Raw genomic sequence first — 1,153,433 nt, 5'->3', positions numbered from 1 at the left:
TAGTTAGCAGATATCAAGGGAGTCCTGGCAGAGCCCATTGGATTGCGGTGAAGAATATCCTTAAGTACCTTCGAAGGACGAAGGAATGATTCTTAGTCCTCGGAGGGAGTGATGACTTGAAGGTGCGAAGGTATAGTGACGCCAGTTTTCAGACCGACAGGGACAACTACCGTTCGCAGTCGGGCTGGGTCTTTACCATGAATGGAGGAGCAGTGACTTGGAAAAGTTCCAAGCAAGAAACCGTAGCTAATTCAACGTGCCAATCAGAGTACATTGCAGCGAGCGAAGCGTCGAAGGAGGCAATATGGCTGAAGAACTTCATCGGTGATCTTGGAGTTGTACCTGCCATAAAGGAACCCATGGAGATTTTATGTGATAACGAAGGAGCGGTTTCCTTGACCAAGGAACCGAGGGATCATGGTAGATCTAGACATATCGAAAGAAAATATCACTTTATTAGACATCGTGTAGAAGAAGGACAACTCGTAGTGAAGAGGATATCATCAGAAGATAACCCAACAGATCCGCTTACGAAGGGACTGAGTAGGCTTAAGCACTTGCAGCATGCTAGGAGTATTGGGCTGAAGGATGATATTAGCATAGATTAGATAGTATTAGAAACGTGTAATAGATAAATGTAATTAACATTTGATGATTAAATAAAGGAGTTTTATTTATGAGTAATGTTACTATCTTATGTAATTGTTTAACTATTGTTTCAGTTTGCATGTTTTGACTTCCAGAATAATTGAGTTTATTAGGAATAATCGAATTATTCAAATTGTCCACAATCGTTCATATATTGGAAGTAGATATGAATGAAGATTGTCATGAATTGGTGTGTATATTGTCTAAATGGTATTAGAGATAGCAAAGGGTTGCTGCAACGTTCATGAGTGCTTATGAACTAGTTTTGAGCATTGGAACAAACCCGCGCTTGCTGGAATCACCTTATGAAATATGGTATAAAAGGGGTGATCGCAAGACGATAATATCATATAGTTTTAAAACCAAGATATATATATGGTTTGTTATTTGTTAATTGATTGTACATTGATAATGCGAAAACGCATCAGTAACTCGGTGTCATAAAACGCTTTGTTGTGTATAGTTGATTAATGAATAAGTAAATGCATATAAGTCGAAGTTTATCTGTAACTTTTATCCCAAGAGGGTAAAAGCGATATCTCGGCCGCTCGATGATTTGATTTGACTTACGTGTCGGGCCCGGTCAGAACTGAATTGATGTGTTCGATTAAGTTCTATGTCAAATAAATCAGAGATCGAGAAACCTAAATGCTTGACTAATCATTCCATAGAATTGTCAGCATGATATCTAACAGAGGACTGTACGATCCCTTATCTAAAGGACAAGATTGATTAGATCAGAGTTTGACAGCGCCTTTGAGAGCTACGATTGCAAGTCGAATTGTACTTGTGCATATAGTTACTAGACTTATCCAAGTAGGTGATTGTTGGAATAGTGTCTAAGGCTGCAACTATATTAGGCAAGTATTTGACCCGGTTGTGCATAGTCCTTTTGGGTTGCCTTCACCATTGCAACTTGATAGGATGATTTATTAAGAGAGAATAAATATTATTAATATATTATGGGAATAATATAAAGAATAATAATATTGTTATTTGATTAATATAAGTCATAAATTAATTAGTATTAATTTGGTGACTTAAAGAGATTAATTAAATAAGAGGGTATAAACTGTCAAATATTTGATAGTTAAACTTTAGACTGTAAATCCATATTGGATAGGGGTTGGACGAATTCTAGAAGCTAAGGATAGCTTAAAATCGTCCAAGGCTATCTAAGGAATGGATTTGGATTGCTTTAAGAGAAGATTATCCAATTAGGGTTTAAGCTGTAACCCTTAAGGAGTCTACAAGTATAAATAGACCCTATGGCATAGGGAAATCGGAACTTGATCTAAAGTAGAGAACCCCGGCCGAATTCCTCCCCTCTCCTCTCTCCCAAATCATCCTCCTTGCTATTTGGTGTTTGTAAGCCATTAGAAGAGTGACAATTGTGACTCTAGAGCTCCAAGACAACAAGATCAAGCAAGAGATTCAAAGGTATGATTCTAGATCTGTTATAACATTGTTCTTATACCTAAATAGTCATTAGAAGTCTTGGATTCAAAGCATGTTTAATTAGAAAGCCTAGATCCGAGCATTAGGGTTTTGCATGCGCACATAGGAAAGTTCTTATGGCTAAAACCCATCAGTTTATGGTGTATGGAGACAAACGTAGACTAAATTCTGGAATCATTTCCCTAATGAAAGCCAGAAAGTGTTTGGCCAAGGGATGTACATCATATCTAGCGTTCGTGATCATTGCCAAGATGGAAAAGAAGGAGGTGCAGAATATTCCGGTGGTGTGTGATTATCCGGAAGTCTTTCCCGAAGATCTTCCCGGATTGCCCCCTGATCGACAAGTAGAATTTCATATCGACTTGTTACCAGGAACGACGCCGATAGCAAAATCACCTTATTGATTAGCGCTAACCGAAATGAAAGAACTTATGACACAACTTCAGGAGTTAATGGACAAATGTTTCATTTCGACCTAGTTCATCACCCTGGGGAGCCCCTGTGTTATTTGTAAAGAAGAAAGACGGAAGCATGAGAATGTGCAGCGATTACAGAGAGCTGAACAAAGTGACGATGAAGAACAAGTACCCGTTCCCAAGGATCGATGACTTGTTCGACCAGTTGCAGGGTTCGAGCTATTTCTCGAAGATCGATCTTAGGTCGAGATACCATCAACTAAAGGTGAAAGAGCAGGATATCGAAAAGACTGCTTTTAGAACGAGATATGGACACTATGAATTTTTGGTTATGTCGTTCGGACTAACCAATGCCCCAGAAGCTTTCATGGATTTGATGAATAGGGTTTGTAAACCATTCTTAGATAAATCCGTGATAGTATTCATAGACGATATCTTGATTTATTCGAAAAGCAAGCAGGAACATGAAAAGCATCTACGTGAAGTGCTAGAAGTCCTGAAAAAGGAGAAGCTGTATGCAAAGTTCTCCAAATGTGAATTTTGGATTCAAGAAGTCCAATTTTTAGGTCATGTGGTTAACCAAGAAGGAATAATGGTTAACCCAGCAAAGATTGAAGCTGTGATGAAGTGGGAACAACTAAAAAGTGCTACGGAGATTCGAAGCTTTTTAGGATTAGCTGGATATTACCGAAGGTTTATCTAACGCTTTTCTTCGATTCTACTCCATTAACATCTTTGAACCACAAGGGAGCCACTTATGCTTGGATGAGAAGCATAAGGAAGCCTTTGAGAAGTTGAAGAAGAGATTGTGTGAAGCACCGATTCTTTCATTGCCTGAAGGAGTTGATGACTTCGCAGTTTATAGCGACGCATCTGGAGTTGGGTTAGGTCGTGTTCCTGACCCAAAGGGATAAAATGATCGCGTATGCATCGAGGCAATTGAAGGAACATGAAAAGAACTACCCCACTCATGATCTGGAGTTGGCAGCGGTAGTATTTGCCTTAAAGATATGGAGGCATTATCTTTATGGCACAAAGTGTAAACTTTTCACTGATCATAAGAGTCTCCAATATCTCTTTAATCAGAAGGAATTGAACATGAGGCAACGATGCTGACTAGAGTTACTCAAGGACTACGACTGTGAGATACTTTACCACCCTGGTAAAGCAAATGTTGTTGCTGATGCTCTCAGTCGGAAGGTAAACCTTGAAAAGAAAAGGCCAAGAGCGTTGAGAATTAAAGTTGTCTCGAAAATTGTGGAAAGTATCAAGAAAGCCCAAGAGGAAGCTTTAGAGAAAAAATGGCCGAAAGGAAGAACGTTTGGGCGAAACGTTAGTGTTCGGTACAAACAACCAAGGGTTGAAGGTATTCCAATATGGAATTTGGGTACCTAAGACGGGCAGAGTAAGAGATCTTCTGGTGGAAGAAGCTCACAAGACCATGTACTCGATTCATCCCGGTAGTATAAAAATGTATAGGGATTTAAAACCCTATTATTGGTAGCCGACGATGAAGCTCGATGTTGCTAAGTATGTGGCCGAGTGTGTTACTTGTGCTAGGGTTAAGGCACAACATCAGAAACCATATTGGAGTTTAGAACCTTTACCCGTACCCATGGGTAAATGGAAAGACATCACCATGGATTTTGTGACTAAACTGCCCAGAACAAGGAACGGTCACGACATGATTTGGGTGGTCGTTGATTGCTTCACTAAGAGTGCGCATTTCATAGCAGCCAAAGAGAAATGGTCTATGGATAAACTTGTGAATTCTTACGTGAAGGAAATTGTGAGGCTTCACGGTGTTCCGTTAACGATTGTGTCCGATCATGATAGTCGTTTTACCTCAAGGTTTTGGAGGAGTCTACAAGAGGAATTGGGTACCAAGTTGTGTTTGAGTACAGCATACCATCCGCAAACCGATGGTCAGAGCGAGCGAACGATTCAAACATTGGAGGATATGCTGAGAGCATGTACCCTAGAATTTCAAGGTAACTGGGATGAACACTTACCTTTAGTAGAATTCTCCTTTAATAATAGTTTCCACTCAAGCATCAAGATGGCACCTTATCACGCCTTGTATGGGGAAAAGTGTCGAACGCCATCATGCTGGCTGGAAGCTGGGGAAAAGTAGTTTATGGGACATGAAATAGTCCATGAGACCGCTGAAAAGTTGAAAGTGATAAGGGAAAGGATGTTAGCTGCTCAAGATCAACAAACAAGTTATGCTGACAAGAAAAGACAACCAATATCCTTCGATGTTGGAGATTCGGTTTTACTTAAAGTGTCGTCGTGGAAGGGACTTATAAGATTTGGTAAGAGAGGGAAGTTAAGTCCAAGGTTTATTGGACCATTTAAAGTTCTTCAGAGGATCGGGAATCAAGCTTACAAGATAGAGTTACCGGAAGAACTAGAGGGTATTCATAACACCTTTCATGTGTGTTATTTGAGAAAGTTCACAGGAGATGTGCCCGACATAATTCCGATTTCTGAGTTAAAGTTGGATGAAAACAAGAGGTTGATCGAGGAACCTGAGGCAATTGTCGACCGTAAGGCTATGAAGTTACGACACAAGATGGTCGATTTAGTGCTTGTGCGCTGGAAACATACGAATGGACCAAATCTCACTTTGGAAACGGAGAGTGACATGATGAGTCGCTACCCGCAGTTGTTTGGTGATCTGTGATTCTGGGGACGGAATCATCCTAAGGGGGAGAGAATTGTAACACTCGTGTTTCTAGCCTAGACATTTATATTGAGTTGATAGTCTAGGTTAACCTTTGTAACTCATTTTGAAGAAATGAAAAGGAATTATGTGAATATTATGTGAATTATGTGTTTTATGCTTAAATTGTAGGGCTTAATAAATTAAGAATAAAAATAAGCGTCAAAATTAAAATGTGAGATAAGCCCGATATCTTTACATAAAGTTGTAGTGGTCGAAACAAGGATTTCGGGGATATAAAGAATAACAAAATCCGAGTTATAACGAAGAAGTTATGACCTGTCGAAGTTTCGTGACAAAACCGACACGGTGCTGAATGTCGTAAAAAGTGAGTTTTCGATAAACTACTTTTTAGCCTTAGTAATCTAAACGAAAGTCATAGTATTCGTTAAACCGAGAAGTTCGATAAAAAGAACGCCCAAATCTGACTTCGTGTGAGGAAGTTATGATTTTTCGAAGTTTCAGCTTAGCAGTAGACACCTAAAAACTCGAATTTTAGATCGAGCGATTTTTAGCCGACACAACCTAGACGAGAATTCAAGGTCTCGTCATTAGGAGCATAACGGTAAAAATTCTGACGAAAACGGACGTCGGATGAAGAAGTTATGAATTTTTAACGGATTTCCTATCCCGGTCTGTTAAAAATAATAATATAAAATTTAAAGTCAAAATTAGCTGACGAAGTCTAAACGAAAGTTGTAGAGAGTAATTTTAGCTACGCGTGCATATAAAGAACATAAAAAAACAGAGCTCGTATGCGAAAGTTATGGATTTTAGAAGTTTTGGCGTGAAAATCGAGAAAATTCGCATAGTCACGAGTTGCCATGTCACCCTCGCTGAAAAGGTGCCACAAGTCCTGCTGAGTCACCAGGCTGCGGAGTCACCAACCTGCTGAGTCACCGAAGCTGCTGAGTCATGCGAAGCCACGTGTCGGATCCTGATTCGACCGAGGAGGAGGCCCAATCCGAAGCAGCCAGCTCTCCGTCCGAGCCTCGCAATGCCTGCCGCGTGTTCTGAGCCTCGCATAGCCTAGCTTCGAACCTCGCAGGTGCACCAGTAGACTCCGGTCCACTTAGAAGCTGCCAGCGAGCCCTCGCAGGTGCGACCCATGTGCGAGCCATGCGCAGCCTCGTGCGAGCCACCCCCCTGCGAACCCTCTCAGCCGTCGGATCAGAAGTTTCTCAGCCCTTGGATCAGAAGCTTCACCCTATAAATAGAAGGCTGCGAGCCTTCTCAGATATTTTTAAGAAATTGCCATATTTAGCCCCTTTCTTCATATTTTCTTCATCTTAATACACCGCAAAGCCCTAGTATCGATTGTAAAGCCCGGAATACTCCACGAAGTGCCCGAGAAGCCCGAAAAATTTATCTTTTTGGTTTCGAAGCCCGACTTTTGCAGAGCCCGGTTTCTCAATAAAACTCCCGGTTTTATTAGAAACGATCGTTTTAGGAAACAAATTGCTACCCGATTTTCATCAAAATAAGTGAGTGTGTAGTTACTTTCAATTTACACATAGATATGAAGTATTTACCTTGAAATACGTGTTATGTGTAAATATGTTAATTGTTTATTCGAGGTGATTGTTGAATTGATGTTTTATACAAGTTTTAAACTATATATGCTTTTTATCTACAAAATATGTTGGGTAGAACATGGATAGATGAAATAGTTGATGTGTGTTAAAATGGTGAGAGGCCTCGATGATGTTGTCGTTGTTGATGTTGTTGTTGTAGTCATCTAGCGGAGTATAGATGACGACCACAGACTTTCTAGACAGTCCAGTGGAACACTAGCAGGTTTGCAACTTGTAGGTGTTGATGAATTAAATGTTCATTGTCGTACTCCATCCCCCTCATGGTTGCCTTAAAGACATGTATGGCTGAGGAAACCCCTTAGCAGTAGTTTCCATCCCGATGATAATCCTTAGGCTAGGTCGCTTGTGATAGGTGTTTAGGGACGTAAAGTAAGGACAACGGGAATGGGTAATCAGGGTTATTGTTGATTGGTGAACTTAATAAGTATATTATTATTGTGGGTTGAAAACCCTATATGCTCACCAGGCTCCCAAGCCTGACCCACTCAGTTTTATGATTACAGGTAGTGGACCCCGAGCATAGTCGGAGGACGACGAGAGATTTTTGGATTATAGGTCAGTAGTTGTAAATAACTATTGAAAGGCTTATAATGTCTTGTTTATGCTTTTCATCTGTATCAGAACATGACATCCCGAGGTTTTGATATATATGAAAAATATATACCTTTTTAATAAAGGATTTTGATAAACTTTTATCATATGTTGTTTAGGGACCAATTCCGCAACATCTTTTAAAAAGATTTCTCTGATTTTATTTCAAAAAGCATAAATTAAATCGGTCTTTTCTAGCCGAGAAATTAGGGGATGTCATAGGATTGTACTTGACCCGATTTGGAATGGTCTATTTGGGTTGCATGGCATCAGAACAATTTGCATAGACTTTTGTGAGAAGAGGATATTTATGGTTTATTAATATATTATAAGTTCTAATATATTAATATGAATTATTTAATTAGTATTGATGAAAATTTAGTTTGGAATTAGTTTTATGAACAAAAGAGACTAATTAAATAAATGAGGATTGATTTGGTAAATCATTCATTCTTATATAATGGGCTTATGATCCATAGTTCTTCATGATGGGCTAAACCCATGTGGTTACCCATGGATACTCCATGGAGGTTAAAACCCATGGATCATGAGTGTAGCAAAAGGTTATTTCAAACCTATGTAATAGTGTTGGCCAATTTGTACTTCTTTTTAAATTAATAAATAGAAATTTTAGCATACTATGTATATTTACATAATTGACCATCAAAAACAAATTATTAAATAATCTCAATTGGGATGAACCAAGTGATAGAGATTGTAACAAAGTTTCCAAAAATATAAAGAACACTAAAATCTGAGTTATAACGAAGAAGTTATGACCAATCGAAAATCCGCGACTAAACCGGCAAAACACTGTTCAGTGTAAAAACTGAATTTTTAATAAAAGGCTTTTTTAACCTTAACAGTCTAAATGAAATTTGTAGCTTATGTTAAACCAAGAACTTTCATAAAAAGAACGCCAACATCTGACTTCGTATGAGGAAGTTATGATTTTTTATGTTTGAGTATAGTAGTGGACAGCTAAAAGCTCGAAATAAAGATTGAGTGGTTTTTATCCGACACAACCTAAACGAGAATTTATTGTCTCGTTATTAGTAGTACAACGGTAAAAGGACAGACAAAAACGGACGTTGGATGAAGAAGTTATGAATTGTTAATGGATTTTCCTGTCCCGGTTTGTTAAAAATAATAATATTAAAAATAAATTTAAAAGTAGCCGACGAAGTCCAAATGAAAGTTGTGGAGTATAATTTTACCTACGCGTGCATATAGAGAACGTCAAAAATGGAGTTCGTATGCAAATGTTATAAATTTTAGATGTTTTTGGCACAAAAATAAAGAAAAATAGGAAAAACCGGGAAATTTCGCATGAACAGTACTCGCCACGTCACCCTCACGTGCGAGCCTCCATGTGGCGTCTTTTGATTGGACCGCAGCCTCACGTGTCACCTTCTGATTCGACCAAGTCCGAGGTCCAGTAAGAACCGAACAGCCTCGCATGAGACACACCGGACATCACCCTCGCACGCCCCTCAGACATCCCCTTCGCACGTGCCCTCTTCTCATTGGATCGAGGTCTGGTCCAATCCAAGCCTACCACCTCCGAACCAAAGCTGCTTCCCTTCGCAATCTGTCAGGCTTGCATAGCCTCGCATAAGCCTCGGATCCGAGGCTTCGGCCTATATAAGGCATGCGAGGGTCCAACTATTTTTACACTTTTTCACCCCGAATTTCATTCTCTTTCACATTTTCCACTTCCATAAACTCATATACAACCCCTAAAGCCCCGATATCAAGACTTGATCCCAAAGCAAGCCTCAAAGCCCCGAGATTCCCGAGAAGTAACATCTCTAATGTCGAAACTCTGCCCGATTTGAGCCGGTTTCTCGACAAATAAACTTCTTTTTGTGAAACGAAACTCTGTTCGATTCACCATCTATCAAGTGAGTTCATACCCTCGTTTTTTTTCATAATTTCTACTGTTTTAAGGGGGGGGGGGGAGGGAATCAAAGTATAACACAAGAACTTTGTGTTACAAATAAATGATTTCAAATCACAACAAAATGATTTTAAAGCATCAAAAATACTCCAAATATTGAACTCTTTTATAAACTTATATTTTTCCCAAAAATTCATATATATATATATATATATATATATATATATATATATATATATATATATATATATATATATATATTAATATAAATAAGGTTTAAAAGGCTTAGGACTAATAACTCATTCTAGGTCCTTTTCCTTGTTTGGATGTGGACTTATAGTACCAGTTATTTGTCCGACGGTCGTTTAAATTTTACTTATATATAAAATTGTATATGTATATAAGTATAAAAGTTATTTCATCACTATAATTACCCTCTGTAACATGTTGAGCAAAGGATTACATGCAAAAATAGTTAATTACCAATTCATAAAGTACACATAAATTATAATAGGTATAATTTATGATACATAGAACAATAATTCATTTTTCAAGTATACTAGAATACACTGTTTTACAAGAAACAAGGGTATTGATTCAGAACAAATGAAGGGTTTACACTTGTCAAATACATGTTCGGAATACTAATTCAAGAACATAATGTCAATCATTTATTTCAGAATGATTGGGTTTTCATAATTACTATACATGTAACGTTTATATGCTTTTTATGAGACAATCAATTCAGATTGTTTAATTCATTTTCGACAACCAAAGTAAAGTCTTGACATTATAACCAAAATCTCCAGCCTGGGGATCGAAACAAGTTGTGTGTAGATCTCTATCGGGATTGACAACGCCGCACTCAGGCTGCTAGCTACAGTTAAGCATACACGCCAATGAGTGGCAATTGTTATCAATTGTTTAAACGCCACAAGGCGTTTGTTTTAGGCGTTCATGTCTTAGTATGGTTATAATAACTCATTAACAGTATATTAACAACACGTTAGTGTATAAACAACTAAACGTAAGTACATCTTCAAAGTACCAGTTTACAAAATACAAAGTACAATGGTATACTACAGTTTTCAATAACAGCCGGTGAAGCCAGGCACGCTCTCAGTTACAAGTTTTACAAATACAGAACATTGGTTTACAAAATAGAACGATTTTACGGGAATAAAACTACTTTTCATATAGAATAGAAAGTATGGGATTTTCTAGAACAGTTTTCATAATCAAGATACAAAGACACCCTTTCAAACATAAAGACTGATGTACTCTCTCAACTTATTGTTGATACTCTCTTTTCAAATTCCTTGTATTCTCAGGGAAGAAATAACAGGTACTCCCCGAGCTTTTTGAGAAGATGGATCCATTATGAGTCATATCTTCTTCTTTTGTATAACTATTTTGGTTTCAATATACAATGATTGAACACATGTAAATACCTATACTTTTAAATTCAATGGCTGTTTGTAATTTGATTACTATGATGCATGTGTTGTGATACTACAAATGAAGTCCTCCACCCCCGGATGTTTCTTCCGTTTGGTTTGGGGGTTTGATAGATTGGTACCAGAGCATTGTTTATAGTGAACTATGTATATCAATCCATAAAAGATATACAAACTATAAATACATTGGGGCTAAGAGCTCTTACTACAAGTATACTTCTTAAGAATTATATATATTTTTACAAGAAGTATACTTACCCTCATACCTATAAGTACATAGTCATAAGAAGTTAAAAGTATTTGGATGTTAAACATTACAGTCAAACCGGGGAAGTTATGTAATCATATCTAGAATTAATATAGCCTGATCAACTATATTGATTTCAGATATGACCAACATGTGTTTAGGAGTGATAGTAGTGTTGTGACATGTCTAAAACTTACCAACTATAGAAGAAACTCTAGAACAGAAGATAAAATACTATAAGAATATTTTAAACATCGATATGCTTTAGTTTTTCAGGCATTTCTCATAACCTTATTCTCGTACAGACACAATGGTAGGACATCATCTACCAGGGGACCCTTATTTTCCAAATCATGGTAATGAAGGATGGGTAGTGGAGGATCCGGAGGAGGATCTAGAAGAAGACTCAGATGAAGAACCACTTGAGGACAACGAATCAAGTGGTATGGATACAGAGCCACAAGTTTGCGACCCGGGTGTAACATCCGTATTTTCAGGTACATTATTTATTTATTCATTTTTTGAAATTTTGGGAGGGACTCAGATAGTTGATGCTTAGACTTGCTGAGTAGTGTCGCGATTTTCCATCCGGGTTAATGACCGGACTCGGCGAGTCGACTAGTAGACTCGACAAGTCCACGTTGTTTAATAAAACCCTAATTTCCGGGGTTTGAGACCTATTTAAAGGCCCTTATGGCCTTCATTTGCGGCTACCAGTTGATAGAGAGAAACCCCAGAGTGTGTGAACGTTTTGAGAGAGAGAGGAAGCCATTTTTGATCCTTGTGTGGGTGATTTTGCAAGAAGGAGTCTGAGGCAAGAGGAAATTGAAGAGGGTGCTAATCTGTGGACTCCAGAGCTTAGGTACTTCATCTTGAGGTATATATTCGATTCCCTTTCAATTTTGATGTAAGTTTTGAGAGTTAGGGTTTCTAGCCCCTTTTTGAGTGAGATTTGTGAAGCAGTTGGTCCCTTCTTATGCTGAGGCTTCGAATCTGGATCCAAAGAGGTCCAGAGACCTTAACTTATTGATCTTTATGGGTGTCATGGAGAGTTATGAGTTTAGGGTGGCATATTGAGGCCATTTCTTCAAATAGAGCCATTGGGTTGTTGCATGGGCATCAAGATCCAAACTTTACGTGTTTATATTGCTTAAGGAGGCCAAATCTATGAGTTAGAGGAACATATCTGACCTCAGGAGCACATTTGAGCTCGAGCATGGCATGAACTCGCCGAGTACCAAGAGTAGACTCGGCGAGTAGGGTTAGGGTTTCCCCATAGTTCACTTAGTGAGTGCTTGCCGAGTTGGGAGAATGACTTAGTGGGTCAGAAGGAATTAGAGGACTAGACTTCAAGGCGGAACTTGCCGAGTTCATTATGGGACTCGACGAGTTGAGTCGGGGTGGTCCCGTGACTCATGCCAGGTGGGACCCATCGAGCAGGGGAAAGACTCGACGTCTCATGCGGGACTAGAGGGATAATGGACACTTGTAGACTCGCTGAGTCACCTAAGTGCACTCGGCGAGTCGGGTCAAAGTCTGACCGTTGACTTTGTTGACTTTGAGGGTTGGTCAACTATGGAGTCTTTGTGTCAAGAGAGGGTTAAGTCTAGTCTCGAGATTTATATTTATGAGAGTATTTTACTTTATGTGATTAGGCAGAGACTAGACCGTATTACTATCGATTCAGAGATTTACCGAGACATCCGAGGTGAGTCTTCTCACTATACTTACTTAGAGTGGTAACAGAGTTATGTGCTAGTATATTGCTAAGTTATGTGCCAGTGTATTTGTATGCTATTTATGAGTGTTATTGTGATATGTGATATGCATGATTAAGAGTTTCCAGAGATAGGAGAAGTGGGTCCACAAACTTAGGGCTAGAGAGCCCACAAAGAGTTGGGACTGGAGGGTCCCACTGAGACACACTGACCATAGGGTCAGCAGAGCTATAGCCTTGAATGGCTAATATATGTGTTAGTGTGGTATTTTGGGGAACTCACTAAACTTTATGCTTACGGTGTTGTGTGTTATGTGTTTCAGATACCATTGATGATCACGGGAAGGCGCCAACATGATTCATACACACACATGGGATTTTATGTATTTTGATCTTGGGAAATGTTTTGTGGAACAAAGATATGATACAATGAGATTTTATTAATAAATGTTTTTTGCAAATGTGAAAAACTGTTTTAAAATTTTACGGTGTTACAAGTTGGTATCAGAGCCTTGGTTTGAGGGATTCAGATGAATCTTCAGGCGTGTCTGAACTCAAACCGAGGATTTGAGAAAAGTTTTATTAACAAAAAAAATTTTAAATAGTAAAAAGGAGTTTTGAAACAAACAGAGCGCAGCCGTGTGTACGATCAGCCAATGCCCGAACGATGATTTCCCAAAATACCTTTGTAGTAAGTGTTACGAGATATATTATGTTATGTTATATGATGAGCTATATTATACATGCTAGAGTAGACTAGGTATCCTTATAAGGACTAGAGTGGCTTGATATACGATGCCTTAGTCTAGGAGTTTTGCTGCTAGGAATGTCTGAGAGTGTTTAGATAGCAACGAGGAGCTTATGTGAGATCAGCTAGTGAGTAGCATGTGATTTAAGTGAGTAGAGTGCTTGGAATTTGGGACACTGGGAGGAGAACTGGGGATGAATGCTGAGGCGGTGTGGTCGGTAGTACTGGGCCCGTACTACCGAAGGCACCGGGTCAGTGCGCAACCCAAGTAAGAATCCTTAGGGTACCAGAGACCAGGTAGGATTGGGGTATCCATTGTATGTACACCCGAGCGAGTCTCTGATATCTTGTGTTGTATTTTAGAGAGGCATCATGGTGGGGATGCGCCACAGACCAGGGACTAGTGGAGGGGGTGTGAGCAACGAGGAGCTCTGCCAGATGATTCATGATGAGGTGGCTGTTGCCATCTGCGCTGAGATTCCAGAGATGTTCGGGTCTATCAAGACCACCCTGATAGAGACATTTGATGGCAAATACGCTGCTCTTTCTGATGTTGTTGTTGCTGCGGCCACTGCAGCTGTAGCTGCGGCAAGACCACAGGGTGGTGATGCGTTGCTGTTCTGGGAGTTCAGCAACACAAAACCACCGGAGTTTGATGGGGCCCAGAGTAGCAGGCCTCCTTTGAGGCACTTCGCCAGAGACTATGTGAAGCCCCAGTGTTAGCCCTTCTAGAGGGGATGGAGGACTTCGTAGTGTATTGTGACGCGTCGATAACGGGGTTGGGAGCGGTGCTTATGCAGAGGGTTCATGTGATAGCATACGCATCGAGGCAGCTGAAGCCTCATGAGATGAGGTATCCCACCCACGATCTGGAGTTGGGGGCAGTGGTGTTCACCCTCAAGATCTGGCGTCACTATCTGTTTGGGGTTCGGTGTACCATATACACGGACCAGAAGAGCCTGAAGTATTTGATGGACCAACCCAACCTGAATATACACCAGAGGAGATGGTTGGATGTGGTGAAGAATTACGATTGTAAGATCCTATACCACACGGGCAAGGCTAACGTTGTAGCCGATGCCCTGAGTCGTAGGGAGGAGGGTGTCCCGATGCGGGATGTTTGTATGAGGCTGACAGTGATGACCCCAGTATTTAATGCCATCCGAAGGGCCCAGGATGAGGCTGTGAGACTATAGTACCGTAAGAGGGAGCGGGTTATCGGGTAGGTATCAGAGTTCTTCACTGATAACCAAGGGCTTGTGACCTTTCAGGGACGGATTTTGGTGCCGTTTGTAGGCGGAACGCGCACCATCTTGATGGAGGAGGCGCATAGATCGAAGTTTTTGATCCATCCCGGGGCCACTAAGATGTATTTGGACCTGAAGAAAGAGTATTGGTGGCCCTTTATGAATACGGATGTTGCATGGTTCGTTGAGAGGTGTTTGACCTGTCGCAGGGTTAAGGCCGAGCACCAGAGACCACATGGTACGTTGCAGCCGTTTGAGGTTCCTGAGTGGAAGTGGGGACAAATTACCATGCATTTTATCACCAAATTGCCGAGGACTGCTAGGGGCGTCGATGCAATTTGGGTGATTGTGGACAGGTTGACGAAGAGCGCTCATTTCCTTGCTATCAGTGAGAGCTCTTCCACTGAGAGGTTGGCAGAGTTGTACGTGAAGGAGGTGGTATCACGACACGGGGTGCCGATCTCGATTGTCCCAGATTGAGATGTGTGTTTCACTTCCAGGTTCTGGAAGAAGTTTCATGAGGAGTTGGGTACGAGGCTGCATTTTAGCACCGCATACCACCCACAGACCAACGAGCAGAGCGAGTGGACGATTCAGACGCTCGAGGACATGCTTCAGGCATGTGTATTGGACTTCGGAGGGAGCTGGGACACATTTTTTCCATTGCCCGAGTTTTCCTATAACAACAACCATCATTCAAGCATTGGTATGCCACCCTTTGAGCTGTTGTGTGGGAGGAGGTGTCGGACTCCCATTTGCTAGGGTGAGGTCGGTCAGCATGTGATGGGTAGTACATAGATAGTACTTCAGATGGCTGAGCAGATTCAGCAGGTCCGATAGAGGTTACTGACGGCTCAGAGTCGTCAGAAGAGCTACGCAGACCGGCGTTGCTCGGAGCTCGAGTTCCAGGTTGGTGACTTCGTACTCTTGAAGGTATCTCCATGGAAAGGAGTGATCCGATTCAGGAAGAGAGGCAAGTTGGGGCCTCAGTACATTGTCCCTTTCAGGGTGAACGCTAGGGTGGGCAGGGTAGCATACCGCTTGGTGCTACCTGCGTAGTTGAGTTAGATTCACGATACCTTCCACGTGTCTCAGTTGAGAAAGTGCATCGCTGATGAGTCGGCAGTGGTTCCATTAGAGGACATTCATGTGGATACAAGCTTAAACTATGTTAAGAGGCCGATCGTGATTTGGGATAGAAGGATCAAGACTTTGAGAAACAAGGTGGTGCCATTGGTTCAGGTCCAGTGGCAACATCGGAAGTGTTCCGAGATGACCTGGGAGCCGGAGTTGGAGATACGCGAGCAACATCTAGAGTTATTTGTGGAAAGAGACTTTGAGGGCGAAGTTTGATTCTAGTGGGAGAGAATTGTAACATCTGGAGTTTCAGGTACATTATTTATTCATTCATATTTGGAAATTTTGGGAGGGACTCGGCGAGTTGATGCTTAGACTCGCCGAGTAGTGTCGCGATTTTCCATCCGGGTTAATGACCGGACTCGGCGAGTCCACGTTGTTTAATGAAACCCTAATTTTCGGGGTTTGAGACCTATTTAAAGGCCCTTATGGCCTTCATTTGTAGCTACCAGTTGATAGAGAGAAACTCTAGAGTGTGTGAACGTTTTGAGAGAGAGAGAGATAGAGAGAGAGAGAGAGAGGAAGCCATTTTTGATCCTTGTGTGGATGATTTTGCAAGAAAAAGGTGACCAAGGAAAGAGGAAACTAAAGAGGGTGCTAATTTGTGGATTCTAGAGCTTAGGGACTTCATCTTGAGGTATATATTCGATTCCCTTTCAGTTTTCATGTAAGTTTTGAGAGTTAGGGTTTCTAGCCCCTTTTTGTGTGAGATTTTTGAAGCAATTGGTCCCTTCTTGTGTTGAGGCTTCGAATCTGGATCCAAAGAGGTCTAGAGACCTTAACTTATTGATCTTTATGGGTGTCATGGAGAGTTATGAGTTTAGGGTCGCATATTAAGGCCATTTCTTCAAATAGAGCCATTGGGTCGTTGCATGGGCATCAAGATCCAAACTTTACGTGTTTATGTTGCTAAAGGAGGCTAGATCTATGAGTTAGAGGAACGGATCTGACCTCTAGAGCTTATTTGAGCTCGAGCATGGCATGAACTCACCATGTACCAAGAGCAGACTCGGCGAGTAGCGTTAGCGTTTCCCCATAGTTCATTCAGTGAGTGCTTGCCGAGTTGGGAGAATGACCTAGTGAGTCAGAAGGAATTAGAGGACTGGAGATCAAGGCAGAACTCGCCGAGTTTATTATGGGACTCGACGAGCTGAGTCGGGGTGGCCCCGTGACTCATGCCAGGTGGTACCCGTCGAGCAGGGGAAAGACTTGACGTGTCATGCGGGACTAGAGGGATAGTGGACTCGCGTAGACTCACCGAGTCACCTAAGTGCACTCGGTGAGTTGGATCAAAGTCTGACCGTTGACTTTGTTGACTTTGAGGGTTGGTCAAAAATGGAGTCTTTGTGTCAAGAGAGGGTTGAGTCTAGTCTTGAGAGTTATATTTATGAGAGTATTTTAATTTATGTGATTAGGCGGAGGCTAGACTGTATTACTACCGATTCAGAGATTTACCGAGACATTCGAGGTGAGTCTTCTCACTATACTTACTTATAGTGGTAACAAAGTTATGTGCTAGTATACTGTTGATTTATGTGCTAGTGTATTTGTATGCTGTTGATGTGTGTTATTGTGATATGTGATATGCATGATTCAGAGTTTCCAGAGATAGGACCAGTGGGTCCACAGAGTTTGGGCTAGAGAGCCCACAGAGAGTTGGGACTGGAGGGTCCCCCTGAGACACACTGACCATAGGGTCAGTAGAGTTATAGCCTTGAATGGCTAATATATATGTTAGTGTGGTATTTTGGGGAACTAACTAAGCTTTATGCTTACGGTGTTATGTGTTATGTGTTTCAGGTACCAGTGATGATCGTAGGAAGGCGTCGACATCATTCGTAGACACATGGGATTTTATGTATTTTGATCTTGGGAAATGTTTTGTGGAACAAAGATATGATACAATGAGATTTTATTAATAAATGTGTTTGGAAAATGTGAAATTTTTTTTTTGAAATTTTTACGGTATTACACCGGGGTTACGTCCCCTGAGGCAAGAGGAAGCAGAACCCATACCCGAGTGGGGCCAATACATAACCTATTAGTGTCGACAAGATGGCCAATGTCCTCCATACGGAATGGCACGGGGTTTCTATAACGTCGCAAAAGGAGGAACAGCCGACAGAGCTCTTCCAGTTATAGTGAACCGAATAGCCCGACAATTCGATCAATCAAGGATGTCAATCAATCGAATCCTAGAAGTGAATGCGGCTACGCAGGCTAACACTGCAGATATCCTTCATCTTGAAGAGATGCAAGATGATACCTGGCACCATACTGAAGCCCTTCAAAGGCAACTTAATGCTGCCCAATCCGAGATAAGGGAGTTGAGAGAGCATCAGGATGCACAAGAAAGGCACTGGAAGACGCAGGATGAGGCAGAACCCAGCAACCATCATAGCAACCGCCACAAGTAGTGTTTACAGTACTTCTACTTTCTAGTTTAAGATACTAAATGTATAGACTACCTTCATGATATGTACAAAACTAAGTATCAATAAAATAATAAGAACTTTACTTCAACAAGAGTTATTACAATTTTCATAAACATTCCATTCCAAACTTTTGGATTACGGATATGTTCCGGTGATATTTTTCCTACTATTCGATACGACCGTGAAAATTTTTATTTTTGGTAGGTCGGTTTGATGTCGATGCTTTCACAATATTCTGGTATATTAAAGACCTGCTTTAGTATCAAGTATCCAGATTACATATACTTAATATACAAATACAATCGACATGTATTTTCATACTCTTTGAAAAATAACCATTCCAATTTATACTATCCTGTTGCAAGTTGTACTTGCAGTGGACATCTATTTCCAATTCTTTACAAGATTCTTGTTGAATTAAGTGTTTAAGTTCAGAGATATCAAATTCATATTCATTCTTGATATGTCACTATCTTTTTATCTATTGACTTTTATAGAAAAAGATGCCTCCTCTTAGAAATCCAAGACGTTACAATGAAAATGAAGCACCGACGCCACCTCCACCACCACCTCCTCAATTCGATGTTGCTATGTTCCAAGCATCAGTCACAACAATTATAGCAGCTGCCTTGTCTCATATCAATACTCCTGGTGCTAGTGGGTCGGGAGCTGGTGCACATCCATCTAACCATGTCGAGGGTCATGAGCACTCGCGAGAGTGCACTTATAAAGACTTCTCGAATGCCAAACCCAGGACCTTTAATGGAACTGGAGGAGTGATGGTTTTAAGGCAATGGATAGAGAAGACAGAAGCAATCTTTGAAATTTGCTTCTGTCCAGAGGGTAGCAAAGTTAAATTTGCTGCCTGTACTTTCTCTGATAGGGCCCTAACATGGTGGAATGGCCATGTTAAGTCATTGACTTTGATAGTGGCTAATACTATAAGCTAGGAGAACCTAAAAACCATGTTGATGCGGGAATACTGTCCGCGAGGGGAAATTCAGAAACTGGAGCAAGAATTGTGGGGTCTTACCATGGCCGGTGCAGACATAACAACTTACACAAATCGGTTCCGTGACTTGGCGATTCTGTGTCCGAAAATGGTTGCTCTAGAGAGCAAAAAGATTGAAAGGTATATTTGGGGATTGTCGCCCCAGATACAGGCAAGTGTCATTACATTTAGGCCTATTACCTTTGACAGTGCCAAGGAACTAGCACAGTCACTTATTGACCACGAAAATCATCAAAACTCTGTGGTTACTGCCCCAGAACAACCTAGGGAGAACAAGAACAACAGGAAGAAGAAGGGTTGGAACAAAAGGAAGGGAAAATCTCCTCTGGAACCTTCAAAGAAGAAACAAATAGTGGCAGTCCATGCTACTACTGTACCTGCTACCATACCTACTACTGTGCCTGTTGTTGCCCCTAACAATCCAGCACCAACTAAACCCTATGCTGGTAGCCTCCCTAAATGCAACAAGTGCAATTTTACCACACCCAAAATTGCCCAGAAATGCAATACCGTAACTGCAACAGGAAAGGGCATACTGCCCGATTCTGTAGAACACGACCTCAACCCCTTAACCAAGTACCTGTCGCTGGAGTAGGTCGAGCATGCTACCAATGCGGTGATGTGGAGCATTTCAAGAGAGATTGTCCAAAAGCTGGAAATGTCGGTGGGGTTGGGAGAATTCTAGCACTGGATCACGAAGAAGCGGTGGCAGACCCTGCAGTGGTCACGAGTACGTTCCTTCTCAATAATACTTATGCATGCATTCTTTTTGATTGTGGTGCTGAGAGGAGCTTCGTGAGCCATAACGTTAAACATCTACTGAATCAAAACTCCCAACCACTAAATGAAACCTTCACAGTAGAAATGGATAACGGGAAATCCGAATCCACCAATGATATATACATAGGATGTATGTACCCTTACCTTAAATGACTTGTCTTTCCCAATAGACCTTATGTCGGTCTCTATCAAAAGTTTTGACGTCATAATAGGCATGGATTGGTTGTGCCCCAACCATGTCGACATCCTATGCTATGAAAGAGCTATTCTCTTGAACTTACCAACTAAAGAAACTCTTGTTATTTACGGCGACAAACCCGGAATGAACCTTCAGATCATTTCTTGCAAGGAGGATTGTGCATTCTTAGCTCACATGGTAGACAAAAAGCAAGAAGTGAAAGACATAGCGAGCATTCCCGAGGTCTGCAAGTTTCCCGATGTATTTCCCGATGATCTTCCAGGGGTACCTCCCGAACAACAAGTCGAATTCCAAATCGACTTAATCCGTGGAGCTACCCCTGTAGCCAAATCCCCCTATCGTCTTGCACCTTCTGAAATGCAGGAATTATCCAGTCAGCTTAACGAACTCCTAAGCAAAGGTTTCATAAGAGCAAGCTTCTCACCTTGGGGAGCACCGATTTTGTTCGTAAAGAAGAAGGATGGATCATTCCGCATGTGTATAGACTACTGCGAGCCGAATAAACTTACCATCAAGAATCGATACCCTCTGCCTCGCATTGACGATCTGTTCAACCAAATTTGAGGTGCGAACTACTTCTCGAGGATAGACTTAAGATTCAAGTATCACCGGTTACGAATTTTGGAGGAAGACGTTCCCAAATCCGCGTTCAGAGCTCGTTATGGTCATTATGAGTTTATAGTGATTCCATTCTGATTGATGAATGCACCCGCAGTGTTCATGGACCTAATGAACAAAGTGTGTCATCCATTCTTGGACAAATTCGTTATAGTATTCATTGACGACATTCTTATCTACTCAAAAAGCAAAGAGGAGCATGGCCAACATCTTCGTCAAATATTACAAACTGTTAGATCAGAGAAGCTCTATGCGATGTTTTCAAAGTGTGAATTTTGGATCACAAAGGTAGATTTCCTCGGTCACGTGGTTAGTTCAGAAGGAATACACGTCGACCCTTACAAAATAAAGGCAATTGAAAATTGGTCAGCACCCTAAACACCTACAAAATTCCGTCAATTGTTAGGTCTTGTTGGCTATTATCGCAGATTCATTCAAAATTTCTCTCGAATAGCTAAGCCTCTTACTACCCTGACCCAAAAGGGTGTAACCTTTTGCTGGGGAGAAAAGCAAGAAACAGCGTTCCAAACGCTGAAGCGAGCTTTGTGTAGTGCACCAATCCTGTCTCTCCCTGAAGGGACAGAGGATTTCGTAGTGTACTGTGATGCTTCTAATCAAGGGCTCGGATGTGTTCTTATGCAAAGAGGAAAGGTTATATCCTATGCCACAAGACAGTTAAAGACACATGAAGTCGACTATACAACACATGACCTTGAACTAGGAGCAGTGGTGTTTGATCTGAAGATCTGGAGACATTCCTTATATGGCACAAAATGCACAATATTCACAGACCATAAAATTCTCCAACACATCTTCGATCAGAAAGAGCTGAACATGAGACAACGACAATGGGTGGAGCTACTTAATGACTACGAATGTGAAATTGTTTATCACCCTAGTAAAGCAAACGTAGTAGCTGACGCCCTTAGTAGAAAAGAATACTCGGGACGCCGGGTAAAGTCGTTGACCATCACAATCCATTCGCATCTGTCCACGCAGACCAAGGAAGCTCAACTTGAAGCCTTGAAAACCGAAAACATGGTAGGTGAAACCCTGAGAGGAACGGATAAGAACTTCAAAGTCAGGGATGATGGAGTCTATTATTTCATGAACCGGATCTGGACACCAAAGTTCGGTGGTTACAGAGATGTGGTTATGAATGAAGCACACAAAATCCGATACTCCATTCAGCCAGGTTTAGAGAAGATGTATATGGACCTTAAGAAACTATACTGGTGGCCTAACATGAAGGCCGAAATTGCTACCTTAGTGGGAAAGTGCCTTACATGCGCCAAAGTTAAGGTAGAGTACCAGAAACCTTCAGGTTTATTACAACAACCTGAAATCCCTGAATGGAAGTGGGAGACGATTACAATGGATTTCAATACCAAGTTACCCAAGACATCGAGTGGTTGTGAAACTATTTGGGTAATCGTCGATAGATTAACCAAATCCGCACACTTCTTACCAATCAAGGAGACCGACAAGATGGAGAAGCTAACAAGAACATACCTCAAGGAGATTGTTAGACTGCATGGTGTGCCAATATCTATTATTTTGGACCGAGATAGTAGATTGACCTCTCGTTTTTGGCAGTCTTTACAAAACTCTCTGGGAACTAGGATAGACATGAGTATAGCCTACCATTGGCAACCGATGGACAAAGTGAGAGGACGATTCAAACGTTAGAAGATATGTTACGAGCTTGCTTGATAGACTTTGGAAAGGCATGGGATATTCATTGACCCCTTGTTGAGTTCTCTTATAACAACAGTTATTACACTAGCATAAAAGGTTCTCCATTTGAAGCCCTCTATGGCCGCAAGTGCAGATCCCCTTTGTGCTGGGCTGAAGTGGGTGACACGCAGCTAGCTAGAGGTCAAACTCCTGATAGTGCTCTCACTGGTCCAAAAATTATTCCAGAAACTACCGAGAAGATCGTACAAATTCGGGAGCAACATAAAGGATCCAGAGATAGACAGAAAAGCTACGCTGACAAAAGGAGAAAACCCTTGGAATTCCAAGTTTGTGACCGTGTTTTGTTAAAGGTCTCACCCTAAAAGGGCATGATACGCTTTGGAAAGCGTGACAAACTGAATCCAAGGTACATAGGACCATTCGAGATTCTTTCCCGAATCGGCCCTGTAGCTTACAAACTTCGATTACCCCAAGAACTAAGTAACATTCATCCTACCTATGACGTTTCGAACTTGAAAAAGTGTCTATCCGACGAGATTCTTGTGATACCACTCGAGGAAATCAAGTTAAACGAAAGCCTCAATTTTGTGGAAGAACCCGTAGATATATTGTTAGGTCCAGCTTAGTGTTTTTTCTATTGGGCTCACTAGCTGGTCCAAGTTTTGTCTCCGGTATGGGCCTGTCCATCCGTGAGTTTTATGTAGGGTTTATTATAAATAGATGCTTGCATGCATCCTAGAACGAGAGGATTAGATAAGTATTTTCATGCGTATTCATCGTTCTTGGTTTTGTAACCCAAGAATCCTCTACAGTGGAAGTTCTTAATCGAGCTCTGCTGAGGATTGAGTTAATCTAATCATTCGACTCATTCAGATCCATACTTGTGTTTTATTTCACTGTTTTTACGTTCTTTATTTACCTGTTACAAAGATCTAATCGATCAAAGAGTTTTTATAACTTATCAATTGGTATCAGAGCAGGAGGCTGTGTAATTCATACACATCTTTTTTGTGAAAGAAGCGATTAGCGTTATTCCGCATTAACTGTATTTATTGAGCCGTCATTCCATAATTGACGTAACTCAGCATTTATTTGTTTTGCCCTAATATTTCATATTACAAGTCTGATCTTTCAAACAGGTTAAACGATCAAGAATGGACGAGTCTCAATCTAATCCTATCAACATCTCAAACAACATTGGATCAACAACAAAGATTCCTATTCTCTACACCCAGGATTACGAAGTACGGGCACATAATTTTGAAGACTATGTCATCGGATCTGAAGATAATGGGTATCTTATTTGGGAAGCAATTGTGTCTGGACCATTCGCTCACTCAGGAACATCAAAGATCATCAAAACTCAGAAAGAATACAATGATCTGTTAAAAGATGTAAAAGACGTTGCTCAAGACGAAAAGGAAAAGTTTCAGTGCAATATCAAAGCATTGAGACTGATCCGATTCGGTCTTCAATCTGATACATTCAGGTTGGTGAGTTCCTGCAGTACCGCTAAAGAAATCTGGGATAGATTGCGAGAGCTTTATTCCACAGATGAAGATTTGGAGCATTCCATTCATACGTTGTTGTTGTCTGAGTTTGGTGAATTTAAGCAGAATTCTGATGAAATTGTCACTCAGACATTCGATCGCTTCAATCATCTTCTTAGCAAGATGATCAAACATGATATAGAAAGGAAGCTGATTGAACAAAAAGTCACCTTTTTGAATGGCCTAAGACCCGAATGGAGAGCTGTTGTGTCTACAGTTAAAGCTCATGAGCAGTTCAAGTCTTATTCGCTGGCAAAGCTGGTGGGAATTTTGAAATCCCAAGAAAAGATTGTCATGCAAGAGAAGAATGTGGTCTCAAGTTTGGGATCCTTGGCCCTCCTATCTAAAAGCAATAATATGGTAGAAGATGACGATCTGAACCTAGAAGACTTGATCTTACCTCTGAAGATTATGCAATGATGGCGTCGAATCCAAAAGGGTTTATCAAGAAAAGGTTCCCTACCAATAAGAACCGAAATTGGCAGGGAAGCTATAGTTCTGAAAAGGTTAGGGAGGAGCCGAAGACTGAGGAACCAAAGAAAGAGGCAAAGGTTGATGGAGATTTTGGTGTGAACTGCTACTACTGTGGAGGGAAGAACCATTATGCCAAAGACTGTGTTCTGAAGAAAAAGGCAGAGAAGGATGAGGAGAAAGACGAAGAGGCTGTCTTGATGAAAAAGCTAGAAGAGATTAAGAGAAAGAAAGCTGCTACTAACCCTTCTATGAATGTTGTTATTGTACAGGGTTCGGCAGAGGATGACGAGTTCGGTGGCGTGCAGGTATGGTCGACCGACTCAGAGGATGATGAAGTGAGAAAGCCTTCACGTGGAAAGGCATATGTTGCAAGAGGTCACGAAAGCAGCGGGAAGTGTTTGATGGTGACTGATGTATCTCACATGAGGGGATACAATACTGATGGTGGAAAAGAGGACACCAAGGAGCGAGACGACCTATGCTTCACAGCAAAACCTCTCAGTGTGCAAATCAATGAGCTTGATGAATTGATCAAGAAGGTAAAATCTCTTTTTGTTTCATTCAAAGTCCCACAGAAATCTTATGAAAAAGAATTAAATAGCTTAAATTCAAGAATCTCAAATCTGGATAGTTGTTTAACTCAAACAAGGGTCACCAATTCTAACCTAACTGATCAAATAAGCAGGGTGTCATCCAAGAGTGAGGAGCGGAGGATGTGGATAGAGTAGAAGGAGTCAGAGCTGATTAATTCTAAGGACAAAAACATTTATTTACAAAGAGACAATTTAAAACTTTTAAAACAAAGAAATGTTTTTTGTTTGATTGCTAAACGTCTTTATGCTAACATCACTCAACTGCATCTTAATTGTGAAATAGGACAGAAAATTCATCGCATGATTTTGCCCTTCCTTGAGTTTAAGGAGGATGAAATCGATGCTGAAGCATATTACTGCGAAAGTGTTGTTTCGTCTGCTGATGTGAATCCCACTTACATGTATGGTCTGGAAAAAATAGAATCTTTCATAAAATCCAAAGACCATAAGGACATGCTGAAAAACCTTTTGGATGAAAACGATAAGCTAAAACTAAGGACCGAAACCATACAAAAATTTGACTCATTGAATGCAAATTTAAGTTCAGAAAATAAAATTGATGTTGAAAATGCGTCTGAACTAAATGAGGACGATGATATGAGTGTAATTTCTGTAGAGGATGAAGTCGACTGTTCCGAGTTTGTCAAGAGCGAACCCGAAAACCACAAAAATCTTATTCCTGAAAATTCTGTGGAGTTTGCTCGATTGTCCCAAAATAAGTCCCCGATTCTAGAAGAAAAGTTTGTGGTGTACCAAAAGGTGAGAACAACACCAAATCAAGTGTATAAGGTCACAGGAGTAACTGAACATCAAACAGCCGAACTCACTACCATAGTAAGTGAAGATAATGCAGATGGATGTGATGAGTTTTTCTGGTCTGCTCCTATAGATAATGCTGACAAAACTGTTGGTCTGCCAGAGCGGACGTCCTGGAAAACCAAAGGTAAATATGTACCAGAGCCACTGAACAAGCCTGACAACTTCGACGCCCCAAGCACTAGTGGTACAAAAGAAGTCCCTGTAGAAGAAGTCACTTCCACAAGCAAAACTTTATCTGTGAAAAGTGAACCGGCTGATAAGAAGCAGAAGCAAAAGGCTAACATCCACAAACAGCCAAAACAAGTGAAAGATGAAAAGCAACAGAGGAATCTGAGATACAAAAAGAACCTCTCAGAGCGAAAGTAGTTTTGGCAATCTCAAAATGCTCATTTCTCATATCACAATAAGAATTTAACGCAAGAGAAAAAGGATTTCAAACCATATGAGGAACATAACCGAAAGGAAACGTTCGGTTCAGAGAGCAACAACAACCGAAAAGACAAGTTCGGTTCAAGCAGCAACCGAAAGGATAGGTTCGGTCCCGAAAGCAAAAGCTACCGAACGTCCAAGTTCGCTCCTCCCAATGACCAAAAACAAAAGGGTCATATCGAACCGCAAGACAGAAGAAATTCCCATTCTAAATCTTCTAGTTCTCAATTCTCTTCTAAACCTAATTCTGTTCCTGCTCAACATTCTAAATCATCAACAAAACTGAAAGGAAAATCGAAGATTTCCTCTGTCCAGGAAGACCGAATGCAGTCAAAAGCCCAAACATCAAAACCTGAAACCAAACCCACTGTTGCTAATCCTAACAAAATCAAACTATTCACCATTAAAAGAAAAGATGAAACAACATTAATAAAAAGAACATATCTTGTTGATGTTTCTCTTACTATTCCTGTTCCTGTGAAAGGCTCACGTGGACCCAAGAAACTTTGGGTTCTTAAATCTGCTTAATTTTTGCAGGTTATTAGTGATGAGCAGTTCGACGAAGAATGGTACATTAACAGTGGCTGCTCACATCACATGACAGGGAGGAAGGAGGAGCTAAGGGAGTTTCGATCTCTTCAGAATGGTGGGAATGTCAAATTCGGCAACAACTCATATGGAACGATAAAGGGTTATGGGATGATAACCAATGGAGACTTCACAATAAGAAAGGTGGCATACGTTGAAGGGCTACAGCATAATCTCATCAGTGTATCTCAATTGGTAGGAGGTACCGGTCTCAAAGTTTCATTTGACGATGAGGGTTCAGAAATCATAGAAAAGCGAACATAAAGAGTGATTCTCAAATCAGAACGCAAAGGCGAAATGTTTCCTTTGAATCTCAAACCTATCAAAGGAAACCCATCTATATGTCTTTTATCCAAAGCACATTCTGACGAAAGCTGGTTGTGGCACCGAAGGCTCTCACACCTTAACTTCAAAGACATCAACAAGCTTGTCGGAGGTCATGTTAGGGGTCTCCCATTGCTCAAGTTTGATCGAGAATATTTGTGTGCTGCGTGTGAAATGGGGAAGCAGAGTCGTCAAAGTCACCCATCCATTATAAACACCAAAGTTGTTGAACCACTTGAGTTACTTCACATTGACTTATGTGGTCCATCATCTGTCGAAAGCATTAGTGGTAGCAAGTATATTCTTGTTATTGTTGATGAATTTTCACGTTTTACATGGGTGTTCTTTCTGAAGCACAAATCTGAGGCCACTCTCAAGCTAAAGATGTTTATTAAGCAGGTTGAAGAGCAACTGAGAAAAGTCGTTCGTAACATCAGGAGCGACAATGGACTGGAGTTCAAAAACAAAGAATTTGAAGACTTTTTGGCAGAAAAAGGATCCAGTCACAACTTCTCAGCCCCCTACACCCCTCAACAGAACAGTATTGTCAAAAGAAAAAACCGTTCCTTGTGTGAGGCAGCCCGAACAATGCTAAGTTTCGCTTCTCTACCTTTATATTTCTGGGCTGATGCTATTGCTGCAACATGTTTTACACATAACAGGTCCTATCTCAACAAGTGTTTTTCTCTTACCCCTTATGAGATCATCAACAACAGGAAACCGAACGTAAATCTTCCATGTATTCGGCTCACGATGCTTCATTTTCAACTCCAAAGAACATCGTAACAAGTTTGACGTTAAAGCTGATGAAGGAATTTTTTTGGGATACTCACTCAGTTCAAAAGTGTACCGGGTCTTAAATAAGCGTTCGAGCAGGATTGAAGAAACGTATTATGTGACTTTCGATGACAGCTACGTCAAGAAGCTAAAGGCCACTAAAGAAGCAATTGGAGAGATTTTCACTCAAACAGGTCAAGTCACGGCCTCGATTGCTAATTTGTTTGAACAGTTTGTAGAACTATTCGATGAACTAGAGCAAGCTGTTCTCTCGGAAGCCAAGGCAGCAGCCAACAAAGTCGACCGTCTGAAGCAAATCGTCGAAGATGCCGCCAAACGAATGGGTGAAGGCGAACATGTTCCAAACGAACCTCCAAAGCATGGTGCTTCATTTGAGGGGGAGAATCCACCTTCTTTAAAACAAACGAGCTCACAAATTGAGGGGGAGAATTCCATTCCAGTTCCAACCGAAAGCTCAGTTCCACCTGAAAGCTCAACTGCACCTGAAAGCTCAACACCACCCGAAAGTCCTATAGCACCAAAAAGTCTTGCTACACTGGAAAGCTCATCAGTCGAGGGGGAGAATGCTGACATATTCTATGACGATGATAGTCAATCCGAATTAGAAGAAATGGTGAATGTTGAATTGGATCCATTCTGAAAAGCTTCTGACCCGATCTCAACTGAAGGCAAAGCAAACTTCTCTATACTCCAAAGTAAAGTTCTGTACGTACAATTCTTTCGTCTCAAAAGTTGAACCAAAGACAGTTAATACTGCTCTTGATCACTCTGACTGGGTTTAAGCTATGCTAGACGAACTCAACGAGTTTGAAAGAAATAAGGTTTGGTGCCTCATTCCAACTCCTAAAGACGCCTCAGTTGTTGGTCTCAAATGGGTATTCAAAAATAAAATGGACAAGGAAGGCAATGTGATTCGCAACAAAGCTCGTCTCGTGGTGAAAGGATATTGCCAGGAGGAAGGAATTGACTATGAGGAAACTTTTGCTACGGTAGCGAGGCTAGAATCTGTTCGAATATTTCTGGCCTATGTTGCACACAAGAACTTCGAGGTCTACCAAATGGACGTGAAATGCGCCTTTCTTAATGGAGAACTTGAAGAAACAGTTAACGTGGAGCAACCTCCTGGATTTGTTAATGAAAAGTACCCCAATCACTGTTATATTCTAGACAAGGCGGTTTACGGTCTGAAACAAGCACCTAGGGTATGGTATGAAACGCTAACTAAGTTTTTAAAGATGTCAAAATGCAAACAAGGTTCGGTTGACCCAACCTTCTTTCGTAAGAAGGAAGGTAACCACCTTATGATTGTTCAAATCTATGTCGATGATATCATCTTTAGCTCAACGAATCCTAGCTTAACAGCTGAATTCAGAAAGCTGATGGAGACTAAATTTGAAATGAACTCAATGTGTCCGATTAACTTTTTCCTTGGTTTAAATATTAGAGAGGGACCCGAAGGTATCTTTATCAACCAGGAAGCTTACACCAAGACTCTTCTTGCTAAATTTGGCATGATGGGAGACTCAAAGGTCAAAGTTCCAATGGCATTCGACACCAAGCTCACACCATCGTTGGAAAAACCGGCAGTCGATATTACGTTATATCGCGAGATGATTGGTTCTTTAATGTACCTTACTGCTAGCAGGCCTGATATTTTTTTTTATTATTTTTTTATTTTAATTTACTTATTTGTTTTTTTTTATATCAAAAATTCCAAAAATATTTTTTATTATTTTTTTATATTTTTTATGTCTTATCTTTTTGTGTGTCTTTTTGTGGGGAAATCATTTCACTAGTTAAGTGTCCCTAGAAGCATGCTGTTGTATGTGTCCAAAGCCTCACCTGATTCTAAATAATAGCCTTATTGACTTGGTACAAACAAACCTTGTCTTCCCAATTAGGCTTTCATATTTATTCTAATCATGAGCTACCTAACTCTCTTCTCACATGAGATAAGAGTTTTCTGCTTAGTCCCTATTTTTACAGCAGAGGTACTTTGGTTTCTTTACACCATCTAAACTACTTCTCCATCTCATTCGCTTCATAAACGTAACCCTTGAGACTCTCAGAAATTACCACTGAGGTTTTTGGTTACCCAATTTCTGTGTTTATGATCTTAGCTTCGTGCCACTATGTGCTAAGTGAAACCCATAATTCCATGCCTACTATGCATTGACGGTGAAGAATAAATTTGCTCTAGCTTTAACTAATGAATTGACGGACTTATCCATAGGGATACAAAGTAAAATCTCTAATTTCCTTTTGAGTGATTTCTATGAAATTGTTAAAACCAATAACATTTCTTCCCTTGGAATCCAGTTTTTTTTTATGAGATTTTACATAAACTACTTTATCTAGCCACTTAAATTGTTTCAAACCTACTTGTTCAATAGACTACATTGGCCTCACAAGTACTTCGTTCGTTTTCTGTCTTATATCAAGATCAGGAATTCTGAATTGACGCTAAAGCCACCCAAATTAGCCTAATTAAAAGAAGCCTTTCAACACTTCTCAATAAGTGTCTGATCATTATTCAACGGGAAACCACACAAACACTTTAAGGTCTCTCTTGACTTTGAAGGAAGAGATCCGTGCCCGGGATCCATTCTTTCGTGTCTTTATTGACATCACAAAATCCCTCATATGTGTTGCTTTATTTCCTTTTCTTTTACACACTCAGCACGAAAATCATTTTGATTTTCCAAAATTCTGGTTTCATCAGTTACAAGGTTTTTTTTTTGAAATGTGAAATTATAAAAAAGGGTTGTGGTTAATATTGATCCACGTGGGCATCTTTGCTTTACGATGACGTTAACAGGATAAGATGATTATTTGCTGACTCAGGCGGGAGTCCAATCGATTTGATTTTCAAACGGCGCTTGACAGTCAGGCGTGTGAAGAGGAACCGTTTCATTTCTAAATGGCGCCTAATGGGAAGGCGTGCTAATCAGGACTGACACTCTCTCTCGTGCGTGATCATCGGTGCTCATAACTGTCACGCATCAATCACTTCTGAAAAAACCTTCGCATGTCCCTCGAAGATTTGGGACAGATTCTTCTCTCTCTTCTACTTACTGTATAAAAGGTAATGTAAACCATTGTTTACCTCTTTACTGCCCCCATATTTCAGAGAGCAAGAAAACCTCAAGCATTCTACTGTTCATCATCTCTCCCATCTTCTTCTCAACAATGGCGGATTCTTCATCAGTTCATGCTACTTCTCACATCTTGTCGATTCGTTCCCAACAGAGTTTGATCATCGATCTTACTCCTCAGATGTACGACGCTTTCATGTTCCCGATAATCGAGTGTCTCAAGTACTCGCCGATTGCTCCTGCTCTTACCAAGGTTGAAGCAGTTCCTATGGAATTCTTATCTCAGATCTTCGCCACTGCTCATTACGACAAGGCAGTCGATAGGATTTTCTTCGACGTGCTCGATCACAAGGCGTCGATCTCCAAGCAACGTTTTTGCTCGATTTTGGGGTTTGAACCTAATTCAACTAGGGTTAACCCTGAATCGATTCCGGTGGGTCACCTGTTTTCAATGTTCTACAACATGGGGTACACTGAGGTGCTGACTACGGTCACGAAATTCAAGAAATCGTGCCTGCCTCCTCAGTGGAATGCGTTGTTCACAGTACTCTTCAAGGGTCTGTCTGAACGAAGTGCTGGATCAGACGGAGCAAGCCGTCTGTTCATCTCGATACTCTACGGGATCTACAATGGTATCAACTTGGAGTACGGGTCGGTCCTTTGGCAACAGTTGATTCAGAGTCTCTCTTCTACTTCTCGGCATTCTGAGATTTCCTATGCTCGATTTTGGACTCTCATTAAAAAATGGGTGATGGACAAGTATCAAGTCCCCATTGTTGCTGGTTCTCCAATGTCTTCGATTGGTACTTTCCATACCACGAAGATCATTGTCTCTGATGCCTCAAAATTTCAATTTATTGGCTCAATCCCAGAGACGATGTATGGAGATGTTCCTGCCGACAGCAGGATTATTCGCACTTACAAGGAGTTTCGATGCTCTGGTCCGAGAGAGCTTACTCCTGAGATGCTCAAGTCTATTCATGAGGCTGTCAAGCCTGCTGCAAGAGGAAAGAAGACTGACAAGGGCAAAGACAAGCAGATTGCAAAGGGAGGGAAATGCCCTTCTCCCAAGAAAAGAAAAACCACCAAGGCTGCCCAATCCCCTCCAATGAAGAAGAGAAAAACCCAACCAAGGCGAAAGCTGGTTATCGCTTCTTCCTCAAGCGAATCTGAGGGAGAGAGTTCGGATCTTGATGGATCTCCTCGTGGTTAGACTCCACCACGATCGCCTACTCCTAAAGTTCACTTTTCTACTTCTCCAATCTCTTCTCCACCAGTTACCATTCCCATTTCCATCCTCCCATAAAATCCACCACTCAAATACCATCCACCTCCATCCCAGTACCACCACCCATCTTTACCAAAGCAACCACCACCACTGCAGACGTAAGAACCAACGTATCTAATACGGGGGCTCATACTGACGCACCCAAAGCCACTTCAGCCCCTAAACCCTCACCGACTACGAAACATACCACCCAACCCGAACCTACTACAAATATTGAGCCTCCACCCTCACCATCACCATCATCTCCTGGTCAGGCAGCAGAGGACGAAGAACCATTCCTCGGCGGGGAGGATATGACTTTTGATTCGGTCTATTACAGTCCGTTTCAAGTACAAAGTGACGACGATGATGATGCTCCTGTTACCAAGAGGCATCTCAAGGAGCTTCACGACAAGATTGATTCGTTCATCGCCTCCTCTTCTTCATCCCAGTGTACCATCTCTGAAGCTGCCATTCAGAAGATTGTTGATGCTTTTTCCAAAGCTCATCAAGTCTCTCTAGATTCCATTACTGCAGCCATTGATGCCTCAACCAAAGCCTGTGAGGCAGCAAACAAAAAAGTCGATAAACTATTCACTGATGCATCTTTTTTATTACAATCATTACAAGAAAATGTTGAAGCCAACAAAACAAAGCTGGAACCCATTGTCAACCAGCTGGCTACATCAGTTGCATCAGAGCTGAAGTCGTTTGCTTCTCTTCATCAAACTCTCTCAGATAACAACTCAGCTTTCAAGACAACCATTGTGGAGCGCCTCGCCAAGCTTGAAGACGATCTAGCTGCTGAGAACTCCCTCATGGATGCTCTTGCTCGGAAGACCACCGCTCTTAAGGTCAAGAGTATTCACCTCTCCAACTCACAAAAGGAGATTGAGTCTCTTCGATCTGAAAGAGAGATAATATCTTCGTGTGTTTCGGATGTCCACTCAGCCATATCCAACATCCTAGAAGCACATGACCCGATACTAAACTATTCTGTCAGGCGAACTCTTGCAAAAAAGCTTGCTCCTGCCCTCTCTCTACTGAGCAACATTGAAGGGCTCCTTGATTTCGTGTCCATTCCGAAACAAGGGGGAGAAAAAGAGAATGTATCTCAACCGCCTCCTTCTTCAACAGCAACACAAACAACCGAACCTCCTCCTACAGGCCAAGCCTCAGGTTCCGGTGTTAAAGACAAAGGCAAGAAAATTACTGAGGAGAGCGATGATGAAGATAAGGAGACCATTGTCGACCTTCTAAAGAAGCATGGTCGAGATAAAGATGCTGATCTCAGTGCTCGTGTAGCTAGAGAGGCTGAAGAAGCCGGAAGAAGAGAGAAAGAAGCTCACGACCTTCTCGAGAGCAGGAAAACTCTTTTTCCTCCTTGGACTCTTGAGACGCTGCTGAAAGAAGCCATCGAAACACCCAACATCTTGTGGCTAGAACTGGTGATCTCTTTAGATCGTTCTAATATTATCGATTCTCAGTTCGATATGCTACTGACCCGAAAGGCGTTCGTATTTCATGCATTTGACAACGTTGTTGAGTTCCCTCATCCTCATCCAAAGGTTGACAGGGACTTAATCGATTTCTATCTGAGGGCTGCTCAACCACAGTACCAAACATGGAGCGCTCAGAAGATTATCAATGTTCGGGTTCTAAATCCGTACAAGGAAGGAAAATTCACTAACGTTCGGTTTAAGGTGCTGAGAGGATTTTCCAAGACCGAACATGCCATCTCGCTTGCTGATCTTCCCAACTTGAATCCACACGACTGGATCATCTTGCACAACATCCTTCTTACTAATGAAGCAGAATATGGTCCGATCATAGACCACATCAAGAGGATGCTTGTTTGTTACATTATGGATGTCGCCAAAATGGATTAGGAGATAGCGACTTTATTCAAGAAAAAGCCTACCATATCTCCTGTTGGCTCAGCAAGTGACCTAAACATGATGCAGATGGGGAAGATAGATCCAAAGAGAAACTCCGTTATGTTTACCAAAAACGAAGGCCATAAATGTCTTTTCGCTTTGGCAGACAAACATCTCTATACCACTGCATGTCTGGAACATGTCTTAGGGATCATCCATCGGTGCAAGCAAAATTCAGCAGATGACAAGAAGTACTTTGATGATAGATTCAATGGTACATTCGCTTCACACATACTATTCTCGCCCTGATGTCGCGTCTGTTTGATGCAACCAAGAAAGTTCCAGCAGCTGGTCCAAGCAAGAAGAAATGATAGTCTCGATCCAAATTGACGCAAAGGGGGAGATTGTTACGTCCAGCTTAGTGTTGCGTCTATTGGGCTCGTTAGCTAGTCCAAGTTTTGTCTCCGGTATAGGCCTGTCCATCTGCGAGTTTTTTGTAGGGTTTATTATAAATAGATGCTTACACGTATCCTAGAACGAGAGGATGAGATAAGTATTTTCAAGCGTATTCATCGTTCTTGTTTTTGTAACCCTAGAATCCTATACAATGGAAGTTCTTAATCGAGCTCTGCTGAGGATTGAGTTAATCTAATCATTCGACTCATTCAGATCCATACTTGTGTTTTATTTCACTGTTTTTACGTTCTTTATTTACCTGTTACAAAGATCTAATCGATCAAAGATTTTTTTATAACTTATTAGATACTAGATGGGGAAGTTAAGTAAACCAAACAAAGCCGCATCCCGATAGTGAAGGTTCGCTGGAATGCAAAGCGGGGAGCTGAATTCACTTGGGAGCGGGAGGATCAAATGCAAAAGAAATATCCACACCTTTTTCTCTAGTCTATCTGTAATGTAAATTTCGTGACAAAATTCTATCTAATGGGGGGATAATGTAACAAACCATTATTTCAAACCTATGTAATAGTGTACGTCAATTTGTACTTTTTTTTAAATTAATAAAGACAAATTTTAGCATACTATGTATATTTACAAAATTGACACTCAAAAACAAATTATTAAATAATCTCAATTAGGATGAACCAAGTGATAGAGATTCTAACAAGCTTTCCAAAAATATAAAGAACACTAAATTCCGAGTTATAACGAAGAAGTTATGACCAATCGAAAATCCGCGACAAAACCGGCAAAACACTGTTCAGTGTAAAAACTGAATTTTTAATAAAAGGATTTTTTAGCCTTAACAATATAAATGAAATTTATAGCTTATGTTAAAACAAGAACTTTCAAAAAAAGAACGCCAAAATCCGACTTCGTATGTGGAAGTTATGATTTTTCTATGTTTGAGTATAACAGTGTACAGCTAAAAACTCGAAATAAAGATTGAGTGGTTTTTAGCCGACACAACCTAAACGAGAATTGAAGGTCTCGTTATTAGTAGTACAACGGTAAAAAGACAGACAAAAACAGACGTCGGATGAAGAAGTTATGAATTTTTAATGAGTTTTCCTGTCCCGGTTTGTTAAAAATAATAATATTAAAAATAAATTCAAAATTAGCCGACGAAGTCTAAGCGAAAGTCGTAGAGTATAATTTTACCTACCCGTGCATTTAAAGAACGTCAAAAATGGAGTTCGTATGCAAAAGTTATGAATTTTACAAGTTTTTGGCACAAAAATAAAGAAAAATAGGAAAAACCGGGAAATTTCACATGAACAGTACTCACCACGTCACCCTCGCATGTGAGCCTCCACGTGGTGTCTTCTGATTGGACCGCAGCCTCGCGTGTCGCCTTCTGATTAGACCAAGTCCGAGGTCCAGTAAGAACCGAACAGCCTCGCATGAGACACACCGGACATCACCCTCGCACGCCCCTCGGACACCCCCTTCGCATGTGCCCTCTTCCCATTGGACCGAGGTTTGGTCCAATCCCAGCCTACCACCTCCGAACCGAAGCTACTTCCCTTCACAAATCTGTCAGCCTCACATAGCCTCGCATAAGCCTCGGATCCGAGGCTTCAGCCTATATAAGGCATGCGATGGTCCGGCTATTTTTACACTTTTCACCCCAAATTTCATCTTCTTTTACATTTTCTACTTCCATAAGCTCATATACAACCCCTGAAGCCCCGGTATCAAGACTCGAGCCCGAAGCAAGCCTCGAAGCTCCGAGATTCCCGAGAAGTAACCTCTCTCCTGTCGAAACTCTGCCCGATTTGAGCTGGTTTCTCGACAAATAAACTCCTTTTCGTGAAACGAAACTCTGTCCGATTCACCATCTATCAAGTGAGTTCATACCCCCGTTTTCTTCATAATTTATACTGTTTTAAGGGGTGAAGTACAAGTATAACACAAGAACTTTGTGTTACAAATAAATGATTTCAAATCACGATAAAATGATTTTAAAGCATCAAAAATACTCCAAATATTGAACTCTTTTATAAACTTATATTTTCCCAAATATTCATATTTGTATATATATATATATATATATATATATATATATATATATATATATATATATATATATATATATATATATTAATATAAATAAGGTTTAAAAGGCTTAGGACTAATAACTCATTGTAGGTCCTTTTCCTTGTTTGGATGTGGATTTATAGTACCGGTTATTTGTCCAAAGGTCGTTTAAATTTTATTTATATATAAAATTTTATATGTATATAAATATAAAAGTTATTTCATCAGTATAATTACCCTTTGTAACATGTTGAGCAAAGGATTACATGCAAAAATAGTTAATTACCAATTCATAAAGTACACATAAATTATAATACGTATAATTTATGATACATAGAACAATAATTAATTTTTCAAGTATACTAGAATACACTGTTTTACAAGAAACAAGGGTATTGATTCAGAACAAATCAAGGGTTTACACTTGTCAAATACATGTTCAGAATACTAATTCAAGAACATACTGTCAATCATTTACTTCAGAATGATTGGGTTTTCATAATTAGTATACATGTAACGTTTATATGCTTTTCATGAGACAATCAATTCAGGTTTTTTTAATTCATTTTAGACAACCAAGGTAGAGTCCTGACATTATAACTAGAATCTCCAGCCCAACGATCGAAACAAGTTGTGTGTAGATCTCTATCGCGATTGAGAACCCCGCACTCAGGCTGCTAGCTACAGTCAAGCATACACGCCAATGAGTGGCAATTGTTATCAATTGTTTAAACGCCACAAGGCGTTTGTTTTAGGCGTTCATGTCTTAGTATGGTTATAATAACTCATTAAAAATATATTCACAACACGTTAGTGTATAAACAACTAAACGTAAGTATGTCTTCAAAGTACCAGTTTACAAAATACAAAGTACAATGGTATACTACATTTTCAATAACAGCCGGTGAATCCAGGCACGCTCTCAATTACAAGTTTTACAAATACATAACATTGGTTTACAAAATAGAACGATTTTATGGGAATAAAACTACTTTTCATATAGAACATAAAATATGGGATTTTCTGGAATAGTTTTCATAATCAAGATACAAAGACACCCTTTCAAACATAAAGACTTATGTACTCTCTCAACTTATTGTTGATACTCTCTTTTCAAATTCCTTGTATTCTCAGGGAAATAATAACAAGTACTCCCCGAGCTTTTTGAGAAGATCGAGCCATTATAAGTCATATCTTCTTCTTTTGTATAACTAATTTGGTTTCAATATACAATGATTGAACACATTTAAATACTTATACTTTTAAATACAATGGTTGTTTGTACTTTGTTCACTATGATGCATGTGTTGTGATACTACAAATGAAGTCCTCCACCCCCGGACGTTTCCGCCATCTGGTTTGGGGGTGTGACAATGAGGAATATGGAAAGGAATGAGTTACATGGTGTAACCCTAATATGCACACTGTATAAAGGAGCCTCATACTTGTAAAATTGGCACTTAAGAGATACTAGTGAGGGTTAGCCCATTTTGGTGCATAAGAATCTTCTCTCAAGTTATTCCAAGTTGGTAGTGGTGTTGTGTGAAGTATTTGAGGCATCACATTTGGGGTGCTAGGCTCACAAAGTCTTAAGGAATCCAAGCTACAAGAAATGTATGTCATTCTGTTAGTTTCATATTAGATATAACCCATCATATGCTAGTTAAGATGAAACCTTGGAAAAATGAAAGTTTGCATGTATAATAGTGAAAACATAGATCCAAGGTTTCTAGGGTTACATGCACACCATATAAGTGTTAGAATGCTCAAAAACTATCAGTGGTATTAGAGCCTAGGCTTGTTTTCAATTATACTTGATGCAAATTGCTAAAAAATTGATTTTTCTACTCACTGTTTAGTGAACTCGCCAAGTCCATGGGGGGACTTGACGAGTCCATGTACAAGTTCATCCTACTCGGTGAGTAGGTTCATACACTCTGCGAGGAGGAGGCCTAGAGTGCATAATTTTTAGTTTTATTGCTGGAATTGGACAAGGATCATTACCCTAAACTGTTTTAGGATTGTAAAACCTTTTTTTTTGATGTGGTAATGATTGTGCTTATCGAATTTCAATGATAATTGTCAAAATTTCAAGTTTTATATTAAGTTCATATGATTCTTGAAAATTTTTTATATGAATTATGCATGCTTATGAGTTTGTTAGATCATAGAAATTATTTGACATGGTTGTCAGTTTAATTGTTGATCTAAATGCATTTTGATGGACTCCATAATTGTCCTCAAGTTATGGAATTCCAAGAGTTTTTTCATTATAATCATTAAGACTCATAAGTTATAGAAATGAAAGGTTTTGAATAGTTTCAAAACTTGCCCTCAAGTTTTGGAATTTGTAAAGTCACTTTAGAAAACTTTAATTCCAATCCCTAGAATTTTAAAAGTTTAAAATTCAACCCTTATACTTTATATATAAGATGAAGTTAGTCTTACTGTTAGTAGGCCTCATTCACGAAGTCGGTCTATAAGGGCGGGTATAAGGTTGTTGCCTATAAAATGGCACCTTAATGGGTGTCCACTCTCACTCACCGCTTCCTTGACTGGTAGAGGGTCGTTAGTCGAACGGGTAGGACAAACACTATAATTATCACTAAAAGTATAATGATAAATATAAAGTAACTAAACCCTTTTATAAATTCCCAATCTTAGTTACTTTAGGAAAATGTGTAATTGATGCTAACCTATTGTCACACCCCCGAACCAGACGGCGGAAACGTCCGGGGGCTGTCGTGACTCAATTGCATACCATAACATTGAATATATATGAAACATAACAACATTCGTCACCATTCATTACATATTACAACCAGTAGTGTTTACATGTCATACATTGTTTAAAACATTACATTCCCGAAAATTAATTTGTTCCATTCATTCAAAAATAAACTGCAACCGTCACTGAATATGATTTCCCTTGATTCACTGGTTCCTTGAGAATACAAGTATTTTGAAAAACGTCAACATATGAAATGTTGGTGAGTTCATAAGTAGTGTTTGAAATCGAATGTTTGTATTGCTTGAAAAACCACCAGAAAATCCGATATTTTCTGAAAAGAAAAGCTTTTGAAAACGTTTGTGAAGATCCATAGGTATGCTTGTTTGTTTCTATACTTGTAAAAAAATATATTCATTGAATATGTATGCTTTTCGAATCTGTATGTATTGAAATCCATAGGAAAACCCGACGTTCTCCTAGTTCCTTGAGTTACATGAAGTTACATTGAAACCGTTGCATAGCGTATAGTGTCAGTCCCAGGCGACGTTGGAAGGTTCTCGAGCAGGATTATTTACTACAAACCCGCGTTACACAAACACTCCGTTTATAGATATACTAACGAACCCGAAGGCGTCGTCAGTACTAATCGCGTTATCCAATCGCCCGGACAAGGTGTAGTCCCACATCCGAAGAGAAAGAGGTCACGAAGACCCCGGTGACTCCATTAACCGGTTGGGGAAAATATGCGTGCGAGGGGTCCCCGACCCGCCTCGTAAAATATGCAGACTCTTCTAGCAATACCAAGGACCCTTGGGGACCAGTGGTACAAGCCATTGAAAGTCACTCTACGTCGTGCCAAGTCGGTGAAACTCAACACTTCGTAGAAAATATGTGTCTTCGGGCCTTAAGATCAGGTCATTGGGCTAGCTAGGCCCAACAAGCAAGATTTTACACTTTTGGGGCCCGAAGATGGTGCGTAGACGTCTGTGCACACTCGTATGTATATGTATTACCAAACGTTATTTGTATGAATCGTAGTATCGAAGAGTTAGTAGTTGTAGATTTCTATTGGCTCGAGACCGAGCCAATTCGTTTAACAACGACTTTTGGTATTGTATTGAGTTGTATTTCGTCGATAGTCGCGGTGTCATTATTTGATCAAATTGTACATATTGAATTAGCCTTGAAATATTTCTGTTTTCAGCCCCTCATTATTTGTAAAATTTACATTTTCAACCCTTTTTATGTAATATTTCCCGGTTTGGTCCTTAAACTATTTTTCTTGACATTTTAACACCAAAAATTATTGAAATTAATATTTTCCAGCATATTTTTCATAGAAAACAGTTTAAGTCCCTGAAAATGCAGTTTTTCTCGGTTTTAGCCCTTCTTTTCGCAATTTTGACAATTTTGGCCCAAATTGGAAAATTTTTGCAACTTTGGTCCTTTTTAAATTTAAAAAGCATTTTAAACCTTTGAAAAGGATTTGGGACACTTATAGTCCACTGTTTTACAGAAATTCACAGTTTTGGCCCTCCAAAACAGAAAAATTCGCATAATGGGCCTCCTTGGGCCGAAATTTTCATTTTTAGCCCAATAAGCTTGAAATTTATGTTTTTAATCCTCTAATTGAATATAATTCCAGAAATAGTTTTATGGAAACTGTTTTGGCACATTTCATCCATCAGAATCTGTGAAATGTCAATTTGGGCCCTTAATTTTGTATTTTCACATTTTTGGCCCAAAATGTGTGTTTTTAGCTTAAAGAAAATTGTTGCTAACCACTTAGCTATTTTTCTTGTATCACTTTTTGTGTAGAAATATATTTGAAGCTAAAATCATAAAACATAAGTTATATCTCGGTTTTGAGGGGTTTAATGGCTAGATCCAACATTAAAACACATAAAAGCATACATATAAGCATGGAAATCATACAAGGCATACAAAACACATATAGATCTACACTTTCACTTGTATTCCCCCCCCCCCCCCCCACAAAACTCATAAAAACAGAAAATAGGGGGTATGAAGCTCACCTTGGGTGTAGTTTCGGTTTTTGGAAGAAAAGATGGAAGAAAAATGAAGTGTTTTTGGCCTTAGCTCCCTTTGATGAAGATCTCGAGTTTTGAGATGGTTCTAGGATGCAAGATCACAATTTTTGTATAGATTAGGAAAGGATTTTGATAACAAAAGAATTTAAACCATAGATCTATGCATAATCTTACCTTAGATGAAGAATATTGTGGAGATTTCCTCTTGAATGCTTCCTAGAACTCGAGATTTTTGAGTGGAGAGGGAAAGTTGTTCTTGAGTGATCTAGAGAGAATTTGTGAGAGATTTTTGGTGTGTGGGTATGTATGGCCGAGAGTGAGAGAGAAGAGAAGAAGAGATGTGATCTTGAAGTGATATGCATGGAAGCATGGGAAGTAATGCATGGAAGTCCTATGGGTAATAGTGAGGTGGCAACCAAAGTCAACTTCTCTTCTTATCCTCTTGAGTTTGGGCCTTTGGGCCGAGGTTTTTGAAAGGGAAAAGAAAATTTTGGGCTTTTTCCCCTAAGCCCAAAATTAGAGTTAGTTAGAGTGTGTTTTATGCTTAAGAGAATGTAGTAGGATTTTTATGTTTTTCTTGAACTAGTTTTAGGTTATTCATGTATCAAGGCTCTTAATCCATTTCATTCTAGGCCCAACATGACCTAAAATGTTAAAATAAATAAGTGTGGGTCCAATTAGAGCCCAATTAGGGTTCTAAGCCCATGATAGTCTAATTGGAAGCTTATTGGCCCAATTGGATCCAATAAGGAAGTTCTAGCCTAAATTAGACTTAACAAGAACTTCTAGGGTCTCCAATTGTTTGATGACTATTTGTAGTTCTAGCATGTTGTATTTGATTGAAGTTTTTGATTCACATTAACTTGAATGTATAGATTACATGGCTCAAAATTTACAGTTGTGACATCATCCCCCCGTTAGAGGGAATTTCGTCCCGAAATTCTGTTTGAAAGCTAGATTTGAGAGTTGCTAGAATAGGTGAGGGTACTTCTGCTTCATTTGATCTTTGCGTTCCCATGTGAATTCTGGCCCACGCTTTGCGTTCCACCGTACCTTCACGATCGGGATGCGACTTTGTTTAGTACGCTTCACCTCCCTGTCCATGATTTCGATTGGTTCTTCGACGAACAGGAGATTCTCATTGATTTCGATTTCGTCAAGAGGAATGACAAGGGTTTCATCTAATAGGCACTTTTTCAGATTAGAAACATGAAACACGGGGTGTACACCGTTTAGCTCCGTGGGTAGTTGTAGTCTGTAGGCTACCGGACCTATTCGGGCGACGATTTCGAAAGGTCCAATGTACCGTGGGTTTAGCTTTCCTCGTTTTCCGAAACGTATAACTCCTTTCCAGGGTGAGACTTTCAGCAATACTCGATCACCGACCTGGAACTCTAAGGGCTTTCGTCGTCTGTCTGCGTAGCTCTTTTGCCGGTCACGCGATGCTTGTAATCGAGCTTTGATCTGGACAATCTTTTCTGTGGTCTCGGGAATGATTTCCGGTCCTGTCATTGCCCTATCCGACGTATGTGTTCTTGCTAGCTGGGTGTCACCTACTACAGCCCAGCATAACGGTGATCTACATTTACGCCCGTACAGTGCTTCGAAAGGGGCCACCTTAATGCTCGAATGATAACTATTGTTATATGAAAACTCGATCAACGGTAGGTGGGTATCCCAAGACTTTCCGAAGTCTATCACGCATGCACGAAGCATGTCTTCAAGCGTCTGAATGGTTCGTTCGCTTTGACCGTCCGTTTGTGGGTGATACGCGGTGCTCATATCAAGATGAGTTCCCATGGCCTTGTGGAGCGACTGCCAAAAGCGTGACGTGAACCTACTGTCCCTATCCGAGATGATAGATTTTGGCACTCCATGAAGTCTTACAATCTCTCGTAGGTACAAACGCGTCAGCCTCTCCATCTTGTAGGACTCTTTGATTGGCAGGAAATGGGCAGATTTCGTCAGTCGGTCGATTATTACCCATATGGTGTCCAATCCGTCCGACGTCTTGGGTGGCTTGGTCACGAAGTCCATAGAAATCCCCTCCCATTTCCACTCAGGGATTGCCGGTTGTTGCAACAATCCGGAAGGTTTCTGGTACTCCACTTTCACTTTGGCACACGTAAGGCACTTACTAACATAAGTCGCGATTTCCGCCTTCATGTTAGGCCACCAATAGTGCTGCTTAATGTCCAAATACATCTTGTCCGAACCAGGATGAATGGAGTATCGTGTCTTGTGGGCTTCCTTCATAACGGTCTCCCTGAATCCTCCGATTTTAGGAACCCAAATACGGTTCATGAAGTAGTATACCCCATTCTCTTTGACTTCTAGGTTCTTCTCCATTCCGCGCAATGCCTCGCTAGTTCTATTTTCCGCTTTCATAGCCTCTGCCTGGACTGATGCAAATTGAGTGGTCAGATGAGACTGAATGGTTATCGAGTGCGTTTTCGTGCGGCGATTTGTGTATTCCTTCCGACTTAATGCTTCAGCTACCACGTTGGCCTTGCCTGGTTGGTACTTGATCTCACATTCATAGTCGTTTAACAACTCCACCCATCTTCGTTGTCTCATGTTCAGCTCCTTCTGATTCAAGATGTGCTGGAGGCTCTTGTGGTCTGTGAAGATGGTGCACTTGGTACCATACAGGTAGTGCCTCCAAATTTTTAGGGCGAAGACCACGGCTCCCAGTTCTAGGTCATGGGTCGTGTAATTTACTTCGTGCGTCTTTAGTTGACGGGACGCATATGCTATCACTCTTCCACATTGCATGAGGACACAACCTAAGCCTTGATTTGACGCGTCACAGTAAACTACAAAATCTTCCGTTCCTTCAGGTAGAGATAGTACAGGAGCGCTGCAAAGAGCTTGCTTCAAGGTTCGAAACGCAATCTCTTGTCGGTCTGTCCACTTAAATGGCACGCCCTTTTGCGTAAGCAAGGTAAGCGACTTGGCGATCTTAGAGAAGTTTTGGATGAATCTCCTATAGTACCCTGCTAGGCCTAAGAACTGACGAATTTCTGTGGGCGTAGTCGGAGTTGCCCATCCTTCCACAGCTTTGACCTTAGAGGGATCCACATGAATTCCATCTTGGCTAACTACGTGACCTAGAAAATTCACGCTCCGTAGCCAAAACTCACACTTAGAGAGTTTGGCGTAAAGCCTTTCCGATCGCAGCGTTTCTAGGACTTGTCGGAGATGTTGGCCATGCTCCTCTTTGCTTCGAGAATAGACGAGGATGTCATCGATAAACACAATGACGAAGTTGTCCAAGAACGGTCGACAGATTCGATTCATTAGGTCCATAAATGTGGCAGGTGCATTTGTTAGACCGAAGGGCATTACAACGAATTCATAATGTCCATAGCGGGTTCGAAAAGCGGTTTTTGGAATATCCTCTTCTCGGACTTTGAGTTGGTGGTATCCGGACCGTAAGTCTATTTTAGAAAAATAGCTAGCTCCTTGGAGCTGGTCGAATAGATCATCGATTCGCGGGAGTGGGTAGCGGATTTTGACAGTGAGTTTGTTTAACTCTCTGTAATCGATGCACATTCTGAAAGATCCATCCTTCTTTTTGACAAAGAGCACCGGAGCTCCCCATGGCGAGTAGCTAGGTCGGATAAATCCCTTGTCCAGAAGCTCACTGAGTTGGCTGGATAATTCCTGCATTTCAGCAGGTGCCAACCGATATGGTGATTTAGCGAGGGGAGTTGCTCCTGGAACGAAGTCGATTCGGAATTCAACCTGTCTCTCTGGGGGTACTCCTGGAAGATCTTCGGGGAACACGTCCGGAAATTCACACGCTACCGGAATGTCTTGGATGTTAGTTTCTTCTTTGGTCTTGTCCACTATGTGAGCCAAGAACGCCAAATTGTTCTTTCGCAAGTGTTTTTGCGCTTTGATGCACGAGATGAGGCGGAGATTCGTACTGGGTTTGTCTCCGTAAATTACTAGGGTTTCGTGATTTGGGAGACGAAGGCAAACGGCCTTCTCGTGGCACATAATCTCAGCATGGTGGGGGCTTAACCAATCCATGCCGATAATCACATCGAAACTCCTAATTGATACTGGCATTAGGTCTATTTGAAAGACGTGCTGGTTAAGGGTTAGGGTACATCCGATGTAGATCTCCCTAGTGGATTCGGTTTTCCCATTGGCCATTTCCACCGTATAGGTTTCATTTAGCTTCTGGGGTTGTTGTTTTAGTAAATGTTTAAACTTTTCGCTTACGAAACTTCGCTCCGCTCCGGTATCAAATAAGATGCATGCATAAGTGTGGTTTAGGAGAAACGTACCGGTCACAACTGCGGGATCTTGAACTGCATCACTCTGACCCATAGTCAGCATTCTTCCTGCTCCTCTGTTTCCTAAGTTGTTGTTGTTAGGGCAATCTCGGCGGAAATGCCCCGTCCTTCCACACCCGAAACAGGTGTGGCTAGGCCCTGCGTTGTTGCCGCCGGCATTGGTGTTGTTGATGTTGCGGTGGTTGTTGTTGTTGTTCTGGTTGTTTCCCTGACTCTGGTTCTGAGAAGGATAAGTCCTGCAGAACCTTGCAGTGTGTCCTCTTCGGTTGCAACTGGTGCAATGGAACTCCTTACATTCTCCATGGTGATGGAAACTGCACTTATTGCACTTGGGAGCGTTACCGGAATAGGGTCTTGAAGCATTTGAAGCAGCTGAGGCTGGAGCATGTGAGGTGACTGGAACCGGCGCAGTAACAGCGTTAACTGCCACTGTTTGTTGCCTTTTTGAGGTCTCGGGGCCCTGACGCCCCTTTCTTTTGTGGTTCCATCCCTTCTTACCATCCCCCTCCTTCTTCTTCTCGGTCTCCACTGGTTTTTCGCCCTTTTTGTGGTTATGATCATATAGCCTCTTTGCCAATCTCTTCGCGCTGTCAAACGTTTCAGGGTTAGCAGCTATCACATTCCCTTGAATGGGGGATGTCAGTCCCTAGATGAATCGTTCAATCTTCTTTCCCTCTGATGTGATCATACCCGGGCACAACAGGGATAGTTCGCTGAATCTCGATATGTAAGCATCGATGTTCCCATTCTGCACCGTGAGATTCCAAAGCTCCTGCTCCATCTTCTGTATTTCACCTCGGGGGCAGTACTCAGCCGTCAACATCTCTTTCATTTCTGTCCAGGGTATAGAGTTGGCGACAGGGAGTGTCATAGCTTCTATGTGACCATTCCACCAAGTGAGTGCTTGGTCCACAAAAGTGCAGGCCGCGAACTTCACCTTCATCTGCTCGGGGCACTCGCATATCTCGAACACCGACTCTACCTTCTCGATCCATCGCTTTAGAGCGATCACTCCCCCAGTGCCGTTGAAAGTTCGGGGTTTAGCGTTCGCAAAATCCTTGTAGGTGCACGTTTTAGTGAGCCCCTGGTTCGTCCCGTTGTTCGAACATCCGGAGCCTTGACCATTGCCTCCTCCATTGTTTCCTCGGTGAAGTTGTGCCATAGCTGCCGTGACCGCAGCAGACACGGCTGCCTGAAAAGCAGTGGAGTCAACTTCGGGCGGGGTTGGTTCGGGATTTCCACGAGTAGCTGGGCGAGGCATCTTTCTGTCATGAAACGGAAAGATGTTGAGTGTACGTGGTTTCGGTGAGGTTATGATCCTACTAACTAGGTGTAGGGTACGAACCTAAACATTACTATCATCAAGCATACAATCATAACGCCTCAACATATAACAACTGAGAATATCATAGCAAAACACACAAAAGTTTATTAATATTATCCGTGTTTAGTACAAGAAAATTTGCTCGCAAGAGCATACATAAGTAACACTAATCCGACAGCATAACGGCTCCATGAGTAGTGTAGTCACTTAAACATAGAGCCGGAGTACATAACATAGTTACTAATATCCTACTACGATAGGTCTATCCCTAACCGCGATGAGCTGCGTCAGGAGGTGGTGCCGAAGATGTGGACGCTCCCTGAAGACGAGCCACCAAGCGTTCTGCATCCTGGAGTCGAGATTCCCACCTTACCTGCCTCATGTGAAACTCCCGGAGGACGTCACGCGTCTCCTGTTCCGCACGCTCGACCCTAGTCCACAGCTGGCGTACTTGATCAGCAGTGTCCTGAGCAAGGTCGCCGGTGTCCCGTAATCGTCTCACCATGACCGGTAGAGCTCGGTCGGCCGGTCCTCCGTCCCTCAAGTCAAAGAACTCACGTGACATGCCAAACGGGGGTCGCTGTCCCTGATGTCTGCTCCATCTCCAAAGATCAATGCCCCAAGGAGGGGTAGGTCCAGTGGGTCCTACACGATAAGCAGGCACCCTGATCGGGTAAGGGGGATTGATGACCTCGGACTCTGCGTCCGAATCACCCCCTTCGCTGTCATCAAGCTCCTCTCCGAAAGGTTCTTCATCTTCTTCGGGTTCGGCAGGCTCGCCCTCGACTTCTGCCTCCGGTTCCCCGTCTGATTCCTCTTCGGGGTCCTCCTCAGGTTCTTCTTCAGGCTCTTCCTCAGGCTCCTCCTCCTCTAGCCACCCGTTGTTTCCCTGATTAGGGAAGTAGGGGTCTCCAGGGTGATGAAAACCAGCCATGCTGTCTGCGCGAGTACGTAATTATGCTACATTATTCCTAGGGTACTATGACTATTGTACAGACTAAGCAAACATTCTCTTTTTGGGTGATAAAGGGTATAGTTTTAGGTTCCCTGGCTATTCCGATCTCATCAAGACGTGTGTTAGTTTTACCTTGGAGAGGATGTAGTTGATCAGGCTACATTCACTCCTTGGTATCACTAAGAACAGTCCCGAGTTAACCGAGATACCAGCATTATGGTGTTTGATTCAGCGCTAGGTCCTTACTCCTAATGCAAGCAAGTGTATTTTATTTATTTGTTTTGTTCAGAGTTATGTTAGTCCTTCTTTTTGGTTTATAGTTGCATATCAATGTATGGCTCGACATGCTAGTTCACTATAAACAAAGCTCTGATACCAACCTGTCACACCCCCGAACCAGACGGCGGAAACGTCCGGGGGCTGTCGTGACTCAATTGCATACCATAACATTGAATATATATGAAACATAACAACATTCGTCACCATTCATTACATATTACAACCAGTAGTGTTTACATGTCATACATTGTTTAAAACATTACATTCCCGAAAATTAATTTGTTCCATTCATTCAAAAATAAACTGTAACCGTCACTGAATATGATTTCCCTTGATTCACTGGTTCCCTGAGAATACAAGTATTTTGAAAAACGTCAACATATGAAATGTTGGTGAGTTCATAAGTAGTGTTTGAAATCGAATGTTTGTATTGCTTGAAAAACCACCAGAAAATCCGATATTTTCTGAAAAGAAAAGCTTTTGAAAACGTTTGTGAAGATCCATAGGTATGCTTGTTTGTTTCTATACTTGTAAAAAAATGTATTCATTGAATATGTATGCTTTTCGAATCTGTATGTATTGAAATCCCTAGGAAAACCCGACGTTCTCCTAGTTCCTTGAGTTACATGAAGCTACACTGAAACCGTTGCATAGCGTATAGTGTCAGTCCCAGGCGACGTTGGAAGGTTCTCGAGCAGGATTATTTACTACAAACCCGCGTTACACAAACGCTCCGTTTATAGATATACTAACGAACCCGAAGGCGTCGTCAGTGCTAATCGCGTTATCCAATCGCCCGGACAAGGTGTAGTCCCACATCCGAAGAGAAAGAGGTCACGAAGACCCCGGTGACTCCATTAACCGGTTGGGGAAAATATGCGTGCGAGGGGTCCCCGACCCGCCTCGTAAAATATGCAGACTCTTCTAGCAATACCAAGGACCCTTGGGGACCAGTGGTACAAGCCATTGAAAGTCACTCTACGTCGTGCCAAGTCGGTGAAACTCAACACTTCGTAGAAAATATGTGTCTTCGGGCCTTAAGATCAGGTCATTAGGCTAGCTAGGCCCAACAAGCAAGATTTTACACTTTTGGGGCCCGAATATGGTGCGTAGACGTCTGTGCACACTCGTATGTATATGTATTACCAAACGTTATTTGTATGAATCGTAGTATCGAAGAGTTAGTAGTTGTAGATTTCTATTGGCTCGAGACCGAGCCAATTCGTTTAACAACGACTTTTGGTATTGTATTGAGTTGTATTTCGTCGATAGTCGCGGTGTCATTATTTGATCAAATTGTACATATTGAATTAGCCTTGAAATATTTCTGTTTTCAGCCCCTCATTATTTGTAAAATTTACATTTTCAACCCTTTTTATGTAATATTTCCCGGTTTGGTCCTTAAACTATTTTTCTTGACATTTTAACACCAAAAATTATTGAAATTAATATTTTCCAGCATATTTTTCATAGAAAACAGTTTAAGTCCCTGAAAATGCAGTTTTTCTCGGTTTTAGCCCTTCTTTTCGCAATTTTGACAATTTTGGCCCAAATTGGAAAATTTTTGCAACTTTGGTCCTTTTTAAATTTAAAAAGCATTTTAAACCTTTGAAAAGGATTTGGGACACTTATAGTCCACTGTTGTACAGAAATTCACAGTTTTGGCCCTCCAAAACAGAAAAAATCGCATAATGGGCCTCCTTGGGCCGAAATTTTCATTTTTAGCCCAATAAGCTTGAAATTTATGTTTTTAATCCTCTAATTGAATATAATTCCAGAAATAGTTTTATGGAAACTGTTTTGGCACATTTCATCCATCAGAATCTGTGAAATGTCAATTTGGGCCCTTAATTTTGTATTTTCACATTTTTGGCCCAAAATGTGTGTTTTTAGCTTAAAGAAAATTGTTGCTAACCACTTAGCTATTTTTCTTGTATCACTTTTTGTGTAGAAATATATTTGAAGCTAAAATCATAAAACATAAGTTATATCTCGGTTTTGAGGGGTTTAATGGCTAGATCCAACATTAAAACACATAAAAGCATACATATAAGCATGGAAATCATACAAGGCATACAAAACACATATAGATCTACACTTTCACTTGTATTCCCCCCCCCCCCCCCCCCACAAAACTCATAAAAACAGAAAATAGGGGGTATGAAGCTCACCTTGGGTGTAGTTTCGGTTTTTGGAAGAAAAGATGGAAGAAAAATGAAGTGTTTTTGGCCTTAGCTCCCTTTGATGAAGATCTCGAGTTTTGAGATGGTTCTAGGATGCAAGATCACGATTTTTGTATAGATTAGGAAAGGATTTTGATAACAAAAGAATTTAAACCATAGATCTATGCATAATCTTACCTTAGATGAAGAATATTGTGGAGATTTCCTCTTGAATGCTTCCTAGAACTCGAGATTTTTGAGTGGAGAGGGAAAGTTGTTCTTGAGTGATCTAGAGAGAATTTGTGAGAGATTTTTGGTGTGTGGGTGTGTATGGCCGAGAGTGAGAGAGAAGAGAAGAAGAGATGTGATCTTGAAGTGATATGCATGGAAGCATGGGAAGTAATGCATGGAAGTCCTATGGGTAATAGTGAGGTGGCAACCAAAGTCAACTTCTCTTCTTATCCTCTTGAGTTTGGGCCTTTGGGCCGAGGTTTTTGAAAGGGAAAAGAAAAATTTGGGCTTTTTCCCCTAAGCCCAAAATTAGAGTTAGTTAGAGTGTGTTTTATGCTTAAGAGAATGTAGTAGGATTTTTATGTTTTTCTTGAACTAGTTTTAGGTTATTCATGTATCAAGGCTCTTAATCCATTTCATTCTAGGCCCAACATGACCTAAAATGTTAAAATAAATAAGTGTGGGTCCAATTAGAGCCCAATTAGGGTTCTAAGCCCATGATAGTCTAATTGGAAGCTTATTGGCCCAATTGGATCCAATAAGGAAGTTCTAGCCTAAATTAGACTTAACAAGAACTTCTAGGGTCTCCAATTGTTTGATGACTATTTGTAGTTCTAGCATGTTGTATTTGATTGAAGTTTTTGATTCACATTAACTTGAATGTATAGATTACATGGCTCAAAATTTACAGTTGTGACACCTATGAAATTACACTTTGCATCTTGCTAAAGTCGTTAGTGGAGCGTGTGTGGTTAACCGACACACTAACTTGGACATAACAAGGGTGGTAAAGGGTGGCTTAAGGTTTATCATCGATCGGTGGAGCGTGTGTGGTTAACCGGCTCATCGATTAGGTGAAAAAATTACGAGTACCAACATAATTTGTATGGTTATTCACACCTTGTTTCTGATCCTCGGTATCCCAGTCACAAATTTGATGGGCATAATCGATATTTAAACGTGCCATTATATTGTTCAATGAATCTATTTCGTTTTTCATGGTGTAAATTGGTAAATCGTCATTTACATACCTTCAAATATTTTGTGGCTTGCATTACAGCATCCCTCTTCCAAGTTATAAAATATTATGTTGGGCCCTAGCCTTAATATTTCATTTAGGTGTCTTATTATGGATTCTATATGAAATCTAAACTTGTCTTTTTTCCTTTTCAGATGTCTTCAACAATGCTGCTTCAGGCTCAAGCCGCACTGGCTCCTTCTTTCTTTTGAACCTTTGTGGGAGAGTCATCTTTGATGGAACTAATTTCAATGACTGGATTAGGAACATAAGGATGGTTACTCATTATGAGGACAAGGATTATTTCCTTGAAAAGGAGCTTAAGGTCATCGATGAGTCGTCTGGTACTCCCGAGGAGATTGCTGAGTACACTAGCCATGAGAAGGATGCCAGTAAGGTATCTTGTATCATGTTGGATACCATGATAACAGAACTCCAGAAATCCTATGAAGATTTCTACCCTTACGAGATGCACCAGGACCTGATGGATAGATACCATCAGAGTGCTCGTTAGGAAAGGTATGAAATAATAACCTCCATGATAACAACAAAAATAAAGGATGGAGAGTTTATCACGGGCCACTTGCAGAAAATTCAAAGATTCATGGATCGTTTGCTAACGTTAAATGTGAACTTTGATGAGGAGTTAGTAATAGATATTATTCTACACTCCATCCCTTCCTATTATGATCAGTTCCGCATGACCTATCATATGAACAATGAGGAGGTCACACATAGCAAACTTCAAGGACTTTTGAGGACTGCTAAAAGTAGTCTCAAATGTAAGAATGTTGTTGCTACTCCTACCGTCGCCCCTGTTTTGGAAATCGGGCAAGGTAAAGGGAAAAATAGGAAGACCCCTTCGAAGGTTACCAAGGGAAAGTCTCTTGATGGCTCCTATTCGAATGGAACCAAAGGTGGTTCTGCCACTCCTTCTTCCAATCCGAAAGATGCATAATGCTTCTACTGTCAGGAAAAATGACACTGTAAGCGAAGCTGCCCCAAGTACTTGCAGGATGTTAAGGTTGGGAAAGTGAAACCCGCCCATGCAGGTATTTACACTATATTGTCTAATAAATCACCACATACTAATTCTTGGTTCCTTGATACAGGGTGTGGAATTGGCATTTGTTCTGATTTGCAGGGCCTAAAAAGCAGTGAGGATGTGGAGACGGTAAGATAAACTTGATCATGGGGAATCCTGTTACTAGGATTGGAGTTTATTCTTTATTGCTTAGTAGTGGGTTAATATTAGATTTGAATAAATGTTGTTACTTGTCTGAAATGGTGAGAAATATTATTTCCTTTCATGGTTTGTACAAACAAGGATTTACTTTTTCATTTGATAATGAATGTGGTGGTATTAATGCTTTTTATAATGGTGTTTCTTATTTTAAAATATTACCTTGTGATGCTGTATATGAAACTGTGTCGGTTGTAGACAACTTAGGAAATAATGTATTGCATATTGGTTCTTCCACTAGTTTGGATAAGGCATCCTTGTGGCATTGTCGTCTTGGACATGTCAACAAGAAGCGCATAGGCCAACTCAAAAAGGATGGAGTCTTGGAGTCATTTGACTTAAGGTCAGGTGATAGTTGCAAATCTTGTTAGCTTAGAAAAATGACTAAGTCGCCCTTCACTGGTAATTGTGCAAGGGTGAGGGTTTGTGGATATCATACACACCGATGTGTGTGGACCCTTCAGAACCACCACAAGGGATGCTAACCGTTTCTATGTGACTTTTACTGATGATTACAGTAGATATGGTTATGTCTACATAATCAAGCATAATTTAGAAACCTTTGAAAGATTCAAAGAGTTTAAATAAGAAGTGGAGAATCAGTTGGGTAGGAAAATAAAGATGCTCCGATCTGATTGAGGTGGTGAGTATCTTAGTATCGAGTTCCTTGACTGTCTTAAGGAATGTGGAATTGTTTCACAATTGACACCTCCTAGGACACCACAACTGAATGGTGTGGCTGAGAGGCACAATCGTCCCTTGTTGGATATGGTTCATGTGACATCCCCATTTTCACGGCTAGAAAAAACCGATTATGTTTATGTTTTATCAAAATCAGAGTATCCTTTATATAAAAATGTTGCAGTATTTGTTCGCAGAAAAACATGATAAATACGTTATGAAAGCGTTTCCAAAGAAATGTATTTTTTATTTATTTGAAAACATTGGGATGTCATCATCAATACTTAAACATAAGCATAAACAGAACTTACATTCATTATCATTAGTGATTTACATCTCCTTAATCTCTCAGTGTAATGTAACTTCATATCGACACCTATGATACAAATAAACTGAGTATCAACCCACAATAATATAATTAACTTGTTTCTTCAGATAATACATGTCAAACAATTAACCTGATTACCCATCCTCATTTTCTTCTTGTGATATTCCCTAAAGTATTACCTTAAGCTTCATCTCCTATATCGTATTTACTTCTCATCTCTTTACATCGCATTTCATTATATGTTCGTTCCTAAGGACTTTTCCTAAGGATCATCACCAACATCACACAGAAAATAATGGTTTGGGGATTACACCCTCGATACACACCTAGTAAGGGTTGGAGTATCATCGCATGAATACATAGTTACTGTTGGAATAGTGTCTAAGGCTGCAACTATATTAGGCAAGTATTTGACCCGGTTGTGCATAGTCCTTTTGGGTTGCCTTCACCATTGCAACTTGATAGGATGATTTATTAAGAGAGAATAAATATTATTAATATATTATGGGAATAATATTAAGAATAATAATATTGTTATTTGATTAATATAAGTCATAAATTAATTAGTATTAATTTGGTGACTTAAAGAGATTAATTAAATAAGAGGGTATAAACTGTCAATTGTTTGATAGTTAAACTTTAGACTGTAAATCCATATTGGATAGGGGTTGGACGAATTATAGAAGCTAAGGATAGCTTAAAATCGTCCAAGGCTATCTAAGGAATGGATTTGGATTGCTTTAAGAAAAGATTATCCAATTAGGGTTTAAGCTGTAACCCTTAAGGAGTCTACAAGTGTAAATAGACCCTATGGCAAAGGGAAATCGGAACTTGATCTAAAGTAGAGAACCCCTGGCCAAATTCCTCCCCTCTCCTATCTCCCAAATCATCCTCCTTGCTATTTGGTGTTTGTAAGCCATTAGAGGATTGACAATTGTGACTCTAGAGCTCCAAGACAACAAGATCAAACAAGAGATTCAAAGGTATGATTCTAGATCTGTTATAACATTGTTCTTATAACTAAATAGTCATTAGAAGTCTTGGTTTCAAAGCATGTTTAATTAGAAAGCCTAGATCCGAGCATTAGGGTTTTGCATGCGCACATAGGAAACTTCTTATGGCTAAAACCCATCAGTGGTATCAGAGCCTAGCTTGGTTTTCATTAAATTGTTGCTTATTGTTTGAAACTTAACTGCAAAATTCGAATTTTGTGTTTCTGAGTCATGGACTCGGCGAGTCCCTTGGTGCACTCGGCGAGTCCAAGCATCAGGAATGGCCAAATTCGGGATTTCTTCATGATTATCTTATGGAAACTTACTTTAATCATATTAGATCAACCCTAATCCGATTTTTTGATATATATGACTATAATCTTGATCTAATTAAAGATATTTATCAACTAATAAAATATTTAATTTCCTTATATGATAATTAATTAATTATTTTGATTAATTTGGTGATTATCTTGCAAGAAATCTTGAATAAATCAAATATAGATAATTAGGAAATTAATTGTTAATTACAATTATTTGTTATTTGATCCTCCATGTTTTAAATGTTTAAAACTTGTCCTCTAGTTTTGAAATTTATATTTTGTGATTAAAAGTTTTAATTTAGACAATTTAAATTTCAAACCCTATATTTTAAAATGTTTAAAATACAACCCTATACTATTATAATATTACAAGGTTAATATATATATATATATATATATATATATATATATATATATATATATATATATGTATAACTAAAATGCTAGTCTTACCGTTAGTAGGCCTCATTCACGAAGCCGATCTATAAGGTGGGTATAAGGTTGCGGCCTATAAAATGACACTTAATGGGTGTACACTCACACCCACCGCTTGCTTGATCGGTGGAGGGTCGTTAGCCGAACGGGTAGGATAGGGCAACCCCATCCTCTCATTAAAAGTATAATAAGTAATACAAAGTAACTACACATTTTTTTTAAAAATTTCCCAATTATAGTTACTTTAGGAAAAGTGAATTGATGCAATCCCATGAAATTACACTTTGCACCCTTGCTAAGAAGTTAGTGGAGCGTGTGTGGTTTACCGACACACTAATTGGTTCTATGCAAAAGTGGCAAAGGGAGATTCATTGTTTATCATAGTTCGATGGAGTGTGTGTGGTTTACCGGCACATCGAATAGGTGATCGTTACAATGAAGGCACCTTGTGAATTTGCATGGTAATTCACACCCGCTTTGTGATCCTCGGTATCCCAGTCACAAACAAGAGGAGCATATCGAGATTTAAACATGCCATTGAATAGTTTCAATGAATCTCATCCGAACCAAGGAATTCTCAATACATTTAGGACTTATAGTTAGTTTTTATGGTGGAGAATTAGTGAATCGTCATTCACTTACCTTCAATTTATTTGCATGTTAAATTACGGCATCCCTTTTCTAATATGTAAATGTTGTTGTTGGATCCTAGCCCTAATTTTTCTTATTGGGTGATAATTAGGGATTCATATTCTAATCTATCTTTGTACTTTCTATTTGTAGATTTCGAAATCAAACAACGCTGCTGCTAGTTCTTTCACGTTGATGAGCCTTTGCCAAAAGGTCACCTTCGATGGAACGAACTTTAGCGAATGGATAAGATACATTCGCACCATTGCTCGCTATGAGGATAAGGAGTATGTCCTCGATGAGAAGCTCGAGAAAATCAAACCTGAAATCGCTACTCCGGCTGAAATTACCGCTTTTGAAACTCATGAGCGAGATGAAACGAAGGTACATTGCATCATGATAGCCACCATGAACTCCGAATTCCAAAAGTCCTACGAGGACATGTACCCGTACGAGATGCATCAAGACTTATTGGAGAGATACCACCAAAACGCGAGACAAGAGCGTTATGAGATTTTCACTAACATGATTTCTGCTAAGATGGGCCATGGAGAGTCTCTTACCGTGCACCTGCAAAAGATGCAAGGGTATGTCGACCGCCTTTGCAAGTTAAATGTTGACTTTGGGGAAGACTTGGCGATCGACATGGTGCTTCACTCTTTGCCTCCGATGTACAATCAATTTAGGATGACCTACCACATGAACAAAGAGGAGGTCACCCTAAGCAAATTCCAAGGTCTCTTGAGGGTCGCTGAGAGCAACTACAAAGACAAGTCTGTTGCACCAACTCCCAATCCACCCGCTGCTCCTGTCTTGGCTATTGGTCAAGGAAAGGGAAAGAAGAGGAAGCCTTTGTCTAAGAACTATCATAAGGTTAAAGCCCGGGATGGTGCCTCTTCTAGTGGGACCAAAGTTGATCCCGCTAAGCGCTGCCCTAACCCTAAGGAGGCAGAGTGCCACCACTGCCACAAGATAGGACATTGGAAGAGAAGCTGCCCAGAGTACCTGCAAGCCATTTGTTCTAATGTGCAGGGACTAAGAAGAAGTAGGGATGTGGAGCAAGGAAGAATCAATCTAATCATGGGGAACAGAAGATTGTCTCTTGTGACCAAGATTGGAGTGTATTCTTTAGTGCTTAGGAACAATTTATGTTTAGATTTGAACAATTATTGCTATTCGCCAGAAATGGCTAGAAACATCATTTCATTTCATGGTTTATATAGACAAGGTTTTAGATTTTCTTTTAATAATGAGAATGGTTCTATTTTGGCTTATCTAAATGGTGTCTTTTACTTTGAAGCTATACCATGTAATGGAATTTATGAATCTGTTATGATTGTTGAGAACTTAGGAAATGATGTTTTGAACATAGATTCTTCCACTAGTATGGATAAAGCATCCTTGTGGCCTTGTCGTCTTGGACATGTCAACAAGAAACGCATAGCCCAACTCCAAAAGGATGGAGTGTTGGACTCATTCGACCTTAGGGAAGATGACACATGTGAGTCTTGTTTACTTGGAAAGATGACTAAGTCACCCTTCACGAGTACGTGTGAAAGGGGTGAGGGTCTATTGGACCTAATACATACCAATGTATGTGGACCGTTTATATCAACCATGAAGGATGGGAACCGCTTCTACGTGACTTTTACCGATGATTATAGTAGATATGGGTATATCTATTTAATCAAGCAAAAGTCAGAAACCTTTGAAAAGTTCAAAGAGTTCAAGAATGAAGTGGAGAATTAATCGGGCAGGAAAATCAAGATGCTTCGATCCGATCGAGGAGGAGAGTACCTAAGTCTTGAATTCCACGATTATCTCAAGGAGTGTGGAATAGTTTCACAATTGACGCCTCCTAGGACACCACAGTTGAATGGTGTGGCAGAAAGGCGTAATCGAACCTTATTGGATATGGTTCGCTCTATGATGAGTCGTGCTTCACTACCTATCTCTTTTTGGCGGTATGCCTTAGAGACTGCCGCCCATATCCTTAACCGAGTCCTTACTAAGAAGGTTGTCAAAACACATCACGAGATGTGGACAGGGAAAGCTCCCTCGTTAGCACATATCAAGGTTTGGGGTTGCGAGGCTTTCGTAAGACGAGATACTCACGACAAGCTCGAACCTCGAAGTGAGCGATGTATTTTCATCGGCTACCCGCAAAAATCCTTGGGATATCTCTTCTATAGACCGAAGGACAATGTTGTCTTCGTTGCGATAAGAGGAGTTTTCCGAGAGCGAGAACTCATAAGCCAAGGAGACAGTGGGAGGCAAATCGAACTTGAAGAGATTCAAGAGTCGATAGATGAAGGAACCTCTACCGTTGGCACTCAACCCGAGGAGGAAACTCCGGTTGAACCGATTGACGAATCCTTACCTCTTAGACGTTCCGATAGAGTTAGAGTTCTACCCCAGTTTTATGGTTTTCATATTACTATCGAAAGGGACACGTATATTAGTGACGGTACACTAATAAACCTTGATGAACCTAATAGCTATAAGGAAGCCATGGCAGGCCCGGAGTCTGTGAAATGGAAAGAGGCAATGGATAGCGAGATCCAATCCATGCATGATAACCAAGTTTGGAATTTGGTTGATAATGTGACCGGACGTAAGACCGTTGGGTAAAAATGGATCGTCAAGAAGCAGACCGACGTGGATGGAAACGTACACACATATAAAGCACGATTGGTCGCGAAGGGCTTTATTCAAACTCCCGGAGTTGACTATGATGAGACCTTCCCACCAGTTGCGAAGATAAAATCTATTATAGTGATGCTAGCAATTGCCGCATTTCATGATTATGAGATTTGGCAAATGGATGTCAAGACTGCTTTCCTTAGCGGAAAGTTAGCTGAGGATGTTTACATGGCTCAGCCAGAGGGGTTTGTGGATCCGAAGCATCCGAATAGAGTGTGTAAGCTTGAGAAGTCCATTTATGGACTTAAGCAAGCGTCTCGCAGATAGAATCTTTGCTTCGATGAGAAAGTCAAAGAGTTTGGATTTGTACGAATCCAAGATGAATCTTGTGTATATGTCAAAGCCAGTGGGAGTATAGTAAGCTTCCTCGTTCTATATGTCGATGACATATTACTCATAGGAAACGACATCCCGACTCTGCAGGAAGTTAAGTCCTGGCTCGGAAAGTGCTTCGCTATGAAGGACCTCGGAGAGGCTTCTTACATTTTGGGAATAAGGATAGTAAGAGAAAGAAGTAAGAGACTAATTGGACTTAGTCAGAACACTTACTTAGAGAAGGTACTAAAACGTTTTAGTATGGAAAACTCAAAGAAGGGAGAATTACCGATACAATGTAATGTCAAGTTGAGTAAGACTCAAAGTCCGAGTACCGAAGCTGAGATAGCATAAATGAGCCGAGTACCATACGCTTCCGCAGTTGGCTCAATCATGTACGCTATGACTTGTACTCACCCTGATGTAGCCTTTGCTTTGAGCATGGTTAGCAGATATCAAGGGAATCCTGGCAGAGCCCATTGGATTGCGGTGAAGAATATCCTTAAGTGCCTTCGAAGGACGAAGGAATGGTTCTTAGTCCTCGGAGGGAGTGATGACTTGAAGGTGCAAGAGTATAGTGACGCCAGTTTTCAGACCGACAGGGACAACTACCGTTCGTAGTCGGGCTGGGTCTTTACCTTGAATGGAGGAGCAATGACTTGGAAAAGTTCCAAGCAAGAAACCGTAGCTGATTGAACGTGCGAATCAGAGTACATTGCAGCGAGCGAAGCATCGAAGGAGGCAATATGGCTGAAGAACTTCATCGGTGATCTTGGAGTTGTACCTGCCATAAAGGAGCCCATGGAGATTTTCTGTGATAACGAAGGAGCGGTTGCGTTGACCAAGGAACGGAGGGATCATGGTAGATCTAGACATATCGACAGAAAATATCACTTTATTAGACATCGTGTAGAAGAAGGACAACTCGTAGTGAAGATGATATCATCAGAAGATAACCCAGCAGATCCGCTTACGAAGGGACTGAGTAGGGTTAAGCACTTGCAGCATGCTAGGAGTACTGGGCTGAAGGATGATATTAGCATAGATTAGATAGTATTAGAAACGTGTAATAGATAAATTTAATTAACATTTGATGATTAAATAAAGGAGTTTTATTTATGAGTAATGTTACTATCTTATGTTAATTGTTTAACTATTGTTTCACTTTGCATGTTTTGACTTCCAGAATAATTGAGTTTATTAGGAATAATCAAATTATTCAAATTGTCCACAATCGTTCATATGTTGAAAGTAGATATGAATGAAGATTGTCATGAATTGGTGTGTAGATTGTCTAAATGGTATTAGATATAGCAAAGGGTTGCTGCAACGTTCATGAGTGCTTATGAACTAGTTTTGAGCATTGAAACAAACCCGCGTTTGCTGGAATCACCTTATGGAATATGGTATAAAAGGGGTGATCGCGAGACGATAATATCATATAGTCTTAAAACCTAGATATATGGTTTGTTATTTGTTAATTGATTGTACATTGATAATGCGAAAACGCATCAGTAACTCGGTGTCATAAAACGCATTGTTGTGTATAGTTGATTAATGAATAAGTAAATGTATATAAGTCGAAGTTTATCTATAACTTTTATCCCAAGAGGGTAAAAGCGATATCTCGGCCGCTCGATGATTTGATTTGACTTATGTGCCGGGCCCGGTTAGAACTGAATTGACGTGTTCGATTAAGTTCTATGTCAAATAAATCAGAGATCGAGAAACCTAAATGCTTGACTAATCATTCCATAGAATTGCCAGCCTGATATCTAACAGAGGACTGTACGATCCCTTATCTAAAGGACAAGATTGATTAGATCAAAGTTTGACAGCGTCTTTGAGAGCTACGATTGCAAGTCAAATTGTACTTGTGCATATAGTTACTAGACTTATCCAAGTGGGAGACTGTTGGAATAGTGTCTAAGGCTGCAACTATATTAGGCAAGTATTTGACGCGGTTGTGCATAGTCCTTTTGGGTTGCCTTCACCATTGCAACTTGATAGGATGATTTATTAAGAGAGAATAAATATTATTAATATATGATGGGAATAATATAAAGAATAATAAGAATATTGTTATTTGATTAATATAAGTCATAAATTAATTAGTATTAATTTGGTGACTTAAAGAGATTAATTAAGTAAGAGGGTATAAACTGTCAGTTATGTGATAGTTAAACTTTAGACTGTAAATCCATATTGGATAGGGGTTGGACGAATTCTAGAAGCTAAGGATAGCTTAAAATCGTCCAAGGCTATCTAAGGAATGGATTTGGATTGCTTTAAGAGAAAATTATCCAATTAGGGTTTAAGCTGTAACCCTTAAGAAGTCTACAAATATAAATAGACCCTATGACAAAGGGAAATCGGAACTTGATCTAAAGTATAGAACCCCTGGCCGAATTCCTCCCCTCTCCTCTCTCCCAAATCATCCTCCTTTCTATTTGGTGTTTGTAAGCCATTAGAGGACTAACAATTGTGACTCTAGAGCTCCAAGAAAACAAGATCAAACAAGAGATTCAAAGGTATGATTCTAGATCTGTTATAACATTGTTCTTATACCAAAATAGTCATTAGAAGTCTTGGATTCAAAGCATGTTTAATTAGAAAGCCTAGATCCGAGCATTAGGGTTTTGCATGCGCACATAGGAAAGTTCTTATGGCTAAAACCCATCAGTTACAACATCGCCTGAACTCGTAATTTATAGTAAGGGTTAGAGTAATAACACATGAATACATAGTTACATCATCTCCTGAACTCGTAATTCATCACCTATAGGTTATGCGCCTGCTGGTGTTTCCATGGAGTTGTCTATAATAGTCTGTGGTAGCCATCTATACTCTTCTAGATGACTACATCTCCAAATTGCTGGAAAAGTTTATAGTATCTTTCATCCTACATCACCAATTCATCATCACATATCTATCCTCACCTAATTATCATCACCTTCCTATCATCACCTATCTCTCATCATTTTATTTAATCACACACCAACTACTTCATCTACTCATGTTTTATCCCAACATATTTGTAGATATAAAATAAATATCCAGTATAAATCATTTAAAACATGTATAAAATCATTCATTCAGCATAGACAACAAGTATTCAGATAATATGCACACATTGCACGTAATTTGTATAAAATACTTCATATCTATGTGTAAGATGAAACGGAAAATGCACTCACTTGATAAGGTGGTGACTCGGTACTCGGACAGCGCTTCGTTTACTTTAAAATAATTTCCTTCAATGAAATCCAGTATTATTACCACTAGATTTTTGCCTAATATTTACCGTGACTAATTATTAGTCTTATTATTATTATTATTATTATTATTATTATTATTATTATTATTATTATTATTATTATATAAGCGTGTAAACAATACTTTCCAACTACTATGTATAGACAGGGGCCAGACATAAAACACCGGAGGGCAGCACCATTTTGACATTTAGCACGTCTGAGATCCAACAATCCTATGCGGCTCGTTAAACCAGATTCCTCGTACCGTGAGTAGTTAAAAAGATATTATAACGACACTTATATAATAATAGCTCAAATATTTATTATAAGTTTATAATAACAATACTAGTTTTAAATATAAGCTATATTAAGATAGGGTAAACATAACTTACTTACAAGCGGGGTTTAGCTAGGAGTCAGGCTCTGCAGGGGAAGAACTTTGTAGCTAAATCTTTCTAAGAAAGATTCGTACAACGCTTTAACGCTCACCTTACTATACTAAAACTACAGAAAGAGAAGTTGAATCACGAGGGACCGAAATGCTTGGGGATAAGAAGAGAAAGACTCTTGAATCAAGAGAATGGTGCAAGAAATATGAGAGCTAGTGGCTCTTATTTATAGTATTTGAATTTTCAGAAAATACCCTCCATAATTACTTAATGACTTTATAGTTATATAAACAACTAAACACCCCTGTGTAATACTATTTTAAATAGATTTAACGATATTTGTACTAAACTAATGTCGAAAGAACTTAACATTAGTCTTATAATGACCGCATCGTCGATACCTTTATAATTATATATACATATGTATATACTTGTATATATATATATATATATATGTGTGTGTGTGTGTATGTGTGTGTGTACGTATATATGATTTATACTTTATTTTAATACATAAATATGCTATTATAATTTGTAACCCGTTCATACGAACTCCATTTTTGACGTTCTTTATATCCACTCGTTGGTATTTACGAGTACTACAACTTTCATTTAGACGTCGTCATCTAATTCTCATTCTACCTCAGATTTACAAAACTGTATCGAATTTATCGCGCTCGAAGAGTAGGGACCAACTTTCAATCATATCTTTAACATACGAGCTCTACTCTTGACATTCTTTATATCGTGTGTAGGTAAAAATCAGATCTAAAGCTTTCATTTAGACTCCATCGGCTAATTCTCGACCGGTCTTAAAATTAACAATAGGAGGAAATTTAACTGTTAAATGTCCGCGTAAAATTCATAACTTCTATATACGGACTTCGTTTTCATCTGTCTTTTTACCGTTGAGTTCCTATTATTTAGATCTTCAACTCTCATTTAGGTCGCGTAGGCCAAAAACCGCTCGAACTAAAATTCGAGTTTCGGGTCGTGCACTACTATGCCAAATGTTAGAAAATTCATACGAAGTCAGATTTAGGAGTTCTTTTTATGGATGCTCTCAGTTTAACATATTCTACGACTTTTGTTTAGATTAATACGGCTAAAAAGTTTTCTATCGTAAATTTACTATTTACGTCTCCTGGTGCCGTGCTGGTTTTACCGAAAAACTTCGACGGGTCATAACTTCTTCGTTATAACTCGGATTTCGGCGTTCTTTATATGTACTGAAACCTTGTAACATTTACTACAACTTGGTTAGGATTAATCCTTCTAAATAATTTTCCATCAAAAACTTATTTTTGATGCTTATTATCTCTAAATTGACTAGCCTGGATTTGCGGGTGTTACAATTATCTCCCCCTTAGGATGATTACCTCCCGGAATCTTCAATAAAACAGGGCAGTATAATGATTCCATATGTTATCTATTCATCCTAAGTAATAATCGTAACTTCCTTGGTTCATCGAATGAGTATCTAACTCTTGGACTCCTTGACTGCAGGCGAGGCTCGATCTTGCACTTGCTCCCTATCTCACGTTAGACTCCAAATTATGACCTTTAACTCACTATATCAATCCTCACTTGATATGAACTTAAGATAAGTTCTTTTATTACTACAATGGAACGATGTGTCATATTCTAATGACCTATGATCGTATGTTGCAATGCTTAGACTCAAGTCTCTTAGAGTCTTCCAGAACAGACTATACTTTCCTTCATGTTCTAACCTCATCTTAAAGGTAGCATTTCTAGCTACAAGCAACTATCATGATACCTCTACCGATCTATTTGATTATCTTTTATTTCAATATTTCGGCTTAAGTCAGATGCTACATCTGTTGGGTTTTGAGCATTCTAACACTCCTAAGTGTACATGCAACCCTAAATACCTTGGATCTATGTTTTCTCTATTATACATGCAAATAAGAACTTCCAAGGTATTATCCTAATCTAGCATATAAAACAATGAATATAGTAGGATAGAATACATAGCTTTTTGGTGTAGAAAGTCTTCATGAAGCTTGAGTGCCTAGTGCCCCAAGTGTGACACCTCAAATGGAATCACAATCATCAAAACACTTAGAATAACTTGAGAGAGAATTCTACAACTCATGAAATTCGGCTAGCCCTCTCTAGAATAATACTAGTGTCGATTTTGCCAAGAATAATATCTTTATATAGTGTTACAATTAGGGCAAACCCTAATTGTCATGAATTTCCATTTCCTTGGATCCATGGGTTCAAATACACCATGGAGCATCCATGGACCATCCTATGGGTTTTAGCCCAACTTGATTATCCATGGAGCATTAGCCCACTATACAAGTATGGATGATTTACAAAATCAACCCATATATTTAGTTAGTCTTCTTTTGATCACTTAATTAATCCTAGATTAATTCTTGATCAATACTAATTAAATAATCTCATTATTCTTATTATTAATATACTAGAACTTATAATATATTAATAACCATAAGTGTCTTATTTCTCTCATTATAGTCTATCCAAGTGCATGATGGTATGCAACCCAAATGGACCATGCCGGGTCGGGTCAAGTCTTACCAATTATAGTTATGGACTTAGATATTAATCCAACAGTCTCCCACTTGGATAAGTCTAAAGCTATTATTGCGTATGACTTCAGGAACCAACTGGCAATCGTAGCTCTCAAAAGCTTCTGTCGAACTCTGACCTTGTAGATGAACTCTGACCTTTGTCAATGACTTGTCCATTAGATAAGGGATCATGTATTCCTCCATTCTAGATATCATATGGACTGAGACATGGATTATAATCATTCTCTCTGTCCATTTGTTGTTTCCCGATTTTCGATTTATGACGACTGACTAATTGAACAAATCAAATCAGTCCTGGCCCGGCCGAGCACTTCCATTTGTCATCATCAAATCATCGAGGGGGCCACAGATATCGCTTTTATCCCGAAGGTAAAAGGAACGGATAAACTTCGACTCATATGGCTTGTTCTACTACTTGTTGAATCATACACAAATGCACGTTTTATAGCACCGAGTTACCAAATGCGGTTTCGTGCAATCAATGTACTATCAACTCATAGTAACAACTCATATCTCTAGGTTTGAAGAATATAAGATATTATCATCTCATGATCACTCGTGATAAAATCCATGAAGTGATTCCAATGAGCGCGGGTTGAATCCAATACTCAGAACTTATGAGCACTCATGAGTGTTGTAGCCCTTTGTCCAACACCTTAGACCTCTACAAGCCAACCCATGACAGTCTTAATTCATATCTACTTCCAACATATGACCGACTGTGGATGGTTTGAATAACTTAGTCATTCCGAAAGAATAACCTAGTTTATTCGGGAAGTCAAAACATGCAAAATGAAACACAATAATAATTGAATCCAATATGGTCTCAGAACTTATGAATATAAATAAAACACCTTTTATTTATCACCATATGATTCACATTATTCATTGTATATTGTTTCAGCTATCAACTTTATTCTTGAATTTAAAACAATAGTTGTCCCATGCTCCAAGCATGTACACTATGTTTTCTAAACACTAGTCATGCCATACACCAAGTATGCATACTATGTTTGTCTATGATCTTTAATTTGTGATATAAATCAATTGAACATAACTCCAATGATTCTCTTTTCACACTCCCAAATCCTTACTGCAAATGCAAGAATTTCAAATTCATGCCATTTGCTTAAATCTGTTAGATTCTAAACTTATATGCATTGATCCTCTTGTAATGATTATGCAAAAAGTCATAAAGACTTGACAACAAACATTACAGAGCATTCCAAAGGAGATCAGTTCCTTGGAAACATCCTTATTGCATTAAGTTTCCTAATCTTACACATATTGAAAAATCTTAACTTTGAAACATTTCCAGATTCCATTTTGACTATCACTTCTGAACAAGAGTTGCCTCCTTACAGATTATCTCAATATGGTCCTTCCAGAATTAATACTATACTTCCAACAGTCCTTGAGCAACCAATCTTTGGTAAACCTTAGATTGTCCTCAACAATTGTTTAATCCTTTTAGTCATATCCAGTTCTAAACCTTTTCCCTTCTTAATGCCCTAGGCATTTGGAAAATTTTAGAATGGATGAATATAGCACATGTAATCGATCCTATATCCGAAGCATATGGGACACGATTCATGATGTCTCACATAAAGACTAAACCAGTCTTTTGCTATAATATGTCCATTTCAATTTGCCAAGTTCTCATAATTCAGATTATGAAAAGGGATGCCGTAATCATAATCGAAATTTAGAACGCAAATAATGGACTCATATACAGAATTTCCTTATGTTGAGCCATTCCAACATGAAATTCATATATATCCTTGACTAAATGATTAAAACCTCACAATCTAAGCTTATAGATTTGAGACATTCCAACATGAAATTCATATATATCCTTGACTAAATGATTAAAACCTCACGATCTAAGCTTATAGATTTGAGATGAAGTATAATTTCCTCTCCCTTAATTATAGCAAAACAACCTTTTCAACCCCTGAAACCTCTCGAATTGAAACTTTTGTTTCCTATAATTAACATTGCTAACTTGCAATACTTATCATAATGATCATGCTCCCACTAACATGATGATTATTAGCATAACACTTATGCTCCCACTAGCTTTGACATGTACTCAGAAATCACCTGGACTTCTAGAAATCAATACTTCATTGACTTTCTTACCAAAGTTCAGATTTCTGATACTAGATTGTTTTGATAAGACTTTATCAAAATCATACACCTTCCCTTAGATAGCACACTTGTGAGTCTAAACAATTATGAAGAGGTATGCCGTAATCATAATGGTTAGACCTTTTTGCCACTTCTCACAAGTCCATATTAGTGTGCCGGTTAACCACACGCGCTCCACTAACGACTTTGAGAATGCAAATATCACAATTGCTATCTAGATAAAATCTACTTAGTGAAAGTGTTTCCTCACCATCATTTTCATGAATCGGAGAGAAACCTTATGACACTTACATTTATATGGTGTATGTGTCCTTATCCATGTGAATTGTCAAAACCATAGTCACTAGACAAGGATAATGACAAATCCAAACTCATATGGATTGAACTCAATCTAATCTCTTGCCACCTAGCAGCTCAAGGGCCTGCCATTGCTTCCAAGTTGTTGTGCAACAAATTGAGAACTCTAAGAACTCATATGCAAAGCCAACTTTAACTGGAATGGGCACAGATATGTCAACACGATAGGTTATAAACCTCAAGTCGTGTGCTAGTGAAGAACTTCAGGTTCTATTCTTGATTAGTTCTTGATACTTTCAAGACCTTTAAGACTCCCACTGTCCTCTTGACCTATAAAGACTCCCTTGTCAAACATCCAAGAGATAGTGCAGATTCTAATCAAGACAAACACTTCACAAAATTGGCCTTAGTTGGTCTTTGTTTTGTCCAAAACATCACAACTTACCAATTTCAAATGTACAAGAGTAGAAAACTTTTACTCTTACATTTGACAAGTGTTTTATACCTTCTTTAAGACATGTCACTCAAGTTACAATCTTGGAGTATGACTCTAAGACTTGTATTGGCACGAAGTGTGACTCATCTACTTGATTTAACCATTTCAACAATTCAAGATCCCTCTTCTTAGTCACAAGAATGCACTAAGATTTCCTTAGAGAACTAATTTTGATATGGTTTCTTAATCATTAAGATGATCACAAAACTGATACTAAAGTACTCTCCCATCTTTTCAGATTTGAGAAACTTTTATCCTTCTGCCTTATTTGATTCTTCTTATTCGCTCTGCCTTACATTGGAACCATTTCCAATGTCTCAGAGTTACACTTAAGCTTGTAAGTATAATCATATTTACTGAGCTTTAGTAAACTATGACGAATAGTTTAATCAATCTTTTTGTGGTGGACTTGACCAGTGCACAAGAATGTGTACTCGATCCCTTAGTCCTTTACTTGACTCACACATCCATGTGAATGAGTAATTAGTCTTAATTTTTCCAAAACTTGAAAGTTCTCATTCATCATGCTATATAACTTGCACGATTCCAAGTTTCGGTCCAATTAAAACTTGGGTGATGAGAATCTTTCCTTATTTGGTAACCTAGACATTACCACAAATGAAAGAATCAATTTCATATTTCCACTTTTGCTCTTAATGGAATCACATAAGCAACAATATTTCCTCAAATGCCATTGTAAGGATATTTTAAAATAAATAAGATCAAAAATTTTCTTTTATTTTAAAACTTTGCGGAAAACTTATCCTTATGTAACAGCCCAAAATCTCAAGTATGGTTAAATTGCATTTTGGGGTATTTTAAAGGGGAGACTCGGCGAGTTGGAGCCAGACTCGCCGAGTAGGATCGCAGAGTTGGTCGCGGGTTCGCGACTGGACTCGACGAGTCCAGGTATGGACTCGGCGAGTCGACGCTGTTCAGCAGAAACCCTAGCCGTTTCGTATTGGGTCGTATTTAAGGGTTGTTATGTCGTCATTTCACATCTTTTGGCCGATTGTGGAGAACCCTAGACGACTGTGGCATTTGGAGCAAAACTTGGAGGCCATTATTGACTTTGAAGAATTTGTTAAGCAAGAAGAAGAAGAGTTTTGGCCAAGGGATATCAAGAGGATCGAGTTCTGAGGTTTGGAGACACGGAGAGGGTGTTATTCAGGTAATATTTCGAATTATCCTCTGCTATGTTGATGTGTTATGGAATTAGGGTTTATGAAACCCATTTGGTGATTTGATGGATTAGTATGTTGTTATACAAGAGTTTATACCCTAGTAATAGGATGATTAGGGGTCCAGAAGTCCCATGAGTGTGTATCTCGGGAAAAACGTATCTCAGGAAGCAGTTGGATCGACTGCATGGCGTGGACTCGCCGAGTCGGATGATCAGACTCGGCGAGTAGCTTGAAGATTCACTGGGACTCGCCGAGTTGTTCTTCAGACTCGGCGAGTGGAGTCGGGGTGGCACCGCGATTCTTCCAGGAGTGACTCGTCGAGTCAAAGAGGATACTCGACGAGTAGAAGGGGAATCTCAGAGGATTGAAGGACGACCAGACTCGCCGAGTCGCCAGGGAACTCGCCGAGTCCAGTCGAGCTGACATTGGACTGTTGACCAGAGTTGACTGGTGTGATTCTTAGGGTCAGTTAACGTGGAAGATAGAAGTATTAAATAAGGGATATATGATGTTACAGGGAGCTTGCAGCTCGGAGGATCAAGTGCAAGGGATTTTAGGAGTTGCTATCTTCTAGTGACCGCGAGGTGAGTCTTCTCACTATACCTCACCCGGAAGGGTTTGATTGTGTGACCGGAAGGTCAAGTATGTTGTGTGTTATGTTTATATGCTATGAATGGAAAGTTAGCGGCTACGTGTGATATACATGCTTATATATGGGCCGGAAGGCAATGTATTATGTGACAGAAAGGTCAGGTATGATATATGATATATGTGCTTTATGTGTTAGAGTATTTGTATTATGTGTTATATATGTGTGATGGACCGGAAGGTCGGCGTGGGTAAGGCCGGAAGGTTTACCCAGCAGGGACGGAAGTCCCCTGAGACACATGGACCGGAAGGTCGGGCCGGAAGGCGATATTATGTGGATCGAGAGATCCGGGCCGGAAGGCGATGTTATGTGGATCGAAAGATCCGGGCCGGAAGGCGATATTATGTGGATCGAAAGATCCGGGCCGGAAGGCGTATGTGCGTAAGGTATATTGGGGAACTCACTAAGCTTCGTGCTTACGTTGTTTATGTTATGTTGTTTCAGGTTCTTACAGTAACGCGGGATGGCAACGGTTCGATTGTACACACCGAAGAAATAGTTATGTTTTAGAGGATCCTGGTCTTCTATTATAATGAAAAAGAAACTACGTTTTGTAATTTGAATGTGAATAAGATTTTAAACATGTGTTTTTAATATTAAATTGATTAATTAAATGAAAATTTTATTTTTGGAAATCTGGGTGTTACAAATTGGTATCAGAGCCTTGGTTTGAGGGATTCGGACGCGCCTACGGGTAAATCTGGACTCAAACTGAGGAAGTAAGAAAAAGTTTTCCAAATAAATGGTTTTCTAAAAGTGAATAAGAGTTCAAAGAGAAAGCAAGAAAGAGCAGTGTGTACAATCAGCCAGAGCCAAACGGTGATTTCCCAAAATACCCTTACTTTTGTATTATGAAATATCTATTATGCACTTTATGAGACATTATTGCATGCTAGAGACAGGCTAGGTACTTCACATCTTAGGACTAGAGTGGCCTGATTTGTGATGCCTTAGTCTAGGGTTTGCTGTTATATGTGCGTTATGCTTTTATGTGTATGTGATGAGTGGGAGTATCTAGTTAGAACGCACAAGGGGTAAAGCTACGGAGTACAGAGGTACTTCCGAGGATGAGCCGAGAAGGTGGAGCTACCACAGATGGGGAGTCCTATGTTTGCTTCAATGCTCGAATGCTGCTTGCTTTGTGCTTTGTGGAGTTGTCGATGATGGGAGTCAGCTACTAAGTGAGTATGACGATACTCAGGAGGTAGAGGGCTGGCATCATTAGGAACTCTTCAGCAGCTGATAGCAAAGAAGTGGGAGGACGGCGGAAGGGACTAGGGAGTAAACCTAGCCAAATGAGTGCACTGGTAGAGTAGAGGATTTCGCTGGAAAGCGAGCACGCGCGATGAAATGGGTGAAAGAGCAGGTTTATCAGCTACTTAGGAACTCTGGGATGGTCCGTGTGGAAAGTATGGGTAGATGTGGCAGGTAGTATGGTCCCGTACTACTGAAAGCAGAGGACCCATACTTGATACAGGGGGCATTCTGAAGGTCCTAAGGAACAAATTGAGGGGTGATGTTATGGTTCGGATACCATACATCGGAGCGGATACAGAGTGATGTTATGGTCAGGGCACCATACATCGGAACAGATTGAGATAGATGTTGTGGTTCGAGTGCTATACATTGGAGCAGGTTGAGGAATGGTGCTATGGTTCAGGTACCATACACCGAAGCATGTTGAGGAAGGATGTCATGGGATGAGTACCATGGTTCGTAGTGGATGATGCTTGTGGCTATCTTGTTATCCGGTTATCGATCGGACAAGCACGAGCGAGCGGGATGCGAGGATTCGCGAGATCCGGCGTGATGAGGTTGCTGCATTGTTGCGGGTTGAGTCGCCAGAATTGTTTGGGTCGATCAGGACCACTATGATTGAAGTAGTTTGATGAGCGATATGCGGCTTTCGCAGAGACGGCTGCCGCGGCGGTTACAGCGGCTGTAGCAACGGCAAAGAAAGGGACTAGTCGGGGTTTTCAGTATCGGGACTTCTATTATGCGAAGCCTCCCACATTCGATGGAGTTCAGGACTCGATTGTTGCTATGAGATGGTTACCAGACATGGAGGGGTGTTTCTCCACGAGTTTATGCCCTGCTAATCAGAGGGTGGGGTGTGCTCTGAACCTGTTGAGGCTCGGGGCGAAGGATTAGTGGAGATTGACCACGAGGTCATTTTCTGATGCGCAGAGGGCTGCGGTTTCATGGGATCAATTCAGAGGGATGTTCAGTACTCGCTATGTTCCGCGGGATGAAAAGGAGAAATTGGCTCGGAAGTTCGTTAAGCTGAGGCAGGATTTGGAGTCGGTGACTGAGAGCACCGGGATGTTTGTTGAGAGGGCGATGTTTTGCCCTGAGTTCGCTTCGGAGCAGGCTCAGATGCCCGATATTCGAGTAAGCTCAAGGGGGTATCAGACAGTTCGTGTCTGCGCGGAGGTGCGAGACCCTGTTGGAGTTGCAGAAGGCCGCCATGTGGCGTGAGTTAGAGGATAAGTTGCAGTTGCGTGAGCTGAGACAGGCCCCGATGCAGTCGCAGTCGGCGCCGAAACGGTTCAGGACCGTAGACGTTGAAATGGGGGATCGGAGCGGTCACACTTGTGGGAAGTGTGAGAGAGATGGCACCGGAGCTTGTTGGCCCAATGGTGCATGCCACGAGTGCGGAAAGGAGGGGCATGGTGCACGGGGTTGTCGGCAGTCAGTGCCAATTCGAGATTCCAGGATTTGTTATCAATGTCGGCAGGTTGGACATTTGAGGGTCAAATGTCCACAGCTTTTGCAGGATCGGTGCAGGCTCTAGCACCGGCCACCTTGAAGAGTTCAGGAGGAGGACAGGATGGAGTAGAGCCCAAGGGCTCAGGGTTGTGCTTATCGGGTTGCGGCAGAGGGAGACGGAGCAGTGCCGGAGGCAGCTACGAGTATGATGCTGTCTTGATGTCTTGATTAGCTTGCGTTGTTTGTGGCGTATTGTTTGTGCGGGTAGTGTGGATTTCGATGCGGTAGTCGTTGTTTCGCGGGATTGGCATGGTTATGGATTGGTGCTTCAGGTTTCGCTTTGGCATTCGTTGTTCCCTGATGGTTGGTATGGTTATAGTCTGGTGTTTTAGTGCCGATAGCTTTGTGCGGTTTTCGATGTGGTATCCATCCTTTTGGCAGGTTGTGGGTTTGGTTATGGAATATTGCTTGGGAATTTCGTTGGTTATCGTTGGTGGGGGTTGTTAGTGGAGATGCGGCACTGGGTTGAATGATGGGTAGCATCTGCAGTTGTGGAGTGGATAATTGAAAGATCGGATTCTTTTGAGCGGATTGATCAGGGAGGAGAGGTGTTTTGCTGAGGGTTGCTTATGCTTGTGGGAAGCAGTCAGAGGGTAAATGTTCTCTTTGTGCAGGATGGTTCTGAAGGGTCGTTAATGACAATCGGTGGCAGTTAGTCAGTGCTTTAGTGGGGGAGAATTGTAAAATTCTCCGGGAGATCGACGAGTATGTGAGGGTGCTTAGCTGTTGGGATTCAGCAGTGTTTGTCAGCGCAAAGTATAGGCCGACGAGAGCGAGTGTTGGATATGCAGGGCGAGATACAGACCTAGGGCATTTGATTGTGGAGGCCTGAGAGGAGGTCGGGATCGAGCTTGAGTAAGTAAACGGAATTTTGCGATCAGAGTATTGGTACGTTTGAGGTACGTGATGGTTGTACTGCATTAATCCCACGGGATTATGTTGTGCATGTTTCTAGAGCTGGAACCGGAAGGTTCCCAGAGTTAGAACCTGAGGGTTCGCAGAGTTGGGTGTACGGACCCACAGAGATATAGCCTCGAGTGGCTAGTACGTGTTATGAGAGTCGGTCCAGTCATACTGGAGACTCTGTTGGTATTGCTGGATTAGTTTGAGATTCGCGGATCGCGTATGTTGTAGTGTGATTGCATTGGAAGGTCTGGCCCTGGGTTGTTGATCTTGTTTAGCGGAGGCAGTGATTTTGATGAGTGGAGAGAGTGCATGGGATTGAGAGCCCCTGCAATGAGAACCAGGGTATGTGAATAGCAGTTACGCAAAAAGGGTGGTGTCGCTTGGGGCGAGCACCGTGGCACCGGTTGGAGTGGCATTATGTTCAAGAGAGTTCCGTGGAAAAGGAAAAGAGGAGGGTATGTAACTCCGAAGGGGGTGCAAGTTCACGAAAGTGAAAGCTGCAGAGCAGAGTTATGGTTAGAGTACTTCGAGTATGGTTCTGAGCATCGTGTTCGCGGCAGTGGAGTAGGAACCCATCCGGTTGGGATGTCTGTTGAGGCTCAGCAGGGATGCATGGAGAGAGAAAATTTTAAATTCTCAGTGTGAATCTGATCAGAGTGTAGGGTGGGTGTAGTGGTTCATCTTGGGAGATGTTCGAGGATATCATCAGTGTATCGGGTCTTCCAACCTACGAGTGTTGGGGCTAGTTCAGCAGGTGTATATGATGGCAAGAGGAGAATTTGTGAGAGTTACTCTGGGAGTGAGAAAGGATCTCTCAGTGGGTCTGGGATGGACAAAGTGGTCTTTGGATCGGGGATCCGGTGGTTCAGGGCTTCCTAACCCTCATTGGTCGAGTGATTGTTGGGGTTTAAGAGCAGAGTTGCATCTTGGGTGGTTCTCGGTTACAGGGAGAGATGGACAGTACAGAGTTTGGGCTTCAGTCGACAGAGCAGACTCAGCAGGTTAAGGAGAGTTAGTGATCGTTTAGAGTTAACAGGAAGTTATGCAGGCAGACGCCGTTACGAGTATGTGATTCAGGTCAGCGACTTCGTATTTCTGACGGGTGCTTCGATTTAGGAAGAAGGGTAAATGGAGGGCCCCGGTATGTTGAGTCTTTTCGTGAAGGTGCGAAGGTAGGGAGAGTGGCCTATCGTTTGAAGCTGTCAACGGAACTGGGACGGATCCATGACACTGGTATGTGTCGCAGTTGAATAGGGGTATAGCGGATGAGTCAGCAGTGGTTCTACTAGAGAACGATTAGGTGGATGCGAGCCTGTGTTACGTCGAGAGGCCAGTGGCCGTCGGAGATCGGAAGATCAAGGTTCTGAGGAACAAGGAGGTATCTCGGGTGTTGGTTCAGTAGCGGCCTCGGGAGAGATCGGTAGTGTCTAGGGAAGCCGAAACGTGTGATGCGGGAGCAGCATCCAGAACTATTTTTCAGAGTGAGACTTCGAGGGCGAAGTCTAATTCTAGTGGGGGAGAATTGTAACAGCCCAAAATCTCAAGTATGGTTAAATTGCATTTTGGGGTATTTTAAAGGGGAGACTCGGCGAGTTGGAGCCAGACTCGCCGAGTTGGATCGCAGAGTTGGTCGCGGGTTCGCGACTGGACTCGACGAGTCCAGGTATGGACTCGGCGAGTCGACGCTGTTCAGCAGAAACCCTAGCCGTTTCGTATTGCGTCGTATTTAAGGGTTGTTATGTCGTCATTTCACATCTTTTGGCCGATTGTGGAGAACCCTAGACGACTGTGGCATTTGGAGCAAAACTTGGAGGCCATTATTGACTTTGAAGAATTTGTTAAGCAAGAAGAAGAAGAGTTTTGGCCAAGGGATATCAAGAGGATCGAGTTCTGAGGTTTGGAGACACGGAGAGGGTGTTATTCAGGTAATATTTCGAATTATCCTCTGCTATGTTGATGTGTTATGGAATTAGGGTTTATGAAACCCATTTGGTGATTTGATGGATTAGTATGTTGTTATACAAGAGTTTATACCCTAGTAATAGGATGATTAGGGGTCCAGAAGTCCCATGAGTGTGTATCTCGGGAAAAACGTATCTCAGGAAGCAGTTGGATCGACTGCATGGCGTGCACTCGCCGAGTCGGATGATCAGACTCGGCGAGTAGCTTGAAGATTCACTGGGACTCGCCGAGTTGTTCTTCAGACTCGGCGAGTGGAGTCGGGGTGGCCCCGCGATTCTTCCAGGAGTGACTCGTCGAGTCAAAGAGGATACTCGACGAGTAGAAGGGGAATCTCAGAGGATTGAAGGACGACCAGACTCGCCGAGTCGCCAGGGAACTCGCCGAGTCCAGTCGAGCTGACATTGGACTGTTGACCAGAGTTGACTAGTGTGATTCTTAGGGTCAGTTAACGTGGAAGATAGAAGTATTAAATAAGGGATATATGATGTTACAGGGAGCTTGCAGCTCGGAGGATCAAGTGCAAGGGATTTTAGGAGTTGCTATCTTCTAGTGACCGCGAGGTGAGTCTTCTCACTATACCTCACCCGGAAGGGTTTGATTGTGTGACCGGAAGGTCAAGTATGTTGTGTGTTATGTTTATATGCTATGAATGGAAAGTTAGCTGCTACGTGTGATATACATGCTTATATATGGGCCGGAAGGCAATGTATTATGTGACAGAAAGGTCAGGTATGATATATGATATATGTGCTTTATGTGTTAGAGTATTTGTATTATGTGTTATATATGTGTGATGGACCGGAAGGTCGGCGTGGGTAAGGCCGGAAGGTTTACCCAGCAGGGACGGAAGTCCCCTGAGACACATGGACCGGAAGGTCGGGCCGGAAGGCGATATTATGTGGATCGAGAGATCCGGGCCGGAAGGCGATGTTATGTGGATCGAAAGATCCGGGCCGGAAGGCGATATTATGTGGATCGAAAGATCCGGGCCGGAAGGCGTATGTGCGTAAGGTATATTGGGGAACTCACTAAGCTTCGTGCTTACATTGTTTATGTTATGTTGTTTCAGGTTCTTACAGTAACGCGGGATGGCAACGGTTCGATTGTACACACCGAAGAAATAGTTATGTTTTGGAGGATCCTGGTCTTCTATTATAATGAAAAAGAAACTACGTTTTGTAATTTGAATGTGAATAAGATTTTAAACAAGTGTTTTTAATATTAAATTGATTAATTAAATGAAAATTTTATTTTTGGAAATCTGGGTGTTACACCTTACAATCCATATGAGAACTTGTTGTTATCTATTCCTAGGCAATATCTCATAACTCCTAAGAAGTAGCTCAAGAATCCGATTTTTCAAACTATGCGATAGAAATCCATCTACGCGATCAGATTCAACATATTTTTTCTTTAAGTTTCTTCACTTTTCTTTGATTCTTAAAACATCACCATGTGACCCAGTCACATCATGTATCAAGAATCTCAGAATAGAAACTTAGCAGAGTTAGATAGTGGAATTTACCTGAAGTAGAGTCAAACTTATTGACTTTAACATCCTTAGGTAAATTTGGCAGCTTCGTGACCAATGCCCCTTCCTTTGGCAATATAAACATATGGACCCTTTGATAATGGTACACGAGACTATCACAGACTTAGCTTTTTCTCTTTACCATTTGGTCAACCGAGTTGACTATGGCCTATCCCTTTCCATTGGGAAGAGAATGCTTTCCGGGATTTCCTGTGTCACTATTGTCAATGTCCATCAAGTTTTAAGGAAGTTGATCTTAACAAATAGATAAGATCATTAAGGGTCTTGTCATAGTCTTTTTCATAGGTGTTCTAAAAGAACTCACTATGTGACTTAGAAAGTAGTTGAACCACCAACTTTCTCAAGACTTTGACACCCAACTCTCCCGGCTTGTCAATATGTGACTACATCTCCAAGATGTGATCACACCTAGACCATGCCTTGCCAATAGGGCTTTGAGTGACCTTAAACTTTTCAAGAGCTTGTGAGTTAGGGAGAATGATTGGAGGAGGAGAAAGAAGTATGGTATCCATAGGACATCAACCTCATTAGGAAACCTTGTTTCAAGAGATTTGGGAAAATCATAGGTGTCTAAACCAGACATCTTTTGGGAGATATTCAAGATAGTTGATTTAAAGTCCTTAATATGACACCCAATATGAAATATTAAGGCTAGGACCCAACAAACTATTTTATAACTTAGAAGAGGTATGCCGTAATCCAAGCTATAAAATATTTGAAGGTAGGTGAATGACGATTCACCAATTTCCACCAAGATAAACGAAATGTATTATTAGGTTTTAATTGGTTTTGAAACTCCTAGATCTTTGAGATTCATTGAACTTTTCAAAGGCATGTTTCAATCTCGAGTGTGCCCTTCAGGTTTTGCGACTGGGATGCCGAGGATCACAAAACAAGGTGTGAAGTAACCATGCAAATCACTTGGTACCCTTAATAAATTACCCCTCAATCGATGTACCGGTTAACCACACACGCTCCATCGATACTATGATAAATATTAAGTCACCCTTTACCTACCTTGTTAAGTACGAGTTAGTGTGCCGGTTAACCACACACGCTCCACTAACGACTTAGACAAAGTCTAAAGTGTAATTTCATGGGTTAGCACCTTATTCATATTTTTCCTAAGTAACTAAGATTGGGTATTATTAAGAGTTTAGTTACTTAGTGTTTCTCATTAATACTTTTAATGAAAGGAGAATTATAGTCTTGTCAAACCCGTTCGGCTAACGACCCTCCACCGGTCAAGCAAGCGGTGGGTGAGAGTGGACACCCATTAAGTTGCCATTTTATAGGCAACAACCTTATACCCATCTTATAGACCGGCTTCGTGAATGAGGCGTACTAGCGGTAAGACTGACTTTACTCTTATACATATATATATATATATATATATATATATATATATATATATATATATATATATATATATATATATTATTAACTTATAATATTATAAAGTATAAGGGTTGAATTTTAACTTTTAAAATTCTAAGGGCTAACTTGGAATTAAAGTATTCATAAGTGAAAACTTTTCAAATTCCAAAACTTGAGGGCAAGTTTTGAAACTATTCAAAACTAATTAATTCCATAAGTTATGTGTTTAAAGTAGTTTTAATCCAAAAACTCTTCAAGTTCCATAACTTGAGGACAAGTTATGGAAGACTTTAAACTAATAAAAGAACTAACTTTTTCTTTATTTTATAACTTATGGATTTAATTATGGTTACATATTTTTTCTTTTAATGAAGTGACTCTTGAACTTCCATAACTTGAGGACAAGTTATGGAGTCATAAAAATTATTCAATGACACAAGACTCTTCATTTTGTAACCATTGCCAACTCTTATGAATTTTATGAGTCTTTAATGTGACTCTTCATGTAACTTGAGGACAAGTTACACAAACACATTTTATACTCAACTCTTAGATTAAAATGGATTGAAAACAACTATTTCAATTAACTTTTCTATTAATCTAAGCAACTCATAAGAACAAGATAATTCAAATCAAACTTTTTCATGTAATTAGTCTAAACCTTAAACTAATACAAAACATGAATCTATTGACAATTATCTTTGAAAATGGATTAGCATGAACATTACCACATCAAAAAAAAGTTTATAAGTTCAAAAACAACTTAGGGTAATGTTCCTAGTCCATTTCTAGCCAAAAACGTCGAATATATGCTGTCTGGGGGTCCAACTCGTCGAGTGCACGAACCAACTCGGCGAGTTGGATGCATTTTGCCTTGGACTCGGCGAGTCTGTTGGGCAGACAACATCAAAACTCGATTTTCCAGCTTCTATTGCAGGTATAACAAGAAAACAAGCCTAGGCTCTGATACCACTGTTGGGTTTTGAGCATTCTAACACTCCTAAGTGTACATGCAACCCTAAATACCTTGGATCTATGTTTTCTCTATTATACATGCAAATAAGAACTTCCAAGGTATTATCCTAATCTAGCATATAAAACAATGAATATAGTAGGATAGAATACATACCTTTTTGGTGTAGAAAGTCTTCATGAAGCTTGACTGCCTAGTGCCCCAAGTGTGACACCTCAAATGGAATCACAATCATCAAAACACTTAGAATAACTTGAGAGAGAATTCTACAACTCATGAAATTCGGCTAGCCCTCTCTAGAATAATACTAGTGCCGATTTTGCCAAGAATAATATCTTTATATAGTGTTACAATTAGGGCAAACCCTAATTGTCATGACTTTCCATTTCCTTGGATCCATGGGTTCAAATACACCATGGAGCATCCATGGACCACCCTATGGGTTTTAGCCCAACTTGATTATCCATGGAGCATTAGCCCACTATACAAGTATGGACGATTTACACAATCAACCCATATATTTAATTAGTCTTCTTTTGATCACTTAATTAATCCTAGATTAATTCTTGATCAATACTAATTAAATAATCTCATTATTCTTATTATTAATATAATAGAACTTATAATATATTAATAACCATAAGTGTCTTATTTCTCTCATTATAGTCTATCCAAGTGCATGATGGTATGCAACCCAAATGGACCATGCCGGGTCGGGTCAAGTCTTACCAATTATAGTTATGGACTTAGACATTAATCCAACAACATCAAACTTGGTTCTCTGAACCACGTAACATACTCATCGTAGTCGGACTCAATTCGATATGACCACTCAGGTCGGAATAACAATCATCTTCTTAGTTATTACCGAAATGATGGTAACGACATATTTGGATAAAAAGGTATCAATTACTAGCTTCTTGGTAACCTTGTGAGTTTCCCTGATCCAAGCATGAGTCTTGTGCTTCCGGTAGTATAGGCCTCTACTACCATTCACACCTACTCATACTCATCCCAAGTATTGTCTCATAGTTTTCCAATTAACCATACAAGAAAATCACATAACAACTTGACACATAAAATAAAAAAACGAGGGTTTAAATTATTTCATGAAACTATTACATAGGTGTTCAAGTTTACCCTATACTATGCCTCTAATAGGCTACACTTCCTAATACTATCCACATGGCTACTTCATATCTTGATCTTTGGACATGAAGTCCTCATCCTTGGTTCCTCGCGTTGATATCTGCTTCACCGAGGATCATGTGGAATGCCCTTGGCTTTGGCGGCGCATTTGGTCTTGCTACTTCGTTTTTCTTTGGACACTTCGTAGAAATGTGCCCAACATTTCCACATTCGTACCAATTCTTGTTGTCGAATGTACAATCTCTGGAATACTGACCGGTCCTAGCACAATTATAGCACATCACTTCTCCATCGCATCTTCCGAAGTGCATATTCTTTCACTTCTCGCACCATCTTGCCTCACTTCCTCTTTCGCCTCCAAGATCCTTCAAAATTCCTCTTATCTCTAACTTCAACCTTGTTGGCGGCTCTTCCCTTGATCATATCCTCAACAGACTTAGCAGCCCAGATAGTTGCCTCTAGAGTAGGTTCCTGACGTACTGGAACCGCATACTCCCAAGGAAGTCCCTTTGCGTACTTGTCGATTTTTGTCAGCTCCTCTGGGATAAGACGCAAGGCAAACTCCATTTTATCTGTGAAGTTGTTGGTGTATTGATCGATGGACATGCTTCCTTTCTACAGAGTCAGGATTTGGTTTTCTAGCTCTAGCAGGTTTTGGGCCGAGAAGTACTAGCATTTGAACAACACCAAAAACTCGGCCCACGTCAGTTGTAGGGGCTTATTGGGGCTTAAAGTCTTCCCCAGAGAGTTCGACTAACGAACTGCGCCTCCTCTGAACTGGCGCACTGCAAATGTGGTCTATAGATTACCACTACAACCACACATCATAAAAGCCAACTCCATCTCTGAGATCCAATCCATCACTTCAATCGGATCTTCCTTCCCGGTGAAGGTTGATGGCTTGAAAGTAAGAAAATATTTGTACTTGCATCCGTTCCCATCGACTCCGTCATCTTGATTGTTCCTGCTAATTACTGGCGGATCAGCTTAAACAACGGTCCCACTGTAGTTCCCTCCTTTTGACTGCCCATCATTTAGTTCGGGTTGTTCGATTTGTGTTGTAGCTTCATCTCGATTCTATTGAAGCAAACTTCTAGTTTCCTCCATTTGACGATCCAACATCATTTGGATCATAGCCTGTACTCCGGCCATCGTGATGGGCTCAGGAGTGGCTACCACAAAAGGTATTTTCTCAATCACTGGAGGTTGATTCCTGTTTCCGTTCACGTTCCCGACTCCACTTCGGGTTCTTACCATTTCGATCTATACACCAATTCAGACTTTCGGTGTGTAATGACGAGAATTAAGATAGGAAAGATTTTATTTGAGATCGACGTGTGAATCTCCTTGTCACTTCGAAAAGTTATATGACGGTTCTAATACCGTAATTAAACGTTTAGAAATATGAACACATAAAGTTTCCAGATACGGTCGGCAACAGACCATAGATCCGATCATATAATGCATATCATAGATCATTTAGCACATAAAAGCATGTTAGGTATTTTCCCTAAATAAGCTAGTGCTTGTGTCTATTCAGGTGTATTACCTAAATTTTATTAGACACACTCCTCACAATCATTTCTTAGCATTCTAAGTTTAAGTCTAGAAATAAATTCATATTCCTAGTACACTTAAACTAATGCTCTGATACCAACTATGACATCCCCATTTTCACGGCCAGAAAAAACCGATTATGTTTATGCTTTATAAAAATCAGAGTACCCTTTTTATAAAAATGTTGCGAAATTTGTTCCCAGAAAAACATGATAAATACGTTATCAAAGTATTTCCAAAGAAATGTATTTTATTTATTTATTTTAAAACATTGGTGTGTCATCTTTAATATAGAAACATAAGCATAAACATAACATACGTTCATTATCATTAGTGATTTACATCTCCTTAATCTCTCAGTGTAATGTAACTTCATATTGACACCTATGATACAAATAAATTGAGTGAGTCAGGTTGGGAAACCTGGTGAGTACACATGGTTTTCAACACACAATAATATAATTAACATGTTTCTTCACATAATACATGTCAAACAATTAACCCGATTACCCATCCCCATTTTCTTCATTTAATATTCCCTAAAGTATTACCTTAAGGTTCATCTCCTATATCGTATTACCTCTCATCTCTTTACATCGCATTTCCTTATATGTTTGTTCCTAAGGACTTTTCCTAAGGATCATCACCTACATCACACAGAAAATAATGGTTCGGGGATTACTCCCTCGATACGCACCTAGTAAGGGTTGGAGTATCATCACATGAATACGTAGTTACAACATCACCTGAACTCGTAATTCATAGTAAAGGTTAGAGTATCATTACATGAATACGTAGTTACAATATTGTCTGAACTCGTAATTCATAACCTACAGGTTATGAGCCTACTGGTGTTTCCACGGAGTTGTCTATAATAGTCCGTGGTTGCCATCTATACTCTAGTAGATCACTACATCTCCAAATTGCTGGTCAAGGTTATAGTATCTTTCATCCAATATCACCGATTCATCATCACCTATCTATCCTCACCGAATTATCATCACCTTCCTATCATCACCTATCTCTCATCATTTTATTTAATCACACACCCACTATTTCATCTACCCATATTTTATCCTAACATATTTGTAGATATAAAGTAAATATACAGTTTAAATAATTTAAAACATGTATAAAATCATTCATTTAGGATAGACATCAAGTATTCAGATAATATGAACACATAGCACGTAATTTATAGAAAATAATTCATATATATGTGTAAGATGAAAGGGACCATGCACTCAATTGATAAGGTGGTGACTCGGTACTCGGACAACGCTTCGTTTACTTTGAAATAATTTCCTTCGATGAAACCAAGTACTATTACCACTAGATTTTAGTCTAATATTTACCGTGACTAATTATTAGTCTTATTATTGTTATTATTATTATTATTATTATTATTATTATTATTATTATTATTATGATTATTATTATTATTATTATTATTATTATATAAACGTTTAAATAATACTTTCCAACTACTATGTAAAGACAGGGGCTAGACATAAAACACCGGAAGGCAGGACCATTTTGGCATATAGCACTTCTGTAATCCAACAACCCTATGCGGCCCTTTAAACCAGATTCCCCGTAGCACGAGTAGTTAAAAAGGTATTATAACGACAATTATATAATTATAGCTCAAATATTTATTATAAGTTTATAATAACAACACTAATTTTAAATATAAGCTATATTAAAATAGGGTAAACGTAACTTACTTACAAGGGGGTTTAGCTAGGAGTCGGGCTCTGCAGGGGTAGAAATTTGTCGCTGAATCTTTCTAAGAAAGATTTGTGCAGCGCTTTAGCGCTGACATTACTATACCAAAACCATAGAAAGATAAGTCAAATCATGAGGGAGCGAAATGCTCTGGGGATAAGAAGAGAAAGACTCTTGAATCAACAGAATGGTGCTAGAAATATGAGAGTTTGAGGCTCTTATTTATACTAATTGAATTTTCAAAAACTACCCTCCATAATTACTTAATGACCTTATAGTTATTTAAACAACTAAACACCCCTTTATAATACTATTCTAAATAGATTTAACGATATTTATGCTAATCTAATGTCGAAAGAACTCAACATTAGTCTTATAATGACCGCATCATTGATACCTTTCTAATGATATATATATATATATATGTGTGTGTGTGTGTGTGTGTGTGTGTGTGTACGTATATATGATTTGTACTTTATTTTAATACATAAATATGCTATTATAATTTGTAACGTGGTCATACGAACTCCATTTTTGACGTCATCAGCTAATTCTCATTCTACCTCAGATTTACAAAACTATATCGAATTTATCGCGTTCGAAGAGTAGGGACCAATTTTAATCCATATTTTTTAGATACGAGATCTACTCTCGACATTCTTTGTATCCGCGCCTAGGTAAAAATAAGATCTAAAACTTTCATTTAGACTCCGTCGGCTAATTCCTAACCGATCTTAAATTTAACAGTAACAGGAGATTATATTGTTAAATGTCCGTGTAAAATTCATAACTTCTATATACGGAGTCCGTTTTCATATATATTTTTACCGTTGAGTTCTTATTAATGAGATCTTCAACTCTCATTTAGGTCGTGTTGGCCAAAAACATCTCGAACTAAAATTTGAGTTTCGGGTCGTGCATTGTTATGCCAAATGTTAGAAAATTCATAACTTCCTCATACGAAGTCAGATTTGGGCGTTATTTTTATGGATGCTCTCAGTTTAACACATTATATGACTTTTGGTTAGATTACAAAGTCTAAAAAAGGCCTCTATCGTAAATTCACTATTTACGTCTCCCGGTGCCATGCCGGTTTTGTCGAAAAACTTTGACGGGTCATAAGTTCTTCGTTATAACTCGGATTTCGGCGTTCTTTATATGTATTTAACCCTTGTAACATATATTCCAACTTGGTTAGGATTAATCCTTCTAAATAATCTTCCATCAAAAGCTCATTTTTTATGCTTATTATCTTTAAATTGACTAGCACGGATCTGCGGACATTATAGTTCATTCCTAATGAGTCGAGCTTCGTTACCAATATCATTCTGGGGGTATTCCTTAGAGACTGCCACTCATATCCTTAATCTAGTCCCTACCAAAAAGGTTACTAAAACACCTCGCGAGATGTGGACTAGGAAAGTTCCCACTTTAGACCACATCAAGATTTGGGGTTCCGAGGCTTTCGTGAGGCGCAAGACTCACGACAAGATGGAACCTCGAAGCGAACGGTGTATTTTCATTGGCTACCCACATAAATCCTTTGGTTATCTCTGCTATAGACTGAGTGACAATGTTGTCTTTGTGGTGAGGAGAGGAGGTTTTCGTGAGAGAGAATTCATAAGCCAAGGAAACAGTGGGAGGCAAATTGAACTTGAAGAACTTAAAGATTCAAGCGGTGAAGGAACCTCAAACACTAGCAATCAACCTGAGGAGGAAACTCCTGTTGAACCGATTGATGAGTCCGTACCTCTAAGGCATTCCACAAGGGTTAGGAGCACACCTGCTTTTTATTATGATTTCCATATTACTACAGAAGGTGATGCATTTATCGGTGATAGTACACTGGTAAATTTGGATGAGCCTAACAACTTCATGGAAGCCATGGCAGGCCTTGAGTCTTCTAAATGGAAAGATGCTATGGACAGCGAGATTCAGTCCATGTATAACAATCTACTTTGGAACTTGGTTGACAATGTATCGGATCGTAAGATAGTCGAGAGCAAATGGATCTTCAAGAAGAAGACCGAGATGGATGGGAATGTACACACTTATAAGACACGACTGGTTACGAAGGGTTTTACTCAAACACCGGGAGTTGATTATGATGAAACCTTCTCACCAGTAGTGAATATTAAGTCTATTAGGGTTATGCTAGCCATTATTATGAAATATGGCAAATGGATGTGAAAACCACTTTCCTTAATAAAAAGTTGGCTGAGGATGTTTATATGACTCAGTCAGAGGATTTTGTTTATGCAAAGTACCCTAATAGAGTGTGTAAGCTTGAGAAATCCATTTATGGATTAAAACAAGCATGTCGTAGATGGAATCTTTATTTCGATGAGAAAGTCAATGAGTTTGGCTTTTCGAGGAGCGAGGATGTGTCATGTGTATATGTAAAGGCTAGTCGGTGTATATTTAGCTTTTGGTATTGTATGTGGATGACCTACTACTCATAGGAAATGACATCCTAACCTTGCTGGAGTTTAAGTCTTGGCTTCGTAAGTGTTTCACTATGAAGGACCTTGGAGAAGCTGCTTATATCTTGGGCATAAGGATATTGAGAGACAGGAGTAAGAGACTAATTGGACTTAGTCAAAGTACCTACTTGGAAAATGTCCTAAAAAGATTTAGCATGCAGGATTCCAAGAAAGGTAACTTACCGATCTAGAGTAACACCAAACTTAGTAAGACTCAGAGCCTGAGTACAGAGGCTGAGATAGTTGAGATGAGTCGAGTACCATATGCTTCAGTTATAGGATTAATCATGTATGCTATGACTTTTACTGGCCCTGATGTGGCCTTTTCTTTAAGCATGGTCAGAAGATATCAAGGGAACCCTAGCAAGGCTTATTGGACTGCGGTAAGGAACATTCTCAAGTACCTCTAGAGGACTAGGTACTGGGTCCTTACCCATGGTGGGAGTGATGACTTGAGAGTAGTGGGGTATAGTGACGCTAGATTTTAGATTGATAGGGATAATTTTCGCTCTCAGTCGGGCTGGGTCTTTACCCCAAATGGAGGGGCAATTACTTGGAAAAGTTCCAAGCAAGAAACAATAGCTAATTCAACTTGTGAATCGGAGTATATTGCAGCACGCGAGGCGGTGAAGGAGACAATATGGCCGAAGACCTTCATTGGAGACCTTGGAGTTGTACCTGCTATAAAGGAGCATATGGATATTTTCTGTAATAACAAGAGTGCAGTTGCCTAAGCAAAGGAACCAAGGGGATCACAAAAGATCCAAGCATATCAATAGAAAATACCACTTCATTAGACATTGAATCGAAGAAACACTCCTCATGCAAAAGAGGATATCATCGGATGAGAACCCAACAGATCCCATCATAAAGGGACTGTGTAGGGTTAAGCATTTACAACATGCGAGGCGCATTGGGCGGAACGATGATATTTGTTTTAGTAATTAGATAGCTTTCGAAAATTGTAATACTTAAAATGTAATTGAAATTTGATGTTTAAATAAAAGGTGTTTTTATTTACTAGTATGGTACTGTCTTGTGTCAACCATTTACTATTGTTTTATTTTGCATGTTTTGACTTCCAGAACAATTATGTTATGGTATATCATATTATTCAAACTATCCATAATCGATCATTCTTTGGAAGTAGGTATTGAAATAAGATTGTCATGAATTAGGTTTGTAGATTTGTCTAAATTTTATTAGACATAGAAATTGTTGCTGCAACATTCATAAGTGCTCATAAGTTCTGAGTATTGGATTCAATCCATGCTCAATTGTCTCACTTCATGGAATTTATCTCGAGTGATCGTGAGACGGTAATATCATATAAGTCTTCAAACCAAGAGATACGAGTTGATGACTATAAGTTGGTTGTACATTGATAGTGTGAAAACATATCAGTAACTTGATGTTATAAAACGTGTTGTAGTCTACCATTTGATGATTAGTTAGTACAAGCATATGAGTCAAAGTTTATCGACTCCTTTTAGTCCCCGGAGGATTAAAAGAGATATCTTCAGCCCCTCGATGATTTTGTTTTGACTTATGTGTTGGCCCCGGTCAGAACTGATGTGTTCGATTAAGTTCTACGTCAAACAAATCAGAAACCGGGAAACAAACTGCTGGACAATAAGTGCGACATTGTTCCATGTATTTGTCCAGCTGATATCTTGAATATAGGATTATATAATCACTTATCCAAAATGGCACAACTTAGATCCACGAGACTTTGAAAGAGCTACGATTGTAGTCGGATCATGAAGTCATACTTGTAGATATAGTTATTAGACTTATCCAAGTGGGAGGTCGTTGGATAAGGTGTCTTAGTCCATAACTATATTTGGGATTTACTTGACCCAATTTGACATGGTCCATTTGGGTTGCATGGCATCGGAACAATTTGGATAGAATTTTGTGAGAAGATAATATTTATGGTTTATTAATATATTATAAGTTCTAATATGTTAATATGAATTACTTAATTAGTATTGATCAAGAGTTAGTTTAGAATTAATTTTGTGATCAAAAGAGAGTAATTAAATAAATGGAAATTGATTTGGAAAATCATTCATTCTTATATAGTGGGCTTATGATCCATAGTTCTTCATGATGGGCTAAACCCATGTGGTTACCTATGGATACTCCATGGAGGTTAAAACCCATGGATCATGAGGAATATGGAAAGGCATGAGTTACATGGTGTAACCCTAATATACACACTATATAAAGGAGCCTCATACTTGTAAATTTGGCACTGAAGAAATACTAGTGAGGGCTAGCCGATTTTGGTGCATAAGAATCTTCTATCAAGTTATTCCAAGTTGTTGGTGGTGTTGTGTGAAGCATTTGAGGAATCACATTTGTGGTGCGAAGCTCACAAAGTGTTAAGGAATCCAAGCTACAAGAAAGGTATGTCATTGTACTAGTTTCATATTACATATACCCCATCATATGCTAGCTAGGATGAAACCTTGGAAAAATGAAATTTTGCATGTATAATAGTGAAAAAATAGATCCAAGGTTTCTAGGGTTTCATGCACACCATAGGAGTGTTAGAATGCTCAAAACCCATCAAGTACGCCTAGCGTAGAGCTGTATAAGGTAGTATGCCCTGCGTGCCAAAAACTTACACCCAGCGTAATCAGGGGCTTCAGCCACATATAAAAGGGACACGAGGCTTCCCCGAATTTTTTTACAAAATTTCTATCCTTTACCTTATACTTTTTGTTAAACTACACTAAAACCCCCCGAAGCGAGGGTACCACCCTCGCACCAGAAGCAAGGCCGGGAGAGCCTGAAGTCTTCGAGAAAAAGAGTTTTTCGAGTCGAGCCTCTGCCCACGTAAAACTCGATTTTTGACCAAACCACCCGATTTCATCAAAAAAGATTGTTTTAAGGAAAGAAGTACTGTCCAATCACCTTCTTATCAAGTGAGAGTATAGTCACTTTCATCTTACACATAGATATGAAGTATTTTATATAAAATACTTGCTATGTGTATATATATTATTTGTTTACTTGAGATGGAGGTTGAATTAATGTTTTATACATGTTTAGAATGATTTAAACTATATATTTATTTTTATCTAAAAATATTTTGGGTATAACAAGGGTAGATGAAATAGTTGATGTGTGATGAAATAAAATGATGAGAGGCCTCGAAGTTGTCGATGTTCAAGTCATCTAGAGGAGTATAGATGGCGACCACAGATCTTTCTAGACAATCCAGTGAAACGCTAGCAGGCTTCCAACCTGTAGGTGTTTGTGAACGATGTGTTCACCAGTGTACTCCATCCCCCTCATGTGTGACTTATGGACATATATGGCTGAGGAATCCCCTTAGTAGTATTTCCCCCCCCCCTGATGATGATTCTTAGGCTAGGTCACTTATGATAGGTGTTTAGGGACGTAAAGTGAGAATAACGAGAACATGTAATCAAGGTTATTGTTGGTTGATGAAATTAATAAATTTATTTATTGTGAGTTGAAAACCCTAAGTGCTCACCAGGCTCTCAAGCCTGACCCACTCAACTTTCTGTATTACTGGTAGTGGAACAAGAGTATACTTGGATGACTTGACGAGGGATTTTGGATTATAGGCCAGTAGATATAAATAAATGTTGTAAGGCCTATACTGTATTTTTTATGCTTTTATTCTGTATCGATGTTGACATCTCGAGTTTTGTAATGAAATTTTGAAAAATACATTCTTTAAGAAATTCTTTGATAAATTTTTATCATATTTTGTTTTGGGAACAAATTCCGCATTCCTTTTAATTGAAACATTACTCTGATTTTATTATAAAATCATAAACAAAACCGGTCTTTTCTGGCCGTGAAAATGGGGATGTCACAAGAATGAACTTGAAATCTTTTTTCTTGAGCATCAAGAACATGATGAACCTTATCAAGAACATGTTCATGAGCTTCACAATAATTTGCAGTTCAAGTGGATTACATCCATATTTATATTCATTAAGAGGAATTCATTTTATAACTTTACCTTATTTCTTATTTTGTCATCTCTCTTTATACATTGTAATCAATCGTTTAAACAAATCTTTGTTACGATAAAGTGGATGGCTAATTAAATCTCCACCCTCATTTTTTCTCTGTTTAAAATGGGTGTATTTTTACCTTTCAATCCAACAGTCAAGTAATAAAGAAGTTTCTCAAAGGTGTATTCACCTAGAAAATTTTCATTGTGTATCAACCATTTCTCCATAATTGCTTCTTCCATTTCAGATCAATTGATAAGATCTTGATTTTTTCTAGAGAGAGAAAGTGATTTTGAATGGTTTTTTTAGAGAGAGAAATCAAAAATCACTTAAATTCTAGTGAAGAAAATCAAATTATGAATGGAATCAATGAACAACTCAATTTCTATAATCCAAAAACTCTCAAAAACATGAAGATCAAAACACAATGAAGAATCACCAAATCAAAAATGTCATGATGGATCAATTCTTCATCAACTCAAGAACACCTGCTCTGATACCAACTGTAGCAGTGTTGATTATGATGAAGCATGTTGAATATGAAATGATTTAGTGAAGAATACAAGAATCATGAACATGAAGAGAACAAGAGTAAGTAAATCTTGTTTAAGCTCTTATTAGTTTTTAGAAAGATTGCAAATGGGTTTGCAATAATTCCCTTTCTAAACTCACCCTCATAAATTCTTCCTTACATAAAATGAGTGTCACTCACTTCCTTATAAAGGTAATACAACTCATTACACATATACAAAGGAGTAAGAACACATGACATCCAAGAGTGACTTTTGCACCCTTAACATAGATGAAAATGAGTTTCCCAACTTCCTTTGAATTGAATAACACACGCTCGTAGCATGTCTTCCATGGTGTGTATTGTTCTCTTTGTATGACCATTTGTTTGATGGTGGTAAACTATGCTAAAATTTATCTGGGTTCCTAGAGCCTTCTGTAACATCCACCAAAGTCATGATGCAAAACAAATATCACTATCATAAATGATGGATAGAGGTACACCATGCAGAGTCATAATTTTGTCGATGTAGATTTGGGCTACTTTTTCCATCCTAAAGTCTTCCCAAATAGGAAGAAAGTGAGTAGATTTCATCAGATGATCCACTATGACCCAGATCGAATCATTAGATTTAGAAGTTCTAGGGAGTTTGTTGATAAAATCCATGGATATTTGCTTCCATTTCCACTGTGGAATTTCGGGCTGTTGCAATAAGCCGGATAGTTTCTAATGTTCTTCTTTGATGATTGAGCATGTCATACACTTCCCAACATATATGGCAATATCCTTTTTCATTCTAGGACACCAATAGAACTCTTTAAGATATTTGTACATCTTATTCGCTCCAGGGTGGATTGAGTATTTAGATCGATGAGACTCCTCTAGTACTATGTCCCTCAGATTGTTAACCCTTAGAATCCAAACTCTATTCTTAAAATAACTTAATCCATCAGGTTTGGTTTTCTAGCTCTAGCAGGTTTTGGGCCGAGCAGTACTTGCGTTTAAACAACACCAAAAACTCGGCCCATGTCAGTTGCAGGGGCTTATTGGGGCTTAAAGTCTTCCCCAAAGTGTTCGACTAACGAACTACGCCTCCTCTGAATTGGCGCACTGCAAATATGGTCTATAGATTGCCACTGCAACCACACGTCTTAAAAGCCAACTCCATCTCTGAGATCCAATTCATAACTTCAATCGGATCTTCCTTCCCTGTGAAGGTTGAAGGCTTGAAAGTAAGAAAATATTTGTGCTTGCATCCGTTCCCATCGACTCCATCATCTTGATGGTTCCTGCTAATTACTGGCAGATCAGCTTAAACAACGGTCCCACTGTAGTTCCCTCCTTTCGACTGCCCATCATTTAGTTCGGGTTGTTCGATTTGTGTTGTAGCTTCCTCTTGATTCTGTTGAAGCAAACTTCTAGTTTCCTCCATTTGACGATCCAACATCATTTGGATCATCGCCAGTACTCCGGCCATCGTGATGGGCTCAGGAGTGGCTACCACAAAAGGTATTTTCTCAATCACTGGAGGTTGATTCCTGTTTCCATTCGCGTTCCCGACTCCACTTCGGGTTCTTACCATTTCGATCTATACACCAATTCAGACTTTCGGTGTGTAATGACGAGAATTAAGATAGGAAAGATTTTATTTGAGATCGACGTGTGAATCTCCTTGTCACTTCGAAATGTTATATGATGGTTCTAATACCGTAATTAAACGTTTAGAAACATGAACACATAAATTTTCCAGATACGGTCGGCAACAGACCATAGATCCGATCATATAATGTCACAACTGAAAATTTTGAGCCATGTAATCTATACATTCAAGTTAATGTGAATCAAAAACTTCAATAAAATACATTATGCAAGTACCACAAGTAGTCACCAAACAATTGGAGACCCTAGAAGTTCTTGTTAAGTCTATTTTAGACTAGAACTTCCTTATTGGATCCAAATGGGCCAATAAGCTTCCAATTAGACTATCATGGGCTTAGAACCCTAATTGGGCTCTAATTGGACCCACACTTATTTATTTCAACATTTTGGACCATGTTGGACCTAGAATGAAATAAATCACAAACTTTGGTCCATAATTTAACCTAACCTAGCTCATTAAAGCATAAAAATCACAATTTTATTTTATAAGGCTAATAAGCACCCAAACTACCTCTAATATTGGGCTTAGGAGCAAAAAGCCCAAAAATTTCCTTTTCCTTCCATGTTTTCGGCCCACATCAAGCCCAAGAGGAGGGTTTGACTTTCCCATGCCACCTCATTATTGTCCATAGGATCTCCATGCAAGATATTCCCTTTTCCCATGCAAGTATCACTTCAAAATCACCTCACTTCTCTCCTCTCTCTCACTCTCGGCCATACACACATACACTCTCCAAAAATATCTCCATTCTCTCTAGATTATTCAAGAACTCTTCTTCCTCTTCTCCATCCAAAATCTCGAAAAATTAGGAAGCATTCAAGGAAGTTCTTCCACAAAAATCATCATCTAAGGTAAGTTTTTGTTTGGATCTATGACTTGTATTCCTTATTTATCAAAAATCTCTTCCTAATCCATGCAAAAATCATGATCTTACACTCTAGAAACCCCATAATCTCGAAAAGTTCATCAAGGAGTGCAAAGGCCAAAAATCACTTCATTTCTTCCATCTTTCTTCAAGAACCGAAACTACCCCCTAAGGTGAGCTTCATACCCCCTATTTTCTGTTTTTATGAGTTTTGTGGGGGGGGGGGGAATACAAGTGAAAGTGTAGATCTATATGTGTTTTGTATGCCTTGTATGATTTCCATGCCTATATGTATGCTTTTATGTGTTTTAATGTTGGATCTAGCCATAAAACTCCTCCAAACCAAGATATAACTTAAGTTTTATGATTTTAGCATGAAATGTATTTCTTTATACAAAGTGTTTCAAGAAAGATAGCTAAATGGTTTAGTAACAATTTTCTTTAAGCTAAAAACCCAAATTTTTGGGCCAAAAATGTGAAAAATACAAAATTAAGGGCCCAAATTGACATTTCACAGATTCTGATGGACGAAGTGTGCCAAAACAGTATCCATAAAACTATTTCTGGAATTATACTCAATTAGAGGGTTAAAAACATAAATTTCAAGCTTAATGGGCTAAAAATGAAAATTTCGGCCCAATGAGGCCCATTATGCGAATTTTTCTGTTTTGGAGGGCCAAAACTGTAATTTTCTGTAAAACAGTGGACTATAAGTGTCCCAAATCCTTTTCAAAGGTTTAAAATGCTTTTTAAATTTAAAAAGGACCAAAGTTGCAAAAATTTTCCAATTTGGGCCAAAATTGTCAAAGTTGCGAAAAGAAGGGATTAAAACCGAGAAAACTGCATTTTCAGGGTCTTAAGCTGTTTTCTATGAAAAATATGCTGGAAAATGTTTATTTCAATAATTTTTGGTGTCAAAATGTCAAGAAAATTGATTTAAGGACCAAACCGGAAAATATTTTAAATAAAGGGTTGAAAAAGTAAATTTTACAAACAAGGAGGGGCTGAAAACAGAAAACTTTTATGACTAATTCAATACATACAATTTGACCAAGTAATGGTACTACAACTATCGGCAAATTACAAAACACTACAACACCAAAAGTCGTTGTTAAACGAATTGGTTCGGTCTCGAACCAATAAAAATCCGAAACCACTAACACAACAATACTACGATACTACAATACTATGGTTCATACAAATAACGATTCGGAATACATTATACATGTGCACAGACGTCTACGCACTATCTTTGGGCCCCACAAGTGTAAAATCTTGATCGTTGAGCCTAGCTAGCCCGACGACCTGATCTTAAGGCCCAAAGACTTCATCTTACGAAGTGTTGGGTTTTACCAATCCGACACGACGTAACCGAACTTTCAATGGCTGTAGACTACTGGTCCCCAAGGGTCCTTTAGTGTCGCTAGTGGAGTCTGCCTTTTTGCGAGGCGGGTCTGGGACCCCTCGTACCTTTTTATCCCCAACCGGCTAACGGAGTCGTCGAGGCCTTCGTGCCCTCCTTCTCTTCGGATGTGGGACTACAGGACGGTTGGATAGCGTGACTAGTACGGACGACGCCTTCGAGATCGTTAGTATTGCTATAGACTAGTCGTTTGTGTAACGCGTGTTTGTGGCGGATAGTCATGCTCATCAATGATCCAATGTCGTCTGGAATGATAACTTCATGCGTTGCAATGGTTTCAAAGTAATTTCATGGAATTCAAAGAATTAGGAAAACATCGGGTTTTCCTAGGGTTTTCAATACATACACTTTCAGAATACATACGATTTTTAACGAACAATGTTTTACAAGCATAGAAAACAAACAAGCATACTTATGGATCTTCACAACATTTTCAAAAGCTTTTCTTTTCAGAAAATATCGGATTTTCTGGTGGTTTTCAAACAATACAAAACGTTCGATTTCAAACACTACTTATGAACTCACCAACATTTCATATGTTGACGTTTTTCAAAATACTTGTATTCTCAGGGAACCAGTGAATCAAGGGAAATCATATTCAGTGACGGTTGCAGTTTATTTTTGTATGAATTGAACAAATTAATTTTTGGGGAATGTAATGTTTAAACAATGTATGATATGTAAACACTACTGGTTGTACTATGTTAATGAATGGTGACGAATGTTGTTATGTTTCATATATATTCAATGTTATGGTATTCAATTGAGTCACGACAGCCCCCGGACGTTTCCGCCGTCTGGTTCGGGGGTGTGACAGGTTGGTATCAGAGCTTTGTTTATAGTGAACTAGCATGTCGAGCCATACATTGATATGCAACTATAAACCAAAAAGAAGGACTAACATAACTCTGAACAAAACAAGTAAATAAAATACACTTGCTTGCATTAGGAATAAGGACCTAACGCTGAATCAAACACAATAATGCTGGTATCTCGGTTCATTCGAGACTGTTCTTAGGGATACCAAGGAGTGAATGTAGCCTGATCAACTACATTCTCTCCAAGGTAAAACTAACACACGTCTTGATGAGATCGGGATAGCTAGAGAACCTAAAACTATACCCTTAACACCAAAAAGAGAATGTATGTTTAGTCTGCAATAGTGGAAGAGACATAGGATAATATTAGTGAACTTTTACGTGTTTGCTATGTGCTGCGAATCTAGGATTGTGTGCTAAATGATAGAAGTACTTAAGTCCGTACCATACCACTAGTCAGTAGGACCACAACCTCACGGAAACCACGTACACTCAACATCTTTCCGTTTCATGACAAAAAGATGCCTCGCCCAGCTACTCGCGGAAATCCCGAACCAATCCCGCCCGAAGTTGACTCCACTGCTTTCCAGGCAGCCGTGTCTGCTGCGGTCACAGCAGCTATGGCACAACTTCACCGAGGAAACAATGGAGGAGGCAATGGTCAAGGCTCCGGAAGTTCGAACAACGGGACGAACCAAGGAATGACTAAAACGTGCACCTACAAGGATTTTGCGAACGCCAAACCCCGAACTTTCAACGGCACTGGGGGAGTGATCGCTCTAAAGCGATGGATCGAGAAGGTAGAGTCGGTATTCGAGATATGCGAGTGCCCCGAGCAGATGAAGGTGAAGTTCGCGGCCTGCACTTTTGTGGACCAAGCACTCACTTGGTGTAATGGCCACGTAGAAGCTATGACGCTCCCTGTCGCCAACTCTATTCCCTGGGCAGAAATGAAAGAGATGTTAACGGCTGAGTACTGCCCCCGAGGTGAAATACAGAAGATGGAGCAGGAACTGTGGAATCTCACGGTGCAGAACGGGAACATCGATGCTTACATATCGAGATTCAGTGAACTATCTCTGTTGTGCCCGAGAATGATCACATCAGAGGGAAAGAAGATCGAACGATTCGTTTGGGGACTGACATCCCCCATTCAAGGGAATGTGATAGCTGCGAACCCTGAAACTTTTGACAGTGCGAAGAGATTGGCAAAGAGGCTGTACGATCATAACAACAAAAGAGGTGAGAAACCAATAGAGACTGAGAAGAAAAAGGAGGGTGATGGTAAGAAAGGATGGAACCACAAGAGAAAGGGACGTCAGGGCCCCGAGACCTCTAAAAAGCAGCAAACAGTGGCAGTTAACGCTGTTACTGCGCCGGTTCCAGTCACCTCACATGCTCCAGCCTCAGCTGCTTCAAATGCTTCAAGACCCTACTCCGGTAATCTTCCTAGTTGCAATAAGTGCGGTCTCCACCATCACGGCGAATGCAGGGAACTCCATTGCACCAGTTGCAACCGAAGGGGACACACTGCAAGGTTCTGCAGGACTTATCCTTCTCAGAACCAGAGTCAGGGAAACAACCAGAACAACAACAACAACCACCGCAATACCAACAACACCAATGCCGGCGGCAACAATGCAGGGCCTAGCCACACCTGTTTTGGGTGTGGAAGGACGGGACATTTCCGTCGAGATTGCCCTAACAACAATAACTCAGGAAACAGAGGAGCAGGAAGAATGCTGACTATGGGTCAGAGTGATGCAGTTCAGGACCCCGCAGTTGTGACCGGTACGTTCCTCCTAAACCACACTTATGCATGCATCTTATTTGATACCGGAGCGGAGCGAAGTTTCGTAAGTGAGAAGTTTAAGCATTTGCTAAAACAACAACCCCAGAAGCTAAATGAAACCTATACGGTGGAAATGGCCAATGGGAAAACCGAATCCACTAGGGAGATCTATGTCGGATGTACCCTAACCCTCAATCAACACGTCTTACAAATAGATCTGATGCCAGTACCAATTAGGAGTTTCGATGTGATTATCGGCATGGATTGGTTAAGCCCCCACCATGCTGAGATTATGTCCCATGAGAATGCCGTTCGCCTTCGTCTCCCAAATCACGAAACCCTAGTAATTTACGGAGATAAACCCAGTACGAATCTTCGTCTCATCTCGTGCATCAAAGCACAAAAACATCTGCGAAAGAACAATTTGGCGTTCCTGGCTCACATAGTGGACAGGACCAAAGAAGAAACTAACATCCAAGACATTCCGGTAGCGTGTGAATTCCCGGACGTGTTTCCTGAAGATCTTCCGGGAGTACCCCCAGAGAGACAGGTTGAGTTCCGAATCGACCTCGTTCCAGGAGCAACTCCTCTCGCTAAATCACCATATCGACTGGCTCCTGCTGAAATGCAGGAATTGTCCAGCCAACTCAGTGAGCTTCTGGACAAGGGATTTATCCGACCTAGCTACTCGCCGTGGGGAGCCCCAGTGCTCTTTGTCAAAAAGAAGGACGGATCTTTCAGAATGTGCATCGATTACAGAGAGTTGAATAAACTCACTGTTAAAAACCGCTACCCACTTCCCCGAATCGATGATCTATTCGACCAGCTCCAAGGAGCTAGCTATTTTTCTAAAATAGATTTACGGTCCGGATACCACCAACTCAAAGTCTGAGAAGAAGATATTCCTAAAACCGCATTCCGAACCCGCTACGGACATTATGAATTCGTCGTAATGCCCTTCGGTCTAACAAATGCACCTGCCGCATTTATGGACCTAATGAATCGAATCTGTCGACCGTTCTTGGACAACTTCGTCATTGTGTTTATCGATGACATCCTCGTCTATTCTCGAAGCAAAGAGGAGCATGGCCAACATCTCCGACAAGTCCTAGAGACGCTGCGATCGGAAAAGCTTTACGCCAAACTCTCCAAGTGTGAGTTCTAGCTTCGGAGTGTGAATTTCCTAGGCCACGTGGTTAGCCAAGACGGAATTCATGTGGACCCCTCTAAGGTCAAGGCTGTGGAGGGATGGGCAACTCCGACTACGCCCACAGAAATTCGTCAATTTTTAGGCCTAGCAGGCTACTATAGGAGATTCATCCAAAACTTCTCTAAAATAGCCAAGCCACTTACCTTGCTTACGCAAAAGAGCGTGCCATTCAAGTGGACAGACCGACAAGAGATTGCGTTTCGAACCTTGAAGCAAGCTCTTTGTAGCGCTCCTGTACTATCTCTACCTGAAGGAACGGAAGATTTTGTAGTTTACTGTGACGCGTCAAATCAAGGCTTAGGTTGCGTTCTCATTCAACGTGGAAGAGTGATAGCATATGCGTCCCGTCAACTAAAGACGCACGAAGTAAATTACACAACCCATGACCTAGAACTGGGAGTCGTGGTCTTCGCTTTGAAAATTTGGAGGCACTACCTGTACGGTACAAAGTGCACCATCTTCACGGACCACAAGAGCCTCCAGCACATCTTGAATCAAAAGGAGCTGAACATGAGACAGCGGCGATGGGTGGAATTACTAAATGACTATGAATGCGAGATCAAGTACCACCCAGGCAAGGCCAACGTGGTAGCTGACGCATTAAGTCGGAAGGAGTATACAAATCACCGTACGAAAACACACTCGATAACCATTCAGTCTCATCTGGCCACTCAAATTGCATCAGTCCAGTCAGAGGCTATGAAAGCGGAAAATAGAACTAGCGAGGCATTGCGCGGAATGGAGAAGAACCTAGAAGTCAAGGAGAATGGAGTATACTACTTCATGAACCGTATTTGGGTCCCAAAAATCGGGGGATTTAGGGAGACCGTTATGAAGGAAGGCCACAAGACACGATACTCCATTCATCCCGGATCGGACAAGATGTATTTGGACATTAAGCAACACTATTGGTGGCCTAACATGAAGGCGGAAATCGCGACCTATGTTGGTAAGTGCCTTACGTGCGCCAAAGTGAAAGTGGAGTACCAGAAACCTTCCGGATTGTTACAGCAACCGGCAATCCCTGAGTGGAAATGGGAGGGGATTTCTATGGACTTCGTGACCAAGCTGCCTAAGACGTCGGACGGACTGGACACCATATGGGTAATAATCGACCGACTGACGAAATCTGCTCATTTCCTACCAATCAAAGAGTCCTACAAGATGGAGAGACTGACGCGGTTGTACCTACGAGAGATCGTAAGACTCCATGGAGTGCCAAAATCTATCATCTCGGATAGGGACAGTAGATTCACTTCGCGCTTTTGGCAGTCGCTCCACAAAGCGATGGGAACTCATCTCGATATGAGCACCGCGTATCACCCACAAACGGACGATCAAAGTGAACGAACCATCCAGACGCTCGAGGACATGCTTCGTGCTTGTGTGATAGACTTTGGAAAGTCTTGGAATACCCACCTGCCGTTGATCGAATTCTCATATAACAATAGTTACCATTCGAGCATCAAGGTGGCCCCGTTCGAAGCACTGTACGGGCGTAAATGTAGATCACCGTTATGTTGGGCTGAAGTAGGTGACACCCAGCTAGCAAGAACACATACGTCAAACAGGGCATTAACGGGACCGGAAATCATTCGCGAGACCACAGAAAAGATTGTCCATATCAAAGCTCGATTACAAGCATCGCATGACCGACAAAAGAGCTACGCCGACAAACGACGAAAGCCCTTAGAATTCTAGGTCGGTGATCGAGTATTATTAAAGGTCTCACCCTGGAAAGGGGTTATACGTTTCGGAAAACGAGGAAAGCTAAACCCGCGATACATTGGACCTTTCGAAATCGTCGCCCGAATAGGTCCGGTAGCCTACAGACTACAACTACCCGCGGAGCTAAACGGTGTACACCCCGTGTTTCATGTCTCTAATCTGAAAAAGTGCCTATCAGATGAAACCCTTGTCATTCCTCTCGACGAAATCGAAATCAATGAGAATCTCCTGTTCGTCGAAGAACCAATCGAAATCATGGACAGGGAGGTGAAGCGTACTAAGCAAAGTCGCATCCCGATCGTGAAGGTATGGTGGAACGCAAAGCGTGGGCCATAATTCACGTGGGAACGCGAAGATCAAATGAAGCAGAAGTACCCTCACCTATTCTAGCAATTCTCAAATCTAGCTTTCAAACAGAATTTCGGGACGAAATTCCCTCTAACGGGGGGATGATGTCACAACTGAAAATTTTGAGCCATGTAATCTATACATTCAAGTTAATGTGAATCAAAAACTTCAATCAAATACATTATGCAAGTACCACAAGTAGTCACCAAACAATTGGAGACCCTAGAAGTTCTTGTTAAGTCTATTTTAGACTAGAACTTCCTTATTGGATCCAAATGGGCCAATAAGCTTCCAATTAGACTATCATGGGCTTAGAACCCTAATTGGGCACTAATTGGACCCACACTTATTTATTTCAACATTTTGGACCATGTTGGACCTAGAATGAAATAAATCACAAACTTTGGTCCATAATTTAACCTAACCTAGCTCATTAAAGCATAAAAATCACAATTTTATTTTATAAGGCTAATAAGCACCCAAACTACCTCTAATATTGGGCTTAGGAGCAAAAACCCCAAAAATATCCTTTTCCTTCCATGTTTTCGGCCCACATCAAGCCCAAGAGGAGGGTTTGACTTTCCCATGCCACCTCATTATTGTCCATAGGATCTCCATGCAAGATATTCCCTTTTCCCATGCAAGTATCACTTCAAAATCACCTCACTTCTCTCCTCTCTCTCACTCTCGACCATACACACATACACTCTCCGAAAATATCTCCATTCTCTCTAGATTATTCAAGAACTCTTCTTCCTCTTCTCCATCCAAAATCTCGAAAAATTAGGAAGCATTCAAGGAAGTTCTTCCACAAAAATCATCATCTAAGGTAAGTTTTTGTTTGGATCTATGACTTGTATTCCTTATTTATCAAAAATCTCTTCCTAATCCATGCAAAAATCATGATCTTACACTCTAGAAACCCCATAATCTCGAAAAGTTCATCAAGGAGTGCAAAGGCCAAAAATCACTTCATTTCTTCCATCTTTCTTCAAGAACCGAAACTACCCCCTAAGGTGAGCTTCATACCCCCTATTTTCTGTTTTTATGAGTTTTGTGGGGGGGGAATACAAGTGAAAGTGTAGATCTATATGTGTTTTGTATGCCTTGTATGATTTCCATGCCTATATGTATGCTTTTATGTGTTTTAATGTTGGATCTAGCCATAAAACTCCTCCAAACCGAGATATAACTTAAGTTTTATGATTTTAGCATGAAATGTATTTCTATATACAAAGTGTTTCAAGAAAGATAGCTAAATGGTTTAGTAACAATTTTCTTTAAGCTAAAAACCCAAATTTTTGGGCCAAAAATGTGAAAAATACAAAATTAAGGGCCCAAATTGACATTTCACAGATTCTGATGGACGAAGTGTGCCAAAACAGTATCCATAAAACTATTTCTGGAATTATACTCAATTAGAGGGTTAAAAACATAAATTTCAAGCTTAATGGGCTAAAAATGAAAATTTCGGCCCAATGAGGCCCATTATGCGAATTTTTCTGTTTTGGAGGGCCAAAGCTGTAATTTTCTGTAAAACAGTGGACTATAAGTGTCCCAAATCCTTTTCAAAGGTTTAAAATGCTTTTTAAATTTAAAAAGGACCAAAGTTGCAAAAATTTTCCAATTTGGGCCAAAATTGTCAAAGTTGCGAAAAGAAGGGATTAAAACCGAGAAAACTGCATTTTCAGGGTCTTAAGCTGTTTTCTATGAAAAATATGCTGGAAAATGTTTATTTCAATAATTTTTGGTGTCAAAATGTCAAGAAAATTGATTTAAGGACCAAACCGGAAAATATTTTAAATAAAGGGTTGAAAAAGTAAATTTTACAAACAAGGAGGGGCTGAAAACAGAAAACTTTTATGACTAATTCAATACATACGATTTGACCAAGTAATGGTACTACAACTATCGGCAAATTACAAAACACTACAACACCAAAAGTCGTTGTTAAACGAATTGGTTCGGTCTCGAACCAATAAAAATCCGAAACCACTAACACAACAATACTACGATACTACAATACTATGGTTCATACAAATAACGATTCGGAATACATTATACATGTGCACAGACGTCTACGCACTATCTTTGGGCCCCACAAGTGTAAAATCTTGATCGTTGAGCCTAGCTAGCCCGACGACCTAATCTTAAGGCCCAAAGACTTCATCTTACGAAGTGTTGGGTTTTACCAATCCGACACGACGTAACCGGACTTTCAATGGCTGTAGACTACTGGTCCCCAAGGGTCCTTTAGTGTCGCTAGTGGAGTCTGCCTTTTTGCGAGGCGGGTCTGGGACCCCTCGTACCTTTTTATCCCCAACCGGCTAACGGAGTCGTCGAGGCCTTCGTGCCCTCCTTCTCTTCGGATGTGGGACTACAGGACGGTTGGATAGCGTGACTAGTACAGACAACGCCTTCGGGATCGTTAGTATTGCTATAGACTAGTCGTTTGTGTAACGCGTGTTTGTGGCGGATAGTCATGCTCATCAATGATCCAATGTCGTCTGGAATGATAACTTCATGCGTTGCAATGGTTTCAAAGTAATTTCATGGAATTCAAAGAATTAGGAAAACATCGGGTTTTCCTAGGGTTTTCAATACATACACTTTCAGAATACATACGATTTTTAACGAACAATGTTTTACAAGCATAGAAAACAAACAAGCATACTTATGGATCTTCACAACATTTTCAAAAGCTTTTCTTTTCAGAAAATATCGGATTTTCTGGTGGTTTTCAAACAATACAAAACGTTCGATTTCAAACACTACTTATGAACTCACCAACATTTCATATGTTGACGTTTTTCAAAATACTTGTATTCTCAGGGAACCAGTGAATCAAGGGAAATCATATTCAGTGACGGTTGCAGTTTATTTTTGTATGAATTGAACAAATTAATTTTTGGGGAATGTAATGTTTAAACAATGTATGATATGTAAACACTACTGGTTGTACTATGTTAAGGAATGGTGACGAATGTTGTTATGTTTCATATATATTCAATGTTATGGTATTCAATTGAGTCACGACAGCCCCCGGACGTTTCCGCCGTTTGGTTCGGGGGTGTGACATATAATGCATATCATAGATCATTTAGCACATAAAAGCATGTTAGGTATTTTCCCAAAATAAGCTAGTGCTTGTGTCTATTCAGGTGTATTACCTAAATTTTATTAGACACACTCCTCACAATCATTTCTTAGCATTCTAAGTTTAAGTCTAGAAATAAATTCATATTCCTAGTACACTTAAACTAATGCTCTGATACCAACTGTGACATCCCCATTTTCACGGCCAGAAAAGACCGATTATGTTTATGCTTTATAAAAATCTGAGTACCCTTTTTATAAAAATGTTGCGGAATTTGTTCCCAGAAAAACATGATAAATACGTTATCAAAGTATTTCCAAAGAAATGTATTTTATTTATTTATTTTAAAACATTGGTATGTCATCTTTAATACAGAAACATAAGCATAAACATAACATACGTTTATTATCATTAGTGATTTACATCTCCTTAATCTGTCAGTGTAATGTAACTTCATATTGACACCTATGATACAAATAAATTGAGTGAGTCGGGTTGGGAAACCTGGTGAGTACATATGGTTTTCAACACACAATAATATAATTAACATGTTTCTTCACATAATACATGTCAAACAATTAACCCGATTACCCATCCCCATTTTCTTCATTTAATATTCCCTAAAGTATTACCTTAAGGTTCATCTCCTATATCGTATTACCTCTCATCTCTTTACATCGCATTTCCTTATATGTTCGTTCCTAAGGACTTTTCCTAAGGATCATCATCTACATCACACAGACAATAATGGTTCGGGGATTACTCCCTCGATACGCACCTAGTAAGGGTTGGAGTATCATCGCATGAATACGTAGTTACAACATCACCTGAACTCGTAATTCATAGTAAAGGTTAGAGTATCATTACATGAATACGTAGTTACAATATTGTCTGAACTCGTAATTCATAACCTACAGGTTATGAGCCTACTAGTGTTTCCAAGGAGTTGTCTATAATAGTCCGTGGTCGCCATCTATACTCTAGTAGATGACTACATCTCCAAATTGTTGGACAAGGTTATAGTATCTTTCATCCAATATCATCGATTCATCATCACCTATCTATCCTCACCGAATTATCATCACCTTCCTATCATCACCTATCTCTCATCATTTTATTTAATCACACACCAACTATTTCATCTACCCATATTTTATCCTAACATATTTGTAGATATAAAATAAATATACAGTTTAAATCATTTAAAACATGTATAAAATCATTCATTCAGGATAGACATCAAGTATTCAGATAATATGAACACATAGCACGTAATTTATAGAAAATAATTCATATATATGTGTAAGATGAAAGGGACCATGCACTCACTTGATAAGGTGGTGACTCGGTACTCGGACAACGCTTCGTTTACTTTGAAATAATTTCCTTCGATGAAACCAAGTATTATTACCACTAGATTTTAGTCTAATATTTACCGTGACTAATTATTATTATTATTATTATTATTATTATTATTATTATTATTATTATTATTATTATTATTATATAAACGTTTAAATAATACTTTCCAACTACTATGTAAAGATAGGGGCTAGACATAAAACACCGGAGGGCAGGACCATTTTGGCATATAGCACTTCTGAAATCCAACAACCCTATGCGACCCTTTAAACCAGATTCCCCGTAGCACGAGTAGTTAAAAAGATATTATAACGACAATTATATAATTATAGCTCAAATATTTATTATAAGTTTATAATAACAACACTAATTTTAAATGTAAGCTATATTAAAATAGGGTAAACGTAACTTACTTACAAGGGGGTTTAGCTAGGAGTCGGGCTCTGCAGGGGTAGAAATTTGTCGCTGAATCTTTCTAAGAAAGATTTGTGCAGCGCTTTAGCGCTCACCTTACTATACTAAAACTATAGAAAGAGAAGTCAAATCATGAGGGAGCGAAATGCTCTGGGGATAAGAAGAGAAAGACTCTTGAATCAACAGAATGGTGCAAGAAATATGAGAGTTAGAGGCTCTTATTTATACTAATTGAATTTTCAAAAACTACCCTCCATAATAACTTAATGACCTTATAGTTATTTAAACAACTAAACACCCCTTTATAATACTATTCTAAATAGATTTAACGATATTATTGCTAATCTAATGTCGAAAGAACTCAACATTAGTCTTATAATGACCGCATCGTTGATACCTTTCTAATGATATATATATATATATATATATATATATATATATATATATATGTGTGTGTGTGTGTGTGTGTGTACGTATATATGATTTGTACTTTATTTTAATACATAAATATGCTATTATAATTTGTAACTCGGTCATATGAACTCCATTTTTTACGTTCTTTATATCCACACGTTGGTATTTACGAGTACTACAACTTTCATTTAGACGTCATCAGCTAATTCTCATTCTACCTCAGATTTACAAAACTATATCGAATTTATCGCGCTCGAAGAGTAGGGACCAATTTTAATCCATATCTTTAACATACGAGATCTACTCTCAACATTCTTTATATCCGCGCCTAGGTAAAAATAAGATCTAAACCTTTCATTTAGACTCCGTCGGCTAAATCTCGACCGATCTTAAATTTAACAGTAACAGGAGATTATATTGTTAAATGTCCGTGTAAAATTCATAACTTCAATATACGGAGTCCGTTTTCATTTGTATTTTTACCGTTGAGTTCTTATTAATGAGATCTTCAAATCTCATTTAGGTCGTGTTGGCCAAAAACATCTCGAACTAAAATTTGAGTTTCGGGTCGTGCATTGTTATGCCAAATGTTAGAAAATTCATAATTTCCTCATACGAAGTCAGATTTGGGCGTTCTTTTTATGGATGCTCTCAGTTTAACACATTCTATGACTTTTGGTTAGATTACAAAGTCTAAAAAAGGCCTCTATCGTAAATTCACTATTTACGTCTCCCGGTGCCATGCCGATTTTGCCGAAAAACTTCGACGGGTCATAAGTTCTTCGTTATAACTCGGATTTCGGCGTTCTTTATATGTATTTAACCCTTGTAACATATATTCCAAGTTGGCTAGGATTAATCCTTCTAAATAATCTTCCATCAAAATCTCATTTTTTATGCTTATTATCTTTAAATTGACTAGCACGGATCTGCGGGCATTGTAGTTCATTCCCAATGAGTCGAGCTTCGTTACCAATATCATTCTGGGGGTATTCCTTAGAGACTGCCACCCATATCCTTAATCTAGTCCCTACCAAAAAGGTTACCAAAACACCTCGCGAGATGTGGACTAGGAAAGTTCCCACTTTAGACCACACCAAGATTTGGGGTTCCGAGGCTTTCGTGAGGCGCGAGACTCATGACAAGCTGGAACCTCGAAGCGAACGGTGTATTTTCATCGGCTACCCACATAAATCCTTTGGTTATCTCTTCTACAGACTGAGTGACAATGTTGTCTTTGTGGTGAGGAGAGGAGTTTTTCGTGAGAGAGAATTCATAAGCCAAGGAAACAGTGGGAGGCAAATTGAACTTGAAGAACTTGAAGATTCAAGCGGTGAAGGAACCTCAAACACTAGCAATCAACCTGAGGAGGAAACTCCTGTTGAACCGATTGATGAGTCTGTACCTCTGAGGCATTCCACAAGGGTTAGGAGCACACCTGCTTTTTATTATGGTTTCCATATTACTACAGAAGGTGATGCATTTATCGGTGATAGTACACTGGTAAATTTGGATGAGCCTAACAACTTCATGGAAGCCATGGCATGCCCTGAGTCTTCTAAATGGAAAGATGCTATAGACAGCGACATTCAGTCCATGAATAACAATCTACTTTGGAACTTGGTTGACAATGTACCGGATCGTAAGATATTCGAGAGCAAATGGATCTTCAAGAAGAAGACCGAGATGAAAAATGGATGGGAATGTACACACTTATAAGACACGACTGGTTACGAAGGGTTTTACTCAAACACCGGAAGTTGATTATGATGAAACCTTCTCACCAGTAGTGAAGATTAAGTCTATTAGGGTTATGCTAGCCATTACTGCATTTCATGATTATGAAATATGGGAAATGGATGTGAAAACCACTTTCCTTAATAAAAAGTTGGCTGAGGATGTTTATACGACTCAGTCAGAGGATTTTGTTGATGCAAAGTACCCTAATAGAGTGTGTAAGCTTGAGAAATCCATTTATGGATTAAAACAAGCATGTCGCAGATGGAATCTTTATTTCGATGTGAAAGTCAAAGAGTTTGGCTTTTCGAGGAGAGAGGATGTGTCATGTGTATATGTAAAGGCTAGTGGGTGTATATTTTGCTTCTGGTATTGTATGTGGATGACCTACTACTCATAGGAAATGACATCCTAACCTTGCTGGAGTTTAAGTCTTGGCTTCGTAAGTGTTTCACTATGAAGGACCTTGGAGAAGCTGCTTATATCTTGGGCATAAGGATATTGAGAGAAAGGAGTAAGAGACTAATTGGACTTAGTCAAAGTACCTACTTGGAAAATGTGCTAAAAAGATTTAACATGCAGGATTCCAAGAAAGGTGACTTACCGATCCAGAGTAACACCAAACTTAGTAAGACTCAGAGTCTGAGTACAGAGGCTGAGATAGTTGAGATGAGTCGAGTACCATATGCTTCAGTTATAGGACTAATCATGTATGCTATGACTTTTACTGGCCCTGATGTGGCCTTTTCTTTAAGCATGGTCAGAAGATATCAAGGGAACCCTAGCAAGGCTTATTGGACTGCGGTAAGGAACATTCTCAAGTACCTCCAGAGGACTAGGGACTGGGTCCTTACCCATGGTGGGAGTGATGACTTGAGAGTAGTGGGGTATAGTGACGCTAGATTTTAGATTGATAGGGATAATTTTCGCTCGAAGTCGGGCTGGGTCTTTACCCCAAATGGAGGGGCAATTACTTGGAAAAGTTCCAAGCAAGAAACAATAGCTGATTTAACTTGTGAATCAGAGTATATAGCAGGAAGCGAGGCGGTGAAGGAGACAATATGGCCGAAGACCTTCATTGGAGACCTTGGAGTTGTACCTGCTATAAAGGAGCATATGGATATTTTTTGTAATAACAAGAGTGCAGTTGCCTTAGCAAAGGAACCAAGGGGATCACAAAAGATCCAAGCATATCGATAGAAAATACCACTTCATTAGATATCGAATCGAAGAAACACTCCTCATGGAAAAGAGGATATTATCGGATGAGAACCCAACAGATCCCATCACAAAGGGACTGTGTAGGGTTAAGCATTTACAACATGCGAGGCGCATTGGGCGGAACGATGATATTTGTTTTAGTAATTAGATAGCTTTCGAAAATTGTAATACTTAAAATGTAATTGAAATTTGATGTTTAAATAAAGGTGTTTTTATTTACTAGTATAGTACTGTCTTGTGTCAATCATTTACTACTGTTTTATTTTGCATGTTTTGACTTCCAGAACAATTATGTTATGGTATATCATATTATTCAAACTATCCACAATCGATCATTCTTTGGAAGTAGGTATTGAAATAAGATTGTCATGAATTGGGTTTGTAGATTTGTCTAAATTGTATTAGACATAGAAATTGTTGTTGCAACATTCATAAGTGCTCATAAGTTCTGAGTATTGCATTCAAACCATGCTCAATTGTCTCACTTCATGGAATTTATCTCGAGTGATCGTGAGACGGTAATATCATATAAGTCTTCAAACCAAGAGATACGAGTTGATGACTATGAGTTGGTTGTACATTGATAGTGTGAAAACATATCAGTAACTTGATGTTATAAAACGTGTTGTAGTCTACCGTTTGATGATTATTTAGTACAAGCATATGAGTCAAAGTTTATCTACTCCTTTTAGTCCCCGGAGGATTAAAAGCGATATCTTCGGCCCCTCGATGATTTTGTTTTGACTTATGTGTCGGCCCTGGTCAGAACTGATGTGTTCGATTAAGTTCTACGTCAAATAAATCAGAAACCGGGAAACAAACTGCTGGACAATAAGTACGACATTGTTCCATGTATTTGTCCAGCTGATATCTTGAATATAGGATTATATAATCACTTATCCAAAATGGCACAACTTAGATCCACAAGACTTTGAAAGAGCTACGATTGCGAGTCGGATCATGAAGTCATACTTGTAGATATAGTTATTAGACTTATCCAAGTGGGAGACTGTTGGATAAGGTGTCTTAGTCGATAACTATATTTGGTATTTACTTGACCCAATTTGACATGGTCCATTTGGGTTGCATGGCATCGGAACAATTTGGATAGACTTTTGTGAGAAGATAATATTTATGGTTTATTAATATATTATAAGTTCTAATATGTTAATATGAATTACTTAATTAGTATTGATCAAGAGTTAGTTTGGAATTAATTTTGTGTTCAAAAGAGAGTAATTAAATAAATAGGAATTGATTTGGTAAATCATTCATTCTTATATAGTGGGCTTATGAACCATAGTTCTTCATGATGGGCTAAACCCATGTGGTTACCTATGGATACTCCATGGAGGTTAAAACCCATGGATCATGAGGAATATGGAAAGGCATGAGTTACATGGTGTAACCCTAATATACACACTATATAAAGGAGCCTCATACTTGTAAATTTGGCACTTAAGAAATACTAGTGAGGGCTAGCCGATTTTGGTGCATAAGAATCTTCTATCAAGTTATTCCAAGTTGTTGGTGGTGTTGTGTGAAGCATTTGAGGCATCACATTTGTGGTGCGAGGCTCACAAAGTGTTAAGGAATCCAAGCTACAAGAAAGGTATGTCATTGTACTAGTTTCATATTACATATACCCCATCATATGCTAGCTAGGATAAAACATTGGAAAAATGAAATTTTGCATGTATAATAGTGAAAAAATAGATCCAAGGTTTCTAGGGTTTCATGCACACCATAGGAGTGTTAGAATGCTCAAAACCCATCAAGTACGCCTAGCGTAGAGCTGTATAAGGTAGTATGCCGTGCATGCCAAAAACTTACACCCAGCGTAATGAGGGGCTTCAGCCACCTATAAAAGGGGTGCGAGGCTTCCCCGAATTTTTTTACAAAATTTGTATCCTTTATCTTATACTTTCTGTTAAACTACACTAAAACCCCCCGAAGCCTAGGGTACCATCCTCGCACCAGAAGAAAGCCCCGGAGAGCCTGAAGTCTTCGAGAAAAAGAGTTTTTCGAGTCGAGCCTCTGCCCGCGTAAAACTCGATTTTTGACCAAACCACCCGATTTCATCAAAAAAGATTGTTTTAAGGAATGAAGTACTGTCCAATCACCATCTTATCAAGTGAGAGTATAGTCACTTTCATCTTACACATAGATATGAAGTATTTTATATAAAATACTTGCTATGTGTATATATATTATTTGTTTACTTGAGATGGAGGTTGAATTAATGTTTTATACATGTTTAGAATGATTTAAACTATATATTTATTTTTATCTAAAAATATTTTGGGTATAACAAGGGTAGATGAAATAGTTGATGTGTGACGAAATAAAATGATGAGAGGCCTCGAAGTTGTCGTTGTTCAAGTCATCTAGAGGAGTATAGATGACGACCACAGATCTTTCTAGACAGTCTAGTGAAACGCTAGCAGGCTCGCAACCTGTAGGTGTTTGTGAACGATGTGTTCACCAGTGTACTCCATCCCCCTCATGTGTGACTTATGGACATATATGGCTGAGGAATCCCCTTAGTAGTATTGCCCCCCCCTGATGATGATTCTTAGGCTAGGTCACTTATGATAGGTGTTTAGGGACGTAAAGTGAGGATAACGAGAACATGTAATCAAGGTTATTGTTGGTTGATGAAATTAATAAATTTATTTATTGTGAGTTTAAAACCCTAAGTGCTCACCAGGCTCTCAAGCCTGACCCACTCAACTTTCTGTATTACTGTTAGTGGAACAAGAGCATAGTTGGATGACTTGACGAGGGATTTTGGATTATAGGCCAGTAGATATAAATAAATGTTGTAAGGCCTATACTGTATTGTTTATGCTTTTATTCTGTATCGATGTTGACATCCCGAGTTTTGTAATGAAATTTTGAAAAATACATTTCTTTAAGAAATTCATTGATAAATTTTTATCATATTTTGTTTTGGGAACAAATTCCGCATTCCTTTTAATTGAAACATTACTCTGATTTTATTATAAAATCATAAACAAAACCGGTCTTTTATGGCCGTGAAAATGGGGATGTCACAAGAATGAACTTGAAATCCTTTTTGTTGAGCATCAAGAACATGATGAACCTTATCAAGAACATGTTTATGAGCTTCACAATAATTTGCAGTTCAAGTGGATTACATCCATATTTATATTCATTAAGAGGAATTCATTTTATGACTTTACCTTATTTCTTATTTCGTCATCTCTCTTTATACATTGTAATCAATCGTTTAAACAAATCTTTGTTACGATAAACTGGATGGCTAATTAAATCTCCACCCTCATTTGATCAACTCAAGAACACCTGCTCTGATACCAACTGTAGCAATGTTGATTATGATGAAGCATGTTGAATATGAAATGATTTAGTGAAGAATACAAGAATCATGAACATGAAGAGAACAAGAGTAAGTAAATCTCGTTTAAGCTCTCATTAGTTTTTAGAAAGATTGCAAATGGGTTTGCAATAATTCCATCCCTAAACTCACTCTCATAAATTCTTCCTTACATAAAATGAGTGTCACTCACTTCCTTATAAAGGTAATACAACTCATTACACATATACAAAGGAGTAAGAACACATGACATCCAAGAGTGACTTTTGTACCCTAACATAGATGAAAATGAGTTTCCCAACTTCCTTTGAATTAAATAACACATGCTCGTAGCATGTCTTCCAAGGTGTGTATTGTTCTCTTTGTATGACCATTTGTCTGATGGTGGTAAGCTATGCTAAAATTTATCTGGGTTCCTAGAGCCTTCTGTAACATCCACCAAAGTCATGATGAAAAACAAATATCACTATCATAAATGATCGATAGAGGTACACCATGCAGAGTCACAATTTTGTCGATGTAGATTTGGGCTACTTTTTCCATCCTGAAGTCTTCCCGAATAGGAAGAAAGTGAGTAGATTTCATCAGATGATCCACTATGACCCAGATCGAATCATTAGATTTAGAAGTTCTAGGGAGTTTGTTGATAAAATCCATGGATATTTGCTTCCATTTCAATTGTGGAATTTCGGGCTGTTGCAATAAGCCGGATAGTTTCTGATGTTCTTCTTTGATGATTGAGCATGTCATACACTTCCCAACATATATGACAATATCCTTTTTCATTCTAGGACACCAATAGAACTATTTAAGATATTTGTACATCTTATCCGCTCCAGGGTGGATTGAGTATTTAGATCGATGAGACTCCTCTAGTACTATGTCCCTCAGATTGTTAACCCTTAGAATCCAAACTCTATTCTTAAAATAACTTAATCCATCAGGTTTGGTTTTCTAGCTGTAGTAGGTTTTGGGCCGAGCAGTACTTGCGTTTGAACAACACCAAAAACTCAGCCCATGTTAGTTGCAGGGGCTTATTGGGGCTTAAAGTCTTCCCCAGAGTGTTCGACTAATGAACTGCGCCTCCTCTGAACTGGCGCACTGCAAATGTGGTCTATAGATTGCCACTGCAACCACACGTCATAAAAGCCAACTCCATCTCTGAGATCCAATCCATAACTTCAATCGGATCTTCCTTCCCGGTGAAGGTTGATGGCTTGAAAGTAAGAAAATATTTGTACTTGCATCCGTTCCCATCGACTCCTTCATCTTGATTGTTCCTACTAATTACTGGCGGATCAGCTTAAACAACGGTCCCACTGTAGTTCCCTCCTTTCGACTGCCCATCATTTAGTTCGGCTTGTTCGATTTGTGTTGTAGCTTCCTCTCGATTCTGTTGAAGCAAACTTCTAGTTTCCTCCATTTGACGATCCAACATCATTTGGATCATCACCAGTACTCCGGCCATCGTGATGGGCTCAGGAGTGGCTACCACAAAAGGTATTTTCTCAATCACTGGAGGTTGATTCCTGTTTCCGTTCGCGTTCCCGACTCCACTTCGGGTTCTTACCATTTCGATCTATACACCAATTCAGACTTTCGGTGTGTAATGACGAGAATTAAGATAGGAAAGATTTTATTTGAGATCGACGTGTGAATCTCCTTGTCACTTCGAAATGTTATATGATGGTTCTAATACCGTAATTAAACGTTTACAAACATGAACACATAAATTTTCCAGATACGGTCGGCAACAGACCATAGATCCGATCATATAATGCATATCATAGATCATTTAGCACATAAAAGCATGTTAGGTATTTTCCCAAAATAAGCTAGTGCTTGTGTCTATTCAGGTGTATTACCTAAATTTTATTAGACACACTCCTCACAATCATTTCTTAGCATTCTAAGTTTAAGTCTAGAAATAAATTCATATTCCTAGTACACTTAAACTAATGCTCTGATACCAACTGTGACATCCCCATTTTCACGGCCAGAAAAGACCGATTATGTTTATGCTTTATAAAAATCAGAGTACCCTTTTTATAAAAATGTTGCGGAATTTGTTCCCAGAAAAACATGATAAATACGTTATCAAAGTATTTCCAAAGAAATGTATTTTATTTATTTATTTTAAAACATTGGTATGTCATCTTTAATATAGAAACATAAGCATAAACATAACATACGTTCATTATCATTAGTGATTTACATCTCCTTAATCTCTCAGTGTAATGTAACTTCATATTGACACCTATGATACAAATAAATTGAGTGAGTCAGGTTGGGAAACCTGGTGAGTACATAGGGTTTTCAACCCACAATAATATAATTAACATGTTTCTTCACATAATACATGTCAAACAATTAACCCGATTACCCATCCCCATTTTCTTCATTTAATATTCCCTAAAGTATTACCTTAAGGTTCATCTCCTATATCGTATTACCTCTCATCTCTTTACATCGCATTTCCTTATATGTTCGTTCCTAAGGACTTTTCCTAAGGATCATCACCTACATCACACAGACAATAATGGTTCGGGGATTACTCCCTCGATACGCACCTAGTAAGGGTTGGAGTCTCATCGCATGAATACGTAGTTACAACATCACCTGAACTCGTAATTCATAGTAAAGGTTAGAGTATCATTACATGAATACGTAGTTACAATATTGTTTGAACTCGTAATTCATAATCTATAGGTTATGAGCGTACTGGTGTTTCCACGGAGTTGTCTATAATAGTCCATGGTCGCCATCTATACTCTAGTAGATGACTACATCTCCAAATTGTTGGTCAAGGTTATAGTATCTTTCATCCAATATCACCGATTCATCATCACCTATCTATCCTCACCGAATTATCATCACCTATCTCTCATCATTTTATTTAATCACACAACAACTATTTCATCTACCCATATTTTATCCTAACATATTTGTAGATATAAAATAAATATACAGTTTAAATCATTTAAAACATGTATAAAATCATTCATTCAGGATAGACATCAAGTATTCAGATAATATGAACACAACACGTAATTTATAGAAAATAATTCATATATATATGTGTAAGATAAAAGGGACCATGCAATCACTTGATAAGGTGGTGACTAGGTACTCGGACAACGCTTCGTTTACTTTGAAATAATTTCCTTCGATGAAACCAAGTATTATTACCACTAGATTTTAGTCTAATATTTACCGTGACTAATTATTAGTCATAATCACTAAACACCTCTATCCATCTCCTTTGTCACATGTTTAACATTTTCTGATGTAGAATATGTTGAAGGCTTTTGTAGTCGGTATAAATGATGCACTTGCTTCCGTACAAACAATGCCTCCATATCTTAAGAGCGAAAACTATTGCTCCTAGTTATATATCATTTTTCTCATGTGGTTTGAGTTGTCTGAAAGCATACTGTCACACCCCAAAACCTGAACGACGGAATCGTTCGGGGGTGGAGGACATCATGTATAATATCACAACAATGCAAAGTAGTAAACAAGCAACAACATCATCCATTTCATTAATAATATAATTTCATATAAGTGTGTTCCGTTAAGCTAAATAGACACCAAAAACTACATCAAAATAAAAGAGGAGTCTTGAACAAGCTCCATCTTCTAAAAAACATGGCTCCGGTACCTGTCTATTGGTGACCTAAGAATACAAGTTATTTTGAAAGCGAGTATCAGCTTTAAAGCTGGTGAGATCATAAGTATATTAGTGTCTTAGTTTGTATGAAAGCATTTGTAAGATGTTTGTAAGATGTAATGTATAAGTTTTGTAATGTTTGTACTTGTTTGAACTATCCTAGAAAACCCTATGTTTCCTACTAAGAGTAGCCTTCTACCGTGCATCGTGTGAATGTTCACGAAGTGAATGTAATGGGATAAATATTATAGTACTGTATTGTTGTATTAAGTAACTACTGCTGTACTAACTACCTTAAACCAATTGTTATTTAAAGTACCATGTGATCGGCATGTGCCCTGCTACAGACTCAATAGTAAAACGACGATGTAAGACGCTGTAAGAAATGACATTTGGCACCTGTAGACTTCCAAGTGCCACTGTAGCGAGCAGCAAGGTGTAGTATAGTCAATCCAGTATAGATATATACGCAAACTCATACGCTCCCCAATTAAGGAGATTCTGGATACAAAAACGGTCATGGCAGGTAGTGCCATGACCCGTTTAATGGCTCACATAACTGAATGTAATGTATATGTAATGTATGTGCTATTTGTATTGTGTGTTCTTCCTCTGTCTATCCGGTATGTTTGTTTCTGATCACTATGTATTATGCTTGTTTCTCATCACTATGTATTATGTTTGTTTCTCATCACTCTGTATTATGTTTGTTTCTCATCACCATGTATTATGTTTGTTTCTCATCACTATGTATTATGTTTGTTTCTCATCACTATGTATTATGACTCATGTATGAACTGACTCTTTGTATGATTCATTGTTCTTGTATTAGTATTAGTAAAACCCTAAACAACACCTATTGTAGTTTACTAGTAATATAAGTTGTACGTATGAACATGGAAGTATACCCTTGCTACCCAAGGGTATTGAATTGACTGGAAGAACCTTTTATGACTATATATGTACACATGATATATAACTAATATTTAAACGACCTTCAGATGGACACCCGATACCTCACCAGACCACATCCCAACAGGGAAAAGGAAATAGAGCGGGATGGCCTTCCTAAGCCTTTTAAACATTTCTTATATAACAATACATACATAGACATGCATTTGATAATAATTATAAATGAGCTTAAGTAAATGTATTTCATAAGTATAAGAATTAGTAAAACAGTTTAAGAAAAACAGTTTGATAAACAATTTGAACAATAAGAAAATAACTGGTTTTGTAGTTATTAATCACATGTGATTGATGTAATAACTATAAGTATTTAACTTGTATCCCCCCATTAAAGCATTAAAAAACATTTAAACCATTGATTTAGGGGTATGAACTCACATGTAGATGGTGGTTTGAATGAATTGAACGGTGTAGGATTGCTAAGTGTCAAGTGAAAAGTTGTACACACCCAAAGATCCTAGTAAACATATAAGCACACATATATGCACTCAATTAGTCTTAAACTGCTAATTGAAAATGTTAATACATCCTATAACATGATAAACACTTTATATAAGTGTTATAAGCCCCAAGGATGGCATCTAAGTTGTTGTAGGATGAGGCTAGTGGGTTTAGGGTTCCAAAGGACCCAATTCTTGAGTTTACTCTCCAATACCATAACAACAAGTAGTTTATGGTCGTAAACCCTTGAGTTTACGGCCGTAAGCTCCTAAGCCTTAGTTTATTTGGTGTTTTGAATTCTTATATGTCCATTAGAAGCATTGCTACTTGATGGCTTAGTCCGTGGAAGAGATTAGGGCACCTTTCAACTCCTTTGAGGAGTTCACGGCCCTGGGACCAATTCCCTTATAGATTACGGCCGTTATATCTCATGGGTATGGGTTTTGGTAATTTCAACTCCCTAATTTAACTAGGAGTGAATGTAGGCTAGAGTCCAAGGCTTATGGAGGGTTTAAAGCACCTTTTGGCCCTTTTGTTTGGAGTTTATGGTCCAAGAACTTCATGGGCCCTGAACACCTTACTCTTGGTGTTCTTGGGTGTTTTCTACTCCTACATACATTAGGATACGAGTCTAGCATAGTTTCATTGCAAAAGGAAGGGACCTAGGCACTAATTTGGCCCTTAAAGAAGGGTTTACGGTCCAAGATGTTCTTGGGACGTAAACTCTTTAATCTTGCTGTTTTGATTTGATTTGTAGGTTATTAGACACATATTAAGCTCTATAATACATCTAGATAGAAGTACTCATGTTTTCGGACCAATGTCCGAAGATCCGTGAGAGAGAATTTGGGTTTTCTCTAGTTGTAAATGTAACAAATGAATAAATATGGTTAAGAACAATATATATACCCCTGGGGTTTTTGGCAGAAAATATTTTATTCAAGCCATGAACACTAATATCATAGAGTTTTGAAATAACAGAGTTGCACAAAACCCTAGTGCATCCTCTCTCCTGATATCTCTTTAATTGTAAATCCTGAAATACTCAAACTTATACTAAAAAGTCTGAAAATTTACTGCGACTGTTCTGACTTCTATTGACTTGATATATTTTGTACAAAACAGAAATTTCAGGTTGTCACATCATCCCCTCCTTAGAAGGAATGTCGTCCCGAAATTAGAATTTAAGCAAATAAGTAGTTACAAATAAATAAGTAAAAAGACGAGGATATTTCAATTTCATCTGAACCTCATGCTCTTAAGTGAATTCCGGTCCTCGGTTGGCGTTCCAGCGAACCTTCACTATCGGGATACGACTTTGTTTCATTTGCTTGACCTCTCGGTCCATGATCTCTATTGGTTCCTCCACGAAGTTGAGGCTCTCGTTGAGCTCGATCTCGTCGAGTGGAATAACAAGAGTCTCGTCCGACAGACACTTTTTCAAGTTCGATACGTGGAAGGTAGAATGTACGTTACTGAGTTCGCGCGGTAAGTTAAGTTTGTAAGCTACAGGGCCGATTCTTGCGAGAATCTTGAAAGGCCCTATGTACCTTGGATTTAGCTTTCCACGCTTTCCGAAGCGTCAAGCCCTTCCAGGGTGAGACCTTCAATAGAACACGGTCACCCACCTGGAATTCCAACGGTTTCCTACGTTTATCAGCATAGTTTTTCTGTCGGTCTCTGGAGGCTTTCAATCATTCACGGATCTGAACGATCTTCTCCGTCGTTTCCCATATGATTTCCGGACCTGTGAGAGTGCTTTCCGGAATTCGTCCTTTAGCTAACTGGGTATCACCCACCTCAGCCCAACATAGAGGGGATCTACACTTTCAGCCATAAAGGGCCTCGAATGGAGCAGCCTTTAAGCTCGTGTAATAACTGTTGTTGTAGGAAAATTCGACAAGGGGTAAATGAGTATCCCATGCTTTCCCAAAGTCTATCACACAGGCTCGCAACATATCTTCCAAGGTTTGGATAGTTCTGTCACTTTGCCCGTCGGTCTGTGGATGGTAGGCTGTACTCATGTCCAGTCTAGTTCCTAAGGAACTTTGTAACGACTACCAGAACCTCGAAGTGAATCTTCGATCTCTGTTCGAGATAATGGATAAGGGAACACCGTGAAGTCTTACAATCCCCCTAATGTAAGTTCTTGTAAGTTTCTCCATCTTGTCTGTTTCTTTGATCGACAGGAAGTGTGCAGACTTGGTCAGTCTATCGACGATAACCCATATGGAATCAATTCCACCCGTTGTCTTGGGCAACTTGGTTGTGAAATCCATAGTTATCCACTCCCACTTCTATTTCGGTATCTCAGGCTGTTGTAACAGACTGGAGGGTTTCTGGTGTTCGACCTTGACCTTTGCGCAAGTAAGGCATTTACCTATGAAGGTAGCAATCTCTGCTTTCATGTTAGGCCACCAGTATAACTTTTTGAGATCCAGATACATCTTATCTGAACCAAGGTGCACAGAATAACGAGTGTTGTGCGCTTTGTTCATGACCAAGTCTCTGAAACCTCCTAGTTTCGGGGTGCAGATCTGGTCCATGAAATAATAAGCTCTGCCACCCTTAACCTCCAAGTTCTTATCCATCCCTCTTAGTGATTCACCCGCCAGATTTTCAGGCTTCAAAGCGTCAAGCTGAGCTGCCTTAATTTGTGTGGACAAGTTTGAATGGATAGTCATAGTCAATGATTTGACTCTACGACCAGAATATTCCTTCCGACTCAGGGTGTCAGCTACTACGTTGGCTTTACCCAGATGATAACGAATTTCGCATTCGTAATCACTGAGTAGTTCGACCCACCGTCTTTGTCTCACGTTGAGCTCTTTCTGGTTGATGATGTGTTGTAAGCTTTTGTGGTCTGTAAAGATAGTGCTCTTCGTTCCGTACAAGTAATGTCTCCAGATCTTCAGAGAAAACACAACTGCTACTAGTTCAAGATCATGGGTCGTGTAGTTGACCTCATGTTTCTTCAGCTGCCTCGAGGCATAGGCGATGACCTTACCTCACTGCATCAGAACACATCCGAGTCCTTGATTCAACGCACCGCAATAGACGACGAAGTCTTCTATTCCTTCGGGAAGGGATACTATTGGCGCGGTGTACAAGGCTCGTTTGAGCGTTTGGAACGCTCTTTCATGCTTCTCTTCCCAGACAAAGGCCACGCCCTTCTGGGTCAGTGTTGTAAGAGGTTTCGCTATGCGGGAGAAGTTCTGAATTAACCTGTGATAATAGCCAGCGAGGCCTAGAAATTGATGAATTTCTGTGGGCATCTTCGATGCTGACCAGTTCTCACTGGCCTTGATTTTGGAAGGGTCCACGTGTATACCCTCTTCGCTAACCACGTGCCCTAAAAATTTGACTCGTCGAATCCAAAATTCGCATTTCGAGAACTTCGCGTAGAGCTTCTCCGAACGTAATGTTTCGAGGACTTGTCGTAGATGTTGACTATGCTTCTCCTTACTTCAACAGTATATATGTATGTCATCGATGAAGACGATGAAGAACCGATCCAAGTAAGGACGACACACCCTATTCATTAAGTCCATGAATATTGCGGGCGCGTTTGTCAATCCGAACGACATCAGTACAAATTCGTAGAGCCAATAACAAGTTCAGAAGGTTGTCTTTGGAACATCCTCCCCTAGCACTCGTAGTTGGTGATATCCGGATCTCAAGTCAATTTTTGAAAAGAAATTCGCCCCTTGAAGCTGGTCGAATAATTCGTCGATACGAGTCAAAGGATAACGATTTTTGACTGTCAGCTTGTTGAGCTCCCTGTAGTCGATGCACATATGAAATGATCCGTCTTTCTTCTTGAAGAATAAGACTGGAGCTCCCCAGGGTGAGAAACTTGGTCTTATAAAGCCCTTGCTGAGCAGTTCATTAAGTTGACAGGAGAATTCTTGCATCTCTGCAGGTTCTAGACGATAGGGTGATTTGGCTATGGGGGTAGTCCCTGGAACTAAGTTGATTCGGAACTCGACTTGACGTTGTGGAGGTAACCTGGGAGTTCTTCTGGAAAGATGTTGGGAAAATCGGATACTACTGGAATGTTCTGAATGTCCTTCGTCTCTTGGCTCACATTGACCACATGAGCAAGGAATGCTATACATTACTTTCGTAAGAATTTCCGAGCTTGGATGCTCGAGATGATACGAAGGTTCGTGCCGGGTTTGTCGCCATAAACTATTAAGGTTTCGCCAGACGGTAGATTCAGGCGAACAACCTTTTCGTAACACATGATATCGAAACAATGAGAACTCAACCAATCCATGCTGATAATGACGTCGAAACTTTTAATTGAGACCGGCATGAGATCGATCGAAAATGAGTAGTTATCTAAAGTTAGGGTACATCCTATGAATATACTGCTAGTGCTCTTTGTCTTGCCATTAGCCATTTCTACAGTGAACGGTTCCTTAAGCGCTCGTGATTTTTGCTTAAGTAAATAAGCAAAGTTTTGGTTCATGAAACTTCTCTCCGCACTACTATCAAATAGAATGCATGCATAAGCGTTATCTAGGAGGAACGTACTAGTGACCACTGTGGGGTCGGCTACCGCTTCCTCATGGCCTATGGCCAGGACTCTTTCCACTCCATCGACAATCCCTACCTTCGGGCAGTTCCTTTTGTAGTGGCCTACTTCGCCACATCCGTAGAAAGCTTGGCCCACTCCTGCACCGGGGATTTAGTTGATTGGCTTCGCCAGAGCTTTACAGAAACGGGCAGTGTGCCCCTTCCTGTTGCAGTTCATACACTGCATTACCCCGCAGGCGCCGACGTGATGGAAGTTGCATTTGTTGCACTTGGGCAAACTTCCAGAATACTGCTTTACTAATGCAGCAGCGGCAGGTGCTATCGCAGCATGCGCTGCCACGACTTGCTACTTTTTGGCAGCCTTAGCTTTCTTCTTGTCATCCCAGAACTTCCGCTTGGAGTCAGCAGTTCTTGCAGGTTCTGAGATGGCCAGGGTAGTCGTTATTGCGGCCGGGTTACGAACCCCATGGTCTATGAGCCATTGTGCCAATCGCTTGGCACTATCAAATGTAGTGGGGTGTGATGCCAAGACATTTCCTTGATACGGTGGCACCAGCCCCCATATGTATCGCTCAATCTTCATTCCTTCTGTATGAACCATGTTGGGACAGAGAGCCACCAGCTCGCAGAATTTAGCGGTATAAGCGGTTACGTTGGAGCCCTTCATGGTTAGGCTCCATAGCTCTTCCTCCAGCTTTTGGATCTCGCCCCTCGGGCAGTACTCCTCAATCATGAGGTCTTTCAAAGTATCCCAGCCCATAGCATTAGCCACTATAAGAGATAGTGACTTAACATGGCTATTCCACCATGTTAGGGCTTTGGTTTCAAAGGTGCAAGCAGCGTACTTCAACTTGCTCTCCTCGGAACAAGAGCAGATTTCGAAAACCAATTCGGTTATCTTGAACCATTGCGAGAGGGAAATGACTCTGCCAGTCCCTTTGAAGCACAATGGCTTGCAGTTAGTGAAGTCCTTATTGGAGCACTCTCTCGAGCGCACATGAGCTTCAACCTGAATAGATTGAACAAGGGTTCCTCCTCCAGTGGAACCAGATGAATGATATTGAGCCATGGTTGTAGCCACAGCTGCAACTACAACATCATTTAAGGCTGTCGTGTCGAACTGAGGAGTAGGTGGTTGAGGATGTGGAGGAGGTGGTGTTTAGTTATTGAGGTTTCTCCTTGGATTCCTGCGAGGCGGCATCTTTGATCTATAGTTTATGAAGATGAAACATTGATAATATTTCAATGGAAGAATTGATGAGAATGACTCATGTACTAACTCTCCATAGCCCAATGATACGATTTAAATGGAAATCTAGAACTAATAGATGATCACATTTGGATAATAATTCCCATAAGATTAGGTATCTGTCAATATTACTGGAATTACAGATGTGACAAGTTCGGGAAAAACGGCCAACAGAAATAGGCCTTACATTAACCAAAATGGGAAAATTTTGATAGAATTATAACCTAACCAAGACCTAACAGGCCTACAATTTACAACGATAGAGAGTTAAACCAGAGTTTTACATAACTAGGTTATATCCAAAAAGAGAGAAGTTGATGAGAATCTATCGGCGACGAGAAATACCAGAGTGAGTTCTTGATCTCGACAAAAGACGTTCTATGTCCCTCATGCGCCTATCAGCCTTTGCTTGCTGAGCTCGAAGTTCTCTGACTTCAGCTCGCGTTTCAGCGAGTTGCCTCCAAAGAGCTGCATTGTGAACCAGATCCCTTTCATGACCAGACTCTAGTTGGCGAATGCGGAAAGTGTTAACACCAGTGTTGGCGTCAATCTCCAAGACTCTATTGATAGATGATTGACCCAGTATCGTGTTCCGAGAAATCCTACGAACCATGATGGGTAGGACTCTGTCAGCAGGAGCTCCATTAGTGAGGTTGTAGAAACTTCTGTCTCCATTGTAGGGAATGGGTTGAACCTATTCGTGGCTCCACGTATTCAAGTTTGTTGCCCACAAAGGTGTGGGTCCTTGAAATGCGGGTCGGGGGTTGTTATTCGGAGCTTGACCTACTTGAGGTAGGTTGTTGACTTCGGGCTCGAAGTCAGATCCATCCGAGAAGCCTTCAGCTTGATGATCATCCAAAGGGATTTGATGCTCGTCATCAGACTCTGCTTCAAGCCATCCCGTATTGCCGTTGGGTGGAAAGTACGGGTCGTCATGATGATCGAATCCAGCCATGATATCTATGCGAGAAAAGGGGTAAGGAAATAATTAATAGACGAGCTAACTAGATAATTATAAGGTGATCTTTATCAGTTACACCAATACTTGACTTGGGCTTACTAATAAAGACCGTTAGTTCCCAGGTAAATAGTCATAGTAACACAGAATACTCCTATAGTATTTTAAGTTTAATGTTATGTTCTACTGTTCTTATTGTGGTAGTGTTGGCAAGTTTATAGACTTGTTGCAACCTCACAACCATTCTTAGGCACATTCTAGTCACTCCTCGGATAATGTAGTTGATCAGGCTACATCTTCCCAGGGTTGACCATATGTCTCTAAGTCTACTTGTGTTGTCCAACAATCGTAATACTTTGGCACTATCTTAGTGACATTGATTTTAGTATGAATGCATGTATGTATAATTGGTTAAATATTTTATTATTTAAAGTATAAACTCTTAATCAGAGTATTTTAATCCCGCTTGTTTTTATAGTTCGTATATCTTCTATGGGTTGATACACTCAATTCACTATAAACGATGCTCTGATACCAATCTGTCACACCCCAAAACCTGAACGGCGGAATCGTTCGGGGGTGGAGGACGTCATCTATAATATCACAACAATGCAAAGTAGTAAACAAGCAACAACATCATCCATTGCATTAATAATATAATTTCATACAAGTGTGTTCCGTTAAGTTAAATAGACACCAAAAAGTACATCAAAATAAAAGAGGAGTCTTGAACAAGCTCCGTCTTCTCAAAAACCTGGCTCCGGTACCTATGTACTGGTGACCTGAGCATACAAGTTATTTTGAAAGCGAGTATCAGCTTTAAAGCTGGTGAGATAATAAGTATATTAGTGTCTTAGTTTGTATGAAAGCATTTGTAAGATGTAATGTATAAGTTTTTTAAATTTTGTATTTGTTTGAACTATCGTAGAAAACACTATGTTTCCTACTAAGAGTAGCCTTCTACCAAGGCATCTAGTAACTTTGTTTGTCTCTTGTATTAGTGTGTATTTTCCCAAATCCGACTATCATTAACCAAAATTATAGTTTTTACATTACCGTGCATCGTGTGAATGTTCACGAAGTGAATGTAATGGGATAAATATTATAGTACTGTAGTGTTGTATTAAGTAACTACTGATGTACTAACTACCTTAAACCAATTGTTATTTAAAGTACCATGTGATCGGCCTGTACCCTGCTACCGACTCAATAGTAAAACGACGATGTAAGACACCGTAAGAAATGACATTTGGCACCCGTAGACTTGCAGGTCCCACTGTAGCGAGCAGCAAGGTGTAGGATCGTTAATCCAGTATAGATCTATACGTAAACTCATACGCTCCCCAATTAAGGAGATTCTGGATAAAAACACGGTCATGGCAGGTAGTGCCATGACCTGTTTAATGGCTCACATAACTGAATATAACGTATATGTAATGTATATGTAATGTATGTGCTAGTTGTATTGTGTGTTCTTCCTCTGTCTAGCCTGTATGTTTGTTTCTCATCACTATGTATTATGTTTGTTTCTCATCACTATGTATTATGTTTGTTTCTCATCACTTTGTATTATTTTTGTTTCTCATCACTATGTATTATGTTTGTTTCTCATCACTATGTATTATGTTTGTTTCTCATCACTATGTATTATGTTTGTTACTCATCCCTTTGTAGTATGACTCATGTGTGAACTGACTCTTTGTATGATTCATTGTTCTTGTATTAGTATTAGTAAAACCCTAAACTACGCCTATTGTAGTTTACTAGTAATATAACTTGTACGTATGAACATGGAAGTATACCCTTGGTACCCATGGGTATTGAATTGACTGGAAGAACCTTTTATGACTATATATGTACACATGATATATAACTAATATTTAAACGACCTTCGGACGGACACCCGATACCTCACCAGACCACATCCCAACGGGGAAGAGGAAATAGAGCGGGATGGCCTTCCTAAGCCTTTTAAACATTTATTATATAACTATACATACATAGACATGCATTTGATAATAAGTATAAAAGAGCTTAAGTAAACGTATTTGATAAGTATAAGAATTTGTAAAACAGTTTGAAGAGTAAGAAAATCACTAGTTTTGTAGTTATTAATCACATGTGATTGATGTAGTAACCATAAGTATTTAACTTGTATACCCCCCCCATTAAAGCATTTAAAAACATTTAAACCATTGATTAAGGGGTATTAACTCACCTGTAGATGGTGGTTTGAATGAACTGAACGGTGTAGGATTGTGTCACACCCCGAAACATAAGGCGGAAACGTTCCGGAGCGGAGGACATCATGTATATCACAACCAATGTACATAGTAAGCATAGTAAACACAAAACAATACATTACATAGTGTTATTACAATTGTTTGAAATCAAAATGTTACAAGTGTCATACATAAATGTTATATGAACAAACGCAAGGATAAGTCTTCCAAACACTTCGTCTTCTTCAAAGGATGGCGGTGTACCTGTCTAATGCTGACCTGAGAATACAAGCAGTTTGAAAATCAACATAAAGCTGGTGAGTTTATAATCGGTTTAGTTTTGAAAAGAATGAGTTCCCTTTGGTTTTCTGAAAAGTTGTTATCCAAGAAAATCCCATATTTTCTTATAAAAATAGTTTAGTTATCACTTGTTACCAATTCGATTATGAGTAGTTATGTTATCCCAGGAAAATGCCATATTTTCCTATTAGTTTAGTTTTCCATTCGTTACACTATTCGTTTACGAGTTGTTATGTTATCCCAGGAAAATCCCATATTTTCCTATTAGTTTAGTTTTCCATTCGTTACACTATTCGTATACGAGTTGTTATGTTATCCCAGGAAAATCCCATATTTTCCTATTAGTTAAGTTTTCCATTCGTTACACCATTTGTTTAAGTGTTGTTTTGTTATTCCAGGAAAATCCCATATTTTCCTCATGTTGCGGTTAGTTCTTAGTTCGGATTTCGATGCACTAGTATCTACCATACTTACAATATTAGTTAGGTATTCTGATATCTTAGTTACTCTATATTCGAATGTTGATTATCTTCTATACTTAGTGGTATTTTTGAATATTTGGATACACACAGAAACATACATTAACAATATTTTCGATGTTCTAGTAATTTCCAAAAGAGTACATTAGATGTATCTTCGAAACTCTGTCGACATCCTAAGGCGTATGATTTCGAAACTCAGTCGATGTCCAAAGGCGTACTTTCGAATTAATTTCGAAACTCTGGTGACACTCAAGGCGTACACTAGCTGTATATTCGAAGTCTTGGCGTCATCCAAAGGCATGCTTTCGTATTCATATTCATATACCTATTCCTATTCCTATTCGCATTCGTATTCGTATTCGCTCTGTTTCTAACTGTGTGTGATTATCCCTTCACTCTCATATCTACAGGGAGTGGTAAGGTTCTAAGTTTAATGTTATTAGTCTTGCACTATCGTATCTACGGGGAGTGATAAAGTTCTTAGTTTAATGTTATTAATCCTTCACTCTCGTATCTAAGAGGAGTTATATCAAGAACATTTTAATGCTTTAAGATTCATGCTTTTAACAACAATTATATGGAAATTGATTTGTGAAATATAAAATATAACATTTTAAACCGAGCTTCACAAATAACATGACGGTTTACTCTGCAAGTTGAACGGTAGGTTAATACAGTTTTTTGTGTTAAATGCATACGAAATATGAAATAGATCAAATAAAATCATAAGTTTGAGTACAAGATTTCTTTGTAATTTTGCCTGTATCCCCCCCCCCCCCCCCGAAAACATTGAAAAACATTGAAAAAGGGTAGGGGTATGAACTCACCGATTGAAGAATGTGTCTGACTGGATGTTAAACGTTAGTTCGGGGCTTGAACGTGCATGAGGTTCCTATGTAATATGAAAAGATACACATTTGTATCTAATTAGGATTTGAACTACAATTTACATATGATTATACACTCCAAGACGAGAAAACACTTCATTACAAGTGTTTGGAGTGACCCGGGTGACATCTATGGATGTGTAGGACCTAGATATGGAGTTTACTCTTCAAGAGTAAACTCCTTGAGGAGTTCACGGTCCATTGACCATATCCCCATGAGTTTACGGCTATAAACTCATGGGTGGTGGGTTTCTGGATGCCAAATGGTCATATAAGGCACACGGGAAGGTTCTAGGGTTGATTCCATGGCTTAGGAAGTGATTGGACTCTAAATGACCTTGGATAAGAGTTTTACGGTCTATGCAGATGTTCTTCGGAAGTTTACTACCTTAATCACGAGTTTACTACCTTAAACTTGAGTTTACTACCTTAAACATGAGTTTACTACCTTAAACTCGAGTTTACTACCTTAAACACGAGTTTACTACCTTAAACACGAGTTTACTACCTTAAACTCGAGTTTACTACCATAAACACGAGTTTACTACCTTAAACACGAGTTTACTACCTTAAACTCATGTTTGTCCATGATTCATGAGTTTTAGGGGTTCAAAGATAAGCATTCAAAGTTCTAGACCCATTTCTAAGTCATACAAGGTGTTAAGGGCACTTTAACACCCATTGGATGAGTTTAAGGTCTAAGGAGATGAGTTTACGGTCTAATAATGTTCTTGGACCGTAAACTCAAGCTTGTCCCATTTGTGTAAGATTTGGTGCATTTGTTGAAGGGTTATCAGGTTCTAAACTCTCATGGAAGCTTGTTGGAGGTGTTTAGGGGCAAACAAGTCCTTAGGTCATATCTAGGCTCCAAATGAGTTTTGGAAGGGTTTTAAGGATCAAAACCCCTCATTACATGTGTTCACGGCCTAAGGAGGTTCTAGGACCATAAACACATGTTTATGGTCCTATTCCTCATATTTTCACGAATTTGAAGGCCAAAGATGTTATACTAGAAGCTAGGATAGTTACCTTGACGATTTGGAGCTTGTTTTGGATTATCTTTGGCTTGATTTCGATTTCTAGAGAGAGAAAGTAGAGAGTGAGTAGAGAGAGAGTGGAAAGGCTTCAAATGAGGCTCTCTCAACTTTATATATGCTCAAGATTTAGGACACGGTGTAATTCTACCCGATACTGCTGATAAGCGGGGCTTTTGGTCGTACCCGATTTAATTATTTTTATAACTTGACGGAATAAAACTAATTTTTTTTTTCTAAATAAAAATTCGGGGCGTTTCCACGAGTTTCTAATGTGTTTAAACAATTATTAAGTCATAAAAAAACAAACTCAAAATGAATTAATTTAGAAATGATACAGAATTAATTTAAGACGACGAATTTTTAACGACGGAACGGGTTACGATAGCGGAACGAACTTCGGGTTGTCACATTATCCCCCCGTTAGAGGGAATTTTGTCCCGAAATTCGAAGATTTGGATACAGTTCTTGAATTGAAAAGAGATATGGATGAATGTACTGCTTCAGATCTTCACGCTCCCAAGTGGAATCGGGTCTCCGCTTAACATTCCAGCGAACCCTCACTATCGGGATGCGGCTTTGTTTCCTATGTTTAACTTCTTGATCTATGATTTGGATTGGTTCTACCATGAAGTTCAGACTTTCTTTGGTTTCGGTTTCATCGAAGGGATTACTATGGTTTCGCCATTTAGGTATTTCTTAAGGACAAAGACGTGGAATATCGGATGAATGCTATTAAGTTCTGAGGGTAGTCAGAGTTTGTAGGCTATAGAATCGATCCTAATGAGGATTTCGAAAAGTTCTATGTACCTCGGGACATGCATTTCAGAATGTAACATACCTTCTTTCACATCGTTAGTTATCTCGACGGTAGACGTTTTGGTTACTAGTTTAGGGCTAAGTTTATGAAGATGTTCGAATGAATAGCTAACAGATTATCTTTCAATATGAGAATCGAAAAGGATTACAGACATAAGATTCATTGAGGAGGAATATACCTATGGCAACGGTGGGATCAGCGGCTGCCTCATCTTGTCCTATAGCTAGGACTCTCCCGATGTTGCCAAATGGTTTTGCCTTAGGGCAGTTTCGCATGTAATGTCCGACTTCTCCACAACTGTAGCAGGACTGACCGATACCCGCTCCAGAAGCTTGAATAGTTGATTGGGTTGGTGTTCTGCAGCTTAGTGCGAGGTGACCCTCTTGGCCACAGTTCTTACAAAACTTTGCACGACACGGGCCAGGGATACGATGGTGGTAACTGCACCTATTGCACCACGGAGGGATACCGACATATCCGGTGATAGGTCCTTGGGCTGAGGAACTGACAACGTAAACAGCAGCAGGGGTAGTGGCAGCGTTGACCGCCACTATCTGTTATTTCTGTGAGGACTCCGGGGAAGACTGACTCATCTTCTTCTTCTTCCAAAACATTCTCTTCTCACCACTCTTCTCTTGTCAGCTCAGGAGTGGTGTCTGCTTCCTCTGGGTCATCGCTATGGTCGATTAAGGTTTGCACTAGGCATTTGTCGCTGTCATAGGTGTCCGACTTTGCAGCTAAAACGTTCCCTTTTATCGGCTGGGTCAATCCCCAGATGAACCTCTAAATCTTCTTAGTCTCCGGGGTAACCATTCCCGGACAGAGTAATGCCAGCTCATCGAATCTGGATGTGTAGGCGGCGATATCGGAACCCTTCATCTTCAGATTCCAGAGTTCATGCTACAGCTTCTGTATTTCACCCCGAGGGCAGTATTCCGCGAACAGAAGTTCCTTCATAACTTCCCAACCCATAGCATTTGCTACAGGTAAAGTTAAGGATTTGACTCGGCCGTTCCACCAAGTCAGAGCTTTATCGGTGAATGTGCAGGCATCGAATTTCACCTTGTAGGATTCTGAACAGGCACAGATCTCAAAGATAGATTCGATTTTCTCTAACCACCGAGTTAGAGCAATAACACCCCCTGTGCCATCGAAGAATGTGGGTTTTGCGTTCATAAAGTCCTTATAGGAACACTCCTTCCGGTTTCCCTGGCTACCTTCCTAGTTTTGGGGCTGGGGACCACCTCCTGATTCACCGGGGTTTATGTGAGATAAGGTGGCTGCCATTGCGGCAGCAACGGCTGCTTGGAACGCGATAGGATCAAATTGAGGAGGAGGTGGTGGTGGCGGAGGGTTGTTGTTGTTGTTCTTTGAGCTGGGTCTTTTCCTAGGAGGCATCTTGATGTAGAATAGCCAGGAAAGAGAGGATCATAAGTCCTCTGAATTTAACCAAGGGATATGATACAAGGGATATCTCATTACGACAGATATAGAATTCCATTAAGCGATAAAGCAGGAAAGAGTTATCAAAGCAGATAAACTATCGCTAAAGGAATGATCAAGGAACAATGCTTGAATGAGGATTTCTACAACGGTTGGCTCGAGAAATACTCCCATAGTATTTCATGATTCGCTGTGACGACAGTTCGTTGTTTGGGTATTGGGTAAGTTTTAGGCATGCTGCATACCACAGTCACTCCCAAGCACATGTTGGTCGTGTCTCAAATGAATATAGTTGGCCAGGCTATACTGATCCTAAACACGACTACATAACTGCTCAGCTTTAAACGCAGCGTACAACACCCACTTACTTATGTTTTGTTCTACTTGTAGTTACGGATTTCAACAGTTAGGTATACTTGTATGCTTTCGAAAATACTTATATCTTAAGGTATACTTTTAGTTCAGAGCACTTAGGCCCCATAGTGTTTATAGTCTTATACCATATAAGGTTTGGTATACTAGTTCACTATAAACAAGGGCTCTGATACCAATCTGTCACACCCCGAAACCTAAGGCGGAAACATTCTGGGGCGGAGGACATCATGTATATCACAACCAATGTACATAGTAAGCATAGTAAGCACAAAACAATACATTACATAGAGTTATTACAATTGTTTGAAATCAAAATGTTACAAGTGTCATACATATATGTTATATGAACAAAAAGCAAGGATAAGTCTTCCAAACACTTCGTCTTCTTCAAAGGATGGCGGTGTACCTGTCAAATGCTGACCTGAGAATACAAGCAGTATGAAAATCAGCATAAAGCTGGTGAGTTCATAAGCGGTTTAGTTTTGAAAAGAATGAGTTCCCTTTGGTTTTATGAAAAGTTGTTATCCAATAAAACCCCATATTTTCTTCTAAAAACAGTTTAGTTATCATTTGTTACCAATTCGATTATGAGTAGTTATGTTATCCTAGGAAAATCCCATATTTTCCTATTAGTTTAGTTTTCCATTCGTTACACTATTCGTTTACGAGTTGTTATGTTATCCCAGGAAAATCCCATATTTTCCTATTAGTTTAGTTTTCCATTCGTTACACTATTCGTTTACGAGTTGTTATGTTATCCCAGGAAAATCCCAAATTTTCCTATTAGTTAAGTTTTCCATTCGTTACACCATTCGTTTATGTGTTGTTATGTTATTCCAGGAAAATCCCATATTTTCCTCATGTTGCGGTTAGTTCTTAGTTCGGATTTCGATGCACTAGTATCTACCATACTTATAATATTACTTAGGTATTTTGATGTCTTAGTTACTCTATATTCAAATGTCGATTATCTTCTATACTTAGTTGTATTTTCGAATATTTGGATACACTCAGAAACGTACATTAACAGTATTTTCGATGTTCTAGTGATTTCCAAAAGAGTACATTAGATGTATCTTTGAAACTCTGTTGACATCCTAAGGCGTATGATTTCGAAACTCAGTCGATGTCCAGAGGCGTACTTTCGAATTAATTTCAAAACCCTGGAGACACTCAAGGCGTACACTAGCTGTATATTCGAAGTCTTGGTGTCATCCAAAGGCGTGCTTTCGTATTCGTATTCGTATACCTATTCCTATTCCTATTCGCATTCGTATTCGTATTCACTCTATTTCTAAATGTGTGTTATTATCCCTTCACTCTCGTATCTATGGGGAGTGGTAAGGTTCTAAGTTTAATGTTATTAGTCTTGCACCCTCGTATCTATGGGGAGTGATAAAGTTCTTAGTTTAATGTTATTAATCCTTCACTCTCATATCTAAGAGGAGTTATATCAAGAACATTTTAATGCTTTAAGATTCATGCTTTTAAAAACAATTATATCGAAATTCATTTGTGAAATATAAAATATAACATTTTAAAACGAGTTTCACAAATAACATGACGGTTTACTCTGCAAGTTGAACAATTGGTTAATACAGTTTTCCGTGTTAAAAGCATATGAAATATGAAATAGATAAAATAAAATCATAATTTTGAGTACAAGATTTCTTTGTAATTTTTCCTGTATCCCCCCCCCCCCCTGAAAACATTGAAAAAGGGTAGGGGTATGAACTCACCGATTGAAGAATGTGTCTGACTGGATGTTAAACGTTAGTTTGGGGCTTGAACACGCGTGAGGTTCCTATGTAATATGAAAAGATACACATTTGTATTTAATTAGGATTTGAACTACAATTTAGATATGATTATACACTCCAAGACGAGAAAACACTTCATTACAAGTGTTTGGAGTGACTCGGGTGACATCTATGGATGTGTAGGACCTAGATATGGAGTTTACTCTTCAAGAGTAAACTCCTTGAGGGTTTCACGGTCCATTGACCATATCCCCATGAGTTTACGGCCGTAAACTCATGGGTGGTGGGTTCTTGCATGCCAAATGGTCATACAAGGCACACGGGAGGGTTCTAGGGTTGATTCCATGGCTTAGGAAGTGATTGGACTCTAAATGACCTTGGATAAGAGTTTACGGTCTATAAAGATGTTCTTCGGAAGTTTACTACCTTAATCACGAGTTTACTACCTTAAACTCGAGTTTACTACCTTAAACATGAGTTTACTACCTTAAACTCGAGTTTACTACCTTAAACACGATTTTACTACCTTAAACACGAGTTTACTACGTTAAACTCATGTTTGTCCATGATTCATGAGTTTTGGTGGTTGAAAGATAAGCATTCTAAGTTCTAGACCCATTTCTAAGTCATACAAGGTGTTAAGGGCACTTTAACACCCATTGGATGAGTTTAAGGTCTAAGAAGATGAGTTTACGGTCTAATAATGTTCTTGGACCGTAAACTCAAGCTTGTCCCACTTGTGTAAGATTTTGTGCATTTCTTGAAGGATTATAAGGTTCTAAACTCTCATGGAAGCTTGTTGGAGGTGTTTAGGGAAAACTAACAACTTAAATTGAGTTTACTCCCCAAGAATAGGTGTTTACGGTCCAAGCATGTGCTTGGGCCGTAAACTGATGCTTATGCCCCAAATGAAGAGTTAAAGGTGTTCTAAGTCCATGCAAACAAGTCCTTAGGTCATATATAGGCTCCAAATGAGGTTTGGAAGGGTTTTAAGGCTCAAAACCCCTCATTACATGTGTTCACGGCCTACGGAGGTTCTAGGACCGTAAACACATGTTTATGGTCCTATTCCTCATATTTTTCACGAAATTGAAGGCCAAAGGTGTTACACTAGAAGCTAGGATAGTTATCTTGACGATTTGGAGCTTGGTTTGGATGATTTTGGCTTCATTTCGATTTCTAGAGAGAGAAAGTAGAGAGAGAGTAGAGAGAGAGTCGAAAGGCTTCAAATGAGGCTCTCTCAACTTTATATATGTTCAAGATTTAGGACACGGTGGAATTCAACCCGATACTGCTGATAAGCGGGGCTTCTGGTCGTACCCGATTTAATTATTTTTATAACTTGACGGAATAAAACTAAACTTTTTTTTCTAAAAAAAAATTCGCGGCGTTTCCACGAGTTTCTAATGTGTTTAAACAATTATTAAGTTATAAAAAAACAAACTCAAAATGACTTAATTTCGAAATGAAATAGAATTAATTTAAGACGACGAATTTTTAACGACGGAACGGGTTACGACAGCGGAACGAACTTCGGGTTGTCAGAGATTGCTAAGTGTCAAGTGAAAACTTGTACACACCCAAAGATCCTAGTTAACATATAAGCACACATATATGCACTCAGTTAGTCTTAAACTACTAAGTTGTTGTAGGACAAAGCTCGAGGGTTTAGGGTTCCAAAGGACCCCATTCATGAGTTTACTCTCCAATACCATAATAACAAGGAGTTTACAGTGGTAAACCCTTGAGTTTACAGCCGTAAGCTTCTAAGCCTTAGTTTATTTGGTGTTTTGAAGTCTTATATGTCCCTTAGAAGCATTACTACTTGATGGCTTAGTCCATGGAAGAGATTTGTGCACCTTTCAACTCCTTTGAGGATTTCACGGCCCTGGCACCAATTACCATAGAGATTACGGCCGTAATCTCTCATGGGTATGGGTTTTTGGTGATTTCAAGTCCCTAATTTAATTAGGAGTGAATCTAGGCTAGTGTCCAAGGCTTACGGAGGGTTTAAAGCACCTTTTGGCCCTTTTGTTTGGAGTTCACGGTCCAAGAACTTCTTGGGCCATGAGCACCTTACTCTTGGTGTTCTTGGGTGTTTTATAGTCCTACATACATTAGGATACGAGTCTATCATAGTTTCATTGCAAAAGGAAGGGACCTAGGCACTCATTTGGCCCTTAAAGAAGGGTTTACGGTCCAAGATGTTCTTGGGCCGTAAACTCTTTAATCTTGTTGTTTTGATTCGATTTCTAGGTTATTAGACATATATTAGGCTCTATAATACATCTATATAGAAGTACTCACGTTTTGGGACGAAAGTCCGAAGATCCGTGAGAGAGAACTTGGCTTTTCTCTAGCTGGAAATGTAACAAATGAATAAATATGGCTAAGAACCATATATATACCCCCGCGGTTTTTGGAAAAAAAATTTATTCAAGCCATAAACTCTAATATCATAGACTTTTCAAATAACAGAGTTGCACAAAACCCTATTGCATCCTCTCTCCTGATATCTCTTTAAGTGTAAATCCTGAAATACTCAAACTTATACTAAAAAGTCTGAAAATTTACTGCGACTGTTCTGACTTGTATTGACTTGATATATTTTGTATAGAATAGAAATTTCGGGTTGTCACACATACACAATAACCTTATATATTTTCATTAACACACATCCTAAACAATGATGAGACGCATCATAATACACTACAAAATTCTTTGATCCCTCTGGTAAGGCCCGAATTGGTGCATTGTATAGTTTATTTTTTTCAGGATTTAGAAAGCTTTTTTGTGTTTCTATTGCTAGATAAATTTTCTTTCTTTTTGGTTCAAGGATGTTAATGGTTGAGAAAACCTTGAAAATTTCTCAATGAAGTGTCTATAGTACCCAACTAATCCTAGAAACTATTATATTTCTGTCGGGGTTTTGGTGGCTTCCCACTTTTTGATTGCCTCAAAGTTAGTTGGATCTACATGAATTCCTTTTTTGCCGACAACATGACTAAGGAAATGTACTTACCGAATCTAGAAATTACACTTAGTGAAATTTGCATACAATTTATGCAACTTCAGTAGCTCTAACGTTAGCTTAAGATGTCGTTCATGATCTTCTTTGGTTTGAGAGTAAACAAGTATGTCATTAATAAATACGATTACAAACTTGTCTAGGTATGGTCTACAGACGTTGTTCGTCCAATCCATGAAAAAAGTTCGCATATCCGTTAGACCAAAAGGAATGACTAAGAACTCATAATGTCAACACAATAGATCGATCTTTGAGAAGTAGGAAACATCATGCAACTGATCGAACGAGTCTTCAATTATAGGAAGAGGATATTGATTCTTGATTGTCAACTTATTCTGTTCTCTGTAATCAATGCACATTCGGAATGACCCGTATTTCTTTTTGATGAACAACACTGGGGCTCCCCAAGTTTAAGAACTTGGTTGTATAAACCCCTTGTCTAGAAGTTCTTGAAGTTGTTCGGACAACTCTTGCATCTTGGATGGCACAAGGCGATATGGTGTTTTTGCTACAGTTGCCATAATTATCGTGCCTTTAATGGAATTATATCCAACACAAGCAAGAGGATGAGAGGATAAGGGAGAAGATTTTCCTCAAAAGCTTCTCAAGGGAAGGAGTGTCGAATTTGTGAAGGGGTATGACCCTTTATATAGTTGAGGTAGCTTGGTGCCAAAGCTAGGGTTTAAGGAGGAAACCCTAAATCCCTTTGCTTGATGACCAAGCAGCCTATTCCCCTTATCCACGGGGCTTGGACGAAAACTCCTTGGGCTTGCCTAAGTGATTTTGATCCACCTCATCCAATGAGGTACTAAGGCTTCTTTCCTCGAGTTTGAGTATACTCTCACTACATGATTTATTAATAGTATATGATAGTTTTAGATTAACAAAGTTACAATGAGTTACTACAACTGAGTTATGACTGTTGATCTCAAACACCACGACGCTTCAGTGAACGTCACAATTATGTTTAGAAAGTTATGCCTGCTTCGAATTGCCGTCAGGTTGTAGCTAGCAACCACAGGTGGGAGTGTCAATCTCGTATAGATCTATACATATCTCAATCATTCACTTAAGATTTAATGATTATTATCTAGGGGTTAGCTAAAATTCTACCAGCGTGTTGATGAATTGTGTCTCGTCTTAATCTTTTTATAGGGGCCTCCTCTAGTCGGTCGTGTTGTTTTTTGTGTGGTATTTATACGGGTTTATTTATTGTGTGTGTGTGTAGGGGTGTGCAAAAAAACCGTAAAACCGAAAAACCGAGCCGAACCGGCCAATCCGAAACCGAAAAAACCGAAACCGAAAAAAACCGTAACCAAAAAAAACCAAAACCGAAAAAACCGGATATCAACGGGTCGGTTTTTGGTTTTTATACTTAGGTATCCGCGGATACCCGAACCGAACCATTTGATTATATATATATATATATATATATATATATATATATATATATATATATATATATATATATATATATATATATATATATATATATATATATATATATATATATATGAACCGTTAAAAAAAGTATTATTTCAATAGTATTGTTTCGATTGATCTACGAGTGTAATAACCTAAACAAAAATCCATATCGACAAATCCAATTTTGTAATTCTATATTCATTTGATTTTTTTGTTTTTATTATTGTATTTATTATACAAATTATAATATATGATATTTGAACTTCATTATGTTTTTTTTTTAACTCTTTGACTTACTAATTTTAAGAAAGAGATAAGTAAAATGGAGTGTTTAGTTTCAATTGAATTTAATTTTTTATATTTTACCGGGTACCCGTGAACTGAACCGTGGTTACCCGCTTTTATATGGTTCGGTTCGGTTCGGTTTTTTTGTCAATACGGTTCGGTTTCGGTTAGTGCGTATGAGGTACCCGCCCCGTGGTCACGGTTCACAATTTCATTACTATCCGAACCGAATCGCCCCGTGAACACCCCTATGTGTGTGTATATATATATATATATATATATATATATATATATATATATATATATATATATATATATATATATATATATATAATCAGCGTTTTTTGCATAGCTGGGTATTTGGGCAGAGTAACACTAGGTACTAAGCTTATGCAAAAGGCGGCCATAATAACGAGTTCTGGTGTTTCGTGGCAACTAGATAACGTGATGACTAAGTATGATCTTATCTATGAATGCGATTCAGTACAACGACTAGGAATAATATTAGTTATAGAGTTTGGGTAGAGTATCTACTAGGCATAATATCATCCTAATGTTATGAGCATAATTACCAAACTACAATTAGTAATAACTATGTAAAGTTATATTTTAAACATGTATCCCCCCAACCCGGAAAAGGTTTGGAAAAATAAGGTGATGATGTAGGGTAGAGAAACCAGAAGTCTGACACTATAGAGGCGCTCGGGAGTCATTGGCATGAATTTTAAGAGAGAGAGAAGGAGAGAGAGAGAGAGAGATAGAGAGAGAGAGACAGATGTGTGTGTGTTGAGGTGTGAGAAAGGATCAACTGAAGCTTGCTATTTATAGTGGTTTTAGGTTACACATCGTGCATTGTGTGTCGCGAAATATGCGCACAAACCATCATGATGCTGATACATATCCTCTACCCATGGTGCCACATCATCCGTATCATGGAGGAACAGGTTGTCAGAATGTGTGCGTCATGTTGCGCGAGTACACGCAAGAATGTTTTTTAAACTTTGAAAAATCTTAACTCTCACGTATGAACTCTGTCTTCTACAACTATAATATATCCTTGTAGGTCTCTTCATTCTTTATGAGTCTTATATTACTGTTATAATTTTATAAAAATTGTAACATTCTTATACGATTTCCGTTTTAGGCATTCATTTTGTCATAATTCCTACTTTAAGAAGTACTACGATTGCCTAGTTTTCGTCATAGTAAACTTTTAAGTTTGACCAATTTTTACTTATTACAATAGTCGTAACTCAACCCATAAAGAATCAGGTTTTTACGAAGTCAATATCCTTGAAATCGTGATAACGAGTATATCCTAAAAATGTGAACCGGCTCTTGAGTTAACACAAATTTTTCGTGCATGTATTTTTTGAGCGTAAGATTTAACATCAATAAGTTGATAGTCGAATATATTGACATAGATTAGGAGTTAACAACTTTATAGTTTTCGGATATTGGCTATTAACGGCAGTTGAGGATGTATTTTTCGGGTTGTCACATCCTCCGCCTATTGAAGGAAATTTCATCCCCGAAATTCAACTTCTAGATTCTGGCATGGAGGCACCTTGTTGAGAGGATCTTAATCGATTTAAAACTATTTGAATTATTCCTATGGCATAGTTTCATAGAAGTACTCTCTCTTCTTATGGTTTGTTATTGCAATGAGGTTTAGAACTGTTTTAAGTTATGTTGTGAGGCTGATGGTAATGTCCATAAGTGTTTAATGTCTAAGCCTTTTAAGTTTAAATTATGTTGGGTATTTGCTTACTAATGAATGGTTGTGAGGCAGTTGGATGTATATTCCTTCTTCTAAGTTTTATATTTCTTGTAATTCTCTTAGTGCTTATATGCTTAGAGTCTTATTTTTGTTTTTTTTTTTACACTAAGAGGAAACCTCAAGTTCTTATTGACCAACTGTTCTAAGGTTCCACTGAACCTCTTCTTTTTTGTTGCGCGATCATGGCATTTCTATTTTAGGAGTGCTTATGAGTTTACTTCGAATTGCAGTTTCCTATCTCTAAATCATTTCGTGCTAGATGCAGTGATCCTTCTTATTAGGTTATATTATGTTTATGTTACGTTCGAACTTGGCCTACTTTAATTATTCTTGAGTTTTGTAGAGTTTGTATGGAGTTCTACTTCTAACTAAATGGTGGGAGGTTTTTTTTGCTTTTTGTTTTTTGAAAAGTAATGGAAATGTTCTGGATCTACTTAACCTAGTGGTTTGTCGTGAATTTCATTGTTTGTGTTATTTTGAATGACTAATCTAATACACTTACTGATTCAGTCTATGGGTAGCTTCATCCATCCGTAGCAGTTATTATGAGGGTCCGACTTCTATGATTCCTAAGTGTATTTTCACACCCCGCTAAAGCAGAAACACGAGGCGTGGCAGTAGAAAGGGTCTCATAGAAAATATTAAAAGACAACACCAACCATAGTATTAAAAATGATTACAAAAATTACAATGAGTTCGAACAACTTTTTAAAAGAGATTACAATGTATTTAAAAGTCAACACATGCAAATGCTCCTACAAGTGTTGTGTCTCTACATGCCTTTTACTATATGATTCCTGAAAAAACATGTAAAATGAACGTCAACTATAAAAGTAGTTGGTCAGTACTCACATATTTAAAAATAATATTGGTCTCATAAATCGAAATCACAGATTTGATAAAAGTTTCCATGAATATAAATATATTGCTAAAATGAGTAAATAAGTTTGCATAAAAAAAGTTCGTTGTCATCATGAGAGATAAAGTATGTTGCCCAAATGAAATGCAACGTTCATATTCTCATGGGAAATAAAGTTCGGTACAAAAACGAGTAAACAAGTTTCGTTGCTACAATGAGCAAAAAAGTTCGTTGCTAAGATAAGTAAACAAGTTTCTAGTATCAAAATTTTGTTGTTATAATGAAAAACAAAGTTTATTGCTATAATGAGAAACAAAGTTCATTGCTACAATTAATAAGCGATTTTGTTTCCATAATAAATAATAAGTTTGTATGTATATGACCAAACAATGAGTTCATTACCAATCCTATGAATGATGTCGTACCAAGATCTATAGTTATCGTTCCATAGATTAATATGGTATCATGCACTCAAGCAATCAGGCGAGTGAGTAGTTATCAATTCTTAATAGCGCTAACAATAATGACCATTGGCTCAAAGAGTTAATGGTTGGATTAAAGTGTAAGAGAATGGACTTAAGACGATAATGCCTCATGTTTCAAGTTGCATAGACATACATAGAAAAATATAGCAATCATGTTTGATACAAATCAGTTTAAATACAACGAACAATAAATAGCTTTTCGGACACGCTTTTCCACCCCAGAACATAAAAACTGAAAATAGGGGGAGTCGTGAATACTCACAATCTTTCAAGTAGCTAAAAGTGGTGCCTGGAAATACACCAATGCCTTTACTACCGAGATCCTATGACATCAAACACACGTTGGTGAGTTTCTATGTCGAAATGTAATGCTAATATACTAAATTCTACATATATAGAAATGCCAAATTTTTGTTCTAATATTGGTATTAAATTAAATGGTTAACAATTTTTGGTTATATTTTATAACTCATGTCACTAAGAAAATTCTGGATATTGTTTTCTAGGTTTTTGTAATATTAATTGAGGGTATTTCAACACATTTAAAGGTGTTTAAAACTCGTAAAAATCCAAAATTATTAACAAACAGTTTCCGAAATTCATCAAATTTTACATTTTCGTTCCAAATACTGTAGATGTCTTCCAGAAGTTTCCCTAGAATTTTTGATGTGATTAACTATTTTCCAAATTTCTAAGCCTTCATAACAATATAAATTCGTGAAAAATAGCATCCAGATGATAAAAATTCCCGAATTTTTTATAATATTGACATTAAACATACTTAAGCTAGGTTTGGGGTTTAGGATCTGCAAAAAATCAAGGAAAAATATTTAATCACATCGGGGAAAAATCCAAATGAAACAAACTCCCAAACTTTTCCCATTATAACTCCATTATAAATACAAATATCAGGGAAAAATAGGTATGCATTATGAAAAATTCTGAAAATACTTTTCTAAGTATTCCACATGAGGTAGGATCCGCGAAAAATCTTCAATATCATTTTCATATAATCTAAAGTGGTTTAATGATTTATTTGAATTAAACAAAAAGAAAATTCAAAACCATACCAAATAGTAACAAAAATCGATTAACCTTACTGAGATGTCATCATTTTCTTTAGGGGTCGTCCACGAAACCTAGGATTTGTAGACCTCAGACAGTATTTTAAATGATTTTATAACCTTGTTTTCTTGTAACAATTTTAATAAAATAAAGAAATGATAAAAACTCCTAGGATTTTCCTGAGCCTCGTATCATCTTACTAGGAATCTTAAAAAATTTATTTCCAAAAGAAAATGATATCAAGATTTTTTTATGAATAAAATCATTTACATGCACTATTAACAATGTACTTTGATCATCAAGCTCGTTAACTTGATCTTCATCTCATGCATCATGGATTGAAGACCATGCATGGACATATTTTATTCATAGTGATGTTTTCAAAGGAAAAACTTGAATGCATAAGGTAGATGAATCTTCAAAACTTGTAAAAATTCATATTTTAGGGATTGACATAGGTTTTGGTCTTCGGATTTCACCATCAAACAAGATGTATGTTGTTCTTGGGTGAAACCCTATCACCATCATCATCAAACTCAAAATTCATGGATATGTTCATGAATGTTCATAAGGAATGGTGTAGAAGAAGGAGAAGTGCAAGAAAAACCTTTAAAACCAGAAAGAAAGTGATGGAAGATGAAGGATTTTTTGTGATTACCTTGAAGAACAACCCTAGAAGATGAAGATTTGAAGGTTGAAAGATGTTCTTGGCTGGAGAATTTCATGGGTTTTGAGAGAGAAAGAGTGAGTTTGTGTGTGGTAAAGAATGGTGTGACAACCCGGAATTTCCATTCTGAACAAACCATTTCAAGCCAATAGAAGTAGAACAGTTACAGTGAAAACTCAGATTTCGAGTATAAGTTTGGCAGTTTTCAGGATTTTACACTTAAGGAGATATTAGGAGAGTGGATGCACTAGGGTTTTGTGCAACACTGTTTTTCCAATACTCTAGGACATTAGAATTCGTTTCAGGAATAAAAATATTTTCTGCCAAAAATATCTCAGAACTATAAATAGAATTCTGAACCAAATTGGTTCATTAGTTGAATTCCATTTAGAGAAAATTCAATATTCTCTCTCACGGATCTTCGGGTTTTTATCCCAAATTTTGAGTAACTCTTTGTAGTAGTGTTAGAAAGCTTTAAATGTGTTCATAACATAGATTACATAGCTAAATCATTCGATTTAGGAGTTTACTCCCCAAGGTGTTCTTGGGCGATAACTCCCGAAACCAAGCCTCGATTGTCCCCCGTGATATACTACTGCCTTGGACTTGTATAGGAGTGTATTAGGGACATGAAATCAACCAAGAATCACCCAAGTTTGGGAGTTCACGGCCCAAGAGTATCTTAGGTCGTAAACTCCAAATAGCATGCTCAATATGGTGCTTTTAAGGCACCTAAGGCTTAGAATTGATTTTTAGACATGTACCGTAAAGTGTTTAAAGCCTAGAAAACATAAGGAATCACAAGTATTAAGGATTTTAGGGCCAAGACAAGTTCTTCGGCTGTAAACCCCTATAAAGGGGTCAAATGACACCTTAACTCCTTCTTTATGCCTAGAACCCAACATAGATCTTAACCTTGAAATGTTAGAGACTTGAAAACACCATAAACACCCTCCCAAGGGAGTTTACGACTGTAAAGTACAAGGGAATATGGTCCTAGGGTCGTAAACTCCTTAAAGGAGTTAATAGGAAGCCCAAACAATTGATTTAGCCTTGGTACAATTCACCAGTAGAGTTGTAGTAATTCTAAACGTCGTTTAGTGACCCTAAGGAGAGCTTACGGCCAGGAGTTTACTCCCCTGGGCCGTAAACTCCAAAACATATGGTCAATAGACCTTAAACTCCCATTGGAGGCCTTGCACTCCTTTGTTGGAACCCATTAGCCTCCTAGCACTTGACCAAAAGTGTTTTCCTCGCGTTAAAATGTTTATACTTGTATAATTAGTGTTTTAATCACTAATTACTTATATAAATATGTCTTCATATGTAATTAGGATCATTGTGTGTGTCTAAAGTCTTCACTTGACACCAAGCACTTGTCCGATCCTTTCTTACGATAACAGTCCGTTCAATTCCAGTCACTTACTGCAGGTGAGTTCATACCCCTTAATCAATGTTTTAACTATATTTAAATGTTTTATGGGGGGATACTGTTGGATTAATGTCTAAGTCCATAACTATAATTGGTAAGACTTGACCCGACCCGGCATGGTCCATTTGGGTTGCAAACCTTCATGCACTTAGATAGACTATAATGAGAGAAATAAGACACTTATGGTTATTAATATATTATAAGTTCTAGTATATTAATAATAAGAATAATAAGATTGTTTAATTAGTATTGATCAAGAATTAATCTAGGATTAATTAAGTGATCAAAAGAAGACTAATTAAATATATGGGTTGATTGTGTAAATCATCCATACTTATATAGTGGGCTAATGCTCCATGGATAATCAAGTTGGGCTAAAACCCATAGGATGGTCCATGGGTGCTCCATGGTGTATTTGAACCCATGGATCCAAGGAAATGGAAAGTCATGACAATTAAGGATTTACCCTAATTGTAACACTATATAATGATCTTATTCTTGACAAAAATCGGCCACTAGGATTATTCTAGAGAGGGCTAGCCGATTTCATGAAGTGTAGAACTCTCTCAAGTTATTCTAAGTGTTTTGATAACTGTGATTCCATTTGAGGCTTCCACACTATTGGGGCTAGGCACTCAAGCTTCATGAAGACTTTCTACATCAAATAGGTATGTATTCTATCTTGTTATATTCATGTTTTGTATGATAGATTAGGATGATACCTTGGATATTCTTATTTGCATGTATAATAGAGAAAACATAGATCCAAGGTATTTAGGTTTGCATGTACACTTAGGAGTGTTAGAATGCTCAAAACCCAACAGTGGTATCAGAGCCTAGGCATGTTTTCTTGTTATACTTGCAAATGGAGCTGAAAAATCGAGTTGTGATGCTGTCAGCCCAGCAGACTCGCCGAGTCCATGAAGGGACTCGACGAGTCCAAGGCAAAAAGCATCCAACTCGCCGAGTTGGTTCGTGCACTCGACGAGTTGGGCCCCAGACAGCATATTTTCGAGGTTTTTGGCTAGAAATGGACTAGGAACATTACCCTACGTTGTTTTTGAACTTATAAACTTGTTTTTTAATGTGGTAATGTTCATGCTAATCCATTTTCAAAGATAATTGTCAATAGATTCATGTTTTGTATTAGTTTAAGGTTTAGACTAATTACATGAAGAAGTTTGATATGAATTATCTTGTTCTTATGAGTTGCTTAGATTAATAGAAAAGTTAATTGAAATAGTTGTTTTCAATCCATTTTAATCTAAGAGTTGAGTACAAAATGTGTTTGTGTAACTTGTCCTCAAGTTACATGAAGAGTCACAATAAAGACTCATAAAACTCATAAAAGTTGGTAATGGTTACAAAATGAAGAGTCTTGTGTCATTGAATTTTTTTTTTATGACTCCATAACTTGTCCTCAAGTTATGGAAATTCAAGAGTCACTTCATTAATAAATAAATAAATAAATAAAGTGTAACCTTAATTAATTCCACAAGTTATAAAAATAAAGAAAAGATTAATTCTTTTATTAGTTTAAAGTCTTCCATAAGTTATGGAACTTGAAGAGTTTTTTGGATTAAAACTACTTTAAACACATAAGTTATGGAATTAATTAGTTTTGAATAGTTTCAAAACTTGCCCTCAAGTTTTGGAATTTGAAAAGTTTTCACTTATGAATACTTTAATTCCAAGTTAGCCCTTAGAATTTTAAAAAGGTTAAAATTCAACACTTATACTATTTATAACATTAATGGTTAATTATTATATATATGTATAAGAACAAGTCGTTTTACCGTTAGTAGGCCTCATTCACGAAGCCGGTCTATAAGGTGGGTATAAGGTTGTTGCCTATAAAATGGCGACTTAATGGGTGTCTACTCTCACCCACCGCTTGCTTGACTGGTGGAGGGTCGTTAGCCGAACGGGTAGGACAATGACTTTAAATTCTCCCTTCATTAAAAGTATTAATGATAAATACTAAAGTAACTAAAATCTTAATAATTCCCAATCTTAGTTACTTTAGGAAAAATGTGAATTTGGTGCTAACCCATGGAATTCACACTTTGTACCTTACCAAGTCGTTGGTGGAGCGTGTGTGGTTAACCGGCACACTAACTTGGACTAGTAAGGACCACGAAGGGTGACTTAATGTTTGTCATAGATCAATGGAGCGTGTGTGGTTAACCGGCACATTGATTAGGTGATAATATTAAGGATACCAAGTGAATTGGTATGGTTATTCACACCTTGTTTTGTGATCCTCGGCATCCCAGTCACAAAATTTGAGAGGGCACACTCGAGATTGAAACATGCCATTGAAAAGTTCAATGAATCTCAAAAGATCTAGGAATTTCAAATCCAATTAAAACCTAATAAATTATTTCGTTTTTCATGGTGGAAATTGGTGAATCGTCATTCGCCTACCTTCAAATATTTTATAGCTTGGATTACGGCATCCCTCTTCTAAGTTATAAAATAGTTTGTTGGGTCCTAGCCTTAATATTTCATATTGGGTGTCATATTAAGGACTTTAAATCAACTATCTTGAATATCTCCCAAAACATGTCTGGTTTAGACATTTATGATCTTCCCAAATCTCTTGAAACAAGGTTTCCTAATGAAGATGATGTCCCATGGATATCATACTTCTTTCTCCTCCTCCAATTATTCTCCCTCACCCACAAGCTCTTGAAAAGTTTAAAGTCACTCAAGCCCTATTGGCAAGTTAAGGTCTTGGTGTGGTCACATCTTGGAGATGTAGTCACATATTGACAAGACGGGAGAGTTGGGTGTCAAAGTCTCGTGAAAGTTGGATGTTCAATCACTTTCTTAGTAACATAGCGGGTCACTTTGGGACTACTATGAGACAGACTATGACACGAGCCTTAATGATCTTATCTATTTGTTTTGTGCTGTGGAATCAGCAATGATTTGGAACACTAGTAAAGCAAATTTTGTTAGAAGATCAACTTCCCAAACCTTAAATGGACATTGGCAATGGTAGCATTGGATATCTAGAAAACCATTTCTCTTCCCAATGGAAAGGGATCGGCCATAGTCAACTCGGTTGACCAAATGGTAAAGAGAAAGGCTAAGTCTGAAATAGTCTCATGTGCCATTATCAAAGGGTCTCCATATGTTTATATTGCCAAAGGAAGGGGCATTGGTTGCGAAGCTGCCCTATTTACCTGAAAGGTCATAAGGTTGATCAAGTCAAGAGGTTTGACTCTACTTCGGGTAAAATACACTGTATAACTCTGTTAAGTTCCTATTTGGAGATTCTTATTACATAATGTGAATGGGTCACATGCTGATGTCTTTTAAGAATCAAAGAAAAGATAGGAAGCTTAAAGTAAGTATATGCTGATTCTGATTGCGAAGATGGGTTTCGATCGCATGGTTCGGTAATCAGAATTTTCAGCTGTTGCTTAAGAGTTATAATATATTGCTTGTGAATAGATAACAACAAGGTTTTCATGTGGATTGTAAGGATAAGTTTTTCCGCAAAGTTTTAAAATAAAAGAAAAAAAAAGGTTTTAATTTTATTTATTTTAAAAAATATCCTTACAATGGCATCGGTGGAAAATTGTTGCTTATATGTTCCAGTAATAGCAATATTGGAAAGTGGATTTGATTCTTTCATTTGTGGTAGCGTCTGAATTTACCAAATGAAGAAAGTTTTTCATCACCCAAGTTTCAATTGGACAGAAACTTGGAATCGTACAAGTTGTATTGTATGATGAATGAGAATTTTCATCTTTGAAAAATTAAGACTAATTCTTTGATCACATGTATATGTGAGTCAATTGAAGGACTAAGGAATTAGGTACACTGGGTGTGCGCTGGTCAAGGTCCACCACAAAGATTGATTTGTCATGATTTACTAAAGATTAGTAAATATGATTATACTTATAAGGTTAAGTATAATTTTTTAACATTGGAAAACGAATAAGAAGAATCAAATTAGGCAGAAAGATAAAAGTTTCTCAAATCTGAAAGGACGGGAGAGTACTTTAGTATCAGCTTTGTGATCATCTTAATGATTAAGAAACCATATCAAAATTTGTTCTCTAAGAAAGTCTTAGTGCATTCTTATGACTAAGAAGAAGGGATCTTGAAATTGTTGAAATGGTTAAATCAAGAAGATGGATCATACTTCGTTCCAATACAAGTCTTGGAGTCATACTCCAAGATTGTAATTTGAGTGACATGTCTTAAAGAAGGTTTAAAACACTTATCAAATGTAAGAGTAAAATGTTTTCTACTTTTGTACATTTGAGATTGGTAAGTTGTGATGTCTTGGATGAGACAAAGACCAACTAAGACCAATTGTGTGAAGTGTTAGTCTTGATAAGAATCCGCACTATCCCTTGAATATTTGTTTTATCAAGGAATGGTTCTTGACTAGGAAAACTTATATGTCAAGGGGACAGTGGGAGCCTTAAAGATCCTGAAAGAGTTTCAAGATTTAATCAAGAGTAAAACCTGTAATTTATCACTAGCACACGACTTAAGGTTTTCAACCTATCGTGTTGACATAATTCTTATTTCTGTACCTACTTCAAATAAGTTGAATTTACATGTGAGTTATCAGAGTTCAACTTGGAAGCATTGGTGGGCCTTGTGTTACCAAGGTGACAAGAAACTAAGATTGAATAAGTTTAATCCATGTAGGGCTGAATTTGTCACTAACCTTATCTTGTGATTATGGTTTTGACAAATTCGCATGGATAGGAACTCATACACTATTAAATCTAAGTGTCATAAGGTTTCTCTCCGATTCATGAAAATGATGGTGAGGAAATGCTTTCACTAAATAGATTTTAAGTAGATATCAATTGTGTCATTTGCATTTTCAAAAGTCATTAGTGGAGCGCGTGTGGTTAACCGGCACACTAACATGGACTTGTGAGAAATGGCAAATGCCTAAGCAATTGAAACTATGATTACGGCATCCCTTTTCATAGTTCTGAAAATTGTTTAGACACACATGTGAGCTATCTAAGAAAGGGTGTATGAATCTAAATTTCAGAAGTCCAACAGATTTCTGGAAATGTGTCAGAGCTAGTGGGAGCATAAGTGTTATGCTGATAATCATCATGTTAGTGGGAGCATGACTATTATGATTAGTATTGCAAGCTAGCAATGTTAATTATAGAAAACAAAGTTTCAATCCGTGAAGTTGCAGGGGTTGAAAAGTTGTTTTGCTGTAATTAAGGGAGAGGAAATTATACTTCATGTCAATTCTAAAGCTTAGATTGAGATTTTAATCATCTTTAGTCAAGAATATATGTGAATTTTGTGTTGGAATGGTTCAACTTGAAGAAATTCTATATATATTGCATTTTCAAAATTCGATTATGATTACGGCATCCCTCTTCATAGTTAAATTTTGAAAACATGGCAAATAAAAAAATATTGTAGCAAAAGACTGGTCTAGTGTCATGTCTTTATGTCAAACATCATGAATAGTATCCCATATGCTTCGGATATAGGATCGATTTCATGTGCTATAATATTCATCCTTTCTAAATTTTCCAAATGCTTAAGGCATTTAGAAGGGAAAAGTCTAGAACTGGATATGACTAAAGTGATTAAGCAATTGTCGAGGACAATCTGAGGTTCGCCAAAGATTGGTTGCTCAGGGACATTTGGAAGTCTAGTGTTAATTTTGGTAGGACCATATCGACATTTTCTGAAAAGAGGTAACTCTTGTTCGGAAGTGATAGTCAAATAGGACTATGGAAATGTCTCCATAGGTGGAAGTGATTCAATCTATGTAAGATTAGGAAACTTAATGCAAAAAGGATGTTCCCAAGGAGCTGATCTCCTTTGGAATGCTCTGTAATGGTTGTTGTCAAGTCTTTCTGACTTTGTGCATAATCATTACAAGAGGATCAATGCATATAAGTTTAGAATCTAACAGATTTCAGTAAATGACATAAATTTGGAATTCTTGCATTTACAATAAGGATTTGGGATTGTGAAATGAGTATCATTGGAATCATGTTCAATTGATCTACATCACAATGTAAGGATCATAGACAAACATAGTGTGCATACTTGGGGTATGACATAACTATTGTTTAGAAAACCAAAGTGTACATGCTAGGAGCATGGGACGACTGTTGTTTTTATTCAAGTCTTAAGTTGATTATTTGAAACATTGAATAATGTGTAATCAATATGGTGATAAATAAAAAGTGGTTTTATTTATATTCAAAAGGGTTCTGAGACCATATTAGATTCGATTATTATTGTATTTCACTTTGCATGTTTTGACTTCCAAAATAGCTAGGTTATTCTTTCCGGATGACTAAGTTATTTAAACACTCCACAGTCGTTCATATGTTGGAAGTAGGTATGAATCAAGACTGTCATGAATCGGGTTTGTAGATGGCTAAATGAGTTTAGTCATGGCAATGGTTGCTACAACATTCATGAGTACTCATAAGTTATGAGTATTGGAATAAACCCACGCTCACTTGTATCACTTCATGGAATTTATCTCGAGTGATCGTGAGACGATAATATCATATAAATCTTCAAACCTAGAGATATGAGTTGTTACCTATGAGTTGGTTGTGCATTGATTGCACGTAAACGCATCAGTAACTTGATGTTATAAAACGTGCCTTTGTGTACAATTCAACAAATAGTAGAACAAGCATATGAGTCGAAGTTTATCTGTTCCTTCTAGAAATAGAAGCGATATCTGGGCCCCTCGATGATTTTGTTGTGACCTATGTACCGGCCGGTCAGAACTGAATTGATGTGTTCGATTAAGTTCTTTGTCAAACAAATCGAAAATCGGGAAACAAACTGCTGGACAATAAGTACGACGTTGTTCCATGTATTTGTCCGGCTGATATCATGAGAACAGAGGATTATATGATCCCTTATCTAATGGACAAGTCATTGACAAGATCAGAGTTCATCTACAAGGTCAGAGTTCGACAGAAGCTTTTGAGAGCTACGATTGTCGGTTGGTTCCTGAAGTCATACGCAATAATAGTTTTAGACTTATCCAAGTGGGAGACTGTTGGATTAATGTCTAAGTCCATAACTATAATTGGTAAGACTTGACCCGACCCGGCATGGTCCATTTGGGTTGCAAACCTTCATGCACTTAGATAGACTATAATGAGAGAAATAAGACACTTATGGTTATTAATATATTATAAGTTCTAGTATATTAATAATAAGAATAATAAGATTGTTTAATTAGTATTGATCAAGAATTAATCTAGGATTAATTAAGTGATCAAAAGAAGACTAATTAAATATATGGGTTGATTGTGTAAATCATCCATACTTATATAGTGGGCTAATGCTCCATGGATAATCAAGTTGGGCTAAAACCCATAGGATGGTCCATGGGTGCTCCATGGTGTATTTGAACCCATGGATCCAAGGAAATGGAAAGTCATGACAATTAAGGATTTACCCTAATTGTAACACTATATAATGATCTTATTCTTGACAAAAATCGGCCACTAGGATTATTCTAGAGAGGGCTAGCCGATTTCATGAAGTGTAGAACTCTCTCAAGTTATTCTAAGTGTTTTGATAAATGTGATTCCATTTGAGGCTTCCACACTATTGGGGCTAGGCACTCAAGCTTCATGAAGACTTTCTACATCAAATAGGTATGTATTCTATCTTGTTATATTCATGTTTTGTATGATAGATTAGGATGATACCTTGGATATTCTTATTTGCATGTATAATAGAGAAAACATAGATCCAAGGTATTTAGGGTTGCATGTACACTTAGGAGTGTTAGAATGCTCAAAACCCAACAGATACAAGTAGAATTATGCTAAATATTATATCAATCACATGTGATTTATAAGTAGAATCATGCTAATTTTGATATCAATCACATGTGATTAATATGCAGCATTCGAATGATTTACTACACATTAACCGTTTTACCAATCAAGTCCTTCAAATGATTTTATTAAATGTTTTATATGTTTAAAAATTCATATTAAACTGTTCATTACACACCGTATGATTTTACTTCAAACTGTTTTACAAAACTTATTTTATGCCTTATTATTAAAAATTGCATGCCTATATATGTATAGTTATATAAGAATGTTGAAAGGACTTAGGAAGGCTATCCACCCTATTTCCTTTTCGCTCTTGAGTTGTGGTCTGGTGGGATATCGAGTATTCGTCCGCAAGTCGTTTAAATATTAGTTATATATCATGTGCACATATATAGTCATAAAAGGGTCCTTCCAGTTCATCCCATGCCCTTGGGTAGCAAGGGTATACATCCATGTCCATACGTACGAGTTAGATTACTAGTAAACTACCATATGGGTAGTTTAGGAAGATACTAGAACTATTACTAGAACGCGATATCATACTATGAGCCAGTTCATTCATGAGTCAATACTTACTACTAGAAGAACATATACAACTATACTAGAGAAGAACATATACAACTATACTAGAGAAGAACATATACAACTATACTAGAAAGAGAACATATACAACGATACTAGAGCGATTACGTTACTATACTTGCTAGATAGAGAAAGAACACACATTACAGCTTGCACATGTAGAACATTTCCACCGTTCTTGGTTTTGGGGAGTGACAGATTGGTATCAGAGCATTGTTTATAGTGAATTAAGTATATCAACCTATAAAAGATATACTAACTATAAATACATAAGGGATAAAAATACTCTTACCAAGAGTTTATACTTTAAATAATAAAATATTTAATAAAGTATACGTGCCTGCATTCATACTAAAATCAGTGTCACTAGGACAGTACAAAAGAATTACGATTGTTGGGCAACGCAAGTGGGCTTAGAGACATATGGTCAAAACTTGGAAGATATAGCCTGATCACCTATATTATCCGAGGGTTGACTAGTATGTGCCTAAGTTTAATTGTGTGGTTGCAACAATGCTAAAATCTTACCAACCCTACCACAATGACAACAGTAGAACATAACATTAAACTTAAAATACTATAGGAGTATTTGGTGTTACTATAAGTACTTTATACTTGAGAACTAAAACGGGATCTTCATTACTAAGTTGATAGTTGCTAAGTGGATACACTAAGGCTATATGTAATTAGGATGTTATAGACTTAGAATCTGTGAAAAATTTACTTCACCCCTATTCTGTGTGAATATGGAGTTAAGGTCACTTATTCGAAGGTCTATCCTGTTTAGATTACACATAACTGGTATGCACTTCACAAATAGCAATGTAACTAATGAAGGGTTTCTAAATAATTATCTAGATATTTCGTCTAATAATTATTCCCTTACCCTAAATTCTCGCATAGAAAAGATAGCTGGACTCCATCCCCACGGCAACCAGTACCTTCTGAATGAGGTCATAGCTGGTTGGTTTGGAGAAGAACTAGAGAATGATCATCCTATCCCTTTGAATTATCACCATGATTAAGACCCTTCGGACGATGCTAATTCCAAACCAGAGGTTGAGAACCTACCTCAAGCAGCTCCCTTTCAAATTCCTAACCCTCGTCCGGCTTTTCATGGCCCGACGCCTGAGTGGGTGGAATGCTTGGAAACATGAAGCCAAGGACAAGATCAACCCATGCCATTTAATGGTGACCGAAGCTTTTACAAATTTAGCAATTGGGGCTCAGCAGATAGAGTCTTGCCAATCTTGGTCCGCAGAGTGACCCGAAATGAGATTCAAGGCAGGACAACCCTACATCAGATTACCGAAGATGTCGCCGATACGAGAATGCATACCCTCCGCACCATTAGTCTAGAAGATGCTTGCGTGAGAGTAGAGAGAAACCATGAAACCCTGCTTCAAACACTAACTGAATCACGAGCCGAAGTCATAGAGCTCCGCGTACGCCACAGGGTGTACGAAAGACACCTACTTGATGTAAAACATCAACTTACTAAACTGAGAGTTCACCTTAGGGAGGACCGTCGCCAGTAGTAGACGCTTTACTTTATTTTTCTTGTTAAAAGGAATCGTTTTTCTGTCTATGCCTGATGTGGCATTTTCTATGAAATTATCTTGTACTGTAAGTACTTTAGTTAAGTCTTTATGCTGTCAGGAACTATCTTCTCTGGATATGATGTAAGACCTTTACAAGGTCATTTTCCCGAATCTTTACGTCGTGAATATCAAAGATATTGACAGCCGGCTAACTTCTGTGTCATTCTTTATTCAAGTACTCTTATCATTCTTTCAATAGAGTCTATCTGAAACATGCTTTAGTCAGGTCATAGGACTATAGCAATTTAGCTCCGGAGACATTTCCAAGTCTCTTTCAGTGGTTGGATCATGTTATTCACCAACCCACAATACCTCGGCTTGAACAACAAACATGTTAAGAACACTCTATGAACTTACTTCTACCCATTACTAAGACTGCATCATAGGGAGGTAGGTCAACCTTTCGAGAACATACTCTTAATATTTACTTGAACAATCTAAGTACATCTAGGGTCAACCAGAATCGCTCACAAAGTCCTTTCCTTTCGTATTTCCGAATCATGCCTCCATCCGGAAATAGTCAACCGAACAACGAATTCCCTACCCTGTATATTGATGCAGCTACCTTTCTAGTCGCAGTTTTAACTGTCGTGGCAGTTGTTCTGACCCACCTTAACGCTAACAATGCAAATGTTAGTGGAGTGGGTATCAACGAATCCAATCAAATTGACAACCAAGTACATCCAGGAACAACGACCTACCACAACCCTCCGAATCGTAAGCCTAAGAATAGCAAACGAAAGTTCAGGAATGGAATCAAGGGAAAGTCACGCCAAAGAACGAGCAAAAGACAGCAACCAGTGGAAGCCTTCACATCCACGACGTCTGTACTCCCCACTGCCATTCTTTCTGGTATCCCAATTAATCAAGTCAGACCTTACGCTGGCAAACTCCCAAAATGCATCAAATGCAATTATCACCACCATGGGCTCTATTGGGAAATGCAGTGCTTAAACTGCAACAAGAAGGGACACACCATCCGCTACTGCAATATTCCGGTCCAACACATTACTTCAACCACAAATGTCAGAACTTCTCAGATATGCCATATATGTGGTGTAATGGGACACCTCAAGAGGGACTTCCCATCAGAGAAGAACAACGGGGGAACAGGAGGAGTTTAAACCCCAAACCTTGCTATAGCATAGGTTCACTTCCTTTTGGCAGTATTTATGTATGCATTCAAACTGTTTAAAACTAGTGCAACTAGAGTCTTACCTTTTGCGAGATCCCACCAGTAGAGGGATCCTCATGCTGCGTATACTTATCTTTTGTAGTATACCCTGTTTTGCAGCAATAGTCTTGTAATTAGCCTTTGATACAGTAACTCTGTTCATGGTTGCACGGTTGTGTTTTGTCTGTAAACGCCTTATGTTTAAATCTAATTTCTTTAAGTTTCAGTATGATTCCGACATTATCATACGAATCGATTCAATTTGTTCTTCACGAAAACAGATTCATACGTACATCTCTTTCTTCTAGATCACTTTTCCAGTGAAGCCGTCATATCAGAACACCGAAGTACTCATGCCAGGAGTACCTCTTAGTTATTTTCCAAAGAATCCCCCGAAGTACCACTCGTGCAGTACGTCAAGTTCAATCCAAGGATTCATGCGATTGATCTATCACTAAGGAATGTATACATAAGAGTGATATACAATCAAGGTTCTACAGGTTTAGAATTGATGATTCCACTTTAACTTCTTTTTCCCCGATGGGATGTAAGCTTAAAGAAGAATCAGTTATTTGACTACCTTTTCAATCTTAATTATATACGACTCGTATACACGAAATTGTGATTGTGAACCAAGTATGAATTCTAATATGAACTTCAGGACGGAGAACTACTTAAGCCTACGAGTAATCACATCTTCATGTGAACAAACATAGGACCCAATACGACTCTTGTAAACAGATCGCCCTATAGTCTAAACACCTATGAAGATACCAAAATAGTACAAACAACTTAACGAACTACACAACGATAGAATAAGAATACTAGGATTCTCACCCTGGAGAACCCCCAGTCTTATTCTCCCAGAGATCGACGGATTGCATCGTATGTGCCTCGGATATCGAGGACTCCATCAAGATTTTTATTAGAAATCGTTATCTCTGCCTTGCATAGATGAAATGATTGAGCAAACGCAAGGAAAGAATTACTTTCAGAAATGGATCTGAGATCCGAATATCACCAGTTCGAGTGTTACGGAAGGATGTCCGGAAGGATGTCCGGAAGACTATCTTCCGAACTCGATGCGGACACTTCGAGTCCGTAGTGATACCCTTCGGATAGGACCGATACGCCCATAGCTTTCATGAGCTAAACGAGTAGGGTACGTCTTTCTTACTTGGATCAGTTCGTCATTTCTCCATGTAATGACTTACTTATCTACCCTCGTAGTAAGAAGAAAACCCATGGAAACATTTCCTACAGAGGAACTTTTAGCGAAGTTCTTTAGGCATGAGTTTTGAAATTGAAGAGTCGAATTTCTATGACACACTGTTAGTAATGTGGGAAGTTTTGAGTACTTTTTCAATTTGTCAAAACTGTTGAGCATTGGTCGGCACCAGAGACGCCGATAGACATTCACCAAATTCTAGGTCTTACAGACCTACTATCATAGTTCGTCCATAACTCCTCTTAAATTACAGAAACCCATTCGACCTTGAGCCAGCAAGGAGTGGCCCTTGATTGGGAAGTTAAACAAGAAAAGGAAACTGTGGAGATTCCAAGTGAGAGACCAAGTTCTTTAGGAAGTCTCACTATGGGAACAACTTTAATATGCTTCTCAAAGCGTGGAATGCTAAATCCACGATAGATAGGACCTCCGAGATTCTTACCAGAATCGGTCATGTGCCTTGCAAACTAGACCTACTCCGCGAACTCAGTAACGTACATTCTACTCTTCGGGTCTCGATCGTGAAACCATACCTTTCTGTTAGGACTCTCGTAAGTCCACTCGTCGAGATCCTCGCCTTCGTATTAGAACCGTAGTGACCCTCGACTGAGAGGTCAAGCGGACGAAGCAGCGCCATCACCCGATAGTGAAGGTTCATTGGGATTCCAACCGAGAACTCGATTTCACTTAAGTGCGCTAGAACCAATCGATTAGGAAGTTTCCTCCTCACGACTCGCTCATTCATACATACATCCTTGCCTAAATTTTAATTTTGGGACGAAAATTCCCTTCAAGAGGGGGATGATGTGACAACCCGAAATTTCCATTCTGAACAAACCATTTGAAGCCAACAGAAGTAGAACAGTTACAGTGAAAACTCAGATTTCGAGTATAAGTTTGGTAGTTTTCAGGATTTTACACTTAAGGAGATATTAGGAGAGTGGATGCACTAGGGTTTTGTGCAACACTGTTTTTCCAATACTCTAGGACATTAGAATTCGTTTCAGGAATAAAAATATTTTCTGCCAAAAATATCTCGGGACTATAAATAGAATTCTGAACCAAATTGGTTCATTACTTGAATTCCATTTAGAGAAAAGTCAATATTCTCTCTCACGGATCTTCGGGTTTTTATCCCAAATTATGAGTAACTCTTTCTAGTAGTGTTAGAAAGCTTTAAATGTGTTCATAACATAGATTACATAGCTAAATCATTCGATTTAGGAGTTTACTCCCCAAGGTGATCTTGGGCGGTAAACTCCCGAAACCAAGCCTAGATTGTGCCCCGTGATATACTACTTCCTTAGACCAGTATAGGAGTGTATTAGAGACATGAAATCAACCAAGAATCACCCAAGTTTGGGAGTTCACGGCCCAAGAGTATCTTAGGCCGTAAACTCCAAATAACATGCTCAATATGGTGCTTTTAAGGCACCTAAGGCTTAGACTTTATTTTTAGACATGTACCCTAAAGTGTTTAAAGCCTAAAAAACATAAGGAATTACAAGTATTAAAGAGTTTATGGCCAAGACAAGTTATTGGGCCGTAAACCCCTATAAAGGGGTCAAATGACACCCTAACTCCTTCCTTATGCCTAGAACCCAACATAGATCTTAACCTTGAAATGTTAGAGACTTGAAAACACCATAAACACCCACCCAAGGGAGTTTACGGCCGTAAACTCCAAGGGAATATGGTCCCAGGGCCGTAAACTCCTTAAAGGAGTTAATAGGAAGCCCAAACACTTGATTTAGCCTTGGAACAATTCATCACTAGAGTTATAGTAAGTCTAAGCTTCGTTTAGTGACCCTAAGGAGAGCTTAAGGCCAGGAGTTTACTCCCCTGGGCCGTAACCTCCAAAACATATGGTCATTAGACCTTAAACTCCCATTAGAGGCCTTGCACTCCTTTGTTGCAACCCATTAGCCTCCTAGCACTTGACCAAAAGTGTTTTCCTCGCGTTAAAATGTTTATACTTGTATAATTAGTGTTTTAATCACTAATTATTTATATACATATGTCTTCATATGTAATTAAGATCATTGTGTGTATCTAAAGTCTTCATTTGACACCAAGCACTTGTCCGATCCTTCCTTACGATAATAGTCCGTTCAATTCCAGTCACTTACTGCAGGTGAGTTCATACCCCTTAATCAATGTTTTAACAAAAAATTAAATGTTTTATGGGGGGGATACAAGTAGAATCATGCTAAATATTGTATCAATCACATGTGATTTATAAGTAGAATCATGCTAATTTTGATATCAATCACATGTGATTAATATGCAACATTCGAATGATTTACTACACATTAACCGTTTTACCAATCAAGTCCTTCAAATGATTTTCTTAAATGTTTTATATGTTTAAAAATTCTTATTAAACTGTTCATTACACACTGTATGATTTTACTTCAAACTGTTTTACAAAACTTATTTTATGCCTTATTATTATAAATTGCATGCCTATATATGTATAGTTATATAAGAATGTTGAAAGGACTTAGGAAGGCTATCCACCCTATTTCCTTTTCGCGCTTGAGATGTGGTCTGGTGGGATATCGGGTATTCGTCCGAAAGTCGTTTAAATATTAGTTATATATCATATGTACATATATAGTCATAAAAGGGTCCTTCCAGTTCATCCCATGCCCTTGGGTAGCAAGGGTATACGTCCATGTCCATACGTACGAGTTAGATTACTAGTAAACTACCATATGGGTAGTTTAGGAAGATACTAGAACTATTACTAGAATGCGATATCATACTATGAGTCAGTTCATTCATGAGTCAATACTTACTACAAGAAGAACATATACAACTATACTAGAGAAGAACATATACAACTATACTAAAAAGAGAACATATTCAACGATACTAGAACGATTACGTTACTATACTTGCTAGATAGAGAAAGAACACAAATTACAGCTAGCACACGTGGAACGTTTCTGCCGTTCTTGGTTTTGAGGTATGACAAATGGAGTGAGAGAAAGAGAGAGAGTAAAGGGAAGTTGGAGTGTAAGAGAAGATAAAATGATTGATACTCTTGGGGAAGACGGAGCATGGTATGTGGTGTACAATTTTTTTTGAGTATGAGAGGGGTCTTTTCCCTCATAATTAAATTTTTATATAATTTCTCTTTAATTTTTATAAAAAGGCTTCTTTATCTAACTCTTAACTTATTAAAAATCTTTGTACTTAGCTCATAAAATATGATGTATGTTTGATAATTAAATTTTTATGTTTTTGATTATATCCCATAACTTAATTATTTAAATTTGATATAATAAGGTTTATAACAAATCTTATAGAGTTTTTAGGTTTTAAAGATTATAAATTTTGGATTTTTGGGCTCTTAAGGACTTTGGGAACTTTGTTAGATATTTACCATCATGTTGAAATGAAATTAGAAGATTTTAATTTCTTTAGCATTTTATATCCTGTTTTTTAATTGTAACAATTGCTTAGAGTTCGTTCTAATTCAGGTATTGGCGTTTCCTACAGTAATTAGACAACTTTCTAGAATCTGAAGAGTCAAATATATTGGTCCTAAATTTTAGTTGGATCCTAGTTTATACAAGATTATGACCTAATTTCTATTACTAGGTCAAGTGCATGATGTGTGTATATGATTCATGAAAAGGTGTTCGAGTCAAAGAGTGACCCGAATATGGATAGTCACTACAGTTTAGTAGTTGTAGAATTCACATATCAATGTGAAATCTAAGTACATTATCCATTGTTTCTAATTGTTTCCAAATTTCTAGTAGGTTATAACTTAGCTTCTAGTTACTAACTCGAGTATGTCTTGTGCCTATATATGCAACTAAGTTTATTCAAATCTAGAACAGTCTCAAATTTTGACGGTTGTCACATTCTCCCCCGGTTGAAAGAATTTCGTTCCGAAATTCTATTCGTGACGTATTCTATTAGAACTCAACCAAATACGACTGTATAGTTGGATAGGTGGTGACTTTGAGATCTCTTTGATTATTTTGAGTTAATTTCTCAAGGGAAGAGCCCAAATCTTTAGCTATAAGAAAATTAATGTTTCCCTAATTCGCATTCTATAGTCTAGATTGTAGAAAATTAGGATCATGGAAATCATGAGCCAACCATGGCGACCTAGTCGAGAAAAAAATCATCTAGTTAGACATTATCAAACTTAAAAGAGTGTTATAAGTTTTGCAGAAGCACCAATTGCAATGAGCGTTAAATCTCCATTAATCCTTAAGTCGCATTCTAAATCTGCACTAAGTGTAAATTCGTCGCCTAATAAAAAAGAGACCAGGGACAATTTGCTCACTTTCGTGTGGGCTACTAAACATGGAAAAGATATATTCCAAAATAAGAAGGCGGTAGCACGAATGAAAGAGAAACAATCGAGGGTAAGTTCCCAAAGATATGTGCTAAGGGTAGGCAATGAAGTTTTGGTACATCTCGAATGTAAAGGCTATTTAACTCCCGTCTATAAAAGAAATTACGAAATGGTCATGGATTTCCGAAGCTAAAATTTCTCCTATGGGTACTCTCACTATAATAGAACCAGAATTGAAGAATATAGTTAGAGGGTCGTTGTTTCTAATGAAGGTGGTGAAAGTTTATGATATTTTAAATCACATTTTTGGGTTGCATTTTGAGAGTTTAAAATGATAAGTAATCTCAATGTTATTAAAAATATGTGATAATTCCAAGAGAATGAAGATACATGTGTGGCGATAAAACAAAGTTGTAAAATAATAAAGCGATTAATTAACGTTAAAAGTTTATGTCGTCAATGACGTTATTTATATAGAAATATTCATATTACAATTTTTGAGAAATTATCCAATTGTTTAAGTCAGGAAAAATTCAAGTTTACGAGGAGTCAGAATATCTATGAAAACATGTTTGAGAGTTTAGGAACTCACTGAAAATTGAAAACTAGAATGCTATTTTAAGAAAGGTGTAAAAATGTCGATCATTGAAAATAGTGCATTCTTTAGTGATCTTACAAAAACAATCATTTGAATGATAGATAATCGTAACATTTAAAACCTTTTTTTATATACTATTAAAGAAAAGAAGTAACATAAGAAAGTGTATTCTTTCACATATATTTTCCGGATATAGAAAAAAGATAAGCATAAGGGTATTCATCTTGTGTATTAATTGTAAGGTAAATACAATGAAAATTGCACTTTAAATCAAGTTTCCGAATTTAGAACTAAAGAGCAAATGTAAATAATGATTACTTGTTTATAGTAGATTTCAAAATAAAAACAAAATATATATGATAACAAGCCTAATTGTGTATATTAAAGTTGACTAAATCAAAATTATGCCTCACGACTATACACGTATTAATCGCTCAAAAGGAAAGGGTAGACTTCTAGTATGCATATGTATGAACATGATACCGAGAGAAACAAAATAGACTGAAACAAAGTTAGACAATGTATTATGTTATTATTATGGGTGTGCGAGATCTAAAATCAGAAGGAGAGCAAGAAATCAAGTGCGGGGGAAAGAAAAGGAAGCTAGCATCGACAATTAAAATTTTAAGGACAATATCCGTAAGTAGATTGAAATCTTAGGTTGAGATATATTTCAAACTTCAATCATTGATGTATGTTGGTGACTAAATAGACATGTGGAAGTTTTAAAGGGTTTGCTAAAAAGAAATAATGAGTTATCTATTAAGTTAAATTTCATTTGTGAAAAACAAGAAACATTGCCACTAGTAATTGAAAATATGACAACTTTTGACTTTTTAACCTTGAGTCCAAGAGTGGCTAAAACAGATAAGGTAAAGACTCAACATATTTAGAGTAATAATTATACATTGTTGAAAGTGTGTCACTAGAAGTTTAAAAGCAAACACTTAGTTTTGAAATGCTGTAAATTTTTGAAACTTTATAGTTTATAAAGTGGTAAATGTCATTGTAGCCCAACCAACTATCGGGTTTTGTTTTAAAAGGTCCCTAATATTTTTTTTTGTTGTTTAGAGGCATAAAGTTAATTTTTACCTACTAAAAAGGGACCATGACTTGTAATTTCCGGTTTCCTTCATGTTTTGACTTTTTTCACTAAAAAGAAAAATTAAATTAAAAATACACCTCATTATGTCACTCACGTACTCACCCACCACAAACTTATGTTCATCTTCAAGAACACCCACCTTCCCTATTCTCAATCATAGACCCTTACAATCAAGTTTCACTCTCTACTCGGTATCTTTGGTTAGAATTTCTTCTTCATTTTGATTTCCTTGGATATCCAAGTCGGTGAAGCGGCACAACAACTCAGCAAGGATGTTTATTCAGTTTCTTTTCATTTTGATTTCATTGGTTTGAATCTCTTCTTTATTTCGAGTTCCATGGTTCTACAAGTTGGAGGGCATGAGTTTGAGCTACATGTTATTGTTGTGGGAGTTGGGATGAATATGAACAAAAGTGTATTGTCACCAACTAAAATCGAAAATCAAACCCTGCATCGACTTGGCGCTTGTTCGTGGAAGGGGCAAAATAGTTAACCTGCATCAAAGATTAATACAAGTACATATTTCACTTGTTTTTGTTTTTGTTCATTGATAATCTTGCTTGGAAACCATCTGGAATCGTTTTGCCCAAACCTAGAATTATTTTTCTTCCAGATGTTCGTGTTCTTACTTCCTTATCATCAATTGAAGAATGGGGTGAGAGACACACATAACAGCAAGAAATAGCCCTGTTCTTGACTCGAAGGGGAAGAGACCACCTAAACCCATGTATTTCAATTTCCAAATTATTTTGGGGCCTGCACATAGGATACACAGGTGGTTGAGAAAAGTTTGATTTATTTTGGGATTGTCCATGATAGATCGTTGTGTTCGGTTCACATTCACTTACAAAGGGAGGTGGTAGAGATGATTAGAGATCGAGAGTGAGTGATGACATTGGATGCTGATGGTAAGTCCTTTGGTGGTCATTGGCGGAAAATAGATGTGAATTAGGGCTTTTAATCGACGCTGACTAGGTGACCATTGAGGATGGTCAACGTACCTGCGAGGGAGTAAAGGGCAACGAAGGAGGTTTTGGCTCTTGCACTTCTGTAACTACACTTCTAGAGCCACAATTTAACCGGAGGAAAAGAGCAACATCTTAACTGATGAAGGGGATGTGGCATCTTACTTGATGAGGTGGATTTGTGATTTGATGACATGGCTTTTAATTTGTGCTGACTATGCTTCTAACTTGTGCTGACTAGGCTGTTAGCCGGTGGTAAGTCAAGGATTTAAAAAATAGTGACCTTTTCAAAATTTAAAAGTGAAGTTTATACACCTACAGTGCAAGAAAAAAAAGATGAGGGACATTTTTAACAAAACCTAATAGTTGGTTGGCTTACAGTGACATTTACCCTTTATAAAGCTATACTGAAGCAAAGTACACATATGATGTATGTTTTGAAATGTAAGCATTAGAGATGTCTTATAAACATGAGTGAAGTAGAAAGTTGCAGAATTATCATATTAGGTTTCAATAAAACACATTTAAGTAAAGTACAATGCCTAGATCAGAAAGTGGTCAAAAGAGCCAAAACAAAAGTTGTTTGAAAGATCCGGTGAATCTTTTATGCGTAATATGAACTTCAATGTCATATGTTTAAATTTTATAGCATAAAATTTATACACTTGTATAAAAGAATATGTTTCTAAGTTTTCTTTGTTTTTTTAAAACGTGCCAAAATGGTATTCAAGGTTTAAAATGGTTTATATGCCCTTAAAAGCACATCTATCCATTGAAATGGATGTGAAATGAAATTGAAATAGCAAGGTAAAAACCAATATTGGCTAAATGGAGTTTTGAAGAAAAGTGTTAAGTTTAAGCAAGTTATCAAAAGATTTTAGCGAGGATATGGCTCATATTTTTAATAAAGGTCTAGTAAGTTGTATGAAGTGTTTATAAAGAATTTTATCGATGATAAACAAAAACGATGAAGTGAAATAACTTTTCGATGGAAGATTAAGAAGTAGGGAATAAGTAGATTAGTGTAGATGATCGTACCTAAATACTAAGGAAAGTATAAGACGAGTATAAGGCGAGTAACGATGTCTTTTCCCCAAGATAAAGGACAAGAATAATTGTTTGTAAAACGTTTTATGGTGCCAAGGCATTTTCGCAACCTTTTATAGAGGTCAAAATTTAAGTTATAGGTTAGGTGTCTCGCTCGCGGCGTAAGAGGATATAATCCTTTATAATGATAGGAACATCAGTAATGTCAATAAGGCTTAAACGAATGTATGAAAGTAATAAGGTTCGAAGGAATATTCAAAATTTGTAGGAAGGATTCGTACAATGAAGTAGTGCGATGTTTGATCAGGCATGAAAATTTAAGGTTAATGGTTGGGCATGAAACATGCTAGTAAATTGGAAAGTGTAAGACGGTTGTATACTCGATATAATCACTAGTGCATATAGGGGGTCTTGAACTAAGACTTGTAAGTTTTTGTTATAAGGGTAATTGTTTGTGCTTGAATTAGGATATTCAAAGTAAAGATGGTAGGGTAAGAAATACCTAAAGAAAAGCTTTTGGGTCAAAGGGATATCCTATGTTAGGTTTCAAGTTCAAGGTGGAAACAACCTAAAGCTAAATCGTAGCATAGAAACAAGGTCTCACGTATGGGTTAAACCTTCATGTCTCCTGGTGAGTCGAATCGGGAATGTTGGCCAATGGTATCCAAGTTATTACTAGTGGCGACTCGTCTACGTCCTTATGCAATGCTCCAATTCTCATATGTCTCAGTATTAGAACGCTTTTCTATTCGTAACTCTAGTACAAAGACGATGAAGAGGTATTGAGGTATAATTATTATAGGCACCAAAGGCTCGTGGGAGAGCCTTCCAGTTGACAGCGGAGGAGGTCCACGCAGCGCCCGATGTTGTGGCAGGTATGTCTTCTTTCATCTATTTATTTTGAGTTTGAGATATTGTGCTTATATTATGCTATGCGTAGCTACTTTTCTTGTGAGTTCGGTACCTGCTTTAGTGTTATTTGAATCGGGTGCGAGTCGATCTTTCGTGTCATTAGCATTTAGTTAGCACATCAGTATCTGTCGAGAGGCATTGAGTCGACCTCTTCGAGTTTCCATAGCTGACGAGTGAGTGGTATATGTTACTGAGGTGATTCGAGGATGTGTACTCAAGATTTTCGGTGTTGATTTTCCGATAGATCTGGTCCCGATTATGATGGGGGATGTCTGTGTCATCATAGGCATGGACTAGTTAAGCAGCTTTGGAGCGGTTATCGACTGCGAGCGATAGTTGGTGACCATACGACACCCTAGTGGGGGAGTACTTACCGTGTACGGTGAGGGTACCCGCTCGGGGTCAGCATTTTGTTCACCTTCTAGGGCGAGGCAGAGTCTACAGCAGGGATGTAGTGCGTGTGTGGCCTATGCGATGGACACGTGAGTTGCCGATGAGAGGCCAAGTTCTGTCGAGGAAGTCTCGATAGTGCGTGAGTTCCCGAATGTTTTTCCCCGAGGAGTTTCTTGGTGTGCCCCTAAAGAGGCAGGTGGAGTTTCACATTGATTTGGTTCTGGGAGCAGCGCCTATTGCCAAGGTTCCCTATCGCCTTGCACCACCAGAGATGCAGGAGTTATCCTCCCAGGTTCAGGAGTTGTTGGGGAAGGGGTTCATTCGACCGAGTAGCTCACCGCAGGGGGCGCCGATCCTTTTTGTTAAGAAGAAGGATGATTCACACTGGATGTGCATTGATTATCGAGAGTTGAACAAGTTTACGGTCAAGAATCGTTATCCACTACCGAAGATCGATGATTTGTTCAATCAGTTGCAGGGTTCATCGTGGTTCTCCAAGATTGAATTGAGGTCGGGATATCATTAGATGAGGGTGCGGTATGAGGATATCCTAAAGACGGCATTCAGGACTCATTACAGGCATCATGAGTCCGTGGTGATGCCTTTTGGGCTCACCAATGCACCCGCAACGTTCATGGATCTCATGAACAGGGTGTGCAGGCCGATGTTGGATCGTTCGGTGATTGTGTTCATCGACGATATTCTGGTGTATTTGAGATCTAGAGAGTAGCATGAGGAGCATCTGAGAGAGATTCTCGGAGTATTGAAATCGGAGTGGCTTTCCGCCAAATTCTCCAAGTGCGATTTCTGGTTACGGGAAGTCCAGTTTTTAGGGCATCTCGTCAACCAGAATGGGATATTGGTCGATCCGGGCAAGATTGAGGTTGTGATGAGTTGGGAGGTGCCGAGATCCCCCACAGAGATTAGGAGTTTCCTGGGATTGGCTGGCTATTATCGGAGGTTTATCAGGTATTTCTCCAAGATTGTCGTTCCCCTCACCAGGTTGACCCGGAAGGGCGTCGCTTTGATTTGGGGTCCTCAGGAGCAGACCTTATTTGAGACTCTTCGCCAGAGATTGTGCGAAGCCCCGGTGTTGGCCCTTCCGGAGGGAACGGTGGATTTTCCTGTGTATTGTGACGCATCGATATCAGGATTGGGTGTGGTGCTTATGCAGAGAGGGCACATGATATCATATGCATCGAGGCAGCTGAAAGCCTCATGAGACGAGGTATCCCACCCACGATCTGGAGTTGGGGGTAGCGGTGTTCACCCTGAAGATCTGGCGTCACTATTTGTATGGGGTTCGGTGTACCATATACACATACCACAAGAGTTTAAAGTACTTATTGGATCAGCCCAACCTGAACATGCGCCAGAGGAGATGGTTGGATGTAGTAAAGGATTACGACTACGAGATCCTATACCATCCAGGCTAGGCTAACGTTGAAGCCGATGCCCTGAGCCGGAGGGCGGAGAGTGCCCCGATACAAGACACTTTTATGAGGATAACGGTTGTAACATCCCAAGTTCAGGAGTGCAAATTAAGGGTTCCAAGTGTAAATATGAAAGGGGAACTCGGCAAGTCCATGGGTGGACTCGGCGAGTAGGGTCGTGACTCTGGTAACGTGTTAAGTGGCCAACTCGGCGAGTCGGAGGTTGGACTCAGCGAGTAGGCGCTGAGTGGAGAAAACCCTAATTTCAGAGGATGAGCCCTATATAAAGGACATTATACCGTCTCCACAGCCTCTTTACCCTCTCTTGAAGTCCAGAAAACCCTAAGATGCGATTCTGAGGGATTTGAGTACATTTGAACCTTGGAGAAGAGATTTTGGAGGAGATCTTGGAGAGTTAGGAGGCTTGGAGCAAGGGGCTTTGTTAAGATTCGGATTTCTCTTCTGTTGGGGCTTCCTTTTGAGGTATTACTTCGTTTCTTGGGTTGTTATTCATCTAGATTGATCATTTTGGAATGTGTGGAAAGTGTAGCTTGTGGTATTTTGAGTTTGAAGGTTAGATTTGAGGTTGCTACCTCATATCTAGAAAGGAGAAGGTCTGGAGTGCATTAAAGTCCCTGTTCTTGAGTGTTTGGTGAAGTCATCTTCTCCCAAACCCTAGCCCTAGAGTGTAAAATGCCTAGATCTCTTTGGATTCACGTAAAGTTTGACACTTTACATGATGGATGGGTTGTAGAAGGGTAGATCTACATTTTGGATCAACTGCATGGCCTGGAAGGCTTCTGTATGGGTTAAGATCTAGAGGCACTCGGCGAGTCACAAAGGTGTACTCGGCGAGTTGCTTGAAGATGGACTGGAACTCGGCGAGTTGGAAGAACAACTCGGCGAGTAGATTGAAGATACCCTTGGAACTCGGCGAGTCTGTTCTTGGACTCGGCGAGTCTGGTCGTGAGGTCCAAACTTCTTCTGGTGGAGCCATGGATCAGTGAGTCAAGGGAGGACTCGGTGAGTTGAGTGCGAGGGGACTCAGAGTCATAGGACTCGACGAGTCTCGGGGTGACTCGGCGAGTCGAGTCGTGGATTGGGAAGTTCTAAGCATGAGGACTCGGCGAGTCATCGGGTTGACTCGGCGAGTAGAGTTAGTCAGGAGGTTGACTTTGACCAAGGGTTGACCAGTTGACTTCCAGGGGCATTTTGGTAATTATTGGCTTTTGTTTGAGTTCAGTGTTGGTGTTGGCTAGTGGTGGAGATCGTATCAGTGGTCGGAGCATCTTGCTCTTATCTTTCAGTCGGCAGTTGCGAGGTGAGTTATCCTCATTATGTCAACAGGGTCTAAGGCACCAAGGTCGTCGGTTTATCGAATTGAGATTCAGGTATTTATTGTTATGTTATTGCTTTGATATGTTTGCATCCTGGTAGCTATGATGGTATATGTTAGAGACCTGGTTAAGGTCGGTATCCTGTTATGTAGGGTGATACTATGCTAGTGACTGGTTAGGTCGGTATCCGGGTTAGGATGATGATATGTTATGTGATCTGCTAGATCGGCTTGTTGACTGTGAATTGTTATATGATTGTATCATTATGTGCACATGGTTATTGGACTGGGGTTGGGTTGACGCAGGTCCTGCTTTGTGCTGTACGCCAAGATACCCAGGGCGGACCGGTTGTCCCGAAGGCCCAGCAAACGGTCCGGATAGGCTGTAGGCCCCAAGAGGGCGGACCAGACGTGTCGAGGCTCGAAGAGTGGACCAGGCCGACGGAAGGCCCGGCGCAGGCGGACCAGTCATACTGTAGACTCAGAGAGTGGACCAGGTGGATTGAAGGCCCGGTGCGGGCAGACCAATCACACTGCAGACTCGATATATATCGCTAGACTCTGAGGGTGGATCAGGTGGACTGTTGGCCGGTGCGGCGGACCAGTCACACAGTAGACCCGAAGTGCATGGTTGTTTTGTGATCGGATATGATATGGCATGTTATGCGTGTATGTTATATGTAGTTGGTATTTCGGGGGTATCTCACTAAGCTTTCGGGCTTACAGTTGTGGTTTAATGTTTTTCTAGTTCTTCAGGACACCGTGGATAGGCAAAGGCGTGATCGTACCGCTCCACATGATTATGTTTTATGATGTGATTCTGGGAAGACTCTGATAATAATTGTATTGAAAACCTTTTTGTAATAACATTAAGAAAATAGGTTATTTTTGAAAAGTTAAAATTTGTTGAATTTTTTTATGGTCGTTACAAGTTGGTATCAGAGCCTTGGATTGAGTGAATTGGAGGAACATTCGTGTGAATCCAGTCTCAAATCAGGGAGAGTTTTTAAAAGAGAAATTAAAATGGTTTTCAAAATGAGTAAAAGGAGGACGTGGAGGTACGATCAGCCGGAGCAAGTAAGTAATCCCAAAGTACTATACATGATATTTGTTTTTGAGCTTTGATAGAACAGCATGCAAGTATTAAGCTAGAGATCTTCAGAAATTCATGATAATGTTGCCTGATTTATGATGCCTGCTAGCCTAGGGTTCCTCTGTGGGAGATTTCTGGTGTTCCTCTAGGAGTGAGGGTTGAGCGCTTGTTATGTATGTTTTCACTAGGGTGTTGTGGTAGTACTTCATACAAATATGGGTAGGTGTGGAAGGTAGTATGGTACCGTACTACTGAAAGCACAGGAACCATACGCGTATTAGGAAAACCATGACCTCTATGATTGGATTGAGAGTTGGTTCCCAGGATAGTGGGAAGAATCTGAGATCTTGTGTTGTTTTTCAGTATGGTGGTCACGAGGTATGCTGGGAGCGGATCTGGGTCAGGATCGGGAGCCGGAGAGGGCGGTCAGGGTGGGTCAATACCGCCCGAGGTTATTGGTCAGATGAGCACAGGCGAGTTGGATGCTAGGATTTATGAGATCCTGCATGATGAGGTTGCTGCGTTGTTCCGGGCCAAGCTTCCGGAACTATTTGGGTCGATCAAGACCGTCATGGTTGAGTATTTTGATGAGCGCTATGCGGCTCTCACTAAGACGGCTGCCGCAGCGGCTACAGCGGCTGTAGCTGCGGCATGGGGAGGAGCCGGTCGAGGTTTTCAGTATCGGGACTTCATTAATACGAAGCCTCCTACCTTTGATGGAGTTCAGGACCCGATTGTTGCTATGAGATGGTTGTCGGACGTGGAGGGGTATTTCTTCACGTGTTCATGCCCTGCTGATCAGAGGGTGAGTTGTGCTCTGAACCTATTGAGGCTCGGGGTGAAGGATTGGTAGAGATTGACCACGGGGTCATATTCAAATGCACAGAGGGTTGCGGTTTCATGGGATCAGTTCAGAGAAATGTTTAGCACTCGTTATGTTCCGCGGGTTGAGAGGGAGAGGTTGGCTCAGGAGTTCCTTGAGCTGAAGCAGGATTCGGAGTCGGTGATGAAGATCACCAGGATGTTCACTGAGAGGACGATGTTTTGCCCTGAGTTCGCTTCGGAGCAGGCTCAGATGTCCCGATATCTGAGTATGCTCAAGAGAGATATCAAAGAGTTTGTTTCTACGCAGAGGTGCGAGACTTTGTTGGAGTTGTAGGAGGCCGCCAGGCAGCGTGAGTTGGAGATTGAGTAGCAGTTGCGTGAGCTGAGGCAGGCTCCGGTGCAGTCACAGCCGGCGCCAAAACGGTCCAAGACCGTTGACTCCAGGGTGGGAGATCAGAGCAGCCATGCTTGTGGGAAGTCTGGGAAGGGTCACACCGGAGTTTGTAGGTCCGGTGGTGCATGCCGAAAGTGCGGAGAGGAGGGGCTCTATGCGAGGGATTGTCAGCAGTCAGCCCCGGTTCGGGATTTGAGGATTTGTTATCATTGTCATCAGGTTAGGCATTTGAGGATCAAATGTCCACAACTTGCTGCAAGACCGGTGCAGGCTCCAGCACCGGCTACTTTGAGGATCACGGGTAGAGGTCAGGGTGGAGCGGAGCCCCCAAGGGCTCAGGGTCGTGTTTTTCAGCTTACAACAGAGGAGGTCAGAGCAGTGCAAGATGCAGCTACAGGTATGTTTCTTTCTTGATGTCTTGTTATCTTGTGATTATTGTGGAGTATTGTTTATCTGCTAGTCTCGTTGTGTGGTTTTCGGTAGGGCATTCATTGTTCCTTGAGGGTTATGGTATGGTTATGGGTTTAGTATTGGGAATTTCGTTGGTTCTCACTCATGAGGGTTATTAGTGGAAATCTGGCGTTTGGTCTGAATGCCTGCAAGCATCTGCAGTATGAGGAGTGGTTAGCTGAAGATTGAGTTTCTTTCGAGCTCGGGAGGATCAGTGTTGATATGTGATTTTGTGAAGGTTGCTAGTGCTAGTGGGAATCAGTTCGCGTGCAAGTGATTGTGTTGTGTAGGGTTGTTGAGGGAGGTCGGTGATGGCGACCGGTGGTTGATAGTCAGTGCTATAAGTGGGGGAGAATTGAAAAATTATCTGGAAGATCGATGAGCATGTGAGGTTGTTTAGCTTCTTGGGATTCAGCAGTGTTTCTGTCAGCCAAGAGCGTAGGCTGGTATGAGTAAGTGGCAGGCATGCGGGGCGGGATACAGACCAAGGGTATTTGATTGTGGAGGGCCTGGGAACAGGCCGAGATTGAGTATATATGAGGGAGATAGAGTTCAGAACCCCTAAAGGGCTAGAACAGTATGCATGGGAGGGTTTCCCGGAGAGATAACTCGGAAGGATGGATGCTAGTTGAGCGGCCCGGGTAGACTGAAGGCCGGTAGGTGTACCAGTCAGGCCGAAAGCTCGGAGAACGGTCCAGCCAGGCTGAAGGCCCTGGAGGGCGGTCCAGATCAGCTGAAGGTTCTGAGAATGGTCCAGATTGGCTGAAGGCCTGGTAAGGCGGTCCAGTCATGCTGAAGACTCTGCAGGTGTCATTAGATCGGTTCGAGGAAATGGATTGAGTATGTCGCGATATGTTAGCATTAGAAGGTTTGGCCCCGGGTATTGATCTCAATTAATGGAGATAGCAGAATCGAGAGTCCTTGCGAGCAGATTCAGAGCATTTGTGTTGCATGGATAGCGGTTAGGTTATAGGGGAGTGGTGTAGTGTTGGGCGTGCACTGTGGTACTGGTCGCAATGACAAGGCGGCCAAGTGGATTTCCTTGGTAAGGAAAGAGAGAGGAATGTAGCTCCGAGAGGGAGTGTAAATTCACGGAAGTGAAAGCGGCAGTGCAGAGTTATGATTGGAGTGATCCAATCATGGTCATTGAGCAGCGTGATTACAACAGTAGTATGGAATCACGTCGGGGTGGGATGTTTGCTGAGGTTGCGGAAGGATTTCCGCGGGGGTAGAGCCAAGAGGCTCGGAAAGGATGCAGGGACAGAGTCTTGGATTTCCAGTTTGATTCTGATCAAGGAATTATGTATGTAGTGGTGATTCATCCTGGGGAATGTTTGGAGGTGTCGTCAGTGTGACGGGTTGTCCCATCCTGAGGGTGCTAGAGCTAGTTCAGCTTGGGCATGCGATTGCAAGAGGAGAACTCATGGGAGTTGCTCTGAGGCTGAAGAATGCATCATTCTGTCAGCATGGAGGGGATAGAGTTGGACTCAGATCGGGAACCCGGTGGTGTAGGGTTATATCTAGCTCGTAAGAGTCAAGTGATTGTTGTGATCAGGATCGAGAAAAGTGCCATGGAGTGGTACTCGGTTGATAAGTGTAGAATCTGATAGGTGTGGTTATCAGAGGGTGAAGTCGGTGGCCGGCTTGAGGTGGTAGTCAGGACACCGCAAGACAGGAGAAAATTGAGTTTCGTGTTTCGCTGGTTGTGCCTTGAGGAATCTGCTCTGGTTAATGCCAGGTGGTGCATTGCGGGAGTAGTTCTGCAGTTGAGTTGTCGTAGGCTTCGAGGACGAAGCCTAATTTAAATGGGGGAGAATTCTAACATCCCAAGTTCAGGAGTGAAAATCCAGGCTTCCAAGTGTAAATATGAAAGGGGAACTCGACGATTCCATGGGTGGACTCGGCAAGTAGGGTCGCGACTCTGGCCAACTCGGCGACTCGGAGGCTGGGCTCGGCGAGTAGGCGCTGAGTGGAGAAAACCCTAATTTCTGAGGACGAGGCCTATATAAAGGAAATTATACCCTCTCCCCAGCCTCTTTACCCTCTCTTGAAGTCCAAAAAACCCTAAGATGCGATTGTGTGGGATTTGAGTGCATTTGAACCTTGGAGAGTTAGGAGGCTTTGGAGCAAGGGGCTTTGCTAAGATTCGGATTTCTCTTCTGTTGGGGCTTCCTTTTGGGGTATTACTTCGTTTCTTGCGTTGTTATTCATTTGGATTCATCATTTTGGAATGTGTGGAAAGTGTAGCTTATGGTATTTCGAGTTTGAAGGTTAGATCTGAGGTTGCTACCTCAGATCTGGAATGGAGAAGGTCTAGAGTGCACTAAAGTCCCTGTTCTTGAGTGTTTGGTGAAGTCATCTTGTCCCAAACCCTAGCCCTATAGTGTAAAATGCCTAGATCTCTTTGGATTCACGTAAAGTTTGCCACTTTATGTAATGGATGGGTTGTAGAAGGGTAGATCTACATTTTGGATCAACTGCATGGCCTGGAAGGCTTCTGTATGGGTTAAGATCTAGAGGCACTCGGCGAGTCACAAAGGTGTACTCGGCGAGTTGCTTGAAGATGGACTGGAACTAATAAAATAAAACTTTTTAGATCAAACATTTAAAACTAATAAAATAATCATATTATTTTATCTTTTATTAAATTTGACCTAATTCAACTCATAAAGCAAATTATTCAAATTTTACAAATAATTAGTTTTTCACAAGAACAAGTAATTATCTTAAAATTTGACAAACTTCATGGTTTTTTTTTTCTTTTTTTTTCAACTTTGAAAATAAAATATTTGCATCAATATAACAGAAAACAACCCGTGGCTCTGATACCACTGTTGGGTTTTGAGCATTCTAACACTTCCTAAGTGTACATGCAACCCTAAATACCTTGGATCTATGTTTTCTCTATTATACATGCAAATAAGAACTTCCAAGGTATTATCCTAATCTAGCATACAAAACAATAATGTAACAAGATAGAATACATACCTCTTGATGTAGAAAGTCTTCATGAAGCTTGAGTGCTTAGTGCCCCAAGTGTGACACCTCAAATGGAATCACAATCATCAAAACACTTAGAATGACTTGAGAGAATTCTACACTCACCAAAATCGGCTAGCCCTTTCTTGAATACTACTAGTGGCCGATTTTTCCTCAATAATAAGATGCTTATATAGTTACACAATTAGGGTAAACTCTTAATTGTCATGGCTTTCCATTTCCTTGGATCCATGGGTACAAATACACCATGGAGCATCCATGGACCATCCTATGGGTTTTAGCCCAACTTGATTATCCATGGAGCATTAGCCCACTATACAAGTATGGATGATTTACACAATCAACCCATATATTTAATTAGTCTTCTTTTGATCACTTAATTAATCCTAGATTAATTCTTGATCAATACTAATTAAATAATCTTATTATTCTTATCATTAATATACTAGAACTTATAATATATTAATAACCATAAGTTTCTTATTTCTCTCATTCAAGTGCATGATGGTATGCAACCCAAATGGACCATGCCGGGTCGGGTCAAGTCTTACCAAATATAGTTATGGACTTAGACATTAATCCAACAGTCTCCCACTTGGATAAGTCTAAAACTATTATTGCGTATGACTTCAGGAACCAACCGGCAATCGTAGCTCTCAAAAGCTTCTGTCGAACTCTTACCTTGTAGATGAACTCTGACCTTTGTCAGTGACTTGTCCATTAGATAAGGGATCATATATTCCTCCATTCTAGATATCATATGGACTGAGACATGGATTATAATCATTCTCTCTGTCCATTTGTTGTTTCCCGATTTCCGATTTATGACGACTGACTAATTGAACAAATCAAATCAGTCCTGGCCCGGCCGAGCACTTCCATTTGTCATCATCAAATCATCGAGGGGCCCACAGATATCGCTTTTATCCCGAAGGTAAAAGGAATGGATAAACTTCGACTCATATGGCTTGTTCTACTACTTGTTGAATCATACACAAAGGCACGTTTTATAGCACAGAGTTACCAAATGCATTTTCATGCAATCAATGTACTATCAACTCATAGTAACAACTCATATCTCTAGGTTTGAAGAATATAAGATATTATCGTCTCATGATCACTCGTGATAAAATCCATGAAGTGATTCCAATGAGCGCGGGTTGAATCCAATACTCAGAACTTATGAGCACTCATGATTGTTGTAGCCTTGTCCAACACCTTAGACCTCTACAACCCATCATGACAGTCTTAATTCATATCTACTTCCAAAATATGACTGACTGTGGATGGTTTGAATAACTTAGTCATTCCGGAAGAATAACCCAGTTTATTCGGGAAGTCAAAACATGCAAAGTGAAACACAATAATAATTGAATCCAATATGGTATCAACCCTTTGATCATAAATAAAACACCTTTTATTTATCACCATATGATTACACATTATTCATTGTACACTGTTTCAGCTATCAACTTTATTCTTGAATTTAAAACAATACTTGTCCCATGCTCCAAGCATGTACACTATGTTTTCTTAAACACTAGTCATGCCACACACCAAGTATGCATACTATGTTTGTCTATGATCTTTACTTTGTGAACTAGATCAATTGAACATAACTTCAATGATTCTCTTTTCACACTCCCAAATCCTTACTGCAAATGCGAGAATTCCAAATTCATGCCATTTACAGAAATCTGTTAGATTCTAAACTTATATGCATTGATCCTCTTGTAACGATTATGCACAAAGTCAGAAAGACTTGACAACAATCATTACAGAGTATTCCAAAGGAGGTCAGCTCCTTGGAAACATCCTTCTTGCATTAAGTTTCCTAATCTTAAACAGATGGAAAATTCTAACTTTGAAACATTTCCAGATTCCATTTTGACTATCACTTCTGAACAAGAGTTGCCTCCTTACAGATTATGTCAATATGGTCCTTCCAGAATTATCACTATACTTCCAACTGTCCTTGAGCAACCAATCTTTGGTAAACCTTAGATTGTCCTCGACAATTGTTTAATCCTTTTAGTCATATCCAGTTCTAAACCTTTTCCCTTCTTAATGCCCCAGGCATTTGGAAATTTTTAGAATGGATGATTATAGCACATGTAATCGATCCTATATCCGAAGCATATGGGACACGATTCATGATGTCTCACATAAAGACTAAACCAGTCTTTTGCTATAACATTTCCATTTCAATTTGCCAAGTTCTCATAATTCAGATTATGAAAAGGGATGCCGTAATCATAATCGAATTTTAGAACGCAAATAATGGACCCATATACAGAATTTCCTTATGTTGAGCCATTCCAACATGAAATTCATATATTTCCTTGACTAAATGATTAAAACCTCAAATCTAAACCTTATAGATTTGATATGAAGTATAATTTCCTCTCCCTTAATTATGACAAAACAACTCTTTCCCAATTGAAACTTTTGTTTTCTATAATTAACATTGCTAGCTCCCACTAACATGATGATTATTAGCATAACACTTATGCTCCCACTAGCTTTGACATGTACTCAGAAATCAGCTGGACTTCTAGAAATCAATACTTCATTGACCTTCTTACCAAAGTTCAGATTTCTGATACTAGATTTTTTTGATAAAACTTTATCAAAATCATACACCTTTCCTTAGATAGCACACTTGTGTGTCTAAACAATTATGAAGAGGTATGCCGTAATCATAATGGTTAGACCTTTTTGCCACTTCTCACAAGTCCATATTAGTGTGCCGGTTAACCACACGTTCTCCACTAACGACTTTGAGAATGCAAATATCACAATTGCTATCTAGATAAAATCTACTTAGTGAAAGTGTTTCCTCACCATCATTTTCATGAATCGGAGAGAAACCTTATGACACTTAGATTTTTATGGTGTATGAGTTCTTATCCATGTGAATTGTCAAAACCATAGACACAAGACAAGGATAATGACAAATCCAAACTCATATGGATTGAACTCAATCTTAACTTCCTGCCACCTGGCAGCTCAAGGGCCTGCCATTGCTTCCAAGTTGTTATGCAACACATTGAGAACTCTAAGAACTCATATGCAAAGCCAACTTTGACTGGAATGGGCACAGAATATGTCAACACGATAGGTTATAAACCTCAAGTTGTGTGCTAGAGAAGAACTTTAGGTTTTATTCTTGATTAGTTCTTGAGACTTTCAAGACCTTTAAGACTCCCACTGTCCTCTTGACCTATAAGACTCCCTTTTCAAACATCCAAGAGACAGTGTGGATTCTAATCAAGACAAACACTTCACACAATTGGCCTAAGTTGGTCTTTGTTTTATCCAAAACATCACAACTTACCAATTTCAAATGTACAAGAGTAGAAAACTTTTACTCTTACATTTGACAAGTATTTTAAACCTTCTTTAAGACATGTCACTCAAAATACAATCTTAGAGTATGATTCTAAGACTTGTATTGGAACGAGATATGACTCATCTTCTTGATTTAACCATTTCAACAATTCAAGATCCCTCTTCTTAGTCATAAGAATGCACTAAGATTTCCTTAGAGAACTAATTGTGCCATGGTTTCTTAATCATTAAGATGATCACAAAACGGATACTAAAGTACTCTCCCATCTTTTCAGATATGAGAAACTTTTATCCTTCTGGCTAATTTGATTCTTCTTAACGATCTTTAGTGGTGGACTTAATCAGTGCACAAGAATGTGTACTCGATCCCTAAGTCCTTTACTTGACTCACACATCCATGTGAACAAGTAATTAGTCTTAATTTTCCAAAACTTGAAAGTTCTCATTCATCATGCTATACAACTTGCATGAGTCCACGTTCCGGTCCAATTGAAACTTGGGTGATGAGAATCTTTCCTTATTTGGTAAATTTAGACATTACCACAAATGAAAGAATCAATTTCATACTTCCACTCTTGCTACTAATGGAATCTTATAAGCAACAAAAATTTCCACAGATGCCATTGTAAGGATATTTTAAAATAAATAAAATCAAAAATTTCCTTTTATTTTAAAACTTTGCGGAAAAACTATCCTTACAATCCATATGAAAACTTGTTGTTATCTATTCCTAAGCAATATCTCATAACTCCTAAGAAGTAGCTCAAGAATCCGATTTTTCAAACTATGCGATAGAAATCCATCTATGCGATCAGATTCAGCATATTCTTCCTTTAAGTTTCTTCACTTTCCTTTGATTCTTAAACCATCACCATGCGACCCGGTCACATCATGTATCAAGAATCTCAGAATAGAAACTTAACAGAGTTAGATAGTGGATTTTACCTGAAGTAGAGTCAAACTTATTGACTTTAACATCCTTAGGTAAATTTGGCAGCTTCGCAACCAATGCCCTTTCTTTGGCATTACAAACATATGGACCCTTTGATAATGGTACACAGGACTATCACAGACTTAGCTTTTCTCTTTACCATTTGGTCAACCGAGTTGACTATAGCCGATCCCTTTCCATTGGGAAGAGAATGCTTTACTGGATATCCAATGTCATCATTGTCAATGTCCATAAAGTTTTAGGAAGTTGATCTTAACAAATAGATAAGATCATTAAGGGTCTTGTCATAGTCTTTTTCATAGGTGTTCCAAAAGAACTCACTATGTTACTTAGAAAGTAGTTGAACCACCAACTTTCTCAAGACTTTGACACCCAACTCTCCCGGCTTGTCAATATGTGTCTACGTCTCCAAGATGTGACCACACCTAGACCTTGCCTTGCCTAATAGGGCCTGAGTGACCTTAAACTTTTCAAGAACTTGTGGGTTAGGGAGAATAATTTAAAGAGGTGAAGAAGTATGATATCCATGGGACATCATCTTCATTAGGAAACCTTGTTTCAAGAGATTTGGGAAGATCATAGGTGTCTAAACCAGACATCTTTTGGGAGATATTCAAGATAGTTGATTTAAAGTCCTTAATATGACACCCAATATGAAATATTAAGGCTAGGACCCAACAAACTATTTTATAACTTAGAAGAGGTATGCCGTAATCCAAGCTATAAAATATTTGAAGGTAGGTGAATGACGATTCACCAATTTCCACCAAGATAAACGAAATGTATTATTAGGTTTTAATTGGTTTTGAAACTCCTAGATCTTTGAGATTCATTGAACTTTTCAAAGGCATGTTTCAATCTCGAGTGTGCCCTCCAATTTTTGTGACTGGGATGCCGAGGATCACAAAACGAGGTGTGAAGTAACCATGCAAATCACTTGGTACCCTTAATAAATTACCCCTCAATCGATGTGCCGGTTAACCACACACGCTCCATCGATACTATGATAAATATTAAGTCACCCTTTACCTACCTTGTTAAGTCCAAGTTAGTGTGCCGGTTAACCACACACGCTCCACTAACGACTTAGACAAAGTGCAAAGTGTAATTTCATGGATTAGCACCTTATTCACATTTTTCCTAAGTAACTAAGATTGGGTATTATTAAGAGTTTAGTTACTTAGTATTATCATTAATACTTTTAATGAAGGGAGAATTCTAGTCCTGTCAAACCCGTTCGGCTAACGACCCTCCACCAGTCAAGCAAGCGGTGGGTGAGAGTGGACACCCATTAAGTTGCCATTTTATAGGCAACAACCTTATACCCACCTTATAGACCGGCTTCGTGAATGAGGCGTACTAGCGGTAAGACTGACTTTACTCTTATACATATATATATTATTAACTTATAATGTTATAAAGTATAAGGGTTGAATTTTAACTTTTAAAATTCTAAGGGCTAACTTGGAATTAAAGTATTCATAAGTGAAAACTTTACAAATTCCAAAACTTGAGGGCAAGTTTTGAAACTATTCAAAACTAATTAATTCAATAACTTATGTGTTTAAAGTAGTTTTAATCCAAAAACTCTTCAAGTTCCATAACTTGAGGACAAGTAATGGAAGACTTTAAACTAATAAAAGAATTAACTTTTCTTTATTTTATAACTTATGGAATTAATTAAGGTTACACTTTTTTTTATTTTATTTTATTTTATTAAATGAAGAGACTCTTGGTCCTCCATAACTTGAGGACAAGTTATGGAGTCATAAAACCATTTAATTAGAACTAGACTCTTCATTTTGTAACCTTTGCCAATTTTTATGAGTTTTATGATTCTTAAATGTGACTTTTCATATAACTTGAGGACAAGTTACAAAAACACATTTTTGAATCAATTCTTAGATTAATTTGGATTAAAACCAACTATCACATAATTTTCATCATTAATCCAAATTCACTCATAAAACAAGATAACACAAAAAACTTTTGGTGATCCATAACTTATTCTTAAGTTATGTAATACTTTAAAACATTAACACCAAATTTTGTAACTCCAAAAAAACTTTGAATCAATTTTTTTTTTTAAAACCTTTTCAAATCCATAACTTATTGAGGTTTCAAAAAAATAAAACTTTTTAGATCAAACTTTTAAAACTAATAAAATAATCATATTATTTTATCTTTTATTAAATTTGACCTAATTCAACTCATAAAGCAAATTATTCAAATTTTACAAATAATTAGTTTTTCACAAGAACAAGTAATTATCTTAAAATTTGACAAACTTCATGGTTTTTTTTTTCTTTTTTTTTCAACTTTGAAAATAAAATATTTGCATCAATATAACAGAAAACAACCCGTGGCTCTGATACCACTGTTGGGTTTTGAGCATTCTAACACTTCCTAAGTGTACATGCAACCCTAAATACCTTGGATCTATGTTTTCTCTATTATACATGCAAATAAGAACTTCCAAGGTATTATCCTAATCTAGCATACAAAACAATAATGTAACAAGATAGAATACATACCTCTTGATGTAGAAAGTCTTCATGAAGCTTGAGTGCTTAGTGCCCCAAGTGTGACACCTCAAATGGAATCACAATCATCAAAACACTTAGAATGACTTGAGAGAATTCTACACTCACCAAAATCGGCTAGCCCTTTCTTGAATACTACTAGTGGCCGATTTTTCCTCAATAATAAGATGCTTATATAGTTACACAATTAGGGTAAACTCTTAATTGTCATGGCTTTCCATTTCCTTGGATCCATGGGTACAAATACACCATGGAGCATCCATGGACCATCCTATGGGTTTTAGCCCAACTTGATTATCCATGGAGCATTAGCCCACTATACAAGTATGGATGATTTACACAATCAACCCATATATTTAATTAGTCTTCTTTTGATCACTTAATTAATCCTAGATTAATTCTTGATCAATACTAATTAAATAATCTTATTATTCTTATCATTAATATACTAGAACTTATAATATATTAATAACCATAAGTGTCTTATTTCTCTCATTCAAGTGCATGATGATATGCAACCCAAATGGACCATGCCGGGTCGGGTCAAGTCTTACCAAATATAGTTATGGACTTAGACATTAATCCAACAGAAAGTTGCAGCCACTTGAGGTTCCCCAGTGGAAGTGGGAAAAGATTTCTATGGACTTTATCACCAAATTACCAAGGACCACGAGGGGTGTCAATGCAATTTGGGTGATCATCGACCGGCTGACGAAGAGTGCTCACTTCCTTGCTATTAGTGAGACCTCTTCTGCAGAGAGGTTGGTAGAGTTGTATGTGAGGGAGGTGGTATCGCAGCATGGAGTACCGATCTCGATTGTTTCAGATCGAGATGTTCGTTTCACTTCCAGGTTCTGGAAGAAGTTCCATGAGGAGTTGGGCTCGAGGCTGAATTTCAGTACTGCTTACCACCCACAGACGGACGGTCAGAGTGAGTGGGTGAATCAGACGCCCAAGGACAGGCTTCGAGCATGTGTGTTGGACTTCGGAGGAAGTTGGGACATGTATTGGTCGTTCGCTGAGTTTTTCTATAACAACAACAACCATTCAAGTATTGGTATGCCTCCCTTCGAGATCTTGTATGGGAGGAGGTGTCAGACTCCCATCTGCTGTGGAGAGGTTGGGCAGCGATTGATGGGCAGCGCTGAGATAGTGCTTCAGATGACAGAGTAGATACAACATGTCAAACAGTGGTAGTTAACAACTTAGAGTCGCCAGAAGAGTTATGCGGATAGGCGACGGTCCGAGCTCGAGTTCCAGATGGGAGACTTCGTACTCCTGTAGGTATCTCCTTGGAAAGGAGTGATCCGATTCCGGAAAAGGGGCAATATGGGACCCCGTTACATTGGTCCTTTCAGGATGACCGCTAGGGTGGGCAGGGTAGCATACCGCTTGGAGCTGCCTGCGGAGTTGAGCCAGATACAAGATACCTTCCACGTGTCTTAGTTGAGGAAGTGTATTGCCGATGAGACGGCAGTGGTACCGATGGAGCATATTCAGGTGGATGTGATCTTGAATTACGTTGAGATACCAATTGCAATAGTGGATTGGAAGATCAATGTTATGAGGAATAAGGAAGTGCTCCTGGTTCAGGTCCAGTGGCAGCATCGGAGAGGGTCCGAGCTGACTTGGGAGTCGGAGTTGGAAATGCGGGAGCAGCATCCGGAGTTTTTTGTGGCATGAGACTTGGAGGGAGAAGTATGGTTCTAGTGGGGGAGAATTTTAACATTCTAAAATTCTGGTGCATCTCTTAAACCCTTCTTCTTTATTAAGTTGTCAAGTTTAACCCTAAAGGAAAAAAGTCTGGTAGCTGAGTACGTTGGGCGTACTGAAGAGTATGTTGCGCGTACTCAAGTGCTTACATTGGACGCGGACTCGCCTAGGTACACTGGGCGTACCCAGGGTTACGCTAGGCGTAGCTAGCCCAGATGCAAACCCTAATTGTGGCTTGTGGACTATAAAAGGAATGATATGGTCCTGTCCCCAGCCAGCATTCCACAGAGAGAAAACTTAGAGGAGCAATATTATTGTTCTAAAGCTAGTATGTGAGTGTTCTTGAGCTAGAAAGTGCCTTTCTGTCTTAGTGAAGAAGAAGAGGAGGTTGTTGTGGAGCCTAGAAGTTGGAGTACAAGCTTGGATCTGAGTTCTACAAGGGAGGAGCTTCACTTGGAGGTAAAAAGCTCAAAGCTTTCCTTGTCATTTTTTATTTGTGCTCCGTGGACCAATTTTTAGGGTTTTTGGTCCCAAGGTGGAGACTTTATGAGCAAATGGTCTCATTAAGCTTAGATCTAGCATATTTCAGGGTAATATGAGTTGTTGGTTCATAAAAATCCAATCTTGGACGTGAATAGTAAATCATGCATGAGATAAAGGCTTTATGAGGAAAGAGGAAAGGTGTTTAGAGTGATTAGTGACCTTTATAGCCATGCAAATGCTTAAAGGTTTCGACTTTATGGATTAAGTGGCCTTAGAATAGTGAAATCTGTAATTTGAGCTCATGTCTTAACCGTTTAAGACCAAAAACCAAAAAGAGTTGAAACTGAGACTTACGATGGGTGTAACTCTCAGAACGCGCAGCGTAAGGGGTTGAGACCCCGATTCTGGATCGCCGGCGTACGCCCCGCGTACAGAGATGGTACGCGTCGCGTACTGCCCTCTGTTGACTTTCGTTGATTTTTAGGGTTTTAGTCAACATTTAGACTTTTGATTAAGGGAGGGGTAAAATGGTCATTTACCCTTTTGTGAGATGATAGGAAGGGTTTAATCTAGCTTTTGAGAGCCGTTGTTTATTTAAGGAATTTGTTTATGTGGTTAGGCAGAGGCTAGATCAATATTTCGAGAGCGAGGTTATCTGAGTTACTCGAGGTGAGTCTTTTCACTATATATTACCTAGAGTGCTATCTATGTGCAGACTAGAGGGTCTTATGTGTATGAGTATGCTTGAGATTTTGTATTGTGATATATGTATGCTATGTGTTGTATAGATCAGACCGAAGGGACCAACGATATAGACAGGACCGGAGGGTCCAACGATATATACCGGATCGGAGGGTCCAACGATATATACCGGATCGGAGGGTCCAACGATATATACCGGACCGGAGGGTCCAACGATATCGACCGGACCGGAGGGTCCAACGAGTTACGGGATTGGAGGGTCCCACTGAAACACATCGACTGGAAGGTCGTACCGAGATATATCCTCGACTGGCGTATGTGTTGTATGTGGTATTTTGAGGAACTCACTCTGCATTTATGCTTACCATGTTATGTGATATCTGTTTCAGGTACCAGCGAGGATCACGGGAAGGCGTCGGCATGAGACATAGACACTGAGGGATTTTATGTATTGAGATCATGGGATTTGTTTTATTCAGATAATATGTTAAACATTGGATTTTGGGATTTCTTTATGAATGAATTATGTGCTTAAAATGAAAAATTGTTTTGAAAATTTACGTTGTTACAGTTTTTGAGGGTTTTTCCAATTTTTGTTGTGTAACACGAACTGATGGGTTAATTAGTTATTATTCTGACCGATTATCACAACCCTATAGTCGATTGCTGTTAAATTTCTTGAATTTTGTCTTCAATTTGATATATTTTGAATTTTTTGGAAAAATCTTGGGTATGGTTTGAGTCAAGATTTCCATTATGTTTTAAACCAAATAGATGATGTAATAAGCCTATAGAAGTACTGAATATCGAACCCTAATGCTTCTTAGGTTGATTTTTGGATGCAATCCGGCCCAAAGAGCGATCTTTCACCGACGTTTTCTTGGCACATGCGGTGCATCTTCAAATGCATGCCGGGTGTCTTAAAAGGAGCGAAAGGGTCAGAAATCCCCAAATTTTCCATTTTTAAGTTTTATTCTAGTTAAACTAATGTTCTTGGTTAATATTTCCCAGGTTCCATGATGCACAGGAGATAAGGGGCTGGTACGTTCCCCCGTAATTGGCCAACACATTTGTTTCTATTGTTCCCTGCCACTCTTCCTGATCGAGAGTCTTATATTATGAATGGTTCACAGTTGCTAACGAAGGAGATCAGCATTATGCAGTCTTTGGATTGGCTCTTTGTAGTTGACTTGGGTTTGGCGGCGCTATTGGAGCCATTTCTTACACGATCATTTCACAATGAGGGCGGGTCACGTGACTTACATCAGTCACGCATAGCGCCACATGTTGGGGTTCTGGGAGATCTTTATAGAGTTTCATCTACTATTCGGTTCAACCAGTAGACCCAGATTTGGTCAGATGGCTCTTGTTTTTCATGATGGGTGGAGTTGCCCGTTCTTGCAGTTTCATAGATGTTGGGCAACTATTAGGAATATATCATGTCGAGGATGCTGATCATCCTTTTCTGGAGTCCTATTTGGACAGTTTTGTTCTCTCGAAGCCAGGGGAATAACACCATTTGGGTGTTTGGGATCTAACTAGCAGGGAGTATGTATCGAGGTCATCGAAGGACAGTAGTTTCATATCTCATTTGGATGTTGAGCATCCTTGTCTAGAGTCCTATTTGGATGTCTGGGCTCTAGCTAGCTAGCTAGAATGTCACACCCCCGAACCAGACGGCGGAAACGTCCGGGGGCTGTCGTGACTCAATTGAATACCATAACATTGAATATATATGAAACGTAACAACATTCGTCCCCATGCATTAATATAATACAACCAATAGTGTTTACATGAAGTACATTGTTTAAACATTACATTCCCAAAAATAAATTGTTCAGTTCGTTAATAAATAAACTGCAAGCCATCACTGAGTACGATTTCCTTCGACTCACTGGTTCCCTGAGAATACAAGTATTTTGAAAAATGTCAACATGTGAAATGTTGGTGAGTTCATAAGCGGTATTTGAAGAAAAACAATGTTCGTATCGTTTGAAAAGCACAAGAAAATCCGATATTTTCTGGAAAGAGTAGCTTTTGAAAACGTTTGTGAAGATCCATAGGTATGCTTGTTTGTTTCTATGCTTGTAAAAATTGTTCATTTGAGTTGTGTACATTCGAATCCGTATGTAATGAAAAACCCTAGGAAAACCCGATGTTTTCCTAATTCTTTGAATTCCATGAAGTTACATTGAAACCATTGCATAGCGTATAGTGTCAGTCCCAGGCGACGTTGGATTATTTTTTAGCATGATTAATTGCTACAAACACGCATTACACAAACGACCAGTTTATAGCTATACTAACGATCCCGTAGGCGTCGTCCGTACTAATCACGTTATCCAACCACCCTGACTACGTGTAGTCCCACATCCGAAGAGAAAGAGGACACGAAGACCTCGATGACTCCATTAACCGGTTGGGGATAAAAAAATGTACGAGGGGTCCCAGACCCGCCTCGCATAAAAAGGTAGACTCTACTAGCAATACCAACGGACCCTTGGGGACCAGTAGTATACAAGCCATTGAAAGTCCATTTACGTTGTGTCAGATCGGTAAAACCCAACACTTCGTAAGATAGAGGTCTTCGGGCCTTAAGATCAGGTCATTGGGCTAGCTAGGCCCAACAAACAAGATTTTACACTTTTGGGGCCCAAAGATGGTGCGTAGACGTCTGTGCACACTCGCATGTATATTGAATTCCCAAACGTTACTTGTATGAATCGTAGTGTCGTAGTGTCATAGTGTCGTCGTGTTAGTACTTTCGGATTTTTATTGGTTCGAGACCGAACCAATTCGTTTAACGACTTTTGGGTATTGTAATATATTGTGTTTCGTCGATAGTCGCGGTACCATTTTTTGATCAAATTGCATGTATTGAATTAGCCTTGAAAGTTTTCTGTTTTCAGCCCCTCATTGTTGGTAAATTTACTTTTTCAACCCTTTAATTAAATACTTTCCGGTTTGGTCCTTAAATCAATTTTATTGACATTTTAACACCAAAAATTATTGAAATTGATATTTTTCAGCATATTTTTCAATGAAAACAGTTTAAGTCCCTGAAATTTCAGTTTTCTCGGTTATAACCCTTCTTTTTCGCAATTTTGACAATTTTGGCCCAAATTGTAAAATTTTTGCAACTTTGGTCCTTTTTAAATTTAAAAAGCATTTTAAACTTTTGAAAAGGACTTGGAACACTTATAGTCCACTTTTTTTGCAGAAAAACACAGTTTTGGCCCTCCAAAACAGAAAATTTCGCATAATGGGCCTTATTGGGCCGAAAATGTCATTTTTAGCCCATTAAGCTTGAAACTTATGTTTTTAATCCTCCAAATGAGTATATTTCCAGAAATTGTTTTAATGAAACTGTTTTAACACACCTCATCCATCAGAATTCGTGGTATGTCAATTTGGGCCCTTAATTTTGTATTTTTCACATTTTAGGTGCAAAAATTTGTGTTTTTAGCCTAAAGAAATTGTTACTAAACCATTTAGCCATTTTTCTAGAAATACTTTGTATGTAGAAATATATTTGATGCTAAAATCATTTAACATAGGGTATATCTCAGTTTTGAGGGGTTTCATGGCTAGATCCAACATTATAACACACAAAAGCATACATATAAGCATGGAAATCATACAAGGCATACAAAACACATATAGATCTACACTTTCACTTGTATTCCCCCCCCCCCCCCCCCCACAAAACTCATAAAAACAGAAAATAGGGGGTATGAAGCTCACCTTGGTGTGTGATTTCGGTTTTTGAAGAAAATATGGAAGAAAACATGGTGATTTTTGGCCTTAGCACTCTTTCCTTGAAGATCTCGAGTTTGGTATGCGTCTAAGATGTAAGATCACGATTTTTGCATGGATTAGGAAAATATTTTGATGTCAAAAAGAATCTAAGTCATAGATCCAAACATAATCTTACCTTAGATGAAGAATTTGTGGGAATTTCCTCTTGAATGCTCCCTAAATTTCGTGATCTTTAAGTGGAGAGGGAGGAGTGTTCTTGAGAGAGTTTGAGAGATTTTTTTTTGAGTGTGTGTGTGTTTGAAGTGGCCGAGAGTGAGAGAGAGAGGAAGAAGAGATGACCTTTGAAGTGATATGCATGGAGATATGGACTAAATTGCATGGATATCCAAGAGACAATAACGAGGTGGCAAACCAAAGTCAACTCTCTTCCTTTTCTTGGGTTTGGGCCTTGGGGCGAGATTTTGGGAGGGAAAGGAAAAAAAATTGGGCCTTTGCCCCTAAGCCCAATATTAGAGTTAATCTTGGGTATGTTTTAAGTCTAAAGGAATGTGGTAGGATTTTTATATTTTCATTGGACTAGTTTAGGTTATTCATGTATCAAGGCTTTTAATTCATTTCATTCTAGGTCCAACATGACCTAAAATGTTGAAATAAATTAGTGTGGGTCCAATTAGAGCCCAATTAGGGTTCTAAGCCCATGATAGTCTAATTGAAAGCTTATTGGTCCATTTGGATCCAATAAGGGAGTCCTAGTCCAAAATGGACTTAAACAAGGACTTCTAGGGTCTCCAATTGTTTGATGACTATTTGTAATACTTATATGATGTATTTGATTGAAGTTTTTGATGTTATAATAGTAGGTGTCAATCATGTTCTTAAGTTTTTGATTCACATTAGCTTGAATGTATAGGTTACATGACACAAGATTTCCGGTTGTGACATCATCCCCCCGTTAGAGGGAATTTCGTCCCGAAATTCTGTTTGAAAGCTAGATTTGAGAATGCTAGAATAGGTGAGGGTACTTCTGCTTCATTTGATCTTCGCGTTCCCAAGTGAATTCTGGCCCACGCTTTGCGTTCCACCGTACCTTCACAATCGGGATACGACTCTGCTTAGTGCGCTTCACCTCCTGTCTATGATTTCAATTGGTTCTTCGACGAACAGGAGATTCTCATTGATTTCGATTTCTTCAAGAGGAATGACAAGGGTTTCATCTGATAGGCACTTCTTCAGATTAGAGACATGAAACACGGGGTGTAGACCGTTTAGCTCCGCGGGTAGTTGTAGTCTGTATGCTACTTGGGCTACTCGGGAGACGATTTCGAAAGGTCCAATGTATCGTGGGTTCAGTTTTCCCCGTTTTTCCGAAACGTATAACCCCTTTCCAGGGTGAGACTTTCAACAGTACCCGATCACTGACCTGGAATTCTAAGGGCTTTCGTCGTTTGTCGGCGTAGCTCTTTTGTCGGTCACGCGATGCTTGTAATCGAGCTCTGATCTGGACAATCTTTTCTGTGGTTTTCGCGAATGATCTCCGGTCCCGTTAGTGTCCTGTCCGACGCATGCGTTCTTGCTAGCTGGGTGTCACCTACTTCAGCCCAACATAACGGTGATCTACATTTACGCCCGTACAGTGCTTCGAAAGGAGCCACCTTGATGCTCGAATGGTAACTATTGTTATATGAGAACTCGATCAATGGTAGGTGGGTATCCCAAGACTTTCCAAAGTCTATCACACATGCATGAAGCATGTCTTCAAGCGTTTGAATGGTTCGTTCACTTTGACCGTCCGTTTGTGGGTGATATGCGGTGCTCATATCGAGATGAGTCCCCATTGCCTTGTGGAGTGATTGCCAAATGTGCGATGTGAACCTACTGTCCCTATCCGAGATGAAAGATTTTGGCACTCCATGGAGTCTTACGATTTCTCGTAGGTACAAACGCGTCAGTCTCTCCATCTTGTAGGATTCTTTGATTGGCAGGAAATGGGCAGATTTCATCAGTCGGTCGATTATTACCCTTATGGTGTGTAGTCCGTCCGGCGTCTTGGGCAGCTTGGTCACGAAATCCATAGAAATCCCCTCCCATTTCCACTCAGGGATTGCTGGTTGCTGTAACAATCCGGAAGGTTTCTGGTACTCCACCTTTACTTTAGCGCACGTAAGGCACTTACTAACATAGGTCGCGATTTCCGCCTTCATGTTAGGCCACCAATAGTGTTGTTTAATGTCCAAATACATCTTGTCCGAACCAGGATGAATGGAGTATCGTGTCTTGTGGGCTTCCTTCATAACGGTCTCCCTAAATCCTCCAATTTTTGGGACCCAAATACGGTTCGTGAAGTAGTATACCCCATTCTCTCTTGTTTGTAGGTTCTTTTCCATCCCGCGCAATGCCTCGCTAGTTCTGTTTTCCGCTTTCATAGCCTTTGACTGGAATGATGCAATTTGAGTGGCCAGATGAGATTGAATGGTTATCGAGTGTGTTTTCGTATGGCGATTAGAGTACTCCTTCCGACTTAATGCATTAGCTACCACGTTGGCCTTGCCTGGATGGTACTTGATCTCGCACTCGTAGTCGTTTAGTAATTCCACCCATCTTCGTTGTCTCATGTTCAGCTCCTTCTGATTCAGGATGTGCTGGAGGCTCTTATGGTCCGTGAAAATGGTGCACTTTGTACCGTACAGGTAGTGCCTCCAAATTTTCAGAGCGAAGACCACGGCTCCCAGTTCTAGGTCATGGGTCGTGTAATTTACTTCGTGCGTCTTTAGCTGGCGGGACGCATATGCTATCACTCTTCCACGTTGCATGAGAACGCAACCTAAGCCCTGATTCGACGCGTCACAGTAGACCACAAAATCTTCCGTTCCTTCAGGTAGAGATAGTACAGGAGCACTACAGATAGCTTGCTTCAAAGTTCGAAACGCAATTTCTTGTCGGTCTGTCCATTTGAATGGCACGCCCTTTTGCGTAAGCAAGGTAAGCGGCTTGGCGATCTTAGAGAAGTTTTGGATGAATCTCCTATAGTAGCCTGCTAGGCCTAAGAACTGACGAATTTCTGTGGGCGTAGTCGGAGTTGCCCATCCTTCCACGGCTTTGACCTTAGAGCGATCCACATGAATTCCGTCTTGACTGACTACGTGGCCTAGAAAATTCACGCTCCGGAGCCAGAACTCACACTTAGAGAGTTTGGCGTAAAGCTTTTCCGATCGCAGAGTCTCTAGGACTTGTCGGACCATGCTCCTCTTTGCTTCGAGAATAGACGAGGATATCATCGATAAACACAATAACGAAGTTGTCAAGGAACGGTCGACAGATTCGATTCATTAGGTCCATGAATGCGGCAGGTGCATTTGTTAGACCGAAGGGCATTACGACGAATTCATAATGTCCGTAGCGGGTTCGGAAAGCGGTTTTAGGAATATCCTCTTCTCGGACTTTGAGTTGGTGGTATCCGGACCGTAGATCTATTTTAGAAAAATAGCTAGCTCCTTGGAGCTGGTCGAATAGATCATCGATTCGTGGGAGTGGGTAGCGGTTTTTAACAGTGAGTTTATTTAACTCTCTGTAATCGATGCACATTCTGAAAGATCCGTCCTTCTTTTTGACAAAGAGCACCGGAGCTCCCCATGGCGAGTAGCTAGGTCGGATAAATCCCTTGTCCAGAAGCTCACTGAGTTGGCTGGACAATTCCTGCATTTCAGCAGGAGCCAACCGATATAGTGATTTAGCGAGAGGAGTTGCTCCTGGAACGAGGTCGATTCGGAACTCAACCTGTCTCTCTGGGGGTACTCCTGGAAGATCTTCAGGAAACACGTCCGGAAATTCACACGCTACCGAAATATCTTGGATGTTAGTTTCTTCTTTGGTCTTGTCCACTATGTGAGCCAAGAACGCCAAATTGTTCTTTCACAGATGTTTTTGTGCTTTGATGCACGAGATGAGACGAAGATTCGTACTGGGTTTGTCTTCGTAAATTACTAGGGTTTCGTGATTTGGGAGACGAAGGTGAACAACCTTCTCGTGGCACATAATGTCAGCATGGTGGGGGCTTAACCAATCCATGCCGATAATCACATCGAAACTCCTAATTGATACTGGCATTAGGTCTATTCGAAAAACGTGTTGGTTGAGGGTTAGGGTACATCCGATATAGATTTCCCTAGTGGATTCGGTTTTCCCATTGGCCATTTCCACCGTATAGGTTTCATTTAGCTTCTGGGGTTGTTGTTTTAATAAATGTTTAAACTTCTCGCTTACGAAACTTCGCTCCGCTCCGGTATCAAATAAGATGCATGCATAAGTGTGGTTTAGGAGGAACGTACCGGTCACAACTGCGGGGTCCTGAACTGCATCACTCTGACCCATAGTCAGCATTCTTCCTGCTCCTCTGTTTCCTGAGTTGTTGTTAAGGAAATCTCGACGGAAGTGCCCCGTCCTTCCACATCCGAAGCAGGTGTGGCTAGGCCCTGCATTGTTGCCGCCGGCATTGGTGTTGTTGTTATTGTGGTGGTTGTTGTTGTTGTGGTTGTTTCCCTGATTTTGATTCTGGGGAGGATAAGTCCTGCTGAACCTTGCAGTGTGTCCCCTTCGGTTGCAACTGGTGCAATGGAACTCCTTACATTCTCCATGGTGATGGAAACCGCACTTGTTGCACTTGGGAAAATTACTGGAATAGGGTCTTGAAGCATTTGAAGCAGCTGAGGCTAGAGCATGTGGTGTGGCTGGAACCGGTGCAGTGACAACGTTAACTGCGACTGTCTGCTGCTTTTTAGAGGCCTCGGGGCCCTGACGCCCCTTCCTCTTGTGGTTCTTCCCTTTCCTGCCATCACCCTCCTTTTTCTTCTCAGTCTCTACTGGCTTCTCGCCCTTTTTGTTGTTATGATCATATAACCTCTTTGCCAATCTCTTCGCACTGTCAAACGTTTCAGGGTTCGCAGCTATCACATTCCCTTGAATGGGGGATGTCAGTCCCCAGATGAATCGTTCAACCTTCTTTCCTTCTGATGTGATCATACCCGGGCACAACAGAGATAGTTCGCTAAATCTCGATATGTAGGCATCGATGTTCGCATTCTGCACAGTGAGGTTCCATAGTTCCTGCTCCATCTTTTGTATTTCGCCTCGGGGGCAGTACTCGGCCATTAACATTTCTTTCATTTCTGCCCAGGGGATAGAGTTGGCGACAGGGAGCGTCATAGCTTCCACGTGTCCGTTCCACCAAGTGAGTGCTTGGTCCACAAAAGTACAGGCCGCGAACTTCACCTTCATCTGCTCGGGGCAATCGCATATCTCGTATACCGACTCTACCTTCTCGATCCATCGCTTCAGAGTGATCATCCCTCCAGTGCCGTTGAAAGTCCGTGGTTTAGCGTTTGCGAAGTCCTTGTAGGTGCACGTTTTAGTGGGTCCTTGATTCGTCCCGTTGTTCAAACTTCCGGATCCTTGCCCGTTGCCTCCTCCGTTATTCCCTCGGTGAAGTTGTGCCATAGCTGCTGTGACCGCAGCAGACACGGCTACCTGGAAAGCAGTGGAGTCAACCTCGGGTGGAGTTGGTCCAGGTTTTCCGCGAGTAGGTCGGCGAGGCATCTTCTTGTCACGAATCGGAAAGATGTTGAGTGTACGTGGTTTCCGTGAGGTTGTGGTCCTACTGACTAGGTGTATGGCATGAACTTAAGTACTTCTATCATTTAGCATACTATCGTAGAATCTCAACACATAGCAAAACACGTAAAAGTTCACTAATATTATCCTATGCCTCTTCCACTATTGCAGACTAAACCGACGTTCTCTTTTTGGTGATAAAGGGGTATAGTTTTAGGTTCCCTAGCTATCCCGATCTCATCAAGACGTGTGTTAGTTTTACTTTGGAGAGAATGTAGTTGATCAGGCTACATCCACTCCTTGGTATCAGTAAGAACAGTCCCGAATTAACCGAGATACTAGCATTATTGTGTTTGATTCGGCGTTAGGTTCTTATTCCTAATGCAAGCAAGCGTGTTTTATTTACTTGTTTTGTTCAGAGTTATGTTAGTCCCTCTTTTTGGTTTATAGTTGCATATCAATGTGTGGCTCGACATGCTAGTTCACTATAAACAAAGCTCTGATACCAACCTGTCACACCCCCGAACCAGACGGCGGAAACGTCCGGGGGCTGTCGTGACTCAATTGAATACCATAACATTGAATATATATGAAACGTAACAACATTCGTCCCCATGCATTAATATAATACAACCAGTAGTGTTTACATGAAGTACATTGTTTAAACATTACATTCCCAAAAATAAATTGTTCAGTTCGTTAATAAATAAACTGCAAGCCATCACTGAGTACGATTTCCTTCGACTCACTGGTTCCCTGAGAATACAAGTATTTTGAAAAACGTCAACATGTGAAATGTTGGTGAGTTCATAAGCGGTATTTGAAGAAAAACAATGTTCGTATCGTTTGAAAACCACCAGAAAATCCGATATTTTCTGAAAAGAGAAGCTTTTGAAAACGTTTGTGAAGATCCATAGGTATGCTTGTTTGTTTCTATGCTTGTAAAAAATGTTCATTTGAGTTGTGTACATTCGAATCCGTATGTAATGAAAAACCCTAGGAAAACCCGATGTTTTCCTAATTCTTTGAATTCCATGAAGTTACATTGAAACCATTGCATAGCGTATAGTGTCAGTCCCAGGCGACGTTGGATTATTTTTTAGCATGATTAATTGCTACAAACACGCATTACACAAACGACCAGTTTATAGCTATACTAACGATCCCGTAGGCGTCGTCCGTACTAATCACGTTATCCAACCGCGCTGACTACGTGTAGTCCCACATCCGAAGAGAAAGAGGACACGAAGACCTCGATGACTCCATTAACCGGTTGGGGATAAAAAAATGTACGAGGGGTCCCAGACCCGCCTCGCATAAAAAGGTAGACTCTACTAGCAATACCAACGGACCCTTGGGGACCAGTAGTATACAAGCTATTGAAAGTCCATTTACGTTGTGTCAGATCGGTAAAACCCAACACTTCGTAAGATAGAGGTCTTCGGGCCTTAAGATCAGGTCATTGGGCTAGCTAGGCCCAACAAACAAGATTTTACACTTTTGGGGCCCAAAGATTGTGCGTAGACGTCTGTGCACACTCGCATGTATATTGAATTCCCAAACGTTACTTGTATGAATCGTAGTGTCGTAGTGTCATAGTGTCGTCCTTTTAGTACTTTCGGATTTTTATTGGTTCGAGACCGAACCAATTCGTTTAACAACGACTTTTGGGTATTGTAATGTATTGTGTTTCGTCGATAGTCGTGGTACCATTGTTTGATCAAATTGCATGTATTGAATTAGCCTTGAAAGTTTTCTGTTTTCAGCCCCTCATTGTTGGTAAAATTTACTTTTTCAACCCTTTAATTAAAATACTTTCCGGTTTGGTCCTTAAATCAATTTTATTGACATTTTAACACCAAAAATTATTGAAATTGATATTTTTCAGCATATTTTTCAATGAAAACAGTTTAAGTCCCTGAAATTTCAGTTTTCTCGGTTATAACCCTTCTTTTTCGCAATTTTGACAATTTTGGCCCAAATTGTAAAATTTTTGCAACTTTGGTCCTTTTTAAATTTAAAAAGCATTTTAAACTTTTGAAAAGGACTTGGATCACTTATAGTCCACTGTTTTGCAGAAAAACACAGTTTTGGCCCTCTAAAACAGAAAATTTCGCATAATGGGCCTTATTGGGCTGAAAATGTCATTTTTAGCCCATTAAGCCTGAAACTTATGTTTTTAATCCTCCAAATGAGTATATTTCCAGAAATTGTTTTATTGAAACTGTTTTAACACACCTCATCCATCAGAATTCGTGGTATGTCAATTTGGGCCCTTAATTTTGTATTTTTCACATTTTAGGTCCAAAAATTTGTGTTTTTAGCCCAAAGAAATTGTTACTAAACCATTTAGCCATTTTTCTAGAAATACTTTTTATGTAGAAATATATTTGATGCTAAAATCATTTAACATAGGGTATATCTCGGTTTTGAGGGGTTTCATGGCTAGATCCAACATTATAACACACAAAAGCATACATATAAGCATGGAAATCATACAAGGCATACAAAACAAATATAGATCTACACTTTCACTTGTATTCCCCCCCCCCCCCACAAAACTCATAAAAAAAGAAAATAGGGGGTATGAAGCTCACCTTGGTGTGTGATTTCGGTTTTTGAAGAAAATATGGAAGAAAACATGGTGATTTTTGGCCTTAGCACTCTTTCCTTGAAGATCTCGAGTTTGGTATGCTTCTAAGATGTAAGATCACGATTTTTGCATGGATTAGGAAAAGATTTTTTATGTCAAAAAGAATCTAAGTCATAGATCCAAATATAATCTTACCTTAGATGAAGAATTTGTGGGAATTTCCTCTTGAATGCTCCTTAAATTTCGTGATCTTTAAGTGGAGAGGGAGGAGTGTTCTTGAGAGAGTTTGAGAGATTTTTTTTGAGTGTGTGTGTGTTTGAAGTGGCCGAGAGTGAGAGAGAGAGGAAGAAGAGATGACCTTTGAAGTGATATGCATGGAGATATGGACTAAATTGCATGGATATCCAAGAGACAATAATGAGGTGGCAAACCAAAGTCAACTCTCTTCCTTTTCTTGGGTTTGGGCCTTGGGCCGAGATTTTGGGAGGGAAAGGAAAAAAAATTGGGCCTTTGCCCCTAAGCCCAATATTAGAGTTAATCTTGGGTATGTTTTAAGTCTAAAGGAATGTGGTAGGATTTTTATATTTTCATTGGACTAGTTTAGGTTATTCATGTATCAAGGCTTTTAATTCATTTCATTCTAGGTCCAACATGACCTAAAATGTTGAAATAAATTAGTGTGGGTCCAATTAGAGCCCAATTAGGGTTCTAAGCCCATGATAGTCTAATTGAAAGGTTATTTGTCCATTTGGATCCAATAAGGGAGTCCTAGTCCAAAATGGACTTAAACAAGGACTTCTAGGGTCTCCAATTGTTTGATGACTATTTGTAATACTTATATGATGTATTTGATTGAAGTTTTTGATGTTATAATAGTAGGTGTCAATCATGTTCTTAAGTTTTTGATTCACATTAGCTTGAATGTATAGGTTACATGACACAAGATTTCCGGTTGTGACATAGAAACTATATTGTATGGGTGTAGATGCCAACTTTTTGTAGACTAATTTATGATGTATATATGTGGATTTCTTTTGGTATTATACATATATTTCTATGTTGGTTGGTTTGTCATTATATTTGTTTTATGCCTTCTGAATTGCTGAACCTTTTAATCTACTAATTACCGTATTTAGGTTTAGTAGTGCATTAGATCCATCCAAAATAAAACATAGCTGATAAATTCTATGTATGGTCTTGGCTTGTCTAATGTAATATTAAACTTATTTAGGGTATTTAATAAAAAATCTTGATTCCATGGAAACTATAATGTGTACTTTATTAATTTTCGGTCCTGTACTTCAAGACTATCAAATAAGGATCATCCAGGCGCAAAGTACCAGATCGCAGGACTATTTTAACATATAGTCATTCTAAAAAATCGAGCAACCCAAGAGATACTTCAAACTGGTCACCTCTCCTGTAAGTAATCTATAATAATACTTTTAGTTATAGATATGAGGACATATCTTTATAGAGTATATGTCCCTAGGTTAAGCTCTGATACCAATCTGTCGCACCCTCGCCCTAGTGGTGGAAACACAAAGCGGTGCGACATTTAGGGATGTTGACTCATGGATGAGGCTTTCATATTGAGTTTTATCTTAACCACCATCTTCTTCGGGAGTCTGTGAGTCGTCCATAATCTTTGGCTGAAAGGTCTTTTGTCTCTATTAATGACCTAGGAATACATGTGGAATTTGAAAGGTTAACATAATGTTGGTGACTTCACAGGTTCGATATGTATGAAAACACTTTGTTGAATCTTGTTAAGTCAGCTCTCGTAGTTTTAACCTATGTCAGCATATTAACGTATGTATTAGTATTTTGGTAATCGGATTAAAATAGTTTAGTGACAAGATCTGATCCTAATTTTCTAGATAAAAGATGCATTGTATGTATAATCCATTATTTTTGTTCTGGTAATATTCGCCTAATATTTATTTTATCATATTGTAAGTACTACTTCTCAAGGAAATCCCCAAGAATAATAGAAGGTAGTTTAATCAGTGTAATCTGAACTCGTTTCCTCGTGTTTGAGTATACTATCACTACATGATTTATTAGTAGTATATGATAGTTTTAGTTTAAGAATGTTATGATGAGTTCCTATAATCGAGTTATGAATGTTGATCACGAAAACCATGACACTTTATCAAACTTCGCAAATTTGTTTAAAAAGTTATGCATGTTTCGACTTGTCGTAACTTTGTAGCTAGGAACCATAGGTGTGAGTTTCAATCCCATATAGGTCTATACATATCTCTCCCACTCACTTAAGATTTAATTATTTTAGGACAACAGTTAGCTGAAAGTCTATCAACGTGTTGATGAATTGTGTCTCATCTAACTCTTGTTATGGGGGCCTCCCCTGGCCGGTCGTGTTGTTATTTGTATTGTACTTATACGGGTTAAATTATTATATATATCATTTATCTGATATCTACATAGAATTAGTGTCTTTTCCGTAGCGGAGTATTTGGGTAAAGTAACACTAGGTACTAATCTTATCTAAAGGGTGGCTATAATAATGAGTTTCAACATTTCCTGGCAACTGGCCAACATGATGACTAAGAATGATCTTATCAATCATTTGTTGGATAAGGTGTCTAAGTCCATAACTTATTTGGTATATACTTGACCCGACCCGGCATGGTCCATTTGGGTTGCATTTCACCCGAACAATTTGTGGATAATTTTAAGAGAGTTATACACATATGTTTATTAATATATTATAAGTTATAATATATTAATATGAGGTTATGTTATTTAATTAGTCTTAGTCTTAAATTAATTATGAATTAATTTAGAGATTAAAAGGAAGATTAATTAGATTATGGGCTATTGGTTTTATATGGTGTGGGCTAACACTCATTTGTTAATGGGCTAGGCTTGGATGGAAGTCCATGGATGATCCATGGAGCTTTTAACCCATGGATCCTTGGAAAAGGAAAGGTCATGGGTTATTAGGGTTTCACCCTAACCATGTACACTATATAAGCATGCTTATGGTGCATGAAATGAAACTAGTGAACTAGTGTGTGTGCTTGTGTGTGGCCGAATATTAGTGTGTGTATACACTCTCTCAAGTTTTCCAAGTGTTTGTGGTGATTTGTGATTCCATTTGAGGCATTCACACTATTGGTGCTTGGCCCTCAAACTCCTTAAGAATCAAACTCATCAAAAAGGTATGTAATCTCTTCTAACTCTTTTATGTTGAAATGTTCCCCATGCCATGTTAGATAGGTTATGAACCTTGGAAAATTATTATTTTGCATGTATTTAGACAAACATAGATCCAAGGTTTATTAGGGTTGCATGCACACTTAGGAAGTGTTAGATTGCTCAAAACCCAACAGTGGTATCATAGACTAGGCTTGCTTGTTTGATACTTGATGCAAAATAGTTGAAAAAGTCGAAAAACTTGCTGTCTGCCTGATGAACTCGCCGAGTCCATGGGGGGACTCGCCGAGTTCATGTGTATCTTCAACCTACTCGCTGAGTAGGTTCATGCACTCGACGAGTAGGAGCCACAGAGTGCAGATTTTCGACTTTTGCTGCTGGAAATGGACTAGAAAGATTACCCTAAACTGTTTTGGTGTTTTAAAACTTGTTTTAGTTGGTGTAATGGTTGTTCTAATCCATTTACAATAGCATATATCAAAATTCCATGTTTTTATGTGTTCATATAATTCTTGAAATTTTGATGATCATGTTCATGTTCTTATGAATTTAGAAGATGATAGGAATTATTTGCTGAATTCTTTAGAATTAATTCTTGAACATTTATGTGTTTTAATGGAGTCCATAATTTTTCCTCAAGTTATGGATATCCAAAGGTCACTTTCTTTAACACACACATTTAAACACATAAGTTACATGAAAATGAAGAGTCTTCATTTTTATGAACCTTTAATTCATAAGTTATGAAATGAAAAGCTTTGGATTGTTACAAAACTTGTCCTCAAGTTTTGGAATTTGTAAAGTTTCACACACTTTAATAAACTTTAATTCCAACCCTTAGAGTTTTAATAGTTAAAATTCAACCCTTATACTATTTATAACATTAATGGTTAATTATTATATATATATATATATATATATATATATATATATATATATATGTATAAGAATAAGTCGTTCTACCGTTAGTAGGCCTCATTCATGAAGCCGGTCTATAAGGTGGGTATAAGGTTGTTTCCTATAAAATGCCGACTTAATGGGTGTCCACTCTCACCCACCGCTTGCTTGACTGGTGGAGGGTCGTTAGCCGAACGGGTAGGACAATGACTTTAAATCCTCATTAAAAGTATAATGATTATTATAAAGTAACTAAACCTTTTTAATTCCCAATCTTAGTTATTTTAGGAAAAATATGAACATGCTGCTAGTCCATGGAATTCACACTTTGTACCTTACCAAGTCGTTGGTGGAGCGTGTGTGGTTAACCGGCCACTAACTTGGACTAGTAACGATCACGAAGGGTGACTTAATGTTTGTCATGGATCAATGGAGCATGTGTGGTTAACCAGCACATTGATTAGGTGATAATATTAAGGGTACCAAGTGAATTAGCATGGTTATTCACACCTTGTTTTGTGATCCTCGGCATCCCAGTCACAAAACTTGAAGGGCACAATTGAGATTGAAACATGCCATTGAATAGTTCAATGAATCTCAAAAGAATCTAGGGATTTCAAATCCAATTAAAACCTAATAATTCATTTTGTTTATCATGGTGGAAATTGGTGAATCGTCATTCACCTACCTTTCAAATATATTATTACTTAGATTATGGCATCCATCTTCTAAGTATAATATATTGTGATTGGGTCCTAGCCTTAATATTACATTTGGGTGTCTTATTAAGTATTCTATATATCTAATCTAAACTTGCTTTCTTCCTTCAGATGTCTTCCAACACTAATGCTTCAGGCTCTAACCCAACTGGTTCTTTCTCTCTCATGAATCTTTGTGGGAGGGTCATCTTTGATGGTTCCAACTTCATGGATTGGATTAGGAACATCAGGATGGTTACTCGTTATGAGGACAAGGAATATGTCCTCGATAAGGAGTTAAAAGAGCTTGATGAGTCTACTACTACTCCTGAGGAGATCGCTGAATTCAGGACACATGAGAGAGATGCTACTAAGGTGGCATGTATCATGATGGCCACGATGACAGTCGAACTACAATAGTCATATCAAGATTTCTACCCTTTTGAGATGCACCAAGACCTGATGGAAAGGTACCATCAGAGTGCTCGTCAGGAGCAGTATGAAATAATCTCCTCCATAATAACTACCCGCATGAAGGACGGTGATTCCGTTACAGCTCACATGCAAAAGATGCAAAGGTATGTGGACCGTTTGCTAAAGCTGAATGTGAACATCCCTGAGGAGTTGGCAATTGACATCATTTTGCACTCCTTACCTTCTTGTTAGGACCATTTTCGTATGACATATCATATGAACAAGGAGGAAGTTACCCTCAGCAAGCTTCAAAGACTCTTGAAGACCGCGGAAACCGATCTTAAGGGCAAGGCGGTTGTTACCTCTACTACTCCTACTCCAACATCTACCCCTGTTTTGGCTATCGGGAAAGGCAAAGGGAAAAAGAGGAAGCACCCTTCGAAGGGTACCAAGGGAAAGTCTCTTGAAGGCTCCTCATCGAAGACCAAGAGCGGTTCTGTCAGTCTTTCTGCCATTCCCAAGGATGCTGAATGTTTCTATTGCCATGAAAAGGCACACTGGAAGCGAAACTGCCCTAAGTACTTACAAGATCTAAAGGATGGGAAAGTGAAACCCACCCATGCAGGTATTTATACAATATTGTCTAATTACTCATCATATTCTAACTCTTGGGTGCTTGATACAGGATGTGGTATTCACATATGTTCTGATATGCAAGGCCTAAGAAGAAGTGAGGATGTGGAGCACGGGAAGATAAACTTGATCATGGGGAATAGGAAGGCTTCACCTGTTTCCAAGATTGGAGTTTATACTTTGTTGCTTAATAATGGGTTAAAATTAGATTTGAATAAATGTGTGTACTCGTCTGAAATGGCGAGAAACATTATTTCTTTTCATGCTTTGTACAAACAAGGTTTTACCTTTTCGTTTGATAATGAATGTGGTGGTATTAATGCTTTCTTTAAAAATGTGTTTTATTTTAAAGCGTTACCTTGTGATGGTGTGTATGAAACTATGTCGATTGTAGACAACTTAGGAAATAATGTGTTGTATATTGATTCTTCTACTAGCCTAGATAAAGCATCATTGTGGCATTGTCGTCTTGGACATGTAAACAAGAAACGCATAGGCCAACTCCAAAAGAGTGGAGTTTTGGAATCATTCGACCTTAAATCGGATGATAGTTGTGAATCTTGTCTACTTGGAAAAATGACAAAATCACCCTTCACTAGAACTTGTGAAAGGGGTGAGGGTTTGTTGGACCTAATACATACTGATGTATGTGGGCCATTCAAAACTGCCACAAGGGATGCTAATCGGTATTATGTGACTTTTATTGATGATTTTAGTACATATGGGTATGTCTACTTAATCAAACATAAGTCAGAAACCTTTGAAAGGTTTAAGGAATTCAAATAGGAAGTAGAAAATCAATTGGGCAGGAACATTAAGATGCTTCGATCCGATCGAGGTGGTGAGTATCTTAGTACCGAGTTCCTTGACTATCTTAAGGAGTGTGGGATTGTCTCACAATTGACTCCTCCCGGGACACCACAGCTGAATGGTGTAGCTGAGAGGCGTAATCGAACCTTGTTGGACATGGTTCGCTCTATGATGAGTCGAGTTTCGCTACCAATCTCTTTTTGGGGGTATGCCTTAGAGATTGCCGCCCATATCCTTAATCTAGTCCCTACAAAGAAGCTTACCAAAACACCTCATGAGATGTGGACTGGGAAGGTTCCCAATTTGAACCACATCAAGATTTGGGGCTGCGAGGCTTTCATGAGGCGTGAGACTCATGATAAGCTTGAACCCCGAAGTGAAAGGTGTATTTTCATCGGCTACCCACAGAAATCGTTCGGTTACCTCTTCTACAGACCCAGTGAGAATGTGGTCTTTGTAGCGAGAAGAGGGGTCTTTCGTGAGAGAGAATTTATAAGCCAAGGAGACAGTGGGAGGCAAATTGATCTTGAAGAAATTCAAGAAGCAATTGGTGAAGGAACCTCAGACACTAGCAATCAACCTGAGGAGGAAACTCATGTTGAGCAAGTTGACATGTCTGTACCTCCGAGGCGTTCCACACGGGTTAGGAACACACCTTCGTTTTGTTATGGCTTTCATATTACTACGGAAGGTGATACGTTTATCAGCGATAGTACGCTGGTAAATTTGGATGAACCTAGCAGTGTTAAGGAAGCCATGGCAGGCCCGGAGTCTGCTAAATGGAAGGAGGCTATGGACAGCGAGATACAGTCCATGTATGACAATCAAGTTTGGAACTTGGTTGACAATGTACCAGGCCGTAAAACAGTCGGGTGCAAATGGATCTTCAAGAAGAAGACCGACATGGAAGGAAAAGTGCATACTTATAAGGCTCGACTGGTTGCGAAGGGTTTTACTCAGACTCGGGGTATTGATTATGATGAAACCTTGTCGCCGGTAGCAAAGATTAAGTCTATTAGGGTTATGCTAGCCATTGCAGCATTTCATGATTATGAAATATGGAAAATGGATGTCAAAACCGCTTTCCTTAATGGAAAGTTGGCTGAGGATGTGTACATGAATCAGCCAGAGGGTTTTGTCAGTGTAGAGTACCCTAATAGAGTATGCAAGCTTGAGAAATCCATTTATGGATTAAAACAAGCATCTCGTAGCTGGAATCTTTGTTTCGATGAGAAGGTCAAAGAGTTTGGCTTCTCGAGAAGTGAAGATGATTCTTGCGTGTATGTCAAGGCTAGTGGGAGTATAGTTAGCTTCTTGGTACTGTATGTGCATGACATACTAGTTATAGGAAATGACATCCCAACCTTGCAGGAGGTTAAGTCCTGGCTTGGGAAGTGCTTTGCTATGAAGGACCTAGGGGAGGCTACCTATATCCTAGGGATAAGGATATTAAGAGAAAGGAGTAAAAGACTAATTGGACTTAGTGAGAGTACCTACTTGGATAAGGTGTTGAAATGGTTCAACATGCAGAATTCCAAGAAAGGAGATTTACCGATCTAAAGCAATGCCAAACTAAGTAAGACTCAGAGTCCGAGTACAGAGGCAGAGATAGCTGAGATGAGCCAATTACCGTATGCTTCCGCTGTTGGCTCGATCATGTATGCTATGACTTGTACCCGCCCTGATGTGGCATTTGCTTTGAGCATGGTCAGCAGGTATCAGGGGAACCCTGGCAAGGCTCATTGGACCGCGGTAAAGAACATTCTCAAGTATCCGCGGAGGACTAAGGATTGGATCCTTACCCTTGGTGGGAGTGATGACTTGAGAGTATTAGGGTATAGTGATGCTGGTTTTCAGACTGATAGGGATAACTTCCGCTCTCAGTTGGGCTGGGTCTTTACCTTAAATGGAGGGGCAATTTCTTGGAAAACTTCCAAGCAGGAGACGGTGGCTGATTCGACTTGTGAATCAGAGTATATAGCAGCGAGTGAAGCAGCGAAGGAGGCGATATGGCTAAAGAACTTCATCGGAGACCTTGGATTTGTACCATCTATTAAGGAACCTATAGAGATTTTCTGTGACAACAATAGTGCGGTTGCCTTAGCCAAGGAACCAAGAGATCATGGCAGATCACGACACATTGACAGAAAATATCACTTCATAAGACACAAGATTGAAGAAGGACTCCTCGTGACAAGGAGGGTATCGTCGGATGAGAATCCTACAGATCCCCTTACGAAGGGACTGACGAGGGTTAAGCATTTTCAGCATGCGAGGCGCATCGGGCTGAGGGACGATATTAGTTTTACATATTAGATAGTTTTCCTGAAACTTGTAAAATGTAATCGACGTTTGATGATGAATAAAATTTGTGATTTATTTATGAGTAAAGTGTTACTATCATTGTCAATTATTTACTATTGTTTTAGTTTTGCATGTTTTGACTTCCAGAATAATTAATTTATTCAAACCTCCACAATCGGTCATACGTCGGAAGTAGGTATGAATCAAGATTGTCATGAATTGCGTTTGTAGATGGGTAAAGGTGTTTAGACATGGCAATGGTTGCTGCAACATTCATGAGTACTCATAAGCTATGAGTATTGGTATAAACCCACGCTCACTTGTATCACTTCATGGAATTTATCTCGAGTGATCGTGAGACGATAATATCATATAAGTCTTCAAACCTAGAGATATGAGTTGTTACCTATGAGTTGGTTGTGCATTGATTGCACGTAAACGAATCAGTAACTTGATGTTATAAAACGTGCCTTTGTGTACAATTCAACAAGTAGTAGAATAAGCATATGAGTCAAAGTTTATCTGTTCCTTCTAGAAATAGAAGCGATATCTGGGCCCCTCAATGATTTTGTGTTGACCCATGTACCGGGCCCGGTCAGAACTAAATTGATGTGTTCAGTAAAGTTCTTTGTCAAACAATTGGAAATCGAGAAAGAACTGCCAGACAATAAGCAAGACATAGTTCCATGTGTTTGTCCGGCTGATATCATGAGAACAGAGAATTAAATGATCACTTGTCTTAAAATGGGGCTTCATAGTTCAACAGAGTTTTCGAGAGCTATGATTGTTGGTTGGTTCCTGAAGTTATATAGGCAAATAGAGTTATTAGACTTATCCAAGTGGGAGTCTGTTGGATAAGGTGTCTAAGTCCATAACTTATTTGGTATATACTTGACCCGACCCGGCATGGTCCATTTAGGTTGCATTTCACCCGAACAATTTATGGATAATTTTATGAGAGTTATACACATATGTTTATTAATATATTATAAGTTATAATATATTAATATGAGGTTATGTTATTTAATTAGTCTTAGTCTTAAATTAATTATGAACTAATTTAGAGATTAAAAGGAAGATTAATTAGATTATGGGCTATTGGTTTTATATGGTGTGGGCTAACACTCATTTGTTAATGGGCTAGGCTTGGATGGAAGTCCATGGATGATCCATGGAGCTTTTAACCCATGGATCCTTGGAAAAGGAAAGGTCATGGGTTATTAGGGTTTCACCCTAACCATGTACACTATATAAGCATGCTTATGGTGCATGATATGAAACTAGTGAACTAGTGTGTGTGTGTGCTTGTGTGTGGCCGAAAATTAGTGTGTATACACTCTCTCAAGTTTTCCAAGTGTTTATGGTGATTTGTGATTCCATTTGAGGCATTCACACTATTGGTGCTTGGCCCTTAAACTCCTTAAGAATCAAACTCATCAAAAAGGTATGTAATCTCTTCTAACTCTTTTATGTTGAAATGTTCCCCATGCCATGTTAGATAGGTTATGAACCTTGTAAAATTATTATTTTGCATGTATTTAGACAAACATAGATCCAAGGTTTATTAGGGTTGCATGCACACTTAGGAAGTGTTAGATTGCTCAAAACCCAACATCATTGTGATTCAGAATAACAACTAGGCATAATGTTAGCTAAAGAGTTTGTGCACAGTATCTATCGGGCATAATATTATCCTAATGTTATGAGCACAATTACTTAACTACAAATAGTAATAACTATGTAAAGTTACATTTTAAATATGTATTTCCCCCGAAAAGGTTTCGAAAAATAGGGCCGTAAACTCACCTATATTTTATGAGACCATTGATGTAGGGTAGAAAAATCATAAGTATGGCACTAGAGAGACGTTGGGGAGTCATTGGCATAAATTATAAAATATATATATATATATATATATATATATATATATATATATATATATATATATATATATATATATATATATATATATATAGAGAGAGAGAGAGAGAGAGAGAGAGAGAGAGATGTGTTGAGGTGTGAGAGAGGATCAACTGAAACTTGCTATTTGTAGAGGGTTTTGGGTTGTACACCACGTAATATGCGCGCGAACCATCATGATACTGACACGTGTCTTCTACTCATGGTGCCACGTCATCCGTATTCTTAAGGATCGGGGTGTCATAATGCACGACGCGTGTTGCACGCGAGTGCACACAAGTATGTTTTTAAATCTTTTAAAATTCGTAATTCTCACATATGAACTCCATTTTGTACAACTCTTATATTTAGCCTTCTAGGTCTCGTCATTCTCTACAACTTTCCTTTTGGCCCTTTTTGCTAGTTTTGACTTCCATTTTTCGACTACTTATTATTACCGTTATGATTTCGTAAAAAGTATTGCTTTCTTATACGATTTCCGTTTTATGCGTTCATTGTTACATAATTCCTACTTTAAGTAGTACTATGATTATCTAGTTGGCGACTTTTCCCAAAACTCAACCATTCTCCTTGTAGTTTTCATCGTTGTATACTTTTAAGTACGACATATTTTTATTTATTACAATAGTCATATTTCATCCACACTAAATCAAGTTTTTATGAAGTCTATATCCTTGAAATCATGATAACCACAATATCCTAAATATGTAAACCAACTCTAAAGCTCACACAATTTTTTTGTGCATATATGCTTGAGCCCAAGGTTGGTCATCAATAAGGCTGATAGTCGAAGATATTGACATATATTAGGTTTTTAGCAGATTATCGTGTTTTGACGTTGGCCATTAAGGGCAGTTGAGGACGTATTTCCCAGTTTGTCACACCCTCGTGAGGTCGCTCGGGTAGGATCTTGGTTGTTTGGGACCCGTATATTGTAACATCCTCTAATATTTAGAACAAATTAAAATTATTCTTTACACTTTTACAATCATTTATTTATTTTTGCTGAACATCCTAGTACAAAAGATTATTTTTTTTTTGTTACAAATGTTTTGTTTCCAAAATGTTAAAACCATAAGGATGTCATAATAAATACAGATACATAAGTGATAACGTAAATACCTGATGGTCCTTAATACTATTGCAAACTATTTTTTGTCACCCAACATCCTAATGAAGTTCCAGTAGCTTAAGTCTTGATACCTGTGACACATATAAATTGAGCGTGTGAAGTTGGGGAAACCTCGTGTGATACATAGGGATTTTAATCCCATAATATTGATATAATAATATTTCTTATTTTAAGACCTGTATCACTAACCATTACCATACAATATCCATATACGCTTACATTCCTACATATCTATTCCTACCAACCCTCATAGATCCTAGTCCAAATTATCAGGGAGATTTTTCTCCCCGACGAACCATTTAATGTTAGGGTTTGACTACATAGCTAGGGGCTCCGTTGGCCAGTGTAAGTCATAATGCACCCGAGCCATCATAGCAATTTGATGAATAGGGCATTACCTTTCATCTATGCCTATAGGTTATGAGCCTACACTAGCAATGTAATTCAAAAGACCGCCTACAATGGTCAAGTGTTGTCATCCTAGTCTGGAAGATAACCAGACATACCGCTAATAGTCGTTTAATCAGGACCCACCATTTATGGTCATCCCAAGGGAAATATTATATCGTATTCCCGTACGGAGCTACCATACATTGACCCCTGATAGTGTCATGGAACAGAACTTTACTCTTCATTCCTAGGTTACCCACATTCTTCTCATGAGACTACCAAATATCAAACTTAATTGTACTAGCTATCTTCCATATGTCTAATTTTTATCCCAAGACTAGATTACAATGCCTAAAAACAACTTTTAATACCAACACTATACTTGGGTGACACTAACCTATCTTAGTGTATATATATATTTCATAAGAGTATTAGGTATTTTGTATTCACGTATCTTCTCAACAATACTACTTTTCATATTATTATTTGATACTATTCATTTAATCCTAACATGAAATAGAACCATAACCGGTTCGCACATAGCACAATATATATATATATATATATATATATATATATATATATATATATGTATATATATATATATATATATATATATATATATATCTTAACATATAATCGAGAATATAAACACATAATTCACATACAACTTCTAGCAGACATTAACACTTTAGTTAATACTTATGTTAAATTATGTTCATGAAAGCGACTATGCACTCACTTGATAAAATGGGTGACTGGCGATTTTGGCAGCACTTCGATTCGTACTTCCAAAGATACCTAGACGTATGAAGCATTAAGCCTTATTCTAGTTTCATACTTCATGGAACCATAATCCTAAGTGTATAGATTCCTCAACAATTCCAAAGTTTACCTCAAGATCTATAAACTAAGGATCAGCTAGGCAGGACAATCGGGTGGCAGGACCATTTTTGGCGTATAGCCTTTTTAAAATCCAACAACCAAACCAACGTGACCATTCTCGTCACCTCTCCCAAACGTAGATCAATCAATATAACGACCTGAAATTATTGACACATCTTAGTCATAGGCTCCTTGTAACGACTTGTAGTTACTATTGATGAGAACCGGGATCTAAGCGGGAAAAGTACTGACTTGAGATCTCCTACTCGAATACCACAGCTCATATGAGTGCTCAAGGGTGTTGCATGGCTTCGTCGTAGGCCATAAACGAGGAAAAAAGGGTCTACAGGAGGGAATATCAAGAGAGAGATGATGTAGGGGAAATGGGTGAGGAGCTTATGTGACAGGGACTATATTTAGGGTGCATGTCATGTGCTTATGCCAAATCGCTCCTTCAACTCTTGCCACATATCGCGGTATCGGTATTCCACATGCGCTTCTTCTAGAAGGTTTCATGTGTCACATTCCAAAGGTGCCACGTGTCCAAATCTCATGGAGCCACGTCGACATGCCTCTCGGAGGAAGTCAGCTTCGACCATACTACGTGGAAACCTCTCCTGGTGCCACGTCATCGTGCACGCCGTGCAATTTGCGCGTGCGATTTTCCATATTTTCAAAATGGCATAAATTCTTCATACAAGCTTCATTTTTGATGTTGTTTATATCTCCAAAAAGCTGTCAACGGGATCTACAACTTTCCTTTAGATCCCAATAGCTAACTGTAGCACCTGGTTCCTGGTATGTAAAATTTATCTTAGTGTTTTTCATTTTTTAGCCTTGGACTCGGCGAGTTGTAGGTCCGACTCGCTGAGTAGAGACGGGACCCAGAACACGTTTAAGTTGGCGACTCGACGAGTCTCCGCTGTCTGATGAAACCCTAAATTTCAAGGGTTTGCACCCTATTTAAACCCTCTTATCCGCCCCCAAGCTCGCCCCCTTCACCCTCAGAGCCCTATTCTTCGTTCAAGGCCTTGTTCATTGTGAGTTTGAAGCATTTAGTGTGTTTTCTTGAAGATTTGGAGAGGGAAGAAGAGTGGATCAAGAAGAAGAGGAGAAGAGCAGGCATCTTTGAGCTATCTCGGTGTTTTCCTTGAGGTAAAACTCTTTTTCCCTCTATTTTCATGCTTTTAGTCCCTTTTGAGCTCCATGGAAGTCCTTCTTGAGTTTTTCCCAAATTTATTTTGTGCCTTATGGTTTGTAATAAGTTGTTAGCCTCTAGATCTAGGTGGGATCGAGCTCCAGGAGCTTAGATCTACTGCCTTTATGGAGCCATATTGCATGAAAGCCCTAGATCTACTCTTTTGGTGCATTTTGAGCCCTAAAACCTTCATTGGTGAATATTTACAAACTTTACGTGTTATTCATGCCCTAGGAACCCATATCTATGAATAGCATAAGCTGGATTCAAGCAGAATCGCGTGTATAGTATTTGCATGTGGCCGAATCGGCGAGTCGTTCATCTGACCCGGCGAGTCGAGTCGCGAGCCCCCGGGTTTCCCCCTTTTTCATTCTTATAGGGTGGAGTGGTGAGTCGTGGGATAGGACTCAGCGAGTCGGAAGCTAGACTCACTCGTGAAGCAACTCGATGAGTTAGTGCCATGACTCGACGCGTTCAAGGCAATCTTCTTGCCTCAAGAACAACTCAGCGTGTTGTTCATACAACTCGGCAAGTCGCAGCTTAGAATGTTCTTCGGATGAAGACGAACTCGGCGAGTTGTTCATACAACTCGGCGAGTAGGATGAAGGATTATTGGCCTTTAGTTTAGAAGGAGAACTCGTCGAGTCGATGCTTAACTCGACGAGTAGAGACGGGTTTAGGGTCGGACAAGAGATAGGGACTCGCCGAGTTGGCAAGTCAACTCGGCGAGTCGGGCCAACTGACAGTTGACTTGACTTGGCTCGTGATTTGTTAAGGGTAAATGTTCATTTTACCCTAAGGTCGGTTAGTAGTATTTTACTAAGGGTTTTCTGGGATTTATAGCCGGAGGATTTTCGGAGCGGCAGCAGCAGCAGACATTCAGCTCCCATGCAGATCAGCAGTTACATTGAGGTGAGTTTCCTTCCAGTAGTAATGGGTCTAAGGCACCAAGGTCGGCCCGTATAGAAGAGATGTTAGTAGTAGAGTGTGGGCCGAGCCCGTATCTCTTGGTTGAGTTGATTATGAAATATGCCAGTACGATAGAGTTGTCTATACTTGTTGTCTGTGAGATACTTGTATAATATGGGTTAGCAGCGGAGTGTGGGCGAGGCCCGTATCTCTCTGAGAATGGAGGGTGGGTGAGGCCCGTATCTCCCATATAGTGGAGTGTGTGCGAGGCCCGCATCTCTCTGAGAATGGAGTGTGGGCGAGGCCCGTATCTCCCAGATAGTGGAGTGCGGGCGAGGCTCATATCTCCCGGCTAGCGGAGTGTGGGCGAGGCTCGTATCTTCATGAGTGTGGGCGAGGCCCGTATCTCCTAGCTGTTCATTGTATGTTTGTATGTTTTTATGTTATGAGGTATTATGGGGGAGCTCACTAAGCTTCGTGCTTACAGTTTTTAGTTTTGGTTTCAGGTACCTCTTCTTCGAAGGGGAAGGAGCTGGCGCGGTAGTGGTACATCACACACATGCTCTATATTTCGCTTTATGCTGTCACCTGGGGACTTGTACTCTTACACTTTTATGTTTTATAAAAATGTTTTCCGGACATGCAACATCTTTTATGAAATGATATGATTGTTGAACGTTTTATTTGTAAAGTTTTGTTAAGTACATGTTTTTAAAAATGAAAATTTTGGCTCGTATTTTTGGGATGTTACAAGTTGGTATTAGAGCCCTGGTTTGAGGGATTCGGACACACCTTCGGGGGTGTTTGAACTCAAATCGAGGGATTAAAAGGTTATGGAAAAAAAATGTTTTCTAAATGGCTAAGTAAAGGGTTTTAAGAAAGAACAAAGTGTGTGATGTGCGCGACCGGCCGAGCTCAAGTAAGTATTCCCCAAAGTACCCATACAAGCTTATGTTATGTTTATCAGTTTCAGTAGAACAGCATGCTAGAATAGGACTAAGGATCTAGGAGTGATGCCTTATGTGCCTCCTTTATGTGCTTCAGTGTATGAAAAGTTGCATGCTAAAACTGAGTAGACAGTAGTAGGGTAGCCTGTTTAGGTTATGCCTGATAGTACTAGTTTAGCATTGTATGCTAGTTCAGTTTTTCTCTACGAGAATAGAGTTGCTTGAGAATTGTTTCCTTTTTGTCCAAATGATATTTGCTTTGTGCTATGTGGGCCTTGAGTGATGAGAGTTAGCTGTTAGGTGAATACGTTAAGGTCACATGTGATTAGGGTTGAATAATCTCAGAGTGTTGGATTTGACCGAATTACGTAGCTCTTGTTTGAGTCCAAACCGTTGTAGGGATGAGTCCCTTACTCGAAGCATTATCCGAGCATCGTCACATGTCATTGTATTCAGGTAATAGCTAATTAGCATCACCAAGAGACCTTCCGTAGCTGAGGACTGTGTTGAGTGGAGTTAGAGGTTTCCTAGGGTAAGCCTAGGATAAGAGTAGCAAAGATCAGCGGTAGTGAAAAGGGACCTGGTGGAGTCAAGGCAGTCCTTGGAGAAGGTACGGATAGACGTGGAAGGTAGTATGGGCCCGTACTACTGAAAGCGGAGGATCCGTACCCAAATCGAGGAAGGCCCAGATAAGACCAGGGAACTTGTAGTAGGGGTGATCCCTCCAAAAGTATCAGTATCGCTAACAGTTGTTATTTCTTTTGTGTTTCAGAATGGTGGTACTACGCTCGAGGCCAGTAGTTGGCTGTACAGGAGAGGGATCGGGTTCGGGATCAGGTTCCGAGCCAGTAGATGAGGGGCTATGCGAGTTTATCGCGTCAGAGATCACCAGAGGCATCCTTGAGTCGACCCCCATTATCTTCGGGTCAATCAAGGAAGGGATATTGGAGTTGATGGAGGATTGCCTCCGGGCATTCAGGAGCGACATAGCATCTGGCCAGTCGGGATCTCTCACGCTGTCCTTCAAGGACTTTCGGGGCAGTGGTGTGCCGAATTTTCACGGGGCGAAGGACCCCATAGCTGCCAGACGATGGATTGCAGGCATTGAGTCTGCACAGATGATTAGCTTCTGCCCTGAGGGGTCGAAGGTGAGGTTCGCAGCAGGATGTTTACGAGATCGAGCTAGGGATTGGTGGGAGTCCGTGGGGGACTCGTTGGGAGCCTCGGCTGTCGAGGCTATGACTTGGTTGGACTTCGTGACCAGGTTCAGGGCGGAGTTCGTGTCGGTTGTCGAGCTTCAGCAGCTAGCCAGGGAGTTCTTGGACATGCGACAGACGACAAATATTGTGGCGGAGATCACCGCCAAGTTCCGGGAGAGGGCATTGCTGGTACCCCAGTATGCGGGAGATGAGGATATGAGGAGGACCCGTTATCATGACATGCTACGGGATGACATCCGGGAGCATGTTAGCTTTTCAGCTTGACCTACCCTGGAGTCCATGATTGCCAGGGCGAGGGAAAGGGAGATTGATTTAGAGCACATACGAAAGAGGAAGGCAGAGGCGGGGCAGGTGGCTGGGGCTTCGGGGAAGAATCCCAAAGGATCAGATGGTAGGCCGAAAGGCCAAGGAGGGCCGGGCCGCTGCGGGAAATGCGGCAGGTCGCATGAGGGAGCATGTAGGTTGGGATCATCAGGTTGCTACAAGTGCGGCAAGGCGGGGCATTTTAGAAGGGATTGTACTACTCTTGTCTCGGTTGTTCAGACATCTGAGTTGTTGTGTTTCAACTACAACCAAAGGGGCACAAGAATGCCAATTGCCCCCAGTTAACAGTATCGGCGCCGGTTAAGGCGGCAGCTCCAGCTACCCTGCGTATTACCGATGGCCGGCAGGGCAAGGCAGAGGATCCGGTGGTGAGGAGCCGGGCGTTTCAGCTGACGGCAGAGGAGGCATGCGCCGCACCCGATGTGGTGACGGGTATGATTCTTTCCCTCTACTTTATTTTTATGATGTTATGATATTGATATGTGCTTTGTGTATATGCATTAGGATCGTTCCATGTGAACGGTATTCCTGTCCAGGTGTTGTTTGACTCGGGTGCCACCCGATCATTTGTCTCCCTTGCGCTTAGTAAGAGGTTTACTGAGTCTTCGGGCATGTTGGATTGTCCTTTAGAGGTAGAGAGTGCCGATGATCGATCGGTGCGAGCGTCAACAGTATTCAGGGATTGTGTCCTAAGGTTATTTGAGGAGCGCTATTTGGTGGATTTGGTTGCCATGCCTTTACGGGGGAACAAGGTGATCAAAGGAATGGATTGGTTGAGCCCTAATGGGACGGTGATAGATTGCGCACAGCAGCTAGTGCGGGTCAGGACCCTAAGCAGGGGAGAGTTGGTGATCCACGGCGAGAGGCCACATCGTGGACCTGTAGTATGTTCAGCAGCGAGAGCTAAGCGCTACCTTCAGCAGGGTTGCACGGGATATGTCGCGTATGTTATGGATACCCGGGAGACGGGCAAGGCGACGGTGAGCGAGGTTCCAGTGGTGCGAAAACTACGCTGATGTGTTCCCGGAGGAGCTTCCTGGAATACCTCCAGAGCGCCAGGTGGAGTTCAAGATCGACCTAGTTCCTAGTGCGGCTCCGATAGCCAAGGAACCCTATCGGTTGGCTCCTCCCGAGATGCAGGAGTTGTCTACGCAGCTGCAGGAGCTGCTAGACAAGGGGTTTATTCGACTGAGCAGTTCACCCCGGGCAGCCCCGATCCTGTTTGTGAAGAAGAAGGACGGGTCGCATCGGATGTGTATAGATTACCGAGATCTGAATAAGGTGACGGTGAAGAACCGTTACCCACTCCCAAGGATTGATGACCTTTTTGATCAGCTTCAGGGAGGATCTTGGTTCTCTAAGATCGATTTACGTTCAGGTTATCATCAGATGAGGGTCAGAGAAGAGGATGTACAGAAGACCGTGTTTCGGACGCGCTATGGCTATTATGAGTTCGTGGTGATGCCGTTCGGGCTCACCAATGCTCCTTCCGCATTCATGGATGTGACAACCCAAAATTTCCATTCTGTACAAACTATATCACTTCAATAGAAGTTATACAGTCATAACTAATTTTCAGACTTTTTCGTGTAAGTTTGAGTAATTCAGGGTTTACACTTCAGGAGATATCAGGAGAGTGGATGCACTAGGGTTTAGTTCAACTCTATTATTCCATCACTCTATTATATTAAAGGTCATTTCAGGAATAAAAATATTTTCTACCAAAAATATCTCAGGACTATAAATAGAATTTTGAACCAAACTCATTCATTATTCACATTTCCAACTAGAGAAAAGCCATTTTCTCTCTCACGGATCTTCGGGTTTTTATACCAAAACGTGTGTAACTCTTTCTAGTAGTGTTAGAAAGCTTATTATGTGCTTATAACATGATTTAGATGGCTAAATCATTAGATTTAGGAGTTTACTCCCCAAGGTGTTCTTGGGCGGTAAACTCCCGAAACCGAGCCTAGATTATCCCTTGTGTTTTGCTACTACCTTAGACTCATTTGTATGTGTATTTAGGACAAGAAAACAATCAAGAAACACAAATACATGGGAGTTCACGGCCCAAGTGTATCTTAGGCCGTAAACTCCAATAAAATGGACCAAAGGGTGCTTTTAAGACACCTAAAGCCCTAGACATTTACATGGAATTGTTTCCCACTTAATTGAAGGACAAAAACACATCAAAATCACCTCTTGAAGTGAGTTTACGGCTGTGGTAATGCTCCTAGGCCGTACACACCAAATAAGGGCACCAAAGTGTGCCTAGGGTCCTCATTAGCTTTAAACAAATGTCTAGAACCTATCCTTCATATGCAAGAGTCTTGAAAAAAAAAGCACCATTCCAAGGGAGTTTACAACCGTAAACTCCAAAGAAAATGGCCTTGGGGCTGTAAACTCCTCTAGGGAGTGTTTCTAGGCCTTGAACCCTTTCAAGAATTGAACCACCAAGTTGGAATAATTCTAGGAATCATTTGGAACTTGAAAACACACAATACACCCATGGTTGGGAGTTTACGGCCGTAAACTCAAGAGTTACAACCGTAAACTCCATGTGTGTTGGTATATGAGGAGTAAACTCATATATGGGATCCTTTGGAACCCTAAACACAAGTGCCTTGTCCGACAATAGCTTAGATGCAATCCTTAGGGCTTAAAACACTTATACAAAGTGTTTATTATGTCTAGGATGTCTTAACATTATCAATTAGTGATTTGAGACTAATTGAGTGCATATATGTGTGATTATATCTTCATTAGGATCGTAGTGTTTGTACTAGTCCTTGCTTGACACCTAGCAATCCTATACCGCCCGGTTCATCCGAATCACCATCTACAGGTGAGTTCATACCCCTAATCAATGCTTTAAATGATTTTAAATGCTTAAATGGGCGGGGGGAAATACAATTAGAAACAAACATGTTATTAAATCATTGATATGTACTTTATAACTGTGTTTGTCATTTAACAGATTTCACATACTACAAAATGTGATGCATGAAATGGTTTTAAATCTTAAAAATAATTTGTTATCAAATGTTTTACCTTTGAAATGTCTGATTAAAATGACATCAAGTCATTGTTAATTATTGCTCAAAACCCATAAGATGTCTTACAAAACCATTTTACATTCTTGAACTAAACTATCCATATACACTTATATTCTTATATATGTATTGATGTGATAGTTTACTTCTTTCATTTAGTCTTTCACACCCTTGAGTAGTAAGAGTGTATAAACCTACTTGAACAGTTAATTACCATTCAGTAAATTATCATAGGGATAATTTGAAGATATCAAACATAATTCCTATTACAAGGAATCACACAAGAGTCAGTTCATTAATGAGTCTATACCAGTACATTACCTGATACATGAGTACATTTACAGTTGAGTACATGATACCTGAGTACGTTTACATATACTTACATGATACATGATCACGCTTACATGAACGCATTACATGAGTACCTTTACATAGATACATTTACCTCTGTATATTAACATGAATACTTGTATCACGAATTATGAGGATGATTTATTAGTACCTTCTGTGTAAATCTTCCTGCATATCCCTAGTACCTCGGGATATCTAGTCGGGACTCTATCCCAGTACCCTGGAATATATGGACGGGACTAACCATTCCGGAACCCAGCTGTTAGCAACAGTGGGTGATGAACATATACGGATGTCAACGGTTATCACTTATCATAGATAGATCGATATCGGAACTAACCATTCCTCCATCCTGCTGTTGCAACAGAGGATGAGATGAAAATCTTCGGATGATCATTAGGTTATTACTTATACTAGGAGTACCTTTACAGGGACTAACCCTTCCTCCGCCCTGCTACTGCTACAGAGGACAATTGGACAATCTTCGGATGTTCATAAGGTTATATATGGAGTGTTAGCCCTGGTACCTCGGGATAACACTTACATTAGTACTTTTTCCTGTTTACTTTATTTTGTGATACTTTCACATAAACGATGAGTTACAGTAAGTACTTTAGTACTAAACAATCAAAGGAAAAACTATCATAGTCATAACAAAACATTCGAGTCTTGGTAGAAGACTACATAGTCATAACAAAACATTCGGGTCTTGGTAGAAGACTACATTGTCATAACAAAACATTCGGGTCTTGGTAGAAGACTACATCTCAAACTGATAGAAAATAAGGGATTTTCTATTGCTTTTCATACTTACATCATCATTTTCATTTAAAGGTTTACATGACTTTTAAAACAACTTTTAGTAAGCAAGACAATGACACTTAAATACTTATGAATTCACCAGCTTTAAAGCTGATACTCTCTTTCAAAATAACTTGTATTCTCAGGTCAACAGTGGACAGGTACGATGGCTAGGTTTTGAGAAGACAGAGCAGAAAAGTCTCGTCTTTTATTTTGATTGTATATTTTTGGTGTCTTATTACAATGAAAGAACACATGTATTAAAACTTTACTTATAATGCAATGGATGATGTTGTTGCTTGTTTATTATATTACACTGTTGTGATACTGTACATGACGTCCTCCACCCCTGAACGTTTCTGCCGTTCGTGGTTTTGGGGTGTGACAGATTGGTATCAGAGCATTGTTTATAGTGAATAAAGTATATCAACCCATAAAATATATACTAACTATAAATACATTGGGATTAAAATACTCTGTCTAAGAGTTATACTTTTAAATAATAAAATATTTAAGAAAGTATACGTGCCTGCATTCATACTAAAATCAGTGTCACAACGACAAGAACAAAAGTATTACGATTGGTGAATATTACAAGTAAGCCTGGGGATATATGGTCAGTCTTGGGAATGGCATAGCCTGATCAACTATGCTGGTCCGAGGAGTGATTAGCATATGCCCAAGAAAAGTTGTGATATGGCGAGAAGCCTAAAAACATACCAAGACAACCATAAAGAAATACCATAGGGGTATTTGGTCTTACTATAATTATCTTAGTCGGTTCATCTATTTAGCTATTTCTTATATCCCTTTTCTCGCGTAGATTAAAATGGCTGGATTTCACCATGGCGACCTGTACTTCCCAAACCAAGGCAATGTTGATTGGCTAGAGGCAGAACCAGAAGATGATCACCCAATCCCTTTGGATGATCACGATGTTGAGGGTTTTTCCGATAGTTCTGACTCAGAGCTCGAAGTCAACAACCTACCCCCAGGTGCTCAAAACCCAAACCTGAACCCCCGCCCTGTGTTTCAAGGACCCACACCCCTGTAGGCCACGAACTTGAATACATGGAGCCAGGAACAAGGTCAGCCCATTCCCTACAATGGAGACCGCAGTTTCTACAACCTCACCGAAGGAGGTTCTACTGATAGAGTCCTACCAATCATGGTGCGTAGGATTTCTCGGAACACGATAATGGCTCAGGCGACTATCAATCAAGTCTTGGAAGTTGACGCAAACTCTGGTGTTAACACTGTTCACATTCGCCAACTGGATTCTGCTCATGAAAGGACTCTGGTCCGCAATGCAAATCTGCAGAGGGAACTTGTTGAAACCCGAGCTGAAGTTAGAGAACTTCGAGCTCAACAAGCAAGGTCGCACAGGCGTATAAGGGACATTGAACGTCTACTGTCGGGATCGAGGACTCATACTAGCAGTTCTCGTCGCCGATAGAATATCGTCGACTCATCTTTTGGATATAACCTATTTTATGTAAAACTTTGGTCTAATTTCCTGTCTTTATAAATCTTAGATCTGTTAGGTATTGATCTAATCTTAATTCTTTCAAAGTTTTCCATCTTGGTTGATGTAAGGCCTACTTCTAGGCCATTTTTCCCGAACTTGTTACATCTGTAATTCCAGTATTATTGACAGATATCTAATCTTAAGGAAATTATTATCCAAATGCTATCTTCTTCATTTAGTCATACAATTCCTTCTATTGTTGGGCTACGGGGAGTTAGTCCATGAGACACATTCATTAATCATTTATTCTTATCCATGTCGTCATCTTTTAAACATATAGTTAAAGATGCCGCCACACAGGAATCCAAGGCGTAACCCAAACAACGAGACACCGATAGCACCACCTCTTCGACCAACAAATCCTTTCGATGCCAACATGTTCTAGGTAGCTTTCACAGCAGCAGTTGCAGCTGCTGTGTCAGCAATCAACGCTCCTGCCCCTAGTGGATCAGGAACAGGTGCTCCTCCCTCGAACCACGACAAAAGCCATGGACACCCTCGGGAATGCACCTACAAGGACTTCACGAACGCCAAACCCCGCAGCTTCAATGGAACTTGGGGTGTTATGGTGTTGAGACAATGGATTGAAAAGATGGAATCTGTCTTTGAAATTTGTGCTTGTCAGGAGGGCAACAAGGTCAAGTTTGCGGCTTGTACCTTCTCTGACACAGCACTAACATGGTGGAACAGCCATGTTAACTATCTGACTTTGGTGGTGGCGTATTCCATCAGCTGGGAAAAATTGAAGGACATGCTGATGAAAGAATATTGTCCTCGAGGCGAAGTACAAAAACTCGAGCAGGAGTGCTGGGGTCTTAAAATGGTTGGATCCGACATCACGACCTACAAAAATAGGTTCTGTGATCTGGCGAACTTATGCCCTGACATGGTTGCTCTCCAGAGCAAAAAGATAGAGAGGTATATCTGGGGACTGTCGCCCCAGATCCAGTCAAGTGTGATCGCTTCCAGGCGTATTACATTCGATAGCACCAAGGAACTGGCATAATCTCTCATCGATCACCGGAAACCTCAGAACCCAACAATCCCTACATCCATACCACAAAAGTCCAACCCCGACTACAACAAGAAGGGGTGGAATAAGAGGAAAAGAGGGGCTTCGCAACGGTCCTCCAATAAACAACAACTTGTGGCGATCAATGCTGCCACAGTGACTCCTGTTGTCCGTGCGAGCCCCTTACCAGCAAAAACTTATGCTGGAACTCTTCCGAAGTGCAACAAATGCAGCTTCCACCACTACGGACCTTGCAAGGAGATGCAGTGCTCTAACTGCAACCGGAAGGGGCATACAGCCCGTTACTGCAAGGCTCTAACAGCTCAAGCCGTGCAGGTTCCTAATGTCAGTATGGGCCAAGCTTGCTACGGTTGTGGTGAAGTGGGCCACTACAAGAGGAACTGCCCAAAAGTAGGGATGGCTGGAGGAGTAGGTAGAGTTATGGCCCTAGTCCACGAGGAAGCAGTAGCTGATCCTACGATAGTTACTGGTACGTTCCTCCTCGATAACTCATATGCTTGCATTCTTTTCGACAGTGGAGCAGAGAGAAGTTTCGTAAGTCACAAATTTGCACACCCGCTTAAACAAAAACCATGTGCATTAGATAATTCATTCACGGTAGAAATGGCTAACGGGAAAACAGAGAGTACAAACTGCATATACGTAGGTTGTACCTTAACATTAGATAGCCATACTTTCAAGATAGATCTCATGCCAGTCCCAATTAAATGTTTCGACGTTATCATCGGAATGGATTGGTTGAGTCTTCTTCGCACCGAAATTATGTGCTTCGAAAAAGCAGTTCATCTTAACCTTCCTAACAACGAAACCTTAATTATCTACGGCGACAAACCTAGTACGAGCCTTCGCATTATTTCGTGCATTCAAGCTCAGAAGTGCTTGCGGAAGGAGTACCATGCATTCCTCGCACACGTCGTCGATACCAGTCAAGAACTGAAAGACATTTAGAACATCCCAGAAGTACGCAACTTCCCCGACATATTCCCATAAGAACTTCCCAGTTTATCACCGCAATGCCAAGTCGAGTTCAGAATCGACTTAGTGCCAGGGGCTACCACCGTAGCCAAATCTCCTTATCGTCTGGCACCGGCCGAAATGCATGAACTTTCCAGTCAACTTAACAAACTTCTCAAGAAGGCATTCATTTGACCAAGCTTCTCACCATGGGGAGCACCGGTCTTCTTCGTCAAGAAGAAGGATGGATCGTTTCGCATGTGCATCGACTATAGAGAACTCAACAAAATTACCATTAAAAATCGTTATCCTTTACCCCGTATTGACGATTTCTTTGATCAACTTCTAGGAGCCAATTACTTCTCGAAGATAGATCTACGATCCGGATATCACCAACTACGAGTGTTAGAGGAGGATGTTCCCAAGACAGCCTTCCGAACTCGTTATGGGCACTATGAGTTTGTAGTGATGCCATTCGGATTAACTAACGCGCCCGTAGTATTATGGATCTGATGAATAGGGTGTGTCGTCCTTACTTGGATCAGTTCGTCATCGTCTTCATTGATGACATACTCATCTACTCTCGAAGTAAGGAGGAACATAGCCAACATCTCCGTAAAATCTTAGAAACATTGCGATCGAAGAAGCTCTACGCGAAGTTCTCCAAGTGCGAATTTTGGATTCGGCGAGTCTAATTTTTGGGCCATGTTGTTAGCGAAGAAGGTATACACGTGGACCCTTCCAAAATTAAGGCCATCAAGAACTGGTCAGCACCAAAGACACCTACTGAAATTCGCCAATTTCTAGGTCTAGCTAGCTACTATCGCCGGTTCATTCAGAACTTCTCCCGCATAGCAAAACCTCTTACAACACTTACCCAGAAGGGCATGGCCTTTGACTGGGAAGAGAAACAAGAAAGTGCGTTCCAAACGCTCAAACGAGCCTTGTGCACCACACCAATACTGTCCCTCCCCGAAGGGATATAAGACTTCGTGGTCTATTGCGACGCATCAAACCAAGGGCTCGGATGTGTTTTGATGCAGCGAAGTAAAGTCATAGCCTATGCCTCGAGACAACTGAAGACACATGAGGTTAACTACACAACCCACGATCTTGAACTAGGAGCAGTTGTGTTTGCTCTGAAGATCTGGCGACATTACCTGTACGGTACAAAAAGCACGATCTTTACATACCATAAGAGTCTGCAACACATTTTCGACTAGAAGGAGCTCAACATGAGACAACGACAGTGGGTCGAGCTACCCAGTGATTACGAGTGAGAAATTCGTTATCATCCGGGTAAAGCCAATGTAGTAGCCGACGCCCTAAGTCGGAAAGAATATACTGGTCGTAGAGTCAAATCTTTGACTCTAACTATCCATTCACACTTGTCCACGCAAATAAAGAAAGCTCAGCTCGATGCTTTGAAACCTAAAAATGTGACTGGTGAATCGCTTAGAGGGATGGATAAGAACTTGGAAGCCAAGGGTGGCGGAGCCTTGTACTTCATGGATCGGATCTGGACACCGAAACACGGTGGCTTCAGAGACTTGGTCATGACCGAAGCTCACAACACTCGTTATTCCGTCCATCCAAGTTCAGATAAGATGTATCTGGATCTTAAGAATTTATACTGGTGGCCTAACATGAAAGCAGATATTGCTACCTTCGTGAGTAAATGCCTTACTTGCGCAAAGGTCAAGGTCGAATACCAGAAACCCTCCGGTCTTCTACAACAACCAAAGATACCAGAATGGAAGTAGGAACGGATCACTATGGACTTCATAACCAAGTTGCCCAAGACGACGGGTGGACTTCATTCCATATGGGTGATCGTCGATAAACTGACCAAGTCTGCACAATTCCTACCGATCAAAGAAACACACAAGACGGAGAAACTTACCAGAACTTACATTAGGGAGATTGTAAGGCTGCACGGTGTTCCTTTATCTATCATCTCGGACCGAGATAGTATATTCACTTCGAGGTTCTGGTAGTCATTACAAAGTTCCCTAGGAACTAGGCTGGACCTGAGTACAGCCTACCATCCACAGACCGACGGGCAAAGTGAGAGGACTATCCAAACCTTAGAAGATATGTTGCATGCCTGTGTGATTGACTTTGCAAAAGCTTGGGATACCCATTTACCCCTTGTTGAATTCTCCTACAACAACAGTTATCATACGAGCATAAAGGCAGCTCCATTCGAGGCCCTCTATGGCCGAAAGTGCAGATCCCCTCTGTGTTGGGCTGAAGTGGGTGATACCCAGTTAGCTACGGGACGAGTTCCCGAAAGCACTCTCACGGGTCCGAAGATCATTCGGGAAACGACAGAGAAGATCGTTCAAATTCGTGAACAACTGAAAGCCTCTAGAGACCGACAGAAAAGCTACGGTGACAAGCGTAGGAAACCATTGAAATTCCAGGTGGGCGACCGAGTCCTACTGAAGGTCTCACCCTGGAAGGGCTTGATACGCTTTGGGAAGCTCAATCCAAGATACATAGGGCCTTTCTAGATTCTCGCGAGAATCGGCCCTGTAGCTTACAAGCTCAATCTACTGCAAGAACTCAGTAACGTACATCCCACCTTCCACGTGTCAAACTTGAAAAAGTGCCTATCCGACAAGACTCTTGTTATTCCACTCGACGAGATCGAGATCAACGAGAGCCTCAACTTTGTGGAGGAACCAGTAGAGATCACGGACCGAGAGGTCAATCAAACAAAGCAGAGTCGTATCCCGATAGTGAAGGTGCGCTGGAACGCAATGCATGGACCGCAATTCACTTGGGAACGTGAGGATCAGATGAAACTGAAATACCCTCACCTCTTCAATTAGTTACTTGTAATTTTGTATTTGCTTAAATTCTAGTTTGTACATAATTTCCATTATGTACAAACTATATCACTTCAATACAAGTTATAGCAGTCACAACTAATTTTCAGACTTTTTCGTGTAAGTTTGAGTAATTCAGGGTTTACACTTCAGGACATATCAGGTGAGTGGATGCACTAGAGTTTACTGCAACTCTATTATTCCATCATTCTATTATATTAGAGGTCATTTCAGGAATAAAAATATTTTCTTCCAAAAATATCTCAGGACTATAAATAGAATTCTGAACCAAATTCATTCATTATTCACATTTCCATCTAGAGAAAAGCCATTTTCTCTCTCACGGATCTTTGGGTTTTTATACCAAAATTTGAGTAACTCTTTTTAGTAGTGTTAGAAATCTTATTATGTGCTTATAACATGATTTAGATGGCTAGATCATTAGATTTAGGAGTTTACTCCCCAAGGTGTTCTTGGGCGGTAAACTCCCGAAACCGAGCCTAGATTGTCCCTTGTGTTATGCTACTGCCTTAGACTCATTTGTATGTGTATTTAGGACAAGAAAACAATCAAGAAACACAAATACATGGGAGTTCACGGCCCAAGTGTATCTTAGGCCGTAAACTCCAATAAAATGGACCAAAGGGTGCTTTTAAGACACCTAAAGCCCTAGACATTTACATGGAATTGTTTCCCACTTAATTGAAGGAAAAAAAACACATTAAAATCACCTCTTGAAGTGAGTTTACGGCCCTGGTAATGCTCCTAGGCCGTAAACACCAAACAAGAGCACCAAAGTGTTCCTAGGGTCCTCATTAGCTTTAAACAAATGTCTAGAACCTATCCTTCATATGCAACAGGCTTGAATACAACAAAAACACCATCCAAGGGAGTTTATGGCCGTAAACTGCAAAGGAAATGGCCTTGGGGCCGTAAACTTCTCTAGGGAGTGTTTCTAGGCCTTAAACCCTTTCAAGAATTGAACCACGAAGTTGGAATAATTCTAGGAATCATTTGGAACTTCAAAACACACAATACACCCATGGTTGGGAGTTTACGGCCATAAACTCAAGAGTTTACAACCGTAAACTCCATGTGTGTTGGTATATGAGGAGTAAACTCATATATGGGGTCCTTTGGAACCCTAAACACAAGTGCCTTGTCCCACAATAGCTTAGATGCAATCCTTAGGGATTAAAACACTTATATAAAGTGTTTATTATGTCTAGGATGTCTTAACATTATCAATTAGTGATTTGAGACTAATTAAGTGCATATATGTGTGATTATATGTTCATTAGGATCGTAGTGTGTGTACAAGTCCTCGCTTGACACCTAGCAATCCTATACCGTCCGGTTCATCCGAATCACCATCTACAGGTGAGTTCATACCCCTAATCAATGTTTTAAATGATTTTAAATGCTTAAATAGGGGGGGGGGAGAATACAAGTAGAAACAAACATGTTATTAAATCATTGATTTGTATTTTATAACTATGTTTGTCATTTAACAGATTTCACGTACTACAAAATGTGATGCATGAAATGGTTTTAAGTCTTAAAAATAATTTGTTATCAAATGTTTTACCTTTGAAATGACTAATTAAAATGACATCAAGTCATTGTTAATTATTGCTCAAAACCCATAAGATGTCTTACAAAACCATTTTACATTCTTGAACTAAACTATGCATATACACTTATATTCTTATATATGTATTGATGTTATAGTTTAAATCTTTCATTTAGTCTTTCACACCCTTGAGTAGTAAGAGTGTATAAACCTAGTTGAACAACTAATTACCATTCAGTAAATTATCATAGGGATAATTTGAAGATATCAAACATAATTCCTATTACAAGGAATCACACAAGAGTCAGTTCATTCATGAGTCTATACCAGTACATTACCTGATACATGAGTACATTTACAGTTGAGTACATGATACCTGAGTACGTTTACATATACTTACATGATAGATGATCATGCTTACATGAACACATTACATGAGTACCTTTACATAGATACATTTACCTGTGTATATTAACATGAATACTTGTATCTCAAATTATGAGGATGATTTATTAGTACCTTCTGTGTAAATCTTGCTGCATATCCCTAGTACCTCGGGATATCTAGTCGGGACTCTATCCGCAGTACCCTGGGATATATGGACGGGACTAACCATTCCGGAACCCAGCTGTTAGCAATAGTGCGTGATGAACATATACGGATGTCAACGGTTATCACTTATCATAGATAGATCGATATCGGAACTAACCATTCCTCCATCCTGCTGTTGCAATAGAGGATGAGATGAAAATCTTCGGATGATCATTAGGTTATTACTTATACTAGGAGTACCTTTACAGGGACTAACCCTTCCTCCACCCTGCTACTGCTACAGAGGACAATTGGACAATCTTCGGATGTTCATAAGGTTATATATGGAGTGTTAGCCCTGGTACCTAGGGATAACACTTACATTAGTACTTTTTCCTGTTTACTTTATTTTGTGATACTTTCACGTAAACGATGAGTTAGAGTAAGTACTTTAGTACTAAACAATCAAAGGAAAAACTATCATAGTCATAACAAAACATTCGAGTCTTGGTAGAAGACTACATAGTCATAACAAAACATTCGGGTCTTAGTAGAAGACTACATTGTCATAACAAAACATTCGGGTCTTGGTAGAAGACTACATCTCAAACTGATAGAAAATAAGGGATTTTCTAGGGCTTTTCATACTTACATCATCATTTTCATTTAAAGGTTTACATGACTTTTAAAACAGCTTTTAGTAAGCAAGACAATGACACTTAAATACTTATGAATTCACCAGCTTTAAAGCTGATACTCTCTTTCAAAATATCTTGTATTCTCAGGTCAACAATAGACAGGTACGATGGCCAGGTTTTGAGAAGACGGAGCAGACAAGTCTCGTCTTTTATTTTGATTGTATATTTTTGGTGTCTTATTACAATGAAAGAACACACATGTATTAAAACTTTACTTATAATGAAATGGATGATGTTGTTGCTTGTTTATTATATTACACTGTTGTGATACTGTACATGACGTCCTCCACCCCTGATCGTTTCCGCCATTCGTGGTTTTGAGGAGTGACAATGGACCTCATGAACCGCCTGTGTAGCCGATGTTGGATCGGTCTGTGATAGTTTTCATTGATGAAATCTTGGTTTATTCCAAGACGTAGGAGGAGCACGAGGAGCATCTGAGAGAGGTTTTGGAGACCATGAGGAGGGAGAGCTTGTACGCCAAGTTCTCCAAATGTGAGTTTTGGTTGCGTGAGGGGCAGTTTCTTGGGCACCTCGTCAACCAGAACGGGATTTCAGTAGACTCTGCCAAGGTGGAGGCCGTGATGAGATGGGAGGTTCCGAATTCTCCATTTGAGATTCGGAGTTTCCTAGGATTGGCAGGCTACTATCAGAGATTCATTCATGATTTCTCCAAGATAGTCATACCCTTTACACGATTGACTAGGAAAGTCGTGGTCTTTCGATGGGGGCCTGAGCAGCATGCAGCGTTCGAGATTCTGAGCCAGAGGTTGTGTGAGGCGCCGATCTTAGCCATGCCTGAGCGTGTAGAGGATTTTGTGGTATATTGTGATGCGTCGATCTCAGGTTTGGGCGCAGTATTGATGCAGAGGGGGCATTTCATTGCTTATGCTTCGAGGCAGCTGAAGCCACACGAGCCGAACTACCTGACGCATGATTTGGAGTTGGGGGCGGTGGTTTTCGCCCTCAAGATTTAGCGGCATTACCTCTATGGGGTTCGATGTACCATTTACACGGACCACAAGAGTTAGAGGTACCTCATGGATCAGCTAAATCTGAACATGAGGCAGCGTCAGTGGTTGGACGTAGTGAAGGATTATGATTACGAGATCCTTTATCACCCGGGGAAGGCCAATGTGGTGGCCGATGCGCTTAGCCGCAAGGCGGTGACGATCAGGGATATTTGCATGAGGATGACTGTGGTGACTCCCCTGTTGGAGCAGATTCGGGAGGCTCAACAGGAGGCTATGAAGGAGGAACATCAGAAGAGTGAGCGAATAGTGGGTGAAGTCACCTCCTTCGATTATGATAGTCGGTGGTTGTTGACACTACACCGTAGGGTGTGGGTGCCGTATCATGGAGGCGTGCGCCAAATCTTGATGGAGGAGGCGCACAAATCCCGATTCTCCATTCATCCAAGGGCGACGAAGATGTATAGGGATCTTCGTCTAGACTATTGGTGGCCCTACATGAAGCGGGATGTGGCGTGGTACGTCGAGCGTTGTTTGACCTGCAGGAAGGTCAAGGCCGAGCATCAGAGACCGCATGGCAAGATGTAGCCATTGGACATCCCGTTGTGGAAATGGGAGGATATTATGATGGATTTTATCACAAAGCTTCCCCGGACGGCGCGAGGAGTGGATTCGATTTGGGTCATCGTGGATCGATTCACCAAGAGCGCCCATTTTATTCCGATTCAGGAAAGTATCTTGGCCGAAAAGTTGGCCGATATCTACATCAGAGAGATAGTGGCGCGACATGGGGTTCCAGTGTCAGTGATATCAGATCGAGATGTGCGGTTCACTTCCAGGTTTTGGAAGAAGTTTCATGATGAGTTGGGCACTCATCTGCACTTTAGCACCGCCTTTCACCCGCAGACGGATGGGCAAAGTGAGCGGACCATCCAGACTTTGGAGGATATGTTGCAGGCATGCGTGCTAGACTTCGGTGGTAGCTGGGATACCTATCTTCCCTTGGCTGAGTTCTCGTACAACAACAACTACCACGTGAGTATTGACCGTCCTCCATTCGATATGTTGTACGGTCGGAGGTGCAAGACCCCGATATGTTGGGGTGAATTTGGCCAGAGGGTCATGGGGAGCACCGAGGTGGTGCTCAAGACGACCGAGAGGATCCAGCAGGTTCGGAGCAGGCTTCAGTCTGTGCAGAGTCAGCAGAAAAGTTATGCCGACAAGCATCAATCAGACCTGGAGTTCCAGGTCGGGGATATGGTTGTCCTGAAAGTGTCGCCTTGGAAGGGCGTCATTCGATTCAGGAAGCGGGGCAAGTTGGGCCTGAGGTACATTGGACCGTTCAGTGTTATAGCCCGGGTGGGCAAGGTGGCATATAGTTGACGACAATGTTAAATTTATAGGAAATAAGTCCATGTTTTGCGAAAAATAAGGCATTACAACTTATTAGTTGAATCATGAATGTACATTATTTCCTATCTGATATAAATGTAACCCGTGAAGTTCCTGAACTTCAAGAAGAGCTTACACATTTCTATTTTCTAGATAAAGTAGAATCATAAATTTAAAATTATATTACATTATCGTTTTCATTACATGTCTCGCTATCTCGTGAAAATTTTTCAGTAAGATGGTTATTTTGTGGTATTACTTTATTAATTCTGGAGATTATAAATATTTAATTTTCTTAAGGATGTTTTTGTTGACGTATTTAGGCAAATTGGGGTTTCCACCAAAAAAGAGACACATATAAATTTTTTGACTAACTTGTTGGAAGGAGGGGAAACACTTAAGCTAACCGGTATTTTGGGTTATGGATGGATAGGAAGGAAGTGTTGATCTAACAAGAGTTTAATGCTCCAAATGCTCAAGTCATATTTAACAATGTTAAACACATAAAAACTCAGTACACAATTCATGAACTGAATGTCTAAGTGAAGATGTTGTTGAAGGTAAGAAGGAACATGCATAATCATGGGTTTAAACATAGAATCCCATTTCGATTGATTGAATAAACGGATAAATGTTATAAATCTATAAATTAGCTGACGACAATGTTAAATTTATAACAAATAAGTCCATGTTTTGCGAAAAATAAGGCATTTCAACTTATTAGTTGAATAATGAATGTGCATTATTTCCTATCTGATATAAATGTAACCCATGAAGTTCCTGAACTTCAAGAAGAGCTTGCAAATTTCTATTAAATTTCTAGATAAAGCAGAATCATAAATTTAATGTTATATTACATTATCGTTTTCATTACATGTCTGGCTATCTCGTGAGAACTTTCAGTAAGATGGTTATTTTTTGGTATTACTTTATTAATTCTAGAGATTATAAATATTTAATTTTCTTAAGGATGTTCTCAGACAAATTGGGGTTTCCACCAAAAAAGAGACACATATAAACTTTCTGAATAACCTGTTGGAAGGAGGGAAAACACTTAAAATTAACCAGTATTTTGGGTTATGGATGGATAGGAGGTAAGTGTTGATCTAACAAGGGTTTACCCTCTTCACGAGTGAAAATTTAGTATGTGGTGAGCTTTTTTTAAAAAATACATTGACAAAATTTGCAAAAACATACATAGAAAATCAACATGTGGTTATTAAACATGCTTTTAAGACTTTATTTATTTTCTTTATTTAATATTATTATTATTATTATTATTATTATTATTATTATTATTATTATTATTATTATTTTGCATTAGATGTAGATATCTTTAGTATAGTCTAGCTGGTCATGTATAACAACGTTATAACCAAGATCTTATGCATATAGTTTTTAAAAGAGTTGATTTTGTCATTTAAAAAAGTTAGCCGTTTGCTTTTCATCTTAATATAAGTAATGCAGTGCGTTAAATGGATTACAATATTTGAAGTATGTTGGTCTTCAATATGTAAAGAGAACACTCGTAGTATATTTCGATATGAAATCAAATGTTGCATGCTATGATTGCGTAATAATAATAATGGCCCTGTTTTAGATCACGCCGATTATTTTTAAGAAGAAAAAAATAAAGGTATTCTACTTTATTCATCTTGAATTATTGATGTCATTATGCATCAAAAAATAAGAAATTAGTGGGCCTTTTCCAAATGCGTAAATCGTAGTGTGACAACGATGCAAAATGATTTGAAACACAGAACTCGATTTGTAGGTCATATTTATGGGCTTTGTATTCGTCAAGAAAGTTGACTTCTAATTTAGCGCAAATACCGATTATACTTTTTTAAACTAAGTATATAAATAATAAAACACGCCTGTCTAAAGTCTAAAGTCTAAACAATTATCTCGTCCATTGGTTGTCTTTTATAACCATAAAAAAGATATTTTGACCATCGCTTAGAAACCAACACCGACTGAATTATTATAGAAAAGTGTTTTCATTATCTTTATTTTCATACACGTTTATACATGCCATTTTTACGCGGTTACAATTTATAAAAGTTAGCATATTTACATTAATTTTGCAAATCCATATCTCTATCTCTATCTATAGTAAAAGGGAAACCTTATGACATCACCTTCAACAATCAAGGTCATTAATTGTGTTTTATTTCTAACTTTTCCATCCTTGACATCATGAAATTTCAAACGTTGTTTCTTTTGAACAGGACATACGCGCCTCTATAACCTGTCCATAGTTTCCAAACTCGGATTACATATGATCCCATGATTTCAGCAGTTAAATGGATTCCATTATGCCCCTTCTAGAGACGCCTCCACCTGTTGTTTTGTCGATATGCCTATAATGAAACGCTTCCTTATATCAAAATCAATTGTGATCATTACCATCCCTCGAAATCAACAGTACCGATCTTTGGATTTCCATTCAAAACATAAGAAATTGTGAACAAGAGCATCTTTCCTGATCAACATCTAATCAATAGCTACCAATGGTGGTCTTCAATGGATTTATTTGGTAACAATTTTCTCTAACGATTCTTTTAATCTATATAAAAATGAACGATGCCCTAAACCGAAGTTTTTAAAACCAACTTTGATTGTTTATTTGGGTTCCGATCTTTAACCCTAAATCAATTTGTGTTGCTTGAACTAGATTGTATTTGTTGTTCTTGATGCATTAGCTATATTACTTTTAACCATAGTTTCTTTGATTATTTTGGTGAGATAGGCTAAGAAAGGGGTTTTTCATTATATCAAATGATGAAACTAAAATCTTGAGTAAATTACACGAATGGTCCCTATGGCTTGGGGTAATTTGCGTGTTTGGTCCTTAACTTATTTTTTTAACTCGAAAAGTCCCTAATGTTTGTTTTTGTTACACCATTGGTCCATACTATTTCTTTTTGTTACGCGATTGGTCCATATCTTACCAAAAAATACTATTATTTAAATATAGAAAAATGGTGGGGTAGGTAAGGTAAGGTGAGGGGATGAGCTTGATGGTGTGTTTATTTAAATAAAATAAAAAATCAAGAGCAAAATATATTTTTTAGGTCAAACAGGGACCAAACATGTAACAAAAACAAACATTAGGGATCTTCCGAGTTAAAAAAATAAGTTAGGGACCAAACGCGCAAATTACCCTAAACCATAGGGACCATTCGTATAATTTACTCTAAAATCTTTATATTACTAAACTTTATTCATGGATAGGTTGTAGATGCCAAAAATATCAGTTTTCAGCTCAAAAAGCATGAAGATTCTTCCACATTTCCTGAAGCCTTTTTAAAAATAGCATTTGCAGTAGTTGATATTATTATTATTATTATTATTATTATTATTATTTCTTATGCTCATTTTTGAATTATCATTTCTTGTAGGATGTAATTCTTAACCAGGTTTATCAGTTTCTCCAAATGCTCTACAAGAATTAGAAAAAGATATTCATAGCATTAATTTAGTTGTTAATATAATTCATTCTGTGAGTTGTCAAGTAGATATGTTCATATTATTAGATTGCAAAGCATATGATGCTTTGGTTAGTAATTTATCCTTCCTTTTCATTAAGTAAACATTTTTATTCTTAATAATATCAAACCAATTTGACATTTTTACCCCCAAAAGATCTTCATGATAGTGGTGTGAGGACTATGTGTATGTGAGATTCACAACAACTTAATCTTGATATTTGTATCAACATATAACCTCAAAATATATAATTGCTTAGAGTTTATTGTTTATTAATTTTTTTTTTAGATTTTGTATTGTGTAGGTGTGTTTATGACTTCAGGAGATTCCTTGGGAAAAGAAATATGACATGGATGTTTATTGATGCAAAAGTGTTTTAAATGTTGTAAACTCTAAAGAACTTCACATAGTACAGGTAATTTTTTGTACCAACTGTGGGTTAAAATGCTAGAAACTACAATATATTTTCATATACATTGCCCTTGATTTTTTTTGTTCGATTTTTGTAGGGAGGTCAGTAAATGAAAATATTTTTATAGAATCTCTTAGAGGTTTTTCTTCGGCTGTTTGTTAATGGTTGATGTCTTAAGCAGGATATCAGTAGCATAGGTAGACTTCCTGAAGATTAGAGTCTTAGACCAAGACATATTACAAGAGGATTCAACACTTAGTTTCACATGATACACCTCTAGGACATCTGGATTAGAGACATGCATCCGACATACCCCAATATAGAGAATCACATGAGATACGTTACTAGCTACTATATACTTATATAGGAAATTATATTTATTTTATGATTCTCATACTGTTTCTCATAAACATCTTCTTGTTTATTTGATGATTCTCATACAAAGGCATCTCTCGTAGCATTCTACCATGCAAAAAGCATGCAGATCTTTAGCCCTAACTAGCATGCGATTCACAGACTCATAAATCAAATCATATCAGATAACATGTATGGGTATTTTGGGAGAAACTTACATGAGGTCGGTAGATTGCATGCACCACACCCTTTCTTGTATTAGAAAACTTTCTTTTTCCGTTTTTAAATCAATTTTCTTTCACTTTTGAAAAACTTTACCAAATCCTCAGTTTGAGTTCAGACGCACCCGAGAGTATGTCCGAATCCCTCAAACCAAAGTTATGATACCAACTTGAAAAGTCCCACACATAAAACCCAAAATTTTCATTTTAAATTTAATAAAATGAGTATTCTAGAAAAAAAATCAATTCAATCCCAATAAAACAAGTGTATCAATCGACCTATGAAATCAAAGTAAATCACAAAATGCAGAACGAGGTGTTGTGTGCCCTGCAATAATCCCGAGCTCCTACCGTTGAAACCAAAAAAACCTGAAACATAAGCTGAAAACCTTAAGCATAAAGTTTAGTGAGTTCCCCAAGATACCACATACATAAATCACATATTGGGCCCCCTCCCTCCATCGGTCCCTGCCCAGTCTCGAGTCTCATTCACCCTCAGGCCCGGTCCGTCATTGAGCCCCGCTCGGAATACAAATCTGTCAATCACCAGGCCCCGCCTGACATTAAGCCCTGCCCAGTACACACATAATCATATAACTGTATAATCGTATAAATATATAATCTTACTAGCACATGCAATAATCACACAGACTATAGCATACTATATAGTCATCGAGCCTCGCCCGGTAAGCGTAAAACACATACAGATAAGTAGCCTACAATATAATCATCAGGATCACCTGGCATCGGGCTTTGCCCGGTAAGCATACCATCACTTAACACATGCAAGAGTCATGCAAACATCTAGCATCCAAACATATAAACCATCGGTCGGCATTGGTGGCTCCGACCCGCTAAACTCAGTGAGGAGACTCACCCTGCACTTTTGAATCCCGTAGATAAATCTCTGCCTGCTGGCCCGCTAAAATCCCCACACTATAATAACAGAACGAAATCCAAATAAATACTGGGATCCCAACTCATACAAAAAGTCTGAACTAGGGTAAAAGACCATTTTACCCTCTCCAAAACTTGTCCCAATCCATAAATCCAAAACCTCAATTTCAAATAAACACCTAAGGCCCAATTACAACCCAATTTTCCAAATTGGGCCTTAGTCCCTTCCATAGGCCTTAACCCAAGGCCTAGAAATATACCCAGCCCAAAACACCAGAAATATGATGGCCCAACAAATCTCTAAACATCAAAGCCCAAAACATGTCCCAAACCGAAGACCAAAGATATGAGGCCCACTCTACTATGTACGTGGGGCGTACTCAGTTGTACGCTAAGCGTACACCCTTTAAGGGTTTTACGCTACGCGTAAAGGCTTGTACGCCCATCTTATCCTCCTGAATAGCGACCTTTCACATTCATCCCTTAATCCCTTAAGACATTGCTCCAAAACATAGCTCTGACTTCCTTGGGATTGATAATCACGTAAAGTTGTTAACTGTACGTTCGTGCATGAGTAAATGAAGCTACTAAAGCTCAAAAGGACTTAGTGGGTGACTTAACACATGCATGTGACCTTAAACCTTATAAAGCTTGCACCTTTCTACATAAGAACCTCATAACAACTTACATCTAAAAGAGTAAGTCCTTCAAACAACTTAACTCGACAATCAAACCAAAAAGGGACCCAAAAAGCATGAAAATAAAGAGAAGAAGAGATCTAAGCATTAACAAGTCAAGATTTGAACTTGATACCTCCAAGAGCTTGCAATGTGATGAATGATTTTAGATCTCTAAGTTCCCCACTAAGCTAAGAACCTTCCTCTTTTTCAATCTGTCTAAAAATAAGCAAAACAACGCCAAAATCTACTCAAAAGTTCAAATCCACATTAATGGATGCTAAGGGTCGATTTAGGGTTTTAGGAGGCTTAGGGGTTGGTAAAGAGGCCAACCCTAAATACTTAAGATGCTTAAATAGGGAACACACACTTAAAATTAGGGTTTCCACTATTCCCCGTACGCCCAACGTACGAGGCCTCACACTCCCGATTCATCCTGCATAGTATGCTAATTGTACACCAAATTACTCCTCACGTACTACACTTCGAACCAGTATGCCCCACGTACTCCCTATGTATGCCCCGCGTACTAGGGTTTCCTCTTAACCCCTACAATATTCCGAAGTCCATAACTTCTTCGTTATAACTCCGATTTCAACAAACCTTATATCCACGAAGAGGTAGCGAGAAGCTCTATGATTTTATGAACTTCTACCTGCCTTAAAATTTCCTGAACAAGAATCCAATTCCATAAAAATCGAACTGACACTTTATCGAAATACACCATGGCTTCAAAACACAAACCGAACACTCGGATAATCCAAATTACATAACCAACCTCCAAATGAGAAACAATTCGAAACAGGGTGTTACACCTCTCCTTCACTTAAATTAGAATGCATCCTCGGAATCAATCCTTACCATCCACAACACGCTAGACAACCTGAGCAACACTGCCATAACCCCGAACGTAGCCCAGCCTTCCCAAGGCAACCGAAACCAACCCTAGTCGGGCTCCCGAACCTGAAGATTAACAAATCCTTTCTCAGTCTAAAAAAATTCCTTGCAAAAACCACGCGAAATAATCACATCTGCACATCTTGAAATCTAAAATCTCGAATTGTTCCGACTCTTTGACAGACAGCCCATACTAAACCACTACCAGGCTAAATCTTCACTGAAGTCCAGACTTAAACAAAATGCTTCCAAATCTTGATTGGCTTGATGCTTCTATTGGGAAAAAAATCATTGACCATTTATTGCTGCAAAACATGCATACTTGACAGAAGGCTCAGATAATCCTTCGAGTAGAAGACTCATCCCTGCAATGGTTAGACTCAAACTAGATCTGAGCAACAGGGTTAAATCATCTACTCTGAGATTATTTAATCCAAACTATTAGTGACTTTGGCTATTCCGTGGATAATAAGCGACTTCACATGTGAGTTCCGAATCAGTGATACCGCCTTGACTTATCTTGATACCCTTTACAGATGGAACCAGTCCAAAACACAATCACAAGGGCCACATCTACCAACAATACTAAAACCGTCCTTTAAGCTTGAAACCTCTATCTGATACCCTTGTCATACATATGTTGGATTAGTGTCTAAGTCTATAACTATATTTGGTATGTACTTGACCTGATTGGCATGGTCCATTTGGGTTGCAAGGCATCATGCATTTGGATAGACTAAAATGAGAGAAATAACACTTAAGGTTTATTAATATGTGATAAGTTCTAATACATTAATAAGATTATTTAATTAGCATTGATCAAGAATTAATTTGGATTTAATTACGTGATCAAAAGGAGACTAATTAAATATATGGGTTGATTGTGTAAATAATCTATACTTGTATAGTGGGCTAATGCTCCACGGATTATCAAGTTGGGCTAAAACCCATAGGATGCTCCATGGTATTTTTGTACCCATGGATCATGGAAAATGAAAGGTGATGACAATTAGGGTTTACATGGTGTAACCATATTTGTGACACACTATATAAACATCTTATTCTTCCAAAAATCGGCCACTATGAAGGAATAGTGAGGGCTAGCCGATTTCAAGAAGTGTCTCATTTCTCTCAAGTTATTCTAAGTGTATTTGATGTTGTGTGAACCATTTGAGGTGTCACACTTGGGGCACTAGGCTCTTGAGCTCCATGGAATCAAGCTACATCAAAAAGGTATGTATTATATCTAGTTTTGTTATACTAGTCTTATGATTGTATGCTACATAGGGTAATACCCTGAAATATTCATATTTGCATGTATAACAGAGAAAACATAGATCCAAGGTATTTAGGGTTGCATGTGCACTTAGGAGTGTTAGAATGCTCAAAACCCAACTATGGTATTAGAGCCTAGGCTTGTTTTCTTGTTATACTTGCAAAATTGGCTGAAAAATCGAAGTTTGTTGTTGTCTGCTCAGCAGACTCGCTAAGTCCATGAAGGGACTCAACGAGTCCAAGGCTAAATTCTTCCAACTCGCCGAGTTGGTTCATGCACTCGACGAGTTGGACCCCCAAACAACATATATTCGACTGTTTTGGCTGGAATTGGACTAGGAACATTACCCTAAGCTGTTTTTCAACTGAGAAACCTGTTTTTGATGTGGTAATGTTCATGCTAATCCAATTTCAAAGATAATTGTCAATATATTCATGTTTTGTATTAGTTTAATGGTTAGGCTAATTACATGAAAAAGTTTGATTGAATTATCTTGTTCTTATGAGTTGCTTAGATTAATTGAAAAGTTATGTGAAATTGTTGTTTTCAATCTAAATTAATCTAAGAGTTGGTTCTAAAATGTGTTTTTGTAACTTGTCCTCAGGTTATATGAAAAGTAAAATTTAAGATTCATAAAACTCATAAATATTTCCATAGGTTATGAATAAAGAAAAGTCATATTCTTTTAATAGTTTAAAGTCTTGCATAACTTGTCCTCAAGTTATGGAACTTGAAGAGTTTTTTGAATTAAAACTACTTTAAACACATAAGTTACAGAATTGAATAGTTTCAAAACTTTCCATCAAGTTTTGGAATTTGTAAAGTTTTCCCTTATGAATACTTTAATTCCAAGTTAAGCCCTTAGAATTTTAAAAGTTAAAATTCAACCCTTATACTTTATAGTATTATTAGTTAATATATGTATAAGAGAAAGTGTTGGGCTGAAGTTTTGTTTTATGTTGCGTCTTTTGGGCTCGTAGATTAGCCTTGTATTCTCCGGTTTGGGCCTGTCCAACCGAGAGCCTTTTATGTATTGTATATAAGTTAATGCTTGCATGCATATTAGGTTAAGTTTTAAGATTCAAGATTTCAGTTTTTACATTCCAGAGTTCTACGATATTGCTCTCTTGTAATCTTCCAATCCTTTACAGTTGATGTTCTTAATTGAGCTTTTCTAAGGATTTTATTTAATCATTCAACACGATTGATTCAAGCTGTTGCATTCTTAATTTTGTTTTCTGGTTTGCTATTATTATTGCGTTCTTGCTGTTTCTTATACTTATACTTGTTCAAGATCTAATCGATCTTCATAGATTAAAAGTTGTTTAATCCCATCAATTGGTATCAGAGCAGGAGGCTGTGTAATCGATACACATCTTTTCTGTGAAAAAGATTTCCATTAGGGTTTTCCGCAATCATCGATATTTATTGAGCCGTCATCATAATTGACGTATCTTAGTATTTATTGTTTTGCCCTAATCTGCTTTATTACAAGTCTGATCTTTGAACAGGTTATTACGATCATAATGGACGCGACGCAATCAAACCCTATTAATATCTCCAACAGCATTGGTTCGACGACAAAGATTCCAATCTTATACACCCATGACTATGAAGTATGGGCACATCATTTTGAAGATTACGTGATTGGATCGGAGGACAATGGTTTCTCATATGGGAAGCCATTATCAATGGACCGTTTTCTCATTCCGCAACATCCAGAGTTATTAAGACGCAAAAAGAATACAACGATCTGCTTAAGGACGTGACGGATATTGCGCAAGATGAAAAAGACAAATTCCAGTGCAATATTAAGGCACTAAGGTTGATCAGATTCGCCCTTCAGTCCGACACATTCAGACTGGTCAACTCATGCACTACGGCGAAGGAAGTGTGGGATAGACTTCGCGAACTGTATTCCACAGACGAAGATCTTGAACATTCTATCCAAACCTTGCTTCTATCTGAGTTTGGAGAATTCAGGCAAAGCGATGAAGAAACTGTGACCCAGACGTTTGATCGCTTCAATCATCTTCTCAGCAAGATGATCAAACACGACATTGAAAGGAAGCTCATCGAACAAAAGGTTACTTTCTTGAACGGATTGCGATCTGAATGGAGAGCAGTTGTTTCCACCGTCAAAGCCCATGAACAGTTTAAATCATACTCTTTGGCAAAACTGGTGGGTATTCTAAAGTCCCAAGAGAAGATTGTGGTTCAAGAGAAAAATGTTGTCTCTAGTCTTGGTTCGTTGGCCCTCCTATCTAAAAGTAAAGCTGTGATGGAGGATGAAGAGCTCAATTTAGAAGAATATGACCTCTCAACTGAGGATTATGCCATGATGGTATCCAATCCTAAGAGGTTCATAAAGAAGAGATTCCCCAACAACAAAAACCGAAACTGGCAGGGGAGTTACAGCTCTGAAAAGGCGAACAATGAACCGAAGGCTGAGGAGTCCAAGAAGGAACCGAAGGCAGATGGCGACTCTGGAGTAAGCTGTTTTTACTGTGGTGGCAAGAACCACTATGCTAAGGACTGTGTTCTTAAAAGGATGGCTGAAAAGGATGATGGAAAGGATGAGGAAGCCGTGCTGCAGAAGAGATTGGATGAGTTGAGAAAGAAAAAGTCTACCGCTAACCCTTTTATTAATGCTCTTATTGTGCAGGGTTCGGTTAATGACGATGAGTTCGGTAGCACCGAAGTTTGGTCTACTGACTCAGAAGACGAAGAAGTGAGGAAGCCTACTCATGGAAAGGCTTATATGGCTAAGGAGGAAAGCAGTGGTGGAAAATGCTTCATGGTGTCAAGCGCATCTCAGATGAGGGGATACAATACCGATGGAGGAAGCAATGGACCGAAGGTGCAGGAAGATATGTGCTTCACGGCCAAACCACTCAGCCAACAGTTCAATGAGCTTGATGAACTGATAAAGAAGGTACAATCTGTTTTTATTTCATCTAAAGTACCATCATCCTCATATGAGAAAGAACTAAAAAACGTTCACACAAGAATTTCTCATTTAGATAGTAGCTTAACTCAAACTCGAGTCACCAATTCTAACATGACAGATCAATTAAGCAGGGTGGCGTCGAAGAGTGAGGAGCGGCGTATGTGGATTGAGTTAAAAGAGTCGGAATTAATTAAAGTCAAAGACGAAAATATTTATTTGCAGAGAGACAATTTGAAATTGTTAAAACAACGAAATGTTTTTTGTTTAATAGCTAAACGTTTATATTCCAATATTACTCAGCTTCACTTAGACTGTGAGATAGGCAAAAAGATCCACCGTATGATTTTACCATTCCTAGAATTTAAGGAGGATGAAATCGATGCCGAAGCTTACAATTGTGAGAGTGTGATTTCGTCTGATGATGTCAACCCAACTTATCAGATTGGACTGGACAAAATTGAGTCCTTCATTAAATCCAAAGACCATAAGGACATGCTCAAAAATCTTTTGGACGAAAATGACAGACTTAAACTGAGAACCGAAACCATACAAAAGTTTGACTCTCTAAATGCCAAAGTAAGCTCAGAAAATAAGATCGATGTTGAAAATGCATCTGAGCTTAACGAGGACGAAAACATGAGTGAAATTTCTGTAGAGGATACGGTTGACTGCTCAGAATTTGTTAAAAACGAATCTAAAAACCACAAAAATCTTATTTCTGAAAATTCAGTGGAGTTCGCTAGATTGTCCCAACAAAAGTCCCCGAAATTAGTAGAAAAGGCTGTTGTGTATCAAAAAGTCAGAACCACTCCGAATCAGGTATACAAAGTGACTAGAGTAACCGAACATCAAACAGCTGAACTCACGGCTATTGTTAACGAAGACAATGCTGATGGCTGTGATGAGTTCTTCTGGGAAGCTCCTATTGACAATGGAAACGAAACCGTTGGCCTATCTGAAAGAACCTCTTGGATGAAGAAAGGGAGATACATACCTGAACCCTTGAACAAGCCTGATAATTTCAGTGAACCAAGCACAAGTGGTACAAAAGATACTCCTCAAGAGGTTGATCGTTCAGCAAAAGAAGACATTTCTTCAACGCCAACAGCTCCAAGAGAAACTTCATCAGATACTCCTTCCACTTCCTCAGGGCAAACTGAATCTTCTTCAGATATTCCAGCTGCTCCCTCGGCTCAAAGAAAAACTCCTAAAGTTCAAAAGGAACCAGCCAAGGTGATATCAAAAGCGAAAGCGAACGTTCATCATCAACCTAAACAGATGAGGGATAAAAAGATAGAAAGGAACCTAAGATACAGGAAAAACCTTTCTGAAAGGAAACAATTCTGGCACTCCCAGAATGCATACTATTCACACAAAGACAAGAATCTGAAGTATGAAAACAATCCCGTAAGAAAGCCTGATAATTCCAACAACCGAAAGCCAAGGTTCGGTTCACAAGAAGATACCAACCGAAAGCCAAGGTTCGGTTCGCAAGAAGATACCAACCGAAAGCCAAGGTTCGGTTCCCAAGAAGATACCAACCGAAAGCAAAGGTTCGGTTCTGAAAAGGATTTCAACCGAAACCAAAGGTTCGGTTCCAAGAACAACTCCAACCGAACTCAGAGATTCGGCTCTGAAGTCAGACGAGAACAAGACTCAAAGGTTAACCCCACCAATGATCAAAAGCAAAAGGGTCACCTAGAGTCATCAGCCAGAAAGTCCTCCCCATCCAAATTCTCTCGTTCTAACTCTTCTCGTCATTCTACTTCTATTCATTCATCTCCATCTTGCTCTAAAGCTAATCCCACTGTTCCTCAAAAACCTCATTCATCAGCAGAACAGAAGGGAAAGCGAAAGGTCGATGAATCCAAGCCTGAGCCCACAGGAAACCAACCCAATCCTAACAAAATAAAAGTATTCACCATTAAAAAGAAAGATGAAACAACTCTAATTAAAAGAACTTATCTTGTTGACATCTCTCTAACTATTCCTGTTCCCATGAAAACCTCACATGGACCCAAGAAACTTTGGGTTCCTAAATCTGCTTAATTTTTGCAGGTTATAAGTGACGAGCAGTTTGACGAAGAATGGTACATCGACAGTGGCTTCTCGCGTCACATGACAGGGAGAAAAGAGGAACTCAGGGAATACAGATCTCTTGCAAATGGTGGCAACGTTAAGTTTGGAAATAACTCTTTCGGCACCATAAAGGGATATGGGATGATAACGAATGGTGATTTTACCATTAGGAAGGTGGCCTATGTGGAAGGACTTCAACACAACCTCATCAGTGTATCTCAGCTTGTTGGAGGTACAGGTCTTAAAGTTTCATTCGATGATGAAGGTTCTGAAATCATAGAGAAAAAGACAAAGAAAGTGATTCTGAAGTCAGAGCGAAAGGGTGAAATGTTTCCGCTGAACATGAAACCCATCAAAGGAAATCCAGCAATATGTCTGCTATCAAAAGCTCAATCCGACGAAAGCTGGTTGTGGCACAGAAGACTCTCTCATCTCAATTTCAAAGATATCAACCGACTTGTCACTGGAGGTCATGTTAGGGGTCTTCCATTGCTCAAGTTTGACAGAGAGCATTTATGTGCTGCATGTGAAATGGGAAAGCAGAGTCGTCAAAGTCACCCATCCATAATTAACACAAAAGTTGTTGAACCACTCGAATTGCTTCATATCGATTTGTGTGGTCCTTCATCTATTGAAAGCATTGGTGGTAGCAAGTACATTCTTGTTATCGTTGATGACTTCTCTCGATTTACATGGGTGTTCTTTCTAAAGCTCAAATCTGAAGCGACTCAAAAGCTGAAAGTGTTTATCAAGCAAATTGAAGTTCAGCTCAAGAAGGTCGTTCGCAACATCAGGAGTGACAATGGTCTCGAATTCAAGAACAGGGAGTTTGAAGAGTTTCTTGCAGCAAAGGGAATTAGCCATAATTTCTCAGCTCCCTACACACCACAGCAGAACGGAATAGTCGAAAGACGAAACCGATCTCTGTGTGAAGCTGCCCGAACTATGTTAAGTTTCGCTTCCTTACCTCTTTATTTTTGGGCTGATGCTATTTCTGCTGCTTGTTATACACAAAACAGGTCCTATCTCAACAAGCGATTCACGCTCACACCATATGAGATATTAAACAACAGGAAGCCCAATGTGAAATTTTTCCACGTTTTTGGCTCAAGGTGTTTTATCTTTAATTCTAAAGAACACCGCAACAAGTTTGATGTCAAAGCCGACGAGGGAATCTTTCTGGGTTACTCACTCACTTCAAAGGCGTACAGGGTCCTAAACAAACGATCAAGAAGAATTGAAGAGACATACTATGTGACCTTCGACGATAACTATGTCAAGAAGCTAAAGGCCATAGATGATACTGCCAGGGAAATCTTTCCTCAAACTGGTCAAGTCACAGTCTCACTCGCCAATATGTACGACAATTTTCTGGATCTCTTTGACGAACCGGAAAAAGCTTCTCTCTCCGAAGCAGGTGCAGCCGACAACAAAATAGATCATATGAAGCAGATTGTCGACGATGCTGCAAGAAAAATGCATGAAGGAGAATCGCCTGCTGATGAATCTCCAAACAACAATGCTTCAGTCGAGGGGGAGCCAAGCTCACATGTCCAGGGGGAGCCAAGCTCTACTACTTCAACCGAAGGTCCTTCATCAACCGAAGGTAACTCTCCAACCGAAGGTGCCCCTCCAAACGAAGGTGCTTCAATGCCTGAAAATCCAGCACCACAAGAAACCCCTGAACCTCATGTTTCTCAAGACTCATCAATTGAGGGGGAGCATGATGATATGACGCTTGATTTCGATAGCCAATCTGAGCCTGAAGAGATGATCAACGCTGAACTAGATCCAACCTTCGATCCGAATTACCCTCCTCTTACAAAATGGACCAGAGATCATCCTATCTCTCAAGTAGTTGGTGATGTATCTAAAAAGGTTCTGACCCGATCTCAACTGAAGGCAAAACAGACATCCTTATTCTCAAAGGTTGAGTTTCGTATGTTTAACTCATTTATATCAAAAGTTGAACCGAAGACAGTGAACACTGCCCTCGATCACTCTGATTGGGTTCAAGCAATGCAAGACGAACTAAACGAGTTTGAAAGGAACAAAGTCTGGCGCCTCATTCCAACTCCTCCGGATGCTTCAGTTGTTGGTCTCAAATGGGTTTTTAGAAACAAAATGGACAAGGAAGGTAATGTCATAAGGAACAAGGCACGTCTGGTTGTCAAAGGATACTGTCAGGAGGAAGGGATAGATTACGAAGAGACGTTCGCTCCAGTAGCTAGGCTAGAATCGGTTAGAATATTTCTGGCATATGCTGCTCACAAAAACTTTGAGGTCTTCCAAATGGACGTCAAGTGCGCATTTCTCAATGGAGAACTTGAAGAAACTGTGTATGTCGAGCAACCTCCTGGGTTCGTGAACGAAAAATATCCAAATCATTGCTACATTCTGGATAAAGCTGTGTATGGCCTCAAACAAGCTCCGAGAGCCTGGTATGAAACGCTTACAAAATTTTTAAAGATGTCCAAATTCAAACAAGGTTCGGTTGACCCAACCTTCTTTCGCAAAAAGGAAGGTAACCACCTTATGATAGTTCAAATTTATGTCGATGACATCATCTTTGGCTCTACGAATCCCAGTTTAACAGCTGAATTCAGAAAGTTGATGGAGACTAAGTTTGAAATGAGCTCAATGAGTCCTATTAATTTTTTCCTTGGTTTAAATATAAGACAGGGACCCGAAGGCATCTTTATCAACCAGGAAGCTTACACGAAGACTCTCCTAGCGAAGTTTGGAATGATGGGAGACTCAAAAGTCAAAGTCCCAATGGCATTCGGCACCAAACTTACCCCTTCACTGGATAAACCGGCTGTCGACATCACGCTCTATCGTCAAATGATAGGCTCACTGATGTATCTAACTGCTAGCAGGCATGATATCATGTTTTCTGTATGTTATTGTGCTCGATTTCAGGCTAACCCACGCGAACATCACATGCTGGCAGTGAAGAACATCCTACGCTATCTCAAGCGAACCGCCTCCTTAGGTCTATGGTATCCATCCAACTCTGGCTTCTTCGTTCAAGCCTACTCTGATGCTGACCTTGGAGGATGTGGACTCGACCGCAAAAGCACAACTGGTGGCTGTCAATTTCTTGATGGGAAGTTGGTCAGCTGGCAATCCAAGAAACAAACATGTGTGTCGCTGTCTACTGCTGAAGCGGAATACATTGCCGCTGCATCCTGCACATCACAAGTGATTTGGATCCAGAGTCAACTTCGAGACTATGGACTCAATATGAAGAAAATCCCTCTATATTGTGACTCTGAAAGCGCAATTAGGATCTGTCATAACCCGGTGCAACACTCTAAAACCAAACACATAGCACTGAGGTATCACTTCATCAAAGATCATGTGGAAGATGGAAATGTCGAAGTTCACTTCGTAAGAACCACTGATCAACTGGCTGACGTCTTCACCAAAGCTCTTCCAGAAGCATCATTCAATAAAATTTTGCAAGGGCTAGGTATGATGGAATCAGAGTCAGTACCTCACACTACATCTCGATCTCAAACGTAAGAAGCGATTCCAACCGAACGTTCGGGTTCGGTTCCACCATTTCACTCGCTCATTACTTCAAAGGTAGTTTCTCCTTGTTGTACATTTCTGGTGCAAAATTCGTTTTTCTTTATGTACAAAGTTTTTTTATTACTTATCTAAACTCCTTGGTTTCTTAAAAATTTTCTAAAACCGAAACCTCCAGAAGGTTCGGGTTCGGTTTTCCAAAATTTTGTTGAACCGAAACCAACCGAAGGTTCGGGTTCGGTTTTTCAAAATTTTCCTGAACCGAAACCAACCGAAGGTTCGGGTTCGGTTTTTCAAAATTTTCCTCAACCGAAACCAACCGAACGTTCGGGTTCGGTTTTCCCATTTTTTTTCTTTCAAAGTTTTTTTTTAAAAAAAAAATCGTATTTTTTTAACTCTTTTATAAATTTTTTTTTTTTTTTCAATTTCAAAAACTCCAAAAATATTTTATTTTTTTGTGTGCTCATTCGTTTATAGGGATATATTTGATGTCTTACTTAAGTGTCCCTAGAAGCATGCTGCTGTATGTGTCCCAAGCCTCATAAGATTTTGAATAATAGCCTTCATGACCTGGTATACATAAACCTTGTCTTCCCAATAAGGCTAACTCATTTATTCTAATCGTGAGCTACCTCACTCTTTTCTCACATGAGTTCAGAGTCTCCTGCTTGGTCCTTATGTTCGCAGCAGAGGTACTATGTCTTCTTTCACCATCCCCATTATACTTCTCCATAACATTCGTATCCTCACTGTAACCCTTGAGACTCTCAGCAACTACCACTGAGGTTTATGGTTACACAACATCTGTGTTTATGATCTTAGCTTCGTGCCACTACGAGCTGAGTGAAACCCAAAATTCAACACCAACGAATTGACGGTGACCAATTAACTTGATCAAGTTTTCACCAATGAATTAACGAATGTACCTTCATGAAATCTCATTTTTTTTCTTTTTGTGTGGTTCCAATGAAATTGTTACACACCATGACATTTCTTCCCAAGGGATCCAGTTTTAAATTTTTATATGAGATTTCATATTAATCCAAGCCACTACAAAATTAACTCAAAACTACTTGTTCAACAGACTACACTGGTCTCACAAGTACTTTGTTCACGTTCGTTCTTATATCAGGAATTGAATTGTTGAATTAAAGCGAAACCACCCTTAATTTGCCTTATTTAAAGAAGCCTTTCAACATTTATTAATAAATGTTTGATCGTAATTCAACGGGATTCCATACTAACACTTTGAGGTCTCTCTTGACCTTGAAGGAAGAGATTCGTGCCCGGGATCATCAGTTTTGTCTCATCATTGACATCACAGATAATCCCAAAAAGAGTTGCTTTATTTCTTTATCTTTTACACTCTTTGCACGAAAATCCAAGATTTTCAAAATTCCGTTACTAATTATTTTACAGGCTGGATGAATCATGGATGGTTCATAATAAAGTTGTGGTTGCCGATAATCCACGTGGGCATTTTATTCAAAAAGTGGCGTTTAAAAGAAAAGGGATAAGTTCAAAAGGTTGCTGACGCGGCGGGAGTTCAAAGGATAGATATTCAAACGACGGTAAAAAAAAAAAAAAGAAGGGCGCGTGAATTTGAAGAGGCCGCGCTTTTTCTGACATTTATTGGACGCGTGTGCAGTATTGAAGCGTCATCCATCTGGCATTAATGGCGCGTGTGGAAATGGAAACGGTTTCTCTCTCTGAACCGGCGCTTATTGGGCGGCGTGATCCTAGGAATCTGACACTCTCTCTCCTACGTGATCATCGCACGTCCCAACTGTCACCAATCAGTCACTCAAAAACCCTTCCGTATTTCAATAAGAGATTTGAAACGATCTTTCTCTCTCCTATCACCTACTATAAAAAGACATCAACACCACCTTTTACCTCTTTACTGCCCCCATAATTCCCAAAGCAAAATTACTCCCAAAACTCTCTCCCGGTCATCATCTTCTCCACACCTGCAACAATGGCTGAATCTTCATCCGTTCATGCTACTTCTAAGATTCTTCCCATCAGACCTCAACAATGCCTTGTCATTGATCTGAACCCACTAGCCTATGATCCCTACATGTCGCCGGTTATCGAATGCCTCAAGTTCTCCCAGCTTGCTCCGGCATTGTCCAGAATTGAAACGGTGCCAATGGTGGCTCTATCTCAGGTCTATGTGACGGCCTACTACGACAAGGGCGTCGACCGGATATTTTTCGAAGTGGCGGAACACAAGACGTCGATTTCTCGTCCCCGCTTCAGCACTATGCTTGGGTTTGCTGCAGACCCATCGCGTATTAACCCGGAGACGATTCCGGTTGGGATGTTTTACAACATGTTCTACAACATGGGCTACACGGAAGTTCTTACCTCCGTCGCAAGGTTCAAGAAGTCATGCCTACCGCCCCTGTGGAATGGATTATTTACAGTTCTCTTTAAGGGACTGTCTGAGAGGAGCTCAGGATCGGACGGGGCCAGTCGTCTTTTCCTGTCAATCATGTATGGGGTGTACAACGGGATCAACCTCGATTATGGGTTTGTCCTTTGGCAACAACTGATTCAGAGCCTTTCTTCCACTTCTCGACACTCTGAAGTGTCGCTGGCCCGGTTCTGGATCCTGATCACAAGATGGGCCATGGACAGGTTTGAGGTCCCAACTACTGACGGTGCACCGATGTCTTCTGTTGGTACATTCCATACCAAGAAGATCATCGTATCCGATGCATCGAAATTCTCCTTCATTGGCTCTATCCCGGAGTCGATGTATGGACGTGTGCCATCAGATAGCAATATGATCAAGGCGATCAAGGAGTTAGGGCAATCTGGTCCGCGGGAACTGACACCGGACATGCTGCGATCAATCCATGATGCCGACAAACCGGTGGCCAGGGGTAAGAAGACAGACAAGGGGAAGAAACCATCCAAAGCCCCAAAACCTTCTCCCAAGAAGCACAAACAACCGAAGGCTGCTTCGTCACCGAAACCGAAAAGGAGGAAGACCCAACAAAAGCGAAAGCTACTCCTTCCCTCCTCATCAAGTGAATCCGAAGGTGGGAGTTCGGACTCTGAGGGATCACACGGAGACGAATCTCCACAAAGAGGCAACACACCTCCTCGGTCCCCAACCCCGGAGATGGAACTTCACCAATCCCCAGTTCCTTCCCCTCCACCCACAATACCTATTTCCATTCCCACCATAAACCCTCCACCAACCTCATTCCCTATACCACCACCCATATTCACCACATCAACCGAAACACCACCTGTTACCGAAACCCCACCCGTAACCGAACCTCCACAAACCGAAACCCATACACCACCACCACCCGACACTAATCCCCCACCCACTCAACCTGAACCAACTAAACCAATAACACCCCCAGCTTCTGTTGGATTAATGTCTAAGTCCATAACTATATTTGGTAAGACTTGACCCGACCCGGCATGGTCCATTTGGGTTGCATACCATCATGCACTTGAATGAGAGAAATAAGACACTTATGGTTATTAATATATTATAAGTTCTAGTATATTAATAATAAGAATAATAAGATTATTTAATTAGTATTGATCAAGAATTAATCTAGGATTAATTAAGTGATCAAAAGAAGACTAATTAAATATATGGGTTGATTGTGTAAATCATCCATACTTGTATAGTGGGCTAATGCTCCATGGATAATCAAGTTGGGCTAAAACCCATAGGATGGTCCATGGATGCTCCATGGTGTATTTGTACCCATGGATCCAAGGAAATGGAAAGCCATGACAATTAAGAGTTTACCCTAATTGTGTAACTATATAAGCATCTTATTATTGAGGAAAAATCGGCCACTAGTGTGTGTGAAGAAAGGGCTAGCCGATTTTGAAGAGTGTAGAATTCTCTCAAATCATTCTAAGTGTTTTGATGATTGTGATTCCATTTGAGGTGTCACACTTGGGGCACTAAGCACTCAAGCTTCATGAAGACTTTCTACATCAAGAGGTATGTATTCTATCTTGTTACATTCATTGTTTTGTATGCTAGATTAGGATAATACCTTGGAAGTTCTTATTTGCATGTATAATAGAGAAAACATAGATCCAAGGTATTTAGGGTTGCATGTACACTTAGGAAGTGTTAGAATGCTCAAAACCCAACAGTGGTATCAGAGCCACGGGTTGTTTTCTGTTATATTGATGCAAATATTTTATTTTCAAAGTTGAAAAAAAAAAAAGGAAAAAAAAACATGAAGTTCGTCAAATTTTAAGATAATTACTTGTTCTTGTGAAAAACTAATTATTTGTAAAATTTGAATAATTTGCTTTATGAGTTGAATTAGGTCAAATTTAATAAAAGATAAAATAATATGATTATTTTATTAGTTTTAAAAGTTTGATCTAAAGATTTTTATTTTTTGAAAGCTCCATAAGTTATGGATTTGAAAAGGTTTTAAAAAAAAATTGATTCAAAGTTTTTTTTTGGAGTTACAAAATTTGGTGTTAATGTTTTAAAGGATTACATAACTTAAGAATAAGTTATGGATCACCAAAAGTTTTTTGTGTTATCTTGTTTTATGAGTGAATTTGGATTAATGATGAAAATTATGTGATAGTTGGTTTTAATCCAAATTAATCTAAGAATTGATTCTAAAATGTGTTTTTGTAACTTGTCATCAAAATATGAAAAGTCACATTTAAGAATCATAAAACTCATAAAAAATTGGCAAAGGTTACAAAAAATGAAGAGTCTAGTTCTAATTAAATGGTTTTATGACTCCATAACTTGTCCTCAAGTTATGGAGGACCAAGAGTCTCTTCATTTAATAAAATAAAATAAAAATAAAAAAAAAGGTGTAACCTTAATTAATTCCATAAGTTATAAAATAAAGAAAAGTTAATTCTTTTATTAGTTTAAAGTCTTCCATAACTTGTCCTCAAGTTATGGAACTTGAAGAGTTTTTGGATTAAAACTACTTTAAACACATAAGTTATGAAATTAATTAGTTTTGAATAGTTTCAAAACTTGCCCTCAAGTTTTGGAATTTGTAAAGTTTTCTCTTATGAATACTTTAATTCCAAGTTAGCCCTTAGAATTTTAAAAGTTAAAATTCAACCCTTATACTTTATAATATTATAAGTTAATAATATATATATGTATAAGAGTAAAGTCAGTCTTACCGCTAGTACGCCTCATTCACGAAGCCGGTCTATAAGGTGGGTATAAGGTTGTTGCCTATAAAATGGCAACTTAATGGGTGTCCACTCTCACCCACCGCTTGCTTGACCGGTGGAGGGTCGTTAGCCGAACGGGTTTGACAGGACTAGAATTCTCCCTTCATTAAAAGTATTAATGAAAAATACTAAGTAACTAAACTCTTAATAATACCCAATCTTAGTTACTTAGGAAAAATGTGAATAAGGTGCTAATCCATGAAATTACACTTTACACTTTGTCTAAGTCGTTAGTGGAGCGTGTGTGGTTAACCGGCACACTAACTTGGACTTAACAAGGTAGGTAAAGGGTGACTTAATATTTATCATAGTATCGATGGAGCGTGTGTGGTTAACCGGCACATCGATTGAGGGGTAATTTATTAAGGGTACCAAGTGGTTTGCATGGTTACTTCACACCTTGTTTTGTGATCCTCGGCATCCCAGTCACAAAACCTGAAGGGCACACTCGAGATTGAAACATGCCTTTGAAAAGTTCAATGAATCTCAAAGATCTAGGAGTTTCAAAACCAATTAAAACCTAATAATACATTTCGTTTATCTTGGTGGAAATTGGTGAATCGTCATTCACCTACCTTCAAATATTTTATAGCTTGGATTACGGCATACCTCTTCTAAGTTATAAAATAGTTTGTTGGGTCCTAGCCTTAATATTTCATATTGGGTGTCATATTAAGGACTTTAAATCAACTATCTTGAATATCTCCCAAAAGATGTCTGGTTTAGACACCTATGATCTTCCCAAATCTCTTGAAACAAGGTTTCCTAATGAAGATGATGTCCCATGGATATCATACTTCTTCACCTCTTCAAATTATTCTCCCTAACCCACAAGTTCTTGAAAAGTTTAAGGTCACTCAGGCCCTATTGGCAAGGCAAGGTCTAGGTGTGGACACATCTTGGAGATGTAGTCACATATTGACAAGCCGGGAGAGTTGGGTGTCAAAGTCTTGAGAAAGTTGGTGGTTCAACTACTTTCTAAGTCACATAGTGAGTTCTTTTGGAACACCTATGAAAAAGACTATGACAAGACCCTTAATGATCTTATCTATTTGTTACGATCAACTTCCTAAAACTTTATGGACATTGACAATGATGACATTGGATATCCAGTAAAGCATTCTCTTCCCAATGGAAAGGGATCGGCTATAGTCAACTCGGTTGACCAAATGGTAAAGAGAAAAGCTAAGTCTGTGATAGTCCTATGTACCATTATCAAAGGGTCCATATGTTTGTATTGCCAAAGAAAGGGCATTGGTTGCGAAGCTGCCAAATTTACCTAAGGATGTTAAAGTCAATAAGTTTGACTCTACTTCAGGTAAAATCCACTATCTAACTCTGTTAAGTTTCTATTCTGAGATTCTTGATACATGATGTGACCGGGTCGCATGGTGATGGTTTAAGAATCAAAGGAAAGTGAAGAAACTTAAAGGAAGAATATGCTGAATCTGATCGCATAGATGGATTTCTATCGCATAGTTTGAAAAATCGGATTCTTGAGCTACTTCTTAGGAGTTATGAGATATTGCTTAGGAATAGATAACAACAAGTTTTCATATGGATTGTAAGGATAGTTTTTCCGCAAAGTTTTAAAATAAAAGGAAATTTTTGATTTTATTTATTTTAAAATATCCTTACAATGGCATCTGTGGAAATTTTTGTTGCTTATAAGATTCCATTAGTAGCAAGAGTGGAAGTATGAAATTGATTCTTTCATTTGTGGTAATGTCTAAATTTACCAAATAAGGAAAGATTCTCATCACCCAAGTTTCAATTGGACCGGAACTTGGAATCATGCAAGTTGTATAGCATGATGAATGAGAACTTTCAAGTTTTGGAAAATTAAGACTAATTACTTGTTCACATGGATGTGTGAATCAAGTAAGGGACTAAGGGATCGAGTACACATTCTTGTGCACTGGTCAAGTCCACCACAAAAAGTTTGATAAGACTATTTGTCATGATTTACTTAAGTTCAGTAAATATGATTATACTTACAAGCTTAAGTGTAACTCTGAGACATTGGAAAAGGTTCCAATGTAAGGCAGAGCGAATAAGAAGAATCAATTTAGGCAGTAAGATAAAAGTTTCTCAAATCTGAAAAGATGGGAGAGTACTTTAGTATCAGTTTTTGTGATCATCTTAATGATTAAGAAACCATAGCACAATTAGTTCTCTAAGGAAATCTTAGTGCATTCTTATGACTAAGAAGAGGGATCTTGAATTGTTGAAGTGGTTAAATCAAGAAGATGAGTCATACTTCGTTCCAATACAAGTCTTAGAGTCATACTCCAAGATTGTAATTTGAGTGACATGTCTCAAAAGAAGGTTAAAACACTTGTCAAATGTAAGAGTAAAAGTTTTTCTACTCTTGTACATTTGAAATTGGTAAGTTGTGATGTTTTGGATAAAACAAAGACCAACTTAGGCCAATTGTGTGAAGTGTTTGTCTTGATCAGAATCCTCACTATCTCTTGGATATTTGACAAGGGAGTCTTATATGTCAAGAGGACAGTGGGAGTCTTAAAGGTCTTGAAAGTCTCAAGAACTAATCAAGAATAAAACCTAAAGTTCTTCTCTAGCACACAATTTGATGTTTATAACCTATCGTGTTGACATATCTGTGCCCATTCCAGTTAAAGTTGGCTTTGCATATGAGTTCTTAGAGTTCTCAGTTTGTTGCATAACAACTTGGAAGCAATGGCAGGCCCTTGAGCTGCCAGGTGGCAAGAAGTTAAGATTGAGTTCAATCCATATGGTTTTGGATTTGTCATTATCTTTGTCTTGTGATTATGGTTTGACAAATTCATATGGGTAGGAACTCATACACCATATAAATCTAAGTGTCATAAGGTTTCTCTCCGATTCATGAAAATGATGGTGAGGAAACGCTTTCACTAAGTAGATTTTACGAAGATATCAATTGTGTCATTTGCATTTTCAAAAGTCGTTAGTGGAGCGCGTGTGGTTAACCGGCACACTAACATGGACTTGTGAGAAATGGCAAATGCCTAAGCAATTGAGACCATGATTACGGTATCCCTTTTCATGGTTCTTGAAATTGCTTAGACACACAGGTGAGCTATCTACAGGAAGGGTGTATGAATCTAAATTTCAGACTGTCCAGCTGATTTCTGAGTACATGTCAAAGCTAGTGGGAGCATAAGTGTTGTGCTAATAATCATCATGTTAGTGGGAGCATGATAATTATGATAAGTATTGGAAGTCAGCAATGTTAATTATAGAAAACAAAAGTTTCAATTGGGAAAAAGTTGTTTTGCTATAATTAAGGGAGAGGAAATTATACTTCATATCAAATCTATAAGGTTTAGATCTGAGGTTTTAATCATTTAGTCAAGGATATATATGAATTTCATGTTGGAATGGCTCAACATAAGGAAATTTTGTATATGGGTCCATTATTTGCGTTCTAAAATTCGATTATGATTACGGCATCCCTTTTCATAATCTGAATTATGAGAACTTGGCAAATTGAAATGGAAATATTATAGCAAAAGACTGGTTTAGTCTTTATGTAAGACATCATGAATCGTGTCCCATATGCTTCGGATATAGGATCGATTACATGTGCTATATTCATCCGTTCTAAAATTTTCCAAATGCCTGGGGCATTAAGAAGGGAAAAGGTTTAGAACTGGATATGACTAAAAGGATTAAACAATTGTCGAGGACAATCTAAGGTTTACCAAAGATTGGTTGCTCAAGGACAATTGGAAGTATAGTGATAATTCTAGAAGGACCATATTGACATAATCTGTAAGGAGGCAACTCTTGTTCAGAAGTGATAGTCAAAATGGAATCTGGAAATGTTTCAAAGTTAGAATTTTCAATCTGTGTAAGATTAAGGAAACTTAATGCAAGAAGGATATTTCCAAGGCGTTGATCTCCTTTGGAATACTCTGTAATGATTGTTGCCAAGTCTTTGTGACTTTGTGCATAATCGTTACAAGAGGATCAATGCATATAAATTTAGAATCTAACAGATTTCAGTAAATGGCATGAATTTGGAGTTCTTGCATTTGCAGTAAGGATTTGGGAGTGTGAAAAGAGAATCATTGAAGTTATGTTCAATGGATCTAGTTCACAAAGTAAAGATCATAGACAAACATAGTATGCATACTTGGTGTGTGGCATGACTAGTGTTTAGAAAACATAGTGTACATGCTTGGAGCATGGGACAACTATTATTCTAAATTCAAGAATAAAGTTGATAGTTGAAACAGTATACAATGAATAATGTGTAATCATATGGTGATAAATAAAAGGTGTTTTATTTATGTTCAAAGAGTTGATACCATATTGGATTCAATTATTATTGTGTTTCACTTTGCATGTTTTGACTTCCCGAATAAACTGGGTTATTCTTCCGGAATGACTAAGTTATTCAAACCATCCACAGTCGGTCATATGTTGGAAGTAGATATGAATTAAGACTGTCATGATGGGTTGTAGAGGTCTAAGGTGTTGGACAAGGCTACAACAATCATGAGTGCTCATAAGTTCTGAGTATTGGATTCAACCCGCGCTCATTGGAATCACTTCATGGATTTTATCACGAGTGATCATGAGACGATAATATCTTATATTCTTCAAACCTAGAGATATGAGTTGTTACTATGAGTTGATAGTACATTGATTGCACGAAACCGCATTTGGTAACTCTGTGCTATAAAACGTGCCTTTGTGTGTGATTCAACAAGTAGTAGAACAAGCCATATGAGTCGAAGTTTATCCGTTCCTTTTACCTTCGGGATAAAAGCGATATCTGTGGGCCCCTCGATGATTTGATGATGACAAATGGAAGTGCTCGGCCGGGCCAGGACTGATTTGATTTGTTCAATTAGTCAGTCGTCATAAATCGGAAATCGGGAAACAACAAATGGACAGAGAGAATGATTATAATCCATGTCTCAGTCCATATGATATCTAGAATGGAGGAATATATGATCCCTTATCTAATGGACAAGTCACTGACAAAGGTCAGAGTTCATCGACAAGGTCAGAGTTCGACAAAAGCTTTTGAGAGCTACGATTGCCGGTTGGTTCCTGAAGTCATACGCAATAATAGTTTTAGACTTATCCAAGTGGGAGACTGTTGGATTAATGTCTAAGTCCATAACTATATTTGGTAAGACTTGACCCGACCCGGCATGGTCCATTTGGGTTGCATACCATCATGCACTTGAATGAGAGAAATAAGACACTTATGGTTATTAATATATTATAAGTTCTAGTATATTAATAATAAGAATAATAAGATTATTTAATTAGTATTGATCAAGAATTAATCTAGGATTAATTAAGTGATCAAAAGAAGACTAATTAAATATATGGGTTGATTGTGTAAATCATCCATACTTGTATAGTGGGCTAATGCTCCATGGATAATCAAGTTGGGCTAAAACCCATAGGATGGTCCATGGATGCTCCATGGTGTATTTGTACCCATGGATCCAAGGAAATGGAAAGCCATGACAATTAAGAGTTTACCCTAATTGTGTAACTATATAAGCATCTTATTATTGAGGAAAAATCGGCCACTAGTGTGTGTGAAGAAAGGGCTAGCCGATTTTGAAGAGTGTAGAATTCTCTCAAATCATTCTAAGTGTTTTGATGATTGTGATTCCATTTGAGGTGTCACACTTGGGGCACTAAGCACTCAAGCTTCATGAAGACTTTCTACATCAAGAGGTATGTATTCTATCTTGTTACATTCATTGTTTTGTATGCTAGATTAGGATAATACCTTGGAAGTTCTTATTTGCATGTATAATAGAGAAAACATAGATCCAAGGTATTTAGGGTTGCATGTACACTTAGGAAGTGTTAGAATGCTCAAAACCCAACAGCTTCACCACTACCTCAATCTCCAGAAGACGCCTCCGACGGCGATGATCAATACCTTGGTGGTGATCACATGAACTATGATTCGGTCTATTATAATCCGTTTCAAGTTCAAAGTGATGAGGAGGATGATGCTCCAGTGACAAAGAAGCATCTTCGCGAGCTTAACGAGAAGGTAGATCAACTTCTCGCCTCCTCTTCCAACCAGCAGTCTTCTTTATCTGAAGTCGCCCTTCAAAAGATCGTTGATGCCTTCTCCAAGGCGCAACATGATTCAATGGCCTCAGCAACTGCTGCAATAGACGCCTCCACCCGAGCTTGTGAGGCTGCAACCGAAAAAGTCGATAAACTATTCCATGACGCTTCAATCCTGCTGCAGTCTATGCAGGAAAGCGCCGAAGCCACCAAAACAACTTTGGAACCACTTGTTAATCAATTGGCTCAGTTTGTAAAGACGGAGTTATCCTTGTTAGCTACCCTCAGACAAAACCTTAGCGACGACAACTCGGCACTCCGTGCCTCCATCGATGCCCGCTTGGCAAAGCTACAAGAGGATCTTGCGGCTGAAAACTCATTGATGGACGTCCTGGCGAGTAAGACTACTGCCCTCAAGGTCAAGAGCACCCAACTTTCCAACTCCGAACAACAATTGGAGGCTCTTCGATCCGAGAGGGAAGTCATCAAGACGTGTGTTTCGGATGTCCACGCAGCTCTATCCAACATCCTGGAAGCACACGACCCCATCCTCAATCACTCAGTAAGGCGTACCCTCGCTGAGAAACTCTCTCCGGCCATGGACCTCTTAAGAAAAATTGAAGGTCTACCCAGTTTCGTGTCCATTCCGAAACAAGGGGGAGATGAGAAGAAAGGATCGAAACCCCCTCCTTCCTCCAAAGCTACTCACACAACCGAACCACCCCCAACTGGTCATGCCTCGGGTTCGGGTGTGAAGAACAAAGGAAAAAACATAGCAGAGGGAGGAGACGACAATGAAGATGAAGATGAAGACAAGGAGACTATTGCGGACATGTTAAAGAGAAAGAACAGTCGCAATACTGATGTCGATGTCAGTCGTGTGGCACGTGAAGCTGAAGAAGCCGAACGTAAACAAAAAGAAGCCAACGATCTCCTTGAGAGCCGAAAGCTGCTCTTCCCTGCCTGGACCAGGGATCGTTTGATAAAGGAGGCCATAGAGACGCCAAGCATAGTATGGCTCGAGCCGGTGATATCGTTCGACTGCAACAACTCGGTCGATTCGCAATTTGATATGCCGTTGACTCGAAAGGCGTTCATCTTCCACGCCTTCTCCAACATTTTCGAAGTCCCGCATCCGAACGATGAGCTTGACAGGGAGCTCATTGACTTCTACCTGGAGGCCACTCGCCCTCAATACCATACATGGAGCGCCCAGAAGATTGTCAATGTTCGGGTGATGAAGCCGTTTGCCGTGGGGAGATTCACAAACGTCAAGTTCAAGCTTATCCGAGGATCTGCAAGAACTGCTCACATGATCTCTCTGGCGGATCTGCCCAATCTGAACCCTCATGATTGGATAGTCTTGTACAACATCTTGCTGACAAACGAAGCCGAATATGGTCCCATCTTAGACCATGTCAAAAGGATGCTGGCATGCTATATCATGGAGGTGGCCCTAATGGATCAGGAGGTTGCCACAGTGTTTAAGAAGAAACCGAAAGTCAAACCTGTGGGATCGGCCAGTGATCTAAACACGATGAAAATGGGCAAGATAGATTCGAGGCGAAACTCTGTGATGTTCACCAGAGCCGAAGGACAGAAATGTCTGTTCGCTTTAGCTGACAAGCACCTCTACACCACAACTTGCTTGGAACACGTCCTATCAATCGTCAAGCGGTGTAAGGACAATTCGGCTGATGACATCAAGTACTTTGAAGATATGATCAATTGGTACATCCGGTTTAGACAGACCATCCTTTCCATAACCAAATGTCTGTTTAGTACCGTGAAGAAGAAGGTACCAGCTTCAGCCGCCGGCCCAAGTACGAAGTGAAGGTCTCGCTCCAAATTGACGCAAAGGGGGAGATTGTTGGGCTGAAGTTTTGTTTTATGTTGCGTCTTTTGGGCTCGTAGATTAGCCTTGTATTCTCCGGTTTGGGCCTGTCCAACCGAGAGCCTTTTATGTATTGTATATAAGTTAATGCTTGCATGCATATTAGGTTAAGTTTTAAGATTCAAGATTTCAGTTTTTACATTCCAGAGTTCTACGATATTGCTCTCTTGTAATCTTCCAATCCTTTACAGTTGATGTTCTTAATCGAGCTCTTCTAAGGATTTTATTTAATCATTCAACACGATTGATTCAAGCTGTTGCATTCTTAATTTTGTTTTCTGGTTTGCTATTATTATTGCGTTCTTGCTGTTTCTTATACTTATACTTGTTCAAGATCTAATCGATCTTCATAGATTAAAAGTTTTTAATCCCATCAGAAAGTCAATCTTACCATTAGTAGGCCTCATTCACGAAGCCGGTCTATAAGGGGGGTGTAACGCCCGTAGATCCGGGCTAGTCAATAAGAGACGTTAAGCGTAAAAAATGACTTTTTGATGAAATATTATTTAGAATGAATAATCTTAACTAGGTTATAGTATATGTTACAAGGTTTTCGTGCATATAAAGAACGCCGAAATCCGAGTTATAACGAAGAAGTTATGACCTGTCGAACTTTTGCGACAGAACCGGCACGACGCTGAATGACGTAAAAAGTGAATTTACGTTAGAGTGGTATTTAGCCTTAGTGATCTAAACGAAAGTCATAGAGTTCGTTAAACCATGAGCGTGCATAAAAAGAACGCCCAAATCTGACCTCGTATGAGGAAGGTATGATTTTTCGAAGTTTCAACTTAGCGGTATGCAACCCACATACTCGATTTGAGACCGAACGGTTTTTAGCCGAAACAATCTAAATGAGAATCGAAGATCTCATTAATTATAGTAAATCGATAAAAAGATAGGCGAAAACGGACGTCGGATGAAGAAGTTATGATTTTATAACGGAGTTTTCCTATCCCGACCTACTAAAAATAAATAATAAAAATAAAATCAAAATTAGCCGACGGAGTCTAAACGAAAGTTGTAGATCGTAGTCTCACCTACGCGTGGATATAAAGAACGTCGAAAACGGAGTTAGTATGAGGAAGATATGAATTTTTGAAGTTTATTAAATATTTTCGATATTTTATTTAAATTAAAATTCCGATATTATCCGAAGGGGGGGGGGGAGTCAGCAATCTTATCGTCATTACGCCCAGCGTAACTCGACCTTCCAGCCCCAAAAAAAGGAGGTCGAAGGCAACCGAGTTCATTGCTCATTTCTTCCCTTTTTCTGGCATTTATGCATCGTTTTTCGTGCAAGAATTATCCTGAAGCCCCGGTATCATTCCCGAGCCCCGAAGCAAGTCCCGAGACCCCGAATATCCCGAGAAGTGAAATTCCCGAGCCGAAGCTCTGCCCGCGAGGAGTCCGGTTTTTGTGAAGATCTTCCAGATCTGCCGAAGAATACTACTTCTACAAGCCGTAGTGCTGTCCGATCATCTTCTGATCAAGTGAGTGTGTAGTTACTTTCTTATAACACATAAATATTAAGTATTTGCTATGAAATACGAGCTATGTGTATAATATAACGTTGTTTATATGTATGGGTGTATAGTCCCGTTCATAAACATGAGTATAATACAAGTATTGTTTGAATGTATTAAGTATATGTTTGGGTGAGTGTGTGGTTACTTTCTTCTAATACATAAATATGAAGTATTTGTTATAAAATACGTTATATGTGTTTATATATTGTTGTTTATTTAAGATGAGTGTGGAATGGATGTTTTATATAGTTTTTAAATGAGTTCAACTGTATATGTATTTTATATCTACAAATATGTTGGGTAAAACATGGATAGATGAGATAGTTGGTATACGATAAAATGATGAGGTATGAACTATGATTAAGAATGATATTGGCAGATGCACCAATTAGAGAATGTCATAATACTAGTAGATGTGCTTAAGAATAATATCGGTAGATGCACCAACTAGTCAATGTCGTAATCCTGGCAGATGCGCTTATAGGATAATCCTGGCAGATGCGCTTATAGGATAATGTCGGCAGATGCGCCTAAAAGAGAATGTCATAAACCTGGCAGTCGCGCCTCGTAGTGTATGACGTAATCCTGGCAGAGGTGCTTAAAGGATAATGTTGGCAAATGCGCCTTATGTAGCAATGGAAGTTTGTGCTAATTCCTTAGGTCAATCCTTAGGAATAAATGAATGACGGGTAGTTGAATTCTTAGTGTAAGATCCTAAGAAAGATAATAGGGATGGGTAATTGAGTTGATTGTTTGATGGTTGAATATAATAATTATATTATTGTGGGTTGAAAACCCTATATGCTCACTAGGCTCCCAAGTCTGACCCACTCAGTTTTCTTTCAATTACAGGTAATGGCACAAGAGTATAAGTTGGTGGACTTGACGAGAGATTTTGGATTATAGGCCAGTAGTTATGAATAACTGTTGTAAGGTCTATTTTGTTCTGTTTATGCTTTTGGTATGTATTGAACATGACATCCCGAGATTTTGTTACATAATGAAAATACATTTCTTTAAAGAAATGCTTTGATAATTTTTATCATATTTTGTTTTGGGAACAAATTCCGCAACTGTTTTCTTTAAAAGATTACTCTGATTTTATAACACAAAGCATAAACAAATCTATCTTTTCTGGCCGTGAAAATGGGGATGTCACAGTTGGTATCAGAGCATTAGTTTAAGCGAACTAGGAATTTTGTAGGAAATTTCTAGACTTAAACTTAGAATGCTAAGTAATGATCGTGAGGAGTGTGTCAAAAATATGTTAGGTAGTGCACCTATATTGACACAAGCACTAGTTTATTTTAGGAAAGTTGTCTCAAATGCTTTTATGTGCTAATTGTTATTTGTTGCCATATATGATATTATTTGTTCGGATCTATGGTCTGTTGCCGACCGGATCTGGAATCCTTATGTGTGTAGGATTCTAAGCGTACATCTACGAAATTAGAACTAGCATGTAAACGTTTCGGAGTGATAAGGATGATTTGAATATCTATCGTGAATAAGGATCTAATTTCACCTTATTCGGTATATAGATCAAAAATGGTGAGAACAACAAGTGGAGTTGGAAATGCTGATGAAAACAGGAATTGACCACCAGTGATTGAGCAAATACCTGTCGTAGCAGCAGCACCTGAGCCGATAACAATGGCTGGTGTACAATTGATGATTCAGAAGATGTTGTATCGTCAGATGGATGAAACGAGACGTCTGCTTCGACAAAACCGTGAAGAACTGTCAATTCAGGTGGAAGAGCCTGAATTAAATGAAGGGCACTCGGAAGGAGGAAACTTTAGTGGATCTGTTGGTCAAGCCAACCCACCGATAGTTAGGCAAAACAACTAGAATGGAAGGAATGATGGAATGTGATGCAAGTATAAGGATTTTCTGAATTGAAACCATCGACCTTCACTGGAAAGGAGGATCCGATCGGAGTTATGGATTGGGTATCGGAAACAGAGCTAGCCTTCATGACGTGTGGTTGCAGAGACAAGTTGCAGACCACTTTCGCAGTACGTCAGTTCAGGGGTGGGGCTGTTCGTTGGTGGAACACTCTGGGGAAGATCCTAAGCCCTAATGAGCCACTGCAACTGACCTGGCAGAGTTCTTGGTGCAATTCAAGCGCAAGTTCTGCTCGGCCCAAAACCTGCTAGAGTTGGAGAACAAATTTCTGATATTGAAGAAAGGCAGCATGTCAGCGGATGAATACACTAATGCCTTCACAGACAAGATGGAGTTTTCTTTGTGCATCGTCCCAAACGAACTGACAAAAGTCGACCGGTACGCAAAGGGACTCCCTTGGGAGTATGCGATGCCAGTGCGTCAGGCACCTACTCTAGAGGCAGCTATTTGGGCTACCAAGTCTGTTGAGAATATGATCAAGGGGAGGACTGACAGTAAGGTTGAAGTTGGCGAGAAGAGAAAGTTAGAAGGAACTTCAGGTTCTAATGAGAAAAGAAAATTCTCAAAGTCTGCAGGAGGAGGAAGGGATGAGGCAAGGTGGTGCGATAAGTGCAAGAAGAAGCACTCAAGAAAATGTGGCGCGGAGGTGACATGTTTCAAGTGTGGAAAGCATGGTCACTATGCCGATGAATGTATTTTCAACAAAAAGGTGTGTTACGAATGTAATGAAGAGGGGCACTTCAAGCAAGACTGCCCAAGGAAAAATCAAGCAGAAAGGCTAGAGGCGCCGCCAAAGCTAAAGGCAAGAGCATTTCAAATGATCCTTGGTGAAGCAGATGGGAATGCAAGGAATCAGGAATAAGGATTTTATAACTAAGGATCAAGTTATAAAGTAGCGATATGAAAAGTATCATGTATGTAGCCTATTAGAGGCATAGTATAGGGTGAACTTGAACTTTTGTGTAATCGTCTCAAGGAATTAATATAAACCTTAGTTTTGCTAACTAATGTGTTGAATGATTGTTTGATTTTCTTGTATGGTGACTTGGTCGACTGCGGGATAATACTTGGGACGAGTATGAGTAGGTGTGAAAGGTAGTAGATGCATATACTACCGGAAGCACAGGACTCGCACTTGGATCAGGGAAAGTCACAAGGTTACCAAGAAGCTAGTAATTGATTCCGTTTTGTTTAAGTGTGTCATTACCTTTGTTTCGGTAGTGACTAGTAAGATGTCTCTTGTTTCGAACCTAGTGGTCATATTTAAATTTGAGTTCGACTACGAGGCGTATGTTACGTGGTCTAGAGCACCAAGTTAGATGTAACATCTGACTTAAGTCAGAAGGTTGAAGTTAATGCGATTGATAGTGTCGCGCTCGTTGTTCAAAGAAGTTCGTAGGTAGAAATGCTACATGCTGAAATGTGATTATATCACATTAGAATATGAAGGAAGGTATATTCCATTTTGGAATTTAACTCTAAGAGACCTGAGTCTAAGCATTGCATCATTCGATGAGAGGTCAATAGAGCACGACCCATCGTTTGTTACAATAGATAAAGGAAAGTATTTATCCTAAGAAGAAGAAGGAGTCCACAATAAGGACTTAGTTGGTAACTTGAAGGTTACAATCGAAAGTACAACATAGTACGATAATCAGATGCAAGATTGGGCATCTTCTGCGGTCAAGAAAGCCATAGAGTTAAATACTCTTTCGAGGAAACATAAAAGTTACGGTTATTACCTAGGATAAAGAAATAACATGTGGGATCATTACGCAAGTCCTATTTCATTGATGATTCCGGACGTAATCATCCTAAGGGGGAGATAATTGTAACGCCCGTGGATCCGGGCTAGTCAATAAGAGACGTTAAGCGTAAAAAATGACTTTTTGATGAAAGATTATTTAGAATGAATAATCTAAACTAAGTTATAGTATATGTTACAAGGTTTCCGTGCATATAAAGAACGCCGAAATCCGAGTTATAACGAAGAAGTTATGACCTGTCGAAGTTTTGCGACAGAACCGACACGACGCTGAATGACGTAAAAAGTGAATTTACGTTAGAGTGGTATTTAGCCTTAGCGATCTAAACGAAAGTCGTAGAGTTCGTTAAACCATGAGCGTGCATATAAAGAATGCCCAAATCTGACCTCGTATGAGGAAGGTATGATTTTTCGAAGTTTCGACTTAGCGGTATGCAGCCCGAATACTCGATTTGAGGCCGAGCGGTTTTTAGCCGACACAATCTAGATGAGAATCGAAGATCTCATTAATTGTAGTAAATCGATGAAAAGATAGGCGAAAACGGACGTCGGATGAAGAAGTTATGATTTTATAACGGAGTTTTCTTGTCCCGTCATACTAAAAATAAAAAATAAGAATAAAGTCAAAATTAGCCGACGGAGTCTAAACGAAAGTTGTAGATCGTAGTCTCACCTATGCGTGGATATAAATAACGTCGAAAACGGAGTTCGTATGAGGAATATATGAATTTTTGAAGTTTATTAAATATTTTCGATATTTTATTTAAATTAAAATTCCGATATTATCCGAAGAGGGGGGGGGGGGGGGAGTCAGCGATCTTATCGTCATTAGGCCCAGCGTAATCTCAAGTTACGACCAACGTAATTCGACCTTCCAGCCCCTATAAGAGGAGGTCGAAGGCAACCGAGTTCATTGTTCATTTCTTCCCTTTTTCTCGTGTTTTTGCATCGTTTTTCGTGCAAGAATTATCCCGAAGCCCCACTATCATTCCCGAGCCCCGAAGCAAGTCCCGAGGCCCCGAAGATCCCGAGAAGTGAAATTCCCGAGCCGAAGCTCTGCCCGCGAGGAGTCCGGTTTTTGTGAAGATCTTCCAGATTTGCCGAAGAATACTACTTCTACAAGCCGTAGTGCTGTCCGATCATCTTCTGATCAAGTGAGTGTCTAGTTACTTTCTTCTAACGCATAAATATTAAGTATTTGCTATGAAATATGAGCTATGTCTATAATAGAAAGTTGTTTATATGTGTGGGTGTATAGTCCCTTTCATAAACACGAGTATTATACAAGTATTGTTTGAATGTATTTAGTATATGTTTGGGTGAGTGTGTGGTTACTTTCTTCTAATACATAAATATGAAGTATTTGTTATAAAATATGTTATATGTGTTTATATATTGTTGTTTATTTAAGATGAGTGTGGAATGGATGTTTTATATAGTTTTTAAATGAGTTAAACTGTATATGTATTTTATATCTACAAATATGTTGGGTAGAACATGGATAGATGAGATAGTTGGTATGCGATAAAATGATGAGGTATGAACTATGATTAAGAATGATATTGGCAGATGCACCAATTAGAGAATTTCATAATACTAGCAGACGTGCTTAAGAATAATATCGGTAGATGCACCAAGTATTGAATGTCGTAATCCTGGCAGATGCGCTTATAGGATAATGTCGGCAGATGCGCCTAAAAGAGAATGTCATAAACCTAGCAGTCGCGCCTCATAGTGTATGACGTAATCCTGGCAGAGGCGCTTAAAGGATAATGTTAGCAGATGCGCCTTATGTAGCAATGGAAGTTTGTGCTAATTCCTTAGGTCAATCCTTAGGAATGAATGAATGACGGATAGTTGAATTCTTAGGTTAAAATCCTAAGAAAGATAATAGGGATGGGTAATTGAGTTGATTGTTTGATGGATGAATATAATAATTATATTATTGTGGGTTGAAAACCCTATATGCTCACCAGGCTCCCAAGCCTGACCCACTCAGTTTTCTTTGCATTACAAGTAATGGCACAAGAGTATAAGTTGGTGGACTTAACAAGAGATTTTGGATTATAGGCCAGTAGTTATGAATAACTGTTGTAAGGTCTATTTTGTTTTGTTTATGCTTTTGGTATGTATTGAACATGACATCCCGAGATTTTGTTAAATAATGAAAATACATTTCGTTAAAGAAATGCTTTGATAATTTTTATCATATTTTGTTTTGGGAACAAATTCCGCAAACAAATCTGTCTTTTCTGGCCGTGAAAATGGGGATGTCACAGTTGGTATCAGAGCATTAGTTTAAGCGAACTAGGAATTTTGTAGGAAATTTCTAGACTTAAACTTAGAATGCTAAGTAATGATCATGAGGAGTGTGTCTAAAATATGTTATGTAGTACACCAAAATTGACACAAGCACTAGTTTATTTTAGGAAAGTTGTCTAAAATGCTTTTATGTGCTAAATGTTATTTGTTGCCATATATGATATTATTTGTTCGGATCTATGGTCTGTTGCCGACCGGATCTGGAAACCTTATGTGTGTAGGATTCTAAGCGTACATCTACGAAATTAGAACTAGCATGTAAACGTTTCGGAGTGATAAGGATGATTTGAATATCTATCGTGAATAAGGATCTAATTTCACCTTATTCGGTATATAGATAAAAAATGGTGAGAACAACAAGTGGAGTTGGAAATGTTGATGAAAACAGGAATCGACCACCAGTGATTGAGCAAATACCTGTCGTAGCAGCAGCACCTGAGCCGATAACAATGGCTGGTGTACAATTGATGATTCAGACGATGTTGTATCGTCAGATGGATGAAACGAGACGTATGCTTCGACAAAATCGTGAAGAACTGTCAATTCAGGTGGAAGGGCCTGAATTAAATGAAGGGCACTCGGAAGGAGGAAACTTTAGTGGATCTGTTGGTCAAGCCAACCCACCGATAGTTAGGTAAAACAACCAGAATCGAAGGAATGATGGAATGTGATGCAAGTATAAGGATTTTCTGACTTGCAAACCATCGACCTTCACTGGAAAGGAGGATCCGATCGGAGTTATGGATTGGGTATCGGAAATGGAGCTAGCCTTCATGACGTGTGGTTGCAGAGACAAGTTGCAGACCACTTTCGCAGTACGTCAGTTCAGGGGTGGGGCTGTTCATTGGTGGAACACTCTGGGGAAGATCCTAAGCCCTAATGAGCCACTGCAACTGACCTGGAAGAGTTCTTGGTGCAATTCAAGCGCAAATTCTGCTCTGCCCAAAACCTGCTAGAGTTGGAGAACAAATTTCTGATATTGAAGAAAGGCAGCATGTCAGTGGATGAATACACTAATGCTTTCACAGACAAGATGGAGTTTGCATTGCGCATCTTCCCAAATGAACTGACAAAAGTCGACCGGTACGCAAAGGGACTCCGTTGGGAGTATGCGGTGCCAGTGCGTCAGGCACCTACTCTAGAGGCAGCTATTTGGGCTGCCAAGTCTGTTGAGAATATGATCAAGGGGAGGACTGACAGTAAGGTTGAAGTTGGCGAGAAGAGAAAGTTAGAAGGAAATTCAGGTTCTAATGAGAAAAGAAAATTCTCGAAGTCTGGAGGAGGAGGAAGGGATGAGGCAAGGTGGTGCGATAAGTGCAAGAAGAAGCACTCAAGAAAATGTGGCGCGGAGGTGACATGTTTCAAGTGTGGAAAGCATGGGCACTACGCCGATGAATGTATTTTCAACAAAAAGGTGTGTTACGAATGTAACGAAGAGGGGCACTTCAAGCAAGACTGCCCAAGGAAAAATCAAGCAGCAAGGCTAGAGGCGCCGCCAAAGCTAAAGGCAAGAGCATTTCAAATGATCCTTGATGAAGCATATGGCAATGCAAGGAATCAAGAATAAGGATCTTATATCTAAGGATCAAGTTATAAAGTAGCGATATGAAAAGTATCATGTATGTAGCCTATTAGAGGCATAGTATAGGGTGAACTTGAACTTTTGTGTAATCGTCTCAAGGAATTAATATAAACCCTAGTTTTGCTAACTAATGTGTTGAATGATTGTCTGATTTTCTTGTATGGTGACTTGGTCGACTGCGGTACAATACTTGGGATGAGTATGAGTAGGTGTGAAAGTTAGTAGATGCATATACTACCGGAAGCACAGGACTCGCACTTGGATCAGGGAAAGTCACAAGGTTACCAAGAAGCTAGTAATTGATTCCGTTTTGTTCAAGTGTGTCATTACCTTTGTTTCGGTAGTGACTAGTATGATGTCTCTTGTTTCGAACCTAGTGGTCATATTTAAATTTGAGTTCGACTACGAGGAGTATGTTACGTGGTCTAGAGGACCAAGTTAGATGTAACATTTGACGTAAGTCAGAAGGTTGAAGTTAATGCGATTGATAGTGTCGCGCTCGTTGTTAAAAGAAGTTTGTAGGTAGAAATGCTACATGCTGAAATGTGATTATATCACATTAGAATATGAAGGAAGGTATATTCCATTTTGGAATTTAACTCTAAGAGACCTGAGTCTAAGCATTGCATCATTCAATGAGAGGTCAGTAGAGCACGACCCGTCGGTTTTTTACAATAGATAAAGGAAAGTATTTATCGTAAGAAGAAGAAGGAGTCCACAATAAGGACTTATTTGGTAACTTGAAGGTTACAATCGAAAGTACAACATATTATGATAATCAGATGCAAGATTGGGCATCTTCTGCGGTCAAGAAACCCATAGAGTTAAATACTCTTCCGAGGAAACATAAAAGTTACGGTTATTACCTAGGATAAAGAAATAACATGTGGAATCATTACGCAAGTCCTATTTCGTTGATGATTTCGGGACGTAATCATCCTAAGGGGGGGATAATTGTAACGCCCGTAGATCCGGGCTAGTCAATAAGAGACGTTAAGCGTAAAAAATGACTTTTTGATGAAAGATTATTTAGAATGAATAATCCTAACTAAGTTATAGTATATGTTACAAGGTTTCCGTGCATATAAAGAACACCGAAATCCGAGTTATAACGAAGAAGTTATGACCTGTCGAAGTTTTGCGACAGAACCGACACGACGCTGAATGACGTAAAAAGTGAATTTACGTTAGAGTGGTATTTAGCTTTAGCGATCTAAACAAAAGTCGTAGAGTTCGTTAAACCATGAGCGTGCATAAAAAGAACGCCCAAATCTGACCTCGTATGACGAAGGTATGATTTTTCGAAGTTTCGACTTAGCGGTATGCAGCCCACATACTTGATTTTAGACCGGGCGGTTTTTAGCCGAAACAATCTAAATGAGAATCGAAGATCTCATTAATTGTAGTAAATCGATCAAAAATAGGTGAAAACGGACGTCGGATGAAGAAGTTATCATTTTATAACGGAGTTTTCTTGTCCCGACCTACTAAAAATAAATAATAAAAATAAATTGAAAATTAGCCGACGGAGTCTAAACGAAAGTTGTAGATCGTAGGCTCACCTACGCGTGAATATAAAGAACGTTGAAAACGGAGTTCGTACGTGGAAGATATGAATTTTTGAAATTTATTAAATATTTTCGATATTTTATTTAAATAAAAATTCCGATATTATCTGAAGGGGGGTAGTCAGCGATCTGATCGTCATTACGCCCAGCGTAATCTCAAGTTACGCCCAGCGTAATTCGACCTTCCAGCCCCTATAAAAGGTGGTCGAGGGCAACCGAGTTCATTGCTCATTTCTTCCCTTTTTCTCGCGTTTTTCCATCGTTTTTCGTGCAAGAATTATCCCGAAGCCACGGTATCATTCTCGAGCCCCGAAGCAAGTCCCGAGGTCCCAAAGATCCCGAGAAGTCAAATTCCCGAGCCGAAGCTCTGCCCGCGAGGAGTCCGGTTTTTGTGAATATCTTCCAGTTTTGCCGAAGAATACTACTTCTACAAGCCGTAGTGCTGTTCGATCATCTTCTAATCAAGTGAGTGTGTAGTTACTTTCTTCTAACGCATAAATATTAAGTATTTGTTATGAAATACGAGTTATGTGTATAATATGAACTTGTTTATATGTGTGGGTGTATAGTCCCTTTCATAAACATGAGTATAATACAAGTATTGTTTGAATGTACTAAGTATATGTTTGGGTGAGTGTGTGGTTACTTTCTTCTAATACATAAATATGAAGTATTTGTTATAAAATACGTTATATTTGTTTATATATTGTTGTTTATTTAAGATGAGTGTGGAATTGATGTTTTATATAGTTTTTTAATGGGTTAAATTGTATATGTATTTTATATGTACAAATATGTTGGGTAGAACATGGATAGATGAGATAGTTGGTATGCGATAAAATGATGAGGTATGAACTATGATTAAGAATGATATTGGCAGATGCCCCAATTAAAGAATGTCATAATACTAGCAGATGTGCTTAAGAATAATATCGGTAGATGCACCAAGTAGTGAATGTCGTAATCCTGGCAGATGAGCTTATAGGATAATCCTGGCAGATGCGCTTATTGGATAATGTTGGCAGATGCGCCTAAAAGAGAATGTCATAAACCTGGCAGTTGCGCCTCATAGTGTATGACGTAATCCTGGCAGAGGCGCTTAAAGGATAATGTTGGCAGATGCGCCTTATGTAGCAATGGAAGTTTGTGCTAATTCCTTAGGTCAATCCTTAGGAATGAATGAATGACGGGTAGTTGAATTCTTTGGGTAAATCCTAAGAAAGATAATAGGGATGGGTAATTGAGTTGATTGTTTGATGGTTGAATAGAATAATTATATTATTGTGGGTTGAAAACCCTATATGCTCACCAGGCTCCCAAGCCTGACTCACTCAGTTTTCTTTGCATTACAGGTAATGGCACAAGAGTATAAGTTGGTGGACTTGTCGAGAGATTTTGGATTATAGGCCAGTAGTTATGAATAACTGTTGTAAGGTCTATTATGTTCTGTTTATGCTTTTGGTCTGTATTGAACATGACATCCCGAGATTTTGTTCCATAATGAAAATACATTTCTCTAAAGAAATACTTTGATAATTTTTATCATATTTTGTTTTGGGAACAAATTCCGCAACTGTTTTCTTTAAAAGATTACTCTGATTTTATAAAACAAAACATAAACAAATCGGTCTTTTCCGGCCGTGAAAATGGGGATGTCACAAGGGGTATAAGGTTACTGCCTATAAAATGGCAGTTTAATGGGTGTCCACTCTCACCCACCGCTTCCTTGTCTGGTGGAGGGTCATTTGCCAAACGGGTAGGACAAGGTCTAGAATTCTCCTTTCATTAAAAGTATTAATGATAAATACTAAGTAACTAAACTTTTATAAGTTCCCAATCTTAGTTACTCTAGGAAACATGTGAATTTGGTGCTAACCCATGAAATTACACTTTGCACTTTGCTTAAGTCATTAGTGGAGTGCGTGTGGGTAACCAACACACTAACCTGGATTTAATAAGGTAGACAAAGGGTAACTTTATGTTTATCATAGTATCGGTGGAGCGCGTGTGGTTAGCGAGCACATCGATTGACGGATAAATATTAAGGGTACCAAGTATATTTGCATGGTTATTCACACCTTATTTTGTGATCCTCGACATCTCAGTCACAAATTTTGAGAGGGCACAATCGAGACTGAAACATGCCATTGAACAGTTCAATGAATCTCAAAAGATCTAGCAGTTTCAAATCCAAGTAAAACCTAATTAAATTATTTCGTTTTCATGGTGGAAATTGGTGAATTGTCGTTCGCCTACCTTCAAATATATTATAGATTGGATTACTGCATCCCTCCTCCAAGTTATAAAATGATTGTGTTTGGTCCTAGCCTTAATATTTCATATTGGGTGTTATATTAAGGACTTTAACTTAACTATTTTGAATATCTCCCATAAGATGTCTGGTTTAGACATCTATGATCTTCCCAAAAGCTCTTGGAACAAGCTTTGATAATGAAGATGATGTCCCGGAAATCATTCTTCACTCTCTCTACCTCCTCCAATTATTCTCCCTAACCCACAAGTTCAAGGTCACTCAAGCCCTAATGGCAAGCAAGGTCTATGTGTGCTCACATCTTGGAGATGAAGTCACATATTGACAAGCCGGGAGAGTTGGGTGTCAAAGTCTTGAGAAAGTTGGTTTTTCAATCACCTTCTAAGGCTCATAGTGAGCGTCCTTTGGGACTACTATCTAAAAAAGACTATGACATGACCCTTAATGGTCTTTTCTAGTTGCTTGGTGCTGCTGAATCAACCATGATTTGGAGTTTTGGTAAAGAAAATTTGATTAGTAGATCAACTTCCCAAACTACCATGGACATTGACAATTGGTAACATTGGATATCCAAAAAAGCTTTCTCTTCCTAATTGAAAGGGATCGGCCATAGTCAAATCGGTTGACCAAATGGTAAAGAGAAAGGCAACTCTGAGATAGTCTAGTGCACCATTCCCTAAGGGTCCATATGTTTCTATTGCCAAAGGAAGGGGCATTGGTTGTTAAGCTGCCTTAACTACCTGAAAGATATGAGTGAAGGTCTAGTCAAAAAGCTTGACTATGCTTCAGGTAAGTCCAATATCTAACTCTCTTAAGTTCCTATTTGAAGATTCTTAATACATTTTTAATGTATGGCAGGATCAAGCAAAGGGAAAGGAACGTAGAGAAAGAGCATGTTGAATTTGATCACGAAGATGGATTTCAATCGCAGGGTTCGAAGATCGGATTCTTGAGCTACTACTTAGAGAGTTATGATAGATTACTAGGAAGTATATAATAGCATAGTTTCCATTTAAACTTTCATTGTAAGGAAAGCTTTTCCGCATTTGATAAATAAATAAAATTTTTGTTTTATTTTATATGCCCTTGCAATGGCACTTATGGAAGAATTGATGTTTGTATATTTATAGCAATAATGGAAATATGAATTGGATTTATTCTTTTGTGGTAATGTTTAAAATTTACCAAATAAGGAAAGATTCTCATCACCCAAGTTTCAATTAAATCGAAACTTGGAATCATGCAAGTTGTATAGTATGATGAATGAGAATTTTCACCTTTGGAAAATTAAGGCTAATTCCTTGTTCACATTTCTATGTGAGTCAAGTGAAGGACTAAGGGATCGAGTACACATTCTTGTGCACTGGTCAAGTCCACCAAAAAAGATCGATATGACTATTCGTCATGATTTACTAAAACTTAGTAAATATGGTTATACTTAGCAGTTTAAGTATAATTCTGAAACATTGGAAATGTTTCGATGTATGGCCGAACGAATGATAAGAATCAAATTAGGCAGAAGGATAAAAGTTTCTCAAATCTGAAAAGATGGGAAAGTACTTTATTATCATGTTTTGTGATCATCTCAATGATTAAGAAACCATATCACAATTGGTTCTCTAAGGACATCTTAGTGCATTCCTATGGCTAAGAAGAGGAATCAAGAATTGCTGAAATGTTTAAATCAAGAAGGTGAGTCCTACTTCGTACCAAAACAATTCTTAGAGTCATACTCCAAGATTGTAACTTGAGTGGCATATCTTAAAAAAAGGTTTATAAAACTTGTCAAATGTAAGAGTAAAAGTGGCCTACTCTTGTACATTTGAAATTGGTAAGTTGTGATGATTTGGATGAAACAAAGACCAACTAAGGCTAATTTTGTGAAGTGTTTGTCTTGATAAAGAATCCACACTATCTCTTGAATATTTTTCAAGAGAGTCTTATATGTCAAGAGGAAAATGGTAGTCTTAAAGATCCTGAAAGAATTTCAAGATGTAATCAAGAAAAAAAAAACATGTAGTTTGACACTACCACACGATGTGTGGTTTATAACCTATCGTGTTGACATATTTCTATTTCAGTGCCCATTCCAATTAAAGTTGGCTTTGCATATGAGTTTTGAGAGTTCTCAATTGGTTGCATAACAATTTCGAAGCAATGGCAGGCCCTTGTACTGCCAGGTGGCTAGAAATTTAGATTGAGTTTAGTCTATATGAGTTTGGATTTGTCATTATCGTTGTCTTGTGATTATGGTTTTGACAAATTCACATGGATAAGAACACATACACCATAAAATCTAAGTGTCATAAGGTTTCTCTCTGATTCATGAAAGTGATGGTGAAGAAACACTTTCACTTAGTAGATTTTAAGTAGATAACAGTTGTGATACTTGCATTCTCAAAGTCGTTAGTGGAGCGTGTTTGGTTAACCGACACACTAACATGGACTTGTGAGGAATGGCAAAGGTCTAAACAATTGAGACTATGATTATGACATCCCTTTTCATAGTTCTAAAATTGTTTAGACACACATGTGTTCTATCTAAGGAAAGGTGTATGATTTTGATTAAGTTTTTATCAAAGCATCTCGTGTCAGAAGTCTGAACTTTGTAAGAAAGTCAATAAAGTATTGATTTCTAGAAGTCCAATTAATTACTGAGTACAAGTCAAAGCTAGTGGGAGCATAAGTGTTATGCTAATAATCATCATGTTAGTGGGAGCATGATAATTATGATAAGGGTTGCAAGTTAGCAATGTTAATTATTGAAAAGAAAAGGTTTCATTTGGGGAAAAGTTGTTTTGCTATAATTAAGGGAGAGGAAATTATACTTCATCTCAAATCTATAAGCTTAGATGTCACACCCCGAAACCAAGAATGGCGGAAACGTTTCGGGGCGGAGGACGTCATGTACAGTATCACAACACAGTAAATGTAAATAAGCAAACAACATCATCCATTGCATTAAATATATAATTTTAATACAAGTGTGTTCTGTACAGTTATAGACACCAAAAATAATGAAACACAAAATAATATGAGATGAGTCTTGAATGCACTCCATCTTCTCAAAAGCTGGCCTCGGCACCTGTCTACTGATGACCTGAGAATACAAGTTATTTTGAAAGAGTTTATCAGCATTAAGCTGATGAGTTCATAAGTATTTTAGTGTCAATGTTTCTTGTAAAAACGTTTGAACCTGTCTCAATGTATAAGTTGTAAAAATGTAAGTAAATGTTTGAAAGTGTTTGTAAAAGTTTGAATCACTCAGAAAATCCTATATTTTCTAAAAAGTAACCTTCTACCAAGGCTAGGCTGTTTTGTAAACTTTTCTGTTGTAAAAGTGTGTGATTACCCAAATATAACTATCATTTGTTAAAAATATAGTTTGTACATTAATGCTTAAGTGAGGTTATCACTAAAATATGTAATGGGTAAATCATTGTAGTACTGTAGCTTTGTATATTAAGACTACTGCTGTACTAAATACTACTACCTTAAACCGGATATATATTAAGGTTTATTGTGATTAATTGCACCATGCTATCGACTGATAATCAACGACATAATGAACGGTCGTAATAAGAAATGACGTTTGGCACCCGCAGACCTGCAGGTCCGGCTGTAGCTAGCAGCAAGGTGTAGGATAGTCAATCAAGTATAGATCTATACGCAAACTCACGCTCTCCCTCCAAGAGAATTCTGGCTACAACTCGGGCCATGACATTTAAGGCATGCCCGATACAGTGGATCACAATTGTTAAGTATTAATGTATATGTATTGTTTCTCGTATATCTGTATATGTATTGTTTCTAGTATATCTGTATATGTATTGTTTCTCGTATTTCTGTATATGTATTGTTTCTAGTATATATGTATATGTATTGTTTCTAGTATATCTGTATATGTATTGTTTCTAGTATATCTGTATATGTATTGTTTCTCGTATTTATGTATATGTATTGTTTCTAGTATATCTGTATATGTATTGTTTCTCGTATTTCTGTATATGTATTGTTTCTTGTATTTCTGTATATGTATTGTTTCTAGTATATCTGTATATGTATGATCCTGCGTTACCCCGATGGTAACCAGCTAATGATGTACTGATGAATATGAATATGGAAGTACTTTTATGTCTATACATGTATATATGATATATAAGTAATATGGAAACGACCTTCGGATGGTCACCCGAAATCCCACCAGACCACATCAAAATCGAGGAAAAGGAAATAGGGCGGATGGCCTTCCTAAGCCCTTTAAACATTATTTATATATCTATACATATATGGGCATGCAATTGGATATATAAAAGCATAAATAAGTTTTCATAAAACATTTGAAGCAGTAATATAATTTCAAGAGAAGATCGACTTGATGTCGATCTATAAAACATTTCGAAGGCATAAGTTGATAAAACAGTTTAAGTATAAGAAGCATTTGTTGAATCACAGTCTATAAGTATGTTTGGATAGTAAAACAGTTTGTAAAACGTTTCAATAGTAAAGCAGTTTGAACAGTGGTAAAAATCGTTGTTTTCCTAATTATTAATCACATGTGATTAAATGCAATCACATGTGATTGAAGCAATAATTGTAAGTATTTGACTTGTATCCCCCCCCCATAAAGTATTTAAAACACTTAAAATCATTTCAAAGGTTGATTCAAGGGGTATGCACTCACTTGTGGTGAGTCGTTTGAATTGTAGTGTCGGCTACTGTGCTAGGTGACAAACGGAGACTGGTTTACACGCACGAGCCTAGTTATCATATAATAAACATATACATAACTAATTAGACATATAATAACTTAAATAAATAAGTTAAGACACTTAGAAAACATTTAAACACTTTTATGAGTGTTTAGGGTTCAAATGGTTGCATCTAAGTTGCTACGGGACAAGGCAAAAGGGTTTGAAACATCAAATAGCCTTGTATAGGAGTTCACCACCCAACAAACCCCACACCTTGGAGTTTACTGCCGTAAACTCATAGGTTTATGGCCGTGAACTCCTCAAAGGGTGTTTTGTGGTGTTATCTTGCATCTAGAACACTCCTAGCTTTGTTGGAATAATACATGAAGTAGTTTTAAGGCTTTAGAACACTCCATATGGGAGTTTACGGCCTAAGGTCCTTCACCTTAGAGTTTGCGGCCGTAAACTCTAGGAATTTAATTGATTTGAGGCACTTAAACATCAAGAATGGCATCCATGAATTTATCTAAGGCTAATGGGGACAAGAGGCACACTTTGGTGCCTTCTCTTGGAGTTTACGGCCCAAGTCATGTTCCTTGGCCATAAACTCCTTCCAAGGAGTGATTTCTATGTGTTCTACTCTCCATTCTAGTCCCAAAGGTGCAAGGTAATTTATCTAAAGGCTTAAGGGTAGCTTGGAATGATTTTTGTCCCACAAAAAGGGGTTTACGGCCCAAGGGAGTTCCTTGGCCGTAAACTCCTAGAAACTTATGGTTTTTATGGCCTTTTGATGTTCTAAACAAGCACAAGCATTAGTGGTTAGAATCCTTAAGCATTTGGGGAAAGTTTTAGGGCATTTAAGCCCTTGAAAAGGGGTTTACGGCCCAAGGGAGTTCCTTGGCCGCAAACTCCTAGAACTTATGTTTCTTGGTTGCTTTTTGATCCATAAATGTCATACCCTATCTCCTAAACAAGTCTTCTAGCAAGGGATTGGGACAAGGAAGCCATAATGTTCCATTTTGGAGTTTACTCCCCAAGAACGATCTTGGGCGGTAAACTCCCGGATCTTGACATCTAGACATGTAATTTGTGTTAATGAGCATTTAACAAGTATTGAAACATACTTAGAAAAGTAAACTCACAATATGGGATGAAAACCCGAAGATCCGTCAGAGAGAATATGGCTTTTCTCTATTTGGAATTGTGAATAATGAATTAATTTAATTCAGAAAACTATTTATAGTCCTGGAATATTTTGGCAGAAAATATTTTTATTCCTGATGTTGGACTGTAACATTATGAAGCTTGAAATGCCCAAGTTTCACAAAACCAGGAGTATCCACTCTCCTGATATCACCTAAAACATAAACCCTAATGTACACAAACTTGTTCGGAAAAGCTTGAAAATCACAGAAACTGAACTAGCTTCTATTGAATAGATGAGGTTCATATAATTTGAAATTTCAGGTTGTCACATCATCCCCCTGTTAGAGGGAATTTCGTCCCGAAATTAGAATTTAAGCAAATAAAAGTTACAAACAATCAAGCGAAAAGATGAGGGTGCTTCAACTTCATCTGATCCTCGCATTCCCAAGTGAATTCTGGTCCTCGCTTAGCGTTCCAGCGAACCTTCACGATAAGGATACGGCTTTGTTTCGTCTGCTTGACCTCATGGTCCATGATCTCTACAGGTTCTTCCACGAAGTTGAGGCTCTCGTTGATCTCGATCTCGTCGAGTGGGATTACGAGAGTCTCGTCGGACAGACACTTTTTCAAGTTAGATACGTGGAATGTAGAATGTACGTTACGCAGTGTGTCGGGTAGATCTAGTTTGTAAGCTACGGGGCCGACTCTGGCAAGAATCTCGAAAGGTCGTATGTACCTCGGATTAAGCTTCCCACGCTTGCCGAAGCGTATCAAGCCTTTCCAGGGTGAGACTTTGAGAAGGACTCGGTCTCCCACCTGAAATTCCAAAGGTTTTCTTCGTTTATCGGCGTAGCTCTTCTGTCGGTCTCTAGAGGCTTTCAATTGTTCACGGATTTGAAAGATTTTCTCTGTTGTTTCCCGAATGATTTCCGGACCAATGAGAGTACTGTCGGAAGCTTGCCTTCTTGCTAATTGGGTATCACCAACCTCAGCCCAGCACAGAGGGGATCTGCACTTGCGGCCGTAGAGAGCTTCGAATGGAGCAGCCTTGATGCTGGTGTGATAACTGTTATTATAGGAAAATTCGACAAGGGGTAAATGAGTATCCCATGCCTTCCCAAAATCAATCACACAGGCTCACAACATATCTTCCAATGTTTGGATGGTTCTCTCACTCTGTCCGTCGGTTTGTGGATGGTAGGCTGTGCTCATGTCCAGCCTTGTTCCTAGGGAATGTTGTAGGGATTGCCAAAATCTTGAAGTGAACCTACTATCTCTATCGGAGATAATGGAAATAGGTACACCATGCAACCGTACAATTTCCCTAATGTATGTTCTCGTAAGTTTCTCCATCTTGTCGGTTTCTTTGATAGGCAGGAAGTGTGCAGACTTGCTCAATCTATCAACGATGACCCATATGGTGTCAAGTCCACCCGTCGTCTTGGGCAACTTGGTTATGAAATCCATAGTGATCCGCTCCCACTTCCATTCCGGGATCTCTGGTTGTTGCAGTAAACCAGAGGGCTTCTGGTACTCGACCTTAACCTTTGCGCAAGTAAGGCATTTAATTACGAAGGTAGCAATCTCTGCTTTCATATTAGGCCACCAGTATAGCTTTTTAAGATCCAGATACATCTTATCTGAACCTGGGTGGACGGAATACCGAGTGTTGTGAGCCTCGGTCATGACTACGTCTCGGAAACCACCGTGTTTCGGTGTCCAGATCCGGTCCATGAAATATAAAGCTCCGTCACCCTTGGCTTCGAAGTTCTTGTCCATTCCCCTAAGGGATTCACTCGACACATTTTCAGGTTTCATGGCCTCAAGTTGAGCCGCCTGAATTTGCTCAGTCAAGTGTGAATGGATGGTTATTGATAATGACTTGACTTTGCGACCAGAATATTCCTTCCGACTTAGGGCGTCTGCTACTACGTTGGCTTTACCCAGATGATAACGAATATCGCATTCGTAATCACTGAGTAGCTCGACCCACCGTCGTTGTCTCATGTTGAGTTCCTTCTGATCGAAAATGTGCTGTAAGCTCTTGTGGTCGGTAAAGATAGTGCTCTTCGTTCCATACAAGTAATGTCTCCAGATCTTCAGAGCAAACACTACTGCTCCTAGTTCAAGATCGTGGGTCATGTAGTTAACCTCATGTGTCTTCAACTGTCTCGAGGCGTAGGCGATGACCTTACCTCGCTACATCAGAACACATCCGAGTCCTTGATTGGATGCATCGCAATAGACTACAAAGTCTTCTATTCCTTCCGGAAGGGATAGTATTGGTGCGGTGCACAAGGCTCGTTTGAGCGTTTGGAACGCTCTTTCTTGCTTCTCTTCCCAGTCAAAGGCCATGCCTTTCTGGGTCAGGGTCGTAAGAGGCTTCGCTATTCGGGAGAAGTTCTGAATGAACCTGCGGTAGTAGCCAGCGAGACCAAGAAATTGGCGAATTTCTGTAGGTGTCTTTGGTGCTGACCAGTTCTCAATGGCTTTTATTTTGGATGGGTCCACGTGGATTCCTTCTTCGCTAACCACGTGTCCTAAGAATTCGACTCTTCGGATCCAAAATTCACATTTTGAGAACTTCGCATAAAGTTTCTCCCTTCGTAACGTCTCTAGAACTTGTCGCAGATGATCACCATGCTCTTTCTTACTTCTGGAGTAGATCAGGATGTCGTCAATGAAAACGATGACAAACTGATCTAAGTAAGGTCGGCATACTCTATTCATCAGATCCATGAAGACTGCGGGCGCATTGGTCAATCCGAATGGCATCACCACGAACTCGTAGTGTCCGTAACGAGTTTGGAAGGCTGTCTTCGGCACATCCTCCTCGAGCACTCGTAACTGGTGATATCCGGATCTCAGATCAATCTTGGAAAAATAGTTCGCTCCTTGCAGTTGGTCGAATAGATCATCTATGCGTGGCAGAGGGTAACGATTTTTTATCTTCAATTTGTTGAGTTCTCTGTAGTCAATACACATACGGAATGATCCGTCTTTCTTCTTAACGAACAAGACCGGTGCTCCCCAAGGTGAGAAACTTGGTCTTATAAAGCCCTTGCTGAGCAGTTCGTTAAGTTGACCAGAGAGTTCTTGCATCTCAGCTGGTGCTAGACGGTAGGGCGACTTGGCTACTGGGGTAGCTCCTGGGACTAAGTCTATTCTGAACTCGACTTGTCGTTGCGGAGGTAACCCGGGTAGTTCTTCTTGGAAAATGTCGGGAAAGTCGCTCACTACTGGGAGGTTCTTCAGTTCTTTCGTTTCTAGGTTCGTGTCGACGACGTGAGCAAGAAATGCGTGGTATTCTTTGCGCAGATATTTCTGTGCTTGAATACTAGATATTATGCGAAGACTCGTACCAGGTTTGTCGCCGTAGACTATAAGCGTTTCGTTAGATGGGAGGTTTAGTCGGACTGCTTTCTCGTAGCACATGATGTCGGCGCGATGAAGACTTAACCAATCCATGCCAATAATAACGTCGAAACTTTTTATCGAGACCGGCATAAGGTCAATTGGGAATGAATGGTTATCTAAGGTTAGAAGACAACCTAAGTATATGCTATTAGTACTTTCAGTTTTCCCATTGGCCATTTCTACTGTGAATTGTTCATTAAGTGCGTGTGGTTGTTGCTTAAGCATGCGAGCAAACTTGTGGTTTACGAAGCTTCTCTCCGCTCCACTATCGAACAGAATGCATGCATAGGAGTTATCAAGGAGGAACGTACCAGTCACCACTGTCGGGTCAGCAACTGCTTCCCCGTGGCCTATTGCCAGTACCCTCCCTGCTCCTCCAGTATTCCTCGCTTTAGGGCAGTCCCTTTTAAAGTGGCCTGTTTCGCCACATCCATAGCAAGTTGGGCTCACGCCAGAGCCAGGAACTTGGGAGATCGGTTGCGCCGGGAACCTACAGAATCGGACGGTGTGTCCTTTCCTGTGGCAGTTAGTACACTGCATTTCATGGCAGGCACCGTTGTGGTGGAAGTTGCATTTGTTGCACTTCGGCAAACTTCCAGAATACTGCTTCCCCGGAGCAGTAACAGCAGTAGGGGCTACCGCAGCATGTACTGCTACGATTTGTTGTTTCTTTGAAGCTCGCTGTTTCTTCTTCTCATCCCAAAACTTCCGCTTGTTGCCAGCGGGTTTAGAGGGTTCTGGGATGGCTAGAGTGGTTGTAGTTGCAGGGGTCTTGACTCCATGGTCAATAAGTCTTTGTGCCAATCGCTTGGCACTGTCGAAAGTAGCAGGGTTGGATGCTAAGACGTTCCCCTGGTACGGAGGCACTAGCCCCCATACATACCGCTCAATCTTTTTCCCCTTAGTGGGAACCATATTGGGGCATAGGGCCACCAGTTCGCTAAAGCGGGTAGTGTAAGCGATCACGTTGGTGCCCTTCATTGTTAGATTCCAGAGTTCATGTTCCAACTTCTGGACTTCGCCCCTAGGGCAGTACTCCTCAGTCATGAGGTCCTTCATTGTTGCCCAGCCCATGTCGTTAGCCACGACGAGAGTTAGGGCTTTGACGTGGCCGTTCCACCACGTTAGGGCTTTATCCTCGAAGGTGCATGCGGCATATTTCACTTTGAATGCTGCAGGGCACGAACAGATTTCGAAGACTGATTCCGTCTTCTCGAACCATTGCGAGAGAGCAATGACTCCGCCGGTGCCATAGAAAGGCTTCGGCTTGCAGTTTGTGAAATCCTTGTAAGAGCACTCCCTTGAGCGCACAGGGATTTCGATCGGAATAGATTCCACAGGGGTTCCACCTCTGCTAGCATCAGATGAGTGATACTGAGCCATGGCAGTTGCCACTGCTGCAGCTACGACAGCATTCAGGGCTGCAGTATCGATGACTGCAGGTGGTGGAGGCGGTGGAGGTACAGGATTATTCCTATTTCTGGGAGACTTACGAGGAGGCATCCTTCAGCTATAAGTTTATAAAAACAAGAAGGATGATAAGGATCAATTTGTAAGCAATGTGAGAGTGACCCATGGACTGATTTCCCATAGCCCAACAGTTGAATGAGTGTTTGAAATCACAATAAGAAATATTAGTAGGAATACACAAGTGTACAAATTTTTCCCACAGATTATATAGATTTCAATAGTACGGGTATTACTGATGCAATAAGTTCAAGGAAAATCGACCTAACAATAGGTCTTACATCATACCATAAGGACAATACTGACAGTCCTAGATTCCTAATTAGAGTACCGAAAGTTAGGAATATTTTACAGACAAGTGCTACTTAAACCACATAAGTTCAAGGCTATCCCTAAATCAAAAGACAGAGATGTACTAGACATCATCTAATGGCGATGGGAATTCCTCGGGCGAGCCCTGAGGTCGGACATTTGACGAAACACCTCTTGAAGGTGTCGGTCCTGAGTTCTCTGACGAGCTCGAAGTTCTAAGACTTCAGCACGTGAGGCAGCCAGCTGTTGCTGCAGAGTTTCGTTGGTTCTCCGGGTCCGTTCCATGTCTTCTTCAAGACGGAGGATGCGGACTGTATTGACGCCTGAATTGGCATCAATCTCCATGACCCGGTCGATGGCTGCTCGACCTTGCTCGACATTACGAGCTATTCTGCGGATGATCACCGGCAGAGCTCTGTCAGCAGAGCCACCATCGCTGATGTTGTAGAAGGTTCGGTCCCCAAAGTATGGTAAGGGCTGACCCTGCTCATCACTCCAGCGATTCAGATTGTTTGCCCACATGGGAGTAGGACCTGGAAACGCTGGTCGAGGGTTGTTGTTTGGGGCTTGACCTACAAGCAGTAGGTTGTTGACTTCAGGCTCGGAGTCAGATCCATCTGAAAAGCCTTCTGCGAGGTGATCATCCAAAGGGATTGGATGGTCATCTTCGGGCTCTTCATCGATCCACCCGGCATTGCCTTCAATGGGGAAGTACGGGTCGCCATGATGGAATCCAGCCATTTAGATCTACGCGAGAAGAGAGGTATAAGAATATAGTATACGTGTAACTAATAGCACAAAATACTCCTATAGTATTTTACGGTTAAATTCTACTGATCTTCTTGTGGTATTGTTGGTAAGTTTTTAGACTTGTTAACATATCACAACCATTCTAGGGCATATGCTAATCACTCCTAGGACCAACATAGTTGATCAGGCTATGCCATTCCCAGGACTGACCATACATCCCCGAGCTCACTTGTGATTTTCAACAATCGTAATACTTTTGTTCTTGTCATTGTGACACTGATTTTTGTATAATGTAGACTAGTATACTTAATTAAATATTTTATTATTTAAAGTATAGACTCTTGGTCAGAGTGTTTTAGTCCCTTTTGGGTTTATAGATTAGTATATCTTTTATGGGTTGATATACTTGATTCACTATAAACAATGCTCTGATACCAATCTGTCACACCCCGAAACCAAGAATGGCGGAAACGTTCCGGGGCGGAGGACGTCATGTACAGTATCACAACACAGTAAATGTAAATAAGCAAACAACATCATCCATTGCATTAAATATATAATTTTAATACAAGTGTGTTCTGTACAGTTATAGACACCAAAAATAATGAAACACAAAATAATATGAGATGAGTCTTGAATGCACTCCATCTTCTCAAAAGCTGGCCTCGGCACCTGTCTACTGATGACCTGAGAATACAAGTTATTTTGAAAGAGTTTATCAGCATTAAGCTGGTGAGTTCATAAGTATTTTAGTGTCAATGTTTCTTGTAAAAACGTTTGAACCTGTCTCAATGTATAAGTTGTAAAATGGTAAGTAAATGTTTGAAAGTGTTTGTAAAAGTTTGAATCACTCAGAAAATCCTATATTTTCTAAAAAGTAACCTTCTACCAAGGCTAGACTGTTTTGTAAACTTTTCTGTTGTAAAAGTGTGTGATTACCCAAATATAACTATCATTTATAGTTTGTACATTAATGCTTAAGTGAGGTTATCACTAAAATATGTAATGGGTAAATCATTGTAGTACTGTAGCTTTATATATTAAGACTACTGTTGTACTAAATACTACTACCTTTAACCGGATTTATATTAAGGTTTATTGTGATTAATTGCACCATGCTATCGACTGATAATCAATGACATAATGAACGGTCGTAATAAGAAATGACATTTGGCACCCGCAGACCTGCAGGTCCGGCTGTAGCTAGCAGCAAGGTGTAGGATAGTCAATCCAGTATAGATCTATACGCAAACTCACGCTCTCCCTCCAAGAGAATTCTGGCTACAACTCGGGCCATGACATTTAAGGCATGCCTGATACAGTGGATCACAATTGTTAAGTATTCATGTATATGTATTGTTTCTCGTATATCTGTATATGTATTGTTTCTAGTATATCTGTATATGTATTGTTTCTCGTATTTCTATCTATGTATTGTTTCTAGTATATCTGTATATGTATTGTTTCTAGTATATCTGTATATGTATTGTTTCTAGTATATCTGTGTATGTATTGTTTCTCGTATTTCTGTATATGTATTGTTTCTAGTATATCTGTATATGTATTGTTTCTCGTATTTCTGTATATGTATTGTTTCTTGTATTTCTGTATATGTATTGTTTCTAGTATATCTGTATATGTATGATCCTGCGTTACCCCGATGGTAACCAGCTAATGATGTACTGATGAATATGAATATGGAAGTACTTTTATGTCTATACATGTATATATGATATATAAGGAATATGGAAACGACCTTCGGATGGTCACCCGAAATCCCACCAGACCACATCCAAATCGAGGAAAAGGAAATAGGGCGGATGGCCTTCCTAAGCCCTTTAAACATTATTTATATATCTATACATATATGGGCATGCAATTGGATATATAAAAGCATAAATAAGTTTTCATAAAACATTTGAAGCAGTAATATAATTTCAAGAGAAGATCGACTTGATGTCGATCTATAAAACATTTCGAAGGCATAAGTTGATAAAACAGTTTAAGTATAAGAAGCATTTGTTGAATCACAGTCTATAAGTATGTTTGGATAGTAAAACAGTTTGTAAACCGTTTCAATAGTAAAGCAGTTTGAAAAGCAGTTTGAACAGTGGTAAAAATCGTTGTTTTCCTAATTATTAATCACATGTGATTAAATGCAATCACATGTGATTGAAGCAATAACTATAAGTATTTGACTTGTATCCCCCCCCATAAAGTATTTAAAACACTTAAAATCATTTCAAAGGTTGATTCAAGGGGTATGAACTCACTTGTGGTGAGTCGTTTGAATTGCAGTGTCGGCTACCGTGCTAGGTGACAAACGGAGACTGGTTTACACGCACGAGCCTAGTTATCATATAATAAACATATACATAACTAATTAGACATATAATAACTTAAATAAATAAGTTAAGACACTTAGAAAACATTTAAACACTTTTATGAGTGTTTAGGGTTCAAATGGTTGCATCTAAGTTGCTACGGGACAAGGCAAAAGGGTTTGAAACATCAAATAGCCTTGTATAGGAGTTCACCACCCAACAAACCCCACACCTTGGAGTTTACGGCCGTAAACTCATAGGTTTATGGCCATGAACTCCTCAAAGGGTGTTTTGTGGTGTTATCTTGCATCTAGAACACTTCTAGCTTTGTTGGAATAATACATGAAGTAGTTTTAAGGCTTTAGAACACTCCATATGGGAGTTTACGGTCTAAGGTCCTTCACCTTAGAGTTTACGGTCGTAAACTCTAGGAATTTAATTGATTTGAGGCACTTAAACATCAAGAATGGCATCCATGAATTTATCTAAGGCTAATGGGGACAAGAGGCACACTTTGGTGCCTTCTCTTGGAGTTTACGGCCCAAGTCATGTTCCTTGGCCGTAAAATCTTTCCAAGGAGTGATTTCTATGTGTTCTACTCTCCATTCTAGTCCCAAAGGTGCAAGGTAATTTGTCTAAAGGCTTAAGGGTAGCTTGGAATGATTTTTGTCCCACAAAAAGGGGTTTACGGCCCAAGGGAGTTCCTTGGCCGTAAACTCCTAGAAACTTATGGTTTTTATGGCCTTTTGATGTTCTAAACAAGCACAAGCATTAGTGGTTAGAGTCTTAAGCATTTGGGGAAAGTTTTAGGGCATTTAAGCCCTTGAAAAGGGGTTTACGGCCCAAGGGAGTTCCTTGGCCGTAAACTCCTAGAACTTATGTTTCTTGGTTGCTTTTTGATCCATAAATGTCATACCCTATCTCCTAAACAAGTCTTCTAGCAAGGGATTGGGACAAGGAATCCATAATGTTCCATTTTGGAGTTTACTCCCCAAGAACGATCTTGGGCGGTAAACTCCCCGATCTTGACATCTAGACATGTAATTTGTGTTAATGAGCATTTAACAAGTATTGAAACATACTTAGAAAAGTAAACTCACAATATGGGATGAAAACCCGAAGATCCGTCAGAGAGAATATGGCTTTTCTCTATTTGGAATTGTGAATAATGAATTAATTTAATTCAGAAAACTATTTATAGTCCTGGAATATTTTGGCAGAAAATATTTTTATTCCTGATGTTGGACTGTAACATTATGAAGCTTGAAATGCCCAAGTTTCACAAAACCAGGAGTATCCACTCTCCTGATATCACCTAAAACATAAACCCTAATGTACACAAACTTGTTCGGAAAAGCTTGAAAATCACAGAAACTGAACTAGCTTCTATTGAATAGATGAGGTTCATACAATTTGAAATTTCAGGTTGTCACATTAGATCGTGAGATTTTAATCAAATTTAGTCAAGTATATATATATATATATATATATATATATATATATATATATATATATATATATGTGTGTGTGTGTGTGTGTGTGAATGTTATGTTGGAATGGCTCAACATAAGGAAATTCTATATATGGGTACATTATTTGCATTCTAAAATTCGATTGTGATTACGACATCCCTTTTCATAATCTGAATTATGAGAACTTGGCAAATAGAAATGTTGTAGCAAAAGGACTGGTCTAGTATCATGTCTTTATTTGAGACATCATGAATCGTGTCCCATATGCTTCAGATATAGCATCGTTTGCATGTGCTATAATATTCATCCTTTCTAAAATTTTCCAAATGCTTGAGGCATTAAGAAGGGAAAAGGTCTAGAATTGGATGACTAAAATGATTAAGCAATTGTCAAGGACAATTTAGGGTTTACCAAAGATTGGCTGCTAAGGGAAAGTTGGAAGTATAATGTTAATTTTGGAAAGACCATATTGACATATTCTGAAGAGAGGCAACTCTTGTTCAGGAGTGGTAGTCAAAATGGGAATGTGGAAATGTTCCCATAGGTGGATGTTATTCATTAAATCTATATAAGATTAGGAAACTTAATGCAAAAAGGATGTTCAAAGCAACGCACTTTGAATTTGAGACTTCGTTTCCATGGAATGATCTCCATTGGAATACTCAGTAATGTTTGTTGACAATTCTTTGTGACTTTGTGCATAATCATTACAAGAGGATCAATGCATATAAGTTTAGAATCTAACAGCTTTAGGTAAATGGCATGAATTTGGAATTCTTGCATTTGCGGTAAGGATTTGGGACTGTGAAATGAGAATCATTGGAATTATGTTCAATCGATCTATTTCACAAAGTAAAGATCATAGACAAATATAGTGTGCATACTTGGTGTATGGCATGACTGGTGTTTAGAAAACATGGTGTAGATGCTCGGAGCATGGACAACTATTGTTTTAATTCAAGTATAAAGTTGATAATTTGAAATAGTATGCAATGAATGATGGGTAATCAATATGGTGATAAATAAAATGTGTTTTATTTATATTCATAAGTTCTGAGACCATAATACATTTGATTATTCTTGTGTTTCACTTTGCATGTTTTGACTTCCAAAATAACTAGGTCGTTCTTCCTGAATAACTATGTTATTCAAACTATCCACAATCAATCATGTGTTGGAAGTAGATATGAATCAAGACTGTCATGAAGCTGGATTGTAGATGTCCAAGGTATGGGACATAGCAAGTGGTGCTACAACATTCATGAGTACTCATAAGTTCTGAGTATTGGATTCAACCCACGCTCATTTGAATCACTTCATGGATTTTATCACGAGTCATCTTCAGACAATAATATCTTATATTCTTCAAACCTAGAGATATGAGTTGTTACTATGATTTGGTTGTACATTGATTGCACGAAAACGCATTGATAACTCGATGTTAAAAAACGTGACTTTGTGTGTGATTCAACAAGTAGTAGAAAAATCCATATAAGTCAAAGTTTATCCATTCCTCTTACCTTCAGGATAAAAGTGATATATGTGGGCCCCTCGATGATTTAGTGATGACACCCCGAAGTGCATGGCCAGGCCAGGACTGATTTGATTTGTTCTATTAGTCGGTTGTCATAAATCGGAAATCGGGAAACAACAAATGGACAGAGAGAATGATTTGAATCCATGTCTCAATCCATATGATATCTAGAATGGAGGAATATATGATCCCTTATCTGATGGACGCATCAGTGATTTGTTCAGAGTTCGACGACATCAACTTTTAAGAGCTACGATTTCTAGTCAGGTATTGAAGTCATACGTAATAATAGTTTTAGATTTATCCAAGTGGGAGAATGTTGGATTAGTGTCTAAGTCCATAACCGTATTTGGTATGTACTTGACCCGATTAGCGTTGTCCATTTGGGTTGAATGGCATCATGCATTTCGATAGACTAAAATGAGAGATATAACACTTAAGGTTTATTAATATATTATAAGTTCTAATATATTAATAAGATTATTTAATTAGTATTGATCAAGAATTAATTAAGTGCTCAAAAGGAGACTAATTAAATATATGGGTTGATTGTTTAAATCATCCGTACTTGTATAGTGGGCTAATACTCCATGGATTATCAAGTTGGGCTAAAACCCATAGGATGCTCCATGGACGCTCCATGGTGTTTATGTACCCATGGATCATGGAAAATGAAAGGCCATGGCAATTAGAGTTTACATGGTGTAACCCTAATTGTGACACACTATATAAACATCTTATTCTTCCAAAAACCGGGCACTATGAAGGAATGGTGAGGGCTAGCCGATTTCATGAAGTGTCTCATTTCTCTCAAGTTATTCTAAGTGTATTTGATGTTGTGTGAACCATTTGAGGTGTCATACTTGGGGCACTAGGCTCTTGAGCTTCATGGAATCAAGCTTCATCAAAAAGGTATGTAATCTATCTAGTTTTGTTATACTAGTCTTATGATTGTATTCTATAAAGGTTAATACCTTGGAATATTCATATTTGCATGTATAACAGAGAAAAGATAGATTCAAGGTATTTTGGGTTGCATGTGAACTTAGGAGTGTTAGAATACTCAAAACCCAACAACATATTCCTTAATTCATATCCCTCTAAAATGAGGACCCTGCCCACAAGTACCCACGGTCCCGAACGCGAGTTCCCACTAAAACCCAACTCGGTATTTAACTCATAATCCGAGATCCAAGGATATACACTTTCATTTGACTCAAAACCTTCTGGATTCATGACAACACCTCTCTAAATCGGGATACATAAAGGTTCCTAACCCATCACAGAGATTATCGGTCTCGCACCTGGTCCTGCCAGCAGGTTCCAAGTGTTCAAATAACAAGTCTACCCAGCCTTATAAACCCCTCTATGTAACACACTGACCACAAACTTAATCTTATAATTCAAGATCCAATACCTTGACCCAACAGTGTCTACCAGGTCCCACTTATATTGCTATAATCATACGTAACTCGTTCACGGGTCCCACCTAAACTATAGCATAAAGTGGCCTTGCCCACGGGTCCCACCCATCTAAACTAACAAAGACTCGACCCTGCCTCGGGCCCCAATCGTCCTCAACCTAAAATAGAGATATGCACCTCGACAGTCTTGTCTATCATACCCAAGGCACGGAGTGATCCTCCTCTAAACTCATGGCCACCTCTTCGATAGGCTATGTCAATTGGAGAATGCTACGATCCCATCACTGTCTTAAAACACTTCTGACTAACCATAGTTAACACCCCTGTCTCATCACACCCAAACCATCACCACCCTCTCACCCTGAGTCGAACTTGTATCCAACTTCATCCAATAAGACGTTCGGGCCATGCTTCGACTCCAAAGCCCTCAACCTAGACTTGACCACAAGCCTATTATGCATAACAAAGAAGACGCCGACCAGCCATTAGAAGTTTCCTGAACTCTCAACTTACCAAACTTCAATCCAGACGACCACTTGGGTCGTCTCTCCTCCTGACTGGGATGCAAAACTTATCCTAGTTTCACACTATATCCAACTCCTGAATATTTTCTGATTGATACTCCCCCACTTGGACTTGTTGAATCTCTCCTATCCCATGAAACTTAATGGATTCCCAACCCATCTTATCTTTGTACAACATGAATTGACTATGATCTGAGCTTACCAATACTATTGGGATTAATAATCCTTGAATGATCGATTAGATTCAAACAGATTGAAACAAGAACACAACGATGACTCAAAATATGTTGAATGATTCAAAAGTCACGCCTCAGAAGAACCCGATTAAGAATAGTACTGTAGAGGTGTGATTAGGGTTACAAGATAATATAAGAGTTACCAAAATATGATGCATATATGCATCTTAAATACTCTAGCCCCAGTAAATAAATATGGGAGGACTGGCCCAACCCGTTTACAAAACTAACTATACAAAAGGCGCAATGACGCAACATAATTATCCTAATAGTCTCCCCCTTTGCGTCAATTAGGCGAGAGAACATCAATGTTGAATTCAATTTTGCACTTCAAATACCATTGGAATTATGCTCAATAATGTCTTGCGAACCTGGACATACCACCGAATCATGTCTGAGAAGCACTTTTTATCACCCAGACTTTTGGCCTTGTTTTTGTTGACTAGATCCAAGATGAATTTGAGACAGGAAGTAGAGTATAAGTGTTTGTTTAGGAGGAAGAAACATGTTTTGCGAAAGTCGGCATTGTTTCTTTCCCTTGCTTGAAAGACCACATACCAACTGTCCTTGTTAAATTTTCAAAGCTTTAACTTCTCAAATCCCTCAGGTGCTTCATTAGGAACTGCAAAAGGCTTCTTTCACAGCACTGCAACAATCTCGACATCCATAATTCCCACCTCTTGAATATATGAAATGATCATGAGCTTAAGGTGATTGACAACATGATCGTACTTCTGCTCTTCTCACATCAACAGGTTGTAAAGGATGATCGAGTCGTATGGGTTCATACATGTCAAGTCTACAAGAGTGAATTCATGAACTTGACTTGCAGATCCTCTGATAAATTTGAATTTTTCATTCGGAAAACTGTCAATCTCAATTGGTCCAGTAACCTTCACTGCAGTTATCTTGCTTGCACTCCATGTCTCATACCGGCCCCTCATGTGCTTGAGATAGAATATAGAGAGTAGTTGATCAGCACCATTTTCAGTAGATGGAACATTCGTAACCTTGATAAAAGAGAAGAACTTGAAAGCCTTGGGAGTTATTGGAAGATCCAGTTGCGAGTCTTGAGTATTCTGAAGTTCAAACGACACAACCATTTCTTACCAATATTGATTCGGAGAGTCAAAAACTTCGCTCTGAATTCACTTTAGGGTCCATACAAGAAACAAGAGTTTTATGCTTTCTAGTGTGGTCCTAGCTTCTCTTTCAGCCTTGTCATTGGCTTCAGCCTCTCGAATGATTCACGGAGGTTCATCTAACTCAGCTTCACAAGTCTTTCGCCTTTTGAGTTCTTCTTCATCAACCTCCTCTTCTTCACTATCATCAATGATGGGCTAATCAGAGAAAAGATTTTATTTGCCTTTAGGCTCAAATTCTCTTTTAACATTTAGATTTACTAAAGTAGTTAGATTGGCTGAAGTCTTCTTTGGTTGATCTCCCCTTTGTTTTGGAATGTTAGAAGATTCTGGAACACCCTGCAAACGGTGAAGCATTGCGAACAAATGCCATAGATTTTCGGCTAGATGTTTTCTAACAGAAATAGTAATCATTGAGTCCCTAACCTCAATGATATCTGGGAGTAGGCCAGTAATATCGGTGACACAACTTTTCATTGCTGCCCTCTCAGTTACCAAATCCTGGACTTGTTTCTCAGCCTTTTCGAGTTTGATAGTTAGAACTTTAGCTTTTTCAGTCTTGATAGCGAGGGAGTCCATTATATTACTTTCCATGGCTAGATAATCTTGAAGTTTGGAGATATTTGAGGAAACGGAGGATTTTGAATTCGCCATGATCGAAAGTGATGCCAGTTCTAACTTCTTGAAGTTTTGCTCGTTTAGCTTTAAGAGAGGAGCTAAGAGTGTCAATAGCTTCATTAGCTTTTCATGTATTAGACTCAAATGATGTCTGGAAGTTATTTATGAAAACTGTAGCATCAGAAATTAGTTTATCGACTTTTTCGGTCATTTTGTTGCAGATTGTAGCAGAGACATCCACAACATCATTCATCTTTTGAAGATTTGAGGAAAGCTCTTTGGTGATGGTTTCAGCAATAGACTTGACTGTAACTTGAGAGTAGTCATCAGAGGAGGAAGGTTAGGAAGCCTGAAGAAGAGAATCAAGATTTTCATGGATGACTTTAGGTTTCCCCTTTTGTTATAAGAGCTTTATCATCACTCTCAGTTCTAATAGTAAAGGGACTAAAAGTGAATCCTGGTAAATCGTCTTCACCATCCCTATAGATCATATCAGGATCCTCTTGGCGAAGTGGGGAAATAGGTGGTGTGATATGAGACGTTGTAAAACCTGAATTGTTATCCCCCGCATCAAATGTGTTGGCTGAAACAGGAGGTTCAACAGATGTTGTTGGTGGGATAATGGAATTAGTGAATAATGGATTCGATAAAGGAATGGTGCTTTGAGGTTGAGAAGATACTGGTGGGGAACATGGTGCAATAGTTATTAGTGCGAAAGAGGTTGTAGTTTTGGGTGAATGAGGAGGAGATGTAAAGAAATCGTTGTAAGTAGGAGTTACCTCAGGGTTAGATGTAACGTCTTCATTGAGAACAGGTTCTTCCTCCTCGTTGCGAACAATTAGTTCTTCCTAATCCCGAAAATCTTGTTCTTCCTCATTACGAACATCTGACTGAGTGTCAGATTAAGAACATTCACTTTCAAATGGAGTAGGGGACTTGGTCTTGTGAGCAACCCTCTTCAACTTTGTTTTTTAATAGCAGCTGCAGAAGGAGCAAATCTTTCGCTTTTTGCTTTTTGGGAGTGTTTGGTGGCTCGGATGGACCTTCGTTATCACCCTTTTTATTTTCCACCTTCTTGCTTCCTTTGTTACCCCCTTTCTTTCGTTTATAAGCTTCAGCAATAATCAACTGTATCTCAGGAGTTAAAGGACCAAAACCTGAGGCATGAATAATATGATAGCTTTCAAGAACTTTGCTAGTAGGAGGCACATCACGAAGCATAGATTCAGGGATTGAGCTAACAAAAGCGAACTTAGAAGTGTCTGCAACAATGATTCCAGTGGTGTGAAGGGTTGAAATGTTGGACATCAGGGCATCTTGCATAATTGGAATCTTCAACTTGGTGATGGACCTTTGAACAATGATGGACTAGAAGCGTGTACAAGAAATTTCCCTGTGACGAGTTGTTGAAAGTGTGCTTTGAATCAATTGGGTCCAGAGAACCGCACCATCATTGTTCAAAGGTCAAAATTTCTCTGTGACGAGTTGTTGAAAGTGTGCTTTGAATCAATTGGGTCCAGAGAACCGCACCATAGTCAATGTTTAGTCCAATTTAAACACCATAGATGATCGCCATGAAGAGCTTGTGGGCGCAATTAAATCCAGTAACCCTTTCAAAAAATTCATTGAACAATAGAGTGAAGACGCCATTCCATTGTGGTGGCAGATTTGGTTTCCAGAACTTGGAGATAGCTGTTAGGGTTTCTTTATAACCCATTTGGTAAAATATCTCCAATAGGGCAGCATTGGTCATGGATTCAAGGTTAATCATGTCGTCTGATAGAGGAAGCCCTATAATGGATCAAAATCGTGATTTGAAGATAGAGGTTTTGCGATTGAGGATCTCAAACTTAATCCTCTATTCTTATTTGGTGTAACACGCAGAGGAATAGGCTTTTGATAGCATTGACATCGAAACCTTTCCATCTTGGTTAGTGCTATGATCAGTGGAGAATAGTTTAGGCACTTAATGATCATAAGAAAATGGCTTTCATATTTGCAGGTATCAAGATCGATGATCAGGTTTTGATGTGGCTTGATACTGAGAAGTTGACATTTCCCTATGTGTTCTTGAATTGAAAGAGTTTCGGAAGAGCTTGCCATTATTGAGTTCTTGAGGAAGAAGATGAACAATAGAAAGCTTTGATCGACAAAAATCTTTGAGAGAATTATGTGAGTGGTAATGTGAGATGAAGCGCCAAAAACCTTTTATACCATTTGTTTAGTGAGAGAAATGAAGATAGAGATTGCCTTGGGAGCAAAAAGGAACCATCCGTTCAAAATTCCACGCGCCCTTTTGAATTCTTATCCTCAGGAAATTGTCGCGTCAACTTTTCCCTTTCGCAGCTGAGTATGATTCCATCTGTCTCGTATGAAAGTGAACTTCATTTTAAGAGAACATAGGTTGAACTGCGAACCTGAAACTGAATGTAAGAACCACGAACTAGACTTTTGAAAATCACTAGGATCTTCGTGCAAGAGTGTGCCAAAGATATAGAAATAAAGGAATAAATTCTAATGGATTCTAGTCATGTCTAATAAGACACAAAACTGTGGATCCTAGGCATGGATCTCTTTCTTTGAAGTCAACAGAGACTAATAAGTGTCTGTGTGGTTTCCCATTGAAATACGATCAATTGTTTATTAAGAAACACTGAAAGGGATCTTTTCTTTTAGGCTAAATGGGTGGCTTTATCCTCAACCAAACTCCGAAAATTGATATAAGTACGAGTGTTTGGATGAAGTACTCATGTGACCAGTGTAGTCAGTTGAACGAGTAGGTTGGGAAGTATTTGAGTGACAAAGAAGGTTTAAGAAATCTCCGAAAAATAAAAATTGGATCTTATGGGAAGAAATATCTTACGACAATAACACTTCATAAGGATCTCACAAAAGAAAAAGAGAATTCTTGGTACAGATCACAAATGTCGCATTCGTTAATTCCTTGGTGAAAATCTTGAACGGTTAATTGTTCACCGTCAATTTATTTAATTGTGTTAAATTTTGGGTTTCACCTAGTTCGTGTTAGAACGAAACTAAGATCATTAACACAGATGTTGTGCAACCATAAACCTCAGTGGTTATGTCTAAGAATCTCAGGGGTTACAATGATGAATGTGAGAGTGATGGAGAAATGTAGAGGTGGTTTCAGAGAAACGAATGTACCTCTGCTATGAGAAAGAGACCAAGAAAATAACTCTTTACTCAGTTTGAGAAGAGTAAGGTAGCTCAAGACTTATGTGAATTTAACTGCCTGATTGGGAAGAAACGATTGGTAGAATCGATTCATTAAGGCTTCAACATAGAGTTGTCGACGCTTTAGACTACATGCAGCAACATGTTTCTAATACATAGGTAAAGAAACTTATACCTGCCCCATCACACGAATTGAGAGATGTTATGAACCTGTTCCTCCATGATCTTCTGATGTGTCTAAGATACTTTTGGTGTTTTATGATTTGTGAAAAATAAAAGAAATAAAAATAATCACAAATAAAATATTTTTGTATTTTTGGAATTAAAAAAAATGAAAAAGAGAACTAAACAATTTTTTTTTGAATTTTTTTTGAAAATTCCTGAAAGATAATTAAAAATAGAAAAGATTAAAAAGGGAAACAAAGATAAGAAACATTATATATATAATGTACAAAAGGATATTGGAAAAACTGAACCACGAAAAAACAATGTACTACAAATTACTACGAGCATTCGCACTGATTCGCAGTGTTAGAGTGGATTGCGAATGAATAGTGGACAACGAACTACTGTGAGCGTTCGCACTGATTCGCAGTGATGAAGTAGACTACAAATGAACAGTAGACGGTGAACTACTGCGAGCGTTCACACTGATTCGCAGTGTTAACCTATGGATGCGAAAGTGGTTTTGGTACGGATTCAGCTTCCATCATTCCTAGGCCTTGAAGAATTTTATTGAAGGTTGTTTCAGGCAAGGCTTTTGTGAATATTTCAGACAATTGATGAGCAGATCTTACAAAGTGAATTCCAACATTGTCGTCTTCTACGTGATCCTTAATGAAATGGTGCCTCAGTGCTATATGTTTCGTCTTTGAGTGTTGCATTGGGTTATGAAAAATGAGAATAACACTTTCAGAGTCACAATATAATGGGATTCGATTCATACTCAAGCCATAACCACAAAGATATCTTTGAATCCAAATAACCTACGATGTGCATAAGGCAGCAACTATATACTCAGCTTCTGCTGTTGACAGGGATACACAGGTTTGCTTCTTGGATTGCCAACTAACAAGTATTCCATCCAAAAATTGGCATCCTCTAGTTGTACTCTTTCTATCTAACCCACATCCTCCAAGATAAGCATCCGAAAAATCTTGGACAAAGAACCCAGTGAAGGGTACTAGATTTCAATTGAAGACTTTCGCTTTAGATACCTGAAAATGTTCTTAACTGTCGTCATGTGAGGTTCTCTAAGATTAGATTGGAACCTAGCACAATAGCAAACATAAAATTGGAAAATCATCAAGTGGTCATCGTCTTTCTTACGAAAGAAGGTTGGGTTAACGGAACCATGTTTAAATTTATACAATTTTAAGAATCTAGTAAGAGTTTCGTACCAGGCTCTTGGAGCTTGCTTCAGACCGTAAACGGCCTTGTCTATGATGTAACAGTGATTGGGGTACTTTTCGTTTGCGAACCCAGGTGGTTGTTCCACATATATTATCTCTTCAAGTTCGCCGTTCAAGAATGCACATTTTACATCCATCTGAAATACTTCTAAGTTCTTGTGTGCTACATATGCCAGAAGATGCGAAGGGATTCAAACCTTGCGACTGGTGCAAAGGTTTCTTTGTAGTCGAGACCTTCTTCCTAGAATATCCCTTGACAATGAGTCTCACCTTCTTTTCTGATCATATTTCCTTCTTTATCCAACTTATTGCGAAATTCCCATTTCAAATCTACAACTGATGCATCAGGTGGAGTGGGAATCAACCTCCAAACCTTGTTTCATTCGAACTCGTTGAGTTCATCTTGCATCTCTTGCACCCAATCAGAATGATCAAGTGCAACATTAACAGTTTTGGGTTCAACATTGGAAACAAATGAATTAAACATAAAAAATTCCACTTTAGAGAATAATGTAGTTTGTTTTGCTTTTTGTTAGGATCTCGTGAGCACTCCTACAAAAGACTCTCCAATGACTTGGTTTTTCGGATGATCCCTGGTCCATTTGGTTAGTGGAGGGTAATTCGGATTATAAGACAGATCAAATTCAGCATTTACCTCCTCAAACTTTGATTGTACACTCGAATCATCGTTCACATTTTTATTCTCCCCCTTGAATGATGATAGTTCCTCTTCTTCATGAATGGAATTGTCTCCTCCAAATAGATATTTGTGAGTCATTATTGGTGGGTTAGTTGATGAAGGAAAACCATCCCCCTTCAATGGCAGTTGAATCAGGATCCTCCTGCTGGAATGTAGTATTCATGTCTTGAGGGACGTTCACACTTGGTGGCTGTTTGAGCATATCCTTCTCAGCGTCATCAATTATTTTATTCAATTCATCCTCTTTGTTGTCAGCTACCTTTGATTTGGATGAACTATCCTTCTCTGGCTCGTCAAAGAGTAACAGAAATTCTACATAAAGATTGGAGAGAGGAATTATGGTTGGACATGGTTTCAGAAGGATCTCCTTTAATTGACTATCATTCGACTGAATCCTCTTTAAGTAGTTGTCATCGAACGTGACATAGTAGGTTTCTTCCATCTTCTTGGCTTTTTTGTTAAGAACCCTATATCCCTTTGAGGTCAGCGAATATCCCAAAAATATACCCTGTTCAGCTTTCGCATCGAATTTGTTTCGTTGTTCCTTAGAGTTGAAGAAGAAACACCTACAACCAACTACATGGAAAAACTTAAGGTTAGGTTTGTGATTATTTATTATTTCATAAGGAGTGATAGAAAATCACTTATTCAGGATGGATCTGTTTTGGGTGAAGGACGCAATCATAATTGCATCCGCCCAGAAATAGAGAGGCAGGCATGCGAAAGATACCATAGTTCTCGTAGCTTCGCAAAAGAAGCGTTTTTTCCTTTTAACTACACCGTTCTGTTGTGGAGTATAGGGAAAAATTGTGTGAAACTCCCTTATCAGCAATGAATTCTTCAAATGCTTGGTTTTTGAATTCCAGACCATTGTCATTCCGGATATTTCAAACCAGCTTTCATAATTGAAGCTCAATTTGCTTGATGAAGTCCTTGAGTTTTAGTGTTGCTTCAAATTTTTGTTTAAGAAAATACACCCAAGCGAAACATGAAAAATCATCGACTGTTACAAGAATATAGTTACTACCACCAACTCTTTCGATTGCAGATGGTCCACAATGGTCGACATGTAGAAGTTCTAGAGGTTCGATGACTTTCGTGTTAACTATGGTAGGATGAATTTTTCTCCTTTGCTTCCCCATTGCACAGGTTGCACATAAATGGTCTTTATCGAGTTTCAGGATAGGAAGTCCTCGCACGTGATCACCAAGAACAAACTTGTTGATGTCGTTGAAGTTGAGGTGCAAAAGTCTTCTTTGCCACGGTCAGCTTTCGTCAGAGTGAGCTTTCGTTAGTAGACTAATGGCAGGCTTCCCTCGTATTTGATTCAAATTTAATGGATACATTTTTCCTTTATGCTTCGACTTAAGAAGGATTGCTTTGGTTTTCTTTTTTATGATTTCAGACCGTTCGTCATCAAAGGATACCTTTAAACCTGTCCCTAAAACCAACTGTGAAACACTGATGAGGTTGTGTTGTAGGCCTTCTACGTACGCCACTTTATGAACAGAAAGCTCTCCATTCGTTATCATCCCATAACCTTTATTTTTTCTGAAAGAATTATTTCCAAACTTCACATTTCCACTATGTGACGCGAGCAGCCACTATCGATGTACCATTTAGAGTCAAACTGCTCGTCACGTATTATTTGTGAAAATCAATCATATTTAGGAACCCAAAGTTGTTTAGGTCACAATGAGCTATTAACAGAAAGGGAAAAGTAAATGCAAGATCAACCATATAAGTACGTTAACTAAGGTGGTACTATCTTTCTTTGTTATGGTGAAAACTTTTATCTTATTATCTTTCAAGTTCGTTTTAATTGAAAAAATTGTTTTTATCTACTTTTGATTTGATTCTTTACAAACTCTTTTCAACTCTCCTGGAATTAGTTTTCGATTCTTTGGTTGGGGTGTTATGGTCTGAGACTAACTTTCCTTTTCCTTTAGCCTCCTTGGATGAAGCTTTCATTTGTTCATAGCGACGATGTTTTGGTTTCTCAATAGTCTTTTTTGAAAAGGCAGGTTTTGAAACAACTTTTTGTTTACAATCATGTGGATGGCGAAGTGATGGTGCAAAGATTTTCTGGTGTACGCATGTGAAGGTCCTTTAGCATTTTGATGTGAAGGTTTTTGAATTCGAACAAAGTTGGGATTTTGGGATTGCTAAAACTGCTTCCTTTCACTGAGATTTCTTTGATATCTCTCATTCCTTTTCCATTTTCGAGCTGCAAGTTGCTCTAAGGATTTATGGATGTTTGCCTTGAGTTTTTATTTTCTTACATAAGATTCGTTCTTCCCAGAAGTAGGTTCGCTTTGAATGTCTTTGGTTCCACTTAGATTCCCTTTCTTATAGCTTGAGCGAGTGTTCAGTGGTTTTGCCACATATCTTCCTTTCACTCTCCAAGAGGTCTTTTCTGACAAACCTATGCTCTCGTCTGCATTGTCTATTGGACCATACCAGAAGAACTTATCACATCTATCTTTGTTGTCAACTGTTTGGTTTTTATCCAGTCCTTTAGCATCAAATACTTGGTTAGTTACAGCTTGCACTTTAGGAAAAACCGTTGCTTTATCTTTTAAAATTTATGGTTTATCTTGAGAAATACGTGCAAACTCAACCGAGTTCTCAAAAATTAAAGCTTTCGTAGGTTCAGTTTTATTTTTCCCAAATTCTGAGCAATCAACCTCATCTTCTAAATAAATTTCGCTCATATCACTGTCCTCTTCGAATTCAAATGTATTTTCAACATTAATTTTATTATATGAACTCAATTTGGCACTCAATGAGTCGAACTTTTGTATAGTATCAGATGTTATTTGCTTCTGGTCATTTTCATCGAAAAGTTGTTTCAACATGTGTTTATGTTCTTTGGACTTAATGTATGATTCAATTCTTTCTAGTCCTAACATGTAAGCATCAGAAGTTTCATCAGACGGAATGATAGATTCATACTTACATCAATCGACATCGATTTCGTCTTCCTTTAATTCAAGAAATGGTAATATCATCTTTTGAATTTTCTAACCAATTTCACAATCAAGGTGCAACTGAGTAATATTGAAATAAAGCCTTTTAGTAATCAAACAGAAAATGTTACGTTGTTTCAAAAGCATTAAACTGTCTCGTTGCAAATAAATCAATTGACTCGTAGACTTAGACCAATCCAACTCAATCTTCTCTATCCACATGCGCCTTTCATCACTTTTCGATGAAACCCTACTAATTTCATGAGTTAGGTTAGATTTTGTTAAACGAGTTCTTTTTAAACCAACACTAATGCTTGAAAAAGGTGAATTTTAAGTCATTTAATCCAGTTTCATATTTAGATATAGGTATATTTAGAGATTCAAGAATAAGATTTACCTTGCTTATCATTTGTTCACATTCATTGATCTATTCAGGAACTGGCTTTGTTGCAAAACAGTTATCATCACCTCTTCCACCTTCAGTGGCATACCCATGCATCTGTGACACCTCATTTATTACCATCAAGCATCTTTGTCTGAACTACGAACTTTCTTCTTTCGCTACGAACGCCTTGCCATCTGTAGGCCTACGAACCTTGTCATCTTCAGAATCAGTGGACCAAACTTCCACTCCTCCAAACACATCATCATCATCATTTTCTAGTGCATTTAAAGTGGACATAGATTTAACAGAAATCTTTTTCTTCTAGATCTCTTCGAGCTTTCTCATATGGTACGCTTCATTATCTTCTCCTTTCTTCTCGTTCATCCTTCACAACATGCATTCCTTGGCCTGGTGGTTTTTACCATGACAGTAGTTGCGGTCGTAGCCAGAGTCACCCATGAGCTTCTTCTCTTTCTTGTCTTCCTCCTTTGGAGAGTCTTTTGCATTTTCCTCTTTTACCTTCTCCGAACTATAGCTAACCTTCCAGTTCCGGTTCCTGTTAGACGGAAACTTCTTCTTTGCGAACTGCTTTTAATTTGACACCATTAATGCATATTCTTCATTCATAAGCTCACTTTTTGAATTATCAGAATCAGAACCTTCTTCTGCAACTTTCTTGCCCTTCGCAAGTAGGGCCAGAGACCCCCTTCCTAATATAACTTTCTCTTCTTTTGTTTCCTCATTTTCGTGTGCCTTCAAGATTCCAACGAGCTTTGCTAAAGTGTAATTTTTGAACTGCCCATTCCCCTTTACCATTGCAACTACTGCCTTCCACTCAGATCGAAGCCCGTTCATAAGTGTGACCTTTTGTTAATGACTTCTCGTCCATTACCATGTTTCATCATCTTGCTAAGAAAATGATTATAGATATTGAATGTTTGACTTAGACTTTCTTCAGGCTTCTGTGCGAAGGCACCAAACTCCAAAAGTAGGAGTGTCTGAGTAGAGTGTTCAAGATCTGCATCAGTAGAGTAAAGTTCCTTGAGCCTATCTCTGATAGCTTTTGTAGTATCACACGAACTAGGTAGACGAAAGGTATTGGTGGGCATAGCAAATCGAATGATCCTCATTTCCTTAACATTGCTGATTAGTTTTTCCTTTTCATCTTGCAGAACATCCTTCACATCGAGAAGTAGCTTTTTATAATCGGATTGAGTCTTGATGACTCTTCTAGTTCCAGTGAACGAAAGCACCCACAATGATAGCTTCCCATATAAGATAACCATTTTCCTCCAAACCAAGAACATAATCTTCAAAATGAAGCACCCACACTTCATATTCATTAGGAAATAGAATGGGATCTTAGTTTTCGATCCAATGCTGTTAGAAAGATTTATGGAGTTGATGTGAGAATCTTCGTGTTGCACGATGATATTCTCTTTTAAACCTGTTAAGAATCAGATGTGTAAACTAGAATAGCTTTAGGGTAATATCAAGATCACTGAACATTGTCACGATAACTTATAATAGCAACTGAACAAGATCCTATATTAACGGAAACCCAAAGAACTCTTTAAACAGAAGAGATGCGTATAGATTACACAGTCTACTACTCTAATACCATTGTTGGGATTAATAATCCTTGAATGATCGATTAGATTCAAACAGATTGAAGCAAGAACACAAGGATGACTCAAAATATGCTGAATGATTCAAAAGTCACGCCTCAAAAGAACTCGATTAAGAATTGCTACTATAGAGGCGTGATTAGGGTTACAAGATAATATCAGAGTTACCAAAATATGATGCATGCATCGATCTTGAATACTCTAACTCTATTAAATAAATACGGGACGACATACCTAACCCGTTTACAAAACAAACTATACAAAAGGCCCAATGATGCAACATAATTATCCTAACAAATAGTAGTTTTCCATTACTAGCCAACTCAATGATCACCCAACTCCTGAAATTCAGATAGATACTCCCAGAGAGCCCAACATCCCAATAACCCCAAATGACTACCATGCTACCATACCAAATCCTTAAATTTTTATGTTGAAGACTAAAAACCATAACCCTTGCTCTGAACTGGTGGATCTTCTCCCCAACTTCCGCCCTTAAGGAATCACTAAATCCTAACCATCCATAACCCATGCAAATATAAACCTCCCTTAACACTTCCAATAAGACACCAACATCTTCCTGCTACCACTCCTCCCCTAGCAACCGTAGTGTTTGAACCCAAAGATTCTTCTTTAGATGACTCTCGATCCTACCAAATCAAAAGATAAAAAACTGAACTCTCACTTCCCTGGAGACCTAACCTACTAACCCTAACCATAGATCCTCTGAACAATATCCTTGAGTTGATCCTCATCAAGAACTTGTACAGCAACCGAACATATTGAAACTCGCTCATAAGATGCGACCCACTGAAGATTCATAAGTGACTCTCGGCATGCATAATGACATATAACAATCCATGATAATATAACCCAGCCAATACCAGAGAACCAAACAAGAGATAATGTTTACCCAAACCATAACAAAATTCTAAAGCAATATAAATTCTAACAATAACCCAGAAGAAACATAAGGCGACACACCTGCAAAAGCATCTGAAGGAATCTTGACCTCCTCGTCCTGTGTTACCCCGACCACCCTATTAACCGTCTAAACAGCCGAGGTCCAAACCTTGAACATGGCGACCAATTTATAAATGATGTTGGGTAACTCCTCGCGTGTGGCTCGCGAAACCTCCACGGAATCCAATCATGGATTCGACCCTCCTGAGGACATGGTGCATAACCCACCTCTGATCCCAAATGACGAGAACTAGAAATAGGATCCTCCTTCCAGAAGGATTCAAAGTATCCACAAGCTTTGGGCTCTAAATGAGCCCCCAACTTCCTGCTACAATCTCGGCCCGAAAGGCCCTAATTCGACCATCCAAGAGCTCAAAAATCCCTTCCTTGACTGAACCGAAGGTCACCGAGCTCTATTCCAAAATACCGTGAGTAATCTCCGTTGAGAGTAACTCCCACACCCGCACATTGATCTACTCAGTACCTACACCTGAGCCGGAACCAGAACATGAACAAAATTCATAGGTGCTCAACACCATACTAAAAACAACATACAAAAGATCCAAATATACCAAAGAATCGTCATCTCACAGGCTTCCCAGATTGTCCAAGAGTTTCCCAGATTCTAGTATGGATCCTGAGGTTTTAGTAGTACGGGCCCAATACTACCTTCCACACCTATCCATACTTTCATCAAGAATCCTCCCGGACCCTCTAAGTCACCTTGTCAATCCATACACCAAGCACTCACTAACCATCACAATGAAACCCACTGAAGCAATTTCTAAGGCTTTCCTAGGTTCCTGACCTCACCCTTCAATCAACTATTAAAGAACTCCCCATTATGTCAATCACCCACCTCATGAATACAATCACATACAACAAAGCTTAGATAATCCTTCGAGTAATAGACTTATTCCTACAATGGTTGGACTCAGATAGAGCTATGCAATAAGGTCAAATCCAACACTTTGAGATTATTCAACCTTTCTCATATATGACTCAACATATTCACTTACTAGATAACTCCCATCACCTAAGAGTTCCACAAAGCACAAAGCAAGCAGCATTCGTGCAGTAGCACTCCAATCCATAGAATAATCACTAGCATCCAATCCCACACACTACAACTCATACTCAGAGCACCCACTCCTACTATAGATTGCCTTATGCATACAAATTATACCCAATCGAACATCTCATGCTTGATAGGCTACAAGGCATCTCATATCACGCCAACCTATCACAAGCTAATCAGATCAAGCATGCAAGTATACAAGCTCAACAACATGAATAGAAAGGCATCTATACTAGCATTTTACATTGAAAAATTGAGCCGATCCTTAGCCCTAATTAGCATGCGTCACAGATTCATAAGTCAAATCATATCAGATAACATGTATGGGTATTTTGGGAGAAACTTACATGAGCTTGGTAGATTAGATGCAACACACCCATTCTTGTATTAGAAAACTTTTTTTCTCCTTTTAAATCATTGTTCTTTCATTTTTGAAAAACTTTACCAAATCCTCAGTTTGAGTTCAGACACACCCGAAAGTATGTTCGAATCTGTGACAACCGTCAATTTTCGGTCAAGTCAAAGTCAACTAAAGTCAACAAGTCAAACTGGTCAACTCAAATAACCCTTGTGTACGAGGGCTTACGTTATGTATTTACTAAACAACTCGCTATTCTAACGAGAGATCATAAATCAAAAAGTGCGTAAATCTAGATCTCCTTAACCTAAAACTGTGGTACGTGGCGAGCCAAACCGATAAAACAATGTTGCATACTCATCGGGAGTATGCAAGATCCTTAAAAAAGGCTTAACGGGGTTTACGGACCTTGCATTGTGAAGCCAGACACTCAAAAAGGTCACAAATGAAACCTCTCTCAATCGTTTTCACTCTATCCCTCTCTATGTGAAATCTCTCCCAAATCTCTCTAAGTATGTGAAATCACTCCCAAATATCTCTTTGTATGAGAAATCTCTCCAAGCATGTCAAATATCTCTTAATTCTCTCTTTGTATGTGAAATCTCTCAAAGAATGTCAAATCTCTCCCAAATCTCTCCAAGAATGTGAAATCTCTCCCAAATCTCTCTTTGTATGTGAAATCTCTCCAAGAATGTCAAATCTCTCCCAAATCTCTCCATGAATGTGAAATCTCTCCCAAATATCTCTTTGTATGTGAAATCTCTCCAAGAATGTCAAATCTCTCCCAAATCTCTCCAAGTATGTGAAATCTCTCCCAAATCTCTCTCAAAAGTTTCCGTAACTTTTTGAAGTCATTCGGGTCATTCCGACCCTTGACCGGGTCAAAAACGGCTTGAAACGGGGTAAAAACGAGTAAAATAGGCTTGAGGACCCGAAACCCCTCTTAAGGACCCGAAACCCTTCTTAGAGACCGAACCGTCCTGAGCCGAACCCAAACCTGCTGAGAACCGAACCCGAAGGGTCCTCTCGGGCCCGAACCTCGCATGCCCCACCCGAACCCGAGACTACTGTTCATTCGGGTCTGACCACCTTCGCTTCTGAGACATAGGACCGAGCCTTCGCCTTCGCTTCTCACTTCTGGTTCGCCCCATTTCGCTTCCGGCTCGGCATCAGTAAGGACCGAACCTCGGCCTAGGGACCGAACCTCGACCTAGGGACTGAACCTCGGCCTAGGACCGAGAGATCTCGCTGGAAGTCCTTTTTCTCCCTGTTTTCGACTAATTTTGCGTTTTAGGCCCGTTTTTACTTGTTTTAACACGAGATTTTCACCCAAAACTTTATTTTAACATATAAGACCCCTTAATTAATGATTAATCACGTTTTAAGGATAAAACTTTATCCAAAAGAGAGTGGGTGAAGTACAAGAGGTGGAGTGTTGACTTTCCTTTATCCTATGACACAAGCAACCACTCTCATACCCACTCCATGTCACTATTCACCATCAACCCATACCTAGTCATTTCATGGTACTTTCCCACCCTTTTTCAGCCATACACTTGGTCAAGGGTAAGAAAACTCTCCTCTCTCCTCACTTCTCTCATTTTCTCTCCTTTCACCAAAAAGATCAAACTCTTTTCTCTCTCACTTCCTCTCTCTAGAATTCGAGATTCAAGGGCTGTTCTTGGGTTTTTCCTCCACATTTGGTAAGCAAAATCCATTCTCCTTACACAAACTCCGGCATAATTGTGTTAGATCTTCGAATCTTCAAGTGATTCTTCAAGTGTTCTTGGGTTGAACACTTCTCTGCTTCAACACTTATCTACTGAAATCACTCAAGGTGTGTTCATACCCCTACATTTTCATGTTTTCTCAAGTTTCTAGGGGGGGGGGGGGGGGGGGGGAATACAAGTAAAACACCAAGAACAAAACTAAACTTTTCTAACAGCCTTCATCAGAAAAGTTCAACTCCATTCACGGACTGTTTTGAACAAATTAAGCATTTTAGTTTTCAAAACTGTTTTAGGTGCAAGTAGTTCCACTTCTTAGCTTTAAAATGACTACTTGCACACCTCCACACGATTTTTCTACAATTTATGGTGATTTTTACAAAACAGTCTGTCTTTTCGAACACAAATCCGGACCAATCTGTGAATATGAGCATTTTAATACAAGTTAAAGGCTTCCAAAAATCATGATAAAAATTATGAGTAACCTAGACATAATTTTGGAACTCACAGAATTTACGGATCTAGTTTTCAACTCCGTATGATTTTTCTATGATTTTTCCAAAACAGTGCAGAAAGGTTAAAGTTAGTTAACAACATATAAATTTCATAGCGCTTTGTATTATGTTGAGCAAATTGTATAACAATAAGTTCTAAATATTGAATGTGTTTCCTTGTTAGTTTATCATCATAAACTGAAATTTAGTCATTCATGATAAGATTATTCATTCATTTAGAACACGAATATTAAGCTATAATAAGCATGGTTTATGGATTATAACACTAATGCATTTTCATAAAAGCGTTCTTATACATTACAAACGTTTTGGATAAACTATAATAGGTGTGGTTTATGATTCATCACATAACACACTCGTACAAAAAGGGTACATTCATACAAAAAGGTTCTACACTTACGCACACTACACGTAAACTTGTTAACTCAGATTGTGAGACTTTCTCTCCCCGTACGTCCGAGTGCGGGATCCAAATTCCTGTAAGTTATAACCAAAATATCTTGTAGGGAGAGCATGATAATTGTGTATAGAGCTATATTGGGATTGACATCCCACACCTCGCTGCTAGCTACAGCTGGACCGGCAGGTCTGTGGGTGACAAGGGTCATAGGATCAGGGCGTCTAAAAGACGTTGTGCAGGTTACCTCTAGTCATAGTATGGTTATAGCGACTCACATAGGGAGATAACAATACATAATGTTTACGGGATTTTTATAAAACAAAAGGGGTTTTATGTTGATTTAAAATCACTTTAATATCAATAATTACAAATATTGATGTGTATTTTCAGTCTTGGTATTTAAAACTACACACCATTCATTATGGGAGTTTTCTCAAATCACAAAGGGTTTTACGCCAATTTGAAACCACTTTTATATCTTTAAGTATGGTAAATACTTGTTATCTCTCGGTCTTGGGATTTAGGACTACATATACATAATAAGAAAATATTGGATTTTCTGGATACATACTTTATCACTTTTACAAGGAAAACGGTTTACTTCTCTAACAAAATCTCTTATGAACTCACCAACCTTTGTTTTGGCACTTTTTCAAAACTACTTGTATTCTCAGAAATTCAGTGAAACAGGAAATCAACCACGTTTTGAGGATGGGACGATAAATTGTCAAATAGTTCATTTTGTATCATAATGTAATTGATTCGAATCATGTAAACATATACTTTGGTGTAACTTTTTCAATTATATTTATGATGGTTGTATTTACTTTGAGCACTGTTATACTCATTGTTGTGATACTCTACATGAAGTCCTCCACCCCCGGACGTTTCCACCATCCTTGGTTTGGGGGTGTGACAGATTGGTATCAGAGCATTGTTTATAGTGAACTCAGTATATCGAACCACATAAGATATACAAACTATAAATGCATTGGGACTAAAGTCTCTGATTTAAAGTTTTCAAAACAATTATACTTTTAGAAATAAATAATTTTCTAATTAAAAGTATACATGCATGCATACACAGTAAGGGCAGCATCATTCTAGAACAAAACAAAAGTAATGATTGTTGGATATCATAGGTAAGCTCGAGGATGTATGGTCAGTCTTGGGAGTGGCATAACCTGATCAACTATGCTGGTCCGAGGAGTGATTAGCACGTGCCCAAGAATGGTTGTGATATGGCAACAAGTCTAAAAACTTACCAACACTACCACAATGAAAACATTAGGACAAAACATGGGTTTAAAATACTATGGGAGTATTTTGTCAATAGGTCAATAATTGCTTAGTGGATACATTAAAATTATATGTATCCAGGACGTCATAGACTTAGAATCTGTGGATCTTTGCTTTACTTCCTGCTCTCGCTGGATTGGGGATTTAGAGTTAGGGTCGCTTATTCGAAGGTCTATCCTGTCCCAAATACATATGACTAGTATGCACTAAACAATGTATTGAAGTACCTGATAAAGATCATCTTATAATTATCTAATTAGTACGTCTACTTAGTTATTTCTTATACTCCCTTTTCTCGCGTGGATATCATGGCTGGATTTCCATCCCCACGACAACCCGTACTACCCTAACCACGACAATACTGAATGGCTCGGAGAGGAGCCAGAGAATGATTACCCAATCCCTGTTGATGGTCACCAAGCTGAAGGCCTTGCTGATGGTTCTGGCTTCGAACCTGAAATGGAGAACCTACTCCGAGGACTCTTGTTTCAATTCCCAATCCTCGTCCGGCTTTTCAAGGCCCAACGCCTCCTTGGGTAGAGTGCTTGGAAACCTGGTGCTAAGAGCAAGACCAACCTATGCCGTTTAATGGAGACTGAGGCTTCTACAACATAAGAGAAGAAAGCTCAGTAGATAGAATTCTTCCAATCCTGGTCCATAGAGTTGCCCGAAACGAGATTCAGGGCAGAACAACTCTCCATTGTATCGCAGAGGTTGATGCAAATGCAAGAATACATACAATCCGAACCAATCGCCTTGATCACACTCTTGAAAAATCTGAGTCAGACCACGAAACCCTGTTGCAAGCACTGGATGAAACATGAACCGAATTCATAGAACTCTGAGTACGCCAGAGGGTGTACGAAAGGCACATGCTTGATATGGAGCAGCAACTAGCTGAACTGAGGGTTCACCAGAGGAATGACCGCCGCCAGTAGTAGATGCCTTACTTTCTTTCCATATTAAAAAGGATCGTTTTTCCTTTCTATGTCCTGTGTGGCATTATCTATGCCTTACTTTCTTTCCATATTAGTTAGTCCTTGAGGCGGCCAAAACTTTCCTACTCCGGATGTGATGTAAGACCCTCTACAAGGTCAATTTTCCCTAATTTGTTACATCTTAAACATCAATGACGTTATCAGTCAGCCAAATTCTGTATCACCCCTTGTTCAAATACTTCCATCATGCTACCATAGGAGTTTATCTGAAACCCACTTTAGTCAAGTTGTTGGACTAGAGTAATTTAGCTCCAGGATCGTTCCCAATTCTCTTTCCAAGGTTGGATTATGTTGTTCACCAACCAATGGAACCTGGTTTTGAACGACAAACGTCATAAGATCATTCTCTAAACTTACTTCTACTCTGTTATAGGACTACATCATAGAGATGTAGGTCAACCCTTCGAGAACATACATCAATTGGTCATAATAAGGACCTAGCTTGGGTCAAGTATAAGGGTTCACTTGCATACAGAACTACTGAAATACATGAGTATACCATATAAAGAATCTCGCTATGAATTGTTTTCAGAACACCCTTAACGACCGAATTGCGTTACAAACCGATATAAGATACACTTAGTTAGTAACTCGCGACGTATAGCCATTCTAAAAACTCATTATCATCTCACCCTTAAAACATTTTGTTGAGAAGTTCCTTCTTCATAGATCTATGGGTGCGATCATACCAGTACTAATGCACCGGATCCCATCAAAACTCCTCGTCCAAGTGTATTCGGACAAACATGATTCTAAGATGAGTAAAGCTTAATGCCCGTATGAAACCTACTCCTATCCACTACCATAAATCTGTGTCAGGAACGTTAGCAGAAACACTAAGAATAGTGCATCAATGTGCCTATATTTATATATATGAATATAAATCGTAAGAATGCACTTTAGATAATTATCCCCACTAACGAAGTCGTTTTTCATCGTGGAACAAAGCTATGTCTTCACCAAGGGGAAATCAACCAACTAGCAAGGCGCCAACCCTGCAGATAGATTCTGCTACTTTTTAGGCTACAGTCACGGCAGCCGTGGCAGCCGTCATGGCGCAATTCAGTGATAACAACGACAGCAGAAATGGAAGAGGTACTGACAATACAGATTGTGGTAACATTCAGGAACACCAACAGGTGTCCGCCACCAAAAATACCTCAGGCCATTAACCTACGAACAAGAAGAGAAAGTTTTGGAACATGAAAGAGCGCCACCAATCTCAAAGATCCACTAAAAGACAACAACCCATGGCCACCCCTACCATTACAACAGCAGTCACGGCACATGCTTCGACACTAGCCACGGGGTCTGCCACCCAAACGCCAGCAAAACCATATAAGGGATCACTCCCGAAGTGTAACAAGTGTAACTACCATCACACAGGAGCTTGCCGAATTTTACAATGTAATAAATGCAACAGGAAAGGACATACCGTCCATTTCTGTAAGGCCCCAACCCATCATCTCCCTCCAATCACCAGCACTAGGGAAGACCCAGTATGCTACTTATGCGGTGAAATGGGACACTTCAATAGAGAGTGTCCAACCGAGAAGAATGACGGAGGAGCCGGAGGAGTGTAACAAACGAACCAGCAAGGGTAACAGGGAACCATATTAGGACTTTTGTAATGTTACCAACGACAAAAACGTTTAAGTACCATATGTTTGTAATGAATTTGGTATATTTGCTAAAATCACAGTCTTTCTAAAAATAGTTAAAATACTCTATCGTTCAAATCAAACCAAAGACACTCGTATATGACCTTAGGATCATTACCTGTAAGTTGTGATGACTTTGTGCATACTTCAGGGTTAATTCTAATCAAAATACTAAAGACATAAAGCGAATAATTCCGTTTTGACATCCTGTTCCATGTTTAGAAGTGGGGTTAAGGTAGAACCACCCACTCGATGATTTCACCAACATCAACTTACATACGACGTTCATATACCGCTCGATCGTAGGGAAACCTATCAGGGATCATGATATCAAGTATCATTACTGGCTATCGAAACACACCCACTACCATTGCTAGACATTGTGTTATGAATCATCTATAGTAATAATAACATCAAACAAAACGGAAAACCCTGAAAAGAGACACTAGATACTCTATCACTCTAATGAGCACTTCACCCGAATACAACTTAACACATGGTGTACCTAAAGAGATACTGTTGTCACCATTCAATTTCGATTGGTATAGTTCTTATCTTTCCAATTTAATGACTACGAAAGGACCCTTCACCTAACCCATCCAATATCGGAACCTTTGTCTCCCATAAACGCGTCCAACACGGACCTCCGGGTCATCCCTCGATGTGAAACCCCCTATACACACACCAGAGGAGTGTTATACTTCCAGAAACCTTGCCACAAGTATTTTCAGGAGACCTTCGGGAATGTCATGCATAACAGACAAGGTTCAAGCACAGAAGCTTGGGACGGATACGGTTAGTCTACCACTACTACGTGTATACACAAGGATAATGTATAATTACGATTCTACGGACATTGGATGCGTCTTATTTCCTGTTCCATGTCTGGTTGTGGACTTGGGGCAGAGTCACCCATCCAACTGTCTTGCCAATCTTAAGCACATATGACCTATATGCGCAAGTTAATGATAGATGGACCAGGTACGAGTCCTGCCATGAACTTCGGGCGAAGGTTGCCCAGAGGGACGAGTAAATGTCCTACCATCCGAAAAGGCCTGGTCGCGTAAACCAAAACCACATGCTTCCTACCAAGCTACAAGAACTGTCAGGTCAAACCTGTCGAACTACTCAGCAATGAAATTAAGGAACCAAGATTCTCACCTTGGAGAGCTCCAGTCTTATTCTTCAAATAGAAAGGCAAAGTGCTCGTAGTTCCATCGACGTCAAAGGCCCCGACAATATCTCCAATAGAAACCTTTACTATCTACCTTGCATAGACAAATAGGCTGACCAAACACGAGGAACGAAGTACCCTTCAGGAATTGGACCTGAGATCTAAATATCACCAGTCGCGAGTATTGGAGAAGGATGTCCAAGGACAATCCTCCAAATTCGATGCGGACGCTGCAAGTACGTAGTGATACCCCTCAGATAGGACCAACTTGCTCCCAGTATTCATAGGATATCCCATTCTTACTAGGATCCGTTAGTCATTGTCATTGTAAATGACTTGCTTATCTACCCTCGTAGTAAGAAGGAAACCAAGGAGAGCAGCTACAACAAACCACGAAAGCAATACGATCAGAGAAGCTTTACCCGAAGTTCTCTAGATACGAGTTTTGGAATTGAGGACTCAAATTCCTAAGACACATCATTATCAATGTGGAAATCCTTAAGGACTCTTTCAATTGATCAAAACCGTTGAGAAACAGTCAGCACAAAAGGCGTCAGCAGGAATACGCCAAAATTCCGGGTCGCGCTGACCTACCGTCTTAGTTTCTTTGGAACTTCTCGTAAATTATAGAACCCCCTTACGACTTTTGTCACACCCCAAAACCACGAACGGCGGAAACGTTCAGGGGTGGAGGACGTTATGTACAGTATCACAAAAGTGTAATATAATAAACAAGCGACAATATCATCCATTGCATTACAAGTAAAGTTTTAATACATGTGTGTTCTTTCATTGTAATAAGACACCAAAAATATACAATCAAAATAAAAGACGAGACTTGTTTGCTCCGTCTTCTCAAAACCTGGCCACCGTACCTGTCTATTGATGACCTGAGAATACAAGTTATTTTGAAAGACAGTATCAGCTTTAAAGCTGGTGAATTCATAAGTAATTGAGTGTCGTTGTCTTGCTTATGAAAATCTATTATGAAGGCCATGTAAACCTTTAAATGAAAATGTTGATGTAAGTATGAAAAACCCTAGAAAATCCCTTATTTTCTATTAGTTTGAGATGTAGTCTTCTACCAAGACCCGAATGTTTTGTAAGTAAAATGATAGTTTTTCCTTCTTTTTGACTACTACAAACAGTAACTAGTCTAACTCATCGTTTATGTGAATATATCACAAAATAAAGTAAAATAGGAAAATATAACCATGAAAGTATTACCCTTGGGTTACCACGGATAACATGACATCGCTGAAGCGAAAGGTATAACCTAATGCACATCCGAAGATTGTTCAATTAACCTCTGTGGTGACCAGTAGGTTCCAGGAGTGGTTAGTCTCGTAACTGCATTTACATCGCTGTAGTCGAAGTAAATAACCTAATGAACATCCGAAGATTGTTCAATTAACCTCTGTAGCGAACAGTAGGTTCTAGGAATGGTTAGTCCCGTAACTGTCTCCTAATATATGTAAGAACAACCCAATTAACATCCGAAGATTGTCTAATTAACCTCTGTGGCGAACAGTATGTTCCAGGAATGGTTAGTCTCGTAACTGACTCTACATCGCTATAAGCGAAATAGATAACCTAATGAACATCCAAAGATTGTCCAATTAACCTCTGTGGCGAACAGTGGGTTCCAAGAATGGTTAGTCCTGTAACTGACTCTACATTGCTATAAGCGAAATAGATAACCTAATGAACATCCGAAGATTGTCCAATTAACCTCTGTAGCGAACAATAGGTTCCAGGAATGGTTAGTCCCGTAACTGACTCCTATTGAACTGGGATGGGCTGGAATGATTTTACTGAAGGTACTAATAAATCATGTTTATGAATCGAGTTTCAAGTATTCATGTAAGTATACACAGGTAGATGTATCTACGTAAAGGTATTCATGTAATGTGTTCATGTAAGCATATGTAAAGGTACTCATGTATCAGGTAAGGTACTCGTAAAGACTCATGAATGAACTGACTCTTGTGTGATTCCTTGTAATAGGAATTATGTTTGATATCTACAAATTATCCATATGATAATTAACTAGAAAGTAAATGGTTGTTCAAGTAGGTTTATACACTCTTACTACTCAAGGGTGTGGGAAACTAAATGAAAGGTGTAAACTATAACATCAATACATATATAAGAATATAAGTGTATATGCATAGTTTAGTTCAAGAACGTAAAATAATGGTTTTGCAAGATATCTAGGAGTTTTGGACAATAATTAAGAATGAATTGATGTCATTTTAATAAACATTTCAAAACTAATACTTTTGTTATCAAGGTATTTTAAGATAGAAAACCATTCTATGTGACACCTTTTGAAATATGTGAAATCTACTGAGTGAAAACACAGTTATAAAATACATAAGATTGATTTAATAACATACTGTTTTCTACATGTATTCCCCCCCCCCCATTAAAGCATTTAAAGTCATTTAAAACATTGATTAATGGGTATGAACTCACCTGTAGTTGGTGGTTCGGATGAACTGGACGGTGTAGGATTGCTAGGTGTCAAGTGAGGACTTGTACACACACTACGATCCTAATGAACATATAATCACACATATATGCACTCAATTAGTCTCTAATTACTAATTGATAATGTTAAGACATCCTAGACATAATAAACACTTTATATAAGTGTTTTAAGCCCTAAGGATTGCATCTAAGCTATTGTGGGACAAGGCACTTGTGTTTCGGGTTCCAAAGGACCCTATATATGAGTTTACTCCTCATATACTAACACACATGGAGTTTACGGTTGTAAACTCTTGAGTTTATGGCCGTAAACTCCCAACCATGGGTGTTTTGTCTGTTTTGAAGTTCCAAATGATTCCTAGAATTATTCCAACTTGGTGGTTCAATTCTTGAAAGGGTTTAAGGCCTAGAAACACTCCCTTGAGGAGTTTACGGCCCCAAGGCCATTTCCTTTGGAGTTTACGGCCTTAAACTCCATTGGAATGGTGTTTTTGTTGTTTTCAAGTCTCTTGCATTTGAAGGATAGGTTCTAGACATTTGTTTAAAGCTAATGAGGACCCTAGGCACACTTTGGTGCCCTTGTTTGGTGTTTACGGCCTAGGAGCATTACCAGGGTCGTAAACTCACTTCAAGAGGTGATTTTGATGTGTTTTTGTCCTTCAATTAAGTGGGAACAATTCCTAGTAAATGTCTAGGGCTTTAGGTGTATTAAAAGCACCATTTTGAGCTTGAAATTGGAGTCTACGGCCTAAGAAACTCTTGGGCCGTGAACTCCCAAACTTGGGTGGTTTTTGCTTGATTTCATGTCCCTAACACATTTATAAATGAGTCTAAGGCACTAGCATAACACAAGGGTCAGTCTAGGCTTCGTATCGGGAGTTTACCGCCCAAGAACACCTTGGGGAGTAAACTCCTAAATCTAGTGATTTAGCCTTCTAAATCATGTTATTAACACATATAAAGCTTTCTAACACTACTAGAAAGAGGTACTCACGTTTTGGTATAAAAACCCGAAGATCCGTGAGAGAGAAAATGGCTTTTCTCTAGCTGGAAATGTGAATAATGAATGAATTTGGTTCAGAATTCTATTTATAGTCTTGAGATATTTTTGGCAGAAAATATTTTTATTACCGAAATGATCTCTAATATAATAGAGTGTTGGAATAACAGTGTTGCACAAAACCCTAGTGCAACCACTCTCCTGATATCTCTTTAAGTGTAAATGCTGAAAAACTACCAAACTTATACCCGAAGTCTGGAATTTCACTGAAACTGTTCTAAGCTCTATTGTCTTCATATGGTTTGTTCAAAATGGAAATTTTGGGTTGTCACATCATCCCCCTGTTAAAGGGAATTTCGTCCCGAAATTAGAGTTTAGATAAGGAAGTAGGTATAAATGATCGAGTCGTTAGGTGAAAGCTTCCTAATCGATTTGCTCTTGCGCTTCCAAGTGAAATCGGGTTCTCAGTTGGTATCCTAACGAACCTTCACTAACGTGCGACGACGATGCTTCGTCCACTTGGCCACTCGGTCGAGGGTCACTACGATCTCGTAAATCTCGATCTCGTCGAGAAGCATTACGAAAGTCCTAATGGAAGAATACTATTTCAAGTTCAAGACGCGAAGGGGAAAATGTACGTTACTGAGTTCGCGGGGTAGGTCTAGTTTGTGAAATGCAGGACCGATTCTGGTAAGAATCTCAGAGGTCCTAACTATATTGGATTTTAGCTTTCCACGCTTTACGAAGCGTATTAAGCCGTTCCCAGAGTGAGGTTTCCTAAAGAATTTAGTCTCTCACTTGGAATTCCAAATGTTCTTTCTCTCGCTTACTTCCTAGTCAAGGGCCATCCCTTGCTGGTTCATAGTCGAAAGGGTTCCTGAAGTTTACAGGGAGTTCCGAATTGACAATGATAGTAGGTCTGTAAGACCTAGAATTTGGCGAATTTTCCGTCGGTGACTATGGTGCCGACAAATTCCCAACGGTTTTGGATAATTTGATAGAGTACTCAAGAATTTCCACAACACTAAAAGTGTGTCTTAGGAATTTGACTCTAAATTCCAAAACTCTTGTTCAGAGAACATTGCGGGAAGTATCTCCGTGGGTAATGTTTCTATGGGTTCTTTCTTACTACGAGGGTGGATAAGTAGTCATTATATGGAGAAATGACGAACTGATCCCAGTAAGAAAGGCGTACTCTACTTATTCAGCTCATGAATACTATGGGCGTATTGTTCCTATCCGAGGGGTATCACTACGGACTCGAAGTGTCCGCATCGAGTTCGGATGGTAGTCTTTAGGACATCCTTCCCTAACACTCAAACTGGTGCTATTCGGATCTCAGGTCCATTTCTGAAGGTAACACTCTCCCTGTGGTTGCTCAATCAACTCGTCTATGCGAGGAAGAGACAACGGTTTCTAAAGGAAATCTTAATGAAGTCCCCGGTCGTCAAGGTACATAAAATGCACTCCGTCGACTTCTGGTAAGAATAAGACCGAAGCTCTCAAGGGTGGGGAGCATGGTCTTCTAATTCTATTGTTGATTAGTTCGTTGTGTTGTCTAGGCTGTTCTTGTATCTTTCGTAGGTGTTCAGACCGTAAGGCGATCTGGTTATAAGAGTCATACTGGGTTCTAAGTTTGTTCCTATGCCAATGCAATTACTCGTACTCCTGGACAGTCTCCATCTTGAAGTTCATATTAGAATTCATATGTGATTCAATGATCACAATTTCGTGTATACGAGTCGTATATAATTAAGACTGAAAAGGTAGTCGAATAACTGATTCTTCCTTAATCTCACATCCCATCGAGGGAAAAGAAGTTAAAGTGGAATCATCAATTCTAAACCTGTAGAACATTGATTATATATCACTCTCTTGTATACCTTCTTCAGTGATAGATCAACCGTATGACTCCTGGAATTGAACTTGACGTACTGCACAAGTAATACTGTGGGGATTCCTTCGGAAAGGAAAAGAACTATAAGGTACTCCTTGTATGAGGACTTCGGTGTTCTGATATAACGGCTTTGCTAAAAGACGATTTCTGAGAATGAGATGTACATATGAAGCTGGTATTTCGAGGATCAAATTTACTCGAGTCGTATGATAAAGTCGGAAAGATATGGAAACTAAAGACATTAGATTTGAACATAAGGCATTACAGATAAAACAACAGTGCAACCATTAACATAGTTACTGTACTTAGGATTTATTACAAGGCTATTGCTGCGAAACAAGGTATACTACAAAAGACAAGTATACGCAGCACGAGAGTCCCTTAGCGGACGGAATCTGGCAAAAGATAAGACTCTGGTTGCACTAGTTTTGGAATGGTTCATAAGTCTGTTACAACAAAACACCTAAATTACATTAACGAGGGTCCGGAGTAGACTCTCCTACGGCGGTGGTCGGTAGCATACTGCCGTGTGTGCCAGCATTTGCTGCCTCTGGGCAGTTCCTTTTGTAATGACCTACTTTGCCACAACCGTAGCAAACCTGGTTCCTACTGGTGTTTGGCACTTGAGTGTCCTGAGCTGTTGGCGTCCTGCAGAAACGGGCTGTATGCCCCTTCCTGTTGCAGTGTGAGCACTGCATCTCCTTACAAGGTCTTTGGTGGTGAAACCTGCATTTAATGCATTTTGGGAGACTTCCAGCATAAAGTTTGGCTGGTTTGCGGACCATTGGGACACCCGAAGGGATGGTAGTAGGAGGTACTGATGTCATAGCTGTGAAGGTTGTTACTGGTGGTTGTTTCCTGTTCGCCCTTCGAAGCGACTTGTCCTTAGGTTTATTCCAAGACTTCCGTTTGTTACTTGGATTGGAATGATTGTTAACAATCCCGCTAAAACTTGCGTTGTTAGCGTTCAGGTGGTTCAGAATGGCTGACACGGCAGCCGATACTGCAGCTTGAAAGGTAGCTGCATCAATTTGAAGAGTTGGTGTTTGGTTGATGGGCTCATCTTCTTTCTTGGAAGACATGATTATGTTACACCGAAAGAAAATGAATTTGTGAGCGAGAATGGTTGAACCTAGACGTAGTTCGATCGCTCATGAAAAGAATAGAAGTATGTTCTCTAAAGTTCGACCTACATCCCTATGATGCAGTCCTAGTATGGAATGGAAGTATGTTCAGAAAAGTTCGACCTACATCCCTATGATGCAGTCCTAGTAAAGATCGGAAATAAGTTCATGCAATGGTCTCAAGATGTTTGTTGTGCAAGCCGAGGTATCGTTGGTTGGTGAATAACATGATCCAACCATTAAAAGAGACTTGGAGATGTCTCTGGAGTTAAATTGTTATAGTCCGATGACTTGACCAGAGCATGTTTCAAATAGACTCAAATGAAAGAAGATAAGAGTATTTGAATAAGGAATGACACAGAAGTTAGCCGACTGTCAATACCTTTGATATTCATGATGTACAAGTTCGGGAAAATGACCTCGTAAAAAGGTCTTACATCATATCCAGAGAAGATAGTTCCTGCTAGTAAAAAGACCTAACCAAAGCACTTACCGTACAAGATAGTTTCATAGAAAACGCCACATCGGGCATAGACAGAAAGAAGATTCCTTTCTAACAAGGAAAATTAAAGTAAAGTATCTACTACTAGCGACGGTCATCCCTCTGGTAAACTCTCAGTTCAGCCAGTTGGCGTTCCACATCAAGTAGGTGTCTTTCGTACACTCTCTGGCGTACCTTAAGTTCCATGACTTCGGCTCGTGATTCGGCCAGTGCTTGCAGCAGGGTTTCATAGTCTCTTTCAGACCTCTCACGAGCATGTTCAAGGCGACTGGTGCGAAGCATATGCATTCCTCCATTTGTATCGACTTCTGCAATACGTTGTAGAGATGTCCTGCCCTGAATTTCGTTTCGGGCAACTCTCCGGATCAGAATTGGCATGATTTTGTCTGCCGAGCCCCCATTGCTCAGGTCATAGAAGCTTCGGTCACCATTAAATGGCATGGGCTGATCTTGTCCTTGGCTACATGTTCCCAAACATTCCACCCACTCAGGTGTCGGGCCATGAAAAGCCGGATGAGGGTTAGGAATCGGAAAGGGAGCTGCCTGAGGTAGATTCTCAACCTCGGGTTCGGAGATGGCATCGTCTGAAAGGTCTTCAGCATGGTGATCATTCAAAGGGATTGGATGATCATTAATTGGTTATTCTCCAAACCATCCAGCAATAACTGCGTTCGGAAGGAATAGGTTGTCGTGGGGATGGAATCCAGCCATGTTATCTACGCGAGAATTTGGGGGAAGAAAATAATTATTAGACGAACTATATAGATAATTATTTAGTAAATCTTCATTAGTTCTATCGCTATTTGTAAAGTGCATACCAGTTATATCTAATCAACACAGGATAGGCCTTCGGATAAGTGACCTCAACTCCAAATTCACAAGGAATAGGGGTAAAGCAAAAATTTCACCGATTATAAGTCTATAACATCCTAGTTACATATAACTTTAGCGTATCCACTTAGCAATTATCAACTTAGGATTGAAGATTCCATTTTAGTTCTCAAGTATATAGTAATTATAGTAGCACAAAACACCCCTATGGTATTTTAGACTTAGGTTCTGTTATAATGTTCTTATTGTGGTAATGTTGGTAAGTTTTTAGATTTGTTGCCCTATCACAACCATTCTTGGGCATGTGCTAATCACTCTTTGGAATGACATAGTTGATCAGGCTATGCCACTCCCAAGACTGACCATACATCCCCGAGCTTACCTGTGATATTCAACAATCGTAATACTTTTGTTCTTGTCATTGTGACCCTGATTTTAGTATGAATGCAGGCACGTATACTTTGTTAAATATTTTATTATTTAAAGGTATAAACTCTTAGAAAGAGTGTTTTAATCCCATGTATTTATAGTTAGTATATCTTTTATGGGTTGATATACTTAATTCACTATAAACAATGCTCTGATACCAATCTGTTAAACCCCAAAACCATGTACGACGGAAACGTTCAGGGGTGGAGGACGTCATGTACTGTATCACAACAGTGTAATATAATAAACAAGCAACAACATCATCCAATGCATTATAAGTAAAGTTTTAATACATGTGTGTTCTTTCATTGTAATAAGACACCAAAAATATACAATCAAAATAAAAGACGAGACTTGTTTGCTCCGTCTTCTCAAAACCTAGCCACCGTACCTGTCTACTGATGACCTGAGAATACAAGTTATTTTGAAAGAGAGTATTAGCTTTAAAGCTGGTGAATTCATAAGTAATTGAGTGTCGTTGTCTTGCTTATGAAAATCTATTATGAAGGTCATGTAAAACTTTAAATGAAAATGTGTATGTAAGTATGAAAAACCCTAGAAAATCCCTTATTTTCTATTAGTTTGAGATGTAGTCTTCAACCAAGACCCGAATGTTTTGTAAGTAAAATGATAGTTTTTCCTTCTTTTGACTACTACAAACAGTAACTAGTCTAACTCATCGTTTATGTGAATATATCACAAAATAAAGTAAAATAGGAAAATATAACCATGAAAGTATTACCCTTGGGTTACCAGGGATAACACAACATCGCTGAAGCGAAAGGTATAACCTAATGAACATCCGAAGATTGCTCAATTAACCTCTATGGTGAACAGTAGGTTCCAGGAGTGGTTAGTCCCGTAACCAACTTTACATCGTTGTAGTCGAAGTAAATAACCTAATGAACATCCGAAGATTGTTCAATTAACCTCTGTAGCGAACGGTAGGTTCCAGGAATGGTTAGTCCCGTAACTGTCTCCTAATATATGTAATAACAACCCAATGAACATCCGAACATTGTCCAATTAACCTCTGTGGCGAATAGTAGGTTCCAGGAATGGTTAGTCCCGTAACTGACTCTACATCGCTATAAGCGAAATAGATAACCTAATGAACATCCGAAGATTGTCCAATTAACCTCTGTGGCGAACAGTAGGTTCCAGGAATGGTTAGTCCCGTAACTGACTCTACATCGTTATAAGAGAAATAGATAACCTAATGAACATCCGAAGATTGTCCAATTAACCTCTGTAGCGAACAATAGGTTCCAGGAATGGTTAGTCCTGTAACTGACTTCCATTGAACCGGGATGGGCTGGAATGATTTTACTGAAGGTACTAATAAATCATGTTTACGAATCGAGTTTCAAGTATTCATGTAAGTATACACAGGTAGATGTATCCACGTAAAGATATTCATGTAATGTGTTCATGTAAGCATATGTAAAGGTACTCATGTATCAGGTAAGGTACTCGTAAAGACTCATGAATGAACTGACTCTTGTGTGATTCCTTGTAATAGGAATTATGTTTGATATCTACAAATTATCCATATGATAATTAACTGGAAAGTAAATGGTTGTTCAAGTAGGTTTATACACTCTTACTACTCAAGGGTGTGGGAAACTAAATGAAAGGTGTAAACTATAACATCAATACATATATAAGAATATAAGTGTATATGAATAGTGTAGTTCAAGAATGTAAAATAATGGTTTTGCAAGATATCTAGGAGTTTTGGACAATAATTAAGAATGAATTGATGTCATTTTAATAAACATTTCAAAACTAATACTTTTGTTATCAAGGTATTTTAAGATAGAAAACCATTCCATGTGACACCTTTTGAAATATGTGAAATCTACTGAGTGAAAACATAGTTATAAAATACATAAGATTAATTTAATAACATACTGTTTTCTACTTGTATTCCCCCCCCCCCCATTAAAGCATTTAAAGTCATTTAAAACATTGATTAAAGGGTATGAACTCACCTGTAGTTGGTGGTTCGGATGAACTGGACGGTGTAGGATTGCTAGGTGTCAAGTGAGGACTTGTACACACACTACGATCCTAATGAACATATAATCACACATATATGCACTCAATTAGTCTCTAATTACTAATTGATAATGTTAAGACATCCTAGACATATTAAACACTTTATATAAGTGTTTTAAGCCCTAAGGATTGCATCTAAGCTATTGTGGGACACGGCACTTGTGTTTAGGGTTCCAAAGGACCCCATATATGAGTTTACTCCTCATATACTAACACACATGGAGTTTACAGTTGTAAACTCATGATTTTATGGCCGTAAACTCCCAACCATGTGTGTATTGTGTGTTTTGAAGTTCCAAATGATTCCTAGAATTATTCCAACTTGGTGGTTCAATTCTTGAAAGGGTTTAAGGTCTAGAAACACTCCCTAGAGGAGTTTACGGCCCCAAGGCCATTTCCTTTGGAGTTTACCGCCGTAAACTCCATTGGAATGGTGTTTTTGTTGTTTTCAAGTCTCTTGCATTTGAAGGATAGGTTCTAGACATTTGTTTAAAGCTAATGAGGACCCTAGGCACACTTTGGTGCCCTTGTTTGGTGTTTACGGCCTAGGAGCATTACCAGGGCCGTAAACTCACTTCAAGAGGTGATTTTGATGTGTTTTTGTTCTTCAATTAAGTGGGAACAATTCCTAGTAAATGTCTAGGGCTTTAGGTGTATTAAAAGCACCATTTTGAGCTTGAAATTGGAGTTTACAGCCTAAGAAACTCTTGGGCCGTGAACTCCCAAACTTGGGTGGTTTTTGCTTGATTTCATGTCCCTAACACATTTATAAATGAGTATAAGGCACTAGCATAACACAACGGTCAGTCTAGGCTTCGTATCGGGAGTTTACCGCCCAAGAACACCTTGGTGAGTAAACTCCTAAATCTAGTGATTTAGCCTTCTAAATCATGTTATTAACACATATAAAGCTTTCTAACACTACTAGAAAGAGGTACTCATGTTTTGGTATAAAAACCCGAAGATCCGTGAGAGAGAAAATGGCTTTTCTCTAGCTGGAAATGCGAATAATGAATGAATTTGGTTCAGAATTCTATTTATAGTCCTGAGATATTTTTGGCAGAAAATATTTTTATTACTGAAATGATCTCTAATATAATAGAGTGTTGGAATAACAGTGTTGCACAAAACCCTAGTGCAACCACTCTCCTGATATCTCCTTAAGTGTAAATCTTGAAAACTGCCAAACTTATACCCGAAGTCTGGAATTTCACTAAAACTGTTCTAACCTCTATTGTCTTGATATGGTTTGTTTTCAGAATGGAAATTTCGGGTTGTCACAACTTTGACCCTGAAGGGAGCAACCCTCGACTGGGAAGAGAAGAAAAAGGAAGAAACCTTTAGAACTCCAGAATAAGAGACCAAATTCCTCTGGAAACCTCACTCTGGGCAGGCTTAGTACGCTTCGGAAAGCGTGGAAAGCCAAAACCCCAGATAATTATGCCTTTCGAGATTCTTGTAAGAATCAACCCTGTAATCGCAACATCAATCTACTCCCGCGAGCTTAGTAAAGTACATTCTACCCGACACGTCCCGAACTTGCAGAAGTATCTATCCGACGAGACTCTTGTAATCCCCCTCGACAAGATCGAGTTCCACAAGAGCCTCACCTTCGTGAAAGAACCATAATGACCATGGACCGAGAGGTTAAGTGAACGCAACAACGCCGCTTCACATTAGTGAAATTTCGCTGGAATACTAACCAAGGACCTAGAGTCACTTGGGAGCGCGAGAATTAGTCGATTAGGAAGTATCCCCACTTCATGGCTCGATTGTTCATGCCCACTCCTTGCCTAAATTCAAAATTTCGGGACGAAATTCCCTCTAACAGGGATTCGACCCTCCTAAGGACATGGATTCGACCCTCCTGAGGACATGGTGCATAACCTACCTCTGATCCCAAATGACAAGAACTAGAAATAGGATCCTCCTTCTAGAAGGCTTCAAAGTATCCACAAGCTTTGGGCTCTAAATGAGCCCCCAACTTCCTGCTACAATCTCGGCCCGAAAGGCCCTAATTCGACCATCCAAGAGCTCAAAAATCCCTTCCTTGACTGAACCGAAGGTCATCGAGGTCTATTCCAAAATACCGCGAGTAATCTCCGATGAGAGTAACTCCCACACCCGCACATTGATCTACTAAGTACCTGCACCTGAGCCGGAACCAGAACATGAACAAAATTCATAGGTGCTCAACACCATACTAAAAACAACATACAAAAGATCCAAATATACCAAAGAATCCTCATCTCACAGGCTTCCTAGATTGTCCAAGAGTTTCCCAGATTCTAGTATGGATCCTGCGTTTTTAGTAGTATGGGCCCAATACTACCTTCTACACCTATCCATACTTTCATCAAGAATCTTCCCGGACCCTCTAAGTCACCTTGTCAATCCATACACCAAGCACTCACTAACCATCACAATGAAACCCATTGAAGCAATTTCTAAGGCTTTCCTAGGTTCCTGACCTCACCCTTCAATCAACTATTAAAGAACACCCCATTATGTCAATCACCCACCTCATGAATACAATCACATGCAACAAAGCTTAGATAATCCTTTGAGTAATAGACTTATTCCTACAATGGTTGGACTCAAATAGAGCTATGCAATAGGGTCAAATCCAACACTTTGAGATTATTCAACCTTTCTCATATATGACTTAACATATTCACTTACTAGATAACTCCCATCACCTAAGAGTTCCACAAAGCACAAAGCAAGCAACATTCATGCAGTAGCACTCCAATCCATAGAATAATCACTAGCATCCAATCCCACATACTACAACTCATACTAGGAGCTCCCACTCCAACTATAGATTGCCTTATGCATACAAATTATACCCAATCTAACATCTCATGTTTGCTAGGCTACAAGGCATCTCATATCACACCAACCTATCACAAGCTAATCAGATCAAGCATGCAAGTATACAAGCTCAACAACATGAATAGAAAGGCATCTATACTAGCATTTTACATTGAAAAATTGAACCGATCCTTAGCCCTAATTAGCATGCGTCACAGATTCATAAATCGAATCATATCAGATAACATGTATGGGTATTTTGGGAGAAACTTACATGAGCTTGGTAGATTAGATGCAACACACCCATTCTTGTATTAAAAAACTTTTTTTTCTCTTTTTAAACCATTTTTCTTTCATTTTTGAAAAACTTTACCAAATCCTCAGTTTGAGTTCAGACACTCCCGAAAGTATGTCCGAATCTGTGACAACTGTCAATTTTCGGTCAATTCAAAGTCAACTAAAGTCAACAAGTCAAACCGGTCAACTCAACTAACCCTTGTGTACGAGGGCTTACGTTATGTATTTACTAAACAACTCGCTATTCTAACGAGAGATCATAAATCGAAAAGTGCGTAAATCTAGATCTCCTTAACCTAAAATTGTGGTACGTGGCGAGCCAAACCGATAAAACAATGTTGCATACTCATCGGGAGTATGCAAGATCCTTAAACATGGCTTAACGGGGTTTACGGACCTTGCATTGTGAAGCCAGACACTCAAAAAGGTCACAAATGAAACCTCTCTCAATCGTTTTCACTCTATCCCTCTCTATGTGAAATCTCTCCCAAATCTCTCTAAGTATGTGAAATCTCTCCCAAATATCTCTTTGTATGAGAAATCTCTCCAAGCATGTCAAATATCTCCCAAATCTCTCTTTGTATGTGAAATCTCTCCAAGAATGTCAAATCTCTCCCAAATCTCTCCAAGAATGTGAAATCTCTCCTAAATCTCTCTTTGTATGTGAAATCTCTCCAAGAATGTCAAATCTCTCCCAAATCTCTCCAAGAATGTGAAATCTCTCCCAAATCTCTCTTTGTATGTGAAATCTCTCCAAGAATGTCAAATCTCTCCCAAATCTCTCAATGAATGTGAAATCTCTCCCAAATATCTCTTTTTATGTGAAATCTCTCTAAGAATGTCAAATCTCTCTAAGTATGTGAAATCTCTCCCAAATCTCTCTCAAAAGTTTCCGTAACTTTTTGAAGTCATTCGGGTCATTCCGACCCTTGACCGGGTCAGAAACGGCTTGACACGGGGTAAAAACGAGTAAAATAGGCTTGAGGACCCGAAACCCCTCTTAAGGACCCGAAACACCTCTTAGGGACCGAACCCTCCTGAGCCGAACCCGAACCTGCTGAGAACCGAACCCGAAGGGTCCTCTCGGGCCCGAACCTCGCATGCCCCACCCGAACCCGAGACTACTGTTCATTCGGGTCTGACCACCTTCGCTTCTGAGACATAGGACCGAGCCTTCGCCTTCGTTTCTCACTTCTGGTTCGCCCCATTTCGCTTCCGGCTCGGCATCAGTAAGGACCGAACCTCAGCCTAGGGACCGAACCTCGGCCTAGCACCGAGAGGTCTCGCTGGAAGTCCTTTTTCTCCCGGTTTTCGACTAATTTTGCGTTTTACGCCCGTTTTTAATTGTTTTAACATGGGAATTTCACCCAAAAATTTATTTTAACATATAAGCCTCCTTAATTAATGATTAATCACGTTTTAAGGATAAAACCTTATCCAAAAGAGAGTGACTGTAGTACAACAGGTGGAGTGTTGACTTTCCTTTATCCTATGACACAAGCAACCACTCTCATACCCACTCCATGTCACTATTCACCATCAACCCATACCTAGTCATTTCATGGTACTTTCCCACTTTTTTTCAGCCATACACTTGGTCAAGGGTAAGAAAACTCTCCTCTCTCCTCACTTCTCTAATTTTCTCTCCTTTCACCAAAAAGATCAAACTGTTTTCTCTCTTATTTCCTCTCTCTAGAATTCGAGATTCAAGGGCTGATCTTGGGTTTTTCCTCCACATTTGGTAAGCAAAATCCATTCTCCTTATGATTATTTCACTTCTTTCTACTCAAATCATGGATATCTTACACAAACTCCGTCATAATTGTGTTAAATCTTCGAATCTTCAAGTGATTCTTCAAGTGTTCTTAGGTTGAACACTTCTCTACTTCAACACTTATCTACTAAAATCACTCAAGGTGAGTTCATAACCCTACATTTTCATGTTTTCTCAAGTTTTTAGGGGGGAATACAAGTAAAACACCAAGAACAAAACTAAACTTTTCTAACAGCCTTCATCAGAAAAGTTCAACTCCATTCACGGACTGTTTTGGGCAACTTAAACATTTTATTTTTCAAAACTGTTTTAGGTGCAAGTCGTTCCACTTCTTAGCTTTAAAATGACTACTTGCACATCTCTACACGATTTTTCTACAATTTATGGTGATTTTTACAAAACAGTCTGTATTTTCAAACACAAATCCGGACCAGTCTGTGCATATGAGCATTTTAATACAATTTAAATGCTTCCAAAAATCATGTTACAAATTATGACTAAACTAGACACAATTTAGGAACTCTCAGAATTTACGGATCTAGTTTTCGACTCCGTATGATTTTTCTATGATTTTTCCAAAACAGTGCAGAAAGGTTAAAGTTAGTTAACAGCATATAAATTTCATAACACTTTGTATTAAGTTAAGCAAAGTGTATAACAATAAGTTCTAAATATAGAATGTGTTTCCTTGTTATTTAATCATCATAAACTGAAATTTAGTCATTCATGATAAGATTATTCATTCATTTAGAACACGAATATTAAGCTATAATAAGCATGGTTTATGGATTATAACACTAATGCATTTTCATAAAAGCGTTCTTATACATTACAAACGTTTTGGATAAACTATAATAGGTGTGGTTTATGATTCATCACATAACACACTCGTACAAAAAGGGTACATTCATACAAAAAGGTTCTACACTTACGCACACTACACGTAAACTTGTTAACTCAGATTGTGAGACTTTCTCTCCCCGTACGTCCGAGTGCGGGATCCAAATTCCTGTAAGTTATAACCAAAATATCTTGTAGGGAGAGCATGATAATTGTGTATAGAGCTATATTGGGATTGACATCCCACACCTCGCTGCTAGCTACAGCTGGACCGGCAGGTCTGTGGGTGACAAGGGTCATAGGATCAGGGCGTCTAAAAGACGTTGTGCAGGTTACCTCTAGTCATAGTATGGTTATAGCGACTCACATAGGGAGATAACAATACATAATGTTTACGGGATTTTTATAAAACAAAAGGGGTTTTATGTTGATTTAAAATCACTTTAATATCAATAATTACAAATATTGATGTGTATTTTCAGTCTTGGTATTTAAAACTACACACCATTCATTATGGGAGTTTTCTCAAATCACAAAGGGTTTTACGCCAATTTGAAACCACTTTTATATCTTTAAGTATGGTAAATACTTGTTATCTCTCGGTCTTGGGATTTAGGACTACATATACATAATAAGAAAATATTGGATTTTCTGGATACATACTTTATCACTTTTACAAGGAAAACGGTTTACTTCTCTAACAAAATCTCTTATGAACTCACCAACCTTTGTTTTGGCACTTTTTCAAAACTACTTGTATTCTCAGAAATTCAGTGAAACAGGAAATCAACCACGTTTTGAGGATGGGACGATAAATCGTCAAACAGTTCATTTTGTATCATAATGTAATTGATTCGAATCATGTAAACATATACTTTGGTGTAACTTTTTCAATTATATTTATGATGGTTGTATTTACTTTGAGCACTATTATACTCGTTGTTGTGATACTTTACATGAAGTCCTCCACCCCCGGACGTTTCCGCCATCCTTGGTTTGGGGGTGTGACAGAATCCCTCAAACCAAGGCTCTGATACCAACATGAAAAGACCCATACATAAGACCAAAAAATTTCATATTTAATCTAATAAAATCAGTATTCTAAAAACATCATCAATACAATCCCAAATAAACAAGTGCATCAATCGACCAATGAAATCAGAGTAAATCACAAACCGCGGAACGAGGTGGTGTGTGCCCTACAATCATCCTGAGCTCCTACCTTGAAACCAGAAACACCTGAAACATAAAATGAAAACCGTAAGCACAAATCTTAGTTAGTTCCCCAAGATACCACATAGTATACATGCATAACTCGCATATTGGTCCCTCGACCCCCTGTCTCGAGTCCCACTCGGCCTCAGGCCTTGTCCGACATCGTGGCGCAGTCGGATTATAGATCTGTCAATCACCAGGCCCCACTTGATACACACATAATCATATAATTGTATAATCATATAATCATATAATCTTACTAGCACATGCAATAATCATAAAGACTATAACATACAATACAGCCATCGAGCCTCGCCCAGCATCAGGCCTCGCCCAGTAAGCATACAACATATACATATAACTATCACACAATATACTCATCAGGCCCAGCCTGGCATCGGGCCTTGCCCGGTAAGCATACCATCACATAACAAATGTAAGACTCACACAAACATATAGCAACCTAACATATCAACCATGGGCCGGCATTGGTGCCTTCGACCTGCTATACTCATTGAGGAGACTCACCTTGCACTTTTGAATTCCACAGATTAATCTCTGGCTGCTAGCCGCTAAAATCCCCACACTATAATCACAAAACATAATCCAAATAAATATTGGGATCCCAACTCCTACAAAAAGTCTGAACTATGGTAAAAGACCTTTTTACCTTCTCCAAAACTTGGCTCAATCCAAAACCCCAATTTCAAATAAACCCCCAAGGCCAAATCATGGCCTAATTTTCCACATTAGGCCAAAATCCCTTCCATGGGCTTTAACTCGGGGCCGAATAATATATGCAACCCAAAACATAAGAAATCAGATGGCCCAATAAAGCCCAAATCATATACCAAACCAAAGACCAAAGATCTGAGGCTCATTCAACTGAGTACGCTGGGCGTACTTAGCTGTACGCTAAGCGTGCATGCCTTAGTGCTTATACGTTGCGCGTATAGGCTTGTGTACCCAATGTACTCCTCTTAAACAGCCACATTTCACATTCATCCCTTAATCCCTTAAGACATTTCTCCAAAACATAGATCTGATTTCTTTGGGCAGGATAATCATGTAAAGTTGCTAACTTTATGTTCATGCATCACTAAATGAAGCTCTTAAAGCTCAAAAGGACTTATTGGGTGACTTAACACATGAATCTGACCTTAAAACTCATAAAGCTTACAACTTTATGCATCAGAACCTCATAACAACTCAGATCCAAAGGAATAAGTACTTCAAACAACTTAACTCATCAATCAACGCAAAAAGGGACCCAAAATCATGAAAATCGGGAAAAGAAGAGATCTAAGAATTAAAAAGTCAAGATTTGAACATGATGCCTCCAGGAGCTTGCAATGTGATGAATGATTCTGGATCTCTATGTTCCCCCACCAAGCTATAAACCTTCCTCCTACTTTAATCTCTCTAAAAATGAGCAATACATCACCAAATTCTCCTCAAAAGCTCAAATGTATTTTAATGGAGCCTAAGGGTGCATTTAGGGTTTTAGGAGGTTTAGGGGCTGGTAAAGAGGCCAACCCTAAATACTTAAGATGCATAAATATGGAACACATACTTAAAATTAGCATTTCCACTATTCCTAGTATGCCCCGCGTAATGCTCATACACCCAACGTATGAGGCCTAACACTCCTGATCCATCCTTTACATTACACTAAGCGTACACCAAAGTACTCCTCGTGTACTAAATTTCACATCAGTATGCCCCGTGTACTAGGGTTTCCTCTTAAACCCTAAAATACTCTGAAGGCCATAATTTCTTTGTTATAACTCTGATTCTGACGATCCTTATATCCATGAAAAGGTAGTGAGAAGCTCTACGCTTGTATCAAATCATACCTCCCATAAAATTTCCTGAACAAGGATCCAAATCCATAAAACCCAAACTGAGACTTTACCAAAATACCCCTTGGATCCGATGCACAAACCGAACACCCGAATCATCTAAATTATGTCACCCACCTCCAAATGAGAAACAATTCGAAACAGGGCGTTATAGTAAAAATGATGTAATGGAACATGGATGAAAATTTAAGATACATTTCAAGGATGGAATGGTGAGTGTTGATCTGAATCATTTGCATAGGTATGTTTCCTTGAGCTCCTTTAGAATAAGAATGATCACCATTCTTTCTTGGTAGTGGGTTATATGATCCTTAGAATCCATAGATCCATCATTCAACTTCATATTTGACGTCTAAAAACTCTTAGGGATTTCTACATCTTTGATGTTAGGTGCGAATCTTTACAACTGGTGACTCACTAGTGACACTTCAGTAATTAGGGGGACTACTCCTGGAATGGTGGAAATCATTTGTCTTAGTTGTCTAGTTTTAAGTTCAACTACAGGGTTGATGCCTGAATTTTGGTTGGTATTAGAAGAAATATCATTATTAGTAAATATACCGGTATTCGAGATAGGATTCATAAAGATTATGTCCAGGTGTGTTGGAGCCTAGCATCAAATAGTAGGATTTGTCTTTATAGCCACGGGGAAAAATCTTCATCAAGATGCTGCAAAGATCCTCCCATATCGAAGTTCATGTTTCTTGGAACCTAACAAATGATTCTTGGAGTAGCAAATTCTGGAGCATTCCTTAAAGGATTCCTCACTTCAGCCTTTAACTGATATCTATTTCTCTTTGCAGATTCTGATTCCACTCATTTTATCTCATCGTGTTCTCCGTCAGTTGGCCTACCGTGTTAAAGAGCTTATAATTGGAAATTAGAATAAGAGTTGGCTCTGGAGTACATTATTTCCAAATCGGATACGCAAATAGAAGGAATTTTGACACCTTAAGCATAGGAAAAGTGATCAGTCTCCACGTATGGAAATTTGCTAAAGATTATGGGCAAGATTTTAGACAAAATCTTCATTTCGTTCTCTACAAATCATAAATTATGCCATAGGTGGGCGTTTACTTAGCTAACGCCCTTCATATTATTAAGTAGTACCATGTTTTTGACAATAAAAAATGTATAAATTAATTATGAGTGAGAGCATGTGTACCTTCTCCTTTGGAATAAATAATTTGGTTTTCTATGAAACTTTACACATGATTATGGCAGCCAAAAGCAAAAACATAATTTATGTATACATGCACCCTAAGATCTAGATTTTACTAGTTATAGAATCCCTCTAAGGTAGTCAGACCCGAAACTCTAAAAATATAAGAAGGATTAAACTGATTTCAGTGTTTTAAAAATATTCTATAAACCTATGAGAGGGGTTATAAATTTTGTAGAGGGAGATAGGAGGATAGAGAGGTAGATGGTTTGAGAGAAGGAAATCAACAAATATGGATTGGCCCTTGGCAGTCTTCTTATAGGCAACATATAAATCCTAAAGGGATGCAAACCCTCAATGTTACTTACCATATTTAAAACCTACCTATTCCTTATCTAATGAAGCCAAAACCATCCCCACCATCTATCAAGGAACCTATGGAATATTCCAGTTAATCATTAGGATTTAATTAATATTCATGCTCTTTAAATATTAAAAACTATTTAATTAGTTCAAAAATAATATTCAGTTAGTTTGTTAATTACTTAATAAAATTACATCTTATTTTTCATCTATTCCCTTATAGCTAATTGTGTTATTAGGCCAACCTAAAATGACATTGCTATTACTAGAAATGTTACCAAATAGTTAATGATCGTGGACACTATTTCCAAACAATCAATAGAGAATAGTCATCCAATCAAACTACCAAAATTTGATTAGAATCAAAATTTAGTCCTTAGATAAGTGATCAAATATTCATTTATTCTCGATATGTGTATGAACATGAGAGCTGGATAAGAATCAAACATTATTTTTCAAAATTCTATTTCCCGATAAAGATTTCTGATGATCACATCTGACTTCTAAATCGAATACAACAATTTAGTCAGTGCTAGTCCAAGCACTTCAAATGTTAGCACCAAATCATTGAGGGGCCCATAAATTTCACTTCCCAGCTACGAGAAGGAACAAATAAAGTTTGACTACATAGTTTTTTTTTCTTTTAGTCATAACATACATGAACATGCCCTTTATCACTACTAGTTATAGATATCGTTGGAGCAAACCAATGCACAACAAATTTTATAAGAAAAACCCCATATGTATCTCTATTTTAAGAATAATAGATGTTATCATCATTGAATTACTTTCGATAAGATCCGTGAAGTAATCTCCAAGGGTATGTTGTTTCAATACTTTAATCTCTATTTTAGTTACTCGTGACTGTCAATTTATTTTCAATGCAATGACTAAATAAGGTCGACAATCGACCAATACTCATGATAGTCTTTAATCTCTCACTCACTTCCTAGACTGCGACCAACTATGAAGTTTTAAATATAATTGCTTTTAATGTTTTACACATAGGTTAAAAACAAGAAAAAGTGAAACAAAGAATTGAAAAACACAATTTTGATATAAACATAAGCTCTTTATTAAGTCCCCACGAAATAAACAGAAAAAAAAAGTTATGATTCATAATGATATATGTTTCAAAATAAATCTTACTAATCTACTAAAATATTACATAATATCATTCTCAAGTCTCATGTCAATGGTCCTAGAATGACAATCATGTTTTTCTTTTGATAATAGTTTCATAAACAAATCAGCATGATTCTCTGCTGATGATACCCAATTCACCATGATGTCTCCGCCTTCTACTTAATGTCGAATGTAACGGAATGGTTTGAGTATGTGTCTAGAATTACCATGTTTCTTGGGTTCCTTAGTCCAAGTGACTACACCCTTGTTATTACTAAAGATCTCCACAGACTATTTGATGCTTTGTATAACTCCAACATCATCGATGAAGTTCTTTGACCATGTAGCCTCCTTTACAACTTCACTAGCTACAATATACTTTGACTCACATGTCGATTCTACCACTAACTTCTGCTCTGAACTTTTCCATGTAACACCTCCTCTATTTAGCAAGAACGTCTATCCAGATTGCGAATATGAGTTTTCACTTCCATTTTGGAAACTCACATTTGCATAATCTATAACTCTCAACTCTTCTCTACCTCCATACTCGCTAAAAGCGTATCCATAGTTCTTTTTACATACTTGAGGATATTCTTTATGTATGTCCAATGAATGGCACCTATATTCTCTTGATATTGACTCGCAATGCTTAACGTAAATGAGACATCAGATCTAGTATATGTCATGACGTACATGACTTATCTTATAGCAGAAGCACATGGGACTTGACTCGTTCTTTCTAGTTCTTCTTCAGTACTACATGATTAATTTGTACTCAATCTTACTCCATGTTGCATGGTCAACTACCCTTTCTTAGATTCTTGTGTTTTCAATGTTTTCAAAACTCTATCCATGTATGTACTATGGCTTAGTGCATTCTAATATTTCTATATGTATCTATAGATCCTTATTCCCAATATATAAGTTGCATATCCTAGGTCCTTTATAGAGAAACGTTTCCCAAGCCAATTCTTCACACTTGCAACGTTTGAATATCATTTCCTATAAGAAGTATGTCCTAGACATACAACACTAGAAAGACTACATTACTCCCAATGGATTTGACATATACATGATACTCAACCTCACTTCTAGAAAATCCTAATTCCTTGAACTGTTGAAGAACATAAAAATTCCAGCTATGTGATGGATATTTAAGCAAATAAATGAAGCTCTTACGCTTTCACACTCTATTAGGTTATTTTGGATCAATGAAGCTTTAGGATGTGTCATGTTAACATCCTTTGTAAATTTCCTATTATTAGAGAACTCTTCACATCCATTTTGCATATTTCATAATCATAGTAAGTAGCTATGGAAAGTAATATTCTTATAGGTTTAATCTTGGCTACTGGTGAGAAGGTTTCTGCATTATCAATTCCTAGAGCTAAATATAACCTTTTGAAACCAGCCTAGATTTAAATGTGTTGACATCCTTTGTCTTCTTGAAGATCCACTTGCACCCAATGGTTTTTAGGTCAGGTGTAAGATCAACATAATTCCTAACTTGGTTTTCATACATGGATTGAATTTCACTTTCAATACTCTCTTTCCATTTAGCAGCTTCAGAACCTGTCATCACTTCCCTATAGTTGCATGTTTCATTTATACTAGCAATGTAAGATAACTGGTTAGTACATCTCCTTTTGTTTTAATATGGAAACCAAAGAATGTAGTAGGAACACAAACTCTATTAGATCTGCGGGGAGGAGAAGTTGGAATTATGTTAGTTAGATCAATAGGTTGTTCAATCTCGGGTTGAGTACCAATTTCAACTACATGTTCTTCTTCATTTGACTCTTGAATTTATTCAAGATCAGTTGCACTCCCACTACATACATTGGAGATTAACTCCTTCTCACAGAAGAAGCCTTTCAAGACACGAATGTAAGTAGCATTATAGAATAAGTTTCCAAAATACTTTTGAGGATAGCCCACGAATTAACACTTTTCCGTTCTAGTATCTAGTTTATCGCATATCTCGTGAATAACGAAATCTTCGCAGCCCCATATTTTCAAATATGTATGGTTTGGAGGCTTACCAATCCACATTTTGGATGGTGTTGTTGCGACCTTCTCAGTTTGTAGTATATTTAATATATTAGGGCATTTTCTAATGCATAACCTAACACAAACTTATTAGAAATACAGCATGAGTCATCCTGGATCGAACCATATCCAATAGCATTCAATTTCTTCTCATAGCAAAACCATTAAGTTTTGGTGTTTTGGGAGGAGAAAATTGTGAGTCAATCCCACAATCCTTTAGATGATCGATAATTTCAAGACTCAAATATTCTCCACCTCTATTAGATTAGAGAATCTTATTCATTTTGCCCAGGTTGTTTTCAACTTCCTTCTAGAATTCTTTGAATATTTCAAATGTTTCTGACTTAATATTCGTTAAGTAAATATATGCATACCTACTAAAAACATCAATAATAGTCACAAAGCATCATTCTCATTCTGTTGTAGCGAATTTGTACAGTCCACATACATCATTGTGGATAAGGTCCAACAAATCGTTACCTTTTCACAGTTTCCTGTAAAAGGTGTTTTTGTCATCTTTCCAAGTAAGCAAGACTCACATACATCATTCGACTCAAGGTAAAATGATTCCAAGATCTTACTATTTTGGAGCTTGGCGATGTGTTTATTGGTTATAGGCCCAATACGATAATGTCATAAGCACAATTTGTCCACTACATTATTTGAAGAACCAATATTTAAAGTTAGATTATTTTGATTGACAACACAAATTGATTTTTCAATTTTAAAAAATAGTAAACAATTAAAACTTTTTTTTGGTTAAAACCATACAATATCAAAGTTAAGTTGATTAAAACCATACAATATCAAAGTTAATTTACAAAACCGCAGAAAAGAACATCTTCCATACATATGTACTGTCCCACCAAGCTCTTCATGTGAATGACCTACAAAAATGTTTAATCCACAATTGTAAGCATAAATCTTAGGGAGTTCTCCAATATACCTCATATTCCATCATACATATAATGCATCTACATAAAAGTTGTCTCTAGCACGGAACAACACAATCTACTATCCACATAATCATGCCTATAAAAAAATACATGAACTAACAGGTCTACTGCAACCCCGGTAAATGTTATGTGCTAACTCATAGTCTTTCGTCATGTCATGGGTTAACCCTATGCTTTTATGAGCAAGTTCCATGGGCTACCCCTGGTATTTCCATGCAATGACATGAGTTACCCCATGGTCTTATAAACAAGTGGCATCGTTTACCCCCATGGTCTTTCCCTTCAATAAATAAAACTCATATGGAATCAGGGATCAGATAGATAGTCGAACAAATGATCTACATGAAAGTGAACAATAGAAAACAAAACCATAGTCATACAATAGACCAAAAGTTCTCAGGCTATCCAACTTAGACTACATAGAACCCAAGCTATCACTACCACATAACCATATAGCATACATTCATATCATAATCTAACATAGTACATTTCCTTGGAAGCTATCCTTCCCTAGTTACCCTACCCTTGAACACTTCTCAGTTAAGTCCTTAGCTGATTAGTCATACATAATCCAAATAACTAGCCTACCCCAGTTACCCTATATAAACATAACTTCTAACAGTACCATACAATCACTAGGCAAGACCCTACCATTCTAGCATACAATGAGACTAAGTGTCCTATACTGCACATATATACAAAGGATTTATCTCAACCACTAGCATACTTGTGCTCTAACAATAAATCTATCCTAACATGCAAAGAATATACAAGGGGATACGTGGCATAGTGGGAAGCTCACCTAATTAGTAGAATTGGAAAAACACAATAACAATCTACGAACCGACTAACACCTAAAACATATAAATCTTTAATTAACATCCAAATCCTCCAAGTTTAACCAAAAGTCAAACTGGTCAAAAGTCAACAGTCAATGGCCCTCATGGTCAATGGTCAACGTACTCAAAGTCAATGCCACATCGTGACCATCCCTTAGTCACGTCGTGGGGAGGTAGAGACAAAACAGTCGCAATGATGGATTTTGTCACGCCGTGACGACATCTAGAGGCTATAATTTTGCATTAAGGACTTAATATGTTAATTCCTTTATTCCAAATTTCCAGAAGGCTTCCTTGCCTTCTAAAGAGCAATAAAAATCCTTACTTTATAGACATACATGTCTAATGCATGTCCTTCCCAAAAACTAGGTCAAAAGGGTGAAAATAGAGTCAAAACCCCATGCATTTCACCTAACAAGATGATAATCGAGATCTAGAGTATATAATAACCAAGGGAATTCAAGGAGTGACAAAGTTTCCAACTTTATCCAAGACAACCACCTATTGTAACAACCCGAAATTTCCATACCACTTCTTGTACTTCAACTTGTAATCTAATTGGATCAACCAAACGCCGTTTCCAAATCCGATTCCGATTTCGTCCTTTAATTAAGTCATTTATTTGTATGGATCTAAAATGACTTAATGGGTGTCTTAATACATTTAGAAATCATTATAACACCCCATAATAGTTATCGGAACATTTCTTGAATCGACCATATCGGGTTACGGCAACTTGGTCGGGTGCAACCAAAAGCCCCGTCTAACGCCGGTATCGGGTAGAATTCCGCCGTGTCCAATTCCCGAGCACTATATAAAGGACTCAAAGCTTCCATTTGAAGCTTTTGGCCATCTTTCCTTAATCACTCTCCAACCTCTCTCCTCATCCAAATCAAAGGTCTAAAAACAAAGATTTAAGGCTCCAAATCAAAGAGGTAACATCCTTAACTTGTTATCTAACGTCTTTTGCCTTCAAATTGATGTTTAAACAAAGATTTAGGACCTGGAACAAGTGTTTACGGCCAAGGCACATGCTTGGGCCGTAAACACCTGAAAATGGGGTTTTAGAGCCATTTAACCCTTCCAAATCATTGTTGGGACTTAGATACGACTTTGAGACTTACAAATCGGGACTTGAAATGTTTAAAACTTGAATTTTGAGGGATGATTAGGAGTTTACGGTCAAGGCTCTTTCTTGGGTCGTAAACCCCTCAAACATGGGGAGTAAACACCTTTTTACATGTTAGATTGCCTTGAAACTCAACCAATAGCCTTGTGGTAAATCCTAGAACCATCTAAAAATATTTTGGGGGTCTTAAACATAACAAAATACATCATACATGAGTTTACGACCATGGCACATACCCTTAGGCCGTAAACTCATAAAAGTGTGCCAAATGATGCCCTTAAACCATCCCAAGCTTTGGAAAAATTACTAGAATCACATGTGATTGCTTTAAGTGCCTCAAAATAATTATTCTTGACCATAGGAGAGTTTACGACCCTAAACTCCAAGTTTACATCCATGAACTCCCTTTTAAATGGTATAAATTCATTTAGTTTATTCCAAGGCATTTTAGTAAATCCTTCCAACAATCCCCAAGTCCAAACGAGCCATTAAACACTCAAAATCACACCAACATGAGTTCACGGCCGTGAACTCATGTATATATGTGTTATGTGGCTGTAAACTCCCTAAAATGTTTACTCTTGGGGAGTAAAATCAAATCCCAAGTCCCTCGTACCATTATACGTCAGTAGATGTCACCCGGGTCACTCCAAACACTCGTTTTGAGATGTTTATCCCCATTGGAGTGTAACGTTCCATGTAATTAGTGATTATAAATATAATTAGATATATTTGGAAATTATTTCATTTTACAGAGGAACATCACGAGTAATCAAGCCCCGAACGAACGTTTAGTGTCCGAAACCGTAGCAATTCCTCGTCTGGTGAGTTCATACCCCTATCTTTTTTCACTGTTTTCAGGGGGGAACACAAGCAAAGTACAAGAGATTACTTGTACTCTAAAACTTGCTTTAATGTGTGTGTTTCAAATTTTATATGCTTTTAACACTGATTGATACAACTGATAACCGTTTGAACATGCAGATCACGTAAACATTTATTTGTGAAATGGGTTTATAAACTGTTATGTTTTATATATTTCACAAATGGTTTTCCACATTTTATCAGTTAAAAGCATGACATTAGAACATATGAACATAAAACTTATACACTTTTTTGTCCTCGGTAACACTCCACATAGATACGCGAGTGGAGGATTCTCATATTATTACTAGTAAATTTGTTAGTCCTGTATGATTGGAGACACGTCCTCGACGAACACTCCACAGAGATACGCGAGTGGAGGACTGCACCTGTAACCAGAATCTCTAGGATTAGAGAGCGTGAATTGAGTGTATAGATCTATACGGGGCTGACTACCCTACACCTGGCTGCTAGCTACAGCCGAACCGAAATGGTTCAAGGGTGATGAAAGTCATAAGGTGATGTGGACTACTTATTGCCACAATTAGTCTATCGTATGGTTATGGAACTCGCAATTAGGATAACAGAGATTTACTTATAGTAATAATGAACAACTTTATACACCTTACAAGATAACCAGGTTTTGGTATACATCTTTCACATTGGAAACCAACATTCAGGAAAGTATGGGACTTTCCTGGGGAAAAACATTGAACATAACCACGTATACAGAAAACATCTTTTACATTGATAACCAACATTCAGGAAGGTATGGGATCTTCCTGGGAAACCTTGTACATAACCAGGTCTAACAGAATACATCTTTCATATTGTAAATCAACATTCAGGAAAGCATGGGGCTTTCTTTGGGAACATATACATAACTAGAAAAGTGTAACAAACTGGATAACCTTACATCTTTTACAATTGGTAACATACAATCAGGAAAGTATGGGACTTTCCTAGGGATACATTGGTACTTAAACAGAACAGTATAACAAACCGGATAACCAAACTGTATATTTTTCACATGGGTAAACGTGTTTTCAATGTACAAACTTACTATACTTTACATATTGTGAAACAACAACCAACTTTTTAAGAAAATGTGAGATTTTCTTGGCGTGTGTTAGATTTTCAGAAACAGAAAGGAAACATGAACATTTTCACAAAACAAAAACTACTTATGAACTCACCAGCGTTATGCTGATTTTCAAACCGCTTGTGTTCTCAGGTCAATGTTAGAACAGGTACCCGAAGATCATTTTGTTCCAGGTTGGAGTGTCCAGAAGACCAGTTCGTTTTGTTATTATATACTATGTATCACAACTGTATAACTTTACTTTTGAAACAAATGTAAAACTTTTCTACATGTAATGTAATGGTTGTTCTACTTTACTTACTATGTGCATTGGATTTGATACTCAACGTGGAGTCAACCCCGAAAATGTTTCCGCCTTCGGTTTTCGGGGTGTGACACCTATAACCACCAACCATGAAGGAAAAGACTAAAAACCTAGATCTATAAGAGATGAAACAAACATATGGAAACTTGGAAACTTACCTAAGTCTAGATGGTGCACCAATTGATGTAGACAAGCTTGCTAGATGATCCTTTGCTCAGCAAAGTCCTTAAACCGTCAAGATGTGAAAACACCATCAGAGAGCTCAAAAGGCAAATGGAAAGGCTAGGATTTTGTTGATATTGGTTGGAGGCTGAGATGGAACCCTAGGTTATGAGTTAATGGCTTTAAATATGGGAGAAACCCTAAAATTCATGGGCCTTGTCTGCAAGTACTTGTCACAATGTGACCATCTTTTTGTCACGTTGTGACAAGCATCCCAAATACACATTCCTCATTTGGGAAACCACTTCGTGACACCCTTTATGTCATGTCATGGAAAATGGTTTTCCTCAAAAACCATTACTTTGACTCCTTTATACCATCTATTGGTCTAATTTGGGAAACGGGTGTTACATTTTTCCCTCATGCCTCAAGGTACGAATCCAGTCCAAATGATTTTGACCAGTGACTTTCTCCTTTAAAATGACGTTGAGGAATGATAAGTCGGAGTGAAGTGAACGAAGACTATTGTTCTCGTTAGACGTCTACAAGACAAAAGTTTAGTTATCTTTAGTTTCATCTTTAAAATATATTGTTTACCCTAAATGAGTTATTAATTAAGTCAAGGATCCATATTCGGCTTGGTGATGTGTAAGGGGATGACGTGAACACACCACGAAGTTATTTAGGTAGGCAAGGCACAATGCCAGTTTCAATCTCTTTGAAAATCCTAGATCATTTGAGATTCATTGAAACTCAATGGCATGTTAATATAATATTCTGCTCACCTCGATCCAATGACGGAGATTCCATGAATCATTGAATAAATGGACAATCAACCATACAAAACCGTGTGACCGTCGATACAAATTATCCTCATATCGATGTGTCGGTTAACAACACAAACTCCCATAACAAAATAATTCCTATTAGTAACACATCATATTAACTTATAATTTCGTAATGACTTACCAGTTAGCCACACACACTCCTTTATCAAAATATACATAATATGTGGATTTTGGGTAACACATGACTCACATTTTCATATAGAACATGAACTTTTGATTTATTTCTTTTATTAATATTTTTTATCTTGAACAAAATCCAATTGAACCTTTCGGTAACTCCAATCAAAAATTTAAAAAGAAAGTGAGGGTGATAAGACAAAGGGCTTTGAAAAGCAGACATCATTCGGAATCATAGAGATCTCCTTAAACATTTCTTAAAACATTAGAGCGGGTGAGCCTAGTCATGTTCCAACGATAATGTTTTGATTAAAGATGTGAGGACACTTGTTATATGATATTATACATATAGTAATCATATCACACGCTGTATTTAAACATTTTAAATGTATATTTTTCTTTTAAATATTCTAATTTAATTATCTTATTTAACAAAAATCAAAATAAATATACAAATTTTAAATAAAATTCAAATTTAGTTAATTAAAGAATCATACTCAAATACTTATTAAATAATTTTTAAGATATATCTAGGTTATTAATATTTTAAAAAATTAAAATAATATTTTAATCAAGAGGTTTATCTCCTTGATTTTCAAAAAATCCAAAATTTTAGATATCATTAGACACGTCGCATCCAGCACAGTGCGCGCCGCATCCATTGAAAATCCAGAGTTTCGATTTTCGATTTTTTTAAGCAATGCAAACAACTAAAACCAAATGGCTCTGATACAACTATTGGGTTATCTAAACATCTATACACATGAGTAAGGAAGCAAGACAAAAACATAACTTATGTGTACTTGCAACCTAAGATCTAGGTTTTACTAGTTATAACAATCTACTTTAAAAATCAAACTAAATAATAGAATACTAACCTCTTATTCTTTGATTTTGATCTCGTAACTACCAGCTCTTGTAATGGATGTAGGACCCAATGTTGAATCCCTTTAATGTAATTAGACATAAAACTCTGAAAGGCTAATAAGGATTAACCCTAGTTTAGGTTTTTTTGAAAACTCTATAACCCTAGGAAAGGGGCTATAATTTCTGTAGAAGGAGAGAGGTAGACGGTTTGAGGGAAGGAAATCAACAGCTAGGGCTTGACCCCTAACAGTCTATTTATAGGCAATAGATAAATCCTAAAGGGATTAAAAATCATAGGGTATATACCAATTAGTCATGAGGATTTAATTATTATTCAAGCTCTTTAACTAACTAAAACTATTTAATTTATTCCAAAATAATATCCAATTAATTTATTAATTACTTAATAAACTAATACCTTATTTTCCTCCATTTCCTTATAGCTGACTATGTTATGAGGCCAATCCAAATGGACCTTGCTATTATTATAAATACTACCAAACAGTTAATGACCTTGGACAATATTTTCAACATTAACATGTTATGATTACTTATTTAACTAAAGTAGATTTTGTGGTGGAGTGTGTTCCAAGATCATGGAAAAATGCTTACCTCCAAAGCGGCAAGCCAATATACCCTTTTTCCAGCTTTAGAATCTATGAGATATAGTCCTTCTGATTTAGGAGCCAATTTTCGAACACCAGCATCTTTGTTGTTTTTTTAAAAAATTATAAGCACCATGTCTCCTACTTGGTATCTCTATATTATTATGTTTTTGTTGTAGGATTTGGCTATTCTCTGTTGGTAGGATGCTATCTGAAACTTGACAAGATCCTGGATCTCATATAATATATGAAGATCTTCAATCAGGTTTTGGTTGTTACTTTTTATTGTTTGCATCCCGAATTTTACTACTTCAGAACCAAATACTAAAGAGTAAGGATTTTTCTTTGTTTCTCCCTTTGTAGTTATTCTATCTGCCTATAGTACCATGGGTAGTTCTTCAACCTATCCCCCCCTTTTGGTCTTTTGGGAATTTCATGAGATTATTTATAATAACGATGTTACTGGATGCCGATTGACCATTAGCTTGATGGTGTATGATATGGCCTTATTTAACTATATATTCTAGTTCATTATACTAATATATTAAATTAAAATGTTATATTAGAAGATATATGATAATTACTATGATTTATAATGTTTAATTGTAGTTATGTTCGGAGATGGATGCTAAAGGCAGAGAATGGAGCTGAAATGGACAAAAAACGACACGAACCGGGAATGTATCTTAAAAGCGAGTCGTGGCCTACCATATGGACACCACACCTTGCAAAAAAAGTTGATATTTATCTATTTTCACGTTATCCAAGTTTCAGAGTCCGTGTCCAATATAGAAACCTGATGTGACACCGTTGCAAAGGCATTACCATATCATAGTCACGCTGAAAACAATATATAGATCCGAAAATTAACCCTAATGATATATTTAAATCCTACTTTAGTTTCTACAAGATAACAAATTAGAGATGTCGTTTTGAGGGTATAGTAGGTGGCTAGAGGGCCACTAAGCTAATATAGAGCGAAGATCTGAAAGATTTCGAGAGCCGATTCGTGACAGGAATCATTTGTTTATTGTTCTAACCATGAGTAGCATTCCAAATGTTTCAATATGTATTTTTAATTTCTAATTTAGGGCTTTAAAATCCTTTGCTTTCGTTTCGAGAAGATGAACCTCGATAATATGCGTTGAATTCAATAATTTGGATTTTATTAGTACAGTTATTAATTGTGTTTGATTGATCGCATCACCTATCGTATTAAAGTTATAATATTTATTACCCATTCTTGAGTTATGTGTAGTTAGATGACCAATCTAATCACATGGAATTGAATCTGAACTATTTTATGATTATAAATTGTTAGGATTAGAGATCGAACAAATCCTAGGGTTATGTGATATTAATCGTTAATTTTGATTGTGTAAGAGAGTTTAGATATACAATCTATTCTTTGATTGATTGTCTTGACTATTGATGAGAAATCACTAGATCATATCTTTCATATTCTAAATATATATTAAATTAATTATGTGATGAGTAATTACATGATAAATGAGAATTCATCATCAAGACCACCTCTTTAATTGCTTTTGATAATTAGCTTAACCTATAATCAAACTTTCTAACATTAATTCCATATCGTTCCCCCAAGTGTTCGACACCCTTGCTTATCAAAAGTTATAGCCGATCAAGTTCTCTGCTTATATAGTGAGACCCTTGCTTATTAAAATATACATCAACTTTTTGGCGTCGTTGCTGGGGACAGTTTTCAAATAATTTAGTTTATTTGATTATTCGTTATTTTTTTTTTGCGTTTCATTTTAATATTTTAATATTTTATTTATTTTCGTTGACAACGTGTCACTTGTCGAAAGGTTTCGCTTTGCTCAGTACAGGTGTCTTTTTTACAGAAGGGTGAACCTGAGAGAATTTAAAAACGAAACAAAAAATCAAACAACTAAAAAGTCGATCAATGTAAATAACGGGCACCCCCCCCCCCATCCTTTTATGAAATGAAAAAATGTTACATTGTCCGGCACTCATACAAACGCACAACTCACTTAAGAGGTTATGTCTTTCCTTCTTTAAATTTACATGAACAGACAAACGTTCATTGCTTGTTGATCCCTCGATCTTCATCATTTTCTTCTCGTTAGTTTTCTTAGTAATTGAGTACTGAGGTTACCAATTTCTCATCCTAATCCATTCCATAAACTAATTATTAACATTTTACGGGTTTTGTTTTACGTTTGGTGTATAATCGTATGTTTAGGGTTTCGATTGATTCTTCAAATTATAGCGTTAGAACCAAAATTGATTTTATAAAGAACTTGTTGGGACACCGATTATGAACACCTCATGCATGATTTATGGAAAAAAAAATGACTTGAAATTCGATTTATTTGCGTTTAGTTACATCCCAAAAACAATGATAAATTGTTTTTCATTTTTCTAAAAACATTTCTACAAAAATCCATAGATTAAAAACCATTGTTTTCAAATCATGTACAAGAAAATTAGATTATCACGTAAATATCTCATACCATAAAACCATAGGAGGATGTGTACGATCATGTCTTCTCCTTTCCCCGATCATCGAAAGTACTTGAAAAAATTCAAATCAACAACTGTAAGACAAATCTTAGTGAGTTCCTCAAAAATACCCTACACGACAATGCATATACAACGCATTGGTCCCTTCGACTTACAAGTATAGTAAGAAACTTACCTGGAAGTCTAGAAGATAGCCGAATTGAACACAGATTTAAGTGTCGAATCTATGGGTCACCTAAACAACACACAGAGATTGAGTCTCAAACTACAACCCAAAATTATCAATTTGACCTAAAGTCAAATTTTGTCACACCCCCAAACCAAAATGACAGAAACATTCGGGGGTGGATGGCTTCACGTAGTACCATAACAATTGAATATCGTAAAGAAAGTAACACAACCATCATATATATAATAAAAACGTACATTGTTGCGTTATACATGTTTCCCAAAGAATATTACAATATGATGATTTAAAATGTTTGATAAAAAACTCCTTTAGCGTTCCTTCTTCAAAAGCTGGTAGTTACATGTATTACTGATTCCCTGAGAAATACAAGTGGTTTCGAAAAAGTGTCAACAATAAAGTTAGTGAGTTCATATGTGTTTTGTGCTGAAAACAAAAGTATGTCTTTTTGGAAGGAAATCGATGAACATGGTTTTCAGAAAATCCAATATTTTCCACATATAGTTTGAAAAGTTCCCAAGGTTGGAGGGCGTTAGTATCGTTCGTATTCAAATGATAAAGATAAGTTTTGTACACAAAATAATGTAAATACTGAATGCATGTATGAATCTCGTAAATCAAGCTTGTTTTTATACTTTCGTGTGAGTCTTATAACCATGCTATTGACACAGACTGCCTGTAACAACATTCTTCAGGTGTTGTGGTGTTATGACGTTTGTCACCCCAGACCTGCCGGTCTAACTGTAGCTAACAGTTTAGGTGCGGGGTTGTCAATCTTGTATAGATCTATACACAAGTATCATGCTTCCTCTCCAAGAGATTATGGCTTATAGTACAGGACTTGAAATGCATACATAAGAGTACGTTGAAGTTTGAATATCTCACATCGCTTAGTATAAATAGATTTACGATAAGAAAGTCTTAATTTCACTTTAGATGAAAGTATTTCGTTTTTCAAGTTGTATACGTAAGAATGTGTGAATAACTCGCAAACTATACCTATTATAGTTCTTCAAAAAGTATGTTCCATTTGGTGAAAATAACTTAGTGATATACTAAACTTTATACGTAAAGTAAGATGTTGGTATCGAAAATAATAAGATAGATATTGCATTTATGTTTATATAAAATGATACGTTTTCTTGTATTGTACTTGTATTCCCCCCCTAAAACATGAAAAGACTTGAAAAGTAGGGGTATTAACTCACTTGTTTGGTTTGAAGAGAGTGAGGCTAGAGTCAGGCAGAACTTCAACTGCGCAAAGCTGCGTCTTTGAGCCACTCGGGGATCTCGGTAGCGTAGAACCTTCGTCGGGGGCTCGAGTGTGGAAATCGAGGGTGTCGGGATGGCCTCTTTTGCGTAAGAGTGTGTGAGAGTGAGTGAAAGTTTGAGAGAGATGTGCCAAAATCCGGAGTTTATGCCTTCTATTTATAGGGATGAAGGTGCGAGTATGTTGGGCGTACGCTTTATGCTGGGCGTACTTCGGTTACGCTGGGCGTAACTTTGCGTCATGGCTTACGACTCGGGTCTAGCTAGCCGTAGAGGTTGCAGCCGATGGGACTCAACCCTGCACCTGAGTACGCTGGGCTTAATCCTAAATTACGCTGGGCGTAATTCTGGCTTCCATCTTCTAAACTCCGTAACTTTCGCGTACGGGCTCCGTTTTTCGCGTTCTTTATATCCACGCGTAGCTTAGATTATGCTCTACAACTTTCATTTAGACTCTGTCGCTAGTTTTGACTTTATTTTTAATGCTATGTTTTTAATAGGGAGGGACTGCTAAAGTCCGTTAAAAATTCATAACTTCTTTATCTGACGTCTGTTTTCGTTTGTCTTTTTATCATCTTACTCCTATTGTGGAGACCTTCAACTCTCATTTAGGTTGCGTTAGCTAAACATCGTCTGATCTTTAATTCGAGTTTTTAGCTCTCTACCGCTGTTACAAAACTTAGAAAATTCGTAACTTCTTCATACGAGGTCCAATTTAGGCGATCTTTTTATGTAAGTTTACAGTTTAACAGACTCTACAACTTTTGTTTAAATACTTAAGGCTAAAATGCATTTTATTGGAATTTCACTTTTTACGTTAAATAGTGTTTTACCGGGTGTGTCGTGAATATTTGAGTGGTCATAGTTTCTTCAATATAACCCGGTTTCGAATGTTCTTTATGGTTTTGGAAACCTTGGCACGATATCTAACATTTGATGCATCCTAATTTAGATATTTGAACATTTTATTTTTTAGGTTAATTTCGTTGATTCCAAATAGTTTTCGTTGTATTTGAATTTTGAGTGTTACATTGCTTTTGGAAAAATATAGAGTTGTCACATCATCCCCCCGTTATAGGAATTCCGTCCCGAAATTTAATCTAAGACCGAGTTTACGGGTTAGGGAAGAGATACGGGTACTTTTGTTTCGTTTATCCTCACGTTCCCAGGTGTATTCAGGTCCCGCTTGGCATTCCAGCAGACCTTTACAATAGGTATGCGGTTTTGTTTAGTCCTTTTAATTTCCCGATTCATGATCTCTACTAGTTCTTCTACGAATTGGAGATTTATTGCAACTTCGTCCAGAGGGATGACAACGGTCTCATCGGACAAGCGCTTCTTTAGGTTTGATACGTGAAAGGTAGGGTGTACGTTGTGGAGTTCCTGAGGTAATCAAAGTTTGTAAGCCACCGGACCGATCCCAGCAAGGATCTCGAATGGTCCAATGTATCTTGGGTTCAGTTTCCCATGCTTTTCAAAACGTATTAATCCTTTCCAGGGCGAGACTTTTAGCAGGACACGGTCTCCAACCTGGAATTCCAAGGGTTTCCGTCTTTTATCCGCGTAACTCTTTTGTCTGTCCCTTGATGCTTTCAGTCATACCCGAATCTGAACAATCTTCTCCATAGTTTCCCTTATGATTTCTGGCCCAGTGAGCGTGTTGTCTGTTGCTTGTCCTTTTGCTAGTTGTGTGTCACCCACTTCAGCCCAGCATAGAGGTGATTTGCATTTACGGTCGTAGAGGGCATCAAACGGAGCAGCCTTGATGCTAGTGTGGTAGCTATTGTTGTACAAAAACTCGACCAAGGGTAGATGGGTGTCCCATGCTTTGTCAAAATCGATTACGCAAGATCTCAACATATCTTCTAGGGTTTGTATGGTTCTCTCACTCTGGCCGTCAGTTTGTGGGTGATAAGCAGTACTCATGTCTAGTCTTGTTCCTAGAGATTTTTGCAGCGACTGCCAGAACCTTGAGGTGAATCTGCTATCTCGGTCCGAGATAATGGATATGGGCACACCATGCAACCGTACAATCTCTCTGAGGTATGTTCTAGTTAGTTTCTCTAATTTATCTGTTTCTTTGACTGGTAGGAAGTGTGCTGATTTAGTTAACCTGTCGACGATCACCCAGATGGTGTCGAGTCCGCTTGCCGTCTTGGGCAATTTGGTTATGAAATCCATGGTTACCCGCTCCCACTTCCATTCGGGTATTTCTGGTTGTTGCAAAAATCCTAAGGGCTTTTGGTATTCTACTTTGACTTTGGCGCACGTCAGACATTTGCTCACGTAGGTAGCAATTTCGGCTTTCATGTTCGGCCACCAGTACAGTTTCTAGAGGTCGAGATACATCTTATCGGAGCCGGGATGTATGGAGTATCGTGTCTTATGGGCTTCGTTCATGACGACTTCTCTAAATCCGCCAAACTTCGGTGTCCAGATCTGATCCATGAAGTAACGAACTCCGTCATTCTTGACTTCAAGCTTCTTATCCATTCCCCTTAAGGCTTCTCCTATCACATTTTTAGACTTTAAGGCTTCTATTTGGGCTTCCTTGATTTGCGGGGATAGGTGTGAATGGATTGTCATAGTTAGAGACTTCACTCTGCGGCCCGAGTATTACTTCCGGCTGAGTGCATCGGCCACCACGTTAGCCTTTCCAGGATGATATCGAGTTTCGCATTCGTAATCATTTAGTAGTTCTACCCACCGTCTTTGTCTCATGTTGAGTGCTTTCTGGTTGAGGATATGTTGGAGGCTTTTATGATTGGTGAAGATTGTACATTTTGTGCCGTAGAGATAGTGCCTCCATATCTTTATAGCGAAAATGACTGCCCCTAGCTCGAGATCGTGCATTGTGTAGTTTACTTCGTGCGTCTTTAGTTGTCTTGAGGCGTAGGCGATGACCTTCCCTCGTTACATCAGGACACACCCAAGTCCTTAGTTTGATGCATCACAATAGACCACGAAGTCCTCCTTTCCTTCTCGTAAGGTTAGAATGGGCACACTACATAAGGCTCGCTTTAGTGTTCGAAACGCGATGTCTTGTTTTGCTCCCCAGTCAAAGTTCACGCTCTTCTGAGTTAGGGTGGTAAGTGGCTTAGCAATCTTTGAAAAGTTTTGTATGAACCTTCGGTAATATCCGACGAGTCCCAAAAATTGTCGGATTTTTGTTGGGGTTATTGGGATTTTCCAATTCTCTATTGCCTTGATCTTATAAGGATCCACGTGTATCCCCTCTTTGCTTACTACGTGACCTAGGAAATCTACTTCCCGAATCCAAAACTCACACTTTGAAAATTTTGCATATAGTTTTTTTGCCCTCAATGTTTCCAAGACTTGGCAGAGGTGTTGGCTGTGTTCTTCCTTGCTTCTTGAATAGATGAGTATATCATATATGAACACGATCACGAATTTATCCAGGAAGGGACGACATACACGGTTCATCAAGTCCATGAACACTGCTGGTGCATTTGTCACTCCAAAGGGCATCACTACAAACTCGTAGTGACCATAGCGTGTTCGGAAATGTCGTTTTGGGGATGTCTCCTTCCAGCACTCGCAGTTGGTGATAACCAAATCTTAGATCGATTTTTGAGAAGTAGCTTGCTCCCTGTAGTTGTTCGAACAGATCGTCTATGCGTGGTGGGGGATATCGGTTCTTGATCGTGAGTTTGTTCAGTTCCCAGTAATCGATGCACATGCGAAAAGATTCGTCCTTCTTCTTCACGAATAGGACCGCTGCTCCCCATGGTGAGAAGCTCGGTCTGATGAAGCCCTTGCTTAGCAGCTCATTTAATTGACTGTACAGTTCCTGCATCTCGGCTGGGGCTAGACGGTAAGGCGATTTTGCTACTGGAGTAGCTCCGAGAATTAAGTCGATTCTGAACTCGACTTGGCGTTCTGGTGGGATCCCTGGAAGATCTTTTGGGAAGATGTCTGGGAAGTTGCAGACTTCCGGAATGTCTTTAATGTTCTTTGGTTCTTGTTTCTAGTCTACTACGTGGGCTAGAAAGGCATGATATTCCTTGCGAAGATATTTTCTTTCTTTAACACAGGAGATGATTTGTAAATTTGTACTAGGTTTGTCACCATAAATGACAAGAGTTTCGCCGTTTGGCAGATTGAGGCGAACGGCCGTTTCGTGACAAAGTATATCGGCATGGTGAAGGCTTAACCAGTCCATATCGATGATGACATCAAAACTCCTTATCGAAATGGGCATAAGATCAATTTGAAATAAGTGCTCGTTTAAATTTAATGTGCACCCTACGTACATATCGCTTGCGCTTTCCGTTTTACCGTTTGCCATTTCTACAGTGAATATTTTATTGAGTGATTGGGGTTTTTGATTAATTAGGTGTTTGAATTTATGACTCACAAAAATTCTCTCCGCACCGCAGTCAAAGAGTATGCATGCATAAATGTTGTCGAGGAGAAACGTACCCGTAACCACCGTGGAGTCAGCTATTGCTTCATTTTGTCCTATCACTAGCACTCTCCCAACACCGCCAGCATTCTTTGCCTTGGGGCAATCCCTCTTGAACTGCCCAGTTTCTCCACACCCATAACATGCCTGGCTTAATCCAGTACCAGGAACTTGAGCGATTGGTCGCGCCGGTGCTATACAGAAACGGGCATTGTGCCCTTTCCTGTCGCAGTTTTTTACAGTGCATCTTGCGGCAATTACCGTGGTGATGGTAGTTGCATTTGCTGCACTTTGGCAGGTTCCCAGCATATTGTTTCGTTGGCGCAGGGGTAGCAGGAGTTGTAGTGGGAGCAGTAGCGGCATGAACCGCCACCATTTGTTTCTTTGAAGATTCTTGCGAAGTTTGCCCCTTTCTCTTGTTCCAGAACTTCTTCTTGCTGTTGTTGTTGGCATTGTTATCGTTGTTGTTGTTCCCTCTGTTTGGTTCAGCGACGATAGCCGTGACGCCTTGACAAACACCATGGTCAACGAGAGATTGTGCCAGTTCCTTGGCGCTGTCGAATGTCATGGGTTTGGAGGCTAACACACTCCCTCAAAGTTGGGGTGATAGTCCCCAGATATACATTTCCACCTTTTGGCTTTCCAGGATCAACATTCCTGGGCAAAGTATTATCAAGTCACTAAATTTGTTGGTATAGCCTGCGATGTCCAAGCCTACCATTGTAAGGCCCCACAGTCCCTGTTCGAGCTTCTGAATCTCGCCTCTTGGACAGTACTCTCGTAGGAGCATTCGTTTCAGGTTTTCCCAACCCATGGAGTTCGCCACCACTAGGGTTAGTGTCTTGAGGTGGCCGTTTCACCACGTCAGGGCTCGTTTGGAGAAAGTAAAGGCGGGAAATTTTACTTTGCTTTCTTCAGGGCATGCACAAATTTCGAACACAGCTTCCGTTTTCTCTATCCATTGGGATAGAGCCATCACTCCCCCAATCCCATAAAAGGGAATAGGTTTTCCGTTGGTGAAGTCTTTGTAAGTACATACCCCATAATGACCTTGGCTTTGGCCATTTGTAAAGCTGTTTATTCCTCCTCCTGACCCGTTGTTACTCATTTGTGCTATTTCTACGGTTACAACGGCTGATACAATAGTTTGGAACATAGCTGCATCCATAGTTGGAGGGGGCGGTGGAGATGGTGTTGAAGCTGAGCTTTTGCGTGATGATCTATGAGGAGGCATGTTCTGGTAGAGAAATAATAATGAACACTATAAGTTTCTAATGATTTGACAATCGTGTACTAGAGGGTTAGTTGTATCTTGTAATTTGTTTTGACTTTAGTTTATGGTTTCAAAGTAGATATAGCAATTTAGATAATCCTATAAGTTTCGAGAGGTATGTAAGGAAGTACTTCATATTTATATGTATGTAACACATACGGTGCGTTACATTATGCTTCGTGTTTAGGAAAATTTGACGTATCTAGAGGTCTCCGATTACAAGTTCAAAGGAAATAAGAAAAACTTTATCTGAGGTCCTATTTTGTATCAAAATTGTTGGAGTTGGGCAAGTCCTACTTGCGGTGTGTTGTGCATTTGGAGCTAGACTCAGCATCCGATTGCTTGACCCCCATTAAGTGCCTTTCAAGAACTGCCTGTTGTTCCTTCATCTCTCTTATTTCTGCAAGTGCTGTCACCATTTGGCTTTCAAGCGTCCCTGTGTGGAGTTGGGTACTTTCGTCTAGTCCGTCCAGACGACGGATGTTTGCGGCGTTACCCTGTGTAGCAGCATTGACCTCACGGATTCTGGCCGCTTGCAGGTCCGACTGGTAGTTCTGGGTGGCTATTGTGCCAACAATAACGGGAAGTGCTCGATCAGCTGAGCCTCCCCCACTGACATTGTAAAACTCCCGACACATGCCAAAGGGAGGGCGTACACCTGGTTGACGGCTCCAATGGTAGAGATGGCTTCCCCAAAAGGGAATGGGACCTTGGTAACCTATTCTGACTTCGGGAGGACGGGGAGCGGGAGGGTTGATTATTTCCGGTTCGGAGTCTGTTCCATCCGAAATATCTTCTTCTTCCTCGACTTCAAATTCCTCTCCGACTTCCTCTTCAACTTCGAATTCTTGTTCGACTTCCTCTTCGATTTCCTCCTGGTCTTCTTCTGGATCTTCTTATATCCATCTGCCGTTACCTTGGTTTGGGTAGTAGGGATCTCCCGGTATATGGAATCCGGCCATTTTGTCTGTACTAGGATAGAGGTATAAGAATTTTATAAGAAATGAAATTTCTTATTTAATGGCATCCTAAGTTTAACTATATCTTATGGTGTGCAGGTTTTTCATTGTCCCATTATTTTATAAGAATACTCCTATAGTATTTCAAATTTGCGAGTCTAGAAATTTTATTTGGTAAGTTTTTGACTTGTTGTCCACTACGACCATTCCTCGACGTACATTGGTCAAATCCCGGATAAATATAGTTGATCAGGCTATATTTATTCTCGATTTGATTACATACCTCGAGGCCCAATCGTAGTGTCGCAACTCCTTAATACTTTTTAGAAAACTTTGTTATGATACGAGACCGATGCATGCGAGTAAAAATGTATATTTTTAAAAGAAAATATATTGTTTACGAAAATGTTTTGTCAGAGGGTTTTTGGTCCCCTTTGCATTTATAGTTTGTATATCTTATGTGGTTCGATATTCTTAGTTCACTATAAACAATGCTCTGATACCAATCTGTCAAACCCCCAAACCAGAATGGCGGAAACATTCGGGGGTGGATGACTTCACGTAGTACCATAACAATTGAATATCGTAAAGAAAGTAACACAACCATCATATATATAATAAAAACGTACATTGTTGCGTTATACATGTTTCCAAAAGAATATTACAATAAGATGATTTAAAATGTTTGATAATAAACGCCTTTAGCGTTCCTTCTTCAAAAGCTGGTAGTTACCTGTATTACTGATTCCCTGAGAAATACAAGTGGTTTCGAAAAAGTGTCAACAATAAAGTTGGTGAGTTCATAAGTGTTTTGTACTGAAAAAAAAAGTATGTCTTTTTGGAAGGAAATCGATGAACGTGGTTTTCAGAAAATCCAATATTTACCACATATAGTTTGAAAAGTTCCCAAGGTTGGAGGGCGTTAGTATCTTTCGTATTCAAATGATAAAGATAATTTTTGTACTCAAAATAATGTAAATACTGAATGCATGTATGAATCTCGTAAATCAAGCTTGTTTTTCTACTTTCGTGTGAGTCTTATAACCATGCGATTGACACAGACTGCCTGTAACAACATCCTTCAGGTGTTGTAGTGTTATGACATTTGTCACCCTAAACCTGCCGGTCTAACTATAGCTAACAGTTTAGGTGCGGGGTTGTCAATCCCGTATAGATCTATACACAAGTATCACGCTCCCTCTCCAAGAGATTATGGCTTATAATACAGGACTTGAAATGCATACATAAGAGTACGTTGAAGTTTGAATATCTCACATCGCTTAGTATAATTAGATTTACGATAAGAAAGTCTTTGTTTCACTTTAGATGAAAGTATTTAGTTTTTCAAGTTGTATGCGTAAGAATGTATGAATAGCTCGCAAACTATACCCATTAGAGTTTTTCAGAAAGTATGTTCCATTTGGTGAAAATAACTTAGTGATATACTAAACTTTATACGTAAAGTAAGATGTTGGTATCGAAAATAATAAGATAGATATTGCATTTATGTTTATATAAAAGGATACGTTTTCTTGTATTGTACTTGTATTCCCCCCTAAAACATGAAAAGACTTGAAAAGTAGGGGTATGAACTCACTTGTTTGGTTTGAAGAGAGTGAGGCTAGAGTCGGGCAGAACTTCAACTGCGCAAAGCTGCGTCTGCGAGCTTCTCGGTGATCTCGGTAGCGTAGAACCTTCGTCGGGGCTCGAGTGTGGAAATCGTGGGTGTGGGATGGCCTTTGGTGCGTAAGAGTGTGTGAGAGTGAGTGAAAGTTTGAGAGAGATGTGCCAAAATCCGGAGTTTATGCCTTCTATTTATAGGGCTGAAGGCGCGAGTACACTGGGCGTACCACCGAAGTACGCTAGGCGTACGCGTTACGCTGGGCGTACCTCGGTTATGCTGGGCGTAACTTTGCGTCATGGCTTACGACTCGGGTCTAGCTAGGCATAGAGCTTGTCGCCGATGGGAATCGACCCTGCGCCTGAGTACGCTGGGCGTACTCCTGAATTACGCTGGGTGTAATTATGGCTTCCATCTTCTAAATTCCGTAACTTTCGCGTACGGGCTCCATTTTTCGCGTTCTTTATATCCACGCGTAGCTTAGATTATGCTCTACAGCTTTCGTTTAGACTCGGTCGGCTAGTTTTGAATTTATTTTTAATGCTATTTTTTTTAATAGGCCGGGACTGCTAAAGCCCGTTAAAAATTCATAACTTCTTTATCTGACGTCTGTTTTCATTTGTCTTTTTGTCATCTTACTCCTATTATGGAGACCTTCAACTCTCGTTTAGGTTGCGTTAGCTAAACATCGTTTGATTTTTAATTCGAGTTTTTAGCTCTCTATCGCTGTTACGAAACTTAGAAAATTCGTAACTTCTTCATACGAGGTCCAATTTGGGCGATCTTTTCATGTACGTTTACAGTTTAACGAACTCTAGAATTTTTGTTTAGATACTTAAGGCTAAAATGCATTTTATTGGAATTTCACTTTTTACGTTAAATAGTGTTTTACCGGGTGTGTCATGAATATTTTAGTGGTCGTAATTTCTTCAATATAACCCAGTTTCGAATGTTCTTTATGTTTTTGGAAACCTTGGCACGATATCTAACATTTGATGCATCTCAATTTAGATATCTGAACACTTTATTTTTGAGGTTAATTTCGTTGATTCCAAATAGTTTTCATTATATTTGACTTTTCATTGTTACATTGCTTTTGGAAAAATATAGGGTTGTCACAAATTTTGTCAGAGTCAACAGTCAAAAGTCAGTAGCTCGTCGCCACGACATGGACAAGCTTATGCCACGTCATGGGGATGATAGGACAAAATAGATGGGATTTTACCAAACGCCACGACGTAGCGACTAAACCTCCATGTTGTGGGAACTATCCAGACCATTTTAATCCATTAAGCTCTTAATCCTTTTCCCCACTCATTCAAACTTTCTAGAATGCTTCCATACTCTCAAAAGATCAAAAGAATCATAGCTTTATAGACATGCATTTCCAATGCATGTCTTGAGCTCAATCTAGGTCTAAATGGTGTTAAATAGGGTCAACTTCATAGATCCATCACTTCTTAATGTAAATGGACTCTGGGGATCCATAAAGTTGGTAACTTTATGGAAACCTAACATTCCAACTAGCCTAAACTTAAAAAATAACATAACAAAGCCTATATCTAAGCATGTAGAGTCATAAAGTTTGGAACTTGAGGAATTAAAAAAGTTTAGAAAACATTCAAAAAGAGGATAAGGAGAGTGGCTCGTTGAAACAAGTTTCAACGGTCACTTTCTTCTTCTTCTTCAAGATACCAGCACATACCATAAAAGCTCAAAAAATAACAATGGAGGCTAAGGTTTGCTTTGGAGGCTAAGGGAGATTGATAGAGGCTGAGGGTGGGAAAACCTAGCCATCACATTCCTTAAATAGGGCCACAACCCCCAGAAAAGTAGGGTTTGTCATTAAATGGCTACCACGTCGTGGCACCCTTTAATGATGTGTGGATTCTTAGGCCATGGCCACGTCCTGCGAACTCATTCACCACGCATTCGCCACAGAAAATCTAAAATTATAAACAGTAATTACTTAAAAAGAACATACAAGAAACTTGGCGTTAGAATTATCCCCCACTTGAACTAGATACCGTCCATGAAATCCTCAGCTAAAAATAAATACGGGTAGTGCTCGCACGTCTCTAAATTTGGCTCCCTTGTCCATTCAGAACCCTTCCGATGCTACCACTAAACCTTAACTTGGGGTGCCACCTTGTTGCGCAAGGCCTTCATCTTCTTATCTAGAATAGCCACTACCATTCTCTAGATGATGAAGCTTTTCATGCGACCTCTGGTGCTCTGCCTTGACCATCCAACTGGTCAAGCATCTCTCTACATACCATTCTATCTCACACTTCATGAATTTCCACGAATTGCTAAGTCTCAAGTCTCCATACTGATGGGTTTTAAGCAAAACATTAATCGTATGGTGTGCATGAAAACCCTAATAGCTTTTGGATCTAGTTTTTCTAATGAACATGCAATTGAATATGTAAAGCTATAAACCCTAGAATTAGTCTAATTTCCAAATACGAAGTTTGTCATTCATCACACAACCAAGTTGTATGATCCCAAGTTTCTGTCCAATTGAAACTTGGGCGATGAGAAACTCTCCCTATTTGGTAAATTCTTGACATCTTCACAAATAACATAATTAAGAATCAAATCCATTATTGCTAATAATAGAAACCTTCAAACATCAATTTTTCATACACGCCATTGTAAGGATAAATAAATAAGACAAAATCAAAATTTATTTTAATGTGGAAAAACTTGTCCTTACAATGCAATTCAACTGAAAAACTATGTTATTACATATTTCTTAGCAATCTATTCTAACTCCAAGTAGTAGCTCAAGAATCCAATCTTCAAGCAATGCGATCGAAATCTATTTCTTCATGATTAGATTCAGCTCACTTCTTCCCATAAGCTTCCTCTCCTTTCTTCGATCCTACAAAACATCGAAATGTAATCTTATCACATCATGTATTGAGAATCTAGAATAGGAACTTAAAAGAGTTAGATAATAGATTTTACCTGAAGTAGATCCATACGTCTTGACTCTCCCATCTCTCAGATTTCTCAGGTAAATAGGGCAGCTTCGTCTCCAATTCCCCTTCTCTTGGCAATAAAAGCAAATGGACTCCTTTGGCATAGCACATGGGACAATCTCACGCTTAGTCCTTTCTAGACTTTCAATGTTGCCAACGTCCATTGAAGTTTGGGAGTTTGATCACCAGACAAGTTTGCTTGACCAGCACGCCAAATCGTTGCTGATTCGGCAACTATAAGAAAATAGGTGAGATCAATGAGGGTCACGTTGTGATCCATGATATAGTACTCTCTAACGAAATCACTATATGATTCAGGAAGTGATTGAAGAACCCAGTCAACAGCCAACTCACCTGAAATCTCGACACCCAACATCCTTAACTTGTCAATGTGTGACTTCATGTTTAAGATGTGTACACACACAGGTTTCCCATCTTCGTGTTTACTTGCTAAAAGGGCTTGAGTGAGCTTGAACTTTTCAAGCCTTTAAACTTGTGGGTCAGGGAGAACAATTGGAGGAGGTGGAGGAAGTGAAGCATGATCCTTATTTCCTTGATCGTATCTCGGAACGTCATCTTCATTTGGAAAGCTTGTTCCTTGGGATTTGGGAAGACCATGATTGTCAGAACTACACATCTACAAAACGGGAGAAAATTCAAGTTAAGTTGATTAGAATTCTAGATGTATCACCCAAACGAAACATCAAGGCTAGGATCCAACACAATACTCTACAACCTAGAAGAAGGATGTCGTAATCTAGTCGCAGAGTATTTGAAGGTAGGTAAATGACGATTTACCAATTTCCACCATGAAAAACGAAAAGGAACTTTAATTTTTAAATGAATTGAAACTCCTAGATCTTTTGAGATTCATTGAACTTTTTAATGGCATGTTTAATCTCGATTATGCCCTACTATTTGTGACTGGGATACCGACGATCACAAACAAGGGGCGAATAACCATACGAATCACGTCGTGCACCCAATGCTACTATCACCTAATCAATGTGCCGGTTAGCCACACATGCTCCATTGACCTATAATAAGCATCGTGCCACCCTTCGACACCAATGTCATCCCCAAATTAGTGTGTCGGTTAGCCACACACGCTCCACTAACTTTTGACAAGGGTACAAAGTGTAATCCCATGGATTAGCATACAATTTCACATTTTGCCTAAAGTAACTATGATTTGGGAATTTGTATAAGCATTTAGTTACTTTGTACTTCATTATACTTATAATGGAAGGTTTCTGTCCTATCCTACCCGTTCGGCTAACGACCCTCCACTAGTCAAGAGTGTGGTGGGTAAGAGTGGATACATATTCAATCGCTATTTTATAGGCAATTTCCTTAAACACCCCTTATAGACCAGCTTCGTGAATGAGGCCTACTAACGGTAAGACTGAATTTTACTCATATATATATATATATATATATATATATATATATATATATATATATATATATATATATATATATATATATATATATATATATATATATATATATATATATAATATTAGACTTTTAATGTTACATATATATATATATATATATATATATATATATATATATATATATATATAGTATAGGGTGTATTTTACACTTTTAAAATACTAGTTTGTCTAATTTAGCAAATTATACTTTTAATTTATTTAAATGTAAACCAAAACTTTATGGGTTTATTAAATCTCTTTTAATTATACACTTTAATTAATTAATAAAACCATAAGGGTGTAATTTGAACCTTTTCAAAATACTAGGGTTTTAGAATTTAACATTTCAAAATTAAACTTTTAATCAACCTTTCAATTCCAAAACTTGAGGGAAAGTTTTGAAACATTTCAAAACATTAGGGTTTAGAATTTAAATATTTCAAAATTAAACTTTTAATCAAATATATAAATTCCAAAACTTCAGGGCAAGTTTTGAAACTTTTCAAAACTATCTAGATCAAATTACAAATAATTAAATTAATCAAATAATTTGAATTATGTAAATTTGACCTAATTTAATTTCTTACAAGATAATTCAAAACAAATAATTCAAATAATTAGGGTTTATCAAATAAGGCAATAATTATCTAATTAACTGACAATTATCTCTAATTTTGACAAGGATAATCATAACAAATTTTTAACACCCAAATTTTCAAACAAATTTTCACCTTTTAAAAACACCATTTTCATTCATAATTGTTATAAAACATCACTGTATCACATAGTCAATTCATAACATCACATCCCAAGATCATAATATAAAAACTCCTCGTGTGTGTAATGATCAAGTTGGCGCCTTCCCGCGAGCCTCACTGGTACCTGAAACACATAACACAAAACTGTAAGCAAAAATGCTTACTGAGTTCCACAAAATACCACACACAACACATATTAGCCACTCGAGGCTATAACTCTGTTTGACCCTCTAGTCAATGTGTTTCAGTGGGACCCTCCAGTCTCATAACTCTTTGGGCCCTCTGGCCTTAACTCTATGGACCTTCCGGTCATAACTCTGAAAACTATGGTAGATACATGGCATAAATCACATAGAAATCACATCATGCAAAGGCATACTAAATAATTTGTCACATAACTCTAATTACCACTCTAGGTAAAGTATAGTGAGAAGACTCACATCGGGTAACTCGGTAAAGCTCGAACTCTATAAAATCATGTCTATCCTCCACCTAATCATATGAAATAAACACTCTAAATAAATATATCTCTCAAGGCTAGATTATTCCTCCTCTTAGTGCTCTCAGAAGGGTAAAAGAGCATTTTACCCCTCTCATGGCTCAAAGACCCTAAAGTTGACCAAACCCTAAAAGTCAACAAAAGTCAACTCCCCGGGTTACGCTGCGTGTACCACACATGTACGTCGGGCGTACCCGGTGTCTTCACAGAAAATGGGGTGCGCGATCCCTTACGTCGCGCGTACTGGGATTACGCTCAGCGTAACTCCCAGTTTCAGACTCTAAGCATTTTGGGGTCTTAATCAGTTAAGACCCATGTCCAACTTCTATATCTGACCATTTATAATCCTCTTAATCCATATATTCGGTGACTTTAAGCCTTTGCATGGCTGGACAAGACACTAACCCCCATAATACTCCACTTCCTAACACTAGAAAGCTCAATACTCAAGCATGACCTCATATCCACGACCAATATGGAAACTTTATGGATTTATAACACAAATACCACTGAAATGGGACAGATCTAGGTCCATGGCGCACATTACACTCATAAAGTATCCACCTTTGGGACTTTTAACCCTAAAATGGTCCACGAAATCATCTAACCAAATAAGGAGGAAAGTTTTGAACTTTATACCTCCAAAAGCAGCTCCTTCCTCTGTAGATCTCAGATAAAAACTTGCACTTCAAGCTCTAGCCCCCACAAGCACCATTCCTTTTTCTTCACTAACACACCAAGGCACTTTTAACTCCAAAACACTCACTCTCAAGCTAAGGATGATTGGGAGGCTCTCTTAGGGTTTTACTCACTGATATGGAGGCTGAGAAATGAGCCTTAGCATCCATTATATAGTGCACAAGTCAAATATTAGGGTTTGCATTCGTACCCATGACGCCCAGCGTAACCCTGGGTACGCCCAGCGTACCCAGGCGAGTCCGTGTCCAAATTAAGCGCATGAGTACGCGCAACCTTCTCCCCAGTATGCCCAGCGTACTCATTTGCTACAAGAACTCTTTCAAAGGACCACTTTTGACAACTTGACAAGATGGAAGGATATAATAGCTTTACCTGGATTTCGGGATGTTACAAAATCAATCAAAAACAATTTTGGTAATTATCCAAGCTCAAAATAGGTCAAAATCTCGAGTATTCTGCCATCTGCCCCGACACCACCTCGTGGTGATTTTACCACCTCGTGGTGATTAGGCAGCAGCAAAAAAACGAAAAAAATTTCTGCTTTGAAAACATAACTTTTGCATCAAATACATCATAAAATCATCCTAGGCTCTGATACCACTAATGGGTTTTAAGCAAAACATCAATCCTATGGTGTGCATGCAAACCCTAATAGCTTTTGGATCTAGTTTGTCTAATGAACATGCAATTGAATATCCAAAGCTATAATGTAACACTCGTGTTTCTAGCCTAGGCATTTATATTGAGTTAATAGTCTAGGTTAACCTTTGTAACGCATTTTGAAGAAACGAAAAGGAATTATGTGAATATTTTGTGAATTATGTGTTTTATGCTTAATTATTAGGGCTTAATTAATTAAGAATAAAAATAAGCGTCAAAATTAAAGTGTGAGATAAGCCTGATATCTTTACATAAAGTTCTAGTGGTCGAAACAAGGATTTCAGGGATATAAAGAATACCAAAATCCGAGTTATAACGAAGAAGTTATGACCTGTCGAAGTTTCGCGACAAAACCGGCACGGTGCTGAATGTCGTAAAAAGTGAGTTTTTGATAAACTATTTTTTAGCCTTAGTAATCTAAACGAAATTCGTAGTATTCGTTAAACCGAGAAGTTCGATAAAAATAACGCCCAAATCTGACTTCGTATGAGGAAGTTATGATTTTTCGAAGTTTTAGCGTAGCAGTAGACAGCTGAAAACTCAAATTTTAGATCGAGCGATTTTTAGCCGACACAACCTAAACGAGAATTTAAGGTCTCATCATTAGGAGCACAACGGTAAAAAGTCTGACGAAAACGGACGTCGGATGAAGAAGTTATGAATTTTTAATGGATTTCTTGTCCCGGTCTGTTAAAAATAATAATATAAAATTTAAAATCAAAATTAGCCGACGAAGTCTAAACGGAAGATGTAGATCGTAATTTTAGCTACGCGTGCATATAAAGAACGTCAAAAACGGAGCTCGTCTGCGAAAGTTATGAATTTTAGAAGTTTTGGCACGAAAACCGAGAAATTTCGCATAGTCACACTTTGCCACGTCACTCTCGCTTAGAATGTGACACGTGTCCTGCTGAGTCACCAGGCTGCTGAGTCATCAGGTTGCTGAGTCACCGAAGCTGCTGAGTCATGCGAAGCCACGTGTCCTCTTCTGATGCGACCGAGGAGGAGGCCCAATCCGAAGCAGCCAGCTCCCCAGCCGAAGCTTCGCCCTACTGCCGCGTGTGTCCGAGCCTCGCATAGCCTAACTCTGAGCCTGGCAGGTGCACCAGTAAGCCGCGGTCCACTTAGAAGCCACCATCGAGCCCTCGCAGGTGCGAGCCATACGAGCCTTCTTAGCCGTCGGATCAGAAGACTCCTGACCGTCCGATCAAAAGCTTCCCCCTATAAATAGAAGGCTGCGAGCCTTCTAGGATATTTTTAAGAAATTGCCACTTTTAACCCCTGAACCCATATTTTCTTCATGTTAACATCCCGCAAAGCCCCGATATCGATTGTAAAGCCCGGAATACCCCACGAAGTGTCCGAGAAGCCCGAAAAATTTATCTTTTCGGTTTCGAAGCCCGACTTTTACAAAGCCCGGTTTCTCAATAAAACTCCCGGTTTTATTAGAAACGATCGTTTTAGGAAACGAATTGCTGCCCGATTATCATCAAATCAAGTGAGTGTATAGTCACTTTCATTTTACACATAGATATGAGGTATTTACCTTATAATACGTGCTATGTGTAAATATATTAATTATTTATTTGAGGTGATTGTTGTGTTGATGTTTTATACAAGTTTTAAACTGTATAAGTATTTTTATCTACAAATATGTTGGGTAGAACATGGGTAGATTGTGATGTGTGATAAAATAAAATTGATGAGAGGCCTCGATGTGTTTTGAGATCCAATCATCTAGCGGAGTTTGGATGACGACCACGGACTTTCTAGACAGTCCAGTGGGAAACATTAGCAGGTTCGCAACCTATAGGTGTTAATGAACTAAGAGTGTTCATTGGTTGTACTCCATCCCCCTCATGGTTGCCTTTAGGACATGTATGGCTGTGGAAACCCCTTAGCAGTAGTGTCCATCCCAATGATATTCTTTAGGCTAGGTCCCTTGTGATAAGTGTTTAGGGACATAAAGTGAGGATAACGGGAATGGGTAATCAGGGTTATTGTTGACTGATGAACTTAGTAAGTTTATTATTATTGTGGGTTGAAAACCCTATATGCTCACCAGGCTCCCCAGCCTGACCCACTCAGCTTTTTATGTTACCAATAGTGGACCCCGAGCATAGTTAGGGGATGTCACATATAAACCCTCGATCTATCATATAAGAACTGAAATAATGGTTTAATAATTACCTTTGATTGTTATATTGTAATAGCAATGAATTCATTGCTTTGATTGGCTTCAGAAAGCTTAGTCTCTCAAGTGCTGCACCTCTAATGGAGTCACAAATACCACTAACCAACTAGATGAAGAAGGAGAAGACAGGAGGCACCCAAAAACGTCTAGAAACCCTAAGGACTCAGTTATCCACGTTTTTGTGGCCTAAGGGGTTCTTTATATACTTGTGTGGGCTGCTAGGGATTTAGTCAAAACCCTAATGGACAACTTAAACTCTAAGCTGCCCATGGAACCTTCTGGGATAAGGCCATGGACGAAAATATCATGGGCTCCCATCATAATTTCATTCACCCCTTGTTCCTTTAGCATTCCGTAACCCACTAACTCAATTATTCAATAATTGCAGTCCGGTCCCCTATATTTAATTAATATCTTTTAGCCACAAAATTAATTATCAATTAATTCTTGACTAATATTAATTAAACAATATGATTTCTCTTTTAATATATTATTCTCATAATATATTAATAAATCATATTTAAACCTTTCTCTCCTTAATTCATCCTACATATTGCTACGGTGAAGGCAACCCAAAAGGACCATGCTCATAATCGGGTTAAGTACATACCAAAATAGTTATGAACTTAGACACTAATCTAACCCATACATCTTCATGGATTATGGGTAAATCAAGAACGCTAACTTATGTGCCTCCTCCATCAAAGTCTGTTGGATCCCAACAGAAACTGGAACCCATAGTCGACCACACTAGGTCATAAGCTCGCTACTATCAGTGATAAAACTACCAATGTGACCCTTGATCATCTCCATCTTCAAATTCTCTTTACTGATTCCCTCGACCTAATCCTCCCTAATCAAATCCAGGAGTGGTGATTCAATGGTCATCCTCACACAAAGTTCTTACATGAGAGTACTAGTCGCCTTGTGACTCAAAGCCTGAGTGACTGATGGGTTATGAGCATTCTAACACTTCCTAAGTGTACATGCAACCCTAATAACCTTGGATCTATGTTTGTCTAATTATCATGCAAAGTTGATTTCCAAGGCTATGATCCTATCTAGCATACATGAGGAACAATTTTAACTTGAATAACAGATAGAACTACATACCTTGTTGTTGATTTTGATCCTTGAAACCTTGTGAGCCTAGCACCCCAAGTGTGATGCCTCAAATGCTTCACACAACACCAAATGCTATGGAGTAAACTTGGAGAGAAAGTATAACACTCTAAAAATCGGCTCTAGCCCTCAAGCATGCATGTGTAACCGATTTTGGGAGAAACATGAGCTTTATATAGTGTTGACACATTTAGGGTTACACCATGTAAACCCTAATGTGTCATGACTCTTCATTTCCATGACCCATAGGTTTGTAAATCCCATGGAGCCTCCATGGAGCATCCAATGGGTTCAACCTAACTTGATTATCCATGGAGCCTCTTATCCCAATATATAAGTTATGGATGATTTACATAATCAACCCATATATTTAATTAGTTATCTTTTGATCACTTAATTAATTATAAAATTAATTCTTGATCAAACTAATTAAATAATATTATTAATATTTAGAACTTATAATATATTAATAAACCACAAGTGTTATTTCTCTCATTTAGTCTATCCAATTGCATGGTGCCATGCAACCCAAATGGACCACGCTGGGTCGGGTCAAGTACATACCAGAAATAGTTATGGACTTAGACACCTTATCCAACAGTCTCCCACTTGGATAAGTCTAATAACTATAACTGCAAGTATGACTTTAGGAACCGATCGGCAATCATAGCTCTTTTCAAGGATTCTCGGAACTGAGAAGATGATGGTACTCCATTTCAGATAAGGGATCATATAATCCTCTGTTCTTAGATATCAGCCGGACAAACACATGGAACATGGTCTTGCTTATTGTCCAGTAGTTTGTTTCCCGATTTCCGATTTGTTTGACATAGAACTTAATTGAACACATCAACTTAATTCTGACCGGGCCCGGTACATAGGTCAAAACACAATCATCGAGGGGCCCTGATATTAGCTTCTTATCCAAGAAGGAACAGATAAACTTCGACTCATATCCTTGTTCTACTACTTGTTAAATTACACACAAACACACGTTTTATAACATCGAGTTACCAATGCGATTTCACATGTTCAATGCATAACTAACTCATAGTTAACAAGTCATATCTCTAGGTTTGAAGACTTATATGATATTACCGTCTCGCGATCACTCGAGATAAATTCCATGAAGTGATACCCGCGAGCGTGGGTTGAATCCAATACTCATAACTTATGAGCACTCATGAGTGTTGAGGCCATGTCCAACATTTTAGACCTCTACAACCAACTCATGACATTCTTACTTCATCTCTACTTCCAACATATGAATGACTGTGGATAATTTGAATAATATGTAAAACAACATAAATATTCTGGAAGTCAAAACATGCAAAAGAAATAATAATAAACGATTGACAAGAGATAGCAACACTTTAATCATAAATAAACACAACTTTTATTCATCATCAAATGTCAATTACATTTTACAAATTTCAAAATTATCTAACTGCTAGACTAATATCATCCTTCAGCCCTATGCTCCTAGCATGCTGGAGATGCTTAACCCTACCCAGTCCCTTCGTGAGGGGATCTGTCGGGTTCTCATCCGATGATACCCTCTTTGCCACGAGAACTCCTTCTTCTATACGATGTCTGATGAAATGATATTTTCTGTCAATGTGTCTGGATCTCCCGTGATCCCTTGGTTCCTAGGCTAAGGCAACAGCACTTTCATTATCACAGAAAATCTCTATAGGCTTTAATATAGCTGGTACAACTCCAAGGTCTCCGATGATGTTCTTTAGCCACATAGCCTCTTTTGCCGCCTTGCTTGCCGCTATATACTCAGATTCACAAGTTGAATCAGCCACCGTCTCCTACTTGGAACTTTTCCAAGAGATTGCTCCTCCGTTTAAGGTAAAGACCCAGCCCGACGGAGAGCGGAAATTATCCTTATCAGTCTGGAACCTAGCATCACTATACTCTATGACTCTTAAGTCATCACTCCCACCGAGGGTAAGGACCCATTCCTTAGTCCTCCGCAGGTACTTGAGAATGTTCTTTACCGCTGTCCAGTGAGCCTTACTAGGATTCCCCTGATACCTGCTAACCATGCTTAAAGCGTAGGCTACATCAGGACGAGTACAGGTCATAGCATACATGATCGAGCCTACTGCTGAAGCATAAGGTACCCGACTCATTTCTGCTATCTCATCCTCAGTACTCGGGCTCTGAGTCTTACTCAGTCTAGTGTTACTCTGGATGGGTAACTCTCCTTTCTTGGAATCTTGCATGCTGAATCTCTTCAGCACCTTATCCAAGTAGGTACTCTGACTAAGTCCAATTAGTCTTTTACTCCGGTCTCTCAAGATCCTTATCCCTAGAATATAGGCAGCTTCTCCTAGGTACTTCATAGCAAAACACTTCCCAAGCTAGGACTTAACTTCCTGCAAAGTTGGGATGTCATTTCCTATGAGTAGTATGTCATCCACATATAGTACCAAAAAGCTAACTATACTCCCACTAGCCTTGACATATACACAAGATTCATCTTCACTCCTAGAGAAGCCAAATTTTTTGACCTTCTCATCAAAGCAAAGATTCCATCTACGAGGTGCTTTCTTTAATCCATAGATGGATTTCTCAAGCTTACACACTCTATTAGGGTACTCTGTGCTGACAAAACCCTCTGGCTGATTCATGTAAACATCCTCAGCCAACTTTCCATTAAGGAAAGCGGTTTTGACATCCATTTGCCATATTGCATAGTCATGAAATGCAACTATGGCTAACAATACCCTAATAGACTTAATCTTGGCTACTAGTGAAAAGGTCTCATCATAATCAACTCCTGGAGTTTGAGAAAAGCCCTTTGCAACTAGTCATGCCTTATAAGTGTGTACATTACCATCCATGTCGGTCTTCTTCTTGAAGATCCATGTGCACCCAACTGTCTAACGACCTGGCACATTTTCAACTAAGTCCCAGACCTGATTGCCATACATGGATTATATCTCGCTATCCATTGCCTCTTTCCATTTAGCAGACTCAAGGCTTGCCATGGCTTCCGCATAGTTGTTAGGTTCATCCAGGCCTACTAGTGTCTCATCACTAATAAGTGTCTCACCTTCCGCAGTAATATGGAAACCATAGTAATGCGGAAGGTACATTCCTAACCCTTGTGGAACGCCTCAAAGGTACAACTGGAGGTATAATTGGATCAACAGGAGGTTCCTCCTCAACTTGACTGCTAGGGTTTGAGGTTCCTTCATCACTTGACTCTTGAAGTTCTTCAAGGTCAATTAGCCTCCCACTGTCTCATTGGCTTATCAACTCTATCTCTCGAAAGACAGCCCTCCTTGCTACAAAGACCACATTCTCACTAGGTCTGTAGAAGAGGTAACCAAGGGATTTTTGTGGGTAGCCGATGAAAATACACCTCACGCTTTGAGGTTCGAGCTTGTCATGATTCTCGCGTCTCACAAAAGCCTCGCAGCCCCAAACCTTGATGTGGGCTAGACTAGGAACTTTTCCAGTCCACATCTCGTGAGGTGTTTTGGTAGCCTTCTTTGTAGGGACTAGATTAATGATATGGGTGGTAGTCTCTAAGGAATACCCCCAAAATGAGATTGGTAGCGTAGCTCGACCCATCATGGAACGAACCATGTCCAACAAGGTTCGATTACGCCTCTCAGCTACACCATTTAATTGTGGTGTCCTGGGAGGTGTAAATTGTGAGACAATCCCACATTCCCTTAGATAGTCGAGGAACTCAGTACTAAGATACTCTCCACCACGATCGGATCGAAGCATTTTAATGTTCCTGCCCAATTGATTCTTGACTTCCTGTTTAAATTTCTTAAATTTTTCGAAAGTCTCTGACTTATGCTTGATTAAGTATACATATCCATATCTACTGTAATCATCAGTAAAAGTCAAATAATAACGATTAGCATCCCTTGTGGTATGTTTGAAGGGCCCACACACATCCGTGTGTACAAGATCCAACAAACCTTCACCCCTCTCACACAAACCTGTGAAGGGTGACTTTGTCGTTTTTTCAAGTAAGCATGATTCGCAACTATCATCTGACCTTAGGTCAAATGACTCCAAGACTCCATCCTTTTGGAGTTGGCCTATGCGTTTCTTGCCTATATGTCCTAGACGACAATGCCATAATGATGCTTTATCCAGGTTATTACCATTAGTAGAATCAATACACATTACATTATTACCTAAGTTATCTACAACAGACACAGCTTCATACACACCATCACAAGGTAATGCTTTAAAATAAAACACATTATTAAAGAAAGCATTTATTCCACCAATTTCGTTATCAAAAGAAAAGGTAAAACCTTGTTTATACAAAGCATGAAAGGAAATAACATTTCTTGCCATTTCTGGCGAATAACAACATTTATTCAAATCTAAAGTAAATCCACTACTAAGCAACAAAGTATAAACCCCAATCTTGGTGACAGGTGAAACTTTCCTATTCCTCATGATCAAGTTTATCTTTCCATGCTCCACATTCTCACTTCTTCTTAGTCCCTGCAATTCAGAACAAATATGAATACCACAACCGGTATCAAGGACCCAAGAGTTAGAATAAAGTGAATTATTAGATGATATAGTGTAAATACCTGCATGGTTGGGTTTTACTTTCCCATCCTTCAAATCTTGCTGGTATTTTGGACAGTTACGCTCCAGTGCGCCTTTTCGTGGTAGTAGAAGCATTCAGCCTCTTTGGGGTCAGAAGAAGGTGTAACGAAACCTTTCTGGGTTCCGCTAGAAAAGGAGCCATCAAGAGTCTTACCCTTGGTACCCTTCAAAGGGTTCTTTCTCTTCTTCCTTATACCTTTCCCGATTGCCAGGACAGGTGTTGAGTTTGGAGTAGTAGCAGGAGTGGTCACAACCGACTTACCTTTAAGACCTGATTCTGCGGTCTTTAGGAGTCCCTGAAGTTTGCTAAGTGTAACTTCCTCCTTATTCATGTGATATGTCATGTGGAATTGATCATAACACGAAGGTAAGGAGTGCAAAATATTATCTATTGCTAACTCCTCAGGGAAGTTCACATTCAAATTCATCAATCGATCCACATACCTTTCCATTTTCGGCATGTGGCTTGTGATGGGTTCGCCATCTTTCATTCGAGTTGTGATCATAGAGGAGATGATTTCATATCGCTCTTGACGAGCACTCTGATGGTAGCGGTCCATCAAATCCTGGTGCATCTCAAAAGGATAGTAGTCCTTATATGACTTTTGGAGCTCGGCTGTCATGTTGTCCATCATGATGCATGCCACTTTGGTAGCATCTCTTTCATGTGCCTCATATTCAGCAAACTCCTCAGGAGTAGCAGTTGGCTCAGGCACCTCGAGCTCCTTGTCAAGAACATATTCCTTGTTCTCATAACGAGTGACCATCCTGATGTTTCTGATCTAATCAGTAAAGTTGGATCCATCAAAGATGACTCTCCCACAAAGGTTCATGAGAGAGAAGGAGCCAGTAGGGTTTGAGCCAGGAGTAGCATTGTTGGAAGACATCTGAAAAGAAGAAAATAAGTTTAGATTAGATATAGGGAAATTCCTTAATAAAACACCCAAATGTAATATTAAGGCTAGGAGCCAATCACAATATATTATAACCTAGAAGAGGGATGTCGTAATCCAAGTTATAACATATTTGAAAGGTAGGTGAATGACGATTCACCAATTTCCACCATGAAAACAAAATATAAATTATTAGGTTTTATTTGGTTTTTAGAAATTCCTAGATTCTTTGAGATTCATTGAACTTTTCAATGGCATGTTTCAATCTCGAGTGTGCCCTTCATGTTTTGTGACTGGGATATCGAGGATCACAAAACAAGGTGTGAAGTAACCATGCAAATTACTTGGTTTCCTTAATGTTTTTCACTTAATCGTTGTGCCGGTAAACCACATGCGCTCCTTCCGACCTCATGACAAACCTTAATTCACCCTTTGCCTTCCTTGTTAAGTCCATGTTAGTGTGCCGGTAAACCACACACGCTCCACCAATGACTTAAACAAGGTGCAAAGTGTAATTTCATGGATTAGCACCTTATTCACATTTTTCCTAAAGTAACTAAGATTGGGAATTTATAAAACATTTAGCTACTTTATAATAATCATTATACTTTTAATGAGAATTTTTAAGTCATTTTCCTACCCGTTCGGCTAACGACCCTCCACCAGTCAAGCAAGCGGTGGGTGAGAGTGGACACCCATTAAGTTGCCATTTTATAGGCAACAGCCTTATACCCACCTTATAGACTGGCTTCGTGAATGAGGCGTACTAGCGGTAAGACGACTTTGATCTTATACATACATACATATATATATATATATATATATATATATATATATATATATATATATATATATATATATATATCATCAACTTATAATATTATAAGTATAAGGGTTTAATTTTAACTTTTAAAATTCTAAGGGTTGGAACTAAAGTTTTAATCAAGACTTTACTTGTTCCAAAACTTGAGAGGAGGTTTTGTAAACTTTCAAGACTTTTCATTTCTTGTAACTTATGAGTTAATTAGAGTATTAAAAATGAAGACTCTTCATTTTTCTAACTCTTGTGTTCTTTTAATGGTTTTAATTCAAGTGTGACTCTTGGTTTTCCATAACTTGAGGACAAGTTATGGACTCCATTAAAATACATTATGATCAAGAATTAAACTACCAAGTAGGTTACAAGTAATTCCTATGATCATCTAAATTCATAAGATCAAGAACATGAATATCCATATCAAAGTTTCAAGACCATATGAACACATATAATCATGAAAAATTGATATTTGCCATTGTAAATGGATTAGAACAAACATTACACCATCTAAAACAAGTTTTATTACACCAAAACAGTTTAGGGTAATGTTTCTAGTCCATTTCCAGCAGCAAAAGTCGAAAATTTGCATTCTGTGGCTCCTACTCGCCGAGTGCACGAACCTACTCGGCGAGTAGGTTGAAGATACACATGAACTCGGCGAGTCCCCCCATGGACTCGGCGAGTTCATCAGGCAGATTACACAAAATCGACTTTTTTCAACTATTTAGCACAAATAACAAACAAACAAGCCTAGGCTCTGATACCACTAATGGGTTTTGAGCATTCTAACACTTCCTAAGTGTACATGCAACCCTAATAACCTTGGATTTATGTTTGTCTAATTATCATGCAAAGTTGATTTCCAAGGCTATGATCCTATCTAGCATACATGGGGAACAATTTTAACTTGAATAACAGATAGAACTACATACCTTGTTGTTGATTTTGATCCTTGAAACCTTGTGAGCCTAGCACCCCAAGTGTGATGCCTCAAATGCTTCACACAACACCAAATTCTATGGAGTAAACTTGGAGAGAAAGTATAACACTCTAAAAATCGGCTCTAGCCTTCAAGCATGCATGTGTAACCGATTATGGGAGAAACATGAGCTTTATATAGTGTTGACACATTTAGGGTTACACCATGTAAACCCTAATGTGTCATGACTCTTCATTTCCATGACCCATGGGTTTGTAACTCCCATGGAGCCTCCATGGAGCATCCAATGGGTTCAACCCAACTTGATTATCCATGGAGCCTCTTATCCCACTATATAAGTTATGGATGATTTACATAATCAACCCATATATTTAATTAGTTATCTTTTGATCACTTAATTAATTCTAAAATTAATTCTTGATCAAACCAATTAAATAATATTATTAATATATTAGAATTTATAATATATTAATAAACCACAAGTGTTATTTCTCTCATTTAGTCTATCCAATTGCATGGTGCCATGCAACCCAAATGGACCATGCCGGGTCGGGTCAAGTACATACCAGAAATAGTTATGGACTTAGACACCTTATCCAACAGTGACCGCATTGGCCTTCCTTGAAGGCTTTAACTCGAAGTCCTGTGTCGGATACCTATCCTTATAAGGCTTTAACTACCTATATGCATACGTAATGACTCTACCGTGCTGCATGAGTACGCATCACAAAATACCGCAAAACTTCTACTTTAGAATCTTAAATGCATCATGCTCCTTAGACCCCCAATGCAAATCGACACTCTTCTTTCTCAAGAGATTCAGAGGAACAACAATCTTGGAAAAATCCTGAATGAACCTCCGATAATAACCTGCTAATCCCAGAAAACTCCTGATCTCATATGGGGTCTTCGAGACCTCCCACTGCATAACATCCTTAATCTTGGCCGGATCGACCAGAAACCCATTCTGATTGACGAGGTGTCCCATAAATTGGACCTCTCATAACTAGAACTAACACTTAGAGAAATTGGCATAAAGTCTCTACTACCTTAGTACCCTAAGTAACTCCCATAGATGCTCCTCATTTTGCTCCCTGGTCTTGGAGTAAACCTGAATATCATCAATGAAAACAATGACCACCTGAATATCATCAATGAAAACAATAACTAATCGGTATAGCATCGTCCTACATATCCAGTTCATCAAATCGATAAATTTTTTGGGTGCCTTGGTAAGCCCAAGCGGCATCACCACGAACTCATAATAAGTATAATGAGTTGGGAACATGGTCTTCTCCACATCCTCCTCTCTGACCGTCATCTGATAGTAACCCGGCCTCATATCAATCTTGGAGAACCAAGATGCACCCTGAAACTGAAAGAAAAGATCATCAATCCTAGGAAGTAGGTAACGATTCTTCAACGTCAAATTGTTCAACTATCGGTAATCAATGCACATACGGTGAAACCCATATTTCTTCTTCACAAACAGAATTCGTGCTCCAAAGGGTGAACTGGTCGGTCTGATGAACTGTTTTCCCAACAAATCCTAAGGCTGAGAAGAGAACTCATACATCTATGATGGTGCGACGCAATATGACGCCTTAGGAATCGAGGCTACACCGGGGATCAGATCGATCCTAAACTCCACCTACCTCACTGGAAGCATACAAGGTAAATTCTCTAGGAAAACATCTGAAAACTCTCTGAGCGCTGGCACATCTAAAACCAAAACTCTCCCCTCAACTTGAGTGTCAACCACATACATCAGCTAACCCGAAAACCATGCTGGAGATACTATTTGGCCCTTGCAGTCGAACAAAAGGTTGAACCAACCCTAGTACCCTCGTAATAAATTGTCAGGTCTCCCCCACTTAGGGTTCGAACTACCACAGGATGCCTCTCAAAATCAGTCAAGGCTCCAAATCTGCTCAACCAGTCTATTTATACGATCACACACACATCCTCCATAGTAATGGGAATCAATTCTATCGGGTATGGCACCTCGTTAATCTCCAATGTACAATCGTGAAAAACACCCAAAGCAGAAACCTTGTGTTCATTGGCAACGGAAACTCACCACGAACATTCCAACTCCCTAAGGGTCATATCGAAATCCCTACAGAAGGACAGAGATACAAAAGACCAACTCGCACCCGAGTTAAAAAGCACAAGAGTAGGAAAGGAATTCACTAAGCACGTACTAATAATGACATCAGGTGTTGCCCTAGCCTCCTCTTCTATAAGCTAAAAAGAACGACCCCTTGCCTACGAGGTGTTTCCCCTTCCTTGGTTTCCACTTGTGGCTCGAAGAGTGGTCGGAGTCAGTGCCTACACTAGTCTAATGGAAAGAAAGGGATAGTTGCCCTTCAAATGGCCAACCTGATCACAGTGGCAACAAATCCTGGTGCTCCGCAGTGGAGCCTACTGACGACAATCCCTCATATAATGACCCTCCCTTCCGGAATTGTGGAACATTTTTGCTAATCAGTATACCCCCTCATGCATCTTCTCATACTCTCTACAAGTGTGGCCCCTATGACCTCCAGATCGTGAATCAGTGGGTTTAAAATACTTTGCTTGTAGTTTTTTCTGAACTGGTGTCTACCTCTCCTCTCTTATTTAGGTCTTAATCTTAATCTTCGTCCTCCAAGCGGAAGACTGCAGCTCAGAGAGAGAATGATAGCTATGGGTCAACACAAACTCATGGATCTCCATCTTGGGCATCCTCAAGTAGCAGGACATCTGAACCTACTCCGAAACAGAATGCTCAAGGCATAAAAGGGCTCTCTTAGTAAACATTGTGGTGATCTCTGTAACTAACTCTGTCGTCTGCTTCAGCGAATGGTACTACTCTGCTAACCTCTTCCTCTCCACCAATGGAACATAATTAGTACAATATCTCCATAAACTGCTCCAAAGTCAATATGGACTTCTCTAAAGCAGAATAAACATTGGTCACCAGCTTCCACTAATCCCTAGCTCCCAAAAGAAGAAGCTTCAAGCAAAAATTGGCCTACTTGACCTTCGGGCACAAGCATGTGAAGAAACAACCCTCCACATCAGATATCCACCTCATGGCTACAAACAGGTCCTCGACCCCGTCGAACTCCGGGGGCTTCATGTTGTTGATGCTCCAGTACTCCGTCATCCCTCTCCCATGAACTCCTACAACGGTAATGGATGCAGCGGCTGTGAAAGAAAAAGCCTCAGTGATAACAACATAACGCTCATCAAATGGCTCCATCATAGCGGTCTTGATACACCCAAACATCTTCAGGATCGCCACCCTAACTACCATGGTTACCTCAGTTCTAATAATCTCGCGAATCTTATCATTTTTCAATCCTACGGTGTCTGAACCATCAGCTCCTAAAATCCCGAACCCCTAGTAATTCCCATACTGAAAATAAATCAGAATACATTAGAAAACTCATAGTTTATACTAACACGTCACTACTAGATCACTAAAGCCTCGGAGTTCGTGAGTCCTTTTATACGCATACGTGTAACGCCCGATAATTCTAAGGTGTTTATTTATTTAATTTTGTTACGTATTTAATTATGATTTTGGGATTGAAGACATTGGACTTGATCTTTAGACTTTGGGTGCCATACGCAGGGCGTACCATCCATGTACATAGGACATACAGGAGTAAGTTGATCGCGGGTTCCATTCACGTACACGCAGCGTACACGAGCGTACATGTAGCGTATGCGTCCAGACCCAAAACCCAAATATTTAGGGTTTGAGCACTATTTAAAGAACATTATGTCCCAAGGATCCTTTCTATCAGCGTTGCTTTTGTCCTTAATCAGCCTCCACGAAAGCTTAACTCCATTGTTGAGTCTTCTTGGCCTTAGAAGGAGATTTTAGGTGTATTTTGTTGCTTTTGAAGGAAGGAGATCATCTTGAAGCTTCATTGGAAGAGTGTGAGCTTGTAGATCCATAACATCATCATTATTTGGCACTCTTTAGAGGTATTAAGTTCGATCTAGATGTGTTATAGCTTAGATTTAGTTTTAGCTTGATTTTGGTTAACTTTTGGTCCTATGAGTGAGCATGGTGGTTTGAAGCAACACCAGCAGTTATGAGTTTCCCCTCTTGAAGTTTTCGAGGTTTCTAAGACTTAAAGTTAGCATCTTTTGGGTTGGACCTCACCCATGCATGAGTTTTAGTTCATTTCATGGAAGTAGAATGTTATATTTTGAGTTTGGGTTCATTTGGGGCATGCAAAGCCACCAAGCCAGTGATTTTCTGGTTCTAGACATTGATTATGACTCTGATATGTGATTTGGACCCTTAGACTTAAGTAATAAGAGCTTAATGGAAAGTTGGCTTAGTAGACGGGTACGTTCGCATACAAGCCTGTACACGCAACGTACAAACCAATTAGCGAGTACTCTTAGCATACAGCTGAGTACACCCCGTGTACTCTGTTAGAGGGACTTTGTGAGTTGGGCCAAGGGTTTGGGCCTCCGGGTAGGCTTGAGTTTGTGAGCTCTTGTTGGGCCTTCTAGAAATAATTATCTTGGTCTTGGAAAAAAAAGGTTAATGGTCTTAGGGTAAGGCCCATGTTGGTGTTGGGCCCAATTGGGAAAATTGGGCCATAAATGGCCCAGGAAGGATTATTTGGTTTTGGGACTTTTTAGATTATGGATTTGGGTCATAGTTTTGGGTTAAGCTAGACCAGGGGTAAAATGGTCATTTTACACCGAATATGGATTATTGGATATAGTTTAGAACCCAAGTATTAATTGGGTATTATTTTGCACTGATAGCTCGAGAAGTCATCAAGATAGCAACTAGGGATCTTCAGTGAGCTTCAGCATTCGAGGTGAGCTTCCTCACCATGTATAGTAGGTCAAAGGCACAAATGTGGACCCAAGATTTAATATGTATGAATACAATTGTAGGTGTGGCGCTAGTATATATATGTACTTGTATGCTTTCTAGGTGGGGCCCAATGATTATCTTGCATGTTATTATTTGGTATGAACTGTATATGGGCGGGGCCTGTTATGCGAGTTACGGCGGGGCCCGTTATACTCATTGGGTGGGGCCCGTTATACGAGGTAGGGTGGGACCTGTTATAATCATTAGGCGGGGTCCGTTATGCGAGTTAGGGTGGCGCCTGTTATGTGCTATATGTATGGTATTTTGTATTTTGGGGAACTCACTAAGCTTTGTGCTTACGGTCTTCAGTTTATGTTTCAGGTACTTCCGGTTCCAAAGGGAAGAACTCGGGTTGACTGCATCGCACACACCATATGGATTCCGCACAAGAGATTTCACTCTGATTTTTATGATGTTTGATAAACTTCTTTTATTCGGGATGTATGGAAATGTTTGGAATACTATTTTACCTTAAATTAAAAATAAAAATTTTAGATCACGTTATTGGGATGTTATAGATTTGTATCAGAGCCTTAGTTAGAGGGATTTGGGAACACTCTCGGGTGTGTCTAAACTCAAACTGAGGATTTGGCAAAGTTTCTCAAAATAAATATATTTCAATAAAAAGGTTTTTCCAAATTAAAACAGGGTGTGGTGCATGCAATCAGCCGAGCTAAAGTAAGTTTTCCTAAAATACCCATACATGTTAATCGTTATGCTTTGATTTGTGAATATGTGAACCTCAAGCTAGTTAGGTATTAGGATCTGCTCAGTCTTTGCATGATAGAATGATAGTATAGATGCCTTTATATGCATGTTGTATGAGCTTGTAGACTTGCATGATAGTATTGATCAGCCGGTGATAGGACAACATGTTTAGGTTATGCTAGGTTATGAATTCTTAATGCTCGAATGTTGCCTGCTTTATGCTTTTAGGAGTTCTAACTAGCTTCAGCTAACTAGTAAACGAATATGCTAAGTTATATATTATGGAAACTAAATTATTTTAGAGGGTTAGGTTTTAACTCTATTGCGCAGCTCTTGTTTGAGTCCGGTCGTTGTAGTGTGAGACCTCTCATTCGAAAAATTATCTAGATTTAGTGATATGTAATTATATTCATGATCTACTTAGAGAAAGTTAGCGAGAGTTTCTTCTGCAGCTAATGGCGGAGAGTGGTATGGAGTTTGCCTTGGGAAAACCTAGGATGAGATCTAGTGCTGGGAGCCTTATCTGTGACGGAATGTTATATGGATATAGAGTAACTTGGTTGTGTAAAATAAATTGTTGAGGAAAGTATGTATAGATATGGAAGGTAGTACGGGCCCGTACTACTGGAAGCGGAGGATCCATACTCGATTCAAAGAAAGTCGCGATGGACCAAGGAGATTGAGGAGTTTTGATTCCCCGATATATATTTCGATGTCTATTCTGATGGTTTGTATGGTCTATTTTCAGTATGGTGATGTTGCGAGGCAGACTTGTTGGCAGTTCTGGTGCTAGGGAAGGCTCAGGCTCAGGATCTGGACCTGGAGTCCGGTTGCTACATGACCAGACGAGAGAGTTTATATCATCTAAGTTTACATGCAGTATCCTTAAGTAGACTCATGTGATCTTTGGCTCGGTCAAGGATGGTATTCTGGAGAGCCTAGATGAGAGGTTGAGTGCCTTTCACGCAGAGGTTGTGGCATTGGTTGGGATGCGTTCTTTGACCTTCAGGGAGTTCCAGGTATGTGGAGCTCCAGATTATCATTGAGTGAGAGAACCGATTGCAAGTCGGAAGTGGTTAGCAGATGTTTCTAATGCCTTCCGTACCAGTCGTTGTCCCAAAGGGGACAAGATCATACTAGCCTCCTACCAGCTGAAGGACATGGCACGAGATTGGTGGGAGGCGGTAGGACATGTGGCAGGTGATTATGTTGTTGATGTGATGACCTAGGATGATTTCTCGACCCGGTTCCGGGTGGAATTTGCACCAGTAATTAAGGTGCAACAGTTGGCGTGCGAGTTTCAGGATCTCCACTAGACTACAGAGACGGTGGCCGAGATCACCGTTATGTATTGGGAGAGGGAACTTTTGGTTCCGCAGTATGTGGCAGACAAGGAGATGAAGAAGGCTCGATATCATGAGATATTGAGGAGTGACATTCGGCAGTTTGTGAGCCGATCCAGCTACAATATGTTGAAGGATATGATAGAGAGAGCTAGGGAGAGGGAGATTGATTTAGAGATGGAGAAGAAGAGGAGGTTCGGGCAAGACGCCCAAGGTGGTTTATTTGAGAGGGAAGGGCCAGCAGGTTCGAGGACGTTATGGCAAGTGTGGCAGGTCGTACAAGGGGATGTGCAGGGTGGGTGGTTCTTGCTACTTTGAGTACTGCCGGACTTGACATATTAGCAGGGATTGTACTCCTACTACCACTGTCACCCCGGTATCTGATCTGTTTTGCTTTCAGTGCAATCAAATGGGACACAAGAAGGCCTATTGTCCGAGTTATATTACATCAAGACTGGTGTCAGCACCCGCTCTTGCAACTCTTTGGATTACTGATGGCCGCCATGGTCAAGCAATCGCACCTATGGCGAAAATCAGGGCTATCCAGTTGATAGCCAAGGAGGCATATGAAGTGTTGGCATATGTTTATTCATATTGAATTGTTGGCTATCCAGTTGATGGTTATGTATTCTTTCCTTATCTCTTTATTCATATTGAATTGTTGGCATATGTTTATATGTTTTGTTTCAGGATCGTTCCTTGTGAACGGTATTTCTGCTATGGTATTGTTTGATTCAGGGGCTACACGATCGTTTGTATCTCTTGTGCTTAGTAAGAGATTTGATGGAGCTCCGAGGGAGCTGGATTGTCCTCTAGATGTCGAGATTGCTGATGACAGGTTTGTTTGGGTTGTGAGGGTTCATTGGGGTTGTAGTCTCCATATTTTCAGCGAGAAATATCTGGTTGATTTGGTTCCCATTCCTGTACGTGGGAACAAGGTTATCATGGATATGGATTGGTTGAGCCCTAACGGGGCAGTGATCGAGTATGAGAATCAATTAGTTTGGTTTCGAACCCCAAGTGGGGGACAGTTTGTGATTCATGGGGAGAAACAGCAACATGGGCCGATTATCTGTTCAGCAGCGAGGTCCAGACGCTATCTCCATCAGGGTTGCTTGGGTTTTGTTGCCTATTTCATGGATAATCGGGATAAGGGTAAGGTGACCGTGGATGATGTGCCGATTGTGTGGGATTATCTGGATGTATTTCCATAGAATTTTCATGGGGTGCCTTCGGATAGGCAGGTTGAGTAAGTACAATATCGGTTGGCTCCTCCCGAGATGCAAGAGCTGTCTACACAGTTGTTCGAGTTGTTTGATAAGGGATTTATTCGAAGTAGTAGTTCCCCTTGGGGAGCATGGATTCTATTTGTGAAGAAGAAGTACGGGTCTCATCGTATATGTAACGACTATCGGGAGTTGAATAAGGTAACAGTGAAAAACCGTTATCCCTTCTCGAGGATTAATGATCTTTCTGACCAGCTTTAAGGGGCATCTTGGTTCTCCAAGATTTATTTGCGATCGGGTTATCATTAGATGTGGGTCAGAGATGAGGATGTGAATAAGACATTTTATGGACTCGATATGGCCATTATGAGTTTGTGGTGATGCCTTTTGGGCTCACCAGTGCTCCAGACGCGTTCATGGATCTCATGAACCGCGTGTGCATACCAATGTTGGATCGGTCTGTGATAGTATTTACTGATGATATCTTGGTTTCTTTTAAGACTCAAGAGCAGCATAAGGAGCACTTGAGGGAAGCAATGGAGACATTGAGGATGGAGATACTTCTCACAAAGTTCTCTAAGTGCGAGTTCTGGTTGTGTGAGGTGCAGTTTTTGGGGCATCTTGTCAACCAGAAGGGTATTCTGGTCGATCCAGCCAAGATCGAGGTCGTGATGTAGTGGGGGGTTCCAAGGTCTCCATCCGAGATTCAGAGTTTACTTGGTTTGGCTAGTTATTATCAGAGATTCATCTAGGATTTTTTCAAGATCGTTGTTCCTTTGACTCGGTTGACCAAGAAGTCGGTGATTTTTTGTTGGAGGCCTGAGCAGCAGGCAGCTTTTGAGACTCTGAGATAGGGGTTGTGTGAGGTGCCGATTCTGACCCTGCCAGAGGGTGTTGATGATTTTTTTGGTTTATTATGATGCTTCGATATCCAATCTGGGGGCAGTGTTGATGCAGAGGGGTCGCGTGATCGCTTACGCTATGAGGCAGCTAAAGCCTCATGAGGCGAATTATCTGACGCATGATTTGGAGTTGGGGGTCGTGGTTTTCGCTCTCAAGATTTGGCAACATTACCTCTATGGGGTCCTTTGTTCTATTTAAACAGACCACAAGAGCTTGAGGTACTTGATGGATTAGCCGAATCTGAACATGAGGCAGTGTCGATGGTCGGACAAGGTGAAGGATTATGATTGTGAGGTCCTTTATCACATGGGGTAGCACAACATGGTGGCCGGTGCTCTCTTCCGCAAGGTGGTCGGACTCCGATCAGAGACATATGTTTGAGGATGACCGTGATTACTAAATTGTTTGAGAAAATTCATGAGGATCAGGTCGAGGCTAAGAAGGAAGAGCACTGAAAGAGCGAGCGCATTGTGGGTCAGGTGGCTTCTTTCGATTATGATTGATGTGGATTGTTGACTCTGCATCGGCGGGTTTGGGTGCTGTATTGGGACAGTGTATGCCAGGTTCAGATGGAGGAGGCCTACAAGTCGAGGTTCTCCATTCAGCCCGAGGCGGCGAAGATGTATAAAGATATGTGTCCTTATTATTCGTGGCCCTGCATAAAGCGAGATGTGGCGTGGTATGTCGAGTGGTGCCTGACTTGCAGGAAAGTCAAGGCCGAGCATCAGCTTCCTCACGAAAACATGCAGTTGTTGTAGATTCTCGTGTGGAAATGCGAAGATATCACTATGGATTTTATGACGAAGCTTCGTAGGACTGTACGTGAAGTGGATTCTATTTGGGTCATTGTTGATCGTTTGACTAAGAGCGAGTATTTTATTCTAATCCATGAGAGTATTTTTATAGAGAAATTGGCCAAGATCTATATCAGGGAGGTGGTGGCACGTCATGAGGTGCCGATATCAGTGGTATATGATCAGGATGTCCGTTTTACTTCTATATTTTGGAAGCAGTTTCATGAAGAGTTGGGCACTCGTCTCCTTTTCAATACAACTTTTCATCCGCAGACCGATGGGCAGAGTGATCGGACTATCCAGAACCTTCAGGATGATTTTGGTGGGAGTTGGGATACGTATCTTCCATTAGTGAAATTTTTGTATAACAATAGTTATCACACTAGCATTGATCGACCTCCTCTTGAGATGCTCTACGGGAGGAAATTCAGGACCCTAATTTTTTGGGGTGAGGTCAGTCAACGAGTCATAGGGAGTACTGTGAGCCGATTAAGCAGGTTCGGAGCAGGCTCCAGATAGCTCAAAGTCAGCAGAAGAGTTATGCTGACATGTGTCAGTCAAATTTGGAGTTTCAGGTGGGAGATATGGTTCTCCTGAAGGTGTCACCTTGGAAAGGTGTCATCCGGTTCAGGAAGTGGGGCAAGTTGGGCCCAAGTATATTGGTCCCTTATGGGTTTTAGCTTGGGTGGGCCAGGTTGCGTATCTTCTAGATCTTCCAGCAGAACTCAGTCAAGTTCATAGAATGTTTCAAGTCTCTCAGATGCGGAAGTGTTTGGTAGATGATTTTGCAGTTGTACCATTGGAGGATATTCAGGTGGATGACCGCCTGAATTATATTGAGAGACCGGTGGCAATTTTGGATTGGAGGACGAAGACCTTGAGGAACAAGGTTGCAGAGCTAGTGAAGGTGCAATGGTTGCACCACAAGGGGTCGAAATTGACTTGGGAGCCCAAGGATGAGATGAGAGAGAACTATCTGGAATTGCTCGGGGCAGCGGACTTCGAGGACGAATTCTGATTCAAATGGAGGAGAATTGTAATGTCCAATAATTCTAAGGTATTTATTTAATTTGGTTACTTAATTAATTATGATTTTGGGATTGAAGACCTTGGACTTGATCTTTGGACTTAGGGGTGCCATATGCAAGGCGTACCACCCATGTACACAGGGCGTACACGAGTAAGTGGATCATAGGTTCCATTCACATACACGCAGCATACAAGATGGTATGTGCAACGTACGTGTCCCGAACCAAAAGCATAATATTTATGGTTTGAGCACTATTTAAAGAACATTATGTCCCAATGATCCTTTCTATCAGCCTCACTTTTGTCCTTAATCAAGCTCCACGAAACCCTAACTCCATTGTAGAGTGTTCTTCAGCTTAGAAGGTAATTTTGGGTGTATTTTGGTGCTTTTGAAGAAAGGAGATCATCTTGAATCTTCATTGGAAGAGTGTGAGCTTGTAGATCTGGAACATCATCATTATTTCACACTCTTTGAAGGTATAAAGTTATGAACCTGATGTTTTATAGCTTAGATCTAGTTTTAGCTTGATTTTTGTTAACTTTTGGTCCCATGAGGGAGCTTGGTGGTTTAATGCACACCAAAAGTTATGAGTTGCCACTCTTGACATTTTTGAGGTTTCTAAGCCTTAAATTTAGCATCTTTTGGGTTGGAACTCACCCATGCATGATTTTGAGTTCATTTCATGGAAGTAGAATGTTATATTTCGAGTTTGGGTTCATTTGGGGCATGCAAAGTCACCAAGCTAGTGACTTTATGGTTCTAGACGTTGATTATGACTCAGATCTATGATTTGGACCCTTGGACTTAACTAATAAGAGATTAATGGAAATATGGCTTAATGGATGAGTACGTTGGGTATACAAGTCCGTACGTGCAACGTACAAGAGAAGCAGCGAGTACACTTAGCGTATAGGTGAGTACGCCCTGTGTACTCAGTCAGAGGGACTTTGCGAGTTGGGCCAAGGGTTTGGGCCTCCAGGTGGGCTTGGGCTTGCGATGTCTTATTGTGCCTTCTAGAAACAAGTATCTTGGTCTTGGAAAAAGTTATATGGCTTAGGGTAAGGCCTATGTTGGAAAAAGTTATTGGTCTTAGGGAAAGTCTTGATTACAAAAATCAAAAGTATATTAAATCTGGAGAAGTAAAAGGTTTTCTTTAAGGTATCAAGAACTCTAGACAAACAACACTAGTCATATAAGTTACAAAAAATTTTGGTTGACATCTATTACAATTCTTTATGCAAAGTGTAACATCATCCTACAAAAAATAGAAAATCATGTCAACTATCACATAAGGGGAAACAGAGAACAAATAACAATTTTGCAAACTATATATGGATGGTTTTGTCCTTCATAACCAAAAAGAAAAAAAATGACAGGCTGAAACTTATGTTGAAAATGGCATGTAGTCTGCATCTTTTCAAAACCTTTGATTGTAACTCCCCATCCTCACCCACTTTTCCTTAAATTCTCAAAGTCCCTTTTTACCTACTCTTGTATAAATCTCACCCATTCAGAAAAAATAAATTATTGGACCTCAGGCTTTACCGACTCTCCCAAAACCAATTGTTGTTAGGAAAGGCGCTACTTATATATATATATATATATATATATATATATATATATATATATATATATATATATATATATATATATATATATCACATTCATTCCTCTAGTGCCTACGTCATTCGACTACAACCAGGAAACCTTCCCTACACATCGCGAGGACTAAGCCATTTCTATCCCCAACAAATATAAAAAGTATGAAGCTATAATTTATAAAAAAAAAAGTATGCATAAACAAATATATCCTTACCTATTGAAAGTATATGGTATCAAATTAGTAATACAACACTGCATTAAAGCAAATGAAATAGACATCTGACTACAAACACAACAAATGCATAAAAGGTATCCATAAAATAATATAAAATAATACATATTTGAAAGTCAGGTTGATGATCTTCATCACTTACCAGAAGATTAGGGTACATACTAGTCTTTCAAAAGAGGATTTTGAATGGTTGGAGCAAAATTTGTGCTTGATTTTGCATCCTGATCTACTAGAATTTCATTAATCTGAGCATTTGTTTCAAGTAAAGTGATAGTAGTATAGTACTTCCATGCTAATTCATGTATAATGTAGCAGAGCTACATGTGATTGGACAAGAAGTGGGCATTGGTAGATGTGACAATTCGATTCAGATTAATAATAGTATCCTCGGGAAATGATACCACTTTTTTGTGATGATTTCCAAGATTCAAGCTAAAGCTTCTATCGTATTCCTAGTTAACATAACAGTTTTTAGATATAGAACATCTTTGTGGTGTTTATGGGGTGCCCTTGATAATTTTAATTAGTTTAGCATCTTATGTTGAAGAAACTACCTAGCACCGATATAATTTATGACACCAAAATATGATCAACTAGAAATAATGATGTAGAATCAACATGATTCAATTTATCCATCTTTAAGTATATCCAAATCCACTATCCAATTGTGTCGACCGGGAATAAAGGAGATGTGGTAATGATAGACCCAAAATCTAAGGGAAGTGAAATCAAATCGATTGCAAAGAGAAAAAAAATCCATCTACACTCTTTAGTAGATAAACTAGTCTGCCTCTACTCACCATTCTAAAAAACATCACATATCAAATTTTCAATTAACTGTGTCAACATATATATACTGATTTTTCTTAAAAATGTCTTCGTTTAAATCTAAAATTTCATATTCTACCAATAGAGAATTCTATTACAACTGCATCGACATTGTAATAAATCGCTACATATTGGAAACTATTCGTGAAAAAGTAGTAATGATACTGATTTAATATTTTGAATTGGTAAACATGAATATCTTTCAAAAAGAATATGTGGAATTCCCAAAATTTTCGTTCACTAATGATGTGCAATTTATATACTACTAGTTAAAATTTTATAAACCTAACCAACTTAACTAACTAATTGGAGTTAGGTAATGTACCTAGTCAAATTATAGAATAGTTTAGGTAAGTCGGGTGTCAACCATATGGAACATAATTTTAATTTAAAAAATAACTACTTATAATAAAACTAAGAAACAACTTTAAATGGGGGTTGTTACTGATTTTGCAAGTTTAGAAACTTAATTCAAACAATTATCAATTAAACAAATATGAAAACTAAGCAAGCAAAGAAATAATTTTAATTCAAGTTTAAAGAGTAGTTCCATTTAGTTCTGAATTCCCGCTCTCATATGGTTGATTTCTGGTGGATAAATTATATTGATTACCAATCCATTAATAACTAGTTATCATGATCCTATACCTAGATTTGCAAATTTATGAATTACCATGCAATGATCAAGCATAAATTAGACATAAAATTGATATAATAATGAACTGGACTATGAATGATAAATCTATTAATTACCTATCCTAGATTAAGACAAGCAACTCAAGCACAAATCGTTAATCAATTATGATCTCTAACACAATCAAAGTAGCTCGCTTTTATTTACCAAATTTTAGGATTCTTTTAATCACTAGATCTAATTATTTAATTGTCATAAATAACTAGATAATAAATTCATGAAATTAGAATGATCATCTACTACACAAAATTTGTATAATAAGCAATATAAGCTAGAAATTCAACATGCTAGGATTGTGATTATCAAACACTAGTAAAATCAACATAAAACATCCATAAATTCGAAATAAACACACAGGATACAGGCTCATCTTCACCAAACACAAGTATAAGGTGACTAACTCATAACTAAAACAGAAACAAACATAAAATCAAAGCTAATTAGACAAGACATGGCTAAAGCTATCAAACCGAATGATTAAATGGTGTTCGTATTCTAAATCTCTTCAATGCTTGAACATCAAATGAATTTTGATCTTTCAATGGTCCTCTAGGGGTTTTAATCACAACTCTTAACATAAATCCCAATCCAACTCTCAAAATTCGAGCTAGAGTTCGATATATATATATATATATATATATATATATATATATATATATATATATATATATATATATATATATATATATAGTTTCCAAAATTTGGTTAGCACGTCATGGGAATTAGACCTCCATGTCGCGGTCCTTATTGAAAACAAATAAATCCCAAGTCTCGGGAAGCTTCTGTGTCAGGAAAGATGGCCACGTCGTGGCCTTGAGATTGTCACGTCCTGGGATGGAATTTGCACGATTTCTTCTTTCTTCTTCTTTATTTGCAGCATTTGCCCTCCAAATATCCAACTCTCTTAAATTTTAGCTCATTTTCCATGAGAATATCCTCTTTGGCTGCAACAAACAATTTAATTATTATAAGTACCGAATATCTCTGCATTTTAACAAAATATAGATCAAATGTATTACAATAATGCCTAAATATATGTATAAATATGGTAATATCAACTAGTATTTATGCCCTCTTCTTCCCCATTTACGTAAATAGGAAGGCACAAAGACCTTTGTCGGAGACTTTGGCTTCGTCGGAGAAAAACGTTAGGGCTACGACTCCCACAATTCCTATCTGTAAAATACCAAAATTGACAGTCAATCTAGGGCATGAAATCGTTCAAAGAAGTAAGATAATAGTTGTTGATACAATTTATTACTCAGTGGAGAATGCAGTCGAAAAGAGATGAGGTCTGTGGTTGGAAGACAAAGAGGGTGAGAAGTAGATGAAGCGGATGAGACATGACGATCGTGGCAGTGGAGAAGATAGAGATATAACAAAGGGTTCAGCTGGATCAGGAAGAAAGAGGGGAGAACATGTATAACTTGCAAGCCAATGAGTTGGATTTTTTTAGCCTAAGTCGATGAATAGTAACCGAGTAAGCTTGTTATGTTCATAACCATAATATGTTTTAATGTTATATATAATATCAAGATAATTTCTTTTTATGATTATACTTTTTTTACTGTGTTATAATTTTTATTTTTACAGTAAATGACAAATACCATAAAAATCCTAAGTTTTACAAGCAGAGTTGAAAAAAAATCCCAACTTTTTTTTTGGTTGGTTAAAATCACAAATTTTTGGATGACCTTCCATTTTTAACCTATTATCCGATCATCCTTTTTATTTTTTAAATGAAAGGTTTTCAAAATACTTATAAGTTTTACTAAAAAGAAAAGTTTGGAGTTTTTTCAACCAAGTGTATAAAACTTTGGACATTTTTGGTATTTAACATTCCTTTCGTCAAACAGATTTATATACAAAAATGGTAATAATATATTAATAAAGAAAAACTTATTTAACATTTAAACATATAAATATCGTAATATAAGTTTGAAATACATATTTTACTTATATGTAAAAACACATTTTATGTATAAAAATGTAAAACTAAATAGATAAAAATATATCTTTTTTATATATAAGAAACTTTTTATTATATATATTAAAATAAGTAAAAAAAATGATTTTACACATATAAAATACATACGATATGTTTTTAGTTATCTTAAAATATTTCTATGTTTAAACATTCAATAAGTTTTTTTTTTTTTTTTACGAATACCATTTGTATATATAAATTCGTTTGAAGAAAGGATTGATAAATAACAAAAAAAAATCTGAAGTTTTTGACATTTGATTGGCAAAAACTTTAGCTTTTTTTTTTTAGATAAAAACCATAAGTCCTCAAAAACTTTTTCTTTTCTAAACGAAAAAAACCCGTTGATGACCTAATAATAGGTTGAAGACAGAAGGTCATCCGAAAATTATGGTTTTAACCAACCAAAAAAATAAGTTCAAATTTTTTTCAACTACGTGTAAACTTTCAATTTTATGGTATTTGCCCTATATTAAAACCATGAAAAGTGATATTTGAACTTCCATGCAACAAATATTACTTAAGTATAACTAATCGGAGATTGTTATTTAGTGGTTATTTTAATTTAACAAATTTATTGCATTTTTCTATAATAACGAGTGATTATTTTTCGTTTCATTGTTTATAATTTTATATATTCAACTAACTTTTATCAAATATTAACTTTTATCATTTAACTTATCAGTTATATATATATATATATATATATATATATATATATATATATATATATATATATATATATATATATATATATATATATATATATATATATAGTGAGGTTCAATAGATTTACGCTTTTACATTGGACGCACACACACCGTATTATACCAAAAAATCTACTATTTACAAAAAAACAAAAAAACTAACCACATTTTTTCGTTTAAAAATATTTTTAGGTCATGTTTTTTATCGAAAAAAAAAACCCGAATATACCGTTGTTCACGATTTTTCGTCCTCTTTCCATAGAGATCACTGATATTATATATAAAAAAAATTCGTAAAAAACTCACTTTATTTTCTTTGATAAAAAAGTTAAGGTTTATTTTTTTATAGAAAACAAATTATTAAATATATCAAAATTCATATTTTTTTTTGTCCTTTTAAAACATGGATTCATACTCAAGTTAAAAAAAAAAAAAAAAAAAAAAAAAAAAAAAAAAAAAAAAAAAACAAAAAACAACCGTATTTCAGTTCAGATTCACATTGTGAACCTGTTCATATTCATATTGTAAACCTATTCAGATTCACATTGTGAACTTCCTCAAATTCACAGTGTGCATAATAATAAGTGTTAGGTCTAGTTTGTGTTGCGTCTTGGGCTCGTTAGCTAGTCCAGTTTAGTCTCCGGTATGGGCCTGTCCATCCGTGAGTTATTTTGTAGGGTTTATTATTTATAGATGCTTGCATGCATTCTAGAACGTAAGATTTGATAGAGATTTTTATAGCGTTCACGTTCTTATTCTTTTTGTAACCCTAATATCCTCGACAGCGGAAGTTCTTCATCGAGCTCTGCTGAGGATTAAGTTAATTGAATCATTCGACTCATTCAGATCCATTCTTGTGTTTTTATCTTACTGTTATTACTTTCTTGATTCGCCTGTTATAAGATCTAATCGATCAAAGAGTTTTATAAACTCATCAATTAGTATCGGAGCAGGAGGCTGTGTAATTCATACACATCTCTTCTGTGAAAGAAGTGATTAGGGTTTTTCCGCATTAACTGATATTTACTGAGCCGTCACTCCATAATTGACGTATCTCATTATTTATTCGTTTTGCCCTAATATTACATATTACAAGTCTGATCTTGCAACAAGTTAAACGATCAAGCATGGACGATTCTCAATCTAATCCTATCAACATCTCAAACAGTATTGGATCAACAATAAAGATTCCAATTCTTTACACTCAAGATTACGAGGTATGGGCGCATCACTTTGAAGACTATGTCATCGGATCTGAAGATAATGGGTATCTTATATGGGAAGCTATTGTGTCTGGACCATTTGCTCATTCAGGAACATCCAGAATCATTAAAACTCAGAAAGAGTATAATGATCTGTTAAAAGATGTGAAAGACGTTGTTCAAGACGAAAAGGAGAAGTTTCAGTGCAACATCAAAGCATTGAGACTGATCCGATTCGCTCTTCAGTCTGACACGTTTAGGTTGGTGAGTTCCTGCAGTACAGCTAAAGAAATCTGGGATCGGCTGCGAGAGTTGTATTCTACAGATCAAGATTTGGAACACTCAATTCATACCTTGCTTTTGTCTGAGTTTGGTGAGTTCAAGCAAAACTCCGATGAGTCTGTTACACAGACATTTGATCGCTTCAATCATCTTCTCAGCAAGATGATCAAACATGATATCGAAAGGAAGCTGATTGAACAGAAGGTCGTCTTTCTGAATGGCTTAAGATCCGAATGGAGAGCGGTTGTGTCTACAGTTAGAGCTCACGAGCAGTTCAAGTCAAATTCGCTGGCGAAACTGGTGGGAATTCTGAAATCCCAAGAAAAGATAGTGATGCAAGAGAAGAGTGTGGTCTTAAATTTGGGGTCCCTGGCTCTCCTGTCTAAAAGCAAGAATGTAGTAGAAGATGAAGATTTGAACCTGGAGGACTACGATCTAAATTCAGAAGATTATGCTATGATGGTGTCCAATCCAAAAAGGTTCATCAAGAAGAGGTTTCCTACCAATAAGAACCGAAATTGGCAGGGAAGCTACAGTTCAGAAAAAGTAAGGGAGGAGCCGAAGACTGAGGAACCAAAGAAAGAGGCAAAGCTTGAAGGAGATTCTGGTGTCAGCTGCTTTTACTGTGGAGGAAAGAATCATTATTCCAAAGATTGTGTTCTGAAGATAATGACAGAGAAAGATGAGGAGAAAGATGAAGAGGCAATCTGATGAAAAAGCTAGAAGTGATTAAGAGAAAGAAAGTTGCTACTAATCATTCTATGAATGCTCTTATTGTACAGGGTTCGGCAGAGGATGACGAGTTCGGTGGCATACAGGTGTGGTCGACCGACTCAGAAGATGATGAGGTGAGAAAGCCTTCTCATGGAAAAGCGTATGTAGCAAGAGGTGGTGAAAGCAGTGGAAAGTGTCTGATGGTGACTGACGTATCTCACATGAGGGGATACAATACAGATGGTGGAAATGAGGACACCAAGGAGCGAGAGAACTTATGCTTCACAACAAAACCTCTCAGTGTGCAGATCAATGAACTTGATGAATTGATCAAGAAGGCACAATCTCTTTTTATTTCGTTCAAAATTCCACAGAAATCATATGAAAAGGAATTAAATAACCTAAATTCAAGAATCTCAAATCTGGATAGTTGTTTAACTCAAACACGGGTCACCAATTCTAACCTAACTGACCAAATAAGCAGGGTGTCATCCAAGAGTGAGGAGCGAAGGATGTGGATTGAGCAGAAGGAGTCGGAGCTGATTAAGTCTAAGGATGAAAACATTTATTTGCAAAGAGACAATTTGAAACTTTTGAAACAAAGAAATGTTTTTTGTTTGATTGCTAAAAGACTTTATGCTAACATTACTCAACTGCATCTGAATTGTGAAATAGGGCAGAAAATACATCGCATGATTTTACCCTTCCTTGAGTTTAAGGAGGATGAAATCGATGCTGAAGCATACAACTGTGAAAGTGTTGTATCGTCTGATGATGTGAATCCTACTTATATGTATGGTCTGGACAAAATAGAATCATTTATAAAGTCCAAAGACCATAAGGACATGCTGAAAAATCTTTTGCATGAAAACGATAAGCTGAAACTAAGGACCGAAACCATACAAAAATTCGACTCATTGAGTGCCAATTTAAGTTCAGAAAATAAAATTGATGTTGAAAACGCATTTGAACTTAATGAAGACGATGATATGAGTGAAATTTATGTAGAGGTTGAAGTTGACTGTTCTGAGTTTGTCAAGAGCGAACCCGAAAACCACAAAAACCTAATTTCTGAAAATTCTGTGGAATTCGCTCGTTTGTCCAAGAATAAGTCCCCAGCCCTCAATGAAAAGGCTCTTGTGTTTCAGAACGTTAGAACTACTCCAAATCAGGTGTATAAAGTCACAGGAGTAACCGAACATCAAACAGCCGAACTCACTGCCATAGTGAACGAAGATAACGCAGATGGCTGTGTTGAGTTCTTCTGGTCAGCTCCTATAGATAATGCCGACGAAACAGTTGGTTTGTCAGAGCGAACGTCCTGGAAAACAAAAGGAAGATATGTACCAGAGCCACTGAATAAGCCTGACAACTTTGACGTGCCAAGCACAAGTGGCACAAAAGAAATACCTGTAGAATAAGTCAACTCCACAAGCGAAACCTCATCTACGAAGAGCGAACCGGTTGTCAAGAAGCTAAAGCAAAAGGCTAATATCCATAGACAACCGAAACAGGTGAAAAATCAAAAGCAGCAAAGAAACCTAAGATACAAAAAGCATCTCTCAGAGTGAAAGCAGTTTTGGCGCTCTCAAAACACTCATTTCTCTTATCATGATAGAAATTCAAAGTCAGAGAAAAAGACTTTTGGGCCGCATGAGGAACAGAACGGAAAGGTTAGGTTCGGTCTTGAAAGCAAAAGCAACCGAAAGGACATGTTCGGTCCCAAGAGCAACAGCAACCGAAAGGATAGGTTCGCTCACGAAGGCAAAAGCTACCGAAGGTCCAGGTTCGGTCCCTCAAATGACCAAAAACAAAAGGGTCATTTAGAACCTCAAGTCAGGAAAAACTCCTAGTCTAAATTCACCCATTCTAATTCTTCTCATTCTCAATTCTCTTCTAAACCCTATTCCGTTCCTACACAAAGGGTTATGGGATGTTAATCAATGACAGTGGTACATTGACAGTGGCTGCTCTTATGGAACGATAAAGGGTTATGGGATGATAATCAATGGAGACTTTACAATAAGAAAGGTGGCGTATGTTGAAGGGCTGGAGCACAATCTCATCAGTGTATCTCAACTGGTGGGAGGTACCGGTCTCAAGGTTTCATTCGACGACGAAGGTTCAAAGATTATAGAGAAGAAATCTAACAATGTCATTCTTAAATCAGACCGAAAAGGCGAAATGTTTCCTCTCAATCTCAAACCAATCAAAGGAAATCCAGCTATATGTCTTTTGTCCAAATCTCATTCTGACGAAAGCTGGTTGTGGCACCGAAGGCTCTCACATCTCAACTTCAAAGACATCAACAAGCTTGTCACCGGAGGTCATGTTCGAGGTCTTCCATTGCTCAAGTTTGAACGAGAACACTTGTGCGCTGCATGTGAAATGGGGAAACAAAGTCGTCAAAGTCACCCATCCATCATAAACACAAAAGTTGTTGAACCACTTGAGTTGCTTCACATTGACTTGTGTGGTCCATCATCAATCGAAAGCATTGGCGGTAGCAAGTATATTCTTGTTATTGTTGATGATTTCTCACATTTTACATGGGTGTTCTTTTTGAAGCACAAATCTGAGGCTACTCCTAACCTAAAGATGTTCATCAAGCAGGTTGAAGTGCAACTGAGAAAAGTCGTTCGCAATATTAGGAGCGACAATGGACTGGAGTTCAAGAACAGGGAATTTGAAGACTTTTTGGCAGAAAAAGGAACCAGTCACAACTTCTCAGCCCCCTACACGCCTCAACAGAACGGAATTCGCTTCTCTTCCTTTATATTTATGGGTTGATGCTATTGCTGCAGCGTGTTTTACGCAGAACAGGTCTTATCTCAACAAGCGTTTCTCTCTTACTCCTTATGAGATCATCAATAACAGGAAGCCAAACGTAAAATTCTTTCATGTGTTCGGCTCACGATGCTTCATCTTCAACTCCAAAGAACATCGTAACAAGTTTGATGTTAAAGCTGATGAAGGAATATTTCTGGGATATTCTCTTACTTCAAAAGCATACCGGGTCTTAAACAAGCGTTCTAGGAAGATCGAAGAAACATATTATGTGACTTTCGATGATAACTACGTCAAGAAGCTAAAGGCCGCTGAAGAAGCAGTTAGAGAGATTTTCTCTCAAACAGGTCAGGTCAAGGCCACCATTGCTAATTTGTTTGATCAGTTTGTGGAATTATTCGATGAACCTGAGAAAGCTACTCTCTCAGAAGCCGAGGCAGCAAACAACAAAATCGACCATCTAAAGCAAATCGTCGAAGATGCAGCCAAACAAATGGGTGAAGGAGAACAAGTTCCAAACGAACCTTCTCAGCAAGGTACTTCAGTCGAGGGGGAGAATCCATTTCCTTCAAATCAACCGAACTCACACTTTCCTAGGGAGAATTCTATTCCTATAGCACCCGAAAGTCCTGTAGCACCAGAAAGTCCAGCTACACCTGAGAGCTCATCAGTCGAGGGGGAGAATTCCAACATGTTTTTCGATGACGATAATCAATCTGAATTGGAAGAAATGGTGAACGCCGAATTGGATCCATCTTATGATCCAAATTATCCTCCTCTTGTTAAATGGACCAGAGATCATCATGTATCTCAGATAGTGGGTAATGTCTCTGAAAAAGTCCTGACCCCATCTCAACTGAAGGCAAAGCAATCATCTCTATTCTCCAAAGTAGAGTTCTGCATGTATAATTCTTTCGTATCCAAAGTTGAGCCTAAGACTGTCAACACAGCTCTTGATCATTCCGATTGGGTACAAGCCATGCAAGATGAACTCAATGAGTTTGAAGGAAACAAGGTATGGCGCCTCATTCCAACTCCTAAAGATGCCTCAGTCGTGGGTCTCAAATGGGTTTTCAGAAACAAAATGGACAAGGAAGGTAATGTAATTCGAAATAAAGCTCGTCTCGTGGGGAAAGGATACTACCAGGAAGAAGGAATTGATTACGAAGAAACTTTTGCTCCGGTAGCTAGACTGGAATCTGTTCGAATATTTCTGGCCTATGTTGCACACAAGAACTTCGAGGTCTACCAAATGAATGTAAAATGCGCCTTTCTGAATGCAGAACTTGAAGAAACGGTTTACGTGGAGCAACCTCCAGGTTTTGTCAATGAAAAGTACCCAAATCACTGTTATATTCTGGACAAAGCAGTTTATGGTCTGAAACAAGCACCTAGGGCATGGTATGAAATGCTAACTAAGTTCTTAAAGATGTCAAAATTCAAACAAGGTTCGGTTGACCCAACCTTCTTTCGTAAGAAGGAAGGTAACCACCTTATGATAGTTCAAATCTATGTCGATGATATCATCTTTGGCTCAACAAATCCTAGCTTAACAACTGAATTCAGAAAGCTGATGGAGACTAAATTTGAAATGAGCTCAATGGGTCCGATTAACTTTTTCCTTGGTTTAAATATTAGACAGGGACCCGAAGGCATCTTTATCAACCAGGAAGCATACACCAAGACTCTTCTTGCTAAATTTGCCATGATGGGAGACTCAAAGGTTAAAGTTCCAATGGCGTTTGGCACCAAGCTCACACCATCCTTGGAAAAACCGGCAGTCGACATTACGTTATACCACCAGATGATTGGTTCTTTGATGTACATCACTGCTAGCAGGCCTGATATAATGTTCTCTGTGTGTTATTGTGCTTGGTTTCAGGCGAATCCTCGTGAACCACATATGCTTGCTGTGAAAAACATACTCCGGTATCTGAAACGAACCATCTCCCTCGGTCTTTTGTATCCATCAAACTCAGGTTTCTTCGTTCAAGCCTACTCAGATGCAGACCTTGGAGGATGTGGTTTAGACAGGAAAAGCACCATTGGAGGCTGCCAATTTCCAGATGGGAAGTTGGTTAGCTGGCAATCGAAGAAACAGACATGTGTTTCTCTGTCTACAGCCGAAGCAAAGTACATCACAGCTGCCTCATGTACATCTCAAGTGATTTGGATTCAAAGCCAACTTCGTGATTATGGACTCAATATGAAAAAGATCCCACTTTATTGCGATTCAGGAAGTGCAGTTAGGATCTGTCATAACCTAGTGCAACATTCCAAGACCAAGCATATAGCACTGAGGTATCACTTTATAAAGGATCATGTGGAAGATGGAAACGTCGAAATTCACTTTGTTCGAACCACCGATCAACTGGCCGAGATCTTCATCAAAGCTCTTCCTGAAGCGAGTTTCAATAAAATTTTACAAGGGCTAGGAATGATGGAATCGGAGTCAGTACCAAAAACTACTTCTCAAAACTAAAAGTTGGAAGCGAAATCAACCGAACGTTCGGGTTCGGTTCACGTGTGTGCCGAAATGAACCGAACGCTCGGGTTCGGTCCTATTCTCTTATCTTCGCTTATCACTCAAAGGTAGTTTCTTTGGCTATAAACCTTTTGTATCTTTTTCAAATTTCATCTCTCTTATTTTCAAAGTTTTTTTTTTCTCAAAGTTCTTTTCTTTTTCAAATTTATTTTTTTTGCAACCGAAATAGACCGAACGCTCGGGTTCGGTTCCAAATTTTTTTTGTCTTAATTTTTTTTCTCTTTAAATCAAAAATTCCAAAATCTTTTTCTTATTATTTTTTATTTTCTATCAATCAAAAACTCCAAAAACAATTTTTATTTTTGTGTCCGTTATTTTTTTTTGTGTGGCTATTTGTGTGGAAATTCTTTCATTAGTTAAGTGTCCCTAGAAGCATGTTGTTGTATGTGTCTAAAGCCTCGCTCGATTCTGAATAATATCCTTACTGACTTGGTATATACAAACCTTGTCTTCCCAATTAGGCTTTTATATTTATTCTAATCATGAGCTACCTTACTCTCTTTTCACATGAGATAAGAGTTTTCTGCTTGGTCCTTATTTTAATAGCAGAGGTACTTTGGTTTCTTTACACCATATACACTACTTTTCTCCATCTCATTCGCTTCATAAACGTAACTCTTGAGACTCTCAGAAATTACCACTGAGGTTTATGGTTACACAATTTCTGTATTCATGATCTTAGCTTCGTGTCACTACGTGCTAAGTGAAATCCACAATTCAATATCTACTATGCATTGACGGTGAACAATCAACTTTGTTCTAGCTTTGACTAACGAATTGTCGAATTTATCCATGGGGATGTACCATGAAATCTCTAATTTCTTTTTGTGTGATTCCTATGAAATTGTTAAATCCCATACATTTCTTCCCTTGGAATCCAGTTTTCTTTTTCTTTGAGATTTCACATAAAATATTATCACGATGCCACTTAGATTCTTTTCAAACCTACTTGTTCAACAGACTACATTGGTCTCACAAGTACTTCGGTAGATTTATGTCTTATGTCAAGATCAGGAATTCTAAACTGAAGTGAAAGCCACCCAAATTAGCCTGATTAAAAGAAGCCTTTCAAAACTTCTCAATAAGTGTCTGATAGTTATTCAACGGGAAACCAAACAATCACTTTAAGGTCTCTCTTGACTTTGAAGGAAGAGATTCGTGCCCGAGATCCATTGTTTCGTGTCTTTATTGACATCACAATTTTCCACATATGTGTTGCTTTATTTCTTTTTCTTTTACACACTAAGAATGAAAATCTTTTTGATTTTCCATAATTCTAGTCTCATTACTTACAAGGCAATTTTTTTTAAAAGAGATGTGGCTCACATTGTTACACGTGGTCATTTTGCTTTAAGATGGCGTTCCCTCTAAAGGCATAAGATGCTGACTCAGACGGGAGTCCAATCGCTTTGATTTTCAAATGGCGCTTGAATGACAGGCGTGCGAAGTGGAACCGTTTTTCTTAAAACGGCGCCTGATGGGAAGGCGCGTGAATCGGGATAGTTCTTCTCTCTCCTGCGTAATCATCGGGGCTACCAACTGTCACGCATCAACCACCTCCGAAAAACCCTTCGTATTTCCTTCGAAGATTTGGGAATAGATTCTTCTCTCTCCTTTAGCCACAGTATAAAAGGTAATCTTGACCATTATTTACCTCTGTACTGCACCCAAAATTCAGAGAGCAAGAAAAGCTTTGAGAATTCTACTGTTCATCATCTCTCCAACTTCTTTACTTCTATGGCGGATTCATCATCTGTTCATGCCACTTCCCACATCCCGCCGATTCGTCCTCAACAGAGTCTGATCATCGATCTTACTCCACATGTTTATGATGCCTTTATGTTCCCGATCATCGAATGCCTCAAATACTCGCCGCTTGCTCCCGCTCTCACCAAAGCTGAAGCTGTTCCAATGGATTGTTTTTCCTAAATCTTTGCCACTGCTCATTATGATAAGTCTGTCGATAGGATCTTCTTCGACATTCTTGATCACAAGGCATCAATCTCCAAGCAGCGATTCTGCTCACTTTTAGGGTTTGAACCTGATTTATCTAGGGTTAATCCTGAATCCATTCTGGTGGGTCACTTGTTTTCTATGTTCTAAAACATGGGATACACCGAGGTTCTGACGACGGTCACTAAGCTCAAGAAATCATGCCTGCCTCCACAATGGAACGGGTTATTTACGGTGCTATTCAAGGGGTTATCGGAATGCAGTGCCGGTTCAGACGGAGCAAGTTGTTTGTTCGTCACGATTCTTTATGGGGTATACAATGGAATCAACCTTGACTATGGGTTGGTGTTATGGCAGCAACTGATCCAGAGCCTTGCATCCACGTCTCAACACTCCGAGATCTCCTACGCTCGATTCTGAACTCTAGTCACAAAATGGGTGATGGACAAGTATCACGTCCCCATTGTTGTTGATTCTCTATTCTCTTCGATATGTACTTTCCATACCACGAAGATAATAGTCTCCGATGCATCAAAATTTTAGTTTATTGGCTCCATCCCTGAGTCAATGTTTGGAGACGTTCCTGCCGAAAGCCGTATCATCCAAACTTACAAGGAGTTTCGTCGCTCTGGTCCTAGAGAGCTCACTCCTGAGATGATCAAATCCATCCACGAAGCTGATAAGCCCGCTCCAAGGTGAAAGAAGAATGAAAAGGGAAAAGACAAGCAGGTTGGCAAGGGAGCTAAAGGCCCTTCTCCCAAGAAACGAAAACCTACCAAGGCTGCTCAATCTCCTCCACTGAAGAAGCGAAAAACCCAACCCAGGCGAAAACTGATACTCGCTTCCTCCTCAAGCGAATCTGAGGAAACAAATTCAGAATCTGACGAGTCTCCTCGTGGTAACACTCCTCCACGATCGCCTACCCCAAAAGTACACTTTTCCAGTTCACCTGTCTCTTCTCCACCAATCACCATTCCTATTTCCATTCCCCCCCCCCCCCCCATAACCTCTACCACTCAAATACCACCTACCTCTATCCCAGTACCCCCTCCCATTTTTACTGAAGCTACCACAACAACCGTTGAAGTAAGAACCAACGTATCTGATACGGGGGCTCCTACTAAAGCACCCGAACCCACTCCCACTACCGAGCCTCCACCCTCATCTCCTGCTCAGTTCGCAGAGGATGAAGAACCATTTCTTGGTGGGGAGAATATGACATTTGATTTGGTCTACTACAGTTTGTATCAGGTGCAGAGTGACGATGATGATGATGCTCCCGTCACCAAAAAGCATCTCAAGGAGCTTCACGAGAAGATTGATTCTCTCATCGCTTCCTATTCTTCTTCATCACAGTCTACCATCTCTGAAGCTGCTATTCAGAAGATTGTTGATGCTTTTTCTAAGGCTCATGAGGCCTCTGTTAGCTCAGCTACTGCCGTCATTGACGCCTCCACCAAAGCCTGTGCTGCTGCGACCGAAAAAGTCGAAAAACTATTTACTGATGCCTCCTCTATTTTTTCAGTCTTTACAGGAAACTGCTTAAGCCAGCAAAACGAAGCTTGACCCGATTTTCAACAAGCTGGCTACCTCAGTTGCCTGAGAACTGACGTCTTTCGCCACTCTTCGTCAAACTCTCACCGATAACAACTCAGCCTTTAAGGCGACCATTGAGGAGCGCCTCGCCAAGCTTCATGAAGAACTAGCTGCTGAGAACTCTCTCATGGATGCTCTTGCTAGAAAGACCACTGCTCTTAAGGTCAAGAATCTTCAACTCTCCAATTCTCAAAGGGAGATTGAGTCTCTTCGATCTGAAAGAGAGGTGATTTCATCGTGTGTTTCGGATGTCCATGCAGCCCTTTCAAACATCCTTGAAGTACATGATCCAATTTTAAACTATTCAGTGAGGCGTACTCTTGTGGAAAAGCTTGCTCCTGCCCTTTCTCTCATGAGAAAAATTGAAGGGCTCCTTGAGTTCGTGTCCATTCCGAAACAAGGGGAGAGAATGTATCTCAACCGCCTCCCACTTCTACAGCAACAAAAACAACCGAACCTCCTCCAACAGGCCAAGCCTCAGGTTCGAGTGTCAAACACAAAGGGAAACAAATTGCTGAAGATAGTGACGACGACAAAGAGACGATTGCTGATCTCTTGAAAAAGCAAGGTCGAGACAAGGACGCTGATATGAGCTCTCGGGTTGCTAGAGAGTCTGAGGAAGCTGAAAGAAAGATGAAAGAGGCTCACGACCTTCTTGAGAGTAGGAAAACTCTTTTTCCTCCATGGACTCTTGAGAAGTTGCTGAAAGAAGCAATTGAAACCCCAAGCATCTTGTGGCTCAAACCGGTGATCTCACTAGATCGTATCAATTCTGTCGATTCTCATTTTGACATGCCACTGACCCGAAACGCCTTCATTTTCCATGCCTTTGACAACGTTGCAGATATCCCTCATCCTCATCCTAAAGTTGACAGGGATCTTGTCGAGTTCTATCTGAGAGCTGCTTAACCACAGTATCAAACATGTAGTGCTCAGAAGATTATCAACGTTCGGGTCCTCAAGCCGTATCGAGAAGGGAACTTTACGAACGTTCGGTTCAAGGTGCTGAGAGGTTCTGCCAAGACCGAACATGCCATTTCGCTAGCTGATCTTCCCAATTTAAATCCACATGATTGGATAATTTTGCACAACATCCTTCTTACAAATGAAGCAGAGTATGGTCTGGTCATTGACCACTTCAAGAGGATGCTTGTCTGCTACATAATGGAAGTTTCCAAGATGGATCAGGAGATTGCTAGTGTCTTCAAGAAAAGCCCACTATTTCTCCTGTTGGCTCTGCAAGTGATCTGAACATGATGCAGATGGGGAAGATAGACCCGAAAAGAAATTATGTTATGTTTACCAGAAACGAAGGCCAAAAATGCCTGTTCGCTTTGGCAGACAAACATCTATACACCACTGCATGCCTGGAACATGTTTTTGGGTATCATTCATCGTTGCAAGCAAAACTCAGCAGACGACAAGAAGTACTTCGATGATATGATCTAGTGGTACATTCGCTTCAGACAGACAATCCTTGATCTTATCCCTCGTCTGTTTGATACCACTAAGAAGGTTCCGGCAGCTGGACCCAGCAAGAAGAAGTGATAGTCTCGCTCCAATTGACGCAAAGGGGGAGATTGTTAGGTCTAGTTTGTGTTGCGTCTTGGGCTCGTTAGCTAGTCCAGTTTAGTCTCCGGTATGGGCCTGTCCATCCGTGAGTTATTTTGTAGGGTTTATTATTTATAGATGCTTGCATACATTCTAGAATGTAAGATTTGATAGAGATTTTTATAGCGTTCACGTTCTTATTCTTTTTATAACCCTAATATCCTCGACAGCGGAAGTTCTTCATCGAGCTCTGCTGATGATTGAGTTAATTGAATCATTCGACTCATTCAAATCCATTCTTGTGTTTTTATCTTACTGTTATTACTTTCTTGATTCGCCTGTTATAAGATCTAATCGATCAAAGAGTTTTATAAACTCATCAATAAGTCAGATTCACAGTGTGAATATGAACTAATCGGAGCTTTTCACATTGTGAATGTTAAATTTTGAAATATTTATAGTTTAGATTTACAGTGTGAAACTAAAATGATTGAAGTTTTTTTTTTTTTTTTTTTTTTTTTTTTTTTTTTTTTTTTTGTAAACCTTCTCAGATTCACAGTCTGCATAATAGTAATTTAAATTCAAAATGAATCTGATCTACAATGATCGAAGTTTTTTTTTTTTTTTTTTTTTTTTTTTTTTTTTTTTTGTGAACCTTCTCAGATTCACAGTCTGCATAATAGTAATTTAAATTCAAAATGAATCTGAACTGTTCGAGATTTTTCATATTGTGAATGTTAAAAATTGAAATATTTACAGTATAGATTCACAGTGTGAATATACACCGTTCGAGGTTTTTTTTAATCGATGTTGATGTTAATTAATAGAGTACAAAAAATTAATATTTTTGGTATAGTTAGTTTTTTTTAAAAAATAAACTTAAATATTGAAAAAACTAAGAAAATTAAATGAGTTTTTTCGAAAAAAAAAATCATTTTTTACATATCATCATTGATCTCTATGAAAAGATGACGAAAAATCGTGAACAACGGTATATTCGGTTTTTTTTCCAATAAAAAACATGGCCTAGAAAAAATTTTAATTGAAAAAAAAGGAAGTAAGTTTTGTTATAATCCGGTACATGTATTATAAAAGTTTACAACCTTCCTTTTGCCGTTGATCTCTTTAAACTTCGACGTTTTTGATTGCTTTCCTTGGTTCCTTAATTAATAATAGTTCTCTATTGAACTTTTCTATATATATATATATATATATATATATATATATATATATATATATATATATATATATATATATATATATATATATATATATCAAGTAACAAACGAACCAATTCAAAACGTAGAAATTTAAAGGGATCAATGGCAAAATTAAGGGTTGTATACTTTTACAATAGACGCATATGCATCGGATTATAACAAAACTCTTTTTTTAGTTTAATTTTTTAGACCATGTTTTTTATCGAAAAAAAAAACAGAATATATAATTTTTCGTGATTTTTCGTCCTCTTCTCATAGAGATCCATATTAATATATAAAAAATAAACTTTTCTTTTCAAAAAACCCACTTTATTTTCTTTATTTGTTGAAAAATTAAGGTCTATATTTTGTAGAAAAAAACTTAATAAATATATTCAAATTCAAAATTTTGGCACTCTTTAAATATAGATTCATATTGATGTTTAAAACAATCAAAATTTAAATTAAAATTTAAATTGTGAACCTGTTCAGATTCACATTGTGTTCGTACTTAGATTCACAGTGTCAATAATAGTAAGTCAAATTTACAATGTAAATAAATACATTTGTTGATTTTACAATACTAAAATTTATGAATAATGAAAACGTTAAAATATTATAAAACTACATGGAATATATTTCGATTTGTATGTAAATTTCACTAAGTTAATTTGCGAATCATCAAAGAGTTGAAATACTAAGTCAAATTCACATTGTGAATGTTTCAACTAGAAATATTTATAGTTCATATTCATATTGTAAATCTGAATTCATCGAGTTTTTTCACATTCTAAATGTTACAAACTGAAATATTTACAGAGTAAATCTGAATTGATAGATTTTTATTTTTATTTTTTTTAATCGGTGTTGATATTTATTAACACAGTACGAAAAATTAATATTTTAGTATGATTAGTTTTTTTCTGACTAAAAATAAACTTAAATATTGAAAAAAATAAAAAAAAATGATGTAGATTTTTTTCGAAAAAAATATTGTTTTATTATATATCAATATTGAGCTCAATGGAAAAAGGGGGAAAAATCGTGAACAACGGTATATTTGATTTTTTTTCGATAAAAAATGTGGTCTAAAAAATTTAAACAAAAAAAGAGGTGAATTTTGGTTATAATCTGATATATGTACGTCTAATATAGAATTGTATATCTATTTTTTTGGCCGTTGATCATTATGATTTCCGACATTCACGATTCGTTCGTTGGTTCCTTATTAATTATATATATATATATATATATATATATATATATATATATATATATATATATATATATATGAAAGGTTATTTGAAAAACAAAAAAACCTAAAAAAAACCATAAAAATCATAAAAATGCATAAAAAAAATATCTAGAGATCACAAAACTTTTTTTTGACATTTTCTATAAAAAAAATCGCAGGTTTTTAAAGAAAATCGGTGAAAAAAAATTTGAAAAAAAATATTTTTTATTTTTTTTTCAACGAATTTTTATAAAAAGCTGCGATTTTTTGTAAAAAAAAAATTAAAAAAAAAAAAAAGTTTTGAGATCTCTAAGTATTTTTTTTTTTTTTATGATTTTTAAGGTTTTTGTTTTGTATAGAACTTAAACCTTTATAGGGAAAGGTATATAAAAGTAAATTTCTCAAATCCCATGGTAATACAAATAAATGAAAAATAAAATAAATGACTTCCTTTACACACCCCGAGACTCGACAGTCGGCGAACCCTTAACCAAGACCGAAGCCATTATTGAGTTTAAACAAGAACAAGTCATACTCATGCACTGTTCAAGAAATTATACGGTTTTTATGGAATAATTCTGTTTTTATATATATGACGTAACAATCGATTTTTGAGTGAAACTTCCTAGAAAGAAAAAACTAAAGGGAATAACATGGAGCCCATTATCATGGCAACTAAAGAGCACGAACATGCTAGGATTTGAAGTGTATATTAGATTAGGTTAATCAATGGATCACAACACTAATGAATATTGCTTAAAGACAAAGATTTGGTAAAAGTGTGGTTTGGGGGTTATATTAAAGTTGTCATTCCTTTCGAGTACTTGAATCGTCGATTCCAAAGCATCTATATTATAATAACTTGTACTTTTTATATTAAAATATGTATTTTGTATACAGAATTTGATCATTTTTTGTTATTAATATGAATGAGAAATATCTAATAGAATATGAGTATTGAAGACTTTCAAAGATATCATACAAATTAAATACTGTATAATTAGATTAAACCGAAGTTAATCATGTCTCAATCCCATATAATACATATAAGGATTTGGTGAAGTATGGTTTTTGGGAGTTTATCACACCGAATATACTGAATTCATTTTATAGCGAAATAGCAAATGTTTGATTAACTTTAGGCTGGAAATACAAGTAAGGATGTTATATGAAGTGATGAAGTTCATACTATAAAGATTTGTATTTTTCATACAGAAATTTTTATTCAGCATCGAGTTTGATAAATTTAAATTGTTAAAAATATAAATTAGTTTAGAGAATAACTTGTGAATCAAAAAAAAAAGAAAAAAAAAAGATTGGATATCCTTTCACCTAATCTTACCGAAATCAAATCACATGCCCCTCACTCAAAAACAATTTAAATTCAAAATCGTGATTACTTTATCTGCAATAACTTAAATCACACTATTATATTTTGATTACTTTTGGCTAACAAAGGGTTACCCTTTTTGACTATTTTGCCGATCAATCTGAACAAGATAGGTCAAAAAGTCTCCCCATAACTAAGATTATTTTCGGCACAATAACTAAATGGATTATTTTTGGTTGAATAACTAAAAATTAACTGATATATATATATATATATATATATATATATATATATATATATATATATATATATATATATATATATATATATATATATATATATATATATATATATATATATATATATATATATATATATATATATATATATATATATATATATATATATATATATATATATATATATATATTATAAAAATCCCAACTTGGTCTTGATTAATTTCAAATTAATCCTTAGCCGCTACTCGACCGATTAGAGGGCGCCTAGCAATTAATCTCTGCATACATAATGAGCGAAACATTCTTCATGACTTATCAATATGATATAATTTAATTTGTTAACTTCAATATATTGTTAAATAAATAATCTACATTAATATATCAAATAAACTTAAAATTTTAATATAAAATTTAAAACCTAAAGTAAAATATCAAATAATGTTTTAAAAAAAATTCAATATATAGTTTTTTAATATAGTTAAAAGGAAAACATTAAATATAATAAATATAAAAGAACCTAAATCTATGAATTGGATTAACTAAAATATGTCTGAAAACTATATTTTATAATAACTAAAATTCAATGAAGTTGTTTTTAAATTAATTTATAATAACAATCGTTAAAAATAATAGAAACTTAAAAATTAAACTATGTTAGATTACAAACAGTTGTTGGTAATTTAAATAATCATCATGATGAAATTAAAATGCCGTCAATTTTTTTTTTTAAAATTAATAAATCATAACAGTAGTAAATTAAAATAGTTGACAAATATAACTAATATTACACACACGTAAAACATGAGTAGAGACTATTAAATGATTTGATTTTAATAAGTGTTATTTTATCTACTGTTCAAATTAATTATAATTTTATATAAACAAAATATAATAATTATTGTTTTATAGTTAATTGATAGTCTACTATAAAAACCAATTTAATTGAGTACACACACAAATACCAATCATATACAAATTCTCAAAGAAAATAAGTTTAAAAGTTTTTGTGTTGGTTTGAGGGTTTTAGACCATTTTTCGAGCCATGTTATTATGTTAAAGTTTTTAATTTGTAAGTTCATTATATATAAATTCTTTATTTTATTTTATTTCTCTTGGTTTAAGTATTCTTTTAAGACAATCATTGTATGTTGTAGTTGAAATTTTAATATAATTAGATTAGATTTATATTATCGATCATATATTATGGAATGTGATATAGATAATATTTAATTAAATATTGTATATATGTATGTATGGTTGTGTTGCTTCAAAAAAAATAATTAATTAAAAATCATTGATATGTCATATTATCCATGTAAGGCTCTTTTAAAATGCAAATTGTTTATCTTATCACTTTATATTTTAGTATATGTTTAATATTTTAAGTATAATAATAAGTGTTTTTTAAAAATTTTATTTAACTTATTAATAATACGTGGTTTTAAAATTAACGAACAATAGTTATAATTAATAAAATAAAATTATAAAAATTATGGATATGTCATATTATCTGTGCAAATTATCCATGCTAGTCTCTTTTGAAATGCAAATTGTCAATCTTATCACTTTATTATTTAGTATATGTTTCATACATGACCAATAATATTACGTGTTTCTTAAAAGTCTACTTTAACTTATTAATAATAATAAGTGGTTTAAAGTTAATGAACAATAAGTTTAAATGATAATTACATCATGTTATAAATTACATAAAGTTAGCCACAAATAATTATATTTTAAATGAACATTATTAATAAATTAGAAAATAATTGCAAAAGTAAAAATATAAATTAATCAATTATGACAATTGTTAAAAATAACAATAAATAGATAATTATATTTAATTCTATTAATGAAGAAGGTGGCTTGACGTCAATAAATATTATTGTTCAAAATAGTTGAGATTATATATATATATATATATATATATATATATATATATATATATATATATATATATATATATATATATATATATATATATATATATATATATATATGTATAAGTTAGTGTAAAAATATTATGTCAAAGTTAATGTCAATAACATAACCATTATAAAATATATATTTTTCAATATTCTAACAATATATTTATATCATTCGTCGCGCAATGCGAGGGGAATTCGTCTAGTATATATATATATATATATATATATATATATATATATATATATATATATATATATATTTATAATCATATCATATTATATTGTAAAGAAAACATTTTTATTTCATCACATTCAATTGAAACTCCAAACTCTTTATATTTCCATATAATATACTTAATTTATTAACTTAAATATGTTTTTACTTGTAAACATTATCATAAATGGAAGACTTCATGACTTATCAATATGACATATTTAATTTGTTAAGTTCAATATATTGTTAAATAAATAATCTACATTAATATATCAAATAAGCTTAACAATTTAGTATAAAATTTAAAACCTAAAGTAAAATATCAAATAAAAAAAATCAATATATAGTTGTTTTAACATAGTTAAAAGGAAAACATTAAATATAATTAATATAAAAGAACCTAAATCTATGAATCGAATTAACTAATAGGTGTCTAAAAATTATATTTTTTAATAACTAAGATTCAATTCAGTTGTTTTTAAATTAATTTACAATAATAATAGTTAAAAATAATAGAAACTTAGAAATTAAACTATGTTAGATTACAAACAGTTGTTGATAATTTAAATAATCATCATGATGAAATTAAAACACAGTCAATTTTTTTCAAATTAATAAATCATAACTGTACCAAATTAAAATAGTTGACCAATATAACTAATATTATACACACGTAAAACATGAGTAGAGACAATTAAATGATTTGATTTTAATTAACGTTATTTTATCTATTGTTCACATTAATTATAATTTTATATAAACTAAATGTAATAATTATTATTTTATATTGAATGGATAGTATACTATAAAAGACCAATATCTTTGACTAGACATACAAATACCAATTACATACAAATTCACTAAGAAATAAAGTTTTTTTTGTTGGTTTGAGTGCTTTGGACCATTTTTTGAGCTATGTTATTATGTTGAAGTTTTTAATTTGTAAGTTTGTTAAATATACTAATTCTTTTTTTTTTTCGTTGGTTTAAGTATTCTTTTTCGACAATCAATGTATGTTATGGTTGAAATTTTAAGGTAAATTAGATTTGTTTCATGTTATCGATCATATGTTATGTAATGTGATATAAATAATATTTAATTAAATATTATATATATGTATGTATGTTTGTGTTGCTTCAAAGCAATAAATAATTAAAAGTCATGAATATTTTATATTATCCATATTATCCTTGTAAGTCTCTTTTAAAATGTCATTAGTTTATCTTATCACTTTATATTTTAGTATATGTTTAACATTTTAAGTATAATAATAAGTGTTTTTTAAAAGTTTTCTTTCACTTATTACTAATAATAAGTGGTTTTAAAATTAGCGAACAATAGTTATAATAATAAAATCAAATTTTAAAAATCATAGATATGTCATATTATCCATGCAAGTCTCTTTTGAAATACAAATTGTCAATCTTATCGCTTTATTATTTAGTATATGTATTATATTTGAATAATAATATTAAGTTTTTCTTAAAAATCTTCTTTAACTTATTAATAATAATAAGTGGTTTAAAATTAATGAACAATAATTTTAAATAATAATTACACCAAATTATAAATTACATAACGTTAGCTACAAATAGTTGTATTTTAAATGAACATCATTAATGAAATTAAAGAATAATTACATAAGTAAAAATACAAAGTAATCAATCATAACAATTTTTAAAAATAATACTAAATAGATAATTATATTTAATTCTATTAATGAGGAATGTGGGACTATGTCAATGAATATTGTTGTTCAAAATAGTTGAGATTATATATATATATATATATATATATATATATATATATATATATATATATATATATATATATATATATATAAGTTAGTGTAAAAATATTATGTTAAAGTTAATGTTAATAATATAACCATTATAAATATGTTTATTTTTTAATATTTTAACAATATATTATTAACCTGCGCCGCGCAACGGACCAGAATTCGGCTAGTATATATATTAGAGAAGAGCAATGTTATCAATGTAGATAAAAGTTACTACTTTTTGTATTTTAAATTTTATAATACATGGAGAAGTGTAGTGGGGATGGTGAAAGAAAACATAGTACCTCTGCTGCGAAAATAAGGACCAAGCAGGAGACTCTGAACTCATGTGAGAAGAGAGTGAGGTAGCTCACAATTAGAATAAATGAGTTAGCCTTATTGGGAAGACAAGGTTTGTGTTTACCAGGTCATGAAGGCTATTATTCAAAATCTTATGAGGCTTGGGACACATACAGCAGCATGCTTCTAGGGACACTTAAGTAAGCCATCAAATATATTCCCATAAACAAATGAGCACATGAAAAGAAAAAAATATTTTTGGAGTTTTGATATTTAAAAAAAAAAATAAGACTGAAAAAAAATATAAAAGAGTGAAAAGAAAAAAATACGATTAAAAAAAAAAACTTTGGAAAAATTGAAAAACCGAACCCGAACGTTCAGTTGGTTTTGGTTGGGAAAAAGTTGAAAAACCGAACCCGAGCGTTCGGTTGGTTTCGGTTCAGGAAAATTTTGAAAAACCGAACCCGAACCTTCGGTTGGTTTCGGTTCAGGAAAATTTTGAAAAACCGAACCCGAACCTTCTGTTGGTTTCGGTTCAGGAAAATTTTGAAAAACCGAACCCGAACCTTCTGGAGGTTTCGGTTTTGGAAAATTTTTAAGAAACCAAGGAGTTTAGATATGCAATTTGGAAAACCTTTTTACACAAAGAAAAACAAATTTTGCACAAGAAATATACAACACAGAAAAACTACCTTTGAAGTAATGAGCGAGTGAGATGGTTGAACCGAACCCGAACGTTCGGTTGGTTTCGCTTCTTACGTTTGAGGTTGAGAGGTAGTGTGAGGTACTGACTCTGATTCCATCATTCCTAGCCCTTGCAATATTTTATTGAACGATGCTTCTGGAAGAGCTTTGGTAAAGACGTCAGCCAGTTGATCAGTGGTTCTTACGAAGTGAACTTCGACATTTCCATCTTCCACATGATCTTTGATGAAGTGATACCTCAGTGCTATGTGTTTGGTTTTAGAGTGTTGCACTGGGTTATGACAGATCCTAATTGCACTTTCAGAGTCACAATATAGAGGGATCTTCTTCATATTGAGTCCATAGTCTCGAAGTTGACTCTGGATCCAAATCACTTGTGATGTGCAGGATGCAGCGGCAATGTATTCCACTTCGGCAGTAGACAGAGACACACATGTTTGTTTCTTGGATTGCCAGCTGACCAATTTCCCATCAAGAAATTGACAGCCACCAGTTGTGCTTTTACGGTCGAGTCCACATCCTCCAAGGTCAGCATCATAATAGGCTTGAACGAAGAAGCCTGAATTGGATGGATACCATAGACCTAAGGAGGCGGTTCGCTTGAGATAGCGTAGGATGTTCTTCACTGCCAGCATGTGAGGTTCGCGTGGGTTAGCCTGAAATCGAGCACAATAACACACAGAAAACATGATATCAGGCCTGCTAGCAGTTAGGTACATCAATGAGCCTATCATTTGACGATAGAGGGTGATATCGACAGCCGGTTTATCTAGTGAAGGGGTAAGTTTGGTGCCGAATGCCATTGGGACTTTGACTTTTGAGTCTCCCATCATTCCAAACTTCGCTAGGAGATTCTTCGTGTAAGCTTCCTGATTGATAAAGATGCCTTCGGGTCCCTGTCTTATATTTAAACGAAGGAAAAAATTAATAGGACCCATTGAGCTCATTTCAAACTTAGTCTCCATCAACTTTCTGAATTCAGCTGTTAAGCTGAGATTCGTAGAGCCAAAGATGATGTCATCGACATAAATTTGAACTATCATAAGGTGGTTACCTTCCTTTTTGCGAAAGAAGGTTGGGTCAACCGAACCTTGTTTGAATTTAGACATCTTTAAAAATTTTGTAAGCGTTTCATACCAGGCTCTCGGAGCTTGTTTGAGGCCGTACACAACTTTATCCAGAATATAGCAGTGATTTGGATACTTTTCGTTCACGAACCCAGGAGGTTGTTCCACATACACAGTTTCTTCGAGTTCTCCATTGAGAAATGCACATTTAACGTCCATTTGAAAAACCTCAAAGTTTTTGTGAGCAGCATAGGCCAGAAATATTCGAACAGATTCTAGCCTAGCTACTGGAGCGAACGTCTCTTCATAATCTATCCCTTCCTCCTGACAGTATCCTTTGACCACCAGACGAGCCTTGTTCCTTATAACATTACCTTCCTTATCCATTTTGTTCCTAAAGACCCATTTGAGACCAACAATCGAAGCATCCGGAGGAGTTGGAATGAGGCGCCAGACTTTGTTCCTTTCGAACTCGTTCAGTTCGTCTTGCATTGCTTGAACCCAATCAGAGTGATCGAGGGCAGTGTTCACTTTCTTCGGTTCAACTTTTGATACGAATGAGTTAAACATACAAAACTCAACCTTTGAAAATAAGGATGTCTGTTTTGCCTTCAGTTGAGATCGGGTCAGAACCTTTTCAGATACATCACCAACTACTTGAGAGATAGGATGATCTCTGGTCCATTTTGTAAGAGGAGGGTAATTCGGATCGAAGGTTGGATCTAGTTCAGCGTTGATCATCTCTTCTGGCTCAGATAGGCTATCGTAATCAAGCGTCATATCATTATGCTCCCCCTCAATTGATGAGTCTTGAGAAACATGAGGTTCAGGGGTTTCTTGTGGTGCTGGATTTTCAGGCGTTGAAGCACCTTCGTTTGGAGGGACATCTTTGGTTGGAGAAGCACCTTCGGTTGAAGAAGTAGACCTTGGCTCCCCCTCGACTTGAGTACTTGGCTCCCCCTCGACTGAAGCATTGTTGGTTGGAGATTCATCAGTGGGCGATTCTCCTTCATGCATTCTTCTTGCAGCATCTTCGACAATCTGCTTCATATGATCTATTTTGTTGTCAGCTGCACCTGCTTCTGAGAGAGAAGCTTTTTCCGGTTCGTCAAAGAGTTCCAGAAAATTCTCGTACAAATTGGCGATTGAGACTGTGACTTGGCCAGTTTGAGGAAAGATTTCCCTAGCAGTGTCATCTATGGCCTGTAGCTTCTTGACATAGCTATCGTCGAAGGTCACATAGTATGTCTCTTCAATCCTTCTTGAACGTTTGTTTAGGACCCTGTACGCCTTGGATGTGAGTGAGTAACCCAGAAAGATTCCCTCGTCGGCTTTGACATCAAACTTGTTGCGGTGTTCTTTAGAGTTAAAGATGAAACACCTTGAGCCAAACACGTGGAAAAATTTCACATTGGGTTTTCTGTTATTTATTATCTCATAAGGTGTGAGTGTGAATCGCTTGTTGAGATAGGACCTGTTCTGTGTATAACAAGCAGCAGAAATAGCGTCAGCCCAAAAATAAAGAGGTAAGGAAGCGAAACTTAGCATAGTTCGGGCAGCTTCACACAGGGATCGGTTTCGTCTTTCGACTATTCCGTTATGTTGTGGTGTGTAAGGAGCTGAGAAATTATGACTAATTCCCTTTTCTGCAAGAAACTCTTCAAACTCCCTGTTCTTGAATTCGAGACCATTGTCGCTCCTGATGTTTCGAACGACCTTCTTGAGCTGGACTTCAATTTGCTTGATAAACACTTTCAGCTTTTGAGTCGCTTCAGATTTGAGCTTTAGAAAGAACACCCAGGTAAATCGTGAGAAGTCATCAACGATAACAAGAATGTACTTGCTACCACCGATGCTTTCGATAGATGAAGGACCACACAAATCGATGTGAAGCAATTCGAGTGGTTCAACAACTTTTGTGTTAATTACGGATGGGTGACTTTGACGACTCTGCTTTCCCATTTCGCATGCAGCACATAAATGCTCTCTGTCAAACTTGAGCAATGGAAGACCCCTAACATGACCTCCAGTGACAAGTCGGTTGATATCTTTGAAATTGAGATGAGAGAGTCTTCTATGCCACAACCAGCTTTCGTCGGATTGAGCTTTTGATAGCAGACATATGGCTGGGTTTCCTTTGATGGGTTTCATGTTCAGAGGAAACATTTCACCCTTTCGCTCTGACTTCAGAATCACTTTCTTTGTCTTTTTCTCTATGATTTCAGAACCTTCATCATCGAATGAAACTTTGAGACCTGTACCTCCAACAAGCTGAGATACACTGATGAGGTTGTGTTGAAGTCCTTCCACATAGGCCACCTTCCTTATGGTAAAATCACCATTCGTTATCATCCCATATCCCTTTATGGTGCCGAAAGAGTTATTTCCAAACTTAACGTTGCCACCATTTGTAAGAGATCTGTATTCCCCGAGCTCCTCTTTCCTCCCTGTCATGTGATGCGAGCAGCCACTGTCGATGTACCATTCTTCATCAAACTGCTCGTCACTGATAACCTGCAAAAGTTAAGCAGATTTAGGAACCCAAAGTTTCTTGGGTCCATGTGAGCTTTTCATGGGAACGGGAATAGTAAGAGAAATGTCAACTAGATATGTTCGTTTTATTAGAGTTGTTTCATCTTTCTTTTTAATGGTAAAGACTTTTATTTTGTTAGGATTGGGTTTGTTCGCTTTGGACTCAGGTTTGGATTCATCGACCTTCTGCTTTCCCTTCTGTTCAGCTGAAGAATGAGATTTTTGAGAGCATGCGAGATTAGCTTTGGAGTAAGATGGAGATGAAGATGAATGAGTAGAAGTAGAAGAACGAGAAGAATTAGAACGAGAGAATTTGGATGGGGAGGACTTCCTGGCTGATGACTCAAGGTGACCCTTTTGCTTTTGATCATTAGAGGGGCTGACCTTCGAGTCTTGTTTTCTTTTGACTTCTGAGCCGAATCTCTGAGTTCGGTTGGAGTTGTTCTGGGAACCGAACCTTCGGTTTCGGTTGGAATCCTTTTCAGAACCGAACCTTTGCTTTCGGTTGGTAGTTTCTTGCGAACCGAACCTTGGCTTTCGGTTGTTGGAACTTTCAGGCTTTCTTACAGGATTGTCTTCATACTTCATATTTTTGTCTTTGTGTGAATAGTATGCATTCTGGGAGTGCCAGAATTGTTTTCTTTCAGAAAGGTTTTTCCTGTATCTTTGGTTCCTTTCTATCTTCTTATCCCTCATCTGCTTAGGTTGATGATGAACGTTCGCTTTCGTTTTTGTTGTCACCTTGGCTGGTTCCTTTTGAACTTCAGGAGTTTTTCTTTGAGCCGAGGGAGCAGAGGGAATATCTGAAGAAGATTCAGTTTGCCCTGAGGAAGTGGAAGAAGTATCTGATGAAGTTTCACTTCGAGCTGTTGGTGTTGAAGGAATGTCTTCTTTTGCTGAACGATCAACCTCTTGAGGAATGTCTTTTGTACCACTGGTGCTTGGTTCACTGAAATTATCAGGCTTGTTCAAGGGTTCAGGTATGTATCTCCCTTTTCTCATCCAGGAGGTTCTTTCAGATAGGCCAACGGTTTCGTTTCCATTATCAATGGGAGCTTCCCAGAAGTACTCATCACAGCCATCAGCATTGTCTTCGTTAACAATATCTGTGAGTTCAGCTGTTTGATGTTCGGTTACTCCAGTCACCTTGTACACCTGATTCGGAGTGGTCCTGACCTTTTGATACACAACAACTTTTTCTACTAATTTCGGGGACTTTTGTTGGGACAATCTAGCGAATTCCACAGAATTTTCAGAAATAAGATTTTTGTGGTTTTCAGTTTCGCTTTTAACAAATTCTGAGCAGTCAACCGTATCCTCTAAAGAAATTTCACTCATGTTTTCGTCCTCGTTGAGCTCAGATGCATTTTCAACATCGATTTTATTTTCTGAGCTTACGTTGGCGTTTAGAGAGTCAAATTTTTGCATGGTTTCGGTTCTCAGTTTAAGTCTGTCATTTTCGTCCAAAAGATTTTTGAGCATGTCCTTGTGGTCTTTGGATTTGATGAAGGACTCAATTTTGTCCAGTCCATACATATAGGTTGGGTTGACATCATCAGACGATATCACACTCTCACAATTGTAGGCTTCGGCATCGATTTCATCCTCCTTAAACTCTAGGAAGGGCAAAATCATGCGATGGATCTTTTGGCCTATTTCACAGTCTAAGTGAAGTTGAGTAATATTGGAATATAAGCGTTTAGCAATTAAACAAAAAACATTTCGTTGTTTTAACAATTTTAAATTATCTCTCTGCAAATAAATGTTTTCGTCTTTGACTTTAACTAATTCTGACTCTTTTAACTCAATCCACATTCGCCGCTCCTCACTCTTCGACGCCACCCTGCTTAATTGATCAGTCAGGTTAGAATTGGTGACTCGAGTTTGAGTTAAGCTACTATCTAAATGAGAAATTCTTGTATTAACATTTTTTAGTTCTTTCTCATATGAGGATGATAGTACTTTAGATGAAATAAAAACAGATTGTACCTTCTTTATCAGTTCATCGAGCTCATTGAACTGTTGGCTGAGTGGTTTGGCCGTAAAGCACATATCCTCCTGCACCTTCGGTCCATTGCTTCCTCCATCGGTATTGTATCCCCTCATTTGAGATACGCCAGACACCATGAAGCATTTTCCACCACTGCTTTCCTCCTTAGCCTTACGAGCCTTTCCATGAGTAGGCTTCCTCACTTCTTCGTCTTCTGAGTCAGTAGACCAAACTTCTGTGCTACCGAACTCATCGTCATTAACCGAACCCTGCACAATAAGAGCATTAATAGAAGGGTTAGCGGTAGACTTCTTCTTTCTCAACTCATCCAATCTCTTCTGCAGCACGGCTTCCTCATCCTTTCCATCGTCCTTTTCAGCCATCTTCTTAAGAACACAGTCCTTAGCATAGTGGTTCTTGCCCCTACAGTAGAAACAGCTTACTCCGGAATCGCCATCTGCCTTCGGTTCCTTCTTGGGCTCCTCAGCCTTCGGTTCATTGTTCGCTTTTTCAGAGCTGTAACTCCCCTTCCAGTTGCGGTTTTTGTTGCTGAGGAATCTCTTCTTTATGAACCTCTTAGGATTGGATACCATCATGGCATAATCCTCAGTTGTGAGGTCATACTCTTCCAAGTTGATCTCTTCATCCTCCATCACGGCTTTACTTTTAGATAGGAGGGCCAACGAATCAAGACTAGAAACAACGTTCTTCTCTTGAACCACAATCTTCTCTTGGGACTTTAGAATACCCACCAGTTTCGCCAAAGAGTATGATTTAAACTGTTCATGGGCTTTGACTGTGGAAACTACTGCTCTCCATTCAGATCTCAGTCCGTTCAAGAAAGTAACCTTTTGTTCGATGAGCTTCCTTTCAATGTCGTGTTTGATCATCTTGCTGAGAAGATGATTGAAGCGATCAAACGTCTGGGTCACCGTTTCTTCGGCCCCTTGCCTGAATTCTCCAAACTCAGATAGAAGCAAGGTTTGGATAGAATGTTCAAGATCTTCGTCTGTGGAATACAGTTCGCGAAGTCTATCCCACACTTCCTTCGCCGTAGTGCATGAGCTGACCAGTCTGAATGTGTCGGACTGAAGGGCGAATCTGATCAACCTTAGTGCCTTAATATTGCACTGGAATTTATCTTTTTCATCTTGCGCAATATTCGTCACGTCCTTAAGCAGATCGTTGTACTCTTTTTGCGTCTTAATGATTCTGGATGTAGCAGAATGAGAAAACGGTCCATTGATGATGGCTTCCCATATGAGAAAACCATTGTCCTCCGATCCAATCACGTAATCTTCAAAATGATGCGCCCATACTTCATAGTCATGGGTGTATAAGATTGGAATCTTTGTTGTCGACCCTATGCTGTTGGAAATATTAATAGGGTTTGATTGCGTCGCGTCCATTATGATCGTAAAAACCTGTTCAAAGATCAGACTTGTAATAAAGCAGATTGGGGCAAAACAATAAATATTAAGATACGTCAATTAAGATGACGGCTCAATAAGTATCGATGATTGCGGAAAACCCTAATGGAAATCTTTTTCACAGAAAAGATGTGTATCGATTACACAGCCTCCCGCTCTGATACCAATTGATGGGATTAAAACAAATTTTAATCTATGAAGATCGATTAGATCTTGAACAAGTATATGAATAAGAAACAGGAAAAACGCAATAATAAGAACAAAACAGCTTGAATCAAACGTGTCGAATGATTAAATAAAATCCTTAGAAGAGCTCGATTAAAAACATCAACTGTAAAGGATTAGAAGATTACAAGAACTATTACAGGAAAATATAATACTCTTGATGAATCGCTATATCGAAAATCTCTGCAATCTTTTTCTAATATGCATGCAAGCATTAACTTAAATACTATACATAAAAGGCTCACGGTTGGACAGGCCAAACCGGAGAATACAAGGCTAAACTACGAGCCCAAAAGACGCAACATCAAAACTATCTTCAGCCCAACATTATCAAAGTAGTGTATTTTAAGGGGTCGTTTAATAGATTTTGACTGAGTTAATGTTGACTGAGTTGGTACCGAGTGGGTTAGAACTTCTGACTGAGTCCACATCTGAGTAAAACCATATTGTTTGATTATTTCTCTGACTAACTATGGTGAATGGTGAAAAATGACCATATTACCTTTATGTTTCATTTTGTATATATTAATATCAAAACTAGACAATTATTTTTTTTTTTAATTTTCTCATTTATTTTTGTAATTGTCAAATTTAAATCTTGTATCATATGCATTAATTTCATTTATGTAATTATAAGAAAAAAAATTCAAACACGTTGCAATAATCACAAACAATGTAATATATAACTTCATTAGAATTCGACTATATTGACACAGTCATAAAATATGACCCAATAAACACACTAGGTATAAAAAAATGAACACTCTATCACAATCGTATCTTATAAGGCACTTAATTATGCAAATTCCGAACAACATCAAAAATGATGAGCAATCAGGTGGTGATTAGCATACCGAGTACATTGAGTCACAACAACCCCTTGTAAGCTAGGTTTTGGTTCCTTTATTATACATCCTGCAACTTGATATATTTAATTCCCCAAGTGGATGTGATCCTCATGCATGCATGTTCCCTTGTGGTTTGCATAAAATACATACAAGTTTCTACAAACTAGTTGTTCAAGTGAGCCAAAATTCTAACCCAGTTGCAGAAACTAACAATAATATAAATTAGAAATTTGACATTAAGCTTTCATTAGAACTTGAACAATTTTATTCAAACATTTCAACAAACATCTAACTAACATGTTAAGGAATTATGTTTTAATAGTCAAATTGATTCACAACTCCATTGTTAATAGGTTTAGTTTTCACCTAGAAAACAGATCAACAATTAATAATAGACCAACAATGAAGAACCATAAGGTCCCAAATCAACAACTGATATTATCAATTACACTCACAATCAACTAAAACATCAAGAAAATTTTACCTTACCAATTGCCAATTCAACGATCGGAACGAATACAAAATTGATCTGGAACATCAATTTGGAAGCGACTGGAACAAAATTAACGATCAAAACAAACTGAAAAAACAAATTTAGCGAATCACTTTCTTCTTCCATTTCTGTCAAGACGATATTTATGGAAAATACAGAATAATCAACTTCTACAAAAATGAATATTACCAGAATATTCTTGATTTCAAAATCGATATTATGGCTCATTTTCAAAACTGATTTCATTAATCGGTTAAAGAGGATAAGGACCATTATTGGTGGGATTGAAGAAGAAGGAGAAGGAAGAAGTCACATCGAGGGGCAAGAAGAAGGAGAAGGGAAATACGTGAAATTAGTAAAAATGACCAAGTCAGGTAGTTTTTCTTTGAGGACTGAATATAAGGATTTTAAGCAAATCAGAAGTGTAAAGAAGCCTAATCAAACAAGTTGTTCCAGTTGATCCGGAATGAGTCCAGAAAAATGTTTGATTGACCCAGACCAACAAGCATCAAACATCCCTAAAAAGATATTTATCAAAATGGCATGGTTTCAAAAATATTTAACATTTAGCATAAATTTTATGCCAAATCAAAATTAGAAGGTAAAATAAAAAAGAAAATAAATTGACTTTTCATGGTAGTTAACTTTTCAGTTTGTTCAGATCTAGGTAACTAATTTTTTTTACACATCTAAGTAACTAACTTTTTGGAAGTGTTCATATATGACCATGATGGGCGAATGTAACCTGTTACAACCAGTCATATGTGAACATTGCCAAAAATTTCGTTACCTAGATGTGTACAAAAGATTAATTATTACCCAAACGCGAATAAAGAGAAAATAATTACCTTAATAAGTCAATTTTAGAAAAATAATTTTTATGTAGCCTTTAAACATGGTTTGAAGGGTTAATAGAGGAGCTCAGGGTTCATAGAGGAGCTCAAGTGAGTCAAGATGGATTGGTTTTTACCACTTTTTTTGTTCGATGTTATGATTCTTAGAGAATGGTTCCAACACAATTCCCAAACTATTGCTCATAATTTGTAGTGTTTCTAATTACCGTCCTATATCGAAACTATTTTGAAAAAACATTTTAATGGGTGTCGCGGTTCCTTACTGTTTTTTTTTTAAATAAAACTAATCTATTCCTAACTACCACCTATATCTCCAACGAGAGTTGAGCCCATGCCTTCTGTAACATCCCAAAAATACAGGCCAAAAATTTCATTTTTAAATACGTCATTATAAAACCAATAGTGTGATAAAACATCTATAATACCATGTCATGTCAAAACCAAGTAGTAATAATCAAATGTGTTATCATAAAACAATATCAGAGTGTAATCCTAAAGATCTCGTGTGCGGAAAACCATAATGTGATGCGCTGCGATCAAGCCGGCTCCTTTTCTTTAAACACGAAGTACCTGAAACCAAAACTGAAAACCGTAAGCACGAAGCTTAGTGAGTTCCCCCATCATACCACATACCATACAATCATATAATGAACAGCTAGGAGATACGAGCCTCACCCACACTCATGGAGGTACGAGCCTCGCCCACACTCCGCTAGCTGGGAGATACGGGCCTCGCCCACACTCCACTATCTCTGAGACACGGGCCTCGCCTACACTCAGCTACTAAACCATAACATACAAGTATATACAATCATATACTGAACAACTAGGAGATACGTGCCTCGCCCACACTCATGGAGATACGGGCCTGGCCCACGCTCCGCTAGCTGGGAGATACAGGCCTCGCCCACACTCCACTATCTCTAAGATACGGGCCTTGCCCACACTCAGCTACTATCACAAATATCATAACACAAACATACTATCAGACATACCTGGGGTGTCTGAACTTCCCTTCGGTCCTAACAACCGAACTTGGGGACTATTCCCCTCCTACTACCACTATCACATATAACATATCATGCCAATATATAAACATATCATCACATGCTGTCAGACATATCTGGGGCGTCTGACCTACCCTTCGGTCCTAACAACCGAACTCTACTAGTATCACATATAACATATCATGCCAGCATATAACATATCAGGTAGTAGCAAACCTAGATGATATCACAAAGACAATCATCTAACATACAACTCCTACTGGTGGGCCGGCATTGTGGCCATAGACCCACCGCTACTGGAAGGTAACTCACCTCACACTGCTGAAGTCCTGAAAACACAATCCCATACTTGCTGAAGTCCCGCAGACTCGACCCCAGCTGCTGGCTGACAGATTCCCGAACTGTCAACACCAAAATAACACCGAATTAATAATTGAGTCCCAATACATAACCATAAGTACATTCTTTGGGTAATTACTACATTACCCCTAGCTTGGCTTATTCAAGCCCAAGGCCCAATCCGTAGGCCCAAAGTCAACTAGGAATCAAAGCCCAACACATGGCCCAATTTTCCAAATTGGGCCTAGGCCTATGCATGGTCTCATTCTATTGCCCAACATCATATAATCATTAAGGCCCAAACTATGGCCCATCTATGGCCCAATTTTCCAAATTGGGCCCAAGTCCCTTACATGGGCCTTACCCTAGGCCCATTAAATTACTCTAGACCATTTGCTTGATCTTGGATAGTCCATTTAATAGCCCAAACATCGAGGCCCAATAGAAAGGCCCAACAATAAACCCAAGTGAAATTAGGGTTTCACATAAAATGATGATTCGGGTTAAGTTTCGTACTTAACCCATTAAGGACTTAATCCATTAAGGACTTAATCCATTAAGTCCATTATCGCTTAGATTAATCTTTGCCAAAGTTTATTATTTAATATCTCAAGTTATTAAATAATTCTTGTGTGTCCCGATTAATTCCCACAAGTTAGGGATGCATGACATTAGGGTTTCCAACCCCATACAAGTCCATTAATTAATTTGTTGGGCTTTTAGATCAATTAGGGCTTTATTGGGTTTATTAAGCCCACTAGAATATCATTAAGCCCATTAGGGTTTTATTAGGGTCCATTAAGGTTTTATTAAGCCTATTATGTCATATTGGGCCCATTAGGGCTTCCTTGGGCCCATTAGGGTTTCAAACCCTCCAAACGAATCAACACAATCGAGACAAGGCTCACCGCCACCCGACACGGCGGCCGATGGCGGCGGGAGACGGCAGCCACCACCTTAAGGTGGTGGTTTTTAATTTTCTTTCATTATTCAAATCTCGGATTACATTTTACAATTTTTAACCCAAAATAACACATCAAAATAAAATGCACACATAGCCACCTAGCGGTCGTCGGTGGTGGCGAGTGGCGGCAGCCACCAGCCTTGGTGGGTTTCCTTTATGATTTCCGGCCTTATACAAACATACTCATATGAGGATCCACACACACAACCACATAAAACTCACCTACACCCTTGTATTGCCTGGAACAGGAGAACCTCCACTCTCTTGGTGGTGTTTAGCGATGGCAGAGTCATGGAGAGGCGGCTGCGACGGGGTCTTAGCGATGACAGAGGTGGTGGCGACGTTTCCTCTTAATCTTCTGCCCAGTCCATCGATACATGCGAGACACGACGTAAATGGCAGCCTTCAGACTTCGACTAGGAGGCTGGCATCGGAACAACGGCTGGAGCGACAGTGGCGGCGTAGCAGCAACATAGAATGGAGCGGAGAGGAGAGGAGATCCGTCGTCGGGAGTCGTTGAGGAAGAACCAAGCGACGACGGCAGTGGCTTCCAGCGTCGTCGTCGTCGACGACGGTTGAGAGGGTTTTAGAAAAACGGCGGTAGTCGACCGAGGAGGTGGATACTGGCGGTCCTTGGCATCGTCGCTGATCGGAAACATGAATCGGAGGGAGGTGCGGCTACCGGAAGTGAAGATGGGGAGGGTGACGGCTAGAGAACCTCGACGATGGCGGCTGAAACATAAGGGAGGGTTTAGGGTTAGGGTTTGCCCGTTAGAAGAGTTATATACCCGGTACCTCACATATCTTTGCCATAATGACAGTTTCGGCCCCTCCTCCAGAAAATCCTTTCATTGGAAGTCTATAAATTACCATTTAAACCCTGCCCCTTCACTTCCTCTATAATTTAAGTCCAAATAATTACCATGGAGTCCCTAACTTCAAAAATTCTTTATAATAAATTCGTAAATCATATCTTTAACCCCCTAAACTTTCAATTATTTATTTTAGGGCTATTATTCGCTCATTATTTTATTTATTGATTTAATAAATAAATGCGGCTTTACAACTCCTACCCTTCCCAGGGTAGCCGTGACCGATCTTCGCAAAGCCCTACAATATGTAGGTGAACGAATTCCTTGTAACAAGACCACATGTGATCGATCCCACATCTGCTATCTCGAGATGGTCTGAATCCCTAACAGCCCACTCATACTAAATCATTATCGTTGAATCTAGTATGTTCATCCCTCAACTGACTACTTAACTTCTGATAGCATGTGGTTCCCGCCATAAACCTAGGTGACAAACCCAATTACCTCTGCATATCACTTATTCTCGGCTAAGGCTCAGCTAATCCCACTGGGGGTAACTTGTCACTCCCCAATAAATCAACTATTTTGCGCGCATATGCAACTAAAACACACATTCTATCACTGCTTAAACGTTGAAACTGCTCGAACACTAAACCGCCTGAAGCGACATATGCTGCTACATAGCTTCTTACCAAAAGCTACCAAGACCTCCTGGGTCTTAATTCGCTTGCCAATCATCTGAAATACTAGGTTTCCACCCGGCTGCAGAGCCAAAGGACTCCTCACTTAGTCGCCTCACACGACTTGTGAATGATCCTTCTCTGGAACTAGTTGCCACTAGTTATCATGCTAGTGTGACTCTACTACTTTCTGATCTAACCAATCGGGTCCATACGTTGAATCCTGTCATCATCAAATCCAAGACTAAAAGTGATTGCTACCTAACTAATGGTAGCCTTATCTCACATGTCCTGAAGTAGTCCGTTGCTTCTCTGATCTCATAACTGTAGTGGCGCTCCTGCAGTCCTATCACTGGCTCAACCAGATCTAATCCATCTGGGTAATTCCGAAATCCAATCCGTGGATTTCCTTATCCTTACTGCTACACCCGAACTGGTGGGTAGTAATATTCCTTTTGCATCCTAACAACGCGCTCACACTATCTAATAACCTAGTGAATGCTACGGCTACACCCGCAGACTTACATCACTCAAGTACTATCCGCTAACCTTGTGAATGCTACGGCTACACCCGCAGTCTTACAACACTTCCCATACTAACTGACCACTAGTGAATGCTACGGCTACCCCGTAGTCTTACAACACTTTCCAAACTGGGTCGAACGTGCACTCGACCCAACACACCACTGAACCTGAGTTCTAACCAAAAGTCTACCCTGGTTCCCGAAACCTGCTATCACGTGGCCCCACTCTATCAGTACCACAACCCATTCCCGTGATCAAAGCATCACAGTAACCCACGAAATCATCTACACCCTCTGGCATAGTGAGAACCAATGCCTCGCACAACCACTGTCTGAGAGTCTCGAAGGCTGCCTGCTACTCAGGCCCCCAACGAAAGGCCACTGACTTCTTGGTCAGTCGATTCAAAGGAACCACAGTCTCGGAGAAGTCTCGTATAAATCTCCGGTAATAACCCGCTATACCCAGGGAATTCCGAATCTCAGATGGAGACCTCGGAATCTCCCACTACATCACGGCCTCTATCTTAGCCGAATCAACTAGAATACCCTTCTGGTTGAAGAGGTGGCCAAGAGATTGCACCCCGTGCAACCAGAAATCACATTTGGAGAACTTTATAAAAGGTCTCTCCCCCACTTAGATTCGACTAAGTCTTCAGTACACGCAAGAATTGTAGGATTTCCAATCCTTCTCGCTTCCTGGTATCCCTTTGATGACAACCTGTACTTACCAGTGCTAGCGATCCATCACCAATCAAACCTAAAGATCGTCCATCCTCTGAAATCTTCAAGAGTACTCTTGAAATCTGATCCAATCTAACATCTCAATCCATCTCCCATGCTGTCAATTGAAGGTCTCAATCTTCACTCTAGCTGACGAATCCTCGTTCTCATTTCCAATCTTACAGTACCATTGAACTCTAACCATACACAACCCATGCAAAAATACAATTCTCTTGAACATGCGATGACCAATCACTTATGCATCTAACAACCGCGACTGACACTACCCTTTTCATGTCACCAGCTCTTCCTTAGCAACTGTTGTGCCTTGAACTCCAAAGTGTTGGGGTTTTAAGCATTCTAACACTCCTATGGTGTACATGCAACCCTATAAACCTTGGATCTATGTTTTCTCTATAATACATGCAAATAAGAACTTTCCAAGGCTTTAATCCTAACAAGCATATTATGAAGTTCTTATACTACAAAGTACTAGTTAGACGACATACCTTTTTGATGTATCTTGATGTCTTCAAGCTTTAAGAGCTTAGCCCCAATAGTGTGGAAGCCTCAAGTGGAATCACAAATCACCAAGACACCTTGGAAGACTTTAGAGAATATGAATACTTGGTTCTCTCTTAGTGAAATCGGCTAGCCCTCATAGTGTATCCACACACTAGTCCTATTTCACCAACCAAGGACATCTTTATATAGTATGGAGGATTAGGGTTAAACCCTAATACCCATGACCTTTCATTTTCTAGGATCCATGGGTTAAACACTCCATGGAATATCCATGAAAGCTTAGCCCAACCTAAATGAACTTGGCCCATTCCATATATATAAGAGTCCATATTTAATTAGTTCCTTTAGATCACTTAATTAATTATAAATTAATTCTTGATCAATACTAATTAAATAATATGATTTGATATTAATATATTAGAACTTATAATATATTAATATTAATCATAAACATACTATTCTCAAAAGATTATCCATATAAATTGTGTCGGTGAAGTGCAACCCAAATGGACCATGTCGGGTCGGGTCAAGTACATACCAAATATAGTTATGGACTTAGACATTAATCCAACAGTCTCCCACTTGGATAAGTCTAAAACTATTATTGCGTATGACTTCAAACCTAACTGGCAATCGTAGCTCTTAAAGCCGCTGTCGAACTCTGATCTTGTCAACGTACTTGTCCATTAGATAAAGGATCATATATTCCTCCATTCTAGATATCATATGGACTGAGACATGGATTAAAATCTTTCTCTCTGTCCATTTGTTGTTTCCCGATTTCCGATTTATGACGACTGACTGATTGAACAAATCAAATCAGTCCCGGCCCGGCCGAGCACTTCCATTTGTCATCATCAAATCATCGAGGGGCCCACAGATATCGCTTTTACCCCGAAGGTAAAAGGAATGGATAAACTTCGACTCATATGGCTTGTTCTACTACTTGTTGAATCATACACAAAGGCACGTTTTATAGCACCGAGTTACCAAATGCGTTTTCGTGCAATCAATGTACAACCAACTCATAGTAACAGCTCATATCTCTAGGTTTGAAGAATATAAGATATTATCGTCTCATGATCACTCATGATAAAATCCATGAAGTGATTCGAATGAGCACGGGTTGAATCCAATACTCAGAACTTATGAGCACTCATGAGTGTTGTAGCCCTTTGTCCAACACCTTAGACCTCTACAAGCCAACCCATGACAATCTTATTTCATATCTACTTCCAACATATGACCGACTGTGGATGGTTTGAATAACTCAGTCATTCTGGAAGAATAACCTAGTTTATTCGGGAAGTCAAAACATGCAAAATGAAACACAAGAATAATTGAATCCAATATGGTATCAAAACCTATGAACATAAATAAAACACCTTTTATTTATCACCATATGATTACACATTATTCATGTATACTGTTTCACCTATCAACTTTATTCTTGAATTTAAAACAATAGTAATCCCATGCTCCAAGCATGTACACTATGTTTTCTAAACACTAGTCATGCCATACACCAAGTATGCATACTATGTTTGTCTATGATCTTTACTTTGTGAACTAGATCCATTGAACATAACTTCAATAATTCTCTTTTCACACCCCCAAATCCTTACTGCAAATGCAAGAATTCCAAATTTATGCCATTTACTGAAATCTGTTAGATTCTAAACTTATATGCATTGATCCTCTTGTAATGATTATGTACAAAGTCAGAAAGACTTGATAACAATCATTACAGAGTATTCCAAAGGAGATCAGCTCCTTGGAAACATCCTTCTTGCATTAAGTTTCCTAATCTTACATAGATTGAATAATTTCTAACTTTGAAACATTTCCATATTCCATTTTGACTATCACTTCTGAACAGGAGTTGCCTCCTTACAGATTATGTCAATATGGTCCTTTAAAAATTATCACTATACTTCCAACTGTCCTTGAGCACCCAATCTTTGGTAAACCTTAGATTGTCCTTGACAATTGTTTAATCCTTTTAGTCATATCCAGTTCTAAACCTTTTCCCTTCTTAATGCCCCAGGCATTTGGAAAATTTTAGAAAGGATGAATATAGCACATGTAATCGATCCTATATCCGAAGCATATGGGAATTGATTCATGATGTCTCACATAAAGACTAAACCAGTCTTTTGCTATAACATTTCCATTTCAATTTGCCAAGTTCTCATAATTCAGATTATGAAAAGGGATGCCGTAATCATAATCGAATTTTAGAACGCAAATAATGGACCCATGTGCAGAATTTCCTTATGTTGAGCCATTCCAACATGAAATTCATATATATATATATATATATATATATATATATATATATATATATATATATATATATATATATATATATATATCCTTGACTAAATGATTAAAACCTCACAATCTAAGCTTATAGATTTGAGATGAAGTATAATTTCCTCTCCCTTAATTATAGCAAAACAACTCTTTCCCAATTGAAACCTTTTGTTTTCTATAATTAACATTGCTAACTTGCAATACTTTATCATAATTATCATGCTCCCACTAACATGATGATTATTAGCATAACACTTATGCTCCCACTAGCTTTGACATGTACTCAAAAATCAGCTGACTTTCTTACCAAAGTTCAGATTTCTGATACTAGATTGATAAAACTTTATCAAAATCATACACCTTCCCTTAGATAGCACACTTGTGTGTCTAAACAATTATGAAGAGGGATGCCGTAATCATAATGGTTAGACCTTTTTTCCACTTCTCATAAGTCCAGGTTAGTGTGCCGGTAAACCACACACGCTCCACTAACGACTTTGAGAATGCAAATATCATAATTGCTATCTAGCTAAAATCTACTTAGTGAAAGTGTTTCCTCACCATCATTTTCATGAATCGGAGAGAAACCTTATGACACTTAGATTTAATGGTGTATGTGTTCTTATCCATGTGAATTGTCAAAACCATAGACACAAGACAAGGATAATGACAAATACAAACTCATATGGACTGAACTCAATCTTAATTTCTTCCCACCTGGCAGCTCAAGGGCCTGCCATTGCTTCCAAGTAGTTGTGCAACAAATTGAGAACTCTAAGAACTCATATGCAAAGCCAACTTTAACTGGAATGGGCACAAAATATGTCAACACGATAGGTTATAAACCTCAAGTCGTGTGCTAGTGAAGAACTTCAGGTTTATTCTTGATTAGTTCTTGAGACTTTCAAGACCTTTAAGACTCCCACTGTCCTCTTGACATATAAGACGCCCTTGTCAAACATCCAAGAGATAGTGCGGATTCTAATCAAGACAAACACTTCACACAATTGGCCTTAGTTGGTCTTTGTTTTATCCAAAACATCACAACTTACCAATTTCAAATGTACAAGAGTTTTAAACCTTCTTTAAGACATGTCACTCAAGTTACAATCTTAGAGTATAACTCTAAGAATTGTTTTTGGAATGAAGTATGAATCATCTTCTTGATTTAACCACTTCAACAATTCAAGTTCCTCTTCTTAGCTATAAGAAGGCTCTTAGAGAATGAATTGTCTCTAAATCATTAAGATGATCACAAAACTGATACGAAAGTACTCTCTCCCATCTTTTCAGATTTGAGAAACTTTTATCCTTCTACCTAATTTGATTCTTCTTATTCGCTCTGCCATACATTGGAACCTTTTCCAATGTCTCAGAATTACACTTAAGCTTGTAAGTATAACCATATTTACTGAGCTATAGTAAATTATGACGAATAATCTTATCGATCTTTTATGGTGGACTTAATCAGTGCACAAGACTGTGTACTCGATCCCTTAGTCCTTCACTTGACTCACATATCCATGTGAACAAGTAATTAGTCTTAATTTTCCAATACTTGAAAGTTCTCATTCATCATGCTATACAACTTGCATGATTCCAAGTTCCGGTCCAATTGAAACTTGGGTGATGAGAATCTTTCCTTATTTGGTAAATTTAGACATTACCACAAATGAAAGAATCAATTTCATACTTCCACTCTTGCTATTAATGGAATCTTATAAACAACAAAAATTTCCACAGATGCCATTGTAAGGATATTTTAAAATAAATAAAATCAAAAATTTTCCTTTTATTTTAAAAACTTTGCGGAAGAACTTGTCCTTACAATCCATATGAAAACTTGTTGTTATCTATTCCTAAGCAATATCTCATAACTCCTAAGAAGTAGCTCAAGAATCCGATCTTCAAACTATGCGATAGAAATCCATCTACGCCATCAGATTCAACATATTCTTTCTTTAAGTTTCTTCACTTTTCTTTGATTCTTAAAACATCACCATGTGACCCAGTCACATCATGTATCAGGAATCTCAGAATAGAAACTTAGCAGAGTTAGATAGTGGAATTTACCTGAAGTAGAGTCAAACTTATTGACTTTAACATCCTTAGGTAAATTTGGTAGCTTCGCAACCAATGCCCCTTCCTTTGGCAATATAAACATATGGACCATTTGATAATGGTACAAGGGACTATCACAGACTTAGCTTTTCTCTTTACCATTTGGTCAACCGAGTTGACTATGGCCGATCCCTTTACCATTGGGAAGAGAATGCTTTTTTGGATTTCCTGTGTCACTATTGTCAATGTCCGTCAAGTTTTAAGGAAGTTGATCTTAACAAATAGATAAGATCATTAAGGGTCTTGTCATAGTCTGCTTCATAGGTGTCCCAAAGGAACTCACTATGTGACTTAGAAAGTGATTGAACCACCAACTTTCTCAAGACTTTGACACCCAACTCTCCCGGCTTGTCAATATGTGACTACATCTCCAAGATGTGATCACACCTAGACCTTGCCTTGCCAATAGGGCTTGAGTGACCTTGAACTTGTGGGTTAGGGAGAATAATTGGAGGAGGTGAAAGAAGTATGATTTCCATGGGACATCATCTTCATTTAGGAAAGCTTGTTTCAAGAGATTTAGGAAGATCATAAATGTCTAAACCAGACATCTTTTGGGAGATATTCAAGATAGTTGATCTTAAGTCCTTAATATAACACCCAATATGAAATATTAAGGCTAGGACCCAACAAACTATTTTATAACTTAGAAGAGGGATGCCGTAATCCAAGCTATAAAATATTTGAAGGTAGGTGAATGACGATTCACCAATTTCCACCAAGATAAACGAAATGTATTATTAGGTTTTAATTGGTTTTGAAACTCCTAGATCTATTGAGATTCATTGAATTGTTCAATGGCATGTTTCAATCTCGAGTGTGCCCTTCAGGTTTTGTGACTGGGATGCCGAGGATCACAAAACAAGGTGTGAAGTAACCATGCAAATTACTTGGTACCCTTAAGTGTTTACCCCTCAATCGATGTGCCGGTTAACCACACACGCTCCACCGATACTATGATAAACATTAAGTTACCCTTTGCCTACCTTGTTAAATACGAGTTAGTGTGCCGGTTAACCACACACGCTCCACTAACCGACTTAAACAAAGTGCAAAGTGTAATTTCATGGATTAGCACCTTATTCACATTTTCCTAAGTAACTAAGATTGGGTATTTATAAGTGTTTAGTTACTTAGTATTTATCATTAATACTTTTAATGAAGGGAGAATTATAGTCCTGTCAAACCCGTTCGGCTAACGACCCTCCACCAGTCAAGCAAGCGGTGGGTGAGAGTGGAAACCCATTAAGTTGCCATTTTATAGGCAACAACCTTATACCCACCTTATAGACCGACTTCGTGAATGAGGCATACTAGCGGTAAGACTGACTTTACTCTTATACATATATATATATTATTAACTTATAATATTATAAAGTATAAGGGTTGAATTTTAACTTTTAAAATTCTAAGGGCTAACTTGGAATTAAAGTATTCATAAGAGAAAACTTTACAAATTCCAAAACTTGAGGGCAAGTTTTGAAACTATTCAAAACTAATTAATTCCATAACTTATGTGTTTAAAGTAGTTTTAATCCAAAAACTCTTCAAGTTCCATAACTTGAGGACAAGTTATGGAAGACTTTAAACTAATAAAAGAATTAACTTTTCTTTATTTTATAACTTATGAAATTAATTAAGGTTACACCTTTTTTTATTTTATTTTATTTTATTAAATGAAGAGACTCTTGGTCCTCCATAACTTGAGGACAAGTTATGAAGTCATAAAACCATTTAATTAGAACTAGACTCTTCATTTTTGTAACCTTTGCCAATTTTTATGAGTTTTATGATTCTTAAATGTGACTAAATTCACTCATAAAACAAGGTAACACAAAAAACTTTTGGTGATCCATAACTTTTTCTTAAGTTATGGAATCCTTTAAAACATTAACACCAAATTTTGTAACTCCATAAAAACTTTGAATCAATTTTTTTTTAAAACCTTTTCATATCCATAACTTATGGAGGTTTCAAAAAATAAAACTCTATAGATCAAACTTTTAAAACTAATAAAATAATCATATCATTTTATCTTTTATTAAATTTGACCTAATTCAACTCATAAAGCAAATTATTCAAATTTTACAAATAATTAGTTTTTCACAAGAATAAGTAATTATCTTAAAATTCGACAAACTTCATGTTTTTTTTTCTTTTTTTTTTTCAACTTTGAAAATAAAATATTTGCATCAATATAACAGAAAACAACCCGTGGCTCCGATACCACTGTTGGGGTTTTAAGCATTCTAACACTCCTATAGTGTACATGCAACCCTATAAACCTTGGATCTATGTTTTCTCTATAATACATGCAAATAAGAACTTTCCAAGGCTTTAATCCTAACTAGCATATTATGAAGTTCTTATACTACAAAGTACTAGTTAGATGACATACCTTTTTGATGTAGGTTGATGTCTTCAAGCTTTAAGAGCTTAGCCCCAATAGTGTGGAAGCCTCAAGTGGAATCACAAATCACCAAGACACCTTGGAAGACTTTAGAGAATATGAATACTTGGTTCTCTCTTAGTGAAATCGGCTAGCCGTCATAGTGTATCCACACACTAGTCCTATTTCACCAACCAAGGACATCTTTATATAGTATGGATGATTAGGGTTAAACCCTAATACCCATGACCTTTCATTTTCTAGGATCCATGGGTTAAACACTCCATGGAATATCCATGAAAGCTTAGCCCAACCTAAATGAACTTGGCCCATTCCATATATATAAGAGTCCATATTTAATTAGTTCCTTTTGATCACTTAATTAATTATAAATTAATTCTTGATCAATACTAATTAAATAATATGATTCCATATTAATATATTAGAACTTATAATATATTAATATTAATCATAAACATACTATTCTCAAAAGATTATCCATATAAATTGTGTCGGTGAAGTGCAACCCAAATGGACCATGCCGGGTCGGGTCAAGTACATACGAAATATAGTTATGGACTTAGACATTAATCCAACACAAAGTTCATCCATAAACAATTACCGACCATACCTGAACAATGATAAAACCTCTGAACGCTGACTTCATTGGAGGACAATCATTCCAACCCTAATCGAGTATCCTCTAAATTATACTCCTGCATAGATTCCGACAAAGATCCGAAATGATAACGGTATGCGCGGAACCCACTCCGCAAGATGTGTCCCTCTTTGGGTTCATCAAGGACCTTTCGGCATGCATGATGGCATATATGATCCTTGGTAACCAAACACTAGCAGAAAAACCGACTCGACGTCTGACTTATCCAGACTTGCTCACAATTCCAAAGCGATACGTATTCCAAACATCCACCTAATATCATAAAAGATGACATACCCGGAACATTTGGAGGAATACTGACCCCCTCCTGCTGATATGACCAATCCTGCTACCTTGTAGCAGCCTAAACCCTTGGAGTGACAAACTCCCTTGTATACTTTATTGTACGCGCTGCACTGACTCAGACCCTGCTGGCCTTTCACCTGATGTTCAGAAGTCATGGGTCTCTTCCCGGGACCCTCTACTATACGCACCTGGTACGCACCTCTCTTTCCAGGGTGCTCCCAAATCGATCCCGCATCTGGAACTCTTGGAAATCATATCCTTCAGGGTTTGACACCCTGTCGCTCGCACTAGCTCGCTTGCCAATGGCTAAGCTGTAACAACTTGAACATCCTCTGTCCCCAAACTGGGTCACAAACTCTTCCCTGAAGCTTCTTAGATTCTCCAAGGCTCTCACTGATATGAGTATGGATCCTGTGTTTTCAGTAGTACGGGCCCAATACTACCTTCCACACCTATCCATACTTTCCTCAACAATCCTCCCGTATCCTCCAATTCACTTCCTCTAACTGGTACCCAAGACTCACTGAAACATATCCTAGGCTTCCCTAGGTTCCCGAACTCACCCGGTCCTCAGCTGCTGAAAGCTTCACCGTAATGTCAACTAGCTACCTCATGAATATAGCGACATGCAACAGAGATCAGATAATCCTTCGAGTAAAAGACCCATCTCTAGAACGGTTAGACTCAAACGAGAGCTGCACAATAGGGTTAAATCTATCACTCTGAGATTATCCATCCTGTGCCACATGTGACTTATCATATTCACTTAATAGCTAACTCACATTTCTAAGAGTCCCACAAAGCACAAAGCAAGCAACATTCAGACAATGGAAAATCTAACCATCATATTCCAATCAAATCATTTTATCCTCTAATCAGGAATCTATACATGCAATTAAAAGGCTCATATAATCAGGCATAACCTAAACAGGCTATCCTATCACTGACTGATCAGTACTAGCATGCACGTCTACAAGCACATACAATAGGCATTTTAAGGCATCTTCCTAGATCCTTAGCCCTAATCTAGCATGCAATTCTCATAATCATATCATATCATATCTTGTATGGGTATCTTGGGAAAACTTACTTGAGCTCGGCTGATTGCATGCATCACACACTTTGTTCTTCTCAAAGTTCTTTTCTCTTTTCAGATTCTTTTCAAACTCCTTTTAATAAAATGGTTTTACTTTTGAAAATTTTCATACCAAGCCCTTAGTTTGAGTTCAGACACACCCGAGAGTATGTCCGAATCCCTCAAACCAAGGCTCTGATACCAACTTGTAACATCCCAAAAATACAGGCCAAAAATTTCATTTTTAAATACGTCATTATAAAACCAACAGTGTGATAAAACATCTGTAATACCATGTCATGTCAAAACCATGTAGAAATAATCAAACGTGTTATCATAAAACAATGTCAGAGTGTAATCCCAAAGACCTCATGTGCGGAAAACCATAGTGTGATGCATTGCGATCAAGTCGGCTCCTTTCCTTTAAAGACGAAGTACCTGAAACCAAAACTGAAAACCGTAAGCACGAAGCTTAGTGAGTTCCCCCATCATACCACATACCATACAATCATATAATGAACAGCTAGGAGATACGGGCCTCGCCCACACTCATGTAGGTACAGGCTTCGCCCACACTCCGCTAGCTGGGAGATACGAGGCTCGCCCACACTCCACTATCTCTGAGATACGGGCCTCGCCCACACTCAGCTACTAAACCATAACATACAAGTATATACAATCATATACTGAACAGCTAGGAGATACGGGCCTCACCCACACTCATGGAGATACGGGCCTGGCCCACACTCCGCTAGCTGGGAGATACGAGCCTCGCCCACACTCCACTATCTCTGAGATACGGGCCATGCCCACACTCAGCTACTATCACAAATATGATAACACAAACATACTATCTGACATACCTGGGGTGTCCGAACTACCCTTCGGTCTTAACAACCGAACTTGGGGACTATTTGATGGGTTTTGAGCATTCTAACACTTCCTAAGTGTACATGCAACCCTAATAAACCTTGGATCTATGTTTGTCTAAGATACATGCAAATAATTATTTTTCCAAGGTTCATATCCTAACTAGCATGGCATGAGGAACTTGAATCAAATAAAGCTAGTAGAAATACTTACCTTGTAGTTGTAGTTGATTCCTTGGAGTTTTAGAGCCTAGCACCATTAGTGTGGATGCCTCAAATGGAAATCACAAATCACCACAAACTTGGAACTTTGAGAGAATAGTCACTACTATCTTGAAATCGTCCCTCTTGCTTTACTCACCTCAACTAGTGTCAACTAGTTTGATTTCAAGAACCAAAGCGTCCTTTATATAGTGTGGTGGATTAGGGTTACATCCATGTAAACATAATACCCATGTCTCTTCATTTCCATGAGATCCTTGAGTTAAAGCTCCATGGAGTATCCATGGACTTTCCATGCAAGCCTAGCCCATTCCAAATAAGCATTAGCCCACACTATATAAATATAGAAGCCCATATTTAATTAGTAATATCTTTGATCTCTAAATTAATCCTAGATTAATTATAGATCAATACTAATTAAATAATATGATCTTATATTAATACATTAGAACTTATAATATATTAATAAATCATAACTTTTACTATTCTCAAAAGATTATCCATAAATTGTTCGGGTGAAGTGCAACCCAAATGGACCATGCCGGGTCGGGTCAAGTACATACCAAATATAGTTATGGACTTAGACACTATATCCAACAGTCTCCCACTTGTATAAGTCTAATAACTATAGTTGCAAGTATGACTTCAGGAACCGATCAACAATTGTAGCTCTTTAAACTCTGTTGAACTAGAACGCACCATTTTAGATAAGTGATCATATAATCCTCTATTCTAGATATCAGTCGGACAAATACGTGGAACATGGTCTTACTTATTGTCCAAAATTCGTTTCCCAATTTTCGATTTGTTTGACATAGAACTTAACTGAACACATCAATTTAGTTCTGACCGGGCCCGGTACATAGGTCAAAACAAAATCATCGTGGGGCCCATATATCGCTTCTAATCCTAGAAGGAACAGATAAACTTGGACTCATATGTTTGTTCTACCACTCATTGAATTACACACAAAAGAACTTTTTATAACATCGAGTTACTAATGCGTTTTCGTACAATCATTGTATAACCAACTCATAAGTAACAAATCATATCTCTAGGTTTGAAGACTTATATGATATTACTGTCTCACGATCACTCGAGATAAAATTCCATGAAGTGATTCCAGTGAGCATGGGTTGAGTCCAATGCTCAGAACTTATGAGCACTCATGATTGTTGTAGCCATGTCCAACACCTTAGACCTCTGCAACCAATCATGACAGTCTTGATTCATACCTACTTCCGACATATGACCGATTGTGGAGGTTTGAATAATATGATATACCAAACATAATTATTCTGGAAGTGAAAATATGCAAACGAAATATAGTAAACGATCGACAAGAGATAGAAACACTTTACTCATAAATAAAACACCTTATATTCATCATCTAATGTCAATTACACTTTACAAATTTCATAATTTATCTAACTACTAATACTTATATCATCCTTTAGCCCTATGCTACGAGCATGCTGGAGATGCTTAACCCTACTCAGTCCCTTCGTGAGGGGATCTGCTGGGTTCTCATCCGATGATACCCTCTTTGCAACGAGGATTCCTTCTTCTATTCGATATCTGATGAAGTGATATTTACTGTCAATGTGTCTGGATCTCCCATGATGTCTTGGTTCCTTGGCTAAGGCAACCGCACTATTGTTGTCACAGAAAATCTCCGTTGGCTCTTTTATAGCTGGTACAACTCCAAGGTCTTCGATGAAGTTCTTTAGCCATATAGCCTCCTTTGCTGCCTCGCTTGCTGCTATATACTCTGATTCACAAGTGGAATCAACCATTGTCTCCTGCTTGGAACTCTTCCAAGTGATTGCTCCTCCGTTTAAGGTAAAGACCCAGCCCGACTGAGAGCGGAAAGTATCCCTATCAGTCTGGAAGCTAGCAGCGCTATACCCTACAACTCTCAAGTCATCACTCCCACCGAGGGTAAGGACCCAGTCCTTAGTCATTCGCAGGTACTTGAGGATATTCTTTACCGCAGTCCAGTGTGCCTTCCCAGGGTTCCCCTGATACCTGCTAACCATGCTCAAAGAAAAGGCTACATCAGGTCGAGTACACGTGATAGCATACATGATCGATCCTACACCTGAAGCATAAGGTAGTCGACTCATTTCTGCTATCTCAGCCTCAGTACTAGGGCTTTGTGTCTTACTCAATCTGGCATTACTCTGAATGGGTAACTCACTTTTCTTGGAGTTATGCATGTTGAATCTTTTCAACACTTTGTCCACATAGGTGCTTTGACTAAGTCCAATTAGTCTTTTACTCCTGTTTCTCAAAATCCTTATCCCTAGGATATAGGCAGCTTCACTAAGGTCCTTCATAGCGAAACACTTCCCAAGCCAGGACTTTACTTCCTGCAGGGTTGGGATGTCATTTCCTATGAGTAGTATGTCATCCACATACAATACCAAAAAACTGACTATGCTCCCACTAGCCTTCATATAGACACAAGATTCATCTTCACTCCTTGAAAAGTCAAATTCCTTGACTTTCTCATCAAAGCAAAGATTCCATCTGCGAGGTGCCTGTTTCAATCCATAAATGGATTTCTCGAGTTTACACACTCAATTGGGGTACTCTGTACTGACAAAACCCTCTGGCTGAACCATGTAAACATCTTCAGCCAACTTTCCATTAATGAAAGCGGTTTTGACATCAATTTTCCATATTTCGTAGTCATGAAATGCAGCAATGGCTAACAGAACCCTAATAGACTTTATCTTGGCCACTGGTGAAAAGGTTTCATCATAATCAACTCTTGGAGTTTGAGAATAACCCTTTGCAACCAGTCGTGCCTAATAAGTGTGTACATTACCATCCATGTCGGTCTTCTTCTTGAAGATCCATTTGCACCCAAGTACCTTACGATCAGGTACATGGTCAACCAAGTTCCAAAATTGATTGTCATACTTGGACTGTATCTCGCTATCCATAGCCTCTTTCCGTTTAGCGGCCTCAGGGCCTGCCATGGCTTCCGTGTAGCTGTTAGGCTCATCCAGACCTACTAGTGTCTCATCATTAATAAGTGTATCACCTTCTGTAGTAATATGGAAACCATAGTAATGCTCAGGTGCATTCCTAACTCTCGTGGAACGTCTCACAGGTACAGACTCATCAATTGGCTCAACAGGAGTTTCCTCCTCAAGTTGAGGGCTAGGGTTTGAAGTTCCTTCACCACTTGACTCTTGAATTTCTTCAAGATCAATTTGCCTCCCACAGTCTCCTTGGCTTATAAACTCTCTCTCTCTCTCTCTCTCTCTCTCTCTCTCTCTCTCTCGAAAGACTCCTCTTCTTGCTACAAAGACCACATTTTCACTAGGTTTGTAGAAGAAGTAACCAAAGGATCTTTGTGGGTAGCTGATGAAAATACACCTCTCGCTTCGGGGTTCTAGCTTATCACGAGTCTCGCGCCTCACAAAAGCCTCGCAACCCCAAATCTTGATGTGGTCTAGTTTGGGTACTTTACCAGTCCACATCTAGTGAGGAGTTTTGGCAACTTTCTTTGTAGGGACTAGATTAAGGATATGGGCGGCAGTCTCTAAGGCATACCCCTAAAATGAGATTGGTAGCGAAGCTTGACTCATCATGGAAGGAACCATATCCAACAAGGTTCGATTACGCCTCTTAGCTACACCATTCAACTGTGGTATCCTGGGAGGTGTCAATTGTGAGATAATCCCACGTTCCCTAAGATAGTCGAGGAACTCTGAACTAAGATACTCACCACCTCGATCGGATCGAAGCATCTTAATGTTCCTGCCCAATTGATTCTCGACTTCCTGTTTAAATTACTTAAACCTTTCGAAAGTCTCTGACTTATGCTTGACTAAGTAGACTTATCCATATCTACTGTAATCATCAGTAAAAGTCAAATAATAACGATTAGCATCCCTTGTGGCATGTTTGAATGGTCCACACACATCCGTGTGTACAAGGTCCAACAAACCTTCACCCCTCTCACAAAAGCCTATGAAGGGTGACTTTGTCATTTTACCAAGTAAGCATGATTCGCAACTATCATCTGAATTTAGGTCAAACGACTCCAAGACTCCATCCTTTTGGAGTTGGCCTATGCGTTTCTTGCTTATATGCCCAAGACGACAATGCCATAATGATGCTTTATCCAAGTTATTATTATTAATAAAATCAATACACATAACATTATTTCCTAATTTGTCTACAATAGACACAACTTCATACACACCATCACAAGGTAATGCTTTAAAATAAAGAACATTATTAAAGAAAGCATCAATAGAACCAACTTCATTATTAAATGACAAGGTAAACCCTTGTTTATACAATGCATGAAAGGAAATAATATTTCTTGCCATTTCTGGCGAGTAACAACATTTATTCAAATCTAAATTTAACCCACTACTTAGCGACAAAGTATAAACTCCAATCTTGGTGACATGTGTAACTCTCCTATTCCCCATGATTAAGTTTATCCTTTCTTGCTCCACATTCTCACTTCTTCTTAGTTCTGCAAGTCACAACAAATATGAATACCACAACCGGTATCAAGGACTCAGGAGTTAGAATTGGGTGAGTTATTAGAAATGATAGTGTAAATACCTGCATGGTTGGGTTTAACTTTCCCATCCTTCACATCTTGCTGGTACTTTGGGCAGTTTCGCTTCCAATGTGACTTTTCATGGCAATAGAAGCATTCAACCTCTTTTGGGTCAGAAGAAGGAGTGATGAAACCTTTCTTGGTTCCACTTGAAGAAGAGCCATCAAGGGTCCTAACATTCGTACCCTTCGAAGAACTCTTTCCCTTCTTCCCTCGTCCTTTCCCGATTGCTATGACAGGGGTGGTGTTGGTAGGAGTAGGAGTAACAATCGCCTTACCCTTAAGACCACTTTCCGCGGTCTTTAAGAGTCCTTGAAGTTTGCTGAGTGTGACCTCTTCCTTGTTCATGTGGTACGTCATGCGGAATTGATCATAACATGAAGGTAAGGAGTGCAAAATTATATCTATTGCAAGCTCCTCGGAGAAGTTCACATTTGGCTTCATCAAACGGTCCACAAATCTTTTCATTTTCTGCATGTGGCCCGTGATTGGTTCACCATCCTTCATGCGAGTTGTTATCATGGAGGACATGATTTCATACCTCTCTTGACGAGCACTTTGATGGTATCTTTCCATCAAATCTTGATGCATCTCATAGGGGTAGAAATGTTCATAGGATTTTTGGAGATCCATGGTCATAGTGGCCATCATGATGCATGCCACTTTGGTGGCATCCCTTTCATGTGCCCTAAACTCAGCGATCTCTTGAGGAGTAGCAACTGTCTCATCAATCTCCTTAAGCTCCTTATCGAGGACATATTCCTTGTCCTCGTAGCAAGTAATCATTCTGATGTTTCTGATCCATTCATTAAAGTTGGATCCATCAAAAGTGACTTTTCCACACAACTTCATAAGAGAAAAGGAGCCACTAGGATTAGAGCCAGAAGCAGCGTTGTTTGCAGACATCTGATAAGAGAAGAAAGAAAGGATTAGTTTAGATATAGAGATAGTCCTTAATAAAACACCCAAATATAGTATTAAGGCTAGGACCCAATCACAATATATTATACTTAGAAGAGGTATGCTATAATCTAAGTAATAACATATTTGAAAGGTAAGTGAATGACGATTCACCAATTTCCACCAAAGACGAAATATTAAAAAATATTTAATTTGGTTTTTAGAAACTCCTAGATTCTTTTGAGATTCAATGAACTTTTCAAAAGCATGTTTCAATCTCGAGTGTGCCCTCCAAGTTTTGTGACTGGGATGCCGACGATCACAAAACGAGGTGTGAAGTAACCATGCAAATTACTTGGTACCCTTAATAAATTACCGCTCAATCGATGTGCCGGTTAACCACACACGCTCCGTTGATACTATGATAAATATTAAGTCACCCTTTACTTACCTTATTAAGTCCAAGTTAGTGTGCCGGTTAACCACACACGCTACACTAACGACTTAGACAAAGTGTAAAGTGTAATTTCATGGATTAGCACCTTATTTACATTTTTCCTAAAGTAACTAAGATTGGGAATTTAATAAAACATTTAGTTACTTTATAATATTCATCATACTTTTAATGAGAATTTATAAGTCCTTGTCTTACCCGTTCGGCTAACGACCCTCCACCAGTCAAGCAAGCGGTGGGTGAGAGTGGACACCCATTAAGTTGCCATTTTATAGGCAACAACCTTATACCCACCTTATAGACTAGCTTCGTGAATGAGGCATACTAGTGGTAAGACGACTTTGATCTTATATATATATATATATATATATATATATATATATATATATATATATATATATATATTATTAACTTATAATATTATAAGTATAAGGGTTGAATTTTAACTTTTAAAATTCTAAGGGTTGGAACTAAGGTTTTTTAATATGACTTTACTTGTTCCAAAACTTGAGGGCAAGTTTTGTAAACTTTCAAAACTTTTCATTTCTTGTAACTTATGAGTTTATTAGGGTATTAAAAATGAAGACTCTTCATTTTTATAACCCATGTGCTCTTTTAATGGTTTTTAAACAAAGTGACTTTTGGTTTTTCCATAACTTGAGGACAAGTTATGGACTCCATTAAAACACATAATGATCAAGAATTAATCTACCACATAGGTTACAAATAATTCCTATGATCATCTAAACATCATAAGATCAAGACCATGAATATGAACACTTTCATGAATCAAAAATTACACTTAAAACTTTGTAATTTTGATAGCAAGTTGTTGTAACTGGATTAGCAAAGACATTACACCATCTAAAACAAGTTTTCAAGTACCAAAACAGTTTAGGGTAATGTTTCTAGTCCATTTCCAGGAACTAAAGTCGAAAATCTGCATTCTGAGGCTCCTACTTGCCGAGTAGGATGAAGATACACATGAACTCGGCGAGTCCCCCCATGGACTCGGCGAGTTCATCAGGCAGACAGCAAGTTTTTCGACCTTTTCCAATATTTTGCATCAAGTATCAAACAAACAAGCCTAGGCTCTGATACCACTGATGGGTTTTGAGCATTCTAACACTTCCTAAGTGTACATGCAACCCTAATAAACCTTGGATCTATGTTTGTCTAAGATACATGCAAATAATTATTTTTCCAAGGTTCATATCCTAACTAGCATGGCATGGGGAACTTGAATCAAATAAAGCTGGTAGAAATACTTACCTTGTAGTTGTAGTTGATTCCTTGGAGTTTTAGAGCCTAGCACCAATAGTGTGGATGCCTCAAATGGAAATCACAAATCACCACAAACTTGGAACATTGAGAGAATAGTCACTACTATCTTGAAATCGGCCCTCTTGCTTTACACACCTCAACTAGTGTCAACTAGTTTGATTTCAAGAACCAAAGCCTCCTTTATATAGTGTGGTGGATTAGGGTTACATCCATGTAAACCCTAATACCCATGTCCCTTCATTTCCATGACATCCATGGGTTAAAATCCATGGAGTATCCATGGACTTTCCATGCAAGCCTAGCCCATTCCAAATAAGCATTAGCCCACACTATATAAATATAGAAGTCCATATTTAATTAGTAATATCTTTGATCTCTAAATTAATCCTAGATTAACTATAGATCAATACTAATTAAATAATATGATCTTATATTAATATATTAGAACTTATAATATATTAATAAATCATAACTTGTACTATTCTCAAAAGATTATCCATAAATTGTTCCGGTGAATTGCAACCCAAATGGACCATGCCAGGTCGGGTCAAGTACATAACAAATATAGTTATGGACATAGCACTATATCCAACAGTATTCCCCTCCTACTACCACTATCACATATAACATATCATGACAACATATAAACATATCATCACATGCTGTCAGACATATCTGGGGTGTCTGACATACCCTTCGGTCCTAACAACCGAACTCTACTACTATCACATATAACATATCATGCCAGCATATAACATATCAGGTAGTAGCAAACCTAGATGATATCACAAAGACAATCATCTAACATACAACTCCTACTGGTGGGCCGGCACTATGGCCGTACACCCATTGATTCTGGAAGGTAACTCACCTCACACTGCTGAAGTCCTAAAAACACAATCCCACACTTGCTGAAGTCCCTTAGACTCGATCCCAGCTGCTGGCTGACAGATTCCCGAACTGTCAACACCAAAATAACACCCAATTAATAATTGGGTCCCAATACATAACCATAAGTACATTCTTTGGGTAATTACTACATTACCCCTAGCTTGGCTTATTAAAGCCTAAGGCTCAATCCGTAGGCCCAAAGTCAACTAGGAATCAAAGCCCAACACATGGCCCAATTTTCCAAATTGGGCCTAGGCCTATGCGTGGTCTCATTCTATTGCCCAACGTCATATAACCATTAAGGCCCAAACTATGGCCCATCTATGGCCCAATTTTCCAAATTGGGCCCAAGTCCCTTACATGGGCCTTACCCTAGGCCCATTAAATTACTCTAGACCATTTGCTTGATCTTGGATAGTCCATTTAATAGCCCAAACATCGAGGCCCAATAGAAAGGCCCAACAATAAACCCAAGTGAAATTAGGGTTTCACATAAAATGAGGATTAGGGTTAACTTTCCTACTTAACCCATTAAGGACTTAATCCATTAAGTCCATTATCGCTTAAATTAATCTTTGCCAAAGTTTATTATTTAATATCTCAAGTTATTAAATAATTCTTGTGTGTCCCAATTAATTCCCCCAAGTTAGGGTTTCATGACATTAGGGTTTCCAACCCCATACTAGTCCATTAATTACTTTATTGGGCTTTTAGATCAATTACGGCTTTATTGGGCCTATTAAGCCCACTAGAATATCATTAAGCCTATTAGGGTTTTATTAGGGTCCATTAAGGTTTTGTTAAGCCCATTATGTCATATTGGGCCCATTATGGCTTCCTTGGGCCCATTAGGGTTTCAAACCCTCCAAACGAATCAACATAATCGAGACAAGGCACACCGCCACCCGACACGGTGGCCGGTGGCGGCGGGAGGAGGCAGCCACCACCCTAAGGTGGTGGTTTTTAATTTTCTTTCATTATTCAAATCTCTAATTACATTTTACAATGTTTAACCCAAAATAACACATCAAAATAAAATGCACACATAGCCACCTAGCGGTCGCCGGCGGAGGCGAGTGGCGGCAGCCACCAGCCGAGGTGGGTTTCCATTATGCTTTCCGGCCTTATACAGACATAATCATATGAGGATCCACACACACAACCATAAAAAACTCACCCACACTCTTGTATTGCCCGGAACAGGAGAACCTCCACTCTCTTGGTGGTGTTTAGCGATGGCAGAGTCACGGAGAGGCGGCAACGACGAGGTCTTAGCGATGACAGAGGTGGTGGTGACATTTCCTCTTAATCTTCTGCCCAGCCCATCGATACATGCGAGACACGACGTGAACGGCGGCCTTCAGCCTTCGACTTGGAGGCTGGCATCGGAACAACGGCTGGTGCGACAGTGGCGGCGTAGCATCAACATAGAATGCAACGGAGAGGAGAGGAGATCTGTCGCCGGGAGTCGTTGAGGAAGAACCAAGCGACGACGGCAGCGGCTTCCAGCTTCGTCTTCGTCGATGGCGGTTGAGAGGGTTTTGGAAAAACCGTGGCAGTCGAACGAGGAGGTGGATACTGGTGATCCTTGGCATCGTTGCTGATCGGAAACATGAATCGGAGGGAGGTGCAGCTACCGGAAATGAAGATGGGGAGGGTGATGGCTAGAGAAGGCTGAAACATAAGGGAGGGTTTAGGGTTAGGGTCTGCCCGTTAGAAGAGTTATATACTCGGTACCTCACATATCTTTTCCATAGTGACAGTTTCGGCCCCTCCACAATAAAATCCTTTCATTGGAAGTCTATAAATTACCATTTAAACCCTGCCCCTTCACTTCCTCTATAATTTATGTCCAAATAATTACAATGGAGTCCCTAACTTCATAAATTCTTTATAATAAATTCGAAAATCATATCTTTAATCCCCTAAGCTTTCAATTATTTATTTTAGGGCTATTATTCGCTCATTATTTTATTTATTGATTTAATAAATAAACGGGGCTTTACAACTCTCCCCCACTTAAATTATATTTCGTCCTCGAAATCCTTCCTTACCAATCCTTACATACCAAGCCAATCTAGTAACATAGTCATCTTCCTGGGCACACCCTAGCCTTCCCAGGGTAGCCGTGACCAATCTTCGCAAAGCCCTACAATATGTAGGTAAACGAATTCCTTACAACAAGACCACATGTAATCTATCTGGAATCTGCTACCTCGAGATGGTCTGAATCCCTGACAGACCACTCATACTAGATCATTATCGATGAATCTATCTGTTCATCCCTCAACTGACTACTTAACTTCTGATAGCATGTGGTTCCCGCCATAAACCTAGGTGACAAACCCAATTACCTCTGCAAATCACTTATTCTCGGCTAAGGCTCAGCTAATCCCACTGTGGGTGACTTGTCACTCCCCAATAAACCAACTATTCCGTGCGCATATGCAACTAAAACACACATACTATCAGTTCCCAAACGTTAAAACCGCTCGAACACTGAACCGCCTGAAGCGGCATACGCTGCTACATAGCTTCTTACCAAAAGCTACCAAGACCTCCTGGGTCTTAATTCGCTTGCCAATCCTCTGAAATACTGGGTTTCCACCCGGTTGCGGAGACAAAAGACTCTTTACTTATTCGCCTCACACGACTTCTGAACGATCCTTTTCTGGAACTAGTTTCCACTAGTTATCATGCTAGTGTGACTCTACTACTTTCTGATCTAACCGATCGGGTCCATACGTTGAATCCTGTCATCATCAAATCCAAGACTAAAAGTGATTGCTACCTGTCTAATGGTAGCCTTATCTCACATGTCCTGAAGCAGTCCGTTGCTTCTCCGATCTCATAACTGTAGTGGCGCTCCTGCAGTCCTATCACTGGCTCAACCAGATCTAATCCATCTGGGTAATTCTGAAATCCAATCTGTGGATTTCCTTATCCTTACTGCTACACCCGAACTGGTGGGTAGTAATATTCCTTTTGCGTGCTAACAACGCGCTCACACTATCTAATAACCTAGTGAATGCTACGGCTACACCCGAAGACTTACATCACTCAAGTACTATCCGCTAACCTTGTGAATGCTACGGCTACACCCGTAGTCTTACAACACTTCCCATACTAACTGACCACTAGTGAATGCTACGGCTACCCTGTAGTCTTACAACACTTTCCAAACTGGGTTGAACGCGCACTCGACCTAACACACCACTGAACCTGAGTTCTAACCAAAAGTCTACCCTGGTTCCCGAAACCTGCTATCACGTGGCCCCACTCTATCAGTACCACAACCTATTCCCGTGATCAAAGCGTCACAGTAACCCATGAAATCATCTACACCCTCTGGCATAGTGAGAACCAGTGCCTCGCATAACCACTGTCTGAGAGTCTCAAAGGCTGCCTGCTACTCAGGCCCCCAACGAAAGGCCATCGACTTCTTGGTCAGTCGATTCAAAGGAACCAAAGTCTCGGAGAAGTCTCGTATAAATCTCCGGTAATAACCCGCTATACCTAGGGAATTCCGAATCTCAGATGGAGACCTCGGAATCTCCAACTACATCACGGCCTCTATCATGGCCGAATCAACTAGAATACACTTTTGGTTGACAAGGTGGCCATGAGATTGCACCTCGTGCAACCAGAACTCATATTTGGAGAACTTTATAAAAAGTCTCTCCCCCACTTAGATTCGACTAAGTCTTCACTGCACACAAGAATTGAAGGATTTCCAATCCTTCCCGCTTCCTGGTATCCCCTTGATGGCAATCTGTACTTACCAGTGCTAGCAATACATCACCAGTAAAACCTTAAGATCGTCTATCCTCTGAAATCTTGAAGAGTACTCTTGAAATCTGATCCAATCTAACATGTCAATCCATCTCCCATGCTGTCAATTGAAGGTCTCAATCTTCACTCTAGCTGACGAATCCTCGTTCTCATTTCCAATCTTACAGTACCACTAAACTCTAACCGTACACAGCCCATGCAAAAATACAATTCTCTTGAACATGCGATGACCAACCACTTATGCATCTAACAACCGCCACTGACACTACCCTTTCCATGTCACCAGCTCTTCCTTAGCAACGGTAGTGCCTTGAACACCAAAGTTCATCCAAAACCAATTACCGACCATACCTGAACAATGATAAAACCTCTGAATGCTGACTTCATTGGAGGACAATCACTCCAACTCTAATCGAGTATCCTCTAAATAATACTCCTGCATAGATTCTGACAAAGATCCGAAATGATAATGGTATGCGCGGAACCCACTCTGCAAGATGCGTCCTTCTTTGGGTTCATCAAGGACCTTTCAGCATGCAGGATGGCATATATGATCCTTGGTAACCAAACACTAGCAGAAAAACCGACCCGAGGTCTGACTTATCCAAACTCGCTCACAATTCCAAAGCGATACGTATTCCAAACATCCACCTAATATCATAGAAGATGACATACCCGCAACATTTGGAGGAATACTGACGCCCTCCTGCTGATATGACCAATCCTGCTACCCTGTAGCATCCTAAACCCTTGGAGTGACAAACTCCCTTGTGTACTTTCTCGTATGCGCTGCACTGACTCAGACCCTGCTACCCTTGTGTACTTTCTCGTACTTTCTCGTACGCACTGCACTGACTCAGTAGTACGGGCCCAATACTACCTTCCACACCTATCCATACTTTCCTCAACAATCCTCTCGGATCCTCCAAGTCACTTCCTCTAACTGGTACCCAAGACTCACTGAGCCTCACTACTAACCCACTGAAACATATCCTAGGCTTGCCTAGGTTCCCGAACTCACCCGGTCCGCAACTGCTGAAAGATTCATAGTAATGTCAACTAGCTACCTCATGAATACAACCACATGCAACAGAGATCAGATAATCCTTCGAGTAAAAGACCCATCCCTAGAACGGTTAGACTCAAACGAGAGCTGTGCAATAGGGTTAAATCTATCACTCTGAGATTATCCAGCCTGTGCCACATGTGACTTAGCATATTCACTTAATAGCTAGCTCACATTTCTAAGAGTCCCACAAAGCACAAAGCAAGAAACATTCAGACAATGGAAAATCTAACCATCATATTCCAATAAAATCATTTTTCCTCTAATCAGGAATCTGTACATGCAATTAAAAGGCTCATACAATCAGGCATAACCTAAACAGGCTATCCTATCACTGACTGATCAGTACTAGCGTGCACGTCTACAAGCACATACAATAGGCATATAAGGCATTCTCCTAGATCCTTAGCCCTAATCTAGCATGAAATTCTCATAATCATATCATATCATATCTTGTATGGGTATCTTGGGAAAACTTACTTGAGCTCGGCTGCATGCATCACACACTTTGTTCTTCTCAAAGTTCTTTTCTCTTTTTAGATTCTTTTCAAACTCCTTTTTTTAAAATGGTTTTACTTTTGAAAATTTTCATACCAAGCCCTTAGTTTGAGTTCAGACACACCCGAGAGTATGTCCGAATCCCTCAAACCAAGGCTCTGATACCAACTTGTAACATCCCAAAAATACAGGCCAAAAATTTCATTTTTAAATACGTCATTATAAAACCAACAGTGTGATAAAACATCTGTAATACCATGTCATGTTAAAACCAAGTAGAAATAATCAAACGTGTTATCATAAAACAATATCAGAGTGTAATCCCAAAGACCTCATGTGCGGAAAACCATAGTGTGATGCGCTGCGATCAAGCCGGCTCCTTTCCTTTAAACTCGAAGTACCTGAAACCAAAACTGAAAACCGTAAGCACGAAGCTTAGTGAGTTCCCCTATCATACCACATACCATACAATCATATAATGAACAACTAGGAGATACGGGCCTCGCCCACACTCATGGAGGTACGGGCCTCACCCACACTCTGCTAGCTGGGAGATACGGGCCTCGCCCACACTCCACTATCTCTGAGATACGGGCCTTGCCCACACTCAGCTACTAAACCATAACATAGAAGTATATACAATCATATACTAAACAGCTAGGAGATACGGGCCTCGCCCACTCTAATGGAGATACAGGCCTCGCCCACAATCCGCTAGCTGGGAGATACGGGCCTCGCCCACACTCCACTATCTCTAAGATACGGGCCTTGCCCACACTCAACTACTATCACAAATATCATAACACAAACATACTATCAGACATACCTGGGGTGTCCGAACTACCTTTCGGTCCTAACAACCGAACTTGGGGACTATTCCCCTCCTACTACCACTATCACATATAACATATCATGCCAACACATAAACATATCATCACATGCTGTCAGACATATCTGGGGTGTCTAACCTACCCTTCGGTCCTTACAACCGAACTCTACTACTATCACATATAACATATCATGCCAGCATATAACATATCATGTAGTAGCAAACCTAGATGATATCCCAAAGACAATCATCTAACATACAACTCCTACTCGTGGGCCGGCATTGTGGCCGTAGACCCACCGCTACTGGAAGGTAACTCACCTTACACTGCTGAATTCCTAAAAACACAATCCCACACTTGCTGAAGTCCCGCAGACTCGACCCCAGCTGCTGGCTGACAGATTCCCGAACTGTCAACACCAAAATAACACCCAATTAATAATTGGGTCCCAATACATAACCATAAGTACATTATTTGGGTAATTACTACATTACCCCTAGGTTGGCTTATTCAAGCCCAAGGCCCAATCTGTAGGCCCAAAGTCAACTAGGAATCCAAGCCCAACACATGGCCCAATTTTCCAAATTTGGCCTAGGCCTATGCATGGTCTCATTCTAAGGCCCAACATCATATAATCATTAAGGCCCAAACTTTGGCCCATCTATTGCCTAATTTTCCAAATTAGGCCCAAGTCCCTTACATGGGCCTTACCCTAGGCCCATTAAATTAATCTAGACCATTTGCTTGATCTTGGATAGTCAATTTAATAGCCTAAACATCGAGGCCCAATAGAAAGCCCAACAATAAACCCAAGTGAAATTAGGGTTTCACATAAAATGATGATTAGGGTTAAGTTTCTTACTTAACCCATTTAGGACTTAATCCATTAAGGACTTAATCCATTAAGTCCATTATCGCTTAGATTAATCTTTGCCAAAGTTTATTATTTAATATCTCAAGTTATTAAATAATTCTTGTGTGTCCCGATTAATTCCCCCAAGTTAGGGTTTCATGGCATTAGGGTTTTCCAAACCCTAATTAGGGTTTCCAACCCCATACTAGTTCATTAATTAATTTGTTGGGCTTTTAGATCAATTAGGGCTTTATTGGGCCTATTAAGCCCACTAGAATATCATTAAGCCTATTAGGGTTTTATTAGGGTCCATTAAGGTTTTATTAAGCCCATTATGTCATATTGGGCCCATTAGGGTTTCAAACCCTCCAAACGAATCAACACAATCGAGATAAGGCACACCGCCACCCGGCACGGCGGCCGGTGGCGGCGGGAGGCGGCAGCCACCACCCTAAGGTGGTGGTTTTTAATTTTCTTTCATTATTCAAATCTCCGATTACATTTTACAATGTTTAACCCAAAATAACACATCAAAATAAAATGCACACATAGCCACCTAGTGGTCGCCGGTGGTGGCGAGTGGCGGCAGCCACCAGCCTTGGTGGGTTTCCTTTATGCTTTCCGGCCTTATACAGACATACTCATATGAGGATCCACACACACAACCACAAAAAACTCACCCACACCCTTGTATTTCCCGGAACAAGAGAACCTCCACTCTCTTGGTGGTGTTTAGCGATGGCAGAGTCACGGAAAGGCGGCAGCGATGGGGTCTTAGCGATGACAGAGGTGGTGGCGACGTTTCCTCTTAATCTTCTGCCCAGCCCATCGATACATGCGAGACACGACATGAACGGCGACCTTCGGCCTTCGACTTGGAGGCTAGCATCGGAACAACGGCTAGAGCGACAGTGGCGGCGTAGCAGAAACATAGAATGGAGCGGAGATGAGAGGAGATCCGCCGCCGGGAGTCGTTGAGGAAGAACCAAGCGACGACGGCAGCGGCTTCCAGCGTCGTCGTCGTCGACGGTGGTTGAGAGGGTTTTGGAAAAACGGTGGCAGTCGAACGAGGAGGTGGATACTGGCGGTCCTTGGCATCGTCGCTGATCGGAATCATGAATCGGAGGGAGGTGCGGCTATCGGAAGTGAAGATGGGGAAGGTGACGGCTAGAGAACCCCGAAGTTGGCGGCTGAAACATAAGGGAGGGTTTAGGGTTAGGGTTTGCCTGTTAGATGGGTTATATACTCGGTACCTCACATATCTTTGCCGTAATGACAGTTTCAGCCCCTCCGCCATAAAATCCTTACATTGGAAGTCTATAAATTACCACTTAAACCCTGCCCCTTCACTTCCTCTAAAATTTAAGTCAAAATAATTACCATGGAGTCCCTAACTTCAAAAATTCTGTATAATAACTTCGGAAATCATATCTTTAACACCCTAAGCTTTCTATTATTTATTTTAGGGCTATTATTCGCTCATTATTTTATTTATTGATTTAATAAATAAACGGGGCTTTACACCTTCTTAAATGAGAGGATCACTCCTTAACGCTAGACCAAAGGCCCTTTGATGTTGCGATTCCTTACTAGTGGTTAAAAAATTATTTATTGGAGGTAGAACTAATATCTTTAAAGTGGGTTTAGGGAGTATGGGCCTATACTTTATGTCTACTGTTAGAGCTCAAAAAGCAAACCTTAATTACTTGGAAACTTTGAGATACCATTTTTAAGAGGGGAAGAACTTGAAAAACATCTATGTTGGATCATATTGAAGATAAATTTGGATTTTGAGAATGAAAAAGGTTTATGTATTGGAATCCTGTTTGCTTTTAACTAGACTTTAATTTATAAAGAGAGATGTTGATTCATATATTTTCCAAATTTTGTATGAGATTAATTTATTGAGGCGATTCACAGACTAGTAGAGTAATTTGTGGTAAATTCACATTGCATTAAGATTAAAGGAGTTCATTTTTTTGTTTAAAACATATTGATATCTTAAGTATATTCTCAAAAGAAACCCTAGATAAACATTTATTATTACTTAAGTCAAAACGGTAATGTCAGATATACAACATAGCATAAGTTATAAACTTAATTCAAAATACTAAATATGAAAGTACTTATATTTAAACTAATCATAACATTATTTTTCTTCAAAAACAAATTAAAATATAAAGCAAAAGACTTAGATGTCATAAAAATTCTTGTCAAGTGTGATACAGTTAGGTCGAATCTCGTACTTTCCTAAAAAATGTTAATAAACAAAGGTTATCCATAACGCTTAGTAAGCATACATGTTTCTCTACCATTATATATGTCACTTACCTACATATAACATTCATATCACATAACACATAAGGATATACATTCATAGCATAGAATGTTGGTACCAACCATAACCCTTCTGAGACCCTCCTCCCACCTTACCCCTAATAGGGAGATAAGAGACAAGAGTGCAACTTGTATCTGTGACAACCCAAAGTTTATTCCTGTTATATTAACCCGTTTCCGCTAACGGAATATGTCATTTTATAAGAGTTCCGTTAATTTGGGGTCGTCAAATAAATAAATGTTTATTTATTTAATTATATTTTATGTGGTTATTGTCATAACAAAATAAATACAACTCGTAAAATTCATTTCCACTTAATGGGATAAAGTTATTTTATTACGACCATTTAACCCGAGTAAAAAGTTTAAACCTCGTTAAGCTTTAGCATCGGGTAGTCGTATACCGGGTGCAACACCCGAGACTTATATATAGGGAGTTGAACACTTCATAGAAGCTTTTCACCACTCTAGATCCACTCTCTCTCTACTCTCTACTCTCTCTCTCTAGCTCGTTTTCGCCTCAAAACCGTAAGTTTCCGCCTCCAAAACGTAAGATCTTCTACCCTAACTTGCTCTAAACATCATTTCTTGTTGCAATAGCTGAAAAATCACACAAAATGGCCATCAAAAAGGAGTTTACGGCCTAAGAACCTTCTTAGGCCGTGAACAACTAAAATGGTGCCCAAAGTCCCAAATTTCTCCCATTTGAGCTAAGAAACTAGTTGTAGATTTAAGCTAGAAGTGTTTGAACCTCAAAACAACAATTTTTAGGGCATAAAAGAGGGTTTACAGCCCAAGCACATGCTTAGGCCGTAAACACCCTCTAACCATGTAAAACAAGTCCAAAACACTCCCAAACCACCCTTAGACTTAAGATATGGATTAGGGACTTGCCATTTCTGAATTGGAACATTTAAACACATGCATTTGTGGGGTAAAATAGAGTTCACGGCCCAAGCATGTGCTTAGGCTGTAAACTCCCCTAAATCATGCAAAATGGGAGTTTAAGCCCCCTAAAGAGCCCTATACCCTTACTAGAATTTGTTAGAATTAAATCAAAGGCCTAGAAATCAAGGAAGGGGGGTGTATGAGAGTTTACTACCATAAACCATAGGTTTTATGGCCGTAAGCTCCCAAGGAGTGGCCTTTGGGCCGTAAACTCCAAGGGAGTATACTCTTGGACCCTTAAACACCCCTATAGCCTTGTATAATTCCTTACAACCATTTCTAGAACCATATGAGACTTGCGAACACTCAAAAACACTCCTCCCATGAGTTTACGACCGTAAACTCATGGGGGATTTGGCCTCCCAACCGTGAACTCAATTAAGGTGAGTTATAGGAGAGTAAACTCCAATGTGAGGTCATACACTCCTTCCATATAACTCATTAACCTTCTAGCACTCAACCATAAGACCTTTAATCACATTAGGATGACTATGTGTTTAATTTGAGCTTAAATCACCAATTACTTGTAAACGTATGTATTCATATGTTATTAGGGTCATAAAGGGTGTACAAGTCCTTACTTGACACCAAACGCTCATCCGACACTCACACCCGATCTACTCATTTTAGGTGAGTTCATACCCCTCAATGAACCTTTCTAAATGTTTATACATGTTTTAAGGGGGGGGGGATACAAGTATAAATTATACAGGTTTTTATTATTAAATCATATATGATTCACAAATTTTCATCAAAAAGGGTTTTTTGTACACTTTTAACTGCTTTCCAATAAAACTGTGTTAGTTGATTATCAAATGCATTTTAAGATTTATTTGTTATTAAAATGCTTTTAAAACTGTGTTTAAATTACTTTTATTTCAAAATATATCTACACTAATCTATTTATATAAGTAAGACTTGAAGGACTTTGGACCGATAGCTCGCCTTATTTCCTGTTCTTGTTTGATGTGGTCCTAGGGTATCTGTTATCCGTCCGACTGTCGTTGATTTCTTAGTTATATATCATATATATTAGTGTTAGATATGAAAGTCTTCATACCATACAATACCTTTGTTATTCAAAGGCCAGAAACCATAAACTCTAGTTAGCTATAATAGGTATAGCTAAGACTACTACTTGTTACCTATACTACTGCTATACTCACAATAACGGCTATTACGACAAGTTAATACACGTATAAGAGAACACTCTAAGAACTATACAAAAGATTACTATACTATAATACCGAAGAATACATGAATCCAGGGTATAACACTGTATCTCTCTATAAGACACTCTAATACGCTTACACTATGTGACTAGGGCTTTCCGGATGGAAGGCATCACTACACGTATAGATCTATAAGGGAAAGACACTATTACATCCCGACTGCTAGCTACAGTTTGAGCCGGCAAGGCTCAGGGGTTGCACTACATCACTACACTACGTATGACCGGGAAGGTCATCGGGTTCTCTATTACTACATCAGTCTGGTCACCTGAGGGGTTACCCTCTTTATCCAACATAATAAACTAAGACTTAAGTCTAAGTTAACATACTATAGTAAGTAAATATCAAATTACTAATGGAAGTTTGCACCACTTCTACTGATAACAGGCATAACTTCTCCTCACCTATGTTACTTACACAAGATTTATTACTGTACTTTTATGACTGAAGGATTTTCAATGAAAACGCATACACACAACTCAAAGGATTTAACTTACAATGTACTTTTCTGGAAAATATAGGATTTTCTAGGGATTTCTACTGCTTATAAACATAAATTTTCAGTTTTTATTCTATAAGTTGGAAACACTTTTATACAACAAAGTCATTAAATTCTTATGAACTCACCAGCTTTATGCTGATACTCGTTTTCAAAATAACTTGTATCCTCAGGTCAAAGATAGACAGGTACAGGTGCAACATTTTGGAGAAGATGGAGCATACAAGATCCATCTGTTATTTTTGTTATATTTTTGGTGTCTATTGAAACTTTACAGAACACGCTTGTAACTAAATTCACTATGTGAATGAAATGGTTGTTGTCTCTTGTCTTTACTATTATGCAATTGTTATGATACTGTATATGACGTCCTCCACCCCGGAACGTATTCCGCGGTTATCGGTTTTGGGGTGTGACTGATTTGTATCAGAGCATTATTTATAGTGAATCAAGTATATCAACCTATAAAAAGATATACGAACTATAAACACTTCGGGACTAAAACACTCTGACCAAGAATATATACTTCTAAATACTAAAATATTTAATTAAGTATATATATACACTCACCACTACAGAAGGGTCAGTATCATAATAGAACAAAACAAAAGTATTAAGATTGTTGAACAACACAATTAAGCTTAGAGACATATAGTCACATCTGGGGGGATGTAGCATGATCAACTACATTTACCCAGGAGTGAATAACATGTGCCTAAGAGTGATTGTGGGGTTGCAACAAGTCTAAAAACTTACCAACACTACCACAAGAACGTTAGAACAAGAATACTATAGGAGTATTCTGTATGCTACTAACTAAATATGTGATAACTAAAAGGGTCGTTACTAGTGGGACAATAGTTGCTAAGTGGATACACCACGGTTACATGTGACTATGGCGTAATAGACTCAGAATCTGTGGCCTTTGCTTCATTTCCTGTTCTTGTTTGATTGGGGATCTGAAGTTAGGGTTGCTTATTCGAAGGACTATCTTGCTTCGGTTGCATGTAATTGGCATGCACTACGAAAGTATTGGGTCAACTAATAATGATTCATCTTATAAGTATCCTAGATTAGTATGTCTATTAACCTTTCTATTCCCCCTTTATCGCGTAGATATCATGGCTAGCTTCCACCATCCCGACAATCCGTACTATCCAAACCAGGGCAATGGAGGATGGCTCGATGAGGAGTCAGACGTTGATCACTCGATCCCTTTGGATGATCACCATGCTGAAGGCTTCTCGGATAGCTCCAGCTCCGAACCAGAAGTTAACAACCTACCCCCTGAAGCTCCAAATCCCAACCCCCGTCCGACATTTCAGGGTCCCACTCCCATGTGGGCAATAACCTTGAACCGATGGAACGAGGAGCAGGGTCAACCTTTACCTTACGATGGAGACCGAAGTTTCTACAACATAAGAGAGGGAGGATCAGCGGAACAAGTCTTGCCCATCATGGTCCGAAGGATTGCCGGGAACGTCGAGGAAGGTCAAGCAGCCATTGGCCGAGTTGTAGAAGTGGATGGCAACTCGAATCTCAACACTGTTTGCGTCCGCCAACTTGAAGAAGCTATGGATAGGACAAGGAGGACCAACGAGGCTCTGCAGCAACAACTAGCTGCATCCCAAGCTGAAGTTAGGGAACTCCGAGCACGTCAAAGGACTCATGAACGACATCTTCAGGATGTTGTGCGTCAACTAGCTGATCTTCGGGTTCGCCCAACGAGTGCCCATCACCCGTAGAAGATGTCTAACCGTCTCACTCTTTTGTTTAAGGACTAGCTTTTCCTTTCTATGCTCAATAGAGCACTTGTCTGTAAACATTCCTAACTAAGAAAGTACTCTAATTAGGCCACTAGACTGCCAACATTTTCCTTTTGGGTTGATGTAAGACCTACTGTTAGGTTACTTTTCCCGAACTTGTATTACATCATTTATACCAATAACTAGCAGTTAATTACCCTATTGCTATGACTCTCTCTCTGATTGTTGGACTATGATGATTTAGTCCATGAAACCCTCTTATCATGCTTGCAATAGACTCTTACTATTGTCATCATCCCTATAAATTTTCAGTAAAAGATGCCTCCATGCAAGCTTCCAAATAGAGGCAGACCAGCAACTCAAACCCCTCCTCCACCACATCCTCCTCCGCAGTTCGATCCAGTGCTGTTTCAAACGACTGTGACTGCAGCTATGACGGCAACCATGGATCAAATGAACTCTGGTGATGCGAGCGGTGGCAACTCTAGATTTGGTGAAGTCAATCAAAGAGTGCAGGGATGCACTTATAAGGACTTCATGAACTGCAAACCCACTTTTTTCGATGGGACCGGAGGAATTCTAGCATTGTCTCAGTGGTTCGAAAGAACTGAGGCTGTCTTTGAAATGTGCTCATGTCCCGAGGAGAGAAAAATAAAGTTCGCTACTGTCACCCTCACTAACATGGCCCTGACATGGTGGAACGGCCATGTCAGTGCACTCTCTTTGATAACAGCCAATGCCATGGGCTAGGACATACTGAAGGACCTCATGAGAAGGGAATACTGCCCTAGGGGCAAAATTCAGAAACTTGAGGAGGAACTCTGGAACCTCAAGATGAAAGGGACCGACACAACAACTTACACAGCTAGGTTCTACGACTTGGCGGCTATGTGTCCCAACATGATCCCCTCGGACAGCAAGAAGATTGAATGATACATTTGGGGTTTAATGGCCCCGTATCGAGGAAACGTTCTAGCCTCACGCCTTACGACCGTTGACAGTGCCAAGGAATTGGCCTAGAGTTTATTCAATCATGAGGTTTCTTCCACTCCAACAACAACAACTACAACTGCCACTGCACCACCTAATCCATCCGACAACAAGAGGAAACGTGGGGATCAGAAGAAGGACAAAAGAACTCAATCTTCTTCCAAAAACCAACAGATCGTGGCTGTCCATGCTGCCACCACTTATGCCACTCCTACACCGGCAAAAGCTTATATTGGGAAAATGCCCAAGTGTCCCAAGTGCCCCTTCCATCATAACGGCCCTTGGCGTGAATTGCAATGCACCAATTGCGGCCGGAAGGGCCATACTGTTTGATTTTGTAGAGCCCCACCCAAACCTATCTCGCAAGTCCCTAGTTCAGGAGTGACCCAGACCTGTTATGGCTGCGGTGAAACAGGCCATTTCAAGAAGAACTGTCCGAAGGCTGGGAATGTGGGAGGAACAGGAAGATTACTCGCTATTGGCCACAATGAAGTAGTAGCGGATCCCGCAGTGGTCATGGGTACGTTCCTTCTCAACGACTCTTATGTCTGTGTCTTATTCGATAGTGGTGCAGAAAGAAGCTTCATAAACCAAAATTTTAAACACTTACTTAAACAATCCCCACAACCACTAAAAGAAACATTCGTCATAGAAATGACTAACGGAAAGACCGAAAGCTCTAACGAAATTTACATAGGTTTTAGCCTCACATTAGATGATCATTCATTCCCACTCGATCTCATACCAGTCTTGATCAAGAGTTTCGATGTCATTGTTGGCATAGACTGGTTGAGTCTTCATCGCACCGATATTCTATGTTTTGACAAAGCCATCCGCCTAAATCCACCGAATCACGAAACTCTATTGATCTACGGAGATAAACCTGGTACGAGCCTTCGTATAATCTCAAGTATTCAAGCCCAGAAATACTTGCGTAAGGAATACCACGCCTTTCTTGCACACGTCGTAGACACAAGCCAGAAAGCGAAGGATCCAAAAGACATCCCCGTTGTATGCGATTTCCCTGACGTCTTCCCAGAGGACCTTCCAGGTTTACCTCCCAAACATCAGGTTGAGTTCAGAATCGACCTAGTCCCAGGAGCTACCCCCACAGCTAAGTCGCCCTATCGTCTAGCGCCTGCAGAAATGCAGGAGATGTCCGGTCAACTTAACGAACTACTCAGCAAGGGCTTTTTAAGACTGAGCTTCTCACCCTGGGGAGCTTCGATCTTGTTCGTGAAGAAGAAAGACGGATCTTTCCGTATGTGCGTCGATTATAGGGAGCTCAACAAACTCATGGTAAAAAACCGCTACCCTCTTCCTCGTATAGACGACCTGTTCGACCAACTGCAAGGGGCGAGTTACTTTTCCAAATTGATCTTAGGTACGGGTATCAACAGTTGCGAGTGCTTGAGGAGGATGTTCCGAAAACAGCCTTCCGAACTCGTTACGGGCACTATGAGTTCGTAGTGATGCCCTTTGGACTGACTAATTCACCCGCAGTATTTATGGATTTGATGAATAGGGTGTGTCGTTCATACTTAGATCAGTTCGTCATCGTCTTTATTGATGATATACTCGTCTACTCTCGAAGCGAGGAATAACACATGAATCATCTACGACGAGTCCTAGAAACCCTGCGATCGGAGAAGTTATACGCGAAGTTCTCTAAGTGCGAATTTTGGATCCGAAGAGTTGAGTTCTTAGGACACGTGGTTAGTGAAGAAGGAATCCATGTGGACCCATCCAAGATCAAATCTATCGAGAACTGGTCAGCACCGAAGACGCCTATAGAAATTCGTCAATTTCTAGGCCTTGCTTGCTACTACCGCAGATTTATTCAGAACTTCTCTCAGATTGCGAAACCTCTCACTATGTTGACACAGAAGGGCGTGACATTTGACTGGGAAGGGAAACAAGAGAAGGCATTCCAGACCCTGAAGCGAGCCCTATGCACCCACCGGTGTTATCCCTTCCCGAAGGAACAGAAGATTATGTGGTATACTGCGATGCTTCGAACCAAGGGCTTGGATGTGTCTTGATGCAACGAGGTAAGGTCATCGCCTATGCCTCAAGACAACTAAATACACATGAAGTAACCTACACCACTCACGACCTCGAGTTAGGAGCGGTCGTATTCGCTCTAAAGATCTTGAGACACTACTTGTATGTTACGAAGAGCATAATATACACCGATCATAAAAGCCTCCAACACATACTGAACCAGAAAGAGCTCAACATGAGACAACGACGATGGGTTGAACTACTCAGTGATTACGACTGCGAAATTCGTTATCACCCGGGGCAAGCCAATGTAGTAGCAGACGCTTTGAGCAGAAAATAGTATTCCGGTCGAAGAGTCAAGTTATTAACAATGACTATCCATTCAAACCTATCCGCACAAATTAAGGAGGCTCAACTCGAAGCCTTAAAGCCCGAGAATGTGGCGGGAGAGTCCTTGCGTGGAATGGATAAGAACTTGGAGGTCAAGGGTGACAGAGCCTATTATCTCATGGACCGAATCTGGAATCCGCACCACGGAGGTTTCAAAGACTTGGTCATGAAGGAAGCACACACCACTCGATACTCCGTTCACCCGGGTTCAGATAAGATGTATCTGGATCTCAAAAAGCTATACTGGTGGCCTAAAATGAAAGCAGAGATTGCTACCTTCGTGAGTAAATGCCTTACTTACGCAAAGGTCAAGGTTGAATACTAGAAGCCATCAGGTCTCCTCAAACAACCAGAGATACCGTAGTGGAAGTGGGAGCGGATCACTATGGATTTCATAACTAAGCTACCCAAGACAACGGGTGGGCTGGATACCATAAGGGTCATCGTCGGCAGATTGACCAAGTCCGTGCACTTCCTACCCATCAAGGAAACAGACAAGATGCAGAAACTCACAAGAATATATATTAAGGAAATAGTATGGCTGCATGGTGTCCCTATATCTATTATCTCTGATAGAGATAGTAGGTTTACTTCAAGATTTTGGCAAATACTTCAAAAAGCATTAGGGACAATGCTGGACATGAGTACAACCTACCATCCGCAGACTGACGGACAAAATGAGAGGACGATCCAAACCTTAGAGGATATGTTGCGAGCCTGTGTGATTGACTTTGGTAAGGCGTAGGATACACACTTACCCCTGGTGGAGTTCTCCTACAACAATAGTTATCACACGAGCATCAAGGCAGCTCCATTTGAAGCCCTCTATGGCCGGGAGTGCAGATCCCCTCTGTGCTGGGCTGAGGTGGGTGACACTCAGTTAGCTAAAGAACGAGTTCCTGATAGCGCTCTCACGGGTCCGGAGATTATCAGAGAACGACCGAAAAGATTGTGCAGATTCGCGAACGATTAAAAGCTGCTAGGGATCAACAGAAAAGCTACGCAGATAAACGAAGAAAACCCTTGGAATTCCAGGTGGGAGACCGTGTCCTTTTGAAAGTCTCACCCTGGAAGGGCACGATACTCTTTGGAAAGCGTGGAAAGTTGAATCCAATGTACATAGGGCCTTTTGAGATTCTCGCTAGAATCGGCCCCGTAGCTTACAAACTCAACCTACCCCGCGAGCTAAGTAACACACATCCTACCTTCCACGTCTCAAACTTGAAGAAATGCCTGTCCGACGAGCCTCTCATGATTCCACTCGACGAGATCGAAGTCAAGGAGAGCCTCAACTTCGTGGAAGAGCCTGCGGAGATTATGGACCGAGAAGTTAAACGAACGAAACAAAGCCGCATCCCAATTGTGAAGGTCCGATGGAACGCCAAACGAGGACCGGAGTTCACTTGGGAGCGTGAGGATCAAATGAAGATTAAATATCCCCATCTATTTTCTTAGTAGTACTGTAATAGCTTAACTGTTTAAATTCTAAATTTTGGGAGAAATTCCCTTAACGGGGGGATGATGTGACAACCCAAAGTTTATTCCGTTATATTAACCCGTTTCCGCTAACGGAATATGTCATTTTATAAAAGTTCCGTTAATTTTGGGTCGTCAAATAAATAAATGTTTATTTATTTAATTATATTTTATGTGGTTATTGTCATAACAAAATAAATACAACTCGTAAAATTCATTTCCACTTAATGGGATAAAGTTATTTTATTACGACCATTTAACCCGAGTAAAAAGTTTAAACCTCGTTAAGCTTTAGCATCGGGTAGTCGTATACCGAGTGCAACACCCGAGACTTATATATAGGGAGTTGAACACTTCATAGAAGCTTTTCACCACTCTAGATCCACTCTCTCTCTACTCTCTACTCTCTCTCTCTAGCTCGTTTTCGCCTCAAAACCGTAAGTTTCCGCCTCCAAAACGTAAGATCTTCTACCCTAACTTGCTCTAAACATCATTTCTTGTTGCAATAGCTGAAAAATCACACAAAATGGCCATCAAAAAGGAGTTTACGGCCTAAGAACCTTTTTAGGCCGTGAACACCTAAAATGGTGCCCAAAGTACCAAATTTCTCCCATTTGAGCTTAGAAACTAGTTGGAGATTTAACCTAGAAGTGTTTGAACCTCAAAACAACAATTTTTAGGGCATAAAAGAGGGTTTACGGCCCAAGCACATGCTTAGGCCGTAAACACCCTCTAACCATGTAAAACAAGTCCAAAACACTCCCAAACCACCCTTAGACTTAAGATATGAATTAGGGACTTGCCATTTCTGAATTGGAACATTTAAACACATGCATTTGTGGGGTAAAATAGAGTTCACGGCCCAAGCATGTGCTTAGGCTGTAAACTCCCCTAAATCATGCAAAATGGGAGTTTAAGCCCCCTAAAGAGCCCTATACCCTTACTAGAATTTGTTAGAATTAAACCAAACGCCTAGAAATCAAGGAATGGGGGTGTATGAGAGTTTACTACCATAAAGCACAGGGTTTACGGCCGTAAACTCCCAAGGAGTGGCCTTTGGGCCGTAAACTCCAAGGGAGTATACTGTTGGACCCTTAAACACCCCTATAGCCTTGTATAATTCCTTACAACCATTTCTAGAACCATGTGAGACTTGAAAACGCTCAAAAACACTCATCCCATGAGTTTACGACCGTAAAATCATGGGGGATTTGGCCTCCCAACCGTGAACTCACTTAAGGTGAGTTTTAGGAGAGTAAACTCCAATGTGAGGTCATACACTCCTTCCATATAACTCATTAACCTTCTAGCACTCAACCATAAGACCTTTAATCACATTAGGATGACTATGTGTTTAATTTGAGCATAAATCACTAATTACTTGTAAACATATGTATTCATATGTTATTAGGGTCATAAAGGGTGTACAAGTCCTTACTTGACACCAAACGCTCATCCGACACTCACACCCGATCTACTCATTTTAGGTGAGTTCATACCCCTCAATGAACCTTTCTAAATGTTTATACATGTTTTAAGGGGGGGGGGATACAAGTATAAATTATACAGGTTTTTATTATTAAATCATATATGATTCACAAATTTTCATCAAAAAGGGTTTTTTGTACACTTTTAACTGCTTTCCAATAAAACTGTGTTAGTTGATTATCAAATGCATTTTAAGATTTATTTGTTATTAAACTGCTTTTAAAACTGTGTTTAAATTACTTTTCTTTCAAAATATATCTACACTAATATATTTATAAAAGTTAGACTTGAAGGACTTTGTACCGATAGCTCGCCTTATTTCCTGTTCTTGTTTGATGTGGTCCTAGGGTATCTGTTATCCGTCCGACTGTCGTTGATTTCTTAGTTATATATCATATATATTAGTGTTAGATATGAAAGTCTTCATACCATACAATACCTTTGTTATTCAAAGGCTAGAAACCATAAACTCTAGTTAGCTATAATAGGTATAGCTAAGACTACTACTTGTTACCTCTACTACTGCTATACTCACAATAACGGCTATTACGACAAGTTAATACACATATAAGAGAACACTCTAAGAACTATACAAAAGATTACTATACTATAATATCGAAGAATACATGAATCCAGGGTATCACACAGTATCTCTCTATAAGACACTCTACTACGCTTATACTATGTGACTAGGGCTTTCCGGATGGAAGGCATCACTACACGTATAGATCTATAAGGGAAAGACACTATTACATCCCGACTGCTAGCTACAGTTTGAGCCGGCTAGGCTTAAGGGTGGCACTACATAACTACACTACGCATGACCGGGAAGGTCATTGGGTTCTCTATTACTACATCAGTCTGGTCACCTGAGGGGTTACCCTCTTTATACAACATAATACACTAAGACTTAAGTCTAAGTTAACATCCCGAATTATGTAAATATCAAATTACTAATGGAAGTTTGCACCACTACTACTGATAACAGGCATAACTTCTCCTCACCTATGTTACTTACACAAGATTTATTACTGTACTTTTATGACTGAAGGATTTTCAATGAAAACTCATACACACAACTCAAAGGAATTAACTTACAAAGTACTTTTCTAGAAAATATAGGATTTTCTAGGGATTTCTACTACTTATCAACATAAATTTTCAGTTTTTATTCTATAATTTGGAAACACTTTTATACAACAAAGTCACTAAATTCTTATGAACTCACCAGCTTTATGCTGATACTTGTTTTCAAAATAACATGTATCCTCAGGTCAAAGATAGACAGGTACAGGTGCAACATTTTGGAGAAGATGGAGCATACAAGATCCATCTCTTATTTTTGTTATATTTTTGGTGTCTATTGAAACTTTACAGAACATGCTTGTAACTAAATTCATTATGTGAATGAAATGGTTGTTGTCTCTTGTTTTTACTATTATGAAATTGTTATGATACTGTACATGACGTCCTCTACCCCGTAACGTAATTCCGCAGTTATCGGTTTTGGGGTGTGATAGTATCATTTGAGTACAAACTACATTCTGTCCTGTCCACTCTACCAGATTAGGGCATCCATGAGCAATAACATATAACAAGTAATGCCTACATAATAGGAGATTTAGTGTAACTCATCTCTCTTGATAACTTGAAACGCTATACTAACGGGAGCTATACGAAACTCCTCTGTCACAACTAGAACTATAGGGCTAGGAAATTCTGTTCATGTGTAACTAGCTTTCAATGTATCTTGTAACCCTAAGTATGATGTTATACATATTACTCATTCAAAAACAAGTATTCAAATAAAACTCACTCGTGAAGCTCCAAACCGAATTCAATGCACTACATTCACTCGACTTTGGGTTGTAACCCTAACTTCCCTATTCAAACTCTTATTGCACTAGGATCCTCTTATTGGGCCTAATCGACCACTAAACCCTCAACTTCATTCTTTTGGGCTAAGAAACCTCATTTGGGCCCTAGTTGGACCCATATTCAATAAGCAATAGCATTTTGGGCCATAAGATTCATCATGGGCCTTATTGGGCCGAAAATCATCTTCTTTAATTATATGGGTCGAAAACCCATTCCTTTTATCATTTTGGGCCGTAAACACATATGTACGCCCAATGGGCCGAAAATCTTTATTGTGCTAATATATTCTCGATTTGTATTCAAGCTCAATACCCTTTTTCTTTTTCTCCCCTCTCCAATTCTCGGGTTTAATAAAAATCAAAAACAAAAAGAAAAGAAAAGATGGTGATTAGTAAGGTGACACCTCACTAATAACCACCAAGTAACAATGTCATTACCGAACATGCCTCCATGCAACAACTTATAACCACCATGCAAAAACCACACCAACTACTCCCTCATATTCTTGTTCTCAGCCCTTCCACTCTCCCATTTCAAACTTCATTTCATTTCTAAATTCTCTCAAACTCTCAAGAACTCTCTCACTTTTACCTCTTCAAAATTCATGAGTGTGTGTGTGTTCAATAAGATCACTTCAAGCTTCACACTTGTGGTAAGATCACATAAACTCAAGTTGAATTATTCCATTTTGTGTTAAAGATTTACTCTCATAACTATCTTCATTTTGTGTTTAAGCTTGCTAGTACTTCCTATGTTCAAAACTCTCCCCAAGGAACAGTACATGGCTGAAAACGCCTTCACTCTCCTTCATTTCTTCATCAAAACCGATCCATCACCAAAGGTGAGCTTCATACCCCCTTTTTTTGGTTTTTACTATGTTTTAGGGAAGAATACAAGTTTGTTTTTGTAGGGTTTCAAGCACTCCATGGATGATGGCAATGGGCCCCTTTGATGAATTCTAGGTTAAAAGCCCAAGACTTGTCTTTTCCCTATAAATAGTCATGTATTATTCATAATTAGGGTTAAGAGTGTGAGGCAAAATGTAGCCACCACGTGAGGTTTCTTATGTAGTGTTAGATTCTTTAGTCTATGCTTTAAGTGTAATTTATTCCTCATATTTCAATAAATCGAGTGATCATTCGACATAATCTTCATTATTGTGTTTGTTCTTATTTTCCGCATCTTGTTCATCAAATCACAATTACGGTTTTAATCCTAACAAGTGGTATCAGAGCGGGTCTTTGAAGATCTGTTGATTTTTGAAGTATCAGTTCTTGATTTGATGATTTTCTGTACAAGTTATTGAAGATTTTGGTGTTTAGGTGGTATGGAATCAAGATGTTTGTTTAGGTTAATGTTCATCTACTGTTCATCTGGGTATTATTTCAATCCAAATCGTATTTTGTTCGAATTCTCTATTGGATTTGATTTTTTTTGAATCAGTCAACTGCCTCGTGAATCAATTTCTTTTCATATGGGCCATAGTTTTCGCTTAATGTTCATGGTATTATTAAAGCCCTTCTGATTTGTTTCAATTTCTAAACCAAAATTTCGAGACTGACATATCCTTGTGTCCGTTGTTTACTCTATCGTCGATATCAATTCCCATCGAAATCTCGTTTGTAATCACAAATTGATATAATTTGATTTTCCCGGAATTGAGTGAATGTTGTATCGATGTTGATTATCAATTTCTTTTTATCTTTTTCATTGATTGTATTTTCAGAGAATCGATTTTTCTTGATTAATCATATATGTGAATCGTGTTTCTCCTTCATGTTGTATTCTTGATTCACGATTATCCATTCGATTTCAAGATTTTGATTCTAGTTTTAATCCAAGAATGAGTTCATATTCTTCATCTTATCAAGTCAATTTCTCCCGTATCAATTTATTTTAATTGACTTGAAATCAAGTTATCTTGGATTGAGGAGCTGAAAGAAGAAACAGAAGAACATTTGGTGGGTGTTTGTACTGATTTTAGGTTGAATGTGATATTTCATCTGGGAATCGACCTGCTTGATCTAGAAATCGTGTTGAGAAACTTGATTCTACTACTTGGCGTTAACTGTTGCCAGTGGTCAATGCAAGAAGTCGAGTTCGGCTAAATGGGTCTTGCAATTTTGTGCTTCACGTTTTTCAGGTTCACTGCGTTATGAGTCTTGGAATCGTGGCTTAAGTCAAAATCGGATGTGAGATGCGAACTATGAAAATGGAAATTGGGGCTCAATCGGAATGATTCGGGGACTCAATTGGGATGAACGACGGTCAAATCAAAAAGTCAAAATCGCTATAAAAGTCTAACCTGCGAACGTTTTCCTATGATAGGATTCATTGACATGGATTCTCTTTGGGGTATAATCGATGGACTTGGAACGAAAGGGGGAGGGACCGAAAGCGAACCTGTGATTCATTTTTGCTAAGGTTTCACTTTTATTCGCATCATGATGCTCGGACCGAACATGGTATTGGTTTTGTATCAATGAACTTGGATTCGATTGCTTGTGCTCAAGACGAACATGGAACAAACTTGGGTTCGTTTGTTAGCCAGGAACGAAGGGGTTGGTAATTTCAAAGATTTGGATTTCAATCGCGAGTTACTGTCCGTTCCAGTCGCATTCATCGGCATCTAAATGTGAAAGAAGACTTAATGTTTCATTTTTGATCCCTTCAACTTCAAATATTTGACAATTTTGGTCCATGAATTTTTTGTGACTTGGCAATATTGGTCCATTTCTAGATTTTGTTACAAATAAAAGGGTATATTGATGTAGAATTTCCATTTCAGTCCCCTGACTTTCTACAAATGACAGTTTCTGCCCTATATTCAGAAAAGTTTACAAATTTGAGGGCTGGTGAACAGTTTTGAATTCTTTAATGCACATATTTTTTTGTGAACAGAAAATTATGGATTCCATCAAGTCTTGGCGGTTCGGAAAGTCGTTTTTCGTGATAACGTCAAATTTTCACGACTTTTTCGGATTTTATACTTCATCGTTAATATCATTTTGTCACGGGGGAGCTTAGTAAATTTTTATCCATTCAAGATCATTCTCATGACCATTTGAAGGCTTTATAATCATGTTCTTGATTATAAATCGGGCGAGAATTTGGTATGGCCATTCGAAATTAGATTTGTGACTTTTCAAACTTGAAGATTTTTGATAAAGCTTGTGGTAGAATTATGAAGGTAGCTTTTACAGCAGAAGTTCTTCATTGAGCTCTGCTAAAGCTTTTACAGAGAAGTATCCTTTACAACGGAAGTTTGTCATCGAGCTCTGCTAAGGACTTGTTACATCTCCTACTTCTTGTATTTTCTCGATCAAGTGGCGTTACGAATCGTAAAGTTTGGGTTGTTACATGATATTTTTTTGATGGCTTATATCATTAGCTTATTTGAAGATCGTTGTGACTTGGAGGGGGCGCTCTTCAAAGACAAGAAGTGATTCAGTTTCTTTGTTCTGAAATGGGTTTTTATGGCGGGTTTGGTTTTCATGAAGATTCTTTGGGATTACATTCGAAAATGAAGTTTAAAGACACTACTTCAATGCTTGATTTATATATCCTTGAGCCCGTGTTTGAAGACTATTGAAGAATCAAGATTCGTGGATTGCTTCATATATTCCTCGTTGCAGATCTTTTTATTTGCTAGATGCATGTTTTGGAAGTTAAAGCATTGTCATCCATTCCATACTTTGAGGGGGAGATTGTAGGGTTTCAAAGCACTCCATGGATGATGGCAATGGGCCCTTTTGATGAATTCTAGGTTAAAAGCCCAAGACTTGTCTTTTCCCTATAAATAGTCATGTATTATTCATAATTAGGGTTAAGAGTGTGAGGCAAAATGTAGCCGCCACGTGAGGTTTCTTATGTAGTGTTAGATTGTTTAGTCTATGCTTTAAGTGTAATTTATTCCTCATATTTCAATAAATCGAGTGATCATTCGACACAATCTTCATTATTTGTGTTTGTTCTTATTTTCCGCATCTTGTTCATCAAATGACAATTAGGGTTTTAATCCTAACAGTTTTGTGGTAGATTTAAGTATTTATGCATGTATGTGTGTACTTTCATGTTATATGGTGTGAATATATCGTCAAAGCTTGCTAAACACTCACACAATTCGAAACATCTTCCAAATATTGGTGATATTTGTATGCAAACTCTTTGAAGGAACTTTGTATGATGTTGAAAAGATTAAACATGTAAAGGTAACTAGAAATCCAAAGAATGTACATAAAAGGACCATTTTTTACAATAAAGATAAACAAAATGGACCTTTGGAGTCATTTTCGGTTTAATGGGCTTAAATTGATGATTTTCGGTTTTATTGGGACTTAATTGTCAACTTACAATTTTCTTGGGCTTCATTGGTCAACTTACGGTTTTATGGGCCTTATTTGAAAAAAATTCGGTTAAAATGGGCCAAAAGTGTAAATTCTCGGCTAAATGGGCCAAAGATGTCATTTTCATAAAAATGGACCTTATATGGAAATTCACGGTTTCATGGGCTTAAAATCTAAATTTTTGGCCTTAATGGATGTAACAACGGAAATTTTTAAACAATTTTTTTTTTCGAAAGGAAGTATTTTCATCCAAAACAAGGCATAAACATTCAATGTGTCATATCATAATACAAATCATATGAATCCCAAGATCATAAATCATCTATCAGTGTGTACAGATCACGCCGACGCCTTCCCACGGTCCTCGCTAGTACCTGAAACACATACACAACAACTGTAAGCATAATCGCTTAGTGAGTTCCCCAAAATACAACTTACGCACATACGCCTTTCCAGGCCCTGACCTTCCAGTCCATGTGTCTCAGGGGACTTCCGTCCCTGCTGGGTAAACCTTCCGGTCCTACCCACGCCAACCCTTCGGTCCACATTACAACGCCTTCCGGCCCATAACATATTCGCCTTCCGGCCCATAACATAACGCCTTTCGGCCCACATTAAACATATCATACATAGCACATATAACAATTAACTTATCACATATAACACATATGTCTCATATCATTTCCGATCTTCCGGTCACACAATCAAACCCTTCCGGGTACAGTATGGTGAGAAGACTCACCCCGTGAATATCGATAGCTAGCAAATCCCGAAATCACTCATGCTCGATCCTCCGAGCTACAATCTCCCTATAACATCATACATCTTTTATTAACACTTTTTATCTCTAAGGTTGACTATCCCTAAGAAGTCAACACAGGTCAACTCTGGTCAACGGTCAACGGTCAACTTTGACCAGACTCGGCGAGTGCACAAGGGCAACTCGGCGAGTCTAGACGTTTTCGCCAACTCTCTAGGATTCCCTTCATACACGTCAAATACTCCCCCTGAATCGACGAGTTCCACCTGGAAGAATCGCGGGGCCACCCCGACTCAACTCGCTGAGTCTCAAGAACGACTCGGCGAGTCCCAGCTCGACTCAGTCCTCCTGTCAACCCTCTCTAACTCACCCTGACTCACTGAGTCAACCTATGACTCGACTGGACCACTCACTGAGCGAACTCAAGGCAATCTTCAAGCTACTCGCCGAGTCTGCTCATCGGACTCGGCGAGTCCATACCATGCAATCACTCAAACTCGCTTCTAAGGTCAGATCTGTTCCAACAATTCATAGATTTGGCCTTCCTAGACTGATTCATCACATAAAGCCCCTAACTTGGTGTCCATAACACACTCCATGGCTCATAAGTAGCATTTTGACCTAAGGCATAAGGATTCCAATCCAAAACCTCCATTGATTCCCAAAAAGCTTGGGCAAAGGGACACTCTGGACCTCCAAGGGTCCAGGTCTATGGTCTAAATCGCTTAAGGAACCAAGGGAGCACAAGATCTAGCCACAAAAGGGTTCAATAAACCCTAAATCAATGTAAACATCAACATAGAAGAGGATAGCTCGAAGGTATTACCACAATAGTGATGCTCTGGACTCCAAACCCTCAGAAGATGGCTCCTCTTGCTTTCCCCTTAGCTGATTTTCCCTTTCCTTGCAAGATGACACCTCCAAGATCAATAATGGCCTCTTACTTTGCTCCAAACGCTCACACTCGATTAGGGTTTCACTCAAGGGACTGGTGAGCACAAATGACGGCCATAAGGCCCTTTAAATAGGTCCCAAACCCGAGAAATTAGGGTTTCATTAAACAGCGCGGACTCGCCGAGTCCATATCCTGGACTCGCCGAGTCCAGGCGAATCCCGAGTCCAGAATCGCGACCCTACTCGGCGAGTCTGAGCTCCAACTCGCCGAGTCCCCTCTCAAAACACCAAAATCAAAAACAATAAAGATACTTGGAAATCTGAGCTGTTACAATTCTCCTGCACTAGAACTAGACTTCGCCCTCAAAGTCTCGCTCTGAAAATAGCTCCGGATGCTGCTCCCGCATCTCGCGCTCCGGCTCCCAGGTCATCTCCGATCCCTTCCGGTGTTGCCACTGAACCAACACCAGAGGTACCTCCTTGTTCCTCAGAACCTTGATCTTCCAATCTCTGATGGCCACTTGTCTCTCGACATAATTCAGGCTCGCATCCACCTGAATATCCTCTAATGGAACCACTGCCGACTCATCGGCTGTACACTTCCTCAATTGCGACACATGAAACGTGTCGTGGATCTGCCCCAACTCTGCTGGCAACTCCAAACGATAGGCTACCCGGCCTACCCTCGCAATCACACGAAAGGGCCCAATATACCGGGGCCCCAACTTGCCCCTCTTCCTGAATCGAATCACTCCTTTCCAAGGAGAGACCTTCAGGAGAACGAAGTCGCCGACCTGAAACTCAAGCTCGGACCGGCGTCTGTCTGCATAACTCTTCTGTCGGCTCTGGGCGGTCAATAACCTCTGTCTGACCTGCTGAATCTGCTCTGTCTTCTGAAGCACGATCTCTGTACTGCCCATCACTCTCTGCCCAACCTCTCCCCAACAAATGAGGGTCCGACACCTCCTACCATACAACAACTCAAAGGGTGGCATACCAATGCTCGAATGATGGCTGTTGTTGTAGGAAAACTCTGCCAAGGGTAAATACGCATCCCAGCTACCCCCGAAATCTAATACACACGCTCGAAGCATGTCCTCAAGCGTCTGAATCGTCCGCTCGCTCTGGCCGTCTGTCTGGGGATGATACGCGGTACTAAAATGCAATCTAGTACCCAACTCCTCATGAAATTTCTTCCAGAATCTGGAAATGAAACGCACATCATGGTCCGAAACAATCAAGACTGGCACCCCATGCTGAGATACCACTTCCCTCACATATATCTCCGCCAACTTCTCCGCTGAAGAACTCTCACTGATGGCAAGGAAGTGAGCGCTCTTCGTCAGCCTATCCACAATCACCCAAATTGCATCAACTCCACTGGCAGTCCTCGGCAATTTGGTGATGAAATCCATGGTGATCTGTTCCCACTTCCACTCGGGAACCTCCAATGGCTGCAACTTGCCATGCGGTCTCTGGTGCTCGGCCTTGACCCTACGGCAGGTCAAGCACCTCTCAACAAACCAGGCAACGTACCTCTTCATACAGGACCACCAATACTCTTTCCTCAAATCCAAATACATCTTCGTGGCCCCCGGATGGATCGAAAATTTCGACCGATGAGCCTCTTCCATCAAAGTAGTACGCGTACCGCCCACAAACGGTACCCAAATCCGACCCTGAAAAGTCATAAGCCCTCGACCATCCGTAACGAACTCTGAAACCAAACCAACGACCCGTTCCCTCTTCTGCATCTCCGGTTGCACAGCCTCGGCCTGTGCCCCACGAATGGCATCCAGTACCGGTGCTATCACGGTCAATCTCAAACATACATCTCGCAGTGGAGTGCTCTCCGCCCTGTGGCTCAACGCATCGGCTACCACATTAGCCTTGCCTGGGTGGTACAGGATCTCACAATCATAATCCTTGACCACATCCAACCACCTCCTCTGACGCATATTTAGGTTGGGCTGATCCATCAAGTACTTCAAACTCTTATGGTCCGTGTAGATCGTACACCGAACCCCATACAAGTAGTGACGCCAAATCTTGAGGGCGAACACTACTTCCCCCAACTCTAGATCATGCGTGGGATATCTCGTCTCATGAGGCTTCAGCTGCCTCGATGCATATGCTATCACATGTCCCCTCTGCATCAACACCGCACCCAGCCCCAAAATCGATGCATCACAATATACTACAAAATCATCCATCCCTTCCGGGAGAGCTAATACCGGGGCTTCGCACAACCTTTGGCGAAGTGTCTCAAAGGAGGTCTGCTGCTTGGGACCCCATGAGAAGGCAACACCCTTCCGGGTCAATCTGGTGAGCGACAGTGCGATCTTGGAGAAATCCTTGATAAATCTCCGATAATACCCTGCCAACCCAAGGAAGCTCCTGATCGCAGATGGTGACTTCGGCACCTCCCAACTCATCACTGCCTCAACCTTGGCCGGATCGACCAGAATCCCTTCCTGGTTAACGAGATGTCCTAGGAACTGAACCTCCCGCAACCAGAAATCACACTTGGAGAACTTTGTATAAAGCTTCTCCGATCTCAAAACCCCAAGGACCTCCCTCAAATGCTCCTCATGCTGCTCTCTAGATCTCGAATACACCAGAATATCATCGATAAATACAATCACCGACCGATCCCACATCGGCCTGCAAACCCTGTTCATGAGGTCCATGAACACAGCCGGGGCATTGGTGAGCCCAAAAGGCATCACCACAAACTCATAATGCCCATATCGCGTCCTGAACGCTGTCTTTTGGACGTCCTCATCCCGCACTCTCACCTGATGATATCCCGACCTCAAATCGATCTTGGAAAACCAAGATGCTCCCTGCAACTGATCGAATAAATCGTCGATCCTCGGTAATGGGTAACGGTTCTTGACCGTCAGCTTGTTCAACTCCCGGTAATCAATGCACATCCGATGTGAACCATCCTTCTTTTTGACAAACAGAATAGGTGCTCCCCACGACGAGCTGCTCGGCCGAATAAATCCCTTCCCCAGCAACTCCTGAAGCTGCGAGGATAACTCTTGCATCTCTGGAGGTGCAAGACGATAAGGCACCTTAGCGATAGGCGCAGCCCCCGGAACCAAATCAATACCAAACTCCACTTGCCTCACAGGAGGTACACCCGGCAACTCCTCGGGAAAAACATCTGGAAATTCACGCACCACCGGAACCTCCTCAACTGAACTCGGTCTCTCGAAAGCCACCCGCGTATCCATCACATACGCCACAAAACCCTTACAGCCCTGTTGTAGACACTGTCTCGCCCTAGCGGCCGAACAAAAAGTTGATCCACAACGTGTACCCTCGCCGTACACTAAAAGAACTCCCCCACTAGGGTCTCGTATGGTCACCAGCTGACGCTCACAGTCGATGACTGCACCAAATCGGCTCAACCAGTCCATGCCCACAATGACACAGACATCACCCATCGCAATAGGAATCAGATCAATCGGAAACTCAACCCCGAAAATCTCTAACACACATCTATGGAGAACCTCCGTGGCACAAATCACTCTCTCATCTGCTATAGAAACTCTCAGAGGCCGACTCAACGGCTCACGACTAACACCGATCTGCTGACTAAAGGCCAAAGATACGAAAGACCGACTCGCACCCGAGTCAAATAACACTAGAGTAGGTACAGAATTCACAAGGAAAGTACCTACGCATATCATAGCATAAGCATAATATCTCAACATCAAAATAAATAAATGAAATAAAGCATACCTGCCACAACATCGGGCGCAGCGCGGACCTCCTCCGCAGTCAGCTGAAAGGCTCTCCCACGAGCCCTCGGGGCCTCGGCCTTCACTGGTCAAGTCTCAGTAGCCCTGGCAGCAGGTGCAGATCCCTGAAGAAGCTGAGGGCACTCGGCCTTCTGATGGCCGGTCTGGTTGCAATGAAAGCAAACCATAAACCCCTTGGGGCAATCCCTAGCGATGTGCCCCTCCTTGCCACACTTGTAGCAAGCACCAGACCGACATGTCCCCTCGTGACCCTTGCCACACTTTCCGCAAGTGCGGCCCTTCGAACCTCCCGTCCTCGAATCGGCGGACTTAGTCCGCTTGGCTGCCGGTTGAGACTAAGCCGGCCGCCGATCCACCCGTTGGGACCCGGCCTCCTCCCTGGCCTGGGTCTCCAACTCGATCTCGCGCTTCCTGGCATTCACCTGAAGCTCAGCAAAGGTATGATATGTGGAGTTCGACACGAACTCCCGGATATCCCTCCTCAACACACCCAAATACCGGCTCATCCGAGCCTGCTCTGTGGACACCTGCTCGGGGCAGAACATTGCCCTCTCATGAAACTTTCACGTGATCACCGTAACCGAATCGGTACCCTGCTTTAGGGTCAAGAACTCCTGAACCAACCGTTCCCTCTCCACCGGTGGAACGTACTCGTCTCTGAACATAGAGGTAAACCTCTCCCACGTCACAGCTGAAATCTCTGCCAAAGTGAAGTTCGTCGTCACGAACTTCCACCAATCCTTCGCTCCCAGACGGAGCTGGTTCAAGGCGAACCGTACTCTCAGATGCTCCGGACATGAACAAGTGTAGAAGCATCCCTCGATATCAGCAATCCGCCTCATAGCAGCGATCGGATCCTGCGTCCCGTCAAACTCAGGTGGCTTCGTGTTGCTGAACTCCCAAAACAGCAACGAGTCACCTCCCTGTGGCCTGGCAGTGGCCACCGCTGCGGTAGCTGCAGCCTCAGTCAACGCGGCGTACCGCTCATCAAAGGTCTCCATCAAAGTGGTCTTAATAGACCCAAACATCTCCGGAATATCGGCCCGGATCGCCACAGCCACCTCCTCATGAATCATCTGACGAATCTCCTCGTCACTCACACTGCTCGTACTCGGTCTGTGGCGTGGTCCAACCATGATGCCTCTGAAATACAACATAGAACTTATCAGAGACTCTATCGAGCATAATCGTACTCGATAACGCAACCCTACTCAGTCTCCAATACCTAGGGATTCTTACTTGGGTTGCCCACTGACCCGGTGTCTTCGGTAGTACGGGCCCAATACTACCGACCACACCGCATCAGCATTCATCCCAAGTCCTCCTCCCCATACCACGGATCGTGAGTACTCTACTCTTGTTATGCACTAACTACCCGCTCGCTATCAAAGCATCTCATAGCAACAGACTTCCCTATTCTAAGGCATCACAAATCAGGCCACTCTAGTCCTATCATGAATACCTAGTCTTCTAGCATGCATAACAATTCATATCATATCATATCTCTTAACACAACATTGTAAGGGTATTTTGGGGATCTTTACCGTTTGGGCGCTGGCTGATCGTACACACTGCTTCATTCTTGTTTACCACAAATACTTTATAAAAATTTTATGCCTTTGATTTAAAAGTTTTCCTCAAATCCTCGGTTTGAGTTCAGTTACGCCCGAAGGTGTACCCGAATCCCTCAAACCAAGGCTCTGATACCAATTTGTAACAACGGAAATTTTTAAACAATTTTTTTTTCGAAAGGAAGTATTTTCATCCAAAACAAGGCATAAACATTCAATGTGTCATATCATAATACAAATCATATGAATCCCAAGATCATAAATCATCTATCAGTGTGTACAGATCACGCCGGCGCCTTCCCACGGTCCTCGCTAGTACCTGAAACACAGACACAACAACTGTAAGCATAATCGCTTAGTGAGTTCCCCAAAATACAACTTACGCACATACGCCTTTCCAGGCCCTAACCTTCCAGTCCATGTGTCTCAGGGGACTTCCGTCCCTGCTGGGTAAACCTTCCGGTCCTACCCACGCCAACCCTTCGGTCCACATTACAATGCCTTCCGGCCCATAACATATTTGCCTTCCGGCCCATAACATAACGCCTTCCGGCCCACATTAAACATATCATACATAGTACATATAACAATTAACTTATCACATATAACACATATGTCTCATATCATATCCGACCTTCCGGTCAGACAATCAAACCCTTCCGGGTACAGTATAGTGAGAAGACTCACCCCGTGAATATCGATAGCTAGCAAATCCCGAAATCACTGTGCTCGATCCTCCGAGCTACAATCTCCCTATAACATCATACATCTTTTATTAACACTTTTTATCTCTAAGGTTGACTATCCCTAAGAAGTCAACACAGGTCAACTCTGGTCAACGGTCAACGGTCAACTTTGACCGGACTCGGCGAGTGCACAAGGGCAACTCGGCGAGTCTAGACGTTTTCGCCAACTCTCTAGGATTCCCTTCTTACACGTCAAGTACTCCCCCTGACTCGAGGAGTTCCACCTGGAAGAATTGCGGGGCCACCCCGACTCAACTCGCCGAGTCTCAAGAACGACTCGGCGAGTCCCAGCTCGACTCAGTCCTCCTGTCAACCCTCTCTAACTCACCCTGACTCACTGAGTCAACCTATGACTCGACTGGACCACTCACTGAGCGAACTCAAGGCAATCTTCAAGCTACTCGCCGAGTCTGCTCATCGGACTCGGCGAGTCCATACCATGCAATCACTCAAACTCGCTTCTAACGTCAGATCTGTTCCAACAATTCATAGATCTGGCCTTCCTAGACTGATTCATCACGTAAAGCCCCTAACTTGGTGTCCATAACACACTCCATGGCTCATAAGTAGCATTTTGACCTAAGGCATAAGGATTCCAATCCAAAACCTCCATTGATTCCCAAAAAGCTTGGGCAAAGGGACACTCTGGACCTCCAAGGGTCCAGGTCTATGGTCTAAATCGCTTAAGGGACCAAGGGAGCACAAGATCTAGCCACAAAAGGGTTCAATAAACCCTAAATCAATGTAAACATCAACATAGAAGAGGATAGCTCGAAGGTATTACTACAATAGTGATGCTCTGGACTCCAAACCCTCAGAAGATGGCTCCTCTTGCTTTCCCCTTAGCTGATTTTCCCTTTCCTTGCAAGATGACACCTCCAAGATCAATAATGGCCTCTTACTTTGCTCCAAACGCTCACACTCGATTAGGGTTTCACTCAAGGGACTGGTGAGCACAAATGACGGCCATAAGGCCCTTTAAATAGGTCCCAAACCCGAGAAATTAGGGTTTCATTAAACAGCGCGGACTCGCCGAGTCCATATCCTGGACTCGCCGAGTCCAGGCGAATCCCGAGTCCAGAATCGCGACCCTACTCGGCGAGTCTGAGCTCCAACTCGCCGAGTCCCCTCTCAAAACACCAAAATCAAAAACAATAAAGATACCTGGAAATCCGGGCTGTTACAATGGACTTAAAATGTCATTTTCATCAAAATGGGCCTTATTTGCAAATTTTCGGTTTTATTGGGCTTAAAATGTCTTTTAAAATGAAAATGGGCCTTTATTGCAAATTTTTGTTTTAGTGAGCCAAATAATTAAATTTTGACAAAAGTGGGCCTTTATTGAGAAATCTTGATTACTTGGGCCGAAAATGTCATTTCTAAGAAAAATGGGTTGTTTATGTCATTTTTAGCACAAATCTGACTAAAACGATCATTTTCATAATAAATGGGCTCTTTGTGACATTTTTACTGGAATTGGGCTTCACACACCCATAACATGCTTATTTGGCTTGTTGTACTCATTACTTGTTTGTTGGGCCTTGAACATTCATTTCATGGTTATTGGGCCTTAAAAACTTATTTACATGCTTACTGGGCATTACAACACATTTTATACTAATTGGGTTAATAACATTAAATACTTGTCATTTTGATAAAAACAAATGGTATTTTATCACCAATGTTTTGTAATCAGACACCTACTCGAAACATTATTTTAAAGCGGTAAATAATGTGATACACTGTTCACGTAAATTTAGCTAAGGCTCCCGTGAGACGTGTTTTCAATCGTACCTACCTAGTGTACAACTTTAAGTCCTGTAGTTATAACAAGAGTCTTTTGGAGGGAGAGCGAGAGTTTGTGTATAGATCTATACGGGGTTGACAACCCCACACCTAAGCTATCCGCTACAGCTAGACTAGACCAGTCTATGGTTACAAATGTCTTACCTTAAACAAGTGACGCCTGAAGAACGTCATGACAGGCAGATCAGTCATATCAAGCATTGTTATAACGACTCACATAGAGATTAACAAACACTGTAAATTTACGGAATACATATACTATACTCATGATACATTGTATGGATTATACATTTATTACATTACTCAGGTGTTAGGGTACTAAGACCACAACTCTTTTACAAGCAAAAAATATTGGATTTTCTGGAAAACTCATTTTATTCACTGTCAAAAACAAGAACACACATGCTTTAGTATTATATTTGAAACAAAACCCTCAAACCATTTTCAACAGAAAATATCGGATTTTCTGGTGTTTACAAAATGATACAATATTTTTTCGTACAAACAAGCTTATGAACTCACCAACATTATATATGTTGACGTTTTCAAAATAACTTGTATTCTCAGGGAATTGTTAAGCAGGTTGGTCATCAAGAACACGTGGATTTTGTTGTACTTTTGTTATCATCATACATTAAATATTTGGAATGAAATTCGTAAACCAACACACTTTTGTAAATGATGTTGTCTATGATTCAATTATATACACTGTGATGATATTACAAGATGAAGTCACCTGCCCCCGGACGTTTCTGTCGTTTTGGTTCGGGGGTGTGACAGATTGGTATCAGAGCAATGTTTATAGTGGACTGGCATATCTAATCAAACAAGATATGCAACTATAAATACATTGAGACTAAAATGCACTGAACAAAAATAAAATACATAAATATGTGTGCATTATTACAATAAGAAAAAAAGGTCTTTAGAGGAATTGAACTTTGCTGTTAAACTCAGGTAATTATGTAATCGTATTGGAGGTAAATATAGCCTGATCAACTATATCTATTCAAAATACGACCAACATGTGCTTGGGAGTGATCGTGGTGGGCAATGAATCTAGAAACTTACCAACCCGTATCCAAAAAGTTTTAAGAAACTCAAACATAAACAATTAAAATACTATAGGAGCGTTTTTGGGATATCATATAATCGTCGCACATGCACTTTCTACACACTTCTCATGCCCCATGTTCGCACATGCACCATGGCTGAAATTCCACAAGGTGACCTTCACTACCTGGCCTTAGTGGCCAATGGATGGATTGAAGGAGAACCATAAATGGTTCAAGAAGGATATCCAGAAGCAAGACCCAAAGAGTATATGGAGCTGGATTATGAGGACAGCGAATCAGATGAGGAGTCAGAGGAAGGAGAAGACATTAAGAAGACCCCTAGTGAACTCTAACTTCCGGGAATCACACCAGACCAGCACGCAGTGCAGGGGAGCACTACTGATCGTATACGCTCTCTAAAGGAGGAAGTAGCCAACCTAAACAACGACTCTTTGCGGCTGAAGCTAGGGCACTTCAAGCATAGCAAAAGGAGGATGAGATCACTCGTGAGATGAGTGAATTGGACGAGCTTCTGGTGCGTCACTTCGGCATCTGAGTATCACCTCCCCTATTGATAGGAATCTCTCTCTTTTCATGTACTATTTTATGTAGGACTGACTCTATGATTACATGACTACACTACTCATAGAGCCGTTATGCTGATAGATTTGTGATGTTCTTATCTGCTATGTGTTCTATTTTCCTTGGTTCATGATATTGTATGAATTCACTAATATGCACAACCGAACCATCAAAACTGCTATATGCCAAAGGAAACCAAAACCACAGACTGCTATGTACTCACCATCTTCCTGTTTCATGACAGAAGATGCCTCAAAGACCAATATACGGAAAGAACAACACGATACCACCACCATGCTGTATTCCAGGAAGCAGTATCAGCTGCGGTCACCACAACCTTGGCTCATATTCATAATGGAAACAATGGTGGCGGAAATGGTCAAGGAACTAGAAGCTCAAACCAAGGAATGAACCAAGGGCATACAAAAGTTTTTGGATTAGTGTCTAAGTCCATAACTATTTTGGTATTTACTTGACCCGATGGTGCGTGGTCCTTTTGTGTTGCCTTCACCAAAGCAACTTGATAGGATGAATTATGGAGAGAAAAGATTAATTATGATTTATTAATATATTATGAGAATAATATATTAAAGGAGAAATCATATTGTTTAATTAATATTAGTCAAGAATTAATAAGAATTAAGTTTGTGGCTAAAAGACATTAATTAAACTTAAGGGACTAAAACTGTCAATTGTATGATAGTTAAATATTGGGCTAATGGATTCCATATTAGAGGAGTGGACGAATTCTATGGGGGAAACCCATTAGAAATCGTCCAAGGCCTCTAAGGAGGGAGTCCATGGGTTGCTTAGGGCCTAAGCATCCAAATTAGGGTTTCCTTGTTAGATAACCCTAATAGCCTCACTATTTAAGGACCCCTTGGGCACCAAAAACGTGGGAAACTGAATCCCTAGGGTTTCCACACGTTTTGGGAAGCCTCCTCTCTCCTTATTCTTCATCCTCTTGCTCTTGGTGTTTCTGAACCATTAGAGGAGTGACATTTATGACTCTAAGCTTTCTAAAGTCATTACAAGGAGGATTTGAGATTGTTATTGCTACATAACAATCAAGGTAATATCTTAAATTCATTATTATGTTAATATTGATTATCATATGGTAGGTTTAGGGTTTGAAAGTCTTGGATGAATAGCATGTACAATAGAGAAACCTACATCCAAACATTAGGGTTGCATGAGCACATAGGATGTTCTTATGGCTAAAACCCATCAGTGGTATCAGAGCCTAGATTGGTTTCTATTGTATTTATGCCTTCTTTATTTGTTCATGCTTGAAAAATTCAATTTTTGTGAGTCTGCCTGATGAAATCGGCGAGTTCGAGCGTCAGAAGGAGTCTGTTTCGGGATTTTTGCCTATTTTGACTTAGGATAACTGCCATAATTGTTCAAAATTAATAAAATTCGAATTTTATTTATTCCTTATGATTATCTTTGTCAAGATAAAAGATTTTGGTCATCTAATTAGATAATTGTTGCTTTATTTGATAAATGTTAAATTATTTGGATTATTTCATCATTATCTTGCATGAAATTGAATTAGGTCATAATTAGATAATCACCAACTAATTGTTTAATTGCCTTATTTGTATTTTGATATAATAGTTTTGAAAGGTTTCAAAATTTTCCCTCAAGTTTTGGAATTTAAATTTTTGATTGAAAAGGTTTGATTTTAAAATATTTAAATTCTAAACCCTAATGTTTTGAAATGTTTCAAAACTTGCCCTCAAGTTTTGGAATTTAAAAGTTGATTAATAGTTTAATTTAGAAATGTTAAATTCTAAAACCCTAGTATTGTTTTGAAAAGTTCAAATCATACCCTTATGGTTTTATTAATTAATTAAGTTGTATAATTAAATGAGATTTAATAAATCTATATACTTTTTTTGGTTTACAATTGAATTAAAAGTATAATTATTAAATTTGACCACATAGTATTTTAAAAGTGTAAAATACACCCTATACTATATATATATATATCATTAAAGGTCTAATATTATATATATGTATGAGTAAAGTATCAAGTCTTACTGTTAGTAGGCCACATTCATGAAGCTGGTCTATAAGGGGTGTTTAAGGAAATTGCCTATAAAATGGCGATTGAATGGGTATCCACTCTTACCCACCACACTCTTGACTAGTGGAGGGTCGTTAGCCGAACGGGTAGGATAGGACAGAAACCTTCCATTATAAGTATAATGAAGTACAAAAGTAACTAAATGTTTTTATAAAATTCTCAATCTTAGTTACTTTAGGAAAAAGTTCCTTGATGCAATTCCATGAAATTACACTTCGTGCCCTTGCGAAGACGTTAGTGGAGCGTGTGTGGTTAACCGGCACACTTAATGGTTCTAAGAAAAGGTAGCGAAGGGTGACTCAATGTTTTTCATAGTTCGGTGGAGCATGTGTGGTTAACCAGCACATCGAATAGGTGACTGTAACATGTGGGGGCACCATGTAGATTTGCATGGTTATTCACAACCGCTTTGTGATCCTCGGCATCCCAGTCACAAACTAGAGGGGTATATTGAGATTTAAACATGCCATTGAAAATTCAATAAATCTCAAAGGATCTAGGAGTTTTCAATACATTTAAAACTTAATCTGTTTTTCGTTTTTCATGATGGAAAATTAGTGAATCGTCATTCACTTACCTTCAATTGTTCTGCAATTTAGTTTATGTCATCCCTCTCTCGAGTTGTGGAATATTGTGTTGGGTCCTAGCCTAGTATATCATTTGGGTGATTTACTAAGGACTCAATAAATCAACTAACTTGAATTCTTTTTCTCCCGTTTTGTAGATGTCAAAGTATGACAATCATGGTCTTCCCAAATTTCAAGGAAAAGGTGTTCCTGCTGAAAATAAGTTGTTCTGCTATTCAAGTGAAGAATCTAGGTGGACTAGTTTGATTTCACTTCCTCCTCCTCCTCCCATTGTTCTCCCTAACCCACAAGATCAAAGAATTGAAAGGTTCAATGTCAATAAAGCCCTATTGGCAATGAAACATGAAGATGGTAAGCCCGTGTGTGCCCACGTTCTAAGAATGAAATCACACATCGATAGGTTGATTATGTTGGGTGCGTCATTCCCTGACAAGTTGGCTGTAGACTGGGTTCTGCAGTCACTCCCTGAATCATATAATGAGTTCAAAAGAAACTATTATATGATGGATCATGACGCAAACCTCATTGACCTAACTTACATGCTCATTGCTGCTGAATCAGAAATGATTTGGCAAAGCAATGGAGCATATTTGTTGGGAAAGCAACCAACCATGCTTCCGAGGACATTCTAGGAGAACCGACCTGCATTTGCTGCCAAGTGAAAGGGCATTGGATACAAGTCTTCCCTAAGAGCCTGAAGAGTCCAGAAGATGGGAGAGTCAAAGAGTATGGATGTGCTTCAGGTAAAATCCACTATCTAACTCCATTAAGTTCCTATTCATTGATTCTTAATACATAATGTGATAAGACTGCAATTGAATGTTTTGCAGGATCAGTGAAAAGAGAGGAAGCCTGATGGAAAGGCAAGATGAGTCTGATCACAAAGAGATGGATCTTGATCACATGGATTCGAATATTAGATTTTGAGCTTAGAAAGTTATGATAGAGTTGTTAGGAATATTTGATGACATAGTTTTTTAATTGATTTTGCATTGTAAGGACAAATGTTTTTCGCTGCTTTTATGAATAAAATAAATTTTGCTTGACGTATTTATTTATTTATTTATTTCCTTGCAATGAAATCGTTATGAAAAATAGATGTTTGCATATTTCTACAACGAATGGATGTGATTCTTAATTATGTTATTTGTGGAAAGGTCAAGAATTTACCAAATAGGGAAAGTTTCTCATCGCCCAAGTTTCAATTGGATAGAAACTTGGAATCATGCAACTTGGTTGCATTATGAATGATAAACTTCATATTTGGAAATTGGACTAGTTCGTTGACAAAGTGTCAAGTGATGGACTGGGAGATCGAATACACAAAGTTGTGTGTTGATCAAGTCAACCACAAGAGTAACAAGGATATTTGTCATGATTTACTAAAGGTTTAGTAAATATGATTATACTTATAAGATTAAGTGTAATTCTAAATTGATTGAAAGATTTTAAATCAATAGAGGAACGAATAAGAAGAATCGAGTAGGCAGAAAGATAAAAGGTTCTCTATTCTAAGGAGAAGGGAGAGTACCTTTTATGCTTTATGAAATGTCTTAATGATTAAGAAGCATATCTTAATTGATCCTCTAACTGAATCTTAGTACAATTGTATGTCTGAGAAGAGAAATCAAGAATTGAAGAAATGGTTAAAATCAAGAGGTCAATCATACTTCGTTCCAAAACCAAATCTGAGAGTTAAGATTGCGACATTGAGTGATAAGTCTTAAGAAGGTTTATAACATTCATCAAAGATAGAATTTGGAAAAAAAGGTTTTCTTATTCTTTCACATTTGAAATTGGAATGTTGTGATGTCTTGGATAAGACAAAGACCAACTAGGACCAACTTATGAAGTGTTTTGTCTTGATAAAAGCTACACTAACTCTTGAATATTGATTTGTCGAAGAAATGTTTATTGAAAAGAGAATCTTATATGTCAAGGATTCAGTGGGAGTCTTAATGATCTCGAAAAGTTTCAAGAACTAATCAAGAATAAACCTTATCGATCATCACTAGCACACGACTTGAGGTTTACAACCTATCGTGTTGACACTATCTGGTTTCTGTTCCGTTCCAATTGAGTTAATGATGCATGTGAGTTCTATAAGTTCTCATTTGAATGCATAAAAGTCAAGGACCTTGATCAATGAAAAGTACATTGATAAGAAGAGGGTGGCTGCTTAACTACTTGGAAGACATGGTGGGCACTCGTGTTACCATAAGGCAAGAAATCAAGTTTGAGAAGGTTCGGTCCATATGAGTTTGAATTTGTCGTAAACTTTGATTTTGACAAATTCACATGGATAGGAACACATACACCATTAAAATTTAATTGTCATAAGATTTTCTCCTTCATGAAGATGACTGTGAGGAAATGCTTTCACTAAGAGAGATTTTAAGAAGATAGCGATTGTAAAATTGTATTCTCAAATTTGATTATGGTTACGGTATCCCTTTCCATAATTCGAATTATGAGATTTGGCAATTAGTTTGAATTGTTTAAGACATACATATGAGCTATCTAAGGCATAGGTGTATAAGTTTACGAAGCTTAGATAAAGGATTATCAAACCATTAGGTATTAGAAATATTGTTTTCTGGAAGTTCAGTTGTTTTCTAAAACATGTCAAAGCTAGTGGGAGCATAAGTGTTCTGCTTATATGATAATAATCATCATAGTGGGAGCATAAATGTTGTGCTTGTATGATTATTAAGGCAAGTATTTCAAGTTAGCAATATTAATTATAGAAAACAAGAATTATACTTTGTAAAGTCGTAAGGATTGAATAATTGTTTTGCTATAATTAAGGGAGAGAATATTATGCTTCATTTAAAATCTAAAGGCTTAGGTTGTGGAATGTTATGAAATATAGTCAAAGGATACATAGTGTGTTCTTAAATTTCGATTATGATTACGGTATCCCTCTTCATAATTCGAATTGTGAGAACGTGACACATAAAATATTGTGGCAAAAGATTCATAAAGTATCGTATCTTTTATTATCGTGTCCCATACACTTCGGGTATAGGATCGATTGCAAATGCAATAATATTTGACCATTCTAAAATTTTCCAAATGTCTAGCGCATTTAGAGGGAAAAAGGACTAGAATTGGTTTTAACTAAGATAATTAAACAACTATCAAAGAACGATCCAAAGCTTGCTAAGGATTGGTCGCTTGTGAGTAGTTGGAAGTATGATATTGAATGGAACATATCGACATTATTATGAATAGATAGGATTCTATTAAGAATGAGTTGTCATATGGTAAGTATGGAAAGTTTTCCATATTGGGAGTTGGATATTGAGAATCTATGTCAAGATTAGAAACTTTTATGCAAAAGGATGTTCAAAGGAATGTACTTTGAATGAGAGACATCACATCTATGGAATTGTCTTGTAACAATTTCCGATCGAGAGCTTTGTAATTCATTGGCAATAGTCATTGTGACCTTAGTGCAGTGACATTACAAAAGGATCATTGCATAAAATGTTAGAATCTAGCATATTCTATAAGTGGAAAGAATTTGATATTCTTACACTTGTGATAAGGATTGGGAGTTGTGAAATGAGTATGATTGGAAATGTGTTCATTTAATCTATTTCACAAAGTAAGAACCATAGGTAAGCATTGTGTGCATGCTAAGAGCATGGGACAAGTGTAGTAATAATTCAAGTAAGAAGTTGATTACCCGAAACAACAAATAATGAGTAATCAATATGGTGATAGATAAAAAGTGTTTTATTTATACTCAAAAGTTTGGGGCCATATGGGATTAGTATTATTCTTAAGTTTCACTTTGCATGTTTTGACTTCCTGAATAATTTAATTGGTTCAGAACAGTCAAATTATTCGAACGGACCACAGGCATTCATATGTTGGAAGTAGGTATGAATGAAGACTGTCGTGAATTGGTGTGTAAATTGTCTAAAGAGTATTAGAAATAAGCAAATGTTTGCTGCAACGTTCATGAGTGCTTATGAATACGAGTTTGAGCATTGGATTAAACCCACGCTCACTTGGATCACTTCATGGATTTTTTTTCACGAGTGATTAGTGAGACGATAACATCTTATATTTTGAAACCGAGATGTGTGAGTTGTATCTTGCGAGTCGGTTACACATTGATAATATGTAAACGCACCAGTAACTTGGTGTTATAAAACATATTGTTGTGTGTAATTCGGTAAGTAAGTGCAAGTGAGCATTGAGTCAAACTTTATCCGTTCCTTTTATCCAAAGTAGGATAAAGGCAATATCTTTGGGCCCCTCGATGATTTAGTGATGGCACCTAAGCGCTTGGCCAAGTCAGGACTAAATTGATGTGTTCAATTGTAGTCTGTTGTCAGTCATCATAAATCGGAAGTCGGGAGATACTATAGAGGGAATGATTAAGTTCATGTCTCATATCTATATGATATCTAGAATGGAGGAATATATGATCTCTTATCTAAAGGACACGCATATCTGATAAGATCAGAGTTGACAACGGCTTTGGAAAGCTACAATTGCAGATTAGGATCTGAAGTCATACGCAGAATAGTTATTAGACTTATCCAAGTGGGAGACTATTGGATTAGTGTCTAAGTCCATAACTATTTTGGTATGTACTTGACCCCATGGTGCATGGTCCTTTTGGGTTGCCTTCACCAAAGCAACTTGATAGGATGAATTATGGAGAGAAAGGATTAATTATGATTTATTAATATATTATGAGAATAATATATTAAAGGAGAAATCATATTGTTTAATTAATATTAGTCAAGAACTAATAAGAATTAAGTTTGTGGCTAAAAGACATTAATTAAACTTAAGGGACTAAAACTTTCAATTGTATGATAGTTGAATATTGGCCTAATGGACTCCATATTAGAGGAGTGGACGAATTCTATGGGGGAAACCCATTGGAAATCGTCCAAGGCCTCTAAGGAGGGAGTCCATGGGTTGCTTAGGGCCTAAGTATCCAAATTAGGGTTTCCTTGTTAGATAACCCTAATAGCCTCACTATTTAAGGACCCCTTGGGCACCAAAAACGTGGGCAACTGAATCCTTAGGGTTTCCACACGTTTTGGTAAACCTCTTCTCTCCTTATTCTTCATCCTCTTGCTCTTGGTGTTTGTGAACCAATAGAGAAGTGACATTTGTGACTCTAAGCTTTCTAAAGTCATCACAAGGAGGATTTGAGATTGTTATTGCTACATAACAATCAAGGTAATATCTTAAAGCCATTATCATGTTAATATTGATTATCATATGCTAGGTTTAGGGTTTAAAGTCTTGGATGAATAGCATGTACAATAGAGAAACCTAGATCCAAGCATTAAGGTTGCATGAGCACATTGGATGTTCTTATGGCTAAAACCCATCAAAAGTCTGCACCTACAAAGATTCCTCAAATGCCAAACCTCGAACATTCACTGGAACTGGTGGTGTGATAGCATTGAAGTGCTGGATTGAGGAGACTGAGTCCCACTTTGAAATCTATGAATGTCCGGGAGAAAGCAAGGTGAAGTTTGTAGCCTGCACATTTGTTCACCAAGCCCTATCTTGGTGGAATGGTCATGTGAAGGCCATGACTTTTTCGGTTGCAAACGCTATGCCTTGGGGAGAACTTAAAGATATGTTGATGGCATAATATTGTCTCTGTGGGGAAGTACAAAAACAAGAACAAGAGTTATGGAACCTCACAGTGCAAAACTCAGACATCGGGGCGTACGTCTCAAGATTAAGTGAACTAGCCCTTTTGTGCCCGAGTATGATCACTTCGGAGGGAAAGACGATTGAGCAGTTCATTTGGGGATTAGCTTCCCTAGTCCATGGAAACGTGATTACAGCAAACCCTGAGACTTTTGAAAATGCAAACAGGCTAGCTCAGAAGCTTTACGATCATGGCAACAAGAAGAGTACCAAAACTACTGAGATTGAGACCAAGAAGGAATGGAATAAGAAGAAGAATGGGGAAAACAAACGAAAGGGACGGCAGAGCCAAGGATCCTCCAAAAAGTAGCAAACCATAGTAGTCCACGCTGCTACCGCTCAAGTTGCGCCAGCACCAACTGCTCCAACATCAACTGCGCAAATTACTACCAGACCATACTTAGGAACCGTAAAAAAATGTAACAAATGCAACTACCACCACAATGGTGAGTGCAGAGAAATGCAGTGTACAAACTTGACGCAAGGGGCACACCGCCCGGTACTATAGATCTCAACCCCAACAGAACCAATAGCCCAACAACAACAACAACAACAACAACAGTAATGACGAGGCCAGCTATACTTGGTATGGATGTAAAGGAACTGGAAACTTTAGTCGAAACTGCCACAAAGCCAACAACCAAGGAGCAGGAGGATCAAGCAGGGTCCTGACATTGGGTCAAGGGGAGGTTTTTCAAGACCCGACAGTTGTTACTAGTATGTTTCCCTCAACAACACTTACGCATGCATTTTATTCGATAGTGAGGCTGAGTGGAGCTTTGTGAGTAATAAATTCAAACACTTACCAAACCAACAACCTCAAAAGCTAAGCGAAGCCTTCACAGTGGAGATGGCCAATGGGAAAACCAAAACAACCAAAGATATATTCATAGGGTGCACTCTAACGCTAACTAATAACTCATTTCAAATAAATTTGATGCCGGTAGATATTATGAGTTTTGATGTCATTATAGGCATGGGTTAGTTAAGCCCCCATCATGCATACATTATGTGCCACGAGAAGGCCATTCTCCTTCACCTCCCCAACCATGAAACCCTAGCAATCTATAGTGATAAGCTTGACATGAATCTTCGTCTTATCTCGTGCATCAAGGCATAAAAATTCCTGCACAAGAAAAATTATGCCTTCCTCTCCCCTGTTGTAAATAAAACAAAATAGGAAATAAACATTAAAGATATCCCAGTGGCATGTAACTTTCCGGACGTATTTCCTAAAAACCTTCCGGGAATACCCCCAGAAACACAGGTCGAATTTTGAATTTACCTAATACCAGGAGCCACATCAATTGCCCAATTCACCCTACAGGTTTGCTCCCACCAAAATACAGGAGTTATCTAGGCAATTGAGCGAACTCTTAGACAAAGGATTCATCAGGCCGAGCTTCTCACCCTGGGGAGCTCCAGTTTTGTTTGTCAAGAATAAGGACAAATCCTTCAGAATGTGTATCGACTATCAGGAGTTGAACAAGCTCACTATGAAGAACCGATATCCACTCCATCGGATTGATGACCTATTCGACCAGCTCCAAGGAGCCAGCTATTTTTATAGAATAGATCTAAGGTCTGGTTATCATCAGCTACGAGTTCCGGAAGAAGACATCCCCAAAACTGCTTTCTGAACCCGATATGGTCATTATGAATTTGTTGTTACGCCATTCGGTCTGACAAATGCTCCTGCAACATATATAGATCTCATGAATCGAGTCTGCTGCCCATTCCTCGATAATTTTGTAATCCTTTTCATTGATGACATACTCATATACTCTCGAAGTAAGGAGGAGCATGGTCAACATCTACGCCAGATCTTGGAAACTATTAGAGCTGAAAGGCTATAAACAAAACTCTCCAAATGCGAGTTCTGGATTTGCAGTGTGAATTTCTTGGGTCATGTAGTCAGTGAGGAAGGAATTAATGTGGATGCTTCGAAGATCAAAGCTATTGAAGGCTGGACGATTCCGAAAATGCCAACAGAAATCATACAATTCTTGGGCCTTGCAAGTTACTACCGAAGGTTTACTTAGAACTTCTCCAAGATTGCCAAGCCCCTTACCACCCCCACCCAAAAAGGCGTACCCTTCAACTGGACTGACAAACAAGAAGTTGCTTTTCAAACCCTGAAGCGAGCCCTCTGTAGTTTTCCAATACTATCCTTACTAGAGGGAATTGAAGATTTCGTAGTGTATTGCGACGCTTCAAATCAAGGTTCAGGTTGTGTCCTTATGCAACATGGAAAAGTGATAGCTTACGCTTCTAGGCAACTAAAAACCCACGAAGTTAACTATACCACCCATGATACTGAGGTAGGAGCTGTGGTCTTCTGCTTAAAAATTTGTAGACACTACCTTTATGGTACTAAGTGCACCATCTTCACAGACCACAAAAGCCTCCAGCATATTCTGAACCAAAAAGAGCTGAACATGAGGCAACGACAATGGGTCGAACTGCTAAATGACTATGAATGCGAGATCAAGTACCATCCAGGAAAGGCTAACGTGGTGGTCGATTCCCTGAGCAGGAAGGAATATTCAGGTCGCCGAGTGAAAATACTAACAATAACCATCCGCTCCCACCTAACTTCACAAATCAAAGAAGCTCAATTGGAGGCATTGAAGCCAAAAAATGCCACGAATGAAGCACTATGTGGAATGTATAAAAATCTTGAAGTCAAAGAAGACGGAGCTTACTATTTCATGAATCGAATCTAGATTCCAAAATTTAGGGGATTCAGAGACGTGACCATGAACGAAGCTCATAATAGACGATACTCAGTGGAAATGGGAAAGGATTACCATGGATTTCATAACCAAATTACCCAAGACAGCAGACGGATTGGACGCTATCTGGGTGATTGTCGATCGATTAACCAAATCCACCATTTTCCTACCAATAAAAGAGTCATTCAAGATGGAAAGCTCAACACGAATCTACATAAAAGAAGTGATAAGTCTGCATGGGGTGCTGATATCCATTATCTCTGATCGAAATAGTAGATTCACCTCTCAATTTTGGCAGTTGCTCTAGAAGGCACTGGGGACCCAACTCAATATGAGCACTGCTTACCACCCCGGACCAACGGCCAAAGCGAGCGGACAATTCAAATGTTAGAAGATATGCTTCGAGCTTGTGTAATAGATTTTGGGAAGGAATGGGATACCTACTTGCCCCTAATCGAGTTCTCGTACAACAAAAACTATCACACGAGCATTAAGGTGGCTCATTTCGAAGCTTTATATGGCCGGAAATGCAGATCACCTCTTTGCTGGGCTGAGGTGGGAGAAACTCAGCTGGCAAGAGGGGAAATACCGAACAACACTCTTACAGGACCTAAGATCATTCGGGAAACAACAGAGACAATAGTTCAAATCAGGGAACAACTCAAAGCATCGCGAGATCGACAAAAGAGTTATGCTGATAAAAGGCGAAAGCCTCTGGAATTCCAAGTAGGCGATCGTGTACTACTGAAATTCTCTCCCTAGAAAGGGATGGTATGATTCGGAAAGCGGGGAAATCTAAACCCACGATACATCGGGCCATTGGAGATTCTTGCCCGGATTGGTCCGGTGGCCTACAGACTACAACTACCCCCAAAACTTAATAACGTACACCCAATATTCCACATGTCAAATATGAAAAAGGGCCTATCAAATGAAACCCTCATTGTTCCCTTGGATGAGATTGAGGTGAACGAAAATCTCCTGTTTGTCGAAGAACCGGTTGAAATCATGGACATAGAGGTAAAGCGTACAAAACAATGCCGCATTCCGATTGTAAAGGTTTGATGGAACGCAAAGTGTGGACCGGAATTCACATGGGAACGCGCAAATCAAATGATGCAAAAGTACCCTCATCTTTTCTCTAGTTCCTACGAAAAACATTAAAAAGAATTTTGGGACGAAATTCCCTCTAACGGGGGGATGATGTCACAACTAGCATTTTAGGGCTAGGAAATTATGTTCATATGTAACTAACTTTCGATGTATCTTGTAACCCTAAGTATGATGTTAAACATACTACTCATTTAAAAAAAACTATTCGAATCAAAACTTACTCGTGAAGCTCCAAACCTAATTCAATGTACTACATTCACTCGACTTTGGGTTGTAACCCTAACTTTCCCGTTCAAACTCTTATTGGACCAGGATCCTCTTATTGGGCCTAATGGACCAATAACCCCTCAACATGATTCTTTTGGGCTAAGAAACCTCATTTGGGCCCTAGTTGGACCCACATTCACTTAGCAATAGCATTTTGGGCCATAAGACTCATCATGGGGCTTATTGGACCGAAAACCATCTTCTTTAATTACATAGACCGAAAACCCATTATTTTTATCATTTTGAGCCGTGCGCACATATGTGGGCCCAATGTGTCGAAAATCTTTATTGGAATAATATATTCTCGATTTGTATTCAAGCCTAATACCCTTTTCTTTTCCTCCCCTCTCCAATTCTCAGGTTTAATTAAAAAAAGATGGTGATTACTAAAGTGACACCTCACTAATAACCACCAAATAATAATGTCATTACCTAACATACCTCCATGCACCAACTTACGACCACCATGCAAAAACCACACCACCACCTCCCCCGTCTTCTTATTCTCGGCCCTTCCACCCTCCTATTTCAAACTTCATTTCATTTATAAATTCTCTCTAAACTCTCAAGAACTCTCTCACTTTCACCTCTTCAAAATTCGTGTCACACCCCTAAACCAGACGGCGGAAACGTCTGAGGGTGGATGACTTCATTTGTAGTATCACAACACATGCATTTATAGAAATCAAAGTACGAACAAGCACTGCATTAATAAGTAAAAGTTTATACATGTGTTCAATCATAGTATATTGACGCTAAAATAATTGATACAAAATATTGAATACATGACTCAAAATGGCTTTGTCTTCTAAGAAGCTTGGGGAGTACCTACCTACCGATTTCCTGAGAATACAAGTAATTTGAAAAGGAGTATCAACATCAAGCTGAGTGAGTGCATCAGTATTTATGTTCAAAAGCTTGTTTTCTGTCCATTGAATATGTAAAACTGTTCCAGAAAATCCTATATTTTATTTTGTATGTGAAAAATATTTTTAATCCCATAAACCGTTCCATTTGTAAACCAATATTATGTATTTTAATTTCCGTTGTAAAACATGTAAAAGTAATTGGGCCTGGTTCCACCAGCTGTTATGGTAAACCGTAATGTAATACTGTAAATTGTATCTTTACAAAGTTAGTATTTTGAAATGTACTCAAGTTTAGTTAAGTATACACTAACTATATTGTGTAATATTTTTTTCATGAGTTTATGATAACGATACTATGACTAGATGGCCTAATTCGATGCTTTGGAGGTGTCGGAAATGTTAACAACAATTGTCACCCCAGACCTGCTGGTCTAACTGTAGCTAACAGTTTAGGTGCGGGATTGTCAATCCTATATAGATCTATACACATTTGTTTTGATCCCTATGATGGAGATTCTGGTTATGATATCAGGACTTTAACTATGTTGTTTAAATGTACTAACAACTTGAACATATTAACTCCTAGAAAAGTATATAATGTTACGTGTATAATAATGATGAAAACTCAATCATTCTGAAATAAATGATTGTTAGTAAGTTTCTTGTTTAGTATTCTTGAAATGAATTTGTAAATTGTTCACACTTGTGTGGTTTTGAATCCAACCCTTGTTATTGTATAACAATGTAGTAGCGTATACCTGACTCGTGTGTTAATGTTCTTAAATCATAAATTCTACCTATTATAATTTATATGTATTCTCTGTATTGATACTAACTGTTCATGAATCCAACCTCTTGCTCAGCAAGTTACAAAGAGTATTGAAACGAAATAAAACAACCTTTATATTTATACACATATACGATTATATAAATATGATTTTTGGGGAAAAATATAACTTGGCATACCCTTTTAAAGACTTTAAACACTTTAAAATATTTGTGATGACTTGATGTCATTTTAATGTTATTTGAAATCATTTGTAACACAAAATATTTGTGTTAGACTTGTATTCCCCCCCCCCCCCTTTAAAACTGTCAAAAGTATGAAAAATGTGGGGGATATGAACTCACTTGATAAGTGGTGACTCGGGCAACGTTTCGTTTCTAGTAATGATCTTTCGGGACGTAACCGCAGGTTTTTGGTGAAAAGCCGAGCTTCACGTGGGCAGAGTTTCGGCTCAGAAACTCTGTTTCTCGGGATCCTTGGGGCTTCGGGACTCGCTTTGGGTCTCAGGATGATACTGGGGCTTAGAGGGTATAAATTGCATGTAAATCGAGGTAATACGGGTGAGAGAGAAGAGAATTGAGCAACCCTAAACAACTGCCCTTGTGATCTATTTATAGCGCTGATTTTTCGATTTTCACATCGTGAACCATCATTTGATGTCGTGTCCTTGGACGTCAGTAGGTGCGTCGTCGCAATGCTCATTCTGTTAGGCTCTAGAAGACATCAACACCGAGTTCACGTCGTGAACCCCTTTCTCACGTCGTGAACTCTAACACAGTGTTGGGGTTCGCACCCCGAACATCAGAAATTGATAACATTCGTATACGAGCTCCATCTTTGACGTTCTTTATATCCACGCGTAGGTGAGATTATGCTCTACAACTCTCGTTTACACTCCGTCGGCTAATTTATAATTTAATTTTTATTATATTATTTTTAGTAGGCCGGGATAGAAAAACTCTGTTATAAACTCATAACTTCTTCATCCGACGTCCGTTTTCATCTGTCTTTTTACTGTTGAACTACTATCAACGAGATCTTCGATTCTCGTTTATATTGTTTCAGCTAGAAATCCATCGATCTCATATTCAAACTTTGGGTTGCATACTGCTAAGCTGAAACTTAGAAAATATCACAACTTCCTCATACGAAGTCAGATTTGGACGTTCTTTTTATGTATGTTTACGGTTTAATGAGATCCATGACTTTCATTTAGATACCTAAGGCCAAAAAGTATTTTATTGAGATTTCGCTTTTTATGCTTAACTCTGTTTTACCGGTTTTGACGCGGATCTTTGATTGGTCATAACTTCTTCGTTATAACTCGGATTTGAGTGTTCTTTATATTTCTGAAAACCTTGAAACGATTTCTATGATTTTATGCAACCCAACTGAGACTTTTGAGCATTTCATTTTTGACGCTATTTTTATTATATCAAAAATAGATTACCATACTTGACTTTAGGTCATTATATTGACTTGAAACACTGGGTTGTTACATCATCCCCCATTAGAGGGAATTTCATCCCAAAATTAATTCTAAGATAGGCATTTATGAACTAGGGAAGAGATGCGGGTATTTTTGTTTCATCTTATCTTTGCGCTCCCAGGTGTATTCAGGTCCTCTCTTGGCACTCCAGCGGACCTTAACAATCGGTATGCGACTTTGTTTTGTTCTTTTAATTTCCCTATCCATGATTTCTACTGGCTCTTCTACGAAGAGGAGACACTCATTGATTTTTATTTCGTCCAGAGGTATGACGAGGGTCTCATCGGACAAGCACTTCTTTAAGTTTGACACATGAAAGGTAGGATGTATGTTATTGAGTTCCTGCGGTAATCGAAGTTTGTATGCTACCGGGCCAATCCTGGCAAGGATCTCGAATGGTCTGATATACCTTGGATTTAATTTTCCACGTTTTCCAAAACATATTAATGCCTTCCAGGTTGAGACCTTTAATAGGATGCGATCACCAACTCAGAATTCTAAGGATTTTCTCTTTTTGTCGGCGTAACTTTTTTGTCTATCTCTGGAAGCTTTAAGTCATTCCAGGATTTATACAATCTTCTCTATAGTTTCTCGAATGATTTACGGACCTATGTGAGTACTGTCTAGAGCTTGAACTCTAGGTATTTACGTACCACCCACTTCTGCCCAGCACATAGGTGATCTGTACTTGCGGCCATAGAGGGCTTCAAATGGAGCAACCTTTATGCTAGTGTGATTACTATTGTTGTAAGAGAACTCGACAAGGGTTAAATGAGTATCCCATGCCTTCCCAAAGTCTACCACGCAGGCTCGCAACTCATCTTCTAGAGTTTGATTCATTCTCTCACTTTGTTCGTCCGTTTTTGGATGGTAAGCTGTACTTATGTCCAGCCTAATCCCCAAAGATTTTTTATAAGGACCGCCAGAAACGAGGGGTGAATCTACTATCTCGCTTTGAGATAATAGATATTGGCACACCGTGCAGTCTGAAAATCTCTTTGAGGTAAGTTCTTGTTAGCTTTTTCATCTTGTCAGTTTCTTTTGTTGGTAGAAAGTGTGCGGATTTGGTCAATCTATCAATAATCACCCCAGATGGTATCATAACCACCGAGTGTCTTGGGTAATTTAGTTAAGAAATCCATTGCATGGATTATGCCTGTTTCACCTAATACAGTTCCGTGTATACACATCGAATATAGTTAAGATTGAAAAAGCATTCGAATAAATGATTCATCTCTAAGTCCACATCCAGACAAGGAAAAGGAGTCAAAGTTGAATCATCAATTCTAAGCTTGTAGAATCTTAATTACGTACTACCCTCATGTATACATATAATAGTATTAGATAAATCGCATAAATTTTTGGGGTCTTCATTAGTGAATTTGACTTTCTGTGCGAGTGGTATTCCTAGAAACTCTGTTGGTAGTATTTTGAGCAAAATTATAGAAAATTTGGTGCTCCTCACATGGCTACTTTGGGTTTGTTGAAGCAAGAAATGATTTGGAGGTTTTTGTTGGTACCGTTTGATAGGGGTTCGTTAGACGTTCGGTCACAGAGAAGGATCTTCCCGTAAAATATGAAATTAGTACAGTGAGGATTAGTTTGACTCAGGTCGACTAACGACATAAGGACTTCGTATAGTATAGGGGTTAAACCGATTTAGAATAAAGTGATGGCTAGAATGATTGTGAATTTTGTACATATGACTTTAGTACATTTCGCTTTATCTTTGTTATTATTACTACGAGTTTGTTGTACTGCTAGAAGCGAGTACTTGTCGTGAGAGTGCTTCTAGAATTGGTGTTGAAACCTCATAGTATGATTTGGTCTAATTTGGCATTAAGTTTTGAAAAATTCTAGATAAAAATAATATTATTGCAAGAGAGCGTACCAACAATCTCAAAGCGGTTTCCCGATATCTCCTTTTGTGTTGTTGCTACTATTCTTCCCCCTCTCTCTATCAGTTCTCTCGGTCGGATAGTCTCTCTTGAGATGTCCTATTTCACCACATGCATGACATATTTCACTCGTACTAGCGTCAGTGGTTGAAGTGAGGTGTTGGGTTGGAGTTCTACAGAAGTGAGTTCCTTTGTCATTTCTTGTGTTTGGGAAATCTCTTTTGAAATGTCCAAATTCGCCACACTTATAACATGCTTGGGTTGTTCCAGCACCGGGAACTTGGGTGATTGGCTGAGGTGGGAATTTACAAAATCGGATAGTGTGCCCGTGTCTGTTGAAGTCCCGACACTACATGTCACGACAATTTCCATTGTGGTGGGAATTACACTCATTGCATTTTGGGAGGTTTCCAGCATATCGTTTTGCTGGAGTAGTAGTAATAGCACAAGCTGTCGCTTCTTGTCGCTTTTTAGAGGGTCCTTATGAAGACTGACCCATCCTTTTTTTTTTTTCGTAACTTCAATTTCTTGCTCACTGACTTGTTGTATTTGGTGCCCTTGTTGACTGGCAGTTGTTGGTTTCCTTGATTGTTATTACAGTTCGAAGTTTCAACTCTGTTTCCATTTTCGTTTGTGTTGCTAGTGTTGAATTGTGCCATGACAGCTGCCACTGCAACCGTTACAGTGGCTTGGAACGTAGCGGAGTCTATGTGTAGGATCAGGGTTTCGTCAGTTGGTTGATCATTTCTATGTGAAGGCATGTTTCTAATACATGAAGGGAAACGAGTTAGTAAATACTAGTGTTGTTGATGGTTGTACCTTATATAATTATATATTGATGTAACTTTCTACTTTCCCTGTAAAGTTCTCAATGTTTCGACCAACGTCTCTGCTATGTTTCTATAGTACTGCAAAAGTAATTAAGTTATCAAGAAAGAATATTGATGTTAACATCTTTAGTTGGTTCGGGTTTTATGCGAAGACATCTTTTACTATAAAGAATTTAAAAGATTAAATGATTTTTAAGGTATCAAGAATGAATATGAATTTGATATCTCAGAACTGAAACACTTTGTTCAATATGGATCTTGTAGGGAATTGGAAATAGAAGTCTAATACAGGTACAACTTGTAACAAGATAATGTGAAATTGAGTGGTTATTTTGTGACAACCGAAAAATTTCCGTTAGTTTTAACATCGAAATTAATTACGTCAAAAATTAGCCAAATTTATCCCGAAAATATTTTTGACCAGATTTAAACCCGTTGGAATATTTTAAATAATATTCGTCCAGCGAACCAAAATTAAGGAGGTATAATTTTAAAATGTTGGCGTGTTTAACGGTAGTCGTGAAAAACCCTGTTCGCGGTTGGTGTCAGGTGAACCCCCAACCAGGCCATAAACTCCACCCTATATAAGGGTTGAGTGGGTTTCATTCCCACCTTTTTCCCACCATTAGATACTCTCTCTCTCTCTACTTTCTCTCTCTATAAATCAGGTTTGCTCCGAAATCGCCTCTTTCAAGCCCCAAACTAGTAAGTGATCTACCCTAACTTGTTGTTTACCTCATTTAACTTACAAATTCCTGTTTAAATTTTCCAAAAAATCCCAAGCACAAGAGTTTACGGTCTTGGGAGCATCCCAAAACTGTATACCCTTGGAAGAGGGTTTTGATGCCCAAAAACCCTTCCAAACCACTTCTAATGCTTAGCAATGACTTAGAGGCTTTCATGAAAGTACTTAGAACACCAAAATCTTAGCAAATGGGGAGTAAACATGAGTTTACGGTCTAAGAACAGCCTTAGACCGTAAACCCATCTTCAAGGACCATAAATACCTTTTAAGGTGTTAAACTACCCCTCAAACACCTCCAAAAGCTTCCATGAGTGCCTAGAGCCCTCTAAACCTTCATTTGATGCACCAAAACACATGATTCATGGACTAACATGAGTTCACTACCATAAACTCATGTGTTTAAGGTAGTAAACTCCCAAGAATATCTTCATAGACCGTAAACACCTTGGAAAGGTGTTTAAGTGCCTTTAACACCTTCCTATGCTCATATAAGTAACTAGAACCTTGCATGCATGAGTTAGAACCACCAAACAACAAAAAAATGGGCAAAGATGTGTTTACAACCGTAAAATCATGTGTTTACGGCGGTAAACTCCTCAAGGAGTGGTCAATGGACCGTAAACTCCCTAAAATGCTCCATTTGGAGCCTAAACCACTTCCTATGCCCTAGAATTGAACCTAGCCTAATTCCACGAGTGAGATAAGACCTTAAAGCATCCAAGGACACACCAGCCTTGATTTTACGGCCGTAAACTCATGGGGATATGGTCTTAGGGCCGTAAACTCTATAAAGAGTTTACTCTTAAAGAGTAAAATCCCTAACTAGGCCATACACTCCCTTAGATGTTACCCGGGACACTCCTAGCACGTGACCAAAGTGTTTCCCACTCATTAGGATGTGTATACGTGTTTAATTAGTATTATAATTACTAATTGTATGTAAACATATGTCATCATATGTTAATAGGTCACTAAGCGTGTTCAAGTCTTTACTTGACACCGAGCACCCAACCGGCATCTCCGTCCGATCCACTTACAACAGGTGAGTTCAGACCCCTGAATTAACCTTTTAAATGTTTTTACATGATTTTATGGGGGGGATACAAGTTAAAACATGCCAGTTATCATATCATTCATATGTGATTAATAACCCCCATGCACAAGGATTTATTACACTTTCAGCTGTTTTACCAAGTATGATACTATAAATGGTTTTCCAAAACGTCTTTACTTATTTAAATCTTTTATCAAATTGTCTCTCGCGCTGTGTGTTTTACTTCAAAACCAGTTACAGCAGTATTTTAAACAAAGGCTTTCCTTTACTTATATTGTTTTATCAAGGTTATATTCCAAACTTGTTTATGAAGGATTTTCAAGGATTTCCAAAGGTCTTCAAACTTATTTTACAAAAGGATATCAATTCATGATTTTCTTAAGTGTAATGGTTTTCCAAAGTTTTCATCAAAGTTTTCTTCCATGCTTCTATGCTTCTACTTGGTTAAATGCAACTACTTCATTAAGTGCTTCTACTTCGTTAAACGCTTCTACGTTGTTAAATGCATGTCTGTACTTGTATAGTTATATAAATAATGTTTAAAGTGTTTGATTAGTGTCTAAGTCCACAACTATTTTGGTATGTACTTGACCCGATGGTGCATGGTCCTTTTGGGTTGCCTTCAGCAAAGTAACTTAATAGGATGAATTATGGAGAGAAAGGATTAAATATGATTTATTAATATATTCTGAGAATAATATATTAAAGGAGAAATCATATTGTTTAATTAATATTAGTCAATAATTAATTGGTAATTAGTTTTGTGACTAAAAGTGATTAATTAAACTTAAGGGACTAGAATTGTAATTATAAGATAATTGTAATTTGGGCCATGGATTGCCTTGTATTAAGGAGTGGACGAATTCTATGGGGAAGCCCATAAGAAATCGTCCCATGCCTTAAGGAAACGGATCCATGGGTTGCTTAGGGCTTAAGCATCCAAATTAGGGTTTCCTTGTTAGATAACCCTAATAGCCTCACTATATATAGAACCCTTAAGGACCAAAAACGTGGCTAAGCTTTGTTCTAGGGTTTCACACGTTTTTTGGCAGCCTCCATCCTCTCTCCACTTCATCCTCTTGCTTATGGTGTTTGTGAACCATTAGAGGAGTGACATTAAGCTTTGTAAAGTCAATACAAGGAGATTTGGGATTGTTATTGCTACATAACAATCAAGGTAATATATTAAACCCATTCTTATGTTAATATGATTACTTGTATGCTAGAATTAGGGTTTATAGTCTTGGATAACTTGCATGTACAATAGAGAAACCTAGATCCAAGCATTAGGGTTTGTATGAGCACATAGGATGTTCTTAGGACCAAAACCCATCAGTGTTATCAGCGCCTAGATTGGTTTCTGTTGTATTGATGCCTTGTGTGTTTATTCAAGTTGCAAAATCGATTTTTGGGCTCCCTGGCTGATGAACTCAGGGAGTACCACAGTATACTCGACGAGTAGGCCTCAACTCGGCGAGTACAGTGTGGTAGTCGACGAGTTCGAGCGTCAGATGGAGCTATTTTCGGGATTTCTTCCTGTTTATCTTTGAAATACTTGCCTTTATCATATTGATCAATATAAATCTGATTTTATGATATATATATGACTATATTTTTGATCTAATTGAAGATATTTATCAATTAATAAAATATTTGTTTCCTTATGTGATAATTGACTAAGTATTTTGATTAAATTGGTAAATTGTTTTGCAAGAAATCATTAAATAAATAAAATATGGATAATTATGTGATTAAATGTTAATTTAGGTTATTTGTTATTTGAACCTTGTGTTATGAAATGTTTCATATTTTCCCCCCTTAGGTTTTATAGTTTAAATTTGAACGCAAAAGTTTTGTTGTTTTGAAATTTAAATAGTTGTAACCCTAATGTTTTGAAAAGGTTTCAAAACATGCCCTCAAGTTTTGGAATTTAAATTTTGATTAATAGTTTAATTTTGATGTATATTTAAATTCTAAACCCTAATGTTTTGAAATGTTTAAAAACTTGCCCTCAAGTTTTGGAATTTAAAAGTTGATTAAAAGTTTAAATAGTAATGTTAAATTCTAAAACCCTAGTATTGTTTTGAAAAAGTTCAAATTACACCCTTATGGTTTTATTAATTAATTAAGGAATATAATTAAAAGAGGTTTAATAAATCCATAAAGTTTTTGGTTTAAAATTTAATTGAATTAAAAGTATAATTTTTAAATTTGACCACCTATTATTTTAAAAGTGTAAAATACACCCTATACTATATATATAACATTAAAGGTCTAACATTATATATATGTATGAGTAAAAGTCAGTCTTACCGTTAGTAGGCCTCATTCACGAAGCGGGTCTATAAGGGGTGTTTAAGGAAATTGCCTATAAAATGGCGATTGAATGGGTATCCTCTCTTACCCACCGCACTCTTGACTAGTGGAGGGTCGTTAGCCGAATGGGTAGGATAGGACGAAACATTCCATTATAAGTATAATGAATTAATAAAGTAACTAAATGTTTTTTCAAATTCCCAATCTTAGTTACTTAGGCAAAGTGAATTGATGCAATTCCATGAAATTACACTTTGTGCCCTTGCAAAGACGTTAGTGGAGCGTGTGTGGTTTACCGGCACACTAAATGGGTCTAAGCAAAGGTAGCAAAGGGTGACTCAATGTTTGTCATAGTTTGGTGGAGCGTGTGTCGTTTACCGGCACACCGAATAGGTGACTGTAACATGTGGGGGCACCATGTAAGTTTACATGGTTATTCACACCCGCTTTGTGATCCTCGGCATCCCAGTCACAAACTAGAGGGGCATATCGAGATTTAAACATGCCATTGAAATGTTCAATGAATCTCAAAGGATCTAGGAGTTTTCATAGATTTAAAACTTAAATTTCTTTTTCATTTATCATGGTGGAAAGTAGTGAATCGTCATTCAATTACCTTCAAATATTCTGCAACTAGTTAACGGCATCCCTTTTCTAGGTTATAGCGTATTTTGTTGGGTCCTAGCTTTAATATCTCATTTGGGTGATTTATTAAGGACTCAATCAATCAACTAACTTGAATTTACTTTCTCCCGTTTTGTAGATGTCAAAGTATGACAACTATGGTCTTCCTAAATCCCATGGAACAAGCATTCCACATGAAGATGATATTCCACGATTTGATCGAGGAACAAGAGATCATGCTTCACCTCCTCCACCTCCTCCAATTATTCTCCCTAACCCACAAGATCAAAGGCTTGAAAAGTTCAAGCTCACTCAAGCCCTTTTGGCAAGTAAACATAAAGAAGGAAAGTCGGTGTGTGCGCACGTCCTAGGGATGAAGTCACACATTGGTAGGTTAAGAATGTTGGGATCCGTTGTATGTGAGGAGATGGCTGTTGACTGGGTTCTTCAGTCACTTCCTAACTCGTATAGTGAGTTCGTAAGAGAGTACTATACAATGAACCACGACGTGACCCTTTTAGATCTCATTTATATGCTTATTGCTGTTGAATCAGCAATGGTTTGGCGCAATGGAAAAGCAAACTTGATTGGTGAATCTGCCTTCCAGACCTCTGTGGATATAGGCAATGGCAACAAAAGACATGCCATGATCGAAAAGTTTGATCATAAGAGAAAGGCAATATCTGAAGTAGTTCCATGTGCTGTTCCAAAAGACTTAATTTGCTTTTATTGCCAAGAGAAGGGGCATTGGAGACGAAGCTGCCCCATTTACCTAAGAGATCTAAGAGATGGGAGAGTCGAAACGTATGGCTCTCATATAGGTAAAATCCATTAACTAACTGTTTTAAGCTTCTATTCTAGATTCTTAATACATAATGTGATAAGATTATAATTGATGTTTTGTAGGATCGAAGAAAAGAAAGGAAGCTTAAGGGAAGAAGTGAGCAGAATCTAACCGTGAAGGAATGGATTTCGATCACATTTCTCGAAGATTAGATTCTTGAGCTACTACTTAGAGTTAAAATTAGATTGCTAAGAAAGATGTATTAGCATAGGTTTTCAATGAATTGCATTGTGAGGACAAATTTTTTCCGCAACAAAATAAATTTTGATTTTATATTATTTATCCTTGCAATGGCGTATATGAAAAATTGATGTTCGAATGTTCCTATTATTAACAATAATGGATTTGGTTCTTATTATGTTATTTGTGGAAATGTCGAAGAATTTACCAAATAAGGAAAGTTTCTCATCACCCAAGTTTCAATTGGACAGAAACTTGGAATCATGCAACTTGGTTGCACGATGAATGAGAAATTTCATATTTGGAAATTAGACTAATTCATTGACAAAGTGTCAAGTGAAGGACTAGGAGATCGAGCACACAAATTTGCGTGTTGATCAAGTCCACCATAAGAGTAACAATGATATTCGTCATGATTTACTAAAGGTTTAGTAAATATGATTATACTTACAAAATTAAGTGTAAGTATGAATTGATTGAAAAAGTTTAAATCAATAGAAGAACGAATAAGAAGAATCAAGTAGGTAGAAAGATAAAAGTTTCTCCATTCTAAGAAGAAGAGAGAGTATCTTGTATGCTTTATGATAGGTCTTAATGATTAAGAACCATATCTCAATTGACCCTCTAAGTGAGTCTTAGTACAATTGTATGTTTAAGAAGAGGAATCAAGAATTAAAGAAATCGTTAAATCAAGAGGTCAATCACACATCGTTCCAAAACAAGTCTTACAGTTAAGATTGCGACATTGAGTGATAAGTATTAAGAAGGTTTATAACATTCATCAAATGTGGAAAATTTGTGATGTCTTGGATAAGACAAAGACCAAATAGGACCAATTTATGAAGTGTTTTGATAAAAACTACACTAACTCTTGAATATTGGTCTTGAAAGGTTTCAAGAACAAATCAAAATAGACCTTATCGATCATCACTAGCACACGAGTTGAGGTTTACAACATATCGTGTTGACATTATATTGTTTCTGTGCCAATCCAATCGAGTTAATTATGCATGTGAGTCCTATGAGTTCTCATTTGAATGCATAAATGTCAAGGACCTTGATCAATGGAAAGTACATTGATAAGAAAAGGTGAGCTGCTTAACTACTTGGAAGACATGGTGGGCAGCTGTGCTACTATAAGGCAAGAAATCGAGATTAAGAAAGTTCGATCCATATGAGTTTGAATTTGTCGTAAACTTTGGTTTTGACAAATTCACATGGATAGGAACAAATACACCGTTTAAATCTAAGTGTCATAAGATTTCCTCCTTCATGAAAATGATTGTGAGGAAATACTTTCACTAAGAAAGATTTTAAGAAGATAGTGATTGTAAAATTACATTCTCGAATTCGATTATGGTTACGGTATCCCTTTCTATAATTTGAATTGTGAGGTTTGACAATTGTTTAGACACATATGAACTATCTAAGGCAAAGGTGTATAAGTTCAAGAAGCCTTGATAAAAGATTATCAAAGCATTAAGTATTAGAAACATGAACTTAAGAAGTTCAATAAGTATTGTTTGTCTGAAAGTTAAGATGTTTCTAAAGACATGTCAAAGCTAGTGGGAGCATATGTGTTATGTTTTATAATAATCATCATGATAGTGGGAGCATAAATGTTATGATTGTATGATTATTAAGGCATGTATTGCAAGTTGGCAATATTAATTATAGAAAACAAGAGTTATACCTTGCAAAGTCACAAGCGTTGTAAAGTTGTTTTGCTATAATTAAGGGAGATAATATTATGCTTCATTTCAAATCTAAAGGTTTAGGTTGTGGAATGTTAATAACTTTGTCAAAGAAACATAGTGTGTTCTTAATATTTTGATTATGATTACGACATTCGTCTTCACAATTCGAATTTTGAGGACATAGTAAATAAAACATTATGGCAGAAGATTGATGAAGTATCAAATCTTTATGTAAGACATTTTGCATCGTGTCCCATACGCTTCGGGTATTGGATCGATTGCAAATGCTATAATATTTGACCATTCTAAAATTTTCCAAATGTCTAGCGCATTTAGAGGGAAAAAGGACAAGAATCGGTTTTGACTAAGATAATTAAACAACTATCAAAGGACAATCCAAAGTTCGCCGAGGATTGGTCGCTTGTGAGTAGTTGGAAGTATAGTATTGGATGGACCATATCGACATTATTATGAATAGAAAAGATTCTATTAAGAATCAGTTGTCATATGGTAAATATGGAAACGTTTCCATATTGGGAATTGAATATTGAAAACCTATGACTAGATTAGAAACTTTTATGCAAAAGGATGTTCAAAGGAATGTTCTTTGAGTGAGAGACATCATATCTAAGGAATTGTATTGTAACAATCTCCGATAGAGATTTTTGTAATATCATTGGCAATAGTCTTTGCGACTTTGGTGCAGTGACATTATGAAAGGATCATTGCATAAAATGTTAGAATCTAATATATTCTATAAGTGGCAAGAATTTGATATTCTTTTACTTATGGAAAGGGATTAGGAGTTGTGAAATGAATATGATTGGAAATGTGTTCAATGTGATCTATTTCACAAAGTAAGAACCATAAGTAAACATTGTGTGCATGCTTGGAGCATGGGGCAAGTGTTGTAATTCAAGTAAGAAGTTGATTAACCGAAACGACAAATAATGAGTAATCGATATGGTGATAAATAAAAGGTGTTTTATTTATGCTCAAAGGGTTGAGGCCATATGGGATTAGTATTATTCTTGTGTTTCACTTTGCATGTTTTGACTTCCTGAATAATTTAATTGGTTGAGAATAGTAAAATTATTCGAACGGGCCACAGTCGTTCATATGTTGGAAGTAGGTATGAATAAAGACTGTCGTGAATTGGTGTGTGGATTGTCTAAAATAGTATTAGATATAAGCAAATGTTTGTTTCAACGTTCATGAGTGCTTATGAATATGAATTTGAGCATTGGATTAAACCCACGCTCACTTGGATCACTCTATGAATTGTATCACAAGTGATTGGTGAGACGATAACATCTTATATTCTTGAAACCGAGATGTGTGAGTTGTATCTTGCAAATCGGTTTCACATTGATTATATGTAAACGCATTAGTAACTTGGTGTTATAAAACATTCTGTTGTGTGTGATTCGGTGCGTGAGTGAAAACGAGCATTGTATCAAAGTTTATCCGTTCCTTTTATGTAAAGTAGGATAAAAGCGATATCTTTGGGCCCCCTCGATGATTTAGTGATGACAAACGTAAATGCTCGGCCGGGCTAGGGCTAATTTGATTTGTTCAATTAGTCAGTCGTCATAAATCGGGAATCGAGATATAGTACAAAGAGAATGATTTGAAATCATATCTCATATGATATCTAGAATGGAGGAATATATGATCCCTTATCTAAAGAACACGCGTATCTGATAGGATTAGAGTTGACAGCGGCTTTGGAAAGCTACGATTGCAGATCAGGATCTGAAGTCATACGCATAATAGTTATTAGACTTATCCAAGTGGGAGACTGTTGGATTAGTGTCTAAGTCCACAACTATTTTGTTATGTACTTGACCCGATGGTGCATGGTCCTTTTGGGTTGCCTTCACCAAAGCAACTTGATAGGATGAATTATGGAGAGAAAGGATTAAATATGATTTATAAATATATTATGAGAATAATATATTAAAGGAGAGATCATATTGTTTAATTAATATTAATCAATAATTAATTGGTAATTAGTTTTGTAACTAAAAGAGATTAATTAAACTTAAGGGACTAGAATTGTAATTATAAGATACTTGTAATTTGGGCCATGGATTGCCTTGTATTAAGGAGTGGACGAGTTCTATGGGGAAGCCCATAAGAAATCGTCCAAGGCCTTAAGGAAAGGGATCCATGGGTTGCTTAGGGCTTAAGCATCCAAATTAGGGTTTCCTTGTTAGATAACCCTAATAGCCTCACTATATATAGACCCCTTAAGGACCAAAAACGTGGCTAAGCTTTGTTCTAGGGTTTCACATGTTTTTGGGCCGCCTCCATCCTCTCTCCTCTTCATCCTCTTGCTTATGGTGTTTGTGAACCATTAGAGGAGTGACATTTGTGACTGTAAGCTTTCTAAAGTCAATACAAGGAGATTTGGGATTGTTATTGCTACATAACAATCAAGGTAGTATCTTAAACCCATTCTTATGTTAATACAATTACTTGTATGCTAGAATTAGGGTTTATAGTCTTGGATAACTTGCATGTACAATAGAGAAACCTAGAGCGAAGCATTAAGGTTTGTATGAGCACATAGGATGTTCTTAGGACCAAAACCCATCATAAAGGACTTAGGAAGGCAAGTTCGCCCTATTTCCTTTTCCTCGTTGGGATGTGGTCTGGTGGGTATCGGATATCCATCCGAAGGTAGTTTAAACATTAATTATATATTATGTATACATGTATAGACGTAAAGGTTTACATCGGCTAGTTCATGTTCCTTGAGTAGCAAGGGCATCCTCCCACTCGTCACTCGTCGATCAGGGATACTAGTAACTACTTTAGGAATAGTTAGGAAGCTCTATTCACTCTTTCTAGTATGAGAATTCCATAGGAGTTAGTTCATACGCGAATCTATATCATTTCTCTAGCGCCTCTAATAGAATTCAGATTACGAGATGCATCTTCGAGACACGGATCTCCCCGTCGCCGAGTTGGTAACCAGAGTCTTCTGCAGGGAGAGCGGGCATTGTGTGTATAGATCTATACGGGACTGACACTCCCGCACCCTGACTTCTAGCTACAGTCCACGGCCTACCAAGCCAAGGGGTGACAAATGTCACATTTATTCCGTCGCTTGCAGGGCGTCAAGTACTCTAGTGTCAATCAGTATGGTTACGAGTATCTCCATGTTTACCTTATAATTCATGGCCTTAAGGTAACGAGAATTAACACTGTATTCTAGAAACAACACTCTTAGAATTACTCTTTGTTTTAGACCTTGCTAGCTGTATCTTTCATTTGATACTGTCTGGGGTCTGTGTTCGTTTGTCTTAGACCTTGCTAGCTGTATCTTTCATTTGATACTATCTGGGGTCTGTGTTTCTTTGTTTTAAACCTTGCTAGCCATATCGTACATTTGATACCGTCTGGGGTCTGCGTTTCTTTTTGTTAGACTGAGCCAGGCGTATCATTCATGCGATACTCTCCTGGAGTCTATGATTTCTTTGCCTTAGTCAGCAGTATTTTCTGCTGAGGCATATGTTATTTTCGCCTAGTACTTTTACTAGTGATATTCTCCTACTTTCTTTAAAGTTAAATACCGTATTTTGGTAATGATAACATTTCAGGGAAAATTTCTCTTTAATACATAACACTGTCAAGTCTTGGTAGAAGACTGCTTTTAATTAGAAAATATAAGATTTTCTGGAAAGGATGCTAATACACCGTAGATTCTAAACTACTACTTTTATAAAGTTATTTTGAATAAAAGGCTTACTTAGACAAATGACACTAAATACTTATGAACTCACCAGCATTTATAAAAATGTTGATACTCGCTTTCAAAATAACTTGTATTCTCAGGTCAGCAATAGACAGGTACATCCCTATATTATTACTTGTGGAGACAACCTAGTACCAAGCTGCACCTATATTATTACTTGTATTACTTTGATGTTGCTATGAAATGTAACTTCTGTAAAACTATTACTATTAATGCAATGGTTGTTGTACTTTGGTTACTATACTGCATATGTTGTGATAATTGACATGACATCATCTACCCCAGAATGTTTCCGCTGTTCCGGTTTTTGGGTGTGACAGATTGGTATCAGAGCATTGTTTATAGTGAGCTAAGTATATCAATTCGTAAAAGATATACAACCTATAAACACATAGGGATAAAACACTCTGACCAAGAATTATACTTTAAAATATAACCATATTTTACCAAAGTATAACAACATCCAGAATCTAAACACTCGAACACAAGTATCACAAGAAGAACAAGAATAAAAGTCCTCGGATGTTGGGCATTACCGTCAAACCTAGGCAGTTATGTAATCGTAAGCTGGAATAAATGTAACCTGATCAACTACATTTATTCGAGCGTGTGCTTGGAAGTGATAGTGGTGTTCCAACGAGTCTGAAACTTACTAACTAGGAATGCTAGAGCCAAACATAAAGTTTAAAATACTATGGGATTATTTTGGAATACTAAAAGATTCACATTAATCCCAGAATCATATTCAGAATTTAAGAAGCAAACAAGAAATTAAAATACCATAAGGGTATTTTAGGATCCATAGATAACCTTGTGTGAAGAACTAAAAAGATCCTTATAGATATACCTACAATTACAGAGGGTATATTCCCAAGGTTATATATAATAAGGATCCGATAGGCTAATAATGTGTGGTTTCGCTCTACTTCCTTTTCCTCGTTGGGATGTGGATATAGAGTAGTATCACATATTCGAAGGCCTATTGGATCTAAGATATATATGATTTGTATACCCTATGTGTGACAACCCGAAAGTTCCATTTTGTACGAGCATTAACTATTCAATAGAAGCTAGTCCAGTTTCAATGAATTTTAGACTTTTCCGAATAAGTTTGTGTACATTAGGGTTTACGTTTAAGGAGATATCAGGAGAGTGGATGCTCTTGGGTTCGTGAAACTTGGGCATTTCAAAACTTCATAATGTTAGAGTCCAATTCCAGAATAAAAATATTTTCTGCCAAAAATATTTTTGGACTATAAATAGATTTCTGAACTAAATTCATTCATTATTCACATTTCCAACTAGAGAAAAGCCATATTCTCTCTCACGGATCTTTGGGTTTTCATCCCAAATTATGAGTACACTTCTCTAGCTGTGTTATAATGCTTATTATATGCTTAATAACATAGATTACATGTCATATATATGTGATCCGGGAGTTTACCGCCCAAGAACGTTCTTGGGGAGTAAACTCCAAAATAAAGCTTTAAGGCTATCTATTCCCAATTCCATGTTAGGAAACTAGTTTAGGATAATATGTAGGATCATTTGAGGCTAGAAATCAATCAAGAACACATAGTTTTAGGAGTTTACGGCCCAAGAATTTCTTGGACCGTAAACACCATTTTCAAGGGCTTAATGTGCCCTAATCACCCCCTAAGGCTTTAGACTTTAACCCTCAATTACTTGTACCTAAAATGGGGACTTTAACACATCAAAAACACCCCTAAAAGGGAGTTTACGGCCAAGAAATGCTCTTAGGCCGTAAACTACAAGTAAGGGCACCAAAGTGTGCCTAGGGTCCCCTTAGCCTAAATCAAAAGCCTAGAAATTATCCTAGTTGTGCAAGAGACTTGAAAGAATTAAAACATCCATCCCATGAGAGTTTACGGCCGTAAACTCTAAGGGATATGGTCTTTTGGCCGTAAACTCCTCAAATGAGTATGATCTATGCCCTAAACTACCCAAAGGATTAAACCACCAAGCTAGGCTTATTCTAGAAATCATTTAGCACCTTAAAACACCCAAAACCACAAAGATGGGAGTTCACGGACGTAAAATCAAGAGTTTACGACCGTAAACTCCTTGGGTGGGGTTTGTTGGGTAGTAAACTCTTATACAAGGTCCTTTGGTACATTAAACCCCTTTAGCCTTGTGCCATAACAACTTAGATGCAACCATTAGGACCTATAACACTTATACAAAGTGTTTACATGTTCCTAAGTGTCCCAACTTATTTCATTAAGTTATTATTTGGCTAATTAGTTATATATATATATACTCATTATATGATAACTAGGCTCGTGCGTGTGAACAAGTCTCCGTTTGCCACCTAGCACGGTATCCGACACTACAATCCAAACCACTCACCACAAGTGAGTTCATACCCCTTTAATTAACCTTTGAAATGCTTTTAAATGTTTTAAATACTTTATGGGGGGGGATACAAGTTAAATGCTTATAGTTATTGCTTCAATCACATGTGATTAAATTAATCACATGTGATTAATAACTAGAAAACCAATGATTTTATCACTGTTCAAACTGTTTATCAAACTGTTTTAGTTCAAAATGTTTTACAAACTCTTTTACTTACCAAATACTTTTATTTGAACTTTGTTATACTTCTTATAAATTGCATGCCCATATATGTATAGATATATAAGTAATGTTTAAAGGGCTTAGGAAGGCCATCTGCCCTATTTCCTTTTCCTCGATTTGGATGTCGTCTGGTGGGATTTCGGGTAACTGTCCGAAGGTCGTTTCAATATTAGTTATATTTCAAATATACATATATAGACATAAAAGTACTTCCAAATTCATGCGTACTATACACAACGTTAGTATGTTGCCATCGGGGTAACACAGGATCATACTACTACAACTTTTAGATCAATGAGTCAGTTCATTCATGAGTCTATACTTTACATTACTATGAGAACATATACATTACATTACAACGAGAACACATACAACTATACTAGGAGGAGAACATATACAACTATACTAGGAGGAGAACATATACAACTATACTAGGAGGAGAACATATACAACTATACTAGACGAGAAACATACACTACATATACAAGAATACATAACAATGGAGATCCACTGTATCAGAGCATGCATTAAATGTCATGGCCCGAGTTGTAGCCAAAATTCTCTTGGAGGGAGAGCATGAGTTTGCGTATAGACCTATACTGGATTGACTATCCTACACCTTGCTGCTAGCTACAGCCGGACCTACAAGTCTGCGGGTGCCAAACGTCATTCCGTTATTACGACCATTCGTATGTCGTTGTTACCAGCTGATAGTATGGTGCAATTTATCACATTATACCTTAATATAAATCCGGTTTAAGGTAGTTAGTACAGCAGTAGTTCCTATAATACAAAACTACAGTACTACAATGATTTACCCATTACATATTTTTAGTGATTATTTCACTCAAACATTAATGTACAAACTATATTTGTTAAATGATAGTTACACTTAGGAAATTACACACTTTTACAACAAACGAGCATACAAACCAGTTAAGCCTTGGTAGAAGGCTACTTTAATAGAAAATATAGGTTTTTCTGAGAGATTCAAACTTTTACAAACACTTACATACATTTTACAAACTTATACTTGAGACACATTCAAACGTTTTGATAACAAACATCGACACTAAAATACTTATGAACTCACCGGCTTAATGCTGATAAACTCTTTCAAAATAACTTCTATTCTTAGGTCATCAGTAGACAGGTACCGATGCCAGCTTTTGAGAAGATGGAGCGCATTCAAGACTCATCATATTATTTTGATTTACATTATATTTTTGGTGTCTAAAACTGTACGGAACACGCTTGTATTAAAATTATATATTTAATGCAATGGATGATGTTGTTTGCTTATTTACATTTACTGTGTTGTGATACTGTACATGATGTCCTCCGCCCCAGAACGTTTCCGCCGTTCTTGGTTTTGGGGTGCGACAGATTGGTATCAGAGCATTGTTTATAGTGAATCAAGTATATCAACCCATAAAAGATATACTAAACTATAAACCCATTAGGGATTAAAACACTCTGACCCAGAGTCTATACTTTAAATATTAAAATATTTAATTAAGTATACTAGTCTGCAATCATACTAAAATCAGTGTCACAATGACAAGAACAAAACTATTACGATTGTTAAATATCACAAGTCAGCTCGGGGATGTATGGTGAGTCCTGGGAATGGCATAGCCTGATCAACTATGCTGGTCCGAGGAGTGATTAGCATATGCCCTAGAATGGTTGTGATGTGTTAACAAGTCTAAAAAGTTACCAACAATACCACAAGAAGATCAGTAGAACTTAAACTTAAAATACTATAGGTGTATTTTGTACTACTAGTTACATGTATGCTATATTCTTATACCTCTCTTCTCGCGTAGATTTAAAATGGCTGGATTCCATCACGACGACCCATATTTTCCAAATGAAGGCAATGCCGGGTGGATCGAAGAAGAGCCCAAAGATGAGCATCCAATCCCTTTGGATGATCACCTCGCAGAAGGCTTTTCTGATGGATCTGACTTAGAGCCTGAAGTCAACAACCTACCACTAGTAGGTCAAGCCCCGAACAACATCCCCCGACCAGCTTTTCCAGGTCCTACACCCTTGTGGGCAACCAACTTGAATCGCTGGAGTGACGAACAGGGTGAACCCTTACCATACTTTGGGGACCGAAGCTTTTACAACGTCAGTGAAGGTGGTTCTGCTGACCGAGCTCTGCCCGTCATTATTCGCAGAATAGCTCGTAATGTTGAGCAAGGTCGAGCAACCATCGACCGGGTCATGGAGATTGATGCCAACTCTGGTGTCAACACAGTCCGCATCCGCCGTCTTGAAGAAGACATGGAACGGACCCGGAGAACCAATGAAACCCTGCAGCAACAACTGGCTGCCTCCTGAGCCGAAGTCTTGGAACTTCGAGCCCGTCAGAGGGCTCAGGAGCGACACCTTCAAGAGGTGTTTCGTCAAGTGTCAGACCTCAAGGCTCGCCCGAGGAATTCCCATCGCCGTTAGATGATGTCTAGTACATCTCTGTCTTTTGGTTAAGGAATAGCCTTTAACATCTGTGCTCTAAGTAGCACTTATCTGTAAAATATTCCTAACTTTCAGTACTCTAGTTAGGAATCTAAGAACTGTCAAACTTTTCTGTATGGTATGATGTAAGACCTACTGACAGGTCGATTTTCCCTGAACTTATTACATCAGTAATACCAGTATTATTGACATCTATCAAATCTATGGGAAAAATCTGTACATTTGTGTGTCCTACTAATATTCTTTGTTGTGATCTCAAACACTCATTCAACTGTTGGGCTATGGTTAGTTAGTCCATGTGTCACTCTCACGTTTCTTACAAAATTGATTCTTACCATTTTTCTTATCTTTATAAACTTATAGCTGAAAGATGCCTCCTCGCAAATCTCCCAGGAATAACCCTGCACCTCCACCGCCTCCGGTCATCGATACTGCATCCCTGAATGCTGCCGTAGCTGCAGCAGTGGCAACTGCCATGGCTCAGTATCACTCATCTGATGCCAGCACAGGTGGAACCCCTGTTGAATCAATTCCGGTTGAAACCCCTGTGCGCCCGAGAGAGTGCTCCTACAAGGATTTCACCAATTGCAAACCGAAGTCCTTCTATGGCACCAGCCGAGTCATTGCCCTCTCGCAATGGTTCGAGAAGACTGAATCAGTCTTCGAAATCTGTTCATGCCCTGCTGCGAGCAAAGTCAAGTATGCCGCATGCACCTTTGAAGGAAAGGCCCTGACATGGTGAAACGGCCATGTTAAGGCACTAACCCTCGTCGTGGCCAATGACATGGGCTGGGAAACGATGAAAGACCTCATGATTGAGGAATACTACCCGAGGGGCGAAATCCAGAAATTAGAGCATGAACTTTGGAACCTGACTATGAAGGGCACCAACGTGGTTGCTTATACTGCCCGATTCAGCGAGCTGGTGGCCCTCTGCACCAATATGGTTCCCACTGAGGGGAAAAAGATCGAAAGGTACATATGGGGGCTAGTGCCTCCGTATCAGGGGAATGTCCTAGCATCAAACCCTGCTACCTTCGACAGTGCCAAGCGACTGGGACAGCGACTCATTGACCATGGAGTTAAAACCCCTACAACAACAACCACCCTAACCATCCCGGAACCCTCCAAACCCGCTGACACTAAGCGGAAATTCTGGGATGAAAAGAAGCAGCAAGCTGCCAAAAAGCAGCAAATTGTGGCAGTGCATGCCGTGGTAACCCCTGCTGCTGCTACTGCTCTGGGGAAGCAGTATGCTGGAAGTTTGCCTAAGTGAAACAAATGCAAATTCCACCACAACGATCCCTGCTGTGAAATGCAGTGCTCTAACTGCAACAGCAAAGGACACACCGTCCGTTTCTGTAAGTTCCCGGCATAACTGATCACCCAGGTCCCTGGCTCTGGCGCGAGCCCGGCCTACTATGGATGTGGCGAAGCAGGCCACTATAAGAGGGACTGCCCCAAAGCAAAGAATGCTGGTGGAGCAGGAAGGGTACTAGCTATAGGCCACGGGGAAGCAGTTGCTGACCCGACAGTGGTGACTGGTACGTTCCTCCTCGATAACTCCTATGCATGCATTCTATTCGATAGTGGAGCGGAGCAAAGCTTCGTAAACCATAAATTTGCTCGCATGCTTAAGCAACAACCACACGCACTCAAAAAACAAATCACAGTAGAAATGGCTAATGGAAAAACTGATAGTACGAATAGCATATACTTAGGTTGTACCCTAACTCTAGATAACCATTCATTCCCAATCGACCTCATTCCGGTCTCAATAAAAAGATTCGACGTTATCATTGGCATGGATTGGTTAATTCTTCATCGCGCCGACATCATGTGCTACGAGAAAGGAGTCCGTCTAAACCTTCCGTCTAACGAAACTCTTATAGTTTACGGCGACAAACCTGGTGCGAGTCTTCGTATTATATCAAGTATTCAAGCGCAGAAGTATCTGCAAAAAGAATACCATGCATTCCTTGCTCACGTCGTCGATACGAGCCTCGAAACGAAAGAACTAAAGAACATCCCAGTAGTGAGCGACTTCCCCGACATTTTCCCAGAAGAGCTACCTGGATTACCTCCACAACGACAGGTCGAGTTCAGAATCGACTTCGTCCCAGGAGCTACCCTAGTAGCCAAGTCGCCCTACCGTTTAGCACCACCTGAGATGCAGGAACTCTCTGGTCAACTTAACGAACTGCTCAGTAAGGGCTTTATAAGACCAAGTTTCTCACCTTGGGGAGCACCGGTCTTGTTCGTTAAGAAGAAAGACGGATCATTCCGTGTGTGTATCGACTACAGAGAACTCAACAAACTGACGGTCAAAAATCGTTACCCTCCGGCTCGCATAGACGATTTATTTGACCAACTGCAAGGGGCGAACTATTTTTCCAAAATTGATCTGAGATCCGGATATCACCAGTTACGAGTACTAGAGGAGGATGTGCCGAAAACAGCCTTCCGAACTCGTTACGGATACTACGAGTTTGTGGTGATGCCATTCGGATTGACCAACGCGCCCGCAGTCTTCATGGATCTGATGAATAGAGTATGCCGACCTTACTTGGATCAGTTTGTCATCGTTTTCATTAACGACATCCTCATCTACTCCCGAAGTAAGGAAGAACATGGCGATCACCTGCGACAAGTTCTAGGGACATTACGAAAGGAGAAACTTTATGCGAAGTTCTCGAAATGTGAATTTTGGATCCGACGAGTCGAATTCTTAGGACACATGGTAAGCGAAGAGGGAATCCACGTGGACCCATCCAAAATTAAAGCCATTGAGAACTGGTCAGCACCCAAGATGCCTACAGAAATTCGTCAATTTCTAGGTCTCGCTAGCTACTACCGCAGATTCATTCAGAATTTCTCCCGAATAGCGAAACCTCTTATAACCCTGACCCAGAAAGGCGTGACCTTTGACTGGGAAGAGAAACAAGAGAGAGCGTTCCAAACGCTCAAACGAGCCTTATGCACCACGCCAATACTATCCCTCCTCGAAGGGATAGAAGACTTCGTAGTCTATTGCGATGCATCAAATCAAGGGCTCGGGTGTGTTCTGATGCAGCGAGGTAAGGTCATCGCCTACGCCTCGAGACAGTTGAAGACACACGAGGTTAACTACACGACCCACGATCTCGAACTAGGAGCAGTGGTGTTTGCTCTGAAGATCTGGAGACATTACTTGTACGGAACGAAAAGCAATATCTTTACCGACCACACGAGTTTACAACACATTTTCGATCAGAAGGAGCTCAACATGAGACAACGACGGTGGATCGAGCTATTCAGTGACTACGAATGTGATATTCGTTATCATCCGGGTAAAGCCAACATAGTAGCAGATGCCCTAAGTCGGAAGGAATATTCTGGTCGCAAAGCAAGTCATTGTCCATAACCATCCATTCACACTTGTCTAAGCAAATTCAGGCGGCCCAACTTGAAGCCATGAAACCTGAAAATGTGACGAGTGAATCTCTTAGAGGAATGGACAAGAATTTAGAAGCCAAGGGTGACGGAGCCTTATATTTCATGAACCGGATCTGGACACTGAAACACAGTGGTTTCCGAGATTGGGTCATGACCGAGGCGCACAACACTCGGTATTCCGTCCACCCAGGTTCAGATAAGATGTATCTGGATCTTAAAAAGCTATACTGGTGGCCTAATATGAAAGCAGAGATTGCTACCTTCGTAAGTAAATGCCTTACTTGCGCAAAGGTTAAGGTCGAGTACCAAAAGCCCTCTGGTTTACTGCAACAACCAGAGATTCCAGAATGGAAGTGCGAGCGGATCACTATGGATTTCATAACCAAGTTGCCCAAGACAACGGGTGGAATTGATACCATATGGGTCATCGTCGATAGATTAACCAAGTCTGCACACTTCCTGCCTATCAAAGAAACCGACAAAATGGAGAAACTTACGAGAACATACATTAGGGAAATCGTACAGCTACATCGTGTTCCTATGTCCATTATCTCCGATAGAGATAGTAGCTTCACCTCAAGATTCTGGCAATCACTACAACATTCCCTAGGAACAAGGCTGGACATGAGCACAGCCTACCATCCACAGACCGACGGACAGAGTGAGAGGACCATCCAAACACTAGAAGATATGTTGAGAGCCTGCGTGATTGACTTTGGGAAGGCATGGGATACTCATTTACCCCTTGTCAAGTTTTCCTATAATAAAAGTTATCACACGAGCATCAAGGCTGCTCCATTTGAAGCTCTCTACGGCCGAAAGTGCAGATCTCCTCTGTGCTGGGCTGACGTGGGTGATACCCAATTAGCCAGGGGGCAAGCTTCCGATAGTAGTCTCACCGATCCGGAGATCATTCGGGAAACGACAGAGACAATCGTTTAGATTCGTGAACGATTAAAAGCCTCTAGAGACTGACAGAAGAGCTATGCTGATAAAAGAAGAAAACCTTTGGAATTTCAGGTGGGAGATAGAGTCCTTCTCAAAGTCTCACCCTGGAAGGGATTGATACGCTTCGGAAAGCCTAGGAAGCTTAATCCGAGGTACATAGGGCCTTTCAAGATTCTCGCAAGAGTCGACCCCGTAGCTTACAAACTCGACCTACCCGACGCCCTTCATAACGTACATTCTACATTCCACGTATCTAACTTGAAAAAGTGTCTGTCCGACGAGACTCTTGTAATCCCACTCGACGAGATCGAGATCAACGAGAGCCTCAACTTCGTGAGGTCAAGCAGACGAAGCAAAGCCATATCCCTATTGTGAAGGTTCGCTGGAACGCTAAGCGAGGACCGAAATTCACTTGGGAACGCGAGGATCAGATGAAACTGAAATACCCTCATCTTTTCGCTTAATTGTTTGTAACTTCTTGTTTGCTTAAATTCTAATTTCGGGACGAAATTCCTTCTAACAGGGGGATGATGTGACAACCCAAAATTTCTATATTGTACGAACATTAACTATTCAATAGAAGCTAGTCCAGTTTCAATGAATTTCAAACTTTTCCGAATAAGTTTGTGTACATTAGGGTTTACGTTTAAGGAGATATCAGGAGAGTGGATGCTCTTGGGTTCGTGAAACTTGGGCATTTCAAAACTTCATAATGTTAGAGTCCAATTCTAGAATAAAAATATTTTCTGCCAAAAATATTTCTGGACTATAAATAGACTTCTAAACTAAATCCATTCATTATTCACATTTCCAACTAGAGAAAATCCATATTCTCTCTCACGGATCATCGGGTTTTCATCCCAAATCGTGAGTACACTTCTCTAGTTGTGTTATAATGCTTATTATATGCTTAATAACATAGATTACATGTCATATATATGTGATCCGGGAGTTTACCGCCCAAGAACGTTCTTGGGGAGTAAACTCCAAAATGAAGGTTTAAGGCTATCTACTCCCCATTTCCTTGTTAGGAAACTAGTTTAGGATAATATGTAGGATCATTTGAGGCTAGAAATCAATCAAGGACACATAGTTTTAGGAGTTTACGGCCCAAGAATTTCTTGGACCGTAAACACCATTTTCAAGGGCTTAATGTGCCCTAATTACCCCCTAAGGGTTTGGCCTTAACCCTCAATTACTTGTAGCTAAAATGAGGAGTTTAACACATCAAAAACACCCCTAAAAGGGAGTTTACGGACAAGAAATGCTCTTGGGCCGTAAACTCGAAGTAAGGGCACCAAAGTGTGCCTAGGGTCCCCCTTAGCCTAAATCAAAAGCCTAGAAATTATCCTACTTATGCAAGAGACTTGAAAGAATTAAAACATCCATTCCAAGAGAGTTTATGGCCGTAAACTCTAAGGGATATGGTCTTTTGGCCGTAAACTCCTCAAAGGAGTATAATCTATGCCCTAAACTACCCAAAGGATTAAACCACCAAGCTAGGCTTATTCTAGAAATCATTTAGCACCTTAAAAGACCCAAAACCACCAAGATGGGAGTTCACGGCCATAAACTCAAGTGTTTACGACCGTAAACTGCTTGGGTGGGGTTTGTTGGGTAGTAAACTCTTATACAAGGTCCTTTGGTACATTAAACCCCTTTAGCCTTGTGCCATATCAACTTAGATGCAACCATTAGGACCTATAACACTTATACAAAGTGTTTACATGTTCCTAAGTGTCCCAACTTATTTCATTAAGTTATTATTTGGCTAATTAGTTATATATATATGCTCATTATATGATAACTAGGCTCGTGCGTGTGAACAAGTCTCCGTTTGCCACCTAGCACGGTATTCGACACTACAATTCAAACCACTCACCACAAGTGAGTTCATACCCCTTTAATTAACCTTTGAAATGCTTTTAAATGTTTTAAATACTTTATGGGGGGGGATACAAGTTAAATGCTTATAGTTATTGCTTCAATCACATGTGATTAAATTAATCACATGTGATTAATAACTAGAAAACCAATGATTTTATCACTGTTCAAACTGTTTATCAAACTGTTTTACTTCAAAATGTTTTACAAACTCTTTTACTTACCAAATACTTTTATTTGAACTTTGTTATACTTCTTATAAATTGCATGCCCATATATGTATAGATATATAAGTAATGTTTAAAGGGCTTAGGAAGGCCATCTGCCCTATTTCCTTTTCCTCGATTTGGATGTGGTCTGGTGGGATTTCGGGTAACCGTTCGAAGGTTGTTTCAATATTAGTTATATATCAAATATACATATATAGACATAAAAGTACTTCCAAATTCATGCGTACTATACACATCGTTAGTATGTTGCCATCGGGGTAACACAGGATCATACTACTACAACTTCTAGATCAATGAGTCAGTTCATTCATGAGTCTATACTTTACATTACTATGAGAACATATACATTACATTACCACGAGAACACATAAAACTATACTAGGAGGAGAACATATGCAACTATACTAGGAGGAGAACATATACAACTATACTAGATGAGAAACATACACTACATATACAAGAATACGTTAACAATTGTGATCCACTGTATCGGAGCATGCCTTAAATGTCATGGCCCGAGTTGTAGCCAGAATTCTCTTGGAGGGAGAGCGTGAGTTTGCGCATAGATCTATACTGGATTGACTATCCTACACCTTGCTGCTAGCTACAGCTGGACCTGCAAGTCTGCGGGTGCCAAACGTCATTCCGTTATTACGACCATTCGTATGTCGTTGTTACTAGTCGATAGTATGGTGCACTTTATCACATTATACCTTAATATAAATCCGGTTTAAGGTAGTGAGTACAACAGTAGTTCCTATAATACTAAACTACAATACTACAATGATTTACCCATTACATATTTTTAGTGATTATTTCACTCAAACATTAATGTACAAACTATATTTGTTAAATGATCGTTACACTTGGGAAATTACACACTTTTACAACAAACGAGCATACAAACCAGTTAAGCCTTGGTAGAAGGCTACTTTAATAGAAAATATAGGTTTTTCTGAGAGATTCAAACTTTTACAAACACTTACATACATTTTACAAACTTATACTTGAGACACGTTCAAACGTTTTGATAACAAACATCGACACTAAAATACTTATGAACTCACCAGCTTAATGCTGATAAAGTCTTTCAAAATAACTTGTATTCTCAGGTCATCAGTAGACAGGTACCGATGCCAGCTTTTGAGAAGATGGAGCGCATTCAAGACTCATCATATTATTGAACTAGGTCGGAGATAAATGAACTAGGTCGAGACTATTGAAATCACCAAGTGCATATATCTTCTTAGGGACATGGTGGGAAATTCTCCTAAACTTCCGAGATTTGCAGTCATCCATCATGAAGTGATGACACCCAGAGTCAGATTCGGAAGTAAGACAGATTAGAAATTCAATATATCAATAGGAGAAGACAACCCTAGATAACTACCCGAAGGAAACCAACGCCGGTCCCAATCGAAGATACGAGGTAGACAGAGGGAGCCAGTACATGGAACCCGAGAAGTGTCTTTTCCTCATGTTAGCCACGCTAATACACCCATAAAATAATACAATTTAGTGATTTAGTGATTACACTATTCACGCTATGTGTTAGGTAAATCGCCTTTTTCCCGTTACAAGTAATATGATTAGAGCAGATCTCCACACCTATATTGAGGGTGTTTAGCCATAAGTCTTCATGAGCCTTTCTTCCTGCGGTCTTCGTTCCGAATTGTTCTCAGATCTTTCCAAGCTGGAGAGTGAACCTTTCCCAGTATAAAGGTAACTTAGTAGGAACGACTCCCATCTTATGGATTTTTCTGATACTCATACTCCTACCTTGAATACCCGGACTACATCATAGGGATGTAGGTCGACACTCAGACAACCAATAACCGAGGCATGGGAAAAATTTATTCCTAATATAGTAAGGATAGATACGTCCAGGGCTAACCGTCGTCCCTCATCAACCTGTGTTCCTTTCGGTGTAGGAAAACCATGCCTCCAAAGAAGCGCAACCAATCTACTGGCAAGAAATCGGCTCTCCAATTCGATGAAGCTACGTTCCAGGCTGCAATCTCGGCAGCTGTAGCGGCTGTCATGGCTCAACTGAATGCTAACAACGCCAATGTTAGCAAGAGCCCTATCGGGAATTCCGATCCAAGTAATGGACATCATCAACCAACCTCTGTGTACCCAGCCACCGAAGAACCTCAACCACTGAAGATAAAGTTCAAGAACGAGGAGGGAAGTACCTCGGCTCAAGGACCTTCCGAAGGGCAACGAGCTGAGACAGTCAATACCCCTGCCAGCCCTTCCATCCAGACTTCAAGAAGACCATACCTAGGAAACCTTCCCCACTGTAGCAAGTGTAGCTACCATAATCATGTTATCTGTCGAGAACTCTTTTGTTCTAGGTGCAACATGAAGGGGCATACCGCTCGCGTCTGCAGAACCCTGGTTGAGTTTATTTCATCAACCACCAATGTGACGATCAATCCAATATGCCACCTATGTGGTGATATTGGGCACCTAAAGCGAGATTTCCCAACGGAAAGAAAAGACAAGGACACCGGAGGAGTCTAACTCTAATGCTTGGGGAGAAGCATCAAGGAACCCGTTAGATTTTTGGTACGTCTCTCAATCTCAGATAACTAACCGAAAACATTAAAAGGCTAATTCTAAATGTAATTACTTCCCCGTTAAGGCGAAAGTCGCAGCACTGTTATAAACTTTAAAATTTCATCAGGTAAAACTATAATGGCTAGATATATACGCTACGACCATGTATAATTGAGATGGATAGACCTAGGGTGAGTGAATGCCGCCTCATTTCCTGTTCCTTGTTTGGTTGTGGATTTAAGGCGGGGTCACTCATTCAACAGTCCTCCCCACCTTAATTATACATGACTAGTATATGTTAGGCGATTATAGAAAGGCCTCGTGAGAATCCATTCATGAAAGGTACTCTACTCACAAACACTCAGGACCCTCTATAGTTCCGCGTCAACTCTATCGGTCCAAGTATCTGCGACAGTGATACACGGGACGAAACCTGAGACGCCTAGAACTTGTGTGCCCGTTCGACACATGACTCTATCGACCCTCATTCTATATCATGTCGAAGTATGCCAACTTCGACGCCTCTATCAATCATGGTTCGACTTCGTGCAACCGTGTGTAACTCCCTAGTGCTGTGTAAAAAGAACTTTCACCGTAGCCATTTTGTCAGATAAAGGTTCTTCCGAACCTAAACAAAATAAGAATAATAAAGACTAATACGATCCGTCAGTCGTCACTCTTATTTCAAACATTCCGAAGTACCCAGGAGAAGGGTACCACGCGTTGTTAACCAAACCTTCTTAGACAGATAGAAACCGAAGTGAATGACACTGCAGGCATTCCAAAAGATGATAACCACCCGAAGTATACTCCGTAGATCCCCGAGAAAGACCCTTCACACCTTGCAATTAGGTTCGTGAATCAAGAGGATAGAACTCATGGGACTAACCACTATAACTGATTATATGCATAAGGGTGGTATATAATTGAGATAAAAAAGATTTAAGATGTCTACTTCCTCCCTACTCGTTTGGAAGAGTAGTTGCAGAAGATGTTTGCACTTCTCAGGCACTTCGTTCACCCCGTTACCGACGAGTAGTGCTTAGGACACCCCTACCCCTTACGTGGAAGAAGTCATCGTCGCCTTGTAAACGATAGAATGCATTCTCCGAAGTGAACACTAGAATGCCAAGAACCACAGGATAACCTCCGCAGCCAAGAATACTTGATTTAAGTGCGGAAGTAGGTTGCGTTAAGCCGTATAACCCAGATCCCGAAGAGATTATAGACTTGACACCAGTCTAGGTGTTAGTTAATGGGTTATACAAGAGCACGTGGTTTCTGCAACTGGAATAAACCGTCGCCTTAGAGAATAGGGCATGTCTTAGAGATTCACTGGACTAATAGGTGTTGCAAGAATACTATCTCACACGGAAATAGTAGAACCACCTCCCGAGATAGTCCAACACTTCAGAAAATCTCTAAGGATTGAGTTAGCTCTGAGCAGAGCCTGCTATTCTTGAAACAACAAGGCAAGTAAGAGCATGATCCTTTCCCGTTAAGGATCATATTGTGAAAGCATTAACTAGACGATAATGTAAAGTTTAAAAACTGTCTAAGCACTCGTCTGGTGAAACACTATCTCCCCGAACCTGAGGGTTTCCGTTTGAAATATCTCAAGAATCAGAAGTGTAGGTTCATTTTGCACAAGATTGAGATAGACACTCTGCAGAAAATAGATACATGTACACATGCAATCCATCCGATGATCCAGAAAACCTCTGAAAACCAAGCAGTAGAAACACGAATCCAAGGACAACCCGAGCTTTCTAAGAACCAACCTGAAGGACTACACTTTCAGTATGAGAGAGAACGGTTGGAACTTCGGAATGGCGATCACGCTAGTGATGATATCGCCATAGAAGTACACTATGTTCTAAGTATTGAAAATCTCTACCCTTCCGAGAGCTTAGGACCATCCGAGATTCTTTACAAAGGTTGGTCCAACCCTCGTCAGACCACTACTACTTTCGGAAATTCCACAAGTTTCACCCCAAATCAATCCACTTCTTAGACTTGATAAGTGTTTTCCCGAAGTCACTCTTTGTATCCCACTCATCTTGATAGAAACCATTGGGAACCCTAACTTCGTAGACAAACCAGTAGGAATCGTTAAGTGCACGAATCAAAATCCGCTTCCCGTAAGTGAAGGTTGTTAGGACGCCAAGCAATGGCCAGAGTTCACGTGGGAGCGTGAGGACCAACCACATAGGAAGTACCCTCATACGTCTACCCGATTGTTCATGATTACTTCCTTTCCTAAACCTAAATTTCGGGACGAAATTCCCTCTAAAGGGGGGATGATGTGACAACCCAAAAATTTCTGATAGTTTTAACGTCGAAATTAATTACGTCAAAAATTAGCCAAATCTATCCCAAAAATATTTTGACCGGATTTAAACTCGTTGGAATATTTTAAATAATATTCGCCCAACGAACCAAAATTAAGGAGGTATAATTTTAAAATGTTGCGGCGTTTAACGGTAGTCGTGAAAAACCCCGTTCACGGTTGGTTTCAGGTGAACCCCCAACCAGGCCATAAACTCCACCCTATATAAGGGTTGAGTGGGTTTCATTCCCACCTTTTTCCCACCATTAGACACTCTCTCTTTACTTTCTCTCTCTACAAATTGGGTTTGCTCCAAAATCGCCTCTTTCAAGCCCCAAACTAGTAAGTGATCTAACCTAACTTGTTGTTTCACTCATTTAACTTACAAATTCGTCTTTAAATTATCCAAAAACCGCAAGAACAAGAGTTTACGGTCTTGGGAGCATCCCAAAACCGTAAACCCCTTGGAAGAGGGTTTTGATGCCCAAAAACACTTCCAAACCACTTCTAATGCTTAGCAATGACTTAGAGGCTTACATGAAAGGACTTAGAACACCAAAATCTTAGCAAATGGGGAGTAAACATGAGTTTACGGTCTTAGAACATCCTTAGACCGTAAACCCATCTTCAAGGACCATAAACACCTTTTAAGGTGTTAAACTACCCCTCAAACACCTCCAAAAGCTTCCATGAGTGCGTAAAGCCTTGTAAACCTTCATTTGATGCACCAAAACGCATGATTCATGGACTAACATGAGTTTACTGCCGTAAACTCATGTTCTTAAGGTAGTAAACTCCCCAAGAACATCTTTATAGACTGTAAACACCTTTCCAAGGTGTTTAAGTGCCTTTAACACCTTCCTATGCTCATATAAGTGACTAGAACCTTGCATGCATGAGTTAGAACCACCAAACAACAAAAGAAATCGGAAAATATGAGTTTGTGACCGTAAAATCATGTGTTTACGGCCGTAAACTCCTCAAGGAGTGGTCAATGGACCGTAAACTCCCTAAAATGGTCCATTTGGAGCCTAAACCACTTCCTATGCCCTAGAATTGAACCTAGCCTAATTCCACGAGTGAGATAAGACCTTAAAGCATACAAGGACACACCACCCATGAGTTTATGGCTGTAAAATCATGGGGATAAGGTCTTAGTGTCGTAAACTCTATAAAGAGTTTACTCTTGAAGAGTAAACTCCCTAACTAGGCCATACACTCCCTTAGATGTTACCCGGGACACTCCTAGAACTTGATCAAAGTGTTTTCCGCTCATTAGGACGCACATACGTTTTTAATTAAGATTATAATTACTAATTGTATGTAAACATATGTCATCATATGTTAATAGGTCACTAAGCATGTTTAAGTCTTTACTTGACACCGAGCACCCAACCGACATCTCCGTCTGATCCACTTACAACAAGTGAGTTCATACCCCTGAATTAACCTTTTAAATGTTTTTACATGCTTTTATGGGGGGGGGGGGGGAATACAAGTTAAAACATGCCAGTTATCATATCAATCATATGTGATTAATAACCCGCATGCATAAGGATTTATTACATTTTCAGCTGTTTTACCAAGTATGATACTATAAATGGTTTTCCAAAATGTATTTACTTATTTAAATCTTTTATCAAATTGTCTCTCGCGCTGTATGTTTTACTTCAAATCCAGTTACAACAGTATTTTATAAAAAGGCTTTTCTTTACTTATATTGTTTTATCAAGGTTATATTCAAAACTTGTTTATGAAAGATTTTCAAGGATTTCCAAAGGTCTTGAAACTTATTTTACAAAAGGATATCAAGTCATGATTTTCTTAAGTGTAAAGGTTTTCCAAAGTTTTCATCAAAGTTTTCTTCCATGCTTCTATGCTTCTACTTCGTTAAATGCTACTACTTCGTTAAGTGCTTCTACTTCATTAAACGCTTCTACGTCGTTAAATGCATGCTTGTACTTGTATAGTTATATAAATAATATTTAAAGGACTTAGGAACGCTAGTTCGCCCTATTTCCTTTTCCTCGTTGGGATGTGGTCTGGTGGGTCTCGGATATCCGTCCGATGGTCGTTTAAACATTAGTTATATATCATGTATACATGTATAGACATAATGGTTTACATCGGCCAGTTCATGTTCCTTGGGTAGCAAGGGCATCCTCCCACTCGTCACTCGTAGATCAGGGACACTAGTAACTATTGTAGGAATAGTTAGGAAGCTCTATTCACTCTTTCTAGTACGATAATTCCACAAGATTCAGATCATACGTGAGTCTATATCATTTCTCCAGCGCCTCTAATAGAATTTAGATTACGAGATGCATCTTCAAGACACGGATCTCCACGTCGTCGAGTTGGTAACCGGAGTCTCATGTAGGGAGAGCGGGCATTGTATGTATAAATCTATACGGGACTGACACTCCCGCATCATGACTGCTAGCTACAGTCCACGGCCTACTAAGCGAAGGGGTGACAAATGTCACATTTATTCCGACGCTTGCAGGGCGTCAAGTACTCTATTGTCAATCAGTATGGTTACGAGTATCTCCATGTTTACCTTATAATTCATGGCCTTAAGGTAACGAGAATTAACACTATATTCTGGAAACAACACTCTTAGAATTACTCTTTGTTTTAGACCTTGCTAGATGTATCTTTCATTTGATACTGTCTGAGGCCTGTGTTCCTTTGTCTTAGACCTTGCTAGTTGTATCTTTCATTTGATACTGTCTGGGGCCTGTCTTTCTTTGTTTTAGACCTTGCTAGCCGTATCGTACATTTGATACCGTCTGGGGTCTGTGTTTCCTTTTGTTAGACTGAGCCAGGCGTATCATTCATTCGATACTCTCCTAGAGTCTATGATTTCTTTGCCTTAGTCAGCAGTATTTTCTTCTGAGGCATATGTTATTTTCCCCTAGTACTTTTACTAGTGATATTCTCCTACTTTCTTTAAAGTCAAATACCGTATTTTTGTAATGATAACATTTCAGGGAAAATTTCTCTTTAATACATAACACTGTCAAGTCTTGGTAGAAGACTGCTTTTAATTAGAAAATATTGGATTTTCTGAAAAGGACACTAATACACCGTAGATTCCAAACTACTACTTTTATAAAGTTATTTTGAATAAAAGGCTTACTTACACAAATGAAACTAAATACTTATCAACTCATCAGCATTTATAAAAATGTTGATACTCCCTTTCAAAATAACTTGTATTCTCAGGTCAGCAATAGAAAGGTACATCCCAGGAGCTTTTGTGGAGACGGCCTAGTACCAAGTTGCACCTATATTATTACTTGTATTACTTTGATGTTGCTATGAAATGTAACTTATGTAAAACTATTTCTATTAATGCAATGGTTGTTGTACTTTGATTACTATACTGCATATGTTGTGATACTTGACATGACGTCATCCACCCCAGAACGTTTCTACCGTTATGATTGTCCTCTAGGTTGCGAAGACAAACAATGTCGACACCAGTGGTAGCCTCAATTTGCACTACTAGGTTAATGATATCTCTTCCCTATTCAGTGTTGTGAGAAACGCGACGAACCAGCAAGGGAAGTGCTCTATCTGCAGAACCTCCGGATTCTAGATTGTAGAAGCTTTGGTCTCCTTGGTAGGGGGATTTGACCTTGTTCATGACTCCACCTACCTAGGTTTATGGCCCACAGAGGTGTCGGGCCTTGAAAGTCTGATGAGGGTTAGGGTTCTGAGTAACTGGAGGTGGATTGTAAGCTTCTGATCCGGAATCGTCGTCTTCGAGAAAGTCTTTAGCAAAATCACCATCTAAGGGAATTGCAGGCTCATCCTCTGGTTCGACACTGAGCCAACCAACATTCCCTTGATTAGGAAAGTACAGATCTCCGGGAGGATGGAATCCATCCCTTGTTATCTAAGCGAGAATAGGGATATAAGAATTATCTAATATAACTAGTATCGGTAATTATTCATTAGTGTGACGCATAAGATGTTTTAAACTTCTTGTGGTCTTATAGCATCATAAAATACTCCCATAGTATTCTAACTTTTTGTTCTGATCCAGAAATCCCTTGAATATAGTTAGGTAAGTTTTAATACTGTTGCAGCACCACTTCATTCCCAAACACCTTTCGATCATATGTCAAATGAATATAGTTGATCAGGCTATATTGATCCCATATATGATTACATAACTGTCCACGTTTGACCGCAGTGTTCAACCTTTAAATACTTTTGTTTTGTTCTTCTTGTGATACTTGTTCTAGTATGTATGTATGTATACTTTTATAAAGTATCATTATATTCTTAAAATATATTATTATTTAGAGCACTTAGGCCCCATTGTATTTATAGTTGTATATCTTTTATCGGTTGATATACTTAGTTCACTATAAACAATGGTCTGACACCAATCTGTCACACCCCCAAACCAGATGGCAGAAACGTCCGGAGGTGGATGACTTCATTTGTAGTATCACAACACATGCATTTGTAGTAATCAAGGTACGAACAATCATTGCATTAATAAGTTAAAGTTTATACATGTGTTCAATCTTAGTATATTGACGCTAAAATAGTTGATACAAAATATAAAAGACATGACTCAAAACGGCTCCGTCTTCTAAGAAGCTTGGGGAGTACTTGTCTACTGATTTCCTGAGAATACAAGTAATTTGAAAAAGAGTATCAACATAAAGTTGAGTGAGTGCATAAGTATTTATGTTCGAAAGCTTTTTTTCTGTCCATTGAATATGTAAAACTGTTCCAGAAAATCCTATATTTTCTTTTGTATGTGAAAAATATTTTTAATCCCATAAACCGTTCCATTTGTAAACCAATATTATGTATTTGAATTTCCTTTGTAAAACATGTAAAAGTAATTACATCTGGTTCCACCAGCTGTTATGGTAAACTGTAATGTAGTACAGTAAATTGTATCTTTGCAAAGTTAGTATTTTGAAATGTAGTCAAGTTTAGTTAATTATACACTAACTATATTGTTTAATATTTTTTCCATGAGTTTATTATAACCATATTATGTCTAGATGCCCTAATTCGACGCTTTGGAGGCGTCGGAAATGTTGATAACAATTGTCACCCCAGACCTGCCGATCTAACTGTAGATAACAATTTAGGTGCGGGATTGTCAATCCCAGATAGTTCTATACACATTTGTTTCGATCCATATGGTGGAGATTCTGGTTATAATATCAGGACTTTAACTATGTTGTTTAAATGTACTAACAACCTAAACATATTAACTCATAGAAAAGTATATAGATATTATGTTTATAATAATGATGAAAACTCAATCATTCTGAAATAAATGATTCTTAGTAAGTTTCTTGTTTAGTATTCTTGAAATGTATTTGTAAATTGTTCACACTTGTGTGGTTTTGAATCAACCCCTTGTTACTGTAAAACAATGTAGTAGCATATACCTGACTCATGTGTTAGTGTTCTTAAATCATAAATTATACCTATTATAATTTATATGTATTTTCTGTATTGATACTAACTGTTCATCAATGCAACCTCTTGTTCTGCAAGTTACAAAGAGTATTGAAACTGAATAAAATAACCTTTATATTTATATACATACATAATTATATAAATATCATTTTTGGGGAAAAATATAAGTTGGTATACCCTTTTAAAGTGTTTAAACACTTTAAAATATTTGTGATGACTTGATGTCATTTTAACGTTATTTGAAATCATTTATAACACAAAATCTTTCTGTTAGACTTGTATTCTCCCTCCCCTTTAAAATTGTAAAAAGGATCAAAGATGTGGGGGTATGATCTCACTTGATAAGTGGTGAATCGGCCAATGTTTCGTTTCTAGTAATGATCTTTCTAGACGTAACCGCAGGTTTTTGGTGAAAAATCAGGATTCACGCGGGCAGAGTTTCGGCTCAGGAACTCTTTTTCTCGGGATCCTTAGGGCTTCGGGACTCGCTTTGGGTCTCGGGATGATACTGGGGCTTCGGGGGTATAACCTACACATAAATCGAGGTAATATGGTTGAGAGAGAAGAGAATTGAGCAACCCTAAACGGTTGCCCTTGTGATCTATTTATAGTGCTAATTTTTTGATTTTCACCTCGTTAACCATCATTTCACATCGTGGCCTTGGACGTCATCAGGTGCGTAGTCGCGATGTTCAGTCTTTCAAGCTCCAGAAGACGTCAACACTGAGTTCATGTCGTGAACCCCCTTTTCATGTTGTGAACTCTGACACATTGTTGGGGTTCGCGCCCCAAACTTCAGAAATTCATAACTTTCGCATACGAGCTCCGTTTCGATGTTCTTTATATGCACACATAGGTGAGACTATGCTTTACAACTCTCGTTTAAACTCCATCGGCTAATTTATAATTTAATTTTTATTATATTATTTTTAGTAGGCTGCGACATGAAAACTCCTTTCTAACTCATAACTTCTTCATCCGACATCTGTTTTCATCTGTATTTTTACCGTTGAACTACTATCGACAAGATCTTCAATTCTCATTTAGATTGTTTTAGCTAGAAATCCCTCGATCTCATATTCGAACTTCGGGCTGCATGCTGCTAAGATGAAACTTAGAAAAATGATAACTTCCTCATGCGAAATCAGATTTGGACGTTCTTTTTATGTATGTTTACGGTTTAATGAGATCTATGACTATCATTTAGATACCAACGGCCAAATAGTATTTTATTGAGATTTCGCTTTTTACGCTTAACAGTGTTTTACTGGTTTTGATGCGGATCTTTGATTGGTCATAACTTCTTCGTTATAACTCGGATTTGAGTGGTCTTTATATTTCTGAAAACCTTGACACGATATCTATCATTTTATGCAACCCAATTAAGACTTTTGAACATTTCATTTTTGACGCTATTTTTATTATATCAAAAATAGATTACCATACTTGAATTTAGGTCATTATATTGACTTGAAATACCATGTTCTCACAATTCATGAGTTTGTGTGTGTTCAAGAAGATCACTTCAAGCTTCACACTTTTGATAAGATCATATAAACTTAAGTTGAATTATTCCATTTTGTGTTAAGGATTTACTCTCATAACTACCTTCATTTTGTTTTTAAGCTTGCTAGAACTTCCGAAGTTTGAAACTCTTCCCAAAGGAACACTGCAAGGCCAGAAACACCTTCATTCTCCTTCATTTCCTCATCAAAACTAATCCATCACCCAATGTGAGTTTCATACCCCCTTGTTTTCGGTTTTTACTATGTTTTAGGGAGAATACAAGTTGGTTTTGTGTTAGATCTATGTATTTATGCATGTATCTGTGTATTTTCATGTTCTATGGTGTGAATATGCCATGAAAGCTTGCTAAACACTCACAAAATTCAAAATATCTTCCAAATATTGATGATATTTGTATGCAAACTCTTAGAAGTAACTTTGTATCATGTTAAAACGATTAAAACTGTAAAGGTAACTAGAAATCCAAAGAATGTACATAAAAGGACCATTTTTGACACTATAGATAAACAAAATGGACTTTTGGAGTCATTTTCGGTTTAATGGGCTTAAGTTGATGATTTTCGGTTTTATTGGGCCTTAATTGTCAACTTATAATTTTATTGGGCTTCATTTGTCAACTTACGGTTTTATGGGCCTTATTTGAAAAAAATACGATTAAAAGGGGCCAAAGTGTAAATTCTCGGCTAAATGGGCCAAAGATGTCATTTTCATAAAAACGGACCTTATATGGAAATTCATGGTTTAATGGGCTTAAAATCTAAATTTTTGGCCTTAATGGACTTAAAATGTCATTTTCATCAAAATGGGCCTGATTTGCAAATTTTCGGTTTTATTGGGCTTAAAATGTCATTTAAAATAAAAATGGGCCTTTATTGTAATTTTTGGTTTTAGTGGGCCAAATAAATAAATTTTGACAAAAGTGGGCATTTATTGAGAAATCTTGATTACTTGGGCCAAAAAGGTCATTTCTAAGAAAAATGGGCCTTTTATGTCATTTTTCGTAAAAATCTGACTAAAACGATCATTTTCATAATAAATGGGCTCCTTACAACATTTTTACTCGAATTGGGCTTGACACACCCATGACATGTGTATTGGGCTTGTTATACTCATTACTTGTTTATTGGGCCTTGTACATTCATTTCATGGTTAATGGGCCTTAAACAACTATTTACCTACTTATTAGGCCTTACGACACATTTTATACTAGTCGGGTTAATAACATTAAATACTTGACATTTTGAGAAAAACAAATGGTATTTTATCACCAATGTTTTGTTATCAAACACCTACTCAAAACATTATTTTAAAGCGGTAAATAATATGATACACTATTCTGGTAAATTTACTTAAGGATCTTATGCGACGTGTTTTCAACTGTACCTACCTAGTGTACAAATTTGTGTCCTGTAGTTATAACCAGAGTCTCCTGTAGGGAGAGCGAGATTTTGTGTATAGATCTATACAGGGTTGACGACCCCACACCTGAGTTATTCGCTACACCTAGACTAGGCCAATCTAGGGTGACAAATGTCTTACCTTAAACAAGCAACGCCTGAAGAACGTCCTGACAAGAAGATCAGTCATATCAAGCATGGTTATAACGACTCATATAGAGATTAACAAACACTATAATTTATGGAATACATATATTACATTACTCGGGTCTTAGGCTACTAAGACCACAACTCTTTTACAAATAGAAAATATCGGTTTTTCTAGAACACTCATTTTATACACTGTCAAAAACAAGAACACACATGCTTTAATATTAGATTTGAAACAAAACCCTCAAACCATTTTCAACAGAAAATATGGGATTCTCTGGTGTTTACAAAATGATAAAAAAAAATTTCATACAAATATTTTTATGAACTCACTAACATTATATATGTTGACGTTTACAAAATAACTTGTATTCTCAGAGAATCGTTAAGCTGGTTGGTCATCAAGAACACGTGGATTTTGTTGTATTTTTGTTATCATCATACATTAAATATTTGGAATTAATTTGTAAACCAAGACACTAATGTAAACTATGATGGTTGTTATATTTCATGTGTGATGATGATGTTGTCTATGATTCAGTTATATACACTGTAATGATATTACAAGATGGAGTCACCCCCCCCCCCCCCCCCCCGCCCCCGACGTTTCTGCCATTCTGGTTCGGGGGTGTGACATCCTCCTTTCTGAAAACCTACACAACAATCATAATATTACTTAACATGTGCTTTATTACATTACTCTTAAGAAACTTATATTCGTATTACTTTAGCTTCTCTTTGATTGAAGTGCTATGTTCGGGATCTGATTTCTCATCCTTCAACCCATCCTTTAATCCATATTAAATTATATTGTTATAGTTCCCTCTCTTACATTTCCAGAGATATAAATATCTCATTCTAATGATTTTTATTTGGTTTATTACCAAATTTACAAGTTAACATCTTTGACTTGTCCCTTTATGGACCCACTTTCAATAGTGGTAACTTTTACTCTTAGAAGAGTAAAATTAAGGACTTGGGAAAAATACATGGCAAAATAGACATCATGACCTCACCATCACCTTTGACTTCACATGAAATTGACTTTCGTAGAACTAATTATGCACACCACATGTCGACATATGTTTTTAGTAACCTTCAAGACCAATCAACACTCTCTGAATAAGTTGCAGCAATGTGATTGGAATTACAAACTAGTCATCCATATCTAAATTCATGCACTAAATTTTTGACATTTAGAGTCTGGAAGATTTTACTATGATTTGTAGAAGACAACATATGAAATCCGTTACAGCATATACAAGGTGTTGGAACTTGTTGTTGGATTTTTTTAGAGGAACATTAGTTTGTGTTCTTTCCAAATTCATCAACAAACAACCTTCCAAATGGATTCAAATCCTCAAAGGTTATTAATTCTTTATCATTCTATGGGTGTTATTTAATCGTTCATGTTCATGCAAAATGATCACTGGTGGGAATAAAAATGTTTTATGTTATTCAAATTTATAATGATTTCGCTGCCAATTTCATCATTTTAGGAACCAAAATTTTGACAAAAACCCAACAAGTGGTATCCGAGCCATCTTCATGTGCACATTTAAATTATATCATTATTTGGATAATCTTTGTTTTTGAAAAAATATATTATTTTATTTTTCAATAAAATATCTTACAGGTTTTCTATGGAAAATTTAAAAACTTATAATTGTTATTTTATGACCAAAAGTTTACATACACTTTTCTAGTTCATAAAAGTTTTCTTAGAAAAACTAAAAGTTGTTTTTATATAATTGTATGTTTGTTATATATAAAAAAGCCAATGACCTTTTGTGATGTTGGTTCTGTTGAATTTATAAAATGGTTGTAATATTTATTTATTCATATGGTATATAATAATTATATAGTTAGTGTGTCATCTTGTTTATTAAAAAAATAGATTAGTATTAGACTAGTTTATTATTTGTAAAATGTAACAAGATTGAAGAAGTTGACCATTTTAGTTAAATCCATGGCACCCCACGTTTTTCATGGAGATTTTTTCAACACACCATGAAGTCTTGAAGAGATTACTACAAAGGTTGTTTTAGCAAGTGGGACATTGAAGACATCACTTAGAAGTTTTGGTTCTTATGTCCATTAGGAATGGACCTGATAATTATTTTGATAACTCACAAAAATTATCATTAATTTTCTAGCCTGCTTTTTTGCATATTTTCATGTGTGTGATGTTTATTTTTAATGTTGATTTTATGCATGGTTGAAAATACGATATGCATGCTAGATAATATTTTGAACATTATCATTGGTTTGGTCAAAAATTGATCATGTATAATTCGACCAAATTGTATGAGAGGCTGTGATGTTCGTAGTAAATCAAGTATGAAATGATGATCAAAGTGACACAAGTAAGTTACAATGAAAGCCCTTGATCCGTGATAATATCTCCGGCATAAAACATTGGGAGGTGATAATAATCACATGCCTTGATGTTTTTATTGATATAGATCGTTGCATACATAGATAAGTGTGTAAATGTAAGTACAAGTATTGTAGATAAGCTAAAAGTGTTCGTAGTATGCTATTTACATGTGTTATTTATATTATAATGCTGATAACAATAAGTCCAATAATTCTGGGATCCTTCGAAATAAACATATAAATGTTATTTGACTTGGTATTCCAGGTCTTTTGCCTGGCTAAGATGACTCTCCGTTGGGAATGGGTCTTGTGCTGACTTTTTCTGCACATGTGAGAAAAATAAAGAGAATATAGTCGTTACAAATGTTAGAAATATTAGTGATAATAGTCAGGATCTTGGGATATGTTTAAGGATTTAGAGGCTTCAGAAGTATTTGAGGATCTTGAAACTATACATGTGAAATATAACCGTTAGTTTTTAAATATTTAGAAGTATCATTTTTAAGTAAAAAATGAAGTAAAAATCTCCAACGAATGGTTAATTTGAATTTCAATGGGTAGATTTCTACCTAATTGAATGGGTCAAGTCACCCTTCTACCTCTCAGTGATTCATGCATAAATAGGATGTCTAACTCCTTAGTTTTATCTTATTCTTCTAGATCTCCTTTCGTCGTTAATAGTATACCATCGAAGGTACTAATATTGTTCCCTTTTTTCTTTCTTGTCTTTAGTCATGGTAAAAAAATCTACTCATTCTTGTTCCATCATCATCGCTATTCCTAATGACGATTTCAAGGACCAAAAAATCTTAACTTACGAGGAAATTTATACCTTCAATGACGATGACATCGAGGCCCTGAAGTTGGCTGGAACTTTTCCTACCGGTACCATCTTTACGACTTTTGATGCTAGGATCCAACCTAAAATTGTCTCTCCTTCTTGGGTTTGTTTTCCCGAAAATCCTTTTACCCTAGGAATTTCTTACCCCTTCTCTAGAATCTTTTCTAATTTTTTCGAGATTACTAAAATCTTGTATGTTCAAGTCATGCAAACGGTTTGGAGGATCCTCCACTGGATTCATCATTTGAACCTCTCCAAGGATCATACCATTCGTTTAAGTGAGGTAGCCTACATCTATGATCTTACGAATTTTAGGAACTCTCTCTTTCTATTGAAGTTCAAAACTGATAAAACATCCATGGTGTTGAAGTCCAAGCATAATTATGGTGCTTGGAAAGGGAGATATTTCTATGTGAAACGCGACTCGATTCCTGATGGAAATCATTTATCACAATCTTGGATTTAAAAGGGTAGGATTCTTTATTTTTACATCGAGGATTCTAATATTCACACTTCTTATTTTGATTGATTTTTTTGCAGCTTTCAAGTTTGATGAGCTAATCCCTCCTGCTGAATATATTGAAGATAAGGCCAAGAACTTCCTTGCGTTGCCCGAGAAGGATAGGACATTCTATCTTGATTACCAAGAAAGTTCAACTGCTATTATCCCTATGGCAAACCTGTAGGATCGAATGTCTATAGTTAGGAGTCAAATGTACTTTGAGTCTGTAAGGTGTCGAATGTTGTATGACTTTGAAACTCTATCTATTTTACAAGGAAATTTTATTTTGATACTTTGATCTTTAGTCCTTGTAACTTTTTGTGAGTCTGATGTACCCTATAAACAGGGTAGGTGCATAGAGTAGAGTAACGTTCAAACACTAGCTGGATTCTATCTTGTACTCTTATTCACTCTTGTACTCATTCAGACTAAATTGATCCAAATAGACATTATTTACATCTTGTGTTCATTTATAGCTATAAATATCTTAATCATTTGTGTTCATAATCAATCCTAACACACTTCAATTCGTATCAGAGCAGGATTCTCTCAATCAATTGAATTTTGTCATTGTTTCTTCATCTTTTTTGAATCGCTCTTTCCTATTAAAAACTTCCACAATTTGACTTAGGAAACCTATATTGATCAATTGTTTTGAATAGATTCTGCGTTCTGTGTGTTAGATTGATTAATTTCAGATCAATTTTTGTTTAATTTCCTTCTTATATCTTGTTTTAAATCTAAATTCATTTTTCTTTTAAATCCGTATAAAAATGGAGGATTTCAATCAAAATATAATGACGAATTTCTCACTGGCTCGGATCGTCAACAAAGATTCCAATCCTGATTCCCGAGTACTATGAGCAATGGGCTGATAGGATGGAAGACTATCTAAATGAGATCAATGACGGTTTGATGCGTTCTATAAATAAAGGTCCATTTCTTCCTAAGATGCTTGTTACCTTTGGAGCCGTTGCTAAGAATGAAGATATGATCATGCAAGGAAACAAGATTAAAGCAAATGACAAGAAATGTCTATGTGAATTATGTGGTGCTCTTCCACCAGTAGTTTATGTGACAACCTCCAATTTATCCCGCCATTATAACCTCTTTTTCCGTTAATAAACTAATTTTTATTAATATTTTCTGTTAACTTTTGGATTAAATTAATTAATTTGGAACTTTTATTATGACTTCGTCAGTGTCAGAACACATTAAAAACACGTGAAACACACCCTCGATGTCCATTTGCAAAATTTTTAGTTACAACTAAGTCGGGTTACGACAACTTAATCGGGTACGACCATAAACCCCGTTTAACGTCGGTATCGGGTAGATTCCCACTTGGCCACAAACTCAAGCCTTATAGGATTTCATTTGACCTCTTTCCCACCTCCTCAAAACTTTCTCTCTCTACTCTCTCTCTACAACTGGAGTTTAGATCCAAAAATGCCCCTTCAAGCTCCAAAATCGTAAGTAATCTATCCTAGCTTGTTGTTTAACTTGTTAAGCATGCAAATCTGTGTTGAAATCATCCAAAAATCTTAGAATCATGTGTGTACGGTTTAGGAACACCTCCCAAAACCGTAAACTCCTATAAGAGGGTTTTGAAGCCCCAAAACCCTTCCAAATCCTTTCTAGTGCTTAGCTCTGAATTATAGACTTGCATGTACGAGCTTAGAACACCAAAATCATGTCATTTGGGGTGTAAACATGAGTTTACGGCCCAAGAACATTCTTGGACCGTAAACACTCCTTCATAGACCATAAACACCTTTTAAGGTGTTAAATTGCCCTTAAACACCTCCAAAAGTTTGCATGAGAGCCTAGAACATTGTATTCCTTCATGTGATGCACCAAACCATGTAAAGATGAGTTACTCTTGAGTTTACGGTTTGGGAAGGTCTCCTAAAACCGTAAACACCTCCAAAGTGTGTTTAAGTGCCCTTAACACCTTGAATGGCTTATATTTGGGTCTAAAACTTTGTATGCTTAACCTACAACCACCAAAACACATGAAGAATGGACCAAGCAAGAGTTTACGGCCGTAAAATCATGTGTTTACGGTAGTAAACTCACCAAGGGTCCTTCAAGAATCGTAAACCCCTTTTCCACGGTCATTTGAAGTCCCGATCACTCCCTTAGCCCTTGAATAAACCCTGAAACCTTTCCTTTTGCAATATAAGACCATTAAACACCCAAAAACACCCTACCCATGATTTTACGGTCGTAAACTCATGGGGGATTTGGTCTTTGGGCCGTAAACTCCCCTAAGGGTTTACACTCGAAGTCTAAACTCCTTATCTAGGCCCTACACACCCTTAGATGCAACACGTATAAATCCTAAGACTTGACATAAAGTGTTTTCGCGCATCAGAGTGTATTATATTGCTTAATTAGTAGTTTAAATTCTGATTAGATAGAATTATGTATCTCCTCATGTTACATAGGATCCTCGGGCGTGTTCAAGCCTTAGACTGACACTTAGCATCCTAACCGACACATTTCTCGTCGGGTGAGTTCATACCCCTACACCTTTTTTTTTTTGCTTTTCATGTTTTCAGGGGGGGGGGAATACAAGAAAAAGTACAAGGAAATCTTGTACTCAAACTTATTATTTCGTATGAAATGTTTCATATTCCGTATGCTTTTAACGCTGAAAACCGTATTACCAACCGTTTAACCTGTAGAGTTAAATTTCCAGACTAATTGTGAAACTAGTTTTAAAATGTTATATTTTCTATTCCACAAATGAATTTCCATATCATTACTGGCAAAATTGTTAATCTTAGAACTTTTGATACGTCCTTGGTAACAATCCCATAGCTACGAGATTGAAGGACCAATAACATTAATCTTAGAACTTTAAACACGTCCTTGATAACACTCCCCCTAGATACGAGAGTGAAGGACTAATAAAACATAATTTTCCGTATCATTACTTTTAAATTCATTAAGCTTAAGATTGGAGACACGTCCTTTGTAACAGTCTCCATAGATACGAGAGTGTAGGACTACCCCTATAACCAGAATCTCCTGGAGGGAGAACGTGACTTGAGTGTATAGATCTATACGGGATTGACTACCCCGCACCTGGCTGCTAGCTACAGTGGGACCGACTGGTCCACAGGTGAAAAAAGTCATAAAATGATACTGGCCCCGTTACGAGCCTTATCTAGTCTATTGTATGGTTATGGAACTTGCAACTTAGATTATGGAAATTTACTTTAGTAATTAATTTACTACCTACTTATTAGTTTTATATACGTGTTAAAACTAATGTACTTTTCAAGGATAACCAGGTTTTCAGGAAACTTCACTTAAACGCTACAAGTATGGTAGATACTTGTACACTTCATTCCGGATCAATAACCAACTTTTAAGGAAAATAAAGGTTTTTCCTGGGATAACTGAACTTTTCTTAACCAGGCTGTTTAACAAATGGATAACTAAACTTCTCTTATAAGAAAATATGGGATTTTCTTGGATATCAACTTTTTCAGAAAACCAAAGGAAACTTGTTCTTTTACCATAAACAAACCGCTTATGAACTCACCAGCTTTATGCTGATATTTTTAAAACTGCTTTTATTATCATGTTCTTGTTAGACAGTTATCCCCCGTTCTTTTGGTGAAGACGGAGCATATAGAAGTCACGTCTTTACTTTTGTTATACTGATGTATATATAAAACATGTATTACCTTGCTTTCAAAGAAATGTAAATATTTCTATGTAATGTAATGGTTGTGTTTACTATGCTTGCTATGTACATTGGTTGTGATACTTTACATGACGTTCTCCGCCCCGGAACGTTTCCACTATTGGTTTTAGGGTGTGACAGATTGGTATCAGAGCCCTTGTTTATTGTGAACTAAGTATACCGAACCTTACATGGTATATAACTATAAACACTAAGGGGCCGAAGCGCTCTGAACTAAAAGTATACTTTAAAAATATAAGTATTTTTACTCCAAGTATACAATAACACCTAAAGGTCGGAAACCATAATCCCGAGTAGAACAAAGCATAAGTAATTGGGTGTTGTACATTGCGGTTAAACCTACGCAGTTATGTAGTCGTGTCTAGGGTCAATATAGCCTGATCAACTATATTCATTCGAGACACGACCAACATGTGCTTGGGAGTGACTTTGGTGTGCAGCAGGCCTAAAACTTACCTAATATCCAAGAAATGAGTCATCATCGCAGCAAAACATAAAATACTCATTCTTTCCTTAGTAATAGTTTACTTGCTTCGATAATCCTTTCCTTTTTTATCGCTTAGTAGAACACTATATTTGTCATAATGAGATATCTCTTGTTCCGTATCTCTTGATTAAATTTAGAGGACTTACCATCCTCTCTTTACTGATGATTTTAGATCAAGATGCCTCCAAGGAAAAGACCCTGCTCAAAGAACAATAATCCTCCTCCACCACAACCACCTCCCTTTCCATTTGACCCTACCATGTTCCAAGCAGCCGTTACCGCTGTTATGGCTGCTGCTATGTCACAAATGAACCCAGGTGGTTCAGGCGGGCCCGGAGGTGGTACTCAGCCCCAAAACTAGGAAGGTAGCAGGGACACCGGAAGGAGTGTTCCTACAAAGACTTTACAAACGCGAAACCCACACCTTTCAATGGCACTGGAGGTGTTATTTCTCTGACTCGATGGTTTGAAAAGATCGAGTCTATTTTCGAAATCTGTGCCTGTTCTGAAACTAACAAGGCGAAGTTCGCCGCTTGTACTTTCACCGATAAAGCCTTGACTTGGTGGAATGGCCGAGTCAAATCCTTAACGCTAACTGTAGCCAATGCAATGGGTTGGGAGAGCATGAAGGAGCTTCTACATGCTGAATACTGCCCACGGGGCAAAACGCAGAAGCTGGAACACGAACTCTGGAACCTAAAGATGAAGGGTTCTGATATCGCCGCTTACACCTCCAGATTTGATGACCTAGCGCTTCTCTGTCCGGGAATGGTTACCCCGGAAAGTAAAAAGATTGAGAGATTCATTTGGGGGATGACTTAGCCAACCAAAGGAAATGTTTTGGCTACGAAGCCAGACACCTACGACAACGCCAAATGCCTAGCGCAAACTCTGATTGACCATGGTGACGATCTCGAGGAAGTGGCCACCGCTTCTGATCCGGCTAAAGGGAGCGGTGAAAATAAGAAGAAATCCTGAAGCAAGCGGAAGAGTCAGAGTTCGCAAGGATCCTCCAAGAAGCAGCAAACTATAGCAGGCCACGCTGCTACTATTCCTGCTGTTGTTTCTGCCGTCGCTTCTACAGCTCAGGCACCTACCAGTAGGTATGCTGGTACCCTCCTTAGGTGCAACAAGTGCAACTATCATCACCTCACTTCCAGCCCATGCCGTGAGGTGCTTTGCAACAACTGTGGAAAGAAAGGTCACCTTGCGCGAAACTGCAAAACACCAACCCAATCAACCAATCAAACTTCTGAAGCGGGTGTCGGCCAGGCCTGCTACGGTTGCGGTGAAGTCGGGCATTTCAAGAGAAACTGCCCCAAGGCAGCAACAGCTGGCAACACCAGGAGAGTCCTAATTATGGGGCGAGATGAGGCAGTCGCCGATCCCACTGTCGTCACGGGTATGTTCCTTCTCGACAACTCTTACGCTTGTATCCTTTGTCGATTCTAGTGCTGAACGAAGTTTTGTTAGCCGTTCATTCACACGTCTTCTTAAACATAATCCTCAACCATTAACCGAAACATTTACCGTCGAGATGGCTAACGATGAGAAAGAGAACGCTAACAATATATTCATAGGATGTATCCATACCCTCAACAATCATTCTTTTCCCATCAACCTAATGCCAGTTTCCATAAAGAGCTTTGACGTTACCATTGGCATGGATTGCTTGAGTCTCAATCATGTCGATATCCTTTGTTATGAAAAAGCCATCTGTCTCAATCTTCCCTCTGGCCAGACTCTCATGATCTACAGCGATAAACTCAGTTCCAACATTCGCATCATTTTGTGCATCGAAGCTCAAAAACTTCTGAGAAAAGAGTGTCATGCATTCCTAGCTCATGTAATCAATGACAAACAGGAAGTTAAAGACCTCGAGAGCTTCCCTGAAGTCTGTAACATTCATGATGCCTTTCCCGAAGAGCTCCCGGGAATTCCTCCCGAACGCCAAGTCGAGTTTCGCATCGACTTATTTCTCGGAGCATATCCTGTGGCCAAATCTCCATATCGATTAGCGCCAGCAGAAATGCAGGAGTTATCCAGCCAGCTCAATGAGCTACTCAGCAAAGGGTTCATCAGACCGAGTTCCTCACCCCGAGGAGCCCCGGTTTTATTTGTGAAGAAGAAAGATGGATCCTTTCGGATGTGTATAGACTACCGTGAGCTGAGCAAGTTGACCGTCAAAGACCGTTATCCTCTTCCTCGAATAGATGAGTTCTTCGATTAACTTTAGGGAGCCAACTGTTTCTCGAAGATAGACCTTAGATCAGGGTACCATCAGCTTCGAGTTCGTAAGAGTGATGTTTCAAAGACAGGATTCAAAACTCGATATGGTCACTACGAGTTCGTAGTGATGCCCTTCGGTCTAACCAATGCACAGACAGTGTTCATGGATCTGATGAATCGGGTGTGTCATCCCTTTCTGGACAAGTTTGTTATCGTGTTCATTGACGATATACTTGTCTATTCCAGAAGCGAAGAAGATCATAAACAACACTTGAGGTTAGTGCTGGAAACTCTTAGATCGGAAAAGCTGTACGCGAAATTCTCCAAGTGTGAATTCTGGATTCGGAAGATAGCTTTCCTTGGTCACGTGGTAAGCAATGAGGGTATACACGTGAACCCGTCTAAAATAAAGGCGATAGAGAATTGCTCGGCACCGAAGACACCCACATAAATCCGTCAATTCTTGGGTCTCGCCGGCTATTATTGCAGATTCATTCAGAATTTTTCCATAATCGCCAAACCCTTAATCACTCTGACACAGAAAGGTGTACCCTTTTGTTGGAGTGAGAAGCAAGAGACTGCTTTCCAAACATTGAAGTGAGCTTTGTGCAGCGCTCCTATCTTCTCCCTGACCGAAGGGACCAAGGATTTCATTGTCTACTGCGATGCATCCAATAAGGGCTTAGGCTGTGTGCTTATGCAAAGGGGAAACATTATTTCATATGCCTCAAGACAGCTGAAGGTACACAAAGTTAACTACACGACTCACGACCTGGAGTTAGGAGCAGTGATCTTTACACTGAAGATTTGGAGACATTATCTTTACGGAACCAAGTGCACGATCTTTACTGACCATAAGAGCCTGCAACATATCTTCGATCCGAAAGACTTAAACATGAGACAACGACGATGGGTATAGTTGCTCAGTGATTATGAGTGCGAAATCCGCTACCATCCTGGCAAGGCCAATGTGGTAGCAGATGACCTTAACCGAAAGGAAAGCTCAAGCAAGAAGGCGAAGACATTGACAATGACCATCCATTCCCACTTATCCGCACAAATCCGAGAAGCCCAGCTGGAAGCCTTAAAACCAAAGAACGTATTGAATGAAACCTTGACAGGAATGGATAAGAAACTTGAGATCAGAGGTGACGGAGTCTATTGTTTCATGGATCGAATCTGGACCCCAAAGTTCGGAGGTTTCAGGGAAGTTGTCATGAATGAAGCTCACAAGACAAGATACTCTGTGCACCCGGGTTCGGATAAGATGTACCCGGATCTCAAGAAACAATATTGGTGGCCAAACATGAAAGCCGAAATCGCTACCTTCGTCGGCAAGTGTCTAACTTGCGCCAAGGTAATGGTCGTGTATCAGAATCCCTCGGGTATGCTCCAGCAACCCGAGATACCGGAGTGGAAATGGGAGATGATCACTATGGATTTCATCACCAAGTTACCCAAATCTCCGAGTGGGTACGATACCATTTCGGTAATTGTCGACCGATTGACAGAATCCGCTCACTTCCTTCCGATTAAAGAATCGTTCAAGATGGAAAGACTCATGCGAATCTACATCCAAGAGACAATCCGACTGCACGGTGTACCTGTGTCCATTATCTCCGATCGAGATAGCAGGTTTACCTCAAGGTTTTGGCAGTCCCTTCTGAAAGCTCTTGGAACTAAGCTGGATATGAGTACAACTTATCATCCTCAGACAGACGGGCAGAGTGAGAGAACTATCCAGACCCTCGAAGACATGTTAAGAGCATGTTTCATCGATTTCGAAAAGTCGTGGGACACCCATTTACCCTTGATTGAGTTCTCATATAACAACAACTACCACACCAGTATCAAGGCTTCCCCGTTCGAAGCCCTCTACGGTCGCAAGTGCAGCTCCCCTCTGTTTTGGGTCGAGGTAGGGGACATGCAGCTAGCCAAGAGTCGAATCCCTGACAGTGCTCTTACTGGTCCTGAAATCATCCGTGAAACCACCGACAAGATCATCCAAATCCGAGAACGACTTAAGGCTTCAAGAGACAGACAAAAGAGTTACGCCGATAAACGACGGAAACCTATGGAATTCCAGGTTGGAGATCGTGTCCTGTTAAAGGTCTAGCCCTGGATAGGCATGATACGCTTTAGAAAGCGCAGAAAACATAACCCGAGGTACATAGGACCTTTCAAGATCCTTGCTAGGATCGGTCCCGTACCCTATAAACTCCGACTACCTCAAGAGCTTAGCAACATCCATCCTGTCTTCCATGTCTCTAATCTTAAAAATTGTCTATCCGATGAAACCCTCGTGATCCCTCTTGATGAGATCGAGATCAACGAAAGTCTGAACTTTGTGGAAGAACCAATCTAAATAATGGATCGTGAATTCAAACGCACAAAACAAAGTCGCATACCAATAGTGAAGGTTGGCTGGAATGCCAAGCGGGGACCCGAATTCACTTTGGTGCGCGAAGACTCGATGAAACAGAAATATCCGTATCTCTTTCAAAATACATGATTTGTATCTTAATTCTAAATTTCGGGACGAAATTCCCTCTAACGGGGGGATAATGTGACAACGTGAAATTTATCCCGCCATTGTAACCTCTTTTTCTGTTAATAAACTATTTTTTATTAAAATTTTCCGTTAACTTTTGGATTAAGTTAATTAATTTGGAACTTTTATTATGACTTCGTAAGTGTCGGAACACATTAAAAACACGTGAAAACACCCTCGATATTCATTTGGAAAATTTTTAGTTACAACTAAGTCGGGTTACGACAATTTAATCGGGTACGACCATAAACCCCATTTAACGTCGGTATCGGGTAGATTCCCACTTGGCCACAAACTCAAGCCATATATAAAGGATGAGTGGCTTTCATTTGAGTTTTTTCTCACCTCCACATAACTTTCTCTCTCTACTCTCTCTCTACAACTCGAGTTTTGATCCAAAAACGCCCCTTCAAGCTCCAAAATCGTAAGTAATCTATCCTAGCTTGTTGTTTAACTTGTTAAGCATGCAGATTTGTGTTTAAATCATCCAAAACTCTCAAAATCATGTGTTTATGGTTTGGGAACACCTCCCAAAACCGTAAACTCCTAAAAGAGGGTTTTGAAGCCCCAAAACCCTGCCAAATCCTTTCTAGTGCTTAGCTATGACTTAAAGACTTGCATGTACAAGCTTAGAACACCAAAATCATGTCATTTGGGTAGTAAACATGAGTTTATGGCCCAAGAACATTCTTGGACCATAAACACTCCTTCATAGACCATAAACACCTTTTAAGGAGTTAAATTTCCCTTAAACACCTGCAAAAGTTTGCATGAGTGCCTAGAACCTTGTATTCCTTCATGTGACGCACCAAACCATGTAAAGATCAGCCACACTTGAGTTTATGGTTTGGGAAGGTCTCCCAAACCCATAAACACCTCCAAAGGGTGTTTAAGTGCCCTTAACACCTTGAATGGCTTATATTTGGGTCTAGAACTTTGTATGCTTAACCTACAACCACCAAAACACATGAAGAATGGACCAAGCATGAGTTTATGGCCGTAAACTCATGTGTTTACGGTAGTAAACTCACCAAGGGTCCTTCAAGAATTGTAATCCCCTTTTCCAAGTTCATTTGAAGTCCCGATCACTCCCTTAGCCCTTGAATAAACCCTAGAACCTTTCCTTGTGCAATATAAGACCATTAAACACCCAAAAACACCCCATCCGTGAGTTTACGGCCGTAAAATCATGGGGAATATGGTCTTTAGGCCGTAAACGCCCCTAAGGGTTTACAATGAAAGAGTAAACTCCATATGTAGGCCCTACACACCCTTAGATGCAACCTGTATAAATCCTAACACTTGAGATAAAGTGTTTTTGCGCATCGGAGTGTATTATATTGCTTAATTAGTAGTACAAAGTCTAACTAGATACAATTATGTACCTCCTCTTTTACATAGGATCCTCGCGCGTGTTCAAGCCCTAGACTGACACTCAGCATCCTAACCGGCACATTTCTCGTCGGGTGAGTTCATACCCCTACACCTTTTTTTGTGAATTTCATGTTTTCAGGGGGGGGGGGGGGAATACAAACAAAAGTACAAGGAAATCTTGTACTCAAACATATTATTTTGTATGAAATGTTTCATATTCCGTATGCTAGTAACGCTGAAAACCGTATTACCAACCGTTTAACCTATAGAGTTAAATTTTCAGACTAATTCTGAAACTAGTTTTAAAATGTTATATTTTATATTTCACAAATGAATTTCCATATCATTACTGGAAAAATTGTTAATCTTAGAACTTTTGATACGTCCTTGTTAACACTCCCCTAGCTACGAGAGTGAAGGACCAATAACATTAATCTTAGAACTTTAAACACGTCCTTGATAACACTCCCCCTAGATACGAGAGTGAAGGACTAATAAATGAAAATTTTCCGTATCATTACTTTTAAATTCATTAATATTAAGATTGGAGACACGTCCTTTGTAACAGTCTCCCTAGATATGAGAGTGTAGGACTACCCCTGTAACCAGAATCTCCTGGAGGGAGAACGTGACTTGAGTGTATAGATCTATACGGGATTGACTACCCCGCACCTGGCTGCTAGCTACAGTGGGACCGACTGGTCCACAGGTGACAAAAGTTATAAAATGATACTGGCCCCGTTACGAGCCTTATCTAGTCTATACTGGCCCCGTTACAGATCGATAACCAACTTTTAAGGAAAATAAGGGTTTTTCCTGGGATACCTGAACTCTTCTTAACCAGGTTGTTTAACAAATGGATAACTAAACTTCTCTTATAAGAAAATACGAGATTTTCTTGGATATCAACTTTTTTCAGAAAACCAAAGGAAACTTGTTCTTTTACTAGAAACAAACCGCTCATGAATTCACCAGCTTGATGCTGATATTTTTAAAACCGCTTGTATTCTTAGGTTCTCATTAGACAGGTATCCCGCGTTCTTTTGGAGAAGACGGAGCGTATAGATGTCGCGTCTTTACTTTTGTTATACTTAAGTATATATAAGATATGTATTACCTTGCTTTGAAACAAATGTAAATATTTCTATGTAATGTAATGGTTGTTTTTACTATGCTTGCTATGTACATTGGTTGTGATACTTTACATGACGTCCTCCGCCCCGGAACGTTTCCACCATTGGTTTCGGCGTGTGACAGTTTACGACTATGTTCGTGGATGTTATATAGCGAAGCAGATTTGGGAAACCTTGAAGGAGAAGTATCAAGGTAATGAGAAGACGAGGAAGATTTTGTGAAACAGTTCTTGCTAGAGTTGGGAGAATTCAAGCAAAAAGACAATGAATCAATTGAATCGTACTATGATCAATTGAATGAATTGATTTTCAAGTGTTCATGATATGAAGTGACTCGTTCATCCCTTGAGTTCAATCTCACTTTTCTTATGTGCTTACGAATGGAGTGGAGAAACATCAGTTTGATGATTAAACTCAAGAAAGCTTTGATGGTTACTCTCTTGCAAATTTGTTTTTTTGTCTTGAAAGCACATGAAAGTGAGATCAATGAAATTGCTGATGAAAGTAAACTTAGTCATCGAGGACCATTAACTTTGGTATTAAAATTTACATGTAAGGGGTAGGAGTCTGAAGAAGAAACCAATGATAGCAATGATAGCCAATGATAGCAAAATTTACAAAGTTAAGAAATTCTTAAAGAAGTCTTTCAAAGGAAAGTTTAGGAACTATTCTGAGAATAAGAGTGTGTCTTCTACTAGAAAAAGTGTAAAGGATGAGTCGAAAGTGGAGAAGAAATATGTTAAGAGTTCATATGAGAAAAAGAAAGAGTTGAAGTTAAAACAAGAATCAGGCTATGATTGTAACTACTGCAATGGGTCGAATTATGTGGCTGAAGATTGCATGCTCAGGAAGAAAGAAGAGAAAAAGGAGAAAGTTAAGGACGAGGCGTATTATGCTAAGAAGATTGAGGATATTAGAGCTTGAACTAAGCGTGTTTCTTTGGTGGGTATAGGATGTGAAGAATATTCGGCTAGGATCTCAGAACTACTATGAGATCCTCAAGTTTTGGGATCCTCAAAAGCTCAGGATCCTCGAACCTCAGGATCCCAAATATACTCTAGGATCCTGACACCTATTTTTTAATATAATTATAATAGTTATTTATTTTGTTGTCTATCTTACATGTGAAGAAGTAACTAGTCAAAGTCATAGTCATCAGAACCATGAAAAATACCCAGGGGACCAAGTCAAGCAACGACTATACATTGATCTCGGAGGATCCCAAAATTTTCAGAATTCTTGTTATTAGCTTTAGACTATATATGTCACTTGTATTCATCACGCAACACACAATTTTTTGGCAATATACTAGCACTTGTACTCATATTCATTACATTTTCTCTGTAATCATTCATTTCAATCAATAAAATCATCAGGGCAGGTGATCATTATCACCTCCCAATGTTTTATGTCGGAGATCCTAGAAAGGGTCAAGGTGTTTCCTTGTAAATATCGTGTGGAATCCTGCTCTAATTTCGTTATTAAGTTCACTTACAACACCATAACCTCTCATATACTTTGGTTGATATCCTTCCAGTCGAGTTTTTTTTGACCAAAACAGATTGGCGCCCACCATGGGGCCGTGGTGTTGAAAATCCTTAAAAAAATCATGTCTACTCAATCGACTATGTCCTCCTCCTTGATTCCTCCCATTTCCTCTAAAAACCTTCCACCACCACCGGCTGGAGCTCCCAAGAAAGTGTCTAAAACAACGGAGAAAAACACCTCTCCGGTTACCCCAGCACCCCAGGATCCTACTATGTTGATATCCAACAACGAGATCTTTTCTATAATAAAGGGACTAGAGCGACAAGTCGCCCAACAACAGGCAGATAACATGACGATCCGTAAGGAAGTGGAAAGAATGAGGACGGAGATCCATAAGCCTCAGGAGGAATCGCCCTCGATCTTGCAGCCCATGATCTAAAACTTTGATGACTCAAGATCCTAAGCAATCCGTTGCGAGATAGGATCCTTAACACCAACCTTTGTTCCTTCTTGGGGCACGAACCGAAGAGACCCAACCATGCGACTTAGGATCCTAACGAAACCTTTGTTACTCCCAATAACAAGAATGCTGGTATCTCCATTAATAATTATAATCTTACAACTAACTCGATGGATCTTGATACATGTTTAAGCCCGATCATGGATAAGGAGCTACAACAACTAAGGCAGATGATCTTAAGTTCCCTCGAAGTAGTTCAACTGGTACCAGAAGTATCCCCTAGAAGTCATAAGATCTCAAGATTCATTCTATCAGATCTTATACTAAAGTTCCAGAACGCTTCCAGACCCCGAACATGAAGTGCTACAACGGAACCGCGGATCCTAAGGAACATGTGGCACAAAACAGGGAGAGGATGGAATATTCCCATCCCCACTCACTTGAAAGAAGCCTGTCTATGCAAGGGCTTTGGTTCTACCCTCACAAGATTTGTTCCAAAGTTGATCCTTAAGGTTCAACCTTACTCGATCACATCAATTACTCACTTAATTAGTTTATTTAATAATCAATTTTCTTGCAGCAGAACATTTGAAAAGATCACCAGTGATCTCTATTGAGTAGTTTAGGATCCTAAGGAATCCCTTAGGATTTTTGTGAATAGGTTTGGCAGGGAAGCTCTAAGTATTGCCAACATCAACATGGAAACTGCAGTCGAAGCTTTCAAAATGGGATTAAAGAAGGATCTCCTGTCTACGAAGATCTCGTAATGAGCCCATGGAAAAGGATGGATGAAGTCAGGAGTAGTGAATTGAGATTCATCAAGCTCGAACAAGATAAGGAGATCCAAAAGAGGAGCTGTGACAACCCGAAATTTCCATTCTGAACAAACCATATCAAGCCAATAGAAGTTAGAACAGTTTCAGTGAAATTGCAGACTTCGGGTATAAGTTTGGCAACTTTTTAGGATTTACACTTAAGGAGATATCAGGAGAGTGGATGCACTAGGGTTTTGTGCAACACTGTTATTCCAACACTCTGTTATATTAGAAATCATTTCAGGAGTAAAAATATTTTCTGCCAAAAATATCTCAGGACTATAAATAGAATTTTGAACCAAATTGGTTCATTTGTTACATTCCATTTAGAGAAAAGCCATTTTCTCTCTCATGGATCTTCGGGTTTTTATCCCAAATCGTGAGTACACTTCTCTAGTTGTCTTATAATGCTTATAATGTGCTCAATAACTTAGATTACATAGCAAATCTGTGAGATTCGGGAGTTTACCGCCCAAGAACGTTCTTGGAGAATAAACTCCTATATGTGGCTTAAATGCTACCTAGTCTTTTCCCCATGTTAGGTAACTACCTTAGGCTTGTATGCTAGTGTGTATCTGACTAGAAAACATCAAAATCGGATCAACACCCCAAAATTTGGGAGTTTACCGCCCAAGAACACGCGGAGAGTAAACTCCATTTTAAAGGCTAAAAGTGTCCCAAGGTCCCTCAAAGCCTTAGAACTCAAACTAGAAGCCTTCATTTCATATTTAGGACACCAAAATCAATTAGAAACAAGGATGAAAAGTGAGTTCATGGCCAAGGGTGTTCTTGGGCCGTGAACTCCATGTTTAAGTGCCAAAATGCCCTTAAAACCTTCCTTAAACCAAGAGACTAATTTGGGCATGTACCTAAATGAGTTTGGGACTAGCTAACACACTTAGAACACCAAGAGTAAGGTGTTCATGGCCCAAAAGGTTCTAGGGCCGTGAACACCATAAAATGGTGCCAAATGGTGCCATAAACTCTTCTTAAGCCTTGTACAGTAGCCTAGTTTAGGTCCAACTTAATTTAGGGACTTGAAAACACCATAAACATCCACCCAAGAGAGATTATGGCTGTAATCTCCAAGAGAATATGGTCCCAGGGCCGTAAACTCCTAAAAGGACTTATATTATGCCCTAAACTCTTCCATAGTCCAAGCCATTAAGTAGAAATGCTTATTAGGGCCTTATAGAGCATCAAACATCAAATGGACACATAAGTATGAGTTCATGGCCATAAACTCATGAGTTCACGGCCATAAACTCATTTGGTAGTGTTGTTAGGGTCCTGAACTCCCTTATGGAGTTTTCCTTGAGCCCTACACACAATAGCTTCCCCTACAAACACTTAGATGCAATCCTAGAGGCTAATAACACTTGATAAAGGTGTTTAGCATGTCCTAGGGTGTCTTGACTTGTTTATTAGTTGTTTATAGACTAATTTGTTACATATATGTGAAATTGTATGTTAACTAGGATCATAAGTGTGTTCAAGACTTCACTTGACACCTAGCGGTCGTACCTCTTCAGTTCATCTGTATCACCCACAACAGGTGAGTTCATACCCCTTAATCAATGTTTTAACTATTTTTAAATGTTTTATGGGGGGATACATGTAGAAATCATGCCACTTATTATATCAATCACATGTGATTAATAAGCAGCATTTAAATGATTTACTACTCATTAGCCGTTTTACCAAACAGTTTCCTTCAAATGATTTTCATAAACATTTTATATGTTTTAAAACTCCTTATTACACTGTACATTTTACTCTATATATTACATTTCAAACTTATTTACAATTATGTTTCAAACAAAATGTTCTTTATACTAAACTGCTTTATCAAACCCATGCCTTCAAAACCAATTTATAGATTGACGTCAAGTCGATCTTTTCTTAGAAAATATTTATGTTCAAAGGTTTTACAAATCTTATTTTATGCTTTTATATTATAAATTTCATGCCTCTATATGTATAGTTATGTAAGAAATGTTTAAAAGACTTAGGAAGGCTATCCACCCTATTTCCTTTTCGCGCTTGAGATGTGGTCTGGTGGGATATCGGGTACCGTCCTAAGGTCGTTTAAATATTAATTATATGTCATGTGTACATATATAGTCATAAAAGGTCTTTCCAGTTCATCCATTGCCCTTGGATAGCAAGGGTATACATCCATGTTCATACGTACCAGTTATATTACTAGTAAGCTACCATATGGGTAGTTTAGGAAGATACTAGAACTATTACTAGAACGCGATATCACACAATGAGTCAGTTCATTCATGAGTCAATACTTGCTAGATAGAGAGAACATACATTATAGCTAGAACATTACAGTACGTTACTATACAATTACATAATTACATTTACATAGAGATTTTGTTATAAGCATGCCTATATTTGTACAATTATATAAGTAATGTTTAAAAGACTTAGGAAGGCTATCCACCATATTTCCTTTTCGGGCTTGAGATGTGGTCTGGTGGGATATCGGGTACCATCCGAAGGTCGTTTAAATATTATTTATATATCATGTATACATATATGGACATAATAGTTCCTTTTAGTCAGTTCAGTGCCTTTAGGTAGCAAAGGCATACGTTCATATACTTTTACATGATTATGCTTACATAAGTACAATTACATGATCACACTTACATGATTACGCTTACATATACATAGAACAGACGTCACTAGGTTCTATAGCATGCAACCAGTTCAGGATCTAACTATACCGATGAATCACAACGCAATTGTGATTGTTATATCGAGTATAGATGATCATAGTAATGTGGATGCTCATGGCTTGCATACATGCAGGGGTCATGGGTAGGTCCCAAAATCCCTTTGATATGCGAGAGTATAGTCTGGGATCTAGACATCACATTATACCTTATCCCTCAAATAAGGCAGTTGAGTACCGATGTAGTTATTTATATCAAATACTACAGTACATAGAAGAATTACCCTAGACTTTAGGTAATTGGTCCGGTTGTAGTTCAACGCTACACCATAGTACTATTTCTTTTTCCCATTACATTCACTTCGTGAACATTTTCACAACGTACGGTAATGTAGAAACTATCTTTTTGATTAATGGTAGTCAGAGTTGGGAAAATACACACTCTTACAAGAGACGCACATAGACACTAGATGCCTTGGTAGAAGGCTACATAGAGATCAATTAAGTGTTGGTAGAAGACTCCCTGTTATAATAGTAGGAATCATAGGGATTTCTAGGGTTTTTCAAACGTTAACAGTTGTTTTACAAACATTTTCAATACTTACAGTTCATATAAAAATTCTTACATACAAATACTTACATACTTACACTAAAATACTTATGATCTCACCAGCTTCAAAGCTGATACTCGCTTTCAAAATTAGTTGTATCCTCAGGTCATCGTAGACAGGTACCGATGCAAGCAATAGGGAAGATGGAGCTCGTTGAAGACTCATCTTTCATTTTGATTTATGATTTAGTGTTTATCAAAAATTTTTAGAACACACTTGTATAATAATTATATTATTAATGCAATGGATGATGTTGTTTCTTTTTTACTACTTTACATTGTTGTGATACTGTACATGACGTTCTCTACCCCATAAAATTTTCCGTCGTTCATGATTTTGGGTTGTGACAGATTGGTATCAGAGCATTGTTTATAGTGAATTAAGTATATCAACCCATAAAAGATATACTAACTATAAATACATAAGGGATTAAAAATACCCTGACCAAGAGTTTATACTTTAAATAATAAAATATTTAATAAAGTATACGTGCCTGCATTCATACTAAAATCAGTGTCACTAGGACAGTGCAAAAGAATGACGACTGTTGGGCAACACAAGTGGGCTTAGAAACAAATGGTCAAAACTGGGAAGATATAGCCTGATCACCTATATTATACGAGGGTTGACTAGCATGTGCTTAAGTTTAATTGTGTGGTTGCAACAATGCTAAAATCTTACCAACCCTACCACAAGGAGAACAATAGAACACAACATTAAACTTAAAATACTATAGGAGTATTTGGTGTTACTATAAGTATGTTATACTTGAGAACTAATACGGGATCTTCATTACCAAGTTGATGGTTGCTAAGTGGATACACTAAGGCTATATGTAATTAGGATGTTATAGACTTAGAATCTGTGAAAAATTTACTTCACCCTATTCTGTTTTAATTTGGAGTTAAGATCACTTATTCGAAGGCCTATCCTGTTTCGATTACATATAACTGGTATGCACTTCACAAATAGCGATGTAACTAATGAAGATTTTCTAGATAATTATCTAGATAGTTCGTCTAATAATTATTTTCTTACCCTAATTCTCGCATAGATAACATGGCTGGACTCCATCCCCACGGCAACCAGTACCTTCCGAATGAGGTCATAGCTGGTTGGTTTGGAGAAGAACCAGAGAATGATCATCATATCCTTGTAAATGATCACCATGATGAAAGCCTTTCGGACGATGATAATTCCGAACCAGAGGTTGAGAACCTACCCCAGACAGCTCCCGTTCCAATTCCTAACCCTCGTCCGGCTTTTCATGGCCCAACCCTTGAGTGAGTGGAATGCTTGGAAACATGGAACCAAGGACAAGATCAACCCATTCCATTTAATGGCGACCGAAGCTTTTACGACCTGAGCAATGGGGGCTCAGCAGACAGAACCTTGCCAATCTTGGTCCGCAGAGTGGCCTGAAATGAGATTCAAGGCAGGACAGCCCTACATCAGATTACCGAAGTTGTCGCCGATGCTAGAATGCATACCCTCCGCACCATTCGTCTAGAAGATGCTCACGAGAGATCAGAGAGAAACCATGAAACCCTGCTGCAAGCACTGGCTAAATCACGAGCCGAAGTCGTAGAGCTCCGAGTACACCAAAGGGTGTACGAAAGAAACGTACTTGACATGGAACGTCAACTGGCTGAACTGATAGTTCACCAGAGTGGTGACCGTCATCAGTAGTGGATTCTTTACCTTACTTCCCTTGTTAGAAAGTAATTGTTTTCTGTCTTTGCCCGATGTGGCATTTTATATGAAATTACCTTGTACTGTAAGTACTTTAGGTTAGGTCCTTATGCTGTCAAGAATTATCTTCTCTGGATATGTTGTAAGACCTTTCCAAGGTCATTTTCCTGAATCTTTACGTTGTAAATATTAAAGATATTGACAGCCGGCTAACTTCTGTGTCATTCTTTATTCAAGTACTCTTAGCATACTTTCATTGGAGTCCATCTGAATTCGTGCTTTAGTCAAGACATTGGACTATAGCAAGTTAGATCCGGAGACATTTCCAAGTCTCTTTCAGTTGTTGGATCTTGTTATTCACCAACCCACGATACCTCGGCTTGAACGACAAACGTCTTGAGACCATTCTACGAACTTACTTCTAAACATTACTAGGACCGCATCATAGGGATGTGGGTCAAACCTTTGCGAACATACTTCCATTCTGTAATAGGACTGCATCATAAAGATGTAGGTCAATGTTTCGAGAACATACTCTTACTCTTTGATTGAACAATAACCGTACACCTAGGGTCAACCAGAATCACTCACAAATTCCTTATCTTTCATATTACAGAATCATGTCGTCAGTCGGAAACAATCAGTCGGACAACGAAACCTCTACCTTTCCTATGGACGCCGCTACCTTCCAAACCGCAGTTACAATTGCCATGATGGCTGCCGTGACAACCGTCCTTGCACACCATAGCGCTATCAACACAAACAATGTTGATGATGGGATTGAAGATTCCAATCGTAGTATCAATCCAGGAAGTCGCCAAACAGTAACAGTTACAGGCTCGCAAAGCCAAAAGACAGAGAAGAAGAAACGAAAGCGTCAAACCTAGAAAGAACGCAAGAAATCCCAAAGGTTGGCTATGCAACAGCAACAAGTGGAAACCCCTGCCATCCCAGTACCGAGCAGTCCATACGAGGGAAAACTCCCGAAGTGTGATAAGTGTAGTTTCCATGATCATGGGGCTTGCCATGAGATGCAGTGTTGCAATTGCCTAAAAATAGGGCACCATGCTCGTGGCTGTGGAGCACCGGCACGACCCATCACTCAAGTCCCTTTCATCGGGACTAACCCTACACATGAGAGTAGTTATAAAGCCGAATGCTATAGGAAGCAATTTCCAAGGTGGAGTAATGAGGAAGGCACTCGTGTCCACATAACACTGGCTAAACACCTCACTTCCACCACCAATATTGGTGTTGTCCAGATATGTCACGAATGCGGTGAAATTGGACACTTCAAGAAAGATTGCCCGATAGCAAAGAACTCGGGTGCTGATGGGAAGATTCTTAGGATCACAGCTGCAGGAGAGCCTACGCCGGAACCCTCGTTAATGTAACTTAGGCGTGTTGTTGTAGCAGACTTATAAACTATCAAGAACTAGTGCAACTAGAGTCTTACCTTTTGCGACATCCTGTATGTATAGGGATTCTCGTGCTGTGTATACTTGTCTTTTTAAGTATATCTTATTCATAGCAATAGTCTTGTGGTAAATCTAAAGTACTGTAACTCTGTTCATGGTTGCACGGTTGTGTTTCGTCTGTAAACATCTTATGTTCAAATCTAATGTCTTTAAGTTTCAGTATGATTCCGACATTATCATACGACTCGATTCAATTTGATACTCACAAAAACAGCTTCATACGTACATCTCTTTCTTCTAGATCACTTTTCCAGTGAAGCCGTCATATCAGAACACCGAAGTACTCATGCCAGGAGTACCTCTTAGTTATTTTCTTTCCAAAGAAATCCCCGAAGTACCACTCGTGCAGTACGTCAAGTTCAATCCAAGGATTCATACGATTGATCTATCACTGAGGAATGTATACATAAGAGTGATATATAATCAAGGTTCTATAGGTTTAGAATTGATGATTCCACTTTATGTTATTTTTCCCCGATGGGATGTGAGCTTAAAGAAGAATCAACTATTCGACTACCTTTTCAATCTTAATTATATACGACTCGTATACACGAGATTGTGATTGTGAAAACATGTATGAATTTTAATATGAACTTCAGGACGGAGAACTGCCTAAGCCTACGAGTAATCGCATCGTCATGTGAACAAACTTAGAACCCAGTACGACTCTTGTAAACAGATCACCCTATAGTCTAAACACCTACGGAGATACCAGAATAGTACAAACACCTTAACGAATTGCACAGCGATAGAATAAGAAGACTAGGCTTCTCACCCTGGAGAACCCCCAGTCTTATTCTCCCAGAGATCGACGGATTGCATCGTATGTTCCTCGGATATCGAGGACTCCTTCAAGATTTTTCATTAGAAATCGTTATCTCTGCCTCGCATGGATGAAATGGTTGAGCAAACGCAAGGAAAGAATTAGTTTCAGAAATGGATCTGAGATCCGAATATCTCCATTTCGAGTGTTAGGGAAGGATGTCCGGGAGACTATCTTCCGAACTCGATGCGGACACTTCGAGTCCGTAGTGATACCCTTCGGATAGGACCAATATGCCCATAGCTTTCATGAGCTAAACGAATAGGGTACATCTTTCTTACTTGGATCAGTTCGTCATTTCTCCATGTAATGAATTACTTATCTACCCTTGTAGTAAGAAGAAAACCCATGGAAACATTTCCTACAGAGGAACTTTTAGTGAAATTTTCTAGCCACGAGGTTTGATATTGAAGAGTCGAATTTCTATGACACACTGTTAGTAATGTGGGAAATTTTGAGTACTTTTTCAATTTGTCAAAACCGTTGAGCAATTGTCGACATTGGAGACGCCGATAGTCATTCGCCAAATTGTAGGTCTTACAGACCTACTGTCATAGTTCATTCAGAACTCCTCGCAAATTACAGAAACCTGTACGACTTTGACCCAACAAGGGGTGGCCTTTGACTGGGAAGTTAAGCAAGAAAAGGAACCTTAGGAGAACTCACTCTGGGAATAGCTTAATACGCTTCGTATCGCGTGGAAAGCTAAATCCAATATAGTTAGGACCTCCGAGATTCTTATCAAAATCGGTCCTGTGCCTCGTACACACTAGACCTACTCCGCGAGCTCAGTAACGTACATTCTACTATTCGCGTCTCGATCGTGAAACCATACCTTTCCGTTAGGACTCTTGTAAGTCCACTCGTCGAGATCCTCGCCTTCAGGTTAGAACCGTAGTGACCCTCAACCGAGTGGTCAAGCGGACGAAGCAACGCCGTCGCCAGTTAGTGAAGGTTCGTTGGGATACCAACCGAGAACCCGATTTCACTTAGGAGCACTAGAACCAATCGATTAGGAAGTTTCCTCCTCACGACTCGCTCATTCGTACCTACTTCCTTATCTAAATTCTAATTTTGGGACGAAATTCCCTTTAACAGGGGGATGATGTGACAACCTGAAATTTCCATTCTGAACAAACCATATCAAGCCAATAGAAGTTAGAACAATTTCAGTGAAATTCTAGACTTCGAGTATAAGTTTGGCAGCTTTTAAGGATTTACACTTAAGGAGATATCAGGAGAGTGGATGCACTAGGGTTTTGTGCAACACTGTTATTCCAACACTCTGTTATATTAGAAATCATTTCAGGAGTAAAAATATGTTCTGCCAAAAATATCTCAGAACTATAAATAGAATTCTGAACCAAATTGGTTCATTTGTTACATTCCATTTAGAGAAAAGCCATTTTCTCTCTCACGGATCTTCGGGTTTTTATCCCAAATTGTGAGTACACTTCTCTAGTTGTCTTATAATGCTTATAATGTGCTCAATAACTTAGATTACATAGCAAATCTGTGAGATTCGGGAGTTTACCGCCCAAGAATGTTCTTGGAGAGTAAACTCCTATATGTGGCTTAAATGCTACCTAGTCTTTTCATCATGTTACGTAACTACCTTAGGCTTGTATGCTAATGTGTACATGACTAGAAAACATCAAAATCGGATCAAGACCCCAAGATTTGGGAGTTTACCGCCCAAAAACACGCGGAGAGTAAACTCCATTTTAAAGGCTAAAAGTGTCCCAAGGTCCCTCAAAGCCTTAGAACTCAAACTAGAAGCCTTCATTTCATATTTAGGACACCAAAATCAATTAGAAACAAGGATGAAAAGTGAGTTCACGGCCAAGGGAGTACTTGGGCTGTGAACTCCATGTTTAAGTGCCAAAATGCCCTTTAAACCTTCCTTAAGCCAAGAGACTAATTTGGGCATGTACCTAAATGAGTTTGGGACTAGCTAACACACTTAGAACACCAAGAGTAAGGTTTTCACGGCCCAAAAGGTTCTAGGGCCGTGAACACCATAAAATGGTGCCAAATGGTGCTATAAACTCTTCTTAAGCCTTGTAGAATAGCCTAGTTTAGTTCGTACTTAATTTAGGGACTTGAAAACACCATAAACATCCTCCCAAGGGAGATTACGGCTGTAATCTCCAAGGGAGTATGGTCCCAGGGCCGTAAACTCCTAAAAGGAGTTATATTATGCCCTAAACTCTTCCATAGACCAAGCCATTAAGTAGAAATGCTTATTAGGGCCTTATAGAGCATCAAACATCAAATGGACACATAAGTATGAGTTCACGGCCGTAAACACATGAGTTCACGGCCGTAAACTCATTTGGTAGTGTTGTTAGGGTCCTGAACTCCCTTATGGAGTTTTCCTTGAGCCCTACACACAATAGCTTCCCCTACAAACACTTAGATGCAAACCTAGAGGCTAATAACACTTGATAAAGGTGTTTAGCATGTCCTAGGGTGTCTTGACTTGTTTATTAGTTGTTTATAGACTACTTTGTTATATATATGTGAAATTATACGTTAACCAGGATCATAAGTGTGTTCAAGACTTCACTTGACACCTAGCGGTCCTACCTCTTCAGTTCATCTGTATCACCCACAACAAGTGAGTTCATACCCCTTAATCAATGTTTTAACTATTTTTAAATGTTTTATGGGGGGGGGGGGGGGGGGTACAAGTAGAAATCATGCCACTTATTATATCAATCACATGTGATTAATAAGCAGCATTTAAATGATTTACTACTCATTAGCCGTTTTACCAAACAGTTTCCTTCAAATGATTTTCATAAACATTTTATATGTTTTAAAACTCCTTATTACACAGTAAATTTTACTCTATATATTACATTTCAAATTTATTTACAATTATGTTTCAAAAAAATGTTCTTTATACTAAACTGCTTTATCAAACCCATGCCTTCAAAACCATTTTATAGATCGACATTAAGTCGATCTTTTCTTAGAAAATATTTATGTTCAAAGGTTTTACAAATCTTCTTTTATGCTTTTATATTATAAATTGCATGCCTCTATATGTATAGGTATATAAGAAATGTTTAAAAGTCATAGGAAGGCTATCCACCCTATTTCCTTTTCGCGCTTGAGATGTGGTCTGGTGGGATATCGGGTACCGTCCGAAGGTCGTTTAAATATTAATTATATATCATGTGTACATATATATATATATATATATATATATATATATATATATATATATATATATGTTGGATGGTCCTTTTGGGTTGCCTTCACCAAAGCAACTTGATAGGATGAATTATGGAGAGAAAGGATTAAATATGATTTATTAATATATTGTGGGAATAATATATTCAAGGAGAAATCATATTGTTTAATTAATATTAGTCAATAATTAATTGGTAATTAGTTTTGTGACTAAAAGAGATTAATTAAACTTAAGGGACTGGAATTGTAATTATAGGATAATTGCAATTTGCGCCATGGATTGCCTTGAATCAAGAGGTGGACAAATTCTATGGGGAAACACATAAGGAAATCGTCCATAGGCTTGATTAAAGGAGTCTATGGGTTGCTTAGGACTTAAGCAACCAAATTAGGGTTTCCTTGTTAGATAACCCTAATAGCCTCACTATATATAGAACCCCTAAGGCTCAAAAACGTGGACAAGCAATCTTCTAGGGTTTTCACACGTTTTGGGCAGCCTCCATCCTCTCTCCTCTTCATCCTCTTGCTTATGGTGTTTGTGAGCCATTAGAGGAGTGACACTTGTGACTCTAAGCCTTCCAAAGTCAATTCAAGGAGGAATTGGGATTGTTATTGCTACATAACAATCAAGGTAATATCATAAACCTAATTATATGTTAATATTGATTCCTATATGCTAGAATTAGGGTTTATAGTCTTGTATTCAAAGAATGTACGATAGAGAAACCTAGATGCAAGCATTAGGGTTTGTATGAGCACATAGGATGTCTTATGACCAAAACCCATCAATGGTATCAGAGCCTAGCTTGGTTTCAATTGTATTAATGCTTAACATGTTTGAAAAACTTGATTTTTTGGATTCTAGAGGCTGGACTCGCCGAGTCCATGGCTGAACTCGCCGAGTCCATGCAGACTCGCCGAGTCCAAGCCTGACTCGCCGAGTCAGCTCGTCAAATGGAGGATACTTCGGGATTTCTTGTTGTTTTTGCTTATGGATAGTTACCTTATCATGTTAGATCATTATTAATCCGATTATATGATATATTTGACTATAATTTTGATCTAATTGAAGATATTTATCAATTAATAAGGTAATTGTTTCCATATAAGATAATTGGTTAACTATTTTGAGTAAATTGATAAATTGTTTTGCAAGAAATCATTAAATAAATCAAATATGGATAATTTTGTGATTAAATGTTAATTTGAATTATTTGTTATTTGATCCTTGTTGTTATGAAAAGTTTCATATTTTTCCCTTCAGGTTTTATAGTTTAAATTTGAACCCAAAAGTTTTGTTGTTTTGAAATTTAAATAGTTGAAACCCTAATGTTTTGAAAAAGGTTTCAAAACTTGCCCTCAAGTTTTGGAATTTAAATTTTGATTAAATGGCTTAATTTTGATGTATATTTAAATTCTAAACCCTAATGTGTTGAAATGTTTCAAAACTTGCCCTCAAGTTTTGGAATTTAAAAGTTGATTAAAAGTTTAATTAGGAATGCTAAATTCTGAAACCCTAGTATTGTTTTGAAAAAGTTCAAATCACACCCTTATGGTTTTATTAATTAATTAAGGTGAATAATTAAAAGAGGTTTAATAAATCCATAAAAGTTTAGGTTTACAATTTAATTGAATTAAAAGTATAATTGTTAAATTAGACCACCTAATATTTTAAAAGTATAAAATACACCCTATACTATATATAACATTAAAAGTGTAACATTATATATATGTATGAGTAAAAGTCAGTCATACCGTTAGTAGGCCTCATTCACGAAGCTGGTCTATGAGGGGTGTTTAAGGAAATTGCCTATAAAATGGCGATTGAATGGGTATCCACTCTTACCCACCGCACTCTTGACTAGTGGAGGGTCGTTAGCCGAACGGGTAGGATAGGACGAAACCTTCCATTATAAGTATAATGAAGTATAAAAGTAACTAAATGTTTTCATAAAATTCCCAATCTTAGTTACTTAGGCAAAAGTGAATTGATGCAATTCCATGAAATTACACTTTGTGCCCTTGCAAAGACGTTAGTGGAGCGTGTGTGGTTTACCGGCACACTAAATGGTTATGAGCAAAGGTAGCAAAGGGTGACTCAATGCTTGTCATAGTTCGGTGGAGCGTGTGTGGTTTACCGGCACATCGAATAGGTGACTGTAACATGTGAGGGCACCATGTAAGTTTGCATGGTTATTCACACCCGCTTTGTGATCCTCGGCATCCCAGTCACAAACTAGAGGGGCATATCGAGATTTAAACATGCCATTGAAAGTTCAATGAATCTCAAAGGATCTAGGACTTTTCATAGATTTAAAACTTAATTTTCTTTTTCGTTTTTCGTGGTGGAAATTAGTGAATCGTCATTCACTTACCTTCAAATATTCTGCAATTAGGGTTACGACATCCCTCTCCCGAGTTGTAGAATATTGTGTTGGGTCCTAGCCTTAGTATCTCATTTGCGTGATTTACTAAGGACTCAATCTATCAACTAACTTGAATTCGTTTTTCTCTCGTATTGTAGATGTCAAAGTTTGACAACTATGGTCTTCCCAAATCCCATGGAACAAGCATTCCACATGAAGATGATATTCCACGATTCGATCGAGGAACAAGAGATCATGCTTCACTTCCTGCTCCTCCTCCTCCAATTATTCTCTCTAACCCACAAGTTCAAAGGCTTGAAAAGTTCAAGATCACTCAAGCCCTTTTGGCAAGTAAACATAAAGAAGGAAAGTCGGTGTGTGCACACATCCTAGGGATGAAGTCACACATTGATAGGTTAAGAATGTTGGGATCCGTTGTCTGTGAGGAAATGGCTGTTGATTGGGTTCTTCAGTCACTTCCTAACTCATATAGTGAGTTCGTAAGAGAGTACTATATGATGAACCGCGACGTGACCCTTATAGATCTCACCTATATGCTTATTGCTGCTGAATCACCAATGGTTTGGCGCAATGAAAAAGCAAAGTTGATTGGTGAATCTGCCTTCAAGACCTCTATGGATATAGACAATGGCAACGAAAGACATGCTATGATCAAAAAGCTTGATCATAAGAGAAAGGCAATGTCTGAAGTAGTTCCATGTCATGTTCCAAAAGAGTCAATTTGCTTTTATTGCCAAGAGAAAGGGCATTGGAGACGAAGCTGCCGCATTTACCTAAGAGATCTAAGAGATGGGAGAGTCGAAACGTATGGCTCTAATATAGGTAAAATCCATTAACTAACTCTTTTAAGCTTCTATTCTAGATTCTTAATACATAATGTGATAAGATTCCAATTGATGTTTTGTAGAATCGAAGAAAGAAAGGGAGCTTAAAGCAAGAAGTGAGCAGAATCTAACCATGAAGGAATGGATTTCAATCGTATTTCTCGAGGATTAGATTCTTAAGCTACTACTTAGAGTTAGAGTTAGATTGCTAAGAAAGATGTATTAGCATAAGTTTTTCAATGAATTGCATTGTAAGGACAAATTTTTCCGCAATAAAATAAATTTTGATTTTAAATTTTATTTATTTATCCTTGCAATGGCGTGTATGAAAAATTGATGTTAAAATGTTTCTATTATTAGCAATAATGGATTTGGTTCTTATTATGTTATTTATGGAAAGTTGAGAATTTACCAAATAGGGAGAGTTTCTCATCGCCCAAAGTTTCAATTGGACAGAAATTTGGAATCACGCAACATGGTTGCACGATGAATGAGAAATTTCATATTTGGAAATTAGACAAATTCATTGACAAAGTGTCAAGTGAAGGGCTAAGAGATCGAGCACACAATGTTGCGTGTTGATCAAGTCCACTATAAGAGTAACAATGATATTCGTCATGATTTACTAAAGGTTTAGTAAATATGATTATACTTACAAGATTAAGTGTAATTCTGAATTGATTAAAGGGTTTAGATCAATAGCAGAACGAATAAGAAGAATCAAGTAGGCAGAAAGATAAAAGTTTCTCCATTCTAAGAAGATGGGAGAGTACCTTTTATGCTTTATGATAGGTCTTAATGATTAAGAACCATGTCTCAATTGATCCTCTAAATGAGTCTTAGTACAATTGTATGTCTAAGAAGAGGAATCAAGAATTGAAGAAATGGTTAAATCATTAAGTCAATCATACTTCGTTCCAATAACAAGTCTTAAAGTTAAGATTGTGACATCGAGGGAAAAAGTAAGGTTTATAACATTCATCAATTGTGGAAAGTTGTGATGTCTTGGATAAGACATAGATCAACTAGGACCAAAGTTATGAAGTGTTTTGTTTTAATAAAAGATACACTAACTCTTGAATATTTGTTTGTCAAGAAATGATTATTGACAAGAGAATCTTATATGTCAAGGAGTCAGTGGGAGTCTTATTGGTCTTGAAAGGCTTCAAGAACAAATCAAATAGACCTTATCGATCATCACTAGCGCACGAGTTGAGGTTTGCAACCTATCGTGTTGACATTATTTGGTTTCTGTGATGTTCCAATTAAGTTAATTATGCATGTGAGTTCTATGAATTCTCATTTTGAACGCATAAAAGGCAAGGCACCTTAATCAATGAAAGGTACATTGATAGGAAAAGGTGAGCTGCTTAACTACTTGGAAGACGTAGTGGGCAGCTGTGCTACCATAAGGAGTCTATGGGTTACTTAGGACTTAAGCAACCAAATTAGGGTTTCCTTGTTAGATAACCCTAATAGCCTCACTATATATAGAACCCCTAAGGCTCAAAAACGTGGACAAGCAATCTTCTAGGGTTTTCACACGTTTTGGGCAGCCTCCATCCTCTCTCCTCTTCATCCTCTTGCTTATGGTGTTTGTGAGCCATTAGAGGAGTGACACTTGTGACTTTAAGCCTTCCAAAGTCAATTCAAGGAGGAATTGGGATTGTTATTGCTACATAACAATCAAGGTAATATCATAAACCTAATTATATGTTAATATTGATTCCTATATGCTAGAATTAGGGTTTATAGTCTTGGATTCAAAGAATGTACGATAGAGAAACCTAGATGCAAGCATTAGGGTTTGTATGAGCACATAGGATGTCTTATGACCAAAACCCATCAGTGGTATCAGAGCCTAGCTTGGTTTCAATTGTATTAATGCTTAACATGTTTGAAAAACTTGATTTTTTGGATTCTGAAGGCTGGACTCGCCGAGTCCATGGCTGAACTCGCCGAGTCCATGCAGACTCGCCGAGTCCAAGCCTGACTCGCCGAGTCAGCTCGTCAAATGGAGGATACTTCGGGATTTCTTGTTATTTTTGCTTATGGATAGTTACCTTATCATGTTAGATCATTATTAATCCGATTATATGATATATTTGACTATAATTTTGATCTAATTGAAGATATTTATCAATTAATAAGGTAATTGTTTCCATATAAGATAATTGGTTAACTATTTTGAGTAAATTGATAAATTGTTTTGCAAGAAATCATTAAATAAATCAAATATGGATAATTTTGTGATTAAATGTTAATTTGAATTATTTGTTATTTGATCCTTGTTGTTATGAAAAGTTTCATATTTTTCCCTTCAGGTTTTATAGTTTAAATTTGAACCCAAAAGTTTTGTTGTTTTGAAATTTAAATAGTTGAAACCCTAATGTTTTGAAAAAGGTTTCAAAACTTGCCCTCAAGTTTTGGAATTTAAATTTTGATTAAATGGCTTAATTTTGATGTATATTTAAATTCTAAACCCTAATGTGTTGAAATGTTTCAAAACTTGCCCTCAAGTTTTGGAATTTAAAAGTTGATTAAAAGTTTAATTAGGAATGCTAAATTCTGAAACCCTAGTATTGTTTTGAAAAAGTTCAAATCACACCCTTATGGTTTTATTAATTAATTAAGGTGAATAATTAAAAGAGGTTTAATAAATCCATAAAAGTTTAGGTTTACAATTTAATTGAATTAAAAGTATAATTGTTAAATTAGACCACCTAATATTTTAAAAGTATAAAATACACCCTATACTATATATAACATTAAAAGTGTAACATTATATATATGTATGAGTAAAAGTCAGTCTTACCGTTAGTAGGCCTCATTCACGAAGCTGGTCTATGAGGGGTGTTTAAGGAAATTGCCTATAAAATGGCGATTGAATGGGTATCCACTCTTACCCACCGCACTCTTGACTAGTAGAGGGTCGTTAGCCGAACGGGTAGGATAGGACGAAACCTTCCATTATAAGTATAATGAAGTATAAAAGTAACTAAATGTTTTCATAAAATTCCCAATCTTAGTTACTTAGGCAAAAGTGAATTGATGCAATTCCATGAAATTACACTTTGTGCCCTTGCAAAGACGTTAGTGGAGCGTGTGTGGTTTACCGGCACACTAAATGGTTCTAAGCAAAGGTAGCAAAGGGTGACTCAATGTTTGTCATAGTTCGGTGGAGCGTGTGTGGTTTACCGGCACATCGAATAGGTGACTGTAACATGTGAGGGCACCATGTAAGTTTGCATGGTTATTCACACCCGCTTTGTGATCCTCGGCATCCCAGTCACAAACTAGAGGGGCATATCGAGATTTAAACATGCCATTGAAAGTTCAATGAATCTCAAAGGATCTAGGACTTTTCATAGATTTAAAACTTAATTTTCTTTTTCGTTTTTCGTGGTGGAAATTAGTGAATCGTCATTCACTTACCTTCAAATATTCTGCAATTAGGGTTACGACATCCCTCTCCCGAGTTGTAGAATATTGTGTTGGGTCCTAGCCTTAGTATCTCATTTGGGTGATTTACTAAGGACTCAATCTATCAACTAACTTGAATTTGTTTTTCTCCCGTTTTGTAGATGTCAAAGTTTGACAACTATGGTTTTCCCAAATCCTATGGAACAAGCTTTCCACATGAAGATGGTATTCCACGATTCAATCGAGAAACAAGAAATCATGCTTCACTTCCTCCTCCTCCTCCTATTGTTCTCCCCAACCCACAAGATCGAAGAATTGAAAGGTTCAATATCACTAAAGCCCTATTGGAAATGAAAGATGAAGATTGTAAACCCGTGTGTGCCCACGTTCTAGGAATCAAAATCACACATTGATAGGTTGATAATGTTGGGTGTGTCATTCCCAGATGAGTTGGCTGTGAATTGGGTTTTGCAGTCACTTCCTGAATCATATAATGAGTTCAAAAGAAAGTATTATATGATGGATCATGACGACAACCTCATTGACCTAACTTACATGCTCATTGCTGCTGAATCAGAAATGATTTGGCGAAGAAATGGAGCATATTTGTTGGGAAACTCAACCGACCATGCTTCCGAGGACGTTCTAGGAGAACCGACCTGCGTTTGCTGCAAAAAGAAAGGGCGTTGGATACAAGTCTGCCCAAAGAGCCTGAAGAGTCCAGAAGATGGGAGAGTCATAGAGTATGGATGCGCTTCAGGTAAAATCCACTAACTCCATTAAGTTCCTATTCATTAATTCTTAATACTTAATGTAATAAGATTGCATTTGAATGTTTTACAGGATCGGTGAAAAGAAAAGGAAGCTTGGTGAAAGAGCAAGATGAATCTAATCACAAGGAATGGATCTTGATCGCATGGACTTGACGATTAGATTTTGAGCTTAGATAGTTATGATAGAGTTGTTAGAAATTTTTGAAATACATAGTTTTCAATGGATTTTGCATTGTAAGGACAAATGTTTTCCGCTGCTTTATAAATAAAAAAAATTTCGTTTGACTTATTTATTTATTTGTTTATTTCCTTGCAATGAAATCGTTATGAAAATTGGTGTTTGCATATTTCTACAACAAATGGATATGATTCTTATTTATGGTGTTTATGGAAAAGTCGAGAATTTAGCAAATAGGGAGAGTTTCTCATCGCCCAAGTTTCAATTGGACAGAAATTTGGAATCATGCAACTTGGTTGCACGATGAATGAGAAATTTCATATTTGGAAATTGGACTAATTCATTGACAAAGTGTCAAGTGAAGGACTTGGAGATCGAATACACAAAGTTGCGTATTGATCAAGTCCACCATAAGAGTAACAAATATATTCGTCATGATTTACTAAAGGCTTAGTAAATATGATTATACTTAGAAGATTAAGTGTAATTCTGAATTGATTAAAGGGTTTAGATCAATAGCAGAACGAATAAGAAGAATCAAGTAGGCAGAAAGATAAAAGTTTCTCCATTCTAAGAAAATGGGAGAGTACCTTTTATGCTTTATGATAGGTCTTAATGATTAAGAACCATATCTCAATTGATCCTCTAAGTGAGTCTTAGTACAATTGTATGTCTAAAAAGAGGAATCAAGAATTAAAGAAATGGTTAAATCAATAAGTCAATCATACTTCGTTCCAATAACAAGTCTTACAGTTAAGATTGTGACATTGAGTGAAAAGTATTAAGAAGGTTTGAAACATTCATCAAATGTGGAAAGTTGTGATGTCTTGGATAAGACAAAGACCAACTAGGACCAATTTATGAAGAGTTTTGATAAAATCTACACTAACTCTTGAATATTTGTTTGTCAAGAAATGTTTTGACAAGAGAATCGTATATGTCAAGGAGTCAGTGGGAGTCTTAATGGTCTTGAAAGGTTTCAAGAACAAATCAAATAAACCTTATCGATCATCACTAGCACACGAGTTGAGGTTTACAACCTATCGTGTTGACATTATTTTGATTATGTGCCAATCCAATCGAGTTAATTATGCATGTGAGTTCTATGAGTTCTCATTTTGAACGCATAAAAGGCAAAGCACCTTAATCAATGAAAGGTACATTGATAGGAAAGGGTGAGCTGCTTAACTACTTGGAAGACATGGTGGGCAGCTGTGCTACCATAAAGGCAAGAAATCGAGATAAAGAAAGTTCGATCCATAAGAGTTTGAATTTGTCGTAAACTTTGGTTTTGACAAATTCACATGGATAGTTTCCTCCTTCATGAAAATGATTGTGAGGAAATGCTTTCACTAAGACAGATTTTAAGAAGATAGTGATTGTAAAATTGCATTCTCAAATTCAATTATGGTTACGACATCCCTTTCCATAATTTGAATTGTGAGGTTTGGCAATTAGTCTTAATTGTTTAGGCACACATATGAACTATCGAAGGCAAATGTGTATAAGTTCAAGAAACCTTGATAAAATATTATCAAAGCACTAAGTATTAGAAACATGAACTTAAGAAATTCAATAAGCATTGCTTTTCTGAAAGTTAAGATGTTTATGAATACATGTCGAAGCTAGTGGGAGCATAAGTGTTATGTTTTATAATAATCATCAAGATAGTGGGAGCATAAAAGTCATGATTGTATGATTATTAAGGAAAGTATTGCAAGGTTAGCAACATTAATTATAGAAAACAAGAGTCATACTTCGCAAACTCGCAATAGTTGAAGAGTTGTTTTGCTATAATTAAGGGAGAGAATATTATGCTTCATTTCAAATATAAAGGTTTAGGTTGAGAAATGTTAATAAAATTTAGTCAAAGGTACAAAGTGTGTTCTTAAAATTTCGATTAAGATTACGGCATCCCTCTTCACTATTCGAATTTTGAGAACATAGCAAATAAAACATTATGCGCCGTGTCCCATACGCTTCGGGTATAGGATCGATTGCAAATGCTTTAATGGTTGACCATTCTAAAATTTTCCAAATGTCTAGCGCATTTAGAGGGAAAAAGGACAAGAATTGGTTTTGACTAAAACAATTAAACAACTATCAAAGGACAATCCAAAGTTCGACGATGATTGGTCGCTTGTGAGTAGTTGGAAGTATAGTATTGGAAAATATGGAAATGTTTCCATATTGGATGGACCACATCAACATCATTACGAATAGATAAGATTCTATTAAGAATGAGTTTTCATATGGAACATATGGAAGTGTGTCCATATTGGGAATTGAATATTAAAAATCTATGACTAGATTAGAAACTTTTATGCAAAAGGATGTTCAAAGGAATGTACTTTGAGTGAGAGACATCGTATCTATGGAATTGTCTTGTAACAATCTCCGATAGAGGACCTTGTAATATCATTGGCAATAGTCTTTGTGACTTTGGTGCAGTGACATTACGAAAGGATAGTTGCATAGAATGTTAGAATCTAGCATATTCTATAAGTAGCAAGAATTTGATATTCTTCCACTTATGAAAAAGGATTTGGAGTTGTGAAATGAGAATGATTGGAAATGTGTTCAATGTGATCTATTTCACAAAGTAAGAACCATAAGTAAACATTGTGTGCATGCTAGGAGCATGGGACAAGTGTTGTAATTCAAGTAAGAAGTTGATTACCCGAAACGACAAATAATGAGTAATCGATATGGTGATAAATAAAAGGTGTTTTATTTATACTCAAAGGTTTGAGGCCATATGGGATTAGTATTATTCTTGTGTTTCACTTTGCATGTTTTGACTTCCAGAATAATTGGGTTTATTAAGAATAATCGAATTATTCGAATGGGCCACAGTCCTTCATATGTTGGAAGTAGGTGTGAATGAAGACTGTCGTGAATTGGTGTGTGGATTGTCTAAAGAGTATTAGACATAAACAAATGTTTGTTGCAACGTTCATGAGTGCTTATGAATGTGATTTGAGCATTGGATTAAACCCACGCTCACTTGGATCACTCCATGAATTGTATCACGAGTGATTGGTGAAACGATAACATCTTATATTCTTGAAACCGAGATGTGTGAGTTGTATCTTGCGAATCGGTTGCACATTGATAATATGTAAACGCACTAGTAACTTGGTGTTATAAAACATATTGTTGTGTGTGATTCGGTGCGTGAGTGCATGCAAGCATTGTATCAAAGTTTATCCATTCCTTTTATCCAAGGTAGGATAAAAGCGATATCTTTTGGGCCCCTCGATGATTTAGTGATGACAAACGTAAATGCTCGGCCGGGCTAGGGCTAATTTGATTTGTTCAATTAGTCAGTCGTCATAAATCGGGAATCGAGATATAGTACAAAGAGAATGATTTGAAATCATATCTCATATGATATCTAGAATGGAGGAATATATGATCCCTTATCTAAGGACACGCGTATTTGATATGATCAGAGTTGACAGCGGCTTTGGAAAGCTACGATTGCAGATCGGGATCCGAAGTCATACGCAGAATAGTTGTTAGACTTATCCAAGTGGGTGACTGTTGGATTAGTGTCTAAGTCCATAACTATTTTGGTATGTACTTGACCAGATGGTGCATGGTCCTTTTGGGTTGCCTTCACCAAAGCAACTTGATAGGATGAATTATGGAGAGAAAGGATTAAATATGATTTATTAATATATTATGGGAATAATATATTAAAGGAGAAATCATATTGTTTAATTAATATTAGTCAATAATTAATTGGTAATTAGTTTTGTGACTAAAAGAGATTAATTAAACTTAAGGGACTGGAATTGTAATTATAGGATAATTGCAATTTGGGCCATGGATTGCCTTGAATCAAGAGGTGGACGAATTCTATAGGGAAACCCATAAGGAAATCGTCCATAGGCTTGATTAAAGGAGTCTATGGGTTGCTTAGGGCTTAAGCAACCAAATTAGGGTTTCCTTGTTAGATAACCCTAATAGCCTCACTATATATAGAACCCTTAAGGCTCAAAAATGTGGACAAGCAATCTTCTAGGGTTTTCACACGTTTTGGGCAGCCTCCATCCTCTCTCCTCTTCATCCTCTTGCTTATGGTGTTTGTGAGACATTAGAGGAGTGACACTTGTGACTCTAAGCCTTCCAAAGTCAATTCAAGGAGGAATTAGGATTGTTATTGCTACATAACAATCAAGGTAATATCATAAACCTAATTATATGTTAATATTGATTCCTATATGCTAGAATTAGGGTTTATAGTCTTGGATTCAAAGCATGTACAATAGAGAAACCTAGATCCAAGCATTAGGGTTTATATGAGCACATAGGATGTCTTATGACCAAAACCCATCAATATAGTCATAAAAGGTCTTTCCAGTTCATCCAATGCCCTTGGATAGCAAGGGTATACAAACATGTTCATACGTACCAGTTATATTACTAGTAAGCTACCATATGGGTAGTTTAGGAAGATACTAGAACTATTACTAGAACGTGATATCACACAATGAGTCAGTTCATTCATGAGTCAATACTTGCTAGATAGAGAGAACATACATTATAGCTAGAACATTACAGTACATTACTATACAATTACATCATTACGTTTACATAGAGATTTTGTTATAATCATGCCTATATTTGTACAGTTATATAAGTAATGTTTAAAAGACTTAGGAAAGCTATCCACCCTATTTCCTTTTCACGCTTGAGATGTGGTTTGGTGGGATATCGGGTAACGTCCGAAGGTCGTTTAAACATTAGTTATATATCATGTATACATATATGGACATAATAGTTCCTTTTAGTTAGTTCAGTGCCTTTGGGTAGCAAAGGAATACGTTCATATACTTTTACATGATTACGCTTACATAAGTACAATTACATGATCACACTTACATGAGTACGCTTACATATACATAGAACAGACGTCACTAGGTGCTATAGCATGCAACCAGTTCAGGATCTAACTATACCGATGAATCACAACGCAATTGTGATCGTTATATCGAGTATACATGATCATAGTAATGTGGATGCTCATGGCTTGCAATTGTGATCGTTATATCGAGTATACTATTTCTTTTACCCATTACATCCACTTCGTGAACATTTACACGACGTACGGTAATGTAGAAACTATCTTTTTGATGAATGGTAGTCAGACTTGGGAAAATACACACTCTTACAAGAGACACACATAGACACTAGATGCCTTGGTAGAAGGCTACATAGAGATCAGTTAAGTGTTGGTAAAAGACTCCCTGTTATAATAGTAGGAATCATAGGGATTTCTAGAGTTTTTCAAACGTTAACAGTTGTTTTACAAACATTTTCAATACTTACAGTTCATATACAAATTCTTACATACAAATACTTACATACAAATTAAGACACTAAAATACTTATGATCTCACCAGCTTCAAAGCTGATACTCGCTTTCAAAATTACTTGTATTCTCAAGTCATCATAGACAGGTACCGATGCAAGGAATAGGGAAGATGGAGCTCGTTGAAGACTCATCTTTCATTTTGATTTATGCTTTAGTGTTTATCAAAATTTGTCAGAACACACTTGTATAATAATTATATTATTAATGCAATGAATGATGTTGTTGCTTGTTTACTACTTTACATTGTTGTGATACTGTACATAACGTCCTCCGCCCCAGAACTTTTCCGCCGTTCTTGGTTTTGGGGTGTGACAGGAGCAACCCACCAAGCGGTTATGATCACCCCAATAGGAAGGCCGAATCCTCGAACTAAAGATTCTATAAATCAAAACCATATTCCAAAACCTATCATCCACCACTTGGAAAGACAAGTCCAAATGGTGTGCGTATCATGAAGACTTTGGTCAAGTTGTAGAGGATTGCATAGCTCTTAGGAAGGAAATCAGCTATCTCTTGGGAAAAGGATACCGCAAAGAAATCGAAGAAAGAAGAAAGGAGAAAACCAAAGAAAAAGACTAGGACCCTCAGAGGATCCTCGAAAGACCAGGATCCCTCCAGCTGACGCAAAGGTAATCAATGTGATCTCAGGAGGACCTGAAATTTGTGGTACCTCTTACTTTGCAGCATAAAGCATGCAAAGTTATCTAAAATGGAGAAGGAAAATGGCGCACGAAAGAACACAACGATCACCAACGAAAAGGAGATCACATTTGACGAAGCCGATAGGCAGGTCATGTAGGATCCTCATCATGATGGATTACTAATTACTCTATACATCGCCAACCATTTGATTAGAAGGATCCTCGTTGATAGAGGATCCTCAGTTAACATCATACTTTTGGACGCATTGACAGAATAGACATACTAGAGTCTAAGATAGTTGCAAGATCCTCAGTACAAATCGGGTTTAGCAGTGAAACCAAGCACACCATTAGCGACATAAAGCTACCAATATACATAGAGTGGGTAAATTATGTACAACGTTTTTGTGTAATTGACAGACTATCCTCTATAATGTCATATTAGGTACACCGTGGATGTACGAAATGAAGGTCGTTCCATCGACATATCATCAATGCGTAAAGATGCCCACCCCAAGGGGATAATGAAGATCGTAGGATACAAACAAGAATCTAAGGAATGATACAAGACTTGAATGAAGTCCTCAACAATACGGCGATATGCATAGCAATTAAGGCATGGGGAAGGATACATGTTAGAGGCAAGTGAACATGATATTAAAGAAGTGCCCTGAACCTTGAGCATCCTAAAGCCAAAGTTCTCATTGGATCCTCAATGCCTGAACAACTCGAACGTGATCTCATAAGGTTCCAAAAGGCCAGATGCAAGGCATTTGCATGGAAGCATAAGGACATGACAGGTATTGACAAAAGCATAATAATCGATAAACTTAACATCGACCCATCTTTCAGGCAAATAAACCAAAAGAAAAGGTAATTTGCACCGGAAAGAAACTAAGTTATACAACAATAAGTAGGAAAGCTTCTCAAAACTGGCATGATCAAGGAGGTGAAGTTATCAATATGGATGCCTAATGTGGTCATGGTACCAAAGAAGAAAGGTAAATATAGAGTGTGTGTGGACTATATAGATCTTAACAAGACTTGTCCCAAGGATCCTTTATCTCTCCTCACATCGACTCCGTGATAAACGAAACAGCGAGCCACAAATTACTAAGGTTCATGGACGCATCAATAGGATTCAAAGCAGATCCAGATGGAACACTCCGACCAAGAAGAAACGATATTTATAACTGTAAAAGGTATCTATTGTTACACTGTCATGCCATTTTGTGTTAAAAATGCACGTGAAACATACCAAATATGTGTCAATAAGATGTTCAAGGAGAAATTGGAGGACACGATAGAAGTCTACATCGATGAAAAGGTAGTCAAGTCCAAAAAAGCTGAAGATCATCTCAAGGATCTCGAAGAAGCCTTCAACATCCTAGACCAATATAACATGAAACTGAATCCCTCTAAGTGCCACTTTGGGATGAGATCGGCTAAGTTCTTGGGATACATGGTGACCAAAAGAGGAATCGAAGAAAGCTCAGATCAAATCAAGGTCATCCTTGATCTAAGATCACTATACTAAACAAATGATATTTAGAGATTAACAAGAAGAGTGGCAGCCCTAAACAGGTTCATCTTTAGATCCTCATAAAGATGCAAGCTCTTCTACGACATCTAGAAGAAGAAAGAAAATATTCTATTGGACCCAGGAACATGAAGATGCTTTCCAAGAGATTAAAAAATATTTAAGCTTACCACCCCTATTGGTAAAACCGCTAGATTGGGAACCACTCCTTCTATACCTCTCAGTATCCTCAAACCAGGTAAGAGATGTACTAGCTAAGGATCTTGATGGGAACCAACATCCCATATACTTCGTAAGTAAAAGTCTTATGGATCTTGAGACTAGGTATTTTCACGTTGAAAAACTTATTAGTAATAGCTTCTATTAGGTTAATACATTATTTTGAAAGACACCCTATAATTGTAAGAATTACCTATCAAATCAAGAATGTTATGAGAAAACAAGAAATGTCAAGAAGAATGGCAAAATGGTATGTGAAGTTACACACATACAACATAAAAATGAACCAAGATCCGCCATAACGTCCCAAGCATTGGCATATTCTGTGGCTGACTTTAGTGATAATCTAATAGTTGAAGTTGAAATAGAAGCCAACCAACTTCTAGAAGAAGAAAACATCAGAAGATGGACGCTATTTATAGATGGAGCATCGAACCAAAGAGAAACTAGATTCAGGATTATACTAAAATCGCCACAGGGGGACATCTGATGCCAAGCATTCAGTTGTGAATTCAATGCAACCAACAACGAAGTAGAATACGAGGCGCTAATCATGGGACAACAATTAACCACGGATCTTTAGGTATTCATCGATGCTTTACTACTAACTAACCATTTTAATGGATCCTATGCAACTAAAGGAGAGAAGCTAGGTCTATATCTCTAAATCCTCGAAAACCTGGCTTCAGAATTCAAAACATTTAGCCTAAACTAGGTTCCTGGAGAAGACAATGCTGAAGTAGATGCTTTAGCCAACCTAGGATCTTCCTTAAGGATCCCGCCGGAAACCAAGATCCTGATAACCTATGTATTGATCCCGGAAATCGAGAATCCCACCAAGGTACTGAAAGATCCCGACAATCACGAGGAGACTACCGACGGTGCAACAATCGAAGATCCCAGCTCAGCAATCCAACATCAAAATCGCAACATTCAGGATCCCTCTCTAACTTCAAAATCCTGGATCCAGCCCATCATTGAATACCTCCAAAATGGCACAATACCTAAGGAAGAGAAAACCAAGAGAGAACTCAGAAGAAGGATCTCAAGGTTTGTTAAAATTCAAGGTTAGTTGTACAAGAAATATACAGCAGGACCATACCACAGGAGCTTAGATGATCATGAAGCTGTAGAGGTCCTAAAGGATATGCATGAAGGAGAATAAAACAACCACACTGGGGGCAGATCCTTGTGTTTCAAACTATTGATGATGGGATATTACTGGCTAACCATGAAGAAAGATTCCTTCCTTCATGCCCAGAATAGGACGCCTGTCAGAGACGTATCACCATCCTGCATCAACTAGCATAACCTCTACATCCCATCATTTCTCCTTGGCCATTCACTAAACGGGGAATGGATATAGTAGGTAAACTGGCATTAGCCCATGGAGGAGAAGTCTTCATGCTAGTAATGATTACTACTTCTCAAAATGAATATAAGTTGAAGCCTACGTCAAAGTAAGATACAAAGAGGTAGTATCCATCATCAAAGATTACATCCTTACCAGGTTCGGGATCCCTACCAAAATTATATGTGATAATGTATACCAATTCATAAGCTAAAAGACAAGGGACTTTTACACAAGCTGGGGAATCAAGATGGTGATGTCTACTCCTGTCCACCCTCAAGGCAACATACAAGCAAAATCCAACAATAAAATCATAGTCAACAGTTTGAAGAAAAGGCTGGATGAGAAGAAAGGAAGATGGGCAGAAGAACTTCCTTTCATATTATGGGCAGATAGAACCACTTCCAAGGTAGCTACAGGCCAAACTCCTTACTCTTTAGTGTTTTGGACTGAATCAATGATCCCCACTAAAGTGGTGATCCCCACAACAAGATACCTACTCCAAAATCAAGAGGAAAACAATACGACCTTGGCCTAGGTTCTCGACAAAATAGATGAACTTTGGGATCCCCAAGAATTACATTGCTGCTAATCAACAAAGGATCACCAAGGCATACAATAAAAATATAAAATTCATGAGATTCAAAATAGGAGACTTGGTACTAAGGAAAACATTCCAAAAAACCAAGGATCCTAGTACAGGTAAACTCGCACCTAAGTGGGAAGGGCCATATCTCATAGATGCCAAAGCAGGAAAGGGTGCATATTGGTTGGCCACCCTAGATGGAAATATTCTGCTAAGATCCTGGAATGCTATACATCTCAAAATCTATTTCATGTAAGTAAAACTGGTCATCTCTTGATACACTGAAGGTACTCATGCTATACTTCACTTTTCATTATTGGGTGACTCTGGCTATGACTGTAACTATTGTCATGGCAAAAACCATTTGGCCAAGGATTGCAGGCTAAGGAACTTGAATGAGAGAAAAGAAGGAGAAGATGATGAGGCGTACCACATGAGAAAGTTAGAGGAGATCAAGAAGAAGAAAACTACTAATAATTTTGTGCCTGCTTTGATTGTGCAGCAAGCCCACACATGGAAGGGGATTCGTTGTGAAGGTATAGAGTTCTCAGTTTGTGGGCAAGTGTTGGATGGTGACAAATGAAGGGTCACAGACACAGAAGAGTGCTACTGTAAGTGGAATAGGAGATGACAATTGTTTTGTTGCACGACCAGTTCAAGAGCATATCAACGAATGCGAACAATTGACTAACAAGGTAAGTTCTATTCTCGAATATCTACATATACCTGTTTCTATATATGAAACCAAAATGAACAATCTAAAATTCATCTTTTTAAGCATTAGTGATAATTTGAAACGAACACGGTTAACAAACTCTAACCTAATCGATCAATTGAGCAGGGTTTCATCAAAAAGAAATGAGAGGCGAATGTGGATTGAGAAGATTGAGTTGGAGTCGTCTAAGTCTAGGGATCAATTAATTTACTTGCAACCTGACAATTTGAAGCTTTTAAAGCAACGTAACATTTTTTCTTTGATTGCTAAAAGGCTTTACTTTAACATTACTTGGTTTAACCTTGATTGCGGAATTGGTGAGAAAATTCTTAAAATGATCTTACCATTTCTGGAATTAAAGGAAGATGAAATAGACGCCGACTATTACAATTGTGATCCACAGTTTCGTCAGAAGAAACTTTTGATGCATACATGGTTTGACTAAAACGAATTGAATCTTATATTAAGTCCAAGTACCATAAAAGTATGTTGAAACAACTTTTAGATGAAAAAGATAAGAAGCAAATCAAATCTAATACTATTCTGAAATTTGACTCATTGAATGCTAAATTGAGTTTAGAAAATAAAATAAATGTTGAAAGTACCTCTGAATTCGATGATGATAGTGATATGAGTGAAATTTCAGTGGAGGACGAAGTGGATTGCTCAGATTGGGTTAAAAATGAACCTCAACCTATCAAAGATTTGATTTCTAAATATTCAATTGAATTTGCACGTATTTCTCAAAATAAGCCAAAAACAATAAAAGCGAAAGCAAGTGTTTTTCCAAAAGTCAAAACTGTACCCAATCAAGTGTTTGCCACTGGAGGACTAGAAAAAAATCAAACTATCAAACTAACGTCCATCGTTATTGAAGACAACAAAGATTGTTTTGATGAATTCTTTTGGTCCGCACCAATTGATAATGCAGACGAAACGAAGGATCTATCTAAAAGGACCTTTTGGAGAGTTAAATATCGATATGTGGCAGAACCACTGAACAATCATTCAGCATTTGAGAAGGGTAGCCCAAGTGGTACCAAGGAAGTTCAAAGCGAAACCAATCCTCAGTCAATGATGGATGAAACTTATGCCAAAAAAGTGAAACCTCAAGTGAATATTCACAAGTCTGCTGAACAACTCGGTGAGCAAAAACGATTAAGGAATCAAAGTTTCCAAAACAATCTCAATGAAAGGATGAAATTTGGGCAATCCCAAAATTCCAACTATGTTCACAGAGAAAAACCTTTCAACCAAAGCATGAAAACTCGTTCAAAGGTGAATCCTAGTCAGTGTTCTCGTTGTCTCACCTACAACTTAAAGGCGAACTTCGTTCAAAAACCCTCTTTACAAAAGAAGTACATTGAGAAACCAAAAACTCATCCCTCAAATGCATCACCAAACGATGTCAAGGGAAAGGGAAAGTTAGTCTCGAATTCTAAAGCTCAAACTAAGAAATCAACTGCTAACCCAAAGAAAGTTAAGAGAGAATTCATCAAGAATAAACCTAAAAATAAACAAAGCCAATCTGAATCTGAAGAAACGAAAAAAAAAACAAGATAAAGGTTTTTACAATAAAGAAGAAAGATCAACCAAATTTAATAAAACGAACCTATATGCTTGATCTCTCTATTGCTTATCTAGTTTCTGTAAAAGGCTCACGAGGACCCAAACACCTTTGGGTTCCTAAATCTGCTTAATTTTTTCAGGTCATTCGTGACGCACGGTTTGACACGGAGTGGTATATCGATAGTGGTTGTTCACGTCACATGATGGGAAGAAAAGAGGAGCTAAGAGAATACAGAGAACTGAAAAATGGTGGTCTTGTGATGTTTGGTGACAATGAACTTGGAGAAATCAAAGGATATGACATGATAACGAATGGTCAATTCTCGATTCTCAAAGCGGCGTATGTTGAGGGACTGCAATACAACTTAATAAGTGTTTCATAGTTAGTAGTGGGTACAGGTCTAAAGGTCTCGTTTGATGATGAGGGATATGAAATTATCGAAAAGAAGACGAAATCAGTGCTGCTTAAATCTAAACAAAAAGGCGAGATGTATCCTTTGGATATCAATACGATATGAGGGAAACCTTCTATTTGTCTACTCACTAAGGCTGTAATAGACGATAGTTGGCTATGGCATAGGACGCTTTTGCACCTCAACTTCAAAGATATCAACAAGCTAGTTCTTGGTGATCATGTGCATGGTCTCCCTCTCTTGAAGTATGACAAAGATCATCTTTGTGCCGCATGTGAAATAGGAAAGCAAATCAAGAAAATTCATCGTACTATAGTGAACACGAAGGTCATTGAGCCACTCGAGCTACTCAACATTGATCTTTGTGGCCTATCTGCAATCGAAAGTATTGGTGGTAACAAATATATTCTTGTTATTGTAAGTGATTTTTCTCATTTCACTTGGGTGTTCTTTCTTAATCATAAATCTGAAGCGACTCCTAGGCTTAACGATTTCATCAAGAAAATTGAGTTACAACTGCGAAAGGTGGTTCGCAATGTTCGAACGACAATGGTCTGGAGTTTATGAACTAAGAATTTGATGAATTCCTCACTGGTAAGGGAGTATCTCGTAATTTTTCTGCTCCCTATACTTCACAACAAAATAGGAGTGTTAAAAGACGAAACCGTTCGTTGTGTGAGGCAGCCATGAGTATGCTTTCATTCGCATCACCTCCTCTTTACTTCTGGGCTGATGTTGTTGCCACTGCCTGTTTTACTCAAAACAGATCGCTTCTGAATAAAAGAAAACCTAACGTCAAGTTCTTTCATGTTTTCGGTTCCAGGTGTTTTATTTTCAATTCAAAGGAACAACGAAACAATTTTGATGAGAAGGCTGACGAAGGCATTTTTCTGTGTTATTCGTTGACGTCGAAAGCATATAGGGTTCTAAACAAACGTTCCAAAAGGATCGAAGAAATCGAATATGTCACATTTGATGAATATTCCTTAATGAACATTGAAGCGAATGATAGCTAGACAAATGAGATCTTTCTTCAAATGAACCAAGTAACTATTCCCTTGGCTAATCTTTATGAAGAACTTATGCTTCTATTTGACGAACCTGAGAAAGCCATCACATATGAAGCAAAGGCAGCTGATAACAAAGAATATGAATTGAAAAAGATTATTGATGAAGCCACAAAAAACATGGATAGTCAGCCACCAACGTCGAACGTGCCTAAAGACATGTGACAACCCGATATTTCAACTCTATGTAATGACCTAAAAGTCAAGTATTGTAAGCACTTTTGTGATAATGAAATTAGCTTCGAAAATAACATGTCCAAAAAGTTTCTATTTAATTACCTACTATGTTTGATGTCATTAAACCATGATCGTACGTAAAAAGAACGCCCAAATCCGACTTCGTATATTGAAGTTATGATTTTTACAAGTTCGACTTAGCGATAGACAGCTAAAAACTCGAATCGGAGATCGAACGACTTTTGACCGGAATGACCTAAACGAGAATCGAAGGTCTCGACAATGGTATTTCAGCGGTAAAAGGTCTGGCAAAAAGAGACGTCAGATAAAGAAGTTATGAATTTCTAACGAAATTCTCTTAACGCGACCTTTTAAAAATAAATAATAAAAATAATTTCAAAATTTGCCAACGGAATCTAAACGAAAGTTGTAGAGCGTAGTCTCACCTACGTGTGGATATAAAGAACATCGAAAACGGAATTCAGATGAAGAATATATGAATTTTAGAAGTTTATTAAATAAATAAAATATAAATTTTATTATTTAATCTTAGTATTATCCGAAGGCGAGTCATCAGAAGGCCGAGTTACGCCCAGCGTAAGCTCATACGCCCAGCGTACTCAAGGCCTAGGCCTCGGATCGTCCACGTCTCACCCTATGCGAAGCTAGCACCCGTCCTATCCGAACTCCGAGGCAGTCGAGGATCCGGTCATGCGTGACGCACACGCACGCCCAGCGTACCCGCGTACGCCCAATGTACCGAGGCGGTTCTCACCCCCCATAAAAGGGATGCGAGGGTTCCGAAGAAAAGGTCCATTCTCTCTCATTTCTCTTGTGTTGTTGCCTCGTTTTCCGATCCCCGTGCTAACCCGAAGCCCCTGTCACTTTGCTCAAGTCCCGAAGGTCGTTTGTACTCCCGAGATTCCCGAGAATCCCGAAAAAATCCGTTTTCCCGAGAAGAAATTCTGCCCAGTTTTCATCTCGCCTTTCTTCGATCTTTCAAGTGAGTTCATACCCCTTAATTAACCCTTTTAAATATTCTATAAATGCTTTTATATGCTTTCAAGGGGGGAGTACAAGTAAAACACCCGATTATTATCGTATGTTATATAAAGTTTTGTTATACACTTTTATTCAACATAATCATATGTGATTTATAAACTTTATAGGGAAATTTCGTATGTAAAATATATCACGATAACATTATATCTTTTGAAACGAAAAATGTTGTTATATAGGTATAAATTAAACACTCTGTTTTAGATTGCATGTATATGTGACCAACTTAGACACTATAAAAATCTATACTTTCATAACAAGGGATTCATTTTCTAGGGAGTTCTAAACAAACGAGACACACTTTTAGAAAGCTATAATAGGTATAGTTTTACGAGAACATTACTAACTTTTACATACTAGAAACGCGATTTTCAAGAAGTCACTTTCACATACAAGAACAAACGAGCATTTTAACACATAAGTCTATTTTTATACTAAGTTTTGTGAGACATTAACTTCAAGTACGTTCGAGTACACATTTCAAGTCCTGTATTATATACCAGAATCCCTTGGAGGGGGAGCATGGTGTTTGTGTATAGATCTATACGGGCTTGACAACCTGTACCCTGATTGTTAGCTACAGTCCACCATTTGGGGTGACAAACGTCAGAACATTCCAACGCCTGAAGAACGTTGTGTATAGGCAATCAGAGTCAATAGCATGGTTATAAAACTCACATGGGGTATTAAAAATACATTGATTTATGAGGTTTTTCAAACATATTGGATATTTTATACGTACATACATTTTCTAGAAACAAACATTAGTCTTGATAGAAGACTACATTTATACTAATAGAAAATATGGTATTTTCTAGGAACAAACATACAAAAACAAAACATTTCATTTCATACAAACACTGTCATTTAATACTTATGAAACTCACCAGCTTAAATGTTGATCTACTCTTTCAAAAGTACTTGTATGTCCCAGGGATTCAGTAATTACAGGTATCAAACAGCTTTTGAAGAAGGGACGCTGCGTCGTCAGTTTAACTTCATATTTTGGCATCATATTGTAATTGGTTTTGAACATGTACTTTTTAAACAATGTAAACTTTCAATTATATATATGATGGTTGTATTTCTTTCTTTACTATGTATTCATTTGTTATGCTACCACATGAAGTCATCCGCCCCCGAACGTTTCCGCCGTTCTGGTTTGGGGGTGTGACAGATTGGTATCAGAGCAATGTTTATAGTGAACTAAGTATATCAAACCACATAAGATATACAAACTATAAATGCTTAAGGGACTAATACTCTCTGATAAAACATTTTTTTTGTTTTACGCCTAAGTCGCATTTCGTTTAACTTATAATGTTAGTTCATTCAAGTACAAATACTTGCATACAACAAACTTATTTTCATGATTATAACTATACAAGAAGTATTTAGACAAGTTGGACACTATGATTAAGACTCCATATATGTAATCGGATTTGGGACAAATATAGCATGATCAACTATATTTGTCCGAGATCGGACCAATATATATCGAGGATTGCTCGTAGTGAACAACAAGTCAAAACTTACCAAAACATCACGAGAATCAAACACACGAATTTAAATACTATAGGAGTATTTATTACTTAGAATAGCTTAACATACCTGTTTAGTCTTACATGTTCCAAACATTATTCGATTCTTATAAACCCTATTCTCGTATAGTCAAATGGCGGGATTTCACCACCCCGACGACCCCTACTATCCCAACCAAGGCAACGGGGGATGGATCGAATAGGATCCCGAGGAGGACAAAGAACCCATAGAATTGGATGATGATTCCGGTACCGACTCAGAGACGGACGTGATCAACCCCCCACCCGCACAACCTCCTGTCTTCGTAAGGAACTTTCAAGGACCGACTCCCGTCTAGGGAAGTCACCTCCACCGTTGGAGCCAACAACAAAACCTACGCCCTCCCTACGGCATGTGCCGAGACTTCTACGATGTCCGCGGCGGAGGTTCGGCTGATCGGGCACTCCCAGTAATGGTGGGCAAACTAGCCAATCAGTTCTACCAATCCGGAGTTCAAGCTAGCCGGATTTGGGATGTCAACGTGGGATGTCATGGGTAATCCCGAGAATGCACCTATAAGGACTTTACTAATTCCAAACTCCGTATGTTTAATGGAACTGGTGGTGTGATGACTCTGAGGCAGTGGATCGAAAGGACATAATCAGTCTTTGAAATCTGCTCCTGTCCCGAGCACAGCAAAGTCAAGTTTGCATCCTTCACACTTACTGATAGGGCTTTAACTTGGTGGAATGGCCACGTTAATGTACTTACCCTGATAGTGGCCAACTCCATAAGCTGGGAGAGCTTAAAAATCATGCTAATGAGAGAATACTGTCCACAAGGAGAGATTCAAAAACTTGAGCACGAACTCTGGACTCTTGGAATGATTGGTACCGACATAGCAACTTATACCAACAAATTCTGCGATATGGCAATCCTTTTCCCAGATATGATTGCTCCTGAGAGCAAGCAAATAGAGAGATACATTTGGGGACTGTCGCCCTAAATTCGATCAAGCGTGTTAGCTTCAAAACCTAACACTTTTGAAAGTGCCAAGGAACTGGCACAATCTCTTGTTGATTACGGGGGTCATCAGAACTAAACGGTTTCTACACCAGAACCACAAAAGGGAAACAACAACAACAATAACAGGAAGAGAGTATGCAATAAATGGAAGGGCAGGTCTTCCCAATAATCCGCGAAGAAACAACAACTCGTTTCAGTGAATGTTGCTACTGTACCTACTACCGTTCCTACAAATTCGTACCCAACAAAGCCTTATGGGGGTAACCTTCCAAAGTGCACCAAATGCACTTATCACCATCATGGACCTTCTCGGGAAATGCAGTGCTCCAACTGCAACAGAAAGGGATACACTATCTGTTTCTGCAAGGATCCCGGGAAGCCGATCACTCAAGTTCCCAGCGTGGGTGTAGGCCAAACTTGCTATGGTAGTGGCGAGGTGGGCCACTACAAGAGAAACTGCCCAAAGGCAGCAAATACCGGCGGGGTGGGACGAGTCTTGGCTACAGGCCACGATGAAGCTGTAGCTGATCTGACTGTAGTTGTTGGTACGTTCCTTCTCGATAATTCATATGCATGCATATTATTCGATAGTGGAGCGGAGAGAAGCTTCGTGAGTCAAAACTTTATTCACTTACTTAAACATAAACCTAGCAAGTTAGAAAAATCATTCACTATAGAGATGGCAAATGGAAAAACGGAAAACACTAACTGCATATACATGGACTGTACGTTAACTTTAGACGCTCATTCTTTCCCAATCAACCTCATGCCGGTCCAAATTAAAAGTTTCGACCTCATAGTCGGCATGGATTGGTTAAGTCTTCTTCGCACCAACATCATGTGCTTTGAGAAAGCAGTTCGTCTTAGTCTTCCTAACGATGAAACATTAGTGATTTATGGCGACAAATCAAGTACAAACCTTCGCATCATTTCGTGCATCCAAGCTCGAAAGTGTTTGTAGGAGAACTATCATGCATTTCTTGCGCACATCGTCGATACGAGTCAGGAATTAAGAGACATCAAGAGCATTCCTGAAGTACGCAACTTTCATGATATCTTTCCAGAAGAACTACTGGGATTACCACCACAACGCCAAGTCGAATTCAGAATCGACTTAGTTCCAGGGGCTACCCCGGTAGCGAAATCGCCTTATCGCCTAGCACCAAAAGAGATGCAAGAACTTTCTAGTCAGCTTAACGAAGTCCATCAAAAAGGATTCATTAGACCAAGTTTCTCACCTTGGGGAGCACCAGTCCTCTTTGTAAAGAAGAAAGACGGATCGTTCTGCATGTGCATCGACTACAGAGAACTAAACAAACTTACTGTAAAAAATCGTTATCCTCTACTCCGCATTGACGACCTATTTGATCAACTTCAAGGAGCAAACTACTTCTCAAAGATAGATCTACGATCCGGATATCACCAATTACGAGTACTAGAGGGGGATATTCCCAAGACAGCCTTCTGAACTCGTTATGGACACTTCGAATTTGTAGCGATGCCGTTCGGATTAACCAACACACCAGCTGTATTTATGGACCTAATGAATAGGGTGTGCCATCCTTACTTCGATCAGTTCGTCATCGTCTTCATCGATGATATACTTATCTACTCTCGAAGTAAAGAAGAGCATAGTCAACACCTATGAAAAGTCTTAGAAACATTGCGATCGGAGAAGCTCTATGCGAAGTTCTCTAAATGCGAATTTTGGATTCGAAGAGTCGAATTTTTGGGCCACGTTGTTAGCGAGAAGGGGATACACGTGGACCCCTCCAAAATTAAGGCCATCGAGAACTGGTCGGCACCAAAGACACCTACAGAGATTCGTCAATTTCTAGGTCTTGCTTACTACTATCGCAGATTCATAAAGAACTTCTATAGCATTGCAAAACCTCTTACTACAATAACCCAGAAAGGCGTGGCCATTGATTGGGAAGCGAAAAACGAGAAGGCGTTCCAAACACTGAAACAGGCCTTGTGCACCGCACCGATACTATCCCTTCCTAAAGGGATAGAAGATTTTGTAGTGTATTGCGATACATCAAACCAAGGACTTGGTTGTGTTCTTATGCAGAGAGGGCAGGTTATTGCTTATTCCTCCCGACAGCTTAAGACATACGAAGTGAACTATATGACACACAATCTTGAGTTAGGAGCAATAGTATTTGCTCTGAAGATCTGGAGACACTACTTGTATGGAACCAAGAGTACTATATTCACCGATCACAAGAGCCTTCAACACATTTTTGATCAGAAGGAGCTCAACATGCGACAACAACGATGGGTCGAGTTACTCAATGACTACGAATGTGAAATTCGTTATCATCCTGGCAAGGCCAACGTGGTAGCTGACACCCTCAGTCGAAAAGAATACATTGGGCGGAGAGTCAAATCTCTGACTATGACTATCCATTCCTACTTATCCACACAAATTAAGGAGACTCAATTGGAAGCATTACAACCTGAAAATGTGGCGGGTGTATCCCTGAGAGGAATGGAAAAGAATCCAGAAATCAAGGGTGGCAGAGCGTATTATCTCATAGATCGAATCTGGACACCGAAACATGGTGGTTTCAGAGACGTAGTCATGACCGAAGCACACAACACGAGATATTCCATTCACCCAGGTCCAGATAAAATGTATCTGGATCTTAAGAAACTGTACTGGTGGCCTAACATGAAAGCAGAAGTTGCTACCTTCGTAAGTAAATGCCTTACATGCGCTAAGGTTAAGGTCGAGTATCAGAAACCGTCAGGATTACTGCAACAGCCGGAGATCCCGGAATGGAAATAGGAACGGATTACTATGGACTTCATAACCAAGTTGCCCAAGACGACGGGTGGACTCGATACCATGTGGGTCATCGTCGACAGATTGACCAAATCCGCGCATTTCCTACCAATCAAGGAGACTAACAAGATAGAAAAGCTTACAAGAACTTATTTAAGGGAAATAGTGCGACTGCATGGTGTTCTAATATCCATTATCTCCGATATAGATAGTAGATTCACTTCAAGATTCTGGCAGTCACTACAAAGTTCCCTGGGGACTAGGCTAGACATGAGTACAACCTACCACCTACAAACAGACGGGCAAAGTGAGAGAACAATACAAACTTTGGAAGATATGCTGAAAGCATGTGTGATTGACTTTGGAAAAGCATGGGATGTCCATTTACCCCTTGTCGAATTTTCATACAACAATAGTTATCATACAAGCATAAAGGCTGCTCCATTTGAAGCCCTCTATGGTCGAAAGTGCAGGTCCCCTCTGTGCTGGACGGAAGTTAGCGACACCCAGTTAGCTAAAGGACGAGTTCCTGAAAGCACTCTCACCGGTCCGGAAATCATACGAGAAACGACAGAGAAGATCGTTCAAATTTGTGAACGATTGAAAGCCTCTAGAGACCGACAGAAAAGCTACGCTGACCAAAGGAGGAAACCTTTGGAATTCCAGGTAGGAGACCACGTTTTATTAAAAGTCTCACCGTGGAAGGGCTTAATACGCTTTGGAAAGCATGGGAAACTAAATCCAAGATACGTAGGGCCTTTCGAGATTCCTGCTAGAATCGGCCCTATGGTTTACAAGCTTAATCTACCACGTGAACTTAGTAACATACATCCAACCTTCCATGTCTCGAACTTGAAAAATTGTCTGTCCGATGAGACTCTTTTTATTCCACTCGACGAGATCGAGATCAACGAGAGCCTCAACTTTTGGAAGAACCGGTAGAAATCATGGACCGAGAGGTCTAACAAACGAAACAAAGTCGTATACCCATCGTGAAGGTTCGCTAGAACGCCAAGCGGGGACCTGAGTTCACATGGGAACGCGAACATTCCAACTCCTGAAGAGCGTTGTGTATAGACAATCCGAGTCAATAGCATGGTTATAAAACTCACATGGGGTATTAAAAATACATTGATTTACGAGGTTTTTCAAACATATTGAATATTTTATACGTACATACATTTTCTAGAAACAAACATTAGTCTTGATAGAAGGCTACATTTATACTAGTAGAAAATATGGGATTTTCTAGGAACAAATAAACAAAAACAAAACATTTCATTTCATACAAACATTGTCATTTAATACTTATGAAACTCACCAGCTTAAATGCTGATCTACTCTTTCAAAAGTACTTGTATGTCCCAGGGATTCAATAATTACAGGTATTAAACAGCTTTTGAAGAAGGGACGTTGCGTCGTCAGTTTAACTTCATATGCTGGCATCATATTGTAATTGGTTTTGAACATGTACTTTTTAAACAATGTAAACTTTCAATTATATATATGATGGTTGTATTGCTTTCTTTACTATGTATTCATTTGTTATGCTACCACATGAAGTCATCCGCCCCCGAACGTTTCTGCCGTTCTGGTTTGGGGGTGTGACAAGACACGTGTACTCCAGTCCAGGGGGAGAGTTTTAATTCAAATACACATTCTCAGGGGGAGTAACCAACTCCGCAACAAACGATAATTCCATCCTAGGTTGTAGGAGATACTTAAATTCCTAACGAAGAATATCACTCTTTGTTCGAGGGGGAGAATAAGGATGTGAATGATGATTCAGATGTTCAATCAGAGTTTGAAGAAGTAAACGTTGAATTAGACCCTTCTTATGTTCCAAAATATCCGCCACTAGTTAAATGGACCAGAGATCACCCCAAAACCCAAGTCATTGGTGAATCTTCTTCAAGTATTCTCATGAGATCCCAAATAAAAGCGAAACGAACTGCTTTATTTTCCAAAGTCGAATTCTACATGTTCAATTCCTTTGTGCCCAAGATAGAACCCAAAACCGTCAACACCGCTCGTGATCACTCTAATTGGGTGCAAGCGATGCACGAGAAACTCAATGAGTTCGAACAAAATAAAGTTTGGAGGTTAATTCCTACTCCACCTGAAGCATCAGTTGTTGGTTTGAAATGGGTTTTTCCTAATAAGTTAGATAAAGAAGGAAATGTAATAAGGAACAAGGCGAGAGTCATTGTTAAGGGATACTGCCGGGAAGAGGTTATCAACTATGAAGAAACCATCGCACCTATTACAAGGTTGTAATCAATTCGGATATTCTTAGCATACACATCTCAAAATAACTTTGAAGTGTTTCAGATGGATGTTAAATGCACGTTACTAAATGGAGAATTCAAAGAAATAGTATATGTTGAACAACCGCCTGGGTTCGTTAATGAGAAGTATGCTAATCATGTTGGATTAGTGTCTAAGCCTGTAACCATATTTGGTAAACACTTGACCCGGTTGTGCATGGTCCTTTTGGGTTGCCTTCACCAAAGAAACTTATCTGGAGAAATAAATAAAGAAAGAGGTTATTATGATTTATTAATATGTTATAAGAATAATATATTAAAGGAGAAATCATATTTTTTTAATTAATATTGGTCAGTATTAATTAGGAATTAATTTTGTGATCAAGTGTGATTAATTAAACTAGAGGGGTTGAATTGTAATTATGTGATAGTTGAAAAATAGGGCAATGGTTATCCTTGTTAAAGGATGGAAGAATTCAAGGATAAGGAGATCCTTGAAATCTTCCATGGTCCAAGAGATAGGGGTTTTTCAAGGCTTATCTTGTGGTTGCTTGGTGGGCATGTAAGTAGATAAGGATAAGGACTAAAATCCTAATCCCAACCCTATATAAAGACCCCTAGGCCTTAAGAAAACGTCCACTTGCTTCTAAGAGCTCCCAAGGACGATTTCTACCTCTTCCCTTCTCTCTATATAGCCTCTCCAATTACTTGTGGTGTTTGTGAGCCATTAGAGGCACTACACTTGTGGTGCTTGATTTTCGAAATATAACAACAAGAGGTATGTGATCTAACCTTTTATGTGATTTTCGAAAATATCATGCTACATTATGGTTTTATCCATGTGTTCATAGTGTTGTGTATCTAATAGTGAAAACATAGATCCAAATTAGGGTTGCATGCACTCATAGGATTGTTTGTATAAAACCCATCAGTGGTATCAGAGCCTTTGGTTAACTTGTTTTCAAATAGTATTATTCAATTGTGTGAACTTGACAAATTAGGGTTTACAGCCAATAAACCCTAGGAGGCCATAGATTTCGAGATTAGGGTTTCCTAACCCTAATTTGCGAAAATCTTGAAAGGGTTTTTGAATCCTTTCCTTTTAATCCAAGATTTCGAAATCTTGGGTTTGCAAACCCTTAGATTTCAAGATTTGCCCCCTTCCCCAAGATAAGATCCTAAATTTTAGGGATTTGGATAATCCCATATCTTGTAATAGTTAAATATGGTAATTAAAGATTTTGAATTATCCCCTCCCATTATTTTTGAAATTTAGAGGGATAAAAGAGATTAGGATAAGTTAATTGTTTAAATGGTAATTATCCTTATGATTTAGATAATCCCATATGATTTGATAATTTAAATTAATAGTTTAATTTGTGATAATTATTAAATCAAGAGTTTTAATATTTAAAATTTTAATTTAAATGGTTTTAAATTTCGAAAATTTTAAATTGAAGATTAAAACCCTAGTATTTTGAAATGTTTAATATACACCCTATACTATTATATTATTACAAACTTAATATATATATATGTAATATTAAAATGCTAGTCGTACCGTTAGTAGGCCTCATTCACGAAGTCGGTCTATAAGGTGGGTATAAGGTTGCTGCCTATAAAATGGCGCTTAATGGGTGTACACTCACACCTACCGCTTGCTTGACTGGTGGAGGGTCGTTAGCTGAACGGGTAGGATAGGGCAATCCTTTCCTCATTAATAAGTATAATGAATCTATATAAAGTAACTAAACATTTTTACAAATTCCCAATCATAGTTACTTTAGGCAAAAGTGAAATTGATGCAATCCCATGAAATTACACTTTGCACCCATGCTAAGAAGTTAGTGGAGCGTGTGTGGTTTACCGGCACACTAATTGTTTCTAAGAAAAGGTGGTAAAGGGTGATTCAATGTTTGTCATAGTTCTATGGAGCATGTGTGGTTTACCGGAACATCGAATAGGTGATTGTAACAATGAAGGCACCATGTAGATTTGCATGGTTATTCACACCCACTTTGTGATCCTCGGCATCCCATTCACAAACGAGAGGGGTATATCGAGATTTAAACATGTCATTGAATGGTTCAATGAATCTCAAATCTAGTAATTCTAAATACATTTAAAACTTAAGCTTATGTTTTTCATGGTGAAGAATTAGTGAATCGTCATTCACTTACCTCCAAATTATTTGCGTGTTGGATTACGGCATCCCTTTTCTAATATGTAAATAATGTTGTTGGGTCCTAGCCCTAATTTTTCATTTTGGGTGTTTAATTAGGGACTCAATTCTAATCAAACTTTGTCCTTTCTATTTCTAGATGTCTAACGCAAACAACACTGCTGCTAGCTCATTCACGCTAATGAGCCTTTGTGAAAAAGTGACTTTCGATGGATCGAACTTTAACGAATGGATAAGATACATTCGCACTATCGCGCGTTACGAGGACAAAGAGTATGTTCTCGATGAGAAGCTCGAGAAGATCAATCCAGAAACTGATGCAACGAAAGTTCATTGCATCATGATAGCCACAATGAACTCTGAATTCCAAAAGTCCTATGAGGACATGTATCTCTATGAAATGCATAAAGACTTGATGGAGATATATCACCAAAGCGTGAGGCAAGAGCGCTATGAGATCATTACGAATATGATCATAGCTAAAATGGGAAGTGGAGAGTCTCTAACCGTGCACTTGCAAAAGATGCAAAGGTATCTTGATCGTCTTCGCAAGTTGAATGTCAACTTTGGGGAAGATTTGGATATCGACATTGTTCTTCACTCCTTGCCCTCATGCTACAACCAATTTAGGATGACCTACCACATGAAAAAGGAAGAGGTCACCCTAAGCAAACTCTAAGGGCTCCTAAGGACTGCTGAGAGCAACTTTAAGGACAAGTCTGTAGCACCAACTCCTATTCCATCCGCTGCTCCTGTTTTGGCTATAGGGCAGGGAAGGGGAAAGAAGAGGAAGGCTCCATCAAAGAGCCACCGCAAGGGAAATTCCCAAGATGGTTCCTCTTCTAGTGGGACCAAAGTTGATCTTGCTAAGCCCAACCGTAACCCAAAGGAGGCAGAGTACCATCATTGCCACAAAATAGGGCATTGGAAGAGAAGTTGCCCGGAATATCTGCAAGCCATCAAGGATGGAAAGATCAAGCCATCTTATGCAGGTATATACACAATTAAATCTAATGATTCATCTCATGCTATTTCTTGGGTTTTTGATACAGGATGTGGTTACCACATTTATTCTGATTTGCAGGGACTATGAAGAAATAGGGATGTGGAGCTTGGAAGAATAAATCTAATCATGGGGAACAGAAGAACGTCGGCTGTTACCAAGATTGGAGTGAATAATTTAGTGCTTAGTAATGGATTGAATTTAGATTTAAATAATTGTTGCTACTCACCAGATATGGCAAGAAACATCATTTCTTTTCAAGGTTTGTTTAGACAAGGATTTAGATATTCGTTTAATAATGAGTATGGTTCAATTTATGCTTATCTAAATGGTGTTTTATTTTTGAAGCAATACCTTGTAATGGAATCTATGAAACTGTTATGATTGTAGATAACCTAGGAAATGATGTGTTGTGTATGGATTCTTCCAATAGTATGGATAAAGCATCTTTGTGGCATTGTCATGTTGGACATGTCAACAAGAAGTGCATAGCCCAACTCGAAAAGGATGGAGTGTTGGAGTCATTCGACCTTAGGGAAGATGACACGTGCAAGTCTTGTTTACTTAGAAAGATGACCACGTCAGCCTTCACTGGCACTTATGAGAGGGATGAGGGTTTATTAGATCTCATACACACCGATGTGTGTGGGCCCTTTAGATCCACCACAAAGGATGGGAACCGCTTCTACGTGACTTTCACCGATGATTATAGTAGATATGGGTATATTTACTTAATCAAGCACAAGTCAGAAACGTTTGAAAAGTTCAAAGAGTTCAAGCATGAAGTGGAGAATCAATTGGGCAGGAAAATCAAGATGTTTCGATCCGATCGAGGAGGAGAGTACCTAAGTCTTGAATTCCATGACTATCTCAAGGAATGCGGAATAGTTTCGCAATTGACGCCACCAAGGACACCGCAGTTGACTAGTGTGGTAGAAAGGCGTAATCGAACCTTGTTAGACATGGTTCGTTCAATGATATGTCGTGCTTCACTACCTATCTCATTCTGGGGATATGCCTTAGAGACTGCCGCCTATATCCTTAACCGAGTCCCTACAAAGAAGGTTGCCAAAACACCTCACGAGATGCGGATAGGGAAGGCTCCCTCGTTGGCACATATCAAGGTTTGGGGCTGTGAGGTCTTCGCAAGACGAGAGACTCACGACAAGCTCAAACCTCGTAGCGAGCAATGTATTTTCATCGGCTACCCGCAGAGATCCTTTGGATATCTCTTCTATAGACCGAGTGACAATGTTGTATTCGTTGCGAGGAAAGGGGTTTTCCGAGAGCAAGAACTCATTAGCCAAGGAGACAGTGGGAGGCACATCGATCTTCAAGAGATTCAAGAATCGAGCGATGAAGGAACCTCTACCGCTGGTGCTCAACCCGAGGAGGAAACTCTGGTTGAACCAATTGACCAGTCCTTACGACTTAGACATTCCGAAAGAGTTAGAGTTCAACCCCAGTTGTATGGTTTTCATATTACTACTGAAGGGGACACGTATATTAGTGATAGTACACTACTAAATCTAGATGAACCTAACAACTATAAGGAAGCCATGGCAGGCCTAGAGTCTATAAGATGGAAGGAGGCGATGGACAGCGAGATTCAGTCCATTTATGACAACCAAGTTTGGAATTTAGTTGACAATGTCCCCGGACGTAAGACGGTTGGGTGCAAATGGATCTTCAAGAAGAAGACCGACGTGGATGGGAATGTGCACACGTATAAAGCTCGACTAGTGGCGAAGGGCTTTACTCAAACTCCAGGAGTTGACTATGATGAGACCTTCTCACCAGATGCTAAGATAAAATCTATTAGGGTGATGCTAGACATTGCTGCATTTCTTGATTACGAGATATGGCAGATGAATGTCAAGATCGCTTTCCTTAATGGGAAGTTGGCTGAGGATGTTTACATGCTCAGCCAGAGGCTTTTGTTGATACGAAACATCCCAATAGAATGTGCAAGCTTTAGAAGTCCATTTATGGACTTAAGCAAGCATCTCGCAGATGGAATCTTTGCTTTGATGAGAAAGTCAAAGAGTTTGGATTTGTAAGAAGCGAAGATGAATCTTGTGTATATATCAAGGCCAGTGGGAGTATAGTTAGCTTCCTCGTTTTCTATGTTGATGACATACTGCTGATAGGACAGGACATCCCGACTCTGCAATAGGACTTAGTAAGAATACTTACTTGGATAAGGTACTAAAACGTTTTAGTATGGAAAACTCGAAGAAGGGAGAACTACCGATACAGAGTAATGCCAAGTTGAGTAAGACTCAAAGTCCGAGTACCGAAGCCGAGATAACAGAGATGAGCCAAGTACCTTAACCTTCCGCAGTTGGCTCGATCATGTATGCTATGACTTGTACTCGCCCTGTTGTCGCCTTTGCCTTGAGCATGGTCAGTAGATATCAAGGGAACCCGGGAAAATCTCATTGGATTGCGGTCAACAATATACTTAAATACCTTCGGGGGACCAAGGAATGGTTCTTAGTCCTCGGAGGGAGTGATGACTTGAAGGTGCGAGGGTATAGTGACGCCAGCTTCCAGACCGACAGGGACAACTACCATTCGCAGTTGGGTTGGGTCTTTACCCTAAATGGAGGATTAGTGACTTGGAAAAGTTCCAAGAAGGAAACTGTAGCTGATTCAACGTGCAAATCAGAGTACATTGCACTGAGCGAAGCGTCAAAGGAGGCGATATGGTTGAAGAACTTTTGTGATAATGAAGGAGCGGTTTCCTTGACCAAGGAACCAAGGGATCATGGTAGATCTCGGCATATCGACAGAAAGTATCATTTTATTAGACATCGAGTAGAAGAAGGACACCTCGTGGTTAAGAGGATATCATCAGAGGATAACCCAGCAAATCCGCTTACGAAGGGACTGAGTAGGGTTAAGCACTTGCAGCACGCTAGGAGCATTGGGTTGAAGGATGATATTAGTTTAGATTAGATAGTTTTAGTAACATATAATAGATAAATGTAATTGACATTTTGATGATTAAATAAAGGAGTATTATTTATAAGTAAAGTTATTGTCTTATGTTGATTGTTTAACTATTGTTTCAATTTGCATGTTTTGACTTCCTCAATAATTGAGTTATTAAGAATAATCGAATTATTCGAATGGTCCACAATCGTTCATATGTTGGAAGTAGGTATGAATGAAGATTGTCATGAATTGGTATGTAGAGTGTCTAAAAGGTATTAGACATAGCGAAGGTTTGCTGCAACATTCATGAGTGCTTATGAACAAGTTTTGAGCATTGGAATAAACTCGCGCTTGCTGGAATCATTTTATGGAATATGAAAAAAAGTGATCGAAAGACGATAATATCATATGGTCTTAAAACCTAGATATATGTCGAAGTTTATGCATATAAGTTGAATATTATCTGTTACTTTTATCCTAAGAGGGTAAAAGCGATATCACGGCCGCTCGATGATTTGATTTGACTTATGTGGAGGGCCCAGTCAGGACTGAATAGATGTGTTCAATTAAGTTCTATGTCAAATGAATCTGATATCGAGAAACGAACTGTTGGACAATTAGTTTCATGAGATTGTCTGCACAATATCTAAACAGAGGACTATACGATCCCTTATCTAGAGGACAAGATACTGATGAGATCAGAGTTTGACAGCGTCTTTGAGACCTACGATTGCTAATCGAGTTGTACGTTACATTAGTGGTTACTAGACATATCCAAGTGGGAGACAGTTGGATTAGTGTCTAAGTCCGTAACCATATTTGGTAAATACTTGACCCGGTTGTGCATGGTCCTTTTGGGTTGCCTTCACCAAAGCAACTTGACTGGAGAAATAAATAGAGAAACAGGTTATTATGATTTATTAATATGTTATAAGAATAATATATTAAAGGAGAAATCATATTTGTTTAATTAATATTGGTCAATAATTAATTAGGAATTAATTTTGTGATCAAGTGTCATTAATTACACTAGAGGGGCTGAATTGTAATTATGTGATAGTTGCAAAATAGGGCAATGGTAATCCTTGTTAAAGGATGGACGAATTTAAGGATCAGGATATCCTTGAAATCGTACAAGGTCCAAGAGATAAGGGTTTTTCAAGGCTTATCTTGTGGTTGCTTGGTGGGCAAGTAACTGGATAAGGATAAGGACTGAAACCCTAATCCCAACCATATATAAAGACCCCTAGGCCTTAAGAAATTGTCCACTTGCTTCTAAGAGCTCCCAAGGACGATTTCTACCTCATCCCTTCTCTCTCTATAGCCTCTCCAATTGCTTGTGGTGTTTGTGAGCCATTAGAGGCACTACACTTGTGGTGCTCGCTTTCAAGACTAAGGGTTTGAAGATTTAAGTTGTTATTGCAATATAACAACAAGAGGTATGTGATCTAACCTTTTATGTGATTTTCGAAAATAGCATGCTATATTAGGGTTTTATCCATGTGTTCATAATGTTGTGTATCTAATAGTGAAAACATAGATCTAAATTAGGATTGCATGCACACATAGGATTGTTTGTATAAAACCCATCAAATCACTGTTGCAGGATAAGGCAGTTTACAGACTGAAGCAAGCTCCGAGAGCCAGGTATGAAAATCTTACTCGCTTGCTTAAAATGTCTAAGTTTAAACAAGTTTCGGTTGACCCACCATTCTTTCGTAAGAATGAGGGTAACCGTTTGATGATCGTCCAAATTTATGTTGATAACATCATCTTCGGATCTACTAATCCCAGCCTCATAGCTGAATTCTGAAAGTTGATGGAAACTAAATTTGAGATGAGTTCAATGGGTCCTATTAAATTTTTCCTTGGATTGAATATAAGGCAGGGACTAGAAAGTATTTTCATTAATCAGGAAGCATATTCGAAAACTTTTCTCTCTAAGTTTGGCATGATGGGAGACTCTAATGTGAATGTTCCAATGGCATTCATAATGAAACTTACACCATCTCTGGAAAAACAAGCTACGGATATGACCATTTATCGTCAGATGATTGGTTCCTTGATGTATCTAACAGCTAGTAGACAGGATATTATGTTTTCTATTTGTTATTGTGCAAGGTTCCAAGCAAACCCTCGCGAACCTGACATGTTCGCAGTGAATAATATTTTCAGATACCTGAAACGAACTTCATTTATAGGCATATGGTATCCTGCGAACTCAGGATTCTTTGTTCAAGCGTTTTCGGACGCTGATTTTGGTGGGTGCCACTTAGATAGAAAAAGAACGACTGGTGGATGCCAATTTCTTGATGGCAAGTTAGTTAGTTGGCAATCCAAAAAGCAAACATGCATTTCATTGTCAACAGCCGAGATTATGGACTGAATATGAAGCGAATCCCACTCTACTGTGACTCTGAAAGTGCAATTCACATCTATCACAACCCAGTGCACATTCAAAGACAAAACACATAACACTGAGGTAACATTTCATCAAGGATCATGTAGAGGACGGCAACGTTGAGATTCAATTTGTTTGTCCAACAGACAAATTGGCTGACATATTCACGAAAGCCTTGCCGAAAGCATCATTTAATAGAATACTCCAAGGCCTAGTAATGATGGAGGCGAAATAAGTTCCAAAGCCACTATTTCCTTCTAAGTAGCTCGTTCACTTTTGGGTTACTTGTTCGCTTTCGTTCTTACTTTTTAGACAAGCAAAATAGAACGAACACTCATTTTAGTACGTTTCCGTTTTTTTCGGGACACAAATTGAGTCGAACATTCACCCTATCTTGCTCCTCAAATTTCTTAAAAGCGAACATTCGTGGTCTAATCTTTTTATATTTTGTACACTTACGCTCGTTTCGTTTTATTTTTCTTTAAAGTGGTCCAAATATAAAAATATTCTCCTTATTTATGTTTTTCTCTTTCATATTTAAAATACTAAAATATTCTATTTTGTTTTTTTTTCTTTATCTTTCAAGCAATTATCAAAATACAAAAATATTTTCTTTCTCGTTTAATATTTTTCGAGGACCATTGTAGGTTATCTTGCTAAAACGAATGATGGGACATGTATAATTTCCATATCTTTGTACTAACTAGTTGTCATTAGAAGAATGTTGTTGCATATTGTCCTAAGCCTCAATAGACTTCATGTGAAACCTTAATGAATTGAATCTACCCTTCGTTCCTTCCCAACTAGGATGTTACATTCACATAAGTCACGAGCTACCATACTCTTCTCATATTGAGTTAAGAGTTATATGCTTGGTCACATTCGCGTAGCAGAGGTGTGACAACCCAAAATTTATTTCGTCATTATAACCCGTTTCCGTTAATAGAATATTCTATTTTATAAAACTTCCGTTAAATTGGGGTCGACAAATAAATAAATGTTTTATTTATTTGTATTTTATGTTAATATCATCGTAATAAAATAAATAAAAACACGTAAAATTATCTTTCCATTTTATTGGAAAAAGTTTATTTTTAATTACGATCATTTAACCGAGTAAAAATTTTAAACCTCGTTAAACATAAGTATCGGGTAGTCGTATACCGGGTACAACACCCAAGTCCTATATAAAGGTGGGTGGACACTACTTAGAAACCTTTTACCACACTAGACCCACTTCCTCTCTCTACTCTCTCTCCTCAAGTCCGATTTCACCTCAAAACCGCAAGTTTCCGCCTCCAAAACGTAAGTTCCCTTACCCTAACTTGTTCTAGACATCATTGATTTGTGTTTTAACTCAAAAATCATGCAAGAATGCTGAAAAAGAGGAGTTTCCAGCCTAAGAACCTCCTTAGGCCGTAAACCCCTAAAATGATGTCAAAAGTGCCCAATTTCTCCCCTTTAAGCTTAAAAACTAGTTTTGGACCTAACCTAGAAGTGTTTGAACCTTGAATCAACAAGTTTTAGGGCTTGAAAGAGGTTTTACAGTCCAAGCACATGCTTAGACCGTAAACACCCTCTAAGCTTGCAAACCAAGGCCAAAACACTTCCAAACCACATTTAGGCTTAAGATATGACTTAGGGGCTTGATATTTCAGACTTGGAACACCTAAACATCAACATTTTAAGGGTAAACTAGAGTCTACGGCCCAAGCATATTCTTAGACCGTAAACCCCCTTAAACCATGCCAAATGACCCTCTAAACCCCTAAAAAGCGTTACACTCTCACTAGAACTTGTTAGGAATGAGCCTAGGACCTTGAAATCAAAGTATGGATGGCTTCCAAGAGTTTACTACCGTAAAACATGGGGTTTATGGCCGTAAACTCCCATGGAGTGGTCCTGGGACCGTAAACTCCAAGGGATTACCCTCCTTTAACCTAAAACACCCCTATAGCCTTGTATATTGCCTTAGAATCATTGCTAGAACCACAAGAGGCTTGAAAACACTCAATTACACTCCTCCCATGTGTTTACAGCCGTAAACTCATGGGGGATGTGGTCTCCCAACCGTAAATTCACTTAAGGTGAGTTTTAGAAGAGTAAACTCCATGGTGAGGTCTTATACTCTTTCCTTGCAACCTATTAGCCTTCTAACACTCAACCATAAGACCTTTAACCACAATAGGATGTCTATATGTGTATAATTAGAGTCTAAATCACTACTTACTTGTAAACATATGTCTTCATATGTTACTAGGGTCATAAAGGGTGCACGAGTCTTTACTTGACACCAAACGCTCATCCGACACATCCACCCGATCTCCTCATTGCAGGTGAGTTCATACCCCTTAATGAACCTTTTTAAATGTTTTTACATGTTTTAGGGGGAGATACAAGTAAAATTCTACAAGTTTTTATTATTAAATCATATGTGATTCACCAATTATCATCAAAAAGGGATTTTCCACACTTTTAGCTGCTTACCAATAAAACTATTTTTGTTGATTATCAAATGCATTTTTAAGATTAAATTTTTCTTAAACTATTTTCAAAACTATGTTTAAACTACTTTTCTTTTAAAATATATCTACACTAATATATTTATATAAGTAAGACTTGAAGGACTTAGGACCGATAGCTCCCCTTATTTCCTGTTCTTGTTTGATGTGGTCTTAGGGTACCTATTGTCCGTCCGACTGTCGTTGATTTCTTAGTTATATATTATATATATTTGTGTTAGATATGAAAGTCTTCATCTTACCCGCTACCTTTCTATTCAAAGGCATGAAATCCTACACTCTAGTTAACTATAATAGGTATAGTTAAGACTACTGCTCGTTACCTCTACTACTATACTCACTATAACTGTTGTTATTACAAGTTAATACACGTATAATAGAACACTCTATGAACTATACAAAAAGACTACTATACTATAATACAAGAGAATACACTAATCTAGAGTATAACACACTATCTCTCTATAAGACACTCTCTACCGCGCTTATCCCATGTGACCAGGGCTTTCCGGAAGGAAGGCAACACTACATGTATAGATCTATACGGGGTAGACACTATTACATCCCGACTGTTAACTACAGTCCGAGCCGACTAGGCCCAGGGGTGGCACTACATCACTACACTACGCATGACCAGGAAGGTCATCGGGTTCTCTATTATCATTCAGTCTGGTTACATTAGGGGTTACACCTTTATCCAAATTAATACACTAAGACTTAAGTCTAAGCTAACATCCCGAAGTAAGTAAATATCTAATACTAATGGAAGTTTGCACCACTACTAATGTCAACAGGCATAAATTTTCTTCATCTATGTTACTCATACGAGATTTATTATCGTACTTTTACAACTGAAGGTTTTGAATGATAATACTTACACACAACTCAAAGGATTTAACTTACAACGTACTTTTCTGGAAAATATAGGATTTTCTAAGGATTCCTGTTGGGTTTTGAGCAATCTAACACTTCCTAAGTGTGCATGCAACCCTAATAAACCTTGGATCTATGTTTGTCTAAATACATGCAAAATAATAATTTTCCAAGGTTCATAACCTTTTATTTATCACCATATTGATTACACATTATTCATTGTATAATGTTTCAAACAATCAACTTAAGACTTGAATAAAAACAACAATCGTCCCATGCTCCTAGCATGTACACTTTGTTTTTCTAAACAATAGTTATGCCATACTCCAAGTATGCACACTATGTTTGTCTATGATCCTTACATTGTGATGTAGATCAATTGAACATGATTCCAATGATACTCATTTCACAATCCCAAATCCTTATTGTAAATGTGAGAGTCCCCGATTCCTATCAATTACCAAAAAAGCTGTTAGATTTTAAACTTTTATGCAATGTTCCTCTTGTAATGATTATGCACAAAGTCACCAAAACCTTGTCACCAGTCATTACAAAGTATTCCAAAGAAGGCCAACTTCTATGGAACGGAAGTCTCATATTCAAAGTACATTGCTTTGAACATCCTTCTTGCATTAAGGTTTTCTAATCTTACATAGATTGAATAACTTCCACCTATGGAGACATTTCCATAGTCCCATTTTGACTATCACTTCCGAACAAGAGTTACTTCTTTTCAAAATATGTCAATATGGTCCTTTCCGACAACTTGCATCATACTTCCAACTTTCCTTGAGCAACCAATCTTTGGCGAACCTCAGATTGTCATCAACAATTGCTTAATCACTTTAGTCATATCCAGTTCTAGACTTTTCCCTTCTCAATGCCTTAAGCATTTGGAAAATTTATAAAAGATGAATATTATAACACATGCCATCGATCCTATATCCGAAGCATACGGGACACGATGCATAATGTTTGACATAAAGACATGATACTAGACCAGTCTTTTGCTACAATATTTTTTATTTGCAATGTTTTCAAAATTTAACTATGAAGAGGGATGCCGTAATCATAATCGAATTTTGAAAACACAATATGTATAGAATTTCTTCAAGTTGAACCATTCCAACATATAATTCATATATATATATATATATATATATATATATATATATATATATATATATATATATATATATATATTCTTGACTAAAGATGATTAAAATCTCAATCTAAGCTTTAGAATTGAAACGAAGTATAATTTCCTCTCCCTTAATTATAGCAAAACAACTTTTTAACCCCTGCAACTTCACGAATTGAAACTTTGTTTTCTATAATTAACATTGCTAACTTGCAACACTAAATGTAATAATCATGCTCCCACTAACATGATGATTATCAGCATAACACTTATGCTCCCACTAGCTCTGACATATTTCCAGAAATCTGCTGGACTTCTGAAATTTAGATTCAAACACCCTTTCTTAGATAGCTCACATGTGTGTCTAAACAATTTTCAGAACTATGAAAAGGGATACCGTAATCATAGTCTTAATTGTTTTAGACCATTGCCATTTCTCACAAGTCCATGTTAGTATGTCGGTGAACCACACGCGCTCCACTAATGACTTTTGAAAATGCAAATAACACAATTGATATCTACGTAAAATGTACTTAGTGAAAGCGTTTCGTCACCATCATTTTCATGAATCGGAGAGAAACCTTATGACACTTAGATTTTATAGTGTATGAGTTCCTATCCATGTGAATTTGTCAAAACCATAATCACAAGATAAGGTTAGTGACAAATTCAGCCTTACATGGATTAAACTTGTTCAATTTTAGTTTCTTGTCACCTTGGTAGCACAAGGCCCACCAATGCTTCCAAGTTGAACTCTGATAACTCACATGCAAATTCAACTTATTTGAAGTAGGTACAGAAATAAGAATTATGTCAAAACGATAGGTTGCAAACCTTAAGTCGTGTGCTAGTGATAAATTACAGGTTTTACTCTTGATCAAATCTTGAAACTTTTTCAGGATCTTTAAGGCTCCCACTGTCCCCTTGACATATAAGTTTCCCCAGTCAAGAACCATTCCTTGACAAAACAAATATTCAAGGGACAATGCGGATTCTTATCAAGACTAACACTTCACACAATTGGTCTTAGTTGGTCTTTGTCCCATCCAAGACATCACAACTTACCAATCTCAAATGTACATGAGTGGAAAACATTTTACTCTGACATTTGACTAGTGTTAATAAATCTTCCTTTATGTCACTCAAAGTTACAATCTTGGAGTATGACTCTAAGAATTGTTTTGGAACGAAGTATGACTCATCTTCTTGATTTTCACCAATCCAACAATTCATGACCTCTCTTCTTAGCCATAACAATGCACTAAGACGTCCTTAGAGTATGAATTTGTGATATGGTTTCATAATCATTAAGATGATCATGAAATACGATACTAAAGTACTCTCCCATCCTTTCAGATTTGAGAAACTTTTATCTTTCTGCCTAATTTGATTCTTATCATTTTTTTGTCATACATTGTAACCTTTCCAATGTTACAAAATTATACTTAACATTATAAGTATAATAATATTTACCAGCGCACACCCAGTGTACCTAATTCCTTAGTCCTTCAATTGACTCATATATACATGTGATCAAAGAATTAGTCTTAATTTTCAAAGATGAAAAATTCTCATTCATCATACAATACAACTTGTATGATTCCAAGTTTCTGTCCAATTGAAACTTGGGTGATGAAAAACTTTCTTCATTTGGTAAATTCAGACACTACCACAAATGAAAGAATCAAATCCACTTTCCAATATTGCTATTATTAGAAACATATAAGCAACAATTTTTCCACAGATGCCATTGTAAGGATATTTTTTTTAAAATAAATAAAATTAAAACCCTTTTTTTCTTTTATTTTAAAACTTTGCGGAAAAACTTATCCTTACAATCCACATGAAAACCTTGTTGTTATCTATTCATAAGCAATATATTATAACTCTTAAGCAACAACTCAGAATTCTGATTGTCGAACCATGCGATTGAAACCCACCTTTGCAATCAGAATCAACATATACTTACTTTAAGCTTCCTTCTTAAAAACATCAGCATGTGACCCATTCACATTATGTAATAAGAATCTCCAAATAGGAACTTAATAGAGTTAGACAGTGGACTTTACCCGAAGTAGAGTCAAACCTCTTGACTTGATCAACCTTATGACCTTTCAGGTGAATAGGGCAGCTTCGCAACCAATGCCCCTTCCTTTGGCAACAAAACACATGGACCCTTTGGTAATGGCACATGAGACTATCTCAGACTTAGCCTTTCTCTTTACCATTTGGTCAACCGAGTTTACTACGGCCGATCCCTTTCCATTTGGAAGAGAAATCCTTTTCTAGATATCCAATGCTACCATTGTCAATGTCCATGTAGACTTGGGAAGTTGTTCTTTTAATCAAATTTGCTTTACTGGTGTTCCAAATCATTGCTGATCCCACAACACCAAGCAAAAAGATAACATCATTATGGGTCATGTCATAGTCCGTCTCATAGTAGTCCCAAAGAGACTCACTATGTTACTAAGAAAGTGATTGAACATCCAACTTTCACGAGACTTTGACACCCAACTCTCCCGGATTGTCAATATGTGACTTTATCTCCAAGATGTGAGCACACATAAACTATGCTTGCCAATAGGGATTGAGTGACTTTAAACTTTTCAAGAACTTGTGGGTGAGGGAGAATAATTGGAGGAGGTGGAGGAAGTGAAGCATGATGTTGAGGGACACCATCTTCAAGAGATTTGGGAAGATCATAGTTGTCTGAACCAGACATCTATAATGGGAGAAAATCAAGTTAGTTGATTCAAAGTCCTCAATATAACACCCAATATGAAATATTAAGGCTAGGACCCAACGACTTGGTAAGGTACAAAGTGTGAATTCCATGGGCTAGCACCAAATTCACATTTTTCCTAAAGTAACTAAGATTGGGAATTAAATAAAAAATTTAGTTACTTTATAATAATCATTATACTTTTAATGAGAATTGAAAGTCATTGTCCTACCCGTTCGGCTAACGACCCTCCACCGATCAAGCAAGCGGTGGGTGAGAGTGGACACCCATTAAGTTGCCATTTTATAGGCAACAACCTTATACCCACCTTATAGACCGGCTTCGTGAATGAGGCCTACTAACGGTAAAATGACTTGTTCTTATACATATATATATAATAATTAACCATTAATGTTATAAATAGTATAAGGGTAGAATTTTAACTTTTAAAACTTCTAGGGTATGGAATTAAAGTTTGTGTGAGACTTTACAAATTCCAAAACTTGAGGGCAAGTTTTGAACAATTCATAAACTTTTGGATATTCATAACTTATGAGTTTTAATTAAGTGTTTAATACTTTTAATGAAGAGTCTCTTGGAAATCCATAACTTGAGGACAAGTTATGAAGTCCATAAAAGCATTTATTAGAAAAAACTCTACAAGAAAATGTAACCTACAACTTCTTAAAAACATTTAAAAGAAAAACTCTTGGAATTCCATAACTTGAGGAGAAATTAAGAATTCCATCAAAACACATTAAGATCAAGAATTAACTAACAAACAATTTGCAAATAATTCCTATGATTTAACAAAACTCATATGAACATGAACATCCACATCAACAATTTCAAGAATCATATGAACACATATAAACTTGAAATTTGATTATAACTTTGAAATTGGTCCACCATCATCATTACCACATCAAAAACAGGTTTTATGAGTCCAAAACAGTTTAATGTAATGATTCTAGACCAATTCCAGCACCAAAACTCGAAGATATACTGTCTGGGGGTCCAACTCGTCGAGTGCATGAACCAACTCGCTGAGTTGGATGAATTTTGTCTTGGACTCGTCGAGTCCCTTCATGGACTCGGCGAGTCTGCTGTGCAGACAGCACATAAACTTCGATTTTCAGCAATCTGCATCAAGTATTCAAGAAAACAAGCCTAGGCTCTGATACCACTGTTGGGTTTTGAGCAATCTAACACTTCCTAAGTGTGCATGCAACCCTAATAAACCTTGGATCTATGTTTGTCTAAATACATGCAAAATAATAATTTTCCAAGGTTTATAACCTATCTAACATGGCATGGGGTACTTTTAAACATAAAAGAATTAGATGAGATTACATACATTTTGATGATGAGTTCAATTCCTAAGGAGTTTGAGGGCCAAGCACCAATAGTGTGAATGCCTCAAATGGAATCACAAATCACCACAAACTCTTGGAAAAATTTGAGAGAGTGTACACACACATAGAAATCGGTCACACACAAACACCCATACTCTAGTAACACTAGTCACACTAGTGGCTATTTCATGCAACATAAGCATGCTTATATAGTGTACATGATTAGGGTGAAACCCTAATATCCCATGAATTTTCCTTTCCCAAGGATCCATGGGTTAAAAGCTCCATGGATCATCCATGGACTTGCATATAAGCCTAGCCCATTAACAAATGAGTGTTAGCCCACAATATATAAAACAAATAGCCCATAATCTAATTAGTCTTCCTTTTAATCTCTAAATTAATTCATAATTAATTTAAGACTAAGACTAGTTAAATAAGTTGACTTCATATTAATATATTATAACTTATAATATATTAATAAACATATGTGTATAACTCTCATAAAATTATCCATAAATAGTTTGGATGAAATGCAACCCAAATGGACCATGCCGGGTCGGGTCAATTATGTACCAAATAAGTTATGGACTTAGACACCTTATCCAACAATTTCTACTACTCATAAACATAAATTTTAGTTTTTATACTATAAGTTTGTAAACACTTTTACCCAACAATGACACTAAATTCTTATGAACTCACCAGCTTTACGCTGATACTCGTTTTCAAAATAACTTGTATCCTCAGGAAAAAGATAGATGGGTACATGTGCAAGTTTTGGGGAAGATGGAGCACATACAAGACCCATCTTTTATTTTGTTATACTTCTGGTGTCTATTAAACTTTACAGAACACGTTTGTAATTAAATTTACTATATAAATGCAATGGTTGCTGTCGCTTGTTTTTACTATTATACAATTGTTATGATACTGTACATGACGTCCTCCACCCCAGAACGTATTCCGCCGTTATCGGTTTTGGGGTGTGACAAGAGGTACATCTACTTCTCTGAAGCCACCTTTTTTTTCTCCATTTACCTTAACACTCATACATGTAATCCTTGAGACTCTCAGTTATACCACTGAGGTTTATGGTTACAAAACATCTGATTTCATGATCGTAGCTTTGTTCACCATAAACTAAGTGAAACCCAACACTCAACATCCTTAAATGAATTGATGGAAACTCATTGAAAGATCTAGATTTTTAAATCTATGGATTGTGCCATGAAATCTCTTTTTTCTTTTTGCATGTTCTTTATGAATTGTTCTACAACCAAGACTTTTCTACCCATAAGATCCAGTTTTAATTTTTTTTAGATTTCAAAGTTTCGCTTAGTCACTAAAATAATTCCAAGCATACTCGTTCAACTGACTACATTGGTCACATGAGTACTTCATCTAACACTCGCCCTTATGACAAGTTCGTTGTTTGATTAGATATTTAACCACCCTTTCAACCTAACTTTAAAAGATGCCTTTCATTGTTCCTTCACAAACATATGATCGTACTTCAACGGGAAACGACACAGACGATTCTTAGTCTTTCTTGACTTAGAAGGAAGAGATTCATGCCCGGGATCTTCAGTTCTGTGTCTCTATTGACATCACTTTAATCCTACTGATATATACTTCGCTTTATTTCTTTATCTTTGGCACACTCTTGCACGAAGATCTTTATGATTTTAAAAAAGTCTGGTTCATGACACTTATGGCGTTTTTTAGTTTCGCAGATTCGCTTTTATATGGATTTTTGACGTTAGTTTCTTAAAAGCGAAAGGTGCTTGTACTTTTAGAAGAAATCAAGGAGTTTGAAAAGCTAGAGATAAAGGTTGCTGACGCCACATTTAAAGATAAGATTTTGAAATAAAAGGCGTATGAAATTTTAAACGGTTCCAATTCTCACGCCGTCTAAGGTCATAATGACATTACGCCAACCGCTACATTTTTCAAATCACACTTTTCTTGGAGTCCATTCAGAGATCGTCACGCAATCGTCTCTTGATTTCCTCTCTCTCACTATATAAACTTAAATCAATTGATGATTTAACTTTTATCACTCTCAAAGAAATTTTGAACCCTAAACAACGCCTTCTTTCTTAACTGTTCATCTCCTTCTCCAACCTGCAACAATGGCTGACTCTTCATCGATTCAAGAAGAAACTGCTCAATCCTATCTCCTCACTATCAATCAAAATCAAAATTTGATTCTTGATTTGGCTCCGTTCAAATATGACTCCTTTATGCTGCCGATCGCAGAATGCTTGAAGTATTCACGTTTGGCCATCTTTCTAACCAAGGATGAATGTATTCCAATGTCGATGATTTCTAAAGCTTACTCTACCGCCACCTATGTGAAGGAGGAAGAAAGAATCACTTTTGAAGTATTTGAGAAGAAAACTTCACTCACGAAGGCTAGGTTTTGCTCTCTTCAAGGGCTTGCTCATGATGATACACTGATAAACCCAGATTCGATCTCTACTACACAAATCATTGGCATGTTCTAACAGATGGGGTACACATATCCCATTCCCTCAATCACCAAGTTTAAGAAATAAAACCTTCCTCCTTTGTGTAATGGTCTCTTTACCCTTCTATTCAAGGTGTTTTCTAAAAGGGTAACTGGTTCTGATTATGCGAGTAAATCATTCATGTTGATCACCTTTGGTTACTACCATGGGATTAGCCTCGACTACGTTTCAGTGTTATGGGCTCAATTGGTACAAACCACAAACTCCACAAATCGCCACAGCAAAATCTCCATGGTCGATTTTGGACTATTGTGGTCTAGCGTGCCATTGTGAAGCTCAACATTCTAGTTACGGATGATTGGTTGAAGTCTTCGATTGCTACCTTCCACACCACAAAAATCATACTTACTGAGAATTCTAAGTTTGCCTTTGTGGGTTCAATTCTTGAATCCATGTACCAGTGTGTGTCGGGGGCAAGAAAGCTGATTGGGGAGTACAAAAAGCGTCCAGTCTCAGGTCCTAGAATCGTCACTCCAGAGATGCAACAGACTCTCGATGAGGCTGATAAAATCAAGAAAGGGGGCAAACCAAAGCAACCTAAAGAGGGTCCTTCAGCCCTACCTTTTCCTTCCAAAAAGAAAAAGACGAAAGGTGATTCGTCAATAGCTGCTCCCTCATCCCCGAAGCGCAAGCGCGTGAAGAAACTTGTTTGTAAGATTCGCGTCCCCTCCTCAACCTCCTCTCAAATGGAATCGGAAGATGCACATTGACACAAATCTGACGATGATGTCAATAGAAACGAACAAGAGGTAAATTTCTTCCCATCTCCTCCACCATCACCTACCTCTACGTGTGTTCCGATTACAATGGCACCCTGACCATCGCCTATTACAACTCAAACACCAACTGTTACTACTGCACCACCCACTTCTACTCCACAACAACCACCCATTTTCACTGAAACTACTGAAACCACCACCATGAGTGAACCTCCTGCTAATGTCAGTGCATTTGATGCTGGGGAAAAGACTTCAGGTTTTGTCACTACCTCCACCACATCTCCCGTTTCCCCTCAGCCTTAACATAGTTCTGAAGAACCTATTCGTGCAAATGGACTCGACTATGATACGTTTCATTATAATCCATTCTACATTCAAGATGACAGTGATGATGATACTCCTCTCACTCAAAGGAATCTCAAAGAGCTGAACGCTAAGTTGGATACTCTTCTGGCATCTACAACTGCTTCCTCCAGCAAAGCTTATTCTGAAGCAGCAGTTAAGGGTATGCTCGACACTTTGGTAAAGCGCATGCAGTGAACCTTGCTCAAGTAAACAAAGTCGTTGGGGGATCCATACTTTCTAATCAACAAGTGACCGAAAAAGTCGAAAAACTAATTTTAGAAATGAAGGTTTTTAGGTCCGACCTTCATACTGCAGCTGAAGCGAATGCTGTTAAGGCGGCTCAAGCTATTTCAAAGCTTAATACTTCGATTAAATCCGAACGCGAGAAACTTGAAAAGCTTCGTTCCAGTATCTCTGATGATAAGACCTCCTTTCACTCTTTGATTTCTATGTGGCTCACCAAATTCCTAGATGATTTGGCTATTCAAAGCAAAATAATGGACGGGCTTGCTCTTCGCACCACTCAACTCCGTGCTCAAACAATCAAGCTCAAGCACACGAAGTCTAAAATCAACGAGCTCATATCTAAACGACCAGTTATGAATGTAACACTCGTGTTTCTAGCCTAGGCATTTATATTGAGGTGATACTCTAGGTTAACCTTTGTAACTCATTTTGAAGAAATGAGAAGGAATTATGTGAATATTATGTGTTTTATGTGTTTTATGCTTAATTACTAGGAGTTAATTAATTAAGAATACAAAGGAGCATCAAAAATAAATATTAGATAAAGCCGATATCTATTAAGAAAGTTGTAGTGGTCGTGACAAGAATTACATATACATAAAGAATACCGAAATCTGAGTTATAACAAAGAAGTTATGACCTGTCGAAGTTTCACGACAAAACCGACACGGTGCTGAAAGTCGTAAAAAGTGAGTTTTTGATAAACTACCTTTTAGCCTTATTGATGTAAACGAAACTCGTAGTGTTGTTAAACCGAGAGTATGTATAAAACGAACGCCCAAATCTGACTTCGTATAAGGAAGTTATGATTTTTCGAAGTTTCAGCTTAGCAGTAGACAACTAAAAACTCGAATTTTAGTTCGAGTGATTTTTAGCCAAGACAACCTAAATGAGAATCGAAAGTCTCGTCATTAGCAGTACAACGGTAAAAATTTTGACAAAAACGGACGTCGGATGAAGAGTTATGAATTTTTAACGGATTTCCTATCTCGATCTGTTAAGAATAATAATATAAAAATTTAAATCAAAATTAGCCAACGAAGTCTAAACGAAAGTTGTAGAGTGTAATTTTACCTACACGTGCATATAAAGAATATCAGAAACGGAGGTTGTATGCGAAAGTTATGGATTTTAGAAGTTTTTGCACAAAAAACAGAGAACATTCGCATAGTTACGTTTTTTCCACGTCACCCTCGGTTAAACGGTGCCACGTATCAGAAATTCTACTCAGTCATCTGAAGCAGTCCAATAAATCTGCAACGCGTGCCCCTTCCCTCGGGCATCCGAGCTTCGCATGGTGCAACAGATACCCTACTTCGGACTAGACCTCGGTCCAATCAGGAGCTGCCAACAAGCCCCTCGCATGCGCAGCCCACGTGCGAGCCACCTGCCCCCTTCGGATCTACTGCCGCGCGACTTCTTTCTAGCCGACCGATCAGAAGCGTCGCCCCTATAAATAGGAGGGTGCGAGACCTCCCGGGTATATTTTGGAAACTTGTCAATTTTAGCCCCTAAACCCATATTTCTTTCATCTAAACATCCCCCAAAGCCCCGATATCGATTTTAAGCCCCGGAATACGCCACGAAGTGCCCGAGAAGCCCGAAATTTTTTATCTTTTTGGTTTCGAAGCCCAACCTTCGCAGAGCCCGGTTTCTCAATAAAACTCCAAGTTTTATTATAAACGATCATTTTAAGCAACAAATTGCCCCTCGATTATCATCAAATCATGTGAGTGTGTAGTCACTTTCATCTTACACCTACATATGAAGTATTTTCTATAAAATACGTGGTATGTGTAATTAAATTAAGTGTTTATTTGAGGTGACTGATGAATAAATGTTTTATACAAGTTTTAAACTGTATATGTATTTTATCTACAAAATATGTTGGGTAGTAAATGGGTAGATGAAATAGTTGATGTGTGTTAAAATGGTGAGTGGCCTCAATGTTGTTGTTGTTGTTGTTGTTGTTATTGTTGTAGTCATCTAGCGGAGTATAAATGACGACCACGGACCTTTCTAGACAGTCCAGTGGCACACTAGCAAGTTCGCAACATGTAGGTGTTGATGAACTAAATGGTCATTGGCGTACTCCAATCCCTCTCATGATTTCCTTTAGGACATGTATGACTGAGGAGACCCCTTAGCATTAGTGTCCATCTCGATGACATTCCTTAGGCTAGGTCCCTTGTGATAGGTGTTTAGGGATGTAAAGTGAGGACAACGGGAATAGGTAATCAGGGTTATTGTGGATTAGTGAACTTAATAAGTATATTATTATTTTGGTTTGAAAACCATATATGCTCAGCAGGCTCCCAAGCCTGACCCACTCAACTTTTTATGATTACAGGTAGTGGACCCCGAGCATAGTCTAAAGACGATGAGAAATGTTTGGATTATAGGCCAGTAGTTGTAAATAACTGTTGTAAGGCTTATAATTTCTTGTTTATGCTTTTGATATGTATCGGAATATGACTTCCCGAGGTTTTGATATGAAATGAAACTATACATTTCTTAAATAAACATTTTGATAAACTTTTATCAAGTTTTGTGTTGGGGACCAATTCGGCAACATCTTTTAAAAAGATTTCTTTGATTTTATTTTAAAAAGCATAAATTAAATCGGTCTTTTCTGGCTGAGAAATTAGGGGATGTCACAGTTGGTATCAGAGTATTAGTTTAAGCGAACTAAGAAATTGTAGGATTTGTAGACTTAAACTTAGAATGCTAAGTGATGATTGTGAGTTGAGTGTCTACCATATTTTAGACACGAGCACTAATTTATTTTAGGAAAGATGCCTAAAATGCTTTTATGTACTAATTTCTATATGTTTGCCATATATGCCATTATTTGTTTGGATCTATGATTTGTTGTCGATCGGATCTGGAAACCTTATGTGTGTAGGATTCTAACCATATGATTATGAGGTTAGAACTAACATGTAAACGTTTAGGAGTGATAAGGAAATTGAAATATCTAACAAGGATAAAGACCTAAATTCGCCTTATTTGGTATATAGATTATATTGGAAAGAACTAGAAGTGGAGCTGGAAATGAAAACAGAAACCAACAACCTCAACCTCAAGTGATGGAACAGGTGCCTATAGTAAGAGCTGCACCCGAACCCATCACCATGGCTGGAGTATGAGCTGTGATTCAGACTATGATGGCTGAACAGAGGGAGGACTTGAGGCAAATGTTGTTGAACAAGAGGGATGAACCTTCAGTTCCTGTTGAACAACGTGAATTGAATGATGATCGATCTGAAGAAGGAAACAATAGTAGATTTGTTGGTCAAACTGATCCGCTTGTGGTTGGGAGAAATAACCACGAAGATAGGGTGGAGAGAAATGGGTGCAAGTATAAGGATTTTATGACTTGCAAGCCATCCACCTTCACTGGAAAAGAAGATTTTGTCGGAGTACTGGATTGGATCTCGGAAATGGAATTGGATTTCATGACTTGTGGTTGCCAAGGCAAGTTACAAACCAGATTTGCAGGGCGCCAGTTTAGAGGTAGCGCTGCTCGATGGTGGAGCACTTTGGGGAAAACCCTAAGCCCTAAGGAGCCACTGCAACTAACTTGGGCAGAGTTCTTGGTGCACTTCAAGCGCAAGTACTGCTCTTCCCAAAACGTGCTTGAGTTAGAAAACCAATTTCTAACATTAAAGAAGGGGAGTATGACCGTTGAAGAATATACGAATAGCTTCACAGACAAAGTGGAGTTTGCTTTGCGTATTGTTCAAGATGAGATGACAAAAATTGACAGGTATGCAAATGGACTTCCATGGGAGTATGTGGTACCAGTAGGTCAGGCACTTACATTGGGGGCAACTATCTGGGCTGCCAAGTCTGTTGAAGATATGATTAAGGGGAGAGTCGCCAGCAAGGTTGAACTAGGCGAAAAGAGAAAGTTTGAGGGAACTTCAGGTTCCAATAAAAAGAACAAATTCTCGAAGACTGGTTCAAGAAAATTCGGAGGAGGAGCCGAAGCCAAGTGGTGTGATAATTGTATGAAGAAACATGCTGGCAAATGCAGCATGGAAGTCACTTGTTACAAATGCGGAAAGCCTGTGCATTATGCCAATAAATGCACCTTCAATAAGAACGTCTGTTTTAGGTGCTATGAAGAAGGGCATATTTTGAGGGATTCCCCATAGAAGAAGGACGCAGCAAAATCCAACCTTCCACCAAAGCCGAAGGCGAGAGCCTTTCAGATGAGACTCGAAGTTGCGAAAGAAGAAGCCGATGTCACTTCAGGTACCTTTCTCCTAAACGAATTGCCTGCCCAAATTTTGTTTGATTTTGTAGCCAATTACTCCTTTATTTCAAATGAATTTGGTAGAAAACTAGATTTGCCTGTAGATAGACTACTTAATGCTATAATAGTTGAGATTGCTAGTGGCAAGTTTGTACTTGTTAACCATCGTATGAAAAACATCCTCATTGACTTGGATGGGAATAAGTTCCATACGGAATTATTGCCTATGAAGTTAAATGTATTCGACATAGTTTTAGGAATGGATTGGCTTAGCGCCAATGATGCAGAAATATTGTGTAGAAAGAAGACAGTAAAAGAAAACCCACCAGGGAAAGAGTCGTTTATGGTGTATGGAGACAAACGTAGAGTAAATTCTGGAATCATTTCCCTAATGAAAGCCAGAAAGTGTTTGGCCAAGGGGTGTACATCATATCTAGCGTTCGTGAGCGATGCTCAGAAGGAAAAGAAGGAGGTGTAGAATATTACGGTGGTGTGTGACTACCCGGAAGTTTTTCCCGAAGATCTTCCCAGATTGCCCCTGATCGACAAGTAGAATTTTGTATCGACTTGTTCCCAGGAATGACGCCGATAGCAAAAGCACCGTTTTGATTAGCACCATAGAGATGAAAGAACTTATGACACAAGTTCGGGAGTTATTGGACAAAGGTTTCAATCGACCTAGTTCATCACCCTGGGGAGCACCTGTGTTATTTGTAAAGAAGAAAGACGGGAGCACGATAATGTGCATCGATTACAGAGAGCTGAATAGAGCAGCAATAAAGAACAAGTACCCATTGTCGAGGATCAATGATCTGTTCAACCAGTTGCAAGGATCGAGCTATTTCTCGAAGATCGATCTTAGGCCAGGGTACCATCAACTAAAGGTAAGAGAGCAGGATATCGAAAAGACTGCGTTCAGGACAAGATAAGAACACTATGAATTTTTGGTTATGTCGTTCGGATTAACCAATGCCCTAGCACCTTTCATGGATTTTATGAATAGGGTTTGTAAAGCATACCTTGATAAATCCGTGATAGTATTCATAGATGATATCTTGATCTATTCAAAAAGCAAGCAGGAGCATGAAAAGCATCTGCACGAAGTGCTAGAAGTACTGAAAAAGGAGAAGTTGTATGCAAAGTTCTCCAAATGTGAATTTTGGATTCAAGAAATCCAATTTTTGGGTCATGTGGTTAACCAAGAAAGGATAATGGTTCACCCAGCGAAGATTGAAGTCGTGATGATGTGGGAGCAACCAAAAACTCCTACGGAGATCCAAAGCTTTTTAGGATTAGCAGGATATTACCGAAGTTTTATCCAAGACTTTTCCTCGATTGCTACTCCATTAACAACTTTGACCCAAAAAGGAGCTACTTATGGTTGGAATGAGAAGCATAAGGAAGTATTTGAGAAGTTAAAGAAGAGATTGTGTGAAGCACCGATTCTTTCGTTGCCTGAAGGAGTTGATGACTTCGTAGTTTATAGCAATGCATCTGGAGTTGGGTTAGGTTGTGTTCGGACCCAAAGGATTAAAGTGATCGCATGTACATTGAGGTAATTGAAGGAGCATGAAAAGAACTACCCCACTCATGATCTGGAGTTGGCAGCGGTAATATTCGCCTTAAAGATATTGAGGTACTATATTTATGGTACTAAATGTAAACTTTTCACTGATCATAAGAGTCTCAATTATCTCTTGAATCAGAAGGAATTAAACATGAGGCAACGACGCTGGCTAGAGTTGCTCAAGGACTACGACTGTGAGATACTTTCCCAACCTGGTAAAGCAAATGTTGTTACTGATGCTCTCAGTCGGAAGGTAAACCTTGAAAAGAAAAGGCCAAGAGCGTTGAGAATTGAAGTTGTCTCGACAATTGTGGAAAGTATAAAGAAAGCTCAAGAGGAAGCTTTAGAGAAAAATGACCGAAAGTAAGAAAATTTGGGTAAAACGTTAGCATTTGGTACAAACAACCAAGGGTTGAAGGTATTCCATGATAGTATTTGGGTACCTAAGAAGGGAGAAGTAAGAGATCTTTTGATGGAAGATGCTCACAAGACCATCTACTCGATTCATCCAGGCAGTAGAAAAATGTATATGGATCTAAAACCCTATTACTGGTGGCCGACAATGAAGCTCGATGTTGCTAAGTATGTATCCAGTGTGTAACTTGTGCTAGGGTTAAGGCACAACATCAGAAATTGTATGGGAGTTTTGAACCTTTGCCTGTACCCATGTGTAAATGGGAAGATATTACCATGGATTTTGTGACTAAACTGCCTAGAATAAGGAACAATCACGACATGATTTGGGTGGTCGTTGATCGCTTCAATAAGAGGGTGCATTTCATAGCAGCCAAAGAGAAATGGTCTATTGATAAACTTGTGAATTCTTATGTGAAGGAAATTTTGAGGCTTCACGGTGTTCTGTTAACGATTGTATCCGATCGTGACAGCCGTTTTACCTCAAGGTTTTGGAGGAGTCTACAAGAGGAATTGGGTACCAAGTTGTGTTTGAGTACAGCTTACCATCTACAAACTGATGGTCAAAGCGGACGAACAATTCAAATATTGGAGGATATGCTAAGAGCATGTACCTTAGAACTCCAAGGTAAATGGGATGAAGACTTACCTCTAGTAGAATTTTCCTATAATAATAGTTTCCACTCAAGCATCAAGATGGCACCTTATCACACTTTGTATGGAGAAAAGTTTCAAACGCCGTTATGTTGGCTGGAAGCTGGGGAAAAGCAGTTTATGGGACTTGAAATAGTCCATTAGACTGCTGAAAAGTTGAAAGTGATAAGGGAAAGGATGTTAGCTGCTCAAGATCGTCAAAAGAGATATGCTGACAAGAAAGGACAACCGATATCCTTCGAAGTTGGAGATTCGGTTTTACTTAAACTCTCGCCATGGAAGGGACTTATAAGATTTGGTAGAAGGGGAAAGTTGAGTCCAAGGTTTATTGGACCATTTAAAGTTGTTTAAAGGATCGGGAATGAAGCTTACAAGCTAGAATTACCGGAAGAACGGGAGGGTATTCATAACACCTTTCATGTGTGTTATTTGAGAAAGTTCATAGGAGATGTGCCCGACATAATTCCGAAGGTTGGATGAAAATAAGAGGTTGATCGAAGAACCTGAGGCAATCATTGACCGTAAGACAATGAAGTCGCGACGCAAGATGGTTGATTTAGTGCTTGTGCGCTGGAAACAAAGGAATGGACCAAATCTCACCTGGGAAACGGAGAGTGACATGATGAGTCGCTACCCGCAGTTGTTTGTTAAGGTGTGATTCCGGGAACGGAATCATCCTAAGGGGGAGAGAATTGTAACACTCGTGTTTCTAGCCTAGGCATTTATATTGAGGTGATAGTCTAGGTTAACCTTTGTAACTCATTTTGAAGAAATGAAAAGGAATTATGTGAATATTATGTGTTTTATGCTTAATTACTAGGAGTTAATTAATTAAGGATAAAAAAGAGCGTCAAAAATAAAATTAGATAAAGTCGATATATATTAAGAAAGTTGTAGTGGTCGTGACAAGGATTACAGATATATAAAGAATACCGAAATTCGAGTTATAACGAAGAAGTTATGACCTGTCGAAGTTTCACGACAAAACTGACACGGTGCCGAATGTCGTAAAAAGTACATTTTTGATAAAATAATTTTTAACCTTACTGATCTAAATGAAACCCGTAGTGTTCGTTAAACCGAGAGTATGTATAAAAAGAACGCCCAAATCTGACTTCGTATGAGGAAGTTATGATTTTTCGAAGTTTCAACTTAGCAGTTGACAGCTAAAAACACGAATTTTAGATCTGGTGATTTTTAGTCGACACAACCTAAACGAGAATCGAAGGTCTCGTCATTAGCAGTTCAACGGTAAAAAGTTTCACGAAAACGGACTTCAGAAGAAGAAGTTATGAATTTTTAACGAATTTCCTGTCCCGATCTGTTAAAAATAATAATATAAAAATTAAATTCAAAATTAGCCGACAAAGTTTAAACGAAAGTTGTAGAGCGTAATTTTAACTATGCGTGCATATAAAGAACGTCAAAAACGGAGCTCGTATGCAAAACTTATGGATTTTACAACTTTTTGCACAAAAACCGAGAAAATTCGCATAGTCACTCTTTTGCCACGTCACCCTCGCTTAAACAGTGCCACGTATCCGAAATTCTGTTGAGCCATCCGAGCTGCTGAGTCATCTGAAGCGGTCCAATGAAGCTGCGATGTGTGCCCCTTCCCTCGTGCATCCGAGCTTCGCATGGTGCTACGGACTACCTACTTCAGACTTGACCTCGGTCCAATCAGGAACTGCTACCAAGCCCCTCGCATGCGTATCCCACATGCGAGCCACCTGCCCCCTTCGGATCTACTACTGTGTGGCTTCTTTCCAGCCGTTCGATCAGATGCCTCGCCCCTATAAATAGCAGGGTGCGAGACCTCCCGGGTATATTTTGGAAACTTGTCACTTTTAGCCCCTAAACCTACATTTTTCTCATCTTAACATCCCCAAAGGCCTGGTATGGATTATAAGCCCCGGAATATGCCACGAAGTGTCCGAAAAATTTATCTTTTAGGTATCGAAGCCCAACCTTTTCAAAGCCCGGTTTCTCAATAAAACTCCCGGTATTATTTGAAATGATCGTTTTAAGCAACGAATTGCTGCCCGATTATCATCAAATTATGTGAGCGTGTAGTCACTTTCATCTTACACCTAGATATGAAGTATTTTCTATAAAATACGTGCTATGTGTAATTATATTAAGTGTTTATTTGAGGTGACGGTTGAATAAATTTTTTATACATCTTTTAACCTGTATATGTATTTTATCTACAAAATATGTTGGGTAGAACATGGGTATATGAAATAGTTGATGTGTGTTAAAATGGTGAGAGGCATCGATGTTGTTGTTGTGATTGTTGTTGTCATCTAGCGGAGATGACGACCACATACCTTTCTATACTGTCCAGTGGTACACTAGCAAGTTCGCAACTTGTAGGTGTTGATGAACTAAATGTTCATTAATGTACTCCAATCCCCCTCATGGTTGCCATTAGGACATGTATGGTTGAGCAGACCCCTTAGCAATAGTGTCTATCCCGATGATATTCCTTAGGCTAGGTCCATTGTGATAGGTGTTTAGGAAGATAAAGTGAGGACAACGGGAATGGGTAATCAGAGTTATTGTTGATTGTTGACCTTAATAATTATATTATTATTGTAGGTTGAAAACCCTATATGTGCACCAGGCTCCCAAGCCACACCCACTCAACTTTTTATGATTACAGGTAGTGGACCCCGATAATAGTCGGAAGACGATGAGAGATTTTTGGATTATAGGCCAGTAGTTGTAAATAACTGTTGTAAGGCGTATAATATCTTATTTATGCTTTTATTCTGTATCGAAACATGACATCCTGAGGTTTTGATATGAAATGAAACTATACATTTATTAAAGAAAGGTTTTGATAAACTTTTATCTTGTTTTGTGTTGGGGACCAATTCCGCAACATCTTTTAAAAAGATTTCTTTAATTTTGTTTTAAAAACATAAATTAAATCACTCTTTTCTGGCCAAGAAATTAGGGGATGTGACAATAAAATCTGGCATGAGTGATGTCAATTCCTTGCCGTCTAATCTTATTGAAGCGCACAATCCAATTTTGAGCATCACTATTCACATACACTTAACTTATAAGCTTCGTCCTGCGTTCGCACTTTTGAATAGGCTTGAAGGTGTTCCTGAGGCTCATGTGCCTCTGAAACAAGGGGGAGAAGATAAAGCTACTAAGGCTGGGGAGAAACCAAAGAAAAAAGAACCGATGGTTAAAGTAGCTTCGGTTTCAAAAGGAAAAGATCCAATGGTTGTCGATGATGAAGAATCCAAAAGTGAAGAGGATCAATTAAAGCAAAACTCACATGAACATAAGATTAATGAAAGTGCTCGCATTGCGAGAGAAATTGAGACGAAGGAACTAAAAAAGAAAGAAGCTCACGACACCTTGGAATGCAGGCAAACGCTCTTTCCATTGTGGACGTTGGAGCGATTTATGCATGAAGTTGTTGAATTCCCTAGTGTTCACTAGTTGGAGCTAGTGATTTCGTTTGATCTGGTTAACATGAAGGATTCTCAATTTGATATGCCAATAACGAGAAGAGCCTTCGTTTTTCACTATTTTGATTCGATTGCAGATATTCCCTCACCTGATGAAAAAGTGGAGAAAGCCTTAATTGAATTTTATCTTACTTATGGCAAACCTCAAAACTTGACCCTGAGAGCTCAAAAATAACAACATTATCGATCACAGGGCCAATCGCTACAGAAGGCTACATGAATGTGAATTTCAAGGCCACAAGGGGTTTAGAAAAGACTTTGTATGAGTTCAAGCTTGCTGATATGCCCAACCTTAGTCCTCAGGATTGGATTTTGTTGCTCAACCTTCTACTGACCAAAGAACAAAAATATGAACCCATCCTGGCTCATCTGAACCGAATGTTTGTTTCGTATATTTATAAAGTGGCGAAGCTCGACAATGAGATTGCTAAAGTTCTAAAGCGAAAGCCTACCATAAATCCGATTGGAAAATCCAGCGACATGAGCGAAATGTGTATGGGAAATTTGATACAGTCCACTTGACTGTGATGTTTCAGTGTGGGACTGATGTTCCTAGAGCTTTTCAAAAATGCCTCTTCGCTTTTCCAGACAAACAATTATTATCCACAACTTGCTTGGAACATATTTGGCATATTGTTAACAAGTGTCCCTTAAATGATGATACTGCGAAGAAGAACATTAATGATATGAATCAGTGGTATATCTTGTTTCGCAGAACTTTGCTCGTTGCGATTCCCAATATCTTCCTGACAATGAAGATGACACAATAGTGAAGCATCTCTCACCTCAATTGACATAAAGGGGGGTATTGCTAGGTGTTAGATGTTGCGTCATTAGGCTTGTAATTATTAGTCCATTTTGTATACGGTATTGGGCATGTCCAATCCGTCGCATTTATTAGGGTTTGAGTATTAATAGTGTATGGATGCACCGTAGATTGTTAACACTTTTGATTAAGATATTCTTGTAAACCCTAGCACACCTCTACAGTTGAAATTCTTCATCGATTTCATTTAGGCGTGACTTTTAATCATTCAACATTAGTTTGATTATATTTGTGTTTTTTACTTACCTGTTGAATCTAATCGATCTTTAAGGATTTACATCACAACAACAGATTTTGACCCAAGATCCTTTATAGCAGTGGAGGGATTTCTAGTTATTTTGGCTAATGCCTCGCGCCATCCAGCTACATTTCAGTTATATAAAGCTAGAAATAAAATCGAAGAGCAGAAGGGACTAGGGGAATCTGTTGTTCTTAGAATAACTAATCTTTTAATAGATAGAGATTCAATTTGAATGGACAAGCCGATGCTTATTAAAAAAGAAACATATATTGCAATTCTGCTAAGCGTTAGTATAGTAAACTAACATAATGTTATCACTCTGCTAACATGTGCGATGAACATCATTTAAAATTGCTTCCTTTTCTTTCATACAAAAGAGAACATATTGATAAAACAACGTATGATTCGGAAAGTAATATTGTTGGTTATGTAAATTCCAATTGGTTCATATATATATGGTATAGTAAATAGAAATTATTGTTTGAATGCTGATGATCTTGTGAATATTGTGAATGAGACCATAACCAAAAATGAACAAGTTAAGATTTAGAACATGACTGAGAAATCGACACTTGGATCTCAACAAAATTTTGCTGATATCGAAGATAATTCTAAAAATACTAGTGAAGTTGAGGCAGAGAGTATGTTGATTGCTCACGATTGTCTATCATTAATGTTAACTCGTTGGCTAAAGGCAAAGAAAAATGTAATGATTCAGTGAAGAAAGTAAACAATGATCAACCTTCAGCACCAAAAGTATGTGATCCTCATGATCATGTTGTGTTTGAAGATTATGTGAGTGATGATGATGAAGTTTCGTGTGAGAAACCAATTCCAAGAGTTGTGGTCGAACAAGTCTTTGATGACTCTAAGGTGTATTCGAATGTGTTGAAAAATAAAGGAAAATATTATCTTGAATCAAATTCAGTGGTTTGTCATAGGTTCAAGGATTCAGAAGAAGTTGTGCTTCGAAATCAAGTATTTGTCACCAAAGGAAATGGTGATAATGTGGATCCGGCATTGAAAAAATTGGTAAAAGAAGACAATGAAAGTGTGTAAAAGCAGGATTTTCTTCGAATCAAAACACAATAGAAAATCAGTTGAACAAAAATTCAAAACCTTTTCAACAAAAAAGTAGACCAAAACGTGTTTGGACAGTTAAAACAGAAAAAATTGTTTTTGATAATAAAGAAAAGGTGTTGATTCTTTAGCTAGTGATTGAAAACATCAAATTTTAAAAACACAAAATTTTAAAGAAAGAGTTGAACAATTGGCTTGTGATGAAGGAATTTCAAAATCAAAAGCAAAAAATAAAGCCTATTGGAGAAATGAAAAAGTTTTTCACAATAAAATGATTTTTCAAAAAAAAAATCCTCTGAATCTAGCAAGATGTTTTCACATAATGCAAAGAACTTTCAAAACAAAAAGTGTCAAAAACAAAATGGTTTTCAAAAGTGTCGAAACTATGTCCAAAATTAATTTTGATCAAATGTTTTTCAAAGAAATGTTCAAAATCTTGGATAATGGAGTTTTGTCAAAGTTATGGAAATGGAATTTTTTTCTCAAAATAATGGACAAAGGAATTTTGTTCAATGTCATAGACGAATGAATTTTGGTCCAAATCATATACAAAGAAGCTTTGATCAAAATAGAAAAGTTTTTCAACAAAATGGTGTTCGTTATCAAAACGTATATCAAATCATTTCCAAAATTATCCAAAAAGGTCATTCCAAAAAGTGAAGTTGAAAATTAGGAATTTAAAGGAAAGAATAATGCACCATTCAAACCTAAAAGTCTACATTTTCCAAATCCCGATTCGAAACAAAAGATGAAAGCATCTTTCATAAAATGTAGAAGTGAAGTTAAGAACATCAATCACTGGCTTGAGGGAAAAGGAAAAAATGTCAACAAGGAAATTATTCTCAAGATCAAATTCAATATGCTTACGAGAAGTACTTGAATGATTCGATGAGTGGAAGCACTTTGTCTCAAGAAGCTACTACCACAGTTCGAAATGGGAACAAAATTCCAAAAAAGAAAGGTGATACTTCTCAGGAAAAGGGTGAGAAAGTGAAAGTGAATGTTGAACCTTCCAAATAGCATGATTACATTTTGATGCCTAAAGCCAATGAAATTGACTTGATTGACAATTTCAAATCGAAAGTTCGTAATTGGGCCTTAGGTTCTTTGTTGCATAATCTGTTCCAAACTAATGTCTAAGGACCCAAAAGTTATTAGGGACCTAATATGACATCCCCAATTTCACGCCAAAAAATACCAATTTGTTAATGCTTATTTAAAAATCAGAGTCTCCATTTTAAAGAATAATATTGCAGAATTTGTTCCCAGAAAACATGATAAAGATATTATGATAGCATTTTCGAAGAAATGTATTTTGTTTATATTAAAACATTGGGATGTCATCGTCAATACAAAAATATAATCATAAACAGACCTTACATTCATTTACACTAATGAGCTACATCTCCTTTAATCTCTTAGTGTCATGTATCTTCGTATCGACACTTGTGATACAAATAAACTAAGTGGGCCAAGTTGGGAAACCTAGTGAGTACATAGGCTTTTTATCCCACGATAATATAATTATTATGTTTAATCATCAAATAATTAACCCAACTTCCCATCCCCATTATCTTATTTATTCATAAGGGTCTACCCTAAGAATCATATATTCTTTATTCAATCATTCCTAAGAATTTTCCTAAGGAATAGGCACAAAGTCCATTGCTGCCGGGGTTTATCTAACAGGCACTAAGTCCATAGTTGTCGATGTTATCTATTAGGCACTAAGTCCATAGTTGCCAATGTTATCTATTAGGCACTTAGTCCATTGTTTCCAATGGTCATCTATAGTGAACTTAATCCATAGCGGCCAACGTTCATTTATAAGGCACTAAGTCCATAGGTGTCGGGGTTTTTAGAGTACATCTTGTGAACACGTAGTTCAAAAACATCTACAGGTTACGAACCTGCTAGCGTTCCACTGGACTGTCTAGAATAGTCTGTGGTCGTCATCTATACTCTGTTAGACTAGATCATCAATTAATTCAAGGTTTGTCATCATCTTTCACCGTTCATTATCTATATCATCTTTCATCTCTCATCATTCATCTACCCATCTTCACCCAATATATTTATAGGTATAAAAATACATATACAGTTTAAATCACATAAAACATGTTTAAATCATTCATGTGACATAGATATCAGGAACACATATGATAAGCACATATAGAATGTATTAATACTTCATATCTATGTGTAAGATGAAATTAACTAGTCACTCACTTGTTAAAGTGATGACTTGAAATTTGGGCAACGCTTCGTTTATAGCAACTGTGTTTTCCTTTTACATAACCTAGGATTATTATCGCTAAGTTTTAGTCGAATACTTATTGCGACTAATTATTAGTCTAGATTCATCATTAACTTAAAGTTTACTTCAAGATCTGTCAAATAAGGAAAAAACCAGGTAGGATCATATTGGAGTTAGGGTACGTTTGGTATTCGAAGTATACCATTTGGAAGTCGTGCTTTAAACACCTCACTAAATCATAGCGTAGACATCATCCCCGTAAGTAGATTAATCAGTATAATGACTTGGAATTGCTGATAATTTTTGTTTATAGGCTCATAATAACGATAATGAACTTAAACAAAAGTTATACTTAAAGTATGGTAAGCATAACTCACTTACATAGGAGTTTAGCGAGGAGTCGGGTAATGCGCGGGCAAAACTTCTGAGCCGAATGCTCTTCTTCTCGGAGCCTTCTTACGCTCCAAGAATCGATAGCAACACCTAGGAGGTGCTAGGGAAAAGCCTTGAGGGTTTAGGGGTGTTTGGGAGAGAAATAGATGAGATTGGTGTGGAGAAATGAGGAAAAAACGAGCTCTATTTATAGATGGCAGCAGTAGCGTACGTTGGGCATACTCAGACGTAGGGCGTACATCAAGCTACACTAGGCATACTCAAGCCATGTGTTTCCATTTTTGTAAAGCCGTGGGGAAGATGGTGTGGCTGAGATGGTGCCATGTGTCACTCATTGCTTAACCCCAAGAACTAATTATCTTCTAAATTACGTAACTTTTGCATACGAGCTCCGTTTTTGAAGTACTTTATATCTACACGTAGGTAGTGATGTGATCTACAACCTTTGTTTAGATTTCGTCGTGTAATTTGAATTTATATTTTAACAAGCTTAGAGAGTTAAATTTTGTTAAAAATTTATAACTTTGTCATCTGACGTCCGTTTTGGACCTGCCTTTTATCGTTGAACTCCTGTTAAAGAGATCTTAGCTTCTCATTTAGATCATTTTCTCTAAAAATTGTCCGATCTAAAATTTGATTTATGAGTTGTATATTGCTATGCTAAAAATTCGAAAAAATCATACATTCCTCTTATGAAGTAAGATTTGGACGTTCTCTATATGCACCCTCTCGGTTTAACGAATAGTATGACTTTACTTTAGACTGCTAAGGAGAAAAAGTATTCTGTCAAAAATTTACTTTTTACAATACGTGGAGTCGTGCCCGTTTAATCTTGAAACTTCGACAAGTCATAACTTCTTTGTTATAAGTCGGATTTCAGCGTTCTTTATATGTACTAAAGCTTTCTGTTATACAACTTAACATTGGTTAATATTATTTATCATAGATAATCCTCTATTAAAAATTAATTTTTAATGTTTATTATCTCTAAATTGACTGGTCCGAATCTACAGCCGTTACAGTTATCTCCCCCTTAGGATGATTACTCCCGGAATCATCAACGAAACAAGGCTTGTATAATGACTCCATACATTACCTTTCATCCTAGGTAGTAACCGTAATTCTCATGTCCTGAGTATCTACTCCTGGACTTCTTGACTGTTGATAGTGCTCAATCTCGCATCTGCTCCTTCTTAAATAGACTTAACTTATGATAAGTTCTTTACGTCAATTATCGTAACAGACCGATGGGTCATTTTCTAATGACCTATCGTCATATGATGCAATGCTTAGACTCACATCTTTTAGAACCAAATTTGATAATGAAAGATACCTTCCTTTATGTTCTAAAGTGATATAATCACATTCTAGCATGTAGCACTTCTAGCTACAAGCTTGTTACTTTAACAATGATAGCGATACTTCTATTGATTGCATATCTTTCACTTCAATCTTCTAGCTTAAGTCAGATGTTACATCGAACTTGGTTCTTCAAACCATGTAACATACTTATCTTAGTCAGACTCCATTTGATTTGACCACTAGGGTCAGAATATCAATCACCTTCTTAGTGATTACCGAAACGATCGTAACGACAGATATGAACAAAAAATAATCAATTACTATTGCCTTGTTGACCTTGTGACTTTTGTTAATCCAAGTGTGAGTCCTATGCTTCCGGTAGTATAGGCCTCTACTACCTTTCACACCTACTCATACTTGTCCCAAGAATTGCCTTGCAGTCCCCAAGTTCTTATTTCCTAAAATCACAAAATGATTTAACACATACGAATATATCCAAATAATCCTAAAATTTTCCCTAGACTGTACTAGGACTTTCTCCATGCGTATCTTCAACAAAAATTCTACATTAACGTGGTTGGTGGTGGAAACGTCGGACGATAGGACAACTTCGGGAATATATCATCCCGCCAATCAAATGTGTACATTTGGATGTACCGTACTCCTCTAGATGCACTGTTATTTTATCAACTGCATTATGAAGGCAAGATACCACTCTTACGATATCTTCCTGTAGGTGTCATTCACTATTGGAATCCTTCTCGTTCCATATACACAATTCTCTATGCGTCTTTACCATGAAGTTATGTTCATGGAAACATATGTTTAGTGTATTTGGATGAGAATAAAGATAGAGAAGGTGTAGACATCCAATCCTTCTTATTACTTCGAAAAGTTATATGCCAGTTATGATATTGTAACTAAACATTTCGAAATCTGAGCACATAAAATTTCCAGATCCGGTTGGCAATAGACCATAGATCCGATCAAACGATTGCATCATAAAGCATATTATAACATAAACCATTTAGCAAATAAAAAGAATTATGCATCTTTCCTAAAATAAGCTAGTGCTCATATTTATTCAGGTGTACTACCTAAAATATAGTTGACACACTCTTCATAATCATCGCTTAGCATTTCTAAGTTTAAGTCTAGAAGTTCACTAAAATACCTAGTTCACTTGAACTAATGCTCTAATACCAACTGCGACATCCCCAATTTCACGTCCAGAAATGACCGATTTGTTTATGCTTATTTAAAAGTCAGAGTATACATTTTAAAAAATAATATTGCGGAATTTGTTCCCAGAAAACATGATAAAGATATTATCAAACAATTTCTAAAGAAATGTATTTTGATTATATTAAACTATGGGGATGTCATCACCAGTTCATAAACATAAGCATAAACAGACGTTTTATTCATTTAAACTAATTATTTACATCTCCTTTAATCTCTCAGTGTAATGTATCTTCATATTGAAACCTGTGATACAAATAAACTGAGTGGGCCAGGTTGGGAAACCTGGTGTGGTCATAGGGTTTTCAACCCACAATAACATAATTATTATGTTTAATCATCAAATAATTAACCCAACTTCCCATCCCCATTATCTTTTTTATTCTTAAGGATCTACCCTAGGAATCATCTATTCTTAATTCATTCAATCCTATGAATTTTCCTAAGGAATAGGCACGAGTCCATCGCTGCCAAGGTTTATTTAACATGTACTAAGTCCATAGCTGCCGACGTTATCTATTAGGCACTAAGTCTATAGCTACCGATGTTATCTATTTGCCACTAAGTCCATAGTTTCCAATTTTAATCCATAAAGCACAAATCCATAGCTTCCAATGTTCATTTATAAGGCACTAAGTCCATAGCTGCCAAGGTTTTTACAGTACATATGGTGAACTTGTAGTTCAAAAACACCTACAGACTACGAGCCTGCTAGCATTCCACTGGGCTATCTAGAATAGTTTCTGGTCGTCATCTATACTCTTCTAGATGACTGTATCATAGTTTAAGTCAATGCTTCTCATCATCTTTCACCTCTCATCATCTATAGCATCATTCATCTCTCATCATTCATCTACCCAACTTTACCCAATATATTTATAGGTATAAAAATACATATATAGTATAAATCACATAAATATGTATAAATCGTTCATCTAACATAGATATCAGAAACACAGATAATAATCACATATAGCATGTATTAATAATTCATATATATATGTGTAAGATGAAAGTAACTATGCACTCACTTGTTAAAATGACAACTTGAAATGTGGGCAGTGCTTCGCTTCTAGCAACAGTCTTTTCCTTTGATGTAACCTAGCATTATTATCGCTAAGTTTTAGTCTAATATTTATTGCGAGTAGTTATTAGTCTAGATTCATCATTCACTCAAATTCTACTTCAAGATCTATCAAGTATGGAACAACTAGGTACGATTATATCGGAGGTAGGGTCTGTTGTGTATACGAAGTATACTTTTTAGAAATCCCACTTTAAACACCTCATAAATCACAACATCATCCCCGTTAGTAGATCAATCTATATAATGACTTGGAATCCCTGATAAATCTTGTTTATAGTTTCATATGTATGATAATGAACTTCAACATAGGTTATACTTAAAGTATGGTAAACATAACTCACTTACAATGGAGTTTACCGAGGAGCTGGGCTCTGCATGGGCATAACTTCTCAGCTGAAATCTCTTCTTCTTGAGTCTTTTGGCGCTCCGTGACTCACTAATAACACCTAGGAGGTGCTAGGGAAAAGCATCGAGGGTTTGGGGGTGTTTAGGAGAGAAATGGATGAGATTGGTGTGGAGAAATGAGGAAAAAAAAAGCTCTATTTATAGGATGGCAACACTGGTGTATGTTAGGCGTACTTAGTATACAGGGTGTACATAGTGCTACGATGGTCGTACTCAAGCAACATTTCACCATCTTGTGCAAATAAATGGGGAAGTATGTATGGCTAAGTTGGTGCCACGTGTCACTCGTTGATTAATCCAAAAATCTAATTATCTTCTAAAATCCATAACTTTCACATACGAGCTCCATATTTGAAGTTTTTTATATCCACGCGTAGGTAGTGATGTGATCTATAACTTTTGTTTAGACTTCGTTGGCTAATTTTGAATTTATTTTTAAAGTTATACTTTAACAGGCTTAGATAGTTAATGTCCGTTAAGAATTCATAACTTTGTCATCTGACGTCCGTTTTCGACCCTATTTTTATCGTTGAACTCCTATTAATGATATCTTCAATTCTCATTTAGATTATTTTGGCTAAAAATTCGTCGATCTATAATCTAGTTTTTGAGTTGTATATTGCTATGCTAAGAATTCAAAAAATCATAACTTCCTATTATGAAGTCAGATTTGGATGTTCTCTATATGCACGCTCTCTGTTTAATGAATAATATGAGTTTTGTTTAGACCACTGAGTCTAAAAAGTATTTTGTCAAAAATTTACTTTTTAAGATACGCTGAGCCGTGCCGGTTTACTCGTGAAAGTTCGACAGGCCATGACTTCTTCGTTATAAGTCGGATTTCAACGCTCTTTGTGTGTAAAAAATCCTTGTGACATAATATATCTTTGGTTAAGATTATTTAAACAAAATAATATTCTATTAACAAATCATTTTTAATGCTTATTGTCACAACAATGACTACTTCTAAATTGTTTTAACTAATCGTAGGTTCTATGCGACGAGTAATACAACAAAAACTATTATACCGATAGTGGATGACTGTATCACTTGACTAGAAGGAAGGAGAATTTGAGAGATTTTTCAAAAGTTGGACGATGTTGGAGTTCTTAAGTTTGGAAACAACAAGAAGTGTAAAGTTAAAGGTCATGGAAAAGTAACGAATGTGAAATTCATTGTGAATCCAGTTGCATATGTTGACGGACAAAGCACAATCTGATTAGTGTTTCACAACTAGTTTTTGGCACTAGTAATCAGGTTCTCTTTGATGAGGAAGGAAGTATTATCTCCAAAATGGAAACAAATGAGGTTCTATTGAATTTGAAATGAATGGGAGACGTTTTCACCCTTGACTTGAAACCAATTGTGGGTGTTCCCTGGGTATGTTTGCTATCGAAAGCATCCTCTGATCTCACCTGGTTATGGCATCAATGTCGTTCTCATCTCAACTTCAAAAATCTAAACAAACTTGTTATTAATGATCTTGTTCATGGTTTGCGTATTTTAAAATTGGACAATGACTCTTTATGTGCTACATGTGAACATGGAAAACAAGATCATTAAGGTAATCCAATCATCATAGATTCAAAAATCATCAAACCATTGGAACCTCTTCACATTGAATTGTGTGGACCTTCGATTGTTGAGACTCTCAATAAGAAGAAGTACATATTAGTTATTCGTGACGACTTTTATAGTTTTACTTGCGTTTTCTTTCATCGATAGAAGTGTGAAACTGCTTAAGTGATCATTGATTTTGTCAAGAACATCAAATTGATCTTAGAAAGTAATGTTCGTAATATAAAGAGTCATAATGGAATGAAATTCAAAAATCAAATTCTAGATTAATTTTTGACTGAACTGGGTGTAAGTTCCTAATTTGCCCGTGTATCAATCAAATCCGTTTGAGGGTGCGGAATCCCAATCAAACGAATGATGCCAGATCACAATAAAAGAGAAGGAGAAGAAAAATAATATGAATCTCTGTATGAATTGATTAGAATTAAGTTCCTTACACAAGATTCACCCACACAAACGTTCCTTTCTCTCTGGCCGTAAACTCCTTAGGGTTCATTAATCTCTATTCCTAACCCTAACACCTATATTTATACTTGGAGAACATGGGCCGGAAACAAATGGGCCGTAAATGGGTTTACGGTCGTAAGGTGTTTACGGCCGTAAACTCAGCCGTAGACTAGACCATAAATTCATAAAATATTACACAAAAATACAATTGCCCAGAAAAGTAAAGTATAAACCATATTTTGACCCAACAATCTCCCCCTTGGTTTATAGCTTTCTTTTCTTAATTGACCCAATAAGCTCCCCCTAAAAAGTAGCTGGCTCTTCTTGTCAATCTTCAATGAGAGCTTGGCTTCAGCTTTAACTTTCGATTTCTTCAGAGCATCAGGATGAACATATGAATCTTCAATGAATGACTTCATCTTGAGCACTTGAGGTTTTCTTCAGAATTTGGCATTGAACGCACACTGGGTGAGGAGGCTTTACGTACTGATTCTTGAAAGATAGTGCTTTCAGCTTGAGAATCTTTAGAGAGAACATCAGAGAGAACTAAACTTCTAGATCACTTCAGCTGGTACAAAGATAGCAACAGACTGATTGAGGAGGCATCAATGCAATCCGTCACATAATCTTCAATTGCAGCTTCACCTTGCTTCTGGGGTTGAAGGATTGAATGTTGAAAGAATAATCTTCATTTCTTGCTCCTTTGAATGAGAATTCTTCGATGCTTATGGACGAGGCTTTGGCTCAGAAATCTTCAACACAAACTCCATGAGTCTTATCTATACCTGAAATCACTTTTCAAGACAAAACAAAACTAAAATAAAACTTAGCACACAAATTAAAACAGAAACAAAAATATTTTTGGATTTTTGATTTTTCAGAAAAAGAAATAAAACAGAAATAACACTATTTTTGGATTTTTTAATTTTTCTGATTTTTCTTTGATTTTTTTTTAATTTTTCTGATTTTTTTTTAATTTTTAATTCTTCCCTAATATTTAAATTAGAAGAAACTATGACAAATTTAACAAAATTAAAAATGATATCTAACTTTAAGAGTGATTTGGGATCAAAACTTTTAGACAGCTTTTATCCACTTGTCGGTACCTTTCATATTCACATCTTTGTCTGGTCGATCGTCAGTATTGTGGCCCACTTAAACATGAAAAATTTGTGACAGATTTAGGATATACTACTTGTTACAAGACAAGGTGAACTTAAAAACCTAAAATTTATGTATGATCCTAATTTCTTAGATACTATATCTTAAGGACCATTCATCTGACAACGACCAGGGATATTGTTGTCCACCTAAATTGAGCAGCGAGATCTATAAACAATCTGTATGTGTTCAATTTTAAGTGTACTGGAACGTGTTTCCCGCTTCCTGATATGCCCCAGCCATCAAGAACTTCCAGAGTACTCCTTACACCGGGTGAGCAGACAACCATTCAGAGAGAGAAGAGATTCAGAATTCTATTGCTAACTACTTCAGAGGGGTTGAGAAGAAGAAGGTTGCATATGCTGTGTACCAGGTCGGATTAGAAGTCGCACAAAGGAGACAACATATGGCTAACAGATAAGAAGTATTTCACACACACACACACACACACACACACACACACACATATATATATATATATATATATATATATATATATATATATATATATATATAGCCTGCAGAGAAATAGAGTTGCATATGTTGTGTACCAGGTCAGATTAGAAGTCGCGCAAAGGAGACAACATATGACTAACAGACGGAAAGAAAGAAAATGATTTTCTACAGACCTAATTTATCAGAATTTACCAGTCGCCCCATCCAACCGGAATTAAGGATAGAATCCGCACATCGAGGAAAAGTTAAACCACGGTTCCAAATACGGGTTCATTTAATATGATGAGTGGATTCCCATATATATCTCCCTGCTCAACCTATCCAAGCGTCGTATTGTCAGGCTAAACGTATCTAACTAGGTCAAGATTTGTCAAGTCTATAAATTTCCAAAGTTCAACTCTGCGTAGTCAAGTCCATTTAGAATCTTTCGTGCCTACCGACGCATCAAACCAGAGCAAAGACCCTTCAACTTTGGGTACACTACGCAGACTCAGGTTTCCTGTTATCACTTGATAATATCACTTCCCAAAAAATCTCCCTCAAGCACACATCTTCATAACCAACATATTTTTGATTTTCTGATTTTTTTATGTTTTTAGATTTTTTAAAGTTTTTTTTAATTTTTTTGTTTTGTTTTTACTTCTCCCCCTATATTTGTTCGTAGGAGAGAAACGAAAGTAAATGCGCAAATTTAAACTATCCTAAAACAAAAATTTGTCTTTAAAGCGAATCAGCTTAAGAAAAACTCAGGGGTATAGAGAAGAAAACGCAAATCGTAATTCACCGATTGAATCTGCATTCAGAAGGTCTGAGAACAGCAAGCATAATCTCATAATAGATTCGAAAATTCTTCATATCATTAAGCACTAACCCCATTTGTGATCTCTTCCTTTCTTCCTTTCCCGCAAAAGGACACATACTCTCAAACAAAATTCCGACTGTTGTATAGTTGAGAGATGCCTCCTATCATGTGCTTGGAACAGCCACTACCAACAAACCGAAATATGGTGATATGCCTCCATAGCTGCTCCGATACATGGCGGGATTAATTGGTCTTTGGAACCTAGTCCATTTTGAAATTGGGTCGACCTCTGTCATCCTTGCACGATACTCTCTCCCATGACATATTCTGCTTATCACAAACAGAAGATGTAGAAACGTTAGAAGCATTAGGAAATTTGGGAGTTTTCACCTTTGGTAACCATCTATATTCGTGTTTAACCCATTTCTTGTTCGGTCCGATGGGTGCCTTGGCACTTGATTTGGAACTTGAAGTCGGCTGCCTAGATGACTTTGACCTAACCGGTCTTGGCTTCACAGGAGCATCTCTTGAACTAGACTTCTGGGCCAACATTCCCTTCTTTTTCTTGGGAGTTGGATGCTTGACCTTGGGAGTTGAATGCTTGGCCTTAGGAGTTGAATTCTTGGCCTTCATGACATTCTAGTCGGCATTGTCTGAACGTGATTTTGAGGGGTTTCTTTTGAAAAATCTCCCTCTTGGCGCGTTCTGCTAGCCTTGTGCATAGTAGGGAATATATGCGCGATTAGGACAATTTATGGCAATGTGTCCAGGTGTTCCACAGTGAAAACAAGTCTTTTTCTTCACTGTGAAGTTATCTCTTCTTACCCCTGGTGGCGTATCTTTGCCTCGTTTCTTGTTGTTCCTACATGCAGAATTGCAACGGGCACTTTGTTGCGTTGGAATTGGAGGCCTGTATTTCTCAACAGCAGGTTTGTTAGGAGTAACAGATTTAGAGTTCAAGGGGTCGTTTGTTTGTTCAGAAGAACTCTCCTTGTTCTCATCCTCTGCTACTTTACCTGCACATCTAACAGAAACATCAGTATTTTCAACATTAATAATTCCTCCTGACATAAATCCAGCTAGTTTTCCATATTTAAGATGTGCCTCCCTGGCAATTTCTTCCTGTGTCATAGGGATGGATATGTAGTTATGATTGAAAGTAAGAGGTACACTATCATAACCTAGACCCTTGTTTTGATTCCTTTTAAACTGCATGCTTTGGTCTATCATATTTGCAACCACCTCACTTGAGAAATCACATTTTCTAACATCAAGTTTGGCGGTTTCAAACTTTCCTTTCAAAGATTTAACTTCAGCCACTAGCTCAGCATTTTGTTTGACTATATAATCATAGTTTTCACATTTGTTACTGTAGTCTTCCTGAAGTTTCCTAAAGTCCTTGGTTTTTGCTTCCAACTCATCCTTCAGGGGTTTTTGTCCTTTCCTGAGTTGATATCCTTCATATCTCAGGTCCTCAACTTCTCTTTTAAATAAATCAATTTGAACCCGAAGAAATTTAATCGTATCTTCACATGATTGAGAACATGAAACTTCACATGAGTGAGAACATGACACTTCATTGACTGGAAGGTTTACAGAACTCTTTAAAGCGTCAAGCTCTTCAATTACTTCAGCAATGCTAAGACGATTGAGATCTTTTGTCTTCTTAATGACAGTTACATCCATATCCAACGATTTTGGAAGTGAATTCAATAGCCTTTTGTTTATCTCAGATTTAGACAAGAAGATCCCAGCTATATTCATCTCAGTAGTAAGGGTACTAAATCGCTGCAACTGAGTTTCGAGGGTTTCTCCAGGGATATAATCGAACATGTTGAAATTGTCTTAAGATATCCTGACGACTCTCTTTCATGTTTTCAACTCCCTCGTAGACTTTAAAATCAATTAAAAAACACAACTAGAAGCTAAGATAAAAATTAAACGTCAAATTTAACATGCCTTTTTTTAAAGTCAACCTTAAAAGTCAAATTTAAAAAATTAAACTCAAAAGTCAAACCGAAAAGCTAAATTTGAAAATTTAAAAGTCAAATGAGAAAGTCAAAGATCAAATTTTAAAAGTCAAAGTCAAAAATTTAAATAAAAGGTCAAAATTAAAATTCAAAAATTAAAAATTAAAATTTTTGGTTGACAAAAGATATTTAAAAAGAAAGAAATTGATTTTTGGGGTTAAAAGTGTCAAATTTCGGAAATAGGAAGCGACAGGTAGTGTTTAAGTTTAAAATATGGGAGGGAAAGAACAAAGGATCTGTTAGAGGAGTTGGCAATCCTCCTTACTTCGCGTCCCCCCCTTTTTTTTAATTAGAAGCGCACCTACAGATGCTGCCGAGCCGAGCCGAGCCGTCTCCAAGCCACGTTTCACCAAGCCGCAAACCGAGCCGAGGTCGCACACTGCTGCCGTAAGCTGTTTCCGGCCGAGAATTCCGATCGGCCGTAAGATCCGGTGAACCCTAGCCGCAAACACCGCCTCCGTCCGTGAATAGTTTCCGGACGTGAACTGTTTCCGGCAGTAAGCTCCGGCCGAAAACCCTTCAACGATTACGTGAAAAACAACGATTTTTCGACTTTGAAGCTCCAAAACTCGATCAAAAACTTTTTTTTATGAAAAGCACGAAGAACAAACCCCCCTTATTTTTGCGAAATCTATCCAAAAACTCAAAAATATTTCGAAAATAACATCAAATAATGCCCCAAAATAGGTTTTACGACCCAAGAACTCGGTGTTTACGGCCGTAAGCTTGGACCGGAAACACCAATTATTCAGATTCCAGACGAAACGATAAATCTTTTTGACTGATACAACCAGGCTCTGATACCAATTGTAAGTCCCTAATTTGCCCGTGTATCAGTCAGATCCGTTTGATGGTGCGAAATCTCAATCAAACGGATGATGTCAGATCACAATAAAAGAGAAGGAGAAGAAAAATAATATGAATCTCTGTATGAATTGATTAGAATTAAGTTCCTTACACAATACTCGCCCACACAAACGTTCCTTTCTCACTGGCCGTAAACTCCTTAGGGTTCATCAATCTCTATTACTCACCCTAACACCTATATTTATACTTGGAGAACATGGGCCGGAAACAAATGGGCCGTAAATGGGTTTACGATCGTAAGGTGTTTACGGCCGTAAACTCAGCCGTAAACTAGACCATAAATTCATAAAATATTACACAAAAATACAATTGCCCAGAAAAGTAAAGTATACACCATATTTTGACCCAACACTGGGCATCACTCATTATTTTTCGACTCCATTCACACTGCAACAAAATGGTATGCTCGAAAAGAGAAATTATTCCTTGTGTGAAGTGGTGAGAACAATGCTTGCCTATGCGAATTTGCCACAATACTTTTGGGCACAAGCGGTTTCGACTGCTTGCTGTAACATCTCAAAATTCAAGACCAAAAATTTTGTTTTGATTAATTAAAAACCGTTTAACAAATTTTGCTCAATCATTTAATAACATTTTCAATAAGACAACTATCAGAGTTTTAAATCTTAAAGATCATTTAGTGCGGAAAACATGGTGTGATGTGCTGCGATCGTCCCGAGCTCCTTCCTTGGAAAAACATTAGTACTTAAAACAAATAGCTAAAATCCATAAGCATGAAGCTTAGTGAGTTCCCCAAATGCCACATACCAGACATATCAACTGATCAATACATGTCATACGTAAACATAAGCCATACAGAACAATAATATCCATAATCAAGTAAGGTGATATGTGCGAAACATTGTCTTGTTGTTATGCCACGGGTAGCACGTGGTCTTCCTTGTCAAGCCTGGGGCTACTCCCTAGGTCTTGTATACAAGTGCCAAGGGCCACCCCTGGTCTTCTATGCAAGCATCACAAAGGCAACTATACATACAACTCTACTAGGCTACTTAACATATAGTGTGCCTAGAGCCACCTCTTGGTCTTTCATACATACCATCATACAGTATGCCAGGAGCCATCTCCTAGTCTTTCATACACATTGCCTAGGGCTAACTCCCCAGGTATTCCTATCATACATAAACAAATACAGTGTGCCAGGAGCCACCTCTTGGTCTTTCCTACATAACAACATATATTGTGCCAGGAGCCATCTCCTGGTCTTTCATACATATTGACTAGGCTAACCTCCGGGTCCTCCTACTACACATAAACTAATTGGGCTAGAATTGGTGCCTTAGACCCTTACAAACAGTGAGGAGACTCACCTCGCACCGGTAAAAAACTCGCTGAACACTTCTAAATGCTAACCGGCAACCTCTAAACCGCTGACCCTTTGGCTTCCCGAACAATCAATACCCAAAAATAACATTGGACCATAATATTCACAAAATTCAACCCATGTCAAACTTGGTCAAAGTCAACATCCATTTGACCTAACTCGTCGAGTTGGTATACCAACTCATCGAGTCCATACCCCTACAACCCAATACAACCCTCGATTCAACTCGTCGAGTTTAGCAAGAACTCGACGAGTTGTCCTTCAACCATACTATCGGGACCACCTCCAACCGACTCACCGAATTCATCCTTGAACTCGTCGAGTTGATCATCCACATATGAATGTGTCTAGTCTGTGTCTCGCCGAGTTATATGAACAACTCGTCGAGTCCATCTTCAGAACTAAGGAGATTGCCTTAGACTCTCCGAGTTCTTCCTTGATCTCGTCGAGTACGATGAAGTTCATGGCCATTATGGACTCGGGCCGACTGAGTCCCTTTCCAAACTCAACTCGTACCTTAACAAATGGGTTTCGGGGAAAGAACTGTCCTGACTCGTTGAGTCCCACAACTGACTCGCCGAGTCTCTCTATGTCCAACATTATTCAGACGATCCCAGGCATGCTCAAGGCATCCAAGGCCCAGATCTAGCCTCCTAGGGTCAGGATATCACACAAAGCTGCTACCTTTGCACCCTTTCATGACCCTTTTTGGTCAATAGGACATAATAACCACTTAAACTTTTCATGGGGAGTTCTATTAGCATAAAGCTTCCACCTTTATGCCTTTACTACAGTAAATACTCCCAGATCGGAAAGGATCTATCTTGGGGACGTCCAAATCCCACCAAGAAATCATTCTTGGTCCATAAGCTTCATAAATAGGGCTATAAAGAGATCTATCAAACTAGAAGTCCAGGAAGGAACTTGATTACCAAAATGAGAAAAAAAATGGAGTGAATCTTCTGGATCAACTCCTTCCTCCTTGACCTTCCAACCTTCTTCTTATTCTTCCAAGCTTCAAAATGCTTCAAGACTCACAAAAATGGTCCACAAACTCAAAGGAGACTCTAGGGTTTCGTTCTGAACTTGAGAGAGTATCATGGGGCTGAAGAAGGGCTATAATGTTCCTTAAATAGGGTAAAAGCCTCGTATTTAGGGTTTTCCCAAAACCTGGCCAACTCGTCGAGTCATTCTTCTGATTCGTCGAGTAGGTCACTAAACCTGCGACCCAATCGTGCTCCTACTTGTCGAGTCACCCATCTACTCGACGAGTCACTTCCTCTTTTGAGGTTTTCTTCTCTTTTCCGACCTTCTAAATTCAGGGTGTTACACTTGCTTTACACAAAATCAGTCTTTCATTCTTCGTCATTTTAACATAACACCATATGAAATTATAAACAAAAGGAAACCGAATGTCAAATTTTCCATAATTTTGAATGTAGATGTTTCATTATGAATCTGAAGGATAATCTTTCCAAATTTCAGTCGATAACTCATGCTGGTATTTTTCTTGGGATATTCTCAAAATTTTGTAGCTTATAGGGTGTTAAAGAAGCGAACCAGGATGCTCGAGAAAACATTTAACCTCACATACGATGATCATTATTTCAAAAGAATTCAATAGACTTTCATTCAAAAACCAATTATTGCTAAATCAAATGTGGAATCTATGAAAATGCATACTTATAATATTGATCTTGATTTAATTTTTGGTATTCCTGATAGGGCCATTTAATTTTTGGTAGACCTGTTGATAATTAATTTCCTGAAGCATCTAAACACTATGATGATTTGAGAGTTACAAATGAAGAAAATGAAGCACAATCTTCATTGACTTCAAGAGTAAATGTAGAAATAATACATGTTTCGACTGATGATCAAGTGGAGGGGGAGCACTTGATTTTGATGTCTAAAAATAAAAGAAATAATATGTATGTTGTTGGGTTGTAAGTGACATCTCAAGCTCATGTCGAGGGGGGACGTATGCCTAATCATGCTGATTTTAAGGAGGAGCATCACATCTCAAATCCGTTGGTCGAGGGGGAGCTAAGTGGATCAAATCATGATAATGGTAATGATCAAAATAAATATTTTCATGATGTAACTGATAATATATCAATTGAAGGAGAAGATTCAGAAGTTGATGACATCTTCGAAGATGAACCTTTAGACATTGATCCTACATATCCATCGATGGACAAGTAGACAAGAGATCATCCGAAACAACAGATTCTTGGTCATCCAAATTCTAGTGTCTTAACTCAAGCCAAAATTCGAGCCATAAATGAGATGTTGAGGGTTCATCAAGAATTATGTATGTTTAATGTTTTTCTCAAAATTAGAATGACACAGTAAAGGTTGCATTAGAACACTCTGATTCGGTTGTTGCATTGCAATCTGAACTTGCTGAATTCGAATGAAACAAAGTTTGGAGATTAATTCCTAAACCGAAAGATGTTTCTTTAATTTGTCTAAAATGGATTTTTAAGAACAAAACTGAAAAATAAGGATATATTATTCGAAACAAAGTAAGGATAGTCACAAAAGGTTATTCTCAACAAGAAGGCATTGATTATGAGGAAACACTTACCCCTGTTGTAAAACTTGAGGCGGTACAAATTTTTCTTGCCTATGCAGCTCATAAAGATTTTGTCGTCTATCAGATGGATGTCAAATGTCCATTACTCAATGGTGTGATCGAACAAACAGTGTACGTCGAATAGCCACTGGGTTTCATTAACGTTAAGTGTTCTGATTAATGTTATATTTTAGACAAGGCGGTCTATGGGTTGAACCAAGCACCTTGTGCCTGGTATGCAACTTTGACAAGTTTTATAAAAATCGCTAAATTTAAACAAGGATATGTTGATCCTACTTTATTTCGAATGACGGTAGCGGATAATATGATGCTCATTGAAATTTATTTTGATGACATTATCTCTGGTTTGACTGATCCATCATTTTCTAAGTAGTTTGAGGATCTCATGAAAAGTCAACTCAAAATGAGTATGATGGGTGAAATCAATAACGATTTGGGTTTGCACATTCGTCGAATCAGGGAAGGAATTTTTATTAATCAAGAGAAATATACTCAAAGTCTACTTGAAAGATTTAGTATGGCGAATAACATGAAAGTCAAAGTACCTATAGCAGTTGGCACGCACTTAAGTCCTTTGTTGGATAAGCCAACCGTGGATGTAACAACTTACATAAACATTATCAATTTGGTTTTGTATTTAACTTCAAGTCTACCTGATATAATGTTCGTTGTATGTAATTGTGTCAGGTACCAATCGAAACCAACAAAGCCCATCTTTCTGCAGTAAAGAATATCTTTCGATATCTCAAAGGAACGGTTTTGTTAGGATTACAGTATCTTTTGAAGACAAGATTTTTTATCCAAACGTTCTCTAATATAGACCTAGGTGGATGTCAATTGGATCAAAAGAGTACAACCGTAGGGTGTCAACTATCGGACGGGAAGCTTGTGAGCTGGAAATCGAAAAAGAAAATTGTGTTTTGATTTTGATAGCGGAGGCTGAGTATGTTGATGTTGCTACATGCACATCACAAAAGATTTGGATTAAAAACCAATTACATGATTATGCAATTAACATGAAGACAATACCTTTGTATTTCCATTCACAAAGTGCAATTCAAATTTGTAACAATGTGGTCCAACACTGTGACAACCCGAAATTTATTCGGTCATTTTAACCTCCTTCCGTTAATAAGCCTCGCTTTATTTATTTGTCCGTTAACCTTTTGGAAGAGGTTAATTAATTTGGGACTTTTATAATTACTTGGTAAGGGTTGAAATAAATTAGAAACACCACAATATTCCCTTGAAAATATTTAGTTTCAACCAAGTCAAAATACGACCGTTTAATCGGGTGCGACCAAAAAGCCCCGTTTAACGGCAGTATCGAGTAGATTTCCACTGAGCCTCAACTCAAGCCCCTATATAATGGAGAGTAAACTTCATTCCACCCCTTTTACTCTCTCTCTCTATACTCTCTCTCTCTCTACAACTTATTTTTTGAGCCAAAATCGTCCGTTTCGATCCCCAAACGATTAAGCAATCTACCCTAACTTGTTGTATAGCTTAGCTAGCATGAAAATTCATGTTTGAAACATCAAATAGGGGTAAATTCATGTGTTTACGGCCCAAGAACACTCTTGGACTGTGAACACCATTAAATGGGGTTTTTAAGCCCCAAAACCCCTCTAAACTACCCCTAAGGCTTAGATATGGCTAAATGACTTATGGAAACGGACTTTGAACACATTGAACTTAACTTTTGGGGAGTAAACTTGAGTTTACTACCCAAGAACATGCTTGGTACATAAACTCCTCTTCATGGGGAGTAAACTCAAGTTCAAGTGTTAGAAATGCCCTCAAACACCTCCTATGGCCTTGGAAAAATGTCTAGAAGCAATCCCATTAGTGTAAATGCTTTAAACTTCAATAAATCCAAGGAAATAGGATTTTACGGCCGTAAACCCCCCTAGGAAAGCTCCATGGGCTGTAAACTCCTAAAAGATGCCCAAATGATGCCCTAAACTCCCCATTTGACTTGGAAAAATACATAGGATTTTATTCTCTACCATTTAAGACCTTAAAACACAAAAGAAATGAGCACATGAGAGCTTACGGCCGTAAACTCCTTTTTTAGGGTCGTAAGCTCCATAAAATGGTGCATTTGAGGCCTTAAACCCTTTATAAATCCTAGATTTGACCCTAGCATAATTCCACAAGTGATATAAGACATTTTTGCATCCTAGAACACCCTCACCGTGAGTTTACAGCCGTAAACTCATGGGGAGTTAGTCCCAGGGCCGTGAACTCTATAAAGAGTTTACTCTCGAAGAGTAAACTCCCTATCTAAGCCATACACACCCTTAGATGTTACCCGGGACACCCCAAGCACTTAACCAAAGCGTTTTCCGCACTTTAGGATGCGTATACGTAAGTAATTACTATTACATTTACTAATTGTATGTAAACATATGTTATCATATGTTAATAGGTCACTAAGTGTGTTCAAGTCTTTACTTGACACCGAGCACCCAACCGGCACCTTCGTCGAATTCACTTACATCAAGTGAGTTCATACCCCTGAATTAACCTTTTAAATGTTTTTACATGCTTTTATGGGGGGGAATACAAGTTAAACATGCCATTTATCATATCAATCGCATGTGATTGATAACCCGCATGTACAAGGATTTATTACACTGTTAACTATTTTTATCAAGTATGATACTATAAATGGCCTTCCAAAACATCTTTACTTGTACAAAGCTTTTCTCAAATTATTTTCTCACGCTGTATGTTTTACTTAAAATCCTGTTACGATAGTATGTTAAACAAAGGATTCTTTACCCAAAATGTTTTATCAAAGTTTCATTTAAAACTTCTTTATGAAAGTTTTCCAAAGAATTTCTAAAGGTTTTCAAACTTATTTTATAAAGGATACCAAGTCGTGATTTTCTTAAGTATAAAGGTTTTCCAAAATTTTCACAGAATTTTCTTCCATGTTTTATACTCCTTCTTCGTTAGATTCTACTGCCTTGTTATACTTCTACTTAGTTAATGCTCCTACTTGGTTAAATGCTACTACTTTGTTAACACTTTTACTTCGTGATATGCTTATACTTCACGATACGCTTATACTTCACAGTATGCTTATACTTCACGATACACTTTTACATCACGATACGCTTTTACTTCACGATGCGCTTCTACTTCACGATACGCATCTACTTGTTAAACACTTAAACTTCGTTAAATGTTTCTACTTAGTTAAATGTATGCCTGTACTTGTATAAGTTATATAAATAATGTTCAAAGGACTTAGGAAGGCTAGTTCGCCCTATTTCCTTTTCTTCGTTGAGATGTGGTCTGGTGGGATCGGATGTCCGTCCGAAGGTCGTTTGATCATTAGTTATATATTATGTATACAAGCATAGACATATAGGTTTACATTAGTCAGTTCAGTTGTGAGTCTCTATCATTAGTCCAGTATTTTACATCAGATCTCACTATACGAGATACATCTTCAGTACACGGCCTTCTTCATTGTCAAGTTGGTGACCAGAGTCTCTAGTAGGGAGAGCGGACATTGTGTGTGTAGATCTATACGAGATTGACACCCCTGTACCTTGACTGCTAGCTACAGTCCACGGCCTACCAAGCCAAGGGGTGACAAATGTCACACTTACACAGACGCTTGAAGGGTGTCTAGTTCTCTAGTGTCTATCAGTATGGTTACGACTATCTCGGGGTTACCTTATAATTCATGGACTTAAGGTAACGGGTTTTAACATTGTATTCACTTTATTCACTATTTTTAGACCTTGCTAGACGTATCATTCAGTTGATACCATTTAGGGTCTGTGTTCATTGTTTTTAGACCTTGCTAGATGTATCTTTCATTTGATACCGTCTAGGGTCTGTGTCTCCCTTTTGTTAGACTAAGCCAGGCGTATCGTTCATTTGATACTCTCCTAGAGTCTATGATTTCTTTTTGCCTTAGTCAGTAGTCTTCACTGCTGAGGCATATGTTATTTTCCCTGATGCTCTCCAACTTTCTTTCAAAATCAATACCACATTTTGATAATGATAGTGATAAGGAAAAATTACTTCTTACCAGATAACTCTCTCCAGTCTTGGTAGAAGACTGCTTTTAAATAGAAAATACAGGATTTTCTGGAAAGGACTCTGATTCACTGTACACTTTAAAACTAATACTTATATAAAGTTATTTCGATAAAATGACACTAAATACTTTTGAACTCACCAGCATTTGTAAAAATGTTGATACTTGCTTTTCAAATAATTTGTATTCTCAGGTCAGCAATAGACAGGTACATTCCAGGAGCTTTTGGATGAAGACAGTTTAGTACCAAGCTGCACCTATATTATTAATTGTATTACTTGATGTTTTCTATGTAATATAAACCATGTAAAACTATTACTATTAATGCAATGGTTGTTGTACTTTGATTACTATACTGCATATGTTGTGATACTCTACATGACGTCATCCACCCCAGAACGTTTCGCCGTTCCGGTTTTGGGGTGTGACAAGCACTGAAAAACAAAACATATTGCTCTTTGATATCATTTTATTAAAGAGCATGTTGAAGATGACAACATTGAAGTCCATTTTGTAAAAACAAATAACAACTCGCCAACATTTTCAGAAAACCTTTAGATGAAAAATCATTCTTAAAGATTTTGAATTGTATCGGAATGATGGAAGCATGTTCAGTTCCTCATTCCGATTGAAATTGACTCCCACATAAGTTTTATCTTACTTTCTATTGTTATTGTTAGTTTCGATTAGTAGGTATTTCTTTAGTGTGTTTTAACTCAATTTCGACTATGTGTGCTCTATTTATAGGTTGTTGTTCATGTTCAATGTTCGACTGTGTTTGCATTCGACTTCTCTCTGAATCTTTAAGTACACAATTCAGATTTGTTGGAAGACTTTTGATTCACAAATCATGCTTGATACCTATTAGCTTATAGGTCAAACGTATCTATGTAATGTGTTACAATTCTATTATTTTTGTTTTGTTGTTCAAAAATCAAAAAAACAAAAAGATTTTCTTATTTTTGTATTTGTTTTCTATAATAAAAAATCCAAAAAAAAAAAGATTTTCGTATTTTTGTATTTTTTTTCTAAAATCAAAAATCCAAAAAGATGTTTTTTTTGTATCTGCTTTCAAAAATAAAAAATCCAAAACGATTTTCTTAAAATTGTTTTTTTTTTTTTGATAAAACTAAAAATACAAAAATATCTTCGTTGATGTCTTAGTGTAACAATATGTTATTTCGCATGCCAAACACACATGTTTATCAAGGGAACATGTATTACTTGTAATTATGTATTAGTTAAGTGTCCTAAAAGCATGCTACTGCATATTGTCCACTAAACCTGAAAGACTCTATGTGTTCGAAGCCTTAATGAAATCTTTCACACAAAAGATTCTTCCCAATCAGGCTTTATTCACATTAGTCAATGAGTTACTTTACTATTCTCATGATGATTTAACAGTTTTCTAGCTACTTGGTCCAAATTTTTATCAGAGGAACAATGAGTTCTTTCACCAAATCTTTTTCATCAACATTTCTTTCACGATTACACACAACACTACATATCCTCGACATCTCTAGTTGAAACCTACCAGAATGTAGACTTGTCACAAATCTGAAACCCAACAAACTTAACGAAATAATTGTTTCCTTGTACCATTTCGATATTCAAAATCTTATTCTATTCGAATTGCATGATCTTGATAAACTATTCGTATACCAAGATGTTTTTTCCCAAAAAGATCCAATATTTTTTTTTGGAATGAGATTTCCGTCTGAATATCTTTTCTGAAATTTTGTCACAAAAACTCATCAGTAGCGATACTTGTTCTTGACTACACTGGTCATCGAAGTAATTTTTGTCAATTGAGTCACACTTATGTTAAGTAGTGTCGTTGTGCAATTGAAGCTTCCTTAGAAACCAAAGCAAAAGACGCCCGACAATGCTCATCAATGAGTGTTTGATAGTAATTCACGGAATACCACACAAGCAATTCTTCATCCCTCTATATGTCGAATGAAGATATCTTTGCCAAAGATCATTTTGCTTTCATATGAAATGAATTTTGATATCACTATATCTGCATTTTGTTTTAATTGATTATGTCTTGTTCTTTGGCACACGAAAGGATTGAAATCCTTGAGGTTTTGGGTCTTACCAACTCGAAACATAGATTTTGCAAAGTCTGTCATATGATTTCACTTCCAAATCTCAAAAGAAAATTAGCCTAGCCTCTATGCCGAAGGATTGGTCTTATCTTGGTGTCGAATTACATGGCGTACTTCTTTGAGGAATGAAACTTGTGACGGTTCTTATCCAATTGAGAACAACAAAAGATCTGATGGACGTGACAGTTCAGGATTTTCACAGGAATCAAGGAGAACGTCATGATCACTTTTATGACGTGGAACTTTTTACGGTGCCGGTAAAGTAACCAACACAATATGTGGCATTGTCTTATTAGATACCAGTTCAAATTCAAAAATACCACATTTATAAAACGATGACGATAATTTCCTTATCAAACTCTATGCTCTTCGATTAGACCTCCAAGAAGCCTAAATATTCATTTTTTCTAAATTTCTCCAAAATTCTTTGTAGTGGCTACTTTTCAACACAATGTTAATCTAACAACCACTAATGATGAAGAAGTCTCGAAACCGATAATGAAGATTCAAACAAATAATCTTCATTTAGTTCCATCACTTGATCAATATCTGGAGGCATTATAGATGATTGTTTAAACATTGAAAAACTATCTATTATGGACTGCCCTTTCATCCTGATCTGCAAATCCAATGGAATGGATTTCCATTGCTGCTTCAACAACATTATTCGACAAAACTACTAAGGTGGTTACGTTTCAGCTCTCGTACTCAAAGATAAAGATGCTCACTCGGAAGCAATTTTCCCATATTATGAAGTTACCAGTTTCAGGCACATTCTATGAAGTCACGGATGATCAGGTGGGTTATATGTTTAATGAAATGGAACATTAACTGTCTCTCACTGGAATAAGTCATTTTAATAAGTCTAGTTATCTCGACATTTGGAGTTTTTTGTTTGGTATTGTCCTATTGTGCTTAACTGTCACACCCCTGAACCAGACGACGGAAACGTCTGGGGGCTGTTGTGACTCAGTTGAATACCATCACAATGAATATACATGAAACATAATGTGACAACTGCCAATTCAGGTCATTCTCGGACTCATGCATCTCTATAAAAACCATTCATGCACAACATGCCATGACCTAGTAGTATAGATTAGGTCAAAAATCTTGCATAAACTAGGATCCAACTGAGGTCTAGGACTAATATACTTGATACTTACAATTCTAGTAAGTTGCTTAGCTACAATAGGAAATGCCAATACTATAATTAATAAAGCCTCAAGCTTTGTTATAATTGAAATAGGGTATAAAACTCTAAAAATAAATTAAAACATTCTAATTATACTTCAACATGTTGTTGAATATCAAACAATATTCCAAAAACCCTAAAGAGCCAAAAATCCAAAGTTATAAATTATAAAGCTTAAAAACTTTATAAAATTTGGCTATAAACTTCCTAATATCAAATTTTTATTAATCAAATTATGAATTATAGTCAATGAAATAGAAATTAAATAACCAAGTATTAATCATAATTTATTTGTTGAAAACAAGATTTTTAAATAAATCCAAATTTGCTTAATAAACACTTTTATAAAATTAGGATTTTTATAAAGATTTAGGAGGGAATTTTATAAAGTTTAAAATTTAGGAGAGAGGAGGCCAAAATGCATGCAAAAACCGGCCATCACCTCTCCCCATGCCCTCTCTCTTCCCCAAAACACAATCATTAAGCTTAAACCTTTACTCCACCTCTTCTTTCTTCACTCTCTTCACACACTTCACTCTCTTCTTCCCTCTCTCTAAACTCACGAAAATCCTCTCATTTCTCTGCAAAATTTCGAGATTGTGAAGCCCTTGAAGTGTTCTTACTTCTCTCAAGATCAAAACCAAGGTAAACAACAACATCTTCTTCCATAGTTTCATGGTTAAACCTCTTTTTCTTCTTAGTCTTCTCTACTTTTCGGATTCTATGCCTTTCCATGGCTAGAAATCTTTATTCTCCCCTTGTGGTTTGTAGATTCTCACCATAACACAATGCATGTGTTAGAGATGGTGAAAATCCGGGATCAAACCCATGCAAGGAGTGGAAAAGATGCACATATGATCATGTGACATCAAAACATAATATTTCATGTTCTTCTCCTTTTCTTTTGTGTTCATGCATGAACAAAAGCATTTAAACCATTTCTAGTACATCTTGGATGCTCATTCATTCCATGCATGTGTTAGAAATCGGGCCTTACCAAAGACATGCATGATGTTCTTATTGAAATACCCTAATAATGCACACAAGCAAACATGCAATCTGCCAGATTACTTTGTTCGACTTTGAACAGTCATAACTCAGTCATTTCTTAACCAAATCATGACATTCTTTTTGTATTGGTTATTTCCACGAATTAACTTTCAAACCCAACTGGTCTTACTGTAAAATATTAAATATCCGATTTTTGGCAGATTTTACAAAAAGGTTGCGCATACAGCTCTTTTTCTGTGATCACTATTTTTATCTTGCTTAAACAATGGCCTTAAACCCAACCATAAAACTGAGGAAAAATACCTTAGAAACTTAACATATCTAGTGAATGATGGTTGAAATTTCGTGGCTTAAAACCTCACTGAATGGGCTACACAAATTCATGAACTTCAGCCACATCTACACTTCATGCATTATTGCATGCAACTTTTCTTAAATTGTTTGGAATCATTACCCTCATTTCTCTTCTGAATACTTTTTTTTACATTTTTCCTTCTGAAAGCCCTTGCATGCAAGAGATAATCTGGAAAATTTCAAGAGCTTTGGTTATTTCTTTGATTTATTAGAGTTATTGCTAAAACCAAGGGCATAAATCATATAAAATACTTCCAGAGGTCAATAAATCCTAAATAAATTCATGGATGATACTTATGGGGAATAATGACCTCTCGCCAAATTTCAGTAATTTTTGTTACTGTTTAATACGATTTCTAATTTTCTTTTAATTAGAACATGATAAATTACAAAACCACTTTTTAGGATGTGAAAATTGTATCTAACAATTTTCGCATACCTTACCTGTGATGGGTGACTCAAGAAAATAATTTCAAGATTTTTCATCATGTCTAGCTATTTTTCCCAGTTTTTGGTAATTATAATGGTCTAAAAATGGGAAAAATAGTTCTGATTATCCACAATTCATGAAAATTTACAAGGATATCATATTATACAGTAGAATGTTACATAAACATTTTGAGGATTTTTCTCTACTGTAAACTATTTTTCTCTTATTTTCTAAAGTTAATTGCACTAAAATACACTTAAATATACATAAAAACCCAAAACCAGTTTATACATTATGAAAACCACTTTTGATATTTTTCCCAGGATATTTATACTGTAAATGATGTTACAAAAATTTATGGTAATTTATTTTAACTTTTTAATATTATTTCTTTAATTAATGACTATTTAAAGGAATAAAACAAGGAAAAATACAAATAACCACTGAAAAATATATTTTATATTTTTCCCAGCCTATTTATGTATAATAACAATTAAATAAAAAGTTTGGGTAATTTTGGAAACTGTTTTCTATTTATTTCAATTTTTATTGAAATAAATGCTCAAAAATCATAAAATATAATTAAACAGCCTGGAAATCCATTTTTATAATTTTCCCAGCTTAGTATTGTGTAATAACAGTTAAATAAAAAGTTTGAGAATTTTTATCCCTCGAATGCTATTTTTCGTGAATTTATGTTGTTATTGAGACTTAAAATTTGGAAAATTAACCTTCCAAGGTTGTAATTAATCGCACGACTTGTAAAATTTCAATACATCAGAAAAAGTGTAACAAATTGATATAAAATTCAATACTAAAACATAAATTGGCATTTCCCTATATGTAGAGTTTAGTATATTAGCATTAGATATCGACATGGAAACTCACTAGTGCGTGTGTTTGATGTCGTAGGATCCCGGTAGTAAGACGTTGGTGCATCCCGAAGTACCGCTTGTGTCTACACAAAATATTGTGAGTATTCACGCACTCCCCTATTTTCAGTTTTATGTTTTGGGGTGGAAAAGCATGTCCAGAAAAACTATAATTTGCATGTTGTATGTAAATTGATTTGTATCAAACATGATTGCTATTGTATTGCTATGTTTCTTTATGTATGTCTATGCAACACGGAACATGAGAACTTATCGTACTAAGGCCCTTCCCTTATCTCTAACCATTAACTCTTTGAGCCAATGGTCATTATGGATAGCGCTATTAGGAATTGACAACTCCTCACTCGCCCGAATCGCTGGAGTGCATGATACCATATTCATCTATGGAACGATAAGCATAGATCTCGATAGGGCTTCAGTCATAGGTTTGGTTGAGACTCATTGTTTGCTCATACACATACAAACGCGTTTCTCGTTATAGCAATAAACTTGTATTCCTTAATAGCAATCAACTTTGTATCATTAAAGCAATGTACTTGTACTTACGAAAAGCATTATTTCAAGCTCGCTTTTATAAACTTGTGATACTCACCAACTATTTTCATAGTTGACGCTCGTTTTACATGCTTTTTCAGGAAATCATTAGTAAGTGAATGTAAAGATTCATCATCATAGAGCATGTTGCATCGTGTTGAAGCTATTATGAAGTTATATTTTGAACAATGTCATTTTGAAAAACTTGTATTCTGTTTCGTTTGAAGCTATGGGTTGTAACTTTTAAATATTGCTATGGTGATGTATCTTTATCTTTTGCATTGAAACCGTTATCGCTGTCATATCTTGCGTTTCCGCTTTAGCGGGGTGTGACAGAAGTGGTATCAGAGCTAAAGTTATAGAGAACATCGGTTTTTCTTTAAGAAAACACAACCTATAACTAAAACTTACAAAGAAATTCTTTTTACATCAAACATATTACTAATATAATTAGGTCGGGAGTTGTATTATTGGACCTCGATTAAACATAGCCTGATCACCTATGTTTAATTAAGAAAAGATTTATACAAAGCTTGAGCTAATTATAATGGGAATATGTTCAACAAAAATATTTGAGAAAACTTTATTTCAAAAATTCAAAATGGTTAATTTTGGTGTGTGTGGGCATTGCATATTATAGGCATAATTGTCATTTATTTCGTATCTCATTGAAACTATATCCCAGTCCACTATGTCAACATCGTCATCTTCCCGTGCTACCGCCTCAGCCGATGAATCCGGCTACGTCACTGTTATCCCTCGACGTAATCCCCCCGCCTCGGTAGAAGAAGACCCATCAGAGGATACGGAAGATATAGGGAACTCGGTGGAGATCAGCAATGACAACGCCCCGAGTCAACGACGCGAGGCATCACCGACATCGGTGTTGCCACAGCCACCGCTTTATGGACTTCGCATTCGGAGGACGGCGAGGAAGAGTGTTCTCATTCCAGGAAGGATACCCGCCAGCACAGCAGGACATGGCACGGCAGGACCTAGCGGAGTAGAACCCAGCGATGCAGGACCGAGAGCACCCTCACCTCAGCAAGTCATAGGGATACCTGTCCGACAGCCAGGTATGACCCCGGAGGAGTCCCGGAGATTGCAGTCGATAGCAGCAGGCCTATGTCACAGTCTCCCTGTGATAGCTGGGCATCGAGAAGTTTTGGATGAAGTTTTGGCAGGAATGGAAATCCTGTATCAACATTCGATGGAGACTGCTAACACTGCTAGTGCTGCTAGACGAGAGGCAGGTCATGCGATGACAGCATATTATGTGTTTGGTGGGCTGTTCCTGATTGTGGTGTTGATGCTTCTTGTTGGGATAGCGATTGGCTTTTGGTTCTGATTTCAGTATTTTGTTTTATTTTGTTTTGAAATGAAAACCCATGTTGGGTGTCTTTTGGGAAAAATATTTAAAACTTTATTTTGGGATTGGCGTATTGGTTTGGTTTTAAGATTATTTCAAATGGTAATGAAAATTTTTATTTTATGTTTGAAAACTTTTACTATGAGGTCAAACCCTAAAATTTATTTGGTAAATGGTTGAATAAAAGAGATTTTTCTTTTCTTTCCTTTCTCAAATCTATATGCATAGTATTAATGCAACCCATTAATTTGACAACACTTACGGTTTTCAAAATGGTAGTGAAATACATATTATACATTATTTTATGTATTTATACGTATTTCCTCTCCTGTGTCATAGAACCATGTCAGGAAGGCCTAATCGCGGGCGCCCACAGAACGAAACGCCCGATGTTGCTCAAATGGTAGCACAACAACTCATGCAAGCAATCCCAAACATTGTTACTCAAGTAACTGCAGGACTTAATGCTAACCAAGGAAGTAGTGGAGGAAACCGGGGAAACAATGAAAGAGAATGCAACTACAAGTCCTTTATGGCCTGTAAACCTAAGGAGTTCCATGGAAAGGAAGGTGCGGTTGGGTTACTGAAATGGATTGACAGCATGGAGTCGGTCCTTCATATTAGCAAATGCCTCGAGCGCAACAAAGTTGAGTATGCATCTTGCCTGTTCCAAGATAGGGCATTAACCTGGTGGAATACTCTAGTACAAACCCGAGGCCGTACAGCAGCATATCAGCTAACTTGGGAAGACCTAAAGAAGCTGCTGATAGAGGAGTATTGTCCCAAGGATGAACTTCAGAAACTTGAATATGAATTCTGGAACCATTCTATGGTTGGAACACAAATAGAGAAGTACACAGTCCGATTTCATGAACTAGCAAAACTAGTACCTCACATGGTTACTCCTGAGGAGAAACGGATAGATCGTTACATCTGGGGTCTGGCACCAGAGATTCGGGGAATGGTTACCTCAGCAAACCCAACTACCATTCAAAGTGCAGTAAGCCTAGCAAATCGACTAACCAATGATGTGATAAGGATGGGAGCATCAGCAAAGGAAAGCTCTAGTTGCAAGAGGAAGCCAGCAAATCAGGGAGAGAAGAAGTATGGAGGCAAGTCAGGGAGGAAGCAGAAAGTCTCAAGAAACTTTATGGTAAGAGCCCAGGAGCATGAACCAGTGAAAACTCAAGGACAAGAAGTGCAGGAGCGAAAGCAGTACTCAGGGCCGCTTCCGAAGTGCAATAAGTGTAACTTCCATCACAAGGGAGCTTGCCCGGTGTGCCAAAACTGTAAGCAAACAGGCCATTACTCGAAGTATTGTAAGGTGAATAAGGAGGGAAAAAGGACATGTTACGAGTGCGGGAGTACTGATCATCTCCGTAGAGCATGTCCTAAACTGAACAATGGACCTGGTAACAATGGACAAGTCCAAGCCAGGCAAAACTTTCAAGGAAATCAAGTTGGACAGCCAAGAGGTGTAGCCTTTGTGATTGGTGCAGAAGAAGCTCGTCAGAACCCTGAAGTGATAACAGGTACGTTCCTCCTGAACAACCATTTTGCATCAGTAATATTCGATGCGGGAGCAGATAGGAGTTTTGTTTCTTTAGCATTTAGACCGTTAATTGGCTTGAAATCGGTAAAGATGAGAAATGCTTATGCTATTGAACTTGCTGATGGGCATGAAATTAGGGCTAGTGATATAATTCCTGGTTGTACTCTGAATTTAGCTGATAAACTCTTTAGCATTGACCTAATTCCTATAGAGCTAGGTAGTTTTGATGTGATAGTAGGGATGGATTGGTTATCCAAAAATAGAGCGGACATTGGTTGTTATGAGAGAGTCATTAGAGTGCCTCTCCCTAATGGAGAAACCCTTATCATACACGGTGAGAAGCCAGGAAGAAGTTTAAACATAGTATCAAGCGTGAAGGTTCACAAGTACCTGAAGAAGAATTGTATTGCATTCATGGCCCACGTGCTAGAAAGAGAACCAGAAGCTAAGCAACTCAAGGAGATTCCGGTGGTTCAAAACTATCCCGAAGTATTTCCGGAGGAATTGCCCGGTCTACCCCCTTATAGACAGGTCGAATTTCGGATAGACTTAATTCCCGGAGCGGCACCGGTAGCAAAAGCACCATATCGCCTTGCACCATCCGAGATGCAAGAACTATCCGGACAACTTCAAGAACTTCTAGACAAAGGGTTTATTCGACCAAGTTCTTCACCTTGGGGAGCCCCAGTGTTATTCGTCAAAAAGAAAGATGGTTCGTTCCGAATGTGCATTGATTACAGAGAATTGAACAAGTTGACAATCAAGAATCGATATCCCCTCCCTAGAATAGATGACTTGTTCGATCAGTTGCAGGGCGCTTCCTACTTCTCAAAAATCGACCTTCGGTCAGGGTATCATCAGCTAAGAATTCACGAAGAGGACATTCACAAAACAGCATTTAGAACCCGTTATGGACATTATGAGTTCTTAGTCATGCCTTTTGGACTAACGAACGCACCCGCTGTATTCATGGATTTGATGAATAGGGTCTGTAGACCATACCTAGACAGGTTTGTAATTGTATTTATCGATGACATACTTGTTTACTCGCGGACCAAAGAAGATCACAATAGACATCTAAAGCTAGTGTTGGAGCTGTTGAAGGAACAGAAATTGTATGCCAAGTTCACTAAGTGTGAATTTTGGATTCGGGAAGTACATTTTCTTGGTCATGTGATCGGCGAAAGAGGAATCCATGTAGATTCAGCTAAGATAGAGGCAATCAAGAAATGGGAGGCCCCCACAACCCCGACAGAAATACGACAATTCCTAGGATTAGCTGGGTACTACAGACGCTTCATTGAGAATTTCTCTAGGATTGCTCAACCATTAACATCTTTGACCCAAAAGGATAGAAAATTTCTCTGGGAAGAGAAACACGAAGAGGCGTTTCAAATCCTGAAAAACAAGCTGTGCAATGCACCAATTCTGGCTTTACCAGAAGGATCAGAGAACTTTGTGGTGTATTGTGATGCGTCTCATCAAGGATTAGGATGTGTGCTAATGCAAAAAGATAAGGTCATTGCATATGCTTCCAGACAACTCAAACCGCACGAGAAGAATTATACCACCCATGATCTAGAACTAGGAGCAATAGTTTTCGCCCTTAAGATATGGAGGCATTATTTGTACGGAACCAAGTGCACCATTTATACTGATCACAAAAGCCTTCAGCATATCCTGGATCAGAAAATGTTAAACATGCGGCAGAGAAGATGGGTAGAGTTGTTTAGTGATTATGATTGTGAGATACGATACCACCCAGGAAAGGCTAACGTAGTAGCCGACGCTCTTAGTAGGAAAGAAAGAGTGAAACCTTCCCGTGTGAGAGCTTTGGGAATGGTAATTCAGACAAGCTTGAAATCTCAAATCATTAATGCCCAGGAGAAAGCGTTATGCAAGGAAAATCTTCCAGGCGAAACTTTACATGGTTTGGAAGAAAGATTTGAAACCAAACCTGATGGAGTTCGTTATTTTAAAGACAGGGTCTGGATTCCAAGGGTTAACAACCTGAGAGACATGGTACTAGAGGAGTCTCATCGATCTAAATACTCCATCCACCCTGAAGCAGATAAGATGTACAAGGATCTTAAAGAGTACTATTGGTGGCCTGGAATGAAAAAGGATATTGCCTTGTACGTTGGGAAGTGTTTGACATGCTCAATAGTCAAAGCTGAACATCAGAAACCATCCGGGTTGTTGCAACAACCTGAAATTCCCCAATGGAAATGGGAGCAAATATCTATGGATTTCGTTACCAAACTCCCTAGAACTGCTAGAGGTCATGACTCAATTTGGGTTATAGTGGATCGACTGACGAAATCTGCTCACTTTCTCCCCATTCGAGAAGATTTCAAGATGGAAAAATTGGCCCAAATCTACATCGACAAAATTGTTTCTCTGCATGGTGTACCCCTATCTATCATTTCTGATAGATATAGTCGTTTTACATCTCGATTTTGGTGGATGTTATAGAGGGCACTAGGAACCAAGATAGATTTGAGCACAGCTTACCACCCTCAGACAGATGGGCAAACAGAGAGAACAATACAAACATTGGAAGACATGCTACGAGCATGTGTCATTGAGTTCAAAGGAAATTGGGATACTCATTTACCCCTAATTGAGTTTTCCTACAATAACAGTTACCACACGAGTATCCAATGTGCTCCATATGAAGCATTGTATGGACGCAAGTGTCGTTCGCCCTTATGCTGGACAGAAATCGGAGACAGACAGTTAACTAGAGTCGAACTTATCCAGGAAACATCTGACAAGATTGCTATCATCAAGGATAAGCTTAAAGCTGCTAGAGATCGTCAGAAAAGTTATGCGGATAATCGTCGAAAACCATTAGAATTCCAAGTAGGAGACAAGGTACTTTTAAAAGTGTCGCCTTGGAAAGGGCTTGTGCGTTTTGGTAAGAAAGGAAAACTAAGCCCGAGATATGTTGGACCCTTTGAAATCCTTGAAAGGATTGGTCCAGTAGCGTATAAACTCCAATTGCCCCAAGAGTTAAGCGCCATTCACGACACATTCCACGTCTCCAACCTTAAGAAATGTCTAGTCGACGAAACATTGATAGTACCCCTGGAGGAAATTAAGATCAATGATAAGCTGAGCTTCGTTGAGGAACCGATAGAAATCCTTGACAGGGAGGTAAAACAACTTAAGCGGAGTAAGATCCCGATTGTGAAAGTTCGATGGAACTCAAAACGCGGTCCGGAGTACACCTGGGAGCGCGAGGACTACATAAAGGAAAAGTATCCGCAACTATTCCCTTGCGATGACAAGCGATGACATAGAATGAATTTCGGGACGAAATTCTTTTTAAGTGGGGGATACTGTGACAACTGCCAATTCAGGTCATTCTCGGACTCATGCATCTCTATAAAAACCATTCATGCACAACATGCCATGACCTAGTAGTATAGATTAGGTCAAAAATCTTGCATAAACTAGGATCCAACTGAGGTCTAGGACTAATATACTTGATACTTACAATTCTAGTAAGTTGCTTAGCTACAATAGGAAATGCCAATACTATAATTAATAAAGCCTCAAGCTTTGTTATAATTGAAATAGGGTATAAAACTCTAAAAATAAATTAAAACATTCTAATTATACTTCAACATGTTGTTGAATATCAAACAATATTCCAAAAACCCTAAAGAGCCAAAAATCCAAAGTTATAAATTATAAAGCTTAAAAACTTTATAAAATTTGGCTATAAACTTCCTAATATCAAATTTTTATTAATCAAATTATGAATTATAGTCAATGAAATAGAAATTAAATAACCAAGTATTAATCATAATTTATTTGTTGAAAACAAGATTTTTAAATAAATCCAAATTTGCTTAATAAACACTTTTATAAAATTAGGATTTTTATAAAGATTTAGGAGGGAATTTTATAAAGTTTAAAATTTAGGAGAGAGGAGGCCAAAATGCATGCAAAAACCGGCCATCACCTCTCCCCATGCCCTCTCTCTTCCCCAAAACACAATCATTAAGCTTAAACCTTTACTCCACCTCTTCTTTCTTCACTCTCTTCACACACTTCACTCTCTTCTTCCCTCTCTCTAAACTCACGAAAATCCTCTCATTTCTCTGCAAAATTTCGAGATTGTGAAGCCCTTGAAGTGTTCTTACTTCTCTCAAGATCAAAACCAAGGTAAACAACAACATCTTCTTCCATAGTTTCATGGTTAAACCTCTTTTTCTTCTTAGTCTTCTCTACTTTTCGGATTCTATGCCTTTCCATGGCTAGAAATCTTTATTCTCCCCTTGTGGTTTGTAGATTCTCACCATAACACAATGCATGTGTTAGAGATGGTGAAAATCCGGGATCAAACCCATGCAAGGAGTGGAAAAGATGCACATATGATCATGTGACATCAAAACATAATATTTCATGTTCTTCTCCTTTTCTTTTGTGTTCATGCATGAACAAAAGCATTTAAACCATTTCTAGTACATCTTGGATGCTCATTCATTCCATGCATGTGTTAGAAATCGGGCCTTACCAAAGACATGCATGATGTTCTTATTGAAATACCCTAATAATGCACACAAGCAAACATGCAATCTGCCAGATTACTTTGTTCGACTTTGAACAGTCATAACTCAGTCATTTCTTAACCAAATCATGACATTCTTTTTGTATTGGTTATTTCCACGAATTAACTTTCAAACCCAACTGGTCTTACTGTAAAATATTAAATATCCGATTTTTGGCAGATTTTACAAAAAGGTTGCGCATACAGCTCTTTTTCTGTGATCACTATTTTTATCTTGCTTAAACAATGGCCTTAAACCCAACCATAAAACTGAGGAAAAATACCTTAGAAACTTAACATATCTAGTGAATGATGGTTGAAATTTCGTGGCTTAAAACCTCACTGAATGGGCTACACAAATTCATGAACTTCAGCCACATCTACACTTCATGCATTATTGCATGCAACTTTTCTTAAATTGTTTGGAATCATTACCCTCATTTCTCTTCTGAATACTTTTTTTTACATTTTTCCTTCTGAAAGCCCTTGCATGCAAGAGATAATCTGGAAAATTTCAAGAGCTTTGGTTATTTCTTTGATTTATTAGAGTTATTGCTAAAACCAAGGGCATAAATCATATAAAATACTTCCAGAGGTCAATAAATCCTAAATAAATTCATGGATGATACTTATGGGGAATAATGACCTCTCGCCAAATTTCAGTAATTTTTGTTACTGTTTAATACGATTTCTAATTTTCTTTTAATTAGAACATGATAAATTACAAAACCACTTTTTAGGATGTGAAAATTGTATCTAACAATTTTCGCATACCTTACCTGTGATGGGTGACTCAAGAAAATAATTTCAAGATTTTTCATCATGTCTAGCTATTTTTCCCAGTTTTTGGTAATTATAATGGTCTAAAAATGGGAAAAATAGTTCTGATTATCCACAATTCATGAAAATTTACAAGGATATCATATTATACAGTAGAATGTTACATAAAAATTTTGAGGATTTTTCTCTACTGTAAACTATTTTTCTCTTATTTTCTAAAGTTAATTGCACTAAAATACACTTAAATATACATAAAAACCCAAAACCAGTTTATACATTATGAAAACCACTTTTGATATTTTTCCCAGGATATTTATACTGTAAATGATGTTACAAAAATTTATGGTAATTTATTTTAACTTTTTAATATTATTTCTTTAATTAATGACTATTTAAAGGAATAAAACAAGGAAAAATACAAATAACCACTGAAAAATATATTTTATATTTTTCCCAGCCTATTTATGTATAATAACAATTAAATAAAAAGTTTGGGTAATTTTGGAAACTGTTTTCTATTTATTTCAATTTTTATTGAAATAAATGCTCAAAAATCATAAAATATAATTAAACAGCCTGGAAATCCATTTTTATAATTTTCCCAGCTTAGTATTGTGTAATAACAGTTAAATAAAAAGTTTGAGAATTTTTATCCCTCGAATGCTATTTTTCGTGAATTTATGTTGTTATTGAGACTTAAAATTTGGAAAATTAACCTTCCAAGGTTGTAATTAATCGCACGACTTGTAAAATTTCAATACATCAGAAAAAGTGTAACAAATTGATATAAAATTCAATACTAAAACATAAATTGGCATTTCCCTATATGTAGAGTTTAGTATATTAGCATTAGATATCGACATGGAAACTCACTAGTGCGTGTGTTTGATGTCGTAGGATCCCGGTAGTAAGACGTTGGTGCATCCCGAAGTACCGCTTGTGTCTACACAAAATATTGTGAGTATTCACGCACTCCCCTATTTTCAGTTTTATGTTTTGGGGTGGAAAAGCATGTCCAGAAAAACTATAATTTGCATGTTGTATGTAAATTGATTTGTATCAAACATGATTGCTATTGTATTGCTATGTTTCTTTATGTATGTCTATGCAACACGGAACATGAGAACTTATCGTACTAAGGCCCTTCCCTTATCTCTAACCATTAACTCTTTGAGCCAATGGTCATTATGGATAGCGCTATTAGGAATTGACAACTCCTCACTCGCCCGAATCGCTGGAGTGCATGATACCATATTCATCTATGGAACGATAAGCATAGATCTCGATAGGGCTTCAGTCATAGGTTTGGTTGAGACTCATTGTTTGCTCATACACATACAAACGCGTTTCTCGTTATAGCAATAAACTTGTATTCCTTAATAGCAATCAACTTTGTATCATTAAAGCAATGTACTTGTACTTACGAAAAGCATTATTTCAAGCTCGCTTTTATAAACTTGTGATACTCACCAACTATTTTCATAGTTGACGCTCGTTTTACATGCTTTTTCAGGAAATCATTAGTAAGTGAATGTAAAGATTCATCATCATAGAGCATGTTGCATCGTGTTGAAGCTATTATGAAGTTATATTTTGAACAATGTCATTTTGAAAAACTTGTATTCTGTTTCGTTTGAAGCTATGGGTTGTAACTTTTAAATATTGCTATGGTGATGTATCTTTATCTTTTGCATTGAAACCGTTATCGCTGTCATATCTTGCGTTTCCGCTTTAGCGGGGTGTGACAGAAGTGGTATCAGAGCTAAAGTTATAGAGAACATCGGTTTTTCTTTAAGAAAACACAACCTATAACTAAAACTTACAAAGAAATTCTTTTTACATCAAACATATTACTAATATAATTAGGTCGGGAGTTGTATTATTGGACCTCGATTAAACATAGCCTGATCACCTATGTTTAATTAAGAAAAGATTTATACAAAGCTTGAGCTAATTATAATGGGAATATGTTCAACAAAAATATTTGAGAAAACTTTATTTCAAAAATTCAAAATGGTTAATTTTGGTGTGTGTGGGCATTGCATATTATAGGCATAATTGTCATTTATTTCGTATCTCATTGAAACTATATCCCAGTCCACTATGTCAACATCGTCATCTTCCCGCGCTACCGCCTCAGCCGATGAATCCGGCTACGTCACTGTTATCCCTCGACGTAATCCCCCCGCCTCGGTAGAAGAAGACCCATCAGAGGATACGGAAGATATAGGGAACTCGGTGGAGATCAGCAATGACAACGCCCCGAGTCAACGACGCGAGGCATCACCGACATCGGTGTTGCCACAGCCACCGCTTTATGGACTTCGCATTCGGAGGACGGCGAGGAAGAGTGTTCTCATTCCAGGAAGGATACCCGCCAGCACAGCAGGACATGGCACGGCAGGACCTAGCGGAGTAGAACCCAGCGATGCAGGACCGAGAGCACCCTCACCTCAGCAAGTCATAGGGATACCTGTCCGACAGCCAGGTATGACCCCGGAGGAGTCCCGGAGATTGCAGTCGATAGCAGCAGGCCTACGTCACAGTCTCCCTGTGATAGCTGGGCATCGAGAAGTTTTGGATGAAGTTTTGGCAGGAATGGAAATCCTGTATCAACATTCGATGGAGACTGCTAACACTGCTAGTGCTGCTAGACGAGAGGCAGGTCATGCGATGACAGCATATTATGTGTTTGGTGGGCTGTTCCTGATTGTGGTGTTGATGCTTCTTGTTGGGATAGCGATTGGCTTTTGGTTCTGATTTCAGTATTTTGTTTTATTTTGTTTTGAAATGAAAACCCATGTTGGGTGTCTTTTGGGAAAAATATTTAAAACTTTATTTTGGGATTGGCGTATTGGTTTGGTTTTAAGATTATTTCAAATGGTAATGAAAATTTTTATTTTATGTTTGAAAACTTTTACTATGAGGTCAAACCCTAAAATTTATTTGGTAAATGGTTGAATAAAAGAGATTTTTCTTTTCTTTCCTTTCTCAAATCTATATGCATAGTATTAATGCAACCCATTAATTTGACAACACTTACGGTTTTCAAAATGGTAGTGAAATACATATTATACATTATTTTATGTATTTATACGTATTTCCTCTCCTGTGTCATAGAACCATGTCAGGAAGGCCTAATCGCGGGCGCCCACAGAACGAAACGCCCGATGTTGCTCAAATGGTAGCACAACAACTCATGCAAGCAATCCCAAACATTGTTACTCAAGTAACTGCAGGACTTAATGCTAACCAAGGAAGTAGTGGAGGAAACCGGGGAAACAATGAAAGAGAATGCAACTACAAGTCCTTTATGGCCTGTAAACCTAAGGAGTTCCATGGAAAGGAAGGTGCGGTTGGGTTACTGAAATGGATTGACAGCATGGAGTCGGTCCTTCATATTAGCAAATGCCTCGAGCGCAACAAAGTTGAGTATGCATCTTGCCTGTTCCAAGATAGGGCATTAACCTGGTGGAATACTCTAGTACAAACCCGAGGCCGTACAGCAGCATATCAGCTAACTTGGGAAGACCTAAAGAAGCTGCTGATAGAGGAGTATTGTCCCAAGGATGAACTTCAGAAACTTGAATATGAATTCTGGAACCATTCTATGGTTGGAACACAAATAGAGAAGTACACAGTCCGATTTCATGAACTAGCAAAACTAGTACCTCACATGGTTACTCCTGAGGAGAAACGGATAGATCGTTACATCTGGGGTCTGGCACCAGAGATTCGGGGAATGGTTACCTCAGCAAACCCAACTACCATTCAAAGTGCAGTAAGCCTAGCAAATCGACTAACCAATGATGTGATAAGGATGGGAGCATCAGCAAAGGAAAGCTCTAGTTGCAAGAGGAAGCCAGCAAATCAGGGAGAGAAGAAGTATGGAGGCAAGTCAGGGAGGAAGCAGAAAGTCTCAAGAAACTTTATGGTAAGAGCCCAGGAGCATGAACCAGTGAAAACTCAAGGACAAGAAGTGCAGGAGCGAAAGCAGTACTCAGGGCCGCTTCCGAAGTGCAATAAGTGTAACTTCCATCACAAGGGAGCTTGCCCGGTGTGCCAAAACTGTAAGCAAACAGGCCATTACTCGAAGTATTGTAAGGTGAATAAGGAGGGAAAAAGGACATGTTACGAGTGCGGGAGTACTGATCATCTCCGTAGAGCATGTCCTAAACTGAACAATGGACCTGGTAACAATGGACAAGTCCAAGCCAGGCAAAACTTTCAAGGAAATCAAGTTGGACAGCCAAGAGGTGTAGCCTTTGTGATTGGTGCAGAAGAAGCTCGTCAGAACCCTGAAGTGATAACAGGTACGTTCCTCCTGAACAACCATTTTGCATCAGTAATATTCGATGCGGGAGCAGATAGGAGTTTTGTTTCTTTAGCATTTAGACCGTTAATTGGCTTGAAATCGGTAAAGATGAGAAATGCTTATGCTATTGAACTTGCTGATGGGCATGAAATTAGGGCTAGTGATATAATTCCTGGTTGTACTCTGAATTTAGCTGATAAACTCTTTAGCATTGACCTAATTCCTATAGAGCTAGGTAGTTTTGATGTGATAGTAGGGATGGATTGGTTATCCAAAAATAGAGCGGACATTGGTTGTTATGAGAGAGTCATTAGAGTGCCTCTCCCTAATGGAGAAACCCTTATCATACACGGTGAGAAGCCAGGAAGAAGTTTAAACATAGTATCAAGCGTGAAGGTTCACAAGTACCTGAAGAAGAATTGTATTGCATTCATGGCCCACGTGCTAGAAAGAGAACCAGAAGCTAAGCAACTCAAGGAGATTCCGGTGGTTCAAAACTATCCCGAAGTATTTCCGGAGGAATTGCCCGGTCTACCCCCTTATAGACAGGTCGAATTTCGGATAGACTTAATTCCCGGAGCGGCACCGGTAGCAAAAGCACCATATCGCCTTGCACCATCCGAGATGCAAGAACTATCCGGACAACTTCAAGAACTTCTAGACAAAGGGTTTATTCGACCAAGTTCTTCACCTTGGGGAGCCCCAGTGTTATTCGTCAAAAAGAAAGATGGTTCGTTCCGAATGTGCATTGATTACAGAGAATTGAACAAGTTGACAATCAAGAATCGATATCCCCTCCCTAGAATAGATGACTTGTTCGATCAGTTGCAGGGCGCTTCCTACTTCTCAAAAATCGACCTTCGGTCAGGGTATCATCAGCTAAGAATTCACGAAGAGGACATTCACAAAACAGCATTTAGAACCCGTTATGGACATTATGAGTTCTTAGTCATGCCTTTTGGACTAACGAACGCACCCGCTGTATTCATGGATTTGATGAATAGGGTCTGTAGACCATACCTAGACAGGTTTGTAATTGTATTTATCGATGACATACTTGTTTACTCGCGGACCAAAGAAGATCACAATAGACATCTAAAGCTAGTGTTGGAGCTGTTGAAGGAACAGAAATTGTATGCCAAGTTCACTAAGTGTGAATTTTGGATTCGGGAAGTACATTTTCTTGGTCATGTGATCGGCGAAAGAGGAATCCATGTAGATTCAGCTAAGATAGAGGCAATCAAGAAATGGGAGGCCCCCACAACCCCGACAGAAATACGACAATTCCTAGGATTAGCTGGGTACTACAGACGCTTCATTGAGAATTTCTCTAGGATTGCTCAACCATTAACATCTTTGACCCAAAAGGATAGAAAATTTCTCTGGGAAGAGAAACACGAAGAGGCGTTTCAAATCCTGAAAAACAAGCTGTGCAATGCACCAATTCTGGCTTTACCAGAAGGATCAGAGAACTTTGTGGTGTATTGTGATGCGTCTCATCAAGGATTAGGATGTGTGCTAATGCAAAAAGATAAGGTCATTGCATATGCTTCCAGACAACTCAAACCGCACGAGAAGAATTATACCACCCATGATCTAGAACTAGGAGCAATAGTTTTCGCCCTTAAGATATGGAGGCATTATTTGTACGGAACCAAGTGCACCATTTATACTGATCACAAAAGCCTTCAGCATATCCTGGATCAGAAAATGTTAAACATGCGGCAGAGAAGATGGGTAGAGTTGTTTAGTGATTATGATTGTGAGATACGATACCACCCAGGAAAGGCTAACGTAGTAGCCGACGCTCTTAGTAGGAAAGAAAGAGTGAAACCTTCCCGTGTGAGAGCTTTGGGAATGGTAATTCAGACAAGCTTGAAATCTCAAATCATTAATGCCCAGGAGAAAGCGTTATGCAAGGAAAATCTTCCAGGCGAAACTTTACATGGTTTGGAAGAAAGATTTGAAACCAAACCTGATGGAGTTCGTTATTTTAAAGACAGGGTCTGGATTCCAAGGGTTAACAACCTGAGAGACATGGTACTAGAGGAGTCTCATCGATCTAAATACTCCATCCACCCTGGAGCAGATAAGATGTACAAGGATCTTAAAGAGTACTATTGGTGGCCTGGAATGAAAAAGGATATTGCCTTGTACGTTGGGAAGTGTTTGACATGCTCAATAGTCAAAGCTGAACATCAGAAACCATCCGGGTTGTTGCAACAACCTGAAATTCCCCAATGGAAATGGGAGCAAATATCTATGGATTTCGTTACCAAACTCCCTAGAACTGCTAGAGGTCATGACTCAATTTGGGTTATAGTGGATCGACTGACGAAATCTGCTCACTTTCTCCCCATTCGAGAAGATTTCAAGATGGAAAAATTGGCCCAAATCTACATCGACAAAATTGTTTCTCTGCATGGTGTACCCCTATCTATCATTTCTGATAGATATAGTCGTTTTACATCTCGATTTTGGTGGATGTTATAGAGGGCACTAGGAACCAAGATAGATTTGAGCACAGCTTACCACCCTCAGACAGATGGGCAAACAGAGAGAACAATACAAACATTGGAAGACATGCTACGAGCATGTGTCATTGAGTTCAAAGGAAATTGGGATACTCATTTACCCCTAATTGAGTTTTCCTACAATAACAGTTACCACACGAGTATCCAATGTGCTCCATATGAAGCATTGTATGGACGCAAGTGTCGTTCGCCCTTATGCTGGACAGAAATCGGAGACAGACAGTTAACTAGAGTCGAACTTATCCAGGAAACATCTGACAAGATTGCTATCATCAAGGATAAGCTTAAAGCTGCTAGAGATCGTCAGAAAAGTTATGCGGATAATCGTCGAAAACCATTAGAATTCCAAGTAGGAGACAAGGTACTTTTAAAAGTGTCGCCTTGGAAAGGGCTTGTGCGTTTTGGTAAGAAAGGAAAACTAAGCCCGAGATATGTTGGACCCTTTGAAATCCTTGAAAGGATTGGTCCAGTAGCGTATAAACTCCAATTGCCCCAAGAGTTAAGCGCCATTCACGACACATTCCACGTCTCCAACCTTAAGAAATGTCTAGTCGACGAAACATTGATAGTACCCCTGGAGGAAATTAAGATCAATGATAAGCTGAGCTTCGTTGAGGAACCGATAGAAATCCTTGACAGGGAGGTAAAACAACTTAAGCGGAGTAAGATCCCGATTGTGAAAGTTCGATGGAACTCAAAACGCGGTCCGGAGTACACCTGGGAGCGCGAGGACTACATAAAGGAAAAGTATCCGCAACTATTCCCTTGCGATGACAAGCGATGACATAGAATGAATTTCGGGACGAAATTCTTTTTAAGTGGGGGATACTGTGACAACTGCCAATTCAGGTCATTCTCGGACTCATGCATCTCTATAAAAACCATTCATGCACAACATGCCATGACCTAGTAGTATAGATTAGGTCAAAAATCTTGCATAAACTAGGATCCAACTGAGGTCTAGGACTAATATACTTGATACTTACAATTCTAGTAAGTTGCTTAGCTACAATAGGAAATGCCAATACTATAATTAATAAAGCCTCAAGCTTTGTTATAATTGAAATAGGGTATAAAACTCTAAAAATAAATTAAAACATTCTAATTATACTTCAACATGTTGTTGAATATCAAACAATATTCCAAAAACCCTAAAGAGCCAAAAATCCAAAGTTATAAATTATAAAGCTTAAAAACTTTATAAAATTTGGCTATAAACTTCCTAATATCAAATTTTTATTAATCAAATTATGAATTATAGTCAATGAAATAGAAATTAAATAACCAAGTATTAATCATAATTTATTTGTTGAAAACAAGATTTTTAAATAAATCCAAATTTGCTTAATAAACACTTTTATAAAATTAGGATTTTTATAAAGATTTAGGAGGGAATTTTATAAAGTTTAAAATTTAGGAGAGAGGAGGCCAAAATGCATGCAAAAACCGGCCATCACCTCTCCCCATGCCCTCTCTCTTCCCCAAAACACAATCATTAAGCTTAAACCTTTACTCCACCTCTTCTTTCTTCACTCTCTTCACACACTTCACTCTCTTCTTCCCTCTCTCTAAACTCACGAAAATCCTCTCATTTCTCTGCAAAATTTCGAGATTGTGAAGCCCTTGAAGTGTTCTTACTTCTCTCAAGATCAAAACCAAGGTAAACAACAACATCTTCTTCCATAGTTTCATGGTTAAACCTCTTTTTCTTCTTAGTCTTCTCTACTTTTCGGATTCTATGCCTTTCCATGGCTAGAAATCTTTATTCTCCCCTTGTGGTTTGTAGATTCTCACCATAACACAATGCATGTGTTAGAGATGGTGAAAATCCGGGATCAAACCCATGCAAGGAGTGGAAAAGATGCACATATGATCATGTGACATCAAAACATAATATTTCATGTTCTTCTCCTTTTCTTTTGTGTTCATGCATGAACAAAAGCATTTAAACCATTTCTAGTACATCTTGGATGCTCATTCATTCCATGCATGTGTTAGAAATCGGGCCTTACCAAAGACATGCATGATGTTCTTATTGAAATACCCTAATAATGCACACAAGCAAACATGCAATCTGCCAGATTACTTTGTTCGACTTTGAACAGTCATAACTCAGTCATTTCTTAACCAAATCATGACATTCTTTTTGTATTGGTTATTTCCACGAATTAACTTTCAAACCCAACTGGTCTTACTGTAAAATATTAAATATCCGATTTTTGGCAGATTTTACAAAAAGGTTGCGCATACAGCTCTTTTTCTGTGATCACTATTTTTATCTTGCTTAAACAATGGCCTTAAACCCAACCATAAAACTGAGGAAAAATACCTTAGAAACTTAACATATCTAGTGAATGATGGTTGAAATTTCGTGGCTTAAAACCTCACTGAATGGGCTACAAAAATTCATGAACTTCAGCCACATCTACACTTCATGCATTATTGCATGCAACTTTTCTTAAATTGTTTGGAATCATTACCCTCATTTCTCTTCTGAATACTTTTTTTTACATTTTTCCTTCTGAAAGCCCTTGCATGCAAGAGATAATCTGGAAAATTTCAAGAGCTTTGGTTATTTCTTTGATTTATTAGAGTTATTGCTAAAACCAAGGGCATAAATCATATAAAATACTTCCAGAGGTCAATAAATCCTAAATAAATTCATGGATGATACTTATGGGGAATAATGACCTCTCGCCAAATTTCAGTAATTTTTGTTACTGTTTAATACGATTTCTAATTTTCTTTTAATTAGAACATGATAAATTACAAAACCACTTTTTAGGATGTGAAAATTGTATCTAACAATTTTCGCATACCTTACCTGTGATGGGTGACTCAAGAAAATAATTTCAAGATTTTTCATCATGTCTAGCTATTTTTCCCAGTTTTTGGTAATTATAATGGTCTAAAAATGGGAAAAATAGTTCTGATTATCCACAATTCATGAAAATTTACAAGGATATCATATTATACAGTAGAATGTTACATAAAAATTTTGAGGATTTTTCTCTACTGTAAACTATTTTTCTCTTATTTTCTAAAGTTAATTGCACTAAAATACACTTAAATATACATAAAAACCCAAAACCAGTTTATACATTATGAAAACCACTTTTGATATTTTTCCCAGGATATTTATACTGTAAATGATGTTACAAAAATTTATGGTAATTTATTTTAACTGTTTAATATTATTTCTTTAATTAATGACTATTTAAAGGAATAAAACAAGGAAAAATACAAATAACCACTGAAAAATATATTTTATATTTTTCCCAGCCTATTTATGTATAATAACAATTAAATAAAAAGTTTGGGTAATTTTGGAAACTGTTTTCTATTTATTTCAATTTTTATTGAAATAAATGCTCAAAAATCATAAAATATAATTAAACAGCCTGGAAATCCATTTTTATAATTTTCCCAGCTTAGTATTGTGTAATAACAGTTAAATAAAAAGTTTGAGAATTTTTATCCCTCGAATGCTATTTTTCGTGAATTTATGTTGTTATTGAGACTTAAAATTTGGAAAATTAACCTTCCAAGGTTGTAATTAATCGCACGACTTGTAAAATTTCAATACATCAGAAAAAGTGTAACAAATTGATATAAAATTCAATACTAAAACATAAATTGGCATTTCCCTATATGTAGAGTTTAGTATATTAGCATTAGATATCGACATGGAAACTCACTAGTGCGTGTGTTTGATGTCGTAGGATCCCGGTAGTAAGACGTTGGTGCATCCCGAAGTACCGCTTGTGTCTACACAAAACATTGTGAGTATTCACGCACTCCCCTATTTTCAGTTTTATGTTTTGGGGTGGAAAAGCATGTCCAGAAAAACTATAATTTGCATGTTGTATGTAAATTGATTTGTATCAAACATGATTGCTATTGTATTGCTATGTTTCTTTATGTATGTCTATGCAACACGGAACATGAGAACTTATCGTACTAAGGCCCTTCCCTTATCTCTAACCATTAACTCTTTGAGCCAATGGTCATTATGGATAGCGCTATTAGGAATTGACAACTCCTCACTCGCCCGAATCGCTGGAGTGCATGATACCATATTCATCTATGGAACGATAAGCATAGATCTCGATAGGGCTTCAGTCATAGGTTTGGTTGAGACTCATTGTTTGCTCATACACATACAAACGCGTTTCTCGTTATAGCAATAAACTTGTATTCCTTAATAGCAATCAACTTTGTATCATTAAAGCAATGTACTTGTACTTACGAAAAGCATTATTTCAAGCTCGCTTTTATAAACTTGTGATACTCACCAACTATTTTCATAGTTGACGCTCGTTTTACATGCTTTTTCAGGAAATCATTAGTAAGTGAATGTAAAGATTCATCATCATAGAGCATGTTGCATCGTGTTGAAGCTATTATGAAGTTATATTTTGAACAATGTCATTTTGAAAAACTTGTATTCTGTTTCGTTTGAAGCTATGGGTTGTAACTTTTAAATATTGCTATGGTGATGTATCTTTATCTTTTGCATTGAAACCGTTATCGCTGTCATATCTTGCGTTTCCGCTTTAGCGGGGTGTGACACATAACATCATTCATCACCAAGCATTTGAATATTACAACTGATAGTGTTTACATCCATTACATTGTTCCAAAATATTACATGCCCAAAAATAAATTGTTCGTTGCTAATTAGACAACCGCAAAACATCATAGAGTAGAATTCTTTCTTCACGTCAACATATGAAATGTTGGTGAGTTCATAAGTAATGTTTGAAATCCAATGTGTTGTATTGTTTTGAAAACCACCAGAAAATCCGATATTTTCTGAAAATAGTATAGTATAAAAGGTGTGAAGATCCATAAGTGTGCTTGTTGGTTTCTATAATTGTATGTGTACGATTTGTAAAACTCGTTATGTAGTTCGTAGGTGTAATATTTGAAAACCCTAGGAAAACCCGACGTTTTCCTATCACTTTGCTTTGATTCGTTTATGTATTGTTATTTCGTTACGATAGGGTATTCGTTGAGCTCCGGAGACGTCGGATTAATAGTGGATCGTGAATTGTTGTAAAGTACGTTAATGAAAACGACCAGTTGACAACCGTACAAATGATCCCTTAGGCGTCGCTTGCACTTATTCACATAACCCAACCCCCCGGACTCATGTAGCCCCACGACCGAGGGGAAAAAGAAGGTGCGAAGCCCCCGGTATTTCCCCTTAGCCCAACTCGCAATAGTGAATTCTCGACTTCGCTAGCAGTACCGAAGGACCCTTGGGGACCAGCAGCACGTTTGCCAATGATAGTCCTTTTACACGGAATTAAGTCGTATTAGACCCAACTACATGTCAGCAATTTCCTTCGGGCCTAAAGATTATGTCATTAGGCTAGCTAGGCCCAACAAGCATGATTTGAAACTTTTGGGCCCAAGGACGAAGTGTCAACGTCTAGTGTATTTCCGCGTGTGTATAGAGTTTCGGAGAGTTCCATGTGTGTATTGAAGTGTCGTAGCGTTAGTAGTTTTGGATTTGTTATTGATTCGAGACCGAATCAATTCGTTCGATAAAGATTTTTTTTTGGTATTGTAGGTGTATTGTAATCTGCCGATAGTCGATATACTAGCGTTTCATCGTGTCGGGTTCATTTCTTAAGACGTTAGTCTTTTACATTTTTCAGACCCTTCTTTATAGATGAATTTACACTTTTGGACCCTTATCTAAAGTAATTTATATTTTAGTCCCTAAGCCATTTTTCTTGACACTTTAGTATTAAATCTTATAGAAAAAGTATTTTTCAGCTCAAAGCTTCTTGAAAAACAGTTTTAGTCCCTCGAAATGTAATTTTTTCGGCTAGAACCTTCATTTTCGCAAATTTTACACCTTTGGCCCAAAATAGAGAATTTTTGCATTTTTGGTCCCTTTTAAAAGTGAAAAGCATTTTTAACCTTTGAAATGGACTTGGGACACTAGTAGTCCCCTGTTTTACAGAAAAACACAATTTTAGCCCCTCAACTTTGTAATTTTCGCATATTGGGCCTTATTGGGCCAAAAAGTTCTCTTTTAGCCCATTAAGTTTAGAAATTTACATTTTCAACATTCTAAAGTGTATATTTCTGGAAAATTACTGTATGAAACTGTTTTGACAGATCTTAACCTACAGAATTTGTATTTTTACGTTTTGGGCCCTTAAACTTCATGTTTTTAACATTTTAAGTCCAAAAATGTGATTTTTAGCCCAAGATGTTCATCTAAACCAACTTGGTTATTTTTCTAGTAATGTCTTATGTATAATGATATGTTTTAGCACTTGTTTCATGCATCATAACACAAATCTCGATTTTTAGGTCCTTTGACTAGTTTCAACACCATAAACACACAAAAGTATGTAAATAAACATAGAAATCATACAAGGCATACACATAATGATAAATCTACACATTTGCTTGTATTCTCCCCCCACAATACTTATAAAAACCGAAAATAAGGGGGTATGAAGCTCACCTTGGTTGTGGTTTCGGATTTGGAGAGGATTGGAAGAAGTTTGAAGTGAGTTTCGGCCCTAGCAACTTTTCCTTGAAGATCTCGAGTCTAAGGAGTTTTCAAAGGATGATGATTATCTTGTGAAATCCTCTTAAAACACAAGCAAAATTTCGAGATCCTTTGGTGAGGAAGAAGAGAGGAGTCTTGAGTGATTTAGAGAGATTTTTATTGTGAAATGCGTATGTTTGGGGAGACTCACGGCCAAAGGAAAAGAAAGAGGGGGAAGAGAAGTGAGTGAAGTGATGTGTGCATGGAAACATGAGTTTGTGCATGGAGATCCATGAGAGAATAAAGAGGTGGCAATGAAAGTCAAACCCCTCCTTTCTTATTGGATTTGGGCCTTGGGCCGAGAATATGGAAGGGAAAAGAGTTTTTGGGCTTTATTGCCCCTAAGCCCATATAGAAGTTAAGTTGGATGATTTTTGACCCAAAAAAAATATAATATGATTTTTACACTTTGTTGGGCTGGTTTAGGTTAATCATGGTTCAAAATTTTTAATTTATTTCCTTCTAGGCCCAATATGGCCCAAAATGTTGAAATAAATGGATGTGGGGTCCAATTAGAGCCCATTTAAATGTTCTAATCCCATGATAGTCAAATTGGAAGCTTATTGGCCCATTGAGTCCAATAAGGAAGTCCTTGTCCAAAATGGACATAAACAAGAACTTCTAGGGTTTCCAATTGCTTATTGACTATTAGTAGCACTTGTATGGTGCACTTGTTTGAAAATTAGATGTCATGGAGTAAGCATCATACATGCTCTTTGAGTTTTTGATTCTACATTTAACTTGAGTGTATAGATTACATGACACAAAATTTCTAGTTGTGACATTAACTGGAAGAAGCTCTAGCCTTGAAAAAGCCAAGCTTGAAGTATATTTAGTCAAAGTAGTATTGTATTATGGTCCGAATGTGGATTATGCATGATTAGAAAAGTAGACAAAAACTATGTAGTTAAAGTTTATTTGTTCCTTCTCTTAACTGGGAACATATATATATATATATATATATATATATATATATATATATATATATATATATATATATATATATATATATGCGCCTCTTGATGATTTGGTGCTGACATCTAAAGTTTTTAGTTAAGCCCTAACTAAACTGATGTTTTTCATTTAGTAGTAAGATCTAATGTCATAAATCACTAATAGGGAAACATGCTCAACATCGAGATTCACCCATATCCATGGCTCATGTTCATAAAGGTATCTAGAAAAATATTAAGTTGAACTCCTTTCTACGGATCGAATTTCCATTCTGATTAGAGCTTGGAAAATACATTCAATGACACCTTTTTGTTGATTGTTAGGGAAATATTTTGATCATAAATTTAATGACCTGTCCAAGTGGGTGACTGTTGGAAAATAGTGTCTCAGGGCATTAACTATTTTGGCAATATTTCTAATAATAGCATTGTCATCTAGTTTGCTCTCAAGAGCTAAATAGCATAATGAAATGGAGGTAAATAAGTTTTTAATTTTATTAAGGAATTATTAAATTAATTAGAAATTATTTTGTAATTAATTAAAAGGTTTTAATTAATTAAAGGGATTGAATATTAATTAATCCATTAGAATATTCTAGAAGCTCCTTCAGAGCCTATAAATGATTATTTTAGAGGCTCTCTGGATATGGATATGGCAGGTTTTAATCTGATAAGGATTAACCCTAGAATTTGATTCCTTTCAATTTTCTATCTACAACCTACAAATATACTGCTAAGGGTAAACTCTAAAGATGGTTAATCCTTCTAGAAGTCATCCATATTTTCCCTCTCTCACTCTTTATTTCTCTTTCTCTCTCTCTCTCTCTCACCATATAATAATTCTTAACCTCTTTCCTAAGGGTTAGATAATTTTATATAAACCCTAGTCTAGGGTTTCATCCATTTTCTTTTGGTGTTGTGGGCTTGACTTCATTATAGGGTTGCTACTTTGGATGCTTTGTCCATAGCAACGAGCTGGAAATTACAAGATCACAATTAACCAATAAAAAATTTAGTAGTACTTTATCCTGTTGAATTTTAAAGTACATTGCTAAAACTAATAAAACCTAGATTCTAGGATTCATGTTCACTTACGTAAATCTCGTGATTGTTTCCGCTATCTTTTGATGGTGTACTTAATGCAAATAATCCCCAACAATGTCACCACTCTAGTCATGATGCTGTTTTTTATAATTGTTGAGTATCATGCTTCTTAGTATCAGAACACTATCACCATAGGTAACATCTCAAAGGTCTTTTTACTACATCCACATCATTCACTATTACTATAACTAGCCTCATATAAGGTTCTTCGTCTATCTTTCATGGTTTCCTGTCTGTATATCAACCCTAACATACATTGTATATTTTCCCATCAGATCCATTCTGACAATAGACTCTAACAATCTCAAGGAACGAAGTAGTACACATTGATCGTTTGATTAATACACTTGCTTTTCTAAAGAGTACGCTACCTTGACAAACTCTTCGCATCATAAATATAAATTTATTTATCTCAATTATCTTCTAATTCCCGAGGGTCTACCACCCAATAATATTGTTTCTTATTTATAATGTCCGATTCTACATATCACTTACCTGTTGGTTATGGACCCATTACGCTTCCATTATGCTACCCTAATATTCTAGGGGTAAAACATCCCTTTTTATGTAGCCTCACACCAACTCCTTTAGTAAAGTAGCAAAAGATGATTACTTTACCTAGTACTTCTACCTTCAATCTTTTGTTAGGTATATAACGCTCACATATACTAATAACCATCTATACATTAGCACAATACTATATATGAAGTATATTTGCGTTATTACAAAATTCCTATAATCTCGTTCATGGCGTGCCTCTCTACCGAAATTGATATTCTAGAAACATCATGACTATGTGAATTTGTAATGAGTGTCATGTGTCTACAGTGATATATGCGCACCATAAAAGTGCATACACATTATACTTATATAACCTTAAATTTACTACCTTGTTAATTGATTCATGAGTTCAATGTATTCTTATCTACTACTTCTCAACACATTCTCTATCTGAGCGTGAAAGAATTCAGTTTATCTTTTTTCACTAATCATGTCCCCTTGCGCCTATATCTCATAACTAGTACATCGAAAAGGCGTAATTTAAGGTGTGTGTGTATATATATATATATATATATATATATATATATATATATATATATATATATATATATATATATATATATGAGGTTGTCATATCTCGCTTTGTTTGCATCTCCTTTCCCATACACGTATACGTCCTCAAGCTCTTTCGAGAGCTTAATATTTATTCTTACATACCATGATCCACCTTGACTTCTCAGTTGATCCTTAAGTACTTTTCAACTCATATGTCATTCTCCTCATTCCATTCTATCATGGAGCTCTTTGTGGAAGCTGAATAATTTTCCTTAGACTTTATATGTCTCTATGACCCTCGGTCATTCTACGACTATTCTATAATCTCAATAATGTTTTATATAAACCTTTCAGCCAACTCTCGAATGTTTCACTTAAATATTCATCTTTACATATTGACTCTTCAGTAGTTATACATCCTTATTACGCAAATAGAGTAAATCTTATGATAACTTAATCTTATTCCCTTTTCGCCTAAGGGGTCTCAATTAATTTATCACAACTTAAAGGCTAGGCACATCATTTAGACTTTGAATTTTTACCTATGATCATATCCACCCTTCTTTCTCTATGTTCTTTATTTTCTTCCAATCGTAACTTATGTTTAACTTGACACATCACTAATATGTGTCCTTTGTATGGCATGTGCTACAATTTACACTAAATGATGTTTTTATGTCACATTCTTTTACTATCCTCAAATATCAAAAATAATTTCATTATACCTACACGAATGCCCTGTCTATTCTTACTTCATACTATCCAACTTCCAATACCAAGGATTACCCTAGTGTATTCCCAAGCTACTACACATTCCCTTGAAAAATTCCATATCAATAGTCCTTTCTTTTTTAAATTTTTACAAAATAGAAAAAATCTTCTTCGGAATCCCAAGATTATAATCCTAATATTTTGACTATATGTCATGACTAATATGCCTGGCATGTAACAACGTAAATTTTCAAAACAATTTTTCATTTTTCAAACTACATAATTATCATTTAAACATTTTCAAATCTCATGTTCAACAATTGTCATCAAATAAAACATATCCCAAGATCACAAATGAAATCCTCGGTTTGTATGTACGGATCATGCCGGTGCCTTCCCGCGATCGTCACTAGTACCTGAAACACATAACACATAACACTGTAAGCATAAATTCTTAGTGAGTTCCCCAAAATACCAAATACAACACATATTAGCCACTCGAGGCTATAACTCTATATGACCCTCTGGTCAAAGTGTCTCAATGGGACCCTCCAATCCTATAACTCTGTGGACCCTCTGGTCCTAACTCAGTGGACCTTTCGGTCGTAACTCTGTAAACTCTGAATTACATATAGCACCGAACCACATAGATATCACATCATATAACAACATACCACATACTCTGTCACATAACTCTAATTACCACCCTAAGTAAAGTACAGTGAGAAGACTCACCTCAGGTAACTCGGTAAATCTCGAACTCGGTAATACTGGTCTAGCCTCCACCTAATCACATTGAACAATTAATCTAATCAATACTGTTGGGTTTTGAGCATTCTAACACTCCTAAGTGTACGTGCAACCCTAAATACCTTGGATCTATGTTTTCTCTATTATACATGCAAATATGAACTTTCCAAGGTATTCATCCTAACTAGCATCATAACATTGATTCACATAAATATATCATGTTAGAATTACATACCTCTTTGATGTAGAATGTCTTCATGAAGCTTGAGTGCCTAGTGCCCCAAGTGTGACACCTCAAATGGTTCACACAACACCAAATACACTTGGAATAGACTAGAGAAAAATCCACACTTCATAAAATCGGCTAGCCCTTTCACATAATCTCTAGTGCCCGATTTTGTTAACAATAAGATGCTTATATAGTTAGTGGCAATTAGGGTAAACCCTAATTGTCATGGCTTTCCATTTCCTTGGATACATGGGTTCAAATACACCATGGAGCATCCATGGAGCATCCAATGGGTTTTAGCCCAAATAGACAATCCATGGAGCATTAGCCCCACTATATAAGTATGGATGATTTACACAATCAACCCATATATTTAATTAGTCTTCTTTTGATCACTTAATTTATCATAGATTAATTCTTGATCAATACTAATTAAATAATTTTATTAATATATTAGAACTTATAATATATTAACAAACCTTACGTGTTATTTCTCTCATTATAGTCTATCAAAATGGATGATGCCATGCAACCAAAATGGACCATGTCGGGTTGGGTCAAGTCTTACAAATTATAGTTACATACATAGACATTAATCCAACAGTCTCCCACTTGGATAAGTCTAAAACTATTATTGCAAGTATGACTTCAAGAACCGATCAGCTATCGTAGCTCTCAAAAGCTTTTGTTGAACTCTGACCTTGTCAATGAACTCTGACCTTTGTCAATGACTTGTCCATTAGATAAGTGATCATATATTCCTCCATTCTAGATATCATATGGACTGAGACATGGATTATATGTTGTATATAGTGTCTAAGTCCACAACTATATTTGGTATGTACTTGACCCAACCCGGCATGGTCCATTTGGGTTGCACTTCACCCGAACAATTTATGGATAGTTTGTTGAGAATAGTACAAGTTATGATTTATTAATATATTATAACTTCTAATATATTAATATAAGATCATATTATTTAATTAGTGTTGATCTATAATTAATCTAGGATTAATTTAGATATCAAAGATATTACTAATTAAATATGGGCTTCTATATTTATATAGTGTGGGCTAAGGCTTATTTGGAATGGGCTAGGCTTGCATGGAAAAGTCCATGGATACTCCATGGAGCTTTAACCCATGGATCTCATGGAAATAAAGAGACATGGGTATTAGGGTTTACATGGATGTAACCCTAATCCACCACACTATATAAAGGAGGCTTTGGTTCTTGAAATCAAGCTAGTGAACACTAGTTGACACTTGTTGAGGTGAGGGACGATTTCAAGAGAGTAGTGACTATTCTCTCAAAGTTCCAAGTTTGTGGTGATTTGTGATTTCCATTTGAGGCATCCACACTATTGGTGCTATGCTCTAAAACTCCAAACAATCAAATACAACTACAAGGTAAGTATTTCTACTAGCTTTATTTGATTCATGTTCTCCATGCCATGCTAGTTAGGATATGAACCTTGGAAAAATAATTATTTGCATGTATCTTAGACAAACATAGATCCAAGGTTTATTAGGGTTGCATGTACACTTAGGAAGTGTTAGAATGCTCAAAAACCATCAGTGGCATCAGAGCATAGGCTTGTTTGTTTGATACTTGATGCAAAATAGTTGAAAAAGTCGAAAAACTTGCTCTCTGCCTGATGAACTCGCCGAGTCCATGGGGGACTCGCCGAGTTCATGTGTATCGTCAAGCTACTCGCCGAGTAGGTTCATGCACTCGGCGAGTAGAAGCCACAGAGTGCAGATTTTCGACTTTAGTTGTTGGAAATGGACTAGAAACATTACCCTAAACTTTTTTGGTACTTGAAAACTTGTTTTAGATGGTGTAATGTCTTTGCTAATCCATTTACAACAACTTGTTATCAAAATTACAAAGTTTTATGTGTAATTTTTTTATTCATGAAAGTGTTCATATTCATGTTCTTGATCTTATGATGTTTAGATGATCATAGGAATTATTTGTAACCTATGTGGTAGTTTAATTCTTGATCATAATGTGTTTTAATGGAGTCCATAACTTGTCCTCAAGTTATGGAAAACCAAAAGTCACTTGAATTGAAAAACCATTAAAAGAACACAAGAGTTAGAAAAATGAAGAGTCTTCATTTTTATTACTCTATTAAACTCGTAAGTTACAAGAAATGAAAAGTTTTGAAAGTTTACAAAACTTGCCCTCAAGTTTTGGAACAAGTAAAGTCATATTAAAAACTTTAGTTCCAACCCTTAGAATTATCGCTAGTACGCCTCATTCACGAAGCCGGTCTATAAGGTGGGTATAAGGTTGTTGCCTATAAAATAGCAACTTAATGGGTGTCCACTCTCACCCACCGTTTGCTTGACTGGTGGAGGGTCATTAGCCGAACGGGTAAGACAAGGACTTATAAATTCTCATTAAAAGTATGATCAATATTATAAAGTAACTAAATGTTTTATTAAATTCCCAATCTTAGTTACTTTAGGAAAAATGTGAATAAGCTGCTAATCCATGAAATTACACTTTACACTTTGTCTAAGTCGTTAGTGGAGCGTGTGTGGTTAACCGGCACACTAACTTGGACTTAACAAGGTAGGTAAAGGGTGACTTAATATTTATCATAGTATCGATGGAGCGTGTGTGGTTAACCGGCACATCGATTGAGGGGTAATTTATTAAGGGTACCGAGTAATTTGCATCGTTACTTCACACCTCGTTTTGTGATCCTCGGCATCCCAGTCACAAAACATGGAGGGCACACTCGAGATTGAAACATGCCTTTGAAAAGTTCATTGAATCTCAAAAGAATCTAGGAGTTTCTAAGAACCAAATTAAATACTTTAATATTTCGACTTTGGTGGAAATTGGTGAATCGTCATTTACCTACCTTTCAAATATGTTATTACTTAGATTACGACATACCTCTTCTAAGTATAATGTATTGTGATTGGGTCCTAGGCTTAATATTACATTTGGGTGTTTTATTAAGGACTATCTCTATATCTAAACTAATTCTTTCTTTCTTCTCTTACTAGATGTCTGCAAACAACGCTGCTTCTGGCTCTAATCCTAGTGGCTCCTTTTCTCTTATGAACTTGTGTGGGAAAGTCACTTTTGATGGATCCAACTTTAATGAATGGATCAGAAACATCAGAATGATTACTCGCTACGAGGACAAGGAATATGTCCTCGATAAGGAGCTTAAGGAGATTGATGAGACAGTTGCTACTCCTCAAGAGATCGTTGAGTTTAGGGCACATGAAAGGGATGCCATCATAGTGGCATGCATCATAATGGCCACTATGACCGCGGATCTCCAAAAATCCTATGAAGATTTCTACCCCTATGAGATGCACCAAGACTTGATGGAAAGATACCATCAAAGTGCTCGTCAAGAGAGGTATGAAATCATCTCCTCCATGATAACAACTCGCATGAAGGATGGTGAACCCATCACAGGCCACATGCAGAAAATGCAAAGATTTGTGGACCGTTTGCTGAAGCTTAATGTGAACTTCCCGGAGGAGCTAGCAATAGATATTATTTTTGACTCCTAACCTTCATGTTATGATCAATTTCGCATGACATACCACATGAACAAGGAAAAGGTCACTCTCAGCAAACTTCAAGGACTCTTAAAGACCGCGGAAAGTGGTCTTAAGGGTAAGGCGGTTGTTACTACTCCTAATCCTACCAACTTCGCCCCTGTCTTGGCAATCGGGAAAGGACGAGGGAAGAAGAGAAAGAGTTATTCGAAGGGTACCAAAGTTAGGACCCTTGATGGCTCTTCTTCAAGTGGAACCACGAAAGGTTTCATCACTCCTTCTTTTGACCCAAAAGAGGCTGAATGCTTCTATTGCCATGAAAAGGCACATTGGAAGCGGAACTTCCCAAAGTACCAGCATGATGTGAAGGATGGGAAAGTTAAACCCAACCATGCAGGTATTTACACTATCTTATCTAATAACTCACCCCATTCTAATTCTTGGGTCCTTGATACCGGTTGTGGTATTCATATATGGTCTGATTTACAGGGACTAAGAAGAAGTGAGAATGTGGAGCAAGGAAGAATAAACTTGATCATGGGAAACAGGAAAGCTTCACCTGTCACCAAGATTGGAGTTTATACTTTATCGCTAAGTAGTGGGTTTAGTTTAGATTTGAATAAGTGTTGTTATTCGCCAGAAATGGCAAGAAATATTATTTCCTTTCATGCATTGTATAAATAAGGTTTCACATTTTCATTTGATAATGAAGTTGGTTCGATTAATGCTTTCTTTAATAATGTTCTTTATTTTAAAGCATTACCTTGTGATGGCGTGTATGAAACAGTATTTGTGGTTGATAACTTAGGAAATAATGTATTGTGTATTGATTCTGTTAATAATAATAACTTGGATAAAGCATCATTATGGCATTGTCGTCTTGGACATATAAGCAAGAAACGCATAGGCCAACTCCAAAAGGATGGAGTCTTGGAGTCATTTGACCTAAAGTCAGATGATAGTTGCGAATCATGCTTACTTGGGAAAATGACAACGTCACCCTTCACAGGTTCTTGTGAGAGGGGTGAAGGTTTGTTGGACCTTGTACACACGGATGTGTGTGGACCATTCAAACATGCCACAAGGGATGCTAATCGTTATTATTTGACTTTTACTGATGATTACAGTAGATATAGATATGTCTACTTGATCAAGCATAAGTTAGAGACTATCGAAAGGTTTAAGGAATTTAAACAGAAAGTCGAGAATCAATTGGGCAGGAACATTAAGATGCTTCGATCCGATCGAGGCGGTGAGTATCTTAGTTCAGAGTTCCTCGACTATCTTAGGGAATGTGGGATTGTCTCACAATTGACACCTCCCAGAACACCACAGTTGAATGGTGTAGCTGAGAGGCGTAATCGAACCTTGTTGGATATGGTTCGTTCCATGATGAGTCGAGCTTCGCTACCAATCTCATTCTGGGGGTATGCCTTAGAGACTGCCGCCCATATTCTTAATCTAGTCCCTACAAAGAAAGTTGCCAAAACTCCTCACAAGATGTGGACTGGTAAAGTACCCAACCTAGACCACATCAAGATTTGGGGTTGCGAGGCTTTTGTGAGGCGCGAGACTCATGACAAGCTAGAACACCGAAGCGAGAGGTGTATTTTCATCGGCTACCCACAAAGATCCTTTGGTTACCTCTTCTACAGACCAAGTGATAATGTGGTCTTTGTAGCAAGAAGAGGAGTCTTTCGAGAGAGAGAGAGAGAGAGAGAGAGAGAGAGTTTATAAGCCAAGGAGACAGTGGGGGGCAAATCGATCTTGAAGAAATTAAAGAGTCAAGTGGTGAAGGAACTTCAAACACTAGCCCTCAACTTGAGGAGGAAACTCTTGTTGAGCTAATTGACGAATCTGTACCTCTGAGGCATTCCACCAGAGTTAGGAATGCACTTGAGCATTACTATGGTTTCCATATTACTGCGGAAGGTGAGACACTTATTAGTGATGAGACACTAGTAGGTCTGGATGAACCTAACAGTTACACGGAAGCCATGGCAGGCCTTGAGTCAGCCAAGTGGAAAGAGGCAATGGACAGCGAAATACAGTTCATGTATGACAATCAAGTTTGGAACTTGGTTGAGAATGTACCAGGTCGTAAGACAGTAGGGTGCAAATGGGTCTTCAAGAAGAAGACCGACATGGATGGTAAATTACACACTTATAATGCTCGACTGGTTGCAAAGGGCTTCTCCCAAATTCCTGGAGTGGACTATGATGAGACCTTTTCTCCAGTAGCCAAGATTAAGTCTATTAGGGTTCTGTTAGCCATAGCTACATTTCATGACTATGAAATATGGGAAATGGATGTCAAAACCACTTTCCTTAATGGAAAGTTGGCTGAAGATGTTTACATGAGTCAGCCAGAGGGTTTTGTCAGCAATGAGTACCCTAATAAAGTGTGTAAGCTTGAGAAATCCATTTATGGATTGAAGCAAGCACCTCGCAGATGGAATCTTTGCTTTGATGAAAAGGTCAAGGAATTTGGCTTTTCTAGAAGTGAAGATGAGTCTTGCATGTATGTCAAGGCTAGTGGGAGTATAGTTAGCTTTTTGCTATTTTATGTGGATGACATACTACTCATAGGAAATGACATCCCAACTCTACAGGAAGCTAAGTCCTGGCTTGGGAAGTGTTTCTCTATGAAGGACCTAGGAGAAGCTGCCTATATTCTACGGATAAGGAGTTTGAGACACAGGAGTAAAAGACTAATTGGACTTAGTCAAAGCACCTATGTGGACAAAGTGTTGAAAAGATTCAACATGCATAACTCCAAGAAAGGTGAGTTACCCATTCAGATTAATGCCAGATTGAGTAAGACACAAAGCCCTAATACTGAGGCTGAGATAGCAGAAATGAGTCGACTACCTTATGCTTCAGCTGTAGGATCGATCATGTATGTTATGAAGTGTACTCGACCTGATGTAGCCTTTTCTTTGAGCATGGTTAGCAGGTACCAGGGGAACCCTGGCAAGGCACACTGGACTGCGGTAAAGAATATCCTCAAGTACCTGCGGAGGACTAAGGATTGGGTCCTTACCCTCGGTGGGAGTGATGACTTGAGAGTTGTAGGGTATAGCGATGCTAGCTTCCAGACCGATAAGGACAATTTCCGCTCTCAGTCGGGCTGGGTCTTTACCTTAAACGGAGGAGCAATCACTTGGAAGAGTTCCAAGCAGGAGACAGTGGCTGATTCCACTTGTGAATCAGAGTATATAGCAGCAAGCGAGGCGGCAAAGGAGGCTATATGGCTAAAGAACTTCATCGGAGACCTTGGAGTTATACCAGCTATAAAAGAGCCAATGGAGATTTTCTGTGACAGCAATAGTGCGGTTGCCTTAGCCAAGGAACCAAGAGATCATGGGAGATCCATGCACATTGACAGAAAATATCACTTCATCAGACATCGAATAGAAGAAGGAATCCTCGTGGAAAAGAGGGTATCATCGGATGAGAACCCAACAGATCCCCTCACGAAGGGACTGAGTGGGGTTAAGCATCTCCAACATGCTCGGCGCATAGGGCTGAAGGATGATATAAGTTTTAGTAGTTAGATAAATTATGAAATTTGTAAAGTGTAATTGACATTAGATGATGAATAATTGTTTTATTTATGAGTAAAGTGTTGCTATCTCTTGTCGATCGTTTACTATATTTCTTTTGCATGTTTTGACTTCCAGAATAATTATGTTTGGTATATCATATTATTCAAACCTCCACAGTCGGTCATATGTCGGAAGTAGGTATGAATGAAGACTGTCATGATTGATTGCAAAGGTCTAAAGTGTTGGACATGGCTACAACAATCATGAGTGCTCATAAGTTCTGAGCATTGGACTCAACCCACGCTCACTGGAATCACTTCATGGAATTTTATCTCGAGTGATCGTGAGACGGTAATATCATATAAGTCTTCAAACCTAGAGATATGATTTGTTACTTACGAGTTGGTTATGCATTGATTGTACGAAAACGCATTGGTAAATCGATATTATAAAACGTGCTTTTGTGTATAATTCAATGAGTGGTAGAACAAACATATGAGTCGAAGTTTATCGGGCCCGGTCAGAACTAAATTGATGTGTTCAGTTAAGTTCTATGTCAAACAAATCGGAAATCGGGAAACAAATGCTGCGCAATAAGTAAGACCATGTTCCATGTATTTGTCCGGCTGATATCTAGAACAAAGGATTATATTATCACTTATCTAAAATGGTGTGTTCTAGTTCAACAGAGTTTAAAGAGCTACGACTGCTGATCGGTTCCTGAAGTCATACTTGCAACTATAGTTATTAGACTTATCCAAGTGGGAGACTATTGGATATAGTGTCTAAGTTCATAACTATATTTGGTATGTACTTGAACCGACCCAGCATGGTCCATTTGGGTTGCACTTCACCCGAACAATTTATGGATAGTCTGTTGAGAATAGTACAAGTTATGATTTATTAATATATTATAAGTTCTAATATATTAATATAAGATCATATTATTTAATTAGTGTTGATCTATAATTAATCTAGGATTAATTTAGAGATCAAAGATATTACTAATTAAATATGGGCTTCTATATTTATATAGTGTGGGCTAAGGCCATAAGAATGCACTAAGATGTCCTTAGAAGACCAATTGTGATATGGTTTCTTAATCATCAAGATGATCACAAAACATGATACTAAAGTACTCTCCCATCTTTTCAGATTTGAGAAACTTTTATCTTTCTACCTAATTTGACTCTTCTTGTTCGTTGTGCCTTACATTGAAACTTTTCCAATGTTTCAGAATTATACTTAAACGTGTAAGTATAACCATATTTATTGAGCTAAAGTAAATTATGACAAATAGTATTATCAACCTTTTGTGGTCGACTTAGCCAGTGCACAAGAATGTGTACTCGATCCCTTAGTCCTTTACTTGACTCACACATCCATGTGAACAAGTAGTTAGTCTTAATTTTTTCCAATGCTTGAAAGTTCTCATCCATCATGGTATACAACTAGCATGATTCCAAGTTTCTATCCAACTGAAACTTGGGTGATGAGAATCTTTCCTTATTTGGTAAATTTAGACATTACCACAAAGGAGAGAATCAAATTTACTTTCCAATATTGCTATCAGTGGAATCTTATAAGCAACAAGTTTCCACAAACGCCATTGTAAGGATACATAAAATAAATAAAATCAAATTTTCCTTTTATTTTAAAACTTTGCGGAAAAACTTATCCTTACAATCCATATGAAAACTTGTTGTTATCTATTCCTAAGCAATATCTCATAACTCCTAAGAAGTAGCTCAAGAATCTGATCTTCAAACTATGCGATAGAAATGCATCTACGCGATCAGATTCAACATGTTCTTTCTTTAAGTTCCTTCACTTTTATTTGATTCTTAAAACATCTCCATGTGACCCAGTCACATCATGTATCAAGAATCTCAGAATAGAAACTTAGCAGAGTTAGATAGTGGACTTTACCTGAAGTAGAGTCAAACTTATTGACTTTAACACCCTTCGGTAAATTTGCAGCTTCGCAACCTATGCCCCTTCGTTTGGCAATTTAACATATGGACGATTTGGTAATGGAACATGGGACTATTACAGACTTAGCCTTTCTCTTTACCATTTGGTATACTGAGTTGACTATGACCGATCCCTTTTCACTAGGAAGATAGAGATTTACTGGATGTCCAATGTCATCATTGTCAATGTCCATAAAGTTTTGGAAGTTGATCTTAGCAAATAGATAAGATCATTATGGGTCTTGTCATAGTCTGTTTCATAGGAGTCCTAAAGGAACTCACTATGTGACTTAGAAAGTAGTTGAGCCACCAACTTTCTCAAGACTTTGACACCCAACTCTCCCGGCTTGTCAATATGTGATTACATCTCCAAGATGTGATCACACATAGACCATTGCATGCCAATAGGGCTTGTCTGACCTTAAACTTTTCAAGAACTTGTGGGTTAGGGAGAATAATTGGAGGAGGTGAAAGAAGTATGATTTCCATGGGACATCATCTTTATTTAGGAAAGCTTGTTTCAAGAGATTTGGGAAGATCATAAATGTCTAAACCAGACATCTTTTGGGAGATATTCAAGATAGTTGATTTAAAGTCCTTAATATAACACCCAATATGAAATATTAAGGCTAGGACCCAACACAATACTTTTATAACTTGGAAGAGGGATGCCGTAATCCAAGCTATAAAATATTTGAAGGTAGTTGAATGACGATTCACCAACTTCCACCAAGATAAACGAAATGTATTATTAGGTTTTAATTAGATTTGAAACTCCTAGATCTTTTGAGACTCATTGAACTTTTCAATGGCATGTTTCAATCTCGAGTGTGCCCTTCAGGATTTGTGAGTGGGATGCCAAGGATCACAAAACAAGGTGTGAAGTAACCATGCAAATTAGTTGGTACCCTTAAGTGTTTACCCCTCAATCGATGTGCCGGTTAACCACACACGCTCCACCGATACTATGATAAATATTAAGTTACCCTTTGCCTACCTTGTTGAGTCTAGGTTAGTGTGTCGGTTAACCACAGATGCTCCACTAATGCCTTAAACAAAGTGCAAAGTGTAATTCCATGGATTAGTACCTTATTCACATTTTCATAAGTAACTAAGATTGGGTATTAATAGGAGTTTAGTTACTTAGTATTTATCATTAATATTTTAATGAAGGGAGAATTCTAGTCTTTGTCCTACCCGTTCGACTAACGACCCTCCACCAGTCAAGGAAGCGGTGGGTGAGAGTGGACACCCATTACTACCATTTTATAGGCAGTAACCTTATACCCCCTTATAGACCGGCTTCGTGAATGAGGCCTACTAACGGTAAGACTGACTTTACTCTTATACATATATATATATATATATATATATATATATATATATATATATATATATATATATATATATATATACATAACTATTATTAACTTATAATATTATAAAGTATAAGAGTTGAATTTTAACTTTTAAAATTCTAAGGGCTAACTTGGAATTAAAGTATTCATAAGTGAAACTTTTCAAATTCCAAAACTTGAGGGCAAGTTTTGAAACTATTCAAAACTAATTAATTTCCATAACTTATGTGTTTAAACTAGTTTTAATCCAAAAACTCTTCAAGTTCCATAACTTGAGGACAAGTTATGGAAGACTTTAAACTAATAAATGAATGCAACTTTTCTTTATTTTGTAACTTATGGAATTAATTAAGGTTACACATTTTATTACTTAATGAAGTGACTCTTGAACCTCCATAACTTTTGGACAAGAGTCTTCATTTTTTTGTAACCATTGCCAACTTTTATGAGTTTTATGAAACATAAATGTGACCTTTCATATAACTTGAGGACAAGTTACAAAAACACATTTTAGAATCAACTCTTAGATTAAAATGGACTGATAACACATAATGAATTAACTTTTCTATTAATCTAAGCAACTCATAAGAACAAGATAATTCAAATCAAACTTTTTCATTTAGTTAGCCTAATCACTAAACTAATACAAAACATGAATCTATTGACAATTATCTTAAAAATTGAATTAGTATGAACATTACCACATCAAAAACATGTTTATAAGGTCAAAAACAGCTTAGGGTAATGTTCTTAGTCCAAATCCAGCCAAAACAGCAAACAGCAAGCTGGCAGCACCCAAAACTCGTCGATTTCCTTAAGAATCTCGTTAAGTTCCTTAAGAAACTCGTCGATTTCATGCCCAAAATGATGAACTTGTCATGTTTTTGGCATAAACTCATCAAGTTTTATGGTCTGGACAGATTCAACTTTGAAAAAACACACTTGCATCAAGTATAAGAGAAAGCAAGCCTAGGCTCTGATACCACTATTGGGTTTTGAGCATTCTAACACTCCTAAGTGTACATGCAACCCTAAATACCTTGGATCTATGTTTTCTCTATTATACATGCAAATATGAACTTTCCAAGGTATTCATCCTAACTAGCATAATAACATTGATTCATATGAATATATCAAGTTAGAATTACATACCTCTTTGATGTAGAATGTCTTCCTGAAGCTTGAGTGCCTAGTGCCCCAAGTGTGACACCTTAAATGGTTCTCACAACACCAAATACACTTGGAATAGATCAGAGTGAAATCCACACTTCATAAAATCGGTTAGCCCTTTCACATATTCTCTAGTGCCCGAATTTGTCAACAATAAGATGCTTATATAGTTAGTGACAATTAGGGTAAACCCTAACTGTAATGGTTTTCCATTTCCTTGGATACATGGGTTCAAATACACCATGGAGCATCCATGGAGCATCCTATGGGTTTTAGCACAACTTGACAATCCATGGAGCATTAGCCCACAATATAAGTATGGATGATTTACACAATCAACCCATATATTTAATTAGTCTTCTTTTGATCACTTAATTAATCCTAGATTAATTCTTGATCAACACTAATTAAATAATCTAATTAGTATATTAGAACGTATAATATATTAACAAATCTTAAGTGTTATTTCTCTCATTATAGTCTATCCAAATGCATGATGTCATGCAACCCAAATGGACCATGCCGGATCGGGTCAAGTCTTACTAATTATCGTTATGGACTTAGGCATTAATACAACAAATACAACTCTCAAAGGCTTGACTAAACCCTCTCTAAGTTCTCTCAGAAGGGTAAAAGACCACTTTACTGCTCCAATGGCTCACTAGTCCAAACATTGAGTAGACCCTAAAAGTCAACAAAAGTCAATGGTCAAATTTGACCAGACTCGTCGAGTGCACATATGTGACTCGGTGAGTCCAAGCGTGTCCTCTAGGTCTATCTAAATCTCACTCGACTCGTCGAGCGAACCTTCCACTTGACGGGTTACCACTGGTCATGAATCGCGGGGCAACCCAACTCGACTCGTCGAGTCCCCTTACGGGCTTGGTGAATTTCGTATATGGCAACACTCAAACGACCTCCTACGTTCAAATATGCTTCTCCAATTAGTAGATCTAACCTTCTAGCACCCAAATGTGACAACCCCATATTTTCCAAAAGCGATGTAACACTCAAAAGTCAAATACAACGAAAACTATTTGGAATCAACGAAATTAATCTCAAAAATAAAGTGTTCAAATATCTAAATTGGGATGCATCAAATATTAGATATCTTGCCAAGGTTTCCAAAAACATGAAGAACATTTGAAACCGAGTTATATTGAAGAAATTATAACCATACGAATATTTACGGCACACCGTTAAAACATTATTTAACATAAAAAAGTGAAATTACAATAAAATGCATTTTAGCCTTAAGTATCTAAACAAAAGTTGTAGAGTTCGTTAAAATGTAAACGTACATAAAAAGATCGCCCAAATTGGACCTCGTATGAATAAGTTACGAATTTTCTAAGTTCCATAACAGTAGTATAGGGCTAAAAACTCGAATTGAAGATCGAGCGTTATTTAGCTATCGCAACCTAAACGAAAGTTGAAGACCTCCACAATAGGAGTAAAATGATAAATAGACAAACGAAAACTGACGTCGAATAAAGAAGCTATGAATTTTTAACGAACTTTAGCAGTCCCGACCTATTAAAAACATATCATTAAAAATAAAGTCAAAACTAGCCGACAGAGTCTAAATGAAATTTGTAGAGCATAATCTCACCTACGCGTGGTTATAAAGAACGCGAAAAACGGAGCCCGTACGCGAAAGTTATGGAATTTAGAAGACGGAAGCCGGGATTACGCCCAGCGTAATATAGGAGTACGCCCAGCGTACCTAGGAGCAGGGTCGAGTCCCATCGGCTGCAGCTCTACGCCTAGCTAGAATCAAGTCGTAAGCCATGACGCAAAGTTACGCCCAGCGTAACGCGTACGCCCAACGTAACGCGTAAGCCCAACGTACTCGACTTTCCAACACTATAAATAGAAGGCATGAGCTACGAGTTTTAGCACACCTTCACTAAACTCTCAATCACTCTCTTATACTTTCAAGCTCTAGAAGCTGTCCCGACGCCCTCGGTTTCCGCACCCGAGCCCCCGACGAAGATTCTACGTTACCGAGATCCCCGAAGAGCTCGAAGACGCAGCTTTTCGCGGTCGAAGTTCTGCTCGACTCTAGCCCCACTCTCTTCAAACCAAACAAGTGAGTTCATACCCCTACCTTTCAAGTCTTTTCATGTTTTAGGGGGGAAATACAAGTACAATACAAGCAAAAGTATCGTTTTATAAACATAAATGTAACATCTATCTTATTGATTATCGATACCAACATCTTTACGTATAAAGGGCTAGTATATCATCAAGTTATTTTCACTAAATGGAACATACCTTCTGAAAAACTATAATGGGTATAGTTAGCAAGTCATTCATACGTTTTTACATATAAATCTTGAAAAACGAAATACTTTCAAATAAAGTAAAGTCTTTCTTATCGTAAATCTATTTATACTAAGCAATGTGAGATATTCAAACTTCAACGTACTCTTATGTATGCATTTCAAGTCCTGTATTATATACCATAATCTCTTGGAGGGAGAGCGTGATACTTGTGTATAGATCTATACGGGATTGACAACCCAGCACCTAAAATGTTAGCTACAGTTAGACCGGCAGGTCTGGGGTGACAAATGTCATAACACTACAACACCAGAAGAATGTTGCTACAGGCAGTCAGTGTCATTAGTATGGTTATAAAACTCACATGAAAGTATAAAAACAAGTTTGATTTACGAGATTCGTACATGCATTCAGTATTTACATTATTTTGGAACACAAAGTTTATCTTTATCATTCAAGTACGAAAAATACTAACGCACTCCAAATTTTGGGAACTTTTCAAACTATATATAGAAAATATTGGATTTTCTGAAAACCACGTTCATCGATTTTCTACCAAAAGGACATACTTTTCAATACAAAACACTTATGAACTCACCAACTTAATTGTTGACACTTTTTTGAAACCACTTGTATTTCTCAGGGAATCAGTAATACAGGTAACCACCAGCTTTTGAAGAAGGAACGCTAAGGACGTTTATTATTAAACATTTATATCATCATATTGGATTATTATTTTGCAAATATGTATAACGCAACAATATACGTTTGTATTATATATATGATGGGTGTGTTACTTTCTTTACAATATTCAATTGTTGTGATACTACGTGAAGTCATCCACCCCTAAATGTTTCCGCCATTCTGGTTTGGGGGTGTGACACCAAAAGTCATGTAAAGCTTCGAACTTTGGGCCCATGCATGACACTATCATATCTACATGCCAAAATAACCCTTAATATGATAACATAGGCCTCAAAACTCATAAAGCTGAAGAATAGGGACTCTCTAGACCTCTCAAGGTCCAGATCTAATAATATTGTCAGAAGGGGACATCACACACACTAGATCTCTTAACAAAAGTGAAGAGAAGAAACCCTAGATTCATGTAATCTATTACTCAAATGAAGATAGACATGAATCCTTACCTCCGACAACAGCTCTGAACGAAATGATGGAAGATTTGAGTCCCACAAGTCAGCCTAGCTCGAAAATCCTTCCTTCCCTTTGCTAAAACACACCAAAGAATGATGAATTAACCCTCCTCTTACTCTACAAGATTTCTCTCTACTCTATAGGGTTTCTCAGGGGTGTCGTGGCCGCAAATGAAGGTCATAAAGGCCTTTAAATAGGGCATAGGCCCATAGATTTAGGGTTTCTGCCGCCAGCACAGACTCGTCAAGTCACCTATCCGAGTCGCTGAGTCCATTCATTAATCCAGTTAGCGAATCGCGATCCTACTCGACGAGTCTAGGCATCAACTCATCGATTCCCTCTCTTTAACTCAAAATAAAAGGTTAAAATAAAATACCTGGGAATCCGAATGTTACATGGCGGTTTATCTCAATGCTTCATGTTATATCCATGTAATGTGGTGATAACAATCACTTAAGCCTAGTGATAACAGTTCCACCCTATTTATTTTGATATGACCCATGCATGATTTAAACCACATATATGAGTTTTCTCTCTCGAATACATTTCACCTTGACCAAATCAATTAAGCCTGGTGCTAATATAATCATCCTAACTCAAACTCTAATCGTACCCCATATAAAGTACTATTGATTGTTCTTCATGAAAATTCTAGTCTCAACAGCTCTCATGAATATGACAATACCTTGGTCATGACATATGATCTTAGCAAAATAGTTACAACACACATGCACACCATATTTCCCTTTCCACTAACTTCTCATTATATCACTTTAGACATTCAAGTCTTGTTGAAACTTAATCATTCATAAGGAATCATACCTCTTTCATTTCACAGTTTAAGCCTAGGAAGGACAGTCCTTGCCTAATTCGCTTAAACCACGACTGCGATACCAAATTGTAACATTGTACTTTGAAGACGCCATTTTATATCAATACAATCTTCTTTTTCAAAAACTTTTAAATTGTTATCAGAGCATACAACTTTCGATATTACAAACCAATATCATTAACCATAGTCAAAGTGAAAATGATTCTAGAACCTTCTTTGATCCCATTGTAGATTTCCTAGCAGCACACTCCGACTCGAATTCCCTACGTGAGTACATAACATAAACTATATAAGTTTGGACACTAGTGAGATACATGGGTTTTGACTCAGTTAAAAAATTCAGATATATTTTCAAACTCGTTTAAATCCAGTAAACTTATTTTCAAATCAAGCTTATAATTAACGTTAACCTATAAAAATCAAGCAAATATCACCTTTCCAAACTAAATTTCTAAACTCATACTCATACTCAAAACTCGAAGATAAATTCAAATCTAAATACTGAAAACTGGTTGGATATCTACTTAAAAAGGGAACTCATGTCGGACACCAAAATCATACAGATATCCTCTGACCATAGATGAACGAATCATCTTGAGATAAATGACAACCCTTACATATTGTATGTAAGTCCTTGTCGCTTAAGAACCTGAATCTCGAGAAACAAATCCATCATGGTAACCCCATGAAGACCTGAGACTGAGAACCTTATGGAAAATCACAACTTCTATATACGAGAAGTCAATCCCAGTAATTGTCGTTGTTATTGTCTGGAACTAATATCCAAAATTTTGAATATAATCATTTCAAAATATATGAAAACTCATCAAAAGTAACCAAATCGCATCGAATAACTAACTCATCACGAGTGATTAAAACAAATTTCAAATCCAATATCATAAATTATCAACTTTGAAACTCGACATGAGTAATCAAAATCATATCTAAAATCAAATGGTCTAAATTTCCCTTTATTTATGTAACTTTGAGAACTCGCCATACAAGGAAACTGAAAATGATTTAGTCCAACCTGTGAGTAAATTTACGGTTAATGGTTTGTACGGTGTGGGTAATGAAAACTCTTTATGCATGAAATATCGACAGTTAACAAGATATCTCCTAAAAGAAGTTATGAATACAGATACCAATAGATATCTAGTCGTGTTGATGGACGATTTTTTCAGAAACATGGAACAAACCTAAAAAAAATAGAGTTGTTGTACTCTACACCAATTACTACTCTAAATTAGGAAGCATATATTATGGTAGCAAGGTGTAAGAAAGTAGGAACAGTTAAATACCATTATATGTATACTAAAAAAGATCCAAATTGTATTACTCTTACAATTTTCCAAGATGGGATAATAGCAACATATGTTGTGTAAAAATAGATAGAGGAAAAAACTAAAGAGTATTATGAACGCATATATATATGTAAACATATGAAGCAATATTGTTGACTTTTAATTTCAATATACAATATAGATTTTCGGTTGCTGAAAAACTGTCTTTTCATTTACAAAGGACACAACCTATAGCGTACCATTTACAAATGACACAACCTATAGCGTATGACGATGATGAAAATTGGCAATATACTTGCATAACCAGTTATTAGATTTCTATGTGTACGTTTGGAATGAAATGCAACCAACTTAATCCATAATTGTAGGAACTTACTTCTACTGAATTACAGTGAATTATAATTGGAAATTCGTAGAAACAAAATGGGGAAATGGGAAACGTAGGTTTGCAAAGGATACAATATAGGCCTCCAACAATATGGGGTTCAGACCTATTACGACTGCTACTGAATATTGTAAGAGTGCAAGGATCGTACAAAGACATATGATAAATAAACAACATTTATTGTAGAACATTCAAGGAAAAATGATATACTCTTGGATTCTTACATGATAACAGGGAATATGTTGACTCCATTAAGGAATCCAATTTTTTGCGGAACTTGTATTTACCTATGTTTCTTATTTGTGATCCTTCTGATGTTATACAGCCTTTCAGCTAATGTGCGGAAATAAACTGGGAGTTTTAATTTCTAACTATAGATATAAGTAACAGCCTATTGAGCTTAACAATTAATATTATATATTTGGTTTCTATTAATATTTGAATTGAAGTTTCATAGAATACCATTGAATGTCTTTCACTGGTAGGTAGAAAAAAATTACGAAAAGAAATGGTAGCAACCTACATATATTTTTTTATATGGTAGGACACTTTTGACAAGATTAGTTTTCATATGGTACTTCTTTGGTAAGTCAACATACCGTAATCCAAAATTAGTTTTCATATGGTCGAACACATTTGACAAGAGAACATGAAATGTTAAAGGCACAACTCATATGTGAATAGAAAAATGCATCTCAAATGATTATAAAATCTATAAAAAACAATAATACACGAATGTACTTTATTTATTCATTTAGTGGAATTGGAAAAAAAAACATATATTTGGAGACGCCGATTTGTAAGTATACATTAAAAAGGAAATATTGTGCTTACTATTGAATCAAATGGAATAGCTTCACTATTGCTTGAAAGAGGATACACTTATCATTCAGTATTTTCAATTTTGATTAATGTCGATGAAGACTCAATGTATACAATTGCTACCGATCGCGACATCTATTAGTTTCGTAAAGATACAAAACTAAATTTTTATGGATGAGGGTCCGTTGATGCATAAAGATTGTATTGAAGCCTTAGATCAGAGTCTTGCAAAAATTTTAGAGATGCAAAACAATAGAAACGATGTTCCACCATTTGGAAGAAAAGTTGTTGTTTTGGATGGGTTTTTGGACATATATTCCCTGTCATACCAAAAAAATGGAAACAATGTTCCACATGTTTGTGGAAAACTTTGGTAACACTATGCAATATGAAATTTGACTGTCAATATGTGGTTATGTGTAGGTCGTGATTCATAACAATTACCCAAAGTTTAAGAATTCGTATATTGGATATTGGACATTAGTGGTGGTGGTGTTGGTGATTATAACTACATATGTTGATTAAAAATGTTTATGATTCAATCCAGGAAATTGTTAAATTTATGTATCCCTCTTTCTCTCACAATTCCAAAATAGTACCTATTTCAACATGTAGTTTTATGACCAAAACCACATTTGGTATCTCGACATATCCCTATACTAATAAAAGAGTAGTGTTTTTGCTATGTGTCACCATATTAGACCTCTTAATTAATGTGTTGTCACTTGTCAATCCATTAGTTCTCCATTTTAAATTTATTAGACCTCCTCATTAATGTGATGTTATTTGTCAATGTATTTATTATCTATTTTAAATTTAAATTTTAAAATTTATATTATTGTTTTTATTAATTCACAAATAAAAAATATCTAATATATATTAAAAATTAATTTTACATATTTATTTGAATCAACTATTATAATTTCATATAACTAATAAAAATGTTTTTAAATTAATAATTTATTTAAAATAACTGATTAACATTTTCAGTTTTTTACTATAAAGGTTTGATTAATTTTATAACCGTGATTTCCACGGATTATAAACTAGTTATATAATATATGTTCTCGAATCTCTAGAACATATATTACGCTATGTGTACCTAACATATGCTACGATCTATGCATCAAACACAATTGGTACTACTAAAATTAAATCATTATTTATAAACAATTTTCCATAGAAATTGTTTTCATTAATTTAAAGGATATGAGCGCCTACTCATAAAATAAAATCATACAACTTTATGATTTACACTTAAAAATGATTTTTATGATTTCATAAGTATTTATCTTGAATCATCTTTGTTTTATTAATGTTCTTACAACCTCATAAATTTGTTAGGAAAGCTGTCTCTCTACGACTCTCTTAGTGAAGTATTTCATAGATACGTTACAGACTCGATCATCAAGAACATTGTTGAAATAGTTAATTTGTTTCAACCTCTCTTCTTCAGATTCACACATGTATTTGTGCAAATTCTTTTTTGTTTATCGTTTTTTGAATTTTTTTGTTTGTAATTGTGTATGGGATATAGATCTCTTTTGTTTAATATGATAAAAATTATGAATGATCAATTAGTTACGTAGTCCTATATAGGCTTCAATAAACTTATTGTGTGTGAAATCTGAATTTAACAAATTGGTTGTTTTGTAAACTACTTACCTTTTCTTTGAATAATGTCTATATCTCAACTGTCAAAACCGATTTGTAAATCAATATCCTCGTGCCCATGTTATAGAGTTCTATCACGTAGTAATAAATAAAGGATGATGAGTTTGAAGAAGATACGTATGATGTGAGGTTAATCTATTAGTAGTAACTATCAAAGATTGTCGATTTCAAGGTACAACATTAATGCCTATATAGGACAATGAAAACGATAAACCCACGAGGGGGTAACATGCAATTTACGAAAAAGTTTCCATTGTTATACTGGAGACGAAACTCCATATTTAGGCCCACAAGAAACCTCGTTTTCATTCACCCGTTGTGGCCAACCAACGACCCGACCACATGGTGCCTTGAAAGAGCTAGATTTGGCATCGTACAAGCTTTATTCATAATTGTACTGTGACAAAAAGAATGATTATGTTACTTCACATCAAAAATACAGCTAATAATATTGCTCTATCTCAACAGTAATTACATGTGAATCGTGTCTTGGTTTTGTATGATGGAGTACGTAACCAAAGTAAGTAACTTATCGGGTAATACATTTCCTGCATGGCAGAAGAAAAATCATTTCATTATAAAGACTTGTGTATTGTGCATTAAAAGTTGTAGGTATCTACAAATTCAACCATTGACGAAACCAAGAGCTAGCAAAGACTAGCAGCCAAAGCATCAAACAAAAATGGGGAAATGGGAGGTGGGGGTGGGGATGAGGGGACCCTAGTCTCAAATGAACACATGGGGGGTGTGGGGGTGGGCTAATGAGTTTATTTTGTGGTGTGGAGCCATTTAAAAGCTTAAAGAAAGATTCCTATATCGCTATATGTTGGTTGGAAGCACACACTTTGTGGGAAATTTCGTTCTGTACTTATACTTTACCTTACATTGCATTCCCATATATATATATATATATATATATATATATATATATATATATATATATATATATATATATATATATATATATATATATATATATATATATATATATATATATATATATATATTGATAATGATGTACACAACTTATACCGAATAAATACAAGTCGATAATAATATCAGTATACCAACGTATCATTGAAAACAACAAAACATTGTTGGATATAAGTTTGTAGCTTTTTATTAAAATCAGTATTATTCTATTGTTGAGAATTGGATTCCAGAAAGGGCGTGTTGTTGCAATATCTTATCATATGTGCACTTAATGCTTTGTTTGAACACTTTTAGTTGAAGTGAACAAAGGAAATGATGAAAGTGATTATTAGTTTATCACTGAAAATAATGAAAAGGGGAGGTTTAAATGGATGGCAACCTTCAAAAACTATGAGCAATAATACTCAACCGAAACATAATCATAGTGTTTTGGCCAATTGTCTTACCATTAAGTATAATGCTTAAACAGTACACATCATCTATAATTTATGTGTGAAAGCATTACAAATATGCGTAGATCAATGTGATATTTGAATGAGTGATGATAGTTTATAATTTGTTATATCAGTTTTTTTGGTTCCATATGAGAGTGATATGTTGTTTCGAAAGATACATATAAGAAAATAAGTGGTTGAAGTTTTACATGAATTTTATTTAGGTTGGATATTATACGAATAATCAAATGTACAATTCGTATGATGTGGTGTGTGTAAATTAATGTCTGTTTTAAATATGTGAATATGTATATATAATTGTTAGCAATGAAGTGACTCCGATAAACACAAACAGTCAAACATGATAATAAATATGTTGAAAAAAAAAACAAGGATTTCATGTGGTTCATTTGATCAAAAGTAATCAAGCTACATCCAAATTCAAAACTAAAATGAATTTTATTTCATAGTCAATCATATAGAATTTATGTCTTTTTTACATTTAGAATGTCAAGTTGTTATTGTCTTAGGTTACAATCAATGCTAAGAGATCTATGTAAACTAGAAGTTTGACCTAATTTCTTATAGACAATGCTCCTAGCCCAATATATATACTAGGCCATGAATGAAGACTTGCTCCCCAAGTTGTTAGGTCAAACCGAGAGTTCATAGTCAAATGTTGCTTCTTGGTCACAAAAAGGCCAAAATCTCATTACACTTCTTAGCTTAGCTTTGAAGCTCTATCTTTGCTTTTAGAATGATAATCTCACTCAGTAGCTTTGCAAACTGCTTCGCTTTCTATCACTTCGCCATACCCCTCCGCTTTTGGCTAAAGCCTATACTTCTCCTTGCGCTTCATTCTCAGCCGAAGCATTGCTCTGGTTATTTTGCGCTAACATAAACATATATTACTCAACAATCTCTTATTGGGAGACTCATTTATTGGATTAGGTGTCTAAGTTCATAACTATTTTTGGAATATACTTGACCCGGTTACCATGGTCCATTTGGGTTGCATGACATTGCAATACTTTGATAGACTAAATGTGAGAAATGACACTTAAGGATTATTAATATATTATAAGTTCTAATATATTAATAATATTATTTAATTAGTATTGGTCAAAAAATTAATTTGGAATTAATTAAGTGATCAAAAAGAGACTAATTAACGATATGGGGTTGATTGTATAAATCATCTATTCTTGTATAGTGGGCTACTGATCAATGGTTTGTATGGATTGGGGCTAAAACCCATGAGGTGCTCGATGGATAGTCCATGTGTAACATCCAAAAATACGACCCAAAATTTTTTTTGTTTTAATGATAATAAAAACCATATACTGATCGTCACATCATAAAACCATGTGTCAAATATCTCAACCCATAATAAAATGTCATGAACATTTGTGCCAAATCAAACTATGAATCAAAACAAACTCCCAGGAAAAAGACTGAAGCTGTGTTGTGTGCGATGCCATCATCCCGAGCTCTTCCCTTTATTTGCGGAAGTACCTGAAACCAAAACTGAAACCGTAAGCACAAAGCTTAGTGAGCTCCCCCAAACTACCACATACCATATAATAACATATAAAGCATCTACTGGGCCTTGCCCACTACATCGGACCGAAGCCCGGAAACTAACCAGGGAGTTGCCCTCTTCATCGGACCGAAGTCCGGAAACTGCATCGGACCGAAGTCTGGAACTAACTACGGCCTTGCCCTCTGGATCGGACCGAAGTCCGGAACTAACTGCATTAGACCGAAGTCCGGAACTGATTGGGACCTTGTCTCCTGCATCGGACCGAAGTCCGGAACTGACTGAACATAACATAGTATAACATATCAACTAACATGAATACATATAATGCATACTGCATCGAAACAGAGTCCGGAACACATAACACAAAACATGTTTGAATCACAAAGACATCAAGCACCCTAACTACTGCATTGAACTGAGGTCCGAAACTACTGCTAACTAAATGGGTCGGCATTGTGGCCGTAGACCCGTTCCTACTGGAAGGAAACTCACCTCATAGCCTAGCTGCAAAAAAAGAACTACTCCGGAATCTGTCTGCTGCGGCTCTGGTTTCACCCCGACTACAATTTCCATAAGTACCATCAATCAAATACTGATAATAATATTGAGGGTAAAATGACTCTCTTACCCCTGGTCCAAGTCAACCTAACGGTCAAAGTCAACATTCAGTTGACCTGACTCGTCGAGTTGGGTCACCAACTCGTCGAGTCCTTACTCTTACTTTCTTGCTTCTACTCGTTACTACTCGGCGAGTTCCTCTTTGTTAATAACACTTCAAAAACTGCATCCGACTCGCCGAGTTGTATAAACAAGTCGTCGAGTTCTCCTTCATCAGATGAACACTCTAGATGTGACTCGCCGAGTTGTATGAACAACTCGTCGATTCTGTTCTTGAGGCATGAAGATTGCCTTGGACTCGCCGAGTCAGGGCATTGACTCGCCGATTTCTTCCACGAATGAGTCTTACCCTCTAGCTCACCGAGTCCATCTCTCACTCACTGGTTCCACTCGTCATAACTCGAAAAGGGGAAAACAGGGGACTCGCGACCCGAGTCGCCGAGTCTGAAGAACGACTCGCCGAGTTGTATACATGCAAACACTATATACTCGATTCTGCTTGAACCAGACTATTCCATTCATAGATTTGGGTTCTTGGGGCTTGATTAACACGTAAAGTTTCCAACTTTACGTGTAAATAATATCAAATGAAGGTTTTAGGGTTCAAAGCACACTATAAGAGTAGATCTAGAGCTTTCATGCAAAATGACTCCATAAAGGTGCTAGATCTAAGCTTCTAGAACTCAAACCTAGCTAGATCCGAAGGCTAATCAACTCCATGAGTCCTTTATGCTACTACTAAGCCAAGAAATGGTTCAAGAATAGCTTTAATGGCTTCAAAAAGGGGATTTAAGCATAGAAACAGAAAAGGGCGAAGATATACCTTACTATCTTCTAAACTTCCTCAAGGATCTAGGATCTCCTTCTTCTTCTCTTGATCTACCTTCATTTTTCTCTCAAGATCTTCAAAGAAACACACCAAAATCACACAAAAATGCAAAGAGGGATCTAGGGTTTCGAGAATGATGCTCTGAGGGGTGATGGGGGCTGACTAGAGGTCCCAAAAATTGTTTAAATAGGGTGCAAACCCTTGAAATTACGGTTTCATTCAGACTAGCGGACTCGCCGTGTCCGGAATATGGACTCGTCGAGTCGCCAACTTAAACGTGCTCGAAATCCCGACTCTACTCGACGAGTCCAGCTACTGACTCGTCGAGTTCCCCCTAAAACTTGAAGAAAAATAGATATATAAATATCATACCAGAATTGGGGTGTTACAACCCTCCCCCACTTGTCTCAGACTTCGTCCTCGAAGTCTGTTCCCGCTGAATCTGGGAACAACTCTGGGTAATGCCCCCGCATCTCCTCCTCGGACTCCCACGTCCACTCTAAACCCTTTCGGTACTGCCACTGCAGCTTCACTAACTGAATCACCTTGTTCCTCAAGGTCTTCACCTTCCGATCCAAGATCGCAACTGGCCTCTCGACATAATTCAGGCTTCTATCAACCTGAATATCCTCAATGGGCACGATTGCCGACTCGTCCAACAAACACTTCCTCAACTGAGAAACATGGAAAGTGTTGTGGATCTGGCTAAGCTCTGACAGAAGATCCAATTGATAAGCAACCCGACCCACCCGGGCCAAAACCCTAAAAGGACCAATGAACCTGGGGCTCAACTTGCCCCTCTTCCGAAACTTGATAAAACCCTTCCAGGGTGATACCTTCAGGAGGAACATATCGCCCACCTGGAACTCCAAATCTAAACACCTCCTATCGGCGTAACTCTTATGCCGACTCTGTGCGGTCTGCAGTCTGCCACGAACCTGCTGGATCAACTCTGTCGTCTTGAGTTCCACCTCGGTGCTTCCAATGACTCGTTGACCGACCTCGCCCCAACAAATAGGGGTCCTGCACTTCCTCCCATAGAGCATTTCGAAAGGAGGTCGATCGATACTCACGTGGTAACTATTGTTATACGAAAATTCTGCTAACGGAAGATACGTATCCCAAATGCCACCGAAGTCTAGAACACATGCCCACAGCATGTCCTCGAGAGTCTAAATCGTTCTCTCAATCTGTCCGTCTGTCTGAGGATGGAAAGCGGTGCTAAAATGGAGATGACTGCCCATCTCGTCGTGAAACCGCTTCCAGAATCTGGAAGTAAAACGGACATCTCTGTCTGACACCATTGAAACATGCACTCCATGACATGCCACCACCTCTCTCACATAAATATCAACTACCTTGTCTGCTGATATACTCTCCTGGATCGGTATAAAATGAGCACTCTTCGTCAACTGATCCACTATAACCCATATAGAATCCACTCCACACGCAGTCCTGGGAAGCTTCGTGATGAAATCGATGGTAATGTCTTCCCATTTGCACACTGGAATGTATAACGGCTGAATCTTGCCGTGAGGTCTTTGGTGTTCTGCCTTAACCTTTCTGCAGGTCAGGCACCTCTCCACATACCAGGCGACATCCCGCTTCATGCAGGGCCACCAATAACAGGGTCGAAGATCTATATACATCTTCGTCGCCCCTGGATGAATGGAAAATCGAGACTTATGAGCCTCATCCATCAACATTTGCCGTACTCCGCCCCAGTACGACACCCATACTCTCCCGTGAAGGGCCAACAATCCTCTACTATCATAGTCAAAAGAAGCTACTCGGCCAAAGATCCTCGCACACTTCTGTCTCTCCTCCTTGAGGCCCTCTACCTGTGCCTCCTTGATTTGCTCCAATAATGGAGTAATCACCGTCATCCTCAAACAAATGTCTCTGATCGGGGCCGCTACTGCCTTGCGGCTTAGGGCGTCGGCCACTACGTTGGCCTTCCCTGGGTGATAAAGGATCTCACAATCATAATCCTTCAACACATCTAACCATCGCCTCTTCCTCATGTTCAGATTCGGCTGATCCATGAGGTACCTCAAGCTCTTGTGATCCGTGTAAATGGTACAACGGACCCCATAATGGTAATGCCTCCAAATCTTGAGGGCAAACACCACTGCCCCCAATTCGAAATCATGCGTAAGATAATTAGCCTCATGAGGCTTCAACTGTCTCGAGGCGTAAGCTATCACATGACCTCGCTGCATCAACACTACTCCCATACATGTGATCGAGGCATCACAGTAGACTACGAAATCCTCTACTCCCTCTGGCAGGGTAAGAATTGGTGCCTCACACAATATCTGCCTGAGGGTCTCAAACGCTACCTGCTGCTCAGGCCCCCAACGAAGCACTACCGACTTCTTGGTGAGCGGTACTGCTAACTTGGAGAAATCCTGGATGAATCTCCTGTAATACCCTGCCAAACCTAGGAAACTCCGAATCTCGGATGGAGACTTCGGGACCTCCCACTGCATCACGGACGCAATCTTGGCCGGATCTACCAAAATACCCTTCTGGTTGACGAGGTGACCAAGGAACTGCACCTCGCGCAACCAAAACTCGCACTTGGAGAACTTCTCAAAAAGTCTCCCTCTCTCCTCAAAACCTCTAGCACCTCTCTCAGGTGCTCCTCATGCTGCCCCTGAGTCTTGGAATATACCAAGATATCGTCTATGAATACTATTACAGACCGATCCAGCATCGGCCTGCACACGCGGTTCATGAGGTCCATGAACGGGGTCGGAGCGTTGGTGAGCCCAAACGGCATCACCACAAACTCAAAATGACCATACCTGGTCCTGAAGGGAGTCTTCTGCACATCCTCGCCTCTGACCCGCATCAAGTGATATCCGGAGCGTAAATTGATCTTGGAGAACCAAGACGCTCCCTGAAGCTGATCAAACAAATCATCTATCCTCAGAAGTGGGTAATGGTTCTTCACCATTAACTTATTCAGCTCCCGGTAATCCATACACATACGGTGCAACCCGTCCTTTTTCTTCACGAATAAAATTGGTGCACCCTAAGGCGAACTGCTCGGCCTGATAAATCCCTTGTCTATCAGCTCTTGCAGCTGCGTAGATAACTCCTGCATCTCTGGGGGAGCCAACCGATACGGTGCCTTGGCTATTGGAGCCGCACCAGAGATTAGATCAATCCCGAACTCAACCTGTCTCTCAGGAGGTATCCCCGGAAAATCCTCCGGAAATACATCCAGGTAGTCTAGCACCACCGGAAAATCATCAACTGTCATCTTGCCCTTCTCCCAGGCATCTAAAATATAAGTAATATAACCGGTGCAACCCTACTGAAAGTAGCGCCTCTCTCACGCTGCTAAACACATAATTTGTCCGTGCTGTGGCTTCTCGACCTGAATCACTAACTCTCCCCCACTGGGAGTGCGAACCCTCACCAACTGTAGCTCACAATCTATCACCGCCCCCATTGGGGCTCAGCCAATCCATGCCTACTATGACCTTATTCCCTCGCAGGGGAATAGGGACCAAGTCCATCGGAAACTGCTCATCGAATAACTGTAGGGAACACCCTCTGTGTACCCTTGCAACCCTAACGGTCCTATCAGCTACTATCTCAACCTTAAGTGGACAATCTAGCTCCCCTGGAGCTCTGCTAAACCTCTTGCTAAGTGCAATAGAGGCGAATGATCGGGTACCTCCCGAATCAAACAATACTGTAGCTAAAATACCGTTCACCGAGAACGACCCTATACAAAAAATATAACCATAAGAAACAATAAAAAAAATAAATACTAAGATAAGGGAAAAATACATACCCGCCACCACATCAGGAGTCGCTCGCGCCTCCTCTGCTGTCAGCTGGAAAGCCCTACTCTTCGCCACCAACGTCTCTACTCGGCCCTGACAGCCATCTGAAATCCTCAAAGTAGAAGGAGTAGGTGGTGACACCTTCCCTGCTGTGACAACCCGAAATTTCCATTTGTACGAACGTTATCTATTTGTCACACCCCCGAACCAGACGGCGGAAACGTCCGGGGGCTGTCGTGACTCAATTGAATACCATAACATTGAATATATATGAAACAAAACAACATTCGTCACCATTCATCAACATAATACAACCAGTAGTGTTTACGTGTCATACATTGTTTGAGATATTACATTTCCAAAAATTAATATTGTTTGGTTCATTCAAAAATAAACTGCAACCGTCACTGAGCATGATTTCCCTTGACTCACTGGTTTCCTGAGAATACAAGTATTTTGAAAAACGTCAACATATGAAATGTTGGTGAGTTCATAAGTAGTGTTTGAAATCGAATGTTTATATTGTTTGAAAAACCACCAGAAAATCCGATATTTTCTGAAAAGAAAAGCTTTCAAAATCGTTTGTGAAGATCCATAGGTATGCTTGTTTGTTTCTATACTTGCAAAAATTGTTCATTTAAGATGTATGCGTTTAAAATCTGTATGTGATAAAAACCCTAGGGAAACCCGATGTTCCCCTAGTTCTTTTGAAATCCATTGAGTTGCGTTGAAACCATTACAAAAATAGTAGTATCGGTCCCAAGCGACGTTGGAAGGTTCTGGAGCATTGATTATTTACTACAAACCCGCATTACACAAATGCCCGGTTTATAGATATACCAACGATTCCCGAAGGCGTCGTCAGTACTAATCACGTTATCCAATCGCCCGGACTATGAGTAGTCCCACATCCGAAGAGAAAGAGGTCACGAAGACCCCGGTAACTCTATTAACCGGCTGGGGAAATATGTGTGCGAGGGGTCCCCGACCCGCCTCGTAAAATGTGTAGACTTTTCTAGCAATACCATGGCCCTTGGGGTCCAATGGTACAAGCCATTGAAAGTCACCCTACGTTGTGCCAAGTCGGTAAAACTCAACACTTCGTAGAAAAAAAATGTCTTCGGGCCTTAAGATCAGGTCATTGGGCTAGCTAGGCCCAACAAACAAGATTTTACACTTTTGGGGCCCGAAGATGGTGCGTAGACGTCTGTGCACACTCGTATGTATATGTATTACTAGTCGTTATTTGTATGTATCAAAGAGTTAGTAGTTGTAGATTTCCATTGGCTCGAGACCGAGCCAATTCGTTTAGCAACGACTTTTGGTATTGTAATGAGTTGTATTTCGTTGATAGTTGAGGTGTCATTATTTGATCACATTGTACATAATGAATCAGCCTTGAAATATTTCTGTTTTCAGCCCCTCATTATTTGTAAAATTTACATTCTTCCACCCTTTTATTTAAATATTTCCCGGTTTGGTCCTTAAACTATTTTTCTTGACATTTTAACACCAAAAATTATTGAAATTAATATTTTCCAGCATATTTTTCAAAGAAAACAGTTTAAGTCCCTAAAAATGCAGTTTTTCTCGGTTTTAGCCCATCTTTTCGCAATTTTGACAATTTTGGCCCAAAATGGAAAATTTTTGCAACTTTGGTCCTTTTTAAATTTAAAAAGCATTTTAAACCTTTGAAAAGGGTTTGGGACACTTATAGTCCACTGTTTTACAGAATTTCACAGTTTTGGCCCTTCAAAACAGAAAAATTCGCATAATGGGCCTTATTGGGCCGAAATTTACATTTTTAGCCCAATAGGCTTGAAATTTATGTTTTTAATCCACTAATTGAATAGAATTCCAGAAATAGCTTTATGAAAACTGTTTTGGCACATTCCAACCATCAGAATCTGTAAAATGTCAATTTGGGCCCTTAATTTTGTATTTTTCACATTTTTGGCCCAAAATGTGTGTTTTTAGCTTAAAGAAAATTGTTGCTAACCACTTGGCTATTTATCTAGTATCACTTATTATGTAGTAAAATATTTGAAGCTAATATCATAAAACATGAGTTATATCTCGGTTTTGAGGGGTTTAATGGCTAGATCCAACATTAAAACACATATAAGCATACATATAAGCATGGAAATCATACAAGGCATACAAATACATATAGATCTACACTTTCACTTGTATTCCCCCCCACAAAAACTCTTAAAAACAGAAAATAGGGGTATGAATCTCACCTTGAGGTGTTGGTTCGGTTTTGCAAGGAAAAATGGAAGGAAAATGAAGTGTTTTTGGCCTTGGCTCCCTTTGATGAAGATCTCGAGTTTGGAGATGGTTCTAGGGTGCAAGATCATGATTTTTGCATGGATTAGGAAGAGATGATTGATAACAAAAGAATTTAAACCATAGATCTATGCATAATCTTACCTTAGATGAAGAATATTGTGGAAGAACCTTCTTGAATGCTTCCAAATTTTCGAGATTTTGGAGAGGGGAGAAGAGAGTGTTCTTGAGTGAACTAGAGAGAATTTGTGAGAGATTTTTGGTGTGTGGGTGTGTATGGCCGAGAGTGAGAGAGGAGAGAAGAAGAAATGACTTTTGAAGTGATATGCATGGAGATATGGACTAAGGTGCATGGAAACATGTTGGGTAATAATGAGGTGGCAAGAAAATAGTCAACTCTTCCATTTCTCTTTGGGTTTGGGCCTTTGGGCCGAGATTTTTGAAAAGGAAAAGAAAAATTTGGGCTTTTTCCCTTAAGCCCAAAATTTGAGTTAGTTAGAGTGTGTTTTATGCTTAAAAGAATGTAGTATGATTTTTATATTTTTATTGGACTAGTTTTAGGTCATTCATGTATCAAGGCTCTTAATCCATTCTATTCATGACCTAAAATGTTGGAATAAGTAAATATGGGTCCACTTAGAGTCCAATTAGGGTTCTAAGCCCATGATAGTCTAATTGGAAGCTTATTGGTCCATTTGGATCCAATAAGGAAGTCTTAGTCCAAAATGGACTTAACCAAAACTTCTAGGGTCTCCAATTGTTTGATGACTATTTATAGTACTTGTGTCTTGTATTGGATTAAAGTTTTTGATTCACATTAACTTGAATGTATAGATTACATAGCTTAAAATTCACAGTTGTGACACTATTCAATAGAAGCTAGTCCAGTTTCAGTGATTTTCAGACTTTTCCGAAAAAGTTTGTGTACATTAGGGTTTACGTTTCAGGAGATATCAGGAGAGTGGATGCTCCTGGATTTGTGAAACTTGAACATTCCAAGTTTCATAATGTCATAGTCCAATTTCCGGAATGAAAATATTTTCTGCCAAAATATTTCAGGACAGTGCAATTATCCAAGAACATAAAGCTTTTGGAGTTTACCCAAAATATTTCAGGAATGAAAATATTTTCTGCCAAAATATTTCAGGACAGTGAAAATATTTTCTGCCAAAATATTTCAGGACAAACTGTTTAAGACTTATTGTAGGATCTTTTGAGGCTAGAAGTCATCCAAGAACATAAAGCTTTTGGAGTTTACGGCCCAAGAGTTTCTTGCACCGAAAACACCATTTCTAAGGGCCAAAGTGAGCCCTAAATCACCCCTAAAGCTTAAGGCATTTACCCTCTAATGCTTGTAGGTAATTTGGACACCAAAAAACTTCAAAGTCATAGAGTTTTAGGAGTTTACGGCCAAGGATATGCTCTTGGGCCGTAAACCCCTTTTTCACGGGCAAAGTGTACCCTAAACACCCCTAAGGCTTTAAGATAACTACCCTTGAATACTTAGGACTTGAATGGGGAGTATATTACATAAAAATCATCCCTTAAAGGGAGTTTACGGCCAAGGAACATCACTTAGGCCGTAAACTCCAAGTAAAGGCACAAATGTGTGCCTAATGTCCCCTTTAGCCTTAGACAAAAACATAGAAGCTATCCTACTTGTGCAAGTGACTTAAAAGAATTAAAACCAACACCCCATAGGAGTTTACGGCCGTAAACTCTAGGGGATATGGTCTTTAGGCCGTAAACTCCTCTATGGAGCATTCTAGGGCCTTAAACTACTTCAAGGATTATTCCAACAAAGCTAGGCTTATTCTAGGATCAATATAGCACCTTAAAGCACCCAAAACCACCAAGTGAGGAGTTCACGGCCGTAAAATCATGGGTTCACGGCCGTAAACTCCAAAGGTGGGGTTTGTTGGGTGGTAAGCTCATATACAAGGTCATTTGGTGCATTAAACCCCTTTTGCCTTGTCCCGTATCGACTTAGATGCAACCCTTAGGACCTATAACATTTATACAAAGTGTTTTCATGTTCATAAGTGTCCCAACTTATTTTATTAAGTTATTATTTGGCTAATTAGTTATATATATGCTTATTATATGATAACTAGGCTCGTGCGTGTAAGCAAGTCTCCGTTTGCCACCTAGCACGGTATCCGACACTACAATCCGATCAGCTCACCACAAGTGAGTTCATACCCCTTTAATCAATCTTTGAAATGATTTTAAATGTTTAAATACTTTATGGGGGAATACAAGTTAAATACTTATAGTTATTGCTTCAATCACATGTGATTGCATTTAATCACATGTGATTAATAACTAGGAAACCAACGATTTTATCACTGTTCAAACTATATATCAAACTGTTTTACTTCAAAATGTTTTACAAACTCTTTTACTTTTCAAACTTATTTACAACTGTGATTCAAACAACTGTTCCTTATACTTAAACTGTTTTATCAAACTTATGCCTTCAAATTGTTTTATAGATTGACATCAAGTCGATCTTTTTCTTGAAATAATATTTATGTTTTAAATGTCTTATAAAAACTTATTTATGATTTTATATTATAAATTGCATGCCCATATATGTATACATATATAAGTAATGTTTAAAGGGCTTAGGAAGGCCATCCGCCTTATTTCCTTTTTCTCGATTTGGATGTGGTCTGGTGGGATTTCAGGTGACCATCCAAAGGTCGTTTCAATATTAGTTATATATCAAATATACATATATAGACATAAAAGTACTTCCATATTCATACGTACTAGACACATCATTAGCAAGTTACCATCAGGGTAACACAGGATCATACTATTACAACTTCTAGATCAATGATTCAGTTCATTCATGAGTCCATATACAACTATACTACGAGAACATATACAACTATACTATGAGAACATATACAACTATACTACGAGAACATATACAACTATACTATGAGAACATATACAACTATACTAGGAGGAGAACATATACAACTATACTAGAACGAGAAACATTACATTACACATACTAGAATACTTAAATTACTATGATTTAAATCGGAGCATGAATTAACTGTCATGACTCGAGTTGTGGCCAGAGTCTCTTGGAGGGGGGCGTGAGTTTGCGTATAGATCTATGCTGGATTGACAATCCTACACCTTGCTGCTAGCTACAGCCGGACCTGCAGGTCTGCGGGTGCCAAACGTCATTTCTTTATTACGACCATTCATTATGTCGTTGTTACTAGTCGATAGTATGGTGCAATTTATCACATAATGCCTTAATATAAAATCCGGTTTAAGGTAGTTAGTACAGCAGTAGTTCCTATAATACAAAACTACAGTACTACAATGATTTAACCATCACATATTTTTAGTGATAACATCACTTAAACATTAATGTACAAACTATATTTTGTTAAATGATAGTTAAACTTGGGAAATTACACACTTTACAACAAACGAGCATACAAAATATTTCAGCCTTGGTAGAAGGCTACTTTAATAGAAAATATTGGTTTTTCTGAGAGATTCAAACTTTTACAAACACTTATATACAATTTGCAACCTATACTTAGGATAGGTTCAAACGTTTTGATAACAAACATAGACACTAAAATACTTATGAACTCACCAACTTAATGCTGATAAACTCTTTCAAAATAACTTGTATTCTCAGGTCATCAGTAGACAGGTACCGTGGCCAGCTTTTGAGAAGATGGAGCGCATCCGAGACTCATCTCATATTATTTTGTTTTACATTATTTTGGTGTCTATAACTGTACAGAACACACTTGTATTAAAATTATATATTTAATGCAATGGATGATGTTGTTTAATTATTTACATTTACTGTGTTGTGATACTTTACATGACGTCCTCCACCCCAGAACGTTTCCGCCGTTCTTTGTTTTGGGGTGTGACACCTGCAACCGCTAAACTCGGACACTAGGACTTTTTATGTCCCCTCTAATTGCACTGGAAGCAAATCAGATCTGATGCCGCAACAGTGGTAGTAGTGGCTGTACAATTTCTGCTGATATGCCCAGTCCGGCCGCACTTGTAGCAGCCGACACTCCCTGCCTTGCATGCCCCATCATGTAATCTCCCACACTTGCCACACCGAGCGTGGCTCTGCTGACTCCTAGCTCTGTGATCTGAACCCGTGGGCTTTTTGCCCGAACTCCCTGAACCTGGAGTCGCCTCCGGCTTCCTCTTTCTCTCCATCTCAAGGTCAACCTCTCTCTCTCTCTCTCTCTCTCTCTCGCCCTAGCAATCATGTCATCCGGCGTCTTACAGCTGGACCAGCTCACAAACGGGCGGATATCACTCCGCAACATCTCATGATAACAGGCTTTCTTCATTTCCTCATCATCAGCATACTTAGGAACGAGAAGTGCCCTCTCTCTGAACTTGGCGGTAATTTCCGCCACTGTCTCTGTAGTCTGAGTCAAATCCTGGAACTCGCGTGCTAACTGCTGCACCTCAATAACCGGTGCGAACTCAGCTCTGAACTTGGTAGAAAAGTCTGTCCAGGTTATGGCATCCAAAGTTGCGTCATCCCCGATGGCATGACCAACCTCCTCCCACCAATCTAGTGCCCTATCCTTCAGAAGACAGGACGCCAATCTGACCTTGTCCCCCTCGGGACATCTGCTTGTGCAGAATGTGTTGGCCACATCCCCCAACCACCTAGTACTCGCAATGGGGTCCCACGCCCCGTGGTAATCTGGAACTCCACATGCACGGAACTCCCTGAAGGTAAGCGTGCGTGACCCCAGCATGGCCGCTACCTCAGCATGGAAAGTGCTCAATCTCTCGTCCATCAACTCTAAGATACCCTCCTTGATCGAACCAAAGATCACAGTGTTGGGTTTTGAGCATTCTAACACTCGTAAGTGTGCATGCAACCCTAAATACTTTGGATCTATGTTTTCTCTATTATACATACAAATATAAACATCCAAGGTATTATCCTAATCTAGCATATAAAATAATGAATATAACAAGATAAAATACATACCTCTTTCATGTAGAAAGTCTTCATGAAGCTTGAGTGCCTAGTGCCCCAAGTGTGACACCTCAAATGGTTCACACAACACCAAATACACTTGGAATAACTTGAGAGAATTCTACACTTCATGAAAATCGGCTAGCCCTCTCTAGATGATACTAGTTGCCGATTTTGTCAAGAATAAGATCTTTATATAGTGTTACAATTAGGGTAAACCCTAATTTTCATGACTTTCCATTTCCTTGGATCCATGGGTTCAAATACACCATGGAGCATCCATGGACCATCCTTTGGGTTTTAGCCCAACTTGATTATCCATGGAGCATTAGCCCACTATACAAGTATGGATGATTTACACAATCAACCCATATATTTAATTAGTCTTCTTTTGATTACTTAATTAATCCTAGATTAATTCTTGATCAATACTAATTAAATAATCTTATTATGCTTATTATTTATATACTAGAACTTATAATATATTAATAACCATAAGCGTCTTATTTCTCTCATTATAGTCCATCCAAGTGCATGATGCCATGCAACCCAAATGGACCATGTCGGGTCGGGTCATGTCTTACCAATTATAGTTATGGACTTAGACATTAATCCAACAGTCTCCAACTTTGTCACACCCCCGAACCAGACGGCGGAAACGTCTGGGGGCTGTCGTGACTCAATTGTATACCATAACATTGAATATATATGAAACATAACAACATTCGTCACCATTCATCAATACAGTACAACCAGTAGCGTTTACATGTCATACATTGTTTAAAACATTACATTCCCAAAAAAAATTAAACTGTTCGGTTCGTACATAAATAAACTGCAAGCCGTCACTGAATATGATTTCCTTTGGTTCACGGGTTCCCTGAGAATACAAGTATTTTGAAAAACGTCAACATATGAAATGTTGGTGAGTTCATAAGTAGTGTTTGAAATCGAATGTTTGTATTGTTTGAAAAACCACCGGAAAATCCGATATTTTCTGAAAGGAAAAGCTTTTGAAAACGTTTGTGAAGATCCATAGGTATGCTTGTTTGTTTCTATACTTGTAAAAAATGTTCATTGAAGTTGTATGCATTTCAAATCTGTATGTATTGAAAACCCTAGGAAAACCCGATGTTCTCCTAGTTCCTTGAATTACATGAAGTTACATTGAAACCATTGTATAGTGTATAGTGTCAGTCCCAGGCGACGTTGGAAGGTTCTCGAGCATGATTATTTACTACAAACCCGCATTACACAAACGCCCAGTTTATAGTTATACTAACGATCCCGAAGGCGTCGTCCGTACTAAGCACGTTATCCAATCGCCCTGACTAGGTGTAGTCCCACATCCGAAGAGAAAGAGGTCACGAAGACCCCGGTGACTCCATTAACCGGTTGGGGATAAAAATGTACGAGGGGTCCCCGACCCGCCACGCATGAAATGTAGACTTTACTAGCAATACCAAAGGACCCTTGGGGACAAGTAGTATACAAGCCATTGAAAGTCCATTTACGTTGTGTCGGATCGGTAAAACCCAACACTCCGTAAAAAAAATGTCTTCGGGCCTTAAGATCAGGTCATTGGGCTAGCTAGGCTCAACGAACAAGATTTTACACTTTTGGGGCCCAAAGATGGTGCGTAGACGTCTGTGCACACTCGCATGTATATGTATTACCAAACGTTACTTGTATGAATCGTAGTGTCGTAGTGTTAGTAGTTGTAGATTTCTATTGGCTCGAGACCGAGCCAATTCGTTCAACAACGACTTTTGGTATTGTAATGTATTGTATTTCGTCGATAGTCGCGGTGCCATTATTTGATCAAATTGTGTATATTGAATTAGCCTTGAAATATTTCTGTTTTCAGCCCCTCATTATTTGTAAAATTTACATTTTCAACCCCTTTTATTGAATATTTCCCGGTTTGGTCCTTAAACTAATTTTCTTGACATTTTAACACCAAAAATTATTGAAATTAATATTTTTCAGCATATTTTTCATAGAAAACAGTTTAAGTCCTTGAAAATGCAGTTTTCTCGGTTTTAATCCCTTCTTTCCGCAACTTTGACAATTTTGGTCCAAATTGGAAAATTTTTGCAACTTTGGTCCTTTTTAAATTTAAAAAGCATTTTAAACCTTTGAAAAGGACTTGGATCACTTATGGTCCACTGTTTTACAGAAAATCACAGTTTTGGCCCTCCAAAACAGAAAAATTCGCATAATGGGCCTCATTGGGCCGAAATTTTCATTTTTAGCCCATTAAGCTTGAAATTCATGTTTTTAATCCTCTAATTGAGTATAATTCCAGAAATAGTTTTATGGAAACTGTTTTGGCACACTTCATCCATCAGAATCTGTGAAATGTCAATTTGGGCCCTTAATTTTGTATTTTTTACATTTTTGGCCCAAAATTTGTGTTTTCAGCTTAAAGAAAATTGTTACTAATTCATTTAGCTATCTTTCTTGAAACACTTTGTGTGTAGAAATACATTTCATGCTAAAATCATATAACATAAGTTATATCTCGGTTTTGAGGAGATTTATGGCTAGATCCAACATTAAAACACATAAAAGCATACATATAAGCATGGAAATCATACAAGGCATACAAACACATATAGATCTACACTTTCACTTGTATTCCCCCCCCCCACAAAACTCATAAAAAACAGAAAATAGGGGGTATGAAGCTCACCTTGGGTGTGGTTTCGGTTTTTGGAAGGAAAGATGGAAGAAAAATTGGTGATTTTTGGCCTTAGCACCTTTCCCTGGTAGATCTCGAGTTTGAGATGGTTCTAGGGTGCAAGATCACGATTTTTGCATAGTTTAGGAAAGGATTTTTGATAACAAAAGAATTTAAAGCATAGATCTATGCATAATCTTACCTTGGATGAAGAATTTTGTGAAGATTTCCACTTGAATGCTTCCAAGAACTCGAGATTTTTGAAGAGGGGAGGAAGGAGAGTTCTTGAGTAATCTAGAGAGAATTGAGATATTTTTGTGGTGTGTATGTGTGTATGGCCGAGAGTGAGAGAGAGGAAGAGAAGAAGTGAAGTGATCTTTGAAGTGATGCTTTCATGGAGGTATGAGATGTTGTATGGATGTCCTATGGGTAATAATGATGTGTCACTTAAAAGTCAACTATCTTCACTCCTCTTGGGCTTGGGTATTGGGCCGAAAACATGGAGGAAAAAAAAGAGATTTGAGCCTTTTGCTCCTAAGCCCAATATTTGGGTTAGCCTTGGGTATGTTTTAAGCTTACAAGGATGTAGTAGGATTTTTATATTTTTATTGGACTAGTTTAGGTTATTCATGTATCGAGGCTTTTAATTCATTTCATTCTAGGCCCCATATGACCCAAAATGTTGAAATAAATAAATGTGGGTCCAATTAGAGCCCAATTAGGGTTCTAAGCCCATGATAGTCTAATTGGAAGCTTATTGGTCCATTTGGATCCAATAAGGGAGTTCTAGCCCAAAATGGACTTAAACAAGAACTTCTAAAGTTTCCAATTGTTTGATGACTATTTGTAGCACTAGTATAATGTATTTGATTGAAGTTTTTGATTCACATTAGCTTGAATGTATAGATTACATGACACAAAATTTCCAGTTGTGACATCATCCCCCCGTTAGAGGGAATTTCGTCCCGAAATTCTGCTTGAAAGCTAGATTTGAGAATGCTAGAATAGGTGAGGGTACTTTTGTTTCATTTGGTCTTCGCGTTCCCAAGTGAATTCTGGCCCACGCTTTGCGTTCCATCGTACCTTCATGATCGGGATGCGGCTTTGTTTAGTACGCTTGACCTCCCTGTCCATGATTTCGATTGGTTCTTCGACGAACAGGAGATTCTCATTGATTTCGATTTCGTCAAGAGGAATGACAAGGGTTTCATCTGATAGGCACTTTTTCAGATTAGAGACATGAAACACGGGGTGTACACCGTTTAGCTCCGCGGGTAGTTGTAGTCTGTATGCTACTGGACCTATTCGGGCGACGATTTCGAAAGGTCCAATGTATCGCGGGTTCAGCTTTCCCCGTTTTCCGAAACGTATAACCCCTTTCCAGGGTGAGACTTTCAACAATACTCGATCACCGACCTGGAATTCTAAGGGCTTTCGCCGTTTATCAGCGTAGCTCTTTTGCCGGTCACGCGATGCTTGTAATCGAGCTTTGATCTGGACAATCTTTTCTGTGGTCTCGCGAATGATTTCCGGTCCCGTTAATGCCCTGTTTGACGTATGTGTTCCTGCTAGCTGGGTGTCACCTACTTCAGCCCAACATAACGGTGATCTACATTTACGCCCGTACAGTGCTTCGAAAGGGGCCACCTTGATGCTCGAATGATAACTATTGTTATATGAGAATTCGATCAACGGTAGGTGGGTATCCCAAGACTTTCCGAAGTCTATTACACATGCACGAAGCATGTCTTCAAGCGTCTGAATGGTTCGTTCACTCTGACCGTCCGTTTGTGGGTGATACGCGGTGCTCATATCAAGATGAGTTCCCATTGCCTTGTGGAGTGATTGCCAAAACCACGACGTGAACCTACTTTCCCTATCCGAGATGATAGATTTTGGCACTCCATGGAGTCTTACGATCTCTCGTAGTTACAACCGCGTCAGTCTCTCCATCTTGTAGGACTCTTTGATTGGTAGGAAATGGGCAGATTTCGTCAGTCGGTCGATTATTACCCATATGGTGTCCAGTCCGTCCGACGTCTTGGGCAGCTTGGTCACGAAGTCCATAGAAATCCCCTCCCATTTCCACTCAGGGATTGCCGGTTGCTGTAACAGTCCTGAAGGTTTCTGGTATTCCACCTTTACCCTGGCGCACGTAAGGCACTTACTAACATAAGTTGCGATTTCCGCCTTCATGTTAGGCCACCAATAGTGCTGCTTAATGTCCAAATACATCTTGTCCGAACCGGGATGAATGGAGTATCGTGTCTTGTGGGCTTCCTTCATAACGGTCTCCCTAAACCCTCTGATTTTTGGGACCCAAATACGGTTCATGAAGTAGTATACCCCATTCTCCCTGACTTCTAGGTTCTTCTCCATCCCGCGCAATGCCTCACTATTCCTATTTTCCGCTTCTATAGCCTCTGCCTGGACTGCTGCAATTTGAGTGGCCAGATGAGACTGAATGGTTATCGAGTGCGTTTTCGTACGGTGATTTGTGTACTCCTTCCGACTTAATGCGTCAGCTACCACGTTGGCCTTGCCTGGATGGTACTTGATCTCGCATTCATAGTCATTTAGTAATTCCACCCATCGCCGCTGTCTCATGTTTAGCTCCTTTTGATTCAAGATGTGCTGGAGGCTCTTGTGGTCTGTGAAGATGGTGCACTTTGTACCGTACAGGTAGTGCCTCCAAATTTTTAGAGCAAAAACCACAGCTCCCAGTTCTAGGTCATGGGTCGTATAATTTACCTCATGCGTCTTTAGTTGGCGGGACGCATATGCTATCACTCTTCCACGTTGCATGAGAACGCAACCTAGGCCTTGATTCGACGCGTCACAGTAGACTACAAAATCTTCTATTCCTTCAGGTAGTGATAGTACAGGAGCGCTACAGAGAGCTTGCTTCAAGGTTTGAAACGCAATCTCTTGCCGGTCTGTCCATTTGAATGGCATGCTCTTTTGCGTAAGCAAGGTAAGTGGCTTGGCGATTTTAGAGAAGTTTTGGATGAATCTCCTATAGTAGCCTGCTAGGCCTAAGAACTGACGAATTTCGGTGGGCGTAGTCGGAGTTGCCCATCCTTCCACAGCTTTGACCTTAGAAGGATCCACATGAATTCCGTCTTGGCTTACTACATGGCCTAGGAAATTCACACTCCGGAGCCAGAACTCGCACTTGGAGAGTTTGGCGTACAGCTTTTCCGTTCGCAGGGTCTCTAAGATTTGTCGGAGATGTTGGCCATGCTCCTCTTTGTTTCGAGAATAGACGAGGATGTCATCGATAAATACAATGACGAAGTTGTCCAGGAACGGTCGACAGATTCGATTCATCAGGTCCATAAATGCGGCGGGTGCATTTGTTAGACCGAAGGGCATTACGACGAATTCATAATGTCCGTAGCGGGTTCGGAAAGCGGTTTTAGGAATATCTTCTTCTCGGACTTTGAGTTGGTGGTATCCGGACCGTAAATCTATTTTAGAAAAATAACTAGCTCCTTGGAGCTGGTCGAATAGATCATCGATTCGTGGGAGTGGGTAGCGGTTTTTGACAGTGAGTTTGTTTAACTCTCTGTAATCGATGCACATTCTGAAAGATCCATCCTTCTTTTTGACAAAGAGCACCGGAGCTCCCCATGGCGAGTAGCTTGGTCGGATAAATCCCTTGTCCAGAAGCTCACTGAGTTGGCTGGACAATTCCTGCATTTCAGCAGGTGCCAACCGATATGGTGATTTAGCGAGAGGAGTTACTCCTGGAACGAGGTCGATTCGGAACTCAACCTGTCTCTCTAGGGGTATTCCTGGAAGGTCTTCGGGAAACACGTCCGGAAATTCACACGCTATAGGAATGTCTTGGATGTTAGTTTCTTCTTTGGTCTTGTCCACTATGTGAGCCAAGAACGCCAAATTATTCTTTCGCAAGTGTTTTTGTGCTTGGATGCACGAGATGAGACGAAGATTCGTACTGGGTTTATCTCCGTAAATTACTAGGGTTTCGTGATTTGGGAGACGAAGGCGAATGGCCTTCTCATGGCACATAATCTCAGCATGGTGGGGGCTTAACCAATCCATGCCGATAATCACATCGAAACTCCTAATTGATACTGGCATCAAATCTATTCGTAAGACGTGTCGGTTGAGGGTTAGGGTACATTCGATGTAGATCTCCCTAGTGGATTCGGTTTTCCCATTGGCCATTTCCACCGTATAGGTTTCATTTAGCTTCTAGGGTTGTTGTTTTAATAAATGTTTAAACTTCTCGCTTATGAAACTTCGCTCCGCTCCGGTATCAAATAAGATGCATGCATAAGTGTGGTTTAGGAGGAACGTACCGGTCACAACTGCGGGGTCTTGAACTGCATCACTCTGACCCATAGTCAGCATTCTTCCTGCTCCTCTGTTTCCTGAGTTGTTGTTGTTGTTAGGGCAATCTCGACGGAAATGCCCCGTCCTTCCACATCCAAAACAGGTGTGGCTAGGCCCTGCGTTGTTGCCGCCGGTATTGGTGTTGATGTTATTGCGGGGGTTGTTGTTGTTCTGGTTGTTTCCCTGACTCTGGTTCTGAGAAAGATAAGTCCTGCAGAACCTTGCAGTGTGTCCCCTTCGGTTGCAACTGGTGCAATGGAACTCCCTACATTCTCCTTGGTGATGGAAACCGCACTTGTTGCATTTGGGAAGATTACCGGAATAGGATCTTGAAGAATTTGAAGTAGCTGAGGCTGGAGCATGTGGTGTGGCTGGAACCGGTGCGGTGACAGCATTAACTGCCACGGTTTGCTGCTTTTTAGAGGCCTCGGGGCCCTGACGCCCCTTTCTCTTGTTGTTCCATCCTTTCTTACCATCACCCTCCTTTTTCTTCTCAGTCTCCACTGGCTTCTCGCCCTTTTTGTGGTTATGATCATATAGCCTCTTTGCCAATCTCTTCGCACTGTCAAAAGTTTCAGGGTTCGCAGCTATCACATTCCCTTGAATAGGGGATGTCAGTCCCCAGATGAATCGTTCGATCTTCTTTCCCTCTGATGTGATCATACCCGGGCACAACAGAGATAGTTCACTGAATCTCGATATGTAAGCATTGATATTCCCATTCTGCACCGTGAGATTCCATAGTACCTGCTCCATCTTCTGTATTTCACCTCGGGGGCAGTACTCAGCCGTCAACATCTCTTTCATTTCTGCCCAGGGAATAGAGTTGGCGACAGGGAGTGTCATAGCTTCTACGTGACCATTCCACCAAGTGAGTGCTTGGTCCACAAAAGTGCAGGCCGTGAACTTCACTTTCATCTGCTCGGGGCACTCGCATATCTCGAATACCGACTCTACCTTCTCGATCCATCGCTTCAGAGCGATCACTCCTCCAGTGCCGTTGAAAGTTCGGGGTTTAGCGTTCGCAAAAATCCTTGTAGGTGCACGTTTTAGTGGTTCCTTGGTTCGTCCCATTGTTCGAACTTCCGGAGCCTTGACCATTGCCTCCTCCGTTGTTCCCTCGGTGAAGTTGTGCCATAGCTGCTGTGACTGCAGCGGACACGGCTGCCTGGAAAGCAGTGGAGTCAACTTTGGGCGGGGTTGGTTCGGGATTTCCGCGAGTAGCTGGGCGAGGCATCTTTTTGTCATGAAACGGAAAGATGTTGAGTGTACGGGGTTTCTGTGAGGTTGTGATCCTACTAACTAGGTGTATGATACGAACCTAAACATTACTACCATCGAGCATATAATCATAACGTCTCAACACATAACAACTGAGAATATCATAGCAAAACACCCACAAGTTTATTAATATTATCCGTGTTTAGTACAAGAAAATTTGCTCGTAAGAGCATACATAAGTAACACTAATCCGACAGCATAACGGCTCCATGAGTAGTGTAGTCACTTAAACATAGAGCCAGAGTACATAACATAGTTCCTAATATCCTACTACGATGAGTCTATCCCTAACCGCGATGAGCTGCGTCAGGAGGTGGTGCCGAGGTCATATGCCGAAATGTTGTGCCAGTAGCTGCGCCATCTCTGCCATGTCTCCTATAACCTCATCCCTCTCATGCTCTGCTTGCACTGCCCGAGCCTCCATAGCATACAGTTGTTGTCGCAGTGCGGCGATCTCAGCTTCGAGGGAACGGTTCTCTCTTGGGGGGTTCGCTGGTGGAGCAGGGTGATCTAGTCGTGCCTCGTCCTCGCATGGCGGGACGGGGTCCTGGTCCCCGACCTGGCCGTCTTCGTCGTCATCATCGAGCTCTCCAAATTCGTAGTCAGTGTCTACGTATTCGTCGGGTCCGACATCGTGTGCTTCACCTGGATTCTCTCCTGGCTCATCCACAAGCATCCCGTGAGCTACTAAGGCCTGATGAAACTGGATACCCTGCTGCTCCTCCTCGGGCTCCTCCTCCTCCTCCTCTAGCCACCCGTTGTTTCCCTGATTAGGGAAGTAGGGGTCTCCAGGGTGATGAAAACCAGCCATGCTGTCTGTGCGAGTACGTAAATATGCTAACATTATCCTAGGATGATATGACTATTGCACAGACTAAGCAAACATTCTCTTTTTGGGTGATAAAGGGTATAGTTTTAGGTTCCCTGGCTATCCCGATCTCATCAAGACGTGTGTTAGTTTTACCTTGGAGAGAATGTAGTTGATCATGCTACATTCACTCCTTGGTATCACTAAGAACAGTCCCGAATTAACCGAGATACCAGCAGTATTGTGTTTGATTCAGCGTTAGGCTCTTATTCCTAATGCAAGCAAGCGTGTTTTATTTACTTGTTTTGTTCAGAGTTATGTTAGTCCCTCTTTTTGGTTTATAGTTACATATCAATGTATGGCTCGACATGCTAGTTCACTATAAACAAAGCTCTGATACCAACCTGTCACACCCCCGAACCAGACGGCGGAAACGTCCGGGGGCTGTCGTGACTCAATTGTATACCATAACATTGAATATATATGAAACATAACAACATTCGTCACCATTCATCAATACAGTACAACCAGTAGCGTTTACATGTCATACATTGTTTAAAACATTACATTCCCAAAAAAAATTAAACTGTTCGGTTCGTACATAAATAAACTGCAAGCCGTCACTGAATATGATTTCCTTTGGTTCACGGGTTCCCTGAGAATACAAGTATTTTGAAAAACGTCAACATATGAAATGTTGGTGAGTTCATAAGTAGTGTTTGAAATCGAATGTTTGTATTGTTTGAAAAACCACCGGAAAATCCGATATTTTCTGAAAGGAAAAGCTTTTGAAAACGTTTGTGAAGATCCATAGGTATGCTTGTTTGTTTCTATACTTGTAAAAAATGTTCATTGAAGTTGTATGCATTTCAAATCTGTATGTATTGAAAACCCTAGGAAAACCCGATGTTCTCCTAGTTCCTTGAATTACATGAAGTTACATTGAAACCATTGTATAGCGTATAGTGTCAGTCCCAGGCGACGTTGGAAGGTTCTCGAGCATGATTATTTACTACAAACCCGCATTACAAAAACGCCCAGTTTATAGTTATACTAACGATCCCGAAGGCGTCGTCCGTACTAATCACGTTATCCAATCGCCCTGACTAGGTGTAGTCCCACATCCGAAGAGAAAGAGGTCACGAAGACCCCGGTGACTCCATTAACCGGTTGGGGATAAAAATGTACGAGGGGTCCCCGACCCGCCTTGCATGAAATGTAGACTTTACTAGCAATACCAAAGGACCCTTGGGGACCAGTAGTATACAAGCCATTGAAAGTCCATTTACGTTGTGTCGGATCGGTAAAACCCAACACTCCGTAAAAAAAAATGTCTTCGGGCCTTAAGATCAGGTCATTGGGCTAGCTAGGCTCAACGAACAAGATTTTACACTTTTGGGGCCCAAAGATGGTGCGTAGACGTCTGTGCACACTCGCATGTATATGTATTACCAAACGTTACTTGTATGAATCGTAGTGTCGTAGTGTTAGTAGTTGTAGATTTCTATTGGCTCGAGACCGAGCCAATTCGTTTAACAACGACTTTTGGTATTGTAATGTATTGTATTTCGTCGATAGTCGCGGTGCCATTATTTGATCAAATTGTGTATATTGAATTAGCCTTGAAATATTTCCGTTTTCAGCCCCTCATTATTTGTAAAATTTACATTTTCAACCCCTTTTATTGAATATTTCCCGGTTTGGTCCTTAAACTAATTTTCTTGACATTTTAACACCAAAAATTATTGAAATTAATATTTTTCAGCATATTTTTCATAGAAAACAGTTTAAGTCCCTGAAAATACAGTTTTCTCAGTTTTAATCCCTTCTTTTCGCAACTTTGACAATTTTGGTCCAAATTGGAAAATTTTTGCAACTTTGGTCCTTTTTAAATTTAAAAAGCATTTTAAACCTTTGAAAAGGACTTGGATCACTTATGGTCCACTGTTTTATAGAAAATCACAGTTTTGGCCCTCCAAAACAGAAAAATTCGCATAATGGGCCTCATTGGGCCGAAATTTTCATTTTTAGCCCATTAAGCTTGAAATTCATGTTTTTAATCCTCTAATTGAGTATAATTCCAGAAATAGTTTTATGGAAACTGTTTTGGCACACTTCATCCATCAGAATCTGTGAAATGTCAATTTGGGCCCTTAATTTTGTATTTTTCACATTTTTGGCCCAAAATTTGTGTTTTTAGCTTAAAGAAAATTGTTACTAATTCATTTAGCTATCTTTCTTGAAACACTTTGTGTGTAGAAATACATTTCATGCTAAAATCATATAACATAAGTTATATCTCGGTTTTGAGGAGATTTATGGCTAGATCCAACATTAAAACACATAAAAGCATACATATAAGCATGGAAATCATACAAGGCATACAAACACATATAGATCTACACTTTCACTTGTATTCCCCCCCCCCCCCACAAAACTCATAAAAAACAGAAGATAGGGGGTATGAAGCTCACCTTGGGTGTGGTTTCGGTTTTTGGAAGGAAAGATGGAAGAAAACTTGGTGATTTTTGGCCTTAGCACCTTTCCTTGGTAGATCTCGAGTTTGAGATGGTTCTAGGGTGCAAGATCACGATTTTTGCATAGTTTAGGAAAGGATTTTTGATAACAAAAGAATTTAAAGCATAGATCTATGCATAATCTTACCTTGGATGAAGAATTTTGTGGAGATTTCCTCTTGAATGCTTCCAAGAACTCGAGATTTTTGAAGAGGGGAGGAAGGAGAGTTCTTAAGTAATCTAGAGAGAATTGAGATATTTTTGTGGTGTGTATGTGTGTATGGCCGAGAGTGAGAGAGAGGAAGAGAAGAAGTGAAGTGATCTTTGAAGTGATGCTTTCATGGAGGTATGAGATGTTGTATGGATGTCCTATGGGTAATAATGATGTGTCACTTAAAAGTCAACTATCTTCACTCCTCTTGGGCTTGGGTATTGGGCCGAAAACATGGAGGAAAAAAAAGAGATTTGAGCCTTTTGCTCCTAAGCCCAATATTTGGGTTAGCCTTGGGTATGTTTTAAGCTTACAAGGATGTAGTAGGATTTTTATATTTTTATTGGACTAGTTTAGGTTATTCATGTATCGAGGCTTTTAATTCATTTCATTCTAGGCCCCATATGACCCAAAATGTTGAAATAAATAAATGTGGGTCCAATTAGAGCCCAATTAGGGTTCTAAGCCCATGATAGTCTAATTGGAAGCTTATTGGTCCATTTGGATCCAATAAGGGAGTTCTAGCCCAAAATGGACTTAAACAAGAACTTCTAAAGTTTCCAATTGTTTGATGACTATTTGTAGCACTAGTATAATGTATTTGATTGACGTTTTTGATTCACATTAGCTTGAATGTATAGATTACATGACACAAAATTTCCAGTTGTGACAAACTTGGATAAGTCTAAAACTAATATTGCGTATGACTTCAGGAACCGACTGGCAATCGTAGCTCTCAAAAGCTTCTGTCGAACTCTGACCTTGTAGATGAACTTTGACCTTTGTCAGTGACTTGTCCATTAGATAAGGGATCATATATTCCTCCATTGTAGATATCATATGGACTGAGACATGGATTATAATCATTCTCTCTGTCCATTTGTTGTTTCCCGATTTCCGATTTATGACGACTGACTAATTGAACAAATCAAATCAGTCGTGGTCCGGCCGAGCACTTCCATTTGTCATCATCAAATCATCGAGGGGCCCACATATATCGATTTTATCCTGAAGGTAAAAGGAATGGATAAACTTCGACTCATATGGCTTGTTCTACTACTTGGTGAATCATACACAAAGGCACGTTTTATAGCACAGAGTTACCAAATGTGTTTTCGTGCAATCAATGTACAACCAACTCATAGTAACAACTCATATCTCTAGGTTTGATGAATATAAGATATTATCGTCTCATGATCACTCGTGATAAAATCCATGAAGTGATTCCAATGAGCGCGGGTTGAATCCAATACTCAGAACTTATGAGCACTAATGAGTGTTGTAGCCCTTTGTCCAACACCTTAGACCTCTACAAGCCAACCCATGACAATCTTAATTCATATCTACTTCCAACATATGACCGACTGTGGATGGTTTGAATAACTTAGTCATTCCAGATGAATAACCTAGTTTATTCTGGAAGTCAAAATATGCAAAATGAAACACAAGAATAATTGAATCCAATATGGTATCAAAACCTATGAACATAAATAAAACACCTTTTATTTATCACCATATGATTACACATTTATTCATGTATACTATTTCAGCTATCAACTTTATTCTTGAATTTAAAGCAATAGTAGTCCCATGCTCCAAGAATGTACACTATGTTTTCTAAACACTAGTCATGCCACACACCAAGTATGCATACTATGTTTGTCTATGATCTTTACTTTGTGAACTAGATCAATTGAACATAACTCCAATGATCCTCTTTTCACAGTCCCAAATCCTTACTGCAAATGCAAGAATTCCAAATTCATGCCATTTACTGAAATCTGTTAGATTCTAAACTTATATGCATTGATCCTCTTGTAATGATTATGCACAAAGTCAGAAAGACTTGACAACAAACATTACAAAGCATTCCAAAGGAGATTAGTTCCTTGGAGACATCCTTCTTGCATTAAGTTTCCTAATCTCAAACTGATTGAAAAATCTAACTTTGAAACATTTCCAGATTCCATTTTGACTTATCCCTTCTGAACAAGAGTTGCCTCCTTACAAACTATGTGAATATGGTCCTTCCAGAATTATCACTATACTTCCAACTGTCCTTGAGCACCCAATCTTTGGTAAACCTTAGATTGTCCTCGACAATTGTTTAATCGTTTTAGTCATATGCAGTTCTAAACCTTTTTCCTTCTTAATGCCCTAGGCATTTGGAAAATTTTAGAAAGGATGAATATAGCACATGTAATCGATGCTATATCCGAAGCATATGGGAATCGATTCATGATGTCTCACATAAAGACTAAACCAGTCTTTTGCTATAACATTTCCATTTCAATTTTCCAAGTTCTCATAATTCAGATTATGAAAAGGGATGCCGTAATCATAATCGAATTTTAGAACGCAAATAATGGACTCATATACAAAATTTCCTTATGTTGAGCCATTCCAACATGAAATTCATATATATCCTTGACTAAATGATTAAAACCTCACGATCTATGCTTATAGATTTTAGATGAAGTATAATTTCCTCTCCCTTAATTATAGCAAAACAACTCTTTCCCAATTGAAACTTTTGTTTTCTATAATTAACATTGCTAACTTGCAACCTTTATCATAATTATCATGCTCCCACTAACATGATGATTATTAGCATAACACTTACGCTCCCATTAGCTTTGACATGTACTCAGAAATCAGCTGACTTTCTTACCAAAGTTCAGATTTCTGATACTAGATTGTTTTGATAAAACTTTATCAAAATCATACACCTTCCCTTAGATAGCACACTTGTGTGTCTAAACAATTATGAAGAGGGATGCTGTAATCATAATTGTTAGACCTTTTTGCCACTTCTCACAAGTCCAGGTTAGTGTGCCGGTAAACCAGACACGCTCCACTAACGACTTTGAGAATGTAAATATCACAATTGCTATCTAACTAAAATCTACTTAGTGAAAGTGTTTCCTCACCATCATTTTCATTAATCGGAGAAAAACCTTATGACACTTAAATTTTTATGGTGTATGTGTTCTTATCCATGTGAATTGTTAAAACCATAGTCACAAGACAAGGATAATGACAAATCCAAACTCATATGGATTGAACTCAATCTTAACTTCTTGCCACCTGGCAGCTCAAGGGCCTGCCATTGCTTCCAAGTTGTTGTGCAACACATTGAGAACTCTAAGAACTCATATGCAAAGCCAACCTTAACTGGAATGGGCATAGACTATGTCAACACGATAGGTTATAAACCTCAAGTCGTGTGCTAGTGAAGAACTTTAGGTTTTACTCTTGATTAATTCTTGAGACTTTCAAGACTTTTAAGACTCCCATTGTCCTCTTGACATATAAGACTTTCTTGTCAGTTATTCAAGAGATAGTGTGGATTCTAATCAAGACAAACACTTCACACAATTGGCCTTAGTTGTTCTTTGTTTTATCCAAAACATCACAACTTACCAATTTCAAATGTACAAGAGTAGGAACTTTTACTCTTACATTTGACAAGTGTTATAAACCTTCTTTAAGACATGTCACTCAAGTTACAATCTTGGAGTATGACTCTAAGACTTGTATTGGAATGAAGTATGACTCATCTTCTTGATTTAACCATTTCAACAATTCAAGATCCCTCTTCTTAGTCATAAGAATGCACTAAGATTTCCTTAGAGAACTAATTGTGCTATGGTTTCTTAATCCTTAAGATGATCACAAAACTGATACTAAAGTACTCTCCCATCTTTTCAGATTTAAGAAACTTTTATCTTTCTGCCTAATTTGATTCTTCTTATTCGCTCTGTAATACATTGGAACCTTTTTCCAATGTCTCAGAGTTACACTTAAGCTTGTAAGTATAATCATATTTACTAAGCTTTTGTAAACTATGACGAATAGTTTTATCATTCTTTTGTGGTGGACTTAACCAGTGCACAAGAATGTGTACTCGATCCCTTAGTCCTTCACTTGACTCACACATCCATGTAAACAAGTAATTATTCTTAATTTTCCAATACTTAAAAATTCTCATTCATCATGCTATACAACTTGCATGATTCCAAGTTTCGGTCCAATTGAAACTTGGGTGATGAGAATCTTTCCTTATTTGGTAAATTTAGACATTACCACAAATGAAAGAATCAATTTCATATTTCCACTCTTGCTATTAATGGAATCATATAAGTAACAATTCTTCCTCAAATGCCATTGTAAGGATATTTTAAAACAAATAAAATCAAAATTTTCCTTTATTTTAAAACTATGCGGAAAAACTTATCCTTACAATCCATATAAAAACTTGTTGTTATCTATTCCTAAGCAAAAATATCATAACTCCTAAGAAGTAGCTCAAGAATCCGATCGTCAAGCTACACGATAGAAATCATTCTACGCGATCAGATTCAGCATATTCTTTCTTTAAGTTTCTTTACTTTTCTTTGATTCTTAAAACATCAACATGTGACCCAGTCACATCATGTATCAAGAATCCCGGATTAGAAACTTATCAGAGTTAGATAGTGGATTTTACCTGAACTAGATTCAAACTTATAGACTTCAACATCCTTAGGTAAATTTGGCAGCTTCTCAACCAATGCCCTTTTCTTTGGCAATATAAACATATGGACCCTTTGATAATGGTACACGGGACTATCACAGACTTAGTTTTTCTCTTTACCATTTGGTCAACCGAGTTGACTATGGTCGATCCTTTTCCATTGGGAAGAGAATGCTTTTCTGGATTTCCTATGTCACTATTGTCAATGTCCATAAAGTTTTAGGAAGTTGATCTTAGCAAATAGATAAGATCATTAAGGGTCTTGTCATAGTCTGTTTCATAGGTGTCCCAAAGCGACTCACTATGTGACTTAGAAAGTGATTGAACCAACAACTTTCTCAAGATTTTGACACCCAACTCTCCCGGCTTGTCAATATGTGACTACATCTCCAAGATGTGATCACACCTAGACCTTGCCTTGCCAATAGGGCTTGATTGACCTTGAACTTGTGGGTTAGGGAGAATAATTGGAGGAGGTGAAAGAAGTATGATTTCCATGGGACATCATCATCGTTTAGGAAACCTTGTTTCAAGAGATTTGGGAAGATCATAAATGTCTAAACCAGACATGTTTTTCGGAGATATTCAAGATAGTTGATTTAAAGTCATTAATATGACACCCAATATGAAATATTAAGGCTAGGACCCAACAAACTATTTTATAACTTAGAAGAGGGATGCCGTAATCCAAGCTATAAAATATTTGAAGGTAGGTGAATGACGATTCACCAATTTCCACCATGAAAAACGAAATAATAATTAGGTTTTTAATTGGTTTTGAAACTCCTAGATCTTTGAGATTCATTGAACTGTTCAATGGCATGTTTCAATCTCGAGTGTGCCCTTCAAGTTTTGTGACTGGGATGTCGAGGATCACCAAAACAAGGTGTGAAGTAACCATGCAAATTACTTGGTACCCTTAAGTGTTTACCCCTCAATCGGTGTGCCGGTTAACCACACACGCTCCATCGATACTATGATAAACATTAAGTTACCCTTTGCCTACCTTGTTAAATACGAGTTAGTGCGCCGGTTAACCACACACACTCCACTAACCGACTTACACAAAGTGCAAAGTGTAATTTCATGGATTAGCACCTTATTCACATTTTCCTAAGTAACTAAGATTGGGTATTATTAAGAGTTTAGTTACATAGTATTTATCATTAATACTTTTAATGAAGGGAGAATTCTAGTTCTGTCAAACCCGTTCGGCTAACGACCCTCCACCAGTCAAGCAAGCGGTGGGTGAGAGTGGACACCCATTAAGTTGCCATTTTATAGGCAAAAACCTCATACCCACCTTATAGACCGGCTTCGTGAATGAGGCGTACTAGCGGCAAGACTGACTTTACTCTTATACATACATATATATATATATATATATATATATATATATATATATATATATATATATATTATTAACTTATAATATTATAAAGTATACGGGTTGAATTTTAACTCTTTAAAATTCTAAGGGCTAACTTGGAATTAAAGTATTCATGGGGAAAACTTTACAAATTCCAAAACTTGAGGGCAAGTTTTGAAACTATTCAAAACTAATTAATTCCATAACTTATGTGTTTAAAGTAGTTTTAATCCAAAAACTCTTCAAGTTCCATAACTTGAGGACAAGTTATGGAAGACTTTAAAATAATAAAAGAACTAACTTTTCTTTATTTTATAACTTATGGAATTAATTAAGGTTACGCTTTTTTGTTTTTTTAATTATTATTTAATGAAGAGACTCTTGGTCCTCCATAACTTGAGGACAAATTATGGAGTCATAACAACATTTAATTAGAACTAGACTCTTCATTTTGTAACCTTTGCCAACTTATATAAGTTTTATGAAACTTAAATGTGACTTTTCATATAACTTGAGGACAAGTTACAAAAACACATTTTAGAATCAACTCTTAGATTAATTTGGATTGAAAACAACTATTTCACTCAACTTTTCTATTAATCTAAGCAACTCATAAGAACAAGATAATTCAAATCAAACTTTTTCATGTAATTAGTCTAAACCTTAAACTAATACAAAACATGAATCTATTGACAATTATCTTTGAAATTGGATTAGCATGAACATTACCATATCAAAAACAAGTTTATAAGTCCAAAAACATCTTAGGGTAATGTTCCTAGTCCAATTCCAGCCAAAAAGGTTGAATTTATGCTGTCTGGGGGCCCAACTCGTCGAGTGCACGAACCAACTCGGCGAGTTGGATGCTTTTTGCCTTGGACTCGGCGAGTCCATTCATTGACCCGGCGAGTCTGCTGGGCAGACAACATCAAAACTCGATTTTTCAGCTCGATTTGCAAGTATAAAAAGAAAACAAGCCTAGGATCTAATACCACTGTTGGGTTTTGAGCATTCTAACACTCCTAAGTGTGCATGCAACCCTAAATACCTTGGATCTATGTTTTCTCTATTATACATACAAATATGAACATCCAAGGTATTATCCTAATCTAGCATATAAAATAATGAATATAACAAGATAGAATACATACCTCTTTCATGTAGAAAGTCTTCATGAAGCTTGAGTGCCTAGTGCCCCAAGTGTGACACCTCAAATGGTTCACACAACACCAAATACACTTGGAATAACTTGAGAGAATTCTACACTTCATGAAAATCAGCTAGCCCTCTCTAGATGATACTAGTTGCCGATTTTGTCAAGAATAAGATCTTTATATAGTGTTACACTTAGGGTAAACCCTAATTGTCATGACTTTCCATTTCCTTGGATCCATGGGTTCAAATACACCATGGAGCATCCATGGACCATCCTATGGGTTTTAGCCCAACTTGATTATCCATGGAGCATTAGCCCACTATACAAGTATGGATGATTCACACAATCAACCCATATATTTAATTAGTCTTCTTTTGATCAATTATTCAATCCTAGATTAATTCTTGATCAATACTAATTAAATAATCTTATTATGCTTATATTTAATGTACTAGAACTTATAATATATTAATAACCATAAGTGTCTTATTTCTCTCATTATAGTCTATCCAAGTGCATGATGCCATGCAACCCAAATGGACCATGCCGGGTCAGGTCAAGTCTTACCAATTATAGTTATGGACTTACACATTAATCCAACACACAGGAGTCTGCTCAAGTATGGTGCGAGTAATCTCTGAAGAGGGAAAATCCCTAGTTTGGTCATCCATCTGCCCGGCCTCCTGGTCTGATCTTGATCCCTCTTCGGCACCTAAATTGGCGACTGCTAGTCGAGGGCGCAATACCACCATTGTGAAAACACATCATAATAAACTTCAGGATCATAAATATATCTCGAGGGATCACTACTATCACAAGTTTCCTGGTCTCATCTCAACTTTCTTGATTTGAGTATGGATCCTCTGCTTTTAGTAGTATGGGCCCATACTACCTTCCACATCTATCCGTACTTTCCTCAAGAACTGCCTTGACTCCTCCAAGTCACTTTATAGCTACTGGTCTCTGCTACTACCTTCCTAGGCTTGCCCTAGGGAACTTCTGACTCGACCCAAACCAGTCCTCAGTTGCTGAAGGCCTCCTTGTAATGCCAATTAGCCATTACCTGAATACCATCACATGTGGCGAGGATCAGATGATCCTTCGAGTAAAAACGTGTCCCTACTACGGTCAGACTCATACCAGAGCTACGCAATAGGGCCAAATCTAGAACTCTGAGATTATTCAACCCTGTTCACATGAGGCGTGACGTATTCACCTAATGGCTAACTCCCATCACTCAGAGCCCCACAAAGCACAAAGCAAGCAACATTCAGACACATAAAAACTACTCAAGCAACTCTATCCTCATAACAAGGACCTATACTAGCATACAATGTGAAGCTCATACTATTAGGCATAACCTAAACAGGCTATCCTACTGCTGCCTACTCAACTAGTATGTAATTCTCATAAGGCTGAAACACATGTAGCAGGCACATAAGGCATCCTCCTAGATCGTTAGTCCTATTCTAGCATGTTGTTCTACTGAAACTGAAACTGATAACTCATAACATAAATGCGTATGGGTAATTTGGGAGTACTTACTTGAGCTCGGCTGATCGCATACACCACACCCCTTTTCTCTTTTCAAAGTTCTTTTCTTTCTAAAAATTCTTTTCACTTTTCTAAAACTCTTTTCTTTTGAAAACATTTTACCACTTCCTTAGTTTGAGTTCAGACACACCCGAAAGTGTGCCTGAATCCCTCAAACCAAGGCTCTGATACCAACTTGTAACATCCAAAAATAGGACCTAAAAAAAATTTGGTTTTAATGATAATAAAAACCATATACTGATCGTCACATCATAAAACCATGTGTCAAATATCTCAACCCATAATAAAATTTCATGAACATTTATGCCAAATCAAACTATGAATCAAAACAAACTTCCAGGAAAAAGACTGAAGATGTGGTGTGTACGATGTCATCATCCCGAGCTCTTCCCTTTACTTACGGAAGTACCTGAAACCAAAACTGAAACTGTAAGCACAAAGCTTAGTGAGCTCCCCAAAACTACCACATACCATACAATAACATATAAAGCATCTACTGGGCATTGCCCACTGCATTGGACCGAAGCCTGGAAACTAACCAGGGCCTTGCCCTCTGCATCGGACCGAAGTCCGGAAACTGCATCAGACCGGAGCCCGAAACTAACTAGGGCCTTGCCCTCTGCGTCGGACCGAAGTCCGGAACTAACTGCATATGACCGAATTCCGGAACTGATTGGGACCTTGTCCCCTGCATCAGACCGAAGCCCGGAACTTACTAAACATAACATAGCATAACATATCAACTAACATGAATACATATACTGCATACTGCATCGAAACAGAGTTCGGAACACATAACACAAAACATGCTTGAATCACAAAGACATCAAGCACCCTAACTACTGCATCAGACCGAGGTCCGAAACTACTGCTAACTAAACGGGCCGACATTATGGCCGTAGACCCGTTCCTACTGGAAGGAAACTCACCTCGTAGCCTAGCTGCTGAAAGAAATGCTCCGGAATCTGTCTGTTGCGGCTCCGGTTTCACCCCGACTACAATTTCCATAAGTACCATCAATCAAATAGTGATAATAATACTGAGGGTAAAATGACTCTCTTACCCCTGGTCCAAGTCAACTTAACGGTCAAAGTCAACATTCAGTTGACCTGACTCGTCGAGTTGGGTCACCAACTCGTCGAGTCCCTACTCTTACTTTCTTGGTTCTACTCGCTACTACTCGTCGAGTTTTGGCACAAACTCGACGAGTTCCTCTTTGTTACTAACACTCCGACAATCTGCATCCGACTCGCGAGTTGTATGAACAACTCGTTGAGTTCTCCTTCATCATATGAACACTCTAGCTGTGACTCGCCGAGTGGTATGAACAACTCGTCGAGTCTGTTCTTGAGGCTTGCAGATTGCCTTGGACTCGCCGAGTCAGGGAATTGACTTGCTGAGTTCTTCCACGAATTAGTCTAACCCTTTAGCTCACCTAGTCCATCTCTCACTCACTGGTTCCACTCGACATAACTCGAAAAGGGGAAAACAGGGGACTCGCGACTCGACTCGCCGAGTCTGAAGAACGACTTGCCGAGTCGTATACATGCAAACACTATATACTCGATTCTGCTTGAAACCAGTCCATTCCATTCATAGATATGGGTTCTTGGGTCTTGATTAACTCGTAAAGTTTCCAACTTTACGTGTAAATAACATCAAATGAAGGTTTTAGGGTTCAAATCACACTATATGAGTAGACATAGAGCTTTCATGCAAAATGGCTCCATAAAGGTGCTAGATCTAAGCTTCTGGAACTCAAACCTAGCTAGATCTGAAGGCTAATCAACTCCATGAGTCCTCTACGCTACTACTAAGACAAGAAATGGTTCAAGAATAGCTTTAATGGCTTCAAAAAAGGGGATTTAAGCATAGAATCAAAAAAGGGCCAAGATATACCTTACTATCTTTTAGGATCCCCAGAATGCAGATTTTGAAGTTGTGCTGCTAGAAATGGACAAGAAACATTACCCTAAACTGTTTTGGTCTTATAAAACTTCTTTTAGATGGTGTAATGGTTATGCTAGTCCATATTCAATGGCTATTATCAAAATTTCAAGTTTTTATATGGTTTATTTATGATTCTTGAAATTGTTGATATCCATGTTCATGAAGTTATGAGTTTAGAAGATCATACGAATTATTTGTAACTTGCTTGTTAGTTTAACTCTTAATCATTATGTGTTTTAATGGAATCCATAATTTGTCCTCAATTTATGGATTACCAAAATTCATTCTTTTAAAGTCCATTAAAGTAACACATAGGTTACATAAAATGAAAAGTCTCTCATTTTAATAAACCGTTAAATCATAAGTTCTGAAAGATGAAAAGTTTTGAAAGTTACAAAACTTACCCTCAAGTTTTGAAACATGTAAAGTTACCTTAAAAACTTTAGTTACAATCCCTAGAATTTTAAAAGTTAAAATTCAACCCTGATACTTTATAATATTATAAGTTTAATAATATTTATATATGTATAAGAACAAGTCGTTTTACCGTTAGTAAGCCTCATTCACGAAGCCGGTCTATAAGGAGGGTATAAGGTTGATGCCTATAAAATGGCAGCTTAATGGGTGTCTACTCTCACCCACCGTTTCCTTGACCGGAGGAGGGTCGTTAACCGAACGGGTAAGACAAGGACTTTAAATACTCATTAAAAGTATGATGAATATATATAGTAACTAAATGTTTTTATAAATTCCCAATCTTAGTTACTTTAGGAAAATGTGATTAAGATGCTAATCCATGAAATGACACTTTGTACTTTGATTAAGTAGTTAATGGAGTGTGTTTGGTTAATTGGCACACTAACCTAGACTTAACAAGGTAGGCAAAGGGTGGCATAAGGTTTATCATAGGTCAGTGGAGCACATGTAGTTAACCGGCACATCGATTGAGCGATAAACATTAAGGGTATCAAATATTTTGCATGGTTACTGCACACCTTGTTTTGTGGTCCTCGGCATCCCAGTCACAAAACCTAAAGGGCACACTCGAAAATGAAACATGCCATTGAAAAGTTCAATGAATCTCAAAGAATCTAGGAGTTTCAAAACCAATTAAAACCTAATAATTTATTTCGGTTTCATGGTGGAAATTGGTGAATTGTCATTCACCTACCCTCAAATATTTTATAGCTTGGATTACGACATCCCTCTTATAAGTTATTAAATATTATTTTTGGGTCCTAGCCTTAATATTAAATTTGGGTCTCTTATGATCAATTCTGTATGACATACCACATGAACATGGAGGAAGTTACATTTAGCAAACTTCAAGGACTCTTGAAGACTGCGGAAAATGGTCTTAAGAGTAAATCGGTTGCTACCACTCCTACTCCTATCGCGGCCCCTGTCTTGGCAATCAGGCAAGGAAAAGGAAAAAAGAGGAAGAGCCCTTTGAAGGGTACCAAGGGAAAGTCCCTTGATGGCTCCTCTTCAAGTGGAACCAAGAAAGGTTTCGCCACTCCTTCTACTAACCCTAAAGGGGCTAAATGCTTCTATTTCCATGAAAAGTCGCACTGGAAACGAAACTGCCTAAAGTACCTGCAAGATGTTAAGGATGAGAAAGTAAATCCCAACCATGCAGGTATATACACTATATTGTGTAATAATTCACCCCATTCTAATTCTTGGGTCCTTGATACATGTGATGGTATTCACATATGTACTGATTTGTAGGGACTAAGAAGAAGTGAGAATGTGGAGCATGGGAAGATAAACTTGATCATGGGGAATAGGAAAGCTTCACCTGTCACCAAGATTGGAGTTTATTATTTGTTGCTAAGTAGTGGATTAGTGTTAGATTTGAATAAGTGTTGTTACTCGTCTGAAATGGCGAGAAATATTATTTCCTTTCATGGTTTGTACAAAATAGTTTTTACATTTTCGTTTGATAATGAAAGTGGTGGTATTAATACTTTCTTTAATAATGTTCTTTATTTTAAAGCATTACCTTGTGATGGTGTGTATGAAACTGTCTCGGTTGTAGATAACCTAAGAATAATGTGTTATGTATCGATCCTTCCACTAGTTTGGATAAAGAATCATTATGGCATTGTCGTCTTCGATATGTAAGCAAGAAACACATAGGCCAACTCCAAAAGGATGGAGTCATTTGACCTGAAGTCAGATGATAGTTGTGAATCTTGTTTTCTTGGGAAAATAACAAAGTCACCCTTCACTGGTATTTGTGCTAGGGGTGACGGTTTGTTGGATCTCATACATACTGGTGTGTGTGGACCCTTCAGAACCACCACAAGAGATGTTAACCAATTATATGTGACTTTTACTGATGATTTTAGTAGATATAGATATGTCTACTTAATCGAGCATAAGTCAGAGACATTTGAAAGATTCAAAGAGTTCAACCAGGAAGTGGATAATCAGTTGGGCAGGAACATTAAGACGCTTCGATCCGATCGAGGTGGTGCGTGTCTTAGTATAGAGTTCCTTGACTATCTTAAGGAATGTGGGATTATCTCACAATTGACACCTCCCACAACACCACAACTTAATGGTGTGGGTGAGAGGCACAATTGAACCTTGCTGGATATGGTTCGTTCCATGATGAGTCAAGCTTCGCTACCAATCTCATTCTGGTGGTATGCCTTAGAGACTGCCGCCTATATCCTTAATCTAGTCCTTCCAAATAAGGTTGCCAAAACACCTCATGAGATGTGGACTGGAAAAGTTCCCAATCTGGACCACATCAATATTTGGGTTTGCGAGGCTTTCATGAGGCGCGAGTCTCACGATAAGCTTGAACCTCGAAGTGAGAGGTGTATTTTCATCGGCTACCCACAGAGATCCTTTGGTTACCGCTTCTACAGACCTAGTGATAATGTGGTCTTTGTAGCAAGGATATGGGTCTTTCGCGAGAGAGAGTTCACTAGCCAAGGAAACGGTGGGAGGAAAACTAACCTTGAAGAAATTCAAGAGTCAAGTGGTGAAGGAACTTTAAACCCTAGCATTTAACCTAAGGAGAAAAATCCTATTGATCCAACAGAAGAGTCTGTACCTCTGAGGCGTTCCACGAGAGTTAGGAATGCACCTGAGCATTACTATGGATTCCATATTACTGTGGAAGGTGATACACTAATCAGTGATAGCACACTGGTAAGTCTGGACGAACATAATAGCTACACGGAAGCCATTGCAGGCCATGAGGCTGCTAAATGGAAAGAGACTATGGACAGTGAGATACAATCCGTGTATGACAATCAAGTTTGGAACTTGGTTGACAATGTACCAGGTCGTAAGACAGTCGGCTGCAAATAGATCTTCAAGAAGAAGACTGACATGGATGGTTATGTACACACTTATAAGGAGCTACTGGTTGCAAAGGGATTTTCTTAAACTCCGGGAGTTGATCATGACGAGACCTTTTCACCAGGAGCGAACATTAAGTCTATTAGGGTTATGTTAGCCATTGCTGCATTTCATGATTATGAAACACGGAAAATGGATGTCAAAAACTCCTTCCTTAATGGAAAATTGGCTGAGGATGTTTACATGAGTAAGCTTGAGGGTGTAGTCAATACAGAGTACCCTATTAGAGTGTGTAAGCTTGAGAAATCCATCTGTGGATTGGAACAAGCACATCGCAAATGGAATCTTTGTTTCGATGAGAAAGTCAAAGAGTTTGGCTTTTCGAGGAGTGAAGATGAATCTTGTGTACATGTCAAGGCTAGTGGGAGTACAGTTAGCTTTTTGGTATTGGGAAGTGTTTCGCTATGAAGGACCTTGGAGAAGCTGCCTATATCCCAGGGATAAGGATTTTGAGACAGTGGAGTAAAAGACTAATTGGACTTATTCAGGGGAACCCTGGCAACGCTCACTAGACTACGGTAAAGAACATTCTCAAGTACTTGCGGAAGTCTAAGGACTGGGTCCTTACCCTCGGTGGGAGTGATGACTTGAGAGTATTAGGGTATAGTGATGCTAGATTTCAGAATGATATGGATAATTTCCACTCTCATTCAGGCTGGGTCTTTACCTAAAATGAAGGAGCTATTTCTTGGAAAAGTTCCAAGCAAGAGACAGTGGCTGATTCAACTTCCGACTCAGAGTATATAGTGCAAGCGAGGCAGCAAAGGAGGCTATATGGCTAAAGAACTTCATTGGAGACATTGGAGTTATACCATCTATAAAGGAGCCTATAGAGATCTTCTATGATAGTAAAAGTGCAGTTGCCTTAGCCAAGGAACCAATGGATCACGAAAGATCTAGACACATCGACAGAAAATACCATTTCATCAGACATTGAATAGAAGAAGGACTACTCGTGGCAAAGAGGGTATCATCGGATGAGAACCCGACAGATCCCCCCACGAAGAGATTGGGCAGGGTTAAGCATCTTTAACATGTGAGGCGAATAGGGATGAAGGATGATATTAGCTGTAGTAGTTAGATAGCTTTGAAATGTGTTAAGTTTAATTGACAACTGATGATGAATAAAAGTTGTGTTTATTTATGAGTAAAGTGTTGCTATCTTTTGTCAATCGTTTACTAACGTTTAATTTTTGCATGTTTTGACTTCCAACATAATTATGTAATTGTATTTCATATTATTCAAATTCTCCACAGTCGGTCATATGTTGGAAGTAGATATGAATCAAGACTGTCATGTAGTTGGTTGTAGATGTCTAAGATGTTGGACATTGCAAAACTGTTGCTACAACACTCATGAGTGCTCATAAGTTCTAAGTATTGGATTCAACCCACACTTACTGGTATCACTTCATGAAATTTATCTCGAGTGATCGTGAGACGGTAATATCATATCTGTCTTTAAACCTAGAGATATGATATGTTGCCTATGAGTTAGTTATACATTGATTGTACGAAAACGCATTGGTAACTCGAAGTTATAAAACGTGCATTTATGTATAATTCAACAAGTAGTAGAACAAGCATATGAGTTGATGCTTATCTGTTCCTCCTTGGATTAGAAGCGATATATGGGCCCCTCGATGATTTTGTGTTGACCCTTGTACCAGGCCCGGTCAGAACTAAGTTGATGTGTTCAATTAAGTTCTATATCAAACAAATCGGAAATCAGGAAACAAACTGCTGGACAATAAGTAAGACATTGTTCCATGTATTTGTCCGGCTGATATCTAGAACAAAGGAATATATGATCACTTATCTTAAATGGCGTATCACCATCATCTCAGTTCCACGAGACCTTGAAAAAGCTACGATTGTTGATCGGTTCCTGAAGTCATTCTAGCAGTTATAGTTATTAGACTTATCCAAGTGGGAGACTGTTAGATTAGATGTCTAAGTTTATAACTATTCCTGTAATGTACTTGACCCAGTTAGCATGGTCCATTTGGGTTGCATGACATTGCAACACTTGGATAGACTAAATGAGAGAAAGGACACTTAATGATTATTAATATCTTATAAGTTCTAATATATTAATAATATTATTTAATTAGTATTGATCAAAGAATTCATTTGGAATTAATTAAGTGATCAAAAAGATACTAATTAAATATATGGGGTTGATTGTATAAATCATCTATTCTTGTATAGTGGGATAATGTTCCATGGTTTGTATGGATTGGGCTAAAACCCGGAGGTGCTCCATGGATAGTCCATGGAGGTTACAAACCCATCGATCATGGAATATGGAAAGCCATGAAAAATAGGCTTTATATGGTGTAACCCTACTTGTGCCACAATTATATAAAGACCCCTAGACTAGCAAAATCGACACTTGTACAAGCAAGAAAGAGGGCTAGCCAATTTTGAGGTGTTAGTGAATTTCTCTCAAGGTTATTCCAAGTGTTGTGGTGTTGTGTGAGACATTTGAGGCACACACTTGAGGTGCTAGGCTCACAAGGTTCTCAAGGAATCCAAACAACAAAAAGGTATGTTCTTCTTCTAGCATTTATGTTTAAAGGTTCCCCATGTTATGCTACATAGGTTAAGAACCTTGGAAAATCAATTTTGCATGTATCATAGTAAAACATAGATCCAAGGTTTCTAGGGTTGCATGTACACTTTAGGAGTGTTAAAATGCTCAAAACCCTTCATCATTAACCAGTGTAATTCAATTCAATTTATGTAACCCCCTTGCTCGCTCTCTCTCGCCCTCTCTTTCTCTCTCTCTCTCTCTCTCTCACTAGAATACTACTTCGCCTCAAATTTTTGGAAGCCCAATTGAAGCCATATAGAATTTGAATGTCTCCATTGTTACTTCCTTGCTAAATATTTAGGTTGGATTCTTCTTACCAAGGATCTTCTTCAAATTAAGTGTACATTTGTTTATTACTTCTCTGATAAAATGGAACCTCGTCTTTACGTGTTTCGTTCTACTAGGAAAACACCAGATTCACCGGTAAATGAACTTAAATATGGTTTTCACAATGTAGGACATGATTTTCAAGATTCATAGCTAACACTAATAGGAAGTTCCTTATTTATATAAGCTCCGACTTAACTACTTCTATAACCAAAACTCTGCTTTGGTGGATGGAAGAGTAACACTCTTTTTTAATGTAGACATCCCAATGATGTTTTTTTTATCAAATTATGAACACGTAACCCATTGTATATCCCCCAAATCCTTAAAAACTCCATAATCAACATCAACGAAGTTCCCTTCAAGTAGCAAAGTAGCTACTTGACTCTTTTCTTATCTCCTTCTTTAAATTAGAAATATGTTGATAACCCTTGATGCATGAGTAATATATCGCATACTGCATAAATTTTCATACATCAAACTCTTACTGTTCAGGAGATACAAAACTTTCATTATTTCTTATTTTTATTCAATTTTTCACTAGGATTGATTTTTATTCTTCTTGATTTATCTGTGGTGATGTTGCATGTGTTTGATACATGTTGGGAGTATTTTAGAGTCCATATATCCTGATTTCCGACCATGATCATTCCTAGAAAATGCATAGCAACTCCGAAGTCATTCATCTCAAACTCTTTACAAAACTACTTCATCAATTTGTTTGTCTCCTACAAACCGTATCCAACTACCAATATGTTATCAACATATAGGATGAGGTCGATGTACGAGGACTTAAACTTCTTTAAGTAACAACGTGGACCACTCTTACATGTCGTGTGCACATTCCTTTTCGTGAAGTCATTAAACATCAAGTATTACTGTCTTAGATGTTACTTTATCCATAAAAACATTTCTTCAATTTGTAGATAAAGCATTCATTTCCAACTATCAAAAAAAATATACGATTTTCATATTTGGATAACCCCATCAAGGTCATCATGCAATAAAGTTGTCTTCACGTCCATTTGTTCTAGATGTAAGTATTCTGCAACAATATGGCCTTTTATATATATATATATATATATATATATATATATATATATATATATATATATATATATATATATATATATATATATATATATATATATATATATATATATATATATATATATATATATATATATATATATATATATATATATATATCCTCCACTAATCTCATATCTAACCATGAACTCCTAATTGTGTTGAAGTGTCTTCTTCTTAACTGGTAACTTAACCAACGACCAAGTCTTGTATTTGTCAATCGATCTCCGTTCATCATCCATAGCACAATATGTCGACATATTCTTTCCGGACCGCTTTCCGGAGTCTGTAACATGGGTTTGGACCGCTCTCTTTGGGCCTACAATATAAACTAGACCGCTCGAGCCTCTTGGCCTACAACACACACACACCTAGACCGCCTCAACCGAAGCACAATATGTCGACATATTCAAATAAACAATATATGTGACAAGCCAGAATACGTCATCAACCGCCATTAGTATTTAACAATAGAACGTGAAGATATAATAAGGACAACCTTGTAATCATCTGGTGTATTTTAATATATTCATGTTTTTCATTCTTAATTACGTCCACCTTTAGTCTCTAAAATGAGTGCGCAAAAATGCGCATCACTTTGAGGGTAGGTTAGTATATTTAGACTCTATAAGCCATCGTGATTCTAGAAATATAAATTTCGCAAGAATCCGACTTAGTATGAGTGATATATGACTTTTATAGTAAATAAACATCTACCGTACTTAAAAAGTTACAACGGCGAAAACTACAAGGAGAATGGTTGACTTTTGGTAAAACTCACCAACTAGGAAATCGTAGTACTATTTAAAGTAAGAATTATGAGACAAAGAACGTATAAAACGGAAGCCATATGAGAAAGTAATGATTCATCAAATCATAACGATAATAAAAACTAGTGGAAAAACGATATTCAAAACTAGCCAAAACGACCAAAAGAGATGTTGTTGAGGACGACGAGACCTATATGGATGTATAAGTTTCAATGAATATGTAGTTCGTATGTTAGAGTTACGAAATTTCAAAATTGGCTTTCTACCATCACACACGCTCGAGCTTAGTTCGTTGCGCGCATTCTAACAATTGATCTGCTTGGATGCAGGATGACGTGGCACAAGGAGATGACGACACGTGGCAACCCCCCCTGTGGTTCACGAGTAAAAGTGTGGTGCGCTCTCCAAAGCTTGCTAGAAATAGCACGTTTTGGCAGCTCATTTTCCTCACCCTCACACTCATTTTCTCTTTGCATCGATTCTCATGCCACTGCCTCGAGCGCCTATTAAAGTTCTAACTTGCGGTTTCTACCTTATAGCAATGTTTTCATAACTCACAAGTGAGTGTAAGTCCCCATTTTCATAACCTTTTTCGGTGGGGGGAATACATGTTAAGATGCAACTATATATAGTTATTATAAATTGTAGTTAGATAATTAGGATCATAACATTAGGATGATATTATGTCTTGTGGATATTTGTCCAACCTCTTTAGCTAATATTATGCGTAGTTATTATACATAATCATAACGATAAATAAGTTCATATTGTGACAACGGAGTAGATTCTGTCACTGATCACCGTTACGAAATAGTAGGAAAAATAGATCTGACAGCTTAATATTGTAATATTTAATTTTGAGATATTAAAAATCAAATGTGTAATTAAATTTATTGTTAAAACGACCGTTATGCTCGAAATAAGCGTCAAAAAAGTTGTACCATCTTCTAAGTTCGTTAACATATCTGGAAAATACTCGTTAACGTGTTCCCAAGGATATAAGATTCGTAAAAATCCGACTCCAAAGTAAAAAAAAAAGTTATGGATTTTATAATGATAAAAACGAAGCATGTAATTAAATTAATTAGATTAAAATGATACTGAGAAATTGGTTGAGTTTTTGACTAAGAGTGAAAAAAGGAGATTCGTAGTACCCCTTAAGATAAAAACTTTATGATAAAGAATGCTGAAAACGGGATCCGTATGAGAGAGATACGATTCTTGTAAAATCATTTATTTTTTCCACTGTTAGGCACAAATATGAAATTTAAAACTAGCTAAAGCAACCTCAAGGAAAGTTGTAGTACTCACTGAGATCATCACATAAATTTAATGAGGGCTCAGATCGGAGCTCGTATGAAGAATTTATGATTTTTACAAAATCATTTTGTACACGCGAGCTGCACGCCTATGCCCGTCAGACACATGAGACCAGATTCGACTAGATTGCGAGTGACGTGGTCAATTGGGCTAGTGACATTTCACCTTCTCTGGATGGATCAACAATGATTATGCGTGATGCACACAAGTATTTCTGTCGCGCACACCCCAAATCCATGCATATAAATAAAAGGCAATGTATATAATTTTGTACACCATTCTATAGTAATTGTCTCAATATCTGTTGAAGTGGTAGCCATCCTAGTCGATCCCCAGAGTCCCGAGTCGGAATCAAACCTACACCAACAGTCTCACACGACTAGGGTGAGTTCACAAACCCATTTTACTATTTTAAAGGTTTTACGGAGGGTGGGGGATACATGCTTATCAAAATATTTATGTTTGTAAATATCAGTCGTTATGTAAAGCAAAAAACCACATGATAACATAGCTATAAAAACTGTACATAGTTGTAAGCTATGATATTATTCCCAAGGGTTATAATTTCGGATAGTCTAAAACTCAATATTAGCTAGATGTTATAATGACCAATTTCCTATGATAACATACTACCTAGAAGTAATGCTAGCCAAATATCGGGATATATATATATATATATATATATATATATATATATATATATATGTATATATATATATATATATATATATATATATATATATATATATATATATGTATATATATATATATATATATATATATATATATATATATATATATATATATATATATATATATATATATATATATATATATATATTGTAACACCCCGACACCTAGGTATAAGTTTTAAAGCCATACACACATGTTTATGGACCTACTCGATGAGTTGGTTTCCTAACTTGTCATGTAGAGGCGGGTTAGCCCACATGGATCATTAGACTTACTCGTTGAGCCGAAGGACCCAAACTCGACGAGTAGGAGCTGGAAAATAAAACCCTAATTTCCAGGGTTCTACACCCTACTTAAAGGGTCATTAGCCTCCACCAGCCGCCCTTACCATCCCCTTGAGCTCAGAAAAACCTAATCGCGATTTTACTCCATTTTGTGTGTTAAGAAGCTTGGAAGGTGAATTTATGGAGAGGACTTGTAGTCTAAGGAGCTTGGAACAAGGATACGCTTTTGGATCTGACTTCTACTTCATCTTGGCATAATCTGGAAGGTACCAAGTCGTTACCTTGACTCCTCTCTAGCTAGATCTCTCCATGCTTAAATTTAGTGCCATTTTTAACATATACATGAACTATTTCGAGTATTGGCCATGATCTGAAGTTGTAACTTCAAATCTGGACTCCTCTAGGTCCCAATTTCACAAAGCTAGCAACTTTACCTTATTGACCTCTCACCATGCTCTAAATCTCATTCTAGACTTGGTTTTGGTGTTCTAAGCCTTTAAGACCTTGCATGCATGTAAAGTTTGCAACTTTACGTGGAATTTATGCCTTAGGAAGCTAGCTATACAATTTAGAGCTTGGGGGTAGCTTAAAAATGTTGGAATGGAAAACAGACTGAAGGGACTCGATGAGTTGCATGGTCAACTAGGCGAGTCCGAGGAAGATTGGTTGTTGGTTGTTTCTACATGAACTTGGCAAGTCAGTGAGACGACTCAACAAGGTAGTTAGGGTTTTTCCAACTTTTGGACAGACATAGACTCGACGAATTGTCTAGAAACTCAACGAGTCAATTAGGGGTTTCACTGTTTCTCGAGTTCTGGAAGGACTCAATGAGTCAATGAACTACACTCGACGAGTTGGGTTAACATGGACTATTGACCTTGACCGTTAGCTTTGAATTTGACCAAGGGTTGAATAGTTTGATTTTCGGGGGTATTTTAGTAAATTGGGAATTTATGGAAATGGTTCTATGATGAATATAGGTGGTAGAGTTTGTGGCTCTGTTTCGAGAGTTTGATCTTAGCACTACAGTTCGACATTTATGAGGTGAGTTCTCCTGAATATATCAACAAGGTCTAAGGAACAAATGTTGGCCCTTTTCGGATTTGTGTGCGGGTTTATTGCATGATATGCTTATTGATTTGCATCCTGGTCATTAGGATGGTGATATGCTTGGTGACCTGGTTAGGTCGGTATCCTGGTATATAGGATAATGTCATGTTAGTGACCAGTTAGGTCACTATCCTAGTTATAGGATGTTGCTATGCTTAGTGATATGTTTGATCGGTTTGACGGTTTCTCAAATTCTAGAAGGACTCGACGAGTCAGTGAACTACACTCGATGAGTTGGGTCAACATCGATTGTTGACTTTGACTTTGACCAAGGGTTGACAAACTTGACTGCCGGGGGTATTTTAGTAAATTGGGAATTTATGGAAGTGGCCCTATGATGAATACAGGTAGTGGAGTTCGTGGGTGTGATTCGAGAGTTTGATGTTAGCATTATCATTCGACATTGTCGAAGTGAGTTCTTTTGACTATATCAACAGGGTCTAAGGCACTAATACCGACCCTTTTTCGGATTTGTGTCCGGGTTTATTGCATGATATGCTTATTGATTTGCATGTTGGTAGTTAGGATAGTGATATGCTTAGTGACCTGGTTAGGTCAGTATCTTGGAATATAGGATAATGCTATGTCTATGACCGGTTAGCTCGGTATCTTGGTTATAGGATGTTGCTATGCTTGGTGATATGTTAGATCGATTTGATTGTTATATACATGCTAGCATTTGATATTTATCTGAACATGATTGTTTGATTGGGGTTGGGTTGAGGTGGTCGTGCTTTGTGTTGAAGGCCAACATACCCAGGGCAGACTGGATAGACTACATGCCCAAGAGGGCGTACTAGTCATGCCGAAGGACCGACGAGCGGTCTGCATAGGCTGAAGGGCCTGCGAGGTAGTCCAGACAGGTCGAAGGCTTGGAGAACGGTCAAGATAGGCTGAAGGCCCTGCGAGGCGGTCTACTCAGGTTGATGGCTCATTATGCATGTTGTTTGTTTATATGTTATGGTTATGATTTGTATGGCGTTGGTATTTTGGGGGAAACTCACTAAGCTTCACGCTTACAGTTGTTGATTTTATTTCAGGTACATCTGATGATCGCGAGAAGGCGAAGGCATGATGATCAACCTCCTTATGTTTTATGATTTGGGTACAAGATACTCTTACACTATACATTTTTAAAAACAAGTTTTGTAATAATTATTGGTTTTGAAATGTTTTAAAAAGTTTAAATATGGCATGATTTTTATGGGTGTTACAAGTTTGTATCATGGCCTTGGTTTTTCAACTGGTTTTAAAAATGATAAAGGAGGATGCAAGTGTACGATCAACTGGAGCCAATAATTAGACCCCAAAATACCTTATGAAATATTTGGTATGTTAGAACAACATGCTAGTACTAGGTTGGGGATCTTTAGGAATTGCATGATAGAATTGCCTGATATTATATGATGCATGGTAGTCTAAGGTTTTCCTTATATGAAATTGACATCATTACTGTAGTTGCTTAGTGTATGCATCACGATTGTACATAATTAAGATCTCATAGCCTGAGAATGTTTGGTTTGGCCTTATTTGCTATTCTTGTTTGATGAAGGGTTAAGGGTTGGACCAGGTATTCGAAAGTCTATAGGATCCAGCATTATGTATGGCTAGCATACACGAGTGTTGCAGCGTTGGTGGAAATTTCATGAGTGGTTTGTGCGAGGTCGGTAGGCCAAAATGAGATATTTAGCACTCCTCTAGGAGTAAGGATTGAGCACTCGCTGTGTTTAAGTATATTTTTAGGGCATTGTGGTGATACTTGAGACAAATATAGGTAGGTGTGGAAGGTAGTATGGGCCCATACTACTGAAAGCACAAGACCCATACACATAGCAAGGAAGTCAAAACCCCTAGGGTTTAGTTAGGAGTTGGTTCTCGTTATTTCTACGGATTATCTGATATTTTCTTGGTGTATTTCTAGTATGGTGGTTACGAGATGCTTTGTGACGGGATCCAGATCAGGATCAGGAGATGGCGATTAGGAGGGACCGGAAGCGCCCTTGGTTGTTTGTTAAATGAAGTCGGATGAGCTGGACGCCATGATTCGAGAGATCCTGCATGATGAGGTTGCTACTCTGTTCCGGGCACAACTGGTAGAGATCTTTGGGTCTATTAAGACCACCATGGTTGAGTATTTCGACGAGTGTTATGCAACCCTTGCTGAGGAGGCTACCGCAACATTTACAACAACTATAACGGCAGCAGGGGGAGGAATTATCAGGCTTTTCAGTACCAGGGCATCGATAACACAAAGCCCCCGACTATCGATGGGATACAAGATGTGATTATAGCCATGAGGTGGCTGTCTGACATTGAGAGTTGTTTCTTCATGTGCTCATATCCTACTGAGCAGATGGTCTGATGTGCCCTGAACCTTTTGAGGTACAGGGTAAAGGACTGGTGGAGGTTGATGACTGGGTCATATATACTGATGATCAGAGAGCCGTGGTTACTTGGGAGCAGTTCAGGGACATGTTTTGTACAAATGTATTCCCAGGAAAGTCCCATACCTTCCTGATTGATGGTTATCAAATGTAAAGGATGTATTCTGAAAAACATGTTTACCCTTCTGAGATGTAAAGTTACCCGGTTTGTTATCCTTTTCTAGTTATGTACAATTTTCCCTAGGAAAGTCCCATACTTTCCTGACTGTTGGTTACCAATGTGAAAAATGTATACTGAAACCTGGTTATCTTGTAAATGTATTATGTTATTCATTATTACTATTAAGTAAATTTCTATTATCCTAATTGCGAGTTCCATAACCATACGATAGACTAGATGTGGCAATAAGTAGTCCACATCACCTAATGACTTTCGTCACCCTTGAACCATTTCGGTTCGGATGTAGCTAGCAGCCAGGTGTGGGGTAGTCAGCCCCGTATAGATCTATACACTCAAGTCACGCTCCATATCCTAGAGATTCTGGTTACGGGTGCAGTCCTCCACTCGCGTATCTCTGTGGAGTGTTCGCTGAGAACGTGTCTCCAATCATATAGGACTAACAATTTACTAGTAATAATATGATAATCCTCCACTCGCGTATCTATGTGGAGTGTTCCCGAGGACAAAACAGTGTACAAGTTTTATGTTCAAAGGTTCTAATGTCATGATTTTAACTGATAAAATGTGGAAAAAACATTTGTGAAATATATATAACATAACAGTTTAAAAATCCATTTCACAAATATATGTTTACGTGATCTGCATGTTCAAACGGTTATCAATTGTAACAATCAGTGTTAAAAGCATATAAAATGTGAAACACACACATGAAAACAAGTTTTGAGTACAAGTAATTCCTTGTACTTTCCTTGTGTTCCCCCCCTGAAAACAGTGAAAAACAGTGAAAAGGGTAGGGGTATGAACTCACCAGACGAGGAAATGTGACGAGGATGCTAAACGTTGGTTCGGGGCTTGATTGCTCAAGAGGTTCCTATGTAAAATGGAATAATGTCCAAATATATCTAATTAGATTCACAAATACTAATTAGATGGAACATTACACTCCAATGAGCTAAAACACTTCAAAACGAGTGTTTGGAGTGACCCGGGTGACATCTACGGACGTGTAATGATGCGAGCGACTTGAAAATTGAGTTTACTCTTCAAGAGTAAACTCCTAATGGAGTTTGCGGCCATATATCACCTACATACATGAGTTCACGGCCGTGAACTCATGTTTGGGTGATTTTGAGTGTTAAATAGCTTATACGGACATGGGAAATATTAGAATGGATTTTTCTAATGCCTTGGAATGGATTGAATCAACATATACATCACTTATGGGAGTTCACGGCTGTAAACTTGGAGTTTACGGCCATAAACTCCCCCAAGCTCAAACCATATTTATTTTGTGATGCTTAGGACAATCACATGTGATTCTAACTAATTTTCCAAGCCTTGGTATGAATTTAGGGCATCAAATGACATATAATTAGGAGTTTACGGCCCAGGAGCATGTGCTATGGCCGTAAACTCTCAAATGAAGGGTTTTGTTATGTTTAAGGTCCCCAAATAATTTTTGGTTGGTTCTAGGATTTATTCCAACGCTATTGGTGGTGTTGGATGGCTTTCTAACATGTTAAAATGGGTTTACTCTCCATGTTTGAGGGGTTTACGGCCCAAGCACATTCCTTGGCCATAAACTCTTATTTGTCCCTCATAATCCATGTTTAGGCTGTTCTAAGTCCGGGTTTGAAAGCCTTAAGGTCGTATCTAAGTCCCAATGATGATTTGGGAGGGTTAAATTGCTCAAAAACCCCAATTTTATGTGTTTACGGCCCAAGCATGCTCCTTGGCCGTAAACACATGTTCCAGGTCCAAAATCACAATTTAAAAATAGATTTGAAGGCTTAAGAGGTTTGATAACAAGTTAGGAAGGTTACCTCTATGATTTGGCGTGTTAATTCATTGATTTTGGACCTAAATCTTGGATCAGGAGAGAGGTTAGAGAGAGAATAATGAGATGAAGCAAAAGCTTCAAATGAAGGCTTAGAACACTTTAAATAGTCTTCGGGATTTGGACACGGTGAAATTCTACCCGATACTGGCTTTAGACGGGGCTTTTTGTCGCACTCGGCCAAGTTGCCCTAACTCGATATGGTTGATTCTAGAAATGTTCCGATCACTAGAATGGGGTGTTAGAATGATTTCTAAATGCATTAGGACACCCAGTAAGTCATTTTAGATAATTACAATTTAATGACTTAATTAAATAGCTAAATTGGAAACGAATTTGGAAACGACGATTGGTTGATCGAAATGGATTACGAAAAGGGTTACAAGTAATGATACGAAATTTCGGGTTGTTACATTATCCCCCCGTTAGAGGGAATTTCGTGCAGAAATTAAAAATTAAGATACAATACAAGATACAAATCATGGATTAGGAAAGAGATGTAGATACTGTCGTTTCATCAAGTCTTCATGCTCCCAAGTGAACTCTGGTCCCCGCTTGGCATTCCAGCGAACCTTCACTAATGGGATGCGGCTTTGCTTTGTACGTTTGACTTCTCGATCCATGATTTCGATCGATTCCTCCACGAAGTTAAGGTTTTCATTGATCTCGATCTCGTCTAAGGGAATCACTAGAGTTTCATCAGATAAGCACTTTTTGAGATTTGAAACATGGAAGACGGGATGAATGTTACTAAGCTCATGGGGTAAACGAAGTTTATAGGCTACCGGACCGATCCTGTCGAGGATCTCGAAGGGTCCAATGTACCTAGGGTTAAGTTTCCCACGCTTACCAAAGCGTACCGTGCCTTTCCAAGGCGAGACCTTCAACAGGACACGGTCTCTGACCTGGAATTCCAGAGTATTCCGACGGTTGTCAGCGTAACTCTTTTGGCGATCCCGTGAAGCTTTCAATCGTTCTCGGATTTGGATGATCTTCTCAGTGGTTTCGCGGATGATTTCAGGACCAGTGGGAGCACTGTCGGGAACTCGACTCTTGGCTAGCTGTGTGTCCCCCAACTCGGCCCAGCATAGAGGGGATCTGCACTTATGAACATATAGGCCTTCAAACGGGGCAGCCCTGATGCTGGTGTGGTAACTATTGTTGTACGAGAACTCGATCAAAGGTAGATGTGTGTCCCACGACTTTCCAAAATCAATGACACATGCTCTAAGCATGTCCTCCAGAGTTTGGATTGTTCTCTCACTTTGTCCATCGGTCCGAGGATGATACGCCGTGCTCATGTCTAGTTTGGTTCCGAGAGCCTTCAGAAGAGACTGCCAAAATCTGGAGGTAAACCTGCTATCTCGATTTGAGATAATGGATGCAGGTGCACAGTGCAGTCGAACTACCTCTTGGATGTAGATTCGCGCGAGTCTTTCCATCTTGAATGATTCTTTAATCGGAATGAAGTGAGTGGACTTTTTCAAACGATCAACAATTACCTAATTGGTGTCGTACCCACTCGGACACTTTGGTAGTTTGGTGACGAAATCTGTCACACCCCCGAACCAGACGGCAGAAACGTCCGAGGGCTGTTGTGACTCAATTGAATACCATCACAGTGAATATACATGAAACGTAACATCATTCATCACCATGCATTGAAATATTACAACTGGTAGTGTTTACATTTAGTACATTGTTTCAAAACATTACATTCCCGAAAAGTAAATTGTTCGATACTAGTTAAACAAACAACAAGACATCACTGAGTACATTTTTCCTTCGATTTACCTGTTACCTGAGAATACAAGTATTTTGAAAAACATCAACATATAAAATGTTGGTGAGTTCATAAGTAATGTTTGAAACACAGTGTTTTGTATTATTTTGAAAAACCACCAGAAAATCCGACATTTTCTGAAAAGATTGTTGTAAGTAAGAAAAAGTGTGAAGATCCGTAAGTATGCTTGTTTATTTCTACAAGTGTGAAAAATTGTTTGACTTGGTATGCATCACGTAGAAGTAAGTGTTGAAATCTCTAGGAAAACCCGCTGTTTTCCTAATACTTTAAATTACACGTTTTATTTATTGTTATACCGTTGCGACGTGCGTATTCGGTAATTCCAGGTGACATTGGATTAAGTATGGGTGGTGAGTTGTTATAATCACGCATTAATGAAAATGTCTAGCTTACAGCTATAGAAACGATCCCCTTAGGCGTCGTCTGTACTACTCACCTAATCAAACCACCCTGACTTCCCATAGCCCCACAACCTAGGAAGAAAAGAGGGTGCGAAGCCCCCGTTAACTCCATGAGTCGTTAAAGGCTATCATGAATGCGAAAGGCCCTTGGCCCGACTCGCATTTGACTTCTCGAATTTAATAGCAGAGCCAAAGGACCCTTGGGGCCCAACAACACAAAAGCTATTGAAAGTCCTTTTACACGGTATTAGGTCGTGTAAGACCCAACAACATGTAAGCGCGTTTCCTTCGGGCCTAAAGATCATGTCATTGGCTAGCTAGGCCCAATGAGCATGATTTGAAACTTTTGGGCCCAAAGATGGTGTATCGACGTCTGGTGAATTCCCATGTGTGTATTGACTTCCCGTACCTTCCGCGTGTGTATTGAAGTATCGCCGTGTATTGATTTTTGATTCGTTATTGATTCGAGACCGAATCAATTCGTTTGATAACGATTTTGGTGTTGAAGGTGTATTATGTTTCGTCGGTAGCCGTGGTACTCGTATCTTATCTTATAGTATTTATTGTTTAAAACATTAGATTTTTTCTTTTTGAAGCCCCCTCTTAGATAAATTTACACTTTTTACCCTTTCATAAAAGAATTTCCATTTTAATCCTTAAACCATTTTTCTTGACACTTTAGTATCAAAACTTGTTGAAAAGGTATTTTTCAGCTCAAAATTTCTTGAAAAACAGTTTTAGTCCCTCAGAATGAAGTTTTCTCGGTTGAAACCTCTATTTTCGCAATTTTTACAATTTTGACCCAAAATGGAAATTTTTTGCATCTTTGGTCCCTTTTAAATTAGAAAAGTCTTTTTAACCCTTGAAATGGACTTGATATACTAGTAGTCCCCTGTTTTACAGAAAAGTGCAGTTTCAGCCCTTCTAAATTAAAAATCTCGCAATTTGGGCTTCATTGGGCCGAAAAATTCATTTTTGCCCCATTATGTTTAAAAATTCACATTTTAATCCTTCAAAAGAGTAGTGAACAGACCTTAGATCAATCAATTTATCAAACAATGAAAGTGAACAAGAACAAATAAGGATTCACAAAGAAAAACTTTCACTACGAAAGATAATCTCACAAAGAGATTATCGTGTGCACGAAGCGGCTATTAGGGTTTGTGAAAGGTATAGCTTTCACAAACTGATACAAAATATTATATACTAATATTCTAGACAATCCCTATAAATCAGGGATATGCTAGCTAACTAATTTATCCTAACTATGGAAACAAGATAAATACAAAATCTGTTACAATGCATTGAATGAATCTAAATACACTGAGCTGCTCAAATGCTGATGCTGATGCTGAGATATGCGCTGATGATGAAAGATTTATTTCAAACATCATCATATTTCAAGGTTTGACCTTACAATCTCCCCCAATATGATGATGTTCAAAACCAACTAAATTTGAACACCTCTGGACAAGAACTCTTCATACTCAGCTTCAGCTTCTATTTTTACTGGCCAGTTAGGACTATCCAGCAACTCCTGTCTTCTATTCAGCAGCTCCATAGCAATTAGGATGTGAAACTCTCCAGAGAGATCTTGATGACTCATGCACATTTGCCTTAATCCAACGAGATGAGTGGTTGGAGCCCTTGGAATCTCAGCAGTTCGCTGAAAACACATTTTTCTGTTTTTGTCGAGATAAAACATCCCGTGTTCAGAACTGAGATAAATTTATGTTGAACTGGATCAACACCGATAGGAAGAGAGTTGTTTATTTCACCAGCACCAAAGTTCAGAACCAACACATCTTCACTGTCAACTTGAAATCTGGTTCTTCGAATTCTAGGAGCAGATGAACTTTGGCCTTGATGTTGTGGTCGTTCTTTAGGAACAAGATCCAAACGCTGAACTTTCTTGATCAGCAGATGAAGAGCACATGTCAGTTCAGAGGAGTGAGCTGAGGTTTGCTTGGATGCTAATTCAAGTAATTCCATCCATTCAGAATATCCATATTTGATCAGCTCATCCCTCTTGACAACTTCAGTGTATGAATGTTGTGGACCTTGACGAGTAATCAGCAACGTAAGAATTTTCTCATTACGTGGTTTGGAAGCTTTAACTTTGATGATTTTATCACTACACACTCGTCGTCTAAGAACATCTTCAAACCTCTTTCGATCAATCCTGTCTAGAACACTATCAGTCTTAGGCTTACTGCTGCTAGGAGGAGGCTGAGAAGATTGAGATTTGGACTGAAATTCCAAGAATTTCTGCATCTGAGCTTCAAAAGATCCTTTGGCCTGAAGTTTATGTTGAATGAGTGATTCATCAGTTTGAGCAATGTTCTTTAGAAGCTGAGCTTGATTGGCTTCATCAAGAATTTGTTTAACTTGATCAGGAGACATGTTCCATTCAGCCGCCAAGTTTGATATACTGACAATGGACTTGGGTTTCTTTCAAGATATCTGCTGCCTTGCGCTTGCGAGATAGCGGATGAGAATCTTCACTAGCAATGTCTGAATCTTCTCCTTGGACCGGGATAATGGAATCAATAATGGGATCAACGAATTTCATGTCTGGCGTTTGAGATTCATTATCAAGATCATTTGAATCTTCTTCTTGGACTGGAATAAAGGGATCAATGAAGTTCATATCTAGTATTTGACATTCATCATCTTGTTCATCATCATGCTCACTATCTTCAACAAGCTTTTCAGTAGCTGATGGACTATTAGGATCCGCAGAGTCAGACTCATGCATCGGCTTTGGTGAATTAGTCTGAACAAAGGTGTTGTCAACATGTTCGGTGTCTCTCTCTTTTGGATCATCATCAGCATCAGCATCTCCCCCTTTTTTAGCATCATCAGTTTGGGGGCTAGAGGAAGGAGTATGCAAGAGAACTTCCTTTAGCTGATGAACATCAACCTCAATGCGTAGAAAACGCTGACTCATGTCCCGATTCAGTGTCAGAAATTCATTAAATGCTGAGGCCGGAATTTGAAGGATTGAAGTACCTGGAGCTGCTTGGGAGTGTGGTTGCATCCCCTAAGAAGGTTGTTCCCCCTTGGGTAGATTCTCCCCCTGGGAGGGATGCTCCCCCTGAGATGGGTGCTCCCCCTAAAATGGTTGCTCCCCCTGAATCAGTGGTTCCTCTTGAGCGGAGTGAACTTTCTCAGTGGCAGAGACTGTATGATGAGAAAGTTGAGGGGAGAAATTACCACCATCATGCGGTTCAGCCTCTTGACCGGCATGATCTGCATGGTTACCATCAGCTCCTTTATCAGTATCAGCGGTGAGTGAAGGAACAATGTGTGGATTTGCAATCCATTCTCTCATCCTATCAGAGATGCCGATGTCAGTATCCAACAGATCATCTTGATACATTCGAATTGACATGCGAGGGCATTGGATGGGATTTCCAGGGTGTGAGAAGTAATCTGCAGCAAAGAATTTATCGAGCACAAGAGCAATCCAGCGTGGAAAGGGAACATGATCAGCGCGTACATTTGCATCAAGAAGTTGAGCAAGTTGATCAAAGAATAAACCCCCATAATCAAGTCTTTTATTAAGAAGAAGTGAGCAGACGACTTGTTGCTCATAAGTGCTCAGTTGATCACCACTTCGAGACTTATGACCCACACATTTGCACAGAGCACCAGTGAAGAATTTCCATCGTGGGGTCATACATTGACGCAGAATAAGAGCTGATCGAGCACCAGCCTTTGAGTGATCATATCCCAGTTGATCGAATAAACGTCGACAGCGTTCAATAGGAGGAAGTTCAGAGAAGGGTTCAAAGATTGGTAACCTGAGTGCAGCACTGAGGAGTTTAGCGGTAATAAAGACAAAGTGTCTTCCACGACCAATGGTCCCGGTGATGACATTGTTTTCATCCTTGACAGTTGCGGTGTAGTAGAACTCACAAACTTGTTCAGGGAAGAACTCTGATGGAATGTCACTGATGGCGTATCGGAGGCGGCAGGAGGCTAAGAAATTAACGACATCATCGAGTCCAAGACCTCGATGAACATCTGGAATATCAGGGCTGAAAACAACGTTGGTGGCTTTGATGTATATTGGAAGAGGAGGAGAGTTTGGGGCAGGGATTACCCTTCGTGAAGTAGAGGAGAAAGTGAATAGAGATGTCGCCATTAAGGAGTTTTAGGATTCTAGGGTTTTGAATATAAGCGAAGGAACTTTAAATTGTGGAAGGAAAGTTTATTAATAGGGGTGGAAAGAGGTTTAAATATGGAACAAAACGGGCTTTTAAAAGGCAATGATTATCTTCTTCAAAAATAACTGCGTATGGTAACATCCTGTCAAATCAAAAATAGCCGTTGGGTAAAGAAAAAGAGTTGTTGGACAGAAGATGAAACGACAATCAGTGTCTGCGGAAGCGCTGAGATCAGAGTCTCAAAAGTTACATGCTGAGGATGGGTCTCCGTCAATTCAAAGTACAACTTGCTTGATTAAGGCTAGCAAGGAGGTTGGTGCGTGTGATAGATACTAGTTGTATTATCTAACCATCGGCACAGAGTGTCGTGTCTTTATCAATGAGTGGTTTATCTTACTAAATCATTAGATACTGAATGAGAAGAAGGTAAAGAGAGGATTGTTGCGTTTGATAAACCTTGGTGTTTTGGTCTAACCATCGGCAAAGATTGTTAAATTCTCATCAGTGTGTGTTTTGTCACACTAAATCACGAAATCAGTGTAAGATTGGTAAGAAGAGATAGTTGCGTGTGATAGATCTTGGTGTTTTGATCTAACCATCGGCAAAGATTGTTAGATTCTCATCAGCGTGTGTTTTGTCACACTGAATCACGTAATCAGTGTAAGATTGGTAAGAAGAGATAGTTGCGTGTGATAGATCTTGGTGTTTTTGATCTAACCATCGGCAAAGAGTTTCAAGTTGTTATCCGTGTATGGTTTAATACAGTGAATCATTCAACTTTAGTTTAGAAGAGTTGAAGAAGAGAGAAAGATAGGAGATCAAACCAAGTACTCAGTATGCAAATATCACCAGCATGTCATCATCAGCAGAATGTACATCAGCTTCTAAGACAATACCAAACATTAGCAAAAATTAAACAACAAAATTGATTACAAAGTAATCATTCCAAGTTCTCCAATAATGTAAGAAGGTGTTTGAGAATCCAGTGCCTTGGTGAAGATATCAGCTAATTGTTCTGAAGTCTTGACATGATCAAGAACAACCTTGCCCTTCTCAACATTATCTCTGATGAAGTGATGTATGATTTCGATATGCTTCGTCTTTGAGTGCTGAATAGGATTTTGTGTGATTTGAATGGCACTGGTGTTATCAAAATATATGGAATCCTTGAGAACTTGATCCCATAGTCTAGAAGCTGATTTTGAATCCATAAGAGTTGAGCACAACATCTCCCAGCTGCAACATATTCAGCTTCTGCAGTTGAGATGGCTACAGATGTTTGCTTCTTGCTAGACCAGCTGATGAGACGATTTCCAAGGAAATGACATCCACCTAACGTACTGTTTTTGTCTAAGTTGCATCCTGCATGGTTTGAATCAGTGTATCCAAAAAGTTCAAATGTTGAGTCGCGAGGATACCACAGTGCTAAGTTCTGAGTCCCTTTCAAGTATCGAAAAATATGTTTGACGGCCATGAGATGAGATTCCTTGGGATTAGCTTGGAAACGAGCACAGAGAATGGTTCCAAACATAATATCAGGATGACTTGCTGTGAGATACAAATGAGATCCAATCATTCCTCGATACAGAGAGTGATTGACATCAGTGCCAGTTGGATCAGCGTGCATCTTATTAGTCTTGGACACTAGAGTAGAGGCTGGTTTGCAGTCACTGAGAGAATACTTAACTAGCAGGTCAGAAATATATTTACTTTCGCAGATAGAAATACCTGATCTTTGTTGCTAAACTTCAAGACCTAAGAAAAAGGTCATCTTCCCCATCATGCTCATTTCGAACATTTGAGACATGATCTCTGCAAATTCCTTGCTCAGTTTCTCGTCTGTATCCATTTTCAAGAAGATATGTTGTCAGCGTCTCATACCAAGCCCTGGGTGCTTGCTTCAGTCCATAAACGGCTTTGTCTAATTGGTACACATAATCCGGGTGATCTTTGTCAACGAAGCCATGGGGCTGATTAAGGAATACTTCTTCTTCTAATAAACCATGAAGAAATGTTGTTTTTACATCCATCTGATAAATAATGAAATTCATGTAGGATGCGTATGCGAGAAACAGTCTGATTGCTTCAATGCGAGCAACTGGAGCAAAGGTTTCCCCGTAGTCGATGGATTCAATTTGAGTAAACCCTTGAGCGACAAGCCTTGCCTTGTTGCGAGTAATGATTCCATCTTTATCAACCTTGTTGCGATAGACCCAACGAGTTCCGTTGATGGTCTTTCCTGATGGTCTTGGAACAAGAGTCCAAACCTTGTGCCTTTCAAACTCATTCAGTTCTTCTTGCATGGCTTTAATCCAGTCAGCATCTTGAAGAGCTGAGTGTATCTTGTCAGGTAAGATCATTGAAACAAAAATAACATACATGCAAAAATTGTTAGATACCCGAGATCTGGTTCGGACACCATCCTGAATGTTCCCAATAATTTGATCAACAGGGTGATATCGATGTTCAGAAACTGACGTTGATTCCAATGAATTTGACACTGATGAGTTATCAGTTGCAGGAGAATCTTCATCTTCAAGGGTTTCATCAGCACCTAACAAATTAATTGATGATCTGGTTGCAGTATCTTGATTCAAGGAACTTGGAACTGAAACGATAGAATCAGAAATAGTAGCTTCATCTTCAACATGAGGAACTTCATCATATGGGCAAGAGAGAAGCTCTTGAAAGATAGAGGAAGAATGAGTGACTTTTTCATCAGTATATGATTCCTCATCAAATTTTACATGAATGGATTCTTCAATGAACTACCTGTTCATATGAAAAACATGAAAAGCCTTTGAAATAGATGAGTACCCAACAAAAATACCTTTGTCAGCCTTACGTTCAAATTTTGATCTTGGGTCACGCTGATTAAGAATATAGCAAATACATCCGAACACATGAAAAAAGGATATGTCTGGCTTTCGACCTTTCAGCATTTCATATGGTGTCTTCTTGTGCATCCTGTGAATTAGAGATCGATTCTGAGTAAAGCACGATGTATTGACAGCTTCATCCCAAAACGACATAGGAAGACCAACATGAATCATTAAGGTCCTTCCTACCTCAATCAGTGTTCTATTTCTTCGTTCAACAACTCCATTTTGTTGAGGAGTACGAGGAGCTGAGAAGTTTTGCCCAATCCCTTTATGATCACAAAATTCTTCAAGAGTTGAATTCCGGAACTCAGTGCCATGATCACTTCTTAGCTGCTTAACTTTGAGACCTATCAGTGTCTCATTTTTACGAATCAGTGAGATAATTTCTTGTGCAGCATGACTCTTCTTCTTTAGGAAAACCACCCATGTAAATCGAGTGAGCTCATCCGCAACCACTAGAGTATACTTGTATCCACCTAGAGAACGGACAAGACTAGGTCCGAACAAGTCTATATGGGGTAAATGAAGAGGAACATATATACTGGACCATGACTTGGGTTTGAAAGATGACTTGGTTTGTTTTCCTTGTTCACAAGCTGAGCACATCTTGTCTTTAACAACACTGAATTTTTGGAGACCTCTAACTAGATCTTGATTGGATATTTTGGATAGATTCTTGAAGTTCAGATGAGAAAACCTTTTGTGACAAATCCAGCTGAGATTGGTTTGAGACTTTGTAAAGAAGCATTGCATCAGCGCCTTGTCACATGAGAACATATCAAGAACATATATATCATCTTTTCTACTTGCTGAAAGTACGATGTTCTTGTCAGTGTTGACAACTTTTCCTTCCTTCTTTGTAAAGTGAACTTCATAGTCAGCATCACACAATTGACTGATTGAGACCCTTTACATATGAAACGTTTTAAAAAACTATGTTATTGCACTTGATATTTCCATATCCTTTAGTGAACCCCTTTCCATTGTCTCCGTATGTAACTGCAGGACCAGTTTTCTTGACATAGTCTTCCAAGAGAGACTTGGATCCTGTCATATGTCTTGGGCAACCACTATCTAAGTACCAAAGATGCTCCTGACCCTGCAGTGCTGAGAAACTAGTTAGAACATACTGACCCATTCGAGGATGGGTCATTCACAAAGTTATTTGATAATAGGTTATAACACTCCTTAGGAAGACATTTTAAAGAATTTGACTTAAGAGTCCATTTTTCATTTCTAACTTTAATATTATTAGCTCTTAAAGATAATTTATCAAATGAACATTCACTGATCTTATGAGAGGTATCACCACATCTGTAACAAACTCTAGTACCAAAGTTCTTCTTGGTGAGCAATTTTTTGAACTTTACACATTTTGACTTGTAAGATTCACCAAGAGAGCTTTCTGTCCTTTTGTTTATCATTGAAGCACAGCTGAATTCAGTGTCAGACAAATTATGATCACTGATAGATGATCAACTATCATCAGTGTCTGATTTGGACTTATTCACAAATGCATTGCAATCAGGAAAATTCTGAAGTTGTTCATGAACAGCGTGAAACACTCCATTAGAGATAGGGAAGGCAATAATATTCTCAGTGAGATGAGTTAGTCTTACAAGATGTGCAGGGCAAGAGGTTGGATCAATTCCGGTAATTTCAACATTGCACTCAGTGACACCATTAGAGTTAGTAACACAGTATTCATCAATTAGACTCTGATTAATAAAGGAGTTACTGACAAACTTGTTTTTGAAACTTTTTTTCATCTCATTCATGGAGTAAAATTCAGATTCTTTTTCTTGTGATTTAAAAACCTTTTCAGCTTCTGCAAAATTACCCCTAAGAATTTTCTCACATGAATGTGGAATTTGAGCAGAAATAATATAATTAGCATTTTTGTGAGATTTTACCCAAGTTTGAAGCACAGTTTGTTCTTTGACCAAAAGATTTTTAACATTATCAATTTTAGCAGACAAAGATGAGTTTGACAAACTAGTGATTCTAAGATTTTCTTGCGTGGAGTCAATAATGTTATTTTTCATGGATATTTCAGTTTTAAGAAGATCAAGTTGATTTTGCAAATCCCTTATTGTTTGATTCTTCTTAGAATTAATAACACCCAAATACTCAAACATTCTGATTTTTTTCATTCATAGAATAGGAAACAAAGTTTTTGACCTGATACATTGAAGGAAAGTCAGAGTTGTGCTTCCTGGATTTTTCAACTGCATCAGACATATCAGCATCAAATGTACTTGTGCCTTTTTCAGAAACATCAGTGTGTTCTATATTTACCATTAGACACTTGACTTCATCATCTGATGACTCCTCATCAGTCTTCCATTTTTCTTCTTCAGCAATAAGAACTTTATGTTCCAAGTTCTCTGCTTTCAGTTTCTCAATCAGCTTGTTGTACTTCTGCTTCCAGTATTCATCCGAGCTTTGGGTTCTTTGTTTACATTCTTTTGCAAAATGATCATTGCTTCCACAGTTGAAGCACTGAGCTTTCCCTTTCTTATCAGTACCATGCTTTTTATCATCTTCTGATCTTTTTGAAAACTTTCCACCCATCTTCTTCTGAAACTTTGAGAAGTTTCGGCCTGATTTCTCAAAAGTCTTTACAATCAAAGCTGCACTAGCCACAACCTTTTCAAGATCATCAGTGACAGTTTTAGAGGAATCAGTGTCTGAATGGCTTTCAGTGTCTGAATCTTACACCAGCTTTTTGTTTGAGAACAAAGCTACAGATGATTCATGCTGAGAATCCTTCATCAGCTCCTTTCTCTGAAGCTTGGATTCCTCATAGTATAGAAAGTTTCCATAGAGACTTTGTAAGTCCATAGTGTTGATCTTCTCACTATTTTTCAGCACATCAACATGGTTCTCCCAACCTGCACCCAGAAAATCTAAAAACTTCTTCACTAGAACAGTTCTACGCTTTAACTGATCTAATCTCCGCAGATCATTAACAAGAGTATTGAACCTGTTAAAGGTTTGAGTCAAATTTTCACCTTTCTTTGCAAAAAAGTGTTCATACCTTCTGTTAAGATCATTTATTTGAGTAGCCTTGACTTCTTCAGTGCCTTCAAAAGATACAGTCAGAGTATCCATCATCTCTTTTGCTGAGATGCAATTTTGAACCAACCCGAAAATATTGTATGGCAAAGCGTAGCTGATTGCAGCACGAGCACGAACATCTAGACCATTTTTTCTTTTGTCATCTGCCGTCCAGTTTTCTCTAGGCGTTTTCTTCATAGCACCATTAGGAACGTTGTTTTTCAGAGGCTGATACATCGGGACGAATGGACCCTTTTCGATAATGTCCAACATGTCTTCATCTACTGACTCTAAATTGGCAAAATTTGTTTCATCAAAAGGAGGAATTATAGCGGAAGGATGTTTTGATGAGTTTGACGAAGAAGAAGATGAAGCCATTTGTTTGATAAAAGAAACCTGCTCTGATACCAATTGAAAAGACCTTAGATCAATCAATTTATCAAACAATGACAGTGAACAAGAACAAATAAGGATTCACAAAGAAAAACTTTCACTAAGAAAGATAATCTCACAAAGAGATTATCGTGTGCACGAAGCGGCTATTAGGGTTTGTGAAAGGTATAGCTTTCACAAACTGATATAAAAGATTATATACTACTACTCTAGACAATCCCTATAAATCAAGGATATGCCAGATAACTAATTTACGCTAACTATGGAAACAAGATAAATACAAAATCTGTTACAATGCACTGAATGAATCTAAATACACTGAGCTGCTTAAATGCTGATGTTGATGCTGAGATATGCGCTGATGCTGAAAGATTTATTTCAAACATCATCATATTTCAAGGTTTGACCTTACAAGTAGATTTTCAGAAAATACATTTTTGAAACTGTTTTGACTCATCTCATCCTTCAGAATTTGTATTTTGTCGTTTTGGGCCCTTTAGTTTTATATTTTTAGCATTTTTAGCCCAAAAATGTGTTTTAAGCCCATAGATGTTCATATTAACCAACTTGGTTATTTTTCTAGAATTGATTTATGTGAAACAACATAAGTTATACTTATTTGATTCATCACATTGCAGATCTCGATTTTTAGCTCTTTCTGACTAGAACCAACACCACAATCACATAAGAACATATATATAAGCATAGAAATCACACAAGCATACATATACTCATAGATCTACACATTTGCTTGTATCCCCCCCCCCCACACACACAACTTATAAAAACCGAAAGATAGGGGGTATGAATCTCACCTTGAGTTGTGGTTTTGATTTGAAGAAGAAAAGGAAAAAAGTGAGGTGATTTTTCGGCCCTAGCAACACCTTGATGAAGATCTCGAATTTCAGGTGGTTCTAAGATGCAAGATCATGATTTCATATGAGTTAAGAAGAGGTTTTTGTATAGAACAAGGAGTCTAGAGCATGGATTCAAGCATCAACTTACCTAGATGATGATTTTTGTAAAGAATTCTCCTTGCAAGGTCCTTGAATCTCGAAAATATGGAGGAGGTATGGGAGAGTTTTCTTGAGAGGAGAGCGAGTGAAATGTGTGTGTGTGTGTGCTTGAACACGGCCGAGAGCAAGAGAGAGAGAGAGAGAGAGAGAGAGAGAAAGAAATAGATCTTGAAGTGATATGTGCATGGACATATGAGAGAAGATGCATGGAAAACCATGATGTAAAAATGAGGTGGCCATGAAAGTCAACTCTCCCTTTTTACATGGGCTTGGCCGAGAATTTTAGAGGAAGAGAAAGGAATTTGGGCCTTGTAAGCTTAAGCCTTATTCATGATTACGTTAAGTGGTGTTTGGTCCAAATAACCATAGATATGATTCTTATGACCTATTAGGGCTACATTAGGTTAAATATGGCCCAAAATGGTTCATATAATTAATTTATTTCATTCTAGGCCTAATATGGCCCAAAATGTTGAAATAAATGGGAGTGGGTCCAATTAGAGGCCATTTATGAGTTCTAAGCCCAAGATGGTCAAATTGGAAGCTTATTGGTCCGTTGGGCCCAATAAGGAAGTCCTAGTCCAAAATCGACCTAAACAATAACTTCTAGGGTTTCCAATTGCTTGTTGACCATTTGTAATGTTTGTATGGTGTATCTGATTGAAATTTTGATGCCATAGAATAAGCATCATACATGCTCTTATGCTTTTGGATTCATAGTTTGACTTAAGTATTGTAGTTACAAGGCACAAAAATTCCTTATTATGACATCATCCCCCGTTAGAGGGAATTTCGTCCCGAAATTCTTTTGAAATCTAGATTTGAGAACGCTAGAATAGGTGGGGGTACTTATGCTTCTTTTGATCTTCGTGTTCCCACGTGAATTCTGGCCCACGCTTCGCGTTCCACCGTACCTTCACGATCGGGATGCGACTTTGCTTCGTATGCTTCACCTCCCTGTCGATAATTTTGACCTGTTCTTCAACGAACAGGAGATTCTCGTTGATTTCAATCTCGTCAAGGGGAATGACGAGTGTTTCATCCGATAGACACTTCTTTAGATTAGAGACATGGAACACGGGGTGTACACTGTTTAGCTCTGCGGGTAGTTGCAGTTTATACGCCACTGGACCTATTCGGGCGACGACCTCGAAAGGTCCAATGTGTCGTAGGTTTATTTTTCCCCGTTTCCCAAAATGAGTGACTCCTTTCCAAGGTGAGACTTTTAACAGTACTCGATCCCCGACCTGAAATTCTAAGGGCTTTCGCCGTTTATCGGCGTAGCTCTTTTGTCGGTCGCGCGAAGCTTGTAATCGAGCTATGATTTGAACGATCTTTTCCGTAGTTTCACGAATGATCTCTGGTCCCATCAACGCCTTGTCCGATGTGAGTGCTTTTGCTAGCTGGGTGTCGCCCACCTCAGCCCAACATAACGGTGATCTACACATACGCCCGTATAGTGCTTCGAAAGGAGCGACCTTGATGCTCGAATGGTAACTGTTGTTATACGAGAATTCGACTAAAGGTAAGTGGGTATCCCAAGACTTCCTAAAGTCTATCACACATGCGCGAAGCATGTCTTCGAGCGTTTGAATGGTTCGTTCATTTTGACCGTCCGTTTGTGGGTGATAAGCGGTGCTCATGTTGAGGTGGGTCCCGAGTGCTTTTTGGAGTGATTGCCAAAAACGTGAAGTGAATCTACTGTCTCTATCCGAGATAATAGACACTGGTATTCCATGAAGTCTCATGATTTCTCGTATGTATAAACGCTTCAGTCTCTCCATCTTGTAGGATTCTTTTATTGGCAGGAAATGAGCAGATTTCGTCAGTCGGTCGACTATTACCCATATGGTGTCTAGTCCATCCGGCGTCTTGGGTAGCTTGGTTACAAAATCCATAGAAATCCATTCCCATTTCCACTAAGGGATCCCCGGTTGCTGTAATAATTATGAGGGCTTCTGGTATTCCACCTTTACCTTGAAAACAAGTAAGACACTTACCAACATAGGTGGCAATTTCCGCCTTCATGTTAGGCCACCAATAGTGTTGTTTAATATCCAAATACATCTTGTCCGAGCCGGGATGGATGGAGTATCATGTCTTGTGAGCTTCCTTCATGACTACCTCCCTAAATGCTCCAAGTTTAGGGACCCAAATACGGTTCATGAAATAGTATACTCCATCCTATTTTACCTCTAGATTCTTCTCCATTCCGCGTAATGCTTCGCTTGCTCTGTTTTCCGACTTCATGGCCTCTGACTGGGCTACCCTAATCTGAGTGGTTAGGTAGGATTGGATGGTTACTGAGAGTGTTTTCGCACGACGATTAGAGTACTCCTTCCGGCTCAATGCGTCAGCTACCACGTTGGCCTTGCCCGGGTGGTACTTGATTTCACACTCGTAATCGTTTAATAATTTGACCCATCTTCGTTGCCTCATATTCAGCTCTTTTTGATTCAAGATATGCTGGAGACTTTTGTGGTCTGTGAAGATGGTGCACTTTGTACCGTAAAGGTAATGTCTCCAAATCTTCAGAGCAAAGACCACGGCTCCCAATTCCAGATCGTGGGTTGTATAATTCACTTTGTGTGTCTTTAGTTGATGGGATGTGTAAGCTATCACTCTTCCACGCTGCATAAGAACGCAACCTAAGCCCTGATTCGACGCGTCACAGTAGACCACGAAATCTTTTGTTCCCTCCGGTAGAGATAGTACCGGAGCACTATAGAGGGCTTGCTTCAGGGTTCGGAATGCAACCTCTTGTTTATCCGTCCATTTGAATGGTACACCCTTTTGTGTAAGTGAGGTAAGTGGCTTTGCGATCTTAGAGAAGTTCTGAATGAAGCTCCTATAGTAGCCGGCTAGACCTAAGAATTGACGAATTTCCGTGAGTGTTGTTGGGATGGCCCATCCTTCGACGGCTTTGACTTTGGAAGGATACACATGAATTCCTTCTTGACTAACAACATGACCTAGGAAGTTCACACTACAGAGCCAGAACTCACACTTGGAGAGTTTTGCATACAACTTTTCTGATCGCAGAGTTTCTAGAATTTGTCGGATATGTTGGCTATGCTTTTCCTTGCCTCGGGAATAGACGAGAATGTCATCAATGAAAGAGATGACAAAGTTGTCGAGGAATGGTCGACAAATTCGGTTCATCAGATCCATAAATACGGCAGGGGCATTTGTTAGACCAAAGGGCATCATGACAAATTCATAATGTCCGTAACGAGTTCGGAAAGCGGTTTTAGGAATATCCTCTTCCCGGACTTTGAGTTGATGGTATACGGACCGTAGATCTATCTTAGACAAGTAACTAGCTCCTTGGAGCTGGTCAAATAGATCGTCGATTCGTGGGAGTGGATAACGATTTTTGACAGTGAGTTTATTTAACTCTCTGTAATCGATGCACATCCTAAAAGATCCGTCCTTCTTTTTGAAAAACAGGACCGGAGCTCCCCATGGCGAGTAACTAGGTCGGATGAATCCCTTGTCTAGGAGTTCGCTGAGTTGACTGGACAATTCCTGCATTTCAGCAGGAGCTAACCAATAGGGCGATTTAGCGAGAGGGGTTGCTCCTGGAACAAGGTCAATTCGGAATTCAACTTGCCTCACATGGAACTCTCGCAGGACGTCTCGTGTCTCCAGCTCTGCACACTCGACCCTAGTCCACAGTTGGCGTACCTGGTCGGCGGTGCTCTGAGCCAGGTTGCCAGTGTTCCGTAACCGTCTCACCATGATCGGGAGGGCTCGATCGGCCGGTCCTCCATCCCTCAGGTCAAAGAACTCGTGTGACATGCCGAACGGGGGTCACTGTCCCTGCTGTCTGCTCCATCTCCAAAGATCAATACCCCAGGGGGGTGTAGGACCAGTGGGGCCCACCCGGTAAGCATGAACCCTAATCGGGAAAGGGGGGTTGACGACTTCGGACTCCGCACCCGAATCACCCCCTTCGCTGTCGTCAGGTTCCTCCTCAATGTTTCCTTCATCTTCTTCTGGTTCGGCAGGCTCGCCCTCGGCTCCTGCCTCTGGTTCCCCGTCAGATTCCTCCTCGGGGTCTTCCTCAGGCTCTTCTTCAGGATCTTCGTCGATCCATCCGTTATTTCCCTGGATAGGGAAGTAAGGATCTCTGGGGTGATGGAAACCAGCCATGCTGTCTGCGAGAGTGTGTAAATATGCTACCATCATTCCTAGAATGCTACAACTATTGTACAGACTAAACAAACGTTCTCTTCTTGGTGATAAAGGGGTATGTTTTTAGGTTCTCTAGCTATCACGATCTCCTCAGGACGTGTGGTAGTGATACCTTGGTAAGAATGTAGTTGATCAGGCTACATCTGTTCCTTGATACAACTAAGAACAGTCCTGGATTAACCGAGATACTAGTATTATCTTGTTTGATTCAGTGTTAGGTTCTTGTTCCTAATACAAGCAAGGATGTTTTATTGTTATGTTTTACTTGTTTTGTTCAGATTTGTGTTAGTCCCTATTTTTGTTTATAGTTGCATATCAATGTGTGGCTAGATATGCTAGTTCACTATAAACAGAGCTCTGATACCAACCTGTCACACCCCCGATCCAGACGGCGGAAACGTCCGAGGGCTGTTGTGACTCAATTGAATACCATCACAGTGAATATACATGAAACGTAACATCATTCATCACCATGCATTGAAATGTTACAATTGGTAGTTTTACATTTAGTACATTGTTTCAAAACATTACATTCTCGAAAAGTAAATTGTTCGATACTAGTTAAATTAACAACAAGACATCACTGAGTACATTTTTCCTTCGATTTACCTGTTACCTGAGAATACAAGTATTTTGAAAAACGTCAACATATAAAATGTTGGTGAGTTCATAAGGAATGTTTGAAACACAATGTTTTGTATTATTTTGAAAAACCACCAGAAAATCCGATATTTTCTGAAAAGATTGTTGTAAGTAAGAAAAATTGTGAAGATCCGTAAGTATGCTTGTTTATTTCTACAAGTGTGAAAAATTGTTTGACTTGGTATGTATCACGTAGAACTAAGTGTTGAAATCTCTAGGAAAACCCGATGTTTTCCTACTACTTTAAATGACGCGTTTTATTTATTGCTATACCGTTGCGACGTGTGTATTCGATAATTCCAGGTCACATTGGATTAAGTATGGGTGGTGAGTTGTTCTAATCACGCATTAATGAAAATGTCAAGCTTACAACTATAAAAACGATCCCCTTAGGAGTCGTCTGTACTACTCACCTAATCCAACCACCCTGACTTTCCATAGCCCCACAACCTAGGAAGAAAAGAGGTTGCGAAGCCCCCGTTAACTCCATGAGTCGTTAAAGGCTATCGTGAATGCGAAAGGCCCTTGGCCTGATTCGCATTTGACTTCTCGACTTTAATAGCAGAGCCAAAGGACCCTTGGGGCCCAACAGCACAAAAGCTATTGAAAGTCCTTTTACACGGTATTAGGTCGTGTAAGACCCAACAACATGTAAGCGCGTTTCCTGCGGGCCTAAAGATCATGTCATTGGGCTAGCTAGGCCCACTGAGCACGATTTGAAACTTTTGGGCCCAAAGATGGTGTATCGACGTCTGGTGAATTCCCACGTGTGTATTGACTTCCCATACTTTCCGCGTGTGTATTGAAGTATCGTCGTGTATTGATTTTTGATTCGTTATTGATTCGAGACTAAATTAATTCGTTTGGTAACGATTTTGGTGTTGAAGGTGTATTATGTTTCGTCGGTAGCCATGGTACTCATATCTTATCTTAAAGTATTTATTGTTTAAAACATTAGAATTTTTCTTTTTGAAGCCCGCTCTTAGATAAATTTACACTTTTTACCCTTTCATAAAAGAATTTCCATTTTAATCCTTAAACAATTTTTCTTGACACTTTAGTATCAAAACTTGTTGAAAAGGTATTTTTCAGCTCAAATTTTCTTGAAAAACAAATTTAGTCCCTCAGAATGAAGTTTTCTTGGTTGAAACCTCTATTTTCGCAATCTTTACAATTTTGACCCAAAATGGAAATTTTTTGCATCTTTGGTCCCTTTTAAATTTGAAAAGTCTTTTTAACCCTTGAAATGGACTTGATATACAAGTAGTCCCGTGTTTTACAGAAAAGTGCAGTTTCAGCCCCTCTAAATTCAAAATCTCGCAATTTGGGCTTCATTGGGGCGAAAAATTCATTTTTGGCCCATTATGTTTATAATTTCACATTTTAATCCTTCAAAAGAGTAGATTTTCAGAAAATACATTTTTGAAACTGTTTTGACTCATCTCATCCTTCAGAATTTGTATTTTGTCGTTTTGGGCCCTTTAGTTTTATATTTTTAGCATTTTGAGCCCAAAATTGGGTTTTAAGCCCATAGATGTTCATATTAACCAAGTTGTTTATTTTTCGAGAATTGATTTATGTGAAACAACATAAGTTATACTTATTTCATTCATCACATTGTAGATCTCAATTTTTAAGCTCTTTTTGACTAGAACCAACACTACAATCACATAAGAACGTATATATAAGCATAGAAATCACACAAGCATACATATACTCATAGATCTAGACATTTGCTTGTATTCCCCCCCCCCCCACAAAACTTATAAAAACCAAAAGATAGGGGGTATGAAGCTCACCTTGAGTTGTGGTTTTGATTTGAAGAAGAAAAGGAAGAAAGTGAGGTGATTTTTCGGCCCTAGCAACACCTTGATGAAGATCTTGAATTTCAGTTGGTTCTAAGATGCAAGATCATGATTTCATATGAGTTAAGAAGAGGTTTTTGTATAGAACAAGGAGTCTCGAGTGTGGATTCAAGCATTAACTTACCTAGATGATGATTTTTGTGAAGAATTCTGCTTGCAAGGTCTTGAATCTCTAAAATATGGAGGAGGTATGGGAGAGTTTTCTTGAGAGGAGAGTGAGTGAAATGTGTGTGTGTGCTTGAACACGGCCGAGAGCAAGAGAGAGAGAGAAAGAAATAGATCTTGAAGTGATATGTGCATGAATGTATGAGATAAGATGCACGGAAAACCATGATGTAAAAATGAGGTGGCCATGAAAGTTAACTCTCCCTTTTTACATGGGCTTGGGCCGAGAATTTTAGAGGAAGAGAAAGGAATTTGGGCCTTGTAAGCTTAAGCCTTATTCATGATTATGTTAAGTGGTGTTTGGTCCAAATAACCATAAATATGATTCTTATGACCTATTAGGGCTACATTAGGTTAAATATGGCCCAGAATGGTTCATATAATTAATTTATTTCATTCTAGGCCCAATATGGCTCAAAATGTTGAAATAAATGGGAGTGGGTCCAATTAGAGCCCATATATGAGTTCTAAGCCCAAGATGGTCAAATTGGAAGGTTATTGGTCCATTGGGCCCATTAAGGAATTCTTAGTCCAAAATAGACCTAAACAATAACTTCTAGGGTTTCCAATTGCTTGTTGACCATTTGTAATGCTTGTATGGTGTATCTGATTGAAATTTTGATGTCATAGAATAAGCATCATACATGCTCTTATGCTTTTGGATTCATAGTTTGACTTAAGTATTGTAGTTACAAGGCACAAAAATTCCTATTGTGACAAAATCCATGGTAATCATCTCCCATTTCCATTCGGGTATCTCGGGCTGCTGGAGCAGACCCGAGGGTTTCTGATGTTCAACTTTAACCTTGGCGCAAGTCAGACACTTGCCCACGAATGTAGCTATCTCATCTTTCATGTTTGGCCACCAGTATTGTTTCTTGAGATCCAGGTACATCTTGTCCGAACCCGGGTGAACAGAGTATCTGGTCTTGTGCGCTTCCTCCATAACAATCTCCCTGAATCCTCTGGACTTTGGAATCCAGATTCGATCCATGAAACAGTAGACTCCGTCACCTCTAATCTTAAGTTTCTTTTCCATTCCTCTCAAGGCTTCGATTGACACGTTCTCGGGTTTGAGGGCTTCTAACTGGGCTTCTTGGATATTCATGGATAAGTTGGAATGGAAGGTCATTGTCAGGGTCTTCACCTTTCGGCTGGAGCTCTCCTTTCTGCTAAGGGAATCTGCTACCACATTGGCCTTGCCGGGATGGTAACGGATTTCACACTCATAATCAATGAGTAGTTCTACCCATCGCCGTTGCCTCATGTTCAAGTCTTTCTGATCAAAGATGTGTTGCAGGCTCTTATGGTCAGTAAAGATCGTACACTTGGTTCCGTAGAGGTAATGTCTCCAAATCTTCAGTGCAAAGACTACAGCTCCTAATTCCAAGTCATGTGTGGTATAGTTGACCTCGTGTGCTTTCAGTTGTCTAGAGGCATAAGCAATTACTTTTCCTCTTTGCATAAGCACACAGCCTAAACCTTGATTAGATGCATCGCAGTAGACAACGAAGTCCTCTGTCCCTTCGGGTAAGGACAAAAAAGGCGCCCTGCACAAGGCTTTCTTCAACATCTGGAATGCAGTTTCTTGCTTATCACTCGAACAAAAGGGTACACCTTTTTGTGTTAGAGTGGTTAAGGGTTTGGCGATTCTGGAAAAGTTCTGGATAAATCTCCGATAATAACCGGCGAGGCCCAAGAATTGTCGGATTTCTTTGGGTGTCTTCGGTGTCGACCAATTCTCTATCGCTTTAATCTTGGATGGATCTACATGAATACCCTCCTCGCTTACCACATGACCGAGGAAAGTTACCTTCCGAATCCAGAACTAACACTTGGAAAATTTCGCGTACAACTTCTCGGATCTAAGGGTTTCCAACACTAGCCTCAAGTGTTGTTTGTGGTCTTCTTCGCTTCTGGAGTACACAAGTATGTCATCAATGAATACAATGACGAACTTATCCAGATAAGGACGACACACCTGGTTCATCAGGTCCATGAACACTGCCGGTGCGTTGGTTAGACCGAAGGGCATCACTACCAATTCGTAGTGTCCATACCGAGTTTTGAAAGCTGTTTTGGACACATCACTCTCATGAACTCGTAGCTGATGGTACCCTGACCAAAGGTCTATCTTGGAGAAGTAACTGGCTCCCTGGAGTTGATCGAAGAGGTCATCTATTCGCGGAAGAGGATATCGGTTTTTGACGGTCAACTTGTTCAGCTCGCGATAGTCGATACACATCTGGAAGGATCCATCTTTCTTCTTGACAAACAATATCGGAGCTCCCTAGGGTGAGGAACTCAGTCTAATGAATCCTTTACCGAGCAACTCATTGAGTTGACTGGATAACTCCTGCATTTCTGCTGGAGCTAAGAGATACAGAGACTTTGCCACAGGGGTTGCTCCAGGAATTAGGTCAATACGGAACTCGACCTGATGCTCGGGAGGAATTCCTGGAAGCTCTTCGGGAAACACATCAAGAAAGTTACAGACTTTGGGGATTCTCGCGAGGTCTTTAATTTCATGTTTCTCATTGATTACATGGGATAAGAATGCAATGCACTCCTTTCGCAGGAGCTTTTGAGCTTTGATACAAGAAATGATACGAAGATTGGAACTGAGTTTATCGCCGTAGATTATGAGAGTTTGATCCGAAGGAAGGTTGAGACGGATGGCTTTTTCGAAACAAAGGATATCAGCATGATTGGGACTCAACCAATCCATGCCAATGATGACATCAAAGCTCTTTATGGAGACTGGCATCAGATCAATGGGAAATGAATGGTCATTCAGGGTAAGGGTACAACCTACGAATATCTCGTTAGCGCTTTCTTTCTTACCGTTAGCCATCTCGACGGTATATGTTTCAGTTAAAGGTTGGGGATTATGTTTTAGGTAATGTTTGCACGAATGACTAACAAAGCTTCTTTCAGCACCCGAATCGAAAAGAATACTAGCATATGAGTTGTCGAGAAGGAACGTACCCGAGACTACAGTGGGATCGGCGACTGCTTCCTCCTGTCCTATGGCTAGGACTCTCCCGGTATTATCAGTTGTTGACTTCTTGGGGCAACTCCTTTTAAAGTGCACAACCTCTCCACAGTTATAGCAGGCTTGACCAACGCCTGCTCCAGATGATTGATTGGCCGATTGCGCCGGAGCTATACAGAATCGGATCGTATGTCCCTTTTTACCACAATTGGTGCAGGATAGTTCTCGGTAGGGGCCGGGGTTGTGGTGATATTTGCACTTGTCACACAAAGGAAGATTACCAGCATATCTGCTAGTAGGAGTTGGAGCTGTGGATCCTATAACATAAGTAGCAGCAACGGGGGTAGTAGCAGCATGGACTGCTACAGTCTGTTGTCTCTTGGAGGATCGTTGGGAAGATTGAACCTTCTTCTTCTTCCAGAACTTTCTCTTCTCACCACTCCTGTTAGTCGGCTCACAAGCGGTGGTGGTTTCCTCGACGTCATCACTATGATCAATTAGGGTTTGGGCTAAACTCTTGGCACTATCATAGGTATCCGGACGTGCAGCTAAAACATTTCCCTTTGTTGGCTGGGTCAGCCCCCAGATGAACTTTTCTATCTTTTTACTTTTAGGAGTGACCAATCCCGGGAAAAGAAGTGCAAGGTCATCGAATTGAGAAATTTATGCTGCAATATCGGAACCCTTCATCTTCAGGTTCCAGAGCTCGTGCTCTAGTTTCTGCATTTCACCACGGGGACAGTATTCGGCTATCAGGAGTTCTTTCATGGCTTCCCAGCCCATGAGGTTGGCTACGGGGAGGATCAGAGATTTGCTCGGCCATTCCACCAAGTCAAGGCTTTATCAATGAAGGTACAGGATGCGAACTTGACCTTATCAGATTCCGCACAGGCACATATTTCAAAGATGGATTCGATTTTCTCAAAACATCGGGATAAGGAAATGACACATGCAGTGCCATCGAAGGATGTTGGTTTCGCATTCATGAAGTCCTTATAGGAACCCTCCTTTCGGTATCCCTGATTGTTTTCTTGGTTCTGAGTTTGATTGCCACCTCCCGAACCACCGGAACCACCGGTGTTCAATTGAGACATAGTAGCTGCCACCGCGGCGGTAACATTTGCCTGAAATACCATGGGGTCAATTTCAGGAGGAGGTGGTGGCGGAGGGTTGTTGGTCTTTGAGCTCTGTCTCTTTCTTGGGGGCATCTTGATCTTATAAGATCAAGAAAGAGAGGATGATAAGTCCTTTGAATCGAATCGATAGATATGACATATATATATTTCGAATAAGTGATAAAGCAGGAAAGAGTTCTCAAAGCAGGTAAACTATCGCTAACGGAATGATCGAGGATCTATACGTGAACGAGGATTTATACAAAGGATTGGCTCGAGAAATACTCCCATAGTATTTCATGATTCGCTATGACACTGGCTCGATGTTTGTGGTGTTAGGGTAAGTTTTAGGCATGCCGCATACCACAGTCACTCCCAAGCACATGTTGGCCGTGTATCGAATGAATATAGTTGGCCAAGCTATATTGATCCTAGACACGACTACATAACTGCCCAGGTTTAACCGCAGCGTACGACACCCATTTCCTTATGTTTTGTTCTACTTCTAGTTACAGATCTCGACGGTTCGGTATACTTATATACTTTTGAAAATATTTATAGTTTGAAAATACTTTTAATTCAGAGCACTTAGGCCCTTTAGGGTTTATAGTTTTTTACCATGTAAGGTTTGGTATACTTTATTCACTATAAACAAGGGCTCTGATACCAATCTGTCACACCCTGAAAACCGAAGGTGGAAACATTTCCGGGGTTGACTCCACTTTGAGTATCAAATCCAATGCACATAGTAAGTAAAGTAAAACAACCATTACATTACATATTAAAAAGTTTACATTTGTTTCAAAAGTAAGTTGTATAATTGTGATACATAGTATATATAAACAAAACGAGACAAGTCTTCTGCGCACTCCATCTTTGGATACAAGGATCTTCGGGTACCTGTTCTAACGCTGACCTGAGAACACAAGCGGTTTGAAAATCAGCATAACGCTGGTGAGTTCATAAGTGGTTTTGTTTTGTGAAAATGTTCAAGATTCCTTTCTGTTTCTGAAAATGTTACACACACCAAGAAAATCCCATATTTTCTTAAAAAGGTTGGTTATTGTTTCTCAACATGAAAAGTAAAGTTGTACACTGAAAACACGTATATTCTTGTGGAAATGTATAGTTAGGTTATCTTATTTGTTATACTGTTTTGGTTATGTACAAATGTATTCCCAGGAAAGTCCCATACCTTCCTGATTGTTGGTTATCAAATGTAAAGGATGTATTCTGAAAAACATGTTTACCCTTCTGAGATGTAAAGTTATCCGGTTTGTTATCCTTTTCTAGTTATGTACAATGTTCCCCAGGAAAGTCCCATACTTTCCTGACTGTTGGTTACCAATGTGAAAAATGTATACTGAAACCTGGTTATCTTGTGAAATGTATTACGTTATTAATTATTCCTATTAGTTAAATTTTTGTTATCCTAATTGCGAGTTCCATAACCATACGATAGAGTAGATGTGTCAATAAGTAGTCCACATCACCTTATGACTTTCATCACCCTTGAACCATTTCGGTTCGGCTGTAGCTAGCAGCCAGGTGTGGGGTAGTCAGCCCCGTATAGATCTATACACTCAAGTCACACTCCCTATCCTACAGATTCTGGTTACGGGTGCAGTCCTCCACTCCCGTATCTCTGTGGAGTGTTCGTCGAGGACGTGTCTCCAATCATACAGGACTAACAATTTACTAGTAATAATATGATAATCCTCTACTCGCGTATCTCTATGGAGTGTTCCCGAGGACAAAACAGTGTACAAGTTTTATGTTCAATGGTTCTAATGTCATGCTTTTAACTGATAAAATGTGGAAAACCATTTGTGAAATATATATAACATAACAGTTTAAAAATCCATTTCACAAATATATATTTACGTGATCTGCGTGTTCAAACGGTTATCAATTGTAACAATCAGTGTTAAAAACATACAAAATGTGAAACACACACATGAAAACAAGTGTAACGACCAAAAAATACAACCAATTTTAAATTTTTCAAAAACAACTAGGTTCCATTAAATCTTTACAAAAAGGTTTTCAATACAAAACATTTAACGTATTCCCAGAATCTCATTACTACAAAATCATGAGGAGCGGTACGATCATGCCTTCGCCTTGCCACGGTCTCCTGAAGATCCTGAAAAACATAAAACCCCAACTGTAAGCCCGAAAGCTTAGTGAGATATCCCCAAAATACCAACCACATATACCATACACGCATAACATGCCACAACATATTTGATCATAGAACAGCCATGCACTTCGGGTCTACTGTGTGACTGGTCCACCCCACCGGCCTACAGTCCACCTGGTCCACCCTCTGAGTCTAGCCATAAACCTCGAGTCTACAGTGTGATTGGTCCGCCAGCACCGGTCCTTCAATCCACCTGGTCCACTCTCCGAATCTAACCACATACATCGAGTCTGCAGTGTGATTGGTCCGCCCGCACCGGGCCTTCAATCCACCTGGTCCACTCTCTGAGTCTACAGTATGACTGGTCCGCCCGCGGGGCAGTACAGAGATCGTGTTATAGAAGTCAGAGCAGATCCAGCAGGTCAGACAGAGGTTGTTGACCGCTCAGAGCCGACAGAAGATGTAACGCCCGGGTTTCAGGGCTAAGCATTTTTGTCAATGTAATAGTCTAGGTCAACTCTTGTAACTCTTTTTGAAGTAATAAAGATGAAATATTTGAGTATTATGTGAATTATATGTGTTTATTATTTAATTATAAATGTATAATTAATAAAGAATAAAAATGAGCGTCAGAATTAAAGTGTGAGATAATCCCGATATCTCTACATAAAGTTGTAGAATATGTCTCAAGGTTTCCGTGCATATAAGGAACGCCGAAATCCGAGTTATAACGAAGAAGTTATGACCCGTCGAAGTTTCACGACAGAACGGGCACGATACCGGGAAGCGTGAAAAGTGAATTTACGATAGAGCGAGATTTAGCCTTAGTGATCTAAACGAAAGTCGTAGAATATGTTAAACTAAGAACATCGATAAAAAGAACGCCTAAATTTGACTCCGTATGAAGAAGTTATGAGATTTTAAACAGACCAATCCTGTCCCGGCTTGTTAAAAATATAACTTTAAAAATAAAGTCAAAATTAGCCGACGGAGTCTAAACGAAAGTTGTAGAGTACGTCTTCACCTACGCGTGGATATAAAGAACGTCAAAAACGTAGTTCGTATGAACGAGTTACAAATTATAATAGCATATTTACGTATTAAAATAAAGTATAAATCATGTATACGTACACATATATATACATATGTATATATCATTAGAAAGGTATCGACGATGCGGTCATTATAAGACTAATGTTGAGTTCTTTCGACATTAGTTTAGTACAAATATCATTAAATCCATTTATAATAGTATTGGTAGTTTTTGAAAATTCAATTAGTATAAATAAGAGCCTTGGGCTCTCATATTTCTTGCACCATTCTCTTGATTCAAGAGTCTTTCTCTCCTTATCCCCCGAGCATTTCGGTCCCTCGTGATTCAACTTCTCTTTCTGTAGCTTAGTATAGTAAGGTGAGCGCTGAAGCGCTGCACGAATCTTTCTTAGAAAGATTCAGCGACGAAGTTCTGCCCCTGCAGAGCCCGACTCCTAGCTAAAACCCCCTTGTAAGTAAGTTGTGCTTACCTTATTTTAATATAGCTTATATTTAAAATTAGTATTGTTATTATGAACTTATAATAAATATTTGAGCTATTATTATAACTTATATAAGTGTCGTTATAATATTTTTTTTTAACTACTCGCGGTACGGTGAATCTGTTTTAAAGGGCCGCATAGGGTTGTTGGATTTCAGAAGTGCTATATGCCAAAATGGTCCTGCCCTCCGGTGTTTTATGTCTGGCCCCTGTCTGTACATAGTGGTTGGAAAATATTGTTTAACGCTTATATAATAATAATAATAATACTAAGACTAATAGTTGGTTACGGTAAATATTAGACTAAAATTTAGCGATAATAATGCTAGGTTTCTTCGAAGGAAAATAGAATCGTTAGAAGAAAGCGCTGCCCGATTTTGGAATCATCACCTTAACAAGTGAGTGCATAGTTACTTTCAACTTACACATAGATATGAAGTATTTTATATAAATTACGTGCTATGTGTGCATATTATCTGAATACTTGCTATCTATGCTAGATGAACGTTGTTATACATGTTTTCAATGATTTAAACTGTATATGTATTTTATATCTACGAAAATGTTGGGGTAAAACATGGGTAGATGTGATAGGTGATGTGTGATAAAATGATGAGAGGCCTCGATGTTGATGTTGTTGATTTTGTCATCTAGCGGAGTATGGATGACGACCACGGACTCTTCTAGACAGTCCAGTGGAACACTAGCAGGCTCGCAACCTGTAGGTGTTTGTGAACGATATGTTCACCGGAGTACTCCATCCCCCACATGGTTGACTTTAGGACATTTATTGCTGAGGAATCCCCTTAGCAGTAGTGTCCGTCCCGATGATGATCCTTAGGCTAGGTCCCTTATGATAGGTGTTTAGGGACGTAAAGTGAGGATAACGGGAACGGGTAATCGGGTTATTGTTGATCGATGAAATTAATAAACTTATTTATTGTGGGTTGAAAACCCTATGTGCTCACCAGGCTCCCAAGCCTGACCCACTCAGTTTTATGTATTACAGGTAGTGGCGCATGAGCATAGGTGTGATGTTTTGGACGAGGGATTACGGATATAGGCCTGTAGATATGAAATAATGTAGTAAGGCTTATATTGTACTGTTTATGCTTTTGATCTGTACGAACATGACGTCCCGAGTCTTTTAATGAAATACATTTCTATGGAAATGATTTTGATAAATCTTTATCATATTTTTGTTTTGGGACAAATTCCGCAACACTTTCATTTAAAATGTAACTCTGATTTTTAAACAAAGCATAAACAAACCGGTCTTTTCTGGCCATGATTTTGGGGATGTCATAGTTGGTATCAGAGCATTAGTTTATGCGAACTAGGAATTTGTAGGATTTCTAGACTTAAACTTAGAATGCTAAGCGATGACTGTGAGGTGTGAGCACTAGCTTAATTTAGGAATTGTGCCTAAAATGCTTTTATGTGCTAAATGCTTTGTGCATAATATGCTGGGAATTGTTCGGATCTATGGTCTGTTGCCGACCGGATCTGGAAACCTTATGTGTTTAGGATTCTAAACGTACGACTACGATATTAGAACTAGCATGTAAATGTTTCGGAGTGATAAGGACGATTTAAAACGTCTATCCTAAATAAAGATCTAAATTCACCTTATTCGGTGTATAGATCAAGATGGCAAGGACCCGTAGCAGAAACGTGAACGCAAATGGAGGTAGGTGTTGGATAAGGTGTCTAAGTCCATAACTATTTCGGGTGTGTACTTGACCCGACCCGACATGGTCCATTTGGGTTGCATGGCACCATGCAATTGGATAGACTAAATGAGAGAAATAACACTTGGAGATTATTAGTATATTATAAGTTCTAATATATTAATAATATTATTTGATTAGTTTGATCAAAGAATTAATTTGGAATTAATTAAGTGATCAAAGGATAACTAATTAAATATATGGGTTGATTATGTAAATCATCCATATCTTGTATAGTGGGCTAAGAGGCTCCATGGATTATCAAGTTGGGTTCTACCCATAGGATGCTCCATGGATGCTCCATGGGAGTTACAAACCCATGGGTCATGGAAATGAAGAGTCATGACACATTAGGGTTTACATGGTGTAACCCTAGATGTGTCAACACTATATAAGAGTCCCATTCTCCACAAAATTGGCTACACAAGTGGAACACTAAGAAACTAGAGGGCTTGGCTGATTTTGAGAAGTGTGTATTATCTCAAGAGTCTTTCCAAGAGCATTTGGTGTTGTGTGAAGCATTTGAGGCATCACACTTGGGGTGCTAGGCTAACAAGATTTCAAGGAACACAAGCAACAACAAGGTAAGTTATTCTATCTATGATTCAAGTTAAAATTGTTCCCCATGTATGCTAGATAGGAATATAACCTTGGAATTCAACTTTGCATGATAATTAGACAAACATAGATCCAAGGTTATTAGGGTTGCATGTACACTTAGGAAGTGTTAGAATGCTCAAAACCCATCAGTAGGAACCAACCCCCAGTGGTTCAGCAAATACCTGTTGTTGAAGAAGTTGCACCTGAGCCAATCACCATGGTTGGAGTTCAAGCCATGATTCAGGCTATGCTAGCTGAACAAAGGGAAGAAATGAGACGGATGCTCCACGAAAATAGGGACGAACCTACCATACATGTTGAACCGACGGAGCCAGTTCCCGAGCCATCTGAGGAAGGGAACTATAGCCGCCAAGTGAGTCAAGTAGGGACTCAAGGTGAGCAAAAGGATGGCCCAGAAGGGAGAAACTACAAGGATGGGCGGATGTACAAAAATTTCTTGGGTGTGAAACCACCAAGTCTCTCAGGAAGCCCAAAGCCTATTGAGATTATGGACTGGATCTCCGAGATGGAGATGGTGTTTGAGAGCTGCGACTGCAACGAGAAGCAGAAGACTGTCTTCGCTGTGAGACAATTGAAAACTGGATTCTTGAGCTGGTGGAAGCTATTGGCAGATACAATGCCACGGGGAGAAGCTCTGAAAATGTCATGGGATGAGTTCTTGGAACAACTGAAGGCGCAGTACTGTTCAGAGATAGACCTGATTGATCTGAACAATGAGTTCCAAAATTTGAAGAAGGGGAGAATGAGCATCGATGACTATGCTGCTGCATTTACGGAAAAGATGAAGTTGTTTCCATACCTAGTGCCAACCGAACTTTCCAAAATTGAGAAATTCGCAAACGGACTGCCGGCTGACTTTGGCCCAACAGTCAAGAAGACAACCACTCTAAAATCAGCTGTTCGAGCAGCTAAGAACGTGGAGACCCAACAAAAGGAAAGAGGTCTGGAGAGGGCTGAGGTTGGTGAGAAATGGAAGTTCAATGGATCCTCGAAGTCCAACAAGAAGAGTAGATTCTCGAAGTCTGGTTCGAGGGAAGGAGGATCAGAAGCGAAGTGGTGTGACAAGTGCAAGAAGAAGCACTCTGGGAAGTGTGACGGAGGGGTCACTTGTTACAAGTGCGGAAAGCCTAGGCACTACGCCAATGAATGCACCCTCAACCAGAAAGCCTGTTATGGGTGCAATGAAGAAGGGCACATTTTGAAGGACTGCCCGAAGAAGAAGGAGACAGGAAGACCCAACATACCACCAAAGCAGAAGGCGAGAGCCTTCCAGATGACGCTCGAGGCTACAAAGGAGGTAGCAGACGTCGCTTTAGGTAACTTTCTTGTAAATGGTTTGCATGCAAATATACTATTTGATTCCGGAGCCAACTACTCCTTTGTGTCGCATAAATTTTGTGGGAAATTAGCATTGCCTATAGAAAAACTAGATAATGCCCTGATTGTAGAAGTTGCCAGTGGCAAATTCGTACCTGTTAGTAATCGTATTAGGAACATCGTCATTGACCTAAACGGAAACGAATTCCACGAAGAGCTATTACCCATAGAGTTAAACGGTTTCGACATCGTTTTGGGTATGGATTGGCTTAGCGCCAACGATGCTGAGATTCAATGCCGAAAGAAGATAGTAAAGGTAAACCCACCCGTAAAAGAATCATTTATGGTGTATGGGGACAAACGCAGAGTGAATTCTGGAATCATCTCCCTGATGAAATCCAGGAAATGTTTGTCCAAAGGATGTGCATCATACTTGGCATTCGTAATCGATGCCAAGAAGGAGAAGAAAGAGGTGCAGAATATACCGGTTGTGTGTGATTATCCGGAAGTCTTTCCCGAAGATCTTCCCGGATTACCACCTGATAGGCAAGTGGAGTTTCGTATAGACTTGTTACCAGGAACAACACCGATAGCAAAGGCACCTTACCGATTAGCACCGACGGAGATGAAGGAGTTCATGACGCAACTTCAGGAGCTGTTGGACAATGGTTTTATTCGACCTAGTTCATCACCCTGGGGAGCTCCGGTGTTATTCATGAAGAAGAAGGATGGAAGTATGAGAATGTGTATAGACTACCGAGAGCTGAATAAGGCAACGGTGAAGAACAAGTATCCATTACCGAGGATTGATGACCTATTCGATCAGCTGCAAGGTTCGAGCTACTTCTCAAAGATCGATCTTAGGTCAGGATATCATCAGCTAAAGGTGAGAAAGCAGGATATTGAGAAGACTGCATTCAGAACGAGTATGGACACTACGAGTTCTTGGTTATGTCATTCGGGCTAACCAATTCTCCCACAGCATTCATGGATTTGATGAATAGGGTTTGTAAACCATTCCTCGATAAATCCGTGATAGTGTTCATCGACGACATTCTCATCTACTCGAAAAGCCAAGAGGAGCATGGCAAGCATCTACGGGAAGTGTTAGAAGTGTTGAAGAAGGAGAAGCTTTTTGCAAAGTTCTCCAAATGCGACTATTGGATACGGGAAGTCCAATTCTTGGGTCATGTTGTTAACCAGGAGGGAATAATGGTTGACCCCGCAAAGATCGAGGCTGTAATGAAGTGGGAACGTCCGAAGAGTCCCACGGAGATTCGAAGCTTTCTAGGATTAGCCGGATATTATCGACGATTTATCCAAGGCTTTTCTTCGATAGCTGCTCCATTAACAGCTTTGACTCATAAAGGAGCTACGTATACGTGGAGTGAGAAACACGATGAGGCATTTGAGAAGCTAAAGAAGAAGTTATGTGAAGCACCGATACTTTCTCTACCCGATGGAGTCGAAGATTTCGCGGTTTATAGTGACGCTTCTGGAGTCGGGTTGGGTTGTGTTCTGACCCAAAGAGAAAAGGTGATAGCATACGCATCTCGACAATTGAAAGAGCATCAAAAGAACTATCCCACTCATGATATGGAGTTGGCAGCGGTAGTTTTTGCCGTAAAGATATGGAGGCATTACCTCTACGGCACGAAGTGCAAGCTCTTCACTGATCATAAGAGTCTCCAGTATCTCTTTAATCAGAAGGAGTTGAACATGAGGCAATGACGCTGGCTAGAACTTCTCAAGGACTACGAATGTGAGATACTTTACCACCCAGGTAAAGCAAATATTGTTGCTGATGCTCTCAGTCGGAAAGTCAATCTGGAAAGGAAAAGGCCAAGAGCGTTAAGAATTGAAGTCGTCTCGACGATTGTGGAAAGTATCAGGAAAGCTCAAGAAGAAGCTTTAGAGAAAAATGACCGAAAGGAAGAACGTTTGGGAAGAACGTTAGTGTTTGGTACAAACAGTCGAGGACTGAAGGTATTCCAAGATCGAATTTGGGTACCTAAGACGGGAGGAATAAGAGATCTTCTGATGGAAGAAGCACACAAGACCATGTACCCGATTCATCCCGGTAGCACTAAAATGTATAGGGACCTAAAACCCTACTACTGGTGGCCGACGATCAAGCTCGATGTTGCGAAGTATGTGGCCGAGTGCGTAACATGTGCGAGGGTTAAGGCACAACATCAGAAACCGTATGGGAGTTTGGAACCTTTACCTGTACCCATGGGTAAATGGGAAGACATCACCATGGATTTTGTGACTAAACTGCCCAGGACGAAGAATGGTCACGACATGATTTGGGTAGTCGTGGATTGTTTCACCAAGAGTGCACACTTCATAGCAGCCAACGAGAAGTGGTCTATGGATAAGCTCACAAATGCTTACGTGAAGGAAATTGTAAGACTTCACGGTGTCCCTCTTACGATTGTATCAGATCGTGATAGTCGTTTCACGTCAAGGTTTTGGAGTAGTCTACAAGAGGAGTTAGGTACAAAGTTGTGTTTGAGTACTGCTTATCATTCGCAAACTGATGGTCAGAGCGAAAGAACGATTCAGACGCTGGAAGATATGCTGAGAGCATGTACCCTCGAATTCCAAGGGAATTGGGACGAGCACTTACCTCTGGTAGAATTATCCTACAACAATAGTTTTCACTCGAGCATCAAGATGGCTCCTTATTAAGCCTTGTATGGGCAGAAGTGTCGTACGCCGTCTTGTTGGCTTGAAGCCGGAGAGAAGCAGTTTATGGGCCCCGAGATAGTCCATGAGACTGCTGAGAAGTTGAAGGTGATTAGGGAAAGGATGTTAGCAACCCAGGATCGTCAGAAGAGCTATGCTGACAAGAAAAGACGACCGATAACTTTCGAAGTTGGGGATTCCGTTTTTCTTAAAGTCTCACCGTGGAAGGGACTTATACGATTTGGGAAACGAGGAAAGTTGAGTCCAAGGTTTATTGGACCGTTTAAAGTTCTTCAGAAGATAGGGAACCAAGCTTACAAGCAGGAATTGCCCGAAGAACTCAATGGTATTCATAACACCTTCCATGTGTGTTATTTGAGGAAATTCACGGGAGATGTTCCCGACATAATTCCAATCTCAGAGTTAAGGATGGACGAAAATAAAAGGTTGATCGAAGAGCCTGAGGCAATTGTTGACCGTAAGACTAAGAAGTTACGACGCAAGATGGTCGACTTGGTGCTAGTCCGATGGAAACATTCGAAGGGGCCGAATCTCACTTGGGAAACAGAGGATGACATGATGAGTCTCTATCCACATATGTTTGCTGATGCATGATTTCGGGACGGAATCATCCTAAGGGGGAGATAATTGTAAGGCCCGGGTTTCAAGGGTAAAGATTTTTGTCAATGTAATAGTCTAGGTCAACTCTTGTAACTCTTTTTGAAGTAATAAAGATGAAATATTTGAGTATTATGTGAATTATATGTGTTTATTATTTAATTATAAATGTATAATTAATAAAGAATAAAAATGAGCGTCAAAATTAAAGTGTGAGATAATCCCGATATCTCTACATAAAGTTGCAGAATATGTCTCAAGGTTTCCGTACATATAAGGAACGCCGAAATCCGAGTTATAACGAAGAAGTTATTACCCGTCGAAGTTTCACGACAGAACCGGCACGATACCGGGAAGCGTGAATAGTGAATTTACGATACAGCGAGACTTAGCCTTAGTGATCTAAACGAAAGTCGTAGAATATGTTAAACTAAGAACATCGATAAAAAGAACGCCCAAATCTGACTTCGTATGAAGAAGTTATGAGATTTTAAACAGACCAATCCTGTCCCGGCTTGTTAAAAATATAACTTTAAAAATAAAGTCAAAATTAGCCGACGAAGTCTAAACGAAAGTTGTAGAGTACGTCTTCACCTACGCGTGGATATAAAGAATGTCAAAAACGAAGTTCGTATGAACGAGTTACAAATTATAATATCATATTTACGTATTAAAATAAAGTATAAATCATGTATACGTACAAATATATATACATATGTATATATCATTAGAAAGGTATCGACGATGCGGTCATTATAAGACTAATGTTGAGTTCTTTCGACATTAGTTTAGTACAAATATCATTAAATCCATTTATAATAGTATTATAGAGGGGTGTTTAGTTGTTTATATAACTAAAAGGTCATTAAGTAATTATGGAGGGTAGTTTTTGAAAATTCAATTAGTATAAATAAGAGCCTTGGGCTCTCATATTTCTTGCACCATTCTCTTGATTCAAGAGTCTTTCTCTCCTTATCCCCCGAGCATTTCGGTCCCTCGTGATTCGACTTCTCTTTCTGTAGCTTAGTATAGTAAGGTGAGCGCTGAAGCGCTGCACGAATCTTTCTTAGAAAGATTCAGCGACGAAGTTCTGCCCCTGCAGAGCCCGACTCCTAGCTAAAACCCCCTTGTAAGTAAGTTGTGCTTACCTTATTTTAATATAGCTTATATTTAAAATTAGTATTGTTATTATGAACTTATAATAAATATTTGAGCTATTATTATAACTTATATAAGTGTCGTTATAATATTTTTTTTAACTACTCGCGGTACGGGGAATCTGGTTTAAAGGGCCGCATAGGGTTGTTGGATTTCAGAAGTGCTATATGCCAAAATGGTCCTGCCCTCCGGTGTTTTATGTCTAGCCCCTGTCTGTACATAGTGGTTGGAAAATATTGTTTAACGCTTATATAATAATAATAATAATACTAAGACTAATAGTTGGTTACGGTAAATATTAGACTAAAATTTAGCGATAATAATGCTAGGTTTCGTCGAAGGAAAATAGAATCGTTAGAAGCAAGCGTTGCCCGATTTTGGAATCATCACCTTAACAAGTGAGTGCATAGTTACTTTCAACTTACACATAGATATGAAGTATTTTATCTAAATTACGTGCTATGTGTGCATATTATCTGAATACTTGCTATCTATGCTAGATGAACGTTGTTATACATGTTTTCAATGATTTAAACTGTATATGTATTTTATATCTACGAAAATGTTGGGGTAAAACATGGGTAGATGCAATAGGTGATGTGTGATAAAATGATGAGAGGCCTCGATGTTGATGTTGTTGATTCTGTCATCTAGCGGAGTATGGATGACGACCACGGACTCTTCTAGACAGTCCAGTAGAACACTAGCAGGCTCGCAACCTGTAGGTGTTTGTGAACGATATGTTCACCGGTGTACTCCATCCCCCACATGGTTGCCTTTAGGACATTTATTGCTGAGGAATCCCCTTAGCAGTAGTGTCCGTCCCGATGATGATCCTTAGGCTAGGTCCCTTATGATAGGTGTTTAGGGACATAAAGTGAGGATAACGGGAACGGGTAATCGGGTTATTGTTGATCGATGAAATTAATAAACTTATTTATTGTGGGTTGAAAACCCTATGTGCTCACCAGGCTCCCAAGCCTGACCCACTCAGTTTTATGTATTACAGGTAGTGGCGCATGAGCATAGGTGTGATGTTTTGGACGAGGGATTACGGATGTAGGCCTGTAGATATGAAATAATGTAGTAAGGCTTATATTGTACTGTTTATGCTTTTGATTTGTACGAACATGACATCCCGAGTCTTTTAATGAAATACATTTCTATGAAAATGATTTTAATAAATCTTTATCATATTTTTGTTTTGGGACAAATTCCGCAACACTTTCATTTAAAATGTAACTCTGATTTTTAATCAAAGCATAAACAAACCAGTCTTTTCTGGCCGTGATTTTGGGGATGTCACAGAAGAGTTACGCAGATAGGCGTTGGTCCGAGCTTGAGTTCCAGGTCGGCGACCTTGTACTCCTGAAAGTCTCTCCTTGGAAAGGAGTGATTCAATTCAGGAAGAGGGGCAAGTTGGGGCCCCGATATATTTTTCCTTTCCGTGTGATCGTGAGGGTAGGTCGGGTAGCCTATCGTTTGGATTTGCTAGCAGAGTTGGGGCAGATTCACGACACTTTTCATGTGTCGCAGCTGAGGAAGTGTATAGACGACGAGTCGGCGGTGGTTCCATTAGAGGATATTCAGGTGGATGCGAGCCTAAATTATGCTGAGAGACCAGTGGCTATCAGAGATCGGAAAGTCAAGGTTTTGAGGAACAAGGAGTACCCCTGGTGTTGGTCCAGTGGCAACATCGGAAGGGGTCAGAGATGACCTGGGAGCCGGAGCGTGAGATGCGTGAGCAGCATCCGGATCTATTTGCAGAGCGAGACTTCGAGGGCGAAGTCTAGTTCTAGTGGGGGAGAATTGTAACAGCCCGGATTTCCAGGTATCTTTTATTCATGTATTTTTGGTGTTTTGTGAGGGGACTCGGCGAGTTGGAGCTCAAACTCGCCGAGTAGGATCGCGGTTCTGGACGCGGGTTCGCGCCTGGACTCTGCGAGTCCAAGGGATGGACTCGGCGAGTCCGCGCTGTTTAATGAAATCCTAATTTCCCGGTCCTAAACCCTACTTAAAGGACCTTATGGCCCTTCATTGCGGCTACCTTGACCTTGAGAGCACCAAAACGGCTGAGAGTTCTTGTGAGTGAGATAAGAGGCCATTATTCACCAATTTTGTGTGTTTTTGCAAGAAAGGAAGGGGAAAGGCAAGCTAGAAGAGTTGGAAAGCTTGGAGCTACTTCCATTTCGTCAGAGGAAGCTTCTTGAGGTATCATTCAGAGCTTATTCTCGTGTTTTTGTTGTTATGGTCAAATCTAGGGTTTCTTCATGCCTTGTTTGCTTTGTATTTGGAGTGTGAGAGGTCCCATGGGGATATGGTACCTAGATCTGGACCTTATTAGGTCCAGAGAGTCCCAAATGCCATGCTTTATGTCTTCCCTTTTGAGTTGGAAGCTTAGGTTGCCATTTTAAAGGTCGTTTCTTGAAAAGATGCCTTGTAGGCGTTGCATGGTAGCCAAGACTGTGACTTTACGTGATGAATGAGCTTGGGAGGGCTAGATCTATGAGTTGATGGAGCGGATCTGACCTCAGAAACGAGATTGAGTTGATGCATGGCATGGACTCGCCGAGTCCGAAGAACGGACTCGGCGAGTAGCATGAAGATTGTCCTTAACCACTCAGCGAGTGGTCTTGCTGAGTTAAGGGTGGACTCAGTGAGTCAGGGAAAGTTAAAGAGGGTTGGCAGGTGGACTGCGTCCAGCTGGAACTCGCCGAGTTGTTCTTGAGACTCGGTGAGTTGAGTTGTGGTGGCCCTACGATTCATGCCAGGTGGGACTCGTCGAGTTGGGGGTGTACTCGACGTGTCAGGAGTGGATCCTAGGGAGTCAGTGAACACGTATAGACTTGCCGAGTCGCCATAGTGCACTTGCCGAGTCTGGTCAAAGTTGACCGTTGACTGTTGACCAGAGTTGACCAGTGTTGACTTGATAGGGGTAGTCAACCTTAGTGGTAAAAGTGTTAATTAGAGATATACGATGTTGTAGGAGGATTATAGCTCAGAGGATCGAGCACGAGTGATTTCCAGGATTCGCGAGTTATCGATACATACGAGGTGAGTCTTCTCACTATACTTTACCTTGAGTAGGTAATCAGAGTTAGGTGATAGAGTAATTGTATGCCATATGTATGTTATGTGTTGTACTGCATTATTTCTGTGTGATTTATGATGTGTATGTTTATAGAGTTGGAACCGGAAGGTTCCCAGAGTTTGAACCAGCGGGTTCACAGAGTAGGGTCTACGGACCCACAGAGTTATAGCCTCGAGTGGCTAATATGTGTTATGTGTGGTATTTTGAGGAACTCACTAAGCCTTGTTCCTACAATGTTAGTGTTGTTGTTTCAGGTACTAGTGATGACCGTGGGAAGGCGCCGACTTGATCTGTACACACGCATGGGATTTTTTATGATACGTGATCTTGGGATTTTGTATGATATGGATTGGAGTTTTAACTTGATATTTTGTTTTAAATTAAATGAAAATGTTTTTATATCATGCGAAAAATTATTTTGAAATTTACGGTGGTACACGAAGCAAAGTCGTATCTTGATTGTGAAGGTTCGTTGGAGCGCCAAGCGAGGACCGGAATTCACTTGGTAGCGTGAGGATCAGATGAAACTGAAATATCCTCATCCTTTTGCTTAGTTACTTGTAACTACTTTATTTGTTTAGACTTTAATTTCGGGACGAAATTCCCTTTAACAGGGGGATGATCTGACAACCCAAAATTTCCATTCAGTCAAACCCTAAAATTCAACCACTTCGTATCATAAGTTAATGTCATCATTTCTTATTTTTAAGAAATTTAAAGTTCGTTTGATTATTTTAATATTATTTTTAAATGAACAGGTGAAAGAAGGTGCCGTCTCGGGTTTTGAATTTTAAAAACCGCAAACACCTCGTGTCATAGAACTTCCCGGCCAAACTATTTTGTTTGGGTCAAAAAGTCATCCCAAAAATCCGTAAACTCATGCTTATCCATGAGTTTACTCCCCAAGTCCAGCCATTTGTGTTTACTCCCCAAATACCTAAAAGAGTAAACTCCAAAATATCCTTTCAAGTTTCATCCTAGATTTTTTTCTAGATCATCAAACTTGTAAGTGTTCTAACCATTTCAAGTTGGTTAAACACTTAATCTAGTGTTTGTGCTTCTATTCATCCATTCATTTATGTTTTTTTGTCTAGATTTCCAAAAACACCAAGAACACCAAGAACACACTAAGTGTTCTTGGACTTTTAGCTCAAATCAAGATTCCTAATAGTAAGCACTTCCATCCTTGAGTGTTATTAAGCTAGTATTACATTTAGACATCAAGAAATTATGCCAAGAACACAAGGTTAGAGGTGTTCACGGTCCATGAATGTTTTTGGGCCGTAGACACCAAGAATGGCACCAAAGTGTGCCTAAGTCTTTATCTAAGCCCTAGTTTAATGTTTAAGACTTACCTTGACATGTTTAAACCTTCTGTTGATGTGTTTAAGCCTTGAAAAACACCAAAGACCAACATTTATAGGTGTTTATGGTTTGGAGATCTCCCAAAACCGTAAACACCCTAAAGTGTGTTTAAATGGGTCATTTTCCTTCATTAGGCCTAAAAACTAACCTAGACAATTACCTAGTTGTGTTAAGGACTTGAGAACATGGCAATACCCTTTTCCATAAGGGTTTACGGTAGTAAACCCAAAGGGAAATGACCATGAGGCCGTAAACTCCTCTAAGGAGTGTTTTTGTTGCCCTAGTCCCTTCCAAAGGCCAAACCACCTATTAGAAATGCTTCAAAAGGTTTGTTAAACCACAAAACAACACATGGTCAATAGGAGGAGAGTTTACGACCGTAAACCCTAGAGTTTACTGCCATAAACTCCTTGGGTTATGACCATCAAAACCGTAAACTCCAAGGGAGTTTACCCTTGAACTCCAAACATCCTAGCCTTGCCCAACCAACACTTGGATGTAATCCATGTGATCTTTAACACTTGAAACAAAGTTTTTTCATGTTCTAGAATGTCCCAACTTAATTTATTAGTTATATTTTAGCTAATTAGTTATATATATGTTCAGTATATGATAACTAGGCTCGTGCGTGTGTACAAGTCTTCATTTGTCACCAAGCACCGTATCCGACACTTCAATCCAATCCACTCACCACAAGTAAGTTCATACCCCTTTAACTAACCTTTGAAATACTTTTAAATGTTTTAAATTATTTTATGGGGGGAATACAAGTTGAATACTTTGTAGTTATTACATCAATCACATGTGATTAATAACTACAAAACCAATGACTTTATTACTGTTCAAACTGTTTATCAAACTGTTTTACTTCAAACCGCTTTGCAAACTCTTGTACTTATCAATTACTTTTACTTAAACTCTTTTATATTTATTATAAATTGCATGCCCGTATATGTGTAGTTATATAAGAAATATTTAAAAGGCTTAGGAAGGTCGTTCGCCCTATTTCCTTTTCGTGCTTGAGATGTGGTCTGGTGGGATATTGGGTACCCGTCCGAAGGTCGTTTCAATATTAATTATAGATCATGTGTACATATATTGTCATAAAATTTCTTCAATATTCATACGTACTAGTTATATCATTAGTAAGTTACCATCGGGGTAGCACAGGATAGTACTTATCCTATTGTTAGAACAATGAGATGTTCAATGAGTCAGTTCATTCATGAGAACATTTACAACTATACTAGAAGAAGAACATATACAACTATACTAGAAATAGAACATATACAACGATACTAGAACGAGTAACAATACACCACATATACGCGAATATGTTAACATAATTGTGATCCACTCTATCGGAGCATGCCTTCAATGTCATGGCCCGAGTTGTAGCAAGAGTCTCTTGGAGGGAGAACGTGAGTTTGCGTATAGATCTATACTGGATTTACTATCCTACACCTTGCTGCTAGCTACAGCTGGACCTGCAGGCCTGCGGGTGCCAAACGTCATACGTTTTTACGACCTACATTTGTCGTGTTACTTAGTCGATAGTATGGTACAATTAATCACATGATACCTTAATATAAATCCAGTTTAAGGTAGTTAGTACAGCAGCAGTTCCTATAATACAACACTACAATAGTACATTAGTTTACCCTTTACATACATTTAGTGATCATTTAACTTAAACATTAATGTACAAACTATATTTTCTTAATGATAGTTACACTTGGGAAAATTACACACTTTTACAATAAATGAACATACACAACAGTTACGCGTTGGTAGAAGGCTACTTTTAATAGAAAATATAGGTTTTTCTGAGAGATTCAAACTTTTACAAACACTTACAAACATTCACATACTTTTATCACCAATGTTTACAAACGCATACTTAAAACCATGTTCAAACATTTTGATACAAAACCGACAATAAAATACTTATGAACTGACTAGCTTAATGTTGATAAACTCTTTCAAAATAACTTGTATCCTCAGGTCATCAGTAGACAGTTACCGCGGCCAACTCTTGAGAAGATGGAGCGCCTCCAAGACTCATCTTATTATTTTGATTTACTGTTTGGTGTCTATGACTGTACGGAACACACTTGGTTTAAAATTATATATTTATGCAATGGATGATGTTGTTTGCTTATTTACTGTTATACTGTGTGGTGATACTTTACATGACGTCCTCCGCCCCAGAACGTTTCCGCCATTCTCGGTTTTGGGGTGTGACAGTGAGGATTGAGGGAAGGCGCCGGCATGACCGTACACACAGATGGAGTTTTATTTACATTGAGATCTTGGGATTTGTTTCTTGATATGATGTTGATACATGGATTTTGATATTATATATGAATTTTTATTATATTTTGAAATGGAAAAATTGTTTGAAAATTTTACATTGTTACAAGATGGTATTATGGCCATGGTTTGAGGGATTCGGATGCACCTTCGAGTGTATCTGAACTCAAACCGAGGATTTGAGAAATTTTCACAATAAAACATTTTTTTCTAAAAGAGTAAAAGGTTTTGAAACGAGTAGAACAGAGCAGTGTGTACGATCAGCCAACACCCGAACGGTGATTTCCCAAAATACCCTTACATTATGTGTTATGAGATATGTTATGCATGCTAGAGTAGGCTAGGTATTCCTATTAGGAGTAGAGTGGCTTGATTTGTGACGCCTTAGCCTAGGAGATTACTGCTACTATGAGATGCTTGAGAGTGAGTAGGTAGCAGCGAGGAGCTTACGAGAGGTCTGCTGGGGAGTAGCCTATGCATAACGAGATTGGAGTACTTGTGCTCTGGGATCCTAGGAGGAGGAATTCGGGTGAATACTGATGCAGTGTGGACGGTAGTATAGGGCACCTACTACTTAAGACACCAGATTAGTACGCAGTCCAAGTAAGAATCCTTAGGATACGAGGGAGCAAGTAGGGTTGAGTTATCGAGTGCGAATGCACTCGAGAGAGTCTCTGATATTTGTATGTTGTATTTCATAGGCATCATGGTTGGGATACACCACAGACCAGAGACGAGTGGTGTGAGTGATGGGGAGCTTCGTCAAATGATCCACGATGAGGTGGCTGCGGCTTTCCACGCGGAGATACATGCGGCTGTGGCTGCTGCAGCTACTGCGGCTGTGGCTGCTGCTAGACCTCAGGGGGTGACTCATTGCTGTACCGGGAGTTCAACAACACGAAGCCATCGGAGTTCGATGGGATGCAGGAACCGATTGTTGCGATAAGATGGATATCTGATATCGAGCGATGCTTATACACCTACTCGTGCTCGTGGCATCTGAGGGTTCGGTTTGCACTGAACCAACTTCGCTTGGAGGTGAAGGACTAGTGGAAGTTTGTGACGACAGACTTCACTAATGTAGAGCTAACCGCGGTGGCCTGGGAGAGGTTCACCGTGATGTTTCGAGATGAGTATGTTCCCCCTATGGAAAGGGAACGTCTAGCATAGGAGTTGTTGTCCCTCAAGTAGGAGACTGAGTCTGTGATAGTGATTACGAGGATGTTTCATGAGAGGGCGTTGTTTTTCCCTGAGCACGTGTCTTCTGACCAGACACATATGATCCGGTACTTGAGCATACTGAAAAGGAATACTCATGAGTTCGTAGCGAACTCGTCACACCGAACATTTGTTGAGTTCCAGAAAAATGCCCGAAAGCGGGAGATTGAGTTGGAGACTCAGGCCAGGGAGGAGGCCAAGTCTCAAAAGAGGGACATGCGACCGACATAGGCTCAGCCGGCAGCCAAGTGGGCAAATCCCGCTGATTCGAAATTTGGGGGTCCGAAGGGCCTCACTTGTGGGAAGTGCGGCAAGAGCCATGAGGGTGTGTGAAGAGTTGGGGTATGTTACAAGTGTAGGAAGGAGGGGCATTTTGCAAGGGATTGCCTTAAGGGATTCCCGGTTTGCTTTCACTGCAACCAGACCGTCCATCGGATGGTCGAGTGCCCACAGCTACTGCAGGGATCAGTGAAGGGATCTGCACCTGCTGTTAGAGCTACCGAGACCCGGCCAGTGAAGGCTGAGGCACCAAAGGCTCGTGGGAAAGCCTTCCAGCTGACAATGGAGGAGGCCCGTGCAGCGCTCGATGTCGTGACTGGTATGTATTCTTTCATCTATTTATTTTGAGTTTGAGATATTGTGCTTATATTATGGTATGTGTAGATACTTTTCTTGTGAGTTCGGTACCTGCTTTGGTATTATTTGAATCGGGTGCGAGTCGATCTTTCATGTCTTTAGCATTTAGTTAGCACATCAGTATCTGTCGAGAGGTGTTGAGTCGACCTCTCTGAGTTTCCATAGCTGACGAGCGAGCGGTATATGCTACTGAGGTGATTTGGAGATGTGTACTCGAGATCTTCGGTGTTGAGTTTCTGATAGATCTGGTCCCGATTGCGATGGGGGATGTCTGTGTCATCGTAGGCATAGACTGGTTGAGTAGATTTGGAGCCGTTATCAACTGCGAGTGACAGCTAGTGACCATACGAGACCCTAGTGGGGGAGTACTTACGGTGTACGGCAAGGGTACCCGTTTTGGGTCAGCGTTTTGTTCGGCTACTAGACCGAGGCAGAGTCTACAGCAGGCCTTTAGTGGGTTTGTGGCCTATGTGATGGACACACGAGTGGCCGCGGAGAGATCGTGTTCGGTTGGTGACGTACCAATAGTGCGAGAGTTCACGGACGTTTTCCCTGAGGAGATACCGGGTGTGCCTCCTGAGAAGCAGGTGGAGTTTCGTATTGCTTTAGTCCCGAGAGCGGTGCCTATTTCTAAGGAACCTTATCGCCTTGCGCCACCAGAGATGCATGAGTTATCCTCGCAGCTTCAGGAGTTGCTGGGGAAGGGGTTTATTTGACCGAGTAACTCACCATGGGGAGAACCGATCCTTTTTGTCAAGAAAAAGCATGGTTCAAATCGGATGTGCATTGATTACCAGGAGTTAAACAAGTTGACGGTCAAGAACTGTTACCCCTTACCGAGGATCGATGGCCTGTTCGATCAGTTGCAGGGAGCGTCTTGGTTCTCGAAGATTGATTTGAGGTCTGGATATCATCAGATGAGAATGCGGGATTAGGATATCCAGAAGACGGCATTAAGAACTCGTTATGGGCATTACGAGTTCCTGGTGATGCCTTTTGGGCTCACTAATGCACCAACAATATTCATGGATCTCATGAATAGGGTGTGCATGCCGATGTTGGATCGTTTGGTGATCATGTTCATCGATGATATATTGGTGTATTCGAGATCCAGAGAGCAGCACGAGGACATTTGAGGGAGATCCTTGGAGTTTTGAGATCAGAGAGGCTTTACGCCAAGTTCTCCAAGTGCAATTTCTGGTAACGAGGGGTCCAATTCTTCAGGCATCACGTCAACCAGAATCGAAAATTGGTCGATCCGGCCAAGATTGAGGTTGTGATGAGTTGGGTGGTGACGAGATCCCCCACCGAGATCAGGAGTTTTCTAGGTTGGCTGGCTATTATCGACGATTTATCAAGGATTTCTCCAAGATTGCCTTTCATCTCACCAGGTTGACTTGGAAGGGAGTGGTTTTTAGTTGGGGTCCTGAGCAGCAGGCCTCATTCGAGACACTTCGCCAGAGATTATGCGAAGCCCTGGTGTTAGCCCTCCTAGAGGGGAAGGAGGATTTTGTGGTATATTGTGACACATCGGTATCGGGCTTGGGTGTGGTGCTGATGCAGAGAGGGCACGTGATAATATACGCTTCGAGGCAGTTGAAGCCTCATGAGACGAGGTATCCCACCGACGATCTGGAGTTGGGGATAGTGGTGTTTGCCCTCAAGATATGGGGTCACTATTTCTATGGGGTTCAGTGTACCATATACACGGACCATAAGAGCTTGAAGTGTTTGATGGATCAGCCCAACCTGAATATACGCCAGAGGAGATGGTTGGATATGGTAAAGAATTATGATTATGAGATCCTGTACCACCCGGGCAAGGCTAACGTTGTAGCCGATGCCCTGAGCCGCAAGGCAAAGAGTGCCCCGATACGAGACGTTTGTATGACGTTGACGGTGATGACTCCGGTGTTGGATATCATTAGGAAGGCCCAGGAAGAGGTCGTGAAACCGGAGAACCGCAAGAGAGAACGGGTAATCGGGCAGGTATCTGAGTTCGTTACCGATAGCCAAGGGCTTATGAGCTTTCAAGGTCGGATTTGGGTGCAGTTTTCGGGCGGGCCACGTACCATTCTGATGGAGTAGGCGCACATGTCGAGGTTCTCGATCCATCCCGGACCCACTAAGATGTACTTAGACCTGAAGAGAGACTATTGGTGGACCTGTATGAAGAGGGATGTTGCGTGGTTCGTTGAGAGGTGCTTGACCTGTCGCAGGGTCAAGGCCGAGTACTAGCGTCCGGATGGTATGTTGCAGCCTGTTGAGGTTCCCCAGTGGAAGTGGGAACATATTTCTATGGACTTTATCACTAAATTGCTAAGGACCACAAGGGGTGTCGATGGAATTTAGGTGATCGTCGACCGACTGATGAGGAGCGCTCACTTCCTTGCTATCAGTGATAGCTCTTCTACAGAGAGACTGGGAGAGTTGTATGTGAGGTAGGTGGTATCGCGGCATGGAGTACTAATCTCGATTGTTTCAGATCGAGATGTACGTTTCACTTCCAGGTTTTCGAAGAAGTTCGATGAGGAGTTGGGCACGAGGTTGCATTTCAGTACCGCTTACCACCCCCAGACGGACGGACAGAGTGAGCGGACGATTCAGACACTCGAGGGCATGCTTCGAGCATGTATGTTGGAATTCAGAGGAAGTTGGGACACGTATTTTCCATTGGCCGAGTTTTCCTATAACAACAGCCACCATTAGAGTATTGGTATGCCTCCTTTTGAGTTGTTGTATGGGAGAAGGTTTCAGACTCCCATCTGTTGGGGAGAGTTAGGGCAGCGAGTGATGGGCAGCACTAAGATAGTGCTTCAGATGACAGAGCAGATACAACAGGTCAGACAGAGGTTGTTAACAGCTTAGAGTCGCCAGATGAGTTATGCAGATAGGTGATGGTCCGAGCTTGAGTTTCAGGTGGGAGACTTCGTACTCCTGAAGGTATCTCCTTGGAAAGGAGTGATCCGATTCCGGAAGAGGGGCACGCTGGGACCTCGGTACATTGGTCCTTTTAGGGTAAACGCTAGGGTGGGCAGGGTAGCATACCGTTTGGAGCTACCTGAGGAGTTAAGCCAGATCCATGATACCTTCCACGTGTCTCAGTTGAGGAAGTGTATTGCCGACGAGACGACAGTTGTACCGCTGGAGGACATTCAGTTGAATGCAATCCTGAATTATGTTGAGATGCCAGTCGCAATTGAGGATCGAAAGATCAAAGTTCTGAGAAACAAGGAAGTGCCCCTGGTTTAGGTCCAGTGGCAACTTCAAAGAGGGTCCGAGCTGACTTGGGGGTCAGAGCCAGAGATGCGGGAGCATCATCCGAGGTTGTTTATGGCATGATACTTCGAGGGAGAAGTCTAGTTCTAGTAGGGGAGAATTGTAACATCTCGAAATTCAGGTATATCTATTTAACCCTTCTTCTTTATCGAGTTGTCAATTTTAGCCCTAAAGGAAAAAGTATGGCTATTGACTACGATGGGCGTACTGAAGAGTACGATGTGTGTACTCAAGCGCTTACTTTGGACGTGGTCTTGCCTAGGTACGTTGGGCGTGCAAAACCCTAATTGTGGCTTGAGCCCTTTATAAGGAATGTGATGGCCTTATCCTCAGCCACCGTTTCAGAGAGTGAAACCCTAAGAGAGATTCCCTTCGTTCTTAACCTATGTGTGTGTGTGCTTTTTGAGCATAGAAAGTCCCTTGTGTGTTGGTAAAGAAGAAGAGGAGGTTCTTGTGGAGGTTAGAAGTTGTAGTACAAGCTTGGATCTGAGTTCTACAGAGGGAGGAGCTTCACTTGGAGGTAAAAAGCTCAAAGCTTTCCTTATCATTTTTGTGTTGTGCTTCTTGGACAAATTTTTAGGGTTTCTGGTCCCAAGGTGGAGACTTTATGAGCAAATCGTCTCCATAAGCTTAGATTTGCCATATTTCAGAGTAATATCAGTTGTAGGTTCATAAAAGTCCAAACTTGGGGCTAAGTACTAAGTCAAGCATGATTTTAGGGCTTAAAGGGGAAAGAGGTTATATGTTTGAAGTGAATGGTGACCTTTACAACCATGAAAATTCTTAAAGGTTCAAACTTTATGGATTTAGTGACCTTAGAAAAGTCAGATCTAAAAACAGTTGAAGACCAAAAATCCATAAGAATATGAAACTGAGACTTATGTTGGGCTTAAATCTCAGTACACGCCGCGTTAGGGGGTCGAGTCCCCCGACTCTGGTTAGCCAGAGTACGCCCCATGTACACGAGTTGGTACGCCCCACGTACACGAGTTGGTACGCCCCGCGTACTAGTGCTGTTGACTTTCGTTGACTTTTAGGGTTTTAGTCAACATTTGGACTTTTGGTTCATTGAGGGGTAAAATGGTCTTTTACCCTTTTGCAGGATTCTAGGAAGGGATTTAATCTATCCTTTGAGAGCCAATATTTATTTGAGGATATTGTTATGTGACTAGGTAGGGGTTAGATAAGTATATTCGTGTGTGAGATCATCCAAGTTACCAGAGGTGAGTCTTCTCACTATACATTACCTAGAGTGGAATCTATGTGTAGACTGGAGGGTGTTGTGTGCTATGTGTATGTATGAGATTATGTTCATTGTGATATATGTATGATATATATTGTATAGATCGGACCGGAGGGTCCAATGATATAGACTGGACCGAAGGGTCCAACGATACAGACCAGACTGAAGGGTCCGACGAGCTATGACCGGACCAGAGGGTCCAACGAGCTACGAGACTGGAGGGTCCTTCTGAGACACATCGACCGAAGGGTTATATTGTAGCCTTGAGTGGCGTATGTGTTGTATGTGGTATTTTGGGGAACTCAATAACCATTTACACTTACCATATTGTGTGTTGTGTGTTTCAGGTACCAGTGAGGATTGCGGGAAGGCGCCGGCATGACCGTACATACAGATGGAGTTTTATTTACATTGAGATCTTGGGATTTGTTTATCGATATGATGTTGATAGATGGATTTTGATATTATATATGAATTTTTATGATATTTTGAATTGGAAAAATTGTTTGAAAATTTTATGTTGTTACATTGTTGAAGCATAGATCCGATTTTCACAATGCAAGGAGTCTATTTACACTTGTGGCTGCTAGGGTGTTAGCTGAAAACCCTAATATGACTGCTTAAGCCTTAAGTAGCCCATGGTCACCTTCTAGAATAGCATTTGGACAAATTCTTTATGGGCTTCCCATATAATTCGTCCAACCTTAATTCCAAGGTGATCCATTAACCCAATTGCAACTACCAGTGATTTGCAATATCAGTCCCCTTAAATTAATCAGTCTCTTTTGATCACCAAATTAATTTCAAATTAATTTCTGATCAATACTAATAAAATAATATGATTTCCTAATAATATATTAATCTTATAATATATTAATAAAACCATTATGTGTATCAATTTATTATTCATATAATAAATCCTACTCTATCTCCTCTTGTTGTCCTATCAAGTTGCATGAGTGAAGGCAACCCAAAAGGACCATGCTCATAATCAAATCAAGTACATACCAAAAATATTTATGGGCTTAGACACCTAATCCAACAGTCTCCCACTTGGATAAGTCTAATAACTATTATTGCAAGTACGCCTACAAAATCTTATTAGCAATCGTAGCTTTCAAAAGTCGCTATCAAACTCTGATCTTATAAGAAACGTGTCCTTTAGATAAGGGATCATGTATTCCTCTCTTCTAGATATCGTACGAACTAAGACATGGATTATAATCATTCTTTCTGCTCATGTGTTGTTTCCTGATTTTCGATTTATGACAACTAATAACAGACTACAACTGAACACATCAACCTAGTCTAGGCTTGCCCAAGCGCTTAGGGTGTCATCACTAAATCATCGAGGGGCCCATGGATATCACTTTTATACTTCTTAGGGTAAAAGGAACAGATAAACTTTGACTCATATGCTTGTACTATTTACTCAACAAATCACGCACACCAATATGTTTTATAACATCAAGTTACGGATGCGTTTACGTATTATCAATGCGTAACCGACTCGTAAACAACAACTATATGTCCCCGTTTAAAAAATATAAGATATTATCGTCTCATAATCTCTCGTGATAAAATCCGTTAAGTGATTCACGTGAACCTCAGTTTAATCCAATACTCAAATCTTATTTTAGGAGCACTCATGAACACTGCAACAGCCTTTGGCTATCTCTAAATGCTTTAGACAGTCTATGGTCGGATTCATGAAAATCTTACCTCATTACGTACTTCCAAGGTATGATTGACTGTGGATGTTTGAATAATCTAGTTATCTTGGAAGTCAAAACGTGCAAAGTGAAACACAGGAATAATCTAATCCAATATGGCCTCAAAACATTTGAGTATAAACAAAACACTTATTATTTAATCACCATATTGATTACACATTATTCCAAGCATGCATATTATGTTTACCTATGGCCCTTAGTTTGTGAAATAGATCAATTGAACACACATCCAAATTCCTGCCACTATTAGAATGTGTTAGATTCTATTATTTTATGCAACGATCCTTTTGTAATGCCATAGCACCAAAGTCAAGAAGACTTTGCCAATGAAATTACAAAGTGTTCTATTGGAGATTGTTATAAGAAAACTCTATAGATTCAAAGTACATTCCTTTGAACATCCTTCTTGCATAAAAGTTTATAACCTACACATAGACTCTTAGTATCCAACTCCCATTATGCAAACGTTTCCATATTTTCCATATGAAAAATCATTCTTAATAGAATTCTATCTATCCATAATAACGTCAATATGATCCATCCATTACTATACTTCCAACTTCCCACAAGAGACCAATCCTTAGCGAGCCTTAGATTGTCGTTGACGGTTGTTTAACTACTTTAGTCATATCTTGTTCTGGTCCTTTTCCATCTTAATACCATAGGCATTTGGAATAGACAGAACGGTCGAATATTACAGCATATGCAATCAATCCCATACCTTAAGCGTATGGGATACGATACATAATGTTGCTTTACTAGTCTCTTGCTATAATATTTCCATATATAGAATTCTCAATGCTGAAACATTTCAACACGATATTCATATGCGTTCATAAAACTTATGCTCCCACTAGCTATGAAATTTACCCAGAAATTAGTTGGACTTCTGGAAATTCAATACTTTTTGACTTTCTTTCCAAATTTCATATTTTTGATACGAGATGCTTCGATAAACCTTTATCTAAGCTCATACACCTTTTATTCGAGATCTCATATGTGTATCTAAACTATTTCTAAACTTACAACAATAAGTCTCGAATGTTCAGGCTGTTTGCCATTTCTCACAATTCGAACTATAAAGAGGGATACCGTAATCTTAATAGAATTTGAGAATGCAATTTACACAATTGCTATTTCCTTAAAATCGTCTTAGCAAAAGAGTTTTCTCACAATAATTTTCAAGAAATGGAGAGAAACCTTGTTACTTAGATTTAATGGTGTATGTGTTCCTATCCATGTGAATTTGTCATAACCATAATCATAAGTCAAGGTTTGTGAGAAATCCAAACTCATGTGAACTGAACTTGTTCAATCTTAATTTCTTGTCTTCTAGTAGCAGAAAGGCCTACCATTGCTTCCAGGTTGTTCAGCAGCTCAGTCATACAGATCAATGTACTTTCATTGATCAAGGTACTTTGCTTTATGCAAACAATTGAGGAATCCTAGAACTCATCTGCATAGTCAAATTTAACTGGAATGGGCACAAAAACAAGAATATGTCAATACGATAGGTTACAAACCTCAAGTCGTGTGCTAGTGTAAATCAATGTGCTTATTCTTGATTGGTTCTTGAAACTTTTCAAGACCTTTAAGACTCCCACTGACCTGTTGATATATAAGATTCTCTTGTCAATAAACATTCCTTGACAAATAAATATTCAAGAGGTAGTGCGGGTTCTTATCAAGACAAACACTTCTCACAATTGGTCTTAGTTGATCTTTGTCTTATCCACGACATCACAACCTACCAATTTCAAATGTGCAAGAGTAAGAAACATTTGTTCTCCACATTTGATGAGTGTTATAAACCTACTAAAGATGTGTCACTCATTGCACAATCTTGGAGTACAACTCTAAAACTCGATTTTTTGGAACGATGTATGATTCACCTTTTGATTTAACCATTTAAACAATTGTTGATTCCTCTTCTTATCCATACAAATGCACTAAGATGTCCTTAGAGGACCAATTGTCAAATGGTTTTCATAATCATTAAGATGATCATAAAACAATATAATAAAGTACTCTTTTTTTCCTTTCAGATGGGTTTTGAGCATTACATCAATTCTATGGTGTACATGCAACCCTAATACTTTGGATCTAGGTTTTTCTCAAGTTATCATGCAAATAATCATCCAAAGCATAAACCCTAATGTCTAGTATAAACTTTCAAAAATCACACACGATTACGGTTGGAAACCTTACCTTACTAGTTATGTAGCAACAACAAGAACAATCCCTAAAGTCCTTAACTCTTGAAAGCCTAGTGCCCTAATTGTTGCACCTCTAATGGAGTCACAAACACTCTTGCATAGGAAGACTTAGGAGAGAGGATGAAATCGGCCCTATAGCGTTTCTGAAAGAACAGATCCTATTTTCACAAGGCGAGGGGTCTATTTATACTTGTGGCTGTTAGGGTTTTAGATGGAAACACTAATATGACTACTTAAGCCTTAAGCAGCACATGTACACCTTCTAGAATAGCCCTTAGACGAATTCTTTATGGGATTCCCATAGAATTCGTCCAAGCTTAATTCCGAGGTGATCCATCAGCCAAATTGCAACTATCAGTGATTGGCAATATCAATCCCCTTAATTTAATCAGTCTCTTTTGATCACTAAATTAATTCCAAATGAAATTCTGAAAAATACTAATTAAATAATATGATTTCCAAACAATATATTAATCTTATAATATATTAATAAATCCATTTTGCGTACCAATTTACTATTCATATAATAAATCCTACTCACTCTCCTTTTTTCATCCTATCAAGTTGCATTAGTGAAGGAAATCCAAAAGGACCACGCTCATAATCAAATCAAATACATACCAAAAATAGTTATGGGCTTAGACACCTAATCCTAAAGATTTCTCCAAGAGTGTATTAGCGTCACTCGTCTGACAAGGAAGGGGGTGGATTTACTGGTGGGGCCCTAAGCATCAGAGGGCATTCGAGACCCTCCTACAGCGTGTTTGCGAGGCTCCAGTCTTGTTCTCCCGGAGGGAGTTGAGGATTTTGTAGTGTTTTGTGATGCATCCATCACGGGACTAGGAGCCGTCCTCATGCAGAGGGGACATGTGATAGTCTACGGGTTGCGACATTTGAAGCCACACGAGACGAGATACCTTACTCATGATTTGGAGTTGGGAGTAGTTGTATTCGCTCTCAAGATTTGGAGATATTACCTCTATGGGGTCTGTTGCACCATATACACAAACCACATGAGTTTGAGACACATCATGGATTAGCCAAACCTGAACATGAGACAATGCATGTGGCTGGATGTAGTCAAGGACTACATTTGTGAGAACCTTTACCACCTAGGTAAAGCGAACGTCGTTGCGGACGTTCTGAGCTGCAAGTCAACTCGATCTTCTACTCCAGTGACATGTATGAGGATATCGGTGGATTCTCCAGTTGTTAGCTTGATCAAGGAAGCTCAGGATGAGGGTATGCGTCAGGAGAATTTGAAGCTTGGGAAGATTAGGGGTGAAAACACCTGGTTTGTGCAGGATAGCCAGGGATTATTGAACCATGATGGTCAGGTCTTGGTTCTGACATCCGGTGGGGTCAGACAGATTGTTATTGAGGAGGCTCATAAGCCTCGCCTCTCTATTCACTCGGGGGCCACCTATATGTACCGAGATTTACGTTTAAGCGAATGGTGGCCAGGCATGAAGAGGGATATTGCATGGTATGTTGAAAGGTGCTTGACCTACTGGATGTTAAAGACCGAGCATCAGAGGCCGCTTGGTCAGCTGCAGCCTCTGGATATTCCCATATCGAAGTGGGAGTAGATCACGATGGATTTTTTCACCAAGCTGACGAGGACGACGAAGGGCTATGACGCTATTTAGGTCATCGTGGGCTGATTGACCAAGAGCACCAACTTTTTAGCTATACGGGAGATTTCATCAGCAGAGAAGCTGGCAGACTTATATATCCACGAGATCATTACTCACCATGGGGTTCCAGTCTCTATTGTTTCAAACCATGGTGTTTGGTTCACCTCCTGTTTCTAGCAGAAGTTCCAAAAGGAACTGGGCACGCGACTGCACTTTAGTACAACCTATCATCCGTAGACAGACAGCCAGAGTGAGCGGACCATGCAGACTCTCGAGGATATGGTGAGAGCCTGCGTTATTGACTTCAGTGGGAGCTGGGACTCCTACCTACCCCTTGTCGAGTTCTCTTACAACAACAACTTTCATTCCAGTATTGGCGCTCCACCATATGATCTGTTGTATGGATGGATATGTTGCACCCGGTCTATTGGGGTGAAATTGGTCACAGGGTGATGGGACAGATAGAGGTAGTTTTGCTGACTACAGAGAGGATGCCGCAGATCAGATAGTGGTTACAGACCGCTTAAAGTCGACATAAGAGTTATGCTGACAGACGTTGATCAGAGCTGGAGTTCCAGGTGGGTGAGATGGTACTCCTGAAGGTCTCACCCTGGAAGGGTGTGATACGCTTTAGGAAGAGGGGGAAATTGAGGCCTCAATACATAGGGCCTTTCAGGATCATTGCAAGGGTTGGAAAGCTAGCGTATAGACTACACCTGCAAGAGGATCTCAATCAGATTCGCAAATTTTTTCACATTCCGTAGTTGCGAAAGTGTATACTGGATGAGGAGGCGGTGGTGTCGTTAGATGATATTTAGGTTGATGACCGCTTGAATTATGTAGGGAGGCCGGTGACCGTTCTTGAGAGGAAGGTAAAGGTTCTACAGAAAAAGGAAGTAGCTTTGGTAAAGGTATAGTGGGAGCACAAGAGGGGATCTGAGTGGACGTGGGAGCCGACGGCATAGAAGTGGGAGCACTATCCATATTTGTTCGCTGCAGCAGACATCGAGGACGAAGTCTAGTTCAACTGGGGGAGAATTGTAACACCGCGACTACCAGGTATAAGTTTTAAAGCCTTACATACATTTTTATGGGCCTACTCGACGAGGTGGTTTTCACTAACTCGTCATGTAGAGGCGGGTTAGCCCGCATGGATCACTGGATCTATTCAACGAGTCGAAGGACCATGACACGACGAGTAGGAGCTGGAAAATTAAACCCTAATTTCCAGGGTTCTGTACCCTATTTAAAGGGTCATTAGCCTCCACCAGCCTCCATTGTCTCCCCCTTGAGCTCAGAAAACCCTAATCACGATTTTACTCCATTTTCTATGTTAAGAATCTTGGAAGGTGAACTTGTAGAGAGGACTTGAAGTCTAAGGAGCTTGGAAGAAGGTGAAGCTTTTGGATCCGAATTTCTACTTCATCTTGGCATAATCTGGAAGGTAATAAGTCATTACCTTGACTTTTCTCGAGCTAGAACTCTCCATGGTTAACTTTAGTTCCATTTTTAGCATATATGTGAACCATTTTGGGTATTGGCCATGATCTGATGTTGTAACTTTGGATCTAGACTCCTCTAGGTCCCAAATTCATAAAGCTATCAAATTTCCTTCTATTGACCTCTCACCATGCCCTAAACCTTATTCTAGACATAATTTTAGTGTTCTAAGCCTTTAAGACCTTGCATGCATGTAAAGTTTGTAAGTTTACATGGAATTTGTGCCTTAGGAAGCTAGATCTACAATTCGAAGCTTGGGGGTAGCTTAAACAAGTTTGAATGGGAAATGGACTACAGGAACTCCACGAGTTGCATGGTCAACATGGTGATTCCACTGAAGATTGGCTTTGATTCGAGAGTTTGATCTTAGCACTACAGATCGACATTTGTGAGGTGAGTTCTCCTCGATATATCAACAGGGTCTAACGCACCAACGTCGGCCCTTTTCGGATTTTTGTGCGGGTATATTGCATGATATTCTTATTGATTTGCATCATGTTCATTAGGATGGTGATACGCTTGGTGACCTAGTTAGGTAGGTATCCAGGTATATAGTATAATGTCATGTTAGTGACTAGTTAGGTCACTATTCTAGCTATAGCATGTTGTTATGCTTAGTGATATGTTTGATCGGTTTGACGGTTATATACAAGCTAGCGAATGATATTTATGTGCACATGATTGTTTGATTAGGGTTGGGTTGAGGCTGTTTTGTTTTGTGATAAAGGCCAACATACCCAGGGCACACCGGATAGACTACATGCCCGGGAGGGCGTACTAGTCATGTCGAATGCCCTGCGAGCGGTACAGATAGGTTGAAGGCCCGGCGAGGCGGTTCAGACTTGCCAAAGGCTCAGAGAGCTATCTAAATATGTTGAAGGCCCTGCGATGCAGTCCAGTCAGGCTGAAGGCTCATTATGGATGTTGTTTGTTTATATGTTATGGATATGGTTTGTATGACGTTGGTATTTTGGGTGAAACTCACTAAGCTTTGGGCTTACAGTTGTTGATTTTGTTTCAGGAACTTATGATGATCACGAGAATGCGAAGGTGCGATCGTACACCTCTTTATGTTTTATGATTTGATTATGGGATACTATGACACTATATTATTTTGAAAACAAGTTTTGTAATAATTATTGGTTTTGAAATGTTCTAAAAAGTTTAAATTTCGCATGATTTTTATGGGTTATATATATATATATATATATATATATATATATATATATATATATACACACACACTACATAATTATGAGATCTAATGGTATAGTTATTAAATATAAAAGTAAAATGATTTATATTGTGATAGTTATATGTAATCACTAAGAAAGAAAAACTAAAAGATAAAATAACTAAGGTTAATGCATTAGTGAGCTGGTAATATTCATCCTTAACCTGATTAAATTCGGCTACCCAAACCTGTAATCATTAATATTGCGAGAGCCAGAAAAATATTTGTAGATCTGTACGGGGTTTTACACCCCCACATTTGATTGCTAGCTATAATCCCGACGTGATAACTTTTTTATTAATCACTATTTGACATCCGATGAAGCATCGAGTGGGGAAATCACTAGTCAAACAACGTCAATTACGGGGGCTAATAGTAATACATTACAACCGCCTTAGAGATTCGACTACTAAGATGGACACCTTAATGGGATAGATAAAATATGTTCAGATTAATAAAATATCCTAAAAGATAGTAAGATAGGGTCGTTACATATCCTACAAAGATAGTAAGTTAGGAATTATAATAGATGCTAAAAGATAAAAAGAGAGGATCAGTAAATATCCTCCAAAAATAGTAAATTAGTACTGATAAATTATCCTAAAAAGATATTAGGTTAGGATTGATAAAATATCTTAACAAAGGTTTTTTCTAAAAGAAAAATGATTTTTGATTTAATACAACCAAATAAAGTAGAGAAACTATAAAAACTTCTGAACTCACCGACATTATGTCGACGTTTTCAAAATACACATTTTCTCAGGTAGATGAGTGTGGAGGATACTCGTGCCAAGGAGGAGTTCTTCAAGGGAGCTTGCTGGAGCTTATTTCCATCTCCTTGTTATTCCTAGTTATGTCTAAAATATGTGCTTAACCTATTAAACAAGGTAATCCCAAATAAATTATAATAAATAAAAGTATTGTTTGTGTTATACTTATCTGTTATTCTTTGTCTTTATTTGTTTGCCTTAATCTAATATCCCTATGTCGCATATCCCATTGTTTCCACCATTGATCTGGGGTGTGACAGATAGGTATCAGAGCTACATGTTATAGTGAACTCGTAATTCCTGAGGAACTATAACTATAATGTAGGGCATATATTCTAAATTAGTTAAACCTAATAAAAGTATTATTATTAATTATAGTTCAGATACACTACTTACATATGAAGTGACTTGTTTCAGCTATCGCTTGCTTTACTAGATTTCAGAATGGCTATATGCTAAAATGGTCCTGCTCTCTGACACTTCTCAAATGGACGATCCTTGCTTGGTAGCCTTGAATTACACAAAAAATAGAACTAATAAAATACCCTTAACGAAACAACAATAACATAACGAGTTATACAAACTCTTATAAATACACCCTCATATTATAAAAACTATCCATTCAAATCATAACCTAAGACTTTAGGTCAAAAATAAATCCTAGCGTTAGTCTAGTACTACGAGCATACCATAATTAGACCTAGAATGCACAAATAAATTTTACTAAGATCTGATGGATGCACGGCTAAACCTAGATGTCATAGTTCCCAATCTAAATGCTTGAGGATTTATGGATCAGTGGTTTAATAAAATTACTTAAGAAATTAGGACGAGGCCTAAGACTTGAGGATCAAGACCTATTGCAAGAGGATTCGACAAATAGCGGAATGTTACACCTTGAGAATATCTGGATTAGAGACAGGTATCCGATACACCACTATATGGAAAGTTACCAAAGATATAGTAATATCTACTATATATATATATATATATATATATATATATATATATATATATATACATACATACATACATATATAGGTAAAGGTTCAAATCAGAACCGAAAAAGGTTAAGAATTGTAAGAACCTCTAATTTTAGATGCTTATAAATGGTTTAGGGTTTAGGGTGTTTATAAAGGGTTTGGGGTTTAGGGTTCTTAACCCTAAACCCTAAACCCTTTATAAACATCTAAACTTAGAGGTTCTTAAGGTTCTTAACCTTTTTTGGTTCTCATTTGAACCACTCCCTACATACATACATATATATATATATATATATATATATATATATATATATATATATATATATATATATTATCTTTAGAAAACATCTTCATGTTTCATGTCCTATGCTGGACATCAGCGCGATATTGAGGATATATGGAACTACATGTCGTGTACATACCCTTAAGAAGTCCAAGCCGTACATCACACTGCTCAGGATAGAAAAACATTACGATCCGACAATACCCCTACCACCTACCCAGTATCAGTTGATGATGAGGCATTTGTAGATGAAGAGGAGCCCATCAAGGAGGAGGAGCGGCCTAGAAAATAGTTCGGTGGAGTACCTGCAGATAATTCACCGTACCCAAATTCACCATCCCATTAGGATCGTGACGTGTCTCAAGAGGAGGAACGTACTGAGTCAGAGTCGTCCGCAAAGATTATTCCTCTAGTTCTCCCATCAACTCTCAGTATTCATGCTTCGACACTCATGACTATAACTATCCCTAGAAATTCCATTCACATTCCATCCCGTATGAGGGCAACCTCAACGCCAGCATCATCGAGATCATCCAAAAGGCTTGATCTACCCACAAATGGACTCCATAGGCGGACTATTGGATCAGGGAAGAGCGTATTAGGTTTTATAAGGTCAGAGAGTCCTCCAAGGAACCTAGGCACGATCCCATTCCTGATAATTAGACATATAGATTGATCTTAGCGTTAGTCCCACGAGTATCACTACACGAGGATGATATACATTAGGTGGAGGAGGATCGTGACTCCCTAACGAGGGAGATATTATTATTAGCTTGTAGAGTTAGGGATTTAGAGAAGAGGAGAGATATAAATAAGATAAGTATGCTCCAAGTATACGATCGTATGAAGGACATCTATTCTCTAGTGCAATATCAGTTGAGTGTGATTGTTGGTCTAAAGGAACATTTGAGGGAGTTGGAGTTGAGATTGATGGTGTCAGAGATAGGTGCAACCAATATAGAGGTTATCATCTGTTCCCTTCAACACCATTTAGTACAAATAGTGGCTTGGATGGTAGTTTGTTTTCGCTTGTGGTAGATAGTTCTAGCCAAGGAAAGCAAGGAACTATGATTTTTGGGTTTGAAGGAGGGAAAAGTGTAGTAGAAAATAGGTTACTACTACATCTTTTGCTTGTAAAATAACTGTTTTTCCTATTCAAACCGCATCATTGTATACTTTTTGCGAAACTAATGCAAAAATTTATGGAAGTTAACTCTCTTAACTAAATTATTGTATATTATGTTAATTGTTTGATTCTTTTTCTTGATATAGTTAACTCTCTTAACTAAATTATCAAAGTAAAACTCAAAATTTATCATAACAACTATCATATTCCATAGATTTAGAATCATGTCTCGCACCAGGAGAAACCCAGGACAACCCAAACCCAATCCTGAACCTATAAGCACCGCCACGATTGAGGCATTAGTTGCCCAACACGCCGCTGATGCAATATCAAACCTAGAAACCCTCACAAGTGTAGCATTAGAAGGAAACATAGGTGAATGTTCGTAAGGAGATAACGCAGGTCCAACTAGGTTTGTCATATAAAGAATTTATGAATTGTAAACCAAAACCGTTCCATGGAAACGAAGGCGTACTTTGTTTGACTACGTGGATAGAAAAATGGAGCCTGTTTTTTAGATAAGCTTTTGTTAGGTGTCCTGCAAGGTTAAGTCCGCCGCCTGTACCCTGGCAGATAGAACCCTAAGTTGGTGGAGGAATTACACAAAGACCATGGGGATTAATGTAGAAAATTCCATATCTTGGAGCGAGCTACAACAACTCATTATTGAGGAGTACTGTCCACGTGAAGAAATACAGAAACTGGAGCAGGAGTTGTGGAATTTGACAATTAAGGAAGTTGACGTTTCCACTTATACAAGTTGCTTCAATGATGCTTCCACCTTATTTTTTGCGATGGTCACCCTAGAATATAAGAAGACAAGGAGTTATATTTAGGGATTGCGTCAGCCTATCCAAGGTTTAGTCACTGCATCAATGCCAACCACATTCGACAGCTCCAAGAGACTAGCCTTTAGTCTGACAAATCAGGTGATTTTTCATGGTACAATGGTTTAAAATGACGACCTTCCGAAAGTGGAGAGTAGAAATAGGAAGTTGGAAAAGGTGTCTAAAGGGAAGGCTAGGCAACCAACAGAAAAAAAGCAGGAAGTTATTCAAGCATTTGCAGTTAAAAAAACCTCGACAGGGACTACTGCTTGTAGTATCCCAAGATGTAATGAGTGCGGGTTTCATCTCAATGGATCATGTTGGATTTGCACCAACTGTGGCATGAATGGTAATCCTACCAGCAAATGCAAAACCACACCCAATTGAGGGACTGCAATAACAGAAGGCCGAGCGTGCTTTGAGTGTAAGGAAGTTGGAGAAATCAGGAAGGATTGTCCAAAACTAAAGGGAAAAGGAGGTAATTCTAGGAGTAGATCGTTTGTATTAGGAGCCATAAAATCCATCCGAGATCTGACGGTAGTTACAGGTACGTTCCTAATCAACAATTTCTATGCAAATACACCTTTTGATATCGGCACTGCTAGAAGCTATATTACTCAAGAATTTAGGAAATGCTTAAACCAACCATCCTGAAAACTTAGGGAATCCTATAGAGTATAAATGGATAACAGTCAAGTCGTAGTACCAAATATATACTTAGGAACTGTACCTTAATATTAGATTATCATGATTTTCTTGTCGACCATATGCCAATGGTCATTAGAAGTTTCGATGTCATCGTCATTATAGAGTGGTTATCCCGTAACCATGTCAATGTATTATGTTTTGAGAAAGCATTATGTCTACCCCTACCAAACGGAAAAGCCTTAATCATCTACGGTGATAAAACCGGTAGAAAGACTGAGGAAGTACCTCAGGTGTGCGATATTGTCGATAGGAACGATAATTAGAAAAAAAAAGATTGAGGAAGTACGTCAGGTGTGTGGTAAACATGATGTATTCCCTGAAGATCTACTAGGTATGTTGCTAGCTCGACAAGTAGATTAATTCAATTGTAGCAACATACAAAATGAAATCATATTATCTATTTCAAAGCATTTGCACTAGGATTTTGCTCAAAATCGTGCCATGTGGTGTTTGACAAGATAAATCTCTCAGATTCCTTTATCTTAAGCTCTTTAAGATCCTTGAAAATTAATGCAAATTTACTTAATCCCTTAAGTTACCATGATCTATCTATATAGATATGTATTCCAAGAATTAGTATGTCGACTACATATAAGGGTAGGAATGTTACTCTCCTACTAGCTCTATAAAAAACACTAGAGTCATATTGATTTATAATTAGATCAGACTATGTATATATCTTATATGAAACAAGATTCTTACTTTGAGATGTTAGCTTAAATCTTGGAATGATTTTCTGTGACAACCGAAAAATTTCCGTTTGTTTTAACGTCGTAGTTAAGCACGTCAAAAATTAGCCAAATTTATCCCAAGAATATTTTTTGGCCGGATTTAAGCCCGTTAGAATATTTTAAATAATATTCGTCATGCGAACCAAAAAAAGGAGGTATAATTTAAAATTTGCCGTGTTTAACAGAAGCCGCGAAAAAAAAGCCCCGTTTGTGGTTGGTGTTGGGTGGACCCCACCCAAGTTGTAAACTCAACCCTATATAAGTGCTCAGTGGGTTTCATCCCGACGTTTTTCACACCTTAGACACCTCCTCTCTTTACTTTCTCTCTCTACAAATCGGGTTTTGGTCAAAAATCGCCCCTTTCGAGCTTCAAAACGGTAAGTTAACCTGCCTAGCTTGTTGTTTAGCTTATCACACTTGCAAATTCGTGGCTTAAACATCCAAAAACCCCAAGAACATGAGTTTATGGTTTGGGAACATCCCAAAACCGTAAACACCTTGAAAGAGGGTTTAGATGCCCAAAACCCCTTCCAAACCACTTCTAATGCTTAGTAATGACTTAGGGGATTTCATGAATGGACTTAGAACACCAAAATCTTAACATATGGGGAGTAAACATGAGTTTACGGCCCAAGAACATTCTTTGATCGTAAACACACCTTCAAGGACCATTAACACCTTTTTGGGTGTTAAATTTGCCCTTAAACACCTCGTATGGCTTGGAATAATGTCTAGAACCAACCACCATTGCATTAGGGGCCTTAAACATGAAGGAAACCATGACTCTAGGAGTTTACGGCCGTAAACCCCCCAAGGATTGGTCCATGGGCCGTAAACTCCCTTAAAGTGGTCAAATGGTGCCCTAACTTCCTTCCATGGCTTGTACATTGGACTAGAACCTTGCATGCATGAGTTAGAACCACAAAACAACAAGAGAAATGGACTAACATGAGTTTACGACCGTAAACTCATGTGTTTACGGCCGTAAACTCCCAAGGGAGTGGTCCAAGGACCTTAAACTCCATAAAATGTCCATTGGAAGCCCCAATCACTTCTATATCCCTTGATTCGGGTCCACCATAATTCCTTGAGTGATATAAGACCTTCAAACACTCAATAACACCACTTCCATGAGTGTACGGCCCTTATATGTTCAAGTTTTGATTAGAAGTTGATATCTAAATCTTTGAGTTCCAGTTCCGTTTCATGATTTCTTAACTAATCGATTTGAAGTATCGATTAATATCAACTTATGAATCGATTTTATATAAAAGGCTCAATCTCAAAATCGATTATGATTAAGTTAGTGTTCTGAAATCAAAAATTGGATCTTTGATTTGTGTTCGGTGATGAAATCCCAAAGCGATAATCAAGAAGAGTTGAAGAACATGTTGAATATGATGAAGAACAGGGTGATCATTCTTGAAATATGACGTTTTAATCTGAAAATTGATCTAAGAATGAGACATTTGGTGTTTATCGATTTTTCAGTGTCGATGGGCTAATGAAAAGTGAAACCTAAAGTCAAAGTTGATGCTTTGATTTTTGATCAAGGAATTTCAGTTCAAAAATGGTGATGGTTATAAGTTGAAATCGAAAATTGGTTATGCCGACTGGAAAGATTTTGGAGGCAACACTGGTATCAGATGACTGAGTTTGCATCTATGGATCTATTATGATGATCAAATTGAGTTCGCATATAAGGATGTGATATGGGCAGTTCGCATCTATTGAGTTCGTATATAAGGATATGATATGGTTCGCAATTTGGAAGTCAAACAAAATGTTCATTCGCAATCTGTGATGTTTTGGAGATATTCGCATTTGGGTCTCAATTTGATTTTTATCATATGAGGTTGTATGGATTGGGGTTAAAAATGCGAAGGTGATTAAGGTTGAAATTCAGTTCGCATTTGGTTAAATTAGGGTAAGATGCGAAGTATTTTCATTCATGGTTCGCATTCATGTTTCACAAACGTGCGAAGATTTAAGATGCGAAGCATTTCACTGATTAGTGAATTGAGGAAGAAGAAAGCAAATAGTTTTGAATTTGGCCCTTTATATTTTAACGAAATGGCAAAATTAGCCCAGTTTCGCAAGTTTGAAGAAAATGCATAAATTTTTAAAATTTGTACCTGCAGTTTTGGCAACAAATACCCAACTTCGCAAAATGGGTAATAAAAGCTGAGAAATTGCAGAATTTTCAGTTTTGGTCCTTGCAATTTGTGCAAATTAACATTTTCTACCTAGTTTCGCAAACGGGGGAGAATTTCACATATTTGGCTGTTTTTGGCGCAAAGGGTCACTACAGAATTTTGAAATTGACAATTTCTACTGATTTTTGAGAAATTTTGTCAAAGGCAATCCGTGAACGACAATAAAAATTGATTATTTTTTTGGATTTTCTGGATTGAAGCACAAAGTTTATGCCACATGTTAAGGGGGAGTTTTGACATGAAAAATTCCGAATAAAGCACGTTCTTTTTCCTTGGAGTTTTATAATCAGATTTCAATTATAAAAAGGGGGAGAAGTTTTATATGGAAATTCGAACTTGAATTTTTCATATTACGCGGATTTGAAAACCGAAGTGATCTTGAACTTTTGAAGACTACGAGATGATGCAATTGGATGTTCGGAAGTGATATATTTGAAATGGGTTTGGTTTTATTGAAGATTTTTGGGGTGTGTTTTTATGCGCAACTTTGGATGATTATTTGGAGTTTGGAATACTCTTGATCATTCGCTGCTTCTCGGTTTGTATGGTCTCACATCCTAGAGCCCAAATTGAAGAGTCATGGAACAATTGAAGATTGAAGTTCGTTTCGACATGTGTCACCTTTGAGGCTCGAACCGCGTAGTGCTTGACTTTGGAAGATTTGAAGTGGGTCATTCATTCCTAACTTTGAGGGGGAGAACGTTTGGGTGCAAAGTTTTACATGAATGACTTTGTAATGTTTGACTTTTGTAAAACCCACTTGCATGTGGAGTATTACTCTTGTGACACATGAGAGATAGTGAGTGAGAGAGAGACATGTAAACACCTCTATATAAGGTGGGTTCATACCACTTGTAGAGGTGTGCTTGAGAGATGTAAAAGTGAGTGTGTAAGTGTGTGTTATTTATGTAGTCTAGATCTAGATCCTTTTTGTAACACCATATACAATCAATTTATCTCTTAAACACCCAAATCACCATGTTCATTGTGCAATCTTTAATTCCGCTTTCCAAACCATGCTCTTTGTCACTGCAAAACTCATGGGGGAAGTCGTATGAAAAACGTAAACACGCCTAGGTATTACCATTTGAGGAGTAAACTCCAATGTGAGTCCATACTCTCCTTATATGCAACCCTTAGCACTCCTAATACTTGTAGCAAAGTGTTTTCATGTAGTTGGACATCCTTACTTGCTTAATTAGTTATTAAATGACTAGTTAGATACTTAAATGTATCATTACATGTTAAATAGGATCTGAGTGTGTGTTCAAATCTTCACTTGACACCTAGCGTCCTATACCATCCATTCATCCGAATCGCCCACGTCAGGTGAGTTCATACCCTTGAATTAACCTTTTAAATGTTTTTAACTACTTTTATAAGGGGGGGGGGGGGAATACAAGTTGAACTGTATAGTTATTAGATAAATCACATGTGATTAACAACTATATAGCAAAATAGATTTTTCATGTTAAACTGTTTATCCAGATTAAAGTTTTCCAGATCATGTTTTATAATCTTATTAAAGTATGAATATCCATTTTTAGATCATCAAAGGTTATCCAAAGTTTTTCAAAGTTTGTTTACTTAAGAGACATCCGGTCCTAATTTCTTAGCAAAGGTTTTCTTCACTTAAACTGTTTTATACAAATCATTTTTCAATGTTGTTTACGAAAGGTTTTTCAAAGGATTTCCAAAGATTTTCAAAGCTTGTTTTACAAAAATTACATCAAGTCGTAAATTCTTATTTTTAATGGTTTTTCAAAGGTTTTACCAAAGTTTTCTTCTATGCTTCTATTTCGTTAAATGCATGACTATATTTATATAGTTATATAAATAATGTTTAAAGGCCTTAGGAAGGCTAGTTCGCCCTATTTCTTTTTCCTCGTTAGGATATGGTCTGGTGGGTATCGGATATCCGTCCGAAGGTCATTTAAACATTAGTTATATATCATGTATACATGTATAGACATAAAGGTTTCCATTGACTAGTTCATTTCCGTTGGGTAGCAAGGGCATCCTTCCATTCATCATTCATAGACCAGAAACATTAGTAACTATTATAGGAATAGTTAGGAGATTCTATCTACTCTTTCTAGTGTGGAGAATTCCAAAGGAGTCAGTTCATTCGTGAGTCTATATCATTATTCCAATACTTATAATAGAATTCAAAATACGAGATGCATCTTCAAGACACGGATCTACCCATTGTCAAGTTGGTAACCAGAGTCTTCTGGAGGGAGAGCGGGCATTGTGTGTATAGATCTATACGGGACTGACACTCCCACACCCTGACTACTAGCTATAGTCCCCGGCCTACCAAGCCAAGGGGTGAGAAATGTCACATTTATTCTGACGCTTGCAAGGCGTCAAGTACTCTATTTTCGATCAATATGGTTACGAGTATCTCTATGTTTTCCTTATATTTCATGGCCTTAAGGTAACACAGTATTTTGAAAAGTCTAGCAAAAACCGACGTCAATGGTATTTCAGCGGTCTCGTCAATGGTATTTCAGCGGTAAAAAGTCTAGCAAAAACCGACGTCAAATAAAGATGTTATGATTTTTTTAAGAAATTTCTTAATCGCGTCATTTTAATAAATAAATAATAAAAATTATTTCATAATTTGCCAACGGAATCTAAACGAAAGTTGTAGATCATAGTCTCGCCTTCGCGGAAAATATAAAGAACGTCGAAAACGGAGTTCGTATGAAGGAGATATGAATTTTTGAAGTTTAATTAAAATAATTATAAATTTAATTAAAAACCCCCGGTATTATCCGAAGGGGAGTCATCGGATAGGACCGAAGTACGCCATGCGTACCTTCGTACGCCCCGCGTACTGAGATCAAGGACCTCGGATCGTCCACGTCGCCCTATCCAAGGCATCCGACCCGTCCGACCCGTCCGACCCGCTGACTCGTCCGACCCGCCGTCCCATCCGACCCGCCTCCCCAGCAACCCATCCCATCCGAAGCCGAGGCAGTCGAGGCTTCGGTCATGCATGACGTACGCGCTGCGTACGAGCGTACGCCCCGCGAACCGAGGCGATTCAGCCTTCCTATAAATAGGATGCGAGGCTTTCCGAAAAAGTTGCTCAATTCTTCTCTTTTCTCTTGCGTCTTGCTTCGTTTTCGGTGCCCGTTCAAACCCGAAGCTCTGGCCTTTTTGCTCAAGTCCCGAGGGTCGATTTTACTCCCAAGATTCCCGAGAATCCTGAGAAAAATCCGTTTCCCGAGACGAAACTCTGCCCAGTTTTCCATCTCGCTATCTTCAAACTTTCAGGTGAGTTCATACCCCTATAATCCACACTTTTAAATGTTTTATAAATATTTTTATATGCTTTTAAGGGGGGGAATACAAGTAAAACACACGATGATTATCGTATGTTATATAAAGTTTCGTTTTATACTTTTTATCAACGGAATCTTATGTGATTTATAATTATTATAAAGAAACTTTCGTATGCAAAAATGTATCACGATAACATCATATCTTTTGAAATGAAAAGTGTTTTTATTTATATATAAATCAAACACACTGCTTATACTGTATGTATATGTGCCCACCTATCATACTATAAACTTACGATTATTTTGGCACGAAAAACATCAATATTTTGGGATACTTCTTGTTAATATATCAATCTTATGTGATTTATAACTAGTATACAAATGGATTTACTACAAGTTTAACAGTTTCACTAAACATATTACTTCAAATGACTTTCTTAAACGTTTTTACATGATTAAAGCTCGTTATCAAACTGTCTTACATACTATAAGCTTCCTTTCAAAATCAGTTACAAAGGTGTTTTCAAAGAATGGTTTTCCATGTACTTAAACTGTCTTATCAAACAAAATACTTTCAATCATTTTATAAACTGACATCAAGTCACAAATTCTTTATTAGACTTTTCAACGGTTTTACAAAACTTCTTTATGCTTTTATATTATAAATTGAATGCCTCTATATGTATAGTTATATAAGAAATGTTTAAAAGACTTAGGAAGGCTATCCACCCTATTTCCTTTTCGCGCCTTGAGATGTGGTCTGGTGGGATATTGGGCATTCGTCCGAAAGTCATTTAAATATTAGTTATATATCATGTATACATATATGGTCATAAATGTTCCATCAATTAATTTAGTTCCGATACTCGTAGATAGCAATGGTGTATAAACCTACTTGGTCACTCATCAATTACATTCTAGTAAACTGTTATAGGAATAGTTTAGAGTAAACAAAACATTTTCCCTACTACAAGAAATTACACCAGAGTCAGTTCATTCATGAGTCCAGACTACATGTTATATGAAGGAATACTCTTACATGAATACTTATACATGAATACTTTTACATAGACATTATATGCCAAATTACTACTACATGTTATATGAAGGAATACTCTTACATGAATACTTATACATGAATACTTTTACATAGACATTATATGGAAAATTACTACTACATGTTATATGAAGGAATACTCTTACATGAATACTTATACATGAATACTTTTACATAGACATTATATGGCAAATTACTACTACATGTTATATGAAGGAATACTCTTACATGAATACTTATACATGAATACTTTTACATAGACATTATATGGCAAATTACTACTCACATATTTTATGTCTAGATACGGTTATATTGTTCTCCTTTCTATCTTTACCTTATGATTCAATCACATCATCGACGAGATAGACTGGGACTTTATCTCCTAGTACCACATCATACTTTGAGGGACTAACCATTCTGACAACCACTGTTAGCTACAGAGGTAAACGAACAATCTACGGATGTTCTAGGTTGATACCATCGTGGGTATACATAAGGGACTAAGTATTCCTAAACTCGGCTGTTAGCAACAGTGGTAAATGAACAGTCTACGGATGTTCTAGGTTGATACCATTTCAGGTATACTTAAGGGACTACTAATAATAGTTAAACAGGGAAAAACCATCACATTTTAAAGAGATGCGTACTTTCAAAACAGTCAGGTCTAGGTAAAAGACTACCTTCAAAACATTCGAGTCTTGGTAGAAGACTACTTTTATACTAGTAGGAAATATGGGATTTTCTAAGAGCTTTTCATACTTATACTAAATGTTTCATCATTCATTTACCAGTCTTTCATAGCAACTAATCAAAGCAATGACATTAAATACTTATGAACTCACCAGCTTAAATGCTGATCTACTCTTTCAAAATAACTTGTATTCTCAGGTTACAAATAGACAGGTGTTGATACAAGGTTTAGAGAAGACGGAGCAGTAAAGACTCGTCTTTTATTTTGATAAGTTATCATCATGTCTTGTACTATGAAAGAAAACACTTGTAACTAAAATTATACTATTAATGCAATGGATGATGTTGTTGCCTGTTTACTACTTTACATTGTTGTTGATATTATACATGACGTCCTCCGCGCCAGAACGTTTCCGCCGTTCTTGGTTTTGGGGTGTGACAGATTGGTATCAGAGCATTGTTTATAGTGAATTGAGTATATCAACCCATTAAAGATATACTAACTATAAATACAATGGGATTAAAAATACTCTGATTTAGAGTATATACTTTAAATAATAAGATATTTAAGTAAGTATACGTGCTGCATTCATACTAAAATCAGTGTCACTAGGACAGTACAAAAGAATTACGATTGTGGGGCAACACAAGTAGGCTTAGAGACATATGGTCAAAACTGGGAAGATATAGCTTGATCGCCTATATTATCCGAGGGTTGACTAGCATGTGCCTAAGTTTAAGTGTGTAGTCGCAGCAATGCTAAAATCTTACCAACCCTTCCACAATGAGAACAATAGAACATAACATAAAAATTAAAATACTATAGGAGTATTTGGTGTTACTATAAGTACTTTATACTTGAGAATTAAAACGGGATCCTCATTACTAAGTTGATAGCTGCTAAGAGGATACAGTAAGGCTACATGTAATTAGGATGTTTTAGACTTAGAATCAGTGGTAATTTTGCCTTACCCCTATTCTGTGTAAATTTGGAAATAAGGTCACTTATTCAAAAGTCTATCCTATTTAGATTACACATAGCTGGTATGCACTTCACAAATAGTGATGTAACTAATGAGGGTTTTCTAAATAATTATCTAGATAGTTCGTCTAATAATTATCCACTTACCCTAAATTCTCGCATAGAAATCATAGTTGGACTCCATCCCCTTGACAACCAGTATCTTCCGAATGAAGTCATAGCTGGTTGGTTTGGAGAAGAACAAGAGAATTGATCATCCTATCCCTTTGGATGATCACCATGATGAAAACCTTTCAGTCGATGCTAATTCCGAGCTGGAGGTTGAGAACCTACCCCGAGCAACTTCCTTTCCAATTCCTAACCCTTGTCCGGCTCTTCATGGCCCGACGCCTGATTTGGTGGAATGCTTGGAAACATGGAGCCAAGAACAAGATCAGCCCATGCCATTTATTGGCGACCGAAACTTTTACGACCTGAGCAATGGGGGCTCAGCAAATAGAATCTTGCCAATTATGGTCCGTAGAGTGGCCCAAAACGAGATTCAAGGCAGGACAGCCGAACATCAGATTGCCGAAGTTGTCACCGATGCGAGAATGCATACCCTCCACACCACTCATCTAGAAGATGCTCACAAGAGATCAGAAAGAAACCATGAGAACCTGCTGCAAGCACTAGCTGAAAACCCGAGCCAAAGTCATAGAGCTCCAAGTACGCCAGAGGGTGTACTAGAGACACCTACTTGACGTGGAACGTCAATTGGTTGAACTAAGAATTCACCAGAGGAATTATCGTCGCCAGTAGTAGACGCTTTACTTTATTTCCCTTATAAAAAGAGGAATCGTATTTTTCTGCCTATGCCTGATGTGGCATTTTCTATGAAATTATCTGGTACCGTAAGTACTTTAGTTAGGTCTTTATGCTGTCAGGAACTATCTCCTACGGATATGATGTAAGACCTTTACAAGGTCGTTTTCCTGAACCTTTACGCCGTAAATATCCAATATATTGACAGTCGGCTAACTTTTGTGTCATTTCCTTCATTCAAGTACTCTTATCATACTCTCATTGGAGTCTATCTGAAACCTGTTTTAGTTAAGTCATTGGACCATAGCAAGTTAGATACGGAGACATTTCCAAGTCTCTTTCAGTGTTGGATTTTGTTTTTCACTAATCCACGATACCTCAACTTGTACAACAAACGTCTTGAGACCATTCTACGAACTTACCTCTATTCATTACTAGGACTGCATCATAGGGATGTAGGTCAAACCTTCAAGAACATCGTCCTACTCTTTACATGAACAATCTAAGTACATCAGGGTCAACCCTTTATACACACACTTTCATCCAGCACTAGGACTGCATCATAGGGATGTAGGTCAATCCTTCAAAAACATACCTCTACTATTTACATGAACGATCGAAGTACGTCTAGGTTCAACCATACTCGCTCACAAATTCATTTTTCTTTTCATATAACAGAATCATGTCGCCGAAGAAAAACGATCAACCCATCTACCAAACACCAACTCTTCAGATTGATGCAACTACCTTTCAAGCTGTAGTCTCGGCTGCCGTGTCAGCTGTTCTGACCCTCCTTAACGCTAACAACGCGAATGTTAGCGGGATCGTTAACAATAATTCCAAGCCAAGTAACAGTCAAGTACCTCAACGAGAAACAAACTACCACGACAGCCTGAATCCCAAGCCCAAGAATAACAAACGAAAGTTCTGGGCTAAGACTAAAGGCGAATCACCCCAAGGGACGAGCAAAAGACAACAACATGTGGCAACCTTCGTAGCCACGACTTCTGTACCTCATACTACCATCCCTAACCCGGCCAAACAGTATGCTGGCAATCTCCCAAAGTGTAACAAATGCAAATATCACCATCATGGATTTTGTCGGAAAATGCAGTGCTTAAACTGCAATAAAAAGGGACACACCGTCCGTTACTGCAAGAGTCGGATCCAACACATTACTTCAACCACCAATGTCGAAATCTCTCAAATATGCCATCTATGTGGCGTAATGGGACACTTCAAGAGGGACTGTCCAACAGAGGATAATGATGGTGAATCCGGAGGAGTTTGACCTCATTATGGAAAGAGACAACGAAGGACCCTACTATAGTATAGGTTCACTTCCAACCGTCAGTAATATGTATGTTTTTATAAACCATCTAGAACTAGTGCAACTAGAGTCTTACCTTTTGCGAGATCCTGTATGTATAGAAATTCTCGTCCTGTGTATACTTGTCTTTTGTAGTATATCATATCCGCATCATTAGTCTTGTAGTAAATCTAAAGTGCCGAAACACTGTTGATGATTGCACGGTTGTTTTGTCTGTAAACATCTTTTGTTCAAATCTAATGTCTTTAAGTTTCCTGATGATTACGACATTATCATACTACTTGATTTAATCCTATTCTCACAAGATGCAGCTTCATACGTACATCTATTCCTCCAAAATCGTCTTTTTAGCAAAACCGTTATTCCGGAACAACAAAGTACTCGTTCATAGAGCACCTCATGTTTCTCATCCTCTCCAAAGAGAAATTTAGCAAACCGCCCGAAGTACCACTCGTTCAATACGTCAAGTTCAATCCAAAGACCCACAGTTTCAAGCTTATTTATATAGGACTCGTATACCCGAGACTACGATTGGTGAGCCTGGTATAGGTTCTACTATGAACTTCAGGACGGAGACTGCCCAAGATTTACAAGTGATTATGCTACCATGCGAATAAACTTAGAAGCCAACACGTGCCCTTTCTGTCGATTGGGACAAGAAAGTCAGATAGATCAAAAGTACCTATCCTTCTTCCTTAAGTCATGAGTAATCATACTTTATTTTAGATCTTCACGTCATCTACTCAACCACAAGGTTATGACTTCATAATCAGTATGAATTGGTTTTGTTCTTATACAAGAGTAAAGGTCACTGCATATACCTCGAGACAGCTTAAGACGCAGGAAGTTAACTATACAGCAAATAATCTTGAGTCAGGGACAGCGATAATTGTATGGAAGATCTGGAGGCACTGCTTGTAGGATACAAGATGTACTATCCTCGCAGTCCACAAAAACATTCAACATACGTTCGACCAAGAGGAGTTATCACACCGGTGAGGCCAACAAAAGAAACAAAGCCGTTCCCCACTAGTGAAAGGTTCGCTGGAAGGCCATGCGAGGATCTAAATTCACTTAGGAATACAAAAGATCAAATAAAACTTCTATCTGTAGCGTAGTATCAATTCTGCTTAAACTCTAATTTCGGGACGAAATTCCCTTTAACGGGGGGATGATGTGACAACCCGATATTTCAAGACGATATGTTGGGATGCAAGTCAAATTTAGGTCAAAATTTAACTTTCCTAAAATCTTTTTTGAGTTAAATAAAGTAGAAGGAATCGTATCAAGGTTTCCAAGCATATAACGAACACTAAAATCCGAGTTATAACGAAGGAGTTATGACCATTCTAAGTTTTTCCGTCAGAAAAACGACAATACGAAGTTATGTAAAACTCGAATCGGAGATCGAGCGACTTTTGGCCGAAATGACCTAAACGAGAATTGAAGGTCTCGTCAATGGTATTTCAGCGGTAAAAAGTCTAGCAAAAACCGACGTCAAATAAAGATGTTATGATTTTTTTAAGAAATTTCTTAATCGCGTCATTTTAATAAATAAATAATAAAAATTATTTCATAATTTGCCAACGGAATCTAAACAAAAGTTGTAGATCATAGTCTCACCTTCGCAGGGATATAAAGAACATCGAAAACGGAGTTCGTATGAAGGAGATATGAATTTTTGAAGTTTAATTAAAATAATTATAAATTTAATTAAAAACCCCCGGTATTATCCGAAGGGGAGTCATCGGATAGGACCGAAGTAGGCCCTGCGTACCTTCGTATGCCCCGCGTACTGTGATCAAGGGCCTCGGATCGTCCACGTCGCCCTATCCGAGGCATCCGACCCGTCCGAAGCGCCCGACCCGTCCGACCCACCGACCCGTCCGACCCGCCGTCCCATCCGACCCGCCTCCCCAGCAACCCGTCCCATCCGAAGCCGAGGCAGTCGAGGCTTCGGTCATGCATGACGAACGCATACGAGCGTACGCCCCGCGTACCGAGGCGGTTCAGCCTTCCTATAAATAGGATGCGAGGCTTTCCGAAAAAGTTGCTCAATTCTTCTCTTTGCTCTTGCGTCTTGCCTCGTTTTCCGTGCCCGTTCAAACCCGAAGCTCTGGCCTTTTTGCTCAAGTCCCGAGGGTCGATTTTACTCCCGAGATTCCCGAGAATCCCGAGAAAAATCCGTTTCCCGAGACGAAGCTCTGCCCGGTTTTCCATCTCGCTATCTTCAAACTTTCAGGTGAGTTCATACCCCTATAATCCACACTTTTAAATGTTTTATAAATATTTTTATATGCTTTTAAGGGGGGGGGGGGGGGGCGAATACAAGTAAAACACACGATGATTATCGTATGTTATATAAAGTTTCGTTTTATATTTTTTATCAACGGAATCTTATGTGATTTATAATTATTATAAAGAAACTTTCGTTTACAAAAATGTATCACGACAACATCATATCTTTTGAAATGAAAAGTGTTGTTATTTATATATAAATGAAACACACTGCTTATACTGTATGTATATGTGCCCACCTATCATACTATAAACTTACGATTATTTTGGCATGAAAAACATCAATATTTTGGGATACTTCTTGTTAATAAATCAATATTATGTGATTTATAACTAGTATACAAATGGATTTACTACAAGTTTAACAGTTTCACTAAAGATATTACTTCAAATGACTTTCTTAAACGTTTTTACATCATTAAAGCTCGTTATCAAACTGTCTTACATATTGTAAGCTTCCTTTCAAAATCAGTTACAAAGGTGTTTTCAAACAATGGTTTTCCGTGTACTTAAACTGTCTTATCAAACAAAATACTTTCAATCATTTTATAAACTGACATCAAGTCACAAATTCTTTATTAGACTTTTCAACGGTTTTACAAAACTTCTTTATGCTTTTATATTATAAATTGCATGCCTCTATATGTATAGTTATATAAGAAATGTTTAAAAGACTTACGAAGGCTATCCACCCTATTTCCTTTTCGCGCCTTGAGATTTGGTCTGGTGGGATATTGGGCATTCGTCCGAAAGTCGTTTGAATATTAGTTATATATATATCATGTATACATATATGGTCATAAATGTTCCATCAGTTAATTTAGTTCTGATACTCGTAGATAGCAATGGTGTATAAACCTACTTGGTCACTTATCAATTACATTCTAGTAAACTATTATAGGAATAGTTTAGAGTAAACAAAACATTTTCCCTACTACAAGAAATTACACCAGAGTCAGTTCATTCATGAGTCCAGACTACATGTTATATGAAGGAATACTCTTACATGAATACTTATACATGAATACTTTTACATAGACATTATATGGCAAATTACTACTACATGTTATATGAAGGAATACTCTTACATGAATACTTATACATGAATACTTTTACATAGACATTATATGGCAAATTACTACTACATGTTATATGAAGGAATACTCTTACATGAATACTTATACATGAATACTTTTACATAGACATTATATGGCAAATTACTACTACATGTTATATGAAGGAATACTCTTACATGAATACTTATACATGAATACTTTTACATAGACATTATATGGCAAATTACTACTACATGTTATATGAAGGAATACTCTTACATGAATACTTATACATGAATACTTTTACATAGACATTATATGGCAAATTACTACTACATATTATATGTCTAGATACGGTTATATTGTTCGCCTTTCTATCTTTACCTTGTGATTCAATCACATCATCGACGAGATAGACTGGGACTTTATCTCCTAGTACCACATCATACTTTGAGGGACTAACCATTCCGACAACCACTGTTAGCTACAGAGGTAAATGAACAATCTACGGATGTTCTAGGTTGATACCATCGTGGGTATACATAAGGGACTAACTATTCCTAAACCCGGCTGTTAGCAACAGAGGTAAATGAACAGTCTACGGATGTTCTAGGTTGATACCATTTCAGGTATACTTAAGGGACTACTAATAATAGTTAAACAGGGAAAAACCATCACATTTTCAAGAGACGCGTACTTTCAAAACAGTCAGGTCTAGGTAAAAGACTACTTTCAAAACATTCGAGTCTTGGTAGAAGACTACTTTTATACTAGTAGGAAATATGGGATTTTCTAAGAGCTTTTCATACTTATACTAAATGTTTCATCATTCATTTACCAGTCTTTCATAGCAACTAATCAAAGCAATGACATTAAATACTTATGAACTCACCAGCTTAAATGCTGATCTACTCTTTCAAAATAACTTGTATTTTCAGGTTACAAATAGATAGGTGTCGATACAAGGTTTAGAGAAGACGGAGCAGTCAAGACTCGTCTTTTATTTTGATAAGTTATCATCATGTCTTGTACTATTAAAGAAAACACTGGTAACTAAAATTATACTATTAATGCAATGGATGATGTTGTTGCTTGTTTACTACTTTACATTGTTGTTGATATTATACATGACGTCCTCCGCCCCAGAACGTTTCCGCCGTTCTTGGTTTTGGGGTGTGACAAATACCGAATTTTGGTAATGATTGTATTTTGGGGAAAATTACTCCTTAAAACATAACTCGGTCGGGTCTTGGTAGGAGACTGCTTTTATTTACAAAATATAGTATTTTCTGGAAAGGACGCTAATACACCATAGATTCTAAACTACTATCTTTCATAAAGTTATTTTGAATAAAAATGCTTATTTCTACAAATGACACTAAATACTTATGGACTCACCAGCATGATAGAAATGATGATACTCGCTTTCAAAATAACTTGTATTCTCAGGTCAGCGATAGACAGGTACATCCCGGGAGCTTTTGTGAACACAGCCTAGTACTGAGCTGCATTTATGTTATTCCTTGTATTACTTTGATGTTGCTATGAAATGTAAACTATGTAAAATTATTACTATTAATGCAATGGTTGTTGTACTTTGATTATTATACTGCATATGTTGTGATACTTGACATGACGTCATTCACCCCAGAACGTTTCCGCCGTTCTGATTTTGGGGTGTGACAGATTGGTATCAGAGCATTGTTTATAGTGAGCTCAGTATATCAATTCATAAAAGATATACAGCCTATAAATACATAGGGATAAAAAACTCTGACCAAGAATTATACTTTAAAATATAACCATATTTTACAAAAGTATAAGAACATCCAGAATCTAAACACCCGAACAAAGTATCACAAGAAGAACAAGAATAAAAGTCTTCGGATGTTAAGTATTACTGTCAAACCTGGGCAGTTATGTAATCGTAAGCTAGAATAAATGTAACCTGATCAACTACATTTATTCGAGATGCGATGAACGTGTGCTTGGGAGTAATAGTGGTGTTGCAACAGGTCTGAAACTTACCAAATAGGAATGCTAGAGCCAAACATAAAGTTTAAAATACTATGGGAGTATTTTGGAATACTAAAAGACTCACATTAATCCCATAATCATATTCAGAAATTAAGAATCAAACAAGAAATTAAAATACCATAGGGGTATTTTAGGATCCATAGATAACCTTGTGTGAAAAACTAAAAATATCCTTATTGATATACCTATGATTACAGAGGGAATACTTCCAAGATTATATATAATAAGGATCCCATAGACTAAGAATGTGTGGTTTCGCTCTACTTCCTTTTCCTTGTTGGGATGTGGATATAGAGTAGTATCACATATTCGAAGGCCTATTGGATCTAAGTTATATATAATTTGTGTACCCATATGTAATTGTAGCAAGAATCGATATGGATCACCCAGTGGAATGTTTTAATAATCTCTTAGGAATCTTTAGACATCTCCATTCTCGCACGAACCCTATAGAAAACACTATCCACTTCAGTGTTCGACAGACAAGTTGATTCAGACCCAAAAGAAGTTCATTGAGAAGATTTCCAGTTCGGAAATAAACGAACTAGGACTAGACTATTGAAACCACGAAGTGCCTATACCTTTTAGGGACACCGGTGGGAAATCCGCCTAAACTTTCGAGATTTTCAGTCATCCATCATGAAGTGATGACACTCAGAGTTAGGATCGGAAGTGAGACGAAGTAGAAATTCAATAGGTCTTCACGAGAAGAGAACCCTAGGTAACTACCCGAATAAAACGAACGCCGGTCCCAGTCAAGGATAAGAGGTTGACAAAGGGAGCCAATGCATGGAACCCGAGAAGTGTCTTTTCCTCGTTATCGTCACGCTAATACACCCATAAAATAATACAATTTAGTGAGTTAGTGATTACGCTACTCACACTATGTGCTAGGTGAATCGCATTTTCCCGTCGCAAGTAATACGATTAGATCGTATCCCGAGACCTCGATTGAGGGTGTTTAGCCATTAGTTTTCATGAGCCCTTTTCTTCCATGATCCTCGTTCCGAACTTCCGTTGAACCTTCCCAAGCCGAGAGTGAACCTTTCTAGCATAAAGATAACTTAGTAGGAACGACTCCCATCTTATGGCTTTCCGATACTCTTACTCCTACCTTGATACCCGGACTACATCATAGGGATGTAGGTCGACACTCAGATAACCGATATTCGAGGCACAGGAAAAATCTATGCCTAATACAATCAGAATAGGTACGTCCAGGGTTAGCCATCATCTCTCATCAGCTTGTGTTGCTTTTCCATGTAGGAAAAACCATGCTTCCGAAGAAACGTAACCAATCCGCTAGCAAGAAACCGACTCCCCTATTGGATGAAGTTACGTTCCAAGCTGCAGTCTCAGCAGCCGTAGCAGTTGTCATGGCTCATCTGAATGCGAACAACGCCAATGTTAGCAGGAGCCCTATCGGGGATTCCCGATGAAAGCAATGGACAGAAGCAACCAACACCTGCGTACCCATCCACCCAATAACCCCAACCAAACCTACTAAAAAGAAAATTCAAGAGCGAAGAGGGAAGTACCTCAACTCAAGGACCTTCCGAAGAGAAATAAGCAGAGGCAGTCAATACCCCTGTCAACCCTTCCATCCCGACTTCAAGAAGACCATACCTAGGAAACCTTCCCCATTGCAGCAAGTGTAGCTACCATCATCATGGTATCTGTTGAGAGCTCATTTGTGTTAGGTGCAACATGAAGGGGCATACCGCTCGTGTCTGCAGAACCCCGAGTGAGTTCATTACATCTACCACCAATGTGGCGACCAATCCAGTATGCCACCTATGTGGTGAGATTGGGCACCTAAAGCGAGACTGCCTAACTGAAGGAAACGACAAGGGCACAGGGGGAGTCTAACTCTAGTGCCTAGGGAGAAGCATCAAGGAAACTGGTAGATTTTTGGTACGTCTCTCAATCCTAGATAACTAACCGAAAACACTAAAAGGCTAATTCTGAATGTAATTACTCTCCCGATAAGGCAAAAGTCGCAGCACTGTTGTAAGAATTCAAAATTTCATCAGGTAAAGCGATAACGGCTCGGTATATATGTTAAGGCCATGTATAATTAAGATGGATAGACCTCGAGTGAGTGATGCTGCCTCATTTCCTGTTCCTTGTTTGGTTGTGGATTTAGGGCGGAGTCGCTCAGTCAACAGTCCTTCCCACCTTAATTATACACGACTAGTGTATATTAGGCGATTATAGAGAGGCCTCGTGAGAATCCATTCATGAGAAGTACATTATTCAGAAACCTCAAGACCCTCTATAGTTTCGCGTCGAATCTATCAGTCCAAGTATCTGTGACAGTGATACACGGGACGAAACCCGAGATGCCAAGAACTTGTGTGCCTATTCAGCACATAGCCCTATCGAACCTCATTCAATGTCATGTCGATGTATGCCAACTTTGACGCCTCTATCAATCCTGGTTTAACTTAGTGCAACCATGTGTAAATTCCTGGTGTTGTGTAAAAAGAACTTTCACCGTAGCCATTTTGGAAAATAAAGGTTCTTCTGAACCTAATAATAATAAAACCTAATGCGATCCACCAGTCTTCTCTCTTATCTAAAACCTCCCGAAAATACCCAGGAGAAGGGTACCGCGTGCTGTTAACCAACCCCTTCTTAGACAGATAGGAACCGAAGAGAAAAACACTGCAGGCATACCAGAAGACGATAACCACCTGAAACCTACTCCGTAGATCCCCCAAAAAGACCCTTTGCACCACACAATCAGGTTCGTGAATCAAGAGGATAGAACTCACGGGACTGACTACTATAACTGAGTATATGCATAAGGGTGGTATATAATTGAGATCAAAAAGATTTAAGATGTGTGCTTCCTCCCTACTCCCTGTTCCTCGTTGGGTTGTGGGTCTAGGGTGGAGTCACACAACTGATCATCCTGTCGACTTCAATGATATACGGCTTGCATGCACCAAGTATTAGTAGTTAAGCCAAGTATGAGCTCTACCACGAACCTCATAGTAAAACCCTTCATCCTAGCCCATAGAATAGGAACTAAAGTCAAGAGAAACACTGCGGGTTGAGCTACTATAATGACCGCAAATCCGAAATTTGTTGTCATCCCGGTTAAGCCAATATAGTAGCTAACACCCTCAGTTGGTAAACAAATCTGAGTCGTAAGAGTCAAGGACATTGACTACGAACCATCCATTCATGCTTAATCCCACGAATTAAGCATCTCAGCGGATATCCCGGAAACCTGGAAGCTGCGATAAGTTAAAATCTGAGAAGAGTGGATGAGGAGATTAGAAGTTCCGAGTGACGGAACCCGATACTTCTAGAGCTAATCTAAATCAAGGAAACTCAGAACCACCAGAAGAGTAGTTGCGGAAGATGCTCGCACTACTCAGGCACTTCGTCCACCCCGTTACTGACAAGTAGTGCCTAGGACACTCCGCCTCCTCACAAGGAAGAAGTCACCGTCGCTCTGTAGACGATAGACTGCATTCTCTGAAGTGAATGCTAGAATGCCAAGAACCATAGGATAACCCCCACAGCCAAGAATATTTGTATAAAGTACGAAAGTTGGTGGCGTTAAGCCTTATAACCCTGATCCCGAAGATATTATAGACTTGACACCAGTCTAGTGTTAGTCGATGGGTTATACAAGAGCACGCGAATTCTGAAACTGAAATAAACTGATGCCTTAGAGGATACGACATGTGTTAGAGATTCATTGGACTACTAGGTGTTCCAAGAATACTATCTCACACAGAAATAGTAGAACCACCTCCCGAGATAGTCCAACACTTTAGAAAAATTCTAAGGACTGAGTCAGCCCGAACACAGACTATTATCCATGAAACAGCGAAGCGAGTAAGAGCATGGTCCTTTCTAGTTAGGAATCATACTGTGAAAGCATCTGTTAGAAGACAAAGAAATCTAAAACCCTCTAAACATCGTCTGCTAAAACCCTATCTCACCGACTTTGAGGATTTCCGATAGTAACACCTCGAGAGTCAGAAGTGCAGGCCCATTGTTGCACTGAATCGAGATAGATCTAATGTAACCGATAGCTGCCAGCATGTAGCCAATAGATCCGATAATCCAGAAAAACCTCTGAGGCCCAATCAGCAGGAAACACAAATCCGAAAATAACATGAGCCTTCTAAGAACCAACCCAGAAACCCCACTCCGGTAAGAGAGAACTTTTGGAACTTTGACATGGCGATCACGCCAGTAATGATCTCGCCATAGAAGTACATTATGTTCTAAGTACAGAAAATCTCTATTTTTCCGATAGCTTGGAACCATCCGAGATTGTTTACAAGAATCGGTCCAGCTTCCGTCAGACCACGACTACTTTTGGAATTCCATAAATTCCACAATAGTCTATTCGCGTCTCCAGCATGGACAAAGTGTTGTCCGACATGACTTGTATAAACCCACTCATCGTGATAGGAATCATTGGGAACCCTAACTTCGTAGAAGAACCTGAAGGAAATCATGAGCCGAGAGATCATGCGAGCGAAACGAATCTGCATCCCACTAGTGAAGGTTCGCTGGAACGCCAAGCAAAGACCGGAGTGCACTTGGGAGTGCGAGGAGCATTTGAATAGGAAGTACCCTCATCTCTCTACCCAATTGTTCATGCCTACTTCCATGCCTAAACTCTAATTTCGGGACGAAATTCCCTCTAACGGGGTGATGATCTAACAACCCAGAAATTTCCGTTTGTTTTAACGTCATAGTTAAGCACGTCAAAAATTAGCCAAATTTATCCCAAAAATATTTTTTTGCCAGATTTAAGCCCGTTAGAATATTTTAAATAATATTCGTCAAGCGAACCAAAAATAAGGAGGTATAATTTAAAATTTACAGTGTTTAACGGAAGTCGCGAAAAAAAAAACCTCGTTTGCGGTTGGTGTTGGGTGGACCCCCACCGAGGCTATAAACACAACCCTATATAAGGGTTGAGTGGGTTTCATCCCAACCTTTTTCACACCTTATACACCTCCTCTCTCTGCTTTCTATCTCTTCAAATCGGGTTTTGGTGAAAAATCACCCCTTTCGAGCTTCAAAACGGTAAGTTAATCTTCCTAGCTTGTTGTTTAGCTTATCACACTTGCAAATTCGTGGCTTAAACATCCTAAAACCCCAAGAATAAGAGTTTACAGTTTGGGAACATCCCAAAACCGTAAAAACCTTGAAAGAGGGTTTTAATGCCTAAAAAGCCTTCCAAACCGCTTCTAATGCTTACCAATGACTTACGGGCATGCATGAATGGACTTAGAACACCAAAATCTTAACATATGGGGAGTAAACATGAGTTTGTGGCCCAATAACATTCTTGGACCGTAAACACACCTTTTTGGGTGTTAAATTTGCCCTTAAACACCACCTACGGCTTGGAATAATGTCTAGAACCAACCACCATTGCATTAGGGACCTTAAACTTGAAGGAAACCATGAATCTAGGAGTTTACGGTCGTAAACCCCCCATGGATTGGTCCATGGGCCGTAAACTCCCTTAAAGTGGTCAAATGGTGCCCTAACTTCCTTCCATGGCTTGTACATTTGACTAGAATCTTGGATGCAGGAGTCAGAACCACCAAACAACAAGAGAAATGGACAAACATGAGTTTATGACTATAAAATCATGTGTTTACAGCCGTAAAATCCCAAGGGAGTGGTCCAAGGACCGTAAACTCCATAAAGTGTCCGTTTCAAGCCCCAATCACTTCCATAGCCCTTGATTCGGGTCCAACATAACTCCTTGAGTGATATAAGACCTTCAAACACTCAATAACACCACTTCCATGAGTTTGCGGTCGTAAACTCTTGGGGGAAGTGGTATGAAAACCATAAACACCTCTAGGTATTACCATTTAAGGAGTAAACTCCAATGTGAGTACATACTCTCCTTTTATGCATCCCTTAGCAATCCTAACACTTGTAGCAAAGTGTTTTCATGTAGTTGGACATCCTTACTTGCTTAATTAGTTATTAAATGACTAATTAGATACTTACATGTATCATTACATGTTAAATAGGATCCGAGTGTGTGTTCAGGTCTTCACTTGACACCTAGCGTCCTATACCGTCCATTCATCCGAATCGCCAATGTCAGGTGAGTTCATACCCCTGAATTAACCTTTTAAATGTTTTTAACTGCTTTTATAGGGGGGGGGGAATACAAGTTGAACTGTACAGTTATTAGATAAATCACATGTGATTAACAACTGTATAGCAAAATAGATTTTTCATGTTAAACTGTTTATACAGATAAAACGTTTCCAAATCATGTTTTCAAATATTATTAAAGTATGAATATCCCTTTTTAGATCATCAAAGGTTATCCAAAGTTTTTCAAAGTTTGTTTACTTAAGAGACATCCAGTCCTAATTTCTTAGCAAAGGTTTTCTTCACTTAAACTGTTTTATACAAATAATTTTTCAAAGTTGTTTACGAAAGGTTTTTCAAAGGATTTCTAAAGATTTTCAAAGCTTGTTTTACAAAAATGACATCAAGTCGTAAATTCTTATTTTTAATGGTTTTCCAAAGGTTTTACCAAAGTTTTCTTCTATGCTTCTATTTCATTAAATGTATGACTACATTTGTATAGTTATATTAATAATGTTTAAAGGACTTAGGAAGGCTAGTTCACCCTATTTCCTTTTCCTCGATGGGATGTGGTCTGGTGGGCATCGGATATCCATCTGAAGGTCGTTTAAACATTAGTTATATATCATATATACATGTATAGTCATAAAAGTTTCCATCGACTAGTTCATTTCCCTTGGGTAGCTACGACATCCTTGCATTGATCATTCATAGACCATAAACATTAGTAACTATTATAGGAATAGTTAGGAGATTCTATATACTCTTTCTAGTGCAGAGAATTCCAAAGGAGTCAGTTCATTCGTAAGTGTATATCATTTTTCCAATACTTATAATAGAATTCAAAATACGAGATGCATCTTTAGGACACGGATCTCCCCGTTGTCAAGTTGGTAACCAGAGTCTCATGGAGGGAGAGCGGGCATTATGTATATAGATCTATACAGCACTGACACTCCAACACCTTGATGTTTGCAGGGCGTCAAGTACTCTATTGTCAATCAGTATGGTTACGAGTATCTCTATGTTTACCTTATAATTCATGGCCTTAAGGTAACACGGTATTTTGAAACAACCCACTTAGGATTACCGGATGTTTTAGACTTTGCTAGCTGTGTCATTCATTCGATACTGTCTGGAGTCTGTACTTCCTTGTTTTAGATTTTGCTAGCTATGTCGTTCATTCGACCCTGTATGGAGTCTGTGCTTCCTTTTGTTAGACTGTGTTAGGGGTATCATTCATTCAATACTCTCCTGGAGTCTATGATTTCTTTTCCCTTAGTCAGCAGTATTGCTGCTGAGGCATATGTTATTTTCCCTTAGTATTTTAGTAGTGATATTCTCATATTTTCTTTAAAGTCAATACCGGATTTTGGTAATGATAGTATTTTGGGGAAAATTACTCCTTAAAACATAACTCTGTTAGGTCTTGGTAGAAGACTGCTTTTATTTAGAAAATATAGGATTTTCTGGAAATGCCACTAATACACCATAGATTCTAAACTACTATCTTTCATAAAATAATTTTGAATAAAAATGCTTATTTCTACAAATGACCCTAAATACTTATGGACTCACCAACATTATAAAAATGCTGATATTCACTTTCAAAATAACTTGTATTCTCAGTTCACCGATAGACAGGTACATCCTGGGAGCTTTTAGCCTAGTACCGAGCTACATTTATATTATTCCTTGTATTACTTTGATGTTGCTATGAAATGTAACTATGTAAAATTATTACTATTAATGCAATGGTTGTTGTACTTTGATTACTATACTGCATATGTTGTGACACTTGACATGACGTCATCCACCCCAGAACGTTTCCGCCATTCCGGTTTTGGGGTGTGACATTTTCATTCATGTATATGTTTTCTCCTCTGAAAACTCACTTACTCTTTATATTCATAATATATCAAGGAAGATTAACCAAGCCCATATTTAATAATCATACACGAATGCTCTATGTATTTCATTTGCTTCTGATCAACTATTGAGCACATTCAAAAAATGTTGATAACTTGCTAGTTCCAAACTATGATACAATTAGTAGACGCTAGAGTGGTTAAGCTTATTGTCGAACATAAGCACCAAAACTCTATACTTTTTAGATAAGGCTAACCTATTACATCCTTACTCTATTGAAAGTATTTAATCTACTTGTTTGGTTAGAATATATATATATATATATATATATATATATATATATATATATATATATATATATATATACATATATATATATATATATATAGTGGTTAGCATAATTCTATAATTTTATAAAGTAAATAGTTCTTTTAAAAGATATATAATAAAATGCAAGTTCTATGTATTATCCTCTTCAAAAACATGTACCATTGGCATTCAACCAATGGCCAGGTGACCCTATCCCAGTAGAGAATTCGAAGGCTACCTTGAACATCAAAACAAAGATCCAAGTGACTAGTTGATCATGTGCCACATGAAACATACAAATGACGAGCTAGTGTTTTTGACAGAATGAGTTATGAATCGGTTCTACAACACTTAATATGTTCCAAGAAGACTTGTTTTACAGAACACATTTTCTTTATCATAGTGAATGGTTAGTGATAGTCTCATTAAGTTGTATTTCAATCTTCACCATGCAATCATTTGAACATATCAAAATTTTCAACAATAGGGAATAAAAGTCATGAGTGAAATTTACTAAGTATCAATCTCCAAATCTATTCATGGACTGAAAAGACTACATACATAACATATGTATAATTCTTTGTCAAGCATTTTGTTCTTTAACTAATAACAAATACAGAAATTTGCGAATCATCTCCCTATATAAATAGGATTTACATATATAAAATGAAACAAGATCATTTTACTTCAAAAATTCAATCCTTTTGAGGTTGGTATATGTCTTTCTTATTTATATAGTTATGATGACTATGAATTAGATAATAGGAAACTGCTATGTCTTCTTGAGACATACATAAATTCTTTTCCTGATCAAACCACATCATTCAACACACTTTTTGGGAAATCGTTTGTAAAAACTTATGGAAGTTAATAAAAATTATGTGATATTAACATATATTGTATAACTTGTGTGATTCATTTTCTTGATATAGTTAACTCTCTTCACTAAATTATCAATGTCAAACTCAAAATTTATCATAACAAATAACACATGTGTAACACCCTATTTCGAGTTGTTTCACAATTCGAGGTCGTGGCCTAAAGGCCAAGTATGATAAGGATCCAAGATTTAGAAATGAGAGATTTAGACCCCTTTGGGTGTGGAGAATGTATTTTACGTGATCCTAGAGCTTGGTTTGTGTTTTGGATCCCAAGGGAATAACAATTAAGTGATAGTTCAGGCCTTTTGTGAATTTTGGATTTATGTTTGAAAGGTTTTAATGAAAGATTGAGTTGATAGAAGTGTAGAGTTTCTCATTACCTTTCTGGGGATATAAGCATCGCTAAAATCGGACATAGAGCAAAGAAGTTATGGCCTTTAGAAGTTTTGTTGTTTTAGGGCTAATCCTAGTACGCTGGGTATACATAGGTGTATGTTGGGAGTACTTGGAAACTGGATATTGGGTGCCCTTCGGAGTACGTTGGGCTTACCATGAGTATGGAAGGCGTAGTCTACTCAGGTGCAAACCCTAACTTGGGGTCCTGGACCCTATTTAACGGCGTTAACTAAACTCCAAACCCTCTTACCTTCTGCTTCTATCCCATTAAACCGTAAATGTGAAACCCTAGAGCCCATTAGAGCAATTCTTGACTTCTTGGTGTGATATCATGTGTTTCGGTGCTCATTGAAGAAGGAGCTTCTTGAAGGATAGTTGGATTTCTTGGAGATTGATGGCTCCTTTGTATGGATCTAGTTTTGGGTGATAATTTATAATGTTTTGGTACATTGATGGTGGTTCCTCTGAATTGACGCTACTCTAAAAACTTTGAGGCTCATATTGGTCCTTTTTGAGGTCATTAAGTAATAAAGTTTGGATCTTGTACAGTTTTATCCTCTCACGTAAGTATTTGTGGCCTTTATGAAGATTAGGAAGCTTAGCTTATGGTTTGGACCTCATTAAGCCATGGAAAGTCATAAAATCAGGAACTTCATGATTAAAGACACCCCTTAAGGGTTAGATCTATGTTTGGACGTTATTGACTTAACCATTAAGAGCTTATTTTGAGTTTTGGCCCATTGAAGAGTACACTGCACGTATAGAGTACGCTCAGCATAATGCATTGATCAGACATCGACGACTTGTACATTGTGTTACGACAGGCTGCATGTAGGGTGTATGCTTTTGTCTACAAGACATACTCCTAGGAAGTCCATTTTGGGAATTTGGGACTTGAGCCTTTTAGGCCTTTGGCCTTTTTGGTAATTGGACATGAGATGTTGGACATGTTGTAGGAAGGGTAAAATAGCATTTTACCCTTTACTAAGAATGAATTTAGATTGGGCCTCAGTGCTCTCTATTTAGGCTTGGGTTATTATTGGGCCTAGTTTGGGCTTGGACCGCATGATTTATGTGGTTGACCTTAAGAATGTAACTTGGGTTGCTATTAATTGTGTTCAGTGTGAGGAGTCGTTGGGCAGCAGACTTGGGTGCGAGATTAGCTATCTTCCGATTGAGATGAGTCTTATCCCTATGCTTGTAGGTCGACGACACTAATGCTGACTCACTAAATTATGTATGTAGGATGTTCGATGTATTTGAGACTCTTCCATGTTTATATGAACATGTGTGGTGTTTGCCCACTAAGGTGTTGTTTGATTTTTTGGAGCAAAAATTTATGAAGTTTGTGGACGACCTCTGCCACCCTCCGCAGTAGAAGAGGTGGATCAAATGGCTGCAGACTGTAATAAGAAGCGTGTTTGTTTTTTTAACATCTGCATACTACTGCATATGTTAAAAAATTAAAATAAACTAATTTTATAAACCGAAAATAGCTTTTTAATACGTAAAATTTAATAATTTAAAACATTTCGGTAAAAAATAATGATATTTCAGTAAAAATTAATGATATTTCAACAAAAAATAAATATACTTTAGTAAAAAATAATTATATTTCATCAATAAATTATCATTATTGAAAATAAAAAAATGAAAAATAGGTTCAACAAGAATAAACCAAAAAAAAACTAAAAAAAATGTGAAATAAATTTTTAACAACATATAATCAAATTTTCAGCAATAAAAAAAGAAGAAGAAGCGGTTGGAAGAGGTTGGAAGAGGCAGTACAAGTGTTGTGCCAAACAGAGCACGCACATAGGTTTTTGACTTAGAATACTTCTAAAAAAGAAACAGCTACGAGATGAAAGTGTTGCGCATGTGCTGCACCGCGCAACAATAAGAGGTTTAAAGAGGTTTTTTCCAAAAAACAAACAACACCTAAGACTCCATGGTTGCTGATAACCCACAGGGTGTGATATTTGCCTACTAAGACTTCAGGTAGTCTTCAGGGCTACTGTTAAGCCGCATGGCATGTCATTTTTCCACTAGGACATTGGGTAGTTTCTAGGGTTGTTGATAAACCAAGGGCTGTACTGTTTTCCCACAAAGACTTTAGGTAGTCTTTGGGGTTACTGATAACCCATAGCTTCTTATTTGTGTTGTGCTGTGTGTGGTATTTTAGGGAACTCAATAAGCTATGTGTTTATAATTTGTGGGTTACATGTATTGGGTTTTTTATATTAAGGAGGGGCATGGCTCTTTTGCATCACATCAATGGGTGCCTTGTGCACATGATAACATTTTTTGATACTCTGATAAATATTTTCAGATCTTGTAGATGTGATTTGAATAAACACTTAAGGTTTTAATTGAAATTTTTGGTTGAAATTTTGGGCGTTACAAGATGGTATCAGAGCCTTGGTTTAAGGGATTCAGGCATAATCTCGGGTATGCTTGAACTCAAAATGGGGAGTTGGTAAATTTTTCTAAAAGAAAAGGGTTTTCTAAGAATGTTTTTTAAATAAAATAAAAAGTCGTGCGATCTTGCAAACATCCGAGCTCAAGTAAGTATTTCCTAAAATACACATATATATTTTATGATTAATGTTTGATATGCGTATATGAGAATTACATGCTAGATTAGGACTAAGGATCTGCTTAGTGTTGCATGGTAGGATGCTTGACTTGGGGAGATGCCTTTATGCTTGTAGTGTGAGATGGTAGTGATGCATGCTAATGACTACAGATCTTTAGGAGCTTGTAAGATAGGTCTGCCTGTTTATGAAATGTTATTAGTTCTTAATGCTCGAATGTTGCTTGCTATGTGATTTGTAGGAATCATATTGATGTAATTTAATTATCGCACAAATATGTTGTGTTACATGTAATAAGGGTTAAATAGTCTTATAGTGGTTGACATGGCCTTATTGTGCATATCTTGTTTGAGTCTAACCGTTGTAGGGTTGAGTATTTTAGTTGAAGGATTATCTAAGCTTGGTTGCATGCAATTTTATTCGTGAAGTAGTTAACTGACATTAGTAGAGGTCCCTCAGCAATTGATGGCACGGTGAAGTAGTAATCCTAGGAGACCCTAAGAATTGCTTTTGTGCGAGTGATGCGCTATTTAGTAGATTTCGGAGGGTATCAATATGAGGAAATGACTTAGAGGACCCGGGATGATTATGAGGGTATTAATATGGAAGGTAGTATTAGGCCTGTACAATTGAAAACATATAATTTGTACTTGACTACAGGAATGTCCCAAAATTTCAAAGGAGCTGGTTGAGCGTAGGGATATTATTTGACAGCATGAAACCGTTGCAACATTTTGGGTATTATCAGCTTTTCCGTTATGGCTGTCCTGGAAGAAGACGTGACGGGTGATTGTTTCGGCCTTAATGGCCATCTCATTTTGGGTTGAATGGTGTAGGCCTAGATGAATAGTTGGTTTTCAGGTCTTGGGGGCCGTACTTGAGGTAGCGTTAGTTTGAGTTGTGGGACTTAATGACGGAGAGGTTGGGATAAGCAGCTTGAGGATTGCAGTCTTGAGATTGAGTTATCAGCTGATGGCTTGTGATGTCATTTTCTATGATTAAGAATATGTTCTTGCATTTTTCTATGTTAGGGGGGTGGGAGAGACCTAGTCTATGATTGCAGAGATCGGAGGTGACCAAGTAGGGGAAACCAGATGGGGGTAACATCGGCAACAAAAGTGGAAATGCACGAAAGGATTCATGTGGCTTGATCGCCTCGAGAAATTTAAAATGTAGAAAGAGGGTCATTTTTGTGGAGATTGTACAAATAAGGATCAAGGGTATGCCTTCCTTGAGTTTAGTTAGAGCGTGTTCTGGTAAGTTGTTCCAGGTGATTAGGAGAAGTGAATTGGGAAGGATAACTTTAGTTATCTATGTTATATCTCGATTGTGAGGACGATGCCTCATGTTTTTGTTGGATTTGGTGGCTAAGCCATTAAATATAACTGGGATGTACTTAACCCAATAGTAGCATGTCCTTTTGGGTTGCCTTCACCAGTACAAATTGAATGCATGGACTTTTGAGAATAAGGTTATTTATGATTTATTAATATATTACAAGTATAATATATTAATGTATGAAATCACATTATTTAACTAGTGTTGATCAAGAATTAATTTGGAATTAATTTTGTGGTCAAAAGAGACTAATTAAATATATGGGGACTGATTGTGTAAGTCAGTTATTCTTATAGTGTGGGCCAATGATCCATGATTATGTAGATGAGATAAACAAATCCATGGATAGTCCATGGAGGTTAAATCCATGGAGCATGAGAATGTGGAGAGTCATGGGTTATTAGGGTTTACAAAGTGTAACCCTAGCATGTGCAACACTATATATAGAACCCTCATGAGCAAAAATTGGTTGCACCATTCTTTGAGATAGGTAACTTATTTTCTTAAGCCTCCTCTTGCATATTGTTGTTTGTGAACCATTAGAGGCATCATAATTGCGATGCTCAAGCTTTCAAAGGTCAAGAACTCTACTCTACTCAAGAGGTAAGCAGCCAAACTAAGTTTGTATTGTATAGCTTCAATTGTACGCTAGCTAAGGATAATGCTTTAGAAAAATTGAAAATGCATGTATAATTAGAAAAAACATAGACCCAAAGCATTTAGGGTTGCATGTGCACCATAGGAGTGTTATAGTGCTCAAAACCCTACAGTGGTATCAGAGCCTAGGATTGTTTTGTATTACATTTGATGCTTACTAGTTTTTCAAAGCTGAAAATGTCGACATTCTGGCCTCTAACTGATGAACTCGCCGAGTCCATAACTGACTCGACGAGTCTACTCAGTAACAGAGCATCACGCCGAGTCCATTTCATGCACTCGAAGAGTTGAAGGCTGTGTTAGCAGAATTTCGAGTTTCTTGGGCTGGTTTGGATTGGGAACACTACCACAAACTGTTTTGAATCATTAGAAATGTTTTTTTTATGTGGTTGTGCTTGTACTCATCCAACCACAAGATAATTTTCAAGGTTTTAAAATAATTGTTTTTTACATGATAAACAAAAATTGCTTTCAAATTGTTGATTTGAAATTAACTTGATTATGAGTTTACTTAGATCATAGATTATGTGATAATTTTAGTAGTTAGAAAAATGATCTAGATGATTTTTAATGACCTCCATAACTTGTCCTGAAGTTATGGAAAATGAAAGGTCTCTTCATTAAAATCTAATTAAACTCATAAGTTATGAATGTGAAGAGTTTTTACAAGTTTCACAACTTGCCCTCAAATTTCAAAATTTATAAAGTCTCATTCAATAAAAATTTAATTCCAAACCCTAGAGTTTTATAAGTTAAAATTCAACTCTTATACTTTATAAAATTATAATTTTAATAATATATATATATATATATATATATATATATATATATATATATATAACACTAGTCAGTCTTACCGTTAGTAGGCCTCATTCACGAAGCCAGTCTATAAGGGGGTATAAGGTTACTTCCAATAAAATGGTCGTTTAATGGGTGTCCACTCTCATCCACCGCTTCCATGACTGGTGGAGGGTTGTTAGCCGAACGTAAGCTAGGACATTAATTCTCACTCATTAAAGGTATAATGATAAATAAAAAGTAACAAAACTTTTTATTAAATTCTTAATTTTAGTTACTTTAGGAAAAATGTGAAAATAGTGCTAATCCATGAAATTACATTTTGAACCTTGTTAAGTCGTTAGTGGAGTGTGTGTGGTTAACCGACACACTAATCTTGAACTGACAATGTGTGGCAAAGGGTAACTTAGTGTTAATCATAGATCAATAGAGCGTGTATGGTTAACCGTCACATTGATTAGGTGATCTCTAACATTGGGTGTATAAAGCTAATTTGCAAGGTTAGTCACACCTTATTTGTGATCCTCGGCATTCCAGTCACACACTTGAAGGAACGATCGATATTTAAACATGTAATTGAAAAGTTCAATGAATCTCAAAAATCTAGGAATTACAAATCCAATTAAAACTTAATAATCTATTTCATTTTTTCATGGTGGAAATTGATAAATCGTCATTTATCTACCTTCAAATATTTTACAATTGGATTACGGTGTCCCTCTTCGCAATTGTAGAACATTGTGTTGGGTCCTAGCCTTAATATTTCATATTGGGTGTAATATTAAGGATAATCATATAACCTAACCTTTGTTCTTCTTTATTTTCATATGTCTATCCCAAACAATGCTTCTACACCAATTCCTACAGGCTCTTTCTCCCTCATGAACCCTATGTGGGAGGGTCATTTTCGATGGCTCGAACTTTAATGACTGTAATCATAACATTAGAATGGCTATTCTCTATAAGGAAAAAGAATATGCCCTAGATAAAGAGCTTAAGGAGATTGATGTAACTACTTGCACTCCTGAACGAATCGTTGAACACACTACTCATGAGAGGGATGCGACAACGGTGTCGTGTCTAATGATTGCTATCATGACTGTTGAGCTACAATAGTCCTATGAGGACTACTATCCCTATGAAATGTATGCATATTGCATGGAAAGATACCATCAAAGTGCTCGACAGGAGAGGTATGAGATCTTTTCCTCCATGATTACAACCTAAACGAAGGATGGTGAACCCATCACGACGCACTTGTAAAAGATGCAGAGATTTGTGGACCGCTTGCTAAAATTGAATTTCAATTTTGATTAAGAATTGGCCATAGATACAATTCTACACTCTTTACCTTCTTGTTATGATCCATTTTGTATGACCTATCATATGAACAAGGAGGAGGTCACTCTTAGCAAGCTTCAAGGCCTTCTAAGGACTGTAGAAAGCTACCTGAAAGCAAAATCGGTTGTGTCTACTCCTACTACTACTACTACTTTTACCCCTAATCAGGCAATCAGACATGGAAGGGAAAGAAGAGGAAGGCTCCCTCCAAGGGTTGCAAGGGAAAGTCTCGTGATGGATCTTCTTCTAGTGGGACCAAATTTGGTTCTGCTAATTCGTCTTCCAATCTGAAGGATTGTCTTGTATTACATTTGATGCTTACTAGTTTTTCAAAGCTGAAAATGTCGACATTCTAGCCTCTAACTGATGAACTCGCCTAGTCCATGACTGACTCGACGAGTCTACTCAGTAACAGAGCATCTCGCCGAGTCCATTTCATGCACTCGAAGAGTTGAAGGTTGTGTTAGCAGAATTTCGAGTTTCTTGGGCTGGTTTGGATTGGGAACACTACCACAAACTGTTTTGAATCATTAGAAATGTTTTTTTTATATGGTTGTGCTTGTACTCATCCAACCACAAGATAATTTTCAAGGTTTTAAAATAATTGTTTTTTACATGATAAACAAAAATTGCTTTCAAATTGTTGATTTGAAATTAACTTGATTATGAGTTTACATAGATCATAGATTATGTGATAATTTTAGTAGTTAGAAAAATGATCTAGATGATTTTTAATGACCTCCATAACTTCTCCTGAAGTTATGGAAAATGAAAGGTCTATTCATTAAAATCTAATTAAACTCATAAGTTATGAATGTGAAGAGTTTTTACAAGTTTCACAACTTGCCCTCAAATTTCAGAATTTATAAAGTCTCATTCAATAAAAATTTAATTCCAAACCCTAGAGTTTTATAAGTTAAAATTCAACTCTTATACTTTATAATATTATAATTTTAATAATATATATATATATATATATATATATATATATATATATATATATATATATATATATATATATATATATATATATATATATATATAACACTAGTCAGTCTTACCGTTAGTAGGCCTCATTCACGAAGCCAGTCTATAAGGGGGTATAAGGTTACTTCCAATAAAATGGTCATTTAATGGGTGTCCACTCTCATCCACCGCTTCCTTAACTGGTGGAGGGTTGTTAGCCGAACGTAAGCTAGGACATTAATTCTCAGTCATTAAAGGTATAATGATAAATAAAAAGTAACAAAACTTTTTATTAAATTCTTAATTTTAGTTACTTTAGGAAAAATGTGAAAACAGTGCTAATCCATGAAATTACATTTTGAACCTTGTTAAGTCGTTAGTGGAGTGTGTGTGGTTAACCGACACTAATCTTGAACTGACAATGTGTGGGAAAGGGTAACTTAGTGTTAATCATAGATCAATAGAGTGTGTATGGTTAACCGGCACATTGATTAGGTGATCTCTAACATTGGGTGTATAACGCTAATTTGCAAGGTTAGTCACACCTTATTTGTGATCCTCGGCATTTCAGTCACACACTTGAAGGAACGATCGATATTTAAACATGTAATTGAAAAGTTCAATGAATCTCAAATATCTAGGAATTACAAATCCAATTAAAACTTAATAATCTATTTCATTTTTTCATGGTGGAAATTGATAAATCGTCATTTACCTGCCTTCAAATATTTTACAATTGGATTACGGTGTCCCTCTTCGCAATTGTAGAACATTGTGTTGGGTCCTAGCCTTAATATTTCATATTGGGTGTAATATTAAGGATAATCATATAACCTAACCTTTGTTCTTCTTTATTTTCATATGTCTATCCCAAACAATGCTTCTACACCAATTCCTACAGGCTCTTTCTCCCTCATGAACCCTATGTGGGAGGGTCATTTTCGATGGCTCGAACTTTAATGACTGTAATCATAACATTAGAATGGCTATTCTCTATAAGGAAAAAGAATATGCCCTAGATAAAGAGCTTAAGGAGATTGATGTAACTACTTGCACTCCTGAACGAATCGTTGAACACACTACTCATGAGAGGGATGCGACAACGGTGTCGTGTCTAATGATTGCTATCATGACTGTTGAGCTACAATAGTCCTATGAGGACTACTATCCCTATGAAATGTATGCATATTGCATGGAAAGATACCATCAAAGTGCTCGACAGGAGAGGTATGAGATCTTTTCCTCCATGATTACAACCTAAACGAAGGATGGTGAACCCATCACGACGCACTTGTAAAAGATGCAGAGATTTGTGGACCGCTTGCTAAAATTGAATTTCAATTTTGATTAAGAATTGGCCATAGATACAATTCTACACTCTTTACCTTCTTGTTATGATCCATTTTGTATGACCTATCATATGAACAAGGAGGAGGTCACTCTTAGCAAGCTTCAAGGCCTTCTAAGGACTGTAGAAAGCTACCTGAAAGCAAAATCGGTTGTGTCTACTCCTACTACTACTACTACTTTTACCCCTAATCAGGCAATCAGACATGGAAGGGAAAGAAGAGGAAGGCTCCCTCCAAGGGTTGCAAGGGAAAGTCTCGTGATGGATCTTCTTCTAGTGGGACCAAATTTGGTTCTGCTAATTCGTCTTCCAATCTGAAGGATTGTCTTGTATTACATTTGATGCTTACTAGTTTTTCAAAGCTGAAAATGTCGACATTCTAGCCTCTAACTGATGAACTCGCCTAGTCCATGACTGACTCGACGAGTCTACTCAGTAACAGAGCATCTCGCCGAGTCCATTTCATGCACTCGAAGAGTTGAAGGTTGTGTTAGCAGAATTTCGAGTTTCTTGGGCTGGTTTGGATTGGGAACACTACCACAAATTGTTTTGAATCATTAGAAATGTTTTTTTTATATGGTTGTGCTTGTACTCATCCAACCACAAGATAATTTTCAAGGTTTTAAAATAATTGTTTTTTACATGATAAACAAAAATTGCTTTCAAATTGTTGATTTGAAATTAACTTGATTATGAGTTTACATAGATCATAGATTATGTGATAATTTTAGTAGTTAGAAAAATGATCTAGATGATTTTTAATGACCTCCATAACTTCTCCTGAAGTTATGGAAAATGAAAGTCTATTCATTAAAATCTAATTAAACTCATAAGTTATGAATGTGAAGAGTTTTTACAAGTTTCACAACTTGCCCTCAAATTTCAGAATTTATAAAGTCTCATTCAATAAAAATTTAATTCCAAACCCTAGAGTTTTATAAGTTAAAATTCAACTCTTATACTTTATAATATTATAATTTTAATAATATATATATATATATATATATATATATATATATATATATATATATATATATATATATATATATATATATATATATATATAACACTAGTCAGTCTTACCGTTAGTAGGCCTCATTCACGAAGCCAGTCTATAAGGGGGTATAAGGTTACTTCCAATAAAATGGTCATTTAATGGGTGTCCACTCTCATCCACCGCTTCCTTAACTGGTGGAGGGTTGTTAGCCGAACGTAAGCTAGGACATTAATTCTCAGTCATTAAAGGTATAATGATAAATAAAAAGTAACAAAACTTTTTATTAAATTCTTAATTTTAGTTACTTTAGGAAAAATGTGAAAACAGTGCTAATCCATGAAATTACATTTTGAACCTTGTTAAGTCGTTAGTGGAGTGTGTGTGGTTAACCGACACTAATCTTGAACTGACAATGTGTGGGAAAGGGTAACTTAGTGTTAATCATAGATCAATAGAGTGTGTATGGTTAACCGGCACATTGATTAGGTGATCTCTAACATTGGGTGTATAACGCTAATTTGCAAGGTTAGTCACACCTTATTTGTGATCCTCGGCATTTCAGTCACACACTTGAAGGAACGATCGATATTTAAACATGTAATTGAAAAGTTCAATGAATCTCAAATATCTAGGAATTACAAATCCAATTAAAACTTAATAATCTATTTCATTTTTTCATGGTGGAAATTGATAAATCGTCATTTACCTACCTTCAAATATTTTACAATTGGATTACGGTGTCCCTCTTCGCAATTGTAGAACATTGTGTTGGGTCCTAGCCTTAATATTTTATATTGGGTGTAATATTAAGGATAATCATATAACCTAACCTTTGTTCTTCTTTATTTTCATATGTCTATCCCAAACAATGCTTCTACACCAATTCCTACAGGCTCTTTCTCCCTCATGAACCCTATGTGGGAGGGTCATTTTCGATGGCTCGAACTTTAATGACTGTAATCATAACATTAGAATGGCTATTCTCTATAAGGAAAAAGAATATGCCCTAGATAAAGAGCTTAAGGAGATTGATGTAACTACTTGCACTCCTGAACGAATCGTTGAACACACTACTCATGAGAGGGATGCGACAACGGTGTCGTGTCTAATGATTGCTATCATGACTGTTGAGCTACAATAGTCCTATGAGGACTACTATCCCTATGAAATGTATGCATATTGCATGGAAAGATACCATCAAAGTGCTCGACAGGAGAGGTATGAGATCTTTTCCTCCATGATTACAACCTAAACGAAGGATGGTGAACCCATCACGACGCACTTGTAAAAGATGCAGAGATTTGTGGACCGCTTGCTAAAATTGAATTTCAATTTTGATTAAGAATTGGCCATAGATACAATTCTACACTCTTTACCTTCTTGTTATGATCCTTTTTGTATGACCTATCATATGAACAAGTAGGAGGTCACTCTTAGCAAGCTTCAAGGCCTTCTAAGGACTGTAGAAAGCTACCTGAAAGCAAAATCGGTTGTGTCTACTCCTACTACTACTACTACTTTTGCCCCTATTCAGGCAATCAGACATGGAAGGGAAAGAAGAGGAAGGCTCCCTCCAAGGGTTGCAAGGGAAAGTCTCGTGATGGATCTTCTTCTAGTGGGACCAAATTTGGTTCTGCTAATTCGTCTTCCAATCTGAAGGATTGTTTTGTATTACATTTGATGCTTACTAGTTTTTCAAAGATGAAAATGTCGACATTCTGGCCTCTAACTGATGAACTCGCCTTGTCCATAACTGAATCGATGAGTCTACTCAGTAACAGAGCATCTCGCCGAGTCCATTTCATGCACTCGAAGAGTTAAAGGTTGTGTTAGCAGAATTTCGAGTTTCTTGGGCTGGTTTGGATTGGGAACACTACCACAAACTGTTTTGAATCATTAGAAATGTTTTTTTTATATGGTTGTGCTTGTGCTCATCCAACCACAAGATAATTTTCAAGGTTTTAAAATAATTGTTTTTTACATGATAAACAAAAATTGCTTTCAAATTGTTGATTTGAAATTAACTTGATTATGAGTTTACATAGATCATAGATTATGTGATAATTTTAGTAGTTAGAAAAATGATCTAGATGATTTTTAATGACCTCCATAACTTGTCCTGAAGTTATGGAAAATGAAAGGTCTATTCATTAAAATCTAATTAAACTCATAAGTTATGAATGTGAAGAGTTTTTACAAGTTTCACAACTTGCCCTCAAATTTCAGAATTTATAAAGTCTCATTCAATAAAAATTTAATTCCAAACCCTAGAGTTTTATAAGTTAAAATTCAACTCTTATACTTTATAATATTATAATTTTAATAATATATATATATATATATATATATATATATATATATATATATATATATATATATATATATATATATATATATAACACTAGTCAGTCTTACCGTTAGTAGGCCTCATTCACGAAGCCAGTCTATAAGGGGGTATAAGGTTACTTCCAATAAAATGGTCATTTAATGGGTGTCCACTCTCATCCACCGCTTCCTTAACTGGTGGAGGGTTGTTAGCCGAACGTAAGCTAGGACATTAATTCTCAGTCATTAAAGGTATAATGATAAATAAAAAGTAACAAAACTTTTTATTAAATTCTTAATTTTAGTTACTTTAGGAAAAATGTGAAAACAGTGCTAATCCATGAAATTACATTTTGAACCTTGTTAAGTCGTTAGTGGAGTGTGTGTGGTTAACCGACACACTAATCTTGAACTGACAATGTGTGGCAAAGAGTAACTTAGTGTTAATCATAGATCAATAGAGCGTGTATGGTTAACCGGCACATTGATTAGGTGATCTTTAACATTGGGTGTATAAAGCTAATTTGCATGGTTAGTCACACCTTATTTGCGATCCTCGGCATTCCAGTCACACACTTGAAGGAACGAACGATATTTAAACATGTAATTGAAAAGTTCAATGAATCTCAAAAATCTAGGAATTACAAATCCAATTAAAACTTAATAATCTATTTCATTTTTTCATGGTGGAAATTGATAAATCGTCATTTACCTACCTTCAAATATTTTACAATTGGAATACGGTGTCCCTCTTCACAATTGTAGAACATTGTGTTGGGTCCTAGCCTTAATATTTCATATTGGGTGTAATATTAAGGATAATCATATAACCTAACCTTTGTTCTTCTTTCTTTTCATATGTCTATCCCAAACATTGCTTCCACACCAATTCCTTCAGGCTCTTTCTCCCTCATGAACCCTATGTGGGAGGGTCATTTTCGATGGCTCGAACTTTAATGACTGTAATCATAACATTAGAATGGCTATTCTCTATAAGGAAAAAGAATATGCCCTAGATAAAGAGCTTAAGGAGATTGATGTAACCACTTGCACTCCTGAACGAATCGTTGAACACACTACTCATGAGAGGGATGCGACAACGGTGTCGTGTCTAATGATTGCTATCATGACTGTTGAGCTACAATAGTCATATGAGGACTACTATCCCTATGAAATGTATGCATATTGGATGGAAAGATACCATCAAAGTGCTCGGCAGGAGAGGTATGAGATCATTTCCTCCATGATTACAACCTAAATGAAGGATGGTGAACCCATCACGACGCACTTGTAAAAGATGCAGAGATTTGTGGACCGCTTGCTAAAATTGAATTTCAATTTTGATTAAGAATTGGCCATAGATACAATTCTACACTCTTTACCTTCTTGTTATGATCCATTTTGTATCACCTATCATATGAACAAGGAGGAGGTCACTCTTAGCAAGCTTCATGGCTTTCTAAGGACTATAGAAAGCTACCTGAAAGCAAAATCGGTTGTGTCTACTCCTACTACTACTACTACTTGTGCCCCTATTCAGGCAATCAGACATGGAAGGGAAAGAAGAGGAAGGCTCCCTCCAAGGGTTGCAAGGGAAAGTCTCGTGATGGATCTTCTTCTAGTGGGACCAAATTTGGTTCTGCTAATTCCTCTTCCAATCTGAAGGATGTTGATTACTTCCATTCTCATGAAAAAGGGCATTGGAAACGAAGCTGCCCCAAATACTTGCAGGACATAAAGGATGGGAAGATCAAACCCTCCTTTGCAGGTATCTACACTATTTAATATAATAACTCATCACATGCCAATTCTTGGGTTCTTGATAAAGGTTGTCGATTTCACATTTGTTCTTATTTGCAGGGACTAAAAAGAAGTAGGGATGTAGAGCACGGGAAGATGTACTTAATCATGGGAAATAAGAATATGTCGCATGTGACCAAGATTGGAGTTTATTGTTTATTGCTTAGTAATGGTTTAAATTTAGATTTGAATAATTGTTGTTACTCGGTAGATATGGCGAGAAATATTATTTCCTTTCATAGTTTGTACATACAACACTTTACCTTTTCTTCTAATAATGAAGTTGGTACTATTAATGCCTATTATAATGGTGTATCTTATTTTGAAGAATTACCTTGCAATGAGGTATATGAAATTTTGAATGTAGTAGATAACCTAGCAAACAATGTGTTACACATTTATTCTTCCAATGATTTAGAAAAGGGATGCTTGTGGCATTGTCGTCTTGGACACATCGACAAGAAGTGCATAGCTCTACTCCAAAAGGATGGAGTTTTGGAGTCATTCGACTTAAAGTCGGATGACACTTGGGAATCGTGTTTACTTGGAAAGATGACCAAGTCACCATTCACTGGTACTTGTGAAAGGGGTGAAGGTCTGTTCGATCTCATACACACTGATATGTGTGGACCATTCAGAACTGCCACAAGGGATGCAAATCGCTTCTATGTGACTTTTATAGATGATTACGACAAATATGGCTATATATACTTAATCAAGCATAAGTCAGAAACCTTTGAAAGGTTCAAAGATTTTCAGCAAAAAGTGTAGAATCAATTAGGAAGGAATATAAAGATGTTGTGATCCGATCGAGGAGGAGAGTATCTTAGTATCAAGTTCCTTGACTATCTTAAGGAATGTGGAATTCTTTCACAATTAACACCACCTAGGACAACACAACATAATGGTGTAGCCTAGAGGCGCAATAGAACCTTACTCGACATGGTTCGTTCCATGATGAGTCAACGTTCGTTACCTATCTCATTCTGGGGGTATGCGTTAGAGACTTTCGCCCATATTGTTAATCTAGTTCTTACCAAAAAGGTTTCCAAAACACCTCACGCGATATAAACAGGAAAGGTTCCCTCATTAGAGCATATCAAAGTTTCGGGTTGCGAGGCTTTTGTGAGATGAGAGACTCATGAAAAGCTCAAACCTTCGAGTGAGCGATGTATTTTCATCAGCTACCCGCAAAAGTCCTTTGGATATCTCTTCAATAGACCGAGTGACAATGTTGTCTTCGTCGCGAGGAGATGAGTCTTTCATGAGAGAGAACTCATATGCCAAGGGGATAGTGGGAGGCAAATTGACCTTGAAGAGCCTCAAGAGTCAAGTGGTGAAGGAACCTCACACACTAGCAATCAACCTGAGGAGGAAATTCCGGTTGAGCCAATTGACGACTCCGTACCTCTCAGGCGCTCAAGTAGAGTTATTGTTCCACCAGAGTTTTATGGTTTCCATATTACTGCAGAAGGTGATACATTTATCAGTGATAGCACATTAGTAAATCTGGATGAACCTAATAACTACAACGAAGCCATTGCAGGCGGCGAGTTTGCAAAATGGAAAGAGGCTATTGACAGCGAGATTCAGTCCGTGTATGACAATCAAGTTTGGAACTTGGTTGACAATGTACTGACATGGATGGGAAAGGAAACACATATAAGGCGCGACAGGTTGTGAAAGGATTTACTCAAACTCCGGGAGTTGACTATGATGAGACCTTCTCATCAATAACGAAGATTAAATCTATAAGGGTTATGTTGGCGATAGCTACGTTTCATGATTACGAAATATGGAAAATGGATGTCAAAACGGTTTCCTTAATGGAAAGTTGGCTAAAGATGTTTACATGAGTCAGCCAAAGGGTTTTGTCAATGCAAATTACCCTAATATTGTGTAAGATTAAGAAGTCCATTTATGGATTAAAACAAGCATCTCACATATGGAATTTTTGTTTTGATGAGAAAGTCAAAGAGTTTGGATTTTCTAGAAGCGAGGATGAGTCATGCGTATATGTCAAAGCTGGTGGGAGTATAGTTAGCTTTCTGGTATTGTATTTAGATGACATACTACTCATAGGAAATGACATCCCAACCTTGCAGGAGGTTAAGTCTTCGCTTGGGAAGTGTTTCGCTATGAAGGACCTTAGAGAAGCTACCTATATCCTAGGGATAAGGATATTGAGAAACAGAAGTAAAAGGCTAATAGGACTTAGTCAAACTACCTACTTGGACAACGTGTTGAAACGTTTCGGCATGGAGGAGTAGAAGAAAGGTGAAATACCTATCCAAGGCAATACCAAACCGAGTAAGACTCAGAGTCTGAGTACAGAGGCTGAGATAGCAAAAATCAGTCCTATACCATATGCTTCTACAGTGGGTTCGATCATGTATGCTATGACTTGTACTCGCGGTGATGTGGCCTTTGCTTTGAGCATGGTCAACAAATATCTACGGAATCCTGGTAAAGCTCATTGGATTGTGGTTAAGAACATTCTTAACTACCTATGGACGACTAAGGACTGTATCCTTACTCTCAGTGGGAGTGATGACTTAAGAGTAACTGGGTCTAGCAATGCGAGCTTTTAGACCGATAAAGATAATTGTCACAACCCGAATCCGATGGCGGAAACGTTCCGGGGCGGAGGACGTCATGTAAAGTATTACAACCAATGTACATAGTAAGCATAGTAAACACGAAACATTACATTTGATAAATTCATTACATTAGTTTGAAAATGGAAAAGTAAAGTATTACAAGTTTTGTAGTTACATAAGTTTTAAACAAAAGTTAGACGTGACTTCCATCTGTTCCGTCTTCTGCAAAAGGACGCGAGATACCTGTCTAAGGTGAACCTGAGAATACAAGTAGTTTAAAAATCAGCATAAAGCTGGTGAGTTCATAACCTGTTTGTTTATGTAAAAAGATCATGTTTTCCTTTGGTTTTTCTAAAAAATTGTTATCCAATAAAATCCCATATTTTCTTATAAGTATAGTTGAGTTATCCGTTTCGTTACTTGGTCTTGTTAAGAAAAGTTCAGTTATCCCAGGAAAAACCCTTATTTTCCTAAAAGTAAAGTTTAGTTAAAGTTCTATATTTCCATTCGATACAACAGTAGACAGAGTAATACGTAAAACTATATATATATATATATATATATATATGTATATATATATATATATGTATATATATATATATATATATATATATATATATATTTGAAAAATCCACTGGGAATACCATCTAGTAAAACTATAGATTAAAGAAGATATAGATTCAAAACCACTGGGAATACCATCCAGTAAAACTATAGATTAAAGAAGATATAGATTCAAAACCACTGGGTACACCATCCAGTAAAACTATAGATTAAAGAAGATATAGATTCAAAACCATTGGGAATACCATCCAGTAAAACTATAGATTAAAGAAGATATAGATTCAAAACCACTTGGAACACCATCCAGTAAAACCATAGATTAGAGAAGGTATGAAAATAAAATACGTGAATAAACTTATATTAATACGTATTGTGAGTCGGATAACCATGCTGATACGACACCGAGACCTCCTTGACGTTTGTTAGACGTCGGACGATTTCTAGAATTTGTCACCCCAGGCGTGCCCGCCTAACTGTAGCTAGCAGTATAGGTGTAGGATTGTCAGTCTCGAATAGATCTATTCACAAATTCCACGCTCTCCCTCCTGGAGACTCTGGTTAAACTTCCGGGGAGGATTTACTAATAACCCAAAGGGTAATGACGAATGTCACAAGCTAGTATTAAATTACTCACGGTGCTTTCAGACGTTATCAAACATACTAATCGTTTTGAAACATAATACAGCAAAAACAGTTTAATTCAATGAAATTATATGGCATAATACACTAAATTAAACACATATAAACTGAATCAGACATAGTTTATCTATTAACATTACATAAAATTTGTGTCAGTAAAACAAGAACTCAAGATCCCAAATTATTCCCATAATAACTTAATTGGTTTGATTGTTTTATTTACTGTAATTGCAATCTACTTAGTTATACTCAGTAAAACATCCCTTATGCTCCGAATGATACAAAAGGGGTAATGATATCTAAAATTTCGCCAGATATTTATAGAAATACATCATTTTTAGGTTTTAAAAACATTTATAGTTTGATTGTATTCCCCCCCTGAAAACACTGAAAAACACGGAAAAAGGGTAGGGGTATGAACTCACCAGTCGAAGAACGACTCGATTTGGATGCTAGACGTCGGTTCAGGGCTTGATAACGCGTGAGGTTCCTATGTAATATGGATTGATATAGAAATGTATCTAATTAGACTTTAGTTCACTAATTAGATATGATTTTACACTCCAAGACGCGAAAACACTTCAAATCAAGTGTTTGGAGTGACCCAGATGGCGTTTATGGACGAATAGGGCTTATATAATGAGTTTGCTCTTCAAGAGTAAACTCCTTAGGGAGTTTACGGCCCTAAGACCATGACCATATGAGTTCACGGCCGTGAACTCATGGTTGATAGGTTTTAAGGTGCTAAATGGTCAAATATCACATGGGAAATGTTGCTAGGATTTAGTCTAAGGCATAGGAATGGATTTAACCACCAAAAAAACCATTAATGGGAGTTTACGGCCGTGAACTACGATTTTACGGCCGGAAGCTCCTAAGTATCCTTTCTTTTCATGATTTGGTGGCTCTAGATTTATCATATGTGAGTTGAACTTATTTTACAACCTATAGAGTGGATTTAGGTCATCATTTGGCTAAGGTATAGGAGTTTACGGCCCAGGAACCTATCCTTGGGGGGTTTATGGCCATAAGCTCCTATAGGAGTGGTTTTAATCAAGTTTAAGGCCCCTAAATCAATTGTCGTTGGTTCTAGACTTTAATCCAAGGCTATTGGTGTGTTTAAGTGGCATTTAAACACTTGAAATTGAGTTTACTACCCATGATAATGAGTTTACGGTCCAAGCATGTTCTTGGGCAGTAAACTCATGTTTACTCCCCAAAAGTTAAGTTCAAGGTGTTCTAAGTCAAATCCATTAAGTCCTTAAGTCGAATCCAAGATCCATGAGTGATTTGGGAAGGTTTTTAGGCTCTAAAACCCAACTATTATGTGTTCACGGCCCAAGAGCATTCCAGTGTCGTAAACACATGTTTATGGTCCTAAATCATAGATTGAACATGGATTTGGAAGCTAGAAAGGTTGTACAACAAGTTAGGAAGGTTACCTTGATGAAATGGAGCTTGAAATGAGTGATTTTGGATCAAAGACTTGGATTTGAGGAGAGAGGTTAGAGAGAGAGAGTAGTGAGATAGTGTAAAACTTCAAAACGAAGTCTTTTGGGCTTTAAATATGCTCTATGTTTTGGACACGATGGAATTCTACCCGATACTGACGTTATACGATGCTTTTGGTCGCACGCGATAAAGTTGTCGTAATCCGGCGGGACCGATTCTAAAAATTTCCAAATTAATAATTTGGGTCATTTACATGAGTTTCTAAGGAGTTTGGACACTCATGAGATTATAAATAACACATAAATTTAAATAAGTTAGCCCAAAAACGAAATCGGAACGAATTGCTAAAGACGGGTTTTACGGACGGAACGAGTTACGGCGACAAAATAACTCTGGGTTGTCACATTATCCCCCCGTTAGAGGGAATTTCATCCCGAAATTCAAAGATTAAGATATTGTTCTAGAATTGAAAAGAGATGTGGATGAATCTACTGATTCGGGTCTTCATGCTCCCAAGTGGAATCTGGGCTCCGCTTGACATTCCAGCGAACCCTCACTATCGGGATGTGGCTTTGGTTCGTACGTTTGATCTCTCGATCTATAATCTCAATTTGTTCTTCGATGGGGGTTCAGACTTTCGTTGATTTCGGAATTACTAGAGTTTCCTTGGGCAGGCACATCTAAAGATTCAAGACGAGGAAGACAAGATGGATACTACTAAGTCCTTGAGATAGCCAAAGTTTGTAGTACAGGGTTCTGATTTTGGAGGGGATTTCGAATAATCCGATGTATCACGGGTGAAGTTTTCCGCGCTTCCCATAACATATCATGCCTTTCTGGGATAATACCTTCAACAGGTCATAAGCTCCAACAAGAGGGTACATCTTCATGTGGCAGGATAGTTAAGGGTTTGATGATTCAGAAAGAAATTTCTGCGTGGGTCTGCGATAATATCCGACGGGACCCAAGAATTGACAGGTTTCTATGGGTATCTTCGTGCCAACTAAGTCTCTATCACTTTGATTTTTGGAAAGGACTGCGGGTATGGCTGCTTTGCTTACTACATGACCAGGGAAAGTGGTTTGACCGAAGGGCACCACTACTAACTCGTAGTGACCATATCGAGCCTTGACCGTTGTCTTGGACATATCATCCTCTCGGAGGTTTGGCTACGAGGTTGTTCTAGGGATTAGGTCGATACGATACTTGACTAGACGTTCGGAAGGAATTCTTGGGATATCATCAGGAAGGATATCAGGAAAAGAGTTGCAGACTTCCCGTTTCCTAATGATCACATGGACGAGGAATGCATGGCACTACTTTCGGGGAAAACTTTTTGAGTTTTAGATGCACAAACTGATACGAAGGTTGGAACCGAATTTATTGCCGTAGATTATGAGGGTTTGACCAAAGAGGAGATTGGGACGGATGGCCTTTTCAATACCGAGGGTATCAGCATGATTGGGATTCAACTGATACATGCCAATGATAACATCAAAATTCTTTATTGAAACTGACATTAGGTTAACGAGGAAAGAATGATTACCCAAGGTAAGGGTACAGTTTAGGAATAATTCGTTAGTGCACTCATTCTCACCTTAACCATCTCGACGGTAAATGTTTCGGTTATTAGACGAGGACTATGTTTACGAAGATACTAGAATGAATGACTAATAAAACTTCCTTGACACTAGGTTCGAAAAGGATGCGGGCATAAGAATTGTAGAGAAGAAACGTACCTGCGACGGAGGTGGAATCAGCGGTTGCCTCTTCCGGCTTTATAGCCAGATCTATCCTAGCGTTGTTGGCGTGGTTGGTGGTTGTTGTTTTTGGGCAGTTCCTCTTGAAATGCCTGACTTCTCCACAGCCATGGCAGACCTGTTCGGCACTCGATCCGGAAGCTTGATTGTTTGGTTGAGTCAGTGCTTTATAGTTTCGCGCAAGGTGGCCCTTCTTGCCACAGTTGATGCAGATCCTCTCGAAGCACGGGCCAGGGGTATAATGGTGATATTTGCACTTGTTGCACTAAGGGAGGATACCCGCATACCTAGTGGTAGGCGCTTGAACCGTAGACACAGCAACATGAGTAGTGGCAGCTTGACCTGCCACAGATTCGTGCCTTTTGGAGGGTCCTTGTGAACTCTAACCCTTTCGATTTTTCCAGATAACCTTATTACTCTCATTACGCTCATTTTGATGTTCCTGAACATTTTCATGGTTTTGAGGGTAGGTGCTACTTCCTGGTCCACCAAACCTGCTAGGGTACATTAACGTCATTGTAGCCGTCACTGCGGCAGTGACAGCTATCTGAAACATCACAGGGTCAAATTGATAAGGAGGTGGTGACGGAGGGTTGTTGTTCCTTGAGCTGGATCCTTTCTTTGGAGACATTTCGATCTAAAATGATTAGGAAAAGAGGATAGTAAATCCTCTGAATTGAATCAAGAGATATGAAACAAGAGATATCTCTTTATGACAGACATATAATTCTATTAAGCGATAAAGTAGGCATATATTGTCAAGACAAATATATTATTGCTAAAAGAATAATCAAGAGGCAACACTTGAATGAGGGTTTTGAACAACGAAGTTGGATCTAGAAATGCCCCCATAGTATTTCATGCTTTGATACGACGATGGCTCGTTGTTTGGGGATTGGGTAAGTTTTAGACATGTTGAACACAAGAGTCACTCCCAGGCACATGTTGGCCATGTCTCGAATGAATATAGTTGATCAGGCTATATTGATCCTACACACGACTACATAACTGCCCAGGTTTAACCGCAGTGTACAACACCCATTTACTTATGTTTTCTTCTACTTATAGTTACGAATCTCGACGGTTAGTTATACTTGTATGCTTTTGAAAATACTTATATTTTAAAGTATACTTTTAGTTCAGAGCACTTAGGCCCCTTAATTTTTATAGTCTTATAACATGTAAGGTTTGGTATACTAGTTCACTATAAACAAGGGCTCTAATACCAATTTGTCACACCCCGAAACTGATGGCGGAAACGTTTCGGGGCGGAGGATGTCTTGTAAAGTATCACAACCAATGTACATAGTAAGCATTGTAAATATGAAACATTACATTACATAAATTCATTACATTAGTTTGAAAGTGGAAAAGTAAAGTATTACAAGTTTTGTAGATACATAATTTTTAAACAAAAGTTAGACATGACTTCCATCTGTTCCGTCTTCTACAAAAGGACGCGAGATACCTGTCTAAGGAGAACCTGAGAATACAAACAGTTTAAAAATCAGCATAAAGCTGGTGAGTTCATAAGCTGTTTGTTTATGTAAAAACATCATGTTTTCCTTTGGTTTTTCTAAAAAAATGTTATCCATGAAAATCCCATATTTTCTTATAATTATAGTTGAGTTATGCGTTTAGTTACTTGGTCTAGTTAAGAAAAGTTCAGTTATCCCAGGAAAAACCCTTATTTTCCTAAAAGTAAAGTTTAGTAAAAGTTCTATATTTCCATTCGATACAACAGTAGATAGTTTAATACGTAAAACTATATATATATATATATATATATATATATATATATATATATATATATATATATATATATATATATATATATATATATATATATATATATATATTTGAAAAATCCACTGGGAATACCATCCAATAAAACTATAGATTAAAGAAGATATAGATTCAAAACCACTGGGAATACCATCCAGTAAAAGTATAGATTAAAGAAGATACAGATTCAAAACTACTGGGAATACCATCCAGTAAAACTATAGATTAAAGAAGATATAGATTCAAAACCACTAGGAACACCATCTAGTAAAACTATACATTAAAGAAGATATAGAAAACCACTGGGAATACCATCTAGTAAAACTATAGATTAAAGAAGATATAGATTCAAAACCACTGGGAACGCCATCCAGTAAAGCCATAGATTAGAGAAGGTATTAAAACAAAATCCGTGAATAAACTTATATTAATACGTATTGTGAGTCGGGTAACGATGTTGATACGACACCGAGACCTCCTTGATGTTCGTGAGACGTTGGACGATTTCCAGAATTTGTCACCACAGGTGTGCCCGCCTAACTGTATCTAGCAGTTTAGGGGTGGGATTGTTAGTCCCGAATAGATCTATTCACAAATTCCACGCTCTCCCTCCTTGAGACTCTGGTTACACATCCGGGGATGAATTACTGATAACCCAAAGGGTAATGACGAATATCACAAGCTAGTATTAATTTACTCATGGTGTTTTCAGACGTTATCAAACATACTAATCATTTTGAAACATAATACAGTAAAAACAGTTTAATTCAATGAAATTATCTGTCATAATACACTAAATTAAACAGAGATAAACTGAATCAGACATAGTTTATCTATTAACATTACATAAAATATGTGTCAGTAAAACAAGAACTAAAGATCCCAAATTATTCCCATAATAATTTAATTGGTTTGATTGTTTCATTTACTGTAATTGCAATCTACTTAGTTATACTCAATAAAACATTCCTTATGCTCCGAATGATACAAAAGGGGTAATGATATCTAAAATTTCGCCAGATATTTATAGAAATACATCGTTTTTAGGTTTTAAAAACATTTATAGTTTGCTTGTATTCCCCCCTGAAAACATTGAAAAACACGGAAAAAGGGTAGGAGTATGAACTCACCAGTTGAAGAATGAGTCGATTTGGATGCTAGACGTCGGTTCGGGGCTTGATAACGCGCGAGGTTCCTATGTAATATGGAATGATATATAAATGTATGTAATTAGACTTTAATTCACTAATTAGATATGATTTTACACTCCAAGACACGAAAACACTTCAAATCAAGTGTTTGGAGTGACCCAGATGGCGTTTATGGACGAATAGGGCTTATATAATGAGTTTGCTCTTCAAGAGTAAACTCCTTAGGGAGTTTACGGCCCTAAGACCATGACCATATGAGTTCACGGCCGTGAACTCATGGTTGATCGGTTTTAAGGTGCTAAATGGTCAAATATCACATGGGAAATGTTGCTAGGATTTAATCTAAGGCATAGGAATGGATTTAACCACCAAAGAGACCATCAATGGGAGTTTACGGCCGTGAACTAGGAGTTTACAGGTGTAAGCTCCTAAGTATCCTTTCTTTTTATAATTTGGTGGCTCTAGATTCATCATATGTGATTTGAACTTATTTTACAAGCTATAGAACAGATTTAGGGCATCATTTGGCTAAGGTATAGGAGTTTACGGCCCAGGAACCTATCCTTGGGGGGTTTATGGCCGTAAGATCCTATAGTAGTGGTTTTAATCAAGTTTAAGGCCCTTAAATCAATTGTGGTTGGTTCTAGACTTTAATCCAAGGCTATTGGTGTGTTTAAGTGGCATTAAAACACTTGAAATTGAGTTTAGTACCCATGATAATGAGTTTATGACCCAAGCATGTTCTTGGGCAGTAAACTCATGTTTACACCCCAAAAGTTAAGTTCAAGGTGTTCTAAGTCAAATCCATTAAGTCCTTAAGTCGAATCCAAGCTCCATGAGTGATTTGGGAGGGTTTTTAGGCTCTAAAACCCAACTTATATGTGTTCACGGCCCAAGAGTGTTCCAGGGCCATAAACACATGTTTATGGTCCTAAATCATAGATTGAACACGGATTTGGAAGCTAGAGAGGTTGTAAAACAAGTTATGAAGGTTACCTTGATGAAATGTAGCTTGAAATGAGTGATTTTGGATCAAAGACTTGGATTTGAGGAGAGAGGTAAGAGAGAGAGTAGTGAGAGAGTGTATAAATTCAAAATGAAGTCTTTTGGGCTTTAAATATGTTCTAAGTTTTGGACAAGGTGGAATTCTACCCGATACTGACGTTATACGATGCTTTTGGTCGCACCAGATAAAGTTGCCGTAATCCGGCGGGACCGATTCTAAAAATTTCCAAATTAATAATTTGGGTCGTTTACATGAGTTTCTAAGGAGTTTGGACATTCATGAGATAATAAATAACATATAAATTTAAATAACTTAGCCCAAAAACAAAATCGAAACGAATTGCTAAAGACGGGGTTTACGGACGGAACGAGTTACGACGACAGAATAACTTCAGGTTGTCACAATAATTTACGCTCTCAGTCGGGTTGGATATTTACCCTGAATGGAGAAGCAGTAACATAGAAAATGTAACATCCGGGATTTCAAGTATGCTATGGTATGGTTGGATTCTTGAGGTTTATGGAGTGACTCGACGTGTTGGGAGCCCAACTCGACGAGTAGGGTCGACTATCTGGATGGGATTAAATGAATGGACTCGACGAGTCGGTAGGCAGACTCGCCGAGTTAGTGCTCGACAGAGAAACCCTAAGTATTAGGGTATGTGACCTATTTAAAGGGCTACAGGCCCTCATTTCCGCCTCCATTCACCTTTAAGATCCAGAGAGAAACCCTAAAACCGTTCTATCCTTGTGAAGTGAGTGTGTGATCATTTTGGGCAATCTTGGTTCATTTCTATGAAGAAGGATGAAGGGCTTCATGATTTGGAGAAAATGATGGTTGTAGATCTATGGTATGGACTGCTATTACTTCTATGTGGAGGCGGTGGCTAGTTTGAGATTCAAGTACGAGGATAACTTCCTGCCTGTTAGCCGAGGTGAGTCTTCTCACAATACTTTACCTTGAGTGGTAGTTATGTGTGACCGGAAGGTCTTATGTGCTTATATTGAGTATATGTTATTCTGTTGAATGTGGTATGCTATGCATTATGTCTTTGTGATTTATGCTATGGAGAGTTTATAGAATGGACCAGAGGGTCCAACGATCCATGAGGCCAGAAGGCTCACAACCACATCGGACTGGAGGGTCCAACGAGCTAGACCGGACCGGAGGGTCCAACGAGCTACGGGACTGGAGGGTCCTGCTGAGACACATTGACCGAAGGGTCTTACAGAGTATAGCCTTGAGTGGCTAATGTGATATGTGTGGTATTTTGGGGAACTCACTAAGCTTCGTGCTTACCGTGTTATGTGTTATGTGTTTAAGGCTTTCTCAAGATCGCGGGACAGCACCAGCTTGATTGTACACACCAGAGAAGAGTCATGTTTTGAGGATCCTGGATTTTTAATCAATAAATTATGGAGATGTGTTTTTGTAAATTAAACAAATGAGATTTCGTGAGAAACTTTTATGAGATTTATATGATTTTAAAAAGGAAAATTTCTTTTAAAAGCTTACGTTGTTACAAGATGGTATTAGAGCCTTGGTTTGAGGGATTCGGATGCACCTTCGGGTAAATCTGGACTCAAACTTAGCAATTGAGAAAAAAATTCAAAGGAATGATTTTTCTTAACTGAACAAGATTTTCTTAAGGAAAAAGACAAAGGGTAGTGTGTACAATCAGCCAAAGCACGAACGGTGATTTCCTAAAATACCATTACTTTTGTATTTTGAGATATTTATGAGTTATTCTATGAGATATTATGCATGCTACAGATAGGCTAGGTATTTCATATTTTAGGACTTGAGTGGCCTGATTTGTGGTGCCTTAGCCTAGGAGTTGTTGTGATCTGTGATGTGCTTTCGAGTATGTACCTAGTAAGAGTATCTAGAGGGAATCCTTTTGAGAGAGGGATTTAGTAGAGGAGTAATCTAGGAGACATACCTAGATGAGCATTTTGGAATCTTCTAGGAGGGTAGTCAGATGCCCACGTGAGGTGAAGTTGCTTGAGTTCGGTAATATCCTACGAGTATGAGAAGAGCGAGTAGGATAATAGCATAAAGGGGTTTTACATGCTAGCATATATTATTCGATGCCCGAATGCTGCTTGCTTAGTGCTTTGTGGAACTCTCGATGATGAGAGTCAGCTACCAGGTGAATATGACGATATCGAGGAGGTAGATGGTTGTCATCATTAGGAGTTCTTTAGCAGCTGATGGCGGAGAAGTGTGAGGACCTAGGAAAAGCCTAGGAGGTAACCATGGTCAGATGAGTGCGCTGACAAAGTAGAGCATCTCGCTGGAGAGCGAATACGAGTGACGGGATGGGTGATCGAGAAGGTTGAGCGGCTACTTAGAAACTCTGGGATGGTCTGTGTAGAAAGTATGGGTAGATGTGGAAAGTAGTATGAGCCCATAATACCGAAAGCAGAGGACCCATACTCAAAACAGGGGGTATTCTGGAGGTTCTAAGTAGCAGAATGAGAGGTGATGTCAGGGTTCGAGTACTATGCTTGGTAGCAGATTGAGATGTGATCTCATGGTTTGAGTACCATGCTTGGCAGCAGATTGAGAGGTGATGTCATGGTTCGAGTACCATGCTTGGTAGCAGATTGAGAGGTAATGTCATGGTTCGAGTACCATGCTTGGTAATAGATTGAGAGGTGATGTCATGGTTCGAGTACCATGACCCGAGCGCGGTTAATGCTTCGGGTTTTAGCAGTTCTTCCGATGTGATTTTTAAGACTGAGATCGGGTGCGATAGAGTTTGAGGCCAGAAGGCCATGTTGAATGAGTTTCAAATGAAGCATCCCTTGTGAAGGAAGTCGAGATAGTTCCAAGGTATTTTTGGTGAGATGTCAGACGAAGTCGCAAGACTCACGGATGAGTAGAGATGGCATTTATGGAAGATTGCGGCCTGATTTAAGAAATCAGCAGATGGTGAAGATGTCACCTTCTGTTACCTTAGTGGTTCTATTTTCGTTTCCTGTGGGAAACATAAGAGGCGTTGAGATTTCGGTTCTGAGTTTGGGGGTAAACCTTGCGGGTTAGCATTAATGGAGATCTTCCACTAAAGTAATTGTGCATTATGTCTGCCACGAGGTAACGATATAGCGTGAGCAGGTTGACAATGGGAACTGAGGATTTCATTTGATATTTGGGGTATTGGAATTGCTTGATCTCTATCGGGGAGATCATCGAGCACTACATAGCACCTTCCAAGAGTAGGTGCGATGTTACTGGTAAAGGCAATATGTGGGATAGATTGTTAATGCGCCAATCGGTGATGGTTCGAACCCTAAATGGGGGAGAACCAGGTATTTTATTGAGAGGATCACAGATGTGTTCAAGAGCAGATAAAGAACTGGATATAGAGATATGTGGTATAGATTTATCAGACCATGATTATTGGGGGTCGAGGCGAGGTGCAGAGCGAGGTAATACATGGGCTACATGTTTGAGAACCGATGAGCGCCACCACGGAAAGTGGCTGTTGGTCTGAGGCCTTGTAATGGTTAGGAATTCTTCAAGGTTATAATGGTAAATTCGAGGGGGTTAGCTCATAAGGTCAGTTCGGCAGTTGAGAATTTATGTTACAATGTATGGGCTGGTATATGTAGTTGGGAAGGGCAAAAGTTGATTGGGCAACCAACTTCCGAGCCGTTATGAGTATGCTTGCTTGAGTTTTGAGCAGCATAGGAGGGAGTTTCGGATTGTCGTCAACATGTTCCGAGTAATTGACGATTCCTCCGTGCTTCAAGTGAGATTTGGGATGCTCCAAAGTTGTGCGTTGTATGAAATAAAGGATAGTTATGATGTTCTGAGGGAATGCATTGAGGTATCTGTGTATGATGCCATAAGTAGGAGATCAGTGGTTAAGGCAGGACATCATGATGTTTTGTGATAGTGTTCCGAGGTATCCGAGTATAATGCCCGGAATTCCGAATTATTTTGGGTCTTGAGTTGAGACGGCAAGTGGTATATCAAGTGTCTAGGGTTCCAGTGGGAGCCCCTCGGCTAATGGCAGCAAGTGAGGTTACTTAAGAATATGGATTGCAATGAGAAAAGGGGGTCGGGTCGTGACGGTTGCCGTCAAAAATAGTGATCCGCAATTTGGATAAGTGTGAGCACCTATCTATGTTGGTTCACGGAGCATGAGTTAGTGGACGCAGTAGGGTGTTGTGATGCTACGAGGATCCGTAGTACTCACTAGTCAGCGAGAGGTTGTTGTGATGCTACAGGGAGCCGTAGTACTCACTAGTTTGCGAGAGGTTGGTGTGATGTTGCGGGGAGCCGTAGTACTCACTAGCCATCGAGAGGGTGTTGTGATGAAGAACTCCCTGATCAGAGCATGACGCAAAAGAGTGTTAGGCTTGGGTAGCCCTAATATTTGAGTTTTTGGGAGCCTGGTGGTGAAACTAGGGGCGAGGCTGGGGTCTCCATATTTGTCAAGAACTGTTATATTATTAATTGAGTTGTGGTTGTCACAACCAAAGGGAATTGGAGAAGTGGTATACGCGCAGGTTGCGGGTCATGAGACATGAGTTGAGTGCTTCATTGGGACGAGTGGTTCCAACTCTAGGTCAGAACAAACTCGCGTTTTTGAGTTTGTCTCTGGTGGCACGTTGGGTAGGGGAGATGAGATGCTGGATTATGAGGTGGGTTCCTTGTGGAGGGGTATTGTTTATCATCTGATGTCTTGGACCTGTGTAGGCCAGTACTTGGGTTCGGAAGGTACCGTGAGATGCATGGAACTATGTGCAGTAGGCGAAAAAGGTCAGGGTTGAGTTGATCTCCAGTTGGGATTGTAGTATTCGTTTAGGGTAAAGAGAACTTCGTGACTTGTGCGTCACAATGGACTGAGTTAGTTGTTGTGAGAAGGAAGGCGGCGAGACATTTTGAGGCATGTAGTGGGTAACCTTTGGAGGTCCAACTGTGGGGTCGAGAGTTGACCAGGTGCTAAATGTTAAAAAGAGATATATGGGAGAAAGTGAAGGATTGTGATTTTTAGATGTTAGAGGACTTCTGAGCGAGCATGACTTTTTCTTGTGTCTGAGGACAGGTTGTTGAAAGTTTATTGTTTGGATAGGTTCTGATAGTAGTTCAGTGGATGAGCCCTGGTGGGATGTGAACCCTTTTGTTCCTTGGGGCATGAGTCGGATTGTTTGGTACGTTGGTATGAGTGATTGGTAGCCGATTGTTCGATTTTGTCTTGTGGGAATCAGAGGAGCAATGAGTTATCAGGGTTTGATGTTCGAGGAGCGAATAACATGGTGATAGCGTGAGTGGGCGGTCTGGCGGCGGGCCAGGCAACTAGAATTTCCAGATTTTGGGAGGGTCAGAAAGGGGGTATCTTAGCGACTGATGGGTCGGTTTAATTCCAGATTTGGGAGTTCCTGTTTGGATTCAGGTGTCCATGGAAAAAGATATCGGTGGGATATTAGGTCCTTTCAGGGTGCTTCTCGAGTTATAGGTTCGAGCTATGTGTGGTTAAGGAGCGATTTCGAGGGCGAAATCTAATTCAAGTGGGGTAGAATTGTAACATCCGGGATTTCAGGTATGCTATGGTATGGTTGGATTCTTGAGGTTTACGTAGTGACTTGAGGAGTTAGGAGCCCAACTCACCGAGTAGGGTCGAATAGCCGGATGGGATTACATGAATGGACTCGACGAGTCGGTAGGCAGACTCGCCGAATTAGTGTTGGGCAGAGAAACCCTAAGTATCAGGGTATGCGACCTATTTCAGGAGCTCCATGCCATCATTTCTGCCTCCATTCACCCTTAAGAGCTAGAGAGAAACCCTAAAACCGTTCTATCCTTGTGAAGTGAGTGTGTGATCATTTTGGGCAATCTTGGTGCATTTCTATGAAGAAGGATGAAGGGCTTCATGATTTGGAGCAAATGATGGTTGTAGATCTGTGGTATGGACTGCTTTTAATGCTATGTGGAGGCGGTGGCTAGTTTGCGATTCAAGTACGAGGATAACTTCCTGCCTGCTAGCCGAGGTGAGTCTTCTCACTATACTTTACCTTGAGTGGTAGTTATGTGTGACCAGAAGGTCTTATGTGCTTACATTGAGTATATGTTATCCTGTTGTATGTGGTATGCTATGCATTATGTCTTTGTGATTTATGCTATGCAGAGTTTATAGAACAGACCGGAGGGTCCAATAATTCGTGACGCCGGAAGGCTCACAACCAGACCGGACCGGAGGGTCCAACGAGCTAGAGCGGACTGGTGGATCCAACAAGCTACGGCACCGGAGGGTCCCGCTAAGACACATTGACCGGAGGGTCTTATAGAGAATAGCCTCGAGTGGCTAATGTGATATATGTGGTATTTTGGGGAACAAACTAAGCTTCGTGCTTACCGTGTTATGTGTTATGTGTTTCAGGCATTCTCAGGATTGCGGGACGGCACTGGCTTGATTGTATACACCAGAGAAGAGTCATGTTTTGAGGATCCTGGATTTTCAATCAATCAATTATGGAGATGTGTTTTTGTAAAGTAAACATATAAGTTTTTATGAGAAATTGTTATGAGATTTATATAATTTTAAAATGATAAACTTCTTTTAAAAATTTATTTTGTTACAGAAAAGTTCCAAGCAGGAGACTATTGCTGATTCAACGTGTGAATCATAATACCTGTCAGCAAGCGAAGCAACGAACGAGGCGATATGGTTGAAAAACTTCATCGGAGACCTTGGAGTAATTCCATCCATAAAGGAGCCTATGGAGATTTTCTGCGATAATGAAGGGGTAGTTGCCTTCACCAAGGAACCTAGAGATCATGGAAGATCCAGGCATATCTACAGAAAATACCACTTCATAGAACATCAAGTAAACGAAGGACACCTCGTGGTGAAGAGGATATCGTCAGAGAACAACCCAGTAGATCCCCTTACAAAGGGACTAACTAGGGTTAAGCACTGGGAACATGCAAGGGACATTGCGCTAAAAGACGATATTAGTTTTAGTGATTAGATAAACCAAAACATGTAATAGCTAATTTGTAATTAACGTTTGATGATTGAATAATATAAGTTTTATTTATAAGTAAAGTTATTGTCTTTTGTCAATCATTAATTATTGTTTCACTTTGCATCTTTTGACTTCCAGAATAATAAGATTTATTCAAACTATCCACAGTCGATCATACGTTGGAAGTAAGTACGAAAGAAGGTTGTCATGAGTTGGCATGTAGATTGTCTAGGGCGTTAGGCATAGCAACAAATTGCTACACTTCTGAAATAAGATATGAGTATTGGATCAACCCGCGCTCAGTTGAATCACTTCATGGAATTTATCACTAGTGATCATTAGACGATAATATCATATAAGTCTTCAAACGTAGATATATGAGTTGTTGACTATGAATTAGTTGTGCATTAATGATATGAAAACACATCAGTAACGTGATGTTATAAAACGTATCATTGTGGATGATTTAATGAGTAGTTAGTACAAGCATATAATGTCAAATTTTGTATGTTCCCTTTTATCCTAAGAGGATTAAAAGCGATATCTTGGGCCCCTTGATGATTCTATTTTGACATATGTTTCGGGCCCGGTCATAACTAAATTGATGTGTTCAGTTATGTTCTATGTCAGACAACTCGGAAATCGGGAAACAAACTGGTGGACAATAAGCATCACATTGTTCCATGTATTTTTCTAGCTGATATCTTGAGAACAGAGGATTATATGATCCCTTATCTAAAGGATGCGTCACTGACAAGGTCAAAGTTGACAGTGGCTTTTGAAAGCTTACGATTGCTAAGTCGGACCCTAATGTAGCATTGGCAGCTATAGTTATTAGACTTATCCAAGTGGGAGACTATTGGATTTGGTGTCTAAGCCCATAGCTATAACTGGAATATACTTGACCAGATAGTAGCATGGTCCTTTTGGGTTTCCTTCACCAGTGCAATTTGATAGGATGGACTATTAAGAATAAGATTATTTATGACTTATTAATATATTACAGGTATAATATATTAATGTATGAAATTATATTATTTAATTAGTATTGATCAAGAATTAATCTGGAATTAATTTTTTGATCAAAAGAGACTAATTAAATATATGGGGATTGATTGTGCAAATAGATGATTCTTGTATTGTGGGCTAATGATCCATGATTATGTACATGGGCTAAACTTATCCATGGATAGTCCATGGAGGATAAATCCACGGAGCATGAGAATGTGGAAAGTCAAGGGTTATTTAGGTTAACAAACTATAATCTAAGCATGTGCAACACTATAAATACAACCCTCATGAGTCAAAAATCAGTTGCACCATCTCTTTGAGATAAGTAACTTATTACCTTAAGCCTCATTTCGCATATTAGTGTTTCTGAACCATTAGAGGCATCACACTTGGGCTGCTCAAGCTTTCCAAAGTCAAGAGCTCTACCCTACTCTACAGGTAAGCATTGTAACTAAGTTAATATTGTGTAGCTTCAATTATATGCTAGCTAGGAGAATGCTTTCGAAAAATTGAAAATACATGTATAATTAGAAAAAACATACCTCCAAAGCATTCAGGGTTGCATATGGACCGTAGGAGTGTTATAGTGCTAAAAAAACCAATAGTTTTATGATTTTTTCTCATGATGGAGTGATGGTCAGGGATTCACAGGCAAAGTGTATGGTAGTCCAAATTTTCTTAGATAGGGAATCAATGCTATAAATGGGCTATCAGAGTTATTACTTGTGCATTTTCATGAGATTCCTTACGATACATGCAGTTATCACTAGGAAGCTTCCGAGGTCTCCATCTCAGATTCGAAATTTCTTTGAGTTGCTGGTTCTTTATTTGGGAGATTATCTTCCGTTTTGTTACACATCCAATAGTCGTGTTTCTGGCTGAGTCGGTTTAAAGTGAGGTTTTTCTGCAACCTTAGTTGATAATAGTTCAAACACAAGTGAGGGAGAACTATACATGCGACTTGTAAGATCATCAATCTATTTGAGTTCATAGTTTATAAGTAATAGGTTGCATGGATCAGTAGTTCGGGTATGCAAGAATTTTGTTCAATTCGAAGGTGTAGAGAAAGCTTCCATACAATATATGTGCTCGAAAATACATGAGTTGTGTCCGCCACAGAAAAGTGTTGGTCAAGGAGGACATCTTAGACAGTGGTACCTTTTAGGAGGGTGGTTGAACTATGGATGAAGTGGTTAGCACTCTCGGAATGAGCATCGGTTGTTGTAGGATTTATCAGCTCGATATATAAATTGATACTGATAATCCAAGATATGCAGCAGTTGATTTGTCAATCAACTTCAGGGTTAGGTATATGTAGTTCTGCATAGGTTTACTTCAGTGGCAAAACATTAGATTATTGGGTTGTTGTCAGTGCATTCTTGATCGTTGGTTGTTCTCATTCATCGTCAATGGGTGGGAATGCTTCAAGGGTTTTGAGTTGTATAATTGGAGGTCAATGATCATGAAAAACAATTGTCATGTTCTGTTTATGGTATATCACGGCTTCTGGATACATTGCCCTAATTTGTTGGATTGTGGAATTATTATCTATAATAGACTCGTGTTTGATTCGGTAATAAGTAGAGCAATGAAGTGAGTATCTATTTATTTTAAGTTGTGGGTCTTTTGTGTTCCTTATCATCATTTGGGATAGTAGGAGGATGTGGAATGGTATCAAAAGAAGGTACTTTGGATATTTCAATCATTGTTGAGAGTATTAAAGTGCTTCATCTAGTTTGGTGTGTGAGAAATCGATATCCTTTGATCATGGGATCTTGTCACCAGGTTAGTGTGCGGTTTTGGAAGTGTTCTAGGACTACGGAGGTGTCGTAGCATTCACTAGGTTGGTAGGCAGTGGTGATAGTGATGGAAGTCTATTACTTGGCTTGTAGCATTCTCTATGATGATTTAGATCATCTCGGGGTTATGTAAAGGGTTATGAGTTTGCCCCAATATATGTAATACTTGGGAAATCGTAGTTGGGGTTGCAGCCTAATGCTATGTGGGAATTTGGTTCGGTTTTTATAGCCGTTATTGGGGTTTAGCGGACTTGGTGATTGTTCAAGCATTGGTTGGTTGAGTTGTCCTCCATTGGGAGTGAATGATTGATGGAGTAGTGTTTGCAGATAGACCAGAACAACCTGTACCTATTCATTTTTTGAGTGTAGGGCTGATATTGTTTTCGGTACCGGTAAGTGCTCAGGGCATATATGTTTCGGCTATCCGTCAATTTTTTTAGTACGAATAGGTTTGTGTGGTTCGAGTTTTGAAGTTAAGTCATTGTGGAAATAGTTTGGAATGGTTATGTCTTCCTAGGAGTCAGACATCGATTGTGGTTTTCAGTTTTAGGCATAGCGGTTGGACGCTCGTGGGCTTAGAGCAAAGTTGAGGTTGATTCTGGTTAGGGCTTATGTTTTCTCCTATTGTAGGTTTGTCAGTTGTAAGCATGGGTGGTAATAGGGATGAGGTGACTTTCCCAGTCATCTTCATGACTCAAGAATTCAGTTAGGATCGTTGGTTCGACATAAGAGATGGTCAGGAATGATTTTGAGGACGAAATCTAATTTAAGTGGGAGAGAGTTGTAACAACCCGTTTCGAATTGTTTTGCATTTAGGGGTTGTGACCCGAAGGAAAAGAACCAGAAGGCTCCAAGCTTTGGAAAGCAAAGATTTATACCCCTGTAGGAGTGTATAATGTAGCTTTGGAGATCTGAGAGTTCGGTTTGTGTTTTAGAGCCCAAGGGTATAATTGTAATGTGATAGTTTAGGCCTTTTCTGAATTTTGGATTTAAGTTCTAAAAATTTGATGGCATGAGTAAGCTAATAGAAATGTAGATCTTCTCGCTACCTTTATAGGGATATAAGGATCGCCAAAATCAGACTTAGAGTGAAGAAATTATGGCCTTCGGAAGTTTGGTGGTTTTAGGGCTAAGCCTACTATACTGGGCGTACAAGGCAGGAGGATTATGAGTGCCCTTTGGTGTATGTTGGGCGTACCAGGAGTTTGTAAGATGTACTCCAATCAGGTACAAACCCTAATTTAGGGTCTTGGACCTTATTTAATGGGCATCACTCAAATCCAAACCCTCTTACCTTCAGCCTTCATCCCGTTAAACCATAAATGTGAAACCCTAGCCCTATTAGAGTGATTCACGAGTTTTTTGTGTGATTTCATGTATTTTGTTGTCATTGAAGTAGAAGAAGATCTTGGAAAAAGAGTTAGATGCTTGGAGCCTGTAGATCTATGTTTTTTTTCCTTTCTAAATCTTCTGGTGGTGTACAGTATCAACCTTCATGGCTCCTTTGTATAGATCTATTTTTGGGTGATAATTTATCATTTTTTGGTCCCTTGATGGTGGTTCTTATGAGTAGAAGTTACTCCAGAACATTTGAGCCTCATATTGGTCCTTGTTAAGGTCAGTAAGTCATAAAGTTTGGATCTTGTGGAGTTTTATGCTCTCATCCAAGTGTTGGTGACCTTTATGAAGATAAGGAAGCTTAGATTATGGTTTGGAGCTCATTAATACATTCAAATTAATAAGTTCAAGAACATTATGACTTAAGACACCCTTAAGGGTCAAATCTATGTTTGGACGTTATTACCTTAACCATTAAGAGCTTATTTTGAGTTTTGGCCCTCTGACATGTACGTTGGCTGTACGTTGAGCATAATGCACGGATCCGGTTTCAACGAATTTTACATTGTGTTGTGATCGGATGTATACGGTTCATACGCTTCTGTATGTGAGGCGTACTCCCGAGAAGTCCAGTTTGGCTCTTTTGGGCCTTCGGCATTTTTGGGAATTGGACCATGAGATGTTGGACCAGTTATGGGAAGGGTAAAATGGACTTTTACCCTTTAGGAACACAAAATATAGATTGGGCCTTAGGACTTTTTATTTGGGCTAGGCCCATTAGTGGGCATATTTTGGGCTTGGGCCATTACTAGGCCACATGATTTATGGGCTTGAACTTAAGAATGTGAGTTGGGATGGTACTAAATGTGTTTAGTGTGAGGAGCCATTGTGTAGCGGACATGGGTGTGAGATTTGCTATCTTCCATTTGTATGTGTGTCTTCTCTCTAGGATTATGAGTCGAAGGCACCCATACTGGCTCATTTTATCGTGTATGTAGGATGCTAGCTGTCTATGTGACCCTTGTATGTTTGTATGAACATGTGTGGTAATATATATATATATATATATATATATATATATATATATATATATATATATATATATCTGTGTGTGTGTGCTGACCCCCTAGGTCTTGTTTGTTGTTAGTGTGATATGAGTTATTGTGTACTAAGACTTCAGGTAGTCTCCAGGGTGTCTGATAACCCACAGGGCATGCTATTTACCCACTAAAACTTCGGGTAGTCTCTAGGGTTGTTGATAACATACGGGGTGTGTTGTTTGCCAACTAAGATTTCGCTTAGTCTCCTGGGTTGCTAATAACCCATAGTTATTTTATTTGTCTTGTGTTGTGTGTGGTACGTTGGGGAACTTACTAAGCTTTGTGCTTACGATTTGTGGTCTATACATTTCAGTTTTTCTTATATTAAGGAGGGGCACGACTCGATTGCATGGCATCAATGGGGGAATTGTGCACATGATAACATTTTATGATACTCTGATAAATTTTTTAAGATCCTATAGATGTGATTTGAATAAACGCTTAAAGTTTTAATTGAAAATTTTGGGTTGAAATTTCAGGCTAGGAGAAGAGCATTTGTTATACGAGCCAGAGAAGTCGTCCAAGATCCGACAGTTGTTACGGGTACATTCCTAATAAATAATTTATATGAAAAATATACTTTTTGATAATGGCACCGATAGAAGCTATATTATTCCCAAATTTAGGTAAATGTTACACCACCCATCTAGTAAACTTAGGGAAGCATATAGAGTAGAAATTGCTAACAGCCAAATCGGTAGTACTCAAGAGATACCTAGGAACTTTACATTAATGTGAGGTAATCATGTTTTTCTCGTCGACCTTATGCCAATGGTCATTGAAGTTTCGATGTCATCATTGGTTTGGATTGGTTATCCTCTAACCTTATTGAAGTAGTATGTTTGGAGAAAGCAGTACGTCTACCACTACCAAACGAAGAACCCTTAATCGTCTATGGTGATAAACCCAGTAGAAATCTTAGGATCATCTCCTGCTTGAAGGCTAGAAAATACTTTCAGAAAATGTATTTCTCCTTATTAGCTCATATTATCGATAGGAAAGAGAATAAGAAGAAAAAGATCGAGGAAGTACTTCAGGTGTGCAAATACCCTGATGTATTCCATGAATATCTGCCAGGTTTGCTACCATCTCGACAAGTAGAGTTTTAGATCGATCTAGTTCTAGGAACTCCCAAAGTAGCAGAGGCTGCTTATATATAGGCACCATCAGAGATGCAGGAATTCTCTAGCCAACTACGTGAACTTCTTGACAAGGGTTTTATTAGACCAAGCTTCCCGCCTTGGGGATCACCAATTCTATTTTTCAAGAACAATGATGGATCTTTTTGAATGTGCATGGACTATAGAGAACTAAATAATTTGACCATTAAGAATAGATATCCACTAACCCGAATAGACGGTCTCTTCGATCAACTGAAAGGATCCAATTATTTCTCTAAAATTGACCTGAGATCTAGATATCATCAACTTCAAGTCATGAAAGAGAGCGTTCTAAAGATTGCTGTCAGAAAGCGTTACCATCATTATGAGTTCTATGTCATGCCCTTTGGATTGACCAATTCCTCCAACTGCTTTTATGGTTCTCATGAACCGAATGTGCAAGACCTACTTGGAAAAATTAGTGATTGTATTCATCGACTATTCCGGTATATTCACAAACCAAGGAAGAGTAGAGGAAACATCTTCGACTGATCCTAGAGCTCTTAAGGAAAGAAAAGTTGTACGCAAAATTATCTAAGTGTGAATTTTGACTAATAGAAGTACACTTTGTTAGGCATGTGGTAACCAGAAGCGATATTCATCTCGACCCTTCCAAGATCAAGACCCCAACAGTGGTTCGTCATGTTTTTGGACTAGTTGGATATTATCGAAGATTTATACCAACTTTCTCTTTCATAGCCAAACCCCTCACAACTTTAAACCAAAAGGAAATAATATTCGTTTAGGGAGACCAACGGGAAATAACTTTCCAAAAGCTGAAGGAAATGTTGTGTAGTGTATCGATACTATCCCTTCCAGAAGGTACTAATGACTTCTTAATATATTGTGATGCTTCACATCAGGGATTGGGATCTTTATTAATGCAAAGGGAAAATTTGATAACCTACATGTCAATATAACTCGAGTTGCATGAGAAAGTCTACACCACCCACGACTTACAGTTAGGAGAGGTAGTTTTTTCCTTCAAGATTTGGTGTCAATACTAATATGGAACAATGTGTATAGTCAAAAGAGACCACAAGAGTTTGCAGCTTATCTTCAATCAAAAAGAGCTCACCATGAGAAAAAGAAGACGGTTAGAGTTGCTAAATGACTATGATTAAGAGATTCGTTATCGCCCATGAAAGGAAAATGTCGTAGTTGAAGCTTTGAGCCATAAAGAATGAGTTAAACCTCGTAGAGTCAAAGCACTTACGGTGACTATTTAGTCTAGCCTAATCTCGCAGATTATAAGTGTCAACTTAAGGCTTTAATAGAAGAAAACATTAAACAAGAAGGCTTCGGAGGAATAGAAAGGCAACTCAAAATTAAGGATGATGGAAAGAGATATTTCATGAATCATGTGTGGGTTCCAAAATATGGAGCGATCAAAGAACTAGTTCTAAGTGAGGCCCAGAGTACTAGATATTCCATCCATCTTGGTGTAGAAAATATGTATATGCACCTAAAATCCCTTTGTTGGTGGCCAAACATGAAGGTTGAGATTGCGACCTACGTAAGTAAATGCGTAACATTTTCCATGGTCAAAGAACATCAACGACCCTCGAGATACTTGCAACAACCATAGATTCCCAAGTGGAAGTGGGAGTAGATCACAATGGACTTTGTTACCAAATTACAAAACACTATTGGTGGTTACATCATTATTCGGGTAGTTGTCAATAGATTAACCAAGTCTGCTCACTTCATACCATTAGAAGAGACCGATAAGATTGAGAAGCTGATCGGGAAATACCTCAGATAGATTGTCAGATTGCATGGGATACCCTAATATATTATCTCCGACATAGATATCTGATTTACTTCTTATTTCTAGCAGAGTATGCAAAAGTCATTTGGTACTCTCTTGTATATGAGTACAGCCTAACATCCTCAAACTGAGGAAAAAAGTGAAAGGACCATCCAGATGCTGGAAGACATGCTTAGAGCATGTGTGATACATTTCGAAATGTATGGGATACTCACCTTCCTCTAGTTCAATTCTCATACAACAATAGCTATCACACGGGAATTGAAGTAGCGTCGTTCAAAGAACTATATGACCGAACATATCGATCTCCCATTTGTTGGACAGAATTTGGCGATACCCAACTTACCAAGAAGCTTGCATGGGATACCCTATGAACATGCCAATAGAATATCCATGAGGCCACTAAAAAGATAGTGGAGATACGAGAGCGCATGAAGGTAGCACGCGATTGTCAGGAGAGTTATGTTGATGTAATGTGTAAATCCCTAGAGTTCCAACTCGGAGATAGGGTGATGCTCAAAGTATCTCCTTGGAAAAGGAGTTATAAGGTTCATAAACCAGGATAAATTGAGCCCGAGGTACATCGGACCATTCGAAATCCTTGACAGGATAGGTAGAGCTACCTATAGAGTTAAGTTACCCTAAGAGCTTAATAAGGTGCTTGAAGTCTTCTATTTGTCAAGTCTTAAGAAGTGCCTTTCCGATGATATGCTTCATATTCTACTTGATGAAATTTAAATTAATCCTGAAGGGAACTTCATCGAAGAGCCAGACTAAATCATGGTAAGAGAGGGTCAATCAACTCAAGCAAATCCGAATTCCAATTGTGAATGTGCGATGGAACATTAAGCGAGGGCTAGAGTACACATGGAACAAGAGGATGAAATGATGGATATGTAACCTCACTTGGTCAAAGGAAGCCCGAAGACAAGAGTAAATTTTGGGACGACATTTCATAAACAGGGGGTGAATATGACAATCGAGAGGTATCCGTCACTGATCACCATTAGGATAGAGTAGGAAAAAAAGATGTAATATTCTAATATTGTAATCTTTGATTTTGAAAGAATAAAAGTCAAATGTGTTGTCATATTTATTTGTTAAAACAACTATTCAGCTTGAAAATAAGCGTACAAAAAGTTGTACCATTTACTAAGTTGGTTAACATAACTGGGAAGTACTTGTTGACGTGATCCCCATGATATAAGATTCGTAAAAATCTAATTCGAAAGGAAAGTGATATGGATTTTATAGAAATAGAAATCAATCTCGTAACTAAAATTAATTACGTCAAAACGGTACTTATATTGGTTGGGTTTTTACTAAAAGTGCAAAAAGGAGATTCGTAGGACTCCTTAAGATAACTACTTTAGGACAAAGAGTGCCGAAAACGGGATCCGTATGAGAGAGATATGATTTTTGTAAAATCATTTCTTTTTACCTATGTTTGGCACAAAAATGAAAGTCAAAATCAGCTACAGCAACCTAAAGGAGAGTTGTAGTACCCATTGAGAGCATCACATAAATATAATGAAGGCTTAGATCCGAGCTTGCACGAATAAGTTATGATTTTTAAAAAATCTTTTCATGTGCACGATGTATGTGACTTTTACATCGATCGCACACCTAATGTTGAATTCAAGGAGATTGGGAGTGAAATAGCTAATTGGGAAAGTGACATGTGGCTTTCTTTGGAAGGAGCCACGATGATCACGTGCGGTGCACACAAATATTTGTGCCGTGTGCACACCAAATCCATGACTATAAACAAAAGGCAATGTAAATCACTTATGCACACCATTCTCCCACTCTCTATACATCTCTCGACTTTGATATCTTTGGAGCAGTCCACGAAGTCTCGAGCCCAATTCAACCCTATACCAACGGTCTCACGTGACTAGGGTAAGTTTACGGCGATTATTTCAGTATTTTAAATGTTTTAGGGGGGTTAGATTACATGCTTATGAAACTGATTTATGAAAATATATTTATATCAATGCATGTCAGTCGTTTTATAAATCTTGAAACCTTAGGATAACGAATTTATAGACACTATACCTACTTGTAAGCTATGACGTTATGCCTAAGAATTATCATGTCCGATAGTCTAGGAAGAGATATTACCTAGATGTTATAATTACCGATTTACTAAGATAACATAGTACCTAGAAGTAATGTTGGTCAAATATAGGTATATGCATTGTACCTAATCGTTACTCTTCTAAATTATCCAGTTATCAATTTCACCATAATTAGGGTATATATATGTAGAGAGAAAAACTTTGAGACACACTTTAACAAATCGTTAGTACAAGTATATAGCGGAATAGTTAATCTCGAAGGATCTGTTAGCTCGACAATAATATTAAGAGTTAGGAGTTAGTGAGTTAGATGCGGAAAAGTAAAGGAATGTAAATGACAACAATTGTTATATCAAGTATACACATAAGCAGATTCATAACAAGGAATGCATTCAAACCAAGTTAGTAAATGAGATCTAGCTTAGTGATTAAGTCACAGGTGAGTTGCTCTGAAAAGATATAGTGATTGATTATGAAGGTAACAAGATTTGATAAGTAAGATAGAATGAGAAGTTTGAGATGTGTATTAGAAATTGATAAGAGATTCACACCGGTACTGATTACATGAGAAACGAACTCTATTTATAGAGACAAATTTACAGCTCTAAAAGTAGCCATGCAAGGCATACTGGACATTAGAGTGTTTTATAGAAAAGACAAAATAAACTAAGTAAAAATAACGGTTGCGGTGCTGAAGAATTCGGATGGCTATTGTTGATGAGATTGCTTGACTACGGTTGCTTGGAGGCTGCGGTAGCTAAAGTTCAAGAGGGTCACTTTTTGATTCAACAATTTCCCCTAAGTGAGCTCTTTCACTTTGATCAGTTAAAAAATTTAAGGAACTAGATCAGGATCCACCAAAACTTCCTGACGTTCTCTAACCAGTTGATTCTTCTCAGTATTTCAAACTTGACTTCTGCGGTGGTATGCTTGGATTTTTCAACGTCATTGCGGCAAATCTCAAGTTGTTTTCTAGTGAGACGATGCATGGCAGTCATAGGAATGAAATATTTGACGTTGTCAGTCTTCCTCTTGAAAATGACTCCTAGCTCAGGATAATTGGTTGCTCCTAAAGATCTTTCCTCATAGCCTTCGGTAGGCATGGGTGCGGGGTCAAGTTGTGGCAAGTCAGCAGTCTTGGAAAAAATGGGATGAACGTCTGCATCTATTATGGCGAAGTCACACACTGTTTCCTTAAGAAAGGTACTGGCCGTTTCAAGAGCGATCTTCATCTTCGTATGTTTCTTAGACTTGTGCTGAAAAACCTTGGCAATGAGAAACAATTCTTCAGGGTTCATACAAGGAAAATCAGCCTGGGTGCGGATGTAGTCATGCTCCCTCCTGATCAGGGTATACTGGATGAACTCAGCCTTCATGAACTTCTGGACCTTGTAATTTTTTATTGCGGATGGTCTATCGTTAGACCATATGTGTTCAACAGGTAAGGCATTCTTAGCGTAGAATTGGCTAAGTCTCTCAAACTCCATTGCAAGTCTTTTCTCGTCGGGAAGGTTGCGGTCGAACTGCTCAAATATAGTGATGTATCTGGCATTCGGTGAGATTGGGACATCCCAGTAACCGTCTGAGGGGGGTTCCGCATAGGTAAGATGAGGGACATAGTCAACATCAAGAAGTCTTCTATGGGATTGACCCCGGAGTTTATTAAGGATTCATCCATAATCATGTCGAATCCGCAAAGATGCCATACTTCTTCAGCATGCTTGGCTGCTCTCCAATCACTTTTTCTTTGAGCAGTGGCCGGAGAGTCGTTTGTGCTGGGAGAAGACATATACTTCTCCAGATTCTTGAAGTGCGGGGAAGTCTCTGGTTTTCTAGGAGTGATCTCAATTTGAGGAGGGGGGTTATGAGGTGGAGTGAGATGAGATGGTTATGGATAGTGTTGTTTTTCATGTTGCATAGATGGTTGTGGTGCATGAATTTTTCCAGTAGAGGCTGGGGGAGTTTGATGGTGTGAGAGGGATTGGTTGGAATGATGGACTTCTTCACTTCCCCTACTTGAGGAGTTCATACCCAGAGCCTCCTCAAGCCATTGATGAAGGCCATCAACCTTGTCAAAAACTATTTGAAATTGCGATTTGAGGTCTTCTGCTAATTGATGATTATTGGGAATGGAGGGATTGATGAGTAGTTTATGAATCTCCTTGGTGAGTTGGAGAATTTCCGGACCATGGGACTTAGCTGATAAGGATCGTTGCATTCTATTGATAGTTTTTTGGAGAACGGAGATTGCAGACTCATAAGCAGTATGAGTTTCAGCAACCAACTTCTCAGAATTTGAGTCCTGATCCGCAATGGCTGCTTGAAGGTCTATTTTGATTGCGGTAACCTCAGAGATGAGGCGTTACGCAGAAGACATAAACTCCTTGTCGTCAGCTTGATGATTGTTTTCAAGTGATCTTATTCCCATGTCAACTTTCAGAGAGATGCGCTTCGCAACCATTCTTTCTCTGGTTTCCAATATTTCTATTCTTTCCAGTAGGGACTGCGGTCCCAGGCAGTCTTCTGGTTACGGTTGATTTGCCTTGACCGCGGCTAAGATTTGATCAAACTTAGCCTGAATACTGAGGAATTCTTTTCTTGTGACTGCTTGCTTCTTCTTCTTCTTCTTCTTCTTCTTCTTCTTCTTCTTCTTCTTCTTCTTCTTCTTCTTTTCTTTTGGCTTGGAAGTGGAGTGATGTGAACCACTGGATTCTTCATCTTCATCAAACATCATCAGATCGTCATCAGAAGGAGAGGGTTTGTTTACCTCTTGTGGTTCATCATCATCGAAGCCAAAAATGGGAGCAGAGCTCACTTCAATTTTAGGTTCTTCATCTTGTGAACCTGCAGCAGTGGGAAAGGGGGGAGGTTGATAAACATGCTGATCAGCACCAGTCTGTTGAGCTTGTTGAACTTTTTCTGCCATTGCGGACATCCATTCTCGAACGTTCAGGATGGTGGCTATATTATTCGCATTGTTTATGGCATCTGCCCAATACTTGGCCACGGCTTGAATTTCTTGTTCCTGGAGTTTTTGTTGCTTGATTTGCTAACCCTTGCGAGCTTGAAATTCCCTACGAAAAGCGGCATATTTTATGGCTTCATCCTCGTTAGAGGGTTGATATCTGCTCCAAGAATCATTAGAATCTTCTCCATCAATTCCTGTAAATCGCACCAAGGTGTCCCTTGGGTTCACGGATCCTTGCACATTTGTGCTCACCGTGCCTAAACTAGCTAATTGTAAGGTAAGCATAGTAGGATTTCCTGAGCTTCCTTGGTCTCCTTGACCCGTGGTCAATTTTGGCCTCGGCTCAGTTCTGGCATGGGCGGAAGAAGTGTCTTGTGGATGGGACTGTGTTTGGAGTGTATGGGTGACTTTCAACAGGATGGAGTTCAACTCCTCGGATGAAAAAGCGTGCAGTCGAGAAGCCCTGGAGACTTTAGGGCGAGAACCAGTATTATCCCTTTGGGAGTGTACTGATGGGGAGTCTCCTCTTTGTTGTGATTCAAACTCACTTTATGAGTCTGAAAAGAAAAAGATGGTGTTGTCAAATGGATGTGCAGGCATCCCAAGGACTACAAGAGCCTGTTGAGAGGCCGAGGTATCAGTCCGGTCATGCATTTGGCTAGTTGGATCAGATTTCCTTTTCTTGAGGATAGAAATGAGTTGGTTATCCTCTTCAGAATCATTATCGGATTCAAGGCGACTCGGTTCAGTAGTTGTGATTACGGGTGGTGTTTTTCTCTTCTTTGATGGTTTGGATGGTTTGGGGGCATCCTTTTTAGGGGTGCTAGATTTCTTTGAGGTGCGGGGGGCATGGAGAGAAGAAGCCTTATGTTTTCGTCTTTGAGAGACGTTAGAAATAGTAGCGAAAGAAGGGACTATGGTACCTTCAGGGTTTAAGGCTGCCGGCTGGAGAGGCGGGGTAGGAAGGTATGGGTCAATACCTTCCGTAGCCTTTATGTGATCTGAGACATCAGCAGTCTTAAGACCAAGAGAAGAAAGAATGTGTGTAGGAGTCTGCGGATGGGACCAAAAATAGTTTGATCAGATGAAGGGTTGTACCTTTTTAACTCTTTGGTGATGGAGAAATTGATGTCATCACCCATATCTATCAGTGCATCCCCATGCAAATCAGATATGCAGAGGGACCAAAATCTGGCAAAAGTGAGCTCGGATGGGTTTCGCCTTGGGCTCTCCTTGGGAATGTATTGTAGAAAGTCATCCCAAAGAATCTGACCGTAGATCACATCGTGGCCCGTGAAGATGCTCCAAACCAGTTCTAACAGCTTTAAGCCCATATTGTATGTGCCTCTGGTTCTGCCGGAGAGACTGCGGATGACGAAGTGACAGACAAACTGCCAGACCTCAGGCAATTGGTTCTTCTTGAACTCACCAATTCCTTTGATTGACTTTTGATAGCCCATTTGATATAGTGCAGATGTGATGGCCGCCATTGATGGTGTGAAGAACTTGATGGGGGGATGAATCAGAAGATTAATGGCAGAAAGGAACTTTTCTTTGTTAAGGATGACCAACGAATCACTGACAAGGTTTAGGTGGACTTCTTGAGGGTTATCGACTGGGTGATATGTAGAGAAATCACATTTGAAGAGACTGGAAAGAGGAACAATGTCTGTGAATGCATTAAAAGGTCCAGACAGGGGATGATTCCTCAAGAACTTGATCATCAATTCTGTTGGTGCATTGTATGTGGGTTGATCATCGAACACAGCTCTGAAGTTTCTCGAGGCAATTGTGGGAGAATTTGAAGCAGTTGGGTTCACTTATCCAGAGGCTTTTGTTTTTTTCTCGTAAGCACCAGATTTCACCATTGTTGAGTTGATAAGTGCTTGAAGAATGCAGAGAGGGATCAAGGGTTTTGAGAGCGTAAAGTGTTCTTTGTGGAGAAGAAAAGGGTTTTATAGTGGATTAGTGGAGCGGGAAACATTTATGTTTTTGACCTAGATGAAATTGGGTCAAAACGTTTGGGTTTAACATTAGATAAGCATCTTTTAATCTTAACCACAAATTGACAAAAGAGGGATAAAGATTGAAATTGGGATTAACCAAACAAGGACTCTGCATTTAATAAAATGTCAGATATTGAATCATGTCTTGAGAATGTGTGGAGAGGGTGAGAAAAATCCGTTGGATAAAGTAGAAGTTGTAACGGATGTGATGGTTTGGGGGTAAGTGGAAAAGACATATTAGAGGATTTGATTTGGAAAATCTTTTATTTTGTCATCATACCAAAAATAGGTCTGACACGAGGTTTTGGGAGAAAAAGAATGTGAAAGTTTCTCAAAGGAATGTTTTTATTTAATGTTTTATTTAATGAAGGATCATTAAATAGCACACTATTTTTGTTTTTCAAAAAAGATGAACCGTCTGTAAAACAATTAACGTGACTGCGGACGAACACATCATTGCGGATGGTTTCCTTGGCATTGAGGATGACTGCAGTGGGAGAAACTGAGAAGAGCACTTGTACAAAAGTTAGTAACAACAAACAATAAATCCCCATGAAAGATACATATAATATATGGTTGCGGTACATTTACTGCGGTACACAAAATGTACCAAAACCATCTGTTATAAGTGGTTTTTATCTAGAACCGCAATGGAGACCAATAAATTATGTGGTACCTATCAATTCAAGAAGAATTGGGGGTCCGGATTCATCATACCTAACATTTGTAAGAACGCATTGAGTTTGGTAGAATCAAGTGCTTTTATAAAGACATCAACAATCTCTTCATGAGTAGGGACAAAGATGAGTTCGTTGTTACCATTCAGAATGTGGTCTTTGATGAAATGATATTGTAGTTCAATATGTTTTGTCTTGGAGTGCTGAATAGGATTATGAGAAATCGCTATGGCACTTTCAAAATCACAGTAGATTGGTATCCGCAGCATTGTGTAACTGTAATCTAATAGTTGAGTTTTCATCCAAAGAACTTGAGAACAACAACTGGCTGCGGCCACATATTCTGCTTCTGTGGTCGACAAAGAAACACAGCTTTGTTTTATTGAGGACCTGCTGACAAGTCTACCTCCCAAAAATTGACATCCACCAGATGTACTTTTTAGATCAAGTTTGCATCCAGCATGATCCGCATCGGTAAACGCTTAAAGACTGAAGTCATTTCCTGTAGGGTACCATAGACCAAGGGATTTGCTTCCTTTTAGGTACCGGAGAATTAGTTTGGCTGCGGTCATGTGTGATACTTTTGGGTCAACCTGATACCTTACACTAGGGGTGAGAAAAAACCGAACCGCAAACCAAAAAAACCGAAAAACATGCATAAACCGAAAAACCGAAAACCAAATTGAAAACCGATGGTGCGGTTTTTAGTTTTGCCAAAACCAAAAATATTCAGTGCGGTGCGGTTTCTAGTCTAGCAAAAACCACAAAAAACCGAACTGCACCGCATATATATATATATATATATATATATATATATATATATATATATATATATATATATATATATATATATATTAAGTGTCGATATTTGTAAGAACCAAGAACTTATGACAAATAAAATCTCTATAAATATAAATATCTATCTTATCTATAAGATGATGATTGTATATTTTCAAGCATACAGTCAGTGGTATTTACAATAAGAAATAATGTTTATGACATTTAAATATTAAGAGTACTAGTGATGATAGTATCACTTTTATGAATACATTAATTGATATTATTGCATGTATATGTGAAACAAATATTATATTAAATTCATATTATGTTCAAGCATTACAAACATGTTGGATGAGTGGTTATGTAATTTGATTTCAAACCAAGAGGTAGTGGTATCTGTTCATCTCCAAAAAATGATTAGCACTCCTCATATGAGTCAAAGCAACTCGCCGACTTACTTAAGTTTTAGTAAAAAGGAAAAATGAAAACAAAAAAAACTAACAAAAAACCGCAAAAAAAACCGAACCGCAAAAAACCGCAATAAAAAATCGCAAAAACCGAACCGCATAAAAACCGAACGGTGCGGTTTCTAAATTTCAAAAAATCGAAGTTGCGGTTTTCGGTTCGGTTTTGGCCAAAAACCGCACCAAACCGCGTCATGCTCACCCCTACCTTGCACATACACCAGTAGCAAAGACAATGTCCGGTCTGCTTGTTGTGAGGTACATAAGAGAGCAAATGATACCTCTATAGGTCTTGTGATCCAAAGATTCGCCAGAGGGATCAGCAAATATCTTATATCCGAAGGCCATAGGAACCTTAGCCAAAGAGCAATTGTCCATAGAGTATTTCTTCAAGAGTTCAGTGGTGTATTTTTCTTGATGAATGAATATTTGTTGTTGAATTTTTTTGTAACATCCGGATTCCCAGGTATATTATTTGACTCATTTATTTTGAAGTTTGTGGAGGGACTCGGTGAGTTGGTGCTTAGACTCGCCGAGTAGGATCGCGAAGTCTCATCTGGATTAATGACCAGACTCGGCGAGTTCATGAGTAGACTCGGCGCGTCCGCGCTGTTTTATGAAACCCTAATTTCTCGGGTTTGGGACCAATTTAAAGGCCCTTACGACCGTCATTTGCTGCTACCAAACCCAAGAGAGAAACCCTAAAAGAGCTAGGGCGTTTGTGAGAAGAAAAGAGCCATTTCTTGATCTTTGTGGTTGATTCTTGCAAGAAGGAGGTGATTCTAGCTTAGAGGAGACCAAGGAGGTTGTGCATCTGGGGATTTCTAGCAAAAGACTTCATCTTTGAGGTAATATATCGCCCTTTTATCTGTTTTGTTGAAGGAATCCATAGATGTAGAGTTTTTATGTCCTTTATTGGAATGAATTGTGAGAATATGGCCCCTATTCATATTGAGACTTCAGATCTGGACCCATAGTGGTCTAAAGAGCTTATTCCAGCTTGCTTTATGTTGAGCTATGGAGGTAATGAGCTTACGGTGTTGTTTTTGGGGCTAAATCACCAAGTGAAACCTCTTAGACGTCACATGAGTGTCAAGATCAGAGCTTTACGTGATAATCAGGCTTGGGAAGGTCAGATCTATGGATCAAAGGAACAGATCTGACCTCAAGAGGCCAATTGAGATTATGCATGGCATGAACTCGCCGAGTCCAAGCGCAGACTCGCCGAGTAGGGCTAGGGTTTCCCGTAAGTCACTCAGTGAGTAACTTGCCGAGATGGGGGAAATGACTCAGTGAGTCAAAGGGGGGATAGAGGACTGGAGTTCAAGGTGGAACTCGCCGAGTTGATCTTGAGACTCGGCGAGTTGAGTTGGGGTGGCCCCGCGATCCATAACAGGTGTACTCGTCGAGCAAGGAGAAAGACTCGACGTGCCAAGCGAGACTAGAGAGATAGTGAACACGTGTAGACTCGCCGAGTCGCCCAAGTGCACTCGACGAGTCGGGTCAAAGTTTGACCATTGACTTTTGTTGACTTTTAGGGTTCGGTCAACAACGGGGACATTGAGCCAAGAGAGGGGTAAAATTGTCTGTTACCCTTCTGAGGATGCCAAGAGAGAGTTGAGTCTAGTCTCGAGAGTTATATATTTGTGAGAGTATTTACCTTATGTGATCAGGCGGAGGCTAGACCATATTTCTACCGAGTCAGAGATTTACCGAGATATCCGAGGTGAGTCTTCTCACTATACTTTACCTTGAGTAGGTAATTAGAGTTATGTGACAGAGTTATTGTATGATATATATGTGATGTGTTGCAGTGCATTATTTCTATGTGATTTATGTCATGTGTATATCATAGTATATCAGAGTTAGAACCAGAAGGTTCACAGAGCTAGGACCAAAGGGTCCACAGAGTTAGGGCCCAAGGGCCAGCAGAGTTATAGCCTCGAGTGGCTAGTGTGTGATATGTGTGGTATTTTGGGGAACTCACTAAGCTTCGTGTTTATAGTGTTTTGTGTTATGTGTTTCAAGTTTTCTCAGGAACACGGGACGACACCGGCTCGATTGTACACACCAGAGGAAAAGTTTGTTTTGAGGATCCTGGTTTATTAAGTGATTGAACAAAAGAGTCATGTATTGTAATTAAAACAAAAAGGAGATTTGTATGAAAAGTGTTAAAGAGATAAACTATTTTAAATGAAAATTATGTTTTCAAATTTTCGGTGTTACAAGTTGGTATCAGAGCCTTGGTTTGAGGGATTCGGATGCACCTTCGGGTAAATCTAGACTGAAACTGAGGAAGTAAGAAAAGTTTTCAAAGAAATGATTTTCTAAAAGTGAATAAGAGTTCAAAGTGAACGGAAGAAAGAGCAGTGTGTACAATCAGCCAGAGCCCCAACTGTGATTTCCCAAAATACCCCTACTTTTGTGATTGAGATATTTATGATGCATTTTACGAGATATTATGCATGCTAGAGACAAGCTAGGTATTTCATATCTTAGGACTAGAGTAGCCTGATTTGTGATGCCTTAGCCTAGGAGTTGTTGTTATATATGATGCACTTTTGAGTATGAGTGAGAGTATTCAATTGGAATCCTTCTAGGGATTTGAGTAGAGGAGTAATCGAGGAGAGACGCCTAGATGAGTATTGTGGTGCTTATCGAGAGAATAGTTAGAACTCGCAAGGGGTAGAGTTGCAAAGGTCGGTGGTACTTTGGAGAACGAGCAGAGCGAGCAGAGCTATCCCCCAGAGTGAGTTCTATGTATTCTTCGATGCCCAAATGCTACATGCTTCGTGCTTTGTGGAATTCTCGATGATTGGAGTCAGCTACTGAGTGAATATGACGATATTCAGGAGGTAGATGGCTGGCATCATTAGGAGCTCTTTAGCAGCTGATGGCGGAGAAGTGGGAGGACCAAGGAAGAGCCTAGGGAGTAACCTTAGCCAGATGAGTACACTGGCGGAGTAGAGTATTTCACTGAGGAGCGAGCATGTGTGATGGGATTCATGAACGAGAAGGTTGAGCAGCTGCTTAGGAGCTCTGGGATGGTCCGTGTGGAAAGTGTGGGTAGATGTGGCAGGTAGTATGGGCCCGTACTACCGAAAGAAGAGGACCCATACTCGATACAAGGAGTATTTTGAAGGTTCTAAGGAGCAGACTAAGGAGTGATGTTATGGTTCGAGTACCATACATCGGAGTAGATTGAGGAGTGATGTTATGGTTCGAGTACCATACATCGGAGCAGATTGAGGAGTGATGTTATGGTTCGAGTACAATACATTGGAGCATATTGAGGAGTGATATTATGGTTTGGATACCATACATCGGGGTAGATTGAGGAATAATGTTGTGGTTCGAGTACCATACATCGGAGTAGATTGGGAAGTGATGTCGTGGTTCGAGTACCATGCATCTTAGCAGATTGGGGAGGTGATGTTATAGTTCGAGTACCATATATTGTAGCCGATTAGGGAGAGATGTCATGGGATGAGTACCATGGTTCTTAGAAAATGATGCTAGCGATTCTCCGATTGTCCGGTTAGGATTGATTGGTGGAGTTTGGACGCGATGGGTTTTTAGGCCTAAGGGTCATGATTGTGTCCGAAGAGGCATCCTTTGAGAGGGACGTCGAGAGCATTTCAGAGTATTATTGGTAAGATGTCAGATGTAGTCGCAAGACTCAGGGATTAGTAGAGAAGGCATTTATGGGGGATTGCGGTCTGAGTGAGCAATCAGTCGATCGAGGAGATGTCACCTTCTGTGACATGATGGGTGTTATTTATGTTTCTTGTGGGAAACAAGAGAAATGTGAGATTTTAGTTCTAGGTTTAGGAGTAAAGCCTTCGGGTTGACATTGATGTCGATTTTTCCACTAGTATAGTAGGCAGTAGGTCTTCCTCGAGGAAATGATCTACCATGAGCAGGTAGTCAGTGGGGACTGAGATGGTCAAGGACCACATTACACCCTAATTGGGTATAATAGGGCATGTGGTAGCGGTATTAGCGGGTAATCCAGACAAGTAGAATAGAGCGGTGGCTATTTTGTCTATGATGGGTATTAAGTATGGTAGTGGAGTCCCTATTCTCATGATGATTCACGTGTTGGAACGGGGGTTGAGAAGTCGAGGGTGAGGAATATGATGATTTTTTGTTTCAGTCTAAGAGTCAGTGATAGTACTGGACAGTTGAGATGTTCGGTATTGGGATGGTATGAGGCTCTGGATGGCTAGGGGCAGTCGTGACAAGAAATTCCTGAGGATTTCATTGGAGATTTAGGGTATTTGAGGTTTCTTGAACCCTACGTGGGGAGATCATTGGGCATTGTGTGGCACCTTCCAAGCGTAAATGCGATGTTTCTGACGGAAACCGTCTGTGGGGTAGATTATTGATGCGTCAATTGGTGATGGTTTGAACCATAAGTGGGGGAGAACCGGGTATTTTATTGGGGAAACCAGAGATTTGTGCAAGAGTGGTTAGGGGTTGGATACAGAGACCTGCGGCTCGAATTCATGAGACCCGGGATATTGGTGATCAAGGAGAGGTGCAGAGCGAGATAATGCATGTTGTGCATGTCAGAGAATGGATGAGTGTCTCCACGGCAGGTAGCCGATGGTCAGGAATCTAGTGGTGGTCAGGGCCGTTTCGAGTGGTAGGCTTGTAATGATGGTATGGGCAGTTGAGGACTTCTGGGTCAAAGTATGGATAGAAGATTATCGAGCAGCCAACTCACGAACCGGTATGTGTATTTTTTCTTGGATTTTGAGCGGTAGGGGAAAGGGTTTCGGAGGATCATCATCGTGTTCTGAAGTGTTAGCGCTTTCTTTGTATTCCAATTGAGTGTTTGGATACACTGAAGTTGCGCCTTGGGTAAATGAAGAATTATTTATGGGGTTCAGAGGAAATGTATTGTTTTATCTATATGGTGCTGGGAGTAAGAGATCAGTGGTTGAGGCAGGACATTGTGATGTTCTGTAATTGTGTACCGTAATAGCCGGGTATAATGTTCCTATTTTGGAGTTATTTGGAATTTGGAGTTTGAGACGACTAGTGGTGTATCATGTATCTACAGTTCCAGTGGGAGCCCTTCGGGTATTCGCCACAAGAGGTATTAATTAAGAAAGTGGATCTCCGCAGAGGTAGGTATTTTGTTATAGCGGTTACTGCTAGAGAATGTGATGCACATATGGGACAAGGGTGTGTAGCTATCTATGATAGTGTACAAAACATGGGTTAGTGGACGTAGTGTGGCGTTGTGATGAGAATGATACTATGGGGTGAAGCTACGGGGAGCCATAGTATTCACTAGTCAGAGGGTGTTGTGATGCTACGGGGAGCCATAGTACTCACAGGTCAGAGATAGGGAATCATGGTACTGTGAGGAGCCGTAGTACTCACTAGTCAGTTGGTGTTGGGGTGCTACGGGGAGACGTAGTTATCACTAGTCAGAGGTTGTTGTGATATTGCGGGGAGCCATAATACTCACTAGATGGAAAGAGAGTGTGATGATGGGGTGTTGTCCGATCAGTGTGTGATGCAGAAGAGAGTTTTAGGCTTGAGTAGACCTAGTATTGTGTTTTTGGAGCCTAGTGGTTGAACCAGGGGTGAGACTGGGGTCTCCGTCTCTGTCGGGAATCATTATATTTTTTTTTGAGTTGTGATTATCGCAACATGAGGAAGTTGGAAAAGTGGTATTGCATGGGGCGCAGGCCGAGTCATGAGAAGAGTATCTTATTGGGTAGTGAGCTTCCAATTTTGGGTCGGACCAAACTCTCGAGTTGAGTTTGGCATTGATGGTGCATGGGTAAACGAGATGAAATTTTGGAATTCTGAGGTGAATTCTTGGATGAGGGTATTGTTTTCGTCCGTTGTCTAAAACCTGTATAGGTCAGTAATCGGGTACGGGAGATACCGCGAGATGCACATGAGATATGAGCAGCAGACATCAGAGGTCGAGGTTGAGTCGATCTTCGGTTGGATTGTAGTTTTCGTATGAGGTGAAGAGAATTTTGTAACTTGTGTGTCACTGAGCCGAGAAAGTTGACACAAGAAGGAAGTTAGTGAGACATTCTGAATCATGTCATGGGTAACCATGGAAGTTCAACTATGGGGTTGAGGTTGTATGAGTTTTCCTATAACAACAGCGATCATTCGATCATCGGTATGCCACCTTTGAGTTGTTGTATGGGAGGAGGTGTCGGACCCCAATTGATGGGTAGAGGGAGGGAAACGTATTATGGGTAGTACAGAGATTGCGCTTCAGACAACCGAGCAGATTCAGCAGGTCAGATAGAGGTTGTTGACCGCTCGGAGTCACCAGAAGAGTTATACGGACAGGCGCCGGTCCGAGCTCGAATTTCAGGTCGGCGATTCCGTGTTCCTGAAGGTCTCTCCTTGGAAAGGAGTGATCAGATTCAGGAAGAGGGGCAAGCTGCGGCACCGGTATATTGGACCTTTCAGGGTGATCGCAAGAGTAGGCAGAGTAGCCTACCGTTTGGAGCTACCTGCAGAGTTGGGTCAGATACATGACACCTTCCACGTGTTGCAACTTAGAAAGTGTATAGCCGACGAGTCGGCAGTGGTACCATTAGAGGATACTCTGGTGGATGCGAGCCTAAACTATGTTGTGAGACCGGTGTCGATTAGGGATCTGAAGATCAAGGTTTTGAGGAACAAGTAAGTGCCTTTGGTGCAGGTCCAGTGGCAGCATCGGAAAGGGTCAGAGTTGACTTAGGAGCCGGAGTGAGACATGTGTGAGCAGCATCCAGAGTTGTTTGCAGAGTGAGACTTCGAGGACGAAGTCTGATTCTAGTGGGGGAGAATTGTAACATCCGGATTCCCAGGTATATTATTTGATTCATTTATTTTGGAGTTTGTGGAGGGACTCGGCAAGTTGGTTCTTAGACTCGCCGAGTAGGGTCGCGAACTCTTATCCGGATTATTGACCGGACTCGGCGATTTCATGAGTGGAATCGACGATTCTGCGTTGTTTTATGAAATCCTAATTTCCCGGGTTTGGGAACTATTTAAAGGCCCTTAGGGCCGTCATTTGCGGCTACCAAACCCCAGAGAGAAACCCTAAAATAGCTAGAGCATTTGTGAGAAGAAAGGAACCATTTCTTGATCTTTGTGGTTGATTCTTGCAAGAAGGAGGTGATTCTAGCTTAGAGGAGACCAAGGAGGTTGTGAATCTGGGGATTTCTAGCAAAAGACTTCATCTTTGAGGTATTATATCGCCCCTTTATCTGTTTTGTTGGAGGAATCCATAGATGTAGAGTTTTTATGTCCTTTATTGGAATGAATTGTGAGGATATGGCCCTATTCATATTGAGAATTCAGATCTGGACCCATAGTGGTCTAAAGAGCTTATTCCAGTTTGCTTTATGTTAAGCTATGGAGGTAATGAGCTTAGGGTATTGTTTTTTGGGCAAATCACCAAGTGAAACCTCCTAGACGTCACATGAGTGTCGAGACCTAAGCTTTATGTGATTATCAGGCTTGGGAAGGTCAGATCTATGGATCAAAGGAGCAGATCTGACCTCAGGAGGCCAATTGAGTTTATACATGGCATGAACTCGCCAAGTCCAAGGGCAGACTCGGCGAGTAGGGCTAGGGTTTCCCGTAAGTCACTCAGTGAGTCAGAGGGGGGATAAAGGACTGGAGTTCAAGGTGGAACTTGCCGAGTTGATCTTGAGACTCAATGAGTTGAGTCGAGGTGGCCCCGCGATTCATGCCAGGTGTAGCTCGTCGAGCAAGGAGAAAGACTCGACGTGCCAAGCGAGACTAGAGAGATAGTGGACACATGTAGGCTCGCTGAGTCGCCCAAGTGCACTCGACGAGTCGGGTCAAAGTTTGACCATTGACTTTTGTTGACTTTTAGGGTTTGGTCAACAACGGGGACATTGAGCCAAGAGAGGGGTAAAATGGTCTTTTAGCCTTCTGATCATGCCAAGAGAGAGTTGAGTCTAGTCTCGAGAGTTATATTTATGAGAGCATTTACCTTATGTGATCAGGCGGAGGCTAGACCATATTTCTACCGAGTCAGAGATTTACCGAGATATCCGAGGTGAGTCTTCTCACTATACTTTACCTTGAGTAGGTAATTAGAGTTATGTGACAGAGTTATTGTATGTTATATATCTGATGTGTTGCACTACATTATTTCTATGTGATTTATGTCGTGTGTATATCAGAGTTAGAACCGGAAGGTTCACACAGCTAGGACCAGAGGGTCCACAGAGTTAGGGCCCAAGGGCCCTCAAAGTTATAGCCTCGAGTGGCTAGTATGTGATATTTATGGTATTTTGGGGAATTCACCAAGCTTCGTGCTTACAGTGTTTTGTGTTATGTGTTTCAAGTTTTCTCAGGATCATGGGACGGCACCGACTTGATTCTACACACAAGAGGAAAAGTTTGTTTTGAGGATCCTGGTTTATTAAGTGGTTGAACAAAAGAGTCATGTATTGTACTTAAAACAAAAAGGATATTTTTATGAAAAGTGTTAAAGAGATAGACTATTTTAAATGAAAATTTTGATTTGAAATTTTCGGTGTTACATTTTTTGACTTGAAGACCTAGAAAGAAATTAATCTCTCTATTCATGCTCATTTGGAATTTGTTTGTCATGAGCTTAGCAAATTCATCCACGATTCCTTGATCAGACGATCCGAAGGTGATATCATCCACGTATATTTGTACAAGCATAAGGTGAGAACCATTTGCTTTTCTAAATAGCGTTGGATCAATCACTCCTCTTTTGTAGCCTGAAGAGACTAAGAATTCAAAAAGAGTCTCATACCAAGCTCTTGGAGCTTGCTTCAGACCGTAGACTGCCTTTTGAAGCTTGTAGCAGTGGTCAGGAAATTCAGTATTTTCAAACCCGGGAGTTTGTTGCGAATAAACCTCTTCTTTCAATTCCCCATTGAGAAAAGCACTTTTAACATCCATTTGGTGTACCTTGATGTTTTTGTGGGCAGCATATGCTAAAAAGATTCGAATTGCTTCCATTCTATCCACCGGAGCATATGTTTCATCGTAGTCAACAACTTACAGTTGACTATACCCTTTTGCAACTAGTCTTGCCTTGTTTCGGATAACCGTGCCAGATTCATCTAGCTTGTTCTTGAGCACCCATCTTGTTCCAACAATAGTATGGCCTTGCGGTATGGGAACAAGTTGCCACACTTTGTTTTTTTTCAAATTCTTCCAGTTCTTCTTGCATTGCAGAAATCCAATCTGGTTCCAATAATGCTTCGTTGATAGATCGAGGCTCGACTGCAAACATAAATGTTGCATAGTGACAATGATCAGATAAATCTTTGGTAGATCGAGATTGAATACCTGCGGATGGGTTGCCAATAATTTGACATGGTGGGTGATCCTTCGTCCATACGTGTAGATGAGGCATCAGATGGTCAGCAGCTGTGGTAGAAGGAATGTTTTCAATATCAGAGGTTGCCTCGGATGGAGAAGGAAGTTACCCCTGGATTTATGAACAGCCTGCGGAATCATCTTGACTTGTTGGAGCGATCATGGCATTTTCTTGACAAGTTTGGAGAGGTTCCCCCTGGATTGCTGAAGGGAGTTCCTCTGGTACCTGAGAAGGTTCCTCCTGGACTGCTAAAGGGAGAGAAATGATCCTTGAGTCGGTTTGAGTGTCAATGGTCTCTATGATTTCATCATCTGAATCCGAGGATACATTTAATGGTAGTGATCTTTTAGGGAGAGAAGCTTGAGCATCATCAAATACTGGAACCTCGATGGTTGTTTCTTGATCCGGAGTAGAGCTTTCCCCCTCAAACGGAGAGGTGGAAGTATTGAGAGATCCTACTTCGGATAGAGATGGACCAGAAACATCAACATGTTGTTGTTGAGTAGTTGGTGACACAATGAATTCGAGTAGTTTAGCATTTTCAAAGGGTCGAAAAGATCATCATAATTGACTTCAACTAGGTTTAGGGGACCTAAAGAAGTAGGAATATCTCTTTCCATGATAGAAGTGGTTTCATTAGACGGAGGGGTGTTACGGATGTAAGCGTTATCGAACTTCACATCGAAGCTTTCAATGATAAGCCTCGTACGTCTGATAAGAACTCGATAAGCAACCTTGTTTGTTGAGTAGCCAAGAAAAATGCCTTCATCGGACTTCGGTACAAATTTGTTATGCTGATCTCTGTTATTTATCACAAAACATCTACACCCAAATATGTGAAAGAAACGAATATTTGGTTTCCGATTGTTGAGACCCTCATACGGTGTTTTATTTAGGCATTTGCACACGATGCTTCAGTTTTGAACAAAGCATGCAGTTCCTACAGCTTCAGCCCAGAAGTAAAGAAGAAGATGTGCAAAGTTGAGCATGGATCTGGCTGCTTCAACTAGAGTACGATTCCTACTTTCTACTACACCATTTTTTTGAGGTGTATACGGAGCTAAAAAGTTATGAGAAATACCTTTTGATACCAAGAAGTTGTTGAGAGGATGATTACTGAATTCAGTGCCATTATCACTGTGGATGCGTCTTACAGGCAGTTTGATCTGAAGTTCCATCTCTTTGATGAAGTTGATGAGGATCTGCGGTGTTTCTGATTTGAGTCTGAGGAAGAATACCCAAGTGAAGCGAGTGAAATCATCAACTATAACCAGTATGTACTTTTTGTGATGAAGACTGGCTACGGTTGATGGAGCACAGAGATCAATGTGTAGAAGTTCAAGTGGTTCAGATATTGATGAATCAATCACCATGGGGTGACTTGCCTTGGACTGCTTACCACATTCACAAGCAGGACATAGAGTGTCATTGCTGAACTTGAGAACGGGCAATCCTCTGACTAGCTCTCCAGTGAGCAAGGTGTTGATATATTTAAAATTGAGATGAGCGAGCTTGCAGTGGCATAACCAGCTAACTTCGGATACAACTTTGGAGAGAAAACACAACTGCGGTTTTCAAATGATGAGAGAGACATCCAAAGGATACATGGTACCCTTGGATCGTGACTTAATCAACCAGGTACTTCTGTCACTCGTCATAACATAACATAATTGATCATCAAACTCAACTCGATAGCCTGCCTTACATAGTTGGTCAACACTGATAAGATTGTCATTAAGGCTTTCTACATAAGCAACCTTCTGAATTGAAAAGTTACCCATAGTGAGTACACCGTAACCTCTGATGATTCCATTTGCATTGTTGCCAAATGTAACATTTCCACCATTGCATATATGCCTGAAATCCCGAAGGTATTCTAACCTTCCGGTCATGTGCAAGGAGCAGGCACTATCGATCAACGAGTCTTCTTCTTGATCCTCCTTGCACAATGACAATAGAAATTAAGTGGTTAATTGGAGCAACCAAGTAAGTTTGGAGCCTGGGGTCACATATGAGATATTAATCGATGCATGATGTGAGGTGGTAGGGACATGTTTTAAGTATACTTTCAAGCCTTGTCCTGGGTGTTTGAGATTTTTTTGCAGTTGTATGAGATTGTGGATAGTTACGAGTCTTTTGAGAACGATGAGATTTGTCATGAGAGAAGATCTTTTGACATTGACATTGACACATGATTTTTTTATCATTTTCTCTGACATTTGGCTTAGTCTGTGGTTTTAAAAAAAAATATGCTTTTGTCCAGTCCGAGGATTGTAATATTTGACCCTTTTGTTTGTGTGTTTTGAAAAGGTGTTTTTTGCAGGTCTTGCAGGTTTGTAGACACGTGCAGGAATTTTGTGAGGTAATTTCGTAAACTCTTGAGATGACCTTTTGAGTGCCAGAGTTGGCAAAATTCCTTTCCATTTTTGAGTTCTTGAGACTGACTTCGGAAGGGTCGGAGTAGGTAGAATTCCTTTCCATTTTTGATTGTCTAATGAATAGACCTGAAAACCATTTGATCGAAAAGACTTATCCTTAGAGTCAGATGATTTTTGAGCAATGTCGGAAACAGTAAACTCCTTCCTTTTTGTTTTCTTTGAAACAGTTGATTTGAAATGGTAATCTGAGAAAACATGTTTTTCTAGACTCTTTGACTTAGGATATTTCAAAAACTTCTTTCGTTTTGAATGAATTTCCCGTTGCTTCCCACGGGAACGAAATTCTTCTTTAAAAGCTCTTTTTGCTTCGGTCTTAGGAGAACCGCAGTCAGTGACATTTAATTACGGTTTCCATAAATCTTTTAGAGATTTTGATAAACAGGGACTTGATTCATCCGAACTGGAAAAGTCAGGACTTTGAGAACATTGACCAAAATCAAAATTTTCAATTGGTAATTCATGATTAATTGGTTCAATAGTCACAAAACTTTTGACTATGGTCTGCAGTGTATTGCTTTGGACAACCGCAGAGTAAGTCTTGGTGGACACTTTAGTGGGACAAATGCTACTTGGTAATGGGACAGTTTGTAGTTCATGACTGCGATTAGGAACACTACGGTCAGACTGTAGAGATGGGAAGTCTAATGTGACTTGAGGACTTTCTACAATAATTTCCTCATCGGCTACGGATGATGTTTGAGAATCAAAGTGATCTATGTTATCAACATGATTAGAAAATTCAGGGAGAATTTCTTCGATAACACAGTTATTACTCAGATCATGGAGTTTACGAATATGAGCTTGGATATCCTCAGGAAACGTTTTGTCATTGATAGGAAATAAGAAGTTACGGTCTGGAGGGACATAGGGACGTTCCGGTGTGAACCAAGTTGAGGAGTCTGTTACGGTTGGATATGTTGGATTAGTGTCTAAGTCCATAACTATTTTGGTATGTACTTGACCCGATTATGAGCATGGTCCTTTTGGGTTGCCTTCACCATTGCAATATGTAGGATGAATTAAGAAGAGAGAGGTTTAAATATGATTTATTAATATATTATGAAAATAATATATTAAAGGAGAAATCATATTGTTTAATTAATATTAGTCAATAATTAATTATGAATTAATTTTGTGGCTAAAAGAGATTAATTAAATTTAGGGGACTGGACTACAATTATTGGATAATTGAGTTATTGGGCTAAGGAATGCTAAAGGAACAAGGGGTGAACGAAATTATGATGGGAGCCCATCATATTTTCGTCCATGGCCTTATCCAGAAGGTTCCATGGGCTGCTTAGAGTTTAAGCTGTCCATTAGTGTTTTGACTGAAACCCTAGCAGCCCACACAAGTATATAAAGGACCCCTTAGGCCCCAAAAACGTGGACAACTTATTCTCTACGGTTTCTAGTCGTTTTTGGGCAGCCTCTCTTCTTCTCCTCTTCATCCAAGTTGTATATGGTGTTTGTGACTCCATTAGAGGTGCAACACTTGAGGCACTAAGCTTTCTAAGGCCAATCCAAGCAAGGAATTGATTGTTATTGCTATATAACAATTAAAGGTAATTCTCTAAACCCTAATTCAGTTTATAATATGTTAGATCTAAGTTTATTAGTCTTGGATTCAAAGCATGTACAATAGAGAAACCTAGATCCAAGCAATAGGGTTTGTATGAGCACATAGGATTGTTTCTTATGCATAAAACCCATCAGTGGTATCAGAGCCTTGATTGGTTTCAGTTGTATGTGATGCTTAACTGCTTTATTTGATGAAAATCGAGTTTTTGGCCCCTGCCCGACTCAACTCGGCAAGTCAGTACGTGGACTCGGCGAGTTGACCCCTACTCGGCGAGTCCAGGTCTGACTCGGCGAGTCAGTTGGTCAGACAGAGGGATTTTCGGGTTTTGGCTGCTGTTTTCACTTGGCTTGATACTTAATTGTTTTATGAAGCTAAAAATCTGAATTTATCTTAATTATATGTTTATCCTTGCAAAAACAATAGATATTTGTTATTTGATAATTATCCTTGCAAAAACAATTGATAATTATCCTTGCAAAAACAATGGATTATTTAAGGTTATTTGGTAATTATCTAATGACTAAAATAAGATTAGGTCAAATGTAGATAATTATGAAATTAATTGTTTAATTTGAATTATTTGTTATTTGATCCCTAATGTTTTGAAATGTTTCAAAACTTGCCCTCATGTTTTGGAATTTAAAAGTTGATTATAAGTTTAGTTTTGAAATGTTAAATTCCAAAATCCTAGTAATTTGAAAAGTTCGAATCACACCCTTATGGTTTTATTAATTAATTGAAGTGTATAATTAAAAGTGATTTAATAAATCCATAATGTTTTGGTTTACATTTAATTAAATTAAAAGTATAATTTACTAAGTTAAACCACCTACTATTTTAAAAGTGTAAAATACACCCTATACTATATATAACATTAAAAGTCTAATATTACATATATATGAGTAATCAGTCAGTCTTACCGTTAGTAGGCCTCATTCACGAAGCTGGTCTATAAGAGGTGTTTAAGGATATTGCCTATAAAATGGCGATTGAATGGGTATCCACTCTTACCCACCGCACTCTTGACTAGTGGAGGGTCGTTAGCCGAATGGGTAGGATAGGATAGAAACCTTCCATTATAAGTATAATGAAGTACAAAGTAACTAAATGCTTTTTCAAATTCCCAAATCATAGTTACTTTAGGAAAAATGTGAAATTGTATGCTAATCCATAGATTTACACTTCGTACCCCTGTCAAACGTTAGTAGAGCGTGTGTGGTTAACCGGCACACTAATTTGGGGATGACATTGGTAGCGAAGGGTGACTCGTTTGTCATAGATCAATGGAGCGTGTGTGGCTAACCGGCACATTGATTAGATGATTGTAGCATTGGGTGCACCACGTGATTCGTATGGTTATTCACACCTTGTTTGTGAACCTCGGCATCCTAGTCACAAATAGTAGGGCATAATCGAGATTAAACATGCCATTGAAAAACTTCAATGAATCTCAAAAGATCTAGGAGTTTCAATTCATTTAAAACTTAATCTTCCTTTTCGTTTTTCATGGTGGAAATTGGTAAATCGTCATTTACCTACCTTCAAATATTTTGCAACTAGATTACGGCATTCCTTTTCTAGGTTGTAGAATATTGTGTTGGATCCTAGCTTGATGTTTCATTTCGGTGTCACATCAAGAATTCTAATCAACATCACTTAAATTTTCTCCCGTTTTGTAGATGTCTGAATCTTACAATGCTCTTCCTAAATCCTTTAGAACAAGCTTTCCAAATGAATATGACGTTCCAAGATACGATCAAGGAAATGAGAGTCATGCTTCACTTCCTCCACCTCCTCCAATCGTTTTCCCTGACCCACAAGTTCAAAGGCTTGAAAAGTTCAAGCTCACTCAAGCCCTTTTGGCAAGTAAACACAAAGATGGGAAACTTGTGTGTGAACACGTCTTAGAGATGAAGTCACACATTGATAGATTAAGCATGTTGGGTGTCGAGATTTCAAGCGAGTTGGCTGCTGACTGGGTTCTTCAGTCACTTCCTGAATCATATAGTGAGTTCGTTAGAGATTACTATATGATGGATCACGACGTGACCCTCTCACCTATTTTCTTATAGCTGCTGAATCAGCAATGATTTGGCGTGCTGGTCAAGCAAACTTGTCTGGTGAATCAAATTCCCAAACTTCAATGGACACTGGCAACATTGGAAGTGCAGAAAGAACTAAGTCTGTGAATGTCCGATGTGCTGTTCCAAAGGAGTCCATTTGCTTTTATTGCCAAGAGAAGGGGCATTGGAGACGAAGCTGCCCTAACTACCTGAGAGATCTAAGAGATAGGAGAGTCAAGACGTATGGCTCTGCTTCAGGTAAAATCCATTATCTAACTCTTTTGAGTTCCTATTCTATATTCTTAATACATGATGTGATAAGATTACATTTTGATGTTTTGTAGGATCGAAGAAAAGAGAGGAAGCTTGAGGGAAGAAGTGAGCTGAATCTAATCATGAAGAAATGGATTTCGATTGCATTACTTGAAGAATGGATTCTTGAGCTACTACTTGGAGGTAGAATAGATTGTTAAGAAATATGTAATCACATAGTTTTTCAATTGAATTGCATTGTAAGGACAAATTTTTTCCGCAATAAAATGAATTTTGATTTTATCTTATTTGTTTATCCTTGCGATGGCATGTATAAAAAAATTGATGTTGGAATGTTTCTATTATTAGCAACAATGGATTTGATTCTTAATTATGTTAGTTGTGGACATATCAAAAGTTTACCAAATAGGGAGAGTTTCTCATCACCCAAGTTTCAATTGGACAGAAACTTGGAATCATGCAACGTGTATTGTATGATGAATGAAAAACTTTCACATTTGGGAAATTTAGACTAATTCTTTGACAAAGTGTCAATTGAAGGACACTAGGGCGTACGTTGATCAAGTCTACCACAAGAGTGACAATGATATTCGTCATGATTTACTAAAGTTTAGTAAATATGGTTATACTTATAAGATTGAGTATAATTCTGAGTTAACTGAAATAGTTTCAATCAATAGCAGAACGAATAAGAAGATCAAGAAGGCAAAAAGATAAAAGTTTCTCCATTCTAAGAAGAACGGAGCGTACCTTTTATTGTTTTTTATGATGAAGTCTTAATGATTAAGAACCATATCTCAATTGATCCTCTAAGTGAGTCTTAGTGCATTTGCATGTCTAAGAAGAGGAATCGAGAATTGTAGAAATGGTTAAATCAAAGAGTCAATCATACTTCGTTCCAATATCAAGTCTTAGAGTCATACTCCAAGATTGTGACATTAAGTGACAAGTCTTAAGTAGGTTTATAACACTCATCAAATGTGGAATTTGGAAAAGTTTTCTTATTCTTGCACATTAGAAATTGGTAAGTTGTGTTGTCTTGGATAAGACAAAGACCAACTAGGACCAATTTGTGAAGTGTTTTGTCTTGATAAGAACTACACTAACTCTTCAATATTTGCTTTGTCAAGAAATGTTTCTTGACAAGAGAATCTTATATGTCAAGGAGTCAGTGGGAGTCTTAATGGTCTTGAATGGTTTCAAGAATAAACGTTATCGATCATAACTAGCACACGACTTGAGGTTTACAACCTATCGTGCTAACATTATTTTGTTTATGTGCCATCTCAGTTGAGTTAATTGTGTATGTGAGTTCTATGAGTTCTCATTTGAATGCATACTAGAGCCTTAGTCGATGGAAAGTACATTGATATGTAAGGACAAGTTACTAAACTACTTGGAAGACATGGTGGGCACTCGTGTTACCATAAGGAAAAAAATCAAGATTAAGAAAGTTCAGTCCATATTAGCTTGGATTTGTCACAAACTTTGGTTTTGGCAAATTCACATGGATAGGAACTCATACACCATAAAATCTAAGTGTCATGAGATTCCCTCCTTCATTAAAATGACTGTGAGGAAATGCTTTCACTAAGAGAGATCTTAAGAAGATAGCAATTATGAAACTTGTATTCTCAAATTCGATTATGGTTACGGCATCCCTTTCCATAGTTCGAATTATGAGATTTGGCAATTAGTTTCAACATTTGGAACTTAGTAACATAAGTTCTGAATTGTTTAAACACACATATGAGCTATCTAAGACAAAGGTGTATAAGGTTAAGAAGCCTAGATAAAGGCTTATCGAGGCATCTGGTATTAGAAATATGAATTTCAGAAATTCAATAGGCATTGTTTTCTGAATACATGTCAAAGCTAGTGGGAGCATAAGTGTTATGCTTATATGATAATAATCATCATGATAGTGGGAGCATAAGTGTTATGCTTGTATGATTATTATGGCGAGTATTGCAAGTTAGCAATATTAATTATAGAAAAACAAAGATTCAATTTGAAAAGTTGCATGGGTTGAAAAGTTGTTTTAATATAATTAAGGGAGAGAATATTATACTTCGTTTCAATATCTTAAGCTTAGATTGAGAAATTTTAATATTTTCAGTCAAAGGACACATTGTGTGTTCTTAAAATTCGATTATGATTACGGCATCCCTCTTCATAGTTCGAATTGTGAGAACATGACACATAAAATATTATGGCAAAAGATTGGTAAAGTATCATATCTTTATGTAAGACATTATGCATCGTGTCCCATACGCTTCGAGTTTAGGATCGATTGCAAATGCTATAATATTTTACCATTCTAAAATTTTCCAAATGTCTAGCGCATTAAGAGGGAAAAGGACTAGAATTGGTTTTGACTAAAATAATTAAACAACTATCAAAGGATGATCCAATGTTCGCTGAGGATTGGTCGCTTATGAGTAGTTGGAAGTATGGTATTAGATGGACCATATCGACATTATTATGAATAGATAAGATTCTATTAAGAATGAGTTGTCATATGGCAAATATGGAAATGTTTCCATATTGGGAGTTGGATATTGAGTTTCTATGCCTAGATTAGAAACTTTTATGCAGGAAGGATGTTCAAATGAATGTACTTTGAATGTGAGACTTCACGTCTATGGAATTGTCTTGTAACAATGTCCGATAGAGTACTTCATAATTTCATTAGCCAAGTCTTGGTGACTTTTGTTCTATGACTTTATGAAAGGATCGTTGCATAAGATGTTAGAATCTAGCATATTCTAATAGTAGCAAAGAACCTTGTGTTCTTACACTAATGATAAGGATTGGGAATTGTGAGATGAGCATCATTGAAAAGGTTTTTCAATTGATCTATTTCACAAAGTAAGGACCATAGGAAACATAGTGTGCATGCTTTATGCATGGGACAACTATTGTTGTAATTTAAGTAATAAGTTGATTTTCTGAAACAGTAAACGATAATAATGAGTAATCAATATGGTGGTTAAATAGAAGTGTTTTATTTACTCTCACAGGTTTGAGGCCATATAGGATTAAGTATTATTGTTATGTTTCAATTTGCATGTTTTGACTTCCATAATAACTAGGTTATTCAAACATCCACAGTCGGTCATACGTTGGGAGTAGGTATGAATAAAGACTGTCATGAATCTCTCTGTAGATTGTCTGAAGTGTTTAGACATAGCACAAGTTTGCTGTAGAGTTCATGAGTGCTTTGATAAGATTAGAGTATTGGATTAAACCCACGCTCACTTAGATCACTTCATAGATTTATCACGAGTGATTAGTGAGACGATAATATTGTATATTCTTGAAACCGAGACATGTGAGTTGTTATTTGTTGGTCGGTTACACATTGATAATAAGTCAACGCACCAGTAACTTGGTGTTATAAAACTTATTGTTGTGTGTGATTCGATCAATAAATGCAAGCGAGCATTTGAGTCGAAGTTTATCCATTCCTTTTACTCAAAGTGGGATAAAAGCGATATATGTGGGCCTCTCGATGATTTAATGATGACACCTAAGCGCTTGGCCAAGCCGGGACTAAGTTGATGTGTTCAATTGTAGTCTGTTATCAGTCGTCATAAATCGGAAGTCGGGAAACAGTATAGAGAGGACGATTGAAATTCATGTCTTTTGTCTATACGATATCTTGAGTATGGAGGAATATATAATCCCTTATCTAGAGGACACGCTATCTGATAAGATCAGAGTTGACAGCGGCTTTTGAATGCTACGATTGTTGATCAGGTTCTGAAGTCATACGGAAAATAGTTATTAGACTTATCCAAGTGGGAGACTGTTGGATTAGTGTCTAAGTCCATAATTATTTTGGTATGTACTTGACCCGATTATGAGCATGGTCCTTTTGGGTTGCCTTCACCATAGCAATATGTAGGATGAATTAAGAAGAGAGAGGTTTAAATATGATTTATTAATATATTATGAAAATAATATATTAAAGGAGAAATCATATTGTTTAATTAATATTAGTCAATAGTTAATTATGAATTAATTATGTGGCTAAAAGAGATTAATTAAATTTAGGGGACTGGACTGCAATTATTGGATAATTGAGTTATTGGGCTAAGGAATGCTAAAGGAACAAGGGGTGAACGAAATTATGATGGGAGCCCATCATATTTTTGTCCATGGCCTTATCCAGAAGGTTCCATGGGCTGCTTAGAGTTGAAGCTGTCCATTAGGGTTTTGACTGAAACCCTAGCAGCCCACACAAGTATATAAAGGACCCCTTAGGCCCCAAAAGCGTGGACAACTGATTATCTAGGGTTACTAGTCGTTTTTGGGCAGCCTCTCTTCTTCTCCTCTTCATCCAAGTTGTATATGGTGTTTGTGACTCCATTAGAGGTGCAGCACTTGAGGCACTAAGCTTTCTAAGGCCAATCCAAGCAAGGAATTGATTGTTATTGCTATATAACAATTAAAGTTAATTCTCTAAACCCTAATTCAGTTTATAATATGTTAGATCTAAGTTTATTAGTCTTGGATTCAAAGCATGTACAATAGAGAAACCTAGATCCAAGCAATAGGGTTTGTATGAGCACATAGGATTGTTTCTTATGCTTAAAACACATTAGGATACCCATTGGACCAACCCCAATTAAAAGTGTTATCAACATTCCCATTATTAACAAGATTCTCAATGGCCTCAGTTTCATTAAACAACTTTTCAATTAAAAGATTTAAGCGTATTATTTCACTCTGTGCTAAATCTCTCTTATTTAAAGCTATTTCTAATTGTGTTTCACTTAACATCCTAGCATCCTTTTCTAGCATCAAGTCGTTCTCTAACATTGCCATTTTGAGTCTCTTATTGTCCAAACGTCCTCTAACGTGGAATATCTCATGCGAAGCGATGTTCTTCTCATCTAAGGCTTTATTGTAGTCTGTAAGGACGGCAGCACATGTGTCATTAAACGTGTCCAAGTAAGGTTGACAGTCACGCATGCTATAATTTAAAGTTTGGATCATAAGTTTTACCAGTTCCACAATGCTGAGAGTTCCATCTTTCGCCATATAGGAATGGTTCTTCTTTAGCTTGGATGATCCATCTTCATCAGCAATTTCCATCATACAAATCTTGCCTTATCCTTTACTGTGGTTATCTTCATCTTCGTCTCCGGATGAGCACACTTGATGATTTCTTTTCACTTGAGCAACATAGGCTTTTCCCTTTTCTTTGTCCTCCAGTTCTTGAGCCATTCTGAGATAGAAGGCTTTATCTTTGACAACGTTTTCCTTGCAATCCTCGACAAAATGTTTTTCTTTGTTTCACTTGTGACATATAACAATGTCACTTTTGAATTCTAAAGAGGTACCGTAGTCAGTTGATTGAGGCTGCGATGGTACGTCTTTAGACTATGTTTGTTGAGATTGTGGTGGAGGGAGAGGATTCTTGGTGGAACGAAAGTGATTGTTTTGAAAGTTGTGGTTGAAAGGTGTTCGGTTGTACTGTTGATATTCACGAAATGAAGGTGGTAAGAGATTGAATTTTTGACTAAGAAGGGCAATGGCATTTTGAAAGTCTTCTTCATCATCATATTCTAAGTCTGCTTCATATGACTGTGGTGATGAGTCATATGAAGTGGGATAAGTTTAAGTGTGAGGTGATTGTGCTACAAGATCAAGTGGACCTCCGAAGTCTGATCAGTCCTTGAGTACAGTGGACTCTTGAGCTTGTAACTCTCCATAGAGTTTATAGAAGGACAACGAGTGAATCTTCATGTCTCCTTGAACAATCATTTTGGCTGTTGTCCAATGTCTTCCCAAGCCATTAAGGAACTGTAGGTTTGTTTCATGATTGCTGCGGACGGTGCCCGTATTGGACAGTTTTGTGACAATCAAGTTGAATCTCTTAAAAGAGTCTTCCAAACTTTCACCGGAGTGAGCTTTGAAATTGTTGAATTCATTAAGGGCCGTATTGAGCTTCTTGTCTTAAGCTTGCTCTGAACCTTCATACAAGTTTTTGAGAACATCCCAGATCTCCTTTGCTGATTTGTAGTTTATGATGATGTCGAAGTCGTCAGGAGCAACTCCACAAGAGATTTCATAAAAGGCAATAGCATCATTTTCCATCTTGTCGAGATCATCTTTGGTGGGACGGTTCAAAGCTGGTTGACCTCCTCCTAGCCTTGTTATGGCTCCATCATTTTGTACTGGTGTGAGGACTGGAACATGTGGTCCTTCTTCTATAGATTGCCAAACATCTCTACCAAGTTTTTTGAGATATCTTTCCATCCTTTGAGACCAGTGATGGTATTCATTCACAACCAGTATTGGGGCTCGATTAGAACCACCAACACTGTTGGAGAAATTTAGTGATAACGATTGTGCCATTTTGAAGATTTTTTGTGTTTTAGAAATGAGCTTTAGTAGTATAGAAAGCTCTTCATAAAATCAGAGTTCCGATTTTCAAAAAGCAACCACTATGGCTCTAATACCAATTGTTGAGAGAAAAACTTTGAGACACACTTGAACAAATCGTTAGAACACGTATATAGCGGATTAGTTAATCTCGAAGGATCTGTTAGCTCAACAATAATACTAAGAGTTAGGAGTTAGTGAGTTAGATGTGGAAAAGTAACGGAATGTAAATGACAACAATTGTTATATCAAGTATACACATAAGCAGATTTATAACAAGGAATACAATCAAACCAAGTTAGTAAATGAGATCTAGCTTAGTGATTAAGTCACAAGTGACTTGCTCTGAAAAGAGATAGTAGTTGATTATGAAGGTAAGAAGATTTGATAAGTAAGATAGAATGAGAAGTTTGAGATGTGTATTATAAATTGATAAGAGATTCACACTGGTACTGATTACATGAGAAATGAACTCTATTTATAGAGATAAATTTACAGCTCTAAAAGTAGCCATGCAAGGCATACTGGACATTAGAGCGTTTTATAGAAAAGACAAAATAAGCTAAGTAAAAATAACGGCTGCGGTGCTGAAGACTTTGGATGGCTATTGTTGATGAGATTGCTTGACTGCGGTTGCTTGGAGGCTGTGGTAGATGAAGTTCAAGAGGGTCACCTTTTGATTCAATAATATATATGTGTGTGTGTATATATATATATATATAGCGCTAGGTTAAATTGTTTTTTACATTTATTGTGTGCTAGAATGCACCAATAGGAATTTAGTAAAATTTAATTATTATTTAATTAAATAAAGATAGATATTAAATGATTTCCATAATTTTATGTACATTAAATGATATCCATAATTATAATTTTCTTTTTATGGAAACTAATTAAATTCGTCATTAATGTCAGCAATAACATTCTTTCAGAATAAGTTTGTATCTAGGTTTTTATGTCAACAATAACATTCTTTCAGAATAAATTTGTATCTAGGTTTTTATGTCAACAATAACATTCTTTCAGGACTCACTCACTTAAAATACAATAAAGTTGTATGGAATATGAAGAATGAGGGTGTATTCTAGTAGAGTTTACTCTCGTTATGCTAGAATACACTCTTATTATTCTATATATGAATTCATTTTAAAAGAATATTAGTATTGACATTAATGAAAATTTTTAATTAGTTTCCATAAAAAAGAATTATAAGTATGGATATCATTTAATATACATTTAATGTTTATTAAATTCTTATTGGTACATTCTAGTACACAATAGATGTGAGAATCATTTGAACCTACCTCTCTCTCTCTCTCTTTCTCTCTCTCTCTCTCTCTCTCTATATATATATATATATATATATATATATATATATATATATATATATATATATATATATACACACTCACACACACACACACAATAACTATAAGATCTAAAAGATATATTTATCAAATATAAAATTAAAGGGGTTTATATAATGATAGTTATAGGAAAACACTAAGAAAAGATAAAAGATAAAAGATAAAAAATAAAATACCTAAGGTTAATACTTTAGTGAGTTGTTCATATGCACCTTTATCCTGATTAAATTTGGCTACTCAAAACCTATAATCGTTTATATTGCGACAACTAAAAATATTTGTATAAATCTATATGGGGATTGACACCCCCGCCTGCAATTGTTAGCTACAATCCCGAGAGGATAACTCTCCTATTAATCATTATTTGACGTCCGATGAAGCGTTGTAGCGGGGTAATCAGTAGTCAAGCAACGTCGATAATGGGGCTCATGGTAACACGTTACAACGACCTTAGAGATCCGACTACTAAGAGGAATGCCTTAGAGTGGTAGATAAAATACATTAGGATTAGTAAAACATCCTAAATGATAGTAAATTAGTATTAATAAAATATCCTAAAAGATAATAAGATATGATCGTTAAATATCCAACAAATATAGTAAATTGGGATTGATAAAATATCCTAAAAAGATAGTAAGCTAGGGTTGATAAAACATTTTAAGAAATGTGTTTCTAAAAGAAAAATTATTCTTATTTTAAAATTACTAAATAAAGCAGAAAACTATAAATACATTTTCACTCACCAACTTTATGTTGACGTTTTCAAAAATACATGTGTTCTTAGGGAGATTGGTGAGGATGATAGTCGTGTCGAGGAGGAAGTTTTCAAGGAAGCTTGTTGGAGTTTAGTTCTGTATGTTTTTCACTTCTAGTTCTATTTAGGATGTGTGCTTGACCTTTTAAACAATGTAATTCCAAATAAATTATAATAAATAAAAGTATTGTTTGCGATATACTTTTGCCTTATGTTCCAAATATATTTTTTTTGCCTTAATCTAATATCCCTATGTCGTACAACCTGACATTTAGGCCACCCGCGAGCGGTGTGATAACAAGGGGTTTCATTTAAGTTTCGTCGGCGCATGATTATGCAGGGTTAGTGATGACGGCCATCGGCCATGGGTTTCATGTTCCATTTTCCGTAGGGCAGTGTCTGGGTGGGAGGATCTCGAACCGATCCAAAATATGCATATTTTTGGTCAGCATAGGTGATGTGAGGGTTGGTTAGTCTCGTCTATTAGGATTTTTCTAGAAAATTTTATCGTTGGTGCATTGGTGTGCAATGTTGTCAACAATGGTGTAGTTTGTAGTTGCTTTATTCGATTATTCGCTGGGTGGCAGAAGGTCAGGTATTTGCTTTAGATCCGGTCTATGAGTTTTGGTCAACATGGATGACAAATTGGTAGCCTTTATCCACTTAAAGATCGTCTAAGACTTCAGAAGCTGCAGGTTCCCAATAAGAGAGTGCGTTTAGCTCGGCATAGTTTAATTATATCGTATGCTGACGAAATTATCGGGGGATGGTTGGCCGGTCAGGAGGTGATGTGATTAGACGTGATTTAGACCTTGTAGTCTCTGCATGGATTTGCATATTGGTTTGAATCTTGAAACTGGTATTGTTGAGGATTGATGATGCTGGTATTCAAGTGATGTCAATCACAATGAACGAGTTGGGTGGGGAGGACACACTAGGAGCACGAAGAACGTGTGGGACCAGAAGATGGGACTGATTTCGAGGATGAAATCCAATTTAAGTGGGGGAGAATATGAAGACTGAGTTCTTGCAAGTGGATTCCTTCCTAAAATGGAAGCTTAAGCCTTAGGAAGCTTAGTCCTACGTGGGGCGTACCTAGCCTCCTATGCAACGTGTAGGAGAGAATCATGAAGCGGGACTTTAATGATCTATGTGGGGACTATAAAGTTTCCATCTTGATGTTGTTTATGATAGATATAGTTTATGCTTAAGAATCCCATGGTTTTTTTCCTATAACCTTAGTTCTTATGAGTATGAGCTTCTCCAAGCCATTTGTATGGCCTTTCACACATTTTTAGGGTTTCTAAGTCATAAAAATGAGAGCTTGGTCACTCTGATCTATCCTTGCATGTGTTCTTGAGCATTGAGTTACTTTTTGTGCATAGGTTATGATTTTATGCTTACTATAATCATGAAAATGGATAAGTCAGAGACTATCGATTACGGCGTCTGTCTACCTTAGATCCAGAAGTTTGGTGGTTTAACTTCCTTTATTAAGAACCTAATGAGAAAATGCTCAATAGCGTGTTACGCATGACATAATTTTGGATACGCAGCGCATAGCCTTTGTTCTGTCCCATTTTTTGTCACTTTTGGCTCTACACAGGGCTTAATTACACATGGTGTAATCGGGCTGCTTGTTGACTTTTCAGTTTTTGAGCAAGTTTCACTTTCGGTCAAAACACTAACTTTTTAGAGAAATTCAACTTTGACATTGTATTATTTTTTTTAATTAAGTCATTACGTTTTTACTTTTTTTTTTATTTTTCACTCACAAAGTGATTTCACTAAAAAGGTCTTCTGTCATAATGACATGTAAGTGTCATATCATCAAAGACTAACACATCATCATATCACCTTAGCTAACAACTCGATTATCGATAAAATTGTCAATATTGAAACAAATTGGAAGTTCTATGAAAACATATTATATTAATTGTTATAAAAGATAAAACAAAACTTTAAAATCACATTTTACTGGAAACTTAATATCTTTTCTACAATCTTCCTATTTAATAAATGAAACTTTTTGTCCGCGTGTCACTTCCACCAAACATTTTACATCAAAGTGAATTTCCTCTTATACCTCTCATTCATTCAATATTCAATTCAATTTGTTTTTTTTTATGTGAATCTAAATTCATTTTTGTATACATTATTATTTACAAACTAATTTTTTACTATCAAGTTTTTAATAAACTACTTTAATAAAATTTTAGAATTCTTTAATCTTCTATTAACATTTTTAATCATCAATATTTTTTTTCTTTCTTACCCGTGATTTCTACGGGTTACAACCTAGTTATTCCTAATATTTATCGAGAATGCAACTCGTATGCGTGAGCATAGGATTCTCATGTACCAATATGTTACCAAACAATTTTTTGGATTTCCTAAACTTTTAAAATATAAAACTTACTTGAAGTATTTGCTTAAAATAATTGAATATTTTAACTTATCTATGTCCATTTCAGTTTTAAAATTGAAGGATAAATCTCAAACCTATGCCCTTGTTTGCATCCTCCGGTTAACAATCAAATAATAAACTTCTATAAATATTTATGAAATTACAGTCTACTTATGGATATACCCAGTAATGTATTTATACTCTTTTTAATGGAAAAACTAAGCTATGTGATTTGAAGTAAATAAAATTTTCTATAATATAGATATTCGGAGAATTTTAGTTAATATTTTGCAACATATAATATAAAAGAAAAAATTGTACCAACGTTCATACCAATTTGAATCTTCCATAAATGGCGAGTAAAGACAGTTATGGAGGCCCAGTTTACTATGATGAAAGATGATGACGATGATGATAAACATGACATCGGATCGGACCACTTAATGTAATAAGGAACTAGAAAAAGGTCCGTGCATTGCACATGTCATTTCTTTTAAAAAAAAAAGACGGCGAAAGTTATGTGACAAAATTGAGAAACAATAAACAATAGGGACTAAAATTATCAGAACTTGAAAATTATATGGCCAAACACTAAAAGCATAAACATTCCTGTTGAAAGAGTTCTTTAAAAAAAAAGACGGTGAAAGTTGTGTGATGAAATTGAGAAAAAATATACAATGGGGACTGAATTATCAAAGCTTGAAAATTTCGTGGCCTTTTTTAAAAAAGATGGTGAAAATTGTGTGACGAAATTGAGAATAATTAAACAATGGGGACTAAAATTATCAAAGTTTCAAAATTATGTGGCCAAACTCCAAAACCAAAAAGATTTCTGTTGAAATAGTCCATGCGCTTTAGTATATACTAGGAAAAGGTCCGTGCGTTGCACGGGTTATTTTTTTTAAAAAAGACGGCGAAAGTTGTGTGACGAAATTGAAAAACAATATATAAGGGGGACTAAAATTATCAAAACTAGAAAATTATATGGTCAAACTCTAAAAGCAAAAACATTCCTGTTGAAAGAGTTCTTTAAAAGAAAAGACGGTGAAAATTGTGTGACGAAATTGAAAAAAAATAAACAATGGGGACTAAAATTATCAAAGCTTGAAAATTTTGTGGCCTTTTTTAAAAAAGTCGGTGAAAATTATGTGACCAAATTGAGAAAAATTAAACAAAGGGAACTAAAATTATCAAAGGTTGAAAATTGTGTGGCCATAACTCTAAAACCAAAAAGAATCTTGTTGAAATAATCCATACACTTTAATATATATATATATATATATATATATATATATATATATATATATATATATATATATATATATATATATATATATATATATATATATATATATATATATAATATGGTCGTCCGAGCTAGTTCGCAGCATAATAATATTTTGCATTTTAATATGTACCATTTTCAGTTCTAATTAGGTATGTTTAGTTTTGTTATTTTATTATAGTTCTTCAAGTCGTTTCGTTATAGTACCTTTTGCTTTTTACTACAAGTACATTTTGTATGATAATAAAACCCTAATCATTATTGGGTATTGATTCATCTCAATGATATTAGTTTTGTGTTCGTATCCATGGATTGTTAGAAAGATTTTTTGATGTAAAGCATGGGGTAAGCTTTGTTAATTGATTTTTTGTCTTCCTACTAGATAACCGTTTCATTGGTTTTTGGTTTTTGGTTACAGTTAAACCAACAGATGAGAAACGTGATGCTTGAAATTAGTAACTTAAAGATAATAACATAAATAAACAACCTCATATGTTATTCAATATACTAGTACTATGTTGGCTAACTATGATACATTAAACAAGTTTGGAATCATTTGCATAGATTGTACAGTCAATCAAAATTTTCGAAACACTATCAACTGGAGACAAATACCTTTACACTTCAAAAGAGCAAAATGGGCATCCGAGATTTTATATAGGTATATCTCGCATATAATATAAACTGAAGTTAATTGAGCCTGTTGGATTGCACATGTTTGTGGCATACATTGCTAAAAGGAAAGAACAACATTTGGTAAAGTTTTTATTTGCTTTTTAGTTTGATTTTAAAGAACTATGTGGGACAATTCTTCACCATATTGCACTTCCTTCCATTGACTATCTTGTCAACGATTTGATAGTAGAAGATATTTGTTTGATTTGATAGCATAATGACCTTTTTTAACAACAACAAGCTCGCCTCCCTTAGTCGTATCATCCATCGAGTCTGATCTAATAATAATGGAACCATTGTACTCTCTATAGATCCAATAACACGTAAGCAATTGTATTCATTACATGCATCACAGCACAAAATCTTCGTTAGTCAAGTTCCATACAAGGTTATCATTGTCAAACACTCATGGCATATAATATTCATTGTAGATAATGGAGTTTGGGTGCAAATCTGTGTGGATGACATCATTTTCGTCTCAACTGATCAAGTTATCGTAGACGACTTTGCCAAGCTTATGACAAGTAAGCTCCAAATGAGCATGAATAGATAGATTAATTTCTCTATTGTTCTTCAAATCAAGCAAGTCCCACAAGGAATCTTCATTCACAAAGAAAAGTATACTACTAAACTCTTAAAGAAATATTCAATGGATAACTGTTGTTTGACAAAGGTCCTTCTGGCCTTTGGTTACAAAATCACTTCAGATTCCAGAGGAGAGTTAGTTGGCCAAAGGTATACCAAGTAGTGATTGGTTCTCTACTATACATGGCTGAAAGTAGGACAAATATTGTCTTTACAACAGGTTTGTGTGCCAGATACCAAGCTGATCCCAAGGTGTCTTATCTGACTGCAGTCAAACAGATTTCTAGATACCTTAAATGTAGCAAAGCTTTGAGTCTTTTATACCTATTGGGTAATGACTTCAACCTACTAGCTTTCAAAGACTCAGATCACACGGAAAGCCGAGTGGACCGCAAAAGCACTTCTGTAGGATGCAAATTCCTCGGTAGAAGACTAGTGAGTTGGTAATTATGTCTCACTATCCACTACAATGGGAAAATACACTGCGGAAGCAAGCTGCTACTCATAAGTCTTATGGATGAAAATGAAACTCATTGATTACAGCTATAGAATTCTTTGCATAGTACATTACTATGATTCTTAGAGTTCTATTGCTATTTTGCACAATCTTATTCAGCACTGCAAAACGAAACATATTGAATTGTAGCATCCCATCACCAAACACCATTTCTTTAAAGGTAACATTGAAGTCATCTTTTTTCTTAAACATGGAGAAATAGCTAATCTTTCCACTAAAGCACTTGATTCCATTAAACCAAATGGATTTTTAGAGATGCTAGGAACGATGAATCCCGATCCTCAATTTTTCTTTAAAGGATAAATGGATAGTATGACAAAGTCATCGCATCTAAAAAAATAGATATGCTTTATTTATCTTGTTATCACAATATAATAGAAGGATATATATTTTTTATTTTTTAAAAGTTTATCTTTTTCAGTCTAAGTGTTGACCACAAATTTCATAAATTATTCCTTGCAAAGCACTGTTCACCGAAGATCATTCTTTATCTATGTACTTTCTTGGTCATTTTTATTGTTTTTATGTCTAAAATTGTGATCATATTACTCAAGAGTGCAAAAGAATATTTGTGACATCCCTAATATCACCGCCAGGAAAGACCGACTTGTTTATGCTTTATTTAAAATCAGAGTATCCTTTTTAAGAATAATATTGCAGAATTTGTTCCAAAAAAACATGATAAAAATATTATCAAAATATTTTCGAATAAATGTATTTTATTTATATTAATACATTGGTATGTCACCGTCAATACAAAAAAATAAGCATAAACAGACATTACATTCATTTAGCCTAATGGGTTACATCTCCTTTCATCTCTAAGTGTAATGTATCCTCGTATCGATACCTATGATACAAATAAACTAAGTGGCTCAGGTTGGGAAACTTGGTGAGTACATAGGGTTTTCAACTCACAGTAATATAGTTATTATGTTTAATCATCCAAACATTAACCCAACTTCCCATCCCCATTATCTTCTTTATTCTTAAGGATCTACTCTAACAATCTTATATTATTCCTTCATTCATTCCTAAGGATTGTCCTAAGGAGGAGGCATGAAGTCCATCGCTGTCAGGGTTTATCTAACAGGCACTAAGACCATAGCTGCTGATGTTATCTGCTAAGCGCTATGTTCATAGTTGCCAATATCCATCTATATGGCACTAAATCCAAAGCTGCCATCGTTCATTTGTAAGGCACTAAGTCCATATCAACCAAGGTTTTAGAGTACATCTAGTGAACACATCGTTCACAACACCTACAGGTTGTAAGTCTGCTAGCTTTCCACTGGACTGTCTAAAATAGTCTGTCGTCATCATATTTACTCTGCTAGATGATTGGATCATCGTTAAAGCTTAGGTTTCACATCATCTTTGACCTCTCATCATCTATATCATCTTTCATCACTCATCATTCATCTCATCTTTCATCTACCCTTCTTTACCCAATATATTTATAGGTATAAAAATACATATATAGTTTAAATCAAGTAAAATGTGTATAAATTGTTCATCCATCGTAGATATGAAGACCACAGATAATTGGCACATATAACACATAATTTATAGTAAATATTTCATATCTGTGTGTAAGATAAAAGTAACTATGAACTCACTTGTTAAAGTGATGATTCCAAACTCGTCCAGTGCTTCGCTTCTAACAATTTTATTTTCCTTTGACGAAACCTAGTATCATTATTATTAGATTTTAGTCTAATATTTATTATGACTAATTATTAGTCTAGATTGACCATTAACTCAAGGTCTACGAGCAAGATTGTTTTTCTTATATTTTATAATTGTTAAAAAAATACTTTTCAACTACTATGTATATACAGGAGCTAGATATGAAACTCCGGAGGGTAGAAAATTTTTGGCCTTTAAACTGTTCTGAAATCCAACAACCCTATGCGGCCCTTCAAACCAGATTCCTCGTAGCATGAGAAGTTAAAAAGCATTATAATAACATTTTGTATAATTTATAATACTTAGCACATGTAATGTTTATAGTTCCCTAATAACGAGAATGAACTTAAATATAAGTTATACTTAAAGTAAGATAAGCATAACTCACTTACAAGGTAGTTTAGCGAGGAACTAAAATCTTCGTGGGCGGAACTTCGTTGCTGAATCTTTCTAAAAAGATTTGTGTAGCACTTTAGTGCTCACATTGCTATACTAAAACTACAGAAGAGAAGTTGAATCACAAGGGACCGGAATGCTCGGGGGATAAGAAAAGAAAGAGTCTTCAATCAAGAGAATGGTACAGGAAATATGAGACCCTGGTGCCTTATATATATATATATATATATATATATATATATATATATATATATATATATATATATATATATATATATATAGGGCGAGGCTCAATAGAAAACCATAATTAACCAAGGAACCAATGAACCAATCTTTTTTTTAACTTTTAGAACTTATTTTTTATCAAAAAAAAAAAAAACTAAAAATACAGAAATTCATAACTTTTTTCCCGTTTTCCAATGATATAAAATTCAAATTTTTTTTGTACGTCAAATTCACAATGTGAATCTTCGAAAATTCACAACGTGAATCCGGATTCACACGGTGAATCCGAAAAATATTTTTCACATTCACAATCTTAATATATTAATTTAGATATTTTTAGATTTTTTTTCGATAAAGAATAAACTCTAGAAATTGAAAAAAATACTTGGTTCCTTGAAGAACCCATAATTATTGTTCTCTATTGAACTGTTCCTTATATATATATATATATATATATATATATATATATATATATATATATATATATATATATATATATATATATATATGTTCTGGAGCACTTATTTTTACGCTGTACGGATTCGACTAATTTTTCATATTTTATTTTATTATAATAATCATGAAACACATAATATTCATATAATTGTTCTTTATTACATCAAATAGGTTACAATTGTGAATGTAACTATTACTTTGGTTAAGATTATTTATCCTAGATAATCTTCTATGAAAAAAATCATTTTTAACACTTATTATATCTTAATTGACTAGCCCGAATTTATGGGTGTTATAATTGTCTCCCATTTAGGATGATTATGTCCCGGTATCATCAATATAAAATGGCTTGTATAATGACTCCATATGTTATCTCCTTTTCCTAGGTAGTAAGTGTAACCCTTGTGAGCTTTCAAATGAGTTTTTAACTCTTGGACCTCTTGACTGCTAGCGATGCTTGATCTTGCACATGTTCTTTATCTCATGTTGGAATTTCTATCATAACCTATTATAGACTTGATCCTTATTAGAGACACTTGGTCTTTTGTAACTAACACAACTTAAGATAAGTTCTTTACTTCGATTACCGTAATAGAATGATGGATCAAGTTCTAATGGCCTCTCATCGTATGATGCAACGGTTAGACTCAGGTCTTTTTTTGTCAGATGTTATAATGGAAGATACCTTCATTCATGTTCTAATGTGATATAATCACATTCTAGCTTGTAGCACTTCTAGCTATAAGCTTCTTACTTAACGACGACCACGATACTTCGATCTTTTGGTTTAAGTCGAATACTACATTAAACTTGGTTCACTGAACCATGTACAATACATATCTTAGTCGGACATGATACAATATGACCAATAGGGTCCGAATAATAATCATATTCTTAGTCATTATAGAAACGACGTTAATTACAGACATGCACAAAACGGAATCGATTACTAGCGCGTTGGTAAACTTGTGACTTTCCCTGATCCAAGTGTGAGTTTCATGCTTCTGGTAGTATAGGCCTCTACTATAGTTCACACCTACTCATACTCGTCCCATGTATTGTCTCGTAGTTCTCCAAGTCACCATACAAGAATTTCACATAATCCTTTAACACATTGGATAACATAACTGAGGCTTATATTATTTCATGAAACGATTATATATATATATATATATATATATATATATATATATATATATATATATATATATATATATATTCAAGTTCACCCTAAACTATGCCTCTTATATTATGCTACACCACATGATACTATTTATATGGCTATTTATATATCGATCTTCTGATTTATAGATTCTTACTCCGGACCCCATGCATTGTTGCATGTTTCATTAAGGATCATCTAGAATGCTCTTGCTTTCAACTTTGGCGTCACATTCGACCTTTTCGCTTCATTTTGCTTCAGGCAATCTTTTGACATATGCCCCTTGTCTCCACATTTGTAGCATATCTTATCATTAAATGTACAATCATTAGAATAGTAACCGATCCTCCCACACTTATACCAAGTCACTTCTCCATAGCATCTCCCATAGTGCTTCTTTTTTCACTTCTTACACCACTTTTCTTCATTGCTATCCCCATGTCTCTTGTTGTTTGGGTCATAATTCAGAAACAAATTTTTTCTTGTCGGATCTTGAATACTCCTCAAATTTCCTCTTCTTGCCAACTTCAACCTAGTTAGCGTTTCTGACTTTGATCATTTCTTTGACAGACTTAGCAACCCAGATGGCTGCTTCAAGAGTAGATTCCTGGCGTACTGACAAAGTGTGCTTCCATGGTAGTCCCTTTGTATACTTATCGATTTTTGTTAGCTCGTCAGGGATGCTGTGCAATGCAAACTCCGTCTTGTATGTGAAGGCATTAGTATACTCCTCAATGGACATGTTGCCCATATATAATATCATAAAATGATTCTCCAACTCTAGTATGTTTTTGGCTGAGCAGAACTTACGTTTAAAGTGTACCAAGATTTCAGCCAATGACAGTTATAGTGGCTCATTGGGGCTTATGATCTTTCCCAAACTGTTCCACCAATGAACGGCCCCACCCTAAACTGTCACACAACATATGCGGTTTGTAGCTTACCCTTGCAACCACATGATATGAAAGCTAGCTCCAACTCATAGATCAAGTCCATAACTCGATATGATATTCTTTCCCAGTAAATGTTAATAGTTTGCAACTCGTGAAGTCTTTGTACTTGTATCCATTCCTTTCAATCCATTCATCTTGGATATTTCTTCTAACCACTGACATTTTAGCTTGGCTAACGATGCTAATTTAGTTTCCTTCTTCTGATTGTCCTTCATTCAGTCCAGGTTGCACAATAGGTATAGTAGGTTCATCCCTATTAAGCAACATTTACCTCATTTTCTCATTTTGTTCGGCCATCATAGCCTGAATCATCTCTTGGACTGATGCCATCGTGATTGGCTCGGGTACAGCTGCTATTTGTGGTGAACGCTCAATCACTCGTATCTCAGGTTTCTGGTTACCGTTTCCCAATCCGCTTCGAGTTCTCACCAAGTTAATCTATACACCAAATCAGGCGCTCGGTGTGTAGTGATGAGAATTAAGATATGGAAAGTGTTTTTTACGACAGACATATAAATCCCTTTATCATTCCAAAAAGTTACATGGCAGTTCTAATACTGTAATTAAACGTTTAGAAATCTGAACACATAAGGTTTCCAAATCCGATCGGCAAAACACCTTAGGTCCGATCAAACGGTAACTGATGGGTTTTGAGCATTCTAACACTCCTATGGTGTACATGCAACCCATAAACCTTGGATCTATGTTTTCTCTAATATATATGAAAATAATTGATGTTCCAAGGTTTCATCCTAACTAGCATAATATGAAGCAACTATACTACAAGAATCTAGTAGAATGACATACCTTTTGATAGGGATGAGCAAAAGGACCGAACCGGCCGGAACCGGCCCGAATCGGACCGGACCGGGGAACCGGCTTCGGCCAAAATCAAGAACCGAACCGGCCCGGCGGTTCTACCGGTTCCGGTTCTATCGGTTCCCGGTTCCTACCGGTTCTTGTCATGTCTTCAAATGTTGGAACCGCTCCTTGAAAAATAGCATCATACGGTTCCGGTTTTTGCCGGTTCTACCGGTTTTTGCCGGTTCTACCGGTGCCGGTTAAATCGGTTCCGGTTCCCACCGGTTCCCGGTTCCAAAAATCCACAAAAATAACGTACCGGTCCCGGCCCGACCGGTTCCATCAGGTTCCGGTTCCGGTGCCGGTTCCGGTTTCGGTACCGGTTCCGGCCGGTTCCCCGGTCCATATGCTCATCCCTACCTTTTGATGTTGTAGCTATTCCATGGAGCCTAAGAGCCTAGTGCCTCAAATGTGACGCCTCAAATGGTTCACACAACACCACCAACAACTTTAAATAACTTGAGAGAGAAGTTTTTATGCTCAAATCGGCTAGCCCTCATATATGAAACCCTTAGTGCCGATTTCTTCCGCCATAGGGTCCTTATATATTGTGGCTATTAGAGTTAGACCATGTAACTCATGTCTTTCCATATTCTTCATGCTCCATGGCTTAAAACCTCCATGGGGTACTCCATTGGTTTAGCCCAACATGAAGAACTATGGATCATAAGCCCACATATACACGAACGAATGATTTACACAATCAATCCCCATATATTTAATTAGTCTCCTTTTGATCACAAAAATAATTCCTAATTAATTATTGATCAATACTAATTAAATAATATGATTTCATATTAATATATTAGAACTTATAATATATTAACAAATCATACGTATCCTTTTCTTACAAAAGTCTATCCAAATGCCATGCAACCCAAATGGACCATGCCAAATCGGTTCAAGTATATACCAATTATAGTTATGGACTTAGACACTAATCCAACAGTCTCCCACTTGGATAAGTTTAAAACTATTACTGCGTATGACTCTACAACCCGACTAGCAATCATAGCTCGTAAAAGCTCTTGTTGAACTCTGAACAAATCAATGACACATCCATTAGATAAGGGATCATATATTCCTCGATTCTAGATATCATATGGACTGAGACATGGATTATAATCATTCTCTCTATCCATTTGTTGTTTCCTAATTTCCGATTTATGATGATCGACTAATTGAACAAACCAAATCAGTCCAGGCTTGGCCAAGCACTTAGGGGTGTCATCACTAAATCATCGAGGGGCCCACAGATATCGCTTTTATCCTTTCAAGTGTAAAAAGAATGGATAAAATTTGACTCATATGCTTGTTCTACTACCTGTTGAATCATACACAAAGGCACGTTTTATAACATCGAGTTACCAATGCGTTTTCGTACATTCAATGTATGACCAACTCATAGTCAACAACTCATATCTCTAGGTTTGAACAATATAAGATATTATCGTCTCATGATCACTCGTGATAAAATCCATGAAGTGAGTCAAATGAGCATGGGTTAAATCCAATACTCAGAACTTATGAGCACTCAGGAATGTTGTAGCAACTCTTGCTATGTCCAACACCTTAGACATCTATAAGCCAACTTCATGATAGTCTTGACTTATACCTACTTCTAATGTGGTTGTTTTGAATAAATTAGTCATTCTAGAAGAATGACCTAGCTATTCTGGAAGTCAAAACATGGAAAGTGAAACACAAGAATAATCGAATCCAATATGGTCTCAAAACTTATGAATATAAATAGAACACCTTTTATTTATCACCATATTGATTACACATTATTCATTGTATAATGTTTCAAATAATCAACTTTATACTCGAATCAAAACAATAGTCACGCCATGCTCTAAGCATGCACACTATGTTTGTCCAAACTATAGTTATGCCATACACCAAGTATGCACACTATGTTTGTCTATGTTCCTTACTTTGTGGTATAGATCAATTGAACATAATTCCAACGATTCTCATTTCACAATCCGAAAACCTTACCGTAAATGTAAGAATTCCTAAATCCTGCCATTTACTATGCATTTTTCCTCTTGTAACGAGTATGCACAAAGTCACAAAGACTTGTCAACAGACATTACAGAGTAATCCAATGGAGATCATTCAATGGAAATGAAGTCTCAAATTCAAAGTATATTTGCTTTGAACATCCTTCTTGCTTTAAATTTCCTAATCTTACACAAATTTAATGAATAACTTCCACCTATGGGAATATTTCCATTTTCCCATTTTGACTACTACTTCTGAACAAGAGTTGCCTCTTTTCAGAATATGTCAATATGGTCCTCTCCAAAAATTTCCACCATACTTCCAACTGTCCCCGAGCAACTAATCTCACATAAAGACATGATACTAGACCAGTCTTTTGCTATAATATTTCTATTTCTATTTGCCATGTTCTCATAATTCAGATTATAAAAAGGGATTCTGTAATCATAATCGAATTTTAGAATGCAAATAATGCTCCCATATATAGAATTTCCTTATGTTGAATCATTCCAACATGACATTCATATATATACTTGACTAAAGATTATTAAAATCTCAATCTAAGCTTTTAGAACTGAAATGAAATATAATTTACTCTCCCTTAATTATAGCAAAACTACTTTTCCCAATTGAAACTTTTGTTTTATATAATTAACATTGCTAACTTGCAACACTTATCATAATTATCATGCTCCCACTAACATGAGAATTATTAGCATGACACTTATGCTCCCACTAGCTTTGACATGTACTCAGAAATTAGCTAGACTTATAGAACTCAATACTTTATTGACTTTCTTACCAAAGTTCAGATTTCTGATACAAGATGCTTTGATAAGATTTTATCAAAATCATACACCTTTCCTTAGATAGCTCACATGTGTGTCCAAACAATTTGTAGAACTATGAAAATGGATGTTGTAATCATAGTCTCAATTGTTTAGACATTTGTCATTCCTCACATGTTAGTGTGCCGGTTAACCACACATGCTCCACTAACACTTTGAGAATGCAAATATAACAATTGCTATCTACTTAAAATCTACTTAGCGAAAGCGTTTCCTCACCATCATTTTCATGAATCGGAGAGAAACCTTATGACACTTAGATTTTATGGTGTATGTGTTCCTATCCATGTGAATTTGTCAAAACCATAATCACAAAAAAGGTTAGTGACAAATCCAAACTCATATGGACGGAACTTGTGCGGTCTTAACTTCTTGCCACCTGGCAACTCAAGGGCCTGCCATTGCTTCCAAGTTTTTATGAAACGAATTGAGAACTCTAAGAACTCATATGCAAAGCCAACTTTAGCTAGAATTGGCACAAAAATAGTAATATGTCAATACGCTGGTTATAAACCTCAATTCGTGTGCTAGTGATAAACTGCATGTTTTTACCTTTGAATAGTTCTTGAAACCTTTATAAGATCTTTAAGACTCCCACTGACCTCTTGACATATAATATTCCTTGACAAAGCAAATATTCAAGAGTGAGTGTGGACTCTTATCAAGACAAACACTTCACACAATTGGCCTTAGTTGGTCTTTGTTTTATCCAAAACATCACGACTTACCAATTTCAAATGTACAAGAGTAGAACACATTTTACTCTTACATTTGACAAGTGTTAATAAACATTCTTTAAGATTTTTCACTCAAGTTACAATCTTGGAGTATGACTCTAAGATTTGTTTTGCAACGAAGTATGAGTCATCTTCTTGATTAATCGTTTCAACACTTCATGATTCCTGTTCTTAGCCATATGAATGCACTAATATGTCTTTAGAGGACCAATTTTGATATGGTTTCTTAATCATTAAGATGATCACAAAACATGATAATAAAGTACTCTCCCATTTTTTTAGATTTGAGAAACTTTTATCTTTCTGCCTAATTTGATTCTTCTCATTTGTTCTGCCATACATTGTAACTTTTTTTTACGACAAACGTATAAATCCCTTTATCGTTCTGAAAAGTTACATGCCAGTTCTAATACCATAATTAAAAATTTAGAAATCTGAACACATAATGTTTCCAAATCCGGTCGACACCAGACCATAGGTCCGATCAAACGATAATAGCATAAAGCATATAATACATATTATTGCATAAATCATTTAGCACATAAAAGCAATTTAGGAATCTTCCCTAAATAAGGTAGTGCTCGTGTCTATTCAGGCATACATCCTAAATATACCACACACTAATCTCACAATCATCGCTTAGCATTCTAAGTCATAGTCTAGAAATTTCCTATAATTCCTATTTCGCTTAAACTAATGCCCTGATACCAACTGCGACATCCACAATATCACGGCCAAAAAGACCGATTTGTTTATGCTTTATTTAAAATCAGAGTATCCTTTTTAAGAATAACAATGCGGAATTTGTTCCTAGAGAAACATGATAACAAGATTGTTAAAGCATTTCTAAAGAAATGTATTTTATTTATATTAAACTATTCATGAACACATAATATTCATGTAATTCTTCTTTATTACATCAAATAGGTTACAATTGTTGATCCTAACTATTACTTTGGTTAAGATTATTTACTATAAATAATCTTCAATTAAAAAAACTCATTTTATTGCTTATTATATCTTAATTGACTAGCCCGAATATCTGTGGATGTCACCTGGGGCAAACGGTATGGAGAGTGCATCCCCCGCCCCGCCCTCGAAATTTCCCCGTTCCCCCGTCCCTGCTCCCGCCCCCACCCCCAAATCCCCTTTATTACCCCCGCCCCCGCCCCTGTTCCCCCGCCTGCAATTGATTTTGCGTCATCTTTTTTTTTTGCTAAAAGAAGTTGTTATTTAGGCTAAAAGAAACTATTTTTTAGGTAACAAATAATTATTTATAGCAGAATTTTACGTGTTAAAAATAAAAAAGTTATGCTAACAACTTAAAAACATGTTTTTTAATGAATTTTGAATTCTCAAAATCATGTTATTGTTTATTATATTTATGTAATTAATATATGTAAATATGTGTTTAATTTATTAACGGGTCCCCATGGGGGTTTCGGGACGGGATTGCCTACTCCCGCCCTCGCCCCTAAAATTAAAATGGGGTTAACCTTCTCCCTGCCGCCGTCCCCGCCCCCGATGTTTTTTTAAAATTCCCCCAAAGGGGCAGGGCTCCCATGGGAACGAGGTCCCATAAGACTTTTTGACATATGTGACAACCCATAACTTTTATAAAGGTTAACCTCGACTCCGATGCCTTTTAACACCGTTTTAGTGTCTGTTTAAGTGCTCTAAACTTGAGTACCACCAAGTTTGAGGTTAGGGATGATCTATAAAGTCGTAAAGTAGCAAATTAAGGCAATACACGCTCTTGGGAGGAGTGTACGGCCGTATACATGGGTGTGCAGCCGCACACCCACCCCTCAACCGCACACCCGGGGTGGTGGGTCACCCACCCCTATAAATATGAGGAGACCCCCCTCTCATTCATTCTTTTCTTCCTTTGGCTGCACTAATACCTTCTCTCTCTAGAATCTTCATTCAAGAACCCTCCAAATTCAACAAAAACGTAAGTAATTCATCCCTCATCTCGTTATGCTTCAAAGACAACTTGATTCTTCGTGTTTTAGGCCTTGTTCTTCATCCTTTGAAGGTGTACGGCCGCACACCTTCATAAGGGTGGCCGTGTGCACCTTAAAGGGTCTCCAAAGCGATAATTTGGCCCCTATCTTCTTGTTGGACATGACCATAGCCTTGATTCTCTTGAAAATCGACATTCTTGGGCATAAATGAAGAGTGTATGGCCCTACACCCCTCTGTACGTCCGCACACCCCTCTGTATGGCCGCACACCCCTTGTACGGCCGCACACACCTCCCAGAACCGTAAACATCCACTTTGATGTTCACATTTGGCTTTAATCTCGCAAAACCACTAAGTATGAGACTTGGAACACTCCTTGGATGCTTGAAGAACCTTGGAAACACCTCAAAAACACCCCTCTTCACGAGTGTACGGCCGTACACTCATGGGCCACACACCCATGGCCGTACACACCGTCAAGGTGGCCATAGACCTGCCTCACTTAATCACATGTGATTTTTACACTTAGTTCAAGTGTATCTAATCCCCTAAATTGGTTTCCTCTCATGTCTAGTCATAAAATACCCTAATTTGAATCATATATGTGTCATTACATGTTAAATAGGGTCCAATTGTATTCGAGGCTTCATTTGACACTTAGCATCCATACCGATCTTACATTCGAATCCTACGTCAAAACGGTGAATTCATACCCTTACGTTTTTCCAAGTTTTTCATGTTTTTCGTGGGTGGGGAGGGGGGGGGGGGGAATACAAGCAAAAGTACAAGGAAACTTATGCTTAATTTTTTTTTTTGCTTAAGATGATTATATTTTCAGAATGCTTTTAACACGGAAAATAGTTTTAGCAAATGATTAACAAATCAACTCGTAGAAAGAGTTTTCAAAACTAGAGTAATGAACTTATGAATGATGTACAAAAAATGTATCTTTTATAAAGGATTCATGTTAATCATAAAAAGGGTTTTCTATATTATTACTTGTAAATTTTCTAGTCTAAGTTTGAGACGTGTCCTTGGTAACACTCCAACCATATTCAAGAGTGTAGGACCATCTCTTGTAACAAGAATCTCTTGTAGGAGAGCGTGACTGTTGTGTATAGATCTATGCGGGACTGAATATCATGCACCTGGACTACTAGCTACAGTTAGGCAGATATGCCTGGGGTGACAAAAGTCATAAGATACTGGCACCGTTACGTGCAATATGAAGTTATTGTATGGTTATAAAACTCAACCTAGATAGCAGAGATTTACTTTTGTAATAATGAATCAAGTGAACTAACCTTAAACTGAATTCCGATTTGATTACTAGAGGGTATTAATAGTACCTTCAGGATTTAGTTCAATACGTTATCTTTTATCAGTTTTATTTATATAATAAGGCTAACTTACCTCACTGGGAGTAACCAGGATTATTTTTAAAAGAAAACTATGTTTATCGATATAAATATGGTAGATACTTGTACATCTCAGTTCAAAACGGATAACCAACCATCAACTTTCAGGGAAAATATAGGATTTTCCTGGGATAACTCGGCTTCTCATAAACGGATCATTTTTACATGTAACTAATGAACCTTCATCTTTAATTCCATGATTCCTTAGTTTATGCGTCTAGGTTACGTATGAATAATATCTGATTGACTGTGGAATGTGTTGTTTCAGCCTCATTCCCTGTCCCTTGTTTGGTTCTGGGTTTAGGGCAGATCCACACAATTGACTATCTATCCGATGTTGGTTTATACATAACTAGTATGAACTAAGTTGTCATAGAAGGAATTGGTTAATCATACTTTTCATAAGAAAATAAGGGATTTTCTTTTGAATCAATAACATCAGATCAATATAGGATAACGTTGTAAGTACCTAGTGGATACTTTAGGATTATGTACATGAGAATCTAACAACCAGTGGAATGTGTGGTCTCCGCCTCTTTTCCTGTTCCTTGGTTGGTTCTGGGCTTGGGTGAGAACCACATAGTCAACTGTTTGTTCGATTTGGATTGTATATGATTGGTATACACTAAGCGCTCACAAGATGAACCAGCAGAAATCAATTATTACCTAACCTTTACTATATCAGAATATGTAAGGTTTTCTGGATAAAAATAACGTACCTTTCGAAAGAAAAAAGAACAATTATTTCCAAATCAAAATGCTTATGAACTCACCAGCTTTATGCTGATACTCCTTCAAAACCTACTTGTATTCTCAGGACATTAGTAGACAGGTACGCGCACTGGGTTCAAGAAGTTGGAGCTTAGCGGCTTCGAGTCTTTACTTGTTATTTACTTTTGGTGTCTATTATGTATCATTCAAATTAAATGTAAACAACATACTATTAATGCAATGGTTGTTGTTGCTTTGATTAATATTATTCAATTGTTGTGATACAACATATGACGTCCTCCACCCCCAAACGTTTCTGCCATTTCGGTTTGGGGGTGTGACAGATTGGTATCAGAGCATTGTTTATAGTGAAATTAGTATATCAACCAGTAAAAGATATACAACTATAAATACAATGGGGCCGGAGTGCTCTGACTAAAAGTATACTTTTAAAATATAAGTATTTTACAAGAAGTATACTAATAAACATACATACTAAGAACAAGTATCACAATAAGAACAAGTAAGAACAAAACAAACAAAAGTATTTAGATGTTAGACACTACAGTCAAACCTGGGCAGTTATGTAATCATATATGGGATAAATGTAACCTGATCAACTATATTTATTCGAGATATGACCAACATGTGTGTGGGAGTGATGGTGGTGTTGCAACGAGTCTAAAACTTACCTAACCCCATATATGAAAGTATCCTTCGAAAAAACATAAAGATAAAATACTATAGGAGTGTTTTAGGCACTATAACCAAACTTAGATATGAACTAAAAGACCTATGCTGGCAGGCCTATAGTTACGAAGTGCATGCTTCATGGTTTGTATCTAATTGGGATCTTATAGACTCAAAATTGGTGATCTACGCTCCATTATCTATTCCTTGTTTGGTTGTGGTTTCGGAGTAGGATCACCTATTCGAAGGTCTATTTGATCTTGGTTATATACATCTTGTATGCACTGCTTGATTATAGGAGGACCCAGACTGGATCATTAATAACTTCAGAAGAAATGTTCTACTTAATCTCCTAGGATTTTTTAGAAATTCCCATTCTTACCTAAACAACCTAAAGATAGATAGCCACTTCACTACAACCACTAGTAGAAGTGTCAAGAAGGAACCAGAGAAGATTCACAAAGAGGATTCTTAGAAGGAGTCATTCAAGGAGTCAAATCACCCATTGGAAAGTGGTGGAGATCAGTGATAGAACTCAAAGTACGATCTATAGTAAATAGGAACCCATAAGAGAGTCCAGAGACAACAAACCCCCATAGCTGAATTCAGGATCATCATAACTAGTACATGAAATCCCTCTCGAGGCGCGCTAGGTGGTTAAGTATCATATACGTCGTAATAATACATAACTAATTAATATGATCTAGCGACTCAGTGGTTACACTGCTCACACTATGTGTTAGGTTTGTCGCCTTTATCATATCACCTAGTAACAGTAACCCAGGTCTCATAACTTCTTCAAGAGGGTAGTCGCTATCAAATTCATAAGTCTATGTTGCATAGACCTCTGTTATGAATTACTTCCAAGAATCAGAGCATGAAACATTCAGAACTAAGATAACTTTGATTCAGATAACACTTGATTTGTAACCACTAAGGACAGTGGTCATGACTCAAATCAATACAAGCAGTACTAGTGGATCGGGTAGTGGCACCAGCAACACTAACCACGAGCGCACAAGGGAGTGCTCATACAAAGACTTCATGATCTGTGGACCCAAATATTTCGATGGAAGTGGGGGAGTCATTGCCCTGATGTGATGGTTCGAGAAGATATAATCGATTTTTGAATTATACGCGTATTGGTAGCAAAACCTCTTACGTTCGACAGTGCCAAAAACTTGGCTCGAACATTGGTGGAATACAAAATCCGTCAAGGCATAATGGACCCAGTTCCCGAGCCGACCAAAGGTGGTGATGATATGCAAAAGCACAGAAGCGGGAAGAAAACAAAACCAACACCAAAACCCTCCGAGTGACAACAAGCAGGCACAACCTATGCTGCCACGACCTTAGCCACAACAACACCTGGAAGTCGCTACGCTGGAACCCTTTCTAAATGCAATAAGTGTAACTTCCATCATACCGGAAGGTGTCGGAAGTTGTATTGCAAGAACTGCCTCAGAAGGGGACACACCATCTGCTTTGTAGGTTACCGACACGACTAATCTCTTAGTTCCCATTTAAGGGAGTGAGTCAGACCCGCTACGAGTGTGGCGATGTAGGACACCACATGAGAGATTGCCGATTGGTCAGAAACCCTAATGAGAAAGGAAGAGTTCTAATGATCACTGCAGGAGAGATTACCTCGGAACCACCTGAGAACAGCGATACGTCTCTTAACTAAATCCTAGCAAAAATAATTTATTTCCCGTCTAATTAGAGCACATAGTTTTGGGTCTTGTTTTGTTGCGACATAGGCTTGTGTTTTGTATCCGGATTGGGCCTGTCCATCTGTGATTTTCTAGTAGGGTTTTACTATATAAATAATGCATGCATGTATGTATTAGAAAGAGTAGGGATTATCATTTATTGTTTTGTAACCCTAAGCACCTCTACAGTCGAAGTTCTTAATCGAGCTCTTCTGAGGTGTTGTATTTTAATCATACGGCATATTTAAAGACATTCTTGTGTTCTTAATTATGTTCTTAATTGTTTGCATGTATAGAATCTATCGATCCTAATAGAACTTAGTTCTATCAATTGGTATCAGAGCAGGAGACTGTGTGATCAATACACTTTTCTTCTGTGTTAAGAATTCTTTAGGGTTTCCGCTTTTATCGAATATAAAAGAAATCGTCTTCTTCCTGCCGACGGTAACTCTTTTTGATAAAACCCTAATCTTAAGTTACAGGTCTGATTCTAGCAGTTCACCATGTCTCTCGAAGATTCTCAGACAAATCCCATCAACATCTCCAAAATCATTGGATCCACTACCAGGATTCCCATTCTTTACACTCAAGACTATGAAGTATGGGTGCACCGCTTTGAATATTATGTGGTCGGATCTGAAGATAATGGTTATCTCATCTGGGAAGCCATCACGCTTGGGCTGTTCGTTCATTCTGGAACTAACAAAACTGTTAAGACTCAAAAAGAATATAACAAGCTGCTAGCAGACGAAGACAAGATGACACAGGATGAGAAGGACAAGTTGCTAAGTAACGTGAAGGCCATGAGAATGATCAGATTCGCCTTGCAATCTGACACTTTTCGGTTAGTTGGTTCATGCACGACGGCCAAAGAAATTTGTGATAGATTGAAAGAACATTACTCAACCGATGAAGATCTGGAAAACTCCATTCAAACCTTGCTGCTCTCCGAATTTGGGGTTTTCGAACAGAAACCAGAAGAAAAGCTAATACAAAATTTCGATCGATTCAATCATCTCCTAAGTAAGATGATCAAGCATGGAATAGAAAGAAAGTTGATTGAGCAGAAGGTAACCTCATGAACGGTCCGAGACCAGAATGAATCACTATGGTTTCAACAGTGAAAGCTCATGAACAATTTAAATTATTCACTAGCGAAACTTGTGGCAATAGTTAAGTCCCATGAAAGTGTGGTAACCAAGGAGGCGAAAGTTGTTTTAGGTGTGGGATCGTTGGCCCCTGTCTCAAATGGAAAGAATATTGCATAAGAAGGAGAGGAGTCAGATATATCTGAGTATGACCTTACAAGCGAAAAATATGCTATGATGGTCACCAATTCAAAGAAGTTTTCACGAAGAAAATTTCCCATCAATAAGAACCGAAACTGGCAGGGAAGTTACAGTTCTGAGAAGTTGAAAGATGAACTGAAAATTACTTCTCAAAAGGATGATGACAAGAAGGAGAGCAAGCTTACAGGAGACTCTGGGTTCGACTACAATTACTATCACGACAAGAACCACTTTGCCAAAGATTGCATGCTGAGGAAAATGGCTGAGAAAAGAGATGGTGAAGACGATGAGGCATACACTACTAGAAAAACAGCCTTTTACGACGCGCAATGTGTGTCGTAAAAAGCTCAGACGACGCACAAATATGTGTCAAGGAAGGCCCTGTCATAGCGAGAGACGACACTCTTTTGCGCGTCATCTATTTATGACGCACATTTACTATGCTCATTTATGACACCCATTTACAACACGTAGTTATGACACACAATGCGTATCAAGGAAGGCCATGTCATAAAGGAAGACGACACGCATTTGCGTGTCGTAACCATACGACACATGTTTTTATGACACACAATGCGTATCAAGGAAGCCCCTATCATAAAGGAAGAAGACACACATTTTTGTGTGTCATACTTTTAAATTTTTTAATTTATAAATTTTTGATAGATTTACTAATTTTCAAATTAAATAACACATTAAAAGTCTGATAATACAAAATAAAATATCATAAACAATAAAGATAATTCGTTGCACTAATATGTCAAATACACATAATCATTCCAATAGTAACTAAATATAACATATTGCTAATATTCCATAATATTTATTATAGGAAACAAAACATGTACAACAATAAAAGAAACCCATGACTAAATTCTCCTTTGATAATCTCCTTTGACAATTTCTTTTCTAAGAGAATAACCTGAATGAAGGAACTTTGAGAAGCTGCAAGGCATGGAAGGAAGTTACTAGAGCTGTCAGGGCAAATCGGTAACTTAATATGCAATACAATACAAGATGATATGATAGAGAAAAAAGAAAAGTGAATACCCACCTGAAAGTTTTCACCTTCAAAAATCGGATCAAGGGTGCTAAGGTCAAGCAGTCAATCAATGAATAACTTGAAATACGGTATGGGGTTGAATGTTGTACATCAATGCCCCCAAAAGCAACATTAGACCAAACCTTGGATCTTCCATAACATCATAAATTTTTTCAGGAATATTTTTAAAATCTGAAATACAGCAAATGAAGTAAGGTGGTGCTAATATGTTTGTTGTTGTTAATGCTCTAAAGGTATGTTTTTATCATGCCTATTGAAAAATAAATAAACCATACATTATATGTTACTTCACATAGAAGCACCAGGATTACATTATAGTGAGCAATAATAACCATCAAACAATACTTAATAACATTGTCTCAAATATAAAACAAAAACAAGAATTAACATTTTTTGAAACTTTCTAGTTTATTAACAAACTAATTTCCTCAACTAGCAAAGGAGTGCAACAACCAAATAGAATTAATTCAACACCATCAGACCTTTCACTATTTTAAATACATAATATTTTATATACTTTCAAATGACATAAACATATTATTGAAAACCATTAGTACCAGGTAATCATCTAAAAATAACATGTTTGTTATACACATATTATTGAAAACCATGAGTACCAGGTAAGCATCTACAAATAAACAACTCTTATAGTTCTATCCTTACTTCTGGGGGACACTATTGCTTTCTTCATTTTCACTTGCATAGAATGTACGTATTTTGTAAATTTGTTGCATACTTAAAACCTGAAAAACTGAATATGTATATATATATATATATATATATATATATATATATATATTTATATATTAGTTAAATTATATATATCTATATATATATATATATATATATATATATATATATATTATTTAACTTATTAATGTAGATTGATTAAACAACTCAAACAACAGGAGAGACAAATAGAGACTTACAGGACATATATTAGTTGTGATTTGATGATATGTGATTTTAGACTTCTTTTCTATAACCTGCAAAAACTCAAAAATTCATGTTTAGTTTTGATTTTTTTTTTTTTTTGGGGGGGGGGGGTGTTTGGATAAAGTAAATTTTGGAAAAAAGTAAATAAGCATACCAGAAAATCAACAAGTGGTTAGACCTACAAACTCACTTAAACTAATATTTAAATAAGAAAAAAATAACTAAATTAATAACAAAAGTAGATTGCTCTTTTTGGAAGCCTGAAATATTGATTTCTCCTTCGATGTATCCACCGGTTTTCCTACCAGCAAGGACACCCAATAAGGTAGTCTTAGCTGCTCCACAATATTATATTTGACTTGTATTTTTTGTTTTATTATATAAACATGATATTGACTTGTGGTTATTTGTGTTGATGGTACAAAATTAGCCAACATGGACCCAGCGTCAACGTTGATTTACATGAATCAAACACTTTCTTCAATGAAAAAACCAATATTCAGAAACTTGTGAACAATAATATCGAAACTTTAAGTGAAAATATATCGGAACCCAATTCTTCATCCCTTATTACTCACACACCAGAAAAGGACAAAAATATGGTTACAATGGTATGTCTTTTTGTCACACCCCGGCCGTCGGCGGAAACACCGGGCAGTCTAACATCATTTCTCGTATCATAGTTATCAACTTCCTGAAAACCCATGCATTTAAAAATACATCAACATAAAGTTGGTGAGTTCATAGGTTTTGACTCCATATAAAAATAATACATTATCCAAGTTCAATAGTATAGTTTTGAAAGTATTATTTTGAGTTTCCAACGTTTAATATATATATCCTGGGTATAATGGTTTACTTACCAAATAAGTATATACCTATAAGTCTCATATATTATAAATATAAATGTTTTGTAATTACGTATAAATCTTATTTCAATTCTATACGAGTAAAACTACTACGTATAAATCTATTTCAATTCTATACGAGTAAGTAGGATAGGTATAGTGGTCTACCTAATATACAAGTAATATACCTACTAGATTCTTATACTTAGAGTATAAGTCTTTGGGAAACTTATATTTAACATTCATACTTGTATATCGACAAAGTGTAATGCTTCTAAAGTTGTTCTACCATGAGTCTATAGCTGCAACTGTATGACATAGTTTTATAGCTCTTATTATTATTATTATTACAAGGATCACACATTGCAGTAGTACATGGATCACACATGGCGGTAGTACAAGGATTACACCTTGCGGTAGTACAAGGATCACACCTTGCGGTAGTTTCCGCACGCTTTATCAACGTCGGAAGGTAGTAAATTAGGCAAGTTCGTCACCCGAATACCATTGGGTTGGAGCTAGCAACCACGGGTGGGGTTGTCACGCTCACACGGGATTAACAAATACAGGTCAGAGGACTTTCACTAAGATCCCCAATCTTAGATGATGAATTTAGTAGCTCATGTAGACTTTAACGACATTCTATAGTTCTACCAACAAAAGCATTTTCATGTCTAAAACACTAAGTTACTAGACTATGCTTTTAAATATTACTCGTAATTCCATAACATTTAGGCAGTATAACAACTATAACTTGAAGTAAAACCAGATTTTATCTAGACATAAAAACAATACTAATAACATACTTTATAAATTAACATATAGAACTTCCGAATATAACTTCGGAACTATATCACACACAACATATATATATATATATATATATATATATATATATATATATATATATATAGAATCCTAAATATAACTCAAGATCTACATGTTGGATATAGTGTCTAAGTCCATAACTATATTTGGTATGTACTTGACCCGACCCGGCATGGTCCATTTGGGTTGCACTTCACCCGAACAATTTATGGATAATATTTAAGAATAGTATAGGTTATGATTTATTAATATTTTATAAGTTCTAATATATTAATATAAGATCATATTATTTAATTAGTATTGATCTATAATTAATCTAGGATTAATTTAGAGATCAAAGATATTACTAATTAAATATGGGCTTCTATATTTATATAGTGTGGGCTAATGCTTATTTGGAATGGGCTAGGCTTGTATGGGAAAGTCCATGGATACTCCATGGAGCTTTAACCCATGGATCTCATGGAAATGAAGAGACATAGGTATTAGGGTTTACATGGATGTAACCCTAATCCATCACACTATATAAAGGAGGCTTTGGTTCTTGAAATCACACTAGTTGACACTTGTTGAGGTGAGGGCCGATTTCAAGATAGTAGTGACTATTCTCTCAAAGTTCCAAGTTTGTGGTGATTTTTGATTTCCATTTGAGGCATCCACACTATTGGTGCTAGGCTCTAAAACTCCAAGGAATCAACTACAACTACAAGGTAAGTGTGTCTACTAGCTTTATTTGATTCAAGTTCCCCATGCCATGCTAGTTAGAATATGAACCTTGGAAAAATAATTATTTGCATGTATCTTAGACAAACATAAATCCAAGGTTTATTAGGGTTGCATGTACACTTAGGAAGTGTTAGAATGCTCAAAACTCATCAGTGGTATCAGAGCCTAGGCTTGTTTGTTTGATACTTGATCCAAAATAGTTGAAAAGGTCGAAAAACTTGCTGTCTGCCTGATGAACTCGCCTAGTCCATGGGGGGCTCGCCGAGTTCATGTGTATCTTCAACCTACTCGCGAGTAAGAGCCACAGAGTGCAGATTTTCGACTTTAGTTGCTGGAAATGGACTAGAAACATTACCCAAAACTGTTTTGGTACTTGAAAACTTGTTTTAGATGGTGTAATGTTCATGCTAATCCATTTACAACAACAAGATATCAAAATTAAAAAGTTTTTAGTGTAGTTTTGATTCATGAAAGTGTTCATGTTCATGTTCTTGATCTTATGATGTTTAGATGATCATAGGAATTATTTGTAACCTATGTGGTAGATTAATTCTTGATCATTATGTGTTTTAATGGAGTCCATAACTTGTCCTCAAGTTATGGAAAACCAAAACTCACTTGAATTAAAAATCATTAAAATAACACAAGAGTTATAAAAATGAAGAGTCTTCATTTTATTACTCTATTAAAGTCATAAGTTACAAGAAGTGAAAAGTTTTGAAAGTTTACAAAACATGCCCTCATGTTTTGGAACAAGTAAAGTCATATTAAAAACATTAGTTCCAACCCTTAGAAATTTAAAAGTTAAAATTCAATCCTTATACTTATATTATTATGATTTAATATATATATATATATATATATATATATATATATATATATATATATATATATATATATATATATATATATATATATATGTATAAGATTAAAGTCGTCTTACCGCTAGTACGCCTCATTCACGAAGCCGGTCTATAAGGTGGGTATAAGGTTGTTGCCTATAGAATGGCAACTTAATGGGTGTCCCCTCTCACCCACCGCTTGCTTGACTGGTGGAGGGTCGTTAGCCGAACGGGTAAGACAAGGACTTATAAATTCTCATTAAAAGTATGATGAATATTATAAAGTAACTAAATGTTTTATTAAATTCCCAATCTTAGTTACTTTAGAAAAAATGTGAATAAGGTGCTAATCCATGAAATTACACTTTACACTTTGTCTAAGTCGTTAGTGGAGCGTGTGTGGTTAACCGGCACACTAATTTGGACTTAACAAGGTAGGTAAAGGATGACTTAATATTTATCATAGTATCGATGGAGCGTGTGTGGTTAACCGACATATCGATTGAGGGGTAATTTATTAAGGATACCAAGTAATTTGCATGGTTACTTCACACCTCGTTTTGTGATCCTCGGTATCCCAGTCACAAAACTTGGAGGGCACACTCGAGATTTAAACATGCCTTTGAAAAGTTCATTGAATCTCAAAAGAATCTAGGTGTTTCTAAGAACCAAATTTAATATTTTAATATTTCGACTTTGGTGAAAATTGGTGAATCGTCATTCACCTACCTTTCAAATATGTTATTACTTAGATTACAGCATACCTCTTTTAAGTATAATATATTGTGATTGGAAACTAGCCTTAATACTACATTTCGGTGTTTTATTAAGGACTATCTCTATATCTAAACTAAAATCTTCTTTCTTCTTTTCAGATGTATGCAAACACTACTGCTTCTGGCTCTAATCCCAATGGCTCCTTTACCCTTATGAAATTATGTGGGAAAGTCACTTTTGATGGATCCAACTTTAATGAATGGATCAGAAACATCAGAATGATTACTCGCTACGAGGACAAGGAATATGTCCTTGATAGGGAACTTAAGGAGATTGATGAGTCAGTTTCTACTCCTCAAGAGATCGCTGAGTTTAGGGCACATGAAAGAGATGCCACCAAAGTGGCATGCATCATGATGGCCACAATGATCGCGGATCTCCAAAAATCCTATGAAGATTTCTACCCCTATGAGATACACCAAGACTTGATGGAAAGATACCATCAAAGTGCTCGTCAAGAGAGGTATGAAATCATCTCCTCCATGATAACAAATCGCATGAAGGATGGTGAACCCATCACAGGCCACATGCAGAAAATGCAAGGATTTGTGGACCGTTTGCTGAAGCTTAATGTGAACTTCCCAGAGGAGCTAGCAATAGATATCATTTTGCACTCCTTACCTTCATGTTATGATCAATTCCGCATGAGATACCACATGAACAAGGAAGAGGTCACACTCAGCAAACTTCAAGGACTCTTAAAGATCATGGAAAGTGGTCTTAAGGGTAAGGCGGTTGTTACTACTTCTACTCCTACAAACTCCGCCCCTGTCTTGGCAATCGGGAAAGGACAAGGGAAGAAAAGAAAGAGTTCTTCGAAGGGTACCAAGGTTAATGGCTCTTCTTCAAGTGGAAGCAAGAAAGGTTTCATCACTCCTTCTTCTGACCCAAAAGAGGCTGAATGCTTATATTGCCATGAAAAGGCACATTGGAAGCGGAACTGCCCAAAGTACCAGCAAGATGTAAAGGATGGGAAAGTTAAACCCAACCATGCAGGTATTTACACTATCATTTCTAATAACTCACCCCATTCTAAATCTTTGGTCCTTGATACTAGTTGTGGTATTCATATTTGTTGTGACTTGCAGGGACTAAGAAGAAGTGAGAATGTGGAGCAAGGAAGAATAAACTTAATCATGGGGAATAGGAAAGTTACACTTGTCACCAAGATTGGAGTTTATACTTTGTCGCTAAGTAGTGGGTTTAGTTTAGATTTGAATAAATGTTGTTATTCGCCAGAAATGGCAAGAAATATTATTTCCTTTCATGCATTGTATAAACAAGGTTTTACCATTTCATTTAATAATGAAGTGTTGGGTTTTGAGAAATCTAACACTTCCTAAGTGTGCATGCAACCCTAATAAACCTTGGATCTTTGTTTGTCTAAATACATGCAAAATAATAATTTTCCAAGGTTCATAACCTATCTAACATGGCATGGGGTACTTTTAAACATAAAAGAGTTAGAAGAGATTACATACCTTTTTGATGAGTTTGATTCTTAAGGAGTTTGAGGGCCAAGCACCAATAATGTGAATGCCTCAAATGGAATCACAAATCACCACAAACTCTTGGAAAACTTTGAGAGAGTGTATACACACACTAATTTCGGCCACAAACAAGCACACACACTAGTTCACTAAATGCCATCTCATTCACCATAAGCATGCTTATATAGTGTACATGGTTAGGGTGAAACCCTAATAGCCCATGACCTTTCCTTTTCTAAGGATCCATGGGTTAAAAGCTCCATGGATCATCCATGGATTTCCATCCAAGCCTAGCCCATTAACAAATGAGTGTTAGCCCACACCATATAAAACCAATAGACCATAATCTAATTAGTCTTTCTTTTAATCTCTAAATTAATTCATAATTAATTTAAGACTAAGACTAATTAAATAACATAACCTCATATTAATATATTATAACTTATAATACATTAATAAACATATGTGTATAACTCTCATAAAATTATCCATAAATTGTTCGGGTGAAATGCAACCCAAATGGACCATGCCGGGTCGGGTCAAGTATATACCAAATAAGTTATGGACTTAGACACCTTATCCAACAGACTCCCACTTGGATAAGTCTAATAACTCTATTTGCCTATATAACTTCAGGAACCAACCAGCAATCGTAGCTCTCGAAAACTCTGTTGAACTATGAAGCGCCATTTTAAGACAAGTGATCATATAGTCCTCTGTTCTCATGATATCAGCCAGACAAACACATGGAACTAAGTCTTGCTTATTGTCTGGCAGTTGTTTCTCGATTTCCGATTTGTTTGACAAAGAACTTTAACTCATATCTCTAGGTTTGAAGACTTATATGATATTATCGTCTCACGATCACTTGAGATAAATTCCATGAAGTGATACAAGTGAGCGTGGGTTTATACCAATACTCATAACTTATGAGTACTCATGAATGTTGCAGCAACCATTGCCATGTCTAAACACCTTTAGCCATCTATAAACCCAATTCATGACAATCTTGATTCATACCTACTTCCGACGTATGACCGATTGTGGAGGTTTGAATAAATTAATTATTCTGGAAGTCAAAACATGCAAAACTGAAACAATAGTAAATAATTGACAATCATAGTAACACTTTACTCATAAATAAATCACAAATTTTATTCATCATCAAACGTCGATTACATTTTACAAGTTTCAGGAAAACTATCTAATCTGTAAAACTAATATCGTCCCTCAGCCCGATGCGCCTCGCAAGCTGAAAATGCTTAACCCTCTTCAGTCCCTTCGTAAAGGGATCTGCAGGATTCTCATCCGACGATATCCTCCTTGCCACGAGGAGTCCTCCTTCAATCTTGTGTCTTATGAAGTGATATTTTATGTCATTGTGTCGGGATCTGCCATGATCTCATGGTTCCTTGGTTAAGGCAACCGCACTATTGTTGTCACAGAAAATCTCCATAGGTTCTTTAATAGCTGGTACAACTCCAAGGTCTCCGATGAAGTTCTTTAGCCATACCACCTCCTTCGCTGCTATATACTCTGATTCACAAGTCGAATCAGCCACCGTCTCCTGCTTGGAACTCTTCCAAGAAATTGCCCCTCCATTTAAGGTAAAGACCCTACCCGACTGAGAGCGGAAGTTATCCCTATCAGTCTGAAAACTAGCATCACTATACCCTAATACTCTCAAGTCATCACTCCCACCAAGGGTAAGGATCCAATCCTTAGTCCTCCGCAGATACTTGAGAATGTTCTTTACCGCGGTCCAATGAGCCTTGCCAGGGTTCCCTTGATACCTGCTGACCATGCTCAAAGCAAATGGCACATCAGGGCGGGTACAAGTCATAGCATACATGATCGAGCCAACAACGGAAGCATACGGTAATTGGCTCATCTCAGCTATCTCTGCCTCTGTACTCGGACTCTGAGACTTACTCAGTTTGGCTTTGCTTTGGATCGGTAAATCTCCTTTCTTGGAATTCTGCATGTTGAACCTTTTCAACACCTTATCCAATTAGGTACTCTAACTAAGTCCAATTAGTCTTTTACTCCTTTCTCTTAATATCCTTATCCCTAGGATATAGGCAGCCTCCCCTAGGTCCTTCATAGCAAAGCACTTCCCAAGCCATGACTTAACCTCCTGCAAGGTTGGGATGTCATTTCCTATAAGTAGTATGTCATCCACATACAGTACCAAGAAGCTAACTATACTCCCACTAGCTCTGACATACATGCAAGACTCATCTTCACTTCTCGAGAAGCCAAGCTCTTTGGCCTTCTCATCAAAACAAAGATTCCAGCTACGAGATGCTTGTTTTAATCCATAAATGGATTTCTCAAGCTTGCATACTCTATTAGGGTACTCTGCACTGACAAAACCCTCTGGCTGATTCATGTACACATCCTTAGCCAACTTTCCATTAAGGAAAGCGGTTTTGACATCCATTTGCCATATTTCATAATCATGAAATGCTGCAATGGCTAGCATAACCCTAATAGACTTAATCTTTGCTACTGACGAGAAGGTTTCATCATAATCAATACCCTGAGTCTGAGTAAAACCCTTCGCGACCAGCCGAGCCTTATAAGTATGCACTTTTCCTTCCATGTCGGTCTTCTTCTTAAAGATCCATTTGCACCCGACTGTTTTACGGCCTGGTACATTGTCAACCAAGTTCCAAACTTGATTGTCATACATGGACTGTATCTCGCTGTCCATAGCCTCCTTCCATTTAGCAGACTCCGGGCCTGCCATGGCTTCCTTAACACACTAGGTTCATCCAAATTTACCAGTGTACTATCGCTGATAAACGTATCACCTTCCGTAGTAATATGAAAGCCATAATAAAACGAAGGTGTGTTCCTAACCCGTGTGGAACGCCTCGGAGGTACAAACATGTCAACTTGCTCAACAGGAGTTTCCTCCTCAGGTTGATTGCTTGTGTCTGAGGCTCCTTCACCAATTGCTTCTTGAATTTCTTCAAGATCAGTTTGCCTCCCACTGTCTCCTTGGCTTATAAATTCTCTCTCACGAAAGACCCCTCTTCTTGCTACAAAGACCACATTCTCACTGGGTCTGTAGAAGAGGTAACCAAAAGATTTGTGTGGGTAGCCGATGAAAATACAACTTTCACTTCGGGGTTCGAGCTTATCATGAGTCTCACGCCTTACGAAAGCCTCGCAACCCCAAATCCTGATGTGGTTCAAATTGGGAACCTTCCCAGTCCACATCTCATGAGGTGTTTTGGTAACCTTCTTTGTAGGGACTAGATTAAGGATATGGATGGCAGTCTCTAAGGCATACCCCCAAAAAGAGATTGGTAGCGAAAGTCGACTCATCATAGAGCGAACCATGTCTAACAAGGTTCGATTACGCCTTTCAGCTACACCATTCAGTTGTGGTGTCCTGGGAGGAGTCAATTGTGAGACAATCCCACACTCCTTAAGATAGTCAAGGAACTCGGTACTAAGATACTCACCACCTCGATCGGATCGAAGCATCTTAATGTTCCTGCCCAATGGATTTTCTACTTCCTGTTTGAATTCCTTTAACCTTTCAAAGGTTTCTGACTTATGTTTGATTAAGTAGACATAACCATATCTACTAAAATCATCAATAAAAGTCACATAATACCGATTACCTTCCCTTGTGGCGGTTTTGAATGGCCCACATACATCAGTATGTATTAGGTCCAACAAACCCTCACCCCTTTCACAAGTTCCAGTGAAGGGTGATTTTGTCATCTTTGCAAGTAGACAAGATTCACAACTATCATCCGATTTAAGATCGAATGACTCCAAGACTCCACTCTTTTGGAGTTGGCCTATGCGTTTCTTGTTTACATGTCCAAGACGAAAATGCCACAATGATGCTTTATCTAGGCTAGTAGAAGAATCAATATACAATACATTATTTCCTAAGTTGTATACAATCGACACAGTTTCATACACACCATCACAAGGTAACGCTTTAAAATAAAACACATTTTTAAAGAAAGCATTAATACCACCACATTCATTATCAAACGAAAAGGTAAAACCTTGTTTGTACAAAGCATGAAAAGAAATAATATTCCTCGCCATTTCCGACGAGTACACACATTTATTCAAATCTAATTTTAACCCATTATTAAGCAACAAAGTATAAACTCCAATCTTGGAAACAGATGAAGCCTTCCTATTCCCCATGATCAAGTTTATCTTCCCGTGCTCCACATCCTCACTTCTTCTTAGGTCCTGCAAATCAGAACATATGTGAATACCACATCCTGTATCAAGCACCCAAGAGTTACAATATGTTGAGTAATTAGACAATATAGTGTAAATACCTGCATGGGTGGGTTTCACTTTCCCATCCTTTAGATCCTGCAAGTACTTAGGGCAGTTTCGCTTCCAGTGTGCCTTTTCATGGCAATAGATGCATTCAGCATCCTTGGGAATGGCAGAAGGAGTGACAGAACCGCTCTTGGTCTTCGATGAGGAGCCTTCAAGAGACTTTCCCTTGGTACCCTTCGAAGGGTGCTTCCTCTTTTTCCCTTTGCCTTGCCCGATAGCCAAAACAGGGTTAGATGTTGGAGTAGGAGTAGTAGAGGTAACAACCGCCCTGCCCTTAAGACCATTTTCCGCGGTCTTCAAGAGTCCTTGAAGCTTGCTGAGGGTAACTTCCTCCTTGTTCATATGATATGTCATACGAAATTGGTCATAACAAGAAGGTAAGGAGTGCAAAATGATGTCAATTGCCAACTCCTCAGGGATGTTAACATTCAGCTTCAGCAAACGGTCCACATACCTTTGCATCTTTTGCATGTGAGCCGTGACGGAATCACCGTCCTCCATGAGGGTAGTTATTATGGAGGAGATTATTTCATACCGCTCCTGACGAGCACTCTGATGGTATCTTTCCATCAGGTCCTGGTGCATCTCAAAAGGGTAGAAATCTTCATATGACTTTTAGAGCTCGGCTGTCATCGTGGCCATCATGATACATGCCACCTTAGTAGCATCTCTCTCATGTGTCCTGAATTCAGCGATCTCCTCAGGAGTAGTAGTAGACTCATCAAGCTCTTTTAACTCCTTATCGAGGACATATTCCTTGTCCTCATAACGAGTAACCATCCTGATGTTCCTAATCCAATCCATGAAGTTGGAACCATCAAAGATGACCCTCCCACAAAGATTCATGAGAGAGAAAGAACCAGTTGGGTTAGAGCCTGAAGCATTAGTGTTGGAAGACATCTGAAAGAAGAAGGCAAGTTTAGATTAGATATATAGAATCCTTAATAAGACACCCAAATGTAATATTAAGGCTAGGACCCAATCACAATATATTATACTTAGAAGAGGGATGCCATAATCTAAGTAATAATATATTTGAAAGGTAGGTGAATGACGATTCACCAATTTCCACCATGAAAAACAAAATGAATTATTAGGTTTTAATTGGATTTGAAATTCCTAGATTCTTTTGAGATTCATTGAACTTTTCAATGGCATGTTTCAATCTCGATTGTGCCCTTCAAGTTTTGTAACTGGGATGCCGAGGATCACAAAACAAGGTGTGAATAACCATGCTAATTCACTTGGTACCCTTAATATTATCACCTAATCAATGTGTCGGTTAACCACACACGCTCCATTGATCTATGACAAACATTAAGTCACCCTTCGTGATCCTTACTAGTCCAAGTCAGTGTGCCGGTTAACCACACACGCTCCACCAACGACTTGGTAAGGTACAAAGTGTGAATTCCATGGACTAGCACCATGTTCACATTTTTCCTAAAATAACTAAGATTGGGAATTAAAAAGGTTTAGTTACTTTATAATAATCATTATACTTTTAATGAGGATTTAAAGTCATTGTCCTACCCGTTCAGCTAACGACCCTCCACCAGTCAAGCAAGCGGTGGGTGAGAGTGGACACCCATTAAGTTGCCATTTTATAGGCAACAACCTTATACCCACCTTATAGACCGGCTTCGTGAATGAGGCCTACTAACGGTAGAACGACTTATTCTTATACATATATATATAATAATTAACCATTAATGTTATAAATAGTATAAGGGTTGAATTTTAACTATTAAAACTCTAAGGGTTGAAATTAAAGTTTATTAAAGTGTGTGAAACTTTACAAATTCCAAAACTTGAGGGCAAGTTTTGTAACTATCCAAAACTTTTCATTTCATAACTTATGAATTAAAGGTTCATAAAAATGAAGACTCTTCCATTTCATGTAACTTATGTGTTTAAATGTGTGTGTTAAAGAAAAGTGACCTTTGGATATCCATAACTTGAGGACAAATTATGGACTCCATTAAAACACATAAATGATCAAGAATTAATTCTAAACAATTCAGCAACTAATGCCTATCATCTTCTAAATTCATAAGAACATGAACATGATCATCAAAATTTCAAGAATTATATGAACACATAAAAATCATGGAATTTTGATATATGCTATTGTAAATGGATTAGAACAACCATTACACCAACTAAAACAAGTTTTAAAACACCAAAACAGTTTAGGGTAATGTTTCCATTCCATTTCCAGCAGCAAAAATCGAAAATATGCACTTTGTAGCTCCTACTCGTCGAGTGCATGAACCTACTCGGCAAGTAGGTTGAAGATACACATGAACTCGGTGAGTCCCCCCATGGACTCGGCGAGTTCATCAGGCAGACAACAAGTTTTTCGACCTTGTAAACTATTTTGCATCAAGTATCAAACAAGCAAGCCTAGGCTCTGATACCACTGTTGGGTTTTGAGCAATCTAACACTTCCTAGGTGTGCATGCAACCCTAATAAACCTTGGATCTATGTTTGTCTAAATACATGCAAAATAATAATTTTCCAAGGTTCATAACCTATCTAACATGGCATGGGGTACTTTTAAACATAAAAAAGTTAGAAGAGATTACATACCTTTTTGATGAGTTTGATTCTTAAGGAGTTTGAGGGCCAAGAACCAATAATGTGAATGCCTCAAATGGAATCACAAATCACCACAAACTCTTGGAAAAATTTGAGAGAGTGTATACACACACTAATTTCGGCCACACACAAGCACACACACTAGTTCACTAGTTGCCATCTCATGCATCATAAGCATGCTTATATAGTGTACATGGTTAGGGTGAAACCCTAATAACCCATGACCTTTCCTTTTCTAAGGATCCATGGGTTAAAAGCTCCATGGATCATCCATGGACTTCCATCCAAGCCTAGCCCATTAACAAATGAGTGTTAGCCCACACCATATAAAACCAATAGCCTATAATCTAATTAGTCTTTCTTTTAATCTCTAAATTAATTCATAATTAATTTAAGACTAAGACTAATTAAATAACATAACCTCATATTAATATATTATAACTTATAATATATTAATAAAGATATGTGTATAACTCTCATAAAATTATCCATAAATTGTTCGGGTGAAATGCAACCCAAATGGACCATGCCGGGTCGGGTCAAGTATATACCAAATAAGTTATGGACTTAGACACCTTATCCAACATGAAGTTGGTTCTATTGATGCTTTCTTTAATAATGTTCTTTATTTTAAAGCATTACCTTGTGATGGCGTGTATGAAACAGTATCTGTGGTTGATAACTTAGGAAATAATGTGATGTGTATTGATTCTATTAATAACTTGGATAAAGCATCATTAAGGCATTGTCGAATTGGGCATATAAGCAAGAAGCGCATAGGCCAACTCCAAAAGGATGGAGTCTTGGAATCATTTGACCTAAAGTCAGATGATAGTTGCGAATCGTTCTTACTTGGAAAAATGACAAAGTCACCCTTCACAGGTTCTTGTGAGAGGGGTGAAGGTTTGTTGAACCTAGTACACACAGATGTGTGTGGACCATTCAAACATGCCACAAGGGATGCTAATCGTTATTATTTGACTTTTACTGATGATTACAGTAGATATGGATATGTCTATTTAATCAAGCATAAGTCAGAGACTTTCAAAAGGTTTAAGGAATTTAAACAGGAAGTCGAGAATCAATTGGGCAGGAACATTAAGATGCTTCGATCCGATTGTGGTGGTGAGTATCTTAGTTCAGAGTTCCTCGACTATCTAAGGGAATGTAGGATAGTCTCACAATTGACACCTCCCTGGACACCACAGTTGAATGGTGTAGCTGAGAGGCGTAATAGAACCTTGTTGGATATGGTTCCTTCCATGATGAGTCGAGCTTCGCTACCAATCTCATTTTGGGGGTATGCCTTAGAGACTGCTGCCCATATCCTTAATCTAGTCCCTACAAAGAAAGTTGCCAAAACTCCTCACGAGATGTGGACTGGTAAAGTACCCAAACTAGACCACATCAAGATTTGGGGTTGCGAAGCTTTTGTGAGGTGCGAGTCTCATGATAAGCTAGAACCCCGAAGCGAGAGGTGTATTTTCATCGGCTACCCACAAAGATCCTTTGGTTACCTCTTTTAGAGACCTAGTGATAATGTGGTCTTTGTAGGAAGAAGAGGAGTCTTTCGTGAGAGAGAATTTATAAGCCAAGGAGACAGTGGGAGGCAAATTGACCTTGAAGAACTTCAAGAGTCAAGTGGTGAAGGAACTTCAAACCCTAGCCCTTAACTTGAGGAGGAAACTTCTGTTGAGCCAATTGACGATTCTGTACCTCTGAGACGTTCCACGAGAGTTAGGAATGCACCTGAGCACTACTATGGTTTTCATATTACTGCGGAAGGTGAGACACTTATTAGTGATGAGACACTAGTAGGTCTGGATGAACCTAACAGTTACGCGGAAGCCATGGCAGTCCCCGAGTCTGCGAAATGGAAAGAGGCTATGGATAGCGAGATACAATCCATGTATGACAATCAAGTTTGGAACTTGGTTGAGAATGTACCAGGTCGTAAGACTGTAGGGTGCAAATGGGTCTTCAAGAAGAATACCGACATGGATGGTAAAGTACACAGTTATAAGGCTAGACTGGTTGCAAAGGGCTTCTCTCAAATTCGTGGAGTTGACTATGATGAGACCTTTTCTCCAATAGCCATGATTAAGTCTATTCGGGTTCTGTTAGCCATAGCTGCATTTCATGACTATGAAATATGGCAAATGGATGTCAAAACCGCTTTCCTTAATGGAAAGTTGGCTGAAGATGTTTACATGAGTCAGCCAGAGGGTTTTTTCAGCAACGAGTACCCTAACAGAGTGTGTAAGCTTGAGAAATCTTTTCTTTGATGAAAAGGTCAGGGAATTTGGCTTTTCTAGGAGTGAAGATGAATCTTGTGTTTATGTCAAGGCTAGTTGGAGTATAGTCAGCTTCTTGGTATTGTATGTGGATGACATACTACTCATAGGAAATGACATCCCAACTTTGCAGGAAGTTAAGTCCTGGCTTGGGAAGTGTTTCTATATGAAGGACCTAGGAGAAGCTGTCTATATTCTAGGAATAAGGATTTTGAGAGACTGGAGTAAAAGACTAATTGGACTTAGTCAAAGTACCTACTTGGACAAAGTGTTGAAAAGATTCAACATGCATAACTCCAAGAAAGGTGAGTTACCCATTCAGAGTAACGCCAGATTGAGTAAGACACAAAGCCCTAGTACTGAGGTTGAGATAGTAGAAATGAGTCGACTTCCTTATGCTTCAGCTGTAGGATTGATCATGTATGCTATGACATGTACTCGACCTGATGTAGCCTTTGCTTTGAGCATGGTTAGCAGGTATCAGGGGAACCCTGGCAAGGAACACTGGACTACGGTAAAGAATATCCTCAAGTACCTACGAAGGACTAAGGACTGGGTCCTTACCTTCGGTGGGAGTGATGAATTGAGAGTTGTAGGGTATAGTGATGCTAGCTTCCAGACTGATAGGGATAATTTCCGCTCTCAGTCGGGCTGGGTCTTTACCTTAAACGGAGGAGCACTCACATGGAATAGTTCGAAGTAGGAGACAGTGGCTGATTCCACTTGTGAATCAGAGTATATAGCAGCAAGCGAGGTAGCAAAGGAGGCTATATGGCTAAAGAACTTCATCGGACACCTTGGAGTTGTACCAACTATAAAAGAGCCAATGGAGATTTTCTGTGACAACAATAGTGCGGTTGCCTTAGCCAAGGAACCAAGAGATCATGGGAGATCCAAACACATTGACAGAAAATATCACTTCATCAGACATCGAATAGAAGAAGGAATTCTCGTGGCTAAGAGGGTATCATCGGATGAGAACCCAACAGATCCCCTCACGAAGGGACTGAGTAGGGTTAAGCATCTCCAGCATGCTCAGAGCATAGGGCTGAAGGATGATATGAGTTTTAGTAGTTAGATAAATTATGAAATTTGTAAAGTGTAATTATCATTAGATGATGAATAAAAAGTTTTTTATTTATGAGTAAAGTGTTGCTATCTCTTGTTAATCGTTTACTATATTTCTTTTGCATGTTTTGACTTCCAGAATAATTATGTTTGGTAGATCATATTATTCAAACCTCCACAGTCGGTCATATGTTAGAAGTAGGTATGAATCAAGACTGTCATGATTGGTTGCAGAGGTCTAAGGTGTTGGACATGGCTACAACAATCATGAGTGCTCATAAGTTCTGAGCATTGGACTCAACCCACGCTCACTGGAATCACTTCATGGAATTTTATCTCGAGTGATCGTGAGACGGTAATATCATATAAGTCTTCAAGCCTAGAGATATGATTTGTTACTTACGAGTTGATTATGCATTGATTGTACGAAAACACATTGGTAACTCGATGTTATAAAACGTGCCTTTGTGTATAATTCAATGAGTGGTAGAACAAACATATGAGTCGAAGTTTATATGTTCCTTCTTGGATTAGAAGCTGATATCTGGGCCTCTCGATGATTGTGTTTTGACCTATGTACCGGGCCCGGTCAGAACTAAGTTGATGTGTTCAATTAAGTTCTTTGTCAAACAAATCAGAAATCGGGAAACAAACTGCTGGACAATAAGCAAGACATTGTTCCATGTATTTGTCCGACTGATATCTAGAACAGAGGATTATATGATCACTTATCTAAATGGCGTATTCTAGTTCAACAGAGTTTAAAGAGCTACGATTGTTGATCGGTTCCTGAAGTCGTACTTGCAACTATAGTTATTAGACTTATCCAAGTGGGAGACTGTTGGATATAGTGTCTAAGTCCATAACTATATTTGGTATGTACTTGACCCGACCCGGCATGGTCCATTTGGGTTGCACTTCATCCGAACAATTTATGAATAATATTTGAGAATAGTACAGGTTATGATTTATTAATATATTATAAGTTCTAATATATTAATATAAGATCATATTATTTAATTAGTATTGATCCATAATTAATCTAGGATTAATTTAGAGATCAAAGATATTACTAATTAAATATGGGCTTCTATATTTATATAGTGTGGGCTAATGCTTATTTGGAATGGGCTAGGTTTGTATGGGAAAGTCCATGGATACTCCATGGAGCTTTAACCCATGGATCTCATGTAAATGAAGAGACATGGATATTAGGGTTTACATGGATGTAACCCTAATCCATCACACTATATAAAGGAGGCTTTGGTTCTTGAATCAGACTAGTTGACACTTGTTGAGGTGAGGGCCGATTTCAATATAGTAGTGACTATTCTCTCAAAGTTCCAAGTTTGTGGTGATTTGTGATTTCCATTTGAGGCATCCACACTATTGGTGCTAGGCGCTAAAACTCCAAGGAATCAACTACAACTACAAGGTAACTGTTTCTACTAGCTTTATTTGATTCAAGTTCCCCATGCCATGCTAGTTAGGATATGCTCAAAACCCATCACTACATTAGTATAATAACATGCTAACAAGTTGATAATAGTTGTATATATTCAAAATATTATATTTAGAATAACTATATCTCGGTTAAATATTTATCTACGTTGATACTAATATACTATCATATAGACATAATAATAACGTATATATAATATTTAGCATGCGCTTTCCCCCGAAATATTAGAAGGTGGGGCCACGAAACTCACCTTAGTAGCATGATTTTATGTAATCTAAGCAGAAACGGTCAGCGGTAGCATGAGAGCGAGAAAAATGAAATACTGCAAGGAGAGAGAAGGCTGGACTTGCTGTTTATAGGCTGATTTTTGTCCTCTCACGATGTGAGAATAATAGATTCATGTCGTGAGCTATGTCAAGAGTCATCTCGTAGCTTTAACGCGTGTTTTCTAGCCTCGAATACTGTCCTACAACGTCCTCATGTCGTGAGAAAACCTTCCTCACATCGTGAGCTTTTGGGTTATCGTTCCGTAGACTTCTAGCTTCAAAATGTCGTGTTTTGACTCCTCACGTCATGAGTTTTGATGCTCCCGCGGTGAGTCCAGTCAGATTAGGGTTTCTGACACATGTCGTGCTCTCAGACAGCTGTAACTTAGGAAGGTCGTAACTTTTGCATACGAACTCCGTTTTTGGCGTTCTTTGTATCCAAGTGTAGGTAATTCCGAGTAGTACAACTTTCTTTTAGATTCCAATAGCTAATTCTAAGTCTGTTTTATATTCCTCTTATTATAGAGATTTATAGTGTTAGGTTTTATCATAACTTCTTCACACGAAGTCAGATTTAGACGTGCTCTATAAGTTTGTGTTCGTATGGACTTACACTTTGAGCTGTATCATAAATTATGTTTGAAAGTTCATACTTTAACACTAATTACATAGTAAGTTTATCACATTACTAGTTTAACGAAATCACATTACATGATTGGTATAATCACATGTGATTGTTATTGACCTAATTTTGACGGGTTTTACATTCTCCCCCCATTAAAAAAAAATTGTCCCGAAATTTATCTTGTGGATGAAGAAGGGTTAATTTTTTGGGTAAAATATTGTGTATACGGGTTATCTCTTGAGGTAACTTGAGTTTGTATGCGACATAACCAATTCTTGCTAGAATTTGAAAAGGTCCCTATATACCATGGGTTTAGTTTGCCTCGTTTCCCAAATCGAATTATGGTTTTCCAGGGAGAGAGCTTCAATATTAATTTATCTCGAACTTGGAATTTTAAAGGATTACGTCTTATGTCAGCATAGCTCTTCTGACGATCACGTGTTGTCTTTAATCGATCCTTAATTTGCAAGATCTTTCGAGTTGTTTCGTGGGTTATTTCTGGCTCGGCACATAAGGTATATATGTTCTCTAGCCAATTGTGTGTCTCCAACTTCTCAGTGAAAAAGCTACAACTCCTAATTCAAGGTCATGGGTAGTGTAGTTATTCTCATGCACCTTAAGTTGTCGTGATGCGTAGGTAATAACTTTTCCTCTTTGGATCAACACACATCCCAATCATTGATTTGATGCGTCGCGGTATACGATTCAATCTTCTGTCCCATCTGGGAGGGATAGGATTGGTACACCACACAACATTTGCTTTAGTTTCTGAAAAGCATCTTCTTATTTAACTTCCTAGTTGAACTTCATATCCTTCTGGGTTAGTGTTGTAAGTGGTTGGCTATTTTGGAGAAATTCTCTATGAATCTATGGTAATAGCCAGCAATTCCTAAGAATTGACATGCTTCTGTTGGCGTCTTCGGTGCTTCCTAATTCTTAATTGTTTCAATCTTGGAGGGTTCGACAAGAATCCCTTTGTTACTAACTACATGTTCAAAAAATTGTACTTCTCTAATCCAAAATTCACATTCGGAGAATTTGGCGTACAACTTTTCTTTTCCTAGTAGTTCCAAGATTATTTGCAAGTTTTGACCGTGTTCTTCCTTGGTTCGTGAATATATCAATATATCATCGATAATACTATCACGAATTTATCCAAGTACGGTTTTCAAACACTATTCATGAGGTCCTTGAATATTGTTGGAGCGTTGGTCAATACAAAGGCGTAAATAAGAACTCTTAACTACCATACCAAGTCCTAAATGTTGTTTTCGGAACATCATCTTCTCGTACTCCAAGTTGATGGTATCCTGATCTGAGATCTATCTTTAATCTTCTAGAATCTTCATGTGTTTTAGTCTATCAAACACCATATCCAATTTTAGTTGTGCATTAGTCTAACCATAATTAAACATAGGTGATCAGTCTACGTTTAGTTGTGGTTCGGCGCATGTACAATAAAATTCGACTAAGTAGTTTGACCTAAAACTTTGCGTTGAATTCTTATTGAGGGTTTGGGTTTTCTATATTTTTGGTTTATACATGTGTTCTCATCATGGGACTGAGTTTATACATAACTCTATATCTTTGTGTTTGTTGTATTCATAGACATTATTAATTCTTGTTTGTTAGTTCAGGTTTAGCTGATAAGGCACCGGCCAGTCAGGACAGTCGGAGGACAGGATCATTTTAGCATATAGCCATTCAGAAATCCAGCAACCCAAATCGACATGTCTATCCTTGTCACCGCTCCCGTAAGTAGTCCTTCAGTAGTATAATTACTAATACTTTTCATTTGTAGGGTAAGCGATATACCTAAACCTAACAGAGTAAGCCCTAAACTATAGTCGTGCTTTCCTAAGAAAGTACTAATTCACTGTAGTTAATAGCTCTGATACCAATCTGTCACACCCCGACCGTCGGCGGAAACACCGGGCGGTGTAACATCATTTCCCGTATCATAGTTATCAACTTCCTGAAAACGCATGCATTTAAAAATACGTCAACATAAAGTTGATGAGTTCACAGGTTTTGACTCCATATAAAAATAATACATTTTCCAAGTTCAAAAGTATAGTTTTGAAAGTATTATTTTGAGTTTCCAACGTTTAATATATATATATATATATATATATATATATATATATATATATATATATATATATATATATATATCCTAGGTATAATGGTTTACTTACCAAATAAGTATATACCTATAAGTCTCATATATTATAAATATAAATGTTTTGTAATTCCATACAAACTAAGTTGCTACGTATAAATCTTATTTCAATTCTATACGAGTAAGTAGGATAGGTATAGTGGTCTACCTAACATACAAGTAATATACCTACTAGATTCTTATACTTAGAGTATAAGTCTTTGGGAAACTTATACTTAACATTCATACTTGTATATCGACAAAGTATAATGCTTCTAAAGTTGTTCTACCATGAGTCTATAGCTGCGACTGTATGACATAGTTTTATACCTCTTATTACTATTATTACAAGCATCACACATTGCGGTAGTACAAGAATCACACATGGCGGTAGTACAAGGATTACACCTTGAGGTAGTACATGGATCATACCTTGCGGTAATACAAGGATCACAGCTTGTGGTAGTTTCCGCACACTTTATCAACGTCGGAAGGTAGTAAATTAGGCATGTTCGTCACCCGAATACCATTGGGTAGGAGCTAGCAACCACTGGTGGGGTTGTCACAGTCACACGAGATTAACAAATACAGGTCAGAGGACTTTCACTAAGATCCCCAACCTTAGATGATGAATACAGTAGCTCATGTAGACTTTGATGGCATTCTATAGTTCTAACAACAAAAGCATTTTCATGTCTAATACCCTAAGTTATTAGACTATGCTTTTAAACATTACTCCTAATTGCATAACATTTAGGCAGTATAACAACTATAACATGAAGTAAAACCAGGTTTATCTTGAAATAAAACCAATACTAACAACATACATTATAAATTAACATATAGAACTTCCGAATATAACTTCGGAACTATATCGCACACAACATATATATATATATATATATATATATATATATATATATATATATATATATATATATATATATATAGAATCCTAAGTATAACTCAAGATCTACATTAGTATAATAATATGCTAACAAGTTGATAATAGTTGTATATATTCATAATATTATATTTAGAATAACTATATCCCGGTTAAATAACTATCTACGTTGATACTGATATACTATCATATAGACATAATAATAACGTATATATAATATTTAGCATGCGCTTTCCCCCGAAATATTAGAAAGTGGGGCCATGAAACTCACCTTAGTAGCATGATTTTATGTAATCTAAGCAGAAACGGTCAGCGGTACGAGGTCGTCGGGACTCAGGAAGGGAAACGACATTAGCAAGCGAGAGAGAGAGAGAAATGAAATGGTGCAAGGAGAGAGGAGGCCGGACTTGCTATTTATAGGCTGATTTTTGGCCTCTCACGATGTGAGAATAATAGATTCACGTCGTGAGTTATGGCAAGAGTCATCTCGTAGCTTTAACACGTGTTTTCTAGCCTCGAATAGTGTCCTGTAGCGTCCTCACGTCGTGAGAAAACCTTGCTCACGTCGTGAGCTTTTGGGTTATCGTTCCGTAGACTTCTAGCTTCGAAATGTGGCGTTTTGACTCCTCACGTCGTGAGTTTTTATGCTCACGTGGTGAGTCCAGTCAGATTAGTGTTTCTGACACGTGTCCTGTTCTCAGACAGCTATAACTTCGGAAGGTCGTAACTTTTGCATACGAACTCCGTTTTTGACGTTCTTTATATCCACGCGTAGGTAATTCCGAGTACTAAAACTTTCTTTAGTTTCCAATAGCTAATTATAATTCTATTCTAAATTACTCTTATTATAGATATTTATAGTGTTTGGTTTTATCATAACTTCTTCACGCGAAGTGAGATTTAGACGTTCTCTATAACTTTGTGATCGTATGGACTTATACTTTGAGTTGTATCATAAATTATGAATGAAAGTTCACACTTTAACATTAATTACATAGTAATTTTATCAAATTACTAGTTTAACGAAATCACATTACATGATTGGTATAATCACATGTCATAGTTATTGACCTAATTTTTAAGGGTGTTACACTTTTATTCATGTATATTTGTGTATAACTTTTATATAATTACATCCATGTTCTTAAGCACTTTTCATCAACTCGTTTTAGGTAAAGCCTACATCAGAAATGAAACAACATGACTTTAATTCTGTGAAGGCTAAAACAAAGGAAATTAGAATTTTACACATGAAGGAAAAAGAAAAGAAGGCACCTCAACCTGCTACTCCCATTGCAAATTCTGTGAGAAAACTATAAAATCAGAAGTGAGTGTTAACATTTATCATTTTATTTTACTATATTTATCACTTTCTATTTTTTTTCTTTTGACATAAAACTACTAAAATCACATGGATGAATTATGAATATCTTATGTTAGGAATCAAGTATGAGTTTTGTGAAGGCAAAAGTATTCCTCTAAACAAAAGGTATCACTTTTTTTGGCATTTTACTTTAAAGAATTTGTCTTCTTGTGGTTATACAAGTTGTGTAATTTACTAATTTCATATATATTCTAGTATTTTCATCATTTAAAACGAATGGAAACAAAGTCTTTGATGTTGGAGAAGAAATCTTCCAACAGGTTTGGAATATATAATTCCATAGGATTTGGAATTTGATTTAATTCCAATCTATTTTTAAAACTTTTTCGTTACATTTATTGGATTAAACAAACTACAATGATATCAAGTGTCAATAAGGGCTCTACAGGTTTCACTATTAGGAGCGATCAACGAGCAGAAAAAAGGAAAGAGGCAAGACAAGACAAGTGTCTGTTGTGCTTTTTTTTCTGGAGATATTAGATTTAAATGAAATATTTAAATTTTTATTTTTTTAATTTTTCAGGAAAAAATGGTAGCTGACATGGATCACCATTCATATTCCTCATATGGAGGACAAGGACAAGCCACCCAGCCTCTGCCTTCAACTTACCCTCAAAATCAAGGATATGGTCAGAAATAACAGCTGCTTGATCATTATGGTAAGCCCCTTGCCTACAACATGCCGCCACAAGAGCAGGGACACTATGGTCAGCCTTACAGACCACCTCCACCTCGTTAACAGCAACAACCTTACCATATGTCAATTGGGCCCACCCAACAATCTTACCCTAAGTATGGTACTACTGCCCCTGCTCCTGTTAATAATGATGGGTATAATCACCCTAGTGGTTATGCTCCTCCTCCGCTGGCTTCTGGGTATGGACAACAGGTGGCACCTGGTTATGCTCCTCCATTACACCATTACCACAACAATGAAACGTGCAGCCCATTCATCAACTAACCCAACGTATGAAGAAAGGGTATAATGGTCATACATAAGAACAGAGTAAGAGCTATACACAGAGAAATGTTAAAATGGTCAGACAAGATGTAAAGGTAAAAAGGTGCGTCTGTATAGTTAACCATTAAGAAGAGCTCTACTAACTATTAAGTGAAAAAGAAATATGAAACGGGTAGTAAGATTAAAGATATATATATATATATATATATATACCTTGATTAGGTTCATAAAACCTTTCGATTAGAGAAACAAATGTGCTTTTACTGGACCCACTACCACCAACCACAACAACTGTCTTTCCAGCCGGGAAGAAAATGGAAAACTCTTTAAATATAAGAACATCCGGCCTTGAAGGGTAACTAAAAGACACCTCCTTAAATTCAATATTCCCGTTGACCTCGGTCAAACATTTCCCATCTGTAGAGTCTTGAACTATAGTCGGTTTTTTGCTTAATAATTTCCAATAATTTATATCTAGCGGCTATCCCTTTGTTGAATGCTCCAAGAGTTGAAAACGAATGACCCAAACTCCTGTTATGATTATTTTAATTAAATTTGTGAAGAAACATAATTACTATTAATATTATTAAAAAAAAAGCTTACATGCCACCATCTGTCTACCCATTCCTAATAAATACGCCCACATACCAAAACATAAGCACCCATGACATGCATGCGATTCCATATGTACATCCCAATCCCAATCCTTTTGCCATTCCTTCGTTGTATCCCAATTTGAAAGTGTGTTGTATTGCATCTGAATATGAATCGAGTGCTTTGGTTTCTCCCACATATGAATACACTGTTCTTACTTGTGCAATAGCCTATTAATTAATAACAATATATAGTCGATTAATATATGATCATATAAAGTAAGTGAATAATTTATTAAGATTTAAGGTTTAAGATTAGCAAATTACCTGTTCAGCGATGATGCCAACATTGGCATAGGATTCACAACTTTTGGAACTGAGACCTGTAAAAGTATAAGCTTATAATACACCTGCAAATGCGATTCCGACGATGACAGCGACACTTAGAATAGCTAGCTTCCATGCAGAAACGAAACCAACCACTAATTCCTAATCTTAGTATTTTTCTATAACCAATTTCAGGCATTTTGAATAGATTTGATTTGAATTACATAGTGGTATTCTCACAGAGGCAAATGATCGAACACCTGGTGTGCACAGGAAAATAACAGCAGATACTATAAAGATGAAGATGAAACAAAAGTCAGGAGCGAAGATGAAAATCGACAAATTAACAAAAAAACATACAAATTAACCGATTTAACTCACAGATTCAAAAACCAAACAAAATCCAACAATTTCCTTTGATCTCCTCTGTAAATGACCAAGTTTTAAAAGTGCTGATGGAAGACTTCATTTATCTTATCGGGGTTGAGTCGATGAGGACGTCGTTTATCTTATCGGCTGAGGTATAAAAGTATTGATGGAAGAAGGTCGATTGTAAGGACATGGAGAGAAGGAGGAGATATTCCCAAGTTCTATTCGGTATTCCCTGTGTTGTTTCATTAGACGCAACCGTGTTGATGTCGATTTCATTAGATACACTCCGAACTCTTAGAGATGATGGGGTTAGATGCTGATGGTGGCGGTTAGGGCTTCCAAAGGGATTGGATAGAGAGTGTAGAGGTAGAGGAAGACGACCTCTTCAAAAGGATTGACAACCTCACAATTCTATTAGGGTTCACTGGTAGAAGATTGTAGAAGGAGAAGAAGGAGAAGAAGGAGATACATGGCGGGGTGTTTCATTTTTCGGGATTTCATTTCCCCCCATAGGCTATTAAAAAAATGGATAACGTGCGTGCCTTCCTAAAAAAATATAAAATGACAACTTTAGAGGACACGCTTTTTTCGTTAGGTGCCCTCTATGTTTTTAATTTTTTTCTTGAGACACTAATTTAAGGGTACGCAAAAATGCATGCCCTGTATCCTTTAGTTTTTGGAAACCTGACATTATTTTTAAGGATGTATAAAAATGAGTATCGTAAATGAGCAAGTGTCATTGTTTGCGCGTCATTAAAGGGTATTTTTGTTGTACTGGTACTACATGCGAAAGTTGGAAGAGATCAAGAAAAAGAAGGCATCTAACAGTTCTATGAATGCCTTGATTGTGTGCAAGAAAATGCAGTAGAAGATGAGTTTGGTGGCATTGAAGTTTGGTCAACCGAATTTTAGGATGAAGAAGTGAGAAAGCCTTCTCATGGAAAAAACTTATGTGGAAAAGGATGCAAGTTCGGCAGGAAGATGTTTGATTTTCAAAGCTCGTTGATCAACCAAAAGTCCAAATAAGGAGCCGAACCTAACTGAGGACAGATGTTTTGTAGCCAAGCCCGTGAGCGAGAAGATCAACGACTGTTTCGGCTCATCAAAAAGGTACACTCCATCCTTGAATCACTGAAAGTTCTAGTAACAAATTATGAAGAAGAATTAAATGAATTAAAATTTAAATTATCTAACTTAAGTCGTTGTCTCATACAAAGTGGCTTAGCGAATTCTAACCTAACTGACCAACTCAGCAGGGTGTCTTCAAAAAGTGAGGAGAGAAGGATGTGGAGTTAACTAGGGCAAGGGATGAAAGTATTTATTTGCAACAAGACAATTTAAAATTTTTGAAACAAAGGAATGTTTTTTGTTTAATTGCTAAGCGCTTATATACCAATATTGCTCAATTGCGTTTAAGTTGTGAAATAGAGAAAAATATTTATAAGATGATCTAACCCTTCGTTGAATTTCAGTGGGATGAAGTTATTGTTGAGTGTGAATCAATAGTGTCGATAGAAGAGACATCCAACGCTTACAAAATTGGATTGGATAAAATAGAAACCTTCATTGACTCTAAGGAACATAAATGTATACTAAAAAATCTTTTAGATGAAAATGAAAGGTTAAAAATTAAGTCCGAAACCATTCAATCATTTGACTCGTCCAACGCTAAATTAATTTAAGAAAATAAAATGAACATAGAAAATACGTCTGAATTTGATGAAGAAAGTGAGATGAACAAAATTTCAGTTGAAGACGTGGTTGATTGCTCTGAGTTCATGAAGAGCGAAACCAAAAATGAGAAACCCCTTATTTCTGAAAATTCGGTGGAATACGCTCGCCTGTCAAAGGACAAGCCGCAGAAACTCAAGGAGAAAGGAATGGTTTATAATAAGGTTCAAACTGTGTCGAATCAAGTCTATGTTGTTACAGGAGTCACTAAAAAGCAAACGGCAGAGTTAAAAATCTTAGTTGACAAAGACAATGCTGAAGGGTGCGATGATTACTTCTGGTCAGCCCCTATTGACAACGCAAACGAAACCAGCGGCCTATATGAGCAAAATTCATGGAGAGTTAAAGGAAGATACGTTGTTGAACCTATCAACAAACCCTCGAGTTTCGACAAACCAAGCACAAGAGAAACAAAATAAATCCCTGAAGAATCAATGAGAGAACCAGGTGTTCCAACTATGACAACCGAAACTGAAAGGAAAAAGCCAAAATCAAGTTTTAACATTCACAAATCTCAAAAGGAGTTAGCTGAACAGAAGCGCCAAAGAAATCAAAGATACAACAAAAACCTAAATGATCGAAAACGTTATTCGCAATCTCAAAATCTCAACTACGTACCTCCTATGAAAGAATCAATTGACAAAGGAAAGGAAAATCTAAAAGGAAAAGAAAATTTCAATCCAAATTCCTAATATTCCAAAGCTCAAAACCAAATGTCTAGTTTCGGTCCAAACGTCAAGGCTAACAACAAGTCCTATACTTTCGGTTCCAGCATTAGTACTCAGAACCGAAAGTCATGTTTCGGTCAAAAGTCTAGTTTTGGTCCATCCAACTCCTAAAGAAAAATCAATTTAGTGAGGGACATCAAAGGAAAAGGAAAGCTTGATTCTGGTTTTGACATCAATAATAAGAAAAAGTCAGCTAACCCTAGAATTCAAAAGAAAACACCAAGACCATCTAACAACACACCATCAAATACTCTAAAATTTATACAAGATAAAACCAAAATCAAGGTGTATCTCATCAAAAGAAAAGATCAATCCACTCTAATAAAAAGAACAGATTTGGTTAATGTTTCTACTGCAATTCCTTTTTCTATGAAAAACTCACAAGGAGCCAAGAAACTTTGGGTTCCTAAATCTGCTTGAATTTGCAGGTGATAAGTGACGAGCAGTTCGATGAAGAATGGTATATAGACAGTGGCTGCTCACGTCACATGACAGGAAGATAGGAAGAGTTCAGGGAGCTTCGGTCCATAAAGGATGGTGGATGTGTGAAGTATGGCAATAACTCACATGGGATAATCAAAGGATATGGTATGATAACGAACGGAGAGTTCTCGATTCGAAAAGTAGCGTATCTGGAAGGATTGTAGCATAACCTTATCAGCGTGTCACAATTAGTTGTGGGTATTGTTTTGAAGGTTTCATTTGATGATGAGGGCTTTGAAATAATTGAGAAGGAATCCATAAAGGTTATGTTGAAGTTTGAACGCAAGGGAGAGATGTATCCTTTGAATCTCAACCCAATTCGAGGAAAACCGAAAATTTGGCTGCTATCAAAGGCAAACACTGATGAAAGCTGGTTGTGGCATCAACCCCTATCACACCTGAACTACAAAGACATTAAAAAGTTGGTGCTTGGTGACCACGTTCGAGGTCTTCTAATTCTCAAGTTTGATAAGGAACATCTATGTGCAGTGTGTGAGATGGGCAAACAAAGCAGAAAGAGCCATCCTACACGAATCAACACAAAGATAGTTGAAGCTCTTGGACTTCTGCACATTGACTTGTGTGGACCTTCAGCTATCGAAAGCTTCGGTCGTAGTATGTTCATTCTTGTCATTGTAGATGATTTTTCACGCTTCGGCTGGGTTTTCTTTCTTAAATATAAATCAGATGCAACGCCCAAGTTGAAGACATTCATCAAGCAAGTAGAAGTACAACCGAGGAAGCTGGTGAGAAACAATAGAAGCAACAACGGGCTGGAATTCAAAAATAAAGAGTTTGAAGATTTTCTGGCTGAAAAGGGAATATCTCACAACCTCTCAGCCCCTTATACTCCACAATAGAATGGGATTGTTGAAAGACGAAACCGTTCCCTATGTGAGGCAGCCAGAACCATGCTAAGCTTTGCTTCTCTACCACTATAGTTTTGGGCTGATGCAGTTGCAACCGCATGCTACACTTAGAACCGATCCTTGCTCAACAAAAGATTCTCAATCACTCCATATGAGATTCTGAACAATTGAAAGCCCAATGTTAAATTTTTCCATGTGTTCGGTTCAAGGTATTTTGATCTTTAATTCAAAAGAGAATCACAATAAGTTTGACGTCAAAGCTAATGAGGGAATTTTTCTTGGGTATTCACTCACTTCAAATGCATACAGAGTTTTGAACAAACGCTCCAAACGAATTGAAGAAACATATTATGTAACCTTTGACGATAATTATATGAAGAAAGTTCAAAGGAGCGAAAGTGTTTTGGGGGAAATATTTCCTAAGTCAAGACAAATCTCGGTTCCAATATCCAACTTGTTTGAAGAGTACATTCAACTATTTGATGAACCAGAGAAAGTAGCACACTCAGAAGCGAAAGCAGCAGACAACAAAATCGACAATCTCAAAAAGATCATAGATGAAGATGCCAAAGAAATGGAAAGTGATCCTCCTAAACCGACAGGTGGTCAACCCACTAATGACTCTACAAACTACAGCTCAATGTTCCAGTAGGAGAGTTCATCAGCACCAAAGACAACCAAAATGTCTTTCGAGGGGGAGAATCAAATTTCATCCTCGAATCATAAGGGTCCAAGCGAAGGGGAGCATACAACTACAAACCAATCCAATCAGAGTTCAATCGATGGGGGGGGGGGGAATTCGACTTCCACAGAGGAAGAAAACTCTGATCCTAACACAGGTTATACCTCTCCAGTCGAGGGGCAGAAAGAGAATACAACTAACGAAGATGATCAATCAGAACTTGAAGAGGAAGTAAATGCAGATTTGGATCCAACCTATTATCCAAATTGTCCTCCTTTAGTAAAATAGACCAAGGATCATCCCAAAACACAAATCATTGGTGAATCATCTAAGAAAGTTCTCTCTCGTTCTCAATTGAAAGCGAAGCAAACTGCATTATTATCTAAAGTTGAATTCTGTATGTTTAACTCGTTTGTCTCCAAAGTCGAACCGAAAAAAGTTAATGATACACTTGATCATTCTGACTGGGTATAAGCAATGCAAGATGAGCTCCACGAGTTCAAACGTAATCGAGTTTGGAGGCTGATTCCCACACCAAAGGATGCTTCAGTGGTTGGCTTGAAGTAGGTCTTTAGGAATAAATTGGACAAAGATGGGAACCTCATTAGAAAAAGGCTCGGTTGATAGTAAAAGGATATTGCCAAGAGGAAGGGATAGACTATGAGGAAACCTTCGCTCCAGTAGCAAGGTTGGAATCAGTTAGAATCTTGTTGGCATATGCTGCTAATAAAAACTTCAAAGTTTTCCAAATGGATGTAAAATGCGCTTTCTTGAATGGAGAACTAGAAGAAACAATGTATGTTGAACAACCTACTGGGTTTGTGAACGAGAAATTCCCTGATCATTGCTATGTGTTGGATAAGGTTGTATATGGTTTAAAGCAAGCACCGAGGGCCTGGTATGAAAGTTTAACTCGCTTTTTGAAAATCTCTAAATTTAAACAAGGTTCGGTTGACCCAACCTTCTTTCAAAAGTAAGAAAGCGAACATCTAATGATAGTTCAGATTTATGTCGATGAAATCATCTTTGGCACCACGAATCCTCGCTTAATGGCTGAATTCAGGAAGTTGATGGAGACTAAATTTGAAATGAGCGCAATGGGTCCGATTAATTTTTTCCTTGGTTTGAATATTAGACAGGCACCATAAAGTATATTTATCAACCAGGAGGCCTACACAAAGAAGTTGCTGGAAAAATTTGGTATGACAGGAGATTCAAAAGGGAAGGTTCTATGGCATTTGGCACTAAGTTAACACCTTCTCTAGAAAAACCTACTGTTAACATAACAATATATCGACAAATGATAGGGTCCCTTATCTATCTAACAACAAGTAGACCGGACATTATGTTTTTTGTTCATTATTGTTCCAGGTTTCAAGCTAATCCAAGAGAACCTGACATGGTGGCCGTGAAAAATATTTTTCGTTACCTGAAGTGAACCTCCTCTCTTAGTCTCTGGAACCCTGCTAGATCTGGATTTTTTATTCAGGCTTTTTCTGATGCAGATCATGGAGGATGTGCTCTGGACCGTAAGAGCACAACTGGTGGATGCTATTTTCTTGAAGGTAAACTTGTAAGTTGGTAGTCCAAGAAGCAAACCTATGTGTCTCTTTCAACAACCGAAGCTGAGTATATAGATGTAACATCCTGTAGTTCTCAAGTAATATGGATTTAAAGTCAACTAAGATATGATGGGCTGAGTATGAAGAAGACTCCTCTTTACTGTGACTCAGAAAGTGAAACAAAAATATGTCAGAATCCAGTGTTGTAACACCCATAAAATTTACGCCAAATTTTAACTTTTAATACTAACAAAATAGTCATATAGTAATTTTTTTTACAAAACATTTCCAACTCATTTATCAGTAGAGCTTCCTAAAATAGATCATGAGGATGAGGAGCGGTACGGCCACGCCTTCGCCATTCCTCGCTCCTGAAGTACCTGAAACAATAAACTGAAAACTGTCAGCCCGAGGGCTTAGTGAGCTACCCCCAAAATACCAATACCACGCTGGCGGAAACCATAACCATAACAATCAATCAAACAACATACATACTGGGCCATCGACCGGACTGGTCCGCCCTACTAGGCCTACAGTCTATCTAAATCTATCCCGAGACTTCGGCATGACTGGTCCGCCGCATAGGCCTACGGTCTCCCCGGACCGCTCAGAGGGTGTGTTGGCCTTCAGCACAAAGCAGGACCGCCTCAACCCAACCAACAAGCATCTAACCATGTACACATACTATCATATACTGGCACATACACATAGCAAACATATCTATCTCATTTACCATCAATCACAGAGTTTCACTCGTAACTAGAGCATCGACCTAACAGGTCACTAACATACTAATCTTTACGGATCATAAGAGCATAACATACTATCTATCCTGATTTCGATCTAATAAATCAGAATCATATGTAGCATACCCTGACAACCGATCTAACCGATCTCTAGCATAACAACCATCCTAAACAGGATGAATTCTAACATATCAAAAACAAAGCAACCATCCTAAACCATGATGTAAATCATAAAGGGCCGACCTTGGTGCCGTGGACCCTATCGATATAGTGAGGATAAATCACCTCGCAGATGTCGATTCGAAATGGAAACTCCAACTATCAGATCACTTGACACCGGCTCCACCACCTATAACCATAACACAATATACTCATAAATTCTTACTCTTATGAGACACCCCATAACCTCTTAGTAATTCATGATCAAGGTCAAAAACCTTAGTCAAGGTCAATAGTCCATGTTGACGTCTACTCGCCGAGTACACTCGGCCACTTGCCGAGTCCATGGAGCACATTCCAACTCGACGAGTCATCGGAGTGACTCGTCGAGTTCCTTCGAATCCCAATAAATCCTTAAGGCAACCCGTCGAGTTTCCTCCTTGTAACTCGGCGGGTACACACGCATGCATATCTTAGGGAAAATCCCTCTGACTCGCCGAGTTGTTCTTCAACTCGTCGAGTTTTATGGTGATCTTCATCGGACTCGCCGAGTTGTTAATCCAACTCGTCGAGTTCAATGACCATCTTCATGTTACTCGCCAAGTGATCCTTGCGACTCGCCAAGTCTATCCAGTCCTCTTTCCGTACAGACTTGTTTTAAGCCATGCAGCGACTCTAAATCACAGATCTAAGCTTATAGGGCATACTTACAACATAAAGTTGCAAACTTTACGTACATGCATGGTTATAAAGGCCCCAAATGTCTATTTTTAGTTCTTAATGGAGCTTCTAGTCCAAGAGGGACTTCAACCACAACCAATAAAACAACTTTATGACCCTAGCATCCAAGGAGGGTCCAGATCTGAAGTTATAACTTCAGATCTAGCCCATAGCTCAACATCCCAACTTGAAAATCCATAAAAAGCCCTAGAACTCAACAAAAGTAAAGAAAAGGAAATAAGAATGGCACTTTGATACCTTCAAAAGATGCTAGCTAAGGCAAAACCCGCTTCCCCCTCCTTTCTTGCTTCAATTTCCTTTGCACTCTTAGCTTCCTTCCTCCAAGATCCTCTATTCCAAGCTTCAAACCCACACTAAGGCACACACACACGAATTAGGGTTTTAAGGGCTCTCAAAGACTTTAAGGAAGCCCAAAGGAGGCTGAGGCTCCTTTAAATAGTGATGCAAACCCTGAGATTTAGGGTTTTGATCTGCCAGCTATTACTCACCGAGTCCCAATAGTGGAGTCGCGGAGTAGGTCACTAAACATGTGATCTCACCCCGGTACTACTCGATTAGTAGGTCTACCAACTCGTCAAGTAGAGCTTCATCTAGAAATTCTTAATTAATTAGTACCTGAGGATCGGAGCGTTACAATTCTCCCCCACTTGATGTAGACTTCGCCCTCGAAGTCTGCTAAAGAAAACAATGTCGGGTAATGCTCGCGCATTTCCGCTTCCGGCTCCCACGTCCACTCGGATCCCCTCCTATGTTCCCACTGCACGTTTACGAAAGGTATTTCCTTGTGCCGCAGAATCTTCGTCTTCCTTTCTAAAATAGCTACAGGCCTCTCCACATAGTTCAGGCGCTCATCGACCTGAATGTCATCCAACTATACCACTGCCTCCTGGTCCATGATGCACTTTCGCAATTGCAAAACATGAAATGTGCTTTGGATCTGGCTAAGTTCCTCCGGAAGCTCTAGCCTATAAGCCACCCTACCAACCTTGGCAACAATCCTGAACGGCCCGATGTATCGAGGACCCAATTTTCCCCTCTTCCTGAAACAGATCACACCTTTCCAGGCTGAGACCTTCAGGAGAACCATGTCACCCACCTGAAATTTCAACTCAGATCGACGTCGATCCGTATAACTCTTCTGTCGACTCTGAGCGGTCTGCAGCCGCTGTCTAATCTGTTGCATCATCTTGGTAGTTTGCAGAACTACCTTTGTCCGACCCATCACCCTGTGCCCAACCTCGCCCCAACAGATTGGGGTCCTACACTTCCGCCCATACAACAGCTCAAAAGGCGGGGCGCCAATACTGGAATGATAGATGTTGTTGTAGGTGAACTCTACAAGCGGTAGGTGGAAATCCCAACTCCCACCGAAGTCAATGACACACGCCCTCAACATATCTTCGAGGGTCTGAATGGTCCGCTCACTCTGCCCATCAATCTGCGGATGGAACGCTGTACTGAAATGCAGTCTCGTACCTAGTTCCTAGTGGAACTTCTGCCAAAAACGGAAAGTAAATCGGACATCCCGATCGGAAACTATGGAAACTGGAACCCCATGTCGAGAGACAATATCGCGGACGTATAGGTCGGGCAACTTCTCCGCCGACGAACTCTCCCGTATAGCTAGGAAATGGGCACTCTTGGTCAATCAATCCACCATGACCCATATAGCGTCGAATCCCTTTGCCGTTCTTGGAAATTTCGTGATGAAATCCATCATGATCCGTTCCCATTTCCACATGGGAATCTCTAGAGGCTGCACCTTACCATGCGGCCTCTGGTGCTTGGCCTTGACCATCCTGTAGGTCAAGCACCTCTCAACGTACCAAGCGATATCTCGCTTCATACCAGGCCACCAATAACTCAAACTCAAATCACGGTACATCTTGGTAGCTCCCAGGTGAATAGACAAATGAGACTTATGAGCCTCCTCCATCACTGTCTGCCTAACTCTCCCGGTCGTCGGAACCCAAACCCGATCATATTGGGTTAATAGCCCGCGACTATCCTTAACAAACCGGGCGCTTTCTCCGTTTTCATACCCTCGATCTGAGCATCTCTTACCAAACCCACCAGCGGGGAATCCACCACTATCCTCATACATCTGGCTAGGGTAGAAGACCCAGCTGACTTGCGGCTCAAAGCATCCGCAACCACATTCGCCTTACCAGGATGGTAAAGGATCTCACAATCATAGTCCTTGACTACATCCAACCACCTGCGCTGCCTCATATTCAAGTTCGGCTGATCCATTTTATGCCTCAAACTCTTGTGATATGTGTATATGGTACAACAGACCCCGTACAGATAGTGCCTCCAAATCTTGAGAGCGAAGACCACCGCTCCCAACTCAAGATCGTGCGTGGGGTATCTCGTCTCATGCGGCTTTAACTGCCGCGATGCATAAGCTATCAATCACCCCCTCTGCATGAGGACTACCCCTAAGCTTGTGATGGCTGCATCGTAATATACCACGAAATCCTCCACTCCCTCGGGGAGTGTCAACACTAGCGCCTCGCATAACCGCTGATGGAGGGTCTCGAATGTCCTATGCTGTGCCGGGCCCAACCGGATATCCACTTCCTTCCTCATTAGATGAGTGAGGGGCACGACAACCTTTGACGAGTCACGAATGAATCTCCGATAATACCCTGCTAAGCCCTGAAAACTCCTGATGTCTAAGGGAGATCTCGGAGTCTCCCACTGCATAATCGCCTCCACCTTGGCTGGATCGACCAAAATCCCATCCTGGTTAACGAGATGTCCAAGGAACTGAACCTCTCACAACCATAACTCACACTTTGAAAACTTGGCATAAAGCCGTTCACATTGCAGCATCTCCAATAGCTCCCTGAGGTGCTCCTCATGTTGCTCACTGGTCTTGGAATACACCAAGATATCATCTATAAACACAATGACCAAGCGATCGAGCATCGGTCTGCAAACCCGATTTATCAGATCGATGAATATTGCTGGCGCGTTGGTGAGTCCAAACGGCATCATGAAGAACTCGTAATGACCATAACGAGTCCGGAACGTGGTATTCTCCACGTCGTCCTCCCTCACGCTGACATGGTGGTATCCTGATCTCAAATCGATCTTGGAAAACCAAAATGCACCCTGCAATTGGTCGAAAAGATCATCTATTCTCGGGTGCGGATAACGGTTCTTCACCGTTAACTTATTCAGCTCCCTATAGTCAATGCACATCCTGTGCGAACCATCCTTCTTCCTGACGAAGAGGATCGGTGCTCCCCAGGGTGAGCTAATCGGACGAATAAACTGCTTACCCTGCAGTTCCTGCATCTAAGATGATAGCTCCTGCATCTGTGGCGGTGCCAAACGGTACGACGCCTTGGCTATTAGGGCCGCACCTGAAACTAGACCAATCCTAAACTCGACCTGCCTCACCGAAGGCACTCCGGGTAAATCCTCCGGAAACATATCAACAAACTCTCTAACCACAGGTACCTCTCAAACTGAGAGCTACTCTCTAACCCGCGTATATACTGTCGAGCCCTGGCCACCGAACAAAACCCTGATCCCGACCTGGTGCCCTCACCATATACTACCAGTTCTCCCCCACATGGGGTTCGAACCACTACCCGTTGTCCCTCACAGTCGATCATGGCGCCAAAACGGCTAAGCCAATCCATTCCTACAATCATGCATACATCCCTCATGGGGATAGGAATCAAATCTATCGGGAAAGACACCCCAAAAAATCTCCAACTCACACCCCAAAAAGATCATCTATCAACACACCGAACCCTCTAGAGAAGGTCTAAGATACGAACGACCGACTTGCCCCCGAGTCAAATAAAACCAAAGCAGGCAAATAATTTACTAAAAATGTACCTGATCATAGGCACAACCAATAAGCATAACACAAATACAATAACTGAGATAGAGAATAGAAACATACCAACAACCACATCCAGTGCTTCCTTGGCCTCCTCGGCCGTGAGCTGAAAGGCGCGACCCTGAGCCTTCAGAGGCTCCATCTTGACTGGCCTCCCATCTCTAATCCTCACAATGGCTGGCGCGGAACCCTGCGCCGGCTTAGCGGCGAGCTGCAGACAGTTGGTCTTCACACGACCAACCTGGTGACAATGGAAACAAATCCTCATATCTGCTGGAGGGGCGAACTGACGATAGTCCCTGGCATAGTGCCCCTCCTTGCCACATTTGTGGCACCCACTTCCTGCTCGACAAACCCCTGAACGAGCCTTTCCAAACTTTCCACAAGCGCAGCTCTGATGACCCCCGGACCGTGTATCAGCGGTTTTAAGCCGCTTAGGTGCCGGCTGAGACTATGTCGGTGTCTGACGCTGCTCCTTCAGCTGCAACTCTATCTCCAACTCATGTCGCGACGCGGCTTCCTGAAGATCCAGAAGGGTATCGCAACATTGCGTAGCCACAAACTGTCGTATATCCGTCTTAAGCATACTCAAATAACGGGTCATCTGATATTGCTCCGACACAAACTATGGGCAAAACATAGCCCTCTCCATGAACATCCAGGTAATCTCCATCACTGACTCCCCATCCTGTCTCAATGTCAAAAACTCCTGAGCAAGCCGCTCCCGTTCCACGCGGGGAACGTAGCGGGTGCGAAACATATCCTGGAACTACTCCGAGGTAATAGCACACCTGACCTTCTGGTCAGCAGGGCATGAACACGTGAAGAAACATCCCACCACGTCAGATAGCCACCTCATAGCCCGAATCACATCCTGTGTACCATCAAATGTCGGGGGCTTCTTATTGTCGAAGTCCCAGTACTTGAAAGCCCTGTCAGCTCCTCCTCCAACCCCTGCACCAGTTACAACCGAAGTGGCCGCTGTGGTAGTTGTCTCTGTAAGAGCGGCATACCAATCATCAAAATACTCGACCATTGCGGTCTTAATCGACGCAAATATCTCTGGCAGCTGCGCTCGGAACGCAGCAGTAATCTCGTCGTGCAAGATCTCCCGAATCTGGGCATCCAACTCCTCAGTCCCTATCTGAACCACGGGCTCAGGTGTTACCGGCACCTCCAATCCTCCGTCTCCTGATCCTGATCCGGATCCCGAAGCAACATGTCTCGTCACCACCATACTGCAAACACACTCAATGTCTCAGACAAATCATTCAATAACGGAAGACCAATTACCCTCAATCCCTAGGGGTTGTGACTTCCTTGTTACGCGTATGGGTCCTGTGATTTCAGTAGTATGGGCCCCTACTACCTTCCATACTTACTCATATTTGTCTCAAGTATCACCATAACGCCCTAAATTATATTCAACATAATATGCACTCAACCCTCACTAACAAGGGTCATCGCCTAACTAGCAACTGATCCTACAGTTACGCACCACTCACACATCCATGAAACTTCCATCATCCCTACAGCGCTAGTGTACACTGGCTGCACATAGCACTGGACCCGATAGACTTTTGAATATCCGATCCTACACTAAGGTCGAATCGGACATTCTCAGGATATAAGATCTTGACTTCACACAGTCGTGATTCATACACTAAACATCTACAGTTATGATGTCAATCCCATATACAAGAAACCCTAGGCTAATAGGTATCATATAATCAGGCCAATCTATGATGCGATTCCTGAAAACCCCTAGCCTAGCACTAGCATGCTCTTCTAACATATCAGAATATCAAATAACTGTATGGTATTTTGTGGCTTACTTACAGGCTCCGGCTGATCGTACCCTCTGCATCCTCCATCCTTTATTTTGAAAACTATTTTAAAACATATTTCCCAAAAATCTCTTTGATTTGATACTGGATTCAAACGAGTGTTCTTCCAATTCACTCAAACCAAGGCTCTGATACCAACTTGTAACACCCATAAAAATAACGCCAAATTTAAACATTTAATACTAACAAAAGAGTCATATAGTAATTGTTTTTACAAAACATTTCCAATTCATTTATCATCAGAGCGTCCCAAAATAGATCATGAGGATGAGGAGCGGTACGATCACGCCTTCTCCTTTAAATAGGGGTGCAAACCCTGGTATTTAGGATTTCATCTGCCAGCTCCTACTCGTTGAGTCCCAATAGAGGACTCGCCGAGTAGGTCACTAAACACGTGATCTCACCCCGCTGAGTAAGTCGACCAACACGTCGAGTAGTGCTTCATCCAGAAATTCTTAATTAATTAGTACCTGAGGATCGGGGCATCACAAGTGCAACACTCAAAGACTAAGCATATTGCACTTAGATATCATTTCATCAAGGACCATGTAGAAGATGGGAAAGTGGAAGTACATTTCTTTCGGTCCTCTGATCAACTGGCTGACATATTCACTAAAGCCTTACCTGAAGCAAGCTTCAATAAAATTTTACAAGGCATGGGTATGATGGAAGAAGAGTCGGTACCAAATCCACAAATCTCTCACTAAAAATTAGACAAGCAAAATACAGCGAACGCTCGGTCTATTTCGGTTCTGGATTTTTTGGGAACCGAAATGAACCGAACGCTCAGTCTATATTGGCTCCATAATTTTCGAGAACCGAAATGAACTGAATGCTCGGTCTATTTCGGCTCTGGAATTTTAAAGAACCGAAATGAACCGAACGCTCGACTTATTTCTCTTCATTCATTTAATATAAGGTTTCGGTTGTACTTTTTGCTTACTCTTTTAAGTATATTTTTTTCAGAAAAACTTCAAAAATTCAAAAATATTTTTCTCTTTTTGTTTTTATTATTTTATAGAAAAATTTCAAAACTTTAAAAATATTTTTCTCAACACTATTTTTTGTTTCTTTGTTTTGTTTGTGTGGTGTGTTTGTTTGCTTGTTCTTTTAATTAGGTCCCAAGTATACCGGTACAACAGAAGTTAGAGCTAATGCAGGTATGAATACTTTCATATGAACTAGTTAAGGGTCCATAGAAGCATGCTGCTACATGTTGACCAAAGCCTCTGCAACTAAGATCAAGGCCTTAATGATTCGATTAATACCTATCGTTTCTTCCCAATCAGGCCGTTCAAATACACTCAAGTCCAGAGGTACCATACTCTTCTCAAATGAGTTAAGAGTTTTCCGCTTTTTCATATAGCAGAGGTACTTTCAGTTCTTTAGCCCTCCTTACATTCTCCATCAAATTTCAGTTCACCATTGTAACCCTCGAGACTTTCAGTCTTTACCACTGAGGTTTATGGTTGCACAAAATCTATGTCTGTGATCTTAGATACATACACCACGTGCTAAGTGAAACCCAAAAACCAACACCTACAATGAATTGACGGTGAATCACTATATTCAAGATCTTATTTATTAATTAATGAAATCTCTTTTTATTTTTGAGTGGTCTTTTATGAAATTGTCTAACACCAAGGCTTTTCTTCCTAAAAAGATCCAGTTTAATTTTGTTTTTGAGTTTCTATCACATCTTAAGTCACTATACATTATATCCAACCTACTTGTCTAACAGACTATAATGGTCTGACAAGTTCTTCTTCCAACGTTCGGTCTTATGTTAAGAATCAATGTTCGGTTGAAGATAAGCTACCATTAGCCTATAATTTAAAAGAAGCCTTTCAATGTTTCTCTACAAACACTTGATAGTATCTTCACAGGAAACCACACAAGCACTTCAAGCCTCTCTTGACTTTGAAGGAAGCGATTCTTGCCCGAAATCATCTGCTTTATGTGTTCTAATAGACATCACTCACATCTAATACACATTTTGCTTTATTTCTTTATCTTTTGTCACCCTATTGCACGAAACTTTTTTATTTTCTAACATTCTGGTTGTTGTTGGTTCAATCATTGTTTATCTTTGGAATAACATAGGTTATCCTAAATTTTGGAGGGACGTTGAATTTAAAACGATGAATTAAGGATAACCTTTTGGGCGCGTGAATTTGAATGGTTCCTAAATCCACACGTGCTGACGTATACCTGGGAAATACCACCATGTCACATCACGCTTTTTTAGGCGACGTTTCAGTGATCTCATCAGTATCATGATGATTCTTTCTCTCTCTAGGCAACAGTATATAAAGGGTTTTTAAGTCTATTTGTCTCTTTTACCTGCAACAAACTCTCTTTATATATACGGGGATTTGCGACTGTTCATCTTCATCCTTAACTCAACAATGGCGACTTCATCACTAGCTCACGATCAAAATGCTTCGTCTACATTAATATTGATCAAGCCAAACCAGAACATGATCATTGAACTCAACCCTTTTCTGTAGGACTCGTACATGATGCAAGTGGTTGAGTGCTTGAAGTATTCACCTCTGGTTCTAGCCCTAACACAGGTGGAATCTGTCCCAATGTCACTTCTATCGCAAGTCTACACCACTTCTTCGTATGATAAAAACAAGGAGAGGATCTACTTCCAAATCTTCTCTCACAAGGCTTCGATTTCTAAAGGGAGATTTTGTTCCCTATTGCAACTTGCTGTGGATTCGTTTGTGATCTCACCGAACTTCATCACCACTACCCAACTCTTCTCAATGCTCTATGATATGGGCTACACCGATGTGCTTACCACAGTTACGAAGGTCAAGAATTCATGCTTGTCGCCTAAATGGAATGGATTCTTACTCTTCTCATTAAGAGATTAGCGGGGAGGAGTGGTGCCTCTGATGGTACCAGCAAGGTTTTTCTGACCCTTCTATATGGTCTTTACGATGGTATCAATCTCTACTATGGGTCGATTGTCTGGTTGTAGGTGGTGCAAAGCCTCAACACTTCGACGAGGCACCTAGAAGTTTCGTGTGGTCGATTTTGGACTCTCATTACATGAAGGGCTATTGATACTCTACAGGTTCCGGTTATGAAGGATGCCCTAGTCTCTTTTGTGGCTACGTTTCACACAAAGAAAATAATTAATACTGATCAAACAAAGTTTCCTCACAATGGCTCTATACCTAAGACAATGTACATGTGTGTCTCAGTCGAGAGTAAGCTCATTGCTGAAGATTTTAAGATTCCTCCCAAGTCACCGAGAGTCCTATCTCCTGATCAACAGGTTGCCTTCGATGTTGTGGATAAGCCTGGAAACCGAGGAAAAAGGGCTACTACCAAGAAAGGGGCAGGCGAGGATGATAAGTCAAAGTCGAAGAAGTGAATGTTTGTGAAAGGGGATTCTTCTAAGTCAAAGAAGCTCAAGAAGATGGCGAAGAAATCCAAGAGTCCCTCTCATTCCAGTTCAGAAAATGATGAGCAGGATGAAGAAGAGGAAATTCATCTTGTATCACCGAGAGGTAACACACCTCCACGACCTCCTACTCCAACCGACCCTCCTCATGACAAACTTCCAACACCGCCACCATCACCCAAATAGAACGTTCCTATTTCGATTGCTCCTGTTTCCCCATCTACAACATCTCAAACAACAACTTCTATTCCACCACCACCACCAGTTTCTATTATTCCCATTTCTACAACACCAATCCCTATTACCATTATCTTGCAATCAACTTCCATAACTATCACACAACCGACAGTAGGAGTCAACGTATCTAATACGGGGGTGACTACTGAGATTGAACCTCCAGTTACTTCCAAACCACTTTCACCTTCACCTTCAACCGATTTCGGTGCCACTCTCGGTGCTACTACTGATGAGCTTGATTCAATCTACTACAGTCCTTATCGGCTTCCTACAGATGATGATGATGAAGCTCCAGTCACACACACACTCACACACATACACACACACACACACTTGCAGAGCATCGACGAGAAACTCGATAACCTGCTTAATGCCAACAAGTCCTACAATGATGTTGTGTTCAAATCTTTCCTAGATACTACTCTTGAGCAATATACTGAGTCTGCTGACAAATACACAAGGGTTGTCAATGATTCTACATCTTCTTGCAAGAAGGCCACTACTGCCGTTGCAGAAATTGTTCAAAGTAGTCAGATTTCTCTTGAGTCACTCAAAGGGCATGCTGATTCCAATGTAGCCAAGGTGAATGCCTCTATAAATTCCTTATCCAAGTCCATTCAAGCGGAGCAAAGGTGAGTGATTTAAAGGAAGAACTTGCATGCCAAGCCTGCACAATTGAGATTCAGAAGGTACAACTTGCTCAAGTTGAATAAGAAATTTCCTTATTGAAGACAGAGAGGGCTGTCTTTCGTAGCTGTGCTGGGGATGTCAAGGATATGCTGACCAGTCTCCTTGGTGCTCATGATCCTATCCTTACTTTAACTATAAGGAATCATCTCACCTCCAAACTTCTTCCTGCACTTTCATTGTTAAACAATATGAAGGATGTTTTGGAGAGGTTCATACCTCCTAAACAAAGGGGAGAAGGTGCTCAACCGAAGGTTATTGTGAAAACCGAAACTGAATCACCCCAAACGAAAGTCAGATTTACAACCGAACCGAAGGATAATTTAGCTTCGGGTTCTGGTGTCAAAGAAAGGAAAAAGCGTGTTATTGGAGAAGATGATGAGGATGACGAAGATCAATAAACTATTTCTGAGATCCTTAACCAAAATAAAAAAGAATGAGGAGATAGATGAAACTCTTCGGGCTGCTAAGGAGGCGGAGGATAGAAAAAAGAAGAAGAAAAAAGAGGATGATGCGTTAACCTGCAAGAAGGCCTTGTTTCCCCTCTGGACAACAGAAACACTTATCAATGAGGCAATAGAGTTTACAAGCGTCTACTAGCTAGAACCTGTCGCTTCTTCTGATTGTGACAATTCTAAGGATTCACAGTTCGACATGCCAATAACACGAAATGCATTCACGTTTCATTGCTTCGATTCAACTGTTGATGTTCCTTTGAAGCATGGTCAGCCGCAGTACTTGACATGGAGCGCATATAAGATAGTTACTGTCAAGGTACTGAAACCTACACTTGTTGGGAAATTTGCAAATGTTAATTTCAAAATCACACGAGGATCAACAAACTTGGTGTCGATTATTTCTCTTGCAGATCTTCCGAATTTAAATCCTCATGAATGGATCCTATTGTTTAACATTCTACTCTTCAATCCGAAAGAATATGAGCCGATACTTGATCATTTGAAGAGAATGTTGGCCTCTTACATTCATGAGGTTGCTACTATGGATCAAGAGATAGCGAAAGTGATGAACAAGAAACCGGCTATCAAGCCTACACCGAAACCAAGTGATGTGGAAAAAATGAAGATGCGCCAAATAGATTCTACACATCTTATTGTGATGTTCACAAAAGGCGAAGCTAATCGTCTTTTGTTCACTCTTGCTGATAAACATTTATTTTGAACTGACTGCTTGGAGTACATTATCAATATTATTGATTGGTGCAAGCAGAATTCAGAAGCAGACAAGAAGAACTTCACTGACATGCTTCGGTGGTACATTACGTTTCGTCATCATCTGTTGGCCATCATATCAAAGGTGTTGCAGACAATCAAGAAATCTTCTGTAGCTCAACCGAAGTGCTCTTTCGGCTACATTGACGCAAAGGGGAGAATGTTGAGTCTTCTTTTGTTGCGTCATGGGCTTGTGTTTTGTATCCGGATTGGGCCTGTCCATCGGTGATTTTCTAGTAGGGTTTTACTATATAAATAATGCACGCATGTATGCATTAGAAAGAGTGGTGATTATCATTTATTGTTTTGTAACCCTAAGCACCTCTAAAGTCGATGTTCTTAATCAATCTCTTCTGAGGTGTTGATTTTAAATCATACGACATATTTAAATCCATTCTTGTGTTCTTAATTACGTTCTTAATTGTTTGCCTGCATAGAATCTATCGATCCTCAAAGATCTTAGTTCTATCACATAATTTAGAAACTAAATACACTTTTCTGGTTGACTATAATAACTTGGTGTAAACAGTAGGGCCATATATAATTACGAGCCAACAAAGTTAGAGTGCATGATTCCGCCTTATTTCCAGTTCATTGTCTGGTCGTGGATTTAGGGCAGAGTCACTCAGTCAACCTTCTTATCAATCTTAATTATATATGACTTGTAGACACCAAGCGATTATAGAGGAACTGGATAAGGATCGTAATATCAAGTATTATTCACTGGAACAAATTCTTGGTTAACACACTTAATTCAGTACTTAATATTCACAGAAGTAATGAAAGGGACAACATAGAAAGCACTAGAAACGTTCACAAACAGATAGGCCTACGGCATAATGAAATACTCCTTTCGAACTAACTTAACATGTGACCCTACAATATCATCCCGCCTATTCTAGCTAAATCTGTGTCATACAAAACCCACATGTCACCAAGGAGACCCTTTGCCTTGAACTGACCGAATAACAAAACTCTCGTCAACCATAATGACAAACTGATGCGAACCGAGAAATCTTATCTTGCTCCAAACCCCAAAATACTCATGCAAGGAGTATAGTATCCACTCGTAACCTCTCATAAGTACCCACAATCGACAATTTTGGAAACACCACTCGCGCAACAAACCAAGTTCAAACTCAGAGACTTGGGACAAATACGGTTAGCCGATCGATTTTTAATGTACACGTGAGCGAGGTTGTACGGACTTAGGATGTGTGTTTCCGCCTAATCTCCTATTGCTTGTTTGCTTGTGGACCTGAGGAAGAGCCACCCATCCGACCGTCCTATCAATCTTAATTATATACGACTTGTGTACTCCAGACAATGATAGATGGCCCAGGTATGAGTCCTATCAAGAACTTCAGGATGAAGACCACTCAGAGCTAGAAGCGAGCTTCCACTTCGTGGAAGAATCATCCTCATCTTTTCCGAGTCTGCTATTTGCATTCTATGCTTGAATTTCGGGAAGAGAGTCCCTCTAATGTGGGGATGATGTGACAACCCGAAACTTTTATCAAGGTTAAACTGGACTCTGTTGCCTTTTAACATCATTTGAGTGTCCGTTTAAGTGTTCTAAACTTGAGTACCACCAAGGTTGAGATTAGGGATGATCTATAAACTGTTAAAGTAGGAAATTTAGGCCATACACCCTCTTGGGAGGAGCGTACGGCCGTAGACATGGGTGTGCGTCCGCACACCATCCCCTCAACCGCACACCCGGGGTGGTGGGTCACCCACCCCTATAAATATGAGGAGACCCCCCTCTCATTCATTCTTTTCGTCCTTTGGCTGCACTACTACTATCTCTCTCTAGAATCTTCATTCAAGAGCCCCTCCAAAGGCATCAAAAACATACGTAATTCATCCCTTAGCTCATTATGCTTGAAAGACAACTTGATTCTTCCTGTTTTAGGCCTTCTTCTTCATCCTTTGAAAGTGTATGGCCGCACACCTTCATAAGGGCGGTCGTGCACACCTTAAAGGCCCTCCAAAATGATAATAATGCCCCTATCTTCTAGTTGGACAGGACCCTAGCCTTCATTCTCTTGAAAATCGACATTTTTGGGCATAAATGAAGAGTGTACGGTTGCACACCCCTATGTACGGTTACACACCCCTATGTACGGCTGCACACCCCTTGTACGGCCCCACACACCTCCCATAATTGTCAACACCCACTTTGATGTTCATATTTAGCCTTAATCTTGCAAAAGCACTAAGTATGGGACCTAGAACACTCCTTGGATGCTTGTAGAACCTTGGAAACACCTCAAAAACACTCCTCTTTAGGAGTGTACAACCGTACACTCATGGGCCACACACCCATGGCTGTACACACCCTCAAGGTGGCTATACACCTCCCTCAGTCAATCACATGTGATTTTCACCCTTAGTTCAAGTGTATCCAAGCCCCTAGATTGGTTTCCTATCACGTCTAGTCATAACATACCCTAATTAGAATCATATATGTGTCATTACCTGTTAAATAGGGTCCAATTGTGTTCAAGGCTTCTGTTGCACTCAACATCCATACCGCTTTTACATTCGAATCCTACGTTAAAATGGTGAGTTCATACCCCTACATTTTTCTGAGTTTTTCATATTTTTTTGGGGGGGGGGGGGGGTGGGGGAATACAAGAAAAAGTACAGGGAAACTTGTGCTCAAAATATATTATTTTGCTTAAGATAATTATATTTTCAGAATGCTTTTAACGCGGAAAACAATTTTACCAAATGATTAACAAATCAACTCATAGAAACAGTTTCCAAAAGTAGAGTAATGAACTTATGAATCATGTAGAAAAATGTATCTTTTATAAAGGATTCATGTTAATCACAAAAAGGGTTTTTATATTATTACATGTAAATTTGCTAGTCAAAGTTTGAGACGCGTCCTTGGTAACACTCCAACCGTATTCGAAAGTGTAGGACCACCTCTGGTAACCAGAATCTCTTGTTGGGAGAGCGTGACTATTGTGTATATATCTATGCGGGATTGTCTATTCCGCACCTGGACTGCTAGATAAAGTTACACAGATATGCCTGGGGTGACAAAAGTCATAAGATACTGACCCCGTTACATGCCATATCAAGTTATTGTGTGGTTATAAAACTCGCAACCTAGCTAACAGAGATTTAATTTTGTAATAATGAATCAAGTGAATTAACCTTAAAGTGAATACCGATTTGATTAGTAGAGGGTATTAATAGTAACATCAGGATTTAGTTCAATACGTTTTCTTTTATCCCTTTTATTTATATAATAAGGCTAACTTACCTCACTGGGAGTAATCAAGGTTATTTTTAAAACAAACTACGTTTATCGATATAAGTATGGTAGATACTTGTACACCTTAGTTTAATATGGATAACCAACCATCAACTTTCAGAGAAAATATAGGACTTTCCCGAGATAACTCGGCTTCTCATAAACGGATTTTATGTATGAAGAATATCTGATAGACTGTGGAATGTGTGGTTTCCGCCTCATTCCCTGTTCCTTGTTTGGTTGTGGGTTTAGGGCAGATCCACAAAACTAACTGTCTGTCCGATATTGGTTTATACATAACTAGTATGAACTAAGTGGTCATAGAAGGAATTGGTTAATCATACTTTTCATAAGAAAATAAGGGATTTTCTTGAGAATCAATAACATCAGATCAATATAGGATAACGTTGTAAGTACCTAGTGGATACTTTAGGATTATGTACATGAGAATCTAACAACCAGTGGAATGTGTGGTCTCCGCCTCTTTTCCTGTTCCTTGTTTGGTTCTGGGCTTGGGTGAGAACCACATAGTCAACTGTTTGTTCGATTTGGATTGTATATGATTGGTATACACTAAGTGCTCGCAAGATGAACAAGCAAAAATCAATTTTTACCTAACCATTACTATATCAAAATATTTAAGGTTTTCAGGATAAAAATAACGTACCTTTCAAAAGAACAAAGAACAGTTATTTCCAGATCAAAATTCTTATGAACTCACCAGCTTTATGCTGATACTCTTTAAAAACCTACTTGTATTCTCAAGACATTAGCAGACAGGCACGCACACCGGATTCAAAAAGCTAGAGCTTAGCAGCTTCGAGTCTTTACTTGTTATTTACTTTTGGTGTGTATTATGTATCATTCAAATGAAATGTAAACACTATACTATTAATTCAATGGTTATTGTTGCTTTTATTACTATTATTAAATTATTGTGATACTATATATGACGTCCTCCACCCCTGAACGTTTCCGCTGTTTCGGTTTGCGGGTGTGACAACATCCCTACGAATCTGCGAGTGTTACAATGTTGTATTCTTAATCAATAGTCATACCTCAGTTCTTCCTTCAAGAACATGAAGATGTTTTTCCTCTAATGGAAATAAATAAATTTTCAAGTGTGTGCTTTTTATTTAGTTAGATAAAATGAAATGTTGTTTTAATAAGATGTTTTTATTTTGATTAACTGAAAAGCAATGTATCCCTATGTTACTTTTTAAAAACTATATCTTTTAATTAAAAATAAGAAAAATTTTTCTTTTTAATTAAATGCTTTTTCTTACCAACCTGTTTTATTATAACTAAGCATGTAGTAAGGACAGTTAATTGTTTTTCATCCTATTATCTCATTTTCTCTGAAGGTTAAACATAATCAGCCACATGTTTTACAACATTATCATCACATTCATTTCATTATCTAATTCCTACATTTAATGAATGTTGTTTCCATCAATTCTTTTAAATTACTTTATTCAAAAGGTAAAAAAAACCCTTTGTGTTTTTCATAGCTATCAAACATTTTCTCTTTTGAATAATGCTTTCAAATCCATAGGCATAAATACCCCCATTTCCTTCCAAGAAAGCATTATGATTTTTGTACCCTAAACGATAATCTTCATCTACTTCCTCCTTGCTAATAAATATTTATGTATGTTCTTCAAACACTTTTTTTTGTATCAATGGTAAAATTTGTTGCATTAAAGAAACAATCGAAACCTACCAGTTCCACTTCAAACATCAATAATAATTGTCCAACAATTCCATCGAGCAATTATAGATCAATCTTCCAAGGTCACAACAATTACGATGAAGAAATCAAGTTGATGATTCATTATCTAATCAACCACCTCTTAAACGGTCCATTTGATGCAGTATGTGATGTTGTTCGTGAATATGTGCTCTTCAAGTGTTTGTTCTCAGCCCTCAAGCCTCAAGAAGATCCAAAGAGGATTCATCTCAAGTTCATAAATGATTCAACAAGCCCTCTTACAAAGGCGGAATTTCTTGACGCTATCAATCTTAGCGTTCCGGCATGAACGATCTTCAAGAGCCTAAGAACGATGAAGTTTTCAAAGATTTGTATCAAATGGTGTACCAAGCAAAACTCAAAGTAATTGTCGATTTCAAAAAGTGAAGCTATCGTAGGTATGGAAATTTCTATGACATTACCTTATCAGGTGTTCATTTGGGAGAATTGCACGAGTGAGCATCCTTAAGGACGATTTTCTCACATACGTTGGCAGACATGCTCCAAAGGAAGGCTTAACCGAAGTCACCAGATTGAGGTTTTGCTCACTCCGCGTTAACTATTGGTACAAGGATGTCGGAGTGAGAATGGGCAACGACGTCAATCTCTTCTCTTGTAGAGATTTGAAAGTTATTCTTCTTCGAATGATCATTCTATTTTCAGTCCCATTAGAAAATTGTCAACGCACATCTTGACAGAGATAGATCTATTCGATTGTGTCGTAACTAACTATATTCAGGCTATGGATGATATTCCACCATATCGTTCTACGTCGCCTAACCCCTCACCATAGACTATTGGACATATCTTAAATCCTAAATATATATGGATCAAAGTGATTTACAAGAGAAAGTCTACCCATCATAATCATTAAGAAAGGTACCAGAGACAAGAAATATACCATAGTACCCATGCACATTGAAGACCTAGGAAACACCATACATAAAACTCACATTACAGACCAAAAGCAGACTGAAGACCCCTAATCAAGCACAATATTTCATCATCACATGAAAAAACACAATCCTTCCACTCTATTACATAAATTGTAACAGTTTCAAATCAAGCTCATGGGAACATACCCTATTCACGATTCCAAGAGAATCCTGAAGTCCTAAAAAATCCTAAGGTTCCCACGATAAAACAAGTACATATTTTCAATCCCGATGAGCTACACTTCATCTTTCTTTTATTTACACATACACCACAAACCCTTAATGCACCGCAAGGACCTTTTTCAGAGAACCTAGCCAAAACAAAACCAATGAATAACTTGGTTAATTGCCAATGAGAACAAGGAAGTTCTGTAAATCCTATACCACCGATATTACACACAAGTAGATTTGACACGGTGATCACCATTGTGTGAGGATTCGTGAACTCGAGGGAAACCACGATGATTATTGGTTTTGATGGACACTTTTCAGATGATAGCCATACCCAGTATCATCCAATCACATAATCAAAGCAAACGAAGTTTGAAGCCTTCAAAACATCTCTACAAGAAAGAAAAGGAAGACAACAACAAACAAAAAATATTCAAGTTGTTGTCTACTGGGCTAACATCCTCAAAAATGCTAAATTTGTGCACTACTTGCAAATAGCTAACAATTGGGTGGAAATGACGGAAGAAATGATGAGAAGAGCTCGTGAACGAACCAGAAACCAAGTCGGAGGAATGAAAGCCATAGGAAAACCAATAGAGGATGGTGATTCAAATAATGATGATGGCACTGAAGTTCAACTCAGTGATGAATCTGTGTTTGGATTTGATTTTGATGGAGAAGATGACGAAGTATAAAAATAGGGCTTCAATGACAACGTCCAAATGTTGATTGACAAAGATGAATAAAGTGGATATCAACACTCCACATCATCATTAGGTGAATCCCATCAGGAAGCTTGTGGGCGGAAATTATGCCCCACATTTGACCTATGTTGCATGTGACATCCCAAATTTCATGGCTAGAAAATACCGATTTTGTTTATGATTTATTTGAAAATCAAAGTAACATTTTTAATAAAAGTCTTGCGAAGTTTGTTCCCGAAATAAAATATGATAAAGATTTATCAAAGCATTTCTAAAGAAATGTATTTCATTAAAAACCTCAGGATGTCATGTTCGATACAGATCAAGAGCATAAATAGTACAATATAAGCCTTACAACATTTATTCATATCAACAGGCCTGTAATCCATAATCCCTCAGCCAAAACATCACAACTATGCTCGAGTGCCACTACCTATAATACAAGAAACTGAGTGGGTCAGGATTGGGAGCGTAGTGAGCACATAGGGTTTTCAACCCACAATAAATAAGTTATGTCATTTCATCAACCAACAATAACCCAATTACCCGTTCCAGTTATCCTCACTTTACGTCCCTAAACACCTATCATAAGGGACCTAGCCTTAGGATCATCAACGGGATGGACACTACTACTAAGTGAATTCCTAAGCAATAAATGTCCTTAAAGCAACCATGAGGGGGATGGAGTACACCGGTGAACACATCGTTCACAAACACCTACAGGTTGCGAGCCTACTGGCGTTCCACTGGATTGTCTAGAAGAGTTTGTGGTCGTCATCTACACTCCACTAGATGACTGGATCAACATCAACATCGAGGGCTATCATCATTTTATTTCATCACACCCAACTATTATATCTACCCATGTTTTACCCAACACATTTTGCAGATATAAAATACATATACCGTTTAAATAATTTAAAACATGTATAAAATCTTTCATCCAACATAGACAACAAGTATTTAGACAATATGCACACATAGCACGTAATTTATATAAAATACTTTATATCTATGTGTAAGATAAAAGTAACTATGCACTCACCTGTTAAGGTGATGATTCTGAATTCAGAAAGCGCTTCGCTTCTATTAATTTATTTTCCTTCAATGAAACCTAGTATCATTACCACTAGATTTTAGTTAAATATTTACTATGACCAACTATTAGTCTTGATATTATTATTATTATTATTATTATTATTATTATTATTATTATTATTATTATTATTATTATTATTATATAAGCGTTAAATAATATTTTCCAAGCACTATGTACAGAAAGGGGCCAGACATAAAACACCGGAGGGCAGGACCATTTTGGCATATAGCACTTCTGAAATCCAACAACCCTATGCAGCCCTTTAAACTAGATTTCTCGTACCACGAGTGGTTAAAAAGATATTATATCGAAACATATATATCTCATAATAATAGCTGAAATAATTATTATAAGGTCCTAATAACATTACTATATTTTAATAAAAGCTATATTAAAAATTAGGTAGGCGTATCTTACCTACGAGGGAGTTTGGCTAGAAGTCGGGTTCTGCAGCGGAAGAACATCCGAGCCGAAAGTTCTTCTTCTCGGAGCCGTTGAGCGCTCTGGGGCTTTCTTCTAGCGCTAGGGGAGTTTTTTAGGAGGTTTAGAGAGAGTGTAGAGAGAAGAAAGAATGGGAAAGGTGTGAAGAAAATGAGGGTGGGAGAGGTTCTATTTATAGGGTGAAATATGGCTGAACTTGCTACCACATGTCACCATCTAGTGGCAAGAGTTGGTGAGAAAACAATGGCCAAGATTGTGCCACGTCACCCATTATCCCACAGCACACTTCCGACTTCTACAATATGTAACTTTCGCATACGAGCTCCGTTTTTGACGTTCTTTACCGTAGCTAAAAATAAGATCTACAACTTTCCTTTTGACTTCGTCGGCTAATTCTCGACCTATCTTAAATTTAATTGTAGAAGAAGATTATAATGTTAAATGTCCGCGTAGAATTCATATTTTCTACATACCGACTCCGTTTTTGTCTTCCTTTTTACTGTTGTGTTCCTATTAATGACATATTCAATTGTCATTTAGGTCCCATAGGATAAAAACCGCTCGATCTAAAATTCGAGTTTCGAGTTGTGCACTGCTAAGCCAAATCTTAGAAAAATCGTAACTTCCTCATACGAAGTCAGATTTGGGCGTTCTTTTTATGGACAGTCTTGGTTTATCATATTCTATGACTTTCGTTTAGATTACTAAGGCCAAAAAGTCGTCTATCGTAAATTCACTTTTTACGTTTCCCGGTGCCGTGTCGGTTTTGCCGCGAAACTTCAACGAGCCATAACTTCTTCGTTATAACTCGGATTTCGGCGTTTCTTACATATCAGGAATCCTTGTTTCAACCACTACAACTTTATGTAAAGATATTGGGTTTATCTCACACTTTAATTTTGACGCATATTTTTATTCTTTATGTATTATACTTTTATAATTAAGTATAAAGCACATAAATTCATATAATTCACGTAATACCTAAATAATTCATCTTTGTTATTTCAAAAAGAGTTACAACGGTTGACCTAGACTATTACATCATCTACAAATTCTTAGTCCCGAAACACGGGCGTTACATTGCACCACCAACTGATGGGTTCTGGGATATCCCTTTATACCCCAATGCTTGATTCTTTCAAGTACTTGCTGAATTCGACCAAAGGATTCCAGATCCCCGAAGAATGCGCATGGAATTTCAAAGATTATGGTAGTTCCATAACAAACACGGGAATAAGATTGAAGAAATTTTATCAAATGATGCTCCTGAAGTAGTCAAAACATACAAGCATCGTTCATTAAGAAACACAACTTTCTACCGGTACATTCTCTTACGGTTCGGCAAAGAATATTATCAGTTACAGGAAGATATTGTTTTAATGAATCCATAATAAATCTTCTTAATCTCCAGGGTGTTTTTCTATAAAATTTATAGGCACCACACGATGAAACCTACATATGGGAGAACATGCAATTTCCTTAGATCTCCCGTATGTAACTTTGCAAAAGTTGTTGCCAAGATTTATCAACTTGTTGCAAATCAAGTCGAACTTCCACCATTTGGTTATCCTACGATGATCACTAAAGGCATCCAAAAGATGATTTGCAGGGCCACCAACTGCCCTGATCTCGGCATCATCTTTAGAATCGCCAAGGACATCGAACAAAAATTCCTTCCTGCAAAATATTTTTATAGATTCAACAAAAAGTGGCTAGAAGACATCATTAATGTCACCAAAAAGTCTAGATACTCTACCGAGAAAGTAAACGTTGAAATCACGAGAAGAATCAAAATAGGTGTTTGTTGTGAGAAAGTTCTGGTGGCTCTTAGTTAAGTTTTTCAAGCTTGACAAGTGATGATGAATAGTTCAGAGGTTACTTAGGGAAACTGTTGATACATAAATGGGCCCTTTGTAACTAATGTGATCATGGTGATGCTTCGAGATGACCTACCACAAAGTTCTTTGTTTTGGTATGCCGAAGAGCTAAGTGAAGATGGGTGACGAGAAAGGTGACTTGCTGAAGAGTTTACTAGAGTTTGTCTTTTTTTTTTTTATACCACAATGTTAGAATGGTTGTCTAAGAAAGGTTACTTTATATTATCTTATTATAGACTACTACTATTTTCTCTTATAGATAGACACTCTTAGTATAATTAGACAATCTTTGTGGTTGATACAATGTTTGTTTGATTCCATCCTCCTTCTAACTTTATCATATTGAAATACAAGTCTACTTATCAATAATACTTTGTTTTTCATCAGTTAATAACCGTTTTTTTGACTGCAAACCAAGCTATGATTGGACAAGTATCTCTCTAGCTTCCTTATAATTATTGATGTATTTTGTTGCTTTATTTCTTTTATAATTCTAATAACTTTTTATTTTTGAGCTTGATTATGCTCCATGAGATTAACTTAAAATTTTACACCATAATCTCATTGTCACTAATATTCTTTCAACACACAAGGTGTATATGTTGTTACACCAGAATGAAGATAACATCTTTGTTAACTAAGAACTAGTGGGTGAAAGATCTTTTATTCTCAAGAGCCATATTAAAATGATATTGCTAATTAACATATCATACTAACACGTCACATTAACAACAATTAGATATAGTTGAACATTTATTAGAAATTGATTTTAATAAATAGGAAAGCTGCAAAAAAATTCTCACATATTGACCACATAATCGATTTAGTTGTTATATCTTTCTTTTATTCAATTAAGTCCCAAAACAGGTAATCGTATTCAGTTTAACCCTTTTTAACCGGACAACAGGTCACACAATTTAAAAATTTACACTTTTGGCCTAGATATTAAGTTTTACTACAAATTAGGTCCAAAATTTACACTTTTGGCCTAGATTTTAAATTTTACCACAAATTTGGTCAAAAATTAACCCTTTTGCCTAGATTTTATATTTTGTTATGACTTCATCCTAACTTTAGTTTTTTTAAAACATTTTCTATCAAAAAAAATCGAATATGTTTTTTCTTTAAAAAAATTCATATTTACACAAAATAAGAACATATTTAAAAAAATCTTATATTTTCAATATAAAAACAATTTTAAAAAACCTTTTATGTATACGAAATTCCTATTTATAAAATAGGTATTTATTAAATATATAAATATATAAAAGTTTTTATATAGAAAATATAAGATTTTTATGTGAAAATGTGTTTTTTTATAAATATGCTTTTATAAAGCAAAAAATATATTTGAAAACTTTTTCTAAGAAAAAAAAATTTGTAAAAAAAAACTATTCATCACAAAATTATGAAATATGGGCCAAATGTACGAATTTTAGACGAAGTTTGTAAAAAAATTTAAAATGTGGGCCAAAACAGTAAATTTGGGACCAAATTAGTAAATTTTTTGAAATATGGGTCAAAAGTGTAACTTTGAAAGTTAAGACTTAATTGACTAAAGAAAATATATAACAACTAAATTGATTATGAGGCCAATTTATAAGTTCTTATGCAGTTTTCCCTAATAAATATTCAATAAACTCTTATAATTATTTGGAAAATATTTATTTAATGGAAATAATAATTTTCATTAGAAAGACTTATGTCTTTTAGCCCAAAGTTAAATTTATAACTTATAAAAGGATTTTATGTTTTATATAAAATTTGGTCTTTTCTTTTTCCCTTGATTCCTGAAATTAAGAATGAGGAGAAAGAGTATGGTGTTTTGATTTTTATAATAAAAAAACACCTCTCTTTGTCACATGCTTACAAAACTTGATTATGTTTTGGAGAAAAAGGGTGAAAGTTTAATGCGTAAATAAATGGCTTTATGAGGTTTGCAATCTTCTTTTCTTTCTCTTACTCAAGAACTGTATCCACCATCCTGTTGTATAATATCTCTAGTTTTGCTTTTGACACTTGAAAGAACACTTGCTTTTTCCTCTCTTTGACAATGGTTGTTTTATGTATATGTTTATATGTATGATGTGAATAAACTAGCCAGGTACCCTTATGTTGTTTTGTTTTTTGATTTGTCGAAAATATGTGTAATAATTTATTTACTCATATGGTATGTAATAATTAAAAAAATTAGTTTTCTTTGTTTATTTTTATATGTAATAGACTAGTTTTAGAAATATTTTATTTGGTACAAAAATATAATATGAAATGAAGATGGAACAATTTTTTAAGGTAAAAAAAGGGACTTTTCCGCAACTTTTTAGTGTGTAGTGGCAAGTGCAACGTTTCTGAAAATCGTTGCTGAAAGTGTTGTTGTTGGCATATTCCACAAAGATTGTTGATCCTAAGGCAACCTTTTCTAAAAGTGTTACATGTTGTTGAAACATTTCCCTTGAAGATGTTCTCAACTTTTTTGCAATCATTAGATGTCTTGTCGAGTAGGAGCTTCAACAACAACATTACTAGAAGATTTTTGATCCGTTATTGTCCCTTTAGGAATGGAATTGGCATTTTTCTTTTGGCTCATAAAAATTTCATTAGATGGTTGATTTATGCACATATGTTTATGCATGCATGTGTTGTTTATTTTATGAAAATATTTTGTGTGGTTGATAAATTAGATATTCACAAACTCAACTATTTTTTGAACAAAATAAACATCACATGAAGTTTGGATTTCAAAATTAAAAAACATTAATTACAACAAAATTTAAAATAGTCAATTATAAACTTTAAAAAGGGAATTTTTATAGTTTGTACAAAATCAATATATAAGTAAAAAAATAAAGTTTAATTAAAGTTATAAAATCTTCTAAAGCTCTCTTAATCAAAATTAATATTGGTTATTAAATATAAAATTGAACTGAGCCAAATTACATAAAAATTAGCTTTTTATATAGAATCATTAAAAGTGATTTTCTTTTGAAAATTGGTACGATGGCTTATTATATACTTGCAATAACTATGCTATCATATGTTTGTAAACCTATAGTTATAAAACATAAAAATAACCCTTATAAACCTCAAATCTATGCAATCAGTTTTAAAAAAACTCGCACATCTCTACAAGCACTAGTGGGATAAAGGATACCTAACTGCTTAGTGTTATCTTTTGATGCTCGGGGTTCGTTCGCCATTTCTATACACAAGTTCTAGGTTGATTATCTAAGTTTTTCAAATTAGATGATCTGATCGAAAATCTTTTGTTATAAAGGATACCTAAGCAAGAGTTTTTAGGCATAGATGAGATCAAACCTGTCTATTAAATTTTGTTGTTAGCAATCCCACAAAACTAGGAATTATATAGTACAATATAACTGATAATCAATATCTACCTAGTTTGATTCAAATGACTGAGATGAAGGATACCTAACAATTTATTTGTTTTGCAACTTGGATCCTAGACATTGATAATAAATGTTTTCTGGAAACTAAAAGGGTATTAATTATTAAATATTTGAATATTACAAATAATAAATGAATTTTGTTAAATTTTGTTGATTAGAACTAAATCCAATCTCGTAACCATGCATCATTATCATCTTGAGAATCAACATAAGCATTTCACATTCAACACATACAATATCATCTAATGGACGTGTTTCTTAAAAGACAATCTTCCAAGGGAAAATAAATAGTACATTCTTAAGGAACCTATTCCTGAACAACCTATTACTAAGAATATACCTAAGCATAATGCTTGGTAAAAGCAGTATAACGATTTTAAATATGTTTCAAAAAAGATATTGTATTAAGTTATTCTAGACATATTGGAGGAACTTGAAGGCTTAGAAGTATTTTATATGTGTCGTTAGCTTTAGAAAATATTCCAAATATATAGTGATATTTGGTATGAACCACCTCATATACAAGAAGAATGGAAGGCTGAAGAGAGTCTCCCTATGTGCTCTAAGAGGCCCTTATTTCATGGAAGTACAACTTTAAGCCCAACAGATCCAGTAAGGCACACATAGATGGTCTTATTTCTACTGTGGAGAAACAAGACACTATAAGAGGAAATATCCCTCTTATCATACAATAAAGCCTGGAGATAATACTTCACGTACCTACTAGATAGAACTCATAATTTTTCATATAACACTAAAGTACTTGGTACTTATTGTTTATTTATTTTTAACTAGCTTGCATTTATTTATACAAGAGTAACCAGATAAGCACAATCAAGATGGAACTGCACTCTCAGAGTTTAGTTTATGAAATATACTAACAACATAATGTACTTGTATTGTAAAAATGTTTGTTACGTAACTATGTATGTTTTAATTTAGCTTGTCTAAGGTGTTGTTTGTTTTTTCAGAGGAAAAAAGGTTTGCAGTCTATGGACAACATCTGCAGATCTCTGTAGTAGAAGAGGTGGACAAAACATCTACAGTCTGTAAGAACAATATTGTTTTTTTTTAATATCTGCAGACTGCTAGATTAAACTAAAATCTAATAAATATTCTTTTTAATTAAAAGAGTCTTTCAATAATTTTATGACTTTATTAAAAAAAATTAAAAAATGTAGATCGACTTTTATGTATTATTGTATAAAAAGTGAAAATAAAATGGTATGAATTAACTTATATATTTGATATAACAAAAAACAAATTTTGGTATCAAATATATAGCTAAACATTGTAATTAAGGATAAAAGAATTTAACACATCAAATGAATGGAAAGAATCTTTAATTTTAAATGAAATTTTCAAAATTTAGATTTTACCTTTTAATTAAATCAATTAAATACTGGTCATAAATATTTATTCAAACAAATGAATAATATTGCATTAAATAATGTTTTATAAAATTTTGCACAAAAGATATAAGATAATATTACAATTTTATTTCATATCTTTATGAACACCTCTAATGACCATTATTGTAATTATATTTTTATTTATAAATTTGTTACAAAAGTCATGATTGTCTCGTTGAACCTTTTTTTTGTAAGTATTGTAACTTTTTTTTCCTAAGTTCTTTATCATAGATAAAGTTACAATAAATCTAATTTAAGAAAAACTATGATATATGTTTTTTTATGCTAGAAGACGTCAGAATAGGTCTGAAGAATCTGGTCCACTTCTCCGCTAAGATGAGAATGCGTAGACATTTTTAGGTCTATACTCTAGAAAAAAACTGTCTGCGAAGCCTAATGTCTGCATCTGGTCTACACATAACAAACAGAAGAGGCTACAAAGATCTGCAAACAAAAAGCAAAAAACACCTAAATATATGTCTGAGTTAATTTATGAATGATAGAATATTTACTTACATCCTTTTTCATTACGATCAATTTCTTATTCGCAAGTGATTAAAATTTAATTTATGAGGTTATATCTTTTACCAAGAATTATAAAGCAGATTTCAATGTTTTATAAATAACAAGTTTTGCATAAAAACGTTTTGACTTTAACCAGTTTTAAATCACACTTATCTATGGGATTCTTATCTTCATTATATAGATAATATTCACATATTGTAAGTTCAAGAAAGGGATAATTGAAGGCAAATTATGTATTTTATTTGACATATGTAAATCGTATATATATATATATATATATATATATATATATATATATATATATATATATATATATATATATATATATATATATATATATATATAGACACACACACACACACATATATATATATATATATACGATTTCTAATGATATTTTCACTACGTTGTAGAGAAATAATTTTTAAGGGACTATACATTGTGATGGATGAATTCCTTCTTAATCAATGTATAATATTTAGCTTAAGATACCAAATCCACATTAATTAACAACTATGGTAGTTATAAATTATAGCTACCATGTTAAAACATGATTGAAGAATATTTGTTGATGTTTTCAATTATAAAGTTGAAATACAAACCAATAATACCATATAAGGCCTTAATCGCATAAATGATGAATTAAATCTTACTTGATATGATTTACTTGATAATAGGTAGAGGTGTCCTCCTTTTATTTCCTTGGGATTACACCTGGAACACTATCACTTTTACTTTGAGTAGAAATATCGACTGAAGAGTGGATAGAACATTTTCTCTATAAGGTTTTGTACGGAAAGACTCCATCCCTTTCTTATTTAATGTATTATAGATATAAAGCCCATGTTAGACTAAAGCCTCTAAATCTAAATCTACTAATTACAAATTTGTAGAATAGTTTAAAACGTTGTTTAGATTATTATATACACACTCATCAAGAATAAGGTTTTCTAATTATTTTGAAAGTTGAGTTAGCAGAAAGCAAGCTTCTAATGACAATCCAAGTGGGAGGCACATGGAACTTGAAGTAGCTTAAGAACCATAGCATAATGTTGCAACAGTTGTCACTAGTTGCAATAAGGAAATGTTGAACTTCAATAATAACTATTTATAAACACAAATTTTCACATTAATGGTAGAAATGATCTATCACTTGATAAATATGGAATCTCTCATTGATGATTTTTTGTTGATGGTTTCTAGCTTAAACTTCTTTCTCTATATCAAGGCTACAAAGATCAGGTCTTATCATAAAGGTATTATCAGATCGACAAGCATATTATTTACCCGAATTACATATTCTTAATCTGAGATATGGAAAATAGATTTCAAGAAACACCGCTTTTCTTAATAGACAGCTACTTAAAAATGTCTATATAGCTTAGCGTGGATGTTCTATTAATCCATGTTATCATAACAAAATGAGTAAAATTTGAGAAACATTTATGGATGTATAAAGCAAACATCACAAGTTTATAATTATCATTTTAATATAAAAATACAACGTATGCTTTTATATCAAAATGTAGATGACATTTGTGTTTACTAAGAACAAGTGAGAGTATAGTGATATTCCTAATCTTATATGAATGAGACAAGTTTAATCATGAGAAATAACATTCTGACCAAACCAGACATCTTCACTTTTACTTAGAATGTGTTTCTAATATGAAAAACTTAGGAAGGGCAAGAAACATTCGTGGAATGTAAAATCTATAGAGATAGATAAAATAAATGTTAAAAGTTTTTAGTTCATTTATGAATATATGGATAGTATCTTGGAATAGAAAAATATAGAAGATTCATTTAGAGGATTCTTAACATTGTCACATGACACCTTTTTTGAGCCTGTCTTAAAAGGACCTAGCAAATAGGTTTGAGCTAGAAAAAATGATTCATATTATAATTTCATGGAAAATAAAATTCTTATTTATGTCATATTATGCATAAGAGATGGTATATGTGATGGGTTTTACATGTGATAATGAGAATAAATCCTTAACACTTAAGGGTATATGCAACCTATTAGATCTATATCATAACACTATTGAAGTAACATTTTGTTGAGCAAAAACAACCCTATGAACCTTAGGTACTTCGAAATTAAAATTAGATGGTTTTAGTAATACATACATTTTAGTTGTTATAGTAAAAAACTAGAATTCCTCTTTGTTGATCTCTGGGAAGCAAGCGACACAAGTGTCATGCCTCTAATGGAATCACACCCAAACTACAAAGAGAATGAATTAGAAGAGAGGAAGTACTTTCATCCAAGTCTTGTGGAAGGAAAGCATGGACGAAATCAAGACTACGGGACTCCTTATATAGTTGAGGAAACTTGGTGCCAAAGCTATGTTTTAAGGGATAAGCCCTAGAATCCTTTCCTGGTGACCAAGCAGCCCAAAACCCCTTATCCAAGGGGCCTTGGACGAAATCTCTTACGCTTCCCTAGATATTTTCATCTATCTCATTCCATGAGGTTCTAGAGCCTTCCTTTCTCATTTATCAATGAATAACCAAATAGTCCATGTACTTTTAATTAATCCAATTAATCCCAAAATTAATTCCAACTAATTTCTGACCAATTATTCATTAAATAATATGATTTATAATTAATCTATTATTTTCATAATTTTATTATTCTCATAATAAATTAATTTTTCTCTCTATGTAAAATAATCATGTCCAATTGTTAGGTTTTATGGCAACTCAAAGGGACTATCTACTATAAATTCAAGTATATACAAATTTTAGTTATGTGGCTAGACACCTAATCAAACAATCTCCCACTTGGATAAGTCTATAACTGTTTTTGTCGGTATAACTTCTGAATCGATCAGTAGACTGTAACTTCCAAAAGTCATTGCCGAACTCTGACCCTGTAAGTTACTAGTCCTAAAATAGGTGATCATATAATCCTTCGTTCTGCAAGATATCATTTGAACAAGAGACATGGAATAGAATCAATCTCATTGTCCAAGACTTTCTTTCCCAATTTCTGATTTGTAATGACATAGAAGTTCTAATTGGACACATAAGTTTAGTACTAGCACGACCCAACACTATAAGTCGAAACAAAATCACAGAGGGGCCCAAAGATATCACTTTTCCCATTAGGTCAAAAGGAACGAATAAAATTTGACTCATATATTTTCATCTTTTACTCATCAAATCATGCATGACAATACATTTTAGAACATCAAGTTGCTGATGCATTTACGCAGTACCAATATACAACCGACTTGTAAAATACTACTAATATATCTCTATTTCAAGATCATAAGATATTATCGTCTCAAAATTAGTTGTAATATATTCCAAAAAGTAATTCCTTGAGCGAGGATTTACCCAATACTTAAGTCCCCATTTCTATGTACTCATGAGTATTGGAACAATTCTATTGTTATTTCTAACTCCTTTAGACAATCTACAATCCAGTTCAGGATAGTCTTAATTCACTACTTAGTTCCGAAAGTACGATCGCCTAGAATTTCGAATAATCAAATTTATTAAAGAAGTAAAACATGCAAAGTGAACCACAATAATAAAATAATTAACTATGGTCTCAAAAATCTTGAATATAAATAAAATGCTTATTATTTAATCACCACAACCCGAAATTTCCATTCTGAACAAACCATATCAAGCCAATAGATGTAGAGCAGTTACAGTAAACTCAGATTTCGAGTATAAGTTTGGTAGTTTTCAGGATTTTTACACTTAAGGAGATATTAGGAGAGTGGATGCACTAGGGTTTTGCGCAACACTGTTATTCCAATACTCTAGGACATTAGAGTTCGTTCCACGAATAAAAATATTTTCTGCCAAAAATATCTTAGGACTATAAATAGAATTCTGAACCAAATTGGTTCATTAGTTGAATTCCATTTAGAGAAAAGTCAAAATTCGCTCTCACGGATATTCGGGTTTTTATCCCAAATTGTGAGTACCTCGATCTAGTTATGTTATATAGCTTAGATTGTGTTTAGAAACACCAGTTACATATCAAATATGTGAGATTCAGGAGTTTACCGCCCAAGAACGTTCTTGGAGAGTAAACTCCGATAAGTGGCTTAAATGCAACCTAGTCCTTTCCCCATGAATCGTAACTACCTTAGACTTGTATGCTAGTGTGTATATTACTAGAAAACATCAAAATAGGATTAAAACCCCATGATTTGGGAGTTTACCGCCCAAGAACACTTGGGGAGTAAACTCCATTTTAAGGTCCTAAAGGGTTCCAATGACCCTCAAAGCTTTAGAACTCGAACTAGAACCCACCATTGCATGTTTAAGACACCAAAAACAATTAAAATCAATGATGAAAAGTGAGTTCACGGCCAAGGGTGTTCTTGGGCCGTGAACTCCATGTTTAAGTGCCAAAATGCCGTTAAAACCTTCCTTAAGCCAAGAGACTAATTTGGGCGTGTACCTAAATGAGTTTTGGACTAGCTAACACACTTAGAACACCAAGAGTAAGGGAGTTTATGGCCCAAATGGTTCTAGGGCCGTGAACTCCATAAAATGGTGCCAAATGGTGCCATAAACTCTTGTAAAGCCAAGTACAAAAGCCTAGCTTAGTTCCTAGTTAATTTAGAGACTTGAAAACACCATAAACACCCTCCCAAGGGAGTTTAAGGCCGTAAACTCCAAGGGTATATGGTCCCTGGGCCGTAAACTCCATAAAGGAGTTTATATGACACCCAAACACTTGATTTAGCCTTGAAACAATTCACCACATGAGTTGTATAATTGTTAGACTTCATTTAGGGACTTGGTTGAGAGTTTATGGCTAGGAGTTTACTCCCCTGGGCCGTAAACTCCAAAACATATGGCCATTAGACCATAAACTCCCATTAGGGGCATTGCACTCCTTTGTAGCAACCCATTAGCCTCCTAGCACTTGACCAAAAGTGTTTTCCTCGCGTTTAAATGTTTATACTTGTATAATTAGTATTTTAATCACTAATTATTTATATACATATGTCTTCATATGTAATTAGGATCATTGTGTGTGTCTAAGTCTTCACTTGACACCAAGCACTTGTCCGATCCTTCTTTACGATGACAGTCCGTTCAATTTCAATCACTTATTGCAGGTGAGTTCATATCCCTTAATCAATGATTTAAACTGTTTTTAAATGTTTTATGGGGGGGATACAAGTAGAATCATGCTAGTTATTATATCAATCACATATGATTAATAAGTAGAATTATGCTAGTTATTATCTCAATCACATGTGATTAATATACCACATTCAAATGGGAGGCACATGGAACTTGAAGCAGCTTAAGAACCATAGCATAATGTTGCAACAGTTGTCACTAGTTGCAATAAGGAAATGTTGGACTTCAATAATAGCTATTTATAAACACAAATTTTCACATTAATGGTAGAAATGATCTATGACTTGATAAATATGGAATCTCTCATTGATGATTTTTTGTTGATGGTTTCTAGCTTAAACTTCTTTCTCTATATCAAGGCTACAAAGATCAGGTCTTATCATAAAGGTATTATCAGATCAACAAGCATATTATTTACCCTAATTACATATTCTTAATCTGAGATATGGAAAATATATTTCAAGAAACACCGCTTTTCTTAATAGACAGCTACTTAAAAATGTCTATATAGCTTAGCGTGGATGTTCTATTAATCCATATTATCATAACAAAATGAGTAAAATTTGAGAAACATTTATGGATGTATAAAGCAAACATCACAAGTTTATAATTATCATTTTAATATAAAAATACAACGTATGCTTTTATATCAAAATGTAGATGACATTTGTGTTTACTAAGAACAAGTGGGAGTATAGTGATATTCCTAATCTTATATGAATGAGACAATTTTAATCATGAGAAATAACATTCTGACCAAACCAGACATCTTCACTTTTACTTAGAATGTGTTTCTAATATGAAAAACTTAGGAAGGGCAAGAAACATTCGTGGAATCTAAAATCTATAGAGATAGATAAAATAAATGTAAAAAGTTTTTAGTTCATTTATGAATATATGGATAGTATCTTGGAATAGAAAAATATAGAAGATTCATTTAGAGGATTCTTAACATTGTCACATGACACCTTTTTTGAGCCTGTCTTAAAAGGACCTAGCAAATAGGTTTGAGCTAGAAAAAATGATTCATATTATAATTTCATGGAAAATAAAATTCTTATTTGTGTCATATTATGCATAAGACATGGTATATGTGATGGGTTTTACATGTGATAATGAGAATAAATCCTTAACACTTAAGGGTATATGCAACCTATTAGATCTATATCATAACACTATTGAAGTAACATTTTGTTGAACAAAAACAACCCTATGAACCTTAGGTACTTCGAAATTAAAATTAGATGGTTTTAATAATACATACATTTTAGTTGTTATAGTAAAAAACTAGAATTCCTCTTTGTTGATCTCTGGGAAGCAAGCGACACAAGTGTCATGCCTCTAATGGAATCACACCCAAACTACAAAGAGAATGAATTAGGAGAGAGGAAGGACTTTCATCCAAGTCTTGTGGAAGGAAAGCACGGACGAAATCAAGACTAAGGGAATCCTTATATAGTTGAGGAAACTTGGTGCCAAAGCTATGTTTTAAGGGATAAGCCCTAGAATCCTTTCCTGGTGACCAAGCAGCCCAAAACCCCTTATCCAAGGGGCCTTGGACGAAATCTCTTAGGCTTCCCTAGATATTTTCATCTATCTCATTCCACGAGGTTCTAGAGCCTTCCTTTCTCATTTATCAATGAATAACCAAATAGTCCATGTACTTTTAATTAATCCAATTAATCCCAAAATTAATTCCAACTAATTTCTGACCAATTATTAATTAAATAATATGATTTATAATTAATCTATTATTTTCATAATTTTATTATTCTCATAATAAATTAATTTTTCTCTCTATGTAAAATAATCATGTCCAATTGTTAGGTTTTATGGCAACTCAAAGGGACTATCTACTATAAATTCAAGTATATACAAATTTTAGTTATGTGGCTAGACACCTAATCAAACAATCTCCCACTTGGATAAGTCTATAACTGTTTTTGTCGGTATAACTTCTGAATCGATCAGTAGACTATAACTTCCAAAAGTCATTGCCGAACTCTGACCCTGTAAGTTACTAGTCCTAAAATAGGTGATCATATAATCCTTCGTTCTGCAAGATATCATTTGAACAAGAGACATGGAATAGAATCAATCTCATTGTCCAAGACTTTCTTTCCCAATTTCTGATTTGTAATGACATAGAAGTTCTAATTGGACACATAAGTTTAGTACTAGCACGACCCAACACTATAAGTCAAAACAAAATCACAGAGGGGCCCAAAGATATCACTTTTCCCATTAGGTCAAAAGGAACGAATAAAATTTGACTCATATATTTTCATCTTTTACTCATCAAATCGTGCATGAAAATACGTTTTAGAACATCAAGTTGCTGATGCATTTACGCAGTACCAATATACAACCGACTTGTAAAATACTACTAATATATCTCTATTTCAAGATCATAAGATATTATCGTCCCAAAATTAGTTGTAATATATTCCAAAAAGTAATTCCTTGAGCGAGGATTTACCCAATACTTAAGTCCCCATTTCTATGTACTCATGAGTATTGGAACAATTCTATTGTTATTTCTAACTCCTTTAGACAATCTACAATCCACTTCAGGATAGTTTTAATTCACTACTTAGTTCCAAAAGTACGATCGCCTAGAATTTCGAATAATCAAATTTGTTCAGGAAGTAAAACATGCAAAGTGAACCACAATAATAAAATAATTAACTATGGTCTCAAAAATCTTGAATATAAATAAAATGCTTATTATTTAATCACCACAACCTGAAATTTCCATTCTGAACAAACCATATCAAGCCAATAGATGTAGAGCAGTTACAGTAAACTCAGATTTCAAGTATAAGTTTGGCAGTTTTCAGGATTTTTACACTTAAGGAGATATTAGGAGAGTGGATGCACTAGGGTTTTGCGCAACACTGTTATTCCAATACTCTAGGACATTAGAGTTCGTTCCACGAATAAAAATATTTTCTGCCAAAAATATCTTAGGACTATAAATAGAATTCTGAACCAAATTGGTTCATTAGTTGAATTCCATGTAGAGAAAAGTCAAAATTCGCTCTCACGGATCTTCGGTTTTTTATCCCAAATTGTGAGTACTTCAATCTAGTTATGTTATATAGCTTAGATTGTGTTTAGAAACACCAGTTACATATCAAATCTGTGAGATTCAGGAGTTTACCGCCCAAGAACGTTCTTGGAGAGTAAACTCCGATAAGTGGCTTAAATGCTACCTAGTCCTTTCCCCGTGAATTGTAACTACCTTAGACTTGTATGCTAGTGTGTATATTACTAGAAAACATCAAAATAGGATTAAAACCCCATGATTTGGGAGTTTACCGCCCAAGAACACTTGGGGAGTAAACTCCATTTTAAGGTCCTAAAGGGTTCCAATGACCCTCAAAGCTTTAGAACTCGAACTAGAACCCACCATTGCATGTTTAAGACACCAAAAACAATTAAAATCAATGATGAAAAGTGAGTTCACGGCCAAGGGTGTTCTTGGGCCGTGAACTCCATGTTTAAGTGCCAAAATGCCCTTAAAACCTTCCTTAAGCCAAGAGACTAATTTGGGCGTGTACCTAAATGAGTTTTGGACTAGCTAACACACTTAGAACACCAAGAGTAAGGGAGTTTATGGCCCAAATGGTTCTAGGGCCGTGAACTCCATAAAATGGTGCCAAATGGTGCCATAAACTCTTGTAAAGCCAAGTACAAAAGCCTAGCTTAGTTCCTAGTTAATTTAGAGACTTGAAAACACCATAAACACCCTCCCAAGGGAGTTTAAGGCCGTAAACTCCAAGGGTATATGGTCCCTGGGCCGTAAACTCCATAAAGGAGTTTATATGACACCCAAACACTTGATTTAGCCTTGAAACAATTCACCACATGAGTTGTATAATTGTTAGACTTCATTTAGGGACTTGGTTGAGAGTTTATGGCTAGGAGTTTACTCCCCTGGGCCGTAAACTCCAAAACATATGGCCATTAGACCATAAACTCCCATTAGGGGCATTGCACTCCTTTGTAGCAACCCATTAGCCTCCTAGCACTTGACCAAAAGTGTTTTCCTCGCGTTTAAATGTTTATACTTGTATAATTAGTATTTTAATCACTAATTATTTATATACATATGTCTTCATATGTAATTAGGATCATTGTGTGTGTCTAAGTCTTCACTTGACACCAAGCACTTGTCCGATCCTTCTTTACGATGACAGTCCGTTCAATTCCAATCACTTATTGCAGGTGAGTTTATATCCCTTAATCAATGATTTAAACTGTTTTTAAATGTTTTATGGGGGGGATACAAGTAGAATCATGCTAGTTATTATATCAATCACATATGATTAATAAGTAGAATTATGCTAGTTATTATATCAATCACATGTGATTAATATACCACATTCAAATGGGAGGCACATGGAACTTGAAGCAGCTTAAGAACCATAGCATAATGTTGCAACAGTTGTCACTAGTTGCAATAAGGAAATGTTGGACTTCAATAATAGCTATTTATAAACACAAATTTTCACATTAATGGTAGAAATGATCTATGACTTGATAAATATGGAATCTCTCATTGATGATTTTTTGTTGATGGTTTCTAGCTTAAACTTCTTTCTCTATATCAAGGCTACAAATATCAGGTCTTATCATAAAGGTATTATCAGATCAACAAGCATATTATTTACCCTAATTACATATTCTTAATCTGAGATATGGAAAATATATTTCAAGAAACACCGCTTTTCTTAATAGACAGCTACTTAAAAATGTCTATATAGCTTAGCGTGGATGTTCTATTAATCCATATTATCATAACAAAATGAGTAAAATTTGAGAAAAATTTATGGATGTATAAAGCAAACATCACAAGTTTATAATTATCATTTTAATATAAAAATACAACGTATGCTTTTATATCAAAATGTAGATGACATTTGTGTTTACTAAGAACAAGTGGGAGTATAGTGATATTCCTAATCTTATATGAATGAGACAATTTTAATCATGAGAAATAACATTCTGACCAAACCAGACATCTTCACTTTTACTTAGAATGTGTTTCTAATATGAAAAACTTAGGAAGGGCAAGAAACATTCGTGGAATCTAAAATCTATAGAGATAGATAAAATAAATGTAAAAAGTTTTTAGTTCATTTATGAATATATGGATAGTATCTTGGAATAGAAAAATATAGAAGATTCATTTAGAGGATTCTTAACATTGTCACATGACACCTTTTTTGAGCCTGTCTTAAAAGGACCTAGCAAATAGGTTTGAGCTAGAAAAAATGATTCATATTATAATTTCATGGAAAATAAAATTCTTATTTGTGTCATATTATGCATAAGACATGGTATATGTGATGGGTTTTACATGTGATAATGAGAATAAATCCTTAACACTTAAGGGTATATGCAACCTATTAGATCTATATCATAACACTATTGAAGTAACATTTTGTTGAACAAAAACAACACTATGAACCTTAGGTACTTCGAAATTAAAATTAGATGGTTTTAATAATACATACATTTTAGTTGTTATAGTAAAAAACTAGAATTCCTCTTTGTTGATCTCTGGGAAGCAAGCGACACAAGTGTCATGCCTCTAATGGAATCACACCCAAACTACAAAGAGAATGAATTAGGAGAGAGGAAGGACTTTCATCCAAGTCTTGTGGAAGGAAAGCATGGACGAAATCAAGACTAAGGGAATCCTTATATATTTGAGGAAACTTGGTGCCAAAGCTATGTTTTAAGGGATAAGCCCTAGAATCCTTTCCTGGTGACCAAGCAGCCCAAAACCCCTTATCCAAGGGGCCTTGGACGAAATCTCTTAGGCTTCCCTAGATATTTTCATCTATCTCATTCCACGAGGTTCTAGAGCCTTCCTTTCTCATTTATCAATAAATAACCAAATAGTCCATGTACTTTTAATTAATCCAATTAATCCCAAAATTAATTCCAACTAATTTCTGACCAATTATTAATTAAATAATATGATTTATAATTAATCTATTATTTTCATAATTTTATTATTCTCATAATAAATTAATTTTTCTCTCTATGTAAAATCATCATGTCCAATTGTTAGGTTTTATGGCAACTCAAAGGGACTATCTACTATAAATTCAAGTATATACAAATTTTAGTTATGTGGCTAGACACCTAATCAAACAATCTCCCACTTGGATAAGTCTATAACTGTTTTTGTCGGTATAACTTCTGAATCGATCAGTAGACTATAACTTCCAAAAGTCATTGCCGAACTCTGACCCTGTAAGTTACTAGTCCTAAAATAGGTGATCATATAATCCTTCGTTCTGCAAGATATCATTTGAACAAGAGACATGGAATAGAATCAATCTCATTGTCCAAGACTTTCTTTCCCAATTTCTGATTTGTAATGACATAGAAGTTCTAATTGGACACATAAGTTTAGTACTAGCACGACCCAACACTATAAGTCAAAACAAAATCACAGAGGGGCCCAAAGATATCACTTTTCCCATTAGGTCAAAAGGAACGAATAAAATTTGACTCATATATTTTCATCTTTTACTCATCAAATCGTGCATGAAAATACGTTTTAGAACATCAAGTTGCTGATGCATTTACGCAGTACCAATATACAACCGACTTGTAAAATACTACTAATATATCTCTATTTCAAGATCATAAGATATTATCGTCCCAAAATTAGTTGTAATATATTCCAAAAAGTAATTCCTTGAGCGAGGATTTACCCAATACTTAAGTCCCCATTTCTATGTACTCATGAGTATTGGAACAATTCTATTGTTATTTCTAACTCCTTTAGACAATCTACAATCCACTTCAGGATAGTTTTAATTCACTACTTAGTTCCAAAAGTACGATCGCCTAGAATTTCGAATAATCAAATTTGTTCAGGAAGTAAAACATGCAAAGTGAACCACAATAATAAAATAATTAACTATGGTCTCAAAAATCTTGAATATAAATAAAATGCTTATTATTTAATCACCACAACCTGAAATTTCCATTCTGAACAAACCATATCAAGCCAATAGATGTAGAGCAGTTACAGTAAACTCAGATTTCAAGTATAAGTTTGGCAGTTTTCAGGATTTTTACACTTAAGGAGATATTAGGAGAGTGGATGCACTAGGGTTTTGCGCAACACTGTTATTCCAATACTCTAGGACATTAGAGTTCGTTCCACGAATAAAAATATTTTCTGCCAAAAATATCTTAGGACTATAAATAGAATTCTGAACCAAATTGGTTCATTAGTTGAATTCCATGTAGAGAAAAGTCAAAATTCGCTCTCACGGATCTTCGGTTTTTTATCCCAAATTGTGAGTACTTCAATCTAGTTATGTTATATAGCTTAGATTGTGTTTAGAAACACCAGTTACATATCAAATCTGTGAGATTCAGGAGTTTACCGCCCAAGAACGTTCTTGGAGAGTAAACTCCGATAAGTGGCTTAAATGCTACCTAGTCCTTTCCCCGTGAATTGTAACTACCTTAGACTTGTATGCTAGTGTGTATATTACTAGAAAACATCAAAATAGGATTAAAACCCCATGATTTGGGAGTTTACCGCCCAAGAACACTTGGGGAGTAAACTCCATTTTAAGGTCCTAAAGGGTTCCAATGACCCTCAAAGCTTTAGAACTCGAACTAGAACCCACCATTGCATGTTTAAGACACCAAAAACAATTAAAATCAATGATGAAAAGTGAGTTCACGGCCAAGGGTGTTCTTGGGCCGTGAACTCCATGTTTAAGTGCCAAAATGCCCTTAAAACCTTCCTTAAGCCAAGAGACTAATTTGGGCGTGTACCTAAATGAGTTTTGGACTAGCTAACACACTTAGAACACCAAGAGTAAGGGATTTTATGGCCCAAATGGTTCTAGGGCCGTGAACTCCATAAAATGGTGCCAAATGGTGCCATAAACTCTTGTAAAGCCAAGTACAAAAGCCTAGCTTAGTTCCTAGTTAATTTAGAGACTTGAAAACACCATAAACACCCTCCCAAGGGAGTTTAAGGCCGTAAACTCCAAGGGTATATGGTCCCTGGGCCGTAAACTCCATAAAGGAGTTTATATGACACCCAAACACTTGATTTAGCCTTGAAACAATTCACCACATGAGTTGTATAATTGTTAGACTTCATTTAGGGACTTGGTTGAGAGTTTATGGCTAGGAGTTTACTCCCCTGGGCCGTAAACTCCAAAACATATGGCCATTAGACCACAAACTCCCATTAGGGTCATTGCACTCCTTTGTAGCAACCCATTAGCCTCCTAGCACTTGACCAAAAGTGTTTTCCTCGCGTTTAAATGTTTATACTTGTATAATTAGTATTTTAATCACTAATTATTTATATACATATGTCTTCATATGTAATTAGGATCATTGTGTGTGTCTAAGTCTTCACTTGACACCAAGCACTTGTCCGATCCTTCTTTACGATGACAGTCCGTTCAATTCCAATCACTTATTGCAGGTGAGTTTATATCCCTTAATCAATGATTTAAACTGTTTTTAAATGTTTTATGGGGGGGATACAAGTAGAATCATGCTAGTTATTATATCAATCACATATGATTAATAAGTAGAATTATGCTAGTTATTATATCAATCACATGTGATTAATATACCACATTCAAATGGGAGGCACATGGAACTTGAAGCAGCTTAAGAACCATAGCATAATGTTGCAACAGTTGTCACTAGTTGCAATAAGGAAATGTTGGACTTCAATAATAGCTATTTATAAACACAAATTTTCACATTAATGGTAGAAATGATCTATGACTTGATAAATATGGAATCTCTCATTGATGATTTTTTGTTGATGGTTTCTAGCTTAAACTTCTTTCTCTATATCAAGGCTACAAATATCAGGTCTTATCATAAAGGTATTATCAGATCAACAAGCATATTATTTACCCTAATTACATATTCTTAATCTGAGATATGGAAAATATATTTCAAGAAACACCGCTTTTCTTAATAGACAGCTACTTAAAAATGTCTATATAGCTTAGCGTGGATGTTCTATTAATCCATATTATCATAACAAAATGAGTAAAATTTGAGAAACATTTATGGATGTATAAAGCAAACATCACAAGTTTATAATTATCATTTTAGTATAAAAATACAACGTATGCTTTTATATCAAAATGTAGATGACATTTGTGTTTACTAAGAACAAGTGGGAGTATAGTGATATTCCTAATCTTATATGAATGAGACAATTTTAATCATGAGAAATAACATTCTGACCAAACCAGACATCTTCACTTTTACTTAGAATGTGTTTCTAATATGAAAAACTTAGGAAGGGCAAGAAACATTCGTGGAATCTAAAATCTATAGAGATAGATAAAATAAATGTAAAAAGTTTTTAGTTCATTTATGAATATATGGATAGTATCCTGGAATAGAAAAATATAGAAGATTCATTTAGAGGATTCTTAACATTGTCACATGACACCTTTTTTGAGCCTGTCTTAAAAGGACCTAGCAAATAGGTTTGAGCTAGAAAAAATGATTCATATTATAATTTCATGGAAAATAAAATTCTTATTTGTGTCATATTATGCATAAGACATGGTATATGTGATGGGTTTTACATGTGATAATGAGAATAAATCCTTAACACTTAAGGGTATATGCAACCTATTAGATCTATATCATAACACTATTGAAGTAACATTTTGTTGAACAAAAACAACCCTATGAACCTTAGGTACTTCGAAATTAAAATTAGATGGTTTTAATAATACATACATTTTAGTTGTTATAGTAAAAAACTAGAATTCCTCTTTGTTGATCTCTGGGAAGCAAGCGACACAAGTGTCATGCCTCTAATGGAATCACACCCAAACTACAAAGAGAATGAATTAGGAGAGAGGAAGGACTTTCATCCAAGTCTTGTGGAAGGAAAGCATGGACGAAATCAAGACTAAGGGAATCCTTATATATTTGAGGAAACTTGGTGCCAAAGCTATGTTTTAAGGGATAAGCCCTAGAATCCTTTCCTGGTGACCAAGCAGCCCAAAACCCCTTATCCAAGGGGCCTTGGACGAAATCTCTTAGGCTTCCCTAGATATTTTCATCTATCTCATTCCACGAGGTTCTAGAGCCTTCCTTTCTCATTTATCAATAAATAACCAAATAGTCCATGTACTTTTAATTAATCCAATTAATCCCAAAATTAATTCCAACTAATTTCTGACCAATTATTAATTAAATAATATGATTTATAATTAATCTATTATTTTCATAATTTTATTATTCTCATAATAAATTAATTTTTCTCTCTATGTAAAATCATCATGTCCAATTGTTAGGTTTTATGGCAACTCAAAGGGACTATCTACTATAAATTCAAGTATATACAAATTTTAGTTATGTGGCTAGACACCTAATCAAACAATCTCCCACTTGGATAAGTCTATAACTGTTTTTGTCGGTATAACTTCTGAATCGATCAGTAGACTATAACTTCCAAAAGTCATTGCCGAACTCTGACCCTGTAAGTTACTAGTCCTAAAATAGGTGATCATATAATCCTTCGTTCTGCAAGATATCATTTGAACAAGAGACATGGAATAGAATCAATCTCATTGTCCAAGACTTTCTTTCCCAATTTCTGATTTGTAATGACATAGAAGTTCTAATTGGACACATAAGTTTAGTACTAGCACGACCCAACACTATAAGTCAAAACAAAATCACAGAGGGGCCCAAAGATATCACTTTTCCCATTAGGTCAAAAGGAACGAATAAAATTTGACTCATATATTTTCATCTTTTACTCATCAAATCGTGCATGAAAATACGTTTTAGAACATCAAGTTGCTGATGCATTTACGCAGTACCAATATACAACCGACTTGTAAAATACTACTAATATATCTCTATTTCAAGATCATAAGATATTATCGTCCCAAAATTAGTTGTAATATATTCCAAAAAGTAATTCCTTGAGCGAGGATTTACCCAATACTTAAGTCCCCATTTCTATGTACTCATGAGTATTGGAACAATTCTATTGTTATTTCTAACTCCTTTAGACAATCTACAATCCACTTCAGGATAGTTTTAATTCACTACTTAGTTCCAAAAGTACGATCGCCTAGAATTTCGAATAATCAAATTTGTTCAGGAAGTAAAACATGCAAAGTGAACCACAATAATAAAATAATTAACTATGGTCTCAAAAATCTTGAATATAAATAAAATGCTTATTATTTAATCACCACAACCTCAAATTTCCATTCTGAACAAACCATATCAAGCCAATAGATGTAGAGCAGTTACAGTAAACTCAAATTTCAAGTATAAGTTTGGCAGTTTTCAGGATTTTTACACTTAAGGAGATATTAGGAGAGTGGATGCACTAGGGTTTTGCGCAACACTGTTATTCCAATACTCTAGGACATTAGAGTTCGTTCCACGAATAAAAATATTTTCTGCCAAAAATATCTTAGGACTATAAATAGAATTCTGAACCAAATTGGTTCATTAGTTGAATTCCATGTAGAGAAAAGTCAAAATTCGCTCTCACGGATCTTCGGTTTTTTATCCCAAATTGTGAGTACTTCAATCTAGTTATGTTATATAGCTTAGATTGTGTTTAGAAACACCAGTTACATATCAAATCTGTGAGATTCAGGAGTTTACCGCCTAAGAACGTTCTTGGAGAGTAAACTCCGATAAGTGGCTTAAATGCTACCTAGTCCTTTCCCCGTGAATTGTAACTACCTTAGACTTGTATGCTAGTGTGTATATTACTAGAAAACATCAAAATAGGATTAAAACCCCATGATTTGGGAGTTTACCGCCCAAGAACACTTGGGGAGTAAACTCCATTTTAAGGTCCTAAAGGGTTCCAATGACCCTCAAAGCTTTAGAACTCGAACTAGAACCCACCATTGCATGTTTAAGACACCAAAAACAATTAAAATCAATGATGAAAAGTGAGTTCATGGCCAAGGGTGTTCTTGGGCCGTGAACTCCATGTTTAAATGCCAAAATGCCCTTAAAACCTTCCTTAAGCCAAGAGACTAATTTGGGCGTGTACCTAAATGAGTTTTGGACTAGCTAACACACTTAGAACACCAAGAGTAAGGGAGTTTACGGACCAAATGATTCTAAGGCCATGAACTCCATAAAATGGTGCCATAAACTCTTGTAAAGCCAAGTACAAAAGCCTAGCTTAGTTCCTAGTTAATTTAGAGACTTGAAAACACCATAAACACCCTCCCAAGGGAGTTTAAGGCCGTAAACTCCAAGGGTATATGGTCCCTGGGCCGTAAACTCCATAAAGGAGTTTATATGACACCCAAACACTTGATTTAGCCTTGAAACAATTCACCACATGAGTTGTATAATTGTTAGACTTCATTTAGGGACTTGGTTGAGAGTTTATTGCTAGGAGTTTACTCCCCTGGGCCGTAAACTCCAAAACATATGGCCATTAGACCATAAACTCCCATTAGGGGCATTACACTCCTTTGTAGCAACCCATTAGCCTCCTAGCACTTGACCAAAAGTTTTTTCCTCGCGTTTAAATGTTTATACTTGTATAATTAGTATTTTAATCACTAATTATTTATATACATATGTCTTCATATGTAATTAGGATCATTGTGTGTGTCTAAGTCTTCACTTGACACCAAGCACTTGTCCGATCCTTCCTTACGATAACAGTCCGTTCAATTCCAGTCACTTATTGCGGGTGAGTTCATATCCCTTAATCAATGATTTAAACTGTTTTTAAATGTTTTATGGGGGGGATACAAGTAGAATCATGCTAGTTATTATTTCAATCACATATGATTAATAAGTAGAATTATGCTGGTTATTATCTCAATCACATGTGATTAATATACAAGATTCAAATGATTTGGCTACTCATTAGCCGTTTTACCAAACAGTTTCCTACAAATGATTTTTATAAACATTTTATATGTTTTAAACTCCTTATTACACCGTACACTTTACTCTGTATATCACAATTCAAACTTATTTACAATTGTGTTTCAAACAAATGTTTCTTTCTACTAAACTGTTTTTATCAAACCCATGCCTTCAAACTGTTTTATAGATTGACATCAAGTAGATCTTTTTTTAAGATAATATTTATGTTCAAATGTTTTACAAAACTTATTTATGCTTTTATATTATAAATTGCATGCCTCTATATGTATAGTTATATAAGAAATGTTTAAAAGACTTAGGAAGGCTGTCCACCCTATTTCCTTTTTGCGCTTGAGATGTGGTCTGGTGGGATATCGGGTACCATCCGAAGGTCGTTTAAATATTAGTTATATATCATGTGTACATATATAGTCATAAAGGGTCTTTCCAGTTCATCCAATGCCCTTGGATAGCAAGGGTATACATCCATGTTCATACGTACCAGTTATATTAATAGTAAGCTACCATATGGGTAGTTTAGGAAGATACTAGAACTATTACTAGAACACGATCTCACACAAGGAGTCAGTTCATTTATGAGTCAATACTTGCTAGATAGAGAGAACTTACATTACAACTAGTACATATAGTACATTACTATACAATTACATAATTACGTTTACATAGAGATTTTGTTATAAGCATGCCTATATTTGTATAGTTATATAAGTAATTTTTAAAAGACTTAGGAAGGCTAACCACCCTATTTCCTTTTCGCGCTTGAGATGTGGTCTGGTGGGATATCGGGTACCGTCCGAAGGTCATTTAAACATTAGTTATATATCATGTATACATATATGGACATAATAGTTCCTTTCAGTCAATTCAGTGCCTTTGGGTAGCAAAGGCATACGTTCATATACTATTACATGATTACGCATACATAAGTACATATTCATGAATACGTTAACAAAATTGTGATCCACTGTATCGGAGCATGCCTTAAATGTCATGGTCCGAGTTTTAGCCAGAGTCTCTTGGAGGGAGAGCGTGAGTTTGTGTATATATCTATACTGGATTAACTATCCTACACCTTGCTGCTAGCTACAGCCGGACCTGCAGGTCTGCGTGTGCCAAACGTCATTTCGTTATTACGACCATTCGTATGTCGTTGTTACCAGTCGATAGTATGGTGCAATTAATCACATGATGCCTTAATATAAATCCGGTTTAAGGTAGTTAGTACAACAGTAGTTCTTATAGCGCTACGTTTTAGTACTAGGTTAATTTTCCCTGTACATATATTTAGTGATCTTTTCGCTTAAACTATAAATGTAAAAACTATATTTTGATAATGATAGTTACACTTGGGAAAATTACACACTTTTACAAGAAACGAACATATAGAACAGTTAAGTCTTGGTAGAAGACTACATTGAGAACAGTTAAGTCTTGGTAGAAGACACCTTTATATAAAGTAAGAATCATAGGGATTTCTAGGTTTTTCAAACGTTTACAGTTGTTTTACAAACATTTTCATACTTACAGTTCATATACAAATTCTTACATACAAATACTTACATACAAATTAAGACACTAAAATACTTATGATCTCACCAGCTTCAAAGTTGATACTCGCTTTCAAAATTACTTGTATCCTCAGGTCATCATAGACAGGTACCGATGCAAGGAGAAAAGAAGATGAAGCTTGTTCAAGACTCATCTTTCATTTTGATTTATGCTTTAGTGTTTATCAAAATTTGGTAAAACATACTTGTATAATAATTCTATTATTAATGCAATGGATGATGTTGTTGCTTGTTTACTACTTTTCATTGTTGTGATACTGTACATGACGTCCTCCGCCCCAGAACGTTTCCGCCGTTCTTGGTTTTGGGGTGTGACATCAATTAACCACTTGAATTAAGAATCAGTCATGCCGTGTAATGAACATGCATATTATGGCCCTCTATGGTCCTTTCTTTGGGAACATATCGACTAGACATTATGAAACAATTGTAAAAAAATTTAGAAAAATACAAGGTCTAAACCTTAACCGTGTACAAATAAATTCGCATCGTAACGTTAATGCAATAGAACTTTGAAAGCCAAAGGGAATGTTTATATAAGTTAATATATAAATATAATTTGAAAACACATGTAGTAATAAACCATTGAAAGTCAATATAAGTTAACATAAGGCCACATTGTTGAGAGAAAAATCTTGAGACACACTTGAACAAATGTTAGAACAGGTATAGTTGCGGAATAGTTAATCTCAAAGGATCAAGAAATATCAACAATAATAATAAGTTAGAGTTAGATAGTTAGAAATTTAGATGCGGAAATGTAAGGAAATGTAAATGATAGCAAGTGATATATCAAGTATACACATAAATTGACTCAGAACATGGAAGGCATTCAGACCAAGTTAGTAAGTGAGATCAAACTTAGTGATTAAGTCAAGAATGACTTGATCCGAAGAGAAATAATATTCACTTATGTTATAGTGAACTTTGAGAGTAAGGAGAGAATTAAGATGCGTAATTGAGAGATGTAATTGATAGGCTCAAAGTTCTTTTTGAAATGAGAAAGATTGAGCTCTATTTATAGAGACTCACAGATTATGTTAGTCCTATCTGATTAGAGTAGCCATGCAAGGCATACTGGAAAAAGAGTGTATACTAAGACAAACAGATAAAAGACTAATCTAACAATGTAAGATAGTGACTACTGATGATGATGACTGCGGATGCGGTAGTTGATAAATGATGACTACGAATCTTGATAGTTACAGTAGACGAAGTTTAAGAGGGTCACTTTCGTGATTCAACAATTTTCCCCTAAGTGACCTCTTCAAATTTCCTTCATTTAGCTAGTTTAAGGAACTTGATGAGAACCCACCAAAATTTCCTGACACTTTACCCACCAAAATTTCCCATTTCAACTTTCAGAGAAATTCGCTCTGCAGCCAGTTTTTCACGGGTTTCCAATCTTTCAATTCGTTTGATCAAGGACTGCGGTCCTGGAATGTATTCATATTGCGGTTGAGTGGACTTAACTGCAACAAGAATCTGATCTACTTTGGCTTGTAGACTTATAAATTCTTTTTTGGACACAGCCATCTTGTTTTTCTTCTTTTTCTCTTTAGGCTTGGAGGTTGAGTGTTGAGAGCCACTCGATTCTTCTTCATCAAACATCATCAGATCTTCATCAGAAGGGTTAGGCTGATTTTTCTCATTGAGATCAAAATCATCGAATCCAAAGGTAGGAGCTGAGCTAACTTCGATTGTAGTGCCCTCATCTTGAGAATCTCTAGCAGTTAGAGTTGGAGCTGAAGGGAGTTTGGATGTACCTTCACCACGATGAGTGGACTGAGCCTTGCAGATTGTCTTAGCCATTTCAGACATCTACCCTTGTACTTTCAAAATGGTGGATACGGTATTGGCGTTGTTGACTACGTCTGCCCAATACTTGGCTATGAATTGAATCTCCTGTTGTTTCGGTTGAAGTTGCTTTGTTTGACGAGCCTTTCTTGCTTGAAATGCCCTATGGAAAGTGGCATATTTCATTGCATCAACTACATTGGTTGGTTGATATGTACTCCATGATTCGTTGAGATCTATTCCGTCAATTCCTTCAAGACGCACGGACGTTTCCCTCGGGTTCACGGATCCTTGCACATTTGTGCTCACTATGCCTAAAACACCTGGAAATGGTGTAAGCTGAGTAGGATTTCCTGAGCTTCCTCGGTCTCCTTGACCCGTGGTCAAGTCTGGCCTCGGCTCATTTCTGGCATGAGCGAAAGAAGTGCTCTGCGTCTGGGAAGGTGTTTGCAGTGTTTGGGATACAAAAAAAAGGATGGATTTCAACCCCTTAGGAGAAAAGAAATGTACACGGGAAGGCCTGGAGACCTTAGGGCGAGAACTAGTTCCATCGCCTTGAGAGTGAGCTAGGGGTGAGTCTCCATGTTGGGGTGAAACAGACACACTTTATGTGTCTGAGTGGTATTGGATGGTTGTATTGAATGGGTGTGCAGCCACCCTAAGGACTACCAGAGCGTTTTGAGAGGCTGCGACATCAGTTCGGTCACACATTTGGTTTGTGGATTGGGTTTTATGTTTCTTGAGGATAGAGATAGGTTGTTCATCATCATCATAATCACTAGAGGAAGATGAAGCTTGGTTGTGATTTGATTCGTCATCTGAATGAGCTATGTGTACAAGTTTCCTTTTCCTTGATGCTTCTGCTTTCTTGGGAGAAGTTTTCTTCTTTGTGGGTGTGGTATGTTTTTTAGAAATGTTGCGGGGTCCCTTGTTGGCTTTAACCAATTGCTTAATCCTTTTGGCTAACGGCAGATGTGAGGTAGTAGTAGATGGATTTGTGGTGCTTTCAGGTTAAGTGGGTTTGGTAGAAATTAGAATTTGTTGAGTGGGGAGAGGTGGGGTAGGAAGGTATAGGTCAATACCTTCTGTAAGCTCTATATGATCAGTGACGTCCAAAGTTTCAAGTCCGACCGAAGTCAAGATGTGGACATGTAAACGTCGAATAGGGCAAAAAATTGATTGATCTTTAGAAGGAGTGTACCTTTTGAGATATTTGGAGATGAAGAGGTTGATGTCATTGACCATGCTAAGTGTTGCATCTGCATTAAGATCCGAGATGCAGAGGGACCAGAACCTTGCAAAAGTGAGTTCGGTAGGGTTTTCTCATGGACTCTATTTGGGAATGTACTACAAGAAGTCATCCCACAAGATCTGACCGTAGTTGACATTGTGGCCAGTAAAAATAATCCATACAAGCTCTAGAAGCTTGATACCCATATTATCAGTTCCTCCGGTCCTGCTTAACAGGCTGCGGATCACGAAATGGAAAACAAACTGCCATACCGCAGGCAACTGATTTTTATTGAATTCGCCGATCCCTTTCAATTTCTTCTGGTAACCCATTTGGTAAAGAGCAGAAAGAATGTCCGCCATGCTTGGAGTAAAGAATTTTATTGAAAGATGCACAAGTAAGTTGATGACAGTAAGAAATTTTTCCTTGGTCAAAATAACAAGAGAATCATTCACAAGATTCAGATGCACCTCTTGAAGATTGTTAAGAGGGCGATATGTAGAAAAAAGCACATTTGTATAGTGTCGACAGTCGAATGTATCGAAAGGACCAAATAGAGGATGATTCTTCAAGAACTTGATCATCAGTTTTGATTGGATCATTGTAGAAAGACTGCACATCAGAAACTACCCTAAAATTACTTGAGGCAATCGATGGCATTGCGTTCCTTGAAGCAGAGTATGAACCAGTTGGGTTTGCTGAGGCAGATGCCTTGGAGTGTTTCTTCGAGATGCCTCATTTCACCATTTTTTGAGTTGAAGAAACTTGCAAGAAAACAGAGTGCCAAAAGATGAAGGAGAAGAAGTTCGATGTTCAGAAAGCGTAAACCTTTCTTGGGAAAGAAGAAGGGGGTTTTATAGTGGCACATTTGGAACGGTAACTGATTTTACCCTGAGTGAAATTAGATAAAAAAACATTTGGATGTTTTCTTTGATTAGGGAGGGAATCTCAGGCACAGATTAAGAAAGGTTTTAATTTATTTTTTGAGATTTACCAAAAGCAATTAGCATTTAATGAAATGTCAGACTTCAACATCACGTCTGAAGAACGTGTGGTGAGGGTGAGTTGAATCCGTTGGGTAAAAGAGAAGTTGTAACGGATTGGATGTTTTGGGGGCAGGAGAAGGGACAGTTTAAGGAAAAAAGATTTCTTAAATGATTTCTTTTATGGAAAACTGTTCTTTTTGTCATCATACCCAAAATAGGTTTGAGACAGTTTTATTTAAAAGAATGAAATAGTGATGTGCTACAAAAGGAATGTTGAATTTTTTTGAGAATGTTTTTCTTGTTTAATGAAGGATCATTAAATATCACACCATGATTCAAGAACAATTGACAAGTCAATCAATGTGATTATGGATTGAGACTTCATTGCGCGTGGATCATTTGTCATTATGGATGGGCGGTTGGATGACTACAGTAGAAGAACTGAGGAGAACACTTGAACAAAGATTAGTAATAACAAACAATAAGGACAATTAAAGGATAAATATGATATATAGTTGTGGTACACAAGATATATCAAAACCATCTATCATATGTAACTTCAGTTAGGACTGCAACAGAGACCAATGATGATCTGCGGTACCTATTAATTCAAAAAGAATTGATGCTCCGGATTCATCATTCCTAACATTTGAAAGAAATTGTTGATTTTTATAGAGTTAACTGACTTTGAAAATACATTAGCAATTTCTTTATGAGTATGGACAAAAATTAGTTCAATGTTACCTTTCAGGATGTGGTCTTTGATGAAATGATAACGTAGTTCAATATGCTTTGTCTTGGAGTGCTGAATTGGATTGTGAAAAATAGCTATAGCACTTTCAGAGTCACAATAAATTAGTATCCGCAACATTCTGTATCCGTAGTTCAATAGTTGGGTTTTCATCCGTAAAACTTGTGAACAATATATGGCTGCGTCCACATATTCAGCTTCTGCAGTAGACAATGATACACAATTTTTATGTTGATGACCAGCTGACGAGTCTTCCACCCAAAAATTGACATCCACCGTAGGTGCTTTTACGATCTACTCTGTATCCTGCATGATCTGCATCAGTGAATGCTTGTAGGCCGAAGTCGTTCCCTACGGGGTACCATAAGCCAAGAGTCTTGTTACCCTTTAAGTACCTTAGAATCTGCTTGAGAGAAAAAACTTGAGACAAACTTGAACTAACGTTAGAACAAGTATTGTTGCGGAATAGTTAATCTCAAAGGATCAAGAAATATCAACAATAATAATAAGTTAGAGTTAGATAGTTAGAAATTTCGATGCGGAAGTCTAAGGAAATCTAAATGATAGCAAGTGATATATCAAGTATACACATAAGTTGATTCATAACATGCAATGCATTCAGACCAAGTTAGTGAGTGAGATCAAACTTAGTGATTAAGTCAAGAATGACTTGCTCCGAAGAGAAATAATATTCACTTATGATATAGTGAACTTTGAGAGTAAGAAGAGAGAATTAAGATGGGTAATTGAGAGATGTAATTGATTGACTCAAAGATCTTTTTGAAATGAGAAGGATTGAGCTCTATTTATAGAGACTCACAAATTTCGTTAGTCCTATCTGATAAGAGAAGCCATGCAAGGCATATTTGAAAAAAGAGTGTATACAAAGACAAACAGATAAAAGACAAATCTAACAATGTTAGATAGTGACTGCTGATAATGAAGACTGCAAATGCGGTAGTTGATCAATCATGACTGTGGATCTTGATAGTTACGGTAGACGAAGTTTAAGAGGGCCACTTTCATGATTCAACAATTTCCCCCTAAGTGAACTCTTCAACTTACCTTCATTTATCAAGTTTAAGGAACTTGATGAGAATCCACCAAAATTTTCTGACGCTTTCCAACCATGCGATCCTTCTTAGAATTTCATACTTGACTTCAGCAGTGGTGTGTTTGGATTTTTCCACTGCGGTTCTGGACACTTCGAGTTGCTTCCTTGTGACTCGTTGCATTGCGGTCATAGGGATGAAATACATGATTTCATTGTCCGTACGTTTGAAAATACTTCCAAGGTCAGGATAGTTGGTTGCTCCAAGAGATATTTCTTCGAAACCTTAGGTAAGCATTAGGGAAGGATCAAGTGGTGGTAAATAATACTTATTTTCAAGAACCGGGTGAACTTCTGCATCAATTTTGACGAAGTCCCAGAGAGTTTCCTTGAGAAAATTATTTGCCCTTTCCAGTGCTATCTTCATCTTTGGATATTTTTCAACTTTGTTTTGGAACACCTTAGCTATCAGGAAGACTTCTTCTGGATTCATGCGTGGGAAGTCAGCTTGGGTGCGTACATAGTTCTGATTCCTTCTTGTAAGAGTACATTGGATGAAGTCAGCTTTCATGAATTTTTGGGGCTTAAAGTTGTTGACTATGGATGGTCTATCATTAGACCTGATTTTCTCTATGGAAGAATCATGTTTGGCATGGAAACGATTGAGTCTTTCGAATTCCATGGGCAGTCTTTTGTGATCAGGTATGCTGTGGTCAAAGGGCTCAAATACAGTGAAGTATTTAGCATTTGGGGAGATTGGAACATCCTAGTAACCGTCAGAGGGAGGTTCAACATAAGTAAGTTAGGGTTTGTAATTATCATCCAACAGTCTTCGGTGGGGGTTAATCCAAGAATTGATCAAGGATTCATCCATGCTGGTGTCGAAACCGTATTCTCTCCAGATTAGTTCAACAAATTAAGCTGCTTTCCAGTCAGCTTTTTTCTATTTTGTTGCCAGAGAGTCATTGGAGCTTGCAGATGACATGTCGGAAGCTAAATTATTTAAGTGAGGAGGAGTCTCAAGTCGCTCAGGAGAGATTTCTTGAGTGATTTTTTATTGCGACGGAGAAGGATGTTGCTGTGGTGTCTGATGAGTAGATGGTTTCGGTGAGGGAATTTTTTTAGTTAGAATGGGGGGCTCCTATGATGAGATACACTGTTTGAATGATGGTCTTCATCACTTCTGCATCTTGAGGAATGCAAACCCGAAGCTTCCATAAGCGATGACTTAATAACCATAAATGTTCGAACAAACTTCGTTGAATTGGGCCTTAAGTGCATCAGCCAGTTGCTGATTGTCTGTGATGGCGGAGTTGAAGAGTAGTCGATGAATCTCCTTTGTAAGTTGAAGAATCTCGGGGCCATGAAACTTGGATGTTAAGGATCGTTTAATTCTGTTGATGGTAGATCGAAGGACTGAGATAGTGGATTCATAGGGAGTGTGAGTCTCAACTATCAGTTTTTGTGAGTGACTTGACTTGTCCGCAATGTTGTTTGTAAATCTGCCTTGATTGCGAATACCTCAGAGATGAGGCGCTTCGCAGTAGCCATGATTTGCTTATGATCAGCCTAGCGACTTGTATCCAGCGACCGGATTCCTATTTCAACTTTCAAAGAAATTCGCTCTGCAGCCAGTTTTTCACGGGTTTCCAGTCTTTCAATTCATTTGATCAAGGACTGCGGTCCTGGAATGTCTTCAAATTGTGGTTGAGTGGACTTAACCGTAGCAAGAATCTGATCTACTTTGGCTTGTAGACTAAGAAATTCTTTTCTGGACACAACTATCTTCTTTTTCATCTTTTTCTCTTTAGGCTTGGAGTTTGAGTGTTGAGAGCCACTCGATTCTTCTTCATCAAACATCATCAGATCTTTATCATAAGGTTTAGGCTGATTTACCTAATTGAGATCAAAATCATCGAATCCGAACGTAGGAGCTGAGCTAAGTTCGATTGCAGTGCCATCGTCTTGAGAATCTCTAGCAGTTAGAGTTGGAACTTAAGGGAGTTTGGATTTACCTTCACCACCATGAGTGGACCGAGGCTTGCAGATTGTCTCAGCCATTTCGGACATCTACCCTTGTAATTTCAAAATGGTGGATACGGTACTGGCGTTGTTGACTGCGTCCGCCCAATACTTGGCTACGGATTGAATCTCCTGCTGTTTCTATTGAAGTTGCTTCGTTTGACGAGCCTTTCTTGCTTTAAATGCCCTATGGAAAGCGGCATATTTCATTGCTTCAACTGCATTGGTTGGTTGATACGTACTCCATGATTCATTGAGATCTATTCCATCAATTCCTTCAAGTCGCACGGAGGTGTCCCTCGGATTCACGGATCCTTGCATATTTGTGCTCACCGTGCCTAAAACACCTAGAAATGGTGTAAGCTGAGTAGGATTTCATGAGCTTCGTCGATCTCCTTGACCCGTGGTCAAGTCTGGCCTCGGCTCAGTTCTGGCATGAGCGAAAGAAGTGCTCTGCATTTTGGAAGGTGTTTGCAGTGTTTGGGTTACAAACAAAAGGATGGATTTCAACCCCTTAGGAGAAAAGAAATGTACATGGGAATGCCTGGATACCTTAGGGCGAGAACCAGTTCCATCGCCTTGGGAGTGAGCTGGAGGTGAGTCTCCATGTTGGGGTGAAACAAACACACTTTTTGTTTCTGAGTGGGATTGGATAGTTGTATTGAATGGGTGTGCGGCTACCCCAATGACTACCAGAGCGTTTTGAGAGGCTGCGACATCAGTTCGGTCACGCATTTGGTTTGTGGATTGGGTTTTACGTTTCTTGAGGATAGAGATAGGTTGTTTATCATCATCATAATTACTAGAGGAAGATGAAGCTAGGTTGTGATTTGATTCGTCATCTGAATGAGCTATGTGTACAAGTTTCCTATTCCTTGATGCTTCTGCTTTCTTGGGAGAAGTTTTCTTCTTTGTGGGTGTGGTATGTTTTTTAGAAATGTTGCGGGGTCCCTTTTTGGCTTTAACCAATTGCTTAATCCTTTTGGCTAACGGCAGATGTGAGGTAGTAGTAGATGGAGTTGAGGTACTTTCAGGTTAAGTGGGTTTGGTAGAAATTAGAATTTGTTGAGTGGGGAGAGGTGGGGTAGGAAGGTATGGGTCAATACATTCCGTAAGCTCTATATGATCAGTGACGTCCAAAGTTTCAAGTCCGACCGAAGTCAAGATGTGGACATGTAAACGTCGAATAGGGCCAAAAATTGATTGATCTTTAGAAGGAGTGTACCTTTTGAGATATTTGGAGATGAAGAGGTTGATGTCATTGACCATGCTAAGTCTTGCATCTGCATTAAGATCCAAGATGCAGAGGGACCAAAACCTTGCAAAAGTGAGTTCGATAGGGTTTTCTCTTGGACTCTATTTGGGAATGTACTACAAGAAGTCATCCCACAAGATCTGACCATAGTTGACATTGTGGCCAGTGAAAATACTCCATACAAGCTCTAGACGCTTGATACCCATATTATCAGTGCCTCCGGTCCTGCCTAACAGGCTGCACATCACGAAATGGCAAATAAACTGCCATACCGCAGGCAACTGATTTTTGCTGAATTCGCCGATCCCTTTCAATTTCTTCTTGTAACCCATTTGGTAGAGAGCAGAAAGAATGTCAGACATGCTTGGAGTGAAGATTTTGTTTAAGGATGCACAAGCAGGTTGATGGCAGTAAGAAATTTTTCCTTAGTCAAAATAACAAGAGAATCATTCACAAGATTCAGATGCACCTCTTGGAGATTGTTAAGAAGACGATAGGCAGAAAAAGCACATTTGTAAAGTCTAGACAATGGAACAACATCAGTGAAGGTATCGAAAGGACCAAATAGAGGATGATTCTTCAAGAACTTGATCATTAGCTTGATTGGATCATTGTAGAAAGACTACACGTCAAAAACTGCCCTAAAATTACTTGAGGCAATCAATGGCATTGCGTTCCTTGAAGCGGAGTCTGAACCAGTTGGGTTTGTTGAGGCATATGCCTTGGAGTGTTTCCTCGAGATGACTCATTTTACCATTTTTTTCATTGACGAAACTTGCAAGAAAACAGAGTGCCAAAAGATGAAGGAGAAGAAGTTCGATGTTCAGAAAGCGTAACCCTTTCTTGGGGAAAAAGAAGGGGGTTTGATAGTGGCGGATTTGGAACGATAACTGATTAAGAAAGGTTTTAATTTATTTTTTGAGATTTACCAAAAGGGATTAGCATTTAATGAAATGGCAGACTTCAACATCACGTCTGAAGAACGTGTGGTGAGGGTTAGTTGAATCCGTTGGGTAAAAGGAAAGTTGTAACGGATTGGACATTTTGGGGGTAGGAGAAGGGAAAATTTAAGAAAAAAAGATTTCTTAAAAGATTTCTTTTATGGAAAACTGTTCTTTTTGTCATCATACCCAAAATGGGTTTGAGACAGTTTTATTTAAAAGAATGAAATAGTGATGTGCTGCAAAAGGAATGTTGAATTTTTTTGATAATGTTTTTCTTGTTTAATGAAGGATCATTAAATAGGACACCATGATTCAAGAACAGTTGAGAAATCAATCAATGTGATTGTGAATTGAGACTTCATTGCGGATGGATCATTTGTCATTGTGGATGGGTTGTTGAATGACTACAGTAGAAGAACTAAGGAGAACACTTGAAGAAAGATCAGTGATAACAAACAATAAGGACCATTAAAGGATAAATAAGATATATGGTTGCGGAACACATGATATATCAAAACCATATGTCATAAGTCACTTCAGTTAGGACCGCAACAGAGACCAAGGATGGTTTGCGGTACCTGCCAATTCATAAAGAATTGAGGGTCCGGATTCATCATTCCTAACATTTGTAAGAAACTGTTGAGTTTGGTAGAGTCAACTGCCTTTGTAAATACATTAGCAATTTCTTCATGAGTATGGACAAAAATTAGTTCAATGTTACCTTTCAGGATGTGGTCTTTGATGAAGTGATATCGTAGTTCAATATGCTTTGTCTTGGAGTGCTGAATTGGATTGTGAGAAACAGCTATAGCACTTTCAGAGTCACAATAAAATGGTATCTGCAACATTCTGTATCCATAGTCCAATAGTTGGGTTTTCATCTATAAACTTGTGAACAATAGCTGGTTGCGGCCACATATTCAGCTTCTGCGGTAGACAATGATACACAATTTTTTTTCCAGATGACCATCTGACGAGTCTTCCACCCAGAAATTGACATCCACCGGAGGTGCTTTTACAATCTAGTATGAATCCAGCACGATCTGCATCAGTGAATGCTTGTAGGATGAAGTCGTTCCCTGCGGGGCACCATAAGCCAAGAGTCTTGCTACCCTTTCAGTACCTTAGAATCTGCTTGAAAGAAAAAAACTTCAGACACACTTGAACAAACGTTAGAACAAGTATAGTTGTGGAATAGTTAATCTCAAGGGATCAAGAAAGCTAAACAATAATAATAAGTTAGAGTTAGATAGTTAGAAAGTTAGATGTGGAAATGTAAGGATATGTAAATGACAGCAGGTGATATATCAAATATTCACATAAGTTGATTTATAACATGTAATGCATTCAGACGAAGTTAGTAAGTGAGATCAAACTTAGAGATTAAGGCAAGAATGACTTGCTCCGCAGAGAAATAATATTCAGTTATGTTCTAGTAAACTTTGAGAGTATGGAGAAAATTTAGATGCGTAATTGAGAGATGTAATTGATAGACTCAAATTTCTATTTGAAATGAGAAAGATTGAGCTCTATTTATAGAGACTCGCATATTACATTAGTCCTATCTGATAAGAGTAGCCATACATGGCATACTGGACAAAAGAATGTATACTAACACAAATAGATAAAAGACTAATCTAACAGTGTAAGATAGTGATTGCTGATCTTGATGACTGCGAATGTTGTACTTGATCATTGATGACTACAGATCTTGATAGTTGCGGTAGACGAAGTTTAAGAGGGTCACTTTCATGATTCAACACACATAAGACAATATAAGCCAACATAAGACAACCCAATTCAACAAAAGTTAAATGAATTTCAAGGCATTAGGGATTTTGGTTTTCGAAATCAAATGGCTTGAGATTTAGGTTGTTAGGGATCAAAATCCCAAGCCCTGGACCAAAATCACCCTCAATAAGTAACTATATGACCAAAAAAACTTAGTTAAGGGCCATTAAGGCTGAAATCTCTTCAACAAGAACCGATATCCCTTCTTGGATAATGCCATGACCGAAATCTACTTTTTGAGTGGGGTATAAGACGATTTTGGTCATGCTAGGACCGAAATCACCCTTAGTTAGGCCGAAAAACCTTAAATATACAGATAATATTGCCACTTGATTGACCGATTAAATTCCCAAGGTGATTAATTACATTTACCAAGTTAAACATCACTTCACCATATCCCTTCCTTCATATATGTACACGATTTAGAGACCATCTCCAAACCCATTTCACAGTAAATGAATTTCCTTCCATATTCTCTCAAAATCAAACCCATTATTGTCTCAAGTTCAAGACTCCATTACAAATAATTTTCCAAGCTAATTCAAATAAGATTTGGTAAGTTCCCTCAGTATCTATTATTTTTATAACTAATCTGTTGATAGTTTATATATTCACACATTATTATATGCTTCAAAACCATTAAGATTACGACTACTTCAATCGTTTTAACTTGAAGATCATCTCCGTCACCTCTTTATCAAACCGTAAATTCATATAAGGTAATTTCATACCTCTACATTTTCACATATTTTTCTATATTTTAGGGGAGGAATACAAGTGAAACATAAGAAAACTTGGGTTAAAATACAAACCCTTACTTATGTTTTCTTATATCGTATATACATTTTACGAGAAAATGTTAAATATGTAAAATAACGTTACTACAATAATTGTAAACTTTTACATGCAAATTCATTAAAATGCAATGTTTTTCATTTCGAAGGAATATACATTTACAACTATAATAGGTATAGTTTGTGGAATATTCATTCTATTTTACCCATTTGGGACAAAGAAATAATTGTATAAAATTATAATTGTTTTTACACTATGAAGGGGTAATACATACATTACAAGAAAAAGGAACTTTTCATATGTAAACCAGTTGATACAAATTTTGTTAGACATTTGGCTTCACATTACAATTAATTACATAACTTAAGTTCTGTATTATCAACCAGAATCTCTTGTAGGGAGAGCGTGATACTTGTGTATACATCGATGCGAGATTGACAATCCCGCACCAAAACTGTTAGCTACAGTTAGACCGGCAGGTCTGAGGTGACAAATGTCATAACATTCTGACGCCAGAAGAATGTCGTCACATGTCAACTAGTCACTAGCATGGTTATAATAACTCACATGGGGTATTAACAATACATTTTGGTTTATGCGGCTAACGTAGATTTAAATTGTTTTATGCAAATTGAAACTACATATTACAAACATTAAGTAAAAAAACTTATACATTCCGGTCTAGGAACATTTAAGACTATAATTCAATTTAAAGAAAATATTGGATATTCTAGAACAAACACTATCATTTTATGAACAAACATCCTACAATTTATTTTATAGAAAATATTGTATTTTCGGGAAAAAAAACACTATCATTTTACGACCAAACCAACTTACAACTCATTTTATAGAAAATATCGGATTTTCTGGAAACAACCACGATTACTTTACATGGAAAGGATTTCACTCATGCAAACTCTTATGAGCTCACCAACTTAATTGTTGACACTTTTTCAAAACTACTTGTATTCTCAAGAAATCACCAAAATAGTAAGCATCAGCTTTTGAGGATGGGACGCAAAATTACTCAATTGTTAGGATACTGTACCTGACATCATCTGCCCCTGAACGTTTCCAAAGTTCTGGTTTGGGGTGTGACAGACTGGTATCTGAGCATTGTCTATAGTGAACTAAGTATATCAAACCACGAAAGATATATAAACTATAAATACAATGGGACTAACACTCTCTGACGTAATATTTTTGTTCAAATATACCTTAAAATATTATGATAAAAGTAAATGTTAGGACATAAAGTGTTGCGTCCTTGGCTCGCTCTATTGGCTCAGTTTTGTTACCGGTTTTGGTCCTGTCCAACAGTGTTTATTTTTATTATGGTTTAGTATTTACGATGCATGCATGCATCCTTTGTAATTTTCGCTTTCCTTATTACTCTCTTTATTTTACTACAAACCCTAGCTCGAATCTACAGTGGAAGTTCTTCATCGACCTTTGCTGAGGCGTGACTATTCTTGAATCATTAAGCAATACTTTGATTCCATCTCGTGTTCACAATGTTTATTTGTTTTTATTGATTAACCTGTTGAAGATCTAATCGATCAAAGGTTTTTTCAACTCATGAATTGGTATCAGAGCGGGAGACTGTGTAATCCATACACATCTCTTCCGTTGAAGAAAATCTTAGGGGTTTTCCACTTTGATCGATATTGTTAGAGTCGTCATCTGCTATTAACGTAGTTATTTAATAGTCGATCTTACTCTAACGTTATTTAAGAGTCTGATCTTAAGCAGGTTTTTGAACAAACGTCATCATGTCTACGGAAGATTCTTACACAAACCCAATCAACATCTCCAACAGTATAGGATCGATGACAAGGAATCCTATATTATACACTCAAGATTATGAAGTCTGGACGCATCACTTTGAAGGCTACATGATTGGTTTAGAGGACAATGGATACTAGATCTCGGAGGTGATTACTGTTGGTCCATTCGCTCACTCAAGCACTTCGAGAATTGTTAAAACTCAAAAGGAGTACAATCAACTCGTCAATGATGTGAAAGACATACCTCAAGATGAAATGGAAAAGTTTCAGTGCAATATCAAAGATTTAAGGATGATAAGGTTTGCTTTACAATCAGACACATTTCGATTGGTAAGCTCATGCAGAACAGTGAAAGAGATTTGGGACAGGTTGAAGGAAGTGTACTCTATGGATGAAGATCTTGATCATTCAATCCAAACATTATTGCTATCAAAATTTGTTGACTTCAAACAGAAGTCCGAAGAGAAGCTTATTCAAGCCTTCGATCGCTTTAATCATCTCCTTAGTAAGATGATAAAGCATGGCATTGAAAGGAAAGTCATTGAACAGAAGCTCACATTCATGAATGGCCTTAGACCCAAATGGATGGCTGTGGTATCTACTGGGAAGGCATATGAATAATTCAAAGCTTATTCTCTAGCAAACCTGGTGGGAATATTATAGTCACATAAGAGTGCAGTGACTAAAGAAATGAACGTGGTTTCTGGCATGGGATCCTTGGCTCTAAAAGGAAAGAATGTTGTTGAAGAAGAAGAAAATTTAGATCTTTCTGAATATGATCTGACAAGTGAAGATTACGCTTTGATGGTGTCAAATCCCAAGAAGTTCATCAGAAGAAGGTTTCCAGGTAATAAGAACCGAAACTGGCAAGGAAGCTACAGTGCCAAGAAAGCGAAGGAGGAACCGAAGAGTGTTTCTCAAACCAAAGAACCAAAGATGGAAGTAAAACTTGGTGGTGACTCAGGTTTTAATTGTCACTACTGTGGAGGCAAAAATCACTTCTCCAAAGATTGCATGTTGAGAAAGATGTCAGAGAAGAATGACGATGATGATGAGGAAGCGAACCTCTTACGACGATTGAAGGAAATCAAGAAGAAGAAACCTAGATGTAATAGCACTATGAATGCTCTTGTTGTGCAGTGAAAGACTGTTGATGATGACTTCGGCGGTGTTGAAGTTTGGTCCACAGATTTTGAAGATGAAGAAGTGAGGATGCCCACTCATGGCAGGGCTTTGTTGGTGAAAGAAGAGGACGTTGCAGGAAAGTGTCTAATGGTGACCTCTGGGTTGTCACAAATAAGAGGCTATACCACTGATAGGGGACTGTATGAAGCGAAAGAGTGAGAAGACAAGTGTTTTGCAGCGAAACCTGTTAGTGAGCAGATCAATGAATGCGATTAGTTGATAAAGAAGGTACAATCTATTCTTGTTTCTTTACAAATCCCCATCACAATCAATGAAAAAGAAAAAAATGGATTAAAATCTAAACTTTCTTGTATAAGCGGTAGTTTAACTCAAACTCGCGTCACAAATTATAACCTAACTGATCAAATAAGCAGGGTGTCATCAAAGAGTGAGGAGAGGCCTATGTGGATTGAGCAGAAGGAGAAGGAGTTGATTAGGTCTAGGGAGGAAACAATTTATTTGAAAAGATATAATTTAAAACTTTTAAAACAACGGAACATTTTTTGTTTGATTGCTAAATGATTATATTCCAATGTTACTCAATTGCATCTTGATTGTGAAATAGGGAAGAAGATACATCGCATGATTTTACCCTTCCTTGAGTTAAAGGAGGATGAAATCGATGTCGATGCATATAACTGTGAAAACATTGTTTCTTCTGATAATATTTCTCCTTCTTACAAAATTGGTCTTGACAAAATAGAGTCCTTCATAAAGTCAAAAGACCATAAGGACATGCTCAAAAGTTTGTTAGATGAAAATGACAAAATAAAAATCAACACTAAAATTGTATAGAAATTTGACTCTTTGAATGCCAAGTTGAATACAGAAAATAAAATTGATATTGAAAACACTTCTAAATTCAATGAGGATGATGATATGAGTGAAATATCTATAGAAGATGAGGCGTATTGTTCCGAATTTCTCAAAAGCGAACCCCAAACCAACAAAAATCTTATTTATGAAAATTCTGTTGAGTTTGCCCGTTTGTCCAAAGGCAAGACCAAAGTCCTTATGGAAAAGCCTGTTGTACATCAAAAGGTCCAAAAAACTCCAAATAAAGATAACGCTGATGTCTGTGATGAGTTTTTCTGGTCAGCACCGATTGATAACGCTGATGAAACTATTGGTCTATCTAAAAAAACATCTTGGAGCTTTAAAGGTATGTGGCAGAACCACTTAATAAACCTACACACTTTGATGTGCCAAGCATAAGTGGTACCAAAATTCCTTCAAACGAACCGGGCATGGTGTCAAGCGAAACCTCTTCGCTAAAGAGCGAATCTCATTCTCAAAGACCGAAGCAAAAGGCCAACATCGACAAAACTCCAAAATAGGTGTTAGAAAGAAAGCGTCAACGTAATTTGAGATACAAGAAGAATCTCACTCAAAGGAAATAGTTTTGGCGATCTCAAAATCCTAATTATGTTCTTTAAGAAAACATCACTAAGTCAAAGGAAGAAGCAAAAGCAACCTCAGCTTCTCGTGCTCAACATAATGAAAACAACCGAATGAAGAGTTTCGATCCCAAGAATCATAACAATCGAAAGAGGAGTTACGGTCCAAAAGGAAAGCTACGTTCCTCAAAATGAGAGAAACCGAAAGGATAGGATGGTTTCGGTCTTAGATCAACTAATGAGAAGAACCGAATGGAAGGTAGTTTCAGCTCTCAACCAAGTAAGAGAAAAGACCGAAAGATTAATTCTTCTCCCATATACCATCCTTCTCATTCTCCATCTCACTCACAGAATGATCGAAAGGGAAAAGGAAAGCTCTTTCCAAAGAACGAAAGAAGACGACGTTTAAATCCAAAGTAGAGAACCGAAATTCTACTAACGGCAAATTCATAAATCCAAAAACTGAATCTAAAGTACTCAAATCAAATAAAATCAAAGTTTTCACCATAAAAAGAAAAAAATTAAACAACATTAATCAAAAGAACCTTTTTAGTTGATGTTTCTCTTACAATTCCCTGTTCTATAAAAGGCTCACAAGGACCCAAGAAACTTTGGGTTCCTAAATCTGCTTAATCTTTGTAGGTTATGTGTGACGAGCAGTTTGATGATGAATGGTACATAGACAGTAGCTGCTCGCGTCACATGACAGGAAGAAGGGAAGAGCTGAGGGAGTTTCAGTCCCTTAAAGATGGTGGAAGTGTCAAGTATGGTAATAATTCTTTTGGCACGATCAAAAGTTATGGTATGATTACCAATGGTGATTTCACGATACGAAAGGTGGCGTAAATTGAAGGTTTACAACACAACCTTATCAGTGCTTCTCAACTGGTGGTTGGTACCGGGTTAAAAGTTTGTTCGATGACGATGGCTTAGAGATTATTGAAAAGAAGACGAATAACATTCTGCTGAAATCGAAGTGAAAATGAGAGATGCGACCTCTGAATCTCAATCCCATACGAGGGAAACCGGTTGTTTGCTTGCTAACGAAAGCTCACTCAAACGAAACCTGGCTTTGGCACCGAAGACTCCCATCTCAATTTTGAAGACATCAACAAGCTAGTGCTTGGGGATCATGTTCGTGGCCTTCCTGTTTTGAAGTTCGACAAAGAACACTTGTGTGCTGTGTGTGAAATGGGAAAACAAAGTCGAAAGATTCATCCGTCTCGAGTCAATTCAAAAGTTATTGAACCACTAGAATTAATTCACATTGATCTATGTGGTCCATCTTCAATCGAGAGCATTGGTGGTAATAAGTTTATACTTATAATAGTGGATGACTTCTCTCGGTTTACCTGGGTGTTCTTTTTGAGGCAGAAATCAGAGGCCACTCCCAAGCTTAAACTCTTTATCAAGCATGTGGAAGTTCAACTACGAAAGGTAGTTCGAAACATAAGAAGCGAAAACGGGTTGGAGTTCAAGAACAAAGACTTTGAAGATTTTCTTGCAGAGGATGAGAAAATTCACAACTTCTTGGCTCCAGATAGTCCACAACAAAAAGGAATTGTTGAAACGCGGAACCAATCTCTGTATGAAGCAACCTGAGCAATGCTTAGCTTCTCTTCTGTACCTTTATATTTCTGGGCTGATGTTATTGCTGATGGTTGCTACACGCAGAACAGATCTTATCTCAACAAATGTTTCTCCATCACTCCTTATGAGATCTTGAACAACCGAAAGCCTAATGTAAAGTTTTTCCATGTGTTCGGTTCAAGATGTTTTATCTTCAATTCAAAGGAGCACTGAAACAAGTTTGATGTCAAAGCAGTCAAAGGAATCTTTCTGGGTCATTCCTTAAACTCCAAAGCATATAGGGTTCTGAACAAGCGTTCAAAGAAAATTGAAGAGACCTATTATGTCACTTTCGATGATAACTACGTCAAGAAACTGAAGACAACCAAAGGTTCGGTAGAGGAAATATTTCCAAAATCTGGTCAAGTTACGGTACCGATTTCAAGCCTCTTTGAGAAATACATGTTGCTATTTGATGAACCATAATAGGCTATTCACTCTGAATCCAAAGCTGCGAACAACAAGATAGACAACTTGAAGAAGGTAATCAATGATGTTGCAAAGAAAATGGCAGATGAACAACCGATAACAACCGAACAGCCTGACACAAGCGAACCTCCAAAAGATAGTTCTTATAATCAGGGTGAGGGTTCGTCTTTTACAGATAACCAAGATTCACTATTCCATGGGGAAATCCCATCATCATCAACACCAAACGAAACTCAAGTCCAAAGGGTGAATTTTGAGCCTGAAGTTGAGGAAGTATCTTCATGCGAGGGGGAGAATGCAAATACAAACAATGATGAAACTCAGTTAGAATTCGAAGAAGAAGTGAATGCTGAACTGGATCCCTCATATGATCGTAATTAACCTCCTCTCACAAAATGGTCCAAAGATCATCCATAAACACAAATCATTGGTGAATTAACAGAAAAGGTTCTCACACGATCACAACAGAAAGCGAAACAAACTGCACTATTCTCTAAAGTGGAATTTTGCATGTTTAATTCGTTCATCTCCAAGGTTGAACCGAAGACGATTAACTCTGCACTCGATCATTCTGATTGGGTACAGGCGATGCAAGACGAAATCCATGAGTTCAAGCAAAATAAAGTGTGGAGACTGATTCCAACACCAAAGGATGCTTTTGTGGTTAGACTAAAGTGGGTTTTCATGAACAAGATGGATAAGGAAGGAAATGTGATTCGCAACAAGGCAAGATTAGTTGTGAAAGGTTACTATCAAGAAGAAGGCATAGATTACGAAGAGACATTCGCTCCAGTAGCAAGGCTAGAATCAGTTTGTATTTTTCTCAATTATGCTGCACACAAGAATTTTGAAGTATACCAAATGGGTGTGAAGTGTGCCTTCTTAAATGGAGAACTGGAAGAGACGGTGTATGTAGAGCAACCATCGGGTTTTGTGAACGAGAAGTATCCAAATCACTGCTACATTTTGGACTAGACAGTCTATGGTCTCAAGCAAGCACCAAGGGCATGGTATGAAACACTAACTAGATTTCTTAAAATGTCAAAGTTTAAACAAGGTTCGGTTGACCCAACCTTCTTTCGTAAGAAAGAGGGTGACCACCTTATGATCGTTCAAATTTACGTTGATGATATCGACTTCGGTTCCACCAATCCAGGCTTAACAACTGAATTTAAGAAGTTGATGGAGACTAAATTTGAAATGAGCTCAATGGGTCCTATTTACATTTTCCTTGGCTAGAATACTAGATAGGGACCCGAAGGCATTTTCATTAATCAAGAGGCTTACACGAAGACCTTACTTGCTAAGTTTGGAATGATGGGAGATTCAAAAGTAAAGGTTCCTATGGCGTTTGGCACGGAGTAAACACATTCTCTGGACAAACCAGTAGCTGACATGACCCTCTATCGTCAGATGATAGGATCCCTATTGTATCTAATAGCTAGTCGACCGTATATATTGTTCTCTGATTGTTATTGTGATAGGTTTCAAGCTAATCCACGTGAACCTCATCTGCTAGCGATGAAGAATATCTTTCAATGCCTGAAGTTAACCTCTTCTCTCGGTCTATGGTACCCAGCCAAATCAGGGTTGTTTGTCCAAGCATTCTCAGATTCTGATATAGGAGAATGTGGACTGGACTGAAAGAGTACCACAGGAGGATGCCAATTTCTAGATGGTAAACTTGTGATCTGGCAGTCAAAGAAACAAACTTGTGTGTCTCTCTCCACAGCCGAAGTAGAATATATAGCCGCAACATCGTGCACATCTCATGTCATTTGGATACAAAGTCAACTTCGAGACTATGGCCTAAACATGAAGAAAATCCCACTCTATTGCGACTGAGAGAGTGCAATTAGGATTTGTCATAACTGAGTGCAACACTCAAAGACGAAACACATAGCACTGGGGAATCACTTTATCAAGGATCATGTGGAAAATGTTCATGTAGAAATTTATTTCATAAGAACCATTGATCAATGGGCTGACATCTTTACTAAGGGCTTTCCTGAAGCAAGTTTTAATAAAATCCTACAAGGCTTAGGAATGATGGAACCTGAATCTATACCGAAATCACATTACCGTGAAGAAAAGTTGGAAGCGAAATAGATCGAACGCTCGGTCTATTTCGGGTTCGGTCCTATCGGGCTCGATTCGCCTCTTATCTCCAAGTGATAGTTTCGGTTGTATATTATGTATATTTTTCTTTTAAATTTATTTTATGAAAAAAAAACATACGGAGTATTTTTCAGTAAATCTCACAAAATCCAAAAATATTTTTCATTTTTGTTTTCATTTCTTTTCAGAAAATTCAAATCACTGATGGAGCTGGGTCAGGTATATTTCTTTATCTATGTATTAGCTAAGTGTCCCTAGAAGCATGCTGATGTATGTTGACCTAAGCCTCCAAAGATTTTGAGTGAAGCCTTAATGACTTGGTATATACAAATCTTGTCTTCCCAATTAGGCTGTCAAATTCACTCTAATCAATAACTACCTTACTCTTCTCCAATTGAGTTAAGAGTTTTTCTGCTTGGTCTATCTTTCATAGCAAAGGTACATTCATTTCTTTAACCACCTCGAACTTATTCTCCATTATAATTCGCTTCATGAATGTCTTGAGACTCTCAGTACTACCATTGAGTTTTACGGTTGCACAAATTTTGTGTTAATGATCTTAGTTTTGTGCCACTGCGTGCTAAATGAAACCCTAAATTCAGTACCTATAACGCATTGACGGTGAAAAATTAAATGTTCTAGCTTTCACCTTTGTTTTAACAAAACCACTTGTGTGGATGTACCTTGAAATCTCCTTTTATTTTGAGAGATCCTTATGAAAATGTCTTTCACCACGACTTTTCTTCCCAAAGGATCCGTTTTTTTTGAGATTTATAATAACCTAATGTCAACAAGTCACTAAATATATACCAAACCTACTTGTTTACTAGGCCACATCGGTCTCACAAGTACTTCGTTCCATTTTGCTCTTTTGTCAACAACCGAAACTTGAATTGAAGCAAAAGCCAAACTTAACAGTCTTATATATAAAAGATGCCTTTCAATGCTTCTTAACAAGTACTAGATCGTAATTAAACGGGAATCTAAACAAACACTTTCTAGTCTCTCTTGACTTTGAAGGAAGAGATTCGTGCCCGGGATCCACTACTTTTTGTCTCAAATGACATCACAAAATCCTAAAAATAGTTTGATTTATTTCTTTTTCTTTGACACTATGTTGCACGAAAATCTTGGATTCTCCAAAAGTCTAGTTTGGTTACTCACAAGCTATTCATAAATATATAGCTTCAGTTCTTAATGATGTAATGCAGTTATTTACAAATGACGGAATGACTTAGTATATAGCCTTGGTTAATTTTGGTGGTGACGATTCAATTAAAAGTATAAGAGGTGAGTCAGTAGGAAGTCTAATAGATTGTAGATTTGAAAAAGGGGATAACTATGGAAAGGCGTGTGAATTTGAACCGTTTACCCAGTCATGTGTCGTCAGCTACTTTCTTGGGGTTGCTTGTTGTCTAGTCATGCCTTTTTAGGCATCGTTTCCCAAAAAGGTGGAATCATTGCTCCAGATTTTTCTCTCTCTACAAAATCGTATATAAGGATCTTTATCTCCATGGTCTTACTCTTTACCACTGTTTAATTCTCTCAAGCACTAGAAGGCGATTTCAGACAATTTAGTGTTCATAGTTCATCTTCGTCTTCATCAAGCTTCAATAATGGCAGACTCTTCTTCAGTTCAAGAAATCTCTTCTCACTCCACACTTCTCTCAATCAAGCCTAATCAAAACTTGTTGATCGATCCCAGCCCTTTCACCTATGATACTTACATGTATCAAGTGGAGGAATGTCTTAAGTATTCCGCACTCGTCAAGGCTCTATCGATGGTGGAATTCTTCCCAATGGCGTGCCTCTCTCAAATCTACTCCACCGGCACTTACGACAAAGCTTCAAAAAGGGTCCATTTCGATATTGTCAATCAGAAGGCTTCCATCTCCATGAACTGTTTTTGCTCGCTACTAGGGATTATTTATGAAGCATCCATCGTGAATCCCAATTCCATATCCAAAGGTCAGCTCTTTTTGATTTTCTACAACATGGGGTATACCAAAACCCTAACTACTGTGACCAAGGTCAAGAAATTGTGCCTTCCACCTCAATGGAATGGACTCTTCACCCTCCTTTTCAAAGGGATTTCAAAATGAAGTGCCAACTCAGATGGTGCTAGCAAGTCATTCATGACTCTGCTTTATGAGTTGTACCATGGTATCAACCTGGATTATGGTTCAATTTTGTGGCTTCAACTAGTTCAAAGTTTGTCATCTGCCTCTCGCCACATAGAAATCTCTTGTGCTCAGTTCTGGACTATTGTTACTCAATGGACAATGGAGCGCTATCAGGTTCCCATCATGGCAGACTCCATACTCTCCTCCATCACTACATTTCAGACTTCGAAAATCATTGTTACTGATCCCTTGAAGTAACTCTTCATTGGCTCCATTCCAGAGTCAATGTATGCTTCTGTGTCCTCTGAAAGCAGGATTATTCAGGAGTACAAGAAGCTCCCTTCATCTGGTCCAAGGGTACTCATTTTGGAAATGTTGAGGTCTATTGAAGAAGCGTACAAACCTGCTAGAGGGGCAAAAAGCAAGAAGCGAACAAGGGTGAAAAAGGATTTAAAATATCGAAGGTGCAGACTCCAAAGAAGCGAAAGCGTGTGAAGGCGGCACCTTCCCAAACCAAACAGAAGAAAGCCAAGAAACTAGTTAGGAAACTCATTCTTTCTTCGTCAAGTGACTCTGACTCAGAGTATGTGCCTTCTGGTCATCATCCCATCTTTCAACCTAACGAAAGTGAATCAGAGAGCGAAAGCTCAGATGACAACGTATCGGTTCGTGGTGACACACCACCTCGTCCCCCTACACCAGAGGTAACAGTTCGTTCCCAAGCACCTTCTCCTCCACCTATTTCCATCCCCATTTCTATTCCTCCCATTTCACCTATCATCACATCTCAACCTACTTCCACCTTTCCCATACCTACGCCTATATTCTCTGAAGGTACAACCACAACCACTATTGGAGTTTAGACCAACATATCTCATACAAGGGTTCGTACTTCAGGACCCGAAACCCTTGTTACTACCCAACCTCCATCCCCTACCCAATCGACTGAAACCAATTCTATTCTTGGTGGTGAAGTTGTTGAATTTGATACCTTCTACTATAGTCCATACATGGTGCAAAGTGGTGATGATGATGATGACGCTCCTGTAACCAAGAGGAAGCTCAAGGATTTGCATGAAAAGCTTGACAAGTTCATGGCATCCTCCTCCTCTTCCTAAAACTCATTTTCAGAAGTTGCATTCAAGGTTATGATGGCCACTTTTGTAAAAGAACATGAGGCTTCAACTGCTAAGGCAACCTCTGCTATAGATGCCTCCACCAAGTCCTGCACAGAAGCAACTGAAAAAGTTAAAAAACTAAGTAGTGATGCTAACATTTTTCTGGAGTCATTATAGGGATTAGCGGAGTTGAAAGCAAACAAAGTGAACTCCACTGTGGAAAAGCTTGTTGTGTGTCTTGAGACCGAAAAGCAGCACTTTGCCACCATGCGTCAGAATATCTAGACAGTTAACAAAGAATTGCAAATCTCTATCAATGAGCGTCTCAAGAAGCTTCAAGTAGATCTGGCTATGGAAAGCAGAATCATGGATGAAGTGGCTCTCAAAACAACTCAACTAAAGACCAAGTCACTGCAACATTCTCAAGCGAACAAGGAAATTGACAATCTTCGCTCTGAAAGGACTGTCGTAAAGAGTTGTGTCTCAGATGTTGATGCCCTTCTCTCCAATGTTCTAGAATATGATGATTCAGTCGTCACACTTTCTATCAGACATCATCTTGCATAAAAGCTTGGCCCCACAATTGAAATGTTAAGTCGCATTGAGGATCTTTCGGAGACTGTTGACCCTCTGAAGCAAGGGGGAGATGGAATTATAAGCACTAGTTAGCCTCCTTTTACAAGCAAATATGCTCCACTGAAAGTCACCACTGAACGACCGAAGGGTAATGAAGCTTCATGTTCTAGTGTGAAGGGCAAGGGAAAAAGTGTTCTAGAAGATAGTGATGAAGAAGAAGAGACCATTGCTGAGGCTCTTAAGAGAAAGCAAAGGGGTGTTAGGGAAGCCGAAGAGAAGGAGAGAAAAATGAAAGAAGCTCGCGATCTCATGGAAAGCTGGAAAACGCTTTTTCCTCCTTGGTCGACAGAGAAGTTGATTAAGGAAGCTTTCAAATGTCCATGTACACATTGGCTTGAGGCTGTTTTGTCACTTGACAGCGTGAAATCAATGGATTCTCAGTTTGACATGCCTATAACCCGAAAGGCATTTGTTTTTCATTGCTTCCTTCCTGTTGTAGAAGTTCCTCATCCTGACCCAAAGGTAGACAGGGATCTGATCGACTAATATCTTGAGTTTGCTCAGCCTCAGTATCTTACCTGGAGTGCTCGAAAGATAACAACTGTCAAGGTTCTAAAACGACTGCAGCAAGGAAATTCGTTAATGTCAAATTCAAGGTGACCAGAGGTTCAACTAACTCTGAGTATAATATTTCTCTAGCAGATATACCAAATCTCAATCCCCACGACTGGATTGTGCTAGACAACTTTTTGCTCACCAATCCAGTTGAGTATGAGCCGATCATCGATCACACCAAGAGGATGTTGGTATGCTACATTCTAGAAGTGGCAAAGATAGATCAAGAAATTGCTTCGGTCCTTAGAAAGAAACCAATGGTGTTACCTATTGGTTCATCTAGCGACATCAACCGAATGAAGATGGGGAAGATTGACCCGAAGCTCAACTTTGTGATGTTCACCAGAGGCGAAGATGAAAAGTGTCTGTTTGCTCTTATTGACAAAAATCTATTCACTACAGCTTGCTTGGAACATGTTTTGGATATTATTCATAAACGCAAGCAGAACAGTGATGGTGACAAGAAGTATTTCACTGACATGATTAGATGGTATATCTATTTTCGTCAAGTCTTGCTCGCTATCATTTCGAAACTGTTCAAAGTGGTGAAGCGCTCTGCAGGAAATCAGCCGAAGTGAGGTCTCGCTCCGATTGATGCAAAGGGGGAGATTGTTGGGACCTAAAGTGTTACATCCTTGGCTTGCTCCATTGGCCGAGTTTTGTTACCGGTTTTGGTCATGTCTAACGGTGTTTATTTTTATTAGGGTTTAGTATTTAAGATGCATGCATGCATCATTTGTAATTGTCGCTTTCATTTTTGCTCTCTTTATTGTACTACAAACCCTTGCTCGCCTATACAGTGGAAGTTCTTCTTCTCGTGTTCACTGTGATTATTTGTTTTTATTGATTAACATGTTGAAGATCTAATCGATCTAAGAGTTTTTCAATTCATCAGTAAAAGTATAAGTTGAACACTACTAGTAGGCCTCAGGTATGTAATCTGATTGGGGATGAATAGAGCATGATCAACTATAGTTATCCGGGATGTGACCAACATATGCCGATGGGTGGTCATGGTGAATAACAAGTCTAAAACTTACCAACAAGCCATACAGAGAACCTTTAAGAATACAAGTATAAATTACTATAGGCGTATTTTATAATTCTATAAGAACAGTAACAACAACATTTAGGCCTCGGTCTTTATTAAAACTAGTAGTCGTAAGGAACCTTCTCACAAAAGTAAATCAAATCCTTCACATAAATACTAAGGACCCTTACTAGTTTGGTTATATATAATTAAGATTCTATAGACTTAGGATTTGTGATTTCCCTTTAAATAATGTTCCTTGTTTGGTTGTGGGCTTAGAATGGAGCTACTTATCCGACGGTCTATTCAATCTTGATTATATAGAACATGTATACACTAAGTAGTTATAAGAGGACCCGGTATAGGTAACTTCACAAAAATTTCATTAAAAATATTTCTATTAAAAAATTATTATCCCTTAAAAATATTACAAAATTAAACACTTAAGCTTTTCATATATTTCTCATATCCCTATTATTTCACAAGCGCAATGGAAGACCCCAAATATGATTCATAAGAGGAAGAAGACAATGAGGAGGATCAGAAAGACACTGACTCAAAACTAGAGGTCTACAACCCACCTCCTGTCCCCGCACCCAGGCAAAAATTCCAGGGCCCAGCGCCTCAATGGTCGGTAGATCTGAAGAGATGGACCTAGGAACAGGGCCAATGCCATCCCTACGGTATGGAATAGGGCTTCTATAATCTCGACAGATGGGGCTCAGTAGATGAGGCTCTCCTTCTTATAGTTCATCGCATCACTCGTCTTGGTGAACAAGCAAGGGCATCCGTCAACCACCCCATGGAAGTTGGTGCCACCACTGAGATCACCATATTTTTCCTTCGTCGCCTGGACAAAGACTATGATCAGACCAGGAACCACACTGAGGCTCTCATGGAGGACGTTACCACATCCCGAGTCGAGATTAAAGAACTTCGGGAACGTCAAGTCGTGTTAAAAGGGTGTGTGATAAAAGCAGAACGTCATGTGACAGAAGCGAGGGCAAAGACTAAGGCAATGTATACTTTCATATCTTCATTTCATGGCCCCTTAGAGAAACACCCGCTGCAAGTAGTGCATGCACTACTGACATTTTGATATAGACTAGCTTTATGAGTAGGCGTTGGTGCTACTCTTTTCCACATATAGATTCGAACCTATGATTAAGTGACTACACTATTTGAGGGTTCGAGATGTTGTCAAAATTTTCCCTTACATTGATGTAATGTAGACCTACATCAAGGTCATATTTTCCAAACACTATGTACTAAAATATATCAATGAAAATAGCATGCATTTTATTTCATTGGGAATGTTACCACAAGTTTCATAACATTGTTTATAAAATGTTTTACTCATGGTGAATCTATGATTACTTAGTTTATATGTCATAGTCATATATAATTAAGATCTTATAGACTTAGGATGTATGAGTAAACTTTAAGTCTTGTTCCTTGCTTGGTTGTGGGCTTAGGGTAGAACCACTTATTTGACGGTCTATTCAATCTTAATTATATATAACTTGTATACACCAATTGATTATAGAAGGACCGGGTATGGATCAAGTCACAGATTTTCATTTGAGGCATGACTATTAAAATTCATAAGTTTATTTTACATAGACTTCTATTATGAATTGCTTGTAAATAATTTAAAGTATGAACACAATACATATAGAACCAATAATATTCGACTTATAACCTTATGGCAGAACAATGCCACCGTGCAAATCTAACAGGTATTTCAATAAAACCACAACAACACCACCACCGCCACCTCCACTATTCGACCTTTCTATTTTCCAGGCCGTTAAAACAACTGTTGTGGCTAATTCGATGAGCTGGGATGACTTGAAGAGTTTAATGTTGGGAGAGTATTGCACAAGGGGTGAAGTAGAAAGGCTGGAACATGAGCTGTGGAACCTCAAATGTTAGGCTCTGACATCACACCCTATATTGTTGTATTCAGTGATCTAGCAGTATTGTGTCCAGGGATGGTCACCCGGAGAGTTAAAAGGTGGAGAGATACATTTGGGTACTATTCCCCCAGATTCAAGGGACCGTGTTAGCCTCAAACACGATGAGCTGGAATGAAGTTTAACTTAGTGGATCATAAATCTCAACAATAATAATAATAAGTTAGAGTTAGGTAGTTAGATAACTAGGTGCGGAAATATAAGGAAATATAAAAGACAACAAGTATTATATTAAGAAGACACTTAAGTTGATTCTTAACAAGGATTGCAGTCAACCAAAGTTAGTAAATGAGATCAAACTTAGTGATTAAGTCAAGGTTGACTTGCTCCGAAGAGATATTATAATCTTCATATAACAGTTTAGTTGATGAGAAACTATTTATAATTGATCGATTTTTTTCATTCAGTAAGAGAGAGATCTATTTATATAGTCTCAAGGATTACAAAGTTAAATCTGTATAAGGTGGCCATGCAAGGCACACATAGTAACGAAATGTAAAGACATAAGATAAAAGCTAAAACTAAAATTAAGATAAAGAACTAATGATGTTGACTACGGTTGAGATCTTGACTAGGGGTATTATGATGGCTTCGATTCTCTTCAAGTTTAAGAGGGTCACTTTTATGCTTCAACAATTTCTCCTAAATGACCTCTTCAACTTTTCTTTCACTTTTCAAGCTTTAGGAATTTGATGAGGATCCACCAAAACTTCCTGACTTCACTAAGCCAAACAATTCTCCTGGAGATTTCAAACTTAACTTTAGTAGTTGTGTGTTTCGACTTGTTCACTGCAGTTTGAGTGACTTCAAGTTGCTTACGGGTCAATCGGTTCATGGCAGTCTTTGGGATGATATATTTTGTTTCATCATTTTTACGTTTGAAAATGACTCCAAGATTCAGGAAGTTAGTTGCTCCAAGGGATCTCTCTTCAAAGCCTTTAGTCAGCACCAGAGCTGGTTCAAGCGGAGGGAGGTTGAATTTCTGAGGAAGAGCAGGGTGGATTTCCGCATCAATGTTTGCAAAGTCACAAACTGATTCCTTTAGAAACGTACATGCGCTTACGTATGCAATCCTCATTTTAGGATTTTTCTCACATTTGTTCTAAAATACCTTAGCAATCAGGAAAATTTCTTCCGGGTTCATGCAAGGGAAGTCAGTTTGAGTGCGGATATAATCTAAATTTCTTCTCATGAGAGTGTACTGAATGAATTCTGCTTTCATGAATTTTCTGGACTTGAGGTTTTTGACTGTGGTGGGCTTGTCACTTGATCAAATCTTTTTATTATACATCCATGCTTGGCATGGAATCTGCTAAGTCTTTAAAATTCCAGTGGCAACCTCTGATCATCGGGGAGGTTGCGGTTAAATGATTCAAAACGCTGAAGAATTGTGCATTGGGGGAGACGGGAATGTCCCAATAGCCATCGGATGGGGGTTCCGCATATATGAGATAGGGTTCGTAGTCGTCATCAAGTAGTCTTCTGGTGGGGTTAATCCAGGAATTGATGAGGGATACATCCATAATGATGTCGAATCCAAGATCTCTCCATATTAGTTCAGCTAACTTAGCTGCTCTCCAGTCAGCTTTCCTTTGCTTGGTTTTGGGAGAGTCATAGGAGTTTTCTAATGACATATCTGGGACTAGATTTTTGAGGTGAGGTGGAGTCTTCGGATGTAGGGAAGAAGTATGTTGGAAATCTTGGAGTTTTTCTTGTTGCGGTGGATACTGATGAGGGGAGTGAATTAGACTGTGTTGAAGAAAAAGCATAGGAGTCTTCTTTTTGGGAGATGGTTGTAGGGAAGGTTGGTGAATGATTGGTTGCTGATGAATGGGAACAAATTGGATGGGAGTTTGGAAGTTTTCATGTTGATGTGAATGTTGGTGGGAGATGCGATATGAATCATGGGCTTCATTTCCCCATCTTGAGCAAGGAACACCTGGTGCCTCCTTACTCCATTTTTTTCACTGACGTCATTAAAATGAGCTTTGATAGCCTCCCTAAGATGCTGATTGGTGGGGGTTGCGGTATTGAATGGCAGTTTGTGGATCTCCTTCGTAAATCTTAGAATCTCCTAGCCATGGAAGTTGGAGGATAAGGAGCGTTTGAGGTTGTTGATGTTTGTTTGTAACACTGGGATAGCGGACTCATAAGAATAGTGAGTTTCCTCAACAAGCTTCTTTGAATGAGCATCTTGACCCAGAATGGCTGATTGAAGTTCACCTTTCATTGCGTCCACTTCAATGATGAGTCGCTCCACAGTGGTGATGAATTGTAATGATCCGCTTTCCGGCTTGTATCCAGCGCTCAAATACCCATTTCAGCCTTGAGAAAGATTCTCTCAGCAGCAAGTCTTTCTCTTGCTTCCAAACTATCTATTCTGTCAATCAGGTATTGCGGTCCACACACATCTTCCGGTTGCGGTTGGCTGGATTTTACTATAGCTAAAATCTAATCAATTTTGTTTTTCAGGCTTAGAAGTTCTTTTTTGGAAACAACCATTTACTTCTTATTCTTCTTCTTTTCCTTGGGATTTCTAGTAGTGTGTTGGCACCCGCTTGATTCATCTTCTTCGTCGAATATCATCATCATGTCGTCTGACGGCTCGGGTTGATTGACTTCATTTATGTCAATGTCATCGAAGCCAAAATGTAACTAACTTCAAATGCAGTTCCGTCCTCTTGGGATTCTTGAACAATCTTTGTTGGAGAGGCTTGGAAGAACCTGTGCCATCAGGAATGGACTGCGCATTGCATATGGTCTGAGCCATTGCGGTCATCCAATCTTGGATCTTGAGAATGTTTACTACCATGCAGGCGTTGTTGATTGCATCTGCCATGTACTTAGCGACAACTTGTATTTCTTTTTCTTATTGTTGAAGCTGTTTGGTTTACTGATCCTTCCTTTCTTGAACTGCCCTGCGAAAAGTTGCATACTTTTTGACTTCATATTCAGTAGATGGTTTATACTGAATACAAGAATCATCAGAGTTATGTTCGTCAATTCCTTGATGTCACACTGAGGTGTCCCTCGGGTTCACGAATCTTTCAACATTTTTGCTCACCGTGCCTAAACCACCTATATGTAAGGTAAGTAGAGTAGGATTTCCTGAGCTTCCTCGATCTCCTTGACCCGTAGTCAAGTTTGGCCTCATCTTAGTTCTAGCATGGGCTGAAGAATCGCCCTGTAGATGGGAAGGTGTATCGAGTGTTTAGATTACAATGTCAAGTATGGAGCGCAACCCCTATTCCTGAAAGAAATGCAATCAGGAAGCCCTGGAGACCTTAGTGCGAGAACCAATTAAATCCTCTTGGGATTTAGTTCGGGGTGAGTCACCACGAACTGGTGAAACGGGCACACTTGATGTGCCTGAGTGGCTAGATAGGGTAGTTGCAAATAGGCCTGCGGGGACCCCAAGGACTACTAGAACCTTTTAAGAGGCTAAGGTATCAGTTCGGTTGCACATTTGACTAGGACTAGGGTTCGTTTTGCGTTTCTTGAGAACAAGAATTGGGACTGAATCATCATCAAACTCATCTTCAACATTGACTGCGGGGGTCTGATTTGGTTCAGATTCCTCATTTGATGATACATGCCACACCCACAAACCAGACGGCGGAAACGTCTAGGGGTGGAGGACTTCATTTGTAGTATTACAACACATGCATCATAGTAATCAAAGTAAAAACAACCATTGTATTTAAAAAGTCTAAGTATTTACATGTATTCAATCAATTTATATTGAAACCAAAATAGGTATACAATAGAAAAAGATATGACTCAAAATAGCTCCATCTTCTCAAAAAGCTCGGGGAGTACCTTTTTATTATTTCCCTAAGAATACAAGTAATTTGAAAAGAGAGTATCAACATAAAGTTGAGTGAGTGCATGGGTCTTTATGTTTGAAAGGATGTATTCATATCTTGAATATGAAAATGGTTCCAGAAAATCCCATATTTTCAACTGTATAAGAAAAGTAGTTTTATTCCCATAAAATTGTTCTATTTGTAAACCAATGTTATGTATTTGTAAAACTTGTAACTGAGAGTGTGCCTGGTATCACCAGCTGTTATTGAAAACTATAATATACCATTGTACTTTGTATTTTGTAAACTGGTACTTTGAGGATGTGCTTACGTTTAGTTGTTTATACACAAAGACATGATGGCCTGAAACAAATGCTTTGTGGGCGTTTAAACTATTGATAAAAATAGCCTTTCATTGGCGTGTATGTCTGACTGTAGCTAGCAGCCTGAGTGCGGGGTTGTCAATCCCGATATAGATCTACACACAACTTGTTTCGATCCCCTGGCTGGAGACTTTGATTATAATATCAGGACTTTACTTTGGTTGTCTAAATGAATTAAACAACCTGAATTGAATGTCTCATAAAAAGCATATAAACGTTACATGTATCATGAATACCCAATCATTCTGAAATAAATGATTGATTGTATGTCCACGAATTAACATGTATTTGAAAATTGTAAACCCTTGATTTATTTTGAATCAAACCCGTGTTTCTTGTAAAACGGTGTACTCTAGTATACTTGAATCATGAATTTTTGTTCTATGTATCATAAATTATACCAATTATAATTTATATGTACTTTATGAATTGGTATTTAACTATTTTTGCATGTAACCCTTCGCTCAACATGTTACAAAGGGTAATTAAACTGAAGAAATAACTTTTATATTTATATACATATACAACTTTATATACAAGTAAAGTTTAAATGACATTAGGATAAATAACCGTTACTATAAGTCCACAATCAAACAAGGAAAAGGACCTAGAATGATTTATTAGTCCTAAGCCTTTTAAATCTTATTTATATTCATATATATATATATATATATATATATATATATATATATATATATATATATATATATATATATATATATATACATACACACACACACACACTAGCCGTCTACCCGCGCAAAGCGGCGGGCGGCGAATAGTTTGATCTCTTTAAAGTTAAAGCCATTTTGCGTTCACTTCGAGAAATGAATAGTAAATGGCATCTATTTTTCAAGAGCATTACCATACCATATTAAGGGGGTGTTTGGCTAAGCTTTCTTAAAACAACTTATTAGGTTCCACACCATTATAAGTTAAAAAAGGTTTTGGAACTTATTCCGGTAGGAAACCTCTAATATGTAATTTTCTCAATAGTTATGATACACTTACTTATTAACTTATAAGCTAATAAACTAATAAGCAATAAGCTTTTTTGCCAAACACCCCCTAAATGGTTATTACTTCCATTTATACATACCCAAACCACTTGTATTGTTTATCCTCCTCTTTTTTTTCGTTTTCCTTAATTCATTTATTAATTTAATGCCCTACTAAGTAAAATGCTAAAATATATAAATAATAGTTTATAAAAATAAACCTTTAGAATATTAGGTGTTGTGATTCAAAAGTCGATAAATAGGCCATTGAGAAGCCCAAAATACTCAGGTTTCAACTTATTCATTGTGATTTTAAACCAAGTTTGGTCACAAATTAAAACATTTTTAACGATGGTCTGTAATTCAAGGATTCATATTGATTTAGGTTCTCGAAACTCTAAAATATTGAACAAAATCTATATAAAACCTTATAATAAGGACAATAATCACCATAATCAGGAAGTCCATGTGATGAAACTTGATATTATAAGGACCCATGATGAAAAAGGTTTCATTTTTATACTAAACAAGATGAACAATATTCAAACTACGTTAATCATGTCAAATCTTGTGTTTAACCATTCTTTATTGCAAAAGTAAGATGCCAAAATATACAAACTAATGATAATACAATGCTCTAACTGGCCCTCTTGGTTGAGTTCTTTCAACGTGCAAAGCCAACACATTAAAGAAACATAGTAAAAACCTTTTTAGGAACAAACCTGATATAATAAATCCTTTACCCAATATATTTATAAGATAAAAATACAAAAAGTTAAAAATGATGAAATCAATTACAAGGATTAAAATAAAAACCTGTTAAGATAAGGCCTTTGCCCTATCCAGTCTCAAAATCATTTTCTTGATCCATTTTTTATGCATATTGATATCGTTATTGATAAAGCCTCTATTACAAAATGGTTTTTCCGAACCTAATGAATATATAGATCAAGATACACATAAATTTCTAGCAACCTTACATGGTTAGCCCCAACCCTTTCAGAAGTTCTAATCAAATTTCCAATCCATTCATCTTCAATGACCAACACTATGGTTTATACGACCTTCTTTTCAAGTTTCTAAACATCTTAGGGCAGCTTCAGCAAGAAGACTTCTACATACATAATAATTAAATTAACAATGAAGACCTAATATCATTAATCATAAAAGAAGATCAAATATAAAGTAATAAAAACCCCAATTCTTGGACTGAAGCGACAAAAAAACACTAACAATGGGATTTACCAGATTCACTTGTCTGAAAGTTAATCTTCAAGGGAAGAAGAGCCGTATAGACTTTTTGGTGGGCTAATGGTCAATTTTCAATGAGTTGACGCAGGTGAGGAAGTGAGGAAATAGAAAGCAAGGTATTCTCAGATAGATGGAGAAGATTAGGGTCCGTGGATTGAGAGTGAGGTTTTCTACCATTCCCAGAACCATCACATCCATAAGAAGTTCCAAAAAAAATCATTATTTTTTTTAAATCAAAGCATGTCTAGGTCAAAAATGTCACCTGAAAATGGAGCAATGAAAACACTTTGTTGACATATCTGCAAGAATAGAAATCCGAGCTTTCTGTTACCAGAAAATTATATACAAATTGATCATATGTCTAAATAAGGGGAGAGGTAAACAAAATCTTGAAGCTCTATCATTTGATGTGTAGCAAATAACAACTCCAAATAAGATCTGGGTACTTTGATTTGCGATTCCAACTCAAGATACAAACAAATAAGAAGTAATAGGAAGGAGTCGCCTGATGCAGTGGTGTCTGATGGTTTTGACAGCGATGATGGTTGATCTTGTGAATACAATGGTGGTTGATGTTATTGGTGAAGACATGTGAGAATATAGGGGGTGCAAGATAACATGAACGATTCGAGATCATCATTGTGTTTAGACAAAGGAAAAAGGATTCAAGAAGAGGATTCTTACTTTAACTATGATAGAATTTCAGATCTTCAACATCAAAAATATAACATGCTATACTTTGCAAAATGTTGAAAAATCTCCATTCACAATAGATTCACGGTAGGCTTTATAGCAGGGGATGTAAAAAAGAGTCATCTGTAGGAGGGATATTTTAATCAACATGTATTTTCTGATGGTTTCAACTTTTGAATTATCCGAAATTCATGGAAGGAGATAGAATTTGTTAACAAATATAAGGATTCAAAACACGGGTTAAAATTTAATATTATTTTATTGATGACTACTTGTACTATTAGCTTAATGATTTGAACGTCTTAAAAAATAATATTATTATATTCAATCTATTTTTAGAAATAGTGACATTTCTTTTATAAGATAATAAAGATATATATATATATATATATATATATATATATATATATATATATATATATGTATATATATATATATATATATGAATTTTGGGGAAAAAGAGATGTTTATAAAAGAGTTTAATATTCATAGTATTTTTGATGAATTAATGTCGTTTTATGTGACAACCCGAAGTTCGTTCTGTCATTGTAACCCATTCTGTCATTAAAAATTCGTCATTCTTTAATAGTTTCCGTTTCGTTTCTAAACTTAAGTCATTAATTTTAAGTTTGCTATTATGACTTAATGGTTGTCCAAACATATTAGAAACTCAAGAAAACACCCCAATCTAGTAATTAGAAAAATTTTAGTTTCGGCCATATCGGGTTACGATAACTTAATCGGGTGCGACCAAAAGCCCCGTCTAACGTCAATATCGGGTAGAATTCCACCGTGTCCCAAACTTGATTCATATTTAAAGTCCAAAATGCTTCCATTTGAAGCTTTTACACCCTCTCTCACTACACTCTCTCTCTCTCTCTCTCTACGACTCATTTCTTGGTCCAAAATCACTCAATTCAAGCTTTAAATTATCAAGGTCACTATCCTAACTCCTAGTATAACATCTTTAGCCTTCAATTTCATGTTCAAATTATGGAATAGGACCATAAACATGTGTTTACGGCCCTAGAATAGCCTTAGGCCGTGAACACATGCAAATGGGGTTTTTGAGCCTTAAAACCCTTCCAAACCACCTTTAGAGCATAGATATGGCTTAAGGACTTATTGGAATGGACTTGGAACACCTTGAACTCATCATTTAGGGATTAAATATGAGTTTACTGCCCAAGAACATGCTAGGGCCATAAACACCCTTTCATGGGTAGTAAACTCCTTTTTAGGTGTTAAGATGCCCCTTAAATACCTCATAAGCCTTGGAATAAAATCTAGAAGCAACCACAATCAAGTTAAGGGCCTTAAACATACTAAAAACCTCTCCCTTAGGAGTTCACGGCCGTAAACCCCCCCAAGAATGGGTTCCTGGGCCGTAAACTCCTATAAATGGGTCAAATGATGCCTTGACTACATCCTATGACTTGCGTATTGAGCTAGAAACTCTTGTCATTGACCTAGGACCACCAAAGCACACCTTGAATGGGCACGTAAGAGCTTACGGCTGTAAACTCCTAGTTTACTGCCGTAAACTCCTCAAATGGTCTTTAGAATGTCCAAATTACCTTCCAATGACCTAGAACCAAAACTAGCATCACCCCTCAAATGTTATAAGGCCATTTAGCACCCTAGAACACCCCATTTTGAGTTTACGGCCGTAAACTCATGGGGAGTGGGTCATTAGGGCCGTGAACTCTCTTGGGAGTTTACTCTTGAAGAGTAAACTCCATATCCAAGCCATATACATCCATAGATGTCACCCAGGTCACTCCGAACACTTGTAATGAAGTGTTTTTGCGGCTAGAAGTGTATATCCTCAACTAATTCGTAGTACAAAGCCTAATTAGATACAAATGTATATCTTTTCATATTACATAGGAACCTCGCATGTTTTCAAGCCTCGATCCGACGTTTAGCATCCAAACAGACACATTCCTCGTCCGATGAGTTCATACCCCTACCTTTTTTCAATGGTTTTCAATGTTTTCAGGGGGGAATACAAGCAAAAGTACAAGAGTATCTTGCACTTAAATTCTTTATTTCATTTGAATGGTTTCATAATCCGCATACTTTTAACAATCGAAAACGTATTAACAAACTGTTTAACTTGCAGAGTTAGTTTTTAAACCGATTTCAGTCATTATTACTTAGTGTATTACTTTATATTTCGGAGTTGATTGTTCACACCGTTACTGTTGAAATCATAGAACTTTTCTATTGTCCTTGATAAAACAACCCCTAGATACGAGTGTAAAGGACAGGTATCATTAGAACTTTTGTCAGGTCCTTGATAATACTCCCCTTAGATTCGAGAGTAAAGGACCAATATATTAGAAAGTTTTTTATTAATATTGTAATTAATTTCATTAAATCTAAGATTTGAGTTATCTCCTTGATAATACTCCCCCTAGATACGAGAGTAAATGGCCAATAACATTAATCTTAGAACTTTTGATTTGTCCTTGGTATGCTCCCCCTAGTTAAGAGAGCGAAGGACTAATAGATTAGAATGTTCTGTTTTATTATTTTAATTTCATTAATCTTAAGATTGGAGTTACGTCCTTGGTAACACTCCCCCTAGTTACGAGAGTGTAGGATTACCCCTGTAACCAGAATCTCCTGGAGGGAGAACATGACTTGAGTGTATAGATCTATACGGGACTGACTATCCCGCACCTGGCTGCTAGCTACAGCCGAACCGAAAGGTTCAAGGGTGACAAAAGTCATAAAAAGATATTGGCCCCGTTCCGAGCCTTATCTAGTCTGTAGTATGGTTATCGAACTCGCAATCAAGATTATGAAAACCATATACTTATTTATTAGTTTTAAATACGTGTTAAAACTAATGTACTTTTTCAAGAATAACCAACTTTCAGGAAACTTCACGCACACACATTAAGTAGGTAGATACTTGTACATGACTTTCAGATTTGATAACAAATCACAAACTTTTTAAGGAAAATAAGGGTTTTTCCTGGGATAACTGAACTTGTTCTTAACCTGGTTGTGTAACAATCAGATAACAAAATGTTCTTAACCAAATTGTGTAACAAATGGATAACTAAACTTTACTTTTAAGAAAATATGGGATTTTCTTGGATTCATAACTTTTTCAGAAAACCGAAAGGAAACTTGTTCATTTTCAGAAAACAAAACCGCTTATGAACTCACCAGCTTTATGCTGATTTTTAAACTGCTTGTATTCTCAGGTCCAAATTAGACAGGTACCGCGATCATTTGGAGAAGACGGAGCGTAGAAGTCACGTCTTTACTTTTGTTCATATATACATATGTATAACACTTGTAACACTTTACTTTCAAACAAATGTAATGAATCTATGTAATGTAATGTTTTGTGTTACTTCGCTTACTATGTCCATTGGTTGTGATACTTAACATGAAGTCACCTCTGCCCCGGAACGTTTCCACCTTCGATTTTGGGGTGTGACATTTTATCATGATTTTGAATCTTTTATTTGTAACACAAAGTTCTTGTGTTATACTTGTATTCCCTCCCCCCCCCCCCCCTTAAAATAGTAAAAATTATGAAAATACAGGGGTATGAACTCACTTGATAAGTGGTGATTTGGATAGTGTTTCGTTTCCAGGAAAGGGGTTAATTTTGAGCAAAACCGGCTTTAATTGGGCAGAGTTTCTACTGGAGAGAGGTTTTTTTTCTCTGGAATCTCGGGGCTTCGAGACTTGCTTAGAGTTTGAGATAAGATATGGGGGCTTTAGGGGTTGTATATAAGTTTGTGGAAGTGAAAGAAGTGAAAAGAAATGGAAAATTATGTAAAATCTATGTAAAATCCGAAAAGTTTCGCACCGTTTATATAGGGGTGCGAGGGTGGGGTCCGAAGGTTGAGTCAGTAGCAACACGCATCGTCAGTAGCGAGGGCTACAAGGCTGAGGTCTGGATGCGAGACAGGGAGGCGAGGGGTGTCGGATTCGGAGTGGACCGAACTTCGATCTAATCAAAAGGTGCCACACAAGACTTCGGTCCAATCAGAAGGTGTCATGCAAGACTTCGGTCCAATCAACAGATGACACGTAGCGGACACGGGAAGGCCTCGCATGCGAGGTGACGTAGCAGAAGGGTGACCATGCGATTTTTCCCGGTTTTCAACATTTTTCGATTTTTGTGTCGAAAACTTCTGAAATTCGTAACTTTTGCATATGAAATCCGTTTTGACGTTGTATATATGCACGCGTAGGTAAAACTATACTCTACGACTTTCGTTTAGACTTCGTCAGCTAATTTTGATTTTATTTTTAATATTATTATTTTTAACACACCGGGATAGGAATATCCATTAAAAATTCATAACTTCTTCATCCGACGTCCGTTTTTGTCGGTCTTTTTACCGTTGTACTACTATTGATGAGACCTTCAATTCTCGTTCAGGTTGTGTCGGCTAAAAATCATCCGATCTTTATTTCGAGTTTTTAGTTGTACACTGCTATATTGATACTTAGAAAAATCATAACTTCCTCATACGAAGTAAGATTTTGGCGTTCTTTTTATGAAAGTTCTCGATTTAACATAATCTACAACTTTCATTTAGATTGTTATGGCTAAAAAGCCTTTTATTGAAAATTCAGTTTTTACACTGAACATGCCGATTTTGTAGCGGATCTTCGATTGGTCATAACCAATTCGTTATAACTCGGATTTTAGTGTTCTTTATATCTTTGGAAACCTTGTTAAAATCTTTACCACTTGGTTCATCCCAATCGAGATTGTTTAATACCTTATTTTTGAGGGTCAATTACGTAAATATACACAGTATGCTAAAATTTCTCTTTATTGTTTTAAAAAAGAAGTACAAATTGAACTACATTATTACATAGGTTTGAAATAAGGATTTGTTACATTATCCCCCCGTTACAGAGAATTTCGTCCCGAAATTAATATTACAGATAGACTAGGGAAAAAGATGTGGATATTTCTGTTGCATTTGATCCACCCACTCCCAAGTGAATTCAGGTCCCCGTTTTGCATTCCAGCGAACCTTCACTATCAGGATACAACTTTGTTTGGTTTTCTTAACTTCCCTGTCTAGTATCTCTATGGGTTATTCCATAAAATTGAGGCTCTCGTTTAACTCGGTCTCCTTGAGTGGTATCACAAGATTCTCGTCGGATAAACACTTTTTAAAGTTCAAAATATGGAAGGTAGGATGAATGTTACTTAGTTCTTGAGGTAATCGAAGTATGTAAGCTACAGGACCGATTCGAGCAAGAATCTTGTATGGTTCTATATACCTTGGATTCAGTTTGTCACGCTTTCCAAAGCGTATCATGCCCTTCCAAGGTGAGACCTTTAAGAAAACGCAGTCACCAACCTGGAATTCCAAGGGTTTTCTATTTTTGTCAGCGTAGCTTTTCTGTCTATCTCTGGAAGCTTTAAGTCGCTCCCGAATTTGTACGATCTTCTCGGTAGTTTCTCTAGTAATTTCCGGATCAGTGAGAGCACTGTTAGGAATTTGACCTCTAGCTAGCTACGTGTCACCCACTTCAGCCCAGCATAGAGGGGATCTGCAGTTGCGGCCATAGAGTAAATGAATATCCCATGCCTTTCCAAAGTCTATCATGCAAGCTCGTAACATATCTTCTAATGTTTGAATCGTCCTCTGACTTTTTCCGTCATTTTTGTGGATGGTAGGCTGTACTCATGTCCAAACCAGTTCCCATAGAGTTTTGTAAAGACTGCCAAAAATGAGAGGTGAATCTACTATCTCAGTCCGAAATACTAAATATTGGCACAACATGCAGTAACAATCTCCATGAGGTAAGTTCTTGTTATCTTCTCCATCATGTCGGTCTCCTTTATTGGCAAGAAGTGTGTGGATTTGGTTATTCTATCGATGATTACCCAAATAGTATCATAACCACTCGATTTCTTGGGTAAGTTGGTTATGAAATCCACTATAATCCGCTCCCAATTCCATTCAAGGGTTTCAGGTTGTTGTAATAAACCTGAATTCTTTTGGCACTCTACCTTAACTTTGGCACAAGTAAGGAACTTGCCTACACAGGTAGCGATTTCGGCCTTCATGTGTAACGCCCGTAGATCCAGGCTAGTCAATTGAGAGGCAATAGGGGTCAAAAACGAATTTTAGACAAAAGATTATTTAGAATAAATAATTTGAACCAAGTTTTAGTATATATCCCAAGGTTTCCATACATATAAAGAATGCCGAAATCCGAGTTAAAACGAATAAGTTATGACCCGTCGAAGTTTCGCGACGGAACCGGCACGGCACCGGGAAGTGTAAACAGTGAATTTATGATAGAGCGAGTTTTAGCCTTAGCGATATAAACGAAAGTCGTAGAATATCTTAAACTAAGAACATCGATAAAAAGAACACTCAAATCTGACTTCGTATGAAGAAGTTATGATTTTTCGAAGTTTCGGATTAATAGTGTACAGCCCGAAATTCGAATATTAGATCGAGTGATTTTTAGCCAACACGACCTAAACGAGAATTGAAGATCTCGTTAAGAGTAGCATAACGACAAAAAGATGGGCAAAAACGGACGTCGGATTAAGAAGTTATGAGGATTTAACGGACCATTCCTGTCCCGGCCTGTTAATAATATAAAATTTAAAATCGAGTCAAAATTAGCCGACGAAGTCTAAATGAAAGTTGTAGATTACGTCCTTATCTTCGCGTGGATATAAAGAACGTCAAAAACAGAGCTCGTAAACGAAAGTTACAAATTTTTAAAGTTGAGTATACAAATTGCGAAATCTTATGCGAGATAGATCACGTGGTCTCATCGCAGCCGTCCATCGCCGATCACAGAGCGCCCTTCGGATCACGCCATGTCACCTCGCTTCGCCTTACGCCCCGTGTCGGAGTTCGGTATGCCCAGCGTACCCTCGGTTCTTATCCTCTTCCGAAGTTCGAGCCAGCTGGTGCGAGCTGGCGACCCTATCCGAACTACGCAAAGCGCAGATGCTGAACGCGCAGCGTAGTCCGAGCTGCTGAGCGCCTATAAAAAGCTGCGAAGGTTTCCGAGTTTTTCACAACATTTCCTTTCTCTAACTAAATTTATTTCTCTCTCTAGCCTATTTTGAGCCCCTAAGCCCTAGATAAAACCCCTAGCTCACGAGGGAAGCCCGGAGGCTCCCGGAGTCCCGAGAAAAAGAGTCTTTCAGTTTCGAAACGTTGCTCCAATTAAGTTCCATTTTTCGATAAAATTCGTTGTAAATGTGCTACGCTTACGCAATTTTTAATACAGATTTCAAATAGTTATAGGAATGTTATTAGGTCCTTAAAATAATTATTTGGACTATTATTATGAGTTATATTGAGTGTTATTAACGCTTATATAATAATAATAATAGTCAGACTAATTAATTTGTTGCGGTTATCGTTAGACTAAACCATAGTTGTATTGGTACTACGTTTTATTGAAGGAAATTGTTTTGAGAGTATCGAAGCGCTGCCCGAGTGCTGAGTCATCACCTTTCAAGTGAGTGCATGGTCCCCTTCAACTTACACATAGATATGAAGTATTTACTACGTGCTATGTGTGCATACTGTTTGTTTACTTGCTGTCTATGCTTGGTGAAAGTTTTTATACATGTTTTAAATGATTTAAATTATATATGTATTTTATATCTACGAAAATATTGGGGTAAATATGGGTATATATAATAGATGAAATATGAGTTGGACGATGAGTTGAGAGGTGATATAGACTATGAGGTATGGGTGAGAGGTGTACGAGGTGAGAAGCCTTTTTCCCAAACGATGTCCCCGTCATTCAGCAGAGTATGGATGACAACCACGGACTATTGTAGATAGTCTAGTGGAACATTAGCAGGCTCGCAACCTGTAGGTGTTGTGAACGATGTGTTCACTCGGTTTACTCTAAACCTTGGTGATCATGCAGACTTGATGCCTAGACCCTGGTGATCATGCAAACTTGGTGCCAAAACCCTAGCGACTATGCAGACTTAGTGCCTATTGTATAAATTTTGGCGACTATGCAGACTTAGTGCCTAAACCCCGGTGAGGATGGACTTCGTGCCGATTCCTTAGGATGACCCTTACGAATGTATGAACGAGGAATAGTTGATTCTCAGGGTAGATCCTTAAGAATAAAGAAGATAATGGGGATGGGTAATTGGGTTGATTGTTTGAACATAATAATTATATTATTGTGGGTTGAAAACCCTTTGTACTCACCAGGTTTTCCAACCTGACGCACTCAGTTTATTTATATCACAGGTGTTGTTTTGAAGCCATATTACTGTTGGGTTTTGAGCAATCTAACACTTCCTAAGTGTGCATGCAACCCTAATAAACCTTGGATCTATGTTTGTCTAAATACATGCAAAATAATAATTTTCCAAGGTTTATAACCTATCTAACATGGCATGGGGAACATTTCAGCATAAAAGAGTTAGAAGAGATTACATACCTTTGTTGTGTTGGGTTCTTAGGAGTTTGAGGGCCAAGCACCAATAGTGTGAATGCCTCAAATGGAATCACAAACACCACAAACTCTTGGAAAACTTTGAGAGAGTATACACACTCTTGTATTTTCGGCCACACACATGCACACACACACTAGAACACTAGCTTTCTCTTAGGCTATCTTAGGCTCTCTTTCATGCTCCATAAGCATGCTTATATAGTATGCATGGTTAGGGTGAAACCCTAATAACCCATGTCTTTTCCTATTCCAAGGATCCATGGGTTAAAAGCTCCATGGATCATCCATGGACTTCCACATAAGCCTAGCCCATTAACAAATGAGTATTAGCCCACAATATATAAAACAAATAGCCCATAATTTAATTAGTATTCCTTTTAATCTCTAAATTAATCCATAATTAATTTAAGACTAAAACTAATTAAATAACGTAACTTCATATTAATATATTATAACTCATAATATATTAATAAACACATGTGTATAACTCTCATAAAATTATCCATAATAGTTTGGATGAGATGCAACCCAAATGGACCATGCCGGTCGGGTCAAGTATATACCAAATAAGTTATGGACTTAGACACCTTATCCAACAGACTCCCTCGAACAATGAAGACTCTGTCGAACTATGAAGCGCCATTTTAGATAAGTGATCACATAATCCTCTGTTCTCATGATATCAGCCGGACAAACACATGGAACTATGTCTTGCTTATTGTCTAGCAGTTGTTTCTCGATTATCCGATTTGTTTGACGAAGAACTTCACTGAACACATCGGTTTAGTTCTGACCAGGCCTGGTATATGGGTCAACACAAAATCATCGAGGGGCCCGGATATCGCTTCTATTTCTAGAAGGAACAGATAAACTTCGACTGATATGCTTGTTCTACTACTTATTGAATTGTACACAAAGGCACGTTTTATAACATCAAGTTACTGATGCGTTTACGTGCAATCAATGCACAACCAACTCATAGGTAACAACTCATATCTCTAGGTTTAAAGATTTATATGATGTTATCGTCTCACGATCACTCGAGATAAATTCCATGAAGTGATACAAGTGAGCGTGGGTTTATACCAATACTCATAACTTATGAGTACTCATGAATGTTGCAGCAACCATTGCCATGCCTAAACACCTTTAAGGCATCTACAAACCCAATTCATGACAATCTTGATTCATACCTACTTCCGACGTATGATCGATTGTGGAGGTTTGAACAAATTAATTATTCTGGAAGTCAAAACATGCAAAACTGAAACAATAGTAAATAATTGACAATGATAGTAACACTTTACTCATAAATAAATCACAAATTTTATTCATCATCAAACGTCGATTACATTTTACAAGTTTCAGGAAAACTATCTAATCTGTAAAACTAATATCGTCCCTCAGCCCGATGCGTCTCGCATGCTGAAAATGCTTAACCCTTGTCAGTCCCTTCGTAAGGGGATCTGCAGGATTCTCATCTGACGATATCCTCCTTGTCACAAGGAGTCCTTCTTCAATCTTGTGCCTTATGAAGTGATATTTTCTGTCAATGTGTCGGGATCTGCCATGATCTCTTGATTCCTTGGCTAAGATAACCGCAGCATTGTTGTCACAGAAAATTTCTATAGGTTCCTTAATAGCTGGTACAACTCCAAGGTCTCCGATGAAGTTCTTTAGCCATATCGCCTCCTTCGCTGCTTCACTCGCTGCTATATACTCTGATTCACAAGTCGAATCAGCCACCGTCTCCTGCTTGGAACTCTTCCAAGAAATTGCCCCTCCATTTAAGGTAAAGATCCAGCCCGACTGAGAGCGGAAATTATCCCTATCAGTCTGAAAACCAGCATCACTATACCCTAATATTCTCAAGTCATCACTGCCACCAAGGGTAAGGACCCAATCCTTAGTCCTCCGCAGGTACTTGAGAATGTTCTTTACCGCGGTCCAATGAGCCTTGCCAGGGTTCCCCTGATACCTGCTGACCATGCTCAAAGCAAATGCCACATCAGGACGGGTACAAGTCATAGCATACATGATCGAGCCAACTGCGGAAGCATATGGTAATTGGCTCATCTCAGCTATCTCAGCCTCTGTACTCGGACTCTGAGTCTTACTCAGTTTGGTATTGCTTTGGATCGGTAAATCTCCTTTCTTGGAATTCTCCATGTTGAACCTTTTCAACACCTTATCCAAGTAGATACTCTGACTAAGTCCAATTAGTCTTCTACTCCTTTCTCTTAATATCCTTATCCCTAGGATATAGGTAGCCTCCCCTAGGTCCTTCATAGCAAAGCACTTCCCAAGCCAGGACTTAACCTCCTGCAAGGTTGGGATGTCATTTCCTATGAGTAGTATGTCATCCACATACAGTACCAAGAAGCTAACTATACTCCCACTAGCTCTGACATACACGCAAGACTCATCTTCGCTTCTCAAGAAGCCAAACTCTTTTACCTTCTCATCAAAACAAAGATTCCAGCTACGAGATGCTTGTTTTAATCCATAAATGGATTTCTTAAGCTTGCATACTCTATTAAGGTGCTCTGCATTGACAAAACCCTCTGGCTGATTCATGTACACATCCTCAGCCAACTTTCCATTAAGGAAAGCGGTTTTGACATCCATTTGCCATATTTCATAATCATGAAATGCTGCAATGGCTAACATAACCCTAATAGACTTAATCTTGGCCACCGGCGAGAAGGTTTCATCATAATCAATACCTTGAGTTTGAGTAAAACCCTTCGCAACCAGTCGAGCCTTATAAGTATGCACTTTTCCTTCCATGTCGGTCTTCTTTTTGAAGATCCATTTGCACCCGACTGTTTTACGGCCTGGTACATTGTCAACCAAGTTCCAAACTTGATTGTCATACATGGACTGTATCTCGCTGTCCATAGCCTCCTTCCATTTAGCAGACTCCGGGCCTGCCATGGCTTCCTTAACACTGCTAGGTTCATCCAAATTTACTAGTGTACTATCACTAATAAACGTATCACCTTCCGTAGTAATATGAAAACCATAATAAAACGAAGGTGTGTTCCTAACCCGTGTGGAACGTCTCGGAGGTACAGACTCGTCAGCTGGATCAACAGGAGTTTCTACCTCAGGTTGATTGCTAGTGTCTGAGGTTCCTTCACCAATTGATTCTTGAATTTCTTCAAGATCAATCTGCCTCCCACTGTCTCCTTGGCTTATAAATTCTTTCTCGCGAAAGATCCCTCTTCGTGCTACAAAGACCACATTCTCACTGGGTCTGTAGAAAAGGTAACCGAAGGATTTCTGTGGGTAGCCGATGAAAATACACCTTTCACTTCGGGGTTCAAGCTTATCATGAGTTTCACGCCTCACGAAGGCTTCGCAACCCCAAATTTTGATGTGGTCCAAATTGGGAACCTTCCCAGTCCACATCTCATGAGGTGTTTTGGTAACCTTCTTTGTAGGGACTAGATTAAGGATATGGGCGGCAGTCTCTAAGGCATACCCCCAAAAAGAGATTGGTAACGAAACTCGACTCATCATAGAGCGAACCATGTCCAACAAGGTACGATTACGCCTCTCAGCTACACCATTCAGCTGTGGTGTCCTGGGAGGAGTCAATTGTGAGATAATCCCACACTCCTTAAGATAGTCAAGGAACTCGGTACTAAGATACTCACCACCTCGATCGGATCGAAGCATCTTAATGTTCCTGCCCAATTGATTTTCTACTTCCTGTTTGAATTCCTTAAACCTTTCAAAGGTTTCGGACTTGTGTTTGATCAAGTAGACATGCCCATATCTACTATAATCATCAATAAAAGTCACATAATACCGATTAGCGTCCCTTGTGGCGGTTTTGAATGGCCCACATACATCAGTATGTATTAGGTCCAACAAACCTTCACCCCTCTCACAAGTTCCAGTGAAGGGTGATTTTGTCATTTTTCCAAGTAGACAAGATTCACAACTATCATCTGATTTGAGGTCAAATGATTCCAAGACTCCACTCTTTTGGAGTTGGTCTATGCGTTTCTTGTTTACATGTCCAAGACGACAATGCCACAATGATGCTTTATCTAGGCTAGTAAAAGAATCAATATACAACACATTATTTCCTAAGTTGTCTACAATCGACACAGTTTCATACACGCCATCACAAGGTAATGCTTTAAAATAAAACACATTATTAAAGAAAGCATTAATACCACCACATTCATTATCAAACGAAAAGGTAAAACCTTTTTTGTACAAAGCATGAAAAGAAATAATATTCCTCGCCATTTCAGACGAGTATACACATTTATTCAAATCTAATTTTAACCCATTATTAAGCAACAAAATATAAACTCCAATCTTGGAAACAGGTGAAGCCTTCCTATTCCCCATGATTAAGTTTATCTTCCCGTGCTCCACATCCTCACTTCTTCTTAGGCCCTGCAAATCAGAACATATGTGAATACCACATCCTGTATCAAGCACCCAAGAGTTAGAATATGTTGAGTAATTAGACAATATAGTGTAAATACCTGCATAGGTGGGTTTCACTTTCCCATCCTTTAGATCCTGCAAGTACTTAGGGCAGTTTCGCTTCCAGTGTGCCTTTTCATGGCAATAAAAGCATTCAGCATCCTTTGGAATGGCAGAAGGAGTGACAGAACCGTTCTTAGTCTTGGATGAGGAGCCTTCAAGAGACTTTCCCTTGGTACCCTTCGAAGGGTGCTTCCTCTTTTTCCCTTTGCCTTGCCCAATAGCTAAAACAGGGGTAGAAGTTGGAGTAGGAGTAGTAGAGGTAACAACCGCTTTACCCTTAAGACCGGTTTCAGCGGTCTTCAAGAGTCCTTGAAGCTTGCTGAGGGTAACTTCCTCCTTGTTCATATGATATGTCATTCGAAAATGATCATAACAAGAAGGCAAGGAGTGCAAAATGATGTCAATTGCTAACTCCTCGGGGATGTTAACATTCAGCTTCAGCAAACGGTCCACATACCTTTGCATCTTTTGCATGTGGCCCGTGACGGATTCACCGTCCTTCATGCGGGTAGTTATTATGGAGGAGATTATTTCATACCGCTCCTGACGAGCACTCTGATGGTACCTTTCCATCAAGTCTTGGTGCATCTCAAAAGGGTAGAAATCTTCATATGATTTTTGGAGCTCGGCTGTCATCGTGGCCATCATGATACATGCCACCTTAGTAGCATCTCTCTCATGAGTCCTGAATTCAGCGATCTCCTCAGGAGTAGCAGTAGACTCATCAAGTTCTTTTAACTCCTTATCGAGGACATATTCCTTGTCCTCGTAACGAGTAACCATCCTGATGTTCCTAATCCAATCCATGAAGTTGGAACCATCAAAGATGACCCTCCCACAAAGATTCATGAGAGAGAAAGAACCAGTTGGGTTAGAGCCTGAAGCATTAGTGTTGGAAGACATCTGAAAGAAGAAAGTAAGTTTAGATTAGATATTTAGGATCCTTAATAAGACACCCAAATGTAATATTAAGGCTAGGATCCAATCACAATATATTACACTTAGAAGAGGGATGTCGTAATCTAAGTAATAATATATTTGAAAGGTAGGCGAATGACGATTCACCAATTTCCACCATGAAAACGAAATGATTAATTAGGTTTAATTGGATTTGAAATTCCTAGATTCTTTTGAGATTCATTGAACTTTTCAATGGCATGTTTCAATCTCGATTGTGCCCTTCAAGTTTTGTGACTGGGATGCCGAGGATCACAAAACAAGGTGTGAATAACCATGCTAACTCACTTGGTACTCCTAATATTATCACCTAATCAATGTGCCGGTTAACCACACATGCTCCATTGATCTATGACAACATTAAGTTACCCTTCGTGATCCTTACTAGTCTAATTAGTGTGCCGGTTAACCACACACGCTCCACTAACGACTTGGTAAGGTACAAAGTGTGAATTCCATGGATTAGCACCATGTTCACATTTTCCTAAAATAACTAAGATTGGGAATTAAAAGAGTTTAGTTATTTTATAATATTCATTATACTTTTAATGAGGATTTAAAGTCGTTGTTCTACCCGTTCGGCTAACGACCCTCCACCGATCAAGCAAGCGGTGGGTGAGAGTATACACCCATTAAGTCGCCATTTTATAGGCAACAACCTTATACCCACCTTATAGACCGGCTTCGTGAATGAGGCCTACTAACGGTAAAACAACTTATTCTTATACATATATATAATAATTAACCATTAATGTTATAAATAGTATAAGGGTTGAATTTTAACTATTAAAACTCTAAGGTTTGGAATTAAAGTTTATTAAAGTGTGTGAAACTTTACAAATTCCAAAACTTGAGGACAAGTTTTGTAACTTTGCAAAACTCTTCATTTCATAACTTATGAATTAAAGGTTCATAAAAATGAAGACTCTTCATTTTCATGTAACTTATGTGTTTTAAGTGTGTGTTAAATGGAAGTGACCTTTGGTAATCCATAACTTGAGGACAAATTATGGACTCCATTAAAACACATAAATGATTAAGAATTAATTCTAAACAATTCAGCAAATAATTCCTATCATTTTCTAAATTCATAAGAACATGAACATGATCATCAAAAATTCAAGAATTATATGAACACATAAAATCATGGATTTTTGATATATGCTATTGTAAATGGATTAGAACAACCATTACACCAACTAAAATAAGTTTTACAACACCAAAACAATTTAGGGTAATGTTTCCAGTCCATTTCCAGCAGCAAAAGTCGAGATTCTGCATTCTTTCGATCCTACTCGCCGAGTGCACGAACGGACTCGTCGAGTAGGTTGAAGTTTGCCTTGGACTCGGCGAATCCCCCCAATGGACTCGGCGAGTCTAGCATGCAGACAGCAACGATTTCGACTTTTTTCACTATTTTGCATCAAGTATCAAACAAGCAAGCCTAGGCTCTGATACCACTGTTGGGTTTTGAGCAATCTAACACTTCCTAAGTGTGCATGCAACCCTAATAAACCTTGGATCTATGTTTGTCTAAATACATGCAAAATAATAATTTTCCAAGGTTTATAACCTATCTAACATGGCATGGGGAACATTTCAACATAAAAGAGTTAGAAGAGATTACATACCTTTGTTGTGTTGGGTTCTTAGGAGTTTGAGGGCCAAGCACCAATAGTGTGAATGCCTCAAATGGAATCACAAAGACCACAAACTCTTGGAAAACTTTGAGAGAGTATACACACTCTTGTATTTTCGGCCACACACATGCACACACACACTAGAACACTAGCTTTCTCTTAGGCTATCTTAGGCTCTCTTTCATGCTCCATAAGCATGCTTATATAGTATGCATGGTTAGGGTGAAACCCTAATAACCCATGTCTTTTCCTATTCCAAGGATCCATGGGTTAAAAGCTCCATGGATCATCCATGGACTTCCACATAAGCCTAGCCCATTAACAAATGAGTATTAGCCCACAATATATAAAACAAATAGCCCATAATTTAATTAGTATTCCTTTTAATCTCTAAATTAATCCATAATTAATTTAAGACTAAAACTAATTAAATAACGTAACTTCATATTAATATATTATAACTCATAATATATTAATAAACACATGTGTATAACTCTCATAAAATTATCCATAATAGTTTGGATGAGATGCAACCCAAATGGACCATGCCGGTCGGGTCAAGTATATACCAAATAAGTTATGGACTTAGACACCTTATCCAACAATTACACTGAGAGATTTAAAGAGATGTAGATCACTAGTGTAAATAAATGTAAGTTCTGTTTATGCTTATGTTTCTGTATTAACGATGACATCCCAAACGTTTTAAAATGAATAAAATACGTTTCTTCAAAAATGTTTTAATAATGTATTTATCATGTTTTTCTGGGAACAAATTCCGCAACATTTTTATTAAAAGAAGTACTCTGATTTTTATAAAGCGTAAACAAAATCGGTCTTTTCTGGCCGTGAAAATGGGGATGTCACAGTTGGTATCAGAGCATAAGTTTAAGCGAACTAGGAATATGGATTTATTTCTAGACTTAAACTTAGAATGCTAAGCGATGATTGTAAGGTGTGAGCACTAGCTTATTTTAGGAATGATGCCTAAATTGCTTTTATGTGCTAAATGATTTGTTATGCTATAGTTTGATCGGATCTATGGTCTATTGCCGACCGGATCTGGAAACCTTATGTGTTTAGGATTCTAAACGTATGAATACGATATTAGAACTAGCATGTAAACATTTCGGAGTGATAACGATGATTTAAACGTCAATCCTAAGTAAAGGTCTAGATTCACCTTATTCGGTGTATAGATCAAGATGGAAAGAACCCGTAGCGGAAACGTGAATGCAAATGGGAACCGAAACCAACCCCTAGTGATTGAGCAAATAGCGGTTGTAGTGGCCGCTGCTGAGCCAATAACGATGGCTGGAGTGCAAGCGATGATCCAGGCGATGTTGGATCGTCAAATGGAGGAGACCAGACGTTTGCTCCAGCAAAATCGAGAGGAAGCGACCATACCGATCGAACAACCCAAGTTGAACGAAGGGTAAACTGAGGAGGGAAACTACAGTGGGACTGTCGGTCAAGGCAACCCACCGATAGTTAAGTAAAACCACCAGGATGGAGGAAATGATGGAAGTGGATGCAAATACAAGGATTTCATTGCGTCCAAACCACCGAGTCTATCTGGAAGCCCGACGCCGGTGGAAGTCACGAACTGGATCTCCGAGATGGAGACGATGTTTGAGAGTTGCAAGTGTAGCAACAGGCAAAAGACCGCTCTCTCGGTTCCTTTGTTGAAATCTGGAGTACTAAGCTGGTGAAGGTTTCTAGCTGATTCGATGCCCAAAGGAGAAGCGAGCAAGATGTCATGGGAGGATTTTCTGGTGCAGCTAAAAATGTAGTACTGCTCTAAGCAGGATCTTCTGGAGATCAACAACGAGTTTCAAAATCTAAAGAAGGGAAAGATGAGTGTCATTGAGTATGCTGCAAATTTTACGGAGAAAATGAAGCTTGTTCCTTATCTAGTTCCAACTGAGCTCTCCAAGGTCAATAAGTTTGCCCATGAATTACCAGCAGACTTTGGACCAATGGTCAAGCAAGCAACCACTTTGAAAGGAGCCATCTGGGCAGCCAGGAATGTTGAGACCCAGATTAGGGAAAAAGGTCTGGAGAGAGCTGAAGTTGGCGAGAAAAGGAAGCATGAAGGATCTTCAAAATCCAACAAAGAAAGGAAATTCTCAAAGACTGAAGAAGGAGGAGGAGGTGAAACCAAGTGGTGCGAGAAGTGTAAAAAGAAGCACTTCGGGAAATGTAGCGAGGAAGTAACTTGCTATAAATGTGGAAAGACTGGGCATTACGCCAGCAAGTGCGTGTCCAACAAGAAGGTGTGACAAAGAAGGGCATATTTCTAGGGACTGCCCGGCGAAAAATAAAGCAGCAAGACTAGAAACGCCACCGAGGCAAAGGGAATTCCACCTGATCCTCGATGAAGCAGAAAACCGTGCGAGGAATCAAGGATGATGTAACAACCCGTTATCCCGGGCATTATAAACCGAGTCTTGTAACCCCCTTTTGAATGTAATGGGAATATCATCGATAAATGAATTGTTCAAAAGCTCTGATTTGGAGTATGCTATGTAGTAGATATCGTCTTAAAGGTTCCAAATAAATAAAGAACACTAAAATCTGAGTTATGGCGAAGAAGCTATGACCATTCTAAGATTTCTGTCAAAACCGACAACACCGATCAAACGAAAAACACAAAGTTTCAATACGATAACATTTAGCCTTAGGTATCTAAATGAAAGTCATAGATAACATTAAACCGTGAGCGTACACAAAAAGAACGTCCGAATCTGACTTCGCATGAGGAAGTTATGATTTTTCAAAGATATTCCTTAAAAACGATTAGTTATAAAATAAATAATAAAAATAATTTTGGAATTTGCCAACGGAGTCTAAACGAAAGTTGTAGATCGTAGTCTCACCTCCGCGTGGATATAAAGACCATCGAAAACGGAGTTCGTATGAAGAAGATATGGATTTTTGAAGTTTATTAAATAAATTAATTATTTATTTAATTCAAAATTCGGATATTATCCGAAGAGGAGTCAGCGTCCTTCTCCGAAGTACGCGCTGCGTACTCCTGTACGCCCCGCGTAACCGAGAGGATTGGCCTCGGATCGTCCACGTCGCCATATCCGAGGAAGCCGACCCGTCCGACCTGTCCGACCCGACGTCCCATCCGACCCGGCGTCCCATCCGACCCACCTCCCCAGCAACCCGTCCCATCCGACCCGATAACCCAAGAACCCGTCCCATCCGAACCGAGGCAGTCGAGGCTTCGGTCATGCATGACGTACGCGTACGCAGCGCGTACGAGCGTACGCCCCGCGTACCGAGGCAGACCTGCCTTCCTATAAATAGAATGCGAGGGTTTCCAAAGAAAGGGTTCAATTCTCTTCTCTTCTCTCTCTCTCAGCATTTCCTCGTTTTCCGTGTCCGTTCAAACCCGAAGCTCTGGTCTTTTTGGCTCAAGTCCCGAAGGCCGATTCTACTCCCGAGATTCCCGAGAATCCCAAGAAAAATCAGTTTCCCGAGACGAAACTCTGCTCGGTTTTCCACCTCACAATCTTCAAACTATCAAGTGAGTTCATATCCCCTTTGAACACTCTTTAAATACATTTTAAATGTTTTATACTCTTTTTGGGGAGGAATACAAGTTAACACATGACTAAATTCATGTGAAACATTAACCTTTTGATATACTTTTCATACTGTTGTTTTAACTATCTTGTGAAGTTATTATGATACAAAACCCCTCACAACACAGCTTTACCCTCTTTGGGATATAATATGTTTATAAATAGAAATATGTTTTATTTATACGTTTACATACAAACACATCATATCAGGGGTAACATTCTTTACTAAGTCATTTCATGCATTCAAAGAACTTATGATTATGCTTTGTCAAACATTGTGAAAGAGGTTAAACTTTGCATACAAACTACTACTTTAATACAGACTTAGTTGAGAATCCATGAGTCGTGTATATCTTCAAACGTTACTTTCTTTATTAGAAAATAATGCAACAAGTCCTGTCTATAACCAGAGTCTCCCGTTCGGAGAACGTGTCAAATGTGTATAGATCTATACGGGAAGTCATGATCCCGCGCCCTGACTGTTAGCTACAGTCCGTCTTTTGGGGTGACAGTTGTCATAACGCTACGACGCCTGAAGAACGTCGCTACAGGCATATTATGTTTAGTATGGTTATAAAACTCATCGGATATACAATTATTATGGTATTATGCTTTTATGAACGAGTAGTCATTAAAACTATTCTTCATCTAATAAGTGCGATCTTCGTATAGCTTTACTATGTAAAACTATGCCACACCTTTCGAGCACGTCGACTGCTTGCGATTTTCGGTCTTAGAGACTGCCAGTTATGTCAGGAAAATAAGGGTTTTTCCTGTATACAAACCAAACAACTAATAGGAAAATAAGGGATTTTCTCGGTACAATTAGTTGCAACCTATAACACGAACATTCATATGCATTTCATACTTTTATAAGAAAATAAGGGTTTTTCTTGGAAAACACAACAAATCATAACTCCTTACATTTGAAACAGTGCGTTTTCTGGAAAACATACACGAACTTTCGAATGGCGTACATTTTCTCAAAACACTACTTATGAACTCACCAACTTAATTGTTGACACTTTTTCTTTGAAATAACTTGTATTCACAGGAAACCGCTAGCCAGGTAGCAACTACTTCTGAAGACTAACGCATTGGCGTTAGTAACATATTTTGGATCACCATTTTATATTTGATTTCTTTTGCAAACATGTAACACCTACAATCATGTAAACTTTTCAAACATATTTATATTATGATGGTGTGTACTTTCCTTTCTATGAACTGTTATGATACTGAATATGATGTCCTCCGCCCCCGAACGATTCCGCCGTTCAAGGTTTGGGGGTGTGACAGATTGGTATCAGAGCTTCGTTTATAGGGAATTAAGTATATCAAAACCATTTCTTTTTGTTATACAACTATAAACTCAACTGGGTAAAAACACTCTGAGTAAGATTCGTACTTTTAAAAATAAAATTTTTATTTAGTTTTTGTAAAGTAGGCATGCATTCATTGCACATCAACAACATGGTCAGTATCATAATTAAAACAACGTTGAAGTATTATATATCAGTTGTGCAGTGCAGGTATGCCTTGGGACACGTAATCGGAACTGGGAAGGATATAGCCTGATCAACTATATTTGTCCGAGAGCCGACTAACGTGTGCCGAGGGGTGTCTGCAGTGGACAACAAATTTTAAAAACTTACCAAACCGTTATTAGAATCAAACACAATAATTTAAATGCTATAGGAGTAATTGCTATTTAAACTAACTTACATGTTTTGTCTGTTCCGACTTTATTCAATTCTTATGACCCTATTTCTCGTACAGCCAAATGGCTGGATTTCACCACCCCAATGATCCCTACTTTCCCAACCAAGGCAACGGAGGATGGATCGAAGATGATCCAGAAGAGGATGAGGAACCCATAGAATTGGGTGATGACTCCGGTACTGACTCAGAACCTGAAGTGATCAATCCACCACCCATTCAACCTCCTGTCCATGTGAGGAACTTCCAAGGACCCACTCCCGTCTGGGGAAATCACCTACATCATTGGAGCCAACAACAAGGCATACGCCCTCCCTACGGCATGTGTCGGGACTTCTACGATGTCCGCGGTGGCAGTTCGGCTGATCGAGCACTCCCGGTAATGGTGGGTAAGTTAGCCAATCAGTCCTATCAGTCCGGAGTACAAGCAAGCCGACTCCGGGATATCAACGTGGAAGTGCAGGTTCACACTTCCGATATCCGTAGGCTGGACAAGATACAAGATAATGTCCAACTCCAGTCTGAGGCATTTCAGGCACAGATAATTGCAGCCCTAGCCGAGTTAAAGGAGCAACAAGCCGCTTTTGATCGACGCCTAATGGAATCGAAGCAATCAGATGCGGAGTCAAGCTCCAAGCGCAACCTACGTCGCAAGTAGTGCCTGCCAGGATTTCAAATTTTGTTATAAATTAGGACTTCGGATAAGAATTTTCTTTTCGTTAAAACTTTCTGTAACCGGAGGCCTTTAGAGAGGCCAAGGAATTTTGTCTAGACCCCGCTGTAACACAACTATATGTTTAAAATATATAAGGGTATACCGCTTTTCTTACCGTTATTAATCTTGCGCAAATAGTTCGATTCATTGGTGCATTACCTTCAAGCTTAAAATATTGTGTCAATTAAACTCAACTTCCCAGAACTGTTAGAAGTTCATTCAATATCATTCAACTTTGAACTGCCAAAACTTATAATTTTCTTCCATATTTTTCTTTTGGCAGCAAGATGCCTCCTCGTCCAAACTTAAGGCCCAGGCCGGGCACGGCACCACCACCACCTCCACCACCAGCTTATGATCCGGCCATGGTTCAGGCTGCTATCACAGCAGCGGTAACCGCATCCCTCTCGCAAATAAACTCCCAAGGGAATGGAGGGGCGGGAAGCAGCACGAATCATCCAAATCATGGCACTGGTCATGGCCAAGGAAGAGAATGTACCTACAAGGAGTTCTCTAACGCTAAACAAAAAACTTTTAATGGAACAGGAGGAGTCATTACACTAATGCAATGGTTCGAAAAGACCGAAACGGTCTTCGAGATCTGCTCGTGCCAAGAAACAAGCAAGGTTAAGTTCGCTGCTTGCACCTTCATAGATCGAGCCCTCACTTGGTGGAAAAGCCATGTGAACTCAGTGACGCTCACTGTCGCTAACGCCATGAGTTGGGAAGAACTGAAGGTACTACTACTGGAAGAATACTGTCCAAGGGGTGAAGTGCAAAAGCTTGAGCAGGAACTCTGGAATTTGAAAATGGTCGGGTCTGACCTAGTCGCTTACACAGCTAGGTTCAACGATCTCGCTGCTTTGTGCCCTACCATGGTCAACCCAGAATCAAAGAAGGTCGAAAGGTACATTTGGGGGTTGTCACCCCAGATTCAAGGGCATGTCCTAGCCTCCAACCCTATCACCTACAACAGCGCTAAACGCCTGGCGCAACGACTCATCGATCACGGAGCGAGACAGAGTACCATCACAACAGCCGCAAATCCACCTAGGGAGGCTCAGGGACAGAGTAGGCCTTGGAACAAGAGGAGGGGACAAATCCTCCAGGAGAACCCCAAGAAACAACAAGTGATAGCGACCCACGCTATTACTATACCTACCAACTCTGCCCCCACAAGTTCATACAATGGAAAGCTACCGAAATGTAACCAGTGCAACTTCCACCATCACGGTCTCTGTCATGGCCTTCAATGCACCAGGTGCAATAAGAAGGGTCATACAGCCCGCTATTGCAAGGAGCTAACCCAACAATCCGCCCCCACTGCTAATACCGGAGTAAGCCGCGCTTGCTTTGAGTGCGGGAGCACAGGGCACTACCGCAAGGACTGCCCGAAGGCAAACAACAGGAATACCGGCGGAAGAGGCCGAGTTTTCGCAATGGGACAAGATGAAGCCATTGCGGACCCTACTGTTGTTACGGGTACGTTTCTTCTCGATAACTCGTATGCATGCATTTTGTTTGATAGTGGAGCAGAAAGGAGTTTTGTGAGTCACGACTTTAAAAGCATGCTAAAACCAATACCACAATCATTAAGTGAACCGTTCATAGTAGAAATGGCCAACGGGAAAACTGAAGGCACTAAAGAGATATACTTAAACTGCACCCTAACTCTAAACGATAATCCCTTTCAAATCAACCTCATGCCAGTCTCGATTAAGAGTTTCGATGTCATCATTGGCATGGATTGGCTGAGTTCACATCGTGCGGACATTCTATGTTACGATAAGGCCGTTCGCCTTAATCTGCCAACCGGCGAAACCTTCCTTGTCTTGGGCGACAAACCTAGTACCACTCTTAGAATCATGTCAAGTATCCAAGCTCAGAAGCACTTACGAAAGGAGTGTCACGCATTTCTTGCACATGTTGTAGACGTGAAACGCGAAGTCCGGGACATCAAGGATGTGCCCGACGTATGCGATTTTCCCGATGTATTTCCCGAGGACCTTCCAGGGATACCACCCGTAAGACAAGTCGAATTCAGAATCGATCTGATTCCCGGAGCTACCCCAGTAGCCAAAGCACCCTATCGATTAGCCCCGGCAGAGATGCAGGAGCTATCCAGTCAACTGAATGAACTACTGGGAAAAGGATTCATCAGACCGAGCTTCTCACCATGGGGAGCACCCGTGTTGTTTGTGAAAAAGAAAGATGGATCGTTCAGAATGTGCATCGACTACAGAGAACTCAACAAACTGACGGTCAAGAATCGTTATCCTCTACCGCGCATAGATGATCTATTCGACCAACTGCAAGGGGCGAACTATTTTTCTAAGATTGATCTGAGGTCCGGGTATCACCAGTTACGAGTACTAGAGGAGGATGTGCCGAAGACCGCCTTCCGAACTCGTTACGGACATTACGAGTTCGTGGTGATGCCATTCGGATTGACCAATGCGCCCGCAGTCTTCATGGATCTGATGAATAGAGTATGCCGACCTTACTTGGATCAGTTCGTCATCGTTTTCATTGACGACATCCTGATCTACTCCCGAAGTAAGAAAGAGCATGGCGATCATCTGCGACAAGTTCTAGGGATATTACGAAAAGAGAAACTTTATGCGAAGTTCTCGAAATGTGAATTTTGGATCCGAAGAGTCGAATTCTTAGGACACGTGGTAAGCGAAGAGGGAATCCACGTGGACCCATCCAAAATTAAGGCCATTGAGAACTGGTCAGCACCGAAGACTCCTACAGAAATTCGCCAATTTCTAGATCTCGCTGGCTACTACCGCAGGTTCATTCAGAACTTCTCACGAATAGCGAAGCCTCTTACAACCCTAACCCAGAAAGGTGTGGCCTTTGACTGGGAAGAGAAACAAGAAAGAGCGTTCCAAACGCTCAAACGAGCCTTGTGCACCGCACCAATACTATCCCTCCCCGAAGGAATAGAAGACTTCGTAGTTTATTGCGATGCATCAAACCAAGGACTCGGATGTGTTCTGATGCAGCGAGGTAAGGTCATCGCCTACGCCTCGAGACAGTTGAAAACACATGAGGTTAACTACACGACCCACGATCTTGAGCTAGGAGCAGTAGTGTTTGCCCTGAAGATCTGGAGACATTACTTGTATGGAACGAAGAGCACTATCTTTACCGACCACAAGAGCTTACAACACATTTTCGATCAGAAGGAGCTCAACATGAGACAACGGCGATGGGTCGAGCTACTCAGTGATTACGAATGCGATATTCGCTATCATCCGGGAAAGGCAAACGTCGTAGCCGATGCCCTTAGTCGAAAGGAGTACTCAGGCCGGAGAGTGAAGTCATTAGCTATGTCGATCCATTCGCACCTATCAACGCAAGTCAAGGAAGCTCAGTTAGAGGCCTTGAAACCCGAAAACGTGGCAGGTGAGGCCCTTAGGGGAATGGACAAGAACTTAGAAATCAAGAGTGACGGAGCACGCTACCTCATGAACCGGATCTGGACACCAAAGTTTGGGGGATTCAGAGAGGTAGTTATGAGCGAGGCACACAGGACCCCATACTCCGTACACCCAGGGTCAGACAAGATGTATCTAGATCTCAAGCAACTCTACTGGTGGCCAAACATGAAAGCGGAGATCGCTACGTACGTGGGCAAGTGTTTAACTTGCGCCAAAATAAAAATAGAACACCAAAAACCCTCAGGCCTACTCCAACAACCTGAAATACCTGAGTGGAAATGGGAGCAAATTTCCATGGACTTCATAACCAAACTGCCCAAAACTCAGAGTGGCCAAGATACTATTTGGGTAATCGTCGACAGATTAACCAAGTCAGCCCATTTCTTACCTATCAAGGAAACCGATAGGATGGAAAAACTATCAAGAACCTACATCCGGGAGATCGTACGACTTCATGGAGTACCAATGTCCATCATCTCAGATAGAGACAGCAGGTTCACTTCCAGATTTTGGCAATCACTGCAAAAATCCATGGGAACAAGGTTGGACATGAGTACAGCATACCACCCTCAAACTGACGGACAGAGTGAGAGGACGATCCAAACCTTGGAAGACATGTTGCGAGCATGTGTAATCGACTTTGGCAAGGCATGGGATATTCACTTGCCTTTGGTCGAGTTCTCTTATAACAATAGTTATCATACTAGCATCAAGACCGCTCCGTTCGAAGCCCTTTACGGCCGTAAGTGCAGATCACCCCTGTGCTGGACGGAAGTGGGCGACACCCAATTGGCAAAAGGTCTAGTCACAAAAAGCACCCTTACTGGTCCAGAGATCATCAGAGAAACTACCGAAAAGATCGTGCAAATACGAGAACGACTGAAGTCCTCAAGGGATAGACAAAAGAGCTATGCCGACATGAGACGTAAACCCTTGGAATTCCAGATTGGCGACCGTGTGCTACTGAAGGTCTCACCCTGGAAAGGCGTGATACGCTTTGGGAAGCGTGGAAAGCTAAATCCTAGGTACATGGGACCCTTCGAAATCATTTCAAGGGTTGGTCCCGTAGCCTACAAACTCCAACTTCCAATAGAGCTTAACAAAGTACATCCAGTATTCCACGTGTCAAACCTGAAGAAGTGTCTGTCCGACGAAACACTTGTCATTCCACTCGATGAGATCGAGCTAAATGAAAATCTTAACTTTGTGGAAGAACCCGTCGAGATCATGGATAGGGAAATTAAACGAACTAAACAGAGTCGCATTCCAATAGTAAAGGTCCGATGGAATGCTAAGAGGGGACCCGAGTTCACGTGGGAGCGAGAGGACCAAATGCAACAGAAGTATCCGCATCTCTTCCTCAGCCCCTAAAACTCTTACCTTGTATTAAATTTCGGGACGAAATTCCGTTTAACGGGGGGATGATGTAACAACCCGTTATCCCGGGCATTATAAACCGAGTCTTGTAACCCCCTTTTGAATGTAATGGGAATATCATCGATAAATGAATTGTTCAAAAGCTCTGATTTGGAGTACGCTATGTAGTAGATATCGTCTTAAAGGTTCCAAATAAATAAAGAACACTAAAATCTGAGTTATGGCGAAGAAGCTATGACCATTCTAAGATTTCTGTCAAAACCGACAACACCGATCAAACGAAAAACACAAAGTTTCAATACGATAACATTTAGCCTTAGGTATCTAAATGAAAGTCATAGATAACATTAAACCGTGAGCGTACACAAAAAGAACGTCCGAATCTGACTTCGCATGAGGAAGTTATGATTTTTCAAAGAAATTCCTTAAAAACGATTAGTTATAAAATAAATAATAAAAATAATTTTGGAATTTGCCAACGGAGTCTAAACGAAAGTTGTAGATCGTAGTCTCACCTACGCGTGGATATAAAGACCATCGAAAACGGAGTTCGTATGAAGAAGATATGGATTTTTGAAGTTTATTAAATAAATTAATTATTTATTTAATTCAAAATTCGGATATTATCCGAAGAGGAGTCAGCGTCCTTCTCCGAAGTACGCGCTGCGTACTCCTGTACGCCCCGCGTAACCGAGAGGATTGGCCTCGGATCGTCCACGTCGCCATATCCGAGGAAGCCGACCCGTCCGACCCGTCCGACCCGACGTCCCATCCGACCCACCTCCCCAGCAACCCGTCCCATCCGACCCGATAACCCAAGAACCCGTCCCATCCGAACCGAGGCAGTCGAGGCTTCGGTCATGCATGACGTACGCGTACGCAGCGCGTACGAGCGTACGCCCCGCGTACCGAGGCAGACCTGCCTTCCTATAAATAGAATGCGAGGGTTTCCAAAGAAAGGGTTCAATTCTCTTCTCTTCTCTCTCTCTCAGCATTTCCTCGTTTTCCGTGTCCGTTCAAACCCGAAGCTCTGGTCTTTTTGGCTCAAGTCCCGAAGGCCGATTCTACTCCCGAGATTCCCGAGAATCCCAAGAAAAATCAGTTTCCCGAGACGAAACTCTGCTCGGTTTTCCACCTCACAATCTTCAAACTATCAAGTGAGTTCATATCCCCTTTGAACACTCTTTAAATACATTTTAAATGTTTTATACTCTTTTTGGGGAGGAATACAAGTTAACACATGACTAAATTCGTGTGAAACATTAACCTTTTGATATACTTTTCATACTGTTGTTTTAACTATCTTGTGAAGTTATTATGATACAAAACCCCTCACAACACAGCTTTACCCTCTTTGGGATATAATATGTTTATAAATAGAAATATGTTTTATTTATACGTTTACATACAAACACATCATATCAGGGGTAACATTCTTTACTAAGTCATTTCATGCATTCAAAGAACTTATGATTATGCTTTGTCAAACATTGTGAAAGAGGTTAAACTTTGCATACAAACTACTACTTTAATACAGACTTAGTTGAGAATCCATGAGTCGTGTATATCTTCAAACATTACTTTCTTTATTAGAAAATAATGCAACAAGTCCTGTCTATAACCAGAGTCTCCCGTTCGGAGAACATGTCAAATGTGTATAGATCTATACGGGAAGTCATGATCCCGCGCCCTGACTGTTAGCTACAGTCCGTCTTTTGGGGTGACAGTTGTCATAACGCTACGACGCCTGAAGAACGTCGCTACAGGCATATTATGTTTAGTATGGTTATAAAACTCATCGGATATACAATTATTATGGTATTATGCTTTTATGAACGAGTAGTCATTAAAACTATTCTTCATCTAATAAGTGCGATCTTCGTATAGCTTTACTATGTAAAACTATGCCACACCTTTCGAGCACGTCGACTGCTTGCGATTTTCGGTCTTAGAGACTGTCAGTTATGTCAGGAAAATAAGGGTTTTTCCTGTATACAAACCAAACAACTAATAGGAAAATAAGGGATTTTCTCGGTACAATTAGTTGCAACCTATAACACGAACATTCATATGCATTTCATACTTTTATAAGAAAATAAGGGTTTTTCTTGGAAAACACAACAAATCATAACTCCTTACATTTGAAACAGTGCGTTTTCTGGAAAACATACACGAACTTTCGAATGGCGTACATTTTCTCAAAACACTACTTATGAACTCACCAACTTAATTGTTGACACTTTTTCTTTGAAATAACTTGTATTCACAGGAAACCGCTAGCCAGGTAGCAACTACTTCTGAAGACTAACGCATTGGCGTTAGTAACATATTTTGGATCACCATTTTATATTTGATTTCTTTTGCAAACATGTAACACCTACAATCATGTAAACTTTTCAAACATATTTATATTATGATGGTGTGTACTTTCCTTTCTATGAACTGTTATGATACTGAATATGATGTCCTCCGCCCCCGAACGATTCCGCCGTTCAAGGTTTGGGGGTGTGACAGATGAGGACTTCATGTCCGAAGATCAAGTTATGCAGTAGCCATAGTATCGTATGATGTAGCCTATTAGAGGCATAGTCTTGGGTGAACTTGAACACCTATGTAATAGTTTCAAGAAATAATAAAACCTTCATTTAGTTATCTGATGTGTTAAACTGTTATGTGATTTTCTTGTGTGGTGACTTGGGAAAACTGCGAGACAAAACTTGGGACGAGTATGAGTAAGTGTGAAAGGTGGTAGATGCATATACTACCGGAAACACAGGACTCACGCTTGGATCAGGGAAAGTCACAAGGTTACCAAGAAGCCAATAATTGATTCCGTTTTATTCACATATGTCGTTACCACCATTTCGGTAATGACTAAAAAGATTGTTGATATTCCGACCCGACTGGTAATATCGAATTGAGTCCGACTACGATAAGTATGTTATGTGGTTCAAAGAACCAAGTTCGATGTTGCACCGACTTAAGCCAGAAGAATTAATCAAAGCGATCAATAGAAGTATCGCGACGGTTGCAAGAAATGCTACCTTTTAATATGTGATTAGAACATGAAGGAAGGTATAGACTGTTCTGGAATTTGACTCTAAACATCTTGAGTCCAAGCAATGCATCACACGATGATAGGTCATTAGAATATGACACATCGTTCCATTGTAGTAATAAAAGAACTTATCTTAAGTTCATATCAACTGAGTAGTGACATTGTGACTTGAAAGTCATAATTTGGAGTCTGACGTGAGATAGAGAGCGGATGAAAGATCGAGCACCGCCTGTAGTCAAGGAGTCTAAGAGTTAGATACTCGTTCGAAGAAACATCGAAGTTATGACTTAGGATGAATAGATAACGAATGGAGTCATCATGTTAGCCCTGTTTCGTTGATGATTCCGGGACGTAATCATCATAATGGGGAGATAATTGTAACGTCCGTAGATCCGGGCTAGTCAATTGAGAGGCAATAGGGGTCGAAAATAAGTTTTCGATGAAAGACTATTTAGAATAAATAACTAGAACCAAGTTGTAGTATATGTCACAAGGTTTCCATACATATAAAGAACGCCGAAATCCGAGTTATAACGAAGAAGTTATGACCCGTTGAAGTTTCGCGACGGAACCGGCACGACACCGGGAAGCATAAATAGTGAATTTACGATAGAGCGAGTTTTAGCCTTAGCGATATAAACGAAAGTCGTAGAATATGTTAAACTAAGAACATCGATAAAAAGAACGCCCAAATCTGACTTCGTATGAAGAAGTTATGATTTTTCGAAGTTTCGGATTAGCAGTGTACAGCCCGAAATTCGAATATTAGATCAATTTATTTTTAGCCGATACGACCTAAATGAGAATCGAAGATCTCGTTAAGAGTAGCATAACAAGAAAAAGCTGGGCAAAAACGGACGTCGTATGAAGAAGTTATGAGGATTTAACGGACCAATCCTGTCCCGGCCTGTTAATAATATAAAATTTAAAATCAATTTAAAATTAGCCGACAAAGTCTAAACAAAAGTTGTAGAGTACGTCCCCACCTTCGCGTAGATATAAAGAATGTCCAAAACGGAGCTCGTATGCAAAAGTTACGAATTTTTAAAGCTGAGTATGCAAATTGCGAAATCTGATGCGAGATAGATAACGTGGCCCCATTGCAGCCGTCCATCGCCAATCACAGAGCACCCTTCGGATCACGCCACGTCGCCTCGCTTTGCCTTACGCCCCGTGTCGGAGTTTGGTACGCCCAGCGTACCCTCGGTCCTTATCCTCTTCCGAATTGCAAGCCAGCTGGTGCGAGCTGGCGACCCTATCCGAACTACACCCAGCGTAGCTGCTAAACGCGCAACATAGTCCGAGCTGCTGAGCGCCTATAAAAGGCTGTGAAGGTTTCCGAGTTTTTCACAACATTTCCTTTCTCTCACTAGATTTCTTTCTCTCTCTAGCCTATTTTGAGCCCCTAAGCCCTACATAAAACCCCTAGCTCCCGAGGGAAGCCCCGAGGCCCCCGGATTCCCGAGAAAAAGAGCCTTTCAGTTTCTAAACGCTGCTCCAATTAAGTTCCGGTTTTCGTTAAAATTCGCTGTAAGTGTGCTACGCTTACGCAATTTTTAATATAGCATTCAAATAATTATAGGAATGTTATTAGGTCCTTAAAATAATTAGTTGGTACTAGGTTTTATCGAAGGAAATTGTTTTGAGAGTATCGAAGCGCTGTCCGAGTGTTGAGTCATCACCTTTCAAGTGAGTGCATGGTCCCCTTCAACTTACACATAGATATGAAGTATTTACTACGTGCTATGTGTGCATATTGTCTGTTACTTGCTGTTTATGCTCGGTGAAAGATTTTATACATGTTTTAAAGGATTTAAACTATATATGTATTTTATATCTAAAAAAATGTTGGGGTAAACCATGGGTAGATATAATAGATGAAATTGTTGGTTTTGAGCAATCTAACACTCCTAAGTGTACATGCAACCCTGAATACCTTGGATCTATGTTTTCTCTATTATACATGCAAATATCAACTTTCAAAGGTATTGTTCTATTCTAGCATACAAAACATTGAATAACACAAGTTAGAATAACATACCTTTTGTTGGTGCTTGTCTTCATAAAGCTTGTGTGCCTAGTGCCCCAAGTGTGACACCTCAAATGGTTCACACGACACCATAAGCACTTGGAATAACTTAGAGAGAAATTAGAACACTTCAAGAATCGTCTTGCCCTCCATGCATATCATAGTCGCCGATTTTCCCAAGAATGAGATCATTATATAGTGTGTTACAATTGGGGTAAACCCTAATTGTCATGGCTATCCATTTCCACAGATCCATGGGTTCAAATACACCATGGAGCATCCAATGGGTTTGAGCCCAACTTGATAATCCATGGAGCAGTAGCCCACTATATAAGTATGGATGATTTACACAATCAACCCATATATTTAATTAGTCTTCTTTTGATCACATGATTAATTCTAAATTAATTATTGATCAATACTAATTAAATAATCTTATTAATATATTAGAACTTATAATATATTAATAAACCTTAAGTGTTATTTCTCTCATTTTAGTCTATCCAAGTGCATGATGCCATGCAACCCAAATGGACCATGCCGGGTCGGGTCAAGTCTTACCAATTATAGTTATGGACTTAGACATTAATCCAACAGTCTCCCACTTGGATAAGTCTAAAACTATTATTGCAAGTATGACTTCTGAACCCGACTAGCAATCGTAGCTCTCAAAAGCTTTTGTCGATCTCTGACCTTGTCAATGAACTCTGACCTCTGTCAATGACTAGTCCATTAGTTAAGTGATCATATATTCCTCCATTCTAGATATCATATGGACTGAGAGATGGATTATAATCATTCTCTCTGTCCATTTGTTGTTTCCCGATTTCTGATTTATGACGACTGACTAGTTGAACAATTCAAATTAGTCCAGGCCCGGCCGAGCACTTACTTTTGTCATCACTAAATCATCGAGGGGCCCACAGATATCGCTTTTATCCCGAAGTAAAAAGGAATGGATAAACTTCGACTCATATGCTTGTACTAACTATTTATTGAATCATACACAAAGGCACGTTTTATAACATCGAGTTACTAATGCGTTTACGTGCAATCAATGTATAACCAACTCATATCTCTAGGTTTGAACAATATAAGATATTATCGTCTCATGATTCACTCGTTATAAATTCCATGAAGTGAATCCAAATGAGCGTGGGTTGAATCCAATACTCAGCCCTTATGAGTACTCACGAATATTGTAGCAACTATTGCATTGTCTAAAGCACATTAGACAAATCATACAAGCCAAATTCATGACAGTCTTGATTCATGTCTACTTCCAACATATGACCGACTGTGGATGGTTTGGATAACTTGGTTATTCGGGAGAGTGACCTAGTTATTCTGGAAGTCAAAACATGCAAAGTGAAACACAAAATAATACTAGTCCTATATGGCATCAACACTTTGAGCGTAAATAAAACACCTTTTATCTAAGCACCATATTGATCACTATTTCGATTAATCAACTTAATACTTGAATTGAAACAGTAGTGATGCCATGCTCCAAGCATGCATACTATGTTTCTCTAAACAATTGCTATACCATACTCCAAGTATGCACACTATGTTTACATATAGTCATCTCTTTGTGAAATGTATATCAATTGAACATGACCTCAATGATTTTCATTTCACAATCCCAATCCTTATTGTAAATGTAAGAATTCAATTTCTTGTCATTTACCGTAATCTATGCAATGATCCTCTCGTAATGATATTCACACAAGTCACAAAGACTTGGCAACAAACATTACAAAGTATTACAATGGAAAGCAATTCCATGGAGATGAAGTCTCAAAATCAAATCACATTCCTTTGAACATCCTTCTTTGCATTAAGTTCTTTAATCTTACACAGATTCAAAGAATAACTTCCACCTATGGAAACAATTCCATATTCCCATCTTGACCATCACTTTTGAACAAGAGTTGCCTCTTTCCAAAATATGTCAATACGATCCTTAATCTATACTTCCAATTGTCCATGAGTAACCAAACTTTGGAAAACCCCAAATTGTTCTCGACAATTGCTTAATCATCTTAGTCATATCCAGTTCTAATCCATTTTCCCATCTTAACGCCCTAAGCATTAGGAAAATTTAAAATGGATGAATACTGTAACACATCCAATCGATCCTATAACCGAAGCATATGGGATACGATTCATGCTATAAAATTTTTATTTGTCATGTTCTCATAATTCGAACTATGAAGAGGGATGCCGTAATCATAATCGAATCTTGAGAAATCAACATATATAAAAATTCCTTATGTGGAACCATTCCAACATAACATTCATATATATTCTTGACTAAAGTTGACTAAAATCTCAATCTAAGCTTGTAGAATTGGAATGAAGTATAGATTTCTATCCCTTAATTATAGTAAAACAACTTTTTCAAAGCGAGTTGAAACTTTTGTTTTCTATAATTAACATTGCCAACTTGCAACATAATCATCATACTCCCACTAGCATAACACTTTATGCTCCCACTAGCTTTGACATGTACCTAGAAATCAGTCAGATTTCTGATACTAGATAGCCTTGATAAGACTTTATCAAATCATACACCTAGAGTCTAAACCTTTCCTTAGATAGCTCACATGTGAGTCTAAACCTTTGCCATTCTCATTAGTTAGTGTGCCGGTTAACCACACACGCTCCACTAACGACATGAGAATGCAAACTTCACACTTGCTATCCACTTAAATCTACTTAGTGAAAGAGTTTCCTCGCTATCATTTTCATGAATCGGAGAGAAACCTTATGACACTTAGATTTTGATGGTGTATGTGTTCCTATCCATGTGAATTTGACATAACCATAATCACACGACAAGGTTAATGACAAATCCAAATTCATATGGACTGAACTTGTGTAGTCTTAATTTCTTGCCACCTGGTAGCACAAGGGCCCTCCATTGCTTCCAAGTTGTTATGCAACTAGTTGAGAACTCTCAGAACTCCAATGCAAAACCAACTTTAACTGTAATGGGCACATAATATGTAAACACGATAGGTTACAAACCTCAAGTCGTGGTCTAGTGATTAACAATAGTCTTGATTAGTTCTTGAATCTATCTTAAGATCCTTTTAAGACTCCCACTTACCTCCTGACATGTAAGATTCTCTTTGTCAAGAACCATTCCTTGAAAAAAACGAATATTCATGAGTTAGTGCAGATTCTTATCAAGTTAAACACTTCTCAAATTGGTCTTAGTTGGTCTTTGTTTTATCCAAAACATCACAACTTACCAATTTCAAATGTACAAGAGTAAGAACACATTTTACTCTACATTTAACAAGTGTTTTAAACCTTTCCTAAGATTGTGTCACTGAAGGCTTAATCTTGGAGTATGACTCTAAGATTTAATTTTGGAACGAAGTATAATTTATCTTTTGATCTAACCATTTCAACAATTCACGATTCCTCTCCTTAGCCAAACAAAATGAGCTAAGGTGTCCTTAGAGGATCAATTGTGACATGGTTTCATAATCACTAAGATAATCATAAAACAAGATACTCAAGTACTCTCCCATATCTTCAGATTAGAGAAACTTTTATCTTTCTGCCATATTTGATTCTTCTTACTCATTATGTGTATCATTGAAACTTCTCCAATGATCCAGAACTATACTTAAACTTGTAAGTATAACCATATTTACTAAACTTTAGTAAATCATAATGAATAATCTTATCAACTTTGTAGTGGACCTGATCAGCGCACACCCAAGTGTATCCGATCCCTTTGTCCTTCACTTGATTCACATATACATGTGAACAAGGAATTAGACTTAATTTCCCAAATATATAAAAAAATTCTCATGATCATACATTACAAGTTGCATGATTCCAAGTTTCTATCGAACTGAAACTTGGGTGATGAGAATCTTTTCTTATTTGGTAAATTATGACACTTCCACTAATGAAAGAATCAAATCCTTTTACCCATATTGCTTATCAATGGAAACATATAATAAACAATTTTTCACAAATGTCATTGTAAGGATACTTAAAACAAATAAAATCAAAACCATTTTTCTTTTATTTTAAAATTTTGCAGAAAAATTTATCCTTACAATCCATATGGAAAACTTGTTGTTATCTATTCCTAAGCAATATATCATAACTCTAAAGTAACAACTGAAAATTCTGATCACCGAACCATGAGATCGAAATCCATCTTCGCGATCAGAATCAACATATACTTCCTTTAAGTTTCTTCACTTTTTCTTTGATTCTTAAAACATCAACATGTGACCTCGTCACATTATGCAATAAGAATCTCATAATAGAAACTTAATATAGTTAGACAATGGACTTTACCTGAAGTAGAGTCAAACCTATTGACTTTACCATCCGTAAGATGTTTCAGGTAAATTTAGCAGCTTCGCAACCAATGTCTTTCCTTTGGCAACAAAATCATATGGACTTTTTGGAAACGGTACATGGGACTATCACAGACTTAACCTTTCTCTTTACCATTTGGTCAACCGAATTCACTATGTCCGATCCCTTTCCATTGGGAAGAGAAAGTTTTTCCTGGACCTCTAATGTCACCATTTTCAATGTCCAAATAGGTTTGGAAAGTAGATCTTCCAATCCAATTTGCTATACTAATGCTCCAAATCACTGCTGATTTAGCATCATCAAGCAAATATGTAAGATCATTAAGGGTCTTGTCGCGACCTGTCATCAGGGAGTGACTGAAGAACCAAGTCAGCAGCCAGCTACCTCGAGACTTCGACACCCGACTCTCCCGACTTATCAATATGTGGCTTAATCCCCAAGATCTAAGCACATATAGACTTTGCTTGCCAATAGCGATTGAGTGACTTAGAACTTATCAAGTCTTAAAACTTGTGGGATAGGGAGATTTATTGGAGGAGGTGGATGAAGTGAAGTATGATTTCTAGTCCCACAAATGCCCAACAAACGGATTGATCTTTCACCTTGATAGCCATTTGGGATATCATCTTCATTAGGAAGCTTGTTCCTAAAGATCTGGGAAGACCATAGCTGTCTAAACTAGACATCTATAATGGGAGAAATTCAAGTTAGTTGATTTAAAGTCCTTAATATAACTCCCAATATGAAATATTAAGGCTAGGACCCAACAACCTATTTATAACTGGAAGAGGGATGCCGTAATCCAAATTATAAAATAGTTGAAGGTAGGTAAATGACGACTTACCAATTTCCACCATGAAAATGAAATATTTTATTATTAGGTTTTATTGGTTTTGAAACTCCTAGATCTTTTGAGATATATTGAACTTTTCAATGGCATGTTTGAATCTCGATTGTGCCCTCTCAAATTTGTGACTGGGATGCCGAGGATCACAAACAAGGTGTGAATAACCATACAAATTGAATTGGTACCCTTAACAATATTACCTAATCGATGTGCCGGCTAACCACACACGCTCCACCGATCTATAATAAAGCCAAGTTACCCTTTGCCACTCTTACTAGTCCATGTTAGTGTGTCGGTTAACCACACACGCTCCACTAATGACATGGTAAGGTACAAAGTGTAATTTTATGGGCTAGCACCTTTTCACATTTTCCTAAGTAACTAAGATTGGGAATTTATAAGTGTTTAGTTACTTAGTATTTTTCATTATTCTTTTAATGAAGGGAGAATTATAGTCCATTCCTACCCGTTCGGCTAACGACCCTCCACCAGTCAAGGAAGCGGTGGGTGAGAGTGGACACCCATTAAACTGCCATTTTATAGGCAGTAACCTTATACCCCCCTTATAGACCAGCTTCGTGAATGAGGCCTATTAACGGTAAGATTGACTTCCTCTTATACATATCTATATAATTAAAATTATAATAATAGTATAAGGGTTGAATTTTAAACCTTTTAAAATTTCAATGTTCAATTTGGAAATAAAGTATACATGAGGAGTAACTTTTCAAATTCCAAAACTTGAGGGCAAGTTTTGAAACTATTTCAAGACTCTTTAAATCATAACTTATGAGTTTATTGGTTCATTAAAATGAAGACTCTTCATTTTAATGTAACCCCTTATTCTTTAAAAACACTTTAAAGAAGTGTCTCTTCAACATCCATAACTTGAGGACAAGTTATGGAGTCATTAAACTATTTAATGGAAAAAACTCTTACATTTTATATAACCTACAAAACTTTTATGAGTTTTTAAGATTCATAAATATGAATTTTCACATAACTTGAAGACAAGTTACAAAAACATATTTTATGAACTTCTTTTAGACTAATATGAATTGAAAACAACTAAAACATTATTTTTTCATTATCAACCTAAACTAACTCATAAATCAAGGAAACATAAAATTCTTGAAAATTCATAACTAGAGGACAAGTTATGAACTCCATACAATTTTCAACAAGATCATGAATTATAACAACAAACAATTTGCACACAATTCCTATGATCTAGCAAAACTCATAAGCATGATCATTCATAATCAACAATTTTCAAGAATAACATGAACACATATAAACTTGAAACTTTTATTATAGCATTGAAATCGGTTTAACATAATCATTACCACATTCAACACAAGTTTTATAAGCCCAAAACAGTCAAAGGTAATGATTCTAGACCAATTCCAGCACCGAAAGTCGAACATATGTTGTTTGGGGGTCTAACTCGTCGAGTGCATGAACAAACTCGGCGAGTTGGATGCATTTTGCCTTGGACTCGTCGAGTCCCTTCATTGACTCGGCGGGTCTGCTGGGCAGACAGCACCAAAAGTCGATTTTTAAGCAGTTTAAGCAAGTACAACAAGAAAACAAGCCTAGGCTTTGATACCACTATTGGTTTTGAGCAATCTAACACTCCTAAGTGTACATGCAACCCTAAGTACCTTGGATATATGTTTTCTCTATTATACATGCAAATATCAACTTTCCAAGGTATTGTTCTATTCTAGCATACAAAACTTTGAATAACACAAGTTAGAATAACATACCTTTTGTTGGTGCTTGTCTTCATGAAGCTTGAGTGCCTAGTGCCCCAAGTGTGACACCTCAAATGGTTCACACAACACCATAATCACTTGGAATAACTTAGAGAGAAATTAGAACACTTCAAGAATCGGCTTGCCCTCCATGCATATCATAGTCGCCGATTTTCCCAAGAATGAGATCATTATATATTGTGTTACAATTAGGGTAAACCCTAATTGTCATGGCTATCCATTTCCATGGATCCATGGGTTCAAATACACCATGGAGCATCCAATGGGTTTGAGCCCAACTTGATAATCAATGGAGCATTAGCCCACTATATAAGTATGGATGATTTACACAATCAACCCATATATTTAATTAGTCTTCTTTTGATCACATGATTAATTCTAAATTAATTATTGATCAATACTAATTAAATAATCTTATTAATATATTAGAACTTATAATATATTAATAAACCTTCAGTGTTATTTCTCTCATTTTAGTCTATCCAAGTGCATGATGCCATGCAACCCAAATGGACCATGCCAGGTCGGGTCAAGTTTTACCAATTATAGTTATGGACTTAGACATTAATCCAACAGAAATATGAGTTGGACGATGAGTTGAGAGGTGATATAGACTATGACGTATGGGTGAGAGGTGTACGAGGTGACAAGCCTTTTTCCCAAACGATGTCCCCGTCATTCAACAGAGTATGGATGTCAACCACGGACTATTCTAGATAGTCTAGTGGAACACTAGCAGGCTCGCAACCTGTAGGTGTTGTGAACGATGTGTTCACTCGGTGTACTCTAAACCTTGGTGATCATGCAGACTTGATGCCTAGACCCTGGTGATCATGCAGACTTGGTGCCAAAACCCTGGCGACTATGCAGACTTAGTGCCTATTGTATAAATTTTGGCGACTATGTAGACTTAGTGCGTAAACCCCGGTGACGATGGACTTCGTGCCGATTCCTTAGGATGACCCTTAGGAATGTATGAATGAGGAATGGTTGATTCTTAGGGTAGGTCCTTAAGAATAAAGAAGATAATGGGGATGGGTAATTGGGTTGATTGTTTGATTGTTTGAACATAATAATTATATTATTGTGGGATGAAAACCCTATGTACTCACCAGGTTTCCCAACCTGACCCACTCAGTTTATTTATATCACAGGTGTTGATATGAAGCCACATTACACTGAGATTTAAAGAGATGTAGATCACTAGTGTAAATAAATGTAAGTTCTGTTTATGCTTATGTTTTTGTATTAACGAAGACATCCTAAACGTTTTAAAATGAATAAAATACGTTTCTTCGAAAATGTTTTAATAACGTATTTATCATGTTTTTCTAGGAACAAATTCTGCAACATTTTAATTAAAAGAAGTACGCTAATTTTTATAAAGCATAAACAAAATCGGTCTTTTCTGGCCGTGAAAAGCAGGATGTCACATCATGTTAGGCCACCAGTATAGTTTCTTGAGGTCCATATACATCTTGTCTAAACCTGGTTGGATGGAGTATTGGGTTTTGTGTGATTCATTCATAACCACATCTCTATAACCACCAAACTTTGGTGTCTAGATCCAGTTCATGAAATAATAGACTCCGTCATTGCTGACTTTGAAGTTCTTATCCATTCCTTTAAGGGTTTCACCTGCCATGTTTTCGGGTTTCAAGGATTCAAGTTGAACTTCTTTGATCTGCATAAACATATGTGAAAGGATTGTCATGGTCAATCACTATACCCAGCTTCTTGAGTATTCTTTTCACCTAAGGGCATCAGCTACTATGTTTGCTTTACTAGGGTGATAAAGAATTTCATATTCGTAATCGTACAGTGGCTCCACCCATCATCGTTGTCTCAAGTTCGGCTATTTCTGATCGAAGATGTGTAGGAGACTTTTGTGTTCCATGAATATTATGCATTCTGTGCCATACAAGTAATGTCTCCAGATCTTCAGAGCAAACACCACTGCTTCTAGTTCAATGTTATGTGTTGTGTAGTTGACTTCATGTGTCTGTAGTTGTATTGAGGCATGGGATATAACCTTTCCTCTTTGCATAAGAACACATCCAAGCCCTTGATTAGAAGCATCATAGTACACTACGAATCCTTTGTCCCTTCAGGGAGAGACAGGATCAGTGCACTATACAAAGCTCGCTACAACGTTTGGAACGTTGGTTCTTGCTTTTCTCCCTAGCTAAAGGTTACACCCCTTTGGGTCAGGGTAGTAAGAGGCTTAACTATTTGAGAGAAATTTTGAATGAATCTGCGATTATAGCCAGCATGACCTAAGAATTGACGAATTTTTGTAGGTGTTTTGGGTGCTGACCAGTTTTCAATTGCCTTTATTTTCGAAGGGTTGATGTGTATTCCTTCTGAACTAACCACGTGACCTAGGAAATCAACCTTCCTGATCCAAATTTCACACTTTGAAAGCTTCGCATAGCGCTTCTCTGATCAAAGAGTTTGTAATATTTAATGAAGATGTTGGCAATGCTCCTCTTTGCTCTCTGAGTAGATAAGGATGTCCTCAATGAAGACTATAACGAATTTGTCCAAGAATGGACGACACACTCTTTTCATTAGGTCCATGAACACTGCAAGTGCATTCGTCAATCCGAATGGCATCACTATAAACTCGTAACGACCATAATGAGTTCTGAACGTAGTTTTGGGAATGTCTTCCTCCAAAATTAATAACTGGTGATACCCAGATCTTAATTCTATCTTCGAGAAGTAGTTTTCACCTTGAAATTGGTTGAACAGATCATCAATGCGAGGCAGAGGGTATCGATTCTTGATGGTAAGTTTATTCAGCTCGCGGTAGTCTATGCACATGCGGAATGATCCATCCTTCTTCTTTATGAACAAAATTGGTGCTCCCCAGGGTGAGAAGCTTGGTCTTACGAAACCTTTGCTTAGGAGTTCGTTAAGCTGGCTGGATAATTCCTGCAACTCAGAAGGTGCAAGACAATAGGGGGATTTAGCTAGAGGGTAGATCCAGGTATTAAATCAATTCAGAATTTGACTTGTCATTCGGGAGGCACCCCTGGAAGATCATTGGGAAATACATCAGAAAAGTTGCAGACCTCAGTAATGCTCGCGATGTATCTCACTTCTTACTTTTTGTCTACTACGTGAGCTAGGAATGAACAATACTCTTTGCGAAGGTATTTATATGCCTTGATGCAAGAAATGATCTAAAGGTTCGTTTTGGGTTTGTCGTCGTAAATAATAAGAGTTTCCTTAGTTGGAAAGTTGAAGTGAATAGATCTTTCATAGCATAGGATGTCTACATGGTTGGGGCACAACCAATCCATACCTATTATGACGTCAAAACTTTTGATAGAGACCGGCATAAGGTCTATTGGGAACGACAAGTCATTCAAGGTAAGGGTACATCCTATGTATATATAATTGGTGGATTCAGATTTCCCGTTAGCCATTTCTACAATGAAAGTTTCATTTAGTGGTTGGGAATTTTGATTTAGTAGATGTTTAAAATTATGGCTCACGAAGCTCCTCTCAGCACCACAATCAAATAGAATGCATGCATAAGTATTGTTGATAAGGAACGTACCCGTGACCACTGCAGGGTCTGCCATTGCTTCTTCGTGACCTAGTGCTAAAATCCTTCCAACCCCATTGGCATTTCCAGCTTTTGGAAAATCTCTCTTGAAATGCCCCATATCACCGCATTGGTAGCATGCTCGACCTACTCCAGTGGTAGGTACTTGGTTAAGCGGTTGAGTTGGTGTTCTACAGGATCGGGCAGTATGCCCTTTCCTGTTGCAGTTACGGCACCGGATTTCTTGGCAATGTCCGGTGTGGTGAAAATTGCACTTGTTGCATTTTGGGAGGCTACCAGCATAGGGCTTAGTTGGTGCTAGGTTGTTAATGGCAACAGTAGGCACATTAGCATGTATGGTAAAAGGTACAGCAGTGGCTTGGACTGCCACTATTTGTTGCTTCTTTGAAGGTTCCAGAGGAGATTTTCCCTTCCTTTTGTTCCAACCCTTCTTCGTTCTGTTGTTGTTTTTCTCCTTATGTTGTTCTAGGCAAATAACCACAGAGTTTTGATGATTTTCGTGGTCAATAAGTTGACTGTACCATTTCCTTGGCATTGTCAAAGGTAACAGGTCTAGAGGTAATGACACTTGCCTGTATCTGGGGCGATAGTCCCCAAATATACCTTTCAATCTTTTTGCTCTCTAGAGCAACCATTTCTGGAGACAAAATTGCAAAGTCACAGAACCGATTCATGTAAGTTGTTATGTCTGCACCGGCCACGGTAAGACCCCAGAGTTCTTGCTCTAGTTTTTGAATTTCCCCTCGTGGACAGTATTCCCATGTCAACATGGTTTTTAAGTTCTCCCAGCTTATAGTATTAGCGACTATCGAAGTCATGGACTTAACATGGCCATTCCACCATGTTAGGGTCCTATTTGAAAAAGTACATGCAACAAATTTAACCTTGCTACCCTCTGGACAGGAGCAAATTTCAAAGATTGCTTCTGTCTTCTCAATCCACTGCCTTAAAACCATCACTCCTCTAGTTCCATTAAAGGTCCTGGGTTTGGCATTCGCGAAGTCTTTATAAGTGCAATCTCATGAGTGCTCGTGACTCTTGCCATGGTTAGAAGGATGTGCACCAGCTCCCGACCCACTAGCACTAGTAGTATTAATATGAGACATGGCAGCCGCTACAGCCGCTGTGACCGCTGCTTGAAACATAACAGCATCGAATTAAGGAGGTGGTGTTGGTGCTTCATTGTCATTGCTACGTCTTGGATTTCTACGAGGAGGCATCTTTTTCTATAAAAGTCAATAGATAAAAAGATAGTGAGATATCAAGAATGAATATGAATTTGATATCTTTGAACTTAAACACTTAATTCAACAAGAATCTTGTAAAGAATTGAAAATAGATGTTCACTGAAAGTACAACTTGCAACAGGATAATATAAAATGGAGTGGTTATGTTTCAAAGAGTATGAAAATACATGTAGATTGTATTGGTATATTAAGTATATCTAATCTAGATACTTGACCCTAATGCAGGTATATAATATACCACAACACAGCAAAAGCATCGACATCAAACCGACTTACAGAAAATAAAATTTTTGCGGTCGTGTTGAAAAGCATGAAAAATAACACTAAAACATATCTGTAATCCAAAACTTTGGAATACGATGCTTATGAAAATTGTAATAACTCTTGTTGAAGTAAAGTGCTTGTTACTTTATTGATACTTGGTTTGTACATATCGTGAAATGTAGTACATACATTCGATACATAAAAATATAAAGTTGAAGTAGTGTAAACACTACTTGCGGCGGGTATGGCTCCTAGTACTGGGCCCTGCCTTATGGAATTCTGACTCCCTCAAAATCCTCTCAGGAGCAGTCTGACGCTCCTGGACTGCTCTCATTTCAATCTGAGCCGCACTCTTTTCCACATGTAGCATATCAGTGTGGTGTCTGGTTTCATCATGATTTATGTCTAGATGATGAATATTTGCGGCATTTTGTTGGGAGGCAGCACTGACTTCTATTATTCGGTTGATCGAAACTCTCTCCTGATCAGTTTGACGAGCAATACGATGAACGATGACATGAAGGGCCCTATCGGCTGACCCTCCGTTGCTAAGGTCAAAGAAATCTCGACACATTCTAAAAGGTGGGCGCTGGCCCTATTGTCTGCTCCAGTGGTGTATATGTTCTCCCGAACTGGCGTCGGCCCTTGATACCCTTGTCGGAATGGGGGAGGTAGGATGGCTTGTGGGGGATTGTATACTGCAGGTTCCATATCCATACCACATGATTCGCTGTCTTCGAATGGTTCTTCATCTGATTCTTCTTCCGGATCCTCCAGTACTCATCATTCGTTGCCATGGTTTAGATAATAAGGGTCCCCTGGTAGATGATATCTTGCCATTGTGTCTGTATGCGAATAAGGTCATGAGAAATGCATGAAAAACTAAAGCATATCAATGTTTAAAATATTCTTATAGTATTTTATGGTCTTTTCTAGAGTTTCTTCAATAGTTGGTAAGTTTTAGACATGTCACAACACTACTTTCACTCCTAAACACATGTTGGTCATATCAGAAATCAATATAGTTGATCATGCTATATTAATTCAAGATATGATTACATAACTGCCCAGGACTGACTGTAATATTCAATATCCAAATACTTCTAAGTTCTTATGACTATGTACTTGTAGGTGTGAGTGTTAGTATACTTCTTGTAAAAATACTTAAGGTTTTAAAAAGTATACTTGTAGTTAGTGCTCCTAGCCCCAATGTATTTATAGTTTGTATATCTTTTATGGATTGATTTACAGAGTTCACTATAAACAATGCTCTGATACCAATCTGTCACACCCCCAAACCAGACGGCGGAAACGTCCGGGGGTGCAGGACTTTATTTGTAGTATCACAACACATCCATCATAGTAATCAAACTACAAACAATCATTGTATTTAAAAAGTATAAGTATTTACATGTGTTCAATCAATGTATATTGAAACCAAAATAGTTATACAATAGAAGAAGATATGACTCAAAATAGCTTCATTATCTCAAAAAGCTTGGGGAGTACATGTTTATTATTTTCTTGAGAATACAAGTAATTTGAAAAGAGAGTATTAACATAAAGTTGAGTGAGTGCATGAGTCTTTATGTTTGAAAGGATGTATTTGTATCTTGAATATGAAAACGGTTCCCGAAAATCCCATATTTTCTGTTGTATATGAAAAGTAGTTTTATTCCCATAAAACCGTTCTATTTGTCAACCAATGTTCTGTATTTGTAAAACTTGTAACTGAGAGTGTGCCTTGTTTAACCAGCTGTTATTGAAAACTGTAATATACCATTATACTTTTGTAAGGTCCTGAAACGGATCTTAACAGTGATCAAATAGCAAATACCATCGGTTAGCAATAAAGAACAAGTAGAATAGAGAATCAACAAGCTTGCACACGCTTTTCTATTAGGAATAATGTCTGGTACAAATTGTGGTTACAATAGCCATGAACTCTGAGGCATCAACAACAGACAAAAGACCTAGCACACCTCTATATATACTAGATCTGGTCCGGCCTTGGGTTTACGGTCGTAAACAGGCTTACAGCCGTAAACTCACTGTCGGGCCGTAAACTATATAAAGACTACCAAAAGCTATAAATTGACCAAAAGAACCTATTACATAGAAAGCCTAGACCAAACCACTAATTAGACCCTTCAATCTCCCCCTTGGTTTGGTGCTAGATTTATGTCAATCTTTGTCCACGATCATTACATCTTTCAGCACCATCACTCCATTCCACATCCGCTTGTTAATAATCTTAGCAACCATCGTGGTGTATTCTTTCGCAGCAGATTCAAAAATCTCCTCACCAACCTGAATCTGGGAATGGCTCAAATGGTGAATGTCTTACTTTCCAAACAGGAACAAATCCCTTCTGTCATATACACGAATGCACCCCTCCTACAGTTTGATGACAACAGATGTTGTGGTTTCATCAAACACCCATTAAAGCATAGAGCTTAGAGATCCATCTGAGTAATCTTGAAGCACTGGAATTTGTTTGACCTGATTTGTAGCAGCCCACATCACCACCTGGAGCGGATTGCCAGTCTTGAAGCACTGGGATCAATAACGTCAGGATGATCCATTATCCCAGATTCAGCAGTCTTCATATCCGGAAAACCCTTCTTTACTTGATCTTATAGAAAGTGATTGAAGTTTGTTGCTTGCTAGTTATCAGTCGGGTTTGAGAACGGAAATTGAGATTGCTCTGAAAGATCCACCCTATTCAAAGAGTTAAAATCATGGCAATCCTTGTAGAGCTCTGTAATGCCGCCCTTTCTGCGAATAATCCACATTTTCAGGGGATCATGAAAACCCCAAGATATGATACCTGACCGATCACCATACGTGTCTCTAAACCTTACGGTTTCGGGATCCGTAACAGTGATTTTGGACTGATTTCCTAGTGCAATCTTATCAGAACTCCTATTAAATAAGATTTATCCCTTCTTGGCAGCGTTCTCTTGTTTATGCTGAATGATCTCTAAAATATGTGGAGCATGAACAGGCTCTTCTTCAAAGCGATTTACCACTCGAGAAGTCTAAGCAGTTGGCACGGCAATAGGATGAGCTTGAGAGTGAAGATCGATTCTATGCTCATCCCCATATGTCTTATACTTATCACAAAAATCGTCTTCATGCTTCTTCTTTAGATTGAAGTAGATGGAGGTCAAGAGATTGAAATGATCTTGAAGCTCAGAAATTTGCTTGGACTTAATTGCTTTATCTTCTTGAATTTTAGAAACTTGAATCTTCAAATTCAGATTCTCAGTCAAGAGATCTTCAACACGAATGCTCAGCTCGATGTTTTTCTGATCTAGCACACTCACTCTTTTCTGGAGATCATCGATCACAAAGACATCTTCTCTTGGCTGACCTTCATTAAAAGCAATTCCTTTGCCCTTATAAGAAGGAGCAACAACTTGTTCTTGAGCAAGATGCTGAGCCAAACGCACAGAAGTTGCATCAAGATCAGTTCTTGGAGGAGAGAATCCTGTTGTAACTGAGGAGCCACCTGCTTCAAAGAGTGAGCTAGGGCCTTCACGTAACGGTTCAGTGGTTACTATAGCGGGAGTGGTAGTTGGAGTGAACGGCAAACCCTGAGACAAGCCAGAATCTAGATGCCCGAATCTAGGATCTCGTCATCTTCTTTTAGACATAGGCGGCACTGTCTGGTCTGTTGAAAAATCACTCTGAAGTGGCTTTGATGTAGGTGAAACAATACGAAGGGGAGGAATCCCTGATACAGTCACCATTGGAATTGAAGAGACAGCCACTTGATCTGTAGTAATGGGGGTTAATTCGGGCGCGTCTTCTAAATCCGTACTCTCCGTTGTTGTGTGAGCAACATCACTGAGATTATCTAGCAAAAAGTTGAGGTTGACGTTTGCTAGAAAGTCATCATTGGTTCCAAAATTGGTAGGAATATCATCTTTGTCAAAACTAGTGAGATCGAGGTCTTCAAATTGGTTAGGCGCAGCAGTGTTCTTAGAAGACCCTTCATTATAGTCTCCTTCTACTTGGACATCTTGTAGCTCATGCTCCTCTGTAACTGACACAGCAGGAGCAGCAGTCTTTTCTCCTTCTTGATCCGATACAGTGATCACATCTCCTTCTGAGATCACCTTTTCCGAAGACGTATGCTCCGAAGAAATTTTGTTTGACGATCCATGTGACTCAGAGGCTCGTTCGGTTCAGCAAATCGTCTGAACTTGACCAATGGATGCAAACCCTAAAAGACCACCTTCCCCCTGTGGTTTTGCTTAATGAGCCCAGTAGTGTGGGGGCCCAAAGACTTCATATCAAGTGTATCCCCATCCTTTACCAAATTGGAAGATTACTTGTTGATGAAAAGCTGAAAGAACCGAGGGTACATTAGAAAGGTATCCCGAGTAGTGGCATTAATGTTGACCACAAACTCGTCCAGAATAAACCTGGAAAAGTTGAAGCCGATCCCCACAGCGAGAGAAACAATAACGCCAGTGTTTCTCATGGATATCTCATCAGCACCGGACCTTCTGCCGGAGGTGCAGCTCACGAACACGTGGGCTAGAAATCTCCAATAGGGCGACAGAAGTTTCTTCATTGTTGGTGGAGTATCACCCTCATATCCCATCTTCCTTAGAATCCTTTGAGCATCACCAATACCAATTTCCGTGGGAAAGGTCGGAAGGTCGTTAATCAGCAGAGTCTCTCTCACAAAGGTCTCATCGATAACAATCTTGCATCCATAGTGACAGCTCCATTATCGTCCCTTGTCATTTTGGCAGTCTGACAGAACTCACGGATCATTTTCTTATAAACAGCAGTGTTCATTGTAATGGCAGAGGCCAAGCAGCATTCTCGCAATCCATGCATCATTGATTTAAAATCCTGATGAACCACCAGAGGGTCAGCAAGAACCATCGCCTGGTTGTCCATATCTGCGAATTTCAAAGCTGCCATTTTATCTGCACTAAAACATACCAAGTAAGACAATACAGAAAAAGATCAATTAAAACTTTAAATGATATAATTTTTGACCCCAAAACGAATTAATAATTTTTAAAATAAAATTAGTTCAAAGTCAAAGTTTGCGGTCAACGAGGGTTTACGGCCGTAAACCCTTGACTGTATGCTAATGACCGCCAAGGGAATTTAGGCCGCAAACTCTTCATGGCCGTAAGCTTCGACCGTAAACTCCGACGATCAGTTTTTCGTCGATTTCAGGCTCAAAACTCATCAAATCACCGAACGAAATGCATATTCATGGTCGGAAATGAGATACCTTCAAAGGTATCGGAGTAATTTCATAAAAATCGAAGAATTTTTTTTTAAGGAGAGAGAGTGTCGGAGGGTTTGCGGTCGGAATTAGAAGAATGAGGAGGATTCCGGCTGTAAACCCCTTTTATACCTTGCTTTCCTTTACCTGATGTCCACACAGTATAAGGCAGGATCCAACACAGTCCAATATTTTTCAAAAATTTTAAAAAGAAATCTTTTTGACGATTAATATTAAAATTAAAATTAAAATTAAATAAAATAAAATAAAATTAATTCTGCAAAATTTAAAATAATAAATTGTTGTTAGTTTTTAACAGCTAACAGAATAAAATTAAATTAAAAATAAAATTAAAATTAAAATTAAATTAAATAGAAATAACTCCAAATAAAATATACAACTTAAAAGGTTAATTACTGAGAATGAATTTGTGACGTTGGGATCAAAGTTGTTGGACAGCCTTATTCCACTTGTCGGTACCCTTATTTTCATGTCTTCGTCTGATCGATCGCCGGTATTGTGGTCCACTTAAGCACGAAACATTTGTGACATAAATTTTAGACAATTTACCAATAACATGACACTTTTTGCCCTTATTCTTAAGTAAATTTCTTAGGGACCACTTAGCTAGCAACAACCAGGGATATTGTTGTCCACCTAAATTAAGCAACGCGATCTACAGACAATCTATTTGTGTTTAATTTTAATTGTACTAGAACATGTTTCCCGCTTCCTGATATGCCCCAGCCATCAACGACTTCCAGAATACTCCTTACACCGGGCGAGCAGACAATTATTAAGAGAGAATATAGATTTAGAATGCATATGTTGTACGTCCAGGTCGGATCTCTTCCAATCACACAAAGGATGAAACATATGACTAACTGAAGTTTTAGAGGGATTGAGAAAAAGAATGATGCATATACTGTGTACCAGGTCGGATTTTGAGTCACGCAGATGAGACAGTATATGGCGAACAGATAGAAAGAATTGCATAGAGAGAAGATGCAGAGAGATAGAATTGCATATGTTACAGTCCAGGTCGGATCTCTCGATCACGCAGAAGATGCAACATATGCCTAACAAACAGAAAGAAAAAAATAACCTTCTACAAACCTAGTTTATCGGAATTCCCCAGTCACCCCATCCAACCGGAATTAAGGACAAAATCCACACATCGAGGAAAAGTGAATCCACAGTTCTAGATACAGGTTCTTTAGTGTTACCAGTAGATTCCCGTGTATATCTCCCTGCTCAACCTATCCGAGCGTCGCATTGTCAGGCTAACCGGATCTAACTACGTCAATGTTTTTCAAGTCCTTGAATTATTTAGGTTTTAACTCTTCCTAGTCAAGTCCAATTAAAATCTTTCATGCCTACCAGTGCATCGAGCACGGAGCTCAAAGAATTCAACATAGGTACGTTACTCAGATTCAGATTGTCCGTTATCACTTGCTAATTTCATTTCCCGTCACAACACCTACAAAAAAGACTATTAGCAATATTTTTAATTTTTTAGATTTTTTATTGTTTTTGGATTTTTGGATTTTTTTTATTGTTTTTGGATTTTGAATATTTCTCCCCCTAAATTTCTACACGGGTGTGAGTAAGAGTAAAAGAAAAGAAAATGCGCAAATTTAAAGCAACCTAAAAATAAAAACAAAACTAAATTTAAAAATTAAGAAGAATTAAGAAAAGAAAAAACAAAAAAACTTAATCCTCAAAACAAATCATTTTCAGAAATCCCACAAGCACATCGAAGCGAGTTTTGTTAAAGGGCTTAGTGAACAGATCCGCCACATTATTAGCAGTGGGAACTTGTTCTAGCCGGATTAGCGAACGTTCATAATAGTCTCTGATAAAATGAATTTTAATATCGATGTGCCTGGTTTTAGAATGTTGGAATGGATTTTTGGCAATTTGAATTGCGGCCCCATTATCATAGTAGATGGGGGTTTCTAAGTAATTCAAACCGTAGTCCAACAGCTGATGTTGGATCCAGATAACTTGAGAGCAGCAAGCAGATCCAGAAACGTATTCCGCCTCCGCTTTTGAAGTTGAAACAGTGTGTTGCTTCTTGCATTGCCACGACACTAATCTGTCACCAAGATATTGACACGCTCCCGAAGTAGATTTCCTGTCAAGCTCACAGCCTCCATAATTACTTTCAGCAAAAGCATATAAATCAAATTCAGAATTCTTCGGATACCAAAGATCCAATTTTGGGCTACCTTTGATATACCGAAAAATTCTTTTGACAGCAATAAGATGTGAAAGTTTAGGATTAGCCTGATAACGTGCGCTTTTACAAACTGCAAACATGATGTCAAGACAGCTTGTAGTAACATACATCAACGATCCGAGCATCGATCTGTAGAGCGTCTGATCAACGGATTCGCCATCAAGATCTGGAGTCAAAAGAGGTCTTTCAGCCATTGGTGTCGATGCAGATTTGGCGTCGTGAAACCCGAACTTCTCAAGAATATCTTCCACATACTTGGCTTGATGTAGCAGGATTCCGGTTGAATTTTGTTTGACCTGAAGCCCCAAAAACATGGTCATTTCCCCCAACGAACTTATTTCGAACCTCTTTTTCATAACACCTTCGAATTCCTTGCAAAGATGTGGACTGGTCGACCCAAAGATAATGTCATCAACATAGATTTGAACTAGAATCTGATCATTACCGACATGCTTGATGAACAAAGTTTGATCGATAGTGCCACGAGAGTAACCATGCTCGATAAAATGCTTTGTTAGAGTCACATACCATGCTCGAGGAGCTTGATGTAACCCATATAATGCCTTGTCAAACTTGTAGACATGATTAGGAAACTTGGAGTCAACGAATCCAGGGGGCTGATCAACGTAGATTTCTTCCTTTACCTTGCCATAAAAGAAGGTAGTCTTGACGTCCATTTGGTAAACAGTAAAGTTCACGTAAGAGGTATACGCAAGGAAGATATGAATAGCCTCCAAGTGACCTATTGGAGCATAAAATTCAGTGTAATCAAGACCCTCGACCTATCGAAACCCGCAAACCACCAATCTAGCTTTGTTCCGCACTATAACCCCTGAATCATCTTGCTTGTTTCGATAGACCCATCGTGTGTCAAGAGACTTTTTGCCCTTTGGCAACTCAACCAACTTCCAAACCCCGAGTTTCTCAAATTGATGTAATTCTTCATGCATTGCATCTACCCAGTTGGGCTCATTCAAATCCATCTCAACATTCTTTGGCTCTATTTTAGAAATAAAGCAAGAGTAAAGACAGGTATTGACATTTCCAATCTGACTTATGGTTTTAACGTCGTCGCCTAGCTGACTAATGATGTTGTCGATCGGATGATCATGTTGAATCCTTGAGGGTATTTCCTGGCTGATGTCATTAAGCGAGACAGGAAGATTGTGAATATTGATACCTCCCTCATTTGCTGATTGAGTCGCACCAAATGACTCTGCCACAAACTCATTTGAAAAATCATCAGGAAAGAGTAGCTCCATAAAAGTTGAAATAGCACCTGCAGTATCTATGGACATTAACTCTCTTTCTATAGGAGTGAGTGGTGTTGTTTCAGCATCAGGACTAGTATTCTGAATTGTAGATTTCGGACTATCAGGATGTACAGATGACTCCCCCTCAGGTGCAACGAATGACTCCCCCTCAGGCGAAGCAGGAATCTCCCCCTCAGGTTGTGAAAAGGATACCGTTGGAGGACTGTATACAACTTCTTCGTCTTCGTCTTCAGAAACATTCTTTGAACCGGAGACAGATCCAGATGAGCTACCAGAAGACACATTTATTGATTTGAACAGAGATGTGTAATCAAACAACCAATTCGGACCTACTCGAGCATCCGTCTCATTTTCTTCCAACCAGTGCAGGTCATAAGAGTCTACAACTTGCTTTCTCTTCTTATTATAGACCCTATAAGCGGTGCGAGCAACATACCCTATGAAGTAACAATCATCGGTTTTGGCATTGAACTTCGGGTTGGACTCTAAACGAAGAAGGGTGCAAGGGCAGCCAAATACACGGAAATGACTGACTGAGGGCTTGTGACCATATAGAATCTCGTACGGAGTCTTCATTTGAGCTTTGTTGATTAGCACCCGATTCTAAATGTAGCAAGTAGTGTTTATCGCCTCAGCCCAAAAGATGACTGGCAGTTTGGAGTCACACATCATCATCCTTGCCGCGTCTTTCAAAGTTTTGTTTCTCCTCTCAGCAACACCATTTTGTTGGGGTGTGTGAGCGGAACTGTATTGACGCATAATACCCTTTTCTGCACAAAAGTGATCCAGTACAAAATTCTTAAACTCTGTTCTGTTTTCAGTACGAAGCGCTTTCACCCTGTTGTTAGTTTGGTTCTCAATTAGCATAATGAATTTCTTAATTAGATCAAAAACTCCAGCTTTAATGGATAGAAAGAAAACCCATATAAAACGCGAGAAATCATCAATCACGACCAGGCAATAGGAATTTATGTTAATGATGAGAACGTTTACTGGTCCAAATAGATCCACATGTAGTAATTGAAGCACCTGACTAATTGAGTTGACCTGTTTTGGAAGGTGTGGTTTTCTATTATGCTTACCTTGGGCACATGACACACACTTATCAAACGTGATAAAGTCCTTGATAGGCAAACCACAGACCATCTCATTCTTTGCAAGATGGCTCAAGTTCTTGGTGTTGGCATGACCGAGTCTACGGTGCCATAACATTGCATTTTGTTTGGAGATCTTTGAAAAAAGGCACGTAACTTGTTCTAGAAGATTGCTATTCATATCTATGATATAAGCATTCCCATCCCTTTTAGATTTCACAAGAATCCACTCTTCTGGGATGACAAAGTCTGGCTTGAGAATCATACATACCTTTTTGGTGAAATGTGTAGAATAGCCTTTGTCACAGATTTGAGACACACTCAACAAACTATGCTTCAATTCGGGAGCAAAGTTGACATTCTCGAAGCTTAACACCCCATTTGTCACGGTTCCCTTTTGAGTGATTTTGCCACATTCTCCACCCACAACGGTGATATATCCCCCATTAAAAGATTGAATGTTGTACAGTTGGGCGATATCTCTTGTCATATGCTGGGAGCAGCTGTTGTCGACGAACCAAGGTCTGACGACATTCCCCCGCAACTGTCCCTGGAAGATGTGCAGGTTTAATTAGACTTGGGAACCTAGTTCATTATTTTCTTGGGTTGTCCCGATTCCTTTTCAGATCTATTATCATCTAGTAACTTTTCAGAGGACATCAATGATGAATTGGAAGCTAATTTGGGCAACCACTGATAATTAGGTTTTCTAACAGTCCCGGGTGGTTTTGAAATCGGATGTTTATCAGTTTGCTTGAAGCATTTGGGTTTTCTACTAGATTTAGTTGAAGACCCAATGCTGCTTCTTCACAATACCGACCTTGGCTTGGCCTTGCTCAGTTTTGGCAAACTGCTTGGGATTTTGTTATAAAAGACCTTTTATGTTTTTGAAAAGCAGCCCGTTTTCTACTCCGTTCATCCTTCCAATCATCATTCCAAGAACGATTTCTAGAGGATTTTCTAGTTAAATACCTTCCTCTGAATTTGTTCTTTCCTCTTGGAGACTCAAAATGTACAAACATACGATTTGACAATTTCTAGCAATATGACCACCAATACCACAGTTGAAAAAAATCTGATTGTTATTATTATAACTTGTGCTACATTGATCAGATTTGTTTTCCATACTAACACCCTTGCTTCTCTCAAATGAACAAGAATAAGAATTAGATTGTGAGACAAGTGAGGGTACATTAGATGGAGAAGCTTGTGAAACTGGTGGTTTTTCAATATTATCATCACAAGCATTAAAATTGCCAACCACATTATTCAAATCAGTATCAAACACTTTAAAACCATTCAAAACAATATCAGAAGAAGTAGAAACATCAGAAAAAACATTGTCACTTAAAACATCAGAAAAATTATTGTCTTTATTTAAAACTAAAACTTCAGGTTCAGACTCAGTTTTATTTTCAGAAACAGATCCTTCAACTTCGTGCTTTGACTGATTCAAGGATTGATCTGCTGGAGAAGTAGAAATGTTAGTACTTTCAACATTAATAAATCCTCTCGAAACAAAACCAGATGGCTTGCCATAAACCATGAATGGTTCATTGGCAATCTCTTCTTTGGACAAGGGTTGAAACTAATAGGAGTTATTGAAAGGAGGAGGCACGTGATTATACCCTAGACCCTTTGACTGATTTCCTTTAAATTTCATGCAGTGGTCTATCAAATTGGCAACGACCTCACTAGATACATCATATTTTCTAAAATCAAAATCAACATTTTCAAATTTCCCCTTTAATGATTCAATTTCAGCCACTACTTCAGCGTTCTGTTTCTTTATATAGTCCTAATTTTCACATTTATTACTATAGTCTCCTAAAGTCCTTTATTTTAGATTCTAACTGGGCCTTAAGATGTTTTTGTCCTTTTCTGAGTGGTAACCTAAATACCTAAGATCCTCTACTTCCCTTTTTAGTGAGTCGTTAAGTTCACGGAGAATTTTAAGGTTCTCTACTTCTCTACCTAATGTCTCAATTTCCTCATGCATAATTTTAACATAATCAATACAAGCTTGAGAACATGAGGGTAGACTTACCTCATTTTTATTAGGTTCATGAGAAGAAGATACCATCAACGCAAACTACAGCTCCATCATTTGATCTTCAGCTGCAACAATCTCTGCCGGAGCATCATCACCAACTTGTTCCATGTGGGCATTTTCAGGTCCAGATATGTTCAAGGCCTGAATCTGATCCTCCCAGTCAAAGGATTGTGCAACCATGGCCTTCTCGCTGTTGACATGAGCACCGCTTCGATTGTTTCCAACTGCAACCATTGTCCTGTCATTATTTAGTCTTCTATCTGGCTGTGGACACTCATGAGAAAAATGCCCTGGCTCGTCGCAGTTGAAACACCGCAGCTTTCCCTTGCTGAACCCAACCTTCTTGTCAGTATTCATCCCCCAATTGTTCTTTCCGGTCTTCTTGGCAAACTGTTTCGCCCTGAAAACTGCCATGGCAATTTGCCATGTGATATCCATCTCTTCAACGTCTTCAGGGTGAATCTGATCGAGATTGGCAAATGACAGTTGGGGTGGAAGATCTCTAGCTACGAGTGCATTGTAGCTGTTGACAAGCCCTGTAGCAAGAGTGAGATTTTCATCACCCTCCTTTCCTTTTGAAGAGGAAGCCACATTGGAGGAGGAAGCAACTTGAGCAGCCACGAACGATTGGTTCTAAGAGAGAGGCATGGCTGATGCAACAGGAAGAGAAGAAGCTGTTGGAGTGGAGAAGGACTGAAAATGAGCTTGATGAGCAGCAAATGATTGACCTGTGGAAGAAAAAGTAAGAGATGAAAGAGCATTGTTAGAAGAGATTCCAAGGTTCGCAGATGAGTATGAGTTCACACGGTTGATCTCTCGCTGCTTGTCATCAATATCACAGGCCTTGATGACAACCATCACTTCAGCAAGAGAGAGCCGGCTAAGATCCATAGTCTTCTTTTTGACAGCTACATTCATGTCCCAAGACTTTCGGAGAGCATTCAGTAGCTTCTTGTTTATCTCAGACTTGGTGTAAAAAATTCCGGCTACAGTCATTTCAGTGTTTAGAGATATGAACCGCTGCAGCTGTGCTTCAAGAGTTTCTCCGGGAACGTAGTTGAACATATTGAACCATTTTCATAGAATATCTTGGCGACTCTCCTTCATATATTCATTCCCTTCATAAACCTTGAGCAATATCCGGAGAAAGAGCCATGTCATAATGGCGAAAGCCCGATCTTGCTCTTCAACCTTCTCGAAGTCTTCATCAATATAGTTTTCCATCTTCTTGTCAACCACTTCTCCTGCAATAGTAGTGGTTATTCTGACAGGATCTTTTATTATGCTCCTCCAGATTTTGAAGTCCTTCATCTTGATATACTTTTCAATCCTATACTTCCATTTTGAGAAACCTTCAGCGGACAAGAGCCTAGGAATTCGGGTGGTTGTGCCCATAATAGAATACAGCTCGTGGTGGTGTGTTCGACTTTGAGAATCCATTAATATTAAATTAATTTTAAACAGAAATTAAACTATTTAAGAATAAATTATGTTTCTGGTCAAACACAAGTTTATAGTCAAATTAAGTTTGCGACCGTAAACTAAGTTCATGGTCAGGGAGGAGTTTGCGGTCATAAACTCTGTTCACGATCCGGAGTTTACGGTCGTAAGGTGTTTCCGGTTAAGGTTCACGGTCGAAGAATTTATATTTCTGGTTGATGAACAATCTTAATTCACGGCCCAAGAACAAGGTTCACGGTTCAAGAACTATGAATAGTTTGCAGCCGTAAGCTAAGATTACGGTCGTATGCTAAGGCCGTAATCTCCCAGAAACATGAGAAAAGTGCAGTTGTTTAATGAAGCTTGAAACCCTTTCGTAGCAAACACTAACTTCAGTCACAAACAGATAAGAACACGGTCCTAAATCGATTGTAGAGTGCCTTTGACGCTTGTTTTGCTCTGATACCAATTGTAAGGTCCTGAAACGGATCTTAGCAGTGATCAAATAGCAAATACAATCGGTTAGCAATAAAGAACTAGTAGAATAGAGAATCAACAAGCTTGCATATGCTTTTCTATTAGGAATAACATATGGTATAACTTGTGGTTACATTAGCCGTGAACTCTGAGCCATCAACAACATACCAAAGACCTAGCACACCTCTATATATATTGGACATGGGCCGGCCTTGGGTTTACGGTTGTAAACTCACTGTCGGGCCGTAAACTACATAAAGACTACCAAAAGCTATAAATTGACCAAAAGAACCTATTACATAGAAAGCCTAGACCAAACCACTAATTAGACACTTCAACTTTGTATTTTGTAAAATGGAACTACGAAGATGTATTTACGTTTAGTTGTTTATACACTAACGTATTGTTAGAATCTTTTCAATGAGTCATTATAACCATACTAAGACATGATGGCTTAAAACAAACGCTTTGAAGGCGTTTAAACAGTTGATAACAATTGCCACTCATTGGCGGGGTTGTCAATCCCGATATAGATCTACACACAACTTGTTTCGATCCCCTGGCTGGAGACTCTGGTTATAATATCAGGACTTTACCTTGGTTGTCTACACACAACATGTATTTGAAAACTGTAAACCCTTGATATGTTCTGAATAAAACCCTTGTTTCTTGTAAAATGGTGTATTGTAGTATACTTGAATCATGAATTGTTGTTCTATGCATCACAAATTATACCTATTATAATTTATATGTACTTTATGAATTGGTATTTAACTATTTTTGCATATAACCCTTTGCTCAACATGTTACAACGGGTAATTACAATGATGAAATAACTTTTATATTTATATACATATACAATTTTATATATAGTAAAATTTAAACGACATTCGGACAAATAACCGGTACCATAAGTCCGCATCCAAACAACGAAAAGGACCTAGAATGAGTTATTAGTCCTAAGCCTTTTAAATCTTATATATATATATATATATATATATATATATATATATATATATATATATATATATATATATATATATATATGTATATGTATATATATATATATATATATATATATATATATATATATAAATATAGACACACACACACAAATATGAATTTTGGGAAAAAATATAAGTTTATAAAAGAGTTTAATATTCTTAGTTTATTTGATGAATTAATGTCGATTTATCATGATTTGGAATCTTTTATTTGTAACACAAAGTTCTTGTGTTATACTTGTATCCCCCCCCCCCCCCCCTTAAAACATTAAAACTTATGAAAATACGGGGGTATGAACTCACATGATAAGTGGTGATTTGGATAGCATTTTGTTTCTTGGAAAGGAGTTAATTTGGTGAAAACGGGCTTTATTTGGGCAGAGTTTCGATTGGAGAGAGGTTGTTTTTTCGGGAATCTCCGGGCTTCGAGACATGCTTTGAGTTAGAGATAAGATACCGAAGCTTTAGGGGTTGTATATAAGTTTGTGGAAGTGAAAGAAGTGAAAAGAAATGGAAAATGGGGTAAAATATGTGTAAAATATGAGAAGTGTCGCACCCTTTATATAGGGGTGCGAGGGTGTGGTCCGAAGGATGAGTCAGCAGCAACATGCATCGTCAGCAATGATGGCCACGAGGCCGAGGTCCGGATACGAGACAGGCAGGCGAGGGGTGTCGGATTCGGAGTGGACCCAACTTCGGTAAAATCAGAAGGTGCCACGTGAGACTTCGGTCCAATCAGCAGACGACACGTAGTGGATGCAGGGAGGCCTCGCATGCTAGGTGAGGTGGCAGAAGGGTGACCATGCGATTTTCCCGGTTATCAACATTTTTCGATTTTTTGTGCCAAAAACTTGCGAAATTCACAACTTTCGCATACGAACTCAGTTTTTGACATTCTATATATACACGCGTAGGTAAAATTCTACTCTACGACTTTCGTTTTGACATCGTCAGCTAATTCAGAATTTATTTTTAATATTATTATTTTTAACAGACCAGGACAGGAAAATCCGTTAAAAATTCATAACTTCTTCATCCGACATCCGTTTTTGTCTGTCTTTTTACCGTTGTACTACTATTTACGAGACCTTAAATTCTCATTTAGGTTGTGTCGGCTAAAAATCACTCGATTTTTATTTTAAGTTTTTTAGTTGTACATTGCTGTATTGAAACTTAGAAAACTCATAATTTCCTCATACGAAGTTAGATTTTGGCGTTGTTTTTATGAAAGTTCTCGGTTTAACATAATCTAAAACTTTCATTTAGATTGTTATGGCTAAAAATCCTTTTATTGAAAATTCAGTTTTTACACTGAACAGTGTTTTGCCGATTTTGTTGCGGATCTTCGATTGTTCATAACTTCTTCGTTATAACTTGGATTTCAGTGTTCTTTATATTTTTTGAAACCTTGTTACAATCTTTTCCACTTGGTTCATCCCAATCGATATTTTTTAATACTTTATTTTTTAGGGTCAATTATGTAAATATACATAGTATGCAAAAATTTCTCTTTATTATTTTAAAAAGAAGTATAAATTGACCTACATTATTACATAAGTTTTAAATAACGGTTTGTTAAAATACAGCATGTTTGAGTTTGCGTTTCTTTGAGGTTTATGCGGTCTTGGATGTTGCACCTTTCTTAGATTTTCTACGGGAGGTTTTTATAGAAGAAAGCTTCTTTAGCCTTGAAGATTGAGTGGTAGCAGTTGGGTTTGCCGTACTTACAGGGCCATGAGGGTCTGTCGAGGCTAATATAGACTGACTAGGCAGAGGCGGGGTAGAAAGGTATGGGTCAATACCTTCCGTAGCCTCGATGTGATTGGTGACTTTTTTAGTCTCATGTCTAACAGTGGTCAAGATGTGTACAGGTAAGCATCTTAGATGTCCAAAGATAGATTGATCTTTAGAAGGAGGATACCTTATCATGAGTGACGAAGAAATTGATGTCGCTGCCCATGCTGATCTTTGTGTCACAGTGAAGGTTTGAAATGCATAGGGAACAAAATCATGCAAAGGTGAGCTCTGTGGGGTTTGATTTCGGATTCTCCTTGGGAATGTACTAAAGGAAGTCATCTCATATATTCTGACTGTAGTTGACATCAAGGCCAGTGAAGATGCTCCACACTAATTCGAGAAGTTTGAGGCCCATGTTCTCAGTTCCTCTGGTTCTTCTTGACAGACTGCGGATGACGAAATGTTAAACAAATTGCTAGACCGCAGGGAGTTGATTTTTTTTGAACTCACATATTCCTTTAAGCTTTTTCTGGTACCCCATCTGGTAGAGTGAAGTGGTGAAGTTCGTGATACTGGGAGTGAAGAACATTGTTGTGACAACCGTCAATTTCCGATCAATTCAAAGTCAACTGAAGTCAACAAGTCAAACCGTTCGACTCAATTTGCCCGTAGGTACTAGAGTCACGCTATGTAATTTCTAAACAACTCGTTATTCTAATGAGAGATCATAAATCGAAAAGTACGTACATCTAGATCTCCTTAACCTAAGACTGTGGTACGTGGCAAGCCAAACCGATAAATCAATGTTGCATACTAATCGGGAGTGTGTAAGATCCTTAAACAAGGCTTAACAGGGTTTACGGACCTTGCATTGCGAAGCCGAACACTCAAAAAGGTCACAAATGAAACCTCTCTCAATCGTTTTCACTCTATCTCTCTTTATTTAGAAATCTCTCCAAGAATGTCAAATCTCTCCCAAATCTCTCTAAGTATGTGAAATCTCTCCCAAATATCTCTTTGTATGAGAAATCTCTCCAAAAATGTCAAATCTCTCCCAAATCTCTCTAAGTATGTAAAATCTCTCCCAAATATCTCTTTGTATGAGAAATCTCTCCAAGAATGTCAAATCTCTCCCAAATCTCTCTAAGTATGTGAAATCTCTCCCAAATATCTCTTTGTATGAGAAATCTCTCCAAGAATGTCAAATCTCTCCCAAATCTCTCTAAGTATGCGAAATCTCTCCCGGATATCTCTTTGTATGAGAAATCTCTCCAAGAATGTCAAATATCTCCCAAATCTCTCTAAGTATGCGAAATCTCTCCCAAATATCTCTTTGTATGAGAAATCTCTCCAAGAATGTCCAATCTCTCTAAGTATGCGAAATCTCTCCCAAATATCTCTTTGTATGTGAAATCTCTCCAAGAATGTCCAATCTCTCTAAGTATGCGAAATCTCTCCCAAATATCTCTTTGTATGTGAAATCTCTCCAAGAATGTCAAATCTCTCCCAAATCTCTCTATGTATGTGGAATCTCTCCCAAATCACTCTCAAAATCTCTCTCAACATTTTATAATCACTTGGGGCATCCCGACCCTCGAATTTGGCGAAAACAGCCCAAAAAACGGAAGTCTACGCGAAAATCGGATTTAAGGAGCCGAAACTCCTCTTAGGAACCGAAACTCCTCTTAGGAACCGAAACCCCTCTCAAGGAACCGAAACCCTCTCAGGAACCGAAACATCTTAGGAGCCGAGACCCCCCTCAACCGAAATGGACCGAGTGCTCTGTTTATTTCGGTCCTCTGATCATTCCCAAACCGAGCCTGACCTTCTGCTCGTCCCTTCTCACTTTCGGTCCGAGAGGACTACACCTTCGGTCTAAGGAGCTGACCTTCGGTCCGAGGGCTTGAGCTTCTGTCCGAGGAGCAAGCCTGCGCAGCCGAACACCTCCACTCTCGGTTCCTCTTCTACTCTCGGTTCCCATGCACAACCAAGCCTCACCTTCGGTTCTAAGCTCCTAAGGAGCCGAACCTTCGCATCCTCGGCCCAAATTTCGGAATTTGGCAGTTTTTGCCCGATTTTCAATATTTTTTGCGTTTTGAGCCCGTTTTCGAGATTTTAACGGGGGATTTTCACCCAAACTCGTATTTTAATATATATAAGACCCTAAATAATCACAATTTAAACATATTTTTAAGAAAATCTTTATTTAATAAATAAAATCTAGTGGGTGAATAATTGAGGTGGAGTGTTGACTTTGCTTTACCTTATGAAACAAGCAACCACCCCCACACCTACTCTATGACCAGCCACACCTCCCCACCTTACCTAGGTCACCTCAATGTCCTTTCCACTCAATTATCAGCCCTCTCTACGTCCTTAGGGTTGGAACATTCATCCTCTCTCCTCACATTTCTTTCATTTCCTCTCATTCTTCCATCAAGAACAAACTCCATTTTCTCTCAAATTCTCTCCCTCAAATTCGAGATTAAAGGGCTGATCATCAAGCTTTCTCTCATTTGTGGTAAGATTTATCACCTCTCTCATGATTAATACATTTCCTTGTACTCAAATCATTGATTCTTACGCAAATTTCCATCATAGATTGTGCTAGATTCTTGAATCTTCAAGCAATCTTCAAGTGTTCTTGAGTTAAACACTTCTCATCTACAACACTCATCTTCTGAAACCACTCAAGGTGAGTTCATACCCCTACATTTTCATGTTTTCTCAAGTTTTTAGGGGGGGAGGAATACAAGTTAAAACACCAAGAACATAACTAAACTTTTCTAACAGCCTTCATCAGAAAAGTTCAACTCCATTCACGGACTGTTTTGGACAACTTAAACATTTTTGTTTTCAAAACTGTTTTAGGTGTAAGTAGTTCCTGTTCTTAGCTTTAAAATGACTACTTGCACATCTCCATGCGATTTTTCTACAATTTATGGTGATTTTTACAAAACTGTCTATCATTTCAAATACCAACCCGGACCAGTCTGTGATTATGGACTATTTCACCCAAGTTGGAGGTTATTAAAAATCATGATAAAAATTATGAGTAAACTAGATACATTTTGGGAACTCTCAGAATTTACGGATTTAGTTTTCGACTTCGTATGATTTTTCTATGACTTTTCTAAACAGTGCAGAAATGTTTAATTTAGTTAACATCATATAACTTTCATAACACTTTGTATTATGTTGAGCAAAGTGTATAATAATAAGTTCTAAGTATTGAATGTGTTTCTTTGTTAATTTTATCATCATAAACTGAAAATTTGTCATTCATAATAAGAATATTCATTCATTTGGAACACGTATATTAAGCTATAACAAGCATAGTTTATGGATTCATAGCACAAATGTGTTTCATAAAAGAGTTCTTATACATTACAAACGTTTTGGATAAACTATAATAGCTATAGTTTATGTATCATTTACTTCTCAAACTTTTTACCAAAGGTTTTCAGTTTAGATCACGTAAATCTGTTAATGAATAAATTTGTGAGTCATTCACTTCGGGTTACTTCCAAAGTAACCAAATCAAAAAGTCCTGTAAATTGTAACCAAAGTCTCTTGTAGGGAGAACGTGATAGTTGTGTATAGATCTATATTGGGTTTGACAAACCCACACCAGAGCTGCTTGCAACATCTAGACCGGTAGGTCTGTGGTGACAAGTGTCATTTCAGTTTCGCGACGCCTGAAGAACATCGCAATTACGAGGCCGTCTAAGTCAAGTATGGTTATGATAGCTCACATGTGGTATTAACAAATCACAAGATTTATGGGTTCTAACTTTAAATTAGTGAGTTATGTCAATTTAGCTCTCAGAAATTACTTTAAGTATGGAAAAACACTTGTACGTCTTCATATTAAAAAGGGTTTTATGTTCATTTAAAATCACTTTTTATATCAATTACAAATATCGTTGTATATTTTCAGTCTTAGTATTTAAGGCTACACACCATTCATTACGAGAGTTTTTCTCAAATCAGAAAGGGTTTTATGCCAATCCGAAACCACTTTTATATCTTTAAGTATGACAAATACTAGTTCGATTTTGGTCCTGGTATTAGCACCACATAACTTATGTAAGGAAAATATTGGATTTTTCTTGGTAACATACATCTCTTTACAAAGATCGATTTTCAAACTCTTACCGTCAAAAGCTTATGAACTCACCAACCTTTGTGTTGACATTTTTCAAAACTACTTGTATTCTCAGGAATTCAGTGAAACAGGAAATCAACCACGTTTTGACGATGGGACGTTAAATCGTCAAACAGTTCATTTTGTATCATAATGTAATTGATTTGAATCATGTAAACATATACTTTGGTGTAACTTTTTTTTCAATTATATTTATGATGGTTGTATTTACTTTGAGCACTATTATACTCGTTGTTGTGATACTCTACATGAAGTCCTCCACCCCCGGACGTTTCCGCCATCCTTGGTTTGGGGGTGTGACAATTGTAGAGGGATGGACCAATAGATTGATTGCATTCAGAAATTTGTCTTTGGTCAACATGACCAAAGAATCATCTACCAAGTTCAGATGAACATCTTGCAGGTTGTTGAGGGGGCGAAAGGCAGAGAAAGCACACTTGAATAGGGTCGAAATTGGTACTACATCGGTGAAAGAGTCAAAGGGTCCAGACAAAGGGTGATTTTGGTGAACTTGATCATGAGACGAACAAACTTATTATAGGATGAGTGATTTTCGAAGATGGCCCTGAAATTTCTTGATGCAATGGATGGAGATTGGTTTAGAGTAGCAGAGTCTGAACCATCGGGTTGTGCGGAACTAGAAACCTTGGTTTGCTTCTTTGAGATGCTTAATTTCACCATTTTGAGAAAAAAAAATTGAAGAACCTGCAGAAAAGTTTTGAGTGCAAGAGGGTGAGGAAGATGAAGATTGCCAAAGAGAGTTCAGAAAGCATAAAGCTTTCTTGGGGAGTGAAAAAACGTTTATATAGTAGCGGATCTCAAAAGTTTATTGTTTTAACCCAATATGAGGTAGTTAAAGATAAAAACCCTTGAGTTTTTGTATTTAAAAATTAAGAATAGCCACAAATAAGATTAAAGAAAAATAAATCTTTAATGTTTTGATTTTCCAAAAATTAAGCATTTAACGAAGTGTCAGGTCCAATATCACAGGTCTGAAGATCGTCTGGTGAGGGGAGAAAATCCATTGAATAAAGGTGGAAATTGTAACAGATTGGACATCTTTGGGTAGGGGGATTAGACAGTTAAGGAAAACGATTTCTAAATATTTCTTTTATTGGGAAACGATTTTATTTGGTATCAAACCAAAATTGGGTCTGACAAATGGTTTTTTGAAAAAGAAAAATTGAAACGGTGATGTGCAATACAACGAATGTTATTTAAGAATGTTTTTTATTAAATGAAGGATCATTAAATAGCACACAAAGTTCTTTGGAATTTATGAAGTAGTTGAAGATTCATTCAATACAACTGAGGATTGAATGACTATTGCGGAATGGATCATCATTGCGGATAGATTCGTCGTTGTGGTGGATGATTAGAAGACTATAGTAGAAGAAAGTAGGAGAAACACTTGAACAAAGTCAGAAAGAACAAACAAGAAGGACCCTTGAAATATTGGTATATGGTTGCGGTACACAAGTTACACTGAAACCATGTATGATAGATATATTTACCCTGGACCGCAACAAACACCAGAAGTAGTCTGTGGTACCTATCAATTCAAAAAGAATTATGGGTCCGGATTCATCATACCTAACATTTGTAAGAAACTATTGAGTTTTGTAGAGTCAAGCGCTTTTTTGAATACATCAGCAATCTCTTCATGAGTGTTAACAAAAATTAGTTCAATGTTACCTTTCAAGATGTGATCTTTGATGAGGTGATACTGTAGTTCAGTATGCTTTGTCATAGAGTGATGAATAGGATTGTGGGAAATAGCTATAGCACTCTCAGGGTCACTATAAATTGGTATCCGCAACATCCTATATCCGTAGTCCAAAAGTTGAGTCTTCATCCTTAACACTTGTGAACAACATCTGGCTGCGACCACATATTCAGCTTTTGCAGTAGACAATGAGACATAATCTTGTTTCCTTGATGACTAGCTGACGAGTCTTTCACCGAGAAGTTGACATCCACCGGAAATGCTTTTTCTGTCTAATCTGCATCCGACATGATCCGCATCTATGAATGCTTGAAGACTGAGATTGTTCCCTACAGGATACCATAGGCCTAGAGCTTTGCTTCCCTTTAAGTATCTGAGAATTTGCTTAACTAAGGTCATATGTGATACTTTCGAAGCTGCCTGGTATCTTGCACATAAGCCTGTTGCGAAGACAATATCTGGTCGGCTTGCGGTAATGTACATCAAAGAGCCAATTACTCCTCTATAAGTTTTTTGGTCTACTGATTCAATAGAAGGATCAGCAGAAGTCTTATCTCTGAAGGCCATTGGTACCTTGGCAGAGGAACAGTTGTCCATTGAGTATTTCTTCAGCAGTTTAGAGGTGTATTTCTCTTGATGGATGAATATCCCTTGAGGGACCTGTTTCACTTGAAGTCCTAGAAAGAAATTAATCTCTCTGTTCATGCTCATTTGGAATTTGTTGGTCATGAGGTTTTCAAATTCATCCACTAACCCTTGATCAGTTGATTGGAAGATGATATCATCCACATATATTTGTACACGCATAAGGTGATTACCGTTTTCCTTTCTAAATAAAGTGGGGTCAATCACTCTGCTTTTGTAACTAGATGAGACAAGAATTTTGAAAGGGTCTCATACCACGCTCTTGGTGCTTTCTTTTGACCATAAACCGCTATCTTAGGCTTGTAACAGTAATCTAGGAATTCATGACTTTCGAAGCTCGGAGGTTGTTAAAGATAACCCTCCTCTTTCAATTCACTATTAAGGAAGGCACTATTTACATCCATTTGATGTAATTTGATGTTCTTGTGAGCATCATATGCTATGAAAATGCATATGGCCTCCATCCTAGCTGCGGGGGCGTATGTTTCATCATAATCAACACCTTCAAGTTGACTATACCACTTAGCAACTAGTATCCCTTTATTTCTAACGACAGCACCGGATTTATCTAATTTATTCTTGTACGCCCATCTTGTTCCAACAATAATGTGACCTTTTGGTTTCGGAATGATTTGCCACACTATGTTTCTTTCATATTCTGCCAGTTCGTCTTGCATTGCGGATATCCGCTCGGGCTTCATTAAGGCTTCTTTGATGGTTCTGGGCACGATAGAGGACGAAAACGTTGCATAGTGACAGTGATCAGTTAAATATTTTGAGGAACGAGTTAGAATACCTGCAGATGGATTTCCAATGATTTGACTCGGTGGGTGGTCCTTCTTCCATACATGAAAATGGGGTTCTAAATGGTCAGCGGTTGCGGTGGAGGAATGTTTTTAATATCCGAAGACTCTACGGCAAAAGAGGGCAGTTCCCCCAGGACATGTGAGCGGCCCGCAGAATTGTCTAGAATCGGGGAAGTAGGATTAGCATTTTCTTGTGCATTCGAGAGAGGTTCCCCCTGGATTGCGGATGGGAGATCCCCCTGAACCTGAGAAGATTCCCCCTAGATTGTTGAGAGAGTAATAACCCTCGGATCGGTTTTCGTGTCAATGTTCTCTATATCTTTAATATCTGAGTCTGAGGAGACATTTGATGCGAGAATAACTTTGCGGAAAGGGACCGGAGTTGCTTCCTCAGGAACTAGAACCACGATGGTTATCATCTGATCTGGAGTGGATTTTTCCCCCTCAACCAGCAAGGTTGAAGTATTGAGTGACACATCATCAGATAGAGTGGGACCAGGAATTTTGGCATACTGTTGTTGAGCTTCCAGAGACACAAGGACTTCGGAGATTTGAGCAGTCTCTACGGGGTCAAAATGATCATTATAGTTTATTTCAACTATGTTGAGGGGACCCGGGGAGGCTGGGATATCACCTTCCAGGATTTCTTTTGTTTCATTTGAAGGGGCATTGTTGCGAACATAATAGTCATCGAATTTGCGTCGAAGCTTTCAACTATTAGTCTCATGCGTCTGATGAGAACCCTATAGGCTGCCTTGTTTGTTGAGTAGCCAAGGAAAATGCATTCATCCGACTTCGGTGCAAATTTGTTAAGATGATCCTTTTGTTGATCACAAAACATCTACACCCAAAGATGTGAAAGAAATGGACATTTGGTTTGCGGTTGTCGAGGCCCTCATGTGGAGTTTTGTTGAGACGCTTATAGACAATGCTTCGGTTTTGGATAAAACATATTGTGGCCACTGCTTCGGACCAGAAATAAAGAGGAAGGTTTGCAAAGTTGAGCATAGATTTGGTTGCTTCTACCAGAGTTCGTTTTCTTCGTTCTACTACTCCATTCTGCTGGCGTGTGTAAGGAGCTGAGAAATTATGTCTAATACCTGTTGAAACCAAGAAACTATTTAGGAGAGGATTAGTGAACTGGGTTCCATTATAACTTCGGATGCGGCGGACTTGTAATTTGATTTGAATTTCAATCTCCTTGATGAAATTGATCAGAATCTGTAGTGTTTCAGACTTAAGTCTCAAGAAAAAGACCCATGTGAAACGAGTGAAATCATCAACTACAACCAGTATATATTTCTTGTGATGGAGACTGGATACGGTAGATGGACCGTAGAGATCAATATCTAAAAGTTCCAGTGGTTTAGAAATTGAAGAACCAATTACTATAGAATTGCTTGATTTTGATTGTTTTCCACACTCACAGGCAGAACAAAGATTGTCGTTGTTGTACTTCAGAAAAAGGAAGACCTTAGACAAGTTCTTCGATGACAAGGTTGTTGATATTCCAGAAGTTCAAATGAGCTAGTTTGTGATGCCATAACCAGCTGACCTCGGATACTGCTTTGGACAGAAAGCACAACTGCGGTTTCCTAATGATCAGAGAGACATCCAATGGATTCATGGTTCCTTCGGACTTAGATTTGATCAAACAGGAGCTTCTATCACTTATCATTATCTAGCAGTAGTCGTTATCAAATTCAAATCGATGGCCTGCTTTACATAGTTGGCCTACACTGATGAGATTGTGTTTAAGAACTTCTACGTAAGAAACATTTTGGATGGACAAGTTTCCTGTAGTAAGCACACCATAACCTAAGATTATTCCATTCACATGGTTCCTGAATGTAACATTTCCACCATTGCTTATAAGGCTGAAGTCCAAATGGTTTTCTAACCTTCCGGTCATGTGCAAGGAGTAGGCACTATCTATTAGCCACTCCTCTTCGTGATCCTCCTTGCACATTGTCTGGAAATTACATGGCTAGTTTGGGCACCCAAACAAGCTTGGAGCCCGAGGCAGCTGATGGGTTTTTCAAAGTTGCATGAACCGAGGCTGCCGGGACAGGTTTTATGTTAATCTTGTGACCTAGACCTTGGTGTTTGGGAATTTTTGGAGTGTTATGAAGTTTTGAAAACCTATGAGATTTTTTGAAAATACGAGGTTTCTTAGAATATGAGGTTTCTGACATGTACAAGTTTTTTGAAGATACGAGGTTTTTTTAGAGGAGCCTGATGGGGCTCGATAAGATCCTTTTTGACGATGAAATCTAGATGATAGACTTTTATCACTCATCTGCACATCATACTTGGTCAGCGGTCCGAAGGGTGTGGAATTGGTCTTGCGACCAGTCCCAGACTAAGACTTCACATTGATACTCCTGGGATTTGAAAAAGCAGAGTTTGAAAAGGTGTGAGTGTGTGCAAATCTCCTAGACTGTGTCTTCCAGAAAATTTGAGGTGACAGGAAAAGTGTTGGAGTAGGCAAAATCCACTTCCATTTTGGGTAGTCTAAGGAATAGATCTGAAAAACATTACTTTGAAAAGACATTTCTTTCTTTTGGGTTTTGTTAGAAGACTATGAAAAGGTTTTAGGAACTGTACATTCCTTTTTGCTTGATTTCTTGACAGTCGTGTTCTTAGAAAAATAGTTTGAGAAAACAAGTTTTTCTGGACTTTTGGTTTTTAAAATGTTGACTTTCCTTTTGTTTTTCGAAAGAGTTTCCCGCTTTTGACCATGAGATTGAAGTTCCTCTTCGAAGGCCATTTTTGTTTGAGTTTTTGGAGAACCGCAGTTATTGAGATTCAACTGCGGTTTCTTAGAATATTTAGATTGCTTTTGAAAACGCGGACTTGATTCATCTGAACTGGAAAGTTCAGGATTCTAGGAACATTGACCATATTCGAAGTTTTTTATAGATAACTCATGAAGGATTAGATGAATGGTCACTGAATTCTTAATTGTGGTTTGCGGTAACGGAGGTTGGACTACCGCAACGTAAGTCTGAGTTAATTTCTTTGTGGGACACTTGATGAGACGCAGTTGGTCAGACTACAGTTTAGACTTACAGTGAGCGATACTGTAGTCTGAAGGCAGTGCTGGGAAGTTCACACAGACTTCAGATTCTTTCATAAGAATTGCTTCATCAACGACTGATGAAGTCTGAGAATTGGAATAAATTGTGCCAGAGATAGGAATTTGATCACATGAGTGACCCAAAAATTCAGGAAGAAATTTCCTCAATAACACAATTATTACTCAGACTACAAAGTCGATCAAAATGAGCATTGGTGTCTTTAGGAAAGGTTTTGTCATCGACTGGAAAAGGAAATTCTCGGTCCGGAGGGACATAGGGACGATCTTTGTTAAACTGGGGTGATGAATCATTTGCGGTGGAATACCCATTGGACCAACCCTAATTAAATGTGTTATCTACGGTTCCATTATTCTCAACATTCTCAATAGCTTCACTTTCATTGAACAACTTTTCTATTAAAAGATTTAATCGTACAATTTCATTTTGAACTAAATCTCTCTTGTTTAATGTTATGCCTAATTGAGTTTCACATAACATTCTTGCATCCTTATCTAATCCTAAGTCTCTTTCTAGCATGGTAACCTTGACTCTTTTGTCTTCTAGACGTCCTCTAACATGGAACATTTCTTGGGAATAAATGTTCTTCTCATCTAGGGCTTTGTTATAGTCTGAAAGGATGGCAGCACAAGTGTCATTAAGGTCGTCTATGAATGGTTGACAATCATACATGCTATATTTAAGAGTTCGGATCATGAGTTTTACCTGCTCAACGATGCTTAGAGTTCCATCCTTTGCCTTGTAGCAGTACTTCTTTTGCTGCAAGTTTGACCCATCCTCATCCGCAGTTGCCATGATGCAAATTTTTCCTTTACCCTTGATGTTGCTGATAACTTTATCCTCATCTCCGGATGACCACACTTGATGGTCTCTTTTGACTTAGGGTATGTACGCCCTTGCTTTTTCTTTTTCCTCCATTTCTTGAGCCATTCAAAAGTAGAACACTCTGTCTTTGACTACATTGGCTTTGCAATCCTTTGCAAAATGGTTTTCCCTATTAGATTTGTGACAAATTACGACATCAACCTTGTCTTCTGTTGAGGTACCGGAGTTAGTTGGCTTGATGGGCTGTGGGGACTCTTTTGATTGAGTGTTTTGAGGTGGAGGTGATAAGTGACGATTTTTGGGGTATCAAGAGTGAATATTTTGTGGATTGAAGTTGCGGTTGAAAGGGGGTTTACTAAACTGCTGATTTTTTCGGAAATATGAGGGTGGTAGCCTGTTGAATCGGTGGCTAACTAGAGCAATGGCTTGTTGGTATTCCTCTTCATGTTCGTATTATGATTCAGCTTCGTATGACTGCGAAGGGTTGTCATACGAGGGAGAGTAAGAATGAGTGTGAGGTGCTTGTGCAACGAGAGCTAGTGGTCCTCCGAAGTCAACACAGTCTTTGAGTAAAGTTGATTCATGTGCTTGTAGTTCACTATACATTTTGTAAAGAGATAAAGAATGAATTTTTCTATCTCCTTGGACTATCATCTTAGCTGTAGTCCAATGTCTGCCCAAACCTTTGAGAAATGGAAGATTTGTCTCATGGTTACTTCGGATGGGGCCAACATTTGATAACTTTGTGACAATCAAATTGAACCTCTTAAAGGAGTCTTCAAATCTTCCACCAGCATGTGCTTCGAAGTTGTTGTATTTGTTGAGTGCGATTGTAAACTTCTTATCTTGAGCTTGTTTTGTACCTTCATACAAGTTCTTGAGAACATCCCAAATTTCGTTGGCTAACTTGCAATTTATGATGATGTCAAAGTTGTCAGGAGAAAGTCCACAAAATATCTCATAAAAGGCAACAACATCATTTTCCATCTAATCAAGATCATCTTCGGTGGGACAATTAACAGTTGGTTGATGTCCTCCCAATCTGGATTGAGTACCGTCGGGTTGAACTGGAGTTAGAACAGGGACATCAGGTCCTTCTTCTACAGATCTCCATACATCTCTTCCAAGTCTTCGTAGATACCTTTCCATTCGTTGAGACCAGTATTGATATTCGTTTGCCACCAGTATTAGAGCTTTATTCAAACCTCCAACACTGTTGGAAACAACAAGAGATAAAGCTTGTGCCATATTTCCGTGTTTTTGAAAAGATTTTGTTTTTTTTTTGTTTTTTTTTAAGAAATGAGCTCCAATGGTATAGAAGGCCTTTTAAAATTAGAGTTCTTGTTTAAAAAGCAACCACTTTGGCTCTGATACCAATTGTTGAGAAGAAAACTTGAGTAACACACTTGAACAAATGTTAGAACAAGTAATAATGTGGAATGAAGTTTAACTCAGTGGATAATAAAGCTCAATAATAATAATAATAATAATAATAATAAGTTAGAGTTAGATAGTTAGATAATTAGGTGCGAAAATATAAGGAAATATAAATGACAACAAGTATTATATCAAGAAGACACTTAACTTGATTCTTAACAAGGATTGCAGTAAACCCAAGTTAGTAAATGAGATCAAACTTAGTGATTAAGTCAAATCTTACTTGCTCCGAAGAGATATTATAATCTTCATATAACAGTTTAGTTGATGAGGAACTTTGAGGATGAGAAAGTAAGAGAGAATAAGTAGAATATGAAATTCAATATAGAGATAATTGATCAAATTTTTTCATTCAGTAAGAGAGAGCTCTATTTATAGAGTCTCGAGGATTACAAAGTTAAATCTATCTAAGGTGGCCATGCAAGGCACACTAGGTAAAGAAATGTAAAGACATAAGATAATAGATAAAACTAAAACTAAGATAAAAGACTGATGATGTTGACTACGGATGGGGTTCTTGACTGCGGTTGAGATCTTGACTGCAGGTCTTGTGATGGTTTCGGATCTTTTCAAGTTTAAGAGGGTCACTTTTATGCTTCAACACCGCCAAGCGATCATGGCTCATGTCCCCAAGCAAACGAAAGGGGAAACAATAAAAGAAAGTTCTCAAATAAGAAGAAGAACCATCCATCACAGGACCCTGCCAAGAAACAATAAATTATTGCAATTGATGTTGCCACTACCCTTTCCACTCTAACGCCATTGAGATAATATGTCAGGAACCTACCCAAATGCAACAAAAGAAACTTTCACCACACAAGCGTATATCGGGAAATGCACTGCAGCAACTGCAACAAAAAGGGGCATACAACTCGTTTATGTAAGGCGCCAGCCCAACAAATCACCCAGGCCACTAATGTCGGGGTAAGCCGAGCCTGCTATGGCTGTGAGGAGACCGGGCATTTAAAAAGTGAATGCCCAAAGGCAGGAAACAATAAAGTTGGCGGTGTGGGAAGAGTTTTAGCAATATGGAACAAAGAAGCAGTTGAAGACCCCACGGTGGTTACCGGTATGTTTCTCCTCAGTAACTCATATGCATGCATACTTTTCGTTAGTGGAGTGGAGAGGAGTTTCATAAGCCACAAATTTAAACACATACTCAATCAAAAACCAAAATCACTCAATGAAATGTTCAAAGTAGATATGGAAAACAGTAAAAGAGAAAGCACTAAGGATATGTACATAGGATGCACTCTAACCTTAAAGAAACATTTCTTCCAAATCGATCTAATGCCTATCACTATAAAAAGCTTTCATGTCATAATTGGCATGGATTAAGTCTTTACCGCACCAAAATCAAGTATTACGAAAAGGCCATTCACCTTAATTTGTTAAGTAACAAAACCCTCATCATTTATGGCGACAAACCCAACATAAAGCTACAAATCATCTCTTACGTAGTTGATAAGAAGTAGGTGGTAAAAGACATCAAGGAAATTCCCGAAGTCTGTAACTTTCCTGTTGTATTCCCAGAAGACTTTCCAGGAGTACCACCTGTGCTACAAGTCGAATTCTGAATCGACCTAATTCCCGGAGCCACCCCCGTAGCCAAATCACCATATCGTCTACCACCATCAGAAATGCAGGAGTTGTCTAGCCAAGAGTAAGATGTTCCAAAAACTGCATTCAGAACTCATTACGGTCACTACAAGTTTGTAGTTTTGCCCTTCGGATTAACAAATGCACCTGTGGTGTTCATGGATTTAATGAATTTCATATGTTGGCCTTACTTAGACAAGTTTGTGATTGTATTCATCGACGACATTCTGGTCTATTCGCGAAATGTAGAAGAGCATAGTCACCACCTATGACAAATATTAGAGACATTAAGGACGGAGAAGTTATATGTGAAGTTCTCAAAATGTGAGTTCTGGATATGGAAAGTGGACTTCCTCGGTCACGTGGTCAGCAAAGAAGGGATACATGTAGAACCTTCCAAGATCAAGGCAATTAAAAGCTCGAAAACACCAAGAACACCTATAGAAATCCGTCATTCCTTAGGCCTCATTGGCTACCACCAAAGGTTCATACAAAGCTTCTCCAAGATTCTTAAACCCCTCACCACCTTTACTCTGAAAGGTGTAACCTTCAACTAGGAGGAGAAGCTAAAAGCTACTTTCCAAACACTAATGCAAGCCCTATGCAGTGCACCGATCTTGCCTCTCCCAGAACGGACCGAAGACTTTGTGGTCAACTATGATGCGTCCAAACAAGGGCTAGGCTATGTACTTATGCAATGAGGAAAAGTCATTACCTACACCTCAAGGCAGGTAAAGACTCACAAGGTCAACTACACAACACATGACATCAATCTAGGAGCAGTAGTATTTTCCCTGAAGGTTTGGAAGCACTACCCTTATGGAACGAAGTGCACAATCTTCACAGAACATAAAAGTCTCCAACACATCCTCAACCAAAAAGAGCTCAACATGAGGCAAATGCTATGGGTAGAGCTGCTGAATGATTATGAATGTGAGATTCTTTATCACCTAGACAAAGCCATTGTAGTAGCAGATAACCTGAGCCGAAAGGAATACTGGGGCCGCCGAGTAAAATCATTAACCATGACTATCCATTCACACCTATCCATGCAGATCAAAGAGGCTCAGCTAGAAGCCTCAAAAACTGAAAATGTTACAGGTGAATCTTTCAGAGGAATGGATAAAAATCTACAAGTTAAGGGTGACAAAGTTCCTTATCACATAGATCTGATCTGGACAATGAAGTTCGGTGGATTCAGAGATGTTGTCATGAACGAGGCTCACAAGACTCCATACTCCGTTCATTCCAGTTCAGAGATGTTGTCGAAATCGCTACCTATGTAGGAAAGTGTCTAACTTACGCCATGCTCAAGGTAGAATAGCAGAAGCGCTCGAGTTTGTTGCAACAACCAGAGATACCAAACTAAAAGTTGGAGTGGATAACCATGGACTTCATAACCAAGTTACCTAGGATAACAGGTGGACTTGACACCATCTGGGTGATCGTTGACAGGTTGGCCTAGTCCGCACACTTCCTACCAATAAAAGATATGGACAAGATGGAGAAAATGACCAGGTCATACATTAAAGAGATCGTGCGACTACATGGGTTGCCAATATCCATTATCTCCGATAGGGATAGTAGACTCAGCTCACAGTTCTGGCAGTCACTTGAAAGATCCATGGGAACTAGGTTCGACATGAGTACGACCTATCACCCACAGACCGACGAGCAGAGCGAAAGAACTATCCATACACTGGAGGATATGTTGCGAGCTTGCGTGATAGACTTTGGTAAAGCTTGGGATACTCATTTACCACTCGTCGAGTTCTCATACAACAATAGCTATCACACTAGCATCGGAGTTGCTCCATTCGAAGCCCTCTATGGCCGCAAGTGCAGATCGCCTCTATGTAAGGCTGAAGTGGGTGACGCACAACTAGTAAAGGGGCAAGTTCGTGACAGCACTCTCACCAGCCCAGAAGTCATAAGGGAGACAATTGAGAAGATCGTCCGAATTCGAGTAAGACTGAGAGCATCTCAAGATCGACAAAAGAGCTATGTAGATAGTCAACGCAAACCCTTGGAATTCCAGGTTGGTGATCGCGTACTGTTAAAGGTCTCACCCTGGAAAAGAATGATACACTTTGAAAAGCATGGAAAACTACATCCAAGGTACATCGGACCATTCGATATTCTTTCTAGAATCGGTCCGGTAGCTTATAAACTTCCACTACCACAGGAACTTAGTAATGTACACCCTATCTTCCACATGTCCAATCTAAAGAAATGTTTGTCTGAAGAAACTCTGGTAATCCCACTCGATGAAATGATGATAAACAAGTGTCTACACTTCGTAGAAGAACCTGTGGAAATCATGGATAGGGAGATCGAAAGGACAAAACAAAGTCGCATACTAGTAGTGAATGTCCGCTGGAACACCAAGCGAGGACCTGAATTCACAAGGGAATGAGAAGGTCAGATGAAACAAAAGTACCCACGTCTCTTCCCTGACTCATGAGTAATCACTCTAGAACTAATTTTGTGACGAAATTCCCTCTAACGGCAGGGGGGGATGTGACAATTGTAAAAATAAATTTAGAACAAACAAGGTCTAAACTTTAACCATGTACAAATAGATTTGCATCGTAACGTTAATGTAATATAACTTTGAAAAACAAAAGACATGTTCATATAAGTTAATATATAAATATACTTTGAAAACACATGTGGTAATAAACCTTTGAAAGTCAATATAAGTTAACATAAGACAATATAAGACAACACAAGACAAACCAAGTCAACAAAAGTTAAATCAATTGCAAGGCTTAAGGGATTTTGATTTTCAGAATCAAAAGGCTTGAGATTTCGGTTGTTAGGGATCAATATCTAAAGCCTTAGACCGAAATCACCCTCAAGAAGTAACCAGATGATGGAAAACACATACTTAAGGCACATTAAGGCTGAAATCTCTTCAACAAGAACTGAAATCCCTTCTTGGATAATGCCATGACCGAAATCTACTTTGTGAGTGGGGTATAAGATGATTTGGTTCATGCTAGGACCGAAATCACCCCTAGTTAGGCCGAAAACCCTTAAATATATAGATAATATTGCCCCTTGATTGACTGATTATATTAATTCCATTTACCATGGTAAACATCACTTCACCTTATCCCTTCCTTCATACATATACACAATTTACAGACCATTTCCAAACCCATTTCACAGTAAACGAATTTCCTCCCATATTCTCTCAAAATCAAACCCATAATTCTCTGAAGTTCAAGACTCCATCCTAAATCATTTTCCAAGCTAATTCAAAGAATATTTTGTAAGTTCCCTAAGTATCTAGTGTTTTTATAAACACTCTCATGATAGTTTAAATATTCACACATTATGATATGTTTAAAACCATTAGGATTACGACTACTTCAATTGTTATAACTTGAAGATCATCACCGTCACCTCGTTATCAAACTGCAAATTCATATAAGGTTAGTACAATACGTTCACGGATAATATTACCAAGCCGTTACTTATCTTTTCTTATATCTTATATAAATTTTATGTGAAAATGTTAAATACGTAAAAGAAAGTTACTACTAAAATTATAAACTTTTACATGCAAAGTCGTTAAAACGCAAGGGTTTTCATTTCAACGGAACACACATTTACAACTATAATAAGTATAGTTTGTGGAATATTCACGCTATTTTACCCTTTTGGGACAAACAAATAATTATATAAAAATATAATTATTTTTACACTATGAAGGGGTAATACATACATTACAAGAAAAAGGAAATTTTCATACGTAAACTTGTTGACACAAATTTTGTTAGACATTTGGCTTCACAGTACTTTTAAGTACATAAGTTAAGTCCTATATTGTAAACCAGAATCTATTGTAGGGAGAACGTGATACTTGTGTATAGATCTATACAGGACTGACAATCCCACACCGAAACTATTAGCTACAGTTAGACCAGCAGGTCTGGGGTGACAAATGTCATAACATTTTGACGCCTAAAGAATGTCGTCACAAGCCAACTAGTCGCTAGCATGGTTATAATAACTCACAAGGGGTATTAACAATACATTTTGGTTTACAGGGCTAACGTACATTTAAATGGTTTTATGAAAATTAAAACTACATATTACAAACTTTAAGTACATAAAAATTATACATTTCTGTCTTGTAACATTTAAGACTACAATTTATTTAATAGAAAATATTGGATTTTCTAGAACAAACACTATCATTTTACGAACAAACGGCCTACAATTCATTTTATAGAAAATATTGGATTTTCTGGAACAAACACTATCATTTTACAAACAAACGGCTTACAACTCATTTTATAGAAAATTTAGGATTTTCTAGAAACAAATACGATTACTTTACATGGAAAGGCTTACATTCATATGAGCTCTTATGAGCTCACCGACTTAATTGTTTACACTTTTTCAAAACTACTTGTATTCTCAAGAAATCACTAAAACAGGTAACCATTAGCTTTTGAGGATGGGACACTAAGGCGTCAGTTAAAAACTCATTTTTTCATCATATTGTAATTTATTTGGACTCATGTAACTCATGAAACAATGTAACCTTTTAAATTAATTCTATGATGGTTGTGTTGCTTTCTTTACTAATACTCAGTTGTTATGATATTGTACATGACGTCATCCACCCCCGAGCGTTTCTGTTGTTCTGGTTTGGGGGTGTGACAGATTATTCCAATGATGCTCATTTCAAAATTGCAAATTCTTGTCATTTCAAAAATGTAATATAAGTGATATCCAAAGGGCTTTTGCGGGTAGCCGATGAAAATACATCGCTCACTTCGAGGTTCGAGCTTGTCGTGAGTCTCGTGTCTCACGAAAGCCTCACAATCCCAAACTTTGATATCGTCTAACGAGGGAACCTTCCTTGTCCACACCTCATGAGGAGTTTTGGAAACCTTTTTGGTACGGACTAGATTAAGGAAATAGGCGGCAGTCTCTAAGGCATACCCCTCGGATGAGATAGGTAACGAAGCTCGACTCAACATGGAACGAACCACTCTAGCAAGGTTCTATTATGCCTCTCATCCACACCATTAAGTTGTGGTGTCCTAGGTGGCGTCAATTGTGAAACAATTCTACATTCCTTAAGATAGTCAAGGAACTCAATACTAAAATACTCTCTTCCTCGATCGGATCGCAACATCTTTATCTTCCTGTCCAATTGATTCTTCACTTCTTGTTTAACTCCTTGAACTTTTCAAAGGTTTCTGACTTATGCTTAATTAACTACCTATAGCCATATATGTTGTAATCATCAGTAAAAGTCACATAGAAGTGGTTAGCATCCCTTGTGGCGGTTCTGAATAGTCTACAAACATCAGTCTGTATGAGATCCAACAAACCTTCACCCCTTTCACAAGAACCAATGAAGGATGACTGGGTCATCTTTCCAAGTAAAAAAGATTCGCAACTGTCATCTAAACTTAAGTAGAATGACTCCAAAACTCCATCCTTTTGGAGTTGGGCTATGCGCTTCTTGTTGACATGTCCAAGACGACAATGCAACAAGCATGCTTTATCCAAATCATTGGAAGAATCAATGTGTAGCACATTATTTCCTAATTTATCTACAACCATCACAATTTCATATATACCATTACAAGGTAATACTTCAAAATAAAATACACCATTGTAATAAACATTAATACCACCAATTTCATTATTAAAAGAAACAGCAAAACCTTGTTTATACAAACTGTGAAAGGAAATAATATTTCTCGCCATATCAACCGAGTAACAAAAATTATTCAAATCTAAATCTAAACCATTACTAAGCAATAAATAATAAACTCCATTCTTGGTCATAGGCGACACTTTCCTATTTCCCATGATTAAGTTTATCTTCTCGTGCTACACATCCCTACTTCTTTTTAGTCCCTACAAATCAGAATAAATGTGAAATCCACAACCTGTATCAAGGACCCAAGAATTAGCATGTGATGAGTTGTTAAATTGAATAGTGTAAATATGTGCAAAGGAGGGCTTGATATTGCCATTCTTTATGTATGCAAGTACGTGGGGCAGCTTCATTTCTAGTGCCCTTTTTCATGGCAGTGGAAGCACTCTGCATCCTTTAGATTAATTGAGATATTAGCATAACTAACATTGGTGCCACTTGAAGAGGATCCATCTAGAGACTTTCCCTTGCAGATCTTGTAGGGATCCTTCCTCTTCTTTCCCTTCCCATGTCCGATTGCAAGAACAGGTGAAAAGGTAGTAGTAGGAGTAGACACAACCGACTTGCCTTTCAAGTTGCTTTCTGCAGTCCTTAAAAGGCCTTGAAGCTTGCTAAGAGTGACCTCCTCCTTGTTCATATGATAGGTATACGAAACTGATCTTAACAAAAAGGTAAAGAGTGTAGAATAATATATATGGCCAACTCTTCATCAAATTGACTTTCAATTTAAGCAAGCAGTCCACGAATCTCTGCATGTTTTGCAAGTGGGCAAGCTGGGTTCACCATCCTTTATTTTGGTTGTGATCATGGAGCCAATGATCTCATACCTCTCCTAGTGATCACTTTGATGGTATACTTCCATCAAATCTTGATACATTTCAAAAGGATAGTAGTCCTCATAGGACTTCTGCAGCTCATCAGTCATGGTTGCAATCATTAGACATGACACCATTGTCACATCCCTCTCATGAGTAATATGTTAAACAATTTGTTTGGGAGTAGCAGTGGTGACATCAATATCCATGAGCTCTTTATCTAGGAAATATTCTTTGACCTCATAGAGAATAGCCATGCGGATGTTTCGAATCCAGTCATTCAAGCTCGATCCATCGAAAATGGCCCTCCCACATAGGTTTATGAGGGAGAAAGAGCCTGAAGGGATTGGGTTGGAAGCATTCTTTGGGATAGACATCTGAAAAGAAGAAGAACAAAGTTTAGGTTAGATGATAGTCCTTAATATTACACCTAAATGAAATATTAAGGCTGGGACCCAACACAATATTCTACAATTGCGAAAATGGATGCTGCAATCCAATTGTAAAATATTTGAAGGTAGGTAGATGACGATTTACCAATTTCCATCATGAAAAAATGAAATAAATTATTAAGTTTTAATTGGATTTGAAATTCCTAGATCCTTTGAGATTCACTGAACTTTTCAATGGAATTTTTAAATCTCGATTGTGCCCTTCAAGTTTGTGTAACACCGTAAATTTTCAAATAAAATTTTCATTTAAAATCGCACAATTCTCATAACACATTTCACGAAAATCTCATTTATTTAATTTATAAATCGCAACTCCAAAATTATTTCATTCAAATCCAGTATCCTCAAACATAACTCTTTCACTAGTGTGTACAATCAAGCCGGTGTCTTGCCACGATCCAGAGAAAACCTAAAAAACATAACACATAACATGGTAAGCACGAAGCTTAGTGAGTTCCCCAAAATACCACACACAAAATAATTAGCCACTCGAGGCTACAGCTCTGTAAGACCCTCCGGTCAATGTGTCTCAGTGGGACCCTCTAGTCCCACGGCTCGTTGGACCCTCTAGTCCAGTCTCTGTGAGGACCCTCTGGTCTCACTGCTCGTTTGTGACATCCCCAAAATCTCGGCCAGAAAAGACCGATTTCATTTATGCTTTTCAAACATTTTCAGAGTAAATCTTTTAATTTTAGAAGAGATGCGGAATTTGTTCCCAAAAACAAAACATGATAAAATAGATATTTATCAAAACATTTCATACAGAAATATGATTTCATTTCATAATCAAAAGTCGGGATGTCATGTTCCGATATAGATCATAAAGCATAAATGATAACATTACAAGTCATTCAACAAATATATACATATACAGACTTGTAAACAAAACAACTTGATGATTCGCCCATCTTAAGCTCTTGCGCCACTTCCTGTAATACAAATAAACTGAGTGGGTCAGGCTTGGGAGCCTGGTGAGCATATAGGGTTTTCAACCCACAATAAATAATTATATTTAATTTCACCAATTCACAATAAACCCGATTACCCATTCCCGTTATCCTCACTTTACGTCCCTAAAATAACATCTATTATAAGGAACTTAATTCAGGATTTTCATCGGGATGGACATTACTGCAGAGGGGCTTCCTCAACAATAAGTGCCCTAAAGGCACCCATGAGGGGGATAGAGTACACTGGTGAACACGTCGTTCACAACACCTACAGGTAATGAGCCTGCTAGTGTTCCACAGGACAGTCTAGAATAGTCTGTGGTCGTCATCCATACTCTGCTGAATGACTAGAATAACACCAATAACATCGAGGCCTCTCATCTGTTTATTTCACACCAATTATCTACCCATGTTCTACCCAACATATTAGTAGGTAAAAATATATGTTTTTATACATTGTTTAAAAACCTGTATAGCATGCTTTAATCAATACATATTCCACATAACAGATGAGGCATACACACATAACACGTATTTCATAGAGAATATATCAGATCTATGAGATAGAAGAGAGTGAATATATATTCACACATATAACAGCAAAATATATACACATAGCACGTATTTTATATAGAATACTTCATAATATTGTGTTAGAATGAAAATGACCACACACTCACATCCCGTATTCTTAAATACGTTTAACGATAACTTGTATGATATCGCGTATTGAAAAGGGACTATACACTCACTTGATCGGAAGACGATCGGGCAGCACTACGGCTTGCAGAAGTAGTGTTTCTCCGTAGATCTGGAAGATCTTCACAAAAACCGGGCTCCTCGCGGGCAAAGCTTCAGCTCGGGAAAAACGATCTTCGGGATCTTGGGGGCTTCGGATCTCGCCTCGGGGCTCGGGAATATTACCGGGGCTTCGGGGTACAAACGGCACGCAAAAGGAGGCAAAGGCTAGAGAGAGAAGGAAGAAATTGTAAAAAGAAAAAAGCTGCCTTCGGATCCCCTTTTATAGGAGTTGAACCCTCGCACGTACGCGAGGCGTACGAGCTACGCGGGGCGTACGCCTCGGATCGTAAGCACTTGCGTCATCGGAGGTACTCGAGTGCTGGCTTCGTCATCCTTCGTTGTACGCGGGGCGTACTTCGGATAGGTCGGCTGACTCCCCTTCGGATAATATCGGAGGTTTTAATTAAAAATAAATATTAAATATATAAATTCATAACTTCTTCGTCTGACGTCCGTTCTTGCCTAACTTTTCATCGTTTCGCTACTAACAACGAGATCTTTGATTCTCATTTAGATTGTTTCGGCTAAAAACCGCTCGATCTCAAATCGAGTATTCGGGCAGCATACTGCCAAGTCGAAACTTTAGAAAATCATAACTTCCTCATACGGAGTCAGATTTGGGCGTTCTATATATATTCGGAAACTCATTTCGGCCACTACAACTTTATGCAAAGATATCGGGCATATCTAATACTTTAATTTTGACGCTCATTTTATTCTTAATTCATTAAATTATAATAATTAAGAAAACACACATAAATCACATAATTCACATAATTCACAAATAATACATTTTATTATTTCAAATTGGGGTTACAAAGGTTAACCTAGACTATTACATTGCTAAAAATGGCAAGCCCAGAAACACGGGCGTTACATCGTTGGACCCTTCAGTCCGGTCTGTAAAGCTCCGCATAACGTAAATCACAAAGACATAATGCACACCATAAAACATAAGGCATGATAACATAATACTCAATATAAGCACATAAGACCCTCCGGTCACACATACGTACCACTCTAGGTAAAGTATAGTGGGAAGACTCACCTCATAAGCTGGCCAGTATAAATCTCATACCCGGACATCTCGAACTAGCCTCCTCCTAACACATAGGTTACACATCTCTAAATAATACTTTAATCATACTCAAATAAACCAAGGGCCACTCTCTTTCCCTGCTTAACTCTTGAAATGGATAAAAGACCATTTTACCCTCCACGGTCTCCATTACACATGGTTGACCCAACCCTAAAGTCAACCGAAGTCAACTCGAGTCCACAGTCCAGATTTGACCCGACTCGGCGAGTGCACCATTATAACTCGTCGAGTCCACCCACTTTCTTCTAAGTTTCATGGAGGTTCAGCTCAAATCGTCGAGTTGACCCCACAACCCACCGAGTTAGCACGCGATTCAGGTCGATTGGGAAAACCGTAACCGACTTGTCGAGTCAGCTCATTGACTCGGCGAGTCTATCTAGACTCATTCTCATTCAGACGATTTCAACTAGATCTATCACTCTAAACTATAGATCTATCATCTCAAGGCTCAATAATCACGTAAAGCTTTGATCTTTATGTTCATGCATGATGCCATTACTCTAAAACGCCATTACATGCACTTCATGAAGGATTTAGCTCATCAACCCTCATTTGGACGACTAAAGCTAGGGTATCTAGTCTTCAAGGACCTCACAAGGTCTAGATCTGAGCTTCCCCACCTCAGATCATGCCTCAAATAGCACACAGGTACAAAAGAAGGGGAGTAAAACCATAAAACTCCCAAAATCATGAGATCTAATCAAAATAGATGAAAAAGATGCAAGCTTATACCTTATACAACAAACCCACGCGAAGGAGTGCTACATCTACAACCCCCATCTCGTTTCTTGCTTGAATCATACTCTTCTCCTTGAAAAGACCCACCAAATACTTTATTTCATCTTAACAACTCTCTCATGACACCAATGGCCATCTAGGGTTTCTCATAGGAGGTATGGGCAGCTGGTGAGGTACCTTTTAGGTTATAAGTTTCCTTAAATAGGCACCAACACCGTAACTTAGGGTTTTCTCTACGCAAGACCTACTCGGTAAGTCAGTCCTCTGACTCGTCGAGTTTACTCATTAAATCCACGTGGGCAACTCGACACGACTCGGCAAGTCAGACCTTCGACTCGACGAGTCTCTCCTTGAACCTCAAAATTGAAGCACAAAAATAATGTACCTCAAAATCCAGATGTTACAAATCTCCCCCACTTAATTTCATTTCGCCCTCAAAATCGCTCTAGACATTACACAACTCAAAACCCAAAGTCCGGAAAGCACTACCCAATATGACTTCATACCACACAACTATCATCCTTCAATGGTACCTGGTCCCAGGCTCTCAAACCCCAAAAAGGACAGACTTGACTTCCGCTACAATACTTCTTCTGGCTTCCTAAATCTAGAGACTCTAGTGGTCTGTCACACTACTAAAATGCCCCATTCAATATATAGCCATGTTATTCGTTCCTTAAATAACAACCCCAAAACATACTGCCCCTCTAATTCTTTAATCGGTCCCGGTCGAACTCAAGAGGGACGGAAAGGTCACAACCCACTAAGGACGTAGTGCCTGAACAGCTGTCAAAACCCATCTGAAGGAATGGTCCTTGAAACTTTGACCTTAAACACAAGAAAAGGCCATGCTCGCATGGAAGTATCCTCTGACATCTAAAGACAGGGCTTCCTCCCAAATCTTCCTTCCAACACCAAGCATCAGGTCAACTCCCGACCTAAAAGATGAACCTCCAAAGGTTATTCACTGCAAACCAAAATGTCTCACCGACTTCCTTCTCATAATCGCTTTCTCGACTCATCACGACACACAAGTCGTGAAATTTGCATTACCCCAAGAGAATACTACAACACATCTGAAATCATCTCACCTTAGACCTCATTCATCCATCATCCCCTAATTCCTTGCATCTCGTAGTACTTATCAAATCAATGAAACGAATCCACTCCGGCTTAGGATATCAGATGGAGATCAATATTCCTCAAAATGAAACACATCTACGCATCTGGAACCTCATATTACCTATGTAATTACACTAATGGATCCAGACTCGAGCTCGAGAGTCTGATTCAACAGCAGACCTAGAACTACTCATTCCAATCTGGTACTCATTCATGACCCACAATTCATGGATCATGCACACATCATCCCTCAAATTTCTTCTGATTACGATAACCACGCCTTCGCTTGGTCTTTGACGACTCCCGACCATCAGGGAGACCCCAATATCTTCATGGCATGACCAACAATTTCCCACAAACTCAAGGATAAGGCTACTCAAGCCTAGGAACTCTTCAGCCTCATACTCTGACTAGAGAATACTACAGTTCCCCACGGAACAACATTTACTCTTATCGACTGTTGAGTGCTACGACCTCCCTCATAGTCTTGCGATACTCTCTAACTTGTGAATGCTATGGCTCCCCGCAGTATCACACACACACACACTCTCTAACCAGTGAATACTACGGCTCCATGTAGTATCACGACACTCTCTCGCTCACTAGTGAATACCCAGGCTCCCCGCAGTATCACAGTCTTCTCCCACTACCCAGTGAATACTCAGCTCCCCGTAGTATCACGACACTCTATTTCGCTGACTCATGGATGCTACGGCTCCCCGTAGCCTTACAACACTTCTCTTACTTATTAACCCACCATAGGCTCATTCCACGGTTCCTCCTGATAATCCCAAGCAAACACTCCCACCCGAATTCGCTTGCTCTCTTATCACCTCATAAACTTATCATCAAGCATCACCATATTGAGTTCATCAACTCATGCTCCGAAGCTTAACATAGATAGGTGCTCACACACCCATCCAAAAATAAGCATCACTACTCCAGACGGCAACCTACCATAACAAAACCCCCTTTTCCTGCTGCAATTCCCATTCTTTACTAATCTAGCTTGATGTCAATTAGCCAAAGGGCTCCCACCGGAACCATAGATACCCTCTACACCACTTGCCATCTCTTAACTCAAAACTCAAAATAATCTGAATCTAGGACATCACACTCGAATATATCAGAACACCATCACAAAACTTAACGATGCCTTGTCTCTATCACTGATCTCATACTCCCAGCATCATACTTAGATACCACATTGCTTCATCGGAACCTCGCAACCAATCTTCCTCTTGCAGCACTTGTAACCTCGGAGTATTCCCTTTCCCAATTGAACACAAAGGCATCTTCAATGACTCAGAACTCGTCTACAAAAACCCGAAGCTCCATCCTCTACTGATCACTACCCAAACGAAGTTACTCATACCGACTTTGAAATTGATTGACAAATCAATTTCCGCCTCTCTTGGAGTATAGATCACATTCTATACGTATACTCGCAAACCTCTGTTATTTCTCTTTGAACTCAATGATCCAACTACCTCAAATTCGTCATTTGCAAACCCGAAAATCCCTAGCCACAATAATTTCTCTGACCAACGACCACCTGCCGCGGATACACACATCCTTCCTTAAACACATACTCATAAATCGTCCCATCTCGCACATCGCCTCATCAACTGATAACCAATGTCTCATTTATCCGTACTGCAGATCCCCATAACCAGTTCTCTAAATGAACTTGAATAGATCGTTGATCCTCTTACTAGAACACCTAGTCCTCCCCCACTCAGGGTTCGAACCATCACTAATTGGCATACCAACAGTCTATTCCACAGATTGTTTTCTCCCGGTACATCGCCCTTGACTCTTGGAACGTACCACATAATCATTCCATGATCATCCTGGTGGAAACTAAGCGTCTTCAAATATCCCATAGGTCATGCAAGAATCTCTGAATCCTCCCAACTGGACTGCCTCTGTTCGTCTCAAAATCTTAGGCTAACACACCGCCGGATACCTCACTGTTCTGAATTAACCCTGATCCTCAGTCTAGAAATAATGCACTATCACACACCTCGTCTCTGACTCATCGAACCGCCTCCCAACACGGGAATCATCATCAAGGCACAAAATCTCACTCCCATAACCGATGCACAATCCTAACACGAGGGCCACCACCCTGATATATTCCTCGAAATTTCCAGGAACTACTGCTAAAAACTACTACTCGTCCCTGAGTCTTGCGACTTTAACTGGCGCCTCACCAGTAAAATCTCTCGAAACTAACTCAAGTTCCTTCTCAAGGTAGATCCCACTGAAACTCGTTCAACATGGCCCTCTGGCCCCACACTCTATCACATCTTATCTCAGTCTAATTAATTACAACGGAATAACTGGAGAAACCATAAGCACTAACCGCCACGAATCACGGTACCCGAACCACGCGATTACCTCTTAGTTTGCTACCTAGAACCTCTGGAATTTTCCTTTTTTCGAGTATGGGTCCTCTGCTTTCAGTAGTACGGGCCCATACTACCTGCCACATCTACCAATACTTTCCACACGGATCATCCCAGATTTCCTAAGAAGCTGCTCAACCTCCTCAACCACTAATCTTGTCATACTGGTCGCTCTCTTGCGAATACTCTCCTCTATCAGCCTACTCATCTGACAAAGGTCACTCCTCATGCTCTTCCTAGTTTCTCACACCTCTCTGCCATCAGCTGTTGAAAACTCCTTATGATGCCAGTCGTATACCTCCTGAATATCGTCATATTCGCTTAGTAGTTGGCAACCATCATCAAGAGTTCCACAAAGCACGAGGCAAGCAGCATTTAAGCATCGAATCATCTCCACCAGCACGTAAAACCACTCTAGGTTACAACTCTGTTTACTCTACACACACTCAAAGATGTCACCGAACTCAAGCAGTTCTACCCCCCGCGGGTATCTAACTACTTCCTCAATTGGCTCCTCAAATGCTCATCTAGGTATCTCTCCTAGATTACCCCTCTACTCAAAGCTCTCTCTCTCTCTCTCTCTCTCTCTCTAAAAGATTTGTGCTGGATACTCTTACTCCGCACATACTCAAAGCACATCACATATAGCAACAACCCCTAGGCTAAGGCATCACAAATCAGGCAATTCTAACCCTAATGTATGATATACCTAGCTTATCTTCTAGCATCCATCTCTAATATCTCAATAATAATGCATAACACATTTAAGTTAGGGTATTCACAAATAAGTATGGGTATTTTGGGAAATCACCGTTCGGGCTCTGGCTGATTGTACACACTGCTCCGTCTCGATTTCTCTTAAATTCTTTCTCTTTTAGAAAACTCATTTCTTTTGAAGATTTTTATCAAATCCCTAGTTTAAGTCCAGACATACCCGAAGGTGTATCTGAATCCCTCAAACCAACGCTCTGATACCAACTTGTAACATCGTAAATTTTCAAATAAATTTTTCATTTAAAATGCACAATTCTCATAACACATTTCATGAAAATATCATTTATTAAATTTATAAATCACAAATCCGAAATTATTTGAATCAAATCCAGGATCCTCAAAAATAACTCTCTCACTAGTGTGTACAATCAAGTCGGTGCCTTCCCGCTATCCTCAGAAAACATGAAACACATAACACATAACACGGTAAGCACGAAGCTTAGTGAGTTCCCCAAAATAACACACACAAAATAATTAGCCACTCGAGGCTACAACTCTATAAGACCCTCCGGTCAATGTATCTCAGTGGGACCCTCTGGTCTGGTCTCTGTGAGGACCCTCTGGTCTCACTGCTCGTTGGACCCTTCGGTCCAGTCTGTAAAGCTCAACATAGCACAAATCACAAAGACATAATGCACAACATAAAACATAAGGCAGGATAACATAATACTCAATATAAGCACATAAGACCCTCTGGTCACACATAAGTACCACTCTAGGTAAAGTATAATGAGAAGACTCACCTCATAAGTTGCCCAGTATAAATCTCATACCGGGACATCTCGAACTAGCCTCCTCCTAACACATAGGTTACACATCTCTAAATAATACTTTAATCATACTCAAATACACCAAGGTCCACTCTTTATCCCTGTTTAACTCTTGATGTGGATAAAAGACCATTTTGCCCCTCCATGGTCTCCATTACACATGGTTGAACCAACCCTAAAGTCAACCGAAGTCAACTCGAGTCCAAAGTCCAGATTTGACCCGAATCGGCGAGTGTACCCTTTTAAATCGTTGAGTCCATCCACGTTCTCCGAAGTTTTGCGCAGATTCAGCTTAAGGCTTCGAGTTGACCCCACAACTCGCCGAGTTAGCACGCGATTCAGCTCGATCAGGAAA

General features: G+C 38.4%; 1 protein-coding gene across 1 annotated transcript; it reads right to left on the bottom strand.

Moving 5' to 3' along the window:
- Positions 1 to 1,129,260: 1,129,260 nt before the first annotated feature.
- On the bottom strand, positions 1,129,261 to 1,129,611 carry LOC111876879 (uncharacterized mitochondrial protein AtMg00240-like). The gene has a single exon (XM_023873442.1). It carries the CDS (start codon positions 1,129,609 to 1,129,611, stop codon positions 1,129,261 to 1,129,263), a length of 351 nt encoding a protein of 116 aa, XP_023729210.1.
- Positions 1,129,612 to 1,153,433: the final 23,822 nt, after the last annotated feature.

The sequence above is a fragment of the Lactuca sativa genome, chromosome 3 (genome assembly GCF_002870075.4).
Source record: "Lactuca sativa cultivar Salinas chromosome 3, Lsat_Salinas_v11, whole genome shotgun sequence".
Taxonomy (NCBI): Eukaryota; Viridiplantae; Streptophyta; class Magnoliopsida; order Asterales; family Asteraceae; genus Lactuca; species Lactuca sativa.
The sequence above is the reverse complement of the archived record's forward strand: the minus strand, read 5'-3'. Positions and strand labels throughout refer to the sequence as shown.

Excerpts from the sequence above, each read along its gene's own strand:
- LOC111876879 (XM_023873442.1), bottom strand. The coding sequence starts at position 1,129,611 with ATGGCCTTCAGAGATAAGACTTCTGCTGATCCTTCTATTGAATCAGTA.